Source organism: Macaca fascicularis, chromosome 15, assembly GCF_037993035.2.
Source record: "Macaca fascicularis isolate 582-1 chromosome 15, T2T-MFA8v1.1".
Lineage (NCBI taxonomy): Eukaryota > Metazoa > Chordata > Mammalia > Primates > Cercopithecidae > Macaca > Macaca fascicularis.
The window spans coordinates 47,516,295-48,601,315 of NC_088389.1; the positions used below are offsets into that span (position 1 = coordinate 47,516,295).

The 1,085,021-nt window shown below is 41.1% G+C and overlaps 5 protein-coding genes, 3 long non-coding RNA genes, 3 other non-coding genes and 1 pseudogene across 60 annotated transcripts; 8 read left to right on the plus strand and 4 right to left on the minus strand.

The window, feature by feature from the left end:
* The first annotated feature begins 21,179 nt into the window (after positions 1-21,179).
* SVEP1 (sushi, von Willebrand factor type A, EGF and pentraxin domain containing 1) lies at positions 21,180-245,345 on the plus strand. The gene is made up of 48 exons (XM_045373613.3): positions 21,180-22,173; positions 50,681-50,936; positions 54,477-54,653; positions 85,081-85,239; positions 86,044-86,223; positions 95,052-95,231; positions 99,147-99,344; positions 101,471-101,589; positions 108,937-109,066; positions 115,009-115,116; positions 116,173-116,304; positions 117,224-117,418; positions 119,024-119,145; positions 122,506-122,617; positions 126,496-126,660; positions 127,230-127,463; positions 129,529-129,690; positions 132,290-132,451; positions 144,312-144,473; positions 144,862-144,953; positions 146,068-146,164; positions 148,042-148,155; positions 152,063-152,176; positions 153,210-153,411; positions 156,306-156,463; positions 157,325-157,526; positions 159,653-159,828; positions 166,879-167,003; positions 168,011-168,134; positions 168,867-169,037; positions 170,736-170,909; positions 171,337-171,456; positions 172,919-173,095; positions 173,351-173,435; positions 174,019-174,210; positions 175,568-175,735; positions 200,212-200,884; positions 202,951-205,742; positions 206,913-207,138; positions 210,474-210,629; positions 215,763-215,826; positions 217,748-217,921; positions 219,021-219,197; positions 232,537-232,707; positions 234,217-234,312; positions 236,142-236,237; positions 241,512-241,605; positions 244,963-245,345. The coding sequence occupies exons 1-48, from the start codon at positions 21,643-21,645 to the stop codon at positions 244,982-244,984; spliced, it is 10,716 nt and encodes a 3,571-aa protein (XP_045229548.2). The 5' UTR covers positions 21,180-21,642; the 3' UTR covers positions 244,985-245,345.
* LOC123569340 (U6 spliceosomal RNA) lies at positions 60,483-60,586 on the plus strand. Its single transcript, XR_006692968.1, has one exon. It is a non-coding gene; the product is annotated as a U6 spliceosomal RNA (small nuclear RNA).
* On the plus strand, positions 241,834-241,940 carry LOC123569334 (U6 spliceosomal RNA). Its single transcript, XR_006692962.1, has one exon. It is a non-coding gene; the product is annotated as a U6 spliceosomal RNA (small nuclear RNA).
* Positions 245,346-278,164: 32,819 nt separating the features above from the next.
* TXNDC8 (thioredoxin domain containing 8) lies at positions 278,165-312,882 on the plus strand. 3 transcript variants are annotated; one of them, XM_045372546.2, is made up of 6 exons: positions 278,165-278,330; positions 281,776-281,880; positions 287,422-287,481; positions 290,480-290,545; positions 311,807-311,872; positions 312,651-312,882. In XM_045372546.2, exons 1-6 carry the CDS (start codon positions 278,307-278,309, stop codon positions 312,675-312,677), a joined length of 348 nt encoding a protein of 115 aa, XP_045228481.1. In that variant the 5' UTR covers positions 278,165-278,306; the 3' UTR covers positions 312,678-312,882. The 3 variants fall into 3 exon arrangements, with proteins under 3 accessions (XP_045228481.1, XP_005581155.1, NP_001271839.2); NM_001284910.2 differs by lacking the exon at positions 287,422-287,481 and having other exon boundaries at positions 278,307-278,330; positions 312,775-312,882; XM_005581098.4 differs by lacking the exons at positions 287,422-287,481; positions 311,807-311,872; positions 312,651-312,882 and adding an exon at positions 292,375-292,553.
* Positions 307,387-360,418, minus strand: LOC135967393 (uncharacterized). 3 transcript variants are annotated; one of them, XR_010581475.2, is made up of 4 exons: positions 360,132-360,418; positions 357,617-357,725; positions 325,314-325,543; positions 307,387-307,450 (listed from the first exon to the last, which is right to left on the minus strand). It is a non-coding gene; the product is annotated as an uncharacterized lncRNA (long non-coding RNA). The 3 variants fall into 3 exon arrangements; XR_010581474.2 differs by having other exon boundaries at positions 357,617-360,418; XR_012424476.1 differs by lacking the exon at positions 307,387-307,450 and having other exon boundaries at positions 325,280-325,543; positions 357,617-360,418.
* On the plus strand, positions 333,536-356,507 carry LOC141408617 (uncharacterized). Its single transcript, XR_012424475.1, has 3 exons — positions 333,536-333,708; positions 353,268-353,782; positions 355,217-356,507. It is a non-coding gene; the product is annotated as an uncharacterized lncRNA (long non-coding RNA).
* Positions 360,419-360,612: 194 nt separating the features above from the next.
* TXN (thioredoxin) lies at positions 360,613-373,417 on the plus strand. 2 transcript variants are annotated; one of them, XM_005581100.4, is made up of 5 exons: positions 360,613-360,701; positions 365,602-365,706; positions 366,178-366,237; positions 372,526-372,591; positions 373,214-373,417. In XM_005581100.4, the coding sequence occupies exons 1-5, from the start codon at positions 360,678-360,680 to the stop codon at positions 373,274-373,276; spliced, it is 318 nt and encodes a 105-aa protein (XP_005581157.1). In that variant the 5' UTR covers positions 360,613-360,677; the 3' UTR covers positions 373,277-373,417. The 2 variants fall into 2 exon arrangements, with proteins under 2 accessions (XP_005581157.1, XP_065386308.1); XM_065530236.2 differs by lacking the exon at positions 366,178-366,237.
* Positions 373,418-403,097: 29,680 nt separating this feature from the next.
* C15H9orf152 (chromosome 15 C9orf152 homolog) lies at positions 403,098-424,033 on the plus strand. 2 transcript variants are annotated; one of them, XM_005581104.5, is made up of 4 exons: positions 403,098-403,909; positions 409,808-410,157; positions 419,633-419,715; positions 419,860-424,033. In XM_005581104.5, exons 1-4 carry the CDS (start codon positions 403,717-403,719, stop codon positions 419,873-419,875), a joined length of 642 nt encoding a protein of 213 aa, XP_005581161.3. In that variant the 5' UTR covers positions 403,098-403,716; the 3' UTR covers positions 419,876-424,033. The 2 variants fall into 2 exon arrangements, with proteins under 2 accessions (XP_005581161.3, XP_005581159.3); XM_005581102.5 differs by lacking the exons at positions 419,633-419,715; positions 419,860-424,033 and having other exon boundaries at positions 409,808-411,668.
* Positions 412,272-412,345, minus strand: TRNAQ-UUG (transfer RNA glutamine (anticodon UUG)). Its single transcript has one exon. It is a non-coding gene; the product is annotated as a tRNA-Gln (tRNA).
* Positions 424,034-436,823: 12,790 nt separating the features above from the next.
* On the minus strand, positions 436,824-960,154 carry PALM2AKAP2 (PALM2 and AKAP2 fusion). Of its 44 annotated transcripts, none has more exons than XM_074016828.1 (14): positions 960,042-960,154; positions 821,384-821,429; positions 762,156-762,202; positions 734,464-734,544; positions 721,476-721,606; positions 678,477-678,591; positions 677,559-677,580; positions 669,941-670,042; positions 658,352-659,047; positions 590,365-590,450; positions 470,802-473,223; positions 453,091-453,269; positions 447,175-447,213; positions 436,824-440,941 (listed from the first exon to the last, which is right to left on the minus strand). In XM_074016828.1, the coding sequence occupies exons 3-14, from the start codon at positions 762,180-762,182 to the stop codon at positions 440,843-440,845; spliced, it is 3,999 nt and encodes a 1,332-aa protein (XP_073872929.1). In that variant the 5' UTR covers positions 762,183-762,202; positions 821,384-821,429; positions 960,042-960,154; the 3' UTR covers positions 436,824-440,842. The 44 variants fall into 44 exon arrangements, with proteins under 44 accessions (XP_073872929.1, XP_065386312.1, XP_045229542.2 ...); XM_065530240.2 differs by lacking the exon at positions 762,156-762,202 and adding an exon at positions 793,293-793,356; XM_045373607.3 differs by lacking the exon at positions 960,042-960,154 and adding an exon at positions 821,666-821,727.
* On the minus strand, positions 544,904-549,097 carry LOC141408618 (uncharacterized). The gene is made up of 2 exons (XR_012424477.1): positions 547,114-549,097; positions 544,904-546,792 (listed from the first exon to the last, which is right to left on the minus strand). It is a non-coding gene; the product is annotated as an uncharacterized lncRNA (long non-coding RNA).
* A 71,935-nt stretch (positions 960,155-1,032,089) lies between the features above and the next one.
* On the plus strand, positions 1,032,090-1,066,180 carry LOC102121185 (Y-box-binding protein 1-like; annotated as a pseudogene).
* The last annotated feature ends 18,841 nt before the right edge of the window (positions 1,066,181-1,085,021 follow it).

Here is a 1,085,021-nt window from a genome sequence, read left to right on the forward strand (position 1 = left end):
CCTTAAGTCTCTTTGGTCATATTGGATCACATGACCATGTCCGGCAAGTGGAGGTTCTGAGAAAATAAGGTTCTGTTTTCTTCAGCCACTGTAGTAGTGAGAACCTGTCAAGGGTAAAGGGGATGGGAGTGATTATTGGGGACCCAACTAACAGTGTTTACCACAACATCCAAGTTCATGGTTATACAATTTGTCTGTTATCTGTATTCACATAGAGATGAATACACACATACATCTACACATCCACAAATGGAATAACAAAACCCCATAAATGTTAGTATGTGCGATCATAAGCTCACCTGCACGTAGAGTGGCGGGGTTTGGCGGAGTCGCTCTACTCATCTCAGCTGGGGGCCCTCCTGCACCTGGCTATTATGGGCTGGGCTACGGAGACTTGGCTTTGCATTCCTTATCTCCATTCTGTCTCCTGGGACCAATGGGCTAATGCAGGCATGTTTTTTCTTGTGGCAAAAACAGAGGTTCAAGAGAGAGCTTACTGTGCTAATACATTTCAAGCCCAAGCTTGTGTGATTCTGTGAGCATCTTGTTTGTTAAAGGAAGTCACAAGGCTGAGCCCCAAATTAAGCAGTGTTGAAGCAATTCTTCCCATGGAACTGAGGAGTAGAGACCAATCTACCCTGCAAATAAAATGGAAGGGCACAAAGGAAGGAGGCAAACATTCATTAAAAATAAAGAACCTGGCCGGGCGCGGTGGCTCAAGCCTGTAATCCCAGCACTTTGGGAGGCCGAGACGGGCAGATCACGAGGTCAGGAGATCGAGACCATCCTGGCTAACACAATGAAACCCTGTCTCTACTAAAAATACAAAAAAATTAGCCGGGCGAGGTGGCGGGCGCCTGTAGTCCCAGCTACTCGGGAGGCTGAGGCAGGAGAATGGCGTAAACCCGGGAGGCGGAGCTTGCAGTGAGCCGAGATAGCGCCACTGCACTCCAGCCTGGGCGACAGAGCGAGACTCCGTCTCAAAAAAAAAAATAAAATAAAATAAAGAACCTAGAATAAAGTGACAGGAAACTAAATGCATTAGTTACAGCAATTCGTGAAAATGGGTTAATATCCTAATGCATCTCAAAGAGAGACAGACTAAAAAGGTAAAAAGAATGAGTAAAGAAATATCAAGCAAATCCTAAGTAGTAACGATGGTGATGATGACAATAATAATAATAGTAGTAATATTATAATAAAGGCGGAAGTGCCGTCCAGCTGTTTCAGACACAGATCTGTGGTGGCGGATTCCCTGATCTCTGCTGGTGATGTCCCTGACTCTCACTCCTACGGTTCTCCCAACTACTGTATAAAGTCTGCATCCTATATTAACCCCTTTATTCCTGGAAAAAAAGAAAGCTGCAGTGTCATCCAGACATAGATAGAATTCAAGGTAAATATATTAGATGAATAAAAAGACTGGTTTTATGCTATTAAAGTTATGAAGTTACATTGTTAATAAATGAATGTTTATTCACAGTAATATGTAAATATGAGCATTTATGCATAAAATTTAAAACATCATAAAAATATAAAGCAAACCGTGGAAAAATACAAATATAAATGGTCAAAAACTGTACCAGATTTTAACAAACTTTCAGCCTCAAACAGATGGAATAGTTTAAAGTGACTAAGGATATAGAGCAATTGGATAATATATATAATAATGTTGATTTATAAGATAAATTATACATATCTTACAACCAAAAGTGTTTATTTTTCTCAAAATCTAATGGTATGTTTCACTTCATGTCATATAATAGGCCACAAGAAATTTCAATAAGAACAGAGGATGTACAGGCTTGTTTTTAACTCCAGTGAAATAAAGTCAGGAATTAATTAAAAATAGGTTAAAAAAAAAAAAACAACATACAAATAAACACTTGGAGTTAACAACATAAAAATAAAACACACCATTATTTTAATAATTTCTGGGCAAAAGAGGAAAATAAAACCTCCAATTGTAGATTGTTTAGAAAATAATAAGGACACTTCACATAAGATTTAGTTAATGGAAAATTTTATCTGTAAAAGCTCTATTTAAAAAGCAGAATAAGGGAAAAGTAAATACAGCACCTTCAACTGAACTATCTGGGTTCTTGTGTTGGGACTGACTAGGAAAACAATTTGACCCATAGAGAAATAAGAAAAGCAGGGTGGAGCGATGGCCCACCCGGGAGTGGCACAGAGGCAAGGGAACCCTCCACCCCCAGCCAAGGGAAGCCCTGAGTCATTGTGCAACCATGTCTGGGAAACCACGCCTCTTTCACGTATCTTTGCAACCCTTGCATCAGGAGATCCCCTTGTGAGCACACACCACCAGAGGCCTGGGTGCCACACACACAGCTGTGCGGAATCTCGGCAGAGCAGCCGCTCAGGCATGCACAGAGACCCAGGATCTTTACATATTCGACCTTGGCAAGGCAAGAGGTCGGTGCATACCCCTAGGAAGGAGGCTGAATCCAGGGAGCCAAGCAGCGTTGGTCTGTGGGCTTCACTCCCAGAGCACCTCACAAGGTAAGACCTACTGACTTGGAATTCCAGCCTGCCAATGGCAACAGAGTGGAGCCTGCCTGAGATGGAGCTCCCAGTGGGGAGGGGCAGCTGCCATCTCTGTGGTTTGGCCAACTCAGTCTTCCAGACCACCAGCTTTGGAGAGTTCAAATGGTCCAGACGAAGAAGGGTCCCCCAGTGCAGCACAGCTGCTTTGCCAGATCATGGCCAGACTGCTTCATTAAGCAGGACCCCAGTCCACTTCTCAATGGGCAGGACCTCCCTTCCCAGGCTACAGCACCCCCAGCAAGTTTTGTATGGACAGAGCTCTGATCTCTCCCTGGGATGGAGCTCCTGTGGGAAGGGGCGGCCACCATCTCTGTGATTTGGTCAACTCAGCTGTTCCAGCTCACTGGCTTGGGAGGCTCCAAACGGTCCAGATGAGAAACAGTCTCTGGAGTGCAGCACAGCTACTTTGCCAGATTGTGTCCAGACTGCTTCTTTAAATGGGACTCCTGAGCCACTTGTGCTCATGGGACAGGTCCTCCCAGCTGGGACATCAAGCCACTCCTCACCTATGTTCTAAGGTCAACAAAGCTCTAACTTCCTCCTGGGATGGAGTGCGTAGGGGGTAGGGCAGGCTGCCACCTTGGCTGTTCGAGTTTCTCAGTCAGTCCAGCCTGCCAGCCCTGAAGAGCCCACACCGATCTGGGACTGAAAGGATCCCCAACACAGCACAGCTGCTCTACCAAAAAGTGCCAGAGTGATTCTTTAAATGATTCCCTGATCCCATTCCTCCTGACTGGGTGAAACCTCCCCCAACAGGGGTCTCCAGCCACCTGCTACAGACACGTTCAGGCCCACAACAGTCCAATACCCATCTGGGATGGAGTTTCCAGAGGAAGGAGAAGGCTGCCACTTGACACTATTAGACAGATCACTGAGACAGAAAATTGACAAAGATATTCAGGACCTGAACTCAGCCCTGGATCAAGTGGACCTGATAGATATCTACAGAACTCTCTGCCCAAAAACAATAGAATATACATTCTTCTCATCGCCACATGGCACTTACTCTAAAATTGAACACATAATCGGAAGTAAAACATTCCTCAGCAAATACAAAAGAATTGAAATCATAACAAACAGTCTCTCGGACCATCGTGCCACCAAATTAGAACTCAAGACCAAGAAATTCACTCAAAACCACACAACTACATGGAAACTGAACAACTTGCTCCTGAATGGCCATTGGGTAAATAATGAAATTAAGGCAGAAATCATTTGTGTCCACACCCAAATCTCATCTCAAAATGTAATCCCTAGGTGTTGAGGGAGGGACCTGGTGGGAGGTGATTAGAACATGGGGGTGGTTCCCCCGTGATGTTCTCGTGATAGTGAGCAAGTTCTCTTGAGATCTGATGGTTTTATAAGTGGCTCTTCACTTCCCACGCATGCTCCCTCTCACCTACCACCATGTAAGACATGCCTGCTTTCCCTTCCACCATGATTGTAAGTTTCCTGAGGCCTCCCCAAGTCATGTGTAACTGTGAGTCAATTAAACCTCTTTTCCTTTGAAATTACCCAGTCTCAGATATGTCTTTGTAGCAGTGTGAAACGGACTAATACAGTAAATTTGTACTGGTATAGAGAGTACTGCTATAAAGATACCCAAAAATGGTGGAAGCAGCTTTACTTTGGAATTGGATAACAGGCAGAAGTTGGGACAGTTTGGAGGGCTCAGAAGAAGACAGGAAGATGTGGGAAAGTTTAGAACTTCCTAGAGATTTGTTGAATGGTTTTGATCAAAGTGCTAATAATGATGTGGACAATGAAGTCCAGACTTAGGTGGTCTCAGATGGAGATGAGAAACTTCTTGGGAACTGGAGCAAAGGTCACTCTTGCTATGCTTTAGCAAAGTGACTGGCAGGCATTTGCCCCTGCCCTAGAGATCTGTGGAACTTTAAACTTGAGAGAGATAATCTGAAATTGGAACTTATGCTTAAAAAGGAAACAGAGCATAAAATTTTGGAAGATTTGCAACCTGATGATGTGATAGAAAAGAAAAACCAATCTTCTGGGGAGAAATTCAAGCTGACTGCAGAAATTTGCATAAGTAATTAGGAGGCAAATGTTAATCCCCAAGACACTGGTGAGAATGTCTCCCAGGGCATATCAGAGATCTTGATGGCAGCCCCTCCCATCACAGACCCACAGGACTAGGAGGGAAATATGGTTTCATGGTCTGGGCCCAAGGTTCCCCCTTCTCTGTGCAGTCTAGGGACTTGGTACCCTGTGTCCCAGCTACTCCAGCTCCAGCTATGGCTAAAAGGGGCCAAGGTACAGCTCAGGCCATTGCTTCAGAGGGTGCAGGCCCTAAGCCTTGGTGGCTTCCACATGGTGTTGGGCTTATGGGTACACAGAAGTCAAGAACTGAGGTTTGGGGACCTCTACCTAGATTTCAGAGGACATATGGAAATGTCTAGATGTCCAGGCAGAAGTCTGCTGCAGAGGAAAAGCCCTCATGGAGAACCTCCGCTAGGGCAGTGCAAAGGGGAAATGTGGGGTTGAAACACTCACACAGAGTCCCCACTGGAGCACTTCCTGGTGGAGCTATAAAAAGAGGGCCACCATCCTCCAGAACCCAGATGCTAGATCCACTGACAGCTTACACCATGTGGCTGGAAAAGCCACAGACTCTCAACACCAGCAGTGAAAGCAGCTGGGGAAGGGGACTCTACCCTGAAAAGCCATAGGGGCAGAGCTGCCCAAGGCCATGGGAGCTCACCCTTTGCATCAATGTGCCATTGGAATTAAAGGAGATTCTTTTGGAGCTTTAAGATTTAATAATTGCTCTGCTGGATTTTGGACTTGCATGGGGCCTGTAGCCCCTTTGTTTTGGTCAATTTCTCCCACTTGGAATGGCAGCATTTATCAAATGTCTGTACCCCTATTGTATCTTGGAAGTAACTAACTTGCTACTTACAGGCTCCTAGGTGGAAGGGACTTACCTGGTCTCAGATGGGACTTTGGACTTGGTCTTTTGGGTTAACGCTGGAATGAGTTGACTTTGGGGGAACTTTTGGGAAGACATGATTGGTTTTGAAATGTGCAAAGATGTGGGCTTCTGAGGGGCAAGGAGCAGAATAATATGGTTTGGTTTTGTGTGCTCACCCAAATCTCATCTCAAAGTGTAATCCTTAGGTGTTAAAGAGGAGATCTGGTGGGAGGTGGTTGTATCATGGGGTTTGTTTCCCTCATACTTTCCTCATGTTAGTGAGTGAGTTAGTTCTCATGAGATCTGATGGTTTTATAAGGGGCTCTTTCCCCTTCACTTCTTTCACATGCTCTCCCTCACCTGCCACCACATAAGACATGCCTGCTTCCCCTTCCACCATGATTGCAAATTTCCTGAGGACTCTCCAGTCATGTGGAACTATGAGTCAATTAAATCTGTTTTCTTTATAAATTACCTAGTCTCTGGTATGTCTTTGTAGCAGTGTGAAAATGAACTAATATGATCATTGATGCAAAAATTTGCAATAAAATACTGGCAAACCAAATCCGGCAGCACATCAAAAAGCTTATTCACCACAATCAATTTGGCTTCATCCCTAGGATGCAAAGTTAATTCAACATATACAAATCAATAAATGTGATTTATCACATAAACAGAACTAAAGACAAAAGCCATATGATTATCTCAATAGACACAGAAAAGACTTTTGATGAAATTCAACATTCCTTCATGTTAAAAACTCTCAATAAACTAGGTGTTGAAGAAATATACCTCAAAATAATAAGAACCACCTATGACAAACCTAAAACCAACATCATACTGAATAGGGAAAAGCTGGAAGCATTCTCCTTAAAAACTGGTACAGGACAAGGATACCCTCTCTCACCATTCACATAGGATTGGAAGTCCCAGCCAGAGTAATCAGGCAAGAGAAAGAAATAAAGGACATCCAAATAGGAAGAGAGGAAATAAAATTATCACTGTTTTCAGATAACATGATTCTATATCTAGAAAACCCTATAGTCTTGGCCCCAAACTCCTTCAGTTGATAAACAACTTCAGCAAAGTTTCAGGATACAATGTCACCATACAAAAATTACTAGCATTTCTGCTATACATCTACAATAGTCAAGCTGAGAGACAAAACAGGAACGCAATCCCATTCACAATTGCCACAGTAAAATAAAATAAAATAAATAAAATAAAATAAAATACTTAGGAATACAGCTAACCAGGGAGGTGAAAGAGCTCTACAACGAGGATTATAAAACACTTCTCAAAGAAATCAGAGATGACACAAACAAATGGAAAAACACACCATCCTCTTGAATAGAAGAATCAATATCATGAAAATTGCCATACTGCCTAAAACAATTTATAGATTCAATGCTATTACCATTAAACTACCATTGACATTCTTCACAAAATTAGAAAAAAAAAAAACTATTTTAAAATTTACACGGAACCAAAACAGAGCCCTAGTAGCCAAGACAATCCTAAGCAAAAAGAACAAAGTCGAAGGCATTATGCTACCCAACTTAAAACTATACTACAAGGCTACAGTAACCAAAAACAGTATGGTACTGGTACAAGAACAGACACATAGACCAATGGAACAGAATAGGGAACCCAGAAATAAGACTGTGCAACTACAATCATCTGATCTTCGACAAATCTGACAAAAACAAGCAATGGGGAAAGGATTCCCTATTTATCGAATGGTGCTAGGAGAACTGGCTAGCCATATGCAGAAAACTGAAACCAGGCACCTTCATTACAGCATATACAAAAATCAACTCAAGATGGATTAAAGGCTTAAATGTAAACCCAAAACTATAAAAATCCTAGAAGAAAATCTAGGCAATACCATTCAGGACATAATAGGCATGGCAAAAATTTTGTGAAGAAAACACCAAAAGCGATTGCAACAAATGCAAAAAGTTACAAATCGGATCTAATAAAACTAAAGTGATTCTGCACAGCAAAAGAAACTATCATCAGCGTGAACAAACAACGTACAGAATGGGAAAAAAGTTTTGCAATCTATCCTTCTACAAAGGTCTAATATCCAGAGTCTATAAGGAACTTAAACAAATTTACAAGAAAAAAACAAAAACAGATAACACCATTAAAAAGTAGGCAAAGGACATGAACAGACACTTCTCTAAAGAAGACATACATGTGGCCAATAAATATATGAAAAGAAGATGGCATCACTGATCATTGGAGAAATACAAATCAAAACCACAATGAGACACCATCTCAGCCAGTCAGAATGTCTGCTATTGAATAGTCAAAAAACAACAGATGTTGGCGAGGTTGTGGAGAAAAAGGAATGCTTATACACTGTTGGGGGAAGTGTAAATTAGCTTAACCATTGTGGAAGACAGGGTAGCAATTCCTTAAAGACCTAAAAACAGAAATACCATTGGACCCAGTAATCCCATTACTGGGTATATACCCAAAGGAATATAAATCATTCTATTATAAAGATACATGCACTCCTATGTTCATTGCAGCACTGCAATGGCAAAGGCATGGAATCAACCTAAATACCCATCAATGATAGACTGGATAAAGAAAATGTGGTACATATATGCCATATGCCATGGAATACATGCTGCCATGAAAAGGAATGAGATCATGTCCTTTGCAGGAACACGGATGGAGCTGGAAGCCATTATCCTCAGCAAACTAATGCAGCAACAGAAAACCAAACACCCCATGTTCTCACTTATAAGTGGGAGCTGAATGATAAGAACACAAGGACACATGTCAGGAAACAACACACTCTGGGGCCTGTCAGAGGGTGGAGGGTGGGAGGAGGAAGTGCCTTAGGAAGAATAGCTAATAGGTGCTGGGCTTAATTCCTAGTTGATGGGATAATCTGTGCACCAAACCATCCCGCAAATGTACCCTGGAACTTAAAATAAAAGTTAATTCAGAATAAATGGATTTAAGTCAAGGAACTACAAAAGACATTGTTCAGAATAAAAGCATAATTGAATGTATCAGAAAACAAAGAGTCTAAGCATTTGTTCCCTAAAAAGCATAACAACATAGATAAAACATTCACAGGTGCAATTAAGAAAAAAACAGTAAAATTACCTATACACAATATTGGGAACAAACTAACATCACAGATATGAAGGAGGATACAATAAATCAAAGCACATGCTACTCACATTTTCTGGTTAATAAATTTTAAGATGTGTTAATTTAAGGACAATTTCCTAAGAAAATATGAATTACTAAAACTTTCTTAAGAAGTACCGAACTTTTGGCCGGCTGCAGTGGCTCAAGCCTGTAATCCCAGCACTTTGGGAGGCCGAGGCGGGCGGATCACGAGGTCAGGATCGAGACCATCCTGGCTAACACGGTGAAACCCCGTCTCTACTAAAAATACAAGAAAATTAGCCGGGCGTGGTGGCGGGCACCTGTAGTCCCAGCTACTCGGGAGGCTGAGGCAGGAGAATAGTGTGAACCTGGGAGGCAGAGCTTGCAGTGAGCCGAGATCGCACCACTGCACTCCAGCCTGGGGCACAGAGCCAGACTCCGTCTCAAAAAAAAAAAAAGAAGTACCCAACTTTAAATGAACAGATAACTTTTAAAGAGTAATTGAGGGGCAGACGCAGTGGCTCACACCCATAATCCCAACACTTTGGGAGATGGAGGCAGGCGGATCAGTTGAGTCCAGGAGTTCAAGACCAACCTGGGCAACATAGTAAGACCCTTTCTCTATTTAAAGATAATAGTAATAATAATTGAGGGAAAAAATACAATTGTTATTCAAAACATAATGAATCTAGTTCTGAGTAAAATGGAGTAAGCACACTCCATCCACCCTGACTTAAATCCATTTATTCTGAATTAAATTATTTTTAAGTTCTAGGGTACATGTGCAGGATGTGGATGTTTGTTACATAGGTAAAAGTGTGCCATGATGGTTTGGTGCACAGATGATCCCATCAACTAGGTATTCAGCCCAGCTCATCCCACTGAATGTAGCTAAAACTACCATTGCACAGTTGTAACTGAGACAGTGAAAGAGATCTGACTTAACCCACTCCATCTTTCTTCTAACCGGCAAGCTGTCCTTGTTCATTCCTGGGCATAGGCTGAACTAACTTCAGAAGAACTTAGTTTATAGTTTAAAACAAATATGATAACAGCCCTTTCCCAAACAAACCTCCTTCTTGCTTGGAGACTAGACTGCTTTTGCAGGACTAATAAATTAGCCACAAGTTTAGAAATTATGGTTTAGGAGTAATGCAGCTGGAGGCTACAAGATTCTGACCCTCTCTAAACTGTTCCCAATATCAGTGATTGAGATATTTTGCAGATCCTGTACTTGATCGATCAGCTGGTATCACCCAGATCAATAAACTGGCTCATCTGATCTTGTGGCTTCCACCCAGGAACTGACTCAGCACAAGAGGGCAGCTTCAATTCCCTATGATTTCATCTCCGACCCAACCAATCAGTACTTCCAACTCACTGGCCTTCCCCCACCCACCAAATTGTCCCTAAAAACTCTGATCTCTGAATGCCTATGGGAGACTAATTTGAGTAATAATACAGCTCTGGTCTCCTGCACAGCTGGCTATGCATGAATTAGTCTTTCTGAATTGCAATTCCCCTGTCTTGATGAATCGGCTCTGTCTAGGCAGTGGGCAAGGCAAACCCACTGAGCAGTTACACAGCTATAAAATCTGTAGAGTGCATGGAGCCATTATTTGAGGGCACTGAAAAGTTAATAGTAGCAGGTGGTTTTGGGGAGAAGGTTAGAATTTAAAGTGCCATGGAAGCAGTAGGGAGTTTACCAGTTTTATTTCCCTCTAGGATCCTCTGGTATTAATTCAACACAGCCTGAAACCCCAAGTAATCATGGATCCAGACAGAGAGCTCCAGAAGTGGCATTCAAATTCTACCTTAGAGAATGGGAAATAAATTCCATTTGTTTTTCTTCTCTCTGTTTTCTTACTTCCCCACCCTTAGGCAATCTCTTGACAGTGGCAGCCATGGTAGAGGTTGTAATGCAACAGGAATCTGCAGGAGCCAAACCTTGGAGGAAAAAGAACCTTCTTCTCTTAATGGAGGACTTGTAAATCTAGGAGGATGGGGGCAAAACCTCTTGGTCCTCATGTCATTTTGATGCCAGAAAAAGAGGTCCCAATCCAGATCCCAAGAGAGGGTTCTTGGATCTCACACAGGAAGGAATTCAAAATTCAAGACACGTCACAGAGTGCAGTAAGAAGAGATAGTTTATTGAAAGTTACTCAGATGCACAACAGGGTGTCTTCAGAAAGCAAGAGGAGGAATGTGCCATCTGTTTTAAACCCTTCTCATATAGGGGTCTTATCTATGTAAAAGCTAAGCTACTTGTGTCTGCATGCAGGTGTGTGGTCATGACAAAATTTAGCACTTTGTTGAATTGATTGAAAGAAAGTTATTCATAGCATTTTAGTGCATAAGTATATCAAAGCATGACAATAACTATCTTAAAAACATATATTGTGCAGTATCAGGACATCTGGACATTCTGCTGTTGTAAGAGTTTGTCCTTGCAGGGATTCCTGAACTGGTTCCTTAATGTAAACATGACAAAATTTAATGCTTTGTTGAGTTGACTGAAAGAACGTTGTTCTTAGCATTTTAGTGCGTAAGTACATCAAAGCATGGCTATAACTATCTTAAAAGCATATATTGTTATGCAATATCAGGACATCTGGACATTCTGCTCTTGTAAGAATTTGCCCTTGCAGGCATTACTGAACTGCTTCCCTACTGTAAACATCTTATGACTACTGGTGGTGACTGACAAGGAATGTTCTTGCTAGTTTTAAGATGGAATTGATTTTAAAATAGTTTCACCTTGACTTTCCTATGCTTCTGTTTTCCTATTTGACCCAGATGCAAGGACACTCACAGAAGTGTGCAGGAGAGCAGGATAATTCAAGTCCCAGCTTCAGGGGCAGAGGTCTGGAAAAGGAAGCCCAGAAAACCAGAATGTAATGGGGGACATGTGGGGAGCAAAGGGCTTGGGAACTTCTGGGCTTACTCCTGAGCTGCTCGTCCATGAATCTGGTCTTGATTAGTAAGGGTATCTCAGATAGAATACTACCAATATCCCAGATTGACCAGTGAGGAGCTCACACACAGGAATAACCTTAATAGTATTGCAGAAACTTTGAAACTTGAATTAACACTGGAATCAATACCCACAGAAGGTTGGTTACATCTTGTTATCTGAGCCTCCCCAGGTTAAATGTCAACTAAAACAAAATATCAGCACTTTCTATAGGATTTGAAGAAGACCCAGAATCTCATAACATAATATTAAAATATTCAGGATATGATTAAATATTACTTGTCCTACCCAAAAAGGACAGCTTGTATGGGAAAAGATGGCCCCAGATGAAAAATCTTAGAATTACATCATAAAAACTTTAAAACAGCTATCATATCATGACCCAACAAGCAATCATAAACACTCTTGAAACAAATGGAAAAATACAAAGTTTCATGCAAGAAACAGAAGCAATGAAGAAGGAAGTGAAAAATTTTAAACTGAAAAATATAATAACTGAAAATAAAAACTTATTGAATTGGCTGAATAGTATATTTGAGATAATAAAGAAAACGGGAATACTATCAATCCAGAATTATAGATCAGCAAAAATGTCTTTCAGGAATTTAAATGGAATAAATACATTTTCAGATGAAAGAAAACTAAGAGGATTTGTTGCTAGTAGATTTGCTCTACAAATATTTACTAAGCAAGTAGAGGGAAACTTGGAAATTCAGGAGTTAAAGGTTAATATCAATGTCAATATCATTAGCCATTTGGGAAATGCAAATTAAAACCATGATGAGAGACCACTGCACACCTATTTGGATGGTTATATGTGTGTGTGTATACATATACATCTGTGTGTGTGTGTGTGTGTGTGTGTATATATATATACCTATGTATATCTGTATATATACACGTATACACACACGCACACAGAATACCAAATACTGAATGGAATGCAAAGCATCTAGAACTCTCATACATTCCTACTATGAAGGCGACATGGTGCCTGCACCACTCAGGAAAACACTGTGGCAATTTCTTAGAATGAAACCACACTTTTAGCAAATAACCTAGTAATTTCACCTCCGGGTATTTACCCTAAGTAACTGAAAAATAAATTAACACAAAGGCCTATACACAAACACTTAGATAAGGTTACTATGCTGAGTGGAAAGCATCAGTCTCCAAAAATTACATACTGTTTAATTTCATTTACATGTCATTCTTGACAAGACAAAACTATAATGTTGAAGGAAAGATCAATGATTGCTAGGGATTGGGGTGAGGTGAGGTGTAACTATAAAGGCAGTTTTTTAATCAGTGAAACTGTTCTGTATTCTGATTACAAAACAATTGGATCTGTGGTTACATAACCACAACCACAATTAGGATACAGAACAGTTCCTGATTTCATGGACCTCTACACACAAAAAACTCAATATTACTGTATGATAATTTACAAATGAAATTTGGCATGGTGGTTCACACCTGTAACCCCAGCACTTTGGGAGGCCAAGGTGAGCAGATCAACCAAGGTCAGGAGTTCGAGACCAGCCTGGCCAACATGGCAAAACCCTGTCTCTACTAAAAATACAAAAAAAAAAAAAAAATTAGCCGAGCATTGTGGTAGGTGCCTGTTATCCTTGCTACTCAGGAGGCTGAGGCAGGAGAATCACATGAGCCTGGAAGGTGGAGGTTGCAGTGTGCCGAGATGATGCCACTGCACTCCAGCCTGTGACAGAGGATCCTCTGTCTCAAAAAATAATAAATAAATAAATTTTAAAAAATAAAGTATAAATCTCACAGGACTTATAAAACAAAAATACAATTTAAAAACACCCAAAATACCAAGTTATATGGGCAACAAATAGAATAATGAATGAAACAGTATCTCACGTCTCAATACTAACATTGAATGTAAATGGCCTAAATGCTCCACTTAAAAGATGCAGAACTGCAGAATGGGTAAGAAGTAACCAACCATCTGCTGCCTTCAAGAGACTCACCTAACACATAAGGACTCACATAAACTTAAGGTAAAGGAGTAGAAAAAGACATTCCATGCAAATGAACATCAAAAGCAAGCAGGAGTAGCTATTCTCATTTCAGACAAAACAAACTTTAAAGCAACAACAGTTAAAAAGACAAAGAGGGACATTATATAATGACAAAAACCTTGTCCAACAGGAAAACCTCACAATCTTAAATATATATACACCTAATATGGGAGCTCCCAAATTTTTAAAACAATTACTACTACACATAAGAAATGAGATAGACCTCAATACGTTTTAGTGGGGGACTTTGATGACAGCACTAGACAGGTCATCAAGACAGAAAGTCAACAAAGAAACAATGAACTTAAACTATACCCTGAAACAAATGGGTTTAACAGATATTTACTGAACATTCTACCCAATAACCACAGAATATACATTATATTCATCAGCACATAGAATTTTCTCCAAGATGATAGCCCACAGGACAAGAATCAATAAATTTAAGAAAACTGAAATTACACCAAGTACTCTCTTAGATCACAGTGGAATAAAACTGGAAGTCAACTCCAAAAGGAACCTTCAAAACTATGCAAATACATGGAAATCAAATAACCTGCTCCTGAATGATTATTGGCTCAACAATGTAATCAAGAAGGAAATTTAAAAATTCTTCAAACTGAATGATAATGGTGACACAACCTATCAAAACCTCTGAGATACAGCAAAGGCAGTGTAAGAGGAAAGTTCATAGCCCTGAATGTGTACGTCAAAAAGTCTGAAAGAGTAAAGACAATCTAAGGTCACACCTCAAGGAACCAGAGAAACAAGAACAAACCAAACCCAAACCCAGCAGAAGAAAGAAAATAGCCAAGATCAAAGCAGAACTAAATGAAACTGAAACAAACAAACAAAAAATACTAAAGATAAATGAAAGAAAAAGTGAAAAGATAAATAAAACTGATAGACCATTAGCAAGGTTAACCAGAAAAAGAAGAGAGGAAATCCAAATAAGCTCAATTAGAAATAGAATGGGAGATGTTACCACTGACACCACAGAAATACAAACGATCATTCAAGGCTACTGTGAACACCTTTACATGCATAAACTAGAAAACCTAGAGGAGATAGATAAATTCCTGGAAAGATACAACCCTCCCAGATTAAATCAGGAAGAATTAGATACCCTGAAGAGACCAATAACAAGCAGCGAGATTGAAATGATAATTAAAAAAATTACCAACAGAAAATCTTCAGGACCAGATGGATTCACAGTTGAATTCTACCAGACATTCAAAGAAGAATTGGTACCAATAGTATTGATAGAGACAGAGGGAATCCTCCATAAATCATTCTATGAAGCCAGTATCACCCTAATACCAAAACCAGGAAAGTACATAACAAAAAAGAAAACTACAGATCAATATCCCTGATGAACATAGATGCAAAAATCCTTAACAAAATACTGGTTAACTGAATCCAACAATGTATCAAAAATATAATCCACCATGATCAAGTGGGTTTCATATCAGGGATATAGGGATGGTTTAACATACACAAGTCAATAAATGTGATATGCCACATAAACAGAATTAAAAACAAAAATCACATGATCATCTCAACAGATGCAGAAAAATCATTTGACAAAATCCAGCATCGCCTTCATGATTAAAACCCTCAGCAAAATCAGCATACAAAGGGATATACCTCAATGTAATAAAAACCATCTGTGACAAGCCCACAGCCAACATAATACTGAATGGGGAAAAGTTGCAAGCATTCCCTCTGAGAACTAGAATAAAACAAGGATGCCCACTCTCATCACTTCTATTCAACATACACTGGATGTCCTAGCCAGAGCAATTAGACAAGAGAAAAAAATAAAGGGCATCCAAATCAGTAAAGAGGAAGTTAAAGTGTTGCTGTTTGCTGATGATATGATCCTATACCTAGAAAACCCTAAAGATTTCTCCAAAAAAACTCCTAGAACTGATAAATGAATTCAGCAAAACTTCAGGATACAAAATTAATGTACACAAATGAGTAATTCTCCTATATATCAACAGCAACCAAGATGAGAATCAAATCAAGAACTCAACCCCTTTTACAATAGCTGCAAAAACAAACAAACAAACAAATTTAGGAATATACCTAACCAAGGAGGTGAAAGACCTCTGCAAGGAAAACTACAAAATACTGCTGAGAGAAATCATAGACAACACAAACAAATGGAAATGGAAACACATCCCTTGCTCATGGATGGGTAGAATCAATATTGTGAAAATGACCACACTGCCAAAAGCAATCTACAAATTCAGTGCAATTCCCATCAAAATACCACCATCATCCTTCAAAGAATTAGAAAAAAAAAACAATTCTAAAATTCATATGGAACCAAAAAGGAGCCTGCATAACCAAAGCAAGACTAAGCAAAAAGAACAAATCTGTAGGCATCACATTACCTGATTTCAAACTATACTATAAGGCCATAGTCACCAAAACAGCATGGTACTGGTATAAAAAATACACATAGACCAATGGAACAGAATAATGAACCCCAAAACAGATCCAAGTACTTACAGCCAACTGATCTTTGACAAAGCAAATAAAAAGCTAAAGTGGGGAAAGGACACCCTATTCAACAAATGGTGCTGGAATAATTGGCTAGCCACATGTAGGAGAATGAAACTGGATCCTCATCTCTCACCTTATACAAAAATCAACTCAAGATGGATTAAGGACTTAAATCTAAGACCTGAAACCATAAAAATTCTAGAAGATAACATTGGAAAAACCCTTCTACACATTGGTTTAGGCAAGAGTTTCATGACCAAGCGCCCAAAAACAAATGCAACAAATATAAATAAATATTAATACAAACAAATTGCTGGGACTTAATTGAACTAAAGTGCTGTTGCATGGCAAAATAAACAGGAGAGTAAACAGACAACCCACAGAGCGGGAGAAAATCTTCACAATCTATACATCTGACAAAGGACTAATATCTAAAATGACCCCAAACAAATCAGCAAGAAAGAAAAAACAATCCCATAAAAAATGGGCAAAGGACATGAATAAACAATTCTCAAAAGAAGATATGCAAATGGCCAATGAACATATAAAAACATGCTCAACATCACTAATGATCAGGGAAATGCAAATCAAAACCACAATGAGATACTACCTTACTCCCGCAAGAATAGTCACAATAAAAAAAAATAGATGTTAAGGTGGATGTGGTAAACAGGGAACACTTCTACACTGCTAGTGGGATTGTAAACTAGTACAACTACTATGGAAAACAGTGTGGCAATTCCATAAAGAACTAAAAGTAGAACTACCATTTGATCCAGCAATCCCACTACTGGGTGGGAAAAGAAAGAGGATACCTGCACAGACATGTTTATAGCAGAAGAAAAGAGGAAAAGAAAGAGATACCTGCACAGGCATGTTTATAGCAGCACAATTTGCAATTGCAAAAATGTGGAACCAGCCCAAATGCCCATTAATCAATGAGTGGATAAGAAACTGTGAATGATGAAATACTACTCAGACATAAAAAGGAATAAACTAATAGCATTCGCAGCAACCTGGCTGGGATTGGAGACTATTATTCTAAGTGAAGTAACTCAGGAATGAAAAAACCAAACATCGTATGTTCTCACTCATAAGCGGGAGCTAAGCTATGAGGATGCAGAGGCATAAGAATGACACAGTGGACTTTGGGACTCGGGGGAAAGGGTGGGAAGGGGCTGAGGGATTAAAGACTACAAATTGGGTTCAGTGTATACTGCTTAGATGATGGGTGCATCAAAATCTCACACATCATCACTAAAGAACTTACCTGTTCCCCAAAAAAAACAATTTTAAAGAAGAAAAAATATAGAGTGGCAGATGTTCCCAACCTCTGTATGTGAGAGAATGTCTTTGTTAAATTCACGGCAGAAAGATATTCTTATAAATACAGTCATAATGCAGTCACAAGGTGGCATCTTCCTCCTATCTTCACTGCCTGCCACTGTGATTCACTGATACTGTGTTATAGTTTTGTTTTTAAAACAAAACAAAACAAAACATGACAACTAGCATGCGTGGAAACAGACATTTTTCCTGCCTCTGCTCCCATGACTGGACTTGATGCTTGGTATATCTCAGGTGGATCTTTGCCAGCACCACTCTCTGCTGTCTTCCTCGGTCCCTCTTCCATCCTTCCCCAAATGCACATTGCAACTTATCTGTTCACAGTATCTGCTTCAATGTAGAAAGATGGGTGCTGTGAAGTGAGGGTAGAGCTGGTGTCCTCTACTAAAGCAGAGGTCCCAATGGGTAGACAGGATTGAGGTTCCATTCCTGATTGAACAAAATGTGGGACTCTGAATCACAGTTAGGTGGTGAGAAGAATATAATGCATGCCTCTTGCCCTAGCCCACCAACACATTTTTTTTTCCCCCAGAAGTCTTTATTTCATGAGATGAAGTCAGGATAGGTTTTTTTGCACTTCAGGTCCATGTTGTCATTTCTATACCTTTAAGTTGCTTTTTCTTTCTTTCTTTCTTTCTTTCTTTCTTTCTTTCTTTCTTTCTTTCTTTCTTTCTTTCTTTCTTTCTTTCTTTCTTTCTTTCTTTTCTTTCTTTCTTTCTTTCTTTCTTTCTTTCTTTCTTTCTTTCTTTCTTTCTTTCTTTCTTTCTTTCTTTCTTTCTTTCTTTCTTTCTTTTTTTTTTTTTTTTTTGAGTCAGAGTTTCACTCTGTCGCCCAGGCTGGAGTGCAGTAGTGTGATCTCGGCTCACTGCAACTGCCACCTCCTGGGTTCAAGTGATCATCCTGTCTCAGCCTCCCGAGTAGCTGGAACTTCAGGTATGTGTCACCATGCCCAGCTATTTTTTTTTTTTTTTTTTTTTTTTGTATTTTTAGTAGAGACAGGGTTTCACCATATTGGTCAGGCTGGTGTCCAACTGCTGACCTCAAATGATCCACCCACCTCAGCCTCCCAAAGTGCTGGGATTATAGGTGTGAGCCACTGTGCCCAGCCTTTCTAATCTTAATTTTTAGTCTAACAAGTTTTTATCATCTTCTGCATCTATTACTGTGGTATAGGCCCAAGTTTCTCAACTTCACCACTATTGTCATTTGGGGCTAGATGATTCTTTGTTGTGGGGGCTGCTAGTGCATTGTAGGAGGTTTAGTTGCACCCCTTACCCCTATACACTAGATGCCAGTAGTACTGCCTCATCCGCCAAATGTCTCCAGACATTGCCTAAGATTCCTGGGAGTGAGACATGCAAATTCCTCCTGCTGGGAACCACTGCTTTAGACTAGAGAGTAGAAGGGACTACAGAGCACTGGGAAGCAGTGGCAAGAGTTGGAGCAGCAGTCTTAATAACACTCAGGCAGGACTTCTCTAATTGATGTGTCCCCATTCTCTTACCATGAGGATAAGTAACATAGGCCTGACTGTTCATCTTGTTGGAGGTACACAATGCCAGAGTGCTGTTCTTAGGCATTCACCCTCAGGGCATGTGTCAGAATTATCCAGAGAGCTTTGAATGTGCCTAGGCCTATGGCAGACCTCTCAAAATACTATTAACTTGAGTTTGTGGGGTAAAAGTCTTTCTCAGGTTATAAATCTGAAGAAGAGACTAAATGTGGCATCCAAAGAGAAGCCAAAGTGAGAGAAAAATTAAAGACCTATTTTTAATTTACTTTTCCAAGCCTTTTTGAGACCAGCTCTACCCTCTGCTCTTTCCCTAGTTTAGTTATAGGAACAAAGAAACCCCTTTTTGTTTAAATGAGGAGACACTGGGTGCCACTTACTTGCAGCAAGAGTTCTAAAGCAATTGCATACCTCCTTGGTTTGTGCGGGGAACACAGGAGATGGCACACATTGCAGATGCCACGGTGCTTTGCACATAAAGGGCTTGATGATGTGTTTTAAATAACACAGAGTAGACGAAATTTGGAAAACCATTCTCTTTTTTTTTTTTAAAAAGTCCCAACTCAAATGAGGTCTTACTCATTTCCCAGGAAGAATGAGATCTTTCTCCTCCTTGCTCCTTCTTCTCTGCTTTTGCAATCATCCTACTGCTTTGTAATTGTTTGCAAATCTATGTTCTTTTCTAATGTTCTTTTAACTTCTGGAGGACTGGAACTCAGTCTTTTTCACCTTTAAATCCTCAGTATCTTACATGCTGGGACATAGTAGGTGGTCAATAAAGTATTGTTAGGAAAATAATTTGAAGAACATTCATGATTAAAGGTGGCAATAAGAGCAACCAGCCAGCATTTATTGAGTACCTCCTATGTTCCAAGCACTGTCCTAAGAATTTTACTTTTTTATGACTTAATCCTTACGACAGCCCTTAATATGTTACCGTTATTACTCCATTTTACAAATGAACAAACTGAGTCAAGGCTATACAACTAGTAAATGGCAGAGTCATGATTTCGCCCAGGAAAACTGATGCCAGAGCCCTAACGTATTAACCAATACATTGTGATGCTTGTCACTGAAAGTATTTTGGTAAGTACAGATGGAGTTAAATCTTTCACTATTAGAAACAGAGGAAACTGAGATCACTGAATTCCATCATGAAATAGATACTGATGCTGAGCCAAGGATTGGAAGTAACTCAGTTCAGGTGGTTTACATAACTGTAGGCTGATCTACACAGGATTCCTGACTCCTAGCTGGAATCTTTTAACCAAAGGTCCCACCCTTATGCAAAGTGCACCTTTCCTTTACCCGTGCGCTATCCCCTTTGGGGGTCCTGCTTTGGGAAAAGCCACCCCAGGTAGCAACTTGTTTCAAAGCAGATATATGCCAGGTATCATTCAAAGCCAGGTCGATCTTATCTGTTGAAATAGATCAACAGCACAGGGACCCCCTACTCATGCTTCAGATTTCAGCACAAACTTTCCGTCCTCAGAGAAAGCTTCTCTGGCCTCTCCAAGGTCAAGTCTGTCTACCTAAACTCTCCTTTATTTAGCATGGTCAGTTGTCATTACATATATTTTGTATGTTACTATCTGGCTAATGGTCACCTGACTTGTTACCGTTTAAGTTCCTTAAGGATAGAATCCGTGTCAATTTTTGTTCCTTATATTTACAGTGCCTCACATAGCTCCTGGCACACAATGGGCATTCAAAAAGTATTTGTTAAAATCAGGAAAGAATGAATAAATTCACGACTGAAGCACCATGACAAATCATTCCTATGGAATGCATAAGGTTAGATGCCACCCCTTTATGGTGTGATCTGAGGGGGCCCTCAAGGGTCTGCACGCTCACACACACCACTGATTAGAAATCCCCATCAGGAAAATTGTACAATCATCTATTCGGTGAGGGCTTTGGGACACTGAATGGGGGAAGAGAAACACAAAAGGTGAGCAAGCAGTTTTCAAAGGATGCTTTCAACTCCCTGGCCAGCCCGCGTCTATGTTTTCGTCTACAAAGTGTTTCCAATTACTGTGGCACTCTCGGTATCTGGATCCATCTCCAGTGAATTCCTCTGCAGCTCCTGCCAGACATATGGGATCAATCAGGGCTTCGGCGCTGGTGCGCTTGCTGCGGGAATGTTGACAGCCTGACAGACGCGGGGTTCTGGTGTCATGGAATCTCCGAGCCTTTGGCTTGATCCCGGGAGGAGAATGAGAGGGGGAGGAGGGAGATAGAGTCAGAGATACAGAAAGGAGACAGGAGCGGGGAGAGGGAGAGAGGGAGAGAAGGAGGGAAGCGGGAGATTTTTCTTGACTGCCCCCTTTCCTTCAAACATTTTATAGGCTTCAGGGAGAGAGAGGAGGAGGAGAGAGGGAAGAAAAAAAGAGGAGAGCGAGAGGGGTAGAGAGCGCGCGCCGTTCCCTCCGGAGTTTCCGAGCTGCTGAGGAGTCTGGATTGTGTCTGTCCCCAGTGTCAGATGAAAGGGCGCTGAGGCTCTTGGCCGCTGCCCCGCGCCCCGCTCCGCGCACGCCCCTCTGCGAGTCGGGCCGCAGGGCGCCTCTTCCCGCCGGAGCCGACGCCTGCGCTCCGGGGCAGCCGCTCTGTCTCCAGCGCGATGTGGCCTCGCCTGGCCTTTTGTTGCTGGGGTCTGGCGCTCGTTTCGGGCTGGGCGACCTTTCAGCAGATGTCCCCGTCGCGCAATTTCAGCTTCCGCCTCTTCCCCGAGACCGCGCCGGGGGCCCCCGGGAGTCTCCCAGCGCCTCCGGCTCCTGGCGACGAAGCGGCGGGGAGCAGAGTGGAGCGGCTGGGCCAGGCGTTCCGGCGACGCGTGCGGCGGCTGCGGGAGCTCAGCGAGCGCCTGGAGCTCGTCTTCCTGGTGGATGATTCGTCCAGCGTGGGCGAAGTCAACTTCCGCAGCGAGCTCATGTTCGTCCGCAAGCTGCTGTCCGACTTCCCCGTGGTGCCCACGGCCACGCGCGTGGCCATCGTGACCTTCTCGTCCAAGAACTACGTGGTGCCGCGCGTCGATTACATCTCCACCCGCCGCGCGCGCCAGCACAAGTGCGCGCTGCTCCTCCAAGAGATCCCTGCCATCTCCTACCGGGGTGGCGGCACCTACACCAAGGGCGCCTTCCAGCAAGCCGCGGTAAGGTGCCCGCCCCTCCCGGCCCTGGCCCTAGTCCCCAGGCCCTTCCCACTCACCGCTGCCTGCCCGTCTCTAACCCGGGGTTCAGTCCTGGGCAAGGCATAACCTCCCCAAGTCCGGCGTCCCCATCCACAAAACTAGAGTCATAGCTAACCCCCCTGTTATTATTGTGGGGGCTCCAATGGGATAATGGATTTTTAAACGCTTAGAGAGATGTCAGGTTCCTTAAATAGTTGGCTTTGAGGACCTGTTAGGAAGGGATCCTTGAGACGCTAATCACATTCATATTTGTAGGAGCAGAGGCATCCAAGCTGAAACAGGTGAGTATGGTTTACAAAGTGTTTCTAAAGGTAGGACATGGAGTGATCTGAACGTAACCCCAATTCTTTTTAAAGTTATGTTATGCTTTCAATGTAAGATTCTTGCCCTTCCTATTTTTGCTCCAATCCTCTATTAGATTTTTAACATCTGGAAGAGGAAGTCAGTTTGGGACGTCGGACTTTTATAAAATGTGTCTGTTTTTCTGGTTACAAATTAATTCATATTCAGTGGGGAAAAAAGGAACATATAGAAATTCTAACACATAATAGCAAACCAGTGTTTGTAGAATGAATTAAACAAAAAGGAGGGAAAGGGAAAAAAGAAAAACCTAAAATTTCATCATTTTAAAAAAGCCATTGTTTGCAGGTTGTTGAACAGTTGCCCAGTATGTGCATCCATTCATACTTTTAACCAAATTGGTATCTTGCTGTTTTGTAGCCTACATTTTTCATTTGTTATATCCTAATTAAAATGTTCTACATTAGCTGCATACTATTCCATTGCATGCAACAATCATCTATTGTTGGACACTTAGGATTTTTCCTTACTAAGTTATCGTGAACATAAATATTTGTGGACTCTTGTTTACATCTTTAGGAAGAATTTCTATAAGAGTTCTCGAACTAAAGGTTAGGAACATTTGTAGCTTCTTGATACATATTGTCCATTTCTCCCTTGGAGGGTTGTATAAATTTATATTCTCATCAGCAGAGTATATCAGCAGTAAATTTGTCACATATTCACCAATATCATATACTATCTTTTAATATCTTTGTCAATTTAAGATGTGATAGAGGCATCGTTTTAGCAAATACACATTTTTGATTTTTGAGGATGAACATTTTCCAGTACATCTACTGGACATTTGTATTTTGTCCTTTGATAATTATCATAGTTTTTGCCCATTTTGCCATTATAGTGCACATTGGCTTATTTTTTTTCTTAATGATTTGCCAAAGCTCTTTATATATGAGGCCAGTAATTCTTTTGTGTATATGCTGCAAATGTTTTTCCAGTTCACTGCCTTTTATTTTTGTTTATGGAAATGTTGTTAGATGAATGGTTTACATTTTTATACACTCAAATCTATCAAACATTTTCCTTAAGATCCTATATTCATAGTTTTAGAATAGCTCTCTCATTTCCCAAATCAGAGAAATAGTTTTCCATGTAGCAGCTTAATCCATCTGGAATTTATTTTTGTGTATGGTATGACAAAGAGGTCTAATTTAATTTTTAACAATAAATAGTTAACCAGTTGTTCCAGCACTACTTGCTTAATAGCCATCTGTCCTTTTCCAATTTAACTGAATGTCATGTTTTACATGTGGTAAATGCTTATGGGTATTTGATCTCTTCCTGGCTTTCTATTTCCTCCCATTTTCTATGTCATTTGTATCATTGCCAAAATGATTTAACTATTGTAACTTTACAACATATTTAAATATCTGGTAGTGCAAATTCTCCTTTTTAAACATCTCTTCTTTTTCTAGTTAATACCCACTTATTATTTAATATGAATTTTAAATTCATTTTTACATATTACCAATGAAGTCAATAAGGATTTTGATTTCAATATAGAAAATATTGAATTAACTTGGGGATTATTTATATTTTATAGTAATAATTCTTCCATTTCAAAAGTGTAAGACCTTATATTTTCTCAAAGTCTTAGAATAGCCTTCTCATTTCCCAAATCAGAGAAATAGTGTTCTATTTAACAGTTTAATCCATCTGGAACTTACTTTTGTGCATAGTATGACAAAGATGTCTAATTTTATTTTTCAAATAAATTAGCAGTTGACCCAGCACTATTTGGTTCATATAATTTGCTTAATAGCATTTATGTGTATTCTTTATACATATACATTTATGCATAATCCTTAACAAAGTTGTAGATTTTTAGAAATTAAGTCCTGTATGTATTTTTCATATTTATATACAAATATATTCTGTTCAATATTACTGTCATGAATAGCATCTTTTAAAATTAAATTTCACACAACTTTTCTTGATGTATAGAAACATTGATTTTTAAAAATATGCCTTCTATGTTTGGATTCTTGTTGAAGCCTCTTTGATTCTTTTTTTCTCTTTTTATATACATTTTATTTTGCTGATAATAAATGCTTATTGTAGAAAATAAAATAATCAGGAAAACTATTTCCTGGAAATACACTGTCATAGTTTGGTACATAGCTTCCTTGACTTTATTCAGTTGTCTAGGTAACAGACATGTTTTCATACATATATTATGCATAAATTATGTTTACCCAGAAAAAAGGATTCAATTGTACATCCTCTTGTAATTTGACTTTGTATTCCCACCATATATTTCAGTCTTCTTTCCAAAATAAGGAACGTATTTCTACTATCATTATTTTTCATGGTCATACAGTTTTCCACTGTAGAATGTGCTTTCGTGTGTGTGTGTGTGTGTGTGTGTGTGTGTGTGTGCGTGTGAGAGAGAGAGAGACTACCTATTATTATATATTTACGCTGTTACAAACATTGTATAACTAAATCTTTGCCCATATCTCTAATCATTTCCTTAATGCAGATTCTTGAAGTGCCATTATTGTACCAAAGAATATTCATGTTTTTTAAGGCATTTAATACATGTGTCAAGTTGCTCTGCAGAAAATGGTGCCAACCTGCCCTCCACATGCAGTGACAGTGTCAGGACCTGGGGTGCAGACCAGCCAGTGCAGGCTAATATCATTTGAATATTCCACCCCCAACCCCCCGACTTTCTAAGTGAGAAATGGAGTCCCATTTTAAATTGCATTTCCCTATTAGTGAGGCTGAATATTGAAAAAATATGTTATTGTCCACATATAGCTCCTTTTTTTTGAATGCCCATTAAGATATTTGAGGATTATTATCCAGTTTTTAACTGGGGATGGCTCTCTTTCTTATTGATTTGCAAATGCTCTTTAAATCTTAATGGTATTAACCCTGAGCTGTCACTGACCCAAGTATGTGGCAAATATTTTTTCTCAGTGCTTTAATTTTGTTTAAGGTGATAGCAACAAATGTTTTGTTAGTCTGTTGGATCTATTTTTCTTTTCATTTGTGCTGTTTTCATCGTTATGAAGGTTTAAAGACTTTTGCCTTTAAGAGATGAAATAGCTACCCTAAAAATGCTCTCTGTGTGTTGAAGCAGTCACGCCACGCAGGGTATAGTTTTGCAGCTCTTGTTCCCTGTTGGACCTGGTCTCCGCTCTAAATACTCATGAGGTCCTGAAGGCTGGCCTTATTCCTCATGCCATGGTCTACTCCATCAAGGAAGAACCCTGCTGCATCAGGGAAAAACCTGCCAGGTACCAGCTCCTCTGTTTGGCTTGGCCAGACTTGCCCAGGGCCTCTGAGAATGTTGATCCAAAACAGTAAAATGGGTAATGAGTCGAGTACATAGTGCTCCCCTCAAGACCTACTCTGTCTTCAGCTTTCCCCTTCCAAGTACTACATCCTGTCTTGGAAAGTGAAATTGCCAACAAGGTTCCCAGTGCTGCTCTTCAACCTGGATCCATTTGTAATCTAACAAGCAGGGATTTCTCAAAAGTTTGTATTAGCTGGTCTTCCCTTTGACTTCATTTTTATTTTTATTTTTTCTCATTTTGGTTGGGCTATAAGAAGGTACAAAAGAAGGTCAGCTGGCTCAGTCCCTGTCTAAACTGGAAGCTTACGTGTCTTCATTGTAACTTTTCCAAGCCTCTGATGAGCATTCTTAGATATAACTAAAATATAAGATTTAGAGAAAATTGGTAGAAGACGACCAACGTTTAGAAATGGTGTTGGTTGAGGCTTGAATTTTTGCATAGGGATCAGGCAGAAGCATTTAGCGACCAAGTTAGTTTGAAAATGATAAGCTGTCTTGTGTGAGTTTTGACCTGAAACTTTGTACATTTCACCATGGAAATGAGATCATTCATCAGATTCCCGCATGTGAGCAGAATGGTAATATTATAACTGATTGTGACCTAGCCTTTGTGTGAAATTGAAAATCACAGGGATATTTTTGAGTTTATTAATTACTCCCTGGAAAAATTAGTTTTTCAAAGCTTTTCTGTTTGAAACTGAATGCTCACACAACTGTGCCCTGACACAATCACAGGCAAACACATAAACATGTATGGTGCATAGGCACACCTCGCAAGCACACAGTTACCCCTCAGGGAGACATCTGATTCCTCTTATGTAAAAACTGGGAGATGTAGAATTTTCTTGAACAACATGAAACTTGCTATTATTTCTCAGCAGATGGGACTGACCAGACAAAAAGGATAACAGTGTTGCTTCACTTTTTAAATGATTATTATTTGGTGTCAGAATTGGACAACTCGAGGGGTAGTATATGAATGGGTACTCACGATTATCACACCTGATTTGAATGGGTAAAATGCAGTGTAGACGTTTTCTCTTCAGACACCACCCCATAGCACTCTTCAAAGAGCACAAGGACTAAAGCAGTGAATTCTGTAATTAGTACACAATCAATAGCCTGGGGGAAAGTTTAGCACCTTGAACTTAATTACATGAAATCCTTTTACAGAATTAACAAAAAGCTCTTCAACTGTTTGTTGCAGGGGAGTAATTACCTCATAACGACCTTCTTCTTGGTTTTACTTCCTGCGATGTGTTTATAACTTACCTTTCCTAAAGTAAGTATGTTTGGATTGGCCCCACTGTGAATGCCAGGCTCTTCTTAATCCTACATATTTCACATCAAAATAAAACCAGAGCCCCTCATTTTCCACTTTGCTTTTGCGAAATATCCGTTAAACAAACATAGCATGAAGCTTCCTTTGAGAAAAAAAAAAAAAAAACTGCTTTCCTCATTGTTCCAGAATTCCAGAAATGTGATCCTCTGGTGGAGAATGTGCTGTCTCGCCAAACATCCAAGCTTTAGATGGTCAGAGGACTGGGAATACATGGGCGGAAGTGCTTCCTAGCTCAGGGAAAGAGCCTCATCCATGATGTGTCCACACTGGTAGATATTCATACCTTTACCTAGAGATTAATCTTCTCTCCCAGGCTTATGGGAAGAAAGTGTCTCCTTTTATGTTTTCTAACAAACCCTGAAGATCTGTGAGATGCCACTAGAGTTTGTTCATACAATAGGCTGATAATAGCCTTTGTATGTTTTGCAGTGGTCTCTGATGGCCCCAGTGCTGAAGCAATAAGGAAAGTTTGGGTTCTTCTTTTCTATAGGAAGGGGTGGGGGCACTTATGTAATCTGCAGTGGACTCAGTTGTTCCACACTCAGAGGATAGTTTTAACATCAAGAATCGCTCACTGTTGCAGCAGCTAAGTTCTTTATGCTGAAAAGATATATTTCCAAATGTACGTCTGGAAATGTTCTCTCTTTTGTGCTTCTAAGCTTTTGAACAATTCTCAAATCATCTCTAGTATTACATAGGAATCTCTTTTTCAACCTTATCAGAATTTTAGAAGTATAAATGGAATGGAATAGAATGGAATGGAATGAATGAATAATGAATAAATAAATCCTCAGTACCTACAACAATTCCAGACCTCACATGTATTTCCCAGGCAAAAAAGTAGTACTCATTTGTTGTTTTTTGGGGTTTTTTATGAGAGAGAGAGAGAGGGTCTCCCTCTGTCACCCAGGCTGGAGTGCAGTGGCGCCATCTCAGCATCACACCTGGCTAAATTTTGTATTTTTAGTAAAGATGAGGTTTTGCCATGTTTTCCAAGCTGGTCTCGAACTCCTGGGCTCAAGTGATATGCCCACCTCGACCTCCCAAAGTGCTGGGATTACGAGTGTGTGTTCCTGTGCCTGGCCTAAAATTTTTAATTTCAAGAGAGAGTGAATAATTCTTAAATGTCGAATTCAAATTTTTTCTTAATCTCGCATTACGTGTATTTTGTTTATTAGTTTTGTTATTTCCTGCATATACGACACTTGTATGTAATAAGAATGTGTACCTACTGCTACTGTTAAAGGCACTTCTTATTATTGGCTGCCAGTGTTATATTCTGTTTGGTTGAAATACATCATGAAAATGCTTGGTCAAAGACTGTGAATGCTTAGACAAGTGGAGAGAGCCAACTGCTTTGTCCTCCCTCACAGCTGTGGCCAAAGGGTAGGAAAATTCTCCACCAATGACCTAATGATACAAATGTGCATAGAGAGAATTTCTCTTAACAATGACCATAATTACACACAAATCACATAGCTAAGTAAATGCCAAAGACTGTCTATCCAGTCTTCTGATTTATCACCTGGTCTTTTTGTAACCCCTCTTTCTCTGTATCTTACTATATTACATCTGGAGGTAGGTATCAAAAGCTAGGGAGAGGTAGGGGATTCCATGTCCAGGGTTGCTAAACTGTTACACAAGACGTAAAGCCAAACAGTGTAACCCAGAGAATGTAAACCATGGCTGTAAAGTCATATTCATTCCAAGGGTGCATTTCACTTGGCGTGTGTGTGTGTGTGTGTGTGTGTGTGTGTGTGTCTAATTTAATCACACATTTTAAAATCAGGAGATAGCATGTTTTCAAAACTCTGGCTTTTTGGCTTACTCTTAGCAAATTGTAGCAATTCTGGGTGTGTATTCTTTCAGCTCATTGGAGTCCCCACCTTGGCACTTGGAGTTTCATTTTGTGGTCCTTGATTGCTATTTCATGGCCTGACATGGAACAATCAATGGCAGAGGTTGAGATGATGTTAACCCCCTAGATGATATAAACTAGAATGAATGAAGTGGCTAGGAGTAGCTTAGCTGGATCTAATAGAAAATCTGAGGTACCACTAGCTTAAACATAATGGACATTTCTTTCTTTCTTAAATTAAGCCTTGAGTAGAAAATTCAGAGGGAAAATGACAGGTCTGAAAAGTCTTCTGGGATCCAGTTCCCTCTTTTCAGCTCTGCTCCATCATCTTCAGGTCACCTCATGGTCTCAGATGGCAACTGGAGCTCCTACCATCAGGGACTCATTCCAAATGCCAAGAAGGAGAAAAGGACAGAGACAGTCACAATCTTAAGGAGACTCTGTGGCAGTCCGTGCAGTACTTCCACATAGATCTCATTGGGGAACACTTGGTTTCATGCTTACCTTTAGTTTTATGGAGCTTTATTGCTGAAAAAGAAGGAAAATGTGGATGCTAAGCTTAGCTAGGTGTGGTGGCTCGTGCCTATAATCCGAGCACTTTGGGAGGCTGAGGCAGTGGATCACCTGAGGTCAAGACCAGCCTGGCCAACATGGTGAAACCCCATCTCTACTAAAACTACAAAAATTAGCCAGGAGTGGTGGTGCACACCTGTAATCCCAGCTACTTGGGAGGCAGAGGCAGGAGAATCGCTTGAATCCAGGAGGCAGAAGTTGCAGTTAGCTGAGATTGCGCCACTGCACTCCAGCCTGCACGACAGATCAAGACTGTCTACACACACACACACACACACACACACGTGCAACAGAAACTTTTTATCTTAGTTTCCCAGAAGTCAGAAGCTTCTAAATAATATGAAATTCACTCACAAATAAAAGATGATACTGATAGAGACAGGGAAAATTGTATACTACAAAATAAAATTAATACTTTAATGTTAATTTGATAAATACAAATGAACATTTCTCAGGAAGATATAGTTCTTCTTCAGCTTTTCTCTAGTAAGCTGCCAGGTGAAGACATGTCTACATTGAAAGGAATTTCCTGTTATGGATTGTCTCTGCATTTCCCATAGATTTTAAAGACTGTTCTCTAAATCTCTCCAGGCCATATGAAGACTGGATTTCCGGCATAGAGTCAGTGTTCGCTTCCATCCAGTAACCTGCTTCGGTTTAGAGGTCAGCTGTGGATAGGAAAAACTCTGTGAAAGTTGTTGTTTAGCATGAATGTTGTTACAGTGCTTCGCTTGAAATAAATGATAGCACTCAGAAAATGCAATATGTGAACCATCAGTAGATGCATTTTCCCTTATCCATCTATATGAAAAGATTTTTAAAGTATTCATCTTCTCCGCTCTGTGTCTTTCTCATGGGGTCATTCAGGAAGTTAATAGTTTATTTCTGTAAAGGGTGAAGCAATAAAGATTTTTCAAGTTCAGAGCACATAGTTATTTCATAGATGCACTAAATGTGTAAGCTGTAAATTTGAAGATAGATTCTAATTACTACATCTATTGAAATAGTGATAACTACCTTGTTTTATGTGAATAAATATAATTTGAAATTAATAAGAAAAATTTTAATTCCTACAAGATAAATAGAGAAAAAAATTTAAGGGAGTTCTTAGTAGGACTTATTGCATAATTGAGTTATTTACTAAGAAAAAGTAGTAACACCAAGTTAAGTATTTTTCCAGTTGTAAGCTACTGCCAGAGTACATAAAGTATATTTTGAGGACATGAGTTTGATGAACTATTTTCTTAATTCCTCTGAAACAGTCCCAATAGCCTCAATCTTTTTTTTTGTTTGTTTTTGTTTTTTTGTTTTTTTGTTTTTTTTTGTTTTGAGACTGAGTTTCACTCTTGTTGCCCAGGCTGGAATGCAATGGCGCAATCTTGGCTCACCACAACTCCACCTCCTGGGTTCAAGTGATCCTTCTGGCTCAGCCTCCCAATTAACTGGGATTATAGGCATGCACCACCACACTTAGCTAATTTTGTATTTTTAGTAGAGATGGGGTTTCTCCTTGTTGGTCAGGCTGGTCTCAAACTCCCGACCTCAGGTGATCTGCCCACCTCAGCCTCCCGAAGCCTCAATTTTTAAATTGCCCATCCTACAACACCAGTGGGTAGGATGTACCAGTTGCTAATGCAAAGTGTGTTTGTTTGTTTTCTAATTTAATATAATTTTTATTTTATTTTTTGAAACAGGGTCTCACTCTGTCTCCCAGGCCGGAGGGCAATGGCATGATCATGGCTCACTGCAGCCTCAACCTCCTGGGGTATCCTCCCACCTCAGCCTCCCAAATAGCTGGGACTACAGGGTCGCAAATTATGCCTGGCTAATTTTTGTATTTTTTATAGTGACAGGGTTTTGTCATGTTGCCCAGGCTGGTCTTGAACTCCTGGGCTCAAGCAATCCTCCCACCTCGGCCTCCCAAAGTGCTGGGATTATAGGCAGGAGCCATCACTCCTGGCCTACCTTTCTAATTTCAAAGATAGTGTTTAAAATGTATATTTGTGTATGTACATGGTTAAAATACCAACACTTCTAATTTTATTAGATATAAACTCTTAAATTTTCACTAGTTCAACCCATAAACTTGAGCATTTGTAATCATCCTTATTTTCTTATATTTATCAGAGTAAGGTCTCTTCCCTTAGCAAGGTAGAACTTTCACCAAGCATTTTCCCTTCTTTCTTGTGCATTCAAGATCTTACTCTTCACAGGCCTTTTTCTCTGAAGATAGAGCATTCACGATTTGTCTACATATTTAAGAAACTGGCATCATGTTTCCAGAGCAATATGGTAAATTGTCAATATGTTTGCAATAAAAGTATAAATCCTAAAACGAAATATTTACCAATCAAGGAATTTCCCATGAGAAAATAATCTGAGATAAAGTTCCCTATAAAAGAATGTTCATTGCACACTGTGTGTGTTTACCATGAGTATATGAAACTCTCTATATAATGTAAGTTCAATTTCACAAACTATGTGCACTCTTAGAACTTGAGCGGGAGCCTTGACTTGCCCCTGTGCCTACTTATGGAAGAAGAAGTGAGCTGGAGACACATCCAATGTCTCCATCTAGGCTCTGCCAGAAGCACAACCTAAGATGCGGATTCTAGTGTAAGTAGCTTATTGGGGAGTTGGTCCTAGTAAATATTGATGTGAGAGTGGGGAAATGAGACAAGGAAGGGAAGCCAGCCAACAGCACCATAGGGCAGTAGTTGTTCTTAATTCCACTAGGGAACACTGGGAGCCAGTGTAGAATTCAGGCCTTAGAAGTATCACAACTTAAGGGTGATAGGTCTCAGGTATTTAGAGACTACCTCGTGTCAGTCACTGCGGAGGGTTGCTCCCTGCAGGGCAATAATTCTCTGTCACTTTTCTGTCCACTGCAAGTAGGCAAAGTCATCTCCAGGCACCCAAGAAAGCCCTCAGGCAGAGATGCAGACGCTGGCAGGGGAAGGCTGGGAGGTCTGGGTGGACCACAGCAGGGTCCTCTGTGGCAGCTCGAGAGGGAGGCTGAGGACCAGCCTGCACTATCAACTTTTGGCAAAGCAAGGGTATCTGACATTTCCGCAGGTGAAGAACTGTGGAAAATAGCTCAACTGAAATCACTTTATTGCCCACTAAGCAGAGTACTCCAGCAGTAAGAAATTACTAGGTGCAGTACTGGAAGTGGGATCTGAGAAAATGTAGAGCATTCTTCAAAGAACTCACACATGGGCCAGCATTTGAGAGTCCACAAACACAGAAAGCACCAATGCCTTTTTCGTTATTTCCTTTCACATTTTCTCTTTCGATATTTCCTCTTTCTCCTGTTGTTTCATGAGATGAGACCGAGTATCAAAATTTAGTAGGCAAAGGTGACTGAAGTCACAGCAATATGGTTCTTGTGGGAATTTTTCAGAGGAATCTGTATTCACCAATTTGATATTTTCCCAAAATGTGGGGAAATACTGTAGGGAGACATTAGATAAGCAAATTACAGAGATGTATATACATGGCTTATAACTCCCTTGTTGCGTTTGTTGTCTTCCCTCTGCTTGCTTAGGACAAAGATCCCATCTTAGTTGACTTTGTACCTCCTACAAGACCTAGAAAATGATATTCATTAAAACTTTAGAATTCTTGAAAAGATATATCTTTAGTGCATTTCATTTTAGTATATCAAGCATTATATTATGTTTTCCTGAATTTGTTTCTGTTGCAAATAACTGAAACAAAACAGTTACAACATCTCAAAGGACTATTCAGTGGATGCTTGACTTTTGAAATGATAGGATAATTTTAGCAAATTCAGATCACTTTCCTGAGAGAGCAATATAAAGTGTTTAGAAGGATCTCAGACAGATGTGGACTCCTACCTGTTTTTCCACAAAATGTGATCGAGGAGGTAAACTTTACAGCACCTCTGGAGAGACAAGCTCATCCAGTGAGTTCAGAAGGAATCTGCAGGCTCTGGGCTTTTAAATTCATGTCCCCTCTCCATATCACTGTCACAACTGCCCTTTAACCACTCCTGTAATGTTCTCCTCAGTATTGCACAGATTCAAATAGTTATTTTTCAGCTCTTCTGCCATAAGCGTTACCACCTACTTTTTGGCTCAGGTGGAGTTGTGTGGTTATTGGTTATACAGTCACGATTTTCCCTAATCCCATGTCCTATCAGTAATAAGCATGATTACTGGTTTTCATTCACTGTTCTGCATAAAATGATGGTTGCATTGTAATTGGTTTATCTACTTGACAGATGTATTCTAGCAACATGTTCAAAGTTCCTTGGATGAATCACGGTATGTGATAATGAATGATTAGTACTTGTCAGGCACCACTTTAAGCACTTTGCCCATATGAATTTATTAAATATTCACAATAGCAAGCTTTCTTACTGAGGTTGTTATCATTTATTATTATTATTATTTTGGAGACTGGGTCTTGCTCTGTTGCCCAGGCTGGCATGCAGTGGCACTATCATGGCTCACTATAGCCTTAACTTCCCAGGTTCAGGTGATTCTTCCATATCAGCCTCCGGAATAGCTGGGACTACAGGTGTAAGCCACCGCACCTGGCTAATTCTTTTTGTATTTTTTGTAGAGACGTGGTTTTGCCATGTTGCCCAGGCTGGTCTCAAACTCCTGGCTCAAGCAATCTACCTGCCTCAGCCTCCCAAAGTGCTAGGATTACAAGTGTCAGCCATCGGACCTGGCTAGTTAAGTTGTTATTATTATTACCAAAATGCAGATGAAGAAACTGAACCTTAGAGAATGTAATTCTCTATGTAATTACATTCTCTATGTAATTATGAACTGGTTAAGTTGAGGAACTAGGATTCAAATCCAGGTAGTCTGGGCCAAAGTCTAAATTCTTAACCACCATGCAAAACTACCTCTATGTCATGTTGTCAGAAGATCTAGTAGATACAGGACACACTGATACATACTCACCAATGAAGTTCATTGCAAAGTCAGGAGGCAGAGAGGGCAGCCGTGAAAGGGACTTGGGTATGCCTATGACCAAGCGGAAGGTAGGCTGGAGCAGATACAGGTCTAAGAGAAGGGGATGTTTGGAGATTGTCATTTGAATGGGCACTCTCTAAATTGCCTGATAATCCCAGCTTACCACCCTTATCTCACACCCACTTCATCCTCTCTCAGATGCCATTCTTACATGATATAATCATATCAGCTAACATCTCCCACCTCACATACTTTAACAGATATTTCTACCAGTCCTTGCAGAGACCAAGCCACTGAGGCAGTAGGAGATCATATCTTTTAGCTGCAAGGTATCTGCCTCTGCCCTTTTTATTTATATAGCTTTCTGAAGTCTTAGGTTCCTTTAATCCAAGGTCAGCACTCCACATCATGCCCTTTATTGAAATAAAATGTAACCCAAGCAAAAATCAAATTTTCTTTTAGTCCTAAATGACCTTAAGTATTACTCTCAAACAATCATTCAGCCTACTCTTAAGTTTGTAAACGTATATACCAAACCTTAGTACAAGACTTGGTCTTCCAGCTAAATTCAATTTATCCTAATCTGAGATACTCAGCATTCCCCTGCATCATAACATTTCTATTCTTTTCATACACTACCCATTTCACAAAAGAAAAAACCCAACTCCTTTTGACTATTTTAGTACTTTCCTCAGGTAAAAAACAAAACAAAACAAAACCCCAAAACCTTGCTGTAGCAATTAGCTCCATGATCATCAATGCTTACTAAAATCTTTCTTCAAGTATGGTAGGTAATAAATTAGATTCATTTATATATCCAGTGCATATTTAAAGAACACTGCCCCCGTTGTAAGAGGAAGCATATAACTGAATTGTAAGGATAGTTTAATCCACCAGAGACTACATTTTATTCAGAATAATTTTAAAAATCAACACATTTGAAAGATAATGTATATAAATATGACTACTGTCATTGATTGATCATTTAAATACAGATAATTAATCTTCTAATCTATGAATAAAAGTCAACCCCAAATCATTTGGGGTTTAATTTCAGTTTTTTAAAGATACGAAACAGAATATTTTGCTCCATCCTGGTTTATTTATGTGGTCATGTGGTCAATCATACAAACAAATAAAAAAATGAAACAAACTTCCAAATGTCATTTATTTGGAATGCTAATAAATGTCACAAATTAAATATTTTTTATGAATTTAAGATAATTATAACAAAGAAAGTACACAGTAAGTTCATGAACTTAAAAAGTCTCTCTTCAACCTCCACTCATTTGCATCCCCCTTGTGTCAGATTTGATTTGAAATATATTTGGCTTTTTGAAGCATTCCAGAGTTGGCTTGTTGCTGAAGTCTAAGTATTTGCAAGATAATGGTTAGATTTTCCATGTCTTTCATGTGTTCTAAACTCCTGCTAAACTTTTTGTTTATGGTAAGTGTTAAAATACCTGGTAAGAAGACATTATTTGTTTTCTAACAGCTTTGAATCATACATCATATTTTTCTTCTTTCTCAGTAATATTTTTACACTTAAATTCTCCTAATGTCTACACATGCTTCCTGACATTTGGTGCTCTTTTGGAAGAACAGTTTGACCTGATACATTTCCAAAATAATTGTTCTACTGGCTAAGCCTAAGCATAGCATTAAATTATTTCTTCTCTTCGTAGCTCATATTTTTTGCAGTCCAGTCAATCAACAGCCACTTTCACTGAGGACCGTGCCCACCCCCTTCAGTCCACTGCCTACCTATGAGGGTTGTCCCTTTCTGTTTGGATAGCAGGTGGCAATCCAGAGATTGAGATAGTTCATTTATATTCTTTTTTCTGGGAATCTGAATTAGGGCACAAAGAGCCCTGAAAGAGTAGGTGTTTTTTGGTTTTGTTACCAGTAGACAGGTAATACAGAGTTAAGACTGCACAGAGAACCATAGAAATCTCATCAACATAAGGAAGAGTAAGTGAAGAAGATATACAAAGAAAAGTGGTGACAACATACTGTGTAACTCCAGAGGAAATAAATGTAAGGTTAGAGGAAATAGCCACCATAGCCTCTAGTGGCTTGCTTGTTCCTGGTTTCAATCCCTCTTGAGACCCAGCTCTTCTCCCTACTTTCGGATTGGAAAAAATATTCCTATATGCATCCAGTAAATCTTTGTTTAAGCTAATTAAGTGATTATCCTCCCACACAACAGAGTGTGGTTGCCCTCATTCTTTGTGAATTTGCCAAATAAATTTGCAAAGCCTCTATAAATTGCAAAATTTCTTTACACACTTGTGAATACATTTAATTCGAGGGTAACCATTAAAAGTCTTTACTAACTTTCTTCTTCTGTTTGCATGTTTCTCTAAAATAATTTTTGCTTATTTTCCTTATGGAAATAATATACAAATTAATAGCTTAGATAAAGCAGGAAAACATAATAATAATTACAGTTTTTGTCTCTCACTCTTTTTATATATGTATGGGCATACCTAATTATATGACATATGTAGTAAAGGCACATGCTATAATTTTCGTTTTTAAGATTGCATAATGAAAATTTTTCCATATAATAGATTCCTCTAAAATTACCTTTCAAGTATATTTTTTCATGTGGATATACCACAATTGGATTTTAGAAATCTCCTATTGCTGATCAGTTGTTACTGCAAAATTTTGCAGTTGAAATAGTTATTCTTGTATATCAATCTTTCTCAGTACTTCTCAATATTGTCTTTCAATGTATTCTCTTTCATCTGAAATATGATTAAGTTTTTTTTACACATTTATATTTCTTGCCTTGTTACAACAGCTAAACTTCTCACATAAAAGTGATGAGGCACTGTTGGAGGCCGAGGCGGGTGGATCACCTTAGGTCAGGAGTTCGAGAACAACCTGGCTAACATGATGAAACCCCATCTATACTAAAAATACAGAAAATTGGCCAGGTGTGGTGGCAGGCACCTGTAATCCCAACTACTTGAGAGACTGAGGTGGGGAGAATAATTTGAACCTGGGAGGTGGAGGTTGCAGTGAGCTGAGATCATGCCATTGCACTCCAGCCTGGGCAACAAGAGCAAAACTCTGTCTCAAAAAAAAAAAAAAAAGTGATGAGGCATTCTTGCCTTGTTCTTGAATTTAATGACAATGCTTCAGGCATGATTTTGGCCATCGGTTTACAATAGCTCTGTTGGTCATATTAAGTAAGCACCTCTCTGTTCTTTCCCTAATTTGTTTGTAGAATCATACACTGATGCCCAAATACCATATGTAATACTTGGGCCATTTGAGATTATCTTACTTTCTCCTTTGACCTCTTGACATTAGCATGTGATATAATTTCTCTAATATCTTTGATGTTTGGGCTAAGTGCTACTTGATCATATTGTATAGGAATTTAACATCTCAACTGAAATGATAGAGTTACTCATAACAATATTGATAATAAAATTAAGTTTGAATTTTTTTTTTTTTTTTTTTTTTGTGAGATGGAGACTCGCTCTGTCACCCAGGCTAGAGTGCAGTGGCGCGATATTGGCTTGCTGCAAGCTCCACCTCCCAGGTTCACGCCATTCTCCTGCCTCAACCTCCCAAGTAGCTGGGACTACAGGCACCCGCCACCATGCCCGGCTAATTTTTTGTATTTTTTAGTACAGACAGGGTTTCACCGTGTTAGCCAGGATGGTCTAGATCTCCTGACCTCATGATCCACCCGTCTCGGCCTCCCAAAGTGCTGGGATTACAGGCATGAGCCACCGCACCCAGCCAATTTGATTTTTTTATCCTGTAATCAATTAGCAATTTGTTTAAGAATAATAGGTCATTTAGCCTCCAATTTTCATTTGGATTCTGATGACTTTTTTTTTTTTTTCTATTCAGATTTTCTTTATTCCCTATGTGCCTTTATTCCAAATGGTAGAATTTGTCATTATTAGAAATTTGTTTGGTCTTCTGCATGTTTTTTTTTTTTTAAAACCATTTAATTAAGTCTGCTACTCATCAACTCCTGTGCATATCATTTCACAATTTGATATACTGTCCCTATGGGTCCATTTCAAAATGATTTGTATCCATGTTCAATAACTAAAACATGTATGTGGGTGGAAAACCTCATGACCATAAATTTGAGATTTAGTTCTTCTTTGACCCTCTGGTTCGTCTGTGATTTGGCTAGGCTGTAATAAATAGCCTAAATGTTATAGGGCCAACCAACTTTTTTCTTTCTTTCTAGACTCTCAGTCTGTGAAGCCCAAGTAAATACTTAAAATAAATGAAGCATTTGCGATTGGCTAAAAATGATTGACTTAAAATTACAGTATAAATAGGAAAGCTCAATTACTGCGGAATACTGCTTCCAGTTTATACTTTTGTCATTGTTTTATCTATTTATTTACTTATTTTGTTTGTTTTTGGTTAATGGTTGTATCATCAAATATTACAATTGGTAAATCCCTAGCACAGTGCCTGGTATATGATAGATGCTCACTATGGATCTGGTAAAATAAGTTTACATATGATACTTACATGAATTTTCATTTCATGATTGCAGGATGGAATTTACTAAAAACATTTTGGCCTAGAATGTGTTAATTTATTCTGCATGGTGGACATACAGCTAGCACAAATTAAGGCAATTGCTTTCATTCTCTTACTTCATAGTTAATCTTTGTTATCAATAGAGTAAGAATATAAGATTCAATTCCTGCCATAGAGTATCTTGCCTTCTGGCTTGGGATGTAGTCAGACCTATAAGAATTTATTACGATGGGATTAATATAATGGAATGTGAGTGGGGGCACTGATTTTAGGCATAACAGAAGAATTTGGGAAAGTTTAAAGGAGGAAACTTTGATCTAAAATTTGAAGAACTAGTAAGAATCAGAGGTGGACATATTGGGAGATGAAAGGGTTGTTAAGAATTTCCAAGCAGAGCAAACATCAAGAATGCGTGGTATATTTCAGAACCTCCAGATAGATTGATGTAGCTAAAATAGAGTGCAAAAATGGGGTTGGGGAGAGGGTAGACCGGAGACAAGGGTGTGGTAAGGGTTGCGGTTGGAAGCATTATCTAGGACTAGATAGTAAAAGGACACGTAAAGAAGTTTAGACTTTATTTTGTAGACAGAGGGAAAACATTAGAAGTTTAAAGACACAATCAGATCAGTATTTCAGAAAGATAGCTTTGATGGCAGGTCAGAAAATGGATTTGAAAGAAGAACAGCTTCAGCTACAGATGTTTAAAGCAACTCTTGATTTTCAAGAAGCCAGATTTCAGATTCCTGAACCATGACTGGGGCGATTAGATTGTGAATTAGATAGATAATTTGGAAATGTACACATCTGGATGGTTACTAAATGTGATAGGTCAGAAAGAAGGTACCATAGATTACTCCCAGATTTCAGACTTGAAAGATATTTGATATATCTTGAAAACAGGAGGAGGGAACCCGTATTTGTGTGTGGAGAGGGTATGTTGAGTTTGAGGAACCTCATGGTGCATTCAGACAGAGGTGTATACTGGGCCACTGGAACTTCACGTTGGAAGTTGAAGAGTTTGACATTGATTTAGGAGCCATTAGACTGTAAGTGAGACTCAAAGTTCTGAGTTTACATGATACTGTCCAAAGGAAGCATAGAAGAGAAAATTTGGAAATGGCAAACAAAAACAACAAACTATAACATAGAAGTAAATGAAAAACCCTAAAGACACTACTAGGAGACAGTCAACATTTTGATGTACAGTCATACATCACTTAACAATGGGGATACCCCTCTGAGAAAAGCATCATTAGGCAATTTTGTTATTGTGTGAACATCAGAGACTGTATTTATGCAAACCTGGGTGGGATAGCCTACTATACACCTAGGCTAGATGGTATAGCCTATTACTTCTAGGCTACAAACCCTTACGGTATGTTACAGTACTGAATACTGTGGACAATTGTAACAGTATGTTAAATATTTGTGTATTTAAACATAGCTATAGAAAAGGCAGAGTAAAGATATGGCAATATAATCTTATGAGATCACGGTTGTATATGTGGTCTGTCATTGACCAAAACATCGTTATGTGTGTATACATAAGTATATACTGTATGAGTCAGTCACGCTTATACATACACACACAGACACACTGTACATTTCCACATACATGCACACTAATGTAAGGTACATATAGGTAATGAAATCATGGTGTTTGGTTAGCTACTTCTTAAAATTAATAGTGTTCAATAATGACATTGTAATAATATTATGTGATTACCTATAATTTACTTAACTAGTGTACGTGTCCTATTGTTGGAACTTTATATTGTTTCTAATTTTTTATCATTGCAAATTATTCTGGGATACACATACATCCTTTTGATCATTTTGTGTGTGTATCCATGGTTATTTCCTTAAGATACTCTTAACTGTAGAATTTAAGTTCAAATCATGTGAAAATGTTAAGGCTTTGATCACTTTGTCAAACCGTCTCCCAAATATTACCAGGACAGGTGGCATTCCCAACAAAAATATCTGTTTTCCTACATATTTTGCAATTTTGAAATTTAAAGAAAACCTTGGCCATTTGAGAAGTTAAAAAAAACAGTGTTACTATTTTTAAACTTATGTTATTTTGGTATTAGTGAAGTTAAACATTTTTTATATTTTCTGGCAAATACAATTTCTTTTTTTGGTCTTTGTTTTGTTTGGTCAAAAACGCTCAACTGTATTTCTGTTATTTTTTCTCTTTTCTCCTCCTTAGAGATCTATAAAAATTATTTATATTTTAAAGACATTAATACTATATTTGACAAGCATAATATATGTATTTTCCAGCTTGTTGTTTTCTTTCTGATTTTTTGAGAAGGAGCAGAAGCTTTAAAAAGTATAACACTTTCTATGGTTTTGTGTCTTCTTATGTTAGCTAGAAATTTCAAAAGGATTTTAAATACTTAATACTACTGATTTATTTCTTATCTACTTGGGAAATCTGCTGTTCTTTTATAGTTGAACATGGTTTCCATTATTGTTTTGAGATAGATAATCTATCATACTAATGAGGCATATTTTTATTCCTAATTTTTATTGATAAGCAAAGCAAAAAATAATTTTATTAAATGTCTTTTCAGCATATTGGATTATTATTTCCTTTTAATTGGGATAATAATTGTGTTGCATTGGAGCAAAAGAGTTTCTAATTTTAATATATATTTATATTTGAGGAATAAGCCTTATCACATGAACAAGAAAGTTTCTTTGAATGTTATTTGAATTCAGTTTGGTAGTATTTATATAAAATTTTGTGGTTATTTGAGACTAGTCAGCAGCTTTCTACACTAAAATTTGTACTAAACTTTATCAATTTGAATTTCTGACATTTTTATCTCACTATGAACAATGTGACAATGTGGATCTCTGTCTTTCATTATTTTGAGTTTTCATGCATTAGTTTCTTATCAAATTCCTCTCTTACACATCTCTCTTTTCATTTTAGTGTATTCTCTTTCCATGGTTTTCAGTTCTTCTTGTTTTTATAGAGGCTTTGACTTTCTAAATCCTAGTAATACAAGCACCAGTTTATTATGCTGCTTCTCCTTTCTTTTTTTTTTTTTTTTTTTTTTTTTTTTTTTTTTTTGAGACAGGGTCTCATTCTGTCACCCAGGCTGGAGTGCAGTGGCACCATCTTGACTTACTGCAACATTCACCTCCTGGGCCCAAGTAATTGTCCCACTCAGCCAGCCGAGTAGCTGGGACTATAGGTGTGCACCACCATGCCCAGCCTATTTTTTGCTTTTTTTTTTTTTTTTTTTGAGACACGGTTTCTCCACGTTGCCCAGCCTGGTGTTGAACTCCTGGGCTCAATCAATCTGCCTGCCTCAGACTCCCAAAGTGCTGGGATTACAGGTGTGAGCCACAGCTGTAATTATGCTTATTTTCTTATTTTAGTATTAAATTACATACTCTTCCAAATCCTCCAGTTGATTTTGTATATCTTGGATTTACAGAATATTTTCATAGGCCTTCTCTGGATGTTTTGTTTTTTCATCCTGGGATGAGGATGTATCTATCTTGCTTTACACTGTCCTGTATTGTAGCCACTAGACACATGTGTCTATTTAAATTTAAGTTGATTAAAGTTATGCAAAGTCACTAATTCAATTTCTCAGTTACAGTAGCCTCATTTCAAGTGCTCAATAGCCATATGTCGCTACTGTATGAAACGGAACAAATGATACATCAAGCATCACAGAAAGTTCTATTGGGGATTGGTGATCTAGGCCATCCATTTTCAGACACAGGCTGTGGCTTATTTGTTAAAAATAAGAGGGTTAACCTCTTCGCTGATCATTTGGGTAGGTTATCAGCTTGTTTTAATAATATTAATAATAATAGATAGCAAAATTTACAGCCATAAATTCCAACACTCATTTTACTTTTACCCAGTTAATGGTTTATTGTTTGTTGCAAACACTATGACTGAATATACGTCTTCATTCATGGATGGTGAAAAAGCAGAATAAAAACCCACAACTGTATCTGGCTTCTTTGAAAATTTTCTGCTAAATAAAATAAAGGTAGAATGTAAGATATGTAAGATATAAAGTATAAGAATTCCCTACGAAAGAAGGAAAGAAGTAAAGGAAGAAAGGAAAGGAAGGAAAGGAACGAAAGAAAAGAAAGGAAGGAGGAAGAGAGGGAAGGAAGGAAGGAAGGAACGAATGAATGAACGAATGAAGGGGTTACATGTGCTTAACATAAATTAATAAAACTTTGAAATGGAGATGAGAAAAGAGAAAATAAACAACAGACTAAAGTTCAAACTAAACTGGCCAAGAAACTGAAAAGAGTAAAGCAAAAACTGTATAAAAGACAGAAATATTGTAATAAGGAAAATAAATGCAATGCCGAGATTCAATCTCAATTAGAAATAGAGAAGAGAACAACACTGCGAAACAGTGATATAGAAGAAAAGCTTGGAAGTAGGATGAGATAAAAACAAAAACATACTAGAATATATTAAATCCAGAAAACAATGAACAGAATAGCTTCTCTTCACATAAATAATGTTAAATATAAAACCGTTAACATCCTTTGAACTGAAGAACACCTGAGATTCAAATTAGAAATATTAACTAAATAACAGACAAAGCGTGGTGAAATTTTAGACTTTGAAGGGCGAAGTATTACAAGTAGCTTATGGTGCATTGTTTGGACTAAATGTTTCTTAACACAGAAACAATATATGGAGAAAACAGATTGAAACACTGACATAATTTACTAATTTTCTGCCCCTTGGAGAATAGGTGTCATATAGTCATAGTAGGTATTAGTTCATTGTATCCAGTTATTTATTTATTTATTTATATTTTTTTCTATTGGCTCATCAAGATTGATCGAGTTCTTTAAAACATGACTTTATGGCTGGGAGTGGTTGCTCACACTTGTAATCTCAGCACTTTGGGAGGCTGAGGTGGGTGGGTCACCTGAGGTCAGGAGTTCAAGACCAGCCTGATCAACATGGCAAAACCCCAACTCTACTAAATACAAAAAATGAGCTGGGCATGCTGGCACATGCCTGTAATCCCAGCTACTCGGGAGGCTGAGGCAGGAGAATTGCTTGAACCCAGGAGGCAGAGGTTGCAGTGAGCCAAGATCACACCACTGCACTCCAGCCTGGGCGACAGAGTGAGACTTTGTCCCCGCAAACAAACCAAAACAATAACAATAACAAAAAGAGACTTTATTAGCTTCTCTAGTTAGTATTCTTAGTCAAGGCTGGTCACAATGGATAATTGCAACTAAGGTTGTGTTGCAGTTGGTATAATATTGGCACATAGTTTAATTAATGAAGCCCAAGAGCAAACACTGTCCCCATGCCAGATCTGCTGTGACCTCTCTTTTGCTTTCAAGACAATTTTTCAAAACAGTTCTCTTGCAGCCTGACATGGAGTGGGGGTGCAGTCTTGTGTAATGGTGATGGATCTCGGGTGTTAGAACAATGTTACACAACCCTGCATTTTTGTCATTCTAATGACTACTGCTGGACAAGGGAAGCTTACTTTCCTGCCAGATATTTAAACAAGCTAATCAGAGGCTTGATATAATACAGATGGTGATAACCTTTTGCCATACAAAGTCCATGTTGAGTTTTTCTTTGGCAGCAGAGGGTTTGTCTCATTCAGTATTCTGGACCCAAAAATTCTGTTTCTTAAATGCCTCACAAAGGCTAACAGATGATGTAAACTATTTCAGGAACATTGAAAAGAGAATCAAGTGCTGGGCTTCTAGTACGTTCCACAAACATTACCACAAATCTATTTACTTCTTAAATCTGGGGTATAAAAATGTTTTGATGGAAATAATGTTTTTATTCAAGTACGATGAAGCACAAAGATTGGGGCGAGGGGTAAATTATTTTCAGTAAATCCCCACCCCTCCTCTATCCTTAAAGTACATTCCAAACCCAGATCTTGTGTAATTCTTTGCTTGGACTACTAGTCCTGCTATTCTTGCTATTTTAAGCTTAATATATTGTCTTGTCAACAGATGTAATGGTTCCTGTAAATATTCACCAGTTCTCTGTAAAAAGAGAAGAAAAATAGAATCATGGCTTGAAGTGTTTTGTGTGTAATGAGTAGTACAGCAAGAAATCACTGCTAAATCCTAATGTGGATGTTAAAGAACGTTATTGACAGGAGCTAGATTGATATTATGAAATAGCATTCGTTTGTTTCAGAAGGACAATCAAGGCGCACATAAGTTTATCTTTGTTGTACAAAACTATACAGAACATACACAGTGCATGTGCCCAGACACACTAACTACTCACTCAAGACCAACTCACTCAAGTAGCTCTGCTCCAGAGTATCCTGTAGTTTATCCACTGCACTCATTCATCCATTCATTCATTGAAGAAATAGTTATGAACAAATACTTTGTGCCAGACACTACTGAGAATACCACACTGAAAAGACAATCTCCTTTTTTTTTTTTTTTTTCACTTCTCCTCCTTTCTAGGAACATTCTCACGTTTTTAATGTCTTGCTTACAGTTAACTGCTGTGGCCTTGTAGAAGAAACAGTAATCAAAATGCGCAAAGGTTAGGGCGGGTGTCTGTGGAAGTGAGACAGTGACTTCAGAGGGGAACAATCAGACAGAAAGCGAGTTATTACTTGGCAAAGAGCAAGGATAGTGTGAACGCAACTTGCCACATCTTGGCATACTAGAACTAGGAGTTACCCTTCAAATATGGAAAAGTATAATTTTAAAGACAAATTAAAATGTCTCATTTCATCTCATACATAACAGATAATTGGACTTTTCCTCAAAGGTGGTTCTGAACAATAACAAAAAGTGTGTATTTGTGTGTACATATTTCACTTTGTTCCAATTATTTATGTCAATAACACTTTTCCCCTGGAATGTGTACTAACTGAAAATGTAAATACACGCACACACACACACACCCCTGTACATACACATAAATGTCTATATTATACTTGATACATTTAAATCCACTTCAATTTTTTTTTATTGATACTCAAATGGACCTTTATTTAGCCAGAAGGAGCCTCTTTAGGCTGGCTCCTGTTTCTTCTGGGCATGTTTTTAGGGATCTTGAATAGCATCTTTGTTTTCCTACTTGAGAGGATGTTGCAAGCTCATTTTGAACATTCCCTGCCATAGACCTGAAAGCAACCATTTCTTCACCAATTCCTGGTTCCTTTTAGTGGGTAATAATATTTGGAGACCACAGTGGGGGCTTTAGAGATGCCCATTTCTACTGGGGCTGGTCCTTGGTTCTGTCTGTTTTTGTGTATCTGCTAGTGTATCTTTGAGATAGATTCCTAGATGTGGGATTACTGGATCAAATGATTAGATAGACACATTTTAATGAAGAATGTCATAAGCTGACTCTCAAGCTCTATTGGAAAAGAAAAGTTCAAGGTTAAACGCAAACATTTTAATAGAGAGAAAAAAACGTGGTAGACTTTCCTTACCAGATACAAAAAAAAAAAAATAGTATAAAGCTATAGCAGCCGAGACAGGATGGTGTAGGCCAAGAATAAACAAGTAAAGCGATAAACCTGGATGGAGAGACTAGACTCAGGGAAAGAACAGTTTAATCAGTAAATGATTTGCAGGAAAATTGCTTATTCTGTTTAATAAAAATAAAAGTAGTCTCCATGTCACAGTAAAGACAAAAGATATCTATTTGGACTTAAATATTTTAAAAATATAAGCATTAATGAAAAGTATGTGAGAATATTTAATAGGCTTGCGGTGGGGAAACTTTTTAAAGCAAGACACGGGAAGACACAGGAGATAAGGATGATTCCAAGGTTTTTGTTTGAGCATCTGGAAGAATTGCTGCACGATGGGCCACTCCTTATTGACAAATATTTATTGAGTGCGTATCATTTGCCAAGCACTGTTCTAGTCTCTGGGTTTTGATGACTTTAAAAAATACACAAAAATACCTGCCTTCAAGAAAGTTACATTTAGGAAGAAGACTAGGCTTCTGTTTGAAGCCACCCTTGGCCTTGAAATACTGGGCCTGTCTGCCCTACATATCTTTGAACTGTGTTGTAGAGGGGTCAAAGTGACCTCCTTCTCTTCCATCCTTGGCCTTCATTTCTAGCCCTTGCCTCTCCTTCTAAATAGGTGGTGATGGCAGGATTCCAAAAAGTTTTCTCTATTTTCCAAGATATCACAAGGTTTCATCAGGAAGAGAAACTGTGTATGTAAAAGATAAATAAATTCACTATCTGCTGATTTAAATGTTTTAACCTCTATTTCCCCAATACTAAATTTAATTTACATTTTGTGACCCCAATTCTCCTGATGACAGAAACTTCATGTAGGCACATCTAAGCAAACTCAAAATCAGAAGTCTCTCAAGCACTGCATTTTTGAAAACAAAGTCACGTTGAGAAATATTACCTCTTCCCTTCCTCCCTGTAGTTGACTTGAAGCTCTGGGACTTGGGACTTGGGCAAAGTTACAGCAAAGGAAGAGAGATTCACCTCTCAGCTCTGACACGTCCTGTGCTCCCATCCTCTGAGATGCCCAGTTGTTTCATCAATAGTCATGATGATCTTTGTTGGTCATCCGCATGTCTATTGGTTAGTTTTATCACCTTTGATGCAGCTATCTCCTGGGGCTTCCAGGATCTCTTCCCATGGATATTGCCCGAGAGAGACACATCTCTTGTTGGCTCACGAGGTCTATGGTGTCATCTGCTGCCGTACCTTTATTATTGCAAGACTCCTTCAAGAGTCTTAAAATTGCATTGACTCTCTCTCTGCTACACCTCTCTGGAATACATAAGCTTCATCAGGTGCCCTCTCCTTCACCACCCATTAGAGTAGTTTTACTCTATTGCAGGGGGCCCCAACACCCAGGCTGTGGACTGATGCTGATCCATGACCTGTTAGGAACTGGGCCACACAACAGGAGTGAGCAGTGGGCAAGCGAGCATTACCACCTGAGCTCTGCCTCCTGTCAGATCAGCGGCAGCATTAGATTCTCATAGGAGCATGAACACTATTGTGAACTGTATGCGAGGGATCTAAATTGTGCGCTCCTTATGAGAATCTAATGCCTAATGATCTGTCACTGTCTCCCATCACCCCCAGATGGGACCATCTAGTTGTGGGAAAACAAATTCAGTGCTCCAACTGATTCTACGTTATAGTGACTTGTATAATTATTTTATTTTATATTATAATGTAAAAATAATAGAAATAAAATGCATAATAAATATAATGTGCTTGAATCATCCTGAAACTGTCCTCCAGCCCCATCCCAGTTCGTGGAAAAATTGTCTTCCAGGAAACTGGTCGCAGATGCCAAAAAGGTTGGGGACTGGCTGGACGTGGTGGCTCCTGCGGCAGGGCATGGTGGCTCACGCCTGTAATGCCAGCACTTTGGGAGACTGAGGCAGGTGGATCACAAGGTCAGGAGATCAAGACCATCCTGGCCAAAATAGTGAAACTTTGTTTCTACTGAAAATAAAAAAATTAGCCGGGCGTGGTGGTATGAGCCTGTAGTCCCAGCTACTCAGGAGGCTAAGGCAGGAGAATAGCTTGAACTTGGGAGGCAGAGGTTTCAGTGAGCCAAGATCACACCACTGCACTACAGCCTGGGCAACAGATTGAGACTCTGACTCAAAAAAAAAAAAAAAAAAAGGTTGGGTACCACTGCTCTATTGTCCCGTCATTGGGACCAAGGGCACTTCTTTAGGATATACCACCATCTCAGATATCCAGATGGAAAGAGGACCTGGGGACCTCTGGGTCTAAAGGGAGGCTTGTCAATCATCTCTTCTTCTGTGACAGAGTTAGGGGTATGGAGAGAGTGTGGAGAGTTCAGGGTCTCACAGCAACATCTCACATTTCTTACTCTCCCCTAACTCTTTCCCTCTTCCTCTCCTCAGAGGTTTTTTCTTCTCTAGAGTGGAAAAATTTCACACTTACCAAGCATTCATTCCAAATCTTCCTGTCATTCATCAAGAGGGCAGCTTTTTAAACTTTAAGAGCCAAGAATTTCAAGAGTGTTGATTGGGCCCCTTGGTGTGAGTATTTGGGGAATGTCTCCGGTAACGTCCCGAATGCTACTCTGTCGCAGAAGCCACCCTCTGTGCCTGTCTTTGGTGTGATCCCATCTGTGCGATTTTCCTTGATCTCATTTGGTTTTTGAGAAGGAGTGTGGTGAAGTGTTTGAATACCCCTTCTCTAACTGCTGGCTTTCCAGATATTTCTGGAGGCATTGTTAGTTTCGCTTAATTTTCCTTAAATTCAGGTTTAACAGCTTTAGCTTTGATTCACAAACACTAACTAAATTTAGGTAATAATTATTGAATTGCAATCAATACCCACTGATTATATACTAATGAAGATTGCTTTCTACAGACATGAATCTCATAGTCTGAGAATCTGGATCTTATAGTGAGTCTGCACCCTAAAGTGAATTGTATCAAACATTTAAAAAATCACAGTATCTCCTTTTCACTTTAACACAACGTAGGATGCAACTGTCACTCTTCCTGCCTACCTTCTGAAAAACATGCAGTGTTTATTGAATTCTTGCCTAATAAACATTAAGTTCTTTTTAAAAAATTAATTTATTTTTTAACGGGAATTTTTTCTAAGAACTTACCAGAAAATATACCCTGGTGCTTCTTTATCTTTTCTACCCATCTGTAGTGAAAAGCAACAACAGCAAATTGAATTAAATGCGAGATTCACCACTGGAGTTCTTGTGCCTTTATGGTCTGGTGTTACAAAGCATCAATGGCAATATATAAATGTCTTTTTAAAAGTTTTCATTTTCTAAAAATTCTATCTGTAGAGAAGGAAGAGCATATATCATTGTAAAACAGAATTCACTTGTCCTAAAATAATAAAGTCCCAGTGTCAGATTTAGTGAATCAGTATTTCTGGATACCACCAAAACTAGCTGTTTTTATGCTAGTACTGGGTGGTCCAAAAAGACGAAGTATTGAATCAATTCTACGTTTTTTGGAGGAGCAGTGGAAAAACAAATATAGGAAACAGGTCAGCCATTATTGACTCTGGAAAAGACATATTCTGTTAAATTTCCTTCCCTTTAGGATTTTAGCGTATGATTGTGCAGTGGTTTGGATACAGATAGATAGATAAAGATAGATAGATAGATAGATAGATAGATAGATAGATAGATAGATAGATAATTTGTGGAATTTGGACTCAGATTTGGTTCATATTTTGAGAGCCTGAGAATCAATAAAAATCATGTAATACTAAGTGATAATATTGATTAAAAATTCATTCCATAAGTGTTTGTTGTACTTCATTAGCAAGCTCCATCAGCAGTGATGATGATGATGATGATGATAGTTTTTAAATGCTTTTGAGGTTTGTTGTGGCTCTGTGAGAAGACCATTGTAGGCTCTCATCAGGGCCTATTTCTGTTTTACTCTCTGACTAGGGCTTCCATCCCTCATGCCTGTGAAATACTGACGATCTTTGCAAGTACTGCCTTACATAAGAAGAGAAGCACACAGTAGGGCAAGACAGTACAAATTCATACTAACTTTCCCCATTTCATTACAGCAAATTCTTCTTCATGCTAGAGAAAACTCAACAAAAGTTGTATTTCTCATTACTGATGGATATTCCAATGGGGGAGACCCTAGACCAATTGCGGCATCACTGCGAGATTCAGGAGTGGAGATCTTCACTTTTGGCATATGGCAAGGGAACATTCGAGAGCTGAATGACATGGCTTCCACCCCAAAGGAGGAGCACTGTTACCTGCTACACAGTTTTGAAGAATTTGAGGCTTTAGCTCGCCGAGCATTGCATGAAGGTAATGGAAACCTAATGGCATCACAAAGGTACTTTTAAATGAGGTTTTCTTCCCTCACTGCTTGAAACCCACAGGAGGGTAATATCAAACCCTCACAAGGTCTTTGCTGAATATGATGCCCATGTGTCCTTTGGGCATCATGAAATGTGCTAAACTTCACAGAGATAACATTCTGACCCTGCAACAAGAGAGGTCCTTTTGTTTTTTTCTTAGCAGCTGTTATGTGTTTTCACTAAAATATCCATATGCTCCCACCTTAGAATCAATGGAATAATTTAGGTGTGTTTTGAGGCCACACACAGAGTGGGAAGCCTTGACTTAGATCTCTTTACAGTTATCTGGACAGAGGAAGTAAACATTCAGAGACATGCTCAGTGAAACTCACCAGAATGTTTCCAGAAATACACATGAAGATATAGGAACAATAAATACTTAACACGTACTTCTTGCCCTGACAATTTGAAGATAAATATGCTTATGTAAAAACTTAAGAGCATTAACCCTAAAAGGGAAGAAAATCAGCAAATGCATCATTATTAGAGCTTTTTGTGCATCACTCATAATTTAATTATAAATTTTAATTTATCAATTATATCATAATTATACATTATATTAAGTTAGCTATGTAATTTAAGCTAAACTTCCTATTAGAATATAGGTTTATGTCTTAGTGAGCTAGGAGAAGAAAACACAGACTAGGAAGAGATCACAGAAAATCTAGCCTCAGATTAAAGTGATGTGGCAAATTAGGCTTGATCCTTGCAGGTATCCGTGTTAAAGAATCGGTTTGAGGGGAAAACCATGGCAACATGAGTTCTAGGAAATTAGTGATGTTCATAATAGGTAGGTTAGCTCTACTGGAGTTTCTTTTTAAAAAAAAAGTAATAAAGATGGTGTCTTGCTATGTTGCTCAGGCTGGTCTCAAACTCCTGGGCTCAAGCAGTTCTCCCACCTGGGCCTCCCAAAGTGCTAGAATTATAGACATGAGCCACCATGCTTAAAGCAAAAAAGATTGATCTCTCTGAGGGATGATGCTAGCCAAAGTTTTTGGAGGCTAGGATTTTAGTGAAGTGAGCAAGGACTTAGGACAGGGCTTAGAAGCAGCAAGAAACTGAGTATGGGAAATAAAGTATGGATTTGGGTTTAAACAGGTTTAGATTTAAGTTCTGGGCCTGCAACTTAATGAAATCTAATTTTTAACAACTAAGCCTTAAAAATCCAGAATGTCTGGATTTAAATCCCAATTTTGTTACCTACTAGCTGAGTTTTTTTGTTTTTTTGTTTGTTTTGTTTTTACGTATCATTTATCTTTTATATTCCTTAGGTTTCTTGTAAATAGAATAGGAAATGAGAATAGTACCTACTTCATAGAATTATTACAAGGATTAAATGGGTTAATACATATAAAGTGATGAGAAAGTTCCTGATGGCTTATTATACTCAGCACTCAATAAACTGTCTACTATTACTGATATTTATTATTTCTTAACATAAATTATTATTTGTTATTAATTACCCTAGGCAATTTATTTAACAACTATGAACTTCAATTTTTCTCTCCATTAAGAATGGAAAATATTATTATATGTATCACAGAGGTTTTCAGGAGGATTAAATAAAATATTTACAACATCACCAATATAGTATCTAGCACACGGAAGAAGTTCAGTAACTGACTACCTTTGTTTCTCTTTTTCTCCAAGGAAAGTGATATGTTAAGTGGGAAAACAGGGGGGTTGCAGTTGGAGATAGTGGGTGTTGCCAGATGGGATTATGAAATTATGAGTGCTATCAATAAATTTCAACTCCTGTCATCCCTCTGTCTTCTAGGACTGGGGACTTCTGTCCTGATGGAAGTTGACCCAGAAAACTAGGGTCAACAACGAAAGGGTTTTGGTTGCCATAATGCAATAAGGTTTTAGAAGACACCACATTTATTACACTAAACTAATATCTAAAATGTGTAATACTTTAGTTGAGTTTCTAGGTTTAGTAAGTAAAACCCTGTTTTTACTGGAAAGACATGATCAGATGAAAGGAAATGAGCCTCGTTTCCCCTGCCTCTGTGTTCTCTGTAGCTACTTTCAATTTTGATGGATCCACTTTGGGTTTCACTACTGTTCATGTTTCTGGCCATTCTCAATAGACATAGGTTATAGAATAATAACTTTCCCCGTTTGTACCTCCTCCACTTATCTCCCTTTCAGACCTGAATACTAGTACACTAGTCTTGACAGCTATGTTTTTCTCTTCTTCTCACCCTTTTTGAGACAGGGTCTCATTCTGTCACACAGGCTGTAGTGCAGTGGTGTGATCACAGCTCACTGCAGCCTCCACCTCCCAGGCTCAAGGGATCCTCCACCTCAGTCTTCCAAGTATCTGGGACAACAGGCGTGTACCACCATGCCCAGCTAATTTTTTTTTAATTGTTATTGTTTTTGTAGAGACAGGGTCTCACTATGTTACCTAGGTTGGACAACTAGGTTTTCCTTGCTCCCTGACTTGCTTTACTGCCAAAGAAACCTGTAGTCCAGTGTCTCAGAGCTAAGTCCTGGGGGCCTGTGTTACAGATCTTTTACCTACACCACAGTCTATTGGAAGGAGCTCACCAGGGTACCTGGTTGCGCTGGGTTCTTTCCGTTGGGGCTGTAGTCTTCCCTTTGCTTTGCCCCTATCTAGATGAGACAGATGTTCTATATTTGAGTTTACCACCAATCTCCTTCCCAGGTGTCCAATTGCAGCCCATGTGTCTTGCTGGAACTTCACTTAAATTCCTACTATGAGCCCATCATATCTGGGCTTAGAGCCCCATGGACCTAGTATTGGAATTTAGTCTACAACTTTCAAACTTCTTGAAAAGGATAAAGGACATACTGTTTGTCTGATTTTAGGCCATCCATTCTGGGTCAATCATATTCAACCTTACCCCACCCTGTCGAGTCACTTTCTAAACAGGTCTGCCTGAGTTATTGCATTTCCAGGATGCTTCACTTCAGAGCACAGCTCAAGTAATAAGAATGGTCTTTATTTACCTACTCAAATACCATAGAAGTGATGGTGTTTATTCCGAAGTTGGTGGCTCACAATTAACATCTTTGTGCAGTGATCAGGATGGTGGCTTTGTTTCTCATTGGAACAAGGATTTGGGGAATCTGGTTGCTGGGGCCTGACCTCACCCAGAGGCAGTGGAATGCCGCTGCTTTGGAAGCCGGGGGAATGACCTGCAGAACTGACTGCACTGCTTCCTGCAGCATCTGGAGATTCCTCACTAAAGTACTTAATTTCTGCCTGACCCTGCATGGCCTTGAGAACTTATGATGAGGTCCCAGACTGGAATAACTTAACTGGCTGCAATGAATTCCCAGAGTGCGCTAGTAGAAATAACACACATTCATATTTGGGTGGGAGCAGGAAGCAGTTGGGAATTAGACGGATATGGAAAGATATTTTCTCCAGCTTGCACTTAAATTTTAATGACTAGAGAATGTAACATTCAACTGTGACGCATTTTTTTATCGCTCTCTGTCATGTTATTTGTAGATTTACCTTCTGGGAGTTTTATTCAAGATGACATGGTCCACTGCTCATATCTTTGTGACGAAGGCAAGGACTGCTGTGACCGAATGGCAAGCTGCAAGTGTGGGACACACACAGGCCATTTTGAGTGCATCTGTGAAAAGGGGTATTATGGGAAAGGTCTGCAGTATGAATGCACAGGTGAGTCTCCAGTCTATGTATAACAGTGTCTGTTGCTGTGTGACAAATGATTCTAAAATGCAATGGCTGTAAGGAATACATGCTTGTTATTGCTCATAAGTGTGTGGGGTCAGTGGGGCAGCTCTTGGGGCTTCAGCTGTGCTGACTCATTTATTTGCTGTCAGTGGTGAGGTGAGTAGGCTGCTGGCTGATCTCAGCTGGATTCTCTTATGTGTTTGGGTGTCTGACAATAGTCTGATCTAAAATGGCTTTGTCTAGGACAACAAGGCTGTCCTTTATGCTCCATCAGACTAGCCCAGGCTTGTTCAGGTGGGGACGGCAGGGTTCCAAGAAGAAGAATGGAGACTTGTAAGGCCCCTTGAAGCCTAGGTTCAGAACTGGGAGGAGAAAGATTTGAAGTCTTTGTAATTAGTCTAATAAAACAGCCAAATCTGTCCTCTAGGCACATAAACCAAAATATGCCTCAGTGTCTCTATGAGATCAAAACCAGTGGAATTCTTGCCACCATGCCACATGTAACTGGCAAGATTGTCACACACAAAAAAATGCATCGTTCACTTGATGGCTTTTTAAACTCTTCAGGAGCCTCCACCAAAGTGCATCAGAAAGTTCTAAAACTGCCATCACTTCAAAATGGAATTGGAATGGCTATTATCAAAAAGACAGAAAATTACAAATGATGGCAAGGATGGAGAGAAAGAGGAACTCTTAAACACTGTTGGTGGGAATGTGAATTAGCATAGCCATTATGGAAAACAATATGGAGGTTCCTCAAAAAATTAAAAAGAGAACTACCATATGATCCAGCAATCCCACTACTGGGCAGATATTCAAAGGAAAGGAAATCAGTATGTCAAAGAGACATCTGCACATCCATGTTTCTTGTGCCACTATTCACAATAGCCAAGATACGGAATCAACCTCAGGGTCTATTCAATGGAAGAACAGATAAAGACAATGTGGTCTGTATACACAATGGAAGACTACTCAGCCATAAAAAAAGAATGAAATCCTGTCATTCTTGGCAACATGGATGAGTCTGGAGTGGTTAAGTGAAATAAGTCAGGCACAGAAAGACAAATACCACATGTTCTCACTCATATGTGGAAATTTTTAAGAGTTGATCTCACAGAAGTAGAAAAGAAAAGAGTGCTTACTAGAGGCTGGGAATGGTAGGAGGTATGGGGGATGGAGAGATGTTGGGTAAAAGATACAAAATTACTACTAGATAGGAGAAATAAGTTATAATGTTCTGTAACACTGTAGGGTGACTATAGTTAACAATAATTTATTGTACATCTTCAAATAGCTAGAAGAGAGGATTTCGAATGTTCCCAACACAAAGAAATGATAATTGAGGTGACAGATATGGTCATTGTCATAATATGACCATTACACATTATATACATATTTTTAAAATATACTGTACCCTATGCATATGGATAGTTATTATACATCAATTAAAAAATAATAATGAATGGGATTTACTTCATTGACATTCCCTCTCTAGGTTTTCTTATAAGAAGATCTTTATATTTTTATATCTTATTAGAGAGGCAAGAAGGGAAACTTAGGAATCTTGTGCTCTACATTATATTTTAAGAAAATCTAATATTTTGAAGTAGTACATAGTTTTTCTGTGTTGAATAGCATTTGTTGGATCTTTTTTTTACCTAAAGAGCAACTTTTGTTTATAGTTTGCAGTTCTTTCATGATTTGCTGTTTAGGAAAACTGTATTCCCATGGAAATTAACACCCACAAGGAAAATTTAGGAAAGCTAGGTTTCCTGTACTTTGTACCATGTGGTCATTCATTGCTTGTTTCATGTGAACATTATTTTATTCTGGCATTTTGTAGATGGGTCTGCTCTCCACACAGAAATGAGTTTCTCTGTCTGAAAGGTTCTCTCTTCTTTTCTCCTTTCTTTTTTCCTTCTTCTTTCCCTCTTCCCTTGGGACATTTCCTCTTGTGTCTTTCTTTTACTCTTTTTTATTCTTGTTGCCTCTCATCTCCTTTCCCTTAATTTTTCCTGCTTCCTCTGGCCTTGATCCCAGCTGGCAGAAACCTCCTTCCTGGGTCCAACCATCCATGCTCACCCAGCAGAATCACTCCTTTCTTGGCCCTGCTCCCACCCCACTCAGCAGGACTTCTCACTTAAGCAGAAAAAGGGTGGGGGGTTGGGAGGGGATCAGCTCAACTGCCTCTGAGTTGGCAAAGTGCCTCCCCTTGTTTTTCCTTCCCTTTGAATCTTCCCACACTCTCATCAACAGCCCAGCTTGGCACTCTCTCCAACCCCCCTTCCTTACTCCCCCATCCTAGCCCACCAAACCCAGGCCGAAGAGCTCATTTTCCTTGCTGGATGCTGTAGTCAGCATGTCTGCTTTCCGTGTGGTCCTAGACTGAACTACTCCTTGCCAGCCAGCCACTGGCCTGTGGCTGCCTACAGCCTCAGCCACTCTGTGCTGTGTCTCTTGCTGTTCCACAGCACTAGAACTTTGCATCCCAGGGGACAAGCAGCAGGAAGAAAGAAGGGGCAGTTCACAAAACCACTGCCCCCAGTTACCCAAGTAGCCTTGTCTACTACCAGTAACACATTACAGGATGAAAGGCGCAGCAGTCCGTGAAATGTATGTAGTTGGGTGGGCCTGTCATTAGTGCATCAGTAGAGGGGATTGGAGCACTTCTGCTGTTGGTTCTAGCCAAGAACACCAGGCACATAAGGATTAGTTTATCCATCCCTGCCCTTAAATTAGTAAGCCTTAGCTTACTGATACTCAGTGATGCTTTCTTACATACAAGGTTTAAATTATATAGAGTTGCATCAACACAAATTTTCATACGGTCATCTTCAATATTTCTAAGAGATTAGGAAAAGTGGAACTGGAACTCCAAGAGGTGCCTGTGTCTTTGTGTAGCTGTAGGAGGCAGTACTGATCACTGGCTTCTCTGGAATAGTAGGAGCTAAGAGAAAAGAAATTATATCATTCCTATGGCATGAAGGACTCATGACCAGACTCTCCTTTCAGAAAGGCAGAAAGAAATCTTAGCTATACGTCATCCAGGACCAAAAACCTGGAAGCAGCGAGCCCCTTTAAAATCCATTTGGTAAATAAATGATGAGGATGTTCTCTACACCAAGTCTGCTGCTAGGCATGAGGTAGGTATTTAATAGTGAGGAGACAGATATGGTCACTCCCTTCTTGGGACTTACAGTCTACTGCAAAAATCAGTTTGTAATTGCTAATAATGTTATGTGTTATTAAATTTTATTTTAAAATGCCCATAGTATGAAGAACAGATGACACAGAAGTTTCAAATTAGACAGCTGAGATCTGAAGGATGACTAGACCATAGCTGTTTTATTACTTAAGGAGAGGACGTTAAATTTCATTCTGAATAGTTGGAATTCTGAGTATTTATCCTCATTGCAGAAACAATGCCTTTCAGAAGGAAATCATTCCTTTTTAGATCCAGAAGTAACCCTAGAGATTATCTGCTCTAAACCCCTCATTCTACAAGAGGAAATTGAGGCCTCAGGAAAGATGAGTATGTTGCTCAAGATAACACATCCAACCATCAGCAGAACCCCGGGAAGAACCCCAGACACTTTTCTCTAAGTCCTATATTATTTTCAAGATATCACACTGCTGTTTTCCCCCATGTTTGAAAATAACATCTTATATACATTGCTTCTCAGAGACAACAGACACTGAACTGTGTTCAAAATGTTTCACAACACAGACAGAGCTGGCTTAAATTCAGCCTCTGCCAATTACAAACCACATGGCTATGAGCAACTTAATTTCTTCTGTTCCGAGTTTTTCTGTAAAATGGGCTTAAATTATAGTATAATTTTGTACATGTATACATGCATATATATGCATGTCTATGGACATAGATATATGTCAATGTAATATGTAGGTATCTATGTATATAGATATATGTAGATATGTATATAGATTGCATGTGTGTATGTGTATGCAAAACTGGTTGGGTTAATAGAGAATATACTTAGAATACATAGGATGGTATGTAGCATATCAATTCTCAACCAGGGGTGGATTTTATTATTAACCATTATTTTGAGATAATATAAATGTCATGAGAAAGCTAAAGAATGAGCATTAAGATAATTACTTCAAGTATTAAGTAAGTGACAACCATGTATCTTATGAATTCTGTTATAGGCTAGACTAGGAGTATTATGCTATGCATTCATCAGTGCATACTGGTGCACAGGCCTTGCACCTAGCAAAGAGCTCTTGCACCTGCTAAAGGTGGAATACACTTTTAATCTGATGAGTATCCAGTGAAAAGCAAGAATATTAGATGGGAGAAAGCAGAGGAATAATGTGCCATAGAATGTTGAAGAAAGCAGACGTTATTAAGCTTCAAGTCAATGACAAGTTTAAAAAATAATAATAAATTAAGACAAAAAGTAGAGGTTATTTGCCTTGATTAGGATAAGGACAGATGCTGAGACGAGTTATATTTGTTAGTTTCATGGACAAGTAGAATATTAGAAATGGCCATAAGGGTTTTTCCCCATCATTCATTCGAAAGATGAGGAAATCCCATCCCATCATCATATAGTAAATTTGTGACAGAGCTGAAGTAGAATTAAGGTCTCTCAATTTCCAGGCCAAGGCTATCTCACAGGGTACCCTTGAGACCAAAGAAAGCTGACCATCATGATATTACTGTGGTCTTCTCTTTCTTTCTCATTGTTCTGGGAGATTGGTGGTCTGGGTTAACTTTGTCTTCTAATAATGACCTCTCAAATCTGTGGCCGAGGCAGTGGCTTCCCTTGAAATGAATGCCACTGTCACAGTTAGCAGCTACTTCATGGAGAAGATCCTGATGCACAAAAAAGATTATAATAATTGTAGATCTGTTCCATGTCATGAAAATCTTAACTTGAATACAAGTCCTTGTTACAGGTACTTGTTAGAAATCACTGACAAGTAATAGTCTGTCAAAGAGTTCGGTTTTATAATACATGATATATTTGAACTGGTTTATAATTTCTCTTGACTCAAAACTTCAATGAATTAGTTTCAGATTAATCATGTGCTTTTATCTGGTGGTCTTGTCGTTCTTGTTCTTTTATCTTGATGTTACATTACTCCTTAAGAAACCAGAAATGGAGAAAAACAGGAATACTGGATATCAATACTTTTCTTGTGGTAAATCAATCAATGTTTTACAAAAGTGTTGGCATTTTGCTGTGTTTTCTTTAAAAAGAAAACCGTACATAACTCAGTTTCATTTACTGCAAATATTTTGGATGATTCAGGAATGCAGGTCTGGTATTTTAACACCACATAATTAGATTTAGAGGATGGAGAAAATATTATTCTGGGTTTAGTTATTAAACTTCAGCTAAGGGAATAGTATTGCAAAACTGTGGATCTAATGAAAAGAAGGTGTTACTTACATTTCTACTTCTGTTACTAGTATGACTTTCTTCATCCTTTATCTTTCACCTAGGCATTTGGATACTGAGGATGAGGATGATGATGATGATAGCAATAACTGATATTAATAATAGTAGTAGCTAATATTAAATAGTGCTTACTATATGCCAGACAGTTTTCTAAGCATTGATTATATTAACTCACATAATCTTTACAATAACTCTCTGGAGTATTTTTTCATTTATAGATAAGGTAACTAAAAGTCTGAGAACTTAAGCAATTTGTCCAGGGGTCATACAGCTAATAAAGCTGGGATATGAGCTCGAGTTTTCTGGCTGCACAATCTGTAGTCTAACCATAGGGATAGAAATTTAACAAACAGACTCACAATTAAGAATATAATTTTTATGCTTGCATTGGCAGCAGATATGCTAAAATTGGAATGATACAGGGAAAATTAGCATGGCCCCTCTTGCAAGGGTGACTAGCAAATTCATGAAGCATTTTTTATTTAAATATGTATTTAAATTTAAATACGTTTATATGTATATTTAAATATATATATACTTTCAAAATCTGTTAAGTATTAGTTTGTCCCTTATAATATCATCAATATTTATTATCAATATTTGATCATTTTAAACTTTCAAAGTAGCATCTTCATATTGTTCAACATAATACTCAGAAAGAAAAGAACAGAATGAGTTATATAAAATTTAAATCTGGTCATACTGTACTCTATTTAATGTTTTTGAATTATGACCCACTCATACAATAAAGTTCAGGCTCCTTTGCATGGTATAAAGGCTTTGCATGACTTGACCTCTCCTTTATTCTTTGAGCTGAGAGCTTGAACTTGTTCTAGTTTTCTGCAGCTCTTACGCTATTTCATTCCTTGGATCTTTCTTCATGCTTTTTCTGGCTCCCTTTCCCATCACACCTAGCTATTGTCTTTGTTCCTACTTCATAAATGTTGCTAACAGGCAGTGACTTTCTAATTCATTTGGTGTCCCCACTGCTTGTCTTCAGAGCCCGTAATAAGTAAGTGCTCAAGAAAAAGGATGTCAGTAAGAAGCAAACTTTAATAACCGAATTTTAAATGGAACAGAACTCATTACTGAAATCTTAGGCAATTGCAAGATTTTCACATTTGCCTTGAGCACCACAAGATTCCTAGCACAAAGGTGCTAGGTAAGAAATCTTAAAAATGCTTTTAATTTATTTAAAACCAAAATATTTACATTTGATTAACCTTTGCTAACAACAAATCAAATAAACCATGTGGTTGCTTTCCTAGATTAGTCATTTTAAGATGCACAGATCATCAAATCACACTGAGAGTAGTCGGTGAACTCTTGTAAATCCAAGCAGTTGCTTGGATTTCTGAATTTCCCCTGGAGGAATTTGAGAGACACAAAGTATAGAGACAACAGGCATCTTGAGGACAGTGCTCTTTTGCAGAGATTGACTATATTTCAATGAGTTAGGTATGATTGGCAGATTGAACATTATAGCTGGATAGAGGCCGAGGCTGAGGGCCAGATAACTTGAGCCAAAGCTCCAGCTATGTTATTTTCATACAAGGAGGAAACACTTTCGAAATAGAAACACTGGAATATTTATTTGGGAGTATCTTATTATACATGTAAATATATGCACACAAATCCCCACCCCTACCCTGCACACATACACACATTTTCCTGTGTAAATATTATATCATTTATTTGGAAAGAGAGAGGACAATGAGCTCTAGAAATTCTTGAATGAAAACCAAAACATTTGGAAATCTTGTTCTGTAAGCAGAGTTTGGCTGATTTTTCCCCCAAAATATCCTCAGTGGTACGTAATAATGGATTTGTAAGGTATAAGGAATTTGTACAATGTATTCCCATTTGCTTTTTATGAAGGAATATTGCTAGCATGTTGACACTGGTTCCATCAACTTAAGCTGGAGAATTTGTAACTGTTGCCTAAATTAGGCTAGTTTGTTCCATTTTCTTTTGAATGAGATAGGTATTCAGCCCTGATAGTGCATTTTCCAGTCTATCATGATTGTAACACACATAAAATTAGACTATTGGTGTGAAGCATCACAAACCCCCAAAGTCAGTGTGTTGTGTTCCTTAGAAACACTCAAAAAATGTAGACAGTAGCCAATAATTCTCAAGATAAGGATTGTGATCAATATCTGCTTATTGTTATAAGATCTTTTCTTTTCTTCCTTTCCCTAGCCCTATTATAAGATACTCTCTCCAATACAAATGATATGTGAACAAAGGGAAAACATTTAACATCTACTAACTAAATCATGATCTTCAAACACTGTTGCTCATTTAACCCCTAAAAAAAAAAAAAAGGAAAATTTACGAATCCCTCGTTGATTTTTAAATGGCTATCTAAATTGTTTTGTCAAGACTTTAAAAGATGGTAATTCATAATACTGTATTGACATTTTAAAATAAAATCATTGTATCAGTTTCAAATATACCCACTAAAATCTAAACATTATCACAAATGTTTTTAGTATCCATTTGTTAACAAGCACTTTTTCATTACAGAAATTTTGGTGGCTTCTTATTTTAGTCCTCTTCTATTCTGCTTCCACTACATGATTCTATTCTAATGCAATATATTTTTTTCCAAAGCCTTCTGTTGATCACAGAATTGTACTTTTCCACTAAAAAAATTGTGGATAAAAATTGAAATTAATTTTTAAATGTTCTGTGACCAAAGTTGCTACTAGACTGAGTTATTATCACAATTGCTATTTGTCTATAATTTGTCATGCATGTTATACATTTTGATGCTTTCTTACACATAAAAATACTGTTGAAAATTCATCTCTTAATAAGATGCATTGTTAATTAGTTCATATATCCATGGATTTGTATTATTCATTGTTAGGTTAAGAGAGCATACAACATCAATTTTGTTTCCTTTTTTCACTTTTATGGATTTTAGTGCTGAAAACCTTCTTCATATGAGTATGTACATGGGACTTGAATAAGTTGTATTAAATTGATGTCACTCAATTCTTGGAGTTCCTCCTGCATTGCATGCCAAAAATAACATCAGTTATCTATCGTCAAAAAAGTATCGTAAATGATTTATTAGCTTACAAGTCCCTTAGGTCCTTTACATCTTTATTGAAATTGAAGTATTTGAAACATTTGGACATGCACAAGGAGTTGTTACACAATCATTACAATCATTCACTTTCTCAATTTCTGGGATGCCCTCCAAAAATACTTTACTAGGACTTGTTAAATGACTATCTGTTAGTTTTAGTCATGCAAGATGAATAAGTTCTGGAGATATGCTGTAAAACAGTGCCTGTAGTTAAGAAAAGCTTCTTAAAGAAAGACCCTGCTTATTATTTCTTGATTAAAGAAGGGTTTCCAAATGTCAAGATTTTGAATCATGATGAAGATTTTTCACCTCGGGGCAATGTAATCTAGTAAGATTTGAAGGGGTGAGAAGTACACATTTATTTTGAAAAGTGAAAGACAGGCAATTGTGAAAAGGTGTCATAGATACTTTCTCCAGCATACTAATTTAGTTATATATTTATGTTGAGGTTCTGGAAATTGGTTCTTTTAAAATGATGCATGTAACATTCACATGCCACTTGCGAAGTCTTTGCCTTACATGCATTTCTCATTTGCAGAAGAGGAAACAGTTTTGAATAATTTAAGTAGTTTTTCTAATGTCATTCAACTACAAAGAGGTAGAATTCACTGTGACCAAGTAGGCTTCATCCCTGGGATGCAAGTTTGGTTCAACAAAAGCAAATCAATAAATGTTACTCATCACATAAACAGAATTAAAGACAAAAACCACATGATTATCTCAATAGATGCAGAAAAGGCTTTTGATGAAATTCAACATTCCTTCATGTTAAAAACTCTTAATGAACTTGGTATTGAAGAAGCATACCTCAAAGTAATAAGAGCCATCTATGATATATCCACAGCCAGCATCATACTGAATGGGGAAAATACTTGAAAACTGGCTTAAGACAAGGATGCTTTCTCTCACCACTCCTATTAAACATAGTATTGGAAGTCCTGACCAGAGCATTCAGGCAACAGAAAGAAATAAAGAGCATCCAAATAGGAAGAGAGGAAGTCAAACTATCTCTATTTGCAGATGTCATGATTCTATATCTAGAAAATCCTATAGTCTCTGCCCAAAAACTCATTCAGCTGATAAACAACTCCAGCAAAGTTTCAGAATACAAAATCAATGTACAAAAATCAGGAATGTAATTTCACAATTGCCACAAAAAGAATAAAATACCTAGGAATACGGCTAACCAGGGAGGTGAAAGATCTCTACAATGAGAATGACAACACACTGCTCAAAGAAATCAGAGATGACACAAACAAATGGGAAAACATTACATGCTCATAGATAGGAAGAATCAGTATTATTACTATGGCCATACCTCCCGAAGCAATTTACAGATTCAATCCTTTTCCTATCAAACTACCAATAACATTCTTCACAGAACTAGAAAATACAATTTTAAATTCATACGGAACCAAAAAGGATCCAGAATAGCAAAGACAATCCTAAGAAAAAAGAAAAAAGGTGGAGGCATCATGTTACCCAACTTGAAACTATACTATGAGGCTACAGTAACCAAAATAGCATAGTACTGGTACAAAAGCAAACACATAGACCAATGGAACAGAATAAAGAGCCCAGAAATAAGGTCACACACCCACAACAATCTGATCTTTGACAAAATGAACAAAAACAAGATATGGGGAAAGGACTTCCTTCTCAATAAATTATGCTGGGATAATTTTCTAGCCATATGCAGAAGACTGAAACTGAACCCCTTTCTTACACTATATACAAAATTCAACTCAAGAAAGATTAAAGACTTAAATGTAAAACCCAAAACTGTAAAAACCCTGGAAGACAACCTAAGCAATACCATTCCAGACATAGGAATGGGCAAGGGTTTCATGACAAAGACACCAAAAGCAATTTCAACAAAAGCAAAAACTGTCAAATGGAATCTAATAAAACTTAAGAGCTTCTGCACAGCAAAGGAAACTATCAACAGAGTAAATAGACAGCCTACAGGATGGGAGAAAATATTTGCAAATGCTGCATGTGACAAAGGCCTAATATCCAGCACCTATAAGGAACTTTTACAAATACATTTACAAGAAAAAAAGCAACCCCATTAAAACATGGGCAAAAGACATGAACAGACACTTTTCAAAGGCATACATGCAGCCAATGAGCATATGAAAAAATGCTGAATACCACAGATCATTAGTGAAATGCAAATCAGAACCACAATGAGATATTACCTCATAACAGTCAGAATAGCTATTATTAAAAAGTCAAAAACAACAGATACTGATGAGATTACTGAGAAAAGGGAACACTTACACACTGGGGGTGGGAATGTAAATTAGTTCAACCATTGTGGAAAGCAGTGTGATGATTCCTCAAAGAGCTAAAAATAGAACTACCACTGGACCCAGCAATCCTGTTACTGGGTACATACCCAATGGAATATAAATCAGTCTACCATAAAGACACATGCATGCAAATGTTTATTGCAGCACTATTCAAAATAACAACAACGTGGAGTTAACCTAAATGCCCATCAATGACAGATTGGATAAAGAAAATGTGGTGCATGTACACCATGGAATACTATGCAGCCATAAAAGGAATGAGATCATGTCCTTTGCAGGAACATAGGTGGAGTTGGAAGCCATTATCCTGAGCAAACTAATGCAGGAACAGAAAAGCAAACGCCACATGTTCTTACTTATAAGTGGGAGCTAAATGATGAGAAGTCATGAAGACAAAGAAGGAAACAATAGATACTGGGGCCTACTTGAGGGTGGAGGGTAGGGGGAAGGAGAGGATCAGAAAAAAATAACTATTGGGTACTAGGCTCAGTACCTGGGTGATGAAATAATTTGTATAATAAACCCCCATGACATGAATTTACCTATATAACAAACTTGCACATGTACCCCTGAATCTAAAGTAAAAGTTTAAAAAAGTGGAAGAGTTAGCCTGCAGACCCAGATCTCTGACCCCAGAGTTCATGCTGTTACTTGCAATTCATCCATAGCACTCATTGCTCAGTCATTATCCATCAAAGAAATGATCCGGAAGTATTTTGCTGCTATTTCCAGGTTATATTTTAAATAAACAGTTGCTTCTAAATTGTAGTTTAGTATTCCCAGTGTTTGGTTCCACAGGGCCTGTATGGGGTTGTTGTTCACTAAATGTTACATGATTAGCCAAGTTTGGATGATAGGCAGTGTTAGCGATTTGAAAATGATAGCCCAAGCTAGAGGAAATCAGGCTATGCTTGTTCAAATTGCCCATCATTCCGAACTCATTGAAAACATGGTGTGCCTTATAGTGTGCTAAGTGCTGGTGGTGCCAAAATACACACACAGACACACACACACACACACACACACAGACACACACACACACACAGAGAGAGAGAGTAACCCCAGGTATCCACAATAGATTGGTTTGAGGATACTAAAATTCAAGGATGTTCAGTTCCCTTTCATGTGGTTTGTGAATGATTCAGTCATTATGCAACTGTGTGCTCATATCATATATAGTTATTGATACCAGTTAATGGCATGAATCCTGATTCTGTCACCTACTGTATTTTTCTGGGAAGTTTTTGATCTCTATGACATGAGTTTCCTAGTCTATATAGTGTTCCTCATGAGCCTACTATTATTAATAGTTTTATTACTATTAGTATTATTATTAATAGTAGGCTCATGAGGAACATTAAATAAGATGTGAATAAAAGCTTGCTAAATTGCCAGGCATAGAGTAAGTGCTGATTGGCATAAATTACTGTGCTCCATCAGTGGTAGTTCTCTACAGCAGGAGTTCCCAACCTCTGGGCCATGGACTGGTACTGATCTGTGACCTGTTAGGAACAGGGCTGCATAGCAGGAGGTGAGCGGCAGGTGAGTAAACCTTACCGCCTGAGCTCTGCCTCCTGTCGGATCAGTGGCAGCATTAGATTCTCATAGGAGAGTGAACCCTATTGTGAACTGCACGTGTGAGACATCTAGTTTGCATGCTTCTTATAAGAATCTAATGCCAAATGATCTGAAGTGGAACAGTTTCATTCTGAAACCATCCTGTACCCTAGTCAGTGGAAAAATTATCTTCCGTGAAACCAGCCCCTGGTACCAAAGAGGGTGGGGACTGTTGCTCTACAGGAAACAATTTTTCCCCCTCCCCAGGGGACATTTGGCAATGTCTGGAGAAAATTTTTGATGTCATAGCTGAAAAGAGCTACTATTATCCAATGGATAGCAGCCAGGGATGCTGCTAGACATCCTACAATGCCCCACACTGTCCGGATAAGCTACAAACATCAATAATACTGGGTTAAGAAACCCTGTTCTGGCCAGGCGCAGTGGCTTACACCTGTAATCCCAGCACTTTGGGAGGCCGAGGCAGGTGGATCACGAGATCAGGAGATCGAGACCATCCTGGCTAACACAGTGAAACCCCATATCTACTAAAAATGCAAAAACAAAATTAGCCAGGCATGGTGGCAGTCGCCTGTAGTCCCAGCTACTCGGGAGGCTGAGACGAGAGAATGGTTTGAACCTGGGAGGCGGAGCTTGCAGTGAGCCGAGATGGCGCCACTGCACTCCAGCCTGGGTGACAGAGTGAGACTCCATCTCAAAAAACAAAACAAAACAAAACAATAAACAAACAAACCAAAAAAAGCCAGCCCTGTTCTATAGTAACAGATTGGATTAGTTCATTAAAATATGATTCGAAAAACACTACTGGAATTACAGTTCTTTTAAAAAACTTTTAGAAGAAATATCAAATTCTGTGATTTTACAAGGGTTGAATGATCTCCTGGGTATGATCATTGCAGCATCTTATGTTCCAGATACCCCAAGCTGCTAGTGGCTCCTCAGTCACTTCAAGCCCTTTCATGGATCCATGCTTGTGCAGTTTTGTTCCCTTTGCCTAGAATACCCCATGCCTTGTGTGTCCATTTCTTACTAGTCCTTCACGATTTTCAACAAACTCACTTCTGTGACACCTTTCCTCTCATCCCTTCTCCCTTAGATTTATGGCCCTGACACAGCTAGACCTGAAATTTGGGGGTCATAAATATTTTCTCTCTGTTCCCACTTACCATACAGTATTATAATGTTTGGTAGGTTTTCTTTAATATTCTATGAATTCCTTTGGGGCAAGATTATGCCTCCTTTATTTTTTATAGCCTCTGCTAAACAACATATGAACTTGGAGTAAGCATTAATAAATTTTCGGTGAATGAATGAAGGAGTAAATAAATAAAGTGAGCTGCATGTTTAGATACTAGAACACAGCATATGGGAACTCTGCTTGGCTCCCAACTTCCTGGGAATTTTCCATTCCTTTTTTGGAGAAGTGAAGGTGAACAAGTCTACTGACCCTGGGAAGCACTGGCTGCTTATCAAAGTAAGCCATCTGGAAGGCTGAGTTCAACAATAGGAAGTGGCTAATCACACGTTTATCTCTTTTATGTTATCTGGTTACTAAGATTGTTTCCAAATTTATTTCTAAAACCACAGTAGTGCACGTGTGTGTCTAAAGCTATTTGCATATATTGATGGTTTGGGGTAGTGTTTTAATTCATGAACAATGCAAGACACAGCATTCAGGGTACTGTGGATTTTTACTATTTAAACAAGTTATTTAACAAATGCATAAATCAAACCATCACTGCCATAGGTGGCTTTATTAGTCTGTTCTGACACTGCTAATAATGATATACCTGAGACTGGGTAATTTACAAAGGAAAAAGGTTTAATTGACTCACCGTTCTGCAGGGGTTGGGAGGCCTCAGGAAACTTACAATCATGGCAGAAGGGGAAACAAACACATCCTTCTTCATGTAGTGGCAGCAAGGACAAGTGCTGAGCAAAAGCAGGGAATTCCTCTTATAAAACCATCAGATCTCATGCGAACTCCCTCACTGTCATGAGAACAGCATGAGGGTAACTGCCCCCAGGATTAAATTACCTTCCACCGGGCCCCTCCCATGACATGTAGGGATTATGGGAACTACAATTCAAGATGAGATTTGGGTGGGAACACAGCCAAACCATATCAGTGGCATAATGTTTTCCAATAAAACCTGAGGTTTACAAATATTGTCAAAATATGGAAGCAGTTAAATGAAAGTAAATCATGAACTATAGAACAAGTTATAAAAAAATCAAATCACATTATATATGAAATATTTAAGACAAAATCATAAATACTAATAAAGCAAGGTTACTCTATTCTATAATTTAATATTCAAAACAAAGAAAGTTGCTTTATGATTTGCATGCCATATCATTGTTCACTTGGAAAATCCAAAGGAATCAACTGAAAAATGCTAACATTAATAGAATAGATTTGCAAGGTGGCAAGATAATTTAAAATCAATAAAATTTGTTATGGAGAAACGTTACACTATTTAAAATGTGATAAAATTTCATTTATACTAACAAGAAAAAAATATATTTTCTAAGAATAATTTGAAAGAAAATTGTGTGACCTTCATGAGAAGCTGTAAAAAGCTGTAAAATTTTATTGATACTGATATATTAATAAGGGCTGGGCATGGTGGCTCACGCCTGTAATCTCAGCTGTTTGGGAGGCTGAGGTCTGAGAATTGCTTGAGCCTAGGAGTTTGAGACCAGCCTGGGAAACATGGTGAGACCCCATCTCTACAAAAAATACAAAAATTAGCTGGTCATGGTGGTGTGCCTCTGTGGGCCCAGCTACATGGGTGGCTGAGGCAGGAGAATCACTTGAACCCAGGAGGTGGAGGTTATATCAAGCCAAGATCATATCACTGCACTCCAACCTGAGCAACAGAGCAAGACCCTGTCTCAAAACAAAACAAAAAAGAAACAAAAACAAAAAACTGATGTATGAATACGAATACCAATTTATGAATTTATGCAGGAGGAATTGCTCTTTCCAGTTATTATAATAATTATGTATACTTTTCATCATATTCTATTCCATCTATCAAAGTGGCCATAAAGCAATGGGTAATCATGAAGACATATCCCTAAAGTCCAACCAAGCATGTCTCTGTAGTGACCAGGATATACCAATTTCCAAAATGTAGTTTCTTACAGACCAATATCTCTGATGAACATAGATGCAAAAATCCTTACCAAAATACCAGTAAATCAAAGCCAACTGCACATCAAAAAGATAATTCACTTTAATCAAGTGGGTTTCATCCCAGGGATGTGGGGATGGTTCAACATACATAATTCAATAAATGTGATTCAGTACATATACAAAATTAAAAACAAAAACCACGTGATCATCTCAATAGATGGAGAAAAAGCATTTGATAAAAATCTAGCATCTCTTTATAATAATAACCCTCAGCAAACTAGGCATAGAAGGAACATACCTCAAAATATAAAAGCCAAGTATGACAAACTTGCAGCCAATGTCATACTAGGTGGGAAAAAGTTTAAAACCTTCTTCCCCTTAAGAACTGGAGCAGGACAAAGATGCCCACTTTCAACACTTTATTCAGCATAGTACTGGAAGTCCTTGCCAGAGCCATCAGAAAGAAGAACTAAAGAGCATCTAAACTGAAAAAGTGGAAGTCAAACTAACTCTGCTGATGATATGATTTTATACCTAAAAACACTAAAGACTCCTCCAAAAGCATCCTAGATTTGATCAATGAATTTAGTAAAGTCTCAGATTACAAAAATCAATATACACAAATCAATAGCACTGCTATATGCCACCAACAACAATCAAGCTGAAAATCAAATCAATAACTCAATCTCTTTTACAATAGTAACAAAAAAACAAACCTAGGAATATACTTAACCAAGTAGGTGAACCATCTCTACAAGGATAACTACAAAACATTAATAAAAGAAACCATAGATGACACAAACAAATGGAAAAACATCCCATGCCTATTAATTGGAAGAATCAACATAAGAAAAATGACCATACTGCTCAATGTAATGTACAGATTCAATGCAATTCCTATCAAAATAACAATGTCATTTTTCACAGAATAAAAAAAATCTTAAAATTCATACAGAACCAAACAAGAGCCCAAAGAGCCAAAGCAAAAAGAACAAATATAGAGGCATCACATTACTCAACTTCAAATTATACTACAAAGCTATAGTAACCAAAACAGCATGGTACTGATATAAAAGTATATATATAGACAAATGTAACAGAATAGAGAACCCAGGAATAAAGCTAAATACAACCAACTGATGTTCAACAAAGCAGACAAAAATATACACCCTGGGGAAAGGACACCCTATTCAATAACTGGTGCTGGGAAAATTGGATAGCCACATGTAGAAGAATGAAATTGGATCCCTGTCTCTCACCATGTAAAAATATTAACTCAAAATGGATTAAAGACTTAAATATAAGATCTAAAACCCTGAAAATTCTACAGTTAAACCTAGGAAAAACTCTCCTGAACATTGACCTATGCAAAGAATTTATGACTAAGACTCCAAAAGCAGATGCAACAAAAATGAAAATTAATAAATTAAAAATTAAAAGTAATTTTTAAAATTAATAAATGTAATTTAAATTTTAATTTAAAAATTAATACATTTAATTTAATAAGTTGATTTTTAAGCTTCTGTATAGCCATAAAAATTATAATAATAATCACAGTAAACAACCTACAGAATGGGAGAAAATATTTGCAAACTATGGACCTGACAAAGGACTAATATCCAGAATGCACAAGGAATTCAAACAAATCAGCAAGGAAAACAAACAAACAAACAAATAATCTCATTAAAAAGTAGACAATCAACTTAGATATTTCTCAAGGAAGATATACAAATGGCCAACAAACATATGAAAAATGCTCAAAATCACTAATTATGAGGGAAATACAGATGAAAACCACAATGAGATACCAGTTTACTCCAGCCAGAATGGCCATTATTAAAAAGTCAAAACACAAAAGATGTTGTCATGGATATGGTGAAAAGGAATACTTATATGCTGCCAGTGGAAATGTGAAGTAGTAAAACCCTATGGAAAACAGTATGGAGATTTCTCAAAAAGCTAAAAGTGGATCTACCATTCAGTGCCACTACTGGGTATCTACACAAAGGAAAGGAAGCCATTACATAAAGAAGATAAACGTGTATGTTTATTACAGCATAATTCACAATTGCAAAGATACAGAATCAACCTAAGTGCCCATCAATTGATGAGTGGCTAAAGAAAATATATATATGTATGTGTATATATATACACACACACATATACACACACACACCATGGAAAATGTATACACACACACACACACACACACACCCCACACACACCACGGAATACTATTCAGCCATAAAATGAATGAAATAATGTCTTTTGCAGCAACTTTGATGAAACTGGAGACCATTATCCTAAGTGAAGTAACTCAGAAATGGAAAACCAAATACCACATGTTCTCACTTATAAGCGGGAGCTAAACTGTGGGTATGCAAAAGCATACAGTGTGGTATAATGGACATTGAAGAGTCAGAAGTGGGGAGAGTGGGAGGGAAGTGAGGGATAAAAAAATGCCTAGTAGTTTTTTATAATCGTGTATGATATACACTATTTTAGTGATGTGTACACTAAAACCCTAGACTTAATACAATTCATCCATGGAACAAAAACTCACTTGTACCCCTAAAGCTATTGAAAAAAAATTTTTTTGTGAAATTCACATAAGAAAATTACCAATGGGCAATAAACATAAGTAAATATGCACAATCTCACTAATAATGGACAAATACAAATTAAAATGAAAATATTTCTGAGCCATAATATTGGCAAACATTAATTGATACTTTCCTCTAATTAAGGCTGTAGGTAAATAGGAAGTTTCATACAATGATGATGGAAGTATAAATTAGTGAATCCTTTATGGAGCACAATTTTTACATTTTTATCAAAATATTAAATATTCATACTATTCACCTCATTAATTTTTAGGAATCAATCATTAAAGAAAAAATAAAATCCTTTAAAAATACAGTTTCTCTACTTTGAATATTTCTGGATGTAACTTGAAATTTTCCTTCCCTGTCTTCTGCTTTTAAAAAATGTTTTTTTCATTACATTTTTTCTTTTGAAATAATTATAGAGTCACATGCAATCTTAAGATGTAATATACAGAGATCCTGTATATCCTTTCCTGCTTTAAAGGATATCCTCTATATCCTTTTCCCCAATGGTAACATCTTGAGATAATATAGTACAGTATCTCAAACAGAATATTGATATTGATATGGTTACAATACAGAACATTTCTACCACCACAAGAATCCTTTTGTTGCTCTTTTAGAGCCACAGTCACTTCCTGCCAACCCATAGCCACTTATAACCTATTGCAACCACTAATGTGTTCTCTATTTCTATAATTGTGTCATTTCACGAATGTTATATAAATGGAGCCATGCAGAATGTGACATTTTGAGCCTGGCTTTTTTCTCATGGCATAATTCTCTAGAGATTTTCCCAGATGGTTGTGTGTACCAATAATTCATTTCTTTTTATTGCTGAGTAGTATTTCAAAGTATAAATGTACCACAGTTTAACCGTTTGCCTGTTGAAGGACATCTGGATTGTTTCCAGGTTTTGGCTTTTATGAATAAAGCTGCTATAAACATTCGTGTATAGGTTTTAAAGTGAACATAAGTCTTTAATTCACTGGGCTAAATGCCCAGGAATGTAATTGTGGGATTGCACAGTAGTTGCATATTTTTGTTTAAGAACCTGCCGAAATGTGTTCCAGAGTGGCTGAACTACTATACATTTCCATCAGAAGTGTCCATCAGAAGTGTATGAGTGATCCAGTTTCTCTGCCTCCTTGACAGCACCTGGTGTTGTCACTATTTTTTATTTTAGCTATTCTGATAGGTGGTTGTGATGACACATTTTGGTTTTAAATTGCATGTCTCCAGTGACTAATGATGTTAAAATCTTTTTATATGTTTATTTGCCATCTATATCTTTTCTTCAGTGAACTGTCTCCTCATGTCTTTTGTTCATTGTCTAATTGTTGTTTTTGTTTTTCTACTTTTAAGTTATGAGAGTTCTTTATATAGTCTGTATACTAGTCCTGTGTCAGATATGTAGGTTGAAAATATTTTCTTCCATTCTGTGGGTTGACTTTTAGTTCTTCTATGAGAGGCTTTTACGGAGCAAACATTTTTAAGTTTGAAGTACATTTATCAATTTTATTTCTATGAATTGTGCTTTTGGTGTGAAGTCTAAGAACTCTTTGGCTATTATTGGTTCCTGAAGATTTTCTCCTATGTTTGTTTCTAAAAGTTTTATAGTTTTATATTTTATACTTAAATCCATGATATTTTGACTTAATTTTTGTATAAGGTTGGAGACTTAGGTTAAGGTTAATTATTGTACTTATAGATGTCTGATTGTTTCAAAACCATTTCTTGAAAAGACTATCTTTCCTCTATTAAATTGTTTTTGCACTTTGGTTAAAAATCAGCCAGGTGTAGATGACAGGTTGATGGGTGCAGCAAACCATCATGGCACATGTATACTTATGTAACAAACCTGCACATTCTGCACATGTATCCCAGAACTTAAAGTATAATTTTTTAAAAAAGTAAAAAAAAAAATCAGCCAGGTACATTAGTTTAGCTCTATTTCTGGATTGCTCTTGTCTTCTGTTGATCTGTCAATACCACATAGTCTTGATTATTATAGCTATATAATAAGTCTTGAAAGCAAGTAGACTAATTCCTTCTACTGTATTCTTCTTTATGATAATTGTCTTAGCTAATTTTAACTTCTTTACCTTTCTATACAAATTTTAGAGTAATATTGTCTACATTTTAAAAAATCTTCTTGGGATTTTCCTAGGAGTTTTATTATATCTGTATATTAATTATGGAAGAATTAACATTTTTACTATGTTGAACTTTCTAATCCACAAACATGATATACTAATTTAGATATTTGATTTCCTTTTCAGCATTGTATAGTATATAAGATTTGTACATTGTTACATTTCTCCCTAAATGCTTTATTATTTTTGAGCAATTTTAAATAATTGTAAACATATTTTTAATTTCAGTGCCCACATGTTCACTGCTAGTACATAGAAACAATTGATTTGTGTTTGTTTCCCTTGTATGCTGTAACCTTGCTTAACTTACCTGTTCTAGGAGGGTTTTGGTTTTTTGCTTTTGGTAGAGTCCTTGTAATTTCTTATAGGGAGAATCACATCACTTATAAATAGGTTTAGTTTTATTTCTTCCTTTCCAATCTGAATATCTTTTATTTCATTTTCTTCCCTTACTCTTCTGGTTGAACTTTCACTACTGTTTTAACAGAGAATTGCTTTATTTCCAACCATAAGGGAAAAACATTCAGACTTTCATTATTAAGAATAATATTATTTGTGGCTCACACCTGAAGTCCCAGCACTTTGGGAAGCCGAGGCAGGCAGATTGCCTAGGTCCAGGAGTTTGAGACCAGGCTGAGCAACATGGTAAAACCCCATCTCTACAAAAAGTACAAAAGTTAGTCAAGCATGGTGGTGCACACTGGTAGTCCTAGCTATGGCAGCGAAGGTGAGAGGATCACTTGGGCCTGGGACGTCAAGGTTGCAGTGAGCCATGATTGTGCCACTGCACTCCAGCCTGAGTGACAGAGTGAGACCCTGCTTAAATAATAATAATAATAATAACAATTGTATGATTTTGAGGTTTCTCTTCATTGAGTTGAGTAAATTCTCTTCTATTACTACTTTTCTGAGAGTTTTTATCATAAATTGGTGACAATTTTGTTTGCAGAAATTTTTCTTCATCAATTGTCATGACCTTGTGCATTTTCTTCTTTAGCCTGTTAATATTGTTAATATGATTACATTGATTGATTTCCAAATATTGAACCAGCCTTGCCTCCCTGCAGTAAACCTGACTTAATCATGATGTATAATTCTTTTTACATATGGCTGAATTCCGTTTGCTAATATTTTGTTAAGATTTTTTGTGTCTATATTTATAAGATATTGTTCTGCAGTTTTTTTTTCATTTATACTCTGCATCTCACTTAGGTATCAGGGTAACACTAGCTAGATAAAATGAATTTGGACATGTTCCCTCTTCTGTTTTTTGGAAGAAATTGTGTAGAATTGGTGCTGATTTTTTTTGGTAGATATTTGGCAAATGTTTGGTAGAGTTTTCCACTGAAATCATCTAGACCTGGATATTTTTTGGACATTTTTAAATTATGAGTTCAACTTTCTTAACTATAGGGCTATTCAAATCATTTTTAATACTATATGAATTATCATAGTTTATAATTTTTGATGAATTGGTCTGTTTCATTTGGGTTGTCAGATATGTAAGTAGAGCTGTGCATAGTATATAGTATCTTTTCCATGTCCATGGAGTCTGCTTACCTGATATTGGTAATTTGTGTCTTCTCTCTTTTTCTCTGTATCAGTTTTCCTAGATCAATTTTTTTATCTTTTCGAATCATTATTCTATTAATTTTCTCTTTTTTCTGTTTTCAATTTTATTGATTTCTGCTCTTATGTTTATTATTTCCTTCCCTCTGTTTAATTTGGGTTTATTTTGCTCTTCTTTTTCAAGGTTCTTTAGGTGGGAACTTAGATTATCAATTTAAGACTTCTTCTTTTCTAATTTATGCATTTAGCACTATAAATTTCCCCTTCAACTTGCTTCATCTGATATAACATACATTCCTTCTTTCTTTTCATTAATGTTTGCACAATGTATCTTTTTCTATAATTTTACTTTGAACTTCCCTATATTATGTTTAAGTGAGTTTCTTGTAGATAGCATGGAGCTGGATCATGTTTTTCAACCTATTACCAATCCCTATCACTTAATTGGTATAGTTAGACTACTTATATTTGATGTAATTATTGATATGTTAGGGCTTAGGTCTGCCAGTTTATTTTTTGTTTTCTGTTTATTATCTCTGATTTTTGTTTCTCCATTTTTTTTTCTTTCTTCCTGTGGGTAAACTGAATGTTTTTTAGAATTTTATGATTGAATGAAAATAAAAATAATGTGACATAAATCATATACAAAATGCTATAGGCATTCAAAAATGTTTCCCATTAGTTGTGGGGGTGACAGGACTTGAACTTGGTTTGAATGATAGGATTTGGACAGTTAGAAATGAAGACTTGCAGAGAATGAAAAGTATAAGCCTGTGATGGGGACTGGAGGTACCTTGGGTGGGAAGGTAGGAAAACTCTATGGATAAAGTGGGATTCAAGGCAAGACAAGTAATAGTAAGGACTATATTCTAAATTGTACTGGGACTTGAATTTCAGGCTGAAGACACGGCCTTTGGTTAACTGGCAATAGCAAGCTATTGAAGATCTTAGGGCAGGAAAGTGGCAAGATAAAAGCAGTGTTATAGGAATATTAATTTGGCACCTGTGGCTGAAAATCACTGAGTGTGAAGCAAAGTAGAAAAGGCAACGTATGTATGGAGGTTAGAGACAATCAAGGCCTAAAATAAAAAGGCTTTTAAATTAGTGTACCAATAATGGAAATGGATAACAACTGATATAATCCATATTTCCAAACCCCCACAGACCTTAATTTCTTATTGAATGTGAAGTAGAGAGTAAAGAAAGAAAAAAATGAAAGCCAACTATGGCCTGAATATTACTCATAAGTTACCACTCTTTATAGGACCCAAAGGGAAACCCGTTTGACAATAAACACCAAACTACACTCAGAATCTTTTCTCCTTCCTAGCTGCTAAGATCAAGGGTCATTAGGGCTGACATATGCCAATTCTCTTTTTCCTTAGGACAGGCTAACATTCAGCAAGTATGCAACAATAAAGTTGTAAAAGTTGTTAAAATCCCGAAATACTTACGTACTGGTTGGTAAATTGCTATTGTTCAAGTCCCTTGAGTGCCTCTTTGCTGATCTGATCCCCTTTGCAGGCCCACTGGCCTATCCCACAATCCAGCATCTATAAAGGTAACATCTGGCAGATAAGTTGGTATGCAGAACCTTGCTGTCCTGCTGCAGAGGATGTCTGATCTCAGTGATCAACAATCATGCCATTCTGAACTGTAGCTTTTTAAATGTTATCCCTGCCACGGATGGAGTTTTCTCCCAGAAGGCTCTCAAATTATTCACGCAAATCAACTTCTGTTGGACCTACACAAGTCTGAATCCCAGGGATAGATCTACTCTAGGTTCAAGTTGAAACCCTGTTGCACTGAAGTTCACAGACCTTCATATTTAAATAATTATCTATTGGTAATTTTTAAAACTGTTAATACCCAGTGAAAATGAAGAGTACAATAAGTCACGTACTTTCAATCCTGATAATGGGAATATAAAATAGTTTAACAAGAGACTCGTGGGTTTAAAAAGTTAATATTCTTTTGACTAAGAAAATTTTTTAAAAATGGATCAAATATTTAAGGGAACAAAATGTTTAGAGAAAAGCTGTTTAAGTTTGTAAAAAATTAGAATCAACCTAAGTGTCAAACTTTAAAAGAGTAGTTAAACCAAACTTGTTTAGTAATTTTTTTCTCTTTCTTACATGATTCTGAGTTATTAGCTATTTTAGAAAAGAAAAATAAGGTTAAAGATAATTCTAAAAAATCTCCAGAGGGCTTCTCCTAAAAGTACTTGCCAATGAAATTTTAATTATAAAAATCAGGATGATGTCACCTTTCTCATCCAGATGGTAAACACTTTAAGACAATAAAGAATACAGAGTTTTCAACAACAAAGGATTCATTTAAATGTTCTCTACACAGCCGGTTTTGGTGTGTGAATATAAGTGTGTATTTTTGAGTGTGTATTTCTGAATATACATATATTGATCCCCAACATATGAAAATTACTTTGCTGATGTAACCTCTTTTGTACACAGTCCTTTGAGGGTTTTGTTTTTTGATAGACTTGTCCTGATTCATCACTAATCTCCTGGCAAGTCTGAGCATGTGCTTACATTTGCAATATGGCATCCTGTAGTTAGGGTGCCATTTCCTGCCATGGCACCACACCAGGGTTCAAATGCACAACTTTGTCCAAATAGTCTGTACTCCAGCCAAATAAGCTGACCAGTCACAGGGAGAATGACAGGCTGCTAATGCATTCTACACAGGTATGGATGTATAGAATTCAGGGCAGTTGAAAGTCTCCTCATCTAATTCATTGAGGAAAATAGAAAGGATCTTGGCTGCCTCATAAAAAGAAAGTCCCTATAGGCACACCTGGGTCCTTGTCTTATTTTTGAAAACATTGGTTCGACATGGAGAAAACACGTTCTCTTCTAGAGCAGTGTATTCCTACGTTGAAAATCTTAGCACAACTCTTTGTAGGAATAGATTCCTTATTCAGATCAAATCCATTAAGTCAAAACGAGAATGCGGGCCCAGATTTTTGCTTGGTTTCTTACCTATTTGTAGCAGAAAGTAGAGCCTTGGTGTTGTACAACTCCAAGGAATGCCATTATTATTCACATAAACAGGCACCCTTGAAGTTGTGGAGTGCACAGCCTAAATGCAGCTCATGCAACTGCCCTAAAACTCTTTAAAGTGATTTGTTAACTTTTAAAGATGAATTGTGCGAGGAAGTAAAGGCTCCTAATATTTATCAGGAGTTTTAAAAGTTAACCTAAGACATGTATGAGGAGAAATTTTGTAAAGTGTAAGTCACTGTCTAGTATATGTTATTAATACTAAAATAGTCATCTAAGGAATTGATATTTAATGGGTAAGATATATTAGAAAGAGTGGAGATTTTTTTGTGTTTTACAAATTCCAAACTGATTGGCATTTTTATTTACTTCAGTCAAAGAATTGCATGGTCAGCTGAAGAAAAATCTAATGTTAGTACAATGTGATAACTTCAAGAATTCACACTTCCAGTAATAGTAGCTGATAACCGCCAAGATATTTCTGAAAAGAGAAAGTGCTTATTTTAACAACAACAAAAAGAACAATTAAGAAATAATATTTGGTACATTTCCAGGAAGGAAACATCTCATATTAAAAAGGGAAAACAATTCATAGCCTTTTACGAAGACATGTGAAACTTATTCAAACCAAAGATGTATTTCATTTTTTTCAACTTTTGCTTAGTTTGGGATGAGGAATTTTCCCCCTTGGGAATCAAGGAAGTTGATTACACCTCTCCCACTAGAATTGTGCAATGCCTTTAAATAGTTCTCCTAAAGTCTGTTTTTCATTATCATTATGAATTTCACAATACATTTCCAAATGTACTTTTGGATATTTTTATTCAAAACTCTGTTCTCCAGTGTTTTAAACTCTTGATTATTCAAAAGATTTTGGAGAGTAGTACTATAAGATTAGGTCCTTTTCATGCAGTATTATTTTAAAAAATAATTAATAAAATCTGTAGCCAGAATCTGACCATTCATATGGAGGATTTTTTAAGTTGCTTTTTAGTATTATTCTATTTACGGAATCATCTTATGTTAGCCTTGGAAAGATCATAGACATCCTTACTTGTAACTTCTGTATATTATCGTGAAAGAAAAAAAAGTCACTTGCCAGTGGCCCCATAGCTTGTTAGTGGAAGAGCCAAGATTGCAACTCAGTTGTCTTGACTCCAAGTCTACTGTCCTTTCACTTCATTCTGTTGTTAGTCTTCCTGACTTTACTACTCTCTTTGCACACCAAACCCACCCTCCGCTCTCTAGCAGGGCTTGTTTTCTTTGCTCTTCTTTGATTGAGTGACTGCCAGCTCAGGCAATTGGTTGGACAATGGCCGGGTCAGGTACTTGGAAGACTCTTTGAACATACAGGAGCATACTTCTCACCGAGGGAATGAGAAACCTGTGTGTTACAAAGAGTGTGATGTGTGTCAGTGCAGAGGAATGGGCAGTGTATTCTGTGGGTTCCGCGAGAAGGCAACAAAATCTGTCTAAAGAAGTTAGAGAACCTTTAAAGAATGAGTTAGAGTCTTGAAGGATGCTGGAGATTCACTCAGAGGCACGAGGGCAGAAATGCAGAAGTGGAAAATAGGAAAGGGAAAGAAAGGAAGGTAATATTTACCAAGCGCCAGAGCATCTATCTGGCACAACGAATCTGTAAAAGTAGTATAATTACCTCTTTTATGGTTGAGAAAATGAAGGGTTGGGGACATTATTCTAACATTTCCCAAATGCCAACAACATGCCAGGCATTGTTGCTTTACTCACATGATTTCAATTAATCCTAACAACAACAACAAAAATGTACAAGGGAAGTACTACTCCTATTACACATGAAGAAACCAAGTCACAGAGAAATGAAGTAAATTGCTCAAACTCCCCGAAAATGTGGTGGGAGTCAGGGGAGGGGGGACAGTACAAAACTAGGCACTGGTTGATCTGGAAGCAGGTTCTAACCAGCTTATGATATGCACTGGTTCATTGCAGCTGCAGAGGTAGGAAGGTTACAGACAGATCAAAGATATCTTTATATTCCAGGCTAAAGAGAAATGGTCTTATCTGGTTGGTACAACTTTTAGGTGGAAAATGATTTGACTAAATTTATAGTTTTGAAAAATGTTCAGGTCGCCACATCTCAAATGGATTGAAGGGTAGAGGTAAGGCCGAGGTACTAGTAAGGAGGATGTAAAAACCAGAAGAGAGATAATGAGGTCACATCTAAGATAAAAGTAATGTAGAAGATTTTTAGGGAATAAGAACCAAAGAACATATATTGAAGGAGATAGAGGAGGAATGAAGAATCAAAGTGGTCTCCAAGGTCAGAGAGCCAATAATCATGAAATGAAATCTATGATTTGAAGCTGGGCATGGTGGTATGTGCCTGTTGTCCTAGCTATTTGGGAGGCTGAGGTGGGAGGTTCGAGAGTTTGAGCGCAGCCTGGATAAAGAGCAAGATGGGGTCTACAAACAAACAAACAAAATATATGATTTGAGACAATACTCTCTTTTATAAATAACTGCGTTTACTTTTTTTTTTTTTTCTTTTTGAGATGGAGTCTTGCTCTGTCACCCAGGCTGGAGTGCAATGGTGTGATCTTGGCTCACTGCAACCTCTGCCTCGTGAGTTCAAACGATTCTCCTGCCTCAGCCTCCCAAGTAGCTGGGATTACAGGCACCTGCCACCACGTCCAGCTAACTTTTGTATTTTTAATAGAGATGGGGTTTCGCCATGTTGGTTGGCCAGGTCAGTCTTAAACTCCTGACCTCAGATAATCCGCCCACCTTGACCTCCAAAAGTGCTGGGATTACACGCATGAGCCACCCACGCCCGGCCTAATTTTAAAAATATTTTTAAGAGACGGGTATAGCTGTGTTGCCCAGGCTGGTATTGAAACTCCTGGGCCCAGGTAATCCTCCTGCCTCAGCCTTCCAAAGTGCTGGAATTATAGCCATGAGCCACCATGCCTGGACATAAAATAAAATGGCTTTGTTTTCTAAAGCCATGCACATCCTCGAATGTCTTTCTGTTCCCACTTACTTACCAATGGCTTGCCCACATAATAAAATTTGGGGTTCATAATTTTTTTCACTAAGCTATATATCATATTCAGTTTTTTCCTGGCATTTGTTTTTGCAAAGAAAAAATGAAATATCAGTTTGATTTTCCCCTTTATGAGTATCTTAATTTTCTTTCCTATAAGTTTGCAACATTTTTCTTTCATCCTGGATATGACTTCTGTTAATTTTGCCTGGAATTTAATGAGTACTTTTGCATTAAAGCTCCAGGTTAGGAATATATCCTTGCATTAATATCACAACCATTACTTCTCCTACGTCTGTCTACACAATTCTCTTGTTCTGGAGTTATGTGGCTTCTTTTTACTGGCCCAATGACAATTCTAATTTTACATTTACATTTTAAACTTTCTTTTCTATCTCTCTACTTATCTAGATCATTTTCTTCTACAGCTGCTGACTTCTGTTTAAAGGAAACCATGTTGTCTTTCATCTTTTTGAGGATCCTGATCAGATATTTACTGATATTTTTATAGAAAGAAATATTATCCTATTAATATTCAGTAATATAAATAATTCAATAATTCGGTATTGCTAATACAATGCTTCAAAGTAATGTTTCCTTTATGCTAAATTATTTTTCATGTCTTATATCATTGTTACTATTTTTAAGTGTTTCCTTTATTCATAGTCACAAATCTAGCCAGATCTAGAATTCGCTACTATATATCATGAGAAAATGGTATCTTTTGTTTTTAAAGAAAGTCAAGAATTTTAGAAGCATGGCTTTTCAAATAATGACATATTATGAATCCCACCTTTCAATATGATTTTTATAGTTTTAGTATATTACAATGATTTAGCTTTAGTATCCAAGGGGCCTGGGTTTGAGTCACAGCACGTGTGGTGGTAAAGAACATGGACTCTGGATCAGAATTGTCTGGATTCAAATCCTAGCTCTGCCACTTAACTCACTGTGTAACTATGACAAGTTATTTAAACTCTTAGTGGCTTTGTTTTCCCATCTACGAGTGGGATTAATAACATTAGTTACTTCATAAGGTATTAGGAAGTTAACAAGATAATATACATAGACCAGTCCCTAGGACTTAGTGAATGGTATATATATATTTGCTTTGAAATTCTATCTCTGTCACCCACTAACTGAGTAACTTTAGTCGTCATTGAATGTCTCTAAGCCTCCATTTCCTGATCTTTAAAATTGATATAATAATACTAATAAGATTAATGTAAATGTTAATATTAATCTTGTAATGCTGCTTATTCATACCGTGAGGATTAAATGAGATAATTTATGTAAAATATCCCCACATAAATGCACACTGCTTGGTTGCAACTGTTATTTAATAGTAAAATGCAACCTGGGACTATGCCACATTTAACTGGCTTAACTGAGCATTGCAAGTCTCTTGATTCCATAATTTCTCTATTATTAAATTTCTGAAATTTAAATTATTTTACAGATGCATAATTCCAGAGGGATTAAGTTACAAATTCAAAGCTACATTGTCTGTGCGGAGAAAGATTTGAAGCAAGGTCAATTAGATTCTGCTTTTAATCCTTTTTTTCCATGAGCCTGGGAAAAGCAGGGTCTTTAATTCTTTTTTGTACAAAGGGCCTAGTTCCTGTCAGTTGGATTATGTTCCTCAAGTCCTTCACTTTTTCCTCATCCTTTCTCAAGGTCTTTGAACAGAAACAATGGGGCTTTTTGCATATCTGCAGTTATTCTCCTTTGCTAAGAGAGGGGCTGGGCCTCAGTGGTAGAGGTGAGCTGCATAGGATGGAGGAGATGGGCTGTAGGGGACATCATACTTATCAAGGTTTCTTTAATCTGTTGAGGATCATTGATTCCTCCTAAAGACTTAATGTAAGTTGCTATTTTGAATTTTCCCACAAATCAGCCCAGACATTTCATGCTGTGTTGTGTTGTATTTGAAACTAATTGTGGTATATAAGAGGTCACTTCATACCTTGCAAATAACAAATAACATCATTCTTTAAAAAACAAAAATGTTGGTTTCTCTCTTTGCTTGAATTATATTAGTTTCTTCTTTTTTTTTTTTTTTTCTTTTTGACATGGAGTTTTGCTATTGTTGCCCAGGCTGGAGTGCAGTGGTACAATCTCAGCTCACTGCAACCTCTGCCTCCTGGGTTCAAGTGATTCTCCTGCCTCGGCCTCCTGAGTAGCTAGGATTATAGGTGCGCACCACCATGCCCAGCTAACTTTTGTATTTTTAGTAGAGATGGGGTTTCGTCATGTTGGCCAGGCTGGTCTTGAACTCCTGACCTCAGGCGATCCACCCACCTCAGCTTCCCAAAGTGTAGGAATTACAGGCGTGAGCCACCGTGCCCAGCCTACATCACTATTTCTATGGAAAGCTATTCTGTGGCTTTCTCTCCCGTGTTAATTTCAAACGTTTTGTTAACTACCAGCTAAGGTGCCACATAACATGGACTTTGGCTTGTCTGCCCACAGCTTGCCCCTCAGGGACATACAAACCTGAAGGTTCACCAGGAGGAATCAGCAGTTGCATTCCATGTCCTGATGAAAATCACACCTCTCCACCTGGAAGCACGTCCCCTGAAGACTGTGTCTGCAAAGAGGGATATAGGGCATCTGGCCAGACCTGTGAACGTGAGTCTCCCACTGTTGGAAAATAGGAAATATAAAAGCTGATTTCTTTGAGAGAAATAGTGCTTGTGTTTGCATCCAATTCATTTAGAATGATCTTTAATGTTCTCTTCTGTAATCATATTTTTTGGGGGAGTGGGATGATTTGCTTTTATAACATTCTTATCACAGAACACATCCCTGTCCTGCTCCAGTGAAAGGGGAACTCAGATGCTGGGAGTGACATCACCTTGAGATCAGAAAGGCTTAGTACCTGGAAAACATTTAAAATGAATCAAAAAAAGAAAAGCCACAATTTTAACAACGAATTTGAATAAAAATGAGCTCATCTTAGTCACATTTATCTTTGAAATAATATATTTGTATAAGTAAAGGGTCTCAGTATTATTCATACCAAAAATTAAAAATATTGAAATAGCATATACCACATACAAGAAGCTGTGGCTCTTGGGGTTTGTAGCAAATATACTTTGCTGCCTTATTTGTTTTTTATTTTGTTCTACCTTAGTCAAGAAGAAAAGTATCTAATGACATATAAAGGTAAAGAACTATAAAATAATTTTTTTAAAGCTTAAAAAATAATATTTAGTTTGTATTTAAAATTTAATTGGGAGTTAGTACCTAATAGGAATCAGATATAAGGGTTCTTCTTCCAAATATGTACTTGAAAATCCATATGCAGTAAATGGAAATGCTGTAGGTTGACACATATGCATAAATGTCCCCTTGAAAGAAAAAGAAAAATACAGGATATGTCATAGACGAAAGTCTAACTTTGCTTTTCAATTTTATTTTTGTAAATGTTAGTTGTCCACTGCCCTGCCCTGAAGCCTCCTGAAAATGGTTACTTTATCCAAAACACTTGCAACAACCACTTCAATGCAGCCTGTGGGGTCCGATGTCACCCTGGATTTGACCTTGTGGGAAGCAGCATCATCTTGTGTCTACCCAATGGTTTGTGGTCCGGTTCAGAGAGCTACTGCAGAGGTATGCAAACTGCCAATTTACATTGTTTATTTATTGTCTTGTTTGATTTTCTTGATTTAAGCTCTAGTAAACCAGTCAGTTCTTCATTTCTTTTTGGATTTCATAGACCCCACACTACAGAAAGAGAAAAATTATAGGAAATTTGAAATCAGACCTACCAAGTTCAATTGACCACATAATTGTAAACTACGCCTTTTATATCCCTTTTATGAACAAGCAAAGAAGAAGTTTGCCTGAGAAGTAAATGGACAGGTTACCCCAAACCTCAAATTTCAAGCCTCCAAGACATGGTATAAAGGAGAGTTTAGAATAATCGGAGTGGAAACTTTAATGCCTCCTGGAATTGTAGGACTTAAGGAATCACATAAGCATCCTGCAACAAGAGCAGTTAGCCAACTTGTAATCTCCAGCCTTTACTTCGGCTGGTCGACCTGTTATAGAAAGTAGAGAATTTGTCAACGTAAGAGCCCAAGGAGCCTATTCAGGCCAATAGAAAGTGGGCACCACCAATAGAATCTGAGGCTCCCATGTCAAATACAGAGAAGCAATAATAATAATAATAAAAATATGTAGTGCCTCAATCTGCCTCCACTTGCCATCTCCAGGACCTACTTTCCTACTTCTTACAACTGTCACACAACCAACTTCCTAGGGTTTTACAAGTAGGGTTGGAAGAGGAGGATATTTAAGAAAAGGTAAGAGGGGGGCAAGCCAAGGGACTTGAGGACCTCCATCAGAATCCCTGACCACGAAGCTTCTCGGTATAGTATCTGCTCCCTACCTACAGTTGCCAGGTGAAACACGGGATGCCAGTTAAATTTGAATTTTTGATAAACAAATAATATTTTAGTACATGTAGGTCCCCTTCAAGATTTGGAACCAACTTATACTAAAAAATTATTTGTTGATTTTCTGAAATTTAAATTTAACCGGGCGTCCTGGTTCATCGGTTTGTTTGTTGCTAAATCTGGCAACCTTACTCCCACCACATCCCCTAGTCATTTTTTGGCAGAACACTTTGCTGAGGATTTGACTGCTCCAAAACCCTACGAATCAGCTGGATCACTGGTTTAAGATAAGTAGTTCTGTCTTCTGGTCTTTTCTTGGCATCCATACCCATAAAGTAGAACCACCTACTCATGACTCCAAGATCATTTGTGAATCCCAGGAGACATCTGTGTTGGTACCAATTTATTAGGTACCAATACTGAACTCATCTATAAATGTAAATTGGCCTACATGGTATCCCCAAAAGACAAGGAAAACTGAAAAGAATCGGCAGATTGAACAAAGGAGACCTGACAGAAAAGAAAGAAAAACGCAATCACTGAGATTCAAAGGCAACTACATTGCTAAAATAAGGCCAGGATTCCAAGCAATGAAAGAAATTTGAGAGTAAAAATATGTATTCGAAGTAAAAAAAAAAAAGTTACTGACACGATGAATGGACCTAGTCAGAAGTCAAATTAATAAATTAGAAAACCAACTCAAGAAATTCATTTGAAAGTCCATCAAAAAAATTCAGAGATAAAAATATGAAAGAATAAAGTAACATGAGAATAGTCACAGGAAGTAGACTCTTTTCACATGAGGAATCCAGAGAGAGAATAGAATGGAGGAGATGCACCAGTAGAAGATCTAAAGATATATCCCCGAACTGAAATTTTGAAAATATTCACAACCCAAATCTTGGATATTCAATTTAACATTACTTAGTAAGTGCCACAAAAAAATATTAAAAACAGATTTATGTGTGGAAATAATCTTAGTGAACTTTCTGAATGCCCTAGAAAAACAGAAAACTGTGTCCCTTTCATAGTTAGAAACAACACTACCTACCAAGGAGAAAGAATCAGATTAGCCTTAGGCCCCTTTGTTGGCCATTCTCAATGTTAGAAAATAAGACTATGTTGCCAGGATTCTGAGGGAAAAGAATAGACCCTAGATTTCTAAACTCAAGCAAGCTACTGTTCATGTGTGAAGGCAAAGGAAAGACATTTTCAGTCATGCAGCCTCAAATGGTAAAAAACCACATACCATTACTGAAAAAATGAATCCTTGAAAACTTGTAAAATACATTTTTGTGAAGTCAGTAGTTCTAAGTTCTGTGTAAAATCTTTACCCCTTCTTCCAAATACCTTATGGTGGAGCATGGGAAATACTACATTTTAACTTGCCACTCAGTAGCCTTCCAAAGAGAAGTAAGAAAATCAGAGAAGACTGCCCTTTCAGGATAAGGTCTGGCCCCTGCCTGTCGAGCCTCCACCCTCCATCACCAACCCTTGTGTGTGTGACCCTAAAGCTGTAAGAAATAGCCATGCTCTCTCAGGAAGCCGGCCCTTTGAAGCTGTTCCCACAGCCTGGTTCTGCCTTTGCTCTGGGTCCTCTCAACTTCCACTGCTGCCAACCTCCTCCTCCTGAATGGGATGACCTCTACACGTGCATCTGCATATGCAGACCTACCCCCACCCCTCATTGTGTTTCTTATGCTATGTGTCAGGGTCAGTCAAGGAAGCACAGTCACCATGCATGTTATGGGATGAGAAATTTATTTCAGGAAATGGAGCTTACACAATTTTAGAAGGAGCTTGGAAACAGAAGAGGAGTGGGAGGATCAGAGGAGTTCTTGACAAGTCAACTTGAGAGCCTGCCCAGCTTTTGAAGTGGAATTGCTAAGGAGAAACTCATGGAAGGCCTAAGAGAAGCTTTACTTCTGTGTAGTTATGTTTCTGTGGCTCTGCAGCCAAGAACCTTGCAATGAACATGGGGCCACCACTGGTCATGGGATCAGCAGTGGGGACGTGGAATGAAGGCAAACAAGGGCAAGCTGGAACCCCCTGGGTGTTACTCCATTTTTCTATCACTGACTGATGACAATGACCACTTCCTCACTTCTGCCTTCCAAAATCAAGTCCAAGTTCCTCTTTTGATCAACCCTAACTTGGAACCACAGTAAAGGGATTCTGGCAGACATATTTCCCAATGTAACTAATTTGTCACAATACAAAGTGCCACACTTTTATTGGTAATTAACTTGTCTACCCCCTCTGCTAAACTGAATTCATTATGAGCACAGAATGTACTTTTGGCCCTCAATCATTGATGATACCTCTGGTGAATGAATGGAAACTTGAATTTAAAAAATACAGATATCGATAAAGGTATACATTGATGTACATTGATAAATACAGTATATACATTGATGACCTGCTTCTGTCATTCATATTAAAAACCATGCATGGGTGTGATGGCACAAGCTTGTAATCCCAGCTACTTAGGAGGCCGAGGCAGGAGGGTCACTTGAACACAGGAGTTGGAGGCTGCAGTGAGCTATCATTGCACAACTGTCCTCCAGCCTGGGTGACAGATTGAGACCCTGTCTACAAAAAAGCATGCTTGTTCTCTTTCATGTAATTTCAATTGCAATTCCAATATAAATAAAATAATTTAAAGCAGAGTAAGGAGAGATGCTACAATTCAACTTCACCACCAAAGTTACTGCTAACCTACCAGTATGCAAAGTTGTACTGAATGAAGGTACTTACCCAGGTCCTTACACTTTCACTAATGCTCAATGTATTTAGTTACATCAGATATTGTTCTATGAAACACATACCATATTTCACTAAATCTGAAACACATTTTTAAAAACATTTTAACATCTCTAAAATGGAGATGCATCTTAAAATCAGTGACAGCAAACCCTTTAATTGGCATTACTGTTTCTTTGTTAGTGGCACATAAAATAATATTGTGTCTTACAATGGGGGATTCAGTGAAATATGGCGGTTAGGTAGGAATTCATTTCTGTTTCATGGTGGTTAGTATGGAGAAAGTAGTATATTTTTACAGATTTAATTATAAGAACAGTGAATAATTTTATTTATATTACACCTTCTTAAAAATATCTGTAAGATTGAGGCAGAAATGGAAGACCTGCATAGAATCTAAAGACTTTTACAAATGTCATGTTACATTGTTAATGTTTTTGTGGATGTTGACTAATAATTGGTAAGCTTGATTCTCATTTCTCCTATGCACTTTTCATAAAGCACTTATACTCATTTTCAGTTGTATCTGAATTCTGCATTTCTTTCTAAACAGGAAAGGATTCTTTTGTGGTTTCTCAGTCTTAACTAAATAAACCTGAGAAAAAACGTTCAACCAATGAAGGTTCAGTAATAGATACTATCACAATTTGGAGACTAACAGGAAGCACGTGCCTGGAAAAAAAATCTGATTACTCTTTAAGATGGGAATCAGAGTAGCTTCTTACATTATCTACTACAAGTAGACTGTTCTCTTAAAAGTCTAAGTTGCTGTTTTCTAAAAAGACCAGATAAATATTTAGGGATTGTGATAACATAAATATAAGTCAAGAAATATTAATTGTAGGATTTTTCAGCTTGTTGAAATGAAAAAAAAAAAGTTGAAAATTCTTTAAGAAGTGTGTTCCTATTAAAATGATATTAAGTGTTCATTCTTGAGTGAAATGTTTAAGGACTAAATAGGAATCATTGTATATGCTTTGTTTACACTGGGGAGCAATGGAAGTTTATTAATACCAACATCTGAGAAGCAGTATAATTTGCATCTGTATGAGGCACCGACTCTAATTTATTATTTGGTCTCAGATTAGGAAAGCTGGAGTCATCTTGGCAGTTTGTTGAAGCCAAAATATTGTTTAATATGGTTTTCCAAATTTTATACATCAGAATTTATCTGATTCACCTTTTAATCCTATCTTACACTTGGCATTGTGATACACATGAAGGACACACTCAATAAAAGTCAAAATGCGGAAGACAAGATGTTTCCATGCACTTGGTAGACACAATAAAGATTCTATTTGTATAATGGACACATTCAGGAAAAATTAAAACATGGAAGGCAAAATGTTTCTGATCATTTTTTATTAATACTTGACTTTGGTCCAAACTATTCCAGGGATAAAAGAGGCTAGGACTTATTATTTAATCTCTAATCTAACTCTTGCATTTTCTCTAAGGAGTAATCAATCCTAAACTTTTATTTAATGCACATAATATTGATGCTCTGCTGATTAATATAATTTGAATGGGTTCATTGTAGGATAAATTCAAACAATGACTTCAGTTGAATATGCACTTGAACATTTTGCCCCCAGCTTCCTTTCCTGATATTTTAAGGTTGTCTTCAATGTAACTAAATATATGCATGGTATGAACAATTGGCAAATGCAGAAAAGTAGAAGAAGAAAAAATATATCCCACCCGGAGTCTCAACAAAATTCTTGAGTCCCAAATGTTTTGTTCAAAAATCTTTAGAGATTGTTGTAAGAGCTCTCTGAGAGGAAACCAAACTTTATTCTTTTGCAGGGGTTATTTCTGTCTTTTGTACAATGCCCGATGTTTGTAGGATTCTATCTATAATCTATCAAGATTAATATATGTCCCCATCATTTGGCATATTCAACAGGCACCGACTCTTTTTTCCTCTCCAATCTCTGTTCATGACTGGAATGTGCATGTCTTCTGACTGAGAGGGTGCATTTTCCATGGGTCTTGACAGCTCCCCCATCTTCCTCTTTCTTTTTCCCTGTTTATTCTTTCCCCTCCCCCTCCCCTACCCTCCTTTCCTACTCTGACTTCCCCTTCCCCTCACCCTGCTCTTCCTCTTCTCCTCTCCTCTTCATCTCCTCCACCTATGTTTCCCCTCCCTTTCTCTTTCCTTTCTTCTCCCCTCCCTTCTTCATGGCTTTTCCTTTCTCCTTTACACTCCTCCCTCCTTCTCCTGCTTGGAAACCCTGATTGGAGAGAATCTAAGTTAGAACTAGAGGAGAAGTATAGGACAAGATTATAAACTCTTTCTAGAGGGTTTTCTCTAAAGAGGAGAACACGGAACGTGATATATCAGAGGCTCCTGGAGAGTATGGGAACTGATGGAGTTAAAGCACTTGAAGGAGTTATCCCAGAAGATAGGTGATTGTCAGAGACTAGGAAACTTGGATTGGTGACAGCGAGGTCTAGGGGGCATGGCAATGGTAGAAGCTGAGATAAGGTGAAGGATATGATCGTTAGAAAAGAGATCATTCTGTAGGCTGCCTGTTCACTCTGATGATAGTTTCTTGTGCTGTGCAGAAGCTCTTTAGTTTAATTAGATCCCATTTGTCAATTTTGACTTTTGTTGCCATTGCTTTTGGTGTTTTAGTCATGAGGTCTTTGCCCATGCCTGTGTCCTGAATGGTACTGCCTAGGTTTTCTTCTAGGGTTCACATAGCAAAGACTTGGAACCAACCCAAATGCCTACTAATGATAGACTGGATAAAGAAAATGTGGCACATATGCATCATGAAATACTATGCAGCCATAGGAAAAGATGAGTTCAAGGGACATAGATGAAGCTGGAAACCATCATTCTCAGCAAACTAACACAAGAACAGAAAACCAAACTCCGCATGTTCTCACTCATAAGTGGGAGTTAAACAATGAGAACACGTGGACACAGGGAGGGGAATATCACACACCAGAGCCTGTCGGGGGGTAGGAGAGCTAGGGGAGAGATAACATTAGAAGAAATACTTAATGTAGATGATGGGTTGATGGGTGCAGCAAACCACCATGGCACGTGTATACTTATGTAACAAACCTGCATGTTCTGCACATGTACCCCAGAACTTAAAGTGTAATAAAAAAAAAAAGAGAGAGAAAAGAAAAGAAGAGATCGGGAATATAACTCCAGGATACTGGAATGATCATTTACATAGATAAGGAAGTCACTAAGGTGTGTATGTATGTGTGTGAGAGAGAAGGAGAGAGAGAGAAAGGAGAGAGGAGAGAGAGAGACAGAGAATTTAAAAAAGGATATTGGATATATAATATGATACTTCAAAGGACCTGGAAGTTTTTAGGAAGGAAGGAGAGAGAATGATGTGGGAAGACAATTAGGAGCAACAGAGACACCTCCTCACCTCCAGTCCCTGTTATAGAAGACAACACGATTTTTATTAAGGCAATCAAGTGAAGGAAAAGTAGCTCAAAGGGAAGTTTAGGATATGAATTGATTTACTGAAACCCACCGTTATTCCAGAAGGCAGGTCCAAGGGTCTGTGGGGATAGATTTGAAACACAGCTGTATGTGGATAACCCTGGTGGATGAGGGATAACTAGGGAGCCTTGAACTTTCTAAGAGATTGCCATCAACAGGAATATAGGAAATGATGGAATCAATGGAATTGGACTCTAACATACATTGTTGGGTTTGAGTGGGCAGTTGGAGACTCTTACCAGGAAAACTCAGAGCACAGACATCGTTTGGGAACCTGCAGAGGCTGGAGCAGCGTGAGCGCTCTCCGGTAGCTTCTCTGATGTAGTGTTGAGGACAGAGACTCAAAGGTGGGAGAACCGCGGAAATGCAGATTTCTCTGGATAACTCGTGGCACTTTTTCTGATGGTGATGTTGAGGCTGGCTGAGGTATGGGGGCGTTTTCAGCATCCACAGTTTAGCGAATATCCTTCCTACTGTTTTCTCATGGTGAATTCAAAGAAGATGAAGAAAACCATGTCACCAGTTATGCCTGCTCACTTCTCTGGCCAGGGGAATGTGCTCCTAGATACATGCTCTACCCCGAGCACATTTGGAGCATACACACATCCCATGATCCAAGAGAGGGGAAAGATCTTTCCCTAAAAAATTAACAAAGGAAAAGTTAATGGATGCTGGGCAGATGGAATTAGAAATTGTGTATAGCTGGTATCAAGGACCTAAATAACAATGTCTTAAGCCAATTAAGGGTTCATTTTTCTTTTAACTAAAAGGACAGAAGTAGGTAATCCAAAGTTGGTGTAATAGCTCCACTGTCATCAGAGACCCAGACTTCCTATGCTTTTTGCTATGCCATCATGGTGCATGATATGTTCCCATAGTATCATATACTTATACTCCAGTATGCTGGGCTACCATTCCTCATGTCTGTATTGTGGAAGAAAAGGAGAAGGGAGCAAGAAAGGGAAAGAAGTACTCTCTCAATTGAGACAGCCCCCTTTAAAAAGCTTTCCAAGAAGCCCTGCTCAATCTCAGCTTTTTCTTATTGGCTTTCATTAGTTGAGGCGGAGGTGGACAGTTGTAGTCTTCTAGCTGGGCATATTACTAAGCTTAATAAAACTGGTGAGAATGGCTATTGGGTGGGCAACTATAAGCCTCTACCACAGCAGTAAAAATAAACAAACGGATGTTAATGCATAATTCGAGATTTGCATCATGAGCTATGATTGGCAGGAATATTTGTGGGAATGAGAAGTAAAAAAGCTAGAAGAACAAGAGTTGGGGTTGGACAGTAGAATACTGCAACTGAAGATTGCAAAAGTTGGGCAGCTTTGCAGAAACTAACACTATTGGGAGGCCTAGGATATGCCCATGAGGTCTAAGAACCAAGTTGATCATGAACCTGAAAACTCTGTCCTGGAAAAGACCACTTCCTTTGTTGGAATGTTGCCTGAAAAATCACAGGAAAGGCCCACCTAAGAGTATCAGGTACCTCCCTTTTGTGATCACCTCCAATCTACAGTTACCATCTTCCATGTAGGGCCAGGCCCTTCAGACAGGTTAAGTTTCCCACCTATGGGCAGAGGGGCTGCATGCTGTGATACTATTTGGGCAATGCATTTGGTAAAACATGAACTTTCAATTGTCCCGTAAGAACTCAAAAAATGGTGGTGTATTATGTATCGTTTGCTATTTTAAGAAAAGAAAATTGTCTTGTTTATACTGTGCAGGCATTGCTAAACTTGTAATTATTATCTTTATTCTTATTTAGTAAAATTTGATCTAATTGCTTTCATTTTATGTAGTAAGAACATGTCCTCATCTCCGCCAGCCCAAACATGGCCACATCAGCTGTTCTACAAGGGAAATGTTATATAAGACAACATGTTTCATTGCCTGTGATGAAGGGTACAGACTAGAAGGCAATGATAAGCTTACTTGTCAAGGAAACAGCCATTGGGATGGGCCAGAACCCCGGTGTGTGGGTAAGTTTCTAGAAGGTATAATGCCTTGGGTGATTCATTTCCTCTGCTCTGATTTCTCCAGTATTCTGTGAAGACCTAGAACTAAACACTAGCTGGTAATGAGTATAAATACACATCCACATGTACAGGTGTAGGTGTTATAGATACAAAAACAAATGTGTTGTCTTACTCCTCTCCCCTAGTCAAGGAACTTCTACAATGAATTCTGTTGTCCAACTCACAGAAGTTTATACCTTCAAATGACCATGTCTTTTTTCTTAGTTTTAATTGAGGCCAATTTGGATGGATTTTTTAAAAATGCAAATGCCTCATCATTCCCTTGCTTTGTTAAACATGTTTTACATTTATGTTATTAATGGAAGGACAAAATTAGGAACTGGTGAATCTTTAAAATTGCTTTATTATTACACAAGAACAAATAAAAATAACTGAACATTCAACTGAAAAGTTGGGAAAATAAAACAACTGCAAGGAAAATTGAAAGAAGGATATAACCAGAATTGTTTAAGTAAATGAAAAAGAACTCTCAGAATTGTTTAGGTAAATGAAAAAGAACTATCAGAATTGTTTAGGTAAATGAAAAAGAACTATCAGAATTGTTTAAGTAAATGAAAAAGAACTCTAAAGGGAGAATGGATGCAGTAGAATAGTTAAGAAGCAAAGCTTTAAATAAAGTAATAAAATAGAATTTAAATTATAAGTAAGAAAAATTCAAAAATAGAATTTTTCTGGCCGGGCAAGGTGGCTCACGCCTGTAATCCCAGCACTTTGGGAGGCTGAGGTGAACGAATCATGAGGTCAGAGTCGGAGACCAGCCTGGCCAACATGGTGAAACCCTGTCTCTACTAAAAATACAAAAAATGAGCTAGGTGTGGTGGCAGGTGCCTATAATCCCAGCTACTCGGGAGGCTGAGGCAGGAGAATCTCTTGAACCCGGGAGGCGGAGGTTGCAGTGAGCCGAGATCGCGGCACTGCACTCCAGCCTCAGCGACAGTGCAAGACTGTCTCAAAAAAATAAAAAATTTAAAAAATAGAATTTTTCTAAGAAGTTTCCATACCATATAGTTTGGCCCAAATAATGGAAAGCCAGCCAATTCATATTCTTGAACTATTATTATTTCATTGTCAACCTGACAATTATTACCAAAAAAAGATAGAAAATTATAGACCAACCTTACATATAACTGTAAAAGCAAATATACTAGCAACCCACATTGAAAAAAGAATAGTCAGCCAAAACAAGTAAAGTTTATTCTAAGTTGCAAAAAGGAGTTAACATTAAGTAATCTATCAGTATAATACATTACTTCATTATAGCAAATTGGAAAAAAATTGTACAGTTGCTTAGCAGAAGATGAAAATTCATTATTTAAGACACATTTTCAGTAAAATTTTTAAAAGCTCATATTGATATAACTCACTTAGTAAAAAATGTCAATCTGAAATCTGCAGCCACTTATGGAGAAACAATATAGACAGTCTTATCAAATCTGGCAAAAGAAAAATGTACTCACATTGTTTAGTACTATTCTTAAATCTTTAGCTATTGTAAGAAATTATGAGATTAGAGATACTGGGATTCAAAATCGTCATCATTTGTAGACTACAAGCCTGCCCCCCTCCCCCCTCTAAGAAATAGAATGAATCTACTAATCAATGAGAGGTCATTAAAGTCACAAGAATAGCAAATATATCTGCCAGCAGAGATTTGAAAAAATAAATAAATAAAAATAAAACAAACAGCTTTTCTATATACAATGATAAGCAGAACATATGGTAAAATATGAGATTCAAAAGATCTATGGAAAATATAAAATATGTCAGAATAACCTTAAATAGAAATGTGTGGAACCTGTATTAAGCAAACCAGAAAAATGTTACTGAGAGATGAAAAAAATATTTTAATATTTATATAAAATGTTTTCAAAATGTTAAGTTCTTTCCAAATTATGTATTTATATATAAATTATTTATATTAATTTGTATATATTTATATTACTACATAATTTATATATTATATATTATAATTCTATAATTTATATAGTTATATTAATTATATTAATATCTAGTAACATTTATGTTAAGTTCTTTCCAAATTAACATAAGGAAAGAACACATTACATATATATGTATTGCATATACATGTAATACATTGAATGCAAACTCATTCAATAGCCTAAAAGGGATTTTCTTTTTTGCCCTTCTTTTGGAATTAGGGATTGATTCTAGGATTCATCTAGAAAACTGTTATAGTGAAAAAAATCACTAAAATCAGTTTGAAAAGGAAGATTAATAGGAATAGTAAATAGAAAGTAGCTCTAGCAGGTTTTCAAATCTTTTTTAATCTGCAAAGATTAAGAATATGCAAGGATTACCATACAGATCACAATGAAGGAAGCATCACAGGTCAGTTGAGGGAAAAAATGATTTCTTTAACTGATCATAAGGGAAAATTGACTAGCTCCTTGTGAAAAACAGAACAAAATAAAGTTTTCTGTATGTTTGCAATTCACACTGAACACTGAAAAAATATCTTCATAGATTTTAAAAGATAAAGTAAAAGTAAAACCATTAAAACCTAGAAGAGAATCTATTTAACATATGTAAGTGAATGCTGACCAATCTCAGAACTTACTAAGCATAAAAGCAATGGAAATACTTCAAAAAGAAAAAAACTCAGTAGATTAGACTATATAAAAGTTTAAGACGTGTTCACTGAAAAGTACCATAAACAAGCAATAAAAAAAGAATAAAATCTTCAACAACTTTGACAGCCAAAAGGATAATTTTCTTGCTTTATATAGGGCCGGCCCTAAATAAAGGATACTGAGTGTCACATTGTCATTATATTCGAACCACAAACTTGGCTTTGATTTTCCTGTTGATCCAAGTAGACTAGGAGCTCTGGGCAGGCATGCAGTTCACACTGTGCAGAAATAAAGAGACAAACCATTTCTCAGGAAAAAATGGCTTTTGCTGGCACAGTTCGGAAGGAAATTATTTCACGGGGGAAGTATGATAGTGGAGTGTTTAGTAGCAAGTAAGTTTTGCCACTTACTTGCGTGGTGACCTTAGGAAAGTTACTAGTGTGCTCAGTTTTTGTGTGTAAGTTGGAATACTTCTTACAACATATAATTAAATAAGTCAATACATGCAAAGTGCTTAGAATAATGCCTGGCACATAGTAGGTAGTGAATAAATGTTAGCCATTTATTCAACTATTCTAATAACATGGAAAATACAGACTAAAGATGTGAGTAACGCTGCCAGTAGATTCTCTACTACAAAAAACAAATGTGCATATGGGTGTGTGCACGTGCTGCCCCCCTCACATACACTCCCTGTATTAAGTCCTAGCCTTGATTTTTCATTCTATCTGCATTCTGCCTAATTCATCTGCTATTCTTTTTCTGTGCTAAATATAGCATTCAAGGTCAAGGCCCTAAATACAACACAGTGATTTTAGGAAGGCTATTAGAAACTTTTCTCATTATATGCTTGCTTAAAAATAGCACCAAAAAGCTCATAAAATAGAGATTGCTGAATATATCACTTAAACCATGAAATATAGAACTCAATTTATGACTTTCTACTTCTAAGCCATAAAATAATATTCTGCAAACCAAATGAATGTGCTCCAAGCAAATGATAAAAGTCACAATCAGTGTTAATTAAAATATCAGAAGTTTTTGAAAGTTTTGATGCACTGGCAAAAATAGTAAAAGATAACTAAAGAGGTATAGGTTAGCATTATTTACAATACATTATACATTCAGTGTCATATATAGTTATCATTTAGCAATTTACATAAATCCCAGGGCAGCATAATTGTATTTTTCTTGGGTAAAAAAGAATCTGTGGCATTTCCAATTTGTGGGAACGTGAGTAACATTCTCTCTCATTTCCCTACTGTAGAGCGCCACTGCTCCACCTTTCAGACGCCCAAAGATGTCATCATATCCCCCCACAACTGTGGCAAGCAGCCAGCCAAATTTGGGACAATCTGCTATGTAAGTTGCCGCCAAGGGTTCATTTTATCTGGAATCAAAGAAATGCTGAGATGTACCACTTCTGGAAAATGGAATGTCGGAGTTCAGACAGCTGTGTGTAAAGGTAGGTCTCTACACTGGTCAGGTTAAAAATCAAATGTGTTAATAATGCCATATAGGTGCAGTATAGGACAATCCTTCTTTGCAACTTTTGCTGCAAACCCATGATAATATGGTAGGTGCTACCCCAATATCCACTATGAGGATTTCTGATTCAAAGTGGTGAATTTACAAAATCCAATTACAAAATGCCAGACAATGACATAAGAAATACACAAATAAGGAAAATAGTAGAACTGAAAATCAGGTAAGTTTTCCATAAGACTAAAATCTTTAGGGAAGTCTTGGTCTATATAAAACAGGTGAGACGGAATTGATTTTAAAAAAGAAAAGCTATCAGCACTTTGAAACCTGGCATCACATTCCATTCACAAGAGGACATTGCCATTTTCTCTGCAACAGGAGCAGACCACTATGAAAAAAAGAGTTATTGAAAACATAAAAGAGTTCTTAGAAGTAAAAAAAAGTCCTGACTATCTCTAAGAGAAGGAGAAGGGCAAATGAATGGAATGATTGCTGTTGGTAATTTAAAAGACCAAACTGAGAGTTTCCTCACAATGGAGAACTGAATGAGTAAACAAAGAAAGCACTTGAATTTCCCAACTGATCAAACCAAAAAGATGGAAGTTGAGGGATGCCAGTGACAGAAGGGAAAAAAAAAAAAAAAAAAAAACCAATGTCCATTTAATAAGGAGTTCCAGAAGGAGAGAGGCAGAGAGGAGAAGAGATGGAGGAGAATTTTTCTACCAAGAGAAGAAAATTTCTCTGAGCTAGAGAATGGCTTAATCCTTTAGACCACAAATAACTCCTGAGTATTGAGTTGGCATACTTTGACTACTCGTAGCGAAATTTCCGAGTTCCGGAGTTAATGGAAAAATCTTAAATAATTTTCCCTGGCGAAAGAAAGAAATTGCACAAAAGAAACGAGAATTAGATTTACGTTACGTATCTCATTTACAACTTTAAATGCCACAAGGAAATGTAGCAATGTGTACAGGATATAGAGAGCAAATAAATATGAACTTTAGATTCCAGGTCCAGTCAAGCTATTGTTTAAGCATGAATGAAAAATCAAATACTTAAAAAAAAAATTTTCAGAGCTAATATGCTACTATGTGTTCCTGTGGGAGAACGTTGTTGAAGTATAAGCCCCTTTGAGAAAAAGAAGATATAAATTGAATAAAATTTTGAAGAAACAAGAAGACATGAGACTTAATGAAATCAATTCAGATATATTCAGCCAGAAGTTACAGAAGACATAATTTAACATAAATTAAAATAAAAGATGTATTTTATCATATAACAAAAACTTAGCACTACCATGACTGGTGTGCATCTGTGTAATGTTAGCACGTCTAATTCAGCACCAGAGTATGAAGTAAAAAATATAATTGGCTTAAATTTGTTGTTTGCTTTGACAGTACGTTTCAGTTTCTGCTAGTTAATTCTACTTGACAGCCTCATTTTCAAGTGTAGTTTCTACCTGTCACAGTCAACATTCATTTTTAAATTATTTCGTTCAAAAAAAATTTCTCAAGCTCCTATTATATGCCAGGGACCCTATAAGACAGTGGGGCAAGACATCCTGACCTTCAAATAACTGAAATTCTACTAGGGGAGAAAATTCCATTTCAAAATAGCTTGTTGAGTTTTATTGTTGGGAAGTCCAGAGGTTTATAGGATCTTGTGGAGTGGGCACCTCAAAAGGGCCTGGAGAATCAGCAAGAGCTTCCTGAGGAGCTGGGTCTAAGCTGAGAGTTCGAGGATAAGTACTAGACATCCAGGTAAAGAGAGAAGAGGGCACTAATTCACACAAATAAAAGAACATGGGCAAAGGCCCAAGTAAAAGAAAGGCCATGGCCTGACAGTAACTCAACGTGGAAAATGAGTTCCAGTAGGAGAAAAGGAAGAAATGAGGCTACGAGGTCAATAGGTGCCAGTTCAGGATTGGGTTCGTAAGCCATGCTGAGATAAATGATCAGGAAAGCAGGTGCAGATTCTGAACAATCAGTAACTGGGATGTACAAATGTGTCACAATGTATTAAAATAAACTAGATTTTTACCTCTTCCTTAAATGATCTAGGACTACATGTCAGTGTATTAATCGACTTGTGTATTTTCTGAGTTAGATGTGGAGGCTCCCCAAATCACCTGTCCTAAGGACATAGAGGCTAAGACTCTGGAACAGCAAGATTCTGCCAATGTTACCTGGCAGATTCCAACAGCTAAAGACAACTCTGGTGAAAAGGTAAGGTTTGCACAATGATGTACATCCTTTTTCAAATGAATTCTAAATATACTACAGATATGTGTGTTGAAGACTTACTAATATGCTCATGATAATACTTGTATTAGGGTTATCTATAGGGACAGAACTAATAGGATAGAGGTATATATGAAAGGGAGTTTATTAAGGACTGTTGACTCACACCATCACAAGGTGAAGTTCCACAATAGGCCATCTGCAAGCTGAGGAGCAAGGAAGCCAGTCCAAGTCCCAAAACCTCAAAAGTGGGGAAACCAATAGTGCAGGCTTCAGTTAGTGGCCAAAGGCTCAAGAACCCCTGGCAAACCACTGGTATAAGTACAAGAGTCCAAAAGCTGAAGAACTTGAAGTCAAATGTTCAAGGGCAGGAAGCATCCAGCACAGGAGAAAGATGAAGGCTGGAAGACTCAGCGGGTCTGCTCTTCTTGCTTTCCTCTGCCTGCTTTATTCTAGCTGAACTGGCAGCTGATCAGATGGTGCCTACCCAGACTGAGGCTGGGTCTGCCTCTCCCAATCCTCCAACTCAAATGTTAATCTTTGGCAACACCCTCACAGACACACCCAGGAACAATACTTTGTATCCTTCAATCCAATCAAGTTGATGTTCAATATTAACCATCACAATACTCTTTGTGTATAAATTCTACTCATAAATGTGAATGCTGCATCTGATAGAATAATGATCAACCTTGAATTTTTAATTAGAAATCTCAGATAAAATCCTCAAAACCAGAAACTTTTCATTCTATGGATTTGTTGTATTATTGTAGCCACTAAGATTACTTGACTAAGAATTCTTTGCCCTTTACTAGGTTCTGAGGATCTTTAAGAGAAGAAAAGAAAAAATGTAGAATCAACTATAATTCCTATTTATGAAACTATCTTTTAAAATATGGGTCCAAAATGATTGTGTATTTTTCAGTCAGAAAGAGATAGCATTGGTGTTTCTTATTCAAGCTTGTCTAAATCCAGCATTATTCAGAACACAGTATTTTAATTTTCTTTGTATAGTAGCTTGAAATAATCATCCATCAGATGTTAGAAAAATAGTTCATTTAGGAATTTTACTTCCTCTTATATGTACATGGTTAGTATTCACATACATTAAGATGCACTTAAATACTATGTTATTTCTACAGTTATCTGTAAATATATATAAGTTGTACCAATCAGGATACATTGGTGCCGGGGGAATGTAGAGCTCAACATGGAAAAAATAACTGTTCTGATCATTGTGTTTAATATACTTACAATCAAGGTAGCTTTTAAATCTGATTTGAAAAGAGCAAATGTGATTTCTAGGGCTGAATGTACTTTAGGGGATTTGTGTGTTGAGCAGTGTCTCATGTGTGATATTTCCACCACATCTTTTTCTTTTCACCCTGACCCTCCTGCCTTCCCCTTATAAGGACTCTTGAGACTACATTGAGCCCATCTGGATAATTCAGGAGAATCTCTTAATTTTAAGATTCTTAATTTAGTCATGTCTGCTAAGTCCTTTTTGCCATGGAAGGTAATGTATTCACAGGTTCCAGGGATTAGAATATGGATGATCTTTGTGGGGGCTGTTATTCAGCCTACCACATGGGAGAAGAACTTAAATGTGCTTAAAAGAATAAAAATAGAAATGAAGAGAACCAATTGAGATGAAGAAGTTGAATATACAAGGAAAAGAGGGGGCAATTCATTGTGAATGACTTCTCTTCAGAAAGTGGTCAGACCTGAAGCTTAACTAAAGGGAATGAGAGAGTTTTGAAGTTTTAGGAGAACTGAGAAGTTTTTAAAAACTCGTTCTGAGGAGGAGAGTGAGCAAACCAGAGAAATATACTAGGATTATTTGGCTACTATTGAGGGTCCATTTGAGTTTTGTGATCATGAACTTATGGAGATTAATCTGCACTATTGTGTGAATTTCTCTGAAATTGATGTGACTCTCCAACACAGGCATGAAGAAAGTAAATAATTGGGTTTCTTTATAATGTAGAGTTTTGAAAGAAAAAAAGACAGAGAAACAAGGCAGTTTAGACAATTGGGGAAAAAACCCCACTACATTTATTGTAATAATAGAACATGAACTCAAAGCAGGGTAAGAAAGAATAAAAAGAAGGAACTTATGATGCTGTCATGAACATCCTTGTACTAAGTCTTTGTCTTTTGTCTCTGATTATTCCCCCAGAAAATTTCCAAAAAGAGAAATTTCTTGGTAGAAAAGTAGGATGCTAAATTATATGTACAGTGCAATCAAAACTATAATTGTGTAACTGATATTGAATAGTCTGAACTAGAATAGGCACCAGTGGAAAAATAACTATTTTTCTACAGTCACAAGCTTTGGTTACTCTAGGGTATACCAATAGTTCTTTCCATAATTAAAAACCACTTTCAAGGATTAGAAAGAAGAGTCTTGCTGTCTAAATAAAAACTTGAATCATGTACCCACTTCAAAGCTTTTTCCTCTTGCAGCTCAGAGGTGGCCTGACTGACTTGAGAACGGAGGAGCAATGGATATTCTTTTCCTCCTTCTATGCCTCCCCATCTCTGTTTGTGGCCTCTCTAGGGTCACGGCTGGTGGGATAAACAGAAAAATGGCTACCTCAAAGATATCCTTGTCATAATCCCTAGAACCCATGAATATGTTTCCTTACATAGCAAAGGATCTTTGTAGATGTGATGAAAGTAAGGACTGTGAGATGGGAGGATGATTGTGGATTATCCAGGTGAATCCAACTTAATCACATGAGTCCTTAAAAGAGAAGTACTTTTCCCAGCTGTGGTTACAGAGTGATGCTATAACAGAAGAAGGATTTGAGAGATGTGCAGTGAGAAGGACTCAATCTGCCATCAGTGGCTTTGAAGTTAGAGGAGGAGGACCATGCAGACAGCCTCTGTAAGCTAGAAGAGGCAAGGAAACAGATACTCCCTCAGAGCCTCCAGAAAGGAACTCAGCCCTACTAACACTTTCATTTCAACCCTGTAAGATCCATTAGTGTCTCTAACCTATAAGACCCCAAGATAATACATTTTTGTTGTGTTTGTTTGTTTTTTGCTTTTTGTTTGTTTGTTTGAGACAGAGTCTTACTCTGTCTCCAGGCTGGAATGCAGTGGCGTGATCTCGGCTCACTGCAGCTCCACCTCCCAGGTTCAAGTGATTCTCCTACTTCAGCCTACCAAGTAGCCAGGATTACAGGCAAGGGCCACCACACCTGGCTATTTTTTGTATTTTTAGTAGAGACAGGTTTCCGCCATGTTGGCCAAACTGGTCTTGAACTCCTGATCTAGTGATCCTCCTGCCTCGGCCTCCTAAAGTGCTGGGATTACAGGTGTGAGCCACTGTGCCTAGCCCATTTCTTTTGTTTTAAGCTGCCAAGTTTTAAGGAATTTGCTATGGAAACAATAGGAAATGAACACAGCTGGGAAAGGAGTGTTTTTGAGGAAAGCTTCAAAAGTCTTTCATTTGTTTAAGGCTGTGTGGCACTCTCTGTATTGCTGATGCACTGTGAGAAGAAAAAAAAAAAAGAAAAAAAGAAAACCATTGTTTCTCTTATGTAGTCCATATGCAGATTTGGCAGGAGGCCCTGTAGGAGCACCACCCCCTCCCCAACCCCTTATAGTTACCTGCCATGAAGGTGCATTCTGGCAGGACCCCTTCTGCCCTTCCCCTTAGCTCCAGGCCCTGTCATACATCCCACAACCTCTCAAAACCCCTAGAGCAGGGTATAGGGCAGAACAACTCAAGCACTGCCATCTCCCCTTTCAGCCTATGTGTCTTCACCATGCCAACAACTGTTAGTGCAGGCTGACCCATGTTCAGAACAGCCTTCCTCCCAGTCTGTCCATATTGCTCAAATAAGCCTCCTGACTTCAGCATTCACCAGGAGAGATGCAGCCACCTGTCAACATTCATATATGCCCCTAAACTCCAAGGTGTGGGTGTCGGTCTCATCCAGCACCCCTCACATTGGGGTGAATCTATGGGTTTCTACTGCCCAGCAAGCATCCAGCCTGGGAATGGGATGCGGGTCTCCCTTTTCTGTAGGCACTCCCTGCCCCCTGCCAATGTTCTATGAGTGGTTGTCTGAAGCCCAGCCACTTGGTTTAAGGCAGTATTCCTCCCCATTCCTTCTCCCATGGAGAAGACAGGGGAAATGTCCCAACACTCTACCCAAGTGAATTCTCCTATTTCATATATATGTGTGTGTGTGTGTGTGTGTATTCTATATTCTATATATAGATATATAGATAGATATAGATATAGCTATAGCTATAGATAGATATAGATATAGCTATAGCTATAGATATAGATATAGATATATCTTGTAATGTGGGCTGGTGGTAAGTGCAAGGGGCACAGGACCAGTTAAGCCACTGCTGTGTCAGCCTCCTGGCAATTTTTCCATTCTTAGGAGCTCTCTTTAGAATATGTGATTACTTACCCTTTATACTCTTCAGCTTTAGGGCTGTAGCTGCAATTATATGTGGAAGCAATATAGTCTTTTTAAATAAAGTTTTAAAAACATGCATAAGCCTTTCATTACCCAATTATCTGTGGCAAAAATATAAGAGTGTCTATTGCATTTCACTCAAGTAAAATGAGCAAATTATCAGTTTAACTTTTCAGCAGCTTATAGTTTGTTGATATAATCTGGGATTCTTATTTTAATTTATTATAGATTAATTAATATAGTTTTTTACATTATGCATATTCCCTTCAAAAAGTCATAACCTTTGATAACACATGAACCCTAACAACCACAATTTTTCATACTGAGTATGTGTTTACATAGTTTTGGTGTTTGCTGTCAGTTCTTCACACCATGACTTTTCTCTCTTATGAGGGATTTGTTGTGATTCACCTCATTTGTTGTGATTTGTTGTGATTCACCTCATTTGGTAGGTTCAGGTAGGTTCAAAATCCATTCTTTCAGAAAAAGTATAAACAGGTCGTATATTTACTAAGCCTTTGCATGTACAAGAACATCTTTTATTTCCAGATGAGCATTTAATGACTAAGAGAAAGGTAATATAGGCTGATTACTATCTTTTTTTCTGAAAATCTCCTTTTTTTTCTTCCTGAATGCTGTGGGAATTTTTAATTGTACATCAAGTTATCTGAGATTTGTTTAAGTGATGCTTGTTGTTTATCAATTTTGGTACATCGAGAGTCCTTTTTATGTACAGAGTCATAGCTTTCTTCAAATCAAAGTTTTCTTCTATATCTTAGAACATTTTTCCTATTCCATTCATTCTGTTTTCTTAAGGAACACTGATGATTCATAAGTTATATCTCTAATTTCTGTTCTGTGTGTCTATACAAAAATTCCATGATTCGTACTCTAAGTTTTCCTCTGTGTCCTGAATGAGACTTTTAAACTTACCCTTTGCATCCCTGATTTAATTTCCTGGAGCAAAATAACTATTTGACTACCAAGATACAGATAAATTCACACACACACACACACACACACACACACACACACACACACACACACACACCATTCTATAAAATATGTAATGCTATATATAGTAATAGGTTACTTAAGTAGGTTAAAAAGGGATTCTACTTACAATGCAAGATAAAATATAAAATATTTAGGTTTCTATTTAAAAAGAAGGGTGAATGGCACCCTAAAGGAAAATATAAAACATTGGCAGGTGAAATAATGAAATCAAATGGAAATACATGCCATATTTGTAGATTAAAAAACAAAATGTTTCGTTCTAGCTTTTCTGAAAGAAAAAAGTTAAAAAGCAAAATATTTATCGAATAAATATATTTCAAAGGCATTCAGCATATTTTTGAGCATGAAAAGTGATTCTGCAATGGAAAGTAGAAGAATACCTAGATTAAAGTATCAAAAAGAATAATAAGAAACAACTGGATCCATCAGAAATCAAAACATTTAATAAAATAAAAATAAACAGAATGATGCAGTACTATTCCATAAAGATGGATTTTAAAATATCATAAAGGGTGATAATTTAAAAATACAGTGAGTGATTTTTAAGATGTAAAGTTATACTCTCAAATCATACCACACAGAAAATATATTTCCAAATTATACTTTAAATCATTTAAAAAGCTACCATCAAATATATTTGGATGCTTATCAAATCATTTCATAAATAGCTTTCTAATCTTATTTGAAATATTTTTAAAACTGCAGTGAAGAAGAAATTTATTAATTTTTCAATGGATGAAAAAATAAACATACAATTCAGGAAGTAAAAAATATAATACAGGCAAACTTGAGAATATAATCTTAGCATATAGCATTAAGAAACAGCTCATTAAAGCAATTACCTGGTGCCAAATTTTTGACTTAACCAAAAATTGATAATATTTAATATAGATCAGAAAATGTGGGGAACTTTGACACTGGTTGACAGTGGGAATATGAATTGTTACCATTCATTTGGAAATAAATTTTATATTATCTACTAATAAAATGTTAACATTTGGGTTTAATAATTCTGTTCATGGAACTCTATTATAAGGAAATAATAAATAAGCAAAATAAGCCAAGCACAGAAAGACAAATATCTCAGGTGAGAGCTAAAAAAAAGTGTATCTCATGAAGATAGAGAGTAGACTGGTGGTTATCAGAGGCCAAGAAAGGTGGGGGAGGGAGCGATAAGAGAAGTTAATTAATGAGTACGAATATATGTTTTGATAGAAGTCATAAGACCTCGTCTTACTTAGATCAGTAGGTTGACTATAGTTTGCAATAATCGATTGTATATTCCAAAATAACTAGAAGGGAAGAATTTTAATCATTCCAGCATAAAGAAAAGATAAATATTTAAGGTGATGGATATCTGAAGTATAGTGATTGATCTTCATAAATTATATGAATGTGTGAAATTATCACATGTACCCTGAAACTATGTATATCTATTATGCATCAATAAAGAAAATAAGAAGAAAAATAATTTTAAATTATCTGTTCAAAACTGTTTACAATGGAAATGTTTGGGTCAAACTAATGTCCTTCAACAGATTTTTCTTAAATTATCATATATTTATTCTACAGAACATTATGGAAATATTTAAGAGTCATTTTAAGTTGTAAAGACCGCATAAGAATGTAAAAGACGTTTTAAAACATAAAAGACATTTAAAAAACAAGGAGCAACATTTTGTTGTGTGCCAATTCTATAAATCATTTAAATAGGATAATCTGGAAAGAAATATGCCAGAAAACTCTGCCTTTTTCCTTTCCTCTATGTGAAATATTGTATCATTGTTAACATTACTAATAATATATAAATCAAAAAACAATAAACGCACTTTTGACGTTAACTTTCAAAATATTTATGTATCTCCAAAAGGTGTCAATCCATGTTCATCCAGCTTTCACCCCACCTTACCTTTTCCCAATTGGAGATGTTGCTATCGTATACACAGCAACTGACCTATCCGGCAACCAAGCCAGCTGCGTTTTCCATATCAAAGTTATTGGTAAGTGATATAGTTTGGTTGTTTCCCCATCCAAGTGTCATCTTGAATTGTGTCTCCCATAATTCCCATGTGCCATAGGAAGGACCCAGTGGGAGGTAATTGAATCATAGAAGTGGGTCTTTCCCATGCTGTCCTCATGATAGTGAATAACTGTCACAAGATCTGACGGCTTTATAAAGGGGAGTTCCCCTGCACATGCTCTCTTGCCTGCCACCGTGCAAGACGTGGCTTTGCTCCTTCTTTGCTTTCTGCCATGATTGTGAGGCCTCCCCAGCCATGTGGAACTGTGAGTCTATTAAACCTCTTTCCTTGATAAATTACCCAGTCTCAGGTATGTCTTTGTTAGCAGCATGAGAACAGACTAATACAGTAAGTTTTCATCGAATCATTGGGCAGTTTTGTGAAAGCAATCCAGAACCCCAGAGACCACTTCTCCTATATGATCAACAACTCCCTTGTCACCGATTCTTCCAACTGGCATTGAAACTTGCTGAAACCACTCCCTGTTTGAAACGTACATACCCTTTAACTATCACCGCTTCTTTCTGATTTCTTCCCATATGAACCCACATGAAAGTTCCCAATGCTTGCCATGTCTTTCTGCTTAATTGCCATTTATTCTGAGTCACCCAAGTCTGGCTTCTGTCCCCTTCACTCGTGTAAACTACTGTCATCAAAGTCACCAGTGATCTCTAGTGTTACTCTGTACTTTTTGGTCCTCATTTTACATAATCTTTCCTCATATTTTACATTTATTTAATTTTTTCAGAGACAGGGTCTCACTCTGTCCTCCAGGCTGGAGTGAGTGCTGTGCCACAATCATAGCTCACTGCAGCCTCAAACTCCTAGGCTCAAGCAATCCTCCTGCCTTAGCCTCCCAAATAGCTGGGACTACAGGCATGTGCCAGCACACCCAGCTAATTTTTTTATTTTTTATTTTTTTGTAGAGACGAGGTCTCACTGTGTTCCCAGGCTGGTCTCAAACACCTGGCCTCAAGTGATCCTCTCACCTTGGCCTCCCAAAATGCTGGGATTATAGGTGTGAGCCACTACACTCAGCTACATTGTACATTATTAACCACACACTTCTTATCAAAACTTTTTCCTTCCCTTAGCTTCTTTGATGTTAGTCTTTCCCATCTTCTTTTTTTTCCTCCGTTATTTTTATCTAACCTTCTTTATTTCTTTTGTGGGTTTCTCTTCCTCAGGCTAATTCTCAAATGTTGATCATCTCTAGGGTTTCAGCCCTGGCCTTCTCTTTCTCTCTTTGCAGTTTTCCTGAGTGATTCTGTTCACTGACAACTCCCATATTCCTATTTCCAGTTCAAATCTCTTTTCTGGAATCCAAACTGGACTCTGAAAGCCTCGTGGACTTTCCCCATATTAATGCCTCACAGGCATTTCAAACTCACCCAAATTATTTCCTAGCTCAGAAAAGGATGCAACCAACCACCTAGCTACCAAGCAAAAACATTGGAAGTCATGCTTGACTCCTTGCCCTCTCACCAATATCCAAGACGGTATCAGGTGCTATTGGTTTCACTTACTTGATATCTCTGAAATTTGTCCCATTCTCTCCATCCTCAGAGCCACCATGGCGGATCAGTCCTTTTAAATCTTTTGAGCCTGGTTTACCGTATCATCTCTCAATTGGTCTTCTGCGCATTACCAAAACAAAATACATGGAGAGGTAGGCTACGTAGCAATCTGTAGTGGGCAAGAGCATGGACTCTGAACCCAAGCTGCTTAGGTTCGTGTTCATCTGCACCACTTGAAGTCAAGGGTTGCTGCTCCATACCTCAATTTCTTTATCCAAAAATAAAATTAACGAATGTATTACCTCATTGTAAGATTTTAAATTTGTGATAATATATAAACCACTTGATCTAGTGCCTGCCATACTTTAAGCTCTGCGTGAAAGCTAGATGACAACATACCGACATTTTGCAATATTTATCTCAGGCCTATTTTTCTTATGTTTATTTTAAAATTCATTATGTTAAATTCATTTTGTTTTAAAAATGTTACATAACTTATTGAAATAACTAACATATATTAAACTGGTTCCTTACCCTGTACATTACAGGTTTTGGTAAAAGTAGATGAAAGAAATCCAGTAAAAATCCGACTATTTCATAAGGCTTAGTTTTTAAAAATTCCTTTTTCCATGTTGTTTTAAACATGAGCATTTCCATTTGCATGAAAAATATGTTGGATTCTCAAAAATCTGACACAGTGATTTTAGACTTGGAAATGTGGTCAAAAGTTTGCCAAGTTTTAATTTTTCATAATGAAGAGTCAACATAGTGAAATGTGAAATGTGTACTCGAGTGGCTACTAGACTTTAACTGAATTCCCAAATTATAAAAGAGAGAGGGCCGGGCGTGGTGGCTCACCCTGTAATACCAGCACTTTGGGAGGCCGAGGCAGGCGGATCACCTGAGGTGGGGAGTTCCAGACCAGCCTGACCAATGTGGAGAGACCCCATCTCTACTAAAAATACAAAATTAGCCAGGTGTGGTGGCACATGACTGTAATCCCAGCTACTTGGGAGACTGAGGCAGGAGAATTGCTTAAACCTAGGAGGTGGAGGTTGCAGTGAGCCAAGATCGCACCCTTGCACTCCAGCCTGGGCAACAAGAGCAAAACTCCATCTCAAAAAGAGAGAGAGAGAGAGAAAAAGAGAGAGAAGGTCCAGGCGTGGTGCTCACACCTGTAATCACAGGACATTGGGAGGCCGAGGCAGATGAATCACCTGAGGTCAGGAATTCGAGACCAGCCTGGCCAACATGTTGAAACCCTGTCTCTACTAAAAGTACGAAAATCAGCTGGGTGTGGTGACACATGACTGTATTCTCAGCTATTTGGGAGAATGAAGCAGGAGAATTGCTTGAATCTGGGAGACGGAGGTTGCAGTAAGCCAAGATCACGCCACTGCTCTCCAGCCTGGGGGACAGAGAGAGACTCCATCTAAAAAAAAAAAAAGAGAGAGAGAAAGAAAGAGAAAGAAGGAGAAGGAAGATGAAGCAGGGGAAGATGGAAGCAGAAGCAGAGAGGGATATAGGGAGAGAGAGGGAGAGAGAGAGAAAGAGAGAGACAGACAGACAGAAACAGACAGAAAGGGACAGAGAGACAGAGAGAGAAAGAAAATACACCAAAGCTTACATTTTTCTTATTTTCTTCAGGGTGTTGGTGTCACCCTGATAAATGAGACGCAAGCCAGGAATGCTTCTCCTTGGCTGCCACAGAGTGCTGTCTCACTTGCTTTGAAGTGGGCTGTCCCTCTCCTTTGGAGACAGTACATCTGCTGGCACCTCCAATTCTTTTGAAAGTGATTGACCGAGCCTTACTGCCCTCTTGCACCTGTGATTTAACTTTAAAACATCTGAATAAAATCAGATATGCTCAGAAAATCTTTGAATATTCAATTGTCATTTCTTTTGGCAAAATAGTAAATACTACCGGATTTGTAAATTTAGCTATGAATTGACTTGATTCAGCATTCTCAAAGTACACTGACCTGCTATGAGCATTGCTTTATCCTTTATTCAGCAACTTGTTTTGAGCACCTGTTATAGAACAGATGCTGTGCTATCTAGTGGAGATCTGAACAAAAGGGACTGCATCACTGGTCTACAGAGTGTACAGTGTAGTAAAGTAATAAACCTAAGGTCTGCACTAATGAAATAACAAACATGAGGAAAAGACAAAAATTGAACATATGTTCACGAGACTTAGCTGAAAATGGGAATCCATATATTCTCACAGGTGCAGTTCAGTTAATTTCAGAGTATTTATTTGCATGTTTCTTGGATAGGAATACTTGGTCTTAATGCTTGTGGCTACAATTTAATAGCTTACTGACCTCAAGCAAGTTTCTTAAGTTTGCCTCGTCTAACATTCCTCACCTACATAATTAGAAAAATGATGTTTTTGCTATCTCCCTCAAACCTCAAAGGCATGTAATAAGAATATTTCAGATGTATAAAATGCATAATTAAATTAAAATAAAATTATTTCCTATACACCCTCCTTTTTAATTTAATTTAATTTTAAGTCAGGATACAAGTGCAGGATGTGCAAGTTTGTTACATAGGTAAATGTGTGCCATGTTGGTTTGCTGTACCTATCAACCCATCACCTAGGTATTGAGCCCCGCATGCATTAGCTGTTTATCCTGATGCTCCCCTTCTCCTCCAACCCCTAAAAGGCCCCAGGGTGTGTTGTTCCCCTCCCTGTGTCCAAGTGTTCTCATTGTTGAACTCCCACTTATAAGTGAGAACATACGGTGTTTGGTTTTCTTCCTGCGTTAGTTTGCTGAAGATAATGGCTTCCAACTCCATCCATGTCTCTGCAAAGGACCTGATCTTGTTCCTTTTTATGACTGCATAGTATTCCATGGTGTGTATGTACCACAATTTCTTTATCCAGTTTATCATTGGAGGGCATTTGGGTTGATTCCATGTCTTTGCTATTGTGAGTAGTGCTGTAATGAACATACACGTGCATGTATCTTTGTAATAGAAGGATTTATATTCTTTTGGGTATATACCCAGTAATGGGATTGCTGGTTCAAATGGTATTTCTTGTTCTAGGTCTTTGAGGAGTCACCACACTGTCATCCACAATGGTTGAACTAATTTACATTCCTACCAACAGTGTACAAGCGTTCTTATTTCTCCACAGCCTTGTTAGCATCTGTTGTTTCTTGACTGTTTAATAATTGCCATTCCAACTGACGTGAGATGGTATCTCAGTGTGGTTTTGATTTGCATTTCTCTATTGATCAGTGATGTTGAGCTTTTTTTCATATGTTTGTTGGCTGCATAAATGTCTTTTTTTAAAAAGTGTCTGTTCATGCCCTTTGCCCACTTTTTAATGGGGGTTGTTTTTTTCTTGTAAATGTAAGTTCCTTATAGATTCTGGATGTTAGATATTCATCAGATGGATAGATTGCAAAAATGTTCTCCCATTCTGTAGGTTGTCTGTTCAGTCTGATAATAGTTTATTTTGCTGTGCAGAAGCTCTTTGGTTTAATTAGATCCCATTTGTCAATTTTTGCTTTTGTTGCAATTGGTTTTGATGTTTTTGTCATAAAATCTTTGCCCATGCCTATGTCCTCAATGGTCTTGCCTAGATTATACACCCACTTTATTGTTCTTTATTGACATCCTAAAAACTCCACCACATTGAATCATGGCTTTGAAACCTGGCTCACTCACCCCACCTCACATCCACCCTTCAGCCTGGGTTCCAGTGCTCAACAACACAGACTCCCAGTGCTTTAACTTCTACCATGGTTTTCATCCTCTGTCTCCTTTCCCCACTTCCAGGTTCCCACTTTGTTCTTTGTCTTCACCTAGAATTTGCCAACCTTAGAAATCTTTAGCTCCAATGTTCCACCTCTGGAAATAATCTCCTGGCCTCCCAGCAGTAGCCCACCCACACTGACATCATGCTTATTTTGCAGCATGACTCGGATCTCTGGCCCATGGTCCTTCCATTTAGCCATCTATTAGCCCTTGTCTTGACCCTTCAGATAAGAGGAACATCATGGGAATGACAGGTGTGGTCATTTCATTCCTTCAGCTTGTCTGGAATGGTTCTCTTCACTTCCAGTTGGGTCAGCTCAATGACTGTGGACAGAACTCACAATTTAAATGCCCACCACGTCAGGAATTGCCTTTCACACACTTGTGCCCAAGATAATTTTAGGAAGGTGGCATTTTTTTCTTCAACAGATAGGGGGCAGTATAGCAAAAGCAGCTCTTTCCTTTGATGTTGGAGATCAGGGAAAAGACATCAAAGGAGCCACAGGGTCAGCCTTGTTTCTTACAAGCTCAAGGCTGTCTGCCAGCACAAACTGACTTCAGTTCTCTTTTGAAAACCTCCTCATCATTTATGAATATCAGTTGTAACTTCTTTGATTTCACGTTCTTCAGATGTAGAACCACCTGTCATAGACTGGTGCAGATCTCCACCTCCCATCCAGGTCTCAGAGAAGGTGTATGCTGCAAGCTGGGATGAGCCTCAATTCTCAGACAACTCAGGTGAGCTGACAAGGACTTTGTCGTCAGCATAGTAGCACTGAATTCTTTTTTATTTTAAAAAGCTTTTTAATAGGATAAAAGAGAAAAGGCAAATAAAAACTGTCTAAGGAGAATCAATAATTATATAAGTTAACATGTTTTAATGCTAGGATAATTATAAGTTAACGTTATTAAACTTACCTATCCATGAGGGTTTTCCTAATTCAGTATTCCATGGGCATTTGTTGAACCTGCACTAGGTGTTGTACCTAGCAGGGTTCTAATGAATTTCTTGAGTCTCCAAGCTTATGTGGTTCTAGAGGCAGAAACCATGCATTTTATCAGCATCTCTACTGCAGGTCTATATATTCAGACTCAGTTCTTAAATACTTGACAAATAAAATTATAAAAGATCATAAGATAGTAGAAAAAAACTAAGCAAATACAACTGAAGTTTATTTTAAGGGTTTCAGTAAAACCCAGAGAACAACAAAAAATGCAAATTAAGTAATTTCTTAATTAAAATCCCAATGTTGTAGCAGACTTACCTATTGCCTAGTTGCTTTGTAGGACATCTCAAAGGACTTTGAGAAAATCAGTTGTTTATCAAAGAAAGCCTTAATTTAATGGGGTTGTTGAATCTACTATTTCTATGTTACTGTATAAATATTAAATCTTTTATTTTCTACTAGTGGGCAAAGCAACACGGAATGCCCAACTGATTTGCATAAGTAGGACATGAAACTTCAAATCAAATAAGAGACTAATAAAGTGACTACAGGCTGGGCGCAGTGACTCACATCTGTAATCCCAGGACTTTGGGAGGCCAAAGTGGGCAGATAACCTGAGGTCAGGAGTTCAAGACCAGCCTGGCCAACATGGTGAAACCCTGTCTCCACTAAAAATACAAAAATTAGCTGGGCGTGGTGGCAAGCGCCTATAATCCCGGGTTGCAGTAAGCTGAGATCATGCCATTGCACTCCAACCTGGACAACAGAGTAAGACTGTTTCAAAAAAAAAATAAAGTAAAATAATGTGAATACAACCCAAAAATTGGCTGCCTTCTTTCCTTTCCAGGGGCTGAATTGGTCATTACGAGAAGTCATACACAAGGAGACCTTTTCCCTCAAGGGGAGACTATAGTACAGTATACAGCCACTGACCCCTCGGGCAATAACAGGACATGTGATATCCATATTGTCATAAAAGGTATTGTCTTCATAAGCCCCCAGAATTCTAGTTGACATTTGATACATGTCATTGCTATAGTGCTCTGTTTTATGAAAGAAAATAGGCTATGAGCATTAGATTTTTACAGTTAGAAGACCGACAGGTTTTATTTAGGTTTTCCATTGTCATTCCTTGACCTTGTGATAGATAAAAATATTTTCTCCCAGAATAGTCTTTAGTTAACATTTCGTTAACATTTTCTCTAAGGTTACAATGTATTATTGACATAATCCTATTTTAAATGTTTGAGAAAACAGATTCTGAAAATATATTTGCTGTATAATGTTATCTGGTTTTTGCTTTTATTAAAGGAATGTCAAAAATAAGGGCAGGGCATGGTGACTCATGCCTGTAATCCCAGTGCTTTGGGAGGCTGAGGCGGGTGGATCACTTGAGATCAGGAATTTGAGACCAGCCTGGCCAACATTAGTAAAACCCTGTCTCTACTAAAAATAAAAAAAATTAGCCAGGCATGGTGGTGTGTGACTGTGGTCCCAGCTACTCAGGAGGCCGAGGCATAAGAATTGCTTGAACCCAGGAGGTGGAGGCTGTAGTGAGTCGAGATAGCACCACTGCACTCCAGCCTGGGCGACAGAGCAAGACTGTCTCAAAATAATAATAATAATAATGATAATAACTCCAAGTCAGAAGTACTTTACCTTTTTATAAAACTATGCACAACCTCTAATTACACATAGGTACAGCTTTTCAATGTATGTCAATCTAGGACCAAAAAGCAGGCGTTGTCCTTCTCTTGCACTAAAGACATATGGTAAAAGCTTTTCTAGAAATAGTGGTAGACAGAAGGAGTCCTTTTCAAAATTCCACTTAAGTTCCTGGAATTTAATTTATGCTTCTTGTACCACTATATATGAATAATACAATTTTTTTAACACAGGTTCTCCCTGTGAAATTCCATTCACACCTATAAATGGGGATTTTATATGTGCTCAAGATAGTACTGGAGTCAACTGTACGTTAACTTGCTTGGAGGGCTATGATTTTACAGAAGGGTCTACTGACAAGTATTATTGTGCTTATGAAGATGGTGTCTGGAAACCAACATATACCACTGAATGGCCAGACTGTGCCAGTAAGTTTTAATTTTATTCTAGACTTCTTTAATGTGTGTGAATGTGTGTACATTTCTAAATGTTAAAGAAGAAAATTGCCTTATAATAGGAATTAGTGGAAAATGGTGCCATGAATTTGAAATGTTTGTGAATAAGAGAATTACTCTTTCCTGGATTTAAAATATTAGCCACTAGAGTCTTGTTATAAATTGTATTGCTGTAGGACAAGATTCAGTTTAAGGCAGAACCATCTGAGCCTTCTCGTTATTTATTAGAAATATCTAGAGACTTGACTAATGTGTCATTCTGAACCTGTAAACATGAATTTCAAGCTTCATAGTGGCCAGGCATGGTGACTTATACCTGTAATCCCAGCACTTTGGAAGGCTGAGGTGGGTGGATCACTTGAGCCCAAGAGTTCAAGACCAGACTACCATCTCTAAAAAAAAAAAAAAAAAAAAAAAAAAAAAAAAAAATTGGTTGGGCATGGTGGTGTGCTCCTGTGGTCCCAGCTATTCAGGAGGCTGAGGTGGGAAAATCGCTTGAGCCCTGGAGTTCAAGGAGGCTGCAGTGAACTTTGATTCACGTCACTGTACTTCAGCTATGAATGGAAGATAAAGAATAATATATCAAAAGCAAACTCTTCACTGGATAACTGAGTCCAGTGCTGCTTGGTACGTGTTTTATTATGATCAGTTAATGCCTAAAACAGAATGAGACCCTGTTGCACAAAAAAATAGAGAAAAAATTCTTATAGTCTGCAGAAGAGCTGACTTTAAAATAAAATCTAACATATGTGATGGAATAAAATACGTCAATCACAGTCTTTCATATTTGACTTAGATTTTAAACCATTCTATAATATTAAATAAACATCATTATAAAAATAATCTAATGCATTCATTTAGTGGAAATAAATATTCTCTGAAGTGAATCTTTGATTCACTACCATAGATGGAATTTAAATACCAGTGTCTTGGAAAAAAATATGAAACCCACTTAACAGAGCTATTTTCCCTCCAGACTGCAGTAGTAAATAGAAACAATACCATTCACTTCTTTCATAGATTGAGACAGTGGGATGCTAGTAGGACACTGTCCCTGAATTCTTCAGGGGCATTTTGCAAAGTCTACCGTGCAAGCTTTTGATCCAGGGAGAAATTTATCTTTATGACAATTACACTTTCAAGGAATATGGTTGCAGAAAAGTAATATTTAGAAATATTTCAATGCCTAATTTTTGAAAATATAATATGTATGCTATCTAAGATATAATAACTTTGAGCCAGCCAGGATTTTTCAAAAATTCCCAGGAATATAATGAAAACAATTTTTATGTATCTTCTTCCCTTAAATACTCACTTTTTTGTATGAGTGGAAGATAAAGAATAATATATCAAAAGCAAACTCTTCACTGGATAACCGAGTCCAGTGCTGCTTGGTGCATGGTTTATTATGATCAGTTAATGCCTAGAAACTCTCCTTAACTGCCATCTCTTGTTTTTATAACAATCCTACAAATTATGTTAGAATCAAAACATTAAGTTTCAATTATTTCATAGAAAGTCAAATCTTTGTTTTAAAAACACTAACCAACTGAAGCTGTTTTGTCCAACATTTTCTAGAAAAACGTTTTGCAAACCACGGGTTCAAGTCCTTTGAGATGTTCTACAAAGCAGCACGTTGTGATGACACAGATCTGATGAAGAAGTTTTCTGAAGCATTTGAGACTACCTTGGGAAAAATGGTACATCAATAATAGTCATTGATTGTCCTTTTATAAAGGACGTTATTAAGGCTTTCATAGCCTTTCTGAGTCATTTACAACTGCAATTTCTCATCCTATTTCCCTCTTCTTTGTGATCCAGACATGTACCTAATATTTAAAATTATTCATAGATTTTGAACTTCTAGAATGACTTAGAAGTAAATATGCATTAAAACGTTTTTGAATCTTTTAAAACATCCTTAGGAAGTCAGAGAAGCTTAAGATCTGGATGGTTTGAGAATGTCTTTATTATTTAAAGTCTGACAAAAATGCCTAACATAGTAGGTGGTATTTTGTTTATGATAAGAAGATAATTGGACACTTAAAAGATAATTATACATTTAAAAGATTTAAAAGATGCATTTTTGTTTAGAAAGGACTCTTACAACAATTATTAAAAAACAGACCAGGTGCAGTGGCTCACGCCTGTAATCCCAGCACTTTGGGAGGCCGAGGTGAGTGGATCACGAGGTCAGGAGTTTGAGACCAGCCTGGCTAATATGGTGAAACCCCGTCTCTACTAAAAATACAAAAAAAAAAACTAGCCAGGTGTGGTGATGTGTGCCTGTAATCCCGGCTACTCAGGAGGCTGAGGCAGGAGAATCACTTGAACCTGGGAGGTGGAGGTTGCAGTGAGCCAGATCGCGCCATGTACTCCAGCCTGGGCAACAGAGCAAGACTGCCTCCCCCACCCCCCCCCCCCAAAAAAAAGAAGAAAGAAAGAAAAGCAAAAAGAAAAGAAAGCAGAGCAATATATATAACTGTATTGAACATCTTCAAGGCAGGAACCATGCTAGATACATATTTGTATGCCTTGTAGACTGGGTAGCACTTTATTTATTTGCTAACATTTTATTGTGCTGCTTACTGTATGCCAAGCATACAATACACCTAACATATTAACGAATGTCCATTCAAAAACACTTATTAAAAATGTTATATTTAAATCTATTCAATAAAACCAAATTCCAAAAAGAGAAATAATGTTGTCACTGTTGCTAGCAAACCAAGAAAATATTACACCCATTAGGCCTCTGTTACTATAGACCTATACTTGAAAGGCAACAATACACTCACGCTAATTATACTCCACCCCAAAGTGGTAAAGAAATCTTTAAAATATTAAATATTTTTGTATGTGTTAGACTCAGTGTCTACCAGACACTAAATTATAGCAGGTTAAAGATGCTATAAGGGATTAGAATGTACTATTAAATGCTTATTTGTTCATTTAATAAATATTTAGTAAGTATATCCTATTGTAGACACTAGGGATTTAGATCTGAATAAACAGGCAAAACTCCCTGTGCTCACAGAATTTACGTGTTGATAAATACACCAACAATAAACAAATTACAAGGAAAATATGTAGCATGTCAGATGGCGTATGCTATGGAATAAAATAAAACAGAAGATGGTAAAGCCTCGCTAGGTTCCTATTTGAGAAGAGGCCTGAAGGAGTGAGGCAGTGAGCCATGAGCATATCTAGGGGAAAAGCGTTCCAGGCAGAGGGAGCAGCAAGTGCACAGGCCCAGAGGCAGGAGTGTGTTTCGGAGTTTGAACCACCATAAAGACGTCAGAGTGGCAAAGGTAGAGAGGATGAAGGGCTGAGTGATACATGGTCACAGAAATCACATGTGGAAGAGGAGATGGGAGTAAGAAGAGAAATCAGACTGTGGAGAGCCTTGAAAGTCACTGTAAATCTTTGCCTTTTACTCTGATTGAGATGGAAAGCCATCTGAGGGAACAACTTACTGATGACTTTGGGCTCTAGGAGAAGCAAAAGGTAAGAGAAGAAAGTAAAAAAACCACATAGGAAAGGAAAGCAAGAGATGATGGTGGCTTGGGCGGCACTGGAGGTGGTGAGAAGTTATTGGATTTTTTTATATCTTCTGAAAGTAGATTCAGTAGGACTTGCTGATACATTGGAGCTAGATTGTGGGATAAAAAGAAGAGTCAAGGAGGCAGAGTGTAAAAGGGCATAGGTCTAGGTACTGGGTACTCATGAGGATGGAAGTGTGTGAACGAAGTCTCTTTTCTGAGTTCAATTTTGATCAGCGTAAAAAGATGATCATCTGAGAGTAAGAATGGGGAGGAGTTGTTGGAGGCTTAAGAAGAGAGAAGGTGGTGTAAAATAATTTTCTAAGAAAGGATGAATAAGCATGCTAAAGAATTGTGGTAAGATTGGCAGCCAGCAAGGTTACATTTTTTCTCAAGCCTTAGTTGACCATGTAGTACAGGTGTGGGAAAGCAGAATGATTAATTTAACCAAGGGTAAGTGTTGTCCAGACAAACAAATTGAGGAAGAGGCTTGCAAGGGAGGAGACATTCCATGGTGATGGACTATGGAATTTTAGATGAGTAAACAAAGACATGAAGACATGAGGGGCTAAAGGAGAGGCACTAGGGTCAATGGATTATACATTCTGATGAAGTCAAGGAACTGTTGGATTCCTGAGAAGAGGAGAAGGTGCAGTTTCTGACAATGACAAGGTCTGAGGGTATGACTACGGGAGAGAGTGACAGAGTAAAGCTATAATACAAGAAAGAAGAGGGAAAGGAACTGAGAATCCAAGGAGATGGAAGGATTTGCTTGGTGTCTATAGAAATCACCAAGAACTATAACAGGACAGTTACCAAATGTTCTTGGAATGAGGGAGTGACACAGAGGGTAAATGCTGCAGGTGACTGTCACCAGAAGGGTCAATGAATGGTAGAGTTGATGGCATGAGCTTCAGAACTGTGAGCCTTTAAGGAGATGTGAGGGAGTGTGATCTGGAAACAGCAATAAATAGTGAGAAAGACCTTCCTCCACTTCCAGTCCTGCCACCAATTCCAGGATTCTGGAATTTCTAGTATTTCTAGAATATTTTCTGGGAAAAGTTCCAGAAAATTGGAAAGGTTTTAGGGCAAAGGTGAAGAGAACATAAAGAGAAGAGGTAGAAACTAACAGATTTGCTAATTACTGACTGAGCTTCAGAGGGCATAGAGGAAGGCTTGGGGGATTGGGGAAGAGGAGTGGAAGATGGGGTCAGAGAAAGGGTTCCAAGGAGCCATATAGGATGAAGATTTAGAGCCAGGAGATATCCCAGGAGCCCTGGGTTTCTCATGGTGAGTGACATAAACAGAGATAAAAGGTGTGAAACTAATCCTGGTGACCAACAGACAGTTAGAGGCCGCAGGGGAGGAGGGTCAGAATCCCTTTGAGGAATGTGCAGAGCTCTGGGGCCCTCCCTTCCCTCCTGCTGATGGAGATGTGAAGGCCGGGGGAGCAAAGTTTTTATCCAAGGCATGCAGGAAAGTGATTTACACTTTATCCTCTTCATTTTTTACTTGCAGGTCCCATCATTTTGTAGTGATGCAGAGGACATTGACTGCAGACTGGAGGAGAACCTGACCAAAAAATATTGCCTAGAATATAATTATGACTATGAAAATGGCTTTGCAATTGGTAATTAAATTCTGTGGCATCGGTAGTTGGCAAGACTAATCTGCAAAATAAGAATAATTCCAGAAAAGTGAGGCAAACTAGAAACGTTAACTTTTGTTAATGTATTCATCAAGTATTTTAAGTTGGCTAAATAATTTGATAATGTGCTGAATGATCACTAAGGATATATCAAATTTTAGTAACAAATAAATTATTTAAAATTATTTACCAGGATTCTTAAAAATGACAAAAACTAAGAAAACCAAGTCACGTATGCTGGCAAAATTCAAATGTTGGTGTATCCTAAAAGAGAATAGTAATAAAGTCCTAACAGCAACTTTGATATGGCATTCAATGTAAGTTACAATGAAGTCATTAACATAAAATAGTTACACATGTAAAATATTCAGATTCCTCACCAAAAATATGTTAAGATTTCATTTATTCAAGTCTAATATATCTTTAAGTGGAATTGTGATGTTTTCTCTATGTTTACTGTGAGAAACATATGTTACTATGTTTACTCTGAACATTTTTATTAAGATTATTTTTTGCCAGGCATGGTGGCACACACCTGTAGTCCCAGCTATTTATGGGGATGAGGTGGGAGGATCCCTTGAGCCCAGGAGTTCGAGGCTGCAGTGAGCTGTGATTATGCCACTGCACTCCAGCCTGGGCAACAAAGTGAGACTAGGTATCAAAAAAAAAAAAAAAAAGATAATAATAATAATAGTGTTATCAAAGTAGTGTAGTGGTTAAATATGCGGACTCTACACCCAACTACTTAAGTCAAAATCCTGGCCTCACTACCTACTAGCTGTGTGATCTTGAGCAAGCTATCAACACACTCTGTGCCTCAGTTTCCTCACCTATATAAGAGTACTCACCTCATGTGACCATTTTAAGCATTGAATGAACAAGTACAAGTCATGTGCTTAGAAGGTTATGAGATGGTAAGTATTAATTTGCATTACAGCAGACATCTTTTCCATTTCAAATACTAATCATGTTTGTAATATTTTTGGTGATTTAGCATTAAGAGTGATGTTGACTGTTGCTTTCGATTTTTAAATACTTTTAAATATCATTTGTGCATATATGTTTATTAGACAATTTTTAAAATGCTTAAAAACAAAAAATGAAATGAAGATAATCCACAACCCCAGAAAAAGCCTGTTAATACATGTATATATTTATAACTATATATATGTAGATATACATATATATACACCATACTATATATACTGTATACATACCATACTATGATATATACATATTACTACATATATATAACTGTTTATTGTATATACACTGACACTATTTTGAACACAAATTCTTAATTAACATTGTATTGAGGACATTTTTATTCACTAAATATCCTACTTCAATACAGTTTGAATAGCCACATATTATCCCATTGATCAGTTTACCATAATTTATAGAAATAGTTCCCATTGGTAGATTTTGGGTTATTTTCAGTTGTTTACTATTATGTACAACACTTTAGTAAACATTTTGGAAATTAAGGTTTTAGATAGGAAAAAGTAAGGTGGCATTGTCAGTAACATATCTAGAATAATCAACCCTCTTCTGTTAAACACCATCCAGGTTTCCCCTCCCAGATTGTTGGGGTAGGTTGTGGGGGCACAAGATTACACCTAGAGTCAGTTGTCATCACAAGTCTATGAGATGAGCAATATTTGTCATCTAATAAGGGTCCAAATGGCAGTTCTTGAGAGAAAGGCATGGGCAGGTGGCACACATGATCCTGTGATACTAAAAAACAAGCATTCCTCCCTAAATGTATTCCCAGTAGTCACAAGATTGGTATAACATTTATAACCATGCCTTGGCAGGTCATAATGTATGAAAAATAAACAACCAATAAATATAATAAAATTGATTTGACTTCATAATAATCATGTAATCAAAATTAAAACTAGGCCAGGCAAGGTGGCTCACGCCTGTAATCCCAGCACGTTGGGAGGCTGAGGTGGGCAAATCACCTGAGGTCAGGAGTTAGAGACCAACTTGGTCAACCTGGTGAAACCCATCTCTACTAAATACACAAAATTAGCTGAGCGTGGTGGCACGTGCTTGTAATCCCAGCTACTCGAGAGGCTGAGGCAGGAGAATCACTTGAACCTGGGAGGTGGAAGTTGCAGTGAGCCGAGATCATGCCATTGTACTCTAGCCTGGGCAAAAAGAGCAAAACTCCATCTTAAAATAAAATAAATAAAATAAATAAAGTGAAATGCAATTTTTGATCTGTCAGATTAACAAACAAGAATTATGGGGAAAAAATCATATTCATACGTTGTGTAGAAAGGAGAAATTAAGAGGGCATTTGACAATATGTATCTAAAGGATTTTAAATGCCCATGCACTTAGACCCAGAAATTTCATTTCTAAGAATATTTCTCAAGGTAAAAATCATGCCATTGTGCAAATATGTACCACATTTCATAAATTTTGAGATTCGTATTTTTCCTTTAGACCTGAAATTGGGATGTATCTTCTAACCAATGGTATCTTAGATTTGATTAAATACTGTATGTGTAAGGATGTCCTAAAAATTTGAAATAACCTAAAAGTCTAAAAATAGAAACTGCAGGCTTGTGTTGTACCATACAAGAGAGTATTATGCCGCCATTTCACATAGAAATGCCATAAAATTTGAAAAAGATTACTAAATAATACATACATAGTATAATCTTGTTTTGTTAAAAGTGTGTTGTTTTTATTCCAGGTTTGTGTGTGTGTATATGTATGTATGTACGTATGCATAAATGTATATCCGTGTGTATATTTATACATTCATAGTGGGAAAAAAGCTTGCCTAAAATGTTCGTGGTGATTATTTCTATGTGGTTTCTAGAATTATAGTCATTTTTAATACTTTTCTCTTTGCTCATTTTTTTCTTAACACCTACCTAATGCTTGTGGAGAAAAGGCTTAAGTAAAAAGATAATATTAATCCCAGTTAATTTTAATAGCCAAAAGCATAAATAAAGTCAAAAAGTTCAGAAAACAGTTTACTTAAGTGGAGAGGCCTATATAAATATAAATTATTGTCTAAAGTACATAACAATAGTATGGCCAGAATAATATTAATATAGTTTTATAATAAGTCAAATGCTGAGTTTGACAGCTTATATATTTTGTCTCATTTAATCCACAGACAAATCTATCAGGTAAGAATCATCTCAATTTATAAATGAAGAAACTGAGGCTCAGAAAGATAAAAGTAACTTGACTAAGATTATACAGCAGCATACGTCGAGAAGCCACAATCTGAACCCATGCAGTTAATCACAGTGATATCCAGGGTATCTAGAGAATTCCACGTACCGTTGTTGCCTCCAGTGTGGTTGTATCATGGAGTCATTTAACTTATGTGCTGCCTTTGTAAACTACCCTTACCTTTAAAATATGATGAAAGCATCTTGAGTTATCTTCACAAGAGGAGATCTGTTTATGTATATTAATAGTTTATATGGTCAATTTTAGAAACAGAAAAAAAGGATTTGGGAAAAGCCTTGCAAAGAAGTAGAAATGGATTAGAATTTTGCACCCAGCTCTTATTTACCTCTAAAATTTACCTCTAAAGCTAAAATAATTAACTATTAACTCAAAGATAGAGTGGTATAAATGCCCTGGTAGCTCCATAGAGATTTTTCTTTCTTCTTTTAGTGTATTTCATTGGTAATCTATATTAAATATGAAGTGACCAGAAATTACAATGTATGTAACATTGTAGACCAAACCCTGTATGGAGTATATTATGAGCATTTGAGGAAATAGTCAAGTGTAATTTCACTTGTGGCTTAACATTAGAACCTAAATGCTGATGAAAAAGCAACTGTGTGATCATTTGTGTCTCTGCCCCAACTCTCCAGGACCAGGTGGCTGGGGTGCAGCTAATAGGCTGGATTACTCTTACGATGACTTCTTGGACACTATGCAAGAAACACCAACAAGCATTGGCAATGCCAGGTCTTCACGGATTAAAAGAAGTGCCCCATTATCTGACTATAAAATTAAGTTAATTTTTAACATCACAGGTAAGGATAAACTGTCTGAAAAAGTAATATTATGGAACATTCTTGGTTGGAAACTTGCTTCTCAAATCTTCCATTTGTTATCATTATTAGGAAATGACTCTGGAATTGAGAATTAGGGAAAGCACAGTTAACTAAGTCTTGCAATCTTTTGCTGTCAATATCATAGGTGTCTTTTGTAGGTCTCACGGCGACAAGCACCCTACTTCATTCTCATCTTGGCATGATTAAGGCATACTTTTAAAATGCAAGAATTTACAAGAATTTATTATGTTATAATAAAGAACTCCCAAAAAAGGTGATATAGATTTAGCAATGAGAGAAGGATTGAAACAAATTGTATGGTTCTTAGTCTTATCCATGTATTTACTTAGTTGTTCAGTGAATAGTGGTTAAATTTACTTTGAATTAATTTTTCCTGAAAGATTTTTATTTTTTTTCTATAGACCAGTTATTAGTACTAAAAGATTTTAAATATGCCATTTCTATTTGGTAAAAAAATTAACTACAAATGACTTTCTGAAACACCATGTGTTTGTGTTATGTTTTATTTTGTTTTGTTTTTATCTCAGCTAGTGTGCCATTACCCGATGAAAGAAATGATACCCTTGAATGGGAAAATCAGCAACGACTCCTTCAGACATTGGAAACTATCACAAATAAACTGAAAAGGACTCTCAGTAAAGACCCCATGTATTCCTTTCAGCTTGCATCAGAAATACTTATAGCTGACAGCAATTCATTAGAAACAAAAAAGGCTTCCCCCTTCTGCAGACCAGGCTCAGTGCTGAGAGGGCGTATGTGTGGTAAGACTGTTCCCTGTGATCAAAAATATTTGGTGCATACTGGGTCAAATAAGATGGGTGTAGCCATTTTACAACTATGAAGGGATATTGAAATGAAACATATTTTGCTCTTGTTGTGTGGTTGTTATTATTACTATTTTGTCTCAAGAGTCTAAGGAACTACTGTTGGTAAGGAAAAGAAATCTAGTTCAGGTAGGGACTCAAATCTGATTTTTATTTAAAGATTTTTAGACTTCACAGCTTTCAGTAACAGCTCCAATAATAATAACGAATACTTTGTGACCACTTCTGTATTCCAGCTGAGCACATGTCATGTTTAATCCTGTTTAGCACCTCTGTGAGGTACCATTTTTATTAAGCACATTTTACAGATGAGAAAACTGAAGCCAGAGAGGCTAAGAATTTGCCCATAAGACTTACCCATTAAGACAGTAAGTGGAGGCCAGGTGCAGTAGCTCATGCCTGTAATCCCAGCACTTTGGCCAAGGCGGGAGGATCACTTGAGCCCAGGAGTTCGAGACCAGCCTGGGCAACATGGCAAAACCCTATCTCTACAAAAAAAAAAAAATACCCTAAAAATTAGCCAAGCATGATGGCGTGTGCCTGTAGTCCCAGCTACTCAGGAGGCTGAGGTGGGAGCATTACTTGAGCTCCGGAAGTCAAGGCTGCAGTGAGCTAGGATTGCACCACTGCACGCCAGCCTGGGCAACAGAGTGTGATACTGTCTCCAAAATAAAAATAAAATAAAATAAAAGACAGTAAGTAGTGTGGTAAAAAATTCCATCGAGGCAGCCAACACCAGTCTTTTTTTTAATTGAGGTGAAGTTCACATAACATAAAATTAACCATTTTAAAGTATATAATTCAATGGCATGAAGTACATTCACAATCGTGTGCAACCATCACCTCTATTCCCAAAACATTTTCATCACCCTCAGAGGAGACTCTATGCCCATTAAACAGTCACTCCCTATTCTCCCTCTCCACTCCCAACCCCTTAACTTTTAACCCCTATTCTAGACTGCCACGATCTGGATCAATTCCAGCCTGTTCCCCCAAAGAAATCATCATTTATAGGTAAGGAAATCTCCTGTAATGGAACTGTGTACACTCAGCTGAACCGAATGGCATGAGTCTTATGTTCATCTCTCCGTAAACATGGGTTCTTGTGTCCTTCTTCCACAGTTCTTATTGCTAGTCCAAGAGCTCAGCTGGGTTTTTTATAGTGTGACAAATTCAGCCCATCAAAAGCACATTAAAATTGTTGTTCTAAGCCTGCACGTGTTTCCTCCCCACTTGTGAGTAAAAATCAGTAATCCCATTGACCGGTGTTTCTCATTTCTCAGTGTGATCTCGCATCCCCTAAAATGCATCTTGACTCAGGCCCTATCCTAGGACTAATGCATTTGGAGGTGGGGTCTTGAAATCTGCATGTTTAACGAGTACATGGGTAATTATTACACACTCGATCTCAGAATCACCTAGGTGCTAATTTCAAGTGTCTTCCCCATTAAGGATATTAATTTTGGTAGCAGCCTTTTCAGTTTAATGTTTAATGTTCTATTTTTGTCTCAGAATTTCTGAGCCACTCCAAACCTATCAAATCTCAAAAAAATGAGGGTGCTAACTGACAAGCAGTCAGTGTCAATGGGGAAGCATTCAGAAAAACAACTAAGAAAATGTTTGTAGTGTCTGAAATCCTCAAGGGAACCAAACTGTTTTTTCCTTTTTGTCCCTCGGCTTTTTCTTTGTTAACTGTCTTCTCATGATAATCTGGCTTATCATAGCTTTAACCCACACTTTTAAACCCCTGTTATATAAGCCTTAAGCTTGGTCAGTAAGAATTTGCTTTTTCTTTAAAAAATAAAAGAATGTCTTCCTGTTGGTTTCTGGGAACATATTTCTGAAAGGTTTACCTTGTGAATAAACCTCTGGCCATAAAATTTAACCTATAAACAATAGCACCTGCAAGCATGCTTTATTACTTACATGTCTTAGGAAAAAAGAGCCCAGTGTGTTCCACCATTGTAGTTTATTCGCTGTTTCCTGTTTGCTTTTTCTGCAGTCAATTGCCCTTTGGGAACCTATTATTCTCTGGAACATTTCACCTGTGAAAGCTGCCGGATCGGATCCTATCAAGATGAAGAAGGGCAACTTGAGTGCAAGCCTTGCCCCTCTGGGATGTACACAGAATATATCCATTCAAGAAACATCTCAGATTGTAAAGGTAGAGGCTTACTGGACATTTCAACTAAAGAAGCTCAATTTTTGTTTCCCTTTTGGAGGAAAGAAAGATTTATTTTCTTCACCCAATACTAGGCTCTTGTCTGAGGCCCCTATGGCAAAAGATAGATTTGCAAGAGAAAAGCATACACATTTATTCAATGTAAGTTTTAGGTGAAATGGGAGCCTTCAGAAATGAACCAGAAAAACCTGTGTATTTTTACGCTAAATTTGATGAAGAAGAGGATACTTGTGGAGAAGAATGATCTATTGAGAATAAGTTAAGTGGAGCTTAGCAAGTCTTGATTGTTCAGATTCTTCAGTGTGTCCCTGTGTCTTCGGGGATAGGAATATTTTTTTCCTCTTGCCCACCTGTTATAGGGTGGGCATTCCTCACATGAGGGTTTTACAGTCTGCTTCAAAGGGGAAGGTGAGAGAATTATTTCTAGGTTTTACAATCTCCTAAAGGAAAGAAAGGCAGAAGTTCAGAGACGCTTTCCTGCTTCTATGGTTTTCTCAAATTTCCTTTAGCTTGAAATATTCAGTATGCCAAGGCAAGGTACAATATTTGCAGGTAGGATGTCCTAAGCCCCATCACAGTCCTGAAATCTAAATGGCAAATAAAATGAAATAATAGTGTACAGAAAGCAATGTTATTTATTTTTTCTTTCTTTTAAACATAAAATATTACCTGAGTGTTTCCCCCACTTTAACGAAGTCCATTTAGCTTTTCTTTTGGAAATATTCCATTGCTCTAAGTTAAACTCCAATCTGCATTCATCAGTTAGCCTGGTGTATTAGGCCATTCTGACATTGCTATAAAGGAATACTTGAGACTGAGTAATTTATAAAGAAAAGAGTTTTAATTGGCTCATAGTTTTGCAGGCTATATAGGAAGCATAGCAGCATCTGCTTCTGGGGTGGCCTCAGGAAGCTTCCAATCATGGCAAATAAGGAGCAGGCATGTCACACGGAGAAAGTAGGAGCAAGGCAGGGAGTCAGGGCGAGGGGAATGTGTGGTGGCTCACACCTGTAATCCCAGAACTTTGGGAGGCTGAGGCAGGCAGGCAGTTTGAGCCAAGGAGTTCAAGACCAGCCTGGGCAACATGGCAAAATCCTGTCTCTACAAAAAATACCAAAATTAGCAGGCATGGTGGTGTGCACCTGTAGTCCCGGTTACTCAGAAGGCTGAGGTGGGAGGATTGCTTGAGCCCGGGAGGTGGAGGCTGCAGTGAGCTATGATCACACCACTGTACTCCCGCCTGAGGGACAGAGCAAGACCCTGTCTCAAAAAAAAAAAAAAAAAAAGTAAAAAAGAGAGACAGGGGAGGTGCCACATACTTTTATACAATAAGGTATCACAAGAACTCACTCACTAGCACTGGAACAGCACCAAGGGTATGATGCTAAGCCAGCCCTGAGAAATCCACCCGCATGATCCAGTCACCTCCACCAGGCCCTACCTCCAACACTGGGGATTATATTTCAGCATGAGATTTGGGCAGACACCCACATCCAAACTGTATCTATCACCTGGATTCTTTTCTTGAATCTCACATTAATTAATGGAAAGAAGTTTCATGACACTTTGCAATTATTGGATTGCTTTTTGTTAGAATAGTGTCTGATGTGATGAGATCAGTTCTCCGTTTACTTGGAAATGAATAACTACAAGCACATACGCACATATTCTTGCTACTAAAATATTCAATATTTTCAAAATATTTTAACTATTATTCTTAATAAGAGTTCCTGATGGAAACATTTTCTCTCATAATTAAGGTTGCAGCAAGACATGCCTAAAATAAGGAATTTCAGAAGCGTGCTTCTTTGCCATAGTTCTGAATGCAGGTGTGGGTGCTTAATGACTGATATAAACTCTAGAGCAGTGCTGCATAATTGGAAATGCACTAAACATGTTAGCAATGGTGAAAAGGAGAGTTGTTTGGCGGTCAAAAGCAGAAAGAAAGGTCAGTACTCTGGGAGTCAGGGCATCTGGCCAAAGTCCTCTTCTTCTACAAATCATCCTTATGAATTTAGAAAGTTGCTTCACCTCTCTGGGCCTGAAGGTATGTCTACTTTTATGTTCTACTCCTCACCAGCCCTTGCATGAAAGGGCGTCTCTAGGTAAGAGGAGGTAGCAGAGCTAGTTCTTATTTAGAGCAGCCAGTTCTTTTTTAAAGCAGAGATGTCAGAGTAGTTTATAAGGCGCTAGCTGGGTTTGGGGTTTTGTTGCCGCCACTCAGGATAACAGTGTACATATTGAGAACTTCTACATGAACAAATTCCCAGTGTACAACTTGTTCCTATCATAGTGTCCTTCTGTGCTATGTATTTCTAACTTCATTTGACAGCTATTTATTGAACATGTTCTATGCATCAAACGCTGTCAAAAGGTCATAATGCAAGTAAATGGAAATAGTCTAAAACTTAGTATAGAGAAGCATGGTGGTGCCACAATATGCATATGCTTAGCTAGCAGGAGAAAGAGCCCTCTGGGTTCCTCATTCTGTCCTAAGTTGCAGAAAACTCTATCCCACACAGTGCTAATTTTGTGCGGCTTAATATCATTGTTGATAGTAATATTACCTTTTTCTTTTCAGCTCAGTGTAAACAAGGCACCTACTCATACAGTGGACTTGAGACTTGTGAATCGTGTCCACTGGGCACTTACCAGCCAAAATTTGGTTCCCGGAGCTGCCTCTCATGTCCAGAAAACACCTCAACCGTGAAAAGAGGAGCCGTGAACATTTCTTCATGTGGAGGTTATCAAAGCCTTAGGCACTGATATTTCTTTAAACCTACTAGGTTCTATGCATGAAGGAGTGGCATATTTTCAGCAAAACCATACATCTACTCTATGCACAGAATGGAAATAACTGTCTCTTCATAAAAGGTTTTTTTGTTTAGTTTCTTAGCCAGTTAACACTTAGGTATAAATACCTGCTGTGTAAACACTGGGCTGGGTTAGGAACACTAAAGAAGTACAAGACTTTGTCTCAGGCCTCAAACAGTAATAAGCATGTGGCTTTGTGATATGGTAGAAATATATCTAAGCTAGGAACTTCATTCCCTCCTTTATAAAGTGAAGTTCTGTCTAGTATTTCTTGAAACTCTAAACGTATTTTATTCTGTGGGTTATTACATTTCACTCCCTATGAGTTGAAGGTTTTCATGACTGGTTATTCACTCGAGCAGCACATTAGAATCATCTTCACATTTACGTGAGTATTTTTAAAGTACTGAAACCTGATCTTCTCTTCCAGAGATTCTGACTTAACTTATCTGAGTAGAGGCTGGGAATTGGTTTTCTTAAGTTTCCCCAGGTGATTATTTGAGGTGATTAGGAAAATCTGAGAGCCACTAATTTTGGTTCTCAAATGTCAGCCTGGAGAGCTTTTTAAGACAGATTGCGAGGCCCTGCCTCCAGGGTCTTTGATTAGGTAGGTCTGGGGAGGGGTCTGAGAATTTGCATTTCTATTAACAACTAGTTTTCAAGTAATGCTGATTCTACTGGTTCAGGGACCACAGATTGAGAACCACTGGTTTAAATAGAAATAAAAAGATGAGAGTTCCAATTTTTAAGTATTTCTGACTAACATCCGTACTGAGGGATGCTTTCCAGCAAAATACTCATGAACATGTAAACAAAAACAAAAGATGAAAACTTAGAATGACAATGAAACTAGGACTGACAGTCAAGATCAGCCTACTTCCAGAAATTCCAAAAAATTGCAACTACTGTAATTTGCAAAGTCAATAGAACCGGACTAAAAATAAAAGGTGGTTGGCCTACCTCTGCTACTCACTGGGAACCGAACAAACATGCCTTGATGAAAGATTTTTTTTAAAAAATTGTGTATCCTACCTCTACAGTTTTATTTAAAAACCTAAAGTCTATGGCAACTAAGAAATGAAGAAGCTGTACCCATATTGAATGAATGGTGTTTTTAAGAAGCCAACCTACTGGTTCCCTACTTCTCTCAGACAACACAGAGACACATAGGCACCCTTCCTACTCGCACTGCACACTAGCCATGCTTGACTTCACCCAGTTAGAGATTACCAGTAAGCAAGAGCTAGGAAAAGTTAATGTGCAAGGGCAGGAAGGGGCGTTTCCAGCATTGCATCTTGGAAGTTGTAGTCCTTATAAGTTAAGTGCATTGGGACCAAAGGAAACAGGCAAAACACATTCTGAATGATATGTTCATATATACTTCATATGTTTAAATTATCTCAGTCTAGTGGAATCAAGGTAGATACAAGTCTGTGAGACTTGAGGCATTGGGCAAGTAATATCAACCTAATAGTTTCACTGAAGAGAAGAAAATTTAGGTCCTAACTGAAACTCATAAACCATGTCTGTTGGATAATACCATATTTGGATCTTTTTTGGTTTTTTTAATTTAAGTTCTAGGGAACATATGCACAACATGCAGGTTTGTTACATATGTATACATGTGCCATGTTGGTGTGCTGCACCCATTAACTCGTAATTTACATTAGGTTATCTCCTAATGCTATCCCTTCCCCCTGCCCCCTCCCCACAATAGGCCCAGGTGTGTGATGTTCTGCTTCCTGTGTCCAAGTGATCTCATTGTTCAGTTCCCACCTATGAGTGAAAACATGTGGTGTTTGGTTTTCTGTTCTTGTGATAGTTTGCTGAGAATGATGGTTTCCAGCTGCATCCATGTCCCTGCAAAGGCCATGAACTCATCCTTTTTTATGGCTGCATAGTATTCCATGGTATATATGTGCCACATTTTCTTGATCCAGTCTGTCACTGATGGACATTTAGGTCGATTCCAAGTCTTTGCTATTGTAAATAGTGCCGCAATAAACATATGTGTGCATGTGTCTTTATAGCAGCATGATTTACAATCTTTTGGGTATATACCCAGTAATGGCATGGCTGGGTCAATTGGGATTTCTAGTTCTAGATCCTTGCGGAATCGCCATACTGTTTTCCACAATGGTTGAACTAGTTTACACTCCCACCAACAGTGTAAAAGTGTTCCTATTTCTCCACATCCTCTCCAGCACCTGTTGTTTCCTGACTTTTTAATGATTGCCATTCTAACTGATGTACGATGGTATCTCATTGTGGTTTTGATTTGCATTTCTCTGATGGCGAGTGATGATGAGCATTTTTTCATGTGTCTGTTGGCTGTATGAATGTCTTCTTTTGAGAAGTGTCTGTTCATATCCTTTGCCCACTTTTTGATGGGGTTGTTTGCTTTTTTTTTTTTTTTTTTTTTTTTTTTTTTTTTTGTAAATTTGTTTGAGTTCCTTGTAGGTTCTGGATATTACCCCTTCTCAGATGAGTATATTGCAAACATTTTCTCCCATTCTGTGGGTTGCCTGTTCACTCTGATGGTAGTTTCTTTTATTGTGCAGAAGCTCTTTGGTTTAATTAGATCCCATTTGTCAATTTTGGCTTTTGTTGCCATTGCTTTTGGTGTTTTAGACATGAAGTCCTTACCCATGCCTATGACCTGAATGGTATTACCTAGGTTTTCTTCTAGGGTTTTTATGGTATTAGGTCTAACATTTAAGTCTCTAATCCATCTTGAATTAATTTTCACATAAGGAGTAAGGAAAGGATCCAGTTTCAGCTTTCTATTTATGGCTAGCCAGTTTTCCCAGCACCATTTATTAAATAGGGAATCCTTTCCCCATTTCTTGTTTTTCTCAGGTTTGTCAAAGATCAGATGGCTATAGATGTGTGGTATTATTTCTGAGGGCTCTGTTCTGTTCCATTGGTCTATATCTCTGTTTTGGTACCAGTACCATACTGTTTTGGTTACTGTAGCCTTGTAGTATAGTTGAAAGTCAGGTAGCATGATGCCTCTAGCTTTGTTCTTTTGGCTTAGGATTGTCTTGGCAATGTGGGCTCTTTTTTGATTCCATATGAACTTTAAAGCAGTTTTTTTTTCCAATTCTGTGAAGAAAGTCATTGGTAGCTTAATAGGGATGGCATTGAATCTATAAATTACCTTGGGCAGTATGGCCATTTTCATAATATTGATTCTTCCTATCCATGAGCATGGTATGTTCTTCCATTTGTTTGTGTCCTCTTTTATTTCACTGAGCGGTGGTTTGTAATTCTCCTTGAAGAGGTCCTTTACATCCCTTGTAAGTTGGATTCCAAGGTATTGTATTCTCTTTGAAGCTATTGTGAATGGAAGTTCATTCATGATTTGGCTCTCTGTTTGTCTGTTACTGGTGTATATGAATGCTTGTGATTTTTGCACATTGATTTTGTATCCTGAGACTTTGCTGAAGTTGCTAATCAGCTTAAGGAGATTTTGGGCTGAGATGATGGGGTTTTCTACATATACAATCATGTCATCTGCAAACAGGGACAATTTGACTTCTTCTTTTCCTACCTGAATACCCTTTATTTCTTTCTCTTGCCTGGTTGCCCTAGCCAGAACTTCCAACATTATATTGAATAGGAGTGGTAAGAGAGGGCATCCTTGTCTTGTGCCAGTTTTCAAAGAGAAAGCTTCCAGTTTTTGCCCATTCAGTATGATATTGGCTGTGGGTTTGTCATACATAGCTCTTATGATTTTGAGATACATTCCATCAATACCTAGTTTATGGAGAGTTTTTAGCAGGAAGGTCTGTTGAATTTTGTCAAAGGCCTTTTCTGCATCTATTGAGATAATCATGTGGTTTTTGTCTTTGGTTATGTTTATATGCTGGATTACATTTATTGATTTGCGAATGTTGAACCAGCCTTGCATCCCAGGGATGAAGCCCACTTGATCATGGTGGATAAGCTTTTTGATGTGCTGCTGGATTTGGTTTGCCAGTATTTTACTGAGGACTTTTGCATTGATGTTCATCAGGTATATTGGTCTAAAATTCTCTTTTTTTGTTGTATCTCTGCCAGGTTTTGGTATCAGGATGATGCTGGCCTCATAAAATGAGTTAGGGAGGATTCCCTCTTTTTCTATTGATTGGAATAGTTTCAGAAGGAATGGTACCAGCTCCTCCTTGTACCTCTGGTAGAATTCAGCTGCGAATCCATCTGGTCCTGGACTTTTTTTGGTTGGTAGGCTATTAATCATTGCCTATTTCACAGCCTGCTATTGGTCTATTCAGGGATTCAGCTTCTTCCTGGTTTAGTCTTGGGAGAGTGTAAGTGTCCAGGAAATTATTCATTTCTTCTAGGTTTTCTAGTTCATTTGCGTAGAGGTGTTTATAGTATTCTCTGATGGTAGTTTGTATTTCTGTGGGGTCAGTGGTGATATCCCCTTTCTCATTTTTTGTTGTGACTATTTGATTCTTCTCTCTTTTCTTCTTTATTAGTCTTGCTAGCGGTCTATCAATTATGTCGATCTTTTCAAAAAAACCAGCTCCTGGATTCATTGATTTTTTTTTTTTTTAAGGGTTTTTGTGTCTGTATCTCCTTCAGTTCTGCTCTGATCTTAGTATTTCTTGCCTTCTGCTAGCTTTTGAATGTGTTTGCTCTTGCTTCTCTAGTTCTTTTAATTGTGATGTTAGGGTGTCAATTTTAGATCTTTCCTGCTTTCTCTTGTGGGCATTTAGTGCTATAAATTTCCCTCTACACACTGCTTTAAATGTGTCCCAGAGATTCTGGTATGTTGTATTTTTGTTCTCATTGGTTTCAAAGAACGTCTTTATTTCTCCCTTCATTTCATTATGCACCCAGCAGTCATTCAGGAGCAGGTTGTTCAATTTCCATGTAGTTGATCAGTTTTGATTGAGTTTCTTAGTCCTGAGTTCTAGTTTGATTGCACTGTGGTCTGAGAGACAGTTTGTTATAATTTCTGTTCTTGTACATTTGCTGAGGAGTGTTTTACTTCCAACTATGTGGTCAATTTTGGAAAAACTGCGATGTGGTGCTGAGAATGTATATTCTGTTGATTTGGGGTGGAGATTTCTGTAGATGTCTATTAGGTCTGCTTGGTGCAGAGATGAGTTCAATTCCTGGATATCCTTGTTAACTTTCTGTCTTATTCATCTGTCTCATGTTGACAGTGGGGTGTTAAAGTCTCTGATTATTATTGTGTGGGAGTCTAAGTCTCTTTGTAAGTCTCTAAGGACTTGCTTTATGAATCTGGGTGCTCCTGTATTGGGTACATATATATTTAGGATAGTTAGCTCTTCTTGTTGAATTGATCCCTGTACCATTCTGTAATGGCCTTCTTTGTCTCTTTTGATCCTTGATGGTTTAAAGTCTGTTTTATCAGAGACTAGGATTGTAACCCCTGCCTTTTTTTTGTTTTCCATTTGCTTGGTAGATCTTCCTCCATCCCTTTCTTTTGAGCCTATGTGTGTCTCTGCATGTGAGAATGGGTCTCCTGAATACAGCAAACTGAGGGGTCTTGACTCTTTATCCAATTTGCCAGTCTGTGTCTTTTAATTGGACCCTTTAGTCCATTTACATTTAAGGTTAATATTGTTATGTGTGAACTTGATCCTGTCATCATGATATTAGCTGGTTATTTTGCTAGTTAGTTGATGCAGTTTGCTCCTAGCATCGATGGTCTTTACATTTTGGCATGTGTTTGCAATGGCTGGTAATGGTTGTTCCTTTCCATGTTTAGTGCTTCCTTCAGGATCTCTTATAGGGCAGGCCTGGTGGTAACAAAATCTCTAAGCATTTGCTTTTCTGTAAAGGATTTTATTTCTCCTTCACTTATGAAACTTAGTTTGGCTGGATATGAAATTCTGGGTTGAAAATTCTTTTCTTTAAGAATGTTGAATATTGGCCCCCACTGTCTTCTGGCTTGTAGAGTTTCTGCTGAGATCTGCTGTTAGTCTGATGGGCTTCCCTTTGTGGGTAACCCTACCTTTCTCTCTGGCTGCCCTGAACATTTTTTCCTTCATTTCAACTTTGGCGAATCTGACAATTATGTGTCTTGGAGTTGCTCTTCTCGAGGAGTATCTTTGTGGCATTCTCTGTATTTCCTGAATTTGAATGTTGGCCTGCCTTGCTAGGTTGGGGAAGTTCTCCTGGATGATACCCTGCAGAGTGTTTTCCAACTTGGTTCCATTCTCCCTGTCACTTTCAGGCACACCAATCAGACATAGATTTGGTCTTTTCACATAATCCCATATTTCTTGGAGGCTTTGTTCATTTCTTTTTACTGTAAACTTCTCTTTTCGCTTCATTTCATTCATTTGATCTTCAATTGCTGATACTATTTCTTCCAGTTGATCGTGTCAGTTTCTGAAGTTTGTGCATTTGTCACGTAGTTTTCTTGTCATGGTTTTCATCTCGATCAGTTCGTTTGTGGACGTCTCTGCATTGGTTATTCTAGTTATCCATTCTTGCATTCTTTTTTCAAGGTTTTTAGTTTCTTTGTGCTGGGTACATAGTTCCTCCTTTAGCTCTGAGAAGTTTGATCGACTGAAGCCTTCTTCTCTCAGCTCGTCAAAGTCGTTCTCCGTACAGCTTTGTTCCATTGCTGGCGATGAGCTGCATTCCTCAGTTGAAAATGCAGAAGTCCCCCATCTTTTGTGTCGCTGGAGCTGTTCCTATTCGGCCAGCTTGCGTGCCCCCCAATCTTTTAATCTTTTAATTAAAAGTCTCTCAAACCTTCACATTCTGATTGAAATAGATCTGCTAGAGACTCTTTTATTTTGTCAATATAAGAACTAATTTTGGCAGAAAGTCCACAGTAAAAAATTCTCTCTTCCTGCCCACTTCCTCCAACCACAAAAGCAACTAGGATTTTTATAGTGAATCAAGTTCATATTTGACATTTTTTTTCTCTTAGCTTTCTAAATAAACCTTGAGGTTTGTGTAATACTAAATTATTATAATTAAGGCGTTATAATTCCCAGAAAGTCTCTAAATTTCTGGCCCTACTCTCCTAATATTCCTAGCATAAGTTTAACCACATTCTGCTTCTCATGAGTGGGAATTACAAATGACAAAAGTTAACATTCTTCTGCGGTGCTGGATAAACATTTTATTTTAAGCTTAAATATGTATAAGTTCTAAAACGGTCCCTTATATATATTTTTTCTTAGTTTTTAACTCCTTTCTCTCTCTTTCTTGTTTGTTTGCTTTTGCCTTTCTCTTTCCTTCTTCTTTCCCTTTCTCTTTCTTTTTGCCTTTTTCTTTTCCTTTCACCTGCTTTTCCTTCTGTCTTTCTCTTATCTGCCTTTCTTTCTGCCTTTTTCTTTCTTTCTTTCCTTCCTTTTTCTTTATTTTCTCTTTTGGTATTGATTTATTATTTTTGTTATTGATTTATTTTCTATCTTTCAGTATTGATTTATTTTTATAGTGTACCATTTACCTTATTTTTTGCCAAGACATTGGTTTTGTATTTCTCTATCATGTGGAACTTAAAATATTATTATTCAAGACAGCAATCATGTTTAAGTATCACAAAGTATATTAGTTTGTTAAAGTAATGTATTTGTACATTTTGCTTTTTATAACTTCTTAGGTTATTACATATTCTTGTGTTTGTAGGTACACACTCAAGAGTCTGAAATTTTTCATTCATTAAAAATAATTTTTATCTGAAGAATTCCACAGGTGACTTGTTGTTGTTGTTGTTGTTAATATATGATCCTGTAGGAGAAGAAAAGATGATGTTTAGACTGGGTGACACCACCTTTTACCTTGACTCTCCAGAATGAAGTTAAAAGGAGGCTCAGGAAGTCATTGATCTCTGACCTCATCTTAGGAAACTGATTTATTTATTTAAAATGATCTACAATTAAGGTGTACAAAATGATATTATGATATTCTTATGAACATATACATCATCTCACATAGTTGCCCTTCTTTGTGTGTGTGTGTGGTAAGAGAAGCTGAAATTCTCTTAGCAAATTTCTAGTATACAGTATAGTATTATTAATTGTAGTCAGAAAACCCATTGAAAAGGCAAAATCCACTTGGCTCCAGGTCTGTATGTGTTGCCCTTAACACTGTCAGAGAGCAGCACAAGTGATATGACATTTTTTTCCTGGTCATTTCCATGCACTGTTTGTGATTTGATTTTAATATCATTTTGGTATACTTAGATTATTTTTTTCTCTCTCTCTCCAATAGAGGAGGTGAAAAGAGGGTTTTGTTCCATTTTTCTTGACTGGGAGACTAGTTTCTTTGGCCAAGAATCAAAATGAAACATTCACCCCTCTTTTCTCATGACACCAGTTCATTAGGAATTGTGTATTTATGGGTGTGTGTATGCGTATGTGTTTAGTACTGTATTACGTACTAGATAGTGCCACTATTATGTACATGTGTATGTTTATACGTATATATGTGTGTGTGAATATATGTTTACCGCATATATACATACTCTATTAAATGCTCATTGACCACTGCAGGAAAATATATTTCTGATGACAATGTCTGCCCTTGGACAATAACTTAAACTAATTGCACATGCAAATTTATTTTGTATTTTCTATGCTAAAAGGTATAGACATTACAATGATGAGTTAGGTGTTTTTAGAAGCTAATAGATTTATTTATTTGAAATGTTAGTATTTTATTACTATTGCATCTTAGTATAATTTTTTACCTTCTGTCAGTTTCTAGGGGCATAAACATCTTTTTGAGCATCTTTGTGCTGAAAATTATATGTAAAAAAAGGTTTAATTCATTACAGCATCCTGAGTTTTGCTGATGGAATTTATCTTTTCAGCATTTCATACATACTCAGAGATACTCTCCCAAACAAAATTTTGTACTTTTACCAGCGGAAGATTGATGCTTTCAGTTAACTAATTAGCTGTGTGTGACTTACCTTTTCCAAATAGGCAATCACTTTTAGAAACTGAAGATTGAGGAAACCCATTTTAAACTAAGCAAGTTTACAGTTTGTGTGAATAACAGAGCGCTACCTAGCACTCTGAGATCAATCAAACAGTAAATTAGCTTGTTCTTAGTGAAATAAAAATAGTTTAAAAATGTAAATTTTATGCATGTAAAGACCAAACCTGTAAGAAATATTTTTTTCTAAATTTGCATTAAAATCTATGATATTTTCTGCCATCTCTTGATTGAATTACCATCTCTTCATTGAGCTCTTTTGTTAATTGCGTAAAAGAGTCTTTAGCAAAAAATTTGTCTGGCTATTTTTGTTTTAAATTTCCCATCTAAATGTCTTGAGATTATCACAACTGCTTTGTTTTTTTTCTCAAGTCAGTAAAAAAGAGATGCTACGACATGACATACCCTGTTCCCTTGAACCTCAGTCCATCTCTAAATTTTTCAACCATACTGCTAATTATCTCTGCTGTACTATTTTTATTGTAAGGACACCAAACCCTAAATGATAAGAATGCTGACATCCTGAGCAGCTACTTTTTGTGTTCTGTCTTCCATACTTACATTTATGCAGACAAGTCTTAGTATTTTTGATAGTTTTCTTAATTTATAATGGCTTTAATATCTACCCATATGATGCCAGTTCATCCAAGGAAAGGGCACACCCAATCTGAATTCATACTTGGGTTGCTGTCTAAAACCCCAACCAAAGAATTAAATCATGAGTACTCTGTGTCCCCCTACCCTCTGCCAAATGCAACAAAACATCATGGAAGAAAATCCAAGTTTGTTTTATGTTTGAGGCCATTTTTAATTTGGTTAATATTCCACTCATTATTTGGCAAGAGAATTTCAGATTTGGTTAAATGACAATTCTCAAATGAATGTTCTTTACAAAAAGCTTAACACAAATGACAGTGAAAGGTTAAAAATAAGATTTCCAGACCAATGAATACAAAAAAACAAGCAAGTAGGGGGGTGGTAAAGTGAGTTTATGAAAAAGTTCAATTCAAAGCCCAATAGCATCACATGAGGAAAAGAGTTATTTTTATGAAATTCACAAGCAGTATAAGTTAGTCATAATAAAGCTTTGTCATCAAATAACAGCAGCAAAATACAACAAAATCTGTATGTCTCACAATGATAAATTGTAAAAATAAAATTTTCATGGAAGATTTTAATACCTTTCTTGAATTTTTTTTTATTTTTTATTTTTATTTTTTTAAGACGGAGTCTTGCTCCGTTGCTCAGGCTGGAGTGCAGTGGTGCCATCTCATCTCACTGCAACCTCTGCCTCCCAGGTTCAAGCAATTCTCCTGCCTTAGCCTCCTGAGTAGCTGGGATTACAGGTGCCTGCCACCACACTGGCTAATTTTTGTACTTTTAGTAGAGATGGTGTTTCGCCATGTTGGCCAGGCTGGTTTGGAACTCCTGACCTCAAGTGATTTGCCCACCACAGCTTCCCAAGGTGCTGGGGATTACAGGCCTGAGCCACCATGCCCCGCCACTCCCTTGAATTTATAAAGATCAAGTAGGCAATCAGTAAAGACACAGAGAACTTATAGTACATGATTGATAAGGCTGAACTAATAATACGCATTATACTTTTTACTCTATGGTGATAACACTTTCAATGAAGTATTTATTATTTTTAATTAGATATAGTGAACAAAAAAATCTCAAAATTCAAAAGGTAGCAGTTATGCAACATAAATTCTCTGACCATAAGATGATTAAAAACAAATTAATAAAAACTCATATACAAATTTCAAATATTTATACATTTTAAGCCATCTTTCTGAAAATAATTGTGTCAAAAAATCAAATTACAATTCTTATTACTTAGAAAATAGCAAACAAAAATACTAATGATAAAACTACCGATTTCACTAAAGCTACTTGCATAGTTAAATATATTACCTTACATTATTTTAGTATTAAATAAGGAGGAGTAATAATTACTTGCTCATGAAAGCAGTTAAACAAAATTAACAGGCAAAACACAAACTGGCAAAAATAATTAGTCTAAGTATGTCAAAGGATTCATATTCTTAATATATAGAAACATTAAAAATCCTCCATAAATAATAGACTATTCAGGAGAAATAAAATTTCTAATAAGTAGAAGAAAGCAACTTCATTTATCAAAATGCAAATTAAAATAACTATAATTCCATTTTCATCCCAATTTGGAAAAAAATTAATAATGCCAGTGCTGAAGAGCATGCAGTGAAAAGAGTGATTTCATACACTACTAATGGGAGTATAAATTGGAACTACTTATTTAATGATTTGGCACTATATATCAATGGCTTTATTCTTTTCAAATCTTTAGACCTAACTATTCAACTACTCAAATCCAATTATTCTAATTCAACCACTCAAAGTCAACTGTTATCCCAAGGAAATAATCAGAGCTAAATACAAAGATTATGTAAAAAATTTACTTCATCATTATTTATAATGGCAAACAAATGAAAACAATCTAAATATCCAATAGTAGAAAAAACGTTAAATCAATCATGGTCTGTCAATGAGATGCAACATTTTTCTTTTATTAAAATCTATATAATGATCTGGGGGAATGATTTGGGAAACACGATATTGTTTTAGGTGGAAAAATCAGAATAATATGGCCAATTCTAAACCTCATTAAATTAATGTGTGTGATTAAAGACAGGAAGGAAACCCAACAAAACATTTACCTGGGTGATAAGATGACAAGGGTATTAAATATATGGAAGAGATTATATAGGTAATTCAGTAGGTTTCTTATATGCAAAGATTAAATCACTTCTTTCAAAGGTAGAGTGTGTTACTTTATATGCACATACGATTTGTTTTTACCTCCGCAGTTCCTTGTCCAGAGGGAAAATTCTCACGTTCTGGGTTAATGCCCTGTCATCCATGTCCTCGCGACTATTACCAACCTGATGCAGGGAAGGCCTTCTGCCTGGCCTGTCCCTTTTATGGAACTACCCCGTTTGCTGGTTCCAGATCCATCACAGAATGTTCAAGTAAGTAAACTTCATTTCTTATGGAATCCTATGTTGGACTCTTACTTTCCCCTGTCTCTGTTGTAGCTTTAGTTCTGAATACTACTATTTTCGGTGAATTTGGGCGTCTGGACTTGTTAAATTGTCCTTCTGAGGTATTTTTGATGACCATGGCACAAAGAGTCTTGTTTTGGAAACACTGAACTTGATAATTTCTAAATTTCTTTCTAAGAGTCTAGGATGTAATGATGTATGCCATCCATCTCTGTTTTCTTTTTTAAAATATAAGTCAAACAAAATATATGTGGCTTTACCGACTCTAACAACCAGAATCTTGACTATAGTGTTAGATGTAGTCCACTTACTGCCATATGTACCACACTGACATGTTTTTCTATTAATTGATTAGGTTTCAGTTCAACTTTCTCAGCAGCAGAGGAAAGTGTGGTTCCCCCTGCCTCTCTTGGACATATTAAAAAGAGACATGAAATCAGCAGTCAGGCAAGTTCATTTTCCATAAAATTTTCTCTAGTGGAATGCTTGGAAAGCAATTTGTCATTTTACATGTCACACACAGGAAAAGGACCAGGATTGAAATTTTAGGTAATCAAGATCTATGAATTTTATAAATGAATAATTGTATTTACAATGACTCCTATTTAGAACATTCCCAAAATGCAACATTAGATGTTCTAAGTACCAAAAATGAGAGTTTTTCCCAGAAATGCCTGGCAATAAGAATGAGTAGATACGGGGAGCCTTTTGATTCACTATAAACACTTACCACAAGCACAACCCATCATTTGAGTAAGGGAATTTGGTTTAACGAAAGGGCTTTTCTAATTGGCAGGAAGAGTTACCCAACTTTCATGAAAATTATTTAAATTTCTTCGCCAGCGGGGAAAAAAAAAAGATTTCTTGGGAAAAGGTATGAATTCTTAAAAATTAAACATAAATTAATATAGCTAAACCAAATCTGTATTTTTTTAAAAGACTAGTTTTTAAGTCTTGATTACTTTAATAGATTCAGTCATTACTCCGAATTCACCTTGCCCAATGTCATGAATTCCTTGCCTTTTAGTATTTTCATGGATAATGGGGATATATTTCTGATTTCAACTTCCTACAGCCCAGTCCAAACATAATGACTTGTTAGGACTCTAGAAGTCATATTTCAAACTGAGCCTAGTGGACATAGGAGTTTGTAGGATCTCCTAAAGCAGTGGCTGTCACATGGAGGCATAACAGAATCCTGGCCACGTTTTTAAGACAGTAATGTATAGACTTCACTCCCAGAGATCCTGATTTAGCTGATCGGAGTTGAGGCCCTGACCTTAGTATACTTTTAAAATATCAGTTGTATTCTAGCATGCAGCCAGCATTTAGAAATGCTCCTTAGGTTTACCAGAACATCACCCAAGAATGAGATATATCATTTGTTCCCCTATATGGCAGGCACCAGTGTTATTCAGGCAGCAACCCAGCTAGCTTGAATGAACTTACCTGGAAACAGGAACGAGCTGTCTAATGTTGCAAACCCTCTGACTCTAATCAGGACTGCTTTGAAATACACAGAGTGCTTTGTCTCTGATTGATTTTTTTATGCTACTGGTAGGTTTTCCATGAATGCTTCTTAAACCCTTGCCACAATAGTGGAACCTGCCAACAACTTGGGCGTGGTTATGTTTGTCTCTGTCCACTTGGATATACAGGTAAATAACAGAGAGGAATGTAGATTTTAATATTTTTATATGAAATCATTATGACTTGCAGTATCAAACTTTAGTATATTAAATATATCTGGTAAGATACATTAGACTATGTAAATGTGCCAAAATTTGTTGAACAAGATAATAGGAGAAAAAAATTATACATACTTCACAAATGACGGTTTTCTTTGCCCATTTTGGATAAAGAATAACGACTCATCTTCCCTATGAGTCTTTATCATAACCTACAATTTAAATTGAAATACAATTCCAGGGGTTATGTTCAAAGTTTCATTCTGTCAAAAATTATATGCGTGATACTCCACATAGAACAGATTGTCCAGTATAAACATTTTTAAATGAACTGGCAGTTTCTCTCATATGCTACACACTAATAGAAGTTCTTGTGAATAGCTATGATTTGTTGCTTTGTTTCTAGCTTTCTGGAAGCTGTGCTTAGAAAAACAATTTGGCTTTGGACTTTATTATGTAGGAATTATGTAAGAATTATGGGGGTTTTTAACAGTTTGGTTCACAGTCGACTTGAGTCCAGAAACATAATTTTTGAGGGGAAATGAAATATACCTTAAAATTGCAATTAATTTAAAATAATCGTTTTATTGTAGACAGTTTTTTTTTTCAATGTTATACAACCAACTTGAAAGTTTGTAATGAGAAATAGTATTTAAGTAAAGGAATTCACCACAAGATAAGCAAAATGAAAGTCAAAAAACAAAGTATAGTCGAGATCTATCTAGAATATTGGCATTCCAGTATAGCTGGCTCGTGTTGTGTGCGTGTGTGTCTTGTGAATTTTTATAAAAATATTTACCTTGATGTTCCATAAGAAATAAAGGATCTTGTTTGGGAATTCTGTAAATTAGTGGTGGTTGAGAGAGGGTATAATATAGAACAGTGGTTCTCAAATAGTCATGTGCATCAGAATCATCTGGAAGGCTTGTTAAAAACACAGATTGCTGGACCCCAGCCCCAGAATTTCTGATTCAGTAGGTCTGGAGTACAGCCTGAGAATTTGTATTTTTATTGTGTTCCCAGGTAATGCTGATGCTAGTGAGGAGGCCCCTGAGAAATAAAATGGGTTTCCAGCACAGCTAGCCCCTAGAAAGCCCATGTGCTCCCTGTGGGAAGATGCAGCCACTCTGGGACACCTGGCATGTGAGCTGCGATCTGGCAGGCTTTAGCCCTACCTCCACCCCTCAGCCAGGTGACCTTGGTAGCAAGTACAGATTATATTGTAGCTTTCACTTTGAAATTAGCGTAATTCCTGGCTCCATTTTATGCTTCCAAGTGCCCCCAACCCACTTCCAATTTGGGATCTTTTGCTATCTTCTATGTATCTTTATAAGAGTATCTTGGCCCGGAACGATGGCTCACACCTGTTATCCCAGCATTTTGGGAGGCCGAGGTGGGTGGATCACGAGGTCAGGAGATCGAGACCATCCTGGCTAACACGGTGAAACCCCATCTCTACTAAAAATACAAAAACAAAATTAGCCGGGCACGGTGGCGGGCACCTGTAGTCCCAGCAACTCCAGAGGCTGAGGTGGAGAATGGCGTGAACCCGGGAGGCAGAGCTTGCAGTGAGCCGAGATCACGCCACTGCACTCCAGCCTGGATGATAGAGACTCCTTAAAAAAAAAAAAAAAAAGTAAGAAAATCTTAAATTTGTTTGCTTAGAAAGAGGTAGTACATTCATTAAATACTTAATAGATGGTAGCACTTAATGAATATTGCCCTTTTCTTTACCGCTACCCACTTAAAAATTCTGATTATTGAGATAATTACCTTTAAATGATCATAGTTCTGTTTCGGTTAATCCCATCCTTGGATTGTCCCTCAGTATGTGGTTTACATTGTAGGCTTAAAGTGTGAAACAGACATCGATGAGTGCAGCCCACTGCCTTGCCTCAACAATGGAGTTTGTAAAGACCTAGTTGGGGAATTCATTTGTGAGTGCCCATCAGGTTACACAGGTAAGGGGAAGGTTTCTTGTTTTTAACAATATGAAACTTTGAATCATTACGATATCATCACCGAGATAAATTTGGAATGTGTCAAAGATACATTTATAGGATATTATGAACATATTGAAGAAGCAAATTTTCTAATATTACTTATATGCATTGGGAAAGTGTTCTTGTCCTTATCCTGTTATGTAAGGAGAACAAGATATCAATATGGCAGTATGTAATTGCTTTATAAAACAGGCAGGCGTGTTCCCATCTTCGCCAGCTATGTGTGACTTTGGACAAGACATTTAACTTCACTGAACCTGTTTCTTCATTTTTATAAATAGAGGTGAGGAAATGACAGAAAATATGTAAAGCCTACTACAAATACATGGTCCTCCCCAAGCTTTTTACTAATATTTTCCTGAATTTATGAAGTGTATATGCTATCTTCTGTGGATTTTCATGTGTGTGTGTGAATATGTGTGTGTATAATTATTACTAACTGTGGACTTTAGGCACAGGTATCCTTGAAATTATTATGGACCACTATGCCTCTCCTTTTTACTTAAATAAATACATATTTAAGTGTTATTTTTTAGCATTCAAAATCTTTTTATGACTTAAATAATTTCAACTTTTATTAATTTAGAGAGTACAAGTGCAGTTTTGTTACACGGATATATTGCAAGATGCTGAGGTTTGGAGGACAGATAATTCCGTCACCCAGGTAGTGAGAATAGTACCTAATAGCTAGTTTTTCAGCCCACACCACCTTTCTTCTCCCCTCTAATAGTACCTAGCATCTATTGTTCCTATTTTTATTCCATGCATACTCAATGTTTAGCTCCCACTTTAAGAGAGAACATGCAGTATTTGGCTTTCTGTTCCTGCTTTAATTCACTTAGAATAATGGCCTGCAGGTGCATCCGTGTTGCTGCAAAGGACATGATTTTGTGGGGTTTTTATGACTGCATAATATTCCATGATCTATAAGTACCACATTTTCTTTAATCCACCATTGATGGGCATGTAGGTGTATTCCATGTCTTTGCTATTGTAAATAGCACTGGGATGAACACACAAGTGCATGTGTCTTTTTGGTAGAATGATTTATTTTTCTCTGGATGTATACCCAGTAATGGGATTGCTGGGATTACTGGCCAACCATATGCAGAAGAATGAAGCTGGACCCCAACCTTTTACCGTATACAAAAATTAATTTGAGATGCATTAAAGATTTAAATGTAAAACTTTAAACTATAAAAATCCTATAAGAAAACCCAGGAAATACCCTTCTTGACATCGGCCTTGGCAAAGGATTTATGGCTGAGTTCCCAAAAGCAATTGCAACAAAAACAAAAATTAACAAGTCGGACCTAATTAAATTGAAGAGCTTCTGCACTGCAAAAGAAAGCATCAATGGAGTAAACAGGCAACCTACAAAATGGGAGAAAATACTTGAAAACTATGCATCTGACAAAGGCCTAGTACTCAGAATCTATAAGGAGCTTAAACAAATCAACAAGCAAAACACAAATAACCTCATTAAATAGTGGGCAAAGGACACGAACAGACACTTCTCTAAGAAGACAATAGCAACCAACAAACACGAAAAAAACCTCATCATCACTAATCATCAGAAAAGGCCAATCAAAACGACAATGAGATACCATCTCACACCAGTCAGAATGGCTTTTTTTTTTTTTTTTAATTTTTGTATTTTTTGAGATGGAGTCTCACTCTGTCGCCCAGGCTGGAGTGCAGTGGCATGAGCTCAGCTCACTACCACCTCTGTCTCCCAGGTTCAAACAATTCTCCTGTCTCAGCCTCCCAAGTAGCTGAGACTACAGGCGCATGCCACCGTGCCCGGCTAATTTTTTGTATTTTTAGTAGAGACGGGGTTTCACCATATTGGTCAGGCTGGTCTCAAACTCCTGACCTCCGGTAATCCACCTGCCCCAGCCTCCCAAAGTGCTGGGATTACAGGCCTGAGTCACTGCCTTCGGCCACAATGGCTGTTATTAAAGAGTCAAAAAATAACACATGCTGGCAAGGTTATAGAAAAACACAGCACGCTTATAATCTTTTTTAGGAATGTCAATTAGTTCAGCCACTGTGGAAAGCAGTTTGGAGATTTCTGTAAGTGTATATCTTAAGTCAAGAGTCGCAGTTTTCAGCACCTTCTCACAAAAATAGTTTAGAAACAGTGATCTTATTCTCAATTCCCTTGTTAACCCACATTATAATTATTATAATACTGATGATATATTCTAATAAAATAGACTAGGATTTACTACTTTATAAATAGCAGTGACCCCATAATATTATTATGGAGAGTACTGAGGTCAAATAAATCATCCAGCATTGTACCTAACTCATAAAATCATTATTATACTAAAAAGATATCTGAATATATATTTTAATACATGTGGGTATATAATTTTCTATATCTTAAAAAAGTTTAGTGAAATCCTGATAACATTTCAAAGGAACCATAACTTTATGTGTATCTAAAAACAATTTCCATAGAGACATGAAAATGTTTAACATAATTTACAGTAGTAATCATTTGGAACAACTCACATATTTTCTGTATCTCAAATCCATGCAACACTGGTTGTCCCAGGCCTATGTTTAGGGGCCACATCCCATGTATCTTGAAACAAATTGCTCTCAGCTTATACTCTAAGAAGCCCACATGATGTGAGACCAACTGCAGACCAGCAAACTCATCACCCCTAACCAAGGGTGTGTATTCAACAGCTGGAACCACATCCAGATTGCTGGCCTGGTTCCCATTTTCTTTCTCATGCTCTTTCCTCTCCACTGTCTGCCTATGGTTGCATTTCCATAGACCGTATTAAAATTATGCACCTGTATCCTACATTTCTTTATTTAAAATTCCAAATCTCATGTTAGTGACACCTGGAGTTGAATCATAGTAAAAACTTGTGACCAGAATGGTAGACACATACTATGAGAAAAGTAGAACCAAGTTTCTAAATAAAATAAATATATATTTACTAGATGTGAAATGCATTATGTATATTATTTATTAGACATTACATTTATTGTGTGGATTTACTGTGAAAAAAAGTGTTCATTATGGTCCATATGAAAGTGTAGATTTTATGTTAGATTTACTATTCTCATAAAAACAACTTTCATTGTGAAATTTCCTGTTAGCATATTTTAATGTCAAGGTACATAAATTATTAGATATGTGTTACATAATTCCATGAGGTATAAATTTAAGCATCCTGAACTCTTCAACCCAAGGAGTCTTTGTACGTATGTTCTTGAATGTGAAGATTTATGGTTCTAGGCTCATTTCTGTGCCTGTCCTTGGCGATGTCACAGACCTCTTTGGATCTAATTCTAGATGTATAAAATAAAGGATATGAATTACATCAGTTGTTCTCAAATTACGTTCACACAAAACATGGGACAGCTGCACAGAAATTTGGCTGTGTTTCCCTAATTTGCAGAAGAAAATGAGTTATTTTCTTCATTCAATAGATTTCTCCCACAATTTTTGCCAACTTTGTAACTGTAATGCTGTAACTGTTACCACTTAACTCTAAAAGGAATAAACTCAAAAAGAGAACAACTTGCAAACAAATAAGGAGGATAATTTTAAAACAAAATCACACATCTTTTTAACTAAAAAAATATGGCCAGATATTCATAGTTATCATTTTCCATTGCATGCTGAATATGTTAGGATTCTTGCTAGAAAAAAATTGCAGTTCACAGAATAGAAGAAACATTTTATTTCAACGTTTGGCAAAGAGTTAAATTTGTCACAAACATGTTAGCCATGACTTCCAATTTCCCTATTCCAATGCCTGAACAACTTGCTTGGAAACTATTGGTCTTAAAGTCCTTTCAAGTTTTCTGTAGTTCAAAGATTAATAATTCTTTGCAGGTCTGCGGTGTGAAGAAAATATAAATGAGTGTAGCTCCAGTCCTTGTTTAAATAAAGGAATCTGTGTTGATGGTGTGGCTGGCTATCGTTGCACATGTGTGAAAGGATATGTAGGTAAGATGTTTCCAGTGTTCCCAAGTTGTCTTAAAATCTTGTAAACCACCACAAATTGGTATATTTCTTAACATGATATATATTAATGTGAATTTTTGGATTTTATGACTGCATGGTGATTATGTAAGAGAAAGTCTTCATTTTTTGAGGAAATATATGCTGAGATGTTTGGGGTGAAAGGGCATGCAGGTCTGCAATTTACTCTCAAATGGTTCAGCAGAAAATAATTTGTGTATGTGGGGTGTGTGTGTGTTAAGGCAAACTTTCAAGAAGGAACTGGAGACATATCATGTAATATCATATTGCAGACAGATGCACAATAATATGGTTTAAAAGTGTATGCTTAATTGCTAAAGGGTAAATCCAAGGAAGAAAGTGGCCAGTAAAGGAAAATGGCAAGATCAAAGAAACAGGCAAGTTTTGAATGGAATTTACTAGCTTTATTTCTTAACATTATCTCAATTAGATGTCTATTACCAAACTTAATTTCAAAAAAAAATAAGATTTAAAAAAAGCAGATTATCAGCTGGGCATGGTGGTTCATGCCTGTAATCCCAGCATTTTGGGAGGCCGAGGCAGGTGGATTACTTGAGCTCAGGATTTCAAGACCATCTTGGCCAAAATGGTGAAACCCTGTCTCTACTAAAAAAATACAAAAATTAGCCAGGTGTGGTGATGGGTGCCTGTAGTCCCAGTTACTCAGGAGACTGAGGCAGGAAAATTGCTTGAACCCAGGAGGTGAAGTTTGCAGTGAGCCGAGATCGCGCCACTGTACTCCAGCCTGGGAGACAGAGCGAGACTCTGTCTCAAGAAAAAAAAAGAAAAAAAAAAACCTCAGAGTCCATAAAAAAATGACTTGCAAAAGCCAGAGCCCATTACAGAATGGATCTCAAACCAGTTTGATGGGCCAGTGGCTCCACAGCCTCCATTCCAAGCCTCTAGAAGCAGCATCCTCCAGGGAGTCAACACTTTAATTACAGTGTTCCCAGGGAATTAATCATTTGGGCTGTTTCTCTTCCTTCTCCATCCTCAGGCCTGCATTGTGAAACAGAAGTCAATGAATGCCAGTCAAACCCATGCTTAAATAATGCAGTCTGTGAAGACCAGGTTGGGGGATTCTTGTGCAAATGCCCACCTGGATTTTTGGGTACCCGATGTGGAAAGAACGTGGATGAGTGTCTCAGTCGGCCATGCAAAAATGGAGCTACCTGTAAAGACGGTGCCAATAGCTTCAGGTAAAGGCTGATTCTTTTCACTTTTTTTTTATTTTTCTAAACTAGTCAGTGTTTCTGCAGCCTTTATGGAGTATTGCTTTGAGTCTCAAGTCAGCCATTTTCAAATGCTGGCCCAAGGATAGGCTACAGTTGAATATTCCCACTGCCATTTCTGCTTCACTAAGCCTGGAGTAGAGCCTACCACTTTAAAATAGGCAACCTGTTATGGCTTAAGTTTCCCGATGATTCTGATGCACAGCCATGTTTGGGAACTCATGTTCTATACTGGGGAAGTCATAAAAGATGAAATATAATTACTCAGAAGCAAACACAGTAGCACTAGACAAAGCCCATATTTTATTTATTTATTTATTTATTTTTATATTTTTGAGACGAAGTTTTGCTCTTGTTGCCCAGGCTGGAGTGCAATGGCGGGATCTCGGCTCACTGTAACCTCCTTCTCCCGGGTTTAAGCGATTCTCCTGCCTCAACTTCCCGAGTAGTTGGGATTACAGGTGCCCGCCACCAGGCCTGGCTAACTTTTGTATTTTTAGCAGAAATGGGGTTTCACCGTGTTGGCCAGGCTGGTCTCGAACTCCTGACCTCAGGTGATCCACCCGTGCTTTAGCTGAAGTTTTTATACCAGATAAAATCAAAATGGAATCTACAGTCATATTGTGATAGTGCTCATCTATATTCTATGTCCACAATTTTGAAACTTTTTTAGTAATCTTTTGTTAAAAGAAATCTAACATGAATGTAAAAAAGTAAAATAATAAAAGCTAAGCTTTTGTGGCTGCAAATAGTAGTGTTTGAGGGGGAGAAAGACTATATCTCCCTGAGGCAGCTCTAAGTGTCAGTAGAATACAATTTGAAAATCTTCTCCTGTTGTCATTATCAATACTATCCTGTTCCATCCCCCACTCTTTGCAGGGGAGTACAGAGACAGCACATCTGTAGTACACAAGACAGATTTCTCTTGCTTGCAGAATTTTAGAAAACTGTATTGTCCTTAAGGTGCTGCTGGTTTTATAAGTTTACAAAAGTAAAAACAAAAAAAGAACAAAAGAGGTCTAGCCCAATTGCAACATTTCCCAATCCCCTTCCTTCTAGTTCAGCCCCCTTCCATTACCATCCTCCCACAATATCCTCACCTTCAATATGGAAATGAGGTCTTATCGTGTAGCACTGCTTTCTTATGGGTGTTTGACATTTTCTGGCATATACCTAACTGTAGGCAATGAGAAGTTTCCAGATGAACAACAAGAGTTCCAAACTCTTTCCTGGGTTTAAAACGATTGATGAATACCAAAGTTGTCTAAATCCTAACTAGAAGAAAGGTGAAGGTACACGCTCCCAATTCAGAAGGCATGTAGGTTGTTGACAAAGTGAATCTATTTCATAGATGAGGATATGATAGTGTTGTAATGACACCAAACACAGGAGGACAAAGGTGAGTGAAATTATAGTCAAAATAGATTTACCATCAAATGCAGAGACCCAGTAAAGATCTCCCAATTCCAACTGAGAGTTTTGCTTAAATCCGCCAACCACCAGTTGTTCCTGCTAGTCACTGTTAGGTCAGTATCAAAGAGGTCTTCATACGAACATGCTAGTAATGATAACATTAACTCGCATTTATTGGACCAGTCCTTTTAAATTACAAACTATTTCAGTCACACGGAAAATTACAAATAATAATAAAAGTCATGTACTGATCACTGTGATTATCAAACCTTAGTATTTTGCCATATTTGATTCACATCTTTTGTTTTAAAGACATAAGTTCTAAAGGTAGGGCTGGATTCCCTTCAACACACACACGCATACACATGCGTGCACGTACACACACACATATTCACCTTCTTCCCCCAGCAGTAATCACTGTCCTGAAGTCTGAATATATCTTTCTTATTCGGGTTTTATATTTTGCTACATATATGACTTCTATAAACAGTATATAACTTACATATTACATAAGTGTCATCATAACATACATATTCTTTTTGCAATTTTTTTTTCCACTCAGCATATTTTCAAGTATTATCAAGGTGGTTACATTTGGCTCTGGTTTGTTCATTTCAATTGCTCCTTAGTATTCCATTACATGATGGACTTAATTACGCTATGATTCATTTTCTCAGTCTCCTCTCCATAGACATTTAGAATGATGCTGCTATGAACATTTGTTATATGGGTCCCTGTGCACCTTGTGGAATTATCTCCTAGAGCAGAAAACAAGAAATGGATTTATAGGGCTCTGGGAACACAAACTCTCAACTTCTCAGGACATTGCCAAATTGTAGTCCTACTCACTATATGGGACTTCCGATTTTATGACACTGCTGTCAACATTTGACATTACCAGATATACTTTCCATTCTGATGAGTTTAAAATGGTTTGTTGCATAGCACATAAACTGTATAGCATCCTGATTAAGAAAAAGGATATAGGTTGATTCAAAATCCCACTCCACCACTTGGTAGCAATAGAACTTGGGCAAATTCTTTAGCCTCTCTGAGCCACAGTTTAGCTAATCTGTAAAATGGGAATAATACTAGTATTGCCTCATTGTTATGAAAATAGGCTTAACATATAAAAGCCTTTAGAACAGCATCTGAACTTTTCATATTTTTCTGAGAACTCCTATGAGGAGAGAAACCACAATGTGTGAATTATATTTCACCTGGACCAGAACTACTTTCTACTTTATTTTTGCTACTATAACATTTCTAATACATCTTATCTTATATAGGTTTAATCAGGTGAACTGGAAAAAGTAATCTACAGTTAAAGCATTTTGATGTTGAAAATATGTTCCAGCATTTTGATTTTCAAAGTCTTTTCAGATAACATTGTCATAAATGGGAGACTTCCTACAACTGTTCTAATTGTTACAACATTTTGTTTTCAGATGCCTATGTGCAGCCGGCTTCACAGGTTCACACTGTGAATTGAACATCAATGAATGTCAGTCTAACCCATGTAGAAATCAGGCCACCTGTGTGGATGAATTAAATTCATACAGTTGTAAATGTCAACCAGGATTTTCAGGCAACAGGTGTGAAACAGGTATATATCAACTCAGTGTTATTAATAACAATACTAAAAATAGTACTGTAATAACAATACCAATTTTGCCTGCACCAAGCACTGCCCATAGGCCAAAAACTATGCCAAACACTTTGTACTCATTTAATCTTCACAGCCATCCAACAAACTAGGTACTACTACTATTATCCTCAGTGGCACAGATGATAAAATTAAAGCTTAAAAACTAGGGAGGAAATAGAGAAAATTGAATTTAGTAGAGCTCTTCACGTTCTACTTATTTATAATAAAAAGGATACTTTGATAAGCCACTTGACTTCAGAGGTGAGAATCCATGAACATGTTTGAGAATCAGCAGATCAACTCTAAATACTTTCTCAGGAGACTGGAGTCTTTTAGCTGTAAGACTTGTTTTATTGAGTGGGCTATGCCGGTTTGGGGCAGACCTGAATTGCTCATGAAATAGGGAAAAGCCAGAGTTCTAAATAGGGTAGCATGTTACCCTTGCAGATCCTCCTCCTTCTCTCCTGTGACATCAATTACTTCCTCTCTACTGAGTCATTCTCATTAGCATACAGACATGCTTTAGTATCTCCTGGCTTTAGTAGCATTTCAGGTCCACCTCTCCTTCCAACTACTTCCTGTTTCTCTGCTTCCTTTCACTATTGAATGCTTTTCCTATCTTGTATACTCACTGGTTATTTTATTTAAAAGAATGCACTATGTATTTTGTAAATAATATTTATTTAATTTTGAAACTGCTTCTTAGGTAAATAATCATATTCACTGAAATGAGCTTCTTTGACAATAGCACTGCTTCCTTTGACAATTGGAAATGTCTTCCAAGTGCCACCGTCTGCACACTTTTCTTATTCATTACAGAACAGTCTATAGGCTTTAACCTGGATTTTGAAGTTTCTGGCATTTATGGATACGTCATGCTAGATGGTGTCCTCCCATCTCTCCATGCTCTAACCTGTACCTTCTGGATGAAATCCTCTGATGACATGAACTATGGAACACCAATCTCTTATGCAGTTGATAATGGCAGCGACAATACTTTGCTCCTGACTGATTATAATGGGTAAGCGGAAGTGTCGGGAAGGCTGTGCTTAAGACCTTATCTTGGAGCCAAATTAGAACTGACATTGAGGATGGGAAATGGGAAAGTAGAGGGTCAGTTGTTCCCAGAAAACAGCAGGGTATCAATAATCAAATGGAGCATCTGAACAAGTTCTGTAAGAAGGTAAAATTTTAGTGATAATACCTCAAACATGTATTGTGTTTTGCTGTTTACTAAGTATTTTCATATGTATTACTTCTTCTAATATTCACAATGACCTGAGGAACTGTGCCCATTTTACAGACAGTAGAATAAAGTTTCAGAAAGTCTAAATGACTTGCCCCAAATCTCACACCTTGGAAGTAGCAGGGCTAAGTCTCAAACTCTGACTCAAATACTGATGCTCTTTCTTTTATATAATAGGACCTCTAAAAGTTAAGGGATTTCAGTGACATCATTGACCCTTGGGAGACAAGTGTATTGCATACAAATCAGTATACAAACTCAGGGTGCATATTTTTTTAGAATCCATTAATTCCAACTTCAGGGCCCCATCCCCCTGGGTTGTCAGGAGAGCCAACCTTAGTTGTACACAGAGTCTTGCCAAAGAGCCACAGACTTAAGCAGAACTTCCATCACTGGTCAACTGTCCACATTATTTATCACTGAGCTGTCCACTGACCCAGGCTTTATGGTCCCTTTAAAACCACTGCTTTTTAAACATATGAAATCCTTGGCAAAACTTCAGGTTCATAACTTCAATGTGGTTAGATTCTGCGGTGCACCACATGGTCTTTTCCTCTCAGATCTGCCGAAATTCTACTTATGAGCAGGTTGTTGGTGTTCAAAACCCACTGAGCTTTTTTTTCTATCCCCAATCCAGGGGAATCTCACTATTCTAGTAGAAATCTCCCATCCTCAAATACTATTCTTCTTAATTTACTAGATCTGTTAAAAAACAAAAATCCAAGAAGTTTGCAAAAACCCTCCTTTGAAACAAAATATATATAAAGAGAGAACCTGTTGCCTCCTTGAATAAGGAGAGAAACTGGAAAAATGCAGAAAGGAAACCATTAATATCGCAAAAAATATTTTTTCATAAACATCTGTAAACAAAATCTGATAAGATGCTGGGAGAAGTAGTCAATGAATTTTTATCTTCATCATCAACTTTCTCTAATCGTTTCTTTTTCTCCATTTGATTTTGAAGATTTTTCACTTTTAAACTGCTTATTAGCTTTGTTATTTCCCTGAATGACACAGTTGTTGGAAACATCTTCTGGCTGGCCATCCTTGTTGTTTCAAATATTCTTTTCTTTGGATCGGCATACTACTTTGTCTGACATATGACTGCATGAGCAACTGTCTTAGTCCATTCAGGCTGCTACAATAAATAGCATAGACTTGGTAGCTTGTAAAGAACAGAAATGTATTTCTCACAGTTCTGGAGGCTTCAAGATCAAGGTGCCAGCATAGTTAGTGTCTGGGGAGGCCCTACTTTCCTGTCCACAGATGGCACCTTCTTACTATGTTTTCACACGGTGAAGGTGCAAGTGGTCTCGTCAGAGCCTTCATGACCTAATCACTTCCCAAAGACTCCACCTCCTAATCACATTGGTGATTACATTTCAATACATAAATTTTGAGAGCACACGAGACAGCATACAAATATTCATACCATAGCAGCAACCATCAAACAGACTTATTGTTTGTTTGATGAAGCATCTACGAAACATCTGAAATTTGTTCTTGGTCTTAAGAAACTTACATTCTGGAAGAAGGATGTCAGTCTGGCATTTTACACAATTCTCACCCTTTCCATTCTTGATTCATTCTCTCCAAAACAGCCAGTTGGTAAACTGTCTCAAATTGGAGCAACTTCTCCTGGCTCATCCTAAGACTTTTTCCTACCCCTCAGTGTTTAAGAACACAAACCAATTTTCAGTGAGCTGCAATCAAGTATAATTAGTAAATCAAATCTGCTTTTACAAAATGTGACCAAGTGGAGAAAAAAAAAGAGTAATGGGTTTACACAAAGTACTTTACGCACAAAGAAAAGGAAAAGAGGAAAAATAGTAACATGCCCCACAGTAAGGATTGCAACATATGGCTAATGACTACATTCCCTGGAATCTTTCTCTCCACAGCTGGGTTCTTTATGTGAATGGCAAGGAAAAGATAACAAATTGTCCCTCAGTGAATGATGGCAGATGGCATCATATTGCAATCACTTGGACAAGTGCCAATGGTGTCTGGAAAGTCTACATCGATGGGAAATTATCTGACGGTGGTGCTGGCCTCTCTGTTGGTTTGCCCATACCTGGTATGTTTTAACAAAATGAGTATAATTCTGTTGAACTGTAGAGGTGATGCTCCTTAAATGGACATCAGGTTTGCTAGCATTTTTGTCCTTGGTTTCAAACAAAGATTAACGGCTCTCTCTCTCTCTCTCTCATTTCCTACTCCCTGATTATCCTAACTGGGTTATTAGAAGCTTTTTTCCTAGGTAAGCTGTTTGCCTCTCTGTGTGAGAAATGCCTTTGAAGATCTACATTAAGACTACCAAGAAGCATGCTGAACTAACAGCTGGTTGCTAAACTGTCTTCCAAGGAGATTAATTACTGGTATTTTTGTTTAAGGATTGTTTTGTTTTGTTTTGTTTTGTTTTGTAATCAGTATATAAGCAAGACCACGGCTATCCATCTTTTATGGACCTTTTCAAATAGATCTTGAGCTGTCTTCTAAAAAATACTTTTTAATAAATATCCCAGGAGTTTTAGTTTGAAGAATTGCAAACTAAATTTCATTAGGTGACCCAGGTTCTCAGCATTGTACATGGCAATAAGCTTGTTCCATCTGGATACATCTATAGAAATATATGCATATGACATTACTTTTTACTTTGCTCATTTGTTTCAGGTATACAAAATGGTGCCTAGATAAAAGAAAATTAAATAGACAAAAATGAATTAAAGTATTAGAAACTAATATATTCTAGGAGTAAGTTATATGAAACTAGGATAAGTATACTAATAAATATAGCACAAAAATACTAAACTTCATAAAAATGTGATGAGATGCCTTTGCAAAGCCTCAAATACAATACTTATTTTATTTATTAGAAATTATTGGCCAGGTGCAGTAGCTCAGGCCTGTAATCCCAGCATTTTGGGAGGCTGAGGCAAGTGGATCACGAGGTCAGGAGTTTGAGACCACCCTGGCCAATATGGTGAAACCCTATCTCTGCTAAAAACACGCAAAAAAAAAAAAATTATCCAGGTGTGGTGACAGGTGCCTGTAATCCCAGCTACTTGGGAGGCTGAGGCAGGAGAATTGCTTGAAAACCCAGGAGGTAAAGGTTGCAGTGAGCCAAGATCACACCACTGCACTCCAGCCTGGGCAACAGAGAGAGACTCTGTCTCAAAAAAAAAAAAAAAAAAATTGTCCACACATTGTTTCACTTTTAATACTATGAAGATCCATGTGGATCAAACCAAAATTGATCTACTTGTGAATTTAAAGAATCCGTCCTAAGCACTCACTAGGAAGGCCAGGCACCTATGCAAGGCACCAGAAACCCAATGGTGAGCAAAAGTCATGTGCTCCCTGCTCTCCAGAAGCTTTTATTGTGGCCAGGGAGTGAGGTGTTCATCACATAATCACACTAAATGATGTGTAATTTCACACTGAGGCAAGCACTATGGAGGAAAGGAACATCATTCTATGAAAGCCTGTAACCAGTGAGCTGATGTAGAATGGGGAGTCCATGGAGGCTTGTGGAGATGTCCCTAACTCTCAAGGATGATCAGGCACGAATTAGCGAAGGGGACTGGGCCTTGTTGAAAGAGCTAGAAAAAGATTGATATATCTGAAATGCAGGCTGAAATAGGGAAGGCAAGGCAATCAGGTAGAGAGGGCAGACATAGCCAAATCACATAAAGCCATGTAGTGTGGGTTAAGGATTGAGGTTTTCACCCTAAAATCAATAGGGAGTCACTGATGGATTTTAAGATGGCAGGGGGAGATGGCAGGAAGGGCAGCTTAAGTGGTTCTGGGCATGAGCAGAAAGAAGTAATAGGGTGTATATGAAAATTCCTAAACAATAAAGAGGTCTCTAATCAGAGGACAAAAGGACTCCCAAGTGCAGGGACAGCACTGAAAGTTAATATCTGAGTTAATATCTAAGAAGCATTTATTATGCTTCTCCTGGGAGAAAAACTTGGGACAAATGAAAAATAAGAGTGAAAGCCCACTCTTCCTTAAACCCCAGAATAACTGAAGAGATGAATGAAACATACAGACAGATCCTTGGATGTGTATCCACACACTGAGCATTTGCCAAGTGCCAATCCAGCCAGTAAGGCACCATCTGAGTGTTGAGGTTCCAGAAATGGAAGACCCAAAGGACAGAGCTGTAGAGTCAAGGACACATGCATTTTGCTATGAGGAGAAGGCAGAGAAGGAGGCTTAGGACATTTAATGAATTTAGGGAGCAAGGGTGATTTATAAAGAAATGGATTGGGGAGATTAATTTGGAGGGGAAGGAAAGAGAAACAGAGACAAATTAGAAACTTTAGACAGGTTGTTGTAAGATGAGAGTATTGGGAGATTAATATAGAGGTTGCTTTTGAAAATCATGTAATTATTTTATAATACTAGGGCAATATCTAATAAGATGATTTTGATGAAATCACTCTGGATAAATTTAAAACATGGTCTATCATCCTTTGCCTCTTTGTAAAATATACTTGAACAGGAAGCCAGTGCCAAAACCAAAACTTCCTTGTAATACCATTTATGCCTAATTACCCAAATATTTTTACAAAATTTACTCAATGTTTTTGTCACAATGATCATGTGAATTTAATAGAGTAGTTATGCTACTATTTTAGAAATGAAGAAACAGAGAATTCCAGAAGAGTTAAAACGAGTCTCTCAAATTGCATTCCTAGAGCCTAACTCTTTTAATTTATGGCTGTGCCCTCTTCATGTCCCCTTCTGCCTTTTCCACTTAGATTAGCCTATTGATACATGTCCACACATGGAGTAGGTGTGGGACCATTAGGAACTGTAGCACTCACAATGGTAGAGGGAACCTCTGGGGATGTGGATGGACACCCTTAGTATCTACCATACACATCGCACTATAGAATTCTTTCTTGCAGTCTACCCACTCCTTTGCCTAGAAACTCTCCATATCTTCCTTCTGAATGAGATTAACTCTAAATCCTCAAGATCCATATCTGAAAGATTTCCCTGAGCCCAGCCCATTCTTATTGAGCTTTTTCTTTCAGTTCTTCTCTCACTCTGCATGCCTCCACTGCTGCATTAACCACACTATATTGGAAAGTATTTATGTATGAATTTTCCCTTAGAATTATCTCTTAGAAGAAGAAATCCTTTTTCATCAGTGTAAGTCCAGTGCCTGGTATTGTAGACAGCACATTATTGGTAGCTTCATAAACATCTGCTGAATTTACCAGCCTGTGTCTTGAAGGATGTGTCAGAAGAACAGGGAAAGGCAGCTCAGACAGAAGGAGCTCTGCGTACAGAGGGCACGGAGCCATGAATGGGTTTTGTGTGAGGAGGAATGGTTGACTGATCCCCAAAGCAGTAGCACAGTGTATATAGAGGAAAAGAAAAGGAAGACGTGATAGAGAAAGAAGCTAAAACATAACATAGTGTTGGGCTGTAATGAGCCTGTTTATGTCCCCCAAGAAATGCACACTTTCTCCTTCAGTTGAATTAAAAGACGTTAAGGTATTTCAAAAGGAAATGGCATTATCAAGTGAGGTGGGGCAGTGGGTTTTTTGTGTTGGTTTAATTTAGTGTGTTCTTGTTTTCAACTATCTCTTCTCTAAGTGGCGCGATTACAGGTGATTTTTATTTTCTTCTTTATTTTATGATATTTTCATAATGAATGTATATTTCTTTTCTGGTTAAAAAAACATTTTTATCTTTAAAATATCAACAATGATGGAAGAGTAAAACGTAGATTGAAGGAACAGCAAAATAAAACCAAGAAACTCTTACAGTAACCACCTAAGGAAATAGTTTACTGACCAGAGGCATAAGGATGGCCAGGATGATTGAGAATCCATAAACATTGCAGAGTTCCAATTGACACCCTTCATGGCTGTCTTAGTCCACTTAGGTTACCATAAAAAAAAAAAAACATACACAAAGTGGCTTAAATAACTGAAATTGGCCAAGTGCAGTGGCTCACACCTGTAATCCCAGCACGTTGGGAGTCCAAGACAAGTGGATCACCTGAGGTCAGGAGTTTGAGACCAGCTTGGCCAACATGGTGAAACCCCATCTCTACTAAAAATAAAAAAATAAAAAATTAGCCGGGCATGGTGGCGGGCCCCCAGCTACTTGGGAGGCTGAGGCAAGAGAATTGCTTGAACCCAGGAGGCAGAGGTTGCAGTGAGGTGAGATCGCGCCACTGCACTCCAGCCTGGGCAACAAGAGTGAAACTCTACCTCAAAAATAAAAAAATAAAAATAACTGAAATTAATGTTCTTGTAGTCCTGCAGGCTAGAAGTCTGAGATCAGGGTACCAGTATGGTTCGTTCCTGGTGAGAGCCCCCTTCCTGGCTTGTAGACAGCCACCTTCTCACTGTATCCTCATATGGCAGGGGGAGAGAGAGCAAACTTTCTGGTGTCTCTTCTTATACAGGCCCTAGTCCCATCATGTGGGCCCTACCCTCATGAACTCATCTAAATCCAATCACCTCCCAAAGGCTCCATCTCTAAATACCACCATGGTGGGAGTTAGGGCTTCAACATATGAATTTGGTGGGGACACAGTTCAGTGCATAACAGTGAATGACTGGCTTCAGTTTGACCAAGTTTATTGAAGAGTCTGTTGGCTAAGGTAAGAATTCTAAGAAAAGGAGTTGGTGATGGGGGAAAAGATTATGTATATGGTTTTAGACATATTGAGTTTGAGGTCTGTTGAATTTCTAGTCACAAAAATACATACAGCTAAAGATATAGGTCTGATACTGCTTTATATCAAATTGGCAAAGTTGTTTTTAGTGCCACCATAAAATTGGCTAGGATTCAGCATAGCAAACCTGTGTATAGAGCACCAGCAAGTATGTAAGTTGATACAATTTTTCTGGGAAGCGATTTAGAAACTTGCATCAAAAGCCTCAGAGAAATTCTTTGCCTGCAACCATCAGTTTACTAGAAATAAATCTATGGAAATCATCAATAATTTGAACATATATATAAGTATGTATAAATAAACATGTTTATCTCAGTGTTATTTTTTAATATTAAACTTAGAAACAAGGCCAACATCCAGTAATAAGGGGCTGTTTAATTAATTAAGCAAATTATGTTTTGTTGTCCATTCATGTGTTGTTAAAACAGCATAGCTAGGCCAGGCGTGGTAGCTCACATCTGTAATCCCAGTACTTTGGGAGACTGAGGTGGCTGGATCACTTGAGACCAGGAGTTGGAGACCAGCCTGATCAACATGGGTGGTGAGGGTGGGTGAAATCCCATCTCTGCTAAAAATACAAAAAATTAGCCAGATGTGGTGGTGCATACCTGTAATCCCAGCTATCCGGGAGGCTGAGCTATGAGAATCACCTGAATCTGGGAGGTAGAGGTTGTGTTGAGCTGAGATCGCACCACTGCACTCTAGCCTGGGTAAGGGAGTAAGATTCTGTCTCAAAAAACAAAAAAAAAAACAAAAAAAAAAAAGGATAGCTACTAAAACTCATGAAATGGGAACATGTTCAAGATGGTCTCACAACACCTTGAACAATATTCAAACATTCTGTATAGTATGATACCGAGTTATGTGTTTTAAAATACCTCACACATACATATACATATACTAGAACAAAATTAAAAACCTGGAAAGAAATACAAAAAACTATTAAATAATTATTTCTAGGTAAGAAGAGTTCTTTATAATTTAAAAATTTTCTTCTGTACATGTATTAACTTTAAAATTATTAATACAATTTAAAAACATGTAGATTGGGAAATCATGAAGGAGGGATCAATGGACAGATTAACCAACAAGTGAGATCAAATTGAAACAGTAGTTGACTTTGGGGACTTGAGGGAAGGGTAAGAAGTGGGTGAGGGATAAAAGACTACACGTTGGGTACAGTTTATACAGCTCGGGTGATGGATGCATCAAAATCTCAGAAATCACCAGTAAAGAAGTGATCTGTGTAACCCAAAACCACCTGTTCCCCAAAAACTACTGAAATAAAAAAGAGTAGTTGAAGGAAGAAAGTCACGGGGTAGAATCTTGGGATCACTTCTAAGAGGCAGGCAGAGAAGGGAGACTGAGAATGAGCAGAAAAGTTCAAAGAAAACCAGGAGAGGATGCTCTGATAGAAATCAAGCATAGTGTAATCAAGTCTGGCTCCCGGCAGGAAACAGGTAGTCACTAAAGTGAATTTAATGAAGGACTGTTTTCAAAGGTGTGAACGTGGTGAAGAAGAACAAAATATGACAGTAAAACACATGACTAGCAACAACAGGTGGTTGTAAGGGGATGGGCCTGAAGTAACAAGGGTTAGGCATTGTTGCCAGAACTTAGGAACCTGCAGCGCTGGAGAGAATCCCCTAATCTCTTCAGAAATAGAAGGAAAAGCCACTCCTAGTTGGTTGCCTGGCAGGAGAGGATACCGGAGATTCAACTTCTCTCTCATCTGATTTTCTTATCTCATGCTGGCTCTTCATTGGCCAGAAACAAAGAGAAGCCAGGAGACAAGGAAGCCGGGTGATGCAGCTCACGGGACAACCTTTGGGACACAAAGCTGAGTGGAGAAGGGTGGAGGGTAGGTCTGGCAGTGCAGACACAGGCTGTCCGGCGCACCCAGAAAGGCAAGTTGAATAGGATGAAATGCTTAGCCAAAACAGATGATACAGAGAAGTCACAGAGATGAATACTGAAATTTCTATTGAATTTGGCAATTAGGAGACCCTTGGCAACTTTAGAAAGTTCCCTGGATTTGGTGATAGAAATTACATCTTTGTAGCTTAAGGAATAAGAAAAATAGCAGTCACTTCCATGGAGGGTGATTTTCTACAAGAAAGTAAGCAAAATAATACTTAATTTGTCAACATAAAATATTATATGCATATATATGTATTGAATATAGTTTTTGTAGTTACAGGTTTATAAATCAACATTCTAAATCCTGTCTATTTTTAAGTTGCTATATAAAACATTGAATTTGTTCTTATTGATAAAACCTGCAGTAAATTTATAGAATTTTGCTTTTCAGTAATTTTCTTTCATTTATTTGTATCAGTCATGCTTTCATTAAATTTGGATTTAGGAATAACAGACCATCAGGCCAGTTTTCCTCCTTTTCTTTCTCTTTCTCTCTAGGTGGTGGTGCATTAGTTCTGGGGCAAGAGCAAGACAAAAAAGGAGAGGGATTCAGCCCAGCTGAGTCTTTTGTGGGCTCCATAAGCCAGCTCAACCTCTGGGACTATGTCCTGTCTCCACAGCAGGTCAATTCCATTTTCAGTGTATGACAGTAATGAGATGCAAAGGTACAAACCTAGTAAAAATGTGAACAGCCTAATGATGACATAACTTATTGTAAGCTCTTGGTTATCAGAATTTATCACCAGTATCATTTGATGCTGTGGTTATAGAAGAAGTTAGGCAGAAGTTACAGTAATTTGCAGTGAATACCCTTTTTAGTTTCTTGGTGATATTCTTAAATTTTATTGGAATTATTTTAGATTTTGCAAAATAATGTTTTCCAATAAAATTTAAGAATATCACCAAAGAGAGCAGGAGAAATCATAAAGAATAATGCTTCAAATCTCTCCGACTAAAGATGCAGAACTTTAAGGCTGGCACAAGATCATCCATAGAGAGCAACATACGACCTAGTAGCTAAAACCAGCCTAGAGTCAAACAGCTGGGGTTCAAATCCCAGTCTTACACCAAACTCACTGTGATGATTTTGAACGTGTTATTCCATCTCACTAAGTTTCATTTCTCTTATCTATAAAAGATAGATAAATAGAACTACATAGCAGAGTTTTGACAAGATTGAACAAAATACTACGTATGCATTTGTGGTATTATTTGATCCATAGTAAAGGCTTGATAAATGTTCGCTCTTATTACTACAGAGGCTGAACTTCTTTAAGCCTCAGCTTCCTCACTTCTATGTCAGAGGTCAAAGACATAGAATGAAGAAGGGGAGAGCCTCTACAACCCCTTAACAAACCACATGGCTTTACACAGGGAATTCTAGGTGTAGGATTTCAAAATTTCAGGCAACTATGAGTCTAGTGGGAGAAGTAGCTGGGAGAGGGAATGATAGAGCTGGGGGGGAGGGAAATGGAAGAGAATTTCCTGCTGCCCCTGAAATCATACCTTCTTCCCTCCACCCCCACCTCTAAAAAATCTGTGAATGTTTTCAATAGGACTAAAATAACATATAATAACGTTATCTTAATGGAACAAGTAAGGCTTATCTAAAGTGTTATTAAACTTTCAGGTGAAGTCACTGGCTACCTCCTGCCCAGAGGAACTCAGTAGAGGAAACGTGTTAGCATGGCCCGATTTCTTGTCGGGAATTATGGGGAAAGTGAAGATCGATTCAAAGAGCATATTTTGTTCTGGTGAGAATTTCCTTCTTCCCTAGACTCCACTATCTCTTGACCACCCTGGGACTGTCTAGCAAAAGGAGACAATTCAGAATTCTCTATCAGTCAAATTGTATGTGCCTGTCAATCTACTTTTTGTAACCAGTAATTCATACTTACCCTATTTTCATCCAAAGGATTTGTTTTCTTTAATGCTAAAATATATTCTGTATAAGAAGATATAATTAGGGAGGAAATTTGGATGAAAGTAAAATAAAATCAGGAAAATGAGATTAGAGAAGAGATTAGGTTATTTTTTTCAGTGCGCACCAACATACTATGCACCTGTTTGAGATGGGGTACTCTCTTGGTTCCATAATTTGTAGAAGGTATCTAGGAACAGGTAGCACAGGGCAAAAAGCAATGGATGCTGCAATCCACACACTAAAACTGAATTATCAAAACTGTATCATGAAATTAAATGTATTTAAATGAGTTTCTTAGACTGTCCTAGAATTTATGGCTTTTGATAACTTATAAGAACATTTCATTAACATTCCTAAAATATTTTAAAAGAGGGAGAGTTGTTGATTCAAATGTTTTTTTAAAGTAATTTTGCTTGCCAGTGATCTGGTTATATGTTAACTTGTTTTCACATCAGTAAGGTGGCTCTCAAACGCTGATACGGAATACAGTTTGAAATCATTGACTTGGTGATGCTGCCACTATGTTGCTGACAAGCTCTGCACCTGTGTTCTTTGCCCTCAGATTGCCCACGCTTAGGAGGGTCAGTGCCTCATCTGAGAACTGCATCAGAAGATTTAAAGCCAGGTTCCAAAATCAGTCTGTTCTGTGATCCAGGCTTCCAGCTGGTCGGGAACCCTGTGCAGTACTGTCTGAATCAAGGACAGTGGACACAACCACTTCCTCACTGTGAACGTGAGCTGCCTTTCTTCAGGCCATTTCGGTGACTTTTGAAAAATACTGAAAACATAAGAACTCTTTTCAGGAATGCTAGACAAAGGGTGAATACTTCACAGTAGCAAATATACCAAATATTCATTGAACCTTTTCTTTGTTTAATGAACTGTGCTGGGCGTCGTGAAGGAGATGGGTGATTAGGATCCAAAGGGACCATTTGTGGATGCATCCAAGGTGATACGAGGAACTGAAAGTGATGGAAAGACACACCCTATAGGTGGAGGCCCAGAGATAGACGGGTCATTGCTGGAGGGGAAAACAGGGAGAGACGTCTTCAGTCGAGTGCATTCATTCATTCATTCATTTATTCAGCAACTTTTAAAGTACCTATTATGTGCTAGGCACTGATCTAGGTCCTCGAGATGCAGCAGTTGAGGGGGAAAAGCCCCTATTCTTATGTAGTTTAGATTCTAATAGTTTAGGATTCTAACAGGAAAATAAATAAGTAAATATAATATGTATTTATAGTAAATAATAAAGGTAAGGGCTAGAAGTAAGAGCTGTGAAGAAAGACAAAAGAGGCCAGGAAAATACAGTGTGGCCAGGCACGGTGGCTCACACCTGTAATCCCAGCACTTTGGGAGGCCGAGGCGGGTGGATCGCTTGAGCCCAGGAGTTCAAGACCAGCCTGGGCACATGACGAAACCCTATCTCCACAAAAGATACAAAAATTAGCCAGGCATTGTGATGTGTGCTGATAATTCCAGCTACTCAGTAGGCTGAAATGGGAGGATCACCAAGCCCAGGAGGCAGAGGTTGCAGTGAATCGAGATTGCACCACCGCTCTCCAGTGTAGGTGACAGAGCTTGACCCTGTCTTAAAAAAAAGTAATACAAAAATGAGGGTTGGGTGGAAGCTAGACTGCTATTTTAGATAAGCACCTGTTATCACCTGATATATTCACCTGTTTTGTTTCTTTGCTTGTTTGTTTTGCCTATCTACCCCACTAGATAAAAAGCTCCATAAGGCAGGGATTTTGTTTGTTTGGCTCACTGTTGTAACTACAGCACCTAGAACAGTGTCTATGTGTTAGGTCATTTTGCATTGCTATAAAGAAACACCTAAGACTAGGTAATATATAAAGAAAGGAGATTTAATTGGCTCACAGTCCTGTTGGCTATACAGGAAGCATGGTACTGGCATCTGCTCAGCTTCTGGGGAGGCCTCACGGAGCTTTTCCTCATGGCAGAAGGCATCAAGAGTAGGCACATCACATGACAGGAGCAGGAGCAAGAGAGACAGTGGAGGAAGAGTTGCCACACACTTAACCAGATCTCGTGAGAACTCACTCACTATTGCAAGGACAGCACCAAGCCATGAGGGATCTGCCCCTATGACCCAAACACCTCCCACAAGACCCTGATTCCAACATTGGGGATCACATTTCAACATGAGATTTGGGCAGGGACAAATATCCAAACTTTATCAGCGTCTAGTGGGTAAATGTTTTTTGAATAAATGAATTGCATGCCTACTATGAGCCAGGCAGTGTGCTAGATGCTGAGGGTTCAGGCTGCTGCTATCCCTAGGACACACTCAGTCTGATGTTTGCATACAGTAAAAATGTCATGCTTAACAGAACTGCTAGTTTAATATAAAGTGTTCTTTGAGTATTTTGCTCTTAATGTCGTTGTCTTCTTCCTGGTCACCTTACAGGCATTAGCTGTGGGGTGCCACCTCCTTTGGAGAATGGCTTCCATTCAGCCGATGACTTTTATGCTGGCAGCACAGTAACCTACCAGTGCAACAATGGCTACTATCTATTGGGTGATTCAAGGATGTTCTGTACAGATAATGGGAGCTGGAACGGCGTTTCACCATCCTGCCTTGGTGAGATAAATGTTGGCAACTACTATACGAGATTATTCTAGCTCTGTAGATGACAATCATCCCAAATTCCTGAGGTTCTTGAGGCATTGCTTTGTTAATTTTATCTCATCCCAGTAAGCTGTGGCCAAGCCATGGTGACAAAGCAGCTGTATGTAGAGGTGCCAGAAATGTTTTAAATTTTTATCAGGCTCCATATTAAAACTATATTTATATATCCCTGTCTTATACTTGCCCACCTATAAACTAGGGAAATAATAGCTTTTATTGTATATCTGCAATGTGATTATGACTGTTATATTTAAATTCTATACAAATATATGAAGTGTTGTGCATTACGTGATATGTAATGATTTAAAAGTAAAAACAGATGTTCGATACATAAGGAAAAGGAATCAGCTTTAAAATTTATAAGCTGTCTTCATTTTAGATGTCGATGAGTGTGCAGTTGGATCAGATTGTAGTGAGCATGCTTCTTGCCTGAATATAGATGGATCCTACATATGTTCATGTATTCCACCATACACAGGAGATGGGAAAAACTGTGCAGGTAACTAATATATGTAGAACTAGAAGTTCCTCATTCCAGTCTTTCATTCAAGCACATGTTTTAAGTGTATGTTATTTCTAAGTAAGATAATAGTTTCAACTTCGAAGGGCCTACAGGTAGGCAGACAAGATAAAGATCTTATAAAAGACACATCAGTAACAACTAAAAGTGCTTTAAAGTAGCATTGTGCCTCCCCCAAATTCCCAATTTCTGAGAAACAAAACTGATAGCCGACTATGCTGCTAGAATGTTGAAATGTCTACATAGTACAAGAATAATAGAGTTGATATAGAAATATAATCAGTGACCTCTCTGCCTCAATCAGAGCAAGGAAGATGCTTTATCCCGTCTTCACTATCAATATCTTTCCTCTGCCTCGGTCACACAAAATTGTATCATTGAAAAAAAATAGATATCTTGCCTCCCCAAGACATCTTGCATTACGATATTTTGAAATAGCGTTGATAATACTAGATCATCTCTCAACCCATTGTTGTATTTCTTCATTTGCTGTGAGGAGTAACTCCCAGAAAACAATAAGATGTCTATATAAACACACCATATAAACAGTTCTTTATTTTAGTTATTTCATGTAATATTATATCTGGCAAATTTTTTGATGTCACAAAATAGTTTGAGAGCAGGATTTTAATTCCTGTTTTATAATTTGCTTTATGGATTTTCCATAAGTAACTTTTCTCTGTATGTTAATATCAGGTGATATTCACTATGGAAAACAGTTTAATAAGCATCTTTGGACATACATCTTTGTGCTTACCTCTGGCCGTTTTCCTCAAAATCAGCTCATAATTGCATTTACTTTAAGAATTTATTTAAACTCCTTGACTTTTGTAGCCCAAATGGCCTTTGAAAAGATTGATGCAATATATCTTCCCTTTTTGAGAAATCAACTATTATATTCACTTTTCTTGCTCAACGCTGGCCCAAACCTTGCTTTAGCCTTTTCTCCTTCCTATTATAGCAGTGGTGACTGACCCTGAATCTGTAGATAGGGAGAGCCCAGAGCCCACACTATTTGGGAAGGGAGGCTGGAAACATTCCTAATTCTGCTTTATTCAGCCTTTCCATCAACCTGACACCAAGTCAATTGCTCTGAAAAACGGTATGAAGAGGGAACAGATGAAAGAGGCTAATGCCCTTCTAAGCCACGCCCTAGCACCACCGCTACTTTCCCAATGAGAGCCTACCTTTTCGGGCCAGAAAAATTATGTATATTGTTGTTAGGCATTGCTGTTTCAAATTATTGTTGCTTCAATGCTTATTAAATGTATGTTCTGGTCTAATGTCCAATGTGTCTCTGGGTCCTCATGCATTTCCCTTCACGAGGTTTTCTCTTGTGATTTTAACAGGTCTCTTAACTATAGTGGAATTCTTTTACTGTGAGACTTTGCATGGTTGTGTGAAAGCCACTTATTGTTCCACCAAAACTGTTTGTTTCTAGAACCTATAAAATGTAAGGCTCCAGGAAATCCAGAAAATGGCTACTCCTCAGGTGACATTTATACAGTAGGTGCCGAAGTCACATTTTCATGTCAGGAAGGATACCAGTTGATGGGAGTAACTAAAATCACATGTTTGGAGTCTGGAGAATGGAATCATCTAATACCATATTGTAAAGGTATGTTTAGTAATGTTACCATGTTTATTATGTTTGGCAATCATAGAAAGGTAAGATGTAGACATATAAAGTGTTATATCAATGTTCTTTGTATTTGAACTGAAGTATTAGGCTCATGTTTAAACATGACCCCACACACACTCCAAAAAAAAAAAAAAAAAGAAACAAAAAAAGATCTTGAACTGCCCCTTGAGATTTCAGAGATTTTTGCACAAACAGTCTCAAAAAAGTCACGTTTGTTTTTCCTTCATTAAGCTGTTTCCTGTGGTAAACCGGCTATTCCGGAAAATGGTTGCATTGAGGAGTTAGCATTTACCTTTGGCAGCAAAGTGACATATAGGTAAGTGTCTAATATTAAAACTGTATTATAGAAGATGTTGATGGCATGCTGGTAGTGATATAACACTGAAAGAAAGGGAATGGGAAAATAATTCCAGAGGACATTTTTGAATTAATATGTAATTAATTGAATGATATGTAATGTGAACAAATCTTAATCCAATAATTTAATGGTAGTTATAGCTAGAATCCTTAAATAACCTGACCAATAACCTATCATTACCTCCAGCGCCCCCCTGAGGCACGCTGAGAGTGAATGCTCCTAGCTAATGAATACTCTTGATGTCTCAGAAACAGACCAGACCACACCACTCTCAAGGCAAGGATTCCCTGTTTGTAGTTACTAACCCATGATACAAACTGAAGGCAAGCCAAATTCTTAAATCTATCCTACTTCCCTGTGGGGAAGATATACAGTATTCAATCTTGAAAAAAAATTAATTTAAAAGCATTATTTCAGTAGGAAAAAAATCAACTTTTCCAATATGTATAAATTCTTAATATTTTTTAGAGGTTTCTGGCACAGATAAAAGTATGCAAAATAAAGCAAATTATATCCTGTAATTTTCCTCTATCTTCTTTAGGTGTAATAAAGGATATACTCTGGCTGGTGATAAGGAATCGTCCTGTCTTGCTAACGGTTCTTGGAGTCATTCCTCTCCTGTGTGTGAACCAGTGAAGTGTTCTAGTCCAGAAAACATAAATAATGGAAAATATGTTTTGAGTGGGCTCACCTACCTTTCTACTGCATCATATTCATGCGATACAGGATACAGGTAATGTTTGTAGACACCAACCAAGCTTTCTACAATACTGTATTACTCGCTCCCCATTTTAATTTTTTTGATACATGGTCTCACTGTGTCACTCAGGCTAGAGTGCAGGGGCACAATCTCAGCTCACTGCAATCTCCACCTCCCAGGCTCAAGCGATCCTCCCACTTCAGCCTCCCGAATGCACAGACTACAGGTGTGCATCACTATGCTCAGCTAATTTTTGTATTTTGTAGAGATGGGGGTTTCACCATGTTGCCCAGGCTAGTCTTGAGCTCTTGAGCTCAAGCAGTCCACCTGCCTCAGCCTCCCAAAGTGCTTACAGGTGTGAGCCACCGTGCCTGTATTCTTTACTCAATAGGTTTCATTTATATGTGACTGGCTGACTCTAAAAACAAATCTATAAATATGAGGATGTTCTCAAATCTGTATGCTTCCTGAGGCCTACCTAGCTAATGGTAAATGCCCAAGGAAATATTCAATCTAACTATGACTCTGGGAGTCCTATTTCAATTGCTATAAGCATTCAGACTTCAAAACATGAAAGCAAAAATTTTTTGTGAAACATAAACAAAATACCAAATAAATGCTTTTGTGATGGATTTCTTTATAAACAGCTTACCAAGCTTATACTCAACATTGCATGGAATGTTACGAAAAAGCATGTCAAGATAAGGGGCTAGGTTCTTAATACTGTAGGAGGTGTGTGTGTGTGTGTGTGTGTGTGTTTAAACAGAAGGGACAATGGGGAAAGGCTGTGATCAGAAACATGATCAACAGGATCTGAAGTGGAACAGATCGACTGAACAGAAAGTGGAGTGAATTAAAGCGTGCTATCAGAATCAGGTTGAAAAGAAAGGCAGATAAGCCATGGCATAGGGATGTGAGGTTTCAGTCAAAGGAAGACCAGAGGTCAGAGTCAGGGGCAGCATGGTTCAAATGCCCAGGCTCATGGCCTGGACAGTTCCCTTTGACCTTAGTTGCCCTGATTTCCTGGCTACTTAGGTGAGTGGCTTTCTTCCTGCTGGATTCTAACCAGTCTAATGAACCCCTTCTCATCCAAGTAGTCTGCTCTTCACAGGTCTGGAGTGCCTTACACAACTGCCCATAAGCAGATTCAATATTTTACTATGCACCAAGTGATTATTGTTGTTACATTGTTTTCACCCATTCATTGTTTCAAATGGTATATAACTTGTTTAGATTTCTCTTGCTTTCATATAAAGCAATCTAATATGAAGAAATGCTATTTTTGTGTACTCAAATTCCTCAAATGTCCCTTACTCTGAGTTCTTCCTGTTTTATCTCTATAGCAGCAAATCCATAGCCAATGAAAGAGTAACATCATTCTTTCCTGTAGCTTACAGGGCCCTTCCATTATTGAATGCATGGCTTCTGGCATCTGGGACAGAGCGCCACCTGCCTGTCACCTCGTCTTCTGTGGAGAGCCGCCTGCCATCAAAGATGCTGTCATTACGGGGAGTAACTTCACTTTCAAGAACACCGTCACTTACACTTGCAAAGAAGGGTGAGTAGAGCCTATGAAGGAAAGGATCACTGAGAGCCAGGGAAGTGGATGCTCCCGACTGCAGAGATGGGCTCCATTGGACACGAAATTTAATTTCCTGGCAGCCAAAGACAAAGAGAGCCTTATGTTTTTATTTCCTACTTGCAGAGACAGAGTATATTCTCCTGTGGAAATAATGTTTTCCTGGAATTTGAGTAGTATATCAAATTAGACTCTCAATAATGGACATTGGGCAATGCAGTGAAAAAAAATCTTTATAATTTTTTTTAATTTAACTTTTTTTTTTTTTTTCTTTTTTGAGACAGAGTCTTGCTCTATCACCTTGCCCAGGCTGGAGTGCATTGGTACAAGCTTGGCTAATTGCAGTCTCCACTTCCCAGGCGTAAGCAATTCTCATGCCTCAGCCTCCCAAATAGCTGGGACTACAGGTGCCCACCACCACACCTGGCTACTTTTTGTATTTTAATAGAGACGGGATTTCACCATGTTGCCCAGGCTGGTCTTGAACTCCTGACCTCAGGTGATCCACTCGCCTCAGCCACCCAAAGTGCTGGAATTACAGACATGAGCCACCGTGCCTGGCCTTATATTGTACTATTAAAGATGCAAAAAGTACATTTAAGTGGGCTTTTGTGTATTTATATTCTGCCAAACCAAAGGCAAGACTTAAGTCATAACATAAAGATGACATATCTACAGGGAGGAAAAAAGATAATAAAGTTCAGGTTTTTACATTTCTAATGATCGTATTTAATTCAGAGATAATCTTTGGAAACCAGGAAACAAATTACAAAGGGCTTTCAGACTCATTGTCTCATTTGATCTTCACAAAAGCCCTGTGAGGGACTGAGAAGGGAAAGGCTCCCTTTGGGATGATCAATTTAGGGTCTCAATGGAGCCAATACAGTATGGAGGGGTGACTAAATCTCAGGTCGTCTGAGTTGCATTTCATTGCAATCATTGTTTTTTTCCCTATGCATCCTCAATAAATACTTTGATCAATAGGGCTTTCACACTCCAGGTTTACTACAGTTGTTTTTCACAAGCTGCCACAGCAGAGAAGTTGCCATTATCTGGATTTGTATCTCAACTCTGTTGTTCACTAACTGTGGGGCCTTGGGGAAATAGTGTGACTTCTCTGCCTTGATTGTGCTCCTGCATAAAATGAGTTCATACTTACGGATATTGTGAGAAATAAAATGATATAATACATGGCCTAACTAGAAAAAAAATCAACGAACCCAACAAACTTAGCCATTATTATGATGATTGGTGCAGTTTCTGTATTTTCATGGAAGTTGGATTTTACTTCACGGGAATAGAAAACCATTCCACTAATACGTGACTGCCAGCAGGTGGCAACAATATTTCCTTGCGAAAAGATAGTAAGAGTTAAAGACTTGCATGAATAACTGAAGCCCAAATACTAACATCTTTAAGTGAACAAGGAATCTTTAATATCACAATGTCAGTGAATGGCTTTGGATGGTCCCATCTACCCCGGTGGACTCACTCACATAAGAACTGCCCCTAATGAACTGCATAGGACTATTTAAAATTAGTCATTTAAAATTTGGTGAAATCTTAGCAAATATACATGTTCCAAACAATATCTTGATATTGACTACCGCTGGAGCATTTTCTGATTTAAAAAGTAATGCGTGATCATCATATAAAACTAGAAAATACAAAATCTATACTTAAAAGTCACCCATGATTTTATTACCCAAAGACAAATATTGGTAATATTTTACTTCATTTTTCCTAGATTTCTGTCTTTGCATGTATTTTTGAATATTAAAGATGATGCTACATATACAGATTAATACTTTTTCCTCTTGCCTTCACAAATCATATACATCTGCACAAATTGTTCACTTAGAAGATATAGTAAGAAGAATCTTATGTCTGGCTAATGTTGTTTATCTAAAAGTGATTTATTTGAAGAATCAATTAAGACAATTATGAAAATGATTTAAAAAATCTTTTTATTTGAATAGGATTTTTTGTTTAAAGGAATTCTATGTGAATCATCTCATGTACTTCCTTTTACAAAGATGGAGTGTGGCAGAAGAAATATTATTCCCACTTTATAGCTAAGACACGAAGGTGATGGGTCACATTCTCTCTCTCTCTCTCTCTCTCTCTCTCTCTCTCTCTCTTTAATATACTTTAAGTTCCAGGGTACATGTGCACAAAATACAGATTTGTTACATATATATACATGTGCCATGTTGGTGTGCTGCACCCATTAACTCGTCATTTACATTAGGAATATCTCCTAATGCTATTGCTCCCCTCCTACCCCCACCCCACAACAGGCCCCAGTGTGTGATGTTCCCCATCCTGTGTCCAAGTGTTCTCATTGTTCAATTCCCACCTATGAGTGAAAACATGCAGTGTTTGGTTTTCTGTCCTTGCGATAGTTTGCTCAGAATGGTGGTTTCCAGCTTCATCCATGTCCCTACAAAGGACATGCCCTCATCCTTTTTTATGGCTGCATAATATTCCACCCTAATTGTGATGTTAGGGTGTCAGTTTTAGATCTTACCTGATTTCTCTTGTGGGCATTTAGTGCCCCATTTTCTTAATCCAGTCTGTCATTGATGGACATTTGGGTTGGTTCCAAGTCATTGCTATTGTGAATAGTGCCGCAATAAACATATGTGTGCATGTGTCTTTATAGCAGCATGATTTATAATCCTTTTGGCATATACCCAGTAATGAGATGTCTGGGTCAAATGCTATTTCTAGTTCTAGATCCTTGAGGAATCACCACACTGTTTTCCACAATGATTGAACTAGTTTACAGTCCCACCAACAATGTAAAAGTGTTCCTATTTCTCCACATCCTCTCCAACACCTGTTGTTTCCTGACTTTTTCATGATAGCCATTCCAACTGCTGTGAGATGGTATCTCATTGTGGTTTTGATTTGCATTTCTCTGATGGCGAGTGATGATGAGCATTTTTTCATGTGTCTGTTGGCTGCATAAATGTCTTCTTTTGAGAAGTGTCTCTTCCTATTCTTTGCTGACTTTTTGGGGTTGTTTGATTTTTTCTTGTAAATTTAAGTTCTTTGTAGATTCTGGATATTAGCCCTTTGTCAGATGGGTAGATTGCAAAAATTTTCTCTCATTCTGTAGGTTGCCTGTTCACTCTGATGGTAGTTTCTTTTGCTGTGCAGAAGCTCTTTAGTTTAATTAGAACCCATTTGTTAATTTTGGCTTTTGTTGCCATTGCTTTTGTTGTTTTAGACATGAAGTCCTTGCCCATGCCTATGTCCCAAATGATATTGCCTAAGTTTTCTTCTAGGGTTTTTATGGTTTTAGGTCTAACATTTAAGTCTTTAATCCATCTTGAATTAATTTTTGTATAAGGTGTAAGGAAGGGATCCAGTTTCAGCTTTCTACATATGGCTCCCAGTTTTCCCAGCACCATTTATTAAATAGGGAATCCTTTAGCCATTCCTTGTTTTTGTCAGGTTTGTCAACAATCAGATGGTTGTAGATGTGTGGTATTATTTCTGAGGTCTCTGTTCTGTTCCATTGGTCTATATCTCTGTTTTGGTACCAGTACCATGCTGTTTTGGTTACTGTAGCCTTGTAGTATAGTTTGAAGTCAGGCAGAGTGATGCCTCCAGCTTTGTTCTTTTGACTTAGGATTGTCTTACCAATGTGGGCTCTTTTTTGGCTCCATATGAACTTTAAAGCACTTTTTTCCAATTCTGTGAAGAAAGTCATTGGTAGCTTGATGGGGGATGGCATTGAATCTATAAAGTACCTTGGGCAGTATGGCCATTTTCAGGATATTGATTCTTCCTATCCATGAGCATGGAATATTCTTCCATTTGTTTGTGTCCTCTATTATTTCGTTGAGCAGTGGTTTGTAGTTCTCCTTGAAGAGGTCCTTCACATCCCTTGTAAGTTGGATTCCTAGGTATTTTATTCTCTTTGAAGCTATTGTGAATGGGAGTTCATTCAGGATTTTGCTCTCTGTCTGTTACTGGTGTATAGGAATGCTTGTGATTTTTGCACATTGATTTTGTATCCTGAGACTTTGCTGAAGTTGCTTATCAGCTTAAGGAGATTTTGGACTGAGACAATGGGGTTTTCTAAATATACAATCATGTCATCTGCAGACAGGGACAATTTGTCTTCTTCTTTTCCTCATTGAATACCTTTTATTTCTTTCTCCTGCCTGATTGCCCTGGCCAGAACTTCCAACACTATATTGAATAGGAGTGGTAAGAGAGGGCATTCCTGTCTTGTGCCAGTTTTCAGAGGGAATGCTTCCAGTTTTTGCCCATTCAGTATGATATTGGCTGTGGGTTTGTCATAAATAGCTCTTATTATTTTGAGATACGTTCCATCAATACCTAGCTTATTGAGAGTTTTTAGCATAAAGGGGTGTTGAATTTTATTGAAGGCCTTTTCTGCATCTATTGAGATAATCATGTGGTTTTTGTCTTTGGTTCTGTTTAGGTGATGGATTACATTTATTGATTTGCATATGTTGAACCAGCCTTGCATCCCAGGGATGAAGCCCACTTGATCATGGTGGATAAGCTTTTTGATATGCTGCTGGATTCGGTTTCCCAGTATTTTATTGAGGATTTTTGCATCGATGTTCATCAGGGATGTTGCTCTAAAATTCTCTTTTTTTGTTGTGTCTCTGCCAGGCTTTGGTATCAGGATGATGCTGGCCTCATAAAATGAGTTAGGGAGGATTCCCTCTTTTTCTATTGTTGGGAATAGTTTCAGAAGGAATGGTATCAGCTCCTCTTTATACCTCTGGTAGAATTTGGCTGTGAATCTGTCTGCTCCTGGGTTTTTTTGTTTTTTGTTTTTTGTTTTTTTTTTTTTGCTCAGTAGGCCATTAATTACTGCCTCAATTTCAGAGCCTGTTATTGGTCTATTCAGGGATTCAACTTCTTCCTGGTTTAGACTTGGGAGGGTGTATGTGTCCAGGAATTTATCCATTTCTTCTAGATTTTCTAGTTTATTTTTGTAGAAGTGTTTATAGTATTCTCTGATGGTAGTTTGTATTTCTGTGGGATTGATTGTAATATCCCCTTTGTCATTTTTTATTGCATCTATTTGATTCTTCTCTCTTTTCTTCTTTATTAGTCTTCCTGGCCATCTGTCAATTTTGTTGATCTTTTCAAAAAACCAGCTCCTGGATTCACTGATTTTTTTAAGGGTTTTTTATGTCTCTATCTCCATCAGTTCTACTCTGATCTTCGTTATTTCTTGCCTTCTGCTAGATTTTGAATGTGTTTGCTCTTCCCTAGTTTTTTAACTGTGATGTTAGGGTGTCAGTTTTAGATCTTACCTGATTTCTCTTGTGGGCATTTAGTGAGATAAATTTCCCTCTACACACTGCTTTAAATGTGTCCCAGAGATTCTGGTATGTTGTGTCTTTGTTCTCATTGGTTTCAAAGAACATCTTTATTTCTGCCTTCATTTCGTTGTGTACCCAGTAGTCATTCAGGAGCAGGTTGTTGAGCTTCCATGTAGTTGAGCGGTTTTGAGTGAGTTTCTTAATCCTGAATTCCAGTTTGATTGTACTGTGGTCTGAGAGACAGTTTGTTATAATTTCTGTTCTTTTACATTTGCTGAGGAGTGCTTTACTTCCAACTATGTGGTCAATTTTGGACTAAGTGCAATGTAGTACTGAGAAGAATGTATATTCTGTTGATTTGGGTTGGAGAGTTCTATAGATGTCTATTAGGTCCACTTGGTGTAGAGCTGAGTTCAATTCTTGGATATCCTTGTTAACTTTCTGTCTCGTTGATCTGTCTAATGCTGACAGTGGGGTGTTAAAGTCTCTATTATTATTGTGTGGGAGTCTAAGTCTCTTTGTAAGTCTCTAAGCACTTGCTTTATGAATCCGGGTGCTCCTGTATTGGGTGCATATATATTTATGAATTGTTGAATTGATCCCTTTACCATTATGTAATGGCCTTCTTTGTCTCTTTTGATCTTTGATGGTTTAAAGTCTGTTTTAATCAGAGACTAGGATTGCAACCCCTGCTTTTTTTTTTGTTTTCCATTTGCTTGGTAGATCTTCCTCCATCCTTTCTTTTTTTTTTTTTTTTTTTTTTTTTTTTTTTTTTTTTTTTTGAGCCTATGTATGTCTCTGCGTGTGAGATGGGTCTCCTGAATACAGCACACTGATGGGTCTTGACTCTTTATCCAATTTGCCAGTTTGTGTCTTTTAATTGGCACATTTAGCCCATTTATATTTAAGGTTAATATTGTTATGTGTGAATTTGAGCCTATCATTTTGATGTTAGCTGATTATTTTGCTTGTTAGTTGATGCAGTTTCTTCCTAGCATCAATGGTCTTTACAATTTGGCATGTTTTAGCAGTGGCTACTACCGGTTTTTCCTTTCCATGTTTAGTGCTTCCTTCAGGAGCTCTTGTAAGGCAGGCCTGGTAGTGACAAAATCTCTCAGCCTTTGTTTGTCTGTAAAGGATTTTATTTCTGCTTCACTTATGAAGCTTAATTTGGCTGGATATGAAATTCTGGGTGAAAATTCTTTTCTTTAAGAATGTTGAATATTGGCCCCCACTCTCTTCTGGCTTGGAGAGCTTCTGCCGAGAGATCTGCTGTTAGTCTGACGGGCTTCCCTTTGTGGGTAACCTGACCTTTCTCTCTGGCTGCCCTTAAGATTTTTTCCTTCATTTGAACCTTGGTGAATCTGACAATTATGTGTCTTGGAGTTGCTCTTCTCGAGGAGTATCTTTGTGGCATTCTCTGTATTTCCTGAATTTGAATGTTGGCCTGCCTTGCCAGGTTGGGGAAGTTCTCCTGGATAATATCCTGCAGAGTGTTTTCCAACTTGGTTCCATTCTCCCCATGACTTTGAAGTACACCAATTAGACATAGATTTGGTCCTTTCACATAGTCCCATATTTCTTGGAGACTTTGTTCATTTCTTTTTACTCTTTTTTCTCTAAACTTCTCTTATTGCTTCATTTCATTCATTTGATCTTCAATCACTGATACCCTTTCTTCCACTTGATTGAATCAGCTACTGAAGCTTGTGCATTTGTCATGTAGTTCTCATGCCAGGGTTTTAAGCTCCATCATGTCATTTTAGGTCTTCTCTATGCTGTTTATTCTAGTTAGCCATTCGTCTAATCTTTTTTCAAGGTTTTTAGCTTCTTTGCAATGGGTTCGAGCATCCTCCTTTAGCTCAGAGAAGTTCGTTATTACCGATTGTCTGAAGTCTTCTTCTCTCAACTTATCAAAGTCATTCTCCATCCAGCTTTGTACTGTTGCTAGCGAGGAGCTGTGTTCCTTGGGAGGGGAAGAGATGCTCAGATTTTTAGAATTTTCATCTTTTCTGCTGTGGTTTCTCCCCATCTTTGTGGTTTTATCTACCTTTGGTCTTTGATCATAGTGACATACAGATGGGGTTTTGGTGTGGATGTGCTTTCTGTTTGTTTGTTTTCCTTCTAACAGTGAGGACCCTCAGCTGCAGGTCTGTTGGAGTTTGCTGGAGGTCCACTCCAGACACTGTTTGCCTGGGTATCACTAGCGGAGGCTGCAGAATAGCAAATATTGCAGAACGGTAAATGTTGCTGCCTGATCCTTCCCTCTGGAAGCTTCGTCTCAGAGGGGCACCTGGTTGTATGAGGTGTCAGTTGGCCCCTACTGGGAGGTGTCTCCCAGTTAGGCTACTCAGGGGTCAGGGACCCACTTGAGGAGGCAGTCTGTCCATTCTCAGATCTCAAACTCCATGCTGGGAGAGCCACTCCTCTCTTCAAAGCTGTCAGACAGGGATGTTTAAGTCTGCAGAGGTTTCTGCTGCCTTTTGTTCAGCTATGCCCTGTCCCCAGAGGTGGAGTCTACAGAGGCAGGCAGTCTTCCTTGAGCTGTGATGGGCTCCACCCAGTTTGAGCTTCCTGATCGCTTTGTGTACCTCCTCAAGCTTCAGCAATGGCAGGTGCCTGTCCCCCAACCTCGCTGCCACCTTGCAGTTCAATCTCAGACTGCTGTGCTAGCAGTGAGCGAGGCTCCGTGGGTGTGGGACCCTCCCAGCCAGGCGTGGGATATAATCTCCTGGTGTGCCGTTTGCTAAGACCATTGGAAAAGCACAGTATTAGGGTGGGAGTGTCCCAATTTTCGAGGTACAGTCTGTCACAGCTTCCCTTGGCTAGAAAAGGGAATTCCCCAACCCCTTGCACTTCCCAGGTGAGGTGATGCCCTGCCCTGCTTTGGCTCACAATCCGTGGACAAACCCCAGTGAGATGAACCTGGTACCTCAGTTGGAAATGCAGAAATCACCCATCTTCTGCATCGCTCACACTGAGAGCTGTAGACTGGAGCTGTTCCTATTTGGCCGTCTTGGAACCACTCCGGGTCACATTCTCTTACAGGCCTGTTTGTTCTATGCGAGTTCATAGTCTGCAGAACCTTTTTCTGTCATTGAAAAGATGGAATCAAATCTGCCCATCTAAATTATGTAATTGTTAAAGGGTATGAGACCATTTTTATAAAACTGTGTTTTATATATATATGAAGTATGATGTAAATATGGCTTTATTATTGTTTTCTGTGTCATTATTAGCATATAAAGTGATGAGATTTCAATAATATATGGGGAAGCTATCTGAGCTAGCTAATCAAATTAATATGAAGTACACATAGTCAGAAATTACTACCACATGTCATCTTTTTCTGAAAGGAAAAAAAGTCAATAACTATTAGGAGACAGTTTCATTTTTCTGAAATTAAAACTTTTGATGAGAAGAAAAATGATGCCTCTTTAATATGCATTTTGCCCTTTTTGGGGTGCTCTGAAAGTGGCCAGACTGGAAGGAAAGCCTCTGTCTTGTTCACATCTTCTGGTCAAATTTTTAACAAAACATTTGAAATATATAGAAATGCAAAAATAAGGCTGGACACAGTGGCTCATGCCTGTAATCCCAACACTTTGGGAGGCCAAGGCAGGTGGATCACTTGAGGTCAGGAATTCAAGACCAGCCTGACCAACATGGTGAAATCCTGTCTCCACTAGAAAGACAAAATTAGCTGGGTGTGGTGGTGCATGCATGTAATCCCAGCTACTTGGGAGGCTGAGGCAGGAGAATTGCTTGAACCTGGGAGGTGGAGGTTGCAGTTAGCTGAGATCACACCATTGCATTCCAGCCTAGGCAACAAGAATAAAACTGTCTAAAAACAAAACAAAAATGCAAAAAATAAAATTCTCTCTATTTAAAATTGCCCATGTATCCACTGCTGAGATAAAAGTGCATATTAAATTCTTGTCATCATTACCTTAGATCTCTATTTATAAAAGAAACAAAATATTACAAATATAATTAGAAGCCATTCCCATCACTCTTCTGCGCTTCTCAAAGTAACAAATGTGGATATTTGTCTTTATTAAATACATATTCCCCCATAAACAAATATCCTATTGATTCATGTATTTTAATTTTTGCATATATTACTTCATATTCTAAACATCCTTTTGAAGCTTTGATTTTCACTTAATCTTATCTTTTTTTACATTTATCCCTCTCAATACATGTAAATCAACTGAATTTATTTTCACTGATACATAGTATTTTCTTGTGAGAACGAGCTGTCTCTAAACTACCATCTACCTTACTGGTAGAGGGTTAATTTATTTACTTTGTTTGAATACAAGTACCGAAGTAAATATTCTTGTATATGTTTCCTGGCGCACATATAAAAGAATATCTCTGACCTAGACACGAAGAGTTGGAATTCTCCAGTCATGGAAGATGCACATTTTTAACTTTACAGGATAGTACCAAATGCTCCCAGAAGTGACCATACCAGTTAACACTCTAAAAAGTAATGTGTGCGAGAGCTTCCCTAGCTCCACATCTTTGCCTACAATGGTGTTTATCACAGTTGATTCTTCTTTCCAATTTCATCATTCTTTAAGGTTGTTCCATTGTTTCTTCCCAAAAATTACTTTAACACTATAAACACTTCTCAAATTATAAATTAACTGGGTATACAACCTTCCAAAAGGTTATTGAAAGTGCATGTTTCTTATTCTAGGAATGAAGTTTTTGTGTCTCTTTCCCATTTTGTTTTTCATATTGACTTATATTTTCAGGAAACCAATCCCTTTTTTATTACATGAGTTGCAGAGATATTCTCCTTATCTGTGGCTTCCTTTTCGCTCTATGGTGTCTTTTGTCATGGAATTTTTTTATTTTAATAAGCCAATTTATCAGTTGTTTCCTTTAGAATCCTTTAGGGTTTTTTGTCAGGTTTAAGACATTTTTCCATACCCTAAGATCATAATATTTCTGCGTTCTTCCTGAACAAATTGAAGATTTTAGAAAGCATTAACTTCTATGAGCACTCCCATCTTAAATGTCTTATCACTATCTACATTTTATTTCCCTTTTATCTTACAGCTTTCCAAATCACTTTTTATTATTTATTTATTTATTTATTTACTTTTAATATTATTATACCTTAAGTTCTGGGGTACATGTGCACAATGTGCAGGTTTGTTACCTGTGTATACATGTGCCATGTTGGTGTGCTGTACCCATTAAATCGTCATTTATATTAGGTATATCTCCTAATGCAATCCCTCGCCCTGTCCCCTCCCCACAATAGGGCCTGGTGTGTGATGTTCCCCTTCCTGTGTCCAAGTGATCTCATTGTTCAATTCCGACCTATGAGAGAGAATATGTGGTGTTTGGTTTTCTGTTCTTGCAATAGTTTGCTGAGAATGATGGTCTCCAGATGCATCCAAGTCCCTACAAAGGACACAGACTCATCCTTTTTTATGGCTGCATAGTATTCCATGGTGTATATGTGCCACACTGTCTTAATCCAGTCTGTCACTGATGGACATTTGGGTTGATGCTAACTCTTTGCTTGTGTGCTGCAATAAACATATGTGTGCATGTGTCTTTATATCCACATGATTTATAATCCTTTGGGTATATACGCAGTAATGGGATGGCTGGGTCAAATGGTATTTCTAGTTCTAGATCCTTGAGGAATCACCACACTGTTTTCCACAATGGTTGAACTAGTTTACACTCCCACCAACAGTGTAAAAATGTTCCTATTTCTCCATATCCTCTCCAGCACATGTTGTTTCCTGATTTTTTAATGATTGCCATTCTAAGTGGTGTGAGATGGTATCTCATTGTGGTTTTGATTTGCATTTCTCTGATGGCCAGTGATGATGAGCATTTTTTCATGTGTCTGTTGGCTGTATGAATGTCTTCTTTTGAGAAGTGTCTGTTCATATCCTATGCCCACTTTTTGATGGGGTTGTTTGCTTTTTTTTTTGGTAAATTTGTTTGAGTTCTTTGTAGGTTCTGGATATTAGCCCTTTGTCAGATGAGTAGATTGCAAACATTTTCTCCCATTCTGTAGGTTGCCTGTTCACTCTGATGGTAGTTTCTTTTGCTGTGCAGAAGCTCTTTGGTTTAATTAGATCCCATTTGTCAATTTTGGCTTTTGCTGCTGTTGCTTTTGGTGTTTTAGACATGAAGTCCTTGCCCATGCCTATGTCCTGAATGGTACTACCTAGGTTTTCTTCTAGGGTTTTTATGGTATTAGGTCTAACATTTAAGTCTCTAATCCATCTTGAATTAATTTTCGTATAAGGAGTAAGGAAAGGATCCAGTTTCAGCTTTCTCCTTATGGCTAGCCAATTTTCCCAGCACCATTTATTAAATAGGGAATCCTTTGCCCATTTCTTGTTTGTCTCAGGTTTGTCAAAGATCAGATGGCTGTAGATGTGTGGTATTATTTCTGAGGGCTCTGTTCTGTTCCATTGGTCTATATCTCTGTTTTGGTACCAGTACCATGCTGTTTTGGTTACTGTAGCCTTGTAGTATAGTTTGAAATCAGGTAGAGTGATGCCTCCAGCTTTGTTCTTTTGACTTAGGATTGTCTTGGCAATGAGGGCTCTTTTTTGGTTCCATATGAACTTTAAAGCAGTTTTTTGCAATTCTGTGAAGAAAGTCATTGGTAGCTTAATGGGGATGGCATTGAATCTATAAATTACCTTGGGCAGTATGGCCATTTTCATCATATTGATTCTTCCTATCCATGAGCATGGAATATTCTTCCATTTGGTTGTGTCCTCGTTTATTTCACTGAGCAGTGGTTTGTAATTCTCCTGGAAGAGGTCCTTTACATCCCTTGTAAGTTGGATTCCAAGGTGTTTTATTCTCTTTGAAGCTATTGTGAATGGGAGTTCATTCCTGATTTGGCTCTCTGTTTGTCTGTTACTGGTGTGTAAGAATGCTTGTGATTTTTGCACATTGATTTTGTATCCTGAGACTTTGCTGAAGTTGCTAATCAGCTTAAGGAGATTTGGGGCTGAGACAATGGGGTTTTCTAAATATACAATCATGTCATCTGCAAAGAGGGACAATTTGACTTCTTCTTTTCCTAACTGAATACCCTTGATTTCTTTCTCTTGCCTGATTGCCCTAGCCAGAACTTCCAACACTATGTTGAATAGGAGTGGTGAAAGAAGGCATCCCTGTCATGTGCCAGTTTTCAAAGGGAATGCTTCCAGTTTTTTCCCCATTCAGAATATTGCCTCTGGGTTTGTCATAAATAGCTCCTATTATTTTGAGATATGTTCCATCAATACCGAATTTATTGAGAGTTTTTAGCTAAAGGGCTGTAGAATTCTGTCAAAGGCCTTTTCTGCATCTATTGAGATAATCATGTGGTTTTTGCCTTTGGTTCTGTTTATATGCTGGATTATGTTTATTGATTTGGGTATGTTGAACCAGCCTTGCATCCCAGGGATGAAGCCCACTTGATCATGGTGGATAAGCTTTTTGATGTGCTGCTGGATTTGGTTTGCCAGTATTTTATTGAGGACTTTTGCATCGGTGTTCATCAGGGATGTTGGTCTATTTTGTTGTATCTCTGTCAGGCTTTGGTATCAGGATGATGCTGGCCTCATAAAATGAGTTAGGGAGGATTCCCTCTTTTTCTATTGATTGGAATAGTTTCAGAAAGAATGGTACCAAATCCTCCTTGTACCTCTGGTAGAATTCGGCTGTGAATCTGTCTGGTCCTGGACTTTTTGGGTTGGTAGGCTATCAATTAGTGCCTCAATTTCAGAGCCTGCTATTGGTCTATTCAGGGATTCAGCTTCTTCCTGGTTTAGTCTTGGGAGAGGTGTAAGTGTCCAGGAAATTATCCATTTCTTCTAGGTTTTCTGGTTTATTTGCATAGAGGTGTTTACAGTATTCTCTGATGGTAGTTTGTATTTCTGTAGGGTCAGTGGTGATATCCCCTTTATCATTTTTAATTGTGTCTATTTGATTCTTCTCTCTTTTCTTCTTTATTAGTCTTGCTAGCAGTCTATCAATTTTGTTGATCTTTTCAAAAAACTAGCTCCTGGATTCATTGATTTTTTGGAGGATTTTTTTGCATCTCTATCTCCTTCAGTTCTGCTCTGATCTTAGTTATTTCTTGCCTTCTGCTAGCTTTTGAATGTGTTTGCTCTTGCTTCTCTAGTTCTTTTAATTGTGATGTTAGGGTGTCAATTTTAGATCTCTCCTGCTTTCTCTTGTGGGCATTTAGTGCTGTAAATTTCCTTCTACACACTGCTTTAAATATGTCCCAGAGATTCTAGTATGTTGTATCTTTGTTCTCATTGGTTTCAAAGAACATCTTTATTTCTGCCTTCATTTCATTATGTACCCAGTAGTCATTCAGGAGCAGGTTGTTCAGTTTCCATGTAGTTGAGCGGTTTTGAGTGAGTTTCTTAGTCCTGAGTTCCAGTTTGATTGCACTGTGGTCTGAGAGACAGTTTGTTATAATTTCTGTTCTTTTACATTTGCTGAGGAGTGCTTTACTTCCAACTATGTGGTCAATTTTGGAATAACTGCGATGTGGTACTGAGTAGAATGTATATTCTGTTGATTTCGGTTGGAGAGTTCTGTAGATATCTATTAGGTCTGCTTGGTGCAGAGTTGAGTTCATTTCCTGGATATCCTTGTTAACTTTCTGTCTCGTTGATCTGTCTAATGTTGACAGTGGAGTGTTAAAGTCTCCCATTATTATTGTATGGGAGTCTAAGTCTCCTTGTAAGTCTCTAAGCACTTGCTTTATGAATCTGGGTGCTCCGGTATCGGGTACATATATATTTAGGATAGTTAGCTCTTCCTGATGAATTGATCCCTTTACCATTATGTAATGGCCTTCTTTGTCTCTTTTGATCTTTGATGGTTTAAAGTCTGTTTTATCAGAGACTTGGATTGCATCCCCTGCCTTTTTTTGTTTTCCATTTGCTTGGTAGATCTTCCTCCATCCCATTATTTTGAGCCTATGTATGTCTCTGCATGTGAGATGGGTCTCCTGAATACAGCAAACTGAGGGATCTTGACTCTTTATCCAGTTTGCCAGTCTGTGTCTTTTAATTGGACCATTTAGTCTATTTATATTTAAGGTTAATATTGTTATGTGTGAACTTGATCCTGTCATTATGATATTAGCTGGTTATTTTGCTCGTTAGTTGATGCAGTTTCTTCCTAGCATCGATGGTCTTTACATTTTGGCATGTTTTAGCAGTGGTTGGTACCAGTTGTTCCTTTCCATGTTTAGTGCTTCCTTCAGGATCTCTTGTAGGGCAGGCCTGGTGGTGACAAAATCTCTAAGCATTTGCTTGTATGTAAAGGATTTTATTTCTCTTTCACTTATGAAGCTTAGTTTGGCTGGATATGAAATTCTGGGTTGAAAATTCTTTTCTTTAGGAATGTTGAATATTGGCCCCACTCTCTTTTGGCTTGGAGAGTTTCTGCCGAGAGATCTGCTGTTAGTCTGATGGGCTTCCCTTTGTGGGTAACCTGACCTTTCTCTCTGGCTACCCTTAACATTTTTTCCTTCATTTCAACTTTGGTGAATCTGACAATTATGTGTCTTGGAGTTGCTCTTCTCGAGGAGTATCTTTGTGTCGTTCTCTGTATTTCCCGAATTTGAATGTTTGCCTGCCTTACTGGGTTGGGGAAGTTCTCCTGGATGATATCCTGCAGAGTGTTTTCCAACTTGGTTCCATTTTCCCCATCACTTTCAGGCACACCAATCAGACATAGATTTGGTCTTTTCACATAATTCCATATATTTTGGAGGCTTTGTTCATTTCTTTTTGCTCTTTTTTCTCTACATTTCTCTTCTCACTTCATTTCATTCATTTGATCTTCAATCACTGATAATCTTTCTTCCATTGATCGAGTCAGTTACTGAAGTTGTGCATTTGTCACGTAGTTCTCGTGTCATGATTTTCATCTCTATCTGTTCTTTTAAGATCTTCTCTCACAGAATTGGAAAAAACTGCTTTAAAGTTCATATGGAACCAAAAAAGACCCCACATCTCCAAGACAATCCTAAGTCAAAAGAACAAAGCTGGAGGCATCATGCTACCTGATTTCAAACTATACTACAAGGCTACAGTAACCAAAACAGCATGGTACTGGTACCAAAACAGAGATATAGACCAATGGAACAGAACAGAGTCCTCAGAAATAATACCACACATCTACAGCCATCTGATCTTTGACAAACCTGAGACAAACAAGAAATGGGGAAAGGATTCCCTATTTAATAAATGGTGCTGGGAAAATTGGCTAGCCATAAGGAGAAAGCTGAAACTGGATCCTTTCCTTACTCCTTATACGAAAATTAATTCAAGATGGATTAGAGACTTAAATGTTAGACCTAATACCATAAAAATCCTAGAGGAAAACCTAGGTAGTACCATTCAGGACATAGGCATGGGCAAAGACTTCATGTCTAAAACACCAAAAGCAACAGCAGCAAAAGCCAAAATTGACAAATGGGATCTAATTAAACTAAAGAGCTTCTGCACAGCTAAAGAAACTACCATCAGAGTGAACAGGCAACCTACAGAATGGGAGAAAATGTTTGCAATCTACTCATCTGACAAAGGGCTAATATCCAGAACCTACAAAGAACTCAAACAAATTTACAAGAAAAAAACAAACAACCCCATCAAAAAGTGGGCAAAGGATATGAACAGACATTTCTCAAAAGAAGACATTCATACAGCCAACAGACACATGAAAAAATGCTCATCATCACTGGTCATCAGAGAAATGCAAATCAAAACCACAATGAGATACCATCTCACACCAGTTAGAGTGGCAATCATTAAAAAGTCAGGAAACAACAGGTGCTGGAGAGGATGTGGAGAAATAGGAACACTTTTACACTGTTGGTGGGATTGTAAACTAGTTCAACCATTATGGAAAACAGTATGGCGATTCCTCAAGGATCTAGAACTAGATGTACCATATGACCCAGCCATCCCATTACTGGGTATATACCCAAAGGATTATAAATTATGCTGCTATAAAGACACATGCACACGTATGTTTATTGCAGCACTATTCACAATTGCAAAGACTTGGAATCAACCCAAATGTCCATCAGTGACAGATTGGATTAAGACAATGTGGCACATATACACCATGGAATACTATGCAGCCATAAAAAAGGATGAGTTTGAGTCCTTAGTAGGGACATGGATGCAGCTGGAAACCATCATTCTCAGCAAACTATCACAAGAACAGAAAACCAAACACCGCATGTTCTCACTCATAGGTGGGAACTGAACAATGAGATCACTTGGACTCAGGAAGGGGAACATCACACACTGGGGCCTATCATGGGGAGGGGGGAGGGGGGAGGGATTGCATTGGGAGTTATACCTGATGTAAATGACGAGTTGAAGGGTGCAGCACACCAACATGGCACAAGTATACATATGTAACAAACCTGCACGTTATGCACATGTACCCTACAACTTAAAGTATAATAATAATAAATAAATTTAAGAAAAAAGATCTTCTCTGCATTGATTATTCTAGTTATCCATTCATCCATTCTTTTTTCAAGGTTTTTAGTGTCTTTGCGCTGCTTACATAGTTCCTCCTTTAGCTCTGAGAAGTTTGATTGACTGAAGACCTCTCTCAACTCATCAAAGTCATTCTCCATCCAGCTTTGTTCTGTTGCTGATGATGAGCTGCGTTCCTTTGGAGGGGGAGATACACTCTGAGTTTTTGAATTTCCAGCTTTTCTGCACTGCTTTTTCCCCATCTTTGTGGTTTTATCTGCCTTTGATCTTTGATGATGGTGATGTACTGATGGGTTTTGGTGTGGGCGTCCTTTCTGTTTGTTAGTTTTCCTTCTAACAGTCAGGACCCTCCGCTGCAGGTCTGTTGGAGTTTGATTGAGGTCTACTCCAGACCCTGTTTGCCTGGGTATCAGCAATGGAGGCTGCAGAAGATAGAATATTGCTGAACAGTGAGTTTTGCTGATTCTTGCTCTGGAAGCTTTGTCTCAGGGTGTACCCATCTATATGAGGTGTGATGTGTTGGTCTGCACCTAGTAGTGGGGGATGTCTCCAAGTTAGGCTACTCAGGGGTCAGGGACCCACTTGAGCAGGCAGTCTGTCCGTTCTCAGATCTCAACCTCCATGTTGGGAGAACCACTGCTTTCTTCAAAGCTATCAGACAGGGGCTTTTACATCTGCAGAGGTTTCTGCTGCTTTTTGTTTAGCTATGCCCTGTCCCCAGAGGTGGAGTCTACAGAGTCAGGCAGGCCTCCTTGAGCTGTGGTGGGCTCCACCCAATTTGAGCTTCCCAGCGGCTTTATCTACTTAAGCCTCAGCAATGGCAGGCGCTCCTCCCCCAGCCTCGCTACCACCTTGAAGTTAGATCTCCGGCTGCTGTGCTAGTAATGAGGGAGGCTCCATGGGCGTGGGACCCTCTGGGCCAGGTGTGGGATATAATCTCCTAGTGTGTCGTTTGCTAAGACCCTTGGTAAAGCACAGTATTAGGGTGGGAGTTACCTGATTTTCTAGGTGTTGTTTGTCTCAATTTCCCTTGGCTAGGAAAAGGAATTCCCTTCCCCCTTGCACTTCCCAAGTGAGGCAATGCCTTGCCTTGCTTCAGCTCTCGCTGGTCCGGCTGCACCTGTGGACCAGCATCAACTGTCCGACACGCCCCAGTGAGATGAACCCGGTACCTCAGTTGAAAATGCAGAAATATCACCCATCTTCTGTGTCGCTCACGCTGGGAGCTGGAGGCTGGAGCTGTTCCTATTCGGTCATCTTGGCAGAGGGGGCCCAAATCACTTTTTAAATTCAGTCACTGCTTATTTATATTCATTTACATGTCTATTAATTTTTTCACCACTGTTTCTTTTTGCATCACACTCCTTCCATTTGGGTTTAATGTTTCTACTTACTGAAGATGCTCTTTGCATCTTTTCTAGCAAGAGTCATGAATTATACAGTCTTTGTCAGAAACTAATAGTATTTTGCCCTTGCTCTTGAATTGTAGTTTAGCTGAGTGTACAAATCTACACTGACAATTTTTTCCATAAGTATTTTGAAGCTATTATTCCATTGCCTTATGATTCTAATGTTGCTATTGAGAATTCAATTATGAGTCTAATTTAGAGAGCCTCAGTCAAGGACAATATTGCTGTCCAAGGATATTTGACAATGTCTGGAGATATTTTGGGTTGTCACAACTGGGGGGAAGATGCTACTAGCATCTGTTGGTTAGAATCCAGGAAAAATGCTAAATATCCTACAATGCACAGAACAGTCCTCCACAACTAAGAATTATCTGGTTCACAATGTCAGTAGTGCTGAGATTGAGAAACTCTGGTCAAATTCTTGTTTCTGTATAAGTAATATGTTTTCTCTTTGTTTACTTTTTTAAAACTTGTTTTTGTTGTTTTAGTGTTTCGCTATGAGATGACTACAGTGTATTTATTGTCATTCATCCTGTTTGGGACTCATTGTACTTCTTACATCTGAGAATTTATATCTTTCACCAATTTTAGAATATTCTCAGTCATTTTCACTGCAAATATTTTGTTTCTCGCTTTCTGTTTTCTATCTTTATGGATGTTTTATTAGATATATGTTCAGCCTTTTCATTATATTTTTTGTGTTAATCTGTCACATTTTTCATCTTTTTCAAAACCTATTACATTTGGATAATTTCCTCACATATCTCTTCCAGTTCACTGATTTTTCTTCTAATATCTGTAGTCTGTTTTTGAATATGTCCATTGTTTTTAATTTTTATGTTCCACATTTTTATTTCCAGAATTTCTATTTACTTTTTCAAACATTTCTTTTTTTATAGTCACTTTTAATAGAATTTTGAGTCTTTCTTTTGTCCTTATTTCAACATACTTATTTCATACTATTTTTTATATTTTAGAACTTATTTCTATTATCTCATTTATCGGTGCTCTAACTTTGCAGTTTTTTTCTGTCTGCTGACCCATTTGTGATAGAAAACATGTTTGTGTGTGTTATGATTTCAGATTGTGCCCTTATAGTAAACAGCGCTTGTTTTATCTATGGCAACCCCTTATTTTCTAAGTATGTAGATTTTTTTCTACCAGGTGTCTCAGGAGTATCACCAGCCAAGAACCTAGTTTTACATTAATTTATCAATTTGAAGGTTTTCCATACAAAGTGAATGGTGTAAATTCTAAACTCCAATCCACATGAGGTACAGACTTTGCTATTGCTATTTTAACTCTGAAGCTATATTTTCTATCCTCTCGACTTCCCTTCTTTGTCTAATCCAAGGTCAACCATAGCATCCATTCACAAGTTTACTTTTCTGTTTGTAATTTCCTCTTCATTTCTGGCACATGGAAATTTCCTTTCTTGTCAGCTCAGCTATGCATTTAAAATAATTTGTGTTATAATTCATCAAGTATTATAGAGGGAGGGTTTTCAGACTATTGTATAGCAGAACAAGAAGTCAGCACTCATCTTATCTCTCTTTACTTATTTTCTATTTCTTTCCCCCAAGGAGTATGATTGGCATAGGTCTACATGCCATGTGTCTTGTTCCAGTCAAGGATGGCATTGCTCTGTTCAAGTCATGGCCTTTGTAAAATGTGACCTGTCTTACTACTTCTTCTACTTCTCAAGATGCTGTTGGCCTTATTAGAATATTAATTTCCTTCTCCAGTCCCTCTTAACTCTGTCTCCTCCCTTGGGGCTGCCTAGCACAGACCATTGCCCTGCACACAATGTAAGCCTCCTGGGTCTTATATCAGCCACATGCTTACTGTGTGTACATACACACATTTTTGCATCTGTCTCACCGTGTTTTCCTCCTATACCCGTGTTGTGCTTTTCATTGACCTTTTCTTGAATTATAAGGGCAAGGTCCACTCTCAAGCTTAGGACAAAAACACAGAGACTTTCAGAGACTTAAGTGATATAATGATTGCCAGGGAAAGAAAGGAGCAAGAAGTCTCATTTCTGTGTCCTACCCTAAACTTGGCCTTTCAAATTCATCTTTTATCAATACATATCCCTCAAACATAGGGGGTTTTCAGTTGTTTGCTCAAATACGTAAGTGGTCGTTTGTTTCTCATTTTCCTTTTCATGCTCATGTTTATACTCCTTGGTGAGAAACTCAGAGGGAAGAAAGGGTTATTGCCACCCTAAAATCCTAATTAAATTTTTCCTTTTGATTCTTCTCAAATACAAACTTCTAAATGCAATTATTAGATATGTGCAGACAAAAAATATTTGATGATTATTATTAACTGAAAACATAATTACTGATGCTGATTTATGCTTCATATTGTTCTTATTAAATTGCAGCTGTTTAAATATCTAGTAGGCTGCTCTTTTAAGGCTCTTTTGCTAAGACGGAAGAGCTAATAATGCATTTGGGAGCTCTCTCATAAAGCTCTCCAGGCACATGCTCATTAGTAAGCTTCTACCCAGTGTGTCAATCAATTCACTGCAAATTGCATCTGAAAATTATTCTGCCCATTTTCAAACGATTTTTTTGGTTATGATTCCAGAAAAATGCAAATTTGTTCCAGCCAGTTTATCCTAAGATGTGTTCTTCTAAAGCATCACTGTGATATTGATGGACTATTATTCCTTGGAAGTATAGAGTAAAACAATTTATTTTATAATGTGTATGGCATGGTTTTTAGTAAACATCTGCAAGAGTGTCCCCAGTGCCTCTTGAATGAGAATACCAAATGCTACACAGAATTTAATTAAATATTCCATCGTTTTAGATTTATACCAGTTCCAATTTTTCCTCCTTTTGTAGGCAACATTTAAAGAGCATATCTCGTTCTTTGCAGAAAACTTTATTCTCTAAGTGATTCTTTAATAAGTGGGTAAAATATGTCCCCTGTAAATTTTAATACACATTCAGACTTTTAACATCATGAAATAGTATAGCAGTTTTATCAGAGACCACTTATAGTGCTATCTATAAAATAGCTAACAATTAATTTCTCATTTTTTGTTGTGTGGAAACTATACCCTTCTTTAGCATCTTTTTTTTTGAGACAGAGTCTCACTTTGTTGCCCAGGCTGGAGTACAATGGCATGATCTTGACTCACTGCAACCTCTACCTCCCAGGTTCAAGTGATTCTTCTGCCTCAGCCTCCCAAGTAGCTGGGATTACAGGCACCTGCCACCATGCCCGGCTAATTTTTGTATTTTTTAGTAGAGACAGGGTTTTGCCATATTGGCCAGGCTGGTTTCGAACTCCTGACCTCAGGTGGCCCGCCCACCTTGGCCTCCCAAAGTGCTGGGATTACAAGCGTGAGCCAACACGCCCTGTCTTTAGCATCTTAAAAGACTTGCTGATCTATTTTAGAAGATATTTATTTTTAATAAACTCCTATCCTCATTTTCATGAGATCAGTTATCTAGTTATCTAAAGCACTGGTGTCCCTATCACTCAGGAGATTACGAGGGCTTTAGGAGCTCTGTGTCAGGTACTGGGGACAGAGATAAAACATGTATTTCTTATGATGTGACACAGTTAATCTATTCCTGCCACCTCTTCATCCATCAAACATGACAGTAACCCAGTCAAAAAATACACAAGATCCTAGTTTTTGCCACTTGCTTTTCCAGGTGCCTGTATGCCATTCCTAATTATATGTAAATTCCCAATATGTTGCCTGGCTGTATCACACTCCCATTGGCTAATGCTACTTTTCTGTCTTGAATGATTCCTCTTCCACTTCTGTTTTCTCATAACTCCCCTCAAGAGTCATTTTATCTGTGAGGCCTTTCCTCCCCTTCCCATTCTTCAGAATCAGTCACTTCTCCTTTAAGCAACCCCTATAGATGCGAAGAGACCTACAACGCACCAGATAGTTGATGGGGTGAAGAGAACAACAGAAGTGTAAACAAGTAAATTCATTTTTGGCTTTGCGTCTGTGCACTAAGCAAGTAACTCTGGCACATAGCAGGGCTCTTCAGAATTATTTAAGAAGAACTAAACGTTAATTGAGAGTCATCAAGAAAAGTCAAGGTCTTAGGTTAGATTACAAGCTATTGTAGGTCCTAAGAAATTATGGGTAGTGTCAAAAATGCATACATTAAATTCATTTATTCAAAAATTACGTATTTAGTGGTAATCTTCCCTTAAATCGTAGAACAGCTTTGCTGTGATTTTCCATTAGGGATAAGTCGTTGGTGGCGATTTTCCAGAAGCTCAGGGGTCAGAGGCCTAAAAAAGTGTTGCCAAATTACAAAACACAAATTCTTGTGTTTTCAAGAGACTTTGAGGAGTCTAAAAGGTTCTGGAGGCAGATACTTCTCCCTCAAAGCAGCTGATCCCATGAAATAAAGGAAGAATTTTATAGATGGCACAATGAACCCTTATAAATCAGGGATGGTTAAGGCCATGTCTGGGAACTTCAGCCAATGAAATATGCTAGCAACATCAAGGAATTCATAAAAATAATGATGCATGGTTCAAAGTGTGCACATGATGTCAACTGTGCTACAAAACATCAGAAGCCTCAACAAAAGGAACTTCTACCCAAAGCACATCCTACACAAGAATTGTAGAATCTAGGTACTCAGACCAGGATAGATTTTTTTAATAATAAACTTATGCTCTTAGTATATTTTCTGTATATACCTTCCTGAATTCTCTTAGATAGAAGCCATCTACAAGTTAAGTTCAGATCTTCATACAAAGAACTGAGACTATCTAAAGCAATGAAATGCAGCAGGCCCTAACTAGGGGCTGTACTATCGGGGATGTCTGAGTATTCATTTTGGGACCACTTCCATCCATAGCATGATGTGTGAACTTAGGTAAGGTGGATTCATATAGCTCTGCTGATTCACTGTTATTTTTTCCTGATTTCTCTGTCCCTTGTAGATTTCATAAATATTGCCAGTTAGGATGAAGGAATTTCAACCTCTCTGTAATAGCTGATGCTTTATAAAACTAAAAGAGATCTCAGGAGAAATATTTGATAACTAATGACTTAATCTTTGCTAATGGGTGGGTCAAATAATTTGTATTAATGACACTGCAATACAGTTTGCCAAGGACACCCAGAAAGTATGATCCAACCTGCTTCATTTTCAAAACAGAGAGAGACAGAGACAGAGTAGTGTTGTGGAAAAAGTGTAGGTGTTGGCATCTGATCAACCAAATTCCGATCCCAACTCTGCTGCTTACAGCTGTGTGACTTCAGGCAAGTTTCTAAGCCTGTCTGAACCACCATTCACTTTATTTTCTTACAATGAAGAAATTAATATGTCCAAGCAGGATTAAACTAGGTACTCAATTATTTTATTTCCCTTACCATTAATTAGTATCAAAATGACAGGCTAATCAGGTGTTAGAGATTTTTTCAAAACTCCATCAATTTTCTGTTCAGTAAGAGAGCAATGATGAAAATAAGCATGACTCAAATATAATTATTCTAATACTGCATATCCTAGTCTTTTGTTCTATCTCATTGACAGAGTACTTGAGAGTAATTTTAGATTTTTGTAAGTCACCAATCCATCATTATATATGGGCAAACACCTCTGCATAAAGACTGGGGTTTACTAAGAAAAATTTATTCATACTGATCGAATAGCAGAGCCATATGCAGAAGACACCTTTTAACTCTAACCACACAGCGTAAAGGTTTAGGAGACATTGGAGACTGAAATTATAATCACTGTTTTAAAATTCTCTAAATATTGGTACTTAACAATGAGCTATAGGTAGGCTAAATGTGGCATTGTACGTTATGGCTTAAGAACAAACAGACAATTGCTAAAATCAACAAGTAAAAACCATCTAAAGGCAGATAGAATTCCATATTTGAGTTGAGTCAAATAACACCATAAAGCTTACTCCTCAATTTTTTTTTAATGTATAGCAATTATTAGTTTCTTAAATAGCAAAAAATCTTATTAAATCCATTTCCCTTGTGAATGAATAGTATTAATATCACAATGTATTGACATATCTCAAATGAAAGTCATTGGATCAATAAGCTCAGTATTCAAAGAGGAAATATTACTTTAAAGATAAATTTAAAGTCATTGTGGGAAAAATTTAAAAAAAAAAGTAAGAAGACACAAACACTTTTTCTTAAATATTATGCTTATTCTTTCTTCCCAATCTCACAGCTATACTCTTGCTGGTCCTGACACCATTGAATGCCTGGCCAACGGCAAGTGGAGTAGAAGTGACCAGCAGTGCCTAGCTGTCTCCTGTGATGAGCCACCCAACGTGGACCATGCCTCTCCAGAGACTGCCCATCGGCTCTTTGGAGACATTGCATTCTACTACTGCTCTGATGGTTACAGCCTAGCAGACAATTCCCAGCTTCTCTGCAATGCCCAGGGCAAGTGGGTGCCGCCAGAGGGTCAAGACATGCCCCGTTGTATAGCTCATTTCTGTGAAAAACCTCCATCGGTTTCCTATAGCATCTTGGAATCTGTGAGCAAAGCAAAATTTGCAGCTGGCTCAGTTGTGAGCTTTAAATGCTTGGAAGGCTTTGTACTGAACACCTCAGCAAAGATTGAATGTATGAGAGGTGGGCAGTGGAACCCTTCCCCCATGTCCATCCAGTGCATCCCTGTGCGGTGTGGAGAGCCACCAGGCATCATGAATGGCTATGCAAGTGGATCAAACTACAGTTTTGGAGCCATGGTGGCTTATAGCTGCAACAAGGGGTTCTACATCAAAGGGGAAAAGAAGAGCACCTGTGAAGCCACAGGGCAGTGGAGTAGTCCTATACCGACATGCCACCCAGTATCTTGCGGTGAACCACCTAAGATTGAAAATGGCTTTCTGGAGGTAAGAGACCAATAAGCAAATGGTTCATGGCTTTTGTCACTGGGCCCATCAATATATAAACAAAACAAATAATTGAGTCCAAACACTGCCAAGTTCACTAAGGCATGGAAACTGGAATTTACTATTATCACTAACAAAGAATCATGATAATGTTTTTAACATTTAACATCTCTCAATGAATTAATTCATCTGCCTAAGGTTGTGAATCACTTTCTGGAGGTAAGAGACTGATTAGCAAATAGTCTGTGGCTTTCATCACTTACAGGGCCAGCCCACTGTGATGAACCCACTATTCAGAAGCGGGGGCAATGAACACATTAATTATTGAAAAACAGAAATAGCTAAAATCTACAGGTAGTGAAGACTAGAAAAAATTAATAAAGATGATTATGAATCTTTAAAACTTTCTGCATTTTACTAGTGTATAGGCATTTCAAGTGCTTTGTGGCAACAGCTTAGCCCTAAATAGGAAGTTAGAATAAACCAATTTTAATATAATATTATTTTGTTTTATAGAGGTTTTTCAGGATGGATATATGCTTTATTTTATGGAAAGCAAGGTCTAAATGGAACCTAGATAAATATAATTTTAAATGTTTAGACAAAAGAGTAAACCAAATAATGTAGTTTTTACAATTCTGTTTTGGTAAACCTAAAGGTAATTTCACTGTGATGGACAAAAGAATTCAGTCCAACCCAAATATGTCCTGCTTTCACACTAATGTCTGTCTTCTCAATAAGCCTACCAAGAAAATAGGAATGAGAATCTATTCCCCCAAATCAAGGGCCATTTGAAACTGACCATATTCTAATTAAACAGTTTTTTAAAACCCACATATATATACATGGTACAACCTTTTCTCCATTATATTCAAAATAGCAAAACAACAGTAAAAGCCTTTTATTTAAGGCTTTTGCTTACATTTAGTAGCTTTTCATTGGAAGAGGGTATACAGTATAAGTAAAGAGGTGTTCATTTATAAATTTAACGAATATTTCTAGAGCTCCTACTTGGTACAGTTCTGAGAATCGGCGACCTAGCATTTAACAACACAGGCTACATGTGTAATGGCATGGTGCTTACATGCATGGGAGACACACAAGCAATGCATAAACAAAATGAGTAACTTGGTTTATTTATGACCTGTTATATTACACGTGTTTGAATTTTGAGATCATGAATGTTAACTTTTTTTTAAAAGAATGTTTATTTTCTATTGCGTTACAGCAGCAATTTTTAAGAAAAGTGTTAAGAATATAAACAAAACTTTGATAGTATTCTTAAGACATACCCATAAAAACATTTTATTTGCCTATTTATGATCTAACAACATTAACAAATACATGTTCCTTGTTTATGTGCTTCTTTACTAGCATTTCTTTGGGCAGAAAGTTTTTTTTTTTTTAACTTACTGAGTAATTTGTCATTTTTAGTATTGCCTCATCACTTCACCAATCAACATATAGATTACACTTCACCAATCAACATATAGATTACTGATCTTTCACTTGTTATGGGCTCAACACTGTAGTAAACATTTCTGCAGTGGGGATTACTTAATTTGATTTTTTTTTTTCTTTCTTCCCTTTAGACAGAGTCTCTCTCTGTCTCCCAGGCTGGAGTGCAGTGGCACGATCTTGGCTCACTGCAACCTCTGCCTCCTGGGTTCAAGCAATTCTCCTGCCTCAGCTTCCCAAATAGCTGGGATTACAGGCACACACCACCATTGCCTAGCTAATTTTTGTACAGGTTTCACCATGTTGGCCAGGCTGGTCTCGAACTCCTAATCTCAAGTTATCCTCCCACCTTGACCTCCCAAAGTGCTGGGATTGTAGGCATGAATCATCATGCCCAGCCTCATTTGACTTTCTACTATCACTTTCGCTTATTTAAAAAAAAAATAGAATGGACCTATTGGAAAAACTGTAAATCATTTGCTTACATCCTAATTGATTCATTGTAACATAGACCTTTTAGTTTAGTTCTTTTTCACTATCCAAGGATTTAGTTAATGCCATCATCTGTTATACAAATCGCACTCACTTGCTTTCTTCCTATTACACAGAATACAACTGGCAGGATCTTTGAGAGTGAAGTGAGGTATCAGTGTAACCCGGGCTATAAGTCAATTGGAAGTCCTGTATTTGTCTGCCAAGCCAATCGCCACTGGCACAGCGAATCCCCTCTGATGTGCATTCCTCTCGACTGTGGAAAACCTCCCCCCATCCAGAATGGCTTCATGAAAGGAGAAATTTTTGAAGTAGGGTCCAAGGTTCAGTTTTTCTGTAATGAGGGTTACGAGCTTGTTGGGGACAGTTCTTGGACATGTCAGAAATCTGGCAAATGGGATAAGAAGCTAAACCCAAAGTGTGTGCCTGCCAAGTGCCCAGAGCCACCCCTCTTGGAAAACCAGCTAGTATTGAAGGAGTTGACCACTGAGGTAGGAGTCGTGACATTTTCCTGTAAAGAAGGGCATGTCCTACAAGGTCCCTCTGTCCTGAAATGCTTGCCATCCCAGCAATGGAATGACTCTTTCCCTGTTTGTAAGATGGTTCTTTGCACCCCACCTCCCCTAATTTCCTTCGGTGTCCCTGTTCCTTCGTCTGCTCTTCATTTTGGAAGTACTGTCAAGTATTCTTGTGTAGGTGGGTTTTTCCTAAGAGGAAATTCTACCACCCTCTGCCAACCTGATGGCACCTGGAGCTCTCCACTGCCAGAATGTATTCCAGTAGAATGTCCCCAACCTGAGGAAATCGCCAATGGAATCATTGATGTGCAAGGCCTTGCCTATCTCAGCACAGCTCTCTATACCTGCAAGCCAGGCTTTGAATTGGTGGGAAATACCACCACCCTTTGTGGAGAAAATGGTCACTGGCTTGGAGGAAAACCAACATGTAAACCCATTGAATGCCTGAAACCCAAGGAGATTTTGAATGGCAAATTCTCTTACACAAACCTACACTATGGACAGACCGTTACTTACTCTTGCAACCGAGGCTTTCAGCTCGAAGGTCCCAGTGCCTTGACCTGTTTAGAGACAGGTGATTGGGATGTAGATGCCCCGTCTTGCAATGCCATCCACTGTGATTCCCCACAACCCATTGAAAATGGTTTTGTAGAAGGTGCAGATTACAGCTATGGTGCCATGATCATCTACAGTTGCTTCCCTGGGTTTCAGGTGGCGGGTCATGCCATGCAGACCTGTGAAGAGTCAGGATGGTCAAGTTCCATCCCAACATGTGTGCCCATAGACTGTGGCCTCCCTCCTCATATAGATTTTGGAGACTGTACTAAAGTCAAAGATGACCAGGGATATTTTGAGCAAGAAGATGACATGATGGAAGTTCCATACCTGACTCCTCAACCTCCTTATCAATTGGGAGCAGTGGCTAAAACCTGGGAAAATACAAAGGAGTCTCCTGCTACACATTCATCAAACTTTCTGTATGGCACCATGGTTTCATACACCTGTAATCCAGGATATGAACTTCTGGGGAACCCCGTGCTGATCTGCCAGGAAGATGGAACTTGGAATGGCAGTGCACCTTCCTGCATTTCAATTGACTGTGACTTGCCTATTGCTCCTGAAAATGGCTTTTTGCGTTTTACAGAGAGTAGCATGGGAAGTGCTGTGCAGTATAGCTGTAAACCTGGACACATTCTAGTGGGCTCCGACTTAAGGCTTTGTCTACAGAACAGAGAGTGGAGTGGTGCTTCCCCACGCTGTGAAGCCATTTCATGCAAAAAGCCAAATCCAATCATGAATGGATCCATCAAAGGAAGCAACTATACATACCTGAGCATGTTGTACTATGAGTGTGACCCCGGATATGTGCTGAATGGCACCGAGAGGAGAATATGCCAGGATGACAAAAACTGGGATGAAGATGAGCCCATTTGCATTCCCGTCGACTGTGGTTCACCCCCAGTCTTAGCCAATGGCCAGGTAAGAGGAGACGAGTACACATTCCAAAAAGAGATTGAATACACTTGCAATGAAGGGTTCTTGCTTGAGGGAGCCAGGAGTCACGTTTGTCTTGCCAATGGAAGTTGGAGTGGAGCCACTCCTGACTGTGTACCTGTCAGATGTGCCACCCCACCACAACTGGCCAATGGGGTGATGGAAGGCCTGGACTATGGCTTCATGAAGGAAGTGGCATTCCACTGTCATGAGGGCTACATGTTGCACGGTGCTTCAAAACTCACCTGTCAGTCAGATGGCAACTGGGATGCAGAGGTTCCTCTCTGTAAACCAGTCAACTGTGGACCTCCTGAAGATCTTGCCCATGGCTTCCCAAATGGTTTTTCCTTTATTCATGGGGGCCATATACAGTATCAGTGCTTTCCTGGTTATAAGCTTCATGGAAATTCGTCAAGAAGGTGCCTTTCCAATGGCTCCTGGAGTGGCAGCTCACCTTCCTGCCTGCCTTGCAGGTGTTCCACACCAGTAATTGAATATGGAACTGTCAATGGGACAGATTTTGACTGTGGAAAGGCAGCCCGGATTCAGTGCTTCAAAGGCTTCAAGCTCCTAGGACTTTCTGAAATCACCTGTGAAGCCAATGGCCAGTGGAGCTCTGGGTTCCCCCACTGTGAACACACTTCTTGTGGTTCTCTTCCACTGATACCAAATGCGTTCATCAGTGAGAGCAGCTCTTGGAAGGAAAATGTGATAACTTACAGCTGCAGGTCTGGATATGTCATACAAGGCAGTTCAGATCTGATTTGCACAGAGAAAGGGGTATGGAGCCAGCCTTATCCAGTCTGTGAGCCCTTGTCCTGTGGGCCCCCACCATCTGTCGCCAACGCAGTAGCAACTGGAGAGGCACACACCTATGAAAGTAAAGTGCAACTCAGGTAAGACCATGGCTCTAGAGTCTCTAAGGGGTGCAGGCAGGAGGATTATAAAATGAAATGTGATAGATAAAAAATTTTGCTGATTGGGAAGAAAACATCATCTCTGAACTGCTCTCCAAACACTGGTGCTTTTAACACTTGGCTTTATTCTACCTACAATTATGTAGAAATCCACTGAGTATAGAAATAAATTGATACTTTTTTCAGACATGTTTCTAATGTAATTATCATAACTATCATTCTGTTGAGCTTCATGAAACAGCAAGATCCTCTAGCTAGCTTGAAAAGCTCTGGCATCATGAAGCTGTTTTTTAAACATCATGATAGTAAATTTTCTGATCATAACTTTGTGGTTATATTTACACATGCAAATATTGGGGACCTAAGGCAAAAAACTGAATAATTCAGGCCATGATCATGCCAAATAATCAGGATTAAAAGAAATATGTAAAGGACCTAGAACAGTACTTGGCACAAAGTAGGTATTAATAATACATATTAATTATACTGTATTCCTACTCATATCTGAGTCCATTTTGGACTTTGTCTAGAATTTCCTGAACTATTAGCTGTTTATGGAATAAAAATGAATTCAATAATTATATTGTCCACAATAAGGTAAATACAGTACCTTTAGTCTTGGCTAACCTTTCATATGGATCACTGAGAACTGATCTGGTTATTACTGTTTTTTCGGTTTTTGAGACAAAGTCTCGCTCTGTCACCCAGGCTAGAGTGTAGTGGCATGTTCTTGGCTCACTGCAGCCTCAACCTCCTTGGTTCAAGCAATCCTCCCACCTCTGCCTCCCAAGTAGCTGAGACTACAGGCATGTGCCACCATGCCCAGCTAATTTTGTTTATTTTTTATAGAGATGAAGTCTCACTATGTTGCCCAGCCTAGTCTCAAGCTCCTGGACTCAAGTGATCCTCCTGCCTCAGCCTCCCAAAGTGCAGGGATTACAGGCATGAGCCACCACACCCAGCTTAACTGGTTGTTATTGTTATATTGGTGTTTTTGCATGGCAATGCCATCCACCTGACTGTACAATCAATTTTGGTATGTTGCACAAAATGTCTACTGAGCCTTGTAACAGCTTCCTAAGTCCAAGAATAGGTCAGAAACTATATTGTACTTCCTTTAAGGCACTCATTTTTGTATTTCCATTGCAGATGTCTGGAAGGTTATACGATGGATACAGACATAGATACATTCACCTGTCAGAAAGATGGTCGCTGGTTCCCTGACAGAATCTCCTGCAGTCCTAAAAAATGTCCTCTGCCGGAAAACATCACACATATACTTGTTCATGGGGACGATTTCAGTGTGAATAGGCAAGTTTCTGTGTCATGTGCAGAAGGGTATACCTTTGAGGGAGTTAACATATCAGTATGTCAGGTAAGATTCTGTCTTAATTAGAATGTGTGACGCCTGTATATACATATATTGCCAAGTGAACAGCATCTATAATAGTAATCCCAAAAAGAAAAGAAGTCTCAAGTTTTCACTCATGTCAAAGGATTTGAGAAATTTCTTGCTAGAAATATAATCAAATGTATGTTTTTTCTGCAATATTCCCACTTTAAGAAAGTGCCATGGTTAGGTAAAATATTAAGATTTCTTTAACAATATATTTATAACAAATTAACCATAAATCTTATTATTAAAAGAGGGTCTTTGTGTAGAAATCAGCCATGGACTATGCCCCATATGTTTCCAGTTTTAGTGGAAAGACGAAAGTTTGCAGAAGCAGACAGATAATTGGTGTCAAATCTTCTCTCTGCTATTTGCTACTTGTAAGTCGTAATTTTAAGAAAGTTGCTTAAAATTTCTGAGCTTTGTTTCCTTATTTGTAGTAAAAAAAAAAAAAAAAGTGTATTATTACATGTATCTTGTATTGTTCGTGAGAAACGAGGTAAATAATGGAGGAAAGTTCCTGCTTCTACAACCTTGGTCTTTCCACTAAAACTGGAAACATATTGGACATAACCCATGCTGATTTCTATGATTTCTATGCATAGACATTCTTTTGCACATAATATTTATGATCAATTTGTCATGAATATCTTATTGTAGATATTTTAACATTTTACCTAATTTTGGCACTTTTAGTTTAGAAATGGGAATTGGGCCAGGCGCCGTGGCTCACGCCTGTAATCCCAGCACTTTGGGCGGCCAAGGCGGGTGGATCATGAGGTCGAGAGATGGAGACCATCCTGGCCAACACGGTGAAACCCTGTCTCTACTAAAAATACAAAAATTAGCCAGGCATGGTGGTGCGTGCCTGTAGTCCCAGCTACTTGGGAGGCTGAAGCAGGAGAATTGCTTGAACCCAGGATGCAGAGGTTGCAGTGAACTGAGATTGCACCACTGCATTTCAGCCTGGTGACAGAGCGAGACTCCGTCTAAAAAAAAAAAAAAAAAAAAAAAAAAATTGGGAGTTGGGGGTATCAGCACCATAGATAGCAGATTTCCCTAGCACATCCCCTTCTCCTAACTTCCATAAGATATACCAGGGGAAGAAAATTAAAATGTGTCATTGATGCACTCTTGCTGGAGTTGGGAGTCAGTGTTGGGGGATTAAAAGCAGAGAAATGTGGCATAGTATAGCAAACTTTCACTTCAAGCATACTTTTTTGTTTAAATTCCATCTCAAATATTTATAGGTTCTATGACCTTATATTCCTTCAGCTTATTTTTTTATTTGTGAATCTGTGATAACTGAAAGGATTAAATTACTTAATGTATATAAAATGGCTAGTACTTGCCTGACATATAGTAGGGACTCAAGAACGATTCCCTTCTCCCAGTTTTCCATTTATAAATCATGCACACTCAATGATTGGTCAATGTCAAACCTAAAAGCAAAAAGCAGAAGCATTCGGGGGAACAAGTTAAAATAACTGCCAAAGTTACCATGCCCTCAATATTTGTGTGGTTCCAGATGGTCCTTTTAGATATAGAGCTGAAGAAGTTTTAGAGGAAACTTTGTCTAAGACTCTGAGCTGTCTGATGCAGAGTTCTGCCATAATTAAGGGAATCAAATTGTTGTTCTCCAGGCTGGGTGTGTAGACAACTGGGTCCCCTTGTAAGCCCTGGAGGACTCTGATACTGGCTTAAAAAGATACTAAGCTCTTTTTTTTTTTAGTCAATAATTTATTTTTGACAACCTTCATTAGTTTCTTCACACATAGTATGACCCCTCTCTTTTGCTCAAGTGGGTTTTAGTTTAAATTTTTGGTCTGAAAAGTAGAATAGACACTATTTAAATGTTAAAAAGCATAAATTGTGTAAAACTATGTTCAGCACCTAGGAGTATTTTATTGTAATGTGACAAAATGATTCTGTAGTTCATAATATAAATAAATGGATAAGGAGATCAATATAAATTTTGAAAAATGAATACTGAAGGAGGGCCGGTCTCTCCAGAAACTAAAACATATCACAGAATTATGAAACTCTTAGTGTAGTATTCATATAAAATTACATAGGAGTAAAAATAAACGGAACAAAAGTAATGAGTCAGAAGCTGATTCTGATAAAGGAGTCATCACAAGTCTCTGGAGAAAAAGAAATCATTAATAAGTGATTAAAAATAACCAAAACAAATTTCAGATATAGTAAAACAATAATATGTCGCTTTTAACAGTTACTGGTGTTATAATACTTAGAAAGATGTCTGCAAAATAAAAAATTATTAAGGCATTACTTACAGTATTGAAAAATTAAATGCAACATATATACTAGGAAAATGGTTAATCATGATGCATGCATATATACAAAATTACTTTTGGTTTATATGTAGAATGAGGGCTTAGTCGCAAATCCTATTTAAAACTGTTATCCAGTTCATATATATTTCCTCAAAGAAAACAGAAAAATATTAGCAATAGAATAACAATCTTCAAGAGATATATCTGTGTGTGCCTCACCTTACCCAATTAACAGGCTGAAAAATGTTAACTCTCATATATATGTTAACATTTTAAGATTAACCATTTTCCTGGTATATATGTTGCGTTTAATTTTTCCATACTGTAAGGAGTGCCTTAATTTTTTTTTTTGCAGAAATGTTTCTTGGTATTATAACACTAGTATCTGTTAAAAGCTACATATTATTGTTTTCTTTTGCTGTATCTGGAATTTATTTTGGTTATTTTTAATCATTAAGGATTTCTTTACATAGATATAAAATTTTATAGATATATATAAATTTTTTTCTACATGACCCCTTCAAAAATATGTGATAAAATGTTTTCAGGTATTCTCATTGGAATGGAGAAAAGGAAGCTGATTTTCTTAAACTTTGAGTAGTATGCCTAAAATTTGCTGTTTCTCATAAACTTTATTATAAAATATAGAATTACGTGAAATGTAAGGGTGCATTCGTATAAGTCATAGAATATTTGTATTAACCTCCAGTTCTCATGCATTTTAATGAATACATATTTCTTGTTGTTCGTGATTTTTGAATAGATTCTATTAGGAAGAAAATGCTTGTTTTATGGGCTTAAGAAGTGTCTAAAATTGTCTATGGGTGATTATTAAGGCCATCTAATAATTAAAGTGTGTTTTTTAAGTCCACAGATAATAAGTAGCAAAAGTAGGACCAAACTCTAGGTGCTTTTGACTCATTTTGGAGATTATCCTACAAATAATCAATATTTGCAAATTTATTCATTCATATGTATTAACTTCTAAATATAACTTACATTTTGTTATTTGTTACTTAGCTTGATGGAACCTGGGAGCCACCATTTTCTGATGAATCTTGCAGTCCAGTTTCTTGTGGGAAACCTGAAAGTCCAGAACATGGATTTGTGATTGGCAGTAAATACACCTTTGAAAGCACAATTATTTATCAGTGTGAGCCTGGCTATGAACTAGAGGTAAGTAAACAAATTGTTTAACTAGAATTAATTTGTTTTTTGTTTTTTGTTTTTTTTTTTTTTTGAGACGGAGTCTCGCTCTGTTGCCCAGGCTGGAGTGCAGTAGCGCGATCTCGGCTCACTGCAAGCTCCACCTCCCGGGTTCACGCCATTCTCCTGCCTCAGCCTCCCGAGTAGCTGGGACTACAGGCGCCCGCCACCGCGCCCGGCTGATTTTTTGTATTTTTTAGTAGAGATGGGGTTTCACCATGTTAGCCAGGATGGTCTCGATCTCCTGACCTCGTGATCCGCCTGCCTCGGCCTCCCAAAGTGCTGGGATTACAGGTGTGAGCCACCACGCCCGGCTAATTTGTTTTTTTCAATATGCTTGGGGATACTTTCAGTATTAGCACAAATTTGTTTTACTGACTTTGGTCTCAAAAGATTCTATTATACTTTGTTCCCTTATACTTTAACATTTTCCAATAAATATTTAAGGCAACTTAGAGTTTTAAAAAGCAAAATAAGCCCGGCCACAGTGGCTCACGCCTGTATTCCCAGCACTTCAGGAGGCCGAGGTGGGTGGATCACTTGAGGTCAGAAGTTCAAGACCAGTCTGGCCAACATGTTGAAACCCTGTCTCTACTAAAAATACAAAACTTAGCTGGGCATGGTGGCAGGTGCCTGTAATTCCAGCTACTTGGGAGACTGAGGCAGGAGAATCACTTGAACCCAGAGGTGTAGGTTGCAGTAAGCTGAGATCGCGCCGCTACATTCCAGCCTGGGCGGCAAGAGTGAGACCATCTCAAAGAAAAGAAAAGCAAAATAAGTCTCAAAGAAAAAACATGAAAGCCATGATAAGAAAGAAAAAAAGTAAGTTTGCAAACCACAAGACAGATACTGTGACTTCAATTGACCATTTAAACCTGTGTTTCAGCTTGCTGGTAATCATATTACCAGCAGTCACCATGGAGAGGTAACCACAAGGATTTAGGTATGCAAAGCCAGGATTTCCTCAAACAGTGGGCTCATATACCTTGGCATTGAGATGCCAAGTTCCCATATGCAAATCTGGCTTGAAAAAACCTCAGAGCAGTTTTGACTGATACCAGCTTCATTCTTGAGACAACTCTTGCTTTGTAATATTAAAATCCCTCTGCAAAACCTAGGTCTCTGTTTACTTTAGTGGGAGAGCTAGGTAATCAATCAGTTCTGCTGAAAGCATTACCCTATCACTAAACTTGAAACTTAAGAGGCCTATTTTACATTACAGAATGTTGTCATTTAGTTTTTCAGGAAATTCTTCTTTTTTATTTTTATTGTTATAACGGTATTTAAAGGTAGGTTTTGGCTGGGTGTCGTGGCTCACGCCTATAATCCCAGCACTTTGGGAAGCCAAGGAGGGTGGATCACTTGAGCTCAGGAGTTCAAGACCAGCCGGGGCAACACAGTAAGACCCAGTCTCTACAAAAAATACAGAAAATAGCCAGGCGCGATGGCGTGTGACTATAGTCCCAGCTACTCAGGAGCCTGAGGGAGGAGGATCACTTAAGCCCAGGAGGCAGAGGTTGCAGTGAGCCAAGATTGCAACATTGCACTCCAGCATGGGTAACAGGAGTGAAACCCTGTCTCAAAAAAAAAAAAAGGTATTCATCGCCAGTTTTCTGTTACATGTTTTGCATGTCCTATCATTTTCTGACCATGCAGTACAAGAATTATCATAAAATAGGTATATGCAATCTGGGACCAGGCTTGTATGTATCTTCTTTCCTCTAAAGATGATAATGTAATGGTGATTACATTTGGAGTGTTTTCCTGTTTTTGAAACCTCGTTTTTCATGCAAGAATATTAATCTTGCAATTTATTAAGAAGAAAAGTAATATAAAATTATGAACAAATATACAGCAAACTCATTAAATTTGAAGCGGATAACTTAAAAATTTGTGGAAACATATGTTAACTAAAAAATTGAGAAAGGTGCTATAGTGATTGTTCTCACTCCAAGCTATTATACATGTTAGAATTTTCACTCCAAGCTATTAGACATGTTAGAATCACTTGAGAAACTTTTTAAAAATCTTGATGTTCAGTTACTTGGAGAAACTACCAATTCCAGGTCTGGGGCAAGAAATGTAAAAGATTACCTGGAAACTCTTGTCACATGAAATAGCAGGGACCCTATCAAAGACTACATGTCCAAAGGATTCAGAAGACACTGGACAAGGCTCCCACAGGTCAAGATGAGACCATTTTAGCATTAATAAGGGTAATAACTTCAATTGACTGAAACACATCAAATAGGTCATAAATGACACTAGGCTTATACTGATACTTTAAATAATTAGTTAGAAACTCTTAAAGGATGCTTATGAACAAACTCATTATTTTAAAAACAGACAACTCAAGAGGAAAAATTTTCTTTCCAATGCTACTTGTTTGACTAGATAACCAAATAGTAGATGAGGGGAAGTTCTATTTCATAATGATAAAATAGAATTTAAATAGCAGAATTTGCAACTTCTAAGAATTAATGGATTTAGGTTATGATCAACCATGGCTGCTGAAGTCACAAAAAAATGGATACAGACATTATGAGTCTCTGGATGAGTGAACAATCCCATCTATGAAAACATTTTGTGCTCTCCCACCTCCACCACACACACACACACACAAAAATTAAACTTGGAACTTATCAAGCCTCTAAATCCAACAAACAGTGTCAGAGACACCGCAGTGAAGCAACTGGCAAAATTCTATCTGTGGGAACAGATACAGGACCAATGACCCGGTTTTTCAGTGTCCAAGACAAATAAATTGACAGGGCAGAGGGAGTAAATAGAGAAGGAACCTAAGTTTAGAGAGACATAAGAGATATTGCATAGTCACGATTCTCCAAAGAAAGAAAACCAATAGGAGAGAGAGAGAGAGAGGAGAGAGAGATATTATGAGGAACTGGCTCACACATTAATGGAGGCTGAATCCCAGGATCTTCTGTCTGCAAACTGGAGACCCTGAGAAGCTGGTGGTGTAATTCAGTTTAAGTCCAAAGGTCTGAGAACTAGGTGAGGTGATGATGTAAACCCCAGTCTGAAGATAGAGGAGGAGATTGAGTCCCAACTCAAGTAGTGAGGAAGAAAAAAAGGGCCATTTCCTCCTTCTTCCATGATTTGTTCTATTTGGTCCCTCAGTGTTTTGGAAGATGTGCCTCCCTGCCCCCCACACTGGGGAGGGCAATCTACTTTACATGGTCTACTAGTTTAAATGCTAATTTCATCTAGCAACATCCTCACAGACACCTCCAGAAGCAGTGTTTAAGCTGGGCACCTCCTGGCCCACTCAAGTTGCTGCACGTCAGTATTTGTAAAGAGTTTCTCAGGTGATTCTAACATGGAGCTCAGAGTGAGAGCAATCACTATTACCACTCTCTCCATTTTGTAGTTAATACCAGGATGTTTCCAAAAGTTTAAAGGTGAATTATCTATTAATACTTCTTCAAATGTAATGACCCATCAAGGCCGGGCATGGTGGCTCATGCCTATAAACTCAGCACTTTGGGAGGGTGAGGCAGGTAGGTCACCTGAGGTCACGAGTTTGAGACCAGCCTGTCCAACATGGTGAAACCCCATCTCTACTAAAAAATACAAAAATTAGCTGGGTGTGGTGGCGGGCACCTGTAGTCTCAGCTACTTGGGAAACTGAGGCAAGAGAATCGCTTGAACATGGGAGGTGGAGGTTGCAGCGAGCTGAGATCACACCACTGCACTCCAGCCTGGGCAACAGAGTGAACTCTGTCTCAAAAAAAAAAAAAGTAATGATCCATCAGTTTGCTGTACATTTGTTCATAAAATTAATCATCACAGAAACAAACTAGTCTCAGTGTGTAGATCTTATGTGGTACTAATTCAACAGAACTATTTAAAGAATAAATTATGAAATATATGCAACAATTGGAAATTTGAAAACTGGACATTTTATTAATATTAAGGAATTGTTACCCTTTTAAGGTGTGATAATGTTACTGTGATTATAATTTTTAAGAGTTCTTTTAGAGATTCATACTGAAATAATTATTGTTAAATGATTTGAAGTCTGGAATTTGCTTCAAAATAATGTGAGTTCATGGAAGGGGTGGGGCTTACATGAAACAAGGTTGGCCTTGAGTCAATTGGGTAAACTGGGTGGTCTGCATGAGAGTTTCTTATACTGTTCTTTCTACTATTGGTATTTCTCATATGTTTGAATTTTTCCATCAGACATCATTTTTTAAAATGCAAATACTTGTTCTCACGTCAGACTAATTAATTCAGTATCTCTGTGGGTTGAGTCTGGGGTGGTGGTAACTTTTTCAGAGTTCCCTCGGTGATTCCTGTGTGCAACCAGGACTGAGAATCACTGATAAATTGCTGCTCTTATAATTAGTGTAGTTCATTACCATCTGCTTGAGAATCACCTGAGAAGTTATAAAAAGAAAAAGAGTAGATGTTGCTAGGCCAAGATCATCTGAACCAAATAGTTTCTGGGGAATTGCATTTTTAGAATATATGTTTAATATTATTTCTGATTGTCAAATCATAATTGTATACATTTTTGGAATACACAATTACCAAGATATATATGGAGTCAACCTAAGTGTTGGGTGTCATCGATGGACGAATGGATAAAGCAAATTTGAGATATATATGTATCTACTTATGTGTATATATCGCATCTGTTTTTATGGCCAAATAGTACTCTATTGTATATGTATGTGTACATACATATATTATGATGCACTATGATTCATATATTTCTAAGAATGCATACACATATATGTACACATACATACACAATAGAATACTATTTGACCATTTCTAATGCATTCTTTGTCAGTCTTAGCTACAGATTATAATTAGTTGCCATTTAAAATAAAAGGTGAAGCAAAGTCTGTACCTTAATTATACCGGTCTGCCAGGGTATGAATTTTGAAGCAATTTGATAAAAACATTTTTGAAAGTCTAAACCTACTCCCTTAAACTGTATTTATTTAATGTGTTTATTTAGCATTCCAGTGCTGAGCTATTCGAGGCCATAGCTAAGATTACTTTGCATTTCCTTATTATTTTTCTATTATAGAGTTATGATCTTGTTGATGACCTTTCTCCATTGTTTCACAGGGGAACAGGGAACGTGTCTGCCAGGAGAACAGACAGTGGAGTGGAGGGGTGGCAATATGCAAAGGTGTGTTGAATGACACTTAGCAGCCCCCAAAATGACACCGAGGACACAAAATAAGTGTGGCTACATTTTCTTTATAGGTTAGGTTTGTAATTTTAAAAAAATGTAAGCCAACTAACTGTATGAGAACCTTTTAATGGGCTTTTTCTCAAGGGCAGTAAACCAGTAAAAGGGTCAAAAACTGTAGTATGGATTAACAATTAACTGCAATAGGACACAAGATTACTGACACTGCAATGGCAAACATTTTGTTTAAAAACTAGTTAACTATTGAGTTTATTAGCATTTTGTGGGGGGTTTTCTCAAATAATTATGAATTAGAAGGCTTAGAGCTGTTGTTTTGTTGGTGACAATACTAGCCAATGCTTTTAACGTGCTGTTGGTCCATCTGTCAAATAAATTAATATTAATATTTTGCATAGAATTTTACATTAACTCATGAGAACAACCAAGTTTATTTGGCAAAATGTGGGTTAATACACATAACTTTATCCCCAGTATTCCCTTCTCTGCCAAAGGACAATGTATGTATGTACTTATTTTATTTTTATTTTTAAATAGAGTCTCACTCTGTAACCCGGGGTGGAGTGCAGTAGTGCAACCTCGGCTCACTGCAACCTCCACTTCCCGGGCTCAAGCGACTCTCATGCCTCAGCCTCCTGAGTAGGTGGGGCTACAGGCATGAGCCACCATGCCCGGCACAGCATCAATAGCATTTTAAAGCTCCCTAGGTGGTTTCAAAGTGCAGCCAATGTTAAGATCCGTGATCCCAGTGTACTCAACTTTGGACTGAAAGAAGTCCATTAGCATCTAGTCCAGGGACTTACAACTCTGAGTTCACATTTGCAATGTTTGGGGAATTTTTAATATAATACTGAAAGGTAGCCCTCAATATAAAGATTTGGACTCATTTGGTCTGTGATAGGCCATAAATGCTTCCCAGGTTCTCTAAAGTACAGTCAAACTTGATAACCACTAGTCTAGAACCAACTTCTCTGCCTTCACAAAAATTATAAAATTAAGACTCAAGCCCATTTTTTGAGATTCTTGAAAGGGTGATCCTATTTTCCTCATAGCATCCCTGCTAATAACATTTCTCACAGTAATGCAAAATCATTCCTTATAACTTTACTGTAATACCCACCAGTTTATGAAGTTGGCATATTCCTTAAAAGTCATATAAAATGTCATTTATTCTAATTCCCCCCAAGCTCATGGGTCCCTGTTCTTTATGCTTTCCTATTATCTTTTACCTTCTGATAATTTTATATTTTATCTCTTCTTACAAGCAGTGTCTGACCTTGACCAAATTATTTAACTTCTCTAAGCCTCACTTTTTGGCAAATGTTACGAGATAATCTCAGAGTTGCTATAAGTAAGGTTGCCAGATTTAGAAGAAACAAAAATACAGGACATGCAGTTATATTTAAATTCCAGATGAAAAATAAATGTAAATTTATAAATATGCAATATTTGAGACATGCTTATACTAAAAATGTATTTGTTATTTATCTGATATTGAAATTTAACAGGGCATCCTGTATTTTATTTGGGCTTACAACTTAAGGGTTGTAAGAAATAAATTTTGTATTGTTTGAAAAGTTCTTGACCATTGTTAGCAACTTACAATGAGATTGTTTTATTTTACCCACCTGCCCATCCACACCCCTGTCCCCAGCATTATTAATAATACATAGACAGCTGGAGTCAATAGGACTAAATCCCAATCTTTAACTGCATACGTGTATTAATCCAATACTTAGGTATGCTATATTTTTCTCCTTCAGTGAATATCACTGTGCTTCACACATGAATAGGCCATAGTATTTTATATATTCCATGAAGTATATTTGGCAATCGTAGGAAAAGAAGGAAAGAGGAATTGGGGAAGCAATTAATATGAGGCTTTTATTCTTGTTTTTAGAGACCAGGTGTGAAGCTCCACTTGAATTTCTCAATGGGAAAGCTGACATTGAAAACACGACGACTGGACCGAACGTGGTATATTCCTGCAACAGAGGCTACAGTCTTGAAGGGCTATCTGAGGCACACTGCACAGAAAATGGAACCTGGAGCCACCCAGTCCCTCTCTGCAAACGTGTGTGTTGACTTTAGGAGAGATTTTAGTCAGATTCAGCTTCACGATTAGCTTCCCACATATCCAAAACACAGAGGAAACTCCACTTATAAGGGATATGGGCCCAGAGAAAGCAATTCTGAATTCTCTGGGATATTTAAAAAATCTATTTGTGTTATCTAAGTCCTGTCTGAGAATCAGCTTTTGTCAGATTCCTTGATTACTAAGAGAAAATGCAATTTAATGAAAAAATTTTGACATACATGCATCATGAATTCTACTGGGGATAGGAAAGAAAGAAAATACATTTAATATGTGATGTTAATATAATGAAGCATATATCAATATGATAAATTAAGATAATGAGTTATAACCATTCAAATGAAAACAATATTCACAAGCAAGGTATAAGTTGAGATTGCTCTTGTTACTGTTTGAAGTACCTTCATAATGCAGTAACAGCAGAAGTATACCTCACTCAAATACTTCGTGCCCATTTAAAAATCAGAAAACCTGAAATTGCTTGAAATATGTGTTGATATGTGTGTCACACACTTGCACTAAGCACGCATAATGCCATCATCATTTCCTGTGTTTCCCTCGGGCCTATAAAAAAGAATCCATCTTTATCAATAAGGCATGCAGACTCCACTAGTTCTAATGTCCTGCCCATAGCAGTATGAGTCTAAAGTCATATTCAGCTCACATGGAAATGTCTGATGGTTTCTAAAGAAAGTAAAGTGACAATGAGAAGTATTTGATATTCTTCAAATAATAAGGGAATACATGATATACCCCTTGATTTCTAGTATGCCTTTTATTTTCACAATGCTGATCAAAAAATCAGTCATTTAAATAATTTGTCATCTTCAACTTTTAGGACCTTGCATTAGTGGTTGAATAACTTCATGTTTTCTGATCTTACCTGGCGTTATCTTTACACATAATTTCATGAGGACACAAAACCAGGCTGTGTCTAATGTTTGAAGTTCCACATTTTTAAACCTCATATGATCATTACTGAGAACTTATCTCCTATAGGACTACTACTCTGCCTTCAAAGAAATACGTTAGGAAAAGAGGGAAAATATCAGTAAGCATTTTCTTTTCTTTTTGACAGCAAATCCATGCCCTGTTCCTTTTGTGATTCCTGAGAATGCTCTGCTGTCTGAAAAGGAGTTTTATGTTGATCAGAATGTGTCCATCAAATGTAGGGAAGGCTTTCTGCTGCAGGGTCAAGGCATCATTACCTGCAACCCTGACGAGACGTGGACACAGACAAGCGCCAAATGTGAAAGTAAGTCAGCAGGTGGAAGCCAGTTCATGCCGCTAGTGTGAAATGTTTTCCCATCCTTGTAACGTTGTTTTCAATCAAGTCACTTAGTTGTAGATATTTGGATCTCTGTGCTATCCCAATCATGTTCCTCATTAATGTTTGCAAATTTTTTTTAATCTTTGAATTTCAAACATTAAAAAAAAAGCTTTCCAGAACTAAACTAAAACCCACCTGACTAGGATTCACTGAACAGATTTTCAAAATGTGTTCCCCTAAGAATGAGCAAGATATTAAATTCAAAATACATCTTTTTCTCCATACTGTCAGAGTCCCCAAGCTACCATTTAACATACTACGAATGTTTTGCAATAGAAAAATTATTCCACAGTGGTTCTCAAACTTGAGCCTGCATCAGAACCACCTAGAGAACCTGTTAAAACACAGTTCTAGATGTTGCTGGTGAGGCTGCTGCTGACCCAGGAAACATAATCTGAGAACCACTAGCACTATGGGTTAGCACTTTGTGTTAGCACTTTGTTGCTGCATTTATGCAATCCAGAGGCATCTTTTGCTGCCTTGTAATAACGCAAGGTTTTTTAACACACACTTTCTAACTCCATTTAAAACATCTCCCTGCCGGCTGGGCATGGTGGTTCACACCTGTAATACCAGCACTGTGGGAGGCTGAGGTGGGCAGATCATCTGAGTTCAGGAGTTCCAGACCAGCCTGGCCAAGATGGCAAAAACCCGTCTCTACTAAAAATACAAAAATTAGCTGGGTGTGATGGCACACACCTGTAATCCCAGCTACTTGGGAGGCCGAGGTAGAATCGCTTGAACCTGGAAGGCAGAGGTTGCAGTGAGCCAAGATTGCACTACTGCACTCCAGCCTGGGAGACAGAGTGAGACTCTGTCTAAAAAAAAAAAAAAAATCCCCTGCCAACGTCCTGCCCTCCAGACTCATTTGTTGTCTGAGCTACTTCCTCTACAGTAATCAATTAAAATATTCATTGAGTCCGACCAGATGCAAGGCACAAGGCTACGTAGTATAGGAATGTATCATGCCTGCAATGGTCTTCATCTTCAGAACACTTGCACTCCCACTTTGAGATAAGAAATATGCCTGTGAAAGTAATGGGGATTCTGGAATCAGAAACAGTCTCAGTTATACCTATCTTGTAATTATTATAGATATCCTATAGATTTGTTTTGAAGAATAAATGAATTGGTGCATATTGGCACTATCTCTTAATAGGAAGATATATACAATAGCCCAAGTCCCTGAATTTTCAGCTAGCAGCCTATTGCAGCTTTAGAATGTTTATTTTGTGGGGAGGGGTCAAGATGGCCAAGCAGAAATGCTGTGGCCGGAGCCTCCCACCGAGAAGAAAGAAAACAGTGAGTGAATCCTGCACCTGCAACTGAGGTATCCAGGTTCTCTCATTGGGACTGACCAGGCAGTTGGCACAATCCACAGAAAGTGAGAAAAAGCAAGGTGGTACAACGGCTCACCTGGGAGACACATGGGGCAAGGGGAGCTCCCACCCCCAGCCAAAGGAGGTGATGAGTGATTGTGCTACCCCACTCAGGAAACCACACTTTTTCCATGGATCTGTGCAACCTGCAGATCAGGAGATCCCCCTCATGAGCCCACATCACCAGGGCCTTGGGTCGCAAGCATAGAGCTGTGCAGATTCTTGGTGGCCACTGAAAACTTCTTAAGACTACCAAGTTATCGGAGGGAGGAGCAACCACCATTACTGTGGCTGCCTGCTGCCTAAGATGACGAGCTCCTGGGGGAAGAGGCAGCCACCGTCACTGCAGCTGCAGTCTGCCATTTTTTTTCCCTGCTAATGCCAGGGAGACTGGGCAATTTGGACAGAGGAGGAATTCCCCCACAGCGTAGCACAGCAGCTGTGACAGATTGTGGCCAGACTGCCTCCTTAGGCTGGACCCTACCCCCTCCCCTCCTCACTGAGCAGGGCCTCCCTGCGGGAATTTCAGCAACTCCAGCCAGGGGTTTATGAACAGAACTCTGATCTCCCTAAGATGGAGCCCCTGGGGCTCCATGTGGCCATGGTCTCCACAGATCAGCAGGCTTAGTCCTTCCCCTGCTGGCTCTGAGGAATCCAGGCAGGCTGGACTAGTGGGATTCCCCACAGCACAATGCACCTGCTCTGCCAAGGGGCAGCTAGAGTGCTTTGTTAAGCGAGTCCCTGATCCCATGCCTCCTGATAGGATGAGATCCCCCCTACAACAGGGGTCACCAGACACCTTATACAAGGATATTCCCACTGGCATCAGGTCAGTGCCCCTCTGGGACAGAACTCCCAGAGGAAGGAGCAGGCAGCCATCTTTGCTGTTCTGCAGCCTCTGCTGGTAACACCTTCAGGTGCAAGTGGGACCTAGGCAAATAGGGTCTGGACTGGACCCCCAGCAAACCACAGCAGCCCTACAAAAGACGGGCCTGACTGTTAAAAGAAAAACAGAGAAAGCAACAACAGCCATCAACAAAAAAGCCCTCACAAAAGCCTCATCCAAAGGTCAGCAACCTCAGAGATCAAAACTGGAGAACTCAGGAATATGAGAAAAAAAATCAATGAAGAAAACACTGAAAACTCAAAAAGCCAGAGTTCCTCTTCTCATCCAAATGATTGCAACACTTCTCCAGGAAAAGCACAGAACTGGGCAGAGGCTGAGATTGATGAATTGAAAGAAGTAGGCTTCAGAAAGTGGGTAATAATGAAGTTCACTGAGCTAAAGGAACATGTTCTAACCCAATGCAAAGACGCTAAGAACCAGGATAAAACAATGCAGGAGCTGTTAACCAGAATGACCAGTTTAGAAAGGAATGTAAATGACCTGATGGAGCTGAAAAACACAACACGAGAACTTCACAATGCAACAAGTATCAATACCTGAATGGACTAAGTGGAGGAAAGAATTTTAGAGTTTGAAGACTATCTTGCTGAAATAAGACAAGCAGACAAGATTAGAGAACAAAGAATTCCTCTGAGAACTATGAAATTAGGTAAAAAAACCAAACCTATGATTGATTGAGGTATCTGAAAGAGATGAGTATAGAACCAACTTGGAAAACATACTTCAGGATATCATCCAGGAGAACTTCTGCAACCTAGCAAGACAAGGCCAACGTTCCAGTTCAGGAAATCCAGAGAACCCCAGTAAGATACTCCATGAGAAGATCAACCCCAAGACACATAATCCTCAGGTTCTCCAAGGTAAAACTGAAGGAAAAAATGTCAAGGGCAGCCACAGAGAAAGGCCAGGTGACCTACAAAGGGAAGCCTATCAGACTAACAGCAGACCTCTCTGCAGAAGCCCTAAAAGCCAGAAGAGATTGGGGCCCAATATTCAACATTCTTAAAAGAATTTCCAACCCAGAATTTCATAGCCAGCCAAACTAAGTTTCATAAGTGAAAGAGAAATAAAATTTCTTTTCAGACAAGAAAATGCTGAGGGAATTCATCACCACCAGGCCTGCCTTGCAAGAGCTCATGAAGGAAGCATTAAATATGGAGAGGAAAAATTGTTACTAGCCACTAAAAAAACACCCTGAATCCAAGATGGCCAAATAGGAACAGCTCCAGCCTCCAGCTCCCAGTGTGAGCAACACAGGAGACGGGTGATTTCTGCATTTCCAACTGAGATACCAGGTTCATCTCACTGGGGCATGTTGGACAGTGGGTGCAGGACAGTGGGTGCAGCCCAACGAGCAAGAGCCAAAGCAGGGTGAGCACAAGGGGGAAGGGAATTGCCTTTCCTAGTCAAGGGAAACCATGACATATAACACCTGGAAAATCAGGTCACTCCCACCCTAATACTGTGCTTTACCAACGGTCTTAGCGAACGGCACACTAGGAGAATATATCCCTCGCCTAGCTCGGAGGGTCCCACGCCCACAAAGCCTCCCTCATTGCTAGCACAGCAGCCACAGATCTAACTGCAAGGCGGCAGGTAGGCTGGGGGAGGGGCACCCACCATTGCTGAGGCTTAAGTAGGTAAACAAAGCAGCCAGGAAGCTCGAACTGGGTGGAGCCCACCACAGCTCAAGGAGGCCTGTCTGCCTGCCTCTGTGTACCACACCTCTGGGGAAAGGGCATAGCCAAACAAAAGGCAGCAGAAACCTCTGCAGACTTAAATGTCCCTGTCTGACAGCTTTGAAGAGGGTAGTGGTTCTCCCAGCACAGAGTTTGAGATCTGAGAACGCACAGACTGCTTGCTCAAGTGGGTCCCTGACCCCCAAGTAGCCTAACTGGGAGACATACCCCACTAGGGGCAGACTGACACCTCACACAGCCAGGTACACCTCTGAGATGAAGTTTCCAGAGGAATGATCAGGCAGCAACATATGCTGTTCAGCAATATTCCTCTTCTGCAGCCTCCACTGCTGATACCCAGGCAAACAGGGTCTGGAGTGGACCTCGAGCAAACTCCAACAGACCTGCAGCTGAGGGTCCTCACTGCTAGAAGGAAAACTAACAAACAGAAAGCACATCCACACCAAAACCCCATCTGTGTGTCACTATGATCAAAGACCAAAGGTAGATAAAACCACAAAGATGGGGAAAAAGCAGTGCAGAAAACCTCAAAATTCTAAAAATCAGAGCGCCTCTCCCGTTCCACAGGAATGCACCTCCTCACCAGCAATGGAACAAAGCTAGACAGAGAATGACTTTGACAAGTTGAGAGAAGGCTTCAGACAATCAAACTTCTCTGAGCTAAAGGAGGAAGTACGAACCCAGCGCAAAGAAGCTAAAAAATTGAAAAAAGATTTGACAAATGACTAACTAGAATAACCAATGTAGAGAAGTCCTTAAATGACCTGATAGAGATGAAAACCATGACATGCGACCTACGTGACAAATGTACAAGCTTCGGTAACTGACTGGATCACTGGAAGAAAGGGTATCAGTGATTGAAGATCAAATTAATGAAATGAAGCAAGAAGAGAAGTTTAGAGAAAAAAGAGTAAAAAGAAATGAACAAAGCCTCCAAGAAATATGGGACTATGTGAAGAGACCAAATCTATGTCTGGTGTACCTGAAAGTGACGGGAAGAATGGAACCAAGTTGGAAAACACTCTGCAGGATATTATCCAGGAGAACTTTCCCAACCTAGCAAGGCAGGCCAACATTCAAATTCAAGAAATACAGAGAATGCCACAAAGATACTCCTCCAGAAGAGCAACTCTAAGACACATAATTGTCAGATTCACCGAAGTTGAAATGAAGGAAAAAATATTAAGGGCAGTCAGAGAGAAAGGTCGGGTTGCCCTCAAAGGGAAGCCCATCGGACTAACGGCAGATCTCTACAAGCCAGAAGAGAGTGGGGGCCAATATTCAACATTTTAAAGAAAAGAATTTTCAACCCAGAATTTCATATCCAGCCAAATTAAGCTTCATAAGTGAAGCAGAAATAAAATCCTTTACAAAGGCTGAGAGATTTTGTCATTACCAGGCCTGCCTTACAAGAGATCCTGAAGGAAGAACTAAACATGGAAAGGAACAACTGGTACCAACCACTGCTAAAACATGCCAAAATGTAAAGACCATCGATGCTAGGAAGAAACTGCATCAACTAATGAGCAAAATAACCAACTACATCATAATGACAGGATCAGCTTCACACAGAACAGTATTAACCTTAAATGTAAATGGGCTAAATGCTCCAATTAAAAGACACAGACTGGCAAACTGGATAGAGTCAAGACCCATCAGTCTGCTGTATTCAGGAGACCCATCTCACATGCAGAAACACACATAGGCTCAAAATGAAGGGATGAAGGAAGATCTACCAAGCAAATGGAACACAAAAAAGGCAGGGGTTGCAATCCTAGTCTCTGATAAAACAGACTCTAAACCAACAAACATCAAAAGAGACAGAGAGGGTATTTACATAATGGTAAAGGGATCAATTCAACAAGAAGAGCTAACCTAAATCGATATGCACCCAATCCAGGAGCACCCAGATTCATAAAGCAAGTCCTTAGAGACTTGCAAAGAGACTTAGACTCCCACACAATAATAATCAGAGACTTTAAAACCCCACTGTCAATATCAGACAGATCAATGAGACAGAAAGTTAACAAGGATATCCAGAAAATGAACTCAACTCTCCACGAAGCAGACCTAATAGACGTCTACAGAATTCTCCAACCCAAATCAACAGAATATATATTCTACTCAGCACCACATTGCACTTATTCCAAAATTGACCACATAGTTGGAAGTAAAGCACTCCTCAGCAAATGTAAAAGAACAGAAATTATAACAAACTGTCTCTCAGACCACAGTGCAATCAAACTAGAACTCAGGACTAAGAAACTCAATCAAAACCGCTCAACTACATGGAAACTGAACAACCTGCTCCTGAATGACTACTGGGTACATAATGAAATGAAGGCAGAAATAAAGATTTTTTTGAAACCAATGAGAAAAAAGATATAACATACCAGAATCTCTGGGACACGTTTAAAGCAGTGTGTAGAGGGAAATTTATAGCACTAAATGCCCACAAGAGAAAGCAGGAAAGATCTAAAATTGATACCCTAACATCACAATTAAAAAAACTAGAGAAGCAAGAGAAAACACATTCAAAAGCTAGCAGAAGGCAAGAAATAACTAAGATCAGAGCAGAACTGAAGGAGATAGAGACACAAAATCCCTTCAAAAAATCAATGAATCCAGGAGCTGGTTTTTTGAAAAGATCAACAAAATTGATAGACTGCTAGCAAGACTAATAAAGAAAAGAGAGAAGAATCAAATAAACACAATAAATGATAGAGGTCGAATGTATTTCGACCCCACAGAAATACAAACTACCATCAGAGAATACTATAAACACCTCTATGCAAATAAACTAGAAAACCTAGAAGAAATGGATAAATTCCTGAACACATACACCCTCCCAACACTGAACAGGAAGAAGTTGAATCCCTGAATAGACAAATAACATGCTCTGAAATTGAGGCAATAATTAATATTCTACCAACCAAAAAAAGTCCAGGACCAGATGGATTCAGAGCCTAATTCTACAAGAGCTACAAGAAGAAGCTAGTACCATTCCTTTTGAAACTATTCCAATAAATAGAAAAAGAGGGAATCCTCACTAGCTCTTTTCATGAGTCCAGCATCATCCTGATACCAAAGCCTGGCAGAGAGACAACAAAAAAAGAGAATTTTAGACCAATATCCCTGATGAACATCAATGCAAAAATCCTCAATAAAATACTGGCAAACTGAATCCAGCAGCACATCAAAAAGCTTACCACCATGATCAAGTGGGCTTCATCCCTGGGATGCAAGGCTGGTTCAACATACACAAATCAATAAACATAATCTAGCATATAAACAGAACCAAAGACAAAAACCACATGATTATCTCAATAGATGCAGAAAAGGTCTTTGACAAAATTCAACAGCCCTTCATGCTAAAAACTCTCAATAAACTAGGTATTGATGGAACATATCTCAAAATAATAAGAGCTATGTATGACAAACCCACAGCCAATATCATACTGAATGGGCAAAAACTGGAAGCATTCCCTTTGAAAACTGGCAGAAGACAGGGATGCCCTCTCTCACCACTCCTATTCAACATAGTGTTGGAAGTTCTGGCCAAGGCAATCAGGCAGGAGAGAGATATAAAGCGTATTTCATTAGGAAAAGAGGAAGTCAAATTGTCCCTGTTTGCAGATGACATGATTGTATATGTAGAAAACCCCATCATCTCAGCCCAAAATCTCCTTAAGCTGATAAGCAACTTCAGCAAAGTCTCAGGATACAAAATCAATGTGCAAAAATCACAAGCATTCTTATACACTGATAACAGACAAACAGAGCCAAATCATGAGTGAATTCCCATTCACAATTGCTTCAAAGAGAATAAAATACCTAGGAATCCAACTTACAAGGGATGTGAAGGACCTCTTCAAGGACAACTGCAAACCACTGCTCAAGGAAATAAAAGAGGACACAAACAAATGGAAGAACATTCCAAACTCATGGATAGGAAGAATCAATATCGTGAAAATGGCCATACTGCCCAAGGTCATTTATAGATTCAATGCCATCCCCATCAAGCTATCAATGACTTTCTTCACACAATTGGAAAAAACTACTTTAAAGTTCATATAGAACCAAAAAAGAGCCCACATTGCCAAGACAATCCTAAGCCAAAAGAACAAGCTGGAGGCATCATGCTACCTGACTTCAAACTATACTACAAGGCTACAGTAACCAAAACAGCATGGTACTGGTACCAAAACAGAGATATAGACCAATGGAACAGAACAGAGACCTCAGAAATAATACCACACATCTACAGCCATCTAATCTTTGACAAACCTAACAAAAACAAGAAATGGGCAAAGGATTCCCTATTTAATAAATGGTGCTGGGAAAATTGGCTAGCCATAAGGAGAAAGCTGAAACTGGATCCTTTCCTCACTCCTTATACGAAAATTAATTCAAGATGGATTAGAGACTTAAGTGTTAGACCTAAAACCATAAAAACCCTAGAAGAAAACCTAGGTAATACCATTGAGGACATAATCATGGGCAAGGACTTCATGTCTAAAACACTAAAAGCAACGGCAACAAAAGCCAAAATTGACAAATGGGATCTAATTAAACTAAAGAACTTCTGCACAGCAAAAGAAACTACCATCAGAGTGAACAGGCAACCTACAGAATGGGAAAAAATGTTTGCAATCTACTCATCTGACAAAAGGCTAATATCCAGAGCCTACAAAGAACTGAAACAAATTTACAAGAAAAAATAACCCCATCAAAAAGTGGGCAAAGGATATGAACAGACACTTCTCAAAAGAAGACATTTATGCAGCCAACAGACACATGAAAAAATGCTCATCATCACTCGCCATCAGAGAAATGCAAATCAACACCACAATGAGATACCATCTCACACCACTTAGAATGGCAATCATTAAAAAATCAGGAAACAACAGGTGCTGGAGAGGATGTGGAGAAATAGGAACACTTTTAGACTATTAGTGGGACTGTAAACTACTTCAACCATTGTGGAAAACAGTGTGGTGATTCCTCAAGGATCTAGAACTAGAAATACCATTTGACCCAGCCATCCCATTACTGGGTATATACCCAAAGGATTATAAATCATGTTGCTATAAAGACACACGCACACATATGTTTATTGTGGCACTATTCACAATAACAAAAATTTAGAATCAACCCAAATGTCCATCGGTGACAGACTGAATTAAGAAAATGTGGCACATATACACCATGGAATACTATGCAACCATAAAAAAGGATGAGTTCATGTCCTTTGTAGGGACATGGATGAAGCTGGAAACCATCATTCTCAGCAAACTATCACAAGAACAGAAAACCAAACACCGCATATTCTCAGTCATAGGTGGGAACTGAACAATGAGATCACTTGGACACAGGAAGGGGAACATCACACACCGGGGCCTATTGTGGGAAGGGGGAGGGGGGAGGGATAGCATTAGGAGATATACCTAATGCAAATGACGAGTTAATGGGTGCAGCACACCAACATAGCACATGTATACGTATGTAACAAACTTGCACATTGTGCACATGTACCCTAGAACTTAAAGTATAATAATAAAAAAATAAAAAGTAATCAAAAAAATGAAACAAAACAAAACCACCATGAGATACCATCTCACACTAGTTAGAATGGCCATCATTAAAAAGTCAGGAAACAACAGGTGCTGGAGAGGATGTAGAGAAATAGGAACACTTTTACACTGTTGGGGGGGACTGTAAACTAGTTCAACCATTGTGGAAAACAGTGTGGCGATTCCTCAAGGGTCTAGAACTAGAAGTGCCATTTGATCCAGCCATCCCATTACTGGGTATATACCCCAAGGATTATAAATCATGCTGCTATAAAGACACATGCACACATATGTTTATTGCGGCACTATTCACAATAGTGAAGACTTGGAATCAACCCAAATGTCCATCAGTGACAGAATGGATTAAGAAAGTGTGGCACATATACACCATGGAATACTATGCAGCCCTACAAAAGGATGAGTTTGTGTCCTTTGCAGCGACATGGATGTAGCTGGAAACCATCATTCTCAGCAAACTATCAGAAGAACAGAAAACCAAACACTGCATGTTCTCACTCATACGTGGGAATTGAACAATGAGATCACTTGGACTCTGGAAGGGGAACATCACACATCGGGGCCTATTGTGGGGAGTGGGGAGGGGGAGGGATAGCGTTAGGAGATATACCTAATGAAAATGACAAGTTAATGGGTGCAGCACACCAACATGGCACATGTATACATATGTGACAAACCTGCCCGTTGTGCACATGTACCCTAGAACATAAAGTATTAAAGAAAACACGCTGAAGTACAAAGATCATAACAAGATGAAGCAACTACATTAACAAGTCTGCAAAATAACCACCTAGCATCATGATGACAGGATCAAATTCACACATAACAATGCTAACCTTAAATGTAAATGAGTTAAATGCCCCCAGTTGAAAGACACAAAATGCCAAGCATATGAAAAGCAGAAAAAAACAGGGGTTGTAATTCTAGTTTCTGACAAAACAGACTTTAAACCAGCAAAGATCAAAAAAGACAAAGAAGGGCATTTCATAATGGTAAAGTGTTCAACAAGAAGAACTAACTATCCTAAATATATATGCACCCAGTACAGGAGCACCCAAATTCATAAATCAAGTTCTTAGAGACCTACAAATAGACTTTGACATTTACAAAATAATAGTGGGAGACTTTAACACCCCACTGTCAATATTAGATCATCAAGACAGAAAATTAACAAGGATATTCAGGACTTGAACTCAGCTCTGGATCAAGTGGTCTTGATAGACATCTACAGAACTCTCCACCCCCAAACAACAGAATATACATTCTTCTCATTGCTACACAGCACTTAGTCTAAAATTTATCACATAATTGGAAGTAAAACACTCCTCAGCAAAGGCAAAACAACTGAAATCGTAACATTCTCTCAGACCACAGCTCAATCAAATTTGAACTCAGGATTAAGAAACTCAAAACCACACAACTACGTGGAAATTGAACAATCTGCTTCTGAATGACTCCTGGGTACATAATGAAATTAAGGAAGAAATCAAGTTCTTTGAAAGCAATGAGAACAATGAGACAATGTAACAGAATCTCTGGGACACAGTTAAAGCAGTGTTAAAAGAGAAATTTATAGCACTAAATGCCTACATCAAAAAGGTAGATCTCAAATTGACACCCTAACATCACAACTAAAAGAACTAGAGAATCAAGAGCAAACCCTAAAGCTAGCAGAAGACAAGAAATAACCAAGATCAGAGCAGAACTGAAGGAGATACAGACACGAAAAACCCTTCAAAACAATGAATTAATCAAGGAGCTGTTTTTTTGAAAAAAGTAATAAAATAGACCGCTAGCTAGACTAATAAGAAAAGAGAGAAGAATCAAACACAATAAAAAATGATAAAGGGGATATCACCACTGACACCACAGAAATACAAACAGCCATGAGAGAATAGTATAAATACCTCTATGCACATAAACTAGAAAATCTAGAAGAAATGGATAAATTCCTGGACATATGCACCCTTGCAAGACTGAAGCAGGAAAAAGTTGAATTCCTGAATAGGCCAATAACCAGTTCTGAAATTGACACAGTACTAAATAGCCTACCAACCAAAAGAAGCCAAGGACCAGACAGATTTACAGCTGAATTCTCCCAGTGGTACAAAGAGTAGCTGCTACCATTCCTTCAGAAACTATTCCAAACAATTGAAAAGGAGGGACTCCTGCCTAACTCATTTTATGAGGCCAGCATCATCCTGATACCAAAACCTGGCAGAAATACAAGAAAAAAAACTTTAGGCCAATTTCCCCGATGAACATCAATACAAAAATCCTCAATAAAATACTGGAGAACCAAATCCAGCAGCACATCCAAAAAAAAAAAAAAAAAATCAAGTTGCCTTCTTCCCCTGGATGCAAGGCTGGTTCAACATATGCAAATCAGTAAACATAATTCATTTATTTCCTTCTGATTTCTGTTGCATAGTAGGTATTTTGTCCACCTTAGAGGGGAAAAAATTTTAGAAAAATCATACAAATTCATTATCTCCCCTAACAAGTTTTTGGTAGTATTATGACAACAAAGTGACCTTTTAGAAGCCAGCTTATAAGGACTCTTCATTCAAAAGTTGAACAAACTAGATTCTGATTAGAATCCTGACACCAATCTAGCCCTTGCCTTGTGCCCCACCATAGAATAATTCTAATTATCTTAAGGCTTCTTGTAAAATTCTCAAAACAGTATCAGTTATAAAAATTTCTATTTAAATATATATCACATGTCCCTTTCAAAAAGAGAGGATTATCATCCAATCTAACACAGATCCCAAAAGCAGAAAGTCACTCTTTTTTTTTTTTTTTTTTTTTTGAGACGGAGTCTCGCTCTGTCACCCAGGCTGGAGTGTAGTGGCCGGATCTCAGCTCACTGTAAGCCCTGCCTCCCGGGTTTATGCCATTCTCCTGCCTCAGCCTCCAGAGTAGCTGGGACTACAGGCGCCTGCCACCTCGCCCGGCTAGTTTTTTGTATTTTTTAGTAGAGACAGGGTTTCACCGTGTTAGCCAGGATGGTCTCGATCTCCTGACCTCGTGATCCGCCCGTCTCGGCCTCCCAAAGTGCTGGGATTACAAGCTTGAGCCACTGCGCCCAGCCGAAAGTCACTCTTTTACACTATTGAAAAGAGGAAAGTAACATGAAACCTTGAATTTCATAAACCTGATCAAGTTGTATTCATTGAGCATCTATAGACTAGAGACAATATTCATTCAATGACTCATTTTCAAGAGCATGTTGCATGCTAGGCACTGTTCTAGGCATTAACAAAATAGCCCTGATACAATATGTAGTACTACAATTAATGATCTTTACTCTGGAACAGTAGACTACAATCATCATGCTTTCTCTCCTCATTTAATAAGCATCCTGTTTTGAAAGTCTCTTGCAGCCAGTTATCTGACAAGGTACAAGAGCTAATTCTTGGTGTCCTACAGACTGCTTTCCTTAGGTTTAAAATAGGCTGTCCTTCAACATTTGAATCAGAAGACAAAAAACCTTTTATCTTTGTATGTCTAATTTTTCTCACCAGCAGCAGTTAATTCTTTAGTTCTTACTATTCTAGAGAAGTAGGTGAAAATGTTTCCCTTATGTATTTTATTTTTGCTCTTTAAATTCATTCTGCGAGATGAGACTGTGTTCTCAGTCTGTGTTAATAGCACAAGCTTAATTGTTGTTTTGTTTTCCTGTAGAAATCTCGTGTGGTCCACCAGCTCATGTAGAAAATGCAATTGCTCGAGGTGTACATTATCAATACGGAGACATGATCACCTACTCATGTTACAGTGGATACATGTTGGAGGGTTCCCTAAGGAGTGTTTGTTTAGAAAATGGAACATGGACATCACCTCCTATTTGCAGAGGTAAGGAAATATTTGCATGGTTATTTCTTAGTGAAACTGCGGGGAAATGTGTATAGAAATCTGATTTGTTCAACAATTAATATGCATGCTGCTTTATTTTTCCTTGGCTTTAAAATTTCTTTTAGCAGCTGTGTCATTTTCTTTTAATGTTATGGTTTGAGTTTTAAAAGCACACAGAACTCTGAGGTTCTGTGCTTGAAATTCTGCAAAACAGAAAGAGGTAATGAGGCACCCTAGTATTATGTCCTTCTAAAACTTACACTTTTCTAATAAAATATAGTTTTTATACATCATAATAATTTCATTCATTCTGCAAATATTTGCTAAAAGTCAAGAAGTACGCTAGTATACACAGATATAACCAAGGAACTACAAGAATAATTGAGTTGTTGGATGAGTTGACCACAAAAACAGTGTTCAGATTTGGACTTTAATAACTGGTGAGGCAAGAAATATTGAGGAAGTCAATGGATGAATGGCATGAGCCTCAAAAGAAACAGGGGCTATCGCACGAGAAAGAGGATTCATTGTCTGACAGCAACAATAAGAAGTGAGATCATCGATACATGGGATGTAAGAGAATGTAGAGCCTTTTGAGAGAGTTGTTGAGGGGGGACATCTTAAAGGAATATCCCAGACTTCAATTAAATTCTAAAGTCAGAATGAGTGTTGTGTGTGTGATATTGAAACAACATAAATGTCTGTTGACAGATAAATGGATAAAAAAAAAAAGTATGTGTTGATAGAAGGATGATGATAAGAAGATAGATTACATAGACATGTAGATAAAAATAGGTAGACATGGTGAAATATTATTCAGCTTTACAAAAGAAGAAAATCCTGCCATTTACAACACATAGATTAACCTGGAGGACATCATGCTACATAAAATAAGCCAGACACAGAATGACATACACCGCCCGATTTTGCTGATAGGTGCAATCTAAAATAGTCAACCTCATAGAAGCAGAGAGTAGATGGTGGTTCCCAGGAGCTGGGAGGGCGGTAAGGATAGGGAGATGTTAGTCAAAGTATCAAAGTTTCAGTTATGCAAGATGAATAAGTTCTAGAGTTCTAACATCCAGCAATGTGACTGTAGTTAACAATACTGTATTGTATACTGAAAATTTGCTGAAATGATAGATCTTGTGTTCTCACCACAAAAGAAGATAGAAAATAATAACTATGTGAGGGGATGAATGTGCTAATTAGCTCACTTGTGATTATTTCACAATCTATACATAAGTCAAAACATCAGGTCGTAAACCTTAAACATATATAATTTTTATTTGTTGTACCTTAATAAAGCTACAGGGAAAACTGCAATAATAGCAGCCAATATAATGCTGTATTTCTCCACATACTGAAATTTCCTCTTGAGATTCGATTTTTGTTTCTCTTCCTGAAAACTTGACTCAAGGAAATAGTATGAAATATAAAGGAGCAATCCTATTTTCTGACTCCTTCCATAATTCCCTACATTTGTGACCCATCCTGCTTCTTTTCCAGCTGTCTGTCGATTCCCATGTCAGAATGGGGGCATCTGCCAACGCCCAAATGCTTGTTCCTGTCCAGAGGGCTGGATGGGGCGCCTCTGTGAAGAACGTGAGTTACTCTTCAGATCTTAATTTTGTGTCCTGACAAATTGCATGGATGCTCCCACCTGAGGGGAGTTACCAGGAAATGGTTGTAGTGTTGGGAAGAATTCATTTGTAGGGTTGGGAAGAAGTCCTTGTCCACACCAAACAGTGCACATATGTGTCAATAGGTTGCAGAAGATCTAAAATATTCATGACTTTGAAAATACTGTTATTAAGATCCATCTAAAGTCATCTTCACATGCTCCCTGGCACAAATTTGCAAAAGTCTTCTTGAGAAGGTGCTTGTTGTAAAGTCTCCAAGCCATCCTCTTCCCTTAACTCAGGGTCTACTATGTGCTATGTCAGTCATTGCTACAGTTGGTGTAAACGGGCACCACTGCAAAACATGTACTTTGCAGGTAATATTTGTGGCTCACCATTTCCTCTTTGTTGTTAAGAACGGTTTATACTAATTTAGAAAATAAGGAAAGCTGGCACTCCTATATCCATACTTGGTAAATTAATATAGAATTTTGATCCTTATAGAAACACATTTGAATTTGAAATTCCAGGGAGGTATAGATAGTGATGTTAAATTTTTTAGATATCTCAACTACACTTTATTTCAATATCTTAAAATATATATAAAGATAAAATGGTTTCATATTTCAATGGGAGCAGTATATGTAAACCATTAAGAGTGATTCATGTGATGGCCATTGGTCTATACCAGTTTTTCCTAAAGGGCAGAAATTTTGTAAGAGACTAAAATGTTTTAAGTGTGACTTTTTCAACTAATCTATAAAGGAAAATGTATGATGGAAATAAATTTAGGCTGCTAACAACTCACCAAAACAAGTATTCTCAAGTGATTAAAAAAGGAGAAATCACACTTTTCTCTTCCAGCTCACCCCAATCATTCCATTTCACCTAGAGCTCACGGACTTAACCTGTTCCTGTGTCAAGAGTCCAAAGACTTAGTAAGCTTTGACTTTGGGGTACCTCATGACAGGCCTGGCTTGGCTGGCTTAGCTGGCCTGGCTCACTGAGCGTATGCCTGCCCTCCTTCATTACACCAGGGCTTCCCAAGCTTTGCTGTGCATACAGATCATCTGGGAGATCAGCAGATCTGGGTTGGTACCTGACATCTGCGTTGCTAACCAACTCCTAGGTGATGCCAAGACTATTGGTTAGGGAACTTGATTTTGAGGAGCAAGGCAATAATCTCACATCTTTTAAACAGACTATGCCTCTTTAAAGATTTCAATTGTTTCTAGGAGGAAGAATGATAGTCACGGACAGTGTAGGGGACACATCATTCAGCCACCATCAGGCTTCAGCTTCTCAGAAATCAAGGGTGTGTTGTCCCATTGCTACCAAAATGTTGCAAACTCCAACCCTATGTTATAGCCCATCTGATTCCCATTCTCACATTTAGTTCAAGACAGGAAGAGAGCCTCAAGGCAGCCAAATCCTCTTAGAACATTTTGTGTAATTTGTAATGGAAATTTGAAACTATAATAAATGGAGACCGTTCTGCTTATTTTGTGAAGAGTTAAAGCAAAGCACTTTGCAGACACTGATTACCAAGTGTCTTCACTGAAAGAGGATTTGGCCTTAGAGTCATTTATCTGGCTAAGAATCCAGGCTTACTTTCCTGATTGTGTTTTCCCAGTGATACTCATTAATAAGCAGAGCACATGCAGGAAAGTTATTTAGTGAGTCATATAAGGTTTCACTCCTGCAAAATGTTTTCTGAACTCTTGAACCTATCTGAGATGTGTATTTTGATCAATGCCATTTCAACCCCCACTCCCTTTTTTTTTTTTTTTTTTTTTTTTTTTTTTTTTTTAGCAATCTGCATTCTTCCCTGTCTGAACGGAGGTCGCTGTGTGGCCCCTTACCAGTGTGACTGCCCACCTGGCTGGACGGGGTCTCGCTGTCATATAGGTAGGCCTCTTTCATGGTTTGTTTTCTTGGTGGCTCAATCCCATGAAACTCCAGAGGACATTAAAGAGTATGACTCAGACTCAGAAGTGGTGGTAAAGTGAAAAAGTACTGATGTTTCTCAAAAATTCCTCAAGATGATCCCGCAGTTGGTGTCTCAATACTGAATTTTATGGTTGCCTAAACACGTTTGCCAGTCATGTGCCAAAGAATAACATCTAAGTCGACTCAATTATCTGTCTTCTTTATGTCATCTGCTTCATTTTGCAGAGCATAGAGAAGACATTACACAGAGGTTCAGAATATTTATTTTAATCTCTGAGAAGCTAAATTACTAAATTCATGCTTACTCTTTAGAAAGAACAAGGTTATACATAAATACAATTTAAGTTAAAAATTTTTTAAAAATCACTTTATCCAGTCTACCATTGATGAGTATTTAGATTGATTCCATGTCTTTGCTATTGTGCATGGTGCTGCAATACACATGCATGTGTCTTTATGGTAGAATGATTTCTATTCCCTTGGGTATATACCCAGTAATGGGATTGCTGGGTTGAATGGTAGTTCTGTTTTTAGGTCTTTGAGGAATCGCCATACTGCTTTCCTCAATGGTTGAACTAATTTATACTCTTACCAACAGTGTATAAGTGTTCCCTTTTCTCCACAACCTCGCCAGCATCTGTTTTGTTTTGTTTTGTTTTGTTGTTTTTCGAGACAGAGTTTCACTCTGGTCACCCAGGCTGGAGTGCGGTGGCGTGATCTTGACTCACTGAAACCTCCACCTCCCAGGTTCAAGTGATTCTCCTGCCTCAGCCTCCCAAGTAGATGGGATTACAGGCACCTTCTGTCACACCCTGCTAATTTTTCTATTTTTAGTAGAGACAGAGTTTAATCACGTTGGCCAGGCTGATCTTGAACTCCTGACCTCAAGTGATCCACCCACCTTGACCTCCCAAAGTGTTGAGATTACAGGCATGAGCCACTGCATCCAGCCTTTTTACTTTTTAGTAACAGCCCTGCAGCCATAAAAAAGAACGAGATCATGGGATATGGATGGAGCTGGAGGCCATCATCCTTAGAAAACTAACGCAGGAACAGAAAACCAAATACCACACGTTCTCACTTATAAGTGGGAGCTAAATGGTGGGAGCTAAATGATCAGAACATATGAACACAGAGAGAGGAACAATAGACACTGAAGCCTACTTTTGAGGGTAGAGGGTGGGAGGAAGGAGAGGATCAGAAAAAATAACTATTGGGAACTAGGCTTAGTACCTGAGTGATGAAATAATCTGTACAGCAAACTCCCGTGACACAAGTGTACTTATACAACAGACCTTGAACCTATAAGTTAAAAAAAAGTTTAAAGAAAAAAGGAAAAAAATTACAAAACTCATCAAAGAGATGGTTTCTTATCATGGACAACAGTAACAAATGATAGTTGATTGATTCGTAACAAACATTCTCTTAGCACCTCTTGTGGACCTCAAATACAGCATTTGGCCCACTTACTTTGACATCTGTTCATTTGCTTGATTATCTATCCCTTCCCCCACTAGATTATACACCACCTAAGGGCAAGGATTTTATCATCTTTATATCCCCAGTGCTTAGCATAGTGCCCAAATATAGTAGGTATTTTTAGTAAATATCAAATAACTCAATTTAAAATGACAAACTATCTTTCTAATGTCCTAAAATTTTAAGCCACCATTTAAAAAATAAGACTTGTTATATTTATTATTAATTCTGACATACCACTATTCTGCCTATAAACAATGTTTATACCACTTCCTCAGTGGAGTAAAATGTAAATGGCATGTAAAGTATAGACAGGGCTTCCTGACACCAGAGCTTGTCATGAACCCTAAGACTGGGAAGACCATATAACTTAGCGTCTAAACCAGGACATTTTTGAGAGTAAAAGAGGCACTATTAATAAGTAAACCAGAAAAATGAGACTGAAAAGTACCGTTACAGACAAAAGCAGACAGGCAGTCATCAACCCACTTAAAGCCAAAATTGAGCCATTCATGAAGGTAGAGAAGGAAAAATGTTCTGAGGCTGAATTTGAAGGCCTTATTTGAGACTCTGAAAGCAGTCTATACAGTGTTTGTTTATAACAAATCAACTTTGATATTTACCCACGTTTCTCCTGCTCATCTATAAACAAGCTTTGCTTTTATTCGGGTACCTTACTGGTGCAAGTAATGAATGAATTACTCTTGACTCACCCTCCCTTTCATCTGAGGTTACAGCACCATCACTATTTTTGTTCATTCCTGCTCAGCATCCCTCATTCTACTCCACACCACTGTCTCCAGCCAGTAAAAGATTCTGGATCATGGCCCAGTTGACCTTCTCGTCACCATGTCCCTCCAGACTGAACATCATCAGTGTACTACTTTGGCATGTCTTTGCCCTGGTTTAAGAGCCTAAAATGGTTCTCTATTTTAGTCTCCACATCCACCCTGAATTCTTTTGACTTCCAAGGTACTGCATAAGCCAGCTTCAGCACACCTGAAGCACAACTCACTTCTTATCCTACCATTACACACTGTGCCCTGCAGTGACAGTTTTCTCACTACCCCTGCAAGCAGCCTGTTCTCCCCAGTCTCCTGACATGTGCACATGATCTGCCTCTTTCCTCCACCTATTCTAGCCTCACTCAACCCCCAAGTCCTGCCTAAGTTTCCTCTGATCTCAAAACTTGTTCAATATCACAATAATCTACTTTCTAACATTCCATTTCTATAAATGTTACACAACTAGTTATAATCATGCAGTTTAAAGCTAATAAATGGATCTGATTTATGTGGCTTTCTTTTGCACCTTAGCTCTCTAATAAGAATATGCTCCTTAATGACACTGACTATGGTCTTTGTTTTTCCAAATCTTACAGCAGCTACCTCAGCATAGATCCTATTTATACCCCTAAGTACTAAGCATATCATAAGCATATAAAACAGGGGCTCCTGCTCTCCAGAATTTCAATCTAGGAAAGGGGAAGGGATACGGAATGGCCTGTAAATAGATAACTAGGATATGTTAAGATAGAGGCTAATTAAAATCTATAAAATGGGCTATGACGACAGTGAAAATGGGTAAACTAACCAAATGTCAAGGTTCAGAAAAAGTTTCGCAAGCATAGAATCTGAGGAGAAACAAAAGGAGTCACCAGAAGAAAATCGTGGCAGCTAAAAGCATGAATCACAAAATACACAGGTGTGTTCAGCAAAGGATAACCAAAGCCATAGAGGAAATGCAGGGGAGTGGCTGGAATGAAGCTCTAAAGATGGGCAGCACCAGATCAGGAAACGCATCGCATGCCAAGTGCAAGATGCTGAATTATGCGTTGAGAGCAACAGAAGCCACTGAAGGATCTTAAGCAGGAGAATCATGTGATCAGATTTTCTTTTAGAAAACTGATTTTGGCAGCAGTATGAAAAGTGGAAGAAAGCAAGACTTACTATAGAGAGATTCGTTGAGGGGGTTGTAAAAACAGAATTGGCAAGAATTAATGAAGTCAGGAGAAACAACCACAAAAGAGCAGATTTGAGAGACAGTAAAGAGTAAGAATCAATGCTACTTGGTTACAGATCTATTGTGAGGGGTAGAATCCATGTAGAATCAAAACTACTTGGAAGAGTAAAAGCTGTTTCCAGCTTGGGCATTGGAGTGGAAGATGATGCCATTTACTGAGATAGAGAAGCCAGGAGAAGCCATAAGGAGTTAAGTATGGACACACTGAGTTTGAGGGGACCGTGAAACATACAAGGGGAGTGATAGGCAGTTGGATGATAGTTTAGGTTCTCAGAAAATTCATTTAGATGAAGATAGAGATTTATAAGTCATCACTGAAAGATACTCATGGGGGGAAAAATAAGACTGCAGAAGACACACGACATGAAAAGGTGGCCCTGAATGAACACTGGGACCACCGATGTGATAGGGAAGGAGGATTAAGTTTTTAGACAAAGAAGTAAAAGTAACGACTAGTTTGGTAGTGCAGTCAGGCACTGCTAAATCAGCATAGTCCTGAAAAGGAGTAATGTGTTCTTATATCAGCAAGCAGAAACTATGAAGAGTTTGTTTTCAGTTACCGAGTTTTATTTTTGCTTGTTTTAATCCTGTTTTGTTTCCTAATTTTCTTTCCCATGAGATTGCTAATAAGTGCATTCTGCTGGCCAGCTCTTAATCTTACCAAGAGAGCTCCCCAAGGGGAAGGGCGTATTTTACTTCTTGTCCTCTCTCCTGTTCTGTCTGGACAAGGACCAGTGCTTATCGAGTGCCTGCTACTTGCTTAGCAGACATTTTCTCCATATTTTATGAATGAATGACTGAAGAAATGACATTTACTTATATTTCACCAAAAAGGAGTTTTTCATCCAGGAAAGAGCCTGCCTTTCTGTGCTACAGAGATTGGAATGGTTCTTATTTCCAGCTTTCTCCCAACAGACATTTTATTTCCTTCCTACAAGGAGTTCTCCTTTCTCTTTGATATGTTACACTTGCTGGTATTAGGTCATGATGAATTTTCAGCATCTTCAGGTTTTTTAACAAAGGTATGCAGATGAAGAGTTTGGTTATGAGATTATGGATTTGTGAGAAAGGCACCTAGATAGTAAATCTTTCGGTGTCCTCTCAGGGTTTTATCTGTGGCTAACCAGTTTCTGTAATTCCAGTTAAAGCTGACACTGTGAAATGTGTCTCCTTGCCAAACACAAAGGGATGTTGAATCATCTGTTATTTTAGACAATCGTTGTGCCTAATTTATTGTCATAAAAGTTGACATCTGACTTAATCACCCACTCAATCATAGAGTTCAATGCTAACTCCCTTGAGGAATTTACAGTCTTGAGCTTCAAGTCAGTGGCAAGAAATTTTAAAAAAAGGAAGAAATGTACAAGCTAATTGAACAAACAAAATTTATACTTCAAAATGCTCAAAGTGTCAGATTGGTGGCATAAATAAAAAAAGATTAGAGAAGAGGAAAATCAGTGGACTTGGAGTGATCAGCAAAGCCTTCAATAAGTATATAGAACTTAATCTGGGACTTAAATGTGAAAACTGACCAGCTTGGAAGGAAAAAGGGAGGTAGTATCACATAAGGATGTGAGGTCAAGCAGAGCAGCAGAAATGGATAATGCTAACGGTATATGAAGACCAGCAGTGGCTGCTGCAGGAAGTAGAGGCAAATCTTATCCTATGTGCCTTTATGGATATTGTCAGGATTGCTAAGTATTAAATAAATGTGTGGGCTTTTTATTCCAGCTGTTTGCCAGTCTCCCTGCTTAAACGGTGGAAAATGTGTAAGACCAAACCGATGTCATTGTCTTTCTTCTTGGACAGGACATAACTGTTCCAGGTAAGATAACCAAAAACTAATGTTCACCTGTAACATGAAGACTCTAAAATTCAAGTAAATTGTCATAAGAGCCAGAAGTTATCTCTATCTAGTTTGACTGTAAGTATTTTGTATGTGAAAATATCCATTTTGAGACATGCTCTCTAAATTTGAACTAAAACCAAAGCTAAGAAATATTAGTTCAGGATCGACAAATAAAACAAGAATGTCTCAAACTTAAGCAGTCTTGTGCTGACTTCAGCAGCACATATACTAAAACTGGAACTTCATAGAGAGGATTAGTATGACCCATGCTAGAGGATGACACACAAATTTTTGAAGCATTCCACATTTTTTGCAATTAAAAAAAAGAAAAAATGGGCTATATAAATAAATAAATCATCTTCTTGAACAGAAGATTGCATCCTACAGATGCAAGGATGTAAAATAAATAGACAATATATTTTATTGAAAATGACCCAATGGATGTTTAAGTTCTTCATTACAATAAAAATCATATTAAATTGATAGGAAATGTTTGTTTTAAAGTAAAATATTTTTGTTTTATATTTTAGTGTTTATATACGTAGCATTTCATTGACTACAAAATGATTATGTAAAAATATGTTTTTTCATTGGTTTCTCATTTCTGACCAGATACATATTATAGTTTAAAAATACTATCACAAAAATAAGTCAAAGGGAAAAATAGTTAAAAGATCATTTATATATTTTTAAACATCAGTAAAATCATCAGCCATATTGTGCCATACCATAGATAAAATATTTTCAACATTCAAACATTGTCCTCACCAATGTTGCAATGTTGAAATATTATCAGCTATTTTAAGACTTTCAATATACATCCCTGCACTTAGATTTGTATTATGTACACTTACCCCCATCATATAGGACTCATTAAAAACAAATGGGTATTTTCATATTCATTTCTTAAAGTGAGAAAAATTCAGTTAACTGAAAACAACTTTTATTTTTCATTTCCTGGTTTGTTATTTTGATTGGAATGTCAAAGTCAACTTGCAAATATAAAAAAAGCAATTACAGTAATGCCAGTGAATTTCCTCACATCATCTCAAGTGTATGCCATCTCTGCAAAAAGAGAAAAAATAAACTGAACCCTAAACAGCAAATTTGAAATGGACAAATATATTAAGACGCTGCCAAGATTATACCTTTACCTGACAGCAGAGTTGAATTTAAGAAAATGAGAGCCAAATAAAGAGGAAAAAAAGAGAAAAAAAACAAAACAGTGACTCAAAAAAAGTATTTAGTACTTTCTTATAAATATTAGATTTTATATTTCAACCTCTTCATTTTTGAGATAAAGAAGAGGAAGTCCAGAGAGAGTTTGCGTGATTTAAAACCTGTCCATAGGAGTTCTTTCTTGATCGAGGAAAGGATAATTATTAGCTTGTATGAAAATATTGTACATTAATAAGAAAAACAAGATCTAGATTTTTATGCAAAAGTTTGATGTAGGCATCCAAGAAAAATAATGGCAAATTAAGCTGAGAGGTGTAGCCCACATTCAAGGGAAGGCTAACTAGCAACCCAGAGGACCAGGCAGGTTCCTCCTCCGTATACTGTAATCCTTGTTAAAACTCTAACCAGTTTAAGCAAAGAAGAGGATTTATCATCCCAATAGAGGGACCTTGTATGGAACCCAAAGACAAAGGAGTGGTTGAGCATCAGGAGGACCAGACTAGGGACGTGAAAGCCAAGTGTGCCTCTCCACCTCCCATGTTACCACCTCTTCCAGGGTCTGCTCCATCCTCTGTCTTGCTGCAGAGTGGTTTTCTTCTGTTTGGTTCACATGGAAGGGAAGGACAGAATTTCTCTTTTTTTTTTTTTTTTCTTAAAGACAGAGTCTTACTCGGATGCCCAGGCTGGAGTGCAGTGTGCAATCTCGGCTTACTGCAACCTCCTCCTCCTGGGTTCAAGCAATTCTGTCTCAGCCTCCTGAGTAGCTGGGACTACAGGCATGCGCCACCACACCCAGCTAATTTTTGTATTTTTAGTAGAGATGGGATTTCACTATGTTGGCCAGGCTGGTCTCGAACTCCTGACCTCGGGTGATTTACCCACCTTGGCCTCCCAAAATGCTGGGATCACAGGCATGAGCCACCATGCCCGGCCAGGACAAAATTTCTTACAGAATTTTTTACATGTCACCATACGGTATCCAGAGACATAGTACACTGTCCCAGTGTACTATGGTTGGTCCAGACTGATTCAATGGCCAAGCATGAATCAATGAACTGTCCTAGGTTGGATTATGTTGTACCAACATAAAGGGTAATTTTGTCAAAAAACTGGGTAAAAGGGAAGAGAGTCTGGCAATTCCCAGAAGAAAGGAGAGTGGGAGGGGGAGAATGCTTTTCTGAGAAAGAAACAATAAATGTTACCATATAATTTTTTCCTTCTCTCCTATGAGACTGAGTGCCTTAAAGTTTGTATGCTGGGCCGACTGTGATGGCTCACACCTGTAATCCCAGCAATTTGGGAAGCCAAGGCAAGCAGATCACTTGGATCCAGGAGTTCAAGACCAGCCTGAGCAACATAGGAAGATCCCGTCTCTACAAAAAATACCCAGAAAAATTAGCCAGGCATGGTGGCATACGCCTGTAGTCTCAGCTAACTCAGGAGGCTGAGGTGGGAGGATTGCTTGAACCCAGGAGGCGGAGGTTGCAGTGAGCCAAGACTGTGCCACTGCACTCCAGCCTGGGCAACAGAGTAAGATCTTGTTTTAAAAAACAAAAACACATGCCTAGTGCCTTCTACAGGCACAATAATCACTGCTCAGTAAAGGCTTGTTAACAGATGGAGCAATTTCCTGGCATGATTGTCAGCTGGTAGAGAAATGCCTTATGGCATCCATTAAATCCCTCAATGTTTAACCTTCTGTACTAATAAATAAGACTGACCTGACCTTTTTCCCAGATAATTCAGTGGTTCAGAAGGAAATTGTGTTTCCTCTGACCTCTGTGCACATCTTCAGAAAACTGATCCGAAGCAAATACCATAACTAAAAACCATAGATTCTTAGTGGACTAAGAGACCTTTAAGTTCATTATGTCCAAACCTCTCATTTTACAGAAGAGAGAATTGTAAGATAGAAAACTAGTGGCAGAATCAAGACTAAAACTCAGGTCTGATGCTTCTCAGATCTTTCCATAAGTTAGCACTGCATGCCTCTTAGTTATCTCAAAGAATGACCCCCATCCCTATAAACATCACAGATAATGCCCAGGTATCTGGGACTTTCAATCCTGTTTTCATCAACCCCTAAAGAGATGTTAGCTCTTCAGTTCAATTTCTTCTTTAGAATCTATTTGGTTGCTTTTTTTTTTTTTCCAGGAAAAGGAGGACTGGGTTTTAACCACTGCACGACCAGCTGGCTCTCCCAAAAGCAGGATCATCTCTCCTTGGTAGTTCCTGGGCATCCTGGAACTTATGCAAAGAAAGTCCAACATGGTGCTGGGTCTTGTTTAGTAAACTTGTTACTTGGGGTTACTTTTTAAATTTTGTGATATATTTTGTTATTCCTTGTGACATACTTTCTTACATGTTTTCCATTTTTAAATATGCCTGTATTTTCTATATAAAAATTATATTAAATAGATGCTGCTCTACCCTCACAAAATGTACATATTCTGCTGTCTATTGGGAAAGTTCCTGGTACACGTTTTTATTCAGTTACTTAAAATGATTTTTCAATTAAAATATATTTTGCTACTAAATAATATTTTGCTGGATAGTACCATTTTATGAGGTGGCCAAGGGATTCATAGAGAGGACTCATGATCTTTCATCTGTGCCACTGGCACCACATGGGAGAACCCTTACAATAAAGGAGACCCCTTCATTCTGGTTCCATCTTCTTTACAATATGTGTAATAAAGTTTTTTCTTTCACTGAATCAGACAGTAACTGTTGGACCTAGTACTCTCCACCACATAATTATGTTCTGGTACTTAGGGTAGCCTGGCTAATTCTTTTCTCAACATTTGAAAAGCTGTAGGCATTAACTTCGTGGATGTGGAGAAACAGCATAATGACATTGGTTCACAATGAAAGTGCTAGCCTTCTTTCTCATGGCTGGAATAAGAAATGCAAGAACTGGAAGATTAACAGAGAGCTGATACCTGGACTGGTAATGCCACAACTCACTATTTTGGGAGAAAGGAGGTAGGAAGGGGAAGACAGGGAAAGAGAAGGAAAAAGGCAAATGGGAAACGTCCCCCAGAGCTGTACTCCTGGTCCCACCTGCAAAAGAGAATTGCAGCCACCTAAGAGAAAGCTGAGCTGCCCCTCAGTCCTCACTGTCACCTACCTCTATCACAATACTTGTACCAAGATGAAGACTTCCCCAGACTTCAGAAAATAAACTCAAACCCTAGATTTTGTTTTAAAATAGGAAACTCAATCAACTTGCCTCCATCCTCTGGGAAAACTGCTCCCATACAGGCCTTGGAGTGTGTTGTAGCACCATGGAGGAATGCAGAAAGATGAAAAAGATTTTGATTCTCCTAGTGGTTCTCTTCACTACCATAGGCATCCCTCAGCCATTGACTCCTCCTTCTTTCTCTTGACATTCACTTTCTTGACCAGTCTTACACACTTATGAGTCTGCCTTCCAATAAATTTACTCATAGTCCATTAACTTCCAAACCATGTTGACCTTTGTCATTTATAATCATAAAAACATAAAAATACAGTCAAAAAGGCTGGGTGCAATGGCTTGCACCTACAATCCTAGCACTTTGGAAGACTGAGGTGGGCAGATAGCTTGAGCTCAGTAGTTCGAGACTAGCCTGAGCACCATGGAGAAACCCCATCTCTAAAAAAAAATAAATACAAAAAAAAAAATACAAAAATGAGCTGGGCATGGTGATGCATACCTCTAGTTCCAGCTACTTGGGGAGGCTGATGCAGGAGGATTGCTTGAACCTGGTAGGTCGAGGCTGCACTGAGCCGAGATCGCACCACGTCACTCCAGCCTGGGTGACAAAGTGAGACCCTATTTCAAAAAGAAAAGAAGAGAAAATACAGCCCCAAATCTGAGTAATAAGAAAAATAGTACCAGAAAAAATTAAGCGAAGAAAACAATTGGAAACAACACTTAGTTCTGAAAGTACCTACTAAATAAGTATACCTTCAAAGTGGAGGTTGTATTGGGTTACTTTGAATAGGCTGAAAGGTTCATATCTTCACAGTAAGTCAAAGTAGTCCTGGCATATAGAGAATATAAGGAAGTAAAGCACCATACAAGTGAGGTGTGGAAATAATACTATTTAGAAATGTGAGTCACAGAGTAATGATACTAAGAATAGTTGAAGAATATTATTTTTTAATCTTCCATACTATGTAGAGAAGACCAGTGTAGGAAAACAAAAATTTTAAAAAGAAATTTAAAAATCTTTCATACAGATATATCTTGTAGTGAATTTTTGAAGGGGGAGCCATTCACCATGCTATATAAACTATCCCACAAGCTGGAAAAGATGACAAACATTGAGTAATATTTGCCAGATACTTACCAAATACCACTCTGATGCAAAAACCTAACAAAGATGAAAATGAACTGTAAATCATATAATTTAACTTTCAAACTAGTTTTTGAACAACTAATAATACATGCTACACACTGCAATAGGTGTTTTAAAGAGATTAGTTCTTTGAATCTTCACAACAATTCTACTGAGATATGTATTATTATCTTTATTTTATAGATGAGGAAAGTGAAACTCTGAGAAGTCAAATAACTGATCTAAAATAAATGGCAAAGCCAAATGAACCCCAAGCCTGATTTACTCTAGAACTCATGAACTTCCTACTCTGTTTCTGCATTTTTGACCTACATCTAACACTAGGTAATATTTAGCAAATTTAATGTTTTAAAATACTTGACAGGCAGATGGTATTTTACAATAATACCATATGAAATGCATAAGAGCAATAAAAATGGAAAAGGCATTTGATAAAATTCAGCACATTCTTAAATTTCTAAAAAAGCAGTAAGTGTCCAGCATACTGAAGTTTATGTTTCAATTATAATCAATCTTATTATGAACCACTACATGCCTCACTTTAAAATCAGAAACAAAGCAAAATAGCTATTCCCATTCACCTTGAGTATTATTCTTCAGTTCTAGCCAGAGCTATAATATATGAAATAAAGAGTATAGAAATGAGAAAATTGTCACAGTTTCATTTTGGCAGGAGATATAATAATATATCTTGTAGAATGAAAACTCAAAGGCATGAAAATCCATTAGAAGCACTGAGTCCAGTAAACGATGAGAACCAGATAAACATACCAAAAAAAAGGACTTCCCTGCATATTAATTATAAACAGAATATAGTAAAAATCTTCTACTCACAATATCAGCAAATATATACATATGGATTATACAAATAAGAAATGTATGTAGTCTCAAGGAAGAAAATTAGAAAAATATACCTATAAACATTTATCAATGCTCAGCTCATGGAGAAGCATGCCATTTCTTGGATGAGATAACTGTATGTCCTAAAGGTGTGATTTTTTTCCAAATAAAGTTACAAGCTTCATATAGTTCCAATTATATTTGCCATATTGGGTTTTTGGGGAGATCATGACCAGTTTATTCTAATGTTTATTACAAACAAAAGCAAAGTGGAAAATTAAAATATTTTAGAGAAAAACAATGAAAAATATCTTTTTAAAAATTAACACATAATAAAAAGCTATAGTAATTAAAATAGTATATGCTGAAACAAGAGTCACAAAAGCATCAATGTGATAATCTCTACATATGAATTCAAATATTTTATTTAAAAACTCACAAGTGGCCAGGCACAGTTGCTCACGCCTGTAATTATGGCACTTTGGGAAGCTGAGGCAGGTGAATCACTTGAGGTCAGGAGTTCAAGACCAGCCTGGCCAACATGGTGAAACCCCTTCTCTACTAAAAATACAAAAAAATTTGCTGGGCTTGGTGGCACACGCCTGTAATCCCAGCTACTCGGGAGGCTGAGACAGGAAAATGACTTGAACCCAGGAGGCAGAGGTTGCAGTGAGCCGAGATCTTGCCATTGCACTCCAGCCTGGGTGACAGGACAAGACTTTGTCTCAAAAACAAACAAACAAAAAACCTCGTAACTGACCAAGAAAACCTTCCAAAAAAAATGAAGCCTCAATAGTCAGTCAAATGTTTATCATAAAATATTAGAAAGCAAGAGAGAAAAATATTGAGTGACTGGTATTAGACAATTAGTAAAAATTTGAAAATCTTTTGTTTGAATTCTTAGCACATAAAAATAAATTCAAGGTGGATTGTGAAGTAAACACTGATATGAAAACCATTAAAATTGTCTTTAGAGTTAATTTTCTCAAACATTTGAAGGATTAAAGACCTAGACGTTCCAGTAAAATCACTGTGGGAATGGTGAGCCGAGTTGACAGCGTAAGTAAATTGAGAGTTCTGGATGTCATTCAAAAAATTATAATCAAAATGTTGTCAAATTTCTTATGACAGACCAAGGAATCATGTTTATACTACCTTTATCATATAAAGGGGAAAAAAAAACTTAATAAAGCTCAAGAACACAGACAACCCACCAGAGAAATGCAATCAACTTCTTTTCATATGTATGTGAGAAACTATTCCACCTCACAAACACAGCACACAAATTCAAACAACAGTGGAAACCCGTTTGCTTTTCATATTAGCAGAGATTTATTTTTAATATTAATAACTAATGCTAGCAAATGTGGGATGAAATAGAAAATTGTATGCATTGTCAGTGAGAGTGGCTATTTTATTTTTTCCAGCTTTATTGAGGTATCATTGACAAAAAATTATATATATTCAAGAATGTACAATGTGATGGATTTGATACGTGTATACATTGTGAAATGATTAGCATAATCAAATTCATAAACATATTCAGCACCATACGTAGTTACCATTGTTGGAGGAGTGAGGTGGTAGTGAGGACATTTAAGATCTATTCTCTTAGCAAATTTTAAGTATACAATACAGTATTGTTAACTATAGTCACCATGCTGTAGATTAGATTCTCCAAACTTGTTCATCTTATAACTTACAACCCTTTGACCAACATCTACCCATTTCCCCCACTCCTCCCCTTTCTAGCCCCTGGCAACCACCATTACATTCTCCACTTCTGTGAGTATGACTATTTTAGATTCCATATATAAGTGAAATCATTCATTATGTGTCTCTCTGTGTCTGGCTTATTTCGTGTAGCATAATGTCCTTCAGATTCATTCATGTTATTGCAAATGTCAGGATTTCCTTCCTTTTATGGCTTAATAGTATTCCACTGTGTGTATGTGTGTGTGTGTACCACATTTTCCTTTTCCATTTTTATATTTGTAAATATGTTTTAATATCCACAAAAGTAATCATCTTCATAAAAATTAATTGAAGTAAAAGTCCCACATTAATGTGTATATGTGTACATAATTTTTCTATTTACTCTAATTAACCTGACAAGTACATTGGCATCTATTCTATAAATGTAAAGATCTTGTCTCTGTTTAGTTTTGTTTAAACACAACTTTAGGAGTCTCTAGTGAAGAGTTCAGATCAATATGATGATTAGTTTAATATAGAAATAGAAGCTATTACCAAGAGAAAATACTGATAAATTTTGAGCCACTTGTATATGTAGGAGGAAAATATTTGCTTGTAATCAAGTTAAGGGATTTTTTAAAAAATCAATTATTAAAATTATCAGTACATTTTTACAACATATCCTCGTACTTTATGGGTTCTCCAGGTAAGAGATGTCCAAAGAGGTGGACACACTTATAATATCTCAAGTTTGCCAGCAAAGTTACATCAGAATCACTTTCTTATACTTCCTCAACAATGAGCATAGCAGCAGCAACACTCATTTCTTTGAAAAGATCATATTTAATTACTCATGATTTTCTCCTAACTCTGACCTTAAGCCAGGTACATTCATTTTTTTCCCTAATTATCTTATAAGCCACCATTCAAGGTGACCTGGGCCGAAAGTGTAGGTTTGGATGGAACTCGAAAGAAATTGAGTAATTTGAAAATAATGAGAAGCAGCCAGTCAGAATGGTTATTATTAAAAAGACAAGAAATAACAGATGGCAAGGATTCCGAGAAAAGGGGATGCTTGTATACCATTGGTGAGAATGTAAATAAATACAACCTCCATAGAAAACAGTATGGAGAGTTCTCAAAGAATTAAAAATAGAACTACAATTCAATCCAGCAATCCCTCTACTGGGTATCTACCCAAAGAGAAATAAATCATTATTTTTAAAAAAGATAGCTGCACTCATATTTATTGTAGCACTATTCACAACAGCAGAGATATGGAATCAACCTAAGTGTTCATCAGCAAATGATTGGATAAAGAAAATGTACAAGGAATACTATTCAGTCATATAAAAGAATGAAATTATGTCTTTTGCAGCAACATGGATGAAATTAGGGGCCATTATCTTAATTGAAAGAACTGAGACACAGAAAGTCAAATACCACATTTTCTCACAAGTGGGATCTTAATAATGTACACCCATGGACATAGAATGTAGACTGACAGACAAGGGAGATTCGGGAGGGGAATGGAAGGGGGCTGGATGATGATAAATTGCTTAATGGGTATAGTGTATGCTATTCAGGTAATGGATACCCTAAAAGCCCTGAGCTCCACCACTACATATAATCTATGCATATTACAAAATTATACTTGTACTGCATAAATTTATACAAATCAAAACAAAAAAGAGCAAACACATTGCACTGCAGCTACATGTCCCCAGTTGCAAGAATCAGCAGGTAAAGCCACTTAAAATACATGCTGCTGGGTGCAACATTTCCGGGCTCTTAAGTTTTATGAAGCAAGCCAACCAACTTTAAAAAGACACACAAGAGGACGGTTCCAAGATGGTGGAATAGAAACAGCTCCAGTCTACAGCTCCCAGTGTGAGCGACGCAGAAGACAGGTGATTTCTGCATTTCCAACTGAGGTACCAGGTTCATCTCACTGGGGCTTGTTGGACAGTGGGTACAGGACAGTGGGTGGAGCCTACCAAGTGTGAGCCAAAGTAGGGCGAGGCATCGCCTCACCCAGGAAGTGCAAAGGGTCAGGAAATTCCCGTCCCTAGCCAAAGAAAGCTGTGACAGACGGCACCTGGAAAATGGGGTCACTCCCACCCTACTACTGTGCTTTTCCAACAGTCTTAGCAAATGGCACACCAGGAGATTATATCCCGTGCTTGGCTCGGAGGGTCCCACACCCACAGAGCCTCACTCATTGCTAGTACACCAGTCTGAGATCAAACTGCAAGGTGGCAGCGAGGCTGGGGTGGGGTGGGGGTGTCCGCCATTGCTGAGACTTGAGTAGGTAAACAAAGTGGCCAGGAAGCTCGAACTGGGTGGAGCCCACCACAGCTCAAGGAGGCCTGTCTGCCTGCCTCTGTAGACTCCACCTCTGGGGGCAGGGCATAGCTGAACAAAAGGCAGCAGAAAACTCTGCAGACTTAAATGTCCCTGTCTGAGATTGAAGAGAGTAGTGGTTCTCCCAGTACGGAGTTTGAGATCTGAGAATGGACAGACTGTATCCTCAAGTGGGTCCCTGACCCTCAAGTAGCCTAACTGGGAGGCACCCCCCAGTAGGGACAAACTGACACCTCACACAGCCGGGTACACCTCTGAGACGAAGCTTCCAGAGGAACGATCAGGCAGCATCATTTGCTGTTCAGCAATATTCGCTGTTCTGCTGCCTCTGCTGTGGATACCCAGGCAAACAGGGTCTGGAGTGGACCTCCAGCAAACTCCAGACCTGCAGCTGAAGATCCTGACTGTTAGAAGGAAAACTAACAAACAGAACAGACATCCACATGAAAACCCCATCTGTACGTCACCAACATCAGAGACTAAAGGTAGATAAAACAACAAAGATGGGGAAAAAACAGAGCAGAAAAGCTGAAAACTCTAAAAATCAGAGCCACTTTCCCCCTTCAAAGGAAGGCAGCTCCTCTCCAGCAGCGGAACAAAGCTGAAAGGAAAATGACTTTGACAAGTTGAGAGAAGAAGGCTTCAGACGATCAAACTTCTCCAAGCTAAAGGAGGAAGTTTGAACCCATCTCAAAGAAGTTCAAAACCTTGAAAAAAGATTAGACGAATGTCTAACTAGAATAACCAATGTAGAGAAGTCCTTAAATGACTTGATGGAGCTGAAAACCATGGCATGAGAACTATGTGACACATGTACAAGCTTCAGTAGCCGATTCGATCAACTGGAAGAAAGAGTATCAATGATTGGAGATCAAATGAATGAAATGAAGCAAGAAGAGAAGTTTAGAGAAAAAAAAGGGTAAAAAGAAAGAAACAAAGCCTCCAAGAAATATGGGACTATGTAAAAAGACCAAATCTACGTCTGATTAGTGTACCTGAAAGTGATGTGGAGAATGAAACCAAGTTGGAAAACACTCTGCAGGATATTATCCAGGAGAACTTCCCCAACATAGTGAGGCAGGCCAAATTCAAATTCAGGAAATACGGAGAACGCCACAAAGATAATCCTCGAAAAGAGCAACTCCAAAACACATAATTGTCAGATTCACCAAAGTTGAAATGAAGGAAAAAATCTTAAGGGCAGCCAGAGAGAAAGATCGGGTTGCCCACAAAGGGAAGCCCATCGGACTAGCAGAGGATCTCTCAGCAGAAACTCTACAAGCCAGAAGAGAGTAGGGGCCAATATTCAGCATTCTTAAAGAAAAGAATTTTCAACCCAGAATTTCATATCCAGGCAAACTAAGCTTCATAAGTGAAGGAGAAATAAAATCCTTTACAGACCAGCAAATGCTGAGAGATTATGCCACCATGAGGCCTGCCCTACAAGAGCTCCTGAAAGAAGCACTAAACATGGAAAGGAACAACTGTTACCAGTCACTGCAAAAACATGCCAAATTGTAAAGACTATCGATGCTAGGAAGAAACTGCATCAACTAATGAGCAAAATAACCAGCTAACATCAAAATGATAGGATCAAATTCACACATAAGAGTATTAACCTTAAATGTAAATGGGCTAAATGCTCCAATTAAAAGACACAGACTGACAAATCAGATAAAGAGTCAAGACTCATCAGCGTGCTGTATTCAGGAGACCCATCTCACGTGCAGAGACACACATAGGCTCAAAATAAAGGGATGGAGGAAGATTTACCAAGTAAATGGAAAACAGAAAAAGGCAGGGGTTGCAATCCTAGTCTCTGATAAAACAGACTTTAAACCAAAAACGATCAAAAGAGACAAAGAAGACCATTACATAATGGTAAAGGTATCAATTCAACAAGACGAGCTAACTATCCTAAATATGTATGTACCCTATACAGGAGCACCCAGATTCATAATGCAAGTCCTTAGAGACCTAATAGCCTACCAACCAAAAAAAGTCCAGAACCAGACGGATTCACAGCCGAATTCGACCAGAGGTACAAGGAGGAGCTGGTACCATTTCTTCTGAAACCATTCCAATCAATAGAAAAAGAGGGAATCCTCCCTAACTCATTTTATGAGGCCAGCATCATCCTGATACCAAAGTCTGGCAGAGACACACACACAAAAAAAGAGAATTTTAAACCAATATACCTGATGAACATTGATGTAAAAATTCTCAATAAAATACTGGCAAACTGAATCCACAGCACATCAAAAAGCTTATCCACCATGATCAAGTAGGCTTCATCCCTGGGATGCAAGGCTGGTTCAACATACACAAATCAATAAACATAATCCAGCATGTAAACAAAAACAAAGACAAAAACCACATGATAATACATGCAGAAAAGGCCTTCAATAAAATTCAACACCCTTTATGTTAAAAACTCTCAATAAACTAGGTATTGATGGAACGTATCTCAAAATAATAAGAGCTATTTATGACAAACCCATTGTCAATATCATACTGAGTGGGCAGAAACTGGAAGCATTCCCTTTGAAAACTGGCACAAGACAGGGATGCCCTCTCTCACCACTCCTATTCAACATAGTGTTGCAAGTTCTGGCCAAGGCAATCAGGCAGGAGAAAGGAATAAAGGGTATTCAATTAGGAAAAGATGAAGTCAAATTGTCCCTGTTTGCAGATGACATGATTGTATATTTAGAAAACCCCATCATCTCAGCCCAAAATCTCCTTAAGCTGATAAGCAACTTGAGTAAAGTCTCAGGATACAAAATCAACGTGCAAAAATCATGAGCATTCCTACACACCAATAACAGACAAACAGAGAGCCAAATTATGAGTGAACTCCCATTCACAATAGCTTCAAAGAGAATAAAATACCTAGGAATCCAACTTACAAGGGATGTGAAGGACCTCTTCAAGGAGAGCTACAAACCACTGCTCAGTGAAATAAAGGAGGACACTACCAAATGGAAGAATATTCCATGCTCATGGATAGGAAGAATCAATATCGTGAAAATGGTCATACTGCCCAAGGTAATTTATAGATTCAATGCCATCCCCATCAAACTACCAATGACTTTCTTCACAGAATTGGAAAAAACTACTTTAAAGAAACCAAAAAAGAGCCCGCATTGCCAAGACAATACTAAGCCAAAAGAACAAAGGTGGAGGCATCATGCTACCTGACTTGAAACTATACTACAAGGCTACAGTAACCAAAACAGCATGGTACTGGTACCAAAACAGAGATATAGACCAATGGAACAGAACAGAGCCCTCAGAAGTAATACCACACATCTACAACCATTTGATCTTTGACAAACCTGACAAAAACAAGAAATGGCAAAAGGATTCCTGATTTAATAAACAGTGCTGGGAAAACTGGCTAGCCATATGTAGAAAGCTGAAACTGGGATCCCTTCCTTACATCTTACACAAAAATTAATTCAAGATGGATTAAAGACTTAAATGTTAGACCTAAAACCATAAAAAACCCTAGAAGAAAACCTAGGCAATACTATTCAGGACACAGGCATGGGTAAGGACTTCATGTCTAAAACAACAAAAGCAATGGCAACAAAAGCCAAAATTAACAGATGGGATCTAATTAAAGAGCTTCTGCACAGAAAAAGAAACTACCATCAGAGTGAACAGACAACCTACAGAATTGGAGAAAATGTTTGCAATCTACTCATCTGAAAAAGGGCTAATATCCAGAGCCTACAAAGAACTCAAACAAATTTACAGAAAAAAAAAAGCAAACCCAACCCCATCAAAAAGTGGGTAAAGGTTATGAACAGACACGTCTCAAAAGAAGACATTTATGCAGCCAACAGACACATGAAAAAATGCTCATCATCATTGGCCATTAGAGAAATGCAAATCAAAACCACAATGAGATACCATCTCACAGCAGTTACAATGGCAATCATTAAAAAGTCAGGAAACAACAGGTGTTGGAGAGGATGTGGAGACATAGGAACACTTTTTCACTGTTGGTGGGACTGTAAACTAGTTCAACCATTGTGGAAGACAGTGTGGCTATTCCTCAAGGATCTAGAACTAGAAATACCATTTGACCCAGCCATCCCATTACTGGGTATATACCCAAAGAATCATAAATCATGCTGCTATGAAGACACATGCACATGTATGTTTATTGCAGCACTATTCACAACAGCAAAGACTTGGAACCAACCCAAACGTCCATCAATGACAGACTAGATTAAGAAAATGTGGCACATATACACCATGGAATACTATGCAGCCATAAAAAAGGATGAGTTCATGTCCTTTGTAGGGATATGGATGAAGCTGGAAACCATCATTCTCAGCAAACTATCACAAGGACAAAAAAAGCAGACACCGCATGTTCTCACTCATAGGTGGGAATTGAACAATGAGAACACTTGGATACAGAAAGGGGAACATCACACACCGGGGCCTGTCTTGGGGTTGGGGGGAGCGGAGAGGGATAGCATTAGGAGATATACCTAATGTAAATGACGAGTTAATGGGTGCAGCACACCAACATGGCACATGTATACATATGTAACAAACCTGTACGTTGTGCACACGTACCCTAGAACTTAAAGTATAATGAAAAATAAAAAATTAAAATTAAAAAAAATCTGGGAAACAAGCTGGATACAGTGGCTCACACCTATAAGTCCAGCACTTTGGGCGGCCAAGGTGAGTGGATCGGTTGAGCCCAAGAGTTTGAGACCAGCCTGGACAACACAGTGAGCCCTCATCTCTCTATATATATATATTAAAAATAATCTGTAAAACAAAAACAAAAAAGACACAAAGATATAGGCTGTCTAGGTGTTTGTAAGAGTTACAGTACAAACTGCTCTCTCTCTCTGGAGGAAATGCTGTTCACACCCATTCGTTGCAGACATCACTTTCAAGTGAATTCACTCCACCCTCCTAAGTCCTGACCTGTCTAATTACAATGCCCAATCCTCACCCTTCTGAATCATGCACATTCCGCCTTTCATTATGTCCCCCTGGATCTTTTTACTTTCCCAGCAGTGGTCAAGCTAGTTAATGTTTCTGTAAGTTAAAGTGTATCCTATCGGCAAGGGCAATAAAGAGAGAACTGACAAACTAAAAAAACCCGCAAGAATGGATTAAGGTAAAGACCACAAAAAAGTAGCAAAAGCTTCCCACATGCATTTCTCAATCATACCACATTCTTCACAAGAGCAATTACTGAGAATCTATGGAACATAGGTTCAAATGAGGAAATACTTCCAAATCTTTATTACCCACTTTATAGTTTGCATTCTGCTTTGTAATTTAAAATGTATTTTCTCTTACACTATCTCATAAATTGTGGGAACTAAAAACTATGTGGATGCCTAATATATAATAATGGTGTCACCTTTCTCTGCTCAACCCTTCTTCAACCTGTCTCAGTGAATTCTGCAAAGCTTCCTCTTCTTTCCATTTAAGAAACCTGAGGTACAGAGAAGCAATGATCTGGAAATTACAGCCTAACACCTGAGACCCCAGGCTGGTGCTCAGAGCAGTCAGTCATAACACCCTTTCCAGAGAATGAACCTTAGCTAGGCCATATCCCTGGCATTTTCAACACCATGTAAGCTTTATAACTATGGTGGTTTATGATTACAGTCTATGTTTCTGATGTTTGGAAAAAAAAAAAAAAAGTGTTCCTAATCACAAAGTAGCATTGGTTTATGTGAGAATTCCACCAAATAACTTTAGGCTATGTTTTAAAAACAGCACAAAATGTTCCTTAAGTCGTAATTACAACATTGAGAAGACCTCATGATGAACAGCTTTTAGTTCTCTGAATACACCGTGTTCTCTTCTTGAGGCCTTTGCACAAATTATCTCCTTTACCACTGCCACTTCCCTTTACTCCCAGTTCTCACCTAACCCTACCATCATACTCACCATCTCCCACCCTATTTTTTCTACCATTTGTTCTTGAGTTCTCAGATGCTGTTGACTTTGCCCTAAACCTCCCATCCCTACTCCAAGTCCAACTTTTATAGGGTACTGGGAGAATGCACTCTGCTCTTTCCCATTCCAGGGTTCCTTTGAGTCAACATTGCCAATGAGTAGAACCAAGAAGCTGTATTAGTCTGTTCTCACATTGCTATAAAGAACTACCCGAGACCGGGAAAGGTGACTCACACCTGTAATCCTAGCACTTTGGCAGCCCGAGGCAGGAGGATCACAAGGTCAGGAGTTCGAGACCAGCCTAGCCAAGATGATGAAACCCCATCTCTACTAAAAATACAAAAATTAGCCAGGCATGGTGGCATGTGCCTGTAATCTCAGCTACTCAGAATGCTGAGGCAGGAGAATCACTTGAACCTGGGAGGTGGAGGTTGCAGTGAACTGAGATTGTGTCACTGCACTCCAGTCTGGGCAACAGAGGCTCTGTCTCCAAAAAAATAAAAATAAAAGAACTACCTGAGACTGGGTAATTTATTAAAAAAAAAAGAGGTTTAATTGACTTACGGTTCTGTAGGCTGTACAGGAAGCATGGTTGGGGAGGCCTCAGGAAATTTACAATCATGGCAGAAGGCAAAGGGGAAGCAGGCACATCTTATATAACTGGAGAAGGAGGAAGAGCGAGAAGGGGGAGGGGCTACAAAACTTAAACAACTAACTCTCATGAGAACTCACTAGCCCAAGAACAGCGAGTGGGAAGCTTGCCTCCATGATCCAGTTACCTTCCACCAGGCCGCTTCTCCAACACTGGGATTACAATTTGACGTGAGATTTGGGTGGAGACACAAATCCAAACCATATCAGAAGCCAATGTGGACATTGAACTATAGAATGAATATACTCTGTGTGTGTGTGTGTGTGTGTGTGTGTGTGTGTGTGTGAGAGAGAGAGAGTGTGAGAGACAGAGAGAGAGAGACAGAGAGACGTTGAGATCCAAAAGTGACAGATCAGATATATCCAGAAGCACTCTTAAACCCAAACACACACACACGCCACAAACATTTTGTCCCTGTCAAAATAGTTTGACTTTGGTGTAAAGCCTCTACCCAGCTTGCTATACTTGAACCTTGAGTAGGTCCAGAAATACTGAAATAAAACCCAGAAACCTCTCATTATGGTGCAAGATGATGCTTATATGTTAATAGAATAGATGATTGGGTGCTAAGGTGTCTCCAGAAAGAATGAAAGGCACAACAGCTGTGGTTGATTCTTCACTCTACACAGGCTGCCCAAATCATCAAACTTTGATAACCCCACCAGGCAGAACTAGAGAGGCAACAGGAAGACACACCCACTCATTTGTATTCTTGATCTCATGTAAATCACTACTCTAATATTTTGCTAGTGTGATAGTAAACTAAAGGAAAAGCAAATCTATACAAGTCAGTCTTCCTTCTCCCTAATTTAAGAAGCAGCACCAATCTTTGTGGTCTGGTCCAGCTGAACTAGTCTAGCATTACAAACCATACCCACCTGCAAGGTGAAGCTAACTAGACCACAGATAGTTGTTCTTCAGACTGTATATTTACTTTATGCTTTACATTTTAAGACAGTTGAATACAGTTCTTATCACTTACAGTTTCTATAAGACAACCAGGAGTATAAAAGTGCCCCAAGGAGGAATAGAATGGGACACTGAACTCTACAGAAACCTATTGTTATTTCTTGTCCCCATCCCTCTTGTACTAAAAAAAAATTGCAAACCATTCTGAATAGTTCCATCTGGTTTCTCACCTCATTGCGCCTTCTGATATATGGCACACCTGAACTCACCAACTTGCTTCCTTTCCTTCCTGCTGCCTTTCCCTCCTCCTGTATAGTAAGCCTTTCTTCTGATCTCCCCCTGACTAATAGTTGCCCTTCCACAATGGTTCCAGGGTTAGCCCGTGGCAGACATTTATCATTTACCTATCTCTCTTCCTCCTTGAAGACAAGCATTTTATTTTTTCAACAATGTATACTTGGTAATACTTGACATATAGTAAGTGCCCAATAAATGCTGAGGAAACAATGAAATAATAGAGACTAATGGGAGAAGAAAAGCTTTTATACAATTTCAAAAAGCATTTAGGAGGCCAGGTGCAATGGCTCACGCCTATAATCCCAGCACTTTGGGAGGGCGAGGTAGGCAGATCACCTGAGGTCAGGAGTTTGCGAACAGCCTGTCCAACATGGTGAAACCCCATCTCTACTAAAAATACAATTTATCCCAGCGTGGTGGCTGGTGCCTGTAATCCCAGCTACTTGGGAGGTTAAGGCAGGAGAATGGTTTGAACCTGACAGGTGGAGGTTGCAGTGAGCCGAGACCACTCCATTAAACTCCAGCCTGGGCAACAAGAGCAAAACTCTGTCTAAAAAAAAAAAAAAAAAAAAAAAAAAAAAAAAAAAAAAAAAAAAGAAAGAAAAAGGTACTTAGGGAAGGTCCCAGGAATACAGTGTCATAAAAAACATACAATATTTTACATAGTTTGTGTACATGTACCTATACACATATACATACATTTTTTCACAGAGGAAAATGACCTAGGTTTTCAATTCTGTTTTCGTCATTTGCCTTTCTAAAGTCAAAGACAGAAAAAAGCCGAAAGATAAAATGAGGATGGTTACCTTGAAGACTGGGTTGGTCCAGAGGACGCCTGAGAAAAGTTTAGCACATACGACATCCAAATGAGGTTTTGGAAGGCATTCAGTAATGACAAATGACGTTGATCAAAGAAAAAGCATGAAACAGAATTCAAGAGTTACTTGCTCAGCCTTCCTGAGCAAAATGACCATCTCACCCCTCAATTTGTGAATTTTTACAGGGCACTTCCTCAACAGGACTCACCTGGGCACATGCTGGTTCCTCTCTATCACTGTCAGGTGTTTGTTTTAAAATCTACTTTGGGTCTTTAACCTTAAAAATAAAGTTATACTCCATGTGCTGTTTATAAAACCTATTCATTTTATTTATATTTCCTAACAGCCTAAATTGCTCATCAGAAAGGTTTTGCATTTTTGCAAATATGGCCTAAATAGGTCTGAGAGGAAGGACTATCTACTTCTAGTCAACACAGAAGAAGTGAAAGGTTTTCTGTTAAATCATTTATTAATCAGGAAAAACTGAACAAAGACTGGGTATTAGATGAATATTTGGAATTATTGCTAATGCCATTGGTTGGAATAATTTTGATTATTTTTTAAGATCTTGTATGTTAGATAACTATACTGAAGTATTTACTAGTGAGATTATGTAAATGCTTGGATTTGCTTTCAAATTCCCCCAAAAGAAAGAAGTGTATAAGGAGATGGGGAAGGTGAATACAGCTAAAGCAAGCAAGCAAAATATTGTTAATAGCTGAGTGAGGAGTAGATGGGGTTCAGCATACGCTCCTCTCTACTTCTGCGTATGTTGGAAATTTTCTACAACCAAAAAATTTGTTTAAACCACATTTACTGACTATGAGGTAATGAGCCTTATGTCAATATTCATGAATCTTGGAGTAAATACGTTGACTATTCAGTCTACAAATATGCAAATACATGGCATCTAGGAAACCCATGGTCTGAAATTACAGAATATTAAGACGAATCCCCTCTTAAAAAGACAAAGTAGCTGACTTGCTCTTTTTTTTTTTTTTTTTTTGAGACAGAGTCTCACTCTGTTGCCCAAGCTGGAGTGCAATGGCGTGATCTCGGCTCACCACAACCTCTGCCTTCCAGGTTCAAATGATTCTCCTGCCTCAGCCTCCTGAGTAGTTGGGATTACAAGCAAGTGCCATCACGCCCGGCCAATTTTTGTATTTTTAGTAGAGATGGGGTTTTGCCATGTTGGCCAGGCTGGTCTCAAACTTCTGACCTCAAATGATCCACCCACCTCGACTCCTCGACTCCCAAAGTGCTGGGATTACAGGCGTGAGCCACCGTGCCCAGCCTCAGGGCTTTTATTAATATGTAAGATCCCTGAACTTAGTTGCTTTGTCCTTCAGGCTCTGCATCACTTTACACACATCTCTATCAAAGCACTTTTTTTCTTTATACCATGGCTAGTTTCCGTGTCTGAATTGCTTTGATAGAAGGTTTATTTCTCATAGATGGGTGCAGTGATTAAAAGCCCAAGCTCTGGAAATCGACCACTCATATTCAAACCCTGGTCCTTCCCTTTACTAGCCACGTGATTTGGATGCCTCTTGCTTTAGCTGTGTAATAGAAGCAATAATAGGGCCCACCCTTATTGATGTTGCTGTAAGGATTAAGGGGTCTCGCAAACAATAAGTACACATACAAGCCTATGAATTTTATGCTTTAGTGTCCTTAAAAGAAAGGCCAGTATTGAGAGATGTACTCTGTCAAGCCCTTGGAACTGAACTTGTAAAATACTCTTGTCGTTGGTCTGCTGTGCTGTGCTATCAATTTGCCAAGACAATCTGTTTTCCTATAACTTACCCACCTGGTGTCCTTGCTGCCAACACAATACCAGTGACTCTCCCAGTGGAATTTTACAGGCTTGGTGTTCAGGATTCTGACTCAGGTATTAAAATGAAGCCTTGGGGATTAATAAACTCTTGGCAGAGTCACCTCACCATATTTTCAGAACAGTGTCTAGGTAGCAGTTAGACTTAAACATAAATCACAAAATTCAACAGAGTTAAGCTATTTAACATGTTTTATTCATCCAATATAAATATAATATGTATTTTACATATCTTAACATCTCTGAAATGGGAATGCATCTTACAATAGCATGGCATAGTATGATTGGCAATTTAACGATTTATCTTACAAACACGTTATTTTAGGTTCAACAAGAACTGATAAGATTAAATCTTCACCAGGCGAGGTGGCTTATGCCTGTAATCCCAGCACTTTGGGAGGCCAAGGCGGGTGGATTACCTGAGGTCAGGAGTTCGAGACGAGTCTGGCCAACATAGTGAAACCCTGTCTCTACTAAAAATACAAAAAGTTAGCTGGGCGTGGTGGCAGGTGCCTGTAATCCCAGCTACTCAGGAGGCTGAGGCAGGAGAATCGCTTGAACCCGGGAGGCGGAGGCTGCAGTGAGCTGAGATCGCACCATTGCACTCTAGCCTCAGCAACAAGAGTGAAACTCTGCCTCAAAGGAAAAAGAAACAAAAAAAAAAAAAAGAAAAAAAGATTAAATCTTCAGAATCTGGCATTGCATCAATATAATATTTGGTATATGGAAACCTACAGGCTTAGGCAAATTACTGGTCAAAGACTCAGAGGTTTTGTCTCTACCCAGAAATAGAGGGATTTTCCAGGTCTCTGAAAAGCCTTATGGTGTTTTTCTCTAGGGCTATGTCTGTTTCCAACAAAAAATGAACATCAAGATAAAATTAAAAAACAACATAGAAGCTCTTTGAAAACCTGCGCCTTGATTTGAGAAAGGCTCTTTCCTAAGTGTCATTGTTTTTGTTTGTATGAGTCATTGTAGAATACCACTCTAGATCTTAACAAGTCCTCTCCAACCCCCACCCCACTGGTTTCCCTAATAGCTGAGCGGAGAATATGAAAAGGAGGAGTTGGCTAGATCTAGCTTCTTCCCCACTAAGATGCTTCTTATAATAGAGTCTTTCGCTTTCATACATTTAAACTTCCTTCTCCGCCCAGTATTGGCCTTGTCATCAAGCTCCCTGATGATTCACATCAACAGGCACTGGAGGCCTGTCTTTTTTGGCAGTAATATCTAGGCTACACCCTACACCCTTACTTTGCTTTCCTATTGCTGATTTGATCATTTCTCCCTTTTTTCCTGGTATGGTGACCTTCAGCTTCACAAGCTCTCCCAGGAAATATGTCCTTCCCCAAAGCAGCTTCAGCAGCAGGAATCTTAACTAGTCAGTATCCTCAACAGCACAAGTCTCTGCTATGTTGTAACCAGAGGGAGAAAGGCATTGGCAAAGTCCTTAAGATCCTTAAGGACCAGGGTCTCTCTTGATTTTCACGTTTTACAAATGAGGCTCAGAGAGTGAGGGACTTACCCAGAGTGACACCATCACTTATAAGAGAGTGAAGAACAGAACCTTGGCCATCGCCTCCAGCCCTTCCTTCAGGAAGATGTGCGTCTTCCCTCAGTTTAGATTCTCCCCAATCGCAGTCTCAAAAATAGCAGATAAATTGCAATCCTGCAGCTATCATGCTATTTGTAATATTTCTGGATTATAATAAAAGGGTATGAGAATGCACTGGACGTCACTGTTCTAATACAAAAGGTGGAGGCTCTATAAGTGTAGCAGTGTGCTTGGAAGTGGAACTTGAAGGTACATGTGCATATGACTTTATTTAAGATTAAGAAAGAATCGGTTGTCCATATTGAAGCACAGAGGGTATGTGGAAAGGGTAACAGCAAGACCCAACCTATGTCCTTGGCATCCTCACTCAACCAGGCAATAGGTTCCTCATCTTTGACCCTTTGGATACCTTCCCCATTTGGGGATCTTCCCTGACTAGGTCCCTTTATCATCCATTCTTTATGGTAAAATTATATGACATTGACTTGGGGATGAACTTGCCTTTCCCATGCTAGCAAACATCTTGGCTGCATTCCTTTTTGAACAAAAACACATGGGAACACACACACACACACACACACACACACACACACAATCCAAAGAAGTTTCAATAATTTTGTCTCAAATAAAGGCAAGAAACCAAAACTTAACAGACTTAGTAATAGTTGGGAGTAAAAAGAATCCAGCATTTCCCCTCTTATTCCAACTTAGTCCTCTTGTTCTCCAGAAAAGTAGGAGGCCTCCCTGCCCAGACGTTCTTGATGTTCCCTCGTAGATGTTCCCTAACATCAAGGAGAGAGGCCCAGTCCAAATCCCCCCTTCTCTCCTCTTCTCACTTTCCTTTCAACATTTCTTTTCCTCCAGAAGTCTCCACTCCTCTTCAGCTCTGGATCCTTAACATGAGACATCTCTGCAATCTATGTTGTGAAGTGACTTTCAACACTTGTTGTCACTGCCCTTCCCTGCCAGGAATCCATGTCCCTGCAGTTGTCCTGTGCTCAACACACTGGCTTATGACATGCTACTAAGGAAACAGAAGCCCTTTACCCATCCACTCATTGTTGCGGCAGTGTAGCACGATGATCACCAAGGAGCACTGCTCACATTCCCAACACCTTTTTTTTTTTTTTGAGACGGAGTCTCGCTCTGTCGCCCAGGCTGGAGTGCAGTGGCCGGATCTCAGCTCACTGCAAGCTCCGCCTCCCGGGTTCCCGCCATTCTCCTGCCTCAGCCTCCCGAGTAGCTGTAGCTGGGACTACAGGCGCCCGCCACCTCGCCCGGCTAGTTTTTTGTATTTTTTAGTAGAGATGGGGTTTCACCATGTTAGCCAGGATGGTCTCGATCTCCTGACCTCGTGATCCGCCCGTCTCGGCCTCCCAAAGTGCTGGGATTACAGGCTTGAGCCACCGCGCCCGGCCACATTCCCAACATCTTATGAAGAGTGTGTGTGGGGAGGGTGCAGTGGCTTATACCTGGAATCCCAGCACTTTGGGAGGCTGAGACCAGAGGATCATTTGAGCCCAGGAGTTCAAGACCAGCCTAGGCAACATAATGAGGCCCCCATCTCTGCAAGTAATAAATTTTTTATAAAAACTAGCCGGGCATGGTGGCATGTACCTGTTGTCACAGCGACTCAGAAGGCTGAGTTGGAGAGATTGCTCAAGTCCAGGCAGTCGAGGCTACAGTGAGCCATGGTCATGCCACTGCACTCCAGAGTGGGCAACAGAGTGAGACTCCATCTCAAAAAAGGAAAAGGTGGTAATATAATCTCCTCCGCATGTCTGCATTGGCTTTGCTCCTTGTTTTGTCTTTTCTCTTGGGGGAGGAGGATGGAGGGGAGAAAGAAAGGAAAGCAACTGGGGAAGGGATAGAGGGAAAGGAGTGCAAAAGATTTTGATCAAGCACCAAACTTTCCAAATGACAGGGCTGGGTGATTAAGCACCAACTACAGGGCCAACAGCAGCTCTCACAAGGTATTTGTATTCCAGAATTCATATTACGCAAGCCAGGAATCAGAGGCCCTGTGCCTTTCCCACATCCTGCAGCACATGCAGTACACTCTGGTAGAATTCTCGATTATAGAAAATGTCCCAAGGAGCATCATTCAGAAAGTAACAGTGGTAAAAGTGTAGAAAGTCACAAGCGATTGAGCTACATACCTGATCATCAAAGAGCTTCTAGAAAAATGGACTTGCATACACTAAAATCTACCTCTTCTATGACCCAAACACTTATTTTACTTGTCACATCACATGTGAAAAAGTGTGGATTGAGACCCTTCCACCAAAAAAGAGAAGGTAGCCTAGCTAAGGAGCTGTGTGCTCTAAATCTTCTATTTGAGTTGTTTTGCTTTTATCATGAAATGGCATTATCAAAATCCAGAAGAGGATTTTTCCTAGACAGGCCAAAGGGAAACTCTGTTTCAGTAAACTTAAGACCTAGGTTCTAAATGTCTTAACTCTGTCATTCACCTTTAGGCCCTAGTATAGGTACACAGTGACAGTTGCCTTAGTATTAAATGAATGAGAATCATAATCTCATGCATTTGTGGAGCACTTCATTGCTTTCGAAGCCAGTTTCCTTTTATAATCTCCCTTTATTTTTACCTCACAACAACTCAGTAAGGTAGGTAGGCCAAGTCATCTAATCCCCACTTTTTTTTTTTTTTTTTTTTTTTTTTTTGAGATGTAGTCTTGCTCTGTTGCCAGGCTGAAGTGCAGTGGCGCGATCTCAGCTCCCTGCAACATTCACTTCCTGGGTTCAAGCAATTTCCTTGCCTCAGCCTCCTGAGTAACTGGGACTACAGGCACCCGCTACCACGCCTGGCTAATTTTTTTGTATTTTAGTAGAGATGGGGTTTCACCATGTTGGCCAGGATGGTCTCGATCTCCTGACCTTGTAATCCACCCTCCTCGGCCTCCCAAAGTGCTAGGAATTACAGGCGTGAGCCACAGTGTGACCCTATCCCTATTTTTATAAATCACAGTGTTTAGGTTTAAAGCGATAAGAGGTCATGGTATCCTTTGAGGAACAGCATGATCTACTGGCACTTTAAATTAGATATTAACTTAAATTGTAGATTCTGGGGCAGGCAGTGTCTGATGACAGGTCAGGCAGAAACCATGCAGACTATTGGTGGGTATATTAGTCAAAGTTCTCTGGACAAACAGAACTGATTTTGTGTGTGTGTGTGTGTATGTGTGTGTGTTTATTATAAGGAATTGGCTCATAAGATGATGGAAGTTCCATGATCTACCGTCTCAAGCTATAGGCTCAGAAAAGCCAGTGATATAATTCAGTCCAAGTCCAAAGGCTAAAAACCAGAGGAGCTGATGGTATAAATCCTGGTCCCAGAAGAGAAGAAGATTAGATGAGATATTCAGTTGTAGCAGTGAGACAGGAAAAAAAGGGTGAACTCCTCCTTCTGCCTTTTTTTCTATTCAGGCACTCAATGGAATAGATGGTGTCCAATCAATTGGGAAAGGCAATCTACTCGACTGAGTCCGCAGAGTGAAATGTCTATCTCATCCAGAAACACCTTCACAGACACGCCTAGAAACGATATTTAATCTGGGCATTTTAGCAGCAGAACAGCTCAATTCAATTAAAGAAACACCTGTGCTCTGGAGAAGCATGGTTTGAGACCAACGCCTATAAGTGAAAATACCTATTCATAAGGGATTAAGTGGCTTTCTCACTGTCACACAAGTAATCAGTAACATAGTCAGAGTTCAATCCTTTTTCCATGAGACCAAGTAGCCTTTTGAAATTTAGTTAGCATGAAAATCCCCCCTTTTTTTTTTGTTTTTTTGAGACAGAGTCTCACTCTCACCCAGGCTGCAGTTCAGTGGTGCGATCTCAGCTTACTGCAACCTCCATCTCCCGGGTTCAAGCAATCCTCATGCCTCAGACTCCTGAGTAGCTGGGACTATAGGCGCCTGCCACCATGTCTGGCTAATTTTTGTATTTTAGTAGAGATGGAGTTTCACCATGTTGGCCAGGCTGATCTCGAACTCCTGACCTCAAGTGATCGGCTCGCCTCAGCCTCCCAAAGTGCTGGGATTACAGGCATGAGCCACTGCACCTGGCTAGCATGAAAATCTTAAAGATCGATTAATAATCTAGGATATATAAAAGAAAAGTGATTGAAGTTCGAATGGCTCTAGAACTTTCACAGCAGAAGCCATCTAACCCATCCCCCTCTTACCTACAGAATCACACACAATTCTTCTCAATCTGGAATGATTGGAAGGTGCTCAGATATGATTGTGTCACCTTATGATGAACCACTGTGTCTAACTTGATATTTAGTGATTCGCATACTTATTTAAGTCTCTCGGTATTTTTGTTCTCTTTGATTAACTACATATATATATATATTAAACAGAGACAGGGTCTAGCTATGTTATCCAGGCTGGTCTCAAACTCCTGGCCTCAAGCAATCCTCCAGCCTCAGCCTCCCAAAGTGCTGGGTTTATAGGCATGAGCCACCATGCCCAGCATGATTAGACTCCATTTTAATCTAGGACTTGGACCATGAAACAAAGGCCTGTGGGCTAAATTCAGCCCAGTGCCTATTTTGTAAATAAAGTTTTATTGGAACACAGCCATGCCTGTTATTTATCTATTATCTATGGCCACTTTTGTGTGACTATCTGGTCCCTCACAGAAAAAGTTTGCTGACCACAGTTGTCATACAATTATTTTACTTTTTCTCTAATCATATTAGAGTCTACAGGTATGCCTTTCTTACAGCAATCCTACATACATATAAAAGCTGCATTTTTAATATGACATAAAAAGGGAGTTTGCAAAAAGTGTAAAGTTTTAATGATTGCTGGCATAGCTGCAGTGATGACTTCAGAAATTTTGTCTTATATGGCCATACTGCCCAAAGTAATTTATAGATTCAATGCCATCCCCATCAAGCTACCAATGACTTTCTTCACAGAATTGGAAAAAACTACTTTAAAGTTCATATGGAACCAAAAAAAAGCCCACATTGCCAAGACAATCCTAAGTCAAAAGAACAAAGCTGGAGGCATCATGCTACCTGACTTGAAACTATACTACAAGACTACAGTAACCAAAACAGCATGGAACTGTTACCAAAACAGAGATATAGACCAATGGAACAGAACAGAGCCCTCAGAAATAATACCACACGTCTACAGCCATCTGATTTTTGACAAACCTGACAAAAACAAGAAATGGGGAAAGGATTCCCGATTTAATAAATGGTGTTGGGAAAACTGGCTAGCCATATGTAGAAAGCTGAAACTGGATCCTTTCCTTACACCTTATACAAAAATTAATTCAAGATGGATTAAAGACTTAAATGTTAGACTTAAAACCATAAAAACCCTAGAAGAAAACTTAGGCAATACCATTCGGGACATAGGCATGGGCAAGGACTTCATGTCTAAAACACCAAAAGCAATGACAACAAAAGCCAAAATTGACAAATGGGATCTAATTAAACTAAAGAGTTTCTGCACAGCAAAAGAAACTACCATCAGAGTGAACAGGCAACCTACAGAATGGGAGAAAATGTTTGCAATCTACTCATCTGAAAAAGGGCTAATATCCAGAATCTACAAAGAACTCAAACAAACTTACAAGAAAAAAACAAACCCCACAAAAAGTGAGCGAAGGATATGAACAGACACTTCTCAAAAGAAGATGCTTATGCAGCCAACAGACACATGAAAAAATGCACATCATCACTGACCATCAGAGAAATGCAAATCAAAACCACGATGAGATACCATCTCACACCAGTTAGAATGGCGATCATTAAAAATTCAGGAAACAACAGGTGTTGGAGAGGATGTGGAGAAATAGGAACACTTTTACATTGTTGGTGGGACTGTAAACTAGTTGAACCATTGTGGAAAACAGTGTGCAATTCCTCAAGGATCTAGAACTAGAAATACCATTTGACCCAGCCATCCCATTACTGGGTATATACCCAAAGGATTATAAATCATGCTGCTATAAAGACACATGCACACATATGTTTATTGTGGCACTATTCACAATAGCAAAGACTTGAAACCAACCCAAATGTCCATAAATGACAGACTGGATTAAGAAAATGTGGCACCTATACACCATGGAATACTATGTAGCTATAAAAAAGGATGAGTTCCTGTCCTTTGTAGGGACATGGACGAAGCTAGAAACCATCATTCTCAGCAAACTATCGCAAGGACAGAAAACCAAACACCACATGTTCTCACTCATAGGTGGGAATTAAACAATGAGAACACTTGGACACAGGAAGGGGAACATCACACACCAGGGCCTGTCTTGGGGTTAGGGGAGCAGGGAGGGATAGCATTAGGAGATATACCTAATGAAAATGACAAGTTAATGGGTGCAGCACACCAACATGGCACAGGTATACATATGTAACAAAACTGTATGTTGTGCACATGTACCCTAGAACTTAAAGTATTAAAAAAAAAAAAAAGAAGAAAAGAAAATTTAAAAAGAGGAAAAAAAAATGATATCCTCTATAGGGATTGGCCAAAATAACTAATAAAAGAGAGCTATAATCCACCCCCCCAAAAAAAAGAAATTTTGTTTTCTTTTTTTATAATAGTCCTTATGCTGGATTTATTTATCCTGAAATGGCAGGCAACTGTAGCTGCAGACCTCAATCTATGGTACATATCAAGCAATTCAGTTTTTTCTTGTAATGTCATAACTTTTCTCTGCTTCTTGGGAGTACTTCCAGCATCTCTAACGACACTTCATATGGGTCCCATAGTGTTATTCGAGCTTTATAGTATTGCATAAACACCATGAAAAATACGCAAGAACTGCCAGAGATCACATCTTATGGTGAGACACACTTTACTGGAGTGACAACGGCTCACTCAGAGATGATGAGCATCTCACAGTGTTTTAAGAGAACACTTGCAATACTTAAGCTCACCACAATGGCAACAGGAGATGGTTACAGAATTATTACAGTTGTACAGTTGTACTAAATTGATTTTATGTAGTTATGATCTAATACTGCATCTTTGCATTTGTTCATATTTCTCTCGACTATGAAACGTACCATGTGCGATCTGTTTGTATATGTAAGTTTTCATAAATTTTAAGTTTTTATAACAGTTTTGTGTCAACCCGGTGCGGTGGCTCATGCCTGTAATCCCAACACTTTGGGAGGCCAAGGTGGGTGGATCACTTGAGGTCAGGAGTTCAAGACCAGCCTAGCCAACATGGCAAAACCCTGTCTCTACTGAAAATACAAAAATTAGCTGGGTGTGTTGATAGGCACATGTAATCCCAGCTACACATGAGGCTGAGGCAGGAGAATCACTTGATTCTCTGAGAGGTGGAGGTTGCAGTTAGCCAAGATCATGCCACTGCCCTCCAGCCTGGGTGACAAGAGCGAGAATCTGTCTTAAAAAAAAAAAAAAAAGACTTGTGTCTATTTTATGGTAGTAAATTATAAAATTGATATTTATGTGTGTTTCTTGCATTCATGACACACCTTTTTCTTAATTCTTTTTATATTCCCAGGCTGCGCAGCTTGGCTTCAAGTTTTTTCAAAATGTCACAAATGTCCAAAATTTTTCTAAAATGTTTATCAAAAAAAAATCCACATATAAGTAGACCCATAAATTTCAAACCCATTTTGTTCGAGGGTCAACTGTATAATAAATACATTCATCAGTAGCATAGTTTTTGTTACCATTATTGAGTATTCTGTGCTATACATAATTGTATGAGCTATATTTTGCAGATCTGGCAGCACAACGTGTTCACAACAGCATTGCCACAAACATGCGAGTAAAGTGTTAATAGATGACAGGAATTCTAATCCTATGAGACCATTATCATATATTTGGTTTATCCCTGATGAACCAAATTTTCTTCAAAAATATATATTCATCTTTTAATCAAATACATGTTATTTTTAAAACTATTTTGTGAAATTCTTGAAGAAAAAATAAACACTTTAAAATTACTTCCCTCCAGAGCCTTTTCTGCTACTGCTAAGTTTTTTTTATAAGATGGTATAATAACACTAAGCCACATTACTGTGGCACAAGACAGATATGAGATATAGAATTTCGCAGGAATAGACTCTTACACTGATAACACATTATAAGTTCTGTCTACAAGCAATATGCATTTGGGAACCCTCTTTAATAATGCCATCTCTTAGCCTGGCGTGGTGGTGCATGCCTGTAGTTCCAGCTACTCAGGAGGGTGAGGTGGGAGGATGGCTTGAGCCTGGGAGATTGAGGCTGCAGTGATGGGGCAACCTGCATATCAGCACCACTGCACAATGATGGCGCCACTGCACACCAGCATGAGTGACAGAGCAAGACCCTGTCAAATAAAATAAATAAAATAAAAAATAAAATAATACCATCTCACCTTTTTCTATCCTTTCCCAATAGTAGGCTACTCCAATGAGGCAGTTTTCCTGAATTTATCACAGTGACTTTTTTTCTTGCTAAAACATTAAAACTTAATATTCTTTCTTAACGTTCTTGTCCCTATTCCTTGGTTTATGCAAGGACACACTGAGCTTCATTTCCGTTTTCATGGAATATGTTCACTGAATCATTTTTTTTTTAGATGGAGTCTCGCTCTGTTGCCCAGGCTGGAGTGCAATGGCACAATCTCAGCTCACTGCAACCTCCACCTCCTGGGTTCAAGCAATTCTCCTGCCTCAGCCTCCTGAGTAGCTGGGATTCTAGGGGCACGCCACCACACCTGGCTAATTTTTGCATTTTTAGTAGAGACAGGGTTTCCCCATGTTAGTCAGGCTGGTCTTGAACTCCTGACCTTGTGATCCACCCACCTCGGCCTCCCAAAGTGCACCACCGTGCCCGGCCTGCTGAATCATTTTTCTAAACTGACCCAGCACGTTAACAGCTCCCTTACTCTAAGTGCTTGTTTACTATAGAGAGGCAAGCATTTCCCTGACCTCAGTCTCTGTGTTCCAGATCTTTTCATGCCTAAAGGAAAATCCAAGGACTTTTAAGATCAGAATCTACAAAGTTTTAGATAATGATATACATACTAGTCCTCACTATGATCAATTTCTGCATATCTCACAGCAGCACACAAAGACACAGCCTACAAAAGCCAGAGGCATGAGTTTGCCCCATGCTGGCGCTAATTGCCGTAATACTACATAACTCACTTTTATGGAACATTCTGTCCTTGGCACAGTTTTTGCACATGTAAATTCATTCACGGCCCTTCATGCACATTGCAGGGGTTGAATGAAGAGTGAGAATGGTCTTTTCTGTGTTGGAATTTTGTTCAGTTCTTGGCCTCGTGGGTTTCTTTTTCTCGACACTTTTCAAGATGTGCGCTATCCATGGTATCTATCCCCTCAACTCCTGCTCAATAACCTGGAGCCAGCACTGAGTGCCCTTCAATTAATAGAGCTTTTTCCGGTCCTGTCTCTGAGATCAGCTATTGGCCCAGGGACCTAGCAGAGTTTTGCTTCCTAACAATAAGGGGGAGTCACTGAAGTTTATAAACGTATCAAAGAGCCCCACGTTCATGTTGAGATTCCAAGCATACTTACTAATTTTGTTTTTTGGGATTTTGTTGTTGTTGTTTTGAGACAGGATCTTGTTCTTTCACCCAAGCTGGAGTGCAGTAGTATGACCATGGCTCTCTGTAGCCTCGACCTCCCAAGCTTGAACGATCCTCCCACCTCAGCTTCCTGAGTAGCTGGGACTACAGGCATGCACCACCACACCCAGCTAATTTTTTTTATTTTTTGTGGAGATGGTATCTCGCCTCATTGCCCAGGCTGGTCTCAAACTCCTGGGCTCAAGCAATCTGCCCACCTCTGCTTCCCAAAATCCTGGGATTACAGTCGTGAGCCACTGCGCCCAGCCACTAATTTTGAATAAACATTTTTTTCCTGATAAGTAAATCACTTTGTTGTAGTTGACTACTTGGCATTTAGGAAAAGCAGTTAGTGAATTTATCATCAATATCACAAGGCTAATGTTTAGCTGGCACACACAGGAATGATCATAGCAGTTGTTAAATTATTGAAATACATAATGGTTGATAAATATGTTCTGCCCCCCCACCCTATTCCCACGTCCTACCTCACTGAGACTGACTTAATCTGTTTCCTAGGACACCCTGGCTCTCCCCCAAATCCAGAAACTAAAAGAGTTTATGCTGGCAAAGCAATTAGCTGAGCAGATGCATAGCTGTTGCTCATTCTGACTGATCAGCATCCAAGCCACTCAAATTGTTAAATATTTTGAATCATAATCCTGAGCCATCATGGTGTCAAAGACATGATACACCTGAGCAACATAAACCCATCCAGTGGTTTAAAAAAAAAAAAAATCTAGCCCAGCGGTTCTCAAACCTGAGCATGCAGCAGCGTTATCTGGGGAGCTTGTTAAAACTTCACTGTCAGCCCTACCCTCAGAGATTCTGAGTCAGCAGGTACAGGGTGGGGCCTGGGAATTGGCATTTCTCACAGTTCTCAAGTGGTGCTGATGCTGCTGGTACACAGGTCCTCAGAACAGTTCTCTGTTAGAAATTCTGTCTCCAGAACTGTGCTTCTCAAACGTCAATGTTAACAAGAATCACACAGATTATAATTCAATGCATCTGGGGTGGAACTGGAAGTTCTATAGTTCTATTAAGCTCCCAGGTGATGCTAATGTCTATGTATGACCACACAATGAAAGTCCTACTTATGTTTTTTGAGACAGAGTGTCACTCTTTCACCTAGGCTAGAGTGCAGTGGTGCGATCTCAACTCATTGAAGCCTCCGCCTCCTGGGTTCAAGTGATTCTCTTGCCTCAGCCTCCTGAGTGGCTGGGATTACAGGTGCGCACCACCATGCCTGGCTAATTTTTGTAGTTTTGGTATAATGAGACGGGGTTTCACCATGCTGGTCAGGCTGGTCTCGAACTCCTGACCTCAAGTGATCCACCCACCTCGGCCTCTCAAAGCGTTGGTATTACAGGTGTGAGCCACCGCGCCCAACCCCTAATTATAAGTTCTTTATCCTCTCTGTCTATAATTACTTGTTCACCCTTCTTTCATTTACTTTTTAAACTTTTTTTTTTGCTTTGTCTTCTTTTGCTCTTCTTTTCTCCCTTTTCCTCTTACCAGTTTTCTTCTCTTCCTTTCCCTTCTCTTTTTACTTCTTTTCTTTCCAGTCTGTTTTTCTTGTAGATTTTTCAAGATTTAAAATTTCCAACCCATTCTCAGGATTCTCTTCCTGGTTAATTTTTTTGAAAAAACAAAATAAAAACAAAAACAAGCCAGGCGCGGTGGATCACGCCTGTAATCCCAGCACTTTGGGAGGCTGAGGCGGGTGGATCACAAGGTCAGGAGATCAAGACCTTCCTGGCTAACACGGTGAAACCCAGTCTGTGCTAAAAAAAAAAAAAAAGTACAAAAAATTAGCCGGGTGTGGTGGCAGGCACCTGTAGTCCCAGCTACTCGGGAGGCTGAGGCAGGAGAATGGCGTGAACCCAGGAGGCGGAGCTTGCAGTGAGCCGAGATCGCACCACTGCACTCCAGCCTGGGCAACAGAGCCAGACTCCACCTCAAAAAAAAAAAAAAAAATGCAACCCTGACTTCTCAAAAAGAGACTCCACCCAGACTGTCTTGGAGCTTCATGAGTCCAACAATGAGGTAAGAAATTAGTCTAGGGAAACAAAGAAGGCAGTCAAGTGCAAAGGGAAAGCCCAGATGGCTCTTTTCTAGAAAATACTATGCCAGGAGCTTCTTTCCAGGACTAGAAACTTGCCATGCTTACTGACTAGCTCTCTCTCCGCAAAACATTAAAAAAGTTGATGAATGAATTTGGCCATTTTCTGGATTGTAGGAGTGCTTATTCTAGTTGAGAAAAATAAACCTCTGTGAGCCATCAGCTTGTACTCTCCCTGTCCTTGGGCTAGGCAAGCTTCTTAGCAGCAAATTCCACAAAAAAGTCTACAAGCCCTAGCACTGAAAGACAGAGGTACTGACCCAGCCTTGCTTGACTTCCGGAAACCCCAAGGACATGGCCGGAGTTTGTTGGTGTAGTAGCTGTGTCTGAGCGTTCATTATGAACCATCTTCTTTTCAAATGCTGTGGAGAGAAGTTCAAGAAGAGTTAATTTCACAAGGAAAAGGAGAATGGAAATGGTAGATGTCTTCCTGGTGCAGAGAAAAAAGGAATTCCCTCTGAATTCAGACCATCCAGTGCTAAACAGCTTTCTGAGAGACCTACATATTTCAGCTGACCCTGTGTTCCTTCCTACATGAGAAGCAACCTGGGCTGGATTCTAAATTAATTCCAGCTATCATAAGTTATCTAAACTTGTTGTACCTGGACTATCTTACCTGTAGATGGACACCATTACCTTAGCTAACGGGGCACTTACAAGATAACATGTATGAAAATAATGCTTACAATGGAGCTCACGCTTTGAAGCAGTGGTTTTCCAGTGGGGACAATTTTGCCCCTCTGGGAGCCACTTGTGGTTATTACCACTTGGAGGTGCTACTGACATCTAGTGGGTAGAAGTCAGGGATGCTGCTAAACAGCCTACAATGCATAGGACAGCCCCCTATAACAAAGCCTTATTGGCCCAAAGCATCAGGAATGCTGTGGTTAAGAAACCTTGCTTGGAAGATGTTCAGTTTGTGTCAACATCCATTTTTCCTTCTTGAATGAAAATGAGACAAAAGATAGAGGAGAAATAGATGAGGATAAGATCTAAAATATATAAGCATGAATAAAATTTCTGGCTGTGATGGAGGATGCATCCCAATGAAAAAGAGAGAGAGAGAGAATAAGCAATGAACAAAGTCATTGAAAATACTTCAAATACCTTTTTTAATTTTTAAAAAATTTTTGTTAATACATGTATTAGTCTGTTTTCACGTTGCAGATAAAGACATACCCAAGACTGCGTAATTTATAAAGAAAAAGAGGTTTAATAGATTCATAGTTCCATGTGACTGGGGAGGCCTCACAATTCTGGCAGAAGGCAAAAGTCATGTCTTACATGGCAGCAAGCAAGAGAGAATGAGAGTCAAGCAAATGGGGAAACTCCTTATAAAACCATCAGCTCTCATGAGATGCATTCACTACCATGAGAACAGTATGGAGGAACTGCCCCCATTATTCAATTATCTCCCACCGGTCCCTCCCACAACCCTTGGGAATTATGGGAGCTACAATTCAAGATGAGATCTGAGTGGGGACACAGCCAAATCATACCAATACATAATACTTCTACGTATTTGTGGGGTACATGTGACATTTTGTTACATGCCTACTTCAAATACCTGTACAGAGGCAGCCATTGTCTCCATCTGACAGTTTTCATGCAACACATGACTCAAGGCCCAGAGCTGGATATATTAAAAAAACAGAAAGAGAGATTTTGCTATTTTTGTTTTATTATAGAATCTACAATTTCTCATTTTCGTTGTTCTTGTTGCTCTGTAGATTTGAGGAACATTGGCCATGGCCATGTTCAGGATTTTTTCTGACATCAGTTTCTGAAAGTGACAAATCATCAGGTGCAGGGGTCAGCAAACTGCTGCTGTTTTTTGCACATCCTACTAGCTGAGAATGGCAAAAGAAATGAGGAACATGCAACAAAGACTGTGGGTGGCCCATAAAGCTAAAATAGTATCTGTTCCTTTAGAGAAAACATTTGCCAACCCTTGATCTAGTGCATAAAAGTGTCATTTCTTTACTCTCTAAATAATTAGAGCAAAATAACAAAGTGAATGGGAATTTATGACTCATTAAATCAAACTTACAGGAAACTCATTATTATAGGGTTAAGACTTTAGTATTTTTCTCAACAGCACAATCGTGTCTTTAAATTCTTAAGTGAAAATCTCATCTATTTAATATTACTCTGCTTACTTCTCATTTGGTGATGGGATGGAAGGATTGGAGATGGGAGAAGAATATGCAGAAATAGGTTACAAAAGATGAAAATAAGACAAACACATTACTGATTCTGCATATAAGGCCCTCAGTTTTCTGATTCTTGGCTGTCCACAAGTGAACTAGTCATGGCATAAAAGTGAAATAAGATCCAAAGTCTGTCAAAGTTCCGGGTTCTGAGATGACATGTTTAATGATGTCATAGAGAAGTTACCCATGTATTCCGGGCAGGATACTGTAATAAATAGGAGACAGCTACAGTGATCCAACTAAACCAACAGGGGATTTTCATCAGCACTTCCCTGGTGTGATCATGGTGCAGATTATTAACGACATGGTAGGTATTTATTTGGCTTCACTGAATATTTCAAATGTGGCCATCTTGGGAACAGATTTGAAAAACTTTAAGAATGTATTCTCTCTATCCAGTATTCCATCATTGCATTGTAGCAAGGGGAGAGTTTTAAATTCTTGCTCTATATCTTGTTCCTTGAGGGATGGCACTATCTAGAAAAGCAGCCAAGGGGCAAATTGATAAAGAAGGGCTTTCTTCCTCCTGGACTCTTATTTCCTGCTTGACTTCAGATGAATTCTAGACCAGCTCTTAGTATATCTCATCCTGTATCTGATCCCATGGATCCTACCTCAGTTGTACCTGGAAAATTCCATGGAAGTAAGGGATCCCACACCTTTTCTCTTATCCTAGGAAAGAGAATAGAAACCCCAGATGTGGACTGGAGTGGGAAAATTGTGACCAATAGTATCAAGAATCCCTTAGGTAGGTACTTTGTAGTGCCACCTTCTACTCATTGCCCAATGTTGCTGTCACAACAAATCTAAATTCATGTACAGGACAGAGATAATTCTTGATTTATAAAGGAGAAAATTGCCTCTAAAAGAGAGGTTCAGGGCTACTTCATTTAAGAGGTAGTGTGGGCATTAGAACCCAGACCTTCTGATGCCTGCCCTCATTACAGGAAGTCAAGAGCTGGAGGAGGGGAGAGGGTTTAGGGCCTGAGCCTCATGTCCACCCGCACCCGCAGATTTAGACTTCTGACATTTTCCCCAAGGGTTGCTATACAGATCACAAAAATGACACTGACCAGATTAAGAGAGCACTGCCCTATAACCTTGATATAAGAACATATTTTGAAACATCACACATTTGCTAATGCTTTTGGCACTTATTTTTTTAATGTTCTGGGGATGTCACAGAATAGCCCAGAGCCTTATTCCCTCAGAAGACCTTTCCTTTCCTCTCCAGGGACCTTTTCGGAGGCCCTGCTCTCCATCCTATCTTTATTCAGATGCCACCTTCTCTTTGAGGTTGACCTTGGCCATCCGGACTACAGTTGTAATCCAACCCCCATTCTTCCTTCCTACTTCATTTTCTTTTTGTTTTCTTCATTAGCAATCATCACTAATATACTACATATATTACCTATTGACCTTACAGTAAGCTTCCCATTCTAAAATGTAAACTCCATGGAGACAGAATGCATAGTTTTTGTTTGTTTTCTTTTGTTTGCCACAGTGGTATCCTAGCAGTTTGTGCAGTACCTGGCATAGTATAGGCCTCAATAGGTATGTGTTAAATAAATACCTATACTGTGAGAGTATTTCCTTCAGATAATTTAGTCAAGTTAAGTTCATGGGTCCAACTAGGCCAGCTCACACCCAAACAACAACTACTGGAAAGTGAAGAGTGCTGGGAGCTTGTAAGGATGGCATCTACCTTATAACTTCAGAAGCAAGTGAGAAATAAAGGCTTGGCATGGCTCTGAAAAGTTAGTTACTCCATCCTAGAGGAACATTGATAAAGAAAGAGAGTGCATCTTCTTTGAGTCGTCTCTTCTACCTGATTGAAACTAAACAAAGTAGCCACGTAATTGTCCAGGCTATCATAGAGCAGGTATGTTGTATTAGTCTATTTGCATACTGCTATGAAGAAATGCCCAAGACTTGGTAATTTATAAAGAAAAAGAGATCTAATGAACTCACAGTTCCACATGGCTGGGAAGGCCTCACAGTCATGGCAAAGGCAAAGGAGGAGCAAAGGCATGTCTTACATGGTGGCAGGCAAGAGAGTATATTTTGAGACTTACTCACTGTCACAAGAACAGCATGGGAAAAACCTGCCCCATGATTCAATTACCTCCCCCCAGGTCCCTCCCATGCAATGTGGGGATTATGGGAGCTACAGTTTAAGGTGAGATTTGGATGGAGACACAGCCAAACCGTATCACATGTCATTTGTATGGATTAAACCCATCCATAGTAGGAATAGGCCTTGCTTGGCTTAATCCAATTAACAATCCCATCCCCCTCCTCTCAATGTTTGGTCTGGGAATAAGCACACAGTGCAATTAGGGCCAATGAAAGGGAGAATAAGTTCTAATTCTATGATGAACTCAGGAGTGGATTTTCTGTAGTGCTTAAGGAAATAGGAACTGGGGTAAGGCTGCCTAGGATACCAATGCCAACTACACCACTCACCAGCTAATTGATCAGATAAAGTTAGTGAACTTCAGTTTTCTCATTTGTAAAATGGAGATAATAATAGTATACACATCATAGTGTTGTTGTAAAGATTATGGTAGAGAATATAGGGCACAGAGTAAATTAGTTACAATTGTTGCAATTCCAGTGAGAAAAGAAAAAATCTTGAACAGAGTACTATATATTGGCAAATCATTCATTCATCAAGAAGACACTCAGGCTGGGCAAGGTGGCTCACACCTATAATCCCAGCACTTTGGGAGACTGAGGTGGGAGGATGGCTTGAGTCCAGGAGGCAGAGGCTGCAGTAAGCTGAGATCGCACCACAACACCCTAGCCTGGACGAAGAGCCAGACCCTGTCTCCAAAAAATAAAATTAAATTAAATTAAAGAAAACACTCCATGAGCATTTACTCGATGAGTACTCTATAAGCACTTATGTGTCAGTTAGGGATCATGGGAGGGTACAGGAATGAATCAAGATTAAGTCCTGTAAGGACTTGGGGAGATCAATCATGCATGAAATAACTAGTGTAGGACCAGTCACTTCTCATAAAGCAAGCAAATATAGATGCAGTCATCTGAGTCCCAGGAAGGGAAACCTTGATTTACTTAGATGATACAAACAGTTGATGGGAAATTCACTTGACATTCAGCCAGAAGCATGTCAAATCCTTAAATGTATAGTTTTAGCCATAGCTGTAATACTGATCACTTCCCCCCAAAAAACAAGAACTGAATCAAGGTGTGAGATTAGTTCGTCTCCTTTGAAAGTTCACTAGTCATGCATGTTTAGGCCCTTGTTTAATAAAAATCTAGTACTATAGATATCCACCCTGAACAGCAATTAACCGCCACCCTCCAGCCCCCATCCCTCCCTGGCCAACCTGTTTCTCCTCAGAGGTAACCACCGTTATCAACTTCCATTACCAACCTTTTTGGTGCATAGACTTCCATGATTTATATGTACTTACAAAGAGAAATATATTTGACATGAGGGACATTTAGAGAAGGTGGGGTCAGCTGGAGAACAATGGCATGGGATACATGGTTAAGGTTTTTAAGAACTAACATGGCCAGATATGGTGGCTCACACCTGTAATCCCAGCACTTTGGGAAGCTGAGGCAGGAGGATCACTTGGGCCCAGGAGTTTGAGACCAGCCTGGGCAACATAGTGATACCCTGGCTCTAAAAAAAACCAAAAACAAAAGCAAAACTAACCTGTCATCTTATTCTCTACAAAATGTCATGAGACATTTCCTCATTTATTTTCTGGTTTCAGAATGAATTTAAAACATTTCTGACAGCTGCCGGACACAAACTCGCAGTGGTTGAATTTTCTTCAAAATGGTGTGGTCCCTGCAAAAGGATGGTACCTGTTTTCCATGTAAGTACAACCAGTGCCTATCTCATAGTTTTAGAAGAAATTTAAAGTTCCAGAATATTTTTCCCAGTAATTCTTAAAAGTTTGGCACTTATGAGCCACTATGGAGACATAGTTTTTTGAAGCACCCTGATTAACTTGAAGATAATCTACTGAGATCTAATTAGATAATGAGTGTACACACCAGAAAATTAATACTACTTGTCCACAGGTAATTCTGCAAGGAACATCCCAAGATGTGCAAAGGAGTCCAGTTGTACAAATTAATGGATTCTTCATATTATAGCAATGACATTTTACCAAAGTTTCAGGAGTTCAGAACTTTCAAACACTGGATTAGAATACAGATAAATACAATATTTGTTTTTAAATATAACATAAAAGAATAAATTTTTCCCAGTTCTTCAACCTTATTATCAGAACAAACCATATGTCTTTATGTTATTTATCCTACAGCTTTATTGATGTATAATTGTTAAATATCTTTATTGAGGTATAATTGTTAAATAAACAAAATCTGTTTATTTAATGTATACAACTGATGTCGGGACATATGTATACACCCATGATATTATTACCACAATCAAAATCCATCACCTTCAAATGAAATCTTGTGTACATTTGCTTTTGTGTGTGTGCGTGTATGTGTGATAAGAACACTTAACATGAAATCTATACTAAATTTTTAAGTGTGCAACTCCCTCATGTTAACTATAAGCACTATGTTGTATATTACAGTGGCCCCCAACTTTTTGACACCAGGGACCAGTTTTGTGGAAGACAATTTGCATGGACTACGGGTTAGGGTAGAGGTGCGGGGATGGTTTCAGGAAGAAACTGTTCCACCTCAGATCATCAGGTATTAGATTCTCGTAAGTAATGCAACCTCGCTCCCTCACATGTGCAGTTCACAATACGGTTCTTGCTCCTATGAGGATCTAATTCCACGCTGATCCGACAGGAGGCAGAGCTCAGGCAGTAATGATCACTCACCCACCACTCACCTCCTGCTGTGCAACCTGGTTCCTAACAGGCCATAGACCAGCCCTGGGACTGAGGATGCCTGGTTATATCAGATCTCTAGAACTTATCGTCCTGTGCAATTGTATCTTTATACCCATTAAACAACTCTTTCACTCCTTCCCTGTTCCCTGGCATCCACCATTATATTTTCTGCTTCTGTAAGTTGACTATATTTTACATACTTCATAAACATTGAATCATGCAGTATTTATTCTATGGTGACTCACTCGTTTCACTTAGCATGATGTCCTCCAAGTCCACACGTGTTGTTGCAATGAGGCAAATAATAGGCCTTGCATGTTCCTTTCTTGTCCTTGATTTACTTTGTAAAATATTCTACTGAGTTGTACTCATATATTTATATTCAAGTCTTTTTTCCACATACATATTGGTTCATGTTTTTATGGTCTCCAAATGAATCTTTTACTATCTATACCATATTTTATCTGGTTAATTTCTGTAACATCCTACTTAACAGTTTTTAACATTTTATTTATTTATTTTTGGTATAACATATTGCAGAAAGAATCTCAGGGCACTTTTTTCATTTTTCCTTATTGTATACAACTTTACATGTTTTTATGGTCAATTTTGTGAAGTTTATTCCTTCAAATATAATGAATATTCTACACAGCTGAAAATACTCTGGTTTATTTTCAGCAAGGTTTCTAACATTTCAACTTTTTTTAATCCACCTGAGCCTCAGTCACGGCCTGAGTTAATTTTAACCACAGTCACAATCTTTGATATTTAATTTAAAATGAACTTATATTCCAATAGAGAAACTGGTTACATAACATCACAACATCCTTTCTCTGCCTAAAATTCTTAGAATATCCAGAAGGGAGGCCAGCCATGGTGGTTGATGCCTGTAATCCTAGCACTTTGGGAGGACAAAGAGGGAGGATTGCTTGGGGCCGGGAGTTTCAGACCACCCTGGCCAACATAGTGAAACTCTGTCTGTATTCAAAAATAAAAAATAAAGAATATCCTGAGGGAACATTTTAGTTTCTGACTGGCCCTACCATGCTGACACTGAAGACTTAGGAAAGAGGATCTCCTTGACTTTGCCACAGGATAGCTAGCGTTCAGTTTCAGAAATATAAATGTACTACATACTCACAGGCCACAGAGTCAAAGCTGATGCAATTCCAATAACCAATAAGAGGCATTGTCATGAAATAAAATGAAATCTATGTCTTGGTAACCTCTGCCTCCCTCATATCTTCAGGCCGTAACAGCTTGGCTTTTGCTACATCCAGGCTCTGCAGCCCCTCCTATGCCCATTCTAACTTAATAGATATAGTTAGTCCCTTTGTTTAAAAAAAAAAAAAACTCAAATTATCCTAATTTGATTGTGCCATCCGTTTTCTGCAGGAATCCAGGCTAATGCAAATACAGTTTTTAAATTTTGGTGCTCCACTCTGTGAAATATTTCAGGTGTTTAAAAGGATTAAGTAGATCCATGTAAATATGTAATCATCTCCAGGACAACATATTATTAAGTAAAAAGAGCACAGTATAAGCAGTGTATAGAGTATGGCCCCATTTACATAAAACAGACACATATATGTACATATAAGTATATTTGTGAGTATATAACCATATGTATATACACATATACATATATAATTTATATATGCAAACAAATGAGAAGCAGAAAGATGCACATCAAACAAGTTTTTTTTTCTGTGAAAAGGAGTGGAAATTGTTGGAAGATTGTGAATGGGAGAGTTTCATATTTTGCTTTATTTTTCTTGTAATGTTTGAACTTTTGCAAGAGAAGACATTCCTGTATTATATGTGTAATTTTCTTTTAACTCATATTATATGAGGGGGTTGGAGGAAGGCTTCACTTACCCTAGATCAGGGATCCCCAGCCCCCAAGCCATGGACCAGTACCGCTCCACAGGTCCGTGGCCTATTCAGAACTGGCCACACAGCAGGAGGTGAGCGGCCAGCGAGTAAGCATTACCTCCTGAGCTCCACCTCCTATTATATTAGCAGCAGCATTACATTTTCATAGGAGTACAAACCCTATTGTGAACTGCACATGCGAGGGATCTAGGTTGCACACTCCTTATGAGAATCGAATACCTGATGATCTGAGGTGGAACAGTTTCATCCTGAAACCATCCCTCCACCCCCAGTCTGTGGGGGAAAAAAAGTCTTCCATGAAACTAGTCCCTGGTATCAAAAAGGTTAGATGACTGTATCAGTTAGAGATCAAAGCAAGAAACATAAACCACATTAGAACCAAATTAGAAAAAGATTTTAATACAAGGAATTAAATGCTCATAAAATCATCAGAGACTGAGTGAATGCGTTTGGGACAGAAACTCCATGAACCAGTCTTCAGAACACCACAGACCCACCTGTGGAGATTCTAACTTTGCCATCATCAGAAGTCACGGGAAATGGGAGGCCATGATTGGGAGTTAAAAAGCCACCAACAGAGCAGCGGTCAGAGAGTCAGAAGCAGGATTAGGCAGCTACTACAGCCACCATGGCCTCTGGACATCTAAGAAGTTGATGTCTGAACCCTGAGTCTGGCTGCTACCACTGCTTGCCTCTAGCACAACCAGTACCCACAACTTTGCTTTCCACCAAAAAATAAGAAGAAAATAGCTTCTGTCTCATTCTGCCTTTCAAATTTCACTGGCATGCATCTAACTGGTAAAATGAAATTTGCATCCAGAACTCTAGCTGCAAGGGAGGCAAAGAAATCTTCACCACTTTTCCCTTCCAGGTTTTCCAGGATGGTAAAATGGAAGTTAGTTAGCAAAACCATTATTCAAGAGAGGGAAAGAGTTCAAGACATTTTCAGACACACAAAAACTAAAAGTTTACTAGCCACAGAATCTCTCTGAAGAAATTGCTAATGGATGTATTACAACAAGAAAAAAACCAGTGACTCATAAGAAAATGTGGGTTTTAAGAAGTGATTTAAATCATGCAAGAGCAGGGGTCAACAAACTTTTCCTGTAAAGGACAAGACGGAAAATCTTTTCAGCTTTGCAGGCCATATGATCTCTGTCACAACTATTCAACTTTGCTGCTGTAGTGCAAAATCCAATGACAACACAAAAACAGATGGGCAACTAGTTCCAATAAAACTTTATTTAAAAGAACAGGTGGAGGGCTAGATTTGGTCCACAGGGCATAGTTTGCGGATCCTGGGCTAAGAGGACCACTAGGCATAAATCCCTGAAAAGAACATTTCTGGAAAAGGAGAGGCTATAATTTTATTGAGAAATTGTATGGTGTGATTGGGGGAAGGCAATATGTAGTCTGAGAGGCTTACATATAGTGTGCAATGGAAGTGGCAAAACACGAGCATGAAAAAGGAAGCTGAGGCCAGATCAAGTAGGATCTTGTGTTATAACTCAACAAACTGCTGTGGAGAGTCAAATAGGACAATTTTAAGGAGGATTTTGCCACAATCAAATGTGGCGTTTAGAAAATATTTTTGGAGGTTGCACAAGAATAGGTTGGAAAGTCTAAAAGCAGGAAACCCAGGGTGAATGTCAGTAATGATAGGTTTTTCCAAAGCTAGAGCCGTGGCTTTTAGAGAAAAAGGAAAGATCAAATTCAGGAAACACATTTTAGAGTTAGATCAACAGAAATAAGTGACTAGAAATTCATGAGCTATGATTTTAAGCAAACAATTCAAGATGCCATCAAGTGTCCTTAAGGTATGAACACAGCTGTCTGAAAAGACACCCAGGAGCTGACATTTATGGGCCACTGTTGTCACTGCTGCTGCTGTGGCTGCTGCCACTTCCTCTTCCCCTAGACCCACTACCAGCATCATGGTCGCCACCACTGCCAAAGACGATTCCAGAACAAAACAGAAGTAGAAGGGAGTTACTTCTTCCCTCCTCCCCTTCCATTTCCTGCAAATACTTCCCATTGGAAAAACTTAATTGGAAGTCAGCCAGCAATAGAACCTGGAAAATCTAGTTTCCATACATAGTAGAGCACAGAGAGATGGCAACAGGGGTGGAAGGAAATTAGGCCAATGGTCAGCATTAAAATGTTAACATCACTTCAAGCAGAACAGCCTTCTACCACCAGTAGCACCAGCACCTCTCAAAATGCCAGGCAAGAGAAAGTAGAGTTTGGCTCAGAGAGCTATATCTCAAAGATCACTGAAGACAGACTCCCTGGACAGCTCTCCCAGGAGAAAGCCACTCTACTATCCCTTCCGGCACCCCACAAGGTAAGTCTGGACCGACCACACACATTCTGTTATTTCTTTGCCAACCTTGAAACTCTAATCTTCAGTTTGGTTCTTTGACTCTGCTTCTGCCACTGGTCCTTACATCATCTGACCTTGGCATCATCTGGTATTTGACTTGATGCTTCAGGCTCTAGGCTGTAGCGAAATGTCAGAATGATGCTTAGTCCTCTTTAACAGCTTTTTTGTTCATTTCTTCATTTCTACTGAAAAGACACTTCCACTGTATATTTTAATATTAACATCAAACTAATGGGAAATATTTATTTTTTATTTTGAAGGCAATGTCTGTGAAATACCAAAATGTATTTTTTGCTAATGTGGATGTGAACAATTCTCCGGTAAGAATCTTAAATCTTCCATGCACATACTCAAAATCCAAACGCATTGTAATGAATAGCACTGTCTCAGTAATTATTAATACATGATCAATTTAAAATCAAGTAGAATTTCACATTTTTTCTGATAAGCTACAGTAAACTTCCTCATTACACTTGCATGTTTTGTATTACTTAAAAGAAAAAAAAATTAGCAAAAAGCGGTGAGCTCTCCTGATACCCCTCTCCCCCTCTTATGCTGTGGCAGGCCTCACTAATCAATCCCAGCTTTCTTCACCACTTGCTCTGGGCTCTGCCACAGAATCCTCCTCAGCAGAGTTGCTCTAGGGAGGCAATAGAAATCTGGTAAAGTTGAGCTCGAGGTGAAAGATGGTTTTCATCCCTGTGATGGATTGTTCATCAATTTCTTTTTTTGGGGGGTGGGGTGTTGGGGGACGGAGTTTCACTCTTGTTGCCCAGGCTGGAGTGCAATGGCTCGATCTTGGCTCACCATAACCTCTGCCTACTGGGTTCAAGCAATTCTCCTGCCTCAGCCTCCCGAGTAGCTGGGATTACAGGCATGTGCCACCACACCCAGCTAATTTTGTATTTTTAGTAGAGATGGGGTTTCCCCATGTTGGTCAGGCTGGTCTTGAACTCCCAACCTCAGGTGATCCGCCCACCTCAGCCTCCCAAAGTGCTGGGATTACAGGTGTGAACCACCACATCTGGCCTTGTTAATCAATTTCTAAAACCTAACTCAGTGCCTTACAGACATCTTAATATATTTTGTTTTTCTCTTGCTATATCTTATGCTTTTTGTGTTTTTGTTTGTTTGTTTTTTTGAAGCATCAAAAGAAATTCCCAGAAATCCCTTCTTCTTGTATCTGGAGACATCCTTCCTCATCCCATCCCCCCAAAAAATAATCAACCCTATGACCTCAAAGTGTATCTTATTAATACACACAATGTCTCTACAAAATTATTATTTTTAACATGTTAATTTATAATGATGAAAGATACCAACAGATGGCCTATCCACATGTTAGAATGCATTTGAGCTTTAGAATGAAAAAAGTGATATCTACCATTCTGCCCTTTAATGATTTTGTGACCCACTGTAGTTCAACCTGCATAAACTTCAGTTTCTTCATTTGTAAAACAGGATAATAATACTTAACCGAAGATAAAATGATATAAAATACATTAAATAAATGACATGGTGCCCAGAGCATACTAGAAGTTCCCTTTCTCCATTTCCTTCAAGCTTCATTAAAGTGTGAGTGTTTAATTGCCCTTTAGGATGAACCATAACCTATAAATTCAGAATACGCAGCTAGGATGACTATCTCTTTACCTTTTCTATATTCACAGAGTTGTGCAATCATCACTACAATCAATTTTAGAACAATTTCATCACTCCAAGAAGAAACACTGTACCCTTTAGTAGTTATACCAAATTCCCTCCATCCCCCACTCCCAAATCCTAGGCAACCATAAATCCACAGTAAGCAAAACAGATTTGCTATTCTGAACATTTCCTATGAAGGGAATCATAGAATATGTGGTCTTTAATCACTGGCTGCTTTCACTGCATACATTTTCAAGGTGCATTCATGTTATTGAATATATCAGTACTTTGGCCAGGCACAGTGGCTCACATCTGTAATTTCAGCACTTTGGGAGGCCCAGATTGGTGGATCGCTTGAGGCCAGGAGTTCAAGACCAGCCTGGCCAATGTAGCGAACCCCCATCTCTATTAAAAATACAAAAATTGGCCGGTCGTGATGATGCATGCCTGTAATCCCAGCTACTTGGGAGGCTGAGGCAGGAGAATCGCTTGAACCCGGGAGGCAGAGGTTGCAGTGAGCCCAGATCGTGCCATTGCACTCCAGCCAGAGCAACAAGAGCAAAACTCCATCCCCCCCAAAAAAAATGGTATAAACATTAGTGTACAAATTTTTGTGTAAACAAAATTTCCATTTCCCTTGGGTTTATATCCAGGATTAGAATTTTGTGGTAATATGGTAACTCTGTGTTTAACTTTCTGAGGAACTGACAAACTGTTTTCTAAAGCAGTTGCACCATTTTACATTCTCATCAGCAATGTATGGGAGCTCTGATTTTTCCACATCCTTGCCAAGTTGTATTATTGTCTGGCTTTTTGATTAGAGCTCCTTGTCTTTTAAGGTAAAACAAAATGCATAATTGTCTAATGGTAATTTATGTATCAGTTGTTATCATTGTGTGGTCATGAAAAATTATAATACAGTGTGTGTTCAGGTGTGTGTGCGTGTGTGTGTGTGTGTGTGCGCGCATGTGCTGTGAGTACCAGGGCAAGAGATTTAATGCCAATAAAATGATTGGTATATTAGAGAGAGATGTCCAGTTCTGTTGATCCTGTGGGTGACTAATTTTCTTTTGACTCCTAAACAAGAAAAACAAAAACTAACATTTGAAAGTAGTTTGGAATAGATTAAAACAATTGGGATTCTGGCATATTTTATCATATTTTGGCTCCAAATCTTTCACAAAGATGGGCAGTGAAGGACTTAAAAGAAAGACATGTATAAGCCTTACTTAAAACGCTAGATCAGGATGCATTCCACATTTCAAGTAGAGTTATAAAGATTTGTTTACTCTTTTCTATTTTTGCAATAAGCTCTTCTGATATTGAGTTCCACTGGGGCCCCTCTGTACTCTTTCACAAGGTCCTTCAAACGCACCTCATTTTGTTATTAAGCATCTATTCTGTTGTGGCCTCCATCTCTTACCCACCTTCTGGTTCTATGGGATGAAAAAGCCCAGGAATGCTGTAACAACCATTTTCTATCAATCATTTCATGTCAATCATTGTGACATTCCTGGAGGAATGTTAGAAAGTTCACAGCAGTAGAGTCTGTAAAGTGTCAGGTGTCCTTGGAATTTTAGACATGCCTCCTGAGAAGTTACCAAATAACATGCTTGGTACAGGGAGAGGACAGAAATACCGTAACTTCATGCCATTTCTTTGCTTTCCCAGGAGCTCGCTGAAACTTGTCACATCAAAACAATACCCACATTTCAGATGTTCAAGAAAAGCCAGAAGGTATGTTTCCATGGTAACCAGCAGGGTTGAGTTAGATTATAGAACCATCAGAACCCCTCAAAAAAAGCCTGGCTATCCTAGGTGGATGAAATAACTACATTTATTTTTAATGCTTAGCAATATAATTATTTGCATATAAGTATGTTGTACTTTACATACAACAACTTTACATACAACTTTACAAAGGGTTAAAACATGTATGACTTATTAATAAATCTCCCCATTCAGACCATCTGAGGTATCCAAGTCCATAAGTATTTTCCCACTGCTATCTCTACACTGGGGCAAAACTATCAAGAAAGACTCTTTCAGAGAAAGACATTCTGAAATTCTCACACAAATGTATACAAGTTGTAAACAACATTTGAGAAAATGCTAACCAAAAGCTATCACAAAGCAATATTGCCCAGTGATTGAGCACACAGGCTCGGGATTCAGGTTCCCATGGTTCACATACTGCTTCTAGCACTTCCTAGCTGTAGGGCCACGAATAGTGTATTTAATCTGTTTATATCTTAGTTTCCCTATTTATACATGGATCATAATAAATTTTCCCCTCATAGGGTTGGTGTGATAATTAAATGAATTAACATGACAGGTGTTTAGACCCACCCTGGCATTAAATGCTTACTGTGTTATGTTAGTTATCTTAAAAATATTAATGGAATAAAATGTCTAAAATACTCAGCAAGTTATGAAACTAGCACTTTGTTCTTTTTTTGGCAGGGTGGTGGGGGACAGAGTCTTGCAAGGTCACCCAGGCTGGAGAACAGTGGCATGATCTCGCGATCTCAGCTCACTGCAACCTCCACCTCCTGGGTTCAGGCTATTTTCCTACTTCAGCCTCCCGAGTAGCTGGGATTACAGGCAAGAATCACCACGTCCAGCTAATTTTTGTACCATGTTGGCCAGGCTGGTCTCAAACTCCTGGCCTCAAGTGATCCACCCACCTTGGCCTCCCAAAGTGCTGGGATTACAGGCATGTGCCACCGCGCCTGGTGGAAACTAGAACTTTCTTATATGGCCAGGGCCATTGGCAATTTTCCATACTTTTCGAAAGGTGATTTTGCAAACATATGTAGGAGACACAAAACGTTTATTCCATTTTACACAATTACCCCATTCCTGGGAACTTTTGCTACAGAAATACCTCAAGGAAAAAAAAAACAGCTAAGTATATAATAATATTTGTAGCACTATATCTAATTTTAAAAAATGAAAGCAATCTCAATGTCTTTAAGTAAAAAGATTAAGTGAATTCTGATACATCTACTCCATGAAATAGGATGCAAGTAAAACAAAGTTATAAAGAATAATTTAAAGGAAAATTCATGCTTAAGCTTTGTAAAGATTATGTCTGCAGTGTAAAGAATGAAAACATTGGATATGCTAGCTGCAGAATTTTATTTTCAATGTCTAAGTATTTTCTGTAATACAGCTAGTGCAATATATTTAAATTATTTTTTAAAATAACACTACACATTCCCTCAATTGGATTTTTACTTGACAACTAAAGTTATTTAACATATGCTCCCTCAACTTACCTGACTTAGATGTCCAATTGTCTACATACCATCTTTTATTATATTCTCCTTCACTCCCATCTCAGAAATGAGAATGCTTCTTCCTTTCAAAATCAGTTTCATCCATGCAGCTTGATTGCGTTCCCTACCCTCTGCTTCAGGCCTCTATCCATCAGCTACTCTCTTTAAAACTTGGAGTTTAGACACCTCTTTTTGGCACCCAGCATCCATTCTCTATTAATAGTACTCTGATTTTCCTCCCAGGAACCACTGCCTTTCGTATTCTTATCCCATGTGCTTCCTTAGGGCTCCATCTCCAGGCCTTCACCAACCAGTGAACTCCATCCCCATCAGAAATGGACCCTTGACTCCAGTCAAGCCAATCCAAGTCAAACCAGAGCTAATTTCAGGACTTTGCTTAAGCAGCTAGGTAAATAACCTTCTCTTTTGATATCACTGGATTTGAATTTGGGAAGATATGAGTCCAAAGCAAACAGCTTGTCACCATATAAAACCTGAAAATGAATCTACCATACAGAAGAAAACAGAGTCAAGCCAAGAGGTACTAATAGCATTGACTGCACCCTGAATCTATCCATGCCTGAAGCCTACACTACCCCATAGATTCTTCAGCTATATAAACTCTGGGTTGGTTTCTCTGTCACTTGCAACCAAAAAAATTCTGATGAATATATCTGGTGTTCTCCTAGGCTACTCTCCTTCATTTCATGGTGTAATTGTCAAAAGAGTAGAATATATTTACAGTTTCTAATTCTCATTTTCCACTCATTCCCTCATCTATCTATCTGTCCTCCTAAAGTCACCAAGGATCTCCCTGCACCTAATTTAAATAGCCATTTCTCAATTCTTGATTCCTTTGTTACACAGAAGTACCATTAACTAACGAGCTTCTATATTCTGGAAACTTTCTTCTCTTTTGACTTTATATCTCATCCCTCCCTATGCTCTCCTCTGGCTTGCCTCCTGTTAACAGTCAAATATATCCATTTTGGGTATCTATCTTTTTGGTTCAATCCATTTCCCATTCTACCTCTATCCTTTAGCAATGTCATTCCTACTTCTAGTTCCAGCTATAAATACTTTTTTACTGAGACAATTGCAATGCCCTCTCCTTACCCTCAACTTAGCACCATAGCTCTGTTTTCGTCTCCAGATTTGTGCACAGTTTCCTGTGTAGCATCCCTTTTTTTAACATGTGATGCCCTCCCCCTCCATTGTCTATATAATCAAAGCTAAACCATTGTATTTAAGGCTGGCATTCAAGTTTCTCCATAATTTTGATCCAATCTACTGCTCCAAGCTGTTCTCTGTTTAACTCAGATCTTGATGTATTTTTCTCATACTAGTCCAAGCACCTGAAGGAGGTCATGTCTGATTTGAAAGCTCAGTGTCTAGAAGAATCCCAAGTGGATAGAAAATACTCATCATGTGTGTGATGAATGAGTGAATGAATGAATGAATTAATGCTTCTGTTTTTTCCCTGTATCCCACTGCCAGCTCAGCCTCACCTCCTGATTCTGTCCTGGTACCAATCTGATTCAGGGCAAGTTTCTCTCCAGTTCAGTATAATTTTCTGGTTTTATTCCTTCTGCTACTGATATTGTTTAGTGGCTGCTGCCACTCAACAGTTTTTACTCCATTCTATGATTACACGAGACTCTGAGTTCTCAACTGATTATGTGTCTAAGCTCTTGAACCAATCCAAGCTATGCTTTTGAGGAAGGGCATGGTCCTGCTTGGTCTCAATTCTGTATGGAGATGGAAGTGCCCTCAATAAGCTGGGGAGAGAGGATACTTATAAAACATTATATCTTAACTGGTCTCTAATGGATACATATCTCTTTTGAATTGATAGATCCTGCATTGCAGGGATCACTAAAGATCTCAAATCTGAATTTTCTGCCAGGCAGCTATTAGAAAACAAATTGAACTGAATGGCTGGCACTGTCATTAAGATGATTTACACTTCCATATTCTAATTCCAGGGTCACCCAACAAGCCTCTGATTACAATGTGGATACTCATATCTAAGGAAGTTTTGTTGAGGATTCAATTTCTCATTGAATATTAGTAACTTATCATCCTGGTTATAAAGTTTAAAAAAAAAAAGAAACTTGGACCATTTATGTCACATTATACAAATGAGTCTACTTCTAAACGTTGTGTACATTGTAATCATATCTTTGACAGACTCATACCTGGATCAATTTAGGTATCATTAGAAAACCTCCAGAAAAATTTGTAATACTGACTCCATTTGACAAAGAATATCAATTTTCTATGCAAAAGACACAAAAACAAGGAGGAGATCCTAAAGAGAGAGTATTACAAATTGTTTACCTCTTGTGACTCACCCTGCAGGATTTGGTATCTGAGCAGCACTTCTGCATTGCCTCCAGAGCTGCAGTTATGCCATGACACCTCTGAAACTCTCCCCTGCTCCTACCTCACAGTGACCTGCAAGGAAAGTCACTAGAACCAGAGGAGGCAGGTTTGGATAGCCAGCCAAAAAGACATGTTCTTATACATTTTTATTTTATTTTATTTTTCGTAGAACTGACTAGGAAGGTGTCCCTGAACATCCACTGTTTTCCTGATGGGTCAAGAAAAATCAAATGCACTTTTTTGAGGAGCACCTCCATAAATGTGCTCCTCTCTTTTATCTGGGACAGCACAACTGAAAACTGACTTATTGAAGCAGTTAAATACTGTGTGTATTTTATTATTTTAAAAAATAAAACCTAGAGTACAGTTCCTACCAAGGCTTCTTACAAGAAATGTCTTACATTTCTGGTAAAACATCTGGCAAAAAGCCACTTGTCCATTACACCCTTTTAAATATACATTGTATAAAAAGCTTTACGATAATTTCTCCTAGAACACAAGCGTTAGGAGAATACTCACCTCTCTTGAAAACATGGCTCTCTTCTCTTCATTGGATCAGAAAAATTAGGCAATCCCTTGGGCTTCTCTTTTTGCCATTGCTGCCAAGAATCTCAGGATTGCCTCCTCTGCTCAAACACAGTAATCTCCCTTACCAGCAGTTTCCTGGCACTCCCTATCAGCCACCCCCACACTGCAACATCCTTGAATGGTTTCATTAGTTTTTCTTGCCCTTGATTCTAGCTCATTTCAATTATTTTCAAAGTATATAAAACATCAATAAAATAGAACTTGAAAAAACTAAAACAAATAAAGCTATATACAATGACCTAGGACCATGGCAGATTATGGGCATTCCCTGGTTGCTGAAGTTTTCATGCAGAGATTGAACATCTGGCTGGGATGCAATATAAGCAGTGGCTGAAGTTATGTCATAGTTCTAGGGCAAAGAAGAGCCTAAGCAGATTCCACGTAATAAATAAGGGGAGCTTATTCCTTCCTGCTGTACTCCTTAGTGTTTTTATCTAGGACATCACACCATGTTTCAGGAAGATTAATTGTGGTGAATAAGATCATTCTTGTGGTTTCTTCCAGATGAGGGACCCAAAACTTTGTCTGGTTTTTGTAACCAGAATATTAAACTGTAGTATCTTGTAAGTTGTTCATAAATTGGATTTATAGACCCTCTTAAAATCTAATAAAGGCTATGAACTGTCTCCACCCAGACAAAAGAGCATAGGCACATAAACTAAAATGTGCAGCTAATACTAGGATATTCAGTGACCCTCTGAAGCCTATCAGTGGGTCCTCAAAGTGAATAACTTTGGTTGTAGACCCATTGTATTAATCTGTTCTCATGCTGCTAATAAAGACATACCTGAGACTAGGTAATTTATAAAGGAAAGAGGTTTAATTGATTCACAGCTCCACATGGCCAGGGAGGCCTCACAATCATGGTGGAAGGCAAAGGAGAAGCAAAGGGATGTCTTATATGATGGCAGGCAAGAGGGTGTGTTCAGGGGAACTCCCCTTTATAAAACCATTGGACTCTCATAAGACTTATTCACTATCACGAGAATAGCGCAGGAAAGACCCGCCCGCATGATTCAATTACCTCCCACCGGGTCCCTCGCATGACACATGGGAATTATGGGAGCTACAATTCAAGATGAGATTTGGATGGGGGCACAGTCAAACCATATCACTCATGGCTGGTGTATGTCTATGGAGTAGGGAAAGAGAAACCAAGAATTAGCAAGTTTGGGGCAACTGCTTAAATATAAGCCAGCCATCAAAAGTTGACTCCATCTTTCATTCTTTGATTATAGAATAAAATAGTTTCCCAAAGCACTTAGGTTCACTCGTAAGAGAGATGGGATATGACACATAGATGCTACTAAACAAAGTAGTCACAAATGAATAATTCAGAAAAACCCATCTGCTACACTGAGCTATCACATAAAGTGGGAGGAAGCTTGTGCCCTTATGTTTATGAACTCCAGGGCTCTTGCTGAGATTATGAAAGTCATTTCAACAGCACGCTCCTTAAAGTAGGTACAGGAATTAAAAGAGTCTCAAGTAGGTGATACCATGGTATGCTAGTAAATTTTTTACCCCAGTCCCTACCCTGTTCTTCTCCTCTGAATTTTAAGTTGTTGAAATATAGGAGTGATTTGTTTGGTGATTCACCAGAAGGACTTACAAGACCCAACCACAAGTTATATTTATGGCTAAGATTTAGTACAGCAAAGAACTGGAAGCAAGGGTCACACACTCCGTGTCTTCAAGGGCCAAGTAGGGACATTAAGGTGAAATGATACTTTTGAGGAAGGCGTTGGTGCCTGGAGAATCACGTTCCCAGATTCTCCCTGTTCAACTTCATAAAACACAGTGTTTGATCCATGTCCCAAAAGAGCATCTTCAGCAAGTTTTTGGCATCTATAGAGTCAGACAACTGCAGATTGAGCCCCAGGTCTGCCTCTAATTAGTGACAATGTATCATAACCACCTGCTTAGTTTCCTTCTCTGTGAAATGGGGACACCACCTATCTTTAAACGACTGTTGGGAAAATTTGTGATATTGTATCTAAAGTGCCTAGCACTGGATTTGGTAAATACTAGAAGATGTAGCTATCATTAGAGTCCCAGGATCTAGCTGTGCACACCCATCTCTTTGAAAATGTATAAATAAATAGAAATTTAGAAATAAAGCTCATGAGAGACCTCTAAGGCTCTTTGAATAACTACAACATCCATTTAAGCTAAGTCATCTTAGCATTCAGGAGTTGCCTACCCAATGATATTTAACCTGTCAAGGACTGTGTTACACACAGAGATGTTCTGCATGAGAAAAAAAAGAAACGTCTCACGTACAGGACTCTGAAGGGTGCAGATCCCTAAAAGGGGTTCCTATCAGCTCCATAAACAGCTGATGCACTGGTAGAGATTGACTGGAGGGAGGCAAGAACTAAGTGAGATGGAACAAAAGTGGGCAAAGTGTAGTGACTACTTAGAAACATCTAGCAACCTTTAGCACCATTGCTAAACATGCTGCTCTCTGCTTTGACAATTTGATAATTTGAAAGTCTTATGTGTGTCTCTTCCCCTGGACAGGGATTAGGGTGCAGCAAGCAAGTCAGGATATGACAAGTGTATGATTAAATCTTACCATTATTTAAATTTTTGATATTTAAGATTTTGATATTTTGTTCATCATGGATGTTTTGCATTGGGTTTTAATACTTTCATATAATACTTATTAAAATAACATTTATCGGCCGGGCGCGGTGGCTCAAGCCTGTAATCCCAGCACTTTGGGAGGCCGAGACGGGCGGATCACGAGGTCAGGAGATTGAGACCATCCTGGCTAACACGGTGAAACCCCGTCTCTACTAAAAATACAAAAAAAAACTAGCCGGGCGAGGTGGCGGGCGCCTGTAGTCCCAGCTACTCAGGAGGCTGAGGCAGGAGAATGGCGTAAACCTGGGAGGTGGAGCTTGCAGTGAGCTGAGATCCGGCCACTGCACTCCAACCTGGGCGACAGAGCGAGACTCCGTCTCAAAAATAAATAAATAAATAAATAAATAAATAAATAAATAAATAAATAAAATAAAATAACATTTATCTTGATTACTGAGTTTTTGGCAGCTACCCCTTAAATTTTTTACCCCAGTCCCTACCCTGTTCTTCTCCTCTGAATTTTAAGTTGCTGAAATATAGGAGTGATTTGTTTGGTCATTCACCAGAAGGACTTACAAGACCCAACCACAAGTTACATTCATAGCTAAGGTTTAGTACAGCAAAGAATACAGAGTAAGAGCAGCAGAAAAAAGGAAAAAATATATATATGCATTGATGGAGTCCAGATAGGTCCAGCAGAGGCTTCTGATGTCTTTCCTTGTCAGACACATAGGAATGCCCTCTCTCTAGCAATGAACTTCAGGTACCTATGTGGTATGGCCCTACTTAGGGACACCACTTTGAGCTCTTTGTGGAAATAGGGGAGTAGTTGTCACATACACATATCTTGTGCAACCACTGCTACACAACAGGACATGGCAATAGAAACTCAGAACCCCAACAATAAAACCAGGGGCATATCATCAATATTGATGTGTATGCAAAGGAAGTTGACATGCCAGCATGGCATGGTCCATCCCTCCAGGAATATATAACAAAGTCATCAATCACTGACACAAAGAACACTTTCAGTGCCAAATTTCTGGGGGGGGTGGTGAAGGGTCAAACATAGTCCTCTTGGAGACACACAAGAAGAAAACAACCAGACCTCCTGCATTAACTCTTTTCTCCCAAGGAGTCATGTGGCTAATCACAATAACACCTTTATTATAAGTAGTCACGATGCCTCTACACTGAGCTCACTGAAGAATGTGACTGGGATCTATGTCAACAGACTTCCTACTATTCTCTTAAAGCCTAGATGTTAAGTTGGCCCACCTGTGGGAGAATCTGGGGCTACAAAGCAGAAACTTACCTGTGCAGGTAAAAGAGGTATTGTTGCTTTGCACAACTGTCAAGCCCCAAAAGTGAGGATGGAGTATGATGGCCTTCCAGATCTATCTGGGCAGGTTTAGGGCCCACTTCCCATGTGTTGTGCAGAAAGACAGTGGGAAGAGAGCATACCTGTCCCTTGAGCAGAACATCCCCAAAAGGAGAGAGGATAGGCACAAGTTCATTCCTTTGTGTCAGCTTAACAGATAAGCTCACCTCTAAACATGGGGAGAAGTAAGTGAAGGGATATAGGAAACAGGCATATTTTCTCAATACTGAGCATTTGAGCAGATTTTCCCGTGGAAACATGAGAACAAGTATATGAGCCACTGAAGGAAATGGCCCCCAAACCATGTTTATCCCTGAGAATAAAGTTTCGCCTCACACTTCCAGTAACGGGAAAAATGACATCTCCTCTGGCCAGAGTCCAAAATCAGTTTCCCTGTTCAAGGTGTGGCTTGAGGTGAATTCCTACGACATTAGATGCACACACTTTTGCCCTTCCACAGAAAGCCACATTGTACTGAGTACCTGGCTCTTAGGCAGTTGCATGAAGCCTCAACAACTTCAGTTGATGGCACAGAATAAGAGTTGGTGAACATTCCAAGGGACAAATCCGACCCTCCACTTGTTTTTGTAAATAAGCTTTCACTGGAACACAGCCATGCCCATTTGTTTATGAATTGTCACTAGCTGCTTTAGCGTTACAACAGCAAGTTTGAGTAGTTGCAACGGAGACCAAATGGCCTGCAAAGCTTAAAACTGGTATTATCTGACCCTTCACAAAAAAAGCTTGTCAACCCCTAACACAGAAGAATAGCACTCTTGCATTATTTATGCCACCAATGCTCAAAGAATCAGATCTGTAAGCATAGCTTCTAAATCAGCTACAAGAAAATGAAAGTAAATTTGTATTTTTCTGATATCGCACTATTAGAACAAGTTGAGGAGGAGGCCAGTATAGATAAGGAAAAAAATTAACATTGTTTTTATAGGCTCCTGTTCTTTAATTCAAGTGCATATAAATTCAAGCTACTTGCTTGATTTTTATTTGGTTCCTCCAAAAACTTTAATCAAGCCTCTTGCAGTTGCAAAGCCTGCCTTGAGTCTTGTGAAAGTCAAAGGGGAAGTGTCCAAATAACCTGCAACGTGATGCAGCTGGCTCTGGGGAACAGATGGGTGGGGAGGAGTCAGAGAAAGGGACCCGGATAGGATCAAACAGTAATTAACGTTGCCCATCTCTCCACAGAAGGTAGAGGAATTTTAAAAATTTTTATTAGACATATCCTTTCCATCTTATTCATACCATTTAATGCTTTAATAAACTCCTCTTTCAAAAAACAGAGAATATCATTATAAATTATAAAATTATATTGTACAGGCCAGGCACAATGGCTCACACCTATAATCTCAGCACTTTGGGAGGCTGAGGCAGGCAGATCACTTGAGGTCAGGTGTTCGAGACCAGCCTAGCCAACATGGTGAAACCCCATCTCGTCTAAAAATGCAAAAAAAAAAATAGCCAAGTGTGGTGGCATATGTCTATAATCCCAGCTACTCAGGAGTCTGAGGCAGGAGAATCACTTGGACCCAGGAGGCGGAGGTTGCAGTGAACCAAGATCGTACCACTGCACTCCAGCCTGAGTGACAGAGCAAGACTCTGTCTCAAAAAAAAAAAAAAAATTATATTGTACATACACTTCTACAGCCTGCCCTCCCAACCCCCTCCCCACTGCCAAAAAAAAGCCTGCATAGTGGCAGGCTTCTGTAGTCCCAGCTACTTGGCAGGCTGAGGCAGGAGGATCAAAACCAAAATTGCATATCAACTGGCCAAGATATTTTGTTACAATTATCCTTTGAGTGTGTCATTAGTCAGACTCTAAAGTCTAATTGGTACTCTCAGAAGTCCATTTGTGAGGAGGGGACCACTGTCTCCAGCCCCTTCGCATTTTGCAGCAGCAATATTAGAATTTTTGTAGGTGATGAATGTTTTTGGCATTAAAAAAATTGCCCCTGGGCCGGGTGCAGTGGCTCACGCCTGTAATCCCAGCACTTTGGGAGGCTGAGGCGGGTGGATCACCTGAGGTCAGGAGTTCGAGACTAGCCTGGCCAACATGGCAAAACCCCGTCTCTACTAAAAATACAAAAATTAGCTGGGCATGGTGGCGGGTGCTTGTAATCCCAGCTACTCGAGAGGCTGAGGCAGGAGAATCACTTGAACCCAGCAGGCGGAGGTTGCAGGGAGCCAAGATCATGCCATTGTACTCCAGCCTGAGCAACAAGAGCAAAATTCCATCTCAAAAACAAAACAAAACAAAACAAAACAAAACAAAACCTGCCTCTGGGCAAATGCAGGGGATAGGAGGGTTTACTTTATTATTTTATTTTTGTGGATGTTTGAAAATGTTCATAATAAAAGACTTAGAAACTGATCACTGAGCTTAGCCGGTTCTATTATATATGGACAACCACACCCCATTCTCTTGGTCTCAGCAAGCCAGAGCTTGTAATCTTCATTAGCAGTTATTACTAGGGTTGTGCATGAGAAGTGAGGAAAGAGAAGTAAACTCGCTGCCTTAATACTTCAGAGTGGAGCACACCTTTGAGAGGCATAACCCGGCATCAGAATAAAATGAGAAAACAATGTGAACCCTGAATAGCTGAGACACGTCTCAGTTAATTTAGAAAGTTTATTTTGCCAAGTTTGAGGATGCCCACCTGTGACACAGTCTCAGGAGTTCCTGATGACATGTGCCCAGGTGGTCAGAGCACAGCTTGGTTTTTTACATTTTAGGGAGACATGAGACATCAATCAACATATGTAAGACGAATATTGGTTCGGTCCAGAAAGGTAGGACAACTCAAAATGGGGACGGGGCTTCCAGGTCATAGGCAGATAAAAGACAAATGGTTGCATTATTTGAATTTCTGATTAGCCTCTCCAAGGGAGACAATCAGATATGCATTTATCTCAGTGAGCAGAGGGGTGACTTTGAATAGAATGGGAGGCAGTTTGCCCCTAAGCAGTTCCCAGCTTGACTTTTCCCTTTAGCTTAGTGATTTTGGGGTCCCAAGATTTATTTTCCTTTCACATTTACCCCCTTTTTATTTAAAAATCTCTTGGAGAAATCATTTTAGAAGAAAATGAGTCTCTGGTCTCAGGTTTCGTCTGGTATCTCATGGCTAGGATGGTTTACTGCTTGACAGGTAGGTACCAAGTTATTAGGAAAGTTTGTTTTTAGCAGCTTGTGAAGTCTCACATCCTATGAAAAGAAAATAGGGGGAAGAAGGGAGAAAAACAACAGCAAAGAGAAGAACAATCCTGGAAAATTTGTATAGGCCATATTACTCCATTTGGGTTGTTTGTTTGTTTGTTTGTTTTGAGATGGAGTTTTGCTCTTGTCACCCAGGCTGGAGTGCAGTGGCACGGTTTCAGCTCACTGCAACCTCCACCTCCCGGGTACAAGTGATTCTCCTGCCTCAGCCTCCCAAGTAGCTGGGATTACAGGCATGTGCCACCACACCCAGCTAATTTTTGTATTTTTAGTAGAGACAGGGTTTTGCCATGTTGGCCAGGCTGGTCTCGAATTCCTAACCTCAGGTGATCTGCCCACCTCAGCCTCGCAAAGTGCTGGGATTACAGGTATGACCACTGTGTCCAGCCTAAGTCATATTACTCTGAAGTCCACACATGGACTTCAGAAAGTGGCTTATGTACGTAAATAGATTGCTGTTATTTTCTTCTGAAGTTTAAATTGTCTAGCTTCAGTTTGCAGGGCTTTGAAAAAGCACAGCTTAGTTTTCAGTGACTCCAAATTAGGAAAAATGGGGGGAAAAGAGAAGAAAAAAATTGAAACATTATTTTGAAGACTTGTAGGGCCAGGCATGGTGGCTCACACCTGTAATCCCAGCACTTTGGGAGGCCAAAGCGAGCAGATCACCTGAGGTCAGGAGTTCGAGATCAGCTTGGCCAATAATGGTGAAACCCTGTCTCTACCCAAAATACAAAAATTAGCTGGATGAGGGGGCAGGCACCTGTAATCCTAGCTACTTGGGAGGTTGAGGCAGTAGAATCGCTTGAATCCTGGAAGCAGAAGTTGCAATGAGCTGAGACTGCAAGATCATGCCACTGAACTCCAGCTTGGACAACAGCGAGACTCTGTCTCAAAAACAAAACAAAACAAAATAAAAAGACTTGTAGCCAACAGAAGTTAGAATTCAGTCCAAACTGCAGAAAACAGTATAAATGGGAAAACATTAGGCAAGACTAGAATCTAACAACAATCGTACTATATTTTTTGAAACATAATTTTCTCTCTCCAGGTTCCCATTTTTACTAAAGACAAATCATGATAGAACTGATTTTCTTTATTATACTTGGACTGAGTATTTGTATACAGTGCAGCAAGAATAATTTTTTTTACATAGGCTTTTAAATTGACTTTGATTGAACTTTGTTCCATAGAATCTCAGATAAGACTTTCTAAAAGCTGAGCCCAGCCATAGATGGATTTGTACCATCAAATGCCTATGGGTTGGGGGAATTCCTCTCCTCTTGAGGTTCCAAGATAAACTTGGGGCTCCTGGGTCTGTCAGAAGGTGACATTCTTTACTTACACAGGTCAGTAATCCTGTACAGGAACTGTGTTGACAAGGTATGAAGCCAGTTTTCCCAAGAGACTTTTATTGTTTCCATAAGTCAAATTTGATTCCTTAAGGGAAAGCACACCATTCCAAAGCCTTTGTAAAATAACCAGTTTCTCCAAATGTGGCCTGTTACAAATGAAAACAGGTTCTTATTGCACTTATGCCATAACTGTATTGCCATAAGTTAAGAATACTCACAAATAGTTTTCAAATTCTGGAGAAATCAGGTAGAGAAAAACAAATATGCTCCAAATGTTGTTCATAGGAGTATACTAAATTGTTAAAAGCTGTCAATAGAGCAAAAGTTTCCTTGACGCCTTAAAACAATACAAAGGATCAGCAACATTTTAAGAAAAAGTCAAAAATATTACTTCAGTTTTTTTTGTTTTTTTTTTTTTAGTTCAGTCCATGCAGATAACTCCTGTTCTGCTTGATATTCATGAATATTTCAGCTCTCCCTGGAGAACTGCTTGAACCTGGGAGGCAGAGGTTGCGGTGAGCCGAGATAGCACCATTGCACTCCAGCCTGAGCAACAAGAGTGAAATTTCATCTCAAAAAAAATGTTACATTAGGTTACTATATCCATATATATATACACACACACACACACACACACACATATATATAACAGGGGTGTGTGTGTGTGTGTGTATATATATATATGTCTTTATTTTTGTAACTTTCTTTATATCGCTCTTATTTCCTGGTTTCTTTTACCTTGTTTTATACATAATCTTTAAATAAGCTTTGAATTAGACAAAATTTGTTCACCTTTTTAAAAAGGACACACTTCTTTTCTTTAAGAAAGAATGTTTTCCTACAACATATTTTTATTGAAAAATACCCAAATAATGAAATATCTGTTATTTAATTTAATATAACTTTAGATTCTAAATTATGATGAGTTTGTCTACAAGTATTTTTCCCATTGTATTTACCTAATTATTTTAATCATTTACCTAGATTATTTATGTAAACTATGATAGTCATCATTTAAAGTTATGGAACAACCATTGCAAAATTATAACTGAGACAGTGAAAAAGATCTGACCTAACTGAATCTATCGTGCTTCTAACCTCCAAGTTGTCTTTGTTCATTCCTGGGCAGAGGCCAAACTAACTTTGGGAGGAACTTAGTTTATAGTTTAGCTTTGAAACAAAGATGGTAACAGTCCTTTCCTAAAACAAACCTTACTGCCTGTGGACTAGACTGCCTGAAGCCAAAATATTAGAAGTTACTAAATTGAAGATGTAACTATTTTCATTAAACCAAGATCAATGTCTTATTTATTAAAAATTACACAAGCAAAGATCATTCTGTTTTGGGCTGGGTTTATAGTTTTGTAACCCCTATGCCAACTTTTGACACTTTACAGTGTTTAGCAGGGATAAGTATGAAATTGCTTGATTAATAAATGCAAACAAAAATGTATGCTGCCAATTCTTAAGACATTTCTAATATTATGTTTTCAATAATTTTAAAGCTGGCTTATTTATTAAAGATTTTACTGAAGTTACATAAACTTGAAAAAGCATTTGACTAATCTTTTATTTTTTCCTGATCAAGTATTTGATTCAACCGCTTTTATTTTCTTAAGCCAATTAATTAGAGCTCTTTTATATTTTTTCATGAATGAAACATTGTGGAACATAACACATAAATACATAGATGTATTAGGCATGCCAATAGAAGTACATCTTGTAGATTCATAAAGACCCTTTTTTTCCCAATCTTAGACTTTCAAATTCTTGATAACCTGTTTCACTACCCTAGACAATTGTCAGCTAAATCGCCTTAAATTTGCATAGTAAAGGAAACAACTCAGGTGAAAATCAGCAAAATTTACATCATAAAGTATGGAGAGAAAATGTCTGGTGTGCTAGAGGGAAATTAAAATGGATTTAATTACCAATTAAGCAACAAATTATAGAAATTATAAAGGCCTTTCCAATACACACACACACACACACACACACACACACACAGACAAATTTCCTATAACTTAGGAACTCTATAGTTTGCAGATAGACCCTACGACTCTTTTTTCCTTAATGTGAATGTGCACAAAGACCATATTACTTCCATTTCCCATAAATTCTGGCAAGTAGAGGTGCCATAAAACCCACGGAGTGCTTGAAAGGGGAGTCATTCTCTTATTTTCTTCTCATTCTTAGATTATTGGTTTCCCACTTTCTTTTTCTTAATAAAAGGAACTGAGATTATTAATAAGGAACTTAGATTATTGGTTTCCCACTTCTTTTTCTTAATAAAAGGAACAGAGCTGTGGCCTAGAGTTTTTGTGTGATGAGTTGATGTGTGTTGCTTGTAAGCAGGACTCTACAGTGTGTCACCACTGAGTTGTTTCTACCCTCATACATGCCTCAGTTTGTCTCTCCAGAGGTCTATTATCTCTGAGAGGGCTCAAACACTGGGTAATCAGCCCTTACATGTGTTTCCTGGACGAGCCTTTTTTAAAATTAATTTTTGGGCCAGGAGCAGTGGCTCATGCCTATACTCCCAGCACCTTGGGAGGTCGAGATGCGCAGATCACCTGAGGTCAGGCGTTCAAGCCCAGCCTGGTCAACATGGTAAAACTCCGTCTCTACTAAAAATACAAAAATTAGCCAGGCATGGTGGTGCATGCCTGTCATTCCAGCTATTAGGGAGGTGGAGGCAGGAGAATTGCTTGAACATGGGAGGCAGAGGTTGCAGTGAGCTGAGATCATGCCACTGTACTCCAACCTGGCTGACAGAGCAAGACTCCATCTCAAATAAATGAATAAAAGTAATTTTTGTTAGGGATTTTCCTGTAAGGTTGCTGCACATTGTGGGGAGGTCAAGCCCCCAGACACCTCGGTCACCCGGGGGCACCTTTCAGCTGGAAGGAGCAAATATTGTTTCTCTTCAGAGCTAAGAAAATTCAGTCTCTTATGCAAATACACACAGACAAGCCAAATCAAGATTAATTTTCAGAGAAAGAGCAATGGAGAAGATCCTTTAGAATGCATATCTGAACTAGAATTAGGATCCTTAAACAACAACTGCCTAGGAGAAAAAATAAAATAACAGCCAAGACCACTTCCTATAAACTGTGCTCAGCCATCCCTAACTTTGTAGTTCTTGTTCGCCATTACACACGCCAAGGTCAAAACCTCTCACAGTACAAGGTCATCTCTGGTACCCACAAAGTCAAAGAGGTGGGGTCATGCAATACAGGAAAATAGAGCTTTAGACCTAAGAAGAATCGGCCCATGACTTTTGAAACTCCATGAAGAAAATAGAACACCTCAAAAGGGGTGAGTGGCACCTTTGTTCTGAACTCTTTAAAGAGGTTCAAATCATTAGAAGCCTTCTCTAGATTTTTTTAGTACTGCAGGTGGCAAAGAGGAAGGAGGTATGTGGTAGAAGAAAAGTAAATGAAAGAACCTTTTTTTTTTTAAAGACAGGAAGCAAACACAGAAACCAAGTGCATGGTTTTCTGTTTTGTTTTCCCGCTTTTGCAGCTGTGAGGAATTTTAGCCAAATTAGAGAGGCCTTGTTACCCATAATTTGGAATTCTCACTCAGATTTGAACAAGTCAGGTAGAGTAGGTCAAATCTGATGGAAGAAAGAAAAGAACAAACAACAGCAACAAAACAACAATGTGATCTCTGAGCATACTAATGGTAAAGAGAAATTAAGATCAGTTGGTTGTTAACTTTAGCCAAGACAAAACCCAAATTCAGCTACTCACCTAGGGTTGAGTCTTGGGCTGAAGAATCAAACTTGTCTTCCCTGTTGGTATAGCAGGACGAGCGGCAGACAAAACTCCTCAGACACTGAGTTAAAGAAGAAAGGGGTTTATTTGGCCGGGGGCATCGGCAAGACTCCTGTCTCAAGAGCCGAGCTCCCTAAGTAAGCAATTCCTGTCCCTTTTAACGGCTCACAACTCTAAGGGGATACGTGTGAGAGGGTCATGATCGATTGAGCAAACACGGGGTATGTGACTGGGGGCTGCATGCACCGGTAATTAGATCGGAACAAAACAAGATAGGGATTTTCACAGTGCATTTCTATGCAATGTCTGTAATCTATAGATAACATAACCGATTAGGTCAGGGGTCGGTCTTTAACCACCAGGCCCAGAGTGTGGCGCCGGGCTGTCTGCCCGTAGATTTCATTTCTGCCTTTTAGTTTTTACTCTTCTTTCTTTGGAGGCAGAAATTGGACATAAGATGATATGGGGGTGGTCTCCTACCTTATTGGGAGCAACCTCAGACTCAGGATCACTGCCTTCCACCATCATGAAAGCAGAAAATCTTGCCCTCCTTGTTGGAAGCAAGTAAAACTCCAAAAGAGGGAGTTGTACAGCAAAATAAACTTTAGATCTTGACCAAATGTTGGGAGATTGGGGATTCTCTGGAGTGGGGTGCTCCCAGGCCTCAGCAAATTGTCCTATTGGTTTGAGTCATAAAGTTAGCTCATGCTGGTATCAAGCACCAATAGGAGATTTGCCAAAGGTCAGGGGTACCTCCACTCAGAATCCCTTTGTGGTTGTCAAATATGAACCCCAAACATCTGAGATAGGTCTCAGTTAATTTAGAAAGTTTATTTTGCCAAGGTTCAGAACATATGCCCATGACACAGCCTCAGGAGGTCCTGATGATATGTGCCCAAGGTGGTTAGAGCACAGCTTGGTTTTATACATTTTAGGGAGATATGAGACATCAATCAACATACATAAGATGAACATTGGTTTGGTCCGGAAAGGCAGGACAACTTGAAGCGGGGAGGGGGGCTTTGAGGTCATAGGTAGATAAAAGACAAATGGTTGCATTATTTTGAGCTTCTGATTAGCCTTTCCAAAGGAAGCAATCAGATATGCATTTATCTCAGTGAGTGGAGAGATGACTTTGAAGAGAATGGGAGGCAGGTTTTCCCTAAGCAGTCACCAGCTTGACTTTTCCCTTTAGCTTAGTGATTTGGGGACCCCAAGATTTATTTATTTTCCTCTCACAACACTTCAGGCAGAAATTAAACTATTTGCCTTGCATACATCTCTCTTCAAAAGAAAGCTATCTGTGAAATAAGGTCTTATCAGTAAGTTGCTCCTTATCCATTAATTCCATCTATTAAGTTCCTATATGCAAAGCCCAGTGCTGGATAGGGAGACATGAATGTAACGTTTCTCTTTGGCAACAAGATAAAGATAGAATAAGTCAGGTAATACCTAGTTGCTGAAACTTAGCTCAACACAGGCGTACAGTCATCAATGGTACACCTACTCTGTGTAAGGTGTACACTCTGTGTAAAGTATCTACTAGACTAGATACTAAAACAATAAAGCCAGGCACAGTGATTTATGCCTGTAAATGCAGCACTTTGAGAGGGGAAAGCAGGAGGATCTTTTGAGGCCAGGAGTTTGAGACCAGCATAGGTAACACAACAAGACCTTTAATTTTTTTTTTTTTTTTTTTCTGAGACTGAGTCTCGCTCTGTTGCCCAGGCTGGAGTGCAGTGGCGCAATCTCGGCTCACTGCAAGCTCTGCCTCCCAGGTTCATGCCATTTTCCTGCCTCAGCCTCCTGTGTAGCTGGGACTACAGGCGCCCGCCACCACGCCTGGCTAATTTTTTGTATTTTTAGTAGAGATGGGTTTCACCGTGTTCGCCAGGATGGTCTCAATCTCCTGACCTCGTGATCTGCCCATCTCAGCCTCGCAAAGTGCTAGGATTACAGGCATGAGCCACCACACCAAGCCAAGACCTTTAAATTTTACAAAAAATTTTTAAAAAATAAAAAAAAAAGGCCAGTGTATTGGTGCCTGCTTGTAGTCCTAACTATTCAGGAAGCTGAGGTGGGAGGATCACTTGAGCCCTGGGGCTCAAGACTGCAGTGAACTATGATCGCATCACTGCACTCCAGCCTGGGTGACAGAGCGAGACCTCTTCTCTAAAATACATAAAGAAATAATATATGGAGGAAAATTTCAGGTACAGTCTTCATCCTTGGTGTAGTGGGAAAGAAAGATGACAAAAAGTCATTAATACTGGGATGCCCAGAGTACTATGGGATCACACAGAAAAGGTTCAAGGAAGGCTCCATGAGTTACTTAAACCATCTTGAGGGATGGTTAAGATTAGCAAGTGAGAAAAGATGACCCATATTATAAAATAACGGGTATATGTCAGGAATTCTTTGAATAATAACAACAGTAAAAAGTTTTCACTAGCAGAGGAGCTCATGAGAGGATTTTGTCAGTTTTGTTCACAGTAAGTGTGGCTCACAGTAGGCACTTATTAAGTATTTGTTAAATGAACAAATGGATCTGAGCACAGGGTTTATGGCAAGGAGCAATGGGGAGGGAGACGGGACAAAATCCAAGATCTTGGAAGAAGCTTGGATTGTATGGTGATGGGGAAAAACTGAAGATGTTTACAAAGAAGGATGGAATGCCTGGATTTGTGGTTTTGAGCTTCAGGGATGAGAAAGGACCTAAGTGGCACAAGACTGGAGACCAAAAGAGACAAGTTATATAGCCATTATTAAAGTCGGGTGAAAGCTGACCAATGTAAAACATATGGAATTTGGTAGCAAACTTGTCACCTAAAGCCACCAGAATTGTTAACATGAAAAAGACTGGCAATATCAAGTGTCATCAAGGATGCAGAGCTAGAGCTCGAACACTCATCCTCTGCTGGTAGAGTATAAATTGAAAATATATGCAGGCCAGGCATGGTGGCTCACGCCTGTAATCCCAGCACCTTGGGAGGCTGAGATGAGCAGATCACTTGAGGTCAGGAGTCTGAGACCAGCCTGGCCAACATGGTGAAACCCCATCTCTACTAAAACATAAAAATTAACCAGGAGTGGTGGCGGGAGGCTGAGGTGGGAGAATCACTTGAACCCAGGAGGCGGAGGTTGCAGTGAGCTGAGATTGTGGCACTCCAAACTGGGTGACAGAGAAAGACTGTCAAAAAAGAAAGAAGAAGAAGAAAGGAAGAAAAAGAAAGAAGAAAGAAAGAAAGAGAGAAAGAAAGAGAAAGAGAGAAAGAGAAAGAGAGAGAGAGGAAGGGAGAGAGGGAGGGAGGGAGGGAGGGAGGGAGGGAGGAAGGAAGGAAGGAAGGAAGGAAGGAAGGAAGGAAGGAAGGAAGGAAGGAAGGAAGGAAGGAAAAGAAAAGGAAATACATGCAGTATAATTTCAAAAACTGTAGGGTAGCTTCTACTGAAGCAGAACCCACAATCCCACTTTTAGCTATACAACAGAAATTAGTGCTTATGTGCCCACAAAGATATCCCTGCAAAGATATGGACAAGAACATCCACAGTAGCACTATTTGTCATAGCTAAAATGGATAAACTGTGTTACATTCATGCAATGGAATACTAAAGAAACACTGAAAAATGACTGTAGTGACACTATCCAGGTAAGTTTCATAAACATCCTGTTGAATGGAAGATGCCAGACACAGAAGAATACATATTGTAGAATTTCATCTTTCCTTTCTCTATTTTTTAAAAACAATTACATTTGAATCAGTGCACCATACTCATTTTTTTTCTTTTTTTTTTTTTTTTTTGAGACAAGAGTCTCTCTCTGTCACCCAGGCTGGGATGCAGTGGCGTGATTGTGGCTTACTGCAACCTCCACCTCCTGGGTTCAAATGATTCTCGTACCTCAGCCTCCCACGTAGCTGGGATTATAGGTGCGCATCACCACGCCTGGCTAATTTTTGTATTTTTAGTAGAGATGGGGTTTTGCCATGTTGGCCAGGTTGGTTTCAAACTCCTGACCTCAAGTGACCCACCAGCCTCAGCCTCCCAAGGTGCTTGGATTATAGGCATGAGCCACTACACCCGGCCGTCCATCTTTAAAAGTCCAAAAACAGGCAAAATGAATTTATCATGCTTCCTGCCAAGTCTGGTCATTCAGGTAGCCAAGCCCTGCCTATGTTCCCACCAGGAGTTCTTATCTCTGCACGAGCTCTGACCTCAGATTTCGCAGAGGATTATGAACTGTCCTTCATGCCCCAGAGCCACCATCCAGCTGCCACCTAACTCTTAGCAAAGAGAAACTTTTGCAGATCCTTTCTGACACCTGCCTCCCATGGCCAAGGCCAAAAAAAACTAGTTATAGGGGAGATAGTTACAAACCAGGCAACTCAGATAAATTATGAAATTCTGCCTCCACACTTAGGTAACCCTGTTCTCAAGAATCAAAAGAATAATTTGCTGTTATAGAAGTGAATTCATGAGCAACCCGGTAAGTGAAATGGGATCAAGGTAGAGTTACAAATCTGGGGTTTACTTTGAAGGAATAAATATAATGACACACTCAGGCAGAATGCTGCTGCCTGGAGAAGCAGAAGCCTTCTATGTGGGGATGGTTTTGCCCTGCAGCACACTAGGCACTAAAGTTAGTTCTAGACTTTTCTAGCCCCTGCCCCCCAAAGTCCTAACACCATTCCTGGTGGCTCAACCGCCCCCTTACTGGGAACTCAAGTTTTCACCTAATCCCAACCTCACACTCTTCCTTCTCTTCAACCACGTAATATATTTAGTACTAAAGTCTTTGAATTCCATCTTTCTTCAAACATAAGACACTTGTGAAAGATGCATTATTATTTTATATACCACTAAAAAGTGTTCCAAGTGAAATATAACATACCATCCGCTATGAAATGCATTCTGATTCAGAGATGTAAACGTTTGAAAAAAACATGTGCTTCTTAGAATCAATGAATTCTAATACTCTTTCATGGGGAGAAGTCAGGGAATGACAAATCCCAAGCCACTTGATTTCAGGAGATTGTGTATATTAATTAACAAATCCTCAATACCAATATATAAGAGCTCTGAGAAGTTCCAATGATGGAGTTTGTTTATTTCCAGCATCATTATATGTTTTAGATCTTAGATTAAAGGAATATTATGGAGAATTATAGAGATCTGGCAAAGTTTTAGCATAAGTAATTTTGAATGGATGCCAAATATGAAAATATTATGAATTTAATGTGTTCAATGTGTATTTATATTTAAAGTGTCCTGCAAATGATGGAAATGAGTAGGCTTAACTTTTGAATCAGGAACAAAATTCCTTAAAGCCTCAACATTTTCACAGTACTTGAATCAATACATGTTTCACCTTTGTGCATTTGTGAACAGATTTTTGAATTCAGTGGAGCTGATGCTAAAAAACTGGAAGCCAAGATTCAAGAATTAATGTAAGCTGATCTCCAAGATGAAATATACTTCTGATACTTTAAAAGGCAAGAGCAAATGTGTTTGTGTTTTTACTTCCAGCAAATATTGTCATGTTCTATTGGTCTCTCTCCTAATGCATTACCGGTTGAATACCACAATGCAATCTCACTGTACAATTGCTAAAAACTGTTGCAATATCAGAGATTGTGTCATTTCCATTCTCCAGCTTGACCTTCCCACTTGCTCTGAGCACACTCTTTGGGTGGTGTTTTTATGACCTTCACAGGAGAGGTCCTGCACAGCTAAGTAATACCAGGTTGTCAAGATTTTCCAGAGATTAGCAAAGATCCAATTCTTCCCAGTGGTCAAGGAATAAATAAATGCCTTAACGCCTTTGTGCAGTTTGAGTATATGAAAGCCTCCCCCAATTCAGCCATTTTTTTATGGTACAAAATCCTTCTCCAATGTATCAATTTTTTTTTTTTTGAGACAGTCTTGTTCTGTTGCCCCGCCTGGAGTACAGTGGCATGATCTCGGCTCACTGCAACCTCTCCCTACCAGGTTCAAGTGATTCTCCCACCTCAGCCTCCCACATAGTTAGGATTACAGGCAGACACCACCGCACCTGGCTGATTTTTGTGTTTTTAGTAGAAACAGGGTTTCACTATGTTGTCCAGGCTAGTCTCGAACCCCTGATGCCAAGTGATCCTCCTGCCTCGGCCTCCCAAAATGCTAGGATTGCAGGCATGAACCACCACGCCCAGCCATCATTTTGTTTGAACTGTGTCATTTTTCTCTCTCTCTCACTCCCTTTCTAAAGTCCTCCTATAAACACAGACACACACACAGACCCACACACATACAAACCAGAAAGTCCTTTTACTGCCAGTAAAAAAAAAAAAAAAACCTGAGATAACTCAGACATTTAGAGCCCAGAAGAGATGGCTTCTTCTATACTATACTAATTGTGCCTATGCTGAGGCTGCCACCAGACGAACACTGGAGTCTTAAGTCATAGACAGAGTAGAGCTGGCTTTCCTAGGCATTAATAACTGAGATTTTGACAAAGCATAGGCTCCATATGCTTTTTTAGAATTCTTTGGTGTAGGCAGAGCACAGTGGCTCATGCCTGTAATCTTAATACTTTGGGAGGTCGAGGCAGGTGGAATCCTTGAGCCCAGGAGTTTGAGACCAGCCTGGGCAACATGGTGAAACCCTGTCTCTACAAAAAACAGAAAAAGTAGCCAGGCATGGTGGCTTGCATCTGTAGTCCCAGCTGCTTGGGAGGCTGAGGTGGGAGGATCGCTTGAGCCCAGGAGTTTGAGACCAGCCTGGGCAACACAGTGAGACTCTGTCTCTATAAAAAAGAAAAAAAAAATACAAAAATTAGCCAGGCATGGTAGCTCATGCCTGTAGTCCCAGCTGCTTGGGAGGCTGAGGTGGGAAGATCACTTGAGTCTGGGAGGTGGAGGCTGCAGTGAGCTGAGATCGTGCCACTGCACTCCAGCCTGGATAATAGAGCGAGACTCAGTCTCGAAAATAAAAAAATTAAATAAATAAATAAATAAAGATAAATTCTTTGGGCTACAGAGGAAACCAGCACATATTAGTTTAAGCGAAAAGGAGAACAAATAAGCATTGAGCACTTACTCTGCCAAACATTGGAATAGGCACTTAAAATAAAACTTGATTCATGGAATCCAAATGCAGAGATACAGTCAGCCTTCACATAAGATTAGAAACAGGGAGAGGAAAGCTATGGGGGACTCAGTATATTTCCAAGTATTTCTGTCCTCTGCTTTTCATCTGAATCATCCTTTATGTTGCTACAGATAGATGTTCCTTATTTTCCAGTCTTAGTGCCGGAAAGTAGTCCCTGCCAATAACTCCCAAGCATTTATTATCTCCTCCATCCAAGAGACCAGCCAGACTATTCCTTCCTGAACAACTCTAGCCAGGGGCCAGGATCACAATCATAAAGGCAATTTTGCTCCTATTATAAGGATGGGGGTAGAGATGGTGGGAATCCCAGAAAAGCAAGAGGCTGAAAAGACTTAAAATGTTGTGTTCCCTGCAAAAAAATAAACTTTTAAAATAACAATTTAAAGCGAAAGTTGTCTGATAAAAAATCTGTATATGCCATGCTCACATATCTATTTAGTGTATTTGCTAGACAATATCCTAAACCCTTTGCATTCATCACCTCATTTAACTTTTGCAGCAATCCTGTAAGTGGAATTGTATTGAAAAATGTTTAACAACTGGTTCTCTGGGAGAAAAAACTGCCTGTTCTAAAGTGGTTGCCAATTTCTGTGGTGTAAATACTTGGCAGATTTCAAGCTACACAATGGCATCACTGAGCATGCAGTTGGGAAGAGATGTACACAATAGGCCCTTATGAGCTGGTAAGATTTAGCTGTAGCACACCAGTACCTACAGTGGAGGTACTACTTTTATCCCTGTTTTCTTACACAGAAGCAAACAGACACAAAGAAGTTAAAAGACTTGCCCAAATTTCCCCAGAAAAATCCGCACTGGACCCCAGCTCTGTGATGCCAAAGTTAAGACTAAAAGTTTAAGAAAAGTTGTATAGTCAAGCTTATAATACAAGCATGGCATATAATGGTGCCATGCTTATCTTAAATTCTACCAGTCACACTCACTGCTTAACAAAATTGTCAAAAAACTTCAGATCATCTTGTCTGGTGACCTCATTTTAATAAGACCTCATTTCGAGGGGTTCAGAGTAACATATATCAATTTGAACTTGCAGGGCTAATGCCCAAGTTTCTAAACCATAACTGTGATCTACCCAATTATTTGCACCATACTATATCTAGATCATCTCTCTCTCCTTTTTCTTTCTTTCTTTTTTCTTTTCTTTTTTTTTTTTTTTCTTTTTTTGAGACAGGTTCTCACTCTGTTGTCCTGGCTTCAGCCAGGGCACTGCTCCAATGCAGTGATGCGATCACAGCTCACCGCAATCTCCACCTCCCAGGCTCAATGATCCTCCCACCTCAGCCTCTCAAGTACCTGAAACCACAGGCATGTGCCACCATGCCCAGGTAATTTTTGTAGAAATGGGGTTTCATCATGTTGCCCAGGCTGGTCTAGATCTCCCAGGCTCAAGTGATCTGCCCTCCTTGACCTCCCAACGTGCCAGCATTACAGGCATGAGCCACTGTGCCTGGCCTGGGGCCTCTTTTTAACCTCCACAAAGAATACTGCAGTTCTGCGGGGCGTGGTGGCTCATGTCTGTAATCCCAGCACTTTGGGAGGCTGAGGCGGGTGGATCACGAGGTCAGGAGTTCAAGACCAGCCTGGCCAGCATCGTGAAATCCAGTCTCTACTAAAAATACACAAATTAGCCAGGTGTGGTGGCAGGTGCCTGTAATCCCAGCTACGCGGGAGGCCGAAGCAGGAGAATTGCTTGAACCTGGGAGGTGAAGGTTGCAGTGAGCCGAGATCAAGCCACTGCACTCCAGCCTGGGCGACAGAGCAAGACTCTGTCTTGAAAAAATAAATAAACATATATATATATATATATATATATATAGAGAGAGAGAGAGAGAGAGAGAGAGAGAGCGAGCAGTTCTTCCATCAGAGCCCATGGGCCCTTTAAGCCAGGAGTCTGCTTTACTCCAGTGTAGTGCACTGCAGTATTCACCGAAGCAAGCCCACCATCTTTCCTGACAGCCTCCTGATTTCTTCCATGTAAACCGAACGACTCAGCAATATCTGCCCCAACCTCCTGGCTCCCAAGCACAGTTCTCTCACCTCTCGAAGTTTGCATTAATGACAAAATGCAAAAAAAAAATATGTATCCAGATTTACTGCATCATTTCCTCCCAGTAAAGTTAAGAACATTGCTTAACCACAACAAAGTCTTTTATCTAGGACCAGGGATCGGGGCTCATGCCTATAATCCCAGCACTTTGGGAGACTGAGGCAGGAAGACTACTTGAGGCCAGGAGTTTTAGACCAGCCTGGGCAATGCAGCAAGACCCCATCTCTACAAAACCTAAAAATTAGCCAGGCATGGTAGCACACGCCTGTAGTCCCAGCTACTCAAGAGGCTGGGGTGGGTGGATGGCTTGAATCAAGGAGATTGAGGCTGCAATGAGCCATGATTATGCCACTGCACTCCAGCCTGGGCAACAGAGTGAGAACCTCCTCTCAAAGAAAAAAAAAAAATTACCTAGCTCTTGTGTCTCCAATGAACACACTTTTAACATGCTAAGAAAGTTCTGACTTATCATTAACATTTATTCACCTAGGATTAACAGATTTCAGTCTAAATTTAAAATCTTCCTCCCCCAACATTTCTATTAGGCATACTCACCACTAGTCCTGGAAAAGTGTGAGGTGGGTCAAAAACCAAGTTGGAGCCTTCCTCACTTTCACTACCTTCTCACCCAGGTTTTTCTCCTCATCCTAATCTGTTATCACCACCCAGCACACATTTTATGTCTTATTTCCCCAAAGCCTTTCTTGCTCTTATTAAGACCCGGTTATCCCATGATTCATTCACTCATTCATCCAATAGTCATTAATGGGGTGGTTTGATGCTAGCAGCAGGCCCATCCTAGGGATGCACAGAGTATGAATATTCTCCTTGAGATGCTCACACTTCAGCAAGAGAGACAGGCATGCGCAAACAAAGCTAAAGGAATTACAGTAAGAGATGCTCTAATCAATATTTGTGCAAAGGCACAGTGACGTAGATAAACAGGTAAGTGTGATTGATTTGCCTGGAGGTAGGGCAGGGAATGGGATTGCATTTCAGTGGCTTCTAGGAAGAGCTGACAGTTAGGTTGGCTTGAAGGCTAGGAGGAGTCTGTTAGATACCCAAGAGAAGAAAAGGCTGATAACACAACACAGACAAAACAGTGATTTGAAAATGGAGGGCGGAGGGACAGTGGCAGAGTCTGCAGTATTGGAATTTGGGGAAAATGGAAAAAAGCAGCTAATCTCATTAGGCCCCCCCAAAAGGCTTAAAGTATCTCCTTCTCAGAGGCATTTGTTTGCATAGGAGCAAAGTTTAGGACAGTAACATTCAGTGTTAGAAAGCATGCTTGATTGGGCATCAGAAGACAAGTTCTCATCATAGTCTATCAGCAGCTGTGTTGTTTGAGGTATGTAAATCTCTCTAAGCTTGATTTTTAAACGCTTAGGAGGAGAAGCTGGAGTAAGGACTCTAAAAGGCCCACTCATAAATATATCTACAGGCCAGGCACAGTGGTTCATGCCTATAATCCCAGCACTTTGGGAGGCCAAGGCTAGTGGATCACTTGAGGTCAGGAGTTTGAGACCAGCCTGGTCAGCATGGTGAAAGCCTGTCTCTGCTAAAAACACCCACAAAAAAAATTAGCCAGGTGTGGTGGCACGTGCCTGTAATCTCAGCTACTCAGGAGGCTGAGGCAGGAGAATTGCTTGAACCTGGGAGATGGAGGTTACAGTGAGCCAAGATTGTGCCACTGCACTCCAGCATGGACAACAAGAATGAAACTCTATCTCTAAATAAAAATAAATAAATAAATAAATAAATAAATAAATAAATAAAACACATCTTCAGTGTGGACGAACTTTTGGTACTATTTCAGAGGAGTGATGCTGGAGCTCAGAAAGAATGTTCTCTGTGCTGCTTTCCACAGCTTGTGATGCTCCTATTCAACCCCACACTTCACAGGAGCTCAGCACCCTCCAGGGTCTATTATGAAACCTCATATGGGCCGGGCGTGGTGGCTCAAGCCTGTAATCCCAGCACTTTGGAGGCCGAGATGGGCAGATCACGAGGTCAGGAGATCGAGACCATCCTGGCTAACACGGTGAAACCCCATCTCTACTAAAAAAAAATACAAACAACTAGACGGGCGAGGTGGCGGGCGCCTGTAGTCCCAGCTACTCGGGAGGCTGAGGCAGGAGAATGGCGTAAACCTGGGAGGCGGAGCTTGCAGTGAGCTGAGATCCGGCCACTGCACTCCAGCCTGGGCGACAGAGCGAGACTCCGTCTCAAAAAAAAAAAAAAAAAAAAGAGACCTCATATGTGGATTGTGAGAAAGCTCAGCATGGGATTCAGACCCCACTCCCGAGTAAGCACTACTGTGTGATCCACTTATCTAGCTGTTGTCCAAAATCATAGTTAGCCCGCCTAAATCTGAAGTAGGTCCTGCCTTACATTGTCAAAGGAAAAAAAAAAAATTGTATAGGGTACTAGCAAACATACAGTGGGTAGGCTAAGTTCTTTTAAAAGTTGTCACCCAGGTGCGGTGACTCATGCCTGTAATCCCAGCACTTCAGGAGGCTGAGGTGGGAAGGCTGCTTGAGGTCAGGAGAATGAGACCAGCCTAGGCAAAATAGTGAGACCCTGTCTCTACAAAAATTAGAATAATTAGCCAGGTGTGGTGATGTGCATCTGTACTCCCAGCTACTCAGGAGGCTGAGGCAGGAGGATCACCTGAGCCTGGGAGGTCAAGGCTGCAGAGAGCCATTACCATGCCACTGCACTCCAGCCTGGGTGACAGAGTAAGACACTCAAAAAGAAAAAAAAGAAAAGAAAAGAAAACATAGAGCTCAATAAAAGAAACTACTTTGGGCACAGTGGCCCATGCCTGTAATCCCAACACTTACGGAGGCTGAGGTAGGTGGATCACCTGAGGTCAGGAGTTCGAGACCAGCCTGGCCAACATGACGAAACTCCGTCTCTACTAAAAATATGAAAATTAGCCAGGCTTGGTGGTGTAATCCCAGCTACTCAGGAGGCTGAGGCAGGAAAATCATTTGAGCCCGAGAGGTGAAGTTTGCAGTGAACCGAGACCGCGTCACTGAATTCCAGCATGGGCAACAGAGCAAGTGAAGCTCTGAGAAAGAAAGACACAAAGAAAGAAAAAAGAAGAGAAAGAAAGAGAGAGAGAGAGAGAGAAAGAAAGAAGAAAGAAAGGGAAGGGAGGGAAGGGGAGGGGAAAATAAAAGGAAGGAAGGGAGGGAGGGAAGAAAGGAGAAAAGAAAAGAAAAAAGAAAAGAAAGAAGGAAGGAAGGAAAGAAAGAATGAAAGAAAGAAAAAAAGAAGAAAGAAAGGGAAGGGAAGAGAGGGGAGGGGAAAATAAAAGGAAGGAAGGAAGGAAGGAAGGGAGGGAAGAAAGAAGAAAAGAAAAGAAAGAAAGAAAGAGAAAGAAAGAAAAAGAGAAGGAAGGAAGGAAGGAAAGAAAGAATGAAAGAAAGAAAAAAAGAAGAAAGAAAGGGAAGGGAAGAGAGGGGAGGGGAAAATAAAAGGAAGGAAGGAAGGGAGGGAAGAAAGAAGAAAAGAAAAGAAAAGAAAGAAAGAAAGAGAAAGAAAGAAAAAGAGAAGGAAGGAAGGAAGGAAGGAAAGAAGGAAGGAAGGAAGGAAGGGAAGGAAGGAAGGAAGGAAGGAAAGGAAAGGAAAGGAAAGGAAAAGAGAAGGAAGGAAGGAAGGAAGGAAGGAAGGAAGGAAGGAAGGAAGGAAGGAAGGAAGGAAGGAAGGAAGGAAGGGAGGGAGGAAGGAAGGAAGGAAGGAAGGAACTACTCCAACAAACAAGTTTGTAAAAGCCCATTTGAGGAACAGAATCACTTCCCACGCTACATTTGTATGACTGAGCCCCAGTCATACATCCTTTCCAATGAGAAAGGGGAAGAACAGTTCCAGACAACATACCTGGATAGAACTACTCCTCTCCAGAAAAAACAGTGGACTAAGGCAGTTGGCCTTCTCCATGCGTTAATATTCTGAATAGCACTTTGGAGGTCTTCCTGAGGCTAGCCCAGCTCAGAACTGTTGCCACCTGGGAAGTCTTGATTCTTGGTGTATACAGCAAGGGCAGAAGGTGCTCCTGAAGACACCGCCACTTGAGCACTCTGCTTAGGCAGTAGTGTTCTCAAGGCTCCCAAGCAACCCTGGGAAACTGAAACAAACAGACATGCATTTCCCATGTCTCTGGACCTTCATTTCCCATCTCTGAGCTGTAGATTCAATGTCCATTAAGGTTCTGTGCAGAATAGTGTTCATTCTTCTTCTAAGCATGCTATATGTCAAGCACTGCACCAAGCCATATACCTCGGACTCAATCTAGATTGCTCATCTAAGTCTCACAATGACTGAAATTGATATTATCATGATTGAGGAAACTAAGATTTAGAATTTGTCTAAGTTCTCTGCAGCTAGTAAATGATGGAGTAGTCGCTTGAGATACTGCTACGATAGCACCGTAATGTTACTCCTATATGTAGCCATCTACACTGGGTGATTCAAGAATGTCTCTTTTCTCCAAAAGACCTCTTCAGTCTCTCTAGCCTCTCCTGATTCCTGTCTCTTGTAGAGGAGGAATGAGTTTTAACAGTGTAGTAGTTTTGCTTAAAGAATATAGAGCAAATTTTTGAAGACACAGTATATGTAACAGGTCAGTTTTGATTAATTCCTTTAGTCAGTAAACATATATTTAACATCTATTATGTAACAGGCATGGATCAAAGTTCTTAGGATATAACAGTGAAAAAAATAAACAAAGATCCTCTACCTTAAGGAGCTTACAGTCTAGTGAAAAAAGACGGAAAATAATAAATAAGAGCAGATTATGATAAAAGATGACAAGTCCTGCAAAACAAATGAAAACATAAGATGGGATAAGGAGGATCAGGAATAGGGGGTGAAAGAGGCAGGTAAATAAGATGTCAGTTGGCCTCAGTGTGAAACCACTGTTGCAAAATTATAACTGTGAAGATTATTACCATGATACAGTGAAAGAGATCTGACCTAACTGACTCCATCTTGCTTCTAACCTCCAAGTTGTCCTTGTTCATTCCTGGAAGTAGGCCAAACTAACTTTGGAAGAAACATAATTTATAGTTTAACTTTGAAACAAAGACATAATATCCCTTTCCCAAAACAAACACTTTTCCTGCCTGGGGACTAGTCTGCCTTTGCGGGACTAACAAGTTAGCCACAAGATTAGAAATTAGGTTTAGGAGTCATGCAACTAGAGGTCACAAGATTCTGATCCTCCTCAAATTGCTCCTGGGGATAACATCACTATTGTAAAGCCTAAGGTCAGTGCTTGAGATGTTTTGCAGTCCCTGCACTTGATGGATCAGTTGGCACCACCCGGATTGATAAACTAGCTCATCTAGTCTCGTGGCCCCCACCCAGGAACTGACTCAACGCAAGAGGACAGCTTCGATTCTCTCTGATTTCATTTCTGACCCAACCAATCAGCACTCTCAACTCACTGACCCCTACCCACCAAAATATCCTTAAAAACCCCATCCCCCCAATTGTTGGTGAGACCGATTTGAGTAATAATAAAACTCCAGTCCCCTGTACAGCTGGCTCTGTGTGAATTACACTCTTTATTGCAATTGTCCTGTCTTGATAAATCAGCTCTGTCTAGGCAGCGGGCAAGGAGAACCTGTTGGGTGGTTACAAGTGGGAAGGTAAGACTTAAGCAAAGGTTTTGAGGAGGTAAGGAAATTAGCCAAACTCTGTGAAGAGAATAGAAATTGAAGCAAAAGGAGCAGCTGGAACAAAGACTCCAAGACAGAGCGTACCTGGTGTGTGTGAGAAAGGATATAACAGTGAAGAAAAATGAAGATCTTCTACCTTAAGGAGCTTACAGTCTAGTGAAAAAAGACAGAAAGTAATAAGTAGGTAAAGAATAGATTATAATAAAATGTGACAAGTCGGCCGGTGACAAACAGCAAGGAGGGCTGGCCGAAGCAGGAGTGAGGAAAACAGGGCTGGGAGAGGTGGTCACAGAAGTATCTCAAAAGACTAGATCATATAGGGTTTTGCAGGACATCGTCAGAACTTTGCTTTTATTCTATGTCAGAATGGGGGCTGGTGAAGTTTTGAGCAGAGGGACATTGGTCCAGGAGGACAAAGGGAAAACCAGGAGGAGCCTGTTTCAGTAACTCAGGTAAAAATCAATGGAGCTGGCCAGGCACAGTGGCTCACACCTGTAATCCCAGCACTTGGGAGGCCGAGGCAGATGAATCACTTGAGGTCAGGAGTTCAAGACCAGCCTGGCCAACATGGTGAAGCCCCCGTCTCTATTAAAAATCCAAAATTAGCCAGGCGTGGTGACACACACCTGTACTCCCAGCTACTTGGAAGGCTGAGACACTAGAATTGCTTGAACTTGGGTGACAGACGTTTCAGTGAGCCAAAACAGTGCCACTGCACTCCAACCTGGGCAACAGAGCAAGACTCTGTCTCAAAAAAAAAAAAAAAAAAAAGAATGGAGCTGAGACCAAGATGGTAATAGCAGAGGTGGTGAGAAATGGATTTTTTATACATATAAATAAATTGGGATTAGATTTCCTGATGGTTTGTATATGGGGCCTGAGAGAAAGAAAGAGGAACAGTACCAAAGATTTTCCTGAGCACTCTGAAAGGTGGAGTTGCCAACCACTCTGACAGAGATGGCTGAGGGTGGAGCAGGTTTCTAGGGGAAGATCAGGGTTCAGGTTTGGACATGTTAAGTTTGAGGCATCTACTAGGCATCCAAGTGCTGTCAGTGAGTAAGCTGTAGAATATATACATCTGCAGTGCAGGAGAGAAGCCTGGGTTAGGGATATAAATTTTTATTTATTTATTAATTTTGAGTTGGAGTCTCGCTCTGTCACCCAGGCTGGAGCACAATGGCACAATCTCAGCTCACTGCAACCTCCACCTCCCAGGTTCTAGCGATTCTCCTGCCTCAGTCTCCCAAGTAGCTGGGATTCCAGACGGACACCACCACACTCGGCTTCTTTTTGTATTTTTAGTAGAGATGGAGTTTCACCACATTAGCCAAGCTGGTCTGGAAGCCCTGACCTCAAGTGATCCACCCACCTCGGCCTCCCAAAGAATTGGGATTACAGGCGTGAGCCACCGCGCCCGGCTGGGGATATAAATTTAGAAGTAGTCAGCACATAAATCTTTTAAAATCACTAAGACTGAATATGACCTTCAAGGGAGTGCATATAGACTGAGATGAGGATGAAGGATCCTGGACACTTCCACATTATGAGGGTGGGAAGAAGAGAATAACCTACAAAGAAGACTGAGAATTCATGACAAGTGAGGTAGGAAGAAAATAAGAGTGTAGTGTCCTAGAAGCCGAGTATAGAAAGGGTACAGAGGAAGAGGGATTGACCAGCTATACCAAACAATGGATCAAGTGCAATGCAGAGTAAGAATTGGCCATTAGCTTGAGCAACATGGAGGTCACTGGCAACCTTAACAAGAACCTTTTTTTTATTTTTTTTTTTTGAGACGGAGTCTTGCTCTGTCGCGATCTCGGCTCACTGCAAGCTCCGCCTCCCGGTTCACGCCATTCTCCTGCCTCAGCCCCCCAGTAGCTGGGACTACAGGCACCCGCCACCATGCCCGGCTAATTTTTCATATTTTTAGTAGAGATGAGGTTTCACCGTGTTAGCCAGGATGGTCTCGATCTTCTGACTTCATGATCCGCCCGCCTCGACCTCCCAAAGTGCTGGGATTACAGGCCTGAGCCACCACACGGGGCCAAGAGCCTTTTTAAGGAATGGGGTGGGAAATTGATTAGTTGCCTCTGGAATTTGACTTTTACTATTCAAGAGGACAAATGAAAAGGTGCTGGTGGCCAGTTAGGAGAGATGTATTTCCTAAAAGAATTACATTCCGAGGTTTCCTAGATTTCCTGTAGGTACCTGCTGGTTAGAAATTTGTCCCCTACCACCGACCGGGCACCTGGTGGGAGACCGGGTGACCTCACTGGGGAACTACAGGATGCAGGCCCTCGGGTAGGAGCATCTGGCAAAGCCGGGAGCGCCACAGGCTCCCTCCTTTGCAGGACGAAGTGGGGCCTCTGCGGCCGTCCTGGACAGGCCAGGGTGGCGGCAGCTTTGCCCACGTGGAAGTGGGACTGGGTCTCACTTGCCTGGTGGTGGTCCCTGGCTCCTCCTTGCTTGCTGCAGCCCTGGGCAGCAGGCACTGGATGGTTCTTCCACCTATTTGCTGCTGGTTCTCGGGGCAGTGCGTGGACAGCGGGGGGGACTATGGGCAGGGCCACGTGGGCTGTGACCCTGGGTTGTAGAGATGACCCAAGCACTGAGGCTCTGCTGAATGGAGCCGGGTCCCACAGGCCGTGGATGCCCTTGGGAAGGGTGACTGTGGCTTGTGTCTGGGCCTGAGGGACAGGAATGTGTCATTTCCCCCATCTTCTAGAGGGCCTGCCTGCTGGGAACACAGTTATCAGGGCGAGCTGCGCTCTGAGTCTCGGGTTCTGCTTCTACAAAGAAGGTGCAGTGCTGTGGATGAGGGCCCCGGCGCGGGTGAGGGCCCGGCGCCGACAAGGGCCGCTGCAGAGAATGCTTCTGCGCGCGTCAGCGGCACTGGGCAGCGGATGGGCTGTGCGACGCGGTTGGACGCACATCGCCTCTTTCTGCCATGAATGTCCAGTAAAAATCTGAATGGGTTGCAAAAAAAAAAAGGAAAAAAAAAAAAAAGAAAGAAATTTGTCCCCGACCTTTGAAGCTGTTCGCCGGGTTCTTGCTTCTTCTCCATCCTCTTGGAAGTAGACCAGGTTGAGAAGATGAATGATCTTAAGGGGACAAATAAAGGTTTCCTTTCTTTTCTAGAATCAATCCCATTTAAGGCTGAAGAACTTTTGATTTAGGACACATTTCCCTTCCAACTTGTCCCAGTATTCATGGAAAACTGAGTACAGTCGGCCGTCTGCATCTGCAGGTTCCGCATCTGTGGATTGAACCAACCATGAATCAAAAACATTCAGAAAAAGAATTTTAAAATGACAATAAAAAATACACAAATAAAAAAAATACAGTATGACAACTATTTACACACCATTTACATTGTATTAGGTACCATAAATAATCTAGAGATTATGTAAACTATATAGCAGGATATGCATAGGTTTTCTGCAAATACTATGCCACTTTAGGTTAGAGACTTGAACACTCACAGATTTTGGTGTCCTGGGAGTCGTGAAACTAATCACAATATGGACAACTATATTCAGGCTCCTTGGTCTTCCCATTCAATGTTAGCCAAATAGCAGAAGATTAAATTTAGGGAACTCAAATCCTTAAGCAAGCTGTCACTAAAAGGCAGTTTGGCTTATTCTAAATGATAAACAAATAGATCTTAGTTCCTTGAAATCCAAGAATCACTTAATCAGTGTTTACTTCCACTACAGAAAGGAAAAACAAAATGAAAACTCCAGCAGGGAGCACAGGTAACATGTCTGTTAATCTGTGTTTAATCTTGAGTTGGCTATCCTTTCCTTTAGAGCATTTAGACTGAGACACTCCCACAGGGCAGGAGCATGTCTTCTTACTGCTCTCTAATTCCCCAGTATCCAGACCAGCGCACAGACCAGAGGAGAAGACCAAGAAGACTTGGTACCTGGATTGGAGCCTAAAACAAGAAAGGACACTTAAAATGCAAATAAAGTCTGGAGTTTAGTCTAATGTAATGTAACAATGTTGGTTTCTTAGTTTTGACAAATACAACATGGTAACTTAAGATGCTAACATCAGGGCCAGGCACGGTGACTCACGTCTATAATTCCAGCACTTTGGGAAGCCAAGGCAGGTGGATCGCCTGAGGTAAGGAGTTCAAGACAAGCCTGGGCAAAATGCAGGTGGATCACCTGAGCTAAGGAGTTCAAGACCAGCCTGAGCAACATGGCAAAACCCCATCTCTACAAAAATATACAAAAACTAGGGAAGTGTGGTGGCATGCACATGTAGTCCCAGCTACTCAGGAGGCTGAGGTGGGAGGATTGCTTGAGACTAGGAGGTCGAGGCTGCAGTGAGCCGAGATCATGCCACCGCACTCCAGCCTGGACAACAGAGCAAGACCCTGCCTCAAGAAAAAAAAAATGTTAATATCAAGAGACTGAGTGAGGAATATACAGATACTCTCTACCATCTCTGCAACTTTTTAAAAATAAATCCAGGCTGGGCGCAGTGGCTCACACCTGTAATCCCAACACTTTGGGACGCTGAGGTGAGTGTATCATCTGAGGTCAGGAGTTTGAGAGCAGCCTGGCCAACATGGCAAAACCCCATCTCTACTAAAAAAAAAAAAAAAAAAAATGCAAAACAAAATTTGGGCGTGGTGGCACGTGCTTTTAGTCCCAGCTACTCAGGAGGCTGAAGTAGGAGAATCGCTTGAACCTGGGAGGCAGAGGCCTCAGTGAGCTGAGGTCACACCACTGCACTACAGCATACAGCATGGGCAATAGAGCAAGACTCTGTCTCAAAAATAAATAAATAAATAATTTTTTAAAAAATCCAAATAAAGTTCACTTTTTAAAAAAATGCATTTGTAAGGAGATGTGCTATGAAGGAGAAGCACTCGTGCTTTGTGAGCATGTCCTAAGGAAAGGACTTTGAACTTGCCAGAAGTCAGAGATGGCTTCCTGATGAAATAACTGTAGACCTGAGATCTTAAGAATGAGGGGGCATTTTTGAAAATCGCAGTTCTCAAAGTCAAACAAACTCATACTTAGACATTGCAAGAGTATTTTGGCCATACACAGTGGTGTGCATCTGTAGTCCCAGCTACTCAGGATGCTGAGGAGGGAGGATTGCTTGAGGTCAGGAGTTCAAGGCACTACAATCGTGTCTGTGAATAACCACTACACTCCAGTCTGGGTGACATAGAAAGACCCACCTCTTTAAACACACACATACACACACACACACACACACACACACACACACACACAAAACAAGCATTTTGCTTCCGAGAAAGTTTTTCAAGTAAAGATCATAAGTATTGTTGCTTATGCATTGTGCATTTTCAGCCCAGACCTCTGCCCAGTGAGGCAGATGGAAACCTTCATGGATGAGGAGACTGTGCACTGCTTTTGAGGCCATTTCTCTTTCCCACAAACCTGATGTTGCCAGAGACAGGAGTGGAAAACTCTACAGCCTATAATCTTTAAATATTTGGGCCCCGACGTGATGGGTCCATTCAGTAGGACAAATGAAGTGTGTTCTTCACTCCACCAAAGCAGCCTATCACTCCTTACCCATTCCCCATGCATGCCATACTTCCAAGCCCAGGTGATACGGGAGTGAGAACCAGATGGAAGTGGGGCCAGACAAGATTTCCATGCCAAGGATGGAAGCCTGGAGCTAGCTCACTCTAGAGAGTCAGGCTGCTGAAGGGCAAAGAATGTGACCAAGGAGATGTGGACTAAAACAAGGCCCCTGGACCTAGAGCAGCACTAGTATTAGTAAAAGTGACTGAATATGCCTGGCACCTTGGCTCAGGCCCCACCATTTCAGAGCACAGGCCACTGTAGTGAGGATGGCTGGAAAATCATTACATAGCCAGTGACAACAGAAAGGCCAAATTATGTGCATGAAGGTTTAATGTCAACGTGTAATATGTGCAAGTTAGACAAATGAAAATCAAAAACCACCTGTAAACCCAAGCCAACACTCACAAGTCACAGGCCCTCTGGAAAGAGCAGCTGTGAAAATGTCTTTAGAGGAGAAGAAGAGGATGGAGAATGAATTTCACGTGTACATGTGGCAGATGTCACACGGAATCCCTTTGGCAGCGCAGGCATTTTACGTTCTGTAGCGTCTCTCTACATGTTGGAGCAGGCGGATGTTCAGTTTTCTTCACTATTATTTCAGTTCTGCCTTACATTGGAACAATAAAACAAGCCAAATGTCAGAATCCAAGAGAATTCTCTGGAAACCAAAGGCTTCTCCATCTCACTTTCAGCAGCCAAAGTCTCGATGTGACTTCACTTGCTTACAAGTAGAAGGATCCGTGTTTTTATAATGGTCCTTCTATTGTAATAGGAAAAGAGAGAAGTAACTTAATTTTTGCCTGTTGTCTAATGAAGAGTCATGCATTTTTACCAGTGCAATTTTTATTTATCAAACACTAACCGTATTTTCATGCTGGAACATGACCCAATAATGGCTCATCAAATGCAACCAGTGGGTCAGCATTTTCTTAAAATCCAACAAACAAAAAAAACATCTGAGGCTATGTGTAGCGGCTCAGGCCTATAATCCCAGCACTTTGGGAGGCTGAGGCAGACGCATCACTTGAGCCTAGGAGTTCAAGATCAGCCTGGGCAACATGTCAAAACCCTGTCTCTACTAAAAATACAAAAAAAATATTTAGCCAGGCATGGTGGCGTAAGCCTGTAGTTCCAGATACTCAGGAAGCTGAGGTAAAAGAATTGCTTCAGCCTAGGAGGCAGAGGTTGAAGCGAGCAGAGATTGTGTCACTGCACTCCAGCCTGGGTGACAGAGTGAAACCTTGTCTCAAAAAAAAAAAAAAAAAAAAAATCAGAGTGCACCTACTATAATAATGTGGGTTCTGGTAGTCAAGTTTGAAAGTCACTGTGGTAGGGGCCTCACTTCATTGGGCCATCTTTATCCATGACCTAGTTCAGGGATTCTCAAAGTGAAGGTTTGGGACCAGGAGTGTTAGCATCACCTGGGAATATGTTAGAAATGCACATGTCAGACCCCACTCCAGATGCCCCTAATCAGAAGCTGTTGGAAGTGGAGGCAGAGGACACATGCAAGGAAAATGGAGATGATTCTGATGCACACTCGCTTTTGAGCAACCCTGGTGAAGTACACCAAAGGACTGATTAAAAATATCAATGAGGCATTAAAACAAAAGAATAAAGACAAAAACAATTTGTAACCCTTTGATAAACAATGAGGCTCAAGAATCCCAAATAAACAGCCAGAAAAACAACTAAAAAACTCTTACCAGGGTTAGTAAGATTTCTTTAATAGAGTTGCATCTTACACAAGGCTAGGATCTAAAGATAGAGGGTGAGAAAAAAGTAACATCAGTCAAGATCCTCCATAAAGTACAGTCAGTCCTGTGTCCCAGTGAGGTCCACGTGGTCATTTTTGCTCTTCTGCACTGAAATCCATCATCATTTCCTTGATGGAGGGCCAGATGGAGTAGTTGGCTTGTGTCTAGGGCCGTATTGTTCCACAAATATTAATTGAAAATACTAGAATCGGTTCTGTGCAGTGAGATGGTACCCAGCTGGGCAAACAAACTGATTTCCCAGTATGTGTGTGTGGCTGGGAGTAGGAGGTGTTTATATTATTTTCTCTCTCTTCATATAGTTGAAGTCACCACAAGTTACCTTTGTAACAGATGCAATTCCAGTTATCCACCATTTACTCAGTAACTTTTCCTTCCCCAAAAGGGACGCACACACACGAACACAACTTCATTTATTCCTTACACAACCCTATGAGATCAGTAATACTTTTTTTGGTTTTTGGGGTTTTCTTGAGACAGAGTCTCACTCCGTTGCCCAGGCTGGAGTACAGTGGTGCAACCTTTGCCTCCCGTGCTGAAGCAATCTTCCCACCTCAGCCTCCTGGGTGGCTGGGACTACAGGCATGTATCTGTATTAGCCACCACATCTGGTTGATTTTTTTGTATTTTTAGTAGAGATGGGGTTTCAGCATGTTGACCAGGCCCAGGCTGAAGCAATCTTCCCACCTCAGCCTCCCGAGTAGCTGGGACTACAGGCATGCAACACCACTTCTGGGTAATATTTTTATCTTTTTAGTAGAGATGGGGTTTTGCCATGTTGCCCAGGCTGGTCTTGAACTCCAGAGATCAGTAATACTTTTCTCATTATACAGGCACAGAAGTTTACAGGTTGAGGTAGCTTGTCCAAGGTCACACAGTCAGTAAATGGTTGAGTGTAGATGTGAACCTAGGTATGCTAGAGAAAATTAAAAGCATGATACACTAATATGACAAAGATTCTTTCAAAGCAAAGAAAATGTACTGCCTCAGTCGATCCTTTTATTGGTGTCACCCTTGGCTCCGTGTGCCCTAGGATACAGGAAATGGATTTCAGAGAAATTGCCTTGGCTAGCATATTCCCCACTCCCAGGAGCGTTCCTGAAAATCTGTGTGTGCCACTGATAGATGTTTAATGTATTATGTGTGCTCACTCTTAAAAAAATCCTGAGCCTGTCTTCCTGCCATTGTTGTCGTTCACATTAGGTGTCCTCTTAAAAGGAAGCATTCATTTTAATATTCCTCATCAGGGCTTTACAGAAAAGACTGGCCAGGCATGGTGGCTCATACCTGTCATCCCAGTACTGTGGGAGGCCAAGGTGGGTGGATCACTTGAGCCCAGGAGTTCAAGACCAGCCTGGGCAACATAGTGAGACCTCGTCTCTACCAAAACTACAAAAATTAGCTGGGTGTCGTGGCATGTGCCTGTAATCCCAACTACTTGGGAGGCTGAGGCAGAAGGATCGCTTGAGCCAGGAGGTAGAGGTTGCGGTGAGCCGTGATTGTGCCACTGCACTCCAGCCTGGGCAACAGTGAAATCCTTTCTCAAAATAATAATAATAATAATAATAATAATATAAAATTTTTAAAAAGGGAAAAGACTGGATGGGGATGAGAGGGCAGAGAAGAGCAGCCAAGGAAAGAAGGTTTAAGCAATATACGGTACAGTATTTTTATAAAGCCACTGCTCCCCTGGGGCAATCTTTATTCCTTCTTACTAAAGAAGGTGGGGCTTTTCTCCAGAAAATTTTGTCAACCCTGGAAAGATCAGATGGCAATTTACCATGAGGTAAGAATGCAGCCTCTGCCAGAATTCCTTAGCCCTTAACTTTTCAAGCTTTAGTCATCAGCAAGTCACCTCTATCATCATTTACTTCACCTATTCACTTTTTGTATATGAATAGATTTATTTTACAATGAAAGTTTTTATCACCACGCCTTCAGGAGAAAATGAGTGTTGCTCTCAGAAGTCGAAGAAAACTTCAAACATGAGTGCACTGAAAACAAAATGACTTTTTTTTCAATTCTAACTTGATATGTGGCTTGTCAAAGACTCAAAACATAAGTGTTCATTCTCTCTCTTTTCTTCCCTCTCTACTTCCCTCTCTCTTTCTTTCCCTCCCTGGCCCCCTTCAGTAGGATAAGCAATTATCAGAGAGATGTTAAAGATAAAACAGCGCCAACTAAGACTTTCTTCTTGAGTAATCAATCAGTATTGAAAGATGATTTTTTTTTTTTTTTTTTTTTTTCTGAGACGGAGTCTCACTCTGTCACCCAGGCTGGAGTGCGGTGGCATGATCTCCGCTCACTGCAAACTCTGCCTCCCTGGCTCAAGCGATTCCCCTGCCTCAGCCTCCTGAGTAGCTGGGATTACATGTATGCACCACCACACCCAGCTAATTTTTTGTATTTTTAGTAGAGACAGGTTCACCAATGTTGGCCAAGGTGGTCTCAAACTCTTGACCTTGGGTGATCCTCCCGCCTCAGCCTCCCGAAGTGCTAGAATTACAGGCGCGAACCACCATGCCCAGCATTTTTTTTTTTTTTTTTTGTCACGCAGGCTGGAGTGTGGTGGTGGCACGATCTCAGCTCACTAAACGTTCTGCTTCCAAGGTTCCAACGATTCTAGTGCCTCAGCTACCTGTGTAGCTGGGATTACAGGCACGCGCCACCAAGCCTGACCTTGGAAGAGAATTAAAAGGATTCAAGAGGGGTCTATATGAGAACTCTCTTTACTTTCTCAATTTTTCTGCAAACTTACTAAGACTTTTCTAAAAATTAAAGTCTTAATTTTTAAAAAGTGTACATGTAGAAATAAAATAAAGACTTTCAAATTTTTTTTAAATAAATTAATCTTCTCCCTAGGTAAATCAAGGTGATTTAACTCTACATTCCCCAGACTACCCTAAATCACCAAAATTTACCTGAAATTACCTCCAACAGTAACAATAGTCCATGGCCCACATTTTGTGAAATCTGCTTAGTTGAAGTTTGAAGAAATACAATAAAAATAAAGAGACCGAGCGCAGTGGCTCACGCCTGTAATCTCAGCACTTTGGGAGGCTGAGAAAGGCAGATCACCTGAGGTCAGGAGTTCAAGACCAGCCTGGTCAACATAGTGAAACCCCGTCTCTGCTAAAAGTACAAAAATTAGCTGGGCTTGGTGGCACACGCCTGTAATCCCAGCTACTTGGGAGGCTGAGGCAGGAGAATTGCTTGAACTTGGGAGGTGGAGGTTGTAGTGAGCTGAGATTGTGCCATTGCACCTGGGCAACAAGAAAAAAACTGAAAGAAAGAAAAGAGAAGAGAAGAGAGGAGAGAGGAGAAAAAAGGAGAGAGGAGAGAGAATAGGAGAAAGGAGAAGAGAAAAGAAAAGGCATTGTTTGGATGGTTTCCTATTGATGGCAGAAAGAAATGTTGAATGATTCACCTTCCTGCCAAATCCCTTCACGACCTGGCCCTCACATTCATTTTTTCCCTCCTCCCATTGCCCACACACTCCGGGCATTATTTCCAAACTCTGTGGTCTTCCCTGTGTCTGGAACTTTCTTCCCCTATCTCTGCCTGTCAAATCTTAATCATCCTTCAAGATGACCCAGCAAGCTTGTAATTCCTACTAGTCAGCCCACGCAGTGCTATGAAGCCTAAGCTGGCACTTCCAGGCAGGGAAAACTGCTCCTTCCCTTGGGTAGCTACAGAGACATGTACACACCCATGAGAGCAGCCATCTTTTTGTCGAGTGTGGTGGATTTTTATGACTGCCAAGAGTTGCCAGATAAAATACACGGTGCTTGTTACATTTAAATTTCAGTTAAACTAGAGATAATTTTTTACTATGTCTCATGTAATAATTACCTGAGTGTCCTGTATTTTTTTACTTGTTAAATCTGGCAATGCTATGCCTTTCTCCAATGAGATTCAGCTTCCTAAAGACAAAGACTGTGGCATTCCAGCTTTGTGTGTGAGGTACCTAGGACATTACCAGGGACTTAGTGAAGGTTTGGTTATGAATCATTGCATGAATGACTGCACCCAACTGACCTATGAGATAACATAGGATTTCAACTAAGATCGTGAGTACAGTTCTATTTCTATCTAGAAATCAGGTTTGGAAGGGGGAAAGATCATGTGTTCAAATATAACACACTCATAATCTATAGACTGGTCCTGTAGGAAGGAGCAAAGGTATCTGCATTATTCTCTATCTTATCTTTAACACATAGAATAACAACTCACACACTGCATGGTTTCCCTATACTTTACAAGTCTACAATCTGCTCCCACACAGATTGCATTATGAAGGTGAGAACTTACACTCAGTCCAAAGCCAGACAGAATAAACAGCAACAGCAGCCAGGAGCGAATCTACTCCATATTGAGACTGGTTCTGTCTCTATTAATCAGGCTGATAATTAATCACTGGGTTTGAGTTTAAAGCTTTCCTGTGAGGGCAGAGTGCAGTAACGGAAGAGTCAATCATAGGCTGTGAAATTGGACAGACCTAGGTTTGCAGTTATGACTCAGCTACTGCCAAGCTAAAGACCTCTCTGGGGCTCAGCCTTCTTACCTATAAGCCAGGTTATAATGGCTACCTCCAAGAGGTCACTTTGAGTATTAAATGAGGTAATGTACATGAAGTGTCTTGTATGGTCCCTGCCCATAGCAGGTGTTCAAGAGTGGTAATGATGATAGTGATAAGGATGATTGTATTTTCATTTCTACTTTTCCAGTTAGATTTGCAATCTCCCTTAACATATTAACTGCTTTATTTGTTTTTTACTTCCTTTTGTTTTTTGAGAAACGGTCTCCCTCTCTCTCCCAGGTTGGAGTGCCACGGTGTGATCATAGCTCACTGCAGCCTCCACTTCCTGGGTTCAAGCAATCCTCTCACCTCAGCCTCCTGGGTGGCTAGGACATGCCACCATGCCTGGCTAACTTTTTTTATCTCTTCTAAAGATGAGGTCTGACCATATTGACCAGGCTGGTCTTGAATTCCTGGGCCTAGCAGCTCCTCCTGCCTTGGCCTCCCAAAGTGCTGGGATTACAAGTATGAGCCACTGCACCCAGCCCTTTACTTTTTTATATTTCCCAGAAACCTCTAGTGTAAAATACACTGAAGAGTAGTTATCCTATATACATCCAAAGAGACCAAAGTTTAGAAAATTCTCAGTGTTCCACCTGCCTCAGCCTCCCAAAGTGCTGGGATTTCAGGTGTGAGCCAATGGACCACTTGAGAGGTCAGGAGTTCGAGATCAGCCTGACCAACATGGTGAAACCTTGTCTATACTAAAAATACAAAAATTAGCCAGGCATGGTGGCACATGCCTGTAATCCCAGCTGCCTGGAATGCTGAGGAAGGAGAATCACTCAAACTCAGGAGGCGGAGGTTGCAATGAGCTGAGATGGTGCCACTGCACTCCAGCCTAGACAACAAAGCGAAACTCCGTCTCAAAAAAGGAAAAAAAAAATTCTCAGTGTTTTAGTGCTGACAATATTTAACCACCGTAGAGTAAGGTATGAACAAGAATTAACCTTTGTAGGTGACAAGTGGACTGCAAATTGTCTTTCCTAAATCATTGATAGACTGAGTTTGGGCAGATAAGAGAAATGAAAGAAATAAAGAAGTAGGCACTTCTTAAAATAGAGAAGGATGATTTTGGCATAAAAACTCCTCTTCCCACATTACCCACCAAGACATTCTATTGGATACATGCCCTAACCACAGGCACCAACTATTGTGAACACATCTCAAAATAGATGGTGGTTGCCCAGTCATTCAAGAAAAGAGTTCAAAGTGATTGATAGTCTACTCCGGGCAAACGAACACTCACCATGGAGAAGCTAGTCTCCAGTTTTAGTCCTTATTCATTCCTCGCTTAATTTAACTGCAGCTATCATCACATTTGGTTTTCCATAATAAAATAACTTAAACCTAGCAAAGTCCTCATTGGTACCTGGCAATGCCACCCCTGCCCCATAGCCTCTTCTTGGAACTCTGTGGCTTTGGACAGTTTACTTTGCCTGCAAGGTAAATTTTTAACTAAGCCAGCTTCTCCCCAGTGCTAAGTGTAAGTCTAGGAAAGAATACAGTGGTCTATTTTTTTTCTAGCCATTTTAGCACTCATTCTAGGTCAGCCTCTATGTGTACTCAAGCTGATAAAACTAAGAAGGAACGAAAGATTGAGGTCTGGCTCTCATTAGCCAGAAAATCCACTGACATCTTCCTTTTTACAAGCCTTGGAAACTGAAAGGAACTTGACAGCTAGAAGACATTCAGTCATTGTTGGTTGTGCCATTGCTGTTGCACTGGTTATCACTGCCTTGGGGAAAATGAATATATCAGAATTATTCCATCCTTGTCTCTGTCTTTGATTGGGCCCAGCAATGCCATCTACCCTGCCACTCTCTCTATTTGGTGAAGAGAAAACCAAGACACAGGAAGGGAGGGGAAAAAGGATTAGCCAAGAGTAATGGCCTGGATTGTTCTATATGCAAAGTGAGAGTGCAGAATTAGAGCTTCCCAACTTTTCTCTGCTGTTTACTTATTCGATCACCCTGTGTATGTAGCTTGTATGAGGAGCTTAGTCATCTTACATAATTTAAAGGGGTCCAGATGCCTTAAATTATATGAATAGTTATTCATTTCCCTATGATAAACACTCTCGGTTCCCAGTGGTCTTTAAAATGCAAACATCCTACGTGTACCATAAATCTCTAACACTTTTTTAAAGCTAAGTTCCTTTAGAAAGAAAGAAAGAAAGAAAGAAAGAAAGAAAGAAAGAAAGAAAGAAAGAAAGAAAGAAAGAAAGAAAGAAAAGAAAGAAAGATCTGGAAAACAATTTAAAGTTGGAGATCAAATGGAAGAAAGGTAGTAGTGAAGTAGGGACAGAAAAGGATGCTGAGAGGGTGATTAAGATTCCAGAAAGGTGAGGCAGGGACAGAGAAGATACCCTCCACTGACTTTATAGTTTCACTTCTCGGCTACCCCCTGGAAGTGAGGAGTCAGTGGATTCCACTGGGAGCCAAATCTGCCACATACGGATCAAAAAAGCTCTGTACCTGCAGCAGTTGTGACTTCTCACAGCATCTGATTGCCCTGTTCTCAGAAGAACTGGAAGAAAGAGCCCTGAGTCTACTCTAGGGATATTACTAAGAACATTGCAAGTCCCACCACAACAGAAGAGATTTATCCTGGTTTCAGCAAGAGGAATTCTTCTTCTTCTTCAGAGTAGCTGGTTTTTACTTCGTGGACACCATGAACCATGAAGCTGAGCATGATTCCCACAGTGGATAGTGTAATGTTCCCTAAATTCCCAGTACCAAGTAGAAGTTCTCAACCACAGCTTACTGTGGCTATTGGCTGCTACTGGCTCTCCCAAGAATGACCTTTGTCTGATGGGAGTGCTTTGTCTAAAAGGTTATGATGCTTCCAAAAGCATCTATAGTCAATGACTCATTTTGGGGTACAAAAGGCCCCCATTCCTTTCAGGATGGAGACTATAATCTTTAACATGGCTACAGGGCCATATGTGATCTTATCTCCATCTACTTATCTACCTTCATCTCATAACCCTCTGACTCCCACCTACACACATGCACGCACGCACACACCCACATGCACACACAGAGACATGCCACACTGGCTTCTTTCCAATATGGAAAGGTGGTAAGTTTGGTTGGGCATGGTGGCTCATGCCTGTAATCCTAGCACTTTGGGAGGCAGAGGTGGGAGGATTGCTTGAGGCCAGGAATTCAAGACTAACCTGGCCAACATAGTGAGACCCTGTCTCTATCTTTTAGTTGAATAAATAAAACAAAGGCAATAAGTTCTTTCCTACCCAGGGCCTTTTTTACATGCTGTTTCCCCCTTCTTGTGTGCTTCTCCCTGTACCCTGTTTGACTATTTACCTTTAGCCCAAAGGACTCTTCCTCCAGGAAGACTTCCATGATTCCTCAGGTTATAAAAGGGCCCCTTGCTTTTACATTTTAATGGAACAATGTAGCTTTCCTGCCACTTACGGCACATTTGCAACTTCACATTTATTCCTGTTTTTTTGTTTGTTTATTTGTTTTAGACAGAGTCTCATTCTGTTGCCCAGGCTTGAGTGCAATGGTGCAATCTTGGCTCACTGCAACCTCCACCTCCCGGGTTCAAGCTATTCTTGTGCCTCAGTCTCCCGAGTAGCTGGGATTACAGGTGTGCACCACCATGCCCTGCTAATTTTTTTGTATTTTAGTACAGATGGGGTTTCACCATGTTTCCCAGGGTGGTCTAGAATGCCTGAGCTCAGGCAATCTGCCCACCTCAGCATTCCAAAGTGCTAGGATTACAGGTATGAGCCACCATGCCTGGCTCTCCTGTTGTTATTTGAGTAAGACCTAATCCCTTTTATTAAGCTATGTACTCCACAAGGCTTTAATTTCTTGCTCATCACTGTACCTGTCCCCAATAATATGCCAATATTGGGCACGTGGTGGGCGCGCAATGAATACTGATTCACTAAATAAGTAAATCAGGCTGTAGTAACCTCCCTCAACCAGCTGCATTTATACTGACAGGCAGCATAGTACAATGGTTTACTGAGTATGTGAACTCTGAAACCATGCAATTCAGGATTATGTCCTGGCTCTGCCATCCCAAGCTGTGAGGTTTGGGGCAAGTTAATTCACATTATAGTGGCTCAGCTTCCTCCTCTGTAAAGTGAGGTAATAGTTCTGTATTTCATTGAATCTAGGATGCCTTTGATTACCACACACACCATGTACTATAAAGAAAAACAATCCTGTTACATTAGAATCCAGTGCTTACTCAGACTTTTTCCATACAAAACCATCATCTGTTCCAGCAACAGGACTGGTGAAGCTGCATTTCCTAGAGAAATGCTCCACTGTGCATGCCTCATCTAACTCCCAGCTCCATCTTGGAGACTTTCTTCCACACCGTTGGCACCCATTCTGCAAGGTGATCTGAACAGCAGGTGTCAACAGAAGGTTTCAGACAAGAACCAGGAACATATAAACAACAAGTAACCCAACACATGCCGAATCAGCAATGTTCATAATTCACCTGAACTGTTGAAAATATGAACAGCTCCAGCCAACAGCAACACCCCCAGTATCTCCATTAGCACCTCCACTCTACTGACAGTAATAATATGAGATCATGGCTTGTAAGATGCATCTCAGTTTCAGAAAAGTTAAGATAGGAAAATAGATTAGTTGGTAAATTTATGAACTGTGGTAGATCTTAGGTTGTTGTGAGAATTAAGTACATTAACGTATATAAATTTTATATCAAAATTTGGGATCCATGGAGAGTTCTTTTGGGCAGTCTGTTCCTGTGAAATCTTAAACATGCAATAATAAATCATCATTATCAGGCAGGGCGCAGTGGCTCACGCCTGTAATCCCAGAACTTTGGGAGGCCGAGGTGGGCGGATCACCTGAGGTCGGGAGTGCAAGACCAGCCTGACCAACATGGAGAAACCCCATCTCTACTAAAAATACAAAAATTAGCCGGGCGTTGTGGCATATGCCTGTAATCCCAGCTACTCGGGAGGCTGAGGCAGGAGAATCGCTTGAACCTGGGAGGCGGAGGTTGTGGTGAGCCGATCTCGTGCCATTGCACTCCAGCCTGGGCAACAAGGGTGAAACTCAGTCTCAAAATAAATAAATAAATAAATAAATAAATCATTATTGCCTCTGCCAGGCAGTCTTCTACCAAGTGTCCTCTCCCTTGGCACCTCTGGAAGGACCAGACCAACTGATGTCTCCCCAAACACTCAGCACAGCTGTCAGAGGAATCTGTTCTCTTTTTTCTTTTTTTTAGACAAAGTCTCTCTCTGTCGCCCAGGCTGGAATGCAGTGGTGTTATCTCAACTCACTGCAACCTCTGCCTCCAGGGTTCAAGTGATTCTCCTGCCTCAGCCTCCCAAGTAGCTGGGATTACAGGTATGTGCCACCGCAACCAACTAATTCTCATGTTTTTAGTGGAGAAGAGGTTTCACCATGTTTGCCAGGCTGGTCTCGAACTCCTGACCTCAAGTGATCCACCCACCTCAGCCTCCCAAAGTGCTGAGATTACAGGCATGACATGAGCCATCATGTCTGGCCAGATGAATCTATTCTTTCATTCTGTATAGTAATGGAAACAATTTGGAGCCCGGAGACATTCAGGCTTGTTGAGTTGTGCAGTGGTGGGATTACAACTGCCCACTAGAATATCGGTACCATCAAGGAAGGAACTTTCACCTGCTTATTCACTGCCATATCCTCAGTGCCCAGAAGTGTGGCTGGCACTTGGTACTAACTGCATGAAGTTGAAGGAATGATGGAATAATTTCATAACATTTGCTAGAGTTAATAATTGTGGGCTGAGATAATTTACACTGTAGAAGATATGACTCACAGCTGAGTCAAATGTAAAAAAGGCTTTGATCTTTAGTCTCTCCTTTTCCATGGAAGCCTTTAAAATATCCTAGTTTTATGGGACGGTTTTACTGGAAATAAACTGAGTAAGTTGAAATTATATAATTAATTATATAGCATGTCAATTATAATTACTTATTGATCCAAGGCTCATCATGGATCACCTGGCAACAGTGAAAGACCAAAAAAAAAAAAAAAGTAGCAGGTGTTTGGATTTAGTTCATGCTTGCTCATTCATTAGATGAGGATTCTTTTTCACCCCTGGAAATCCTAAGCAGTTTTATTTGGCTCAGAAATTGAAAGCTGCAATCCAAGGGCTTCAGACACCTCTCTCTTTCTGACTTCTGGCCTGGAAGATATTCTATTGTCAAGCTGGCTTTCCATATATCTAATCCTATTTATTAGAAGTTGATTTTATATTTTAAGTTTCAGTCTTCTAATGATGCAGTTTTACACAATGGATAAAAAACACAGACCGAAGTCAGGCTCTCACAGCTTGAATCACAGCTCCATAATTTACTAGCTGTGTGACATTGAGCACATTACTTAACCTTTCTGTGCTTCACTTTCAGAATCTGTAAAATAGGAATAAGTATAGTACTTACATTAATAGATTGTAATGAGGATTAAACAAATAAACAATGCCTTCAACACACTAAGTGTCACTTAACTGGTAAATAAATAAATAAACAAAATACACTTTGGTTCCCAAAAAGTTTTTGTTGACAATTGATTATATGATGGTTTAGGCATGTGATAGAAGTTACTATAAACAGGTTTATATTGGACTTGTATTTGCACATCTAGTAAAAACATAAATGTACCTCCTACATGAAGGCTTGATTTTTTTCATGGATTGTTCTGATGGAGTACGGGCTAAGGTCTTTGGTGGCATACGACAGAAACTCACACTGGCTACCTTAAGCAAAGCCATTAGAGGGGCTGGCTGGAATGAAGCCACACAGCAAGAAGAGAAATCCAGTATTTCCATTTCTGGGGATTTCAAGAATAGGCATCCATGGAGAGTTCCTTTGGGAATAATCTCAAGAAGATTTTCCCTCTTGCATCACTCCCCTGGAGATGTAAAATCTGTGAGAAATCACACGCCCACCTCCGGGGCTAATGGATGAGAGCAGATGTGGGACCTGGGTGACTGGTCCCAACAAGATTGCAGGGCATAAAGGACAGAGTTATACAAAGGAAAAGCAGAATGCTATTCTCAAGGAAGTGGGGAAAGTTGCTAGGCAGGCCAAAGTAGCAGCTGTCCAACATATGAAGCAAAACAGAGGGAGGGCAGTGTTCCCTAAAATCCTGTTTATGTTTGCACTGTAGGCCTTTCCAAAAATTTAAATATGTCTCTGTCCTCGGAGGGTACTCCCTGAGAGGCTCTCTCATCCTCCTCATCCTCCAGGCATTCATGCAAAAAGAGCAAGAATCTGGCAGTCATCATAAATTGCTTTCTCTGGCCTAATGAAGCAGATCTCCGGTTGTTTATGTTGCATTAATTTAAATACTAATCTTTGCCTTACAGTTTCATAATATCAATAATTTCTAGTTCAACCAAAACAACATTATGCTAAACTTTCAGAATTCAGCAAATGATAAGGTTACAAAAGCACTTCACATATTCATGAATCTTCTTTCTAGTTGGGTTGGTTTTGGTTGGAAGTACCAGAACACCCAACTTGAAGTTGCTTAAGCCAAATGAAAATGAACCCATGCACATAACTGGATATCCAGATGGAGAACAGCGTTCAGGGAACTTAATCCAGTGGTCCCAGCTCCACACCTGAGCAACTACCAGGATGCTTTCTGTCCTTGTTTTCTCTCTGTATTCTTCATCTCTGGCTGGAAGCAGGATGGCTATGGAATTTCTAGACCTCACCACTACACATAATATCTGGAGGAAGAGAAGATCATTTCTTTTCTTATTAATATTATAAATAGAGATAGGGGTCTCACCATGTTGCCCAGGCTGGTCTCTTACATCCTGGGCTCAAGCCATCTGCCCGCCTCGGCCTCCCAAAGTTTTGAAATTACAGGCGTAAGTTTAAGACTATGAATACATTGAAAACCTGTAGTGTGAAAAGCATTGTTTATATTTTTGGCTCCTAAATCATCCTGCCTTCCTATTAACTGTCTTACTTCCCCAGAATAATATATCTTTGTGGTTTTAATTCCCTTTGGATCTAGGGATGATGCTAATTTACCAGTTGTCATGGAATGGTGTGATTAAGCAGTTTAATTAACTAATGGCTGGCAGACTGGAAATACCGTCCTTCTGTCTTCTCTAGATCATGAAGGAAACATGTTGGTTCTTGATCATGAAATTAGCCACCTAGCATGCATGCCGGGGAGTGGTAGGTCTCTTGAGCTAGTGGCTTATTAAGTGAAAATAAAGGTGGTTTGCTGAGATTGAGTGGTACTTCTAGAGTGGACACAGCCTCTCTAGACTCTTCCAGCTTCATCTCCTCACAGCTGGAGCTGCTGACATGGCTCTAGAAGCCAAATCTGAGGCAAAGATTCTCCCAACTGAGAACTTCGAATATGAACAGTATATATGGGTGGAGAGCTGTTTTTCCACCCAGCATCCATCCTTCTTTTCTCACACAGCTTGATTTCCTTACACAAAAGTATTGCTCCCAAACTATGGGAAAGTTTAAAGGAACAGTAAAACCAAAGCCTGCCTTTGCAGGTTTCTCTGAAGCCTCTTTATGCAGGTTGCTACAGAATCTTTGATTCTGCAGAATTGCCTCCAGCCTAGTCAAAGTGGAGGAGCAAGTGACCAAGGTCTGGTACAACATGTGGCCATAGTGACATATGTCACCAGTAACATAGTGACTGGTCCACTCAATTAGAGTCAATGGGACACAAATAAAACTTGGGCTGGGACTTCTGGGAAAAAAAAAACATTTTTGCTCTTTTTTCTCACTGGATTTGAAGTGATAGAAAGTTAGGTTTGGAACTACAGCAACCAACTGCTACCACAATGAAGAAGCGTGGCTGAAAACAGGACAAATCAGAGAATGTAGAACAAAAAGACAAAAGAAATACTAGGTCTTGGTAACATGACCTACTTCGTCAAGCCATCACTGAAGCCAGACAGTAATCCCCTTTTTGAAATCCCCTTGTTTAGGTGAGTTTGGTTTCTGGTCTTGGAAAAGAGAGTTCTAACTGATACCATTGACTTTCCCCCACGTGTAAAGATGAGGCTGTCAGGCGCAGGGTCAAGGCCTTAGACTTCTGGATGACGATTAAGCCGTCTTATTTAGGATCCCCTGCTAAGGTAGCATATAATTTCAGGCAATCACTTCACATGAGTGTCTCTGTCTCCTTCCCTGTGAAAGGAAATACTCCTACTTGCCCTAGAGACTCGCATGGTCATAGTAGGGATAGCAATGTGCGAGGAGCAGGTAGGGAAAAGCACTCGGTACAACAGGATTCTGTTCTAAGGTAGTATTCTTGTATTTGCTTCCCAAGCAGCCTGGGAAGTTTTACCAAAAGGAGTAGCTCTGGAACCACACTTCATTGTTTTTATTTCTCCTGAAGGGCATGATTTGTTCCAAAATCAGAGCGTTTACAAGACAAATGACCTTTGAATTCATTCACCTTGAAGTTCATTTTTTGCTTCATATTTAAGTTTTTGGTGGTCAAACCATGTTTTCCACTAACAGCTCATGCTTTGTTTTGAAAGGAGGAATGGTTAAAAGCTAAATATATCTGTTTGGGTTCTATGAATAATTTAGATACTAATGTTCAACAAGTGTTATTTCACAAAACCCCACCCTCAATTTAGGATTAAATTGACCTGCTGGTTGTTCATTTTTCTTGGGAGGGAGGGGCAGTGCTAGATCATGTTTTGGTTAATCATATTTCTCCAGAGAAGCTGACAATTTCAAAATGTGTTTCTTGAAAAAATGACTAAACGTGAATAACACTACAATACATTGTAAATTACAAAAGTGATAAATATCCTATAAATTGCAAAGGTGATATTGAAGGAGAGAAAAATCTCAGTGTCTTCACAATTGTTTAACAATTGTGTTAACAAGACCAGATGCAGTGGCTCATGCCTGTAATCCCAGTACTTTGGGAGGCTGAGGCAAGTGAATCACTTGAGGTCAGGAGTTCAAGACCAGCCTGGCCAACATGGTGAAACTCTATCTCTACCAAAAATACAAAAATTAGTCAGGCATGGTAGCCCACGCCTGTAATCCCAGCTACTTGGGAGGCTGAGGTGGCAGAATCACTTGAACCTGGAAGGTGGAGGTTGCAGTGAGCTTGCCCTAGAGACTCACATGGTCATAGTGGGGATAGCAATGTGCAAGGGGCAGGTAGGGAAAAGCACTCGGTATGACAGGATTCTGATCATTCCAGCTTGGGCGACAGAGCGAGACTCTGTCTCAAAAAGAATTAAAAAAAGAATTGTGTTAACAACGTGCCTGGTATCATAAAACAACCCTTTTTATTATTACACGAAGTATTTAGTAGTTTGTGAAATCAAAAAGCCAACAAACAAACAAACAGAAAAAGGCCTGAAGTAAATAGAGATGAAACTCTATTCCTCAGTCCTTGTATTTCTACAAGAAAATGTTGGCTCCCAAGAAGGTCTGATTATAGCTGTACATCTACAACCCAGTGATTTTAAGAATAAAGCTGATATTTTTATCTCTGACTCTTGTGTTTTCTTCCTAGTTGATTCCAAACTCATGAAAGGAGACTGGGGTGTGATCACTTACCTCTTCTAACACCCTGAAAGGGGGAAAGTGCTTGGAGAGATGACCTGAGGGAAGCCTGGTATGCCTGGAGATACAGTGAGTGCAGGTGGAAAGCAGAATGAGATGAGTTCATGGGATAGATGCAGACCAGATCATACATGGTCTTGTGGCCATGGTACGTATTTGTTTTAATCAGAGCCAATGAAAAAAACATTGAAAGGTTTCAAGTAGAGGAGTGACATAGGAAGATTTTCATATACTTGTGTAAAGAAAGGCTTATAGGGGACCAAACATAGTACAAGGGAGATGAGTTACCAGAGTATGGCTGTGGTCCAGGTAAGAGATGAGATAATCTTGTTAAAGCCCAGTGGGTTCTTCTTGCCCACCGCATAGATAAAGCCAGTATACTGAGATAGCAGAGAAGGAGTTTAATTATTACAAGGCAGCTGAGCAGGAGGACAGGAGATGTTTCCCAAATCCACCTCCCTGAGAGCTCAGAGGCTAGGGTTTTTAAGGATAGATTGGTGGGTAGAGGGTTAGGAAATGGGAAATGCTGGTTGGCTGGGTCAGGAATGAAATCATAGGCACTGAGTTCATTCCTGGGTGAGGGTAACCAGTCAGGTGGCATCATTTGTTCCATCAGAATGCAAATTCTGAAAAATATCTCCAACACCAGTTTTGGGTTTTACAAGAGTGATGTTATCTATAGGGGCAAGTAGGAAAGTCAGAAATCTTTTGAACACCAGCCACATAACTCCTGAGCAGCAAGCACATTAGGAACCATGACTGGTTATCATTTAACTATGCATAGGTGTTACAGAATTCAGGCCCCTCCCAAAATTCTAATTTTGTGTACTCCATTAGTTTTACAAAGGTGGTTCTGGTCCCCAAACAAGGAGGGGAATAGTTTTGGGAGGCAGCTATTATCATCCTTGCTTTAAAGTTAAACTATAAACTAAATTCCTCCCATAGTTAGCTTGGCCTATGCTCAGGAATGAGCAAGGGCAGTTATCTTGTCAGGTTAGAAGCAAGATTAAGTCAGGCATGTTAGATTTCTCTCACTGGCATAATTTTTGCAAAGGCAGTTCCAGTCTGACTCAGGGCGGTAGTAGTGGAATTTGAAATTAAGAAATGTGGATTAGGTGAAAATATTTTTTGGAGTTGAATTAGTATAATATATTCATGTATTACGTCTGGCAGATACTATTGGTTTTTGCCCCACCAAATTCTAGTCTTCTTTTTCTATAGTACACAGAACTCATCCTTTTTACCTGGGCACTTGGCTACCCAGAACGAAGATTGTATTTCCCAGCCTCTTGTATCTTGATGTGGCCATGTAATTAAGTGTGTGTGTGTGTGTGTGTGTGTGTGTGTGTGTGTGTGTGTGTGTGTGTGTTTGAGATGGAGTCTCACTCTGTTGCCCAGGCTGGAGTGCAATGGAGTGGTCTCAGCTCACTGCAACCTCTGTCTCCCGGGTTCAAGAGACTCTTCAAACTCAGCCTCCTGGGTAGCTGGGACTACAGGTGCTTGCCACCACACCTGGGTAACTTTTGCATTTTTAGTAGAGATGTGGTTTCACTATGTTGGCCAGGCTGGTCTTGAACTCCTGACCTCATGATCCACCTGCCTAGGCCTCCCAAAGTGTTACAGGAGTGAGCCACTGTGCCTGGCCTTTAAGTTTTAATCAATGATAGGGATATAATATGTGCAACTTCTGGGACATATCCCTAAAGAGAGAGGGAATACCCTTCTTTTCTCTTCCCCCATCCTGATGCTTAGAACATGGGCTTTATGGCTAGAGCTGTCTCCTGAGCCATGAAAATAAGGACTAGAATAGATTGCTTACAAAGATGGTCCCAGTGATTCATCTAATATTTATAGGCATGTGCCTTTGCAATATAACTGTGATACTTCTTGAATAAAGAAATGTAGTCTATTTCCCCATCCCTTGAAACTGGACAGGCCTTGTGACTTTTTTGACCAGTAGGTACAGCAGAAGTAATATTGTAGGACTTACAAATTTAGACCCTAAGAAGGCTTGTAGCTTCCATTCTCACCCTCTTCAAACACTTCCCTGAAAATAAGCCCAGTCTAACCTACTGGAGGGTGAAAGGTCATGTGGAGGAGACCTAAGTGCCCAGCCAGGAGCCACCATGAACTACACCAAATACAAAACTAGATCCTTTAAAAATGTAAATTTAATTTTCTGGTTTTATTTATTTATTTATTTTTGAGAAGGAGTTTTGCTCTTGTTGCCCAGGCTGGAGTGCAATGGCATGATCTTGGCTCACTACAACCTCCACCTCCCAGGTTCAAGCAATTCTCCTGTCTCAACCTCCTGAGTAGCTGGGATTACAGGTGCCTGCCACCACACCTGGCTAATTTTTGTATTTTCAGTAGAGACAGGGTTTCACCATGTCGGTCAGGCTGGTCTCGAACTCTTGACCTCAAGCGATCCACCCACCTCAGCCTCCCAAAGTGCTGGCATTACAGGCATGAGACAAAGTGCCCGGCCAATTTTCTGGTTTTATTATTTAAAAGTTACCAGACTTGGAAGTTTACAATGAATCAATCAATATAAAAGCTCTTACATTTGAACTTTTTTTTTCCAAAAATCAAAAGAAGAGCAACCCAGAGCTAAATCAAGATTGAAAATTGCCAAACTGATTTTTTCCCCTTTCTCTTTACTTTATTTATTTATTTGCTTGTTAGTTTCAGCATCTTGCTCTGTTGCCCAGGTTGGAGTGCAGTGGCCCAATTGCAGCTCACTGCAACCTCCCCCTCCCAGGCTCAAATGATTCTTCCATCTCAGCCTCCCAAAGAGCTGGGATTACTTATAGATGTGAACCACTGAACTGGGCCTCTCCTTACTTTAAATACCTTATCTTTAGGGCATTTATGCTTCTTATCTATTTGACTACAGTCAAGTTTGATCACTATAGAAGTTAAGCTGTGATGGAGAACAAAATTGGTGGTTTAAACACAATTCAAATAATATCAGATTTTGTAGAGTCATTTTAGCTAGAATCCTTTCAACTGATCAAAAGTTCTTCCTTCGTGCCATTAAAACTTTATATTTCCTATTAAATATTCATTAATTTTTTCGTCTGGAGAGTGTTTTTGCAAACCACCAATTGTGAACTCTCAGAAACACTTTTGTTAGCTCAATAAATTTTTTTTTTTTTTTTTTTTTTTTGAGACGGAGTCTCGCTCTGTCGCCCAGGCTGGAGTGCAGTGGCCGGATCTCAGCTCACTGCAAGCTCCGCCTCCCGAGTTTACGCCATTCTCCTGCCTCAGCCTCCCGAGTAGCTGGGACTACAGGCGCCCGCCACCGTGCCCGGCTAGTTTTTTGTATTTTTTAGTAGAGACGGGGTTTCATCGTGTTAGCCAGGATGGTCTCGATCTCCTGACCTCGTGATCCGCCCGTCTCGGCCTCCCAAAGTGCTGGGATTACAGGCTTGAGCCACCGCGCCCGGCCTAGCTCAATAAATTTATAGCATCTTTTTATGAATCAGGCTTTCCAAGCGCTTTATTGGAGTAAAGGCATCATTTATTAGCAAAGCAAAGAGGACCTCATATCTGGCAAAAGTTACTTATATTTTTTAATCATGCTGTCTCTTCTATTTCCCTTTGCTGATAAAGATTCTTATTTAAGCACTGGCCCTGTTTCCTTAGGAGGAGGGTTATGATAGAACATATGCTTTATCAGCATGCCAATTTACAATGATAAAAGCTCAAGGCCAATACAACATAAAAATCCAGTGATAACATGTTACATCTTGGCATATGCCACCTTGACTGTACCCTCAAAGTTGCCAACATCAAGAACAATTTTGAGATAGCCAGGCACAGTTTTGGTGGCACACACCTGTATTCCCAGCATTTCAAGAGGCCAAGGCAGGAGGATTTCCTAAGCCCAGGAGTTTGAGATCAGCCTGGACAAATAGTGAAATCCAATCTCTACAAAAAATACAAAACTTATCCGGACACGGTGATGTGCCCCTGTGGTCCCAGCTACTCTAGAGGTTAAGGTAGGAGGATTGCTTGAGCCTGGGAGGCAGAGGTTGCAGTGAGCCGAGATTGCACCACTGCACTCCAGCCTGAGCAGCACAGCAAAACCCTGTCTCAAAAAATAATAATAATAAATTTTTAACAAGAAAAATTTTGAATGTACTTGGAGCATTTAATGACTTTTTTGCAGTCAAGTGATTTTTGAATGGTTCTAAGGTTAGATATCCTTGACAACCATGCATTTCAATGGAACTTTTACATTTTTATGTCTAAAAGATTCAATCATGTAAAAAGTCTTTTATGGGATCAGTCTCTTTTCCTTAAAGTTTGTCTGTTCATAAGAATAATTGTGCATGGTTGCATTGTTCATAGAGTGCCACACAATGATTCAGAACACCAACACCCATATGGGTAAGGAGCAGATTAGAAATATACATTTACTGGTTAATAGACATAGATAAGGAAGTTGTCCCCCGACCAGAGCCAGGCTGTCTCTTGGCTTTAGACTAGTTGTTAATGGTATTGGGCAAAGATATTCTTCCGGTATTCATTCCTTTAGGAGTGATAAGGTTTCCAAAGTATGATTACAAGGAACCGGTCTCACCTGGCTTCCATGGGAAAGGTTTCTCTTTCTTTTTCCTTTTCCTTTTCTCTTCTCTCTTTCACTCCCTTTTTCATCACTATTTGCAAAGCATATTTATTTACATTAGATTATTTGGTAAAGGCAGAATAGATATCCTTATCCTTATTTTTAACAGTTCAGTAGGTTTTAGCATATTCCCAAAGTTATGCAACTATCACCACTATCCAATTCTAGGATTTTTTTTTTTTTTTTTTTTTTTTTTTTTTTTTTTTTTTTTTGAGATGGAGTCTCGCCTTGTTGCCCAGGCTGGAGTGTAGTGGCGCGATCTCAGCTCCATGCAACCTCTGCCTCCCTGGTTCAAGCAATTCTCCTGCCCCAGCCTCCCGAGTAGCTGGGATTACAGGCGTGTGCCACCATGCCCGGCTAATTTTTTGTAGTTTTAGTATTTTTGTATTTTAGTAATTTTTGTATTTTTAGCCGGGCTGATTTTTGTATTTTTAGTAGAGACGGGGTTTCACCATGTTGGTCAGGCTGGTCTCGAACTCCTGACCTTGTGATCTGCCCGCCTTGGCCTCCCAGAGTGCTTAGATTACAGGCGTGAGCACTCCCAAAGTGCTGGGATTACGGGAGCACCCGGCCCAATTCTAGAATATTTTCAAGGCTTCAAAAAGAATCTGCTACCATACCATTACTAGTCACTACCCATTCTCACGTCCCCAGGTTTCTGGACCACTAATGTATTTACTGACTCTCTGGATTTGCCTGTTCTGGACATTTCATACAAATGTGGCCTTTTCTGTGTGGTTCATCATGTCGTGGCACATGTCGGAACTTTATTCCACTTTATGGCTGAATAATATTCCATCATATAAATATATGACCTTTTGTTATCTATTCATTAGTTAATAAACATTTGGGTTGTTTCTATCAAGGCTGTTAAGAATGATGCTCCTATGAACACTCACATGCAAGTGTTTGTGTGTACGTGTGTTCAACTTTGTTGGATATATACCTATGAACAGAATTGTTAGATCACATGGTAACTGTGTTTAACTTATTGAGGAACCATAAACTCTTTTCCACAGAGCTGCACCATTCTTCATTCCCACTAGCAATGCACGAGAGCTCTAATTTCTCCAGATCCTTACCGATACTTGCTATAGTCTGTATTTTTTATTATAGCCATCTTAGTGAGTGCAAAATATCTCATTGTATTTTTTTTTCTTTCCTTCAACTTTTAAGTTCCAGGGTACATGTACAGGATCTCACTGTAGTTTTTATTTGCATTTTCCTAATGATTAATGTTGACCTTATTTTCATGTGCTTATTGTCCATTTGTATATCTTCTTTGGATAAATGTCTATTCAAATCCTTTGCCCATTTTTAAGATGGGTTATCTTTTTATTGTTAAATCGTAAGAGTTCTCTATGTATTCTAGATGCAAGTCCCTTATCAGATATGACTTACAAATATGTTCTCCCACACCGTGGGTATTTTTTCATTTTCTTTTTTTTGTTTTTGTTTTTGTTTTTGTTTTTGAGGTGGAGTCTCACTCTGTTGCCCAGACTGGAGTACAGTGGTGCAATCTCAGCTCACCACAACCTCCGCCTACCAGGTTCAAGCAATTCTCCTGCCTCAGTCTCCCGAGTAGCTAGGACTACAGGCGCACATCACCATACCCAGATAATTTTTGTATTTTTAGTAGAGACAGGGTTTCACTATGTTAGCCAGGCTGGTCTTGAACTCATGACCTCGTGATCTGCCTGCCTCAGCCTCCCAGAGTGCTGGGATTACAGGCATAAGCCACGGCGCCCACTCCTTTTTTTACTTTTCTGCAGCAGAAACAATCTTTTTATTTTCTTGATGGTGTCTTTTGAAACACAATTTTTTTTTATTTTGAAGAATTCTATTTTTTTATATGGTTGTTCTTTTGGTGTCATATCTAAGAAATCACTGCCTAATCCAAGGTCATAAAAATTTACACCTGTATTTCCTTTTAAAAAGTTTTAGTTTTAGGTCTTTAATCCATTTTGAGTTAATTTCTGTTACTGCTGTGAGGCAGGACTCAATTTCATTCTCTTGCATGTGTATGTACAGTTGTCCCAGCACCACCTGCTGAAAAAGACTCTGCTTTCCCCACTGAATGATGTTGTACCTTTGTTAAGGTCAATTGACTACAGATTTATGGGTTTATTTCTGGACTCTCAATTCTATTATGTCTGTCTTATGCTAGTACCATACTGTGGTTTATTTTTTGTTGTTTGGTTTCTTTTTATTTTTATGGATACATAATAGTTGTGCATTAATACTATACTGTTTTCATTACTGTAGCTTTGTAATAAGTGTTGAAATCAAGAAGTATAAATTCTTCAACTTCGTTCTTCTTCAAGATTGTTTTTGGCTATTCTGTGTCCCTTACATTTCCATATAAATTTTAGAATCAACTTGTTAACTTCAGCAAAAAAAAAAAAAAAGCACCTGGGATTTTGATAAGAATTATGTTGAATCTGTAAGTCAATTTGGAGAGTAATGCCATCTTAACAATATTGTCTTCCAGTCCATAAACATGAGATATATTGTCATTTATTTAACTCTTTAATTTCTTTTTTTTTATTAAACAAGGTCTCACTCTCACAGGGTCCCAGGCTGGAGTGCGGTGGTGCAATCTTGGCTCACTGCAACCTCTGCCTCCCTAGCAACTGGGACTTCAGGCACCCACTACCATGCTTGGCTAATGTTTTTCTTTTCTTTTTTTTTTTTTTTTTTGAGACAGAGTCTGAGAGTCTTGCTCTGTCGCCCAGGCTGGAGTGCAGTGGCGCAATCTTGGCTCACTGCAACCTCCACCTCCCTGGTTCAAGCAATTCTCCTACCTCAGCTTCCTGAGTAGCTGGGACTACAGATGCACAACACCACGCCCAGCTAATTTTTTTTATTTTAATAGAGATAGGGTTTTGCCATTTTGCCCAGGCTGGTCTCGAACTCCTGAGCTCAGACAATCCACCCGCCTTGGCCTCCCAAAGTGCTAGAATTACAGGAATGAGCCACGCGCCTGCCCTTGGCTAATTTTTTTTTTTTTTTTTTTTTTTTTTTTTTTTTGAGACGGAGTCTGGCTCTGTCACCCAGGCTGGAGTGCAGTGGCGTGATCTCGGCTCACTGCAAGCTCCGCCTCCCGGGTTTACGCCATTCTCCTGCCTCAGCCTCCCGAGTAGCTGGGACTACAGGCGCCCGCCACCTCGCCCGGCTAGTTTTTTGTATTTTTTAGTAGAGACGGGGTTTCACCGTGTTAGCCAGGATGGTCTCGATCTCCTGACCTCGTGATCCGCCCGTCTCGGCCTCCCAAAGTGCTGGGATTACAGGCTTGAGCCACCGCGCCCGGCAGCCTCGGCTAATTTTTGTAGGCTTTTGTAGAGACAGGGTTTCACCATGTTGCTCAGGCTGGTCTCAAACTCCTGAGCTCAAGCAATCTACTCTCCTCAGCCTCCCAAAAAGCTAGGATTGCAGGCGTGAGCCACTGTGCCCAGGAACTCTATTTCTTTCAACAACATTTTATAGCTTTTGCTGTACAAGTCTTGTACTTCTTTTATTAAATTTCTACCAAAACGATTCATTCTTTCATACTGAGTTTATATCCTGCATCCTTGCTGAACGTATTAGTTCTAATAGTTTTCAAGTTTCTTAAGATCTTCTATATACACCAGGAAACCATTGATTTACTTTCTGTCACTATAGGATTACCTGTTCTAGAACTTCATATAAATGAATTCATTTAATCCTTAGTGTCTGGCTTCTTTCACTCATGTCATCTGCAACTAGAGACAGTTTTGCTTCTACTTTTCCAATCTGGATTCTTTTTATTTCTTTTTTTAATCGGATTTTATTTTTTTCTTTTTAGACACGCCCAGTCTGGAGTGCAGTGAAGCCAAATCTTGGCTGACTACAACCTCCACCTCCCACCTCCCCAGTTCAAGCAATTCTCGTGCCTCAGCCTCTTGAGTAGCTGGGACTACAGGCGCGAGCCACCAAGCGTGGCTAGGCAGAGACGGGGTTTCACCATGTTGGCCAGGCTAGTCTCAAACTCCTGGCTTCAAGTGATACAACCACCTCGGCCTCCCAAAGTGCTAGGATTACAGGCGTGAGCCAATGCGCCCCGCCAGGATTCCCTTATTTTTCTTGCCCAGTTGCTCTTTTGAGAAGTTGTAGTACAACATTGAGTATAAGTAATGAGAGCAGACGTCCCTGTATTTTACCTGATCCTAGCATATAAGGAGGATTCTGACCCTACCTTTCTTAGTTATGTGTAGCTCTTGAAGCATTATGTGAATGGCTACGTCTCATTTGTAAAGAGGACACCAAGTTCTTTTTATTTTTATGCTTCCCTCAATGGCTCTCCACATCTCAGCATTTAAGGTAAGTTTGGCAGATCACCCAATTAGCTTGTCTGTGTTTAACATCTGTATCTTATTTGAAGGTTACCATTGCTAGAAAAGGCTTATCAACTTTTGCATGCACTTTCAGTTAGCCATGCTTAGAATTTTTGTGGCCCATGTCAGAGCTCTGCTGAAATGTTTCAACTTATCCTTGTTGCCTTATATATGTCTTTGTCTTTATGGATGGTTTTTGTGCCTAGACAGGGTTATTCAAAGACCACATTTTTTCAGTTTAAATAAACTTTATTGAGGGTATTATCTGTATCCATAAAAAAATATACCTCTTTTTAGTGCATTTTTCCTTAGGTGTAGAAAATGTACAGACCTATGTAATCACTAAAAAGTTTCCCGTGTCTTTCTGCAATCCGCCCACCCCAACACCAAGAAACCATTGATTTACTTTCTGTCACTATAGACTTACCTGTTCTAGAACTTCATACGAATGAGTTCATACAATCTTTAGTGTCTGGCTTCTTCCACTCAGCAGTGATTTTTATATTTACTCATGTTATTGTGTATATAAGCATTTTGTTCCTTTTTGTTGCTGAGAAGTATTCTATTGTATGGACATATCACATCTATTATTATTTCATCTGTTGGTGACATTTGGGTTGTTTTTAGTTTAGAAGTATTATGAATAAAGCTGCTACCAACATTCATATGCAAGTCCTTGTGTACATGTGTTTTAATTTTTGGAGGGGAAATGCCTAGAAGTGGAATTACTAGGTCATATGGTAAATGTGTGTTTAATTTCACTAAAAACAAAAACAAAAAACAAAATTTGCCAAACTGTTTTTCAAAGTGGGTGTACAATTTTATAATCCTACCAGTAAAGTATGAATTATTTCCAAGTAGTCCACAATCTTGCCAGCATTTTGTAGTGTCTGTGTGTGTTTTCTTTTCTTTTTTTTTTTTTTTTTTTTAATTTTACCAGCCTGGAGGTTGCATAATGGTATCTTATTATGGTTTTAATTTGAATTTTGCTGATGACCACCGATGTTGAGCAATCCATCCGTTTATGTGCTTACTGGTCATTTAGAAATCTTCTCTTTCTTTTGAGACAGAGACCCAGGCTGGAGTGCAGTGGCACCATCTCAGCTCACTGTAACCTCCGCCTTCCGCATTCAAGCAATTCTCCTGCCTCGGCCTCGCGATATATATTTTTTTATGAAGTATGTGTTCAAATCCATTGCCATGTTTTTACTGGTTGTCTTCCCATTATCAAGTTCTAACAGATCCCTATACATTCTCAATGTAGGTCCTTTGTTAGATGTACGTATTGAGCATACTTTCTCCCAGTCACAGACTGGGAGACATTTATTTATTCATTTTCATTTATTTTTAAGCAATGGTTTTCAAAGAGCAGAGATTTTTAGTTTTTGTAATTTATTCCATTTATTTTTATTTTCTTTAGATGATTCTGTTACCAGTGGAAGAGATCCAAGTTACCCTGAGTCATCAGCAGCGAATCTGTACACATCTGCAGCAACTTCGTCCTTGCCACCTCAGAAGAATCCGACTTGATCTCAGGACTTTATAGGCTTGCCTCTTTCCCATGATTCTTCCCTCAGGGTAGGCTGCCTGCCTGCGGAGTGCCTGCCCCCTTACCCTTGGGAATTGAGCATGCACTGTGCTTTTAGGAAGTCATATGCATGCCCATCTGAAACTTTCTTCCCTTTTTCCAGAGGAGTCTGCCTGGAATGTCATATTTTGCCATTTTGTCTCTTAGTGTACATGCCCAGGCAGTTTCTTCTCCCTGGCATCTGGATTCATTTAACACTTTAATGTTAACAGCTGTGGATCACCTCCCTGGTGCTCTGGGTAGGCTACCACATTATCATTTTTAGAGAGGTGGTGAGATAATTGTCCAACCATCACCTGACATTCCTAGTGGGTGGGTGGAGAGCCCTCTCCTGCCTCACTCATGCCTATCTAACTACTTGTAACAATACTTAATATAAAGTAAAATCCACCTACTAGAGCATATATCCCTTCACAGGGGATGCAAGACTGCTAGCTTCCCCCATTTTTTAAAATTATTTTTTAATTGACAAGTGAAACGTGTACATAGTGATGGTGTACAACATATTTTGATATATGTATACAATGTGGAATCACTAAATCAAGCTAATTAACATATGCATCACCTCGCATATTTGTGTGTGTGTGTGTGTGTGTTGTGAGAAGCCAAATTTATTAACTTTTTCATTTATAGCTAGTGATTTCTGTGTTCTGCCTAAGAAATATTTGCCTACTGCAAGGTTGCAAAGATTCTCTCTAATGTCTTCTTCCAGTAGTTCCTTGGTAAATTTTAAGTAATTTTATGGTATGGTGTAAAGGTCAAGTTCCTTTTTCTTTTGAAAACAATTTTTTTTTTTTCTTTCTAAAAATCCATGGGATTTTGGAAGGAGAAAGAATCTGGACGCAGCAATGGGAAGCACTTGCCTCACTGCCTGGCCGTGACATACATGGAACATTGTATGTCATACAATGATATACAGTGAGGGGGAAAACTTGCGGTTAAAAGAAATATCTGGGAATACAGTGGTGCTTGCTGAATCCAGATGGTTCCATGCTACATGGAGAAAGGGCTCAAGGGGGCAGTGAGGGTGACCACTGGAGCAGATTAAGGGCTAAAAGGAGCAGGGTAGGTTATCCACAGGGGTTATTATATTATCTGAAATTTACATTAAAATACTTGGCAATGAAAAGTGTGATATATATTTGTGTGTAAATTAATTTTTACAATCTAAATAGTTAACATTTGATGTAATATACAGCACATTAGCATAAGGGATGTTAGATATTTTTCACCGGTGAAATGAGGGGCACTTAATACATGCAGATGGGCTTGAAAACTGTGCTGATACTTCCCCTTCATGGACAGAGTATAAGAATTAGTGAACACTGGATATGACTAGGTGACTTCTTTGAATCTCAATTTCCTTCTCTGTAAAATAGGAAAAATAAAGTCTATCTCCTAAGGGATATTGAGAGGAATGATATGACATACCCAGCTCTAGGCTTGGCATTTAATGATTGTCCCACCCAGGTTAATTTGTTCCTTTTCCTTCTACCACTTTTTTTTTTTTTTTACTGTAGTACTTACAGCTCCTGATTTTATGTCACTTAACACATTCTCAAAATTTTGAGTCCCCATCTCAACTCTCTTGCTAGACACAGTCTTGAAGCTTAACTAATGCTGGCCTCCCTCTGAAGATCCCATGGCAAAGCTCATCAAATCTTAGTATACCCAATCACCTGAGATGCTTTTAAAAATGCAGATTACCATGCTGCTATAAAGACACATGCACACGTATGTTTATTGCGGCACTATTCACAATAGCAAAGACTTGGAACCAACCCATATGTCCATCAATGACAGACTGGATTAAGAAAATGTGGCACATATACACCATGGAATACTATGCAGCCATAAAAAAGGATGAGTTCGTGTCCTTTGTAGGGACATGGATGCAGTTGGAAACCATCATTTTCAGCAAACTATCCCAAGAACAGAAAACCAAACACCGCATGTTCTCACTCATAGGTGGGAATTGAACAATGAGATCACTTGGACACAGGAAGGGGAACATCACACACCAGGGCCTGTTGTGGGGTGGGGGGAGGTGGGAGGGATAGCATTAGGAGATATACCTAATGTAAATGACGAGTATTAATGGGTGCAGCACACCAGCATGGCACATGTATACACATGTAACAAACCTGCACGTTGTGCACATGTACCCTAGAACATAAAAAAAAGAAAAAGAAAATAAATAAATAAATAAATATGCAGATTACAAGGCCCTACCTTAAAAACCTGATTCTGTATGTCTGTCTGGGTGTGGTCCAGGAATGTGCAGTATCATTGAGCACCTCTGGCTATGATGAATTAGGTGGTTAAGACCACTCAGAGACACCTGGGATGTGAGAAAAACTTGTTTCAGAAATCCTACAACTGCATTTTCTTCAAATTTGAGTTGAGACCCAAACAAAGACAGCTGACCTAGTTCTCCAGTCCCATGTGGAGGCTGGACTCAGCTGACCCAGGCCTGAAGTCAGTCCATCACCCTTGTTACATGTTTCTGCCCTTTTGGGTGACATGAAAACATCATTTTTGCTGGTCCGGCAGCAGTCTCTTATTTTTCTGGTAACCACCTGGATTTTCCCTACTCTTAGTCCAAAGTTTCAATCAAGGCTAATCCCTTTCCCCACCATGAAAGTGAAGGTCAGCCTCTCAGACATTTACAAGAACAAGAAAGAGGAACACTCTTCCTGCAGAGATACTAAACTACTAGGAACCTAAGTCTGGAGCTGCCTACTTCACTCTTACATAGAGTGCCTACTTGAGAATGAAACTAGAGAGATGGTGCCCTGTGACACTGTTAGGCCCCTGGGGTTCTTGGTAATGAGTTACTAATTCTCTTTTTGCTTTACGTCAGTTTAAGCTAGAATTTCTCCTTGCAACTGAAAATTCTAACTAATACACAGAGCCTCTACATTTCTCTGCACAAATGAACCCTTCCTCTCTGGGCAGTCCCAAATAATTCCCCTGTACCTCACTCTTCTCAAAGAACATCACCTCCTTGCCACAACTGCAGGGAACCTGCTCCTTGGGACCAGATCCAGCCCACTTCTCTCTCTTCCTTGCAGGGAAAAAAAAGCCCTTTTCCTTTGAGGCTCATGTTACAGAGCCCACTGTTCATTACTACTGTCTTCATTACTTAATTCGTTTAAGACTGACACCTGTTATTGTCTCTCTTTCCACCCTAGCTCTGCCATCATTCCAGATGGATCTCATCATTCATTTAATAGCCTATAATCATAGTTCATGTAGCATTCACTACACACCAGGCACAGTTCTAAGCATTTTACATACATTTTAGTTCACTCAACCCTTATAATAGCACAAGCTATTATTATGCCCACTTCTCAGATAAGGAAACTGACACACAAAAAGGCTATTTAGACTTGCCTAGAGTTACCCAGTCATGAAGGGATGAGGACAAGGGAGTCAAATTGCAGAGTCCAGACTCTTAACACATACTCTGGCCTCCCAGTTCCTTATAACTGTACCATCCTCCACATCTACTCTGCGTTGGTTCTGTGGAGGTTAGGGAGAGGGAGTACTTCCTTCACTGAGTCACTGAACATTGAGGATGGCCTGCATTGCCCCTTCCTGTAACTCAATGATTTGTTGTCATCACCTATGCAAATTCACCAACAAACAGATAAAGGCCAGGAAGCTAGGATGCAGCTGAACTGAAAACCAGCAGCAGAAAAGCAGGTTATAGATTCTGCTATGGGTGCTCCATACAGCTCCTTCCTCTCTGCCCCAATAACCTCCCTCTCTTTGGGAACGTTGCTGCATTCAGGGCAGTCTGTCTTCCCTCCCTCTAGGGCTGTCTTTAGAATGTGTCCCTTGCCTATATCCATATTCATGCTCCGTGCTCCTCAGCCCCCTAGAAACTTTGCACAATAGGTTCAAAACCTCTGGTTTCCTCCCTTCTTCTGTCTGAAAGAGCAAAAGAAGGAAGCCAGGGGTTCTAGGGGGCAGGCAGGCAGCAATTTCACCACCCCTAGGCAATCACACCTAGTTGCAGCTTCATTGGGAACAGCTCAGCTCTGAAAATACAGACCTGGGACTCTCCCTCCCAGCCTTCCGGCTCTCGTTCCTGTGAGCAGCTTTTCAACCTCCACTTTGAGCCGCTGACAGGCCTTCCTGGCGCCACAAGGTCAGCTAACATACCCACCTTCCACAATCCCCATCCCTGCCAGACATAACCTGCAACAGGCATTCCTGGATCAATGCAAACTCCGACTTCTGTTCCAGGAGTCCGCCTCCTTTGAAAAAACTCACACAAATTTGCGTGCTGTCCCACTGTAAATGCTGTATAAGATGGCCAGGCCCAATCAGTCCCCGCAAGACACCGAATAAGAACTATCTATGGAGTGTTTACTATGTGCCAAGCACGATCCTGATCACTTTGCAAGCACTATTAACCCTCAAAATAACACCACCGTGAGATTGAGACCATCATGATTCGCGTTCTACAGAAGGGAACACTGAGACTCTAGGAGGTCAGGACCTTTCTAGGGTCACAACTGCGTAACTAAGCTGCAGAGCTCAATCCGGCGGCACTTCCATCTCACAGGCAGCTGTCTGATGGTCAAGAGCCCAACCAGTCCCCCGGTCGTTTCTACCTCACTAAACCGCTGTGTCAAGCTGGAGCAGCGGGTTCAGCAGTGAAAATGAAAGAACAGAAGGAGGTTAGAGAAAAGAACGGTCACGGTAAATTCTGGAGAGGAGGCAAGGACGTACACACCGAGAAACTTCCTGGTCACCGTTACTCAGCACTTTGTGAGGTTCACGGGGCTGGGGGTGGCCAGGGCGTGGCGGGACTTTTCGAGGAATCCAGCCCTGCCTGGGCGGTCCCAGGACTGTCCCCATCTCGAGCGTGGGCGCGTTCGATTCAGGCGCGGCGGACGCATCCCCAGGTGACCTGGGAAAGACCTTGTGTCTCTGGGGGTGACTGTCCGTCTCCCTGCCTCCCACCGTCACGCGCAGTGCTGATCCCCACTTCCAGCTGGGGCGCGAGCTAGGCTTGGAGGCGCAGGAGCCGAAGCCCTGGAGCTCCGCCCCACGCTTGCGCCAGCCCCGCCCCGATCCCGGCTCGCAGGCTCCAGGGGCGGGGCGTGGCCGGGGCGCAGCGGCGGGCGCGGAGGTCCGGGCGGGCGCGCGCGCCCCCGCCACACGCACGCCGGGCGTGCCCGTTTATAAAGGGGAGCAAGCGGCGACTCAAGCTCGGTTTGGTGCTTTGGATCCGTTTCCATCGGTCCTTACAGCCGCTCCTCAGACCCCAGCAGCAAAGATGGTGAAGCAGATCGAGAGCAAGGTACGCGCTCCCGGGGAAGGCCGGGGCGCCGGCGCCGCGGGCGGCCTCTGTAGCTGGGGAAGGCGGTGGCGGGAGATGCGGAGGCCGCCCCTCTGCATCGCCGGGGGAAAGGGACGCGGCGTCTCGGCCTGGGACTGAGGGAAGCGGCGGCCTGGGCGCGCCCAAGGCGGTGGAGCCTGCCCTGGTGGAAGGGAAGAGAGGGACGAGGGTCCCCTGGAGGGCGGAGTGGCGGTATCCAGCGTTGCCCGCACCCTGTGCCCCGGGGGGTTGCACGCACGCGGGGAGCGCCCGGGAGATGTGAGAGCGCGGGCAGCGTGAGGAGCCCCCACGCTGCCCTTCCTGCACCATCCCGTCCGGGCAGCCCCGACTGGAGGAAGGCGAGGGAATAGAAGGGGTCCGCCCTTGGCCCCCTTCTGTATCCAGATTCAGGCCCTAGGCAAGGATAGAGAGGGCCCCTTGCAGAAGGCACGGGTCGCTGGCCGCCGCTGCCTTTCCGTATGCGAAGTGATCCACCCGCAGCGGGGGTAGTGATCTCCCTTGGGAGCTGGTCTAGGCCGGAGACCCCCAGCTGCTTCCACCCATTCCCGGCCCCAAAGGTGACGCGTGCTGTATCCGCACTAAGGAGGCGGATTGCGGCTGGAGACCCCTTGGCACGTGCAGGTCTGGCCAGGAGGCCAGAGGGCCCCAGGTGACCGCGAGGAAGTGAGGTCCGGGCCGCGCCCACGGGACTCCTGTGGCTCAGGGCGTGTTTCCGGCAGCAGTGGCTTTGGAATGACTCAGTCCCCAAGGTTGGGCCCGGGGGCCCCGGCTGCCCTGCCCGTCCGTGATTCACCCTCAGTCGGTGGGTTTTGCTGGAGCCAGGGTTCCTCCTGGGTGCAGCCGCGCCTTGCTGCCTGCTCGCCGACCTATCGGTATCCCGATCGATGTTTGTCCTTTTAAAAATGCCCAAGGCAAAACAGACTTCCCATGTTTGAAAGTTATTGCAAGCCTAAAACCTTCTAGACTGGGAAACCCAGAGCCTAACACGCAGTGTCTAATGTAGCCATTCCAGAAATTGTTAAATGCAGCGTCAGAAAAGTGAGTGGAGGAAATTGATACTGGCCGAACGGTAGAAGACCCCTCGCCAGCGCCTACCCTGCGATTACCCCTCCCCACCCGCGGGAAGCAGGGGAGGGCGGATCCTCGCCCGCCTTGAGTGCCCTGACCTGTTTGGTGCCGGGCGGGCTTCGGAAACAGAAGTGTGTCTGCAATGTGTCCCCGATCCTTTTGTGCCTTTGATTGTTATTGACTCAGTATTTTTTTCCTCGTATGTTGATTGCCACTGTAGTCTTTTATCTTCCTCTTAATCAGTATTTTCTTAGTGGGATTCTCATTTTAGCAGCCCTCATGTGTTGAAAAGATCCTTAGTAGTGAATTGTCTTTCATATACTTTTTTCCAAGCACCTATTGTGTGACAAATTTTAGTCCATTCCTGGGGAAGGGAGTGGGGCTGGGATTCTGTTCTCCAGGGTCTGGCAACCTCAGTATAACCGAACTGCTGAGAACCCCCCGCCACGGAGCCAGAAGACCTTTGAGTGGTCTATGTTAGTTGTCACAGTATCCAGCTACTACAAACAGAAAGTTGATTAGGATTTCTGGAGCACAGTTGAGTCCTCCCAGTTGTCAGAGCATGGTGGCACCTTCCTCTTCTACCAGTGACAAAGGTGTACAAGGGTGACAGGAACTTTAAAAAAAGCACTACAGCCTGGGGCCCACAGGCCCTGATAATCAATCCTCAAAGTAACAATCCAAAGTCATTGATCGAAAGTTACACTAATTTGATTGTTATTTGTTAGTTTGTTTTTTGAGACGGAGTTTTGCTTTTGTTGCCCTGGCTGGAGTGCAGTGGCTTGATCTTGGCCCACTGCAACCTCCACCTCCCGAGTTCAAGCGATTCTCTTGCCTCAGCCTCTTGAGTAGCTGGGATTACAGGCATGCGCCGCCACGCCCGGTAATTTTGTATTTTTAGGAGAGACGGGGTTTCACGATATTGGTCAGGTTTGTCTCGAACTCCTGACTTAAGGTGATCCACCAACCTCGGCTTCCCGAAGTGCTAGGATTACAGGTGTTAGCCACCGCGCCCAGCCTGTTATTTGTAAATGTTGAATATATCTTACGTTTTCATCCTAATGGGCTAAATTGGCATCATTGGTCATTGAGAACAATTCTGTTTCTGAGGTAGTCTGTTAGTACGTTAGGGCCGACTGGGATCTATTTCAGAGAGGAATGGAATAATTGATTGTAAATGTGATGAGGAAGAAATAAACTTTAAAAAAAAAGAGAAGAAGAATGACACCTACCATTTATTCAACTCCCATCCACAAGGCACTTGGCTAAATACTTCAGAAACCACTCACACTTACTACCTTCAGAGTAGGTATGTTTAAGCAAAGAGATCTTAGACTCTGCTCCTATTTACCCCAACTACATTGTTTTGCTTCCCCCAGATTATTGGTGTCAGTGATGGAGACATTTATTAATAGTAACTGTTAGTTTCTGTGAGCTAGAAACTGTTAGTTTCTGTGATTTCTTCTTAGTAATATACTCTTGAATAATTTTCAAGCTGATACCCGTTTGGAAGTATCAGAAGAGAGCTTGTACGTGAAGCCTGCACATACCTGGGGTGTAACTCATGTTCATTTAGGCTAAAAGTTATTGTTGCATGCCTCTTTTCAGAATTTTAGGTACTTGTGTTTAAATTTGATTCAGAACTGTTTTGGAAAAGCCTTGAGTATGTTTGAAATACCTTCCCTCTTGAAAGTAATCTGAAGTTTTCAATGAGGGTCAATCATGTTAAAAAAACAAAAATGTCTATTCCAGACGTTGGCATTTCTTGACCTTTTTTCCTATCTCACCTGGATCTTGCAGTAAAGGATGCTTGGTTTAACTTTCTTGAAAATCACATTAGGGAAGGCTTTGAATGAAATTGATCTGGAACAATCAGTGATGATTTGGAAAAACAATTGCTACACTTCTAATGTACCCTGCTGCAGCCCTCCCCATGTCTCCATCTCTAGGGGTGGGGGTGAGGGATTTGCATAACTGAAAAATTTATGGAAGTGTTGTCCTACCTTTCTCAGGAACACCAATTGTGAATTTCCCAAAAACATGAGGTAGAAATTAGAAATCTAGAGAAGTAACTATTACTACCTGAGGTCACATTAGTGTTTTCTTGTTTATTTGGTTTTTTATCTTATGGTGTTTTATTTGATTTCTTTCTTTACAGGACCTCTTGTGGTGGCGAGAGGCGGGAAATGTTCATTTTTTATTAAACCTATTTGACCAGTGTTGTTTCCTTGAAGAAAACCTAGACTTCAGATAATAGATGTTTATGTTTTGATTTATCTTAATTGCTCTGGTTTGGTTTTCGGGTTTGGTCAGCACTAACAGACTAATTGTGGTTAAAATGAGTCCTTTGTTTTGGGGAGGCCAAGGCGGGTGGATCACTTCAGGTCAGGAGTTCAAGACCAGCCTGGTCAACATGGCAAAACCCCATCTCTACTAAAAATACAAAAATAAGCTGGGCCTGGTGGCAAAGGCTTGTAATCCCAAGCTACTCGGGAGGCTGAGGCACGAGAATCACTTGAACCCCCGGGGCAGAGGTTGCAGTGAGCTGAGATCAGGCCTTTGCACTCTAGCCTGGGCAACAAGTGAAATTCTGTCTCAAAAACAAAACAAAACAAAAATGAGTCCTTGGTAACTAGAATATTCGGTTCCCAGGGTTACAGTATCTAGATAGTAACTAATTCAGGGAAGTTACTGGTAAGAGATTTCTTCATCATTTCTACTAAGAATTTTATTTAACAAGCATTCCTTATGAAAAACAATATCCAAGAAAAATTTCCTTCATAAGGAACTAAAATTTTCATTTAATGAATGATGAGGGTGTAGTTTTAAAATAAAGGGCAAAAATCAAAAGTTGGTAAACGTGTAATCTCAACTCTGGAAACCCCATTATGCTTATGTCAACAGTGATGTCTGAGTGTTGAGGTTTGGGGAAGGTTAGTTTCCTTGACTTTTCAAAAAATTTTAGATTTTCGTATGGTCTACCATAGACAAATGAGTGTAATCAAAAGTCATAGCTTTTTTTTTTTTTTTTTGAGATGGAGTCTCCCTCTATTGCCCAGGATGGAGTGCAGTGGCACAATCTTGACTCACTGCAACCTCCACCTTCTGGGTTCAAGCTATTCTCCTGCCTCAGCCTCCTGAGTGGCTGGGACTACAGGCATGAGCCACCACACCCAGCTAGTTTTTTTTGTATTTTTAGTAGAGACAGGGTTTCACCATATTGGCCAGGCTGGTCTCGAACTTCTGACCTAGTGATCCGCCCACCTCAGCCTCCCAAAGTGCTAAGATTACAGGCATAAGCCACCATGCCCAGCCAACTTTTTTTTTTAAGTAACTTGTGATGTTTCAATTGCAAAATCCTATGTCTTTGTGACTTCAGGTGACCCCTTCATAATCCATAAGTGTTTAGTGAATGTCTACCGTATACCTAGCCTTGACATGGAAACATTTTTAGTACAAATATCTATTTTTATTTTCCTTTTGTTTGGTGGAAAGAGAAATTAGCCAGTTCACAATATTTTATAAAATAGTCATGAAGACATGAATATCAGTATGCTCTACACATTATATCTTGTTTCATCTTATCAAGTAACACTATCAACAATATATAGCATTTCTTCAAATGGAGTTTTATTTGGCTTGTTTGGGTTTTTTTTTTTTTTTTTTTTTTTTTTTGGCTAAAAAGTAGGTCCTGAAAGGAGGTCCTCCAAAATGTACTTTGTGTGATTGTGTCGAGTCTTTCTTTTGAAGGTTTAATATTTATTTATTTAATATAAGCTTTTTTTGCTGTTAGGCTGCTTTTCAGGAAGCCTTGAACACCGCAGGTGATAAACTTGTAGTAGTTGACTTCTCAGCCACGTGGTGTGGGCCTTGCAAAATGATCAAGCCTTTCTTTCATGTGAGTATTAAACAATGTCTGCTTTGTAAGAGATTTGTGTTTATGGGTTGGTGGTCACAAAGGTAGAAAAGAAAGACAGTTAAAGGATTTTGGTTTTGGTGGGGGGTTTCTTTGGCTGGATCATTGGTCTAGAAGCAGTAGTATAACAAAGAATTTAGGTTTGATACATGTAGCCCATTGAAAATAAATTTTAGAAGTTAATTTTGTCTTAAATAGTTCTTTTTTTCCCACATTGAAACATGGGCCTTATTTGAAATCCCAGCCTCAGAGTTTGATATGACAAACTGTTTTATACTAGGAAAAATTTGATTTAGAGAAAATTTATGTCTCTTAGATCTATGTCTCCAAAGATCTAAATATTTGGATCTTTAGTCTCTACTTTTATTAAGTTTCCATTTAAGAAGCTTGAGTACATTGATTGCCATTACCTAGTTCTAAATCTTTTTGGATTTTTCATTTAAAATTTTCCAGTCCCTCTCTGAAAAGTATTCCAACGTGGTATTCCTTGAAGTAGATGTGGATGACTGTCAGGTACGTAGCTGGAAATACGAGATACTACTGAGCTTTTCACGTTGGCCTTTTCCTCTGAATTGCACAGTGCTTTTTTCCATAAATATGTCAAATAATTCTAGAACTGTAATCCTATCTAAAAAGTTCTATCTCAGAAGAGCAGGTAAGTTAGGAGCTTAATCCTAGCTATCAGGAGCTGTATATCACATCCTAAAGTAAACAAAAATAAATCAGTGAGACTTCTGAATCTTATCGGCCACCCACCTTTCTAAAACCCTACGTTCTACTTTACACTCTGAGATGCTCAATAAATAGAGATTGAATTTAGCTATGATCATTACATCCATAGGCTTGATGGAGTCACCAAATTATGAGACCGCTTGTAGGGCTCTTCGTGAACTTGCAGTAGCGTGAGACCCTGCATTTGCAAGCCTATTCTAGTCTTGGTTGATTTTAGTCAATTAGAAACCACAAATGTTTTAACAGATAAACACCAAGGTACCTGAGAGAATAATTTGGAAGAAATTCCAGGTTTGGTTTTATTTAATGAATACTTGTTTTGCGCTAGGTATATGCCAGGCACTATTCTGGGTAGTTTTTAAGTATCAGTTCATTTAATCCTGAGTGCTGTTATCATCCCCATTTTATAGATGAGAAAACTGAAACACAGGTTGTTCATGAAGTTTCAGTGAGTATGTGGCTGAGCTAGGATTTAAAATGAAGTGGTCTGGCTTCTCAGCTCTTGACCTTAAGCACTACCCATTAGAGGATGCTCTGTCTTATGGTGGGTATAGATCCGGTGCTTAGCACATGACCACTGACCTAGGAGAGCCTGTTGAAGAGGTATCACTTCGGGGCCCTTTGCAGATAAGTGAGCATTTTCACTTAGCCCCAGTGGAGAAGGAAAGGCGATGGGGGAGGGGTGCAGTGTGGCAACAGAGGCGCTGGACCTGACTTCCAGTCCTGGCTCACTGGCTTCTGCTTTTAGGCCAGTCACTCCTCTTCCTTGAGCCTTAAGACCTGTCACATCAATCACCCAAGGTTGCTTATTCATTGAGCAAACATGGAATGTCCAATAAAGGCTGAAGGGTCACTTAAAACAGGCATATGGCAGTGCTCTCTAAACATGGGAGGGCGCAGCAACCCCAGATTGCATATTCTCAGCCAAATTTTGACTCTGTGCCTTGGGCAACCCCTGCCTTGGCTTGTGCTGTCTCCTCCCTCTGGTCTGTCCTTTTCTTTCCTACCTGACTAACTCCTTGTCATGAGCTTCACCCCTTCTCCACTTACCCCTTGTGTGCCCTAAGTACTCAGTGAATCTTGGCAATTATTATAATGATCTTTATGTCTGTCCTTTACCATTAGTCTCAGTAGATTCCTAGGATCAGGGTGGGACCCTGTCTTAATTCACCTTGGTTTCCCCTTCACCTAGCACACCTGCCTTGCATTTAGTATAGGTGTAGAATGAATGATGAATGTGGTATGGTTGTTAAGTTACTGTTCTAGATGTGTCCCAGAGTTTTTTTTTTTTTTTTAAAGAGCGTAATTGCACTTTTGTGGGGGGAAAAAAAAATCCTTGTTCCTTGTTTTAATCAAACTTAGTCTTATTTCTTCTATTAAGGTCAATTTAGCTAGGGGAAAATTGCACCTGGAGTAGAGAAATTCTAACTGCCACTGATCCTATCAGATAACAACTTGACTTTCTTTTTTTTTTTTTTTTTTGAGACTAACATTTGAGAATAACAGTTATAATAACTCTCGCTCTGTCACCTGGACTGGAGTGCAGTGGCGTGATCTCGGCTCACTGCAACTTCCGCCTCTCGGGTCCAAGCAATTCTCTGCCTCAGCCTCCTGGGTAGCTGGGATTACAGGCATGCACCACCATGCCTGGCTAATTTTGTATTTTTAGTAGAGACGGTTTCACCATGTTGGTCAGGCTGGTCTCAAACTCCTGACTTCAGGTGATCCACCCACCTTGGCCTCCCAAAGTTCTGGGATTACAGGCATGAGCCACCACGCCCAGCCTTGATTTTTATGTGAAAGTAAATAGGTGCTAGATGCCATGATAAGCCCTTTGCATGCACTATGTCATTTAATCCTCACAATAACTATAAGAATATTTTTTATTAGCACCCTCATTGAACAGGTAATGGGACTGCAGCACAGAAGGTGAAGTCAGCCTCTTGAGGCAGAGCAATGCACCATACTGTACTGAGGACAGGTGTTCTTACTGCCTTTGGGAAGTACAGTCATGCGTCACTTGATGATGAGGATACCTTCTGAGAAATGTTAGGCAATTTGGTTGTGCACACATAGAGTGTACTTACACAACCTAGGTGGCATAGCCTCCTGTACACCTAGGCTATGTGGTAAAGCCTGTTGCTCCTAGGCCACAAACATGTAAGGCATGTTACTGTACTGAATACTGTAGGCAGTTATAACACAACAGTAAGTATTTGTGTATCTAAACCTAGAAAAGATATGGTGAAAATATATAAAACATTAAAAAATGGTATGCCTGTATAAGGTACTTGCCATAAACGGGACTTGCAGGACTGAGAGGTGCTCTGGGTGAGTCAGTGAGTGGGTGGTGAGTGAATGTGAAGGCCTAGAACCCGTAGACATTATAAACACTGTATGCTTACAGATTTTATTTTTAAAATTTCTTTTTGCAGCAGTACATTTATTATAACTTTTTTACTTTATAAGTTTTTTATTTTTTAACTCTAACTCTTCTAGTAACACTTAGCTTAAAACACGAATGCATTGTACAGCTCTACAAAAATATTTTCTTTATATCCTTAGTCTATAAGCTTTTTAAAAAAAGACTTTAAACTTTTTGTTAAAAACTAAGATTCAAACACATACATTAGCCTAGACCGACACGGTCAGGATCATCAGTATCACTGTCTCCCATCCCCACAGCTTGTCTCACGGAAAGGTCTTCAGGGACAGTAATATGCATGGACCTTTCATCTCCTATAACAGTGCCTTCTCCTGGAATGCTTCCTGAAGGACTTGGCTGAGGCTGTTTCATAGTAACTTTCTTCTTAAAAAAATAAGTAGGAATACACTCTAAATTAATGATGAAAGTATAGTAAATACAAAAACCAGTAACCTAGCTGTTTAGTATCAAGTAGTATATACTGTACATAATTGTAGTGATATGCTTTTTTAAGTGAAGGCAAGGTTGTTAAGAAAGTAAAGGAACAATGGCCAGGCGCGGTGGCTCACGCCTGTAATCCTAGCACTTGGGGAGGCCGAGGTGGGCGGATCACCTGAGGTCGGGAGTTCCGGACTAGCCTGACAGACATTGGAGGAACCCTGTCTCTACTAAAAAAAAATACAAAATTAGCCGGGCGTGGTGGTGCATGACTGTAATCCCAGCTACTTGAGTGGCTGAGGCAGGAGAATCACTTGAACCCAGGGGACGGAGATTGTGGAGAGCCGAGATCACGCCATTGCACTCCAGCCTGGGCAACAAGAGCGAAACTCCATCTCAAAAAAGAAAAAAAAAAAAGAAAGTAAAGGAACAAAAGAATGTCTCCTCCATAGATAAAGCAGTCTGTAGTGGTATACTTTTTATGTAATTGCAGCACAGATTTGCTTGCACCAGCTAATGCAATGGGCTATGACATTAACCCATCACTAGGTGAGAGGAATTTTTCAACTTAATTATAATCTTATGGGACCACCACATATATGCAGTCTGTCATCAACCTAATGTTAATTGGTACATTACATTTGGTCATTGACCAAATGTTAAATGGTGCATTACTATAGGTGTGCAAAGCTCTCAGGGACTTCCGTATGACACAGCTCCTCCTTCATGTCTGCTTGGGGCACTCTCATCACCCTGAAAGTATCTTTTTTCTTTTTTGAGACAGAGTCTCACTCTGTCGCCCAAGCTGGAGTGCAGTGGTGCCATCTCTGCTCACTGCAACCTCCACCTCCCAGGTTCAAGCAATTCTCCTGCCTCAGCCTCCCGAGTAGCTGGGACTACAGGCGTCTGCCACCACACCGGGCTAAATTTCATGTTTTTAGTAGAGACGGGGTTTCACTTTGCTGGCCAGGCTGTTCTCGAACTCCTTACCTCAAGTGATCCACCCATTTTGGCCTCCCAAAGAGCTGGGATTACAGGCATGAGCCACCGTGCCTGGCCTGAAAGTGTCTTTTAAAACCTTGAAGTGACCCTCTGACAAACTGGGGAACTTTAACTTTGCCTCCATAGACTCAGAAAAGTATCAGCAGTAACCCTTTTGAAAATGAGAGACCAACCTTATTTCTCTGACAGCCAACAGGGTTGTGATACTTATTTTATAAATGGTGACCTCCCTCTGACCCTTACTTTGAGTGAGTTTTCAATAGTATGCATTCAATAAACACTCACCATTTTTATTCCAGCCTTTACTGTCCTTGTGCCTCTTACTGGAACCTGTACTTGCATTCTCAGCAGGTGTCCAGGGTTAAAAGAAAAAGTAAAGATTACCTAGAAAGAACTCCTTAACAGTAGTGCCAACCACCATCCTAGAGGTCGTCATAGTGTTTGTAGCTGGCCTTTCTTCCCCTTGAGAGTTCTCTGTTGGTTTCCATGATTTGGTTCTCAACAGTCCTGCCTGCTCGCTTGCTGTCCTGTATAGCTTTTGCTGCTTAGTTGCTGAGTAGTTCTGTATTTCTTTCCCAGTCCCCTTTTAAGTGTCTGGCTGACATTTTCAATCCCCATTGGGTTCCAAACCAAACCAGTTTCATGGTATTGTCCTCCAAACCTTGCCCTCTTACAGCATGAACAATGTGTTGAGCGTGGGGTATTACAAGAATTCTCATTTAGCATTCCATAGTTGAGGAATGTCTGTTACTTCAGTTACCTTTGAGCTGCAGAAAAATCTTTAGCTGTAGCAAGAGCCACTTCTAGGAGAGGAGAAAATATGAATCAACTAGCCCAATTTGCAATGTTAGGAATTTGTGGATTTTCTAAGTAAGATGGCTTTCAAAGGTTAGAGTGTCAGAGTCACCTGAAGCTCAATCTTAACTGTAATGGTTTAAGATGGAGGTTGATGGGGAAACTTGTAGTACCCCTCAGGTGATTCTGATACTGCAGCAAGGTTTGAGAATCCACAAAGTCTTTTTATTTTTCCTCCCGAGATAGAGTCTCGTTCTTTCGCCCAGGCTGGAGTACAGTGGCGTGATCTCAGCTCACTGCAACCTCCACCTCCCAGGTTCAAGCAGTTGTCCTGTCTCAGCCTCCTAAGTAGCTGGGATGACAGACGTGCACCACCACGCTTGGCTAATTTTTGTATTTTTAGTAGAGATGGGGTTTCTCCATGTTAGCCAGGCTAGTCTCGAACTCCTGACCTCAGGTAGTCCACTGGCCTTGGCCTCACATATCAATTTTTAATTGAAAATAGGCAGGAGGCTGGGCGTGGTGGCTCACACCTGTAATCCCAGCACTTTGGGAGCCTAAGGAAGGCAGATCACTTGAGTTCATGAGTTTGAGACCAGCCTGGGCAACATGGAGAGATCTTGTCTCTACAAAAAAAAAAAAAATATACACACACACACACACACACACACACACACACACAGATTAACCAGGTTGGTGGCATGTGCCTGTAGTCCCGACTACTGGGGAAGCTGAGGAGGGAGGATGGCTTGAGTCTGGGAAGTGAAGTTTGTAGTGAGTTGAGATTGTGCCCCTGCATTCCATCCAGCCTGGGTGACAGAGCCAGACCCTGTCTCAAAAATAATAATAATCAGTAAACCCAGTGTGGGTTTTCCTTGAGGTTACTATGATTTTGTTCTTGAACAATTGCTTTTCATTTTTTTAGACTTTAGACCTTATATAATCATTCTGTGTACTCGGCCTTCATAATAAAACTGGAAAAATTATGAGCAAGAAACAAGAGGTACTAGTTGTAAGGAATAGTTAAGATTATAATACTGAGTCCAATTGTAGCAGAATTTTTTGTTGCTTCTTTGTATGATACTGAAAATAGTTGAGAATTTGATTGGATTAAACAACATATTGGATTGCTGGAGTATCTGAGGCTAGTAACCTTCTGAACATTCTGCCTGTTGATGTGCCCATCAAAGGAAGTAAATATTAATAAAACTTTCATTGAGAATATAACCGGTTTGGCTTTTGTACTGCAATTATATTCATTATATTAATTTTCATATGCTGAAAAATGTCCTCATGCTGAAATGTGGGGTACATGACAGGGAAAAGATTCTGGTTTTGGATTACTTCTGTCAAAGCTCAGTACTGAGTGTCTTGTATTTAATCCTCTCCCCTGCTACTTTCCCTACCAGGATGTTGCTTCAGAGTGTGAAGTCAAATGCATGCCAACATTCCAGTTTTTTAAGAAGGGACAAAAGGTACGTATATCTGACCTTTAAAACTCTAACTGGGCAATAGGAAACCCAGTATAAGTGAATAAACCACTGGAGTGATGTTCCCTTCAAAGATTGAGGCATATCGCCAAGTTCTGCTTTTAAGAATTTTTATTTATTTTATTATTATTATACTTTAAGTTCTAGGGTACATGTGCATAACATGCAGGTTTGTTACATATGTATACTTGTGCCATGTTGGTGTGCTGCACAAGAATTTTTAAATGTGTCATTCTTCATTGGCTTAAGTACATAATGTGACATCTAATTGAAAATTGATCTTTCCTAGAACTAGTCACTAAATCCCTCTAATTGGTGTTTCCTATTTATATCTTAAAGCACATTTCTTAGACTTGGGCAGTTCATTTGTTGTTGTTAGGTATTGTGTAAGAGAAAATTTGTACTTAAGCCTTTTGACTTTTCTTTGATATTTTTTCTTTGTTTATAACTTAAATGAACTGTATGTTATTCAAGGAAGTTTATTTTAAATAAGATTATACCTCTTCTTCCCTCCACCCCTATTTTTCCTTCATTCTATGCTGATATTTTATGTATAAAACAGTGCTACAATACTACATCTAATGTCAGTTCAATATTCTTTTAACAGGTGGGTGAATTTTCTGGAGCCAATAAGGAAAAGCTTGAAGCCACCATTAATGAATTAGTCTAATCATGTTTTCTGAAAACATAACCAGTCATTGGCTATTTAAAACTTGTAATTTTTTTAATTTACAAAAATATAAAATATGAAGACATAAACCCAGTTGCCATCTGCGTGACAATAAAACATTAATTCTAACACTTTTTAAAACTGGTGTCTGAATAGCTTTCAAAATAAATGCGAAATGATCATTTAATGTATTTTCCTATATTCTCAATCACTTCTTAGTAACCTTGTAGGCCACTGATTATTTTAAGATTTAAAAAACTATTATTGCTACCTTAATGTATTGCTACAAAAATCTCTTGTTAGGGGTAATGCAGGTAATAAAGTAGTATGTTGTTATTTGTTAACTTTTGACAGAGAAAATAGTGTTCTCTGTTCTAGCAGGTAAATCCTCTACGCTCGTCAAAAGATCAGCATGACCAAAATAGATGTCCACCCATGAAGCAATTGTTTTGTTTGTTTGTTTGTTTTGTCACAAGGATCTTGATTCTCCTCGAAGTATCTGAGAAAGTCTAGTTGTATAGGCCAGACATAGGTTCTGTCCTGAGTAGTAAAAGTTGTGGGAAATTATTAGTTATATCATTCAAAGAACATTGTTTCTTGTGTTCTAAGCACAGTAAGGGGTTGGGGGGTTGAAGAAACTATTTTTGAATTTACGTAATAATGAAGAGCAGAATTATCATAAGTCAGGCATCATCTTTCTATTCATGTAATCTTTGCAACAATCCTATTAGATATAGATACTGTAATCCCCGTTTACCAGTGAGGAAACAGAGTGGTAATTTCCCCTGCATCACAACTAGTCAGTGGAGGAGTTGGGATTTGAACCAAAGAAGTCTGGTACCAGAATATGTGCTTTTAACTACTACATTGCCTGCAGTGCAACAATCTGAATAAGTAGGAAAATGATGGGCCCTTAGTTGAGTTTCTTTCCTCATGTGAAATTAGGATGCCAAACTCAGATGATCTCTCAAAATATGAATGGAATGCCTATTACGTGCCAGGCATCATGCTAGGCTTGGAATAAAGATGTGACTAAGACACCCTCGTCCTCATACAGCGAACATTCTAGAAGCTGAGACAAACTAGTGAATAATAGACTAGTATATTCTACAAGGCAAAACCAAGAACTGGGTGCAGTAATTGAGAATAATAGGAGAACCTGCTTTGCATCAGGTGGTTGGACCTGGGTTCTGTGAGGTGACTGTAAGCTGAGAGCTGATGGATGAAAAGGACTTCAACCTGCTGAGAGCCAGGGAATCAGCTTTCCAGCAGAGAGAATGACAGACACAAAGGAGTCAAGGACAGTCAAGAAAGAGCTTGGTACCTTGTAGAATAATCAGAGGAGCATGAAATAAAGCTCGATAGAGTGGCAGGGCCAGGTCAGCCCAGGTGTTATTTGTTCTAGAAGGGATGAGAAACCATTGTAGGGTAAGTCAGGGTAACAAGCTTTGATAACAGGAGTTATTTTGGCACCTGTATAGAAAATGGAAACTAAAAACTGGAAAACCAGTTAGGCTTTTAGGTTGTTTTTTGAGATGGAGTTTCGCTCTTGTCACCCAGGTTGGAATGCAATGGCGCAATCTCAGCTCACTGCAACCTCCGCCTCCCAGGGTCAAGCCATTCTCCTGCCTCAGCCTCCCGAGTAGCTAGGATTACAGGCACCCACCACCATGCCCAGTTAATTTTTGTATTTTTAGTAGAGATGAGGTTTCACCATGTTGACCAAGCTGGTCTCGAACTCCTGACCTCAGGTGATCTACCCACCTCATCCTCCCAAAGTGCTGAGATTACAGGCATGAGCCACCATGCCCAGCCCTAGTTAGGCTTTTGCAATTATCTAGATCAGAGATAATGATGGCTGTGACTAGGAGGACAGTGGGGAGGTGATAGAGATGGAACAGTCTTAAGGGCTTGTGAGAGGAGGACCCAGGAGTGAACCTCAGGTTTCTGGTGGAAGCCCTGGGTGGTTGGGGTATGATGTGATGTCATGAGTGAGGTGAGGATGGGAGGGAGAAAGGGGTGGTGGTGAGGGAGTCAGTCTCTGGCCCTTCTGAGTTGGGTGCTTCTGTGGTGCACATCCCACTGAAGGTGCTGTGCAGTCTGTTGGCCACCTAGTTGAGAGCTCCAAGGACAGGTCTGGACTGGGATAGAAATTTGAAAGACATTGTCATGTAGAATGGCACTTATAAACAAACATGACATCACCCAGGAGGAGTCCAGAGTGAAGAGGGCTCAAGTTAGACTGAAGGACTCAATATTTGGAGGTCAAGTAGAATAGGAACCAACAAAGGAGACTGAAGGATGGCCAGAGGGGAAAGAGAAATACCAGAAGAGGGTTTCATCCTGGAAGAACAGAGGAGAGCATTTCAAAAAGGAAGGAATGTCATTTATCAAATTCCCTTGGGGCTAAGAAAGGTAAGATTGAGAAAACAAAATGGAAGTTGGTGATTGCAACACAAAATTCCTATGGAGGGATGGGGAAGGAAGCCAGTTTGGTGGGAACAGAAATCACATTTCTCATATCTGTCAAACAATCCGGCCACCTCGGCCTCCCAAAGTGCTGGGATTTCAGGCATGAACCACTGTACCTGGCCCAAATTTGTAGTTATAAAATGAATAAGTTCTGGGAAGCTACTGTGCAGCATAGTTACTATAGTTAGTAATACTGTATTGTTTACTTGAAATTTGCTAAGAGTAGGTCTTAAGTATGTTCACCCCACCCCACCCCCACACACAGACACAAATGGTAACTGGTGATATGTTAATTAATGTGATTACTACACAGTGCATTCATATATCAAATAATTACATTGTACACCTTAAATATAAGCAATTGTCAATTATACCTCAATAAAGCTGGTAATTAAAAAAAAAGAAAAAGAATGGATTCAGAGCACAATGGGAGAGATTGGTGTTGGTTATGTCTTTCCTCCACCATAACCAGTGAGATGAAAGTGAGCGCAAGGTTGAAGAGAACTTGATTTGGGGATGGGAAGATGGTGTTTCCATCTGACAGTTTGTGTTTTCCAAGCAGGCAGTTTTGAGGAGAAGGTATGAAATTGTTATCTTCACAGTGGCAAAGCAGAGCATGGTTTCTGGGCACAGTTGAGTGCCCACATGAGGTTTGTTAGGACCTGAGACCTGCTGTGTGTGCAGGCAACCAAAGGTGGAGAGTTGAAGCTGGAGCAGGATTGGGTCTTGGTAGTTGAGTCCAGTAGCGAGTAGGGATGCAGAGAAGCTGACAGTACTTTTGAGGGATTGATTATACTGATGCAGTATAGAATCAAGGCTGGAGAAGTAGAGAGGAAAAGGCTGGTAAGCCAGAGAGAAAGGGGTGAGGATTAGAGGTCTTGACAAGGTCAAAGAAAGGTGGCAGTGGGAGTGACTGAGTAGGCAAACTTTAAGAGGATAGGAGGTGATGAGCAGAGCAAGATTTAAAAACAGATTTGAGAAATAAATTTCCAGGGAAGACAAAGACTAGGGTGACCATGAGAAGATGGTGAAGTGGGATAGAGGAAGATTGGAACTCAGCAGGTCAAGGATTTGAGGCCAGGAGCATACGTGGGTTTCAGGGAAAGAAAATGGGCATAGGGATGGAAAGAGAAGTCTGTGAGGTGAACCATCTTTAGTGAGTGAGGCTGATAGCAGATGGCAGCAATAAGGAAGGTAGGAAGTGGGTACAACTTAATGAATGAGTTTCAAAGGAGTAGGAGATTTTGCAAGAAGTGGTTTGGAAGGGGCCTTAGGTGGGGAGGCAAGCAAAAAATCCAGTCACCTGACTTGGGTATGTGGAGTGTAAAGTGTTGGGGAGGAGGAGCCCTTAGGAGATTTCTGTTAAGGAAGGAGTTGATGTTCCAAGAACACATAAAAGATACAGAGACAGTTCGTGATCCAAAGCAAGATTCCAGCAGGTACTGTCAAAGGGACTGGGAGGGAGGGTTTGTTCAGGTTCAGGACGTGGCTCTAAATTTTGGCAGCACTGAGAATCAACTAGGGAGCTTTCCAAAGACAAAAGGGATGTTGGGATTCCACTCCCAGAGATTTTGCTGTAAATGGTCTTGAGTGTTGCCTGGACACTTTTGATGATCTGATGTGCATTCAAGGTTGAGAACCAGCAGTTTAAGGGATATACAATATGGCCAGGAGATGATGGGTGACCAGTTGATCACCCATTTCTGACAGTGATTGTGGTCAACACAATGAAATTCATTGATAGTCTCTTAGCATGAGATGGGCAAACATCCTAATTGTTGCAGAAGGTAGTTAACAGATGCTTTTTATTTCATGATTCAAAAGCAGTTTAAGAGATGAACATAAATATCATAGTGTTTCTTCTCATTCATATCATTTCATAGCTCTTTACTGCCAACCTCCAAAAAATTCAGATGCTAAACTTGGTTGCTTTGTTACGGAACAAGTGTTTAGAGTAGATGCTTCAAACTTGAATATATTATCACCTATTTAAAATATTAAAGATATTAGAGTTAACTAAAGACCATACTTCATAAAAATCTCAGTATTTGCACAGCACAATTCAATGTCACATAAATTCTATTGTCCCCAAAATGGATTACTAATATTAATAAATCTAGAAATATTATTAGTGAGCACATTTTTACTTCTTGTCAATATAGTAATGAAGGTAAATATAGGATTTATAGTTCCATAGACTATAGAATAACTAGTCATTAAAATAAGGCAAATATTGGCTGGGTGTGGTGGCTCACACGTGTAATCCCAGCATTTTAGAAGGCCAAGGCGGGCAGATCACCTGAGGTCAGGGGTTTGAGACCAGCCTGACCAACATGGCGAAACCCTGTCTCCACTAAAAATATAAAAATTAGCTGGGCTTGGTGGTGGGCACCTGTAATCCCAGCTACTCAGGAGACTGAGGCAAAAGAATTGCTTAGACCCGGGAGGCGGAGGTTGCAGTGAGCTGAGATTGCACCACTGCACTTCAGCGTAGGTGACAGAGTGAGACTCCATCTCAAAAAGAAGAGGAGGGGAGGGGAGGGGAGAGGCAAATACAGTATTCTGTTACATGAATACTCCAAAATGTATAGTATAGCACACTACCCTGGAGTTGTTCATGGTCATCTAGAAGAAGCATGAGCTTAATGGCATGGCAGTTACTTTGGAGGAAGGCAAGGAATCCAACAGCTAGAATTTGAAGCAGAGCAACAGATGAAGCTGCAAGGGAAGGTTGGAGCCTTGAACACCTTGGAAATAATTTGGTCTCTAGTTCCCTGCATCACAATGTGTTTTATGTCATGGCATACGAAGAAAACAATATTTGAACCCCCCACTGGGTTGGAGTGGAAAGGATTTGGGAACATCTATATGTGGCTTAGTGAAAAAATGACATTTCTACTTAAAATCATTTTAACACAAAAACCAAATTGAAACTATTGCAGAGAGTGTTAACTACTGAATTTGTATAAAACTTCCACAAAAATATCTTACCTAATTTTTTAGTGTGAAACTTCAAGCTCATTTTCATGAATGTAACTTCTTTAAAAATGTTTAATTGTGAAATACAGAATAATATATAAAACATATGCACTATTTCAGAAATATCAGCAAAATGGCTAGCTGTGCAGTGATCACCCAGGTTATGAAATAGAACACTGCCAATGTCTTGAAAGTCCCCAGTGTAGTATACTGATCATACCTTCTTCCTCTACCCGCCAGGGATAACCCCATGTGGCTCTTGTGATAATTATACCCTTGCTTTTTTCTTTTTTTTCTTTTTTTTTTTTTTTTTTTTTCTGAGACAAAGTTGCACTCTTGCTGCCCAGGCTGAAGTGCAATGGCACGATCTCGGCTCACTGCAACTTCTGCCTCCCGAATTCAAGCAATGCTCCTGCCTCAGCCTCCTGAGTAGCTGGGATTACAGCCATGCGCCACCACACCCAGCTAATTTTGTATTTTTAGTAAAGACGGGGTTTCACCATGTTGGTCAGGCTGGTCTCGAACTCTTGACTTCAGATGATCCACCTGCCTCAGCCTCCCAAAGTGCTGAGATTACGGGCGTAAGCCACCGCGCCCGGCACCCTTGCTTTTTTCATATTTGTATATCCTAAACAAGATAATTCACCTGGTTTTGAATGCTATGTAAGTGGTATCATCCTGTGATCTGCTTCTTGCACTCAACATTATGCTTGTAAGTGTCACTAATATGCATAATTGTAGTTCATTTGTTTTCCTGATCCATAGTATTCCATTATATAGCTACACCATAATTTATTTGTCCATTCTGCTGCTAATGGACTGGAGCTAGCCTCAGTTTTTATTTACAAAAAAATGCTGCCACAAATATACTCAAACACATCATCAGAACACATGTGAAAGAGGTTCTTGGCCGGGCGCGGTGGCTCAAGCCTGTAATCCCAGCACTTTGGGAGGCCAAGACGGGCGGATCACGAGGTCAGGAGATCGAGACCATCCTGGCTAACACGGTGAAACCCCGTCTCTACTAAAAAATACAAAAAAATAGCCGGGCGAGGTGGCGGGCGCCTGTAGTCCCAGCTACTCGGGAGGCTGAGGCAGGAGAATGGCGCAAACCCGGGAGGCGGAGCTTGCAGTGAGCTGAGATCCAGCCACTGCACTCCAGCCTGGGCGACAGAGCCAGACTCCGTCTCAAAAAAAAAAAAAAAAGAGGTTCTTTAAGGTGTGTATTTGGAGTAAAATCTCTGGGTCATGGAGCAGTGCTTCTCAAACATTAACATGTGCATGACATTCTGATTCAGCAGGTCTGAGGCAGGGTCTGCAATTCCGCTTTTTTTTTTTTTTTTTTTTTTTTTTTTGAGACAGAATCTCTGTCGCCCAGGCTGGAGTGCAGTGACACGATCTCAGCTCACTGCAACCTCCACCTCCCGGGTTCAAGCGATTCTCCTGCCTCAGCCTCCTGAGTAGCTGGGATTACAGGCGCACAATTACACATTTTTAACAAGCACTCAAGAGATGCCAATGCTGCTGGTCCGGAAACCACATACGGTGAGCAGAGTACAAATTTGATCAATCTTATTAGATAATGCCACTTTCCCCAAGTACTTATAGGGATGAGTCCTTGCCATTCTACATACTCCATAGTGTCATTAGACTTAAAAATAAATGAAATAAAATCAAATTTGGCAGATGTGTAATTATATTTCCTGGTTTTGTCTTGCATTTCTTTCTTTTTTTATTTTTATTTTTTTGAGACAGTCTCACTGTGTCATCTATGCTGGAGTGCAGTGGTGCAATCTCGGTTCACTGCAATCTCCGCCTCCCAGGTTCAAGTCATCCTCTTGCCTTGGCCTCCCAAAGTGCTGGGATTACAGGCATGAGCCACTGTGTCCAGCCTTATTTTGCATTTCTGTAACTACTAATGATGCTGAACATTTTCAGTACGCTATTGATTTTGTAGATTTTCTCTTTTGTGACCTGTTTAAGTCTTTGTCCCACTTTCCTATTGAATTGTCCATTCTTTACTAGGTGAATTGGAGGTATTCTTTATCCATTGTAGATACCAGTTCTTCATGGGCTTTTTGGTTGCAAATATATTCTCAGTGTGGAGTTAAGTAAATAGAAGTTCTGAATTTTGATATTGTTGACATTTTGAGGTCAGGTAGATAATTGCTTTTAACATTGAAAACACTTTTTATGATACACATTTTTTATGATAACTTATGCCAGATACAATTCCTAATCAAACTTTAAAATTTTATCTTCATATTTTCGCTAATAACCAATAAAAGAAAACTTCAATCCAGCTACTCACGAGGCTGAGGCAGGAGAATCACTTGAACCTGGGAGGGAGAGGTTATAGTGAGCTACTACCACTGCACTCCAGCCTAGGCAACAAAGTGAGACCCTATCTCAAAAAAAGTTAAATTAAAATAAGTAATAATTTAATTTTTGTTTGTTTGTTTTTGAGACAAAGTCTCACTCTGTTGCCCAAGCTGAAATGCAACGGCACGATCTCAGCTCACTGCAACCTCCGCCTCCCAGGTTCAAGCAATTCTCCTGCCTCAGCCTCCCAAGTAGCTGGGACTACAGGCAGGTGCCACCATGCCTTGCTAGTTTTTTTTGTTTGTTTGTTTGTTTGGGGGGTTTTTTGGTATTTTTAGTAGAGACGGGGTTTCACTATGTTGGCCAGGCTGGTCTCAAACTCCTGAACTCGATCAGCCTCCCAAAGTGCTGGGATTACAGGCATGAGCCACTGCACCTGGCCCAATAATAATTTTTTTAAAAAGAAAAGTTTAATCACACAAATAGGTGACAAAAATTTAAAACACTTTGACAGCCAGCATCTGATTGTTAAACCAACATCTAAAATTTTATTTAAAAGAAACGTGAGTTCTTTCTTTGTCCAATGTAGTATTAAAATTTACTGTTATAATGCTGGTAGATTTAAAATCCAATTTTATGTCTTCCAATCAAATTTTTATTTATTTCTTTTTTTAAATTGTATTTTGAGACACAGTTTTGCTCTGTCATCCTGGCTGGAATTCAGGGGCGTGATCATGGTTCACTGCAGGCTGAAACTTCCAGGCTCAAGCCATCCTCCTGCCTCAAACTCCCCTGCCAGGCCCTCCAACCTGCAGTAGCTGGAGCTACAGGTACGCACCTCAGCCCTCCCAAAGTGCTGGGATTACAGGCATAAGCTGCCACTCCCGGCATCAAATTGTTCAAAATGATAATGCAACTAATTCTAAAAATGCACATGCACTGTTGGAGCAATCACCCTGTAGCCACACGGAGGGCACATCAGTGATTATTGAGCAAAAGAATCAAATACATGTGAAGACAGAGATTTGGACCAGTACGCCAGTTTGCAGCATTCTCCCTTCCCCAACCAGCCATACCTTGGGTTGAGCTTCCTGGACACCTGGCAACATTCTCCTTCTGCATCTCTATGGGTCACGTCTGCAGTGGGCAGTGGAGAACATGGGCAAACCTGGCCCAACTCAGGCTACCATCCAAGAAGCCTCAGGAGAAGCTGCTTTTACCTGAAGCTCATAGGCCCAGGAGCAGCCTGGATCACTGGTCAATTGATGTTTTATACCACACCTGTAGCCTGTTTCCCTTCCCTGGGATACAGGCTGGGAAGCTATGCTCTAGTAAAGAAGAAACCTTAGAATACTTTAGGACATAGTAAGAAAGACCACTGGAGGCAGTGGATGAATGAGAACAGCTGTTCTCAATTGTGGCTGCATAGTCAAATCTACCAAGTTGCTTCAAAATTATCCTGGTAGCTGGGGCCTCACTTCCAGGGAGTCTGATTTAATTGCTATGGGTAAGGCAAAGACATCAGTAAATTTTTTTGAGATGGGGTCTAGCTATGTTGTCCAGGCTAGTCTCAAATTCGTGGGCTTAAGTGGTGCTCCAACCTCAGCATCCTGTGTAGCTAGGATTACAAGTGTGTGCCACCCTGCCTGGTCAGGCATCAGTAATTTTTTAAGAGTTCTCCAGATGATTTAAATCAGCAATTGGTCATGAAAATTGCTAGATTAGTGTGCTCCAGGGCAGGGATATCAGTGGGGAGCATACGCAGTAAGTAAGAAACTGGAGGACCTGGACTGTGTCTGCGAAGTTGAAGCAGGAGTGCTGATGTAGACCAGTATTTTTTTAGAGTGTAGTCGTCCGAACTTCTAACACATATAGGTTCCTGGGCTTCATCAATATAATTAGAATGTCTTGGGTAGGACCCAGTGATCTGCATTTTAAATAAGCTCCCCAGGTGATTCTTAGAACACTGATGTTTGAAACGTGGTAGATATTTTGCGGATAGAACCTACACCATTCTATCATTACCTACAGGTAATAATAAAAAGATTTTTAAAACTGACTTCAAGAATTCACTGGAGTGTTATATACCCACATGAAATACATGAATAATTCACCAAAAGGCATGTCTTAGAATAAGCTTCAGTGAAACTAGCAAAAGAACATATCCGGCCAACCTTCAGAAAATTAATACATCATTGCTCTCATAAGCCACGGTTTTGAACTTGTTTGTTACATAGCAATATATATAACTAACATAGCTTTGAATGGTATTCAATTTGCTGCCCATATGGAAGATGAGCATTACTTCAGAGTACAGAAGGAAATTGAGTGGAAGAAGCAATATTGTATTCATCTGGTTTCACCCTGCTAATAAAGACATACCCAAGACTGGGTAATTTAAACAGAAAAGAGGTTTAATGGACTCACAGTTTCACATGGCTGGGGAGGCCTCACAATCATGGTGGAAGACAAGGATGAGCAAGTCACATCTTACATGGATGGCAGCAGGCAGAGAGAGAGAGAACTTGTGCAGGAGAACTCCTCCTTATAAAACCATCAGATCTTGTGAGACTTAATCACTTTCATGAGAACAGCACAGGAAAGACTGCCCCCGTGATTCAATTACCTCCCACTGGGTCCCTCCCATGACATGTGGGAGTTGTGGAAGCTATAATTCAAGATGAGACTTGGGTGGGTACATAGCCAAACCATATCAAATAGGTAAGAGCAAAGAATAATTAACTTGTTGACTCTTCTTAGCCTACCAGCAGTTTATACTCATATTACAAAGTATCATTTCCCTATAATACCAGAGAATCCGCTTACTTGCTTTTCTTTGTGTTTCAGTCCTCAGTTCTGAGATACTCACAAATTAGTGTAGCGTTGCAACAGTTGCACATGGCAGCTGAGGAACACTTTGCAAAAATCACAAAATTCATATTACCCTTGAATTTGTATATAAATATATAGACCTAGAGGTAATGTGAATAGTGATACTAATCATAATTCTCTCCATTGGAAAGTAGCTATACATTGAATACTAGAATGTAGTAGTTTTATTTTCTATTAAAATATTTCATAAGATTAGTTTTTTAAAAATTACAATCTTTGGCTTTATTGAATAATTTCTTCACATTTTCACTTTTTAATTTAAAACAATTTTGGATATTTAAAGATAAAAGTAACTTTTGAAAATATGAGACCACTATAATTTTTTTATTTTCTAACATTTAATTTACATTTTTAGATAAAAATATATTCAAAGTTTGAATATTTGAAAACAACTACACATCATTATTTAAGCCTTTAGATCCTTGAAATGAGTACAGGTCAAGACCATAACAGAAATAGGTAATATAAAAGTAAAGTTCATGGCCAGGCATAGTGGCTCATGCTTGTAATCCCAGCACTTTGGGAGGCTGACAAGGGAGGATCCCTTGAGCCCAGTAGTTCAAGACCAGCCTGGGCAACACAAGGAGACTTTATCTCTTTAAAAAAAATGTTAAAAATTAGTGAAGTGTGGTGGCACGTAGTCTCAGCTACTCAGGAGGCTGAGGCGGGAGGATTGCTTGGAGATTGAGGCTGCGGTGAGCTGTAATTGTGCCATTGCACTATAGCCTGGGTGACAGAGTGAGACCCTATCTTGAAAATAAATAGATAAGTAAATAAAATAGAATCAGAAGAGAAACAAACTGAAAGGGAAAAACAGAAAATTTTCAAATAAGAAAATTTTAAATTGCTATTTAAAATTTTAACACTGACAACAATAAAAACTAGCAGACTTTATTGAGCGTAACTCATGTAAAGTTCAGAAATAGGGCATTATAAATTATGAATGAAGATTACTCATGAAAATGAAACGTATTTATTCTTATCAAATTCACAACTTGAACTTCAAGTCAGATTCAATCTTAGCAACTTCAAATTATTTGGTAAATGATTCTTTAGCTACTGTATTAGTCCATTCTCATATTGCTATAAAGAACTACCTGAGACTGGGTAATTTATGAAGAAAAGAAGTTTAATTGACTCACAGTTCCGCAGGTTTAACAGGAAGCAAGACTGGGAGGCCTCAGGAAGCTTACAATCCTGGTGGAAGTTGAAGGGGAAGCAAGCACCTTGTTCACATGGTGGCAGGAAAGAGAGAGAAGGAGAGTGAGGAGGGGAGGTGCCACATACTTCTAAGCCATCAGATCTTGTGAAAACTCACTCACTATCATGAGAACAGCATGGGGGAAATCCACCCCCAAGATCCAATCACCTCTTACCAGGTCCCTCCCTCAACATTGGGAATTATAATTCAACAGGAGATTTGGGTGGGTACACAGAGCCAAACTATATCAGCTACTGATTATAAAAGTGAGATAGAAAAGAGAATTATTCATATCAAATACATAATTCAGGAGGAACAAATGTAACTCTCGGCTGCACCTTGCAAGATAGAGAAAATTATATCCATGAAATCAGCAAATTGGTTGAAAAGTTAGAACCTCCAGAGTGTCACTAGGTTTGTTGGATAATGATTCTGGAAATTGATCCTACTCCTTTAAATAGCATGAGATTCTTTGTAGCAAAACATAATGTGCTTCAAATTAATGATTATGATTTTTCCTCAGATAAGCAAAACAGAAAATTTGGTATTTCATCTGTATTTGTCTGTTTTCACACTGCTATAAAGAAATACCTGAGACTGGGTAATTTGTAAAGGAAAGAGGTTGAATTGACTCACAGTTTTGCATGGCTGGGAAGGCCTCAGGAAACTCACAATCATGGTGGAAGGTGCAGAAGAAGCAGGCACCTTCCTCACAAGGCGACAGGAGGGAGTGAGAGCAAGCAGGGGAGATGGCAGATGCTTATAAAACCATCAGCTCTCATAAAGATTCACTCACTATCACGAAAACAGCATGGGGAAGTCCAACTTCATGATCCAATCACTTCCCTCCCTCCCTGTACAAGTGGGGATTATAAGTCCCTCCCTTGACACATGGGGATGACAATTTGAGATGAGATTTGGGTGGTGACACAGAGCCAAACTACATCATCATCTAACACTAGTTCTTCTAAAAAGAGGGTATTAAGCATTACTATTTATTCTGTTGTTTTGACATCTAGGGTCTCACTGACTGTTGGGAGACTGGCCCTCCACAGGCTAGCCAGCCGATTCCTAGGGAGAGTAAAGGACTCATCTGTGAGCTGTCTTTCATATGCAGACCTACTGATCCCTAGCCCATATCCACATAGTGCTCTTACACTCAAGGCCACTATCCACCAACCCTGGTCACCCCAGAGCCAGGTATCAGGCAACTAGGGACAGCCCCTATACCCCTAGAGATCACTGAAATTATTCAAACTAGCCAATCCTAAACCTGCTTACCCTGCCTCATCTGTTCCTTCCTGTAGAAACCACAATACAGGCTCTTGCATATGTTTTCTCCTCACTCCTTTTGCTTCTTGACCAACCCTGGTGCTTACCTGTGAGGCATGTCCTCATGTATTAGTCTGTTGTCATACTGCTAATAAAGACATACTCGAGACTGGGTCATTTACAAAGGAAAGAAGTTTAATGGACTCACAGTTCCACATGTCTGGGGAAGCCTCACAATCATGGCAGAAGATGAAGGAAGAGCAAAAGGAAGTCTTATATGGTGTCAGGCAAAGAGGGCTTGTGCAGGGGAACTCCCGTTTATAAAACCATCAGATCTCGTGAGACTTATTCACCACTATGAGAACAGCATGGGAAAGACTCACCCCCATGATTCAATTACTTCCCACTGGGCCCATCCCACAACACATGGGAATTATGGGAGCCACAATTCAAGATGAGATTTGGGCAGGGACACAGCCAAACCATATCACCTCTCTTCTTGGAACTGTGAATAACAAACTATCTTTTCAATGACAGTCATCTTTTGATCTGTTGGCCTTAGCATACCCAAATAATAAAACCCACATTTTAAAGCACAGAGAAAGACCCTGTAGAAACTGGCTTTTATATTTTAAGTCCAAGGAAAAGCATTTTTGTGTTCCCATGATGTGTTTGACAAACCTAGTTTTCAGGATTATCTTTGACCAAGGTGTGTATTGATGACTACCTAAACTAGATTCTGCACTAGAATTTAGTAATCTAGATTCTTCATTAAAGGAATATGAAACATCACATGTACATAAAAAGGAAGCACATATGCAATTACTAAAACTGGGGGGGTAAGGTGAGTAGGTTAGTAAACAGTAAACAATTGATGATATTGAAAAATAACAAGTCAATACTGGCTAGGAATATTGGCTTAAGTTTCTTGAAAAACAACAGTATTAAGCCAAGCATTTTGGTGTCCTCTTTAAGCAATCTGCTTAACTGACTGCACAATGTCTAAAGAAAACAATGGAAAGTACTATAAATACTTTTGAAATTTGGTGCTAGAATGGCCAAATAGATAAAAATAAGGAGGCAAATGATTATTATCTAGGATGGATAATATTGATAATAATGATTGTAATATTAAAAATATTGCTATCTTTTTTTTACCTATAAATTCAAAGTAGGTAAAAAGAAATGATTATAATATTTTCAAAAAAGAAATTTATATTTGGTTCAATTTGATCATCAGAGACAAATGTCATTTCAACTAACAGTTATTATATGTATTGCTGAACTACCAGAAAAAGAAAACAAGAAAGTTGACGAGAATATTTTATTCATTTTATACCTTTTGCAAAAAGCATAGTTATTGTCTCTAGTGATGTGGGGGTTTGAGCACCTTTCCATATGCTTATCGATTTTTTTTTTTTAAGTACTTGCTTCTTTTCTGACAATTTCTGTATTCAATGTCTATTTCTTTCTTTTTCTTCTTCTTTTTCTTTTTTTTTTTTTAGAGATGGGGTCTCACTGTGTTGCCTAGGCTGGTCCCAGACACCTGGGCTCAAGCAATCCTCCTGCTCTGTCTCCCAACGTGCTAAGATAACAGGTGTAAGCCACCATGCCCAGCCTAGAATGTCTATTTTTTATTGATTAGTTCTTTATATATTCTAGGTACAAGTCCGTTAACTGACTTTTTATATCTACTGAGTGCCTTGTATTTTTAGTCTTAGTATCTTTGATAAGAAATTCAGAATTTTAAAATTTTAATGTAGTTCATTTTAATCAATCATATCCTTTTTCATTGGCAGTTTTTCTGTCCCATTTAAACCATCTTTTCCTTCCCTGAATAAATGAAAATATTCTATGATTTCTTCTAGAGGATGTATTGTCTTTTTAGATGTGGAACTACAATTTATTTAGAATTGAGTTTTGTGTATAATGTGAGGTAGGGGTCAAGATGTGGGTATCCATTAGGCTAAATACTGTTTGTTGAAAAGATCACCTTGGCTAGGCATGGGGACTCACGCCTGTAATCCCAGCACTTTTGGAGGCCAAGGCAGTTGAATCGCTTGAGTCCAGGAGTTCAAGATAAGCCTGGGCAACATCATGAGATCCGATCTCAAAGGAAAAAGAAAAAAGAAAAGGTCATTTTTTCCTTCCTCATTGCTCTGAAGTGCCACCTTTGTCATAAACATATTACGCTGTTCTATTTCAAGGGATTTTTCTGTTTTGACATAAATTTGTACATGGCTTGAAATTGATTTAGATTCCCCCTCTCCTTAGGCCCCCATGTGAATTCAATACAGGAGCTATTTGGGGGTTTAATTATTGTCACTAGACCATCAGAGAGCGTCTTCACGTAGTATATCAATTAGCTTTCAAGGTAAAGTATAAATTCTAATTTCTGGATGGATCAGAACTTTCTTTCAACTCTTACCTCATTCCTTTTTACTTCTGCAGACTGCAGTTATGAGGATGTCAGCACTGTTCTAGTTGGTTATTTGTCTTCCATGTTCACAAACTTCCTAAAGGCCCAAATTGCTTATCTTTTCGTCACGGTTGTATTGATACCTTCTTTTTCCTTTGACCATTCAAAAGAATACCCACTCTCTCAGGAGGGTTGAGCTAAAGCTGGGGACACAGGAGCTAAATGGAGACACATAAAAGACTTATTCCTTAGGCTAGGCATGGTGGCTCATGCTATAATAATCTCAGCACTTTGGGAGTCCCAGATGGAAGGATTGCTTGAGGCCAGGAGTTCAAGACCAGCCTGGATTAAATGGTGACACCCCTATCTCCACACACACACACACAAAAAAAAAAGTTTAAAAAAAATAGCCAGACATGGTGGTGCATCCCTATGGTCCCAGCAACTCTGTAGGCTGAGGTGGGAGGATCGCTTGAGCCCAGGAGTACAAAGTTATAATAAACTGTGATAGTGCCAATGCACACTAGCCTGGGCAATGGAGCCAGACACCCCCCCTTTTTTTTTTTTAAATAAAGACTTATTCCTTAGTGATTTTCCAGTGAGGAACTGGGGAGGCCATCTAGATCTGTCTCCACCCAGAGTTTCTGGGAGGAACCCAGCAGTTGAGGACAAATGAAAACTTCCATGAGGCTCAAAGTCCAGCAAACATCTAACTTAATTCTAATTCTCCAAGTTCCTTTTGTTCTTGGACTTACCACATCCCCAAATCCACCAAAAGACAAATATAGCCAATTAGAATATCAAAAAGGGACAAATTAAATGCCAAAACTCAAGAGGGAAAGTATACCAAAAGGAACAACTTTTACCTGACTAGTTCAGATTGGGTAATTTCTTTTTTTTTTTTTTTTTGAGACTGAATCTCGCTCTGTCGCCCAGGCTGGAGTGCAGTGGCGCGATCTCGGCTCACTGCAAGCTCCGCCCCCCAGGTTCACGCCATTCTCCTGCCTCACCCTCCCATGTAGCTGGGACTACAGGTGCCTGCCACCACGCCCAGCTAATTTTTTTTTTTTTTTTTTTTTTTTGTAGTTTTAGTAGAGATGGGGTTTCACCGTGTTAGCCAGGATGGTCTAGATCTCCTGACCTCATGATCCGCCTGTCTTGGCCTCCCAAAGTGCTGGGATTACAGGCGTGAGCCACCGCGCCCACCAGGTTGGGTAATTTCTGTAAGTCCAGGAGTCATTAACAAAACCTCTTGGGACCCAAAAGTTATTCTCCAAAAGACAGAGACACAGCTGAAATCTTTGGTAAAAACCAAAACAGAAACTAGTAGGACTTTTTAATTTCTCTGGAGTGCAGGGCGCACATGTAGATTTGTTCACAAATTAACATGCTCTTCAGATGCCTCCAGTGTAGGTGAGTAACAGCAGAGGCCCACAACTGGGATAATAGCCTAGGCAGAAGCTCACAGCCTGAGTAACAAGGCAGGGCAAAATTTACAGTTCAGATAGCTATGGGTAAAGTCCAGGCTGAAAATCTGTGAAACTGGATTCACTATTCTTTTCTGAATCTGTGTGACAGGTTCAAAGTTCAAGGAGCAGTGCAGAGGGTCCACATCTACCTATGGGACAACAGGGCAGAGAACTCAGAGCTGGGAATCTAGAAAGATGGAGACTGGAAGCAGAGCCCTTCCCCTCCCACCGCTACTCCAGTATAAATGCATTTCTCCAAACAGACCAGCCAGGACCATGAACAGAAAATAAAGTTTTTCTGGGCCAGGAGCAGTGGCTCACGATCCCAGAACTTTGGGAGGCCGAGGTGGGTGGATCACGAGGTCAGGAGTTCAAGACCAGCCTGGTCAGCATGCTGAAACCCTGCCTCTACTAAAAATACAAAAATTAGCTGGGCATCATGGTACGTGCCTGTAATCCCAGCTACTCAGGAGGCTGAGGCAGGAGAATCACTTGAATTGGGAGGTGGAGGTTGCAGTGGCCAAGATCATGCCACTGCACTCCAGCCTGGGTGACAGAGTGAGACTCTGTCCCAAAAGAAGAAAAAAGAAAAGAAAAAGGAAAGGAAAAAAAAGTTTTTCTGAAAGTAGGAGGTTGACAAGCAACCGTTTAAATAGCTCAGTGGTTCTTGACCTTGGCTGCACCCTGGCAAGTTTCAAAACAGGGTCTCCCTCTGTTGCCCAGGCTGAAGTGCAGTGATGCAATCTTGGCTCACTGCAACCTCTGCTTCCCAGGCTCAAGCGATCCCCCCACCTCAGCCTCTCAAGTGTCTGGGATCTCAGATGTGTGCCACCACACCCAGCTAAATTTTGTAGTTTTTATAGAAGCAGGGTTTCACCATGTTGCCCAGGCTGGTCTCAAACTCCTGAGTTCAGGTGATCCTCCTGCCTCAGCCTCTCAAAGTCCCAGGATTACAGGCATGAGCCACTGTACCCAGCACCCCTAGCAAGTTTCAAAAGTACTGATTGATGTCTGGGCTCTACCTGCTCCTGTGATTTGGATTCAATTACTGTGGGATGAAGCCCCAGTGTAAGTAATTTTTTTAAGTTACCCAAGTAATTCTTAATGTGCAGTCTGGGTTGAGAGCTCCCAAATTAATTTAAGCACCTTAGGACAGCAGTCATCTGACCACAGCTTAAAGAGCGAACAGTCCCCAAGAGTGTGGGCCCAAACTGCTGGAAAGACTTTTCAATGATTAGATTCAGGGTGAGTTAATTAAAGGAATACTTGAAGATTATGCAGCAAAAGATCAAGTTGTTTCTAGGTGTTCACTTACTTTAAAGCTTGTACAAAACATTATCTGACAACTTGACTAAAGTTGTTTAACCTAGTAATTTTTTAAAGGTGTTGTTATAATAAAACGTGGGGAGAACATCTCATGACTCCAATAAACTCAGACTTCAGTACCATGGGATATGAGGTATGGGGGAGTGAAAGAAACACAAGCTTTGAGAAGAGAACAAAGTAGGTGTAAAACCTGTGCTGCCAGTTTTTAGCTGCAGGACCTGAGGTGGCTCACTGAACCTTTTTGAGCCTGGAGTACCTCATCGGTAAGATGGGGATGTTAATACCTGTTTTTTAGGAAGCTTGTAAGGATGAAATGGGATGGCATATTTAAAACACGTTTGTTGGTTAGACTCTTTGATGTCGGAGCCACCTGGGTTAATTTGGGGTTATGATGAGATGCTCAGGGAAAGTAACAGTCATGAGCCCTAGCTGGAATTCCCTGGGGCCACTGTGCTATCTTTGGGATGGGAGGCAGTCCTGGCCACCTCCGCATCAGGCATCATTCATTCTGGCATTCTGTCATAATCATGGTTCATATGCTTTCCATGTCTTTTCTTTGACTGTGGATGAAGGGCCTCTTTCCTGTTTTATTCTGAAGTCCAACTAGCTGGACCTGCTTACCCTACTGTAGAGGAGCCCTGCTTACTAGAGCTTCCACCCCAGGCCACTTTACAGCCGCTGGCTGACCCTAGATGGCTGCTCAAGGAGAGTGGTGAGGTCACACGGCACCGAGCTTGCATGGGGAGCCTTTGTGCTTCCCAGAAGGGGAGTCGATAGCAGGCAAGTGTCTGGTCTGGCCTGTCTGGTTCTGTTCTGCATATTCCAGCCTTTAGGAGCTCACTAAATAGCAGCTGGGCCAGGCGCAGTGGCTCACATCTGTAGTCCCAGCACTTTTAGAGGCCGAGTCCAGAGGATTGCTTAGGGCCAGGAATTTGAGACCAGCATGGGAAAAAGCTCAAGTGATCCACCTACCTCGGTCTCTCAAAGTGCTGGGATTATAGGCATGAGCCACCACGCCCAGGCGGCTGTTATAGTACATTGTGTTTTATCATTGATAAAACTGTTTTTAAATTTTGTAATATCTGTTCTTAGGTATTTTAGATGAATTACTAAGTTTGGTTGTTCCATAGTGTTCCTTCAATATCTTTTATATGATATCTGTTGGGAAACAGAGAAACCTCAGCTCTATTAAAAAATAAAATTAGGCCAGGCATGGTGACTCACACCTGTAATCCCAGCACTTTGGGAGGCTGAGGTGGGTGGATCACGAGGTCAGGAGTTCAAGACCAGCCTGGCCAACATGGTGAAACCCCATCTCTACTAAAAATACAAAAATTAGCAGGGCGCGGTGGCGGGCACCTGTAGTCCCAGCTATTCGGGAGGCTGAGGCAGAAGAATCACTTTAACCCAGGAAGTGGAGGTTGTAGCGAGCCAAGATCTCACCACAACACTCTAGCCTGGGCGACAGAGCAAGACTCCGTCTCAAAAAAAAAGGAAATTAAAATTAAAAAGAAAAAAAAGAAGCCAGGTGTAGTGGCTCATGCCTGTAATCCCAACACTTTGGAAAGCCAAGGCGGGCGGATCATTTGAGGCTAGGAGTCGAGACCAGCCTGGCCAACATGGTGAAACCCAGTCTCTACTAGAAATACAAAAATTAGCCCGGCGTGGTGACACACACCTGTAATCCCAGCTACTCGGGAGGCTGAGACACAATAATCGCTTGAACCGGGGAGGCTGCAGTGAGCTGAGGTCGCACCACTGAGCTCCAGCCTGGGTAACAGAACGAGACTCGTCCGTCTCAAACAAGGACAACAAAAAGGCAGCTGAAACGTCAAAAACCCGTTTTTTTGTCTGGCTATGACTCAAAGTCCCCACTAGAGGGCAGGAAACTTACATTTAAGATGGATTTTATGTTCTAAAGGTTAATAAACTGGATAAATTATAATGATTATTGGAATCATAGTTATAGGTAACAATTGTCGCACACTTTCTAAGATCCAGGCACTCCTCTAAGCACTTTATATGCATTATAGTATTTAAGTTATTTACTGTATTCTGTTTATCTAGTTCTTACCATAAATTGTAGCCATACAATTATTAGTTAACTTGCTCTTCACTTCTGTCCCCACCACTGGACTGGAAGTTCCATGAGGATAGTGTCTGTTGTATTCGCTATTCTATACTTAGTACTGTGTCTGGAATATTATAGTGACTGAATAAGTACTTGTTGAATGAATAAAAGAATCCTGACTTCAAAACCAAAAGATAGGAGCTGTTATTTTTATTTATTTGGTTTTTTTTTAGTTTTTGGGACAGGGTCTCACTCTGTCCCCCAGGCTGAAGGGCAGTGGCATGATCCTGACTCACTGCAGCCTCAACCTCCTGAGCTCAAGTGATCCTCCCAAGCAGCTGAGACTATAGGTGCACACCACCATGTCTGACTAATTTTTGTATTTTTTGTAGAGAGGGGTTTTACCATGTTGCATAGGTTGCTCTTAAACTCCTGGGCTCAAGTGATCCACCTACCTCGGTCTCTCAAAGTGCTGGGATTATAGGCATGAGCCACCACGCCCAGGCGGCTGTTATAGTACATGGTGTTTTATCATTGGTAAAACTGTTGTTAAATTTTGTAATATCTGTTCTTAGGTATTTTAGATGAATTATTAAGTTTGGTTGTCCCATAGTGTTCCTTCAATATCTTTTATATGATATCTATTGGGGAAAGCTCTGTTCTTTTGTAGAAAATTGATAGGCATTGTCAAACTAAAATAAATAAGGACCTCCTTATAGATTAAGAGCTAATTTATTATCTTGGTAATAGGTATTGTAATTACCTGGAGGACTTTGTGGATTTATATTCAACAAATGCTTACCTCATGCCAGACACTGTTCTAAAGACTGCATCCTTAAAAAGTTTCTATTATTAGTTCCATTTTATGGATGAGGAAACTGAGGCACAGAAATAGTAAGAAGCTTGCCCAATATATCACAAGTAGTAAATTGAACAGCTGGAATTCAAACTCAGGTATTCTGGCTGCGAACTCCAAATACATAATTGCTACGCTGCCTCTAAATTTCACTTAATGATTTTATACAATTATTACATAAAGCAGTAGCTTCACTGGTAATGATTCTGATAGGACACAGAAAAATAAATCTGGGAGAACTTCTGTGCATTTTTTCTAATTGACTTTCAATCCATTTGAAATAATAGGGATGGGAAAAGAATTACAAATAGGTCAGAAGTTGTCGTTTCCTGTCCAAATCTTCTACCTAGCCAGGGAGTTATTTTGCCAGTATGTGATGAAAAATTATAAACTAGAATCCCCTTTCTAAAAGACCAAACACACTAACCAACTAACACACAAAAGCCAGCCTGCTGTAGCACAGAGCTCTTGGAATATCAACAGAAAAGCCAAAACATACAATGCAAAAATCTTTCAATATCATCAAAATGCAACCCGATTTCAGCCAAGTAAGTTTTGCAATAAAAATAACACACAACAATCGTATGACCCAGTAATCCCATTCCTGAGTATATACCCCAAAGAATAGAAAATAGGTATTTAAACAAAAACTTAGCATGAGTATTTGTATCAGCACAATTCACAATAGCTAAAAGGTGGAAACAACTCAAATGTCTATCGCTGAATGAATAGATAAACAAAAAAAGATACATCCACACAATGGAGTATTGTTCAACCATAAGAAAGAGTCAAGTGCTGATATATGCTACAACATAGAATGAACCTTGAAAACATGATGATGAGTGAAAGAAAACAGACATGGCCGGGCGCGGTGGCTCAAGCCTGTAATCCCAGCACTTTGGGAGGCCGAGACGGGCGGATCACGAGGTCAGGAGATCGAGACCATCCTGGCTAACACGGTGAAACCCCGTCTCTACTAAAAAATACAAAAAATTAGCCGGGCGAGGTGGCGGGCGCCTGTAGTCCCAGCTACTTGGGAGGCTGAGGCAGGAGAATGGCGTGAACCCGGGAGGCGGAGCTTGCAGTGAGCCGGGATCGCACCACTGCACTCCAGCCTGGGGCACAGAGCAAGACTCCGTCTCAAAAAAAAAAAAAAAAAAAAAAAGAAAGAAAACAGACACAAAAAGTCACATACTGTATGGTTCCATTTATTTGAAATATCCAGAGTAGTCAAATGTTTAAAGGAGGAAAGCAGAAAGCAGAGTGATTACCAGCGACTGGGAACAGAGGGAAGGGAGAATGACTTTTTTTTTCTGAGTCTCACTCTTTCACCCAGTGTGGAGTGCAGTGTCTCCATCTCAGCTCACTGCAACCTCTGCCTCCCAGGTTCAAGAGATTCTTGTGCCTCAGTAATCCCAGTAGCTGGGATTACAGGCGTGCATCACCACACCCCACTAACTTTTGTATTTTCAGTAGAGCCGGGGTTTCTCCATGTTACCCAGGCTGGTCTCGAACTACTGACCTCAGGTGATCCACCCGCCTCAGCCTCCCAAAATGCTGGGATTACAGGCGTGAGCCACTGTGCCCGGCTGAGAATGACTTCCTAATGGATATGAGGTTTCTCTTTGGGGTGATGAAAATGTTTTAAAAGTAGATAGAGGTGGTGATTGTACAATATTGTGAGTGTACTAAATGCTGCTGAACTGTTTAAGTGGTTAAAATGGTGAATGTTACCCCACATAAATAAAAAACTCAACCTACAACCAATTTTAAAATAAAATTTATCTATATTTTAAGACTATAAAATATTCCATTTTTATGTACAATGACAACCTACAAAGATTTCTGCATCCTTTTGGTTAAAATGTAACCAATCACCAAGTGCTGTTATCTGTTTCTTTTGCCTTGTGTATTTGCTAAGTGGATAGCAAAGATCAAAGAACTTTCAGAAGAGATATAGAAATTCAGTTAGATACAGCTAAGATAATAACTGAGTGTGCTGAGCTGTGTCCCAAAGGTCTATAGAGTAATAAATGCAAAACATATTTTGGGTGAAAAAACTCTGAATTATGCAGCATAACTTTTTAAAACATTCCCTCTATTTTTTTTAGTCTTGCTATTGCTTGGTTATTTAGGAATTAGGATGTTGGCTGTACTGTGGATTGCTTATTTCAATATCCATTTAAATATTTTATCTTACACAGGCTAGGGAGCTTTTAAAAGCTACATTCCCCAGATTTCCTTGCAGCTAGGATTCTGGACATGCTTTGGGTTGAGCAATCAGCTGTGCTTTCCTAAGATTTTACGGGCAAAGAGGCAGGATGGATGCAGGCGCCCATTTTGTAGGTGTGGTTCATGGCCCAGGTGGGGTGATTTGGGGGCAAAGAGCTGTCTTGGAAGTTTCCCAGTTTGGCAGGTGGTTTTCCTGTTCAGCAGATTCAGCAGCAGTGGTACTATATTCATTCACAATCAGAAATATTCCAGTTATCTGTTGCTGTGTAATGAACAATCCCCAAACTTAGTGACTTAAAACAAAATTTGTTATTACTTCTCCTGGTCTAAGCATAAACTGGGCTCAAATAGGTAAGTTTCCCTCGGGCTCTCTTATGAAGTTACATTCAGATGTGCACTGGGCTACAGTTATTTTATGGCAACACTGGGCTGGATGTCCTGGGGGCTCACTCTCTGGCAGTTGAAGCCAGCTATTGGCTGGGAATTCAGCAGAATTTGGTGGCTGATACACCTACCGTGACACACCTCACCGTGTTGTTCAGGCTGCCCACACCTTGGTATCCAGGCTCAGAGGAGGCACATCCCAACATTCCAAAAAGCAGGAATCAGAAGCTGCCAGAAGCTGCAGTTAGGGCTACACCAGGTACAGGCACAGAGTCATTTCTACCACATTCTGTTGGCCAAATGATACCACTCAACCAATTCACACTTAAGAAAGTGATATAGGCTCTGCCTCTTGATGAAGGAATGGCAAGCTCAGTTGCCAAAGGGTGCATGAGATGAAAGATAGTGTTTATACCATCTTTGGAAAAACTACAAGGGTAGAGGAAGAGTGGTCTGGAGGCCTACTGTTGCTCTTTCTGCTTTCCTAATAATCTTACTAGCACCAATTCCCCATGTGAAATCTCTTTCTGCTTAAATTAACCAGACTGGGATCTGCTGACTACACCTGGATCCTGATCAAGGCTAGAGACCAGGTCTTTACTGTTCCCAGGCAAATAGCATTCCAATATATTACTCTATATGTAACTGGCATAGAGCAGTGATGCTCGGGAGAGAAAAAGCATTTGGAGTTGGAAAGTCCCTTGCTGAGTTTCAAGTTTCCCATCTGGAAAATGGGGATGATACTAATAATAATTTGGCATCTACCTTATAGAATTAAACAGATTAAATGAGTCAACACATGCGCAATATTTCCACGTGCCTGGCACCTGGAAGGCAATGCTTGATGAAGTCTGTTTTGCTTGTTTGCTCAGCTCAAGCCGCCTCCTTCTCTTTGGTAATTGCTGTATCTGCAGGCACAGTGAAGTTAAGTAACTGGCCCAAAGGCATACTGCTAAGAAAGGACATCTTAGGCTGGCTGTGGTGGCTCACGCCTGTAATCCCAGCACTTTGGGAGGCCAAGGCAGGCGGATCACCTGAGGTCAGGAGTTCAAGACCAGCCTGGCCAACATAGTGAAACCCCATCTCTACTAAAAATACAAAAATTAGCCGGGTGTGGCAGCGCACACCTGTAGTCCCAGCTATTCAGGAGGCTGAGGCAGGAAAATCGTTTGAACCCAGGAGGCTGAGCTTGCATTGAGCCGAGATCACACCACTTCACTCCAGGTTGGGTGACAGAGCAAGACTCCAGTTACTTAACTAGCCCAAAGGCACACTTGACTCTAGAGAGCAAGGGTAGAGTAGCTAAGAATAGAGAAGAGAAGACGCAAACCCACGTAGTCTAGCTTCGTAGTTCATGCTCTCAATCCTTACATTGTACCACTTTTTAAAGCTGAGAACTGAAGGTGTTTACAAGTTAGCTAGGGGACATGTGGGTGCTTCCAAGGATGGAAATATAATGAAGATACGGTTGAGGTGAAAGTAAGTAAAGGTGTATTCTAGAAGACAAAGAACAGCACATACCAAAGCGCAAGGAGGGAAAGACATTGGGGAAATTCAAGAAATTCCTTCAGAGAAGGCTAAAGCGGTGAGAACACTTTTCTCCCCTCTTTCACATCATGGCACACCTAGAAAATGACACTATTTGTATGGATCACTGGAATAAATGCAGAAGCTATTTGTGGCTGGAGACACCTGACCCAGGAGTTGTGGGTCTCAGTCATAGGCATATCTGGAACCCACTTATAGGAAATCTTTTCTAGAAAGTAGAGAGCAAGGGGAACGTTGGCACAGAGACTGGATAGGTGAGACAGACCCAAGACAGGCACAAGCCCCTGGGTCCTAAGAAGGATTCGAATGCAAGTTTGAGTATATTGGGAAGCCACTGAAGGATTTAACTGGGAGAGAAGCCACGGGATCTGATTTGCTTTGTGTCTTTTGGAGAACACTAACTGCTGTGAGGTCAATGGATCAATGGATGAGAGGACAGGTGTGGAAGTGGGAGGGAGGGTACAGGTAAGAGGCTGTTGCAGTGGTCTTAGAAAAAGAAATGAGGACAGCATAGGCTAGGTGGATGACAGTGGAGATGGAGAGAAATACATGGATTTCAGGTATCTTTTTTTTTTTTTTTTTTTTTGCAACTTCTGCCTCCCAGTTCAAGTGATTCTCCAGCCTCAGCCTCCCAGTAGCTGGGATTACAGGTGCCTGCCACCATGTCTGGCTAATTTTGTGTATTTTTAGTAGAGACTGGGTTTCACCATGTTGGTCAGGCTGGTCTTGAACTCCTGACCTCAGGCAATCCGCCCACCTTGGCCTCCCAAAGTGCTGGGATAACAGGTGTCAGCCACCGCACCCGGCCAGATTTCAGGTATCTTTTAGAGCTTGTATCTCCCAGGCCTAGAGATGGTTTGGGTGTACAAGGTGAAGGAGAAAGGATAGTAATGTTGCTTCTCTCATAGTGTTCTCATGAGAAATTAAATTAAATTTTGTCCAGGTTCCTCAAAAAAGCTAAACATAGAATTATTATATAAACCAGCTATTCCAAAAGAATTCACAGCAGGAACGCAAACACACACTTATATACCAATGTTCATAGCAGCACTATTCTCAATAGCCAAAAGGTGGAAAAAAACAAAATGTCCATCAACAGATGAATGGGTAAACAAACTGTGGCCTATTCATACAATGGAATATTATTCAGCCATAAAAAGGAATGAAGTTCTGATGAATGTTTACAACATGAATGGGCCTTGACAACATGCTAAGTGAAATAAGTCAGTCACATATATTGCAAATATTGTATGATTCCAATTACATTGGGTACCAAAGTCACAGGGACAGGTAGTAGAGGTTGCCAGGGATGCAGGGAAGTAGGGAGTAGGCAGTTATTATTTAATGGGTACAGACTTTCTGTTTGTGATGAGGGAAACAATGGAAATAATGGTGATTGTTGCAGGGCACTGTGAATGAATGCAATGCCACTGAACTGTACACTGAAAAATTGTTAAAATGGTCAATTTCATTTACACAAATATTACCATAATGAAAAAATTGATCATTTACATAGAGTAATTAGCACATATCTGACCCATTGCAGTTTTAGCTCAATGGTTATAACTATTGTTTTCATATGTCTAGCCTAGCCTCTCTTTTTTCAGAGAAGAATCTCCCTTATTCTTAAGGCTGAGAGTTTTGAGTTTTTGGGTCTGTCTGCCCTGAAGCACTTCTTGACAACCTGAGTCCTTCCTGGTCATACTTGGCTCTCCTGTGGACACTGTCATTCATACACCTGCAAATCACAGTCCACTCCATAGGACGAGGTCCCCTCCTCATTGGAACCAGAGAGAAGAGAGCACAGGGAGGCCTCCCATCCCTTGCAGTCTTGCCCTCTTGGACTCTCTAAGGCTAGATCACTAGGCTTCAGCGGTGGGATAATCTCAGAGTGAACTTATTATCGGGGAGAGGAAAAGTGAAAGAACAGGGTAACTCAAGTTTTCTGGGAGTCTCCAGTGGAAAGAACCCCAAACTGAAGTTCTTCACAAGAACAGGATCCACCACTCCTGTCTCGCCCCCAGTGTATACTGAGCTGTCCCAGCCTACTGTTCTCAAGCCAGCTCCCTAAGGGATGCCTTCTTCAAGTCTCTGAATCTTTACCCACCAATGACTGGCCTTTTCATGGACAGGGTTACAGTCTGAGTCATTCTCTCTGGAGTAGTGCCCCAGTTGTAAGTGATACCTGCTGCCACTCAAGTCTCACAGAATAGCTGGATCCCTTGGACAGGAGTGGACCTCTGGTTTAAGTTATTTTACTTGAAGCTCCAGGGAGGGCTGTAGGGATGCTGGTTCCTGTTTCTGTAATGAACCAACATGCTACATTATGCACAGTCTTACCTCTCCACCAGAATGGGACATTTCATGTTCCATACAGTTTGCATACATACAGAAAAACAAAATATTCCCTAGAATAACAAGACATCTTATTCCTACTCCAGCGTCTCAAGCCCTGAACAACTTTGAAGCTTATTTCCAGTTCCTCTGGAGGATCTACCTGGATAATAAAAGTCACCCGTTTAGTGGCAGCCACTCAGAACAAACTCCAGGCTTGATCATCTCTTCTTGTTTATTTCTGAAGACTCCCTGGGATGAGATGAAGTTGCCAATTTTTTCTTGTAATATTGTTATTGTTATCACAGTCCAAGGGAAAGGAAAGTTTATTCAGTAAGTGCTATTGAAACAACTGGGCAATTATTTGGAGGAAAAAAATTCCTAGATCCTTGCCTTATACCTAACACAACACTAAAATAAATTTCAAAGGGATTAAAGATTTGAGTTTTAAAAGAAAGAGGAATTATATTAACTAAAAGAAAGAATTTAAACTCCTAAAAAGCATTCAATCAGAAGCAGATAGCCTCAGTTTACTTCTCATCAAAATATCCACAAATATGCACATATAGAAAAAGACAAAAACTGTTAATACTAAAAGAAAAAGGCTGACAATGCCAAAATATAGTAGAAATCAATTTCTACTGCCATTATTTCTCTTTCTTTTCTTTTCTTTTCTTTTCTTTTCTAAGACAGGAGCTCACTCTGTTACCCAGACTGAAGTGCAGTGGTGCAATCATGGCTCATTGCAGCCTTGAGCTTCTGGGCTCAAGCAATCATCCCACCTCAGCCACCCAAGTAGCTTGGACTACAGGCATGTGCCACTATGCCTGGCTAATTTTTGTAGATACGGTTTCACCATGTTGCCCAGGCTGGTCCTGCACTCCAGGGCATAATCAACACACCCACCTCAGCCTGCCAAAGTACTGGGATTACAGTTGTGAGCCATTGTGGCCAGCCTACTGCCGTGATGTCTACTACCATGATTTCGTGGCAAGTGCAGCTGGTCCAGCACAGATAGGTTGCTCTTGCCTTCATGATAGAGCGACCTACCGATAAAAAGGTATGAGGAGGCTTTGGTTATCTCTCTCTGTATTTTTTGAGACAGATTGAGCTCTAATCCAATGCGATTACTGTACTTATAAAAGAGGGAAATTTGGATACAGAGACACCCACATAGGAAGAACATCATGTGAAGATAAAGGCAGAGATTAGGCAATGTTTTTGCAAGCCAAGGAATACCAGAGATTGCCAGCAAACCATCAGAAACAAGATGAGAGGCATGGAACAGATACTCTCACATAGCTCCAAGAAGAAACCAACCCTGCTCATACCTTGACCCTTCTCTTCTAACCTCCAGAACTAAGAGACAATAATGTTTGTGGATTAAGACATCCAGTTTATGGGTTTTCGTTATGGCAGACCTAGCAAAACTAACATATGCTACCCAGTGAAGATTTGCTCTCCATCTTCCACTGCTCCCCCACATCAAATAACTAGATCGTATCTGGTTAATGTCCAAAATGTCTCGTAGGTTCAGGCTCTACTCTGTTTCCATTGCCTCTGTAGACATATTGGGTAATTGGGTAATCAGTAAGCACCATGATAGGAGAAGATAGAAAGGCACTTAGTTGACCAAATGCAGCAAGGCTAGGTCAAAGCTGGTGTAAGAGGGAGAGGGTCTGGGATTCAAAAGTGATGTGGAAATGTTGGGGCTGGCAAGCACAGGTTGAGGGGATGCCTAACTTACGACGGTTGGAAAATGCTGAGACGGCAGAGGCTACACCAAATGTCCAAGGGGCGGGGCTGGCCAGAGGCCAAGATTTCCCTGGGTTTTGTCCCATGGCTGGCTTTGGGGCTGGATTTTCACCTGGGGTGTGTGTTGGGGTCTGAGTGGAGATCTTGGGGAGATCTTTGCTACTGGGTTTCTTTAGGGTGTGGCCGCGGGGCACACATCCAGAAGCACTGGCCTTGTGAAGCTCCCGAGAGTGTTGTTTGAACTACTGCAAACCCAACCAGCAGGTTTGCTGAAAAGTCGCCACGTTCCAGTCCAAAATGTGTGAGCCAAGAGGGTGCTTAGCATTCCCCAGGCCCAGTCCCAGCTCTGTCAAGAAATGGGAGACTTCACCGTAGCACTGGGAATTGGATTCTAAACTTTAGGATCAAGCAATGAAAGGACCTGGAGTAAGATACCTTCTTGACCTCCCTGAAGGGCTCTGAGCAGCTGAGCTTGCCTTTCTCTTTGCTCCCCCAGTTCTCCCCTTACTTCTCAGTCTCCTACTCCCCATCACTCCTTTCCTTGCCTCCTCCTGCCTGTCTCCTTCTTCCTCCCTTTCTTCTCTCACCCCATTAATCCCCCCTTGTCACTATCACCTCCTCCCTCCAGTCTTTCCCCCTTCGCTGCCCCTTCTTTCCTCCGACCTTTCCTTCTCTTACTGCCCCTGTCTCCCACCTTTCTCCTCCCCCCCATATCTCCCTCTCCCTACCTCCTCCTCCTGTTCATCTTTCTCCTTCCCCCTTATTTTTCTATCTCCTTCCTCAGTCCCACTCCCCTTTCCACCCTTCTTTTGCCCGTCACTTCTCCTTCTCCCTCATTGCCCCCTCCCTCTCTCCTCCTCCCCGGGTCCTGCCCCACTCAGCTCTGTTTGCTTTTCTCCCGGATCCGGATGGAGGGGTTGCCCTGCCCATGCCCAGCCCTGCCCCACTTCTGGCAGCTTGGATCTCGCTTCATGGCTGAGGGCTCCAGGACTCAGGCCCCTGGGAAAGGGCCCCCACTCAGCATCCACTTCCTGCGAGCCCAGTATGAAGGCTTGAAGAGGCAGCAGAGGACCCAGGCCCACCTCCTGGTGCTTCCGAAAGGTAGGAATGGACAGGGGCTGGGGAAGGAGAGACTGACCGTGGGAGGACTGAGTGGCAGAGCCGCAGGGAGGCAGAGCCAGGGCTTTGCCAGCCCTCCCTCCCAGTGGGGAAGAGCAAGGGAGGCGGGCTCAGGGCAGCTCTGCTCAGCTGTCCCACCTGCTAAGGGAGCCAGGGGCCTCAGCCAAGCACCTGGCTGCCAGCACTGTTCCTGGCCTCTGCTCTGATGTTCTGATCTTGCTAGACTGGTCAGCCTGGAGGCTTGGCCCCCCTGCTAGCTCAGGTATGGTGATAGGAGCTCTGCTTCCTGGCTGGGTCTAACTAAGGCACCTCCTACAGACCAGAGAAATTCACTCTGGCGGTAGAAGACATGGCGTTCCCAACAGCCTGGGAACTGTCTGGGCCAGAGGACGCCTAGGGCTCAGAGACCCATGAGGCATCCCAGGTTCATCCAGCCTCAAACATTAGGCAAGGAGGTGTGATTGGACACAGAAATCCCCTACCCCACTCATGGGGAGAAACCTCCTCCCTTTGGGAACTCAGATTTCATTCCAGGAGGAAGTTAGAGGCACAGGGCTCAGAAACCAAGGGCTTGTCAAATCCCAGCCCTTCCTCCTCTAACAGAGGAACAGGTTGAGGGAGAAGGGAAGATGCCCTGAAAGGTCAAAGCTGGGCTCTGTGGGATTCTGTGGTTATTTGTAGAGTTCAGCAGACTCTTTGGGCTGCCCTTTGCCAGTACAGACTGGGCAAAAATCAGGGGCCAGAGGGACCTCTCTGTCTAAGGCAGGAAGTGTGCTGCCTTCTGGGAACAAAAGTGGCACCTCTGAGCTGAAGGAGCCCATCTCCCATTACCTGGGCTGTTGCCAACCAATGGGATCCTGCCCATTCCTGGCAGGAGTGAACTGGCACAGCCAGTCACCATCTCTGCAGGGCATAAACTGAAATGTTCCTAAAGCTCTATCCCACCCTGGAGGGTGTTTATTCATTCAGTTATTCAACAAACATTTATTAATTTAAATCCCTTCAAAAGGAAACACCATGCTTAATACACCTGCAATTCAGACTTACAAATCTAATTGCTTAGTGGGGGTGATCCAAAGACATCTCAAATTCAACACGCCCCCAGAGAATTCACTATCCCCTGTGCTCATCCTTTCTCCTGCTCTTGGTAACTCAGTGCCCCCTTTCCCATCGTTACCAGGTGCTAAATTATGGTTCATGCAAGGAGTGCCCAGGTGTGGTTTTCTCCAAGAAGACTTCTGACTTCCCGGCTACATCAGGGTCATTCAGGGCACTTTCAGCAGTTTGCAGTTCCACCTTTTTTTTTTTTTTTTTTTTTTGACACAGATTCTCACTCTGTCGCCCAGGCTGGAGTGCAGTGTGGTGCAATCTCGGCTCACTGAAACCTCTGCCTCCCAGGTTCAAGCAATTATCTCTGCCTCAGCCTCCTGAGTAGCTGGATTACAGGCACCTGCCACCACGCCCAGTTAATTTTTATATTTTTTTTAGTAGAGATGGGGTTGATGGCCATGTTGGCCAGGCTGGTCTTGAACTCCTGACCTCAGGTGATCCGCCCACCTCAGCCTTCAAAGGTGCTGGGCGTGAGCCACCATGCTCGGCTGAGTTTCACATTCTTTATCTAACTGTGAGAGGCAGCATACTGTATAATGGAGTGGTCACGTACTGGGTCTTGGAGCACAGCCTGAGTTTGAGTTCCAGTTCTGCCATTTACTTAATATGCAGCTTTAAACAAGTTACGTAAATTTTCTGGGGCTCAGTTTCCTCACCTGTCAATTGGGAATAACTGTAGTACCCAAATCATAGGGTTATTGCAGGAATCAAATGAATTAATATGTATAAAACTCATCAAGGCTTTATGCACTGATTGACTGAGGACAAGATCAAATATGTCACATGCATCTGAGTAGGAAGGCCATTGGAAACACTGGCACTGAATGTGAAGGAGCAGGTAATTCTCCAGGGAAAAATCAGGGTAAGGTGACAAAAATAAGGTGAAAATGACACTAAGGAGGCAAAAGAGCAATTAATTGTCCCCTATACTTTAGCAACAGGATAGATGGTGATATGTTTCCTTGAGAATACAGGAGAAAAGGTTTTTAATAGAGAGAAATTAACTTGTTTTTGAATATACTGCATTGGAGATAGTTGCCTGTAGACCTTCCATCCAGCCTGGATCTCAGTCGGGCTGGAGATCTAGATTTGGGGTCATTCATCTATAGATGGTAGCTGAAGCCATGGGCATGGATAAAATTGTGGCAAATCCATGTGTAAATTAATAAGAAACTGGGATGAAAGTTAGAGTTCTGGAATACTCAAATATTTAAGGAACAAGAGGAAGAAATGAAGCCAGGGAAGATGGAGAGAGCAGTCAAAATTTGAGGAGAGGGATATCATTCAGCCATAAAAAGGAAAGAAATTCTGCCATACACTACAACATGGATAAAACTTGAGGACATTATGCTGAGTAAAGTCAGTCAGTCCCAAAAAGACAAATACTGTATAATCCTATTTACATGAGTAAATGGGAGTAGTCATATATAGAGAGACAGAAAGAAAGCAGAATGGTGGTTGCCAGAGGCTGGGGCACGGGGAAGTGGGGTGTTATTGTTTAATGCTTATAGAGTGTCAGTTAGGGAAGCTGAAGAGTTCTGGAGATTGGGTCCACAATAACGTGAATGTACTGAACACTACTAAACTGTACACTTAAAAATGGTTAAGATGGTACATTTTATGCTCTATATATTTTACCACAATTAAACATATTTTAAGTGGTAGAAGAAAATCAAGAGCAATTAATGTCATGAAGCCAAGTTGGTAGAGGGATTTTAGAGGACCATGATCCTCAGTGCCTATTGCAGCAGAGAGACCCAGGAAGACAGAGTGAGCATTGAGATTGGGCTCCTGCGAAAGCTAGAAGTCAATGTCTCAAGACATTGGTTTGCATTTAGAAGCTCAGAAATTCTAGGAGCTGATCGATGAAAGGAAGGGCTCCAAAATTAGCTTTCTTCGCCCCGTCTTAGCATTATGCGATGGATCCAGGTTCTGGAAATTCAGTTACAAGTAGCAGTGTGCCTTCCCTGATGCAACGTAAGTTCTCAGGGGAACTTGAGCTACTCTCAGAAGTCTGTGGAGCCCCAATTACCCCCAGTGATTGATGTCCAAAAGGAATATGCTTTTGTCGCAGTCAGACACTGTGTGACTCGCTTTATGTAGAAAAAGGGATTAGGGTCGGGACTTATATCTGGGCTGGATGTTTTATATTACATTTCATTGAACATTCCTAGCAGCCCTGTAAGGTAGCTCCCTTTTTAAGATCTCCATTTTATAGATGAGGAAATGGAGGCCTAGGGTCTCCTAGTGAGTCAGTGGTGAACTCAGGACCAGACCTCATGTCTGCCTGACTCTGGCTTGATGAGAGCAGCTCCACCAAAGGTCTCAGGCAGTTAGGATGAATTTTGATTCTTCTTTCCTCCCTGAGTCTCCCTACCACTCTCTTCGTTATTCTCTCCACCCACTTCCTCCATCCCCACTGAAGAGAGAAATCAAGGAGGGGCTCAAAATATCCCTTCTCCAATTTGTATCTCCTAGCGAAGTGAATCAAGGATGAAGAATGAAGAAAGTATTATAGATAACGAGTACATTTCCTTCATCGCCAGTCCCTAACTGACCAAAACCAAAACAAAACAGATAAAAAACATGATACAAAATTTCCCTGTACTCTTCAGGCAATTACCCTAATTCTCTTTCTCTTGTACAGTGAAGAGCAGGCACCATCCCAAGATGTGGAGGGTACTGCCACAGAAGGCTCATGGTGATTCTCAGCAGAGGCTGCTTTGGGGTGGGATCCCTGTGTACCTCCCAGCCGAACTCTTTCCTTTCCTCTGAACCGCAGGCTGGGACTGACAGTTGAACAAGACTGTCCACCTTCAGTCCTTTCCTTCTAAACTCGTGATGGGAGAGGATACCAGTTTCTAGGTTCTCTCATTGTGCCTCCCTCCTTCCTTGTTCTCAAATAAGTACATAACAGGTTGGATATTTATAAAAGTTTCCTTCGGCCGGGTGCAGCGACTCATGCCTGCAATCCAAGCACTTTGGGAGGCTGAGGCAGATGGATCACAAGGTCAGGAGATCGAGACCATCCTGGCTAACACAGTGAAACCTCGTCTCTACTAAAAATACAAAAAAAAAAAAAAAAAAATTAGCCAGGTGTGGTGGCGGGCACCTGTAGACCCAGCTACTCAGGAGGCTGAGGCAGGAGAATCGCTTGAACCCAGGAGGCGGAGGGCGGAGGGTGCAGTGAGCCGAGATTGCACCACTGCACTTCAGCCTGGGCAACAGAGCAAGACTCTGTCTCAAAAATAAAATAAAATAAAATAAAACAAAACAAAACAAAAGTGTTTCCTTCATTTCATGCTGGAAAATAATACTAAGGAACTAATGCAGTTACAAAGCCGAAACAAATCTTGAGAGCCTCACACTAGAGTTAATGTTGACAGGACAGTAGTTGTTGGCTGAGATGGCTGCAGCTGGTCTTCTGTTTCTTTTGGATCCCTGGAATTGGAGCTCAGGGGCTTCCTTCTGACTTTATTCTTCCGACATCGTCTCCCCACTCTTGCTCTGTCACCTCCAGGGTCTTCTGTGATAACAGGTGATGGGACAGACAAGTGAACCTAAATGACACTTTTGAGGAGCTCCAAACTGGTCACACACTTGCTTTCTATAAGGCAAATGCTTTTCAGTCATTCCAACCCCTGTCACTGCCACCAAGAGTTAACAATGAACTATCATATTCCACTAGGTGGTTTAAAGAAAAGTCCCCAAGAAAAAAAAGAGACATTGGTCTGCCTCTTCCACCTAAAGCCAGTTCTGAGGAGCAGTAAATGCTGCAGATGTCTTCCCAGAGCAGTGCCTGTGGACTAGAAGGATAATGTTTCGTTCTCTAAAAGGAGCTGCTTCAAAACACAACTCCTCCCTCTTTTGCCTTGGGTTGTAAACCCACTATCAGAATCCCAGGACACAGCCCGGTGCAGTGGCTCACGCCTGTAATCCCAACACTTTGGGAGGCTGAAGCGGGCAGATCACTTGAGGCCAGGGGTTCAAAACCAGCCTGGCCAACATGGTGAAAATCACATCTCTACTAAAAATACAAAAATTAGTCAGACAGGGTGGCGGGTGCCTGTAATCCCAGCTACTTGGGAGGCTGAGGCAGGAGAATCGCTTGAACCCAGGAGGTGGAGGTTGCACCACTGCACTCCAGCCTGGGCAATGGAGTGAGACTCCGTCCCAAACAAAGAAAAACAAAACAAAAAAAAGAATCCCAGAATACAAAACCCCATAAGTTAAGAATAATGTTTTCCACTGGTGAGCATATGTGAACCCAAATGTGTGTGAGTCTATGTGTGCTCTTTGCCTTTCTTTTAGCCCCAAATGCTAGTTTCCTATCTCCTCCCAGAGTTCCCTCCTTCACTTCAGTGTTTGGCCCTCTGTTATGCCTGAGATTTTCCAGGCATTATAAATATGCATTTTTGTCTCTCTACTCAACTAGGACACACCCAGGAAGGTATGGGTTTTGTCTCAATGTTCATTGCTGTATTCCTAGGACCTGGAATAAATAATGCCTGGCCCATATTAAGTGCTCAATAAATATGTGCCGAACGAATGAATAATTGTGTGTGTGTGAATATATATGGGTGAGGTGTGAAAGGGCATGTGTGTGAGCATACAAGTGAGACCCTGTGTATGTACACATGTACACACATGCAATGTACCAGGAACCTTCTGGGGATGGCCTTCCTTCAGCTTGAAAGTAATGAGACCCCCTAAGTGAGAGATGCCCCTGTCCCTTCCAGTGATGACCCTGCTGGTGCTTTCTCTTTTCAGGAGGAAACGCGCCTGCTCCTGCGGAATCGATAGTCAATGCTGTTTGGATTAACAAGGAGAGAAGGAGCTCACTGTCCCTGGAAGAGGCAGATTCCAAGGTGGACGGGAGGCTGGAGGAGGCTGCCCAGGGCTGTCTTCAGGCCCCCGAGTCTCCGTGGCACACGCACCTGGAGATGCATCATTTGGTTCAAACCTTCCCCCAGGACACCAGTCATCAAGTACATCATAGGGGCAAGCTTGTGGAATCTGACCAAAGGCTCCCTCCTGAAGGAGACACACACTTGTTTGAAGCCAATCAGATGATTCAGCAAGCAACCGGAATCCCAGAGGCTGCCCAGCTTCCATGCCAGGTGGGCAATACCCAAACAAAGGCAGTGGAATCTGGCTTAAAATTCAGCACTCAATGTCCTCTTTCCATAAAGAACCCACACAGGTCTGGCAAACCAGCTTACTATCCATTTCCCCGGAGGAAATCTCCCAGGATCTCCCAAGCTGCCCGGAACCTGGGCTTATATGGCTCACCCTGAAGCTTTCTATTCTGCCAGATGTCTTGACCTTGAGGCCACCTATGGCCTCATGGAAGAACCAATGAGGCAGAGCCACAACTAGGTCTCTAGCTATGAGCAAGAACTGTACTAACCCAATTATAGGAATTGTGGGAGATGAACTTCACAGTGGTAACATGGGTTTACCCTTCAATAAGAAACTTCCCAGGCCAAGTGGCCCACAGTTTAGGATAAAGAGGACTGTCTGGTCAGTGCAGCCCCATTCTGACATTGATATGAGGTCCTGGCTATCCATTCCTTGGGGAAGACCAGTAAGACATCTGTTCCATCGCTGGAACTGGAGAATTTTGAAACATAAACCAGGGACTTTAGCCAATAGAATGCCTTAGCAATGCCCCGGGGTCAATGGGTATGGGCATTCTTGTTTTCAATGTCTTCTGATGATTTCTCACATATTCTGGAGAAGACCAGCTCTGAGAATTCAGACGCTTCTTCTGGTGGCTGTGTCTGGGGGGCCATCTCACTTAGAAGTCACAACACTCATTGGCAGTGATCACATCATTTCAATTTGGGCTTCCCAAAGTATGGTTACCCTGTATGAAGGTCAGATCAATGCTACCTACCATTTTGTGTCTTTAAGGAGTCTTTAGAAAGGGCTGATCATCTGTCACTGCTCACTGAGACATGTACATTCCAACATCATCACAGATTTATCTCCTTCCTTCCTTCTCTCCCTCCCTCCTTCTGTCTCTCCCTCCGTTCCTTCCTTCCTTCTTTCCTTCCTCTCTTCCTTCCTATTTCTCTCTCTCTCTGCAAGTTAATTTCTTATTAAAAACTGCCACTCATTGAAGATATATAATGATGGGATCCTGAACAAAAAGAGGCAAAGAAATTCTCCTGCTTGAAAAATATGCATTTCCTAGAGACTGCCTCCTGTTTAGTCCAACTTGGATCACTCAGATCCTTCCTGGGATCAAATACATATTTTTAAACGTAAGACAAAGCAAACCAGGTGTTACTTGGGTGATAGGAAAAAAAGCTTGTCTTTCCTGATTAATGTTTAGCTTTAGTAATGCTATTTAAACACACCTAAGGTGCCTTTCCCTCATCTCAGGTGCTTTCTCTGTAAAGTTTCACCCCCACCTTTCTTTTCTCCCCATGGCCATCCAGTCTTGCCCATCTACAACCAGAGTTGTTAACTAGCAGTGTCATTACCTGTCAAAAACATGTAGGTGCCTCCTTGAACCACCCAGAAATCCACTCCAATTTGGGGATTGTCATTCCTTTTGTGAATAATTAATACAATTCAGTTGTTTTTAAAATATTCTAATAAAAAAGGACATTTTCTCAAAAAACTTTGTCCTTTGTTTTTGTTTTTAAAGAAGTATCCCACAAGAAATGTATCTTTCTGTAGGTTTGCTTTTGTTTCCTGTTTTTGGAGATGGAGTCTCGCTCTGTTGCCCAGGATAGAGTGCAGTGGTGCAATCTCGGCTCACTGCAAACTCTGCCTCCCGGGTTCAAGCCATTCTCTTGCCTCAGCCTCCCAAGTAGCTGGGATTACGGGCATGCACCACTACCCCAGCTAATTTTTTGTATTTTTAGTAGAAACGGGATTTCACCATGTTGGCCAGGCTGGTCTCGGACTCCTGACCTCCCTCGGGTGATCTGCCTGCCTTGGCCTCCAAAAGCGCTGGGATTACAGGTGAGAGCCACCGCACCCGGCCAGTAATTACATCTTTTTTTTTTTTTCTCCTGCCTCAGCCTCCCGTGTAGCTGGGATTACAGGCATGCACCACCATGCTCGGCTAATTTGTATTTTTAGTAGAGATGGAATTTCTCCATGTTGGCCAGGCTGGCCTCGAACTCCCGACCTCAATCCGCCCTCCTCGGCCTCCCAAAGCACTGGGATTACAGGCATGAGACACCGCGCCCAGCAAAAAGTAGAAATAACCCCTCCATGACCATGGCAGTGACTCAAACCTGCAATCTTCTGATCCAAAGTCAGATGCCTTACCCATTAGGCCACACAGCCACTGGCTGGTCAAGTCTTTGTTCAAAATGCCAAGAGCCTGGGATGGTCTCCACCGATAACATTAGCAAAAGAAGGTTTTCCTCTTCTCTTCCTAAGGTAGAAAAAAACCAGCTCACATTGTAAGTCCTGCATCAGGCAGGCCACCTTTAACTAGGGTTCCCCCAGGCTTCCATTTCCCAGTGAGGACTCCCCATGTGGCTGCCTGGTACGCACCATGCTTCAGTCTCCCCTAGTAGGAGGAGGACTGATCAGGCTCCAGTCTGGGCACTGCTGTTGGCAGAGGTGTGACCTTTATTAGATGAATTAAAGTCAGAGATTTCAGAGCCAAATCTCAGAGCCACAGATTTACCAGTTTAAGTGAAGGAGATAATCTTCCCTGGGGTGGTGAGGAACGTGGAGGACAGACGTTTTCCCTAAGCTAGAAACAGAAAAGGTTTTTTCCAAGAACAGCTACCAATTCAGCTGGGTCTAACAGCTTCTTCCTCACTAGGGGATAGGCTGCCCTCACACTATCTCAGTCGGATTCCCTAACTTTTCAGTCACTCCCTGACATTGAAGCCGTTCATTTCAGTTGGTAAAACTTGGAACCGTTCAAATGTCAAAGTTCATCTCATAGTCAAGTCAGAGTCTACCAAGCTCCACCTCCTCCCAGCACAGCCTTGACTGATGCCTTTAAGGCTGGAGGGAGCGACTCATTCCCACATTCTTCTTTCTCTGTTTACACAGATTTTTGACAAGGGGATAGGAAGGATGGAGAAGAAGCACAGATAGCCCTTTACGTGGCTGGCCATGGCGTAGTTTTGGTCTCTTCCCTTGGCCATTTACGCTGGCCTGGCTTGTCATCTATAGGTTTGGTATGGATACGTGGTGGCCCCAATGGGCTCCTGCTGAGGAGGGACTTATCCCAAGCAGCCCGCTAGCTTGGGGGGGGGGGGGGGTGGTCCCTTGGGAAGATGGTTATGCCTGGTCAAGCTGCCTCCACCCCATTGCATCAGGAGACCATTCTTTTTACCCTTTGCCCCAAGTTCATCTACCTCTGCTAGCCCAGCTCAGCCTGTAGACTCATAGGCAGCAGGCATGTTCTGCACCTGTGCGAGGTGATCATCCCTGCACCTTCTCTTTCTGGCCATTCTATACTCTTCTGTTTCCACTGAAGTCTCTCCTTTCTCCTGACCAGTCATCTAGTGGGAGGGTAATGTGTCAGTCTTCATTCTTGCAGACACTACTTTATTTATTTATTTATTTTTGAGGTGGAGTTTTGCTCTTGTTCCCGAGGCCGGAGTGCAATGGCACTATCGTGGCTCACTGCAACCTCCGACTCCTGGGTTCAAGCGATTCTCCTGCCTCAGCCACCCGAGTGACTGGGATTACAGGTGCACGCCACCATGCCCGGCTACTTTTCATATTTTCAGTAGAGACAGAGTTTTGCCATGTTGGTCAGGCTGGTCTTGAACTCCTGACCTCAGGTGATCACCTGCCTTGGCCTCCCAAAATCCTGGGATTACAGGTGTGACCCACCTCTCCAGGCCGACAGTACCATCTTTAAAAGAAAGGTTCTGCTGGGTGCAGTGGCTCATGCCTGCAATCCCAGCACTTCGGGGGGCCAAGGCAGGTGGATCACCTGAGGTTAGGAGTTCGAGACCAGCCTGACCAATATGGTGAAACCCTGTCTCTACCAAAAATACAAAAATTAGCCGGGCTTAGTTGCTTGTGCCTGTAATCCCAGCTACTCAGGAGGCTGAGGCGAGGAGAATCACTTGAACCTGGGAGGCGGAGGTTGTGGTGAGTCAAGATCCTGCCACTGCACTCCAGCCTGGGTGACAGAGCGAGACTCTGTCTCAACAAAAAAAAGAAATGTTCTTTGCCCTCCCTCTTTCCCTTTTGGCTTTGAGAAGAATAGTCAGGTGGGGTGTGTGTGTATGTGTGTTTTTCTTTTTTTCTTTTTCTTTTTTTTGAGACAGAGTTTCACTCTGTTACCCAGGCTGGAGTGCAGTGGTGCGATCACAGCTCACTGCAGCCTCAACCTCCCAGGCTCAGGCAATCCTCCCACCTCAGCTTCCTGAGTAGCTGGAACTATCCGTGCATGCCACCACGCCCAGCTAATGTTTGTATTTTTTGTAGAGACAGGGTCTCATTATGTTGCCCAGACTGGTCTCGAACTCCTTAGCTCAAGTGATCCACCTGTCTCAGCCTCTTAAAGAGCTGAGATTACGGGCGTGAGCCGTAGCATCCGGCCTTAGTCAGGTGTTTAATTCCATGGAGAGGAGAAGAGGGAATTAGCTCCATACAAACACTGAATGTCCCTATTGTGGCTCAGAAAACAGTGCCCCCAAGAGAAGGCCTCAGAAGCAAAAGGTTTTCTCTGACCTTCTCCTGCCCTCCTGTCTCTCAGTGCCATTCTCCCCCCGGGCTAGCCATAGATACTAGAATGCCTCTTCCCTAAGGTGGGTCATAGAAAGCAGAACCCTGCCCTGGTATGGTGGCTCACACCTGTAATCCCAGCACTTTGGGAGGCTGAGGTAGGTGGATCACCTGAGGTCAGGAGTTTGAGCAGCCTGGCCAGCATGGTGATAACCCCATCCCAACTAAAAATACAAAAAATACAAAACTCCAGCCACTTTCTAAGTCCAGAAGTTCTTTCCTGGGCCTTTGAAATTTTTTTTTTTTTTTTTTTCCCTCAGTGGCGCAATCTTGGCTCACCGCAACCTCTGCCTCCTCCCAGGTTCAAGCGATTCTCCTGCCTCAGCCTCTTGAGTAGCTGGGACTACAGGCACGCGCCACCACGCCTGGCTAATTTTTGTATTAGTAGAGACGGGGTTTCACCATGTTGGCCAGGCTGGTCTTGAATTCCTGGCCTCGTGATCAGCCCACCCTGGCCTCCCAAAGTGCGGGTATTACAGGTATGAGCCACCATGCCCGGCTATTTCCTGGGCATCTTGATTCCAGGCAGGATATGTAGAGAAAATATTGCAACTTGCCTGTAGCTGTCTCCTCGCCCTCCCTCTAGGCACTCAGTCTCCTGGGGAGATACCAACTTAAGACCCTACCTTAGGAAAGGACTTATTCCAAGGTCCCTGCTCACTCACAAACTAGGACTTCCTTAGTACCTCTGTGTGCACATGTGTGTAGGGAGGAAGATTCTCCACAGTGGCCAAGGGGGAGGTTGGTGGGGATGAGTAGAGAGAAGGGAACTAAGAAGTCCAGCTCAGGCCGGGCACGGTGGCTCAAGCCTGTAATCCCAGCACTTTGGGAGGCCGAGGCGGGTGGATCACGAGGTCAGGAGATCGAGACCATCCTGGCTAACACGGTGAAACTCCGTCTCTACTAAAAAAATACAAAAAAATTAGTTGGACGTGGTGGCGGGCGCCTGTAGTCCCAGCTACTCTGGAGGCTGAGGCAGGAGAATGGCGTGAACCTGGGAAGCGGAGCTTGCAGTGAGCTGAGATCTGGCCACCGCACTCCAGCCTGGGCGACAGAGCGAGACTCCGTCCCCCCCGCAAAAAAAAAAAAAAAAAAAAAATCCAGCTCCTTCCGTCCTTGGGGGAGCTAGAGTCAAACTCCCTCAGAATGTCACACCCATCTAGGACATGTCCCCATAGTGGTGGGAGAAACTGCCTCAGAGAGGAGTTGGGTCATGGCCCTAGTTAATACTGTGAAAGGAAAATTAAAACTCAGGACCTCAAATCACTCTGCCAGAAGGAAAAAAAAAAAAAAAAATGCTAAAAGCTGAGTCATACATGAAACTGCCTTTCCTTTTGTTCCTAAACAGATAGCTACAGATAAAATGTTAAATATCTCCACAGGCAACTACTCTGCTTTCACCTTATCTTATGTAAACACTGATTTACTCTTTGTGAGACAAATCCATAATTGACTATTCCCCTACCTAGTCCTTTTCCCTTGCAATTTGTGGATTTCCAGACCCTCCCTCTTTCCCCTCCAGCTGCTCTTCCCCTTTAAATAGTGAAGTCCTGGGAGTCATCTTTGGAGAAAGGCACAGACCACACAGACTGTGTCTGTGATTCCGTATTTTTCCTTCTGGGCATATCCTTAACCTTGGAAAAATTAACTCATAAATTGTTTCAGACCTGTCTCAGAGCAATACTTTATGTCTGGTCCCTGTTTTGAACTTTCATATTTGAAAAACATTAATTTTTACTTGGTTTTCTTGGGTTTTGAGAGAAGCATCTGAAATTCTTTTAGTCCGGAAAAATTATAAATCTTCTCCAGCGGCACCTCCCGCCTCAGGTTCTTCCTGAGAGGATGCTTCTTCTGTTCATCTTATTTGTTTAAAAATCCCTGCACCCCAGCTTGTGAGTAGGGTGCCCCATATTGAAGGTAAAAATTCTAGCAAGGTGATATCACTTGCTTAAGGTAGCACAGCTAGCAAATTGCACAAGGAAACAGCAAACTCAGGCAGCCACAAGCCACATACCAGAGCCTAAACTCTTTTTTACTATTATTATTATTGTTGAGACGGAGTCTTGCTCTGGTTTGTGGCCCAGGCTGGAGTGCAGTGGTAAGATCTTGGCTCACTGCAACTTCCTCCTCCCAGGTTCAAGCGATTCTCCTGCCTCAGCCTCCTGAGTAACTGAGATTACATGTATGAGCTACCACGCTCGGCTAATTTTTGTATTTTTAGTAGAGACGGGGTTTCACCATGTTGGCTAGCTGGTCTCAGACTCCTGACCTCAGGTGATCCGCCTGCCTCAGCTTCCCAAAGTGCTGGGATTATAGGTGTGAACCACTGCACCCAGCCTTTCTTTCTTTCTTTCTTTTTTTTTTTTCAGAGTCTAAACTCTTAACAATGTTAAACTATCTCCTCCTGACTCCTTCCCTTCACTTATTTTTATAACATCATAGCTGGGAAATCTACCCTCCAAATATTTTTGAATTGAAACTGCCAATGGTAAAATTGCTGCTTCTAACTGGAGGCTAGAAAGAATCCTAAGACTTTTCCTAAATTCTTCTTCATAAAACCTCACCTTTCCCCAGCCTTTCAGGTGCTGGTTGACCCTCCACATTCTTCACAAACATTCTTTCAGGTCACTTCCTTATTGAGAAAGACTCAGTCATGACTTCCAGCATTTTCTGTCTGCATGTAAATTCTGAAAGCTTTCGCCAGCTGTGATTGTGTTTCTCCCACAGCTAATGAACAACACACTTCCTAGAAACAGAAAGTTCAAGGAACTGAACTTGTAATATTTTTTCTTGGCCTTGTGTTTGTAACAATTACATTAAATTTCCCCCTCCGATTCCATCCAATAAGATGATACAACCACTGAAGTTGCCTTCCGTCTCTTCCCAGTAATTAACTATGATTTATTCTGTGTTATTAATCCTTGTATTTCCCCTCTTCCTGCTTGCTGATAACTCTCCCACCCTGTGTGAATCCACCCCCTGAATTCCTCAAATCCAGGATCATAATTAAGACTTGGTAGCGTACCAGCCCCTGAGCCCTGGCTGAGAAATAGGAGAAGGAGGAAAAAGCTAGTCGTGGCAAACGCTGTGTCTTCTGCCAACCCAAACCCCAGGTGTTTTTAAGGGGGGCTGAACTGGCTCTCAAAATCAGTATCAGCCCCAGATCCAGATTAGCACATTTTCTCCCAATGCAGGAACTGCTTCTCTTTACAAGAAATACAAGTGTGCCAGGCATGGTGGTTCACACCTGTAATCCCAGTATTTTGGGAGGCAGAGGCAGGCGGATCACCTGAAGTCAGGAGTTCGAGACCAGCCTAGCAAACATGGTGAAACACCGTCACTACTAAAAATACAAAATTAGCCGGGTATGGTGGTGTGTACCTGTAATCCCAGCTACTAGGGAGGCTAATGCAAGAAAATAGCTTGAACCTGAGAGGTGGAGGTTACAGTGGGCCAAGATCTTGCCACTGCACTCCAGCCTGGGCAACAGAGTGGGACTCCACCTCAAAAAAAAAAAAAAAAAAAAAAAAGGAAATGCAGGTGCTCTTGTGGTGGGAGGGTTCTGAGAGCAAGACCTGTCTCTCTCTTGCCATGGGTCCCTTTCTCTGCCAGTTTCAGAATCCACTTGCTGGATTCTCCTCCAAGACTGGAGGAGCCTTACTCTCCTTTGAAAGCATTGCTCACGATACCAGTGGCTGCACTCACAACCTGAGGACTGCGGGGATGCCCCTGCCCAAATCCCAGGATCCTCTCTACTGAGCATTGCCACAAATTAACAAGATCAATGAGAAGACCCCGACCAGTCAGGCACACTGCCAGTCCCCAAAGGGTACGTGTGCAGAGGAAATACGTGGCAAAACCCTGATGAGTCGAGCCAGATTTAGATGGCCTACAAGGCCTCTTTTTGTTTTACTAACCTTGGGCCCAGACCAAGGTGGCCTTATGCTCTGAGACGGTGTTTCTCAACAGTGATTGCACAAGAGAATCATCAGGAAGCTTGGAAAATATTCAATTAAATGACAATCTCTGAAGTAGGGCTTGAGCATTGGCATTCTTTGTTTCTGTTGATCAAGGCATAAACTATGTAAAGTGTGGGAAGTATGCTAATCTTGAATATAGCTTATGTATTAGCTATTATGTATTATGTATGTATTAGTCCATTTTCATACTGCTATGAAGAAATACCCAAGATGGGTAATTTATAAAGAAAAAGAGGTTTAATAGACTCACAGTACCATATGGCTGGGGAGGCCTCACAATCATGGCAAAAGGTAAAGGAAGAGCAAAGGCACATCTTACATGGCAGTAGGCAAGACAGCAAGTGGAGGGGAACTGCCCTTTATAAAACCATCAGATATCATGAGACTTACTTACTATCACGAGAACAGCACAAGAAAAACCCGCCCCCATGATTTAATTACCTCCCACTGGCTCCCTTCCATGACACATGCGGATTATGGGAGCTACAATTCAAGATGAGATTTGGGGCTGGGCATGGTGGTTCACAGCTGTAATCCCAGCACTTTGGGAGGCCAAGGCAGGCAGATCACTTGAGATCAGGAATTCAAGACCAGCCTGGCCAACATGGTGAAACCCTGTCTCTACTAAAAATACAAAAATTAGCCAGGTGTGGTGGCCTATACCTGTAGTCCCAGCTACTCAGGAGGCTGGGGCAGGAGAATTGCTTGAACCCTGGAGGCAGAGGTTGCAGTGCACCGAGATCATGCCACTGCACTCCAGCCTGGGCAACAGAGTGATACAGTAAGACTCCACCTAAAAAAAAAAAAAAAAGTTGACATTTGGGTGAGGACACAGTCAAACCATGTCTATGCCTATATCTACATCTATATCTGCTTATTTTCACAGATACAGATACCTACACACCTGTGTGACACAGATCAAGATATACATTTTGAGAATTCTAGAAAATCACCTTCAATCTCTTCCCGGTAATTAACCACAATTTATTTTTCCATTCTCCTGTTTCTACTTTTTGCCGTATGCATACAGCAAGCATTTTTCATTTTACACATCCTTTCGTGGACATTTGCTTCTATTTCTCTTTAAATCTCCCTACCCCTCTTTTTTTACAGATACCTGTCTGGGTGAGCTGGTTTCAAGCATGGGTATTTTTTGAAAGCTCCCCCTGGTGATTCTAGAATTCTAAGATTCAGCATTGAGACCCACTGCCTTAGGACCACACTGATTATAAACAGAGGTACAAATTTGCTCGATGGATAGAGGCTTCTCTGTGAGGCTGAGCACAGAATTGTGGGAATCTTCATGTCCCTCCTTCTTTGGGTGCCACTCTTATATTCCACTTGAGTTCCCATGATCGGGAGAAGGGGTTGGCGAGGGTCCTATAGGGGAGGCAGCCCCATGCGTATTTTATCACACCAGCTCTGTGAGTAGAAGGCAAGGAAGTCACCCAGATGAGGCTCTGAAAAAGACTGTAGGCCAGAAGATCCTTTTTGTCCCTCCTACCAACAGGTAGGTCCTGATAAGAGGCCCTGCTGTATCCTTGAGAACCATCTCAGAGGACCCTCTTTTGAGATGCAGCTTCCTCATCCCAAAGCTTTGGAAAACCCTGAGCTTCCTCACTAGGGCAGACCTGTCTGCCTTTCATCATTACATGGAACCAGAAGTGTGCTGATGACTTCCTGTCTTGGAGTTTCTCTAATTTCAGCATTATTCTTGAGATGAACTGGAAGTCATATGAAGATCAGAGAGGACTCAGTGATTATAACGAGGCAGGCTTCAGGGCGAGGGCCTGGAATGATTTGGGCAAGAAACTCCTGAAAAACCTCTCTCAGGTATTTAGCCAGAGGTGAGGAGGGTGGGCAAAGAGTTATTTTCAGGGTATTTTTCAGACACTTTGAAAATGTTAGGGTGGTTAATTTCAGAGTGATTTTGAATCCCAACAAATCTCCTATGTCTCACTCAGTGGTTCTAAAGTGTATTCTGCAAGCCAGCAGCATCGGGGTCACCTGGAAATATGTCCAAAATGAAAATTATTTGGCCACACCCAGCCCTGTTGACTCAGAAACTCAAGAGGGAAGGGCCAGCAGTCTGTTGTAGCAAGCCCTCCATAGGATTCTGATGCACACTCAACTTTGAGAACCACTATTTGTGATAAGAGTCTACCCCCTGCCTTAATGGGTGATCAGTATGGAGAAGTCACATTTGGTAGATTTCCCCTTGTAAACTTTTTTTTTTTTTTTTTTTTTTTTGAGTAAAAAAATTAGCATCCCAAGCGTTTGGACAGAGACACAGAGAATTGCTTACTAGTTTCGGGGAGATTAGGACATTTTTGCAAGATAAGTAACTTTCAGCTCCATGTTCCTATCCAGCCTACAGAATGTCCATTCTGTTAGTCTCTGCTGACAGGGGAAAGGAGGTGGCAGAGTAAAAGATTCACTCCCTACCTGTCCCCATAGGAAGGGCATAGAATGTCTCACCCTTTGCTGCAGTAGCCTCCAGGCCTAGGGCTGTGAAGCAACCTTGTGTTTGCTTGCTGAGTTCCGGCTGGAGCGCATGATGCGGAAGTAAACAGAGTTTACACACAAAGAGAGAACATGTACTCAGTGTCTCTGCATGCCAGACTCTGGTACAAAAGCAACAGATATGGAGAAAGTCACGAGCTTTGTTCTTAAGGAGGGTAAGTAACAAAAGTTTAACCACTTGGAACAGGTACAACTTCTGGGATACGTCTGAGTCAGTTCAGGCTGCCATAATTGAATACCATAGACTGGGAAGCTTATAAACAGAATAAATGTTTCTGAAAGTTCTAGAGGCTGGGGAGTGTTAAGATCAATGCACTGGTAAATTCGGTGTCTAATGGGGGCCTGCTTCCTGTTCATAGACGGCCATCTTCTGGCTGTGTCCTCATATGATGGAAGGAGGAAGAGATCTCTCTGCGGTCCCTTTTTAATTTTATTTATTATTTTCTGAGGTCTCTTCTATAAGAACACTAATGCCATTCATGAGGGCTCCATCCTTGTGACCCAGTCACCTCCCAAATACCCCATCTCCTAATATCACCAGATTGGGGTTCAGGATTTCAACATATGAATTTTGGGGTATGCAAACATTTACTCCATAACAGGAGATAATTAATTATCAACAACTTCATTTTTACCTTCCAAGGCCTTGGATGAAATTCAAGGCTGGGTGTGTCACTCACAGAAATGAAAACAACTCGTTCCAGTTCAGAACTTAATAAGTCCTGTCCAGCACAAGTTTAAAAACAAAAAAGCCTTCCAGCGTCTTTCTGAGGAGCTCTGGGCTGCACGTCTGCAGTGAGGAAGAATGGGAAGCTTGGGTAACTGCTCTCCCAACTTGAGCTTCTAGCTCTCATTCCAAGTTACTTAGAGAAGTTTCTGTCCTCTCCAGGGTTGGGAGTGTACAATAACTGGGAGGGAGGTGGGGTAGGACCTTACCTGAGTAATACTGTCATGAGATACATGGTTTTGGAAATTCACCCTCTGGCGGATGGGATCCTCCCCGGGCATGGGAGGAGGCACTTCTGCTTTTCCTGGTTGCTTAGAATCCATCTGCAACTCCTCTGCATGCAGGAGCCAACCTCCAGCTTGGTTGTGCTCTTGTTCCGTACCTCACCTCTCCAAGGCAGTGGTTGTAACCAGGATTAATAAAACCTTACACCATCCCTCTTAAATGTGAAGTCCCTCTCTGCTCCATGGGTCCCACGCATGCTTTGTGCTCACAATCTCAGGAGAGGAGGCCAACCTCGAGCAGCCATTAGGGACACCATCCGCTACGACCTGGAGCCCTTTGGAGCTCTCAGGTGTATCATGTTCTCCAATTTACAAGGAACAAATAAAAGCCGCTTGAGGGGCCCCTTTGAAGCCGCTTTCCCACAGCTTGAAATGAGGCAGGCATCCCCTACTACTCCCTCTTTATGGGTATAGGACTCTCAGCTGACTGACAGTTCTCGCCAACAACCTTCTAATTGCCAACCGCTGATGCGGGTGAGCTTGAAAATTATGTATGAAGTTAAACAGAAAATTACCGTATGACCTCACAATTCCATTCCTAGGTATACACCCAAAAGAATGGAAAAAAGGAACTCAAACAAGCACATGTAGACCCATGTTTTCAGCACTGTTCACGATAGCCAAACGGTGGAAACAACCCAAGTGCCCACCAACAGATGCACAGAGAAACAAAATGTGGTCTATCAGTCTGATAGAATATGATTCAGCCATCAACAGGAATGAAGGACTGATTCATGTAACAACATGGATGAACCTTGAAAGCATTATGCTAGGAGAAAGAAGCTCATTCACAAAAGGGCACATATTGTAGGATTCTATTTATATGCAATGTCCACAATAGGCAAATTCATAGACAGAAAGCAGCTTAGGGGTTGCCAGAAGCTGGAAATGAGGGGAATGCAGAGTGATCAATTAAAGGACACAGGATTTCTGTCTGGGGTAATGGGAAGGTTTTGGAACTAGAGCTGGTGGTTGTATAACATTGTGAATGTACTGAATTGCCTGCTTTACAATGGTCAATGTTATGTGAATTTCCTCTTAATAATTTATTACTTTTTTTTTGTTTGTCTGTTTTTTGAGACAGTCTTGCTCTGTTGCCCAGGCTAGAGTGCAATGGCGTGATCTCCGCGGACTGCAATCTCCGCCTCCTCAGTTCAAGCAATTCTCCTGCCTCAGCCTCCCGAGTAGCTGGGATTACAGGTGCCCGCCAACGCACCCAGCTAATTTTTGTATTTTTACAGAAATACAGAGATGGGTATCACCACGTTGGGCAGGCTGGTCTCGATCTCCTGACCTCGGGTGATCCACCTACCTCGGCCTCCCAAAGTGCTGGGATTACAGGCGTGAGCCACCTCCCCCGGCCAAGTTATTACTTTTTTTAAAGTTATGTATGCTTGCCCAGCAAGCCCTCTGGCCCCTCTGACCTCTCCTCCTGAATCTTTCTGTCCCATCCACATGGCTCTGTCCCAGGTGCTCATCCCATTTTTCATCTGCATTCCTCCTTGGAGAGGTGGTCCATGGTGCTACCTCTCATGCCTACGCAGGTGATTCCCTGGGGAATATCCTACCCTGCTCACTCTCTTGAAGCCCAGGACCCATTTTAAATGGGTTCCTGGAATGCTATGCTTTAACGTGCACCCCTTGCACCAAATTCACTCCTACTTTTTTGCTCCCCAAACTGATTCTTCTCCACTTTTGATGTAGGCTCAGATGGAACTGGATTAAGCCTGCCAATAATAAAGCTTCCAAGAAAGGGTCTGATGTCAGAAGATTATTCATACTTGCCTCAACCTGCCCAGCACTCACTTTCCTCTGGCTGCCTGGAGTGAGCTTTGTGCTGTGACACCTCACACACAGGTAGAAAAGATAACCTGAATTATATTTGGTGACGTTTATGGAGTCCAGAGAGTTATAGTAGAAAACCCTCATCATACCCTTATAATGAGCCTGTACCTTTCCAGTGTACCAGACTGATGGCCAAGGACCAAGTATATCACTTAGTGGTCTGGGTGACATATGAGTATTCAGGTGTATCAAGAAGAATATGTGCATTAATTACACATTAATTACCTTAAGTGTTATACTTAAGGTGCTGGGTTTATACTCAGACAGCTTTATTACAGGTAAAGGGTACAATACTGCAACTGCAAGAGAGAGAAGAGTATCAAAAGGGATCTGGAGATCTCAGGCACAGCTTCTTTGTCTTCCCATTGTGAGTCACACACAACATGCTTGGTTTATAGGTCTCAGACACCATCAGTGTTCACACAAAGAATCCGAGAACTGGAAACCCAGGTCTACTTGTAGTGAGGGTCTCTTCTAGTGAGCTGGTCCCCTAGCCCATTTCAGCTACATGGCCAGCCTTAAAGGTCAAAACCCCCCAGGCTTCACCAACATCAGATACATATAATAATTATTATGATTACTAAACATTGCAGGTAGACTGGTACATCCTTTCGGGAAACTACTCATGAACCCATGGTTAAAACACGTTGTTTATCTTTAGTGAATGCATTTCATAGTTTTAGCTAAGGTCACTATCATGCACTAGACAGCTCTGGAGATAAGCACGCAGTCAATCCAGACCAGCTGAAATGAACCCAGACTAAACCACATGGCAAACGTGTTGGACAGTCACAGCCATTTTCTTCAGGTCAGTCTGCAAGGCTTGCAAACTCAGAATTAGAGAAACTGCTACAAGTACATATACCCGCATGACCCTGAGAGGCTCTGAAAATCCCTCCTTATCTGCCCTGGAGTGAGACATAGGTAATGTGGCCAAGGGACATCTGAACATAGTCACTTTATTTTTACATGTATTTTTATGTGTCTGTGATGGAGCCTTCTTAAGCACAAGAACACTGCTCCCATGAGATGCAGGATTTGTGGGTTGTGAGCATTCAGATGATAATGGTGTCTGGTGTGCATTACCCTTTGTGTTACCATACAGAGGATCTCCTGATCAACCCAGAGGCCTTTCCAGGATTAATGGGCAGTTCATCTGTGTTTCTCCCATCTGTCCTTGGAGCTATTCTCCTCATAGCTTTTGCTGTTATAACTATGGGAAGGAATAAACTAGGTGCGGACTGAATAATGAGGGAAGATGTGCACCCTTAATCAACTTCTTTTTTTTTTTTTTTTTTTTTGAGACGGAGTCTCGCTGTGTCGCCCAGGCTGGAGTGCAGTGGCCGGATCTCAGCTCACTGCAAGCTCCGCCTCCCGGGCTTACGCCATTCTCCTGCCTCAGCCTCCCGAGTAGCTGGGACTACAGGCGCCCGCCACCTCACCTGGCTAGTTTTTTGCATTTTTTAGTAGAGACGGGGTTTCACCGTATTAGCCAGGATGGTCTCGATCTTCTGACCTCGTGATCCGCCCGTCTCGGCCTCCCAAAGTGCTGGGATTACAGGCTTGAGCCACCGCGCCTGGCCCCTTAATCAACTTCTAACAGCTTATACCTTGCACTTAGTTTGAGTCGTTCTTTTGCCAGCATCTATGGTAGCAGCAGGAACCCTGGCATGGCTGTTCCCTAATCTTCAGAAGTTGGTCAGCTGTCTGTCTCAATCAAGGCAAGGAAGTTAGAGCTACTGGGGATTCAGGGAATGGAACCACCTGTATTTTCAGTAAATGCTTTACTGTACCTTACAGTTTTCGTAAGGCTGGACCATGCCTATGACAACAAGGTCCTGTGGGTAACAGAGCAACAGGGTGGAAAGAACTTGAGCCTCTAAATGACTGCTTAGAACAAATCCGCCTTCAGACCTCAAATGCTCCTCTTGGGCTATAATGTGAGAGAGATACTTCTATCTTCTTTCAGCCACTGAATTATTTACTGGGTCTCTTTGTTGGCTGTTTAGCTTTACCCTACCCAATATAGAAATGGGCACCTCAGTACTGGGGTGATTCCGTAAAATGTGTGTGTGTGTGTTTGTGTGTGTGTACTTGTGAACAGCAGGAGGTCAGCAAACAGACACTGCAACTGCAAGGCGGGGAGCTGGAGATTGTTCTCATGACAGGCCAGAATATTTGCAAAACTCAGTAGACATTTGTGATAACTTAGAAGGCAGGCCACATGCCTATGTGCTCTCCAGGCAGCAGCTGGGAAGAGCCAGAATTTTAGCATGTGTTCGCTCTTAGGGACAGTGGGTGCCTTTATTTATTTTTTTTTTTTTTGGAGATGGAGTCTTGCTCTGTCGTCCAGGTTGGAGTGCAGTGGTGTGATCTCGGCTCGCTGCAAGCTCTGCCTCCTAGGTTCACGCCATTCTCCTGCCTTAGCCTCCCAAGTAGCTGGGACTACAGGCGCCCACAGCCATGCCCAGCTATTTGTTTTTTTGTTTGTTTGTTTGTTTTTTGTAATTTAGTAGAGAGGGGGTATCACTGTGTTGCCCAGGCTGGTCTCAAACTCCTGAGCTCAGGCAATCCGCCCGCCTCAGCCTCCCAAAGTGCTAGGATTACAGGCATGAGCCACCGCCCCCGGCCCAGTGGGTGCTTTTATCAGACACTGTCAGCACCCCACCCTTATCCCCATGCCTGAGCCACTTCATTGTACACAGCCTAATTTCCAACTCAGTTGTACCATCTCCCTTCTTGACGCTGGTCTGTGCTGAAGGTAGGCGCCACTGGTCTGAGACAAAGCAGACCTGGCCCAGGACCAAGAATAGGAGTTTGTTTGCTATTGAATGAAGTTGATGAGAGGGAAAGTTTAAGAGCACAGGCTTTGGCTCTGACTGCCCAGGTTTGGATCTCTCCTTTCATGCAAGTTAATCAAACTCTCTGAGTGAGTTTCTTCCTTTGTAAAATGGAGGTGAAACTAGCTTTATGTATCTCAAAGGAGTGTTGTAAGAATTTAATGGGATAATCCATAGCAGATGCACAGCACAGTGCCTAGTTCAGAGCTAGCCCTTAAGAAAGATGAGCCATGATTGATGGAAGCATGCAGGTATCCTCTGTCATCTGGCGACAAGGTCAGTTTTCTATTTAAATGTGTGTAAGTGCCACATTTGATCTACAGATGGGACTGCACACACTGGGGTGTTCATTGCAGTGTTTTGGGAATGCCTATTCGTACATCTCATGGATTCCTGGTTAGTGTGAAGGGTAAGAAAAGTCCTCCTGGCCTCCTAGGCAAGTTCCTGCTATAGAAGCTGCTTTTACTTTAGGGACCACTGCCACCTCCTGGTCACATTCTATACTTGCAGGTAAAGGTGAGCATCTTGAGTCAATTGAAAACATTGAAAGTAGTGTGAGGAACCCTTTCCATTATCTTTAAGTACCTGTAGATTTTAATTCATTAAAGAGGGATTGTAGCCACCTGGGTTTGAAGCCAGCATTTTCCCTGAGACTTTCAATAATTTTGATTTGATCTTTAACCCTTTCCATGATCAATGAAGGAGCTTCTGCCACCTTCATGCTTATCTTGGTAAGTGCCTAAATTTCTCCTTTAGAGCTCCTGGAACCTTGTGATCCTCTACTAATGAGTTCTGAAACCCTTCTCGTTTTTACTAAACATCTTATCACCTAGCAGTCTCTCTCATGTCCAGAAGAATACATAATTATATGAATCCCATAGTGAGTGGAAAAATTAAAAGTATGCTAAGACAGTGCAGGTTCTCACTGGATGGCCTATTTAATAGTTAAGGAAATGCAGGTGTGAAAACATTGCCTGACCTCACACCTGCTATGTTCCCAAATTCCCAGTGCTAAGAGAGAACTTAACATACTTCCCTAATTCCAGTTGAAACCATCCTAAGAATCCCCCTTTTAAATTTGTTCTTTATATTCATAGAACGTGACACATAGTAGGCACTCAAATAAGTATCCCTAAATGTAGGAATTTAGAAAGAATGAACTCTAAGTACATCTGTATCAACCTCTCACCAAACACTTTGCATATGACATATGGTTCAATTCTCATGGCAACTTTGTAAGTCAGAAATCTGATCTAAAATAAGCAAACTGTCAACAATTCCACGGAAAACGTGTCAGGGCCCTAATTTGAGTTCCTTGCCTGAACACAAATGTTGAACCCTTGTAAGAAAAGATATCGACCCTCTAGCAGGGGCAGAAAAATTAAAGTTGGGATCCAAATCTGGCCTGCCACTTGCTTTTGTACATCCTGAAGGGATTTTACTTTTTGTTGCTGTTGTTGTTTTGGGTTTTTTTTTTTTGAGACAGAGTCTCATTCTGTCACCCAGGCTGGAGTGCAGTGGTGTGATCTTGGCTCACTGCAATCTCTGCCTCCCAGGTTCAAGCAATTCTCCTGCCTCAGCCTCCCGAGTAGCTGGGACTACTACTACAGGTGCCCTCCAACACGCCTGGCTATTTTCAGTAGAAGTGGGGTTTCACCTGTGGTCAGGCTGGTCTCGAACTCCTGACCTCAGGTGATCCGGTGCCTCAGCCTCCCAAAGTGCTGTACCCAGTCCGATTTTACATTTTTTAATGTTTGACAGAGATCAAAGAAATAAATTTTGTGACTTGTGAAAATTATATAAAATAAAAATTTTTATTTATTTATTTATTTATTTATTTTTGAGACGGAGTCTCGCTCTGCCGCCCAGGCAGGAGTGCAGTGGCCGGATCTCAGCTCACTGCAAGCTCCGCCTCCCGGGTTCACGCCATTCTCCTGCCTCAGCCTCCCGAGTAGTTAGGACTACAGGCGCCCGCCACCGCGCCCGGCTAGTTTTTTGTATTTTTTAGTAGAGACGGGGTTTCACCGTGTTAGCCAGGATGGTCTCGATCTCCTGACCTCGTGATCCGCCCGTCTCGGCCTCCCAAAGTGCTGGGATTACAGGCTTGAGCCACCGCGCCCGGCCTATAAAATAAAAATTTTAATGTTCATAAATACAGTTTTACTGGAACTCATCCACACTAGTTCATTTCTATATTGTCTGTGGCCACTTTCAGGTGACAGTGGCAGAATTGGGTGGCTGTATGACCCACAAAGGCTAAAATATTCACTATCTGACCCTTTACTAAAAAGCTTTACAAAAAAAAAAAAATAGAATGAACCCAGCTGATCACATAAACACTTGCTCTGTGTTGTTCCTAACCAGTTTTGGGTCAAAAGATATAGAGATTTGAAAACACTTTTGCAAAGATTATGACAGTGAGAGAAATCTAGCATGGCTGGCTCCAGCTTGCCTCTAGCCTCACAGGCTAGCTGTCATCACTCATTCCTGGGTGTAGGCCAACCTAACCATGGGAAGAATTTAGTTTATAGTTTAAAGCAAGGATGATAATAGCCCTTCCCTAAACTAAACCATCTTTGTAAAACTAATGAAAGTCCACAAGATTAGGATTATGAGAGGGGCCTGAATTCTGCTACGATAAAGGTGTGGTTAAATGATAACCAGCTGTTAGGTCCAGGGTCAGTTTCCAGCCCATGCTGAGGTCCAAAGGGAGTTCATGGATCAATGGCAGATAGCTGAAAGAATATTTGGGGGGCCGTAGGTAGGTGAAATACAGCTTTATTCAGCATCTCTCTCATCAGCAGCTCTCTTACAATGTCTGCTCTGTCTTGGCTGCTTGCTCTGGCAGGTCCCATGCACAGCTGCATGGCCAGCTCTCCCTTCAGGGTCAGCAGCTTAACTCTTTCTCTCTCTGGGAACAAGCAAGTTGAGTGGTGTCCTGGCTCTCCTCTGTCCATCTGCAAAGACAACTTTGACTCTCTCTCTTTCTTGGGGTGAGAGCATCTGTACAGTGTCAGCAGGGCAGTTATACTTTTTACAGTCAATAGTGGCATACAGCCAAGTGATGGCCTTCCCATATTATGGCTACATAGCTGCATTTACATTATAACAAGCGGAGTTATGCACCTGCACTACAAACTCGCTGAGTCACGCAGAATGTAAACATCCTACCTTGGCCTATCCTTGACCAAAGCACATCCATTAACTTATACCAGCCATTGTTCTGGAAGCCACAAGATCTGTAACTTCTCCAATCACTCCCATAAGTAACATCACTTTTGTGGAACCTAAGATTGGCCTTTGAGATGTTTTTCAGACTTTTGCATTTCTGGCAACCGACTAACTCTACCCGGATCCATGTGTCTTGTGACTCAATAGGTCCTATGGCCCCCACCCAGAGGTGAACTCAGTGCACAAGGACCATTTTCCACATCCCTATGATTTCATCCTCAACCAATCAACATTCCCCATTTCCTAGCCCCCTGTCCACCGAACTATCCTTGAAAAACCCAAGCCTTTGGGGAGACTGATTTGAGTAATAACTCTGTCTGCTGCATGGCCAGCCTTGCATTAATTAAACTCTTCCTTTACTGCAATACCATGGTCTCAGCGAAATATTTTTTTCTCTGCGTTGGGCAGGAAGAATGTGTTAGGCAATTACAGATTCTACAAAGACATAGGGGTTTTCCTATGCATCCTAGCTCCCTTACTACCCTTTTTTTTTTTTGTTTTTTTTGTTTTTTGTTTTGAGACAGTCTCATTCTGTCACCCAGGCTGGGGTGCAATGGCATGATCTCAGCTCACTGCAACCTCCACCTCCTGGGTTCAAGTGATTCTCCTGCCTCAGCCTCCTGAGTAGCTGGGATTACAGGCCTTCACCACCACACCCAGCTAGGCTGGTCTTAAACTCATGACCTCAAGTTATCCACCCACCTCGTTCTCCCAAAGTGTTTGGATTACAGGTATGACCCATGGCACCTGGCCCCTTACTACCTTTGGAGAGATAATAGGCTCCAGGTGCAATAAGCTCAAGCTCTTCCCCAAACCACATTCTGAGTATAAAGAGAAATTGTGTTGTTCTCAACACAATACAGAAGAGAGGTGAATATAGTCTCTTGTTCGAATTTATAGCTTTATCACAAAGTTAAAATGTCTTTACCTCACTGATAATTCTCTTTAGTTCTGTGGTTAAGAACTCTGACTTTGGTAAGACTGCCTAGATAGGGATGACTTTACATGAGTCATCACTTCAACTATTTGTGCTTCAGTTTCTCAACAGTGAAAAAGGAGGAATAACACGACTTAGCATATAGTTGTAATGAATTGTAGCTGCCTTATTACCACATTTCATCACATCTCAGACGCCATCAATTGGAATTTGAATTTCTAAATGTAACCATTAAGAAAAAGTACTGCCATTTAGACGACAACCCAATACCCTCTAATCACTGAGAATGTTTATTTTGTACCCATTGAATAGCTCCTTTGGGCTTATTAAATATAGATTTTTATGTTACATCACTCTGTGCATGCATAAAAAAGGAAAGTACAAACAAAGTAAATTGGCTAAGGTATTCCTAAGACATCTTTATGTTTAAAGCCTAGCTCTCCTGAGTTCTTTTTCCACACTTTTATACACATGATCATCCCCTGTGGCCATGTGTGTTGGCGCAGTATTTCTTTTCTTTGAGACAGGATCTTGCTCTGTTGTCCGGGGTGGAGTGCGGTGGCATGATCATAGCTCACTGTACCCTTAACCTCCTGGGTTCAAGTGATCCTCCTGCCTCAGCCTTCAAGTGGGACTACAGGTATGTGCCACCATGCCTGGCTAATTTTTTGCTTTTGTAGAGATGGGGTCTCACTCTATTGCCCAGGCTAGTTTCAAACTCCTAGCCCCAAGCAATCCTTCCGCCTCAGCTTGCCAAAGTTGTTAGGATTACAGGCATGAGCCACTGTGCTTTGCCGGCACAGTATTTCTTAAGGGGGTACTCCACTATTGAATCTGGAATTTCCTTCCAAGTCAGCCATACCCATTCTGTAAATTTGGTGACTGGCACTTTCCTATTGGACTAAGCTCATAGTTAAATAAGCAGGCAGCTTCCATCAAACTCATGCTTGCCATCCTAAAAATGATCCAAATGATGAACAAATTATTTACAATAGCTTCTATTTCTTTGAAATGTTTAAAATCTATTCTAAGGCTTGTCCATTCCTCTTGCCTTCCATTGCATGGGTCAGTACATAAACAACACATGCATGGCCAGCAAGGCTGAAAACTCAATTATGGTGACCCCAATAGCAACAGCTACAGCCAAGTTTCCCCTTGCTTAGGCCAGGCCAGGTACATCACGTCTGTGCCCATGCAGCAGGGATTGTAAGACACATTCTGATTGCAGAGATAATAAAATGTTCAGAAGTGAGACCCTTAGAAACAGTGGCATGTGATGCTCTTCTTTTATTGCTTCTCCTAGCATTGTCCCTTTTATGATTCTACTTTAACTCAAACTGTCAGAAAGGGTGTAGCAACGAGCAATATGACTGTGGTGCCCAGGATTCCAAAAAGAAATCTTCAGTGTTTCCATGACAACCAGCATCCATCCCAAGAGTTGCCTCTGAATAAGCTGGGTCCACCTGTGGTGTGTCGGCCACTGGCAAACACCAGAGGCTGCCGGGTACAGAAAAAACCCAACCTTGGCTGTACACATCCTCCCAATGCCCAGCATTCTTAGGTGTGGAGGTGACAGATGAGTCAAACAATCATAGGGCAACAAAGGATGCATCCTGGGCCTGTGGAACCTCAGGGAAAGCTAATATCCTTCCTCTGAATTTGGAGGGTTGGGTGAGGATGGACAGACATTTGCAAAAGTAAAGTCTATTTGAGGGTCCTGTCCAGAGACCTTTGTGCAGGAACTAGTTGTCTGCTTCCAGGTGAGACAGAAAGAAAAAGATGAGAGAAAGAGAGAAAGAAAGAAAGAAAGAAAGAAAGAAAGAAAGAAAGAAAGAAAGAAAGAAAGAAAGAAAGAAAGAAAGAAAGAAAGAAAGAAAGAAAGAAAGAAAGAAAGAAAGAAAGAGAAAGAAAGAAAGAAAGAAAAAGAGAGAAAGAGAGAAAGGAAGGAAGGAAGGAAAGAGAGAGAGAGAAAGGAAGGAAGGAAAGGAAAGGAAAAGAAAGGAAGAAGGAAAGGAAGACGGAAAGAAAGAAAGAAAGAGAGAGAGAGAAGAAAGAAGAAGAAGAAAGAAAGAAAAGAAAATAAAAGACAGAAAGACAGAAATGGCCAGGTGCGGTAGCTCATGCCTGTAATCCCAGCACTTTGGGAGGATGAGGTGGGTGGATCACGAGGTCAGGAGTTCAAGACCAGCCTGGCCAACATGGTGAAACCCCATCTCTACTAAAAATATTAAAAAATTAGCTGGGTGTGGTGGCACACGCCTGTAGTCCCAGCTACTTGGGAGGCTGGGGCAGGAGAATCACTTGAACATGGGAGGCAGAGATTGCAGTGAGCCGAGACCGTGCCATTGCACTCCAGCCTGGCGACAGAGGAAGACTCTGTCTCAAACAACCCACCCACCATACATTTGTTTGGTTGTATTATTATCTCTGTAAATATTTTGTTTTATGGCACCACCTATTAACATTCATTTAATGTATTTTATATGTATTTGATATGTGCTGATCAATTATTTCACTCTGTGTGTGTGTGTGTGTGTGTGTATATATATATATATATATATATATATATATATATTTTTTTTTTTTTTTTTTTTTGAGAAGGGAGTCTCACTCTCTCACCCAGGCTAGAGTGCAGTGGCATGGGAAACCAAGGCAGGTGGATCACTGAATGTTCCATACATGAGCAGGCAGAGAAAAACCAAACTGATTTGTGATTTTACTTATCTCGGGTAGCAGTAGTCTCATTCCAGTTGTTCAGAGTCCACCCACTTTGAATTTAGAACAAAGATAACTCTCCATTCAGAGTTTGGATAACTCTCCCATCAAGGTTAACTGACATTGAGATCACCATGTCTTCGCAACATGAAACAATGTGCACCACACAAATACTCTTCTTTCTCCTGCAGAAAGCATGTGAATGCTTGGGCGACACTTAGAAATTACTGGTGTGGCATCTCCAGTTATTTCCTGAGTCCCCATTTTTTCATCTGGTGTCATCTTGTACATTTAAAACCTTCTGCATTCTCCTTTTTAATTTCCCATTTGTTCTCTATGTCCCTAGCAGCTCAATTCTGAATTTGATGCGGGTTCTGTGTAGAGAGGAATATAGTCACCACCCTCTCATGGCCCAGGAACCCCATAATTAAAATGAGTGTGCTCCAAAGTAACCTCATGGCCTTGTGTAGTCTCACAATTACAGTCTCTGCCACAAATACAGAACAGGGGAGATGAGCCTGGATAATGGACACAGGCCCCCATCCCTTCCCACAGACACACATCACAGAGCAAAAAGCCTGCATAACTGCCCTTCACTGGGTAGAGGGTTAATGTCTTTTTTTTTTTTTTTTTTTTTTTTTCTGAGACGGAGTTTCACTCTTCTTACCTGGGTGGGAGTGCAATGGCACAATCTGGGTTCACGGAAACCTCTGCCTCCCGGGTTCAAGCAATTCTCCTGCCTCAGTCTCCCGAGTAGCTGGGATTACAGGCATGCAACAGCACGCCCGGCTAATTTTGTATTTTTAGTAGAGACAGGGTTTTTCCATGTTGGTCAGGCTAGACTTGAACACCGACCTCAGGTGATCCGCCTGCCTCAGCTTCTCAAAGTGCTGGGATTACAGGCATGAGACACCGCGCCTGGCCAATGCCTTTTAACACTGGTAGTTTTGTGGTTGGAGCCTCCCCAAAAATAACTTCTATTGTGAGTGTTGCACCTTCCTCTACCATTGCAGCAGACTTGCTTCTTCACACATGGCCTGAGTTCCTTCCTTCCCAGCACGCCTGCCTGCCAAATCTCATCCCTACCTCTGCCTGAAGCCTCCAGATGTTAGTAGTGATGGATGGAAACAGGACCAGGACTGAATCCATAGGTGGTCACAGCACCACTGCCCCTGGTTCTTGGAGGCAGCCTGGAGAGCAAGTTTTCTTCTTCATCAGCAAGTGAGCTGATGTCCACATGTTGCCATGAAGGACTCCTTTTGTTGTGTTTAACATAAAGCCCCTTTCCCCAAACTCTTACTCTGGTTTCTTTATTTTTCTGCTCCCTCTACTACCCCTAACTCTTTTTCTTTCTTTCTTTCTTTCTTTTTCTTTTCTTTTCTTTTTTGCTACAGCTTTATTGTGGTATAATTTACTTGACAAAATTTACTCAAGTGTATGATTCTCAGTACATTGAAAATTGTGCAACCATCACCACAATTTAATTTTATCACATTTTTATCACCCTATTTGCAGTCAATTTTGGGTCCTTTTTTTGGCAACTGGGATGCCTGGGCCGTCTGCTGTCACCATCCCCTGGGAGAGATGATCTCAAAGAGAAGAACCCAGAGAAAGTTCATCCAAAGGAAGAAAGTTCTTTGCTGCTCTCACCAAAACCCCACTCTTCCCCTAGACTTGGGCTCCTATCACAGCCTTGGCTTTGATCCCTGAGAGCCCCTTTCCTGTACAGTACAGTGCGGGGAGATGGTACAAGCCCATTTCGACTTCACACACATCAACAGGCTTATTCAACCTCGTATGTGAAGTTGTCAATGTGTGCTTCTGTGGGAAGAGCGGTTAAGAGCCCGGGTTCAAATGCAAGCACTACCATTTACAAGCCATGCATTGAAAAACTAACCTCCTGGGGCTGCAGTTTCCTACTGTGTAAAATGGAAATCAATATAAATATATCACAGTCATGGAGAGCCTGGAGTGCCTGTCACATTCTCAGTGACATTCACAAGTGTTATCCACTGTTTCTAGACTTTAATCACATTTTTAAAGGGGTGCCCCCACTTCCAAATTCAGAACTCTTACCACTTAGAGGTCGAAAGATGTCAGCCCCGACAGGTGCCACAGAACACCCCCAGATGCTCAGAACAGGAATATATGGTTGGAAATCCTGGGGAGAAAAAGGCTGGAAGAGTTACAAATGGGGAGAAAGAGAAAAAGGCAGCTGGAAAGGAAGTACCAGGAAGAGGAGGGGCCGAGGGAAAGACCAGGAAACTGATGGTCAGGGGCCAGGGGCCCAGGGCTGAGTGATGGGATGGAGGAGCTAGAGACTGAAGCGGGAGGGAGGAAGTAGAAGGGAGGACAGGCGGAAATGTGGCGAGGATGCTTCCTGATAAACCTGTGGTCTTCGCATGCTCTTGAAATGAGTAAATTTTGTTAAGTAAATTATACCATAATAAAGCTCTAGAAAAAAAAGAAAAAGAAAAAGAAAGAAAAGAAAAAGAGTTGGGGGTAGAAGAGTAGGAAAATAAAGAAACCAGAGTAAGAGTTTGGGGAAAGGGGCTTTATGTTGAATACAACAAAAGGAGTCCTTCATGTCAACATGTAGCCATCAGCTATTCCTTGCAGAGGAGAGCCAAATACAGGTGCTCAGAATGTATTCTAAAGGTTAGAGCCCAAAGCTACAGGCAAGGCTGGAATTTACAGTTCATCCTGCTGTTTGTCCAGCTCTTGCTGTGACTTCGAGTCTATGTCCTCAAGAGGCACCTGCAGCTTCTGGCATCTAGCCAGGGTGGCTGGGGACAGCATTGAAAAGGGGACTGTGGGAACAGCCTGGTGCAGCAGTGTCCCCTCAGCTCGGATTGGTTCCTTTGTTCCAAACATGAGGAAGCAGAAGCTGTCACACAGTAGCGGCCAAGGACGCTGGCGTGCCACTGTTTGGCCCAGTCTTCCACCCTCCCTCACGGTCAAACAAGCAGCCATTATTTATAAAAACTCAACACACATTGGATTTTAATGAGAAAATAACTGTATACTTGCATTGAATGCCTCACAATCACTATAAAACCAAAGCAGGATAATAACATTTAAGTGGTTAACATACACAGGAAAGCCAGATACAGAGTATAATTTCCAAACACAGTATTGCTGCTTTTTCCCCCTCCTCCCCCCAAAAAAGAAAAACAAAGAAAACGTAATTTGGGTAAAGAGCAACACAAAATCAAAATTGGCAGCTTACTGAATGCTTAAAATTCAGGAAATTGGTTCTTTAAACTAAAATGGAATATATTCACCATCTCTAACACTTAGGCTACTTTTTTTCAATACCTAGTTTAATTAAATCCATTCTTTAGTTGGGAAAAAAAAAGGTTTAATTACTCATCTTCAGAGACAAGAATCAACACTGTTTTAGTGTTCCTTGTAACGCTTTATATATATATGTGTGTGTGTATATATATGTGGACATTGATCTATATACGGCTTATATGTCATTGTCTAGGGTGAGCAGCATGCATGGGTATGAATAGGCAAGTAAATTGCATTGTGTCATCCAAGTAAAACACAGCCCGGCCTCCTGCCACTGACAGACCCTGTTTCCATAATTTCTGGATGAGAAAGCCAAGGCATGTCAGTAGTTAATCAGCTCCGGAGGAAAGTGAACACCTATAAACACGGCAGAATGCAATACTTCCAGAAAGGCTTTTAACATCTACAGAATCTAAACATTTTGTAAGAGGTGAGGTTAACAAGCTTGCGTGCTATTTGGGGGTGGGGCCGAGCATCAGAGGCAAAGTTTTTCGTAAGCCTCTTTCTCTCGATGGATTAGGCAGGAATGACTTTCCTCCAGGGGACGGTCCCATCTTCAGAAAGTTAAAAGGGTCCAGTTGGGATCCCAGAGCCTAGCACGGTGCTATGTACAAAGCGGTGGCCCAAGGTTTCTTGAATGAATAAAAAACTCAAGAGCACAGAGAAAATCTGGCTCTCCCAAGTAAACTGTAATTTACATTTTAATGGGATTATATTAGGATCTTCAGTGAGTGGAGCAAGAAAATAGACAGCAGTAATCCGGAAGGCAGCACAGGAGTACTAGCAAAAGTTAAGAGTTGTAGGGGCCACAGTGAAAACAGCTTTGTGACTGTGGGAAAGTCCCAGAAAAAGCATTTCTTTCCTTATCCACACACAGAGCATGGCCCAAGAACCCCCAGCTCTGTATCTTTAAGCAATAAGTGCTCTGGTTCAGTCAACTGTGGTCAAAGACCACTTCATCTGCCTCTAAAGCGATTCCATGAATAGTGTGGCCTCTTAAGCTTTTCTCTTAGCTGTACATTCTCTTGTCAAATGTAGGTTTCATGTAGCACATGGTTTCCTTCAAAACAGAACAAAAAACTTTAAGGTAAGTCATAAGGATGGTTTCCTCTTGTGAAAAACGGGGAAGTTAGTCTATATCATGTCTATGGTCTCTACCAGATCCATGAATCAGAGAAAACATGAAGCACATCACATTTTTTGTGCAATCCATAGAACTATCCTACTCTCCAGCCATCCTAACTGCCACTGTGCCTGGGGCTGTGCAATGCTACTGCCTCCTCTGTTCTTATCCCTGTGTCTGCTTTGGGAATGCCCCCTATTGCTGGGTTCTCAGCCCAGGCATCTGGGACCTCTGGCTGGAAATCCTCAGGTAAAGACGATCCTCCTTCCTGGGTCCTCCCATTTCATGTCAGGACTTCTAATCTAACACGGATCTCATTTTCCTGAGAATGTTAGTCTCCGTGCCAGCCTCCCTCACTATAAAATGAATTTCTTGCAACAGGGATCTTACTTGTTTTGTGACCCCAGCGGCTAGCACATTTTGTTGAGAATTCATTCAAAATATTCAGGAGAACGAACCATATAAAGATGGTGCCAATTGCCCATGTGCTCTTTTGGCTGCCATCTGTAGAATGTGGCTTCAAGTTACTGGTTCCCTTGGCAGTTTTAAAGGATCCTTGTTAGTAGATGGTTCCATTTTTTACTTTGTGCCTACTTCTCATCTGTGAATACATGTCCCCCCCAGAGTCAACACTAGTCTAATAAAAGAAGGAAATGTGCATTAACATCTACATACAAATTTTGTGAAATTGCTACTTGTTAGAATAACACACTAGAGCTTATGACATAATATAAAAACAAAAATGATTTTTAGTGAGGTCTGACTTAATTATTGCTTTTTTAAAAAACCACAGTTTTAAAACAAAGGAGAAAAAAAGAAAAAAAAAAAAAAAAGACGGCTGGTTGTTTTTTTTTTCTCAAGGCCAGAACTGAAAATTTTCTCATCCAGAAATTTAGGGCACCCAATTATTGAATACCCTTATCATATTGCTTTAAATGACAGAAAGATTAAAGCTGGCATCCTCTATAGTATACTAAGCATGAATATAAAGCATGAGAATAAATAGGAGACTTTCCTAAATGTCAAATTACAAAACTGCTCAAAACTTTGCAATTGTGACTCATGCAAATACCTTGTTAGGTCAATTTAATATTACAAATACTGCATCAGCTCGGTGCCTTTATATCCCTTTTCATAAAAAAGAAATTCTCACTCCACTCCTGAAGCCAGCAAACAGCTTTGGAGGAATTACCTGTACACCCAAGTGCCATGGTCACTCTGGAATTTTAATCCACATACATACACACATACACCCTTACTCCTGAACATACGCATTTTACACAAACACACAATGGTGTACACACACACACACACACACACACACACACACTCACCCCATCTTTAGGATCTGTAGCTGATTCCAAGCCTGTACTTAAATTTCTATTCTATATTTTTCTTTGTAGCATCCTGAAAAACACTGGTTGCTCAGCAAAAATAGTATCTCTTACCTCCTATTTTGTTCCCATTCTTCCTCCCTCCCTCCCTTTTTCTCTCTCTACCTTCATGACTTTTCTTTCCTGCTTCCTTTCTGACTGATCCAAAAAGAATCCATCATTCTTCTTCCTATCTCTAAGGCCCACTTTATAAAACAAAATAGTTATAAACACCTTTTTATTTCTTGTCATCTACCTCTCCAAGGCAGAGTTCACCTTTTTTTCAATTATTGCCACTCTAAAAATGCCCCCACCATCTTGAACCAAGTTGTTCAATGTGTACAGATTCTATACATGTATATATTCACCCATCCCATCATAAAAATAGTTGTTGCCCACTAAATATAGTTTTCCTACGAAGAAACGTAACTGTGAAAATGTGTTCTCATAAACTGCAGATCAGTGAATATTATAAGCAGACACGATCCTAAAGCTAACATCATCCATTTGGTTTGGTTTTCTCTTCCCCTTTCTCAGCCTCCTCATGTAGAATAGATTGTGTTTGCAACATGAAGAAATATTGTCTTAAAATATGGATTTTATGAATTGTGATCATGAGTTGTTCTCAATTAAAAATAATTAAATGTAAGAGAAGTGGAATCATAACTGCCTCTTCTGGGCAAATATGGAGAGAAACGCCATTCATTTTATGGCTGCTGGAGAAAATGGAGTTAATGCAACACCCTCCGATGCTGTGAGCGACAGGTGGGAAACTGGTGCAGGGAAATATCCTGTGCCATGTAGGCTGCACCAGCCTGGGCCCTACTGCTCTCTAAGTGGCCCTATCACCATTGTCCTTCATCACCCGGAGAGGCTGGTCTCAGTTCTGCCTGTAGCAACTATGTTGATTTGCTTGTAACATCGTTTGTCCTTTTGGATCCATTGTGGATTGGCCCAAAACCAGACACGGGGATTGAGTCACCAAAAAAAGTCCTTTCTCTTTTGACTCCTGGGTGTCCAGAGTCTGATGGGTGGACTTCCTTTTTGTTTCATCATTGTGTATTGCAGCTTCTGGTCTACATAAGGATTGCTGAGTTTGTTTGCACTTTAATAAATAGTCCATTAAAATGCTTTCAGTTGTTAAATTTCTTGGTTTCTTGGTCTCCCAAGCACCACAGACGCTTCCTGGGTTGCAGGAAGTTTATTCATTGTCTTCTTCCTCCTGGTTGGCATAGATCCCTGCTTCCCAGCGCAAAGCTAGTGCGCTCTTTCTTCGATTAACCCGTGTGGCCTCAAGGACCTGTAAAGAGAGGGAAAAAAATTATGCAGAGTTCATGGATGTTAATTATGAACACAAACCAACTTCTTTGTTTCCTTCTTCCTTTCTGTTTATCACCTTGAGAGGAGAAAGTGATGAGGTACTGCGGGAGACAGGAGAGACACTGGAAAAGGGGAATGGGTGGTTCTGGTTACGCATTCGTCTCACAGCCAAAATTCATCTGCTACTTGACTCCTAGTTTTCACTATAGAGAGATTTAATTTTCATGCAATGTTCTGCACGTTTTTGAACTAGCTATGATTCTGCATCAAGTTTTCAGATACAGCAGATCTCTACACGCGACAGATCAGTGCTGTCCAATTGACCTTTGTGCAATGATGAAAATGTATCTCTGCTATCCGATATGGTAGCCATTAGCCATACGTGGCTATTGAGCACTTGAAATAGGGCTAGTGTGGTTGAAAACCTAAATATTTACGTTTATTTCATTTTAGTTAATTTTAATTTGAATAGCTCCATGTGACTAGTGATTACCATATTGGACAGCACACTATAGATGATCTCAGTCTCTTCATAAACAAGCAATCCAGAAAATAATTCCAAACAATGAGACCAGTGTGGATTCAGTCCATCAAGCTTTGCAAATCTATATAAGCCATGATGATATTTATAGTACAAAAACCTCCTTGGGCAAAATTAAACTAAAAAAGCCATTACATGGAAAAAAAAAAAAAAGTTATTGGATCAATAAAAGCAATCTCAGCATTCTGATGCAACTTCAGACCCCATATGCTAATCAATGAAATGAAAGGTGACATTAAGGACAAGTAGGCTCACTACCACTGAGGGAGAGCCTCCCTTCCTTCCATTCACTAGAGCAGTCCATGGACTCCTGAGAAGAGACTTCGGCCTATCTGCTCCAGTTTCAGTTTGATCAAGAAAAGATTCCAGATTAATGGCATTTAGGTTGCCAACATATGAAAAATGGTTCTATATCATGACACTGCAGCAAAAACAAGCCCAGGCATTCTTACCAGTTGCTCTGGCATTTGCTTAGGACGTATAGTTTCTGATTTTAAAGAAAAGTCCAATAGAGCCAACATTGGTTGGTTATCCAAACTGCAACGAAGGCATTGCTTATTCTAAATATAATCAGTTAGGCAAGGGACAGTGATGGTGGTGACATGGATTGGCTGTGTCCCCACCCAAATCTCATCTTGAATTATAGCTCCCATAATCCTCTCATGTAGCAGGAGGGACTCGTGGGAGGTAACTGAATATGGGGGTGAGTTTTCCCATGCTGTTCTCATGATAGTGAGTAAGTCTCACCAGACCTGATGGTTTTATAAAGGGCAGTTCCCCTGCACACACTGTCTTGCCTGCTGCCATTTAAGACATGCCTTTGATCTTCCTTTGCCTTCTGCTGTGAGGCCTCCCCAGCCATGTGGAACTGTGAGTCCATTAAACCTCCTTTTCTTTATAAATTGCCCAGTCTTGGTTATTTCTTCATAGCAGTATGAAAATTGACGAATACAGTTGGCAACTCCAGAGAAGCAAGGAGATGCAGTTACAGGCTGAGGTGGGAGCCCAGACATAAGCAGATTCTGGGTAGATGGGAGATCAGGGGGTCCATCTCAACCTGCTTCTCTGCACCTTTGCCAAATAAATGCACCACCAAGAGCTTCAACGTGTTTTCCTCTGGGAAGCCTCCCCCATTCCTCCTCAGTCATGTTTGCTGAATGAATGATGCACTGTTAAGCACATAAGCCATGTGTGTTTTGCATAATGTGTTTTGCATATAAGCATATCATGGTCACTCACTCAATATCCACAGATATCTAAGAATAAGAAATTAGCAGGAGGAAAGCATGCTTCCAAATCTGCTACAGTTAAATACAGAAATTTTCTAATAGTCTAATGTGTGGTAGCACAGAACTGAAAAACAGCACTGGACTGCACGTGGAAGTCCTGGGCTCTATTTCCAGTTTTGTCCTCTGTTGTTCATCTTTTATCTCACATTTCTTATCTATAACATGGAGAACACAGCTACTCTACTTCACAGGCTTACTCAGAAGGCACTGTGGTCTCTGAAGTCCAGCAGGTCTACTTCAAATCCTTGTGACCCTGGAAAAGTCACTTACCCTTGTGCCTCAGTATCCCCATATAAAATGGGGATCATAAAAACTACAGCATAAATTTGGACAGAGAAATCAATGAGGCAATGTATGTAAAGTATAGTTCCCAGTGCATAGTAAGCTCTCAAATAGAGCCTAATATGATGGAATAATTATTTCTATCATCACGTCAAAGGGATTTATACATTATGAAGCGGCATACAAATATCGGGCATTTTATAAAGAACTCTACATTGTATAAAGGGATCATCTCTTTGCCTTTCAGATTGCAGATACAAACAGAAAGGTTTACATCAAAGCTAAAAATAAATCTAAAGTTCTAAAAATTATGATCCCCATCCTCTTGGAATGTTTTTCGTCTTGTTATTTAAACCCTATTTTGATTCTCAAACAACTTGGGCAAATTGAGTTTGCTCTACTCTTTAGGAACTCTTGTTACAAGCCATCTATCGATCCAATTTACCCATATTTATTAGTTTCCTACCAAGTATAAGGCACAGTGCTTCTTGTTGAGGATAGAATAGTCCCTTCCCTTATGGAGCTTAGCGATGAAAAGTGTAATGGGCAGAAAAATAATATTCATAACTATGGAAACGTTTAACATAGCTTGGGTTTGGACGTCTACTTGTCACGAGCTCAAATAATTCACTTACACCAACAATGAGCTCTCTTTTCTTAATTAATTCCCCTAGTTTGTATGCCCACTTACCATGGTCACACGATCACTTACCATGGCCATACAATAAATTTCTAGTGAAATCTAAAGCCGCTAGTAATGGCACAGACAAGAAAATAAACATCATTACTGAAATACCTGGCAACCTTGATATAAAGCTGTCTTTGGGTTCATAAGGCTTATGACCCAGGGCTGTCTGGGAGTACAGCTGCCCCACAATTGGTCTTCAGAAGTTTCAAAAACCAAGGTATTTGAATGAACATCTGTTCTGTAATTAATTCAGACGCGTGTGTGCGTGTGTGTGTGTGTGTGTGCGCGCATGTGTGAATCTCTAGCAAATTTAGAGCTTTTATTACTAGTTTATTACTGCATATTAACTTTACTTTCTAAAGTTCATTCCTTTATTTTCTGGGCAAAAAGGCACATGTCTCTGGGGCTCTAATAATAGATATACTCACGTCCTAAGTTCTATGTTACTGTTTGAATCCTCACCACTAGTCTACAAAATTTATGCTGTTATTACTCCCATTTTTTATATGAAGAACCTGAAGCACAGGGAGGTTAAGTAACTTGCCCAGAATTACCCAGTTAGCAGAAGGCAAAACCAAGATTTGAACTCCACACTCTGGGTGCAGAGTTGATGCTTGAGGCCACCAGACTACATTGCTGCCCAATGACTGTAAGGAGTCCAGAAGGAGACACATCAGAGAGGAGCAATCAACACTCCCCATGGAAATGGAAAGGGGAAAACAAAAAAGGATCTGATTTAAAGTTTTATTGTGGCCGGGTTCAGTGGCTCAGGCACTTTGGGAGGCCAAGGTGGGCAGATTGCTTGAGATCAGGAGTTCGAGACCAGCCCGGCCAACATGGTGAAAACCTGTCTCTACTAAAAATACAAAAATTAGCTGGGCATGGTGGCTGGCACCTGCAGTCCTAGCTACTTAGGAGGTTGAGGCACGAGACTCGCTTGAGCATGGGAGGTGGGAGGCTGCAGTAAGCTGAGATCACACCACTGTAATTCAGCCTGGGCAACAGAGTGAGACTGTGTCTCAAAAAAAAAAAAAAAACTAAACTACATAAATCAATAAATAAAGTTTTATTGCTTTCACAAATTCACATTCAGGTCTGGTGGGGAATAAAAAACAATTCTCTCTCCACAACTCTTCAATATTAATTTTTCTCTCTAATGCTTAGGGAATTCAAGTGAACTGCTTAACTTTGAATAGCAATCAATATAGACAATTTTAATTTGGACATATGAAACAAAAGACAGATATGTTAAATAGTATCACCCTATTCATATTAATATTTATATTTCATCTTCCAATCTGCTTTTAAATTGAAGACAGAGTGGGCCCAACTCTACCCTCCTTGGATCTATTTGACCAGATTTTCATTGTTTTAAATGGACTCAAAGGGGAGACGGGCTAAGTCCTAATTTTCAAACTGCCGTCTTCCAGATGAGAATCACAATTAGACATTAAAGAAAGTACAGAATGACATTCTCAGTATTCATTTGATATCTTATGAAAGAAAATTACTGATAATCAGCAGGTCAGCTCTATATTTAAATATAATTCTTTGGCTAAATGAGAGACCAAAAACTTATTATGCCACAGGTTAATGCAACCAACTTGAAAAATAATTTACAATATCTAGTAAATGTTAGGATGTATCGGGCTAGTAGCCAGTGCTTCTACTCCGAGATATAGAAAGAGGTTCTTCCATAGGTACATAAAGAGACATGTATAATAACATTCATAAAAGCATTATTTCTAATGGTAAGAAAAACTGGAAATCGTCTACATTTCCATAATAGAAGATTGAATAAATAGTGATATATTCATTCAATGGAATACCATACAGCAGTTATAAAGAATGAACCAGAGCCACAGTGATCAACAAGGACACATCTAAAAACAATGCAGACAGAACAAAGTCAGGAGCGGAAGATACTGCAACATGATTTACCATTTATAGAATGTCTTTAAACATGCAAAAATAAGGTGTTGTTTATGTATATACACATGTATAGTATAAGTGTAAAACCATGCACGGAAATGATGAACAACAAGCTCAAAAATAGTTACCTCTGCGAGATTGTAGGGGAGGAGGGAACTGGGAGAAGTAACGAGAGGCCTTAAATTGTATTCTTTTAAAAATATTAAATATCATGAAATGTTAAGAATGGACAAAGCTGGGTGGGTAGGTTTTATTATTTTATTATCTTACATTATTTTGAATGCCAGTTCCATGATATCAGGAACTCGTTTTGTTGACCACTGTATTCATGGAACCCAGAACAATGCCTGACACATAGTACAGCCTCGAAAATTGTTCAATGAATGAACGAATGATTCTCTCTACAATTCTGTATATTTGAAATAATTATTTTAAAATCAAAATAAAATACAGAAATAAAAATATGAAAAATATTGTGCTTTCTCAGCAAAAAGAAAAACTGGACAAAATAGAAAAAAAATTAAAAGAGAAAAATATGCCTTCTCATAGCACATATATTTGTGAAATCTGTGTAAAAGGAAAGAAGAAGACTTTTGGGGACTGGGAACAGTGGCTCACACCTGTAACCTCAATGCTTTGGGAGGCTGAGGCAGGAGGATCACTTGAGGCCAGGAGTTTGAGACCAGCCTGGGCAACATAGAGAGACCCTGTCCCTACAAATAAAATAAAATAAAATAAAATAATATAAAATTAGCTGGGCATGGTGGCACACATCTGTAGTTCCAGCCCTTTGGGAGGCTGAGATTGGGGGATCGCTTCAGCCCAGGAGGTCAAGGCTACAGTGAGCTCTGACTGCACCACTGTACTCCACCCTGGGCGACAGAGTAAGACCTTGTCTCTTAAACAAGGAGGCTTTTGGAGAAATCAAGGCTTAGAGTTTCTAAAAAATACACGTTTAAAGATTGGAGGGAGGGAGGCCTGGGATGGTTCACATTTGATAAATTTGTAGATTAGGATGGTTCATATTAAATCTATAAATGGAGCTTTCTAGCTTTATGTTAAGGTAAACAAAGAATGGGTGAAAATCAATAGCTCAATCTGCATGAGCTGCACTGTTTTCCAACCAGACCAAGTATACTTGCTATTAATGCCTAAAGAAACTTTAAAAACCAAAATAGCCCATCACTTATGTCCTCTGGTCCAAACGTCTTCAAGATCCGTGAGCAGGCAAGGTCTTCCCCAGTACCCTCCCACTCGCCCCCACAGCACAGCACGGCAAAGCACACCATTGTGTATCACTGTTGCATGGACTCCAACATTTTGAGGCAGTCCCATAGTTCAGAAAAGGCACAAAAAAATACATATGGAGACAAGTCATTTTCTTGCCATTTTCATTTAACTCATCAGGAAATGGCAAACCACAACAGCATGCAGCTGGATCATGCATTCAGTAAGACCAAGACAAACAAATTGAAAAGTACCTCGGAAGTCACCTTGCAAGACAGTAACTTAGAAGTGTACTGGCAGAGAGGGAAAAGACCAGGGTTAGTACATGGCAGTGACACACTTACAGAACACCCCCTAGCCGGGAACAGGCACCACACCAGAAGAGGATGGGAGGGGAAGTAATACCAGGAGGCCATTCTACACCCATGCCAAAACTTTCTCCAACTGATATTAGTTTATAAGTCTTTCCTTTGCAGCAACTAGATACCCTATTGTTCACTAATACAAATATCAGATAAGCCGTACTTTGCTAATTCAAAATGTTGCTTTCATTTTCTGCCCTTTGAATTAACAAGATTCCTTCCCCTCTGTACACAACCAGCTGCCCACCAGCAAGGTCGTTGGGGGCCATTTTGGATTTGCTAGAATCTGTAGCCAAATAGCCTTTCTCTTCCCATATGTTTCTCTAAACCCCAAAGCCGTCGTGTAACCTGTTGTTCCATTAAAAGAAGATCCTAATCACAGGAGTTGGTTTGTGGAGGCAGATTCTCTGAAACTGGCCTAAGGGTAGTCCTGCCTAGGGAGACCACACAGCCTCCCTCGTCAGAACCCTGGGGACCTGGGTAAGTTCCTGAAAGTGGGATCATCCTTTGATAGCAATTTCGGGTGATTATTTAGGATTATTAGTATGAGCACTTAGGAACTGAAATGATCCTTTTGTTCCTATAGGGGACTAAAAGTCTTCCGCAAAGTACAGAAAAAAATGGCCTGACAATGGAAAATGAGATAGCAGGACCGATTTGGGACATCCCTCTCCAGAATTATGGTAATGAGCACACATTTACACTGCTTGGGGCATTTAAAGCATTTATTGGTTTGGGGCATTGATAGCCATAGACTAGTTAGGTGGGATCCCACATCTGTGATCGCTGACTGCTTCTTATATGTAACACTTAGGAATTATAGTTCTGTCATGATTGGGCTAATGGCTGGCAGCTGACAAGTCAGAAGCTCTTCTCTCTCCTTTGCACCTTCACTAGGGTATGAGTGAAAACCCAAGAGAGAGTTAGGGAAGCACAAGGCATCACTGAGCTTCCTGTAGAGTCTGGGGGAACAGGAGGCAGATGGGCTTCCTTCACCCACTGAGCGAGACGATGGCCAGAACTCTCAATGCATGTCCTGGTCTGGAAGGGTAATGTGTGCAGGAACTCTCAGTTTTGACGCAGCCCAGGAGAACTGACGAGGTCTTCTCTTGTTCTAAGACAAGACAGAGTGGTTGGATGACCTCTCAGTAATTAAGTCATGGGATGAGAAAGAGAGAGAGAGCGCACACAGGAAAACCCCACTGAGAGCAGATCCTGTGCTAGAAGTAAAGATGGGGCTGAACATCCAGAAGGCTGTGATTTGGACTCTGGTCAGCATCCCTCCAACTGAGAAAGGCAAAGCAAACCCTCGAGATGTTTATGAGCATCACTGACTTTCTGAGGCTCAGGTCAGGTTAGGGAAATAATTGGCTGGAAAAATACTGTTTGCCTAAATACAGTCATGTCACTTAGGACAGACTGATGAGTCATAGTTTCCTAAAGGGATTCTTCATGCCTGAAGGAAAAACATCCAAATAGTCCATCATTTGTGCCCACTGATCCAAATGTCTTCCAGATCCATGAGTGGGCAACCCCACCTTGGAGGCAGTCCCTTTGCAAGGCATCAAGAAGCCCTTTAGGAAACTAGGATTCACTCGTCCATTAGGAATTGCATGACTGAGCAGAAATGGTATGAGACCCAGATAAGGGGACATTTCCACATAAGAGAACATTTTCAGATAAGAGAAACCCACAATATGAATAGGACTGCTGCATCTGCGTGTGTGGTGCGTGCACTGCACAAAAGCATCAGACTAAAGGGATGAATGGTACTAAAGCCCAGTCTCCTACTCTACCCCCAAAATGTGTGGCTGGTGCAGGGCTGCATCTTCATAGAGGAACAAGGGTGACTTTTTTCCTAATTCACACAAAGGCCTTGCATAAGTTGGTAAACAGCCCTGGGTAAGTGGGTGGGGGTGGGGATAGTAATCCTCCTGTCCCCAGAATTAGCCAAGAGGTCCATTAATAAGTGAGGCTGGAGACACTCACTGGTGACTTCAATATGCAGGACAAAGAAATCAGCCCAGGTGGGTGAAGACTGTGGCCACTAAAGGGAGTACTTTGCTCAAGTTCTGAGTTAGTAACAAATATGGCTGGTTGGGGATAACCTTTGGATAACACCACTCCCTGACTCCCATAAGCCAGGGGCCTCTCTGCATATGACTTTTTATAAAGTGGAAAACTGGAGAGAGCAGGGCCCTGAGCTGAGTCCCGGTGGACAGGACCCCAGAGGCCACCAAAACTCTGATGGTGCTCGGGGCTCGGGGCCTCAGGGGACACTGAAGTTGTTTTGATGGCAAAGATCAGTGTTTCTCACTCAGCAAAACTTCCGCCATAGCTACGTTCTATTCTTCTCCTTCTGTCTTTCACTCTCCTCAATATCATTGTGTCTAACATATCGCACTTTATACATATTCCAATGATCAGTGCCTGTCTTGTTTTTAACTCTGCCTTCTCCTTAGAAAGAATAAAAAATAATTATTATTTTTGCTTAATTCACAAAGAACTGCTAATTTCAATGGCCAAACACATGGTTGTATTCTAATCATATGACAGGTACTGATTCTCAGGTATGATTTATCATCTCCAAAAGGGCATGCCAAAATGCTGCCAAGTGGCTTACTGGAAAGAATGTTGGCAAATGGAGGTACCAGGGGTGATGCTGCATAACATGGGGAGATGCTGGGTATGTAGGTGTGAGCCACTGAGGTGCTTAGAGGGTGGAGAGTCTCAGAAGCCATGTTTCTCCGTGAGAATAGTGTATATAAATGGAGGCTAGAGACCAGAATTACTTTACCTTTAAGAGAATTAACTTTATGTTTCTACGGATAGGTAAGCCAGTTACATAACTCAACCCCCCAGCAATCCATCTGCTCTCTATTACTATCCTTCTGGTATTAAAGAAAAAAATGGAAAAGGGGCCACAGATCAGTTAGCAAAAAAATGAATCTTTGTTCATCCCTAAAGGTAAACTTCAACACATTCACCAGTGATCGACATAGATAAAGGAGAAAAGGTCCCCTGAATTGGAAGGGCTAGGAGAGGGCTCTCATTTGAAGCCTGACTGATGATCATATGTTTGCTTTAGAAGCAATCTGAATTTGTTGTTTTAGATTTGAACTCTTAAATGAGCATATAGTGGATTGGTAGATTTTGTCCTGATCCTAAGAATTTTCAACAACAGCAAACTTGGTTCTGTTGTAACAGCAATAACAGTGCAAAACATTTGGCTTTGAATCCAAGATCCAGGGATATTAACAGCTTAATTAGTTAGGTCTCTTCCTTTTTCAAAATGTTTATTTACTGGGAAATATAGAGACAGGAGGCTGCCTCTTCACTTGGTAAGTGAAGGGCAATCAGCATGTTAAAACACTGATTCCAAGCAGCTTCATTCATGCAAAGGAAAAATCCAACCTGGTTGGCATTTGTTAGGTGGCTGCCAGAGTGTCAGCGTGTGCACGAAAGAGTTTCCAGCCCTCTGCTTTTATGAAATGAGTGAGAACTGCCTCTACCCGTCTGTATGGAGTATTTTTCCCTATCATCTGCACTCCAACACAAAAGACACACACAAGTGACAAGTAGAGTGTGCTCAGCAAACACTCACATGGGTCACATGCTAAGTGGTTCTACTTGTTCTTCCCCATCCACATCAGAGTGTGGGGCATCCACTTGGCTAAATTCTGCCAAAGCTGCTGATGTATTGAGCAGAGTCGCTGGGAGAAAAGAAACCAGACACCTAGAGCACTAAGCTTCAAAATGATCTAGCCTCCCGAAAATTCTTAAGGTAAACTTTATCCTTTGAAGTGGGGCTTCAAAGAAGGGCTGGCGAAAGTGACTGAGGAGCCAGGGGAAAATCCTACAGGCTCACGAACGGAGCTGCTGGCTCCCCTACAGTGAAGTTCAGCAGTGGAAATGTCTGCAGCAGCTACCCAGGGCCAGGTGTCATCCCACTGTCTAATACAGTGAACAGCCCAGTAGAATAGCTGCAACCTAATACAGCAACTGAGACAGCACTCCATGCAGTTCAGGTGTAAACACAAGGGAAAGCCTGGGAGATGCCAAGTGAGTAGCCAGCTGCCAGATATCCATTGCTTTCTTCCTTTCTTTACCACCATATATTTTGAAAGCAACTTTCAGTATCTGGGCTTCAACTCCAGAAATCCTTTAACTTAGCCAGCTAGGATATAAAGGCAATAAAGCAGCAGGGAATTCTTTTTTTTTTTTTTTTTTTTTTGAGACAGAGTCTCACTCAGTTGCCCAGGCTGGAGTGCAGTGGCGCGATCTTAGCTCACTGCAAGCTCCGCGTCCCGGGCTCACGCCATTCTCCTGCCTCAGCCTCCCGAGTAGCTGGGACTACAGGCGCCCACCGCCACGCCCGGCTAATTTTTTGTATTTTTAGTAGAGACAGGGTTTCGCCGGGTTAGCCAGGATGGTCTCGATCTCCTGACCTCGTGATCCGCCTGCCTTGGCCTTCCAAAGTACTGGGATTACAGGCGTGAGCCACCGTGCCCGGCCAGCAGCAGGAAATTCTTACTTTGAACCCCATAGTATTCAAGTTTAAGGTGACCAGATGGTTTATCACCCAAACTGGGACACTTTCAAGGGGGAAAGGCAGGCTGGGTGCAGGGGCTCATGCCTGTAATCCCAGCACTTTAGGAGGCTGCGGTGGGAATATACCCTTGAGCTCAGGAGTTGAAGAACGGCCTGAGCAACATAATGAGACCTCCTTTCTACAAAAAAGTTAAAAAATAAGCCAGGTGTGGTGACATATGCCTGTGGTCCCGGCTATTCAGGAGGCTGAGGCAGGAGGATTGCCCGAACCCAGGAGGTCGAGGCTGCAATGAGCCATGATTACATCACTGCATTCCAGCCTGGGTAACAGAGACAAACCCTGTCTCAACAACAACAAAAGAGTGAAAGGGGATATTAATAATCCCAGCATCACAAGGGGCATAAGCCAGGACTGTCTCAGGTAAACTGGGTAGGATCCTCAACCAACCCAAGCTATTTGTGACTTGAGTGCAGTCAGGGGAGGAGGTGGTGACTTAAATATGTGCTAAGAGGCTGGTGCCAGAAGACCCATAGGAGGCTGGCATGAACCCTGAGGCTGATCTCCAGGCTCCTGGGACTGTGTAGAGCAACAGTTCCTACGTCTCTAACTGGAGAAAGAAACCACAGAGCAGATGACTTCCTTCACAGTAAATGTGAACGTTATGTGCAAAGTTCCTAGGGTTTGGGGGTAGCAAAGTAGCCATGTGGTTTTCAACTGTCATTTTAACTGGCTCTTTGCTGTTAACAAGCTATGCACATGGGCTTGTTAACAGTCCCAAATACACTCGGTCTTTTAAGCACTGTGTAACATTGTTAGGGATTGCCTAGAGGGTCAGCTTTGAAGGAACAGCATCTTCATCCTTCTCTAGAGAAATACAATCTCTACTGGGCAATGGTAGAAATCAGCTCCCAGGTGTTTAGGGATGATTTCAGGGCCCTTGCATCCCTCTCCCTGTGTGACCCTTGCATGCTGTCTTTCTATGCACCAAACATCTTACACACTAGCCTTGCTGGTCAACTCCAGCTATACTTGGCTGCAAACAACCAGCTCCCTGCATGATCAACATTTTTTTTTTTGAAACAGGCAAAAACCCAAACCCAGTTCCAGGCATGTGAAACCACATATTTGAAAACCTATATTGGAACCCTAATGCTGACCAGACAACCACATACACATTTGTGCCTGGACTGGAATGCCACACGCCACACCGACGGCCGCGCTCAGAGAAGTGAAAAAGGAAAGGAGGAAAAACTTACACTACTATCATCCATTCTCTCGCGCCTTTTAGATTTGTGTGTCTCATAGTCTTCCATGAGGGTCTGCATCAGATTCTTGGGCCGCTGGGTTCCGGCAGCCTCTTCAGGGGCTAAGTCAGGCTGCAAGCTGGGGCCTTCAGTGGTGGGGGATGGAGGAGGTTTGACTTTCTCTATTTTCCCTGAAACAACACGAAGAGAACACCCTTTCTAAGCTTGTCTGCTCATGACTGCTTTTAGAAAGAAGAGAAAACTGGCAAATAAAAGAGCAACAACCTCTGACACAGAGAATGGTACCAGAATGATGGTTAAGTGTAGGCCATTTTATTATATTACAGGATCAAAGCACTTAAGGTTAATGCACAAACCCATCCAAAGATCTCAAGGACACCAAGTTCCAAAAAGTCAGTTAGATCAAACAGGCCCGGCACACAGTATGCAAATATATGTTGGACAGACAGACACAGTTGTTTTGAGACATGTATCCTATCACAGATCATAGAATTAGACTGTCAGAGGTGGTGGCGCCTTGGAGACTCAGAGACCCACTTCTTAACAGATGAAAGAGCTTGAGGCTCTGCCAAGGGAAGGCTGTACTGAAGTCACAGGGAGCCAGTGATGGTACTCAGGCCTCCTGCTTTCCTCACCAGGGTCTATCCTCTATAGCAGAGGAAGCCAGTTGTCTGCTGACCTGTCCAGGCATTTTGTGCAGACAGCTCAGTGTTATAAAACCTTTGAATAAGGATAAGGCTTGTTCTTCTCAGTTCACCCCAGTCTTATACTGGCCAGCTTCATTCATTTACCTCACCTGCTGGGGTCCTGAAACATGAGGGCTTAAGGCATCCCAGACCTTAAGAAGTGTATACCAACAAAGGCAGTGGAAAAGGTGCACACCAGCCTTAGGAATGGGGAGATTTTAGCTCTTGCAATGTCCTCCAAGAATCCTCAGGATGGAGAGATGAGGTCAGTGATTAATTCAACAGTGGTGTGATGACTCTACGCACCCTTACCAAGACCATTTCCATCCCTCCCTCCCAAGAAATGCCTGGCCCTGGCTTCTGGCTTTTCAAGGGGTGGGTTTATTGCCACAGAGCCCCAAATGCACTACTGAGAAGTATCTTCAAGTACAATTAGGATTTTTCCAATTATGCCCTTTGTAGTTGACACAGCTAGAATCTGTGAACAAGGAATGTGGAGAAAACACACAAGATAAATGGGGCTTGCATGGCCCCGTTTGGGAGGGAAAAGGACCATTTGACCTCTTCCAGTTCCAAGCCGAAGATGACTCACCTTTCTTCATCTTACATCCCAGGCTTCTAACTTGGCAACTGCCTGGTGTAGCAGGAATCACAAGTGAAGCCTGGTGTCCATGTTTCTATGTGGGCTGCTAGCCCTTTACTGGTGCAACCTCCTTCTGATGAGAGCTACAAAGGCCTGGAGTCCAGGAAACCCAGGTTTTTAACTCCTGCTCTTCCAGTACTTGGCTATGTGACTGACTATAGATATCATTTCATATTCCCACTTCAATCATGGGCTGATCACTTAAATTCTCCTAGCTTTCAGCTGTCATATTTGGGGATTAGGTGGAAAATAGGTTTTAATATACAGAAAAGGGCACTCCATTTCATAGCCACATTACATTAATAAAAGTGAGATTCATTGCTTTGATCTAAATTACCAGGATGACTGAAAAGTCTTTTGATATTAACAGTACAATAATAAGTATTTCGAGATCTCCAAATTCACTGGAAAAGGTTTCTATTTTTTATTATGGAAATTAGGGAACACTATAATGACCCCTATAAACATAAACATCACCCAGAGTAAACATTTATCAAGATTTTAGTATAATTGGCTCTTCCTTCCTTCCTTAGACTTGCTGAATTATTTTAAACCAATCATAGATTCAGGTCACCTCACTCCTGCACACTTAGTATGCATCTCTGAAAATTCTGATTGACTTTTTAATTGAAGGCTTAAGAAACAATATAGCTCAGTGGTGAGCATGCAAGCTCTGGAGCCAGCCGGTTTGGGCTTGAACCCATGACTTGGCAGCCAAATCACTTTGCGCAAGTTATTTACTCTTTTGATATCTTAGTTTCCTCATCGGTAAAATGAGTATGATGATAGGGGTACCTACCTCAGATAGTTCTTATGAGGACAAAGTTAATATTTATAAGGTTAATATTCAGAACAGAAAGCATTAATGAATCTAGCTACTATTTAATTGGAATCTCAAAGAATAATATGACTGTAGGGTGAGATGAACAATTTCATGCATATTCTGCATACAATTTTTGCATCTCTTCTGGGACCAGAAATAGACACCAGTTACCAGGTTAATTTTCATCATTTTCCAGTTGACCTCTCAAGTGTCCGGATCACTTCCCAGCAGCCATTCTTCCAGCATTAAACACCTAGAAAGCACAGCCTATATTCATTGCTTCTAGCTTCTCCCTTTCACACACAGCACAGTGGAACTCCTGTTTATATTTCTGTGAAGGCCATTTTCACATACTGACTTGAATCTTATCTGGTTATTGAAGCTTTTGTCTTCTCAATTAAGCTATAATGTCATCCTGAGGACAGGGGGGTATGTTTCACCTGTCTATGAATCCCTTTAATTCATCTGAATGTAAACTCCATTAGAGTAGAGCTTTGCCTGTCTGGTCATTGCCAGACCCCAGCAGTAGCGGTGGTATACGGCATGAGGTAGGAAATTCATGTTTGTTGAGTAATCAGTAAGTCCATTATGAAATATACATAACAACCACAAGTAAATGCTTATGGATTGGGACAGAATCTCCCACAGAGAATTAGAGGAAAGGGCTTAAATGCCTTCACCAAAATATATGAATTAAAACATTTTAGGTCTACAGAATCACAGGCTCAATGGCTTTGGAGTAATAAGCGGATTTATATATCATTACTTTTGTAGGCTTCATGTCATCTGAGCCTTGCAACAACCCTGGGATGTAGTTAGGGTGGATGTCATGACCACAGAGGCCCAGATGCCAACTCCATCCCAAGTTACATGAAATAGTAACAGTCACAGTCTGGAGCCCAAACCCAGTGTTGATGATGGCTGAATTAAATTATGGGATGTATGCAGAAAGAATGCTGTAAAGAGGGTGAAGGATGACTATAGAGAAGTGCTCAGCCATTAAACATTAAAGACATTTCCTGCTTATTGATGATTTCATCCCTAGAGCAAGTTTTTCCAGTTCTAGCCACTAGAGGTCAGAGGAGTAACAGGAAAGAAATGCTGGCTTAGCAGTTCTGGAGCAGGGGCTGCCAGGGACAAGGGGGCTGAGAACGGTCCCTTTGGATAACTGAGCCCATGTTCTGGTTCTATCTACCCACTCAGGAGGGGCTATCACAGGTCCCCAGAGAGAGAAGACACTATGCCTCATCCCCAGACTTCCGGCCATCATTCTGGTCAGTATGAAGGGAAGCTAGCTCAGCCAGGCTTCTCTGCTGGGCCCTGTGATCTCTGATGCTCCTCTCCAAGTATGGTTCAAACCAGGCACCAGAACTCTGGGTGCCATCTTAGGAATCACACAGGCTACTAAAAGGCTGGAGAGAAACCTGTTCCACACCTGACAACTTCCTCAGAGGTCCAGAGTTGCAGCCAGAGGTCCTCTCCATTAGGATGCTGACAGCACTCCAATAGTAGACACTGCAGACAGCACCACTGTCTGGGTCTCGATCATTACATGAGTGTGATACAAATAGTCTGTGCCACAGGCCTGGGAGCTCAATCACATCCTTTTTCATGACCTCATAAGGCCCCCTGAAGTCCCTTGGCCCAGAGGACATGCCCCAGTAGACTCCCCAAACCATGATGGTTACCTTTGGTACTTCTTTTTCACTGCTCCAGGGTGCATCCCACCCAGCACTTCCCCAGTAACCCCAGGTCCAGCTTTGCTTACTCCCGCAAACTTTGCTCTGCTATCGGTTTATTCACCTCATGAATGATTCAATAGCCTGTGACACCTGACATTTGCCCCATTTTCAATGAGCACATCCTGCCATCCAGTTCCTCACCTGCACTGAACACTCTATAGAACACTTTTTTTTCTTTCATTTTTTTTGAAATGGAGTCTTGCTCTGTCGCCCAGGCTGGAGTGCGGTAATGTTGGTTCACTGCAACCTCTGCCTCCTGGGTTCAAGTGATTCTCCCACCTCAGCCTCCTGAGTAGCTGGGATTATAGGCACCCTCCACTACGCCTGGCTAATTTTTGTATTTTTACTAGAGACAGGGTTTCACCATTGTTGGCGAGGCTGGTCTCGAGCTCCTGACCTCAGGTGATCAGTCTGCCTCGCCCACCCAAAGTGCTGGGATTACAGGCATGAGCCATCATGCCTGGCCAGAACAGCTCTCCTCAAGGACCTCAGTCACTATCCCTGAACAACAACATGAACACACAGTGCCATGTAGACCTCAGGGCAGACCTGTATTGGTCTTGGCTGACGGCCAGTCCTAACATTTACAGAGCCAGGAACAGGTATAATGTGACCTCTAAAATGAACATAAGGAACCACTAGAACAATGTTAGACTGAAATTCTGAGTGGAGGATAGGAAACATTTGAGTTTATTTCGTAAATGTGATTATATTCAAACTATTCCATCTGGAGTAGCTTTAGACTTAAGCTTTTGAAGGTGTTTGAGGGTAAGTGGCTTCACTTGGTTGACTCCAAAGATGTGTTTCTAACATTATGTCCTGTGACCTTAGCTTTGTAAGATAGTACTTGACGCCACAAATAAAAAAGTCTTTGGTCAAATTAAGCTTGGGACACACTGGGTTCAAGAAAACAAGGAAGGAGAGAGGGATTTGTTTACCAGAGGACTTCTGGTTTTAGTGTTAATATGATTGGGAAGCTCTAATTCAGGAATGGGAGTATAGCATTTCTCAAGTTTATTTAACCAGAAAACCTCACTTCATAGAATCTATTAAATACCTCAAGAAAAAAAGCCAGGTGCAGAGGCTCATGCCTGTAATCCCAGCACTTCGGGAGGCTTAGGTCAGAGAATCACTTGAGCTCAGGAGTTTGAGACCAGCCTGGTTAACACAGTGAGACCTCATCTCTAAAAAATTTTAAAGTAAGTAAATGAATACAGAAGGGGGAGGGGGGGAAAGAAAAACCGTTTAGGAAATACTGTTGTCTAGTGTGCAGTAGTTAACCAGCTTCCAAGGAACTTTTTTGGCCCAAGTTCATTTAATAATTAAGTATGGGCACAAAGCTCATGTACAAGAACGTTCAGCACTGTCTTTTTTTAACCACAGCAAGATATCTTCCTACTGAAGAATGGTTAAGTTAGCTATGGCTCATTTAGGCAATGAAGTATTATTTAGCCATTATAAATCATGTTTCAGACTCTCAGAGGAATGGTTAAGGTCACAAGAAAATATTCAAAATATGGCCGGGCGCGGTGGCTCAAGCCTGTAATCCCAGCACTTTGGGAGGCCGAGGCGGGCGGATCACAGGGTCAGGAGATCGAGACCACAGTGAAACCCCGTCTCTACTAAAAATACAAAAAATTAGCCCGGCGCGGTGGCGGGCGCCTGTAGTCCCAGCTACTCAGGAGGCTGAGGCAGGAGAATGGCGGGAACCCGGGAGGCGGAGCTTGCAGTGAGCCGAGATTGCGCCACTGCACTCCAGCCTGGGCAACAGCGTGAGACTCCGTCTCAAAAAAAAAAAAAAAAAAAAAGAAAAGAAAATATTCAAAATATATTAAGAGAAAAAGCAGATTGCAAAAGTAGAGATATTGCAGGAGTTCAAGAGTGCAGGTGGGAGAGCCAGACTGCCTGGGTTCAAATCCTAGTTCACCACTTATTAACTGTGTGAAAGAAGGCAAAAGTACAAGGCACATGGCAGACACTCAATCAGCATAAGATGAACACTATATGTTGCCTCCTATGGTGGGCAGAACAATGGTCTCACCAACAATGTCCAAGTCCTAATCCCCCAAACCTGTAATACGTTGCTTTACAGGTAAAAAGAACTTTGCAGTTGTGATTAAGTTTAGGTACTTGAAATGGGAAAGCTATCCTGAAATATCCAGTTGGGTCTGATGTAATTGCAGAAGGGCAGTAGGAGGGTCAGAGAGAGAGAGAGAGAGAGAGATCTGAAGATGCTGCACTGCTGGCCTTGAAGATGGAGGAACAACAACAGAATGAAAGAGGGAAGAAAGTGAACTCTTCCCCAGAGCCTCTGGAAGGAACACTGCCTGCTGACACATTGATTTTAGCCCAGTCTTAGTTTGTTTGAGCTGCCATAAAATACCATAGACTGGATGGTTTGAACAACACACACTTATTTTCTCACTGTTCTAGAGTCTGGAAGTCCAAGATCAAGGTGCCAGAATGGTCGGTTTCTGCTGAAGGCTCTCTCCCTGGATTGCAGACAGCTGCCCTCTTGCTGTGTCCTCACACAGTGGGGAGAGAAGCCGTCTGATGTCTCTTCTTTCAAAGGCATTAATCCTATCATGAGGGCTCCACCCTGTGATTTCATGTAAACCTAATTATATCCCAAAGGGCCCACCTCCAAATACCACCACACTGAGGATTAAGACTTCAGTATATGAATTTGGGGGAGGGGGTCTCAATCCTCCTTCTGGATTTAAGGTCTAACTTTTAAAAAGCCAAGAATGGGGATTCCAAAAGTTCTGAAAATTATTTTGGTCAGATATTCATCCATAGCAGATGAATTTCAGACTTCTGCCTTCTAAAGCTGTAAGATAATGCATGTGTAAGATAATGCATTTTTAAAAATATTATTACTAGAGATAAGGTCTCACTATGTTGCCCAGGCTAGTCTTGAACTCCTGGGCTCAAGAGATCCTCCAGCCTCAGCTCCCCAAAGTGCTGGGATTACGGGCATGAGCCACTGTGCCTGGCTAAATGTGCATTTTTTATGCTACTATATTTGTGGTAATTTGTCACAGCAACAATAGAAACAAATGCAAGTATCAACCCAATATTGCCTTCCAAGCACCTATGGGCATGGAGAAAATCTAGAAAGGTGGCTATTCCTGGGGGAGTAGGATTATGAATCACTTGATTCTTTTTACATTTGTTCTACAATAAGCACACATTAATTTTAAAATATAAAACAAACCAGAAAACTTTTCTTGTAAATATTATTAGCCCATGCTGAGAAAAGCAGATAAACCTGCTTGTTTTAACCTTTATGGACTAGGCAGATCCACAAGCCCTTCCATCATCCCAGGCAGTGCATACCCAGAGGAGCTCAGAAGGAAAAAAACTGTTCATCTCTGCAATGGTGGTGCTCACGAGACTGTAGCATTGCAAGGTAGACTAAGGAGCAAGGAAAGCCAATGAGTTTCACTCCAAATTAGCTAGTGGTGTCTCCCATCATGAGTGGGAAAGCATAAATTGGTGTTTCCTGCTTATTCATCATGAATAGTTATACCACTGTGGTCCAGAGAAAGCAAGCCATGCCTTGGCTGTGCTTCTGGATTTTCCAGGCAAGACGGATTTCCCTTGGGCATCTGTAGCGAGCTGTGCTGACAGGGGGCAGAGAAAAGAATCTGCAATTCCTCCCACCCAAAGAACCCAAGAGACGGCTGCATGCACTCAGAATACAGCTGTTGTCATCCCTGACAGCCCAAATCCTCCTTCTGGATTTCAGGTCTAACTTTTAAAAAGCCAAGAATGAGGATTCCAAAAGTTCTGAAAATTTTGGTCAGATATGATGATTTGGGTGATTATTACTCTCTCTATGCATGAAGTCTGAGGTCTTAAATCAAACAGCCTTTGTTTCCACATTTCTCAAAAGAAAAGAAAAAGCCATCACCCACTCATATTTAAAAACCAAACTGAACCGAACAAAAACACCCACCAGAGGACACGCCTCAGCCGAGGCCTCCTTCAATGACCTCCTTTCTTCACACAGCATTGGGATAAGGTTGCAAACATCTAAAGCGACCCACAAGTCACCAGAAAGAAATGAGCTCAGACTTGCAATTTCAATTTCGTTTCCTCTCAGTACAAGGGAGCATCCTGCTTGTCAGCCCCAGAGTGCACGGACTTGTGCGGTTCCAGCTGTGACCCGCACACCAAAAGCTGGTCCCTTCTTTCATCTCCTCCTTTGAAGGCCCCAGGGGTGGGAGAATGTGATGATATGAATCTTCAGATTATAAACCTAGCTCAGAAATGAGAAATACCCCTGCTTGGCAAACAAGTCTGAGAAACTGTCAAATACTATTGCTTAAAGGTAAGTCGGGTTGTTGGACGAGTTGCTGATATAGGGTTTATCCCTATGAACACAACTGGAAGAGGATGAAAACTCTAGAAGGAAAGAAAGTGCTCTGCTCTTACAGGGCAAGCAGAGTTTAAGACCAAAAAGGAAAAAAGTTAATTAAAACAGTAAGAATGAAAATTATGGTGAATAGTAATTCTCCACCAAGATCCTTTTGTTAAATACTTTTCTACCAGCATGGTAGGCTTGGCTGTGTGAAGATTACCTCCTCCCAAAAGGAAAACATTTTTATGGTAATACATGTAATTTTATTGTCACTCAATACATTTAATGATGATTTTTTACTCTTTAGTTTTTGAAATCATAGTGGACTACTGAAAACTCATTATTCCTAACCTCAAGTTTCCAAGAGAAATGTTAATTCTAAGGAAGTAACTGAAAAAAAAATCCCAGCTAAGAATAGAAAGCAATTTTATCATATGTGTTCTGTTATTTATCTCAGGCTCACAACTGTGCAAAACAGCAACTCCTAAATAATTCTACTAAGGCTTTCTGGACTTTTCTTTCTTGAGACAGGGTCTTGCTTTGTTACTCAGACTGGAGTCCAGTGGCATGACCATAGCTCATGGCAGTGTTGAACTCAAGCTTAGGCAATCCTCCAGCCTCGCCTCCTGCATAGCTAGAACTACAGGTACACAACACTAAATTCGGCTATTTTTTTTTCCCCATAGAAACAGGGTCTCACTATGTTGCCCAGGTTGGTCTTGAACTTCTGGTCTCAAGCGATCAGCCTCTAGGCTTTTTCTTAAAACAAAAGAGCAACTGTAATGTTGTAATAACAACAATAATAACTCTTACTAGGAGCTTTTTATGTACCAGGCCCTGTCTCAACTTTTATGAGGCTGGTATAACTTTATTCCTATTTTACTGAGGTTTACAGAGGTGAATTAACTTGGTCACAAAGCTAGCAAGCAGTGGAGTCAGGAATTAAGCTTGAGATACGAATTCAGAGAAGTGACTATCACATTTTAGCATGTATTCTCCTTGACCAGCTTTTTTACATCACACTTTTTTTTTTTTTTTTTTTTTGAGACAGAGTCTTGCTTTGTTGCCCAGGTTGGAGTGCAGTAGGGGTTGTAGCTCGCTACAACCTCCTGGGTTCAGGCGATTCTCCTGCCTCAGCCTCCCGAGTAGATGGGATTACAGGCATGCGCCACCACACCTGGCTCATTTTTGTATTTTTGGCAGACATGGGGTTTTACTGTGTTGACCAGGCTGGTCTCAAACTCCTGACCTCAAGTGATCCACCCACCTCAGGCTCCCAAAGTGCTGGGATTACAGGCATAAGCCACCTCGCTTGGCCTTCGCATATAAATGTATACTTGAGTAATGGGAAATAAAAGAGAGACTGGTAATACTTGCGAGTTAGATACACACAGGTTTCGAGAAGCCTTTTACTTTACCTTCAAGGCCATGAGAAAGAAAATCTCGTTACAAGAACTACACATGTATTCTTCGGTGCTCTAATGGTCTGTCCACAAACTCTCTGCCTGACCCACCTCACCCCCTAGTTTTCCACCCCATACGTATGTAGCACACAAAGATCAAATAGACCTGAAATGCCAATCTCCTTGGCAAAGTACACAGCAAGTAACTATGGCTAGTAAAAGACACAGTCATATTCTGCCCTGAACTCCAGCAGTCACAGAGGATATCCTGCTCCCAAGCCTGGTTTTGATTACTTCCTATTTCTTACCAAGGAACTTGCAAGAATTAGGTTCTTTGATTCACCTCCTCTTTGTCACCTGAAAACTATGCATCTGTTTTTGTACATGGCTGAGTTTGATTCCTCAGAAGATGCTCCCCTAACTAACTTGCGGCATGGAGAGGCCATGCAGAAGTAGGCAATGAGGACATCACGTGGTGGCCCAGCACCAGCAGGAGTCAACCCAGACATGTGGATATATCCGAAGACCCAGCACAATCAGCAGGAACAGCGGAACCTGCTTACACCAGGGAATTCAGCTGGTGGGGAACGTTCTGCTTTTTCCAAAGTTCTGCTGCCCAGAAGCTGTGATCGCAGGCTTGTTACAGAAGAAAGACTTCTGAGCCTACAGCATCTCAAGAGTGAGGCTGACAGGCAGGTTTAATCATGGCAGTTGCCCTTTCCAAAACTTTAACGGTAATGTCTAAAGAGAATGTGGAATTCTATACTTTGAAAAGTCCTGATTTCATTGCACACCTTCACCCCTTGCCAAACACAGCTTCAACATAGTCTTTTCTTACCAATTCCTTTCCAAATGGCATGCATTTTTCAAGAAAACATACTTGCTGGGTTTAGGTAAAGAGAACACAGGGAAGTTATGGTCCAAGGAAGAAAGCTCAATTTTTAAAAGGCAAGGAGAACAGTACGTAGTAATGGTGCTCAATGATCACCAGTCAACTAACTTAGTTGACTTTGACCCCACTGAACCAAAAGTGTTCATGTTTAGTTAACAGAATAATGAACACTTGTCCCTGCTCATCCTCAAATTTAAAAATTGCTTCCTTGCTTGAGTACTCAGTTCTTTCAAAGTTTTCAAGGAATGAGCCTGTTTCTGGAGTAAATGGCAGAGTTTCTTCCTGGGAAATAAACTTTCAAAAAGAACTCACAAGAGCAGCTAGGCTAGATGGCTGAAGTGGACTAAGTTAGTCCCTTGGCTATCTGCTCAGATCTTTGGACAGCCTGAGTAATTTTGCCTACTGTAATTTGGGGCATTAGAATTGAGTTCTGAAAGCAGAAAGGAATCATCCTGGGTCACTAGGGAAGCGCTGTTTCATGGCCTCTGAGAGTCAAATTTATATACCCAGGCCACTGCAAGAGAAGGATTGCAGAGCTATAGTGGCTCCTAAAAGGAGGATCAGGAAGGACCCAGGAAAATGCAGGGGTTGGGCATGAGACTGGGAAAGGGTAGAGGGAACCTGAGCTACAGGTTGGAGAGAGAGAAGCTATTACTGCATACCTTGCAGAGCAGGCTCAACAGACAGGAAGGAGAAGGTAGGGGAAAGAAGATGGATTTTGGAGACAAATGAGAGCCTGAGTTTGAAACCAGACTCTCCCATTTTCACGCTGAGTGACCTTGGGCAACTTAATCTCTCTGGGCTCTAGTAGTAATACTTTGAAAAAGAATAATATTACAGGTCTACAACTCTTCATGCATAATTCCCAAATCCAAAAAAGTCTGAAAAGAAAGATTTTTCATAACTTATTTGGCAGCAAAACCTGACATGAGCTGACATGAGGGTCTCCTAGTCTTTCCCCACTTAATGTAACTAATTCTTCTTCTCAAGTTTTAGAGTAGAAATTTAATTTGATCACAGGGTGTTGCCCCAGAACCTGCCAGTTGTGTTAAATAATAGTATATTCATTGCATTACTTTTCTAAATAATAGTATGTACTTTATAAATTCTCTAAAATCAGAAAAAGACTGAATCCAGAAATATATCTGGCCTCAAGGGTTAATTTGTATCTGAGAGGGCTGTTGGGAGGATTCAGTGAGAAAATAAGAAATGTCAAGTGTGAAATAACTAGTATTATATGCAGCTTTAAGGCCTTGATAAATTGTAACTACCATTATTAGACTTGTGTCACCAGAGAATGTTCTAGAAACATGGTGGTGGACAATAACCATCTGTGGACATGCCACAGTAAGCTTTAGCTAGCTTCACACAGCCGGCAGGGCTCCTACAAGCTGCACAGTTGGTGCCTGCCTTGCAGGAAAGAGAGGCACTGAGTACTACCGATGGGGAGCTCTCTCATCATCAATCCTTCCGTCAGATGCCGACACAAGGGGCTTCCCCCATGGAGCAATGAGGGCACCTCAAATAAAACCGTGCCTCATCTGGCTCTAATTTAGCATGGCACACTCCACCAAGCTCTGCTTCATGAAGACTGTGTGGACACTCACAAACATATTTTTCCTAAGACTTTCCCTTGTGATATTTGCAGATAATGAAGGGGAAAGAACAAAGACCCAGTTAAGAATCTTTATAATAATATAATGATCACCTCATGTGGAATCTTAAACAGACAGCAGCAGAAGTCAATACTTCCTGTACATCTTACGAAAGTAAGATTTATAACGGTCACATCTTTCCACATATTAGAATACATGAACAGACACCCCAAGCTGTGGAACTTAATAGCAACCTACACCACCTTCTCTTTTGCCACTCTCCATAATGTAGGTCTCATGGGGTGAATGATCTGACTTGGTAGATAAATTCAACATCTGGCATGAAAACAGAAACTTTCAAAAAACCAAACAAATCATCACCTAACCGTGTTTCTCTGGCATGCTTAGAACTTGGAAGTGAAACCAGGATATCTAATAATAGACATAGATACTAAAGTGAGAACTGTTGGCAACACCAATATGAAAAGACATTTGAAAAGGTCTTAAACTGTAACTTCAATACAATGTTTGGATATCCCACCCCCTAATTCTTTCCTCAAGGGTGTTTTACAGCAGTGTGTGAGTTACCCCTTCAAATCAGGCTCATGTACCTGCAAAGGTGCTTCCTTTATTCTCTCTCTCTTTTTTTTTTGAGACATGATTTCACTTTGCTGCCCAGGTTGGAGTACAATGGTTCAATCATAGCTCACTGCAGCCTTGAACACCTGGGCTCAAGCAACCTTCTTGCCTCAGCTTCCCAAGTAGCTGGGACTACAGGCATGTGTCACTACACTCAGCTAATTTTTTTTTTTTTTTTTAAGAGATGGGGCCTTGTTATGTTGCCTAGGCTGGTCTCAAACTCCTGAGCTCAAGCAATCCCCTTGCCTCCACCTCCCAAAGTGCTGGGATCACAGGCATGCACCACCACCCCGGCCTTCCTCCTTTTAGTCTCTAAGTGCCATCAGCAGAGGGCACACATGTACACACTATTGGGAGCATGGCTCCTCACATAACATACAGGGTGTTCACCAAGACGGCGCCAGCCTTCCAAAGTGCTCATAAGCAGGAAGAGCTCAATCCAAGCCTGTGAAATGGATTCATTACAACAGGAAGACAATGAGTCCATCAACTCACAGTGAGGCAGGACAGCTCGGGGTTGTGTTCAGATAATTACTCCTTTAAAAACTCTCACAGGCTTCTCACTGACCACAGTGTAAACTCTAAAGTCTACAACCTTTAATATGATTGACAGAGCTCTTGGTTGTCTGACTCCAAATCAGTTTCTGTTTTGTTTTAAATCTCTTCCTTTAACTTACTCTTAAACATCTCAAATGTGCCAAGTTCTCTATTCCTTTTGAGCCTCTCTTAGGTGCCTTTCCTTCTCCCCTACACCCTGAGCCCAACTTTACCCCTTCATTTCTCAGCTTAGACAGTAATTTCCTAAGGAAGGAAGACTTTCTTTACCCTCCGAATGACATGGTCTTCCTTGTTTTGTGCTCCTACAGGTCTCTGTGCTTCTCTGTCATAAAACTGCCTCATTTGTTTAATGTTGTTTCTTTTACTGAACCATTAAGTTCCCTGAGAGCAGGGACTACACATTTTTGTTCACCTCTGTATAAACAAATGTCATTCAAATTCTATTAAAGTGGAGCTTCTTCCTTTAAAAGTCAAATAAGGGCCAGGCATGGTGGCTCACGCCTGTCATCCTAGCACTTTGGAAGGCCAAGGCGGGTGGATCACCTGAGGTCGGGAGTTAGAGACCAGCCTGGCCAACATGATGAAACCCTGTCTCTACTAAAAATACAAAAAACAAACAAACAAAAAAATTAGTTGGGCATGGTGTTGGGTACCTGTAATCCCAGCTACTCAGGAGGCTTAGGCAGGAGAATCACTTGAACCTGGGAGGTGGAAGTTGCAGTGAGTCGAGTTTGCCCCACTGCACTCCAACCTGTGCAACAGAGCAAGACTCTGTCTCAAAAAAAAAAAAAAAAAAGGTCAAATAAGAACCAACAAGGTAATTTCCAGATACCTGGTCATTAACAATGACTATATGCTTTTCAAAACAGAACTTCTATCATTCATTGTCCATCTTTTAAAAGCAAAGACACTAAAAGCAAAACCAAACATCATTTCCACACCTGGGGGATGGGGTTTCCGTCTAGACTTTTGTATGGAAAGAATTAGAAGATTTCTCCTTCCTTACCACATCTTGGCTTGGATCTTATTTGCTTTAAGGTTTTAGGATTCCAGCATGCCACCAGCATGATTTCTACCAGAGAAGTTAAAAATTGTATTTTTCATCACCAAGTATCCAATCATCAATCTGAGTCACACAACAAACTAGTGGAGTCACTTCTTCTGGCATAAAATATGAAATGTGCCATAGGAACTTGGTAATATCTCCATTCACAAAACCATTGGAGCCAGGAGTTCTGACCCTAGTCATGAATTGTCTAGTTTGGCTGCTCAGAGTCATGTGTCAGCCTTCTCCCTGATCATGAACTTGGAGGTTGGCCAGCCAAGCAATACTCCAAAGATTTCCAGGCATGAACAGGAAGAAAATTGTATTTTACATTCCATTTCGTTCAACTCATGTTGTAATTCTGGGAAGCCCGGGTGCCTGCTTTAAATGTTCTACAGATAAACATGAAGAAATGACATGCATGCATATCATTATCATGATTTTACTCAATATGACATCAAGACTAGAGCAGACTTGCACGGATGAATTACTATCCCCCTGTAGGGAGCAGAAATCAGTCCTATGAGGGTAGGATATGGGAGAACAGATCAGTATCAGCATGGAGGGAAGTACTGGGGAGATTGATACTGGGTTGCTGAGATGCCACTGGCAAGCCTTAGGATGCTGACTTGTTTAAGGCAGCCTTGGTCCTGGTGGGGAAGCCTGATGGACAACAGCCGGTGGGGGAATCAGGAGAAAGCATTAAAATGTCTTTATATTAGACAATTGTTTATGTGCTGGAAATAAAGTTGGAGGTAATATGGTGAGGGGTTCGATTAACAGACAGAGCCAGAGAAACCTGAACATACTCATGCTATGGTCTGAATGTTTGTGCCCGCCCCCCACCTTATTCATTTGTTGAAACTTTATCACTAACTTGATGGCATATATTAAGAAAGTCACTGCACTCTTCCTCTTCTTCCTCCCTTTCCTTTCCTTCCCAAACAATTCAGTCCAAAAGTCACTAGGCCAGGCTGAATAAGATGGTACCTGCTGTAGTGTTGGAGCCCAGGGAGGGTAAGGAGGGTGTTGGTGAAGGGGGGTGGCAGTGGCCACCCAGAAATGATATTGGAGCCCAAGTTTGGTGAGGAAAACAGGAGACTGGTTATACTGGAGTGAGGGGGAAGGAGGGCTAGTTAAATAATAAACATATTACAGATAATAAAAACTAAGTTTTTATTAAAAACAAAACCTTGTTGTCAAGAAGGTGGTTACAAATATGGAAAGGGAGAAAGTATGAATGAGCCTTTTATTATATAAGAATTAAAAAGCAATGGGGCAAACTCATGGTTTTCAAGAGAGATGTGTATAATTTCTAATTCTGTCCACTGAGAGTGCCCAGGGCCAGCGACAATGCAATAACAATGAGCACAGCTCGCACTCAGATCTTTGTTTGTAAATACCATTCTCCATCATCAGAAACTAGTGCTCTTTGGAGAGACGACTGATTTCAGGGTTGGGAAAGTATAAGATGAAACTGGAATATCTTGCGATGCCAGAAATTGAGGAAGCATTCAAAGGGTAACGGGGACATCTCCAAAGGACATATAAGTTAGCCAAAAGGGGCTCCTGTGAGCAGTAACTGAACAAGTTAAGGATAAAAATAATAAAAGAAATGAATTATAATCCATTGAATATCACAGGAATCCATGAGATCATACCAACATAAATAAATGAAGTTTGATAAGAAGTGGGGTGAAAATTGCATAATACCAAAGTATTGCCCTACAAAATATATACGAATTACAAAAGAAAAAAGTAACTACTGTGCAGAAGCCTGGCAGAAACTCCATCAATGGAGTGATCATAATCAATATTAAGTGATCAGAGTTGACACCTGTCCCCATAATGGGACAAACTAATACCACATGCTACCTGTTTGGATACAGTGAGAACACAGCATCAACTTAGTGGGATTCCTACCAAAGAGGCACAACCTGAAAATAATCATATGAAAGCATCAGAGACCCACATTAGGGAGCAGTCTACAAAATTGGGGGTGATGGGGTATCATATTGGCAATTTACTCTCAAATGATTCAAAATAGAAAGACATTTGTACTGTACTTGGGAACTTTTCTTTAGGTTGGAGATTCTTTCAAAATTTAAAAAAGTTAATGAGAAGAGTGACCTTGTGTTATTGTAGATTTGATGGAAGCCAAGTGTCAAGATAAGATTAAGATCTGTATGGACCAAGATAAGTGTCAACAATTATACTTTAGGGTAATGATTCTGAAATTTTCTCCAGTGAAGCATCAGTTTCTCCCTACCAGTCCATTATGAAGCAATAGTTTTATAAAATGCAAAAATCCCATGCTTGGATTTCAGGACAATATCGTATTGCAATAAGAGTTTTCAAATGCTTACTCTCAATGTCTGAACTTAGAATGAACCAGTAGCAAATGATTTCTGGACTAGCTTGGACCACGCTTTGAGCAGTGTTTTCTACAGTTGAAGATGCGTGGATCCCTGATTGCCATCCAATCCACAGTTGAAGATGCGTGGATCCCTGATTGCCATCAAATCCACATGGAAAATCAAAACAACTGGTCACACTGTTATCCAAATGGTAGCAATAATAATTAGCACCCTAATTAACATCAACCATCTACACAAAGTATTCAAAAAAGGGACTGCCCAGGCAATATGAAGGGATTAAACACTTGCCTTTGTGAAGAGTCATTCAACTTCTCGAAAGGGGTCACATGACAAGAAAAGATGTGCCCACCCCTGATTCCAAAGTAGTTGCTTTGTGGTGACTTCAGAAGAAAAACCCAGTTACACAGAAGATAAACAAAAACATTTTGCATGGACCAGTCTGCAATGCCAAGCCATGACTATCATTGCTGGGAAGGGAACCAGCATTCAGAAGGGGTTAGTAGAGGACAGCTCCCAAATCAGATGGGTTTGACTTAACTACAGATACTGAGGGTCAAGCTACTGATTCCAACATAGTCCACACACGGGCCCACTCTGGTTCTATGCCACAAACAGCCTCTCCTTCATACAAGGGCAGGCTTTCAAGTAAAAGAGAACAATTCTTTATAACAAACCAAGTCCAAAGCAGAACAACAAAAAAGGAGCGATTGCATCCTCTGGAAAGTGGCAAACTCCATCCAAGCTCAGGGTTCTTCTAGAGGACACTCTGACACTTTTGTGGCATGTTCCTGTATGCTGGAATTCTCATGCTAGTGTCCCCCCAACACTTATTCCAGACACACACAGAGGAGGCTCCACATAGAAACCCATGAGCTGGAATCAACAACAACAGACTGCTGTGGCATGTCTCTCATGTGAGGCACCTCACTTACCTGGGGCAGTTTTATAGCATGTTCTGGAGGGCAGCGATGGGGCGTTCTTTGTCCTGGGGCTCTGTGTACTCTGCAAGACTTGTCTCTGCCTCTTCAGCTCCTCTTCCCTTTCCTGAGCTGCTCGGATCTCTTCCTCAATCATGGACAAAGTCCGCTGTTTCCTGGACCTCAGCTTGAAGGGTCCAACCATCACGTCGGATTCTTGAGTGGCCAGGAGGGAGGCTGTGCTTCTCAGCTCAGCTGCCTCCGAGTACTTGCTGAAATAGCTTCCTTCGGGCCTGGTCTCCTCCATGTTAATCGGGCCACTGGGTTGCACAGCTGGCACTGGCTGGGGGGGCCCCCTTTCCCTGAGTGCCCTGTCTTCAGCAGGCAGAATCTTTGGTAATACATCCCTTTTCTCTTGAACAGGAGAAGACACCTGAGGTGGCTCAAACATGCTCTGAGGCTTTTCTGAGCCGAAAGCCCCAGCTTCAGCTTCCTCTACAGTTGCTTCAGGTCCCTGTTGCTCTGCTCCATCCCTGCTGGTTTTAGACACAGCTTTATCCACCTGCTCGGCTATGGCTTGTTGAATGGCATTCTGCACCAGGAGGCCAGCCTGATACTCCAAGGGATCATCAACCGACGGAGAGTCCCCCAGCGTGGAGGAAGGGGAATAGAAACCATGATCGCTAAATGACTTGGAGACGCCTTCTCCTCGGCCCTCTGAGGGGTTGTCAGTTTGTGGCGTCTGCGGCAGAGAAAAATCAGCCAGTGAATTTTCCTGGAGGGCATTGGTTGTCTCATTGGAGGCCCCACTGTCACTGATGTTGTCCATGCTGAAATCATTGGATAGGGTCTCCAGGACTGTGGTATCCTGAGACCTCACCGACAATTCATCAAGACCAGAGTCAAGCTCCTCTTGGGTCAAGGAGACATTGACAGATTTTGAGAAATGATCCAAAATCCCATGGTCATCATCCTTGACCACGGTGAGGACGGCCCGGGCGCTCGTAAATTCTCCATCCTCTGCCCACAGTTTAGATAAGGGCCCACGTTTAGCAGGCTCACTGTAGGGCCCTTCCTTCCCCTGAGGGGCTGTGTTGCCCTGGCTCCCTGCTGCCGATGGGGTCTCCAGGGCACCGGGGGATTTCTGTCCCTTGGTGGCTGAGGCACCACTGTCTTCTGGAGGTCCCCCGACAGAAGGTGGTCTCGGATTAGTCAGTGGCTTGTCTGAGTTGACTGATCCCAGAGGCCTGTAGAAAGGCTTGATGGAGAACAGCCTGGGTGTACTCTGGCCCTTGGCCACTGCTTGCCTGGAATTCTCCATCAGCTGAAATTGTTTGCGAGCAGCAGAGAAATCTATCTGCTCTGTGACAATGTCCTCCTTTGCTTTGTCAATCATGCTTGCGCATTCATGAGAAGAGGCAGGGGCCGTGCAGAGCTGTGATGGGGGCTGCTGCTGCTGCTGCTGCTGCTGCTGTAACTGTTGCTGCAGCAGCAACTGTTCCTGCTGTGCCCTTTTCTCCTTGCGCTCCTTGTACTTTTTGTGCGACTCCAGATGTTCCTCGTCCAGCTGCTCCTCGATGGTTTTTTCCTGCGGGGGATTCCACCATTTTGCTGCAATGCCAGGATTCTTCTTGACGGCCTGGCTGCGGATGAGCTCCCTCCTCTCCTTTTCCAGCTCCAGCATCTCTTCCGAAGGCCTCACTTTTCTAACGCAGTATTGTTCTTTCTCACGCTCGTCATCCTCAAAGAGCTTGGAGGGCTTCTTGTCCTCATGGAAGGCACGCAGCTCAAACTTGGCCTCCTTCTTCAGTGTGGTGAGAGTGAACTCTCCGTCTCGGGAAGAACACCATGAGCTGGTTGAGGAGCTGGGGCTGACAGGGGCCTGCAGGCTGTCCCCCAGTGCATCTCTAGGCTGGCTAGGGGAATGGCCATTTGTTCTTTCTGCCTCTGCCATGGGGTCAGGGCTGCTATTACTGAGCTCGATGTGAGGCAGTGCCTGCTGGCTAGCTGTTCTCTCAGTGGGTTCTGGTTGGGCCGTCTCGTGGACAGCGGGGCTTAGGCCACCCACCAGGACCACTGCACCAGGCTCTGGGGAGGATGTTCCATTGAATGTTCCGTCCACAGCAGAATCACAGCAGTTGGCCTCCAGCACCTCATCTAGATAGCGGATCTCTCTGGCAACATCGTTATCCAGGGATTCGTGGTGATCAGTGAGGAGGCCATTATGTGGGGGTGAATAGAAAGGGGAAGGGTGGTCCATGGGATGTGGGGTAGAGGTGATTCCAGGAACACTTTTACATTCTGCAACAGACACCTCAATTTCCATGTTCTTGTGATCTGGGGAAAGAGAGCTGGTAACAGGCTCCAGGAGGGTGGCACTATAGTCGTCTCCCTCGCTTTTTAGCCGGATATCATCCTCAGAAAGCTGGGGAGGCTTCTGGAATAAAGAGAAAACAAAAGTCGGGGTTAAATACTGCATCTCTTATGGATGTGAATGCTGACAAACTGACTCATAACTAAGAGGAAGGAAAATGGAAACCACAGTGACAAATTCTTTTGAATAGAAATTTCCTAACAATCCCTTAAATGTTCATTTTCTTGTAGTAACGGGTGCCCAACCCTCTCTATTTTACAGATTCCATTTTGTTTACATGCTAGTGCCATTTTTAAATTTTATCTACTAAGGTGGAAGGGATTACATCATTATTGTACCAGAGTCTTCCCAAGTATTTTGTAGGAAATGATTGCAGGCTATGCAATAGGACTATTAATAGGATTGAAAAAAGAAGGTCCTTTTGTATGAACAGATCTTTAAAACATATGACTCTCTGCCAGATGTAATGCAGTTATTCTGGAGACAAGAAACTTTTTGGAAAATCTTTCCAGAATAAAATACTGGAAAACAGTAGATCTCTTTAATGGCAGCACATAGGCTACAGTGCCTCACTGCCACGGCTGTTACTGACCATGTGCCTTATAAACACCATCACCAAAGCCACTGACTGCACAGCTGTTTTCTGGGATTGCATCAAAATAATACTCTTTAGTTAAGAAGTCAGCATTGCTTTGAAAAACTAATGGCCAATGGTACCTTTCCTCCAGTTTCTTAACTGCTTTATATGTGATATCTTCAGTTTGTGATTCAATAAGAAAACTCTATCTTCTTAATGTTTTAAAATTCATCATATATATATACACATACATATATACACACACATACACACACACACATACACACACACATATATATACACATATTATTTTTTTAAATGGGGTCTTGCTCTGTGGCCCAGGCTGGAGTGCAGTAGTGCCATCTTGGCTCACTGCAACCTCCACCTCCCAGGACCACAGGTGTGTGCCATCACCCCTGGCTGATTTTTTTTTTTTTTTTTTTTGGAGAGACAGAGTTTCTCCCTGTCACCCAGGGCTGGTCTTGAACTCCTGTATTCAAGCAATCTGCCCGCCTCAGCCTCCCGAAGTGCTGGGATTACAGACATGAGCCACCATGCCCAACTTATCTATCCTATTTTTCTACCAGTTATCTAGCCTATGTAATTTTGTTATTTGGCATTAGAAACATTAATTTTCAAATTATAAGATGATTTTCTTTTTCATATCAAAGGACTCTGGCTTATCTCAAAGAATCCCAGTAAAGTATAAATTTAATTAGAGTTACCCTCAAGGACTTTACTAACACCTAGGTCGGCTTTGTCTCCCTATCTCAAGTTTATAATGTGCCTTGTATTATTGACATAGGACAATGCAAAATTGCAAGAGGGTGTAATCTTCATTTATCTAAGGTTTCAACAATTTTAAATGCTTAGAATATTAAAGCACCACCTTGGGATGATTCTCAGGAAATTAATTTCAAAATCCTTCCCCAAAAAGTAGATAATTATGGATTTGTTTTTAAGACCTAAGAAAACACAGGAGTTCACCGTAAGTGCTCTACATTGCTGTCAAAATGTTGAAAAACTCTCCGGGTTATCCATGAACTGGGGGGTTTCCTTCAATCTTCATTTCCCACGTTTCCTTTCAGACTTAAATTATTCAAGTAATGTATATGTCTTCTCCATTAACAGGCACGAATAATGAGTATTCCTCTTTTGTCAACATCTTCTGTTCTCTGATTTTCTTCCAGTCTAGGTCTGGTCTTTGTTAAACAGTGATACTTAACACAATATTTATAATTGCTAACATCTTTATTTTTTATTTTTGACCATCATTAAATAGTAGTTTTTGCTGCTACCTTCTTTTTTTTTTTTTTTTAAAGAGACAGGCTCTTGTTCTGTTGCCCAGGCTGAAGCACAGTGATGTGATCATAGCTCACTGCAACCTTCAACTCCTGAGCTCATGGGATCCTCCTGCCTCAGTTTCCCTTAGGACTACAGGTGGGTGTCACCATGCCTGGCTAATTTTTAAAATTTTTTGTAGAGATAGAGTCTCGCTATGTTGCCTAGGCTAGTCTCAAACTCCTGGACTCAAGTAGTCCAGCCTTGGCCTCCCCAAAGTGCTGGGATTACAAGCGTGAGCCATCATGCAGGGCCAGCCTTTTAAAACTGTTAACTAAACTTTTTGTTGGATAAGGCATTGTCGGTAACTTCTACTCATATATCATTAAGAATTACACAAAATCTGAATGCTGAAACTTACTGGCGGCCATTCAATTCCAAGTAAACCTAGGCCAAAATTAGCCTACTCCATGGAAAATTATTACTGGAATAAGAAGACAAAGAGAGATTCATGGTACTGCTAAGATGAGTCCGATTACCTATGGCACCTTTACCCCTGGCTTCTTTTGGCTAATGACTCACTGCTGATATTCTGCATGGGAACAACAGAGCTCTCCTTCTATCCTTTTTGGCTTTGGGGTCGAGGTGGGCGGAGGGGAGTGGGAAAACAGTAGGAAGCCGGTAGGACTGAAATATGGTTAGAAAACACTGCTCTCCTGAAACACAAGATGCTTTAGAATACTCGAGGAGAGGAAGAAGGGCAACGTAATAGTAAAGGAAACTAAAAGGCAAATAATTAGTTCTATAGTTTAATGAATTAATCTTCATTAAACATGATGGGAACTTATTCTGCAGGGTCACAATGAAATTAGCAGCAACGATAAGCTCCAGAAGACAACACCCTTTCTAAAAAAAAAAAAAAAAAAACCAGTTCCCTGTACTTCCAAGAAAGCCCTAAGTCTATTTTAGAGTTTTCTTAGTCTGAATCAGGCAAATGAAGAACTTGCCTCTCTTTGTCTCTTGTTGCTAATCAGAGGAAGGAGTGATGTGGCTTATCTCCAAAGCCATTTCCCAAGAAGCCTTTCTGCTCCTCACATCAGCATTGTCCCTTTCTCTTGAATGTTTCACACATCAAGTGCTCGATGATGAATGAGCAGATGCCTTTCCATGTTTTCTTTTTAGGACTCAACAATTGAACAGCTCTTTCTAAGGCACTCTTTTTGAACTACAAATAGTTGTTTTGGTACCAAATTTTTAAAATCTAAGACGAGAATTTGACAATATACTTTTGCAGTTGTCTGAAAAAAATATATAAAACTGCCATTATCTTTGAATCAGAAATTAATTTACAAGTAGTTATGTCTTCTGTGATCGGTCAAACAGATTTTAAAATATGCTAGTTAGTTGGCAGAGTGCAGTAGCTCATGTCTGAAATCCCAGCACTTTGGGAGGCTAAGGTGGGTGGATCACTTGAGGTCAGGAGTTTGAGACCAGCTTGATCAACATGGTGAAACCCCCTCTCCACTAAAAATACAAAAGTTAGCCGGGCATGGTGGTGTACACCTGTAATCCCAGCTACTTGGCTTGAGAATCGCTTGAACCTGGAAAGCGGAGGTTGCAGTGAGCCAAGATAGTGCCACTGCATTCCAGTCTGGGCGAGGAAGTGAGACTCTGTCTCAAAAAAGGTTGGGTGTGGTGGCTCACGCCTGTAATCCCAACATTTTGGGAGGCCAATGTGAGCGGATCACTTGAGGTCAGGAGTTTGAGAACAGCCTGACCAACGGTGGTGAAACCTCGTCTCCACTAAAAATACAAAAGTTGACCAGGCATGGTGGTGTACACCTGTAATCCCAGCTATTTGGCAAGAGAATCACTTGAACCCGGAGAGCGGAGGTTGGAGCATTCCAGCCTGGGTGAGGAAGTGAGGCTCGGTCTCAAAAAGGAAAGAAAAAAAGAAGCAGCAGCCCACGCGGTGGCTCACCCCTGTAATCCCAAAACTTGGGGAGGCTAAGGCAGGCCGATTACCTGAGGTGAGGTCAGGAGTTTGAGACCAGCCTGGCCAACACAGTGAAACCCCGTCTCTACTAAAAATACAAAAAATTAGCCAGGTGTGGTGGCAAGTGCCCCTGTAATCCCAGCTACTTGAGAGGCTGAGGCAGGAGAATCGCTTGAACCTAGGACAAGGAGGTTACAATGAGCCGAGATCACGCCACTGCACTCCAGCCTGGTCAATAAGAGTGAAACTCCATCACACACACACACACACACACACACACACACACACACACACACAAGGCTAGTTACTTGTTAAAAGTCAAAGTTAGTGGGGGTTCCAGGGTAATTTGAGATGAATCCTTTCCAATACATTTTTTTAAACCTCTAGACACTGGCGGGTGTAAACAGGAAAAAGGCCCTCCTTCTTGTGAGCTATATGGCATCCAGTCCCCCTTTCCCATAAATTCAGAAAATTCTTCCTGACACTAAATTCCATCTACTCAGGGAGCAGCAGGTTTAACCTCTAATTGGTATGGAAGTATTTAAAGAGATAAACAACTCTGAATTACAATCATGCACCAGAGGTCTTGAGGTTTTGTAAAGTTAGACAACAATGATAACAAAAGAGTGAATTCCTGAGTTCCACTGTAAGCAGTAAGAATTTGCCTTCATGCATGATGGCCTGATGGAATCAAAGCCACTGGCAACTACACCAGGTAAATAAAAATGGGCTGGAAATCTAACCTATCCGGATTGGGCAGGAATCTGGGCTTGGTATCGTCAGATGATGTCTTGTTTAAACCAACAAATGCTTATTGCTCTCTTTGAAGATAAGAAGGTCCAGAATTTTCTCCATGCTTCAGATTAGGTGAATGTGATTCCAGATTTAGATAAGATGCACATTCATTCAATCAACAGGAAAGTCCTTTTTGAAATGAACTATTTCCCAATGCAAAAAAACAGAAGGATATGAAAGAATCATCCAACTGGGTTTTCTAAGGTCAGAGAAAAACTAGGGTGCAAAGGGGCTGTGAGAGCTTTTTAGATGGGCCCAGCTCACCCTACAGGTAGAGCTCTAACAGCATGACACAGAAACCTGCCTTTCCCACTAAATTCCTAGACTAGTTAACAGCTGGTTAGGATGTCTACCATTTACTTTCAAATACTTGGTCGGGGCAATTTAATACAGCTGTGTGCTTCTGAAATCAGTTTAAATTACATTCCAGGGTCTGACAACCACCCTAACTGGGAACATAAACTCAAGAAATGGTCACCTAGGATCTAATGAGAGATACCACACCCCACAGGTGGCTTCCTCCAGTACTTAGCTCTCTTGAACTCCGGAGAACCCCTGAAGCTTTGTTAATTGGCATAATTAAGGTGAGAAATAGGTTTTCATTAGTGAAATTAGTGGCCTGTCAATTAGCATAATGAATGTTAGAAACCCGTGAAATTGGTGGTGTTCACATTTGTGGATTAGAGATCTTCCTCACCCTTTCATGAAGGGGATATGCCAATAGAGTGAGCCCTTTGGTTTATACACCCTTAGGGATGGTGTTTGAGGTTTGAGAACTAACTATTCTTGTTTCTAGCCTTTGGTTCAGGGGACTTTGGTTGCCTAACACCCACTAAAATGGTAACAGAATCCTGTCTTCATAAAGTTCCCACATCTGTCTTCAGGCAAGGTGGGGGGGTAGCATCTAGAAACTTAGGGACCTGAGAGTTCTTCATACCATTTTTTACAAATGTTTATTTAACACAAGTCTGTATGAGTGCCAGAATTTGGTCCAAGAGACCTGTGTTTAATATAACCTGGTAGCCAGGCTGCTACTAAAGTCACCTTTATCTACCAAAAAGTGTTTAATAGTTTTGCAAAGCAAATTAACATGGCTTAATTTACAACACAGGTGCCTATGTCTCCACCTAAATAATGCAGAAAATGTGGTAATTCAGAGTTTGGTGTCCAAAGACCAGAGTCTGGGGTCATTTCTTGGCTCTACCTATAAAAGTCCTACCAGACTTTTTGTACTATAATTACGGAATTCTGCTGAGAATAGAACTCCTTCGTAAGCAGGACTAATAATATCTCCCAAATCTGTTTTGAGAATTAAGTTAGAAAATGTACTTAAAAGTACTATGTAAACTGTAAAACGGTTAATGCAAATGTTCACTATTATTAAGCCATTTTACACTGAAGTTTAAATGACTGATATTATATTCTTTCTGGCAGGAGACTGAATTTCTTTTGGGAAAAGAGCAGGAGATTTTTAGAAGAAAAGAAATCAACAAGAAAAGATTAAAGAAAAAAGGCCCAGGAAAGACTCAAAGTCAGAACCTATGGCAGCTCTAATCTCCCTAATCTTTCCCTAACCCCAGATCCTTACATGTGAATTTTAGTTGAAGCTGAACACAACTAGGAAGATACAGTTGTGCTGCAACAGAGAGAATAATTTCACAAAATGTCCTTAAAAGTTAAGCCCTGAAATGCAGTAAGTAGAATAAGTAGTCAAGAACCACCAGACCTGGGGCTCCAGTCACATGAGAAGCAGAGGAGGGGTCACACACTGGATAAAACAGAACCTGGTCCATCTCCATTACTCAGCTAGCCAAGTAAACGTATGAGTGAATGAGACAGCCCTGACAAGCCTGTCCCGTGGGCATCTGTAAGCGTGGCATCCCCATTTTCTAGTTGACACATGTCTAATAGCTTATCATTTCATAGTACATGCACATACATATGTCAGCTGATGCTTGAAACATGGCCCTCTGTTAAGTGGGAAAGGCACGAATTTTATTTCAGTCTTAAAACTTCAGAATAACAGGTATAGAGAAATAAAGGGATGTTTCTCAAGATCATCTGGCTAGTAAGTCCCCTAGCCAGGATTTGAAGGTCGGTTCTTCTCATTCTATCCTGATATATCAAAATGCATTCTCAATAATAGGAGGCTTTTGAAATGACATGGGAAATGGTAAGAAGAGTGGATGGATCAAAAGAGAGTTAGCTTGGCTTTTTGGTTGATCTTTTACTTGCTTGAATCTCTACAGATGATGTGAGACTCACAATTTAGCTTTAAAAGTCAATGATCTCTTTGCCTTCTTTATTCAGTCTTGGTCAGAGACAGATGAACTCCGTCGAGACTTAACTCTCTGGAGACATATCTGCTGCTCTATGTGTCAGCTAGAAATGTGACTTCTTGGGCCAGGTGCGGTAGCTCAGGCCTGTAATCCCAGCACTTTGGGAGGGTGAGGCGGGTGGATCATGAGGTCAGGAGATCAAGACCATCCTGGCTAACACAGTGAAACCCTGTCTCTACTAAAAATATGAAAAACTTAGCTGGGCATGGTGGTGGGTGCCTGTAGTCCCAGCTACTCAGGAGGCTGAGCCAGGAGAATGGCGTGAACCTGGGAGGCGGAGCTTGCAGTGAGCCAAGATCGCGCCACTGCACTCCAGCCTGGGCGACAGAGCGAGACTCCATTTCAAAAAAAAAAAAAAAGAAAGAAAGAAATGTGACTTCTTGCACAGTCTGGGAGTTTCACCCTCTGGGCTGGGCTCTGAAGGGGTTCTGTTTCCTCTGGCCACTTGCCAGAGGTAAAATATTAAGATCCCATGTCCATGTCATTGTGATGGACACTGTGAGAAAAGGCTGAAACTCCTCACCAACACCACAAGTGAGATTCTAGAAGCCTGTTTACATTTGCACAGAAAACACAACAGCAGGGCCCTGATCCCTGACCCACTGGGCATAGACACCCATGTGTTCTTTCTGCCCAGGGTACCTAGGCCTGCAGCTAGGCATGTCATGAACAGAGATAACTTTAAGGAAGTGCATTTTCCTTAGCAGGCCTGCCTGAGCCCAGGCAGAGAGCGGAAAGGTGTCCTTCACCACAAGGACAATGTTCACTGTGTTCACAGCCTCCGCTCTGCCCCACCATCCTCAGGCTGTTAAAGCTCGACAGTGTCCCTAACCCATCTCGACCTCCCAGGCTCCTAGCCTAAATGCACAGTGTGACCCAAATTACTCAAACACCAGGCTGTACAACCAGGTTTCTCTGCTCTGAATAACCCAGATTACTTCCTACTAAAGCCACGACATTTAAATTAGAAATGCTTTTCTCCAGATAATAGGTGACCCGATCCTTTAATCCAGTTATTTATAAGTTCCACCAAAAATACAAACTCACTCTTGGCCTAGGAACAGAGGCATGGCTATAAAACAAAAATTCTTCATAGCTGTGAAATCAGAGAGTATCTCCGTTTTCGCTTCTCATCCTGCCTCTCTTTTGTAAGTCACGTTTTCAGTACACAGGACGCAACGACAATCATGATGAAGAACTGGTTCCACGAGCTATGCGTGGCTGTCTTTAGAGAGGTTCTTCCTAAACTTTTAACTTTCTGGCTAAGTCAGGATGTCTCCAGCACTAAGGCAAATGCAGAAGGGGTAGGGTGGGGTGGGGACTGCGGGCAGGGGTGGGGGTGGGGGCGGGGGGAGAAGGAAGTGCACCTGGCTGGTGGATGATGCCCAGAGACCTAAAAGATGACCACATCAGCTGAACCTCATCAGCTTTGGACAAACCAGGCAAAGCTACAGTCAGGAGGTCTGGGGGAGGCTAACTCCCCAAACCGAGGGAACCCGAGGCATAAGGAAGGGGAACAGAAGTTGAAGAGGTCAACACTACCTTGGATCCATAAGCATACCCTGGGACCCTGCACAGCTATATGCTCTCAGCCTGGGCCATGCGAGGTCCTCAGAGCTCCAAGGTGATCCCCCATCCCCAGCAAGAAGCTAACAGACTTGGAGGGAGTGAGTACCAGTTCCCATAAGAAGAACAAATAGCACCAGGGGAAGGAAGGGCTGCAGCAATAGCTGGAAATAAGCTTCCAACCCTCTTCAACGGCACAAATCGTGCCGGGCAAAAATAATTGAAGAAAGCGCGGTGTACCAAAGTTCCTAAGCAGGCTGGCTGCACCTCCTCTGGCCCTCTCTGCTGAAGATGGCAGGAAGGAGAAGAAGCTGGAACTCTGAGGGGGCCCACCCGTTCCACCCTTCCCTGAAGGCACAGACAGCAGGAAAGTCTGGGAACTGCTTGCTGCATGAGTTAGGCTTTGGGCTTCTAAGCTGAGCTTACAAGCGGGAAGTGGCGGAGAGGAGAGGCCCCGGGTGATAACTTGGGCCACATTCCAGTCCTGAGCAGGCTGTCCTCTTCCATGCCCCCGGCAGAGCTTCTTCCGGCCTGTAGAACTAGGGGCCTCTGTTGATTGTGGGAAACTGGGAACCAAGCCACTCCCTAAGGAGGCTAGAGCCTCCCCTCCTAGCTGATGGAAGACAGCCGGCCAGACTCCAGACCTCAAGCACTCCTGGGGCAAACACAGGCTAAATTTGGACCCGACAGGCTCGGGTCAATGCTGTGACCCTTAAAAGGGGCAGATACTAAAACCACTTCTTGGGTTTGCCTCCATGGATCTCCTGCCATGAAGCCATTACAGCTCAATGTGACTAGGGAAGTTCTAAAAAGAAAACTCAACGCTTTGGAGGCCAGGAGTCCTATTCCTGCTCCTGCAGGCCCAGCCTTTTTTTCTGAAAGCTTCTACGGTATTGGTCAAAAGAGTAATTCGCCGTTCTGCTATTCTCTCTGTCTTATGCCTCAGGTACAGGTATGAAGACGGGATGAAAATACTTCTGGAACTCCCCACCTCTTCACTGGAAACAAGGCTTGCCTGTGTCTTGACCCACATTCCTGGTGAAGGAGACCTGGTCAATTTCTCATAGAACGGAGTCTCCCCCAGCACCACAGCTTAGCCTATTAATAACATCCTCTTAGCCCTGCTGAAAAGTCAGTGGCTCCAATCACATCTGGAAAATGTTAAGGTGTTATTTGATGAATACATTTACAGCTTGGGCTTTCTGTGAAAGAAACTGAAGATGGTGTGTGTGGTGGGGGTCAGCAGTGGGGAGGGGAGGAAAGGAAGGAAGCTGCTGTTGCCTTTTCTGCAGCAGCGGATGAAAGGGTTGTTTCTTTCCGTTACTTGGAGACCCACTTCTTACAGGAGTGACTGGGAGGCTTCCGGGTTTCCCGTGAATGAGGAGAGATGTGAGTTTCATGTTTTCCTCAATGGGGAATACGGAGGGCCCTATCAAGGAGCCCTCGGATGCTCTTCTCACCAAAGGCCCTTTTCACTGTGAGATTATTTTGCAAGGTAGTCCCCACCCCAGAACAAACCAAGCTCAAGGCCACAGAGGGAACTCTGGCTCCTGCAAGCTGAGATTTCTAGGGTAACTGATTCTGGTAAAGACAAAAGCAAGCCTCGTTTTTCAATTCTTTATAAATTTGCTGTGTCCCTCTTGGTTTAAAAATAGTTCCGGATCTTGGGTTCATGCCTGGTGAGCAGGTCACGGCAGGGATCAAAAGCCAAGCACCACTGTGGACCCAGCAGAATCCACTATATTGAGGCCGAGCCCCAAGGAAAGACGGTGCCAGACGCATTTGTGGTTAACCCTCTGTCTACAGACGATTCTGTGCCTATAAACGAAGCTGGTGAGGGTCTCCTTCCATCCCCATGAGACCTCCAAGAGACAGGTACCACACATTCCCCCAAAAACCGTATTCCCCCAAGCCACCCTGTGAATGTGGTGAGTTCCACAGCATGGAAACAGAAGGCTGGCTGTAGACCATAGGACTGGGTCTCTTGAACAAATACTAGAGGATGGCTAGGAAACGAGGCACCAGAATCACCCAGTCACTTGGTTCTGTTCTGGAAAAGGGCACACAGATTCTCAGACACACTCACACCATCTTCAAAGCATGATCTGCCACAGACGACTCATATAGCTTTGCACTGTATGTGCAGGACTGAGTGTCCTCTTTTCCTCTTAGCACAAAAGCTGAGAGTTTTATAAGATTTGCAAAAAAAAAAAAAAAAAAAAAGAGAGAGAGGAGAAGCAAGACACCAGTCTGAGCTCGGCTGCCCACTTTACAGCAAGAAAGGACTCTCCACAACACATGAGAGACTCAGAAAACCTCCTCCATAAAGACACTGGCCTCAAAAAAGACCCTGTCCTTTCAAATTAGAAAGAAAAGGACAAGAAGATAAGTCAGCAGACTTGGCTTACCCTGCCCAGAGCGTGCGCCTCAAACCTCCTCAGTGAGAACTGCCTTTTTCCAGACAGATTCCTGCGTGCGCCCTGGCTCAAGCTGGACAAATTCCTCCTGAGCCTCCTGACGGAAGACTGTGATGTCACCGTGGGCCCTCCCTCTGCTCCCTAAAAGGCCATTCACACAAAGAAGGACTTTAACCTCCTTCGGAGAAGCCTGGCCCCTCCCTGGCTGGCCGGAGCTGGAGGGCAGCGGCATTCCCAGCGAGAGCAGGCCCAGCCTGCTCCTGTCACACTCAGGGCTGAACAGAGAGGCAGGAGCTGGTGGCATTGATGTGAATCAGATACCTCTGTCTTCTCGGCAATTCAGAGGTGGGCCCTGGGACAAGCAGGGAATTGATATCCCAGGGGTATTGAGGCAGCAAAAAATCTGAAAGACCCTGGAGAAATCTCCAGTTAGACTTTTCAGGACAGCTTGTGGTGTGTGCTTGTGCGTGTGTACATGCATGTGGTATGTGCATGTGTGTGTGTGTGTGTGATAACAAATGCTCACCACAGAACATTTGGAAAAAAAAATATTCATTCCCCTCCACTCAGAAAAAAAAGTTAATATTTCATTTCATTCCATTGTCTTCTCAGAAATACATATTTAATATCATTGAGACCAGACAGTAAATGCAATTCTGTGCCAAGTTTTTTTTTACTCATATCATTTCACAAGCACTTTTTACGTTATTTAACGGCCCTTGTAAGATGTATTTTAAGTGGCTACATTACAGTCCATGCCAAAGTGGACAGATGCATCTGAAGTCTGAAATGAGTGCTCTCATTTGAAGGAATGTCTGGAGTAAGTAGCTGCACCATCCCATGGCTAACAACAGTCCTCTGCCATCAAGAAAACAGATGCGCATTTGCCTTGGATAGAGACATCAGCGTCACCTCAAAATAGGGTCCCCAGCACTACACTGAGTCTAACGGGGAGTTGGCGTGTTTATCAGTGCTCCCTGCCTGATAACACCGCTGGCTCAACTCTGCCTCCAGATTCTGTCCACCTCGTTCCCTGGAACTCTACGTTGACCTGGAAAATTTGGGGCATAACTTACAGGCGGAACTAGAAAGTCAGTCAGAATTCCAGGTCAGTTCAGTACCATGAAGTACTCACTTTTTCAGTAAGATTTTAGAGGACAAAGAGAACTGAGATTTACAGTAAACTGGGGGAAAGATGACAAAGGCCACGCATGGTTCTGTGGGGCTAGCTCATTTGCGGTCAGTTTTGGAGCAGTTTGTCCTGGCGAGAAGCCGAAAGATGGAACAGGGTTCACCTGTGGTCTGCCCACCAGCCAGTACAGCAGACCTCCTGGGACCCTCCCAAGCACACAAGTCAAGGAAGGGATAATCAGAGTAGATGGCGCCCAGGCAGGCTCTTTTGAAAAGGAAGCTAAAAGTAGACTTCACAAATATTTACAGCATCTAAACAACATTTTCCATATGCTAAAAACATTCTCCAAGTTTATTTAGAAATATTGGGGAATTCCTCAGTGACTGACTTGGTGGTATCAAGTCACCAGGGAGCTCCAAGGGAACTCTGAATTGATGCTGCCCTGTGGAATAATTGGAATGTTCTGTTGTGTAGCCAAAGGCACCTGAATATGCTACTTAGTCATCTAAAGTAAAATGAGGCGGGGAAATCACATGCCAATGGCATTGCTCCACTTGAGAAGGAAGAACCAGGGCAGGACTTTCCATTATGAGGTGCCCTCAACCAGCGATGCAAAAGGGGTACCCGGGACCCACTCCATTACCGCACCTGCCCCTCCACATCCGTGGGAAGATTTGTTTAAAAAAAAAGGTTTTAAATCTGCCCTATCCACAAAAGACAACTGTATGTGCTCTTAAAGTACTATTTTCCAAGGAGTAGGTTTGCATATGACCTGGCATCTCAGAGACACCAGAGTCCACTACACACACCAACACACATATGCTCCACCCACACACAGGCACACCGTTGTGTGTTGACTTGAGTCATCTCCACAGATTCTTATGTTGAAGTCCTAACACCAAGGACCTCAGAATGTGACCTTATTTGGAGATCAGACTTTACAGAGGTAATCACGTTTAAGTGAAGTCACCAGGGTGGGCCCTAATCCAGTATGACTAGGATCTTTAGAACAAGAGGAAATGTAGACACAGAGATGTGCATAGAGGGAACACAACTATTTATAAGGCAAGGAGAGGGGCCTGGAACAGATCCCTCCCTCACAGCCCTCCGAAGGAACCAACTCTGCTGAGGATTTTGCATTTCTAGCCTGCCAACTGTGAGACTGTCGTTTAAGCCTCCCCCCACCAATTTGTGGCACCTTGTCATGGTAACCCTAGCAAACTAATCTATATACTCACACATGCACACCCATGCATTTGTATGTGTGCATGCACACAAAAACACACACATTCACACACTTCCCTGAGTCTTCCCTCAACCCCAAGCTGCAAAAATAGGGTTGAGGTTAGAAAAATACTCTGTGGCAAAGTCACAGTTAGGTACTCCAGAAAAGTGGATTATACTCAGAGGCAGAGGGAGACATGAACCACCAGCAAGCTAGCCTCAGCCTGCAAAAGCATAAACGGAGCCGTCCTACACCTGATGACAGTGGAGTCTCTAGAGAGAAATGACCAGTGTGGAATCCAGCAGGTAACAGGAGGCTGCAGCTCACACCTCTACACCCTCTAAGCGCAGACCGTGAGCTTGGGGTGGGTTTTCTGAAAATAAATTTGCACTGCCGGTTTAATTCTCCTGGTGCCATAACCTGATCTCATTAGTCTCTGAGGGTGCCTTGCCCTAGGGGAAAAGAAGCCATTTTGAAACTTGGTCCTGGTTGATTGGGAAGTAAACTTCAACTTACGAGGGTCTGGCCACTGGGGTTTAAAGACAATTGATACCATTATGATCATCATTCAGTGAACATCTGTGGTGCGCCTACTGTGTGCCTTGTCTGTGCCACATATCCTTCCATAGCTTCTATTTAATCCTCCCATTAATGGCAAAGTGGGGATTACCATGCACTCTGCAGAGGGGCAGACCCCAGCCAATGGCAGCCACCTATTCCCTAGGGTCACTCTGCTGGTTAGGAACAGAGCTCTGGCTAGAAGCCATGAATCCCCAAAATGCAGCAGGGCTCATGGAAGCCACACCAGGCAGCTCAGGAAGGAGCAGACCCAAGAAGCATTTGGGCCAATGCAAATAAAAGAAAAAAATCTTATGGCCAGGACCAGTGGCTCACACCTATAATCCCAGCACCTTGGGAGGCTGAAGCGGGAGAATCAATCACTTGAGTCCAGGAGTTTGAGACCAACCCGGACAACGTAGTGAGACCTTGTCTCTACAAAATTTGAAAATTAGCCAGGCTCAGTGGCATGCACCTGTAGTCCAGCTACTCTGGAGGCTGAAGCAGGAGGAACTTGAGCCTGGGAGGTCAAGGCTGCAGTTAGCCATGATCAAAAAACAAAAAATCTTAAGACGTGTCTGTAATGTAAGGCAGCAAGAGACTACTTTGAAACTGTAGGCCAGCTGCTAGGAGTTTTGGGAAGGCCTCATTTCCCCTCTGAGTCTTAGTTTTCTGGTCTGTAAAATGAGATCCCAGCTACGTAAACCCTCACAATTCACTTCTCCTAATCTCTGTAAGTTCTGTGGTTTTAGCATAAACTTTGGGCAAAGGTGAACTCGTTCTGAGTGGGCAGAGTCTCAAGAAAGCCTGCGAGACGATAGAAGCAGCAGCTGCCTTGGAAACCAGGTGATACTTTTGCCGAGAGGGATTTTAAGAGTTCCCGGAAGGAGGCGCGGCTTATAGACAATCCCCTTGTCAGAACTTTGTCTCTTTAATGGAAGAATTTTATTCTGCTAAATGCAACTATCCCACTTGTGACAGTCACCAGTCACTAGTACCTTAGTGTGACATAAAGTTCCAAAAATAGGTTTGAAGAGGTCAGGAAGGAGTGAGCCCCGCAGGATAGAGAGGCTGGCTTCAAACACAGTTAAGAGCCAGCCCATTGCCTGGAATTGCAAAGTAGCAGGTGCAGCGGAAAGGGTGGCACTGGGAAGGTTCCCCTCCCCGTTTCCTGGCGCTTAGGGAAGCTGGGGCAGCTTCTCAAGCTGCTCCAAGGCCCAATTCAAGGCACACAGAGAAGGAAGCCTGGGCCTCACAACTGCCCTTCCTCCTCACACGCCCAGTCTTGTCCTCTCCCTCCTTACCCTTCAGATAGGTTCCTCCTCCAAGCCCTACATCTCAGCATGCAGTCAGGTCTTTAAAACAATTTGCACTTACATGTGAATCGGATGGGAATACTTACAATTCAAGACAGGATTTTGTTTACCCAAAGGAATCCCTGATTGGAGCAATATACAATTAGTTATCAATTATCCACCTATACAATTAGTTATCAGCATGTAATGAAAGAGGTACCCTCATCCAACTCCATAAACTTGGATGGGAATTTGGCAAAAAACACACAATGCTTTTGACCCAGTAGTTATACTTCCAAGAATTTATACTACAGACATAGAGGCATATGTAGAAAATGATCTATACACAAGGATCTCCAATGCCACAATGTTTGCAATAATAAAAGACTAGAAATAACCTAAATTAATAAGGGACTAACATTTTCCCTTTTTTTTTTTTTTTTTTTTTTGAGATGGAGTCTCACTCTGTCTCCAGGCTAGAGTGCAGTGGCATGATCTTGACTCACTGCAACCTCCGCCTCCCGGGTTCAAGCAAATCTCCTGCTTCAGACTCCCAAGTAGCTAGGACTACAGGCATACACCACCATGCCCAGCTAATTTTTGTATTTTTAGTAGAGATGGATTTTTCACCATGTTGGTCAGGATGGTCTCAATTTCTTGACCTCATGATTTGCCCACTTCGGACTTCCAAAGTGCTGGGATTACAGGTGTGAGCCACTGCGCCTGGCCTGATGTTTTCATTAAGTGGAATATTATACAACTTTGAAAGAACAGAAGAACTCCCAGCTCTACAATAATTTATATATAGCAATCTTCAAAATCTACTGAGTAACAAGTGCTATGGAACATTTTATAAAGAACATGTTACCTTTGATGTTAACAAACATGAATATGAATAATCTTATATGTATATATGTAGGTATGTGTGTATATATATTTGCATATTCATAAGTCATCCCTGGAAGGACACATAAGAAACTGATCACAAAGATTTTCTCTGGAATGGGGAAGGGTGTCACTGGACATCAGGTGTAGGTAAGCTTCTATTCACTGTGTTCTTTTCTACACCTTTTCAATGTTAGAATATGTGCATATATTAACTTCTGGAAAAAGGAATTAAGCACTTAAAAATAGAGACAGACAGGTGGGAAAGCACTAAAAGGAAATATGGTGCCCCGATGGGTGATTAGGCACCTGGAGGAGATAAATTCACTCTCTAAAAGTCAAGAAGGCCAGGCGCAGTGGCTCATGCCTGTAATCCCAGCACATTGGGAAGCCAAGGCGGGCAGATCACTTAAGGCCAGGAGTTTGAGACCAGCCTGGCCAATGTCGCAAAATCCTGTCTCTACTAAAAATACAAAAAATTAACCAGGCATGGTGGCGTGAGCCTGTAGTCCCAGCTACTTGGGAGGCTGAGGTACAAGAATCGCTTGAACCTGGAAGGTAGAGGTTGCAGTGAGCCAAGATTGGTGTGGTGGTGGGCTCCTGTAGTCCCAGCTACTCGGGAGGCTGAGGCAGGAGAATCACTTGAACCTGGAAGGTAGAGGTTGCAGTGAGCCGAGATTGTGCTACTGCACTCCAGCCTGGCTGATAGAGTGGGACTCCATCTCAAAAACAAAAATTAAATTGAATTAAATAATAAAGGATATCATTTGTGTATATGTATGTTTGTGTATATATATGTGGAATATATATATATAAGATATATTCCATTTTATGAAAAGATCAGTCCCCTATTAATTTAGGTTATTTCTGGTCTTCTATTGTTGCAAACATTGTGGCATTGGAGATCCTTGGATATAGATCATTTTCTACATGTGCCTCTATGGCTGTAGTATAAATTCTTGGAAGTAGAACTACACACACACACACGCACACACACACACAACCACATATATATGTATACACACACATATATATGCACTTTATTCTATATATATAGTTTGCCCTCTCTCTGTAGTTCATATATGTGTGTGTGTGTGTGTGCGTGTGTGTGTGTGTACATATATATGTATATATATGTGTATATATGTGTGTGTATATATATATGGAAGGAGAGAGAGAGAAAGTTTATCTGTGGCTGCTGTGGTTTCAATGTGTCTCCCAAAATTCCTGTGTTGGAAACTTAATCCCTAATACAACAGTGTTGAGAGGTGGGACCTTAAAGAGAAGATAAGGTCATGAGGGCTCTGACCTCACGAATGGTCAACCCAGGAATGGATTCATTATCAAAGTGAGGCTGGCCCTCTCTTTTCTCTCACAGGTTGTATGCTCTTTTGCCCTCTCACCTTCTTCTATGGGATGAGACAGCCTCCAGAAATGTAAGAACTAAATCTCTGTTCTTGATAAATTACTCAGACTCAGGTATCCTCTTTTAGCAGCAGAAATTAGACAAAGACAGTGGTTAACCCTGGAGAATAGGAATGGGGGAAACTCAGTGCTAAAGGGGTGATGAAAAGCTGAAGTGGAGTCCATAGTTTTTATTTCATAGAGATGTGAATTATTGGCAGGGTACAGTAGCTCATGTCTGTAATCCCAGCACTTCGGGAAGCTGAGGTGGGAGGATAGCTTGAGCCCAGAAGTTCAAGGCCAGCCTGGGCAACATAGTGGGACCCCATTTCTACAAAAAATAATTTTAAAAAATGAACCGGGCATGGTGGCATGAACCTATAGTCCCAGCTACGTGGGAGGTTGAGACGGGAGGATCACATGAGCCTGGGAGGTGGAGGCTGCAGTGAGCTGTGATCACATCACTGCACTCCAGTCTGGGCAACAGAGTGAGACCCTGTCTCAAAAAACTAACAAGAAACAACAACAACAACAACAAAAAAACAAACAAAGATGCATATTATGGTGCATGTACTAGTATTGTAATTGGAAAAGCAAGGACTGAGAGTATCACACATAAATTAAAAAGTTACAAATTCGAGCTTTAAATACATTTAGACTTTTAAACTGCCAGGGCTCATCTACTTGTTAGGTTTTACAACACCTCTGATCTCCATTTTCCATCTACATATTAAAAAGGCTTTAATCAGCCACAATGAACAAATGTGTACCAAAACTTGGCCGTCTCTTGAGGAGGTTTTGCTTTCTGGCTGTGATTTATTATCTGTTTAGGAGTACTGTCATTCTACACAGCTGCATGACAATATCGCCTTCCGTTTTCACTGAAGATAAGTTATTGGCTTACTGCTATACATAGACATTTTCCTTCCTAGAGCTGCCTATTCCCAGAAAAGTTTTGAAACACACTGTGAGTAACCAGATTCCCCTTTGGGAATCAAATGTCTTCGAATTTCGTGAACTATGTCACAGACAGAATATGTCATAGGAAAATCCTATTGAAGAATTTCCCAAGGACTAATCAGTCAAGTGGAAAACAAAAAATAGGAGGCCGGCTTATCCATTATTCTAAACAATAGTCATTTTTAAAATTCCATTTAACTTAAATGTACAGGTGAGTCAATCTAGTAATCTCCTCACCTACCTACAAGGTGCACATGCGCGCGCGTGCGCACGCACGCACACACACAGACACACACACACACACACACACACACACGGGTTCATTAAATTTGAGTCCCATTTTTTCTTTTAGTATTTTAAAATTTTAAGTAAAGTTTTAAAAATAATATTTTGGGTTTGTTCAATCTAGTCTTCCATAGGCAAAAAGCACCATATCTCTTATTAATGTTTAAAGTGAATGCTGGGGTTTGGAACAGAATGTAACTCTGCACTTAGGCAATCCCAAATTCCATACCGATTATGTATGGGATTCTTACCCTTCTGTTACTTAATTCCTATCCATCCGGTGGAGCCTGAGGGTCTAAGGTCAGTGGTGGACTCTGGATGGACTCTGGGAGCTGAGTCCAGGGAACAGAACAGGTCTCTCGTACATTTACCCACCATGCTCTTCCCTGCTCAAAGCAGGTGTTACATGGCAAGCCATCACTTCTCCAAGACAATGTTCACAATTCCAGAGGAGAAAGAAAAACCATCAGAGATGCTTTTTCGACGAAATCATTGGTGAGTTCTAAGAACACTTAACAAAAGGAGCTACCACTTTCCAACAGGAAAATGGTTTGAGCTGATGGAATCAGCTACCTATTGATTCCAGGGAAAGTGGTGGAAAGTTCTAAAAGGTTCAGAGATCCCTGCACAGAACCATCCCACCGTCATGGATATCAGCATCACTGTGAATTGCCACCCACTCTAGGAACTCATGAACAGTTTTGTCTCAAGTTTCTTCAAAAGCACAAAGGCACATGTGAAGCCAGGCTGTGCAGCAAACAGACCGCTAATCCAATTCACTCTGACACAGTCTGGCAGGAAACAAGAACTCCAGGAAAGTCCAGATGGTCAGTCTGAGAGTCCTGCTCCACTAGGGTTAAGTGGTAATTCTGGATCAGGACAGGCACTGGGGACAGTCACCTGATGAGAAACAGGACACAGCGGGCAGCCAAGGGGCAATGAAGACTCAAGCCAGGGCTGCTAATTTTTCTCCCATCTCATGCGGCAAACGGATGCCACTGTCTACAAGGGATTCTGAGCACGATACCAGAGGTGCACTTGCGGTTTAAAGCAAGATATTTGCCCTTGACAAGTTTGCCTTGTCAGGTCCTCAGTGACCTGACCCTGGTTCTGACCGCGATTCTGCCCCAGCCCCGGCCTTTAGCCAGAACCAGGGGGACCACATGGACTCACACCTGTCTTGCTCACAGCTCTGCTCTCTCAAGCCCACCCTGGGCCAGCACTGCTAGAGCACGCTCTGGGAAAAGTTTAGGCAGCCAGACTCTGGGGGCAGCCGAGGGCTGGCCACCTGTTTCCGTCCACTGCTTCTATGGCTCTGAATGCCAGGAAGGAACCTCTGCAGGAGAAGGAAAGCGTGGAATTTCTCCACGTACCACTGGGATGCATGATAAGCATAAGCCAGCAGGGATACGGGGAGCAGTGGGGAGTCGCGGGAGGATATTTTGCTTTGTGCAAAGAAATGTGCTCCTTCCCTTAATGCAAACGAAACCAACTACTACCTTCTCTCATTTATGAAGAATCTCTCTGCCCGACTGTGGAATCCCAGGAGCAGAGCAGGGTGGTTGAGAGCCAATAAGTAATACTGATTATGGAAACAGGATGAAATCTGAGAACCAGCAACAAGGAAGGGGTCGCCATTTGCTTGCAAAGCCTCTGCTTCATCCTGTTTACCCTCCAGAGACCCTCTTTGATCGCAGGGCTGCCTGCTGTTGACCATTTTGCTGCCATAGTTTTTAGACTCTTTGTTCTCCATTTGTTTATATGTGGTATGTGGTAAAGTGATACGGTGGGAAGTACACAAATCTAGAGAAAAGAAGGTCAGGGTTTGTGAATACTTGGGTATCACAAACTGATTGTATGATGCTTATACAAGGGATTTTCTCCTCCCTGAGACTCAGGGTCCTCATCTGTTAAATGGATATAGTAAGTACTGAAGGGAGTCAAATAGTGTCCCGCCCCAAAATTCATGTCCACCCAGAACCTCAGAATGGAACATTTGGAAATAATAGAGTCTTTACGGATATAATTTGTTAGGATGAGATCATACTGGGTGAGAGCGGGCCTCAAATCCAATGACTGGTGTCTTTATAAGGGGAAGAGAGGACATACAGATATATACACAGAGGAAACTCCATGTGAATCTGGAGGCAGAAATTGGAATGATTCATTTACAAGTCAAGGAATGTTAAACATTGCTAGCAACCACGAGAAGCTAGGAGAAAGGCATGAAATGGATTCTCCCTCAAAGCCTCCAAAAGGAACCAACCCTGCCATCTGTAATTTCAGACTTCAGGCCTCCAGAAGGGTGAGAGAAGAAATTACTCCTGCTTTCAGCCACATAATTTGTGAGAATTTGTTACAGCTGCCCTAGGAAATGGATACACCTACCTTCTGGGGCTGTTATGAAGATTTCCGAAAAAACAGCATGTGAGGGCAGCCAGCCCCACAATGGGAACATGGTGGGACTTCAATGCCAGGTAGTTCACTGTTGCTCTCTACTCTGGCCACAGGCTAATAATAGCATTTTTCCAGCCTTCTCAGAGGCAGGTTGCCCCAAGATATTCATGCTTTTTAAAACTTGTAGACAGGGCCGGGTATGGTGGTTCACGTCTGTAATCCCAGCACTTTGGGAGGCCGAGGCAGGTGGATCACCTGAGGTCAGGAGTTCGAGACCAGCCTGGCCAACATGATGAAATCCCGTCTCTACTAAAAATACAAAAAATTAGCCTGTTGTGGTGGTGGGCGCTTATAATCCCATGATCCCAGCTACTTGGGAGGCTAAGGCAGGATCATTGCTTGAACCCAGGAGGTGGAGGTTGCAGTGAGCCAACATCATGCCACTATACTCCAGCCTGAGCAACAAGAGCAAAACTCTGTCTCAAAAGAAAAAAGGCCAGATGCAGTGGCTCACACTTGTAATCCCAGCACTTTGGGAGGCCAAGGCAGGTGGATCACAAGGTCAAGAGATCAAAACCATCCTGGCCAACATGGTGAAACCCCATCTCTACTAAAATTACAAAAATTAGCTGGGTGTGGTGGTGCATGCCTGTAGTTCCAGCTACTTGGGAGGCTAAGTAAGGAGAATCTCTTGAAACTGGGAGGCGGAGGTTGCAGTGAGCCAAGATTGCGCCACTACACTCCAGCCTGGCGACAGAGTGAGATTCCGTCTCAAAAATAAATAAATAAAAACCTGTAGATAAAACAGAAACAGCAAAGGAATACCTGTGGAATAAAGGCATATCAGCGTAGCAAAGGCTGTAGGCTTATCGACTGCCCAACTGGAGCAGAAGCATACGTGTAGGTTGTGGTACGCAGAAGCCAGGTTACAAAGACAGCCTGTCATAGAGCTGGCAATGGGAATGTACCTTGTCAAACTGGAGAAGGAACCCAGGGCCCGAGAGTCCTCAAAGGTATTAGCAACTTTAGTTGATGATGAGGTGCTCATAACCTTTGTTGAGCATTTATGATATGCCAGGCATTAGGCCATGCGATTTTCATGCATAATTACATTTATTCCTCAAAACAAGCGTAGGAGGTCAGTACTCTTGACAGCTCTAGTTTACATGTCGGGAAACCAAGGTTCAGAGAGTTTTAAGTGACTTGCCCAAGGGCTCCAGCCATAAGTGCTAAAGTAGGGATTGAACTGGAGGCAGTCTGTCCCAGGTCCTTTAACCACTATCTTGCCTCTTGTAGATACAAAGGTAGAAACTGGGACAATCTCAGCTGGAAGCTTATCGAGGAAGACTGGCTTCAAGATTCTTTTTCTACTTTATCATATACTCTAAACGGGTCCTAGAACTATTTGCACGTGCTTGCTGGCTTAGCTGATATGCCAGTTTCCTTGACAGGAAATATAGATGATATGGATGATGATAACAATTAGTCACTGCATACCTACAATATGTAGGCATTTACATACATTATCTCAATAAATCCTCATGGCAACTCTGTGAAATAGGGTTAATCCCTATTTTGTGGATGAACACATTGAAGCTCAGAGCTTAAGTAATTTGCCCAAAGACACAAAACAAGGAGGGGCAGAGCTGAGAGCCAAGCCCTGGCCTGTCCAGCTCTCCAAAGCCCACTATAAAGAAGCACATCTTGACACGCTTTTTTGCTCTTCCAAAACACATGATGCGCCATGGCTTACTGAATCTAAGAATTCACTTTGAGCTCTTAGCTGCATCTCGGATGGTAATCTTCAAGGGCTGTGTCTCCCACCTGCATCTGCTTAAAGATGCCTGGAGTTCTCCTCTAAATACTCCAGGTGAGTGACTTTCTCTTCAGTTGAGTGGTTGGAATTCTCTAGATAATGTCTGGTCACTTCCAAGAATGACTGTCTTATAATCAGGTTCAAGCACAATAGGAGGGATCCTACAATAGCAGAGAGCTGCCAGTCGGTTCTGGCCATGGACCCCTCCCCAACATGCAGGACAGAAGGTGGGGATCTAAAAACAGGAAATGACAGGGGCTGGGTGTGGGAGTGGGGGCTTCAATGCTGCAGGAACACAAGCAACAAACATCCCAAGCTGTGCAATGCTAGAAGGAAGCTGGAACCAAAACGTTGACTGGAGGATGGTGCAGCTTTGTTGTATTCTAAAATGTTCATCCTTCCATTTTTTTTCTCTTTAGTTTTTCTGAGCATGCTGGATGCAAAATAAAAATGAAGAAAATAAAAATAAACATGTAGCCCTGAACCATGCTCTCTACATTGGCGACCACTTGCAAAACCTCAGAATTGGTGCAGATGGTGCAAAATTCCTTTTTCTCACCTTAGCAATTCATTTTGCCATTAGGGGATGGGGAAGCAAGGCAAGACTTTATCTGCAAAGGCTGTGGTGGTGGCAAGGGGTTTGCCAGCTCCCAACTTAGTCAAGTCCCCTCAGTTTCACTATGCAATGCTGAAATGCACCATTCAGCATGTCATCATTTCAGTAAAGTGGCTCAACTTCTTATGAAAAACATTATTTAAAATTACTTCTTGAAGCCAGGTGTAGGGGGTTATGCCTATATTTTCAGCACTTTGGGAGGCCAAAGCAGGAGGATTGCTTGAGGCCAGGAGCTCAAGACCAGCCTAGGCAACATAATGAGACCTCATCTCTACAAATAATTAAAAAGAAACACCTGGGCTTGGTGGGGCATGCCTGTGACCCCAGCTATTCAGGAGGCTGAGGTCAGAGATCACTGGACTCCAGCCTGGGTGACAGAACAAGACTCTGTCTCAAAAAAAAAAAAAAAAAAGCTTCTTGATTTTACTCTGTAATTCAGGTTTAACAAATTTCTATAAGGCTAATGAATTTCAGAATTGGGATATGAACAAAAACAATAACCTGAGAGAAGAGCTGTTTAAAATATTTAGCCTAATTAGATTCATAGATCTAATTCTCCTTCCTCTCTTGTAAGCCTAGATCGCATCATTTGCAGTATTTAAGAATTCAGGAGCGTAGGCCAGGCATGGTGGCTCATGCCTGTAATCCCAGCACTTTGGGAGGCTGGGGTAGGTGGATCATTTGAGGGCGGGAGTTCGAGACCAGCCTCGCCAACATTGTGAAACCCCAACTCTACTAAAAATACAAAAATTAGCCAGGGATGGTGGCAGGTGACTGCAATACCAGCTACTCAGGAGGCCGAGGCAGGAGAATCACTTGAACCCGGGAGGCAGAGGTTGCAGTGAGCCAAGATCATACCACTGCATTCCAGGCTAGATGACAGTGAGTCTCCATCTCAAAAAAAAAAAAAGAATTCAGGAGCATGAATGCACCATAAACACCACGTCCACGTCCAGGACTCCAGAGGTCTCAGGGGTAAAGAAAGTTAGGAGTGTGATCCAGTCTGCAATCTGAACCCCAGCCACCCTAAAGGGTGCTCTAGATCAGTGGTGCCACTGTGATTTGCTCTGGGTCTTCCTTCCCCCATCAAAGCTAAGAACAGACTTTTTCTGGGGGTCTGAAACTCACCAAGCCCTGACCAGGGCACCATTCAGAGACCAAAAGAAGACTAGGATGCTGCCCAACAACTAGGCCCTCGATAAATGTCCCTTGGACTATTTATTTATTCTGATTGAGAAAAAAATAAGTGTATACATTTATGGTATGCAACATGATATTTTGAAATACGTATGCTTTGTGAAATGACTAAATCAGGCTAATTACTACATGTTACCTCACATATTTGTGAGAACACTTAAAATCTACCCTCTTAGCAACTTTCAAGTACAATATATAATACATCATTATTAACTATAGTCACCATGTTGTACAATAGAGCTCTTGAATTTAGTCCTGCTGTGTAATTGAAATTTTGTATCCACTGACCGATATCTCCCCAATCCCCCTCCCCTCCAGCCAGTCCCTCTCTCCAACATACTGATCTCATTTCCTTTGGATCCATACCCAGAAGTGGGATTGCTAGGTCATATGGTAGTTCTGTTTTTAGTTTTTTGAGCCTGAACTTTTTTTTTGGTTTTTTGTTCTAAAGAAACTCTTAAACCTGGAATTAAGGGGCATGCCACCCTTTTTTGGTATCTGTCCCCTTGCTGGTACCTCCACATAGGCATGCCCTTCCCTCTCTCACTCCCAGGCAAATTCATCTATTTTCAGCAAGGGTTCAGGTTAAACCTGCTCCCCCTTGAAGTTTCCTGGTGACTGCCCACACCGCGGCAGAATTAGCTGCTCTGTGACACGTTGCACGTAGTTCTAGAAGACATGCACGTAGTTCTAGAAGACATGCCCGGGCTATGGTCAGAGCTCCCTGAGGGCAGGGTTTGCCTTCAACAACTATTCATCAGTACCTGTCAGTCGTGGGCTATCATTACTGCCCTTCCTAGGGGCTACGAATGTCACCAGGGAGGCTTTTATGTCTCCAGGAGGGCTCCAAATACCGCACCCTGAAACATGACCTCTGAACCTCAGAAGGCTTCTGAAGCCTTCCGGGTTCAACCTCCGCTTCCTGGGTTCAAGCGATTCTCCTGCCTCAGTCTTCCGACTAGTTGGGATTACAGGTATGTGCCACCATGCCCAGCTAATTTTCTATTTTTAGTAGAGACGGGTTTCTCCATGTTGGTAAGTAAGGTTGGTCTCGAACTCCTGACCTCAGGTGATCCACCTGCCTTGGTCTCCCAAAGTGCTGGGATTACAGGCATGAGTCACCGCGCCAGACTAGTTACTGAAGTTTTAACAACGTGCCACCCTGCTACTTCGAATTACAGGCTTATTATTGCTAAGATTCAATAGTATTGAAAAGTTTTGGGTTTTGAGCCCCATGGAGAATAACTCTGCCCTAAAATTTTCTCCTAGCATGACAAACTCTGAAATCTGTCAATGCTTTACTTCCCCCATCAAAAAAAAAAATTTTTTTTAAATGCAGGAGCACAATTTTTATACACTTTCTTTTATTGTCATGCAATATATAACTTAAATTTTACCATTTTAACCATTTTAAGTGTACAATGCAGTGTTAATTATATTCACAATGTTGTATAACCACTACCACTATTTTCAAAATTTTTCATCACCCCCTAGACAGAAACTCTGTACTCATTAAGCAATATGGGTCATGATTTTTGAAACATTCTATGAGGCTAATTAGGAAACAGAATCTAGGTAAATGGATTGCACCTTTGTAGCAAACAGGAAAAAAAAGAGTGGAAGGGAGTACAATAGTTATTGATTATATTAGGGTAGTAGAATAACTACCCTATTCCACTTATAAAATTTTAGCAATTAATTTTATTATATCTTCTTTTTGGTCTCATCGGCATACTAGAAAAACGAAAGGCGGCCAGGCAGGGTGGCTCACACCTGTAATCCCAGCACTTCGGGAGGCCGAGGCGGGTGGATCACCTGAGGTCAGGAGTTCAGGACCAGCTTGACCAACATGTTGAAACCCCATCTCTACTAAAACTACAAAATTTAGCTGGGCATGGTGGCAGGCACCTGTAATCCCAGCTACTCAGGAGGATGAGACAGAATTGCTTGAACCCGGGAGGCGGAGGTTGCAGTGAGCCAGGATTGTGCCATTACACTCTAGCCTGGGAGACAAGAGAGAAACTCAATCTCAAAAAAAAAAAAAAAAAAAAGAAAAAAAAAGGCATACAGGAAAAAAAAAAATAACAGCAAAATAGCTTAATGTATGCAACTGATATTTTCCTGAAAAGTTGTGTGTAAATTAACACTCATCTGCCACTACTTAGAGTTTAAAAAAAAAAAAAATCAACTTATTTCACTTGTAAATCTCAAGCACAGAATTACAAATTTGCCTCATGTGCACTGTGCTTACATTCACAATATTGTTCATATCAACTTACTCTTATAAAAACAGAGGCTCTGGTAGGGCATGGTGGCTCATGCCTGTAATCCTTAGCACTTTGGAAGGCCAAGGCAGGCAGATTGCCTGAGGCCAGGAGTTCGAGACCAGCCTGGCTAACATAGTGAAACCTCGTCTCTACTAAAAACACAAAAATTAGCTGGTCGTGGTGGCAGGCACCTGCAGTCCCAGCTACTCGGGAGGCTGAGGCATGAGAATCGCTTGAACCTGGGAGGTGGAAGTTGCAGTGAGCTGAGATGGCACAACTGCACTCCAGCCTGGGCAACAGAGTGAGACACTGTCTCCCCACCCTAAAATAAAAAAATAAAAATAAAAAATTAGAGGTTCTCCTTACTTTTATTTCATAAATTAGCAATGTAATCATATTATGACCAACAGTTCTTAAAGAAATTAAAAGATACTTGTTTAGAAAGAAAACTATTGGCTGGGCACAGTGGCTCAGGCCTGTAATCCCAGCATTTTGGGAGGCTGAGACGGGCGGATCATGAGGTCAGGAGATCGAGACCATCCTGGCTAACATAGTGAAACTCTGTCTCTACTAAAAATACAAAAAATTAGCCGGGCATGGTGGTGGGTGCCTGTAGTCCCAGCTACTCGGGAGGCTGAGGCAGGAGAATGGCGTGAACCTGGGGGGCGGAGCTTGCAATGCGCCAAGATTGCGCCACTGCACTCCAGCCTAGGCGACAGAGCGAGACTCCATCTCAAAAAAAAAAAAAAGAAGAAGAAAACTATTATCATCTCCACCCCTGACTCAACTGATCTAAGATCCTATTTCTAAACTCACATTTTTTCTTATTTCTAAAATTTATTTATTAGGTATTAATTGTACATATTTATGGGGTACATAGTGATGTTTCCATACATACAATGTACAGTGATCAGATGAGGGCAATTAACATATTCATCATCTTGAACATTTGCCATTTCTTTGTGTGGAGAACATTCAATGCCCATCTTCCAGCTATTTGAAACTGTATATTATTGTTAACTATAGTTATTCTACAGTGCTATAGAACACTAACACTCATTTTTAAAAAAAACAAACAACTAGAATATTTCTGCATCTTTGTTACCTTCTGCCTGGGTAGAGATTAAGTCTCCCATAAGAATATATCCCCAATAGATAACGTCAATCAGTGATTAACAGCTCAGTGATAATCCCTTCCCTGAAAAGTCTGTTTTCAGCTTAACCTTCCATTGGGCTAATTGATGACTTATCTTCCATTAGGAGTGCCTTGCACATCAAAGCATTGTTTGGGAACACAGCAAAAACAGACTGGAGAGAGGGAGACCTCTTTCACCCTGGGGCTAATTGCTGGAATTGAATATTTCCTAATGGAGATAAGGGCTTTTAGTTTAATAAACAAGCCATTTGTTTGGGAACTGAAATGGCAATTCAATTTCTGGACTGTTGATGGATTAAATGCACACATCCACTTGTGCACCCATACACAGCAACATTGCCTTTGTCCTTCAGACCCTCAAATCCACTCATGGCTGGCATTCTTTGCTTTTCCTAACCTCCTACCTTGCTGCACATCAGTCCTCTCAAGATACCTACAATCATGGAGCTGCGCTGGGACAAGGTAAGCACCAAGCACCCATCACCACCCTCTTCTCATCATACTCCTTTGTGCACACCCACAAGGGAGTCCTCTCTTCCTTCTCCCTAAAAGGGAAGGTTGCAGCCTTACACATCCCCCCAGCAATAATGATAAGACCAGCTTGAGGTGGTTAGGAGTATGGCCCCTCCCCTCTAGGCCAGCACTCATTTCACACATTTAGAAGCTGCTCTTCTGAGGTTACAATAGTAATAGAATATTCTTTCTGCCAGCTACCTCTGGACCCAACTCTCTGGATTTCTTGCCTCCTGCATAGTTAGCTCTCCCAGGCTATAGTCACAAGTTCTCATTGTGTGGGAGTTGCTGTGACCATCTGGGGTGGTCCCACTTGAGTCTCCATCTCAGAAAAGGCTAACCTGATGGGCCCAAGGTTTTCCTCTCCAAAAATACAAAGTCCTGTTTGCCAAAGAAGCCAACTCTCACCAATGCAAAAATATGCAGATGTAGCCACTTACTAATTTCTAAAACAACACAGGCTCTTAATGAGCAAGTATTTCTGTATTTATATCATGCAAAGTCAGAGTAGTGACTTTGGCTCTAACAGAAAGAATATGAAAAAGAAAACAGGAGCACTAGACTAGACAGGATATAGTGCATTTATATAAAAAACAGCCTAGACTGCCTTGCTTTATTGAGCAGACACTTCTTTTCTTACAGCATTGCATTTAATTCCAAAAGACATTAGAATGAAAATCACATAGACTTATGCAAAATTAACTAGCTGAGGGAGCTTGCAAGTCTAAAAGGATACTTGTAATAAAGTTAGTTCTCTGTGGATATGCCTGCTGATAAATTTTATGTCCACTCACATTAAAAAGAAAAAGAGAGACCTACTTCCCAACAGTAAAGAGCAATGAAAAATAGTGGTACTTAGGCATCTCATTAGCTCTGCGGGTTAAGCACCAATGAACAGCAGGATATAATTAATCGGGTCAAATATCAGGGGTTTTAAACGGATTAATTTGTAGACACCAAATGGACCTTATTGAAAATTAACTCCTAATTATTTCTGATGCCACATATATAGTATGCGTGCACATGTTGGATAAGTAATGGGAGTCCTTTAAAATCATCACCTCCTAATGTCAATGACAAAACCTGCCGAAAACTTTAGAGAAAGATGCAGCTTCTGTCAAGTTCACTGAAGTTAATTCAATTCCCAAGTAGGATCTACAAAGCACCAAGTTTTAAGTAGCAATAATATAAACAACTCTATGTTATCAGGAAACTATAATGTAGGAACTTCAAGTAATGCATTATGTCACAAGTTCACTCTGCACGCTCCTTTCTGGCACAAATTAACCCAAGGGCTTTCTTGCAAGCCAATCTAAAAAGAAGGCAGAGAATATATGTGTTTGAGCTTCTGATTTGTTAGGCCTCTAGGTAAAACTCTTTAGAAAACTAACCATTAAAAGGTATACAGAGCTCTGCCTGAATTGACAGTCTAGAAGGGGGTTCTAGCCTCGTCCTCCACCCAACTTTGTTTCTCCTGTAAAATGGGGTTACTCTGCAGGGTGACACTATATAATCTAAGAAATAATACCACTTAACCTGAGTCCATTTATCAATCTATTAACTAATATCTCAAGTCTGGAGCTTGAGTTCTAGAGAGAAAAGTTCCAGGTAGTCGCTGGATGCATATGACACACCTGTTACCATTTTGTGTTTCTGTAACTCTAGAAGACAGAATGAATGCATTGAAGACTTCAGCAGCTTTATGAGATAGCTTGGAGCTATCATCATTATGTTTCACAGACAATTACACAAAGTAGAATTCAAGATTTGCAACATTCTTACCAGGTGCAAACATCTCAAGTGAGTCCGGGTTTTAAAGTACATTCCAACTGAGCAGAAGAATCAGGTTTTGAAACTGGTTTCATTCCACATCTGTGAGCTTTGGCAGCCCTCTATCTTGAGTCTGCCTTCTTGGAATTCCTAAGCTGGGCCCATTCTGCTGACCCCAAATATTCAGGTCTGAGGGGTTTCTAGGCCAGTGAAGCTGATAAACTAAGGGCTTATGCTAGCTATAAAAACCATCCTTCAGAACTTGATAAGATGAGGTCTCCAGGGTGCTAATGCTTATTTTTCAAGTCACTGGAACACAAGCTAATTAATTGTTAACTGTTTTCACCATGAGTATGTACTGGGAATGCAGAGATTCAAGAACTGCACTTACAGTAGCTTCCGGTAAGGTACGATTTGTGCTGTGGGAGAAATCTTAAGCATGACCTCATCTGGACCAGTTTCAACTTAACTCTCACTTTGTTTGGTGCTAAACATCTGAAATCCCAACAAAAATCTGCACAGAATCCAGTTTGAAACCAGATTGAACTCAAAATATGACACCTTATCCCCCCCCCAAAAAAAAAGCAGGACTCTTGTAAGTTTCCTAGACTGTTCAGTTGCAGACAAAGAGGAAAAAGCAGAACTATGTGGCCAAGTGACAAACAAACCAGCATATGGGGAGCTCCCTGGGGGACACTCAATAGACTCCACTGTTCCTGGAGGCAGACCCTTGAATGGTCCTAAAAAAGATGTGGCTGACACTCAAACCTGAAATGTTCCAGGGATCACAGCATAAGCCAGAAAGGAGAGGGGGCAGGTGGATCCACATTCACGTGGCCAAAAGAGAAGTCTGAACAAGAAAGAGAGATATGAAGGATCTTTTGCCAACATAGCAAAGAATTTCTCTTTGTTCAAAGGGGCTCTGGGAACAAAGGCCCATCTAATTCTGGAGGTCTTGGCTTCAGATAGCATCTCAGATCTCAAACACAAATAAACCTGGTAGGGCAATGTATGTGTGCCACATGGATTCAAAAAAGGACAAAAATTCAGGATAAAAATTCCAGGTAAAGTAGAAAAATCAGCCAGAGGAAAAACTGCAAAGAAGATTTGTAGCAGCAGCCATACTCTACGTTTTAATTCCTAAGCAGAATATATATGAGGTCAAAGATGAAGGATTTATCAAGCTGAATCTTTGGAATTCCCCTTTTCTCTCCTCAAAGAGTCCTCCATAGGCTATTAACACTAAGAATGGCTTAAAAGTGTGGAAACTTCAAGTCAGAGGTGACATGCTCTCCTTGTAAATTTAACACCACCACTAAGAAATGTAAGCTGCTCACTTGCTTAGTGTCTCACTTGCTGCAAGGTTAGCACAAGTTACGCAGTGACTATGAGCTTGAGATCTGAGTACTGTACTTGGCTTGACTTTATTCATTCGCTCAGGCAACTGAACACCTACTGTGCTTCAGGCATTGTGCTGGGCACCGGGGACACAAGGGTGGGGACTAGGCATAGAGCTGTCCTCTCAAAATTTATTGTTGTGAAAAAACAAAACAGAATTACAAACAAATGTAAAATCGCATCTATGATAAGCGCTTTGAAAGACAGTGCCTTCAATAGGAGAGTTTGGGCTACCCAGGGAAGTCAGGGGAGGTTTCCATGAGGCAGTAAAAGCTGAGCTGCCCTCTGAAATCTGGGAAGTGAACTAAGTCACAAAGGGTGGGTAGAAGGCTGTTCCAGGCAGGAGAACCAGCATGCAGAGACCCTGAGATGGGAGTGAAAGAAGTGAGGACAAGAGAGGGCAATTAGCAATTGAGGCTGAAAATACAGAGGAGACACAAAACTGTCCTGCAGAGGTAGAAAGAGACTGGGATGTGGCATCACTGGCTTTGGCGGCTAGGATGGGGTAAGGGGCTCAAGGGGGAAGAAGTGTCTGAAAAGGCAGACGAGGCCTGACCACGTAGGTTCGGGTCTTAAATTTTAAGTGTCACTGAAAGAAAGCATAAGGGATGGGGCTGGGGAATGACATGGTCTTATTTTCTGTCCTAATAGTGACTTACTGGTCTGCCTAAGCCTCCACAAGTCTAGGAGTCGAGCATCTGTTTCACTTGCATTGGGCCCTGGCAGTACCCAATGGGGAAGGGAGGGGAGGGGAGGAGAGGAGAGGGGAGGAGGAGAGGTCCAAGCAAGGACTTTGGATAACAACTCCATGGCTCCAGAAAAGGCAGGCCTAAACTAATTTATTTACTTTTGAATGTCTGATCTTTTTTCCTTGGCTTAATCTTTCAAAATCCAGCCCTGGGGGTAACACCAACAAAAAACATACAATGTCAATAACACCAGAGGACAAATATATTCTCTGCTTGATAAAGTTTATAATGCTGAATACATATTAATAAATCCCTGTATTATTTCTGAACACATTACATCTAACAGCTCAGTAAATATTGTCTAGAATACAGAAGTAAGCCTGATCCCATTAAGCACTATTCCATTAATAAGGATATTCCTGCTTTCAGATGGTGTCAGATTTGCAATGGAGGCTGAAAATGCGGAGGAGACACAAAACTGTCCTCCAGAGGTAGAAAGAGACTGGGATGTGGCGTCAAGATCAAGATCAAAAACTGGTTTCAAATCTTGGTTTTGCACCTGTTCACTGTAAGACAAGCTGCTGGACCTCTTGGAGCCTCAGCTTCCTTATCCGAAAATGAGACAAGAGTGTGGTCCTTGGAGTGTCACAGTGCTAAATGAGATCATATATACAACATGCACAAAGAAGTGGCCATCAGCAGCAGCTCCCGTGGTGGTAGACACATTGGTGGTAGCAGGAGTAACCTGGGAAGACATCCACAGCTCCTTGGGGACCAGTGAGTCGTAAGTGGGTCATATGTTATATCCAAAAGGAAAGGGAACAGTGAAAAGGAAAATATTTCATACACAGGATTTCCCAGATTAACCTCTGCTGAAATTCCTTTAATTACATTTGAAAGCACGCAAGCAGCTGCAGATGGTTTCAGGCCGGCCCACAGAAGCCAGCTGTGTTCCCCCTCCAGCGAGGCCATGGGAAATGACAGCAGCAGCTGCCCACTGAGTTCCAGTGAAAAAAGGCGGCGGCTGTTTGCACCTGAAAGCACGTGGTTGTCTTTGTATGCCTTGGCCTGGGTCATCCATGGAGAGATGCTGATATATTTCCCTAACTTCTACTTGTCTTTCAGCCCCTGAAAGCGTGTGACTACCTTTGTCTGCTTTGACCTGGGCCATCCATGGAGACATACTGATATTAATATATTTCCCTAACCTCTATTTGTCTTTCAAGCAGATCAGAAAGTGATGAGGAGAGAGAGAGATTAACTCCCAGCAAAGGTTCTGGCTACACTGATGGTAACAGGTGGCTAAATTTCCAGACATCCACCCTTGGACACTCAGGAGTGGAGTAGAGGGTGCAGGACCCCAAACACACACAGCAAACCTCCCAGGAGCAGCCCCACATCCTGCGTGTCTTACTTTTTAAAATTTCTGTTTTAGCAAGTTTTGATCCCTAGCAGGAGAGAAAAGGCTGAAGCAGGGATAAGACCTGGTAAAAAGACACACGGTTTCACAACAGACCCCAGACACATTGCAGAGGTTTGGTAGCTCTCAACAGCTTCAAATCCTAGATGTTCACTCTAATCTCTATTCACATTTATCCTATTCTAGATTTCTGGAAAAAATCTGAACATCACTTTGACACCAGGAGGCATCCCATCTTGGCTCTGGGAACGTTCTCCTCCAGGCACTCCCCGGAAACCACCCTTGGCTCACTCAGCAGAGGCGTCAGTCTCTTGCTGAATCCACAGACCAGAATCTTCAAGTCAGCTGGGGGAATCCACTCCTTTTCCAAGCTGAGGGGGGTTTGAGCCAGCCTCACATGTCATTGTCTTGTACCCACTATAAGAACATCCCAAGAATTGTAGTAGTCATCCAGAAGGATCTCTACAAAGACACCTGACACAAATTCTAAACACAATCCCCCTAATGCAAAAGAGCCCACCTGGCCTTCAAGGGGTCGGGGAATAATTTGGCGTTGTTACATATCAGAGGCCAGGTGACATGGTTTCCTGTCTTTCTTAGCTACAAGGAGCTTTCCGTTCGGGACACAGCAGAGGAGTGGCAGTTAAGCCTTCCATTTCCCATTTCCAATGGCCTTTCTCAGACCCCTACCCCACCCCATGTACACAAAAGGCCTTTGTGGGGGAAGGGATGGATCACCATCTTATGGGAACCAAAACCTGAGCCCATTTTTCATTAAAGGCTTTTGTATTGTTATGACTAAGCCACCTCTGTTTCTTCCCCTATGTGACCAAGAAAAGACTAGGTTCAGAGACAAACGCTGAAACATGGAGACAGGTATCAGCTTCCTTCTAGAAGTGCAGGGGGTTGCTGCACATGTCCTTACCACGGTCTCAACCTTCCAGGACAGCAGCAAGGCAGCCTTCACCTTTTTCTAAGCCCAATAATACCCATGCTGCCTTTTTAAACCTTTGCGTGGGTTAAGGTTGAATTTCTCACCCTTGTAACTCAGATGTATAAAAGGCTTGAGGTTGTTTGCTGAAAGAAATCTATTCTCCCATTCTCAACTTGATAAAATATTTATGTTTTTTATATATATATATACACACACATACACATACATATGCATATATGTTTCAGACACACACACATATACATGGGCATGTTATATGTGTGAATTGAATAATTTTCCTCTGACCATCCCCTCCACCTCCAGCTCTCGGCTTTCAGAGCTCAATTATATGCCCCAGATGCTACAGTCCTAGAAAATGAGAAAGGAGGGAACAAAGCTAAAAGGTATTTACAACTGGCTTTGTTCCTACTCACAAGAAATACAAATCAAGTGAAAGCCCTCTCCATCATAAAAGCGTAAACTGACTATGATTATTACCTGCCATGTCCAAGCAGTTAGAGAGCAAGCTATGTGGCCACTTTTCAATTTTCCGATTTTGTTTTCTCGGGACTCCTAAACTGATTGATGCAAAGCAAATGAGATTTCATAATAGACTTTGCTACAATTCCACCCCCTGGGGGCAACCTATTCATTAAATGTCAGTGAGGTAATGCCACCCATCTGCTAGGAAAAGCCTGTGCTGTCTGGGCTGCTGAAAGAAAACGTGCTTCAAGTTCATCTTAGGGGAATGGATGGGCTGACAGCTTGCACCTTCTTACATATCCTTCCGAAAGATAGTTGCTCAGACCGCCCAGAAAAACACCCCATTCATAGCTGCCTGGAAACTTGAGTCATTTTTTCCTGAGAGTAATTTCACTGGTTCAGGGAAAGCCTTTTCCCTTATCCTAAGTACCAGATGTCAGTAGAAGGAAGAAATCCCAGAAGTAAGCATGTGGCAGAGAACACACAGCAGGCTGCTAGGAACAGAAGGCTGCAGGGCAACTCTGGATGCACCATGGTTTCTATTACTATAGAAATGGATTCTGTAGGAAAAACATTACATTTCTAAGGCATTCCTCTCTTCTTATGTAGCCTAGATCTTCAGACATGGCTGTGAAATCTCGAGAACGAGTAAGATTTTCTTCCCCGTGAGGACAAAATTTGTCATTCGTTTTTGGTAGTGGTGGTGAGCAGAAAAATCTTTAAAGACTGTCCCTGTCTTGCAATAGGAAGTGAACATTCTTAAATGAAAAAACAGGGGAATTGAAAGTAATCACTTAACTGAAAAATATGTGTTTTATATCCAGAGCTGGGGGAAAGAGGAGGGATGGGTGGAAATGTTGGCCTATTTTTCATATAGTGAATTTATATAGGTTATTTGTGATATATTTATCTGAAGTCTTGGAAAATGTGGAGGTGTGTGGAAATGAGCATACCTGCGGGAAAGAGGTGGTGGAGTAGAATGCCAAGGTCCTTAGGTCACATCACTATTCTTTCTTAAGCTAAACTTTGGTTCTATACCAGGACAGAAAGTGACTTTAGTTTCCAATCTGGATTGCAATCTTCATTTGGATCCCTGACAATTTGCAAAGAACTTGGCTGATGTGTCAGAGGACTTGAGTTCTACAACTATCTCTGCCATTCACTCACCTTGAGCAAGTCACCTGCTCTAGGCCTCAGTTTAAATGAGCTGTGTCCAGCACATAATAGGTAATCAATTAATGTTTTTATAACAGCTTCATTGAGATATACTTAATTTATATACCATTGAATTCACCCTTTTAAAGTATACAATACATTGGTTTTCAGTATTTTCACAGGCTTGTGCAACCCATCACAGTACGCAATTTTTGTTGAATAAATGAATGAATAGATTAGAAGTTTAAAGGTAACATGGCTTTAAGTATCAGGCACTTTTTATAACTGAATTAATGTAATCTCACATCTCCTACAAATCTATGAAATTGGTGCTATTATTATCCCATTTTACAGAAAAGTCAACTGAGATTTGAGCTTAGGCAGTCTGGCCGCAGAGCCAGCATTCTAAACCAGTTTGAAAATTCTGTGATTCTGTTAAAAGAGGCTGACGTCATGAAGTTCCTCATTTATTACATCATTCATGCTATGAATAAAAATATCAATAGCCTTCCCATTTGCATTTATGATGAACTTGCTGTCCTGGACTCCCCCCCAAAAAAAGTCTCTTCCCAGAAAAAAGCAGGAAAAGCAGAAAGACCACTAGACTGTATACCCCTAGGTGCGGGGATGCATCTCCTCATTTTGGACACATCTTACACATAGTGGAATCACAACAGATGACTGGCTAGTATGAAAAGAACATTACCTGCCATGCACCATATATGGGCCACCCCAACATCCCCACCAAGGGGACAGAAGAAAGAGCCAAGATCAGGCGTGATGGCTCATGCCTGTAATCACAACATTTTGGGAGGCTGAGGTGGGAAGATCACTTGAGCCCAGGAGTTTAAGACCAGCCTGGGCAACATGGTAAGACCCCATCTTAAAAAATAAATAAACAAATAAATAAATTCAGGCATAATGGTGCATGCCTGTAGTCACAGCTACTTGGGAAGCTGAGATGGGAGGATCGCTTGAGTCCAGGAGGTTGAAGCTACAGAGACACATGAACCCGCCACAGTACTCCAACCTGGGTAACAGAGCAAGACCCTGTCTCATAAAGACAAAAATCAAAACAAACAAAAAACAATAACAAACAAGAAAGAGCCCAGTGCCTTTGGCAGGTTATTAAACAGAATCTAGATCCAAATCACATCAGCCATCATCAGAGCCAGAGGCCTTTGGACCTGAATCTGACATTAATCATGCAGTTTCCTTTTTGGAGCAGTAATAATAAATTGGTCACGATAAACCAAGGAGAAGCACTTCACCCTCCATACACAGAAAAGGGTATCATGGAACTGCCCAGCTCATTTCACTCTAATTAGAAATCAGACACATGCAAGCACTTGTAGATATCACAAGGCTGATGATTCAGTGACTTGATTGAATAATGTTGTACAATTAAGCTGGCAGGGAGGAGGGGAAGACTTAGAGATGGGCTACTTCAACATCATGGCAGTCCCAGCCCCAAAAGAGGACAAGAAGTGGCCTGGCCAAGATGGTCCCACTCTAGGAACACAATACTCCTTCCTTCTAAGACCCTAACAGCTATCACTTTTCCTCTGCTATGGCCAAATGTGATTCAGCCTAGAAGAAAGCAAAAGTCCTGGTGCCCAGAAAATAGCACAAGATGGGTAGAAGGAAATGGAAGGGAAGAATTAATGTAATATATTTTCCTGCTTAAAAAGGTCTTCTTCCCCCTCTCCTACTTGCTTTGTGCAATTCCCCAAGAACAAAAAGGCAATTCTTATGCTTGACAGCAGGCCACATATGTGATCTGCTTTCATAGCTGAGGGTCCACATGAAATTCCAGGGTTAAAAGGAAACCCAGGCAGAAGCCTGGTGGCTGAAGGGGAGCTGGCTCCTTTCTGTTTCTAAGGCATCACCACCAACCAAAACACAAGAAGCTCAAGTTAGAGGCGGGCCTCCCCTCCAATCCCCAATGAAACTCACAAAGCTAGCAAGATTGTGCAAAGCAAGGCTGCAGTGTCCTCTTAATCAGAAATATTCAATAACTAAATAGGTTTCCATCTTGCATCATATATTCAGGATGACCCACTTAGACAATGTCCCTATTTACATGGTTTTCAGAGTGATCTCCATGGGGATTTTCTGAGATTTTCTGGCAGTCCCTTGCTCCTAGGCAAAAGTCCCAGGGCACAAGGGAACTGCTGCTTTACACTGATACTTGGCATAAGAAAAAAAGCCCAGCAGCCAAAAAGGGGACTTAACATTCCTTATTCCTGCTCTCAGAATCATTGCTTTCTGATTTCGTTTTCTTTCTCATCAAATGTTACCAATCCAGAGTACTACACATATGGTAGGGGGAAAATGTAATGGTCAGAAGTGAGGGCAGAAATTTTTGCCAGAGGCAGTCAAATAATGTGGCCAGGCCACCCAGTTCACCATTCAGAATGTAAAATTGGACAATAATTCAGGTAAAAATTGAAAGCAAAAGAACTATACTAACAATACTTCTTTAATGTTTTCCATTATTTGCTACAGTAAACCCCAAAGCTCTTTTTGCAGAAGAGTGAGAAGACAAAGGCATGGCAAGATAAAGAGTGATATGGTTTGGATCTGTGTCTCCACCCAAATCTCACGTTGGATTGTACTCCCCAGTGTTGGAGGTGGGGCCTGGTGAGAAGTGGTTCTTCATGAGGGCAGATTTCCCCCTGTAGTGCTATTCTGGTGATAGAGTTCTCACAAGATCTTGTTGTTTAAAAGTATGTAGCACCTCCCGCCCCTCTTCTTCCTGCCCTGGCTATGTGAGGTGCTCACTCCCCCTTTGCCTTCCATCATGTTTGTAAGTTTCCTGAGACCTCCCCAGAAGCTGAGCAGATATCAGAATCATGCTTCCTATACAGCCTGTGGAATCGTGGCCAGTTAAACCTCTGGTATTTATAAATTACCCAGTTTCAGGTATTTCTTCATAGCAATGTGAGAACTAACTAATACAGAGAGCCTCAAGTTTAAGGCTACCTAGTGCAAAGGTAAGTAGGGCCTCCGGTTGCCTTTTTCATTGGTCACTATCCTAAGAAAATGTATACAATCATCTTCAAACTATTCTCTCCTGAGGAACTACCCTACAGTGGGCATTGTGGTATTAGACATACAAAGACACGGATCACATACATAGTCCTCAGTCTAGTGGTGAAGGTAAGACTAAAAACAGATGCATCCAACAATGTTGCCAGTGCGATGGTAACCAGGGTACTACTGACATTTGGGGCCAGGTGACTCTTTGTTGGGGCTGTCCTGTGTGCCGTATGAAGGATATTTAGCAGCATCCCTGGCTTCCACCAACCAGTAGCACTCACCTGTCATGAGAATCAAAAATGTATCCCAACATTGCCAAATGTGCCCTTGGAGACAAAATAACCCTCGGTTGAGACCACTGGGAAAGACATACAAGGTATCATGAGAGTACAGAAGAGGAATTCTTAAGCCAGAGAGGCATAATCAAAGAATGCTTCTCAGAGAACCTGTCATCTGAACTGAGTCTTAAAAGATGAGTCTGGTCAACAGGAGAGGGATTCCAGGCAGAGGAGAGAGCATGAATAGTGAAGAAAACAGGGTAATATGATGCCCTCCAGACTACAAACAGCTTGGTGTAAAGTGCAAGGCAGGAGCGTGGGAGATGAGCCTGGAGAGGAAGATGGGCCCCAGATCACAAATGTCAGGAATCTGGACTTTATTCTAGATGCAATCACTCTTCACATGATTAGAGCAGCTATGCCAGTCTTGAATCTTCATGAATTCTCATTAAATGTCCCTGATAGCATTTCTATTCAAGACAATATTTCAGCTCTTTCAGCAGTGATAATGTTGCTAAATTTTTGGTCAATTGCCAATCACTGGTATCTTCTTTTTCTTTTGTCCTGGCTTTTTGTCCTTGAAGGACATGTTCCCTTGCTCATTTATCCCCTGACAGGCACAGGACCAGTTCTCCTCGTGCCTCATCAACCCATCTTAGCCAAGTCCCGCAGTCACTCAATTTCCACTATTTTCCTCCCAAAATATTACATCTCACATCCAGTAAACAGTTGTCATCTCATAAGCCATAAAGCAGTCAATCAACCATCAATCCTGAAATTTTTGCTTATTTGGAAAGTTAGCCTAGAGTAGGTGTTTATAAAAATTATTTAAAAACAAAGACAACAACTGGCTACATGGCCTGAACGTCCCTGCAGAGGACATGTGTTTTCTTGATCTGACATACATGTCCCTCGATTTCCCTTAAAGAACCACCTCTTTTGCCACTCTCTACCTTCATTCTGCGCTGTGGTCTACGGGGAGCTCTCACCCCTTCAGCTCTAGGGGTAAGCAGGTGACCTAAATCTGGCCAATTAGAGCACTGCCACTCACCCCCACCCCATCCCTGGGGGCCATGAGGAGCAGGAGAAGCAATCAGGGCCCATGAGACCCCATTCTGAGACTTGCTGGAACTGTACAGAATTGAGAAATTGGAATAAAAGCCAGAAGCTGCTGTCAGGCACCTTGATACAGCAAGCAAAAGAGTCTACCAGAGAATAGAACCAACACAGAGGGAAACACAGCTGAATGGGGAAAGAGAGAGGCTGATAACATCCTTTGAATTTCTGGATCCCACAACATCTCAAGGCTATCCCTGTACCTTTCAGTGATATTAGCCAATAAATTTCCCTTATTAAGCCAGTTTGAGTTATGCAGTTTGCAGTCCTTCTACAGCATTTCACTGCCCTTAAAACCACACAGAACTAAGCTCACTTAAAAAAAAAAAAATCTAAAGTGCAAAAAATTGACTTTTTCACTTTCAGTATCTTTGAGTTTAAAAAAGCATATAATACATCACACAATTCTACATTCCTTAATTAAAATACAAAGAAACAACTATTCAGATTGTGCAATTTTCCCATTTATAACTTTGTGAAAAGGGTAAGTCAATCAGATCTTACTTTTTTTTTTTTTTTTTTTTTTTTTTGAGACGCAGTCTTGCTGTGTCGCTCAGGCTGGAATGCAGTGGCACAATCTCAGCTCACTACAGCCTCCGCCTCCCGGGTTCAAGTAATTCTCCTGCCTCAGCCTCCCAAGTAGCTGGGACGACAGGCATGCGCCGCCACACCTGGCTAATTTTTTTATTTTTAGTAGATACAGAGTTTCACTATGTTGACCAGGCTGGTCTTGAACTCCTGACCTCAGGTGATCCACCTGCCTCGGCCTCCCAAAGTGCTGGGATTACAGGTGTGAGCCACCGCAACTGGCCAGATCTTACTTCTGACATTCCAGGCAAACTTTCACATGAAAAGTGTCAGACACAGCTGTGCTATTTGTTACAAATGGGCTTGGCTCCATCTTCAGAAGTGGTAGTAAACTTGCTACTCAAACATGCCAATGGAAATTTGAAGCAAAATATATTTGGGGGATCATGGAACTGTTCTCTATCTTGATTGTGGTGATGTTTCCTCAACTGTAAGCATTTATCTAAACTCACAGAGATGTACAGTATAAAGAATGAACTTCACTATGTGTAAGTAAAAAATAAATAAATCTTGGCCGGGCGCGGTGGCTCACGCCTGTAATCCCAGCACTTTGGGAGGCCGAGGCGGGCAGATCACGAGGTCAGGAGATCGAGACCATCCTGGCTAACACGGTGAAACCCCGTCTCTACTAAAAATACAAAAAATTAGCTGGGCGTGGAGGCGGGCGCTTGTAGTCCCAGCTATTCGGGAGGCTGAGGCAGGAGAATGATATGAACCCGGGAGGCAGAGCTTGCAGTGAGTCAAGATCATGCCACTGCACCCCAGCCTGGGCGACAGAGTGAGACTCTGTCTCAAAGAAAAAAAAAAAAAAGATTAAATCGTAAAGATTAAAAAGTCTATCACACACAGACACACACACACCCCAACCACCAAGGATCAGAAAAGCAACAGGGATCACGTACATTATAAGTCAGCACATGTAAATTTCAGAGTTTTGAAAAGGAAGTTACCTCTCTTTAGATAAGAGGGTTTTTTAAAACAATCTTTATTGACCATGGACAATACCTGATCTTTGTGGACTTGAAAAAGCTCACACGTGCAGCTCCATTCTTCATTCCACTACTGCATTATCACTACACTGATATAGGCAGGATTGCAGTTATCTCCCCAACTCTTTGACTTCTAAGAGAAGCACACAAATACAAAACCTGCCCCAAATCCCTGCAAAGTGCCAACTGCCCGACTAGAAGCAGGTCTGAAACTGAGCTCATGTAGTTGTTTTCAAACCCTAAGTCTATTCTTTAGCTTTACCCATGCCGACCTACCTTGTCAGCATGTTCAGGGTCAATGCAAAAAAACTGAGCTAGATTTTAAAGCATAGCATGTATACCGTTCATGCATTTCCAGCTTAACAGCTATGTCTCTAGTTTCTCCACAATGTATCTGCATTATTACTAAGGGGCTTAGAAATCATTATAGCATTAAAACATCAGGTAAAAAAAAAATCCCAGAGAACATTTCTACTGATGCTTTCTTTGCCTCCTTGAAAAATGCTATATAAGTTGAAGGTACTGAGGTATTACAGTAATTACTAGGGAAAAAGAAATAATTCACAATAAATTTAGAACTTGAAGCAGAATAGCATTTTTATAGACCTTGAGTAATTCTGGTTTAGCTCTCTTAAAGAAATGTTGGCCATGGGAACACAGTATTAGCTGTTTAGAACTCCCAGAACCTAAAATGTTTGGGATCTCTCTGGGTGACTCAATGCCTTGAGTTCATAAATGCAATGTCCCTGAAGAATAAAAGAGAAATGTGCCTTAATGAGCTTGAGGCATGAGAGGTGTAAGTTCCCTCTGCAGCAAGCAAAAGTCCACAATAAAAGTAACCAAGACCTACCGTGAAGAGCGAGAACAGCATCCAGGTGGCAATCATGATCTAACTTTCCCGCAGTTATACCTGATCTTCAGAACCCACTGTGCCTACAGCTTCGCCCCGGTTTCCCTTTCTTCAGTAGGACATCTGATGTAAGGACACAGGAACACAGCCCTCTGCCAGGTCACAGAGTTTCAGGTGAAGCAGGACTGAGTTCGCATCCCGTACCTGCCTGCACGCACCTGGTGGACACTGCCCCAGGAAGCACACCGACTGCAACGTGAACCGGCCTGACTTCTCCGATTCAAAGGTACACTTTGGAACCATGTTACAGCCTTCAAGGGCAAATGAAACAGGAGTCAAGTGTATTTATTTTTACACAGCTACTAATGATCAGATTACATTTTATCAGATCAATTATGATTTGACAAACACTAGCTGTTACTTGAATTCAAATGTAATAGGATAACATGCCCTGGGTAAGCAGTAAGCAGTTGTGGTTTTTTGTTTTTGTTTTTGTTTTCATTTTGTAAAGTCATTATGACTTATAATAAAACATCAGAAAGTGACCTTCAAGACTTTTCTCCTCCTGTAAAAGGCTGCTGGCTCTCCACGATAAGGAAGAGTCACTGGACACTGTTTACAGTAAAGAGAAGTAACACTATTGGTTCAAACAAAGGCACCTTTACAGAGAGGAAGAAAACCTGTTTAGCAAAGAGGCAGGTGCAAAAAGGGATGAGCATCTTGTGAAACATGATACAAAGCGAAGTCAAGGCACAGGCACTCCTGGTAATGGCATGAGAATACAATTCTAGCCTCCTAAGACACAAAAGTCAAAATCCTATTTTTGTTAAGAATTGTGTTAAGAAGGGTTTTTTTGTTTTGTTTTGTTTTTTTAACATTGTCCTGTTTTTAAGATTTTAGGTAAATTATGCTCCTGGTGTCAGTTAGGATGTCTGGCTCCTTCCTTCTAAGGCCAAGGGGTAACTGTGACCTCATCCACTGGCCCCTGGAATCAACTAGTACTTATCTCCATCTCGGGACTTGCTGTAGCCATGCTGTATTCCTTAATAAAGATCTTTTCATGGCTGGTTTTTACCTGCTTTATATTATCTCTAGAGATCATTTTCATTCCATTTTAAAACATTCTATCAGACATAGCTAGTCTTGGCTTCAGCCCCAATTTCAACAAGTGGAATTAAAGGAGGCAGTTCTTTGAAATGCATACATGTGCTCTCCAACAAGTGATCTAGTTTCCATTTCTTACTGCTTCTCTCATCCATCTCCCCAGTGTCCTTTCTCCCCACTGCTCTGCACTGCCCATTATGGTGCTCCTAGTCATAGGCTGGCTACTGACTACTTGAAATGTGACCAGTGTGACTGAAGATCTGATTTTTAAAATTGTATATAGTTAATTTAAATGCAAACTGTAGGCCGGCGCAGTGGCTAATGTCCGAAATGCAAGCACTTTTGGGAGGCCAAGGCAGGTGGATTACCTGAGGTCAGGAGTTCCAGACCAGCCTGATCAATATGGTGAAACCCCATCTCTACTAAAAATACAAAACTTAGCTGGGCATGGTGGCATGCAGCTGTACTCCCAGCTACTCCGGAGACTGAGACAGGAGAATTGCTTGAACCCGGGAGGCAGAGGTTTTAGTAAGCTGAAATCGCATCACTGCACTACAGCCTGGGTGACAGAGCGAGACTCCATTTCAAAAAAAAAAAAAAAAAAGGTAAATGCAAACTTTAATAGCTACTTGTGGCCAGTGGCTGCAGAGTGCAGCTATATAGCTCTTTATTTTGAGGCAGGAGAATAGGGTCTACAGGCAGGGAACCTAAAGCCGATTCACGCTGACTACCTAGAACTGAATCAAAAGGAAAACCTCGACTTTCCACATCGAAGTAACAAAAGGACCAGAGCTACTCCCTTTGCAAACCCCCCACCCTTTTTTTGCGTGGCAGATGAAAAATTGAAAGTACCTCTGATTGCTCCCTTCCCATAACCAATCAGGCTGGCCGTGGGCCAAATCTTCATTTGCATATAAGGAGTATAAGTTTGTAACTTCACTGCAGCCTCTGATTGGTCACTTTACACAACCAATCAGATGTTTGCATAGGGTGTAGCTTTGTAACTTCAGCCTCTGATTGGTCCCCTCCTGCAACCAATCAGACTAATCATGAGCCACTACTTCATTTACATAGGGCATACACCAAGTAACCAATGGTAAATCTCTAAAGGGTATTTAAACCTCAGAAAATTCTGTAACCGCTTCCTTGAGCTGCTTGTGAGAGCACGCCCTGTGGCGTGTGCTTTCATTTTCAATAAATCTCTACTTTTGTTGCTTCATTCTTTCCTTGCTTTGTTCATTTTATCCAATTCTTTGTTCAATATGCCAAGAACCTGGACACCCTCCACCGGTAACAATTTGAACAGCTCATTTTTGCAATTCAGAAACGTGCATACAAATGCTGTTGTCTCAGATACATCCTCCCTTGATCAGCATATCTAAGCAGCCTCCTCATCCCACATTCCCTTTCTTCCCCTCTCAGCACTTATTACTACTCCAAATGGCTCTGTGTTTGCTTCCCTCCTCTAGGATGTAAGGTCCCTGAGGACAGAAACCTCATACGTCTGCCTCACTACTATCTCCTACATGCCTAGAACAGTAACTGGCGTATGGCAGACACTTAGTAAATATTTGTTGAGTCAATGAATGAAATGAACCAGCTCACCTAGCCAGGGTGCCTCCTTGATGAAATGGGAAAAGAGAAATCCATGCAGCTTGGTTAGTAAATGGCTTTTTTAAAATCAGAACTCATGGAACCATGTTCTAACTCATTCACAGCATCCAGTTCTGCATTCAAATGACAAGGAAGTGAAGGAGCCTCCAAACCATGATAAGGCTGGAACCTTAGAGGCCATGGTCTTGGGACTCTCCAAGAATAGACATGAGGCTTCTCTAATAGAGCAGGGAAGAGCCACCTCTGAACAAATAACTGCAACTGTGAAGACCCGCAAGATTGGTCCCAGCCCTACTGGGAATGTGCTATGTCAAATACTGCACAGTGATCAAGACAAATACGGTCCTCAAACCTTTGGGGCCTCTCCGACACATCAGACACATTAATAGTATTAAGATGATGCGTTAGTTCTGGGCCGCTGTTGATGGAGAGCACAAAAGGGGACACCTTTCTCCTCTTGAGGTGATCAAGGAAGGCTTCTCAGTCTTGAAGTGGGGTAGAGAAGGACTAGCATGGTGGAGAGAATTGGGGGTTGGGTGTGACAGGGAGATGGGAGATGGTTAGTCCAGGCAGGAAGGATAGCAAAAGCAAAGTCACCTGAGGCATGGAATGGCATAGTGTTTACAGAGAATTGAAATTACGTTGGTTTTACTCCAGTGTAAAGAGTGAGGTCTGGAGTGGCAAGAAATAAAACCAGAGCAATGGGTACGGGGTCAAATCATAGACGACATAGGCTTTGAATCCCAAGGGTTTGGGGACTTCTTCCTAGGGCAAATGGGGAGAGGCTTTAAGAAGAGAGATGAAATGACTATCTGCTTTGTAATGATCTTCATGACCCTAAAGATTTACTGGAGGCAAAGAAAATGAAAAAGTACATAACACTTGAGACAAATACACTCTGTAGGACAGGGATGGAAAATACTGCCTCTGTGTCCAGAAACCTGATGGTGTCAACTGGGCCAAAAGTGATATGGCTGCTAAAGACAGGTTGATAGTCATGTAATTTAGACTGGCTTTGCAACTTAATGCATGTGCATGTACACACACACACCTACGCAGTCATGAGCCCAATGCCCACAGGTACAACAGTAATAATCAGTGGAGCGCCAGCAAGAAATCCCATCTTGGAAAGTCAGCAAATGGTACAAGTCATTCTCTGCAGCTTTTCAAGGAACTGCCTCTATGTAGGTCTGATCAAGCATGCTTTAGATTCAAATCCAGCAAACATTTATTTAGTGCCTACTATGTGCTGGGCGCTCTCATAGACATTAACTTCTTCAATAATCATAGTATTAAGCACATCTCTTAGACCCTTTATACTGCCCAGACATCTGCATGTAGATGGCTTTTTAAAATATTTTAATCAATTTTTACCTTCATTATATTAAAATGCAAATAGCAAGCACATAGTTTTTAAAAATCAAATAGAGTTTAAGGGTTAAATTGTCAAACAAGTGCCCCACCCCCTCCCACTTCTCAGTCTTATACCACTTGCAACTCTTTGTAGTTACTTCTTTTTTCTTTTTTTTTTGAGATGGAGTCTCACTGTTATTGCCCAGGTGGAGTACAGTGGTGAAATCTCGGCTCACTGCAACCACTGCCTCCCGGGTTCAAGCAACTCTCCTGCCTCAACCTCACGAGTAGCCGGGATTACAAGTGCACACCACCATGCCCAGCTAATTTTTGTATTTTTAGTAGAAACGGGGGTTTCACCATTTTGGCCAGTCTGGTCTCGAACTCCTGATCTCAGGTGATCCGCCCGCCTCGGACTCCCAAAGTGCTGGGATTACAGGTGTAAGCCACTTCCCATGGCCTGTAGTTATTTTTTTATGGTACTTGCACACTTGTCTAAATATGAAGTTTAGGCTATCTTGCTTTCTATTTATCAGTTTTAGGCATTATCCATTGGCATCCCCCTCAGCTTATCCTCCCAATATTTTTATTTACTTCACAAATTCTTCAGTGTTTATTATTAGGTTCATATAAATTTTGTGCACTGAAGACGTACAGAGTATATTATGTTTTCTCGTCTAATTTTTGGGGGTTTTTTCCTCTGAAGTTAACTATACTCCCCAATTGCTTAGTTTCCTATTTATATACTGTTAACTCAACCCAAAGTTCCAGATCTGTAAAACATCACAGTAGCATTTTCTACATCAGTACATCAAGAAATCCACCTGTTCCATTTTGTCCCACGGCCATGGGTCTTCCTGCTCCAGTCTTGCTTAGTTGACTGCTAGACTTTATAGTCTCTTGAGTTTCTATATCATTGGTTTCCTGCATCCCATATCCCATCTCTTATACTTTTTCAACTTACCGCTTCACCTTGCTGGAGCACATCCTTCAGTACCTTTCCCTTTCCTTTATCTACATTCTCTTTAATTTTAATTACTATTTTTTTTATTAAAGATATACAGGTACATAGTTTAAAGCGCCTAATAGTTCTATGGACTTTACAGAAAACAACAATTCCTACAGGTCACCACCTCAGTCTGCTTCCCTTCAATTTTTCCTCCCAAGAGTAAGTACAATTGGCCCTCTGCCTCTGGTTACACACTTAGACTCAACCAACCACAGATGGAAAATATATTTTTTAAAGTATGATTGCATCTAGGCTGGGCATGGTGGCTCACACCTGTAATACCAGTACTTTGGGAGGCTGAGGCAGGCAGATTACAAGGTCAGGAGATCGAGACCATCCTGACTAACATGGTGAAATCCCATCTCTACTAAAAATACAAAAAAAATTAGCCAGGCGTGGTGGCACATGCCTGTAGTTCCAGCTACTTGGGAGGCTGAGACAGGAGAATCACTTGAACCTGGGAGGCGGAGGTTGCAGTGAGCCAAGATCACGCCACTGTACTCCAGCCTGGGCGACACAGCGAGACTCCGTCTCAAAAAAAAAAAGAAAAATAAACAAACAAAAGAAGTATGGTTGCACCTGTAGTGAACATCCACAGACTTTTTTTCATCATGATTCCCTAAATAATACAGTATAAAAACCATTTACATAGCATTTACATGGCATTAGCTATCATAAGTAATCTATAGATATTCATAGGCTATATGCAAATACTATACCATTCTATATTAAGGACCATCTGTAGATTTTGGTATCTGAGGAAGCTCCTGGAACCACCCCCCATAGTTACCAAGGGTATCCTTGGTACTTTAACCTCTTTTAGGTGATTTTTGGTAACAATTTACATTGCTGCTTTGTGATCTTTCCATTGTTGGCATTATTTATTAACTTCTCAATATGGAGAATGATAATTTAATGGTTTTTCCTATCTATGCCCTCACCATATGAGGGTACTCTTCCCAACATAATTATATGGAAACTTTTAAAGATCAGTATACTATAATAATGTAACATTACTTTCAGCTAAGCCACATGGTGAATGATGGTCAATTTTCCTTTCCTGAACATCTTACTGTTTTCTTCAGTGTTAGTAACAGTATTTCCCCACCTTTGCTTAGTGTTTTATATAGGTCTTGCTAATTCAAGCCCAAACTTTTCCATCATGTTTCTAAATCTCTTCTCACGACACCAAGATGCCTCACATATTCTATCAACTCCACCTTACAAAGGAAATCATTTCCTGGGCCTCTGGCATGCTTCGAGAGCACAGCGGTCACGCTGGGAGTTCCCGCCCTCAGCATCTAGAAATTTCCTCTGCCTCTCTCAGGTTGGATCTCCCATTTGCTCTATCGCTGGTAGTTTTCTTTCCTGGTTTATGCCCTCATTTCAATGGACCATCTTCTCCAGTTGCTTTCCGAAAACTTGTTGTGTGTGAAATGCATTATTCTACCCTCACAAGAGTTTGAAGGAATATACAGTTCTAGTTTTAAAATCATGCTCTTCCATGCTATCAAAGGTCTTGCCCCAATTGTCTTCTAGCAGCCAGTGTTGGTATTAAGAAGTCAAGCCCATTTCTATTCTTGACTCTTTGTATGTGATCTATTTTCTCCTCCTGGAAGCTTACAGGATCTTCTCTTTGAACCAATGGATTTTTTTCAACAAAGTTTTGCAAGATAGAAAGCAGACAAATAAGTAGGAAAAAAAACAAACCAAACCAAAAAACAAAAAACTTTGCAGACTTAAAACCAAAAACAAGGCCGGGCGCGGTGGCTCACGCCTGTAATCCCAGCACTTTGGGAGGCCGAGGCAGGCCTCCACTATCTTTATAGTTCAATCCACTATCTTTATGCAGAAGTCTTTTGTAAGTGAGATTTTTCCCCTTATTTCTACTCTTCAGGCCAGATCAGCAGTTCTAAACTTTAGGGTACATAAGAATTATTACAAAGGGTTCTGACACAAAACTACTGGTTGTTTTTGTATACTTTATTTTATAGGTGATCTCAAGGGTGATTTTTATACCACATCAGGTTTCACTTCCTACGGTGTTTTAGAGCCTGGCCCTCTTATGTTAAGATGCCACTGCTTGGCTGGGTGCAGTGGTTCAAGCCTGTAAATTCCAGCACTTTGGGAGGCTGAGGTGGGTGGATCACCTGAGGTCAGGAGTTTGAGACCACCCTGGCCAACATGGTGAAACCCCATGTCTACTAAAAATACAAAATTAGCCAGGTGTGGTGGCACACTGCTGTAATCCACTTGAATCCAGGAGGCAGAGGTTGCAGTGAGCTAAGATTGCACCACTGCACTCCAGCCTGGGCAACAAGAGCAAGACTCCTTCTCAAGAAACAATACAAAACAAAAAGCCACTGCTTACACTATCTTGGGATATATTGAGAAAACTATGAACCAAAGAACCAGAGAGGTGATGTTCTAGACCAGAACACAGGTTCCTCTCTTTACTTCACAAACTATCAAATAAAAACACATATGGGGGAACCGGGGCTATTTAGCATGGTGAAGAAGGTTTGGTGAGTTGAGGGCTTTGGAGTGAGCATGAGAACCCCATCCCAGATCTCTAATACCATGAGGGCTCTCACAGGAAAGTGGAGTTGCACAGAATTCTGGGAAGCCCCAGCAGGGACCTGGCACGGGCAGAGAAGCCACTGGGTGTGAGATTCCAGTTTAAAAGAAGGGAGAGTTTCCTGTCACTTGGGCTGGACTGCCAATGGAGCATGAGGGCTGGTGGCTGGCAGGAAGACCCTTTGGGAAGCAGGTGCTGGGGCCTCGACTGGCTAACCTCTAGGAATTATTTTAGCCCTGGGATTCTCTGTGAAAAGATTCGTGTTCATAGAACATTGACCCAAGCAGTAAACAAAACACCACACCCTGCCAAGCCAGAGAGTAATGTGGTATGTTCTATTTTAAGAACATAATCCACTAAGAAACACAGACATCTAAAAAAAGGAATCTATGTTTATAGGCAACATGCAAGCCACAATTCTAGTCCTCTGCCTGCCTTTCCAAAATTTCTCTTTTTAACAATGTCAATTCCAAAGCGTAAACAACAGTAATTCTCAATGAAATGCTCTGGTGAGAGTTGTGAATTTTTTCCTCCTAAGAAAAAATATCTTTGGATACATCACTTTTCAGAGAGGAAAACCTTCAAGTTGAACTACGTTGATTGATTTTTCCAAAATACACACTTTTTAGAAAGTGGTAAAAAAAATTAAGCAAAAAAGTGTCAGAAGCAGCACCTTCTCCTATTTACTCAAATGTGCATATTCTTTCTGCAAGACCCTCAAAGCAGTAACTGCATGTTACCAGGCTGAAGCAGTGCCTCTTCCTACTCACTGCATTCACTTTAAATATGTATCTTTCATTCAGTCTCCGGAAGGATTCAAAACACTATAACACAAACTATGGATTATTGAACTTCAGTTCATTGGTTTCCTCTGAGAAGCTCAAAAAAACTTTTAACATTTGGCCGGGCGCGGTGGCTCACGCCTGTAATCCCAACACTTTGGGAGGCCAAGGCGGGTTGATCACCTGAGGTCAGGGGTTCGAGACCATCCTGGCCAACATGATGAAACCTCGTCTCTACTAAAAATACAAAAAATTAGCTGGTCATGGTGGTGGGTGCCTGTAATCCCAGCTACTTGGGAGGCTGAGACAGGACAATGGCGTGAACCCAAGAGGCAGAGGTTGTGGTGAGCCGAGATCGCATCACTGCACTCCAGCCTGGGCAACAGAGTAAGGCTCCGTCTCAAAAAATAAATAAATAAATAAATAAATAAATAAAATAAAAACTTTAAAAATTCAACTTATCAACTAAATTAACAATGGGCACAGCTTTTATAGACAGAAGAAACAGAAAATCAGTTAGCTGACAGCAACTTCTACTTCTGCCACAGCACTCTAAGCACATGTGAGTCATGCAGACATTTTACATCGTGTTTCCCATCTCTCACTACACCTGACATCACACCTCTATGGTTTTGATGGTCTAGAATTATCAACCTTATTGGCAACTCCTATTAAATCTTTTTCTGATAACATAAGGCATAAAGATGAAAAGAGATAAAATGTATGGCTTCTCCCAAAAGTTCTCTTTCTCTTAGGAAAATAGAAGATACTAAAGACCTTAAAGCAACCTTCCCTGCCAATTTCCATCACTTTCATTGGTCTCCTGGGATGCAGTCTTCAAATCACCAGGAGACCAATGATAGTGATGGAAAGGTTAACAGCGGTCAGGGCTGCCTGGCACTATGCCTACTGTGTAGTAGCTGCTGAATGTACGCTGACAAAACTGATGAGGAGAAAGAACAAAGTTGATTTTTCAGATAGGGATCCTCAATCTTCTTTTTTTTTTTTTTTAAGACAAGAGTCTTACTCTGTCACCCAGGCTAGAATGCAATGGCACAGTTTCAGCTCACTGCAACCTCCACCTCCCGGGTTCAAGTGAGTCTCCTGCCTCAGCCTCCTGAGTAGCTGGGATTACAGGCTCCTGCCATCACGTCCAGCAAATTTTTGTATTTTTAGTAGAGATGAGGTTTTACCAGGTTGGCCAGGCTGGTCTTGAACTCCTGACCTCAGTTTTCTGCCTGCCTTGGCCTCCCAAAGTGCTGAGATTACAGGTGTAAGCCATCGTGCCCAGCAACCTTCTAATAAAACTCTGTATTCTCTCAGTAGGCAACAAGTGCAGAAAGACAGATACATAGAATCATGCTCCATATGTACCTTCTAGACATGGCAGTCCTGCCCTGGTTATTGGCTGAATCATGATGATTTTTTTTCCCCGAGTCTTTTCTACACTATTTCTGTGGGAAAACCTAGGGAGACTGAAGATTAACCTAACATCTCAGCTTGCAGGTATTTTTTTTTTTTTTCTTTTTGGAGACGGAGTCTCACTCTGTCACCCAGGCCAGAGTCCAGTGGCACGATCTCGGCTCACTGCAACCTCTGCCTCCTGGGTTGAAGCGATTCTCCTGCCTCAGCCTCCTGAGTACCTGGGATTACAGGCATGCACCGCCATGCCTGGCTAATTTTTGTATTTTTAGTAGACCTCGCCATGTTGACCAGGCTGGTCTCGAACCCCTGACCTCAGGTGATCTGCCCACCTCGGCCTCTCAAAGTGCTGGAATTTACAGTCAAGCTTGAAGAGTAAAATAAGCTGTGTGTTCTCACTCCTCACTGCATACCAGAAAGATACATTCACTTCCTATCAGATGAAATGTTGACCATAACCAGGAGATTTTTGAGGCACTTCATCAAATTATACAAAAGGGAAATAATATTTCTTGGCAGGTAAATAGGGAATAATCACTGAGGGCAGCAAAGTACTGATTTTAAAAGAAAACATCCTTATTCAGCCAAGGTTGAGCTGCCTGGGGCAATATTTCAAATTAACTACACACGTTTCCTAAAATTAATTGTCATAACCAACTGCTATTGTTTGACACCTTTGCTGACGAAGATCAGCTAAATGTATTTCGACCTGAAAGTCAGGAGGCCACCACTGCCATTTTCCACACCAAGAGAAATGTTCTTGGAGTAAACACTCCATGTGTATCCACCAGCTGATTCTTTTCTAGATTACAAAGGGAGGTTGTTTACTTTTGAAAGAACAAATTGCTCAGCCATGATTGTTAATTATTTGAGTCAACAGTAGTACAAGAGTGCAAGTGAAATATCTTCCTAATCAAAACAAAAGCTGTCTAAATTCTCCAGAGTTTTTATTGGAAACTACCCTTAGTGCAAGAGAATGAAAATAAAATAAACTGATATATGACAAACACTAAGAATATCTGAAAATATGTTTAAACCTACATTTGGGGCTAAATGCTCTTTTCCCGATCTGCTTTTAATGTCCTTTCAGAACAGTATGAAACAAAAACAAAACTTAAAAATTCATAAGAGCTAAAATAAAAGTTATTTACAAATAGATAAGAATACGTAAATTCAGAAAAATTCACCATAGGAAAATATAGACAGAGAAGCTTCCCTGTATTCAGCAAACAGTGACCAAATACCTATTATATGCCAGACTCAAGGTACTGGAGTGTTCTTCACTATCTCTAAGAACTCAAAAGAAGGTTGTCGTGTAGTTATAACAGAGACCATACGGTCTGCAAGGCCCACAATATTTTCTTTTCTTTTCTTTTCTTTTCTTTTTTTTTTTTTAGACTGAGTCTCGCTCTGTCGCCCAGGCTGGAGTGCGGTAGCGCCATCTGGGCTCACTGCAACCTCTGCCTCCTGGGTTCAAGCGATTCTCCTGTCTCAGCCTCCTGAGTAGCTGGGATCACAGGCGCCCACCACCACGCCCAGCTAATTTTTGTATTTTTAGTAGACATGGCATTTCACCATGTTGGTTAGGCTGGTCTCAAACTCCTAACCCCGTGATCCGCCTGCCTCGGCCTCCCAAAGTGCTGGGATTACAGGCATGAGCCACTGCACCCGGCCAAGACCTACAATATTTTCTATCTGGCCCTTTGCAGAAAACATTTGCTAATGCCTATTCTAAATCAAGATGTATCTAAAGGAGAACCATTGGGTTTATTCAAAATTTGTCCAAACAGTGTTGGACTGCCATGTACTCAGTTATGGAATAGTCAGTGGATATCCTGAAGAGAGCCCTGACCCCCTAACCCATGAGTCAGAGACGTCAGATTCATGCCCAGCCTCACCATTTACCTGACACATGGCTTTGTTAGTTCAGATAACTCCCTTTCTGTCTAGGGTTTCTCATCTGTCAAATGGGAGAACTTGCCCACATTACAAGATGTTAAAGTGTTTTGGTTACTGTAAATGCACAACCTCGAAGTGAATGTACTAGAAAGCTATCACTGAATGTGTACTTGCACATGTGCCAAGTACCATGCAAGGGCTTCCTTTGTGTTACTGTATTTCATCCACATTTAATAGAGTATCGCTCTGTTAGAGGAGTACGACTCCAGTCTTCCTTTTACAGATAAAGGAACCACAGCTCAGACAGGTTAAGGGATTTGCTTGTTGTCACACAGCAAGTAGTTAACCTGAGAATCACACCCAGGATTGTCAGGCTCCAGAGCTTATGCTATGAACTATGGAGAACATTGATTCCAAAACTCTGACTCACTGAGTGGTATCCACCAAATCTATCCACTTCATTGAATAAAAGGCCTACTGGAATTGTTTGAGACAAACGCCAGTCTGGGCCTACCACAGGGGTAGTACAAACTGTGTGACAGCCTCCGTCATGTGCTACAGGTTATGAATTGCCCATAAAATAAACATTAAAGTTTTATCCATACAGTCAAGTGAAAGGGAGCCCCAAGCAATGATACTATAATGTTACCTTGACAGATGCCAGGATCAATTTCAAATTAACAAGTAACCCATAAAAAAATGGCTCAACTGCCGGGTGTGGTGGCTCACACCTGTAATCCCAGCACTTTGGGAGGCCGAGGCAGGCGGATCACGAAGTCAGGAGTTCGAGACCATCCTGGCTAACATGGTGAAAACCCGTCTCTACTAAAAAATACAAAAAATTAGCCAGGCGCGGTGGCAGGTGCCTGTAATCCCAGCTACTCGGGAGGCTGAGGCAGGAGAATGGCAGGAACCCGAGAGGCAGAGCTTGCAGTGAGCCAAGATCGCGCCACTGCACTCCAGCCTGGGCGACAGAGCGAGACTCCGTCTCAAAAAAGAAAAAAAGAAAAAGGACTGATGAGCTTTATCAGATTAGAGGGTGATAAAGAGACGATATCAAAATACAAAGTGTGATCCAGGATTGGATCCTGGTGTGGGGGTAAAAAAAAAAAAAAATGCTAGAGGTCACTTTGCAAAAACTGGCAAATTTTGAAAATAAAGTTTATATTAGGTAATAGTATTGTATCAATGTCAAATTTCCTGAATTTTTAAAACACTTTTGAGACTAAAGTAATAAAAAGGGCCATGATACCTGCAACTTATTTTTAGAAGGTCCAGAAAAAATATTAAAAATTATACATCTGTATATAATATAGACATATAAATTATATAACATACGTCAAGCAAATATGAGAAATGTTAACAATTAGTGAAGAGAAAACAAAAATTCTTTGTGTACTACTCTTGCAACTCTTGTAAGTTTAAAATTATTTTAAAATAAAAAAGTAAAATATCTGAAACTTTGCTACATGGGAAAATGCTTATGCTAAAGTGAGTAAAAACATTAGGATACAAAAGTTCATTGTAGAATGATATCACAAGAATAGGGGTAGCTTTTACACGAGTGACTATAGAGGTTAAAAAAATAAAGAAAAAAAGAGAATGAGTGTAGTTTAAAATATACATATTCGGAGGAAATAAGTCTAAATGTTACCAGTGGCACATCATTTCTGAGTGGTGAAATTCGGATTGAGTTTTCTTTTCTTCTTTTTATACTTTTTTATGTCTACATTTCTATAATAAGCATGCATTATTTTCATAATCAGGAAAAATGAGGCATTAGAGGGAAATTATACATTTTTATGAATTAAATATTCATAAAAATCTGATTCAGTTTTCAAACAATTTTATGTACTAGCTTGATAGTGGAATTTGAAGATAAGGCATCTAAGCCCTAGATAAAATCCTGTTTACAGCAGCAATACCAAATTGGTAAATTTTACAACACATTAGAAATTATTTTCCATTCAAGCCTCAGAAGAGTAGGGGTGAACTACAGGTCTAGTGCAAGAAACAGCTGGCACACCAATATTCAGCCAGAATGTTTTCAAGATTGTCAATTGACAACAAAAATAATTGTGCCTGCATTCAAGAACCCATTCTTCTAATTCATCTCTTATAGTGACTTCTTTTTTTTTTTTTTTTTTTTGAGATGGAGTCTCACTCTGTTGCCCAGGCTGTAGTGCAGTGGTGTGATCTTGGCTTACTGCAATATCCGCCTCCTGGGTTCAAGGGATTCTCCTGCCTCAGCCTCCCAAGTAGCTGGGATTACAGGCATGCACCACCACACTCAGCTAGTTTTTGTATTTTCTATTAGACGGGGTTTCGCCGTGTTGGCCAGGGTGATCTCGAACTCTTGACCTTAGGTGATCCACTTGCCTCGGCCTCCCAATGTGCTAGGATTACAGGCATGAACCATGACACCGGGCGTATGGAGATATTTTAAAAACCCATTTCTGGTTCTGAAAATTAGAATACTACATGGTGTATGTATGTGCATGTGTGTGTTTATAATTTTTTTTGTGAACTATTGGAGTCAGTTGCAGACATAATGCATCATTATTCCTAATACTTCAGGGTACATTTCCTAAAAACAAAGACTTTTTCCACCTAACCACAGTCTAGCCTCAAAATCTTGCAATTAACATTGATAGAATTCTACCATCTAAACCATAGACCTCATGCAAATTTCAGTCTTGGTCCCAATGATTTTTCTTACCAATAAAATGATCCAATTTAGGCTTCCATGTCTCATGTCTCTAGTCTCCTTCAATTTGGGGTACTTTCTTGGTCTTTCCTTATCTTTCCTTATCTTTACCATGATTTTTTCTTGGTCTTTACTTATCTTTCATGATTTATTTGAGATGGGGTCTCACCATATTGCCTAGGCTAGCCTCAAACTCCTGGCCTCAAGGGATCCTCCCACTTCAGTTTCCCAAGTAGCTAGGATTATAGGCGCAAGCTATCATGCCCAGCTAATTTGGGGCTTCTAAAGATTATTGATAAGTTATTTTGTTGAACATCCTGCAATTTGGGGTTATCTGATATTTCCTCATGATTAGATCCAACTTAAGCATTTGTGCAGGAATATCACAGAAGCGATGCTGTGTTTTTCTCTGTGCGTATCATCAAATGGTGCACAATGCCAATCTGTCCAATTGCTGATGGTGTTAGATTTGATTATTTGATTAGGGTGGCATCTGCCAAGTTTCTCTACTGCCAGGTTACTATATTCCCTTTGCCATCAATATGTATTTTGTGGGAAGACACATGCAGCTGTATAAGTATCCTGATGGGATGATATAATCATTAAAAAAGGTATACTAAGTAGCAATCAATGTTCAGCCTCCAGAAAAAAACTAACAGAATTTCATAATAAGTTAGTTAGTTACATTTAAGAACTATACTATCCTGGAAACACTTTTTCAGAACTTTCCCAGAGAAAAGACGCTGGGGAGGGAAATCCCATAATGTAGTCACTGCAGTTTGTCAAAGGTAAATCTAATGTTTATCTGCAAAGTCACAGAAGTGGTGACATTTAGATGTGCAACCTTTAATCCCTGGGGAAACTTTGAAAAATAAATATGATTTGCCCTCTAGATATATCCTTGGAGCTGGCTTTCTTGACCTATCTGAACTTTCTTGTTTGTTCTCTTAACAAAAGGCTTTTAACTGAGATAAAACAACAAGCTAGGCTAACCCTGGCTTGAGTCTGGATCACGCACAAAGTGATCCAAAGAGTGTCAAGTGTCCATGTAAAACACCCTATAAACGCTGTATCAGCCAAGGCAATTCTCAGCTCAGGTCATGCGGCTCACTTCAAGTGTCCCAGTTGAGAGGGCGTCCAGGAACTCCCCAGAGAGAACAACCTGTAGTCTTTTTACTTAAGCTTCTTATTTCCTAAAAGCTTTGTGTTTGTCTGAAAACACAAGACCAGCAATGACGCATTCTTGCTCAGAACAAAAACTGTCATTAAGATGGACTTGCAGACAGAGGCTTCAGGGCTTCGCACTAAAGACTCATTCTGTGTTTTGGAATTTATGATGATTATTACAAAAGAAATTGCAGAATCAATTGTAATTTTCCTTTCTTATACCTGGCAAGCACAATGGTAGAAACCTTTCCTAAGGCAATGCTTAACAGTTTGGGCTTGGTGCGTGTGAAATATAAAAATAAAATATAAAATATAAAAATAAACAGTGATGCATGTCTCCTCTCTCTCATTGCCTCAGGTTTCCATTTTCTAATTGAATGATTCTCTTTAGAGAATCAAAATGGTCACATGCAAAGTTAACCAAGTAAGAAGGGGAGAAAGCAGGCTAGGTAGGCCAGAGGAGAAGGGGCATTTGGGGTATCAACCAAGGTAGAGCCGGGGCAGAAGTCAGGGGACAAAGAATGCCAGCCGACAGAGTAGCCTGAGTTTTGGCTACTCCCCAAGGTGGGTTATCTGGGCATGCAGGCTGCATTTGAAGGGCAAGATCATGCGGACAGATTGTGGCTCCAAGTGGTTCAGACACCTCTATAGCATTTATACCCTATGAACACTGCTCCCTCAAACAAGACACTACGCCAGCACCCAAGGATTACTACACCTAACTCCAAATCTCACTCAAACCAATGGCTTCTTCATCTACCCCCATCCTTGCAACAAATCCTTAGCACAATTCTCAGAGATGCTAGAGGGCAGAGATAAGTAATTCCTTTAAAGTCTGCCTTTAGTTTCTCTTCCTTTCCCATGCATGACACTATAAGCAAATTCTATCATTCACATGATTCTGGAAAGACCCAAGCTTAGCAGCAGGCAGTTTTTTGAGACTTTTGATAGATCAGGGACCGCTCCATTCTGATGGGCCCCTTGCCAGCCTCAGCCACAGAGCTGCTCCAGAGAGAGCCCGCCATCCCTAGCAACAGTGGGCAGTTTGACTTTGGGTTATGAGAGGCTTTTTTTGTCCTCGTGGCCAAGTCCTAAGGAAAGTGATGAAGATTTAGAATTTCTTATTTTCTCTGCCACTTCTTTCTCCCTCTCCTCCCCCTCATTTCTGCCCACATCAACAGTTTTCTTTACATTGGAATGTAGTTAAGATTCTATATTTTACCAACAGGCTTAAGCAGGTACTTTCCTAGGTTTAGGGTTATATTGGTTCAGAGAAAAACTTTGAGAAGGAAAAACTAGAAATTCCAATATAATGAGTTAATAGTATGAACTACTAATAACTCATCTTTCACTGTTTCCCTAACACTATCTGCACTATCTATAAACACGAAATGGTGAGAAAATCACAGATAACCAAATGTTTGACTTAGAATGATCTTACTGATCTTGTACATATATAAAAAAGTCCTATGAAGACTATAAAAGGTTAGTTAATAACACAGTGACGGGCAGAGCAGAGGCATCTCCCAAATTACCCCCAGATTCCTATCACTCAATAATACTACTTAAGTCTGAGGGAATTTTATAGACATAATTTTGGCTGAAATTTACCCACAAGAAACAATGGCAGTGCTAAGTAATTAGAAAATACGCCCATTTTCTATGTATCAGGGCATAGAACAATCATTGCACAGAAAGATTCTTAAATGAAAAATAATTGATCTTCATTGAAAGCTAACTGAAAGAAGGAGGAGTTACAGAGGACATGTATCCATCCAAGTGACTAAGCATAGAGAGGGAGAAAGTGAACTGAGCTGTGAACTGTCAAAGATGTCAATAAGATAGACTACATCCTGGGAGCCATGAGTAGAGGTGGCCCCTCAGTAAATGGCAGGCTTTCCAAAGTCACAGATCTTTACCAATTTAAAAAAGTGAAAAGCTATATTCCTGTTAGTCATTTCCTAGAGAGGAGAAAGTAACATTTGGGACCTCGCTAAAGCAGCCATAAGAATTTTATGTTTATCCCCTTTTACATCTCTAATAGTAACTATTACTGAGTACCTATCAGATTCTCTAAACATTGAGTTGAACTATATGAAATTCCTAATATTTGACCATTTGACTTATAAAAATGGCAATTTCAGATGGGTTCTACCAATTCTTTTTTTTTTTTTTTTTTAAACAGAGTCTCGCTCTGTCATCCAGGCTGGAGCGCAGTGGCATAATCTGGGCTCCCTGCAGCCTATGCCTCCTGAGTTCAAGCGATTCTCCTGCTTCAGCCTCCCACATAGCTGACGCTACAGGCACGTACCACCACGCCTGGCTAATTTTTGTATTTTTTTAGTAGAGTCAGGGTTTCACCACGTTGGCCAGGCTGGTCTTGAACTCCTGACTTCAAGTGATCCACCCGCCTCGGCCTCCCAAAGTGCTGGAATTACAGGTATGAGCTACCGCACCTGGCCTCTGATTTCTAATTCGAACCTTGCAAGATGGATATTATTACACCCAATTACAGACGAAAAAAAAAACAGAAATGCAAAGAGGAATAGTAGCATACTCAAGGTCATGAAGACATTAAAAGTGCCATGTTCTGACTGGGGTCTCATAGACCCCAAAGCCAAAGGTCAGGCGCCTCTCTCTATGGTACAGCATGGAGTCATCTGAGTTAGTTCAGGCAGTTAAACATGTATTAAGCAGAACACAGAGCTTCAATCATCCCAGTGAGCCTAAGTTTTAAAACAGATTTTCTGCCGCTACCCAGCTTATCACAATTGACCAACTTATACTTTTCTCAGTCCTCTGGTCTACAAAAATGAGAGGATTTGACTGAAGAACTGATGAGGCTCTTTTATCATCTTCTAAAATGAGTCATCACAAATAAACAGATTTTAAATTTTAAAATTTAGTTCCTAAAACTTTTTAGTTTTTAAATTTACTTTTTAAAATTCTTTTTAAGATAGTCATTGTTCTTTGGAAACTACCCAAACAATATAAAATAGTTTAAAGTAGAAAGAGAAGAGAAGGTCTCCCCCTCCCCTAATTTTAGCGGTCTGTCTGCATTTGGAATTTTGCCATATACAAGCATGTGACCTTCAACCATTCCCGTAGCTTCCCTGAGACTGCGTTTGAGTGCAGAATGGGACTGGACGATGTTGGCTCCGCTTCCTCTCAGGGGAAGATGAATGTATGAGAGTAGGTGAAAGTGTTTCCACTACGGGTTTTGGGCTAGGTTGTCAGTACCGCTCTGCTAGGAGTCATGGTCACAGGCTTCCCTCTCTGGAGTTTTCCAGGATGCCCCTCGGGTGGGGATGGCCGCCAACCCTCTTCCTCTCCTGGGTCTCACAATTACTTAGCAAGCAGCCTTCCTCCGTTAGTCAGGACAATAAGGGTTGGGCATCTTGAGCTAATCAAGTGACATTAGCAAAACGGAAATAGCTGCCTGATTATGATTTAACCAAAGTAAAAATTCTTATAAAACTATCTCTGAATCATGTTTGCATCATTCCTGATAATCAGACCAGGCGGAAGCCAGTGCATGCGAGTGGCCACGAGGACTCACTCTGTTGCAGCTCCACCTCCAGCTCACTTGTGCCCCAAAGACCCAGGTTCTGCAAAGCAGATGGGCCATGTGGAAGCTGTTGTTTCCTCAGTGCCTCCTGGCTCTCCTTCCTAGTCCTCATCGCAGGGTTTTAGAGTTAAGAATCCAATAAGCAAATGCACACGTCATTTAATCTCAGAGCTGACAGAGGCCCACAAGATCGCCTAGAAATTTATACCCCAGAACACGAACATGAAAACAGCTGAAGGTCCTGCCCCATCAAGAATACGGAAGGGTTTAAATTAACCACATTAACAAGCCACAAGAATGACATGGAGTGGCCTCAACACACTAAAAATGAACCTGTCTCATGATCAAAGGATATTTCTCTTCTGTTCCTGGGACAAACAAATGCTTTGAAGTCAACTAACAGGCATACACAAATGAAAATTAATATCTGTAGTTTTCAAAACACATTTTGCAGGTCAGCTCATTTGATGTTGAATGGTTGGGAGCAGAATTTCTATTTATTGAAAACAGCATGTGCCAGCCATGTCGGACTTGTTACTGAACTTAATTCTTAACAGCAGTGGCTAATCCTAGGTATTACTGGCCCTATTTTGCAGTTTACAAAACCAAGGTTTTGACAGGTGGAATAACTCAGTGGTTCATTCTGGCCTCCCTACCTCTGCTGGGCTCTTTCCCTACAACCTCTTCTCTTTAGAGACCTTTGTTCTTGGTGCATATGTGAATTTCACTGCGGCTTCAGAAAATAAAACATTTTGCAAATTAAGTCAAGGTGACACTGAAAAACGTTAGCTCCCTTCCTACATTAGGGTCTCGTTTCTTTACTGTAAGATCCTTCCACAGCGAACAGTCCCACATTCTCCCAACCAAGGGTTAATTATCTCTGGCACCTTGTTAACCCAGAGGTGTGGCAAACCAAGAAAGTTCTGTTTTAAGAAAGCTCCAGGCCGCGTGTGGCGGCTCATGCCTATAATCTCAACACTTTGGGAGGCTGAGGCAGGAGGATCACTTGAGGCCAGGAGTTCGAGACCAGTCTGGGCAACATGGCAAGACTCTCTCTCTACAAAAAAAAATTAAAAATAGCCAGGCGTGGTGGCACACACCTGTGGTCCCAGCTACTCGGGAGGATGAGGTGGGAGGATCACTTGAGCCCAGGGGAGGTGGAAGCTGCAGTGAGCTGTGTTGGCACCACTGCACTCCAGCCTGGGCAACAGAAAGAGATCCTGTCTCAAAAAAAATTACTTAATTTTTTTTTAAAGCTCCAATTTTGCCCTCACTAGAGAAAACCTCAGACCCACCACTACAGCAGAGATTCCTATATATCTCATTATTTGCATGATATTAGCATGCTGTGTTACCAAACCCATTGTCATTCCCCTCAGCAACTACCACCACCCATACCCCTTATTTTCAAGCTATTCAGTTGCCTCCTTAAAGGGAGAAGTACAGAAGCCTCATCAGGAAAATAGAAAAAGAACAGAAAAACAAAATCAGCCAAGTGAAATCTGTTGGAGACTTTGTCCTCCTTAACCAACCTATCATGAAAGTTTACTTAACTAAGATACAAATCCCAAAAGGATTATACATTCCATGTTCTGTAATTCTATCTGCCCCAAGTTCTACTGATACTCAAAATTATCATCTTACCAGGAAAAAAAAAAAAAAAGAGGGTTTGGAATATAAGCAAATACAACTCTAAACCCAATATGGGAAATTCTTACTGGCTAAATGCTCACTTCCCTAAAAGCCACACAAATTGTATTTCAATCACTGCTGCCTCATCATTATTCTTAAAAGATTTTGTCAAAATGAAAGTGTCAAAATTTAAATAGACAAAATAAACCTCCAAGTTTCATGTTTGTTTTTAACGACAAATATAAAAATAAATTTTAAGGCAGCACAACTACCTTACCTACTTCAGCAGATTAAGGAATTGTCCACATAAAGGAAACTGTTGATCAGAAATTCCATTAGAAAGACAACACCAAAAAAAAAAAAAAGAACCTCTAGGAGATGTCTAGGAAGCCTAGGCACCTTGCATTAATCTAAGCAAAGCTCAGAAGTATGCAAATTAAAGTACAAACCATTCAGTTTTAACCAGCATTTTCAGAGAAATTTTCATTAATACTAGTAAACAGAAACACAAAGCAATATCTGAAAGAAAGCTGAGACCTTGATACTTTTTGTCTCTCACAATATTAGCTTACAGCTTAGCAACAGCCAGGGCGGAGGAGGAAATTCCTCTGTTCACACCCACCCCCCATTGATGCCTTTTTTAAGAGGACTGTGCACAATGCATTTAAAAAAATCTATTGTTGGGTGAAGGAAACTCAGATGTTTTCTTCTCCTGGCTAATAATGGATTCAATTGCCTTGAAGTCAATAAACTCCTCGGTGGGAAATACCAAGCAGCAGCCAAACAGGAATAGAGTAAGTAATGCACCAGCCAGCCGATGTGTTTGAAACCTACATTCTAGAAGGCCTTTCAATAGTGAAATACTTCATTCAGCAAACCTTTTCAATTTCACTTTATTTGTAACTTTACAAAGTTTTCTTAATTATCATTGCTGGAAAAATGAGAGTATTTCAATGTTTGAGATTCAAATAATCTAAATATGAAGTCCTTAATTGAGAGATCAGCCACGATAGCACCGTTCTCCCAAAACAGACTGGAACCTGGCATCCCACTCTCGGTAATCTGCCCAGAGTTGGAGAAAGCTAACTCCTTCGTTAGTTCGATAAAACAGACTAACATTAGAATGACTAATAGTCATTCTCCTTCCCCATTCTCTATCTTCCCAGTGCAAAGAAAGGCAGGTCATACTTATTATTATCTATTATCTGATAAAACCAAATGAAGAGCTCTCTCTTTCCTTGATAATGAGTCTCTAGAACTGAATACTATCTTTGCTAAAACTATCATAATCTGAAAAGGAGGTAAAATAGGAAAGGCATAATAGGGACCATGAATACTTGCAAAAACTGCAGCAAACAGATACTAAAGAGTATCTGTCGTCATATTAAAAAGACAAGAACAATATATTAAAAATAGCCAAAATGTTAGTGGGCAATATGTTATCTCCTTTATATTTTAGTACTGAGTTCTAACCGTGTGCCAAGCTGTTTCAATCTTTATCTACATTTTTTTTTTTTTAAGACACAATGTCTTGGTCTCTTCCCCAGGCTAGAGTGCAATAGTGTGATCACACCTCATTGCCGCCTTAGAACTACTGGGCTCAAGGGATCTTCCCACCTCAGCCTCCCAAGCAGCTAGGACTACAGGTGTGCACCACCATGACCAGTTGAGTTTTTAAATTGTTTTTAGAGACAAGGTCTCACTATGCTGCCCAGGCTGCTCTAGAACTTCTGGGTTCAAGTAATCCTCCTGCCTTAGCCTCCCAAAGTGCTGGGATTACAGGCATGAGTCACCATGCCCATCTTTTACCTACATTTACTCACTTAATCCTCTCAACAATTCTATGAGGTAAGTACTATTATCTGCATTTGACAGATGAGGACACTAAATCTTACACAGGTTCAATAATTCACTCAAAGCGACAAGGATAGGAAGTCACAAAGCCAGGATTTGAGCTTGGGCTTCCTAACTCTGCTTTAAGTTCATACTCTCTCTAAGCCATCCTCTTCCAAAAACTCCACGCCAGCCATTTTGCAAATCTACACCTACGCTCATAGGATACATCTTGAACTGGTGTCTCATACACCTTTTGCTCCATGATTTACTTTTTCATGTATCTGTTCTTTGCATCTTTGCTAGGGATAGTGAACTTCTTGAAAGTAGAGAACTGGGGAATTCTTTTGATGCCTGGAGGACCTCATAGATGGATTAACCTCTCAAAAACAAGGGCAAGACAAAAGGTGGAAGCAACCCACGTATCGAATGAATGAATGGATATACAAAATGTGGCATGTAAACACAATGGGACATTACTCAATTTTTTTAAAGGAAGGACATTGTGACACATGCTATAACATGGATAAACACTGAGGACGTTATGCTAAGTGAAATAAGCCAGTCACAGAAAGACAAATATGTGATTTCACTTATATGAGGTTACTAGAGTAGACAACTTCATAGAGACAGAAAGTAGAATGGTGGTTGCCAAGAGCTGGGGAAGGTGGAAGAAGGAAGGGATAGTTATTGTTAAATGCGTATAGTTTCAGTTTTGCAAGTTGAAAGAATTCTGTGAATGGATGGTGGTGATGGTTGCACAATAATGTGAATGTACTTAATACCACAAAACTGGACACTAAAAAATGGTTTAGAAGGTACATTTTACATTTTATGTATTTACCACAATTAAAATAAAAAACAGGGCAGGCACGATGGCTCACACCTATGACCCCATACTCTGGAACATCAAGGTGGGAGAATCGCTCGAGCTCAGGAGTTTGAGACCAGCCTGGACAACATGGTGAGACCCTGTCTACAGAAAATTTAAAAATTAGCCAGGCATTGTGGTGCACACCTGTGGTCCCAGCCTCTCAGAAGGATGAGGTGGGAGTATCGCTTAGGCTCAGGAGATCAAGGTTGTAATAAACCACGATTGCACCACTGCACTGTAGCCTGGTGACAGAGTGAGACCTTGTTCTAAATAAATAATGATAAATAAATAAATAATAAATAACAGACAAAAAAGGACAACAACCAGAATAAATGTCTACAGAAATGTCTTAATGTCTACAGCCATGCCTCTGTGGGGCCGTCAGCCTGCTGTCACGGAAGTGCAGGAAGCTGGCCGTCCACCAGAAAGTCATCCCACTGGTATGACACCAAAGCTCACTGACGGGGACAAGCCATTCAACACTGTCACCGTTGCGTTTCCACAGCCTTGCAATCTGCAGGTCACCCTCAGAACAAGCCCTTTCTGAGAGCTGTGAAAGCAAGAGGAAACATCAAACTCTAAGGAAGTATGTCTTTAAGACCTCAGCCTCTTCCTGCCTCATAGGCTGGTCCTGTAGAGGGCCCTGATATGTGGTGCTCAGTGCCAGAGGACAAGTCCAGGCATCCATCATTTCCCTTATCATGGGGCCACCGAGGTCCCAAAAATAACGAATGAGGGGTCGTTTCCACCTTGGAAATGTGCCAAGTCCACATCAAATTGCAAAGGAAACAATACTGAGAAGTGTGACAGCTTGGGATTCCTGCGATGACAGAGGTGGGATGATGAAGGAACTGCCCCAGTTCCGGGGCCAGAGAGCTGCTGTGGCAGTAGGAAGCAGTTCAACCCATATCCTTCTCTTCAAATCACAGTCCTGTGGCCTCTGCTGAGGACATACCACTAACTATACAGGCTTGAACTCCTGGCTTCAATCAATCCTTGCATCTCAGCCTTCCAATATTCTGGGATTACAGGTGTGAGCCATCATTCCTGGACTCACTTGAGCCCTCAAACACTTTCTGAGCCAATTCACTACTAGCTGCCTAGGACCCAATGTGTTCCAGACCGAGGCTGGGCTAGGAGGTCAGACAGGAGAGGCACTTCCATCTTGGGAAGATGAGCACACACACTACTAGGGGACTCAAGTTGAATTTTCTCTTTAGCTTTCAAAAATCTCCTTCTATTAACATTTTTTATATCATAATCAATGTCGTCTTTTACTTCCACTCCCCCCTTCTCCTCCTTAGGTAGGCAGCCAGGCTTTTAACTCCTTGCTTCCGGGATCTCATATCAAGGAGGTAAGATTCTTCTAGGGTTTTGTAAACATCTAAGCCATCAACAAGATTTGCAAGGTGTTCTAGAAAGGCTCCTTACCCCCTCCACCCCTGGGTGTTTCACTTTGGTCCCTGGAAGCTCCTAAGGGAACTGGCAAGGCTTCAAAGAAGAGAGGCCTCTCGTGTGATGACATTCTCCGGAATTTAGGCGGGCGAGGTGGCGGGCGCCTCTAGTCCCAGCTACTCCGGAGGCTGAGGCAGGAGACTGGCGTAAACCCGGGAGGCGGAGCTTGCAGTGAGCTGAGATCCGGCCACTGCACTCCAGCCTGGGCGACAGAGCGAGACTCCGTCTCAAAAAAAAAAAAAAAAAAAGAGAGAGAGAGAGAGGCCTCAGGCTCCAGGTTCCCAGACTTACCAAGGATTTCCTTGACCTGTCCCATGCCTGCATGAACTGGTAGACAGCCTCAAACTTGACCACGTGGACAGAAACAGTCAAAAGCTGTGGAGACGTGTTATGGGATGAATTGTGTGCACCCCTGCCCCAACCCCTGCTCCACTTCCTATGTTGAAGTCCTAAACCCAAATACTTCTGAATGTGATGGTATTTGGAGACAGGGTCTTTAAATAGGTAATTAAATTAAAATGAAGTCTTTAGAGTGGATGACTCTAATATGACTGGTGTTCTTGTAAGAAGAGGAAATTTGAGCCGGGCGCAGTGGCTCACACCTGTAATCCCAGCACTTTGGGAGGCTGAGGTGGGCGGATCACTTGAGGTCAGGAGTTTAAGACCAGCCTGGCCAACATGCTGAAACCCTGTCTCTACTAAAAATACAAAAAAAAAAAAAAAAAAAAAAAATTAGCTGGGCGTGGTGGTAAGCACCTGTAATCCCAACTACTCGGGAGGCTGAGGCAGGAGAATCACTTGAACCCAGGAGGCAGAGTTTGCAGTGAGCTGAGATCATGCCATTGCACTCCAGCCTGGGCGACAAGAGCAAAACTGTGTCTCCAAAAAAAAAAAAGAGGAAATTTGGACACAGAGGAGAGACAGCGTGAAGAACACTGGGAGAAGACACCCATCTACAAGCCAAGACCTAGAACAGAACCTTTCCTCACAGCCCTCAGAAGCAACCAGCCCTGCAAACACCTTGATCTTGGTCTTCTAGCCTCTGTCAATGGAAGAAAATGACAAGACAAATCTCAATCATTTTAGGAGATTTATTTGCCAAAGTTAAGAACACGCCTGGGAGACAGATCTACGCCTTTCTCCAAAAATAATTTTGAGGACTCCAAATTTAAAGGAGAAAAGGCGGGATATTGAGAAGCACACAGTTTTCACATAAACAAAAGGGGCAGAGGAAAAAACGTGGAGAATCTGCGTTTTACATAAGATAGCACAGACACAGTGGGGTAGGGGAACAATCAGATATGCATTTGAGTCTGGCAGGGCCTGGGTGACCACCTGTATAAGATAAGCTATCAATTTGCGTTGCCATGGTGAAGTTTTAACAGCTCACCAGGAATCTCCCTTTGGGCAAAATATGGGGAAGGCAGGTATCTTTGCATCTTGTAGCCATCTTATTTAGGAACCAAAGAGGGGAGGCAGGTTTGCGTGACCCAGTTCTCAGCTTGACTTTTCCCTTTGGCTAAATGAGTTTGGGGTCCCAACATTTAATTCCCTTTCAAAACTATATGAGAAAATAGATTTCTGTTGTTTAAACTACCCAGGCTGTGGTACTTTGCTATGGCAGCCCTAGCAAACTAAGATAACACATGTGCTAGAAATCACTGTTGAAACCATTGTAGACAGGTGTTGGATGGACCACTTCCCACAACCAAGCACATTCTAAAACCTTAGGCCCTGCATGTAATCCTAGGGTGGGTGTGTCTAAAAATAATAGGTTACATTTTCTTGTAATGGGACAGATTGAAGGCCTGGAGATAAAATTAATTTACATAAGTTTTAAAATGCTATTTTTTATGTGGTACATATATACCATGGAATACTATGCAGCCATAAAAAGGAACAAGATCATGTCCTTTGCAGAGACATGAATAGAGCTCAAAGCCATTATCCTCAGCAAACTAATGCAGGAACAGAAAACCAAACACCTCATGTTCTCACTTATAAGTGGGAGCTGAACAATGAGAACACATGGACACAGCGAAGGGAACAATACACACTGGGGCCTCTTGGTAGGGGTGGGGAGGGACAGCATCAGGATAAATACCTAATGCATGTGGGGCTTAATACCTAGGTGATGGGTTGACAGGTACAGCAAAGCACCATTGCACACGTTTACCTATGTAACAAACCTGTAGGTCCTGCACATGTATCCTGGAACTTAAAATAAAATTTTATTTAAATGCTATTTTTTGTAAGGCTTTATTTATGGACTGAGATTTATACCCCCAACCATAGTAAAAGGAGAGAGCAAGCTTAGTTTGTATTAAGCACTAAGAAGGCAGCATAATAAAAACAGGAATGATTATGAGACTGTCTCTAACCACTAGCCTATAGGGATTCCAAGCCTGACTTTGCCACTAGCTGTGTACCCTTGCCCTAAACCCTTGTGTCTGTTTCTTCATCTGTAACAAAAAATTATAATAATATTTGTCCGGCATGGTGGCTCACGTCTGTAATCCCAGCACTTTGGGAGGCCAAGGCAGGCAGATCACTTGAGGTCAGGAGTTTGAGACCAGCCTGGCCCACATGGTGAAACCCCGTCTGTACTAAAATACAAAAATTAGCCAGGCATGGTGATGTGTACCTGTTGTACCAGATACTTGGGAGGCTGAGGCAGGGGAATCACTTGAACCCAGGAGACAGGTTGCAGTGAGTCGAGATCACGCCACTGCTCTCCACCCTGGGCAACAGAGTGAGACCCCGTCTCAAGAAAGAAAGAAAGAAAGAAAGATATATGTAAAAAATAATGGTATCTCTATCAAACGTTGTTATGGGGATTAAATATGACAATCCACATATGACACTGGAAATAGGGCCTGACGTTCAGTCAACATTCATTATCAATAAGCAGCTTAAACTCACTTTTATAACAGAGTATCTGTGCTTATGGAAGATTAAACTCACTGAAAACACATAAAAATGTGTAGTTTTTTTCAAAGTTAAGTTACACCCTTCTGAACAAAACTTGATCACAATGCATGGATGAAAATGGGCCCATGTTAAAGGTTCAAGGTTTTATTAAATTGTACCCATACATTGTATTATGTCTTCCTCTGTTCACTCTGTCCTTGGTTTGGATGCATTCTTCATAAAGCTGCAGTAATTGTTAATTTGTATTTGTTCAAGTATTTGCAAGTTAGTTGTACAATGATTCTTGTTAGCATATTTCCAGGCAGGCTTTGACAAGCATAACATGTGGCAAAGAGGGTTTAGCGGATCTTGCAAGAGGTGACACACATTATCATGCCCAAGAGACCCTTGTGGAGTTCATGAGATGTGACAACGTACTTTAGAAGGTGTGGGCTGGGAGAGGAGGTTACCTTAATGGGACAAATGTCTCTAAGAAGACATACAAGCAGAGATTGCCTTTAAAATTAAGGAACTGCACATTCAGGGAAACAGACCTTCAGACAGCTTACAAGTAGCTTAACTTGTAAGCTTAACTTAATATTTAGAGTAAAAACTCCTGCTGTAATCCCAGCACTTTGGGAGGCTGAGGCAAGTGAATCACGAGGTCAGTAGATGGAGACTATCCTGGCCAACATGGCGAAATCCCATCTCTACTAAAAATACAAAAATTAACTGGGCATGGTGGCGGGCACCTGTATTACCAGCTACTCAGGAGGCTGAGGCAGGAGAATCGCTCAAACCCGGGAGGCAGAGGTTGCGGTGAGCCGAGATCGCGCCACTGCACTCCAGCCTGGGCAACAGAGCGAGACTCCATCTAAAATAAACAAACAAACAAAAACTCCTGGACCCATCGACCCTCTTTTCTCATGAGAGGTTATGGAGACAGCAGCTGTCTCAGCACCAGTTCTCACCCAGCACAGAAACAATGTAAGGGGAAAAAAATAGGGCCTGTGGGCCTGACCTTGACCAATTCATCTCACTTTTCCGTCTTCAAAATGGAATTAAAAACTATCCAAGGGGCCGGGCGCGGTGGCTCAAGCCTGTAATCCCAGCACTTTGGGAGGCCGAGACGGGCGGATCACGAGGTCAGGAGATCGAGACCATCCTGGCTAACACGGTGAAACCCCGTCTCTACTAAAAAATACAGAAAACTAGCCGGGCGCGGTGGCGGGCGCCTGTAGTCCCAACTACTCGGGAGGCTGAGGCAGGAGAATGGCGTGAACCCGGGAGGCGGAGCTTGCAGTGAGCTGAGATCTGGCCACTGCACTCCAGCCTGGGCGACAGAGCGAGACTCCGTCTCAAAAAAAAAAAAAAACAAAACAAACAAAAAAAAAAAACTATCCAAGGACCCCAAAGAGTAGTTGTGAGGCTAAAACAAAATTACCTGGCCCATCCCAGCACTTTGGGAGGCCAAGATGGGCAGATTACTTGAGATCAGGAGTTCGAGACCAGCCTGGCCAACATGGTAAATATTAAAAATACAAATATTTGCTGGACATCATGGTGCGCACCTATAGTCTCAGCTACTTGGGAGGCCAAGCCAGCAGAATCACTTGAACACAGGAGGCGGAGGTTGCAGTGAGCTGAAATCACACCACTGCATTCCAGCCTGGGCAACAGAGCAAGACTCATCTCAAAAAAAAAAAAAAAATTACCTGGCCCACAGAGGGCATTCAATCACAAATTACAATAATAAAAAGCCTAGTAGACCATCTTGCAGACACCCTGATCTCTGATTTTCTTCCTCTCGTTTATGTACCTTTAAGACTGATGTATTTTTAAAATCGTTTCTAACATTGATTTTCAAACACTTTTCTCAAGACAATTACTGTACTAAAAATCGATGACCAGGTGCCAAATTTTCCCTTTCTGAGCATAAATGATAATCCTTCATAGACACTGCTCTCATGATCCTCACCCCCCAGTCATTCCCCATAGCTCCCTATTTTTCTAATGTATAGCCCTCTGGAGCAGATCAGATGGTGAGTGAAAAAACACAGGCTTCCCAGTCCTGGGAAGACACATTCCACTCTGGCCAGAAGCCGAGCACACTGACTTCTTCTGCCCTAGCCTCTGAGTCCCAAGGCCAGGCTTGAATGTTCTGCAGCTGACCAGTCACTGCCCACACCTCCTTTCACATCCACAGCCCCACATTTCCTTTGCAAGGGAGAATGAAAGTTATAAAAAGATGATGCATAGAAATTGCAAAAAGATTTTATTTTTCTTGGAATGCCTTCGTCTTAAACCCAGTTTGGGTTCCAAAATTTGTCTAGAATAACCTATTTCAGGCCGGGCGCGGTGGCTCAAGCCTGTAATCCCAGCACTTTGGGAGGCCGAGACGGGCGGATCACGAGGTCAGGAGATCGAGACCATCCTGTCTAACACAATGAAACCCCGTCTCTACTAAAAATACAAAAAAATTAGCCGGGCGAGGTGGCGGGCGCCTGTAGTCCCAGCTACTCGGGAGGCTGAGGCAGGAGAATGGCGTAAACCCGGGAGGCGGAGCTTGCAGTGAGCCGAGATAGCGCCACTGCACTCCAGCCTGGGCGACAGAGCGAGACTCCGTCTCAAAAAAAAAAAAAAAAAAAAAAAAGAATAACCTATTTCAAGGATAATGTCCACAAAAAAGTAGTAGAAAATGATTATTCTAGTACAAACAACTAAAGAAAGCAGGAAGACATAATAGAACAACAACAAAAACACCAACTCTGTTTTAGAATTCTGTACTTCAAGAAAGAGCAAGTTAATTTAAGAGTAAAAACAAGATAGTAGACATTTTTGGCAACTCTCAAAGGGACTCTCACAACTGGATGAATGACAGGAGCTCTTTATTGGATATAATTTCACTTCAAAACATTTCCCATCAGCTGGGTGCAGTGGCTCACACCTGTAATCCCAGCACTTTGGGAGGTCGAGGCAGATGGATCACTTGAGGTCAGGAGTTCGAGACCAGCCTGGCCAACATGGTGAAACCCTGTCTCTACCCAAAATACAAAAATTAGCTGGGCGTGGTGGCACATGCCTGTAATCCCAGCTACTAGGGAGGCTGAGGCAGCAGAATCACTTGAACCCAGTGGGTAGAGGTTGCAGTGAGATCGCACTAATGCACTCCAGCTGGGCAACAGAGTGAGACTCCATCTCAAAAAAAGGAAGAAAGAGAAGAAAAAAAGGGAGAGAGACAGGCGATGGAGGACAGATCTTTTCGATGTTCTGGGCCAGGATCTAAAGAGCACGGGAAAGAAGGAGGGAGAGAGGATAGGTGTCCACCAGTGGAAATGGCTACAGTGTCGTGGAATTGAAGGAGTTGAGTAAGAAACAGTGAGGCGTGGATCCACACAGGCAGGGAGGAAAAGATGGTAGGAAAAGATGGTAGGCTTTGGCTCCCTTTACCAATTATTCATTTATTTGCATTCCTCCCCCAGCCTCCAGGTGGCACAACTGACCCAGCATATCTTGCTTGAGAACTGAAAGGTAGGATAAAGGCCAGGGCAAGTCTTAGGAATAAAACAAAGAAACAGAAGGCACTGTTGCCAGGCAGGATTGGGAATGGGAGGGAATGTTGCCTTGTAGCACCCTCAGTGGTGGGTACTCAGTACATGCTTAGAAACTTTTCCACTGCATCCTTGATATTATTGTTTGAGAGTCTGACACTCTCAAAACTCTAATGGAAATCTTTCATGCTTCAATTTAAGCTCTTTTTCTCTTTTCAAGTCCCAATAAAAAGATTCCCATTTGCATAGCACACTGCAATTTGTATCAACTCCTTTAAGATCTACTTCCTAGAGATTTGCATACATCTGAGGCTACCGAAACATATCTACAAGACGTGAATTCTAGATCTAGACCATTAGACCAGGGTTTTTCAACATCAGCACCATTGATATCTTGTGCAGGATAATTCTTTGTTGGTGGAAGGAGGTGTCCTGTGTGTTGTAGGGTGTTTAGCTGCATCCCTGGTCTCTATTAGATTCTAGTAGCACCCTTCCTCCCTCACTGAGATAGGCCAATCTTTCGGATCCAGTCCATGGATTCAAGTCCTGAGTCTTGGCCAGGATGCATAGTGGTAATTGCCAGACCTTCCTCCTCTAAGCAGAGCTTCCTCACACAGTAACATGTTCAGGAATCATTAGGGATTTTGCTAAAATGCAGATTCTGATTAAGTAGGTCTGGGATGGGGTTCAGGATACTCTAGTTTTAACATGCTCCTGGATGACAGGAATGCTGCAGGTACCCAGACCACACTTGGAGTAGCAAGCCCCTATAGCACTGGTTTAGTAAGAGAAGGAGAGGGCCAGGCGTGGTGGCTCACGCCTGTAATCCCAGCACTTTGGGAGGCCGAGGCAGGTGGATCACGAGGTCAGGAGATCGAGACCACCCTGGCTAACATGGTGAAACCCCGTCTCTACTAAAAATACAAAAAATTAGCTGGGCGTGGTGGCAGGGGCCTGTAGTCCCAGCTACTCAGGAGGCTGAGGCAGGAAAATCGCTTGAACCCGGGAGGCAGAGATTGCAGTAAGCTGAGATGGCACCACTGCACTCCAGGCTGGCAGAGCGAGACTCTCTTAAAAAAAAAAAAAAAAAAAAAAAAAAAAAAAAAAAGAGCTGGGTAGGAAAACTGACCTGACATTATGTAGCTGTGGGACACCTGGCTGGTTACGTGACTTCCAAATGCCTCAGTATCTCCATTTGAAAAATGATGATGACTCTAAAGATTAAGTAAAATAGCGGAGATAGGAGTTCAAGGTTGCAGTGAGCTATGATCACGCCACTGTACTCCAGCCTGGGTGACACGGTGAGACCCTGTCTCTAAAAAAGCAACCAACTTACCAGCTGACACTCAAGAAATATACATTCCTTCCCACTTAGCTCCTCCTACCACCCTGCGTGGGAACTTCAAGAACAAGGCATCCCTGGGAATTACAGGGAATTCCCTAGAAGGTAAAACTTAGTTCCTCTATGAATGGTGAGTGGAGAGGGAAAGATTTCTTCTCTTTTCATTCCTCTATCTCAACACCCTCTATGCCACTCACACTATAACACCTTTCATCCTTTGGAAGCTATAGATTGTTTTGATAATGAAACACACCACAGAAAGAATATTTAAAATGATATACACATTGTGATTCCAGTCAAAAGCAATGCGTCCCACTCTTGAGTCCATCTCTGCCCTGCATTTAATACTGATCTGAACTATTCTCTGAAGGAAAAATGATCCCAAACAGGAATCATCAAGCGCTTTGGATAGGATCTAAGTTTCCAAATACAGTCTGTTCACTTTTTCCCCAAAAATGAATACATTCTGCTCATCTGTAATTGTGTCTGAGGAAAATTCTTGCTAACCTTTGCAAGTATAAAATGTTCTGATGCAAAATACTAATTTGCCAAGCTAAAACATGGCTTTAGAATCACACAGCACATGGCACATGAACTCCACCTTGATTTTAATTTAATTGAAAGTGCCTTTCAATTAGGGTTGAGAAGTACTTGAATTTCTGGAATATTAACTAAGATTTATTCCTTTGGGAAAGTCATTCCTCCAACCCACCCAAATAAAAATGGCTAAACAATGGTGTCTTTCTCTATTTGTAGGAGGCATCAAAAAACTTACGGGAGGCATCACTCCAGACAAAGTAAGATGCTGTATTATCCCACCATGGGAATGCCATCTTGATAATATAAGCTGATGCAGTCAGCTGCACTGGGAGGCGGGCTGAAAACAGTCAGTTAACCACTGCCAGGAAAATGTGGTTTGGCCCTCCTCACACCTTCTACACACGCCTCACCAGGTGGGAGCTCAGGAGGACCCTGGATGAGCTATGCATTAAGGCTGAAGTCAGGCAACTGTTGGGCGGGAAGAGGGGCAAATGAGGATCCCTCTCTGTCCCCTACTAGGGGATGGCATGGTACCTTTAATGGGTCTGCAGGACCAGTCGCAGCTACAGAAAAAGTCTAGCTCAGTCCTAGCCCCACAGGTTTCCCACAAATGCCCTGGAAAGAGCCATGGAGTCTGGATAGGATGGCCACCTGAGGAATCCTCTCTCTTGTGGGAACTTGCTGTGGTGTGGTGGCAGTTACATATCCACACTCTTCTAACTCATAAAAGACTAAAAACTTAAGAGTCCTGACAAAATTATCTTCTAAACCCTATACTCAACCAACCCAGGGCACTCCAGGCACAGTGGGGAAACTTCTAGTTCAGCCCTCTCTGACAACCCTGGAAAAACTGCTCTAGCATCACTGTTTATCCATACTCTGCACAATGAGAATCCTTTCCAGGGTCCCTGCTAGGGTCTGAATGTTTGTGTCTCCCCAAAATTCACATATTGATGCCTAACCCCCAATATAATGGAATGAGGAGGTAGGGCCTCTGGGAGGTGATTAGGTCGTAAGGGTAGAGCACTAATGAATAGGAGTAGTGCCCTCACCTTTTCATTAAAAGAGGCCCCTTCCCCAGGTGTGGCAGCTCACGCCTGTAATCCCAACACTTTGGGAGGCCAAGGTGGGCAGATCACCTGAGGTCAGGAATTTGAGACCAGCCTGGACATGTGAAACCCTATCTCTACTAAAAATACAAAAATTAGCTGGGCATGACATTAGGAGAATGACTTGAACCCAGGAGGCGGAGGTTGCTGGGAGCCGAGATTGCGCCATTACACTCCAGCCTGGGCAACAAGAACAAAACTCTGTCTCAAATAAATAAATAAATAAAAATTTTTTAAAAAATTTAAAAACCAGGATTATCGTTCTGAAAATTGCGGTCCATCGTCCCAATGAGGACCAATTCCTGACTTACTCAAAGTTTACAGAAGGATCAAGTAATGAAAAATGGAAGAATTACCAATTGTGCAAGTGCTTCGGGGGTAAGAGAATATCAGCTAGAAACCCCCAAAGCGGGGGAGGGGGCAGTCAGGCTTAGAGAATTTCCATGTTCAAAGCTACTTAATTCGTGTGAAGGATGAACAATTGATCTGCTGCACAACTGCTAGCATTTTAAGTATTAACTTTAGGTCAGCACATGGTGGTTCATGCCTGTTATCCCAGTACTTTGGGAGTGTAATTGTGGAACTGCTTGGCAGGCCGAGGTGGGAGGACTGCTTGAGTCCCGAAGTTCAAGACCAGCTTGGTCAATGTAGTGAGACCCTGTCTCTACAAACAACAGAAAAACAGCCAGGCATGGTGGCATGCACCTGTAGTCCCAGCTACTCAAGAGGCTGAGACCAGAGGATCGCTTGAGCCCAGAAGTTCGAGACTGCAGTGAGCTATGATCGCACAACTGCACTCCAGCCTGGGTGACAGAGTGAGACCCTGTCTCAATAAATTAATTAATTAATTAATTAAAAATTGTTTACTTATCATTTGCATCTGTAATGAAGATGAAAGAAGGCTTTGGTTAATTTAAGAACAACCAACTTTGGGGGGAATACAACATGTACAAGGTGCTTCCATATCCATCTGATTTTACACAAGTTTTGAAACAGGTAGGTTTTGGTATCTCCATTTGTATAGATGAATGAACTAAGATTTTGTTTATGTGACAGACCAAGATCTCACAGAGAACTTGGCTGAGGCACTAGCGTGCTTTGGTCACATCATGGTTCTGGATAAAGGGGGCACTACAATATCTGCATATTTGGCCTTGCCACCCCATCTGCTCCAATCAGGCATCAAAAACAACCACAAAGCCCCTGCCCATATCTAAGAAAAAAAAGGGGGTTCAAAGCATAGTGGCCTTCCCCAGTAAGTTCTACGGGTCTCTCCCCTTCCCTGGCATTCATGTCACACTCCCCTCAACCAGTTCATGCATGCTTCCAAGGCTTAGAAGAAAAAACAAACAAAAAAAACCCAACCCCTCAAACCTACTCAAAAAAAGCTACATCATCTCATCCTCATACCCACCCTCTGCCTGGTTAAGGACCCCAGCAGCAGCATTCTGCCTCCACAGGGCACCTTCTCCAGTTGCATGGCCTATGTGAGGCACTCTGAGACTATCACCAAGATGGGAACAAATTCCAATTACATGACTCTTTTTTCTCTCTCTTTCTTTCTTTTTTTTTTTCTGAGACAGAGTTCTCGCTCTGTCACCAGGCTGGAGTGCAGTGGCTCCACCTTGGCTCACTACAACCTCTGCCTCCCAGGTTCAAGCAATTCTCCTGCTTCAAACTCTCAAGTAGCTGGGATTACAGGCACCTGCCACCACACCTGGCTAATTTTTGTATTCTTTTAGTAGAGGCGGGGTTTCACCACGTTGGCCAGGCTGGTCTCGAAATCCTGACCTTGAGTGATCCACCTGCCTCAGCCTCCTAAAGTGCCAGGATTACAGGTGTGAGCCACCGCGCCTGGTCCAGTTACATGTCTCTTGATCCTACTCAAACTTGTTCCCACAAGGACTGGTAGCCCTGGTGCTCCTAGATGGGAGACAGGAGCACAAAAGGGAAAAAGAGGCGAGGGCACCCTGAGTATGTTCTCAGTCTCTTTCCCTCACGCTCTGTTTTCTCCAGCCCCTCCTCAATCTCAGAATCCACCTCAACAGGAAAAAGGAACCAAGCCCTGGAGAAAGTACATTCTGTTTTATTGTAGAAAGAAAAGAGAGACTCGATCCTTTTCTCTTCTGGCACTCAACTTTCAAGAAAATGAGGCAAATGACAGAAATTAAGCTTATACCAGGGATTTTAGTTTTCTAAAAAACTAGCCTCCAGAGTCTGCCGTGCAGGAGTTCCACAATTATAGTTTCATAATCCTATAAAATCACAACTCATATCTATGCTAATATTATGCTGAGATGACCACAAAATCCTGAGCTGTCATTGGAAGGACAACAGCACATTCACCACCAGTCAACTTATCAAGGCAAGAAGGCAGAATAGCTAACCAGGGGTTACGACTTAGAAACACTTTCATTAGCAACATTAACAATGGGTAAAATACATTTTTAAAACTTAAATTTAAATATCAGGTGTTATGTTACTTGAAGTATCCCATTTCTTTAATACTCTAATCAAATACTACTTAAAATCACATAGACAAACTCAGTAACTTTCTCTCTGAGCAAAATGGTAGATTTTCCTTTTAGAATAGAGATGGCTTTCCCGGGCACGGTGGCTCATGCCTGTAATCCCAGCACTTTGGGAGGCCAAGGCGGGCGGATCACAAGGTCAGGAGATCGAGACCATGCTAGCTAACACGGTGAAACACCGTTTCTACCAAAATTACAAAAACATTAGCTGGGCACGGTGGGGAGCTCCTGTAGTCCCAGCTATTCCGGAGGCTGAGGCAGGAGAATGGGGTGAACCTGGGAGGCAGAGCTTGCAGTGAGCCGAGATGGCACCACTGCACTCCAGCCTGGGAGAGAGAGGGAGACTCCATCTCAAAAAATAAATAAATAAATATATAAATAGAAGAGAGATGGTTTTAACTTTCCTATAATATACTCATGAAAAATGTGTTTGAAGGGAAAATGTCCAAAATGTGAACAGTAATGTTACATGTTCATAGAGGGGATTATTTTACAAAGTAAGATACACATGTATATGGATTACCTTAACTCCCATCATGATCCATGGTAACATTCTTCCCTGAGGCCCAAGCCACCCGAAGTGCTGCTGGGTGAGGCTCATGCCAGTGAGACAATCTGAAGTTGAAGCTGTTCCTTTATTTTTAGCTTTACAGAAATTCTGCCTCTGGGTGTTGAGTTTGCACAGTACAAAGAAAATGGTGGGCCAGACGCGATGGCTCATGCCTATAATCCCAGCACTTTGGGAGGCCAAGGCAGATGGATCACAAGGTCAGGAGATCGAGACCATCCTGGCTAACACGGTGAAACCCCGTCTCTACTAAAAATACAATAAATTAGCCGGGCGTGGTAGTAGGCACCTGTAGTCCCAGCTACTTGGGAGGCTGAGGCAGGAGAATGGCGTGAACCCAGGAAGTGGAGCTTGCAGTGAGCCGAGATCATGCCACTGCATTCCAGCCCGAGCGACAGAGCGAGACTCCGTTTCAAAAAAAATTTTTAAAAAGGTGCAATTTGCTACCCAAACTTACTGAAATTGTTGAAGCTCATTAGGATGCTAATCAATTACTCCACACTTCCAATAGCTGACACAGAATCCCTGATTAACAATCTAAGCAGTGATTTCTATGTTTCGCAAGATCAAAAACAATCATTCCAAAAGCTAATTCAAGATAGAGCACCAATTCTACTGGTGCTGAGTCGTGTATAAAACTAAAGACTAGAACTAAACAGTCTATCCGTAGTCTTCAGAAGTAAGTTTTTAGCATGCTCCTGTTTCAACTGTTAAAATCCCTCAACACAACCTCCATCCAAATTCAATTTCAATTTCATCTTCATTTGAAACATTTCTCATTACCTTAATAAACAGAGGCTGGTAATAACCATGATAGAAATCTGGGACATGGGTATTTTAAGAGCTCACCAAATCTGTAATGGTTATTGTTTAGATTATTGTAATTATCTAGATAATAATTACAATGACTAGAAAGTCCAAAGTGTTTACATTTTTGGAAGTAATATTTGATGTTAGTTCTTTAAGAAAATATTTAAACTTATAGAAATAAATCCAGTGGATTCATTCTTCCCTCATTTGATAACGAAGTTAAGACAACCTACTTCACTTTATTAGCCTGAGGTCCTGAGGCTACTGAGTCAGAATAAGGCACTTATGAAAGTGAAATAACTTCAAACTCTGCAGGCAGGAAGTGGTGCCAACTGTCATGCCAAAACTATGAGATAATGAGTATTTCAAAATGTTTGTCCCATCTCAAAGCCCAGCTATTCCTCTCATCCTAGCATCTCAGCATCCCAAAAAAAGAAAGTGAAATGAACTCTCCAGCAGAGTCTGTTAAGTAAAGGACTGGGAGACAGGCAGCATTACTTTTGTTGTCCCTGGCCCAGGACTATTTTGTTGGTGCTGTCCAAGATAATTGCAGGAAACTTGGTGTGCCTCCACTCAAAGGAGAAGATGTCCTTTAAGGAAAGGGCCAGGCTGGGTGTGGTGGCTCATGCTTGTAATCCCAGCACTTTGGGAGGCCGAGGCAGGTGAATTACCTAAGGTCAAGAGTTGGAGACCAGCCTGGCCAACATGGCGAAACCCCGTCTCTACTAAAAATACAAAAATTAGCTGGGTGTGGTGATGGGAGCCTGTAATCCCAGGAACCTGGGAGGCTGATGCAGGAGAATCGCTGGAACCCAGGAAGGGGAAGTTGCAGTGAGCTGAGATCACGTCATTGCATCCAGCCTGGGCAACAAGAGTGAAATTTCGTCTCAAAAAAAGAAAAAAGAAAGAAAGAAAGAAAAAGAAAGGTCCAAGGATCAAAACTGGGGAGGAGACAGCTGGCAGCGGAGCATTGCTTGAAACACTCTTTAGGCCAAGTCTTTATGTTTAAAGAAACAGAGTAAACTCCTTACTGGATACACCTCATTTCTAGACATGTTATTATGAAATTTTATTCATGAATGTTGGGGAAGCTGCCAGACTGGAAGAAAGAGAAGTTTAGTTAAATTTAAATTAAGAACGTTTCCAGAAAGACAAGTGTGATGCTTAAATGAACTCTAATCAGAACAAAAGACAAGGAAGCAAATTCCCTGGGATCCCAATGGTGAGAGGAGTTTGTACTCATGCAGTCTCCAGGAGCCTGTGAAACGCGAATTGAGATAGAAGAGCGCTTCCTGGGAGACACGGGCTTGTTCACAGATTCCAAGATGCAGTACAGAGAGAGGCGTATAGACTTATGAGTAGGTGAAGTTTCTTTTCAAAGAGAAATATTATACATTTAGGAAGTCTTCCCAAATCACCTGCGCTGCATTTAAAACTGCTACAGGGAAGGGTAATGATATGTCAAAGTCTGATCTGACCACGCAGCCTATCAAAGCCAAACCCCTGCTACCCTACACGGGAAACTGGCTTTCCTGGGTCTAGAGGGGGAATCCACCATCTCTCTAAACAAGTCACCTCCCAGACGCCCTCTTTGTGGGTCGGGAGGGATCCCTCGGGCTGGTGAGCGCCTGGCATCCGGGTTGGAGAGCTCGGCAGCCCGGCTGCACGCCGTCTCGCCCTTTGCCTTCAGTCCTCACCCGGCTACCAGCGCCACAGCTCCCTGCTGCGGGATTCCGGCTCTCCCGGGCTCCGTTTTACTCCCCTCCCGTCCACTCCGTTTCTCTGGGATTTCTCGGGGCCACCAGTGCCTCCTTGCTCTGGCCCTTGCGGGCGCGCCTCTACGGACATTTCAGGCACGGCTTATCCAATACTCTCCCCAACGGTCTGCTCCTCCCATACCCCAGAGTGTCCCCAAGAAGGGCCCACAGAGACGCAAACTCCGGCTTTATCCCGGATAAGATACCACATTCTAACTGCTGAGGTCCTAGCCTCAGGTCGAACTGGCTCAGCTCGGACCCGGACCGCGTTCTTCCTCCCAGGGCAGAAGAGGCTGCTGGCTCCTCCTGCATCATCTCCCGAGTTCAGCTCTCTGGACCCTATTCCGAAAGACTCCGGCTGGGGCCGGGGCCGGGTCCTTCCTGACTTCAGTCTCTCTGAAAAGTTTAGGACTTGCGAAAATGCCCCCGGCTCTGCCACCCAAAAGGCAGGACCCACGCCTTCCTTGCGAGCTAGAAGGAACGGCTGCACCTCCCAGAGCTCCCGGGGCAGGAGACGCGGCCACGACCACATTTGATTTCACTGCTTTTCCTGAAAAGGACACGCACAGCCCAGCTCTGTGTGTATGCAGGGGGAAGCGGAGTCCTGCGTTTATTTTTTAAAGCATATATAAGCGATAAGCATTGAACAAAGTAGCCAAAGGCTTGGCCCTCCTACAAACCTAGGAATTCAAATCCACATGGCCACAGCCCCTCCACCCGGGCCCTCTCCCAGCACACGCTCCGCTCGACAAGGGCCACAAAAAGCCCTTTAAAAGCCCGCGGTGCTTCCGAGGACTCCCAGATCTCCAGCCCTTCCTCGACCACCCCTTCCTCACACCCGAGGACACTCCAGCCCCGCCCCAGCTTGGACACCCACCTCTGGGCTCCGGCTCCCGGAGGCGCAGTCCTGGGGCTCTGCTCCAGCGCCGCGCGGCCGCTGCCTCCCGCTCCAGGGGTCCAGGAGACTCCGAGGAAAGGCGAGCGGCAGCCCCGGGCTGGGGCCAGCGCATCTGCAGGGAGTGGCGGCCTCAGGGCGCGCTGGAGGGCGGGGAGCCCCGCCCGCCTACTCCCGGGGCCCGCCCCTTCCCCGCCCCCTCGCTTCCCCTCCAGTCGCCCAGCCCAGGGGCCGCCCTCCTCTCTCTTCCCCTCCCCTCTCCTCCCCATCCACCCACATCTTCTCCTCTCAGCGACTTCGGCGGAATCTATGCACAAACCAAGAAATGAATGAATGGAGAGACTGGAGGGAGGGAAAGACGGAGGGATGGATGAGGCGCGCAAAGCTGAGTATTTCCTAACTCAGGGGAGCGCTGTGTCTGGGTATGTGGATACTTGTTAGCGCACGGGGCTTTGGGGCGGGGTGGCGTGTCGCTGTGTGTACACGTGGACGTGTGTGTTGGTGTACACATATGTGCGCATGAGCGTATGTGGAAGTGTGTGAGTGCCTGTGTGCGCTTAAATGCCAGGAGCTACTGAGTTCCCACTCAGGCGGGGAGAGAGCCCCTTGTCCCTTACCTAGCACCACGACTGCCCTTAGGGTCAGAGCGACCCCGAAACTGGTTGCGAAGTGCGTCTTTGTGGCAGTAATGGTGTCGCCGCGTGTTTGGGGACTCCCCCGATGGGGTTCAGAGGCTGAGGTGTGGACAGAGATGCTTCCAACTCACTGGCTCGCGAGAGCCTTCCTGCTGCCCTCCGTGTAGTGGCAGCCGGTGGCCCGGTGTCAGAGCGCGTGTGCTAACAAAGCCAGCCGAGGGGGAAGGAGGCAGCGGATCCACAGACTGGGGCTGTATTAGGCGGGTGGCCAGCCATCCCTCACTCTTGAGATGTCTGAAATTTCAGTCTCTCATCCCCTCCCCCACATGAATATTTAAATAATGTTAATGACCCTTTGAAAATGAACCGTCTGGAAATCCTCAGAGAGGACACGCACACACAAACAGCCCACCTAGAGAGCAACACTTTTCAAAAGCAAGCTGTGGACTTACTCTGCTGTAGGTGGCGGCGTTCATTCTCAGCCGAGGAAGATCACAAAAGTTAGATTTCTTGAATTCAGCTTTGCCCTAGGCATGATTTTTCCAGCAATTCTCTCTCCCCAGCTTTGCAAGTCGCCCTTGCACTCTCAGATTTCCACCCTAGGGCAGTCTGCTGTTTTCCCTACCCCTTGACAAGGCCCTGGGTTGCTCTTCTGGGAGTCAATTTTACATGTCAAACACAGCAGGGAAAGACAATAGCTATGGACTGATTCTACTTTCCTAACCCACTGAGGTCCCTGATTTCCAATACAAAGAAATGATACCCTTGGGAACTACCCTGAAAGCCCATCCAGGCTAAGGGCACCATAAATAGCACCTCCAGAGAAAAGGCTTCTTCCCTGCCTTGAGCTCTATTCACACTTTCACCCAAGAGGATGAAGTCTACAATGGGACATCAGCTGTTCTCAGGGTTCCTGAATGTCAAGAGGCTCTTTTTTCTCGATATTTGGAAATGGTTTCACCATCCTTTTCGCCTGTTTGTCTCTTATACTGTTGAATTTCAACAGAATTTACTAGCCAGTGCTCAGAGATGACAGAGCTTCAGCCTTGACTCAACTTTGTCTTCCTTCCTTCCTTTTCCTTATTTTCTTCCTTCCTTTTCATTTTTTTCTCCTCATGTCTCCGATTTAAGGAATTAAATGCTTGGGTGCCCTACATACTGACCTATTTTTAACATTTTAATATCATGTGAAAAACTCACATTAAAATGAGTGTGCTTGGGTATCACAGTTGTTTATTTATATGGACCATAGACTCTCTAAGGAAGAATTTTAGAATTACATCAGATGTGAGATGTTGTAAACAATATCACGGCAGGTACTTCATCATTCTCTTCTCATATTTTCCTAAATTTGAATAAGTGTAAAATTTACAAACAAAATTAGTTTCATTATTAGGAAGAGTAAAGCAAGGCCGGGCATGGTGGCCCATGCCTGTAATCCCAGCAGTTTGGGAGGCCAAGGCGGGCGGATCACCTGAGGTCGGGAGTTCGAGACCAGGCTGACCAACATGGAGAAACCCCGTCTCTACTAAAAATGCAAAATTAGCCGGGCGTGGTGGCACATGCCTTCAATCCCAGCTTCTCGGGAGGCTGAGGCAGGAGAATCATTTGAACCTGGGAGGAGGAGGTTGCAGTGAGCCAAGATCGTGCCATTGCACTCCAGCCTGGACAACAAGAGCAAACTGCATCTCAAAAAAAACAACAACAAAAAAAAGATACCAACTTTATTCTGAATTGCTTCTTTACTAAAGCAATGTCAATGCTTTGTTAATATTAATTTTAAAGTTCTAGAATATTATTCAAAACCTATTAGGAATACTAATTTAGGAAAATATATGCTCAATAGATACTAATTTATAAGAACATTTGTTTTCTTCCATCTTCCAAATTATTAAAGAGGTAGCCATGATTAAATATTTTTAATATAAAAGGCTTGGTACATACCAGATGCTCAGAAATAGTTGTTTAATTTGTTCAATGAAATCCATGCAAGAGTATGAATGGCTGCATGCAAAAGTAAACACTGTTTTTAATTAACATTTTCTCATTTATTTTCTCCTAGGCCAGTGTTTCCCAATTGAGGGTGATTGAACTCCCCAGGGGACATTTTGGCAATGTCTAGAGACATTTCTTATTGTCACGATTAGTGGGGTTGCTACCAGCATCTACAGGACAGCGCCCCACCAACAAAGAATTATTGAGCCCTAAATGTCAGTAATGCTGAGGTTGAGATATCTTGCCCCAGAATTTTTCAAAGCCAGTACTAAAGACCACAGATAGTAGGGCCACCTTGGTGCTTGTTAAAAAGGCAGAATCCGGCCGGGTGCAGTGGCTCACGCCTGTAATCCCAGCACTTTGGGAGGCCAAGGCGGGTGGATCACAAGGTCAGGAGTTCAAGACCAGCCTGGCCAAGATGGTGAAACCCCATCTCTACTAAAAATCTAAAAATTAGCCAGGCGCGGTGGCAGGCGCCTGTAATCCCAGCTACTCGGGAGGCTGAGGCAGGAGAATCGCTTGAACCCGGGCGGCAGAGGTTGCAGTGAGCTGAGATTATGCCACTGCACTCCAGCCTGGGCGACAGAGAGAGGCTGTGTCTCAAACAAAAAAAGAAAAAAAAAAAAAAGGCACATTCCTGGGCTCTACCTTTACTGAACCAGGATGTGTGGGGCGGGGCCAATGAAACTGCATTAACAGCTCCCAGATGATTCTTAAAAAACATGAAAGTTTGGGAAACACTGGCAATGGGCAAGGTTAGCTTTATCACCCACTGCCTGCTCGTGGTTCATCACGTCATATGTGTGTTAACATAATAACGATTATTAGAGCTGAAAATATTTTATAATAAAAGAAGCATATTTACTCTCCTAGATGTACTTTAGGAGCATATTTGAATAAAATAAATGGCTATTAATTATGTGAGAGAAATATAACTCGAACGTGTAAATATTACGTGTTCCCGCAGGCCCTATACCATCAAGGGCGCCAAATCTTCCATGGAAATTTTTTTGCGGGGAGAGGAAATCAAGATTTCTTTCATTGTGGCCTAAGTGTACATTTTTACTCACATTGCCTCTCCCATGCTGCTGGCCCACTTTAAACTACACCCCTGAGAAAGAGTGGCCTCCAGGGGACTCAAGAAGTAGAATGTTCTTTCTAGAAAAACACACAAAATAAAGAATAGTTTTCTGAGGAAGAAGTTAGCCTAGATACAGGTTCAAAGAAGCTCTTCTCCCTCTCTCCCCAAACTGACCAAAATGAACTAAATCCAGCAAATAATAATGATCTAGCAGTAGACACATGCCCCAAACTTAGAGAACAGTAGAAGCTGAAAAATAGACTTATAAGTGTCTCAGAGAACTGATCTGAAAACAAGAAGGTAGGGGCAAGACAGTGCATCATAAAAGGGAATTTACTATTTCCTCCTCCTAGCAAGGCGAAAGACCAAAAAGTTGGGAGTAATTCACAAGTGCTACATGTGTCCCACAGATAATAAAGGTTGGCTAGAAAATTTAAAAAAAAAAAAAAAAAAGTAAGAAAAAGAGGGAAGGCTGGATGCAGTGGCTCACTCTTATAATCCCAACACTTTGGGAGGCCAAGGTGGGTGGATCACCTGAAGTCAGTAGTTCAAGACCAGCCTGGCCAACGTGGTGAAACCCCATCTCTACTGAAAATACAAAAATTACCTGGGTGTGGTGACAGGTGCCTGTAATCCCAGCTACTTGGGAGGCTCAGGCAGTATAATCACTTGAACCCTGGAGGCAGAAGTTGCAGTGAGCTGAGATGAGGCAACTACACTTCAGCCTGGGCGACAGAATGAGACTTCATCTCTCAAAAACAAAAAAAAAGAAAGAAAGAAAGAAAGAAAAAAAAGAAAAAGCAGGAAAAGCAAAGAACAACAGAAACAAAAAGACTCACACCAAATGAATAGCTCTATGTCCCTAGGGCTTTCCCACCAAACAGCGGGTGAGTTCACTGAAAAGTTAGCAGTAATCCCAAGCCCAGTGGGATCCTCATGGGATCAGATGCACCACTGAAAATTTCAGAGAATAAACAAACTGGGGGAAATATTTGTAACATATATGACAGTGAGTTACTATTCCTCATATGTGAAGAGTTTTTGCAAATCAATAAGAAAACTGAAGAAAACTACCAACTCAATAGGAAAAAAACAACCTGGGCTGGGTGTGGTGACTCACACCTGTAATCCCAACACTTTGGGAAGCCAAGGTGGGAGGATGACTTGAGCCCAGAAATTTGAGACCAGCCTGGGCAACATGGTGAGACCCCATCTCTACAAAAAATAAAAAAGTTAGTGGGTGTGGTGACATGCTTGTAGTCCCAGGTGCTTGGGAGGCTGAGATGGGAGGATTGCTTGGACCCAGGAGGTCAAGGCTACAATTAGCCATGATTGTGCCACTGCACTCCAGCAGGGTGACAGAGTGAGACACTGTCTCCAAAAAAAAAAAAAAAAAAAAAAAAAAAACAAACAAAAAAACGTAGTTTACAGATAAATAAGTACAACTGACCCTTGAACTTGTGAAGAGATACTCAAACTCTTCATATTAAAGAAGTGCAAGTGAAATATTGGGCTAATTTTTTTTTTTTTTTTTTTTTTGCCTACAACATGAGTAAATATATAAAATACAAATATATATTTTTGGCAAGGGAATGATGAAAATCAAGTGATTATACTTTATTGATGGGCATACAGATTGATAACAAATTGGTAAATCTGAAAGATAATTTGGTGCTAACTCTAGAGATAGAAAATGTTTATACACTTGAACCTGCAATTCATTTTTGGAATTCAGAAGTTTACAAAATCTCTCAAGTTGGATGAAAGACCAGAGTGGTGGAGAGGAGTCAGTAAAAAGAAATTCCAGATCACGGAGAGGGCCAAAAGAAAATATTTACTATACACTTTTAAAGTTGTTTCAGTGTTATGTTGTGATGTAAACACTTCTTGTAACCCCCTACACTTCTGATAACAGCATTTGTCTGGGGCAGCAAAGGCAAGGAAGGGGTTTGTGTGTGAGTTGGTGTGGGGTGAAGACCAGGCATAGGAGGCAAAACGAATGTAACAGTAGGAATTCAGAGGATGAACTCACGAGGACAGAGGGTAGAAGGATGGTTATCAGAGGCTGGGAAAGGTAGCGGGGAGGCAGGGGAGTAGGGATGATTAATGGATACAAAACCATAGCAAGAATGAATAAGACCTAGTATTTGCTAGCACAACAGGGTGATAATTTAATTTACATTTAAATTAAATTAATTGTCAAAAATACTTTAATTGTACGTTTAAAAATAACTAAAACTATAACTGGATTGTTTGTAATACAAAGGAAAAATACTGGGGAGGTGATGGATGCCCTATTTACTCTGATGTGATTATTTGTACATTACATGCCACCTACTATGTACCCACAAAAGTTAAAAAAAAATTTTTTTAAAGAATTCAGAAGAAATAGGAAATCAGAACAACAAGTGTCTAGGAGAACTAATCCCAACCCATTGTGCCTCAAGATAAAAATCCATAAAAATAGTGGGGTGAGCATCAGACAACCTCCAATACTATGTTCGTAGGAGTGTAAGCAGGAGGATAGGGGATATTTAGTCTACTAATTCCTAGAATCTGCAAAGATCATTTGCTTACTCTAGCTCAACTAGTGGTTTTACACCATCCTTATGGATGATTTGTATGTTTACGGATTTCCAAAGTAAGACATTTCTCAATGATCTCTGGTTCTTACTTAATGGCAAAAAGGTCATCTCTGGATCATCATCCCACTAATTTTTTTATTTTTTGTAGAGACGGGGTCTCACCATGTTGCCCAGGCTGGTCTCAAATTTCTGGGCTCAAGTCATCCTCCCGCCTTGGCTTCCCAAAGTGTTGGGATTACAAGTGTGAGCCACCACACCCAGCCCAGGTTTTTTTTTTCTATTGAGCCAATCATCACTGGCTTTTCTATAGCAGGCATGATCCATCCATAGACTTTTTTTTTTTCTGTTTTTTTGAGACGGAGTTTTGCTCTTATTGCCTAGGCTAGAGTGCAATGACACAATCTTGGCTCACCAAAACCTCTACCTCCTGGATTCAAGCAATTCTCCTCCCTCAGTCTTCTGAGTAGCTGGAATTACAGATATGTTCCACCACGCCCGGCTAATTTTGTATTTTTAGTAGAGACCGGGTTTCTCCATGTTGGTCAGGCTGGTCTCGAACTCCCAACCTCAGGTGATCTGCACGCCTCGGCCTCCCAAAGTGCTGTGATTACAGGCTTGAGCCACCACATCCGGCTCCCATAAACTATTTTAACCATCAACTTTCGGAATGCATATGATCTAAGACTGGCATATGTTAGTCTATGGATTGTTTGCATTGACTTACAGTTGTGTTTTACATAATTAAAAACACCCTTCTAAACCATCTCTTCTCCAAGGGATTGGCCTCTCCCTAAGATAAGGTGGTCAGCTTTTAAGATGTAAATTAGTGGTTTCCAGGTTGACTTACATTGGGAGTAGCTGGAGAGCAAGAAAAGAAAATTTCCAGGTTCCTTTCTCTAGGTGATCTGGAGAGCAGGAATCTGTGTTTGCGTAAGCTTTCCATCTGATTCCATGACAGCCTGGTTTGGGAACCACCGGAGGTGGACACAGTCACCCTTACTTGAAGAAAGGACAGAGAAGCAAACACAGCAACACGGATCGTGTCATAAGAGAACACTTGGCTCTCAGACTGTGTTTACTGTGGTTCTTAGCCTAGTTTGTGGTTCCTGCTTTTCCTTTATTTCCTCTCCGGGGTCTCTGGCTTCCTGTGGCCAAGTAAGTTTCTTTCCTGCCTGTTCCACATTTATTTCCTTTCCCTGCATCCTCACACTTGGCCTCTCCTCTGCCAAACCCTTTAACATAAGGAAATGGTGACCTGATTATATTCACTGCAGCTGCTTGAGGCTCTTTTTAAAAGACATTTAAAAACACCCATAAGAAACATTCCAAAACCCAGGCAACATTTCCCCATGGAATTGTTTACACTGTGTTCCAGACTGTAGCTGGGCTGTGCCTTCTCGACATTGACATAACATTGTACCACCCAAATTGGCCATTGTAATATACATGTAAATGGCACGAGTATACTAATAAAAAAAACACTATTCGAAACTAAAATCTTCAACAACAAAAAGCAGCATGGGCAGACCTGTGTTGGAAAGCGTGAAAAGTGGGTATCTATGTAGGAGAAAGACAGAGTTGGGAAATGAGAAAGAGCACAGAGGACAGAGTCCCTTGGTGAGGAAAGCAAGATGGTACCTTGATTCCAGAGGCCTCAAATCTTGTGGAATAATGACAAGAATGTAGCCATGTATTACTTTGATAATAAACAGGAGCAAAGTCCTATGAGATCCAAGTTCCTTGGTTCTTGGCTGAGACTTTTATCTCATTTAGCAACTGAAGCATTTAAAAAATCTAGTAAACACTCCAGAGTTCATGCCGTAATGGAGAGACAGCATACAACAAGGTACTCTTTAAGCATGGCACTGAAAACATAAAATATGCCTAATATACTTGGAATGTACACAGCTTGTTCATAGATAGAATGCTGGAAAACAGTTCCAATAGTGGTGGGGAGTCCCAGAAGACAGCTTTCATTGAGTCAACCAAGTGAATTTCTTCTCATTAGGGACCTGCATTTTAAACGCAAATCTATTTTTCTTTTCCGGTGGTGCTTAACTTCTCTTCAATTTTAGATAAAACAGGAAATTATTTTTTTTAAATATTTTTAAAAAAATAGGACCGTAACATTTTTCTAGTAATTTGCAAGTGTTTCCCTCAGAACTTTTAAGCACAGGCTGTTAATTTAAGGGAAGAACCATAAGGATTTTTCAGTCATATTAGGGGGAAAAGGACCAAATCTTGAGATTTTAAATTTTAAGAATTCTGATTCTCTCACGGATGGTCTTTGTGCTAGTCTCTGATTTGCTTGTCAAATGTTTTAGTATTGAGAACTATCCAATGAGAAAATGGACTTTTTCCTTCTAGTATACTGAACAGATTAAATGACTTTCCTAGTGTTAAGAATAAGTTAATTACTTCTCTAAGTAACCATTACAATTATAAGGTGTTAAGATCATTTAAATACGGAGAATAATAATAGCTTCTATAGCATATTAAAAGCCTCTGTTAGATTGGGACCATGGCCAACATAAAATCACTTTAGAAACCACAATAGCTTATGATGCAATCAACTAAAGTACCCATACCCATATTGTTTTTGAAGATTTTCCAACTCATTAACACCTTCTTTATAGCTCCCTCTCCCTCTCCTCTCTTCTCCTCTCCTTCCTTCCTTCCTTCCTTTGTACTTCCTTTCTATGTATTCTCCTGTCTTCCTTCTCTCCTTCCTTCATTCCTTCCTTCCCTCCTTCCTTTCCTTTCTTCTCTTTTTAGACTACTGTCTAGTTAATTTTAGGAGCAAGCATTGCAAACTCAAATACCTTGGAAGCCAGACAGATAACATAAATGAGTAAAACTGCCAGGTATCAGAAACAGTTTGTGACTCCTATAAAGGGCTCAGGCATTGAGGAGTCCAAGTGCTGACTGCTAAGTAATTCATAGAGTTGTTGAGATGAGATAGGTGAGCACTTAGATGAGAACTGTGGGTTCAGATAGGTGCTACTGCTGTTGCTGCTGCTACTATGTTTGACTTGGGAATTTTCTTTACATCCTTGGGATGGGTGAAGGCGTATCAAAATGTTAGAGACATGAAAGTTAGAACTAGGAGGAAGGTTACATGTTGGTCAAGCCATTTTTTTCTCATTTTATGGTATAGCAACATGTCAGTAAAAAACAGAGAGCCAGAAGACCTGGATTGGAATCCTGACCTGTCACTTACTGGCTGTGTGACCTTAGGAAAATCGCTCAGCCTTGCCATCCCTCCCTTCTCATCTCCTCTAGGACATTGTTCCAGCAATTTTATGCTTCCCAAAACATGAATTTTCTTTCACCTTATCAAATATCCTATGATTTCTTCTATCAAAAAAAAATTTTCATGTGCACACAGTTAACAACACTGTACTAAATGAACACTTTAAGAGGGTAGATTGTATATTATGCATTTTCTCCTTAAAATTATTTATTTATTTATTGAGACAGGGTCTCACTCTGCCGCCAGGGCTGGAGTGCAGTAGCATGATCATGGCTCACTGCAGCCTCAACTTCCTGGGCTCAAGTGATCCTCCCACCTCAGTCTCCTGAGTAGCTGGGTCTACAGGCATGTGCCAGCATGCCTGGCTAATTTTTATATCTTTTGTAGAGACAAGATTTCCCCATGTTGCACAGGCTGGTCTTGAACTCCTGGGCTCAAGCAATTCCCTGCCTTGGCTTCTCAAATTGCTGGGTTACAGAGGTGAGCCGCCACCACACCCGGCCAATGTTATTAGTGTTTTCTATTACAATAATTTTTCTTTCTTTTTTTTTTTTTGAGATGGAGTTTCACTCTTGTTGCCCAGGCTGGAGTACAGTGGCATGATCTCGGCTCACTGCACCCTCTGCCTCCCAGGTTCAGGCGATTCTTCTGCCTCAGCCTCCCAAGTAGCTGGGATTACAGGCGCCCACCACCATGCCTGGATAATTTTTTTGTATTTTTAGTAGAGACGGGGTTTCACCATGTTGGGCAGGCCAGTCTCGAACTTCTGACCTCAGGTTATCTGCCCACCTTGGCCTCCCAAAGTGCTAGGATTACAGGCATGAGCCACTGCGCCTAGTCTATAATTTTTTTTTTTTTTTTTTTTTTTTTTGAGACGGAGTCATACTCTGTCGCCCAGGCTGGAGTGCAGTGGCGCAATGTTGGCTCACTGCAACCTCCGCCTCCTGGGTTCACGCCATTCTCCTGCCTCAGCCTCCCGAGTAGCTGGGACTATAGGCACTAGCCACTATGCCCGGCTAATTTTTTGTATGCTTTAGTAGAGACGGGGTTTCACTGTGTTAGCCCGGATGGTCTCCATCTCCTGACGTCCTAATCCACCCGCCTCAGCCTCCCAAAGTGTTGGGATTACAGGTGTGAGCCACCGCACCCAGCCTCCAATAATTTTTTTTTTAAGAGAAATTCTCTTGATCCTACCACCTCAATTCTCTGTTTCCCCTTAAAGCAAAAGTTCTTAAAAGAGATGTTTTTCACCAAGACACCACTTGTCAAAGTCATCAGTGACCTTGAGGTTGCCAAACCCAGTGGTCATTTCTCCCAACTCACCTGACCTGATCTTTCAGCAGGATTTAACACAGGCCATCAGTCAGTCAGTCACATTTGAACATTTGAACTACTTTCTTTTTTTTTTTTTTGAGACGGAGTCTCGCTCTGTCGCCCAGGCTGGAGTGCAGTGGCCAGATCTCAGCTCACTGCAAGCTCCGCCTCCCGGGTTCCTGCCATTCTCCTGCCTCAGCCTCCCGAGTAGCTGGGACCACAGGCGCCGCCACCTCGCCCGGCTAATTTTTTGTGTTTTTAGTAGAGATGGGGTTTCGCCGTGTTAGCCAGGATGGTCTCGATCTCCTGACCTTGTGATCCGCCCGTCTTGGCCTCCCAAAGTGCTGGGATTACAGGCTTGAGCCACCGCGCCCGGCCTGAACTACTTTCTTCATTTGGCTTCCACAACACTTTCTTGATTCTCCTCAGAGCTCTCTGACCTTTTTTTCTTTCTTTTTTTTTTTTTTTTAGACAGGGTCACTCTGTCACCCAGGCTGGAGTGCAATGGTACAATCACAACTTACTGCAGCCTTGACCTGCCGGGCTCAAGCAATCCTCCCACCTCAGCCTTGGATGACGGGTGTGTGCTGCCTCACCTGGCTAATTTTTTTATTCTTTGTAGAGAGGGAGGTCTTGCTATGCTGCCCAGGCTAGTCTCAAACTCCTGGGCTCAAGTGATCCTGCCACCTTGAGGACCTCCCAAAGTGCTGGGATTATAGACATGAGCGACTGTGCCCAGTCTCACTGACCATCTTTCTTAGTCCTCTTTTAGGGTTCTTCCTCAGTTTCCAAATCTTTAATTTGGGATGAGCAATAACTTGGGCTTGATCCCTTCTATCCCTCAGGCCATTCTCTCTGTGATCTCATCCAGTCAATGGCTGTGCACAGGTGAATCCCAAATTTATATGTCAGCCTATTTTCTCCATGGAACTCCAGACTCACACTTAACCTCTCCACTGGATGCCTAGAAGGCATTTTTAAATTACAAGTATATTGCAGATTCCTGATTTCCTCTCAAAATCTCCTCCTCCTATAGTCTTGCCCACCTTGTTAAAGACAGGTCATCCTTTTAGCCATAACCACATCACCCCATATTCTACAATATTCTGATTTTTCTCCAGAGCACTAATCACCATCTTTCATATGATAGTATTTACTTGCTTGTTTCTTGTCTGTCTGACCCTACTAACGTGTAATCTACGTGAGTACAAGTCCTGGTCTCTTTTATTAATTTCTAGATACCTAGAGCTTGGCATAGAGTAGGTGCTCATTAAATATTTGTTGTTGAAGCTTGGCACGGTGGCTCACGCCTGTAATCCCAGCACTTTGGTAGGCCAAGGTGGGTGGATCACCTGAGGTCGGGAGTTCGAGACCAGCCTGACCAACGTGGAGTAACCCCGTCCCTACTAAAAATACAAAATTAGCTGGGCGTGGCGGCGCATGCCTGTAATCCCAGCTACTCGGGAGACTGAGGCAGGAGAATTGCTTGAACTTGGGAGGCAGAGGTTGTGGTGAGCTGAGATCATGCCATTGCACTCCAGCCTGGGCAAGAAGAGTGAAACTCCATTTCAAAAAAACAAACAAAAAATATTTGTTGAAAAAAAATTGGAAGATCCCCATGTTCATGTAGCTTACATCCTAATATGGCATGGATAATGAGGTAAGATAAACAATAAGCAAGAGAAGAATGTCATAGGTAGCAGGAAAGAAAATCAAAGGCCAATTGAATTCACTCATGCAGATACATGAAATACATTATGTGTCAGGAGATGGTAATTGTTATAAAGAAAAATAAAACAGAGTAAAGGGATAGATATTGATGGCAGTAGGAGGTGAGTACTATTTTATATAATGTGGTCAAGAACAGACTCTTTACTGCGGCGACATTTGAGCAGAGATCTGGAGAAAGGAAGGAAGTGAGCCAGGGAGATATCAAGGGGAAAAGCATTCTAGCACAGGGAACAGCAGGTGTGGGGACCCTGAGAAATCATCTTTGGAGCAGCCAGGAGGACTTCAGAGCCGAGAAAGGAGGGGTGAGAGAAGACTGGCAGTGAGCCAGACCATAAGGTCCTTGCAAACCTTGATAAGTACTTTGGATTCTTTATTTTCCTAAATAAGATGAGAAACCACTGCATTATTTCAAGCAGATAAATGACTTGATTTGGTTTAGATGTTTAAAAGATCACTGTGGCTGCTGCTGGGTGGAGTCTGTTACAGAAAGGGAAAGGAGTGGCCAGGAGACCACTTAGAAGCTATTGTAATAATCTGGGCAAGAGATGATAATGGCTGAAAGCAGAATGGTAATGGTGGAGTGGTGACATCAACGGTGAAATCAGATTCCAGACATAACCGGAAGCGGAAGCTGTACCAGGCCATGACACATGGCACAAAGCGTTGGCCTTAGAAGGCATTCAACACATAATTATCAGGTGCATGCCCAAATACTTCTTATTTTCATTACAATAAAGTGTTCTTATTAACTAGTTCAAAAAAACTCCCTTGATCAGGGCTTCTAGGAAGTTTCTTTTAAAAAACAAAGTACCAACTCACCAAAGCTATATATATATATATATGGCACCTTTGGGTAAAGTAGTTCTTAAATTTTAGGCAGAAAAAAATACACTTGTAAAACACTAAACAAACTAGATTTTCCCATAAATCGATTTAGTGTTTCATTTGAAAGGATCACATTGACCCTTAAATTTCTAACATTTGCCATCGGCGAATTCAACTGGCCTTTCATTTTTCTCTCCTATTATCTTTGGCATTCTTTTCCCTTTAACTCCGTAATCATAAACACAGCTATTTTCAGACATGTCACTTATACAAAGAATATATGGTGGCTGGGAGTGGTGGCTCACGCCTGTAATCCCAGCACTTTGGGAGGCCGAGGCGGGCGGATCACGAGGTCAGGAGTTTGAGACCAGCCTGGCCAACATGGTGAAACCCCATCTCTACTAAAAATACAAAAATTAGCCGGGCATGGTGATGGGCACCTGTAATCCCAGCTACTCAGGAGGCTGAGGCAGGAGAATCGCTTGAGCCTGGGAAGCAGAGGTTGCAGTGAGCTGAGATCGTGTCACTGCACTCCAGCCTGGGCAACAAAACTCTATCTCAAAAAAAAAAAAAAAAAAAAAGAAAAAGAAAAAGAAAAAAAAACAAAGAATATATGGCTTGATAGTTATTGGATTCTCTCCATAGGGAAAGCATCCACTACGGTCTTTTCTATGCTGTGGATCTGAATTCCAAGTAAATGGCTAGTTGTAAAGTTACCTGACTCTGCATTCCCCAAGAAACATGCAAAAGAGGCTGGGTGCGGTGACTCATGCCTGTAATCCCAGCACTTTGGGAGGCCGAGGTGGGTGGATCACCTGAGGTCGGGAGTTTGAGACCAGCCTGAACAACACAGAGAAACCGCATTTCTACTAAAACTGCAAAATTAGCCGGGCGTGGTGGCGCATGTGTGTAATCCCAGATACTTGGAAGGCTAAGGCAGGAGAATAGCTTGAGCCCAGGAGGCAGAGGTTGTGGTAAGCCAAGATCACACCATTGCACTCCAGCCTGGGCAACAGGAGCGAAACTCCATCTCAAAAAAACAAAAGAAAAGAAAAGAAAAGAAAAGAAAAGAAAAGAAAAGAAAAGAAAAGAAAAGAAAAGAAAAGAAAGAAACATGCAGAAGAGCACTTAGGGACCACACACAAGAGGTATCCTGGCACTGTGGTTAGGGGACTATGCTAACCACATGAAGAATGCTAGGAATGAAGGCAGAACCCTTGTTCTTCCACTGATTCTGAGCAGGACCTTCCACAGGTTACTTTACCTCCCTGTGCCTGAAATCCCTAGTCTTTAAAATAAGAACAAGTGTATAGTATCTATCTCATGGGTTCGTGGAACGCATTGGATAAGTTCATGCTTATAAAGGCCACAGAATATATCTTTTAGATTCTCAACAGCTATGTGCTGCTGTATTAATCTGTGCCAGTCTACTGGTTCACAGCCTGTCCAAAAAACTAGAGTGGTCCTAGATCAGGTCCATTCTTGATTAATTCTTGCTCCCAGGATCATAACTATTTTACTGTCATTACATTTCATTACATTTTATTTAAAATAATTTTTGATTCTAAAAGAAACATTTACTCATTACCCAGAGAAGCAATAAACTGTGGACTCTGAAATATTACAAACCTGGAATTGAATTCTGACTCTGCTCTTCCAGAATTTGTGACCTGATGTAGTCTTTACCTTCTCAAAGTGTCGATTTCTTCATCTGCACAATGGGACAAAAAATGGTACCTATCTCATTGGGTCATTTTGAGTGTTAAAGAGAGTAATGCAGGTAAAGTATTTAACACAGTGCCTAGCCCACAGTAAACACTGGGAAAAAGAAAGGAAGTGAAGGGAGAGAAGGAAAGAGAGGAACAGAAAATAGGAAGAAGTCAATGACTGTTATAGGATAGAAAGTTTAGTAAAAGCCACACGAAGGAGAAAGGTTCATTTTAGTAAACTGTCAAATACTTTGGAAAATGCTTAGAAACAGAATGCATATTTTTACTTAAAAGAGAAAAAGATTTGTTGTGTCTTTTGTAATGCCATTTCTCTTAAAAGGGATTTCCTATGTCACTCATGGAATACACTTAATATAAACTTAGAAATTTTTTCATATTTGGGATTTGTTTATATTTTCTTTGCAAGAACCAACTCAAACACACTAAGAATAATAAAAAGAATAATTCTTAGTGGATGAATGTCTATTTCTCAACTTAAATAAGGTTTTGTCTCCAAAATTTCAAAATGACTTATTCACATTAATTTGAAAAGTCAGACCAAAAATTTGACCCTGTTTAAATATGGTATGCCACATATAATACAACATTCAATCAATCAATCAATCAATCAATTTATTTATTTATTTTTAATAGAAATAGGGTCTCCTTCTGTCACCCAGGCTAGAGTGCAGTGGTAGGATTGTGGCTTACTGCAGCCTCATCCTCCCAGGCTCAAGCGATTCTCCCACTTGTCTCCTGAGGAGCTGAGATTACAGGCGCACACCACCACACCTGGCTAGTTTGTTTTTTTCTTTAAGTAGAGATGATGTCTTGCCAAGTTGCCCAGGCTGGTCTCTAACTCCTGAGTTCAAGCAATCCTCCTGCCTCAGCTCCCAAAGTGCTGCGATCATAGGTGTAAGCTACCACGCCTGGCCAATAAGCTGATTTTTTTTTATCCAAAAGTTAACAAAGGCTGTATTATTAGTGGCATAACACAGACATGCAGACATCTTAGAAAAAACTAAAAGAAGAAACTGTCTTAAGCTCCAGTATGATGGGTGCAGTACTCTCTTAAGTAATACTGTAGAACACTTGTATCCTTAATTTCTCCAGATTCAAAGAAAGCTCTACTTTTTTTTTTTTTTTTTTTTTTTTTTTTTTTTTTTTTTTTTTTACTGTAAGCTAAGCTTTCCTTATTTACTGAAAAGGCTGTTCGGTTTTATCATATTCATGAATCACTGCAGGAGAATGATAATGAGAAACGTAATCAGAATGCTAACAGGATGAAGACTCATGGACAAGCCTGAAGAACAACTCATTCTCAGAGATGAAAATCAAATCTTATCCCACTAGGTAAACTCCAGCTCTGCATTGGAAGAATGAATGCAAACAGAACTACATGAAAGCCCCCATATTGGTCAGGACTGTGAGGCAAGGAAGACCTTCTTAGCATGTCTCCACACCAGCATCATCTCTTTATTCTCCAAGGTGAAGCACTGTGACATAGTCATGAAGACCTAGTGCTGCCTGGGTGAGACCTAGGCTCCAGCACTCCTTGGCTGTGTGACCTTAGACAAGTTACTTAATCTCTCTGCACCTTGTTTTCTCTGTAAATGGAGATATCCTAGTACCCACCTCATAGGGTTGTGGTAAGAATTAAATAACAGAATACCCTAAGCACCCAGAGCAGTACCAGACACATGGGAAGTTCTCAATACATGTGAGCTACTATCTCATTGTTCATTTTATTAAACTGAATTTCACTAGAAAATGCATACTGTTGGAGATCAAAACTCATAATCTGGTGGGGAGCAGTGGCTCACACCTGTAACCCAGCACATTGGGAAGCTGGGGTGTGCAGATCAGTTGAGGTCAGGAGTTAGAGACCAGCCTGGCCAACATGGTGAAACCCCGTCTCTACTAAAAATACAAAAATTAGCCAGGCATGGTGGCGCACACCTGTAATCCCAGCTACCCAGGAGGCTGAGACACAAGAAACACTTGAACCTGGGAGATGGAGGTTGCAGTGAGCCGAGATGGCGCCACTGCTCTCCAGCCTGGGCAACAAGGTGAGACCCTGTCTCAAAAAACAAAAATAAACCTCACAATCCATGAGCAGATGGAAAGTATGATGACAGATCCAATACCCTACCCTCTAGCCCAGATCCCTCTGGGAGACAGAGTGGGACCTGCAGCGGCTGGTACCTTTTCCTTTTCAGAAACAGACGTAAAAATGCTGAGATAAAATAAATGTCACATCTCCACTGACTCATTTCTGAGGAAGAAGTAGTTGTTGCAATGATAGTAAGCATAAGTGACCTCAAAAGAGACCGGCTCGTGGTATGCAGACCTATCAGTGGCCTGCTCTGCTAGCCAATGAATCAAGCATCTTGCAAGGAGCATGTCATCTTTTTACATACAATTTACATGTATGTCATGAGTTTTACAAAGTGTGTTTTTTACTACTAAGTTTTCACTACAACAAAAAGGGCAAGGGGGCAGGCCATTAGTGAATGGGTAGGAGAAAGAGATGGGAAAGGCATCGGATAATTTATCGAGATGGGAGAACTAGATGCTCACTTCAACAATCTTCAGTATTCATATGATACAGAAAGATCATTTTTCCCATTGTTAGGGCTCAGAAACCTATATCCCCAAATGTGATGCTTTGATATGCTGAACCTGAAGAAGCCTCAAGGTCTTTGTGACCTCCCCTCACTCCTATCTCTCAATCCTCTGTCTCTCCCCTAAGCACAGGATGAAGTGGTTCTGTGAAGTTCCCTTATCTGCTTAAAATCTTACCCTCCAGAGAAGAAAACAATTACCTCTGGTCTCTTCCTCGAGTTTTCATTAACTGAAACTCATGTAGCAGGAAGAAAGACTGAAGTCTGTCAAATCTGAACAGATTTTGTCACAAATTGTTGTCTGTTCTGTGGGCCCAACGGACTTTGTCCCAGGTCACTGTTTGTTCTTCAAGCCCATTGAATTTCCCTAAAAATCATTTACTGCCCTCCCTGCTTCCTATCTCCACACTTCCTATCTCCATTTCCTTTAAGAAGAAGGAAGTATATAACCATCTGTACCCCATTGTGTGTAATTTTCTCTCTTTGCATACTAGTAAACTTCTATGCCATTTATCCTATTAATCTGTCTAGTGTCAATTGGTTTTTCAACGAAATTTCAGAGGGCAAAGGGAAAGTTTTCCCTTGGTTCCTACTCTAGGAATCCAACAACTTTTCCTGATAACTACGATCTTGATTTATGAGACCTCTCTGATACCTGACCAGTTGCAGAAGGACAAGGCTTATTGTAAGTGGCCACATGAGTTCTACCCAGGATTTCAGAAATATTTTGCAATCATTCCAAACCCACAGGGACATGAATGGTAATTTATTCAGACATTAACTGGAGAGACAAACTGGTTCCCTGCCTAAATGGGAACCAGGTTGGCTATCTTCCAGTAGCACTGAAGGCCAATAGTTTCCGCCACTGGGTTCTGTGTTTGGTTTGTGTGGCTTGCTTAAGACCAATAGTTTCTGTCACTGCGTTCCGTGTTTGGTTTGTGTGGCTTGATTCTTTCACAAGTCGTAGACTTTGGTACTTGCAAATGAGCCTTGCTGCAAAACTAGTTGGATTGGGACAGATCATTCTTAAGAAAAGAGGCTTATCTGCAATCAGGCTCTGACATACTGAACTGCAACAAGTGACAATTTCTAGAGCTTTAGCATCATTAGTCATTCCCGCTGCTGGAATGTTCAAAATGTGCATAGAAGGAAACAGACAGATGTCCTCAGGAAACATTTGTGAATGTGTCAGAACTTTTGCTCGGAATATCCATGCCCCTGTCATCTATTTTAGGGTGACCACTCCACTCAGAGATAGGGGATTTTACCAAGTAGGAGTTGGTAAAAGCACAAGAGTATTTCATCAACATTTTAAAAATTGGGATGATGAAGCTATCTGCAGAAAATGAAATTAGGCTAACACTGATATCCCAACTAAAAAGAAGATCCTAGAATAAGGCTTCCAAAAAGTCATGATATACCCAGATTGAGGTAAAGGGTTTGTTGTTGTTGTTGTTGTTCAAAAGAAAAAACAATCAAACAAACAGAGGGTAGTGTTTCTCATAGTTTCACTTCTTAGAGAAACCAATGAGGTACAAATCTTGGCATGAATTAGATTTGGATTCCTAGCAAAGAAGCGTATCAATGGATGTCCCTTGATAGGTTATCAGCGTATTATAGGTCCTTAAAGTATACATCTTTCTGGTTTAAGGCTTAATAAAATATATCATCATGTTTAAAATGAAAAAAAGTAAAAACAAACAAACAAACAAACAAAAAAACCCCAAACCACAAATAATCCCAAAGGACAATAATCAAAACACATTAAGCGGTTCCCTTCATCTCCTTTGCAACACTCCTCTTGCCTAGGGCCACTGGACTTGGCAAATAAAAATACAGAACACCAGTAAAATCTGAATTTCAGGTAAACAACAAATAATTTTTTAATATAAGTATGTCTCATGTAATTTAATTCAAATGGAACCAGGCATCTAATATTTTATCTGGCTAAGCTACCCTTGCCCTGTCCTTGGAGCTCCCCTGCTTTAGCTAATTAAAAAAAATTTTTTTGCATTTATTAAAACCCAAACAGAGAGGCTACAAAGTGTCCTTCCATCTGGGTTCAAAGCCTGGCTCCACCACACACTCACTTTGAGATCTTGGGTAAGTTGCTTTACTGTGCCACAGTCATCACATCTGTAGAATAGGGTTAATAACAGTTTCTCCTTAGCAGGGTCAGCTGGAGGATTACATGAGATGGTATATGGGTAGCACAGGACTCAGCTCAAAGCAAATGTCCAACCCATGTTAGCTATTATTGTTTGCAAGAGAACATGGTAAAGAAATAAAACGACAGAGAAGAAGGTACCTGAGATTATTCACTTGCCACAAATATTCCTGATCTATACATAGATTATAGAAAGCTGTCAATGGTTGTGACTTCATTTCTTTCACATTTATTTTATTTGACAAATAGGGAGTAGCACACAGGAACAATAAATAACCATTAATGATATAGTTTATTACAGTTTACAACAGAGCACTTCATATTCATTTTCAAGAAAATTCAAGGCAAGGATTCTCAAACACAAGTATTATAAAAACTGACCCATGTAGTATTGATATGCCTCCTGCCCACCACTGCCAAACCGCCTCTGAGGTCCACTACCCTGAAAATTTTCAAGGATTTAAAAAAAAAAAAAAAAAACACCTCAAAAATATTTCCTTTGGCAAGGAACCAAATTTAGAGCGATCTTTATGTATGTACACAATGTAGAAAGGTTTTCTGTCCCAAATGTCTCTTTTTTGTCCAGAGTCCCTGCACAAAACAATCCTTTCAATGTCGTCATCACCAAATACAAAGGGCAACTGGCTGGACACCACTGGCAACAAAAGGCCTTCAGCAGAATGTTTTTTTTTTAAAGCAAAGGCCAAAGAAAGCTGTAACCTGTGGCCTCTATTCACCACCGGAAGAGTCTAAATGCTTTTCCTCTTTTGTAATAGAGAACATCTGCCCTTCTAGGAGGATAATCTGTCTTCCAACAAGTTTTAAGTGTAGGGAAGCAACATCCTTTCTAAAATGTGGCTTTCCCATGTCCTTGAATAGAAATTGTACCCCTTTCAAATGGTTTTACAGCCAGAATCTCTAGCTTGCCTAAGCGGTACCAACCTTGTTTCTTGTTCAAGCGTAAATGAGAAACATTGCATATGTAAATAAGAATATCGGACTTCATTCTGAAGAAAATTCTGCTGTGCTAAAATTTTTTGTAATCCTTTTTGCAAACACTTAGTTTTTAGTCTTACTATATGTGGACAAGAGGGCAAGGTAATGAGAGCATTTAGGATTTAGTTAATGTATTTGATGAAAATGACAGCCAAATCACAATTTTTTTTTTTTTTTTGAGACGGAGTTTCGCTCTTGTTGCCCAGGCTGGAGTGCAATGGCACCATCTCGGCTCACAGCAACCTCCGCCTCCCAGGTTCAAGCGATTCTCCTGCCTCAGCCTCCCTATTAGCTGGGATTACAGATATGTTCCACCACGCCTGGCTAATTTTATATTTTTAGTAGAGACAAGGTTTCTCCATGTTGGTCAGGCTGGTCTTGAACTCCTGACCTCAGGTGATAAACCCGCCTCAGCCTCCCAAAGTGCTGGGATTACAGGCATGAGCCACAGCGCCTGGCCCAAATCACAAAATTTTTATCCTAGAGATATTTCCTTAACATGGATTATTTGATGTCATTTTATCTAGTCATTGGATAAACAAAATTCAAGAAAATGATGCAGAGCCAGGCAGGTGTGACTTGGGACTTGCAGCAAGGCATCAGCTGGATAAGGCCAAGACATTTCCAGTATGAGGGCCCTGGGGAGTTCACGCCACAGAAGAAAGGAACTTCTGTAACCAGCAATTTCTTTTAAAATCTAGCTTGTAGCAGCTTCCGACTTTATTTCTGAGGAGTAGCCATCTTACTGGCTTTTCTGTTTTTGTTTTTGTTTTTGTTTTTGAGAGTGCGTCTCACTCTATTGCCCAAGCTGGAGTGCAGTGGTGCGATCTCAGCTCACTGCAACCTCTACTTCCTGGGGTCAAGCGATTCTCATGCCTCAGCCTCCAGAGTGGCTGAGATTACAGGTGGGTGCCACCACACCCAGCTAATTTTTGTATTTTTGGTAGAGACAGGGTTTCACCATGTTACCAAGCCTGGTCTTGAATTCCTGACCTCAAGTGATCCACCTGCCTTGGCCTCTCAAAGTGCTGTGATTACAGTAGTGAGCCACCATGACCGGCCTTACTGGCTTTTTACTATTAACATAATGTATTAAAAATCCCTTTGAGAAGGCAATTAAATAGTAATACATTTTAGGTGTAAAATGTAACATTTAGGTGGTTGACAGGAGCTGGAGTAGGTGAGAATGGGGGGCTGGTATTTAATGGGTAGAGAATTTTAGTTGAAGAAGATGTTGAAAAAATTCTGGAGAAGGATGGATGATGATGATGATGGTTGCAGAACACTTTGAATGTACCTAACGCCACAGACGGGTACCCTTTAAAAGTGCTTAAAATGTAAATGTTATGTTATATATGTTTTACCACAATAAAAAAAAATAGCATTGATTAGGTTAAAAGAAAAAAAGGCTAAGATGTGAAGGGAAAATAGAAAAGAGAGAGAGAATGGCTGGGCGTGGTGGCTCACACCTGTAATCTCAGCACGTTGGGAGGCTGAGGAAGGAGGATCGCTTGAGCCCAGGAGTTCAAGATTGGCCTGGGCAACATAGGGAGTCCCCCTTCTGTACAAAAAATAAAAATGGGCCAGGCGCGGTGGCTCAGGCCTGTAATCCCAGCACTTTGGGAGGCCGAGACGGGCGGATCACGAGGTCAGGAGATCGAGACCATCCTGGCTAACACGGTGAAACCCCGTCTCTACTAAAAATACAAAAAACTAGCCGGGCGAGGTGGCGGGCGCCTGTAGTCCCAGCTACTCCGGAGGCTGAGGCAGGAGAATGGCGTAAACCCGGGAGGCGGAGCTTGCAGTGAGCTGAGATCTGGCCACTGCACTCCAGCCCGGGCTACAGAGCAAGACTCCGTCTCAAAAACAAACAAACAAACAAACAAAAAAAACAAAAAATAAAAATGTAGCCAAGTGTGGTGCTGCATGCCTATAGTCCCAGCTACACAGGAGGCTGAGGTAGGAGGATTGCTTGGGCCCAGCAGGTTGAGGCTGCAGTGAGCCATGATCACACTGTGCTCCAGCCTGGGTGACATAGTGAGACCCTGTCAGAAGGAAAGAAAGAGAGAGAGGGAGGGAGGGAGGAAGGGAGGGAGGGAGGGAGGGAGGAAGGAAGGAAGGAAGGAAGGAAGGAAGGAAGGAAGGAAGGAAGGAAGGAAGGAAGGAAGGAAGGAGGGAGGGAAGGGAGGGGAAAGAAAGGAGAGAGACTGATGCGACCCCTGCAGAGGGAGGTAGTGATGGAGAGGGCAGTGATCTTAAAGGGGAAGTTGAGTGTTGAGTACACCCTCCTGCCACAGTCAAGAAGAGGGTCCCTCGCTCAGAAAACACTGACTGGGTGTTTTCTGCAGTGTCATCTGCAGTGAGAGAGTGTTTCAATTTAATAATTGAACAAACTATAGCAAAAAAGGAAATCAAGTCATTAAAAATTAACTGCATACAAATAGCCAATAAGCACATGAAAAGAACTCAGTGTCATTAGCCATCAGGAAAATGCAAACCAAAAACACAATGACATGCTACTCCACACCCACTAGGATGGTTATAATCAAAAGATGGACAGTAGCAAGTGTTGGCTAGGATGTAGAAAACTTGGAAGCCTCATTCATTGCAGGTGAGGTGTAAAGTGGTATAGATGCTTTGGAAAGGAGTCTGACAGCTTTTTAAAAAGTTAAACACAGATTTACCATATGACCCAGCAATTCCACTCCTAGGTACAATCCCAAGACAAAGGAAGACCTACATCCACACAAAGGCTTACATGTGACTTTTCTTTTTTTTTTTTTTTTTTGAGACAGAGTCTCGCTCTGTCGCCCAGGCTGGAGTGCAGCGGCGCAATCTCGGCTCACTGCAAGCTCCGCCTCCCGGGTTCACGCCATTCTCCTGCCTCAGCCTCCTGAGTAGCTGGGACTACAGGCGCCCGCCACCGCGCCCAGCTAATTTTTTGTATTTTTAGTAGAAACGGGGTTTCACCGTGGTCTGGATCTCCTGATACATGTGACTTTACATAGCACTGACTACTCATAGCAACAAAGTAGAAACTTACTGCCACTACTCATAGCAACAAAGTAGAAACTTACTGCCACAAAGTAGAAACAACCTCAAAATCCATCAACTTGTGAATGAACAACAACAACAAAAAACAAACAAACAAAAAACCCCAAAAAACAAAAAAACCAAAACACTGGCATATGTGGTTTTTGTTTTGTTTTGTTTTTTGTTTTTGTTTTTTTTCTAAGACAGGGTCTTACTCTGTTATCACCCAGGATAGAGTGCAGTGACACAATCACAGCTCACTGCAGCCTCCACCTCCTAGACTCAGGTGAGCCTCCTGCCTCAGCCTGCCATGTAGCTGGGACTGCAGATGCATGCCACCACACTCAGCTAAGTTTTGTATTTTTTGTAGATACATAGTTTCACCATGTTGTGCAGGCTGGTCTCCAACTCCTGGGCTCAAGCAATCTACCCATTTTGGCCTCCCAAAGTGCTGGGATCACAGGCGTAAACCACCATGCCCAGCCTGGCATATCGATTAAATGAAATATTATTCAGCATTAAAAAGAATGAAAAGGATAGTGATTGAGGTTACAACATGGATAAACCTCAAAAAAAAAAAAAAAACATCATTCTAAATCAGACACAAAACACTGCATGTTGTATGACTCCATTTATATGAAATGTCCAGAACAGGCAAATTTATAGAAACAGAAAGGAATGAGTGGTTGTTTGGGTGTGGGATAGAATGGAGATTAACTATAAGAGGGCATGAGGGATCTTATTGGAGTGATGGAAATTATTTAAAACTGTGTGTGTTCTAAAACTGGATTGTGTGATGGTGAGTAAATACATGAAACATTATTGAACTGTACACTTACCGGGGGGAACCATATGGCATGCAAATTTTATCCTTAATAAAGTTGTGTTTTTTAAAAAAAAGAACTACAATTTAGAGCCTCTAAGAAGTGAAAAATGAAACAGTAAAATGGCCCTGAGGGAAATGATATTGTAGCAAGGGCAACTGGATATTATACAATGAAAATTATGGTTATTTTTATTTTTATTTTATCACAGCTCACTGCAGCCTCAGTCTCCCTGGGCTCAAGCAATCTTCCCAACTCTTGCCTCCCAAGTAGCCAGGACTACAGGCATATGCCACCACACTCCGCTAATTTTTTTGTATTTGGTAGAGACTGGGTTTTGTCACGTTGCTCAGGCTGGTCTCAAACTCCTGGTCTCAAGCAATCCACCCACCTTGGCCTCCCAAAGTGCTGGGATTACAGGTGTGAGCCACCACACCTGCCCTCTGGTTATCGATGTGACTGGCTATGAAGGAGAGCTATTAGGTCCCATGAGAATGTGAAACAAGCAATGCCTGTTAGAAAGTGCCATTGGAGGCCGGGCGCGGTGGCTCACGCCTATCATCCCAGCACTCTGGGAGGCCGAGGTGGGCGGATCACAAAGTCAGGAGATGGAGACCATCCTGGCTAACACAGTGAAACCCCGTCTCTACTAAAAAATACAAAAAATTAGCCGGGGGTGGTGGCGGGCACCTGTAGTCCCAGCTACTCGAGAGGCTGAGGCAGGAGAATGGCGTGAACCCGGGAGGCGGAGCTTGCAGTGAGCCGAGATCGCACCACTGCACTCCAGCCTGGGCAACAGAGCGAGACTCCGTCTTAAAGAAAAAACAATAAACAATAAACAAAAAAAAATTAGCCAGGCGAGGTGGCGGGCACCTGTAGTCCCAGCTACTCGGGAGGCTGAGGCAGGAGAATGGCATGAACCTGGGAGGCGGAGCTTACAGTGAGCCGAGATAGTGCCGACAGAGTGAAACTCCCTCTCAAAAAAAAAAAAAAAATTAGTCAGTTGTGGTGGCACATGCCTGTTAATGCCATCTACTCAGGAGGCTGAGGCAAGAGAATTGATTGAATCCAGGAGGCGGAGGTTGTGGTGAGCCGAGATGGTGCCATTGCAATCCAGCCTGGGTGACAAGAGCGAAACTCTGTCTCAAAAAAAAAAAAAAAAAAAGAAAAAGAAAAGAAACACAAAAAGAAAAGAAAGTGCCACTGGAGGAAGGAATATTTGAGCCAAAGATGTGAATATAAAGAGAGATGGAGAGCAGGAAGATCAAAGGAGAAGTGAACGAAAGCCAGGGGCTTTTAAAAAACACAGTGCCTGCAAGAGTTGGTCTTTGTTCCAGGAGCCATGGGAAGGCCAGCAGGGCTTTAGCAGAGGGACATTCTCAGCTTGATCTTTTCATTTATTTTTTTAGAGATGGAGTCTCAGTATGTTTCCCAGGCTAGGCTTGAAATCCTGGGCTCAAGCAATCTTCCCACCACCACGCCCAGCTCAGCTTGGCCTTTTAAAAAGAAAGCTACAGTATCCAGGCTACAGGTAGACTGGATAAAGAGGGTAAGAATGCGTACAGAGAGAGACACAGTGAAAGACAACGCTAGAAATGAAATTGAAGTTAAGAGTAAGGAAGTCTGGAATCCAGAGGAAGCCTGAGCCTTATTCAGTGTTGAAATGGGAAGTAATCAAAGGGCATTGAATAGGAAAGTATCCAAATCCTGCCTCAGATTGGTTGGACAACTGGAGAGCCAAGAGCAATGGTAGGGCTCACATGGCCACCCCCATACTGCATGAGTGATGTGCTTAGACAACATTTTCTGAAACTAATCATGAAAGTCGCTTGGAGCACTTATTAAAAATGCTAATTCTCAAGTCCAAGTCTTCTGAATCTAAATTCTGAAAGAAATCTGGCAAGCTGTGTTATTGTTGTTTTCTACATTGCTGCAGGTGATTCTCAGGGTCAGGCATTTTAAGAAATACTGATCCATGTCTGTTTTCTTTCTTTCTTTTTTTAATTCAATCTCTGGACAAGCAACAAAACAGAATAGGGTATCAAATAGAAGCCATTCTGAGATACAGCTACCCTTTTCTTCTAGTGAAAGATGATAAACACAGGCTGAAAAAAGTTAGTGGTTTTCCTAAAACAAGAATAGGTAAAAACAATTTGTAAAGGGTAAGTAGAGTAAAATAAGAAAATTATGATGGATCTGTGTAATATTGGTTTATCAGCCTCTATGGCATTAGCACTCAAGAAGCGTAGGTGTGATTCTTGGCAGAATCTGAGTGCATTCATTTCCCAGGGTTGCCATAACAAACTACCACACACACAGTTGGTGGCTTAAAACAACAGAAATTTATTTTCTCACAATTCTGGAGGCCAAAAGTTCCAATTCAAGGTGTCAGGAGGGTTGCTCTCCTCTCCCTCCAAAGGCTCTAGAGAAGACTCCTTCCTTGCCTCTTCTAGCTACTGGTGGATCCACGTGTTTCTTGACTTGGGCTGCATAACTTCAACCTCTGCCTCTGTCTCCTTACATGGCCTTCTCTGTGTATATGAGTACCCTCTTTTGTCTCTTACAAGGACATATGTCATTGGATTTAGGGCCCATCTGGTAAATCCAGGATGATCTCATCTCAAGATTATTAGTATTATTTTCTGAGACAGAGTCTCACTTTGTCACCCAGGCTGGAGTGCAGTGGCATGATCTCAGCTCACTGCAATATCCGCCTCCTGGATTCAAATGATTCCATGCCTCAGCCTCCGGAGTAGCTGGGATTACAGGCGTGTGCCACCATGCCTGGCTAATATTTTTGTATTTTTAGTAGACAAAGTGTTTCACCATGTTGGCCAGGCTGGTCTTGAACTCCAGGCCTCAATTGATCTGCCCACCTCAGCCTCCCAGTGCTCAGATTATAGGCGTGAGCCACCGTGCCCAGCCAAGATTGTGAATTATATCTGCAAAGACTTTTTTTCCAAATAAGTCACATTCACAGGTGTATTAGTCCATTTTCATACAGCTGTAAAGAGTTACGTGAAACTGGGTAATTTATGAAGAAGAGAGGTTTTTTTGTTTTTGTTTTTGTTTTTTGTTTTGAGATGGAGTCTCGCTCTGGTCATGCAGGCTGGAGTGCAGTGGCGTGATCTCAGCTCACTGCAGCCTCCACCTCGTGGGTTCAAGCAATTCTCCTTCCTCAGCCTCCCGAGTAGCTGGGATTACAGGCATGCATCACCACGCCTAGGTAATATTTGTATTTTTAGTCGAGACGGGGTGTTGCCATGTTGGCCAGGCTGGTCTTGAACTCCTGACCTCAGGTGATCCACTCACCTCAGCCTCCCACAGTGCTAGGATTACAGGCATAAGCCATCATGCTAGGCCAGAAGAGAGGTTTAAGTGACTCACAGTTCCACAGGCTTAACAGGAAGCATGACTGGGAGGCCTCGGGAAACTTACAATCATGGCAAGGGAAATGGAAGGCAAAGGGGAAGCAAGCACTTTCAAAACATTGTATTCCTTTTTCAGAAAGAAAATTTCTAAATACTAAGATAGATACTTATATCACAATAAGAGCAATATGGAAAAAAACCCAACTATCTTTGTAATTTCTGCTGATATTTCCCTTGAAAAGTGTCAATGTATCAGGTTTTATTGTTTTAACAGAATATTTTGTTTTCTCGGGCAAAAGGCAGGAATAGCTGATATTGTGAGGATAAAGTAGCTATTAGAAGTAGGAATAGCTGTAGCTAAATATAAGAGGTGGAGTCTGTGCTTAATGAGCTTCAGGCAGTTACATACAGAGAGAAAAAATTTCTTTTTATTTAATTTAAATTTTTTTATTATAGATTCAGGGGGTTCATGTACACGCTTGATACAGGGTATATTACACAATGCTGGGATTTGGACTTCTACTGAACCCATCACCCAAATAGTGAACATAGTATCCAATAGGTAGTTTTTCAACCCTTTCACCTTTCTCTCTTGCCCCTTCGTTTAGAGTCCCCAGTCTCTACTGTTTCCATCTTTATGCCCATGTGTAGCAGTTCCCACTTATAGGGAGAACATGCAGTATTTGATTTTCTGTTTCTGCATTAATTCATGTAGGATAATGCCCTTCCTCTGCATCCATGTTGCTACAAAGGACATGATTTCATTATTTATATGGCTATGTAGTATTCCATGGTGTATATATGCCACATTTACTTTATTCAATCTACCGCTGATGAACACTTAGGTTAATTTCATGATTTTCCAATTGTGAATAGTGCTACAGAAAACATATGAGTGTGGGTGTCTTTTTGATAAGATGATTTATTTTCCTTTGGGTAGATATCCATTGCTGGGTCAAACAGTAGTTTTGTTCTTTGAGAAATCTCCATACTGTTGTCCATAGGGGTTGAACTAATTTACATTGCCACCAACAGTGTATAACTGTTTCTTTTTCTCTGCATCCTCACCAACATCTGTTACTTTTTGCCCTTTTTTTTTTTTTTTTTTTGAGAAGGAGTCTCGCTCTGTCGCCCAGGCTGGAGTGCAGTGGCCCGATCTCAGCTCACTGCAATCTCCGCCCCCCGGGTTTACGCCATTCTCCTGCCTCAGCCTCCCGAGTAGCTGGGACTACAGGCACCTGCCACCTCGCCTGGCTAGTTTTTTGTATTTTTTTTAGTAGAGATGGGGTTTCACCGGGTTAGCCAGGATGACTTTTTGCCTTTTTAATAATGGCCATTCTGAGTGGTATGAGATGGCATCTTTTTTTTTTTTTTTTTTTTTTTTGAGTCTTGCTCTTTTGCCAGGCTGGAGGGCAGTGGCACAATCTCGGTTCACTGCAATCTCTGCCTCCCGGGTTCAAGTGATTCTCCTGCCAGGCTGGAGGGCAGTGGCACAATCTCGGTTCACTGCAATCTCTGCCTCCCGGGTTCAAGTGATTCTCCTGCCTCAGCCTCCCGAGTAGGTGGGATGACAGGCACACGCCACCACACCCGGCTAATTTTTGTAATTTTAGAAGAGACGGCATTTCACATGTTGGCCAGGATGGTCTTGATCTCCTGACCTTGCGATCCTCCTGCCTTGACCTCCCAAAGTGCTAGGATTACAGGTGTGAGCCACCACGCTGAGCCGCGAGATGGTATCTCATCATGGTTTTAATTTGCATTTCTCTGATTAGTGGAGTGGAGCAGAAAAAATACTTTCATTTGGATACAAAGACATGATGGTGGCTGGGTGCGGTGGCTCAGCCTGTAATCCCAGCACTTTGGGAGGCCGAGGCAGGCAGATCACGAGGTCAGGAGATTGAGACCATCCTGGCTAACATGGTGAAACCCCGTCTCTACTAAAAATACAGAAAAATTAGCCGGGCGTGGTGGCGGGCGCCTGTCGTCCCAGCTACTCAGAAGGCTGAGGCAGGAGAATAGTGTGAACCCAGGAGGCGGAGCTTGCAGTGAGCCGAGATCGCGCCACTGCACTCCAGCTTGGGTGACAGAGTGAGACTCCGTCTCAAAAAAACCAAAAACCAAACAAAAAACGAAGACATGATGGTTATGTAAGGCAATGTAGGGTGGGAAACAACATGATACCCAAAGGAAAAAAGTCAATGAACGACTGCTCCATAATTGGGAATCCTAAAGGAGAAAATAGAAACAGAAGCATTTTCTGTAGTTATATCCACCTAGAAAATTCACAAATTCCTTAGTGAGAAGGAACTGGCATTAAGAGAGGAACAACAGAATATTTGTAGGGGTTTATTGATGTATTTAAATATGTTTCTATTTTGCTGGCTGGGTGCGGAGGCTCACACCTATAATCTCAGCACTTTGGGAGGCCGAGGTGGGCAGATAACCTAAGGCCAGGAGTTTGAGGCCAGACTAGTCAACATGGTGAAACCTCATCTCTACTAAAAATATGAAAATTTGCCAGGCATGGGGGCACATGCCTGTAATTCTAGCTACTTGGGAGGCTGAAGTGGGAGAACCCCTTGAACCTGGGAGGTAGAGGTTGTAGTGAGCCACGATCATGCCACTGCACTCCAGCCTGGGTGACAGAGCAAGACTCTGCCTCAAAATGAATAAATAAATAAATTTCTATTTTGCTCAACTATTTAAAGTGTATGGTATTTATTCCTCAGAATGAGTTCAGTTCTTATGGATGAAAAATCTTCCTGGGGTAGGGCAGGGGTGAAATAAATCTTCTTTTCTTATGAGAAATTTTCAGGTATTCATTAAAAGAAAAAGAAAGGGAGATTGAGAATGATGTCTAAATTAGAGGGACCCAAATACAACTTCAGTCAAGATCCTGGTACCACGGATGAGTAGCCTGGTTAAGTAGCAATCATATCAAATTGGATTTGCACAAGACTTGCTTCTATTAGAATATGCCATTTGTGGTCCGGCATGGTGGCTCACGCCTGTAATCCCAGCACTTTGGGAGGCCAAGGTGAGCGGATCATGAGGTCAAGAGATGGAGACCATCCTGGCCAACACTGTGAAACCCTGTCTACACTAAAAATACAAAAACTAGCCAGGCATGGTGGTAGGTGCCTGTAGTCCCAGCTACTCAGGAGGCTGAGACAGCAGAATTGTTTGAACCCAGGAGGTGGAGGTTGCAGTGAGCTGAGATCGCGCCACTGCACTCCAGCCTGGCGACAGAGTGAGACTCCGTCTGAAAAAAAAAAAAAAAGAATATGCCATTTGCTTTATAAAAACAAACTCCAGTCTTTCTGACTACTTGAATGTCTGTCTATACCACATCTGCAGCTACACTGGCAACTTACTGTCTCCTCTCCCACTAGCAACTCATCTCAAAAACTAATACTCAAGATGATAACAGATTTTGAGGTAACAAATCTAAATCCATCAGGTTTTACTATTGGCACCCATTCTCCTTTGTCTGATGTGGTCATAGACTCAAACTTGTCAATCATTGCAATAATAGCCAATATAACACCAACATGTCATTGCAATTTATATTATTGTCTTACAAATTCTGCTAAACGTAGTTATAGTTCTTTCAGCACTGGATAGTTACCACTTAGATTAGTTGACTTTTTGACTAATCAGGCTACTATTCTATCTTTCATTTAGCTTTACTATGGTAACATTTGCTTGCTCTCTCTGCCATTTGTAACATAGACAACACAGTTTAACCTTCACATTACGAAAGAAAACAGTTAAATCCATGCTGTATATTCTTTTGTACAACTTCTACTAATAGATCCAGGAGAGAAATATCTCCAGTTACAGCTCTATATAAAATAAGACATTACTTCTTATTTTTCAAAGAAAAATTCACAATTTGCATATATTCAAATTATAATCATTCAAGCAAGAATGTTAGAAAGCCCTCCCACCTTCATCCTTTGCTAATACGTAAACAGAGTTCTAAGAGAGGAAGACCATTCCTTTGTGTCTAATCCCATAACAGAGGGGAAGTGGTTGAGCCTCTGATAACTTTTGCTACAGATTCCTTAATCAGGCCAATGATTACAAATTGATGCATTTAATTTGAACAGTGATAGTTAAGGGGATTTCCAGATGACTCATTTTGTAAACCTTTGGCCATTAGCGTTTCAGCTGGAGTGGGCCATGTGCTGCCTTCCCACTGACATCAGTGGAAATCTTGAGCCAAGATCAAAGCTACTTTATGCCTCTCTGACCTTTCCTCACAATGCACAGTGGGGCTGAATTCTCAGCTCAGAATTTTCAGATTTGCTCCACTGTGCCCATGGGGGTTACCATTTACAAATAGCTTACATGTAGATATTCACTGAAGACCCTACGACAGGCCCATTGGAAATCACATCTTAGATTCTGGTTTTCAAGCAGTTTCCTAATCCAGATCTCAAGTTTCAGACGAGATCGATGTGTTCAGGGTGGTATGGCTGTAGACCAGATCCCAAATTTCAGAAAATCTTATGTTGCCTCCCTAAGACCTCAGTGAGTAGAAAGAGAACTCCAGGAAGGTGGATTGGTAGTGTTCATTTTGCCCCCAGAAAAACCTGCCATAGGCTGCCTTTACTCTAGAGATACACTTTGAGAATCAACCTGAAGAGAATCCCTTACCTTGATAGTCATGTCTGGGCCGGATGTTTCTTTGGCGTTCAAGGCTGACTCACCTCCCTTTAGCAGCACGTTCTCCCAAATGACTCCTGAAAAAAAAAAAAAAAAGGTGAATACTTTTCTCTAAGTATTTGGATAGTTATCTAAGGATAACTCAAGGACAATATTCATTTAAACTATCTTGCAGTTACTGGACCAGGAAAACTTCCTTTCAGAAGTGTAGTCCTGTAGCACTTCTTTTGTTTTTACCTAATCTCCAACTTAGAATCCATAGTCTAAGTCCTATATCTTATAGAGAGCTATTCCTAGCCCAGGGTGGAGAAAAGCTGGGATGAACTCTTCGTCTTCTTCGTCTTCTTTTTTTTTTTTTTTTGAGACCAAGTTACACTCTTGTTGCCTAGGCTGGGGTGCAATGGCATGATCTTGGCTCACTGCAACCTCTGCCTCCCGAGTTCAAGCAATTCTCCTGCCTCAGCCTCCCAAGTAGCTGGGATTATGGGATTACAGGCGCCCGCCACCATACCTGGCTAATTTTTTTATTTTTAGTAGAGATGGGGTTTCACCATGCTGCCCAGGCTGGTCTCGAACTCCTGACCTCAGGTGATCTGCCCGCCTTGGCTTCCCAGTGTTGGGATTACAGGCGTGATCCACCACATCCAGCCATGAATGAACTCTTCTTTTTCTCCAGTTCAGGCCTCATATTGAGGTCTCATTTGGGGCTTTAAAGTGAATCCCAGAACACAGAAATACACACATCTAATTCAATACCGAACAGATATGACTCCAGATTTGTCTGTGTTCTCAATTCCACATATCTACTGGAAATAACTCCAAATCTTTAGAAATGCTAATGTTTCTTTCTTCTAAAGCTACCAAATTGTCTCCAAGAGTGGACACCTGGCAAGACACAAGATTTTGTTTTTTCTAATATCAAAGAAAAGATCAGGGGCCAGTGTGGTGTTTTCAAATATTTTTAAACACAATATAGGAAAATTGTACTAATTCAGATGCAATTATGTATGTGGAATAGAGTTAAAATGATCTACATTGGTGAAAAGTTTGAAGAAATGGCTATATATATATATATATTTTTTTTTTTTTTTTGAGACAAAGTATTGCTCTGTTGCCCAGGCTGGAGTATAGTAGCACAATCTTGGCTCACTGCAACCTCCACCTCCTAGGTTCAAGTGATTCTCCGGCCTCAGCCTCCCAAGTAGCTTGGATTACAGGTGTGTGCCACCACACCCAGCTAGTTTTTGTATTTTTAGTAGAGATGGTTTCACCATGTTGTCCAGGCTCGTCTCGAACTCCTGACCTCAGGTGATGTGCCCACCTCAGCCTCCCAAAGTGCTAGGATTACAGGAGTGAGCCACTGCGCCCAACTGGCAAGTATATATTTTTAAAAAACATAGGTTTATTGCAAGGAAAATAATCTTAAAGGTTAATAAAGCAATATTTAATAGAGTTTTTCAGGATCTCCTTTAACAAGCAAATACAAATTTTATGATTAGTATAATAACTGTATGGAAATAAGTGCTCATAACCTAACGTATTAAAAAGATTATTTTCTTAAGGAGGTTAAAATTATCTGTGTAATATTTGTTTACATTATGGATTTTCCTAAAAAATACTTTTCTCTAAGTATTTGGAGAGTTATCTAAGGATAACTCAAGGAAAATATTCATCCCAGAACTGTGTGAATAACCTAAATTCCAAAATTTCAACTGTCTAGCATTGTGTTCAATCAGGATTGGCCATTTTTCTTCTGTTTGCCACATAGTAAATATTTTAGGTTTGAGTTCATAGCATTTCTGTTGCAACTTCTCAGTCTGCCCTTGTAGAGTGAAAGCAGCTACAGACAACATAGAAATAAATGGGCATGGGTGTGTTCCAATAAAACTTTATTTACAAAAACAGATAGTGAGCTAGTTTGTCCCATGTACTCTACCAGCCTCTGTGCTAAATCAAGAACCCAGAGATGTGTAACATTGCTATACTCCAGCATTTCTAGTAAGAATCAACTGAACAACAGGTGATGAATGAATAACAATTGCTTGAAATTACATGATGCTTTAAATAAACTAAAATGAAATTAATTAAATGTTAATGTATTAGCACTGGTTCCTTTTTAAATTTTACATTCCGGGTCCTTAAGAGCCTCATTTCATAGGATATACGCACAATGAATTACTCAAGACCTGTGGGTTATAAGTCATTTCATGGTGCAAATAGTTGTTCTCTCTGACTAGGTTGCAGGAATTGGGTCAGAGGAATGTTGTGCCTTGACCTACACTTTCTTCTCAAGAAACTGCTGCAAGGAGATTGTCAGCTTTATCTTAAATGCATGTTTATAGAAGAAAAGTCTTTTCTCTTACATGAATAGGTTATTTCCTTGACATGCTTTGCTTTTAACCGACTAATAACCCCTCCTGGTTTAAGCCACTTTTGATACCTGTTGGATTTGGCTGGCAGAGAGACACAGATGTTGGGCATGATGGACAATCAGACGATATTTCACTTATGTAATAGTCTGAGTTACTGTTCAGCAAATATTCATTCTCCTCCTCTCCTGCTGTGGGAGAAATTGTCTTCCCTGTCTCACTGATGTTTGCTTTGGCTAAAGGGATGTTAGAGGGCATAATGCAAGCAAAGGTTTGAAATGGGCTTGAGAGGTGAGGCTTGCACTTCTGCTACAGCATGAGAAGGACAAGCCTCAGTCAGCCTGCAGGGGAATGAGAGTCCTGGGGAGCAGATCTGGATCCAATCTGCAGCTGGAAACCAAGCCAGGTCTAGATCAACCAACCCCCAGCCAACTGCATATGCATGACAATGAAAGCCAATGAGTCTTGGGATGGTTTGTCAAGCAGTATTATTGTAACAATAGCTAATAGATACAATCTATAACCAAAATTATAAATGAAAATCATTATGGGTCAAGTATTTTTACCTTTAACTGTGGGGAAAAGAAAGAGAGATCAGACTGTTACTGTGTCTATACAGAAAGAAGTAGACATAAGAGACTCCATTTTGTTCTGTATTTGAGATGCTGTTTATCTGTGACCCTACCCCCAACCTTGTCCTTGCAAGAGACATGTGCTGTGGCGACTCAAGGTTTAAAGGATTTTGGGCTGTGCAGGGTGCGCTTTGTTAAACAAGTGCCCGAAGGCCGTAAGCTCATGAAAATTCATCACCATTCTCTTAATCTCAAGTACCCAGGGACACATACACAGAGGTCACAGGGTCCTCTGCCTTGGAAAGCTAGGTATTGTCCAAGGTTTCTCCCCATGTGATAGTCTGAAATTATAGCCTCGTGGGAAGGGAAAGACCTGATCGTCCCTGAGCCTGACACCCGTGAAGGATCTGTGCTGAGGAGGATTTTTTTTTTTATACTTTAAGTTCTAGGGTACATGTGCATAATGTGCAGGTTTGTTACATATGTCTACTTGTGCCATGTTGGTGTGCTGCACCCATCAACTCGTCAGCACCCATCAACTCGTCAGCACCCATCAACTCATCATTTACATCAGGTATAACTCCCAATGCAATCCCTCCCCGCTCCCCGCTCACCATGATAGGCCCCGGTGTGTGATGTTCCCCTTCCCAAGTCCAAGTGATCTCATTGTTCAGTTCCCGCCTATGAGTGAGAACATGCGGTGTTTGGTTTTCTGTTCTTGTGATAGTTTGCTGAGAATGATGGTTTCCAGCTGCATCCATGTCCCTACAAAGGACACAAACTCATCCTTTTTTATGGCTGCATAGTATTCCATGGTGTATATGTGCCACATTTTCTTAATCCACTCTGTCACTGATGGACATTTGGGTTGATTCCAAGTCTTTGCTATTGTGAATAGTGCTGCAATAAACATACGTGTGCATGTGTCTTTATAGCAGCATGATTTATAATCCTTTGGGTATATACCCAGTAATGGGATGGCTGGGTCATATGGTACATCTAGTTCTAGATCCTTGAGGAATCGCCACACTGTTTTCCATAATGGTTGAACTAGTTTACAATCCCACCAACAGTGTAAAAGTGTTCCTATTTCTCCACATCCTCTCCAGTACCTGTTGTTTCCTGACTTTTTAATGATTGCCATTCTAACTGGTGTGAGATGGTGTCTCATTGTGGTTTTGATTTGCATTTCTCTGATGGCCAGTGATGATGAGCATTTTTTCATGTGTCTGTTGGCTGTATGAATGTCTTCTTTTGAGAAATGTCTGTTCATATCCTTTGCCCACTTTTTGATGGGGTTGTTTGTTTTTTTCTTGTAAATTTGTTTGAGTTCTTTGTAGGTTCTGGATATTAGCCCTTTGTCAGATGAGTAGATTGCAAAAATTTTCTCCCATTCTGTAGGTTGCCTGTTCACTCTGATGGTAGTTTCTTTTGTTGTGCAGAAGCTCTTTAGTTTAATTAGATCCCATTTGTCAATTTTGGCTTTTGTTGCCATTGCTTTTGGTGTTTTAGACATGAAGTCCTTGCCCATACCTATGTCCTGAATGGTATTACCTAGGTTTTCTTCTAGGATTTTTATGGTATTAGGTCTAACATTTAAGTCTCTAATCCATCTTGAATTAATTTTCGTATAAGGAGTAAGGAAAGGATCCAGTTTCAGCTTAATATAAGAGGAAAGAAGGCCTCTTGGCAGTTGAGGTAGAGAAAAGCATCTGTCTCCTGCCCGTCCCTGGGCAATGGAACATCTCAGTGTAAAACTCGATTGTATGTTCTATTTACTAAGATGGGAGAAAACCACCTTAGGGCGAAAGGTGGGACTTGCTAGTGCAATGCTGCTCTTTGTGCACTAAAAAGGTTTATGGAGATGTTTACATATGCGTATCAAGGCACAGCACTTTTCCTTAAACTTATGTCACAGAGATCGTTATTCATATGTCTTACTGCTGACCTTCTCCCTACGATGATCCTATTATCCTGCCACTTTCCTTTTTCTAAGATAGTAAAGATAATGATCAATAAATACTGAGGGAACTCAGAGACCGGTGCTGGCGTGGGTCCTCTCTATGCTGAGCGCTGGTCCCCTGGGCCAACTTTTTCTTTCTCTACACTTTGTCTTTGTGTCTCATTTCTTTTCTCAAGTCTCTCGTTCCACCTAACGAGAAACGCCCACAGGTGTGGAGGGGCAGGCCACCCCTTCACTTAACTATGCAAACATAATTCTGCATATAAAAGTTTCATTTACAAGTGTTGGTTTTCATCTCTATGTATTATTTCAGTTTGGAAAGTATTTTTTCTCTACATTATACAATCGTTCCTTTTGTAAGCAACACTACCTTTATTAAAGGCTATATGGCCATAAGAAGGAGATGTGAGACATAAATATATATGTTGTCTCAATATTTTAGTCTTCCATCAAGAAAACACTTCATATTAGAAAACATTTCATAACAAGAGTGAGAGAAAACAGATGTAGCATTTTAGTTTTAAAATGCTATTTTGTCAATCATTGCAGTAATAGCCAATAAAACACCAACATGTCATTGCAATTTATATTATTGTCTTACAAATTTTGCTAAATGTTTTAGTTTAGCAGTTTTTAGTAATAACATTTTAATTTAAAATATTTTTGCAATAACATCTTAATTTAAAAATGTGATTAATCCTGATGATAAGTTTGTGAGAACAGAAATGTTATTATAAAAGCTAGAGGTAAAATTCCTTCCAAGGAGAAAACTGTATTTTGGAGAACAAAGCAACTCTATGGACCATTTGGGTGTGAAAATGTGGGTCCCACATCACAGGAGGAAGATAAGAAGGAAGAGGTGCAGTTAGAAGAGGGAAAGAAATTGAAAGAAGTTAGGGCAAAAATTGGCAGTATGAAATTCCCAGGGGGTAATAAAAAAGACTTTTTCTTTTCTTTTCTCTTTTCTTTTCTTTTCTTTTCTTTTCTTTTCTTTTCTTTTCTTTCTTCCTTCCTTCCTTCCTTCCTTCCTTCCTTCCTTCCTTCCTTCCTTTTCTTTCTTTCTTTTTTTTGAGACAGAGGCTCACTCTGTCACCCAGGCTGGAGTGCAGTGGCACTATCTCAGCTCAGTGCAACCTCTATCTCTCAGGCATAAGCAATTCTCATGTCTCAGCCTCCCAAGTAGCTGGGATTGCGGGCACCTGCCACCACGCCTGGCTAATTTTTGTATTTTTAGTAGAGATGGGGTTTTGCCATGTTGGTCAGGTCAGTCTTGAACTCCGGAACGCCAGTGATCCAACCACCTCAGCCTCCCAAAGTGTTGGGATTACAGGCGTGAGCCACCATGCCCAGCCTAAAAAGGACTTTTCAGAACAGCAATGGTTACAAATTCATTTTAAAGTATTTATTATGCTGTGTCATGATGTAATTCTTCCCTCACTCTCGTACCTACAGTGGAGATCTGTTCTACACCAGTATCTTGTGCTAGAGTTGTCTGTTGGAAGCTGAATGTCGTCCCACACTTGGACTTGGGGATGGAAAGAAGAGAGCAGCTGTGTGCCCATGGGAGCTCCCTGAGAATGTGGAGTCTAAGAAGGACTCAACACTAAGAATCTTGGAGAAAGCACTTAACCCACATACTGCACACAGTAGACTACAGGCCAATTTTATTTGGATACCAAGGGGCAGGAGACCCTGTCATCTTGAGAACTTGGAGATAGAAAATGGCAGACACTTCTTTATAGGAAGATGTTTATGCATCTGAAAATGCCACTTCCCTTTTCCAAAATGGTGATTTCCATTCCACCAACATGTAATGCATTGGACCAGTGGGTAGGAGGATAGCTTAGAATGCTGATTTGTAATCCTCTCAGCTCTAGAATTTTAGCAATGGCTTTTAACATCTGCTTTCATGTTTGAGTTCCTGAGAAGAGGTTCCCCTTGACTAAGATCCATGGTTTATAACTATAGTACCAACATTTGCACAGCTTAGATGTTCAATTGTAAAAGACAGATATTCTAGGTTGATGCATTTCTATTATTAGTTATACAAACATAGTTTCCTCTGGTTGTAGGGGAAGAAACTATATAAAGAACCTGACCTAAGAACTTGGGGAAAAATGTATATACATATTATAAAAATATATATAAATCCTATATATATTCTCTCCATACATAAATTCACATATACATTCTATACAGATAAAATTATACATATTCTATACATATATACATCTATATATTCTATATAGAGATATATGGAATATATATAGAGAGAAATATAGAATTTATATATTCTATAAATATACTTCAGTATTTTAAAATATATTTAAGTTTTATAAATTTAAGTTTTCCATATATTGTTGTTTTATATATATTGTTGTTAAGTATTCCATATATATTGTTATACTAACTATATATTCTATATATAATATATATTATAATACATATTGTATGTATAATATATATAAATTGTATATTCTATCTAAATATAGAAGGAAATATATATTTTATACTTCTACATACTGTACTTTCAAACAACCATTTTCCTCTTACATTCCTCTTCTCCCTTTGCTGAAATTATTTTATAATGTCTTTGAGAAGAGAAATTAGATTTATATTATTCCTATAATCCCTAGCAACATACTACAGCTTTTATTCCATTTTTAAAATACAAGACCAAACCTTGAGGAAAAAAATAGCATCTTTCACCCAGAAGAGAATAAGTTTGCATTTCCCTGCGATAGGAGAAATTGAGATCTGTCTACTTGTGGCTGATATTATGTTTATAAATAGTCCATCAGGGACAGTTTTATAAAGACCTCTCAGGAATAAATGAAATCAACTGCCATAAAATTTTTTTTATTGCTTTTTACACACCTTCTCGCCTAGCTGTATAGTCAGAGGAATAAGTCCATCAGCCCAGGCTTCCAATTCCCTAGCACCAACATCTGTGTCTCCATTCACAGGGCGTGCTCTGTTGACTTACATGGCTGCCCTCTCTGTACTAACTTCTGTTGGGAAGAGTACATGTGAGGGCAGACAGGGGTGTGCCACCAAAATAAAGGAGCTGAGTTCAGGCCCCGGCTGGAGAAGCCAGGGACACACATGAGGATCTGCAGGGAGAGGGATTTGGGCTGGTAGCAGGAAGACACGAGGGTTTGAGTAATCTGTAGACAAAATAACTTTGCATCTTTGAACACAGGGAGACAATGTGACACTAAGCAATGAAGGTGTCAGGCGGCTAAAGAGACCTGGTGAAGCAGTAATGGACGGCATTCCAGAAAAAATCACTGGGTGACTTCCTTAGCTCTGACCTTAGTTAGTACTAAAAATTAAATAAAAGTAAAAGTAAAGGGTCAGAGCCTCAGAGGGAGAGAGTAGCACTGCATGGAAGGACACTGACTGTACCCACACTCCCTGGAATCACCAGGCACCACCAGGTGAAAACACAGTAAGCAAGAAAGACATGTGAATGGACCCGAATGTGCAAGAGAGTGGAAATTTGTTCTTGCTCATTGTCCACACAGATTTTAGATGGATCATTGGACAAACAGGGTGACTGGTGGCCATTAATACCGCTCACGCAAATATTCCCAGTTCTTTCTCCTTGCAGACATGTAACAGGATTTCACTTCCTGGCCTCCTTAGAGTTGGTGAAGTCATGTGACCAGTTCTGGCCAATGGGTGTGGGCAGCAAGGTGTCCTACATCAGCAGTTAAATGCTCCAGCCCAGAAGTAATAGATGTCTCTGCTGTCCACACCCATTGGCCAGAACTGGTCACATGACCCTGCCCCTCTACCACAGTAACTGGCAATCCCAGATAGTGGCATTTCTGTCAGCCTGAGCCCCAGTGTAAGGGCAATGCAGCCCAGAGACACAAGCAACCCACCTTGGCCATGTAGTATGAACGAGAACTAAACTGCTATTGTTTGAAGCCACAGGATTGGGGTTTGTTTATTACACCAGCATAGCCTAGCCCAGCCTCATGAGAAGAAGGAGTCCTTCCAGACTCACTTTCCCCATCAACCTCCAAGTCCCATGATAGAGACTCCTTTGCATAAATTTGCTGTGTTCTAGCCTCAAAATCAATCCTGCCATTTAAGTTTTGTCTCCTCAACCAGGTTATAATGGCCCACACTTTCTTTTTCTTTTTTTATTAAATAAATGTAATTATTAGTACTATTATTAATTTTGTAGAGATGAGGTTTCACCATGTTGCCCAGGCTGGTCTTAAAAGGCTCATACTTTCTACTTCTTTTGGGCCACTCCCTGTTTCCCCTGTGCCCAGTTGCATGGTTTAGTTGTGTTGCGACTCAGAAAACATATCCTAAAATGAAAACCTCAGAAACAACAGTTTTTCTCTGACATTCTTCTGTCCTCCTGTCTCTCAGTCTCATTCTCCCCCAGGGCTAGCCATAGAAACTAGAATCCCTGTTCCCCAAGGCAGAGTCATAGAAACCAGAACCCTTTCTCCCCAGAGCCAGCCATGAAACCTACAGGTATAACTTGAAATTTCCCACCAGCTCTCTGTGTAACAACTGGCCATGAAGAAATTATCTGACCTACCTAATTTGACTGTAAGTCATAAGACCCCCATTCCAGAGGGGGTCCTGCCTCACACTCGGAAGGAAGGAATGCATGCTCAGAGGATGCATGCTCAAGAAGAATCTAGACAGACAGGCCTTGCTGGGTTTCCTCACTCTATTAACATTAGATCATACCCTTTTTAGATCCACATGGCTGTCCAAACTTTGTTGAACCTATGTATAAAAATGGACAATTTCCCCTATATCTTTGGGGATTCCTTCTGAAGGCTTCCATGCACATGTTAAATAAATTTATATATCTTTCCAATTAATCTGCCTTTCATGAGTTGGTCTTTCAGTGAACCTTCACAGGGTGAAAGGGAAAGTTCCTTTCAGTTCCCTACAGTAGCATCTTAGTAAAGGATTAGCTTCTAAAGAGAAAAGGCAGAAGTTCCCATAGTCAAAACTTCCCTTGAAAACTCCTTAAATCTCCCAATAAGTACAATATAGTGTCATACCTCACTAAAACTCCAAAGTTCCAGCCTAGGAACAGACCTCCGTTTCTTATGTTAAATACCAGATGATGTTGTTGGCTTGTACTAAGAATCATGTTGTACAAAAATATATATCTTGAAATTCTAGAATTTCTTGGGATTTGTTGATGCTCAGATTTTGAGAGATACAAGAGGCTGAGACCAACTGTGGGAACAGTTGGTACTGGAACAACAGATACATGCTGTGTCATTTAGAATGCTTTCACCGGCAGGTAGTAGAAAGATTATTTAATGGAGCGTTAAACAACAGAGGATTCATTGGCTCATGTAACAAGTCCCAAGGTAGTATGGCACCAGAGGTGGCTAATTCAGTGGCTCAATGGCCTGATGGCTTCAGTTTGACCTCTCTGCAATTCTCTTGGCTTTCCTCTGACGTCCCAAGATGGACACAGCAGTTCCATGTGTCATGAAAATGTTCAGAGATAGGAAAAGGGAGGATTCTCCTCTCCTCCCTTTTTAAGAATAAAGAAGCTGCCGGGGCGCGGTGGCTCACGCCTGTAATCCCAACACTTTGGGAGGCCGAGGCGGGCAGATCACAAGATCAGGAGATTGAGACCATCCTGGCTAATATGGTGAAACCCTATCTCTATTAAAAATACAGAAAATTAGCTGGGCGTGGTGGCGGGCGCTTGTAGTCCCATCTACTCGGGAGGCTGAGGCAGGAGAATGGTGTGAACCTGGGAAGCGGAGCTTGCAGTGAGCCGAGATAGTGCCACTGCACTCCAGCCTGAGACTCCGTCTCAAAAAAAAAAAAAAAAAAAAGAATAAAGAAGCCTTCCCCAAAACACCCCCTAGCCCTCACCAAAGCTGACCCCCAAAGACTCACTGATCAAAAATACAGCATAAACCCATTCTTAAACCAATAAAGGAAAGGGAATAGAATCATCAAAACTGGCTTGGAGTTAATGAACCGAGATTAACCCCCTGGATTGAGGAAGGTCTCAGCCTTCCCTGAGCACATAGCCACCTGGAGGATGAACAAAGGAAGGAAACAGGATCTTGACCAGCAAGAAAGACAGGGCTTGGTAGGTGGCCCTCAGTTAAGCATCTAGTAGAGTTGGTCTGTCACAAGAGGATGCACATGTAGATTGAAATGGCAGGCAGAACCACTTATATTTTATAAATTTCTATTTTTTCTCTCTTGTTCTCATTAATTTAGTTAGAAACATACACTCAGGACCAGGCATGGTGGCTCATGCCTGTAAACTCAGCAGTTTGGGAGGCTGACTTGAGCCCAGGAATTCGAGACCAGCCTGGGCAACATGGCGAGACCCTGTCTCTAAAAAAAGAAAAAATTAGCTGAGCATGGTGGCACAGGTCTAAGCCTGTATTCCCAGGCTTGGGAGGCTGAGGCAGGTGGATCATCACTTGAGCCCAAGAGGTAGAAGCTGCAGTGAGCTGTGTTTGCAACACTGCATGACAGAGTAAGATCTTGTAAAGAAAGAGAGAAAGAAGAAAGAAAGAAAGAAAGAAAGAAAGAAAGAAAGAAAGAAAGAAAGAAAGAAAGAAAGAAAGAAAGAAAGAAAGAAAGAAAGAAAGAGAGAAGGAAAGAGAAAGAAAGAAAAAGAAAGAAAATAGGAAGGAAGGAGAGAGAGAGAAAAAGAGGGGAAAGAAAGAGAAAGAGAGAAAAAAGAAAAGAAAAGAAATAATCCACACTGAAAGTTGTGTAAGCTAAGTACACAGGGGATCCTGGGACTCAGCCTTCTGCTGCCAGCTCCTCCATGGTGGTGTCTTAGTTCAGCCCCAGTCTGGCATCTCCATCTCCACCCTCTGCTGGGAACTCACAATTCTCATGATGGCCCCATTTAGCGGAACACAAATTAGGGCCTGGGCAGGGAGAGCCCTGACATGTGTCTTACGGTGTTTCCTGGTCAATACTGCTTCAGCGGGCCCTTCTCCAGGCAAAGCACCTGTGGGCAGGACTGAGCCTATACACAGTTAGTCTCATCCAAGTGTCTGTTAAATGAGAAGTGTTAGTTCTGGGCAGGCAGGTTTGGGCGACAGGAACTTCAGAGAGTGCCAAAGGAGAAAAGAAGAATGCTACGAGAGAGAAGGCGGAGGGCACTGGGAACAGATGGTCCCAGGCCTCAGTCCATCCCCCTAAACTGGAGAGGCAGGAACCACGTGGGGATGTGGTCACTAGACTAGACCATGTCTGGGTGGTGAGACCCCAAGCACGTTTTTCTTGTTTTGTTTTGGTTTTGGTTCTTTGTTTTTGAGACAGAATCTTGCTTTGTCACGCAGGCTCAAGTGGTGTAGTGGTGTGATCTTGGTGCGATCTTGGTTCACTGTAATCTCCACCTCCCAGGTTCAAGTGATCCTCCTGCCCCAGCCTCTCATGTAGTTGGGATTACAGGCACATGCCACCAAGCCCAGCCGATTTTTGTATTTTTAGTAGAGATGGGATTTTGCCATGTTGGCCAGGCTGGCCTCCAACTCCTGATCTCAGGTGATGGACCCACCTCAGCCTCCCAAAGTGCTGAGATTATAGGCGTGAGCCACCGGGCCCAGTCAGACCCTGAGCACTTTGAAGATAGGACTGTCCTCCCTCCCTGCTGTCCCACCCCAGGCCTTAGTCAGCACAGCCTGGGCTGGCACATAGTAGGAGCTCATTAAATATTTCCCAAATTGAAGTGGAAGGGGCCTCGAGGCTGCCTAAGCTACTCTCCCATCAGGGCAGAAGCCTCCTCTACAAAGTCACCTGATGGATGACATGGCCTTTTCCTGGTCATGGTTCTTACTGCCTCACAAGGTCATGCATATTGGGCAGCTAGAATGGACTCTCTTTTTCTTTTTCTTTTTTTTTTTTTTTTTTGAGACAGGGTCTCACTGTCACGCAGGCTGGAGGGCAGTGGTGCAATCATAGCTCACTGCAGTCTTGAATGCCTGGGTTCGAGCAATCCTCCCACCTTAGTCTCCTGAGTAGTTGAGACTACAGGCACATGCCACCCACCCTCCACTCCCCTTCTCCGGTCAGAAAGGACTGTATTAGGAAGAGCTGAGCCACAGACAAACAATTCAGAAAAAAAAAAAAAAAAAGATCACAGATGATGACCTATGTAGCCTGGCTTATGGAGAAGACATGGTGAGGAGCCCTCCATGGCTATTGAGTGTTCATTTTTGTTTGCTGGAACTTTGGTGGACCCTTCTCAGCCTTCCAGCCTTCCTATCCAACCTGGTTATCCTCTTCCTCATCACACCCCTGCCTCTACCCTCATCAGCCTACTGTCAGAGACACAGCCAAGGAACTTTGAGGAAGTCTGGAGTCTGGCCTTTTAGGTTTCAATGAGAGACATGAAGCTCTGAGTTGGAAAATAAGTTGTCAAGATCTCACAGTCAGTAGCCACTAAGCTGGGACTGAAGGAGACAAGAATGCCTCTGCTTTTCCTAAACCAGACTTCTTCTTGGACAAAATCATATCAACCCCATTTTATAGGCAAAAGATTGACCCACTGGGAAATCATCTTGCTTGATCATGACAGAAAGAATGGAGTTAGCTCTCTTCCTCACCGGAGTGTCTGCACAGAGAGCCATCACATTGAGATTTGGCCAGTTATTTCTCTTCCTCTTAATTGCCTTGGCTCCAAGTAACCCTGTGGATTTTTTAAATCTCACTTTGTTCTTGGAGGATTTCTCAGCAGGGTGGGCATTAAAACTTAGCGGAACTTCAGAACAATGATTCGCCTTTAAACACTTGGCTTTAGGAAGCCCCACCCCAGGATCAGCTGATGGGGCCTGCTTCCTCTGGATGGGAAGCTCTACCCCGGATATGAAGGAGGAGGGCAGGATGCAACCCCGTCCCACCCTCCCCACTCCAGGTAGTGGCTCTTCCTTGGTCCTGAGCTTTCTCTTCCTTGGGATAGCTGTGAGGACCAGGCTCTGGGGCCTCCAAAGTGCTAGAGGGTAAATCCCTCTCCCTCTGCTCCACTCTCTGAGGAAAGCTCACTGGGAAACAGGAAGGTCCATCTTTTGGATAAGTTTTTTTTCTCAAACTCACCCATAGGTCATTGGAAACCTCCTGAAACCCCAACTATATCTCCTTGATTAGGGATGTCCTCTCTGAGTGGATGTTAAAGGATCTCATATATTTATATTTATATTTATATATTTATATATATATATATATATATACACACACACAAATATATAACCCTCAATGTCTTGCCAGTGTACCCCCATGTCTTCTCAACCCCCTTGCTCTGTTTGCCTGCGGGGCTGCAATAGTAGCAGTAATGACAGCGAGACTGTCCAGAGGACGTACTATAGCCTTTATGTGTATTAATCCTCATACAACACGATGAGATAGATACAATATTATCCCCACTCTGCAGATGAGAAAACAGGCTTGCAAAAGTTAAAATGACCGAGCTAACAAGAGATGGAATCAATATTTATTTATTTATTTATTTATTTATTACTTTATTATATATTTATTTATTTTTTCAAGAGAGGTTCTCGCTCTGTCACCTAGGCTGGCATGCGGTGGCATGATCATGACTCACTTGCAGACTCAACCTCCTGGGCTCGAGCAATCATTTCACCTCAGCTTCCTGGGTAGCTGAGACTATAGGTACATGCCACCACACCCAGTTACATTTTGTATTTCTAGTAGAGACGGGGTTTCACCATGTTGGCCAGGCTGGTCTTGAACTCCTGGATTCAAGCGGTCCACTCGCCTCAGCCTCCCCAAGTGCTGGGATTACTGGCGTGAGCTACCACACCTGGCCCATATGTTCTTATGTACACACATGCACACACACATGCACTCTCAGTCATTTATGTGCATGCTTGTGTGTACACATGCCAATCCACACAACATACATGTGCACAACCCATGCACACACCCATGTGCATGTGCACACACATATGCATATCTGGGCATGAAGCTGCAATAGCTTTCCAGCTACCACAGTACACTCAGGAGCTTGAACCTCTCTTGAAGGAGGAAAAGAGCCTTTCTCTGTCATAACATCTGAGAGTGGGTCAGAAAACTGGGTGTTTCAACACCCTACTCTCAAAGGTGCATTTTAAACATCCTTCTATATATGAAGAAGGAAGCAGACTCCAATTGCAGAAAATGAGAGCAAAAAAGGATCATGGTACTTTGTTTAAAATGAGTTTTACAAGACCCTTGAGGCCCAAACTAATTTTGGAAATGGTTTGTTTTGGCTGGCCTGTGCCAGTCCTCAGAAGTTAAAGCCTTTTTAGGCAACTATGAGACTTGCAGCAAGTTCAAGGGACTGTTACTTTTCCCTACTCAAAGGTTAGAGAACTAAGAGCTTAAAACTTGGTTTACTCTCCAGTTATTTCACAGATATTACCATTCAGTAGGGTCCCTTTTGAGGTCCAATAAAGGATCCTGTTATATCCTCCACACACACTAATGATTAAGTTTGCCACCCTTATTTTACTAGGCTGGAAACATATTTAACATTTGCTCCCTAAAAATGTGACATAAAATTAAACAAAACCCAAAGTCACTGTCTTGGATCTAGTTTCCATCCAGAGGAGATGTATTGAACATCATTAAAACAGCAGGTGGTGATAGGGACATATTTAGAGTCTTTGGGCTCTTGGAAGGGTCAGCTACCCATCTGGTGTTCTGTGACATTCCTTCTCTTGCTGTATTAATTGTGTCAGTAGGCTGAAGGCAGAGTGAAGAGCAAAGCCCTTGGATTCATGGAGAAGCTGGAACCTGCAGTATCTTTCCTGCCTCATCTTTCCTCCCCATCCTCATGGCAAGTGCACCAGTTCAGGCCTCCAAGGTCCTCAGCTCAGGTCTGTCTTCCATTCCGTGACCATCATTATTTTTCAGAAATGTAGCTGTGCTCACATCACTCCCCACCTGATATGGTTTGACTGTGTCCCCACCCAAATCTCAAATTGTAGCTCCCATAATGCCCATGTCATGGGAGGGACCTGGTGGGAGGTAACTGAGTCATGAAGACAGGTCTTCCTCATGCTGTTCGTATGATAGTGAATAAGTCTCATGAGATCTGATGGTTTTATAAAGGGGAGTTCCCCTGCACATACTCTCTTTGCCTGCCGCCTTGTAAGATGTGACTTTGCTCCTCCTTCGCCTTCTGTCATGATTGTGAGGCCTCCCTCGCCATGTGGAACTGTGAGCCAATTAAATCTCTTTCCTTTAAAAATCTCCCAGTCTTGGGTATGTCTTTTTTTGCAGCGTGAGAATAGACTAATGTACCACCTCAACTGCATTCCTTGCATTTCTGTTGTGTGGCAGACATGGTCCTTGGGCTGGAAAGACTAAGATGGAAAGACCCAGTCCCTGCCATCAGGCAGTCTTGGAGGTGGTTTTCTGTCTGGGTAATCTGATTTCCAGCACTGCTCCTTCCTCTCCCTTTTCTTACTACATGACGCCTCTCCTGGGTAGGTGGCCAGGATGTTCCATTTCCACCCTGAGTTCTGGGTGTTCTGCCAGAGCTTCCTCTCCAGTCCCTGGGTGGGAGAGGGCTGTGGTAGTGTCAGGTCACCTATGGGAGCTCACCCAGCCATTCAGGAAACGCACTTGAATCAAGTAGAAGCCATAAAAGAGAATGTTTTTAAAATAATTCTCTGGAAAGTTCCAGAAGGGTCTTAGGGTAATCATCCACCCAGAGTTATAAATGTAAGCCCTGGTAGCTTGTAGACATGCTGCGGTATTTTGTTATGGCAGCTCTAGCAAATGAATATACTTGGGTACCACCAGGTCAAGGCATAGAACAAGAGAGCCCCTGACTTGCAGCTGATGGGTGTGGAGCAAAGATCAACTCCCAGAACCAGGTCCATGGCAGGGCTCGGGATCAGAGCCTCCCAGCAGAGTCAGACAGCAAGGGGGCTTGAGGAAGGGAGAGTCTAAAGATGAGTGTTGGGGGACAACTCACCAAGCCTGTGGGTGTGGGGTGGCAGAGGGGAGACAGCACAATGGAGAACACAGATGACCAGAGCAAGACCAGTGATGCAGGACGGGGGAGTAGGAGGTGGTCAGGATGGAGTCCAGGGCCAGGACACTCAATGCTCTTGGCAGGCTGTTTGTGAGTGGGGTGAGGGGGTTGGTTTGTTTAGAGGGTTTGAGTCTAAACTGCTGTGGGGCTAAATGTGCTGAAAGCAGAAGGATAAAGATATTAGTTATGTAGTTTTCATATTGCTTTATGACCCCGTGTTGCTTTCAATTCAAGAGTGCTTGTGTGATGGGAAACAAAAAAGCCTGAAGTTTCTCAAGTTTAAAATCCCATTGAGGAGTTTGGCTGGACCCACTCCAGAAGTCTGGAAGTAAAACACAGATCCTGTTTGTCTAGTCTTTTGGGATGTATCCATAACTTAGCATCAGAGTGGATACATCCCCAAGTCTTCCTCCACTGTCATGTGCAAATTCATCTATCTCTGTCCTGGACACAAATGCAAAATTTTAAAGCACTCACAACTCAAAATAACCACAGGATCACTCTGATGATTTGATATATAATGGGAATAAAAGTTACTAATGGGAGTTCCTCCTCTCCTCTCTCCCCTCAGCTGCTAAAGGAACCTGGCTCTGGCAGGCTCCATTTCTTTCCCTTCCTTACCCTTAAGGGAAAGTTCAGTATTTGCCAGCCCAGTAGCTAGGTATTTATAATACTGAATTGGGAAAATAAGTAGGAAGAGATAAGCTGGAGAGGCAGGAGGAAAAGGAAAGGAGAAAAAAGGCAGAGGTTGAGCTGCCTAGACTTGAGGGAGAGGAGGAAGAGGGTGAGAGAGAGGGAGAGAAGAAGAGAGATGTGAGGGGAGAAAGAGAGAGGGAGAGAGTAAAAGAGAGAGGAGGAGAAGAAAGGGAGAAGAGAGAAAGTGAAAAAGAAGAGGGAGAGAGAGGGAAGGAGAGAGAGAAAAACAGAGGGAGAGAAGAAAGGGAGAGAGGAAGGGGAGGGAGAATGAGGAGAGGAAGGAAGAGAGAGAACAGTGGTTTGAGGGGAGGAATCAGAGTAGACAGTGATAGTTTTGGCATTTGGCCCTCCCAACTCTGACTCCCGCTTATTATGTTAATAGAACTCCAATTTCCCTTTGGGCTGCTACCCTCTTCTATTCCTAGTTTATGCAGCTCACACAGAGGTGCCTCCATTCCTAAGTTTCCTTCCTCAGGAGGTGGTCAGAGTACCACTGACAAGTTTAGGGATGGGCATGTGATAAATGCAGGTGACAGAGTTGACCCAATGAGAGCTAGCCCTGGGACTTCCCTTAGAATGCTAGGGAAAGGAAACTTTTCTCAATGAGTTTGCTAAATTGCTCAATTGCTAAATAATGCCTGGGAGTTCTGGTGGCCACCTCTTAGGGGAAACACTTTCCAGAAGAGAAACTCCACAGAGAGGAAGGCAAAGCTGGGAAATGGAGTCCAAGCCAAAACAATGACTCCTGGACTTTTCAAATTTGCAAGAAGATATTCTCTCTCTCTCTCTTTTTTTTAAAGGCACTTTGAATTAGGATTCTGTCATGTGTGACCAAAAGAGTACTGAACAAGAGGAGCAACTGCAGGGGACAGAAGAAGGATCTTCATTGATGTTCTTCAAGAATTAAAAGGAGGGAGTGTATATTTAGGGCAACTTGAATCTATGCTCCTGGGTTGCAGTCCCCAGGCTTGGCCCAAATAAACTCTTTCTCTCTCTCCCTCCCCCCCCCCCTCTCTCTCTCTATATATATATATATGAATTTAAAAGAAAAGATTGAAACTCCTTTGAATGGTTTTTGGAAGCTACACTATGCAAGACTGTGTGGTCTTCCCAAGTGTGGTCCCAGGATTTAGTAGAGTCATTTACTACAGGACTCATAGCATTAGGAAATGCTATGGTCAGAAGAGATGCTAAAGTCATCTAGTTGCATTCTCTCTAGTGCTTACACCTCTTCAAGTATTTTGAAAAACTCTGATTACATTTGCATCCTTCCAGGGATAAGGAACTCACTTTCATAGAGGCAGCCTGTTATGGATTGAATTGTGTTCATCAAAAAGACACTTTGAATACAAAAATTAGCTGGTTGTGGTGGTGATGCATGCCTGCAGTCCCAGCTACTCAGGAGGCTGAGATAGGAGGATCACTTGAGCCCAAGAAGGCTGCAGTGAGTTGTGATCACACCACTGCACTCCAGCCTGGGCAACAGAAGTAGACCCTGTCTCAAAATAAATAAACAAAGTAAATAAAAGTAAAAAGATGTTTTGAAATCTTAACCCCTAGTACCTCAAAATATGACCTTATGTGGAAACAGGATCTTTGCAGATGTAGCCAAGTTAAGATGAGGTCATCAAGGTGGGCCCTAATCCAATATAACTGGGAGTCCTTACTAAGAAGAGAGACAGACAGCCAAGAAGACGGCTACATGAAGACAGAGGCAGAGGTGACAGTTATGCTACCACAAGCCAAGCAATGCTTCAGGGAGTAGAAGCTGAGAGAGGCCAGGAAGCACCCCTAGACCTTCAGAGAGGGTATAGCCCTGCCAACCCCTTGATTTTGGACTTTTAGGCTCCAGAACTGTGAGAGAAGAAATTAATCTCAACCCAGAAAAAAACAGGGTTGTTGCAAGCCACCCAATATGTGGTATTTTGCTATGGCAGTCCTAGGAAACCAATACACAGCCCATTGTATTTTTAGCAACTTTCAGGTCAGAATGTTCTTCTTGATACTGAGCTAGAATTTAACTTTATGTAACTACTGGTCCTAGCGTGGCCTTCTGGAGTCAAACACATGTCTATTCTTCCTCTACAAAACAGCCTTCAAGCATTCCAGGATGTGATTATGTCCCAGCTGAGACATCCGTTTGTTTATGTTCCTAGGTCATTCACCATCCTCGTGTCATTTAAAGCCTGGTGTCTGCAGCCATAGAGCTGTTTGCTCTTTCCTTAGCAGCCACCAGAGCTACGTTGCACAAGCTACCCTCGATACCTTCTTCTTTGAGATGTACACCAGCAAGGCTTAAGATGGACTGCAGCTCAGCATTAGGGGGAGGAGTTACTCCCTCTGAGAATCTTCAAAAGTGACACCTTTTTATTCATAATCTTAAAGACATGTGGTGGCTAAGTGTGCTGGCTCACGCCTGTAATCCTTATACCTTGGGAGGCCAAGATAGGAGGATTGCTTGAGTCCAGGAGTTCTAGACCAGCCTAGGCAACATAGGGAGGCCCTGTCTCTAAAAAAATTAAAAAAAAATTTTTTTTTTAATTAGCTGGGTGTAGCGGTGCTTGCCTGTAGTCCCAGGTACTCAGGAGGCTGAGGTAAGAGGATGCCTTGAGCCCTGGAAGTTGAGGCTGCAGTGAGCCGTGATCACGCCACCACACTCCAGTCTGAGTGGCAGAGGGAGACCCTGTCTCAAAAAAAAAAAAAAAAGTGATGATGGTTAAGGCTTTGATAAAAAGCTCTTAAAGGAAGAAGAAAAACTGTGAGACATAGAGAAAGTGTTGTCACAGGTAGCACTTAAAAAAAACCTGGCTCCCTTCCCCACCAGGGATGCAGAAATGTTGCTCTCTGTACCAGTCCCACCCCAGGCGAGCTGCTTCAAGATCCCCCAACAGTCAGAAACAGAGGTAAGGGGTAATTGCCCTAGGGAGCCCGTATCCCTGGGCCCTCACTTAGAGGAATTCCCTACTAGCCCAAGATAGCCCTCTTACACTAGTTGAAAACAAAAAAAACAGCACCAAAAGGAAATTTGGAAAATGCGGGAAAAGCCTCTCAACGTTGTCTTCTAATTTTTTTTCTCCAAGAGTAAAAATATTACCACAGATTTACAGGATTCTGGGCTCATGCTCATCTCACCAGGAACAAAAGGCAAAGTATTCTGGCAAATGTGCCATTTTCTGGCAATGCCACTGACGCAGCTTTACATTCCCATACCCAAATGATCTGTGGCTTTAGTCTGATGCCTATTGCAGTAAAGCGAAGTTGCCTTTGTTCCACCTAGCCAGATGGCTTCACTTTTACTTTGACAGAGAGTTGAATTTTTGAGCCATTTTAAAGGTAGCTCTTATAGCAAGGACTAAGAATCTGAACACCTGGCTCTGAACTCCACCCTGTGACCCTGCTTTTTAGATTGGGATCAACTTGGGGTACCCTTACATAGGGTCACTAATGGAAAGAGCTTTGACAACACTATACAGAAATATGTGGGCTCACTGTGCCACACCTGTTCTGACTCACTGAAGTGCAGCCTGTTGCATCTTCATGAAGACATCTAGCCAACCCCTAAGAAAACAATGCGTTCATGCAAGGCACGGTGGCTCACGCCTGTAGTCCCAGTGCTTTGGGAGGCCAAGACAGTCAGATCACTGGAGATCAGGAGTTTGAGACCAACCTTGCCAACATGGCTGGAACCTTGTCTCTACCAACAATAGAAAAATCAGCTGGGCTCTGTAATCCCAGTTACTCAGGAGGCTGAGGCACGAGAATCACTTGAACCCAGGAGGCAGAGGTTGCAGTGAGCCAAAATCATACCACTGCACTCCAGCCTGGGTGACACAGTGAGACCCTGCAAAGAAAGAAAGAAAGCGGGGCGGGGGGGGAGGGAGGGAGAGAAGGAGGAAGGAAGGAAGGAAGGAAGGAAGGAAGGAAGGAAGGAAGGAAGGAAGGAAGGAAGGAAGGAAGGAAGGCAGGCAGTGACTTAAACAGTGGAACAATGGTAAACATAAGGAGTTTGTTATTCCTGAAATTATTTCCATTCTGAGTATAAGAATTTAGGGAGTAACTATGTTTTCCCCTTTGGGTGTGTGTTTAGAGAAACAATCCTTAACTGAAGTGAAAGTTCAGCATTTAGATTAGGAGGGGGATCTTTAGAGATATACTGAGCTGTGACTATGTGCCATGTGGCAAATGGTGGAGGGGGCAGCCATCCATGGCAACTTACAACTTAGACAGTACAAGAATGGACAGACTGTGTTGGAGCCACACTAGGAGAAGCTGACAGGGTTTTCCTGGGTGGAATCCACATAGCCAGCTGAGACTGTAGCATGGCAGAGCTCGCTCTATCCTTCACCATGTTACCCCTGACAGCAGTAAACACTCCTGAGAAGAATCTCTTACCACAATAACGTATTGAAGATAACCTATTTGGCGTAACAAATATTAGAGAAAAATGTTTTTTGCTGTTGCTGTTTTTTGGTTGAGGCCCATCACTCTGAAGAATGTTACTGTTCCAGGCAAATGGAATTTGGAGGCACAATTCCACAGGGGCAACAGCATGAAAAAGGACTTACCATCTTGATCACAGGAGAGCAGAACTTTTGAGTAGCAGAAAGCACAACTCGAAAGAAAAAGGGAAGAAATTACTGCACCATCCTGTAGAGTTGGAGCACATTTGTGACAAGCTACGAGTAGACAGTCCCAGCCGCTTGCCTTTCCAATCATTGTTGGGCAAGACAACAGGATGGCACAAATTGATGTTCAGATAAAGGTGGGAAGGGAGGGGCCCTTGGGAGAGGGGCACTTGGCAGTTTGTTAAAGGGGTGTCCTTTTTGCTCCAGATTCAATATGTCTTTCAATCCCAAAGTATCTAGAATTTTTGACCTCTCGACACATCTGTATTAGTCTGTTTTCACACTGCTGATAAAGACATATCTGAGACTGGCTGATTTATAAAGGAAAAGAGGTTTAATGGACTCAAAGTTCCACTTGGCTGGGGAGGCCTCACAATCATGTCAGAAGGCAAAAGGCACATCTTACATGGTGGCTGACAAGAGAGAATGAGAGCCAAGCAAAAGGGGTTTCCCCTTATAAAACCACCAGATCTTGTGAGACTTATCCACTACCACGAGAACAGTGGGGGAAACCACCCCCACGATTCAATTATCTCCCACCAGGTCCCTCCCACAACACGTGGGAATTATGGGAGCTACAATTCAAAGATACAATTTGGGTGGGGATACAACCAAACCATATTACTATCCCTTTACCTCTTTGCTTGCTTTTTCTTTTCCTTTCTTCCTTCCTTCCTCCCTTTCTCCTCCCTCCCTCCCTCCTTCCCTCCCTTCCTTCCTTCCTTCGTTCCTTCCTTCTTCCTTCCTTCCTCCCTCCTCCCTTCCTTTCTTCCTTCTTGCCTTCCTTCTTCCCTCCTTTCCTTTCTTTTATTTTCCCCTACTATTAAATATTAATATCTTATAAGGAAGACTTTTGGCATTTGGGCTTATTTAGTAGATATGGTCTCTGAATCAAAAATGTTACAGAATAATGAGTGGTGGCAAATATCCTGGCACAATGACTATATAAAATTGGTTAGAATGGAGTTTTCAAATTCAGTAGAGGTAAAACACTAGAGGAAATGAAAATGAACTAACTCATTCTAAAAAGACTGCATATGACTTTGTTATCACTGAAGAAACATAAATTACAAAATATTTTCATTATACAAGGACTCTTCAATAACCAAAAACATGTAGAAACTTAGCTTTGTCAGGGAACAAACACACTGATTAGACTGTAGGTTGGTACTGTAAAGTGGTTTTGCCTCTTGAGATAATAACCTAGGCCACATGTCAAAAGGCATGTAGCAGAAAGCACCCTTGCTCTGTAGAATAGAACCCGTACTAAATTAATGGTAGAAATCCTATGCCCCTTGCCAGGGACTGGTTTAGGAAAGGGACTGGCCAAAGAAATGTTGAATAAACAATGAAACAGAGACTGATAAGGAATCTCTAATATTTCCTTGCTCACTAAAAGAGACACAGGTGAAGAAACTTCCTTCTCTTCCACTGAACGTTGTCATATCTGTGAGGTATGGTGATGCTTATGCTGCAGCAGCCATTTTGTGACCATGAAGACATCTGTTCATGACAGAGATGTTCCCCCAAAGATGGTAGAACAAAAACATGGAAGCAAAAAAAATGGACATCCCTTGAGGATGTCACTGTGTTGTAAAATTAAACATCTCCTTAGCAGCCCTACCACAGGAATTCTTGTTATGGGCAATTATATTGTTTTCTTGTTGTTCAAGCTAATTGAGATATAATTTTCTGTTACTTGTAGCAAAAGCATTCCAGGAAATGATAAAATAGTTTATATTTTTGGCTTAATAAGTCACTTTGGAGATGATATATCAAAGAAATGACCAAAAGATAGCAAGTTTTATCTCATGCTGAAAAACGCAGAGACATGTGTACATGAAAATCACATTATGAAAAAGGAAAACAGTCTGGGCGTGGTGGCTCATGCCTGTAATACCAGCACTTTGGGAGGCCAAGGTGGGCGAATCACAAAGTCAGGAGTTCGAGACCAGCCTGGCCAATATGGTGAAACCCCATCCCTACTAAAAACACAAAAATTAGCCGGGCGTGGCGGTGCATGCCTGTAGTCCCAGCTACTTGGGAGGCTGAGGCAGAAGAATCGCTTGAACCTGGGAGGCGGAGGTTGTAGTGAGCTGAGACCGTGCCAATGCACTCCACCCTGGGCAACAGAGCAAGACTCTGTCTCAAAAAAAAAAAGAAAAGACAAGAGAAAGGAAGACAGAACATAAAGGGCAGGTGCATGATCCTGACAACGTAAATATTCACACGGCTTCCACCAAAGATCATAAAACAATTCAATGTCATGGCAATAGTTTATTATTGAATGTTCACTACATTATGTTTCTATAAATGATTACTCAAGTTGAAATATTTATTGAAATGTCTGAGAAAAGAGATAGCATCAGGCCACAAATATGAACTGCTGTGCAAAATAAATGGCAGAGAAATGTCTATTGAGGAGGGGCATGTGCTTTCGGAAATGCTTCTAGAACCAGTCATTCCAAGCCTATGATTTAGAGCTTTCTCCTCAATGCAATTATCCATTATGATAACTAAAATATGTGAAAGAAGTTTTCAAAACATACGAAACACACAGACTTCAAAGAAAAGAAAGAAAGGCAAGAATTGTGATGAAGTGGGTAAAGACTCAGGGAAAATACTACAAGAGAACATCAATATTTCTTACACAATGAGAATTTCCAAAAATATGTCACAGGCACAGACTGAGTCTTGTTTTAATTGGCACAAACACAAGGGAAATAGAAAATCTAAGTCAGAGAATCCGTAGCACTGAAAAAGCTATTTGCATCTGCCTGAAAACCAGAGAAAATGTTGAGAAAGTAAGAACTGGACATAAAGGAAACCTATCAGATCCATATTAGATGAAATAGCTGCAGGAATCATTTTGTAGGAGGTGCTTATAGCCCTTTATTTTTGGAATTTCTCTTTCAAGGATCATCAATGAAACTGAATTCTGTTACTCATAGTATTGACAGCTAAATTAAGACATCAGAAAATCAAGGCCAAGAAAATTACTGTAAAATTGGAAGGTTCACCATGAAATGTAAGAAAATCATGTAGAAAAACACATTAATAACATTCAATCAAATACACTTTTCCCCTTAAGCTTTCACGCAGCTCTATGTCATTCAATTTCTCAAACGTTTACTCAAGGAACACACTATACCAAGGCTTTATTAGATATTAGCTTTCTTTGTACCTTGAACCACAGCCTAAGGTTAAATGTTTTCAGATCTGGATTTTGGTAGGGGGTCGCATTTCTTTTGAATTTGATGAAGTATTACCAGTTGGAGCCAGTTTAATGAGGTGAGAGAGATGTCAGATTAACTGGGAGGTATGCAGCCGGAATAAAAGAAAACTCAAGGCCGGGCTCAGTCGTTCATGTTTGTAATCCCAGCACTTTGGGAGGCCAGGTTGGGTGGATCACTTGAGGGCAGGAGTTCAAGACCAGACTGGCCAACATGGTGAAACCCCATCTCTATTAAAAATACAAAAATTAGCTGGACATGGTGGTACGTGCCTGTAATCCCAGCTATTTGGGTGGCTGAGGCAGGAGAATTGCTTAAACCCAGGAGGCGAAGATTGCAGCGAGCAGAGATCACACCACTGCACTCCATCCTGGACAACAAAGCAAGACTCTGTTTGAAATTTAAAAAAAAAGAAAACTCGAGACAGTTCTACAAGACAATTAAGCATATTTCACATCGGGGAAAAAGCCCAAGCACATCTTACCTCATTATAGATAGCAAATGTTTTGTGCAGGGATTATCATACAGATATGGCAGGCTTTTACAAAAGGTAATATGCAACATTTCTGGTTTGGTTTTTTTTGTTGTTGTTTGTTTGCTTTTTTGAGATGGAGTCTCGCTCTGTCACCCAGGCTAGAGTGCAATGGCGCGATCTTGGCTCACTGCAACCTCTGCCACCTGGGTTCAAGCAATTCTCCTGTCTCAGCTTCCCAAGTAGCTGGGACTACAGGCGTGTGCCACCATGCCTGGCTAATTTTTGTATTTTTCATTAGATATGGGGTTTCACCATGTTGGCCAGGCTTGTCTTGAACTCCTGACCTCAGGTGACCCGGCCGCCTTGGCCTCCCAAAGTTCTGGGATTACAGAGCCACTGCACCCGGTCTTTTTTTTCTTTTTTCCTAAGAGACAGGGTGTGGCTCTGTTGCCCTGGCTGGAGCGGCAGTGGCACAATCATAGTGCTCTGTAAACCTCGAACTCCTGGGGTCAAGTGATCCTCCCACCTCAGTCTCCTGAGTAGCTGGGATTAAAGGCACTCCACCACACCCAGCTAATTTTTCTTTTTTTAAAAAAAAAATATTATAGAGATAGGGACTTCCTATGTTGCCCAGGTTGGTCTCAAACTCCTGGCCTCATGTAATCCTCCTGCCTTGGCCTCCCAAAGTGCTGGGATTACAGACATGAGCTGCTGTACCTGGAAAAGTTTTTAAAATTTTATTTATTTATTTATTTATTTATTTATTTATTTATTTTTTACTTCTTTTTAAAAAATTATTTTGTAGGGCCTCACTTTGTTGCTCAAGCTGGTCTTGCTTTGTTGCTCAAGCTGGTCTCCAACTCCTGGCCTCAAGTGATCCTCTCACCTCAGCTTCCCACAAAACTGGGATTATAGGCAAGAGCCACCACACCCAGTCTCTAAAGTTTTAAAGCATAAATTCTTTAACACTAAAGAGAGACACCTTGTATCATCTTTAGAAGGTCAGTTTTCTATGGAAATAAAATATTTGATCTTCAATAATTACAAATACGAAGAGATCTTCAGGAATATATTTGCTATTTAGAGATATATTTAAGAGACTAGAGATATACTTCACTGCACTAATTTATTTTAGCTACCCCAATAGTATTATTAAAAATATATAGGGTTAGGGGTCTCAAAGTCAATGGAGAAGTTAGCTCCAAAAAATGATCAAGACTGAAGAAAAAAGATGAAGTCATATACACATTAGGTGAGTTTTTAGCATCTCATCAGAACTATTTGTTCCTAAATTATTTTATACCTCTTGATCCTGAAAAAATACATTAATTATGATGATTTATTCAATAAATTCATTCCTGAATACTTGTTTTCTGTATAAATTATCTCTTTGATGCCATTGAGCATCTGACTCACAATTTTTTTTTCTTTCTTTTCTTTTTTTTTTTTTTTTTAAGTCAGGGTCTGGCTCTATTGCCCAGGCTGGAGTGCAGTGGCACGATCTCGGCTCACTGCAACCTCTGCCTCCCAGGTTCAAGAGATTCTCATGCCTCAGCCTCCCAAGTAGCTGGGATTACAGGCATGTGCCATCATGCCCGCTAATTTTGGTATTTTTAGTAGAGATGGGGTTTTACCATGTTGGTCAGTCTGGTCTTGAACTCCTAGCCTCAAGTGATCCACCCGCTTCAACCTCCCAAAGTGCTGGGATTACAGGCATGAGACCGCACCCAGCCAGATCTTATATGTTTTACTTACATTTTACTCTATTAGTTTCCATTTCTGCAAGCCACCCTAAACGCTTTGTGGAATATGGGGTTAAGAAAACAAGAACAGATAGAGAGAAAAAGAAGAGGGAGAGAGAGGGGGGAAAAAAAGGAGGAGTGGGGGTGAGAAGGAAAAAGAAGGAGAAGAAAAAGAAGAGAGAGCATGAATAGAACAAATGGTGAGAGAGGAGAGAGCATAGAAAAAGCAAAGGGATGGTAGAAGAGAAGGAAAGAGGAAAACAGATTCCTTTCTATACTATATAGTCAGCAAAAACCAACTCTTTAACCAGAATCAGGTATTCACATCTATGGCACATTTTGTCAAGGAAAACAATTTAGGTTTCCAGTCTAGCCCCTAACACTTTAATGTGAGTCATGTAGCCTGAAAGCCAGAAATTTTATAGAGGAGTCCCCACTCTCATAGAAAGAAAACTCTTTTCTCACCCATTCCTGAGTGCTTAAGGAGTTTTAGGGGAAACTTTTGAAGTAGGTGAGGCTACGTGCAGTTCTGTGCCCTCTTCTATTTCTTATTGCCCCTTCTCCAAGATTAATGGGATCTAATCTTCATGTAGTTCAAAGACTTTCAATGGGCAGACAGCTGGCTGGCTCTTTCTTGTCAAAAACCAGACTAAAGACCAGGTGTGGTGGCTCACACCTATATTTTTAACACTTTGGGAGGCCAAAGCAAGAGGATCACTTGAGATCAGGAGTTCAAGACCAACCTATGCAACCAGAGACCCCATCTCTACAAAAAATTTAAAATAGCTGGACGTGGTGGCACACACCAATAGCCCTAGCTACTTGGGAGGCTGAGGCTGGTGAATCTCTTGAGCCCTGAAGCTCTAGGCTGCTGTGGACTATGATCATGCACTGCACTCCTGCCTGGGTGACAGAATGAGACCCTGCCTCTCTCTCAATCTCTCTCTCTTTCTAAAAAATTTTAATTTTTAAATTTTTGTGGGTGCACAGTAGGTATAATATATGAAGCACATTAGATGTTTTGATACCGGCATATGATGCAAAATAATCACATCAGGTTAGATGGGGTATCTATCATCTCAAGCATTTATCCATTTATCCTTTCTCTGTGTTACAAACAATCCAATTATATACTCTTAGTTATTTTAAAATGCACAATAAATTATTGTTGACTATAGTTACCCTGTCGTGCTATCAAATACTAGATCTTATTCATTCTAGTTATATATCTAATCATATTTTTGTACTCATTAACCATCCCCACTTCCCCCTCCCCACTACCCTTCCCAGCCTCTGGTAATCATCCTTCTACTCTCTATGTCCATGAGTTCAATTGTTTTAGTTTTCAGTGCTCAACAACAAGTGAAAACAGTTTGTCTTTCTATGACTAGCTTATTTCACTTAACGCAGTGACCTCCAGTTCCATCCATATTGTTGCAAATGACAGAATCTCATTCTTTTCTATGGCTGAGTAGTACTCCATTGTGTACACATACTACATTTTCTTTATCCATTCATCTGCTGATGGACATTTAGGTTGCTCCAAATCTTGGCTGTTGTGAATAATGCTGCAATAAACATGGGAGTGCAGGCATCTCTTCAACATCCCAATTTCCTTTCTTTTGAGTATACACCCATCAGTGGGATTGCTGGATCATATTGTAGCTCTATTTTTAGTTTTTTGAGAAACCTCTAAACTGTTCTCCATAGTGGTTGTACTAATTTACATTCCCACCAACAGTGTTCCCATTTCTCTACATCCTTGTCGGCATTTGTTATTGCCTGTTTTTTAGATAACAGTCATTTTAACTGGGGCGAGATGATTCTCATTGTAGTTTGATTTGCATTTTTTGGATCATCAATGATGTTGAGCACCTTTTCAAATACCTGTTTGCCATTGGAGACCCTATCTCAGAAACAAAAACAAAACAACAACAGCAACAAAACAAAACAAAACCTCCTTCTCAGCACTGTCCCTGTTTCAGTTCCATGCTAGGGAGTTTGTTAAGTGACATTTATGTGTTAATGACTTATTAGCCTGTTCAGAGGCATTGGCCTGATCATTTATCTTGATTAAACCTTTGTGGGTGATGGGGACAAGGTGAGCAGCTCAGCTAGACCTAGGCCTCTGCTCCGTAGACAAGCTCCTGCCATTCAAAGCTGCTTTCATTCCGCTACTTCTCTGCTCTCTCAACCCTTCAAGCCCATCTAAGCAGCTTAGGTGTACTAATAACATCCATTCATATCTTTCTACAGCATCCTGCACATACCAGTAAAACTCGATAAATACTTGTTGGTTGACTGCATTTGAGGTACTTTTACTACTGCTTTAAATTCTAAGTGACTTTGAAAGGCAAACAAAGATTAAGTTCACGGAAGTATAGAAGTAGAACCAGAAAACCTGAGTGTGGGCTGTGGTCAGTCCACGTTTTACTGTGTCCTACACAAATGTATCCTTCATTTCCTCATTAGGAATAATAAATGAAGATTTATTAAGCATGTACTCCACAGCAGGCACTATTCTATGTACTTTAGTGTACTGAAGTCTTCACTGCTAACAACTCTTATGAGGTAGGATGCAAAGCACATTCCCATGGTACAGAGAAGGACACGGAGGCACAAACCATGAAGCCAGCAGATGCCCCAGCTGCAACTGGGTACCAAACAGCTTAGCTCCAGAAACTAGTTTCTTAACCACTCTATGGTTCTGTCAATTAAACAAAACAATGTTTGGCAAAGTGTCTTCACATTTTAGAGATGGGTACAGATGCTAAGTCATTATGGAAATGGCAGAGATGAGAGTAACTGAGTAGAACAATTGGCCTGTATGTGGCAGCTCCAGCCCATCACCATGGGACAGCTTGAGCTTCTGCAGTAAGCAGCACCCGAGGAACCTGTTAACCTGTAGGTTTCCAGGCCCCGATCTCAGATGCTGTGATTCAGTATTCTGGAGTGAGACCTATGAGCCTGCATTAGGTTGTCATAGGATTCATTTTGAAAAGGCTCCTTCTAGCGAGAAGTCAGGGCTTTTGGAGGCCAACATGCACAACTTGAGGTTGAATCCCAGCTGGTGTACCAGGAGGCCTCCAGAAAGTTACTTAGCGCTCTCTTGCCTCAGTTTCCAAAAGGAGCATGCAGAGTTCTTTTCAAAGCCCTTGTATAAATTCTCTTACTTGGTCCTCCCATTTACTTTGAGAAAGAAAACCCTCCTTGCAAAAGAATGTGAGCAGTTTAGGACGCATTTGAAGGTTATCTGAGCCTCAATGGCAGGTAAGGTTGAGATCAGCCCCATTCTTTCGCTGAGGAAAGCAAGGCTCAGGGTAATTAAGTGACTCTGTCCAGGGACACTGAGAAGAGGAGGACCCATGGCCCAAAGACTTGTTCCTTCCTTTATGCCAGGGAAGCACCTGTTGTTTGCAAAGTTCCTGGAACTTGAGAACCAAGAAGAGTGATGGTGGAGTGGCGTATTATGGGCACAGGGCACAGGGAGGAATTAGGGAGCTCAGAGCAGGCCCAGCTATGACAGGGATGGGCATGTGTGGGGTGGCCTTTCTACCTTTTTGGGAATATCCTGAGGGCACACTTCTTTCCTGTGTCCTTTGAAAATCAGCCTATTCCCAGAGGATGCCTGTGTCATCCAGGCCTGTCTGTGACTTGGGGGGAGAGTTTAATTAAGCTGAGGATGTATTCAGCACACAGATATAAATCATATTCGCTAATCAGCTGTACAAAAAAAGGCTCATGTTGTCTCGTTTTTTAATCTATTTCGAATTTTAAGGGAACTTAAGGGGTGCTCTTAATTAACATTCATCAAATCCAACAATAACATCAGAAGCCCCCATAATATTGTTCCTCCTCATCCCTTACTTTTAAGGGAATGGTTGAACTGGTTCCCCAATTAGTTCCATTAATGGGATCAGTAATTTGTTAGACACGTGTTGTGTTCTAAGTACTATGCTAGCCATTGAGGAAACAAAGATAGTAAAGACAGAGGCCAAAAAGAAGCTCCCAGGCAGACAGGCAGAGAGAAAGGTATCCCCAATATGGAAAGTACAAAGATGCTGCAAGACACCTTTAAACTTGGCTTACTACATTTCCGCAGAGGTAGAGACAGGGGCTACTGGCATTCCCAGTGGAGTAAGTGAACTGGTATCCCCATGTTGCCACACATAAATTCCTCAGGCCACACTGCCCCTCACACTCTTAGACAGGTGGGGCTTCAGAGCAAGGCTGTGTTCTTCCTCCACCCTCATGGTTAGACTCTTAGACAGAGGAAACCTGAAGCTGGGTGCAATGGCTCACACCTGTAATCCCACCACTTTGGGAGGTGGAAGTGGGTGGATCACTTGAAGTCAGGAGTTTGAGACCAGCCTGGCCAACATGGTGAAATCAAATCTCTACCAAAAATACAAAAATTAGCTGGGCATTGTGGCATGAGCCTGTATAGTCCTAGCTACTCTGGAGGCTGAGGTGGAAAGATTGCTTGAACCCAGGAGGCGGAGGTTGCAGTAAGCCAAGATTGCACCACTTCACTCCAGCCCAGGTGATAGAGCAACACTCTGCCTCAAAAAAAAAAAAAAAAAAAAAAAAAAAAAAAAAAGAAAGAAAGAAGAAGAAGGCCTGGTGCAGAGAGGCATGTGGAGAAGACAGAAAGGGATACAGGGGCCCAGTGGCATCTGCCTCCTGTCCTTTCTCAGGGTCAACATCTGCCAGCTCAGTCAGAGAAATGGAGTCAAGCGTGTCTCCAGTGACACTATTGAATGGCTGAGGGCGGTTTGCAATGATTGCTTCATTTTTTAATAAAAAGCTCTGGAAGCCACAGCTTAAGGTGGCCAAGGGATCTCAGGGAGAATCCCAAGGAAAATCAAAGGCAATGACATAAAGGGATAGAAAGACTATCTCCACTTACAGACCCAGAGTGAGAAAATAGAAGGTCACAGCGAGGGGACTCTTCCTTCTCAGTGAGATTACCCTGCAAAAGTGAGGTAGAGCCTTGGCCTGTGAAAGCCTGAGTGGATGTAGAAAGAGAGTCCTTATAGGCAACATAAGGAGGGTGGGGACAATACCCAGTGAAGATGCAGATGCTCCTTTTCAGGGAGCTTTAGATGCATCTTTGGGAGTGAGTGATCCACTAGAGACAAGGTTTGATGCCACCTCAGAGTGGATGGTCTCCACTAGAGACAAGGTTTGATGCCACCTCAGAGTGGATGGTCTCCACTAGAGACAAGGTTTGATGCCACTTCAGAGTGGATGGTCTCCACTAGAGACAAGGTTTGATGCCATTCCATTAATGCTCAGCTTCTTGAGTGCAGACATGTTGTTTAACACACACTAGATACTCAAAAACTAGTTGGGGGTGGGGGTGAAAAGATGAGCCCATCCAGAAGAACTCAGGTTTTCTCAAAATATTTGAGATGAAATATTTGCTATGCCTCCTGCTGCGGTCCACAGAAATTTCTGTGAAGCTCCACTGACATCTCTGGCATGACTTGGCCTTTCTAGACTGTGAGCTCCAGGAAGGCTGAGACTTTCCTTCTCCCCTTTCTCCATCTCCCCTCTGGTAACTCAGCACCTGGTCCGGAGAAGGCATGGATCCCTCCTTCCACTCACCCACTCACCTCTGGGGCTTTATTTTCCTACCCAACATCTCTTCCTCTCTTTTCTGGAAATGCTTCTTCATTCATTCTGACATTATGGTTTGAGGGAAAGCTACCATGTTCTATAAACCCTGTCCCACCCCATCTCAGACTGGGTATGGGTAGACATTCGAAATGGCCAAGGTCCTGGTCCAGGGATGGACAAGTATCTAAGCTAGGCCATTGAGAGCCCTTCCCCAGAATCCAGAAACTAGGTCTCTATGTCCCTACTTCAAGGTGGGACTGAAAACAGAGCTTGGGAGTCGAAGGCAGCTGTTTGGAGCCTGCCTGAAAGGATGCTGCTGATACCCAGAGAGAGGCAGGGGGTGAAGGGCAGAGTCCCAGTGGCATTTAAAGCCCTGATGAGTCACGCTTGCAGACCAGTGGCACCCTTGCTCTTCCTGCGATCAGAATATATAAGGCAGTAAATGTCAATTTTTCCAGATCAGTTCAAATTGGGTTTTGTCACTTGCAACCCAAAGACTCCAGACTAATACATGAAACCAATTACTATTTGTTATAATTTGGCCCCTGTGGAGCCTAGAGAACCATCAGGAAACACGTGTTCCTTCTCAACGTTGATAGCTGGAGTTTGTGTCAATTTAAGAGGCACATCAGGCTCAGAGCAGGAGTGGTGGGACATGGGCTGCCTAATTCTGCAAAAGCACTAGCATGCGGAGCAAATCATTAAAGCCCACACGAACAGAAAGCAATATTAAGAGCCTAGGCAATCAAGAAAATTGATGCAAGTATCAGAGAAAAGGACAACTGGAATAAAAAGAAGGGAGGCCGAATGTTTCTCAGTAGGTTGATCATCGTCTATATACCAAGAAGGAAGCAGCATGTTCTTTCAACTACCTCCTGTAGTTGTATTCCCTGGTGCAGCTTAGGACAGTACTATTGTTGTTGCTGAGAGTCAATGTGATACAGTGGTTCTTAATGTCTGGTCCCAGGACCAGTAGCATTAGAAACAAAAATTCTTGGCCTCACCTCAGACCTGCTGAATCAGAATCTCTGATTCTAGGTAACCTAGAATCTTTCTTTCTTTCTTTCTTTCTTTCTTTCTTTCTTTCTTTCTTTCTTTCTTTCTTTCTTTCTTTCTTTCTTTCTTTCTTTCTTTCTTTCTTTCTCTCTCTCTCTCTCTCTCTCTCTCTCTCTCTCTCTCTCTCTCTCTCTCTCTCTTTCTTTCTTTTTCTTTCTTTCTATAACAAGCCCTTGAGGTGAATTGGATGCATTGTGAAGTTTGAGCACCAGTGGCATATTGCTTTTGCTAAGCCTCAAGCTCTGGCACCAAGTTTTTGGGTTTTGCACAGACTACAAGATGAGCAGTGCCCACTGGGGTTCACATTGTGGCATCCCCTGTGTTTGCATCCTGGCTCAACCAATTACTATCTGTATAGCTTTGGCAAGTTACTTAACTCCTTTGAGCCTCAGACTCTTCATATGTCAGACAGAAATAAGAGTAGTACCCATTTCGCAGGTTTATTTGAGGATTTAATGAGATAACACATATAAAGTACTTAGTTCAGTACCTAGCACATAGGGTAAGCACTCAATAAATGTTGGTTATTTGTATTATTTTGCTGCTGTTCTGATTTTAGGGCAACACCTGGGCCTAGGGAAGTCAGAGAAAACCTCTCCAGATATATTTGCTCTTCTGAAACACTACAGCAACCTAGATTTATTATTTCTGCCTAGCAAACTTCTACTCACCCTGCAACACCCTGCTCAAAGTCACCTCCTCTGTGATGACCTCTCAGAGTTGAGTAATCCTTCCTTCCTCCAGGCATCCATCTCCATCAAAGCCCTCAAGCTTCTTCATATGAACCCTGACTCTACCTCTTCCTACTTGTTTGATCTTGGGAAAGCTTCTTCATCTTTCTATGCCTCAGGTTCCTCCTTTGTAAAGTGGCACGAATAACTGTACTTACCTATGAAATTGTTGTGGGGATTAAGTGAGGTAATATGTGTAAACTGCTAATGATAGTACTTGGCATATATCAAGAGCTCAGTAACTGTCAGCTCTGTCTCCTGGTGCCTGGCACTCCGTAGTGCTGGATGAGAGGGGAATGATGAGTGAATGGGATATGGGGCAGGGCCAGGACTAAGATGAGGTGGTAAGGACTTGGCTTGGGTGTAAAATTTAAGTAGGCACACTACACTCCGTTCCAGGAAAACTTGGAATAGTTTCAGTAAAAATGGTTCCAATAAATCTTTATTTATAAACACAGGCAGATGGCCCATGGCCATAGTTTGCTAATTTGATTTTTTAAAATACTGCATTATTAAAGTATGATTTATCTTGATTACTGAGGCATGGGGCATGGGACATAATTGCTTAACCTGCTCTTCCTCCTCCCCACCGGCTGACCCTGAATACACAGGCCCTGTGGTTCCCCAGCAACGTGTAGCTCTTCATCGCTTTACCACCTGTGTCAGAGTTAGCAAGGAATGTATGATGGTGGCTGTGAAGCACAATTTTTGCAGGTTCTCTGTCCATAAACCTCGGGCTGAGTCAGTTTGCTTGTGTCTCCAAGAAGGGCTCCTTTCCAAGCTCCAAGACTATTTTTAAAGTGAGTCGACACTCAAAGCCCGTTAGTGTCCATGTGTAGTTTTCAGATACAGTCAAGGGTAAGAAGAGACATATATATGTATATGTACTGTGATGGTTAATTGTATGTATCAACTTGACCGAGTCAAGGAATGGCTAGATAGATGGTAAAACATTATTTCTTGGTATGTCTGTGAGGGTTTTTCCAACAGAGATTAGCATTGAATTGGTAGACTGAGTAAAAAGATGGCTTTCATCAGTGTGGGTGGGCAATCATCGGATTTGTTGAAGGCCAGAATAGAACACAAAAGTGGAGGAAGGGTGAATTTTCTCTCTGCTTAACCTGGGATGTCCATCTTCTGGTGCCCCTTGTTCTTGGACCATCGGACCTGGACCGGGACTTATGCCACTGACTCCCCTGGTTTCTGGCCTTCTGGGTTGAACTGGAATTACATCATTGGCTTTCCTAGGCCTCCAGCTTATAGATAGTAGATCGTGGGACTTAACCTCCATAATTGAGCAAGCCAATCCCTCGTAATATTTTTCTATGTCTACACATGTCTTATTGGTTCTGCTTTTCTTAAGAATCCTAATATACATAAACATGTATGTGTGTGTGTATGTGTGTGGGTGCTTGCATATACATATATATTTGGCTTTCTGATATTTTCTGAAATCTTCAAGGTTGTACGTGTCCATAACCAAGCTGGAAGTAGAGTCATCTGTTTCAAAGACATTTCCTTGGAGATGTGACATTTGGCCAGAGGCTCCCCTATTGGACATATGGGCTCACCTTTCAGATGCCTTTCGCATCCCAAGAGGAACAGTCTGCATCTGTGCTTGCTTCTTGCTGGGGCTTCACCTCATTAAGAAGTGACCTATTTCCCAGCACGCATGCCATCTCTGTTTGAGGGGCAATCACTTACTATGTAATTGGTCATGCTTGCAAAGACAGGTCTAATGCTGGGCCCCATAATCTGGGACTGCAACAGCAGTGATGACAAAATTGTATATCTTACTATTGTGGTGCACTTTGTAAACCATGGCAGGGGATTTTTTTCCTTCTTCTTTTTATTACCATGCCACTAAAATGGAAACCATTCAGGGAAGTGAGAGCGGCGTGCGTTGGCAGTCTAAGCAATGTGTGTCACTCTGCCGATTCAAAATCAGATCAAATCTGGGTTTCTCTTTCTCTCTCAGGTTGTTGTTGACATCTTTGGGTCTTTGGTTTTTTTCAGCGTGGATGGCTCTGAGTATAGATAAGGCAGACGCAACGCTCCCAGAAGAAGCCAGAAAAGAGCTTTGGATCAGACTTATTAGTAGGAAGCACATGGTAGGTTCCTGACACACAGCCACTGGTTTGTCCAGTCCTGTTAGCAGCAGGCTGGGCATATGCCCATCTGCACTGAACTCTTGTGAGTGCCCTTTAGAATTCTGAATCAGAAACTGCCCTTGGCACTCACCCTGCCACGCAGGGCCTTGATAAGAGCCATGTGACTCAGTCCTCCAGCTCTCAGCTTCTGCGCAGTCATCAGAGACGTGTCCATTTCTTGTGCCCTGAGTCTGGTTGCATGCTCTCTCCCTGAACTCTTGCTGTACTCTGCATCTCCCTCATAGAAGCACATGCCAATCATACTTTACATGTGTCCTGTCTGCCTTTCTCTTTCTTTGGACTCTAAACTCCATGAGAGTAGGAAGAGTGTCTCTCTTGCACATCACTATGTTTCCAATGCCCAGCACAGCACCAGGCACATAGTAGATGCTTTATCAATGTCTACTGAATGACAACATGTATCTGAAAATGAGTCCTCAAGAAGCCCAAGGCTGGTTATATACCATTGGTACTGGCTTCCATTCAGGCAGCCGTGCTTATTACTGGCAACATCTTGGTCAAGTTAGTTAGCCACACCAAACCTCAATTTTCCACTCTGTAAAATGAGGATAATAATACCTACCTCACAGAGTTATCAAGAGACTAAAACTAGATAGCATTCATGACAGCATGTCGCAGACAGTATTATTACTCTCAATTCTTTTCTGCCTTCCCTGTGGGAGGATTATATGTCCTCGCTCATTGTCAAGAGACCTGCAGTGCTGCTCTATGGGAGGAGGATACTTCCCTACCCCATTGGTGCCAGGCTTGGCCATGTGACTTGCCTTGGCCAATGGAATATAAGCTACACATGCCACATCCAAGCATGACTTTAAGAGCCACTTTATGGTTCTCCTAGTACCCTTTTCTCTCTGTCATAAGAATGGCATGTTCCATACAGGGGCTGATCCTGCAGCCTGGGTCCTGGAATGAAGACACATAGAACAGAGCTCCAGTCACCCTGCATGCAGTGCCCAACATGAGCAAGAAAGAAACCGTTATTGGGGTTGCTTGTTGCAGCAGCATAATGTAGAGAGAAGGCCAACTGGTACACAGTGCCTGTCACAAAGCAAGGGTTTAGTAAACCTTTGTAGAATGAACAAACACATCCTGAGGTTTCTACCAGATCAACTGCTCCAGTGCTTTTGATTCTTTTGGGTATGACATTCAATCACTAAGATAAATTTAAGGTGGCACTTTGTGGCATAAAAGAGAAGTGGATATTTTTTTAACTGAATGAAAGCTGATCCATTCTATTAGGGTGTAGCAGTGCCTGTGGGCTAAAAACCCTATCCAGGGTTTCTTTCATGGATTATTGATTCCAACTTATAGCCTACATTAACTGAGTCCTTTTGCTTATGTGTATTAACCCATTATTGGTAAAAGGTATATTAAGCCAATATTGGTAAAAGGTGAAAGATTTATATGATCTGAAGAGAAACCAGAGTATTATTAAGCCATTATTGGAGAGCAGGGTACTAAGTCCCTTATAAATATTAGCTTGTTTAATCCTTGCAATTATGCAGGAGGTATAGGGAGACACAAGTCATGTGGTACCCAGGGGCAAGGTAATGCTTGTGAACTTTCTCTCCTCGCCAACACTGCACCAGAATTTGCAAAGGCTAGCATCTTTGTGGCACTCCCAGCAGACTGGTGGTGGGGTCATATGCACCCCGAGTGGCTTCCTCTTAATTATGCCCCTAGTGGCAGGGGTTAGGGGAGGTCCCAACATTGTGCATAGTATACAGATGGGGAAACAGGCATCAAAGCATGAAGAACGTGCTAAAGGTCATCCAGCCAGTCAGCAGCAGAGACTAGACAGGAAGCCAGACACACCAGACCTCAGAGCACTAACCTCATGCCATGCTGTCTCCCACGTTCATCCACAAAACCATATTCCCTTCTGCTTCTGCTTCCAGACTGAGTAATACTCACTCTATGCTGGCACAGCCCTTCAGATTGAAGCCACTGTTCCTCCTATACCAGCAGGTTCCCCAGAGAATACTCAAGACAAAGGAATGGTAAGAGACAAGTAGTATTGGGGAAGCTAGAATGAAGCTTTCATTTCCTTCTGATCCACACCTACATTAGGTCACTCACTGTGAAGCCTGCTGACTTATGCTTGCAGGTGGGAACCCACCAACAACTCCCACCCAGTGAAGATTTATTTATCGGCGAGGCCCTGCATGAAGCACCAATGCTCTTCAGAGCTACTGAAGATATAGTCCCTTGCCTTAAGGAGTTCCACCTTAGTAAAGGGACAGATGTACAAACAGTCAACTTGATTACAAGGTCTTCTGAACAGAAGTCGAGAACAGAGAATTAGTAGATGTACAGATGAGAGACAAACTCTGGCAGAATATCAGAGACAGCTTCAGAGAGTAGGCAGCATTTAAGCCTGCCTTGGTAGAGTGAGTCATCTTTCAATGGGCAGGAGTTGCAAAGAAGTGTGTCTTGGAGGAACAGCTTGCTCAGGGTGGGAGAAATGGTCCCTGTGGGGACTGTGTAGTGGGCAGTGGGTTACATGCCTAGAAACACAGGTGGAAACCAGATTTTGGAAGGTCTAAATGCCAGGTCAACAAGATCTGGTTTTACACTCTGCAAGAATGTATCTTGGCTGGGCGCGGTGGCTCATGCCTGTAATCCCAGCACTTTGGGAGGCTGAGGCAGTTGGATTGCCTGAGGTCATGAGTTTAAGATCAGCCTGACCAACATGGTGAAACCCTGTCTCTACTGAAAATACAAAAATTAGCCAGGTTTGGTGGCAGGCGCATGTAATTCCAGCTACTTGGGAGGCTGAGATAGGAGAATCACTTGAACCTGGGAGGCGGAGGTTGCAGTGAGCCAAGACCAAGTCGTTGCACTCTAGCCTGGGCAACAAGAGCGAAACTCCATCTCAAAAAAAAAAAAAAAAAAAAAAAAAAATGTATCTTGAATCCAGTTTTAAACACCCTGCACAAAACAGGTGTTTTGTGCACCTGAGAGGCACCTGAGAGGCAATTCAAGTCTTTCTTGAATGTGTAGGGCACTGGAGACAAAAGCTCTGAATGGGCTGGGGCTTGGAAACACTATGAACACAAAGAGCAAACAGACCCCTTTTCTTTGTTTAAAAAAAAAAATGACAAAGAGTGGGATAAACATGGAAGTCTGAAGTTCAGCATGGATAAGGAGATGGATTCATTCACTGATATTTATTGAGCACCTCTATGTGCCAGGCATGGTTCTAGGCATTTGGGAAACATCAGGAAATAAAGATCCCTATCCTCCTGAAGCTTTCATTCTAAGGAAACTTTTTTTTATTTTATTTTATTTTATTTTATTTTATTTTATTTTATTTTATTTTATTTTATTTGAGACAGGGTCTTGTTCTGTTGACCAGGCTACAGTGTAGTGGTGTGATCAACCTCCTGGGCTCAAGCAATCCTTCCACCTTATCCTCCTGAGTAGCTGGGACTATAGGTGTATGCCACCATGCCCAGATAATTTAAAAAAAATTTTTTTGTAGAGACAGGGTCTCCCTATGTTGCCCAGGATGGTCTCAAACTCCTGGACTCAAGCAATTCTGCCGTGGCCTCCCAAAGTGTTGGGATTACGGGCATAAGGCACAGCACCCGGCCAGGAAATTTTTAATATTCGCAGCACTTACTATTTTCCAAGAGCAACTCTATGTGATTATGCACTTATTAACTTCAGTCTTCACAAAAACTCTATGAGATAGTACTACTATCCTAATTGGACAGATGGGTAAACTGAGGCTGTGAGCTGTTAACTCATCCTCAGTCAAGGCAGTAAGTGGCAGGGCTGAAGGTATCACCAGGCAGCCTGCCCCAGAGGCAGGCTCCATAGCCGTACACTGTACTTCTTTTTGCATTGTAAGTAGTTGTAAGAGGAGGCTGGATTTTAGTTTCTTAAAGGCTGTCCCTGTTTCCAGCTTCTACCCCAACCCCTTGAAGATTCTACACTTCACTAAGCTCCACGTTTCTAGAGGTGAAGAGGGACTCCCTGCTCCCTCCTGAGTGCTCTAAGGCAGTGCTCCTCAAAGTGAGTGGCCCACAGTTAGTTACTAATCTGTGACCAGGTGAGTACAGAAATGGAAAGAATATGTTTAGAATCTTTAATAGCAATTTATTGAATCTAATAATAAAAAATTAGTACCTGTATTCTGTATACTTTTCTCATCATTCATTTTCATTGTACTTTATAAAAATACAGTTCTGGGATGAACTGGAAGCTTCAAAAGAAAAAAAAGCAAAACTCAATCCTTTACCACAGATAGAGAGGGACATTGTTCTCAGAGAGTCCAAGTTCCCTGGGCTGGATGGACTGCATCCCTGAGAACAGAGGGACCCGAAAGGCAAGGTCTAGGAAACATCTGTGTGGGCATTTCCTGTGTTGTACTCTCCTGTCCATTTCTAGCAGATGAGTGGGTTTTGTGCTCCCTTGCCTGGGCAGAGGTTGCTTTTGGTCAATGGGCCTTCAGGTCTTTTGCAAAAGCCAAAAGTTCACTAAAGAAATTAAGCTAGGCATCCTGGTGGAGTATGGGGAGGGGTGCACTTTCTCCCAGAAGCAGTAGAGCGGAGGGGCTGTAGGCTGCACTTGGCGTGGGGTGGGGTGGGGATGTGGGAGTGCTACACTGTGGTGTAGGCAGGGAAGCTGGATGCTGATTCCAGGCTCCCAGCCTCTGCCAAGGCTCCTGTCCCCAAGCTTGGCTCAGAAGCCACAGACTTCAGCCCTGAAGGGACTCTGAAGGTCAGGACAATGCACACCCAAGGATAAATCCAGTGAGGACCAGTGATGGTGGCCCTTCCCCAAGATGAGCATGGCACCTTTGCATGACCTTGGGTGGGAGAGAGTCCCAGGAATGACTGAGTTTGAACTGCTTGCCAGACTAGCAGCCTTGGGGTACAGAGTCTGATATCATTTGATTTAAAGAAAACAAAGTGGCATTTCTTGCATAAGTGTGTGCACCAAGATTGATACTGCTACTGTTAGTGGGTGACAGGAGACAGAGTGAATGAGAAAGATGCTGGAAGGTTAGGACAGGGCGGGAGGCTATTTCAGGCGAGAGGAGACTCACAGTGGCTGAGTGAGGAAGCACAGGATGTGGGGAGAGCCACAGGCTGTCCCTCTTTGGCCCAGACCAGCAGCTGTGGAGCTGCTGAGACTTTGCAACCCCTGTTCCTTCCTTCTGGAATACTCTTGGCGTGGCTGCCTTCCTCATCTTTCGGATGTCAGCTGACATGTCCGGTCTTCAGAGGGTCCTTTCTGGGAGTCGTGTGTGTGTGTGTGTGTGTGTGTGTGTGTGTGTGTGTGTGTGCATGCACATTTGTAGAGGTGCAGGAAAAGACTGTCAGATCAGAGGGCCTTGCATTTTACATTCCTGCAGCTGTTCAGTTGCTTTCTAGTCACAGTTTTTTTCTTAGTGTCTAAATTCCCACAGACTCTCTGTCTGTGTCACACTCCACAGTTTTGTAGCCCGGAGAGGAATTGGGTTTGGGGTCACTCCCTGGAATCTGAGGATCATGTTCTGTCGCTGGAAGAAATCCTGAGATTCTTCTAATGAAGACAGAGCGCTGACACAGCCAGCCTTTCCAGGGGTCGTAGTGGCAGACTTACTGGGAGTTTTGAAGTGAAATGTAGCTGCCCAGTCAGTGCTGAAAATCGTGGCTGGACTCCTTGGGGCCTCCCCCTACAATTCCTGTGCACTGATTTCACATGGAGTCCCCAGAAACTTGGGAGACTGGGAGCTGGGTACAAGTGGTAGATGCTGAAGGCTGAACACAAAATCAGGGCCTCTTTCAGAAACCCAGGTTTCCCACATCCCTTTGTAGGGTGCAATGAAACCCACCAGAATGGCCAGAGACAGGGACTTCTGTCTTGGGAGAGTCTTCACTGTTTCCTGTTGATGATAGAGCTAGAAGTCTCCGGAGAAAACCCTTCCCTGAGAGATCTAGTCACTTCTGCTCTCAGTTTGGGCTATAAACAGGAAATAGACAGAGCTGCTTAGAAATGAGATATCATTATAATCAAAATAGCTCTTGTTGATTTTCGCTTTCTCCTGGAATTCCAGTTTCCATTTAGTGGAAGTTAAGAAGGAGGTTTCCCAGCAGATCCAGGCCTCCCACAGGCTATGGGGTATGCGAGGGCCCCAAGTTGTAAACCAGGCAGGCCAGACCCCCAGGGCCGTGGTGGCCTCTGAGCAAATGCAGGAGTCCCTCTCCCTGGGAGAAGTGCCAGAGAGGCCCGTTCTGGGAGAGATTCCCAGAATTCCAGTATCCTTTCTTCTTGAGACCACAGAGCCTCATTCCTAAATCCCTTCCCCTTCATTCATTCCCTCATCAAACAAACATTGTTTGGGTCACTTTTGTGTGCCAAGCACTGTGGTAGACACTAGAACTATTGCAGAGAAAAAGACCAAGTCCTTGCTTTCAAGAAGCTTATAATCTAGTGTGAGACAGAGATACTCACACACCATCCTGCCTGTTGGAGAATAACTTCACATGGTCTTCCATGATACCCCAAACCCACAAATTTAAACACAACAAGGTCAACTTTCCCTGGTTGACTCATCCACCACTTTCTGCTCCGCCCAGAGCTTCCTTAAGTAGGCCTTTGTGGTGGTTTTGAGACATGTCTAAAAATTCTTTGACACTCCTCCCTTTAAGACATGGAGTCTCGGCCAAGTGCGGTGGCTCACACCTGTAATCCCAACACTTCGGGAGGCCAAGGTGGGCAGATCACCTGAATTCAGGAGTTTGAGACCAGCCTGGCCAATATGGTGAAACCCTGCCTCCACTAAAAATACAAAAATTAGCTGGGCGTGGTGGCGCCTGCCTGTAGTCCCAGTTACTCGGGAGTCTGAGGCACAAGAATCACTTGCATCCAGCAGCTGGAGGTTGCAGTGAGCCAAGATCGTGCCACTGCACCCTAGCCTGAGCAACAGAATGAGACTCTGTCTCAAAATATAAAAAAGACATGGAGTCTCACTGCCCTCCCCTTGCATCTGGGCTGGCCTTAGTGCCTTGCTTCTAATACACAGAAGGTGAGAGAAGCAATGCTGTGAGACTTGGAGGCTGGGCTAGAAAAGGTATTAACAGCTTCTGCGTGGCTCTCTCTCCTGAGACACAGCTGCTGAGCTGTGAAGAGTCCCTTGCCACATGGAGATGCCCTGGGGAGATGTTCTCGCTGACAGCCCCAGCTGAGGTCCCAACAGCCAGCCAGCATCAACCACCAGACACGAAGGGGAGGAAGCCTTCGGGATGACTTTTGACTCTTGCCCCACTTACATCTAACCACCAGCTTATGACGGATCCTAACAACTGCATAGCTGAGCTGCAAGAGATGATAGTAATAATAACAACAGCATTGAACATAAATCGTTTTCGTTTTAGCTTCTAGGTTTGGATGATTTGTTATGTGGCAAAAGACAACCAGAACAATCCTAGAAACACCGTGATGGACCTCCGTTCCTTAGCAACTTTGCTACTGAAGGAGTGGCTGGCAGACCAGTGGCACCAGACCACCCGGGAGCTTTTACAAACACAACCATTGAGTACTGCCTGAGACCTACTGAACCAGAACCTGCATTTTCATAAGACTGCCAAACATTTCACATGCATGTTAAAGTTTAAGAAGCACTGCTTAGCAAGACAGTTTTGAAAGTACATTATTTTAAGGTCATGCTTTAAAATATTCAAACACCAAAAAATAACATAACAGACACCAACGTAGCAACCATCCAGATTTAAAAGATAAAAAATAGCAAGCATATATTCTGTGCTGAATACTATTGTAAGACCTTTACAAATATTGACTCCTTTAATCTTCATGACAGCTTTGTGAGAGACGCACTACTTTGTCATTCATTGTTTTGTGATAGAGGAAGAAACAGGACAGAAAGATTAAGTCATTTACTTAAGGTCACACAAGGTCATAATCAGCAGTACTGGTATTAGTACATTAGCTGCACTAAATGCAGGGTACCTGGCTCCAGGGGTGAGCTATTCTGCTAAACATTTAACACTTTGCCACCTTTTCCTTGATATCTTAAGTCTATCAAGGCTCCTTTGAAATTAGTCTCCATCTCTTCCTTTCTTTTGCGTAGCCACCATCCTAGTTTAGTCTAGGACTCGTGCAACACTGCCCTGGCTGCCTTGAACCTCTGGTATGGCACCATTCAATCCATTTTCTACAATGCCCCAGATTAATCTTTCTGCCAACACTGATCTTATCATCCTCCCTGCCCAGATAGTTTTAGTGCCTCTGCTCTGCCTGGTACCTAAACAGGTCAACTTGGACTCCAAGTCCCTTGAAACCCCATCCCCACTCTAGTCTCCAACAGAAAACAGAACAGATCGCAATATCATCACCGGGTCTCCATCACCACACACAGCAGCTTCATGGTTTGTTTACACATTTCCTCCTGGCTGGGTTGCCTTTTCCCTTGCCTGGTCCTACAAGTTCCATCTCAAATCCTACCTCCTTGGCAAATCCTTCCTTGACTACTTTTAGTTTAAAGTATGAACTCCCACTTCTGAACTCAGTAACATTTAGTAACATCTTAATATCTCTTTTTAGCTCTTTTTTTTCCCCCTGCGCATCTTCAATGGCCAGGTACTGCATGAGGCATTTATTGTTTTATTGTGGTAAAACATACATAATAAAATTTACCATTTTAAGTTTACAGTTCGGTAGCATTAAGTACATTTACGTTGTTGTGCAACCATCACCACCAGCCATTTCCAGAACTTTTTCATCATCCCAAACTGAAATTCTGTACCCACTAAACAATGACTCTCCCTTCTTCTCTCCCCCAGGCCCCCTGGTAACCTTTCTGTCACTACGAATTTGACTAGTCTAGATATCTCATGTAAGTGGGATAATACAATGTTTGTCCTTTTCTCTCTGACTTGTTTAACTCAGCACTATGTTTCAAGATCCATCCATGTTGTGACATATATCAAACTTTCATTCCTTTTCATGGCTGAATAATATTCCATTGTATGGATATATCGCATTTTGTTTATCCATCCATCTGTGGATGGACACTTGGGTTTTTTTCCATCTTTTGGCTATTGGGAATAATGCTGCTGTGAGCATTGGTATACAAATATCTGTTCGAGTCCTTGCTCTCAATTCTTTTGTGCACGAGGCATTTTAAACTTTATTCTCCAAACAAATCTGTGGTAGGGATTGTTGGTTCCACTCCATAGGAAAATGAGGTTCAGAGAAGTTAAGTGACTTGTCCAAGGCCGTGTGTCTAGGGCTTAAATATTGTTTTCCTGAGGATTCTGCTTTTACTAATAAACATTTTATTTTCTAGAAGAGATGAGTATCTAACTTAATAAGGATTCCATAGTTCAAGGTTCTGTGTTATCTCTGTCAATGTTGATGGTAATGACAATGGCAAGAAACAGATGAAAAGATGACAGACACGTCCTTGTGTCCGGCAAAGGTGGGCACGGAGACATCTTCTTCCCTTCCAGAGTGAATCTAGATTCTAAGTGTCTGGATGAGCTAATTAGGTCCTGAACATACACTTGGCTTGAAAAACTGTAGCTGTAACACCCAAGGTAACCTCCATGGCCTGAGGGTTATTTGCCATTTTTAAATTTAGGGTCAAGGACTAGAAATAGCCAGACAGTTTGCTTCCAGAAGCAAAGTTATACTCAGGTCCAAAGCCTTGAGCTCAAGTTCCCAGCTGAGGTATAGTAAGAGCTCAATATGATGGTGGCTGATGTTTAGGTGGTAGGTAGGGGGGCCAGCCTTCTCAGCGTGACCAGTGAAACCCCGAGAGGTTTCCTGGGACAGAAGCTTGCAGAGCAAAAACCAAGAAAATTACAGGCAAATTGGGATAAGTTGGCCACCTTAACCTAAAGATCATTGTGGAAGGAAAAGAAATAATTAATCTTGCATCTGTCCCTTCTTCTGTTATTCCCGCTGGTTCAAACCTCTGACCTCCCAGCTGGTCTCCTGCAGTAGCTCCCTTGCTGGCCTTCCTGCCTCTGCCTCTGCCTGCAGTAGCCCATTTGGCATAATTTGCCCTGATCAAAAACCTTCAATTTTCTTCCCCACTAAACCAGCTTAGCGAGGGCCAAGACCTCTCGTTCCTGTAAGCACCAGACAGGTCATGTCCATGAGAGACACAGCTCTGGGGTAAGACAATAGGAACTGGTAGGGCTGCAGCCGGGACTACGCCAAACATCTTTGGGGCTTGGAGCAGGTGTACAAATAGATGCTGACATACAGTATATCTTAATATCTGAAATCAAACTAAAAATTATTAAATACTTTATGTTCTCTCTCTTACTAAGTTGGCAAACATATTTCATACTGACTGTGAAGGCCAAGTTCAAATTGTGAGTTCTTGGATTCCTGTGGGTCCCATATTGAGATTTGGTGGTGCAGAGCGAGATTCTGTGGCCTGTTACCTTCTTCCCTTCTCTTCATACCCTCTCTCTGTCCTGCACCTCTAGAGGCCTTGTACCCCCATGGTGGATACCCTAGCCTGCACCTCAAAGCTCCATCCACACATACGCTACCCTCAAGGCAAACTGCTTCCCTTTGGTACACCCTTCAGTGTGGCCCACCCTTGGGAAGACAGATGGAGAGAAGAGGCCTATGTGAGTTCTGGATGTGAGCTGGGGCTGTTCAGGAGACAATTCAGAGTCTTGGGAGCTGAAGCACAGTCAGGGGATAGGGGTAGGGAGCAGGCAAGTTGCCTTGGCCCAAAGACTCCTCACCCCTTAGAAAAGGGTGTGACTAGAGTAAGGCCCTGTAAAGCCCAGGGCCCAGGAAGGGGGATGTGCTTGCTTGGGTCTAAGATGATACTGATCAGGCCCATAGGAAAGCAGATGCTGCATCTAAAGAGGGCAGTTAAACTCAACTCTAGCTAGTTCCCACCTCCTGGAAATGTGGCTGAGTCTGGCTAGATCTTCCAGTCTTTTAAGAGAAGATGAAATGTAGGATGTGCTATCATAAATTCAAGTGAAAACCAAAGCAAACACCCTTGTGTGAATCAATACAGTAAAGGCCAAACACAATATGTCTATGGGCTTGACCTTGAACTTTCAGTTTATAGCTGCTTCCTCGAGGAAGTACCTGTCTCTCTACATCCTGGCATAGAGCCACTTCTTTCACCTCGTCTCCTTCAGTCCCTTCAGGCTGAACAAATCAGACAACCAGAGATAGCCCAAGCTTCCTACCTCAGGCCCTTCGCTCAGTCAATTCCTTCTGTCTGCAACACCCTCCCCTGGGTCTTCTCCTTGCTTACTGAAAAGCATACTCATTTTTCAAGAACAAGTGCAAACCCAACTCCTCCAGGATGTCTGTCCTCATAACTCCTAAAATTCCAGACTTAGAGTCGGGAGACCAGAGTATGAATCCTAGCTCTGCAATTGTACACAAGCACAAGTGCTCTGAACCTCACATGTAAAATGGGATGATATTTCCATTAACCTTGAAGAGTTACTTCTTGTGAAAGTTAAATAAGATAATATATGTTAAAACATTTGTTGGGAGGCTGAGGTGGGCGCATCACCTGAGGTCAGGAGTTTGAGACCAGCCTGGCCAACATGGCAAAATCCCATCTCTACTAAAAATACAAAAGTTGTCCAGGCTTGGTCACGCGCACCTGTAATCCCAGCTACTCAGGAGGCTGAGGCAGGGGAATCGCTTGAACCCGGGAGGCAGAGGTTACAGTGAGCCAAGATTGTGCCACTGCACTCCAGCCTGGGTGACAGAGTAAGACACTGTCTCAAAAAAAAAAAAAAAAAGAAAAAAAAATTGGTACAGTTCAGGACATTTAATCAGTGCTTAGTAACTGCTAGTGGAATAGGAATGAGATTTTGAGTATCTTACTTATGCTTTAATTGGGGGCCAGTAAACTTTTTTGGTAAAATACCAGACAATAAATATTTTAGCTTTATGGGCCCTATGGTTTTTTTTCCCAACTACTCAATAAGGCAAACATAATAATACTTAAATAAATGGACATAATTCTGTTCCAATAAAACTTTATTTACAAAACAGGCAGAGGACCACATTTGCTCCAAAGGCCATAGTTGCTGACCCCTGCTTCATACCATTCTTAGGGGTTGTTCCCTGGCTCTCAAAGCTGCTGTTACTATTCTTACTAATAGCTATATTTTAGTTCTGCCGGTATTTAACAGGCGGTGTCGAAAACACTTTGTAAGAGATTTAACCCTCATTGCCACTCTACACATGAAGAAACTGGGGTACAAAGAGGTAGCAGTTGAACCAGAACTCTGAGCAACTGTGCAGTAATGTGTTCGGGTCTTGGACAGCACCTGCACAGTCTTGGGTATGCTTCTTGGCTGTTGTTGGATAAACGTACATTTGCAAAGGACTTCAAGTCATGCTCCACTCTCCCATGCAATGTTGGTGGCAATTGTAACTACTGAAGACTTAGTAGGGAATTCTCTTCCACTGATTAGTGTGGGCAGCAGTAAGTAGCACAGGCCAGAAGCCAGTGGGTCTCTATCTGCCTAGTAAGTACTGGACTTGATAGTGGTTCTGCTGTTCCTTTTCATTAGTACCCATAGGAACATGAAACTGACCAAAATGGTGAAGAAAAAAAGGAAATGATTTGATCTGGATGGGGCTGAATGTCACCCTACACTCTGATCCTTCAGAACAGTTTATTTGTGTATAGGAGTCTTGCCGTGCCCTCAGCATTGTGTCTGTATCGTGGAGAATTGCCAAGGCATCAATAAAAGGAAAGGCTGCTTGCAGATGTGGAGTAGTTGACAAAGCAGAGATGCCCATCTCCATGCCAGAGGTCACCTGACCATATGGTTCATCATCCCAACTGATCATTACTAAAAATTAGGTTGGGAAAACATGTGCAAACTGGGACATATGGTCACCCTGGTCAGAGAAATCTTTCTAAGTGGCCACTGAATAACAGTTCATGCCTGGGCAATGCTGCCCCTGAGAAAAGAGCAACTGGTTCTGCCGTTTCGTTCTGCTCCATGATCCCAGCTACAACATCATGAAATATCTACCCCATACCATGCATTTATAACATGCTAAACTTCACGGGAGAAAATCAAGGAAGAATATGCCTGGTCCCTGGAAGTATGTCTTCATTAGCGGTTCCTAGAAGTCAAGTCCATAGTCCTCAGGGTTTAAACTGATTCCTGCAACTTGACATGCTACAGCAAGTTTAATATATGTGCAATGCTACGATTATAAAGTAAGTTTCTGGTTGAATTTTAGCTATATGTTGCAAAGAACTGATAGGTTGCTTTTGCCTGAGCAGGTATAGTATGCATGTTATGTACTGAACAACTCTAAGGGCACCATTCACATTGTCCTTGATGTGAATGGAGCCTTCTAGGATTGTGCAGTATGCAACCTGAACAATCATATTTGGCAGCCCTGCTGGGGAGCTCCAGTCCCATTCCCACCAGCCAGAACTGGTGTACTTCAGTAGCCTAATCCTTGTGCAGCTGGTCACCCTCAGGATATCTGTTTGCCTAAACACTTTTCCCTCAAATAGTAAACAAGCACCCACACTGAAAGGCATAGGAAGACAATCTATCTATGCTTCTGCTGCTAAACTTGCTTGGGAACTGCTGAGGGGAGTTCAGCCTCTCCTCTGGCCTGGTAAAAGAAGACCCACGGCTGCTTGCACACCACACCAATCTCTTCTCTTTTGACACATGGGAGAAAATAAAGCTACAATTTCCTTTTCTGGCAAAGGCTCCTAACCCCTCCTTCCTACTGACTCTTGGGAACCAAAAGATAGCATTACATCTTTTTTTTTTTTCTTTTTAAAGAAATAGGGTCCTGCTATGTTGTGCAAACTAGACTTAAACTCCTGTACTCAAGCTATCCTCCTGCCTCAGCCTCCGGAGTAGCTGGGACTTACAGGCACACACCACTGTGCTCAACTTGTGCATTATATCTCGATTGTCATTTTTCATCTACGGTGTATAAGTCTGTGTCTCAGGGTGAAAGTCAACTACTTCAGAGATATTTGATAAAATATATCACATGAATACAGAGGGGCCCCACTGAAGGGTCAGCCATATGTAAAGACAGCAGGAGTGCAGCATGCAGAGGAGGGCTGATAGCGAAAGAGGGTGGGTGCAGGGGGCAGTATGAGATGAAAGCTTTGCAGCTGGGCTGAGCGGGATGAAGTCTTCTCCAGGTGAAGAGGGGCATGATTCCAAGTGTGCACAGAACAGCATGAGCCAAGTGTAGGGGAGGGGTGAATATGGCCAGTGAGGGTCAGGGTGGGATCCTCAATTAAAGAGAAAAATTTATGTTGGGAATCAGTGGGAACTAAGGCTTGCTGGAGAGGGATGATGGAGAAGAAGTTGTCACATTTTAGCAAATGTTGAATTCCAGAGAACAAAGCAGTGATTCTCTGTTTTTACTGAGTAGGAGAGTGCCTTAGTGATGAGGATGGATGCTTGTACACTCACAATGAGAGATTCCATTACCCAGCCACTGCCTCAAGAAATAATCTAAAAATTCCCATGTCTCCTTCCAACATTCAATGAGGAAAATTTTCTCCTGGTAGGTGAAAAGACATGAAAACAAACTCTCTTCAGCCAAACTGCAGCTAACTAACCCCATTCAACTGGGAGCTTCTATGCCTAACTTTCTATCTACCACTTCTAAAACTCTTTGGATCAATGGAAATATTTGGATCTTTATACTTAGACAACTGTCTATGGTGTACTACAGAGCAAAAAGGCTAAGTGTCAGGCCCAAAGACACAGAGCTATTAAAGAGCAGAACTGGCTTACTGCTTTCAGATCCAGTTACACTGGGCATTCATGGAGCAGGGAGTCACAAGTGAGAACAAGAGAAGGAGCCTGTATTTTGTCCAGAGTTAAACACTGTCTGTGGAGAGAAGCACTGTCAGCCTGTTGCTCACAAACTCAACGTTCCTTTGGAGAAACCGTCTAGAATAGGTGAGCAGTGGCACGTGTCTGCAGTATTCCCCCTCGAGGTGGGGGGAGGGTTGCCAAGTCTCCAAGGAGAAAGTGGGGCACAAAGATGGCAGGCAAAGACCATCCTGTTTATATTTTTAAAAGGAAGATTCATACTCTTATTTTCAACCAAGGAGAACTACAAATTTTGGTCAGGCAGGTATTACCCCCGCTGAATTTCATACACAGGAAAATAGCCACAGGGTTTCAAGACCCTGGAACAAGGCAGTGGTGGGCGGCTTACTAGGGACTCCACAGGGCCAGGCACAGCAGATGCCTGATGTGATGGCTTCTAAAGGCCAAGGACTTCAGCACCTTCAAGGAACAACTCCTTTCCTCTTAATGTCTTTCTCTTTCCCTCCCTCCCTCCCTTCCTTCCTTCCTCTCCTTCCCTTCTTTCATCCTTCCTTTCTTCCTTTTGTTTCTTTCTGTTCCTCCTTCCTTCTTTTCTTTCTCTCTCTCCCCTTCCTTTTCTTCTTTCTTTCTTTCTCTTTTTCTTCTCTCCTTCCTTTTTAAATTATAGAAAGATACTCTTGAGGTTGGTGTCCACCCAGAATGTCACCCACAATCACGACTTCCTCTAAGTCATATGATGAAGGCATAACTGAGACAAAGCTCAGCCCATGGGTCCCTTTACACTCGAAAATGCTGCTTCTATCACATCATGTTTTTGTTGTTTTCAAAATAGACCCAAGATCTTAGAATTAAGTGGTTTGGTTGATAAAGTAGTATTATGTGGTACATTTTACAAACCAAATTGCTCAAACAAGTGAGAGAAGTAAACATTCAGTAATATAAGCTAGACCGAGTTCTCTAGTTTCATCTTATTTTTCTCTTGACCTAATTTTTCCATCTTTCTTTTTCTGCTGTGTTTCAATCAACTGCCTCAACTATATTTCTTTTGTAATGGGAAAGAAAGGAGAAGGGGAAAGCAGAAAGAAAAGTCTTTAAAACATCCCTAACAGAAGCCTTGCACGGTAGGTGTTATTCCCATTCTACAGAAGAGGAAACTGAGGCTTGGTGAATTGAAATTAGTTGCCTAAGATTACTCAGCTGGCCAATGACAGACTTGGGCTTTTACCTCGTTCCTGAATCCAAAGCCCATTTTTCTTGGCTTGCAGAGTTGAGGCAAGAATCATAGCCTGGACTCACTGCGGCCTGCCCTGGGCACCTGTGTGCTGCTGTTTCCAACACTGGCTGAATCTCCATTAGAATCACCTGGAACCATTTAATAAATGCGCCAGGTTTCACCCTACCAATTAAATCATGATCTCTGGAGTGAGGCCCTCATAGCATTATATTTTGGAGAAAATGTCCCAGGTTCTAATACACAGCAAGCAAGAAATGAGAATCAGAGAGCTGCAGCCTGGTGCTTCCTGGGAGAATTAACAGGTTTCTAAAAGTTCAGTTCACCTTGCAAGTGGGAATGCATCTCAGCTGAAGAACATTTAATTTTATTCAATAGAAAAGAGGAGAGAAGAAAGGAGCTAAGAGAGAAGAGAAAAGTGAAGCTGAGCTGTTTTGGGGAGAACCTTTTTCCACTTATGTCTGCTGCTTCTCTAGTGCTGAACCAGTTTACAGCTTGCATTGACTAAATCCCCAACTCTTCAAGAGTCAGCCAAGAAGTCTTCCGTGAAGGAGTCAGCTTGCTAACGCTCAGGAGGCAGAATAAAGGCTAAAGGCTGGAGTGTTTTATAGTGGAGCCAGCCATTGGGCCCATCAGTCTCCCCACGTGCTTGTATATTGCATTCCCTCCCCCTTCTATCTGAAAACTCACATCTGGCCACGTAACTTTGCTCAAATAACTCAGCAGGAGCCCAATCAGATCTGGCCTCCATCAGTGAAAAATTGCTTATGCCAGAGACAGCTCTTTAGCTGGAACAGATGTTACTTTTGTTTGTTTAAACGATCGTGATCTTACTGGAGAGTTTAAGTTTGCTGCTGATGTACTCAATTCAATCCTTATAAAAGGAACAGCATGACAGGCACCTGGTGCAACGGAAAGAATTTGAAGTCACCCTGCCTGGGTCTGAATCCCAGCTCTGAGTCTCTGTTCTTCTTGTGGCTTTGAGCAAGTCACTTTCTATTTCTAACCCTAGTCTCTTTGAAAGGAGGAATTGGGATTTTTTAAGAGAATGCATGGAGGCAAGACAGTATTTCCCAAATTTTGGGGGTAAGTGGGCATGGCATTACATAACACTGACTCACATAGCAAGAAAGTTACTGCCATCTTGATTCTCTTTCACTTCCATCTGATTATATTAAAGAGATGGAGCTATGTTTTTGACACCTCTGTAACGTGGCTATTTCCTTCTTTTAACAGGAGCAAGATGGTACACACAGGACAAAAGTAACTAATGTGATACCCAAAAGTCTGAAGTTTGAGGAAAAAATGAGTTAAGGTGTGTGACAGCACCTCACACTGAGTCTCTGAGCTATAGTTAGAATTTAGGCAGTCTTTCAGGAAAACTAGAAACGCTGACACTATCTTTGTACTCTGATTGGAAATAAGTTCTTGAAGAAATGGAATTTGATTTGGCAGATTCTGAAAGTATGAATAATTCACACTGACTGCAGAATTTATCTCACTTTCAGGTTGTCTGAGGTTGACCTGAGAAACCTGGCCTGAAGAGAATAGACCCACAGCTGGTGTTTTTAATATTCAGTGACTTGCAAATTTCTTTTTAAAGTTGGGAAATACAGTTATCATCTTAAATGTAATTAGCCTTGGCCAGATGCAGTGGCTTACGCTTGTAATCCCAGCGCTTTGGGAGGCTGAGGCAGGCAGATCACCTGAGGTCAGGAGTTTGATACCAGCCTGGCCAACATAGCAAAACCCCATCTCTACTAAAATTATAAAAATTAGCCTGGCATGGTGGCGTGCGCCTGTAATCCCAGCTACTCTAGAGGCCGAGGCAGGAGAATCGCTTGAACCTGGGAGGCGGAGGTTGCAGTGGGTTGAGATCATGCCACTGCACTCTAGCCTGGGTGACAGAGTGAGACTCTGTCTCAGGAAAAAAAAAAAAAAAAAATTAGTCTTTACTAAAAACAAACACTAAATCATATATCAGTTTTTTTGTTTGTTTGTTTTTGTTTTTTTTTTTTTTTGAGATGGAGTCTCGCACTGTCGTCTAGGCTGGAGTGCAGTGGCACGATCTCGGCTCACTGCAACCTCCGCCTCCCAGATTCAAGTGATTCTCCTGCCTCAGCCTTCCGAGTTGCTGGGACTACAGGTACACGCCACCTCACCCAGCTAATTTTGTTGTATTTTTAATAAAGACAGGGTTTCACCATGTTGACCAGGATTTATGACAAGCCCTGGGAGTAAGATCTCTGTTTCACTAGTCCTTTGAATCATTAAACTTCTGTACGGATTATTGCTCTTAGGAAGATAAAAAAGTGAACATTAGAGAATAGTAGTATTCTATAACTACATGACCTCAGGAACACAATCAAAGACTAAGGATTAGGAAGGGAGGGAAGATCACATTTCAATTTAAATACGTGTGGGCTTTGCCTCTTGTTATTTTTGCTAAGAAGGAACATGAAGCCTCCAGAACTACTGAGGTGTTGACCACAAAGTTTCTGTTTATTTTCCTGGGAATGAAACTTTTTACCAGGAAACACAGGATACCCTAAAATTCCTTAAAAATTTACATTGTTCATTTAACCTAAAGTTAATTCATCATTATATAAGTTACATTGGTTCTTCTATAGCAAAAGCACTAGATTCTGGCATTAGCTTTCTGCTTGTAGCCTGTTCAAAACTAAAAATGCCCTCAGAAGATTCAAATCCCAACATAGTACAAAGGCTCATTCTTCTGAAGAGTTCAGGGGACTATAGTTCTGACTCTGCTGTTATCTTGCTAAGGGTAAGTTCCATTTCCATCTAGTATTTATTTGACCCAGCCATAAAATGAGTGAATGATGATAGATTAGGGGTCACACGCTCAAATGCCAATAGGGGCCAGGCAGGTGATACAAAGGAAGTGGGCCAGGAGTAAGAATAATAGAAGGTGTGGCCGGGCGCGGTGGCTCAAGCCTGTAATCCCAGCACTTTGGGAGGCCGAGACGGGCGGATCACGAGGTCAGGAGATTGAGACCATCCTGGCTACCACGGTGAAACCCCGTCTTTACTAAAAAATACAAAAAACTAGCCGGGTGAGGTGGCGGGCGCCTGTAGTCCCAGCTACTCGGGAGGCTGAGGCAGGAGAATGGCGTAAACCTGGGAGGCGGAGCTTGCAGTGAGCTGAGATCCGGCCACTGCACCCCAGCCTGGGCGGCAGAGCAAGACTCCGTCTCAAAAAAAAAAAAAGAATAATAGAAGGTGGTAAGAATAATAGGAGGTGGTGGTGTTGGTGCTGGTGGTGGTGATGAACAACGGAGTATGGCTCCGCTAAGGTTAGCAACCACCATCAGCTCCAGAAAATTGCCAGTGGGGAGAACAGGCTATTATTGCCAGAGACTGAATTCTCAAGAGAAGTCGGAAATATACTTTTAAAATAAGAACTCTCTTAATTTATTATTATTGGCAATGAATTCAAAATGATTTTTAAATACTGTGCAGGTAAACTAACCTAAGTATAGGCCAGATTCAGCCCAGAATCTGCATAACAATTTTCTGACTTCTGCCCTATGTGATCACTTAAGATCTTGCAACCTTAACTTCTAAATAGCAAACCTTTGCTTTTTTGTGCTGTTGATAAAATGGAAGATTTGATACTGTTTGAGAAAAGCAGGACAGGAGCTAGGGCTTGGGGGCTGCTGGGGAGACGGAGTAGTCTATTAATAGCTGCAGAAGGCTGATATAGCCTAGATCAAAAGGTATTTGCATAACGCCATAGGGCAGCTGTTCCTCTTAGCTGTTACGACAGTGGTGAAATAATAATACCATCATCAGCCACAATAACAAAACTACCTTTGCTTGTTCAGAGACTGACGTGCCACTCCTAGACTTTATAGAGTTGTTTCAGTCAATTGTGTTAATCCTTTTTATGAATGGCGAAGGAAAAACTGTCAAATAGAACAACAGGACTCCTGATAAGAAAACAAGGTGATTTTACCCTCTGCTTCACCTTTGGTAAGGAAGTGCTGTAGAGACACCTCCCAGCCTCCAGGGGTGGTATAATTAACAGAGCATTTGCTTGAGTCGGTAAAGGTGCAAAATAAGAACTGGTGCCATTGGGTCTTTCTTGCATAAATAACCTCATTATCTAAATCTTTCTGTCTCCAGTCTCAGGGTCATCTCCACACCACTTTATTTATTTATTTATTCATTTATTTATTTTGAGACAGAGTCTTGCTCTATCACCCAGGCTAGAGTGCAGTGGTGCAGCCTCAGCTCACTGCAGCCTCCACCTCCTGGATTCAAGCAATTCTCCTGCCTCAGCCTCCTGAGTAGCGGCGATTACAGGCATGCACCACCACACCTGATTAATTTTTGTATTTTTAATAAAGATGGGGTTTCACCATATTGACCAGGATGGTCTCGATCTTCTGACCTCGTGATCCACCTGCCTCGGCCTCCCAAAGTGCTGGGATTACAGGCATGAGCCACTGCATCTGGCCTCCACACCACTTTCATAACATAGCCTTCCGTGTGGGAGGAAGTGAAGACAGCTGAGATCGGAACTTGGCCCTCCTCCACCCCACACAGATTTTTAGCTCTGCTACATTAGCCAAAGTCCTTACTATCCCTATAACTCAGTTTCGTCATGTATAAAAGGGCAATAATCTCAATGGCTACCTTACAAGGTTGATGTGAGATTAAAGGAAATCCTACCCTATCAGGTGAAATGCCTAGGTCTACTTGGTAGTACTGAACTATGTTCCCTTCCAAAGTTCTAATTTTCTCATCTAATTCCTCCTGCTACATTTAGAGTTCATCTGGTAATCATTTGCCCACCATGATGAGAAATAATTCCCCAGAATAGAATTATGAGGTTGAACTATATGGAACTGTCAATAGTCAGTATTATGGATCTACAAAATGACAATTTCATAAGGTTGAATGTACTACAACAGCAGTCACAAATCCAAAGGAGGGCAAAGAAGCTTCCCTTTCTATACTAGTTCTGAAACACACCTGAACAGCTTATAATCTCTATATTTGGGCAGGATGAGGCCTCTGGTTGGGGAACAGACACTTTCTCATTATAACTAAACTAACATTTGTCATCTACTTCCAGCTTACAAAGTGCTTTTAAAAATATGATTTCCTTTAACTTCACAACAACACTAGGGATGAATGTAAGCACACGACTTTCCATATGCTCCTACATTTGAACTCGTTGGTATGCTCTAGAACTGTAGGATGTGTAATGTGCTATCATGGTTCCAGCCTACATGCCTACACATTAAAAAGTATTTCAATTAACAAAGAGAATAATGTAAAGCAAGCCCTGCCATTTACTGTGTAAGATGAATCTGACAAAACACAGCTCCACAAACAACTGCACTAAATGCTTAGGTACATAGGGAGCACCCAGTTCTGGTATCCCCAGCACTTTTTACGAGGACAAGATGTTCTTGCATTTCCTCCACTTTTTATTGGTTGAAACTCCTGTCAATCTTAACCTGGCAGTTTGAGCAATCTATAAAACACCATTCATATTTCCATCTTTAAAGTTACCCTCCATGCATAAAGACATTAAAAAAACTACCATAAAACCCAACCAGATGAGAACTCCCAACTGATTCATTTACTTAATATCCTCAAAGAAAACCATTTTCTGTGACAGCTCTGCAGGTGGTAGGCATCACATTTACTCTTCATTCATTCTTTCATGCGATAATTTTTTTGAAACTTTTTTTTGAGCACTTACTATGGACCAGGCCCTGTTTGAGGCCAGGGGTTGGCAAATTATAAGCCCATAGGCCAAATCGGACCCAGCCTTTGTTTTTGTAAATAAAGTTTATTGGAACATGGCCACACTCATTCATTTAAATGTCATGTATGGCTGCTTTGCAGCAGAGCTGAGTGGTTGTAACAGATCATTTGGCCCACAAAGCCAAAACTATCTGGCCATTTATTGAAAAACTTTGCTGACCCTGTTCCAAGTAAAGAGAGGTGACCAACAGAAACAAAGTCCCCATGTGTCTTCAGATGCTCTTAAACAGCAGACTGCACCAGATGAACCCTGTCACTTAGCCTAAGGGGCAGCCCAAGTTTGATCACGGTCTGGGCTGCTGCTGGGGGCTTGCAAGGAACAAGAAAAGGATGACAGGTGTGGAGAGAGACGTGCAAACGGGGTTAGAGGGAGGACATGTTGGGAAATTGGATTAGTGTAGAAACCAACTACAACAGGTGGGCCATGAGGATTCCCACTAAGGGGCACCCAAACCGGTGGTCCAGGTACCAATGCATCAGAATCACCTGGAGACATTATTACAAATGCATGCTACTGGGCCCCACCTGGGAATCGGAATCTGAGTTCCAGAGGTGCGACTAAGCTTCCACTATGTTAACAGGTACCCCCGGGTGATTCTGAAGCACGCTGGAGTTTGAGAGGCACTGGGTTAGTGTTTAGTTTTAGTGAACAGCAGAAGGTGCTCCCAACACAGTTTGGCCTGAAGTCCGCTAGTGGCAGGTGAGAAGGGGAAAGAATCAGGGCACAGACACACAGAGGTAGATGCAGTGAAAAGGCAGTTTATTGTCTATTAATACTGTACAGAGGAACAGAGAGAAGCTACAAGTACAGCATCAGCTGTCGCTGGCAGTGTCTTTTCTGAAGTCAGTTTTTATTTTGTTTTTCATCTGAAGGAAACAGAACAGTCAAAGTACACTTCAGGTTACAAAGTACAGCAGCTAGCCCAGTAAGCTAATTCAGAGTAAGCACGACAGGCTCCCACCCCACCCCCACCAACCAACCACAAATGAAAGTATTTACAGAGACGTCACTCACCCCGAGTGAGATGCTAAAGCTGAAAATTTCACCAACAACCTACATTCACTGAAAAGCTGCATCAGACACAACATTTTCTGGAACCCCTGTATGATTTTGACTCTCCTAAGTCAGGAGCTTGAGAGGAGGAAAGAATGTTCCAGAACCCTGCAAAGAATAGAACTCTTCCCACCTGCCAGAATAGGGTATCACAGAATTGGAGTTGGAGCTACATACAGAATAGTTCGGATCAGGCATTGCCTGGTGGCCTGTGTGTATATCAAGACCTGTCATTGCAAAACTAAGTGACTGGATGTCTCCCTGCCCACTTAATCTCAAAACCGAGAGGTTCCTTAGTAATAAGAGATTAGAGTAAACTGGCTCTCCATTAGCACCTTCAGGCAATTGCATAGTTCTTTCATTTTTGGAGTTGTCTCCATGACAGCAGTGTTCACAGCTGGGCTGGAGTTGGGCCTGTTGGAGAGATTCTGGTGATGAAGGAATTTAAACGATTTGCATGGGAACCAGAGGGGTTATTTCTCTTGAAAAATGGAGTAGATATAACCTTGTCTTGTTAGAAAAAGGGTCTTGATCTCTTGGGTAGTAGAAAAAGGCCTCATCCTGAGGAAGGATGATGCTTGGGAAAAGAGTCTCACAAGAGTGGTGAGTAGTTTCTGAGACATGACAACTCTGTCTGCGAGACAGAGGAGCAGGTGTTGGGGAAGAGCTTCAGAAAACTGAGTGTGATAGGGATGGGACTTCAGGAATTTGACAGAAACTTGGGGGAAAATATTCAGGAACTCTAAAAATTCAGAATCTCCTTTGTGGATAAAGACAATCTTTTCCTGTATCTACTTAACTCTAAAAATACGGTGCAGCCCTGTGTTATGTAGAAGGCCAATAATATCTGATAATTGTTTTTTTGTTTTTTGTTTTTTGTTTTTTGAGACAGAGTCTTGCTCTGTTGCCCAGGCTGGAATGGAGTGGCAAGATCTCGGCCCCCTACAGCCTCCACCTCCTGGGCTCAAGCGATCCTCCTGCCTCAGTCTCACAAGTAGCTGGGACTACAGGTGTGCGCCACCATGCTGGCTGATTTTTGTATTTTTTAGTAGAGACTAAACAACATGGTCTCACCATGTTGCCTAGGCTGGTCTTGAACTTCTGGGCTCACACTATTCTCCTGCCTTGGCCTCCCAGACTGCTGGGATTACAGGCATGAGCCACCACGTCTGGCTCCTGTAAGATTTATGTTGGTGGTTTATCTGCTTATGTATAGACTGAAGATGGTCAGAGGGCTCTGACTCACCGTTTCATATATTTTTCTCAAATGCACCAGAGTGAGTGGTCCCTTAACCTCAAATGTGGCAATTACTCCTTAAATATGTGAAAGATTTAGACTTTGATAGTTTCTGGGCTTTGCTTGCATTTAAAATAGCTATCTCCTTCCCAAAGATTATTATATATTACTAAAGGTATAGCCCACAGAGCTATCAAGTCGTCTATCTAATCTACCTAATGGCAGGTGTAGAAAGCTCGATCTTCCAACCAATGCCTATTTGGAAACACTGGATCTCATGTAATGGCAGTGCAAGGCCAAGTGATAGGCCCTTTGTTCATGCCCCCAAGGCTTGGCCTAGTGCTATAGGACTCCCCAGAATGTTACCTTTAATGGAATGAAGAAATAGCTCAGTCAATCAAGGGTGTTTTCAAACTCAAGCTCCATAATGCATATAGATTTCATTATAAAAATACTATTCCTTAAAAAAATACATAAATGTAAAATATTCCATTTCTACAGCCACTCCTATTCCCACCCATATCATCCTACTCATCTTAGACTATAACGAATGGGCACATTCCTCAGTCATGGCTCAATCATAGAATTTGAGTCCATCTCTCTTGCTTTTTCAAGCAATGCCAGCTGTGCTTAAAAATATGCTCCCAGACCCAGTTGGGTGTCTGCAAGTTTCCTTCTCTCACAGTGGGAAGGACTGTGAGGAGATGACTGCAAGAGGTCATGCGCTCCATGTGGCCTGTCTCCCTGAAAGGCAGGGTGTGATTTTGCAGGCTCGTATGAGAACACAGACACGCGTTCGGTTGGTAGACAGGCAGAAGTAAATCCCAACCTATGCCCACTTTAGCCCCTTTGGACCACACCTGCAAGGTTCTGCCTCAATGCTCCTGTAATGAAACTCACAGCTCTGAAAAAGGCTGGGTAGGAGTGGGGAAGAGAATGTTGTGTTAATACAGCTTTGGAATACAACCTGCGTTTTTTTTTAAAGGACAGAAAAGAAGAACATAAACAGTGATGCTAAGGCAAACTGTCAAATGGCACATCAGTACTATTTTTTTGTCATTCATTTTGTTAACATCACAAGGCAGATACATTCTGTAAACATATATACCATACAGTACATTAACCATAGGAAAATAAAAAGAAAGCCACCCTGTAATTCTTTTCTTTCTGTATTTCTATTCTTTCACTCCAGAAGGACTGTCTGAAGTCTAGGGAGAATTTTATGATTTGTGAGATATACTTTTTATTTAATTTTTTTGTAAAAATGCAGTGACTTGCAAAAAATAGCCCCAGGTGATTATGAAGAGGCAATATGAGGAGAAGACAACCCTTTATACCTCAACCTGTAAAAACTTAGAAAACAGACACAAAATAGAAAAAGTCATTAATTTCAGAAAACATCTTGTTTTCCTGCTTAGTAAAAGAGAACATTGAAAAATTATTTTTATAAAAGTTAAGGCTGTCCAGATCTTTGATGCAGAAAGTCTGCAGTCCCCAAAATTACATATTATATTTTCATATTGAAAGCAAGTTCTTTCGTGCGACAGTTCCGACCTTCTTATGGTAGACTAGAAGGGAGAGGGGAAGCAGAGGCTTACTTAAGTTATATAAAAATTATGCGGGGAGCGCTGGTCTAAGGAGCCCTGGTAAAATTCCCCTTTGCGACTTTCAGGATGTAGTCTTTATTCTATACCTTTCTACATTCAAACAATCAGTATTTTGGTTTTTGTTGAAATGGGAATTTTATTAAGAAGTTTGCTGAAGCTATGAAAACACAGATACATATCTGCATTGTGCTCCTAATAAACGACTTTTCTTTTTCCCTAGAAAATGCAGGAAAGTTTTCCTGGTAATACCAGAAGAAGGCCTTTGTGAAGTGAACTGGTGGTAGCAGGAATCAAACATCCCATCTTCCTCATTACTTGTTTTATTATATAAATAACTCTGTGCTCTTGCTGTGTTGTACTATCCAATAGAACAAAGGATGTTTTCAGGTTCTATCCTAATCACTGGAGTTCTATACACCTTGATTAAGAAATTGAGGAGCACCCGAAAGATTGTGTATTTATGAAGTTTCTGAAACACCTATGTCTTACATATGCCGAGAATCTATGGTTTCAGTAGCAAATGTGCATATGGCAAAAATACAATGTGAAATGGCTCACTTTGGAATGATTTTTGTTGTAAACTAATATTGCAGGAGATGAGATTATTTCTTCCAGGAAAGGACCTGTTAGTGAGTAAAACTCTCCAGTGGGTCCAGGGATGAACAGAGATAACTGAGCTTCTAGATTTCAAGTCAATAATAAAAAGTCCTTGATGCTTATTCTGTCTATGTCCATCTGCGTTTTATATTGACAGGGCTAATATTTCTTACAAAGGAAGACCTGGTATAGTAGTTAGATTTTGTCTCTATGACCATGTTCCCTCCCTCCTCTTTTGCTACCATTGGTTCAACTGGCATTAAATAAATGGTAATTTTCAAGGGTGTGCAGTGGTCCCTTGAAATGAAATTCTGCAGGAAGTAAAGAGAAATAGTCTGTTTTTACACTTGGCCTCAACATTTTGCTCCAGAGATGATATTGTATCTCTAGGAAACTCTCTTTATATACTTCCCCTCCTTTTATAAAAACTTGACCCTAACCAAAACAAAATATTCTACTTGCTTATAGATAAAATACATTTATCAGCAGGAAATTAAATGGAATAGGTAGACATTTTAAGCAAATACATGTCTATTAACATTTCAGAAAGGAACCAAATCAAATTAATAGAATTTGAGTTTCCCGAAAGTTTTGAATAATTCTAAGATTGCTCAGAAGGCTCAAGGAAACTGTGTTTTAGGTTTGGCCATAAGGGCATTCCCTACCTTCTCTTCCTCCCTATCACCAATATTAAATGATGTCACTAGACATTGTCAAATCAGTTTTAGAGGCAATTATTATTTTTTTGCTTATGTAAGGAAAATAATACGGGTAAAAGAGACACAAGCTGAAAAAATTCCCCTTAGTTTGTCTTATTGCACACTAAAAGAAAGAAAATATTTTTAAGAAGTTAAGAATAGAGAAGTCATTAAGATTTTTCAAGATATGTAGAATTAATCTTTATCATTTTAACCATTAAAGAATCTTTCATTAAATGCCATTGAAAATCTATTTATATACAAATGAGATACCCCTCCTTTTTTTTTTTCTCCTCCTTCTATTTAAAGGGAACTGATTATTTATTTATTTGTTTGTTTATTTTTTGAGAAGGAGTTTCGCTCTTGTTGCCCAGGATGGAGTGCAATGGCACATCTCGGCTCATCGCAACCTCTGCCTCCCAGATTCAAGCGATTCTCCTGCCTCAGCCTCCCAAGTAGCTGGGATTACAAGCATGCACCATCACGCCTGGCTAATTTTGTATTTTGTATTTTTATTTTTTTTTTTAAGTAGAGACGGGGTTTTTCCATGTTGGTCAGGCTGGTCTCGAACTCCCAACCTCAGGTGATCCATCCGCCTCGGCCTCCCAAAGTGCTGAAATTACAGGTGTAAGCCACTGCACCCGGCCTGATTATATGATTTTAAAGGAAAGCCCAACTAAACATTAGCTCAAAAAAGATCGTGGTTTTGCAGTTTCATTACTGATTTTTTCATCAGTCTGGTTATGTAACCAAATACCCTGCATTTTTGGAGAGTGTGATACCACACATAATAAAATTTATAGAGAGAATGCCAACGGCAGCAGGAAAGGCAGCATGTTCACAATCACAGCTCCATGTACACTATCATCACGAAGGGTAGTTACTTGCTGCTATAGGTGAGATTTTAGGTCTCATCCCGTAGAAGTACTGGCTAAGCCTGAATCCCCCATTATGACAGGAAAATGATGGGATATATGCAAATATATATGCCATATTCAAACACACCTTCATTTACTGTGGCTACAAATAGCTTGAATAAAGGTAACACATCTTACTTCAAAGTCCATTAAATCATAAGCTTTACTAATAAAAGTATAGAGAGAACTCGAATTCATATAATTTGCTAATCATTATCCCCCCATAATAGTAATTAGTGAAGAGAATACAGATAATCATTAATCTTTTAGTTCTTGTGTGTAGTGTTGTAGTAAGATGGGCAGAACATTTTCTTTATGAATAACTAGTTCACTTAGGCAAGGGTAGGTCCCTTCAGGGAATCATCTGTTCTGGAAGATTGATTCTGTTTATCAACCAGCAAGCTCAAGGGTTCTACATTCTACCATTTCACTCACTAACTGTGCTTACATTTTTAAAACTCACATTGAATAGCTTGAATCCCCAAGTGAGTAAAAAAGATAAGCTATGGTAAACTTTTAGATTGTTTCTTTCTTAAGTAAATCATTAAAATAACAGATTGTCCAAGACATTGAAACTGTGTTCTCCCTCTATGTAAACAGGTTTATCTGCAGGCCATTTTATGTGATGTCTAAATGATGCTTCAACGACCATGTACTCAGGAAAATGAAGCTGAGAGTAGCGCAATTTATAGGCATCCAAACCAGGTTTCTCGATAAAAGAGCAGTTTTATTCCATTGCAGCTGTTTTGATGAACTTGAGATTTAGAGATATTTCCCTCAGTTATTCAAAACCAAGCCTTGGATGAAATAATCTTCAACAGCAGAACTTAGCTCCTTTATTTTTCTCTTCTTTAACTTTTTCTGTTTACATATAGGTGTAAACAAAATGAGTATAATAAAGCGACCCATTTTGTGCTCATTAAAATGCAATTATTTCAGAAAATTAACTTTGAAAAGTAAAAACTGATGTTTTTACCTTTCCTATTGAAGTAAATATAATTTCAAGCCAGGAAATTTAAAAAATATATATATTTAGCACTGAGTAAGCGAAATAGGTCAAATTAGACAGCTTCTATAATAAAATTCTCTCAAGACTATCTTATTTTTTTCTGATCTACTTTCCACAGAAGTTAGACTTGATGTAGTATATCATATGTTTTTTCAAAACTATATACTATGGGACATAACTTTATGAATAATTCATAACAATGCTATAAATGTTTGGGCAAATAAAGTTAAGATAACTCTTATTAAAACCAGTTATGTTATATCTTTATTTCATTACTATATTATTGTTACTTTATTAAATTGTTTCCCTTTGGTTTTACTACATTTGTGGCTTTTTGCTTTGGGGGAGTGCTGAGAAGGTATTTCAAAAACTGTTCATTGTGTTCTAGATAAAAAATATTCTTTGCTCTTCTGGAATTTCCAGAAGCTAAAAACAAAAACAATGCCCTAATAAGCTCAGCTATGTGCCACTCAATATTTGTTATGAAATTAAGTGTTTAACATTGAAAAGACAGGTCTTTCCTAATTTTTATAAGTTTTTTAAAGTTTTTTTTTTTTTTTTTTGAAGGGCAGATAAACCTACAAGTTGAAGTTACCTAAAACATTTTCTTTCTCATGGGGCCAGAAAGAAAAGAGTACAGATGCAAGGCTTTGTAATCAACCGGGCATGAGATGAACAGTTAATGCATTACAGCACCATCCATGATGAAGTGGGAGCATCATGGCAACCACTGTATGTTGGAAAGACTGTTTTAAAAATATGGTCACTGCAAAGATACTTCTCAAGATGATCCCCTCATTGAAAATAGATTAACATGACAAGAAAATGTCCATGAAAAAAGAAACAATATAAAAATTTACATTTTTTTAAGAGAATAGAAACAAGGCTTGTGAATTTGCCTAAGTTTGGAGATCAATTGCTACTGATGCTTCAAACAATGTTTGTTTCATGTCCTTAGAAATTTTTAAATGGTGCTTCTTATATAAAGGGTTCATCGGTTAAACCATAGAAAGAGAGACAACCGCTGATGGGCAGGTTATGGAATCAGTCCCTACATTTCAGCTGTGACAAGCTCTGGGTTCTTCTACATCGACTTCATTTCAGTTTTAACAGAAAGAAAGTCACGAATGCACAATACTGTAATCTGGAAGCTTATGTAAGGCAGCAAAAAGCATCACCCTAGATCAGACAGACTAAGTAAGGTCCACTTTTGGCTACACTAGCAACCGGCTAGAGCCAACAGCATTTTGCCACACAAGATATAAAAACAAAGATCCACAGCAAAGGAGGCAAGTGAGAAACCAGGGACATGGCAGTGTGTGACTACGTTACAGGAACACACTACAAAATGAAACCCCCAGTGCCAATGGGTTCAATTCCAGTCAAGTGAGTTAAGGCTACCATATCACTGGCTGATACGAAGAGTCCATTCCAATCGAGCAGGAAGGAAGTGATTCACTCTTGAAGACACAAGGAAAGGTTTAGAGGAAAAGCAAGTTCTTGGAGAGAATGAAGCACACACATGCACGTTGTCTCTCAGGTGAGGAAAAGGAAAAAAATGAGAGAGATCAAAGCAATCCAACTGCAAGGCAAGGCAGGTGTTTGCTTCCAGTTCACAGTATTGCAGTTAGTGGTACAGTGAGGTCTACGTGAGTGATGGAGAGTACAGGCTGCCCAGAAGAAAGGAGAAGAAAGAAGTGGTCACATGACAACACAGCATTGACAGCGCTTTTTCTTTTGGGTACCTGGGGCTGGCTCTGTGGCTAGGCTCTCTTCCTTCCCTTCTGGGGATGAGGGCTCTGTGGTGTCTGAGACTGGCCTCCCGGACACAAGCTCAGCCGCGTTCCCGTCAATAGTGGACACGTCCGTCACTGTCTTCTCCCTCAATGACTTCTCATCATCTTCATCAATGAGGACCAATTCTGCCTTGATGGTTTCATCATAGCCTAGCACCTTTTTTGTCTCCTCTTCATCCTCGATATTTTGGTAGCCCATAAAAATCATGGTGACTGGCTGATCCAAGTTTGCATCTGGCCCTGCAGCGGTGGGGGCTTGGGCCTGCTGCCCTGGGTTCCCAGAAGAATGGTCTTTCCTAGACTTATGTACCATTTCTAACTTGGCTTCTTTGCAGAGCATGTGTTCCTTGGGATGGCTGAGACTCCCATCTGCAATCACAGTCCTTTCGGACACGTGCCCTGCTCCTAAGCTTGATTGTCCAGCCTTCTGAATAAGCTCTTCTACATCCTTTGCGCTTAATTTGTGCACTCCATTTTCTACTACGGTGCCTCCTGAGTGCACCTCATACACTACTTTGGTACCATCATCATAGACTTTGACTCCTTTCTGATGAACCCCCTCTGGGCCAATGGTAGATGTAGAGAGAATCTTGGTCTCTCCTGTTTGTTTGTCTTTCTCCACATTAATTTCCATGGCGTACACAGCTTGAATGAAAACAAGAGAAAGGAAGTGCATGTTACAACAAAAAAAGCCAGTGAATGGTTAATTGCCAAACAGACAAAAAAAAAAGATTTTGTGCCCTTTCTATTCTAACTGCCAAGCATCTTGAGTGTTAGAGTGAGGTGCGCACTGTAAACAAAGGTGGTTATATCTGTATTTTAACACAGCAGTTTAATGCACTGGGAAGACAGATGCACAGTTGCTATATCTCAATGGCACTCACACATTTAAGGAAGATCTGCTAAAATAAGGGCACAAGAGACTTTAGATCTTGGTGTGAAGAATTTCAGGGAGGCTGGCAACATGCAAATTACCTTGATTGAGGCCTTCCCCAGCTGACAGACAATTTACAAACCCTTGGTTTAAATGTGTTCCACTTCCAAAATTTTAAATAAATAAAAAAACCTCTTTCATCAAGTGTTTTCATTTTCTCTACATTTCCACAAAGGTTTTTCAAGGTGGGAAATGGCTATCCTCCACTGTACTATACAATAGAATATTTTCAACAATTGAAAAGGCATGAGAGCATTCATATTATGTGCCCGGTGAGTACTTCAGTCACTAAGCTAGGTACCTAACATAAGAACTAAGAAAAGCACAAGACAGAAGTAACATCACAATAGGACACTGGAATTTGAAGACAATGATCGCAGAAGGCCTCTTTCATCTTCCATGCACAGAGTGCCAAGTCCTGCTGCCTATAATAGCTTTCCCATATGTTGTCTTCTTTTTGTTCCATTGCTACTACTCAATGTAAGACATTCAATTCCTCTTCCCTAGATTGTTGGAAGAACTTCCTACCTGGTCTCCCCCTCACCTTGCCCCTGCCTCTCAGTCTTGTATCCTTTTTAATTCATCCCAAATCTTGCTGCCAGTCTGGGGTTGCTAAGGACAGCTCTTTCCTGTCCTATAGACTCTTGTGACACCTCATACTTCCAAATTGGTTTCTCATAGGCTTCCCGGATGGGAAGAAACTGTGCACCAGGCCCACAGAGCCACCAGGCTCCAAGTGCCCTTTATCTGGATGTGCCATGAACCCATCAAACTCAGCAGCTTCCAAACTGACTCCAGCTTCTTCTGTCAAAACTATTCCACAGTCTCCGTGCCAAATAACAGCAGCACTGCTACCTAGTCTCTCAAGCCAGAGGCCTGAGAATCACGTCTGACTTGTTCTTTTCTTCCTACTTTCTTACAGCCAAACACTCACTGACAGTAAATAATTCTACTTCAGATATATCTCATCCATCTCCTCACCACCATTTCTATCACCAAGGCCTTAGTTCAGGCTCTCCTCTGCTCTCCGCACAACAGCCTTGTTTTTTATTTCACCTAACACTTCTGTCTTCTTGCTCTAGTCCAGGAGACTGCAAACTGTGGCCAGAGGGCCAAAGACAGCCTGACCCTGTTTCTGTATGGCCAGAGGAGCTAAGAGTGGTTTTACATTTGTAAAGGGTTGTGTTTATTTAAAAAAAAAAAAAAAAAAAAAAAAAAAGAAGGAGGAGGAGAAAAGGAGGAAAAGATGGAGGAAGGAAAGAGAAAAGAGAAAGAAAACAATGAATGTGCGACAAAGACTATATGGTCCACAAAGTCTAAAATAGTTAAAATCTGGCCATTTATACAAAAATTTTGCCGACCCCTGACAGCCTGTGCTCCATCCTGCCCACAGTTACTTGAGTCATAAACCCTTTGTTGGTTTCTTCTGTCTTTAGAAAATAAACACCAAACTCCCCATCATGGCATATAGTTCCCTTCAGGATGTGTCTGCAACCTTCCTTTCTAGTCTTGTCTTGCGGGCTCTCTCATTCTTAACACATTGTGGCCATAACAACTTCTCACTATTCCCAGGACACTCAACTTCCTCCCACGGCTGCTCATTCGTGTGTCTGCTGTCCCTCTGCCTAGATAGCCTCCTGTTGCTCCTCTAGACTCCTAGAGATCTAGCCCGTGTCTGCTTATCATTGTCTTGAGTCCCCACCTCTTTCTGAATAAGTTCCCTGTGTTAAGAAGATCCAAACTCTCTTTTCAACCATATGTTCTAGTGCTCGTTTTCCCTTTAGCACAACCAAATAACACCATCCCAGACTTAAATATCTCCTGCTTTTGTTAAGATTCCCTTCTCCTGAAATGCCTTTGTTTTGAGTTTCTACATATCCAAATATAACCCATTGATTAACGCCAAGGTCAACTGCCTCCTCTTCCATACACTTTCTTTGATCCTGCCATCTCTAAGTCATCCTTCTCTTCTTAAAATTTTCTTTTTTTTTTTTTTTTTTTTGAGACGGAGTCTCGCTCTGTCGCCCAGGCTGGAGTGCAGTGGCGCGATCTCGGCTCACTGCAAGCTCCACCTCCCGGGTTCACGCCATTCTCCCGCCTCAGCCTCCGAGTAGCTGGGACTACAGGCGCCCGCCACCACGCCCGGCTAGTTTTTTTTTGTATTTTTAGTAGAGACGGAGTTTCACCATGTTAGCCAGGATGGTCTCGATCTCCTGACCTCGTGATCCACCCGCCTCAGCCTCCCAAAGTGCTGGGATTACAGGCTTGAGCCACCGCGCCCGGCCCTCTTCTTAAAATTTTCTCAATACTTTTTCTAAACTTCTCTGAAGGCTCTTAACAATTACCACTCAGCTGTATAATTATTTGTGGGAATGTTTCATCAGCTTCATAGATTTTTAGGATCTTTTGAGGGTTAGTTTCTTGCCCAACACCTATCCATGACGCCCCCTCCCTGTCAGCACCTACCTTAGAGCCATTTGTATAGTAGGTACCTAATATACACATCTGTGAAACAAAGGCTAATAATTCAAGAGTCTAATATGATTGTTGTAATCTAGTAACAAATAGTTGGTATAATATGACACCAATGAAACGGTACACACAGTAATTAATGTTTGAACTTGTTTGAAATAATAACAGTGATGATATTGTTCCATCTGCTTGCATAATAAGATACAATCTGTTCCTGGTTAACACTTAACTAAAAAGATTATTAAACAAAATCCCATAGTTGGTTTTCATCAGATCCATTTTGAAAGTTTCACTTGTTCAGCGTAAAGATCTCAAGTTTCTTCAAGTGACTCAATGGGAGGCCAACCAATATTTGTCATAGAGGTGCATGGGCACACACAATGACAGTGTATCCAAATAAACATTTATCTCAGTTAGTTCCTGATTTCTCACAAAATGTGCCATCAGAGGAATAGAATAGGTATTTAAAATTTGCATGGACTCCAAAAGCCTGTTCTCAAAATATTACACTTATTTTAAAAAGCACAGTCTGGGATTCGAATATTATATCTTATCACTATGAACAAACACTCGTGGGACATAGTTATAAATAAGGAAAGTAATAATTGTTAGTTTGTAGGTACAATAATTATTCTGCAAACATTCAGTAATCTGTGATCAAATCCACACATTGGCCTGCAATCAATACAGAATATAGAACAAAATATTTCTATTTTTATATCTATATGTGATAGGATAAAAATACAAATTATTACCAAGGGGATGTTTACAGATGTCCCTATCCCTCTGCCCACCCAATGAGAATGCTGGGATCATTGTTGGTCCAATTTTCTCTCATTTTAATCTTTGCCTGTTCTAGAATCAGAGACTGGAAGAAAGGAGAGAGGATGATGAAAAGTTCTTTGCTGGAAAGGTTAAGTACATCCACATATACACTGATGAGAAAGGAGTTTCGTGGGAGAGAGAGTAAAAACTGTGAAATACGGATAGAGAAGGAGTATTTTGTGGTGGTAAATGATGTTTTAGAGCAGGTGATATGTGGAGGAAAGAAAAGCGAATATGAGAAGTATTGCCTAGTGGAGATATAAATTAGGTCCTATTTATTTATTTATTTATTTATTATTTTTTGAGACAAAGTCTTACTCTGTCACCCAGGCTGAAGTGCAGTGGTGCGACCTTGGCTCACTGCAACCTCTGCCTCCCGGGTTCAAGCGATTCTCCTGCCTCAGCCTCCCACATAGCTGGGATTACAGGTATATGCCACCATGCCTGGCTAATTTTTGTATTTTTAGTAGAGATGGGGTTTCACCATGTTGACCAGGCCAGTCTCAGACTCCTGACCTCAAGTGATCCACCATCCTCAGCCTCCCAAAGTGCTGAGATTACAGGCATGAGCTACTGTACCCAGCCAAGGTCCCTTTTAATATCCTTCAGGAGAAATAGTTAAAGAACAGAACACCTTCTTAATGGTTTTTTGGTGTGTGATTTTAAGCTGTATTTCTTTAAATGTGACATGGCTCTGGGACTGAACCACATGTGACATGGTTTTATTAGGGTTACATATTTATATTTACATGTTGTACACTATTCTTCCAATATTCCTAGAATATGAGCATAGAATATTTTAAGCATTTTTATATAATTTTATAATAAAATAAACTTAGATATGTTATGTCACAAAATGCATATCTATTTTTTTCCTAGATAAAACATAAGGCTTCAGAGGAACCACAAATCACACTTAAGAGTATGATTCTACATTCCTTTCTGCATTCACTCTTTCCTCCAGTAAGGGTAACAAAGGTGAACACTTTGAGAAGCTCTGGCTTAACCCAAAGGCAATATTTAGTCTTCATGGATACATATATGAGAATGTTATCTAGGCCTTTTAGAAAGCCATGCAAGAGGTGTGAATGTTTAAATGTCGTCTTTATGAGTAAGCACTTATATTTTGCTTCAGTTGTCAGCCAATAATATTCAAAAGCATGAACTAGAGTATACATGAACCAGTAGGAAAATAAGACTTACGTTTTCAGTGCAATGTCTTATTTTTGATGCACACAATTTTAAAAACTCTTCTACTTCCTATTGCTGCCAAATGTTTATACCAACAGCCTCTCATGCTTATCATCCCTTCATCTCTAACCACAAAGCACAAAGCATACTCTCTAACCTGCTCTGTCTTCCCTCCAGCTTCTCCATGTCAGAGGTACACTACAATTTGTATAATGATGAGGGTCAAAGGGCTGGGTGCCTTTGTTCATCTTATTAAAAAAATGAGGAGGGAGTGCTGTGGAGGGTTGAGGGAGCCCTGAAAGAAATCTTGAAACATACATGGACATACAGAAAAGTATTTGAAGGAAAGCTCTTGAAATATTCCAGGATGAAGGACCTGGAGAAGGAGGACAAGAAATAGAAGACAATTCAATGGAAGTTTCACTGACAGGCTGGCTGAAACCTGGAAGTATGCTTTTATTAAATTATGTATTTAATTATTGATTTCCAAACCTTATATATTGATGACAATGAGCTTGGAGTATATAAAACACTTTTGCTACTCCTTCCAAGAAGCCAGTGAGACAGCTGAGTAATATGCTCTTTTTAAAAATTATTTTATTTTATTTTAATATGCCCTTTTTATTAAAGAGAATAAGAACCAATGTTGCTAGCTTCTTCAAAGGGATACAGATGAATGACTGCATGGATACTTTGATTTTGGGCCTCCTCATTTGGTTTTCTTGGTTCTTGCTCCCTAATAATTCTTTCATCAGTAGGGAAATGCCCTGAAGGAGTACAGACATTAAGTGGAGGTTGAGAATTCCAGTCTCTAGGTTCTGAAAACACCCAGGTGCGGAGTGGAGTGTGAGGACTCTGGGGAAGGTGCCCACCTAAAAACCAAGGTGGGAGTTTTGAGCAGAGAAGCGATTGCTCTGCAGGGCCCAGACAGATGGGTCTGAGGAGCACAGAATGTTTGGTTCTGATTCAGATTTATCCCCCTGGCCCTACACATGACCGTGTTGCCTGCTGCCTTCACCTTTGGCAGAGAGAAAGCAACGGTAAGGGCTGTAGGGAGCCTAGAGAAGAGGGAACAAGAGTAACAGACACAAGTAAGGCGGGAAGAGCAATGGACATGAATACATTTGAGCATCGGTCCAAGAGTATACAAAACAAGACTATTCCAGGAGGATGGAAAGTTCAATCATTGATTCAGGCTTTTCCCAGCTCAGTTCCTTTCATTCACTGTGATTACGGGAGGAGGAACAGGCTGAGAGCCCATATACAAAATATAAGCACCACATGCTCTGCTGTCATTAGTCAGGGAGATGGGAGGAGGGAGAAAGATAGGATCAGAATTCCTATCCAGATCACACCCCATTTTGGGGCTTCATTTTCTCATTTGTACAATGAAAGGTATCCAACTTTGATATTTTACGGTGCTGTGAACACCCTGCGTGGTTCACCAGTCAGTGATGTGTAAAGTACAGTAGGAAGGAAGCAGATCGTAAGTGTCATCCATGGGGGGTCAGGGTCATCTCAGTTAAAGAAACATCCAGGAGCTGGCATTGCACCTGGCATGTGATAAACAAGCAATACACAAGCTTGACTTGTTAAATGAACATACATATGGGTAGTCTTATCCCTTTGAGCAAATGGTTATACATATACATATGTGTTCACATATTCTCTTTGGGCTGGAAATGTAAAGATGACTATTGTGATGTCAATGACAATAAAAATGAGGAAATTAATTTCGATTGGCTTCTTCCTCTCATCCCAAAGTGCAATCTCTAACTTCAAAAATATAGTTAGATAGAAGAAATAAGTTATAATGTTCAATAGCAGAGTAGGGTGACTAAAGCCAACAATAATTTATTGTCTACTTCAAAATAGCTAGAAGATTTTTGAATGCTCTCAACACAAAGAAATGATAAATGTTTGAGATAATGGATATCCTCACTACCCTTTTTTGATCATTACACATTGTATGAATGTATCAAAATACCACATGTACCCCATAAATATGTACAATTATTATGTATCAATAAAAAACTCCCGCCAAAAAAAACAGTGATCAAAAATGTCTGTGAATCAATTGTTTTTCCAAGACACCTTAGTAGTAACAAAACTAAGTCAGCAAGGTTGTGATGTTGATGGATAATAAAGGAAAGCCAATTTCTTATGTCTGATTTTTCTTCTATTTTTGGTCAAGAAGGAGAGCTTTCAGCCTGTAAAGTGCCGGAAAGAAAGTGGCAGAAAGGGAAGTGAAGCCCAGACGAGCGGAGAATCTTAGAAAATAATAAAGCACTGCAGGGATATAAAGGCTGTCAGTGCTTTGGGATCAGGGTCCCGGTTCTCATGTTGAATTTGTCTCAAGAATCTTGAATACCAGGAAAGCTGCTGGAAGCTGACACTCAAAGGTCTGATTTTCAAAAATGAAAATGAGGGGATTCTAAACTACATAGAAGGAGCTTGACATCAAGGCTAGCTAAATTCTAAAGTTGTGCTTCAAAGAACAGAGATGACCAAGAGCCAGCATGGGCTCATCAAGCAGAAACTATGCAGATTAATCTCATTTTCTTTTTTGTTCAAGGTCTCTGGAAAGAATAGGCAAATTGCATTTGAAAAGATCCAGCGTATTTGGATCATCACAAAATCCCTTATATTCCTGTGGACTACACAGAAATTTGTGCCTTGGGTGTTAAGACAATTAACTTGTTAGTGGTTGCATGATCATACTCCAAAGATGTCGATTTAGGGTTATCAAGGCCCAAGAGATCTCTAATGGTGTGCCACAGGGCTCTGACTTTGGTTCCAACATGCAACATTTTTAGCAGGGAGATGATAAAAAATAATAAAATATTGTTTTTTCAGGTTTGAGGGGGTACTAAACTGAGAAGCAAAGTGAGGCTATGAGGATACCATAATCATGAGCTACAAAGACCCTAACAATAGAGAAGAGGGTTTTCTACTTTCAAAACTTGTTAAGCCCTAGATTCAAGTGAAATCTGATGCGGAAACATGATATGTAAACACAAGGATGGAGGAACTGCGCATGTTTGAAATAGGAGGGAATGTCAGAGCCCTGTCAAATCCCATGACATCACTCCCCTCCCCGACTTCCTGCTGTGGTTCCTCAGTGCCTCCATGAAACCCCGAACATTCCTGAGAGACAACTAACAAGAAGATATTTAATAGTCATAGCAAATCTACAAAGGACAGAAAAGTGCATAGCTCATGCTTAGTTTTGCCTTTTGAGATTAAAAAACGAAAGAATTCTGTAGGTCCTTCTATGTATGAGCAGGTGAAGTAGTATATGTATAACTAGGGGAAACAGACTGAACATTTCAGCTGAAATGATTCAGAAACAACAATGCTATGGATAAAGGGAGCAAGGCTGACGTGGCACACATGAAATGACTTTGAGGCCTTTCAAAACTGAAGCTGAAAGGACGTGTTGCCAGCAAAGTCAGCCACATGGTCTGCAGCGTCATGCTCTATTTTGGGGGTGAGGAGCCTAGCTCAGGAGGCATTGGGTAGCTCTGAGCATGACACATCAAGTAGACTAGCAACCAAGTGAAGAGCGTTCAGATGGGAGGAACAGGAATGCTGGAGAGTGTCTAAAGGCAATCTCATCATCTCAATACCAGCTGGAGAGACTGGGGCTGTGAGCATGAAGGGGATTTAGAGTGAGGATCTGGGAAAAACAGGAAATAACAGTGATTTTCTAACACTTGAAGGGAAATTAGAACTTAGATGTGTTCTGAATAGCTCCAGGGGGCAGGATAAGGAAAAGTGGGTGGAAGATGAAGGCAGACAAATGATAGCTCCATCAGAGGAAGAATTTCCCAATAGTCAGAACCAACTAGAGATGGAATGGGTAACTTGGAGGAAGATTAAGCTTGGATCACAGAGGTGTGTGACTGGGGTTTGAGGACTTCTTCACAGGGCTGCTATGTCAAGGATTCAATGTTTGGATAAAGGATTGGAATAGATGTCTCCTAATTCTGAAAAGTAATGATTCTAAATAAATTCCCATTTATACAGAGTCCCAAACCTTCCAAACTCCAAACAACCAGGATATTTGTTATACTACTTAGTAACGACAAGTGACATTTGTCAAAATGTCCCTGAACTTATATAAATTTCCAAAAGGACATTCCTAAAGCAAGATGGACTGTATCTAGGAGGATTCTAGTGAATTCTCTTGGTTGGTAAGCCACACATGCTCTGTGTAGTCACTGTTAACCACAATTGATCATGAATCTGAACATCCCATTCCCTAAACAGCCTGGACAAAGGAGTTCATCATAACAAATACAATTCCTTCCATAGCTCCACTTATATGTAATCCCACAGTAGATGCATTTACGCAAATTAACTCTTAAGTCATCAACAGAAACATATGTAAACTTACTTTTAAAAAGATTCTGATCACATTATACTTTTACAAATGCATTGGCTTTTAAAATCATTACGTTTTGCAGGATCTTCAAAGATAAAGGGAGCTGGGTTGTGGAAATAATGTGCATTCCTACTTACACAGCACTACAATCACATTCATGTGTTACTCTTGAACTTTAAACTCTTTGACTACCCACACTGCTCAAATTCTTTTTCTCTCTCTTAAAATTATTTCTCATACACTGTCCCTACCCTCCCATGAGCTGATCCATATGTTGGATCATATCCCGTGTCCTTTGAAGTGCAGGAATTTGTGCAGAGGACCTGAGAAGTTGTTTACCCACAGCTATCAGGAATCATCAACACCCAAGTCTCTAATAACTAGAGGGAATGTGTGTGACTCTTAAACACATTTTACCTAAGTTGACCTCAGAAGTGCACCCTGGAGTACTTAAAGAGTTCAATGTTAAAGTGACTGCCAGTGAGTCCTTTGAAGCATAACTGCAGGCTGCAGGTTCCTGTTTATCCATCCTGTCACTGTCCAGGAAGACGTGGAACTGGCTCTGGATTGACCAGATACCACTGACGGTCCCATCCATCTCTAGGACTCTGAGTCTGTACAATTCAGAGGGGAGGGACTTAGTAATCTGCTAAGTTGTTTACTGAGATGCCCAACAGATATTTCAATTAGCCAGTGGACATGACAACTACGTTAATTCTTACTTGACTTTTATTTTATTTTTGTATTAAAATAAGGAGGGATTCTTTGCTTCATAAAATATCCAGGTTGGCCTATATAAAATATTTCCTCTGGCTTAAACATCCATGATTGTTTTAGCTTATAAAATCTGTCATTATGTGATTTATTTTAAACGTACACTTACCTAGAATATGCAAAGCAGAATCTGATACTCATATTTGAATTCACTTATGTTGTAACTAACCATGCAACCTTGGGCAATTCATTTTTCCATTTAACCCCCAGGCCTCAGCACTTCTGTGTAGATCATAAGGGCTGGTATAGAGATTTATTGTTTGCATCCTTCCAGTTCTGATTTCTGAGGCATGTCTGCATTAAGCAGAGCAAAGCATGGTTCTCCCTATACTCAACACTCAGAAGCTGGGAGGAAATGTAATTTACTCATAAATGTATTATTTGTAAAATTTCCAATTGTGAGAAACATTAGCAAGAAACATGTGTTCTTTAAATTGCTTCTTTTCCTCCCAAATATACCACAGTGGCTAAGAAATAACTCCAGAAATGGGAAGACTTAGGAATATATGTATTCATAATATACAAATAGCTCAACTCCCAAAGGATTCTGTAAAGATACCATAGGCTTTGAAAATATTTCCCACCCAGCTTCCATCATGGATGGCTCTCTCAATTTGTATAATTCCAATGAGGAAAATGAAAATCCCTAGAGGCAGAATACAGATGAACTTTGAGAATAAACACAGATAGAAGGACCACAAACACCAAAGAAAGACTCCCCCGAAGTCGGAGGTGAAATGCCATATGATTTCCTCAGAACTCCTTCCCATTTGGTACTCAATTACCCATCTGGGGCCGGTGCCTGCCTTGTGTGGCCACTGTGAAGGCTGCGTCTGAGGCTGGGCTGAGGCTGTCCCCCTATGTAAGGATAGCAGGGCACTAATCTCATTAATAAAGCTCACTGAAATGCAAGCCCCTTGGAACATCCTAGCATCCAAAGGTCCCCAGGACTTACCAGCCGCTCTGCTGGTCCCGTCCTGCCCAGGTGATGGTTCTGCAGTTCGTGAACAGAGGATTGGCAGGTCGGGAAGCTGGGAGGAAATGTAATTTACTGCATCTGGTAGCAGAGAACAGGGAATACAATTAGTCACAGTGTTGGGAGGCCCAATGGGTTCACTGCCGAGACAGCAGCTTGTCTGCCCTACATAATGGACCGCTGAACAGGAGGATCAGGGTAAACAAAGACTAGCATTTGCCCAGTGACTGGTATTCAGCAGAGTAGCTGAGGCAGGAGGGATCCTGGCCAGAGAGCTCAAGCCCCAGGATGGCTCTATGTTTCAGAAGAGTCATCAGAAATCTCTAGATTCTAGGAGGACAATGAGTTCAGGGACGGGGGGAAGATTCAGAGATGGGCTTGTGGGAGCCATTATCAATTTGGTGGGATTGACCAAATAGAAAACATCAAACTAGAAATGTACATTAAACAGTACTGAAAAACAGATCCACTCTCTGAACCGGAAATAAAGCTTTCTGTGTCTGATTATACCAGAAATAAAGCTTTCTGTGTCTGATTATTATGGGGCTCATTCCCTGAACTGGCAATATAGCTTTATGAGCCTGATTCATTCAAAAGACCAACTTTATATGCATTACAACAAATAAACAGACTTCAGAATTGATCTCATGTTTTCAATACTGCAGGTTGGTGTTTCAGATATAAAGTCCTGAGATTCTAAATGACAACACCTCTTGAGCCCACCATTAGCCCAGTTGCAGGGAATGTTGCTGTGCAAAAGAAGGAGCCCATCAGCTTTGCTTGGGCAAATACCTCGACAAGCCTTTTTAGGGAGGTGAGACCCGGGGAGCATGAACATTAGCAAGCATGCCAAGGTATCAGAGGAAAGGAGGAAACACCTGAGGTGAGACAAGACGAATCTGGGTACACCCCAGAGAGAAGTGGGAAAGTGAAAGCAGGAAGATTCCAGAAAGCTGGGCTCCATGAGATGTGATTCCTTCCTTGCATCACGACCATATCACAAAATCCTGGAACGTCCATCAGTCATCGATGGTTACATCTAACTGCTCACCGTATGTCTCTACTGAATATCCCACAATCACCTCAAACTCAACATGTGCAAAATGGACCTTGTATCTCTGCTCAACTGCTGCTTCTCCTGTCCTCTATCTTGGCTCATGAGCACCACAGTTCACCTGGGATCCTCAGCAGCACCCTTCACTCTTCTCCCTCCTGGTATCCAATCTGTTCCATAGCCTCTGCCTCCTCCGCATTTCTCACCACTGTCCCCTCCTCTGCATTCCCACTCATACTGTTTCCGTTCTAGCAGCTTTCTTTTTCTTTTTCTTTTTTTTTTTTTTTTTGAGACAGAGTCTTGCTCTGTCGCCCAGGCTGGAGTGCAGTGGCACGATCTCGGCTCACTGCAAGCTCCGCCTCCCGGGTTCACGCCATTCTCCTGCCTCAGCCTCCCGAGTAGCTGGGACTACAGGCGCCCACAACCGCGCCCGGCTGATTTTTTGTATTTTTAGTAGAGACGGGGTTTCACCGTGGTCTCGATCTCCTGACCTTGTGATCCGCCCGCCTCGGCCTCCCAAAGTGCTGGGATTACAGGCGTGAACCACCGCGCCCGGCGCAGCTTTCTTTTTCATTTCTTGCTGAAGAGGATTGCAAACAGACACTGGACTAGGCTTAGTTCACTTCTAGACCAACCAGACCTTTTGCTGACTTGCAAGTGACTCTGAACAGTCCAGAATGTATTGACATCAGATCATTATGTTCATAGGCAAAGGTAGAGTATCTCTAAGAAAATAGATTTTTTGCTGGGCGCGGTGGCTCATGCCTGTAATCCAATCCCATCACTTTGGAAGGCCAAGGCAGGTGGATCACCTGAAGTCAGGAGTTCAAGACCATACTGGCCAACACAGCAAAACCCCGTCTCTACTAAAAATACAAAAATTAGCTGGGCACGGTGGCACACGCCTGTAGTCCCAGCTACTAGAGGGGCTGAGGCAGGAGGATCACTTGAACCCAGGAGGCAGAGGTTGCAGTGAGCCAAGATTGTGCCGCTGCACTCCAGCCTGGGCAACAGAGTAAGACTCTGTTTCAAAAAAAAAAAGAGATTTTTCCATATTAGCCATCTGGGGAGAAGGAATGAGAAAGGAAGATTAGGATGGCAGGACTTAGGGTGGAATGAGGCTCAAGTTGCTTTCCATCTCAGATGCTTTGTATGTGTTGGAGCTTGGATCTCGGATAAGGCAGACATGGTTGAAGGCCCCCCTCACTGCAAGGAAGGAAACGGAGCCTTTGAGATGATGGTAGGCTGGGAGATGGCTGGAAAGCAGCCTGCAGAGACCCCCTGAAGATGGTTTTGCATTTGAGTCAGGGGCTGTGAGTGTAGCCACATGTCTGAAGTTGCGCATTATTCTCCATGTTGAACTGCACCTCCATGATTCTCTCTTTTTTTTTTTGAGACAGAGTCTCACTGTCACCCAGGCTGGAGTGCACTGGCGCTATCTCGGCTCACTGCAAGTTCCACTTCCCTGGTTCATGCCATTCTCCTGCCTCAGCCTCCCGAGTAGCTGGGACTACAGGCACCTGCCACAATGCCCAGCTAATTTTTTGTATTTTTAGTAGAGACGGGGTTTCACTGTGTTAGCCAGGATGGTCTTGATCTCCTGATCTTGTGATCCGCCTGCCTCGGCCTCCTAAAGTCCTGGGATTACAGGCGTGAGCCACCTCCATGATTCTTAAACTTAGGTCACAGTCTTCTCTTTCCTTTAACTCCCACTGTGGGAGGCTGTGGGAAGGGTCTGTGCCCCAAACCAGCACAAGGCAGAACGAGAAAGAGCAGCAGCTTGAGGCCAGTGGTCCTGAGGGGGTAGGGGCAGGTGGGTAACAACTGTCCGTGGGAAGACCAAAGCAGTAATCTAGGACTACAGGGACAGTTTAGGAAAGGAGGGATGACAAGAGCAGATCTGTAGAACTTCCAAGATTCACTGATAATTTCCAGAAGTCTGTGGAATGGGATCTTGGTGAATTTGACTTTCTGCATTCAAATAAGATAGAGGCTGGAGCCCAAGTGAGATCTCATGGACTGGTCACATGTGTGTCTGCATACTCAATGTTTTAGCAGGAAAAAACAAAACAAAAAACAACTACTTACAGACAAAGAATTTTCCATCTGAAAGAACATGTGATTCCCAGGACTTACGTCTCAGCCTCCTCCAGGAGACAGCTCCCTGCCAGATGGGAGTGGATGATGGAGTTACCTTTGCCAGATGTTTACTGGCTACAATCTTGAAGTCTACGGCACTTGGAGAGTTGGGCTACATGGCTTCTGTTAAGAGATAAGGGAATGGGCTGGGCACAGTAGCTCACACCTGTAATCCCAGCACTTTGGGAGGCCGAGGCAGGCAGACCACTTGAGGTCAGGAGTTTGAGACCAGCACAGCCAACATGGCGAAACCCTGTCTTTGCTGAAATGCAAAAATTTGTCAGGCCTGGTGGTGTGTGCCTGTGGTCCCAGCCACTTGGGAGGCTGAGACAGAATCGCTTGAACCCTGGAGGCGGAGGTTGCAGTGAGCTGAGATCACGCCACTGTACTCCAGCCTGGGTGACAGAGTGAGATCCTGACTCAAAAAAAAAAAAAGAGAGAGAGAGACAAGGGAGTGGAGAATGGGGCATCAGAAAGAGGACAGAGCAGCCCCCTCAATATATCATTAAGTACTAAACCCTAAGGTTTTAGAGACAGGAAGTGTCTGATAGACCAGCACAAAGAGTAACAAACAGGCCTGCCAAACCTTCAATGGGAAAAACTTCTTCAGGTGGCCTCAATCAATAAGCTGCCCTCTTCCTGCCACAGTCAGAATAGTCTTCCACTATTCTCCCTGCTGCCAGAGAAGGTGGAAAGCAGTCACCATAGAGTAGAAATTAAAGATGAGTGCTGCTTCTTAGCTCTAATCCTGCTGAAATATTTACAGTAGCTATGAAGAATCGAAACGGCTAAAGCCAGAGAAACAAGATTGATGAAAACTCTTCTTAAAACGTAACTTAGGCTGGATACTGTGGCTCACGCCTGTAATCCCAGCTACTTGCAGGGCTGAGGCAGGAGAATAGCTTGAACCTGGGAGGTAGAACTTGCAGTGAGCTGAGATTGAGCCACTGCACTCCAGCCTGGGTGACAAGAGTGAAACTCCATCTCAAAACAAACACACACACACATAATTTATAGGCAACTGAAGACTGAGGTTTGCGAATAACCGGTATGAAGGTTTTGATGTGGGAAAGGCTCTAAGCTACCACAGACTGGTATGGGATCGGAAGCTAAGAAGATCAATATCATACACCAAGGACTGAGATAGGCCCAGGACAGACATTTTCCTTTGCCTGTTCTGGCCAAGAGTTTTGCATCACCTCAGTGGGTAAAGAGAAGAATTAGCACCAAAGATATACTATATTCAATTTATAGTTGTACAAGACATTATGCCTAAGACAGTGAAAACAACCCACCCAATAGATGAGGGTTCTGCTATATAACAACAATGTGTATTAGCAGGGGAAGAGAGGGAGTGTCAGAATGTATATGACCAGGAGATTCTACTCACGAGTAGAATAAATTGCTCTTGATTGCCCAGGCTATCAAGTAATCAAAAGCCACTGGTGATCCAGCAGTACGGTATCTCTATTTCCTCTGCCATGCATAGAGGGACACACCTAGAGTACCTGAGATGGGGTCATTACACACACAAACACCAGCAAGTATCTCACAGCACCTCGTAAGTTGGGATGCTTTTGCTGCTTATCTGCAGTGTCTGTATAGTTATGTAATCCTAACCGGACCTGGATTCTGTAATCTGCATGTATCAGAAATTAACAGTGTTTCTTAAGTCTTATCTGCAGTGTCTGTATAGTTATGTAATCCTAACCGGACCTGGATTCTGTAATCTGCATGTATCAGAAATTAACAGTGTTTCTTAAGTCATCATTGTTCTATAATAATATCTTGTTGTTTTTTTGTAGCAAGTTGGTTGATTCTAAGAGGGTCTTGGCAACTCGGGGCCTTGGAATTGAAGAATGAGAAGATAAAGAGACATCCCAAAGTCCCTCAACTGGAATGTGCTTCACCACAGTGTCGCTCTATCTACATCAATCACATTCTGGGATGTATGTGTTCCCACCTTCAAACTTCTTTCTTTGCTAATAGATGTGGTATGATAAAGAGGTCACCCAGGCTTGGTGATAACCACAGATGGCAGGAATTATAATCCAGGGTGACAGGTAAAACCACAGAAACTCTTCCCTGGGCCATTTCCTAAGAAATGAGATCCCTAAGACTTTTGCATCCTCTTAAGCCTGAGCTCACCCATCCTGGAGAATGGAGTCTGCGGGCAACTTTCTCTGCAGGCTCTTTTCAGTTATGACTAGGCTTCTTACCACCTCTACAAACGGCTTAGGTGGATGAGTGAAAATAATGGGAAGCAATGCAGAAGAAAATGAAAGAAGTTTGAGGTAAAAATGAGAGAGGTGGTGAGAGTTTATGATGCGGCTGCATTTTTGCTTCTTAACAAGTCATAGAGTATGACAGGTCTCCATGCCCCACATAGACTTCTCAGGCACATGACATACAGGCTCTTTCCCTTCCCTAGTTATCAGAGAGACATCTAGGGAAATTCCTGATTTGAGAAGGGAAGGGAAAAAAGAAGTGAAAGCGTAAAAGGCCAACATGCACTCTTTGGGTAGGTGTTCATGGGTTAGTGTCCCACACCGCATCCCAGCCCGACATGCACTGTGTTATTGCTAATTGTGTGGCATGTCTCAGGTCTTCCCAGACTCAGGGAAGCCTGCCATCCTCCCCACGTTGTACCCACAATTCCCCACGGCCACTTCCTCAATCTGTGCCCCACCCCCAAAGCACAGAACAAGTGCCCTGACTTGGTCACACCATAGAGACTTCCTAGAACTATGGTAGGTTCGCTTTTCCTGGAGTCCTTGCTGGCTTGGACATGACTTGGCCCTGCCTACTTGCACTCAGCGCATGAAGTTTAATTTAGTACCTTCCTAAAGATCACCTGGGGAGACAAAATCCAGGTCTCCTGCTAGGGAAAAAAAAATTAAAAATCACAGTTTTTTTTTTTTTTTTTTTGCCAAAGTCAGAACTATCCTTCATGCAAATATTTTTGACTAATCCAGAAAAACACTTTTTTTTTTTTTTTTTTTTTTTTTTTTGAGATGGAGGCTCACTCTGTTGCCCAGGCTGGAGTGCAGTGGCATGATCTCCACTCACTGCAAGCTCTGCCTCCCAGGTTCACGCCATTCTTCTGCCTCAGCCTCCCAAGTAGCTGGGACTACAGGCGCCCGCCACCATGCCCGGCTAATTTTTTGTATTTTTAGTAGAGATAGGGTTTCACCGTGTCAGCCAGGATGGTCTCTATCTCCTGACCTTGTGATCCACCCGCTTCGGCCTCCCAAAGTGCTGGGATTACAGGCATGAGTCACTGCGCCTGGCCTGAAAAACACATTTTTTAACTTTTCCCCAAATATTTCCAAATGGCACTGGGAAAACACTGACGCCAATTCTTATCCTGGCTCCTGATCATCTTCCTAGTCTAGAGGCTGAACTTTCTTGTTTGTTTTTAATACAAGACCGTGCTATCACCCAGGCTGGAGTGCACTGGTGTGACCATAGCTCACTGCAGCCTTGAACTTCTGGGCTCAAGGGATCCTCCCACATCAGCCCCCCAAAGTGCTGGGATTATAGACCTGAGCCACCACACCCAGCCCTAGAGTGTGACTTTCTCATAGCCAGGTGAGCAGATAATATCTGGTCTTTCCAACAAGTCCCTGCATTGTAAAGCAGATCTAGCTGAGGGCCAAATGAAAGTAGGAATCGTGGGTTTGCAGCTGAGGATACGGAGCAAGGTGAAGGGTGAGAAATACACAATCTCAGGTTCATCCCCACAGTCCAGGTAAGGAGAGGAGAGGACAGAGGAAAGGTAGGGAAAGGAGAGAAGGCAAAAGACCTGCTCTTGCCACCAGGAAGCCAGGACCCTGCTCCTACCTTCCTATGCTCTGAACCAACTATCTCACACAGGGAGGGAAGTTTTGCCCAGCCCTGTTTCTATGGAAGAAACTACAGTTGTCTGATCAGAGAGAGAGAGAGAGAAAGCAAAGAAAATCCAGAGACTGTAGAAAGGTTTCCCAAACACCAAATGTTTCACCAAAATTTCCTAAACTTCTCACGTGTGTTTCAACCTGAGGACCTAACCACTAGGACAAATGGGCTCATCCCTACGAGGGACCTGGTCCTGATGTTAGTACTCTTCTTTGCTGGGTACCTTTCAAGAGAGGCCTAAGCAGTGAGCATTGGGACCTAATGGGAAGGAGAAGAGCCAGGCCAATTTTGTGAGAGGAGAAACAGTGAGTCAAGAGACAGTTCCTGAAGAAGAGAGGCAGGGAAGGCTTGGAATGTGGACCTCCTCAGTGGCCTGCAACCAGTGCTGCTACTTCTGATGCCTTTACAAATCAACACAGTACATCTTCCCTAAGCCCCTGTTAGTGAAACCCCCTAAGCTGAACAGGACAAAAACATTCATCTACAGTTGGGGCAGAGAGCACTTACCTCCATCCGTACTGGAGAAACCCTGTAGGAACAAAAACAAGGCAGAGCGTTACTCTACATATGGGGGTACAAGCCCATCTTTTCCCATCTTTAAAGACTTAACCCCTCTTTCTCCCATGCCCAGACCCAGAATTTGACTGTGCTGGGAAAACGCAATGATCTCTTTTCTTCTGGACAATTTGTTTAGAGTTCCAAAATTACCATTCCCAACTTATACTAAATTTCTCCCAATAGAGATTTATTTCAATGACCTAGCAAATATCCTTGGTCATGTTGGAGAATGGTATCAGAAAATCCCATCCTAAATTGATTTCATTAGATTGCTTTTCTCTCACTCAGGTACTGCAGAAACAGTTATAAAATGGAGGGAGGTCCTGAGATGTTTGTTCAGAGCCTACTGGTTTTACGAACTCTACTCTTTGATACACGGCACCATCTGTTTTTATATATATTAAAATTTCATGTATTTACACTCTTTGTATTTGGAATTCCTGTCCACTTCATAGGGTATTGCTTCTGGCCTTTTTAGAAAGAAAGACTCAATAAGCAAACTATAATTATAGCCACAAAGAGCATGTTTATTCTGCTGCATCAGAATTGGTTTTAGAATTCTAGAGTCCAATAAGAGAAGGCTTTTCAGGCACAACGTATATCAGGGATCTGGACAGTAGGCAGATGGGGTAATCTAATGACTATTCCCTATGCCTTGCAGCAGGCCAGATGGTCCCACACCCAAAGATATGCCATGCTCAGCTTCAGGAAGGCCCCTGGTCCTCACACATCTGCCTCTCATTTCATAGAGTTTGTGGCTCAGATTTCTCATCAATGCCAACTGGCCTGTTTCCCAGTTGGCACCATTTTGCTAGGCCTTACTTCCCCACGGACATAACTTCGAGAAATCGTGTTTGTTTTTTTCACCTTCTGAAAGTCCTTGAAGGATTTTTCTGTCTCCTTCAGTTTCTCTAGGATGATTTGCTCTTTGGCAGATATCTGGGACTCTTCACTTTCTAGCGTTTGTATTTCTTGCTCCAGCCTGGAAAACACACAAACAAAGGACAAGTTACTTTATTGTCCTGCCATCCACGGGCAAGAGAGCAGCTTCTTCCTGTTGGGCGATTTGTACCTTCCTGGCAGCCTTCGTTTTACATTACGCTGAGGAGCCAGGCCAAGGTTTTCCATTACATAGCATCCTGTGTTTCCAGCTCTGCCACTGGGCAGATATTGGTCAAGGGAAAGCAACATAGCACTGCCTCCCCTGGTTCACAGCCACCACTGTGCAACATGCTTCGATGTCTCTCTGCCAACTCTATGCATGCGCACCTTTCTTATTTGGAGGGAGATTATATTTACATAGCATAGGACATAACATCAAAAGGAAAATAGCTTCATATTCTCCTGGCCAGCTCATAATAACTGTTCTCTCAGGTTGGCCAAAAGGTAAAGGGCCATTCTTGCTCAAAGGAATTGTGTTGCCAAGAAATAGCTGGTGGCCAGTACCCTTAGGAGCCTGCTGTCCTCTCTGTCTGTGGCCTGGATTCTACTGCCAAAAAGAGGAGAAATGAAGAAGACAGATGCAACTGCCCCTACCTTCTGGAACTTTCCTCAATTTTCACAGCCACCCTATGTATTTTATAAAAGGAAAATTTCAGCACTGCCAGGAGACTCTGGAAATATTCCAGAACAGCAGCTGCAGCTATGATTTGGGGAAAGTCTCAACAGCCATATTCTTTCAGTGAAATGATAATAATTACCACCAGTGTTTACTGAGCACTTATTCTGTGCCAGGAACTTAGCTAAGAATTCATGTGGATTATTTTATTCAAACTTCCCAATGACCCTGGGAATGAGTAGGGAATCCCCATTTTACTGATGAGATCAGTAGGGCTTGGCAAGGTGAAGTAACCTAGTAAAGCAGGCTTTATTGCCGCAGAGCCCTGAAGCAAGGATTCAAGCCAGGTGCTCTGACTCTAGACCTGCTCCTAACCATTGAGCAACTCTCACCACATGGGTTCTCATGTGTTCCCCACATCCCCCACCTTGTTAAACATCGCATATATTGGCATAGGATGGCACTGATATGCAGCAATGTCTTCAGAAATAATGAAGGGATAAATGTTCTCTTGCTACAACTCTAGACTGCTGTGCCTCTTGAATTATTTGATCTGAATTTATTCATTGGTTCATTCATTCAATCACTAATTCATTCATATTTTCTTTTGTTCTCTTTCCACCGTGTCATGCTAGAAGCTTTGCTGCTGAGTCTGTGTCTGCCTATGAGCCCCCTCCCTTGCCTTCCTCCTTTTCCATCTTTTTTTTTTTTTTTTTTGAGATAGGGTCTCACTCTGTTACCCAGGCTGGAGTGTAGTGGAACGATCATAGCTCACTGCAGCCTCTACCTCCTGGGCTCAAGCAATCCTCCCATCTCAGCTTCCCAAGGAGCTGGGACTAAAGGCACACACCACCATGCCCAGCTAATTTTAAATTTTTTTTTGTGGAGGTGAGGTCTCACTATGTTGCCCAGGTGGGTCTCAAACTCCTGGGCTCAAGCGATCCTCCTGCCTCAGGCTCCCAAAGTGCTGAGACTACAGGTGTGAGCCACCATGCCTGGCCCTCTTTTTCCATCTTTTAATCTGCTCTTGGGAACTGGCCATTAGACTTAGACGTAAAATAAGGAATTCAGAGTGGGGTTTTCTGAAAGGTAAGGAACACCAAGATCCAGGCATGAATTTATTTAGTGACATACTGTGCCCCTCAGAGGCCCTTTCTGTTTCCTTCCTGGGTGTCAGAAAAATGACCTCTGAGGGATAAGTCTTTGCAGCAATTACTTTGGATTATGAAGGCAAGCCCTATATCCAAATGAACCCCCTCCCAGTGAACACAGCTCTGATATATTTGTCATTTCACTCAGGGTAAAAGTAGAAGTCCTACAGCTTATAAGACCCCATGGTATCTAGCCTCCCAGTACCTATCAACTCCACTCTACCAATGTGCCTATTTCACTTTATGCGTTAGTCAAATAGAACCACTCTTATTTGCCCACATGTACCCTGTGTCATTTCCTCCTCTAGGAAACTCAACTCAAACTCCTAACCATTCTTGAAGTCTCAGCTCAGACGCCACCTGTCATGAGGCGTTCACAGATTTCATTGCCAGGAAATAACATCACTCCCCTCTGAACATTTCTTAGCATATCATTTTGTTTTATTAGAAGTCTTATCAAGTCTACTATATACTAGAGCAGTAACTCTCAACTGAGGTAATCTTGTCCCTCAGGGGATATTTGGCAATGTCTAGAGATATTTTGGTTGTCCAAAGCTCAAGGGGATGGGACTGGTGTTACTGGGTAGAGGTCAGGGATGCTGGTAAACATCCCACAACACACCAGATGGCACCCTACAACAAAGAATTTTCTGGCTCCAAATAGTAATGTAAACTACTAATTTCCCCTACTAGATTATGAATTCCTCAGACGGAGGGCACAAATGCTCAATACACCTACATTGAATGAATTTAAAAAGCTGAGCTAAGTTGCACAAAGGTGTGGCCCAGCCAAGATCAGACTTTCAGAATTTTGGAGACAAGAGTGAATTTTTCAGCAAGCTTTGACTTGAGAGGCTGTGTGTGGGCGAGACGCAAAGAGAATTTACGAAGTGGGGCTGACCAATCTAGAGGTACAAACACAGAGATATAAAACTTCTTTGCCGTTCCAGATGTTCAGAAAATCTTCTACACACATCCGTGTAAATTATTTTGGGGGGAGTAAGTAAAGCGATACGCGTGTGAAATAGGAACAACACACGAGACAGTCAAATTATCCATAAACTGAATTAATTCAATGAGTAGAGGAGCTCTGGACTAGAGGTTCCCTGTGTAGACTGGATGATACTACCAACCAGGTGGGCTCTGAGCAGATTTTATCTTATTTATTTATTTATTTGAGGTGTGATTACAGGTGTGAGCCACCGCGCCTAGCCTCAGTAAATTTGATTTAAATCTCAAAGAACAGAGTACTTTAGCAGATATTTAGGGTGTGCAGTAGATTATATTATTCTTGGGCCGGTTGCAATGGCTCATGCCTGTAATCCAGCACTTTGGGAGGCCGAGGCGGGTGGATACCTGAGGTTAGGAGTTTGGGATCAGCCTCACCAACATGGTGAAAGCCCATCTCTACTAAAAATACAAAAATTAGTTGGGCATGGTGGTGCACACCGGTAATCCCAACTACTCAGGAGGCTGAGGCCGGAGAATCGCTTGAACCCAGGAGACAGAGGCTGCAGTGAGCACAGATTGTGCCATTGCACTTCAGCCTGGGCAACAGAGTGAGACTCCATCTCAAAAAAAAAAAAAAAAAAAAAAGATTACATTATTCTCAAAAATATTCCCTTCCTTCCTCCCTTACTTCCATGGGAAAAGTACATGCTTCCCTAAGCCACTGATGTCAATCTTGACCATGTGATTTGCTCTAGGCTCATGGTGGATGGGACACACTTCCCAGTCCCTTGATACTGGCTGCAGCCATGTGACATGCTTTAGCCAATAGGATGTGAGCAGATAAGACAGAAGCAGAGGCTTGAAAAGTGCTTGCCCAGTTGAGCTTGTCATCTTGCACCCCTTCCATTGCCAAGACAATAACTTATCTGGGCAGCTGCTGCCCCGTCAGCGTGGACTGCAGAAAGAACACACACGGGATAGACCTGAGGACAACACACAGATAGGCACAGTGTGCCCTGGCCCTGTGGGTTTCAGGGCTCTCAGCTATATAGTTCAGATGCACCTGAAATTAGAGCCACTCAGCTAAGCCCAGTCAAATCAGCAAATACCCAGCCTACTCACAGAAGTGTGGGCAAGAATAAATAACTTTAGGTTTAAGCCACTGAATTTGAGGGTGTGTTATCTAGCATTATTGTGGTAATAATGAACTGGTACAGGTCAAATGTAAGTGTGTGTACATTATGTAATATATATATATTTATATCCTACTAATATATATCCCAATAATGTATATACCAATTATATAATACCTATACACATATATCTATATGTGTGTTATATGTATTTTTATATATCCCAATAATACCTGAAGCTAAATGATTAGAAAGAACATAAGGCACCCTCTCCTCCCTTCCCTAATCCTCAATCCTCTGAGAAATCTGGAGGGAAACAGGGCACTCCTTCAAAAGGATTAAGACTGAAAAAACAGAAAAATATCAGTGATAGTTGTCTCTGAGTAATGGAATTAAAGGTGATTTCATTTTTAAAAAATAATTTTCAATATTTTCCCAATTTAAAAAATTCATTTATTACTTATCTAAGCAGAACGAAAACAATAAATTCCCTTTTCAAAATACCTCCTGAGGCTTTCTGCTGAGAAGGCAGCATCTCCCAGGCTGTGGCATGAAAGAGGGGCCAGGGCCTCATCTTCCCACATGTCTAGTGAAGGGGAAATGGGAGCACCCCAACATCTATTTAAATTCAAAACCAACATTTATGGAGCTTGTTTGGTTGGACTCTGAGCTAGGCACTACAGGGGATTCTAAAACAAACCAGATCGTGTTAAAAATGGCTGGCGAAAGCCAAAGATGGCTGTCTCTCAGTAACTCACTTCTTCCAGTGAAGCAACCCCAAGTGGTGAAGAATTCTCTGCGACCTGATGCCCACTGGCTGGCCTGTCTCCACAACGTGCCCTGGCCCTATGGGTTTCAAGGCTCTCAGCTATCTAGTTCAAGTGCTAAAGATTTGGGTCATGATACTGTGTAACTGAGAAGGAACGAAGAGAGAGGGAGAGAGAGAGAAAAAAGAAAGAAACGAAATGAAACCTTTGTGATAACAACCACCGAGTTTCAACCCAAATGGAATGAATGAAGGAAATGGAGAGTTTATGTCAGATCCAATGCAGATTTTTCTATAAGTTCACATGTGGTCTTGGGCCAGGCTCTGAGGGTGTGGTCAGTCCAGGCTGCTCTCTTTCTTAGGAAAACCTGAGTCCTGGGGCAAAGGAGCTTCCCAAGGAACAGAGTGTCATGGGGTTAACAACAGTCATCCCAACCAGGTTGCAGATGCCACCGTTTTGTAGTTTCATGACTGAAATCTAATGCAGTCTTCTCTGGAAGAGCCAAATAGATATTGCTGTGCTAAAAATAAAGACTGGGCAGGAAGTGTAATTTATACGCAAGGTTAATCGAGGATCCGTAGGCTGTGGCAGGTGCACATAACAGTCTCTAACCTGCTTGCTCAGTTCCTTCTGAGCAAAAAGCAAACCGTAATAAGCCGTAAGGAAAGGTGACACACTGCAGCTGTGTAGGTTTAATTTACTGGAGATGAGGTTGCAATCATGGCCAAATGGTCTTATAAAATCTATCTAACGCCAATAGATCATCCTCACAAGAAAATATAAAGGACCTCTCGCTCTGGGAAGTGCATCGATCATGTTCTTATTTCAAAGTTTATTTAGACATTCATCCATCCAACTTCATGCAAACACTTTCTCTGTATCAGGCACTGTGCTGAGCACTGGGGATGGAGAAATAAATCAGACACAGTGTCTGCTCATGAGACTTTTTGGTCAAGTAATGCAAACAGCCATGTGAACACATAAATTACAATACAAACCAAAAATAGCAGTAATAGAGGAAAGAACAACATGCTGTAGAATAGTTGGTTCTGCCTGTGAGTGTGTGGTGGGGATGCCGAGTGGTCTTCTCAGTATCAATTCTCCCACTCTTCCAAACTAACAGAATCCTTATTTGGTTGGGGATGGCAGTGTGCCCGCCTGAAAAAATTATGTATCCTAACTTCCACTGAAGATAAAGCTGGTCACAGGACAGCTCTGGTCAATGAGATGTAAGTAAAAATGATCAGAAGGGACTTCCAGACAACTCCCTAAAAGGGAAAGGAGGGCTGGGTGTGGTGGCTCATGCCTGTAATCTTAGCACTTTGGGAGACTGAGGCTGGAGGATTGCTTGAGCCCAGCGGAACGAGACCAGCCTGAGCAACATGGCAAGACAAGACACCCATCTCTACAAATAATAAAAAATTAGCTGGGCATGGTGACACATACCCTTAGTTCTAGCTACTCTGGAGGCTAAGGTGGGAAGATCACCTGAGCCTGGGAGTTCAAGACTGCAGTGAGCAATGATCACAGCACTGTACTCCAGTCTGGGTGACAGAGCGAGACCTTGTCTCAAAAAAAAAGGAAAGGAACATTGGCTTAAGTAACATTTGCCTTTCCCTCCTTCCTGCCAGGTGCAGGGACCTGGTGCTAAAGAGATGCATTCATTTCCAATTCCTGCTGTAACAACTACAACAAACTTAGTGGCTGACAACAGTCTCAATTTATTATCTTACATTTCTGTATGTCAGTCTGACACGGGGGTTGCCAGGCTAGAATCAAGGTGCTGGCAGCGTTGTGTTCCCTTACACAGGCTCTAGGGGAGAATGCATTTCTTTGCCTTTTTCAGCTCCCTGATGTCACCAACATTCCGTGCCTTGTGGCTCCCTTCCTCCATCTTCAAAGCCAGCACTGTTGCATCTCTCTGACCTTCCCTGCAGCCACCCCTCCTTCTGATTTCTGCCTCCCTCTTCCACTTTTAAAGATCCTGTGGTTATACAAATGCACCCAGATAATCCAGGATACCAATCTCCCTATTTTAACGTCAGCTGTTTGGAAACCTTAATTCCATCTGTAATTTTAATTCCTCTTTGCCATGGAACCTACCATATTCACAGGTTCTGAGGCTTAGCGTGTGGACATCTCTGGGGGTCCATTATTCTACCTACCACAAGGTATATGATGCTATAGGTAGAGCAGTAATCCTGTGTCCACAGGGGCAATAGTATGTCTGAGTGTGCAGAAAGAGACATTGCCTGGGTCCCAGGGGGCACAACGGAAAGACTACACCACTTCTGGAATGTTCAGCTCCCGATTGCTTGTTATGGGCTTAAGCCTCTGTTGTGATCATAGCCGATTGCAATTTTCAACTGATATGGGTGGTGAGAAACGCTTGACAAAGTAGATGATGCATTAACTGGGCCTTGAAAGATGCATTCACCAGGTGGAAAAGAGGAGAAAATGAGACAGGCAGAGGAGACAGCGTGGGCCAAGGCCCAGCATATCACATGTCCTTCCTGTCACTCAGGAACATGTGGCCTTGGGTGGCCTTTTCAGGTCACAACCTGCTCTGCCCTCCAGCTTCACAGCTCAGCATGGTGCCTCGGATAGGTTCTTGCCATTCCTGTCCCCACTCCCAGTGGCTCACTCATGCTCTCCCTCTGCTCTACATGCCTGGCTCTCAAATACCTGGCCTTCAAGGCTCTGCTGACAGCCTACCTTCCTGCAAGGCCCAAACAAACAGAGGGGAAGACAGAGCATGCTGGCTGCTGGGGACACCGTGCCATTCAATCTCCAGTTCCTGCTTCCCAGATCCTCGGCTACTCCTTTGCCCTTCTTACCTACAAAAGCCAATACATTGGGAGGCCAAAGCCGGTGGATCACTTGAGGTTGGGAATTTGAGACCAGCCTGGCCAACGTGGTGAAACCCCGTCTCTACTAAAAATATAAAAATTAGCTGGGCATGGTGGCAGGCGCCCGTAATCCCAGCTACATGGGAGGCTGAGGCAGGAGAACCGCTGGGAGGCAGAGGTTGCAGTGAGCCGAGATCGTGCCATTGCACTCCAGCCTGGGCAACAGTGTGAGATTCCATCTCAAAAAAAAAAAAGCCAATATATTTTTCCTTTGCCTGGGTGTTAGTCAGTTGAATCCAAAGGAGCACAGACAGATACAACTTGGTTTTTAATCGTTTTACTGTCTGGTGAGGGTCTTGCCTGTCAACTCAAGTGGGCTTCATTTTTCCTTCCCCATCAATGATGACAATAATTATTATAATACTAACAATTCTAATATTGTTTTTCCTAGATACATTAATATATGTAACAATAATAATCATAAGAATTAGAATTATTGAGTGCTTACTGTGTGCTTGGAACTGTTATGAGTGTTTTACATACATTGTAATACTTAATCTTCACAATATCCCATGAAGTAAAATATCTGCAACTCCCACAACACAGATGGATGGATACACAGAAAAAGCACTGACTTGTCCAGGGTTGCTGAAATGATGTGCAGCCAGAATTTGGATGCTGGTGGTCTAGCTGGGGAACCAGTACTCTTTGCCGCTACCCTTGACAACCGCCCATGACCACCTGCCCTTTTATCTTCTTTCCCTCAAGAATGCACATTGCAACACAATATATATTTTTCATGCTCACAGAAGCACAGGTCAGACTGGGAGTAGAAGCCATTGAACTTAATTGCTCTCCAGAAACATGAAGTCCCTGAACTCTCCTCCACCCAATGATTATTTCACACCTGCTTAAACTTCTCCACACATGGGGAGCTCACAACCTGCCATGGCGAGCTAATCCCTCTTAGGACACTTAGGCCCATCCTAATGCCCACTCACAGATTTAAGCAATGTTTCCCTCCCTATATCTTTCATTATCTGAGTTCCATCCCTTGAAGGGGCAGAGATCAAGTTCAGTAAACATCATAAATTATAAGGGCTCCACTCTGGGAAATGGGAAGATCTGGGGCAAACAAAACTTATTTTCCATGGTGGAGCACAGATACAAAGAGGCCCAGTAGTAGGAGGTGGTAGAAAGAGCAGAAAAGGAAAGGAGTAGAAAAACCAAGGGGAAAGAGGACTCCTGGGACCCTTCGTGCAGTGAACTCAGCACCAACTAAAAGAGGAGGCAAGAGAAGCAGTAAAGAAGTGCTCACAAAATTCTCAGGACCCTGTGAACACTTCTGAAACAGCTCTAAGCAAGACCAGCATGTTCCTGACGATGGGCTGAGCCTTTACAAAATTCCTCACTATCGAGGGACGCCCTACCCAATAGCCAAACACATTGCTACTCAGTTGGCATGGGTCTGAATCTCAGCAGCTACTCTCAGAAGAAAAGGAGATGCTGACCGACTGGCTGAGGGTGCTTAATTCAGACCTGTTCTCTTCTCTGGAACTGCAATTTCATAGTTGAGCAGTCAAGTGGGGTGCCTGTCCGGCCAACCTGCCAAAACAAGAACCTCAGGAGAAGTGTTTGCTTCCTCTCAGAGGAGAGGAAAGCTGCCTGCATGTTTACGAATTCAGCACAAGTAAAAGTGGAAAGGGAACTGCTAAGGTGCTCAGTGTCCATCCTCCCCTTCTTTCAAAGCAATGTCATTCCTGTGGCTGAGCTGGGCATATGGCCACACAGGATAAAGGCCACATCTCTCAGCATCCTTTGTAGCCACATGCTCTGGCCAAAGGGATGTAAGTGAAAGTGCTATATGTCAGCTCCTAGAATCTTCTTTTAGCCCTTCTTCTCCAGTTCTCTCTTCATCCTTTGCCTGAAATGCACATGTATGCAGGTGAGGCCCTAACTGCCATCTTGGTCACTGTCAACAAGGATCAATCTTTAGGGTTAAAGTGGAACAGGTCTGGGTCCCTAAGGAATTCACAGGGCACAGCCACCAAACAGCTCTTCACTGCATGTTTACATGCTGTTTGTATGTAAACTGGATGTTTACATAACTGCATACCTGTGGACTTTTGTTGGAGGGAGAAATAAACATCTTGTTTAAGTCACTGTTATTGTGGGTCTCTGTTTCTTGCATCCACATGGACTCCTAATTCATCCAAGACACTTACCACATATTGTTGAATTTGAATGAATGCTCTTAGAATTGTGCTGAGAATTGGGGACCACAGCTAATCAGAGCTTAGAGTCTTATCCATGACTCAGCAGAAGAAGAAAAAAAATGAGCAATTGCAAGGTTGTGAATTTATTACTGCTAATCAACGCTTGTAAACGGGGTTGGCTAGAACTGTGCTTTGCCCCCCTTCTACTCCCCAAATCCCTGCCACATCCAAAGTCTCAGCGGAGAAGTTTCTACTCCTTGCACAATTATAATCACCCACGTCTTAGCATCTCTTTGGTGTGCTATTTGTGTCCGTCTGGCTTCTGGCCAGAGCCTTTGCCAGCTGAATTATATCAGAAAGAGCCAAGACATGGCTAGGTATACATTTTAAACACCTTTCTAGCCTTGCAGTGCAGTGAGCAGATCGCTCCTATAAATAAGACTTAACAACATAGAGCTCACCCATGACCTTGAAGTTTCAGTTATGTGGTGGGAACAGAAGACTGATCACATGTGGTTCAGAAGTAAGTGTGGGGACAGAGGTTAAGGTGGCAGGCAGCTGAAAATTTTGCCTGCCTAGGGTCCCTCTGCCCTTTTCTTTTAGAAACAACATCCAGCTCCTCCACTGGGAAAAATGCCTCTCTGGGGTTCCTTGTAGATTTGGTGAAACTATTGGTCAGAGGGCTCACATCCCTGGCCAAGGAGTAGAAATGTGTTTAAGCTAGGCCAATTGAACTCTTGCCCAAAGACCTTTGTCTTGAGAGGAGTGACAAAGAATAAAAACTAATCGGGGGGGAATTCTTCCCATAGTAAAACTCTGAAGAGACCACTTCATTAGTTCCTGCTTCCTGGAATTCCAGATCTGTCTGAGACGTGATTATCTGACCACTTCTTCCATCCTAAGAATATTTAGCCTCATCAGTCAATCTATCTATCTTATCTATCTATCTATCTATCTATCTATCTATCTATCTATCTATCTATCTAATCTGGCTCTCTAGCAATCTGTCTGTCCTATCTATCATCTATCTTAATATCCCCATTTCAATATTCTAGGTACAGCACTGGGAACAATATTATTTTCCCACAAATCAATGCTACAAAATTCATTTTCCACATTCAGGCAGACAGTGCATTTGTTTCTATGGCACTCCCCAAATATTTTCCCTTTGTGACTCAATTTGTAAGGAACCAGCTTCCTTTTATTTAGATGAGTCTATCTGGAGTCACGGTAGATCATTTGGTATTTTCATATGAAAACATGTTAATGGCCCTTAAGTAAACAGAGGATTTCCACTTTTCCTTGTGAAAGAACAGGGCCTTCCTTGACTGTAAGGTGTCAGTGGAAACTCAAGCCCATTTCCTCCTCTTTTTTTTTTTCCTCACGTCATCCCTGAGACAGAAACATGGCAGAGAAGACAAGGATCCCTTTAAGAATTCCAAAGATCCAGCTCACATCCTTTCCTGGTGGCTCCCTCTCACCTCCTTCCCAAACCCCATCAAACTTCTTAGGCTGGAAGTTCACACCCTCCATGTTCTGCTCCCCCACCTTTCCAGCCTTATGCCTTCCTGTCTTCAGCCAAGACCTCAAACTGCTCCTGACAAAGCCAGGAAGGACTCCCCACTCTGAACTCCATTGTCTGAAAACAGATATCATAATAAAAGACCAAATCAAATTACATCTCTTTAGGAATGTTTTCCTTAATTCCTCCAGCCACACCCCCCAACCCCCAGCCTGGTATGTTCATTCATTCTGATTATCCACAGCATTTCTAACTTTTGGTACACTCTGCCTTGTAATAAAGTGTTAAAAATATATTTATCCTTCCCAACCCTACCTGTACCTCCTCTCTCCCAAGTGCAGACTTATTAAGAGATAGGACTATATATTTTGTGTTACTGTACCTCACATTCTTCCCTGTACATACAGATGCTCAATAAATATTTGTTGAGTGCATAAAAAGCAAAGCTACCCAAGAACATGTTTCTAAAAGATTCTATAGTGAATGTAACTTGGAGATGGTGATAATAAATGTAATTTTTAAAATGTTGGCTTGGTTTTTCTACTTTCCCCTCAAATACACAAATTTAGATAGAAAAAAGAACATCGATATTGGACTGATTTATATCTTGATCTAAGTACACAGCTGGGACATGGCAGCACTCTTCATTATTGATGGTGATGTAATCACACTGAAGCCCAAATACAAATAAACGAAAATTTCTCTCTAAGTGTGCTTCAGCTCATGGAGACACCAGCTTTTCTCTCCTTTTTGTGTGTATTTACTCCATCTGGAATCACATGACTCTCACTATCAGAATCTGTGCAAGTGGATTTCCGTGTAGGAAATCATTTCCAGGCTTGAACTGAGCACTGATTTCTTTGTTGTGATTCTTATTTGAGTCTGTTTCATCAGAAATAAAGAGTTTTGATTACAGGAAAGTGAGATTATTTCATTTCAAACCAACACTTTTCTCAATAGCTTAAACCCCCCTTTTTTCCCCCAGAAATGTCCCTTTTTCCTAGGAAGAGAAAAAGTCCCATCCAGCCACACCTTCTGACCTCCAGCCTCTGACTCAGACTGTCTGTTGAAGGCCAGCACCTCCACCCGTGCACCTGAGCTTGTGCAGACTGATCTGGGAGGGTATCCCATTAACTACCCCCCTCTCCTCAGTGTCTTCACCTCTCTCCAAGATGCCTCCTTCCTGCTAGTCAATAAACAAGAATAATTTCTTTCCATACTAAAAATAAGTGAACTTCTCTTGACCCTGCATCCTGTTCCAGTTGCTGCTGAATCTCTTTTCCAGACTTCCCTAAGGCCAGTTGTCTCTTACTGCCTCAACATCCTCACATCCTGGCCCCTCCTCAGCCTCAGTCCCTCTGCCCTCACCGCCTTGCTGCGTCTGCTCCTAGTCAAGTCCATGCCTCAGCCTCAGTCCCTCTGCCCTCACCACCCTGCAGCGTCTGCTGCTAGTCAAGTCTATGACTGCCACGTCCAGCGAACCCTCTCTGATGTGGATCTGTTTGACCTCTTCATTTTTTTTTTTTTTTTTTTTTTTTTTTTTTTTTTTTTTTGAGACGGAGTCTCGCTCTGTCGCCCAGGCTGGAGTGCAGTGGCGCAATCTCGGCTCACTGCAAGCTCCGCCCCCCGGGTTCACGCCATTCTCCCGCCTCAGCCTCCGAGTAGCTGGGATTACAGGCACCCGCCACCACGCCCGGCTAGTTTTCTGTATTTTTAGTAGAAACGGGGTTTCACCATGTTAGCCAGGATGGACTCGATCTCCTGACCTCGTGATCCACCTGCCTCGGCCTCCCAAAGTGCTGGGATTACAGGCTTGAGCCACCGCGCCCGGCCCACTTCTTCATTTTTCAAGGCACTGTTGATCACTGTTCCTCCATGATGAAGAGACCATGACGCCATGTTCTCCATATGGGCACCTCTTCTTCTACTCCACCACTAAAAGTTTATTTGGTTTATTGTTCTTATTGATTAACATTTAATTCTTGGCTACTCATGTCCAGCCTCATGCTTTAATTCCTACCGAACATGCTTAAACCTATCCAACCTGTATCTTCAGCGTCTCTCCTGAACTCCAGCCTCTACACATAATTGTATTTTGAATGTCTCCACCTGGATGGTCCACATACATAACATATACAAGACCAGACTCATCTTTCTCCACAGAGCAGCTCCTCCCTATTCTCTAGCTCAGATGCTGGTACCACCACTAATCCATTCTACTTAGGAGGGAAACCTGGATGTTGTCTTCACCTCTGGCTTGCCCCTCGCTTACCATCACCACACACGTATCTTATTAGTCACGAAGTCAACTAAGTGTCTTATTAGCCACTAAGCCAATTTGCCCCACAAATCTCTTTTTGTAGCTCCTTCTCTTCAGCCCTAGTATAGGCTCTCCCCTAAATGCCTGCAACAACCTTCTAACCATTCTCTCTGCTTCTACCCAGCCCCATCACCCTAAAATCCAGAATGTGTCTGGACACACCACAATAGCACTCCCCTGCTGAAAACCCCTCATGGGCTCTCTGCTAAAGCTCATGGATATGACACACTCCCAGCCTCTCATTTACCTGCAGAAATGAAGATTTCCTTGTTTGGCTCAACGCCTTTGCTCATACCACCCCTCTGCCTGGATTGCCCTTGTGCTCTCTCTTCCCCTTCCCATGGGTAATTACTACTTATTTTTAAAGCATCTGCTCAGGTATCATCTCTTTATGGAAGTCTTCTATGGCACCCTTCCCATGAAGGTGCTCTTCCTCTTTGCTGCCATATCTCATGGACATATTTCTACCACCAACTTTATCCCACTGTACTTTAATCACTCATTCATGGATTTTGGGCTCCCTTCCCTAACTCTAGTTTACAAACCTCTAGAGGATAATTACCATCTCTTTTTCATCTTTCTTTGATGATGGCTTCTAGCATCTAGCTAGGAAGGAACCTAGCTTGCTTCTGTATCTAGCAAGGAACCTGCCTCATTGAAAGTTCTCAGTAAGTGTTGGTTGAGTAAATGACTGTCTCAGTGAATACATAAATTGTTTCTCAACTGGAAGTAGCCTCAAGTAGACCCTCTGGCTCAATTTTTTTCAGTCAAAAATGAATCGTAAAAGAACAAATTCAAATTAACATCAATTCTGGACTCAGTAAAAGCAACAGATTAAAAAGAAACTGGTCTTATCTGCTTTCTCTGAAGCAGGAGGATGCAGAAGGTAACTTCTGTGTGGCTCTGTACTATTTACCCCAAGTTCCCCAAATATACAATTTCATCTGACCCCAGGTGTGGGTATGTGTGTGTAATGTACTATTCTTATCTACTATGGGGTACTCTTATTTACTCTCACCTAAATAAAACCATAAGTAGAAGATGCACAGATATGTAGGAATTGGGCCAGAATGATGGACAGTCTCAGCATTTACTTCATTGTGCCCTGTGACTCTCTCTGAGCTCACCCCTTCATGCAGGAAGCATCTGGGCTTTCATACCAGATTGTGAAAATTGTTTATGTGGTGCATTCCTCTCTTCCAAATCCCTGTTTACTCACTGTGCCTAAATCCAGTGCTTTGTGATAGCTTTCCTGCTGAGTTAGATTTTCCCATCGGCCTCCGTGTGTGTGTGTGTGTGTGTGTGTGTGTGTGTGTGTGCACGCGCACATCCATACAGCCTCAGCCACAGCTTTCACAAATGTCCAAACTGGGAATAATCACATTTTTGCCTGTTGTCCACATTGGAGGTTACTCTGGAGAGACTGGTAGTGCTTTCAAGACGCATGAGTTAGTATCTCAATGAGTCATTCATTGAAAAAAAATTAACGTCAAACAATAGTGGTAAAATAGCTCACATTTATTGAACATTTACTGTGACAAACAATGCCAGATGATATACTAAATGGTTTGTAAGCATTATTCAATTATTTGCACTTGGTAAAATATCTACTACTGTTATTTGCACTTGACAGATGAAGAACTGGAGGTTGAGAGAGTTCAAGTAACTTACGACCTTCCACCAGTAAGTGGCAGGGCTGGGATTCAAACCCAGGTCTGCTTGTAGCTAGAGCCTAGAATATTAACTGCTACCCTGTGCTGTCTCCTACCTAAGAGCAAATAGAACAACTCCCAGTCCAAATGTTTTCAGCATTTCCTCTTTTTGGTATAGATTTTTCGTTTCCAACATCTTGATCAAAGGGAGCTGCTGTGGTTTAAGGAGAGAGCTGACTAGGAGCTCCTGTCACTCCACCCCTTGCCTTGCTTGGTCTTTCCATAGGATACACAGGATGTGGAAATCACTGCTCTATGAAAGCAGAAACAGCATGTATTGCTATGGCCTCCACAGTGCCTAAAGTATTTGCACACAGCCTGTGCTCAATCAATATAGTTCTAAAACGGAAGATTCTCTCTTGTGGTCACCTACAGCATGGATTTCCCTAAACTACCCAACAGGACACCAAAGAATAAACAGCACCTCTGACCTTTGAGCCATGGAGGGGAGAGTGATATCTATCCGGAAGGTAGAGATGACGACTTACTTGTACCTGAAACAGAGACTAGGAAGGAGGTCGGCATGGGGTGCTATGGCAGTGGCTGGGAGGCTTCCAACTGATCCAAACTGCTCTTCCTTAAGAGAACTTTGTCTTGGGTTTTGTTTTGTTTTTTTGCTAACTGTGTTTTCCGTGCTTGACATTACCAGGTGACAGCTTCTCCTCAGTGGAGAAATTCATCATCCCACTGGGATAATTCCAGAGTTATTGTAAGAGTTCCTGCTCCCACCAGATCAAGCCAATCAGGAAGCTCCTCCACATGGGTTGTGCCGGGCTGATTGTTTCCCGCTTGGCCTCTTCCTGCTATTGTTCTCTGTCATGTTCTCAGAGGCACAACTACTGAACCCTACCCCTTCCTCTCAGAAGCTGAGGGCTGCATCATGGCTTTGGGTCAAGGTATACTCGGCTCAGAGATCAAGGCATCTGGCAGAGAGAGACGGGCCTGAAATGAAAATAGAGGCAGGCAGTTCCTGGCCCAGGGGACCGGAGCGGAAATCACAGAGCTTAAAACACCCAGAAATGTGAGTTTTTCTGGTCTTGGAAGAGAAGTTTGAAATGTTCTGGGTCACTCATTCATGTTTATCAAGCATTATCAAGCAGGTGTTGCACTATATGCAGTCACAGCTGCCCAGTCTCTACTTTGAGAAATTCATCATCTCACGGGGGAGGAAGCTATATGAACAGTCACAACGCAGTGCACAGTGGAGCTCAAATTGCAAGACCAAAATGCTGCAGAATTCAAAGAAAAGAGTTTGAGTAACCCTGCTTGTGGGGAGGCAGGGCAAGATTTCAGGGGCTTGGAACATGTCAGTAGGATCTTGAATGATGAGAAAAATGATCAAGGCATAGAGGTGTTCAGACAGCATTTCAAGCTAGGGTGATAACATGGACAAAAGGGCTTTGATGCAGAAATGTGAAAGTCAGGCTCAAGTGAGTGAATGAGGACCTCTGTAGGACTGGCTTATCTGAGTGCACTCATGATGGAAAGAAAGTGACGGGGAGGATCAGGTCCAGGATGTGATGGTTCTTGAATGCCACACTAATGCGTCTGATCCGGAAAGCCACAGAAAGCCATTTGAGTTTCTTGTTTGTCTGTCTGCCTTTTTATGTGTATGTTTTAAGGCAGTGATAGGATTGGCTATGTTCTAAAAAGACCATGTAGACAGCTATGAAAAGAACGGATTTGGATGTGTGGAAGGGGTGCAGAGTGAAATCACAAAGAACAATTAGGAGTTGTCCAAGCAAGGGATGGTGACGCCAAACTGAGCATGAACTATTGTGGGAAGCAAGAAGGCTCAATTTATCGATTTTTACAGCATAATGACGTTGACAACTTCCTAAGCTAACCTTTTTGCGTTCGTGTGGCTGCATAGGCTGGGCTGAAAAAGAGTTGGCAACATTACATTGTAAAACGATTGCTGGGCACAGTGACTCGTGCCTGTAATCTCAGCACTTTGGGAGGCTGAGGCAGGTGGATCACTTGAAGTCAGGAGTTCAAGACCAGCCTGGCCAACATGATGAAACCCCGTCTCTACTGAAAATACAAAAATTAGCCAGGCAGCGTGGCACAGGCCTATAATCCCAGCTACTGGGGAGACTGAGGCAGGAGAATTGCTGGAACCCAGGAGTTGGAGGTTGCAGTGAGCTGAAATTGCACCACTGCACTCCAGCCTGGATGACAGAGCAAGATTCCATCCCCCTACCCCCCAAAAATTGTAAAACTATGACCAGAAGTAGATTGAGGTTGCCCAGTGGCTAGAGATTGCCTGGGGTTGGTGGGACCCCTGGATTTTCCTCTTCTTTCCAGTACACCTCTCAGCCACTTCCATGTGATGACCCAGCTGTCCCAGGCACCACAGGGCACCTCTTCTTGAGGAAAAGGAGGAAATGCAACGTAAACTGACCATTCTTCTCTCTTTTGTAAAAAAGTTTATTTATTTGTTTATTTTTAGTAGAGACAGGGTTTCACTATGTTTCCCAGGCTGGTCTTGAACTCCTGGCCTCAAGTGATCCTCAGCCTCAGCCTCCCAAAATGCTGGGATTACAGGAACTAGCCACCATCCCTGGCCTGTTTCTTCTCCCTGTGATCATTTATGGTAAAGTGTTGGCCAGGGCATGAATCTGAAGCTCGAGGCCCTAATTTAAGATGTTCCAGGGACTGAAATCATCTCAAGCCCAAGGACAACCTAGCCCCTTAACCTATTGAGCTGCATTACTGCCCTCACCCGGCTGCAGCAAAACAGGGCCTGGAGTAGCCAAATGAAGGATGGTTATGGAGTTTGAGAAATGCTGAAACTTTTCTCCTGTACGGCTGAGAAACTGAGTCAACATCTAACGCTGCATCCTGCATGTGCTGCGGGTGGATCGCCACCCTGCACTGTTGGTTTCTCATGGGCACAGTCATTGCATTCTCTCTGGCATCTCCCTGCCATTTTCCTATCTTAGAAAAAATAGAGACATTTTGCCTTACAAATGGCAGTGAGAAGGGCCTCCTTTGGAGCCCTTTTCCGGTGGTACATACGGTGTTCAGGCAGAAGCATCCGTATCCTGGCCCTGGCTCATGCGTACCCCCTGGGAGGCTGGACAGGCACAATGGCCTCGATGGCTGAGTCCACCTGGCCTGAGTGCAGAGAACACTGACCTTCAGGAGTTGAGTGGGCAGGTCACTGTCCCAATACATTTATTATGGGAGGTGGAGACAAAAACTTTAGAAACTAAAAATCAAGTTTAAAATAGTCTTTGGTCAACTTTATCCCTATAGACTTCTCAGCCCTAATTCTATTTTACAACAGCTGTTAAGTTGAGAATGATGCAGATTTCTCGGTTTTCAAATCCAAAATGTTCTGTGAGGGTAGAATTTTCCTTACACTAGGAGATTGCAAATTGGAACCTCCAGATACAAAATGATTCACACGTAGGGATCAAAGCCTGAGGGGTAAAGCATTCCTTAAGCCAAATTTTAAAAGCCCTTTTATAGCATGGAAGTGGCTTGCGTAATGTCCAAAGAAAAACAATGCCACTTAAAATCCATCCAGAGACTCATGCTTTTAATTAAAGCCCTCTGTCAAAGAGATGATCTGATAGGCCACTTGAAATGTGAACTCTTGGATACAGAGATAGTACATCGTGTTCCAGAATAATAATTTTAAAAAACAGCCCTGCCGCTTCCCACTGGTTTGGCTTATGTGAAATCAGCACCAGCCACCTCTGTGTTCAGCAGAGGTCCCACCCCTGAAGTTGTCCTACCACATCCATCATTTCTAAATCCTGAGACTAAGGGAGAATTACCTGCTGAAAGCACAAAGCAACTTCCCTGGAACCCTCAGCTATAAGAGAGTTCAAGACAGACTAGATCTGTTTTAGAAATAGTACAGGCATCTCAGTATGAGACGTCTCACGCAGAGGCAATGACCTGGGACCCACATATATGTTTTCATGTGAATGAATGAATGATCACAAGCCTCCTGAGCACATATGAAAATTATATTCCCATGAAACCCAAGGTATAATAATAATAACATTTGTGTAATGCTTTAGAGTTTACAACATCCTTTCATAGCAATTAGGGATTATTTTATTCCCTAGTTATAGGTAAGAAAATTGACAGGAAGAAGAAAGGGAATCTAAACACCTTTCATGCTGCAATCTGATTTTCTCCTCATCTATAAAATGGTTATAATGATGCATATGGAATACCTATATCAAAGTTATGAAGCTTAAATGAGCTAATGTTTAAAATATCTCAGAACACTGCCTGGCTCCATGGAGCAAGTCCTATTCAAATGTTTGTGCTTCCTTTCTCTTCCAGGGCTTTAAAAAATTTAATTTAGAAACCAGTCTGTTAAATACAGCATTTATAAGACAAACCAAAACATACTATTTAATAGAATAAAGTGAAATTCATCTTAATATGTGCTTTGTGGTGCACAATATTCAGGAATATCTGTAGATTCTGATGTTAAACTGATTTTCCAGAGAATGAGAATACATTCTATCATTTGAATGCTAAAAGGAAAATTAAAGTGTTGATTATTGGCTTAAAGAATGGTAAAAGTTAAGATTGTGTATGTACATGTGTGTCTACATGTAAAAAAAAAAAAAAAAAAAAAAAAAAATCCAGAAAATTTGATGCAAGTTCGCTATGTGGGAATGGCTTATGTGCGCATGGAGGGCCATCTAGTGGCAGCTGAAGTCATAGTTCCCTGAGGTAGCACGTGTGGGAATTTAGGTAAAGCTGGGAGGAGACGTCTGGCTGTGATTCTGCAGATTTGGTATTGTGTACTTACGAGGAGAAACTTCATTAAATGTCCACAACACTGAACTCCTTGTTTCCTTGTTGTTTTCAAAGGAACGGTGCACTTGCCCTTAATGCTGTGTGCAAAAATATCCTGCTGAGCCATGTAACCCAGGAACAGGGAGAATAAGTGGTTGGGAAGGTCCAGAGGTCCGGCCTTCTAGAAGTAGTGGGCCTATGTGAACCATCTTCATTGAGATAATTACTTTAGAGGGGGCACCTAATAAATGGGTTACAGTAGGTGTCCCCAAAGACCAATTTTGAACAACCCAACCAGGTGCCCTGTGGTCCAGTATGGCCAACCCCTCCCAGTATACATATCCTCCCTGCCACCAAAGGTCAGTCTCGGTGCTGATGTGAACCCCAAGGCTCATGGCTCTCCTGCTTCTGAAAAGCAGCAGCAAGACCCCGCACAGCATGCTCCTGCAAAGTGCTCTTCCTCCCTGAGGCTGGCTCATCATGCTTCTCCAGCACGTGTGTCCCAGGCCCTTTGCTCAAGAGCAGCTTTTTCACCCATGCCTCTGGTAACCCAGTGATCTGGGCCAGGAGTGATATCTGGCTCATGAGCTCAAGCAGAAAAAGAGGTCCATGAAATCTCTGAGGCTCCAGAGACCGGGGCCTCTGTCATCTCAGCAATGCCAGAAACCAACACAAGGACCGGCATAAAGCAGACCTGGGTATCTGTGGAAGTGAGTGGGAACTGAGTAGGGACTGGCTTTTATGGGTGTGCACACTTGCTCCCTCATGTTCTCTTCTCACTTGGACCAGAAGGGCATAGCTGTGTTCCATATGGACGGGGAATTTCTCCCAGAGCAGGCATCGGTCATATGTACCTTTGGATTTCCAAAGTCCAAGCAGGGCCAAGGGCACAGTAAATGTCTGGAAACTGACAGTTAGACTCTGGCATGTGGCCATGAGGTCCTCTACTCTAAAAGCTAACTGAGGAGTGGCCAAGGCACTGAATACATTCATCAATGCATTCCACCTTTTAATGCATTGAACTCAACAGAAGTAGCACTTACAAAAGAAGTCAATGCTGACATATCTCACCTAACAAAGTGCCACTACAAGGGCTTCCTGGAGTATCCAGCTACTTTTACTTCATTACAATGATGGCTCACTGTACAGCCTTTCAGGGACCCAGTAAATTGAGGGATGGCTGAATTGACTTCATAACGAAAGAATGCTGCTGTTCTGATTACATCCCTCCCACACTCCCATGGAGGCTCTGCCTCTGGCCAGAGAGAGACAGGAGCCATGGAGGACAAGCTCTCTGATGCTGTAAGGAGGGAAAGATGAAAGGGTGCTATAGAAGCTGGGAACTCACTATGTGCTAGGCACTGATTAGACACTTCACATATATTAACTTGATTAAGCTTTACAACAGCCAAATGAGATACATATCATTGATTCCCACTTTGCAGATGGGTGAAGTAGCCTGCCCAAGGTCCCATGTAGTTCATGAGATATGAGGCTGAGATTCAGATGAGGTCAGTCTGATACTAAGAAACATACTCTTTTCGCTGCATCTGTGATAAGATCCTGCTCAGTCTTTGGGAACCTTGGGGAAAGAGAAACCCTAATTCATGGTAGAACTCTATTCAATGCAAGATATTGCTGATATTTTTTAAAAAAGAAAAAGAAAAAGAAAAGGAGACAGCAGATGCAGTAATGCCTCTCCCTGGAACTCTCCAGAGCCCTGCACTGCTTCTGTCTGATTCTTTCTCTGACCCAGCCATGATGATCTTGGGATTTTCGAATGACTTGTTTTATTTGCTTTCTGGTGTCCTGATCCATCATCTATTGGTAGATTGTCTTCCTCAGTCCTGCCAAATTCAACCAAAACTAGTGGCCTGCCCAGTTGGTTCCCAGTCTACCCTTAACTTCTCTACTTCCTACCTTGCTCTAATTGTGACATTGAACCAGCATCCTAACTTCACAACCGCCTTTATTACACCTCTGAAACTTCTAATAGTGTTCTATGGCCTCTAGGATAAATTCTAAGTCCCTCCACTTAGCATTCAAAGGCCTCCGCAAGCTGCTTCCAACCTGATATTCTGACTTTTCTCCAGAACTGCTTCTGTGGTTAGGCCTGAGATTATCCCGTCTTCAAAGAGACAGAAGATCCTGTGAAGAAGAACCACCCATTGGCTGGCCATGCCTGGACTGTTTCTCCTAATGGACAGAGTGACTCTGTGAAAGCAGGAATCAACTGTGTCCTCCCTGTGTCCACACCCATATCCGTTCCCAGGGAGAGACAACATACCAAAGATAGTGACAACCTCCACGTGGAGCTAAGCCCCCCTCTGCTGTTTACAACAGGTGGCTGAGCTGGGAAGAGCCAAATGAGCTTGATCTGCATGGAGTATCTGTGACAACCTGCTGACATTGCCTGTTCAGCAGTCCAACTCCTAGGTGGTCACAGATTCCTAATGACAGCATTATCCAGTAACTCAGGTCCAGTTCTAGAGCTGGGATACTGCTTGAGGCTGAAAGGGCCAAAGCCTCAATGAAGTCAAGGAAGGACCCTTATTTTCCAGTCTGGTTCCACCTAATGATATCCAGGTACATTTGCTCCACCTCAATGGCAATCTTCAGTTCATATCCCAACATGGCCTTCGTAGTTCATTTCCTATGAGCTTGAAACTCCCTTCCAATTAATTGAGACATACTGAATTTGATTTATCTTTTACTTTTTAGAAGTGGGACCATCACTGATTTAAAAGATTCAGGTATTAAAAGTTCTGGGTGCAGACCAGAATGTTCTGTCTGAAGTCAAAGTTAACTGTCTTTTGGTGGTAAGAAATATTTCTTGGAAGGAGACCTTCTAATGTCAAATGATGGGACTCAAGTACAATAGAAACATCAGTCCAGAAGCTTCAGGAAATCTCTGAAAACTCCAAATTAAAAAACTCTTAAAGGCTTGTCTCCCATTATTATTGGGTAGATTATAGGTCTCGTGAGGGTAATGACTGTTATTTTCATCTCTGTATCTTTAATTATGCTTGGCCTCCAGAAGAAGCATTTGATTGAATGCTGAATACATTTTAGAAAGATTAACTCAGCCAAACACCACTGGGGTAAAAGCCCAAATCCCAAAGTCCTCCATGGTTACTCCTTTCTTGAATTTCTACTATCTTGAGGACAAGTATGAAATCTCTCAGTACTTGTTGTACACATCTGTTGGGTGCCTAGACTGTCAGATCTGTAAGAGCAAGGGAGAAGATTTTACTTATTTTCTGTAACTCCAACACTTTGCCATTGCTATGCATGACACTCAATGGCTACCTACTTAATCATCTTGATTCAAGTGCACATTATATCAACCACATTAGAGCAAGAATTGTTAGCAAGAATGTTTGCTCATAGCAGTACTTGTCTATATTTCTAGGTAAATGTCAAGAAAACAATCTCCTTCCTTTAGTTTCTTGTCATGATTGCATGCCCATCAGAGTAATTGAGGCAAAAGCTGAACTTCCCACTGGAAATGCTTACAGAGAGAAATGTTATAAGCATTTATGTCTAGAGTACCCATGGGCATATCATCTGTACTTTTGTCATTGTTTTCTCCTTTCTTTATGTAAATATGTATGAAAACCCATTAAGCCTGGCACTGTACTAAGATCTGGGAATACAAGGGTGAACACTGTAGTGTCTTTATCCCTAGGGAGCTGAGGCTAGAGGGGGATAGAGAAAGAAATCAGCTTCCTATGTACTATGACACAGTAAGCTCTAAGGTAAAAATGCCCACAGGAAACATTAAACCAGGGTTCAGGGCTCAGGGAAAGTGGAATCTCAGCTGAGACTTGATGGTTCAGTAGGAGTTAACCACATAAAGAGCAGCTGAAGAATGTTCGTTGGAGAAGGGACAGTAGACCCAAAGAATGGGATACAGAAAGAGCTTGGTACATCCAAGGAACTGCAGGGAGTTGCCGGAGTGGCAGGCAATGGGATGACACAATTATGAGAGATAAGGCCAGAGAAGTAAGAGGAGGTCATATCATAAAAGGTTCTCTAAGCTATATTAAGGAAGTTGAACTTTATCTTACAGTCCAAAGAAAACAGGTAAAGGGTTTGAAGCTGGAGAGTAGCATAATCAAATATGAACTTTGAAAGATACTTCTGCTGGGTGGCAGAGGTTAGGTCAGGACACAACACTAGGGGAAGGGAGACTAGGTGAGAAGCTCTTGCATCAATCTCCATGAAAGATAATGGTTACTTAGACTAGTGTCATGGAAGCGGAAAGGAAAAAGTGTAGAAGGAATCAAGAATCCTTTTATTATATAAAATTACTGATTAGATAGAGGAGTTGAAAGGGTGAAAAGCATCAAGGACAATGTCCTGATTTCAGACTTGGGCAACTGGGTGCACAGTGATGCTTTTCAATGAGATTAAGAATCAGTGAAAAGGAAGCAGTCAGAGAAAGTAATGACTAATGAATTTTTAGCATGCTGAGTTTTAGGTGCCTTGGGGGATCCAAATGGATATGGTTACAGGCCAGTTGGCTGTATGGGTAGGTCTGCAGAAAAACTTAGATCAAAGAATACCTATATTTCAGAAGCCATGGGAACAGAAAATGTCACTCAGAGAATGGGAGAAGTGAAGAAAAGAGCCCCTAGTCAAGAACCTCAAAGCACCAACATTTCCCAGATGGATAGAGAAAGGATAGTGTCATCTCAAGTAAATAAGGAGAGAGTGTATTTCAAGAAGAAATAGGGAGCATTCAGCAGCTTCCATTGCTGCTCAACAGTTGATGAAAGTGAGAATTTAGAAGTCTCCTTTGCACTTAGCCCCTAAATAGTCACTGGTGATTTGGTAGGTATAGGAGATTGAATGGGTGGTAGAGATGCTGATCCAAATATAGGGGAGGAGGAAGGGAGAGTTAGTGCAGAAGAAAAATGGAGTCAGTCGAGTTTGGGATGGGAAAGTGGTTTTTAACAAATGGCTGTTCCAAAGTCAGTTAGACTTTGGAAGATTCCTAAGATCTTCATAAAGTATAGAGACTTGCTTTTTATCAAGACTCCTAATGTTTAATCTTCAGATTGATTTCTTAAAAGTGCAACAATTCAACAAACAATGGTGAGTATGTCCTAATAAAGAACATTCAGCCCCTATGAAAGTGAACATGAACCAGTCCAGGCAAGACTGTTTATTATTTATGTTTATTTCTAACATACATAAAATAAGAAGCATGAATTTAGCACTCTGAAAAAAATGTGTTCTCAAATGGCTGAGAGAGGTCTTTTGAGAGCTGTTTCCTTATCTGTAAAACAGTCTGGAGAGAAAATTTGGGAGGATAGAAGTGTGTAAGCACATGTTTGTGCACAGGTGAAGTCTTATTTGTACTTGATATATTGGAAGTTTGACTTTGATGTTGCTATCACCTGGGGCAGGTGTGAAGAGTACAACTGTTGCAAGGCAAATAGGGTACCACTGCTATTATGTGATCTTTCATTCAAATTCTTTTTTTTCGTAAACAACAACAACAACAACAAAAATGTTTTTCTCTGATTAATTCTCCTTTGAGAAAAGAGAAACCCACAAATAGATTTCATAGAGCACTTAAGTAAATTATATTTTTGCCCTCTTCAACTGTAAGTCTTCTTGGTTTGTTAATGTAATTACCTATAATTTATTTAATGCAAATCCTCATACACTGGTGATAAAAACATTTAATCCAAACAGTAAGTGGGCTTCTACACCTCGTCCAACTGAACAAGCTGGTATGAAACACAGTGGAATCTTGGTGCGAGGTGATGAACAATATGAGACACAAAAGTCATTTCTAAAAGTGTGATTAGGAATCCTGCCCTGTCTCAAAACAACTAAACTGTAAATCTATACTTGCTTTTTATATTGAACGAAGTGAATATGATTCGGAGCATAATTCAGAATTACATTAAACCTCCTTCTAATAAATGGCTAGTGAAAATATTTGGTCTGAGAATCATTCCATTTGCTTGAAGCAAATATAGGATTTGGGTCATGATAATAACAGCAGCTATCATCATTGTCAAATACTGTTTTTTTTCTTTTTGAGACAGAGTCTCGCTCTGTCACCCAGGCTGGAATGCAGTGGCACAATCTTGGCTCACTGCAACCTTCACCTCTGGGGTTCAAGCAATTCTCTGCCTCAGCCTCCCAAGTAGCTGGGATTACAGGCGCCCGCCACCACGCCCTGCTAATTTTTGTATTTGTAGTGGAGATGGTGTTTCACCATCTTAGCCAGGCTGGTCTTGAACTCCAGAACTCATGATTCACCTGCCTCAGCCTCCCAAAGTGCTAGGATTACAGGCGTGAGCCACCACGCCCAGCCGCCAAATACTATTTTAAGCAATTTGTGCATGTTAATTCATTTGCCCCTGACAGCAACCCCCAAAGTATACGATTATTTCCATTTTGCAGTTGAGGAAAATGAGGCATAAAATCGTAACTAATTAGTTCAAGGCCACATAAGTGACAAAGGGAAGAATGCTTGCTCTTAACCCTTAACCCTATACTTACACTAGGTTGGTCCCAGAGCTTTCTTCTAAAAGGTTGAGTGGTGAATATTTAAACTTTGTGGAAAAATCCCATTTTCCTGTTACTATAATTTGTTACCTAGCATGGGATTCACATCTAAAGAGAGGCAACCCCCCCAAAAAACAAACAAACAAACAAACAAACAAAAACAAAAAAACTTGGAACTAATTACTGGATGAAGCAAAAGATAGCTGGAACTGAACATTTCAGTTAGGATATCTGAAAACCAGTGAGATTTTGCCATCTGAAGAGAAGCCTGAGGAGCATCTGAGTAATGTTCTTTTGAACATTTTAATTAAATAATTAATTATTTTTTGGAGACAGGGTCTTGCTCTGTTGTCCAGGCTGGAGTGCATTGGCGTGATCATAGCTCAATGCAGACTCAAACTCCTGGGCTTAAGTGATCCTCCCACTTCAGCCTCCCGAGTAGCTGGGACGACAGGCACACATCACCATGCTCGGCTAATTTTTGTATTTTTTGTAGAGATGAAGTCTCACTATGTTGCCTAGGCTGGTCTTGAACTCCTAGGCTCAAGCAATCTTCACACCTCAGGCTGCCAACACATTGGGACTACAGGCATGAGCCACCATGGCTGGCCTGAATAATGTTCTTTATTAGAGTTGCATCTGACTCTACTGCACACAGGACACACTTGGAATCTAAGTGCCACCTTCCTTGAAATATGAAGATGCCCCTTCTGACTCACCACCAGTATGAAGCCATGCTTCCTCCTTGCCAGAATCCATTAATATTTGATATGGTTTTGTTGTGTCCCCACCCAAATCTCATCTTGAATTATAGTTCTCATAATCCCCATGTGTCATGGGAGGGACCTGGTGGGGAGGTAATTGAATCACGGGAGCGGTTACCCTCATGCTATTCTCGTGATAGTGAGTGAGTTCTCATGAGATCTGATGGTTTCTTCTTCTTTTTTTTTTTAATTTTTTTTTTTTTTTTTTTGAGATGGAGTTTCACTCATGTTGCCAAGGCTGGAGTGCAATGGTGCGATTTCAGCTCACTGCAGCCTCCACCTCCCAGGTTCAAGCGATTCTCCTGCTTCAGCCTGCCAAGTAGCTGCGATTACAGGCGCCTGCCACCATGCCCAGCTAATTTTTTGTATTTCCAGTAGAGACAGGGTTTCATCATGTTGGCCAGGCTGGTCTTGAACTCCTGACCTCAAGTGATCCAACCACCTCAACCTCCTAAAGTGCTGGGATTACAGGCATGAGCCATAAGGACATTTTCCCCCTTATGCTCGGCGCTTCTCCTTGCTGCTGCCATGTGAAGAAGGACGTGTTTACTTCCCCCTCTGCCATGATTGTAAGTTTCCTGAAACCTCCCCAGCCATGCTAAACTGTGAGTCAATTAAACCTCTTTCCATTATAAATTACCCAGTCTCAGGTATGTCTTTATTAGACTAACACAATATTATCATGGCATATGACAGCACTGACTAAAAGAAAAGCCACTCATTTATAGGATCTCCCTTCCTTCTTTAAAAGTAAGAGAAAGTAAGTATAGTTCAATCTGAAGTAGGAGGCTGAATGAGCCCTCTGACCATATTTTAACCATAGCAGATCTTACAGAATGAAAAGCCAAGTTTGACTTCTGCTTTCCCAGATCAAATAAATCTCTCCAGGCCGCCTCTTCTAGCCTGACAAAAATTCTTAGGATGTCCCGAGGGAGAGCAAATCTTATTCTCATTCGTATTTACAGATTCAGCTGGGACACTGACTGATTTTCTCTAGATTACAAACCAAGACATCTGTGTGGCTAATATTAAAATGTCAGTACCTTAGTTTCCCATATTTTGCTTAACAGAGCAGCCCCAAGACCAGCAGACTCCACTGGATGGAAAGGCCTGAGATCCCCCCGAAGTCATGTTTATGAAACAGCTACTTTCAAGGAAACCAATCATTCTGAGGGCACTCATTTGGAATCTGTGATTCCCTGTCATGGGCTGAGATTTGCTTTTGCATTAGATACAGGAAACGAATGGTAGCTTTGAAAGAACACTGGGTTTTGTGCCAGGAAAATTACTGACTGGCTGCATCATTCTGAGAGTCCTGGGGCCTGTCCTGACAGGTTCTTCACTTCTAAAATGGGAAGTGGTGTGGGGATAGGCCTGGTAGAAGGACTCTACATTCTTTTCTAGATCCAAAGGTAAACGTTGCAAAATGGTGGCAATGACAAGATTTAAACATTTAGGGAGGCTTGGTGCAGTGGCTCATGCTTATAATCCCAGCACTTTGGGAAGCCAAGATGGGAGGATTGCTTGAGCCTAGGAGTTCAAGACCTGCCTGGGCAACATAGTGAGGCCATGTTTCTCTTAAAAAAAAATGTAGGCAAAAGAAGTGTGGTCTTGGGGCACATAGTCATCTTTGCCATTTGGCTTGCTGCAATATTGCTCAAGATGTTATGGTCATGGACAAGGGTCTGATCCCAATCCATCACAGACCAACACTAGCACTCAGCCTGTGACACATGCAGCTCACCACGTGAGTGCAGTGACACTCAAACTTGTCCCCACCCTACTCAGTATGATGGGTCCACTGATCACCCACTGGGATATCATATTGCTGTTAAAGTTTCTAAACACCTTACTGGCAATTTCTGTCTTTGTCACAGACTGATAATAAACAGTTGTCTGACCAGAAGCAGTCCCTGGACCATACTTTGAGTATTACTGGGTTTGGCCATTTTTCTGTAATAAAGCAAGTCCCCTATGGACTTGAGCAGGGCATCACTCAGACAACTGAGATGCTTTTATTTGTTTGTTTGTTTAGACAGAGTCTCACTCTGTTGCCCAGGCTGGAGTGCAATCTCGGCTGACTGCAACTTCTGCCTCCTGGGTTCAAGCAATTCTTCCTGCCTCAGCCTCCCGTGTAGCTGGGATTACAGATGCTGGCCACCATGCCCAGCTAATTGTTTGTATTTTTAGTAGAGAGGGAGTTTCACCATGTTGGCCAGGTTGGTCTCAAACTCCTGACCTAGGCAATCCACTCGCCTCAGCCTCCCAAAATACTGGGATTATAGGCATGGCATGAGCTGGATGCTTTTTTTTTTTTTTTAAATAATAAGCAACTGGAAAGCAGAAAAGTGAACTTATTAACTTTTATTTTAAATTCCGTGCAGGTTTGTTACACAGGTGAACATGTGCCATGGTGGTTTGCTGCACAGATCAACCCACCACTTAAGTATTAGCTATTCTTCCTAATGATCTCCCTCCCTGCAGCCCCCTCGACAGGCTCCAGTGTTTGTCCCCACCGTGTGTCCATGTGTTCTCATCAAAGGCTAAACATTTTTTTTTTTAATAACCTGCTGAGATGGGTGGGTACAGTCCTCACGCCTGTAATCTCAGCACTTTGGGAGGCTGAGGTGGGTGGATCACTTGAGGTCAGGAGTTCAAGACTACCCTGGCCAACATAGTGAAACCTCATCTCTATGGTGTTAATACAAAAATTAGCTGGGTGTGGTGGCACACAACTATAATCCCAGCCACTCTGGAGGCTAAGGCATGAGAGAATCACTTGAACCCAGGAGGCAGAGGTTGCAGTGAGCTGAGATCGCACCAATGCACTCCAGCCTGGGTGACAGAGTGAGACTGTCTCAAAAACAAAACAAAACTCCTGCTGAGATAAGTCTAGCCTCTCACCCTGTTCAACTTGGTCTGCCCACAATTGGTCTGGATTCTTCTCAAATCCATCAATCATATTATCCTATTTCTTCTGCCTTTGGATTTGTTCTTTTTCATCCTCTACTTTAGCTGATAGGTCCAGCAGTCTTGGAATTCCTGCTGAAGGCCGGCAGGTAGGTGGTAAACAGACAGATTAGAGCTGTTCCCAGGGCAGGAAGGAACCTGACAGCTGCCATGAAGATGGGATGCTTCTTGGCCTTGTAAGGCAGTGGCCACTCCTCTCTCAGTGCTGCACTCCTAGCCTCCCTGCCTTCCTCTGCTCTGGACTGCAAAGGTGAGGTGTACCCCTCCAAGGCACCCTTGGACCTGGATGCCCAGCCAAGGTTGAGGTCTGGAATGCCATGCTAATCTCAGGGCAGTGACAACCCTCTCAGCTGTTTCTGAAAGTGGAGAGGGAGTCTGATAAAATCAAACAATTTGAGATTGTTTATATATTGTACATTGTCATATCATTCTTTTATATTTGTAATAAAAGTCAAAACCTATTGGGCACCAAGTCTAAGATGGTTCTAGGTACTCTTTGCATATATTGACTTAATAGTCACCACCCCCAATAAAGTTGATCTTTATTATTATTATTATTTCTTTTTATAGAAGAAGAAACTGAAGTAGAGAGAGGCTTGCCTCAAATTATGCAGGCAGCAGAGATTCTGAACTTGAACTCAGCAAGTATTATGTGGATGTTCATGCCCTTAACCATTGCCTTACACCATCTCTGGATATAAATGGTGGTTTCTGAACCTCATGGCAATCCTATCGATGAACTAAGGCTGATACAGATACATTAAATTGAAAACTATTTCTTGAGCAACCTCATAGGTACCAAACAGTAATCTAGGCACTCAGATATAGTACACTGAATGATGAGCCCAAAAAGATATGTCCACATCCTAGCCCCCAGAACCTATGAATATGACCTAATGTGGATAAAAGGGTCTGTGTAGATGTAATTAATTTAAGGATCTTGAGATGAGATCATCCTGAATTATTTAGGAGGGCCCTAAATCCAGTGATAGGGGTCTTTGTAAGAGACAAAGGAGAAGACACAGAGAGAAGAGGAGAAGCCCATGTGAAGACGAAGGCAGAGATTTAAGCGACATAGCCACAAGCCAAGGAATGTCTGGACCCACTGAGCTGAGACAGGCAAGGAAGGATTTGCCTGTAGACGTTCTGGGGAAAGCACAGCCCTGCCAGTATCTTGATTTTGGACTTCTGGCCTCTGGAACTCTTTTAAGCCACCCAGTGTGTAGAAATGTGTTACACCAGTCTCAGGAAATGACTACAGTAGGTAACCAAGACAGTCCTTACTCTGGTGGAATTTACTTCTGAGAGATGTAATCTTAGGGAGTTATATCTTAGGGATGAACAGAATGTAAATGTAACATATAATGAAAAATGATAAGGAAACATTTACCTAACAACTCAAACCACATTGTCTTCACCGTCCATCCAGGGAGATTTACCTGGACTGAGTAGTAATGATCACTTCCTTTCATATGCACCCATAGACCCTTTCATAACATCCATCATGGGAGCCATTCCACCATTTAAAAATTGATGGGTGATGGCCAGGCGCAGGGACTCACACCTGTAATCCCAGCATTTTGGGAGGCCAAGGTGGGCAGATCACTTGCGGTCAAGAGTTCAAGTCCAGCCTGGCCGACATGGTGGAACCCCATCTCTACTAAAAATACAAAAATTAGCCTGGCATGGTGGCGGGTGCCTGTAATCCCAATTATTCAGGAGGCTGAAACAGGAGAGAATCGCTTGAACCCAGGAGATGGAGGTTGCAGTGAACTGAGATTGCGCCAGTGCACTCCAGCCTGGCAACAGAGTGAGTGAGACTCTGTCTCACACACACACACACAAAATGATGAGTGGCATGTCAGTGTTCCCCTGCAACCTGTAAAAATCTTCATCTCCATCTCCTCAGGCCTTACCTGACATTACTTAATAATGGGGGGAAAATGGCATAACCTTAATGACCAACAAGAAGGAGGCACATGGAGACCAAGAAGCCAGGGGGGCCATGGTGAATGCTTGTACAGATTGTTGTTGCCCAAGATGCCAGCCAAGGGAACAAAAGGAGCTGAAGTCCAGCCAGTGGCTGTCTAAGTGGTGCCTACCCTGTGGAACTGCATTTTCTAATTGCACAAAGGAGCCATGTGGCCCAGCAATGGCCCTGAATGCTACTGGTCTTTAAAGATGCCTGATCCTTCCAGCTAGAATCTGGTCAAGCTGGCAGCCCCATACTGCACAGCATGGTAACGCTTAAAAGTCTTCCTCTAGGCATCCTGTCCAGGTGGCATTCTTTGCTGGCCGAATGTCCCTGTAATTTCACAGGTACTCTCTGTGCACTAGGCGGTATTCGGATATTATTTAATTTTTTCCTTTGCCTTTCTGCATGAGAGGAACAAACACAAGACTCTAGGATCCCTGGAGTGGTTTATTCCATTAGAGATTCTGTTTCAAAGGAGATAAAAAGCTTGGCAGAGATGTGGGAGATGCTTCAGCAGGAAGCACACTGGCATCTCCTCACTCTATGTGTGGCCTCAGGCGAGTCACATTTAGGCCTCCATTCCCTGATTCTTTACTTTGCAAGTTTAACTGAACATGTACTCCAACTATGCTAGAAAGAGTTTCCCAAAATAAGGACGGGAACTAGGATGCAGGCAGACTTCTGATCCACCTACCTAAATCTAAGTCATCTCTTAGTATATAACCCTTTCCTCTCGCCTGGCCTGCATTTCCCACTGTTAAGGTTTATACCTTTGGGTGAGAGATCCAAAAAATTTCTTGATGTCAGAAGTTGCTTTTAGGATAGCAGAAGAAAGATGAGTATCTTTTCTAGCATCCTTGCATGCGTTTGCTAAGGGGCCAAAATCGCATAATCAGAGACGGCTTGTGTATTTTATCACCTGTTCGCTGTCCTGGAGGGCTCCACGCCTAGACCTGAGGGAAAGAGAAGCTGGGAAGGCTGGAGGAAGCGGGCCTTGATGAGCATCAAGCAGCCTCAGGTCCCACAGTACTCTTCCCTGTGATCTACACAGTGAAAAGGGGAAACACGAAGTGGGGATTGTGCTCAAGAGATCATCTTGGCTCCGGGCCCTTGTGATGGAGGTACCAAATAAGACCTCCATGCTGGAAGATCGCTGGAAAGGACTGAGACACCATCTTGTCTGCTGCCTTCAAAATGCATAATTCATGAAAACTGTGGAAGAGTATGTCAGCAGGAGGCTTGATGTTTTCATTCCATCAAGAATGTAGAAGGGTTGGAAATGACCACGTTACAAGCTAAGGGGCTATGCAAGGTGACCTAAAATTGGAAAAAGACTATTATCAAAGCATTCTGTAGAGAGAAAACTTGGGGTGTGGCAATCATAGGCCAAAAAGCCTAGAACTGGCTACCAAAAAAGTTGACTTTGCAGCATTCCTTCCATTGCAGCAATTATTCTGAGGGCTGGAAAATGCATGCATTTTTGCATTTGTAAAATGCTCTTACATGGCCTTGGTGTATGGAAGAAATTCTCCTACTGTTTTCATAGTTTTGGGCACTTTAAACCCAATTTACCAGACCAATAATGAGGTGATTATAATGGATCCTACAAAACCTGAGTGAGGCACGATGACTCTGGTACATCTGGCAGGCGTTCTGCTACTGTTGCTAAGTAACACACATGAAATGTTGAAATGCTGGACTGCAATTTAAGAGTGTTTCCTCCCTTACCTGTGCCAGCTTCCAAAGCTGACCACAAACCATAAGCATCTAGATTTTTTTCAGTCAGCGAAGAAGGCTTTTTCTGTGTGGTCCTTGGAGGATAGGGCAGGGATCAGAGAGTGGATAGGAGCTGCAGGGAACAAAACTTTCATCCCAAAGAAGGATGCTCTGTAATAATGACAGTTGTTCCAGTATAGACTTGAGTTTTATTTTGCAAGTAAATGAGTTTCCTGTCACTTTCAGGCTTTGGGGAGAGACTGTTTTTTGACTCCCACTCATTATGTTCATTGCAAATTCAAGAATTAGATAGGAGTTGATCCACATAACATGTCAGTTATGCATACTCTAAGATTCTATGGTTTTATGAACTGTCATAAAATTATTGCCTTTGCAAAAGCAGCACAATATTGAATGTAAAAACCAAAAAAGCAACTATTTCTTTTTAACTCTGAACAGACTTTCATGGCTCAGTGCTGAAGAGAAACCCTATAGTTTCATGCAACTGAAACACTTTGTCATTTTGCACTGAGAATCACTAATGTTATCTTCATAAATCTTTTTAGGGTTGTGTATTATGAAACTACTTGGTGGTGAGATTTTCATCTTAGTATCAATACACATAATGCCAGGCTTTTGAGCAGTAGTTCTCAATTCGGAGAGATTTTGTCCCCCAAGGCAACATTCAGCAACGTCTGGAGACATGTTTTATTATAATGACTGTGAAAGGGTGATGGTGCCCCTGGAAACCATTGGGTAGAGGCCAGGGATGCTACTAAATATCTTGCAATACTCAAGACAGCCACTCACAACAAATAACTATCCAGCCCTAAATGTCAATAGCACAGCTGTTAAGAAACCCTGTTCTGGGGGATGGAAGAAACAACAATAACAACAGCACTATTCTTTTTTTTTAGAGGCGAAGTTTTGCTTTTGATGCCCAGGCTGTAGTGCAATGGCACGATCTCAGCTCACTGCAACCTCTGCCTCCTGGGTTCAAGTGATTCTCCTGCCTCAGCCTCCTAAGTAACTGGGATTACAAGCTCTTGCAACCATGCCTGGCTAATTTTTTTGTATTTTTAGTAGAGACGAGGTTTCACCATGCTGGCCAGGCTGGTCTCGAACTCCTGACCTCAGGTGATCCATCTGCCTCGGCCTCCCAAAGTGCTGGGATTACAGGCATGAGCCACCGTGCCCAGCCAACAGCACTGTTCTTACTGACAGCCTGCTGTTCTTGGCACTTCACAAACACATCTGACCTCTACACATTACACCAGCACTGGAAGGTGGGTATAGTTTTCCCCAATGTACAGGTGAGGACACTTAAGTTCAGAGAGTTTACATGGCTTGCCCAAGATCAAACAACTTGTAAATACAGAACTAGGACTCCAACCAAGTTTGGTCAAGCTCTGAGGTCTGGCTTTCTCGTGAGTTTGCTATGCTGGAGCCCTTTTCAGAAGCACACACTGTTTCTAGCAGAGGTTTAGACTGTACACAGGCTAGAAAGTACAATCAGGAACAAAGGGCTTCCAAAAGAGACAGAAGGGAACCAAGCCTAAAATGAAACCTGCACTTCATGAAAGAACCTGAAGGGGGCAGTCTCACCATCACGATGACCAATCACAATAGGCTGAAGACCGGCACCTCCAGGGTCGTGGTGCATCTGACACACCGTCTTCTGAAGAAGTGTGTGTGGAGGTTGAGGAGGGAGAATCACATTACCTGTCCCTCCTACATCACGAGGTGAACGTTAGTGTAATTTCACTCAATATCAGAGGTCTCAAAAATTTTTAGCTTAAGATAACTTCTGTTGAGATTTTTGAGAACATGCTTTAGAATTAGGCAGAGTTGAGTTCAAATACTTGCTCTTTCACTTATTATTTTTTTTTAATTATTTTTCATTCATCTTGTATTTTCTTCCATTGATTGTTTTTAGGGGGGGCAACAAGTTACTTCACCTCCTGTGCTTCTCTTCTCTCATCATCATCATCACCATCATCATCACTACCTCATGGGAGTATTATGAGCCTTAAATTAGAAAACTAATGAATTAAATGGAGGCAGAAAAGCTAGGCCACTATCCAGAAGGGAGTGACAAACCAGGAAATATTACACAATATAGTGACACTACTATATAGTTTACTGTATACATAGCATATATAGTTTTATTTTGGAAGGAAACAAAAGAATGGAAACAATAATTGGGCTGCATTGCCAAATGTGGCTGAACATGGGATGGGGACCCAGGCTGGAAGTGCACAGATGTGGAATGCCACTGTGGAGTGCTCCCCTCCCTGCTCAAAAGAACAGTGAATCACAAGTTAAAAATAGCAAATGTGAAGAACACAATGAATCCCAAGCAAGTGTCCTTTGTGATTTCAATGAACGTTTCAGTGGTTGCCTTCTCTAGAACAGTTGTAAGTAACTGTCATCTTCTTGGTTGCCAAACCCCATCACATAACATACAGATGCTTAATAAGATACACATGCTTATGCCTGATGTCTCTACGTCTTTGGCTTTAAGCCTCCTAACAATGTGGGAAATTAAGTGAATTCTGGTATTTGCCAGAGACCCACACAGATACTCAGAGAATTATAGGTCCAATGTGGAAATGAAGAGTACACTTGTATCCTGATTTTTTTTTTTTAAAGTTGCTTGGCTCTCTCTAGGTTAGCAACTGAGACTTCAATATTTTATTCAATGAATATTTGATATGACATATTTTAGAACAGACAGCTGTTCTGATGAATTAGTCATCTCTGTGATGAATCAGTTACTTAGACCTAGCCTTTTGCTTTTTGAGAACTCAACCTCTTTCCTCCACTCTGACCCGTTTGCAAAATCACTTCCTTCTATAACAGTAACATTTCTTGGCACAGGTACATTGTTGAGAAAAGAGATCTCTAACCAACTCCTCAAATTAGAGAAACTCAGAATACCAGAGCTGGAAGATCCTAAGAGATCTCTCACTGAAGATATTAAGAAACTGAGACCAGAGAGAGTGAAAGACTTGCCCAAGGTCACACAGCAAATGATCAACAGAGCTAGAATTAATACCCTGGCTTTGTGACTGCTCATCCCATTTTCATTTAATACTCATGAAGTTTCTCATCTTCATTGAGGTTGGTCTGCCCCCAACTGATAAGGTTGGGAGACAAATTTTCCCGATATTTCTCACTAATAAAAGGAAGTTAAAAACCCTATATTTTAAACACTTTAGTAAAACCCAATGAAATGAAAGAGAATCTTAAGTGGGAAAGTGACGAGGTAAGCAACAAGACTTGATACTTGGGGTAGACATGAAGTAAACAGGGCTATGTGGATCAAACTACCTAAAATCTCCAAAAGTATCAATCTGAGGTCCACATGTGGCCGCCAGGGACCCACCACACACAGTATCAGCATGGACAATGGCTGGCAATGGGCCCAAGCCAGAAACAATCTCTTGGGCTTTCTCAATATGTCACTCCAACAAGAAGCAATGCATTCAGAAGATGTGGACATTCAAAAAAGTCAAAAAAGGAAACGTCTACAGATTTTGCTTTCAACAATTCCAATGTTATTTAGCCTATTTTAATTCTGGTTTCCAGGGAGCCAAAAATATACTCCTGACATTACCCAGGGGAAAGCTGTGCAAAAGAATGACTACCTATTTCTCCATGGTGGCAGCCAGGTTTTCCTCTTCTTTTGCAGCTGCTTTGGTGTCACCTCTTCAAGACCACATTACTTTGAATTTTAGCAAGAAATCTTGGAAGAATGGTAGAATTTTCTGGCCTTTGGTAAAGTGGACAGTTTTCCCGACCTGGATCATCCTTAGCCTGATAAACCAAGGCTGTTTCTAATCCACTTCAAATGAAAGCTTGGCTCTACTGTGGGGCCTATGGAGGAGAGATTTCAGTTCTAAGCCAGAGCTACTCTCACCTACAGAAATCCCCAAAGCAGGTTTCACATTTCCTTGGGTCAAAGTAGGAAGGCTCAGAAACAGTTTGAATCAAGGGTTGGGATGTCCTTTATCCTTGTGTGTGAAGCCAGCTTTCTCATAAACATGATTTACTTCCCCCTCTCCTGGGGGGTTTCTAGGTATTAAAAATGGGATTTCATTTATGATCTATCCATTTTTCCATTTACAACAATCATTCTTGAACCTGACTATACAACAGAATTATCTGGAATGCCCTTTTAAAAAACAGATTACAGGACTCCTTACTTGGGTCACTAAATCCAAATTTCCTAGAATGAGGCCTGGTAATTCCTATTTTTTAAAACCTTCCCAAGTGATTCTAATGCCCAGGGTTTAATATCCTAGTTACATTTTTCCATCCTTCCTTCCTCCATTCCTTCCTTCTTTGTGGGCTGCCCTCAAAAGCTAAGCACCACATATAATAATTCTGGCAGAAAAACAACATTCACCCTTCCAAACCACCACCAATTTATAAATAACATTTTGGAAAAAAAACATGTCTGTAAACCTGGAACTTCTTGTACAGTTACTGGCACTGTAAAGAATCACAGAATTAGAATTAAAAGGTGATTATGTTCTTTCTTCTAGGAGGTACCTAGGGAAATAGACATCTGTCTAAGTAGAAATTTGCATGCTTTATTTGAAGTCTTTGCCATATTCAAAATGGCCTACACATAAAGAATTAAAGAATGACCTAGATCCTACCTACACCTGAAGTTCTGAGTTATGATACCATTATCTTTTTGTTATCTAAACTAAATGACCCAATTTCCCTTAGTCTTTTTTTGTAGAAATGTTCCTTGTTCTTTGGTTACCATTCTCTATTTCTCCTTCAGTGTCTTAAAGCTATTCTTAGTTCAACAACAAGGATGAAAATACCTTCAGGGCACAACTGTACTAATAAAGTTTATAGATTGCAAACAGTTGATGTATCTCTTTAGGAAAATCTAATTGATTGCTGGGGGTGACTTACACTAGTGGGCCCAAATCTAAAGATCTACAGATTAATGTTTTGCTTTGAGTAAAGGTTTCCCTTAAAATTCCTTTATTTAATGGTTCTGTATCTGATCTTATACTTTTCAAGATTCCTATTATATAAAGATCAGATCGCAACTTTGATCTTGAAGTCACTTATATTCTCTTACTCTCTTCTTCCTTTCTCTCTGCATTCTTGCATTGTTGTAGTTAGTCCTCTTTATTTTTATTTTTATTTTTTGAGATGCAGTATCACTGTGTTGCCCAGGCTGGAGTGCAGGGGCGTGATCTCAGCTCACTGCAACCTCTGCTTCCCAGGTTCAAGCGATTCTTGTGCCTCAACCTCCCGAGTAGCTGGGATTACAGGCGCCCATCACCACACTGATCTAATTTTTGTATTTTTAGTAGAGATGGGGTTTTGCCATGTTGATCAGGCTGGTCTTGAACTCCTGATCTCAGGTGATCCAGCTGCCTCAGCCTCCCAAAGTGCTGGGATTACAGGCATAAGCCACCGTGCCCAACCAGTCCTCTTTCTTTTTAAATGGCTTTTCTGTAGTTTCTCTAATGCCAGTCCATTTTCCCAAATGCATGAAGTTTTCAATTCAACAATCATGCTTCTGGAAGACTGAATTATTCGTCCCTATTCTTCACCCTTCCCTGATCTGTGTTCCTTCCACTAAAAGTTGGCTGGCTGTCTCCTCCCTTGGTTTTGGGCTTGCTCATTGACTTGGTTTGGCAGATGGCTTGTGGGCAGTTCTGAGCCTCGGCCTTGTTTCTGTTCAGTCCTCTTGTACCTCTCCCATTGCCAGAAAGAGACAGCATCATGGTTAGCCTGTTAGTGCAGGGTAAACAAGAGTGGACTCAGGCAACATGCAGCTTGGAGTCACTTAGGTGAGCTCAGCCCTATCAGCAGAGCCATGCCAGGCAATCCACAGGGACTTTGTAACACTGTGGGGTACTCATGTTTGCAATGAGCCTTTAGAACTATTCAAATATCATTCTGTGAGTGAGAACTAAGCTATGTTCAACTACAGGGAAATGTCTTAGGTGACTGAATGTCCTTTATGGGAAGAGAGATAACAGCTGTTTCTTCCCATAGGATTGAAGATTAAAGACACTAATAAACATTGTGGTAGAGAAGATGCCAACAAGACGAAGAGAAGCAGAAGCTGACTTCCAGGGTAGGAAGAAACTCCTCCCTCAGGAGGCCCTGCAGAGGAAATGATGCTCACCACAGTCCTGCTCCTACAGAAAGCAGCTCCAGGGAGCACAGTTCATCCCAGCACACATCCAGTGCCCATTTGGCCCAAAGTCATGACTAGGACAGAAGAAATGGCCCCTGAATCCAGACCTCACCATACACCCCTGTAGGCTATTGTGATTTCCTTTCTCTGGCTTGGGATTCCAGCTCTTAATGGGCAAGACTGCCTGCATACATTGAGTGAGCTCTTTATTCCATTGACTTAAAGAATAAAAAGACCTTTATTAATTTTTTTCTGAGTATGATTATGACCACCTGAACAATAAACCAGCCCCTAACTTGCAACACCTCATTCCAATGGTCGATTTAGCCAAAAACTGAGTCTCAGTTTAAAACTCTAGCCTCCACATGCAATGGCTCATTCTACAAGTGCAAGTTACCACCTATTGGACCATAATAACAACATATTTGCATTCAAGCCAAGGTTAAACTGCCAATTTGATTGGAAGACCATGTTTCCCAATGCTATTTAAGAAAAATAAAAAAGGATGGACACTTTGGTTCACACCTGTAATCCCAACACTTTGGGAGGCTGAGAGGGAAGAATCATGTGAAGCCAGGAGTTCAAGACCAGCCTAAGCAACATAGTGAGACTCTTTCTCTACCAAAAAAAAAAAAAAAAGCCAGGCACAGTGGCATGAGCTTTTATTCCAAGCTATTTGAGAGGCTGAGGTGGGAGGAGAGCTTAATTCCAGGAGTTTGAGGCTGCAGTGAGCTATGATTGCGCCACTGCAGTCCAGCCTGGACAGCAGAGTGAGACCTTATGTCTTTAAAAAAAGAAACAAAAAGAAAAATAGGAAAGGTCATGTAACTAACTTTATCCTATTTTCCAAATCCTTTCTGCCTTCTGTCTATAATAACACCTACTCTCTCTCTATATATATGCATATAATATACATATGTATGATATAAATTGTTGGTAACAGTTTAGCCTTTATCCTTTGTATTCTAAGAAAAAGCACGTGCATGTACATGGGTGTGTGTGAGTATATATATGTATTTGTATATACAAACCCTCCAAACTTTTGCTTGGCTGGTTTCCTTCACAAACAATGTTTAGCCAAGCTGCTCTGAAAGCTCTTTAAAATGCATGAGGACCTAAGCAAAGTAGGGACATAGTCTGAAGTATGCCTTTGGGATTTACTCAGCTTGCTTTTCCCTTTAGTGACACTATTACAGGTGCTCTCAGAGTCTTCATTTGCTGTTGGTTGTAAGTGGCTGGTAGCAGTTTAGCTATTACCCTTTGTATTTTAAAAGAGCTCATACTGGGTACAGTGGTTCATGCCTATAATTCCAGCACTTTGGGAGGCCGAGGCAGGCGGATCACAAGGTCAAGAGATCAAGACCATCCTGGCCAACATGGTGAAACCCTGTCTCTACTAAAAATACAAAAATTAGCTGGGCGTGGTGGCGGGTGCCTGTAGTCCCAGCTACTCGGGAGGCTGAGGCAGGAGGATTGCTTGAACTCAGGAGGCGGAGGTTGCAGTGACCCGAGATCGTGCCACTGCACTCCAGCCTGGCGGCAGAGTGAGATTCCTTCAAAAAAAAAAAAAAAAAAAAAGACAGAGAGAGAGAGCTCATAAGCTTAGAAGACAGAGATGAAGCTCCAGATGGTGATATTTCAGGCAGAATTTGGTGGGATGGGTTGGAGGGATAGATTTGGTTCTAAAGCATCTATGTGTACCACTTTCCATCCCTATCTCATATCTCTCTGGCTAGGTATCCTGGGACCTGGCGTGGCTATAGCTCCCAAGTAAAAACCTACATTATTGCTGTTGTGTGAGCCTGGCCAGTCATTGGCCACAGACAGGTCGCTTATTTCCCAGATTGAAATGATCAGATCCTGGTTGAGAACCATAAAGAAACCACTCTCTGAGCAGTGAAAGCAGACAATGCAAAGTGAATTTGTAGAGCACGGGCACATAACCACGAGCTCTCACTCAGCACATCCACACTCTTCGTTTTAATCCCAAGACTGTTGACTACAGTTTTCCCATTTCGAATTGACCAAATATAGCAATGTTGAAAACAGACTCACTACAGCAGCAATTACAGCTAACAACCTGACCTGAAGGAGGAAAAAGATGAAAGCTAATATAAGAACTCAAAGGGAGCACCTGAAGGGGCAAGCTGCTCACAACACCTCATGGGCCCATGAAGCCATCACTGTGCTGTATTACAGCCCAATGCAATAATTAGTATTCTTTGCAGCCACAAAAAAGGATAAGATCATGTCCTTTGTAGGGACATGGATAGAGGTGGAGGCCATTATCCTTAGCAAACTAACGCAGGAACAGAAAACCAAATATTGCATATTCTCACTTACAAGTGGGAACTAATGATGAGAATGCACAGACACATAGAAGGGAACAATACACACTGGGGCCTTTCAGAGGGTGAAGGGAGGGAGGAGGGAGAGAATCAGGAAAAATAACTAACGGGTACTAGGCTTAATACCTGGGTGGTGAAATAATTTGTTCAACAAATCCCCATGATACAAGTTTACCTATGTAACAAACCTGTATTTGTATCCCTAAACTTAAAATAAAAGTTAAAGATAAAAATAAAAAATAATTAGTACTCTGTGTCATAACTCTGGGTCATGTGGAAAAGTTTAAACAACATCAATGTGTTTTGTTTAGCAAGAAAATTGTGAAGTACAGGAGAAGGTAACAGTATTGAGGAAGGCCACCTAGAGGAGAGCAGTGGTTACTGCACCAAAAAACTGTTGCAGGGGTTCCCTGGCTGGAATCCACCTACCTCTGAATGTTATCTTCGAGTTGCTTGACTCTGAACTCATCCTCTTCAGACTGCCGCCTCCTGGCTTCCTCCTCTTCTGCAGTTCCAGCGGGTATGCCCTGCAGCAGCCATTTCTCCCGAAGCACTTTGGACTGTGGGAGTGAGGGAAGACAACAGACAAGATGATACTTTTCAGTCCACACTCTCCTCTCCCTCTGCAGTGGTGCTGTTTTAGCTTCACCCTTCACCAGCGCTGCCTGAATCGCTGCCTTTGCCTCCTCACTAACTTGGCTCCCTACTTCCCTCTAGACCAACACCCAAAGAGATTTATATCTACATCATTTTCTATTATTAAAAAAATTTAAAAACAGAGTGAACTGTATAATGAATGACCATGTAATCTCATCTAGATTTAACAATTATGAACATTTTGCCATATTTCACCATATATTTTTCATCAAATGATTTTAAAGTAAATAACAACCGTATTTTACCCAACAATATGTCAGTAGGAGTCTCTAAAAATTAAGAACATTTTTCTATGCAACTGCAATTTAATTAAAAAACTTTCTAAGACCACCTAACATCTGGTCCATATTAAAGTGTTTTTAAAAGATGGTCATGCCTCTTCTTCAGTTACTCCCTTCTTTAATGGCTCCCAATCATCTTCAGCAATAATCTCCAAATGCTATAAAAATCATATGCCCCTAGGTGGGCATGGTGGCTGATGTCTGTAATCCCAAAATTTTGGGAGGCAGGAGGATTGAGTCCAGGAGTTGGAGACCAGCTTGGGCAACATAGTGAGACCTTGTCTCTACGAAAAATTAAACAATTAGCTGGGTGTGGTGGTGCATGCCTTAGTCTCAGCTACTTGGGAAGGCTGAGGTGGGAGGATTGCCTAAGCCATGTAGGTCAAGGCTGCAGCGAGTTGTGATCATACCACTGTATTCCAGCCTGGGTGATAGAACGACACCCTGTCTCATAAACAAACAAACAAACAAACAAACAAAAAAAAAACTATACATCCCACATTTGCAAGTATACTACAATACGGTACAGTGGAATAAAAAGCTTTTGTTTCAGGTCAATGGTTTGGAGGCAGCAATTACTGCTTTAAGAGAGGAAATGAAAACAGTTCAGGAAAAAAGCACGTTGAAATTCCCTAAAAGGAAGAGCAAGGAGAGGTAGATGTGAGAGCATAATTTTGATTCAGGTTCCACTTACATGGTCCCTAGATGGCTGACGGCAGCAGCTACTGACCCTGTGCCTCATGGCTGAGGACCAGTGAGCATGACCATGGGCAGGTCAGTGGTCACCAGAGGAGACCATGGTGAGGATGCAGGGCATATGACCAACTCTTCCCAGGAACAGTAAGCAACCAAAGGAAGAGCAGGAGCGACGGCTATGAAGCCAGCTAACACAGAATAAAGACCTGGCTCTTTGGCTCCCTGGCTCACTGGCATCACCTCTGTCCAGAATTTCATTTGATCTCATCAGGCAGGGTGAGCGAGGCGAAAGGAAAGAACTCTTCTAACGACTGAGAGCCAGGGAATGCAGGCTTGGAGCAGACTCCCTGAAGCTCTTATGAGCAAAGGATGCACAAATCCATAGACTCTCATTTGTATGCGGCATTAAGGGCATTTTATTATGAACCTACAAGATGAGTCTTTAAAAATTGCCAACACTGGGCCGGGCGCGGTGGCTCACACCTGTAATCCCAGCACTTTGGGAGGCCAAGGTGGGTGTATCACCTGAGGTCGGGAGTTCGAGACCAGCCTGACCGACATAGAGAAACCCTGTCTCTACTAAAAATACAAAATTAGCCCAGTGTGGTAGCATGTGCCTATAATCCCAGCTACTTGGGAAGCTGAGGCAGGAGAATTGCTTGAGCCCAGGAGGCAGAGGTTGCAGTGGGCTGAGATCATGCCACTGCACTCCAGTCTGAGCAATGAGAGTGAAACTCCGCCTCAAAAAAAAAAAAAAAAATTACCAACACTTAGTATTAGTAAGTTAGACTTCACTAATGGTCCTGATTCACCGTTGTATTGAGAAGTCCAGGGGTCATTTGGTGCTGTAGACACCCTGCTCCATGCCCAGGAACAAGTTCAATCAGCCTGGAATTCCTCCACTTCCAGGATAGACTCTGTGTTGACAATATATCATCAGTGTGGGTTCAGGTGATCACGGTTTTTATTGATGTTATTCTTGCCTTTTCATTACAAATCATTATTTGTGGAGATCTGTTTGATTACTCTTGCAGCACATAGGCAAGTTTATGGTACTTGACCTGTAATTTTTTAATAATTAGGCTTAAAGACTTGAGTTTGTTCACATAGAATTATTCCTAACTATACTCTTACAGTAATTATAGACAGGAGTCACCCCCACATCCCAACATGTGTAAACAGTCATGCATCATTGGTAACATGCTGCCTGTTGAATGTGCTCTGTATAAATAGTGTGCATCTACCACCAGGGTAGGTATTAAAATGTACAGTTTTTACATTATAGGGCATTGTTTGATAATATAAAATCATGTGTAAAAGAGTGCAGTACAATTTGTTTACGTTGGTTGCTTATCAAAGCTTTATCAGAGATTCTTTTCCATTGGAAAGTGGGAAAGGGTGGCAAATCGGTTGCTCTTTCTACAAAAAATTCAGAACCATTGTTCTCCACATAAACCTTTCAGAATTTCCCAGACAGACCCTGTTTGCACATTATGAGAGGCCATTTTTTTAATCAATTAATGTTTTTATATTTTTATTCAGATATTTAATCTGGTGTAGGCACAAAATAAATTGTTAATTGGTAGCAATTCTGAAGTAGAAGAATGATTATTGCTTTGCTTTTCTTGACCTATAACTTGGCTCTAAAATTTACTCTCAGGAATCGGGTAGAGACTGCAAGAGGCCATGCTGAACAGTGGCTAACAGCCTGAGATCTGGAACCAGTCTGCCATTTACCAGCTGAATGAGCTTGAACAGGCTCCTTCGCCTCACTGAGCCTCAGTTTTCTCATCTGTAAAATGGAGACAATAGCAGTGCCCATCTCAGAGGGTTGTTATGAGGATTAAAGGAGTTTATGGGCTAAAAGGGCCACACACACACTTAGTACTATAGAAATGTTTACTATTATTGTTGTTCATCCTGTTCCCGTGGCCTCTGCTTTATTCACCTAAGAAAGAACAAGTAAAATACCACCAGAGAAGCCTTCCACCTCTACTGGCTCTGAGACACACTCCATGGCCCTTTCATAGTATCCTCAAATTGTCTTTTTACATCTGTTCCCCCCTGTAGCCTGCCGGTTCCTTGAAGGCTGGGACTGTCCTTTATCCACCTTTGCATTCACTGTGTCATCCAGAATTTCCCAATTCATCCATTTATTCATTCAGTCAAGGGAACTGTAGCCCAGTTCCCTTGAATGAATGAGTAAATGGATGAACTGGGAAATTCTCAACTTTCCTTCACTCTAATTATTTGGGAGGGATAGGGACCACACTTTCAGGGTGCTTCCTGTGCTAAAGATGTCCGAACCACAGAGAGTAAAAACCTTAGGATTCTGTGGGACAGATATCCTGGAAGCCTTGGCGTTGGTGTGGACCCTTCTGGAAAGGTAGCTGTGGACAATCCTGGCTGTCTCTACCCCAGCAGGAATGCTCTGCAGCCACATCTTCTTGCAACGTAAGTGGCTGCTCTTGGAATGTTCTCTCTCCTTTTCTTCACACAGTGCCTCCTGCCACCACATGAAGGCTCTAGGCCCTTACTGCTCACCAATTTAGCTGCCACCATCAGCAGGTAGCTCTGGCCAGAGCAGCCTGGTGACTCTGGTCACCCAGAGGTGTATGTCCCTCTACTTCCATCTCTTTTCTTGATACAGGCATGATATCATTAAGAACATCCCCACAGGAGGAGCCAGGAAGAGAGGCTCCAACAGAAAAAGGCAGTAGTGGGGCTGGGTGCTGTGGCTCATGCCTGTAATCCCAGCACTTTGGGAGGCCAAGGCAGGTGGATCACCTGAGGTCAGGAGTTCGAGACCAGCCTGGTCAACATGGTGAAACACGATTTCTACTAAAAATACAAAAATTAGGTGGGTATGATGGCAAGCACCTGTAATCCCAGCTACTCAGGAGGCTGAGGCAGGAGAATTGCTTGAACTCAGGAAGCAGATGTTGCAGTGAGCCGAGATCACGCCACTGCACTTCAATCTGGGTGACAGAGCATGACTCTGTCTCAAAACGAAACAAAACAAAACAAAACAAAAAACCTGGAAAAAGCAGTAGGCCTGGTCTCACAGAATCCTGTTTCACAAAGGTGTTTAGACATTTTTAAGAAGCCAAAAATGTATAGTTGATTTTCCACTTGGCTCCAAAGTCATGCTGTCGGGAAATCACCAACTCAACTCAAAAGGCTTCCTTAACTGACTCCAGATCCCCCTCATGTTGTCTCCAAAATGTCTCCAAATGGAATGGGGTATACTGAGTGTGCCATCCGAAGCACAGGTTCCCTAAACTGTGCTGGCTTGTATTGGCTGCCCGAGTGTTTCAGAATTTAGTGGAAGCAGAGCTCAATAGAAATAAAAAATTAAAATTAAAAAAACTTTTCTGTTTATGGCCTTTATTGTCCAATTACATAAAAAAAGTATCATATCTAACATAGTATCATAGCTTTAGTAGAGATGGAGTTTCACCATGTCGGCCAGGCTGGTCTCAGACTCCTGACTTCAGGCCAGAGTTGGCCTCCCAAGGTGCTAAGGACTGTCAAACTTCACATTTGTCAAATGAATGTCACCATGACAAGTCAGTACAAGGAACGAGCAGATGGGGAGCTGGGAGCTGGACAAAGGGGATCTTGACAGGGGCTTCTGAAAGGAGGACAGAGGGAACTCCCAAAGTAAATCTGTTTCTTGCTCTACTGGCCTGGCCAGCTTTGGAAAACAAAAACAAGAACTGAGTTTCCCAAACTTTAGTATGCATAAGAACCAGCAGGAGAACTTCCTAAGACAGATTCCAGGACCCATCCATGGAGACGCAGATCCTCTAAGTCTGGCATAAGGCCTGGGAATTTGAATTTTAATAAGCTCCCAGGTGATGTTGTCATTGGCAATGCCAGACTGAGGACCACAATTTGAGTAGCACAGCATGAGGACCTATGACTATCCAAATGCTTGAAGAATACACAAGCTTTCTCAATGGCTGGCCAAACACCATAATCTAAAAGAACTCCTCATCCTCTCCTTCTGTGTCTCCAACTCAGGAGCAGTGGCTCTCTTATCCCTTTCCTAGGTGCCAAGAACTCTGCCAGTCCCTGAAGTCACAGCCCAGGAAGACAGGCAAGTCCCTACTCTCACCCAAGCCTTCATCCCAATAAACAAGGATGCAAGATAATTTCAGACTATGATGCTGCCTAGGAAGAGGTAGATAGGACAATGTGACAAATGGGGGCCAAGGGAGGACACTTAAAGTGGGAAAGGTCTCTCTGATGACTTGAATATTCGAGTTGAAATCTGAGATCCGGAGGGGGTGTTCCAGGTGGAGGGACTGGCAAATGTACCAGCCTGGCAGTAGGACAGAGTTTGGTGTGTTTGTGGACCGGAACAAATGCCCGAGTGGTTGGACCACAATAAGTGAGGTTGGGGTAGGAGGGCAGAACAAATTGAAGATGGAGAAGAAGGCTGGGGCCAGATTAGGTAGGATTCTGTAGCCTTATTAAGGAGTTTGCTGTGTGTTCTAAGTACAATAGGAAGAACACATTGCAAGGGGCAGGATTACAAAGTACAAGTGATGGGAGTTTATTGTATGGTTCAAGTGACAGAGCATATTAGCTTGAAACAGAAGAGAGACAGAAGAATCAAAAGGCATGGTGGTACATTCTGCAGGTAAAATCAGTGTGACCCGTAATAGATTAGATGTGGGCTGAGAAAAAGGGAAGGATTACGGCGACGTATAGATATTTGGTTTGAGTGAAAGGGTGAATAGTGGTATCATCAATTGGAGACAGGGAAGAGTAGAAGAACAAATAATAGAAAAGCAGAAAATAAAATCTTTCATTTGGGGCATGTTAAGTTTGAGAGGCTTCTAAATGAAAGTGACATCCATCTAAGTGGACATGTCAGAAAAGCAGTTGAACGTGGATGACTGGGATTCAAGGGCCATTGGCTGGAGATGTCAATTTGGGAGTCATAGATACATAAATGGTATTTGCAGCCATAGTACAGGGTGATGATGGTGATAATATGATCATTCTTATAGAACTCTTACTGCTTTATGTGCTTTACATGTAAATCCACTTAATTTTCACAAGCATCCCACGAGGTAGGTGCTAACATTAACTGACTTATCCATGGTATCACACCGAGTGAGCTGTGGATCTGGGATTTGAAGCCAAGAGGTACACTCTGCTATCTTGCCTCTGTGTAAGATCACTGAAGAATACTTTTTTGGCTCAAATAGGATTTACAAAATCATCAAGTGCCGCTGATCCACTTCCTAACATGGAAAACTATTTTTCAGCTCCTCTACTGGTGGGTTCCACATTGATGCTCTCTCTCCCCCACTTGCCTCTGAGTCCTCACAGTCAGGGCTATATCTTTTATTCATCCACGGAGGCTGACATGTGAGGAATTCTTGGAAAATCATGCACATACACTGTACTTTAGCAAATATAAAATCTTGGATCATTAAAGCTAAAAAAAAGATCACAGAGATAATCTAACCCAATCTTTTTCATCTACAGCTAAGGTAACTGTAATGAAGTCACTTTTCTTACTTTCTTTTACTTTTTATTTTATTTTTGTAGAGATGGAATCTATGTTGCCCAGGCTGGTCTCAAATTCCTAGGTTCAAATGATCCTCCCACCTCAGCCTCCCAAGTACTGGGATTACAAGCATGAACTACTGTGCCCAGCCTAGATACCACTTTTTGAGGTGACCCCGGTAGATAGTGAGGCATGTCTGGAGAGGGTGGGTGAGGCAGAGTGGGGAAGTAGGAGGTGAATCAGAACTTGTAATAAGTCTCCAATTGTTTCCTGGTCAGATGTTTGTTATTTTTATAAAGTCATATCTGGCAATCTTTTTTACTTGCACATTCTGGCTTTGATGTCATACTTAGATAAGACTTCCTTACCCTCACTATAAAAATATTCGCCTGTGATTCCTTTGTGTACTTTCATGATTTTACTTTTTACTCTCGATCTTTCATTCATTTGTAATCTGGCTGAAGCTGATATTGGCTATTCTAGTGGATGATGGTTGGAATATGGCTAAATTCAATTTTCTTTTCTTTTATTTTTATTTTTTATTTGAGATGGAGTCTCATTGTGTCACCCAGGCTGGAGTGTAGTGCCGTGATCTCGACTCACTGCAACCTCCACCTCCCAGGTTCAAGCGATTCTCCTGCCTCAGCCTCCCAAGTAGCCCAGCTAATTTTTGTATTTTTAGTAGAGACGGGGTTTCACCATGTTGGCCAGGCTGGTCTCGAACTCCTGACCTCAGATCATCTGCCTCATCTTGGCCTCCTAAAGTGTTGAGTTTACAGACATGAGCCACTGTGCCTGGCCTAAATTCAGTTTTCTAACAGAAGATGGGTTAAACTCAGCGTGAGGCAACAGCTGTGTTTGTGTTTTCAGACATTCATCTGTGTCCTGTCCCTCTTCCCCTTCCCCTATCCTTCCTACTCTTTTCTTCCTCTTTCTGACTCCCAGTAAATAAGATCTTAGTTAGGTTTTGAGATTTTGCTATATGCTTCAGTCCACACAGGGAGAAGCCAACCCAAGACTTCTGATAGAAGAAATCAGGTTTTAACTTCCATTCAAGCTCTGTGTATGGAAATAAGGGAGGAGATCTAAAGTTACTTTACACTGTGTACCATGCCTATCTGTTCAATATTTTAAAATTTGAAATAAGCCTTTCACACATGCCAGTAACAAGGAAAAGTCTAAAATTAGTGCTAAGTCTTCAAACCCGGGAAAGACACTGTAATATCTTTGTAGCAAGTCTTCTGATACCTTCAGGCTCTTCAGCAAATGACCTTAGTGGGTTGACAATAAATATTTCACAGGGTCACAATTCAGCCTTTCATCTTTTTTCATCCAGCTTTCTTGGAAGAAAAGGTTGTGGTCTTCAAAATATAATGACAATTTTTATAGCTTGGATTAGAAGACAACTCTAGAGAGGGTTCCCTGCTCATGAATAAGTAATTTAAAGGCAGTTTATGTGTTGAAGATGTGGTATTAGCAATTTGATTCTGACAGGGCCAACTCTGTCAGGCAAACCTTTGTAAATATGACAGTCTCCAAGGAATTCATGTTGCAATAGGTACTGAGTACCTACTCTGTGCCAGGGCTTTGAACAGACCAATAAAATAGACGAATCTCTGGCAATTCAACCAAGGGACAGAAGGAAATATTAAATTCATTCTGCTCTCATATGATATAGTAACTGATTTATTTTTTAAAAGTCCATATCATCACAAGTCTCATTATAAAAACAATAAAAATAAATAATTGTTTCTATGAAATAAAAACCCAGGACAAAAATTTAAAGACATTTAAATCAGCGAGGGAAAGGATGAATTAATCAATAAATCACATTGAGACAAGCAGCTCAGCATCAGTAAAAAGTAAAGTTATATTCCTACTGCATAACTCATCTGTAAATAAATTCTAGATGAATTAATGCTATTGAAGTATAAGAAACATCATAACTAACAGTTTGAGATGGAGACATTCTTTTCAAGGATGACATCAAAGTCAGTTATCCTAAAGTAAAAGAATGTTCTATGGGATTTTATAAAAATTATAAATTTTTGTATGGAAATTAAAAAGAACCCACATAAAAAAGAGGTAAAGGTTAATGTTATTTCAATACTAATGTTATATAATTTCATTTTACCCACAGGTTGGTGAGCCCTGTGAACGATGGTTACATATCTTAATCTACAGAAATACATTGGGGAAAAAAGTATAGAAGGATATACCTCTGTATGGGTTCTATCTGAATGGTAAGTATACAGTACATACGTTTTTTCTTTATATTTTCCTGTACTTTTTAATTTAGTTTTTGCAATGATTACACATTCTTTCCTTTTATAATCATCAAAAATAATATAGCTATAAAGATTGCTTACTAGTTCTACTTGTAATGTTTAGAAATTATTATGCCACACTACATATAGCTAAGGATGCTTTAAAAAATAAATCTGAGGTTAATTTGGCCTGGAGTTCAAAGTGTCTTGAGGTTTCCTAATCACTGGGATGTAGCAGCTAGTATTTTGCCATTTTATACTTTGGTCTTTTATTGTATTATAGAATTTGCTCAAAGTCCATATACAAAGTGATGATATTCCATTTTGTAGAGTTGCTCACTATATGCTCATAAATATTGCAATGAGTAAGTCTTCTAAAAATATTTATGAATGCCAAAACTACTATCTTGCATATTATTTATTTGCTTTGACCAGGGACAAGTGAATCTGTCTAAATAATTCATCTCATTGCATGAGAATAAGGGTCCACAGGCTATTTGATAATTCCCACAAGTGAGAATTATATCTTAAGACATAGAATATGAGAATTATATAAAGAATATGAAAGTTATATCTTATAAACATGACAACTAACTCTAATGCAGTAAGAATATTTTTTTCTAGAGATTTTGCAAATTAGTGAAATAAATATTGATTACTGACATATTTCCTAATATTCTCTACTTCAAGGAACTTCAATAATCACAGTGCATGTCTCCACATGATCTGAATTTTCTGGAGGCCATAACAATATATTTAGAGTAAGAGAGACAGCAATGATAGTAACTGGCATCTCACTAGATGAATTACTCCAAAGGAAACATTTCTTTCAAAGAAAACAGTGGCCTGGAAAGAGCTCAGTCTTTGAAAGCAGACAGCCCAGGAGTTTCTCTCAGGCTCCCTCACTTATAGTCTCTATGGTCTTGGGCAAATCACTTGACCTCATGAGTTTGTTCCCATACCTATAAGACAAAGAGAGTAATAACTGTCTTGTGGTCATTACTGAGGGCATGTGTTTAAAGTACCAGGCACATGTTAGGCACTCAAAAAAATGGTGACTGTTACTGACGGTGGCTAACAGGCTACTAGCAGAAAGCTGGCTGACTCCTTGGAGAGGCTCACAGAGGAGAAAATACAACCTCCGCGAATGTACTTCCATTCAGGGGTGAGGCCACGAGACTGCAAACTGGATGATTACAGGGAAAAAGTCTCATGCTATTCAAGTTCAGTCACCAGTTTATTGATTTAAAGTGAAATATATGCCTTCCTAGTGCCTAAAGTGATCATATCTTTCAGTCAGGCAACCCCTTCCTCATATCAAAATAACTGAATAATTATAGGGAGGATGAATTCAGAACAAAGAGAGGTAAGGTCCTGAGGGAAGTTTCACCGGGGCCTCACTGTGGCCTGAGGACCCTCCTCACCTTACCACTGACCCCACCTCACCAGCATACAGAAATTCAGGACCTCCCAAAGCTGGGGGTCTTTCTGCATGTAATACCAGACAACTACTGCCACCTTTGGAACCTCTGAGCTTTTCTTTTTCAGTATTCAAGGCAAATAACTCACCCTCATTCTGTCCACACAAGCCTTTCCCAGAGAGAGGCATACAATGCCCTGACCTCCACTTAGTAAGTTACCATCACCTCCAGTCCTCCCCACCTCACCCACCTCCTGCCCTGCAATAGCAAGGTTGCCATGGTGCAAGTGTCAGGTGATTCCTCAGATAACCAATCTCATCAACTGTGCAAGAATTTTACCAAGATAACCATAAAGAACTAGCTGATTCCCTTGTTTCCAAGTCCTTGAGAAAAACCTCACTGCTTCCCCATACAAGACCAAGTTAATTTTTACTGTTGTTTCTGTTGATTGGATGGATGGATGGATGGATGGATGGGCGGACGGAAAGATGGATGAACAGATGCATAGATGAAAAATGAGTATGTAATCCCAGCACTTTGGGAGGCTGAGGCAGGCAGATCACGAGGTCAGGAGATCGAGACCATCCTGGCTAACATGGTGAAACCCCATCTCTACTAAAAATTAAAAAAAAAAAAATTAGGCGGGCATGGTGGCAGGCGCCAGTAGTCCCAGCTACTCAGGAGGCTGAGGTGGGAGAATGGCATGAACCCAGGAGGCGGAGCTCACAGTGAGCCGAGATCACGCCACTGCACTCCAGCCCAAGTGACAGAGCGAGACTCCGTCTCAAACAAGCAAACAAACAAAAATGAGTAGATGTAAAATGAACAGAATATACTAATACTGCACTGGACATCGGCAATAAATGAGCCCTTGGTATCTTATTTGGCATCCAGGATCATGAGAAGGGAGACCAAAAAAAAAAAAAAAATCTCTTGATGTTTTGACATATGTTTATTCCCTGACTGGATTCAGGGAATACAAAAGCAAAGGACTACATTGAGCTTAAAGTGAGGCTGTCTAGCCAAAAGCAGCGTCTTTTTTTTTCATTCAGTCCTCTTATTTAAAAGTTCACCTTTAACCAGGAATTCACTGAGGTTTTAGTACATGTTGGTCTCTTACAAGTACCGTACTGGATGGACTATACCCTGAGCCAGAGACCTAGCTCTGTCCAGATTGACCTTGAACAATTCACTCAGTTCTATTAGGTGTTTTTAAGGCCCCCTCTCTGTGAGAAGAGGATACTAATTTTAGCCCTCCATCCTCCCTCAGGAGCGTTGTGGAGAAACAGCAACAGCACAGGGGATACAGTGTGAGCTCCTACAAAGAAAGATCTGTCAATGAATTTATATGATGAAACAGAGAGAAACAGGCAATATCCTCGGTATCATGCTGCTTTTCTTCCTTTTAAGCACATTTCTCTGGTTAAGGTTAATGGCAAAAACTGATAAACATGCTAAGCAGATATAGGTCATGCTGCTATTTTCAATCAGTAACTTGCTTGCTGATGGCTCTCATTTTGGGAATTCATTTAGCACAATCCTGTTTTCTAGAAAAGGATAGGAAAAGTAGCCATAAAGGTTTATCTTGTTGAAAAAAATCCAAATAATTCATACTGAGCATCACCCCGAAAGTCAGCACCACCTTCCCACCCAGCCCTCTGAGCAATGCAGCTCTGTGCAGGCAACGGCACAGCAACATGAGGTAAGCAGGAGAAGGTTTTCCTACCAAAAAGCCCAGGAGCAGTCAAAGGCAAGCAGCAACTCCCGGCTGGCCATTGGAATGTGGTCACATTATTCTCTGAACATGTGAAAAGCAACATTCTGCAACCAGTGGGGTCCCTGTGACAGTGACAGAGCTTTCTCCTGAGCTGTAATCAATTACGATGCTTAAGTGCATTATGTTTTAAAGAAAAAATAAATAGCTCTTGTGTGCTGTCTCCCTTTCTCTCTCTCTCTTTTTAGATGGTACCATGGAGACCCGTCTGAGTCAAATCATTTCAAAGCCATCTTTGACCAACTGCTTGCTCTCACAGAACACTTTCAAAATTGTTAAAGTAGAAGTAAAATAAATGAATAATCTGAAATACACAGTGTTGTTGTTTTATCAGATTACATTGTTTAATCTCCCTTTTCTCCATATCAAGAAAGGAAACACTAATATTTTTAAGTGAGAAAAAGGACATTCTGTGAAATATATCTTTTGGGGTCTCTGAGCAAACACACCCAGCACCTATGCATGGGAGAAACAATCCTGAAACGCTGCCTCACCCACCCTGTGGAGTATTCTCATCCAATTTCTATATATAGCCAACACACTTCACATGCACAAACCCTCCACCCCATCCACATGCACACTGTAATCTTATGCTTGCAGAAATTGGAATGCTGTAATAATGCCCTGAATTTGAGAAATTCACAAGAAAAGCCAAGAGATGGTTTCCTGATTGAATGAGAAAGGCTGGTTTGGTTGGCGGCAGTGCCTTCACGGCAGGGCAGGCACTGCCCAGCTCTCCGGAGTGTGATCTGCATGTCTAATAATGGAATAGGTTCCTGGGATCAGCCGCTTACCTTGGAATGCTGCAGCAGAAGTATCTGCTCGTCAAGCTGTTGTCGCTTGCCTTCTATTTCAGTCTGCCTCTTTCTTTTTTCCTTGAAAATAAAGAGAGAGAGGCTGTAAGAGTGGGTGGGTGTTGGCTCCAGAAATTTTAAGGCAGAAAGCAGCAGCAGCAGCACACATCTGTATAGATACTTCCAGAGACACTGGGCACACACGCAGTGTCACCTGCCCCACCGTCTCTGGGTGTGTTGCAAGCAGCAGCATTCTCCTAACATGTCTGCTGTAGGCTCGAAGAGTGGGAGAAATTCTCCTCACTCAGCCAGGCTGCAAGAATTTAATCCAAAAGAAAAGGCTGTTTCTACACACACACACACACACACACACACACACACACACACAGAGAACCATGTTCTGTGCAGTGTTAATTTGGACACAAAGAATAAAAATGTCTCAATCCAAAAGACAGAGGTTCTTAAAACTGCAAATACCATAGAATGAAACAGTGGGAAATTCTGGGTGAGATTTATTTGATCAAAATCATAGACACAAATAAGCAGACATTGTTTCAAATTTTGTAGGACAAATCACCCAGTTGGACATACCAAACCATGCAAATGAAATGGGTGACCTTTGCTGCCACTAGCCTTGGGGTAGCATTTCATGTGGGTGTGGCAGCAGAGGTTATGGTAAATATGAAGTCTGGAATCTGTCTGTCTGAGTCCAACTCCCAGCTCTACCACTCACTACCTGTCTGACTTCTGACAAGTTCTTCTACCTCCCTGGGTCTTGGTCTTCTTGTACGTAAAGTGGACATAATAACTGCACACAAACCACTTGGTTGTGGAGTGGATTAAATGAGAGGATGTAATGTAAAAGGCCTAGAACAATACCTGGCACAGAGTAAGTGCTCAATCAATGTTATTTGCTCTTAGTCTTATTGTCGTAAGTTTACTTATAGGTAATGCCTGGAAGCTGGTTGTAAAGGGATATATTTTCCTTGCATTTCCACTATAACCTTTCCATTACAGTGTACCCTCCATATTTTTCTCCTCTATACTTCTCCAATGCAGACAATAAACATCACATGAATGTGATTCATGAGAACAGAAAGGTCTGCTCTCATGATAGTTTCCTTGTTAATGTTCTGTTTCCAAAGTGTACAGGAGTGGTTTGCCGAGACATTTATTATACTGGAGCATTTTCGTTTACTCCCATATGCAGAGAGAAACTTGTTAGACAAGACATAATGGCATTTGACAATACAACAGCCAAATCCTGGGGACAACAACAATGCGGAAGCCTGGCTGCTGTGCTCAGTGTTAATGGAAGCTTTCATTTTATGTAGTTGCTATGTTTCCGGGGCTATGATTGTACCATTGCTATTCAAATCAATGTAATAATAATGTGTGTTACAACCAAGGTTTTCTGTGCAATGCCCAGACCTTACAAAATATTAGCTCATAATCTTAAGCCACTAGAATATAAAATCTAAATCATGGATATAATCCCCCTGACAAAGTAAGACGCATGAATATTTTAGAAACATAGTACCATTTACCAAAGAACTCCAATCAATGGTGCATAATTGATGTTACTTAATCCCAGAGTGTGTGTAAGACCATATAACATATGACAGTAGATGGGAAAAGTGAGGCACAGTGGGAACAGCCCACCTATCCAGCATCTCAGAGAGAGCACATGATAAAGCTAGGGCTTCCAGGACCATCTGCTATCTCTACATTCTAGAATCTCTCAAGAGTAGATTTACAGGACTTTGTCAGTCATTCCCACTGGTTATCAAGATATGTAGTTGTCCTACGTTTAAATACAGAACCAAGATGTATGTCATAGATATGAGAGGCTGATGACTCAAGATTTCCACAAATATTAATTGAGTGTCATGTGCTCTCATTACGTGTCTTGTCATTTCCAAATCATTCCCAGGCTTTCCCACAGCCGTGACTTTGTTCCATCAGAAAGTCCTCACTCCAGAGTTGCCCATCATCATGTTGGTGAACCATTCTCTGAGCAGAAGAAACCTTACCAGGCAGTATGGGAAGTAGACTTTTACATGCTCAAGCAGCAGGCTTATTGGTGATCGCTGTAACTGACATGGTCATGAAGGATGTAGAGTTCAAGTTAGTTCTTTAAGAATGGGTAGGATTTAGGGCCGGGCACACAGTGGCTCACACCTGTAATCCCAGCACTTTGGGAGGCTGAGGTGGGTGGATCACCTGAGGTCACGAGTTTGAGACTAGCCTGGTCAACATGGCGATACCCCGTCCCTACCAAAAATATAAAAACTAGCTGGGCGTGGTGGTGCATGCCTGTAATCCCAGATACTTGGGAGGCTAAGGCAGGAGAATCACTTGAACCTGGGAGGTGGAGGTTACCATGAGCCAAGATCATGCCACTGTACTCCAGCCTGGGTGACAGAGTAAGACTCTGCCTCAAAAAAAAAAAAAAGAGAATGAGTAGGATGTAGGTAGCTACAAATGGGCAATACATTCCAGGCAAAAGGAACTAGGTGAACAAGGGTAGAAATGTACTGCATATTCCAGGGACAATGAGGGGGAAAATCTAACTGGGTGCAGGGCTTGCCTTTAGGAACAGAGATCAATGACTCAAAAAATTGACTAGGACTATACCATGGAGGGCCATGAATACCAGGCCAAGAAGTTTAGATTTTATTGCATGGACAATGCAATGTCATTGCAGGGTTCTAAGCTACAGAATGATACGGTGAAATGGCATTTTAGGAACATTAATCTGGCATTCATGTATAAGGCAGATTAATAGGAGCTGATACACTTTTCCTGTAAAACAAAAGCAAATATTTTAGATTTTGTGGGACATACGGTCTCTGTTGCAACTACTGAATGCTACCATTGTAGTTCAAAAGCAGTCCGGGACAATATTTAAATGAATGAGTGTGGCTGTGTTCTAATAAAACTTTATTTGCAAACATAGGTAGTGGGCCAGATTTGGCCCACGGGTCCTAGTTTGCTGACCTCTGGATTCAAATATCATTTAAGTGCCTTAAGAGGATGTTCCATTCACCTGGTTGTGCAGTGAGGATGGATGAACTAACAAGCCTCCTAGCTTAGAGTTGTACCAATCAAAATGGAAAGAGAAGGACAAATGCAAGAAACAGAATTGATGAGACTCAAGACTAATAGGATCTGGGTGGTGAGGCAAAGCAGTGTTTTGGCTTTGAGTCACATGGACCAGAAGAGTGCTGGTGCAGGAAGGGGTAACAGTGGGAAAGTAGTAAGGCTGAGCCCATTTATGCTATAGTCATATATTTCCCCTGAGGAAACTCCTTATTGGGTTAGAATTTGGAACTGAACAGTTGTTAGCACATACAACCAGGCAGCGGCATTAGCATGTTTACATCCGCGTTCTGACTGATGACCCTGGACCTGGGCCCATGACAAGGACCCACTGTGCATCTATAGCTATTGCAGGATTCTTTGACTAGTTGAGCTCCCTTTCACAGTGATTTGCCCAGGCTGGAGTGCAATGGCACAGCCTCGGCTCACTGCAACCTCTGCTTCCTGAGTTCAAGTAATTGTCCTGTCTCAGCCTCCCGAGTAGCTGGGACTACAGGTGCATGCCACCACGCTCAGCTAATATTTGTATTTTTAGTAGAGATGGGGATTTGCCATGTTGGCCAGGCTGGTCTCAAATTCCTGACCTCAGGTGATCCGCCCACCTCAGTCTCCCACTGAGCCACCGGCTCGGTGTGAGCCACCGAACCCAGCCCACAGTGATGGTCTTAAAGTCACTTCTAGGTGGAAAAGACGCAACCAGCCTATGCTCAGAATTAGATATGAGTCAAATGACAAGTTTGCATAGGACACCATTAAGGAACTCACTTGCAATTTCTGACGCTTGTTTGATGGCTGAGGTCTGAGCTGTGCTCCTCCCCTGGCTAGCCCACTGGTTTCCAGATTTCTCCTTCCCTTAACCAGGACAAAACCAGTAACTCTTGGGTCCTTCATTCTCATCAACTCTACAACTCTACCTCTCCTTTGAGCTGCAGATCCCTATACTGAACTGCCAACTATTCATGGTCACTCCCCCAAACTCAAACACATGCAGTCACCATCTCAAGCAATCCCCCACCCTCTACCTTCATGCCTGTTCCTTCTTCTATATGTTTCATCTCAGCAAATGACACTACTCAAGTCAGAAATCTAAGTCATCCTAGACACTTACTTTCTTGAAAGACCAAGTCATGTTGATTCTGCCGGCCAGTTTCCACATCTTTTGCTTCCCCACTATAACCTTGAGTATTGCCTTAACACTCCTTCCTCTATCTCCTACCTGGACATGGAGACTGTTCCATATTAGCATCTTTAGCACACTACAGAACTTACATCCAGCTGGCTTACTGTAGTGGTTTCCTTATTAGTCTCCCTACACCCATTCTTGGCTTCTCCAACTCAATCTCCACACTGCTGCTAGAGTGATATTCTAAAACAGAAATCTGACCACCTCCGACCCTTGCCTAAAACCAAGAATGTCTCCCTATTGCCTACAGTGCAAAGAGCAGGTTCCCTAGCATGGCCAATGAGGCTCCTGTCTATCTCACAGCTTCATCTCAAGCCATGGCCCCCTACCATGATCCAACCTCAAAGACTACTTTCAGTCTCCTGATCTTCCAGGCCGGTTCATGTCCTCTTAGTTTTGCTTCCTCTAACAATAATAGATGTCCGTTGCTGCTTCATTTGACAAAAAACAATTCATCTATGATGGCACAGTTTAAATATCCATGAAGCTTTAGTGAACATCTGTCAATTTTGATCTGCCTAGTCTTCTTTCCTTTGGGGAAACACATTTACCCTCACTGTAAATGGCTCTGGTGGAAATGCCAGTCATGGTTAGCTCATTCCTGCCACCAGGACTTGCATGTGAGCCAGGTTAGGCCAATCATGCTAACCTTGTTTCTTTGCAATAGCTATCGATCCAAGGGATGACTGAGTGAACGGAGAAACACCAGTTAGAGACATTTCTAGGGACAGACACATGGATACCAGGAGAGAAGAAAAAAAAAATACCACTAGGATTAAGCTGAGATGATGTACTTCTGAGTAGCAATTTTTCCAAGTCACATAAAATAAATGCATCCACATTGAAGAAAATAAAGTCAACATGCAGAGGGAGGCAGAGTTGAAAGAGAAAAAACAGGTCCTACTACATTGTTTGAGTCCCAGATCTAGTCATGCATGAAGCCAGAACCATCCCTGGGCTTCCTAAATTACATACACTAAAAAATCTCCCTTTTTCTTAAGCTAGTTTGAGTGATGTTTCTACCACTTACAACTCAAAGAGTACTGACAAATACAGAATATTTTTCTGTTCCCTCCAAATAGATTGCATCACTCCCTCCTTTCTCTCCCCTCCCCACAGGCTGTGGATTTTTCTACATTAGACCTCAAGCACTGTAGCACTTTATATACTTAACTACTTACACATCTCTGTCTAACATAAACTATGGGCTCCTTGAGGACAAGGATCTTGGCTGACACATTTCTAAAGCCTAGAAGACTGCATGATGAATACATGTAATACATGCTTACTGAGTATCTCTGAATATACTATCCTCTTTTTTCTCTCTTCTACTTGTGTTCCTGTTTGTCCATGTCCCTCATTCAAATGAATTACGAATTTGTACTCATGACTTCAATAGAAGCAAAATACGTTATTAAAAACACATTGGCCATCAGTCCATAAGACCAGAAGTGTCCTAATGCTAAAGACATTAATCCACACAAAATAAATTACTGTTGCTATGCATATGAGGAAAGAGTTGAAAAGGCTAATTCTGGGAAAGAATCATGGAAAGCTTATTCTGGGGAGAAAGGCTGGAGGAAGTGGAAATTCCAGGGAAAAGCATTATGAGCTGACAGTAGCAACCATTTGGGGCAGTGTGCCTCAAGAGACATCTGGAATGACGTGATCTCAATGCATTAGAAAGATTTCCAGATTCCTCCACTATCTGGGAAGCCTAACAAGCCACTTTCATTTGCTTTCTATAAATTATATATTTTCCTGGCAAGTATCTTCTGGAAGAGTTATAACATGATGAACACATAAACTATTGTTAAAGAGCACCCATAGAGAATGAAGCACACTCTCTTCAATAAATACGATGAGAAGACAGATATGATCAGTACCCGCCATTAGGAAAGCCTATTTCCACCTTTTTGCTCCTTGAGACTCCTTCTTTTCTCCTGCTGACTGTGCCGCACCTGGAGCACTAGGGGGTGCCAGGCTGTGACTGCGGACAAGGTGGGTGTCCCAACTGAGTGTGTGAGAAACAGGGAGACAGGGAAAGAGGCTAAGCAGGGAAGGCAGTCAGAAGCAGAAATAGGGTGTTTCCTTTCCTCCACTGAACTCCTGTTCTGATTTGCACTGATAGCTAGCACCCCAGGGCACAGCAGTGGGAAGGGAGCAGAAGACCTACTCAAGGCCCTGTTGCCATCATGATATCACAGAATTTAGACAAGAGGAGGGTAAAGAAAATACATTAAATTGCAAACATTGCAATCTTTATTCTTTCTATTGATAGATGAAGATAATTCAGCTTTGACTTCCTTCCATGTGAGCTAAAGGGAATCTTGTGCCCCTGCCCCAAACCTTTCAAGTGACTTTTTGCCAGCGGGTTCCTAGGCTTTTGCAATGAAGAATCAGAGAAAGAGGTAAAATACTGAAAAACTGTGAGAAACAGACTGTTTTATATAGTTGCACTTGGAAAGGGAATGGGTGGGGGATGCTATTTAGAAGGAAAAATGATCGAGAAAAGGAAAGAAGAGATGAAGAAGTAAAGCACTGAAAGGGGTCAGAGACAGTTTAAAGTTCAACAGTTTAAAATGAAAAGGCTGAGATATTAAGGCCAGGGAATCAGGAAAAGAGAATCTTGAGATATTTTACTGTGGCTTATAAAATGAATCCCCTCTGATGTTCTCCAGAAGAGTCCAGTAAGGATACTGAAATTACTTTGGCCAACTAGCCTGTGTTTCTTTGAATATAACTTCATGCTGAAACTGGATTGCCAGGGTGCCTGGGTTACACCAAGAAATAGGGTGACATTTTGAGAATTAAATTATGAAAAATCAACTTGCAAGTGGGGACCCAACAAGCATTTTCTATTAAGAAATCACAATGTTATCTCAGGCATGGTTGGGTTATAATTGCCTATTTAATGCTACTGCAGAGTCAATGCTATTTGTATGTCTGAGGGGAAAAAAAAGAAAAATGGTCTGCCTAAAAACTGAAAACCTAAATAATCAAGCATTAAAATAAAAATCGAAGAGGTGCTCACTCAGCTTTGTCCAATCGTCTGTTCAGCTAACAAGTAATGCTGAGTTTGCTCAGCAGACACATCCCTATTCGAGATCAGTTATCTCATCTCAACACCATCAGATATTAAAACTCACTCTCCTGGCTCTGTCTTCAAGATCACCAATCATAACCCTGATTTCTATTCAGGTTTCCTACGTAGTTAGCTAAGTGGAGAGATGGTACTTGCTAAGACCCCTGCAGTGTCCATCCACTGAAAAATGAATAAACAGGCACTTGGGTTTGTGGATAAATAGACTGAAAGCTAAGTTGGCATGTGATTTTCTGATCCTACAAAACTAAGGAATAGAACTCAGAGCCAGTTTAAATGATAGCCTTAAAAGGCTTGGTCAGAAGGACAAGTAAGGTAGGTTTTCTACATTGTTCTGCCTAGGCATGTACCCATTTAACCTGCAACATCATCATGTGAAGTGGGTAATTCCACAGCTCTATTTATTCCTCATCCCTTAGTTTGGACCAGCATTTCCATTTATATAACTTCTCCTTTATTCAACTGATTATTTGGCCTTGAGCTTGCTATCTATCTGTAAAAGAGGGAACTGCCAGTTTTGTATTGTTTTCTGTAGTTATTTACTTTTAAATTTTTTATTGACATATGATATTTGTACACATTTGTTGGGTACATGTAATATTTTGTTACATGCATAGGATGTCTAACAACCAGGGTGTTTAGGACATCCACCATCTCGTGTATTTATCATTTCTTTGTGTTGGGAATATTTTTAGTCCTTTCTTCTAGTTATTTTAAAACATAAAATACATTGTTGTTAACTAAAGTCACCTTACCGTGCTATCCAATCTTAGATCTTATTCTTTCTACCTAACCGTATATTTGTACCCATTAACCAACCTCTCTCATCCTTCACCACATATACTCCCTTCTCCACTTCTTATAACTTATCATTCTACTTTCTACCTTCATCTTTCATTTGTAATAGAAACAATACGGTCAAGAGAATTTTTAAAAGAAAAAGAAGACACTGATTAGTTCGAGCCTCAATACTGGCTTTTAGAAGGGGTAATTTAACACCCAAAACCTTAAGAAACATCCCATAGAATTTAGATGCAATATTATCATTAATTTCACCCAACAGTTAATATATCTGGCCTATTAGTGCCAAGTCAAATGCACAACACAGCAGAGTTTCCATTTAGGGTCTTTTGCAGATACTTTATAGCCCATATGGGTTATATCTTAAGTCTATTTTTAAGGTCTGCCCACGGTGTGACCCTTTAAATAATTATTTAACCACATAGCTATACTTTTGCTTTGATGGTCATAACATCAAATTCTTTGCTAGGAGTGCTTCCCTTTGGTTTCCTCTGAAGACCAAGAAGGGAAGCAGTCTGATATGGGCTCTGATGAGAAAGTAAGACCTGCTTTATGACACCACATTGATAAGCCCCTTGTGGTAGAAAAATCCAGCACAAGATACACAGAATGGTAGAGGACCCTGAAAAAGTCCCAAATGCCAGGAATAACAGAATCAAACTCTCCTGAAGAATGTGATCTCTATCTCACGCCTCTCCTCATCCTCTTGCCTTATTCCCACCATGAAATCCCATGAGCACTAGGCGTCAGGAGATCTCATATCAGGTAGGGGCACTGCCACTAACTCCCTGAGTGACTTAGACAAGTCCCTTATTGTTTCTGGGCCTTGGATTCCCCATCTGTGAAATGAGTAGGTTGGGCCAGCTTAGCTCTAAGGTTCCTCCAGCATCACTAACATTCCACAGTGCTAAGGAGAACAATGACGTCACACGTTCCAGACTGTTGCATGTGCCCTTCCTGAGTTATAAAGTAATGCTAGCAAACATTTACATAGTGGTCACTGTGTGCCAGGCACTGTTCTGTGTGATTAACATGTTTAATCTTCACAACAACCTAATAAGCTAGGTACTATCATTATCCCCATTTTACAGAGGAGAAAACTGAGGCACAGGAAGATAAAGAGACAGGGTCACATGGCTAGTAAGCATCAAACAATTGGAACTCAGTCTGAAATACTGAAATAGAACTACCTGCAAGATGCTACTGCAGGATTGAAACCAAGCACATCACCTGGTAGAGTGCTGGGACTTAATAAATGAAGGTGCTTCCTTTCTACCTGGCACCAAGTTTTTGGCTTAGGATTTAGTCTAAACAACTGCAATTTACTCATGCAACAACAATTCAGTTGTGTAGTGGTTGAACCTAATAATCCCAATGATGGTAGTGGTATAAACCATAATGGTAAGAATAATAAAGGTAACTGAGTTTATTGATGCCGTGCTATGTCAGGCATTATAGTAAGAACTGCCCTGCAGTTTTTCACTTAATCCTCATCATACTTTGAGGTAGGTACTTTAATATCTTCCATTTTATGGATAAAACAACCAAAATTTAGCTACTGTAAGGGAAGTGCCCTTGAGCTAAGAAGTGACCAAACAGGAGTTGAAACTTAAACAGTCTCACTCCAGAGTACTTTACCATGAAAAGAGACATGTTCAGTGCTACTAGCTTTTGTTTGGCTCTGAGTGAATTCCACTCAGGACACATGAAACCTATTACCCCGCCACCTCCACATTTATCTGCCAAAAACCATCCAGAGCAAATGAGCTGTTGAAAACGCAAAACATCCTGATGTCTTCCAAATCTCCAAATCCAATCTCCAAAAAAGGAGGTCTCTTACATTTGTGAGCGTTTCTCAATTTCAAACAAAAATAGGTCAAGGCTGTGTTGGAACCTTCAGCAATGTCTGGTGAACCAATATATTCATTTTTTTCAATCCCTGTAGAAGATATTTCCATGGGGATCGAATAGTCTAATGAAAAGAGCAAATGCAAAATATTTCTCTCCCATTTGAACTTTTCATCTGAAAGGAACTATTGCAGATGAGGCAGCAGCTGGGAAGGTTCTCAATTTACCAAGAACGGAGGAGATGCTCTAAATCCAGGATCTCTGGATATCAGAATATGGTTCCCTAAAGTTGGAGGACAGGAGGAGGAAGAGGCAGAGGGATCCACTGGGTTGATAGGCCTGTCATAGGAAGACGTGCCATGCCTGGAGGCAATGTCTCAGGGCAGGAAGTAGGGGTGGACACTGCATGGACCTCACAGTAAGCAGCAGTCCCATTGGCTGCTTGTGGTTCTCAGAGCTGCAAGCCGCAGAACAGGGGAGGGGATGGGGTACAACTGAACATAGCTGTCGTGGTTGGAAATGCAAAACAAAATAGTGTGCACAAAAATAGAAAGAGAACACAATGTGCAGCATTCTGATGACAACAAAGGAACGCAAACTCCAAGAAATTAGCATAATTCCAAACAGAGACATACACTCCTTTTCTGACTTTGACAAATCATGTTTTTGTTTGTTTCTTAGATGCCAGTATCTGGTGAACATTTCTGATCTATATTCATTTTTTAATATAGAAAGGTATAAAGAAGGAAACACCAATTGTCTATAATCTCCCTGCTTAGATAAATGGAGTAAGCATTACAAAATATAAATAAAAGTAATAAATGTGCAGGGTGGAAAAATTCGCACCATCCACACGGGAATAAGATGAACATTTGACTCTCTTTTCACCTCATCCTTACCAGCTGTGTTCCTTCAGGCAACAATTCCTGTTAGTCCTTTATGTATCCTACCGGAAAAAATGGATACACCAACATGGTATAAGTTGGGGTCTTTTATTCTTAACACAAAAGACCTGCCTTTCAGCTTACTTTCTTCACTTTGTGATGTATCTTAGAGATTTTGCTATTTCATTCAGCACATGGAATCCCACCACATTCTTTGCAACTACGGCATGGCGATTCACAGATGTAGCTTAATTTACTTTACCAGTCTGCTGCTAACAGATAATTTAGGTGTTCCCAGTGCTTTGTTTCCAATTATAGACAGGACTGCAATGAATCTTCCTCTATGTTCCTCTTAGATGTACTTCTGTGATTCCATCCATAGGGTGAATTTCTACCAGCAGAACTGCTAAGTCAAGGATTTGAACACATAAAACTCTAATAGGGACAAATTGCTCTCCAAAACACAGTTTCTCAGGATTTTAAATGATTCAATTGTGAGCAGAAAATAAACTCAACCAACTAATAAGAGTTTTGACAGTTTTTCCTCTTGTTAGCTACATCTTTAGGGCCCAAGGGGGTTTTAAATGAAAGAAAGTATCTACCACTTGATTAATAATTGCAATGTTTTAAAAACATATTGGGGTAATTTGTCCTTATCATAGACTATTACTTTATCTTTTCAGGTTAAAAAAAATGATAATTTGCTACCTTAAGAATAGAAGTCTATTATAACTCCATCAGTCTCCCATGAAGAATCAATGCTGTACTTCCCTTCTTTGCACTGCTAATGTTAGAATTATCACATAGCCAAGTTGTGCCCACCTATCTATAAGGAAAGAGGATTTAATCCTTTTGTGGTCATTGCTGTCCTCCAATGGTTTAAAAGTAGAAAATTTTTTATCCACCAAAACAATTTCTAGATGGACTCAGGCAATGTAAAAACTGAAAACGTGAGAAAATATAGTGACTGACTTTAGGATGGAAGAGGACTTTAAAAACATAAAGCATAGAAAGAAACCACAAAGCATAAAACTGACCAACTTCATTATACCCTCCCCAAGGGCAGAGACCATGTCTCTCATTCACAGTTTCTCTCTCTTACCTAGAATCAAGCCTAACACATAGTGGGCCTGAATCAGTATTTATTGATGAATGAATGACTGAAAATGTATAAATAAAACACAGCCATTCAAGATAAATGCTTTTAAGTCTGGGAGCAGTAGCTTATGCCTGTAATCCCAGCAATTTGGGAGGCCAAGGCAGGCAGATAGCTTGAGCTCAGGAGTTCGAGACTAGCCTGGGCAACACGGTGAAACCTCATCTCTACAAAAAATGCAAAAATTAGCCAGTCATGGTAGCATATGCCTGCAATCCCAACTACTCACGAGGCTGAGATGGGAGGATTGCTTAAGCCTGGGAAGTGAAGGTAGAAGTGAGCTGAGATTGGGCCACTGCACTCCAGCCTGGGGACACAGTGAGATCCTGTTTCTCTCCCCCCTACCAAAAAGAGGGGGGCGCCCAGTGTGGTGGCTCATGTCCATAATCTCAACACTTTGGGAGGCCAAGGCAGGCAGGTCACAAAGTCAGGAGATTGAGACCATCCTGGCCAACAGGGTGAAACCCCATCTCTACTAAAATGCAAAAAACTAGCCGGGTGTGGGGCACGTGCCTGTGGTCCCAGCTACTTGGGAGACTGAGGTAGGGGAATCGCTTGAATCCAGGAGGCAGAGGTTGCAGTGAGCCGAGATTGTGCCACTGCACTCCAGCCTGGTGATGGAGCAAGACTCCGTCTCAAAAAAAAAAAAAAAAAAAAAAAGATACACTCTTTAAAAAACTGACTACAGAATAGCATGTTCAGTATTATCTCATTTTTATAAAAAGTAAATGCATGTGTATGTACCTGCGTATAAATGATCATACTACAGCTCTACCTCTGAATAGATGCTAAATATCAACATAGTTTGTATCTAGATGGTAGGATTTGGAATGTTTTCATCTTTGCTCTTTATAACCTTCTGTGTTTTCTAGTATTTCTATGTGAACCCACCCTATTAGGTAGGCTAACATGGAAAATGTAATATATCAAGCTCAGATTAAACTAAAGCCATGTGAACCACTCCTTAGACACCCTGATCCTGAGCATCTTCTGAGAGAATAAGTGGAAGCCAAGAGGAACCATCACCAGTGACAGTTGCCTGTGGCCAGAGGGATGTTCATGAGAGGCTGGGAACAGGAACCCTTGCATATTTTGTAGTTTAAACCTAAATAGATATGTGTCCTAATTCAGAATCCTCAGCTGATGATGGCATATCCGGAGCTCTTTCTCAATGCTACTTCTCCCCGCCTTTCTCCTTATGTCTCCTCTTTGGTGGTGACCAAAGTCTAAGACAATGCCCCCAGGGACAGGGAAGTGGCTCTAATCTGCTGACGGTGACCTTGGTGGTTCAGCAAGAAACAAGGAAAAGGTACTGCTTCTCACTGAGTACAGCAAATTTCTAGCAAAGACGCACTTTAGGATAGGGTGATTAAACAAGCAAGACAAAAGATTGCTGCTGGTATAGGGACAGCTCCAAGGGTCCTGCCACCACCATGTGCTTGGCTGAGCCCTACTCTAGTCCTAGAAGACTAAGAAGAGCTTCATAAGGTTGTTTGAGCTAGTGAGGGCCCACCTAAGATGCTCCAATAGGAAGCTCCAGTTAAACCAAGTTCAGAGAAGCCAAGTCCCAAACAGCAGAGTTCAGCTTTAGGTCAAGAACAAATACAAAAGATTATAGTTTAAAAACTAGAATACCCAGTGTCAAGTATAGCGAGGGGAAACTGGCTTTTTATTCCCTGCTGCTGGTGGTAGAATCTTTCCGGAGGATAATTTGGCAGTCATATAGAATAACAAACACTTTCAAGTTTGTATGCCATTTGAACAAGACATTTCACTTCTAGGAATTTATTCTAAAGGGAGAAATTATGCCAATGAGCAGTGCTTTCGCTTAATGATATTTACTGCGGCATTGTTTTTAAAAAAGAGAAAGAGAGACCTAAGCATTAAACCACAGGTGTTTGGTTAAATAATCTATGATGTATCTGCACCATTATGCAGTCATTACAAATGAAGCTGTAGAAGATTACATGAAATAGAAAGATATTCTCAATATAGTCAGTTTAAAATGCAAAGAGTATGCTCAGTATAATCTCACTTTTATAAGAAAAAATACAGTTAAGGAAAAGATTGGAAAGTTATACACTGAAATGCCAAAGGTTTTGTCACTAGCAATGTAACTTGAGTTGAGAGGTGCTGATAATTACTGCTAAACAGCATCATCCTAATACTAATTGTGAAAAGGTACTAGGGGTGGGAGTGTTTACAGGTGCCCGGCACAGTTCTGAGTGCTTTACATGAACTACCTCATCAACCCTCACTGTAACCCTGGGGGAAAGCTTCTATTATCCCTCCATTACAGATGAGGACATTGAGGCTGACAGAGGTTAGGCAAATTGCCCCTAAATCCCCCAGTTGTGATGTGTTAAGACCAGAATTCAAAGCTGTCAGTCTGGCAACTGGGACCTAATTAAACCAAAGGGCTTTTGCACAGCAAAAGGAAACTACAACAGAGTAAACAGACAACCTACAGAGTGGGAGAAAATATTTGCAAACTACACATCTGACAAAAGACTAATATCCAGAACCTATAGGAACTTAAATTGACAAGTAAAAAACAACCCCACTAAAAAGTGAGCAAAGGATATGAACAGACACTTTTCAAAAGACATACAAGCAGCCAACAAACATATTAAAAAATGCTCTACACCACTATTCATCAGAGAAATGCAAACCAAAACCACAATGAGATACCAACTAACACCAGTCAGAACGGCTACTATTAAAACATCAAAAAACAACAGATGTTGGTGAGGTTGCAGAGAAAAGGGAACATTTATACACTGTTTCTGGGAGTGCAAATTAGTCCAGGCCCTGTGGAAAGCAGCTTGGAGATTTCTCAAAGAACTGAAAACAGAATTGCCATTGGACTCAGCAATCCTATTACTGGTATATATCCAAAGGAAAACAAATCATACTACAAAAGGGCATGTACTCATATGTTCATCACAGCACCATTCACAAGAGCAAAGACATGAAATCAACTGGCTGCCCATCAACAGTGTATTGGATAAAGAAAATGTGGTACATACATACTGTGGAATACTACACAGCCATAAAATGAATGAAATCATGTTCTTTGCAGCAACATGGACTTGTAAGTGGGAGCTAAACACTGGGTACACACAGACACTAAGGTGGGAACAACAGACACTGGGCATTCCAAAAGGAGGGAGGGAGGGATGGGATCAAGGGTTGAAAACCTACCTATGAGGTACTATGTTCACTGCTTGGGTGACAGGATCATTAGAAGCCTAAACCTCAGCATCAAACAATATACCCATGTAACAAATCTGCACATGTACCACCTGAATCTAAAATAAAATATAAATAAATAAATATTCATTATTATTTATTTTTGTTTAAGTTCTAGGGTACATGTGCACAACATGTAGGTTCGTTACATATGTATACATGTGCCATGCTGATGTGCTGCACCCATTGACTCGTCATTTACATTAGGTATATCTCCTAATGCTATCCCTCCCCACTTGCCCTACCCTATGACAGACCCTGGTGTGTGATGTTTCCCACCCTGCATCCAAGTGTTCTCATTGTTCACTCACCTATGAATGAGAACATGCAGTGTTTGGTTTTCTGTCCTTGCAATAGTTGGCTCAGAATGATGGTTTCCAGCATCATCCATGTCCCTACAAAGGACATGAACTCATCCTTTTTTATGGCTGCACAGTATTCCATGGTGTATAAGTGCCACATTTTCTTAATCCAGTCTATCATTCATGGACATTTGGGTTGGTTCCAAGTCTTTGCTATTGTGAATAGTGCCTCAATGAACGTATGTGTGCATGTGTCTTTAGAGCAGCATGATTTATAACCCTTTGGGTATATACCCAGTAATGGGATGGCTGGATCAAGTGGTATTTCTAGTTCTAGATCCTTGAGGAGTTGCCACACTGTCTTCCACAATGGTTGAACTAGTTTACAGTCCCACCAACAGTGTAAAAGTGTTCCTATTTCTCCACATCCTCTCCAGCACCTGTTGTTTCCTGACTTTTTATTTTATTTTTTATTTCTTTATTTCTTTATTTTTTTTGAGATGGAGTCTCACTCTGTCACCCAGGCTGGAGTGCAGTGGCCGGATCTCAGCTCACTGCAAGCTCCGCCTCCCGGGTTCACGCCATTCTCCTGCCTCAGCCTCCGGAGTAGCTGGAACTACAGGTGCCTGCCACCTCGCCCGGCTAGTTTTTTGTATTTTTTAGTAGAGACTGGGTTTCACCGGATTAGCCAGGATGGTCTCGATCTCCTGACCTTGTGATCCACCCGTCTCGGCCTCCCAAAGTGCTGGGATTATAGGCTTGAGCCACCGCACCCGGCCATTTCCTGACTTTTTAATGATTGCTATTCTAACTGGTGTGAGATGGTATCTCATTGTGGTTTTGATTTGCATTTCTCTGATAGCCAGTGATGATGAGCATTTTTTCGTGTGTCTGTTGGCTACATAAATGTCTTCTTTTGAGAAGTGTCTGTTCATATCCTTCACCCACTATTTGATGGGGTTGTTTGATTTTTTCTTGTAAATTTGTTTAAGTTCTTTGTAGATTCCAGATATTAGCCCTTTGTCAGATGGGTAGATTGTAAAAATTTTCTCCCATTCTGTAGGTTGCCTGTTCACTCTGATGGTAGTTTCTTTTGCTGTGCAGAAGCTCTTTAGTTTAATTAGATCTCATTTGTCTATTTTGGCTTTTGTTGCCATTGCTTTTGGTGTTTTAGACATGAAGTCCTTGCCCATGCCTATGTCCTGAATGGTATTGCCTAGGTTTTCTTCTAGGGTTTTTATGGTTTTAGGTCTAACATTTAAGTCTTTAATCCATCTTGAATTAATTTTTGTATAAGATGTAAGGAAGGGATCTAGTTTCAGCTTCCTACATATGGCTCCCAGTTTTCCCAGCACCATTTATTAAATAGGGAATCATTTCCCCATTTCTTGTTTTTGTCAGGTTTATCAAAGATCAGATAGTTGTAGAAGTGTGGTATTATTTCTGAGGGCTCTGTTCTGTTCCATTGCTCTATATCTCTGTTTTGGTACCAGAACCATGCTGTTTTGGTTACTGTAGCCTTATAGTATAGTTTGAAGTCAGGTAGCATGATGCCTCCAGCTTTGTTCTTTTGGCTTAGGATTGTCTTGGCAATGCGGGCCCTTTTTTTTGGTTCCATATGAACTTTAAAGTAGTTTTTTCCAATTCTGTGAAGAAAGTCATTGGTAGCTTGATGGGGATGGCATTGAATCTATAAATTACCTTGGGCAGTATGGCCATTTTCACAATATTGATTCTTCCTATCCATGAGCATGGAATGTTCTTCCATGTGTTTGTGTCCTCTTCTATTTCATTGAGCAGTGGTTTGTAGTTCTCCTTGAAGAGGTCCTTCACATCCCTTGCAAGTTGGATTCCTAGGTATTTTATTCTCTTTGAAGCAACTGTGAGTGGGAATTCATTCATGATTTGGCTCTCTGTTTGTCTGTTATTTGTATATAGGAATGCTTGTGATTTTTGCACATTGATTTTGTATCCTGAGACTTTGCTGAAGTTGCTTATCAGCTTAAGGAGATTTTGGACTGAGATGACAGGGTTTTCTAAAAATACAATCATGTCATCTGCAAACAGGGACAATTTGACTTCCTCTTTTCCTAATTGAATACCCTTTATTTCTTTCTTTTGCCTGATCACCCTAGCCAGAACTTCCAACACTAGGTCGAATAGGAGTGGTGAGAGAGGGCATCCCTGTCTTGTGCCAGTTTTCAAAGGGAATGCTTCCAGTTTTTGCCCATTCAGTATGATATTGGCTGTGGGTTTGTCATAAATAGCTCTTATTATTTTGAGATACGTTCCATCAATACCGAATTTATTGAGAGTTTTTAGCATGAAGGGCTGTTGAATTTTGTCAAAGGCCTTTTCTGCATCTATTGAGATAATCATGTGGTTTTTGTCTTTGGTTCTGTCTATGTGATGGATTACGTTTATTGATTTGTGTATGTTGAATGAGCCTTGCATTTCAGGGATGAAGACATCTTGATCATGGTGGATAGCTTTTTGATGTGCTGCTGGATTTAGTTTGCCAGTATTTTATATTATGAGGATTTTTGCATCAATGTTCATCAGGGATATTGGCCTAAAAATCTCTTTTTTTGTTGTGTCTCTGCCAAGCTTTGGTATCAGGATGATGCTGGCCTCATAAAATGAGTTAGGGAGGATTCCCTCTTTTTCTATTGACTGGAATCGTTTCAGAAGGAATGGTGCCAGCTCCTCTTTGTATCTCTGGTAGAATTTGGCTGTGAATCCATCTGTTCCTGGACTTTTTTGGTTGGTAGGCTATTAATTATTGCCTCAATCTGGGAGCTTGTTATTGGTCTATTCAGGGATTCAACTTCTTCCTGGTTTAGTCTTGGAAGAGTATACATGTCCAGGAATTTATCCATTTCTTCTAGATTTTCTAGTTTATTTGTGTAGAGGTGTTTACAGTATTCTCTGATGGTAGTTTGTATTTCTGTGGGATTGGTGGTAATATCCCCTTTATCATTTTTTATTGCATCTATTTGATTCTTCTCTCTTTTCTTCTTTATTAGTCTTGCTAGCAATCTATCAATTTTTTTGATCTTTTCAAAAAATCAGCTCCTGGATTCATTGATTTTTTTGAAGGTTTTTTTTGTGTCTCTATCTCCCTCAGTTATGCTCTGATCTTAGTTATTTCTTGCCTTCTGCTAGCTTTTGAATGTGTTTGCTCTTGCTTCTGTAGTTCTTTAAATTGTGAAGTTAGGAGGTCAACTTTACATCTTTCCTGCTTTCTCTTGTGCGCATTTAGTGCTATAAATTTTCCCCTACATACTGCTTTAAATGTGTCCCAGAGATTCTGGTATGTTGTGTCTTTGTTCTCATTGGTTTCAAAGAACATCTTTATTTCTGCCTTCATTTTATTATGTACCCAGTAGTCATTCAGGAGCAAGTTGTTCAGTTTCCATGTAGTTGAGCAGTTCTGAGTGAGTTTCTTAATCCTGAATTCTAGTTTGATTGCACTGTGGTCTGAGAGACAGTTTGTTATAATTTCTGTTCTTTTACATTTGCTGAGGAGTGCTTTACTTCCAACTATGTGGTCAATTTTGGAATAAGTGCGATGTGGTGCTGAAAAGAATGTATATTCTGTTGTTTTTGGGTGGAGAGTTCTGTAGATGAACATTAGGTCTGCTTGGTGCAGAGCTGAGTTCAATTCCTGGATATCCTTGTTAACTTTCTGTCTCATTGATCTGTCTGATACTGACAGTGGGGTGTTAAAGTCTCCTATTATTATTATTTTTATTATTATTATTTATGTGGGAGTCGAAGTCTCTTTGTAGGTCTAAGGACTTGCTTTATGAATCTGGGTGCTCCTGTATCGGGTGCATATATATTTAGGATAGTTAGCTCTTCTTGTTGAATTGATCCCTTTACCATTATGTAATGACCTTCTTTGTCTCTTTTGATCTTTGTTGGTTTAAAGTCTGTTTTATCAGAGACTAGGGTTGCAACCCCTGCTTTTTTTTGTTTTCCACTTGCTTGGTAGATCTTCCTCCATCCCTTTATTTTGAGCCTATGTGTGTCTCTGCACGTGAGATGGGTCTCCTGAATACAGCACACTGATGGGTCTTGACTCTGTATCCAATTTGCCAGTCTGTGTCTTTTAATTGGAGCAATTAACCCATTTACATTTAAGGTTAATATTGTTATGTGTGAATCTTATCCTGTCATTATGATGTTAGGTGGTTATTTTGCTCGTTAGTTGATGCAGTTTCTTCCTAGCATCGATGGTCTTTACAATTTGGCATGTTTTTGCAGTGTCTGGTACCAGCTGTTTCTTTCCATGTTTAGTGCTTCCTCCAGGACCTCTTGTAAGGCAGGCCTGGTGGTGACAAAATCTCTCAGCATTTGCTTCTCTGTAAAGGATTTTATTTCTCCTTCACTTATGAAGCTTAGTTTTGGTTGGATATGAAATTCTGGGTTAAAAATTCTTTTCTTTAAGAATGTTGAATATTGGCCCCCACTCTCTTCTGGCTTATAGAGTTTCTGCCAGGAAATCCGCTGTTAGTCTGATGGGCTTCCCTTTGTGGATAACCCTACCTTTCTCTCTGGCTGCCCTTAATATTTTTTCCTTCATTTCAACTTTGGTGAATCTGACAATTATGCGTCTTGGAGTTGCTCTTCTCAACATTTATCTTAGAGGCATTCTCCATATTTCCTGAATTTGAAAGTTGGCCTGCCTTGCTAGTTGGGGAAGTTCTCCTGGATGATATCCTGAAGAGTGTTTTCCAACTTGGTCCATTCTCCCCGTCACTTTCAGGTACACCAATCAGACGTAGATTTGGTTTTTTCACATAGTCCCATATTTCTTGGAGGCTTTATCCATTTCTTTTCACTCTTTTTTTCTCTAAACTTCTCTTCTTGCTTCATTTCATTAATTTGATCTTCAATCACTGATACCCTTTCTTCCAGTTGATTGAATCAGCTACTGAAGCTTGTGCATGCGTCACATAGTTCTCGTGCCATGGTTTTCAGCTCCATTGGGTCATTTAAGGTTTTCTCCATGCTGTTTGTTCTAGTTAGCCATTCATCTAATCTTTTTTTCAAGGTTTTTAGCTTCTTTGTGATGGGTTCAAACATCCTTCTTTAACTCAGAGAAGTTTGTTATTACCAATCGTCTGAAGACTTCTTCTCTCAACTCATCAAAGTCATTCTCCATCCAACTTTGCTCCATTGCTGGCAAGGTGCTGCGTTCCTTTGGAGGAGAAGAGGCACTCTGATTTTTGGAATTTTCAGCTTTTCCCCTGTGGTTTCTCCCCATCTTTGTGGTTTTATCTACCATTGGTCTTGGATGATGGTGTCATACAGATGGGGTTTTGGTGTGGATGTCCTTTCTGTTTGTTAGTTTTCCTTCTAACAGTCAGGACCCTCAGCTGCAGGTCTGTTGGAGTTTGCTGGAGGTCCACTCCAGACCCTGTTTGCCTGGGTATCACCAGCAGAGGCTGCAGAATAGCCACTACTGCAGAACGGCAAATTTTGCTGCCTGATCCTTCCTCTGGAAGCTTCATCTCAGAGGGGCACCCGGCTGTATGAAGTGTCAGTTGGACCCTACGGAGAGGTGTCTCCCAGTTAGGCTACTCGGGGGTCAGGGACCTACTTGAGGAGGCAATCTGTCTGTTCTCAGATCTCAAACTCTGTGGTGGAAGAACCACTACTCTCTTCAAAGCTGTCAGACAGGGACGTTTAAGTCTGCAGACGTTTCTGCTGCCTTTTGTTCAGCTATGCCCTGCCCCCAGAGGTGGAGTCTACAGAGGCAGGCAGGCCTCCTTGAGCTGCAGTGGGCTGTACCCAGTTCGAGCTTCCCAGCTGCTTTGTTTACCTACTCAAGCCTCAGCAATGGTGGACGCCCCTCCCCTAGCCTCGCTGCCACCTTGCAGTTCGATCTCAGACTGCTGTGCTAGCAGTGAGTGAGGCTCCATAGGCGTGGGACCCGCTGAACCAAGCACGGGGTATAATCTCCTGGTGTGCCATTGGCTAAGACCTTTGGAAAAGTGCGGTATTAGAGTGAGAGTGTCCCAATTTTCCAGGTACTGTCTGTCACGGCTTCCCTTGGCTAGGAAAGGGTATTTCCCAACTCCTTGCATTTCCCGGGGGAGGCGATGTACCGCCCTGCTTCGGCTCTCACTCCTTGGACTGCACCCACTGTCCAACAAGCCCCAATGAGATGAACCTGGTACCTCAGTTGGAAATGCAGAAATCACCCATCTTCTGTGTCGCTCGCGCTGGGAGCTGTGGAGTAGAGCTGTTCCTATTTGGCCACCTTGGAACCCACCCTCTCTCTTTAATTATTAAAAAAAAAAAAAAAAGCTGATCATCTGGCTTCAGAGTTTGTACTCATAACCACTTACCTACTGATGGGGAACCAGGTAGGATTACACCTTGACTTCAGTGGTTTCCATGTTGCCTCCTCGTGGCTAGTTCTGTTGCTTGCCACTATGTATAGGAGCATTTTGAGGAAGTGAATGAAGACCACACAGATTTTTACCCACTAATAGAGGTGACCCAGTTAAAGTACTTAGTCCTTTAATTTCAGGATGCTCAAGTTAGCAAACCGACAATGACTGACTGCTTTGGGGGTTTACTTTTCTTAACCACCAGGGTCCAGGCTACTTAGAAGTGAGTCAGAAGAGAGTAGGGGAACTTCATTTACTGGTGTGATTATCACCATTGTCGCTCTGGCTTTGACTGTCGTCATAATGGTGAAGTTCAGGAGAAGTGTGCCTTCATCTCCATGCAGGCAGGTTGGTCTTTAGCATGCATCAAAGGTAGGGATCAGTTCTTCCATGGTACTTTGCTTCAATGTGGTACTTTGCTTCAGTGTGGTACTTTGCTTCCTTTTGGGCCCCATATGTGTATCTCTCTTGGCTGTAGTCTGGAGGAAGATTCAATACTTCTGGCTATTAATACCATGTAAGTGATGCCCTGACCCCATTATTTCTAAAATCTGACTTCCAGTCTCATCCAGTTCTTAACATGCATGAGCCAGTTGGATCCCTCCACATCTTGACCTCAATTCTCCCCACAGTGGTCAACCCTGGAAGACCATTAAGATCACTGGAGGATTATTAAAAAGCACCAAGCCCAGGTCTCACCTTCAGAGATTTTTATATTATTGGTCTGGGCACTCATGTCTCTGCAGCATATGGCCCACTCTAGCCACCTCTAGAGTTCCCAGGAAGTTCCTACTGGACTTTGGGCTCTTCCCCTCCTCCATCTAGTCTCCTTGACAGTTTTCCCTTCCAGGTCTGCCCATCAGTATTGCCCTGCTCAGAGCAAGCAATGAGGAGCTACTATGCCCTATCTCATTCCATGAACCTTCTTAGATGGCAGAAACCAGCCCAGCTCCAAGAGGGAAGCACTCTCCATGCTGTGAGATGCATTCCTATTCTCCTCCCTCTCATTAGGAGCTCCCGCCCATGGACCAGATGCTCTCCAATTTTCTGCCAGTCTTTTACCATGTTCCAGATCCGTCTGGGTGAACAGGAATTTTCTGACAAGGGTGTCCCACACAGACTTCAGGTATGTTGATAGTTGGTAGAAATTCCTTGTAAAATTTAGCTTTATTGTAGGGATCTAAGAGAGGGGAACTCTGTGTTTCTATCTTTCCCCAACCTCCTCCTTGAACTCTCAGGACTCCCGAGAGGAGTTGCTCATACTGGGGTATTCCCTGCACACAAAGGTGGATTGGTCCCTCCTTCAAATGGGCAGACCCATGAGCGTGGTTCTCTGGGTCTTCCTCTTCCACCTGTGCCACAGCACAGCAAGCTACCCAGGTACTTCTCCCATTTGAATTGTCTGTCTTCCCATGTAGCTGCAGTAGTCAGACTCAGGTTTGAGTTGGCAGTGGTTCAGGAAAGAGGACAGTCTCACCCAAGCCCAGATAACTGGAGATCGGCCGTGGAGAGGAAAGGATGGCAGGCAGGCGGTGGGGGTCCATACCAAGACTGGCTCAGAATAATGTGGAACTTTGCTTCCCTTTGGGCCCCACATATATACCTATCTTGGCTGTAGACTGGAGGAAGATTCAAGACCTCTGGCTATTAATATCATGTAAGTAGTGCCCTGACCCCATTATTTCTAATGTCTGGCTTCCCGTCTCATCCAGTTCTTAACATGCATGGGCCAGCTGGATCCCTCCACATCTTGATCTCAATTCTCCCCACAGTGCTCAACCCTGGAAGACCATTAAGATCACCTGAGGATCATTTAAAAAGCACTAAACCCAGGCCCCACCTTCAGAGATTTTGATCTTATTGGTCTGGGCACTCAAGGCTGTAAACACCACCAGGTAGGTTTTTTTGGTTTTGATTTTTGTTTTTTGCTGTTTTTGAGACGGAGTCTTGTTCTGTTGCCCAGGCTGGAGTGCAGTGGCGCGATCTCGGCTCACTGCAAGCTCCACCTCCTGGGTTCACACCATTCTCCTGCCTCAGCCTCCCGAGTAGCTGGGACTACAGGCGTCTGCCACCATGCCTGGCTAATTTTTTGTATTTTCAGTAGAGATGGGGTTTCACCATGTTCGCCAGGATGATCTCGATCTCCTGACCTTGTGATCCGCCCACCTTGGCCTCCCAAAGTGCTGGGATTACAGGCGTGAGCCACCGTGCCCAGCCACCACCAGGCACTTTTAATGTCAGCCAAGGTGGAAAATCACTGCAGGGCACATGCAATCTCATGGTCCAGGCTAATAGTATTTGCTGCTGCTTAAGCTTGTTTGAGCTCTTTCTTCCTCAGTCTGAAATAAACTATTTGGTAAATTTTGTTAAAAGCCTCAGCACTGGGTCAGCCACTTTTCTATTTTTTGCAGTTAAATCCTTGCCTTCTTTGCTCTTCAAAGTCTGGGCTTTAACCACAGGTCAATGAAATTTTTGACCTAGGGCAGGTAGAGCTTCACCCTACCTAGCATGTAGCTCTCAAGGGTCAACGCTGCTCCCTTGTTGCAGTATTTCTCATCCTCACCAGCTGACCTCTGATTTCTCCTTCCTTCCTTTCAGGCCCCTTCTCTTAGGATTAGACTACTATTTTCAACCCAAGGACATGGGTGATAAACCAGGTCAAAAGGGACAAAGTTGGGGGTTGGATCTCAGAACCACAGAAAATGCCAGCAAGACAGGTCAAACCAAATCTGGCTTTGAACTAGGATAAATAAATTTTTGCTTCAAAAATGTGTTTAAATGCCTCAATGCTACACTAAATTTCAAAATTCAGAAAGATAATATTTAAGAAAAAGCTCATCCCTGAGAATGAGTATCTTTTATGCAACCTCCATGAATGACACCTGGTGAGAGCTGAGGAAAACCAATTAGCATGACCTAACTAAGTCCTCCACCAGCTTTGAATCACAGGCAACAGATCCTGCATCCACCTCCAAAGCCTCATGAGATCCCCTATTTGGTCTCGCTCAGTGGCTGATAACAACCTGAGACAAGAAGAGGGAATCAGTTCTAATGAGGGCATGTGAGACCCATAGGTCTCTCTGTACTGGCTCAGCCTCCCTGGGGTATGCCTGTTCTATCCCTCTCCTGGGAACTTTCCATTATCTTACCAGCATTTATTTCAGGGCAAGTTCCTGATCAGGGAGAAAACTAAAGAACCAATGCTAATATCTGATAAAGGTCTAATATAATGAAAAGTTTAAAAAATAGTGCAAGAATGAGAAATCACAAATACGGCCAATGGTATGTGTTTCTCTCTTTCTCTCTTTCCGTTTTTTGGGTTTTTTTGTTTTGTTTTGTTTTTTGTTTTTTTGTTTTGTTTTTTGAGACAGAGTTTCACTCTTGTCACCTAGGCTGGAGTGCAGTGGCACAATCTCGGTTCACTGCAACCTTCGCCTCCCAGGTTCAAGCGATTCTCCTGCCTTGGTCTCCTGAATAGCTGGGATTACAGGTGCACACCACCATGCCCAGCTAATTTTTGTATTTTTTTTTTTTTTTAGTAGAGACGGAGTTTCACCACATTGGCCAGGCTGGTCTCAAACTCCTGACCCCAGATGATCTGCCCACCTTGACCTCCCAAATTGCTGGGATTACAGGTGTGAGCCACTGCGCCCAGCCCTGATTTTGTTTTTTGACATGTGAAAGCCAACCAACTTGTGAAAGAAAAATGCTATCCAAGAAACAAAAGTTTTTAAAGCAAGGCCAACTAGTAATGGGGAAGATACCTATCTTCAAATCACCAGCTGGGTGCCTTATGCTTAGGCTGGTTTTGAGATATCTGCCTTCTTCAAAACCTATTGATGAATGCCAATGCAGAGTCCTGGGGCTCCAGGCCCTGCATTTGATCTTTGAAAGATTCCTGTTCCCAGGCAGAAGACTGACAGTGCCACAGGTAATCACTAGATACTGGGCATTACACTTTTTAAGAAATAACACACTTTGTGAAGTCTCTGAGTGACCCCCTCCCTCTTTCTTTCTCTCTGCCCCTTCTCCCTCCTTTCTTCCATCCCTGCTCCTTCCTCTCCTATTCTCTCCTCTGTATGGAGTCAATCCTCGTAATCTTTAACCTCTAGTGTGGGAGCTGGCAGACTTGTCCTATCAAAGTTTACACTATAAATATTTTAGGCTTTATAGTCTCCGTTACAACTACTCAAGTCTATAATTGAATCAACTTGTTCTGTCAATTTTTTTTTTTTTTGAGACAGTGGCACAATCACAGCTCACTGCAACTTCGACCCCCTAGGCTCAGGCAATCCTCCCACCTCAGCCTCCATCACGACACCCAACTATTTATTTATTTATTTATTTATTTATTTATTTATTTATTTATTTTTTATTTTTGTAGAGATGGGGTGTCATCATGTTGCCCAGGTTCATCTCAGATTCCTGGGCTCAAGTGATCCTTCTGCCTCAGTCTCCCAAAGTGCTGGGATTACAGGCGTGAGCCACCACACCCAGTCTCTGTCAATTCTTGTTACAGAGAAGCAGCTATAGACAATACATAAATGAATGGGCTGGGCCCAGGCTGCAGTTCAGAGCCCTACTAGAGAGCACCAAGAACTGACTACCACCCTCAGCTCTGCCATGACACGAGCTCTAGGAGACTGCAGTCTCTCCACAGGTGTGGGTGTGTGTTGGAAGTGGTGGTGGCTGAGTGGGCACAAAGATAAGTCACAGGGACAGGGGACACAAGAAAACAGCACGTCTCACAAATCCTCAGACAACCACAAACACGCAGCACAGGAAACATCTTCCAGGGCAACTGCTGTCTCCATTTTCCACAGCTGAGAGCAGGAGGACTGGGTTCGAGTCCCAGCTCCACCAGAAAGGGCTGATGACCTTGGGCAAGTCACTGGACACACTGGGACCTCAGTGTGCACATCTGTAAAAGGGGTTGAACAAAAATCTGCACTGCCCTGCTCCCAGGGCTGAAGAGGAGCCACAGAGGATTAAGTATCATCAATATGGGAGCCTTTCAGGGTGCAGGTCAGTGACACTCACAGGCAGGTGTCTGCATGTTTGTGACCCCACCTGACACATTTATTCAAGATACATTTACAAGCTCAACTAATCTGACTTATTTCATGGGAACAAGTTTATAAGCCAATGGGTGGGAGAAAGAACTAGAGGATGAGAGGAGTGGATTCTAAGAGTTCTAAAACCATGATCCTGGCTATTAATTTTTTTGTAAAAGCTGGACTTACTTATAAAAAGAATATAGCCTGCTGTTTATCCACAAGAGACAAAAATGGTGGCACCAAAAGTCACCTACAGCCAGGTAGGGCAAGGTGCTTGTAGGCTGTATTCATTTCTAGGTCTGCTATATACATGACCATGAACTGGTTGGCTTAAAACAACAGATATTTATTCTCTCACAGTTCTGGAGGCCAGAAGTCCAAAACCAAGGCAAAAGCAGGACCACACTCCCTTTGGAGGCTCTAGGGGACAATTCATTCTTTTCCTCTTTAAGCTTCTGGCAGCTGTTGGCATTCCTTGACTTAGGGGTGCATCCCTCTAACCTCTACCTAGTGGTGGTCACATTGCCTTCTCCCCTTCTATCTGTCAGATCTCACCATACATCTCTTATGAAGACAGTAGTCATTGCATTTAAGGCCCACCTGGATAGCACAGGATGTTTTCTGCATCTCAAGATTCCTAATTGCATCTGCAAAACAAAACAAAACAAAACAAAAAAACTCTTCTTCCAAATAAGGTCACACACATAGGTTCTAGGGATTTGATGTGGATATATCTTTTAGGGCGCCATTGTTGGTCTACCACAAACAGGTGTTACTGACATAGTCATCTCTCCACTGGCCACATTGCTGGTAGACTGGAATGCCATGTGCCTGGTTAGATCATCAATCACAGAGAGCTTGTGGAAAATGGAAATTGTTCAAATGATGAAGTGCTGTCCTGGCCAACATTCAACAGAGACTACAAATTTCGAACATCAAAAAAAGCACATCTGTTGCTCATTGTGCTGTTAGGCTGGTATTGGAGCTGCTAAAGAAGGAAGGCAAAAGAATATTCTTCAACTAGTGTACTCTTTATTCCCAGAGGAAGGAAGGGGGTGAGGGAGGATGAAGCGAGCGAATTCTCACTGAGTGCCATATGCACCTGGAACTGTCTGGTTATTCTATTTGAGTCTTACAACACCACCAGGAAGACTGCATGGTCCTTACTTTGCAGATGAAGAGACTAAAGCTCAGATGGGTTGAATGTCCAGAGCATGGAGGGAAGAATGAGTGGCACTGGTATTTGTACCTGGCTCTGTTTCCCCCAAAGCAAAGGCTTCAGTGATATGGGGCAGTAGGCTTGGTGCCTTCTCCGTTCTAACACCTGAATCCTAAATCACAAAGCTTGATGAGGGTTAAGTGTAGGGGCTCGAGCAAGAGCCACAATGGGCAGAGACTCCTTGTATGATGCTGGACACTTACCAGGGTGGCTGTTCTCCCGTTGGGAGCCTTTTAGAATTATGTAGGTGGCAGCCATGAGACCAATCTGCCCCCACCTCTCTTTCTCTTGAAGCAGGTCCCTGTTATCACAAGCCCTAATCTTGGTGCCATGAGCTTCTTTCCCAGCCTGAGCTTGGATTTCTCCTTTGCTACTCTACCCGTCAGGTTTCTGTGCAGGACATCAGAAGAATTGAGGAGACAGAGAAGAACTGCTGTCCTATCCGGCTGCCAATTCTTCCTCCTTCCTCCTTCTCATTCTTCCAATCTCAACTGAAAAGCCATCACCCTGATCCGCCCAATCTAAAGGAATCATGCTGCCCCCCACACGGCCCTCTCTATCACATCAATGTATTCCCTGCTTATTTGTGCTTATCACAATCTGACATTATCTACTTTAGATGTTTGCTGGTTTTTATCCATCTCTTCTTTCTGAATCTGAGACTTTTTTATTGTCCTGCTCTATATCCTTTATGCTTAACCTGGGCATCTGGTGCATGGTGGACACTTAATAAGTAAATGAATGATGGCTGGGTGTGGTAGCATGCACCTGTAATCTCAGCTACTTGGGAGGATGAGGTGGGAGGATCACCTGAGCTCAGGAGTTCAAAAACAGCCTGGATAACATAGCAAGACCCTGTCACAGTAAATAAACAAATAAATGAATGAGTGAGTAAACACACACACACCCAGTAAGTTCTGTTTCCAGCAAAGACTGAGCCCAGCTAGAGTTCTCCCCCTGAGGTTACAGATTAGATACCCACTGAGATCTCCACAAACATTATTTCTGTAGCCTCCTGGATTTGATTGAGTGGGTTTTCTTTCTCTCCCTGGGACTACACAGTAAGTGTCACCCAGGGCAGACTGAACACACAATTCCTCTGCTCACTGGAGGCCTCTAGCAATTATACTGAGAAGCACCACAGTAATATTTGCACAGCCTAGCCCATAAATCCTGAAAATCCCTGAATCTAGTTAATGGATTAATTTTTTGCAAGTCAAGCACTTTGTGGCCACCTCAGAGTCATTTGGGGGAGTGACTGCTCTCTCCTAAACTGTGAAATGTCCTTACTCCAGCCTTAAGCCACTGCCCAGGAGATAGCTCTTAGCTAAAAGGTGATCAAAATATTCTCTCAGTTTTGACACAGCACATGGTGAGAAACAAAGCAAAAGTCTGGGCCCAGAAGCTCCTGAGCTTTCCTTTCAGGTCAGTGCCTCTTTTCAGGAGGATAAAGAATGGATAAAGCAGAGGACTCCTCAAATGCACTTGGTAAGCAGAGGCGGCTGTACTGGTCTTACTGGAGAAGAGCGTTTAAGGTGTAAATTGGTTATTTTATTCTGGATGCTACACTGTGTCTTCACGAATGACTTCCTGAAACCCCCCTACCAGCGCGCACACACACACACACACACACACACACACACACACACACATCATTTTCTAGCATTTGTTATGGGGGGACAAGACTGCCACCTGTGACCCAGGGGTTCTACAGCACAGGTGAGGTATGATGACAGCACGGCGGGCATGTCACATGTGAGTTGTGTGGGCTTCCCTCTCGCTGACATCCATGTAAGTCCCAGGTGCTTGAGTGGAGTAGCACACAGAGAACAGCAGGGGGTGTGCAGCAAGGGGCAGGATGGGTTTCAAAGGCTTACATATGCACAACTGTACACACGCACATGTGCAAGCACATGTGTACTCACACACATACGCTTGGCATTGCTGTTTCTTAAATATACCTTTTATTTTGGAATCATTTTACATTTACAAAAACATTACAGACATAGTGCAGAAAGTCTCCATCTATCCGTTACCCAGCTTCCCATAATGCTAACATCTTACATAACCAGGGTGCATTTGTCAAAATGAATAAATTAACATTGACACAATACTGTTAACTAATCTAAAGACTCTGGGTTGCACTATTTTTTTCCCACAAATGTCTTTCTTTGTTCCAGAATGGAATCCAGAGTCCTGCATTGCACTTGAGGTATTTCTATTTTGAAGATTTGCAATGGTACATCCTTTCAGTTCCTTATATAGCTGTCAGACCAATGAGACTCTCAGATTTCTCACTTTCACCCTTAGTTTACGTTTCTCTAGTAAAATTACTTAACCTTTCTAAGTCTCCATTTGCTTATCTGTAAAGTGGTGCTAGTGGCAGATCTTACTCTACGTGGTTGCTGTGAAAATAAAATAATTCCAGAAAGCACTTAGCTGAACTCTGGGTATGCTACTCTCTCAGTAAATGTTAGCTACAGCAACCAGCTCTGATTTGCAGGAGGGCAATCATATCCCACATTTAGGTTTGCCAATAAATAAATAATCAAAAGCCAGTTTGAGGAAGAGACCCCAAATCTGCAAAACTGTTGTTTTTGTCTAGGACCAACCAAAGAATCGGGTGTGGTTGTGGAGGTCAGGAACTGCAGATGTAAATCTTGGCATCTCCTTCTTGGCTGTCTGGCGGTTAGATGTGAGCCGTGACAACTGTGTAGTGCTGACAGGAGAAGGCCACTGATAGGCAGCCAGCTGGCTTCGTCCGGGCTCCTACAAATGTCTGGAACTCGGTGTGAACAGCTGGGATGGGGCCAGGCCTAGGTAGTGCTGCCAGCTAGTTTGAGATGCACCTTGTTCCAGAAATCAAATCAGCCACTCTCCTTTAATCAGCAAGGTCCACAAACACACACTACCGACTTTATTCCAGGGAGAAACGTGTCTCATGGGCCAGCCTCCGCACATTTATTATGCAGAGTGGTCTTCAAATTTTTTTCACATCCTCTAATCTGTAAAATATTTTGAGCACATACCATGTGTGTGTATATATATTCACACATGATAAATACAAGCAATACACATGTACTACTGAACTAAGTGTACATTATAGAATATGTATCAAAATAGGCATTTAAATCACATAATTTGTAATAACATAATGAAATAATGTGCTAAATCAAATAAAAATCAGTAGTGCTATTAATGAGAGGAGATGTAAATCTTTCATTCAAAAAGTCTTCATTTTTTTTTTTTTTTTTTTTTTTTTTTGAGACAGGGTCTCACTCTGTGGCCCAGGTTGGAGTGCAGTAGTGCCATCATAGCTCACTGCAGCCTCAAAGTCCTGGGCTCAGGTGATTCTCTTTAGCCTCCTGAGTAGCTGAGACTACAAGTGTCCAGCTAATTGTTTGATTTTTAGTAGAGATGGAATCTCACTATATTGCCCAGGCTGGTCGCAAATTCCTGGCCTCAAGTGATCCTCCTGCCCTGGCCTCCCAAAGAGCTGGGATTATAAGCATGAGCCACTGCACCTGACCTTGATAATTCTGAACTTCTGGGGCCAACTTCTTGTCAGATATCATTAGTCTGTTTTTTTTTCCACATCTTACTGGGGCCGATTCAACAATGATGACAACAAGAATTTCTTCCCAGTGAAGTGTTAACTCTGTCATTTTTTGGTTTATGTGGATATTGTTCATTATAGATTTTAATTAGCTTTTAATTCATGAAAACTTTTTAAGCCACTTCTTCAGTTTGTTGAAACAGGGTTTGTTGAGTTTAAGCTGGATACTGTATTCTGTGTACCCACCTCACCGGAAGTGGCAAATTGCAATCAAGCATCACAAAGGCTGAAAGGGAATGAATGAGGATAGAGCTCCCAACCCCTTCCCGTTTCCAAAGTCCCTTCTTTCTTTGAGGACATGCCCAGAACATGCAGCTGACTGTGGATGTCATGGTCCATCCTTACATCAAATATTTGTAAAACCTAATTTCTTGTTGAGTAAAAAATAAAAAATGCTAAGACTTTCTACTCACACTCCAAAGGATGGCCCTGTACACTCCCCAGGGGCATTCACCCCACTTGGGACTCTAACACTGCTCTGAATTGTCACAACAACCCTCTTAGGGAAGTGGATGAAGGCCTCCCCATCTTACATGTGAATGGGAAACTGAGGCCCAGAGAGTCTGTGCATGTCATCCAGCAGGCAGGTTTTCAAGTGGGGTTTAGACCCTGGCCTCCTAACACCAGCTCCAGGCCTCTTTTTATCCCACCTCCCCCCTATCCCTCCAACTTCCCCTCCATCCCCCCCTACCCTCCCCTCTTTCCCTCCATCCTCCCCTCTACCCTTCCACCCTCCCTTCCATCCTTCCACCCACCCCTCTATCTCTCCACGCTCCCCTCCATCCCCTCACCCTTCCCTCTTTCCCCCCAACCTCCTCTCTATCCTTCCACCCTCCCCTCTTTCCCTCCCCTCCATTCCCCACCCTCTCCTTTCTCTCCACCCTCCCCCACCTACCCCTCTTTCCCTCTACCCTCCCCTCTATCCCTCCACTCTCTCCTCTTTCCCTCTACCCTCCTCTGCATCCCCCACCCTCCCCTCTATCTCTCCACCCTCTCTTCTTCCTCTCCACCCTCTCTCTTTCTCTCCACCCTCTCCTTTATTCCTCCACCCTCCCCTCCATCTCCCCACCCTCCCTTCCAACTCTCCCCCCTCCCTTCTTTCCCCTCACCCTCCCCTCTATCTCTCCACCCTCCCCTCTATCTCTCCACCCTCTCCTCTTTCCCTACACCCTCTCCTCTTTCCCTCCATCTCTGCCAGTGTGGCTCCCCTCCGCTTCTCAACCACTGGGGCCGTTAAACACAAATGCCAGGTGTCAAAAGACCACAACCAAGCAGTCAGGCACCCTCAGACTCAATGGCACTGTGACAGCTGAGGAATCTAAGTGCAGACCCCTCCTGGCATTCAGTAGAAAGTGTGTTTGTGTGAGAAGTATTGCCATCCTTGAAAGTTTTGAGATTTGGGGGAATCAAACTGAATCCTAAAATAAACAATAAAAGGGAGGAATTAAGCGAAAGATGGGTGAGAAGCTGGATGGTGTTGTGGACGAGTCCAGGCTCTAGATTTGGGATTTAAGTACCAGGTCTATTCTCATGGCTCTAAGACCATGTTTGCTAAAACTCAGTTTTTGCAGCTGTAAAATGCTGAAACGGTTGTTCTGAGGATTTAAGAGGTCCTTCACAATACTCAACACAGTGCCTAGCACGTGGTAACACTTAGCAAACAGAAGTTGTTGCCTCTGCTTGACTTTCCAGTGTGGTGAGCTCAGGCAGGGCTGTGACAAATTCATCTCAACCCCCAACCCTGAAAGCCGGGGCCTTGGGCTGGACCCTCTATTCTCCAAGGCAACCCCTCAAGGTCCTCACACTACCAGACGTCAGCCTCAGACTCCACACAGCTTCACATCCCAATACATGCTGATTGGGAAGTGCCATCATATTTACCTACAAAGGCAAGCCAGCTAAGACTGTCACCGGCACATCAGTGAAAGAAATAAAAGTATTTTCCTTTATAGAAAAAAAAATAAGGGTAATTAAAGTGCTTCTTAAATCCCAACTGGTTTCTGCCTGTTACAAAATGGCCCTTCTTTCCCTTTGGTTGATATCGTGTCAACTTCATTTGTACATTAAAATATATAAACTTTGTACACTGTCAAATGACATTCTTTTGTTTTGTTTTGTTTGAAATAGAGTCTCGCTCTGTCGCCCAGGCTGGAATGCAGTGGCACGATCTTGGCTCACTGGAACCTCCGCCTCCCTGGTGCAAGCGATTCTCGTGCCTCAGCCTGCCAAGTAGCTGGGATTACAGGTGCATGCCACCACACCCTGCTAATTTTTATACTTTTAGTAGAGACGAGATTTCACTATGTTGGTCAGGCTGGTCTCGAACTTCTGACCTCAAGTGATCTGCCCACCTTGGCCTCCTGAAGTGCTGGGATTATAGGTGTGAGCCACTGTGCCCGGCCAACAAATGACATTTCTAAGAAAGCATCCCCCTTGGAGGGAACTGGTCCCTTAAGGAGGTAGCAGAGGCATGGACGGAGGAGAAAGACCTAAACTGGACAGAGGCTCTCAACTTGGGGCAGTATTATCCCACAGAGGTCGGGGGTATTCAGAAACATGTGGCAATCATTACTTTTCTTGATTGTCACAATGACTCTGGAGCACCTTTGGTACTCAGCGTTGGGAGGGCAGACATGCTAAGTACGTTGTACTGTGTAGGGCAGTCCCACCCAGTGAACAACTGTCCCACCATGTTGGCCAATAATTCCCCAACTGAAGCATGCTTGGAACATCCTTTGAGGCTCAAGGGGATCTTTAAACTAGGTGAGCCCACAGACCAGAAGCTGGGACCACTGACTGGGCCTTAGGAAACAGGATGTTGGAGCCAGCTTGGCCTTGAAAGGTATTCTTAGCTGGACTGGGAGCTTCATGCCAACACGCACGATGGCCAATTCACCTTTGTACACTGCAGGGCCACCATGGTGATCTCTACACAGCACATGGTTGGGAACTTCATGGTTTTTTTTTCTTTTTTCTTTTTTCTTTTTTTTTTTTTTATATGAGACGGAGTCTCACTCTGTCACCCAGGCTGGAGTGCAGTGGCGTGAGCTCGGCTTGCTGCAACTTCTGCCTCCCAGGTTCAAGCAATTCTCCTGCTTCAGCTTCCTGAGTAGCTGAGATTACAGGTGCACACCACCACACCCGGCTAATTTTTGTATTTTTAGTAGAGACAGGGTTTCACCATGTTGGTCAGGCTGGTCTCAAATTCCTGACTTCATGATCCACCCGCCTTGGCCTCTCAAAGTGCTGGGATTACAGGTGTGAGCCACCGTGCCCGGCCAGAGAACCACATCTTAAAAGGTGAGTCAGAGTTTGCCTTCAATGGGATGGACTAGCTGGGCAACGGCTCTCGCATGAGGAAAACAAGAGAGCCCCTGTCTTGAGGACAGCAGGTGCTGCTGGGACAAAAGGAGCCCAAAGGCCTAGAGTAGTATATGTCCAAGTGCAACCACTGGCACCCGAGTTAGCGCCAGAAGTGTTCAATGCACAGTCCTAGGCCCCACTGGCCTAAGGGTGGCGCTCAGAGGTTTGCATTTTAAACAAACTCTTGCCAATTGGAGAACCCCAATGAAATTGTGTCAGATAATTTGTGACTGGGGAGTGGTTTTGTTGGGATAAAGGGAATTGGGGCTGGTAATGTTCTTTGGCACTATGGCTGAGAAGTTTTCTGGATCAGAAATTTGCATTTTGTAAAAGTCTTTTAAGGCATCTGGGTTAAAATGCCTGTTAAGGCACGACAATGAAATTAGAAATTAGATTTCTAGATATATTTTTCTTAACTTTCAAACACTGTTTCTTCTGAAAGCAGCTATCAACCTCAGATTATTGTCTGGCAAGAAAGAGGGGTTAATGTAGCCCTAGGGACCAAAGTCGAAAAGTTCTAAAGAGCTAGTAGCTGACATGAATGGAATGCTTAGTGTGAGCCCAGCACTGTACTATGTTCTGACACAAGTGGCTCGTTGACACCTCACGACACAGTATCCTTGTGAGGTGGGTACAGTTGTTGTCATCCCCATTTTACAGACAGTGAAACTGAGGCTCAGAAACATTATATAGCTCAGCTATGTTCACACACTAGTAAGCGACTGAGCCAGGACTTGAACGTAGGCAGCGAGACTTGCCAAAAACCTCAAGCCTGGAACACTTCTGATGTGTACAGCCAAAGCTGTCCAGCACACAGACACTCTGCATGTGACCTCTTGAGAGGATCAGAGCTTGATTCTTTATACACTGAATCCTTTATGCTTGTTCAGCCTTGCCAATTAGTGAGCCTTCCCCTTGCCTCCCTGTCTGTGAGTGGAGGGCAGGAACTGGAATTGGAATGAAATAGAAGAACCTGTCAGTATCCCCCTCAAAAGGAAATATTTATACTCTGGATAGTTTGGCTTCCAGTGTGTGACTTTAGAATTCGTAAGGCTCTACTGCTTCAAAATAATTGGCTTTTAAAATTTAAATGATGGCTCAAGTCACTTAAAATGAGAATCTTTTAGATTGTTTTTTCTACTAAGAAACAAAATAAACACAAAGAACCTTTTCTAATGCAGCAATCAGAAAGATAGAGTTCCATACTGACTTAAATATTTGGCCCATCAGAGGAATGAATTGATTATTTTACGCACTGTAAAGTTTAGTATTTTCCACTAATGATCAAGAAATGCTGGACATGTCAATTATCAAGAACTAAGAGGCTTGCGTGATTTTAGACTTCCTTATTCTGTTACTCTGACTGCATCTGTCACTAGTTTGGGGGTGGTCCAGAAAGGAGCCCAGTGTCTAAAGACCTGAAAACGACAACCAGAAGATTCAGTAACCTCCCGCAGGCAACTGGCTCTGCTAAGGATGTATTCATTGTGATTTGTAAAACTTATCTGGCTTCACTGAATATGTATCCACACAACAGGACAGGTGGTAGCCTAGGGGTGTCAAGTGTTTGCCTATGTTATTTGTCAAAAAGCACCCCAAACCATCAACATCTTTATCTCCCCTGTGCTAGAACAGTGAGAGGCTGAAAGGTGAATGAAGCACACTCTCTGGACCCTGGTGGGGAGTACTCATCAGTCAGTTGTCCTAATACAAGGCAACCTTCAGCTACAGAGAGGCACACATTGCTGTAAGTGGGAGGGATAAGGGAGAGCAGCCCTTACATGAGAGAAAAACGTGCCCTATTTATATATATGTGTGTGTGTGTGTGTGTGTGTATGTGTGTGTGTAGGGGAAGTATTAACAACCATCAATGGGGAAAAAAAAAGAATACATTAGAAACCCCTACTAAAAATCTCACCTCCAATTGAACAGCTCCTACTTCAACAGAATTGGGTTTTCTCCCCAAAGATCTGCAGACTCAAAAGACTTACAATCCACTCATTCTCCTGTTGCATGACCCCTAAATCTGCTGCTCCAATCAAATCTAGGGTCACATGAAAGTTTACCTTTTGCCAATTTTAAGAGACTGCAGAGGGAAAAAATACAGACTTTGGGTTGGGTCAGGCCTGGATTCTAGTGTAGACTTCGTCAATGCTGACTGCATGAACTTCAGTAACACCTGGGCTTCTGCTGCATCACTGGTAATGTGGGGAGGTCTTCCTTCCACTTAGGATTGTTACGAGGATTAAACACAGCACACACCATAAAGCAGACACTAAAACCAGACATCCTCTTTCTCCTCCCTCTCCTCCAAGGCCATTCATTCTGTTATCCCAAACCAGGCTTAGAAATCTTGGCCAAGACTTTTCAGTTAAAATTAAATAAACATACTCCATTCTCCTTAAGTGAATAGAACCACTGCTTGGGCTAATATTATTCTTTCTTTTTTTCCTCAAAGGGTTTTTTTTTTCCTCCTCTCTCTATCTGAAGTAGGAAAGGCAGGTATGAAAACGCTTTACTCAACCTATGTTGGCAGTTGGACCTAGATCAGAGCCCTAGGCCTAGATGTGTTTTGTTGATCAAACATCAGCACCAGCCCCTGGTTTGGTGAACTGATCAGACCCTCTCCTGCCCCTGCTCTCAACCCCTAGGCACATACAAAACATGTTTACAAAGCCTGCTGACCTTATGGTCTATTTGGACGATGAATTTTGTGTCTCTCTAAGAAAGTCGCATTTGGTTCCTAGTCAATGCATAAAGTAAAAATCATCTATAATCAAAATTACTCATGAGAATCCCTTAAAGTGTTCATAAAGTATCCAACAACACTGTCTCACACAGAGTCCACGCAGGCACATTCTTCTCCTACTATGGATTGGGTCACCACTTCTTTTGACCATCAGATAAAGAAAGCTCGCTTGTGGTTAGGGACCACAAGGCATAAAAAACATACCTGCATCTTGAAAGGCTAATATCATAAACAGAGGCTAAAAGAGATTTCAGGTAATTCATGCATCTCCCACTTCATATTCTCCTGGGGCATAAGGATGGAGAATCACCCACACTATTTAAGTAGGTAATTATTTTCCTTCTCTCAATTTTGTCTGCATTTTTCATTTGTCTGCCTAACTGAACTCAGGTCAAATGTCAGTCTCATTAAATTCTAAATCAAGGTTATTTTGTATTGCATCTTTTCATAAAAATGAAGGATTGACTGATTTTTTAAAAAGTGAACAGGGTTACCAAGCCACGCTGGTAATCTCAATCCTGAACCTTAATTGAAAACAACAAGAATTGCATAAGCATGCCTCAAATGATGCTCTGGCCGGGACAGAGGATGTGTAGCCCTGATAAAGAAGAGAAAGAAAAGACAGCAGACTAGATGGAAAATTGCACAATGGAAGACTTCTGTGTGTGCAGAAAGGAATAATTCATACTTTTTCTTCCCAGAATTTTGTGGCAGATGGAGAACTTAGAAACCTGTTTTTATCCTCTATTCACAATGAGCAGGATAGTCCTAAGATACCCTGAATTACATTCACCACAAGCACCTACTATGTGCTGGGTTCTTTGCTCCAAGGTGCTGGGGAAACAAAGATAAATAAGTCACTCTCTAGTCCTTAAGGCTCTCCCAATCTAGTAGAGGAAAGCAGGAGAGGAAACAATAAATGCACTAAATGCTATGGATATAACAAGACACACTTGGATGGAATGCAAAGGATGAATTCTTAGAAGAGGTTGCCAGGGGGTTTTACAGGGGGGTGATTCCACAGGGTATGTGCTTCCCTGACCCATAGAGAAGTGAGGTGGGCAGCTCAGGAAGAGATAGCCTACGCAAACAACCAAGTTTAATTTAACCAAACATACAGAATTTTCACTATCTTAAAAAATTATTTAAATAAGTAAACAATATTTCCTCTAAATGCCAGTTAGCAGCTATGAACAAGAGCTGGAGAAAGCAAACTCCTACGTAATCAATAACTAAAGCCCTATAACATGAATCATATTTCTTCTGCCTCACCTCACATTCTGTGATAAAAGAGTCCACTAACAAAAAAGCTCTATACCCCAACATCACATCATTGCCTTTTGGCAAGGCCCTTTCAAGATCCATTTTCTAATTACAAAGAATTGAGATTATTTTAAGTCTGTTTCTGAAGACTCACTTTACTCTCCTTTCATTATGAGATCCATGTGCTGATATTGTATTCTTTCCTTTCCATGGGATCAGAAAACACGAACTCATTTATTCATCTCAGTGTCACAACACTCACTTTCTCTTACAAAAAGCCAAAGTGCAATGAACTCATCTTCTTTGTGAAATAAATTTCCATTTTGTAAAATAATAGTAAAAGTCAAACAAATATCTCTGGATAGTGGTACAGATCTACCCCAAAAGAATTATTGTACGACTATCATTTTTACATTACAGAGCACACTTAAAATGAGAGAGCAGATGGGCAGGAAGCATGCTGTTACTCACAAATCATCATGAACTCACATGAACAGACCACTTGTTTGCATTGTCAATAAATCATTGACCGACACTTGACAAACAGAACACAACTAGGTTGTACAATATTGTGCTGATTCGAAGAGTTTCATGCATAGATTAGTCCTGAGAAGACACACATACCCACTCCATTTCTGGCATATAAACTCAAAGAATAGGAATAGAATGCATTTTGGTCAAGTCACATTTGAAAAACTGGAATGAGGATGATATATCTCCTTATTAATTGGGAGATAGCCTGGTAAGCTGCCACATACATGAAAACATACACACACACACACACTTGCCAAAGAAACAAACCTAGATGCCTGAGAGAAGGACACCTCTTCTGTCTCACCCCATTCCAGAGAGGTAATGCAATTCAAATCCCCTAAATTCCCTCAACTACGGTATTTTAATCTGTAGAATGCCAGTGATATTACTGACCTCTGAAGATTAAAATGAGGATTAAAGGAAGTGACATATATAAAGTACTCAGCACACGGCACACAGGTAGGCAGGTACTCAGTAAAGACTGGCTCTACTTCTCTTGCCGTTTATGGATTAATTATCCAGTTATTTCTTACAATGTTTGCTTTTTGAATGAATAGCATATATTTGAAGGCAGAGACCTTTTTTCCCTTTTGTTTTTAAACTGAAGTTTTACACACTGTAAAGCTGAAATATAGTTATGGTGGTTTTTTTCAGTAGCAGCACTCTAGTCCCATGGGGCTAAATCCTCACAATCCTGTTTCCTTTTGTCCGTGACTGTCTTGAGTGGATCTGTGAATGAGTGCTAGTCAATGAGATAAAGGAAAAGTCTACTGGGGACAGAATGGATTATCATTCAGTAGGTCATCATGCAGTCTAGCAACTCATAATTTTTTTTTTTTTTTTTTTGAGACACAGTCTTATTCTATCACCCAGGCTGGAGTGCATTGGTGCAATCTCAGCTCACTGCAACCTCTGCCTCCAGGGTTCAAGCAATTCTTCTGCCTCAGCCTCCTGAGTAGCTGGGACTACAGGCACACCCCACCATGCCTGGCTAATTTTTGTATTTTGAGTAGAGATGGGGTTTCACCATATTGGGCAGGCTGGTCTCGAGCTTCTTGTAATCCACTTGCCTTGGCCTCCCAAAGCACTGGGATTACAGGCGTGAGCCACCGTGCCTGGCCACAACTCATAATTCTTAGAAGCACTACAGACAATTCTGATGCCCAGCCAGCGTTGAGAATAACTTTCCTAGACTGATGACTCTCAAGAGTCTTTGATCATTGCCCACTTTGGGCATCCTATGCTCCACCTACTTCTTTCTTTTTTGAAAACTACAACTGTCTACATGCATGCCACATTTTAGGAGCTTTGTCAGTGAATAGCAGTGAGACTTTTTAGTAGAACTAATTAGAGTCCTTAGACTAATTAGAGTCTATGGTGACACAGTAACTTGAGTTCAGAAAGGCCCTTAATAACTCACGTAGGAGATTACTCTAGCAAAAGTAAAAAACTAGTATTTTATGGGCTTGTTCGTCACTAATTAAACCAAGGACTTATATTTTTATCTCATTTCATAATAAATCAGGAGAACCATGTCTTTGAGAAGGCAGTATTTTGAGAATTGCTACACTAGAATGCAATCATGCTGTGTTGAATCAATTATGTCCATTTACAAAAGAAGTGAAGGACTATGTGTTCTCAACTTCAATCACCTCAGTAAGAAGATAAGCATAAGAAGAGGTGCTGCCAGACACGCCCACTCTCCATTCCCACCCTATTCACACTTACAGGCAATTTTCCCCACAAATATTCACATCTTCATTAGCTTCTCCTCATTCCCCCTTTTCTTCCGATTATTTAAGTAAACTTTGTTTCCCTACCGCCCTTTTGCAAGGCAAAAACTACCTAAATCATAAACAGAAGTAATTATAACGTATCAAAAATGTATTTTCCAGTATAATTATACATAGTAAAGTACTAGCATAATTATCTTCTAAAACTCTTGAGGGGTCCAAGAATCCCTTTGAGAATCACCATCAAGCACTTCAGCTGCCCCTTTAGTGTCTGACTAAACATGTTTTTCCCCAAGTACCAACAATATTCATGATACAAAATAAAACTGTATTTTAAATACAATTTTAGAGTTCTGTTTTATTTGACAGCTAGTTTTGCAAGGTGTCTTGTTTTGTAAATTCTTTGGAAATGTGTACTAATTCAGCTACATTACATGTTGATCAGATGACTGGCCTAAGAAGGTAAACACTTTTACATTTAAATTCTAAGCTATCGATCATCTTGGAGCACAACTCCTCCACAGGCTGGCAACTCTTAGAGGAATATCAAAACCTTCTTTCCTTGCTTAAACATGACATCGTTAACAGCAATCATAAGAAAAGAAAAACAAAACAGTATCCCCAAGAGATCTGACCTTGTATTTTCCATTTTAAAGTAACTACATGGCAGACACAGCTGTTAAATCTCTTAATAGATGAAAATTCTGTAAATATTTCTGGATCCCTATTATGGCTCACAAACATACATACATACATCTGCCTGTTTTTGAATGACCTAATGGCTCCGTTTAGTAGTTCTGAAAACCAACCAGAGATTGATGAAAACTAAAAGCAATGAAGGAGACTTAACCAAAGGGTCCATCTGTAGGGAATATTACAGCCCCAAAGATGGAAAGGACCAAATATGTCATTAGGGCCTCACACAGGGTATTTGCTAGTATGCTCTGTGAGAGCAGAGCTATCCTATTCTCTCAGCTCCTCGAACGATAGCCAAGACTTTGGAAAGAAGAAATGACAGTATCAGAGGTTATGGTCACAGAGGCAGTGGTGACCAGACATCACTCCTGTCCCCACCCCTAGCAGTCTAATAGGGAGCAGAAAGGATAAATAAGTGAAGGAAGGGAGGAAGAAGTTCAGAAACTATTAAGGTGGGGACTGGGAGGAACAACTGACATTGTTTTCATGAAGAGAGGGGCATGTCATTTACATTCCTACCTTATCCTTCTGCCAGCTAGTGGCCTTGGAAACTCTTGTGGCAGACACACTAAAAAGTGTGCTTCAGCTAGGTGCGGTGGCTCACACCTGTAATCCTAAGGCTTTGCAAGGTGGAGGCGGGAGGATCACTTGAGCCTAGGAGCTTGAGATCAGCCTGGGTAACACAGTGAGACCCTATCTCTACAAAAATACAAAAATCAGCCAGGCATGGTTTTGCGTGCCTGTAGTCCCAGATACTCAGGAGTCTGAGGCAGGAGGATCACCTGACCTTGGGGGGGCGGGGCGCTGAGGCTGCAGTGAGCTGTGATCACACCACTGCACCCCAGCCTGGGTGCCAGAGTGAGATCCTGTCTAAAAAAATAAAGCGTGTTCAAAGGCTTTGAAAGAATATACAAACTGGAGCAAAATACTTCTTTCTCTTTGTTAAGATCACAGTGCAAAAAAATACTCATTTGTATGTAGCACTCAAACTTGTTTTTACTCCCCCCACCCCCACACAAACAAACAATCCTGTTAGGAAATGGGCCAGTATCTCCGTTCTGTAGATGTTTTCTGAGACCCCTCGGATTTCCCACAGTGACAGGGAGAGTCAGCTCTCTGCAAGGCAGACAGCTTGAACATAGGGGGGCAGCCTGATTGGGAGAAGGTTCTTCTGTATCTCCAGCCACAAACTGCCACTCTGTGGTCTCCACTGTGGTTTCACCTTCCAACACTAGACAGGTAACACACCTATCCCCCTCCCATAATGTGGTCTTTTAAATAATTGAAAGCTGCCTCTGTGACTCCCAATTTATGCAGAAAATAAAGACTCAGACAGGCTAAGAACTTGTTTAAAACTCTAGAGTTGTTTAATGGTGAAGCCATGACTAGAGCCCAAGTATTCTGGCTCAGTTCCAGGGCTATTCCCACCTCAACACAAGCCCTGGGATCCTGCAGCTCAAGTCAGAACCACATCCTCCCAAGTGGGTTCAGGGCAGGGTCCATTTGACCATCTCTAGTTAGATGTGTAGCCATGAGCGGGATTTGGGCACGTGTCTGTGTGTGTAGACTTGGGCATATTAGATAGCTTTGGCCATGTCTGTCCTGCTCAAAATGTGTCCCTTTTTGCTAGAAGTTAATCTGCATCCAGGAGCCACTGTGGAACAATATGGCCGCTGGTCATAGCTGATGTGAGGGGAGTCTCTCTGATGTGGCTGGGCTGGTGACATGAAAACTTAGACACTGTGGGGCAGCCCCATTTGATTGACCTCCTGGACCAGAAAGCAGAGGAAGCTAGGTAGAGGAAGAAATACAGAGGTGGACTATGGCAAGCAGTTTGGAGATTTCTCAAAGAAGTTAAAACAGAGCACCATTCAACCCAGCAATTCCATTACTGGGTATCTACCCAAAGGAATATACATCATTCTACCATAAAGACCCATGCACACATATGTTCATCACAGCACTGTTCACAACAGCAAAAACATGGAATCAACCTAAATGCCCATCAGTGGTGGACATCAATGTGGTACATACACACCATGAAATATTACACAGCCATAAAAAATAATGAGATCATGTCCTTTGCAGCAACATGGATGGAGCTGGAGGCCATTGTCCTAAGTGATCCAACACAGGAACTGAAAACCAACACCAACATGTTCTCATTTATAAATGGGACCTAAACATTGAGTATACCATGGACAAAAAGAAGGGAACAACAGACACCAGGACCTACTTGAGGGTAGAGGGTGGGAAAAGGGTGAGGTCCAAAGAAGTACCTTCGGGTGCTATGCTTATTACCTGGGTGACAAAATAATCTGTACACCAAACCCCCATCACATGCAATTTATTCATATAAGAAACACACACATATACCCCTTGAAACTAAGATAAAAGTTGGAAGAAAAAAAAGAGGAAGAAATACAGAGGCAGGAGCTGGGAAGGAAAGAAGGAAAGAGAGATGGAGAGATGGATGGATGGATGGATGGATGGATGGATGGATGGATGGATGGATGGATGGATAGATGGATAGGGAAAATGGGAAGAGAGATGAGAGAAAAAAAACCTAGTGATTTTTTGACGCTTTCCTTAGGCCCAGTCACATTTCTGTTTTTGATTCTGTGGGGCACCCCTGTGCCCTTATAACAATCCCTCCCCTTTTCCTTGAGCTAGCTCATGCTGTCTCTATGCCTTAGAACCCCAGACTCCTAACTAATACATTTCTCATGTAACATGCAATGATGAGTCTGGTATTATTTTACCCTTCACATCTGATTAGCAGCATGGGCAGTGGATGAATAAGAGAAGGGCATCTGGGTCTCAAAGGAAAAACATTAACTTATGAAAAACTGTTTTTTTCATTAAACAAATTCCTTTGGCCCCAAAGTGCTTATTATAAGCAATGGAATCTGAGGCATTTTATGTTTTTGAACATGAGAAGATCACTTTACAAAGGTCCCTAAGAGAATGGGCTCCCCATGAGGCAGAGTCACGTCCAGTGAGGAGTGGAGGAGGAAGCAGGGCTGGAGCTTTGGGCAGCACAGGGCAGCTTCCTGTTTCATGGAGCCACCAGTCCCTGACTAGTCAGAGGACACAGGGGAAGCAGCCTTGTCAATTTGCTAGGGTTCTGCAACACCCTCCATCAATCCCAGAATATCTTTTGTATGGTGATGCCTTGAAGGCAGAACCATGCCTTTCTCACCACTATATTCCCACCACTTCAAATATTCTCTAACATAGAACAGGTACATAATAATTGCTCAATGAATGCATGAATGGATATACCATGGACTCTGAGGGATTCTGAAATGAGGTGGACCCCAGTAGCTCAGTTACAAAGGCTCTATGGTGGTGGGGGGGCATTCATTTGACCAGATAATATGAATGCACATTCAGTCAGCCTCTCAAAGACAGTTATGAAGCACCTACTCTACAGACTGAGACATAGAGTGGCCTTGCTGTGGGTTGTACCTGGTCCCACCTGGCAGCTCACAAGGCTGTCACCTCCACTGACAGTGATAGAGGTCGGGAGTGGAGCCCATGCCTGATATGGGAACAGGGGAGCATTTTCAAAATAACTAGAAATTGAGAAGACTAAAATAGACCCACTTATTAGACTGAAATCAGGATGCTGTGTTATATCTAGAAGTTCCTGGGCATAGTTGGGTGCCCAGCTGGGAGAAGCTTCAGGCAGTAGACTATAAAGTAAATGAGTTCCAGCTTGCTGCACTAATTGAAATATCCAGGTGGCTTCCATGGCTGCCCCAGGATAGAACAGTTCAGTAATGAAAAGCAGATCTACAAAGCCACTGGTATATGTTGTGCAAACTGCTGTTCAAAGGAAAAGGTCAGATCCACTGGCCCCTAGTGACTTTTTGATGCTTTCCTTAGGCTCCAGTCGACCCATGGATTCTCCCAACAACTACAACTGAAGGAGACTTGGGGTTTCTGATGTATTGGGCATAAGATCTGCTCACGAGCCAGAATTCAGATGCCAAGGAAGCAGCTAACATCACCAGCTTCTGTGGCAAGTCACTTTCAGTGACCGTGTAGAGCTGGTGGCATCTTGAATAAGAAATGTTGGGGTCATCTCCTTTTAAGGTTCCAAGAAACTCTGAGATCTGTTGGCCATGAACAATTTCATCTCCTTTGCCCAAGGGCCTTAAGCTAACAGTTGGCAGGAATGGGGCTGAGACTGAACCCTAAAACATTGCAATAAACTAACACAATGGACTGAGGGGATGGCATCTCACCTCTAGAGCATCCCAGACAGACATACAGGAGGGGACTCGCTGGGTGGATTTCCTCTCAAATTCTATTTTGAGAATGTCTTCAGAGTAAATGTGCAACAGGACTGAGGATTCAGGTTACCACTGAAACTTCAATCACATTGGCATGTTTCAAAAAGTAGATTTTTTTTTTCATAAAAAATGAAAAAAGTAGATTTCAAAGAGTTCTAAGTCTGACTAACTTAAATTTTTTAATTATATAAGTAATATATGAATCCAATTTTGATATTCAAATTCTAGTAATACAGAAAAGACCAAAGTTCCTTTTCCTCACTTCCTTTACATAAGGTATGTGTAAGTCTATTTTCTTCATGTCGGTACATACTGATCTATTTTACTGTTTCTAACTGCTGCATCGTATTCCATACTCCAGACATATCATATTTAACCATTTTCCTGTTTTCCTACTGAATTGTTCCCAATTTTTCATTATTCTAAACACCTTCTGGTCCTTGTTTCTTTGTGCTCGTGCTCTCGCTTCAATTTTAACATTTCAAAAAGCTTACTTTTTGGTGAGTGGTGATCTCACAATGTCAAACAGATCATGACAGTTTATTTCAACTCAGGGTTGCTGATCTTTATATATGTAGTGTTATGGAGAAAGAAAACAGAGCTTAATACATATAATACACACACATATAATTATTTATCTGTGTGTGTGTTCAAACCCTGGGTGGCTGGCAGAGCTCAGTGATGTATGTAGAAGGAGCGGCCACTGAATTGTGTGTTGTCCTTGCATCCTGTGCTTCTGAGGGGTCACTCTGTCCATGGTAAGGTAAAAGACATGAATGGACATACAAGATCAAATTGGCCATGTCAAAATCTCACTTCCTAACCTGAGAACCTAGAAAAGAGTTCTTGCTCTTCCCAGGTCTCCCTCCCACCTAAGCAGCTAATGAGGCATTATAGAAACTTGGCAAGTCCTTCTAGAATCAATTTGGGTCTTTCAACTTTATTGCTTCCCCCCACCTCTTCATTTCTCATCTGGATTACACGAATGTAAAAGCCATTGTGAAATTTCCTTTAAGATGAATTTTAAATGTATTCTATGTCTTGAATACATTTAGTTATGATTGAATAACTCAGAATTAAACTATGTTGGATAGAACATTACAACCCAACGTTGATTTGCCATCACCTATATTACTCTAAAATAATTTTTCCTATAAGACGCTCTGCAGGAGTTTTCCCCTGTGGGGGAAGGAGTCAAATATTTCAGCATTACCAATGCATCTGTTCACCTCTCACCTTTAAAGCAAAATGTAATTTTTCTCAAATTGGGACTCTGCAAAGGATTCTTTCCAAGGAAGGATGCCTTCCTGTCATTCTTAGTTTTTCCTTTTGAATGGTTACAAAAATGAACTTGTAACCTACATGGTCATTTCTACGGCAACTGGATGTTCCAAGTGAAATACTGAATTTGGAGTTCTCTGAAGAACTAGAAAGAAGAGAGCCTGTGCCACAGACAACATAAAAGCTCAAGTTTTAATGATATTACAAGGCCTGTCAGTGTAGGTGTTCACTGGTACCTAAGTATTATTTTGAAAGGACGGTGAAATAATATGTCAAAACCATGCCAGACATGCCTGTAGTCCCCTCTACTCAGGAGAAACCTTTAATCCCAGGAGTTTGAGTTCAGCCTGGGCAACACAGTGAGACTCCATCTCTAAAAATAAAAAGTAAACTATACATGGCTTAGCATTTTTGAGGTTTTTCCTTAAAGAGCAAATTTAGCAGGTAGTATGGTTAATGAAAAGTTTTTTTTCTACCTTCCTATCAATACAGATACAGAAAACATCATAAAATCAATGTTTAGCTAAGCGAATTTTTATAAGGCAAACACCTTTGTAATCACCACCCAGTTAAAAATAAATAGAACTTGCCAGCCACTTCCAGAAGCCTCTCCATGTGCCCTGTGCCAATTTTAATCCCTCTTCTTCCACTCAAAAATAACCACAGCTTCACTTTCCATGTTATTAATACCCATAGCTCCTGTGGTTATAAGATGCTATGATTCAGTCATTTTTTTCACCATTAAAAGATTATTTGTATTCAAGGGCTGATTTGTCAAAAAAAGAGATTGTGTAGTAAGTAAATTTTTCGAAAGGCTTATTTATGCCTTTTTTTGTTTCCTGCTACCCATATATAATAAATACATTCATTAGCGTACAGTATTTTTAAATACCTTGCCTCATTCCAAAAACATGTGCAGGGTTGAACGCATGCTAAGAAATTCCTTCCACTAGGAGGCGCTACATCCCTTATGTCCTCAGACAGCTGGGAAGACAGCGTTTAATATAACTCAGTTATCAACGCATTTCTATGAATGAAGTCACAGAGGAACATGTGGGAAATCCACTTAACGACTTCTTTACCTTGCTGCATATCACAAAAAGGCTCACTGGTTGCCAGAAGTCCTGGTGAGTGGCAGGTTCCAAGAGTGAACTGATATTTCAACAACTACTTTTCCACTAACAACCTAAGTCCATGAAATTGAGGGAGGGGGCCAGGAACATTTGGAACAGACAAAGGGGCCCTGTTTCCAAGCATAAATAAAATACAGCTGGTTTACAGCTGTACTACCTTCCTCACTGCAAGTCAAGTCACAAAACAGAATGAAACTTTCAGTAGTCACCATTGTGATGTTAGGAAATTCTGAGCATCCCTCTGGGCTCCAAGGTGACCAACTATTTGCTTTCTGAATTTCGTTTTTCAACCCATAGACACTGTACAGCTCATCAGAGAGGCAGATTTCCACTGCAAATTTACACAAGCCTAGACTGTCTCCTTTTACATGATTGTTTGTTGTTTGCTTTCATTTTTCAAATAAAAAAAAATCTGAGGAATAGAGCTATGAAGACATCTGAACTCTTTAATTATAGGGGTTTGAATTGTTTTAGATTAGACGTGCTACCCTTGTGATTCACAGTGATGTGTATTTCTCTGGTCTGATAATTAGCATACCAGGGAGGCTCAGATGCCCAGCATATATCACAGATAGTAGGACATCATGCATATGCGTGGGAAACTCCTAGCTCAAAATTGGCCTCAGATCAGACCAAAAGGCCAGCAACCGTATCCAAGTAGCAACCCAATGTCCACAAAGTGCCAACTGGAATGTTTTCCCATTTTAAGTGGGCATGGCAATCTAGACATTAACCAATAGACTTATAAGAATAGCTTGTATTGATTAAAGAAGCTTTATAATACATATTTGATTGTTATCATTTTATGTGCCTAAGATTTATTCCTTAAAATACTGATTCACTGACTTAGAAAACTCAATAGGGGTGAATAAATCTGGCTGAATAAAGTTGAAAATAGACTACGTCCTATAGTTTTAAAAAAAATATTAGAAAAGTATTGGTACCACCTCCAGGCAAACTGGTGGTTGTCCATTGCATTTCAGACTCAATGAATATGGGCTCTTAAGCCAGATGGCATTAGGATCAGGAAGTGGGTTTGGCACTTTTCTTACTCCTTCGTGTCATTTCCAGACCATGACTCCTCTGCTCTCATGGAAAAAGTCTCATCTGTTCCCTTGTTCCCGTTTTCCTTAACTCTGTCCCCAGCTGATCTTCTGGTCACTTCCGTACATCCACTGATGACTTCATTCCTTGGCTCACAGGAGCTACATGAAATCCCACCATCATCCGGGGTGACTTCAGTGTTTGTGTTCATGACTCATTCAACCCTATTCCCACAGTTTCCTGAAAACCACAACTCTGATGACCTTGATCTTCACTCTCCTCAACCATCTGTACTTAGTGCTGAAATCTGGCCTCATCACTAAATGTGGAACTGTTCAGGTGCAATGGCCCAGACTCCAACGACAGCCTCACCTCTTTCCCTGTCTCTCACTGGCTTGTCCTCAGACTTCTGCTCTTGGGTCTTTTCAAATCTTCTGATCTCCAGCTTCCTCTATCTTATCCCAGTCCATCATAGCCCTCCTGTCTCCATTTTTATGTCTTCTTACCTAAGATGATGTGAACGATCCATTCCAATCACTGCACTGTCTTCCTATATCCTCAATAATATTGCCTCCTCGTCCTTTGGCTACATCCAGGTATCTGGCAAAAATCCCAAATGAGAGCTAAGCACAGTCTCATTTCCCAAGATCAAACACCTACATAGGGTGCCCTGGAGTGTAGGAGAACGACACTACAAATATGTGGTCTCCAACCTTATCCGAGCTCTCAGCACTGTCCAGGGATCTTTGTATATGTTCCTTGCCAACTCTCTAGCTTCAGTAAAAGATACTTCCTCCCGAGGACAAGCCCACACTTAGCATAAATAGAAAATCAATATCTTCTTTGTTTGTACATAAAAAGGCTAATAATCAGTACATTGAATTCTGTCATACCCTGACCTCTCAGGGACCCCACATCATCATTTATCCTCCACTCACCTGCATTTCACCTCTTTCTCTATTTTCTCCTCTTTCACCTAAGAATTTAGACTTCCTCTTCTTAAAACAATCCATGCAAATCCTGTGCCCTCTCTAGCTAAGACTTACTTCTCTTCTTTCCTTCACAGCCACACCACTTAGGGAGCCAAAGCCTTAATTCAATCCCCCGACTTCCTCTCAGCTCAACTCCACACTCCTCCACCTTACTGAACCTACTTTTCCATTCTTGTGAGGGCCACCAGTTACCTTCTAGTTAGTATGTTCAGTGGCCACTTTTTAGAATGTGTGCCATTGCCTGTCAGCAGCATTTGGCACCATGCATCACTCCTTCCTTCCTGGAAAGTTCTTTCATCTTCACGCACCCCCTGTTTCTGCCTACCCTGACTCCCCTTCTGCTTCCCTGGCTGCCCTCAGCACGGTGAGTCACCAGGTTGATCTTTCATTTTGCATTCTCTCCCTGGATAGCCTCATTCACATCCATGTCTAAAGTTATTATTTGATGCAGCTTTTCTGAAGTCCCAAAACCCCAGATCTCCTCCCTGAATTCCATACCTACATGTTATTTCCCATCAGGCATCTCACATGTATAATTCCAAAGGTATTATGATCTCAACATGTCCAAAATAATCTCATCACCTTTCCCCAAAATGTGACCCTCTTTCCATGTTCAACATCAACCATCTCCTCGTCTATGCTGGAAACATGGCTGTCAGTTTTATTTCTCCATACCCCTCACCCTTTACTCAATCAGTACCAAGTTCCAACAATTCAACCACATAACTATCACATCCATGCCTTCTTCACTATATCCACAACCACTCTCTCATGTCCAGCTATCCCTATTTCATTCTTGGATCAGTATTAGGATAGCCACCTCTGAGTGGTCTTACTGCCCACTCCCCATCCCTCCCAATTCAAATGACTTCATATACTACAGTGGAGTACTCTCTCAAAAATGCATATCCAACTAGATCACTTCCTGAGAGATTCCCACGACCCACAGGATAAAATCCAAACTCTACCGAAAATGGCATACAAGACAGTCCATCTCTCCGTCATCCTTTCTCACCATTCTCACCATTATCTCAAACCTTCCAATCCAGTTTCAGGGAACTGCTTATGCAATGATACAGCTTAATGGTTGATAGGTGAGTCTTGGTGTCAGATATACATGTGTTCAAAATTAAATTGTCACTTACTGGTTTGTGATTGTGGACAAGTTACTTCTGAGAGCACCACATGCTTCTCTCTCAGAGTACTTATTGTCCCACACCACCTTCTAAATCCTCCGCACTAGCCCATCTTTTCCACTGCACCATCCTTGAATCCCTAGCACACAGCAGGCCATCAACACTTATTCTACATGAGTGAATCAGGAGAATGAATGGATTCTTCCAGTGACAGGAGGCTCACTTCCTCTGAGGTCTAAATATGGCATCTTTGCATCTGTTTGTTACAGAGTTCTTCAGATTCATCATCCAGATTCTTAGAATCCTGCCACAATCGTTCAGGCTCATATAGTGTGCCTGGCTCTGTATTTGGATGTCTCTAGATGTTCTTCAGGTGAAAACTATATCATTGTCATTAAGTATATATTTAAAAGCACATGAATTTCCATTTCCATGTATCTACCGATAAGAAAGTATAGCCCTGCAATAGAACCATGTAGACGTTAGATAATGGTATAAGTGTGCATTATGTACCTTCTTTTGTGTGGCATTTGCTTACCCACTGTGTCCCAATGTGAAACTGGGAGCTTCACTTTCAGCAAGGGCATTACAAACCTCCACTGCAAAGGGTAGTGGGAGCTGGAGAATGAGTCAAGTCAGTTCAGCAATGGTATTTGCACAAATTCAAAGGGCCGAAAGTAGGGTCAAAGTCAACTGCAGGGCCAGGAGTTTAGAATGCGCGAGTGGTAAGTGCCAAAAGAGTACCCTGGGAACCAGCAAGAAGGATGAACCATCCTGTGGTCACCACGGCTGACCAGGATCAGTTAGGATGCAGGGCACAGTGTGTTACACTGCCTTGTAGACCCTACATAGGAAAGATGAGTAGAGTTGGGTTCCTGGTTCTACCTGGGAGTTATCGGCTTCCTGAAAAGTCCAGGACAAGACGAGTTAGGCTCTTAGTTCTTCCTAAGAGTTACGGGCTTCTTGAGAAGCCTAGGATGGCTGGGAGCAGCTCCCATAGTTATGGGCCAGTCTAAATGCAGGCCCCTAAACCTGCAGCACAGACAGAAAAGAGCCATTGAGGCTGTACTTCAGGACCCATACTCTGGGTCTTCCAAGTCAAGGCCCACAACAAGCCCTATGTTCTTATCATTTCTCATCCCTACCTCCTTAAAGGAAGGGCAGAAAATGGGGAAAATGCTGACCTCATGGTGTTAGACATTAAAAAGCAGCAGCTTCAGCAAAAAGCCAAGCATTTATTAACTAAGAGATGAACAATGCAACCAGAGGCTGTTACAGATTGTTGGCAACTGGAGCTTAAATCTGACCACTTATTCTATAGATGTGATTTACACATCTCATTGGCTTCTGAATTAAACGAGTCCCAATTCATTAGGGCAAGCTGAGAAATGGGCAATCTTTTAATGTTGTGTAGCTCTCTTAGCTCTTGGCAAATCAAGCCTCGACAGCCATACAGAGGTTTTCCTTTCGCTTCCTGTGGGAAAACTGGGGTAATCTAGGTCATTGATAGTCTGCCACTTGATTTACAGCAATGACCAATTTCTAACTTGGCCTTATCTGATCTGCTCTGGAAAAATGTTTTCAGCTGCTATGGGCAGTCTTGTTAAATTGTGCAGACCTGCAATCATTTTTAAAAATCACTCAACCATCAAAGATTTGATTTGGTCTGCTTAATCTGTGCTGACCTCACTTCATTTGGCAAGGCCAGGGCCTCTGTATCCCAACCTACTGCTGAAGGCTTCCAGCGGCGTCTTTTATTGCATTTTCCCAAGCACTTCCCTATCTCTTGTCTTATGCTACTGAGAAAACAGGTACTGCCACTTCCATATCAAGGATGAGGTGACTCAAACACGGGGAGATCACGGAGCAAGGCAGTGATGCTGCTGGATTAGAATCAGGACTACTGGCCTGGTACAGTCTCATGCCACCTTACGACACTAATGCACCATGTGCACCTGCCCTAGGGAAGAATAAAGCTGACAAGGCCAAGAGAAGGACCTGGGGTTTCCATTCACACTGTCCTGATTTATGTTAAGTCTAGACAATGAGGTGAGGGATGAAATAAACATGGATTTTGCTACAGTGAAATAAACGGTGTGCTGGCATTTAGGCCTTCCATCTGCACTGGGAGAAGAGAGCAGATGTTCCTCATCAGCCGTGCCTTGCTTCTTCTGCCCCTTTCCTTCTCAAATTGCACCACTGGATGGGTGAATACCCCCACCCTCAGGCTCACTCCTATCCAATGCCTGAGGCAGCCCAGACTGTGGTGCAAAGAGTTTGCCTAGCAAAGAGACCAACCCAGGTTCTTCTCTTTCACCTGGGCTACTTCTGCTGACTCTCCAATCTCACAAACAACCCTGACCCCGAGATCCAGACCCAGCAACTCAGGAGGAGGGCTTTGGGTTCCATGCTGTCCCTCCTTCGTGGTTCTGTCTGTATGCAGCCTCCTCCCTGCTCCCTTCTCAGAGAAGTGTTCACCCATGGCATGATGCCCCAACTCCTGCCAATTCTCCTTTCCTGGATTGGACAGATCCTGGCTTCAGATGGCCAGCTGCCGTTCCCTGTCTCCCTGTTGGCAGTTTCTGCCCCTATGACCAGAAACCCCATAGGTCAACAGTTCTATTATTGTGACCGAGACTGTGGTTCTGTTGGCCAGTGGCACCAAATGCATGTTCAAGTCCAGCCTTTGGGGCTGGGCCAGTGACCCCTGATTCACATGTGGCCTCCATGTCCCTTCTGCCAACTGCACTGGGATTCATCTACAGTGCCTTATATTTGGTTTCTTTCAGGTATACCATGACTTGCTTTAAGAAAATACAATATACCTGGGTGCAGTGGCTCATGCCTATAAACTCAGCTATTTGGGAGGGTGAGGCAGAAGGATGGCTTAAGGCCAGGAATTTGAGACCAGCTTCAGCAACATAGCTAGCCACTGTCCCTAAAATATACATATTTTTAATTAGCCAGGCATGGTGGCACACACCTATAGTCATAGCTACTTAGTTGGCTGAGGCAAGAGGATTGCTTGAGCCCAGGAATTCAAGGCTGCAGTGAGCTATGATCATGGCACTGCATTCCAGCCTGGACAACAGAGCAAGACTCCATCTCTAAAAACATAAAGAATATAATATAAACAGCAACACAGCAGATAATTATTACTATTATATAGGATATTTAACATATAAAAATGTACTATAGATTTTTTTAACATACTAACTTTCCACCATGCATTAGAAATGTAATTGAATTTATAATAAGGAATCCAGTTTGTTAAATCAAATAAAGCATAGCACTCTTTCTACCACCTCTTCACTGCCCCACACCCACCTCATGTCCCTCTCTGACCAGCTTTCAGATGCTATGATCAATAACCATCATCATGCCATGGTCCACACCCTCAATTCCCTTGCACCCCTCTCTCTGTCATACTTAGCTGGCAAAAGCCCAGCTCAGATTAAATCCAATACTTTGCCTACCTGTACCTGCACCTATTGGGTTGAAAACACTGGAGACACACCCAAGACCTGATTTCTGCTGTCTGCTCTTATTTAAATTCAAGATCCCTAACCATGGGGGAGTCGTTGGAGGTGTCCAGAAATCTGACTACATTGCCTTAGATCAATTACTCCTGAACTGTCCCAGAGGATTATTTCACACCTTCTCTTCTCTCCTCAAATTTACAACACTTCTTCCCCCTCCCTCCCTGCCAACTGATGACCTTGCTTCCTATTTCACTGAGAAAATGGAAGCAATCAGAAGGTTCATCCACAGACCCAGCCACCATGGGCTCCCGCACACCTGCACTCATTCTGTGGGCTCTGCTATAGCTCCTGCACAGGAACAGCCTCTCTATTTGTGCACTCAATGCCTTCCTTATTTCCCAACTCAAGCACTTCCTTCCAGCAGTTGTCTCATCTCTCTCCTCCCTCATCAATGTTTCCCAGGTTCTAGATCATTCTCTGCAGCCAAACATACTGTCGTATCTCTAAAAGTATCTCCTTCCAAGTCCACACTCTCCCTCATCTACAACTCTGTTTTTTTCTTCCTCTTTACAGCAAAACTCCTTGAAGGAGTCAACACTCCTGCTGCCTCCTCTCAACTCACTCTCACTTAAATCCAGACCTCCCAGTGTTCACCTCTACCTCTCCATCTAAACAGCTCCAGTCCAGGGCACCAGTAACCTCCTTGCTACTAAATCCAGTGGACAATTCTCTGACCTCAGATTTCTTGGCATGTCAGCAGCATTTCATAAGGATGGTCACTCCCCCTTTCTAGACATACTTTCTTAAATTCCAAGTCCCTACTTCTCTTAGTCCTCTCCTAATTCACTGGCCAGTGCTTCTTATTTTCATTTCCTAGTGCCTCACCATCTCCTATAACAGTCCAGAACTCTATTCTCAGACCTCTTCTCTACCTACCGTAACTCCCATGATGATTTCATCCAACCTCCTAGCTTGAAATACCATCCAAACATTGACGATTCCCATCTTTATATAGCCAGCCCAGACATCTCTTTTGAATTCTAGACTCCGAAATTTATCTGCATGCTATGGTCTGAATGTTTATGACCTCCCCACCATCACCAGCCAAATTTATATGTTGAAAACCTAATTATCAATGTGATTATATTAGGCAGGGCCTTTGGGGGTGTATTAGTTCGTTCTCCCACTGCTAATAAAGACATATCTGACTGCGTAATTTAAAAAGGAAAGAGGCTTAATTGACTCACAGTTTCACATGGCTGGGGAGGCCTCACAATCATGGCAAAAGGGGAAGCAAACATGTCCTTCTTCATATGGTGGCAGGAAGAAGTGCCCAGCAAAAAGAGGACAAGCCCCTTATAAAACCATCAGATCTTGTGAGAACTCACTATAACGAGAACAGTAGCATGGCGGCAACCACCCCTGTGATTCAATCATCTCCCACATGATCCCACACAAGGATTATGGGAACTACAATTCAAGATGAGATTTAGGGGACACAGCCAAACCATATCATTCCACCCTGGCCTCTCCCAAATCTCATGTCCTCACATTTCAAAGCATAATCATGCCTTCCCAACAGTCCCCCAAAGTCTTAACTCATTTTAGCATTAACTCGAAAGTCCACAGTCCAAAGTCTCATCTGAGACAAGGCAAGTTCCTTCCACCTATGAACATGTAAAATCAATAGCAAGTTAGTTACTTCATAGATACAATGGGGGTACAGGCATTAGGTAAATATACCCATTCCAAATGGGAGAAATTGGCCAAAACCAAGGGGCTACAGGCTCCATGCAAGCCCAAAATCTAGCAGACAGTCATTAAACCTTAAAGTTCCAAAATTATCTCCTTTATCTCCGTGTCTCATATCCAGGTCACGCTGATGCAAGAGGCAGGTTCCCATGGCCTTGGGCAGCTCTGCTCCTGTGGCTTTGCAGGGTAACCCCTTCCAGCTGTTTTTGAAAGTCTGTGGCATTTCCAGTTGCACAATGAAAGCTGTCAGTAGATCTACCATTCTGGAGTCTGGAGGGCAATGGCCCTCTTCTCACAGCTCCACTAGGCAGTGCCCTAGTGAGGACACTGTGTGGGGGCTACAATCCCACATTTCCCTTCCACACTGCCCTAGCAGAGGTTCTCCATGAGAGCCCCACCCCTGCAGCACACCTCTGCCAGCACGTCCAGGCATTTCCATACATCCTCTGAAATCCAGGAGGAGGTTCCCAAACCTCAATTCTTGACTTCGGTGCACCTGCAGGCCCAACACCACATGGAAGCCTCCAAGGCTTAGGGCTTGCACCCTCTGAAGCAATGGCCTGAACTCTACATTGGCCTCTTTTATCCATGGCTGGGACATAGGGCACCAAGTCTCAAGACTGCACAAAGCAGCAAGGCCCTGGGCCCAGCCCAAAAAAAACACTTTTCCCTCATAGGCCCTCTGGGCCTGTGATTGGAGGGGCTGCCATGAAGACCTCTGACATGCCGTGGAGATATTTTCCCCATTGTTTTGGTGATTAATATTTGGCTCCTTCCTACATATGCAAATTTCTGCAGCTGACTTGAATTTCTCTTCAGAAAATGAGATTTTCTTTTCTATCGCATCATCAGGCTGTAAATTTTCCGAAATTTTATTCTGCTTCCCTTTGAAACATAAGTTCTAATTCCAAACCATATATTTGTGAATATATAAAACTGAATGCATTTAACAGCACCCAAGTCACATCTTGAACACTTAGTTGCTTAGAAAGTTCTTCTGCCAGATGCCCAAAAATCATCTCTCTCAAGTTCAAAGTTCCACAAATCTCTAGGGCAGGGGCAAAATGCCACCAGTCTCTTTGCTAAAACGTAACAAGAGTCACCTTTGCTCCAGTTCCCAACAAGTTCCTCATCTCCATCTGAGACCACGTCAGCCTGGACTTTATTGTCCATATCACTATCAGCATTTTGGTCAAAGCCATTCAACAAGTCTCTGAGAAGTTCCAAACTTTTCCATATCTTTCTGTCTTCTTATGAGCCCTCCAAACTTCCAGCCTCTGCCTGTTTCCCTGTTCCAAAGTTGCTTCCACATTTTCAGGTATCTTTACAGCAGCACCCCACTCTACCAGTACCAATTTACTGTATGAGTTTGTTCTCACACTGCTAACAAAGACATACCTGAGACTGGGTAATTTATAAAGGAAAGAGGTTTAATTGACTCACAGTTAGTTCCACATGGCTGGGGAGGCCTCACAATCACAGCAGAAGGGAAAGCAAACATGACCTTCTTCATATGGTGGTAGGAAGGAGAAGTGCCCAGCAAAAGGGGGAAAAGCACGGTATAAAATCATCAGATCTTGTGAGAACTCACTCACTATAATGAGAACAGTAGCACAGGGGTAACCACCCCCATGATTCAATCATCTCCCACATAGTCCCTCCCACGATACGTAGGAATTATGGGAACTACAATTCAAGATGAGATTTGGGTCAGGACATAGCCAAACCATATCAGGGGTGATTAGATTATGAGGGCAGAGCCCTCATAAATGGAATTAGTGCCTTTATAAAAGAGGCCCCATTGGTTCATATTGATTTTCTCCCTCCATGTCATTGCTAGTGATTACATCATTCATCTTTTTCCCAATAGATTAAAGTACTACCTTTGTCTATATTACCTTCTCACAATATTGGAATTCTCTCAAAACAAACAAAAAGGTCCCAGAGAGCTGCCTTGCCCCTTCCACCATGTGAAGATACATTGAGAAGGTTCCATCTATGAACCAGGAAATAGGCCCTCGCCAGGCACCAGATCTACTAATGCCTTGGTCTTGGACTTCCAAGCCTCCAGAACTATGAGAAGTAAGTTTCCATTGTTTATAAGCCACCCAGTCTACGGTATTTTGTTAGAGCAGCACTAACAGACTAAGACACTGCCCACTCAACACTTCCACCTAGGTATCAGATCAGCATCTCCAAAAATTGAATTTAACATCTCCAGAACTGAACTCCTATTTTCCCTTCACAGCAGGTATTGCACGTTGACCCCCATCTCATTCCAGTGAAACTCCATCCTTCTAGTTGCTACCTCAAAACCTTTGGCACATTCTGGACTTTTTTTCTCTCTCTCACATTCCACTTAGATCTACTTGATGGAAAAAATCCCCTGAACTGTACTATCAACATCAATCCAGGATTCACCATCTCCTCTGCTGCTAGCTTGGCCTGCATAGATCTCTTTTCCCCCTGAATTACCACAATATCTTCCCAACTGGTCTCCCTGCTTCCATGCTTGCTCACTTCCTTATAACTCATCTCACCACATCAGCCAGAGTAATCTTTTTAAAAAATAGGTCAGATTGTGCAATTCTTGTGCTCCAAATCTTCCACTGGATTCTGATCTCATGTCAAGTAAAGGCCAACATCCTTACCACGGTATATAGATGCCTTCATAATCCAGCCCCAGCCACCACCTCTTTGTTCACGTCTCCTACCACTCTCCTTCACCCACTCCCCACCTGCCACACTAGGCTTTCCTTTTGCTTCTTGAACACACCGAGTATGAGCTCAGCTCAGGACAGCACTTGCTGTTCCTTCCACCAGAAGTGTGTTTCCCCCAGATATCCACATGGCTCACATCTTTGTTTTTTATCACAGCTCCAACACTAGCTTATTAGTAAGGTTTTTCTTAAACATTCTATGAAGGTATCCCCCTCCCCAGAACAACCTAGTCTCTGTACTACAAACTATACAAACATAGTATATGTTCAATAGTTTATTCGTAAATTATTCCTCCCTAGTTTCCCACCAGAATGCAAGCTCTGTGAGGGCAGAGACTGTCTTGTATTTACCATGACATTCTCAGCACTCACAAATATATCTATAACATAGAAAATGTTCAAAAAATATTTCTTGACTGAATTACATAAACTCAGATGCATGTTTATTGATCACACATGACTTCATAGCTTTAAGCTGGAGTTCAGATAAAATGAGTTAAACTAGTAAAACTGTTTTGGAAAGACCACTTTTGCAAATAAATCAAAAAGAAAATTGTTTTTATGTTTTACTTCATTTTATAATTGGGTAATGTCAAGATAGAACTTATACCACCTTTTACATAAGGAACATGCACATTTGATTGATACAAAAGAAGAAATCCATGGCATCAGGAAAAATAATAAAGTCATGTTAACAGGCAGTGAGGAAATCGGATATGTAACCTTGGATGGGGCTGGTATATGGGCCTGACCTAGGTAATGGCTGGTCCCAAACCCAATATAGAGCTTTTCCCTGGCCCTGCAGTCAGGAGCCTGGGAGGTGAATTCTTCCCATCTCATGCAACTACTCTGCCCAGCCCACTTCAGGCTAAAACTACGTTTGATCTGAAGCAACACTGGAACAAGATTCCACCATACAAAGGATATCCTGGGTGCTTGGAGAAATATTTTAGCAAATGTACCCTAATTTTAAAATCATGGAGATGCCTAGGTGGTACAGGTCACCCAGTCTACTTTGCCAAATGTGTAAATTACCTCTTCTGCCTATATACCGAGTATCTATTCAGTCTCTGCATCTTGGGAAAGGTTGCTCACCATCCCATGGAGTAGTTAATTCCAAATTGGGGCAGCTCTAAATATTGAGGAATTTTTCCTTATCCTGCATTGACAGCTGCCTCCCTGAAATTGATAGCCACAGGTTTTGGGCTTGATCCTATTTTTATGACTAGTTGTACATTTGTGTTTCCAGCGACAAATGAGATGGTAGTAAATGAAGCACAGGTTTTTAAATCCTGCTCTTCACCAAATACCAAATAAGCAATCAGACTGGAATTTCGGGGAAAAAAATAATAAACTGCTCTTTGACACAGTAATTCAAATTCAGGTCATTTTATTTTAAGAAACCCATATTCCTCCACTACAAAAGCTGGAAAGTTATCAACTCACCTTCCCAGATATCTTTTGAGCTAGGGTGATCACATGGCTTCGTCTGCAGACAGGAGTGATTCCCTGTTTTCTCTGGGAGAGCCCTGTGCTTGGCGCTTGCAGCCACCATCACTAAGAAAGACAGAGCTGCAAGAGCAGGTTCTCTGATGGCCTCAATGACCCCTTATCGCCTTGTCTCAATGTCTTCTTCCATGAAAAAAACAAACAAAAACCCTTAAGCTGATGCTTCCCCGGTTTGCAGGTTTTGCAGCCAAATGTACTTCTAAAAAACAATTACATAGCCAATTAAAATTATGTTTGTGAAGAGCTTATAACAGCATGAGAAATTATTTATGAAAATGTGAAATGAAAAAAGCTCGATGCAAAATTTATATAGAGTATAACTACAAATATGTAAAATCTATGCCAAAAAAATCCCCCATAAGTGTTTGGTGATGAGGTTATGGGCATTTTTTTTTAAATGTTAACATACTGATTGAGTGTAAGGCCCCATGCCAGGCACATTTAAGTTATTTTATTCTTTCCATCATTTCATACATTTCACTTTTTTTTTTAGAATGAAGAAAATATTATTAAAAATAAAAAAAAAATCCTTTATCCTGGAAAATCTAAAGGAAAAATCAACCACTTATGATTTTGGTAAAACCCACAGAAGTAAAATTTGCCAGTCTTCTTTGCCCTGCCATCATTAGCATTCTGATTTGTCAGCTAACCAGAAAAATGTGCACGTAATAGAAGACTGGCAGGAAATTGACAAATTAATTTCAACTACCAAAAAGCCAAATGACAACTGCTTGATCTTGTTACTACTGCAAAAAGAATGATTGTCCAAAAATGAGGGGAAAACAACTAACTTCTATGATTTCAGCATTACAAGGAAGGGCTGCTTATTTGCCATAGAAATAATATTTTGGAGGAAGAAGCTATTAAAATGCAGATCCATTCAAACCCAGACTGAGATTACGGCTTAGAGTTAATTAAATGAACCCCAATTGTGTGCAAACTGAATTTTAAAATGTAATCAAAGTAGACAGATGATATTATTTCTGACCCACCGAGATGCCATGCTGACTATCTGATTTTCTCGATGCCATGCTCTGTTTTGTGAAAAAAACTGCAGGAAGTGGTAATGTGTTTTCTCCAGTGATGAGGTGACACAGACAAAACAACATCCAGGCAGGTGATGATCTCTGCTTAACTCAGGATAAAGCAGGAAACTTGGCTGCATCCTGAACCTGAAGCCCCTTGGGGAATGTGCCACTACTGGGCCATTCGATTCAGCTGTCAGAGCCTGGCTGGGAGTTGTCTTTCTCTGGAGCTGCCTGGGAGAAGGTGGGGACTTCCAGGATGGCCAAAAAAGCTGTTAAGTGGCAGTCTTTGATTTTCTTTGGACTCCCTGGCCTGGAACATAGCCATGGGGCTCCCAAACTCCAAGGAATATATTTACAGCTACTGCCTTTGTTTAGATGACAGTTAACCTCATCCACTCCCTTAACTCTGTAGGAGCACCTACCCGTCAAAGGCAGACACTAGGAATTTCAAGCAACTGTCTCTACCTTGTCTTCTCAAGGTGTCTACTCAGGTGGTGGAGAAGCAGGTGAAAGAGGAGAATTGGGACTATGGTGCCGGCCCACTTGTGTTGATGCTAACTTGCTTTCCTGCCTCCTGCAGCTGGTTCCCTCAGGAGCCACATCAGATTGTTGGGCTGATGAGAACTGACCAGGACATATTTCCTACAGAGCTCTTGAAGCTTTCCAGGTCTCTGATCACTACTTGCAAAATCACCAGCATCTCAGGGGGGAATGTAAATGCATCTCCAAGGTAGACCTCTTTCCAGCTTGGGTCTAGATGATCTTGAGGGCTCCTAGCTTGCATAAGACACACCCAGAAATGAAGCTCCATGAGACAAATTCACCAAGAAGGTGTGCTGTTGAACAGGGGGTGCCTATCCTGGCTAACAGCATTTTGATTAAAACAGTCAGCCTGAACCTACCAGATCCTAGTGCCAACACATGGCTATCCCCTATGACCACTATTAAAGGACTTCATGAAGCTAGCAAAAGGATTTGTGAAAAATTACTAAACCAATAATTCACAGTGACAATTACTAGATTTCCTTAATTCTAAGATATGCTATTGTGTTTCCCCTCGCATTATAATGTTACTGAAATAGAAATGCATCTTACGGTTAATGTGTACATTTTAATGTGTTAGCATTTCATTATTTTCCTGAAAACCTGTTCTCGGAAATAAATAAGCAAGCAAGCAAACAAGCACAGGCTATTCTGATTCTAGTTTCTTCCTATTCTGGAACTAGCAAGCATCCTTAATAATAATGAACTGATGAGGCTAAGAGACTGGCCTCTGTGTTAAAAAGACCTGGATTCCTACCTTTCCTGATCCATGCACAGTAGTCTGCACTGAGATGCCTGCTTTTGTATCAGCGTTCCTTCATGAACAATCCATGCGGCAGAGAAGGCTAATGATTCACCTAAATTTATGCTATTCCTCCCATAGGATGGAGGCACCCCTGGAAAGTAACCATCCAGCCAGGTACCATGTTTTCTAGCTTTCTTTGCACCTAGGTGTGGTCATATGATTAGTTGTCCAGACTATAAGAGGAATGATGTGAGTCACTTCCAGACCAAGGTAGTTAAGAAGTGAGTGTACCTCTTCATCCCCTCTCATTTGACAGGCTGGAGGCAAAGGATTCTGAGACCCTGGGAGATAGCAGAGTCATAAATAGTAGAAACCACATGGAGGAAAGCTGTCCGCTGGCAAGGAATACCTGCATTAGACTGTTAAACTGCTGAAAGTATGGGGGTTTATTTATGCTCTAAATTACATTTTTCCCCTATATAATTTCAACACAGCAAAGGTCTGGTGTCTAGGACTCTGGGGTGTGACAACCCACCGCTGGTTACATAATTTGCAGACCCAGGGCAAAATGAAGATGCAGGGTCCCTGGTCCAAAAGTTATTAAGAATTTCAATATGGCTGTGGAACATTTAACAAAGTGGGGAACCTATGTGACTACAGAGGTCACGTGCTGATAAAGCCAGCACTGCTCTGACCTGAACACCCAATATCGTGTTAGTTATATAGCATTATTTTAACTGTAGCAACCCCATTACAGATGTCCAGAAGAGGCTAAAATTAAGACTAGGATTATTACTATGCATTTTTGGAGAAACACGCTCAGAGCCTTCTTGCTCCCTCCCACAGTGAGAAGAATATATGGGGTATATTTGCATATACAGACTCTCCAAAGCAGCATTTTGACTGACAAGTGTTCATTTGGGTTGTTTATTGGCATTTTGTGTTCAGCTGGTGAGTCATAAATGGCCCATTCATCAGGAACTTGATCTGGTTGATTTTGGTGGGATCATCCCTCCCCATGATCCCTCTCATCAGTCCAGGAAAAGGTTTTGTGAGACTGGAGCTGCTTGCTGGCCCAACTTCTTACCATGATGCCCACTTTTATCCCCTTCCTCCAGGTCAAGTACTACTATAGGTCAATTCACTAACCCTAACATCACATAAAGGGTATGTTAGTAGATGCAGTTCTCAGCCCTTCAAACACACACACACACATACATACACATTCCACATCAACACCTGGGCAGCTGGCCCAGCTCTGGCCTGGCCTCTGGCCTCAGCATTCGGATCATCAGCTTTCAGAATGATCCATCCCATTCCCAGGTCCTGGAGTCCTGGCTCTAAAGTCCTGGCCTGTGGCTAGGGTCCATGCTCCATGCTGACAGACTACTACTGGCCTGAGCTTACTTTTTTGCTATTTATTTTTTTTGAAAGTAAAACAAAAGCGTTTTAATTTTATCAAATGAATCTGTGTTGGTGATACACCTGCACTACCTTCCATACATTGCAATTGTCCAACTCCATTTGAGCTCAATCATCTGGAATCATGAAATCATGATCACCTCCACCTTTCTAAGCAACATATTTCTATTACTATTTCTTGACATTCCAGTTTTAGATATTGTCCATGGACTTCCTCCTGGACCAATTTCTACCTCATCCTCCTGCATGGCTGGGTTCTAGGTTCCCCCTTCACCACCATCCTGGGGGTATCTTTCCTATTCGCTTGTCTGACTTTGCCTTTAAGGAACTCCTTTCTCCCTGGAGGCACCCACAGCCCCACATGGTGCTATACTTTTAGGACAATAGGTCTGTCTGCTGAGCTGAAATGCTTCACAGCAACTGAAGGCGTGTATGCATGAAACCCCCGAATCTACCCCATCATCTTATTTCTTTAGCCTTCCCACCACATCCCCCAACCCCACCTCACCATCCAGTTGTAATTAACCAGACTGGGCTAATTGAAAGCTTTACTGCTATACAACTTGAGTTATTCAGGCTGATTCCCCATTTCCCACTCATCACCACCACACTGACACATAAGCCAGTTGCCTGTATCAAGGCTTTGAGTCCCAAGATGTCATTCTTCCCTCCAAGGCAGTTAGGATCCTCTATTAAAGCACGCAGAGTTTCTAGTGACCATAAAAGGAAATTGTATTGAATACTCCATTTCTTACAAGTGTTTAATCTGTAAAAGATTACAAATACATCTGTAGAAACAAAACAACAAACCTCTGCAGATTTAAAGATTCTATTTTGAGTAAGTACAGAGAAAGACAAAGCTAAGATGGCAGGTAGATGCTACTTCAAGTACTACCATTGCTCCGTTGGGAGGAGTGGCTACCTGTAGCATTGTGTTAAAAGGGATCCTGAAGTCAAATCTGAGCTGAGTAAGAAATAATTCCATGATAAATTAGTGTTACACAGGAACAAAGAGTGGCAACATGTGAGTCATTTAATTGCCAAACCTGGAGGGGTCATTTGTGTGGGTTTGGAACCAGACAGATCTGAGTTCGAATCTAAACTCAGCTACCTGGTCTTGGGCTAATGTTAAACCTCCTCAAGTTAACAGTTCCTCTTCTGTTAAAACAGTGATAAGAATGCCTCTAACAGAGTATTATTGTTTCCATTAAATGCGGTAGTATTTGCAAAGCACTTACCATAACATGTAGTGCATATTAAGTACCTAATCACAGAAGCTCTTACAATATTAGTTCTTTGGCCCTAAAATTAGTTCTTAAATATAAATGCCTTGAAATATGCTCCTCTGATTTAAAAGTGTGTTTGTATTGATCTCCATCCTCTTCTCAAATCAGTAAACCTTGTACCGGCATGTGGGAGGTGCTGGGTAATAATCAGGTTATAAACACAGGATTTCTGCCCAGCAATCTCTCCACCAACAGCACACTCGATATGGCAGGCCACTCTGAATGGCTCTGACTGAACTCTTAGCTTTCCCTAAAAATAAGCTTATAGTCTGAGTCACCCCCCTTCTTCCCAGGCTCCTCTGAAAGTTGAACAGGATGTCACAAAGGCCAGAAATAGCCTCCACATTCCAACTCGAAATTGGTTCTCCATCAGCTCTAAAGCTTTCCGCTGAAGCTGGGGAGGATGCTTCTTCTGGGGTTCAGTATAAAGAGAATGCCTTAAACAGTTAAAAAACTAATGGTGGCTGACGTGGTAGTTCATGCCTGTAATCCCAACACTTTGGGAGTCTGAGGCAGGTATATTGCTCGAGCCCAGGAGTTTGAGACCAGCCTGGGAACATGGTGAAACCCCATCTCTACAAAAAATACAAAAACAAACAAACAAACAAACAAAAAAACAGGTATTGTGTTTCATGCCTACCGTCTCAGCTACCTGAGAGGCTGAAGTAAGAGGTTCACTTGACGCAGGAGGTCAAGACTACAGTAAGCCATGGCCGTGCCACTGCACTCCAGCCTGGGTGACAGAGTAAGACCCCATCTCAAAAATAAACTCCCCAAAACTAAAGGTGACTCCTCTATGGAAATAATGGAGAGCCACTGAGAAGCCTTCAGTAATGTACCACACTGGCAGGGATGGGCAGTCAGGAACCCGGAGTGGTTCCCTGCCTCATCCTGCCTCCACTCTACCACCACAGCAGTCTCTGATAAACCACAGGCCTTCAGTGGCTCTCAATCTCTCACAGACCACATCTTTGTCCCCCTTGGAACTGGTCTTCTGTGATCCAGCACCCCCGGCCCATCAACCTTACTTCTCAACATCCACGAACCACACTGAGCTTCACGTCACTTCCTGACACTGCTCTGCTCCATCAGAAACCTTGTCACTTTGCCCATGCCCCTCCTTTGACCTGCATACTAACATAATCCTTTGGCCTTGGCTGCCCTTACTGGACCTAGCCTGCTTTTCGCCCTCTTGGGGAGGTTAGGAGGTGCTGGGACTGGGTCCTGGAGCACAGCAAGGGGAACTGTGAGTCTTTGAGACTCAGGTTGCATGGTCTGCACAACAGTGACCTGGAGAGGAAACGGAGGGCAGCAGGGCAGGTGGCTTGGAGCAGTGGAAAGACAGCTGGCATAGAGACATGGATGATGTGGGCTCCAGCCACAGCCTGGATGAACTTGAACAAATTACTCAGCTGAGCTTCTGTTTTCTCTGAAATAAAATGCAGAAAATAATACCTTTCCTGCTCCTTTAGGCACAAACAAGTTGATAGAAGGAGAGAATTCTGTAAACTTTAAATAGCTGTGAACATATGAGGAATGTTTTGTTTATTACCAATGGGGAGTAGTGACACAACACTTGTTCCTGAGCAAAAACACAGACAGGACTAGGGGTGGCTCAGTTGACATTTTGAACTCCTGTGATGTAGTTTACAGCTTTGCTCAATGTTTTTTAACTGGCTAGGTGAGGGAATGTTTAATACTTATTACGTCTTAGTGTGAAATGTGGTTCCATGCCTTTCCTGATAAAAGGCTTTGACGGGAGACAGAGGGTTATGGGATACATGAGTGTGTGGAGGAGGCAGAGCTTTGAGCAATTAATGGCAAATGGCACCCATTGTTTACAGGCCCCTTAGCCATTCCCCTGGGACACAATTTCTACTGCCATAGCCAGAAGCAGAGTAGGGTGCACTTGACCATCACTGTGAGATGCAGGTATCATCTGACAGCATGCAGGGATCCTGTCCCCAAAAAGATATATTGAAGTCCTAACCCCCAGTACCTCAGGATATTTCTGAGACAGGGTCCTTTCAGAAGTCATCAACTTATGTCATTAGGGTAGGACCTATTCCAGTATGATTGTTGTCCTTATGAAGAGGGGAAATTTGGACACACAGGCAGACATATGTAGAAGGAAGATGATGTGAAGAGACACAGGGAGAAGCTGGCCATCCCCAAGTCCAGGAGAGAGGCCTGGAACAGATCCTTCCCTCACAGCCCTGAGAAGAAACCAATCTAGCTGGATATCTTGATTTCAGACTTCTAGCCTCCAGAACTATGAGATGATAAAATTTTTGTTGTTTAAACCACCCAATTTGTGTCACTTTATTATAACAGTCCTGGAAAACTAATATAGAGCCTTTATAACAATCCAAGGGAAAAAAGAACTAGGGAAGCCACAACAGTCCAAATTAGGAAGAACACTGATCTGTTTATCTGGTGAAAGCCACAGATACTAATCCAACTCTGGACATTTTGGGACCTGATGGTCTATATGCCCAAAGGGAACTAAACTAGAGATGACCTGTTTTTGTTTATTACAAAACTCACTTGTAGCAATAATGAATCTGCAGGCCGCCTGCTTCCCACACATGCCGCTGCCCAGGTGGTTCACAGTCAAGGTGTGCAACGGGGAGGGTGATGGCTTTTGCAGAGCTGCTTGGAGCTGGTGCATGTGGTGGGTGATTGCTGGTAAAGGTCCTAGCAGTCCCACGCTCACTGCTGCTTCTGAGTTCAGAACCAGGAAAGGTTCTTACTCTGTAGGCTTCCAGGATCTGGGCAAACCAAATGGCAAGTTCACGCTCTAGCTGGGAATTGTGGATGCTTTCCATGCGGAGGGGAGACATAAAGAGTGAACTGATCTCAAAGACAGTCCCAGCATCCAAGAAGAGCCCCTGATAAAAAAGGTGAAGTTGGCAAAGCAACAGTTTCAATTCAAAAAGCATTCAGTGAGTATCTGTAATATGCCAACTTCCCTCACTCCTCTGAAGCTCAGGATAACCCCAAGCTGGGCCTGAAAGCTTCCCTTCCCATGCTAAGCTAAGTGAGAACTTAGAAAGGGGCCAAAAGACACAAACAAGTTGGCAGAGATGGAAAGTGAATGCAGAAAAAAGAACCTAGACAAATCTGCTGGGGAAGAACCCCAAGAAGGTGACAGAGGTAGCATCAGGCAAGGGAAAGGAGGAAGCCATCAGAGCAGGGGCCCAGTTACAAAAGAAAGAAGAGAGAATTCAGGGCATTTGGGGAAAAGTCAGAATTTAGGGCACCCAGCCAAAGGTTATTTTCACCACCCCCCTAGCTAACATTTAGCACCGCCTTCAGTTATGAATGTAAGCACAAGCCCCAGGTAGATCATTAGTACCCATATGATATGGTTTGGCTCTGTGTCCCCACCCAGATCTCATCCTGAATTGTAATCCCCATAATCCTCATCTGTCAGGGGCAGGACCTGGTGGGAGATGATTGGATCATGGGAGCAGCTTCCCCCATGCTGTTCTCATGATAGTGAGTGAGTTCCCATGAAATCTGATGGTTTTATAAGTGTTTGACAGTTCCTCCTACACACATGATCTCTCTCACCTGCTGCCATGTAAGATGTGCCTGCTTCCCCTTCCACCATGATTGTAAGTTTCCTGAGGCCTCCCCAGACATACAGAACTGTGAGTCAATTAAACCTCTTTCCTTTATAAATTACCCAGTCTCAGGGGATGTTCTTTATAGCAGTGTGAGATCAGACTAATATGCCATGACTTTATTAGGAGTAGGAATTGCAGACTTTTTATATAACATTACAGCTGTTGGAGACAGCTCAAAATATCACTTACATTCATCAATAATTTGCAATTAAAGTAAGTATTAGAACTTCCACTAGATTTTACTTAATAAAAAAGCATGCTATCTATAACTTTTCTAATATTTTGTTGACTGTATATCAATCAAAACCCATGTTATCTATTATGGTTTTCTAATATTTTGCTGACTGTACATCAATCAATCAAAGCACATTGTCTATCACAGTTTTCTAATATTTTGCTGACTATATATAAATTTCATTGGTTATATTTTTAATCCTAAATATTTTATTTTGTGCATTTCAGCGTTATTCTGAAAAGGGACCCATAGGTTCTACAAGGCTGCTAAGGAGTCCAAGATACAGAACAAGAACTCTGCTAAAAGTCACTAAACTTGTTTTGACACTATGCAAAATGTGTTGTGACAGGTGGAGAGTAGATAATGGTTAATATGACATAGTTATTGGTCTCAAGAAGTTTACAGTCAGGCAGGAGAGAGAGACAGGAAGTTATATTCTTTGCCCCTCTCTTTTTATTCCCTGACTTCTATTCCCATCAACAGAGTACGGCACCTCTGCTTGCCCATATGGCATTCTGTGATCTAGAAAAAGTGCCCCTTCCTCAAACCCTGATGGAAAATTGCCCTAACAAATACACAAGGCTACAGGGGCCTTGCACGAACAGTGCCATGGCACAGGGCTCAGCAATAAGGCTGAACTACAGAACCAGCCTAAGGCCTGACTATAGTGAATCTCCACAGAAATGTTAGGTAAGAAGGTTCCTTACACATGTATGCCAACTCCCTCATGTCTTGCCCATAGAAGATAGCTCTAATCTATCTTGACGTCCTTTCTCCAATACCTAAAATGCAGCTTCAAAGATCTTCCCATGGCGGCACTATAGATGGACGCTTCCTATCAGTTAGAGTTCACATAAGAGCTGAAAACCTTGTGCCATCCCAGGCTTAAGGCTTTACCATTTTTGAGAAATTGATATTATCTTGAGGGATTCTAGAAAATAAAAAAGTCTTTGACATTTAAAGAAATGAGTCCCTAAGGACAACAGTGAAGACTTAAAGGAATAAATCCCTAATGGTAAAAGAATGGGAAGTACATTTGGTCAGGTAACCTTTATGTTATACTACATCAGTGATTTTCAAAGAGGTTATTTTGTTCCCCAAAGGATATGTGGCAATGTCTGGAGACCTTCTTGTCACAATGAAGAGTTGGGGGTGCTACTAGCATTTAATGGATAGAGACCAAAGATGCTACTATCATCCTATAATGCACAAGATTGGCTCCGTAGACAGCAGAAAATTATCTATCCCAAAGTGTTCATAGTACTTCAGTTAAGGAAGACAGTGTGGCACTTCCTCAAGGATCTATAACTAGAAATACCATTTGACCCAGTCATCCCATTACTGGGTATATACCCAAAGGATTATAAATCATGCTGCTATAAAGACACATGCATGTTTATAAAGACACACGTATGTTTATTGCGGCACTATTCACAATAGCAAAGACTTGGAATCAACCCAAATGTCCATCAATGATAGACTGGATTAAGAAAATGTGGCACATATACACCATGGATTACTATGCGGCCATAAAGAAGAATGAGTTCGTGTCCTTTGTAGGGACATGGATGAAGCTGGAAACCATCATCCTCAGCAAACTATTGCAAGGACAAAAACCCAAACACTGCGTGTTCTCAGTCATAGGTGGGAACTGAACAATAAGAACACTTGGACACAGGAAGGGGAACATCACACATCAGGGCCTGTCGTGGGGTCGAGGGAGGGAGGAGGGATAGCATTAGGAGTTATACCTAATGTAAATGACGAGTTAATGGGTGCAGCACACCAACATGGCACATGTATACATAGGTAACAAACCTGCACATTGTGCACATGTACCCTAGAACTTAAATTAAAAAACAAAAGAAAAAGAAAAAAGAAACTTTACACTGTAGGGTTGGCTTCCCATTCTCCAAGCAGCTGCTCAGAAGTAGCCCATCTAGAGAATTTCAGGATCAAGCATAGGTATGACCAGAAAAGCAAAGGTTGTCCATCTGCAGTGAGCAATTGTGAGTGCCCACAATCCTGTCCACTTCAGCATGTCCACAGGGCCAGTGCAAGTACTGCAGCAATCATTTTGTAACCCGATTTCACAATTATGGCTCTGCTATCTTCCAAAACCTTGAGCAATTTGAAAATATTTATTGAGGCGCCAAAGTCCCTTTGGAAATTTCCAGGCAGACCAGACTTAAAATTGTAGCTGGTGTTTTCGAATAAGAAATGGAAGGGGGCAGAAAGGAAGCACTTAATGTTTCAGAGACACCAGGGTCGACCCTGCCACCACTGGACATGGGCAGCTTTTACCTGGTGGCCACTTTATTTGTAAATCAAGGCACTGGTCCCAAGGGTTCCATGAGGTAACTGAACAGGGAAGGCCAGAAACCATTCCTCACTGGCTCGCTGCTTGGACTCAGGGAATGTGGCTGGTGTGCTCTCTGACCTTTAGTCTTTCACTAAGTGTGCTTAAAGTTCCCTGAGAGAGAAAAGTGAGGGTTCAGGCAAAATCCAGGGAGTAAAAAAAAAAATTCACCTGGAAAATCTGCAGTGCTTTCCCTCAGTCCCTGTCAATAGAAAGAAATTTTTTTAATTGTATGGACTTATTTTAGATGGGCCAAACTGTTACCTCTAAGAGATCTGATTTTCTGGTTTTCAAAAAAACAAAACAAAAACATGCACTTGGCTTAGATAGCAAAGGATATAATGAGAAAATTCCACAGTGGCAAAACTCACATGCCAGCTTCAGTAAACAAAATCTCTCATCATGGTAAGCCCAGAAAACAGTGAAAAGGATATCTGAGATACTTTATTGGTCTGGACTGTAAGCAATGAGACAACAGTGATTTCTTTAGATAAAAGACTCCTGGAACCTTCATCGCAAATACAGCCATTGAAACATGCCATGTAGAAAGCAGGGGTTGGCAAAGTTTGGCTCCAAATGGTCAGATAGTAAATATTTTTGGCTTTACAGGCCATAGAGTCTCTGTTTTAATTATTCACCTCTGCTATTATAGCACAAACTCAGCCATAGACAACACATACATGAATGGGCATGGTTACACTCTGGTAAAAGTTTATGGATGCTGACATTTGAATTTCATACAAATCTCATGTGTCATAAAAGACCCTTTTTTGAATTTTTTCAAACATGTAAAAATGTAAAAACCAGGCACTGCTCATAGGTCTTATGAAAAGAGGCTGCAGGCTGAATTTGGCCCACGGGCTATTGTTTGCTGGTCCCCGGTCTAGACCGAAAATTGGAATTACCACTCATTTTTCATTCTGAAACTGCTATCTAAAATCAATTTTCCTTCTTGCCTCCTTGTGATTCTGAAATCACACTAGTAAAATGGGAAAATGAAAAAACAAATAAACAAGACAAATAAATCAGCCATTACACCACTCTCCACCAAAGTATCCAGGCTGGAAAAGATCTGGTTGTGATCACTGTGTGACTCATCTTCTACCCACCACAAGGCACTGTCCTGCTCAGTGCAGTATAAGATATATGGTTTGCTGAAGGCTAGCATTCCAATGTTATTTTTAAATTCATCCAGTTTGAGCAATCTCTTTGTTTAGTCTTTTCAGACTTATATTATTCAAAGGTTGGGCCAGAGAAAAGGGTAGAGGAGGGGCTGGAAAATGAACCGATTTCTGAAATCCAGTTGTCCTCCTTCCTTGAGTACATATTAGATCATTTCTTCTTCTCCGGAAAGGATATAACCAGTTGCTCACAAAACATTTCTTGAAAACCCATTTATGTGTAGAGAAAGCACTCTTATCCTTCCAACACATGCCCTATCTCCCTATAAACATGCTACTATTTAAAATCAAAGCATACAATCGCTTCTCAGCCTTTTGGCTAAGATTAAGTGTAATAAAATCAAAGAGTATTTTCAAAGAGTATTTTCGCCCTTTGGTGAAACATAGATAAAGTAGCTTTTGAACTTACATTAGAATGTGGCATGAATGTGAAGAGGATGGGCTTGCCAGATAAAATATGGAATGTCCTGTTAAATGTGAATTTCAGATCAACAACAAATAATGTTTTAGTACAAATATGTTCCCATGGAATCACTGGGCATCCTTTGTATTTAGTTGCTAAATGGAACAACCCTAGTAGGGGATAGTGAAAAGATGACCCAGGCTGGAGCAGAAGGTATCTACTGGGAAGAAGCAAAAACTTGTTATATAGGTATGGTAGGGTGCTCATTATGAAACAGCTCCCCACCAATGGCTGGGAACCAAAGTTTCATGTTCTGGTCAATCCTCCCACCCTCAACTGATTCTTAGGGTCTTCAAAGTCAGGGGACAAGGTAGCACCAAGCAGAACTACTTAGATTCCAGTTAGAGTTTTAAAATCAGGCTTCCTGGGAGAATTTTGGGGGCGATGGAACTGTTCCGTTGCCTGAGTGCACTGGTGATTGCACAAATCTACGCATGTGTTCAAATGAAGAGAGGTGCACATCAAGAAAGTCGATTTTAGTGCTTGGAGCAATGGCACACAACTATATTCCCAGCTACTTAGGAAGCTGAGGTGGAAGGATCGCTTGAGCCCAAGAGTTCAGGACCAGCCTGAGCAACACAGCGAGACCCAGTCCTCCAAATTAAAGAAATTTAGTAAGTCTATTTTTCTCTTCATTCATTTTCATTTTTTAAAGAGTACTTGTAGTTTTTACTTCTTACAGAGAACTCATGAGTTCACCCAGCATGCTGAATAAGGAACTGATATAAGTAGCAGCACTGACACTGACCCAAGGCTATGGTTTTCTTACAGCGTATGGATCCCAGAGGGCCTTCCCTGCTATTACAAATGGCCTTCTGGCAGGCCCATCCCACCGAGGTGCCCAACATACTTAACTGTATCTACATCTCACATAGCTTTATGCTGTACCATCCCCCCAACTCCTATTCCCACATACTATTGGCTTTGTAATTAAATAAAATAGGTTGTGAAAGGCAGACATGGAAAACTGGTGGCCCAGGCTGTGGGTTGGTGGGGGTCATTGAGACAGGGAACAAATCCAGCCCACACCATGTTAAAATCTGTGTTATGCTTGGCTTGGCCCATACAGTATTTAAATTGTTGTGAGCATTTAAACATCAACAGACTTCCTTCAAAATTGGATTTCCAGGTTCTCTTGGAAAAGCAGCAGACCCTGGGCTCAAATTCCCACACAGTACCCATCAGCTGGAGTTGAGTGCTCTGTGCCCTCAGGAGTCTGCCCTCTCTTGGCTACCACAGTTCCAAAAGCTCAGCCAAGTCAACCTGGTACCTGTGCACATCTGAGATCTCACCTCCCTAATGTAAGGTATTCAGCAGGGTGGCTGGCACATGGACCATCTCCGGAACTGGGAGCCCTTCCCTCCGTCCCCTTAAGAAAAACTACGTGATGAAGTATCATCTTTCCCTTGCTTTCGGAAGCCTGGGGTGCCCTGTCTCCCTATAGGAGAGAGGGCCCACTTCTGCTGGAGGAAGTCTGGAAGACTCCCTCCACTGCCATGCCAGGCTGCTTCCTGCTTTTCTCTGTGGACCCAGGCTGAGAGGGGATGAGATATGGAACCATCCAGAGTCAAAAGTAGGAATATGTCAAGTAGAGAGAGATGACAGTGGAAAGAGAGAAAGGCAGGTAATTAAGGAGTTTACATTACTTTCACCTTCGCCTCCTCTTGTCTGTATTTTCAGAGTCAATATTTTCTCTTCATTCTCCCTCATCGCATCCAATACTGACCTGACATATATCATTCTCACTCCAGTATGAATAAGGATGGAGAGTGAATAGGCTACTAGTGTCTTATCTCTAGTCATCAGTAAGATTGGAAAGTACATTCTACCGCCGCCTCCAGGACCTCCTCTGTCTTCTGACCCATCCCTGCCAAACCTATCCCATCTATTGTTAAATATCCTTTGGGTTTTGTGGTGAGTTTTATTTGATTAACAACACTGAATTTTGAACACATATGCTCAGACATCAATGTTCATGAACAAGACTGCCTGCATACCACCTAGAAAAGAAAAATGGGCCATGCAGGTTACAGGAGCACTGCTATCCTAAAGTACACTTTTGATTACCTGGATAAGTAGGGCTTCCTTTTAGCATCACTCATATTAGCCTTGAGCTTTTTAGATATGTCTCACAGTTCCCCTGGAGCAAGGAAATTTTCAAAGCACTTCCCACCCCAGTAGAAACAGCACGTGATATCAGCCCAAGATCTATGTCAAGTCACGCCACAAAAACTCAGCGTTCCAGACCAATCAGGTGCCTGGGGAGAGCCACCAGACTGAGTTCATGCTACCCAGCCAAGAGGCACCTTTCTTAAATCCTGGCCTCTCTCTCTCTCTCATGTCACATGCAGGACACACACACTATCACAGTTACCCAAATCCTAGAGCCCTGTCTGGTATTTATTGGCCTCAAAGTTGTCGACATTAGCACTCAAACACAGACAAAGAAAATCCCCTGCCCTCCACCAAAGGGGTTAAGTTTTCAAGCATGTTTTTCTCTTAAGAATAACATTTTTTGGTAACCTCAAGGTTTTAAGTTTCAGCCCTGAATTTAAAAATAAAGTTAATACTTAGATGACTGGTTATAATTTAGCAGAGGGGGGAAATATCCCACCCACCTAGAATAGTAAGTAAACCAGTATAATTTATTTTTTCCAGGAAAAAAGTAAGAGTAGGTTTTACAAATGCCTTCAAGATATTTGGTATTGCACAGGCTGTCTAGAGCCTAAAAGCCTGCAGGGTAATGAAATAGGCTTCCATAAGGGAAATGATGGAGGAAGATGTGTTCTGACGTCTGGCCCACAGTCTTTTCATCTACAGCTGGGGCTTTTATCTTGGGGCTCACATGGCTTTTCTTTCCCCTTCGATCTTATGCAAAAGAAAGGTACAGACTCCCTATTATTTTCTTCAAGCTAAACTTATATGATCCTATAGAAACAGTGATACTAGGGTCAAAGATTAACCCAAAGTATTTTTAATAGATGTTCAAGCATTATGTAAATAGGCTACAGTCTTGTCTCTGTGTCTGTCAGTCTGCCTCCCTTTCTGTGTGTATCTAGTAATCTCCTTTTGAGCATTTTAATTCAACAAGAGACTAATGAAAAATACTGAGATAATAATTAACCAAGGGCACTGTAGCTCCAACATGCACTGCCCCACACCACCCTCTGCTCCTGTTGGCATTTCCTGTCAGAAATAGATCTCAGCTGTGTGGTCTTCTCCTAAATCCAGAGCACTTACGAGCAACCTTTCCTCTACAAACTCCGCCGTGCTGTGTGGCCCATCCCCTACAGTCTCCACGTTCTTTTAGGCCTCATCCTGTACAGTGCAGCCTCTGTGCTTTGTGTTTTAAGATCTATAAGAGATCCGGTGAGGCAGAATCCTTCCAAAAATGAAGTGTTGGCTCAAACAACGCATGGTACAAAGACAGGTGAGGGAAGCCTGCATGATATCCTTGGAAGAATAAATTTGTCCTTGATATGCCAATAACAAGTCATACTCGTATATACACAGACTGGCTTCGTAGAATATTAACCATCATTAAATAAATAAACACCAGTTGCTGCTTCTCCTGGCATCCTATTGGAGTTGCCCACGTGAGAAGCAGTCACATCGTGAATTAGCACCTGCAGGCTGGAGAAGGGGCCACTAGGCTTGATGGGCTGATCTGCTATGGGATGTCTTCATCTACAGCACCATCATATGTATGGCACGCCTCTCTCAATGGGGCTGTTATGGTGCTGCTGGATATCTCCTCTACCGCATGACTTCTCATCTCACTGAGGTGTCCTCTAAGGCCTCCCCAAGGGAATTCTGTAGTCCATAGTTTCAGTCAGTCAATCCCAGGCAAACTCTCTCAACCTGCCCTTCCAATCCTGGGCAAACCTTCCAAACTGGTGTTGTCAAGTAACCAACAGATATCTCACTTTACTTAAACAGATTAAAGCAAGTTCCTGAGATAAGCAAAGACCTCTTCTTGATTAGCCAATCTAATGTGAGAATGACACAGCTACACAGGGTGTCACTCTTGCCCAGTCTGGAGTGCAGTGGCAGTGATCACAGCTCACTGCAGCCTTGAACTCCTGGGCTTAAGTGATCTTCCCACCTCAGCCTCCCAAGTAGCTGGGACTATGGGAGTGCGCCACCGCACTCAGCTTGCATGACTTCCAAACTGGGCTATGTTTAAGGCTCTCATTAATCAAGACTAAATTTGGCCTTTTATTCTATTTCACCTCTTCAGAATACACACACCACACAAACTCCTGGGCATATCACAATGGGCATGTGACGCATATCAGGACCCAGGTCATAATCTTCCTTTACTATTCATCTTCTACACTTCACCAGTGGCTTTCAAAGTGTGTTCCCCAGAATAGCAGTTGCAGCTGGGAACTTGTTAGAAATACAAATTCTCAGGCCACATCACCCTAGACCTACAGAATTAGACACTCTGGGAGTGTGCCCTTGCAATCTGTGTTTTAGGGAATCCTCCAGGTGATCCTAATGCACTAACGTTTGAGAATCACTGTTCTATACCATACATGACAAAAACATCGGTCAAATGGCAGTTGCTGCTACTATGAGTCCTACCTGAGCCAGCAGAATCTCCCTCCAATGCCCATTACTTGAGGCTAATAATAAATCAGGATCAACTCAAACATCCTGGCTGACATGAGATAGTCTTGGGCTTCATATCAGGTTTGCATTTCAGATTTGCCTACCTTGAGTATAGGTTCTTAAAGATTCTTTTCTAATAACAGGAGTTTCCCAAATTAAGGTGAAGACTTGATGTCATTTAGAATTTTTGGTTGAGTTAGAGAGCAAGTACCTATCTGGACTATCTGGATGTGAGTATTCTGAGTTTCAATAATGTCAGTGATTGCAAGGGCTCATTTAATGTCAAAAGATATCGCAAATAAGCACTATTTATCCAATGATCCAAACATCTGGACACCAAACTCACAAAGCTCTAGTGAAAATGCAACCAGATATTACAACATTATGAAAGATCTCAGGGGTGCTGATAGGTTTACTTCACAGTATCCTTATGAAATCCAAATAAATCAATGCATAAGGAAAGCATACTGTAAAGTTCAAAGCTCTATCTGTATCTAAAGGTCACAAAATGTCGGCCTCTTGATCCAAAGGAATTGTGTTGTGACCGCCAATCTTTTTAAAGTTTTTAAACTCGTTAATACTGTTCTTTTTTAAGTGGGAGATCTCACATTTTAAAAATCAGATTTCTGGCTTCTCTTGAAAATGAGTTTATGTAACAACATAAGACCCACGTTCTCACAAGGCATAAATTAACTGCATCTTAACTGAGAGGTGGCATCTGCTCTCTAGGGACCAATACTTTTGACTCAATCTGTGTCCCTCATTTACATTGCATGCTGGCCCCCTGGCCTGTTAAGTTGACAATTCCTGCCCGTGACGAATAATCCATTTTATTATTATTAATACTATCTTCATGCATTGAAAACTCAGGAGTTACAACATTTATCTGATTTCCTAGTATTTATCTAATTTCCTAGTTTGGCAAAAACGTTGCGGCTAATAGAATTCTCCTTTCACTCTTTGTGTCCACTTTCTGTTTACAGATGCGTGAGTTATGATTTGTTGATTTGCTTATTATAAATAGGAAAGTTTGTAAGTGCTTAATGAATGCTTTCTCTGAGCATTTCCCAAGAAACCTCTAAGAGAACCATCACAAGACGATGAAGTAGGTATGATCATTACCCCATCTTACAGGTGAGGAAACCAAGGTAATGACATCATACAGATACTAATGGAAAGACCAGGACTCGCACCAGGCCTTCCTGACACCAAAATCCATGCTGGTAACTACTCTACCAGACTGACAGCCCTTGGGACCACCGTCTCTGTGCATCAATGTCCATCTGCTGTCTCAGTCAATTTCATACCACAGAATGACTAACTCTTACTGCCAAGTAAGTTCATCAACGTTCCCAAATGGGATCAGTGATGAAATGTGGAGAGTTCAAAGGACCAACAGCAGTGACCCCAAAGCATTGAGTAGCCCCCAAAGAAATACAGAAACAACTCTACTGGGCCCTGGTTTTCCTTTAAATATTGACAAACTATAACCCACAACCCCCCTTGCTTAGCTTTTTCTATGATGACTTTTATTTTTTTCATGATAACTGCTCTATGTCTCAGAGCATTTTAAAGTTTGTCAGAGCAGCTGCTCTTTGTCCCAATAAGCTGAAGACTGAAATACTCAGAGGTACAAATAAATAGCAGGGAGGTGTGTGACCCTTATGCATGCTGTGTAAGGCCTGCCTTGGCACTCCCAGACACAGCAATGACCCTGGATGGGCCCAAAGTGTCACCTATCCAGTGGGCAGCTCCACAGACTCAGCCAAGTTGAACCCTTCCTCAGCACCGATATCCCATGCAAATGATTTTTTAGGCCTTAACATGGAATTTTAAAAGCAGGGTGTCATCTGCATCTCTGAGACAGAAGATAACAGATGAACGACCAGGATCTTAAATTCTCCAGTTCTCTCACAGCTGCATATCAATGACACAAGTCCACAAGGGACATGGACGGGGATGGTCCCCACATGAATCAGTGTCTGTTTCTACAGGGCTTGGGTTTGGGTCTCTAAATCCTCTGAGGGATCCTTGGGAAGCTGGACTGAATAGTATATAAATCATAGCAAGGACTTTTGCCCACACTGGGCAGGCCAGCCTAAAGGGACTGGATCAAAAACAGGCTGGTGGCCTCCTTAGCCACTGGCACCACATTCCAAGCCTGGTACTCAAGGCTGTAATGCTCCCAGGCAAGAAGAGGCATGGAGAGGCAAATCCAACGAAAAGCCAATGAGCACTTCTCTGTAAGCCCACGGCACAGCCAGCCTAGGCCAACAATGTATACTCAGGTCTATGCAGGACTGAGAACAGAATCAGATGAAAGCCATAAACTCATTAGCTGCCCCCTTGGTGAGAGTTTCAAGAATGAAAGAGGCCGAAAGTGAAATCCTAACAAGGGCATATTCCAAAGAGACACATCCAAGCTCACTTCTCTCCTCCCAGTCAGAAGATTTTAGTCCAGCAGGATCTTAGTGGCAGTTTCAGCCCACATCAAAGCACCCTTCCAAGGCTGGATGTACCACTAACACAAGTGATATGGTTTGGCTGTGTCCACACCCAATCTCATCTTGAATTCCCATGTGTTGTGGGAGGGTCATGGTAGGAGGTAATTGAATCATGGGGATGGGTCTTTCCCGTGCTGTTCTTGTGACAGTGAATCAGTCTCACGAGATCTGATTGTTTTATAAAGGGGAATTTCCCTGCACAAGCTCTCTTCTCTTGTCTGTCGCCATGTGAGATGTGCCTTTTACCTTCCGCCATGATTGTGAGGCCTCCCCAGCCACGTGGAACTATAAGTCCATTAAACCTCTTTTTCCCTATAAATTAGCCAGTCTCGGGTATATCTTTATCAGCAGCGTGAAAACGTACTAATACAAGAATTGGGAGTCAGGAGAGGCTGGGATTTACTACAACTCTTCCACCTCTATCTGTGTAAGCTTAGATAGCTCTGAATACTCATCTGTGAAGCATATAAGATTTGCCCTACACACCTCAGGACGAAGGTAGCAAAAAAAAGTTTTCATAAAGTACTGCACAAATGCAAAGATCATTTTTATTACTTCACAGAGTGGGTTCTAATTAAATGACAAAATTCCCTAAAGAACAGCATAGGTTAGATTAGCATTTCCTATTTCTGCACATATATATATACATTCTTATGCTGGTCCCTGGTGTAACCTGAGCCTTGTCCATGTGGCTCTTAGGAGTTTCACCCAAGACAATTTCTATAACATTTAGTTATTTTCACTCATGCCCAAAGAAAACTATCTTCCTCTCCAATGTGCAGACATAACAGCACCCTCCCCCAAGGTTGGTTTCTATTGAGACACAACAGCTTCTTCCCCATGGGAATGTTACTCTTTCCATTAAATTTTATGTTGGGTGTTTCTATGCACTGAATCCAGGCTTGAAAGACTCTCAAAAGCAGGTGGGCCTCCTGGCTTGTCTCAAGCTTTCTCATTGCAATGGAGTCAGTCTGCTGCTCCCTCCTGCGCTCACACTCAGGCTGCTGAGACCACCTGCACAGTGTGCTCATGGGAAAAGTGTGAGACGCTGCCGCCATCTTGGGTGGTAGCTCAGGGCAGCAGTCAAAGCAAAGGCTCCAATGGCCTGCTGTGGGCAGCGTTCAAATCCTGGCTTTGATACTATCAGCTTAATGTTAGGCCAGTTCTAGAACCTCCTCGCCTATAAAATATGAGTAAAACTGTAGTGCCTACCTCATAAGCTTCTTTTTAGGATTCAGTGAGATAATACATGCTGAAAAGCATTTCAGTGTTCATTCCGAGTTTGTGTCTTTAGCTACTGACTTAACTTCTTCATGCTTTTGCCTTTCCCTTTCTCACACTAAATGTCCTGAATAAGTAACAATCAAATAACAAATAAACAAATGCCTCCTGGTAATTGGGAAGGTTATGATGTTATTTTATATTTTATTTTACCCAATTTTCAGGACTTACTCAAATGTCTTCTCTTTGGGGAATGGTGTCACAACTCTGAGACTGGTTTACATGTTCCTCCTGGGTACTGATTTTCATAGTACTCCTGAATAGTAGCTGCTTATGTGCTTTTGTGTTTCTTCCATTAGACTATAAATAACGTTAGATGAAAAACAAAAAGTATTTCACACCATGCCTTGCTGAATGAACAATATTAAATAAATGGCAATTGCTGTTATTAGTCCCTGGGATTACCATTCTCATTTATGCTGTTTCACAGGCTTTTTTACCGTGTTCTAAATGTAAAGTTTGGGGAGCATCCCTACAGATGAAAGGAGCATGTGAGCATAGAGATCATTGTCAAAGATGGACTTGCTCTTCTTTTGGCAGAAAATAGGATAAGAGTCATCTTTTCTCATTGATTAGTTCCTGGACATAAATGGAAGACTCCATTAAAGCACTGTAGTTTCTAAGTATTTAATTCAGTTTTGTGGGGGGGATATTCCACAGATGTTCGTGTGACAAGCATCTTAGGTCTCAGGACATCTGTCCTTCAAGAAATTATGTGCAAAAGGTGAAACAAAGGTTTCAGCCTCTGGTGGCTGAAACTTGGGGACACGAACTTCTCAGTGTTGCCAATACCTTCCCAGAGGAGGCAATCTGTAAATACCTACTGAGCAAATGGATGAATGAATCCTCAAGTCATATCTCTGCTTCGGTCTAAAGCATTTAGAGAAAGTGATGCTGATCAGGGCCCTGACTTTCAGTTAGTTGAAGGAAGGGATTAAAAAAAAAAACTGTTCAGACCAAGTATAGTGGCTAATACCTTTAATCTCAGTGCTTTAGGAGGCTGAGGTGGGAGGATCACTTGAGGCCAGGAGTTCCAGACCAGCCTGGGCAACAAGGCAAAATCCCATCTCTACAAAAAATTTTAAAATTAGCTGGGCATGGTAGCACACGCCTGTAATCCCAGCTACTGGTAAGGCTGAGATGGAAGGATGGTTTCAGGATGTAGTGAGCCATCATGGCAGCACTCCAGCCTGGGTGACAGAGTGAGACTCTGTCTAAAGAAAAAATAAAAGCCATTGATACACATTCCACTTCAGAGATGTTGCTTCTGACCCCCCACAGGACAAGACAGCAATACAGACAAAAGCTAGCTAAGGGCTCTGCTCAACATCATCCAATGGCAGCTACCTGCCAGGTGCTTCACCTCCATCCTAACTAAACCTTACAACCAGCCCCGGAGGTAGAACTCATGAGCCCATTCTACAGATGAAGGCGCTGAGACCCAGATTAAAGACTGCCCAAGGCCCCACAGACTGGAATCCCAGTCGATGCTCTGCCTCTGAGAGAGAAGCCCAAGTAGGTGAAGATGTGAGGACCTATTCTCTTCTTCCCTCACATTGCCAGAGAGACTTCAGGAGTGCTAGGTTCTGGGGGCAGGCTTGTGAGCTCCTCGGGGCCCCCTGAGAACTCCAGGAAGGTGGTGAGAGAGTCAGGTTTGCAGAATTCAGAGAGTGAGCACTAGGCCAAAGCATAGCATAAAACCATTTATCGATATGGCCATAAGTCCCCCCACCCAACTCCCTCTGTCTCTTAATTGTCTCTGTCTCTCTCTCTCTCTCTCTCTCTCTCAGACACACACACACACACACACACACACACACACACACACTCTTAGCAAATCTGTCCTGACAACATCCCTCAGTATCCTCAGGGAATTGGTTTCAGGACCCCCCCTTGGATATCAAAATCAAAGGATGCTGAAGTCCCTATAAAATAGCATGATATTTGCATATAACCTACTCACATCCTCCCACATACATTAATCATTTTCAGATTATTTATAATACCTAATACACTGTAAATGCGATGTAAACAGTTGATTTTATTTGTTCAGGGAATGATGACAAGAAAAAGTCTGTACATGTTCGGTACAGACTCAGCTATCCATTATTTTTTCCAATAGTTTCAATCCAAGGTTGACTGAAGGCGTGGATATGGAACCCATGGATAGGGACGGCAGACTGTATAGGTGCACATTTATAAGAATAATCAACAGCTTCCCCGATGCACAGGATAAACTCAATTCTTCAATAGCTGAAGAGGCACGAGTGAGTATTTGTGTGTATTCTTATACACTCAAGAGAATTCCCAAAGATTTGCCTAGATCTTTCTTGAAAATCGACTTGGCTTCTGCTGGGATTACTCAACTGCACTTGGAAAAGGGTAGCCCCAGTGTTAGCAGCTACTGGCTCCATGTTTGGAAAGCAAGTCCTTTCATGGAGTTCAGCTGTTCCTCAGGCATCCAGTAAAGCTGGTTGTGCAAAGGCAGAAAATGTAACAACTGTTGGAAGCCTTCAGCAGCGGCCAGTAGGAACAGCCCCTGCATCAACAGTTAAAGCAGCCTATTATCCAGTTCACACAAAACACCCACCAGCTACATGGCACCATTAACTCAATATCACCATTCTTATCAAGTTCATGACACACTGGCCATGCTGCCTTGCCACCAACTTTAGAAACCACAAATAACTTCACAAATCATCAAAATACACATGCACAGGGCGAAAGAGAAAGAAGAAAAAACAACCTTCCTGAGTTCGGAGCACCACGTTCAAAGATTACCTAATAGGCAAACCATGGCATTTCAATATTGCCAGCAAACATCTCTCTCACTTCAGTGGTGAAGTCTCCAAGACACTTCAGATTTGAGGCGTTTGAGAAAGAGAGTCTCAGAGCCATGGAGACCACGTCAAATGCTTCTAAAAAAAAGAAGGGTCTGTGTGCATTTTCCCAATGAAGAATCTGTCCAAAAAGACTTTGGAAAACACTTTAATATACTTTGCTTCTAAAACATTACACACTATTTCTCCAACAAATTTATATGTGTTTCCAGAGAACTTCCGAACTGAAAAAAAAATGTATTTAAGTGGAAGAATGTCTGGAGATTCTTTTATTCCAATATGTTAACGGACCTTCTTTTTTAATTGTTACTATTTCATATGGTAGCAGTAATTATTCCCTCATCCTCAAAGGAAATATATAATCCAGCTGTGGTGGCTCCACTAAAAATACCACATCTGTGGATCATTGGCAACACTGTGTTAAGATTGCTCAAATCTAGGCAGTCTCAGAGAGTTCTTTTCTAAACCCAAGATGCACATGGGTACACTTTTCTGAAAGTGCCTGCGAACTTTGCCAAAACTGACTGCTCCTTTGTATGCTGAAAATAGGTTTTCAGATACTCCACACCATAAGGAGGCTCTCATGGAATATTATACCCAGGACCCAGTGGTAAGAAGTCCCCAGACCTCCAGGGAGGTGGCTTGCGCCAGTGCCCTTGTCAATATCAAACAGAGAAGGGAAAACTAACATTCCCGGTTTCTGGGAGGAGATTCTACCGCGTGGCTGGCTGAGTCGCTGACTCCTGGTTTTCCACTTAACAGAAGGACGGCTTCCTCAGAGAGGATGGCAGCCACCCTTTGGGTCACCCTTCTCTTGGTTCTCCAGGATATGAAGTCAACGTATGTCTGAGCATTCGGTGATAATATTCCTGGAGTTCTCCCCCCACCCCAAGCCTCTGTTTAGTCCTTCCCCAAAGTCCAGCAGCAAGCATCTTATTTTTAAGCCAATCTTCCACATTCAAATCCCCAGTCCAAAGCCCGCCCTTGGGGGTTTCCATCTACAGACATAGAAAAGAAAAGGCAGCCTAGCTGAGCCCTGACAGAGTTTTAGTCCCCGGAACATACGACCTGCGGCTACTGTGCTGGCATGCCGCTCGCCCCGAAACCCTCGGGGGGCCCCCTTCCACCCCAGACAATAGAGCAAGAAAATAAAATGAAAGTGGACTTACTGCTATGGCTTGCAGCCTTTCCTTGTGCAATTCCGCCTCTGCCATCCTGGAGAAGGGCACACAGGCAGGGGAAAGAGGAAAGAAAAAACACGCTGTAGTCACCCAAGGAAACTGATGGGCACCCCGGGGGGCTTTGCTAGAACCCGGGAGAACGCCGAGGGACGGCTGGGGATCCTCTCCAGGGTCGGCGGGCAGAGCTATGCGCACGGCGGGCTCGCCCGGACTCAGCCTCTGGCCCCCGCCCTCCCGGCCGCCTGGCTGCGCCCCAGCGCCGCCGCTCACTGCATCTCCCGGTCGCCGCTGCCGCCGGCCGCGCCAGCCGAGGACGTGGGACGCGGGCAGCCGCCGGGAGGGCGCGCTCGCCCGGCGCTAGTTCTCCGCCCTGACGTCTCGGTGCCTCGCTCCGCCCCTGGAGTGTGGTGGACCCAAGGCCGCGGTCCAGGGCGGCTCCGAGCGATCGCCGCCGCGGGTCTCCAAGGCTCAGACGGACGGCGCGCGAGCTAGTGGGCACCTGGGGCGCGGGCGCACGGCGAGCTGCTGGGGCGCACGGCTGGCGTGGCGCGCCCCGGTGGACACGCGCTCGCTGGGGCGGAGGCAGAGCGCAGTGGCGCCTCCACCTGGCAGATGCCGGTGGAGAGGGGCGTCTGACCGAATGTGGGACCCGAGCACGTGCCGTTACAGGGAGGCTGAGGCCACTGAGTGTTCAGGGCACCTTCTAGCTCCGGCCAGACGCTTGGGCTCCACGTGGGGACATTTACAATTTGGGGAGGGCTGCCTTGCCCACGTGGCCCAAGTTCTCAACATCAAGTCAGCCGAGGGTAGGGTATATCTCCAGAGAGGCCACCCTCCTGGTGAGGCGATATGTGGCCTTAAAAGAAGCTGCGAGTTTTTAGTCCTGGGTGCTAGGCTAGGCTTCACAATGTATTAGCTGTGAGATCTCGGGCAATTCGCTTAACCACTCTGAACCTCAGTTTCCTCATCTGAAAAAAATGGAGGATCACGGAGGTGTCATTAGAGATGAATGAGAGACAGTATATAAAGGTGCTTTGTAAAGGGCATCACAGACATCTGCTCTTATTATCATTATCCTGTGACATTCTGGATGGAAATCCTTCCAGGGTCTTCTGTTCACTGCATCTGACAGGAAAAGTAGGATCTACTCACTAAAATACCTCACCTATTCTTTACTAAAACAGGATACCATGTGGTACTAATGTGAGTCTTTTGTGACAGGTCCTGGACTGGATGTGAGAAGTGGATCAGGCCTGGTCCAAAAGGAGATCAATGCCAAAGACAAACAAAATGCCTCTTCACATTAAGGCAGGACCTGCTAGAATTCCCAACATTCATATGCAAACTTTTCTTCATAAAATGAAATAAATACTGAAATAACTAAAGTGGCCTCTTTAGATCCACAGGATGTAAAGGCATGTTAAAAGATAAACACATCAGGCCTGATGTGATGGCTTACGCCTGTAATCCCAGCACTTCGGGAGGCTGAGGCGGGTGGATCACCTGAGGTGAGGAGACCAGCCTGGCCAACGTGGTGAAACCCCGTCTCTACTAAAAATACAAAAAATTAGCTGGGCGTGGTGGCAGGCACCTGTAATCCCAGCTATTCGGAAGGCTGAGGCAGGAGAATCACTTGAACCTGGGAGGCAGAGATTGCAGTGAGCCGAGATCACACCACTGTACTCCAGCCTGGGCAACAAGAGTGAAACTCTGTTTCAAAAATATATATATATGTACATCAAATTTTCCCAAATCACCTGCTTCCTGAATAAATGCTTCCATTTCAACTAAATTGCCCTTTCAATTTTCACAGAAGTTCACCTGTTACTGATGAACAATTACTCCTCTGACCAAGGATGGAAGCACTCACCAAAATCATTTACTGATGGATTGTTTTCCCATGTTTTTCATAACAAGTGTAGGTGGAGCTGTTCGTTTCATAAATCCAGCCAGTGCCAGATTCAACATCCCACTCCAGTTTATCAGAAACCTACTTTCTGGCTAAGAACCATCCTTTTCTTCAAATGCATCCTTTTTTCTTCATTTCCAGCACAAGCCCCAACAGGACAAGTTATTTAAAGGGAGTTTGCTCACAAATAAACAAAGTTGTTATCGCTTCAGCAGAGTGATTGTAGAGAATACCAAGATGAGGAAGATGGGACCAAAGAGGTAGAACGACTCAGCTACAGTTATAGAGCTGAGATTTAAACTCAGATCACACTCACCAGAGTCCATGCTCTTAACCACTAAGCACCAGGCTTGGCCAATGATATGGAGATAGAAGCAGGCCCCAGGAATAAACAATTGAACCAGAAATGGTCCTTCTACTCCCAGCTATACAGATATTTAAAAAGTATAATTGAGCACAACAGTGTGAATGTACTTATTGTCATCAAACCATATGCTTTAACGTGGTTGAAATTTTAAGTGTTTTATATTTAACTGCAACAAATTTTTAAAAGGAGTAATGGAATGGGGAGGTGGAGAAGGAAAAAGGCCTGGGCATCCTTTGGAAGTGAACAGTTGGAAAGATCTGAACTCTGAATAAAAGAATCAGGGTTGGGGACACACATCCAAGTGTCATCTATTTTGCAGTTACAGTTAAAGAAATGAGAACAGCCAGCATGACAAAACAGAGCAAGAAGAGGAGAGAGGCCAGCAAAGAAGACTGATTAAGCATCATCTGAGAAGTAGAAGGAAAAATCCAAAGGGATTTACACCAAAAGCCACAAAGAAGGAAAGAGGTCTTCAATAGGGCCATATGCTTCTGAAAGGTCATGGGGGATGGAGATGAAGAAGAGGTCATTGGATGGCTGTCAGGAAGCCATGAGTGACTTGTGTCCTGAAAAGGAGCTTGGAAGCACTTACAAGAGTTGAGGAATGACTGCTACCAAGTAAATGTTGAAAATAAAACAAACAAAAAGGAGGATGAGTGAGAGGTCAGAGAGAAGCATCCATGAGTACAAACTGCTTCTTTCAGCCCTTCGGATGTGAAAGATGAAGGTGGAGAACAGGAACATAGCCTATGGGAAGCAGGGTCTAGTGGAAAGGGTTTTAAGGTCAGGCAAGACTTGGACACTTGGGGGTCAAAGCAAATTAGACAACAGGGAAATGAGGCCAAAGACACAGCCAAAAGGCAGGTGAATATTAGGCAAAGTTTCTAATTAGTCAAGAGGACATTCAGATGAGCATCACATTAGCCAGTTAGCCTTGGGAAGAAGGAAGAACGAAGCAGGAAAGGAGGATGAAATGGATAAAGAAAAGAAGAAAGTTTGAGTTGAAGTCTCGGGAGAGAGGTTAAGTGAGTTTGCATCAGATGAACTGGTTTTCCCAATTGAATAAAGAGTCATTGATCAAGACTGATGGTGTGGGGTTGGGGCTTCAGAAAAATAGAAATAGTTTGTAAAGAAGCTGTAGGAAATGAGAAAGACTAAAACATGATTCCTAACCAGAAATATGCATCAGAATCTCCTGAAGACCTGCACAGAATTACATTTCTATAGGGTGAGGCGGGGGTTAGGGATGGGTTTAGAGCCTTTGTATTAATTGAATTTCCTAGGAATAGACTACAGACTCATGACCAATTGTGTGTACTTCCTAAGTGATTTTTAACTGCCCTGAGACCTACAATTTAAAAAAAAGCTTGTGTTTATTCAGTGTTGAGGATTATCAAAGCAGGTATCACAAAAAGCCAAAGAGAGGAAATTCAAAATGCTTCTGGCCAGGTAGGAAATGTAACAGACTTGTTCATATATACATTTTTCTTTTTTTCTTTTTTTTGGGCTTGCCAATTTGTGAACTCCTTCGGGGAATTCCCATATTACAGCCATAGTGAGAGGCAGAGCCACATCCTGTGGTAGAAGCTGGGAGGTCTCAAACACTTATTCTCCAGATCCCCCTGAAGCCATGGCATGGCACGCAATCTGGGCTCAGTCAGGCATGTACACCTGCCAAGAAATTTGGAGACACAGCATTTTAGAGAATTTCTTCAGGCTAGGAGCTCACCTTTGGTTGTACCCATTGCCCAAGCTTCCTTCTTTGGATGTTCCATCATTTCTGTGAGCTATCTAATACAATTTCATTTCATTCTTTTTCTGCTCCTATCAACTAGAATCTATTTCTGTTGCTTGGGACCAAGAACCCTAGGTGAGACAGGAAGGCAAATGAAATGACTGCCTGATGGTTGACCAAGGAGCAGAGGGAAAATGTTTTCTCCTCTTCCAGCACTTCTCCTTTCAACTCTCTAAATTTTAGTATTTTAAAATCTTTGAACCCATTACAAACACAGGCATTTAAAACCCAAACTATGCTATTTATTTAATAAACATATTGTATAATTATTTTATATTAGACATTAGGACACAGCCTGGTATCAAGAAAAAAAAATCATAGTCTAGTGCCACAACGATATTGGTGACTATTTGCCCTCCAAAGATTTAAAATCTGGAAGCATACATTACAATAGTGTGTAATGTATATAACAAATCACTAGTTCTTGCTGGGACATTAAATTATGTTGTATAAGCACCATCTGTACAGTTTAATGTTTTTTATGACAAACACTTCATTGTAAAGCATTATATGAAAAGGATACAGAATGCTAGATATGCAAAATAGATGTTTTGTTAATAAAAATTTCAGAATCTATTTTCGAACCTGAGTCCTTTGAGAATCACAAATGATCACAGCTGATTCCCTTGTGGGGAAAATAAGAGCTCTGTATACCAAAAGGGAAATGACTTGCCAAGGCCTGTTGTGTAAAAGTCAGTCTTGTTGAGCGAGCGTTATGAGTGTGACATTTCCCAGCAACCTGAAGCTTCCCTTGGACAAAAGTAATTTTGAAAGGAATGCCAGGATCCCCTCAAATGTTTATATTTGTGTTAGTTCTCTTTTGCCTGGGATCTTTTGAAAATAAATGGTCATTTAAAACATATGTGATAGCTGCACAGAATCAAAAGGAGAACATTGCCTGTGGTCCTCTTGGCTCCTGTGGTTGCTAGCTCTTTGGGAAAGTTGATGGGATTTCAAGTATATGCTATTTTTCTCCATGGGATCCGAATGATAGATTCATATAGGGAGTCCCCATGGAGCAAGAAGACAGAGAAAGAAGTCAGAAAACAGCATCAATGTGAAAAATAAACTAGGCTGAATGCCGCTTAAGGTACATATTGACTAAGGTTTTTACAGAGCAGATTGAAAACGAGCAATTGGAAATCTGGCTAGAAATGAATATTAGTACTTCACTGCGATGGTTTCCTTTTCTCTTGGTTAGGTTTGGCAATGTCAGTTGATCCACATGATTCCCTAGAGGAAACTGGGTAGATAAGGAGAGTGTGTGGGAATCAATTAGAGCCGAATGGTTAGAGATCATTCTACATTTACTTTGTTGTGGTACTATGGACAAATCACATAATAGATTGGAATGACAGTTTCCTTACATTAAGATGGAAATGAAAATATGTGATGTCCAGTCTCACTGGGTTGTCATATCTGATGAGTTTAAATACTGTGTTATTCAGATGTTGGTCCAGATTAGTAGTCCTGTTAATGACAAAAGTTTTGAAAAGTGGGATTAGGAAGTAGGAGGTAGGTATGACACAAAAAAGACAGGAACTCTGAAGACAAGTTGGAATCTCAGCCCTCTCACAGGGATGTTGTAATAAATAAGGATAACAGATATAAAAGGCTTGTGATTGGCCATGGTAGGTGCTCTGGAAATGGTAGGTCTCGATCACTCAACCCAATCATTGCTTCATTAAAAATGCCATAGACCAAGTTAAGTGAATGACTTGATTTTCTCCACACTTTTATGTAGACTTTTTTTTTAAGGGGTGAGCTATTGGTATTCTTAACATTCCTCCCATTAGTCAATACTTCTCATTTTCCATCTTTTAAACAAGAGGATTCTGCCCTATGTCATTTATTATCTAGAAATGTCTTTACTAGACTCTACTTTTAATGATTCTTAGACATCTACAGTCTTATTTTTTATACTGGGTCAATCTAACAATCATAAATAAGAAGGAATTTTAAAATTTAAGAGGAGATAGATTAAATCCTAGGAAAATATGGGAAGAACAGGTTAATTTTTGAGTATTAGGAAGAGAGTTATACGCCTACATATTGAAGGTGCTCTGTGGTAGAAACAATTCTAAGTTTGGCTATGAATTAGCTACAAACTAGAAAGTCTTTGGGAAGGCCAGGTTCTACCCCAGCCTGGTTATTTGATGCCAGTAGACACAGTCGGGTCATTGGCTTCTCAGAGAGCTTAGGGGCCAGTCTAGTTTACCTTAGCACAATGACCATGATGTGCCCCGTCAGCTTGGAATCCCTTTTTGTAGTGTGGCCATCAACACTTTCATTGTTAACCATGTTTCAATAATGTCATGTACATTCTGCAAGTCAGCACTGCTGACAAGAGAGAAATTTCCTGCGGGGTTGGCAGTGGAGGGATGGTGGCTTGCCCACTAAATCCTGTCCACCCTGCTGGCTGGGGAATGAATAATGAAATTGGGAAAGCCTAGCTTCAGCTCCTACCACCTATGGATGCTGTGCCTGCCTGATACCTTTGGGAATGACAGAGGTCTCAACTGCCTGCCCACCCCTTGCACACCCTCCATATATTGAGTAAACGGATCCTGGACCCCTCTGAGCCTGTCTCGCTGAGAAGTAGCCAGCCAGTCTCAAAAATTGCTCATTACTAATGTGTGACCCTCCCAGCCAGGGCCTCCGGGACAAATTGCCTTTCCCCCAAAGCAGCTCATGGTAGAGTGGAATGAACATAAGACAAAGTATCAAACCTAGGTCCTAATCCTAACTCTGCCACTTACTGTGTGACTTCATACAAGTCACTTGCCTGCTCTGAACTGAGGTTCTCTATTTGTAAAATGGGAATAGGTTTTCCATCTGTAAACTGGGAACAGGGATAGCTAACTAGCCCCATTCGATTCTCATACGATTGAAGTTCATGAATGAGAAAGTGCTTTGAGAACTACAAATGCTCTGAGAGTGAAGAACTACAGTGAAATAAAATAATTCACAATTAGGGCTTAGGGACATGCTGACTGGTTGGTGGGAAGATGTTTAGAAGATTTTGCAGGCTGGGTGCAGTGACTCATGCCCACAATCCCAGCACTTTGGGAGGCTGAAGTGGGAGGATAGCTTGAGGCCAGGAGTTCAAGATCAGCCTGGGCAACATAGTGAGACCCCCACCTCTACAAAAAAAAAAAAAAATTAAATTAGCCAGGTGCGGCAGCATATGGTTGTAGTCCCACCGACTCAGGAGGCTGAGGCAGGAGGATCACTTAAGCCCAGGAGATCGAGGCTGCAGTAAATCACGATCATGCCACTGCACTCCAACTCGGATGATTCCATATCAAAAAAAAAGATTTTGCAACATTCTTTTTTTTTTTTTTTTTTTTTTTTGAGATGGAGTCTCGCTCTGTCGCCCAGGCTGGAGTGCAGTGGCGTGATCTTGGCTCACTGCAAGCTCTGCCTCCCAAGTTCATTTCATTCTCCTGCCTTGGCCTCCCAAGTAGCTGGGACTACAGGTGCCTGCCACCATGCCTGGCTAATTTTTTGTCTTTTCAGTAGAGACGGGGTTTCACCATGTTAGCTAGGATGGTCTCGATCTCCTGATCTCATGACCTGCCCACCTCAGCCTCCCAAAGTGCTGGGATTACAGGCATGAGCCACTGCGCCTGGCCCGACTTTGCAACATTCTATAGCCACTGTAGACTCAGTGCACCAGGAGAAAAAGCTGTGCTAACACATGAGATAAAATATGCTTTCAAGTTTTTGGATGGATTTCTAAGATAATCAAGCCAGTAAATGAAAGTGCCAGCACCACCTGGGGCTCTCATTCACTCCTTGATGTTTCTCAGTCACTTCAGTGATTTCTCCTTCATGGGGTCTGAAGACCAACAGCCCCACATTCTGATCTACATATCTAATTAGCTTAAATACATGCAGAAAAGAGTGTAGCAGTCGGAGGATGAGATGAGAGAAACAGAGATAAGCAGAAGAGAAGGAAACAGAAAAACTTGGATCTTTTGTCAGTTGTGTTTGTGTGCCAAACCTATATTTGAATGCTGTTTGGTCTGTGTTTACTTTAATGTGTTCTTCTTTCTGCATTCATTCAGAGCTAAATTTATCCCACTAGAGAAGAAGGCATAGGGAGGTGGGGGTGGAAAAAGAGCAGACACAAAGGCGGCTGCTTGACTGGGAGCCAGGAGCCTTGTGGAGTTCCCTGGAAGAAGACGGTGGGAGCCAGTACATGGAAGGTAGCCACTCCGGAGGCTCTGTGAGGACCCTGTGCAGACTTGACAAGAGAAGATGTTTCCACAGGAGCCTCTGCGCCCTTCGCTTTTGAGAAGAGAGTGACCAGGAACAAGACTTTAGAACTTGTAAATTAGAAAAAGCAATTGCATAACTCCCATGAGCTCCCAAATCTGACCCAACCCTTCAGGAAATGAAGACTCAGCAGCTCTCTGGGCCTTCCCAAGGAAAACAGTGTCTGTCCTCATGGAAAGAAGAAGGGCAGCTGGCAGGGCCACTTCTGCTGCAAAGGTGATCTTGCTTTCTATTGGAGGGTCATGCCAGTTGTTTATCTGCTGGGGTAATGTCTCTGGGATGGGAGGGGAGGAGAGAGAGGTTGTTGCATTCCACCTTCTGGGTTGGATTAAGTATTGTGCCCCTATAACTGGAGGTAGGATCATTAATGCTCCCTGGGCTGCGACCCAGGCACCTCCTGCTGGTCCTTCATGATTTTCTTTCTTCCCAGATGGAAAGAAAGTTACCATCTTTCCTCCTCTAATTCCTTACTTCTCACTCCCCCTAAATGACCCCTTCTTACACTATCTTCTATCAGTGGACAAGTCATTGAAACTGAGATAGCTTTTCCTGTGATCAGAGATTTCCCTGTTAGAATTGAAGACCTTTCTGTAGAACAAGTAGTCAATTGCCATCTGGGACTCTGTCCATCATTATGAAACTTCCCTTCATTGATTTGGGGGAAGGGAGATTTCTAGGATTCTGGGATGGTTCTCCTTTTTTTAGGCTCAGATAAGTCACCACAGCATCTTGCCAGAGCTTTACCCTGTATTTGGCGTACCCTCCACTCCTCCCCAGAGAACTTGACACCTTCTTCATCTGTTCGTCCCATTCCAAATTTGGTGCTTTCTCATACCATGAGCTATGCTTGGAATGCAGCTCCCCCTCCTTCTTCTAACTTTCCAAGTCCCTTCTTGTTAACTTCACAGAGTTCCAGAAATCCCACCCCCTCTGGGTATGCTTGTCAGTCCCTTTGGGAAGGATAAGTGGTTATCCCTCCTAATTCCAAACATAGCGTGACTTGCAAATTGAATGCTCAACTTGTCACTCTTTCAGTTAATTCTAAAAATTATAAAGTCACAGCCTCGAAGGAGCTCTTGTCAGATTAATTGATGTCCCATAAGCCACCATGATCATTGTTTGCATGTGATGAAGCTACTTAAGTTGGGAAGAAGCATAGATTGGACAAACCTGAACTTATCTTCCAGTTCTTACCACTTAATGACCTTGAGAAATTTACTTGACTTCTCTGAGCTTAAGCTATTCTGTCTGTAAAATGGGAAAGACAGTAGTATTCATTTCACAATATTATTTTGACAATCAAATGAGATAATGTATACAAAGCTCCTGGCATATTGCAGATGCTCAATGAATTCTATTTTCTATTTATGAGCATAATCCTATTTATCTGTTGACACCTATATCCTTCTGGATGTTGACACCTATATCCTTCTGGATGTGTTTCTACGTGCCTGTGTTCCAGTAAAAACTCCTGAGTGTCATGTTCATCCCAGCACCAGTTGTGCCCAAGTGTACCCAAGATGGCCCTTCAGACTAGACCAGCATTGGCTCATGAATGTTCCTGACTGGTTGCTAACCTGGTCATTGCCTCTTACCTGTAAAATGTGCATTCCAAGGTCTTTTGATGCTGTACAAACCTTTTTGTAACATTTTGGCTATGCCAAATTCTGCATTTATTATGAGAGGTGGAAGACAAAATCCAAAGTGTTCTACTGTGTGGTTTTTGCTACCATCCAGAACAGTGATTCTAAGCTTTAGGGGAGAAGAGTTCACAGAATCCTTTCAAGAATCTGGTAAAAACTATAGACTCCTGCTCAGAGCAGTGCACATGCATATAGCATTTTATGTGTAGTTTCTGGGGTTTCAGGAATTCCTTGAATTCTTCCAAGGACATTCGTAGAAGACTCATGGACTCCTCGTTAAAAAAAAAATCTGCTCTGGGTCTTAGAATATCAGAGCAACTGAAAGGAACAAGAGAAAGTGGGTTTATCTTCAAGACCCAGGAAGCTCCCTTTGGGTATGAATGGAAGAGCACAAGAAGTCTGGCCAACTCCTACCCAGCCTGAGAGCCCCTCTGACCTAGCCAACCATTGGTTGTCTGAACTCTGAGAGCTGCCCTTCCCTAGTTCTGCTCGCAGTTGATGGCACAGAAAAGGCACAAATGCCAATGAATCCTCTCTCTGGGCTTGGGTTACCGCCACTGTCTTTCTTCCAACCAAAGCTTCCTCTGACTCCATGTCTACCCAGCCTTTAGTTCTTCTAGGGAGAACAGCCTTCACCCAATCTCCCCAAGAAGGTACCTCCCTTGCATCTACATACAGTAGTTACCCTTTCAATCTATTGTTGCCTCCCAGGATAAGCTTGAAAGTGCTTTCTATTCTAGGTGGAAACAAAAACAAAAATAGATTTCAGGACCCCAAGTTGCAAACTTATTTAAATAAAACATAGCACTGTGTTGAAATAGAATAAGAAAACGGTTTGTCCACATCACCCTCAAACAGTGTTAAGTCCACCTCATCAGGCACCTTCACAAATATCCTCCAATATTCAAAATCCACTTTCCAAAAGCCTGCCTGGCTTTTCCCCCCAACCACAGTTAGGTGAAGTCATTTTACTTCCAGTTTGGAAGTTCCAGCCAGAATCTGAGCTTAGTCCAAAACTATTGGACTCTGTGGCTTCCAAGGAAAACAGTCTGTCGCTGATTTAAAGACACTGTTAGGTTGGTGCAAGCCAAAACAAATGAAGCAGGCTTTTCATTAATAAGGAGGAAGCAGCCCTTCCAAGGTGGTGACCTAATAAAGCAAGCGACACATGGGCATCAGGTTTCAAACCCCAGCACCAGACAGACTCAAGATTTCACACTTGCCCTCTGAGCCAATAAAACCCTTAACTTGATAATCCCACTATTTAAAAAACATTGTAACAGCCCCAGCCCACAGAGAAAATGTTTATTTGCTAAGAATATGACCACTGGTGGAAAAAAAAAAGGGCAAAGGTACACTTTTGCCATTTTACTTTCATAGGAGTAAAAACTAGTATTTTTGAGATTTGATAAGGCAGAAACAAACTAACGCGAGTAAAAACTTGAAAGTTTCCAACAGTCTTTTTAAATTAAATAAAGGTATGAATTGAGGATTGGAGAGGATAGTCTTGAACCTAAGTTGTTTTTAAATTTATTTATTTATTTTTTATAAATAGAGATAGGGTCTCACTATGTTGCCCAGGCTGGTCTCGAACTCTTAGGTGCAAGCAATCCTCCCACCTTGGCCTCTTGAAGCCTCATAGGCATGAGCCACCTTGCCTGGCCTATTTTTAAATTTAATAAACACTTACATGGTGCTGACTGTGTTATTGAATTCATTCAAAGTGCTTTACACATATTAACTAATGTAATCCTCATATCAGCCTATGAGGGTAGCACTATTATTATCCAAATTTTACAGATGAGGTAACTGAGGCACAGAGTGCTTCCAGTCACACAGCTTCTAAGTGGCAGATGTAATAATATCAGGTGATGAGCTTACTGTTTACCGTATGTGACAGTGTGGAAGTATTTAAGTATCAGGAACATTTAGCAGTATTATAAAAAAAAAAAATTGTATATTTCAAATAGCTAAAAGAGAGAACTTGAAATGTTCCCAACACATAAAAATCATAAAAGCTTGAGGTGCTGGATACCTCACATATCCTAACTTAATCATTACATATTTTATGCATGTAACAATATACCACATATACTGCATACATATGTACAAGTATTATGTATCAATAAAAAATTTAAGAATAAAAAATACGCGTTTGAAAGAGACAAAAGGGATACTTTTTTTTAAGTACTTGGACTGTCATCTTCTCTAAGGAATAAGGCCTCAGATAACAAACATTAAAAGGTCAATCAACTAAGCCGACTTCCTTCCTTCCTTCCTTCTTCTCCCTCCTTGCTTCCTGCCTGCCTGCTTTACTCCCTCCTGCCCTCCTACTTTCCTTTCTCCTTCCTTTCTCTCTCCCTCCCTTCCTTCTTCCTTCCTTCTTTCCTTCCATTTCTTTCTCTTTCTTTCCTTCCTTTCTTCTTACCTTTCTTCCTGCCTGCCTTCCCTCTTTTCCTCCCTTCCTTCTTCCTTCACTCTTGTTCTTTTCTTCCTTCTTTCCTGCCTACCTGCCTTTGTTCCCTCCTTCCTTCCTTCCTTCCTTCCTTTCTCCTTCCTTCTTTTCTCCCTCTCTCCCTCTTTTCCTTCCATCCCACCTTTCCTCCTTCCATCCTGCCACATGTATTGGTCCACATCTTGAACCAGGTACTATCCCATGTGCTAGAGATCAGCTGCCTTTTTTCCACCTAGAATCCAGGGAAGGGAGAGAGACATTAAGAGTAGAGAAGTGCACACTGTAACTTAGGAATGCTCTGAAACAAGCCAACACTAAGGGGACAGAGTGGCATGGGGGTGATGGTTTAGGTATGGGAGGAGGAAGTGACAATCAGAGAACCCTGAATGGAGTTGTGCCAGGGTAGAGGGAGCAAGGGGAGGGGTTCGGGGAGAGGAGGCCAGAGAGTGGCCCCACCAGATCTCCTTGGGAGGGGTTAAGCAAACTGCAGAGTGATGTATTTACATTTTAAAAGGTCACTCCAGCTGCCAGGGATGAGGCAGGGAAGAAGATGTGGGAAGGGAAACCAGGAGGATCCTGCAGGATTCCTGAGAGACCTGCAGAATGGTGTCGTAGGGGTAGATGGGGCAACAGCCCCCAAAGATGCCCACACCCTAATCCCTGGAACCTGTGAATACATCATCTTCAATGGCAAAAGGGACTCCGAGGAAGTGGTATTAGGGTGGGCACAGGCCGGTGGGGCAGCCCTGATGGAACTAATGTTTGGACAGAGCCAGGAGACCTTCACTCTGGGGTTGGAGGGGGATGTAGGAGGGGACAAAAATCCAAAGTCAGCTGAGGAGGGGCCAGAACACATGAGCAAGGGGAACATGGACCCCTCGGGTTCCAATCACAGCTTTGAAGCTTACAGGGTGAGTTTAAACTTGAGAAAAGCACTGCATTTCTCTCACATCAGCTTTCTCAATCAGAAAATGAAGTTAATAGTGCCTAACTAATATCAGTGTTTTGAGGGTAAAAGTAGATAATTCATGTAAATCCCCTGGCACAGTGTCTGGCAGGTACTAAGCACTCTCATAAATGCTAGTCAGCAGCATTCTCACAAAAGGGGTCGGGGACAGTGGCTAAGAGCATTGGCACTGCAAGGCTCCGGGTTCCAATGCCAGCTCCATATTTATTAGTAAGGGGGAGCCCTGGGCAAGGTACTTAACCTCTCTGTGCCTCAATTTTATCCTGGGTAAACTGAGGATAATAACATCTACCTTATGGGATTCATGAGAAGGTCTGCATTGGCTTTTATTATTCTGCTGATGAGGATGATAAATAATACACAGGTTATGAAATGAAAACCTCGAGGGTCGATTTACTACATCAGATAGCTTTGTAATCAGCTATTTAAATGACTCGCTATTTCTGCCTTATCAACATGCAGCAAAAGGAGGATGAGGCTAACATGAAATCCATGCACAATAAATAAAGATGCTGTCAGCTTTGCCTTAAGGGCGATTTCACAATGCTGTGAACTCTATGATGCACAACCAGGCAGTGAAGGCCTTTGCTTTGAGGAAATCGCAATGAGTCTGCAAGAAGATGCAGAGCCAGCCTTGGAGAATTAATAGCCTATGCCTGTCAGTCGTTCCCATTTTAATCTTCCACCTCTCCCTTGCCAGTCTAGCTGTGGGCCTCTGAGTCCCTACACCTGAACCACATTGAGGGTCAGGAACCTTGGCATTTAATGGTGTTTGAAAAACACTCAAATCATTTGTGCCAAAAACAGGGGTGATAATACTATTCCCACTGGGCGGGGTCATTGACTCGGCAGTTTGACCTACACAAGTGGCCCTTTTATGGGCAAAACGATGACCCTGAGCTCCACAATCTAAAGAGCTAAGTGTTCGGTGCATAGCATGTCCTTTAAGCGCTTTCTGAAAGGACTCCCCAGACAGTAGGGAGGGTAATGCATGTACACTTGACATATCTTATCAGAGAAGCCCAAGACAGCCTGCCTGCCTCTCCTCCCTGGGACATTAGTGAGGAGCCAGGGGAATTCCAGAAGGAAGGCATGTGACACTCTGCATGTGACAGGCCTGGGCGTAACCAGGAACCATGTGGCCTCCATCACAGTTGGTCACTGTGTTGATACCAACTCCCCGACCATGTTGTGGGTTGCATCTCTTGGGCTCAGGGGGTTTTACTCATCCCCTAAAGCCGGATGACTCATACTGTGGTCTGTGACAGCAGCAGCAGCATTACCTGGAGTTTGTTTGAAATGCAGATTATCAGCACCCTGAGACCTTCTGAATCAGAATCTGCATTTTTACAAACTGCCCTAGTGATCTGTGCACAATTCAAGTTTGAGAAGCACAGATCGAGAGCCTACTGGGTCTCAACTGTGACTGCACATCAGACTTTTAAAGGTGGGATGATTTAAAATTATACCCTTACCCAAGGCCCACTCCAGACTAATTATATCAGGATCCATTTGTAAATTTCCTAGGTGATTTTACTATGCAGCCAGGATTAAAAACCACAGATGTCACTGATGATGATGATGATGATGATAATGATGATGATGATGATGGTGATGGTGATGAAGATGGCAATGATTGCAGGTAACATTGCTTCCCTCCCACCCCACTTACATGTGCTGAACTCTTCTTACTACTATTTAACTCATCACAATTCTGTGAAGAAGTACTAGCATTGTCTCCACTTAAGAGATGAAAAATTAAGAAACTGCCTCAGGTCATAGAGCACAGATGTGGCAGAGTCAGAATTTGCACTTTTAACCTCTCTATAAATCATTGAGCCTGCCTCAGACTGACTTCATCCAGAATTTCTGGGGGTGGGGCTTAGGTGTCCACATTTTAAACTTATGCACCAGGTAAATCTAATTCATACTGAAATGTAAGATGTGAGAACCATGTTTTATCCACTCCCAAAGAGGCTTCTTTAATTTAAGGCTTTAGACATTAAAAAAAATCAGAGCTATAATGAGTTTGCTCAGCAGTTACTCTTGGCATCATCTATGGAGCAGTTCGGATACATGGCTGTTCATTATTTATATGACAAAGATATGAATCCTGAGTGTCCACATTCCTTCCTCACTAATAACTGCTCAGGTCTTCTCATCACAGACGGTCCTAGCTTTAGTCCAGGTTTCACCTTGTAGTTCCAAATGATTCCTGACTCAGAGTTTTCTTCTTCTTTTTTTTTTAAATATTCATCCCTTTATCCATTGATTCATCTACCCATGCATCCCTCCATCCATCCATCCCATCCCATCCATCCATCCATCCATTCATCCATCCATCCACCAGTCATTCATCATTCAACACCTTCCACTACTGCACTGGCATCGGTGAGGTAGAGTTGAATAAGGTGCAACTCTCAAGGGGCAACAGAAACATTAACAGACCTTTGGGAATCAGTTGATACAGTCTGATGACAGGGGTGAGCTCAAGAATCAGTGAGGATAAGGAGGCAGTTCTTGGGATCTAAGGGAACTGCCAGAGAAGGGTCCAGGAAGGCATCTCAGAGGAGATGAAATAAGAACTGAATTTCAAGGATGCATAGGCTTTCGAAGGGAGTTAGGAGGGAGGTAGTATATACGCAGAGGGAACAAGCTGTGCAAAGCCCAGGAGGTGTAAAAGAGTGCAGTGTGTTTAGAGTTCTGGGAGTCACCCTGTTTTGGAGAAGGATGTGCAAAATGGAGGGGGGTGAGAGATGGCCCTGGGAGATGAGGTAAGCTCCAGGTCACAGTCTGGTTCAGCATGTCAGATGTTCCCTTGCAGGTGACAGGGAGCCACTTTAGGCTGTAAACAAGGAAGATGTTTTGGAAAGCTCACTGGGGCTACTTTACTGAGAATGGATTCCTGTGTGAAGACTGCAGGCAGGGAGACTATTGTGAGAGTATAGTCAAGAGACAACAGGAACCTGAATTGAAAGTAATAATTATGATGACTGTACCTGGGTGAACAGTGGTTGTCCAAAAGATCTGTCCAAGTCCTACCCCTTGTACTTGTGAATGTGACCTTACTTAGAAATAGAGTCTTTGCAGAAATAATTTAGTTAAGGATATTGAGATAAATCATCCTGAATTTAAGGTGGGACCTAAACCCAATAACTGATGTCTTCATAAGAGAAAGGAAAAAGAGATTTAAGATACACACACACCCAGAGGGGAAGGCCACATGGAGACAGAGGCAGAGATTGGAGCAATGTGTCCATGAGCCAAGGAACTCCAACTACTTCCCTTCCACACTGCATTGAGGGCCTATGCATCCCTGAAATTCCAGCAGCTGCCAGAAGCTAGGAGAGAAGCAAGGAGCAGATTCTCCCTTAGAGCCTCCAGAAGGAACCAACCCTGCTGACACCTTGATTTCAGACTTCCCACTCCCAGAACTATGAGAGAGGAATTGCTCTTGTTTTAAGCCATCCAGTGAGAGGTCAGGTCTTACAGCATTCCTAGGAAACTAACATAGGTAACAAACTAATGTTAAGTACCCTGTGAATGCTTCACAAGTGTCAGTTCATTTGGCACCCCAAACAATTCCTAAGGTGGATACTGGTAGTATTATTACCATCTTTCAGATGAAGAAACTGAGGCACAGAGAAGTTAGGTATTTGACCTAAGGTTGCAAAACAAGTAGGAGGCAGGGCAGGGTCTTATCTACCGACAGTCTGGGAGTATGGCCCGTGGTCTCAGCTCTATGAGGATGGAGAGAAAAGGGCAGATTTAAAGAGGTGGAGATGATGAATAGGGCCTGGCAATGGAGGGTGGGCAGGAGAAGGCCAGCTTTCTGGGTTTCAGGCTTTTGTGGTCCCTCCGCCCTCTGAGTTTCCATCAGCTTCTGTTTTTCATGTGACAGTGACCCCTAGGATATGTTAACCTGTCCAACTCTGTAGCCCTGCTTTTGGGACCTGCTTCTCAAGGAGTCCTTTGCTCTCTCCACATATGTCCTTGAAAGGACTCTACCCTTGTTGACTCCCTGAAAGTGCTGCCCTCTGGTCTCTCTTTCCTTCTCTGTCCACATAGGCACGTGCCTGGCTCTGATCATGTGGCCAGCTCTAGCCACATCCTCTTAACATCTTTGAGCCCTTTCCTGACCCTAAAATCCTAATGGTTTCTGTTCTCAGCATTCCCATCTCTTTCCTCCCCTCCACCCCCCTGGGGAATGGGATGGAGGGGCATTGAGATAAAAGGAGGGTAGGAAAGCCATGTCTTCCAAGGCAAAAAGTCACTTCCTCTATGTCACTCTCCTATTTTCCTTTTTAAAATGTCCCATTCTCTCAGCTCCAAGGCAAGAGACTTCTTATAAGTACATAAAAGTAGCTTTTGCTCCTTTATAATAACTTAGGGTTTCTTTCCTGCCTCACAGTGAGTGACTTACATTGGCCTGGGTTGCAATGACAGAGCACAGAGGCTGCTGTATTACCTCCACTTCCATGTGGACATTGCTATTTCAAGAGACTGCCAGCCCCGGTAATCCCTTCTCTGGGTCTGGGGTGGCAAATTTGCCAGCAAGCATAATTGATCAATTAATTTAAAGGTGAATATCTATACTGCCCCACATATCTAGATTAATAAAGACTTTTCTTACACTCTAGGATGGAATTTCATTGGAAAGTTCCAGGGTGTTAAATAGACAAATATTTAAATTAAAAGTGGAAACTTAAACCTAGAATCCAGGTGCCACTAATCTTCCATTGATCAAAGTTTATTGCCAAAAGAGGAGCCATTTTGGAGACATAATTATGTAAAAAGAAAAGGAGAAATTCAAAAGATCAAAAACTTTCCAGGGGCCTAAAACACCTTGAAGACCTCTTTGGGAACTACATAGGTTTCTATGATATAAAACCATTAAAAAAAAATTCTATCCTTCTAGATCCTTGAGGAATCGCCACATTGTCTTCCACAATGGTTGAACTAATTTACACTCCCACCAACAGTGTAAAAGCATTCCTGTTTTTCCACAGCCTCTCCAGCATCTGTTGTTTCCTGACTTTTTAATGATCACCATTCTAACTGGCATGAGACGGTATTTCATTGTGGTTTTGATTTGCATTTCTCTAATGACCAGTGATGATGAGATTTTTTTCATATGTTTGTTGACAGCATAAATGTCTTCTATCTCATTACTGGATATATACCCAAAGGATTATAAATCATTCTCCAATAAAGACACATGCACATGTATGTTTATTGCAGCACTATTTACAATAGCAAGTACTTGGAACCAATACAAATGCCCATCAATGATAGACTGGATAAAGAAAATGTGGCAAATATACACCGTGGAATACTATGTAGCCATAAAAAAGAATGAGTTCATGTCCTTTGCAGGGACATGGATTAAGCTGGAAACCATCCTTCTCAGCAAACTAACACAGAAACAGAAAACCAAACACAGCATATTCTCACTCATAAGTGGGAGTTGAACAATGAGATCACATGGACACAGGGAGACGAACATCACACACCAGGGCCTGTTGGGGGGTAGGGGGCAAGGGGAGGGAGAGCATTAGGACAAATACCTAATGTAAGCGGGGCTTAAAACCCAGATGACGGGTTGATGGGTGCAGCAAACCACCATGGCACATGTATACCTATGTAACAAACCTGCACGTTCTGCACATGTATCCTAGAACTTAAAGTAAAATTTTTAAAAAAATTATATCTTTGTTTTCAGACATCATAACCATCCACAAAGTGATAGGTGTTGTCACCACTCCTGACATATTTATCTGCCTCCAAACATTCAGAGTGGTTTTAAGAAAGCAATCATATTATTTTGGAAGGAATTTTCCACATACCCTGTTGATTTGTCAGCATCTTAAAATGCCATAAGATTAGGTTTTCTTTTCATTTTAAAACCATTTTATGTATAGCCTGTTTTGCATTCAAATAGATCACTTTATGTTTGATCATTACTCCACTGGTCTAGATGAAGAACATAAGAAATGATTAGCTGAAGATTTCCTCTGGAGTGGTCCTTAATGAACATAAACCATATTCTTTATTCAAATGACAGACAACCCAAAAGTTGGTACTCACTCACGTGCCTTCAATGGCTGTGTTGGGATAATGTGCCCTGACACACAGTTACAGGAATTGAGCAATCATTTGTGTTTTACTTTGAGTAAAAAAGGAAACTTTAAAAAATGAGGAAAAATGCAACAGTTAAGAAAAACTCCCAGTGAGCTCTTGGGAAGGACAATTGAGTGCATTTGTACTCTAAGGATCTGAGGGATAGATATTTGCTTCGTGACTTCATTTAACAATATAATGAACACCTCTTATACAGTGGGCTAACACAGTGCTAGTTTCTGGGTTTACAATGGTGAGTGAAAGCAAAAAGCTCTTCCTTCCAGAGCTGACAGGTCTTCTGGTTAACTCTCTTTTACTAGAATTTGGGGAAGAGGAAGCCTGAAGGAGTCCGCAAAACAATGTCCTTCAAATCAGAGTTTATTCAATGCTGATTTTTCATTTTTCTATGGTTCTGCCTGGGGACAAGTCAGTCAAATAATTTGAACCTCAGCGTCCTCATCTGCAGAATGGGAATAATAACAGTTTGTAAAGTTATCGTGAAGATGACACAAAATGCTGGAGACATTGGATGTGCTCTATAGAAAATAATTTCTAAACAGTAAAGAATATTATAATAAATATTAAACTTTCCTTCTGTGTTTTTCTCAATTTCTGTTCTCCTTCCCTTTTCCTCTTTGTTCTTTCATTTTGACCACTGCCTAACCACTGACATGATTTTGGTGAGCAAGTCTACTTAGCCTAAATTCCACAAAGCAATGAGTAAATTATTTCCCCTGTGTTTAATTTCAAAGTACTGCGGTTTAGAGTAAAAACAGACACAAAAAGCTACAGAATGCATGATCCTTTTCATATAACATTCTGGAAAAGGCAAAACTATAGGGGCAAAAATCAAATCAGTGATCAATAGGGGCTGAGGGTGAAGAGGGTGGCTTGACAACAAAAGCACCAAGAGAACACTGTGGTGACGGAAATGTTCTGGATCTTCATTTTGGAGGTAATTATAAGCATTATACATTTGTCAAAACACGTTGAACTGTATACTTGAAAAGAGTGAATTTTACCATATATAAATTACACCACAATCAACTTTACTTCAAAAAAGAATACTTCACCTTGGGACCTTTGAGCCTTTCATTAGGAAAAATCTATGATCAATATAGGAAATTGGCAGTACTCCTGGAAATACTCATGTACATAACTAACTATAATAAAAAACAGTCATTGATAAATTCCCTAAGAGAGGTACAAAGTTCTCTGGGAATTCAGAGGCAAGAGAAACAACATCCGTCCAGAGAAACCAAGAAATATTTCGCGGAGGAGGATGCATTTAAAATGGGCCTGAAAGATTGCAGTTAATCACCGGTTGGTGGTAGTGGTGGTGGTGGTTGTTTGTTTGCTTCTCTACTATCACCAATATCTTCGATTCTAGTACCTGTTTACAAATTGCTTGCAAAATTTGTTACAGGTTTGATTATTTTTCTAATTCTAAAAGGTCTTATATTATGATGGATGCATTTGCCAGAGACTCAATGATTCACACTATCTTCACCTTAAAGAATCACAGTTCTGATGCTATGTTTTCTGAGTTTGTGGTGATTCTGGAATTGATTAACTTTTAAATATACACTTACAATACATTCTACCATTCTATGAAATGACGAAATGTGCAATGAAGAAATGAGGATACAGCACATCTAAGTGTAAGAGGCTGGAAATGCGGTTCCAAAAATCTGGGTTCTATAATTCATAAACGACTCCATACATCAAGAAGAAAAAGATTAATACCCCAAAGAAGAGAGGGGAAAAGTATACCAACAGCCAGGTCAGGAGAGAAAATACGCTGACTCTCAAACTATGAAAAGGTGTTCTATTTCAATATCATTAGTGAAAGAGTTACTTCTCTTTCTACTAATTAGTAAGCAAAAAGACCAACAGCTCAGTTTTTTAAAAAACGAGCAAAGGAACGAAATAGACAGCTCACAGAATAGAAAATACAAATAGCTTGAAACACATGAAAAGATGCTTAAACATACTCATAATAAGAGAAAGTCAAATGCAAGCTGCACTATCTCACATTGTACCTCATAAATAGGTACAACTATCATGAGTCAATGAAAAGAAAACGAACAAAAGAGCCAACATGAGACTCAAATTGTAGGAAAGAATAGAGGAAGGGCAGAATCTGATCCCCATCCTTTTACTTTATCTTTCTATATCTTTAAATGAGAATATATGCTAAAGCTGGGAGAAGCTGAGATTTCATTAAATGACAAATGTACACAGTGGATGATTAGGTCACTTATAGAAATAAACTACTACTTCTTTGCACATCTGAATAGGACTATGAGAAAATTTCCAATTCCACTGCAAAAAAATACAAATACATTATTTTAAATAAATATTTGTCTTTACATTGACACACACACACAAACTGCACTCTCTTGTATGCATTGGGCTGGCAAAATGTATGAAGTTTGCTAGCAGTGATAATGACGATACAGGAAAATCAACTAATGATGGAACAACCTTCATAGAGAACCATTTGACAATGTCTATCAAAATTACAAATGTACTTTGACCCAGCAATCCCACTTCCACAAATTTTGTCCTAAAGATCACTGTTTTATCCTACAGATCATTTATGCTCAAAATGTTATGAGAACAACATTATTCACTGTCATACTATTTCTAATAGCAAATGAATGTCCATCCATAGGGTTAAACGAATTGTTATATATCATAAAATAATACACAACTTCTCTGTGAGACAGGATGGAAAAACTCTTTATGCACTGGTGAGGAGCAAGCATGAAGATAGATTATAAATCAAAAAGTCAAAATGCAGAATAGTGTGCAGTATGTTAGTATTTAGGTTAAAAAGGGGAGTGATTGGAGAATGCATGGCTGCGTTTGCTTGTATATACCTGGACTATCCCTGGAAAGATATGTCACCAACTGGTATTAGGGTTTGTTTATGGGAACTCTCAGAGAGGTTGGGGGTGGGGTTAGGATGGGTAAAACACTTTTTGTGGATATATAATCTTTTGTGCCTTTTGAATTTTGGGCCAGGCGAATGAATATATTACCTATTTGAAAATAAATAAAAAATGAAATAGATAAAGCAATGAAATACCTAAAAAGTTACATAGATAAATCAATGAAAAAAAAAAGAGAAATCTGGTATATATCCCTATTCTATCACTAAGTCTTATGACCATAGACAAGTCTATATCTTTTTGGTGAACCTTGGCATGCTTTGCTGTAAATGAAGTTGATCTCTAAGATCTAGTAAGCTCTCGAAGACCTCATGTTGGTTTTCTTGAGGGCTGAGTTGGGATGTGAACACAAATTCTCTCTTCATGATCAATGCACACAACTGTACATATTGTGAACTATCAAACTCAGGGGCACCACTTATATAACTTGCTATGTGATAGACACTCCTTGGAGTTGTGCAGTGCACAGCTTGAACTTCTGGATGGGGCAGACCTGCCTCTCTCTTTGCCTTTGGGTTTTTTCACAAAGGACTTTGTGACCATAGGAGATTTTAGTGGTGGAAACCAATGGTTACTTCATATGTGGTAAGGGTACCAGGCATCAGAGCCTCTTATTTCAAACAAGGTTATTATATATTAAACCATGCATTGGTATCAAGGAAGGATATATAGTATGGGATTCTTATAAAGTATTCTTTGCCACTAAATGTTTTTTTGAAGCAACATGGATGGACCTGGAGATTATTATGTTAAAGAAAATTAGCCAGGCACAGGAAGATACATCTTGCATTTTCTCACTCATATGTTGGGAGCTAAAAAAGTTAATCTCATGGAGGTAGAGATTAGAATGATAGTTACCAGAAGCTGGGAAGGGTGTATGTGAGGGTGGGTGAGAACAAAGAGTGGTTGGTGAATAGGTACAAACATACAGGTAGATAGAAAGAACACATTATGTTCAATAGAAGAATAGGTCACTTATGGTTAACAGCAATGTATTGTACATTTCCAAATAGCTAGAAAGAGGACTTGAAATATTGTCAAAACATAGAAACGATAAATGCTTGAGGTGACACATATCTTAAATACCTAGATTTGATCATTAAGTTTTCTACGCATGTACTCAAAATATCATATGTACCCTATAAATATGTAGTCATCAATAAAAAATTAAAGATGGTCAGAATTACTGAAAGCTAACCAGGCATGAAACAATCTCAAATGATTGAAAGCAATCAGTATATGATAAATCTTGAAATTCCAACTGGTGGTGAAATAATGGGATATCCAGTAAAGTGCATAGAGTATCTGGTTAACTTCTGGGGAAAAATCAACTACAGTTAGAATTCATATCCCACAACTGACACTCAGATAAACTCCATATGGATTACAGAGTTAAGCATAAAAAGCAAACACCTAATTTCGGGGTGAAAAGTGACTTTTGGGTATAAAAGGAACAGGACATATCCTAAAAGAGCAAACTGATAAAATTGGCCAAAAGCCAATGAAAATTTCTGTAAAAGATAGCACCACAATCAAAATCAAAAGGCAAACTATGACATAGGAAAACATATCCACAACATCTGTCTGTAGCAGATCAACAGTTCAGCCCTTACGAGTCAATAAGAAAAACGATGAAGATTAATAGTGGAACGTGGGTCCAATCACAAATTCACATACAAATAAATGCATATGGCAAACAGACATGAGAGAAATGTTCATTTCACAGATATCTAAAGAAACACAAAATGTGATGCTGTTATTTTGACTATCAAAATGGGCAAGATTTCAAAAGCAATCACACTCAGCATTAGTGAAGGTTTGAGGAACAGACTTACATACTGTTGGTATCCGTATGTTTATAAATGGTTCCAGTCTTCTGGCGAACCATTTGGTGATGTGAATCAAAAGCGTTATAACTATATACACCCATTGATTTAGGTGATTCTGTCCCTTGGAATATCAGTAATGAAAATAACTAGAGATGGGAACAAGGGTTTATGTATAAGGGAGCTCATCAAACCATCATGTGCAGTGATGAAAAATCAAAACCAATCTGCATGGTTATCATGGTACATCCCTGTGATGAAAGATTGTGCTGCCATTTTTTCAGTGTTTCACCAAGTATGTACTGATGATGATTACTCTGTGCAAAAGCACCGTTCCAGGGGGTTTGAGGTCTTCATCAGGTTTACATTCTAGTGAGGCTCTTCTCACATATAATAAATAAATAATAAATGAATATTTAATGTTACATAGTTATGAGGGCATTATGGAAAAGTTAAGCAGGGTAAAGGGATACTGAGGGGGTGGAGGTGGGAGCTGAGGGCTAGATTATTTTGCTTTTCTATTTTTTGTTTTGAAAGACAAGTTTTCACTCTGTTGCTCAGGCTGGAGTGCAGTGGCATGATCATAGCTCACTGCAGCCTGGAATTTCTGGGTTCAAGTGATCTTCCCACCTTACAGGTGCAAGTCACCGCACCTGGCTGTGGGCTGTTTTCAATAGAGGTGTCAGGAAATATGTTCCTATCCTCAAATGACAAGGTGTGAGGCATGCAAAGATGAAGGGGAAGAGGTTTCAGGCAGAGGGAACAATGAGACTAATAGTCTGGGATGGGAACCAGCTGGAAACATTACAGAAAGTGTCTGAAGGCCACTGTGGCTGGAACAACATGAATGGAGGGGGAGTGGTGGGAGGTGAGGAAAGAGAAACTGGTAGGACCAATTATAAAGAGCCTTGTTGGCCAGGATAAGGAATTTGGATTTTAGTTGAATGAGAAGCTGTTGGAGGAGTGTGAGCAGGGAAGTGGCAGCATCTGGTTTACATTTTAAAAATACTCATGGCTGCTATGTGTGTGGGAGTGGGGATGGGTGAGTGAGAGAGGAAGCAGGGAAACCAGGTAGAAGGCCAATGAGTACGTGCAGCTAAGAGGTGATGGTGGCTTAGACTCAGGTGGCGGAGGTGGGGGTGCTAAGGAGCCCTTGGTGTTGGCAGGAGAGCCAGCAGACTTGCTTATATACAGGCTATAGGGCAAGAGGAACTAGAGGCAGCAATGATGCCTAGGTTTGGAGTCTCTGCAACTGGTTGGATGGTGGTGCCATTTATTAGGATGGTGCTATGGCCTGATAGTTGTGTTCCCCAAAATTCATATGTGGAAACACTAATCCCTAATGTAATGGCATTTGGAGTTGAGGCCTGCGGGGAGTAATTGGGTCATGAGGGTAGAGCCTTCATGATGAGATTAGTGCCCTTATAAGAAGAGACACAAGAGAGCTTGCTTCTCCTCTCAGTTATGTAAGAACGTGGCCAGAAGGCCATCAGGCAACTAGGAAGAGAACCCTCACCAAGCTGGCACCCTGATCTAGGACTTCCCAGCCTCCACAACTGTGAGAAATAAATTTCTGTTGTTTGTTTAAGCCACTCAGTCTATGGCAATTTGTTGTAGCAGCCCAAACTGACTAAGACAGATGGGAAGGAGGAAGTCAATGACAAAATGCAAGATAAATAAGTTCTAGAGATCTGCCATAGAACACTGTGACTATAATTAACAACACTGTATACTACACTTAATCTGTGAAGAGGGCAGATCTCCCATAAAGTGTTCTTACCATAATAAGACAAAAAAGAGAGAATGAAGAAGTTGAATTTGATCATTTCTAAAATTACTTCTAGTTCTCAGCTTTTGGATTCTGTTATAGGATTCATAGTAACCAAAACAATGGACTTAATATAAGTTCTACTTTGTAGTTCTGCTCAGTTCCTAACTAATGTGGTCTTAGAGAAGTAGCTTAACTGGTTTTGATTTTACAATTAAGAGTCCAAGCTACTTTGGATACCTTAGAAGGTACTTTTTCTGTTTTATCTTTCATGCCGCATGTTTTGTATTTGACACTCCGATAAAATCTAATAAAGGAAAAATCAAGGGAAAACTTTTAATGTACAGTAAATGAGGAAGCAATGTACAGAGTACAGTATCAATCATTGAAAAGTTGTATATATGCAGGTCTATTTAAAAGATGGGGCTGGGCGCGGTGGCTCACGCCTGTAATCCCAGCACTTTGGGAGGCTGAGACGGGCAGATCACGAGGTCAGGAGATCGAGACCATCCTGGCTAACATGGTGAAACCCGGTCTCTACTAAAAATACAAAAAAAAAATTAGCCGGGCGTGTTGGCGGGGGCCTGCAGTGCCAGCTACACGGGAGGCTGAGGTAGGAGAATGGCATGAACCCGGGAGGTGGCGCTTACAGTGAGCCGAGATTGTACCACTGCACTCCAGCCTGGGCGACAGAGTGAGACTCCATCTCAAAAAAAAAAAAAAAAAAAAAAGATGGAAAGGTCACATGCCAAGGTGTTAACAGTAGTTATACCAGGGCAGTGAAAGTATAATTACTCTTTTCTCTTCTTTAGTCTTTTCTGTATTTTTTCAAACTTTCTACAATAAACTTGTATCATTTTCGAAATCAGAAAAATGTAGTATCCTTGATTTTTAAAACGTTAAGAGCTGAATTCAATTACTTTTAATAAGTCAAGAACTCCAATGCCTGGATGGCTTTTAGTCTTAGTTAATCCTTTTTATAATTTAGTAAACGATGGGCACAATCTCTTACTGCCTTGATGAGTTAACTTTAAATGACTCTGAGATATACAGATCAAATTCCCCATGATATACGGAAAAGCATCCAAAATGAATCTGAACAGTGCTTCCACACACATTTGCAAAGGTGCTGGAAACAGGTCAGAAACTGTCAACGTGGCTTGCTGCAGGCAGATCATCAACTGCAAACATCTTCAGAAACTCACAGAAAGCCTAAGAGGGCAGAAATGCCTGTTTTGTCACAAACTGTCTTTCAATAATAGGGAACTGCTTGACAGGTTTCCAACGGCTTTCCTCAAGTATGCTTTTGGAAGCTGGAAAAGGAAGATGACAAACTGAGGAAGGAGGCACCCTCTTTTCCCCTCCTCCCCCATTATTAGAGCAGAACTGGAATGGTTTTGGAAACAACCACTAAATACCCCAGCCACTCTGATTCCCTAAAGCCTTGATTCCTCCCCTGTGCCTCAGCGCTCAGTGGTAAAATTTCTAAGACTCAACTTGGGTGGGAACTTCCTAAATTCTCCTCTCTGGCTTTGAGAAAGCCACTGAGAAACAATGGAGTATGGTCAAATGAACATGGGCTTTGAATCAAGAAGTCATGAGTACAAATCCTGGCTCTGGTATTTTCTCTTGGAAACTTCAAGTGGTATCTTGGTTCACCAGTCATTATCTTGAGGAAGCGGGACACTATGATAAGGATTGAAATGGAGCGAACTTCATCTAAAGCCAGAAAACAGGCAGTTCTTGAACTTGCCTCTCCTCTTCTTGACCAGCTAGTACTCCTCATCATTCAACCTCTGTAATACTCCAAAGCCAATTGCTTTTTCTCTCTACTTACTGCTACCCTTTATGTTCAGGACCTCATCTTTTCTCAAGTGGATTAATAAGATTGCCCAGTAACTGATCTCCTGCCTCTAGGTGGCATTTTCCAAAGTCCATCTGTTGCATTGCATTTGGAGTAATCCTCTTCAAAATGAAGTGTTTCTAATCATTCCTTTATATAAAACTCTTCAGTGCTTTGCTCTTGTTCTTAGGGAAAAGCCCCAAATCCTTAGCACCACCTTCAAGGTCCTTCATAATCTGATGGCTGCTTCCAGCTTCAAGGTCATCATTCCCCCTCATCCTCTTGGGCTTCTCCCATTCTGAATTATTTGCAACTTACCAAACATTCCACCTGCTCCTACACCTCTAGGTTTTTTGACACACCCATTCCCTCTACCTGAAATGTTTTCTTCAATCCCTCTTTCACTCTTCCCATATCAAGTCATCATTTAGTTCCTTCCTACCCAAAGTAGCATTGGCCTCACATGGGAGCTCCTTAGAAATGCAGACTCTCTGGACCCACCCCAGACCTGAGTCAAAATCAGCAGTATAGCAAGATTCCCAGGAGATTTCTGTGCATGTGAAAGTTTGAAAACTATGGCTTGCTAAGTCCTACTCATAGTCACTTTGGGCTCCACCTCCTCCCAGAAGGCTTCTTGCATTCTACCTTCACTCTAACTGGTCTTCATTGAATGCCTTTCTCCAGTGTCCCATTATCCTATGTGTTTCTCTCCATATTAGTTACCACATTAAAATTTTCTGGACTCTTCTGCCACCTCCACCAAGAGATATGCACTACACTACCTAGCACAGACCTAGCAATACAGAGTAGGTGCTCAATAAATGTTTTTTGAATAAACAAATGAATACGTGAAAGGACCAATCAGGCCAAATAGAGTGTGAGTAGAAAAGGTTTGCTTAGTTATCTTTATGACTTTTACTTTTACTTAGACTTAGCTCACCTTTCTGGTTCTTGCTACACTTTAAATGGCCAATCACTAAGAAAGAACAAGGGTATTCTTGGAAATAGCTATTCTCCCCATATTCCCTCAGGCCAATACCTGCAGGCATTTGAACAAATGAGTTTTCCCTCCTGCTCTTTACTTGGTGATGGATTCAGCTCAGCTTAGAAATAAAAGCTTTGGGTTCAGATGACATTTTTGAAGGGCGAGAAATTCCCTAGAAATCCTAGCTTCGTCTTGCTCTGTGAGATGGGTCTCCTGAACTGACTCAACTTCTTTAATTGAGAGCATGATCGAACTGTTACTCAAACTGCTGCAAAACTCCAACCACATGGAAGAAGAACGAGCTAGGAAAAGCCCAAGCACATGAGGTCTCAGAAACGATTTACTATTATGTACACATATGACTTTTAGTAGTAAAATGAAGGGGATGCTAGCCAAATCACAGCATGGACGGAGTTCCCTCTAGAGTCTGGCTAGCGCGGATGGCAAAGAAAAGCAAACAAAAGAAACATTCTTTTTACTAGTGAGTAAAACAAAGACCCTACTGAGAAAACTGAAGTGAGCAGGAGAGCTGTAAAATCAACAGAAACGGGGGCTGTCTGTGGAGCAGGCATCTGGTTTCAATGTAAACATCCTTAAAATGTTTCAAGAATGAATGCACATTTGAATAATTTATTATTAAGGTGGGGTTTTTTCCCTTTGGATATTTAGGGAAGATTCAAACTGAGAATATCCTTGTATATGCCCAACTCAACTGCAGTTTCTCACTCAGTTTAGACATTTTCTGAGTGGAATACTGAAAGAAAATCATTTGAAAGCAAACAAAACAGAACTGACTATGAAAATCTAGGGTTGCCTGGGTGGATTCAGGTATATTGTGAAAGACTCACATGGACATCACACTTAAGTAGATTGTACAGTTTGCTTAGGAAGCCAGAAGCAGGGGTGAGGGTGGGATGCAAGGGTCTTTGCCTGCATCAGGTCCTATCTGACATTTCTTCATTGGGAAAGAAACTTGTCCTGAGTTGTACGTTTTGCCTCAGATCATTAATGTAACCATAAAGATCTGGAAGATGCTGTAGAACAGAACTTGTAAATTAGTGACCAAGGCATGGTTTTGTTTGGACCATACTGTATCTTACAAAAGAACGTCTCAAGTTGATTTCCAACATTTTAAAAATTTCTTCATGGTAACAGTTGGCTAGATCCAAGTAGCCTTAGAAGAAACCAAATTATTTTCCAGAACTTGCCTCAATCCAAACCCCTCCCTTTCATCTAGCACAGAAATTTCATACAGGCTAGCATCCTGGTATACACACAGACACACACAGACAAACACAGACACACACACAGACTCTCTCTCTCTCTCTCTCTCTCTCTCTCACACACACACACACACACACACACACACACAACTTAGGGCAGAGCTCTGAGGATGAGAAGGAAATGAGTTTTGTCTCCATTGGTTGGCCACCCTTGACAATTCTAATTCAGGTATCATTCTTAGTTTTGCATGATTTTTTTTAACATAGTAGCAGAACTATTTTTCCTCTTTTTTCTTTATATTATATTACTTTTGCAGAGTTATATGAATTTTGCAATTTTATATATATTATATTTCTTTAATAAGGAATCAAATATGCTAGTATATAACAGGGCATCTCCAGGCTATTCCAACAGGCTATTGAAATTAGCCCTGTGCCCTAACCATATCGGAACTACTTTCCTGTGCTTGAGCAAGTCCCTGTTGCTAGACAATAATCACTGGATTAAGAATCAAGAGATTCCAGTCAACAGTCTTTGTCTCAAGTTAGGGAAGCTATAGGCCTTTTCTTGGCATTTCCTGTTTCATGGAGTTTTTCACTCCTTGTCTTTCTGTCCTTAACTATAACGATCTAGGGGTTTACCTACAATCTCAATTTCTGTATTTTTCAATAGTGATGACACTGAAATCACTACTCTTGATCTTACGCATAATTTTCCCTCATGGGAGCAATAAAGTCATGTCAGTGATGTCTACCAGCCCAGAGAGGTTTAGGTTCTAAATGCCAAAGGACAGCCAGAAATTGAAGCCCATGGTCTCCAACATAGATACCTTTGATATTATCCAAGGCTTCTAAACATCCAATGATGAAAACAGGTTAACATTGAACTCCTTGGGAGCAGGGGACCAGAACTTATTAGCCTCTGAATTCCCACGTCCTTCTCACACAGCTGAGCACTGTGCCTTGTGTGGAATTGACTCATACCAAATGTCTGTCAAATTAAGAAGATGGAGACCACACATCTAATTTTAGACAACAGCAAAATGGTCCTGAATTTTTCTATAGGATTGCATATTTTAACTTTTATAATACAGTATATTCTAGAATTGTAGGTGCTTAAAACTCTCAATTCCTAGAAAATACTTTTTAGGCTTTTTTTTTTTTTCTAACCTATAAAAACACATTTGCACTTACTATGGAAATTCACATATAGCCAACCTCAGAAATCATAAGGCTCAACATTTCTTAGGTGAGGAAATCAGCCCCAGATGAGAAAAAGACTTGCCCAAAAGCAAGCCAGCAGCAATCTAGACAAGAACGAGATCTCTTGATCATTGGTCCAGTGATTATTCCCCAGCACTAGGGACTTGCCTATGCCCAGGAAAGTGGTTCTAATATGGTGGGGCACATGACTAATTTCCATAGTCTGTTGGAGTAGCCTGGGGATGCCCTGCTACATACTGCAAGAGACCTGGGCACTTCTGGGACAGCACATCTGGTATGGGCTGAATTATGTCCTCCCCAAATTCATCTGTTGATGTCTTTATCCCCAGTATCTCAGAATGTGACTGTATTTGGAGATAATGTCTTTAAAGACACAATCAAGTCACAATGAGGTCATCAGAGTGGGCCTTAATCCAATATGGCTGGTGTCCTTATAAGAATAGGAAATTAAGACATAGCCTTGCACAGAGGGAGGACCAGGTAAAGACATAGGGAGAAGATGGCCATCCACAAGCCAAAGATAGAGGCCTCAGAAGAAACTAATCCTGCCAACACTTTGATCTCAGCCTTCCAACCTCCAGAATTGTGAGCAAAGAAGGTTCTGTTGGTTAAGCCACCCAGTCTCTGGTACTTAGTTATGGCAGCCTAGCAAACCAATACAACACCCTACCCCAACATCAAACTGTAAGTCCTAATTTCCAGAGCAAAAATGTGTAACTGTCAGCATCATGACAGGACACATGACAGTACATGCAATCTGCCATTTAACTTAGGAAGCATCATGATTCTATTTCGAATACAATGATGTCAGTGTCACACATTATTTGATCAGCAAAAGTAAACTGGGATTGCCATCTTTTAGACTCCTGACCATTTTATCTCACTCCTTTTCTGTACAAAAGCTGCTTCTATCGCCTCATGTTTAAGGCTGATGCCCTAGTTGTCTTGGGACCCCCTGTAGTGCCTCATTCCCTGCAAACCCTAGTGTCCTTTCAGGAATGAGAAACTGGGCTGTTCATGTGTCTTCAACTGCAGAAGGGCAGCCCATTCACCAAGTCCAGATGGAAAGAGTATAGGGGGTATCTGTGTTTGCCATGGATCATATTCTCTCTTCCTCCTTTGCATGCTTGGTCACTCTGCTACAGTTAAAAAAAAAAAAAAAAAAACCACAGTTCTACTTCATTCCAAGTGGTTAATCAACTAAGTGTCCTAAAATAAACTAAACATATATATAAGAATGTGGCCACCAGCTTCCAACAGCATAAAAATCAGTTTCAACTGGTAAATATTATGTTGAAACTGTCAACAGAGTAACTTTTGATAGAGTCATTTGTAATCTTTAAAATTATGGAGATATAGCCAGCTGGGCTCTGTGGCTAATGCCTGTAATCCTAGCACTTTGGGAGGCTGAGGCAGGCAGATCGTTTGAGCTCAGAAGTTCGAGACCAGCCTGGGCAACATGGCAAAACCCTGTCTCTACCAAAAATACAAAAGATTAGCCAGGCCTGGTGGTGAGCACCTGTAATCCCAGCTACTTGGGAGGCTGAGGCGGGAGGATCCATTGAGTCTGGAATGTGGAGGTTGCAGTGAGCCAAGATCATGCCACTGCACTCCAACCTGGGTGACAAAGTGAGCCTCTGTCTCAAAAAAAGGAAAAAAAATTGAAGTTACAGTATTTTAGAAATGAGAAGAACCTTACTTCATGATTCAAAATTTCTTGGCCTCTAACTCATATAGGCATCAGTCCATGAAATCATATTTGATTATGCCTTCTACTCATAAATGCTGTTCTGTGATCTCCAAGTGACTGGCAAGAAGAACTATTTGATTCTTTGGTTCTTCTTATGAGTGTTTATAATTTTATACCAAATTCTGCACGAATGCCAAGACAGGAACCCCAAGAACGTCAAGGTAAATTTGCTAACCATTACTAGAAGTTGAATAGAATATATTTTTAAAAACATTTCTAGAGTAAAGCATCTGTTTAAGAAGGTATTTATAATTTAAAAAGAAAAACTCAATACCAGCGACTTTTTAACTGAAAATCAGCATGGTGGCCTGGGGGCTGGCCTAACATCAACCAGTTGTAAGACAAGGGCAAAGAGAAATGAGACTGGTAAATCCATCTGCTGGTGGCCTTTTTGGGCACCTGTAAAAACAGAGCTAGACTATTACAGATATTACATACAATAAAAAACTATAAAAAAATTGGCTTTTATTATTATTAGCAATAATATTTATTAGAGTATATTCATATTAGCATTCATGGCGCTCCACAATATGGCAGTTGCTTGTGTTTCTGGTGTAATTTTCCCCCCACCCTCTTGCCTATACTCCAGTTGAACTGGACATGTCCCCGTTCCCTACTCCATGTGTTTCTCATGTTCTTTCTGACATCTCTGCCACATCCACTGCCCTCTTCCATCTGTGCCTGTTAAAATCCTCATAGAGCAGACTGCCTGTATTTGAACTCTAGGCTGCTGCCAACTAGAAGCCACAACTAGCTGTGTGACTTTGGGCAAGTTTCTTAGTTTCTCTGTGCCTTGGTTTCCTCATCAGCAAAATGAAGATAAAATAGGACTACCTCATAGGGATGTGGTGATGATTCACTGAGACAGTAGATCTAAAGCACTTATAGCAGTGCCTGAACCAGATCCACACCATCCTCCCTTCAACCTCCTGGGGGATATCATTGGTGTCTCTCTCTACTGGGCTGGCACACTAGACTCTGAGTATGAGGATACTTCTTTATGGTTCTAATAATTATTGATCAATAATAAATAGAATTCTTTCTGTTAGCTGTGACCTCAAGATTGAATTAAATTAAATGATGAAATATTAATGTGTATGATCAAACACCTACTTTGTAGCTTGCATTTTGCACCATTTCTTCCATTTATTTGGGGACGTCTTATGCCCTGTGCTTGTTAACTAACTTACCAGGATTAATGGAAAGACATTCCCCTGGGCTATCTAAAGTGGAGTTGTCTGGCTAGCTTTTCTAAGTGACTCCTATTCCTCCAAACCTGTTGGCATTCCCAAATTCATTATCAGAGAGCAAGCCTAAAGAGCAAAAGTTCAAGTCAGATAGGACATCCTGGGACCAAGAGCAGAGTGGATTTTTGGCTGTCATCTGTTCCCTGCTGGCTGACACTCTAAGTGGTTGTCATTCTCTTGTGCAGAAGGAGAAATTCCATATAAGGCAAGGCCCGAGCAAGTCGTTAAGCAGTCTGAAGTGTTCCTCCCGGGCTGTGAACCCTCTTGGGAGAGAGCAGCACACCCCTGGCAAAGATTACAGCACACTTCATGGCAAACTTGTGGAGTAACAAAGCACATATTGTTACCTCTGAACGCCAAGCTCTGCGGGCTAGTAAAAATACGTATTATACCTTTTTAATGGGATGAGGGGAGTTGGCTTCTTTGCAGCGTTTTGGATGGAGCCATAACACAAACAAACTGTATTCTGGGGTCTGAATTTATGAAGCCCAGAGCCAACTGCATGGTTACAACTAGGGCAACCCAGACCATTGTGTAAATCAAGTGCAGAAGCCAAGGAGTTCTGGCAGCCACACCACTGTGTGCTCATGTGAGGAAAGACTCCATTGAAACACTTCCCAGCTGTCGTTATTGTCTGCCACCTTTTTCTAAACGTGTTTACTATTCATAGTGTTGATGACTTCTGCCTATTTTTATTATTACTGCAAATGTGGCCACTGAATAACATTCTGAATAACTAAAACAGGACATGGCAAGACAGGAAAGGGTAAGTGTGTACATTCTGGCTAGTGCAATTCATGTCTATTCCTACACTCACACACGCACACACACACACACACACTCACAGCCACTAGAGTCGACTTAAGAGATCAGAGAAGAAAAGAAGTGAGGCAGCATTCACTCCAACCTAGAAGCCAAGCCTCAGAAGAAGTGAGAGCCTGGAACTATGAGCCTTATTTTTATTTTTATTTTTGAGACAGAGTCTCACTTTGTCACCCAGGCTGGAGTGCAGTGGCACGATCTCAGCTAACTGCAACCTCTGCCTCCTAGGTTCAAGCGATTCTCCTGCCTCAGCCTCCTGAGTAGCTAGGATGACAGACTTGTGCCACCATGCCCGGCTATGAGCCTTATTTTTAAGTGGAGCCCATATCTATCGCTGGTCATGGCAGTGGTCTAAATGATCTGGACCTGCCATCCTGCCACTCTATGAAACTGCTGGTCTCTGAAAATGAGCAAAAAGGAAGCCTACATTCACTGTTGAGGCTGATTTAAACGTTGAATAAATGCTGAAAAGTTGCTTGGTGTCTGGGCTGAGAGGAAGGAGCTCTGGTAGCCAAAAATTATTGGGGCTGAGGGCATGCATGGACTTAGAGGGAGCTCATGGAGAAGATGCCTTAGTCCTAGAGTCTTCTGGAAGAGAGGAGAGAGCAAGAAGTGCACCAAAATCTGCTGGGAGGTTGGAGGGTCCTAGTGATCAAAATCTTAATGCTGGATTTGACGGATATCATCATGATCAGGAGGTTTCTGCTCCACATGAAGTCAAAAACAAGTAGTGTTGTCAGAGGCTGTGAGGTCCTGATGTTACTCTGAGAACATCTGGGGGTGCTTAGAACATTCCTGGTATCCCAGTTAATGCACTGGAGCAAATTATATTAAGGGGCAATAAAACCTTGTTTGGGAGGACTTGCAATCATTCTTTGCTTGGTTTATCTCAAATGAGATATTAAAATAGTCAATCACTGTCTTAGACCCTCTAGTCCTCCAAACATTTATGAAATCATAAAACAGTCATGTCTAGCAGGGATCTAGTGACTCTCTGGAAAATTTCCCCTTTAAAGATGAAGAAAATTTGGCTCCAAAAATTGCCCACACCATGCAGCTAAATGATATCAGCTGAGATCTGCAAGATATTTTTCTTTATCTTTGTCATAAAAAAATTGTTATTCATTTTGCCTGGAGCATGACAACCATATTCTTTGTTTTAGTACAGAGAATTGTTTCTTCAAAGTCTTTATAATGATTTCTGTTTCAGTTATTCTCACTAACTCAAAATACCTATAATTTTGAGGTTGGAACTCCATTCTCTGCCCTCCACATCTAACAATATCTCTCCTATCACATGCATAGCTTTTTCCTTTTTCTCTGCATTCTGAGAGAGATTTCCAGTTTTTCCTCTCCAATCATTATTCAGTTCTCCACTGGTTTAGTTCAGTTATTTGTTGAATTTTAATTCTGCTCTTGAGTTGTTAGCTTTCAGTCAGATTTTATCCATTTCACATTTTCATTTTCATTTCACTCCCACCCCCATCCCTATGACCTTGTGGTTTTCCATTTCTGTTTTCTTAAAGGCCATATAGAACATAGACAAATGAGAATATCCACATACTCAATGAGAAAAATAAGAGCAAATTTCATCACTTGCTGGAATTCATTCATTATTCATTCATTGAGTTCCTGTGACATTCCAAGCAGTGTGCTGGGCTCTGATGTTAGGAATATAAATAAAAGAAACATGTGTCTCCTGTTATCAAAGTGTGCGGGTAGATGTTTATGCCTATGTGTATTAAGACGTTGCACACAAACAACCATAATGCAAGGTAGAAAGTGTTGCCTGCCTAAGGAAGGCTTACATTTCAAAAGATATTTTGAACAATTTTGAAATTTTCTCCTGCTTCCTGAAATAGACATCCTGGGGTCTGCAACAATTTTTTCACCAATTCCAAGTAGTCTCTCATATAACTTACTTCTTCAATATAAATATTTAAATAAGGTGAGCTTTCTTGAGACTTCGAGGCAGCAGTCATACATGGTATGGTGTTGGTCTCATCAATGCCAGCCCTGCATTTGTATGATGATCTCACACCTGCAGCTGGAGAACAGGTGTTTGTGCAGCTTCTAACCTAACTCTAAATTCTAATGCAGCTCTGCACCCCTGAGGGGGCATTGCTCCTACGCGTCATTGTCTGATTCTTTGAGACGGTGACTCAAAACGCTGTGCATGTAACGCTACAATCCCAGTATATAGAATACTTCTGCCATAAATTTTACTTCTTGGATCCACCTAAGTGCTGAACGTATGGAACTACACTTCCCAGGATGCAGTTAAGCTTTACACATGCTTCAAGGGAGGGATAAAGATCCCTCCCTTTTCTCATCCTACTGGATTTGGGGATTTGTGGAGGTTGGGTGAATAGAGAAAGAAGGAAGGGCGAATGGGAAGCAGCTTTTTGCCTGCCTTAAAAGGAAGCAGCTCCTTGGAAAATGGGAGGGAGACTCAGCTTTCTGGCTGGAATAGACCAAGGGGCTCTGTAAATGGAAAACTCCAAGGGAGGCATAAAAGCCTTTCTCCACTCCCTCTACGTCTGCCTCCCTCAGGGAGGCGGCTCCTGGGTCTTGGCAATAGGCTGTCTGACAAGCATGCTTTTTGTGGCTGTGGTGAGATTTTTTTTCTTGTTTCTGTCTTTCTGGAAATTTTCAAGGGAAGTTGAGAGAGCTGCAACAGGGCTGCTTTCCAGATGCCATTTCTGTGTTGTCCACATATGCTTTTTAATCTTCTCTACTCCAAATATGGCATTTGGAAATGAAAACAAAAATAGCAGCTAAGTTAACCATGTAAGGGGCCAGCATATGTTTATATGGTATATATAAGAAATATATAATCCTGCATGTACATTAGCAATGACCCATAAATCTGAGACTAACAACCTCAAGTGGAAATGGTCATAGTCTGTGTGGGAGCCATATAAAACACAGACAAATGAGTACATTTGACAGAGTACATCACATGTACTCATTATTTGATCGAAGTAGAATAAAAGCAAAGGTAAACTGGGATTGCCATCTTTTAGATTCCTGACCCATTTTATATCACTTCTCTTTTATACAAGAGCTGCTCATACATAAGGCTCATAGTTCCAGGCTCTCACTTCTTCTGAGGCTTGGCTTCTAGGTTGGAGTGAATGCTGCCTCACTTCTTTTCTTCTCTGATCTCTTAAGTTGATTCCAGTGGCTGTGTGTGTGTGTGTGTGTGTGTGTGTGTGTGTGTGTAGGAATACATCACATATACTCATTTGTACAAGTGAGTACATCCATGTGAGTACGTCACAGACAAATGAGTATATCCACAGGCTACACAGGAAAATAAAAAGCTATGTCATTTGCTGGAATTCATTCATTCATTCTTTCATTGATTATCTATGGTTTGCCAAGCACTGCTCTAGGTACTGAAGTTGAGGATAAAAATAAAAGCGAGATGTAGTTCCTGTTCTCAAAGTGTGTGCAATGTACATGCATATGTGTATTAAAAGTGCAATAGACAACTAATATGCAAAGTAGACCACTATTATGCAAGACAACTATTATTGCCTTGAGGAAAATTTAAAACACCCCAGCAACTTTCTCCTCACTTGGAATAAAAGCAAACTCCTTCTGCTGAGACAATTCGATGGGAAATATAGTGTTTTTAACAAATAATGTGGACTTGGATATCCGCATCTCTCCTCCACCTTACAGCATTCACAAAAATTAATTTAAGGTGGATCTTAGAGCTAAAACCTAAATGCTAAGACCTGTAATGTTTCTACAATAAAATGCTTTCATGATCTTGGAGTAGACAGATATTTCTTACACAGAACACTGTCCAGAATGATTAGAACAAAAACAAACAAACCCACCAGACATACCCAAATGTCAGTGAGCATGTGGAACAATGGAAGCTCTTACACTTTGCCAGTGGGAGCATAAAATGGTTCCATCGCTTGGGAAAACTGTGCAGCAGTTTCATGTAAAGTTAAACCATCTGTCACCCTATGACCCAGCAGTTTCAATCCTAGGTATGTACCCAAGAGAAATGAAAACATACATGCACAATAAGACCTGTTCAAGGATATTCACGGCAGCTTTATTGAAAATAGCCAAAACCAAGAAACAATCTAATTACTCATCAACAGGAAAATGAATAAACTTGTGGTGATATAATTACACAATGGAGTACTACCCAGCAATGAACAATGGATGTTTGCAACAACATGGGTGAATCTCTAAAACATTCCATTGAGTGAAAGAAAGCCAGACTCAAAAGCATGCATAATTTCATTTTTACAAAGTTCCAGAATAGTGATAGAAATCAGAACACTGGTTATCTCTGGGCTGGGAGTGTGGGGAGAATTGACTAGAAAGCACCACAAATAAACTTTCTGAGGTGATGAAAATCCTCTATGTCTGGGTTTGCATGATAGACAGAGTATATAATTGCCAGATACCTTCAAAACAAATAACTTGAGATCTGTGCATTTCATTGGATGTAAATCATACCTCAATTTTAAAAACCCAGTTTTTTAAAAAAGCAAAAATCTGACTGGGTGCGGTGGCTCACACCTGTAATCCCAGCAAGTTGGGAGGCTGAGGCGGGCAGCTCATGAGGTCAAGAGATTGAGACCATCCTGGCCAACATGGTGAAACCCCATCTCTACCAAAAATACAAAAATTAGCTGGGCATGGTGGCGGGCGCCTGTAGTCCCAGCTACTCAGGAGGCTGAGGCAGGAGAATCGCTTGAACCTGGCAGGCAGAGGCTGCAGTGAGCCGAGATCGAGCCATTGCACTCCAGCCTGATGACAGAGTGAGACTCTGTCTCGAAAAAAAAAAAAAAAAGTCCTTATATTATTCTATAAAGCCCTATGTAACCTGGTCCCTGCTACCTCCCAGACCTCATCTCCTACCATTCCAGACCTCACTCACTCCACTTGGTATTTCTTGGCTGTTTCTTGGACATGCCGAGCAGTCTCCTAGCCTCAGGAGCCAGTCCTTGCTGTTGCCTCTGTCTGCAAGTTCTTACCCCAAATGGCTACATGGCTTGTTTCTCCACTTCCATCAGGTCTCTGCACAAAATGCCACCTTAGCAAAGAAGCCTTTTTACCCGTCCCAATCAGCACCATCCACACCACACTCCCTATCCTCACTCACCCTGCTTATTTGCTATAGTACTCATCAACATCTGACACATAATAAATTTATACCTTTGTTTATTATCTGTTTCTTTTCCCTGGAATGAAACCTTCTTGACCTTGCTTTGCTCACTGCTGTTTTCCAAGCAGCTAGAACAGTACCTGGCATGTAGTAAATACCCATTAGGTAATTGTTGAATGAATGAGTGAACCAAATGAATAGAAAGTGATGATAGACTAGATGAAAGCTGTCAAATTGGACTGGTATACTGATTTTCTGTTGGACTTCTCTTTCAAATTGCTGGCCAAAACACTTGCATTTTAAAATACAAATAAGATGAATCGCAGATGTGTTTCAGGAAAAGTAAACAACCTACTTCAAAGAACTCTATGATATTTTCAAAGGCCTACGTGGCCAGCTTTGACAAGTCCTTAAGATGAGAAGTCACAAAGCAAGATGACACATGATAGTGTTTGTTGCGTTTGGGTGGGAAGCTCCAGGGCCTGAAAAGCCCTGGGAGTTGCCCATGTTCTGCAGCCCTTCCTTTGGGTGTCTACAGAGGGCCAGGCATGGAGTTTCTGAGCTGGCATCACTTGCATTACAAAATTATGGCCACTCAGAACTAGAGACCTCAAAGTTATTATTAAAACTGTCTAATAGAAATTAAAAAGAATGGGAAGAAATTCCTGAGCTTGGGGTGTACCATAGAACCGGCCTGGAGTCTGGCTCTAATTGGATTCTGCTACTAATTAGTGGTGTGACCAGAAATAATCATTGAAAATCCTGGAGCTTCTGTTCCCTCAACTAGGAAAGAGCAGGTTCAACTAGGAGACCTCTAAGATCCCTTTCTAACTCTTGAATGTTTTGAATCAGTGATCAATACACCTATATAACAAGGAGTAGTTCAGCTTTTGATGAGTAAAGCCTTCAGTCATGACATCTATTTTTTAAAAATAGGCATATTACAAATGAGTTTCCTATTTCTTTTTACAATTGATGGCATTCTCTAAAACATGAGGCCTCACTTCCTTTTCCCCATCCTTCTTAGAGTACTGTTTTAAGTAAATGGATATAACAATCTGCACTTTCTTAAATAAACTCCAATGCTCAGATGTTGTCCAAGTCAATGAACTACTTGAATTAACAAAACCCTGTCTATGTCAGCAAAGTCTGGTGCTCTTTCTGAATTGATGTTTACAAAGTAGATTTTCATCTGGGTCTAGCTATGCATCAGCTATAAAACTGAGATAATTATTTTACCCATTCCTTATCCACAAGTTATTGTGAGAATCAAACAAGGTAATATGTGGGAAAGTTTAATAAACTATATTGTTCAAATATCAGACAGTATTATTATACTATTGGACTTCGAATGCCAACCAAGAGCCAAATGGAAATTCTGAGAGTTCAGAAACAATTTTTGAACCTTTGGACACTTGGAATAAAGAGTAGATAATGTATCCCACCATTTGGAGTACACAAGGAGAGAATTTAGTTAATGGCAGGTGCATTGTGGAAAAAAACTAGAGATTTTTTTAGTCAAAGAGGCCAAAATTCAAATCCCAGTTTTTGGGCCTATCAATTGTGTGGACTTGGGCAAATTATTTAGTATCTCTGGGCATGGTGTAAAGAGTCTGAGGATTCTCAACTCTTTGAATGTAAAATGTGGACATTTGATTTTCCTGGCAACTATTCTCTGTTGACTCCCTTTTTCTTCTGGATAGAAGACTCCCTTAATGATAAATGAGTCAGATCCTAATGCTTTCCAGGAATTCTGTAAGTGAAATGTTTTTAAATGTCATTTTTCAATCATCCATTGCTAGTGTATAGAAATAGAATAGATGTTTTTATATTGATTTTTTTATCCTGAGACTTGCTAAATTCACTTATTAGTTCTAGTAATTTTTTTGTAGATTTCTTAATTTTCTACATAAACAATCATTATTCTGTGACTAAAGACAGTTTTATTCTCTCTTCCTAACTGTGTGACTTTTACTTCTGTTCATTCTTCAAAAAGAGCACACCAATCAGTAAGCCCCTGGTGGCAGCTGTCATTTCTCCAAACTCTAAGTTCTCAGTGGCAGGCTCTGGGGGCAACTATGAGAAAATGGGTTGAAGATCTCACTTGAAACTTTACACCACTGTTTCCTTATCTTTAATAGAGGAATAGTAATTCTACCTCCCAGATATACTGTGAGGGAAACATAAGAGTATATAAAGAAATTCATAGCAAGGGCAATAGATTATATATAGTTGGTGTTCAGTAAATGATATCACTTCTTTTTTTTTTTCAATATTGGTATCAGGAACACTTTCAGTTTAGAGGCCAAATATATAATGATTGTCTGTGCCTCTTGCCATCTGGAAGACTCAATGAAGATTTTTCCATGCCAAGGCATCAAAGCCATACAAGTCAGTTTTGGTGTCCATTCTCCTAATGTCTTTTGTTTCCAACACCCAAACGTTATGATGGTTTCAAAAAAACACAGTTGGAATAAAACCTTCAAGCTGGATGGCAACTGCCCATTTTCAGATTAGTAATAATGTTTGAATAGTTCTTTAATTTGATTCTTTGAAAGCATAAGCTTTGGAACCCTATGAGTGAACTACTTACAGATTTGCTAAACAACGTGGGATCAAAAATAATTAATTGACTGTGTGCTAATCAGTTGTTGTTCTCATTGGACTATCAGTTACTCTTACTATGAGGTCAGTAGATGCACCTAGCTAAAATTAGCAAAGCCCTAGTTCTAGTCCTGGTCCTGCTTTCCTTCAACCTTTTGTTCTTGTGTGCCTGGCTTGCTTCTTTTCATCTGTGGCAGGTCTCCTGGCATGCTTCATTTCCATTTACAGTGGCTGCTGCTGTCTCTAACATTTCACTTGCCTCTTTCTCCTTCCAAATACACACTCAGCAGAGTGAGTGATGCTTTGTACAGTCAAGCTGAACCTCACCCTTGGCCACATGGCCATGGAGTGAGTGAGTTTATTAGTCACCTCCCGTGACTGTAAAGGGCACAGTCCTAACTGTGCTGTCACAGAACAAACAGATCCATGGGTCACTTCTTTCCCATCATGATGACCATTCAGGTCACCCAGTTTGCTGGACCTGTAAGTTGGTCATGCTGACCACTGGTGCTCACATTTTTCCTACCACATCTCTGAAAGCCACTGTAATCACAGGGTTTCCGGGATCCCTTTGGTGCCTTCTGATCCAGAACACTCATCCCTAGCTTTCCACCTGTGCCTCCTAGGATTTAGGATGAGAAAGAATGCTTCTTGGCAAAGACCTTCCTTGATGATGCCTCCCTAGAGAGAAAATCATCTTATACTATGCTGTCCTTATAATCAATTTTCAAATGCTTTCTAGTTCCCAATGATGTTAAAGATTAGAATGGCTAAGCCTAATATACAAAAGAGATGGCTACACTGGCAGTGATTCAGTTCCTTAAGGCTATCTATTTTCTGTCAATCGCTCTTGGGTTGCACATTCACACCATATGTTAGCTGTGATCATGGGAAGAGATGCTTTCTCCAGCCTTCAGAAAATGGCAGTCAAATACAGACTGGAATAATAAACATTGGAGACTACAAAAGGTGGGACGGTGTCAGAGTGGAATGTTAGGGTAAGCGTTGAAAATCACCTGTTAATCGGTACAATGTTTACCATTCACGTGATGGGTACACTAAAAGCCCAGATGTCACCACTACGCAATAGATACATTTAAGAAACCTGCACTTGTACCCCCTAAGTACATAAAAACTTAAAAATAAATTAAATTTTAAAATATATAAAAATAAAAGTTAGAAAAGAAAATGGCAGTCAAATGTTTTCAGTCATGAAGCAAAATTGGCTCTATGTCAAAGTCTTCTACTAAAATTAAAGAAAGAATAACTAATCTTGCTTAGACTATTGTTTGGCCAATAGTGACCAAATGGTGATCTGAATTCACTTTCGGTTTGGAAGATTAAGTGCTTTTATAACACCTAGACCATTCTTGGAACATGTCTTCCAATAAATCATCAATTCATTCCATTTAAATTTAAATAATCAATTTTCTCACTTTGTTGCTACAGAAGACTTCTATAGTGTGTGTTTATACATACATGTATATATTTGCAAATTATGAGTATTTATAATAATTCACTTTTTTGTACAAGACTAGCCCCCCGGGACCTATTTTCCACATACAAATATACAAAGGCAAGACAAAAACACAGGGGATTTTAACCCTGTTTGTGCCTGTGAAGAAGTCTGATCCTAGATGCTGGAATGGTTGGTGATTTTCCAGACTTCAAGAATTAGTGTGAATTTGGCCCCAAGCCCATAAGCAGGCAACTTTCTTATGCTGGGACATGATGTCAGCATAGACTAATGATAACTACCATGGGAGAAACACCTACTTGGCTTTCTTCTTCTCATTTGGTCCTGAGAACCAGAGAGATGGCCTGTCTTCCCAAACCTGTTGCACACAAACAGAAGGCAAACCCAAGTTACAGTCTTAAACAGCAGGGAAAGAAGGATCCTTTTTTCTGTTTCTCTTCCTCCTATCAGCATAATGAAAAGATGCATGAAGGCAGACCACAATTAATGCTTGGAACAAAACTAACAAACATCCCAAGGAAACTCTATTAAGTGAAAATTAGTATCTACGCCATCTTCCTTTTCCCTCTGGGCACACAAAGCTCCTTTATAAAGAGCACTGCAAAATGAAAAGAGGAAACTTCTTAATCATGCAACAGACATTTCAGCCAAAAAATCAGTTTTTGATTCCATAATTAACTTGCTGTATGATTACAGGCATTTCATTTAGCCTTTTTCTACCCAATTCCATAGCATTAAAGATTAAAGTTACTGGACTCAGGGCTCATAGCTCCCTACAGGACATGATTTGAGCTGAGAGTCTGTCCCACGAAACTGCCTTTAACCCAGTCTCCCCATATGCAGGAAGCCTTTGGAACATGACCTCCCAGAGCCCCTCAGAGAGCATGTTTCCCAAGTGGGCAAATGTGCATATATACGCAGTGTGTCCTTCCCTACAGTGCCAGGAGATCATAAAAGATGGTGGGCCCAAAGCTCTGCTTGAGTTTGAGCTGCTGGAGAGCAGGCCCAGCTTGAGCTACAAAGGAGCTTCAGGAAAATACCCATGAATTTAGTATTCAAGGCAGTAGCCAGGCCCTGAGGGTCTAGCCAGAGTCAGAGACACAGAGAACTGGAAAAAGATACTCTTTAAACTATGCTTGGATAACAAGGTTAAGGATATCATTTGCCTTGTCTTGCCCAAGGTAATATGTGGAGTTGCTATTATTTCTCAATGCTCCTTGAGAAACAGCTTGGCCCACCACAGAGTCTCATACTGGAAATTTGTTTTCTTCCCATGTCAGTTGAGCAATGTAAATATGTCTGACAAGATGGCAGTGGAGTGGCTTTGATCTATTTCTCCAGGGAGGGGAAGAGGTTTCAATCTATTTATCCAGGGAGGGGAAGGTCATTGTGATTATTTGTCAGAGGGACCCTCTTTCCACGTGCTGCAAATGCTTTTCGCCATTTTGCAAAGTAACCTACAATCTGGGCAACACTAACACATTGGAACTTGTGGGAAAGTTATCTTCACTTTTCTTCCTTTGGGATAGCTAATTGGTTCTGACACATGGATCCATTGCTGAAGATGTCATATTTAATGAAATTAAAATGTCATGGAATCTGTTTGATAAGACTCTCCTGCCTCTTTATACACTCTAAAGAACTGTTCTCTTGACTCCAACTATTAAAATTCCTAAATCAGGCTGTCCAATTGAATTGTCTGCAAAGAGGGAAATATTCCATATCTATTACATCAATGTGGTAGACACTAGACACATGTGGCTATTTTGAGCGAAATGTGACAAATAAAGGACTGAATTTTCATATTATTTAATTGTAATTCATTTAAATTTAAATTGACAAATGTGCCCATTGGCTACCTATTAGCATAGTTCTATGTTAGTTTCAATATTTAATTCATAATTTATTCTCTTTATACTAGCTGCAAGATGCCAGTTATGATGCATTTCTTGTTCCTAAGTGGTAGTCTAGATTGATTCCTCAGGAGATAGCTGAAATTAAAAAAATGACTACAAATTCTTAAAACATTTAAAGCCACTGCAGGGAGAGGAAGGGGATTATTGATCTAAAATGGAGATAATCCAGTAGTGGGAATACTTTAAATGAAATGAAAACAAAATGGACTGTAGACTCTGCCAAGAAAAATGGAAGTTAGTTATGATTATGGTCTCCCCCTTGGGCTTCCTTTAAGTCAAGGTTAAATCATCTAGAATCTGTTTTAGTTGTTCTTTCAACTCAACAATGGCCACAGGTCTCCTGTGCAGTGGTACATACATCATTAGATGTATAGTTGGGTTACCTGGAACCATATTCCAGTCTCCTACAAGTCTTTTGTGGCGCAAAAGAAATATAATTCTGACCAAGTGGCTGACAGAAGCAACTTTCTATTTCCTGCTATTGCAACATCAAAAACAAAAGTCTTTCCCCAGCTCTGTTTCACAATCACTATCCATGGTAGTGCTAAAAAGAAAAAAGAATCCCTGATGATTTTCAGATTGATCCCCCCAAATGATTACATTAAATGCTGTGATTAAAATTGAGGGAAGGGTTACATTTAGAGAGTTCCCTTGTCTGGGAAATAAAAGCCATAGGCCATAGGGTTATAAACTGTCAGCCTCGAAAGGAACTCAGGCTGGTTGAAAGTCATTCCACAAACAAGGAGGTGGCCCTATACACAAATTGAAAACAAAGCAAGGACTATGGAAGGAGAAAGGGACACTTCATGAGTTCTGCTTTGTACCATGCCGGGGTATTTCCATGTGTGTTCCAGCCTCTGTTCTCACTCTGCCGAGCCGTTAAGCTAGACACAACACTTCCTCTCACTCACCATTCAGGAACTACTAACCCTGAAGTATTGTTAACCAGTGTGACATTTCTTGAAGATTCTGTAGAAGAGATAGAGGCAAGAGCTCTCATCATATACCATATTTTGAATAATGTAACAAATGTTCCTTGGTCACTTCTCTTCTCCCCAACGACTCTCTTTGGCCAAGCCAGTGGGAAGATAAAATAATATTTTTCCCTCAACCCCTTTCCAGGATGCATCTAAATTACTCTATTTCCCATTCTAGTTCCCTCATTCTTCCTTCTAGGCCTCGGAATCCCTCCCCTTTTCTTATATACATCAACAGAATCATTCTTTTCAAATCATTTCAATGGCTTCCCAGCCCCTATAGGATATAATCTGAACCCCTAACCTGAGCCTCTCAACATTATCTGGGCCCTGCATACCTCTCAGAACTTACCTCTTACCATGTATCCCTCACTCTATTCCTGATCCCTTGATCTCCCTGAGGAATTTGTCACACATACCCACCCCATGCCCACTGCAGGGTCTTCACACCTCAGCAACCTCTGCCAGGAACACTCTTCAACCCTGAGTTTTGCACAACTTTCTCCACCATCTCAGAAAGAGGCCTTCTCTGAGCATCTTGAAATGGACACTTTCTCCCTGCTACCCTTTCCATTATAGTCATTCTCTAACCCCTCCCCTGACTTTCTTTTTCTCCATAGCACTCATCATTACCCACATATGGTTTTTCTATTTGAGTATTTCTTTATTATCTGTCTTTCCCCAACTAGAAGGTAATCGCTGTATCATCAGGGTCTTTGTCTGCCTTGTTCATCTATATCCAAAATATCCATGTGTTGAATGAATAGTGGAAACAATTTAGCTCTTTCCTAACTAGTCTAAACTTGCATGCTCACCACCCATCAATCTAATAAACAAACAAAAGTCTTCCAACTACTGTCATCCACCCTTTCTTAGGTGACAGCAATCAATTATAAATAAAAGCTATTTTCCCCCAAAGATACCTCATTAATCATCACAGAAACCTTGTCATGGATATGTTATTATAAATAATGAACATGCAGGGACACAGTCAAGACACAATTGAGCTTTCAGACTGTTTGACTCCAAAGCTAGTGCTATTCCCATCACAGCACAGTACCTTCCCAGGCTTCTGAGGCAATATACCTGAGAGCTTTGGGGAAACCACAGAGCTAGGTACACATGGAAGGAATGCTATTCTTACATGCAATGTCTTTCACTTCCATTGATCTGTACATTGGTCTTTGCACATAATGAAGCAGGTAATTTGAATTTGCTTTGAGGAAGATGGGTCTCATTGGGGTCTTCCTGTCTCATTGTCCTTCCTGCCAAAGTGGCTTCTGCTGAAGGCATGAAAGTACCCAGCTTCTCAAATCGCAGACCTGGCTGAAATCTGGCCAGGATGTTATTTGTGGCACTATCCACCATCCCCATCCAGCTCTGTGGCTGGAGCAGAATCAAAGCCAAGGTCATCTCATACATAAGCATCTCAGGCCAAAACAAGACACAGATCTTACCCTCTCTTCTCCCCTGACACACATGCCACACATATGAATATTAACCTGCACCATGGCTAACTTCAACATTTCCTCACCTGAGAACAGGTTTAGGAGTATAACATGCTTATTCTATTCCAGTTTATTTTACAAAATTTTTCACAATGTTCAGCATTTCATAAACAATACTATTTACTTATAAATTATAAATTATTATTTATACTCAGGAAATACTACTATTAATAATAATAGCATTGGCAATAAATTAGATGTAACATAACTCACCCCTAATGTCCACTGAGGTAAAAGATAATCAGGTAATCACAGACTATGCAAAGAAAAGTATATTTTAATTTACAATTTCACTTCAATTTAAACATTGTAGTTCACCATTCTTTTTACTGAATTCAAAAGGTGATTATGTTAGGGTATTGGAGCCATGACTAGTTTTTTTCTTCAGTTTACTTTTCTTCATTTTCAGAAGAGTAGGAAGATCAGATCAATAGGACAATGAATAAATTTGTTGAGAACTAAACTACAATAATAAGATGTTTGACAACTGCATCATTAGACACAGAAAAGAGCAAAATCATGTCCAATGTAAGTTGGTTCATTCATGCAGCCTTGTTGATTCCATTATTTGCTGGCAGTAGAGGTAGAGATGGAACCATTAGGAAAAAATCAGGAATTAAGACACAATCTCCTCTGTAACTACTTCAGAATAGTTCAGCATAGACAGTGTGTGTCTGTATGTATACGTGTATATAAGTTAACTTCAAGATACACTCCAGGTGTAATTAGTTTAGCATCTGCATTTCCTAATAAGAAATTCACACAATTCATGCTTCAGAATGGTTGGTTAGCATTTGACAGTCCCTAGTTGGAAAGCAAAAGCAAGCACTTCAGGAATAGTCATCTAAATATGCACCAGATGGTTTGTTAATTAGTATAAGGAATGTTACGTTATCCTTTTTTTTTTTCCATTGGCAAATGAGTGCTATTCAAGATATGTTGTTGGTTAGAAAGATTGCAGACATCTCCACCCTTGCATGAGTAAGGAATATGCTCTGGTGTGCCCAGCAGCCTAACATCTTTGGAGATTATCCCCATTCTCTTTTGAGACACATCCCATTGGCCTGAGAAAGGGTGATTATCATTCCTTAAGGACTCTTCTTATTCATATCCTAAACTTATAAAAGGAGATAAATGTGTTTAATGGTTGCTAAGACACAGTGATTTCTAAAAATTGTCTTAGATTTCTTAAGCCAAATCCAAACTGTCAGAAGCACAATACTGGTAATAACACAGCAATCAGCCAAAGACCAATTGTAGAAGAATTTCCCACTTTATCAAACACAGACGGTTAACTTATATTCCTGACCAATCCTTGAATCCTAGTGATGCAGCCTCAGGCGACATTCTAGAATAGGTTGACATTATTCAATAGCCTATAAAAACCAGCATAGAGGACCCTGCCAACTTCTAGAAATGGTTCAGCACCTCACAAAGGTAATTGACCTAGTATAATGCTTATGTTTTGGCTAAAGTCCAGCTTATGACCAATGTTCACACAGGACATTTATGAATTGGGATTTTGTTTGCACTTTTATTGTGAAGGTTTGTCATTCATAACTTTGTGTGAGATTTTTCTTATAGATTCCTGCTATGAATTACTAGAAGCTTGAAATCCATGTCTCCATTCCTTTGTGCATTCTGTTTCCTTGTCTACAATTCTTTTTCTCCTATTACTCCTCTTTCCTTTCATCAAGAGAGCCCCTACTCATTCTTTAACACTCAGTTCCAAAAGTCTCCTTTGCAAGGTAACTTCTGTCTCCTCAAGACAGTTGTTCACCACTCTGGCACATTTGTTCACTCAAGAAATAATTAGTACATGCTTGTTGTATGCAAACAATGTGATCGTTTCCAGGAATTCAGCAATGAGCAAATAGGTCCAGTCCATGCTATTCTATTAATCTGGAAGAAAATCCAGTTGACATAATTTAGGACCAACCTATTTCATTCTCACCCACAAATTTCCACAATGCAGGTTCCTTTCTTTAGGAGACAAAGGGTCCTCTGGGGCAGGAACGTATTTCCTGACAGCCTAATTGCACAGAAATGTAAACAGGTCCTTCAAAGATACCAAACCCTAGCCTAGGAACCATCCTGCATTCTGGGAAAATATGCGTCTTGTGTTTCTGGCAGATTGGTCTAAATGCATGCACCTTCAAATAATCCTCTGTTTAAGCTGTAGTCTGTCATACTGCACTGACAGAATTACTTCTGGCCTCCTCTACCAAGGGGCTGATGGGGGAAGTCTGATCATATTTATTTCTTCAATTAATTAATTTAATTAATATTTTCTTCTTCAATCAACTGGTGAGGAAACAGGAATCGAGGAAAGTTGAGTGATTTGCTCAAAGTCAGGTGGCTAGAATCATAGAATCATCTAATGTCCTGTGGAAGAGATCCAATCCTCATGATGCCTTTGGCTATACTGGCTAGTTTATGCCTGTGATCACCTGCACTTATGTTTTCAGAGAATTAATCAGTGGTTTTAAGTGTTAGAAAATTGTGTATTCATTTTAAGTACCCAGCACCCACTTTAAGACACATCAAGTTGGAGGGGCCTACTGGAAGCTCAGGTGGCCATGGGAGGTCAGTAGCAATGTACCTATAGCACATTAATAGAGGAAAGGCCTTATGAGGAGTCACTCTCTGGAGAGCTTATTAACCGCCTGCCTGTCATTTTTGATAAAGGGGCCATTAAATGGCATGAAATATGCTGCAGTAAAAAAATCTTGAAAGTGTCCTCATAGAAACTAAAAATTCCAATGGGATTTGAAGAAACGTAGCAGCCAACAGAGACCAAAATAAATCTCATCAGGACTATCGCAGTTTAACATGTTGTTAAAATATCCCAAGACCTTTCTCAGCACATACATTATTCAAAGGTCAAAAAATTCTCTGTGCAAATACCTAAAATATCCACAGGATGTTTCAGTAAAATGCCACATTAAATGATTTCTCCAGTGCAATTCAGGGCTTAGGTTCCTGAATAAGGAAGTAGGGGGTGAGTCTGATATACAAACCTCCATGTCCAGCCAGCTTATGGGAGCCAGAATGGGGGTGGTGTGGTTTTACATTCAACCACAATAAAAAAAAATTGAACTATTTTTCTGCACATTCCTGAATTAAAACTTATCCCTTAGATAAGGTTATGTATATTTTCACTGGTAACATTAACTAAAACAAGTTTAGATCAAGTAAAATTCTCGAGAGTACATATTAAAGAAGAACTAACACCCAAAGCTTAAGTGAAAAGGGTTGGGACTGATTCTTCAAAGCTTCAGTGTGCAGGGATAGAGCTGGCTTCAGGCACAACCGATTTTAGGGCTCCCTTGTTGCATCAGGATGAGATTTTTCTCAGCTCGCTTCTTTAATTTCTTCCTTCTGTTTGTTGTGCTCACTTTCCACCTGGAAGTAGGAGCAAGATAGTTGCAGCAGCTCCAAGTTTCAAATCCTCTCAACTTCACACCATCGATTAACTATGAGATGTAAGGCAAGGCAAGTTGCCAAACCACTCTGCATCCCTGTTTCTACATCGGTAAAATGGGAATGCCATAATGCATATGAAGTGCTTAACACAGAGAAAATGTTTAATGAATGTTGTTATCATAACACAATTCCCTAATAACAATAAGGACTATCCATTTTCCTGATAGAAAGTTCTAAAAAGATATTCTAAGCTATCCAACCTGCAAGACCTTAACACACTCTCACCTAGAATACCCTTGCTTGTCAAGAAGCTTTGACCTAACATTTCAATCTGGTAATAGAAACTTTAGTGGAGGAGACTCAAGATGGTTTGACACTGTCATGTGTATTTGAATTCCTGAATAGAAAGCCCTTTGCGGAGGCTCAAGAGGTTTTCTCTGGGATGGACCTGGTGCTGATCTAAAGGGGTAACTCTGAAATATGTGTTTACATTTTTTAGAAGAACATATAGTTAGTTAGAACAACAATTTAATCATTTTCAGGTAGACTGTGTTCCCATAGCAAGGAATGTGCTGCCAACCATGAAGCCGGGCACCTCAAAAAGAAAGAGATTAAAAACTTCACTTATTTCAAGCTCTTCTGAGCATTTAAACATTAACTACAGTGCATGAAAAATAAGACCACTGAGTGATTTGAGAGAAAGATGTTGTAGTATAAGCTTTCACTTTGCTATTCTGCTTTTTATATTCTGTTTGTCCTCTAGTAAAATGGGCTAGTGCCCAGCAAATCCTAAATAAAGACTCATTCTTGATTACTGTCATCTCTACATCCCTCATCACTGGCCACCAGCATCAGAACTCCTATTCTCAGCTCCGCTGAAGACATCATAAATAAAGTATTTGGGGCTCTATATAAAATAAGATAATTTTTTAATGTTGTCAATGGAACTTAGAAATTGTCTTACTCAACTCTTCAATCAACTAGTGAGGAAACAGGAGTCAAGGGAAGTTAAGTGATTTGCTCAAAGTCAGATGACTAGAATCATAGAATCATCTAATGTTAGAATCATAGAATCATCTAATGTCAGGGCTCATTTCAGACCAATCATGAATATGAAATTCCCTCCCAAATTATATTGTTAGGCTCACTACAATCCTGTAAAGTTGGTGGGGCAGATGCTATCATAGAAGACTTATAGCATATGGCCAAGTAACCTGAAAAAAATTCACCAACAAAGTCCTGGCAAGGAAAGCAAGAAAATAGGAGGTTGGGAGGCAGACAGCAAGAAAGCAAGAATAATTTAAATAGAGAAGTAAAACACACTCTAATCTATTTAGCAAGGCTACTTGTCTGTTAACACAAAATTTCTATGATATGGTCAGATAGTGCAATGCATGTATCCCAAAGTGGTTTCTCACTCTCTGTGATGGTTCAGTGAGGTGTTGGTGAACTCTCAAGATCCCTCCAGATTGTCCTGTCTAGTGGAACTTTCTACAATAATGAAAATGTTCTAAATCTCACTGTCCAATAGCCACATGTGGCTTTCAACACTTGAAATGTGGCTAGTGTTGCTGAGAAGCTAAATATAAATTTTATTTACTTTTAATTAATTTAAATTTGAATAGCCATGCATGCCTAGTAGCTACTGTATTTGACTACACAGTTCTAGATGAATGAAGCTTCCCCAAACATATCAACTTGATTTAACCTATACACTTGTTTTTCTTTGGGAGAGTATGCTATAACGGGTATTGAAATCAGATTTCTACACACATATACACATATATATGGCAGTACCAAAAATAACTATGTATTAGTGAGTATTCTTAGTTGAAAACAATGGAAAGCAAACATTTAATTTAAGCAGGAAAGAGATTTGTTAAAGAATGTGAAGTCATACACAGAATCTGTGGAATGGTCAGCTACCCAGGCATGGAGGCTACATGGCCACAGAAGTCCCAGTCATACTGCAGAGCTGGTCTGAAGGAAACACAACAGCCCCAACACAGAAACACAGTAAAGGAGCATGCTCTGCTGACCCGGCAGATGCTGGGCACTGGTTGCCTTCACAGGGAACCCTGCAATTGCTGCTTCTGAAAACTGGAGGGATCGGCTGCCACCACCACAACCAGACTGGATTCTACGTGGCACCTGCTGCTTTTAGTCACTAGCTTCTGATTGCAAGTCTTGGGCAGGGGCAGCTGATTGACTGGGCCCAGGTCATATGTCTGTGCTCAAGTGGAAAGTGAGGCTGGAATAACAAGAGTCTGGCTTCTATAGAGGGAGGCAGACTCATAAGCCAAGGAATTCTTCTAACAAAAACAAATGTCTGCTACACTTGCCTTGTAGGAAAGAAGGCTAATGTGTTAAAAGTACTATCCTCCTGGGTGATGGGCAGAGCTACAGAATTGAAAACATGGGGGCAGATTAAATGCTGGCATGTGAGGCACTACATGCTACCATGGGGAAATTAAAATATGTCAAAAAATTATGAGGGTATGTTAGCAAAAGGGAGTTTTGTGAGAGAAAATAAAACAGCTGCCATGATGAAAAAGACTGTTAAGTATGACATTCCCTTTTGCTACTTTTTCATGTCACTCCAATACAAGCTTATTATTTTTTAAGACTTTTTTGGAGTTATGTGTATGTTGCATAATTGGAATTACTGTACATATTGTACATATTCTTGCTTTTTTATGTACTCTTTAATGAAACATAGATATCTTTTCCTTTAAATATGCACACCTCTATGACATCATTTTTAATGCCTGTATAGTATTCTGGTGTACAAATATATCATACTTTAACCAATCCCTTAATGATTGTTTACAACTTTTTCTTACGAGTCGTACCAATAATGAGCATCTCTGTACTTTTATCTCTGCGCACTTGATGAGTTACTCCTTTAGGTTAAATTCCTAGAAAAAGAATTGCTGTACTAGTAGTGGCTAAGCATACCTAAACATTTTGATTTATATTTGCAGACTGTCCATGCAGAGTTGGGACTAAGATGACATGAGTGAGGCACTTTTCCTTGGACACAAAATTTAATGCGGCATAAACAAACCTCAGTAATCAAAGCAAATATTTTGATACAATATTTTTAAATCAAAATTCATGGAAGAAAAGTCCATGATGAACAAAATATCAACATTTTAAATAAAGGTAGAATCAATATTATTGATTTTTCCTTGTACCTCAAGCTCCAGTATTTGTTGACTTGACACTATTCCCACCATGTTCTTGCCAACCCTAGGCTCCTACCTTTCTTTCTTATCATTCTGATGGGAGAAAAATGACATCTCATTTTAATTTTCTTTTTTTGATTGCTATTGAGATTGAGCATCTTATATGTTTATTGGCCATTTGCATTTTTCTTGTATAAATTGTCTTGTTCATAATGATTTACTTTTTCTATTTAGGTGTTCATATTTTATTGATGTGTAAGAATTCATTTTATATTGAGAATAGTAATCCTTTGCTATCATGTACTTTGCAAATATTTTCCTAGCTTTTCTTTTTTCATTTAACACTGTTTTTTCAGGATCGATGCTTTAAATATTTATATAGCCAAATTTGTCTCTTATGTTTTGAATGTCTCTGCTTTTTACCTGAAGAAAGACCATTTTATATGATTGAAAATGAAGGCTTTTGAGTCAGACAGCCTGGATGTCACTAACCAGCTCTGAAACCACAGGCACGTAGCATAACCTATGTGTGCTTTGTCATATATAAAATGGGGATAATAACAAGACCCCCTTCAGAGGGTTTTGTGATAATAAAATGAGTAACACGAAATGCTTAGAAAAATGCCAGGCACATAGTAAGCACTCAATAAATGTGAGCTATTACCACTGCTAACTACACACAAGTTTTGTTTTTAGATACTTGATTCTGTCCAATTTCTCTGTGTTCCTGCTCTAATACCTTACTGTTTTAGTTACCATTAATTTATTTGGTGTCTTTTGATCTGGTTAAGCAAGCCCCTTTCTCACTTTTATTGGTTTTTCAAGTTTTTCTTGGCTGTCTTCATTCATCTGTACATATAAATGAATTTTAAAAGCTCATCAAGTACCACAAAACCTCACTGGGATTTTAATTGAAACTGTATTACGTTTACATATTATTTTAGGGAAGCATGACATTTTTACAATATGTGTCTTCCTGCCCAAGAACATGATGTTTCCCTTTATTTAGTCAAATCTTCTTTTTACTCTTTTATTAAGTTTTATAGTTTTTAAAGATGTACATCTTGCACATTTTAATTTTACTTGGTGTTTTAAATTTTTATTGATATTTATTTCACTATTGGACATTACATATATGTATAAAGAGATGATGTCTGTATGTTTTTTGTAAGCCTTCACATTGAGCCCCTTTATATACTTTCATTTGTTTTTCAGTTGATTACGCGCTTATCCGAAATGAATGTATGACCTCACATTGAGCTGCCTAAACCCTCAATAACCCTCTAGGTGAAAGTCCAAACTTCTGGTCCTGACATACATTTATTAATCCATTTCCAACATTGATTTGTTTTCCCATACAACAAATATATATTTAGTACTGTGCCAGGCACTATGGAGTACCCAGGATCCATCAATAAACAGACAAAAATCTCTGCTATTAAGGAGCCTACACACAGGAGGAATTTGTTTTAGCTCATGCCTATGGATCCACCCTCGCCTCCTTTGCTTCTTTGCAGGTGCTGTGTACTTCAGCCAAACTGAATTAGTTGGAATTCTCCTGAAACACCTTCTTGTTAAATGCCTTTTTCTTTTTCCAGTTGTTTCCACTTGAAAAGTTATAATGACTCATGTCAAGGACAGTATCCTCTTAGCAGCCCTCTTGGGTCTTCCATGCAGAGCGCAGAGGTCTCACTTCCATGTTGCATTATCTTAGAGACAATTTCTTCAAGTACAATTGTTACTTGATTGGCCTATGAGTTCCATTATCGCCAGGAATGGGGTCTTGGTCATCTTTTGCTACCTGGTAACATGGTAGCATGGTGGTGTTCACTAAGTATTTGGTAAAGACATAGATGTATTGAGTTGGTGGGTGGACACCATGATCACACGTGTCAATGTATGGCTACATAAGGTCGGTGCTGGGCAGTGGTATGGGTCATGATAATTAGACTTATAGGAGTCAGCGGGGAGATCTCCATAGTTGAATGGGTAGGCCTGGTTTCCTAGGGGAGATAGTTTGAGGCTTTTGTCAGCTCTTTCTACCCCATTTATTTTCCTCCCCTCCACAAAAGGGTCTAAGATCAAAGATGTTGCCCTAACAGATTTTACATGCCCAGGGAATACAAAGTGAGGAAAGGCTAAGCTGAGAGTATAGCCTGCAGCTGCAGGCACAGTGCTTTTCACGGAGGTACAAGATGTGAGTTGGGTAGAGTTGGAACTAGAACCTGGCAACTTGGCTTTGAAAAGACCTAAATAGAATCATACATGAGACAGGAGGTGCTTGGTGGGCAGAGCAGAGGGCTTGTGCAAGGGAAAATGTGATATTCTAGAAGTATGCCTGATAATATAATCAAGGGCAGATTGTGAGGGGCTTCCAAATGCCAGGTGAAGAATTTTAAAATTTAAAGTGTTTTTGTTTGTTTATTTATTTATGAGACAGGGTCTCACTCTGCCTACCAGGCTGGAATGCAGTGGTGCACCCAAGGCCCACTACAGCTTCAACCTCCTGGATTCAAGCGATCCCCCGCCTCAGCCTCCCGAGAAGCTAGGTCTACAGGTGCATGCCTGGCTAATTTTTGTATTTTTTGTAGAGACTGGGTTTTGCCATGTTGCCCAGGCTGGTCTCGAACTCCTGGACTCAGGCAATCCGCCTGTCTAAGCCTACCAAAGTGTTGGGATTACAGGTGTGAGGCACCTCTTCTAGCTCCTATTTGTATATTTATCTGTAATAATTTACATGGCTCAAAAATCAAAAATTCCCATAGCATATTATAGTGAAAAGTTCCCCTCCCACTCCTATTCCCCAGTTAACCAACTCTCCACTCCTGATGAAACTGATGTTTCTTATGCATGCTTCCAAGGATATTAAGTGCATATTACAAGAAATTGGATATGCATGTGTGTATGTGTGTGTATTCTTTTTTCACAAATTTTAGCTTTTTTCATTTTACAGTATAGTTTAGAGGTCATTATCTTCAGTATATAAAGAATTTCCTTTTAAACAGCTGCATAGTAATCCACTGTAGAGATGAATCATAATTTATTAACAGTCACCAATAAATGGACAGTTAAATCACTTCCTGTATTTTGCTATTACATATAATGCTACAATAAATAATTTTTCAAATAGGTCATTTTGCATGTATGGCTCTATTTATAAGATAAATCCTGAAAGCACTCATCACTAGGTCAAAGAATAGGCTAATAAATTTGGGTTCCAATCTGTAATAGGGATGCATTAAAAGTTACTTGCCAAAGCATGCATGTGCATAGAGCATTTTAAGAAATCTAATTCATATATAATTAATTAGATATGACAGATGATGGAAGAGGAAGGAGTCTAAGGTTATTTTAAGTTCATTAATTAAAAGGACGGGCACAGCCAACTCGTTAGCCATAATGGAGTTTATTTTCACCCAAAGACTGTCTACTTTCCCATGTCCACTGCCATGTAGGCTTTCCACTAGATTTCAACCAGACAGTGGAGAAAGAAGTGGGTGTGGGGGGCTTCATGGGAATTACTTTAAAGAACCAGGGAAATTAGAGACATCCTTGAATAGATATTGATAGAAAATTCTAGAGATGAAGTTGGCTAATTAGCCAATGAAAACCCAAAACAAGCCGGGCACGGTGGCTCAAGCCTGTAATCCCAGCACTTTGGGAGGCTGAGACGGGCGGATCACAAGGTCAAGAGATCGAGACCATCCTGGCTAACACGGTGAAACCCCGTCTCTACTAAAAAATACAAAAAACTAGCCGGGCGAGGTGGCGGGCGCCTGTGGTCCCAGCTACTCCGGAGGCTGAGGCAGGAGAATGGCGTAAACCCGGGAGGCGGAGCTTGCAGTGAGCTGAGATCCGGCCACTGCACTCCAGCCTGGGTGACAGAGCCAGACTCAGTCTCAAAAAAAAAAAAAAAAAAAAAAGAAAACCCAAAACATACCAGCCCCAAAATAAAGAAAATCTCTGATCTACTAATTATCTGAGAAAATTTTAAGAAAAATATTAATCTGGGGAAAATAAAAAGATAGAAGGTAGATTTTTGCCTCAGTTTCCTTGGATTTGGAAGGCCTGGAGTTGGAATATTCTGACAATGGATTAAAATGAGAGAGTTTCCAATAGAAAGTGGTCTCTGTAGGCTTTATCCTCAGAATCTGCCATCTCAGATTTGAACCATGACCTCTGCTGCTCCCTGTCACTCAGCCATGACTTGTGAAGGGAGACCAAGTTCTTGCTGAGCCTTCGCAGTGTGAGCTCAGTCTGCAGATGCCCAGCTCCTTAGGAATGGAAGACAGATGTCAGCTCAGCTCAGCTGACTGATTAGCTGGGAACTCCTCTAGGGAGCATACTTTGGCTAGAATACCGTAATTCAGCCATCCAGTTAACCTTTTAAGTGAATAAAAGTCAAATACAGCACCAGGACCAAAGCTATGAGTTGGTGTGATGACAAGCAATCCTTTAGGAAGACACAGGATCCTTGAGAGGTAAAAATACAGGGCCTGTCTACATTCTGCTCTCCCTCTTGGAGAGCAAGCTCTAAAGTATTTAGTGGTGTGTGTGGTGGTATGTGCCATTGCAAAACTCTGCTAGGGAAGGAACTTATCCTGTTTTGCTTACTGCTCTATCCCTAGTGTTTAGAATAATGCCAGGAACACAGTAAGCACTCAGTAAACATTGGCTGAAAGAATAAATGCATCCACTGTGAATGAATGAATGAGTGAACAAATCCACATCATATGGGTTCCTTTGCCTGCTTTTGTGTATATCCTTACACAACACAAATCATATCTATATGTGGATATCCATTGGTCTTATGTTTTTCACACATGAAATGACTTTAAATCACTCTGTAAGTAGCTCCAAATGAGCCCTATAGATTTTGCCAGCTCCTTCTCTTTGCCAGCTCCTTAAATATTAGTGTTCCCCTGAGCTTTATCCTTAGTTTCTTCTCATTTTCTCTCTTTCAGAGAAACCTCATCCATGGCTTCAACTCTCATCCATATAGGCTAATGGCTTCCAAAACTCTCTGCAGCCCATAATTCCCTCATGACTTCCAGCTCTGAGGATCTACCAATCGTCTCAATATCTACATTCAGATGCTTCAGAGGTATCTCAGAATCAGTGTGTCACCAACTGAATTTACTGTCCACCCCCTTCACATCATCCGTTCCCTCTCATTCATTCTGAATTTTGTTTTTTACAAGAACTAAAGAATGAAAATATAGGCCAGGCACAGCTCATGCCTGTAATCCCAGCACTTTGGGAGGCCAAGGCAGGTGGATCACCTGAGGTCAGGAGTTCGAGACCAGCCTGGCCAACATGATGAAACCCCATTTCTACTAAAAATACAAAAATTAGCTGGGCGCAGTGGCATGTTCCCATAAACTCAACTGCTCAGGAGAGTGAGGCAGAAGACTCACTTGAACCCGGGAGGCAGAAGTTGCAGTGAACAGAGATGCGGAGATAGCACCACTGCACTCTAGCCTGGGTGACAGAGCGAGACTCCGTCTCAAAAAAAAAAAAAAAGAATAAAAATATAAAAGGAATGTTATCTTTAGTAGCTATCGTGTATATTGTATTAAATGTCACTCTCCATTCTAGAGCAAATTCTGGTCCATAGTCAAGAGCTTCCTGACTATTGGGGCTAGGCTATGCCATTACCGGGTATAAGAAATCAATCCTCTCAGTCCTTGGAGGATCTAGGAAGAGCTTAGGGAATCTAAGTATGAGCCCATGGAGGAACTGAGAATAGTTTAGAGAATCTAAGTATGCCCCAGGCCTAGGCATCCTCATCTGTTTATCCCTGTTTTCTATGTGTGCCACATCACAAAGCAGATTTGGAAGCATTGATCTTGTGTTTGATCCTCCAACTATCCATGAATTCTCACCTATACATTTCGTCAACACCATAATAAACATTCATACTGGTGACCCTCTTCCACAGCAAGATCCTAACTGCCAAGTGAATCATCCAATAATACTCAATTAAACTCCTGAGTGTTTAGGGAATTGGATTTTGTTATGGAATCAGAATCTAGAATTTGGGGAAATCTTGAGCCACTTCTTTATCTCTAACTATCTCTTATTTACAAGTGAAGACATCAGGGCTTGAGATAAAGTTACTTACCTTGGAGGATACAAAGCATTTGTGGTAGAATTAGCCTGAGAAAATGGAAGTAGACTCTCTGCCCAGTGCTCCCATGCATTGTACCTTCCTAACCCACTCACTAGAGCCCTCTTTCACAACTGATCTCTTATTTTAGAGTGAACACACAGTGTTTGTCTAAACACTTAGACTAAACACTTAGACTAAACATGCTTTGGCCTTTTCACGCTAACAGTTTTATTGTTTTTCTCCTTGATATCTAATTTCCAGACTCAATCAGTGATTAAGCAATCTTCAAAAATTGTTTATATTTTTATAAGAGATGATTAAATTCCGGAGTTTGGCCTTGAATATGAAGTGACTGTTTTTATTTTACTCTTGTTAGTATATTTTTCCTTGCCAGAACAATGCATTTTTTGCCTCTGTTTCAACTCTAGAAGTATGAAAAAATCATTTTGAAATAGTTTATTTTACATTTGGGAATGTAAATGGAGATATGATATATACAAAAATCAATTAAGAAAGGAAAACACCATTGGAAAAGGGACCACACATTGATACCAAAGCCAAGGGTGGGAAAGTTCAGGCTCCTGGAGCAAGAAAAAACATCAACCCGAGTAGAGCATTTCTCCACTCCTGAAAGCCTGGGCATTTAGAAGCACATTTAGAAGTTAGACAAGCCAGTTTCTCAGTTGTGACAAATGTACTTGGTAATGTTAAGATGTTAACAATGGGGAAACTAGGTAAGGGGCATATGAGACTTCTCTGTACTACCTTTGCAACTCTTCTGCAAATCTAGTATTACTCCAAAATAAAGCTTATTTTTTAAATGTTAAAAAAAAAAAAAGAAGTTAGACAAGCAAGTGTTCAGGGCTGGCACAGTTCACATCCAGACAGTGAGCTTCTCAACAATGTAATATAAATCAACTTAGTGCAAAGTAAACAAGGAAGGAATGCCTTGTAGAAGTTGATAATTACATTGCAAACATTTTTGTGTAATATCGGACTTAAATATTGAGAAAGAAGGTAACTGGGGCCAGGCATGGTGGTGCACACCTCTAATCCCAGCACTTTGGGAGACCAAGGCAGGCGGATCTCTTGAGCTCAGGAGTTGGAGACCAGTCTGGGAAACATGGCAAAACCCCACCTCTACAAATACAAAAAAATTAGGCAGGTATGGTGGTATTGCACCTGCAGTCTCAGTTACTCGGGAAGCAGAGGTGGGAGGATCACTTGAGCCTGGGAAATTGAGGCTGCAGTGAGCCAAGATCGCACCACTGCCCTCCAGCCTGGGTGAGAGAATGAGACCCTATCTCAACAAAATTTAAAAAAAGAAAGAAAGAAAGAAAAGAAAAATAAGGTAACTGAAGGTCTAGCAAACACTGATCTTCAGAATTTTTAGTCAAAAGGCCTACATCAGTGAAACTAAAGGCAAAACCCATCAAAGTTTACGGCCTCCCTCTCTCTCTCTTTCCACATATCTCCTTTTATCTCTCTTATTTTCCTGCTTTCACGTCTACAAGATTCTCCTCTTTATTAGCTCTGGTGCCTACAGTGCACCTGGATTTATTTCTATGACTTTTCACAAGGCAAACTGCATGAAATGCAATTATTTGAGACTTCAGACTTCATGAAAACATGTGCTTTTCTGTCAAGGGCTTAGGCTGCCCAACCTGCAAGCTCTTCTCAGGGAAAGGCTTTGTAGGACAGGCTCCTGCTGGGTTTGTGAGCCTAGCCAGAGATCACACACAACCTTCAAAAGACTATCCCCAACTTTTCATAATTGTTTCTGCTTTTCAAAAGAAGAAGACCTTGTATGGCGTCTAGTGCTATCTTTATATGATGACTCATCTGCCTCTTTGGCCTGTACTTTCCTGTTTCAATCAGTCTTGCCTCTTCAACTGTTTCTGCTGCTCCTTCATGTGGTGTCTGGTACATTGCCTACTCTCTACCCCACACATCTTCCTGGTGCAAATGAAGACAATTTGGGAGCTGTTCCTCTAGCTTCCTGTGAGCTACTCAGATCTTGACTGTTTGGTCTATCTCATGGGCCTCCCACCTCCTGAACTCTCAACCAGCCTGACCAAAGCAGATAGGCCATGAACTGCCTCAATTCCACCCCTAGGCTAGACCTAGAATCAAACAGACTTCCCTAGAAGGATCCTTAGAGTGATGGGGGGAAGCCTAGGAGTCCAAGAGCTTTAAGTTGGTGTCCTCATTAACTCCCTTCTCCAGCCTTCAGCTTCTTTCATCATGACCTTCTATGTTCTCCAGGCCCATACTGGGTCAAGAGTTGTGACACTTACCTTAACTCTTGCCAGCACTCTCCATGGGAGCCAAGTGTTTCTCCCACAACCAGCCTGCCACATTGGACCTCACTGAATTGTATAGCTTGCCCAAATCAAGGCCAAATTTACCCTGTAACTTTCGATACTAGATATTAAAAAAAACAGACATCCCATCAGGAGCTAGTCCTTCCAGCAAGCCAGCGCTGCCCTTCTGATTCCCCACAACCTAATTTTCTTCCCTGACTCATAATATTGCTAGGATACCCACATAACCAAAAGCCAAACCTATCCACATCACCCAACCAGTTTTCTAGATGTACACATGTGGGCCCACTGTCTCATCCTCCAACTTTCACAGATCATTGGTTAGGCCCACCTTCCTGTAATTGTTTCTGTTTTTCAAAGGGAGAAAGTCATTTGATGGGACAATGTGCATTACTTTGACCTACTTGACTACCACTAAAAATTATTCCTTCCCCCTATCCCTGACTAAAGCCTTCACCCATGACCCGGTTTCCTCCTTGGAAGGAGGAGTCTTTCCAAGTACTTGCCAGCTTACAGATGCCAGATTTAGCAAGTGAAATACAGAATGCCCATTTATGTTTGAAATTCAGATAAACAGCAGTATAAGTATAGCCCATGTGATATTTAACACTTATACTGCTGTTTATCTGAAACTCACTTGTAACTGGGAATCCTGTATTTTATCTGGCAACCCTTCTCTAGCCTAATGAGTGGATCCGGATAATAGACAACCAAAATAGACTCCTTGGTTCTGGACATAGAGTTTATCTGTCTATTTATCTGGATTGAGTGGCTACAGGAACCATGCACAGTTATGCCTTCATCATGTAATTTTGACCCTCAATAATGTTATAAACATAGGAAGATATATTAAGATTCTCTTGGGTATAACACGACATAAAGAGGAGAGAGTTACCACATAAAACTCCAGTTATCACAATTAGACTTTTTATTTTTCCAGATTTTTACACAAGGCTCACTCCTAGAATTGCATCATGGAACAGTTTTGGCTTATTTAAAATCTTACTTCTGCTTTGGCTGAGATAAGAATCACTCACATAGGAAAACATTCAGGCATTTCTTCTATGATTTCCCAGCTGCAGCTGCTAAAATGTTCTACCAGTTCCAGTCAATCTGGCAGAAAAGACCAGGTCTAATGGCATATGCAAAACACTTCAAAATCACACGGGCACCATAGAAGTGGTAATAAATAGAGAAGAGTACATTTGCTTAACAAAGTTGGTTAAAATTGGCATTCTAGGGTCTGTTATTCCAAGGAGCATTGCAGAAATGTGACACATAGTGATGTCCTTGAGATACTTCCAATCTTCTGGGCTAGGCAGCAAATGAGAGCTCAGGAGAAGTGGAGGAGGAGATCAGCTGCCCAGCAGAAGCTTACATTCTAGCTGGCTCGTCAGAACACACGTCTGCTCAGCAGGGCGATGGGAGGACATTTTACCCCATTCTTTCTATTCCCGTAGAAGACAGAGACCATCCCCTACAGTCCTCATGAGGACAAAATATTGAAGGAACATTTCAGACTTGCACCCCTCCTCACTGTACTTGCTCCTCTGCCTGCCTGTGAGATTAAACTGATCTGGCTCTTATTGTCTTTGGACCCGCTAGAACTCAAACAGGGTCTGGGTTCTGGCTGTGCTCCTACCCTCTGTGATAACCACGCCAGCATCAGGTCCCAGATTTCAGGGAATGCAAAGGAGATCAGAGCCAACTCCTCTACATTAATATCCAGAAACTCTGGATTTTAACATAAATTTAGTATTCCAGTCAGCTTCTTGTATCTTTTCTCAATTGATTCAGAATACAGATGAGAGCCCTCTCCTCAACTAAATCTTCAACCTCACCAAAAGAAGGTTTCCAAGGCCAGGTGCAGTGGCTCACACCTGTAATCCCAGCACTTTGAGAGGCCAAGGCAGGAGGTTCACTTGATCACTTAAGGCCAGGAGTTCGAGACCAGCCTGGCCAACATGTTGAGAACAAAGTCCCACATCTGCAAAAAATACAAGAAATGAGCCAGGCATGGTGGTGCATGCCTGTAGTCCCAGATACTCAGGAGGCTGAGGCTGGAGAATCGCTTAAGCCAGGGAAGTTGAAGTTACAGTGAGGAGCCTAGCCTGGGTGACAGAGCAAGACCCTGAATCAAAAAAAAAAAAAAGAAGAAGAAGAAAAGAAAGAAGAAGAAGAAGAAGAAGAAGAAGAAGAAGAAGAAGAAGAAGAAGAAGAAGAAGAAGAAGAAGAAGAAGAAGAAGAAGAAGAAGAAGAAGAAGAAGAAGAAGAAGAAGAAGAAGAAGAAGAAGAAGAAGTCGTCGTCTGAATTCTAAGTACAACTTCCAACGGATATGAAAGAGGGTAGAACAACTGGGGCCACAATGAGTGTTTAAGTACTTGGGAGGTGAATTCTTTCTCTGGAAATAGCACCAGAAAGTCCTTTCAGAAGGAGATCCTTTTTTAACCAAACTGAAAGGAACATGGGCTGAGGAATGAGCATTTCAGAACACAAAACAGGGCACACACATAAGGCAGTGGCTGGACTGGGTTACGCTGCAGGGAGTAGATGGCAGGCTGAGTGGCTGGATCGGAATGGAACGCTCACATGTAGTCAGAAGAGCTAATGAGGATGCATCCCTGGGAAGAAGAACGGAGATGAGTAGGGAACGTTGAACGACTGCCCAGCCCTCCTAACCCCTCTCAGGATCTGTCCCTGGGTAGGGAGAAGTAAATGAGTCTTAAGTGAATAATTCAATGTCAAGTCACTTGTATTTCATGCCTCCCTGGTGCCACGGACTGGCCTTTCCTAAGTCCCCAAAATCTTTTTGGCTGGACCACTTTTGCACATTTCCAAATTCTCTAATTCTTAGGCATTCTCATCTGGAAAGCAGGCCTATGTCACAGGGTTGATGTGAAGATTAGAATTTGTATTAAAAAATATCCTAGAAGAGTACCTGGAACCGAGAAAGTATTTGACAGCAGACAGCTATTATTATGCCTATTTTTGAAAAATAGTGTAGATCAGTGGACATAGCACAAACTCAGAGTCCAACTGACTTTGGATGGTGTTGCAGGCTCAATCTCTACAAAGCAGATGCCCAGATGGGATTTGTGCGCAGGGAGATTATTGAGTGGCACACTAGGATGCAAGAGCTATGAGAAAGTTAGGGAAAAGCTAAACTTCGATGTAGTCACATCACAACAGAGGCAGCCCATCCCATGGGAGCTCTTGTGCAGCTGACCCTTCTGAGGTGTCTTGCTTCACGACTAGGAGGTGGGGCCCTTATTCCTCCTCATCCACCAGTCATCGAGTGTGGGCTGGCCCTGGGAGGTGGCTGCCTTCAGGTGAGGGCAATTCCTAGAGAGGGGTTCGCCTGAGAGTGCCAGCTACTGAGTGGGGGAATGAGAACCTCATCCTGGGCATGCACCACAGCATCCTCTACTGGTGTTCAATACATGGTCATAATTATCTGTGTTAATTATCTTTGTCGGATCAGCTAGTAACTGATTATCCAAGTCATTGTCCTGACTTGGTGGGCACAGGTAATATCCAGGTCTTTGACCATTCCACCCACTTGGATGGTTGGAAACAAAGGTTTGCAAATTCTCAAGCAAAGAAGGAATGGGGTGAAACTGGTATTCAAACCTGATTTTAACAGCTGTTCATGGATGATCTTGGAATGGAAGAGAAATTAAAGATAAGAAGACCACCCAAGAGGCAATCAGAGTAGCCCAGGCTTGGAGTGATGAGAGCTCCAAGTCCATGGCAATAGTTGTGGAAATTGTGAAGGTTTAGGATTCCAGAGGCAGTAGAGGGAGGGTGTAGAGGGACAGAGAGATTTAGTAATGAACCTAAGGTGGTAAATTAAGGAGGAATAGGAGCACAATATTCTCTAAGGTTGGGAGGATCTCAGAGGTTAGCAATTGGAAGTAACTAGATAGCAGTACTCTCCTGTAGAGAAAGGTGACTAATTTGGTTTTTGACATGAAATGTTCCCAAGACAGATGGAGAAATGGCAGTGAATAAACAATCAGGCTGGTAAGTTGTCTCGCTAATTAATTTTTTAAATTAATAGACTCTTTCTGCAGTATTAGGCTTACAAAAAAACTGAACAGAAAGTACAGAGAGTGTCCATATACCCTCAAGTTTCGGCTATTATTAATATCTTGCATTAGTATGATACATGTACTACAATTGATGAGCTAATATTAATATCTTATAGTTTACTAGACCTACTCTTTGTGTTGTACGTTCTATGGGCTTTGAAAAATGTGATATGTAAAAATATCCACCATTACAGTATCATACAGAGTAGTTTTGCTGCCCTAAAAATCCCCTGTGCTCTGCCTATTCATCCCTTCCTCCTTCCAGGTTCCTGGCAACCACTGATCTTTTTACTGTCTTTCTAGTTTTGCCTTTTCCAGAATATCACATAGTTGGAGTCACACACCATGTCGTTTCTTCAGATCTGCTTGCTAATGAGATTTTGAAATAGATTTTGATTTGTGTGGAAACTCATTTGATTTTCAACAAGGTAATAATAACAGCTTTTGCTGTACTTGATTTGCCTTTATTCCTAAATAATCTTATTTTAAAGGAGACTTTATATCACCAGCATATATAGAAAAATAGTATTTCCTGACATCATATAGGACAGCTATGAAATACATCATTTAGATAGATAGATAGATTTATATTTAAATTGTAAAATGATCATGCATGTGCTATCTAAAAATAACCTTTCTTACCACCTGTTGATGCCCACACTTTAGGAAACACTGACTTAGATATTTTCCAGCCCCCACTTTCAGCTCCATTCCTTTTATCTGCAACATAAAGGCTGGGAAAAGAGAAAACCAGAGGAAAATAGACTTGCTGCCTCCAAGTGTTTGAAGAGCTGCCAAGTAGAAGGAGGAAGGGAGCATTCAACAAATGCCTGCCATGTGCCAAGTACCATGATAGATGGTTAAAATATATTATTTGGCCCAAACTCCACAATAGCACAGGTGATGGGGATCCTGATCTTCATCTAAGAGATCAGAAAGCCAAGGTTCTGAGAGATTCTAACATGCTCTGTTACTTAAGTGATGGAGCGGGGTCAAACCCAATATCTCTATCCATTCGTCTGGACTGTGTGGCCCATCAAGGTGAAAGAGATTTATTCTTTGTTGCTTTAGAAAGCAGAACTAGGACCAAATGTTACATAAGCATATTTCAGTTCAGCTCAGCTCAGAAGTAATTTTCTTATGCTATCATGGTTTAACAGTGGAAATAGACTGCCTTGGGGAAGTGGTGAGTTTTCTTTGCTTTGAATGTGCAGAAACTATGGCTGGAGACCACCTAAATGGGGAGCCACAGAGGGCTCCCAAATGAGAGGTGGGTGTGGGATCTCTAAGCTCCTCTGGGCCAAACATTCTGTAACTCCAAGCCTCTGTGCCTCCTTCTACTAACACCTACACTTCCAAAGAAAAAGCCATTGGCTTGTTTGAATGCCAGCAGGGCATTAAATACATCTCTGGGATGCCTTAATCTTTCTGCAAACCATATTCCTTCTGCAGCCTTTATTAGGGCACCACATGAAAGACAGAAGGCATCAAAATAACTGATTTCAGATGGATCTAATGAGTTGAATTATTGGAAAATACACGTCACTGGAAAGCTGACACACTTCTGGAGACCAGGAAAACGTATTCCATAAGTCTCTCAGTATCACCTTGGATAGAGATAAAACAGCCTTCTTGCAAAGAAATATGTTGAAACGTGACTTGAGCATCAGCTTGCTGTTTAGCAAAAAGCTCTGCAGTTAATCTCTTTTGTTAGTAGATATTACCACTGACTCTGGGATAATACATGGATAATGTTTTAGCTAATCCTTTAGCATCTTTATTTAACTACCCTGTAAGCAATGAACTTCGGCCTCAGAATTCCTGGTAATACTGACATGAAATATAAAGATATAGAAGACTCTTGTATTACCCCTGTTTTATTGGTTGGAAAAGTTCACAGTTCTATAAAGTACATGTATCTGTCGGTTCAATAGGCACAGCCAAGTCCTTTAGAGCCTACTTTAGAGCCTGCTTTTAGGTGACTTGCTCATACACACACACACACACACACACACACACACACACACATACACACAAGCATGCACACAGGGACAGGCGCATGCCACAAGGATAGCTCGGGAAGTCACCATTCATTTGGAATGTCTTCATTAATAAGTATATATAGATAGATAACAAAAGCCATGATTTTGCTGTCTCCTGCTCTGAAAGAAATGGAAGATCCCAGTCACTGGACAGCCTAACACCATCTCACTAAGGGCCCTGTTGAATCCAACAGAAATGTGTTCAGAGTATCCTGAAGGCTTTCCCTGGAGGGAAAAGCCGACGCATGTTTAGCTCTCTCTGCCATAAGTGGAGCCTAAGCTTTCTTAAGGCAACTTTCACAGGGAGAAGGACGCTGCCTTTTCTCTCTCCTGTTACTTGCTGGACTCCCAGCTCTGTTATGTCAGGTGCCTGAGCACCCCTTTAACCAGCACACTCGAGACCAGCCTTGGGGCCCTCATAATCCTTCAACTCAGACACGCTAATCACCCTCCAATGTTGTCTTGCAGTTTTTTAAATAAATAAATAAATAAATACGTGGATTCACTTTATCCACCAAATATCTATAATACAACACCAAAATATAATCAAATGAAAAATGTATACACTTTGTACATCTTAATTGATCTGTGAGACTCCAGTAACTCTCTAATCTGTGATTCATGAGAGTTTTATGAACCATCAAAATCTTCTCAGTAGTGCATATTAATATTGTATTTCAACAAACTCTCCTGTTTATGTTCAGAAGACATAGAATGTCTCTATCCTTCAGAATAGCCAGACAGACTCCACTTGGTGGAAAAGTGTGAACCCATAATCCTGTAACCAAGACTACTACCAGGCTACTAGCACCACCTTTCCTTTTTTTTAATAATAAAAACAAAGTCATTCTCTCTTGTCTGGCAAAGGCAACAATGTCCAAATATGGGCATCCTGGAATAAAGAGCCCTTTTTCCACTTGAATTCCTATGGAGATCAACACGGCAATTACAATGCTTGTGTTCATCATGGAAACTGTTTTCAAGCAGTTTTGCATGTATTTAGTGCTACAAACAGAATAAATATGCAGTGTAGATTTCAAATTGTGGCCACATTGGAGAAACAGTATTTATAAACTGTAGCTCCTGCTTTTTCCCTGCTCTTTCTTTTCCAGAAGGTATATCAATTTCATTCTCCCTGCAAGGCCCATGGAGCCAATGGCAGACACCATTGGCTGCAATTTCAAGGTCTCCAAATATTTCTGAGCTTAAGCAAAGTTGTAGCAGAGTTCAAGTGTCCTTATTGTTCCTGCAATGCTAATACTAGTTACCCAAGTAAGGAGAGGAGAGGGCAGGAAATAAATATCTGTTGAGGACAGATGGGAAACCAAGCACTATACTCTGTCATCCAATCCTGAGAGCCATCCAGTGAATTCAAGGGAATCATCATTCCCAAAAGGTGATCAATAAGTGCTACTTCCCTTCCTACCCCTATCTTGCAGATGAAAAAAAAAAAAAACTGATGCTCAATGTCATACTAACTTGCGACAGTGTCAGAATCCCAGGCTTCTATCTGCCTACAGAATTCATTCTTTTCCTGTTACCAAATGCTGACTCCTTTTAATTCTTTGTGTGGATTTGGGCTCTGGTTCCTCAGTCTCCATCACAGCCTTGATAAATGGTGGTGTAGTCTGTGCCTTGCACAAAAAAATCAGACTGCAGGACAGGAAGGGCTGAAAGTGAGCCTGTGCTCTACCCAAAAAGCCATTTCTCCTTCTGGGGCTGTGCATTACTTTCCAAAGTTTGCTTTAACAAATTACTACACACTGACTTAAAACAACAGAAATTTATCCTCTCACGGTTCTGGAGGCCAGAAGTCCTAAGGTGTTGGCAAGATTGGGTCCTTCTATAGGCTCTGAGGAAGCATTTGTTCTGTGCCTTTCTCCTAGCTTCTGCCAGCTGCCAGCAATACTTGGCATTCCTTGGATTGTAGTTATGCCACTCCAATCTCTGCTTCCATCATCACATGGCCTTCTTCTCACTGTTTCTTTTCTTCTTATAAAGACACCTGTCATTGGATTTAGGGCCCATCTGGGTAATCCACGATGATCTCAATCTCAAGATCCTTAATTACATCTGCAAAGATCCTTTTTCCAAATAAGACCATATTCACAGGTAGTAAGGGTTAGGACTTACACATATCTTTTTGGGGCCAACATTCAAATTGCTACAGGATGTGTACACTTGGAGGAAGAGCAGCTTTTTTTCACTGTTCTACCCAAAGCGAGTGTGCTTTCCTCTTCAGCACAGGGACCTGTGAGTTGATGAAGCCCTGGTATCCTCGGTGCATTCCCTGATGCCTGTGTCCATCAGTCTGGGCTTCTGATCCATTCTTTCTATTCATGCTACCAAAGCCTTTAACCCACATCTGGGCCCCTGACAGCCTCCTCAGCTCCTGCTACCCCTCTAAGGAGTAGAGCCTGGTGAAGTCAATACATGGTCAGGGTCTGAAATTAGGTCTGTTCACAGGGTTGTATGGAGGAAGACTGGCCCTGAGGGTATAGGCTTGACTTAGCAAGAGATGGTAAAAAATAGTGTTGATGGAAAGTCATGGCCTGAACAACAGGCAGTGGCCCAGGTGAGCAAGCAGCATCCAGGGGAGTTGTCCAATGGGCTCAAAGCTCATAGTAACAAAGATGGAGTGATAGACATCTTGAGAAAGCCACGTGGGAGGCAGGAAGAAGCATACAGAAATAAGACGCAAGTGTCAGGCATCCAAGCACTAGGCTGGGCCTTACAAGGGGATTTGACAAGATAATTACACAGGGTGTCACATTCAGGGCCCAAAGTTAGAGCCAGATCCAGCAATAAAAGGAACATGCTGCAGTGCCCCAGAATGTGGGCTGTGGTCTCTTCAATCTCTCCTGCTAATGGCCAGGATCTGTTTTGATCCCCCAGTATCCCCACTTGAGAGAAGAGTAGTGCAAGGTAGGAGTCAGGTCAGGCCTCTCTGCTCAGCCTTGACAGGCTCAAGTACCACTATGGCTGGCCCCATCCCTGCTGACCAACGCTTTGTGAATTGCCCTTGCATTCCAAGTCTACCCTTAGCAGTTGTGGCCCAGTCCTCTGAATTCTCCTGCGCAGCTTCCTGACGTTCACACCATCCCAGACCTTGCCCTGAGTCTAGGCTTCGACTACCCAATGCTGGCAATAAGAGAGGCAAAGGGGAACTTTCAAAGTACATGAGCTATCCTTGGAGGATTTCCAGTGTCGCTAAAGCAGGAAGCAAGCAGAACCTCATGGTAGTTTTATTTTTGGATTTTGTGCCACCCGTAGAAGTGAGTAAGAATAGACATTTAAATACTTTCTAAGAATGCTCATGTGCAAAAAGGCTTGCCCAGATTGATTTCAGAAAGCAAACCTAAATTCCATTCCAGGAATTGTACAGCCTCACAAGTTCCTCAGCTTCTAAATAAAAATCCCTGAGAATCTAATAATAAAGTCTTGGCAGTACACATGGCTTTGCAGTGTTTATATTTAGCAAACATTTTCCACTCTGAAATGATTTCCTGCCAAAAATATCACATTCCAATAGATTTTGCCATATGATGCTTGATGCTTAATTTATTGTTTCCAAAATCATCATTGTCATAGAATTTGGGGTTTATGATGGAAACATGAAGAGTGAATTCAATATTTTGTCTTTAGTCTGCCTCCAGATTAAGGATATTGATTGAGGTCCTGCTGTCTATAGTAAGTTGAGCCAGACTAAGAGAAAACAGAACTTACTCTTGTGGCATGCGATGGACTTGTTTAGAATTAGTAAAAGATATGACCACAGACAAAGGAGGCATTGGATGTGAGCAGGAAACACCTTCCTGAGGTCTGATCACCTAAACAATAGGGAGTCTTCATCAGCTGTTGTACAAAGGAATCAACAACACTCTTATGATGAAATATGACAATGATGCCCACAGCGATTTAAAGAAGAAAGATAGTAGAGGGAGGCAGAGGAGTGGGATCTTTCGTTCCGTGAATAATAAGCGAGATGTGGTGTCAGTGAAAATGGAGAAGGGGATATATCTAATGGGAAATATCTAATGGGAAAGGCACTGGGCTTGGCCTGGGTTTAAATCTACAAGCTATTCATTTCAATGAGCCTGTTTCCTCGTCTGTGAAATGGGAGCTATTGGTAATGGTGCCACTATGCAATTATGGGATCATTTATTGGATGGCACAAAGTAGTCACTGAATAAGTAAATGCTTACAGAATCTAAAGAGAAAGATCCTGGAGACTGGGGTGAAAATCATCCTGCCTTGCTGACTATATCAAACAGGTTTCTTAGGAGCAAGCAGAGAAACTGAGCATGGAAGGAAAGGAACTGATTGGAAGGCTATTAATCAGCTCACACAATTAGTGGGAAAGTTAAAGAAACAGGTGTGGAAACAGGCAGGACCAGAAGACTAAGTAGCATTTATCACAGACAAAATCAAGCCAAAAGTCAATGCGGTGAGATCACTGCTGCTGAGCACAGTGGGGCCCTGCCTTGCACTACCTGGCACTGGACATGGACACTGTCCCTGGAAACCAAGTTGGCTGTTGTCACTGCTCACCTGCCATCAGAATGGATTTCCCACTGTCCTCGCTTCTTTGTATCTGTCCCTAGTGTCTGACTTCAAATATGGGGCAGGGTGGGGCCTCTAAACTTTAGCAAGCAGGTACCAGCATTTTCCATTTTATAACGGGAGGCGGCTGATGCACTCCACCAAGACTCATAAATTGTGGTGGTAGCGGGGGCAGTTCCCTAAACTTATAAATGGATTCAAATGCTGGCAGCCAGAAAAATTACACATGTCCATTGCCATCACCGACTGGAAAGTGAGGCCATGCAGAGAGAGAAGGCAAAGGTTATTTATTCTAAAGATTAAAGCCCAAGGTCAGGGAAACTGTGACTCTGTTTTCAAAAACTAGAGAATAGTAAGCTGATTCTTAATAACTTACTGAGATATAAATTTATATACTCTATAAAGCTCACTCAGTGTACTAGTCAATGGTTTTCAACATATTAAAATAGTTGTGCAACCATCACCATAATCTAAATTTAGAATATTTTTATCACCCAAAATCGAAACCTTGTACCCTTAGTTGTCACTTCCCACCCCAGCCCACACTCAGCTCTAGGAAACCACTAATCTAACTTCTGCCTCTCTAGATTTACTTATTCTGGACATTTCAAATAAATGGGATCACACAATATACAGGTTTTGTGACTTACTTCTTTCATTTAGCATGTTTGTTAAGGTACATCCATGTTGTAGCATGTATAAATATGTCATTCTTTTCATGGCAAAACAATATTTTATTTATGGACATACCAAATTTTCTTTATCAATTTTTCCATTGACAGACATTTGTGTTGTTTCTACTTTTTTGGCAATTATGGATAATGCTGCTATGAACATTCGTGGACAAGTTTTTGTGTGAACATATGTTTGCATTTCTCCTGGAAATATATCTAGGTAGTAGAATTTCCAGGTCATATTGTAACTCTATGTTTAGCATTTTGTGAAACTGTCAAACTTTTTTCCAAAGTGGCTGCACCACTTTATAACCCCACCAGTAATGTAAGAGTATTTGGGTTTCTCTACATCCTTACCAATACTTATTATTTGCATTTTTCATAATATCCATCCTAGTGGATATGAGTTACAAATGAATTTTTAAGTTTGATAGTTTGCCATGGTAATGAATATCAAGAAAACATATCCTGAATTCAGCTAGCTACCATTAGCATCATTATTATGAGTATTACTGAGGAATCAAGTTGGTGAATTTAAAAATGTGAAATCATTTTTATTTTTCTCAAAAACTGCAATAAAGCCTTTTTAGTTCTTAATTACATCTTGAACATATCTCATAGCTTTCCAGGCATTTTTTTTTTGAAAAGGCATTAAAATTTCAAACCAGTTAAACGTTTCTATCTTAAATGTGATTGAAATCTCACCTCTTCTCCTCCCCTTCCCTTCTACACGATTTTGACCCCTTGCTGGGGAGACCTGAAGTTAGAGGGAAGTATGGTTCACTCCTTCTTTTCTTCTCTCCTCCCTTAGTGGGACTTGGAGCAGGGCAGAAGGATTGGGGAATTATAGTGATATCATTGCTGTTCTTAATAGTGGATTCATTTAATTCAGTTGGCCTATGAAGTAAGAAACTTTTATTATCTCTATTTAACAAATGAGAAACCAGAGACACAGAGAAGTTAAATAATTCACCTAGGTTAAGTGACTCAACTAAGCATACAGTTAATAAGTGGCAGAGGCTGGATTCAAACCCAAGCAGTCTGACTCCAGATATCTGTGTGCTTAACCACTATACTATCTTTGGAAAAATACCACTTTCCTTAAATGGGTAGTTCTGTCTCCCAATGGTAAGTCATAGGGAGGTGTCTGGCTCCAACTGTCATTGGCTATTCTCAGAATGTGGGTCACATAGTAATATTTTGTCCAATTCAACATCCTCTGGAAGCCCTTGGAGTGAATGGGTCAAAAGTAAAGACTGAAACACTAAGAATTGAACCACAGGGGATGACACAGGAAGAAGTCGCGGACACAAGTGACACATAGTAGTGATGGTGTCAGGTCATCCAAGAGAAGACAGCATTTCAGGCCACTTGTTTCAAAGTATAAAGTTTTCCTAACGGCCAAGGAAGGTCCCAGAGAAGGTAGAATAATGATAACAACAAGGAGCCTGAGGCACAAACAATGGCATCCAATAACACAGGGGTGTAGGTACATTTTGGAAAAGGCGATTAAGTGGAAATAGTGAGTGATGTGTGGAAATTAATATCAAGTAGTTGAAGGAGCATGCTAGGGGCACTTCATTTTCCAAGTCAATGAGAAGGGAATTGTTCACTCATTTGAAGGAAGGGTAGGTACCCACAGTCACAGATGACATTCACAAAGCCCTGTCCTAGTGGGCTAAGTTCTTTCCAGACATCTTTTCAGGCTCATAAAACCTTCAAAGGTTAAGTTCTATTTATGATCATCTTTGTTTTCCAGATGTAGTTACGAAATGCAACCAAGGTCCTGCAGCTGGTGAGTGTTGAGTTCGATCTGATGCCTACACCTACATTCTCACACATGTTCTCTTGACTCCCAGCATGTGGGACTGCGGACTAAGGAGAGAGGAATGGTTTATAGCAGCCCTTTTGGAGACCTGCCAGGGAGAAATGGAGAGAAGATGTGTCAAGCACTGGTGAGAGCCAAGTTGAAGTGAATGGCAGCTCATGTGGAGCTGAGTGTTTATTGTTTTATGTTGTTCTCAAATCCTTTGGGGCAGAAGGGAAGCAATGGGGAAGGTAGATGGTGGCAGAGCTGGGTTTGAAGATTAACACGCGTGTGAAATGACACCAATGGGTGAAAGGCCTGAGATGAGGAGAAGAACAGCCTTGAACAGTCAGCAGGGGCCGCCCTCTGGCTCCCTGTAGCCTCACTGACCTCTCTAAAAAAGAGTTATTTAAAATCTGTGAGGACGGAAACATTTTCCATCAGAAACTCCATTCTGCAGTATCCTCCCTCTAAAACGTTCTCTCCCTACAATGAAGGACCAAAGACTACTTCTTGCTACCATTCCCCACTTAATTGGATTCACGTCAATAATTCACACATTTATACAAGTGAATTCACAGTCTATGGCTCATCTGATTTCAATCATTTACACATCGTGCATAGGGAAGTAATTCAGAGCCAGAACTGGCTTAGCTGTGGCTTTACAGGCTAAAAAGTGGGGAAATTTGGAAGACGCATGAATCTGCTGACTTCATGGTCATAGTTGAGAGCTTCTCTGAGCACCAGCCCACCTGCCCAGCTGGTAAATATCTGGCCTGAAGTTTCTTTCCAAGAAGGGCATCTTCTGTTCTTCCTTTCAGCCCTTGAGTACTTACTTTTTCTGCTCTATACTCCATCGCAAGCTCCCAGTGCAGGAACTCATCTATCTGTTCTCTTAGAGATGTCCCCTCGCCACTGTCCTAAAACTGCAAGGCTCACAGAGTGAGGTCCGAGATACAAGAGCCCGGCCAAGGAGCCATTCAGAAGTGACCAGTGCGGACTGAGGCAAGTGGATCCTTCTCCAGGGGTCTGGACTATGAAAGACCGCTTAATTTTTGTATGACCTTCAGTCGGGGAAGTGGAGACTGTTGAAAAAACAAAAGTTGAATTTCCTTCAGACAGATGTAGAGGCTCAGAGAGACTAATATAATTTCAGGAAATAAAATAATACAAATTTTCTTATATCCAAGGATTGCATTAACTAATGTCCTCTGTAGATTAGTTAACATATTCTCAAGTAGGTTAATTTTCTTTACCTCAGTACCTGCCCATCATTTATAAATATTAAACTGATATATCTAACGTTTATTTATGTTCATGAAACACAACCACACTGCAGGATCTTTCACACTAACACCATCCCCCTGCCTTTTAGAGAATGTGTTTATTTCTGATTTTCATAAATAAGCACAGGTATTCTCGGTGATTCTGAATTAGTCATTAAAGTTTACAAGAGGATTTGTCCAATTTCTATTTTTTTGGCATTGAATAAAGAAGTTATTTTGAAAAAAAGTACATACTTGTGAACCTTGCCAAAAATTTTGCCATTATAAAATACCACTGTAAGACATTTTCAGGACATAATAGAATTATCATAAAAACATATTTCCCGAAACATACTGAGTATGCAATAAATATATTTTGAATGAATGAGAACCACTCTAGGATCTTATGTATAGAAAACTTAAATAGTAAGAAAAATCCTTCTCTTTAGTCACAACAGAAATCATGCCAGATAAAGCCTGGAAAATATTTTTATGTTAAGTTATATTATGCTGAATACATTTTACTGAGAATACTGACCTGAATGCCAGCAACATTGCAAAAGACAACTCCAAGTTATATATATGTACATTTGAATTTCTGAATTCAACCAAATGGGAAATGTCTTTTAGAAATGGTAAAAAATAGGCCAGGCACAGTGGCTCATGCCTATAATCCCAGCACTTTGAGAGCCGAGGCAGGTGGATCACTTGAAGCCAGGAGTTCAAGATCAACCTGGCCAACATGGTGAAACCCCATCTCTACTAAAAATACAAAACTTATCTGAGCGTGGTGGCATGTGCCTGTACTCCCAGCTACTTGGGAGGCTGAGGCAGGAAAATCGCTTGAACCCGGGAAGTGGAGGTTGCAGTGAGCCAAGATCACACCACTGCACTCCAGCCTAGGCGACCAAGTGAGACTCTGTCTCAAAAAAAAGGAAAAAAAAGAAAAATAGAAAAGAAAAGAAAGAAAGAAAAGAAAAGGCAAAAAACAAAACAAAACAAAACAAAACCTTACATCATCATGCCCAAGGATTTATTTTCTAACCATAGTATCTTGTAGATCATTTTGTTGTCTCTATCCATAATTTATATACCCCAACCTTACATTATCTCTTAAAATGTAATACTTAAAGCAAAATATTATTTAAAATATTCCCTCTTCTCCAACTATAAAACATTGCATTTCAGCTTTTATTTCCATGCCTATCTTATGCAATATCCCATACTTTGCTCTTGTTACAATTCCAGTCATATTATTGACATGTACATTTTGCCAGCTACACTTATGTTTGACTTTCCAATGAAAGGCTAATTTTATTTGGTGTTAAAATGCACACTTCGAAAACATAAGATAAGAGAGTGGTGAAAAAGGAAACAGAAATAATACATCTGCTTTCCTGGATTAAAAGGATGTGAAGCCTCCAAAGAGCCCCAGGTAAGACAGAGACAGCCCAGCAAAAATTTTCAGATAAATATTTGGGGAGGATGCCAAGAACTTTTTAGAGTAAGTTTTTAGAAAGAGCCCAAGCTTTCCAGTGAGACAACAAAGTGTAATTGTGAACAAGGAACCTATCCTAGAGGAATTTTGAGATGTCATGGAGCAGCTGTATTCAGAAGGACATAAGAAATCATTAAAGAGTTTGAGCAAAAAATCATTTAAAATATTGGATTGAGTGCTGTATTAGTCTGTTCTCATGAAGCTAAAAAAGACATACTCGAGACTGGGTAATTTATAAAGGAAAGATGTTTAACGGACTCACAGTTCCACATGACTGGAGAGGCCTCATGATCATGGTGGAAGGCGAAGGAGGAGCAAAGTCACATCTTACATGATGGCAGGCAAGAGAGTATGCGGAGGGGAACTGCCCTTTATAAAACCATCAGATCTCGTGAAACTTATTCAGTATCATGAGAACAGCATGAGAAAAACCCACTCCCATGATTCAATTACCTTCCACCGGGTCCCTCCCATGACACATGGGGATTATGGGAGCTACAATTCAAGATGAGATTTGGGTGGGGACACAGCCAAACCATACCAAGTGCAGAATGAATTTGGTGGTATTTCTATCTCTTCCTTCCCATTTGGTACAATATTTTAATGTATTATAAAAGTAGGCCAGGCGCAGTGGCTCACACCTGTAATCTCAGCAATTTGGGAGGCTGAGGTGAGCGAATTATGAGGTCAGGAGATCAAGACTATCCTGGCCAACATGGTGAAACTCTGTCTCTACTAAAAATACAAAAATTAGCCAGGTGTGGCAGCACATGCCTGTAGTCCCAGCTACTCAGTAGGCTGAGGCAGGAGAATTGCTTGAACCTAGGAGGCGGCAGTTGTAGTGAGCCAAGATCACACCCACTGCACTCCACCCTGGGTGACAAAAAAAATAAAAAATAAAAAAAATAAAAATAAGGTAATGGCTGCTGACAGTTGATATTGGAAAATATAGGGAAAAAAAACAAAATGGAAATAAAAATCACTTCTTATTCAATCACCTCTGAATAATCATTCTTAATATTTTGGCTTCCTCTTCTCTATGCCCATTTGGGTTCTTACTGTGTTGTCATGCTTTCTTCACTTAATAATATGCTTTAAGTGCTTTCTCATATTTTTACTCTGAAAATATGGATTTTAATGGTGGAATAATGTTCTGGCCTATAATTTTGTCAGTAAATTTAATCATCTAATTTTGGACTAGATTGCTTGCAATTTTTCATAATTATAAATAATGCTACAATAAACATCCTTGTACAAAAATCTTTATTTACATCTCTGATTATTCCCTCAATATAAAATTCTGAAAAGTGGAATTATGATTCCAATGGCAAGAACTAGTTTCAAGCTTTTGATTTATACTGTCTGATTGTCCACCAGACAGGCATCAGAAAGGGGGTACCAATTCTACTAACAGCTGTGTTGAATCTTTTCAACTACATTCTTGCTCCATAAGGTAATACGGTTACAACATTTTGCCAGTTCAGTGGGTGAAAGTGGTATCTTGTGTTTGATTTAATGTGATCATTCTTTGTGAATCATGTTTGTGTCTTTTGCCACTTTTTCTTTTGGCCCATTTTTCTTTCTGTTATTTTTAAGCACGACTTGCCCGTAAAAATGTCCTATGTGCTGCAATCAAGTTATCATCTTTAGCCTTTCAACTTTATTTCTTCTATTTCTTGTGCACAGAATTTTTAAATGTTAAGTAGTCAAATTACATATATAATTATAGATGCATATAGCATTAAATTTCACAATGTTTCCCTCTCTTCTTTTTGTACATTGAAAAGACATTTATTTACTCTCTGACTCTCAAAAGTAAATCTCTACCCCTCAAGGCTAGATACTATATTCACCATGGCTTGTCCTTTCCTTTAGCACAGTGTCTGGCATAACACAGGAATCATTAAATGTTTATTGAATGAAAGAACACATGAACAAACAAATGACCACCACTGCCACAAGAGCATTTGTACCAGCCTTCCCACTCTGCATTTCCTGTGCCGTTTTTGAATGGATATACCAATGTGGCAGGAGAGAGAGGCAGGGAGGGGAGATGGCAGGGTAAAGCATTTTGGATGTGTGTTGCCTGCCTCAAAAATTAGCACCCAGCTGGGTGCGATGGCTCACGCCTGTAATCCCAACACTTTGTGAGACTGAGGCTGGTGGATCACGTGAGTTCAGGGGTTCAAGACCAGCCTGGCCAATATGCCAAAACTCCATCTCTACTAAAAATACAAAATATTAGCCAGGCATGGTGGCTTGTGCCTTTAATCCCAGCTACTAAAGAGGCTGGGGCACAAGAATTGCTTGAACCCAAGAGGCGGAGGTTGCAGCAAGCCGAGATTGCGCCATTGCACTCCAGGTCTGGGCGACAAGAACGAAACTCCATCTCAAAAAAAGAAAAAGAGTGAAAAAGTAGCACACATGCAGGTGAAGGATAAGGCCCCTGGGGGCTGTTATACATCCTGGTCTCATCAAATGGACAGTGAGAGATGTATGAAATGTCTTCAACCATGTCTCAGCTGCAAAATGGTTTTTTATATAGTCATGATCTCTGTTCTATGAGGCAGAGACAACGTGTAGTCTCATGTTTCAGGACTGTGCATTGACACTACTTTCTGTGTTGAAGCCCTAAATCCAGTATGTTTGATTCTTAATGTAATCTACAATTCACAGCAGATGTGTGTGTATAATTTGTAACCAAAGGCCAACAGCGCTAATAATGGTGCAATGTCTATGTGGCCACAGGTATGAAGGAGGCAGGAAATCTATCATAATTAAACCAGTAAAATGAATGGTAATTAAATTCAGATTAAGAAAAAGCACATTCATTTAAATGAAGATACATGGCAATTTGTGACCATTTTAAAAGGGCCAACTGGAAGTTGCAATGCCATTATCTATAAGGGAAGTGTTTACTAAGAAAATTAACAGAATTCCAGAGAGAATTCTTAAGATATAGATAATGAGATAGTTTTTTTGCAACCTCTAGGGACTTCAAAAACATATTTTTTCATTTAGAGTATTGACATGCTAATTTTTTAAATATAATTTATTCCTGAGGGCAGGGGAAAAGATTTCTGATAAATGACATTATCCTAAACTGAAGTTATTTGATACTACTAATGCTTTTTACCACTGTTGAAATAATATAATACATAATTTATTTACATAGTAGAATATTTAAAAGGTAGAAAAAGTATATAGTGCAAAATACACTCTATCTTCTTTCTTCTAATTTCATAGACCCAAATTGGCTTCCCCTCTGCAACAAGCAAACACTGTTATGCAGAGATATTCTATGAATATTCAACTATATTTGTAAATTGCCCTTTATTTTAACATAAATGGTAGTATATTATTCATATTAATCTGTAACTTGCTTTTTTCACTCTATTTTGAGACTTCCATGTCAGTATATAGAGAATAGTTGCTTCTCTCTTTTTAATGTCTAGGTGGTACTCCATTATATGGAATACTGTAATTTATTTAACCAGGACCCTGTTGATGAATGTCTTAGGTGAGATTCTCTAAAAGCACAGCCTAAGGGGGAGACTCTCATGCAAGCGATTTACCAAGAAATGCTTTCAAGAGAATTTTATAAAGAAACCAGAGAGAAAAGATAGGCTGGGGAAGAAGTTAAGCAAAGATGTGGTTTTAGTCAAGTCAAACCTTAGTCTGATCCCATGGGGAGCACTGGAGCGTGCATAGCGCCGGGAAAAGGTGTTGAGTTTTTATACCACAATACACAACAGACATTGGCTTTGTATATTGCCAGTATACAAAGAAATGGACATCTGGGTAACCTCCCAGCTACTTCCATGTCAGGAAGGTCCTGGTCAGTTGAGGGTAATTCTCTGGAGAAGGGTGAGCTCTGAGCCATCAGCAGCCAACACTCACAGGGGCGGGACACAGATGCACTGGCCCAGGGAAGGGGATGCAGGTGGAACACCACATTGGATATTCGGTCCTTTCCAATTTTGTAAGGACAAGCAATGCTGATATCCTTGTAGATACATGCCTTTGTATATGTGTGCCAGCACATTGAGTGTTGACTGGAAGCAAAATAACCAGGTCAAAAGCTATAAACTTTAAAATTCTGATAGATATTGCCAAATTGCTCTCCAATTACTCTGACCCAAAACACATGAGTTTCTGTCTCCTCACACCCTTGCTGAAAACATATGCTACTAAATTTTTTAATCTTTGTCAATCTGATACACAGAAAATGGCATCTTGTTGCAACTTTAATTCACATTTCTCTTACTATGAGAAGTTCTGAATATTTTTCAATATGTTTAAAAGCTATTTTTATTTCCGTTTTGATTAACTGATTGTGTCCTTTGCCCATTTTTAAAATTTGGCTACTGGGTTTTTTTTTCCTTGCTGAAACATGAGTGCTCTTGACATCAATGACATTGGCCCTTCTTTGTCACAAATATTCACAGTTTTTTTTCAAAGTAATTTTCTATGTATATGCGATAGTTGTATGTATTTTGGGGGTACATTTGATATTTTGATACATTTATACAATGTGTAATGATCAAATCAGGATAACTGGGATTCTATTACTTGAAATATTTATCTGTTCTTTGTGTTGGAAACATTGCAATTCTTCTCTTACAGTTATTTGGAAATATACAATAAATTATTGTGAACTATATTCTCCCTACTGTTTTATCAAACACTAGAACTTATTCCTTCTAACTGTATGTTTGTACCCCTTAACCAACCTCTCTTCATCACTCCCACCCTTATCAACCTCTGGTAACCACTGTTCTACTCTCTACCTCCACGAGATCTACATTTTTAGCTCCCACATATGAGTGAGAACTTGCGATATTTGTCTTTCTGTGCCTGGCTCATTTCACTTTAAATAATGACCTCCAGTTCTATGCATGTTGTTGAAAATTACAGTATTTCATTCTTTTTTACATGGAATAATATTCCATTGTGTACATATAACACATTTTCTTTACTCCTTCATTCATTGATGGACGTGTAGGAAGACCTGAATAGACATTACTCAAAAGAAGACATACAAATGGCCAACAGGTATATGAAAAATGTTAAACAACACTAATCATCAGGGAAACTCAAATCAAAACCACAGTAAGATACCCTCTCACCCCAGTAAAATGACTATTATCAAAAAGACAAAAAAATGACAATGCTGGTGAGGATGCAGAGAAAGGAGCATGCTCATATATTTGTTGGTGGGAATGTAAAGTAGTACAGCCACTATAGAAAACAGTATGGAGGTTTCTCAAAAAACTAAAAATAGAACTGCCACATGACCCAGCAATCCCACTGCTGGGAATACATCCAAAAGAAAGGAAATCAGTTATAGAAGAGACACCTTCATCCCCATGATTTTGCAGCTACTATTCACCATAGCCAAAGTGACTTTTGACTTTACTTATGGTATTTTATAAGACAATTTAAAACATTTTAATAGTCAAGTGTTATTCTTTTTAATGGCATTTCAATTTTGTGTCATGCTTCCAAAGCCTCCAAGATTACAAAAAAAATTCGGTTATTTTTGTCTTGAAATTTATGGCTTTATTGTTTACATTTAAATATTTGATCTAGCTGGAATTTATTGCAGTATAAGGAGTAAAGTAGGAATCCAACTTTTTATAATACTTTTTTTTCCAGATGACATCTCACTTGTCCTAATGCCATGCATTAATTAAGTCATCATTTCTTCACTAAAATGAAATGGTGTCTTTGGGATAGAGTAAGTTCCTGTAAGTATTTAGGTGTATTTCTAGACTCCCTTTCTTTTTCATTGATCTATTCATTGTCTAAGTCTGATTCTGTACTACACAGTTTAAATTGCAGCAGTTATAAACTTGAACACATGGAGGGATAGTCACCACTGACTATTGGTCTTCTTTTTCAGAATCTTCCTTTCTACCCTGGCAGATTTACTTTTCCTGATACACCTGAGAAAACTTTAGTATTTCTTTTGGCATTATTTTAACTTTGTAGATTAATTTAATATGAATAGACAGCTGATAATATTGAGTATTCCTTTCCAAGAAATACACATTTGTTTAAACTTTTGTATCTCTTCATAGTGTTTTGGAGATTTCTTCATGTAGATCTTAAAAATTTTTGTTAAGTGTATCACTAGATTTTCTTTAATGTTGCTAATGTAAATGGGATCATTTTCCATCATATTTTATAGTGGTTATTGCTTATATTTCCCATCTTATTCTATGAATAAATATTGATAAATGAAGTGGGTTAGTATTTTCTTGAATTCTGAATTTAAGAAGTAATTGTGTATGACACATAAAAATTATTTTTCTTAATAACTGATTTTTTAAGGTAAATATGTACATGATGTACATTTTCACATTTTCTGTTCTAACCAAAGAGGAAAAGTTTTAAAGTATTCATCTGAGCCCTATGGTCTAGCCTGTACATAACTTCTAGTATATACATTTTCTTGATGTTTTGAGAAAAGTTCATGAATTCATTCACTCATTTATTTAGTCATTCAGGAACTGGGAATACTGGAGTAAACAAAACAGTCAAGCTCCTGCCCTTACGGAGTATACATTCCAGTTGTACGGTGGGGAACGGGGAGATTGGGGGAACAGAAAACAAGCCAAGTAAAGAAATAAGTCTATAATATCATATCCTATGGTGGTAAGTGATGTGGAACGAATAAAGGAAATCTGTTGTGGTAAAGAACACACTACTCAGTACTGGCAGAGTGCATATTCATTTCAAGTATACATGAAATATTTACGAAGATACTACAGTCTAGTCCATAAAACATGTATCAATAAGTTTAAGGACTGAAATTTTACCACAATGGAATTTAACTAGAAATCGATGTTAGAAGAATATCTGAAAAAGACCCAAATATTTAAAAATTAAACAACATATTTCTAAATAATGCATGAACAAAAAAAAATAATCACAAAGAAATTTGGAAAATCTTTAAAACTGAATGAAAATGATAACACAGTGTGTTACAATTATGAGAGGCAGCTAAACTAATGACTAGAGAGAATTTATAGCATAGAATATCAATATTAGAGAAGATAAGTTTAAAATAAATTATGTGGCCGGGCGCGGTGGCTCAAGCCTGTAATCCCAGCACTTTGGGAGGCCGAGGCGGGCGGATCACAAGGTCAGGAGATCGAGACCACAGTGAAACCCCGTCTCTACTAAAAATACAAAAAATTAGCCGGGCGAGGTGGCGGGCGCCTGTAGTCCCAGCTACTCAGGAGGCTGAGGCAGGAGAATGGCGGGAACCCGCGAGGCGGAGCTTGCAGTGAGCCGAGATTGCGCCACTGCACTCCAGCCTGGGCAACAGCGTGAGACTCCATCTCAAAAAATAATAATAATAATAAAAAAATAAATAAATAAATTATGTAATCTTCCACCTTGCGGGACCAGAATTAAAAAGTAAATTAAATCTAATGTAAGTGGAAGAAAAGAAGTAATAAGGATAAGATCAGAAATTGGTAAAATAAAAAACCAAGAAAAAGAATAAAGCAAATCAATTACAGTTCTTTGAAAAAGGCAACAAAATTGATAAAACACTAGGTAGACTGATCAGAAAAGAGCAGACAAATTACCAACATTAGCAGTGAAAGAAGGAAAACTGCTCAGAGATCCTACAGACAGAATAATGAGAGAATTGTAAGAAAACTTTGTGACAACAAATTTGACAAAGATTAAATTGGCTATTTTTTAAAAGATATAAACCACCAAAACGCACTCCAGAAATAAATAAATAACCTGTATAGACCTATATCTATTAAATAAATTGAGTTCAGCATTGAAAACATTCTCACAAAGAAATACCAAGCCCAAAAGATTTCTCTAGGTAATTTCTACTAAGCATTTACAGGAGTGCAATGCCAATTCTACACAAATCTTCCAGAAAACAGAACGAAAGCGAACACTTTCAAGTTCATTTTATAAGGCCATCATTACCTTGTTAGCGAAAGAAAGAAGAAAAAGAAAGGTAGGAAAGGAAGGAGGGAAAAGAGAGACGGAGGGAGGGAGGGAGGAGGGGAGGAAGGGAAAGAAATCACAGATCAATATTCCTTCTGCACATAGATCCAAAACTTTTACATTTTTTAAAAAATCAAATAAACCAAGATACAAAAAGCATAATACATCATGACCAAGTGAGGTTCATCCCCAAAGGCAAGGTTCATTTAACATTTTCAAATTAATTTATTAATGTAATTCACCATATTAACATATTTTAAAAGGAAAACCATATGGTAATACCAACAGGTGCAGAAAAACCATTTGACAAAATTAAATATCCATTCATTAAAATAACCCTCAGCAAACTAAGAGTTGAAGGAAACTACAATTTCATAAAGGGCATGTATAAACAATCTATAGCTACATGATACCTAACGGTGAAAAACTAAATGCTTTCTCCTAAGATCAGAAACAAGCCAAATATGCTTGCTCTCACCACTGCCATTTACCATTTTAATGGAAGTTTAATAATAATACAAAGTAAAGAAGTAAAAGATAGATATAAGAAAAGAATAATTAAAACTATTTTTCAATGATGACATGATTGTATAGAAAATCCTATGGCATGTAAAAGAAAAACCTTATTAGAACTAATAAATGAGTTTAGCAAGGTCTCAAGATACAAAGTCAAAATGCAAAACTCAATTGTATATCTATATAGCGCCAACTATGATACTATATGAAAATAATTGGAAATTGAAATTTACAATAAAATTTTTAAACTATGAAATAGTCATTTTGCACAACTTTATGAATATAGTAAAAACCATTGACATATACTTTATGGGGATAAATTTTATGATATGTGAAATATATCTCAATTTAAAAATTTTATTAAATACTTAGAGATACATTTAACTAAATTATGCCAAACCTGCACATTAAAATGATTGAAAAGCATTACTGAAGCAAATTAATGAACACTGAGAGGGATATATATATATATATATATGTGTGTGTGTGTGTGTGTGTGTGTGTGTATAATCTTTCTGGATTGGAAAATTGATATTAAGATGTTAATTCTCCCCTAGAAATGCCACTTCTCGCTATGGGCAGTATTTGAATACAAGTATGGGTGGGGTGGGGGCAGGCTTACTGTAATATGACAGGTTACTTCCAACATCTAAGAGTCTTGTGAGGAGAGGTTGGGGGAAACTAAATTTAGTCTTTTTGGTTCCTAACTTCCAAAAGACTGAATGAAGACCATAGACTAGAAATTATGGGGAGAGAAAGGTCAAATTTGATATAAGAGTTTTCTAATTTTTAGCAGCATCTACAAAGAACACCATTGTCCTTAGCATTTGGGAGCATCCCATTCCTAGACCTGTTCAAATACACGTAGGAAGACCAACATTTGAAATGCTAGAGACAGCATTCCTAAATTTGGTGGGAAATTAGACTGTCTTTCTAAGTAAGGTCCCTTCTATCTCTCAAAGATCCAAGAGGCTATGTTGTAAACAAACATAGGTAGAATATTCAAAGAGGAAAGAAAAAGACAGGAAGGAAGTTTTCTACTTTACTATTAAATCAGATACTGATTCTCACTCCATACCAGCTATTGTGCTGGCAGATCACAGTTCGCTGCAGGATATATGAAGTTGTGTGTGTACACGTGTGTGTGTATGTGTGTGTGTGTGTAAAATTCAAAGTAATGCAACATTGGTACTTCTCAGAGATCGAAGCACTTTTGAAAGAGAACATTTGCAAATCTTATATTGTGGTTATGTTTTAGCCTCCTCTGATTTAGTGCCAATAGCAAATTCTTCCACTACCCCTTCAACTTCCCCCCTTCCGTTTCTTTCAAGATTTTCCAGGCTTCTTTACAGGGCACTAAAAATCCATTTTTACAGCTTTTGTTCTGAAACATATACATCCATTCCTCATGCTGAGAAGTGACCAGTGTGCATATGCTGAAGTTAGGAGACATATCACAGACAAGCAGAATTGCTGTCACAGAACATAAAACATGCAAAACTGAGATCTTATTTCATCTTTAAAGATATAAGATGTGATCCTAACTTAATAACCAGTTCCCATGGGTATCGGGTGCACATAAAGGGAGAGAGTCTTTATAATTTATATACTTGTAAGCTATACCAATTCAGCTTTACTTAGTACTTCAAAACATTTAATCCCAAGTCTCCATGCACCCTAGGTTAATTTTATCCTTGAATTCAGTTTGAAGAGGGAAAAATCATAAACGTGGATACAAGATCAATTACAATTGTGTATCTATTACAAATTATGAACATTAGGCAATCTTCCTGATTGCAGAGTATTAAGCTACAACAACTACAGCAAAATAGAAGACCATTTCAAAATTGTAAAGAGTTTTAAAGCCAACTATATTTTTTGGGATTGAGAGACATAAATTTGGAGCAGAAAACAGATGGGCCTTTGGAGGAAGGAAAGAAAGAGACAGAGAGAGACAGAGAAACAGAGAATTCTCAACCTCCCTTTTTAGCCAACATCCTGAAAAGAAAAAGATTTATTCCTCTAACTTCATAATTATCAAGATATATTTACCTACAGCTGATTTTTTTCAAGATCTATACCAACTATTAGAACTTTTCAAAGTGTATATTTCTAAATTGTGAACTAAACTACAAGTATTATCTTGTATACAAACCAAGGCAAGATGCTGTGCTGGTGAACAGTGGCTGGTATGGGGAACAGCCTCTTGAGGATGGGAATGGGACAGCCCTGCTGACCCACTGATCCCCTCTGGCAGGGGGAAAACCACTCCATGGATAAGCACAGCCTTAGGCGTTAGTCCTGATTGTTTAAGAGGAAAAACAACAACAACAACAACAACTCTTCCCCATTCTTGATGTCTCTTTCTGTATGGAAGAATCTCTATCTCCATGACATTCCTAGCCTTGTTCCACTCCCAGTTTACTCCTCCCCTGGGAGTCATTCAGTTGGGTGGTGAACTTGGTGGCATAAATTTAACATGCATAATCCTGCCTCTTCCTCTCGGAAGTGGGCCAGACCATAGAGAACATGAAGTTTACCCAGCTCCTCCAGAGACAGGCTCTTCCCCACAGCGGGGTCCAGTGTGGCCTGAGACTAGAAAGACAGGTCCTCCCCAGGCTGGGATTTACAGCCTCATGTGAGTCTCGCACTGGGCTCATCTTAGCCTTTATTAACCATGAAGATTATACTTTCGTTTTCCACCTATTGATTCTTTTGTTCTATTTCTCAATGTGTTCAGAACTCAGGCAAGTAACAAGTAATGGAGTGCTATTTATTGTGTTCTCTTAGAAATATATATCATACCTGTCTCACATTGGGATCTCAGCAAGGCTTTAAAGAAGGTATGTTTTTGGCCGGGAGCAGTGGCTCACACCTGTAATCCCAGCACTTTGGGAGGCCGAGGCGGGTGGATCACCTGAGGTCAGGAGTTTGAGACCAGCTTGACCAACTTGGTGAAATCCAGTCTCTACTAAAAACACAAACATTAGTCGGGCATGGTGGGCACCTGTAATCCCAACCACTCAGGAGGCTGAGGCAGGAGAATCACTTGAACCTGGTAGGCGGAGGTTGCAGTAAGCCGAGACTGCACCATTGCACTCCAGCCTGGGCGACAGAGCAAGACTCCGTCTAAAAAAAAAAAAAAAAAAAAAAAAAAAAAGAAGGTATTGTTCCATTTTACAGATGAAAAATTGAAGATCAGAAGTTATTAAAAGACCCAGAGTCAACCACTAAGAACCACTTAGTTCTTCTTATTACCACTAGCCCTCTTATGGGAATGTGATCCTTCAGAGCCTACCTCCCCCCTGAAAAAAAAAAACAGTAATCCTCCTACTGACTGATGGTGGGGAAGTATGGAAGAACTGCGGGATCTTTCCCAGATGATGATAACAACTGGAGCCTCAAACTTACATAACCGATTATGGCAGAAAAATACATTTGGCATCAAAAAGGTTACAACGGAAGTTGCCTCTCCTTTGAGAGTTTCAACCTTTTATTATCTTCTCTGCAGGGCCTAATTTCTTGGCAGGCTGATGAATTGGACCATTGTGTACTTTTTAGAAGCAAGCATTTATTTGCCTTTCATTCAACCTATAATTATTTATTAGCATCTACTTTCCATAAAGTATATCTCTGCTCATACTACAAGCTTAATCTTGCTGCCCCTTTTCAGGGAGGTCAAAATTAAATATCTTCTTAAAACTGGAGGTCTGATGGCCCCATCATAATTCAAGTGGAGCTTAAATGTCTATTCTTGGGTTTTATTTGCAGCCAAGCAGACATCCAACCTGGTGTTTCCAAATATGGGCCTGAGCAGCTCTTTCAAACCCTTTGCAGGACTATTCTGAAGGATCAGGCTGCTGTCTTGGTCCTTGCACTCAAGTCCTTGACAATAACTTCCTAAGACACTGGACCTCAAGATAGAGCAAGGCTCTGAATGCCACCCTATGGGCACTCCATCATCTAGTTCAATGCTTCTCAAAGTTGGTTCACAGACCAGTACGGGCTTACAAATGATTTATTGTTCATCTGCAATAGGATACATACAGAAATGAAGAACGCAGGCATACCTTATTGTATTGTGCTTCCCAAATATTACATTTTTCACAAATTGAAGGTTTGCAGCAACACTGCGATGAGTAAGTCTATCAGCACCATTCTTCCAAGAGCTTGTGCACACTTCGTGTCTCTATGTCGCATTTTGGTCATTCTTGCAATATTTCAACTTTTTCATCATTATTATTTTCTGTTATGGTGATCTGTGATCCGTGATCTTTGATATTACCATTGTAATTGTTTTGGTGTGCTACAAACCTCTCACATATAAGATGGTGAACTTAATGAATGCTGTGTGTTGTCTGATTGTTCCACTGACCAACCATTCTTTTGTCTCTATCCCTCTCCTTAAGCCTCTCTATTTCCTGAGATACAGCAATTTTGAAATCAGGCCAACTAATAACCCTACAATAGTCTCTAGGTGTTCAAGTGAAAGGAAGAGTCACAACATCCCTCATTTTGAATCAAAAGCTAGAAATGACTAAGTTTAGTGACAAAGGCGTGTTGAAAGCCAAGATAGACTGAAAACTAGGCCTCTTTTGCCAGTTAGCCAAGTTGTGAATGCAAAGGAAAACGCTCTTGAGGGAAATTAAAAGTGCTACTCCAGTGAATGCATGAATAATAAGAAAGTGAAGCAGTCTTATTGCTGATATCAAGAAAGATTTAGTGGTCAAACCAGCCACAACATTTCCTTTAGCCAAAGCCTAATCAAGATCAAGGTAACTCTCTTCAATTCTGTGAAGGTCGAGAAAGGTGAGAAAGTTGCAGGAAAAAAGTTGGAAGCTAGCAGAGGTTCATTCATGAGGTTTGAGGAAAGAAGCAGTCTCCATAACATAAAAGTGCAAGACAAAGCAGCAAGTGCTCTTGTAGAAGCTTCAGCAAGTTATCCAGACAATCTAGCTAAGATAATGAATGAAGGTGGCTACACTAAACAACAGATTTTCACTATAAGGACAAAACAGCCTTCTAATGGAACAAAAGGTCATCTAGCACTTTCACAGCTAGAGAGGAGAAGTCAATGCATGACTTCAACATTTCAAAGGACAGGCTGACTCTCTTTTGGGGGGGCTAATGTAGCTGGTGACTTTAAACTGAGGCTAATGCTCATTGACTATCCTCCAAATCCTAGAGCCTTTAAGAATGGTTTTAGGTCTAACATTTAAAGTCCCTAATCCATCTTGAATTAAATTTTGTATAAGGTGTAAGGAAGGGATCCAGTTTCAGCTTTCTACTTACAGCTAACTAGTGTAACAAACCTGCACGTTGTACACATGTACCCTAGAACATAAAGTATATAAAAAAAGAATTACGCTAAATCTACTCTGCCTGTGTTCTATAAATGGAACAACAAAGCCTGGATGACAGCACATCTGCTGTCTACAGCATGGTTTACTGAATATTTTAAGTCCACTGTTAAGATCTACTGCTGAAAAGATTCCTGTCAAAATATTAATGTTCCTTGGCAATGCACCTGGTCACCCAAGACTTTGATGGAGATGTACAAGGAGATTGATGTTGTTTTCATGCCTCCTAACACAACGTCCATTCTGCAGTCCATGGATCAAAGAGTAATTTCAACTTTCAAGTCTTGTTGTTTAAGAAATACATTTTGTAAGGCTACAACTGTCATAGATAATGATTCCTTTGATGGATCTGGTCAAAGTAAATTAAAAACCTTCTGGAAAGGATTACCCATTCTGGATGCCATTAAAACATTCATGATTCATGGGAAGAGGTCAAAGTATCAACGCTAATGGGAGTTTGGAAGAGGTTGATTCCAAGCCTCATAAATGACTTTGAGAAGTTCAAGACTTTAGTGGAGGAAGTAACTGCAGATGTGGTGGAAATAGCAAGAGAACTCAAATTATAAGTGAAGGCTGAAGATATAACTAAATTGCTGCAATCTCATTATCAAGCTTGAATGGACAAGGAGTTGCTTCTTACAAATAAGCAAAGAAATTGGTTCCTTGGAATCTACTCCTGGTGAAAATGCTGTGAGCATTGTTGAAATCACAGAAAGGATTTAGAATATTACACAAACTTAGTTTACAAGGCGGTAGCAGGGTTTGAGAAGATTGACTCCAATTGTGAAAAAAAAATTTACCATGTGTAAAATGCTATCAAACAGCATTGCATGCTACAGAGAAATCTTTCATGAAAGGAAGAGTCCATCAGTGAAGCAAACATCACTGCTGTCTTATTTTAAGAAACTGCCACAGCCACCCCAACGTTTAGCAACCACCACCCTCATCAGTCAGTAGCCATCAGTATCAAGGCAAGACCCTACCACCAAAAAAAGTAATAATTCACTGAGGGTTCAAGTAATTGTCCACATTTTTTAGCAATAAAGTATTTTTTTAAATTAATGTGTGTGTGTGTATATATATACACATATATATGTAAATATATATGACAGAATTTTATTGCACACCTAAAAGGCTATATAGTCTTTAGAGTATAGTGTAGTTACAGTATAGTATACTATAACTACTTTAGTATAGTATAGTTATAGTATAGTGTAAACATAAATTTTACATGCACTGGGAAACCAAAAAAACTTGTGTGACTTGCTTTATTGCAATAGTCACTTTATTGTGGTGGTCTGGAACTTAACCTACAATATCTCTGACGTATAACTGTACATATTTAAAAAGTTTTAAAGCAAGTATAAAATCAGCTTTTCCAAGGTTAATTTACATAAAATGAAATTCATATATTTTAAGTGTCCAGTTCAATGACATACACAGTATGTGTATAAACATACACAGCCATGGGATTTCCACTACAGTCCAGACACAGAACATTTCTACCACCACAAAATACTCCCTTCTGTCCCTTTGCACTCCGTTCCTATGACCACCCCTTAGACCCAGGTAATCACTAATCTGCTTTTTTATCACTATAATTTTGCATTGTCTAGAATTGCACATAAATGGATCATATAGACTGTAATCTTTGAAATCTGGTTTCTCTACTTAGTATAATCCTTTGAGATTCATTCATGTTTTGTGTGTATCAGTAATTTATTTCTTTTTGTGGCTCAGTCACATTTTATTGTATGGATGTACCATAATTTGCTTATCTACTCACCTGCTGATGGACATTTTGATCATTTCCAGTTTAGGATTCTTAAGAATGAAGCTGAACAATTCTTTGTATGCTTATATGTTTTCATTTCTCTTAGGTAAATACCCATAATGGAATTGCTAGTTCATATAGTAAGTATAGGCTTACCCTCTTTTCAGCAATTTGACAAAATGATTTATGTCTGTTTAATGTAATAATCAAAAAGAGGTTTTGTTTTGTGTGTGTTTTAAATTTTATTTTTTAAGTAATTCATTTATGAGGAGTACTGGTCGGGTATTTGGTAGAATTTGTGTAATTCACTTTTTATTGTATTTTACTAACATTGGCTGTGATGGATTAGAAATTTTCTTAAAGTTGGTAATTCACCTCGGATAGAAAAACTCTACTCTAGGTGACAGCTCCTATTTCCTTGCCTGCCCCCTGCAGTTTCTCAGATTAGAAACTCCAATGAGGTGTGTTACCTGAACCATAACTGAGCCCTTCTCCCTGTGCTCACTGAGTCTGTTCTATTGAAAACACTCTGATTCAGAGGGGTCTAGAGTGGGACCCGGGCATTAGCACATTAGAAACTCCACAGGTGGTTCCAATGCATAGCCAGAGATGAGTATGATGCCCTAGATGCTGCAGGAAGATAGTTTCTCAAGGAAGGTTCATCAGGGCCAAGGGCACGTTGGGGCCATGAGTACCCACTGGTAGAAAAGAGGGCAGATCTCATGTATCAGAAAGGACTACCTTCCTACACAGAGTTTGCCACACCACAAGCAGCAGCATATACTCCATTCATCAGGCTAGGAAATGCTTATCAATCCCCTTTCTACAAGCAAAGAAGCAAGCAAAAGAGGCTGGTGACATTATAATAATATCAGCTCACATTATTAAACATTTGGTATGTTCCAGGACCCAAGCTAAGCACTAATACACATTGTCTCATTATGAGATATATATTATCTCATTATCTCATTTTTTTCAACTGTCAAATGGGGATCATTATCAGTTATAATATAACCAATATATAATATAATGCATATTATACATTATAATGTATAATTAACATACATTATCATAACCAATAATGATCCCCATTTTATAGTTGAAAAACCTGAGTCACAGAGCAGTAATCTAACCTACCAGCATCATAGCTCCAGTCATTGTAGGAGCAAGAACATGAACATGAGTCAGCTCCCCTCAGTGCTCACACATGTGGCCTCTACAGTGCCCAGTCCTCAGTGGGGCCCAAGGAAAATGGCTTATGAAGCATATTTGATTCCTAGGGCTGCTGTAACTAATCACCACACACCAGGTGACTTAAAACAGCAAAGATGTATTCCCTACAGTGCTGAAAGCCGAAGTCTGAAATATGGGTGTCAGCAGGTTTGGCCCTTTTGGAGGTTATGAGGAAGAATCTATTCCTGCCTTCTCTCCTTGCTTCTGGTGGAAGTTAGCAATCCTTTCTCTCCTTTGGCTTGTAGCAGGAGAACTCCAATCTCTGCCTCCATTTCCACATGACCTTCTCTTATATGTCTCAAATCTCCCTCTGTGCTTCTCTTATAAGGATATCTGACATTGGATTAAATCAAGAATGATCTCATCTCAAGATCTGTATTAATCCATTCTTGCAATGCTATAAAGAAATAACTGAAATTGGGTAATTTATAAAGAAAAGAGGTTTAATTGGCTCACCATTCTGCAGGCTGTACAGAAAGTATAGTGGCATCTGCTCAGCTTCTGGGGAGGCCTCAGGAAACTTACAATCATGTTGCAAGGTGAAGAAAGAGCAGACACTTCACATGGTGAAAGCAGGAGCAAGAAGGGAGGGTAGGTGCCACACTTTTAAACAACCAGATCTCAAAAGAACTCACTCACTAACATGAGAACAGCACCAAGGACATGGTGCTAAACCATTCATGAGAAATCCACCCTCATGATCCAATCACCTCCTACCAGGTCCTACCTCCAATATTGGGGATTACAATAATTACCTCTGCAAAGACTCTTTTTCCAAATAATGTCATGTTCACAGGTTTCAGGGATTAGGACATAAGTATGTTTTGTGGAGGGCCACTATTCAACCCACTGCAAGAAGGACATTCAGAAATAAAGGCGAGAAGTAAAGGAGAGGAAAGGATGCTTCATCAATGACGTTATCTCTCCACTTGGTGCAAAATACAAAATGGCACTTGGCCAGAAAGTTCTGGAAACCTGACGGGGAAAAATGTTATCGTGCAACATAAGGTACTCAGAAATAATAATAATAATAATAAAAGATCAAGTGCCCAAAAAACTACTCAGTGTGGAGCAAATGTGTGGGCCTGAGTCCTATCCCAGGTCTAGTAGTAAGGCGTCAAATGGCCTTGGTTAAGTCCTTTCTCTCTGGGCCTTGGAATCTTAATTGCAAAATAAGGCAATTTGATGAGAGAGCTTTTAAGCCCTTTCTACTCAAATATCGCATGACTTTACATATTCAAAAGCCAAATATGTACATAAACAGATGATTCTAGGAGAAACATATTTTCAGTAGAAGATGCAACTGTATGATTACCTAGTGCATTATGTACACGGCAATATTTTTCCTTGAGTGAATGAAGCAAAGTGATCCAGAAACATCAAAACAGCATATATTCTGAGAAGCAGTTCCATTTATACCATTCTTATGGCTAACACTCTGGTCATTAGAGTTTACAAATTATGTTTTGAGCTACATTAAGCTGCCAGCCTTCATTATCAATCCAGGCAGTTCTCATTAGGATAAACAGAGGCACAGCATGGATGGTGGCTCCTTAATTGTCTTGACTGGTCCGAGAGAATACAGTTGGATCAAATTACTACATGTTACTAATCCTCTTAAACTTTTGATTTGGGAAAATTACCAGGAACCACTACTATGATGCTTAACCAGTGAGTCCAACAGCAAAGCAGATTAGCATTATTGAGTTGGTAACAGATGGCATTTAAATACTTCTGTTCCTGTGAGAAATCCAGTCACCTGAATGCTTTGAGCAACACTTACATTAGGGATGGGGAGAGGGGTGCTGATTAAACTTAATCTGAAAACATCAAAATTCATTATGGTCTTCTCAGAGGCTCCTACAAAATCATTATCATCTGGTGTACAGTGATTTGGAATGAGATATAGAATTGGTATGTGGTTTGAAGGAAGCAGTGATATTTTTGAACTATCTATATAATAAGTCTAAAATATTTAGCTCTTCAGTTCAAATTTCAGCCTATCTATTCAGCTTTCTCTGAAAAACCCATTGTAAAAATGAATACTCGATCCTGCCCTAGTGTCTTTTGTCATGCTGATCCCCCAGCCTGCCCTTGTTTACCTTGTCTCATAATTAGGCATATGCAAGTCTTTCCACCCTACTGGATTGTATGTTATCTGCAGGCAGGAACTATATCATTTTCATCTCTACATCCTCATTGTGACATTGTGCTTAGTGCAATGCCTGCCATGGCTTACTACACGGAAACCCTCAACAACATTTGAATTGCACCATTGAATTGGAATAATGTATACCTGTAAGCTTATTGTGAGTATTAAATGATATTATATCTCTGACTTATAATAAATGACCAGTGGTAGCTATTGAACAGAATTTTGTCAGAAATTCATGAGAGCTCTCTCTTTCCTATCTAACAGGATATTAAAAAGCCGAACTAATGATGTGGGGACAGTCAATGTGTCCTCAATGAGCTCATAGACCAGTGGAAGAAAAAGACACGTAGATGGATAATTACAGTGCAAAGCAATGTTTTTGTTAATTTCTTCAATAGATATTTATTGAGAGAAGACTGTGCAAAAAGCTGTGCTAATCACTAAACTGGAACTCATTTAATGTTATTGGTTTGAAATATAATTAACTGTCAGATAACTGTACATTGAAAAATAAACCTTTCCATTTTCCTTATACTTACCTTTTCTTCTATTTTCATTATTGTCTAACTCTAGGATCTTTACCTGGGATGGAGTCCAGGGGAATCTATGAACTTGGATAGGAAAAAATTACATATTTACTTTCATTAATCTCAAACAGAAATTTAGCATTTCTCTCAATTGCAATTGTAGATAACAAACCTCAGAAGGATTAGTAGTACCTGTGACCTTGTCACCAACACAAATCACAGATACTTTCATATTATATTATACTTTTTGTAGATATGTTAAAATAACTATTACACATACCACAACTTTTAAATCAGTTATTCTATTTGCTGTTTGGCTTAATATTTAGTTAGTGAATAAAAAATACATGCCTTACAATAGCACAGATTTGTTTTTAAAATGTTTTAATGACTAATTTTCAATATAATTGCTTCTTTAAAAAAATCGTAATCCTAGATATTTTATAGGATTCAAGGAGTCCATAGGCTTCACCAAACTGCCAAAGAGATCCATGGCACAGAAAAAGTTTATGAACTCTTATGCCCTGAGAGTAGTATTCTCAATTATTAACACACATTTAAGATCTTTCTTTGAGCTAATGTCCAAAGACAGAGCTGAGCTTTGGGTTACCTGCTGTGGAACAGCCATGTGTTGGGAGTAGGTGAGAAATCGCACATCTATGCACCTCATGTGACTGTCCTGCTCTGACCACCCGTGAGATAAAATGGACCCATCTGCACACATCTCTGTGCCTGTCTGCATGTGTGCCTGGGCTTCGTTCTGAGAAAGAAGTTTAAACATAATCTGTACCATTTGAATCAAAACCAAATCATATATATCCCAGGTGGGAAGAAATTAACTGGATGGCCCCAGATGTAGCCAGAAACACCTGGGAATCTTGGTGCACCACAAAGCAAATGTGAGTCATTGATGAAAAGTGGTTAGTTCCCAAAATGAATGTGAACAAAATATAAACTAACATTAGCACATAAGAGTTGAAAAAAATCTCTCCTTTTGCATGAATCTAGAGAGGTAGGATTATTATTCCATTATACAGATGAACAATTCAGAATGATCAAGGTAATTTACCAAGTCACACGGGTAATAAATGAAGCATCTTGTCAAACTAAAGGATACTATCTATATTATCTTACTTCCAGCTCCAGTAACCATATTTCTTATAACAAAGAGAATATACTTGCATAAGACTAATAAAATCGTCTAATAATCAACCATGGAAGTTTCTTTACCCTAGGAGAGAAAAGGAGAGTTTTGTTTTTTTGTGTTTGTTTTTGGTTTAGTGTGGGTCCAATTGTGATGGAGAGCTCCTACCTCTGAGCTCACATACCTGAGGCTAGACTAAGCCAGATGACTTTTGAGCTTTAGAATTCTATGCTTTGAGTAGCTCTGCATCTCCCATTGGGGTAATAAAAACCCAATATTATTAGTCTAGATCATACTTAAGAGGCATCTGAAGCCCAGAAGTTCAATTACTTTCCAAACATCATATTATAAGTCAGAGTTTTCAGTGGCAAAACTCAGTGATTGGGATCTAAGGCTTACATGGGTTCTCGTCTTAAAAGGGAAGTAGCAATTTACTCCCACCTGGTGAAGGGCAAGGTCTATATCCATGGAACAGAAGAGAACAAAGTCATCTGGCTAGGGAAGGAACCAGATCCAAGTTCTTCTGATGGCTTCTTGCTCTACACATTGACAGCTCTTGTTCTCATACCACTTGTCTCTTTGTAAATCTTTGCTCTTCTTACTTCCGCAAACTGCTGGTTTTGAGAATACCTTCCCTCTAATCTGGTACAGCTCCAAAATAAAAACACTTTCATTTAAGTTGGTGCTCTTGACAGGAAACACAGCCACAGCCTGGAAAACTCATGAGAAGCAGCACAAGCAGAAAGCTAACGTAGTTTCAGACACATAAAGACCTTGTCCCCAGTAACCAGAGGCACAGCTCTTGGTGCATGAAGATTTCTAAAATAATTATCCAAAGACAACGGTCTACCAGGGCATATCTAAGCCCTAAACATGAGTTTGCCTTTGCCCTATTGCATTTCTCAGAGCTCTCACCTCAAAGGAATATGAAAGGCTTTGCACATTGTATCTCACATTTAGATAAAATATTCCAAAGCAAACATGTTATTATTTGCTGAAAAAACATATTGATTTTTAGCCACCTATGACTTATCATCCATTACACTTATCAAACCCAAACCATCAGGAGTGTAATTAAATTTTGGCTTACCTCCAGCCAGAAAAAAAAAAGAAAAGAAAAGAAAACAACACTATAACACTGGGGCTAACAATGATTTCCTCTTCCCAGAATTTTAATTTCCTCTGTCTCTACCTGGCCTCTGCTGGGCACTAGCAAAGGCCCATTGATCACCTCTCCTAGATAAGGATGTGCCCCCCAAGACAGCATCTATCTGAAAATCTTAATGATTATAAATGAAATCCAACGCTGTTATCTCCTAGTAACAAGTGCCTTGCTTCGCTCACCTTGAAGGTAAAGCATGGTAAACAATGAGAAAGGCAACTGAAATTGAGACAATTTTTAAATCCATTCTAAAGTGAAATGGGAATCATCTTTATCTCAGGAGTTTTAAAGAAAATGAAAATTAAGAGTGGAACACTGATGTGATGTTCAGTTCCCACCTATGAGTGAGAACATGTGGTGTTTGGTTTTCTGTTCTTGTGATAGTTTGCTAAGAATGATGGTTTCCAGCTGCATCCATGTCCCTACAAAGGACACAAACGTGCAGGTAACAAACCTGCACGTTATGCACATGTACCCTACAACTTAGTATGCACATGTACCCTACAACTTAAAGTATAATAATAATAAATAAATTTTAAAAAAAAAAGAGAAAATAGCTGCAGTGGCACAGATATGTTAATGAATAATCAAAAAAAAAAAAAAAGAGTGGAACACTGGACAGATGTTGTTTGAGGAACAATTCAGTGTAAGTAATAAGACCCATTAAAATGATTAGAATCTTTTAAGTATTTAGTACCTATTACATGGCCCTTGCTAGCACTTCATTCTACAAAAAGTGATGTGGCCAGTCATGCTGTCGTCCACTTTTAGGGAGAAGCATTGTAAGAAAATCCCTAGAAAACCTTATGTGTATTTATTGTAGAAATGTAGAACATCCACGAAAGAACCCTTCTCTCAAGCCTCACTACTAAGAAAAAGCTGTGTGGCCTCCTTAATGACTAGTTTGATTTTGTCATTTAGACATTCTGAATCTTGTAACCAATTGTTTTCCCCACTCCTTGCTCAGGCCACTAATAAGCTTAGAGGCAATTTGCAGACTCCCTGTAACAGCTGAACAGAACAGTGTGCTATGAGTTTACTGGGTTCTAATTTTGCCCAGCTTTAATCAATATTCCTAAACATAATTTCCCTTTTGTCTTGATTTTATCACCTATTTCTTTTTACCCATTTGTATTGCTTCTTTTAACAATCTCGAAGCCTTTTCAGAAGGAAACAATTCCTACTCGGTTCTGCTACCATGATGAATGTTGAAGTTAGGGGCTTGAGACAGAAGAAACCTCTGTTTTAAAATGCAGGACAAAGTCAACCCCACTCTGGCTTAGCAAAAATTCTTTTTTTTTTTTTTTTTTTTTTTAGAGACAGAGTCCCGCTCTGTTGCCCAGGCTGGAGTGCAGTGGCATGATCTCTGCTCACTGCAACCTTTGCCTCCTGGGTTCAATTGATTCTCCTGCCTCAGCCTCCAGAGTAGCTTGGTTTACAGGCGCCCACCAGAGCGCCCGGCTAATTTTTGTATTTTTAGTAGAGACAGGGTTTCACCATCTTGGCCAGGTTGGTCTTGAATTCCTGAGCTCGGGTGACCCACCTGCCTCGGCCTCCCAAAGTGCTGAAATTACAGGCATGAGCCACTGCGCCCAGCCTGGTGTGGCAAAAATTATATAGCCAAGTCAAACTTTACATTAAAACCCTCTATGAGTCCTAGCACCAACCTAATTTCACTTGAGAACACAAGGATCCAAAGATCTCTAAATTGGGTCCCGTGAATTGCAGAGTAAGTTGTCTCTTTGCCAATAAATATACTTGTTCCTCTCTAGATTCAGAGAATGAACATGCTCTTTATTCTCTCTCCCATATCAATCTCATTGCTTCCTTCCCTTAAAAATATAAATGTATTCAAGTCTTTCTCACAAACAATAAAAACCTCCCTTGATCCTGCATAAGCTTCTAGCTACTGCCCATTATTTTACTTTAAAAATGAAATTTCTAGAAAGACTTTTGTGACACTTATTTCGGCCCTTTAATGCACTCAACTCATGGGAATCTCTTCTACCTCCACCATTCCTCTGAAATGTTTTTGCCAAAGATAATCAATGACTAAATAATACTCAATTACAGCAATCACTTCCCATTATCTTACTTACTCTTATTTAATACGTGCTTAATGTGTACACACAGCTTACATACCCTAATCTGAAGCATTTCACACTGTGATCTATTCCTTCTTTCTTGAAACACTTTTCTCCCCTGGATTCTGAGAGATCGAGATCAGTCTCTCTTTGACTTGTTTCCATCTCTCTTTCTGTCCCTCCTTAACTTAGCCTGCTCCTTTTCCTTTGCCTAAATTTAAAGTTGGCGCATCTTGGGGATTTACGCAAGTCCTTTTCTCTTTACTCATCCATATCCATGGTTTCAACTATGACATGTTTCCCAAATCCATATCACTTCCACCTTAAAGTCTATTCACCTGGCCAAGTTCCTACTGATTATTTCACCTGATTCTATGTGAAAGGTCTCAACGATGATAAAATGTGAAGTGCCTCAAGTCTCAATGATCGCAATAAAACACAGTATATACAAAACTGAAGTAATCGTGTTTCATCCAAATTTGTTCTTCCATCCCATGTTCCCTATCGTCATTAAGGTGCCTCCATCTACCCTACTCTCTTTTCCTTATCCGGGACTACTTTTCTCATTACCTACACTCCAAGATTACAGCGGACAAACAATAATTCCTCCCTATTTTCTTCTAGTATAATGTAAGATCATGGAATACATGCCTTGAAATAAATAGAGATAAAGTTGCCCATTTTTTTGAATAATACAGATGAAGGAGCAGAGCGTGAAGAAGTGAGGAACTCTTGTTCCACCTCTTTAAGGAATGTGAACCTATTCTCTTTTCCTGAAGCAGAGCATGGTTAGGACCCTGATTGCTTTTCTCTACCCAACTCCACTGACTACAATTAGTGAAAATTCCTCCTAGAAAGTAATAATAGGCCATTTGTCTCAATTTGGGGTGTTGAAAATTTTTGTTTTTGGTATCTGTCGATATTTTATTAAGACATTTAGCATGCTTTAAGAACTCTTAGGATACCATTTAATGCAGCAGTTTTCCATCATCATTCCAAAAACTTCTATAAACGTGGTAAAGGTAAAGAGTCATCAAAGGAGGACAAGGCATAGGTAAGTGTTGACTAGCATAACTGAAGAAGAGGTATGCAAAATGCCCACTTGCGTCCAGGCATAATTGGAGACAGTATGGGCTAGGCAAAGTCTGATGAGAAAATGTTCCTGTCAAAGAGATATGAACATCTTTGTTCTTCTATGTCATAATTAAAACAATGATCATTGGGATGCTAAAGTAGAAATACACCTGGTTGACTGCAATGTTACAGCTGAATAACTCTGTGCCTAAATAAAAGGCAGGATTCTGCTAACATAATGAAGAGACATTTTGTTAATATGTAGTAAAAAGAAAAAGAGATGATTAAAAAACTAAATACATATGCCAACCATGGCCAAACAAGTATGGAGGCAACTTTTGCCTACTTAGAACTTTTCCAATTATTATATTAGATTGGCATTTAGCCTATAAATATATAGCCTATCAATAGTTATCAAAATTGGTAATTAACAGCTAGAAATATATATGCATATTTTCAGAAGAAAATTTAAGTATCTTACTGTCTTTTAATAGATAATAGGCTTAAGATGCTTGAGAATATTACAAATAAAACATAAAGCAATTGAAAGAGCAGTGGGCTTGCATTCACCCACCAAATTTGAACATGATAAGTTTTCTATTTGGGTTAGAAAATACAGACACTCCTTGACTTACATCAGAGTTTCATCCCAATAAACCCATCATAAGTGAAAATACTGTAAGTCAAAAATGCACTTAATACACCTAACCTCTCAAGCATCATAGCTTAGGCTAGCTTCAAATATGCTCAGAATACTTACATTAGCCTACATTTGGGCAAAATCATCTAATACAAAGAATATTTTATAACAAAATGTTGAGTATCTCGTGTAATTTATTGAATATCGTACTGAAAGTGAAAAACAGAGTGGTTATATGTGTACTTGTAGTATGATATCTACTGAATGAGTATTGCTTTTGAACCATAATAAAGTAAAAAAAAATTATAAGTCAAACCATTAGTCAAGGACTATCTGTATTTGATTTTTAAGATGTGGGGTCTCCTCTATTCAGGTAATATTTATTTTATTCATAGTCTCATAAATGTTTCTTAAAAACATATGTGATTAAAACAAATAAACAAGCCAAGCCTAGAGCCTAAATGGAACAGAAAGTAGCCTAAGTGGCAAGACTCCCGCATAATATAATTACATATGTTCTTGCCAATGACCTCTATAAAGGGACTTGTTGAACACCTTGGACTTCCCATTAAACCCCCAAAAGGGCCACACATTAGAAGAAAGCATACCCTAAGCCTAAGAGCAACATCAGTCTAGGACAGTCTAATGAAGCCCAAAATCAACCCTCCACAAAGTTAAGGGAGGCCACCAGTAACTAAACTGCCTGATAGTTCAACAGCATTCAGAGGAAGATAAATCCTGAGTCTCTTCAATATATTATTTTTAATGTACAGTATATATTTAAAAATCACTAAACATATAAAGAAGGAAAATGTGACCTGTAGCCACAAAGAAAAAAATAGTAAACTGAAACAGACTTACAGATGACCCAGATATTGAAATTAGCAAATAAGGGCTTTAGAATAACTATAATAAGTATGTCAAGGAATCTATAGGCATATATGGATATGTGAATGAAAAGATAAGAAAACTTAGGAGAGATATGAAATCTAACAAAAAAAAAAAAAAAAGAAACCCTAGAACTGAAAAATAAAGTATCTGGAACCAAAAATTCATTGAATGAAATTACACTACTGAACTCAAAGACAGGTCAAAAGAAATTATCAAAATGGAAGACCATTGGTATTCTGTCTTCAAGAGACTCATCTCACATGAAATGACACAGACACAAAATAAAGGTATGGAGAAAAATCTACCAAGCAAATGAAAAACAGAAAAAAGCAGGGGTTGCAATCCTAGTTTCTGACAAAACAGACTTTAAACCAACAAAGGTCAAAAAAGACAAAGAAGGGCATTACATAATGGTAAAGGGTTCAATTCAACAAGATAATGTAACTGTTTTAAATATATATTCACCCAACACAGGAGCACTCAGATTTATAAAGCAAGTTCTTAGAGACCTACAAAAAGACTTAGGTCCCCACACAATAGTAGTGGGAGACTATTAACACCCCACTGACAATATTAGACAGATCATCAAGACAGAAAATTAACAAAGATGTTCAGGATCCAAACTCAGCATTTGATCAAATGGAACTGATAGACATCTACAGAGCTCTTCAATCAAAAACAACAGAATATATATTCTTCTCATTGCCAGTGGCACATACTCTAAAATCAATCACATAATCAGAAGTAAAACACTCGTCAGCAAATGCAATAGAACTGAAATCATAACAGTCTCTCAGACTACAGAGCAATCAAATTTGAAATCAAAACCAAGAAATGTACTCAAAACCATACAATTACATGGAAATTGAATCACCTCCTCCTGAACGACTTTTGGGTAAATAATGAAATTTAGGCAGAAGTCAAGATCTCTGAAACTAATGAGAACAAAGATACAACATGCCAGAATCTCTGGGACACAGTTAAGTCAGTGTTAGGAGGAAATTTATAGCACTAAAGGCCCACATTAAAAAGTTAGAGAGATCCCAAGTTAACGACCTAATATCACAACTAAAAGAATTAGAGAACTAAGAGCAAACAAATCCCAAATCTAGCAGAAGACAAGAAATAACCAAAATCAGAGCTGAACTGAAAGAGATTCACACACACACACACACACACACACACACACACACACACACAGCATTCAAAAGATCAACAAATCCAGGAGTTAATTTTTTTGAAAAACTTAATAGATAGACTGCTAGCTAGACTAATAAAGAAGAGAGAAGATTTAAATAAACACAATCAGAAACACCAAAGGGGATATTATCGCTGACCTCAGAGAAATACAAACCACCATCAGAGAATATTATGAATACCTCTATTCACCTATACTAGAAAATCTAGAAGAAATGGATAAATTCCTGGACACATATACCCTCCCAAGACTGATCCAGGAAGAAATGGAATCCCTGAACAAACTAATAATGAGCTCTGAAACTGAGGCAGTAATAAACAGCCTACCAACCAAAAAAACCCAGGACCAGAAGGATTCATAGCCCGAATTCTACCAGATGTACAAAGAAGAGCTGGTACCACTCCTACTAAAACTATTCCCCAAAAGTGAGCAGGAGAGACTCCTCCCTAACTCTTTCTATGAGGCCAGCATCATCCTGATACCAGAATTTGGCAGAGATACAACAAAAAAAAAAGGAAACTTCAAGCCAATGTTCTTGATGAAAATCAATGCAGAAATCCTCAGCACGATACTGGCAAGCCAAATCCAGCAGCATATCAAAAAGCTTATCCATCATGGTCAAGTAGGATTTATCCCTGGGGTGCAAGGTTGGTTCAACATATGCAAATTAATAAATATGATTCATCCCATAAACAGAATTAAAGACAAAAACTGCATTATTATCTCAATAGATGCAGAAAAGGCTTTTGATAAAATTCGACATCGATTCACGTTAAAAACTCTCAGTAAAATAGGTATTGAAGGAACATAACTCAAATCTTAAGAGCCATCTATGACAAACTCACAGTCAATATCATACTGAATGCGTGAAAGCTGGAAGCATTCCCCTTGAAAACTGGCACAAGACAAGGATGCCCTCTTTCACCATTCCTCTTTAACGTAGTAGTGGAAGTCCTTGTCAGGGTAATCAGGCAAGAGAAAGAAATAAAGAGCATCCACATAGGAAGAGAGGACGCTGAACTATCCCTGTTTGCAAATAACATGATCCCATAGCTAGAAAACCACATAGTCTCAGCCCAAAAGCTTCTGAAGCTGATGCTGATAAACAACTTCAGCAAAATCTCAAGATACAAAATCAATGTGCAAAAATCACTAGCAATTTTATACACCAACAACAGTCAAGCTGAGAGCCGAATCAGAAATGCACTCCCATTCACAATTGCCACAAAAAATAAAATTCCTAAGAATACAGCTGTGTTAAGGTGAAAAATCTCTACAAAGAGAACTACAAAACACTGCTCAAAGAAATCAGAGATGATGCAAACATGTGGGAAAACCTTCCATGCTCATGGATAAGAAGAATCAATATCATTAAAATAGCCATACTGCCCAAAGCAATTTACAGATTCAATATTATTCCTATTAAACTACCATTGAGATTCTCCACAGAACTAGAAAAAAACCATTTTAAAATTCATATGGAACCAAAAATGCCAAGGTAATCATAAGCAAAAAGAACAAAGCTGTAGGCATCACACTACCTGACTTCAAACTATGCTACAGGGCTACAGTAACCAAAACCACATGGTACTGGTACAAAAACAGACACATAGACCAATGGAACAGAATACAGAACCCAATAATAAGACTGTACACCTACAACTATCTGTTCTTCAACAAACCTGACAAAACAAGCAATGAGGAAAGAAATCTCTATTCAATAAATGGTGCTAGGATAACTGGCCAGCCATATGCAGAAGATTAAAACTTGATCCCTTCCTTATACTCTATATAGAAATTAACTCAAGATGGATTAAAGACAAATGTAAAACCCAAAGCTATAAAAACTCTAGAAGACAACCTGGGCAATACATTCAGGACATAGGCACAGGCAAAGATTTTATGATGAAGACAACAAAAACAAAAAATGACATGTGGGATCTAATTAAACCTAAAGAGCTTCTGCATAGCAAAGGAAACTATCAACAGAGTAAACAGACAACCTACAAAATCAAATAAATTTCTGCATAGTATGCATCTGACAAAGGTCTAATATCCAGCATAAATAAGTAAATTAAACAAATTTGCAAGAAAAGAAACCAAACAACCCAATTAAAAAGTGGGCAAAGGACATGGACAGACATGTTTCAAAAGAAGACATACACGTGACCAACAATCATATGGAAAAAGTCTCAACATCACTGAGTATGAGAGAAGTGCAAATCAAAAACATTATGAGATACCATCTCACACCAGTCAGAATGGCTATTACTAAAAAGTCAAAAAATAAAAGATGCTGGTGAGGTTGTGGAGAAAAAGGAATCCTTATACACTGTTGGTGGGAGTGTAAATTAGTTCAACCATTGTGGAAGACAGTGTGGCGATTCCTCAAAGACCTAAAGACAGAAACACCATTTGACCCAGCAGTCCCATTACTGAGTATATGCCCAAAGGAATAGAAATCATTCTATTATAAAAACATAAGCACGCATATGTTCATTTCAGCACTATTCACAATAGCAAAGAAACAGAATCAACCTAAATATCCATCAGTGGTAGACTGGATAAAGAAAATGTGGTACAGATACATGACAGGATATTATGCAGCCATAAAAAAGAACAAGATCATGTCATTTGCAGGGACATGGATGGAGCTGAAGGCCATTATCCATAGCAAACTAACAGAGGAACAGACAACCTAATACTTCATGTTCTAATTTATAAGTGGGAGCCAAATGATAAGAACACATGCACACACAGAGGGGAACAACACACACTGGGGCATATTGGATAGTGGAGGGTGGGAAGAGGGAAAGGATCAGGAAAAACAACTAATGAGTACTAGACATAATACCTGGGCGATGAAATAATCTGTACAATAAACTCTCATGTCGCAAGTTTACCTATGTAACAAACCAGCACATGTACCCCTGAAATTAAAAGTTTTTTTAAAAAATCAAATATTTCAAGCTAAATGATAACTAAAATAAAACAAATCAAAATTTGTGACATGCATCTAATACACTTAAAAGGAAATGTATTCCTTGAAATATTAATATTAGAAAAGGAGAAAGATGTTTGAATGGCCTAAGTTTTTAAGATGCTAGATAAAGAAAAAATTAAACCCAAAATACATAGAAGAAAAAGAAAAAAAGAAAAAAATGAAAATGGAAGATAAACAATAAAAAAGTCAATAAAAACAAAAGTTGGTACCTTGGAATAGTTAAGAAAATTAATAAATATCTTAAAATTAATAGAAAAGAAACAAAACAAATATCAGGAATGAAAGGGGGCATCAGTATAGATTCCTATGCACATAAAAAATTAAGAGGATATTATGAAAAATTTATGTCAATAAATTTAACAAAGTAGATGATATTAACAAAAATTCCCTGAAAAACGCAACTTATTGAAACAATACCAAAAGAAATATAAGTATCTGAGTAGTTCTGTATCTATTAAACAAATTGAATTTGTAATTAGAAACCTTTCAACTAAGAAAAATTCAATCCAGATCATTTCACTAGTGATTTCTATTAAACATTTAAGGAAGAAACAATAGCACTTCAACTCAAACTCTTTCAGAAAATAAAACAGGAAGACGCCCTATTCGAGCTAGTTTTATGATGCCAACATAACTCTGAACCAAAATTTGATAGAGGCATTATAAGAATAAAAAATTACAATATTTTTTCATGAACATAGATACAGAAGCCTGAACAGAATATTAGCAAAGGGAATCCATATGATTGTCTCATTATATCTAGAAAAAAGTACATGACAAATGTAACATGTATTCATTGAAAAAAAAAAGAAAAGCAAAAAAACACTTTCAGGATACTAGGAATAAATGGGAACATTCTGAAGATGATACCAAGTACCTATGAAAAACCTACGACTAAAATCCTACGTAATAGTGAAAAGGGCAGATCTTTTACCCTCCACAAATGTAGACCGATTTTTAAGCTTACTTCTATGTCCCTGAAGTATAGATGACTTTTATTCATCAATTGCAAGTCAAATCTTCCATTCCAGTGCTAAGCAGACTTGAGGCAACGATATTACCCACGATCTCTGGTTTATACTTTTCCACCCCATAGAACTTTAGGAATGAAAATCAGTGATGACCTAAGCTTTGAGAGTATCAAGATAGGTCCCAGCTGTTGACGCTCACATGGAATCTGCACCTTAGTGATACCCAGAAAGTCAAGGTCTAGGGACAGGGCTTAAGATACAGTCAGAAAATGGTGCAGACCTGGTCTAACCAAGGTGGAGGCACCAATGGAAGGAGAGCAGACATTGGACATCGTATACCCTCCACACCTGAAATCACAACACTCTCTGGAAGCCCTCATATGACTAAAACTGGCTTCCCTCATCATACACCTTCTTGATAGTGTTGGTTGGCTAATCAGTTTGCCCACAGACCAAAGAAAAAAGATAGAGACAGACAGATATGTTCCCCAAACAATGCATTTTCCTTTTATGTATCCTGCACTCTACTTTGCCTTTGCCCAGAGACACAATCTATACATAATTAATCTCCCAATACATACGATTAAGCTTCAGCTGTGCTCTAAGTCTGAGTTATGCTTTGACAGGCTTCTTAATAGAGAGCATGATATTTTCCAATGGGATGAAACAAGAATGTGTCTTGTTCCTTTCTCTTTGGGATGAACTAATTGTAAGCTCTCCAGCTAGAAACAAACAGCAAATTAAGTTTTCCTCTATATGAAAATGACAGTTTCATAAACAGATTAGTAGTGAGTTTCCAGCTTTTCTCTCTAGTTGTTGGCAGAAGGATATGTAGCTCAATTACTTTAAAACCAAAGCCATCATTTTTAAAGGTGTTCACAATAATTCCATGCATATTACCCCATTTGTTTATATTTTACAGCTAACCTATCCTGGGCTATAGGCTTCTGGTTATATTTATTTTGTTGTTGTTGTTGTTGTTGTTGTTGTTTGTGTGAGACAGGGTCTCATTCCAATGCCCAGGCCTGGAGTGCAGTGGCACCATCTTGGCTCACTGCAACCTCTGCCTCCTGGGGTTCAAGTGATTCTCCCACCTTAGCCTCCTGAGTAGCTGGGATTGCAGGTGTGTGCCACCACGCCCAGCTTATTTTGGTTTTTTTTTTTTTTTTTTTTTTTTTAGTAGAGTTGGGGTTTCACCATGTTGGCCAGGCTGTTCTCAAACTCCTGACCTCAAGTGATACACCTGCCTTGACCTCCCAAAGTGCTGGGATTACAGGCGTGAGCCACCACGCCCAGCTGGGTTATATTTGTTTAAAAGGTCTTGCTTGTTTGTTTGCTTTGTTTTGCTTTTAGAATAAAATTATTGAACCATGATCTCTGGTGTAGATCTTTGGGCCTAGGTCTGTCCCGTCTTTATGTATTAGGAAAAAAATCCAAAAGTAATTTTTGAAGGACATCTTGGCCTAGCCTACAGCTAGGTACTCCTTCAGGTCATCTCTGGGTGTCAGTAGGGTGGTGTCTGTGTCTTCCTTTAGGGGATAGTTGTTCTTTTTATCTATCTATCATCATTCTCTTTTCTTCTAGCAACATAGCTCACATTTTCCTTGTTCTCCTATTTCTCTCTCTCCTCCACTCTCCCTCTGATTCCAGATGAGGGTCTATGAATCTTGAATTGAGTGGCTCAGAATCTGAACATTGTTGGAGGTTGTTCATTCCAGCTGTTGAAGAACTGTCCACTTAATCCTGGTACTTAGATACCTGGCATTGCCTTGGCTTCTGTCCTTCCCAAAGATTGATGCTTTGCCTCTTCCCTCTGTTAGGAAGGGGGCTGTTAGGTCCCCAACATCCTTTCTAAACATTTCTTTTTTGCACAAGTTATGCAGATCTGGTTTCTGTTGCTTGCTTCTGTTGCCTGTACACACAGAACACATCTCACTCCTCTGTTCCTGTTGTGCTTCTTTGGTGGGCTGGCTCTTATGCCTGATTCTTCTCTGGGTCACCACCTTTGTCCAGCTTTTGCTATGATTTTTTCCTCTGGTAATCCAGCCTGGTTATTGACTGGGAGACTTCTGCTGACTCCCAAGGCTTCTGCTAGCAAGGGTGCCAGACCCAAAAGAAGCAGACACCCATAATGGCAAATCCAAATAGCAAGTGGGAGCCTGGACATTTAGAAACAAGAGCAATGGCATAAAGGATGGAGTCAGCCCACCAAAACTGAGAGTGGGAGAGAAGTGAAATTTACTACAACCAACAAATGTGAAATACACGTAACTGTGATATCATCTCTGGTTTCTGTGTAAAATAATAGTATAAGAGCATTTTCATTCATTCACCTGGGCCTATCCTTCCATTTAATGAAAAATACAGAGAGCATTTAAGAGTTGTTTTTCCAAATTGAGATTCATCAAAAAGAGGCGCAAAGGACCTCCAACTGCACTTAAAAAGATACTTTGTGAGGGTGTTCCAAGATGGCCAAATAGGAACAGCTCCTGTCTGCAGCTCCCAGCATGATCAATGCAGAAGACAGGTGATTTCTGCATTTCCAACTGAGGTACCTGTTTCATCTGATTGGGACTGGTTGGAGAGTGGGTGCAGCCCACAGAGGGCAAGCCAAAGCAGGGCGGGGCATCACCTCACCCAGAAAGTGCAAGAGGTCAGGGGATTTCCCTTTCCTAGCCAAGGGAAGCTGTGACAGACTACCTGGAAAAACGGGACACTCCCACCAAATACTGTGCTGTTCCCAAGGTCTCAGCAACTGGCAGACAAGGTGATTCTTGCCTGGCTCAGCACATCCCATGCCCATGGAGCCTTGCTCACTGCTAGTACAGCAGTCTGAGATCGATCTGCGAGATGGCAGCGTGGCTGGGGGAGGGGTGTCTGCCATTGCTGAGGCTTGAGTAGGTAAACAAAGCAGCCAGGAAGCTTGAACTGGGTGGAGCCCACCACAGCTCAACAAGACCTTCAGCCTCTGTGGGTAGGGCATAGCTAACAAAAGGCAGCAGACAACTTCTGCAGACTTAAACATCCCTGTCTGACAGCTCTGAAGAGAGCAGTGGTTCTCCCAGCACAGCATTTGAACTCCGAGAATGGACAGACTACCTCCTCAAGTGGGTCCCTGACCACCATGTAACTTAACTGGGAGACACCTCCCAGGAGGGGCCAACAGACACCTCACATAGGCGGCAACCCCTCTGGGACGAACCTTCCAGAGGAAGGATCAGGCAGCAATATTTGCTGTTCTGCAATATTTGCTGTTCTGAAGCCTCCACTGGTGATACCCAGGGAAACAGTATCTGCAGTGGAACTCCAGCAAACTCCAACAGACCTGCAGCTAAGGGACCTGACTGTTAGAAGGAAAACTAACAAACAGAAAGGAATAGCATCAACATAAAAAAAAGACCACCTACACCAAAACCCCATCTGTAGGTCACCAACATCAAAGACCAAAGGCAGATAAAACCACAAAGATTGGGAGAAACCAGAGCAGAAAAGCTGAAAATTCTAAAAATCAGAATGCCTCTTATCCTCCAAAGGATTGCAGCTCCTCGCCAGCAATGCAACAAAGCTGGACAGAGAATGACTTTAACAAGTTGACAGAAGGAGGCTTCAGAAGGTTGGTAATGACAAACTTTGCCAAGCTAAAGGAGGATGTTCAAATCCATCACAAGGAAGCTAAAAACTCTGAAAAAAGATTAGATGAATGGCTAACTAAAATAAAAAGTGTAGAGAAGAACTTAAATGACCTGATGGAGCTGAAAACCATGGCACGAGAACTTCGTGATGCATGCACAAGCTTCAATAGCTGATATGATCAAATGGAAGAAAGGGTATCAGTGATTGAAGAACAAACTAATGAAATAAAGCAAGACAACAAGGTTAGAGAAAAAAGTAAAAAGAAACAAACAAAGCCTCCAAGAAATATGAGACTATGTGAAAAGACTAAACTACATTTGATTGGCATACCAGAAAGTGATGGGGAGAATGGAAACAAGTTGGAAAACACTCTTCAGTATATTATCCAGGAGAACTTCCCCAACATAGCAAGGCAGGCCAACATTCAAATTCAGGAAATACAGAGAATACCACAAAGAAACTCCTCGAGAAGAACAACCCCAAGACACATAGTTGTCAGATTCACCAAGGTTGAAATGAAGGAAAAAGTGTTAAGGGCAGCCAGAGAGTAAGGTCAAGTTACCCACAAAGGGAAGCCCATCAGACTAACAGCAGATCTCTTAGCAGAAACTCTACAAGCCAGAAGAGAGTGGGGGTCAATATTCAACATTCTTAAAGAAAAGAATTTTCAATCCAGAATTTCATATCCAGCCAAAACTGAGCTTCATAAGTGAAGGAGAAATAAAATCCTTTACAGACAAGCAAATGCTGAGAGATTTTGTCACCACCAAGCCTGCCTTACAAGAGCCCCTGGAGGAAGCACTAAACATGGAAAGAAACAACCAGTAGCAGCAACAGCAAAAACAGACCAAATTGTAAAGACCGTACATGCTATGAAGAAATTGCATCAATTAATGGGAAAAATAACCAGCAAATATCATAATGACAGGATCAAATTCACATATAACAATATTACTCTTAAATGTAAATGAGCTAAATGCCCCAATTAAAAGACACAGACTGGCAAATTGGATAAAGAGTCAAGACCTATCAGTATGCTGTAATCAGGAGACCCATCTCATGTGCAAAGACGCCCATAGGCTCAAAATAAAGGGATGGAGGAAGATCTACCAAGCAAATGAAAAGTGAAAAAAAAAAAAAAAAAAAGGCAGGGGTTGCAATCCTAGTCTCTGATAAAACAGACTTTAAACCAACAAAGATCAAAAGAGACAAAGAAGGCCATTACATAATGGTAAAGGGATCAATTCAACAAGAAGAGCTAACTATCTTAAATATATACGCACCTAATACAGGAGACCACAGATTCATAAAGCAAGTCCTTAGAGACCTACAGAGAGACTTGGACTCCCACACAATAATAATGGGAGAGTTTAACACCCCATTGTCAATATCAGACAGATCAATGAGACAGAGGTTAACAAGGATATCCAGGACCTGCACTCACCTCTGCACCAAGCAGACCTAATAGACATCTATAGAACTCTCCACCCCAAATCAACAGAATATACATTCTTCTCAGCACCACATCGTACTTATTCTAAAATTGACCACATAATTGGAAGTAAAGCATTCCTCAGCAAATATAAAAGTACAGAAATCACAACAAGCTGTCTATCAGACCACAGTGCAATCAAATTAGAACTCTGGATTAAGCAACTCACTCAAAACTGCACAACTACAAGGAAACTGAACAACTTGCTCCTGAATGAATACTGGGTAAATAACAAAGTGAAGGCAGAAATGAAGATGTTCTTTGAAACCAATGAGAACAAAGACACAACGTACCAGAATCTCTGGGACACATTTAAAGCAGTGTGTAGACGAAAATTTATAGCACTAAATGCCCACAAGAGAAAGCAGGAAAGATCTAAAATTCACACCCTAACATCACAATTAAAAGAACTAGAGAAGCAAGAGCAAACAAATTCAAAAGCTAGCAGAAGGCAAGAAATAACTAAGATAAGAGCAGAACTGAAAGAGATAGAGACACAAAAAATCCTTCAAAATATCAATGAATCTAGAAGCTTGCTTTCTGAAAAGATCAACAAAATTGATAGACCACTAGCAAGACTAATAAAAGAGAGAAGAATCAAATAGATGCAATAAAAAATGATAAAGGGGTTATCAGCACCAATCCCACAGAAATACCAGCTATCATCAGAGAATACTACAAACACCTCTACACAAATAAACTAGAAAATCTAGAAGAAATGGATAAATTCCTGGACACATACACCCTCCCAAGACTAAACCAGGAAGAAGTTGAATTTCTGAATAGACCAGTAATAGGCTCTGAAATTGAGGCAATAATTAATAGCCTACCAACCAAAAAAAGTCCAGGACCAGATGGATTCACAGCTGAATTCTAACAGAGGTACAAAGAGGAGCTGGTACCATTCCTTCTGAAACTATTCCAATCAATAGAAAAAGAGGGAATCCTCCCTAACTCATTTGATGAGGCCAACATCATCCTGATAACAAAGCCTGGTACAGACACAACAAAAAAAGAGAATTTTAGACCAATATCCCTGATGTACATCAATGCAAAAATCCTCAATAAAATACTGGCAAACCGAATCCAGTAGCACATCAAAAAGCTTATCCACCGCAATCAAGTTGGCTTCATCCCTGGGATGCAATGCTAGTTCAATATACGCAAATCAATAAATGTAGGTCCTGGAGCAAGATCGCTGAATAGGAACAGCTCCAGTCTCTAGCTCCCAGCGCGAGCACATGTACCTGAGAACTTAAAGTATAATAATAAAATAAATAAATAAATAAATAAAATAAATACAATCCATCACATAAACAGAACCAACAACAAAAACCACATGATTATCTCAATAGATGCAGAAAAGACCTTTGACAAAATTCAACAGCCTTTCATGCTAAAAACTCTCAATAAATTAGGTATTGATGGAATGTATTTCAAAGTAATAAGAACTATTTATGACAAGCCCACAGCCAATATCATACTGAATGGGCAAAAACTGGGAACATTCCCTTTCAAAACTGGCACAAGACAGGGATGCCCTCTCTCACCACTCCAACATAGTATTGGAAGTTCTGGCCAGGGCAATCAGGCAAGAGAAAGAAATAAAGCATATTCAATTAGGAAATGAGGAAGTCAAATTGTCCCTTTTGGAGGGTTACATGATTGTATATTCAAAAAACCCTGTCATCTCAGCCCCAAATCTCCTCAAGCTGATAAGCAACTTCAGCAAAGTCTCAGGATACAAAATCAAAGTGAAAAAATCACAAGCATTCCTATACACCATTAACAGACAAACAGAGAGCCAAATCATGAGTGAACTTCCATTTGCAATTGCTACAAAGAATGAAATACCTAGGAATCCAACTTACAAGGGATGTGAAGGACCTCTTCAAACACTACAAACCACTGCTCAAGAAAATAAAAGAGGACACAAACAAATGGAAGAATATTCCATGCTCATGGATAGAAAAAGTCAATATCATGAAAATGTCCATACTGTCCAAGGCAATTTATAGATTCAATGCCATCCCCCTCAAGCTACCAATGACTTTCTTCACAGAATTGGAAAAAACTGCTTTAAAGTTCATATGGAACCAAAAAAGAACCCACATTGCTAAGACAATCCTAAGCAAAAAGAACAAAGCTGGAGGCATCACGCTACCTGACTTCAAACTATGCTACAAGGCTACAGTAACCAAAACAGCATGGTACTGGTACCAAAACAGAGATATAGAGCAATGCAACAGAACAGAGGCCTCAGAAATAACACCACACATCTACAACCATCTGATCTTTGACAAACCTGAGAAAAACAAGAAATGGGGAAAGGATTCCCAATTAAATAAATGGTGCTGGGAAAACTGGCTAGTCATATGTAGAAAGCTGAAACTGGATCCCTTCCTTACACCCTATACAAAAATTAATTCAAGATAGATTAAAGACTTAAATGTTAGACCTAAAACCATAAAAACCCCAGAAGAAAACCTAGGAAATACCATTCAGGACATAGGCATGGGCAAGGACTTCATGACTAAAACACCAAAAACAATGGCAACAAGAGCCAAAATAGACAAATGGGATCTAATTAAACTAAAGAGCTTCTGTATGGCAAAAGAAACTACCATCAGAGTGAACAGGCAACCTACAGAATGGGAGAAAATTTTTGCAATCTACCCATCTAACAAATGGCTAATATCCAGAATCTACAAAGAACTCAAACAAATTTACAAGAAAAAAACAAACAACCCCATCAAAAAGTGGGCAAAGGATATCAACAGACACTTCTCAAAAGAAGACATGCATACAGCCAACAGACACAGGAAAAAATGCTCATCATCACTGGTCATCAGAGAAATGCCAATCAAAACCACAATGAGATACCATCTCAGGCCAGCTAGAATGGCAATCATTAAAAAGTCAGGAAACAACAGATGCTGGAGAGGATGTGGAGAAATAGGAAGACTTTTACACTGTTGGGAGTGTAAATTAGTTCAACCATTGTGGAAGACAGTGTGGGGTTTCCTCAAGGATCTAGAACTAGAATTACCATTTGACAAGGATTATAAATCATGCTACTATAAAGACACATGCACACATATGTTTATTGCGGCACTATTCACAATAGCAAAGACTTGGAAGCAACCCAAATGTCCATCAATGATAGACTGAATTAAGAAAATGTGGCACATATACACCATGGAATACTATGCAGTCATAAAAAGGATGAGTTCATGTCCTTTGCAGAGACATGAATGAAGCTGGAAACCATCACTCTCAGCAAACTATCACAAGGACAGAAAACCAAACACTGCATGTTCTCACTCATAGGTGGGAACTGAACAATGAGATCACTTGGACACTGGGTGGGGAACATCACACACCAGGGTCTGTTGGGGCACTAGGGGAGGGATAGCATTAGGAGAAAAACCTAATGTAAATGATGGGTTGATAGGTGCAGCAAACCAACATGGCACATGTATACCTATGTATCAAACCTGCACGTTGAACTTAAAATTCATCCTAGAACTTAAAGTATAATAATAATAATAGTAATAGTAATAAAAGATACTTTGCTGGGGTTTGTATCTCAAGAAGCCACACATTTTTCTAAAAGAGTTGTTTTTGGGTAAGGCACAGTAGCTTATGCCTATAATTCCAGCACTTTGGGAGGCCAACGTGGGAGGACTGCTTGAGCCCAGGAGTTTGAGACCAGCCTGGGCAACATGGCGAGACCCCATCTCTACAAAAAATTAGCTGGGTGCAGTAGTGTGTACCTGTAGTACCAGCTACTTGGGAGACTGAGGCAGGAGGATCACTTGAGCCTGAGAGGTAAAGGATGCAGTAAGCCACGATCCCACCACTGCACTCTAGCCTGGGCAACAGAGCAGGACTCTGTCTCAAAAAAATAAATAAAATTAAAAAGTTTTTTTCTAAGTGCACTTACTGTATTGTATTAATGCACAGTTGTATGCTTTGTGTAAGCATTTTATCTGAATTTTCTATAAAAAGTTTTTTAGTGGAGCAATATGAATTTTAGTTAGAATACAATCTGTCTAATTTATAATTATGGATACATCGTTTTACTTAGAGCTGACTCACATCTTTGCAAAGTGTTAAATGTTTATAAAAATTCTACTATACATTGAGATATCACTCAGCAGTAAAAGGCCTGGTGTACTGATAATATACTATGGTGTAGAAGGACCTTGAAAACATTATGCTAAGTGAAAGAAGCCAGTCACAAAGGACCACGTATTGTATTATTCCATTTATATGAAATGTCCAGAATTTTAAAATCTATATAGATAGAAAGTAGATTAGTCACTGCCTAAGGCTGGAAAGATAGGGTATTGGGAGGTGATGGGTAAGGGAGTAGGGGGGATTCTTGGGCTTTAAAAAGTGTTCTAAAATTGATTTTGATGAAGGATGCCTGGGCAACATGGCTTTGTGGATGGACTTTCTGGGCAACTTTGTGGATACACTACTAAAAGCCATTGAATTATACACTTTATAAATAGATTAATTGTGTGGTATTTAAATCATCTCTCAAAAAAATCTGTTAAAAATTGTGCTTATTTTAGTTTAACCTATTGTCTGAAGCAATCCCACCTTCTCACACAAAAAAATCCCATTACCTAGTATTTTTACCATGTTTAGGATATGAAATATGTATTTGGAGGTTGACATAATGAAGAGAGATTGAGCATTAATATCTTTTTCATTCATATTTCATGTTTGCTTGGAAGATCTTTGCTTTACTTACTCTCAAAGGACAACTTTCTGTAGAGATACATGGACTTAAACAATCTGTAAATGTACTAAACTTTATTTTTTCACATAAAGTTCCTGCATGTTTGTGCTATATTTATTTATAAATACTTTTCAGGTTTTGTTATTGTTGAAATTGTATTTTTTCTTAAAAATTAGATTTTCTACTTATTATGGGACTGTAGAAATGAAATTTTTTTTGTATATTCATCATGTATCTAGCAACCATGTTAAAGTCTCATGCGATCTGATAGTTTTATAAGGGGAAACTCCTTTCACTTGGTTCTCATTGTCCGTCTTGCTTGCTGCCATGTAAGATGTGCCTTTTGCCTTCCACCATGACTGTGAGGCCTCCCCAGCCATGTGGAATTGTGAGGCCATTAAACCTCTTTTACTTTATAAATTACCCAGTCTCAGGTATGTCTTTATCAGCAGTATGAAAGTGAACTAATAAAATAACTTTCTTCTATTTCTAGTTTGCTAAGAGTTTTTTATTATGTATGGACATTCATATACTAAACCCATTATTCCTAAATTCCCTTGAGACATTCACATATTATTTATATATACGCCATATGCATCTTTATAAGATTTTGGGAGAAGTCAGAAGACATACTTATAAAATTGGCTTTATTGATACAGGTAATGAAAACCTGATTACAGAATACTAGAAAGTTCTGCCTATCAACTTGAATCTTGTCTCTGTCTATACTATCTACACTCAATACCAAAGTGATCTCGTTCATCCCATGGCCTTAAACACCATCCATGGACTAATGACTCTCCAGTTGAACTCCTGAACCTCCCTGAACACAAGACTCATACAGCCAACTACCCTCTCAACATTTCCATGTGATTGTCTAAAAAGTATCTCAAACTTAACACACTCCCAAACCAAATCTTACTTTCCCACCCCCAAACAAGGGTTCCCTATTTCAGCAAATTGCACATCATTTACCTACTGCTCAAGCCAAAATACCTTGGCCTCATCTGTGAGTCCTCTCTTTTTGCCACAATATACATACAACCTGCCACACACACACATACACATACACACACACACACACACAAATCTGTGAGCTCAATCTCCAAAACTTATGCCAAGTATGACCCTTTCTCATCTCCCCAGGGATGATATGCCACTCCCTGGCTCCCAGCCATCCTCACTTCTTGCCTGACTTCCTGAGACCCAAAGAAAAACTGCTATGAGCAGGGAGAGCTTAGGTTCTAGCACTCAGTTACCTAGCCTTCTGCTCATCAGCAAACACCCAACTATCACTGCCTCTACCTGAGCTTCTCTGAAGATTCAAACACCCAAACCCTACCATTTAACTATACCAACTCCCTCCCCCAGGGCAACCAACCTGTCTTTTTGTTTCTGTTTCCTAGAAAGGGGTTAACACACTATGGGTATGTTCTCTCTGTCTCTGTCTCTCTGTCTCTCTCTGTCTCTGTCTCTCTCTCTGTCTCTCTCTCTCTCTCTCTCTCTCTCTCTCTCTCTCTCTCTCTCTGTCATCCTCTCTTCCTCTGTATTTCTCTCCCTCTGTCTCCCCTGCTCCCAAGACCCTCCATTGATTTTATACACACACACACACACACACACCATATTGCTTTTGTTCTCAGAAAACATAAAGCCACCACACTAAACAACAGGCTGATTCCTCCCAAGCAAAGCTTCCTTCTTAGCCCCTAGATGTGCTGGTTTGGAAAGTATGAACATTCTCCCTCCTCAAAAAACCAATCAGTCATGATATTTCACGGTCCAGATGAAAGGCCATCAGGCTGGTGCCTGAAGAAACAAACAACAATAAATTGCAAATGACAAATGGTTGTTTTGCTCCTGAATCTGAAACAATCTCCTAGTGGTTGAGAATTTTTTTCTTACAAAATGTGGCTAGGACCACAAAGATTCTGACCCTGGGGCATCTCTAGCATTTAATGTGATACACTGACATCTCTTTTACAGAGAATACATTTTTCAACGTCAAAGCTTTTAGTCACAAGGCAGTGTAACTTCAGTTGAGAAATAGGTGTTGACTGTAGCCAAGGTGAACATCATACAGCTTCAATAGAGTTGGGAGGGACCTCTTAGCTCCTAAACTCAAATGACTGACAATATTGCTTCTATATAATGGTGAGACCAGGGTCTTGAGGAGCCTAAGACGAAAGAAAAGGAAGAATCTTTCTCATCAATATCACAGTGTGTTTGTCTATCAGGCTATCATTAGCAGTACCAATTTTGAATTCTCTCCTCAGAGACTGTTGTCAAATCTGACCACTTCTCACCATCTGGACTGGCATAGCCCTCAATCACATCCATCAGTTCTCACCTGCAACAGGTCTCCAGCCTTCTCTCATTCCTTGATTCCTCTTTGTCCTCTACAGCCTGTCCTTCACACAGCAACCCTAACCATCTTTCTAATCCACATATCAGATCTTGTAACTTCTCTGCTCAAAATCCCCCAAACGTTTCTTTTCATCATCTAAACAAAAGCCAGACTCTTACTACAGGACTCAGAGACAGACCACTGCAGACCCACTGAAGCTTAAGAACCACGGCCCTCACTTGGACAGCCCCTGAAAACTCTGGAAGGGACCTAGTAATGTGTTTTCATGGAATGGGCATGTTTTTGTAAAGTTTGCAAAAGGAAGATACGTTTTTATTCTTTCTCTGCAAGGGCCTTCAAACTTGATCCTTGTGACACCTGGACCTAAGTGGCCTAGAAGGTCTGGCTGACCTAGATGCTGACCTCTTCTCCCCCAGCATCAACCCCAGTCACCACCCTTGATCCCCTTCCACCACCATCGTGCCCTTTCTAGCTTAGGGCCTGTGGATGCCCTTGACCAATCTTAGGAAGCAGGCAAATGTGGGGAGAGAGTGATAAATGCCAAAGCTTTTCCAGAAAATTGGGGATTTTGATCTTAGGAATCCTTTTCTAATTCCCAAGAGATGGTTAAATTACGAAAGAAAAGAAAAACTACCAAAATGAGACACAGGCATATCTGAAAGATGGCATTTTAAAAGGAGGCTTTAAAAAGTATAAAGTTTAATACACACACACCCCCCATACACATACATACATGCACCTCTAATTTGTGTTATTCCATGGTAGAACACTCCTCCTCTACTCACACTGAAGTCATAGACACACCATCCTGATATAATAAAATGCTTTTAATTTCAAGATCTGGAGTAAAACTAACAGGAAAGCAAATTGTACAGCTGATGAGGACTGGGAGTGAACGTATTGAGTCCTTCGGAACCGTGCTTTAACTCACCGAAATGTAATTAGGTTTGAAGAGCCATCATTTTACCAAGCAATCAAGAATCCATAACTGAACCTTGTTCTGTGCAGTCTAATCATCAAATATGCATTGTCTTTATAACGCTTAGCTCCCATTACAATGAAAGAGTTTTGGGGATAATTCTCATCTCACATAAATGAAAACACAACTTACTAACATGTTTGAATTATCTTTTACAAAATAAGTTACTCTTCCCTTGCTTTTAATAATAAGGGTCCCAGAGTTTATTGATCTTGTTCAGAAAATGGAATACCATGAGCTTCTTGGGCCTAGCACATCATATTCATATCATATTCATATAATCATAACTGGAGATTTATACCAAGATATTATGGCCTACAGTCACATGAGGCCATGAACAATTAGATTCACTATTTTTAAAATATTAAAGAACTGACCAAAGAAAAATATTTTTAGAATTTAAATTATTTATGATCACAAAAATTTTCAAATTCATATTTTAAAAGGTAATATTGCATTTATATATCTCATATACACTTTTTGGCTAACTCCTAGCCTATTCTGATTTCCCAAAAAATAGAGACTTTGCCTATCCACATTTAACTGCTAAGTTGTGCCAATGAAAATGAAGAGCCAGGTTTTGTTCTGTGTATTTCCCTGTTCCACACACAGATTGTTGAACTCCAATTCATCATCAGACTCACCTACTATGAGATTGTCTTGGGATGGGAAGTGTAAAAAAATGAGGAATCTCCAAACCCACTTCTTGTGTTATATAAAGCCCTGGGCTCTATCTTTGCACTGAGAATGTTGCTACTCAAAGTGTGGTCTGCAGACCAGCAGCATCAACATCACCTCCTGGGAAGCTTGTTGGGAACACAGGAACCCCCTAACTACACCGCCTATCTACAGAATCAGGATCTGCTTTTCAACGTGATCCCAAATGATTACATGCACATTACAGTGAGAAAGATGCTGTCTTAGGAAATGAGATCTTCTTATTGATGTTCTTGATTTTAAATGCTGCATCTCCTGCTCAGAAGCAAAGAAGATAAGAAAAGTATTGAAAGGATGGAGGACTTCAAAAGAGTTTTTGGATCAACTTATTTAATGCTTCTCTGGATGGCTCATAGGTGCAGTTGGGCAACTTAGAATGCCTTTCAGAGGTTCAGAGGCTTTTGATGTGATCTCAGCAAACGTAACTAAAACCAAGTATCTATAAAGGGTATAGCAGGGCCCACCAAATCTTCATATCATTTTGTTTGTTCTGTTTTGGGTTTTGTGTTGTTTCCTTTTTGTTCTTTGTTTTTTTGTTTTGTTTTGTGATCCCACTTTGCACCATCATCTGAAAGCTGAGTTTCTGATTCCTCAAGGGGGCAGGCATTCTCCACAATGCTGCCTCACCCATGATCACGGAGGCAGCATTAGTCATAGACTTGTAAGTGCAAACAAAAAGATTTGAAGGTTAAGTCAATTATTCAAACTAGCTTTAATATAGGATTTGGGTTGCTGATTTTTTGAGAAAATGACTTAACCAGTTGTAAGATGACTAGTCCAGACATTAAAGATTTTTTATGCTAAATTAATTTCAAGGACTATGAAATAGGCTTGGATTTTGACCTCATCTTAGAATCCCTGGACTCCTAAACTTCATTTAGGCTCCTGCCCCAATACTATGTGCCTCTGACAGATAGTATTCCATCAAACCTTTCCTTTGCATAACACTTACCATGTTTTATTATAATTACCTGGCCAACTATGTTTGTTTCTCATTAGATTGTGACCCCTATGAAGGCAAAGACAATGTCTTACTCCTATTTGTATCACAGATACCCATAAAAGTGTCTGGCACATACTAGGTACTTAATAATTACTAGTTGAATGAATTGATAAATAAACATAATTGATAGAAATTGAGGTATTAAAAGTAGGGCAAGCAGTCTAAACAACAACTTACTTTTCAAGTATGAAATATGTATTAGTCTGTTTTTGCATTGCTATAAAGAAATACTGGAGACTAGGTAATTTATAAGGAACACAGGTTTATTTGGCTCACAGTTCTGCAGACTGTACAAGAAGTATAACACCAGCATCTGCTTCTGGTGAGGCCTCAGGAAGCTTCCACTCATGGCAGAAGGTGAAGGGGAGCAGGAGTGTCACATGGCAAGAGAGAGGGGAGGAGGTGCAGGCTCCATTAAACAGTCAGCTCTGGCATGAACTAATTTATTACTTTAGGGAAGGCAGCAAGCCATTCATGAGGGATCCACCCTCATGACTCAAACACTTCTCACCAGGCCTCACCACCAACACTGGGAATCACATTTCAACATGAGATCTTGGGGGGGGGGGGGTAAATATCCAGAGTGTATCAAAATACTATATAAAAGTCAGTGGAGTATAATATATTTAATTTATAGCCCATTTATTCAGAACTTGTAAAACATGCATTTTCATTAGACTACACTTTATGCTTTTGTACTATCTGTGAAGAAGATTACACATGATGGTATAGACTTAATTGACTTGGCAGCAATTTAGGTACTATCCATTTATATACTATTAATAGGTTAAATTATCACATTTTAAAATAGTACATCAAATACTATAAAGACCTATTTACAAAAACAGAATTTTGACCAGGAAAGTTCCTTCCTATAATGAAGAGAAATAAGATTTCATTTCTTTAAATGAAATAAAATTTTGATTAAGCCTACTCGTAACTGAGATTGGTCTTCCCTCTGAGGCATCAAATTTGGGGAATTTTTATTATAAGTCATGTATAAGAAAATGACATTTTTCAATGGGAAGTAAATGAGCACTTTGATATCTGTGGAATAGGATTGTCTCCTTCTCAAATGTTTGAGTATGCACATAACAAATATATGTTCCCTATAATGGAGCCTTGAGGTCCAATGATCAGAATGTATGAACAAACAGAAATCACCAGATTCCATCCCAGTAATAAGACGTGTTCTCGTAAGACTTTCAGTGCTTCTATCCTTCATATGCTGTGTGAGCTAGGATCCCAGCTGGAAGCAGATGGTATACTCCAACTGGATAACTGAAATAAGCTTAATAAAGAGACTGCTTTACAAAGGCAAAGACAGAGCTGACAGTAACCCACAGCAATGGTGAAGCACCCAGGGGCTAACAAAGTGATGAGGGAGCCATCACCACATCAAGTCCCAGAGGAGCGAAGGAAGGAAGTGGCTACCAGCAGTGGGAGAGAGCTATAGCTGTAGCTGTAGGAGGGGCTGCTGCGGCCTTCAGAAGAGGAAAGATGCCCTGGCCAACCCACTGCCCTGTAGGAAGAGAAACCATAGATTAAACCGTTCACTGACCTCACTCTTCTCTCTCCCATCCATGGTTCTCCTGCTGGTGCCTTCCATTGATCCAACTCAACAGGAAGTCAAAGAGTAAGAGAGGCAAGCTGAGGGAGTCCATAGAGGTCAGCCTCATAGGGCACAAAGCACAGCCTCATGAGGTACACAGGCAGGGGAAGGGTAGAAAATGGATTTGAAGGATGAGATGGAGAACATTGCCAGGTACACCCTTTCCAAAATACTGCAAAGTATTTAAAATCTCATTCATGAACTCTTTTTTTTTTTTTTTTTTTTTTTTTTTTGCCATACACAGTCCTAAGAATTAAGAGAGAATTAAGATATATAATAACAACAGATTTTTAATAACAATGACATTTGGTAGTTACAATATTATTTTCATAGAAACACAAGATTCATTGATTAATTAACTTAAAGATATGGCAAAGTCTTCTCTGTATCTCCTTCAAAGCTGCTGAAATGAATTAAAAGAAGGAAAAATTGGAAAGAAAATTTTATCTACTGTGAGGCTAGGTATGGTGGCTCACATCTATAATCCCAGCAGTTTGGAATGCTGAAGTGGGAGGATTGCTTAAGAACCAGGAATTTGAGACCAACTTGGACAATAAAGTGAGAGCCTGTCTCTACTAAAAATGAAAATAATTTAAAAATTAGCCAGGCATGATGGTGTGTGCCTACAGTCCCAGCTATTTGGGGCCCTGCAGCAAGATCTCTTGAGCCCAGGAATTCAAGGCTGCAGTGAGCTACGATTGTACCACTATGCTCCAGCCTAGGTGACAGAGCAAGACTTTAACTCTAAAAAAAAAATAAAGAAATGAAAAAATTGATCTATGAAACTAGCAAAGAGCTACAATTCTCAGATCACAGGCTATAAGAATTATCTGTCAAACAGAGTATAACTTTTATTAAATCAGTGGACAACCCTAAAAGGTGATACAGTTCTCCACAGATCTTAACTGGCTCTCAAATTTCTCTCTACGTAAGGAGAGAATACAGAAAGGCCCAACACTGGGTGGGGAGAACTGTCAAAAAGTGGGGGACAGCTGTGTGAAGGGGCTGGTTCCCTACCAGAGTGAACTGATGGAGAAAGTGACACCGATGGGAGTCGATGGGAGTACTGTGTGAATCCTTCATGTTTATTATCTACAAAACCGAAAACCTTAACATAGAGAAATAATCTTGAGGCAAGAGATGTAGGAAAATAGAAGGAAAAGAGCAATTCCCTTTGTAGTTGACTTGCCCTGCCACTCTTCATAAATGCTAAACCAAGTCAACAAGTAGTGGTAAAGCACCAAATATCTGTCTACCCTCCCGCAACTCACACACAGTAAGTTGGGATATGTGATCTGTCTGAATGATCTGCTCACTTGCTACACAACTTTTTTGAACAGAAGACATTGCAGAGTTGTAAGAATTTTTTATGAGAAAAAATATCCAATCTAAAGCTAATGTCTCCCCCAAATCACTGTCTCCATCCCTTCTACCTATTCTTGAGCAAATAGTAGGTTTGGATAGAATTACCTCTATTTGGAAATGGATAATAAATGCAAAGCCATTAACATGCATAGATTCTATGTGCACAGTTATTATTTTTATATAAAGGAAAGACTTATCAGCAAATGGCAGATAAATACAGTTCAGAAAAATAGCCCAAGAAATACAGATAATTTTCTGATAAATTATTCTCCATACATTCAAAAAATTGAATATATGAACTCTTTTTAAAAAATAAGTGCAAAATGAGCTAGCCAAGCCAGAAAATAAATTGAAGACAACCATAAACCATTTCAGAAGTGAAGCCTACTTAGAAACTGTTGCTTAACAAGAGAGTAAGAGAGTAATCCGTATGACAGACTTTTAAATGTAAGGAAACTCATAGGAACATCAGGAAAAAATGAAAAATGTTCAGAATTAATAGTTATGGAGGGCAATAGGTAATAGATGTCCCTGTAGTAGATAACAGAACAAATACGTTCTGCATTTGAAAGCCACAATGAAAATATCTTTACAAAAAAAAAAGGAAAATATGACTCTTCAGATCAAAGGAACTACCATTTTCCATTAAAAAAAAAAAAAACAAAAAACAAAAAACACAATGACTTACAGTGAGAAATATCAAAGAGAAGTTACCAAACTTTCAGTGCTTAAAAATAACTTGATCAGCATCAAAGTCAAAAAAAAAAAAAAAATTGCAGGAGTGGGAGGGATGGAAGCAGGCAAGCCATCTACAAAGAAGAAATAGTCAGTCTAGCTCAGACTTTTCCAGAGCAAGGGTCAATGCCAGAACACAATGGAATGATATCTTAGAGAATTATGAGGGGCAAAAAAACATGATTCTATAATTTTATACACATTCATTTGTTCATAGAAACAACCAACAGACATTTGGAATTTAAAACACTTTGGCCCTGTTTGAAAACAAACCCTTTTAACTAAACACTAAATCAACCTGTAAGATGCTCAAAAAAGAGGAGGTCATTGATGAAAGGGCTAGTGGTGTTCTGACTGCATTTAGATCCAAGACTAACACTCAGCCCACAAAGCATGGCCCCGCCTCAGGACCTTTGCAACTGCTGTTCCTTCTTCTGCATGTCTCACCTTGTTCAAGTCTCTGTCCAAACTCGTGACTTCAAAAACCTGTTCCCTGATGACACTATCAAAAATAACCCTCCCATCACTCTCCAGTCTCCTAATGTGCTTTATTTTTTTAACATGTATTGCTGCCTGACAAAGTATATATGTAATATATGTATTGTCTGTCTCCTCTAACACAATATAAGCTCATCTGCTCTTTGACAATTTACTGCTGTATTCTCAGTGCTTGGAGCAGTATCTGGGATGAAAAGGACATTCAAAAAGATTTATCTGTTGATTGAATGAACTAAGGGAATTATGATCAAATTTGCAAATGCTAAAAACTTTGAAAACATAAAACTAACACTATGTATTAGTCCATTTTCATACTACTGTAAAGATACTACCTGAGACTAGGTAATTTGTAAACAAAGAGGTTTTATTGACTCACAGTTCTGCATGGCTGGAAAGGCCTTAGGAAACTTACAATCATGGCAGAAGGGGAAGCAGGCATGTCTTACATGGCAGCAGGAGAGAGAGAAAGAGCAGGGGAAACTGTCACTTTAAACTATCACATCTTGTGAGAACTCACTCACTATCATGAGAACAGCATGGGGGAAACCATCCCCATAATCCAGTCACCTCCCACCAGGTCCCTTCCTGAACACATGGGAACTACAGATCGAGATGAGATTTGGGTGGGGACACAGAGCCAAACTATATCACACTATAACTGCAGCAAATGGTAAAAGGGGGGCTAAGTGATGTGCGCTCATTTCCTCAACTTTAAGAATAAGAAATCTATCAATAAAGTCTACATTTGACAAACTGTAAAACAATCACTTGATCACTTTTGAAAGTCAATGAGATATTTTAAGCTTTGTCATTGTAAGTGATTTTCACCATCTTCTGAACATTTGCACCTTGTGGCTTACTAGGGCTCTCTGAGAAAGTGACAAGTAGAGAGAGCAAGAGCACAGACCATGGCCAATGACAGTGATGATGTACTTCAAGTTAGACTAGTCAAACATAAATATTCAAATATGAATATATAATGTGGTTAGCGTTGTCAAGGATTTGGGGAAACAGGGGCTCTCAAACATGATGGATGGCAATGTAAAGGGATACAACACTTTTGGGGGCACCTGGGCAATATATAGCAAAATTTACAATGTGCATATTCACTCACCAAGTAATTTCATTTCTAAGAAAATTGTATGCAGACTCATTTGCAGTGTGGACAAGGATGTTCATTGTAGTATTGAAAATATTAGCAAAAAGTGGAAACAAGTCTAACTCTTCATCATAAAGAACTGGTTAATGATATTCCAAAAGTAAATACTAAGCAGTTTTATAAATCGAATGAAGTAGATGTGTAAATATTGATATTCAAAGCATGTGCTCTACCACTGAGCTATACATGCTAACATATATTGATATGTAAAAGTACACAGAATATGAAGTGGAAAAAGCAAGCTGTAGAACAACATATGTGGTATGATTTCATTTATGTAAAATAAATATTTAAACCTATATATATAAGTGATTCCAACTCTATGATGTTTGCATGGAAAATATCTGGAAAGAAGCTTCCCATGTGTTCATGGTAATCACCCCTAGGAACTGAGATATGAGGGAGAGAATGGAAAATAGGAATATTTACTGCATAAACTTCTATAATATTTGAATTTTTAAAAAGCATACATTACTTTCATCATAGAAATTATCTTCTAAAAGTCTTACACATTTCTAAACACATTTATTTGATGTCCTCCATAAGCTGAACCCACAAAATGCCACATTTTGTGTCATCAGAAGATGGATTTAGCAAGAAACATAGTTCAACCTCACAAAGTATCCATAATCACACATAGACTAAACCATAAGCTCCTTGAAGACAGGGTAAGGGGTATTTTCATCACCATTTATCCCAAGTACCTATCATAGTGCTTTGTACATAGAAAGTATTCAATAAATATTTGCTAACTAAATGAGTTACTGGATGAATGAATGAAGGCATATGTTAAGAACCTGAAGTTATCTGTAACTCAGTGTCCCTACCACACTTATTCTTCCATGAAGCCAGATTTGTTCATTTGCAAAATCAAACTATAGATGTTTTATGATCAACCCTGGATGTTATAAGCCTAAGTCCATGTGAGAACAGGCATCTGACTGGTGATGGGGAATGCCACTTCTGATCTGAGGCTGTCACCCACATTGTCAGCGCCCCAGGGCTTACAGGGATGGCAACAACTTAGATTCTTGTGTTATGTTATTTGTGCCTTTTTGATCCCATACTGTTTTGAAGACCATTCCAGAGAAGTGTGGGGCAAAATCTGTAGGTGTGGCATCAAATTAATAACTGTAGGTGTTAAAGTGCATTCCTGCAAACACATGGATCTCATACCCAACCCACCCAGGAGGGCAGCATGTACCTGCCCTTGCCTGATGTTTCGTGTACCACACAAGAACACTGACATGGTATGGAACATGACACCAACCCCACCTTCTGGTTTTCCAGTAGGTCTTCTCTGCTCTACCCATCCAGTACAGAGCATGTCACTAAGAAAAATTTTAACTTCAATCAGTTAATACCCTCTTTTCTTGTTTATTATCTAGATTTTTCTTTCTTTCATTTCTTTTTCTGCTTGCTTTGGATTTAGTTGCTCTTCTAGTCTCTTAAGGTGGAAATTAGACCTTTCTTCTTTTCCAAGATAGACCCTTTGTAAATTTTATTTTACTTTAGATTCAGGGGAGTACATGTGCAAGTTTGTTACGTGGGTATATTGCATACTGGTGGGGACTGGACTTCTAATGTACCCATTACCCAAACAGTGAACACTGTCCCCAATAGGTAATTTTTCAACCCTTGTCCCTTCCCACCCTCCCCGTTTTGAGGTCCTCAGTGTCTATTATTTTCATCTTTAGGTCCATGTGTACATACCATTTAGCTCTCACTTATAAATGAGAACATGCAATATTTGGCGTTCTGTTTCTGAATTAGCTCACTTAGGATAATGGCATCCAGCTCCATCCACACTGCTGCAAAGGACATTATTTCATTATCTTTTATGGCTGTTTTTTTTTCTTATTTAAACTAAGAAGCTCTCATTTTACTAAAACCAATAATGCTTGCGAAAAAATGACTATGTTTCCTGATTTTCACTAAGTTTCATTTTAAATTGGGAAACTTGGTGATATGGTTTGAAAGGATAAGTGCATTAGGGACATAAAGTTACAGATAAATTCAGGTTCTTAACATATGCCTTCATTCATTCATCCAGTAACTCATTTAGTTAGCAAATATTTATTGAATACTTTCTATGTACGAAGCACTGTGACAGGTACTTGGGATAAATGGTGATGAAAATATCCCTTACCCTGTCTTCAAGGAGCTTACGGTTTAGTCTGTGTGATTATGGATACTTTGTGAGGTTTAATCATTTTTCTTGCTAAATGTGTCCCCACCCAAATCTTGTCTTGTAGCTCCCACAATTCCCATGCATTGTGGAAGGCACCTAGTGGGAGATGATTGAATCATGGGGGCAGGCCTTTCATGTGCTGGTCTCATGATAGTGTATGGGTCTCATGAGACCTGGTGGTTTTTAAAATGGAAGTTTCTCTGCACAAACTCTCTTTCTGCCTGCTGACATCCACATAAGATGTGACTTGCTCCTCCTTGCCTTCTGCCATGATTGTGAGGCTTCTCCAGTCACTTGGAACTGTAAGTTTGCCATTAAACCACTTTCCTTTGTAAACTGCCCAGTCTCAGGTATGTCTTAATCAGCAGCATGAAAATGGACTAATACAGTACATTGGTGCCACTAGAGTGGGGTGCTGCTTAAAAAAATAGTTGAAAATGTGGAAGCAACTTTGAAATTGGGTAACAGGCAGAGGTTGAAACAGTTCGGAGGGCTCAGAAGAAGAAAGGAAAAATGTGGGAAAGTTTGGAACTCCCTAGAGACTTGCTGAATGTCCTTGACCAAAATGCTGATAATGATATGGACAATGAAATCCAGGCTGAGGAGGTCTCAGATGGAAATGAAAAATTTGTTAGGAACTGGAGCAAAGGTGACTCTTTTTATGTTTTAGCAAAGAAACTGGCAGCATTTTTCCCTTGCCCTAGAGATTTATGGAACTTTGAACTTGAGAGAGATGATTTAGGCCATGTGGTGGAAGAAATTTCTAAGCAGCAACGCATTCAAGAGGTAACTTGGGTGCTGCTAAAGGCATTCAGTTTTATAAGGCAAGCAAAGCATAAAAGTTCAGAAAATTTGCAGCCTGACAATGTGATAGAAAAGAAAAACCCCTTTCTAAGGAGAAATTTAATCAGTATACACACACATGTGTTTACTGATTTAACATCGATCTCTCATCAGGCAATGAGAATCATGACTGTTTTTTTGACCAGTAAGCCAACAAATATCTCAACAAATATTTGTCGGTTAAAATAAAACATAAAATAAGTGAATTTTATTCCCTCTTTTAATAAATGTTTATAAGTTGGTTACAGAAAGTAAGGGGAATGGAGTCCCTATTTCACTCATATTCAAAGTGGGCTTTCCTACCTGGGATGAAATTTGAGTAGTGTTTAGATTGAAGGGAAGGAGCAGTATTTGGTACAAGGGAAATGTTGTGAGACCCAAGGAGGGACAGGAAAAGGTGATATTCTAAAAGGGAAAAAAGAGAGATGAAAAAGCTCATTATATCAAGTGATGTAGATTGGATGTTCCCCTCCAGGTATCACATTGAGATTTAATCCCCAGTGTTGTACATGGGGCCTGGTGGGAGGTGTTTCAGTCCTGGGGGTGAATCCTGGGGATGGGGCCTTGGTGCTCACTCGCAATAGTGAATAAGTTCTCCTGAGATCTGGTTGTTTAAAGTCTGTGACACTGCCCCCGCCCACCCCCACCCCGCTCTTGCTCCTGCTCCCACCATACAACTTGCCAGGCTTCTGCTTCACCTTTCTCCATGACTGAAAGCTTCCTGAGGACTCACTGGAAGCTGAGCTGACTCCTGTACCACACTTTCTATACAGCCTGCAGAATCATCAGCCAATTAAAACTCTTTTCTTTATAAATTACCCAGTCTCAAGTATTTCTTTATAACAATGCAGGAACGGCCTAATACATTAAGGAAGCCAAGGAATTAGGGCAGAAAACAGAGTTGGAAATTGGAAAGGTTAACCAAGAAGTGAGAACTTTGGAATGTCACTTGGGAATGGGAAAGCCGAGGCCAAGTTGATTAGGGAGAAGGAGGCTAATTGAGGCAGCAATTTGGATCCTGTGGAGCCAAAAGAATGTGATGAGGAAGATCTTTGTTCACAAGGAGTTCCAGGTGTGAACTTAGCACACCTGGAAGGAAACCTTAGCCAGAGGACTCAGAGGGAATGTGGGAAAGAGCTGAGGACCTTTGTAAACTTATCAGTCCTGTGTGCTGTTCCAGTTATTGAGTACCCAAGTGCTAAGTCTGGGAGAAATACATCAAACATTAGATTATTCATGTGAGAACATAAAGATGAAAGTTGCTGCCTTGGCAAACAAGCAGGCTCTCATTTAGCCCTACCCCGTGAGATGACTAGATCTATGTTCAGTCTCTTGTAAAGGACAGTCTCCATGCCTAAGAAAATGACAGTGAAGAACAAGAATGAAGTGTGCATCAGGCCGAATCTGCTCTGTATACCCAAGCCTGCTGTGGCTTCTTGCTGGTTCTCACATCTACAGTGGTATCTTCGGAATTATGTTATTTTCAATTGCCCTTCAGGCATTGTCTTTCCCTTCCTTGCTTCCTTCCCTCCTTTCCCTCCTTCCTCCCTCCCTCCCTCATTCCCTCCCTCCCTCCCTCCCTTCCTCCCTCCCTTCCTTCCTTCCTTCCTTCTTTCTTTTTTTGAGACGAGGTTTTGCTCTGTCACCCAGTGCAGTGATGCAATTATAGCTCAGTGCATCCTCAAACTCCTGGGCTCATCAAGAGTTCCTAACACCTCTGTCCTGAAAGCACTGAGCTTGCAGCCATGAACCACCACACCATGTATTTCTTTATAAATTAAAAAAAAAAAAAAAAAAAAAGACTGAGCGTGGTGGCTCACACCTAATCCCCAGCAAGGCCGGGGCAGGGGGATTGCTTGAATCCAGGAGTTCAAGACTAGCCTGAGCAACATAGGGCAATCCTGTCTCTATGAAAAATTAAAAATTAGCTGGGCATGGTTGTACATGCCTGTAGTCCCATCAGGAGGCTGAGGTGGGAGGCTTGTTTGAGCCCAGGAAGTCAACACTGCAATGAGCCATGACAGCACCATTGCACTCCAGGCTGGGTGACAGAGTGAGACCCTATCTAAAATAAAAAATAGCTTGGTGCCAATCCGAAATCCCATGAAATGCTGTAGACTGTAGTATTAGGCTGATGCAACAGTAATTTTTGAGTTTTGCCATTGAAAGTAATGGCAAAAATTGCAATTACTGTTGCATCAACCTAATAATAATAGATAATATTAATAGATAATAGATGACATTGATTGAGCTTACTTTATGCCAGGCTCTAAGAACCTTATATGTATATGTATCAACTTACATGCATTAACTTCTTTAATGTTCACAAAAAGTACATGAAATAGTTACTATTATTATTCCCATTTTGCAGATGGGAAAAATGAGGCCCAGGGAGATTAATGTCATTCAGCAAAGTGTCGGAAGGCCCAGACCAGCCAATCTGACTCCAGAACCTAGCTCTTAATCGTGACACTATACCTTAAATTTGTACATATCTTACAATTTACAAAGCCCTTTGGAAGAGATACAAATATTACATGATCCTCTCAACAATGCTTCAAAGTGAGTAAGGAACATCTTTGTTTCCATTGCAGAGATAGGGAAACTGAGGCTCAGAGACATTCAATTACTGGAGTAGGAAATCAATAACACCAGTATCAGGCTAGGTGGGGCCTGAAATCCATGACTCCTGACTCCTACAATGCCACACCATCTCTCACTTCTGCTTTAGCAGCCTTCCTGAGTATTAAATTGCATCTACACAATCAGATATGCAGAGGGATAAAGGCTGCATCTAGGGTTTCTTGGGTTTGGCATGAAGGTCCTGATGTCTGAAAACATGACTTTATCTCTAACTTGAAATATGATTTCAGACGGCCTCAATGTCAAGGAGTAGTGTGGGAAGAGAACAGAAGAGGAGAACCTGACCAAGTGAGCGGGATCTAATAGCTGGCTCAGAAAATGACCCTTCCTTGGAGCGGCTGGCTGTCGCCTGTCAGAGCGGCCCTGCTGCGGCAGCAGCTCGAGAGAGTGTCCAAAAAGCAGTGCAGGGATGCAAACACAGAGAAAAGAGGCATCCGAGACCAGACCCACAACCGGAGCCCTTTATTATGCCTCTTCTGGTTAACGCCTCTTGTCTTCATGCCCTCTCTTCCCCACCCATCCATGCCATGTCCACGGTGCCAAACGTTGTAATTCCACTCTGGGCTGCCGCCAATATGTTTCTGTCTTATTTCTCCAATACCCCAGGAACAAATCAATTCTTTTGGGTCTTCTGATGGTTTCTAGTAGCCAGGACATTGCAGCCCTGGCTCATACTACCCACTAACTCATCATTCTTCCATTACACGCTTCACACCGAACCGCGTTTGCTTCCGATCCGCAGTGACCCCCTCCCTCTTTTTTTAACTGCAGTCCAATAATGCTGACATGGTTAGGAATCGGAAGTCATGGCTATTGCGGCCAACTCCCCGATAAGCGGAAGCTTGGGGCAGGGATGGGAAAGCCTAGAACGTGCCTCCGTCCTTAGCAACATCATCTACTCCCCTCACTCGCCCCCCAGGCACTGCTGGCCAAGGGGCAGCCGCAAAAACCACGCCACCCGGGGTTCCTACCACTTGCCTCCTGCCGCCGCGGCGGCTGCTATAGAAACACCAGGCGTACACATGGGGCTGAAATTAAACACCCATCCTGGACGTGGACCCGAGCGGGATCTGCCTGCTGCCGCGGTCACCATGGCAACATGCCAAGAGGAGGGCAGCGGCCGGCGCGGTGCGGGGATACTCACTCCATCGCGGGGCTCGGCGGCCGGGCGCGCTGCTGCGGGGCTCACCGGCGCTGCTCGCCTCTCCCGGAGCCGAGTGCTCTGGCCGCGCTGAGCGCGAGGTGGAGCTGGGAGTCGTCTCCTCTCCCCGCCCGCACCCCCTCCTCCCCTGGAGGGTTGAAAGTGAATGCTCAGGCTCTCTCAGCTCCCAGCCTGCGAATAAAACGGGAAGCAATTGGATAATGTTGTTCACTGGGCGCTAGACAAGCCACCCCACTTCAGGGTTTCAGGGAGGGAGCGCGCGGGCAGCTGCGCGTCGGGTGAGGTGGCCACCAGCGAGCAGCGCTGCGCGCCCTAGGCGCCAGGTGCGCTGGCGGCTCCCCTGGGACTGACGGCGCGGCGCGGAGCCTGGGTAGAAGGGTGGGGTGGGGGAGCAGAGAGGCTGCGGCGGGTGGCACAGCCCAAAGGGCATAGGGAAACGAGTGAGTCATTGGCAAGGTGGCAGCTCTCGCCGCTTAGAAGTTGCAAGAAGCGTCTGGCCTCTGCAAGCAGCAAGGACTGCCCCCAGTGGGCTGGGCATGGGTTCGGAAACGCCATTGTGCCGGCCCGGCGAGATCCCTGTGAGTTTCCCAAGCAAAACTCCAGCTGTCTTGCAGCGCCTTAATGCGACGTTTCACCACCTTGGTGACCCCATGCCCCTTTCCGTTTCACTCCAAATTCTGCGTGTTCCCGCCTGCCAGGGAGATATTGTCCAGGGTCTGTTTCCCTAGTCTGTTATTTGAAAACAATAGCTATATTGACTATGTTTTCCCAAATTACCACGGCCCCGGCCCCGCAGTAATAAGCCACCTGGAGTACGTATTCCCTGCCTCCACCCCCTCTGAGAATCCTCTACTCCTAACGGTTTCCAGAGCAAGAACCTAGTTCTCATCCAGGTGTCCTGCACCTGCTACAATGAAGAGTCGACGGGACAGCTTCAGGCTTTTCTTGTATCTTGCAGGTGGGTCCCTTTGTGAGTTGGTGTTTGCCAGGTGCTGAAAACACAGCACCAAGCATAGGCATAGCCATCACAGTCCCTGCCCTGCAGGAGCTCACGGGTTAAAGTAGAAAGGCAAAACACAGATAAAGACAAAAATAAACATATCGTCACAGGCTGAAAATATTGCTATAAAAATTAAGTAATAAGATGCTGTGATGAATGTTCTAGAATTAATTTCTGGTGATGATTGTGCAACTGAACACACTGAAAGCTATTGAATTATACACTCTGGGTGAATTTTGTGGTCTATGAATTATGTCTTACTAAAGATGTGCTTTTAAAACATGCTTTGATGGAGAATAAAAGAGGAGTGGATGTGCGTAGGTAGATGTTCAGGGAAAGCTTTCCTGAGGGACTGGGACTGAAAGGGGAGAGGACTCAGATACGCAAGCCACAGGGCTAGGGCTTTCTGGCCAGCCAACAGCCTGTATGGTGACTCTAGATGGGAGACAGCTCCACATGTCAAGGGGCTGGAAAGAGAACCGTGCAAAATGTTCTCAGTGGATTCACTGCTCCTCCTTTTCCTCTGGAGAGTGAGCTGCAAAGTCAAACCCAGTGAAGATTCAAAAAGCTGTTTTGTGGAAGGAGACTCTGGATCAACTCCAGGTATCCCTTCACAGAGAAATTGGATGTGAATTTGGAGATCATAAAACCCTCCCCCCAATCCATGTCCCTTTCCAGTTGCATATAGGATTAAGTTCATGTGTGAATAATTAAGAGGCTTAAACAGGAAAAAGATGTGCTTTTCTGTCTTTTAAAAGATCAGAGATAAGCTGTCCTGGGCCAGTTTATGAGCTCGACTCCTGAAAGAGCAAAGAGATTCAGGCTCCTACAAAACGTTGCTCTATCATATGTGGTCTCCTTTCCTAAAATTGTTTCACAGTCCAAGTTGGCTGCTCTGGCTGTAGCCCTTATGTCTGCATTCCAGCCAACATAAATGTGGAAAGAGGAAAGAAAAATAAGTAAAGGAAGCACGCCAACTGCCTCTTAAGAAAGGCTCCCAGAAGCTGCCTCAGGACACTTACATCTCTGTGGCCAGAGTTCAGTCATATGGCTACATTCAGTTTCCAGGGAGACTAGACAAAGCAGTCTTTACTCTGCATAGTCATGAGCCTATCCAAAAGTTGAGGCCTCCATTCCCATGTAAGAAGGGGAAAATGGGTATGGGGGACAGACAACCAGTAATCTTTGCCATTCTCCTCAATGCTTAGCATTCTGGCTTCTGCCTCCCCCATGCCATTGCCACTGCTCCCTGTAAAGTCCCCAATGCCAAATGGACATGTCTCAGTCCTCTTCTTATGTCATTTTTAAGCTATGTTGAACATTTTTACAGCTCCCTTTTGTTTTTGGTTTTTTACTTGAAGTCAGGTTTATTCAGGTATAATTTATATGCAGTGGAATTCACCCTTTGTAGGTGTACAGGCCTATGAGTTTAGATACATTATGCTATCATGTAACTGCCACCATAGTCAATATATTACATGACCATCACCCCCAAACAGTTCTTTTAAGTCCCTTCATAGTCGATCCACTCCTCCTATCTCCAGCCTCTGGCAACCACTGGTCTCATCTCTGTTCTCAGAGATTTTGCTTTTTCTAGAATATCATATAAATGGTATCAGACAGTATATAGCCTTTCATGTTCAATTTCTTTCACATTGCAAATGCTTTTGAGATCCATCCATGTTGTGTGTATAGGTGGGTAGGTCCTTTTCATTGATAAGTATAGCTTTCAGTTGTACAGCTGCACCACAATTTGTCTATCCATTCACCACTTGAGGGATATTTGTTGTTTTCAGTTTATGGCAATTATGAAATAAAACTGCTATAAACATTCATGTACAGGTCTTTATGTGAATAAATGTGTTCTCTTTGGGTAAGTATTTAGGGTCATCCCTTCCATCTTGAAAGAGTCTTCTGTGACAATACAGTACCACACCTCTAGCTATGCCATCTACTTATCTCTTAAATCTTGGTGTTCTGTAAGATTCTTACCTAAACTCTCTTCATTTCTCACTACACATACCCTTCCTGAGCAATTTCATCTACTTCTATGGCTTAACCACCAATATGATGCTGACTTCCAAAACTAAGTTTGTAGCCCAGATCATGCTCTTAAATTTCAAAACCAATACCCAAAGGTCATTGTAACATCTTCACAAATACCTCAAACCCAGTCTGTCCCAGAAGCACTTGTCATTTTCACCTGTAAATCTCTCCCTAATAACCTGCCCCTTATCCTAATACCGGAAAGGATATAAGGCCTCACTCAAAAATCTGGGTGTCTGTCTTGGTTTCTAACCATCCTGACCTCCCATATCCAGTCAATGAACAAGATTTATCCAGGCTATCCTCTAAATAGTCATCATGCCCATTCACTTCTTCCAACCCCATTGCTATTGTTGAAACAGCCTCCATCTTGGCCTCCTTGCCCCCAGTCACATCCTGTGCCAACCCATTCAACCCTACAGCCAGAGCAAACTTCCAAAAACACTAATCTGATCATATCATTCCCTTGCCTGAAACCTTTCAAGGGTATTTCTTAACTTTAATATAAAGGTTAAATTGAGTTTTAGGTACATCCTAAGTTTTTTAAAGTTAATAGACTGACTATTACAATTTTCAAATGCAATAGGAAAATAAGAAAAATTCATTTTATAGGGCTGGGTTATTCCTTATTAAGAGTCACAAATATATTTTCTGCCATATTAACTGTAGGAAAAAAATAACAGACTGTAGAGTCAAACAGACTTTGATTAAAATTCCAGCTTTACATTTACTAGTTTTGTGAACTTGGACCTATTACTTAACCTAAGTCTCAGGTTTCTTTACGTATAAAATGAGGGCAATAATACCTATCTTTAAAGGTTGTTTTGAAAATTAAACACAAAGTGTATTAAATGCCTAGAACAGAGTCTGGTACTTAGTAGATACTTAATAAACAATAACTCTAATTAGCTAATCCTCATCATCATTCTCATTACACTGCAATTTTCCCTGAAATTTCAAACATTTTAATAGCTATATCTTTATTTATCTTCATGATATCCCTTTGAAGAAAGGAAACCAGTACAGGTAAAAGACACTGAGAAGACCAATTTGTTTATTTGCATTAATGAAGTAAGAATGTTAGCCCAAGTAATCTATTTATTTACTTAAAATAATATAGATTATGTTGGTAAATATAGCATAGTTATCTATATCCATTAGTCCATTTGTGAACTATATGTTATCACTAACTGTGTTAGTCTATTTGCATTGCTATAAAGGAATACCTGAGATTGGGTAATTTATCAAGAAAAGAGGCTTATTTTGGGTCACAGTTCTACAGACTGTACAGGAAGCATGATGCTGGCATCTGCTCCTAGTGAGGTCTCAGGAAGCTGACACTTGTGGTAGAAAGCAAATGGGGAGCCAGTATATCACATGGTGAGAGTGGGAGCAAGAGAGAGGGAACAAGAGAGAGTAGCGGTCCCAGACTCTTTTAAACAACCAGATATCACATGAACTAACAGAGCAAGAACTCACTCATCACCAAGGAAATGTCTCTAAGCCGTTCATGAGGGATCCACCTCCATGATCCAATATCTCCCACTAGGCCCCACCTCCAACACTAGGGATCACATATTAACATGAGATTTGGAGGGGACACACATCCAGACCATATCAGCTACAAAGTAGCAGAGTACATGACTATGCAGATACATTGGTACACATTCTCTAATAGTTAATTCATTAACTGGTTAATGAAATCATAGTTAAGTCATTAAGCTGAGTTCACTGAGGACCCTTTGCACACCAAGTACATATTAATGCCTCTCCTACCTGGAAGTCAGTAAATTAACAGCTCTTCCTGTCTGAAATGTAGTTTAGAATTGAGAAATAAGCAAAACAATGATATCACAAAGTCCATGCTAGAAGCACTTATTCTTACTCTCTTGAGGTCATAAATGTCTGATGAAAAACACACAGGTGGCACAAACCTACATTTTGCTGGGAATATCAGGGCGTTTGCTGATGCTCTGAAGCCCATCCCTTGTCCATGGACCTTGGGCTAAGTTCTACTTGTCTCAAATTTGCAACTTCCTTGCCTATATGTTGTTTTATATTCATCCTGCAATGATCCTATAGGACAGTTATTTATTATCATCATTTTATAGATTAAAAAAACTTAAGTTCAGAGTAGTTAAAAACTTGTTCAAGTCATAGTAGTAAGAGTCAAATTCATCAACAGAACTGAAGTGTTCAACCTCTTGATCTGTCAAAGAACAAGTTACCTTGTACAGCAAAACCTAATGGGATTTCACATAAGTAAAATGCATGAGCTTTACAATAGAAACACTTTCTTAAAAAGTTTTTAATAGTTTTGGGGGTACAGGTGGTTTTTGGTTACATGGATAAATTCTTTAATGGTGATTTCAGAGATTTTAGTGCACCTATCACCCAGTGTACACTACACCCAATATGTAGTCTTTTATCCCTCACCTCCCTCCCAACCTTCCCCCTCAAGTTCCCAAAGTACATTATATCATTCTTATGCCTTTGCGTCCTGATAGCTGAGCTTCCACTTATAAGCGAGAACATACAATATTTGGTTTTCCATTCGTGAGTTTCTTCACTTAGAATAATGGCCTCTAGCTCCATCCAAGTTGCTGCAAAAGACATTATTTTGTCCCTTTTTGTGGTTGAGTAATATTTCATGGTGTATATATACACCATATTTTCTTTGGTTGATGGGCACCTAGGTTAGTTCTATATCTTTGCAATTGTGAATTGTGCTGCTATAAACGTGTGTGCATGTGTCTTTTTCATATAGTGACTTATTTTCCTTCAAATAGTTACCGAGTAGTGGCATTGCTGTATGGAATGGAAGTTCTATTTTTAGTTCTTTAAAGAATATCCATGCTAGAACAGAAATTCTTAAACTGGGGGCTATGGATGGGCATCAGGGATCTGGCTGGGATTATAGACAGAATTATGGCTTAGGAGGAGGTAGGGGATAGAGAAGAGGGTCCACACCTCTCACCACAATCTCAGTGTTCCCTGATTCAAAACAAACAAAACTCTATATATGACTAGATATAACACTTAGTATGTTTGGTTAAATGATTTTCTGGTTTACTAAAAATAGAAACACACATGAGAAGGAGTTGGAGAAAAACAGGAAAAGTGATACTTCAGGCAGTAACCACTACAAGGAAGAAAACTGTGAAAATGCACACAAGGCAACAACAGCCACCAAAACGTCAGTTCTGGACCATTCTTCAACATGTGTGAAGGTTGTTTAAAAGTGGAGACTCCGTCTCAAAAAAATAAAATAAAATAAAATAAAAGTGGAATACACAGCCTTGCATATCTCAGTAGTTCCCGAGAACATTAAGTAGTAACAACGTTCAGCACCCGTGTTTAACCAAACAGGCTGTCGCAATTTTCCATTCAGATTAGGCTCTTAATATTTCCAATTTGACTAGGCTAAAATTTAGTTGTTTGGAAAATGTATTCATTTCCATGTTCAAGTGGCATTCTTGTTCCTTGTCAGTGTTGGATGAATGGACATATTACTATAATTTAAAATGTCTATCTGAGGATGACGGGAATAAAAACCAGCACAACCACTGTCAAGCTCAAAGCAGCCTTCCGATGTATTAACAAACCAAAAGTAAACCACTAGACTGATAATCAAAATATAAAAACAATCAGTCTTCTCATCTACTAGGTATTAGTGGATTTCAGTTGTATTCCTACAGTAGGAAGTATTATGTCCTATGGAGCTTCCTGTACTTTTTTACATTTTATACCATGTACTGTTTTGCCTTTTTATATTATCATGTACATAATGTTACTGTTAGAGATGTGTAGAAAAGAAACATCTCTAACTGAAATTAGGTATTTGTTCATCTAGCTCTGTAAGGTGGAGGGGAGTCAGAGGGTGTAATTCAATAATGCATGGTTCCAGGCACAGTGGCTCATGCCTACAATCCCAGCACTTCAGGAGGCTGAAGCAGGAGGATTGTTTGAGTCCAGGAGTTTGAGACTGAAGTGAGCTATGATAGAATCATTACGCTGCAGCTTGGATGACAGAGCAAGACCCTGTTACAATAAATAAATAAATTTATAATACTTTATAATATAAATATATTAACAAACCAAAAGCAAACCATCAGATTAATAATTAAAATATAAAAACAAGCAGTCTTCTCATCTACCTGACATTACTAGAGTACTTGACGTGACTGTCATCCAGCCTGGACGACAGAGCACGACCCTGTCTCAACAAGTAAATAAATAGTGGATGGAGTTTTGTTAATCTGTAGACTTCCCACTTGGTTATAGGGCTGGAGTTAATATCACGGAGTCACTGTTAGCCTTAATGTCTCATTCTTCTACCACTAATAAGTTCTCTCTGAAATACGTCACTCAAATGGTCTCTTGTAATTCTGCAGATGTTAGGTAAAAGTGGTCTATAGATTGTGACAGGATGTTGGGAAAATGTAAATTGGTCTTTTCTTTGGTTAAACATGGGCAAAATTGATCTCTCCCCTTCACAGTCTTTCTATTGATTTCTCTATATATTTATGGGCATGCTCAGACCAGACACTGGAAGCATTGGCTTCTGACTCTGGGTAATTCTTGGAATCATAGTCTATTGAGGATGGAGGGATCCTGGGGGTGACTTAGTCCCACAGCCAACACAAATTTCTGCACTTGACCTGGAATCATCCTCTTTGTTGCAGCATACTTATTGTTTTCTTCTAGCTCAGAAAGCTGAAAAGACCTATTTGTTTTTTGTTTTGAGAATCCACTCACACATCCACAAAATGACGTATGTGTTCAGAACAGCTCATGATTATGTGTGTACAGATGTAGCAAGAACATTTCTTTCACCACTGCCAAGTCTGACCTATGATGGAAGAGGAACAATGACCTCTCAGAGATAACCCAGTGACACCATGGACTCACCAAGGGGACTTTGCCGAGGAAAATAGCTGCCCCTTAACCACACATTAGAGAGAGGCAAGTGCGGTGTCACCCGGATATGCTGCACATTGGTTAAGCTGAGAGCCAGAAGACATCGGTGATGTTTAATTGATATAAGGCCATTAATACTTAACTCAGGATAGTCCTATCAACTCCGCTATCCCGCATGAGGATGGAGAAGCTATTTGGTTACTTGGTGGTATCTTTGAAGGGAGGCTTACATATATCATCGTTAGATACTTTCATCTAATACAATATTAAATGTCAATTTTTTTTTGAGATGGAGTCTCACTCTGTTGCCCCAGCTGGATTGCAGTGGCACGATCTCGGCTCACTGCAACCTCCACCTCCTGGGTACAAGCAATTCTCCTGCCTCAGCCTCCTGAGTAGCTGGGATTACAGGCGCTGCCACCACGCCTGGCTAATTTTTGTATTTTTAGTAGAGACAGGGTTTTGCCATGTTGGTCAGGCTGGTCTTGAACTCCCAACCTTGTGATCCGCCCACCTCGGCCTCCCAAAGTGCTGTGATTACAGGCGTGAGCCACCACGCATGGGATAAGTGTCAATATGAAAAGCAGCTGTGGCAGAGATGGACCTCAAATTTTTTTGGAAACTCTTTTGAGGAGGATAATATGAAAGTTAAAACTCATTTCTCCCTTCGGAAAGTGGAAAATTGGGTTTTTTCCCCAAGGCAGAATGTTATTTAGCTGTTGGAAAAATGTGAGTGGAACATCTTCTATAAATACAATCAAGGATCCATTCAAATGTAAGCCCTGAGGGGGCAAGGATTTATTTTTCAATTTTATTTATTAACACGTTCCCTACAATAGTACCTATCACATAGTAGAATCTCAATAAATATTTGTTGAATAAAATAATGAAAAAATTCCCCGAGCCAGACCCCAAGAAGTTGTACTTTCTTAGATGCTTCTTTAATCAAATCGAAGTCATTACAGTTGATGGTTTCCATAGTAATGTTTTTTTCTCTAAGCATGCACTGACTGCCTTATGCCTGTATAGTATTATCTGTTTTGTGTGTATATGTTGCTAGCTAAGGGATCAAGAACATGACCCATGTGAATACACACACACACACACACACACACACACGCACGCACAATATGCAGGAAAACATGCAAATCTGTCTTCTCTTCATTTGATGCTGGAGAAACCTATGAAAAGGAACTTAACTACATTTGAGGCAATACGACGTGGTCTAGACTGTTAATGTTCCACCTATGGTATTAATACTCAATTAACCTAGACTTTGGGAATATGTTTGGGAACAAGTATTATGTATAATGTATAACCCATAGGACCAAATCATATCTCTATAGATAGGACAGGGTTTCCAGTGAAGGGAGTTGATGGTGTCGCTCTCATTCTGGGAAAGGGTCAGTTTCAGGTTGGGAAACCCGCCAAGAGGGATGTTAGCACCGGGTTAAAGGAAAAATGGTGTCAGGTCCTATAGTAGAATACGGGACTGCAATGATGCATAAGACATGCCCCTAAGAAACTCAGGGTTGAGTGGGGGAAGTACATATATTTATATATCTATAAATATAAATATATTTTTATATATCTATAAATATAAATGTATATTTTAAATAAATCTATATAATCAAAATCATCTGATTACATGTATGATTAAAATTGCAATTCAAGGTTGTTAGTGATGACAGAGATGAGGGTGAGTAGAGAAATAGGTAGGAGTGGCTGATACTTAGACTATACTTTAATACTTGATCAGGAAAGACAGAGAGAAAGAGAGAGAGAGAGTGTGTGTGTGTATGTGTCTGCGTGTGTGTCTCTGTGTGTGTGTGTGTGTGTGTGTCTCTGTGTGCCTGTGTGTCCAAGAATTTAGAAAAAAGTCATGAGAATGTTTTCTCATGCAAGAGAGACCAGCAAAATCAAAGACCAAGGAACAAGAATCAGTAGGATGAAGTCTACATATTTCTGGCAATTGCTTGGATGTGAGGCACAGAGAAGCACCACAGATTGCTCAATTCCAGTGGCACCATTAACATAAAATACAGTGTGACAGTGCCCCCTGGGGTTGTGCAATGCAGTGGTCCTGAAGGAAGTGGTTAAAGATGAGGCTGGAGCTAACGCTGGAAATGAGACTAAGTGGCTTTGAATGTAGAAGCTTAACTAAGCTCACCTCTAAATCACAAGCAGACTATCATAACTGGAGACACTCACAGTCTTTCTTAGTTTATAATTTTTACTTCCTTGAAATTTTTGAGACACATACAGAACAAATAGAACCATGTTTCATGATTGACATAGCTGGTTTTATCTATAATCATAATTTATGTTCTACCTCATTTCAAGTAGTTTAGATTTTCTCCCTCCTGGGAAACTGGGACAGTATATTGTGATGTAGAGGAAAGTATCATCTGGAGGTTGGACCTCATATCTCCCACTCAGTCTTATGCTATGGCTTCTGTGTCATGTCCACAAGGTACTGGCGTACAGTGTAGATAGTGAATTTTAGTGTACACAAGACTGGAGGCAGGAAAGCTAGTGAGAAGGCTGCTGCAATAGTTTAGACAAACAACGATGAGATCCTAAATTAGGGCAGTGAAAGTTGGCATGGAAAGGAAAGAGAATCAAGAAATATGCCAGGACTCAGAATGTGTGGATAAGAGAAAGGCATTGAGCCTGATTCTCACGGCTCAAATGACTCAGTTTGAAAGGCGATAGCACCAACTGAGCTCTGCAGAGCATCAAGAGAGGCCCACAGGTGCCACTAGAGGATCCTGACCTCAGCAAATGAACAGCAGCTTACCATCACTTTCCTCTGGACTAGGACCACCTTGTGTTCTACATGTGACCTATGACATATCTCAAGCTTTTTGCATTAGAGCTGTGCAAAGAAGTCTGGAATGTTTGAGGAATTGATTGAACTTGATTTTCTGCAATACACTCTCCTGGAGAGCTGTGAATTTATAGTATCAGAGGACTCAGGGGAAGATAAGTAATGCAACTGGTTATTCACAAATTGCATTTTCTGTTATATGTTAATCTAGAGAACTAAGTAAGTCACTCCCAATGAGAAATAACTTGGCTTTCAGGTAGTAAACTTTCTATCATTAGAAAGATCAGCCAATTGGGCTAGGCGTTTTTTAGCTACTGGTTGCAACTTCTTCCCATTATACCTCCATTCTCAGATAAAGCTTTTAAATGTCTTCCTTTTAACCAAGTGAATTATATCAACTTTTCCCTCTCACCTCCTTTTCCAGTTGCCCACCTTCATCAACACTCCAAGAACTCTTCTTTCTGCCTATATCATCCTCATATCACTGACTTAAACGCCCGTGTGAATGCCTTATGCAAACCTTCCTTCAAAGTTCCTTGACCTCTTCAACCTCAAAAACTGTACTCCAGCCAACTACTCCCATCAGATTTCGTGTTCACATGCCAAATGCGAACATGACCTACAAACTTACTGCAACATGAAAATAGCGAGGGTACTCCTGGGTTGAGGATCAAATCCTGGGAAAGGCACAGTGCAGTACCACTCCCACACTCTACTTGCTGTCTCCCTCACAGCCACCCCTGATGTGTCAGCTGTCCCTGGGGACACAGGTTTGTGGAGCAGAAGCACATGGAAGGTATGGAACAAGGGCAGCTTCTCTCCTTGCTTCCCCATATTCTTGGTCCCTGAACTCTAAGGCTGTTTTGTGAAAATGAACTACACCCTGGCCTCTTTCCAATGAATGAGAGAGGATGCTGCCACCCCCACCTCCAATATTCGCCCAGTGACACTGACACAGATCTGGGCAGTGAACCCGGGTTGGTGAGAAGGTCCAAGTCAGATCAGGCTAAGGTTCTGTGGCCTGCAGGCAGGGGAATATCCTGCGTAAACATTTTGAAATAGGGTAATTTTGTTCTGGAGTCCTCCCCACCCCTTTTTCATCCTCTGAGTTATTTTCTCTTAGCTTACCCCAACCTGGCCAGGATAATTTGGGATGAGTTTTGAGAGTTCAGCATACAGAAGTCAGGCATTTTAAAAGAGTAAAGTGGGCCAGGTAGAGGGACCATAGGAAATGATGGCAGTGGTGACAAGGAGACTATAAACCATCTACAGTGTACCTCTACTCAGGCCAGTCAACTATCACCATGCAGGAGTATAGACAGATCTGGTGTGTCCGGATCCCCTGAATTTTCTCCAGGAAAATAAGAAAAATAAGAAAAATCTTTATCTTTATATAAAATCTCCCCCTAGAAAATGACAAGAAAGTAAAAATTTTAAAGTAATCCAGTGGATCCTGTGGCCATTTTGGTTTAAGGGGTCAGCTCTGGTTTAAGGGATCAGCTGCAATGGGTTTGAATTTCACAGACGACATCAATTTTCATAGCTTTCTGCAGAGTCACACAGTTTACATACACTCCATGGCTACTTAATGATGGATTAGAAGAGGTAGGTGCTGGGCTTCTTTAAAAGGTGTCAGTTGTTAGGAAGTAAAAGCATTCAGGGCACACACAAGTTTGCTTGTTGGAGTCAAGGGTTTCAGGACATGCCACTTTCTGGGCTCTGAGCCGATCAGTGGAGAGGAGGGGAATGAGGTGCTTCTCACAGGACTCAGGATGGCAGCAGTCCTTGAAGCTCCTCTGCCATGAGATGACTGCCCTGAAGGCTGCTCTGTCGATTGTAGGTGTGATGTGCAAGATGGTGCTCAGAAGTCCCTTTGTCCCAATGGTTAGACCCTCTGCTCAGTGTGGCAATTCTGCTTCCTGAGTCATCCTTGAGGCCTCCCCAAACTCCTCCCCTATTCTCTGGGCACCCTGCCTTGACATGTGGTTCTATTTAATATTACAGATTTTTTTTTCCTGGGCATTCCTTAACTTAAGATAAAACGCTTCTCTGCCAATGACTTTAAAAGATGAACTTGAACTAAATGTGTTTGTCCTGCTTCCCTTTTAATTTTTCATATTCGTAAGCATCATTTCCACTGCCCTCCTAAACCAAAATATTAGAAAGTATTTGAGAAGTTAAAACAAAAATAGTGGGCAGGAGGCAGTCTGGCTCTGGAACATGAAATTTATCTCAAGAACTCCAGAACCTTTCTCAGTCTCATAATACTCCCTTGGACATTAATATTTCCATGGAGGGAAATTAAGGACCAAGAATATTTTAAAGCTCTCTTTTCTCATCAGATGAATCTCTGATGTTCAGATGTCAAACACTGTGACTGGGCTCAAGAGAAATAATTTGGTCCAGGAAAGGCTCTCAAATAATATCACTTTTTAAAATGAATATTAAATTACAGTATAAAGGAGCAAGGTTGACCAGATCGAATTTAACACTGTATAAATCACAGGACTCTCCCATCTAAATTAAATGCTTTTTAGAATAGTTCTGGGCTTTGACTCTCTGTGCTACAAGGTAAAAACGTTCTAGAATATGTTTTGCTCCGTGCCACGTGCCTTCCATTCCCTTGTGAAAAAGAGAGAGGCCCCTGCCCCAGTCAGCACTTCCAGAGCCAAGTCAGGGACTGAAACAAAAGCAGTCAGCCACATCTAAGCAGGGCTGAGGGAGGACACAAGAATTAGCAAGAGCCTGCAGTCACAACCAGCAAACTTGAGGAGGTACAAGGTGAGAATCCCAAGAAACCCAAGAAATATGTTGAATCTTATTAGTTGCATAATTGAAGTCCAATGAGGTAGAGTTTGTTACTAGAAGAGTCAAGGAAGTCCAATAGGTCCTCCTGTAAGCATTTATAGGGTGAGAACACCGGAGTTTTCATGGGTCAATTGTATTGTTATTATTACAGCTAAATGTAATGAATAAGCTTTTCTGGAAATCCAGATAGTTTTGATTTTACATACCTGTAGCTCATTCCGCCTTGACAGAATCCTGGAGTCCATAAGAACAATGGTTAGATGTTCATATGTCACTCATTTGGACCATTTTCTTTCATTGAAGCTTTAATCTTAATAACTGAGATTTTCTTCAGATGTTGAAGTATCTTCAATAGGTTATTACCTTTTTATAAAAAAATTTTACACCATGTCAAAGTCACAACCAATCCTGAAGACATATTCACTATTGGTACAAATGTTAACTGTTGAACCTCTAGTAATGTGGTTATCTGAATGGAATAAGCTATAAGTAAAATATGTTTATGTATATATGTATGTATAATAAAGTATTTCAAATTTATAGTATATCAGAACAAAGTACACCTTGCTTATTTTCATATGTGAAGCATTATCCAACAATATCACATTAGGATTATCAACAAGTTTGAACATCAGTCTAATCAAAATGAAGATGGTGGCACAGATGGGAGATTTGTTACTGACAGGAAGATTGGGCAAATAAGTGAATACATTATGGATATGGGAGCTGTGTTTCTCAGTGTCAGAGAAGGGAGTTATATAGACAGAAAGGGAAAAACTAGAATGAAACCTGTGGGGTTGGATTGGAATTAGTGGTATTGGTGTCAACACATGGTGATAGATAGATGATTGATTGATTGATTGATTGATAGATGATAGATAGATAGATAGATAGATAGATAGATAGATAGATAGAAACAAATGTAGGCATATCTGTATGTACATGTAGTGTATACATACAAACATACATTCCCTAGTTCTGTCCACTAAGAGAAGGTCTAGGAGCAGTAATATCCCAATAAAAATGAGGATACTTGGCCCACAAATCTGGGTTTCCAGATATCATTCTCCACAAAAAGGAACCAAAGCTCCTTGGAGAAATGACTCATTCCAGAACTAGGACTGGAAAAGTGCAAGATGAGCCTGAAACAGCTGTGCCAGAAAGCAAAGAAGTACTCAAAGGATGACGGAACATTTCAAAAGAACATAGGGACCCACTTGAACTGATCTGCTCTGAAGGGTCAAATTAGGGGCAATAGAAAAAAAATGACAGAAGCAGATTATGAACCATTGAATAAAATACAAATCCATGAGTCAATAGAAGGAAAGGAGGGAAGGAGGGAGGGAGGGAGGGAGGGAAGGAAGGAAGGAAGGAAGGAAGGAAGGAAGGAAGGAAGGAAGGAAGGAAGGAAGGAAGGAAGGAAGGAAATGAGGGAGAGAATAAAGCTTAGTTGTATGACAAATGGGTTATGGAGAAGGGTACTGATACGGTTTGGCTCTGTGTCCCCACCCAAATCTCACCTTGAATTGTAATAATCCTCTCATATCATGGGAGGGACCCAGTGGGAGGTAATTGAATCATGGGGTCAGGTTTTTTCCCCATACTGTTCTCATGATAGTGAATAAGTCTCATGAGATCTGATGGTTTTATAAAGGGCAGTTCCCCTGCACATACCCTCTTGCCTGTCACCATGTAAGATGTGCCTTTGCTCCTCCTTTGCTTTCCACCATGACTGGTGAGGCCTCCCTAGCCATGTGGAACTGTGAGTCCATTAACCTCTTTTTCTTTATAAATTACCCAGTCTCAGGTATGTCTTTATTAGCAGCCTAAGAACAGACTAATACGGGTATCTTTCCAGTGGAGAAGGCAGGCAGATGCTACCTTAACCTCGTGACCAAAGTGAACATCACCAGCGATAGGACACATTGACATTATGTACCATCTGAGGAGTGCAGTGAGAAGAACACATCATCACTTCTATGATATTCCTGCCAAAGGCTCAGAACCGGTGTTAGTCAAGAGGGAACATTGGACAAAGTCAAACTGAAGGACGTTCTATAAAATAACTAACCTATAATTGTCAAGGTCATGAAAATCAAGCAGAGTGAAGAACTGTTCCACATTGAAGGAGGTAAGAGAGAAATGACAGCTAAATGTGACTTGTAATTCTGAACTGGATCCTTTTGCTATCAAGGATATTATTAGGAAATTTGAATGCCATTCAAAGATTGTATGGTAATAATGTCATGGTAATAATATATCAAGGTTAATTTCCCAATTTTAATGGTTGTATTGTGGTTTTATGCAAGAATAGCTTTGTTTGTAGAAAATAGTGTACACAGTAAGCAGAGTGATAGGGTATTGGGTTGATAAATTATTCTCAAATGGCTCAGAAAATAAAAGGTAAGGGTCTTTGTAGTATTTCCAACTTTTCTGTAAGTTTGTAATTGTTTAATCTGTGTAATATATCAGACTGTATATATTTGCCATAATAAACTGTAACAATTTCCTTGATAAAGACAAAACGTATTATCTTTGTATATATTTATTTTTTAAAGTGTTACACTGTATAATCTCAGCATTTTTATTAATTGCTATTTTTAACCAAAGAAACCAACATTTTCTCCACAGAAGGTCTGAAAGCAGAAAACTAAGGACTATATAGCTATTTTTGTTCACAGTAACATTATTTCTTTTTATAAAGCAATTACCTTTTATAATTGAATTTAGTTGAACACAAAATTTTGTAATTTTACAATCTGAAACAAAGTGATGTTACTTTATCTGGCATCTAAACAGAGTGATGCTAGTTTATCTATGAATAGAAAGAATTCAGGAAAATCAAATTGATTAAGTTTTTCATGAAAAAATATATTCAAAGCTGTCATGGAGGGAAGAGGTAAAGTTGTCCTTAAATAAATTAATTAAATCAGTCTAATTATCACAGTCATCTTGATTATGAATATTTTTAAAGCTGTTTTCTATACTTTTGAATTATCATATATTAAATCATCTAACATGTTTAAAAACAAATATTTGTATTTTAAATTCTAACCTAGTAACCAGGTCATTAATGAAACTTATAGTGTAACTTTTTTCCCCCCAGAGTTACAGTTTTAGCAAGAAAAAGTTTTTATAGTCAACATATGTAAATCTATTTAGAATTTTAAATTTATCTTACCTTACATTTATATAACCACTTAATACTTTGATATTTTTAATAAAAACTAACTGGAAAAGGTACTTGCTCCATTAGATATTAGAAGCTCTTATAATCTGTTACTAATAACTCTCTCTAGAGGCAGACAAAGTATATCTATGTATTTGCTCAGACACTATTTTATATTTATAAACAGGGAATTTTTATCAACTCTTATACAAGTTAAGAGAAACTAATTATGAGAAGCAGCAGAATTTTTAAAACTTTTATATTAAGTTCGGGGTACATGTGCAGGTTTGTTATATACTCATGTCTCAGGGGTTTGTTGTATGGATTATTTCATCACACAGGTATTAAGCCCAGCACCCATTAGTTATTTTTCCTGATCATCTTTCTCCTCCCATCCTCCACCTTCTGATAGGCCCCACTGTGTGTTGTTCCTCTATGTGTCCATGCGTTCTCATCATTTAGCTCCCACTCATAAGTGACAACTTGTGGTATTTGGTTTTCTGTTCCTGCATTAGTTCACTAAGGATAATGGCCTCCAGCTCCATCCATGTTCCTGCTAAGGACATGATCTCATTCTTTTTTTATGGCTGCATAGTATTCCATGGTGTATATATACCACATTTTCTTTACCCAGTCTATCATTGATGGGCATATAGGTTGATTCCATGTCCTTGCTATTATGAATAGTGCTGCAATGAACACATGTGTGCATGTATCTTTAGAACAGTTCATATTTCTTTGGGTATATACCCAGTAATGGGATTGCTGGGTCCAATGGTATTTCTGTTTTTAGGTCTTTGAGGAATCGCTACACTGTCTTCCACAATGGTTGAACTAATTTACACTCCCATCAACAATGTATAAGCATTCTTTTTTCTCCACAAGCTCACCAGCATGTTATTTTTTGACTTTTAATAATAGCCATTCTGACTGATGTGAGATGGTACCTTATTGTGATTTTGATTTGCATTTCTTGAATAATTGGTGATGTTGAGCTTTTTTTCTTATGATTGTTGGCTGCATGTATGTCTTCTTTTGAAAAGTGACTGTTCATGTCCTTTGACCACTTCTTAATGGGGTTGGTATTTTGTTTTTGTTTTTGTTTTTTTCTGGTATATTTGTTTAAGTTCCTTATAGATGCTGCATATTAGATCTTTGGTAGATGCATAGTTTGCAAAAATTTTCTCTGTTCTGTAGGTTGTCTGCTCAATTCTGTTGATAGTTTCCTTTGCCATGCAGAAGCTCTTTAGGTTTAATCAGATCTCATTTGTCAATTTTTGTTTTTGTTGCAATTGCTTTTGGCATCTTCATCATGAAATCTTTCCCCATACCTATGTCCAGAATGGTATTGCCTAGATTGTCTTCCAAGGTTTTTATACTTTTGGGTTTTACATTTAAGTCTTTAATCCATCTTGAGCTGATTTTTATATATGGTGTAAGAAAGGGGTCTAGTTTCTATCTTGTTTCTTTTACTTAGGACTGCCTTGGCTATTCAAGCTCTTTTGTGGTTCCATATGAATTTTAAGATAGTTTTTTTCTAGTTCTCTGAAGTATCCCAATGGTAGTTTAATTTAATTTAGAAACAGCATTGAATCTATAAATTAGAAGCAGCAGAATTTAAGGCAGAAATATAGAGCACCAGTATTAAGGATATTGATCAAGTAAATAATATTCTCAATTTCAAATACTATAAGATATGCAATTAATCAACACTATTCCTTTGGGGAAGCATCATTGTTGATAAATCTATATGCTTTTGCAATTTTCTTCTAAATTTACCAAAATGGTATTTTTTTCTATTTTTCTAGTGTCCATATTTGTACAATAGTGATAATGTCCTTTCATAAGCCTTATTTTATAAGTCCTGAAGAGAGGAATTTTGGAATTATTCAGCCGTGTAGAGAAATAAAAGCGAATCATTGAATACTAGGGGTTCCACTTCCTTTTAATTTTGGTGCAAGAATTTTAGCTTTACAGACATTGGCACTATTGGGTTTAGAATAAATGCACATGAAAACTTAATTTTGGAATAAGGAAAAAAGGCTCTGAGGTTTAGAATCAGATAGAGGAATCCAAATTGATACAAAACAAAACATATAAACACAGAGAATTCTATCAATAGTAAGAAAAACTCCAAAAACTTTACAACTCTATATTATTAAGGACCAGGAATCATCAGAATTCTCAGCCAAATAACAAAAAGTTAACGGACACCAGATTTCATATTTCCTGTCAGCTGCCACTTGACAGAAGTCATTCAATGGTCTGGTCATACAATGAAAACCCAGGTTCCACCATAGTTGCCACCATGATGGATTAAATCAGCTCTGTTCAAGCAGACCAAGAATCAGAAGCAGAAACAGATGTAACCAAGAATCAGATTTAGCGTGTGAGAGCCAAAGAGCTCAGTCACCACCCAAGACTTATCACAGGAGCCAAGAGAAGATGAGGCAATGATCCAAGAGGATCAGGTACAGACCAGATTCAGACCAGGTGCCCTCTAATCTGCCCATTTCTCTAAAGGGCTATATCACAGCAGAACCTCCAGAATAACAAAGAATAACTCAAGAACATACAGTAACATTATTAGCATACTATTTATTTGTATACAATGGAAAATAATAATAGGTTGATTTCCTCTAATCAAGGCAAAAAAAAAAAAAAAAACCCACAGCATTTACATATAGGAAAAGGAAGAAGGAAAATCAAATCACTTCGGAACATAAACTTAGATTTTCATGCTCTGGGTAAAACATTGTTTAGCTGGAAGCTAGCAAAAAGGCCAGTCTGAGGCTTCTGCCCTTGGGCAGTCAAATGGGAAGAAATTTCAGTTGTCTGTGTATTCTCCAGAAGACTTGAGGGGTTAGCTCTGACACAATCAAAACAAGCACCTCTGCATTATGTACTTAAGCCTGGTCTGCACCATTTCCTTATTCGAACTATTCATTCATATTAAAATCTTTTTTTAAACAAAATCCAAGTCCTACACAATCACTGGTAATAAAATCTTAAATTAAAGGAAGCCAAGACAACCCAGATTTCAAGTGAAATTGCAAACAAAACAAAAACACATCTTCTCTAGGAAGTGCATCTACTTTGAACTTGGGCTCTTCTTTTAACTTTGACATTCCTGGGACCTATTCCTCATTATTATTATATAATATTCTATTGTTAAAATTTTTAATATAAAATATAGATTCTACCTTAGGAAAAATGCTACAAAGATATAAAAAGTAGTAATATTTTCCTACAACCAGTTTCATCCCCAATCCCCCAATTAGGGTTAAAAAAAAATATTAACAACATGGAGTTTTTCTTCCACCTTTTTTTCTCATAAAAATATTATATCATAATATTTGATAAAACTCACAAGTTTACGTTGTAAAATATTACAAACATGTATACACATATATGGATGGATATTTGATTATATTGTGTTATATTACATTGTATTATATTTATCATCTTAAACCTGTTCTTTTTCTCTTTAGTAGCCCATAGAATTCCCACTCTCAGTCTTTGCAATTCCAAAACTTTGGTTTGCTTTCTTTCAGAGAGAATAACAGCTAGTGGGTACTCAGGGCATGATTTAGAGACATCAATACAGAGGAGACATTGTCTGGTTGTCCAAAGCCAGCATTATTTTTCTAGCTGTGAAAGGCTGCTGGCTTTCATTCATAAAGTATAGGTGACTACGTTCTTGAATGAAAGAAAAGAAAGGAAGTGAATGACTGCTCCTTGCCCAGAGTAGATGAATAACTGAATTAAGTAGCCAGTTGGTTTAATTTCAGCTTTCAGATTTCCCTAATCTATTAAGCACTGCAGACACTCTACCTCTGGTCAAAAAACAAGTAGATTGTATTGAGTTTGGGATTATATATCTGAAATCAATGAAGGGAAAAACAAGCAGTAAATGTATTCCTTGGATTCTTTCTTCTTATGGTTTACATGTAATCTATCCATTTTGCCAAAGTCCCACTGTTTCTAAACATGGACCTCCAGCATCTGAATTATGAGAAATGCAAAATGCAAATGCAGACTCCTAGGCCATATTTGGGTCCCTGAGTCAAAATATCTGTGAATGGAGACAGATAATTTTCATTTCACAAAAACCTTCCCCCAAAGGATTCTAACATGCACTAACGTGTTTGAGATCTACCTCTAGGCCTCCCTACAGGCTCAGGGATCCACCATCTTGTCTTGTCTTCTAAAGGCTCTAATACCCTCTCTAGCCTACAAGATCCTAACATCCCTCCCATTTCCCTCTCCTCTCCATCCTCTACCCACAACCAGTTATGAAAGGAGGAACCTTGCAAACTCTCGGGTCAGATCCAGACTCAGTGCAGGCAGGCTCCTGATAGCACCTGGGTCCCCAGAAGAACCTGCAGAAGGGGATGCTGATTTGATTGGGCCTAAGAATTGCCCTTGACTCCCTCTGTTCAGACAAAGGAAATATTAATTCCATATCAGACATTAGAGATAAAATACTATCTCTAGGAAAGGGCAGAGCAGTGTGCAGACACGTTTGTGGGCACTAAGAAGAAATACCATGAGGATGGGGAGAGCAAGGACCAGTAAGGGCAGTAACTTTGACTTTGACATTTTGTCACTCTCAGCAGCTGCAGTGGGCAGCCAATGGCTGTTCTTGAATAAATAGAAGGTGACTGCGTGAATGAGAGATTGAATGAATTAGTCTAGTGCTTGATTGTTATGGCAAACAAAACAATAACAACAATTTTCTAATCCCTGATATAATTGACCATTTGAAAAAGACATGTAGGTCTTTCTATTTGAATATCATCTGTAACTTTAAGTCACATCCACCAGGAAAACTGGCAGGAACAGATTCAATATGTTTTAAAACTACAGAAGATAGAGCATGGAATTCCCTGCAAATGCTTCGTCATGAAGACAGCTCTAGGAAACAGCTCTGGAACTGTGTGGGTGTCTGATTCAGAGCCTCATAAGCATAAAAGAGAAATGGCGAAACTGTGAAATCCAAGGTCAGGAAGCTTCCCAGACACAATACCACCCACCAGCTAAGTTCTAGTCTACTCTGTTCAACCTCGAGGAATCAGAGCTCTTTCCAGATTCTAATTTGACCAGCTATTTCCCCAGCTAGGTTAGTGATAAGGAGAAGAATAAAAGGAAATAGATTCTGGATAGAATAGAAAATAGCATTTCATGAGAAAGATGAGAAGATAAATGAAAATATAGAGACATAAGTTTGCCACCAGGACATCACAGTTTCTTCAAAGGTGCAATTTGCCTGCTGCACGAATATTTTTGAAACTCAGGAATATGCAGCATATTTTTTGTAAGAGGATATTGCTGTGACTTCACCAATCAGGGACAGCCTCCTCATAGCAGGCTGATGCTAAAATAGTCCCCAGTGATCTCTATGTCCTGGTATCACTCCCTTGTGCAATCCTGTCCCCTTGAGTGTGGGCTGGCCAATAGAATACAGCAGAGGTGATGGGATGTGATGAGGTTATAATTTCCATACTGGCTAGCAGACTTTCTTTCTTGCTTCCTCACTTGTGTATTTTGATAAAGGAGATGGCCATGTTGGAGAGGCCCACATGGAAAAGATGTGAAGGTGGCTTATAGCAAATAGCCAGCAAGGATCTAAGGCTCTCAATCAAACAGTCCTCCAGGAACTGAATTCTACCAATCTGAATGGGCTGAGAAGTGGATCATGGATTCTTCTGCAGTTGAATTTTCAGATGAGACCACAGCCCTGGTTGACAACTTGATTGCAGCCTTGTGAGAAACCCTCAAGCAGAGGACTCAGCTCACTGGGCCCAGACTATTGACCCAGAGAAGCCTTAAGCCACTAATGTTGTGGTGATTTACTAAGGAGCAGTAGAAAACTAATACAATCCTGATCCAAGCTGAGGTATCCAGGAGGGAATATCTGGTTTTCGAAGTTCTGAACAATTGTTATTGCTGCCTTTGTCTATGGTAGAGCCTGTGAAACAAGACACACTTTCCCAAGCAGCCTCTATCCAACACATCTATGGCAACCTCTACAGTCAAGTTTGTGGGGATGCTGAGAGATGCCAAATGGAGAAACCCTCATTAAGCCCATGAAATTATACTTACAGCTTTATTAAAATAGCAACTGGCCTGGCTTATGTTCTGAAGAACCCTTTAAACCTCAGAGAAGAGGATGATAAATTGAGTGCCATATCCTCATTTTCAAAGGCTTCAATTTTAAACAATTCCACATGCTTCAACCATCAGCTGTATGCGAGGAGGCTGCCATGTGAAATGAGTCTTCATTTGATTGAAGCCAAGATTTATTTTTTCTTTAGGATGAGATCCATGTCAACACACACACACACACACACACACACACACACACACACACACGCAACTGTCTCTGTGGCAGGATAGATTTATTGAACTCATTCTTCAATTGTGTCAGCTTCTTTTTTAATGTAGCAGTGAATGAATTCAATTAGATGAAGACCATGTTGGTGGTTGGCTTATCAAAAATGCTACTTCTGCCCACAGATATCCACATAGGCAATGACTAAAGACATTGTCCTTCATTGCTATCTCTCCAGGTCACACTATAGACAGCTCTCTGGCCAGAAGAGTTCAGATTATTCTCAATGTAACATGGGTGTAGAGGAGAAAAAAATTCCCTGAGACAGTTGCCAAGGGACAGCAGGGTTCTTTACTCTCTTCTCATTCCTCAATCCTCCTAAGACTCAGCTGACCAATGACATACAAGCTGACATTGGTTACTCAAGGCTTCCCTTTCTCAGGTTTTCATACCCCCATTGCAAAGTTTGGGGATCCCCATGACCACCCTCACTTATGATACCAACTGCAAGTTCAGGGGGCTCCAAGACCATCCTCAGGTTTGATAATCTGCTAGAAAGACCCGTAAAACCCACTGAAAGCCACTACACTCAAGAACAATTTATCATAGCAGAGGGATACAGATTAAAAGCAGCCATGGGGAGAGGGGCATAGGGCAGGGTTCAGAAGAGTTCCAAGTATGGAGATTCCAGTTGTCCTCTCCCAGGGGAGTTGTGCAGCTAGTGCTTACTTTCACAGCTGTGATGTATAACAATGCACACAGAGTATTGCCAACCAGGTAATCTCATCTGAATCTTGGTGTCCAAAAGTTTTTACTGGGGCTCAGTAACATGGACATGGTTGGTTGCCCCCTTAACTGACCTTAGTCTCCAGCCCTTCCAGAGGATGAGCTGATACTGCATGGCCTAAGGTCCCCCACTATAAATCATATGGTTAGCATGGACTATCTAGCATGGCCCAAGGCTCCCAGGCAAACAAATCAGGTAGGACATTCCAAGGCATTAGGGGTTACCTCCCAGTGGCCAAGGACACACACCAGACCTGCTCTGGGGGCAAGGTTAATCCTTTATTGCATGCCACACCCATGTAGACTTTCCTCATCTGCTTGGTGGAACTTCTCTGTAGCATCCCTCCTAATCTCCTCTATCTCCCAGAACAGCACAGACACCTGGGTAATCAAGTCGCTACTACCCTAGTCCAAGCCACGAGTGATTCTCACCTGGACTATTTCAGCCTAAAATCTCCTTGTTTCCATTCTTGCCACTTCACAAGCCATAGTATGGAATTCCAATCATTCATCCTGTGCTTAAGCCCAACCTTCCCAGTCCACAAAGGCATTCCCTCACACTTAGAATAAAAATCAAAACTCGTTTTCTGGCTTGTAGAGCCCTAAGTGCCCACTCTGACTGCCTCTCAGCTCATCTCAGTTCTCTTGCTATGTCCACTTTGCTCTGACCACTCTGGCCTTTCTCCTCCTCGATACCCTAAGCTAATCTTCACCTTGAGGACTTTTCAATGCCCAGATTCTCTGCATTAAACCCTTTGCTCTTTACTTTCCCAAAGCTTCTCCTTCTGGATACTCAGAGCTCAGCTTAAATGTCGCCTGGTGGTATCAACCTCCCTGATAATTCAATCCAAAAGAATCTCTCAGACACCCTCAAACACACTATCCATTCATAATGACATCCAACACACTTGGATTATTTTTGAAGTTAATATTTTCTGGTTTGTTTCTTTGATTTTTTGTCTGTTTATTCTATGCCTCCCCCATAAAAAGTAAGCTTCATGCAAACAGGGACCAATCTGCCTTTTTCATTTCTATATTCCCAACACTTAGAGTCTAACACATAGTAGGTGCTCAATAAATACTTAACAAATGAATTATGCCATTTTCTTTTTAAATTTATTTTTATTGTTTAAATTTAAGATGTACAATATGGTGTCTTGATATGTGTCCATACTCAAATGACTACTACAACTAAGCAATTTAACATATCCATCATCTTCCATAATAAACTTTGTGTGTGTGTGTGTGTGTATGGTTGTACGTGTGTGTTTGTGTGGTAACAGCACATAAAATCTACTCTCTTGCAAGCTTTTAATACATAATACAATATTATTAACTGTAGTCCTCGTGTTGTACATTAGATCTCTAGACTTACCCTATATAACTGCAAGTTTGTACCCTTTGACCTTCAGCTTCCCATTTCCTTCCCCTCCCCATCCCTGGAAACCACAGTTCTACTCTGTTTCTATGTGTCCTTTTTTTTTGAGATTCCACATATGGTGAGGTCATGTAGTATTTGTCTTACTGTGTCTGGCTTATTTCACTTAGCATAATGTTCTTTAGGTTCATCAACGTCGTTGCAAATTGCAGCATTTTCCTTTTTTAAGGCTGAACAGTATTCCATTGTATACATATTGTGATATATACATGTATCACATTTTCTCCTCTCATTTTCCATCAATGGATATTTTGGTTGTTTCCATATCTTAGTTATTGTGAATAATGCTGCAATGTTCATGAGGGTGCAGATGTCTCTTTGAGACACTAATTTCATTTCTTTTAGGTATATACTCAGTGAAGGGATTGCTGGTTCATGTGGTAGTTCTATTTTTAATTTTTTGAGGAACCTCCATACTGTTTTCCATAATGGCTGTACTAACTTACATTCCCACCAACAGTGGACTGGGCTCCCTTTTTTCCACACCCTCATCAATACTTGTTATCTTTTGACTTTTTCGGATAATACCCATTCTAACAGATGTGAGGTGATATCTCATTGTGGGTTTGATTTGGTATGCCTTTTCCTTGAAAGTCATCTGGCAACCATTGATTTATTCATTCTTTTATTGAATTGACAAATATTTAGTGAGTACGCACCCACTGACTGGAAGGCCAAACATAGGCGAACCGAGGCAAAACCTGCCCGTGGGAGCTTAAAGGAGTCTAGCAGCAAAGTCACAGAACAGAATAGACAGCACTCGTCTCAGTACCTCCCACGGTGTCTAGCACAATCTTGAGAGCTCACTAGGGAAAGAATGAATACAAAAAGAACTCTGCTAAAATTCTATTAGAAATTCAAATGGAGAAAAGATTTCTGAAAAATGAAAGCATCGGGGAAGACTTCGTAAAGGATTTGTGTTGATGGGAAGTGGGAGGCTCCACATTCTAAGTAATAGAATAGTACAAATAAAGACACAGATACAGGAAAGGATACCTCTGGGGAAGGTTGAGTAGTTCTGTTTGGAAGGCATATAAGGCATATAAAGGGACTTCTAGGAGAGGAAGCAGGAAGGTTGACTGGGATCAGAATTCATAGGACCCTAAAGTTAGAACCCTAGACAATGTGGAGCTATTGAAAGTTTTTGAGCAAGGGCTTATCGTGACCAAAACTGTGCTTTAAAAGAATTGAATTCTGAAAGGACTGGCTTCATGGATATGCAACCAGTGCAGTCATATAGACACAGAGAGCCTACGCACAGAAGGGCCTTGCACTTGGTTAACACACTGCTGTTGTGTTGAAAGCTTCAATACTTTTGAAAAAGGGGCCCTTCATTTTGCACTGGGCCCTGCAAATTATGTGACTGCTCCTTAACTCAGGAAATGGAGGCTGAGTGAGTAAAATGAGGGAGAGTCAGGAGGCAAGGAGGCTTAATAATAGTTCAAGTGAGAGCTAGAGAGGACCTGAGGTGGGGTAGCCTTCCTAGTTTTATTAGATCCTGTAAGTATTTAGGAGTAATAAAGGAAGCCTTGGGTCTATGACCCAAGGGGGTCAAAGGAAATCCTTTTAATCCCTCTGCCCCACCCCACACAAAATGATTCTTAATTATGCCTAGGTCAGCAGGAAGTCTATGGGAAACCATTGAAAATTTTTAAGCAGAGACGTTATATAAAATTCATTCAACAAATGTTTATTGAGCATCTACTATGTACCAGGCATGGTGGTGGAATTAGAAACCTACTGGTAAGCAAAGGAGTCATAGTGGCTGCCCTAAATGCTGGCATAGAGGGGAGAAATTTGAAAACAGATATTATTCAGTTATAATCACTGCATAATTTGATCACAGTGCAAAGTAGCAAGTTGAAAGACAATGTAATGGTATGTGGGGGGTATTAGTCCATTCTTACACTGCTATGAAGAAATACCCAAGACTGGGTAATTTATAAAGGAAAGAGGTTTAATTGACTCACAGTTCCACATGGCTTGGGAGGCCTCAGGAAACTTACAATCATGGAAGAAAGCACCTCTCCACAGGGCAGCAGAAGAGAGAATAAGTGAATGCCAAGTGAAGGGGGAAGCCCCTTATAAAACCATCAGTTCTTATGAGAATTCACTCACTATCACAAGAACAGTATGGGGGGAAACCGTTCCCATAATTCAATTACCTCCTACCAGGTCCCTCCCACAACATGTGCGGATTATGGGATTACAATTTTCAAGATGAGATTTGGGTGGGGACACAAAGCCAAACCATATCATGGGGGAAAGACGTGAGCAGCACTCACTCTGATACCTGCTTCAAGGACATGTCAGTGAGAACCTGGGCAGAAGGTGAAGAGTTCACTCCAAAATGAAGTTAAATCTCATGTCAAGCAATGTGCCATTTCAAAATGCAGTGCTAGCTTCCGGGACTTTAAAATCAGATCAACAAATCTCTAAGAATACAGCAGCCTTTGTAATATGGGTCAGCTGCACTTTTTTTTTTTTTTTTTTTTTTTTTTTTTTTTCATTTTCAGCAGGCACAACTGACAGAAAATGACCAGCTGGGACCTGGCTAAAAATACAGAGAATCATTTAGGATCATTTCAGCCTTTAACACTTGTTAGTTAGGACTGGAGCTAAGCAAAAGAACAGAACCCTTGCCCAGGGGTAACTAGTCCTGCAGCCTTTCTCAACATTCCAAAGAACAATTGCCAATGTTCTAACACCAAATGCCTTGCCAAGTCATTATAACTGACTTTTTCTTTGGTTTATTCTGCCTACCCCAAGTCAGAGTTCCACACCATTGGTTTATACTACATGGAAGAGTCTAACAGAAATCTTGTCCTTGGGAATGAGCTGGCTAAATAAGCTCTTGAACTTGTATCTCCCTGTCCCAAGAGCAGGGCTCATCTGTCTTACCATGATAAGAGGAAGTCGGCAGAGATGGCCATGAGCAGAGCAAATGCAAAGATGTAGCTGCAAAGATGTCTGAGACTGTCATCTCCTCCTCAGAAAGTAAACAGATGTGGCTCTCTGCATTGTTTGCGTGCTTTGTCTCTTCCTGTCTTCTTCCCTTATGGGAATAAATTCCTTTAGCATAATAATGAATTAAAATTAAGTTTTCAAGGTAATGAGCATTATCAAGAGAGAGATGAATTTTTCTGGTTGGTGCCCTGTTCTGAAGGATGCAAGGAGCCACTGTTAATCTTCCCAAGATTCTGCAACCTCAGACCAAAGGAATAGAGAGGTCCTGGGCTTCACTGTAAGGAGTAGCAGCTCAATGGAACCAGAGCCCAGGAAGTGGAATTAGAGGCTGGGCAGGAGGCGGAGGAGCAGTAGAGAAAAAAAGGAGGGAAATTTTGGAAGCGTTCTCTGTGCTGCAACCCTAGCTGTCATGCGTATATATTACACTTTTGTTTGACCCTCCCCCTCAGGATGGTGGTAATTGGTTCTGAGTGAGACTCGGGCCTCCCTGGCACACAGCTAATCCTGCCTGCCCTTCTAGCTCTGCAGGGCATCCTGACCCCAGTTACACAAATTTCATAACATAAAGTCTTCTGAGGCTCTAGATCTTTATATGTTCTATTTCTCTGCCCCTAATTCTTTTTCTCTGTATTGACAGCCATTTGGTCATTCTCAAGATTCAACGTGCATTTTATCTCATACTAGAAACTCTTCCTGACCTCCAAAGACTAGTAGGCTCCCCTTGTCTACAGTGCCAGGACACTCAGACATACTTCTCAGACATCTCTAACATGTACATGGCATTGTTACTTGCATCACGGTCTCCTCCATTTGATGTCAACTGCTCAGGGGCAAGCTGGTCTTATTAATCTTGCATCCATACTAGCTTGGTCACTAGCACAGTGCTGGATGCTTTTAATTAGTGTTTAGTGAATGAAAGATGATAATAACAAAGGACTAGTTTTTGAGAGGCAAATATGCTACCCACTTGGAGATATGGACCCAAGTGATCTTCCCACCTCAGTCTCCCAAGTAGCTGAGACCACAGGTGCATGCCACCATGCCTGGCTAATTTTTGTTTTTTGTTTTTTGTTTTTGTAGAGATGGAATCTCCCTGTGTTGTAAGTCTCCAGATTACAAAATCCTAGTAGAACTTTCCATGGTTTTTGCCAAAATTATATATGCTGAAATTTCCAGATAAGATTCGAGTGTAGCGCAGGTATCTAATTCACTTCAGCAGACAGTACAAGTTTTCCACATGGGCATACAATGGACTTACACTTTCCTGCTCTCTGAAGTTAGATGTGGTCCTGTGATTTGTTTCAGTGAATTGAAGTTTTAAGGTCAGTGCATAGTTTGTGACATTCCTTTTCGCTCTGCCACAGCAACCTGCACCTATTAGATTGTAGTTGCTCTATCCATTTGGGTTTTGGAGTAAAGACAATGAGGACCAAATCAACTAGTTGACCCACAGGCAAGAAGTAAACTTTTGTTTATTGAGGTAGATTACCACAAGTACAACCTAATTTTCTATGACTGATACACCACATGCAGGGGTTTACATTTTGTAATGACAAAAGAACCATTAAAATAGGAGGAAATTGCATCTCTCTGAAAGCTAAGGAAGAATGTCATCCACAAGTCATAGTTTTGAGGAATTTCAGTAAGATAAGATGAGATTAAGGAAAGGAAAAAAGAGATGATTTAAGTTACCTTCAAATAAATTAATGCCTAGACATTTTTATTTTTCCATGCTAAATAGGAACATAGTGAGGAAGCTCCCCAACCCCACCATCAAAAAATAATAATGGCCAGGCGCGGTGGCTCATGCCTGTAATCCCAGCACTTTGGGAGGCCGAGGCAGGTGGACCACCTGAGGTTAGGAGTTTGAGACCAGCCTGACCAACACGGAGAAACCCTGTCTCAACTAAAAATACAAAATCAGCTGGGCGTTGTGGCGCCTGCCTGTAATCCCAGCTATTTGGGAGGCTGAGGCAGAAGAATCGCTTGAACCTGGGAGGTGGAGGTTGTGGTGAGCCAAGATCATACCTTTGCACTCCAGCCTGGGCAACAAGGGTGGAACTTCATATCAATCAATCAATCAATCAATAAAGTTCTCCCAGTTTATATTGGCTTTGGAGAAAGAAGTGCCTGAATAGTTGCTACTGGGGCACACTGTAACAAGCACTAGCTTTGTTCCAGGACACGTGGCTTTACCTTCTCTAAGACAACACACAATATGCTCATACATGAAAAGCAAACTAGAGCTCACCTCCCAGGTAGAGGTCTGGTGGTGTGTGGTGACTGAAAAACTTTGTGTTGCATCTAATGCAGTGTTGAGGGACTGCCACACTGAGCCACCTGTTTTCCAACCAGTATTCATGTGGTCCCTGTATGCAAGATGCTGTCTTCTGAAACAAACCTTTGAGGCATGAAAGCAGGAATATATTTGGCATATTGCTGTTGGCTTTTAAGTCACAGAGAATAAAAATAGAAATGACACTATGTGAAATGTTATTCACATTCTGAATAAAAAGTTTGTCTGAGTGAAATGGAGCATATTCAGATAGACAGGGTATGCCCATCACACAGGGAATGGGGAAGGGATAGGTGGTGGGGCATATTAGGTAATGGAAAGGTCATACAAAAGGTTTAAAACCAGAAAAACATGAGACAACACGTATCCTCATTTAGCAGCTGAGTTATTGCTATGATTTAAATACATCCCCCAAAATTTATGTGTTGAAAACTTAATCCCCAGAACAACAGTATTGGGAGGTACAGTCTAATGGGCAGTGTTTAGGCAGAGCTCTCATTAATGGTTTAATGCTGCTATAAAAACAACTCATGGGAGTAGACATTCTCTCTTTCTCTTTGCTTTTCTGCCATTTAAGGCCATGGCATTCCTCCCCTCTGAAGGACACAGCATTCAAGGTGTCATCTTGGAAACAGAGAAACCAGGCTCTAACTTTCTGGTGCCTTAATCTTGGATTTCTCAGCCTCTAGAATTGTGAGAGAATAAATTTCTGTTGTTTATAAATTACCCAGTCTCAGGTATTCTGTTACAGCAGCACAAAATTGACTAAGTTATCCTGGCTAAAATTCTTGTTCAAGCTCAGGTTCTTGATTAATGAAGATAATAATAATGCCTACCACTGCACATTGCTGTGAAGGCAAAATAAGGTCATATGTGCACACAAGCAAGCACAGATGGTAATTGTTGTCTCTGGGAAGATCTAAGCATTATAAAGTCCTTTCTTAAACAGCTAAAAGCTACCGCCTATATCTCCCTAATTCTCCGAATTCAGTCTCTGCCACATAGTTGGCATATGACAAATATTTGTTGAATAATAGGAAAAAAGGGAGGAGGAAAGGAAGGAAGGAAGGAAGGAAGGAAGGAAGGAAGGAAGGAAGGAAGGAAGGAAGGGAGGGAGGGAGGGAGGGAGGGAGGGAGGGAGGGAGGGAGGGAGGGAGGAAGGAGCATGGCCCTGCTGACATCTTGATTTCAGACTTCTAATCTCTAGATTCATAAGAGAATTTATTTGTGTTACCTTAAGTCATGAAGTTTGTGATACAGGCACACCTTGCAGACACTGTGGGTTCAGTTCTAGACCACCACAATAAAATGATTATCATAATAAGCAAGTCACACTAATTTTTTGGTTTTCCAGTGTATATAAAAGTTATATTTATACTATACTGTAGTCTATTAAGTTTGTAATATAATTATCTTTGCTAAAAGTACAGAGCTTAATTTTAAAATGCCTTATTGCTACAAAAAAAAAAAAAACTAATCATGTGAGCCTTCAACAAGTCATACAATACCTTTGCAGTATCTTTGTTGGTGGAGGGTCTTGTTCATGGCTTCTGGTTGTGGTTGCTGAAGGCTGTGGTTGCTGAAGGTTAAAGTGATTGTGGCAATTTCTTAAAATGAGACAACAATAAAGTTTGCCACACTGATTCTTCCTTCATGAAAGATGTAGCATGCAATGCTCCTTGATAGCATTTTACACACAGTAGAAATGTTTTCAAACTTGGAGTCAATCCTCTCAAATCCTGATGCTGCTTTATCAACTAAGTTTATGTAATGTTCTAAATCCTTTGTTGTCATTGCTACAACATTCACAGCATCTTCACCAGGAGTATATTTTATCTCAAGAAACCACTTTCTTTGCTCATCCATAGGAAGCAACTTCTTATCCATTCGGGTTTTAATCACGAGATTGCAGCAGTTCAGTCACACCTTTAGGCTCCACTTCTAATTCTTAGTTCTCACCATTTCCACCACATCTACAGTGACTTCCTCCACTGAAGTCTTGAACTGCTCAAAGTCATCTATGAGAGTTGAATAATCAACGTCTTCCAAACTCCTGCTGATGTTGATATTTTGACCTCCCATGGGTTACAAATGTTCTTTTGTTTGTTTGTTTGTTTTTGTTTGTTTTTGGGGTTTTTTTGTTATTATTGTTTTTAGATGGAGCCTCACTCTGTGGCCAGGCTGAAGTGCAGTGGTGCGATCTCAGCTCACTGCAACCTCCACCTCCCAGGTTCAAGTGATTCTCCTGCCTCAGTCTTCCAAGTAGCTGGGATTACAGGCACGTGCCACCACGCCCAGCTAATTTTTTATTTTTAGTAGAGATGGGGTTTCACCATGTTGGCCAGGATGGTCTCTATCTCTTGACCTTGTGATCTGCCCACCTTGGCTTCCCAAAGTGCTGGGATTGCAGGCATGAGCCACTGTGCCTGGCTGGATTACAAATGCTCTTAATGGCATCTAGGATGGTGAGTTCTTTCCAGAAGGTTCTCAATTTACTTTGCCCAGATCCATCAGAGGAATCACTGTGGCAGCTCTAGCCTTATAAAGTGTATTTCTTAAATAAGAAGACTTGAAAGTAAAAATTACTCTCGGATCTATGGGCTGCAGAATGTATGTTGTGTTATCAGGCATCAAAACAACATCAATCTCATACATCTCCATCAGAGCTCTTAGGTGACTAGGTACATTGTCAATGGGCTGTAATATTTTGAAATGAATCTTTTTTTGAACAGTAAGTCTCAATGGTGGGCTTAAAATATTCAGTAAACCATGCTCTAAACAGATGTGCTATTATCAGGTTTTATTGTTCCATTTATAGAGCCCAGGCAGAGCAGATTTAGCATAATTCTTAAGGGCCCTGAGACTTTCAGAATGGTAAATGATCATTGGCTTCTACTTAAAGATGCCAGCTGCATTAGCCCCTAACAAGAGTCAGCCTGCCCTTTGAAGATTTGAAGCCAGATATTGACTTCTCTTCTGTAGCTATGAAAGTCTTACATGGTTGACTTCTCTTCTCTAGCTATGAAAGTCTTACATGGTATCTTCTTCCAATAGAAGGCTGTTTTGTCTGCACTGAAAACCTGTAGTTTAGTGTAGCCACTTCCATCAGTGATCTTAGCTAGATCTTCTGGACAATGCTGCAGTTTCTACATCAGCACTTGCTGTTTCACCTTACACTTTCCTGTTATAGAGACAGCTACTTTCCTTAAACCTCATTAATCAACCTCTGTTAGTTTCAAACTTTTCTTCTGCAGCTTCTTCACCTCTCTCAGCCTTCATAGAATTGAGGAGAGTTAATGCCTTGCTATAGATTAGGCTTTGGCTTAAGGGAATGTTGTGGCTGCTTTGATCTTCTATCCAGTCCACTAAAGCTTTCTCCATATCTGCAATAAGGCTGTTTTGCCTTCTTATCATCTGTGTGTTTACTGGATTAGCACTTTTAATTTCCTTTGAGAACTTTTCCTTTGCATTCAACACTTGGCTAACTTTTTGGTGCAAGAGGCCTAGCTCTTGGCCTCTCTCAGCTTTTGACATGACTTGCTTACTGAGCTTAATCATTTCTGGCTTTTGATTGAAAGTGAGAGATGTGAAACCTTTTTTACACTTGAACATTGTAGGATTATTAATTGGCTTGATTTCAATATCGTGTCTCAGGGAATAAGGAGGACTGACAAAAGGGAGAAAGAAGAATGGCCGATTGGTGGAGCAGTCAGAACACACCAACATTTGTCTATAAAGTTCACTGTCTTATATGCATGTGGCTTGTGGCACTCCAAAACAATTATAAGAGTAACATCAAAGATCACTGATCACAGATTATAATAATAATAAAGTTTGAAATATAGCAAGAATTGCCAAAATGTGAGACAGAGACACAAAGTGTGCACACACTGCTGGGAAAATGCACTTATAGTCTTGCTGAATGGAGGGTTGACAGAAACCTTTAATTTGTAAAAAACACAATAGCTACAAAGTGTAATAAAGTGCAATAAAACAAGGTGTGCCTGTACATTCTTATGGCAGCCCTAGGAAATTAACTAGGAAATTTTACTAGGGGGTGAAAAAAATCTTACTCTTTTTATGTATAAAGAACAGATATACCTACAGTATATAAACATCAATCTCATACATCTATATATAGCTATATCTATGTTATTAAGATTTCATAGGCAGGAAGAGATTAGAAAAATGTCTAAACAAGCTCTTTATTCACTTTATTCAGCTATAGTAGATAAAAGGTTGAGAAATACTGCTCTAGGCTGTGAAGAATTTGAGGAAGACTGGGGGACTGGAAGACTAATTTAGTCAAAGGCTACTTTCTACTGCTGTTAAATTGCTATTCTTGTTCTTGGCATTTAAAATAAAGATTTCTGATTGTTTCTTCTTCCATTCTGGCTCAGATACAATTTTCACAAATTCCAGGAAAAAAAAGTCTGGCTATCTACTTGTAATAGGATTTGTCTTAAAATGAGGCAGAACAATCACTGGCAATGCGCCAATTTTCAGTTTTGGGTCTCCTTGTTATATGTTCTCTTCTTGTCACAGTTGTTGTTGTAAGGTAATGAATTTTACTTTTGGTCTCTGGGATTGCCAGTTTTATCTCACAACTTTGATGTCTATAGGAAGACTAAAGGTAGCTGGCTATTTCTCCATTAGCCCTGCTTTTTTTTTTTTTCTGACATTTTACATATAGCTAAAAGGAAATTGTTTATGGTTGTTCATCATACTGGCCCTCCAGCAAAGCCATGGAGTTAGGTCGTATTCTATAAAGACCATGCAGTGAGTTGCCTGTTCTGGCCTGCTTTGAGTCTCAAACAGAGAGACAGTTGGCATAGCTCTAACTTTGTTAGGGATATTGACAGAAACTATTTGGCAGTCAATGCAAAATGGAAGTCACTAGGGAGCTCCCAAAGACAAGTAACCCTGAGTCTTTAATGTGTTTGATTTACGTCTCCAAATTCTTCACAGTGAGTTACAGAGAGTGTGATGACGTTGGCCAAGTAGATTTTGACAGGCATTACCCACCACTTCCATTGTAGTAGACTCTTAATCATCATGACTCCTCTGCAATGTTTCAGTTGGAACAGAACTACCTCCAAATGGGTGTGTGTGGTTAGAGTTACAGGATATTAAATGTGATCTTTCCTTTCATCACAGAGTTTCAGCTGAGAACAATAGGATGAGACCACCTATGTAGGATGGGCTAAGCATTGTGAGACAGGTGCTGCAGTCCTTTACTCATCACAGTGGGACAAGCCTGAGGATTTGTTACAGAGATTGGGAAGTGGGATCTTTTTAGAAAAAGACTTGATGTGCTGTGGCATTTCTCCCTCCCTTCCCACTGGGAAGTGGGAGAGAAGTAGGAAATCATTTTCCAGTGTAATGCTCCCCCAACCAAGCTATTTCAGCTGCCGATGTAGGAAGTCACTCTCATATTAAGCCACATGAGCATGGGTTTCAGGTCTCAGAGACCTTCATAGGTATACTTCAGAGTTTGAAAAACAGAATCTAGAACTGCCCCAAATGTGATATTGTCAAAATGTGAGATGCTGACTGTCTGGCCAGAGGGGCTATTGGTGGCAGATTGAAGAAGGCTGCCTTGAAAGACGTGCACCTGAAGAGTGTGGAGAGGCAAAAATGCATATCTTCTTCCCAGGTGTTAGAATGGCTCCATCAGAAGGGAGGAGGTCTCAGGTTACCAGGAGATAAAGTGATGCCAGCAGAGGGGATGACAGGGAGCCACTGAGGGCCAGAGGCTGTCCTAGGAACATGCTACATTAGGGAACTGCAGTAGGAGGACCCCAAGAAAGAGACCTCTGAGGAACCCAAGAAAGAGCCCTGGAGAGGAGGGACTGGCATTTGTCCAATGCCCTATCCCCAGACACACCAATGTAGATAACAACTGCAGTAGTCAAAGGAGGTATTTGCTGCCCCTCACCCTCTTTGCCTTTCAAGCCCTAATACTGGAGAAGCCAGAGAAACAGAGCAGAAGAGAAAGAGTGGAAGACTGAGAAAATAGAGAGCGATCCAACCCCGACCCCCTTCCCCACTGCTGGTCTCCCACCTGATATGGGTCCAAGCTGCAGGAGGGGATGAAAGACTGAAGTTTGCTATTCAACCAGTCTGGGCTTAATGCCTGGAAAATTAGACAATATACTAACCTGAGCATGACAGAAAAAGCTCAGGGAGCTTTCCAAAGTTTTATCCAGGGTCAGGAAAAGATGAGTCAACAGAGAAGTTCAAAGGGATAATAGTGAGAAAAAATTTGAGCTTGTTTAATAAGCTGATCATATGACACCCTTTGGAATAGAAATGCATCTGAAAGGTGTATCAGGATAGCCCACAAAATGTATCCTCAAATATAGGCAATATTATTCAGCTGTCTCAATGTCTTAGAACAAAGGCAGAGTTTGAGCAAATAAAAATGTTGCTTATATGTGACTTCATATTCCATGCTTATTACAAGGATTGAGAGACTTTAGACAGTGCGGAGAAATTATAAGCAAGTTCAGCCTGCAAACAGACTTGAAAAGCCCACCATTACTGATGTTTTATTTCTTAATTTCAGGAGGCACTGATGTCTTAGAGGATTTAACTTCTATCTATTGTCTCCTGAAGATACTCAAGGATCCTCAGAAGGGACCACATTTTTCCTTCCCACCCTGAAATTATTTTCCTAAGTATTCCGCTCCTCCTCTGACCTGGAAGGGTCTGCCATCTTCTTCTGGTCACATTCAAGCTTCAGATCCTACCCAACTGAAGCTCTGTTCTGTTTTATTCTCTACCTGCAACATACCGGTCTTAGGAGCAGGTAAGTGCCAGGAACTCTACAAAGTCACAGGACACAAAGGACAATAAATTAACTTTTTGACTTATGATGAACATCTCATTTCTGCTCCATACTCTTTAATTATTTCATTTTTGACTGACTTTCCATCCTGTTTTGTTCCTCAAATAGCTCTTTTACAATTCAGAGTCTTCCAAACACCTTCTAGAAAGTGTCTGTGCTTTGGAGTACAAATATTCTATGTTGCAAATGGACTTAAGCTTTTTTGTTCATCTAAGACTTTCAGGATCATTGTCTTGGCCAAAATGTTTAGGTGTCAAGGAGATGGTAAGCAATCCCCATAACCTTGCTATCTGGTTGTTATGCAAGCAAGTCTCAGCCAGGGCTCAGTGGCTCATGCCTGTAATCCCAGCACTTTGAGAGGCCGAGACAGGAGAGTCACTTAAGCCCAGGAGTTCAAGACCAGTCTGGGCAACATGGCAAAACCTCACTGCTATAAAAAAAAAAAAAAAAAAAAAAAAAAAAAGCAAAAATTATCCAGGTGTGGTGGCATGTGCCTGTAGTCCAAGCTACTCAGGAGGCTGAGGTGGGAAGATAAATTGAGCTCAGGAGGTGGAGCCTTCAGTGAGCTGTGATCGCTTCACTGTACTCCAGCCTGGGCAACAGAGTGAGACCCTATCTCAAAAAAATTTTTTTTTAATTAGAAAAAAATAAAATAAGTCTCATACCACATGTATCTATCTGCCACAGATATCAATAAAACAAATTTTTATTAGTGAGTAGGCATGAAACCAATCATACAACATCTTTTGTTTTTTAGGTGCTCTGACCCCACCTTTCATGCCTGAAGCAGACACCGCAATATTCAGAGGCAGAATTTTGTCACCCTTATTGTCCAAAGAAAGCACAAGAATCATCCCACACTGTGGCTCAACTCAAAACCACTTGAGGACTAAGTCTCGAGTGCTATCCCTAAAAGGACAGGCTATACGACTTGCTGGGGTGGTGACTGTCTCTAAAATATTATGGCCAATCCACACCTCTGGAAAATCTTTAATTTCAATAAGATGAGCCTATATCTAACATCTGTTATACAGATTAACAAGACATAAATTTTATCCATGAAAATGCTTTTCTGGCAGCTGATATGTTAATTAATGAAGTCTCTGATGGTGACTGAGATGTAGACAACTGAAATGAGGTAGCAGCTGCCTCTGGAGTATGGATGCACAGATCACCCCTGGAGTGTGAACTGTTGATTAAGGCAAAGTGACAGCCTCTAGAGAGTAGCTCAGACTAACACATACACACTCACACACACACGCACACATCCACATTCACACACACACCTACATACCTTCACATTCACATACATACACATATCTACACTAAAGTAATTTAAAGTAAATTACAGACATCATAATAATATCATAACAATATACAGATAGGAACAAACATCTGCCCAAAGTAACTATTCTGTGTTGCTATAATTGACATTCACAACAGTAACTAGAAAATTGATTTAAATACTGTAAAAATCATGAAATGTATTGGTTTTATTCTTACAAAACTCAACTACCTTTTCATTTTTTAATTTGAGAAACAAAAAAGCATGAATTAAGTTAAATTCAACTACATCTTATATAGAACTAATGTCAACTTCTAACCTTTTTCTATGTGCTAACACACATAGACACACACTACATTTTACAAAATTGGAGAACCTGAATATTATGCTATACACATTTGTCATTAAATATTTTTTCAAAAATTTGAATTTACAAGGCTACGGTAAGCTATGATCTCACCACTGCACTCCAGCCTGGGCAACAAAGCAAGATCTTGTCACCAAAAAAAAAAAAAAAAAACAAATAAAACTTGAATTCAGATATCTATATATTCCTGTATCTGATAATTATATCATAATTTGGTAAACTAGTTCCTTATAATTTGGTAAGCTAGTTCCCTATAATTTTTGATTATTTTAGGTTGTTTTGATCTTCTACTATCACAAACACTTTGTATATAACACTCAGGAGGACACAGTGGCACACTTACATTGGGACTTTTAAGCAGAGTTTAGTGAAAGTACCATTTACAAAGTCAAGGGGAGGAGTTAGGAAAAGCAGCCTCAGATGATGCACCATCCTGTGGCTAGAAATGCTGGGGAGCTGTTACCTCCCGCAGGCCAAAATGTCTGGAAACTACAGAGAGCAAGAGAGAGGGCTGCCAGACAGAAGCTGCAGCCTGCAGTAGGGGAATGCAGCCAAGCCACAATGACCTGGCAGGGAGGGAGCTGCAGGAATCAAACCACAGCCTTACTCCAGGCCCCCTGCCTGTGCCTCCCATCGGCCAAACCCAGCCAGAAGCCTGAGGACACGGAAGCCCATTCATGTGGCCCATATGGTCAGCCTTCCAGCACAGAGCAGGTAAACGATGGAGAGCAAGGCAGAAGGGGAAAATATGCCACAACCATTAGATACATTTTTCATCTTTATGCACAGAGTTCATCAAAACTTATGTTTAAAGAAAGATAAGTAGATGGTAAATAACTTCAATAATATTGGTGAGCACAGTGGGTGGTGGAAAGTGAGTTCTTTTTGGGACATGTTTAGAGGGCTCAGCTGCCTGATCTGGTGAATAAAGCTACAGCTGAATTCAGATCCAAGACTGAGCAAGCCAAGTCCCCGTGTGACTGGTGGTGAGGAAGTATTAACATTTGGCGGGGATTCTTGTGTTTCTGGATGGATCTATTGGGTGAAAGACTGTTTCAAGAGGCTTCTCATGATAATAGTTCCCATTTTTCCAACCTTACTACCTGCCAGGCTCTTTGTTAAGCACCATACACACATTATCTCATTTAACACCAAAACACTCAACATGAATACTATTATCCTGTTTTTCACAGAGGAGAAACTAAAGCTTGGAAAAGTTTGGCAGTGTAGTCAAGACCACACACCTGCTAAGTGCTGGAGCCAGAATTTGGATGTAGATAGACCAGAACTCAAAGCCAGGCCACTTAACCACCCCCAATAGATGCTTCCACCATCAGCTGTCCCACTCCAAACTGCTTTATGAAGGAATAAACAGTGGAAGCCTGGTGAATTAAGATTAAACCACCACAGGGTATGTGGTCAATAATTAAAGAAATAGTAAAACCCCCTGAGAGTGCTACCCAGGTTACACTACGGTATTTTTTAAATTAGTAATAACAATAGTAGCATGCACTTCATTTCTTGGAACTTTCTAGGCCATTGACTCACTATTCAGAAAACTGATGACATGCTAGGATCAAGCATTTAGCCTGTTTTTCCTGTATGAACTGTATGAACCAAACAGTTGATAAAGGTATGCTTTTGGTTTGTTTCTTTGTTTCTTTGTTTTGAGACAAAGTCTTGCTCTGTCACCCAGGCTAGAGTGCAGTGGAGTGATTGACCTCAGCTCACTGCAACCTCCGCCTTGCGAGTTCAAGCAATTCTCATACCTCAGCCTCCCGAGTAGCTGGGATTACAGCGCACCACCAAGCCCAGCTAATTTTTTGTATTTTTGGTAGAGATGGGGTTTCGCCATGTTGCCCAGGCTGGTCTCAAACTCCTGAGCTCAGGCAACCCACCTGCCTCAGCCTACCAAAGTGTTAGGATTACAGGTGTGAGCCCCCGTGCTGGGCCAATAAAGGTATATTGTTGTTGTTGTTGTTGTTGTTGTTGTTGTTTTGGTTTTGGGGATGGAGTCTTGCTCTGTTGCCCAGGCTGGAGTGCAGTGGCGTGATCTCGGCTCACTGCAAGCTCCGCCTCCCGGGTTCAAGTGATTCTCCTGCCTCAGCCTGCTGAGTAGCTGGGACTACAGGCGCCCGCCACCACGCCCGGCTAATTTTTTGTAGTTTTAGTAGAGACGGGGCTTCACCCTGTTAGCCAGGATGGTCTCGATCTCCTGACCTCATGATCTGCCCACCTCAGCCTCCCAAAGTGCTTGGACTACAGGCATGAGCCACCACGCACGGCCAAAGGTACACTTTTTTTTATAGAATTCCAGATAATATGGGCAGAAGAAATGATAGAAATGACACTTAGCAATCCCTAATGGAATAACCATTAAGACTAATTCTCTTCTTCTTTTACACAATTTGGGGTCCCTTCTTCCCCTCTAGAACTTGAAGCAATCATTGGTGGACACTAAAATCATTGAATAAACAGGTGGCGGGTGGGAAAACTTATGTAAATGAATAAGGCTGATAGCTATTGAACCCACTGCTCATCTCAGTATAAGGCAAAAATTGGGACCAGGCACGGTGGCTCACGCCTGTAATCCCAGCACTTTGGGAGGCCAAGGCGGGTGGATCACGAGGTCAGGAGTTTGAGACCAACCTGACCAACATATTCTCTACTAAAAATACCAACCTGTCTCTATTAAAAATACAAAAATTAGCCGGGCATGGCGGCACGTGCCTGTAATCCCAGCTACTCAGGAGATTGAAGCAGGAGAATTGCTTGAACCCCAGAGGCAGAGGTTGCAGTAAGCCAAGACTGCGCCACTGCACTCCAGCCTGGGTGACAGAGCAAGACTCCGTCTCAAAAAAAAAAAAAAAAAAGAATTGGAAAATCAGGACACTGTGTGTGTCAGTGTGAGGCCTAGGAGCTATGCAGCAAAATCTGTGAATTATCCTTGCCAAAGTAACTGCTGACTCTGGATCCAACCAGGTCTCCAAATAACCACCAGTCTATAGAAAATATAGGACAGAGAGGAATAGAAAAACAAGTTAACACCATAGGAAGCAACTAACCAAATTCAGAATGTAGAAAATTCTGCAGTAGAAATGACCAGATTTCTTTCACAAATAAATGGCATGACAAAGGAGATGAAAGGAAAACTTGTAGATTCACAGACTTAGAAGAGGAACTGCTTAGCGGGTGTGGGGTTTCCTTTTGGGGTGATGCAAGTGTTTTGGAACTTGATAGAGGTGGGAGGTGCACAACATTGTGAATATATCAAATGCCACTGAATCGTTCACTTTCAAATGATTGGTTTTATGTTATATGAATTTCATCTCAATATAGAGGAAAAGATAGATCAGTCAAACATAATGGGTGGAGCTTGTTTGACCTGCCTAAATGGAAGAAGGAAAAAAGAATGGCTATGGAGTCTAACAAATTAGAACCACAGGCTATCTCTGCTGCAAATTAGAACCACCAACTCCAGTGATTTTAAGTTGGGAAGAGATATTAAGGGTTTAAATGAGAATTTAATTCCTTTCTCAAGCTTAATACTTCCCCAAAATGATCTCCTAAAAAAAAATCATCTAGCCTGTTTGTACCCCTCAGGGATGGGGAGCTCATTACCTCTCAGAAAGCATCCTTTTCGCCACAGAACAACCCTGCCATTCTAGAACTTTTGCTCACTGGTCTTAATTTGGCTCTACTGGCTTACATTGATTGTTTACTCTTTCAACTTAAAGCCTTTTGAAGTTATTGCCGTATGAAAATTCTCCTTTCCGAAGGGAACATCTTTTTTTTTTTTTTTTTTTTTTTTGCATTGAGAGAGGGTCTTGTTCTGTCACACGGGCTGGAGGGCAGTGGCACTGTCGTGCTCCACTGCAGCTTCAACCTCCTAGACTCAAACAATCCTCCTTCCTCAGCCTCCCATGTGGCTGGGACTACAGGTGCACACTACCACTCCTAGCTAATTTTTTAAAATTCTTGTAGAGATAGTTCTTGCCATGGTGCTTAGGCTGGTCCCAAGCTCCTGTGCTCAAGCAATTCTCCCACCCTCACCTCCCAGAGTGCTGGGATTATAGGCATGAACCACCACACCTGACCAAGCTCATCCATCTTGAAGCAGAACTCAACACTTCATCCCAGCCTGCAGCAACAAATACCTTCCACCAAGCAAAAGAAAGGATGTAAACTTGACCAAAGATTTTACTGATGTGGTGGAAGGAAGATTCACAGTCCACTAATCCCCACCCAGTCCATCCCTTCTCCTCCACATCTTTCCCTTTGGCTGCTCTCTATTTGGTGTCTAGCTTTTTCCCCAAATCCCAGAAAGCCAGAGACCATTATTCCAAGAATGACTTTGCTTTCCACAAACAAAAGAGTGTTAAATCATGATGACTCAATGGGAAAGTTATCAATTATGAGTAACTTTTTCTTTTATAATTTTCTCTGTCACAAAAGCTAGTATCTCCAATTCCTTAGACTACTATATAAACATAATTTCCATTTCTCTCACTTTCTTAGACAAACATTTCAATTTACTCCCGGTAGTTATATTTATCTTCAGGTGTGGGGCCCAGAATCAAATGTAAAATCATGGTCTGAGCTGAAAAAAGTAGAATAGGGCCCTCACCTCTATCATTCTAATAATTTTATTTTCATTGTTGTGGTCTAGGACCCCAAAAACTTTTATAGGGATCACTTTTCACCAGTTATTTATATTGAGGTTCCTGGCAGCAGAATTCTCTTATTCATGTTTCTACTAAACTATATCTTCCCCTGTTCTATACTTATGACATTGTACAATGGCTGAGGTCTACAAGTTTTCTCTATTAAATGTAATTTTAACAGATTAGTCCATCATTTCAGTCTGTCAATGTTCTATGCACCCAGTTCTATTACCCAGCCTCTACCCACTCCCAGCATCGCATTTGAAAATTGAAGGCCCATGCTGTCTAGAAATTGCTAAAGATGGCAGAACTAAGCAAAGAGCACTATAATCTGCCCTAGAAATCTCTCTCCAAGTTAACTCTTCTCCATTAATCAACATTCTTGATGAATTCTCATATCGGCACATTATTTTCTAAATGTTCCCAAGTAGGATTGTGGAGTGTTCAGTGTTTCTAAGGATCAACATCACATTCTTATTCCATAATTTCTTTTTTTTCTTCTTTTTTTTTTTTTTTTTTTTTTTTTTTTTTTGAGACGGAGTCTTGCTCTGCTGCCCAGGCTGGAGTTCAATGATGCAATCTCAGCTCACTGCAACCTCTGCCTCCCAGGTTCAAGTGATTCTCCTGCCTCAGCCTGCTGAGTAGCTGGCATTACAGGAATGCACCACCATGCCTGGCTAACTTTTGTATTTTTAGTAGAGACAGGGTTTCACCATGTTGGCCAGGCTGGTTTCAAACCCTTGATCTCAGGAAATCCACTTGCCTCGGCCTCCAACACACCCAGCCTTATTCTATAATTTCTGTAACCCACCCTTTTCCTGTCCTGAAACTCAGAGGCACAAGCAGGGTGTGCAGGTGCTATATACTTAAGAGTGCCCACATATTACGAGGGACCATATGCATAGCAGATATCATAGATTTGCGCATTGACTATTGTAAGACTCTTCCGGCAGGTGGCCATGAAATATCCTATTCTTTAAAATCTGTATATTATGATAATTTCCCAACAGATGGAAGAAAAGCATCTTGATGAAGGGGCGCCTTTTTCTAATTCACATAAAGACTTCACTCTGCTGAAAATCATGTTGACTCAGCTCCAATCTGCTGGTCAGAACCAGTTTTCTACAATTTCTCATAGATTATTGACAACAGCTTCATATAGTTCTAGCTCCTGTAATCTGTGGAAGATAATTCATCTGGGCCTGGTTCTCACTATTTTCTGAACTTTATTTGGCTGCAGTTTCCTCTTCACATACTCTTTGTTCTGTCCTTTTCAGTTTGAAGACCATATCCTTGAGAGAGAGGACAGAAGAACAGATTGGAATCATTCTGCCTCCTTTGTTAGTAGCCTCTGGGTCCAGCTGTGGACTTGTCATTCTCTTCTTCTTTTATACACTTTGGGGTCCCTTCTTCCCAAGTTTCCTCTTCCCACTATTTTAGTCTGTTCTCACACTGATAATAAAGTCATACTCGAGAATGGGTAATTTATAAACAAAAGAGGTTTAATTGACTCACAGTTCCACATAGCTGGGGAGGCCTCACAATCATGGCAGAAGGTGAAGGGGAAGCAGGACACATCTTACATGGCAGCAGACAAGAGGATGTGTGCAGGGGAACTCCCATTTATGAAACCATCAGATCGCATGAGACTTATTCACTCTCACGAGAACAGCACTGGAAAGACCCACCCCCATGATTCAATTACCTCCCACCGGGTCCCTCCCATGACACGTGGGAATAATGGGAGCTACAATTCAAGATGAGATTTGGCTGGGGACACAGCCAAACCATATCACCCATCCCCTCCTAAGTGTGGTCCACTAATCTCCTCCGTCCATTGTCCAGGGTTTGCTCTCTGATTGCAGTGCACTGAAAACTGTCATTGATTTAGCTTCTAATCTCACACCTGCTTCATTGACATTCATTCTCACCAGCTTCATGTGATTATCAAGCTCTCTCTCCTCTTTGGAATCAAAGGCCTCTTTCTTAATTTCCCCACAACACTTAAGTTTAAATTTCTTCTGAGTTGGTTTCATGTTCTGAAGAACCTGCTATTCAGTCTATTAGAACCGCTGCCCAGCTAGCATGTGACTTCCCTAGTAATGGTGCCTTTTCCTGTCCTCATGAAAACATCCCTGAGGCAAATCTGTCACTACACCTGGTAGGCAATGTGGAATGAGAAACCCATGGTTCCTTTCTTCACACTCTTAAAATTCTACTTGATTTTTCTCCGCAAAGATAATGAAGCATTTATACCATAAGGTGATCGATGCCATTTGTTTCTCTTTTTTTAACTTGCCTTCCATTTGTCACTTCCTTGATGTTATGGCTTATCACTTCCATAGTTTGTTTGACTTGCTCAGTCTCACACTGAAATGTGATCCCCAGTGTTGGAGGTGGGGCCTGGCAGGAAGTGTTTGGGTCATGGGGGCAGATCCCTCATAAATGGCTTATTGCTATCCTTGTGGTAATGAGTGAACTCCTGCTCTATTTGTTCCTGGAGGAACTGACTGTTAAAAAGGGCCTGACACCTCTCTCCTTTCCTTTGGCTTCCTGGTCTCACCACGTGGCAGACTCCCCTTTGCCTTCCTCCATGAGTGGAAGCAGCTTCAGGCCCTCACCAGATATAGATGCCGGTACCATGCTTCTTGTAGAACCTGTAGAAGCACGGGCCAAATAAACATCTTTCCTTTATAAATTATCCAGCCCCAGGTATCCTTTTGTAGGAACACAAAAGGACTAAGACACTTGGAGAAATGTTTTCTCTTCAAGCTCCCTCTTTCTAGTTTTGCCGTTCATATTTCTCCTGTGCTCCCTCTATCAGGAATGCCATTGTTTGTCACTAACTGAATTTGGGGCTGATGGTCAATGTTATAGCACCTCCTCCAATCATTAGAGTTGTCAAATTATTAAGGATGAAAGACTTCAATAGCAGGATTTTTATCCTAACAAATCAACACTCATTCATTCATCCATGAATTCATACATTTGTTCCACAATATGCATTGAGGATCTACTCCATGGCAAACACCGAGATGAATAAACTCACCATCTCCATCACTGGAAATCTAAAGGCATATTTCAAATATAACTGGAGCCCTGTGTGACTCCATTTTGTGCATGGAACTGTATTAAAATATAGCTTGACAAAAATAAAATAAATTTTAAAACAATTTAAATCATTCTCTGTGGAAGGTAGAGGATCACATTTTTAGTGCCCAGCAAAATACCTTTCCATTCCCTTCGCATACCTCTCTCACTATCAGTCTCTCCCAATATCTGTCAAAACACTCCTGGGCACTTTGGGTCACCATGACAAAGTGACCTGTCATTGAAGGACCTCCTCACTCCCACCTCAGCCATCAGCATGTAGAAATCCTAAATAAAAATGCACAGACTCCTCAAAATAAAGTTTTAAAATACACAGATGAATTGGAAAGCAAGAAAAGAAATTCACAGATACCAACAATGAAAGAAGGGTGCCCAGTTCAACTGGAGGGGCAAAAATGAAAGCCAAATGGCTCATAGAAGTATAGTAACTAGACCTGGACCCTAGTGGCTGGGAGGCTCAGGGACACATGGCAAAGCCTCACATTCTTGCAAAAAAGGAAGATAGAATGGAGTACACACGCCATACCATGAACTGTGAAGGGTTGCCTGAGATACCCCATCGGGGCATGAAAATGCCACATGCTGACCTGGAAAAAGGAAAGGAGACATCAGCACCATGGTGTTGAGCTGTTTTGCTCTCTGGTGTATCCCCACATCCTAATACAATGCCTGGAACATAGTAGCTTCTCAGTAAATAGTTTCCAAATGAATGAATGAGGAACGGAGGAGGCCATACAAAAAAATAAATAAAAAGGTAAAAAAGACTAATGTGACATAATCTTTGATGTATTTATACAAAAGTATAAGTGTGTATATTATAAGGAATTATATTAATTTTAACTATTTAGTGGAGACTATATATAACTATGTATATATTATATATGTTTATGTGTGGATATGTGTGTGTGTATAAACTCATACATGCAAAGAAAATTGCTGGAAGACAACAAAATTTTGGAGAAAAGAACTAGGGATCACAGGTAACAGGGAGAGTTTCTTTTTATTGTTTACCCTTTTGTGCTATTTGATATTTTTCATGCATATGTATAGCTTTTCATACACATGCAAAAAGTTTTCGAATAATTAGACATCTACTTAGTTACATAAAGAAAAAAATGTTCTGTCTATGTCACTCCAATTTTGTGATGATTTTAAATGGGGCAAAATATAAGAAAAGTGCTCTCTAAACTGTAAGCTCTATGCAAATATTAATTGTTAGTATAATAATGCCTTCTGTTTAAATACCAGGTGTGGTTTCTGTCTCCGACTGGACCCTGATTGATATATGTTGGCACTTATCATAATAAGGAGCTGTAAACTTCCTTTTTGGGTGAAATTCTATTGGCAGTTCAAAGGGCCAGGTAAGGTGAATGAACGCTAAGTCCCATGTTTCATGCAGGATGGATTTCCTCTTAGACTGAGAAGTCACAGATGTAGACAACCTCCACAGTCTTGGATAACCTTTTTTTGTAACTGAAACATAATGATTAGCTAAGTCAGGGGTCAGAAGTTGTTTGAAACACAAGAGAAAATCTCCCTCAGAGTAGCTCCTCTAGCTCCTCCCAAAAATTCATGAGTTGCTGTTGGATGGATTCTTTTATTGTGATTTCAGCTTTCCCTGTCTAAGTTACTCCTTTTCCTGCTAGATTTACTTAGAGATGGGCCTGTCTGTTCTGGAACCTTCTTCCCAGTCAAAAGCAGAAATGCAATTGAAGTTTCTGCTATGAGAACACAGGCAACTAGACAGACATATTTTTTGGCCTTGCAATTTTTTGGATAAATATTTACTAAGCAGCCATGAAGTGACTAGCACCATTAAGTTTGCATGTCAGAAAGTTTCAAGTAATAGTTTCTGCTTTGCGTCAGGAAAAGCAAATACCTTGTGTATTAACTCTTTTGTGATGAGAAGAGCAGACATCCTGATGGAGACAGCTCTTAGTGGAGCCATCACTCACTGTCATCTCAGCCCATTTTATCCCTGTGGTCATAGGACTCCACCGCCAGGGATCCAGGCCCCTACATGAACATGCCACTGGCCTGGTGACTGTGTGCTGGCATTGGCTCGAGACTTTGGTGTTGGCTTGGGCCTGAGCCAGCCCAGCACATATTTCCTTTGTAGATTAAACCTGAACTAAAAATCAGACCAGAGGCAAAGTATGGCCCATAGTGGGAAGGAAACCTCTTCCCCACTCCTGCCCAAAACACTGCCAGGCAGTGCAGGGACAACACAGGAGCACTTCAAGAGTTGGAAGCTTCAGCAGCCCTAGGAGACAGACCCCTTGCCGTGAACATCAGCATCCCACCATGAGTGCTCACAGCAGTGGCAGAGTTGAGACACTACTTTATGAAGTCTCATAGGCAAAGCGATCAAGAGACTCCTCTGAAGGCAGGAGAGAAACTCACGGCAGAGGATCAGAGGTGGCCAAAAGTGCTGACAGTTCAATGGAGGAACTCACATGAGATGTGCCCTGGAGGTTAGTTGACTTGGGAGAGGTTCAATTAAACACTAGCTGAAGGCCAAAGTGTTGGATCTTACAGGACACAAGATGCGACTGGGTTTTTTTAATTTGGTGAACATGTGCTAAGTCTCAAAGATGGAGTGGGAACTCTAAGCTTAAATAGAAGACTACAGTTCGCCACTCTTAATCAATATAGTACTAGAAGTCCTAACCAGAGCAATTAAACAAGAGAAAGAATAAAGAGCATCCAAACTGGAAAAGAGAAAGTCAAATTGTCCCAGTGTGCAGACAACATTCCTATAGAAAAACCTAAAGACTCCAACTAAATACCTCTTAGAACTGATAGATGAGGTCGGGAGTGGTGGTTCACACCTGTAATCCAACACTTTGGGAGGCTGAGGTGGGCAGATCACTTGAGGTCAGGAGTTGAAGACCAGTCTGGCCAACATGGCAAAACCCTGTCTCTACTAAAAATACAAAAAATTAACCAGGCATGGTGGCGTGAGCCTGTAGTCCCAGCTACTTGGGAGGCTGAGGCACAAGAATCGCTTGAACCTGGAAGGTGGAGGTTGCAGTGAGCCAAGATTGAGTCACTGCACTCCAACTCCAGCCTGGGTGATAGAGCGAGTCTCTGTTTCAAAAAAAAAAAAAAAAAAAAAAAAAAAGAACTCATAAATGAATTCAGCAAAGTTGCAGGCTACAAAATCAGCATGCATAAATCAGTAGCAATTCTGTATACCCGTAACAAACTAGCTAAAAAAGAAATCAAGAAAGCAATCCCATTTACAATAGCTACAAAACAAATACCTAAGAATAAACTTAACCAAGCAGGTGAAAGATCTCTATGATGAAAACTGCAAAACACTGATGAAAAAATTGAAGAAGACACACACAAAAAACAGAAAGACATTCCATATTGCTGGATTAGAAGAATTAATGTTGTCAAAATGACCACACTACCCAAAGCAATCTACAGATTCAATATGATCCCTATCAAAATACCAATGACATTCTTCACAGATATAGAAAAAAACTGTCCTAAAATTTGTATGAAACTACAAAAGACCCCAAATAGCCAAAGCAATCCTGAACAAAAATAAAGCTGGAGGTATCATGCTATCTGACTTCAAAATATACTACAAAGCTATAATAATCAAAACAGAATGGTACTGGCATAAAAAAGATACATAAACCAATGGGACAGAATACAGAAGACAGAAATATATCCCTTTATGCCAAATGTACTGTAGCAAGCAAGGAAGATGCAAAACAGAATCTCAACCCTCTATTCCTGCCTCACCTTCATTGCCCTCTCCATTATTCCAGCTCTAGACATTACTTAATCTCCTGCAGAAAAACAAATAATGGGATCTTCCATCAGAGTCAAATGCATAATCAACCCAGGGAATGCAAGCAATGCACAGGCACCTGACAGGCATCAAATGGATCAGTAAACAGAGAGGATAACTGAACAGCTGACAACACTTCAGTCCAAGATAAGCATGAAGCTGATTCTCCAGGTTCATTGCCCAAAGCACCTTAAAGAACAGCAAGAGAACTCCTTGTAAGGCAAAAAGAAAGTGGCCCTGCCCTACCCACGGGTCACTCCCCCTTCAAGCCCTGGTGTGTTCTCTTTAGCATTTACATGCTTGTTGAAAAGACAGATCAACCTAGATTAAACTAAAATAGTGTTTAAAAACAGTCAGTGCTTGGTGCAGAATATGCTGAGAAAAAAGCCAAGATCTCATCTCAGCCCAAACTACCCCTGCCTGCCATAAGAGTGTGCATAGAGGCACAGGAAAGTCAGTCCTACTGTGAAGCCTTAGTAATTATCACTGGAACCCACCGGATCCCACAAGGCTGGGAGAAGATGGCTTAATTAAGTGTAATCTCTGACAGTTCTGATTGGGAAATTGGGGACACAGTAACTGGGTGCCTTTTAGGCAATGATCTGTTCCTTTTGTTAAAACACAGCAAGGGTCTCTTCTTTTGCCTACAACAAACAGGAGAGCTGTAATTATGTCATGTCAAACTGCAGCTGGGTGTGCTATTTTGGATCTCATATTTTCCTGGAGAGTTTTACAACCAAAAAGATAAAGTGCCTCCCCACTTGAATGGAGGCTATGTTTAAGGTACTTGAAGCACTGTAACACTCTACAGGCCTAACTCCACTTCTTATGGTAAAGAGAGGGTAGAAGCCAAAATCTGGCAGTTTACACTGTATGTGTATGCAGAAACCTTGTGTATTAGCTTACTAGGGCTGCTGTAACAAACTGTCACAAACGTGGTGAATAGAACACAGAAACTTATTGTCTTAAAGTTATGGAGGCTAGAAGTCTGAGATCAAGGTGTCAGCATGGTTGATTCCTTCTGAAGGCTGTGAGGGAGAATCTGTTCTGTGCCGATCTCCTAGCTCCTGGTTGCTTTCTGGCAATGTGGCATTCCTTGGTTTGCAGATGTATTATCACAAACTCTGCCTTTATCTTCACATGGCTCTCCCTGTGGGCATGCCTATCTCTATGTCCAAATATCCCCTTTTTATAAGGACACAGTTGTGTTGGATTAAAGCTTACCCTAATGACTTCATTTTAACTTGACCATCTGCAAAGACCTTATTGCCAAATATGGTCCGCATTCACAGGTACTGAGAAGTAGGGCTTCAACTTTCGTGGGGACATAATTTAACCCATGATAACTTGGTTCTAATGAAATCTTACACAGATGCCCCCTGCTGGAAAAAAGAGAACAGTGTAGACAAGGGTAGAGCTTCTCTGGTTGACATGAGGGTGTAGAGTGGATGTTCTCAAACCTCTCCCTGTCCATCCTCTAGGTACCACCTTCCTCCTGCAGTCTCTGAGGTCTCTGCATCGTGTGGTTCAACTTTCCTTGGTTTTAGAGCAACTAAACAGAGAGAGAGAACCTGGATTTATTTATCCTTCTTTTTTTTAAATAAGCATGGGTCAAAGATTTATTTAACTCGTTAAGAGAGCCAGTAAGATGTTATAACCAGGTCAAAGGATCATTCCAAGAACACACATATCTAAGTAATCTGGAATGCTGAAATGAGTCTACAAATAAGTGTAAAACTAGTCAATTACCCACAGTGCAACAACCAACTGCATCTCCACTGGACAAAATTCATTTGCATTTCTATGGGTAAGAATCATGTGTATTATTCTCAGTGTTCTACAAATTGCAGAGTGACAAAATAAAACTCCAGGGTAATGCAGATAACCAGGAAGGGTGCCCTAGATAAGACACCCAGTAGTCTTTTTTTGCCCATTTCAAAGTCTTTCACAATTTTTCCCTGCAGAATATATGCCTCCCAGGTGCTAAGACTACCGCAGATATTACTTAAGGCCTCTATGTTCCTAGGGGATGTGGTGGTCTGCTGGTTAGGGAGGGGTCAACCTCTTTCAAGTTTCAAGAACTATTAGGATGATACCTCTACCTCACCCAACCTATGTTGCTCCCAAGACCCTAACATCAGGGAAACAGAAATTCCTGTGTGGTTACAGGGATTCCTCAGTTCCTCCTGGGAGACCAGGATTTCTGGAATTCAGCACCAATCTTTTCTCTCCCACCCTTTGCCCCTGCTGCCAAGCTCCTTCTCTTACACACCCCCTCTCCAGCCCCACGACCTCTTCTCTCCTCCAGTATACACTTCAGCGATCAGTCCAGTCCTGAACAGGCATCCCCCTGAGGCCGCTTCCCTAAACTGGAAGTCCATCAGCCTCAAGAGCAACTTTTCTTTTCTTTTTTTTCTTTTTTTTTTTTTTTTTTTTTTTTTTGTCCTTTCTGTTGTGCCTCCTTATGACTTTGAGCCTTCAAGCTGAAGGCTGAGACCCAGAGACCTGAATTTTTCTCTTAGTGGCTGTGTGACCGAAACTTCAGTTTCTATTATCCTAAGCTCTGAGTGTAAATGGGAACACAGCCAGTGCTGCGGTCTTCCATCCAGATCCTCTCCAGGACCTAGGACTGGGGCACTCACTCCACTAGCCCTGGAAACTGTCCTCTCCCAAAGGGGGCTACCTCACCCAAGGTTACCACCCCTTTCTGGGAGCAGCACACATGCAGTGACTGGTCCAGGTGGGGTAGAAACTCCAGCCTTCTTGCCTCAACTTGGGATATCTCTGAAGGGCCACTCCAGCTTCAGAGCTCCCCATGCATCAGCTGAGGTATCTGTTGCTACTACACACAGTTCAACTTCTCCTTCTGTCCAGTCCTGCCTCTTTCACTCCTTCTCAGGTGTGTTCCCAAGGGCGCTATCCAATAAATGCTTTTCTTACACACAAGTCTTACAGTCTCTGAGTCTCTTTTCTTGGAAACACGATCCTGAAACAATGAGATAATGCTAAGCATGTAATAAGGGCTCAAATATGCCACTGACAAGTTCTGTGACCTTCATTGAGTTACTTCTCTCTGGTCTCAGTTTTCTGAACTGATAGTGGACTGATAGTGAGGTTATCAGTCCAAAATAGTCACTAATATTCTTTTGAGCACCAACATTCTAACAGTTTCTAAATCTACAAATAGTAGAGAGCTGGGCATAGGCTTGGAAGACAGACACCAGCCACATCACTGCCCGGGCTTCTGAAATACGTGATTTTATGCTGATACATTTCTCAGAAAAAAGTGGAATGGTGGGGCATGGGGGTGGTTTGTTTTCTGCTCTGCTCCAATAGAGATTCCACATGGCAAGGCGGGAGGGGGACCTTCCCTGAGCACGGTAAGACAACCTGAGATTGTTTTCCTTCCACATGCTGCCAGGCTCCTGAAACTGATATCCCTGGGAAAGGCTGGCATCTTAGAGAGTTACATTCTCCCATAAGCCAGCGTCATCCTTGGCCAGGCCCTCCACATTGCAGATAAGAATTGGGCTCTTGTCGGTCAGCACCATGGCTGCAGACACACTGGGGAGGGAGTTTTAGTCACTTTGGGGTCACTGCTTCTTGCTCAGCAGTGCCCTGAAGCAGAAGCATATGGTGTAGCTCTCCATCACTTAACAAGGGTACAGTATGGTACCTGAAACTGACATTTCTCATTCCCTGTTTAAGATTGAGAGGGACCTTATAGTGCCCATAAACACTAATAGATCAGTGCTACACACCAACACACGCACACACACACACGCACACACTCAAGGAAATACAAACAATTCAAGGTTACATACAGCTGTTGATTAGTTGTAAGAGTCTGGACAACACAAATGTTCCAAGGCTCAGCATATTCTTGTTTGTTTTTTTTTTTCTTTTTGAGACAGGGTCCCGCCCTGTGCCCCAAGCAAGAGTGCAATGGTATGATCATAGCTCACTGCAACCTCGAACTCCTAAGCTCAAACAAAATCCTCCCACCTAAGCCTCCCAAGCAGCTGGGACTACAGGCACACGCCATCACATCAGCTAATTTTTAAGTCTTTTTTTGAGACGGGGGTCTCAAACTCCTGTCCTCAAATAATCCTCCTGCCTCGACCTCCCAAAGTGCTGGAATTATAGGCATGAGTCACGCCCAGCCTGCCTCAGCTTTGTAACCTGTAAAATGGGATGTATTACAGTGTAAGTTTTACTATGTATTTCTAAGTACTACTATGTATTTTACTAAGTATTACTATGAGCTACTCTAATAACCTATTAGAATAAACCCTAAAAATCTCAGTGGCTTAACACAATAGGAGTTTATTTGCTGCTCTCATAGAGTCCAAAATGGGTGGCAGCTGTCTTCCAATATGTGGTTATAAAACCAGCTTGCAGCTTCCAATATTCTGGTGCCTCTCTGCACAAGACGGAGGAGGAGAAAAGAACGTAGAGAGTCAGATATGGGAGCACTGTTTAGCCCAGGCCTGGAAGTAACACAAAATACTTTCACGCACATGCCTATAGCTAAAACTTAATCATGTTGCCATGCTTAGTGGTAAAAGAGTTTGGGAAATAGAGTTTAGCTGTGTGCCCACAATGGGAAACAGGTTTGGGAGAAGCTACCCAGTCCCTTCCAAGGGATGATAACTTTATAGGATTGTTGTTGACTTAACAAAGGCAATAAGTAGTTCAGGTGTACAGTGAGTATTTAATAGACATTAGTTGCTGCTGATATTATTACAACAAGGGCAACTCAACAGGACCCTGGGAACTGGCTGGGGATGCCATGAGCGAATATGGGTCCCAGGACAGACATGGGTCCCAAGCTTGGGAGGGCAGCTCTGTCTTGCTTGGACCCCCACAACACTCATAAAAGATTCTGGGTGGCCAACTCTAAAGCTCACAATTCAGCTGACTTCCCTTGGGCAAGGGAGGGAGTGGGTTTAGTTCCAAGTTAGGAAGAGGCAGAGAAATAGTAAGTGCTTTGATTGCAGTTCCTTTCCACCAGCCAGGCATGGTGGCCCATGTATGTAATCCCACCAATTGGGGAGGCCGAGGTGGATGGATCGTTCGAGGCCTGGAGTTCCAGAGCAGCCTGGCCAACAGAGTGAAACCTCATCTGTACTAAAAATACAAAAATTACTTGGGCATGGTGGCACATGCCTGTAGTCCCTGCTATTCAGGAAGCTGAGGCTGGAGAATTGCTTGAAGCCAGGAGGTGGAGGTTGCAATGAGCCAAGATCATGCCACCGCACTTCAGCTTGGGTGACAGAGTGACAGAGTAAGACTCTGTCTCAAAAAAAAAAAAAAAAAAAAAAAAAAAAAAAAAAAAATTCTCTCCACCTACCATGCTGTGGCAATTATTCTTCTGAAAATACCAGAAGGCTAACAACACTTGCAAACAGAAAAATTAATTATCCTTCCAAAGACACCCAATCAGGCTACAAGAAGGATATATGTTCTTCCCATTAATTTGATGTTGCCCTCACTCCTTGAGAAATAATAGCCCTGGCCTTATTTTTCTAGAGGCATATTTTTCTCTTTACTTTTTTTTCTTGAAGGGTCTCCATGTTAATCTCAAATACCTCTGCCTGAGACATTAGGGGCAAAAGCTTTCGATCAAATTTCTTCTCTCTCATCTCCAAGTTGCTCTCTTAATAGTAGGTCAGAGTAAAAGGTTTGTATTAATGCCAAGACATGAAAAAGAAAACAAAAACAGTAATTATTTGACACCCTCCAATTCTACATTCCCTGCACACATGTGCACGTGCACACAACACACATACACACCAGCAACAGCAGTAACCCTTGGCTAGATTTGTCATTTTGGCTTTGGGGCATTAAAAAATACAGGAAGGAAATAGGAAAAGAGGGAAATGACAGAAACGGCAGATGAAGTATAAAATAATTGGGGGGAAATGTTAGAGAAACTTCTTTGGAGCTTTATATACTGCAAATTGTTGCCCCACTCCTCAATAACTTTAGTTCTATTAATCTAGGTTCCTTATGATAAGCTACTGTGTTAGTTCGCTAGGGCTGCCCTAACAAAATACCACACACTGGATGACTCAAACAACAGAAGTTTAATTTCTCACAGTGCCAGAAGCTGGAAGTCAAAGACCAAAGTGCCAGTAGGGTTGGTTTCCTTTGAGGCCTCTCTCCTTGGCTTACAGATGGCTGCCTTCTCACTGTGTCCCCACATGGCCTTTTCTCTGTGTGGAATGCCCATGGTGTCTCTTCCTCTTATTACAGGTATACCAGCAATATCTGGTTAGGGCCCACTGTAATGGCTTCATTTTAACTGAATCACTTCCTTAAAGGCCCTATCTCCAAATACTGCAGTCATACTTTGAGGTTCTAGGGATTAGGGCTTCAACATATGAATTGTGGAGGGGAGGATATAATTCAGTCCATAACAGCAAGCTTGCAGCAAATAATTTCTTTAAGTTGAAAATGCAGTAAAACAAAGAAAAAAATGGTTTTGTAACAAAACATATAGATCATTTGGAAAATATTGGTTCACCAGCTATTCAAATCTTCCAAATGTTGGCTCATTTGATTAGACAATATTAAAAGAATCCCATTTGTCAATATTACTACTGATCTTACCAGAAAAGTCTTTAAGTATTTGAGTTGTCAAGATCATGATGGCAGAAACAAATTTTCCAAGATTCTAGTTTTTGCCTGAAAACTTGTATTTTATCATCGGTAACAAATACTGTCAGTTGTTTTTCTTGAAGTGACAGGCTACTTTTGCTCATTTTCAGGAAAATATCTGCCAAATACCCTAGTCTGAGTAACCACAGTTTGCCTGACAGTCGTTCTTTCAGATAAAAATAGTGTTTTATGGAAAAACAATCTCAACTCCAACACACAAGTGCTTTTTTCTTAAGGCAATTATTGTACTTCGGAATGCAGCAAAAGTACTTTGTGCATACTTCATCACCCGGAATATCCTTTTAAAATGTGTACAAAAGGGCCAAATTTAACAAAAGTAATAATTTTCTTACCACTTTTTTTTGTTTGTTTGAGACAGAGTCTCACTCTGTTGCCCAGGCTGGAATGCAATGGCACAATCTCGGCTCATTGCAACCTTCGCTTCCCAGGTTCAAGCGTTTCTCCTACCTCAGCCTCCCAAGTAACTGGGACTATAGGCACCCACCACCAAAACCAACTAATTTTTGTATTTTTAATAGAGATGGGGTTTCGTCATGTTAGCCAGGCTGGTCTTGAACTCCTGACATCAGGTGATCTGCCCACCTTAGCCTCCCAAAGTGCTGGGATTACCAGGTGTGAGCCACCATGCCCAGCAACTTTTTTAACACTTTTTAAGTGAAATTGGCAGGCTTGTTTTTTCACTTCAACTGTGTGGCAGTGCTGTGGCAGTGATGACCAGCACAGTTGGACCCCATTGCCTGATTTCTGCTAAGGCCCCCAGCAGTACTACACACCACTGGTTTCACATACTCAGTGCAAATGTCAACCCAGTGAACCAGGCAAATGACATCTTAGTGTTTGCTATAGACTGAATGTTGTGTTCCCCCAAAATTCAAATATCAGAAATCTAATAGGCCATGTAATGGTATTAGGAGGTGGGGCTTTGAGGGGCGATTATATTATGAGCGTGCAGCCCTCCTGAATGAGATGAGTGCCCTTAATAAAGAAGTCCCAAAGAGTTGCCTTCCTACTTCCACCATGGGAAGACACAGTGAAAAGGTGCCATCTATGGACCAGAAAGTCCTCACCACATACTGAATGCGCCAGCATCTTGATCTTGGACTTCCCAACCTCCAGAACTATGAGATGTAAATTTCTGTTGTTTCAAAGCTACTCAATCAATGGTCTTTTATTATAGCAGCCGAACTGGACTAAGATGGTTTTTACTTTGAAGATCCCCTGAAAGAGTCACAGGAACTCCTAAAGGTCCAGGGACCACACTTTTTAAAAATAGCTGTTGGCCGGGCATGGTGGCTCACACCTGTAATCCCAGCACTTTGGGAGACTGAGGTGGGCAGATCACCTGAGGTCAGGGGTTCGAGGCCAGCCTACCCGACATGGAGAAACCCCGTCTCTACTAAAAATACAAAAAATTAGCCAGGCATGGTGGCAGGCACCTGTAATCCCAGCTACTCGAGAGGCTGAGACAGAATTGTTTGAACCCATGAGGTGGAGGTTGCAGTGAGCCAAGATCACACCACTGCACTCCAGCCTGGGCGACAAGGGCAAAACTCCGCCTCAAAAAAAAAAAAAAAAAAAAGCTGTCATAGATTGAGGTGAATTTCTCTTAATTCTCCAGTAACCCTAGTTCCTCCAGCACCACTACTGCCTCCCAGCCATCAAGTAACCACAAATGCAAGATTGGCATAGATTCTTAATACATACTTTTACATATGACTATATCTATAGAAAATACATAGTTTTTTTTTCTCCGTTTAGGTAAATATTATAGTGTACATGTTATTTTGCAATGTGCCATTTTCACATAACAATGTATTTTTTAGGGCCGGGCATGGTGGTTCACGCCTGTAATCCCAACACTTTGGGAGGCGAAGGCGGGCGGATCACGAGGTCAGGAGATCGAGACCATCCTGACTAACACGGTGAAACACCATCTGTACTAAATACACAAAAAATTAGCCGGGTGAGGTGGCAGGTGCCTGTAGTCCCAGCTACTCGGGAGGCTGAGGCAGGAGAATGGTGTGAACCCAGGAGGCGGAGCTTGCAGTGAGCCAAGATTGCACCACTGCACTCCAGCCTGGGCGACAGAGAGAGACTTCGTCTCAAAAAAAAAAAAAAAAAAAAAAATCTACTCAATTAGGTTCAAACAGATCTTGTCCATTCTTTTAACTCTATAGTATTGCATGAAATGTATTAACTCCATTTCTTTATCGATTCTTCTACCACGGAAATTTATCTCTTTTTCTTTTGAAAATATTGGTCCTACCTTCTTGTTTATATTTTTAAGTATGCATTTGGAAAAGTATTATGAATGTTCTGTACATCTAAAAGGCTCTATATAACATGCAAGCAATGTGAAGAATAACACAGGTATGAAGGCCCAAGGACAACGGTGTACTAACACCCCTGAGGGAGCCTCATATTTGGCAGGGACTAGTAGTACAGACTGCTCAGGGTAATTTGGGTCTGGTTTTCCACTCATGAGTTTTGGCAGGGCTTCCAGTACCCCGTGAAGACATGAAAAGGCATCATTCTTGAAGGCTAAGATGAAAGTTGCTCTTTAACTCAGGAACAAGGCTCCCCTTTTCTGGAACTGAAAGATACACAAAGTTTCCTTGTTTCCCTAAAGTGGGGCTCAGGTGGAAATGGCAGGTCTTTTTCCACTGTCCACTCTCAGCACAAGAAAGCACAATGACTTTTTTTTTAAATGCCTTTCATATTTCTGAGGTCCCCAAGTTGTCCTGTGACAAACAAGTGATTGCCTTCTTTGATACTTAAGTGAAGTTTCAGCATTTTTTATTTTTTAAATCATCACCATGTAGCTTGTGCTTTTGAACTTTTTTTTTAGATACTTAAAAAAGGAGGGGCGTTTGCAAGTTGGAGTTGAGGTTCAGAGGAATGAACATGGACTTAGCAGTGAGTTAGCGATAAATGCAACTTGCTGCTCTATCCCTCAGCAGTGGTATGATATTAAGCAGATCACTTAGAGTCTTTGTCAGTTTCTGTGTTTGTCAAAGGAGCACATTCCTCAGGCGGTCACTGTGAGCATCATATAAGACAATATGTGCAAAAGTGCCAGGTACAATATCAGGGCACAATAAATAACAGTTTAGGGATGCTTATATGTCAGCCAGGTGAACCATATCAAAATGTTTTAATGGATTATTTTAATTATCAGACTTATGGATTTGACTTGAACCTACACTATTCTGAGAAACTTTATGCAACTCTTCATTTCTCCTTGGCTTCCCTTCAAACTAACCTCTGCAATCTGCTTCCAGCCCTGCCAAGTCACACAAGCTTTCTTTTCGAAGAGGCCATGGTATGCAGATGGCCGAGTCCAACAGCATGCCCTCTTGGTAGCGTTGACACCATTGACAATGTGCTGCCTCTTAAGACACTTCCCTCCTTGGTTTCTGTGACCCTCATTTCTCCTGGTTTACGCAAGCTCCCAGGTACCAACATCCTTCATGGACTCTTACCTGGCCCCAAGTTTCCTCAGGACTTGGTCTTGAGTCCTTATCTCTTCTCACTTTTCAATTCTCTCCCTGAGTGATCTCATTCACTCACACACACAGTTAGATCCATGTCTCCATCTCCAGACCCAGCCTCTCCCTGAACATCAGATTCTGTTTTCCAATTCTCTAGTGAACTCCTCACATTGCAATCCCTCAGACATCAAAGTCAATGTGTCCAAAATTCACCATCCCACATGACTTCATCCCAAATCTGTGCTGTGGGCTTCACTTTGGCAAATTCCCTGTCACCATCCCCTCAGTCACCTAAATCAGAAGCACTGGCATACATTTAGAAGCATTGTGCTGATACCACTTGTATCAATGCTGCTTCTTTAAAAAAAAAAACACAAAAACAAAAACAAAAACCTCTTATTGCCCAGACTAGAGTGCAAAGGCACAGTCTCGGCTCACTGCAACCTCTGCCTCCCAGGTTCAGGCAATTCTCCTGCTTCAGCCTCCCAAGTAGCTGGGATTACAGGCACACACCACCATTCCTGGCTAATTTTTGTATTTTTAGTAGAGACAGGGTTTTGCCATGTTGGCCAGGCTGGTCTCGAACTCCTGACTTCAGGTTATCCACCCATCTTGGCCTCCCAAAGTGCTGGGATTACAGGCGTGAGCCACTGTGCCCAGCCTTTTTAAAAAAAATTCTGTTCAGAAACTCTCCAGTTAGTTTCCACTAGTCAGGTTCAGGCCCTTCCTACTGACCTCTCTGTCTCCAGTCTAGTGTTCCTTTATTAACTCCATTCTCCAACATGCATTCAGAATGACCTTTCTTAAAAAAAAAAAAAAAATCACATACAGTGCCAACCAGATGTGGCCATATCATTTATCAGCCAAACTGAGACACCTCTGATAGTGAAATGGTGTGTGCTATGAGTAATTACACTGGAACAACAAACAAACTCTCACTTTATACCAGGGACTGTGCTAAGTGCTTTACATACCCAATAAACTTATCCAGTAGCTATTATTATTATCTAATTGCAGATGAGGAAACTGAAGTTTAGAGAGGTTAAATGGCTTGCCCATGGGCATACAGCTAATATGTGGAAGAATGGGATTTGAACCCAGCATGATCTAATTCTAGAGTTCATCACCTTAACTACTTCTTATGCTGATCTTCTTAATTCTTTTTAAAAAATGTGTTGATTCCTCACCATTCATTTCACAACGAAGCTTTCTGGCATGGCCACAGCCTTCTCCCCAACCACTCATCCACAGGGACCCTTCCCTGAAGCTGGGCACAACTAGCTGCTTCTCTCCTCCATGTACTTGGTTTGTGTTTCTCCCAGAAATTTCCCACCGTATCCTCATCTAATTCATCAAACTCATCAAACTCAGCTCATGGGTCACCTCTCCCAGGTTAACTGCCCCTGCAGTGGGCTCCTTCAGCATCCTGTGTGTGTATAATTCAGAGCATTAATTATGCTGTAATATCTATATCCTCTTCTGGTAAGGTTTCTTTTGTTGCCTTCTTCCAGCTATTGTCGTTGAATATGTTGCTTATTTTCCTTCAAAGTTTCCTGTCTTCTGATCAGTGTATTGAAAACTCTAATTTCCCCTGTAAATAGTGCTTTGGTTGGGCCTCATGCATTTTGACATGTGATAATTTCTTTAACCCAAGGAGTTAAGGGACGTTTTATAAGTTTTAGTTTTCATTTGGTTCTTGTCGGTTAGTTGGTTGGTTTCCAGAAAATGGAAAACATTTTAGCTCTTTTGGAACATTCCCTGCCACCATCTTTTATTGTTATTGATTTTTAATTTTATTGCATTACGACCACAGAATATAGTCTGCATGATGATACTGAATCTTTGGAATAAATTGGAGCCTTTTCTGTGGCCTAGAACATGGCCAATTTTAATAAACATATAATGTGTGCCCAAAATGTATATATTCAATTTGTTGAATATAAAGTATTATATATATCTATTATCTCAGGCTTATTAGTAATGTTATTTAATTCTGTGTCTTTCTTTGCTTACTTTATGTCTGCTCTATCCATTGGTATCCAAGAAAACTGTTAAAATTTCCACTTATCTTATTCAATATTGTATTCCCAGCACTTAGTACAGGTACTAGGTGCATTACAGTTTGTTACTGAATAAATGGAAATACTGCCCTGATGTACTTGATATCTAGCACTCATCTTATTAGAAACAAGTCATTTAGAAGCTAACTCAACTTAGCTCTGATTCAACATGCCCTTGGCCACGCTCATGCCACTCTGCAAAGGGAGAAAGGTTACAGAGCAGATCCAGGCCAGGGTCTTGGAAAGGGCCCGTGCAATGACGGCACTCACAGTTCTTTCATTTGTGAAAGTGCTTTCTCATGCCTTAGCTGTTTTGTGTTCGCTTCACGGCAGGACCACCAGGGAGGCAAATCATATTTTATTATCCCAAATACACAGTTGAGAATCTAAAGAGCCACACACAGTCAAAGACAGAGAAGCATGTAGAAGTCCCTTCACTGTTTTTAAAAAATTAGGCCAGGCATGGTGGCTCACGCCCGTAATTGCAGCACTTTGGGAGGCCAAGGAAGGCGGATCACCTGAGGTCAGGAGTTTAAGACCAGCCTGGCCAACATGATGAAACCCCATCTCTACTAAAGATACAAAAAATTAGCTGGGCATGGTGGTGCACGCCTGTAATCCCAGCTACTAGGGTGGCTGAGGCCAGAGACTCACTTGAACCCGGAAGATGGAGGTTGCAGTGAGCCAAGATTGCACCACTGCACTCCAGCCTGGGCCGCAGAGTAAAACTCTATCTCAAAAAAAAAAAAAAAAAAAAAAAAAAAAAAAAAAAAAAAAAAAAAAAAATTAAAGGGCATCTTATTTTGAAATGTTTTTAAGAATTTGGTGATTTTCTCTTTAATTAATTTATTATCAATGGGGTATGACAGGCTGGGCACAGTGGCTCACATCTGTAATCCCAGCCCTTTGGAAGGCTAAGGCAGGAGGATTGCTTGAGCCCAAAAGTTTGAGACCACCCTGGATAACACAGCAAGACCCAATCTCTACACAAATAAAAAAATTAACTGGGCATAGTGGCACATGCCTGTAGTCCCAGGTACTCAGAAAGCTGAGGCAGAAGGATCACTTGAGCCCAGGAGTTTGAGGCTGCAGTGAGCTATGATCATGCCACTGAATGCCAGCCTGGGTGACAGAGCAAGACTCTGTCTCAAACAAACAAAAAGAGTATGATTAATCAATAACAAGTGTTGGCAAGGATACAGAGTAATCGGAACCCTCAGACATTGGTGGGAATGTAGAATGGTGCAGCCTTTGTGGAAAACAGTCTAGCAGTTCCTCAGAAAGCTAAACATAGGACCCAGCAATTCCACTATTAAATATATCCTGAAGAAAACTAAAAACATATGCTTACAATAACTTGCATGTGAACATTCATAGCAGCATTATAATAGCTAAAAAATGGAAACAACCCAAATGTCCATCAATTGATAGAGAAACAAACAAAATATGGTATATCTATACAATGGAATATTATTCAGACACAAAAAGGGGTACAGTGCTGATATATACTACAACATGGATAAACTTTGAAAACACTGAACTCAGTGAAAGAAGTCAAACACAAAAAGGCCATGTATTGTATTATTGCATTTATATGAAATGCCTGGAATGGGAAAATCTTTAGAAATAGAAAGTAGATCAGTAATTGTTAAAGGCTGCAGGAGGAAGAATGGAGAGTTGCTGCTAATGAGTATGGGATTTTTTCTGGGGATTGTATTAGTCAGGATTATCTAGAGAAACAGAGCTAATAGGAGACAGATGATTGATTGATATAGATAGATAGATAGATAGATAGATAGATAGATAGATAGGGCAATTTATTATGTGAACTGGCTCATGTAATTATGGAGTCTGAGAAATCCCACAATATGCTGTCTGCAAGCTGGAGAACTGAGAAAGCCAGTTGTGTAATTGTCCTAATTCTGAAGGCCTGAGAACCAGGAACTCAAACATCTAAGAGCAGAAGATGGATGTCCCAGCTCAAAAAGAGGGATGATGAAATATTCTGCAATTAGATAGTGGTGGTGGTTGCACAGCCTCATAGTTATTCTGAAAACATCAAAATTGCACACTATTGTTTGTGAATCATCTCTCAATTTTTTAAAATAGTATGGCAAATCAATAATTCTGTATCACTTCTCTATATCCCAACAGAAAATTCCCTGGAAGCAACACAAAAGAGTGTAGACTTGGGAAAAGATGGAGCATATTTAAATTCTTCCCTTACACTATTACCTCCAGAACTTGAGCATTTTATTTAACTTCTCTAAGCATCAGTTTTCTTACCTGTAAAATGAAGGCAAGATTACCTATCTTATAAAGTTGTTATGAGGATTAAATGAAACCATCTAAGTAAAACAGCTAGTCCTCTACCACACATTTAGTAGGCATGAATAAATGACTGCTCTTATCATTATGCTTTTATTATTACTATTGTTATTTTCACATATTTCAGATCTTTCATATCTAATAATTTTAGTGATATTCTTGACACTTTTAATCACAGAGATATCAAATGTTTCTTTTCTGTGAGCATAATCTTGGTGAATTCTTAGAAAATATGGCTTAAATGAAAATCTATTTTTAGCACACTGAGCCATCTACTGTGCCTCCTTCATGGAATAAATAATAATTAACAAAGCAGCTGCGGGGAAAAAAGCATGTCCCATGAATTTATTCAACGCATTATGAATAGCAATAGAATTGTTTGCCCATTGCACCCCCTTGTGAGAGCTCAAGGTAACTACCTTTATTCAAGAGAGTAGGTGGTTTTGAGCTTTGTCATTCAAAGTTTGGTCCTTAGTTCAGCAGTATAGGCATCACATAAATGATTGTTAGAAAGTTATTTACTTATTTTTCTCTCTTTAATTTTAGGTTCAGGGGGTACATGTTCAGGTTTGTTACATTGGCAAATTGTGTGTTGCAGGGATTTGGTGTAGAGATTATTGTATCACCCAGCTAATAAGCATAGTATCTAATAGGTAGTTTTTCATTCCTCACCCTCCTCCCACCTTCCATTCTCAAGTAGGCCCCAGTGTCTATCGTTCCCTTCCTTGTGTCTATGTGTACTCAGTGGTTAGCTCCCATTTATAATGGGAACATGTGTGTTAATTCACTTAGGATAATGGCCTCTAGCTCCATCCATGTTGCTGCAAAGGACATGATCTCACTCTTTTTTATGGCTGCATCATATTCCATGGTGTATATGTACAACATTTTCTTTATTCAGTCCACCATTGATGGGCATTTCGGTTGATTCCATGTCTTTGCTATTGTGAATATTGCTGCAATGAAAATACATATGCATGTATTTGTCTTTATGATAGAATGATTTATATTCCTTTGGGTATATACCCAGTAAGGAGATTGCTAGGTCAAATAGTAGTTCTGTTTTAATTACTTCCAGAAATATCCAAACTGCTTTCCACAGTGACTGAACTAATTTACACTTCCACTAGCAGTGTGTACGCATTCCCTTTTCTCCACAACCTCTCCAGCATCTGTTACTTTTTGACTTTTTAATAAACAGCCATTCTGACTGCTGTGAGATGGTATCTCATGGTGGTTTTGACTTGCATTTCTCTGATGGTTAGTGATGTTGAGCATTTTATCATATGCTTGTTGGCCATGTGTATGTCTTCTTCGGAGACGTGTCTGTTCATATCTTTTGCCCATTTTTTAATAGAGTTGTTTGCTTTTGCTTGTTAATTTGTTTAAGTTTCTTATAGATTTTGGATATTAGACCTTTGTCAGATGCATAGTTTGCAAACATTTTCTCCCATTCTGTAGGTTGTCTGTTTACTCTGTTTATAGACTTTTGTTTGTTTTTGTGGTGCATAAGCTCTTTAATTCAGTTAGACCCCATTTGTCAATTTCTGGTTTTGTTGTGATTGCTTTTGGCATCTTCATCATGATATCTTTGCCAGGGCCTATGTCCAAAATGATATTTCTTAGGTTTTCTTCTAGGGTTTTTATGGTGTGGGGTTTTACATTTGTCTTTAATCCATCTTGAATTAATTTTTGTATATGGTGTAAGGAAGAGGTCAAGTTTCAACCTTCTGCATATGGTCGGCCAGTTATCCCAGCATTATTTGTGAATAGGGATTCCTTTCCTCATTGCTTGTTTTGTCAGGTTTGTTGAATATCAGATAGTTGTAGGTGTATAGTCTTATTTCTGGGTTCTGGGTTCTGTATTCTGTTCCATTGGTGTGTGTGTCTGTTTTTGTACCAGTACCATGCTGTTTTGGTTACTGTAGCCCTGTAGTAGAGTTCAAAGTTGGGTAGTGTGATGCCTCCAGCTTTGTTCTTTTTGCTTATGATTGCCTTGGCTACTTGGGCTCTGTTTTGGTCCCATATGAATTTCAAAATAGTTTTTTCTAGTTTGGGGAAGAATCTCAATATTAGTTTAATAGGAATAGCACTGAATCTATAACTTGCTTTGGGCAGTATGGCTATTTTAACAATATTGATTCTTCCTATCCATGAGCTTGGAATGTTTTTCTATTTGTGTCGTCTCTGATTTCTTTCAGCAACATTTTGTAATTCTCATTGTAGAGATCTTTCACCTCCCTCATTAGGTATTCTTAGGTACTTTGTTTTTGTGTATGACTGTTGTGAATGGAATTGCATTCTTGATTTGGCTCTCAGTTTGGACATTGTAGGCATATAGAAATGCTACTGATTTTTATACATTGATTTTGTATCCTGAAACTTTGTTGAGGTTGTTTATCAGCTCTAGGAGCTTTTGGGAAGAGACTATGAGGATTTCTAGGTATAAAATCATATAGTCTGCAAACAAAGACAGTTTTACTTCCTCTCTTCCTATTTGGATGCCTTCTTTTTGTTTTTGTTTGTTTGTTTTGGGGACAGGGTCTGGCTCTGTCACATAGGCTGTAGTACAGTGGCATGATCTTACCTCACTGCAACCTCTGCATCCAGGGCTCAAGCCACCCTTGCACCTCAGCCTTCCAAAGTGCTGGGATTACAGAGATGAGCCACAGCCCCTGGCCTAAGATGCCCTTTATTTCTGTCTCTTATCTGATTACTCTGGCTAGGACTTTCAGTACTATGTTAAATAGGAGTGGTGAGAATGAGCATCCTTGTCTTTCTCTGGCTCTCAAGAGGAATGCTCCCAGCTTTTGCCTGTTCAGTATGATGTTGGCTGTGGGTTTCTCATAAATGGCACATTATTCTGAGATATGTTCCTTCAACAACTAGTTTGTTGAGGGTTTTTAACATGAAGGGATGCTGAATTTTATCAAAAGCCTTTTCTGCGTCTATTGAGATGAGTATGTAGTTTCCGTTTATAGTTCTGTTTATGTAATAAATCACATTTATTGATTTGTATATGATGAACCAACCTTGCATCCCAGGAATAAAGCCTACTTGATCATGGTGGATTAGCTTTTTGATGTGCTGCTGGATTTGGTTTGCTGTTATTTTACTGAGGATATTTTGCATCTATGTTTATCAGAGATACTAGACTGAATTCTTCTTTTTTTGTTGTTGTGTTTCTGCCAGGTTTTCATATTAGAATGATGCTGCCTTCACAGAACGAGGTAGGGAAGAGTCCCTTCTCCTCACGTTTTTGGAATAGTTTCAGTAGGATTGGTACCAGCTCTTCTTTATACATCTGGTAGAATTCGACTGTGAAACCTTCTGGTCCAGGGCCTTCTCTGGTTGGTAAGCTTTCTATTACTGATTCAATTTTGAAAATCATTATCAGTCTGTTGAGGGCTTCCATTCCTACCTAGCTCAATCTTGGGAGCTCTATGTTTCAAGGAATTTATCCATTTCTTCTATGTAGTTTGTGTGCATAGAGATGATCATAATAGTCTCTGAGGCATTTTTTTTTGTATTTCTGTGGGGTCAGTGGTAATGTCCTCCTTGTTATTTCTATTGTGTTTATTAGAATCTTCTTCCTTTTCTTCTTTATTAGGCTAGCTAATGGTCTATCAATCTTATTTATCCTTTCAAAGGACCAACTTTTTAGTTTCATTAATCTTTTGTATGGTTTTTCATGTCTCGATTTTTTTTAGTTCACCTCTAATTGTGATTATTTCTTTTGTTCTGTTAGCTTTTGGGTTGGTTTGCTTTTGTTTTTCTAGTTCCTCTAGGTGTGATGTTAAGTTGTTAATTTGAATCTTTCTAACTTTTTGATGTGGGTATTTAGCACTACAAACTTTTCTCTTTAACACTGCTTTAGCTGTGTCCCAGGGATTCTGATATGTTGTATCTTTGTTTTTATTCATTTGAAATAACTTCTTGATTTCTGCCTTAACTTCATTGTTTACCCAAAAGTCATTCAGGAGTATGTTGTTTAATTGCCATGTAATTCTATGGTTTTGAGAGATCTGCTTAGTATTTTCTATTTTTATTGTGCCAGGGTCTGAGAGTGTAGTTGGTATGATTTTGGTGTTTTGTAATTTGTTGAGATTTGTTTTATGGCCAAACTAACATGTGGTCGATTTTAGAGTATAAGCATATGCAGATGAGAAGAATGTATATTTTGTTGTCGTTGGGTGGAGTGTTCTGTAGATGTCTGTTAGGTCCATTTAGTCAAATGTTGAGTTAGGGTCCTAAATATCTTTGCTAGTTTTCTGCCCTGATAATCTGTCTAATATTGCCATTGGGGAGTTGAAGTTTTCCTCCATTATTGTGTGGTTATCCACATCTCTTCGTTGGTATCTACAACTTGTTTTATGTATCTGGGTGCTCCAGTGTTGAATGCATATATATTTAGGATAGTTAAGCCTTCTTGTTGAATTGGACTCTTTATTATTATGTAATGCCCTTCATTGTCTTTCTTGATCATTACTGGTTTAAAGTCTGTTTTGTCTGAAATTAGAATAGCAACCCCTGCTCTTTTTGTTTTCCATTTGCTTGGTAGATTTTTCTCCATCCCCTTACGTTGAGTATGTGGGTGTCATGGCATGTAAGATGGGTCTCTTGAAGACAGCATACAGTTGGGTCTTCCTTCTTTATCCAACTTGCCATTCTGTGTGTGTTCCTTTTAAGTGGGGTGTTTAGCCCACTTACGTTCAAGGTTAATATTGATATGTGTAGATTTGATCTTGTCATCATGTTGTTAGCCAGTTGTTCTGCAGACTTGATTATGTAGTTGCTTTAGAGTGTCAATGGTTTATGTACTTATATGGGTTTTTGTGGTGGTTGGTAAATCTTTTGTTTGCATGTTTAGTACTCCCTTAAAGACCTCTTGTAAGGTAGGCCTGGTGGTAACAAATGCCCTTAGCATTTGCTTGTCTGAAAAGGATTTTATTTCTCTTTCACTTATGAAGCTGAGTTTGGCAGAATATGAAATTCTCAGTGGGAATTTCTTTTCTTTAAGAATGCTAAACATAGGCCCCCAATCTCTTCTGGCTTGTAGGGTTTCTGTTGCAAGGTCTGGTGGTTGCCTGATGGAGTTCTCTTTGTAGGTGACCTTCCCTCATTTCTAGCTGCTTTTACATTTTTTCTTTCATGTTGACTTTGGAGAATCTGATGACTACATGTCTTGGGGATGGAAGTCTTATATAGTATCTCACAGGGTTCTCTGAATTTTCTGAATTTGAATGTTGACTTGTCTAGTGAAGTTGTGGATATTTTTGTGGACAATATCCTAAAATATGTTTTCCAAGTTGCTTGCTCTCTGTCTCTCTCTCTCTTCCAGGTATGCCATTGAGTCATAGATTTGGTCTCTTTATATAATCTCACATTTCTCAGAGGTTTTACTCATTCTTTTTTATTCTTTTTTCTTTATTTTTATCTGACTGAGTTGATTCAAAGAACTGGTATTCAAGCTCTGAGATTCTTTTCTCGACTTGGTCTATTCTGCTATTAATACTTCTGATTGTATTATGAAATTCTTGTAGTGAGTTTTTCAGCTCTGTCAGATCAGATTGGGTCTTTCTTAAAATGTCTATTTTACCTTTCACCTCTTGTATTGTTTTATTGGATTCATTAGAGTCCTTGGATTGGGTTTTGACTTTCTTCTGAATCTTGATGATCTTCATTGCTATCCAGGCCCTGAATTCTATTGATATATCTGTCATTTCAGCTATGTCAGCCTGGTTAAGAACCATTGCTGGGGAGCTAGTGTGATTGTTTGGAGTGGAGACACTTGGCTTCTTGAGTTGCCAGAGTTTTTGCAGTTGTTCTTTCTCATCTGTGTAGGCTAATGTTTCTTTAACCTTTGTAGTTGCTATCCTTTGGATGGGGTTTTTTGCTTTTATATTCCTTGATATGCTTGAAAGCTTGACTGTGCTATAGTTTGGGTTCAGTTGCTGGCTTTGTTTCTGGATAATATCAGCGGGGCAAGTCTCAGCTCAGCACTCCTGGGTTGCATGTTCTAAACCTGGAGGTCTGGTACCAGGCCTATGACTTTGTCCTCTGGCTCCTCACGCAGAGGTGTTCCCAGTCCACTGGCAACAGCATGCCAATGCAGGAGGTGCTGGCAAAAGCACTTCATTGGGCTGGTGGCATATACACACACGCTGCCTGGCAATGTGTGTATTGCCAGACAGCATGTGTGCACACCGGTGGGGGACAGGGTGGCAGCAGCAGGGTTCATGCACATGCACCAGTGGCAAAAGGGCAGTAAGGTCCATGAGTGCACACATGCACAAGGGCAAATGCACTAGGCGGGGGCTGCAGGCAAGTGTGTGCACTGGCAAAGCAGTAGGGGGAGGCTGCAGGTGGATGCACATCAGTGGGCCTGTCTATCGAGCTCTCCCATGGTTAGGCAGGGTCTGCTGGTGAAGGAGCTATGGTAGCAGCTCGCATGAAGTGCCGTGTTTGGGCATCCAAGGCTGCACTTCCAGCAGATAGTCAACAAAGGCCAACACCACCTAATGGAGCATGGGAAGCCTTGGGGGATAGGCCTCCCTGGCTGTGCTTTGCTGCAGCTATTCCCACACCACTCCACTGGGCACTGCACAGGCTAGAGTCTTGTCCCTGCCACCTCTCCAAGTAGCTCTCCCTATCAGCCCAAATGTCCATGAGGGCTGTGGGGTCTTCTGCAGCTAAAATTCTAGGATTCTGGATTCTAGGATTTTATGGCAAGAGTGAGCCACTCCTCACCTATTTAACTCACCCCTTCCCAGGAGCTGCTAAGGGACATGCATGAGTCCTACTGCTCGGCAGCCCTATGCAGGATTCCAAGTTTCCTGCCCATCCAGCCCAAGATCTGCCTCCTCCCTCTCTCCACCCTTACTGCCTTCCTTCTGAAGATCTGCTTGGAGTGTGCCAGTCTTATTAATGGTTTGGTCTCTCGGTGAGAGATCCTTTTCCTGGCTCTATCTAGTCAGCCACTTTAGTTCCTCTCCATTAGAAATTTAGATCTCAGGTCCCATCTTCTAGTCAGAATCTGCATTTTTATCACACTGCCCAGGTGATTTGTATGCACTATAAGTTTGCAAAGTACTACCTAAGAGTGTATAGTAAAACACTTAGACTTTTATTCAGGAAACATTTATTGAGTGCTTTACTAGTGAATATTAAGTTCTGTCCTAGGAATTGGAAATATGAAGGTAAGTATAATTCTTTCCATAAAACTAATTGGGATTTAAAAGCTATAATAATTAGAATTAACTATGTACTTTTTGAAAGGAGAACTTTATGGTAAGTAAATTATCTCTCAATTTTTAAAAAGAAGAGTATGACAAATCAAGAATCACAAATAACCATTCTAAATCCTAATAGAAAAGCTCCATGGAAGCAGCAGAGTACACACAATAAAAAGTATAGACTTTGGGACAGAAGGATCATATTCAGATTCCATCCTTTCAAGTCAATGAACGCCAGAGGAGAGTTATGTACACAGAGGAGAGTTATGTACACAAGAATAAAACAGCTAACTGTGATTGGAAGAACTGAAGGAGGGTTTAAGGGGGAGGTAGCATTTGAGATGGAATTTAATGAGCAGGAAATTACCACATGAGCAACACTGGGCAGAGTATTCCAGACCGGAGGAATGCCATGAGCATAATGCCAGGTTCAAAGGCATGTGATGTGTTAGAAGAATGTCAAGCTCTTTAGTGTGTCTTTGGTGGGTAAGGTGTGGGTTAAAGGCAGTTATCTTTGGGGAACTGGATTGTGAGAAATTCTCACTTCCTAAGGTATATATTTCTATCAGTTTCAAAGGTTAACAATGATGTTTTATTTGTGAAAAAAAAAAAAGCAAAATGTTAATTAAAAGGCTTTTCTAAAGAAGGCATTGAAAGCTCTGGAAAGTTTGGAAGACTTTCACCCTGAAAACTATAAATAAATTTTGTTATATTAACCATTCATAAAAACCAATAGAAAAAAGGTTAGCATTAAAAAATTAAAGATTATAAGCTAACTGTAAGAATAATTATCTCTGATGATTATAGGAATTTGCAGTTTTGAGTTATATATTCTTGTAAAGTTTAATGTTTTCTCTTACAACAATCTGGAGTTATTTAGATAACTTTTTTTTCAAACTAAAGAAAATAGAAGACAAATTTTTAACGAAGTTGTTACTGGAAGGAAGGATATTCACAAATTATACATAGCTGCAAACAACAGAGTTACTTCTAATTTTTTAAATTATTTTAAAAGTTAATTTATATAAATGAAAATAAGATTTTTCTCTGTATGCTATCACATCCCACAAAATCACTGGATACATTTTCATCAAATTTGGAAGTGGGGATGACATAGAGGTGAAGAGGAGGAAGGGAGCAGAAGGAAAAGTAACTATAGGCAGGTGGTAAGGAGTAATTAATGGGTGACTGAGCTGTGACACCCCTGAGCAACTCTGGATGTCCACGCAGCAAGGATGCATTGGAATTTATTAACTGATAATGATTTTTAAAAGTATAACTGTGCAACCATAGAAATCATACTCAAATATCTCATACCAAAGAAAAAAAATCCCAGCTCACCAGCCAATCAAGAATGACAGCCAGCTCCTCTTTACCAAAAGAACTTGTTGCCCTATCACCCACCACTTCCGCTCCTGAGGATGGAAATGAAGACAACTCTTGGCTGGCTGTTGGAGGAGGGATGATCACAGGTGGTATATCCCACCCCTCTCTCCTCCTAGAACCTGGTCCATGACTGTTTTTCACAATGATCCCCCATGCAGTCTTGCCTATTATTTTAGGCTAGTGACCATTCTTTTTGCTCTTTGCCCATACTGTAATGATTGTTAAATATTTTTAGTATTACCCTTCCTAGGTCCAAAACCTAGGAAGGCTCTTTTGTCAATAAAAGGACCAGCTTTGGGTCCTTTTGTAATTGACCAGCTTCCCTTGTCAATAAAAAGAAAAACAAATTAAGAGTATTAAGCATAGCATCACCCAGTTATAACTACAAAGGTGAAAAACGTCACACATGGGGTGTGGGGAGGGGGCAGGAGGGCAAGAGATAAGCAGAAAAAATATTTAAGAAAATAGTGGTCAAATAGCTTCTAAATTTGATGAAAACTATAAACACACAGATCCAAGAAGCTCAACAAACACCAAACAGAGAAAACTTAAAGAAAATCACATCGAGGCATAATCAAATTGTTGAAAACTAGCAATAAAGAAGAAATGACAACAACAACAAAACCCTCTTTAAACCAGCTAAAGGAGGAAAAAGCACATTTCACAGACGGGAGCAAAGATATGATAGTAACTTTTTATGAGAAATAAAAGCAGCCAGAAAACAATGGAATCCATCTTTAAAATGCTGAAAGAAAAATCAACTATAATCCTAGAATTCGAAGTCCAGTAAAAATACCTTTCAAAAGTGTGGCCAAATTAAAACCTCCTTAGAAAAAAAACAGAGCATAAGGAAATTCATCACCAGCTAAACTGTTCCACAGGACATGTTTTTGTTTGTTTGTTTGTTTGAGGCAGAGTCTCACTCTGTTGTCCAGGCTGGAGTGCAGTGGTGCCATCTCAGTTCACTGCAACCTCTGCCTCCTGGGTTCAAGCGATTCTCCTGCCTCAGCCTCCCAAGTAGCTAGGACTACAGGCCCACACCACCACATCTGACTAATTTTTGTATTTTTAGTAGAGATGGGGTTTCACCACATGAGCCAGGCTGATCTTTAACCCCTGACCTCAGGTGATCTGCCCGCCTCAGCCTCCCAAAGTGCTAGGATTACAGGCATGAGCCACCGTGCCCGGCCAAGACATATTTTTAAAGGAACATCTTCCAGGGGAAGGAAAATAACATCAGATGAAAACTTAGATCTACACAATAAATTTAAGCACACTCGAAATAGTAATGATATGAATAAAATTAGATTTTTCTTCATTTTTAATTAAAACGATTGACTATTTAAAGCAAATATAATATATTGTGGGATTTATTACATATGTAGAAGTAAAATGTATAATGCCAGTAGTAAAAAGGATGGAAGGAAGAAAGAAAAAAATCCTGTTACAAGATTCTTGGTCTAGAAAAACAGAGATTATCAGGTGAGATAAAAATGTTAGAGCTAACTATATATTGTCTAGACAATAGCAACTTTAAATATAAAGATACAGGTAGGTTAAAATTTAAATTATGGAGAAAATGCCATGTTAACATTGAGCATAAGAAAGACAATATCATGTTAATATTGAGCATAAGGAAGGGTTACATTCAGGATAAAGAGATACCGAGGGACATCTTATTATAACGAAGACATAACAATACTAACTGTGCATACACCCAATAACAGCACTTTAAGTTGCATGAAGCAAAAACTGACAAAAAAGAAAAGATAAATTGGCAATTATAACTGGAGATGTCAAAATTCCTCCCTCAGTAATTGTTAAAACAAGTAGCCACAAAATTAGGTAGAACATAGGAGACTAAATAATACTATCAATCAATTTGACTTAGTTGATATTTATAGAATACTCAACCCAACAACAGCAGAACATACATTCTTTTCAAGTGCACATGGTACATTCACCAAAATATATCACATGTTCAACCATAAGGCAAGTCTCAATAGATGTCAGAAGATTTAAATACTACAGAGCCCCTTCTCTGATTGCAATGGAGGTAAATTAGAAATCAATAACAAAAAAATCTGAAAAAAATTCAAATAGTTGGAAATTAAATAACACATTTCTAATGAAAACATGGCTCAAAAGATAAATTACAAGGAAAATTGTAAAATATTTTGAACTGAATAAAAATTAAAACACAACATATAAAAATTTGTACATACAAATAAAGCCATGATTACAGGGAAATTTAAAGCATTATCTCCTTATATTATAAAATAAGAAAGGTCTAAGTTAATTGTCTACAATTTCACCTTAACCTAGGGGGAAAAAAAAACAAATTAAATGCAATGTAAGTAGAAGGAAGAAAATAAAAACAAAAGCAGAAATCAATAAAATAGAATACAGTCAAGCAAAAAATCTATTAAAGCAAAAACTAATTTCCTAGAAAAAAATCAATAAAATTGATACACCACTAGACTGATTAAGTTAAAAAGAGAAAATACAACTACCAATATCAGAAACAAAAAAGGAAGCACAAATTTCCAATATTAGAAATGAAAGAGGGATGCTACTGTCAAGCTTACAGTGATTAAAAAGATAATAAGAGAATATTATTAACAAATTTTTGCCTATAAATGTAATAACTTAGATGAAATAGACAAATGCCTTAAAAGAAACAAATTACCAAAAACGACTCAGGAAGAAGTAGCAAATCTTAGTATCCCAATATCTGTTTAAAAACGTAAGTTTATAATTTAAAACCTTCTGACAAAGAAATCTCCATGCCCAGTTACCTTTACCGACAAATTCTATAAAACATTTAAAGGAGAAATAATACCTATTCTACACAAATTCTCACAGAATATAGAGGAGAAGGAAACACTTTCGAATCATTTTATAAGACCAACATTACCCTGATACCCAACCCAAATACATCACAAGAAATAAAAAACAGAGATCAATATCCTTCATGATATAAATGCAAAAATCTGTAAAATCTTGACAAATCAAATCCAGCAATGTATAAAAAGGATAATATATCACAGACCAAGTGGTTGAATATTTAACATTTGACATTCAACTACTGTATTCACCATATTAACAGACTTAACAAGATAACTCATATGATTTTTTCAATAGATGCAGAAGAATTATTTGACACAACCCAAATGTCTTATAAAGTTAAACATACATGTACAGCAAGACAGCAATTTCCACTCCTAAGTATTTACCAAGAAAATGCTAACATGTCTACACAAAGACTTGTATGCAAATATTCATAGTATTGTGGCTTTATTCATACTAACCCAATACTGGAAATAATCCAAATGACCATTAATAGGGAATGACCAAACAAATTGTAGCTTATCCATAAGATTGGAAACTACCAACAACAATAAAATAATCTATGTTACATGCAACGACATGAATGAATCTCAACGTTCTTATGCTGCTCTGAAAGGAACCAGACACAAAAAAGTACATAATGTACGACGACTTCATTGATATGAAAGTATAAAAAAGAAAAATCTATTATGACAGAGAGCACATCAGTGGATGCTCAGGACCAGAAGTGCATGGAAAATTAAATAAGGGCGCAAGGAACTTTTTAGGATGATAGAAACGTTCCATAAATATCGATTATTTCACAATTATATTGTGTGAAAAATTAAAGGATATAAATATATCAAAAGTCATCAAATGTGCACATAAAATGGGTGCATTTTAATATGCAAATTATACCTCAATAAAATTGTTTTTTTTCCAAAAGTGAACCATGGGGGTTTTTATAAAAAAAAAAAGAAGAAGAAGAAGAAGAATTGTCTTTGGAGGGTCTTATAGTAGCTGGATATGAGTGTGAGCTGGACCACAGAATATTTTGGCATCACCAGTGAAGTCAGAGAAGCCTTCCTGCTGGGACTTTGATGATAGTTTGAAATCCTAACAGTCATGCCAGTATAGTGGTCATAGAGCAGTGCTGCTGATATTGCCAGTTCAGTGAAAATGTGAAGGTCTCAAGGCATGTGAAGAGCTTTGATTTATACTTTTGTACTTGGGTCATTTCCAACAATTCTTAGAGAAGCCAGACCTGCCTGGTTACATGGACAAGGGGACCATGTCTTCAGCCACTTTTCTAGGAACCTCCTGGTGCTGATGCTGATGCTGTGATAAAGAGGGATGGAAAGAGAAATACCTGGGTAAAGAGGATATAACTTTAAAAACTAAGGGTCTGGTATGGTAGCACAAAGCTAGCTAGACAGGACTGAGTCTCTCCTAGGGAGGAAACAGGAGTGAGAACCCAAGATTCATGGCTGGAGAAACAGGTAGAGAGGCATAGAGGAGACTTGTCCTTCCTTTGGGACCCAAATGGTCTTACATGTCCCAATCCCTACATCCTAAGAACTTCCCTCCTCCCTCCTAACACTGCTGGTGCCAAGTACAAGCCTCTGGCACAGACCTCTCGTATGGATTATACTACTCAGTCACAGAGCTGCTGCTTCATGACAATGGTTCTTTCCCATACTTTCCCATTTTCCAATACTTGATGGCCACTTATGGTCATTGGGGGTTAGAAGCATGGCCTTAAAATCAGTTTCACTCTCCCATTTTACTGAGAAGGAAAGTGGAGCCATGGGAGGTGAAATCCAAATTACCAGTTAGAGAACTTCAGATGCAAACAGACCTGAGTTCAACTTCCACTCTCTCACTTACTAGCTAAATCAACACAGACAAATCCCCTACACTCTTTGAACCTCCTTTGCCTTATCTGTAAAATAGGTACAATGACCCCTAGGTCATAGGGTTGTCCCTAGAATTACATAAGACAATTCTACCATGCAGTAGCCCATTGACAATAGTCTTAGGCCAGGAGGCAGGAAACAAGGAAGACAAGGAGTATTGTATCCTGCCGGGCAGTTTCCTGTCTTGACCACATCTCATTGCCTTCTCTGACCTTTGCTTCTGAATAAATGGACTTCAGTGTTCATTCCGGTCTCTCATTGCTCATTAGTGTTTTTTTTTCTTCTCTTTTCTTCTTTGATCTAATTAGACGAATATGAATACTTGAAGGTAGTTTTATGATCTAGCCAATGCCCTTGCCCAGGTTACAACTGAGAGTGGTGGTGGTGCCAGTAACAACAATGGCCGCACTAATAATACTGTTGGCTTCCTTTCCCTCTTTAGAACTGGCAAAGGGCAGGGAACATGACAAGGCAGCAGACTGCCCTGGTCACTGGCAACCTAAGCCCTCTCACAGGAGCCACTAGAGCAGTAACTGCTACCGTCTCGCAACTCAAGAGTGTTCTTTCCGCCAGAGCACAGGCAAGCAGGAGGAACCAGGGAATGAGGCTGATTTTCGCAGGTCTCAGCCATGCCTGGAGGAGAAAGTACAGGCAGGTACCTGTTTAAGAGGCTTTCAAACTCCAGGCCCAGGGCTTCCCTTTATCTGGAACGCACATTCTTCCTCAGGTAATTTCAGTCACTGGCCCCTTCCATCCACTTCCAACTCTACCCAACCCCTTCCTCCAGGTGGGGCCTGTGAGCCGCCTGGTGCTCAGCCTCTGACCGCTGTTTACTTCTCTGTGCATGGCTTCGCTCTGCATGATGTCATTAGCACAAGGAAGAAACTCAAAAACAGGCAACCAGAAGGGGCACTCAGGCCATCTGTCCTTATCAAAGACCCTAAGGTCAGATTCCACTGGTGTCCTTGGTTCATTTCACTTCTGTGGTCACAAGAAAGCCAAAACCACACAGCCTTCTAACCAAGTACATTTCATGTACCTACTGCTGAAACCTAATAAGTGTCTATATTCTAATACCATAGATTTATCTGATGATTGATACTGCTCTCCCAATAATATCAATAGTAGCTAATACTTACTGAGCATTTAACCCTGTCCCAAGAACTGTACTCAGTAGTGTCTGAAATGCATGATTTCACTTAATCCTCGCAACATTCTGTAAGGTAGTTACCATTATTATTCCCATTTTACAGATGAGGACATTGAGGCTCAGAGACATGGAATCACTCACCCAACTAGGAAATAATAGGGGAGAAATTTGAACCCAAGCCTGAATGTTATTCTAATTATTATTCCCACCCTCACCCCGTCATAATCAATTATAAAGCAGAGGGGAACCTTTTCCCTGATCTAGGCTATACTATGTCTTACATGTGAACAACTTTTTAACGAATGAGACGCATGCTCTCCTATTAATGAAAACAGACAGACACCCTTCTCTGTGTTGACAACGTAGCTTTACCCTTCAGGCCCAGGATTGGGATCAAGAAACAACTGAACCTGGTAGTACACTGCTGCCAGAGAAAAGAAGAAACTTGCAGCTGAAATTGCCATTTTTGACCCATGTCTTTGGTATACTAATGCAGGCAATGACTCCAATTTTGCCAGGTGTTGTCACTGTCTGGGCTTTTATCCTGATGGCATTGGCTGGATTCAATGTCCTGGAGGGCCACACTGAGGATCTAGTAAGACATAGGGGGTTCTCAGTCTCCTGCCTCAACCCCCTGAGGGTGCTCTGATTTTCTTGCTCCCCGGTATCAACCCTGGAGGCTTCACTGGGCAGCCTGCATGAGCATGTAGGAGAAACATTTTAAGCCCTTTCCTGAGAAGAAACTGCACCTAATCTGCAGGCTCTCAGCACCCCTCAGTGAGGCTGGATTTGGTGGGGGACGTGGACGGGTAGTGGGGACGGGGAGGATTTTATGACAGCAGGACTAATGAGGTGCTTCCTTATGTAGAACCAAATGTCCTCCTGAGTGATATAGGGTCAAAATACAAGTGTTGAAGAAGTCCAAGGAAGGAGAGAGGAATTCAGGCCAGAGCGTAGAAAAAGTTTTCAGAAAAGCAGAGAGATGTATTTCAGCAAAGGGACAGCATTCGGGAAAGAAGGACATTCTTAGCAGAGAACATAGCAGATGAAAGATTATCCTGAATGAGGACCTAAGGGGAGAGATGAGAGGTATGATATGTGGCTGGGGACTCCATGGGAATGTAAGCATCAGAGCGCCCTGGAATGAGGACGAGAGGAGACAGCAGGCTGCCAGGCAGTGCCGTGAGAGGAGTGGCTTCCCGGGAACACCAAACTCGCAAGGCATGCTGATTAGAGAAGATACGGAAACAGGAGACCAGTGACATCACTGCCTCCCACAGACATGGGGGCCTAACACGGGACCCAGCTCCCAGCCCCTGGGGACACACTGAAGGTCACCTACAGGCAATGAGGCTGGAGTTCAGAAATTTGAGAAAACACTAAGTTGTGAAATCTTGTCCTCTCTCTGTATCTTTCCTGAATAAGCCAGGCTAGGCGTTTGCTTTCCAGTTCACAGTGAGAGGCAGGAAATTGGATTCAACCTTGAAATCTTCCCAGGCTTTTGGCTCCTCTGTACCCACCTCCTCCCTGGCAGCCAGTGGGCACAGGCCTTCTGCCCTGGAAGCTCACTTTGTAAGCCAGGGACTAGTACCATCACTGATGCCTTGGGTGCCTGTGATCAGTCTTTCCTTCCTGTTTCATGGACAATGCCACAGGCCTGGGAAGCAGGAACCTATCTCCAACCTATGGTATCATGGCCCCTTTCCTTCAAGTAAGACTCACTGGACATGGATCCCAACACCTCCCTCTCCAACCTCCCCCGGTCCAATTGCCCCGTGAGGTCTCATTAGAGTTTCTCAAAGTCTCTTGCGCAGCACTCAACTTGGTCTTGGAGACAAATCTCATGAAAGGAGTCTGCCCAGAACTGAGCATCCTAAGATGGTTGCTTCCTGGGAAAGCTCCTTGGGACCCTTTTTTCCACCATCAGAGATACAGGAGTCCATGAACCTGGATCCTTCCAAACAGGAGACTGGTTTCTCAGAAACCATTTCCTCATTCCTGCCTCCAGCCCCAGTGGCTTCCTATAGAACCTGGAAAGTTCCCGGCAGCTATACCTTGACCTACAGTTGGGGATTCTCAGTACTGGAACAGAGTTGTCTAAATGATGGTTGTTGAGTGCGTAGGAATTTGAATAGGTGTCTGTAAATAGGAGCCAATCTACTACTGGGCACCTCTACCTGCAGGCACTAGGGCAAAGAGACTGGTACCATCAGCCCTGTTTTAAATAAGAGAAAACTAAAGCACAAAGAGGTCTAATGGCTTATCTGAGCTCACAGGCGTAGCTAGGGAGGGAGGCAAGACTCTCTGTTTTACTCTAAAGCCCAAATTCCTGTCCCCTGTTCTCTGGTACTTTGCAGTCCAGTATGGCAGCCCCTAGCCACTATAGTAGCTATTTATATTGAAGTCTAAATTAATTAACATTAAGTAAAATGTAAAATACACTTCCTCGTTGTCATAGTCACGTTCCAGGAGCTCAAGAGCCATAAGTAGCTAGTGGCCCCCACGTCAGAGCACGTAGACTTAAAACATTTCCACCCTCAGGGCAAATTTTCTGGAACAGCCTTGTAGTCTGAAGCTTGTTATTCATACACTTGGGCAAGGAACTGGGCCGCTGCCTCGCCTCACTGCCCTCCCCCTACGCAATCCATTCACTAAAGTAGCACACTGTGCTTTTCAGGGCCACTTACCCTGACTTTTTCTTTCCTTGCTTCCAGCTTTCTCCAGTCTCCAAGAGTGTGACTGGACCCCTCGCCACTGACACAAGTAAAAAATGAGATTTGCATGCTAAGAACATGATTGTGTGGGCTTGGGCCTCCCCGTGCACACTGGCTATCTAGCAGGAGAACTGCCATGAGCGAGGTCCCCAGCCAAGGGGCAGGTTGTCTCAGTCTCAGCCTGGACATGGCTGATGTTTCTCAGGAATCAGTGTCCTCCTGGGCCCCACGCTGTGCTGTGGCTAATTGTCCCTGGAAACAAGACCTCTACTAGCTTCTGGGGTTGCAGAGGTTGACAAAGGTCAAGTTTTCCTAAGGCCTCTCTACACTCAAATCTTATGTCTGGAAAAGCACCTTCATTCTCTGATCAGCTATCATGTGGTTCCTTTCTATAAATAAACTGCTGAAAGGATTTGCCCAGCACATGGCCTGCTGGTCTTCCATGTAGAAGGCATTTAATCTGGGTTGCCTCTGCCTTCACAGCCACAATCCCCAACGCTGCCCAGGTATGGAGAAAGGATGCTGTCTCTGCTTTCAGTTGCTTTCTAGCCAGATGGCCCATGATAAAGTGGAAGTCCAGATGCCAAAGTTCTTCCTAACCTAGCATTGAGCAGGTAATTCCAGGCTGCAGGCTGCAGTGACCAGCCAGTTGAGGGATCCTGATGGTTATCTTCTCTTTTCCTTTCCTCTAGGTTTGCCTCTTCCATATCAGACTCAGACAGGAGGTTTCCAGTGGACACATCGTCTGAAGGAAGAAATTCTTTCCATGTGACTCTAGTCCTTTTCTCGCCAACTAGAAAGTTGGTACATGCTTTAAGCCATTGGAACCACAAGGAGTAGGCACTAGAGTCCGTTTTCCTGCCTGAAAATCAGACCAAGAGCCTCTAGGAAGAGCAGCTGGATGAGGAAAATATTTTGGAAGAAAGGCAGACTGAAAGAAAAGGTATTTGTAAACGTTTGCTAAAGAGTCACACATTGATAGCCTATATTCACACCTATTCTATTAACTATAAAAAGAACCCCTACAAGTTGATAAGAAAAATTTCAATTTGCAAACTCGATGCTGGGGAATTTTGGTTCAAAGAGGGGAGGAAAGTACATTCCAGGCACCAGGAACTGCCTGTATATACAGAGAGAAACAACTGGCCTGAGCATGTTTTGAAATGACAAGGAGCTGGGTGTGGCTGTCGTGCAGGAGAGTGGCGATTGCTAAAGCTAGGGAGGTAGAACTGGGACACGCACAGAATGCCTTGCATACCATGCTGGGGAGTCTCGCTTATAGGAAACCAGGATCATATCCTGGATCTGATCAGGTTAACTTTGTAGAAGACGCCTTGGGCAGGAGCATGACTGATGAAATGAAGCCTTCTTTCACAAAACCCCCACCAGGAATGTAACACAGACCACAGAAGGACACGTCTGTTTTCCCACCTTTGCCTTTACATTTTTAAATTGCCTTTTTCTTTCTGGAATCATTGACAGAGATCCTAGTTGCCTAGGTCAATATCCATTTCCTGTCTCTTGCATAGTAATAGAGATTCCAACTTTAGCAGAGCACTAAGCTGCTTGGAATAAAGACCACACTCCTCAGCCTCCCTCTTACCTAAAGCTAAGTTTCAGCTGTGAAATGTAAATGAGAGCATTGTGAAGCTGTCTGGAAGTATTAAAAGACCACTGGAACATGTCTTCACCCCCTTTCTTCTTTCATCCCTTTTATTTATCTGGTGTAAACTGAGTTTTCTACTAAAAAGGATGTTAGCATGATGGTCAGAACTTACGCCATCACCTTGGACAGACCAACAAGATGGGAGAAACAAGAAAGAGCAAGCCTGGCTCCCCAGTGATTGTGGAGCTGCCATTCCAGCCTTGATTTCTTACCTCTGAACTTTGTTCAAATGATAAATAATCTATCATATTTAGTTTACTGTCATTTGAGGTTTTTTGTCACTTGCAGTCAAAGTCCTAGACAAGAAAAGGATATGTATTTTTTTAGTTTTGTTTCACAAATATCTTCGTCTTCCAATGTTGCTGTCTTTAGGGAGGAACAGTTTATTCCGATGAACCAAAAGTTTAAAGGAGGGCAGAGTACTCCCTGGAAGCAGTCATGCCAGGCACACCTGGTGAGGTATGCCAGCTGAAGCCTCCCACAGCACTCCCACATTCTCAGTCCAGCTGGTCGCATCTCCTCTGCTGCATATTATTGATCTCACAAAGGCCTCCTTATCTGCCTTTGAGAGAAGTGTTTAGGCAGGATTGGCCTGAGAATCACGTTTATCCTTCTTTTTATTCACTATTTATTGGGCACCTACTCTGGGCCTAACACTATGATAGCCATGTTGAGAACAAGGACAGCAATGGGTCTGTTATGCTGTGTGCATATCAGACCACTTGAGGAACAGCAGATTACATTCAGAGTAGAGGGTCACATTATGAGAGGGATATTGACAAATTTGAGCACATCCAAGGAGAAACTAGGATAGTAAATGTCTGTGCCCCACTCTAATCCCATGTTTTAATAAATTTAAAGCATGAAGGTAAGAGAAATTCTGGCTACAGAAGATGTCCTATTTGGGTCTAACCAGAGTCCTTTGTGTCCTTATTTTGGTAACTGACTCTCCTGCTTTGTAGAGGACATGCACCTTCCCATTCCTTGGGATTCTCGTGGGGCTCTCAACTGCAGTACTCTGACCTCCAGCTACAGGCACAGACACACGACCTGAACGAGACCAATCAAAGCCCTTCCCTGATATTTTTGTCTATCTCCTTTTGGATTGTGAGTTAAAAGATGTTTGCAAGGCAGGCCATGGTGGCTCATGTCTATAATCTCAGCACTTTGGGAGGCTGAGGTGGGTGGATCACTTGAAGCCAGGAGTTCAAGATCAGCCTGGCCAATGTAGTGAAACCCCATCTCTAGTAAAAAATAAGAAAAAAAAAATTAGCTGGGTGTGCTGGTGCACACTTGTAATTGCAGCTACTTGGGATGCTGAGGCAGGAGAATCACTTGAACCCAGGAGGCAGAGGTTGCAGTGAGCCGAGATCATGCCATTGCACTCCAGCCCAGACAACAATGCAAGACTCCATCTCAAAAATAAATAAACAAATAAATAAATAATAAAAAATTTTAAAAAGCTGTTCTCACAGTGTCACAGTAATAGAGAGAATCAAGTTAAACAGGGCATGTTTGAGGCTTCACAATCAGATACATCTGTTTTTCATCAAATATGTCAAATGCTTTACTGTCATGGTGAACTCCAAAGAGTTCAAAGTCCTAGAGTCAAAGATCTCCACTAAGGTCCATGCTCTGTCATTCCCTGACCAGGAGGCCTCAAGCAAGTCATTTAACTGCAGTAAGCCTCAGTTTCCTCATCTGTAAAATGGGGATAATAATTCACAAAGTTATTATCAAAGTTTTTATGAGAATTGAATGAAATAAATTGTACAACAGCATCTTGTAAATGTCACATAACCACACAAATGCACAGATTTGTTGTTTTGTGTTGAAGGATGTTTTTGTCAAGGTGTTATTATACTCATATAAAATTTACAATAATGTTTAATGTTTGCAGATTATAACCAGGGAATTTGGAGGTGATAGGTTTTTTTTGAGGTGACAAAGTAGACTGGATGGAGAGTCCTGGGCTTTGAAATTCAGGCAGATCCAGATGACAGGGGATAATCGGTTTACAGGGAGGGGTTAGACATATAAGACTAAATTACTAGATTCGCACAAGAACGAAGGAAGAGGCAGGAACTGAGCATTACAAGCCAAGATCCAAACTAAGTACGAGATCCAGGTGCCCATGTAGGCAGGAGATAGAGGCAATCAGCAGAAGTCTAAGTAGAAACCACAGGACAGAGATCTGAACCACCAGGGCCAGTAGCATGGGAAGAGTTTGACAGCTGGCACCAGAGAATCCCTTCCGCAAAGACTCAAGTTTCTTCATTCAACAAACACATACCAATTACATTTGAGGCTCTAGGAAGACAAAATTGAATGAGTCAAGGAGCTTACAAGCCAATAAGGAAGACAGACACACACTAGATAATTCTAATACAACCTGCTAACAACAAAGAGAAACAGAGTATCCTTGGAGGACACAGGAGGTGCAGATCATCCAGGCTACACTGTGTCAGGGATACCTCTGGTAGAGTCTTAGAGGATGAATCAGAGTTAGTCAGGTCAACCAGATACTTTGGGGAATGAAGGAATTGCAGGCAGCGGGAATAGCATGAGGAATAGCAGGGAAGCAAGAAATAGGAAAAAGAAGCAGTTCGACATTGCTGTGCCATAAATCAGGGACAACAGTCAGGGAGAGGTGGTTGCAGGTGATGGGAGAGAAGGCTGGAGGGGTTGACAAGAGAGCTACCAGGGTCAGCCTAGGAAAGCTGAGACTTCATCCTGAACACCTAGGACAGAAAGGAAGCATTAAGCAGATGAGCAATAGGACAGGAAGAGCATTACTCAGAACAAAATTGCTATGACTTTGGAGACAAAGCAAGGGACTTGGGAACTGAAGAGGTGGTGGGCAAGAAGACACAAAGGAACAAAGCAGGAAGCTAACACTTGGAGTGAGGTCAAATGGAAAGCCCACACCTGGAAAAGGAATGAGGAGCAAGTCAAAAGTGAGCAAAAGAGACAGCAGAAATTATGATTAAGGTTTAAATCTACATTTATTGACAGGGAAAGATGTCCACTAAATATTGTCAAGTGAAAAAGGATTGAAAGGCAGTATTTCACAACACATGTGAAATGACTTCATTTAAAAATGTGTTATATGGCCAGGCACAGTGGATCATGCCTGTAATTCCAGCGCTTTCAGAGGCCGATCACTTGAGGCTAAGAGTTCAAGACCAGCCTGGCCAACATAGTGAAACCCCTTCTCTACAAAAAATAAAAAAATTAGCCAGGTGTGGTGGCATGTACCTGTAGTCCCAGCTACTTGGGATGCTGAGGCAGAGAATCACTTGAACCCAGGAGGCAGAGGTTGCAGTGAGCCGAGATTGAGCCACTGCACTCCAGCCTGGGCAACACAGTGATACTGTCTAAAAAAAAAAAAAAAAAATTAATGTGTTATGTGTATGTGTATGTGCATGTGGTTGGATATATACCTAGAGAAATGTCTGGAAGGATAAACAAACTTATTTAGGTTTGCAGGTTTTCTCTGGCTGTTGGAATTCCAAGTGACTTTTAATTTCTTCTTTATATATTTCTATATTATCTTTTTATTTCTACAATTGGCATCCGTTACCCTTATAATCAGAAAAAACAATCAATAAAGCTATTTTTCCATTTTGAAAAAAAATTAAGTCCCAATGAAAAGCTTACCAAGTCACCCTTTGCTTCCGCTCTTTCATGGTTCCTCATTGATCAAATTTCTTGACACAGTCCACAGGGTATTTGTGATGTGGCTCCTAATATGGGAATGTTGGCTACTGACCACTATTCTCACCATATAGCCTCCCCGCTCACACTGAGCCAACATCTCCCTAGACATATCCTGCTGTTTCTCCCTGTGAGTACCTCCCACTCTCCTCTTTTGCTTCTAATATTTTCCCTTCTTCCTAATGAATGATTACTCTCCGTGAGACTCAGCCCAGGCACCTCTCCTCCTAGAAGCCATTTCTTGATCTCCCCCAGTCTGAGTTTGGTGCCACTAGTTCAGTCTTCCATTTGTGCCCAATGCATATCTCTATCACAGCACCACCATATTGAATTCTGGTTGGCTGTGGAGTATGAGTGTGAGTCCTTCTCCAACAGTAGACGATGTGTCTTTTTCCTCTGTCTCTCACCAGTATTCTGATACACAGCCAGACTCAAAAACTTTTGGTTAACTAAATGGATCTTTGAGTGATCTGTGAATCGGGAGAACTGGGATTCAGGTTATATTTTATTATGGTAGTTAACAGTGGGCCCATGAAGATTTAGAAAGGTAGGATGCTCATCTACTCTAATTCAGTAGTAGCCCTCCTCTCCTCTTTTTCTCCTCCTGCTTTGTCTCTTTCTTTCCTTTCTTTTTCCTCTTCCCACCCTACACCCACTTTTTTCCCTTTTCTTTCTAGAAAAGTATTTCTCACATTTTGATGCACGAAAGAATTACCTGGGAAGCCTATTAAATGCAGGTCTCCCGGCTCTACCCACAGTTACGATTTCTTAGGTCAGGAGTAGGGCCCAAGAATCTGCATCTTAACAAGTATACCAGTTGATTCTGATCCCACTTTGCAAAACACTATCTTAGAAAATTTAGGAGTCTTCATTTTCCTTATCTACTAACATCAACTGAGTGAGGTGTGAATGGTGTTATCTACAGCATCCTCCATTTCCCAGTGATATTTCTTGATCCTACAAACTCAAACTTATCTCATTGATTCAGACTTCACATACATTTTGAGATACAGAGCAGCTTCTGGCTTGTTTCAAGTATGTACTGTAGCTAAGAAACATCTTCCCAAGGCTTCAGTGTGGTGGCCTGACTCATAGTGTGGTGACTAGGTCTTATTACACAGCATAACAATAATTATCACCATGTCATGACCATAACAACTGCCACTTGTTAAGCCCCTACTGGGTGCCAGATTCAGTAAAAAATATTTTACTAGCATTGTCTCACTTAATACTCATTTAATACAGCAATTCCATGAGGCAGATATTATCATTATCCCCACTATCTCAATGAAAAAACAGATTAGGAGAGGTTATGGTCAAGGTCATAAACTTACAAGTAGTAGAGCCACTTGAACCCAGACTGCTCTAACTGCCCTTCCACTAAGGCTCCTAATTTACTATTCTGCCAAATATTTCCTATAACAATAAGAAGAACCACATTAATAATAATAACACTACATTACTACTTGCACCAAAATAAATTCCAGAAGGATCAAAGTTTTAAAGGTAAAAAGATGAAACATGAAAAGTATTAGGAGGACTTCAGGTACCAGACAAAATGAAGAAAGCCCACTATATCCTATCTCTCCCTAATCTCTAGTTACAACTAAAAATTATGAACTAAATATAAAAAGCAGTTACCTGAAAACTAAACAAAAGCATACAGATAGGGAATGGGAGTCAAATTTGGAGCAGGAAACCAAACAAAAATATGTTTCCCAAGTTTCCCTCCCTTTTCTCTTTTCTCTTATGCCCAGTCATAGAACTGTTGTGGTGGCAGTGCAGGCAGCCCAAAATGTTTCTCTGGCCAGCGTAATTGGGGAAAGAGGCCCCTGTAGTCGAAATATGTGAGAAGAATCCCTGTTGTTGTTTTTCTCTCTTTCTCCTTTTGCTTCTTTGCCTTGACACTGTGGGTCCAGTCATGGAGCCGTGTTACAGCAGCAATGGTATAACGGATTTAAAACCCTAAGTAAAACCCTATTTTACTGGCCAGAGCATCAGAAAAAAAAAAAAAAAAGGTCCTCTGTGAGCTGGGTCAAAGGGGAAAGGAATTCCCTAATTCTGTGTATGAGACTGCACAAGTCCCAGGCTTAATCTTGAGCTGTGCATACACAGGAAAGACCCAGAGCAACACAGAAAAGGCTATGGGAACTGAATTATTATTTAATATCCCAAGTTTAATATTAACCCTTAAGTGCCACAAACAATTAGGGGTTAATATGAGGCTTGAGTGATTAATTAGACAGACCCAAAACACCGCAGCAAAGTTTGAAAAAAAAATTTACATTGGAACAACCACCCATTGAAGGGGATGAAGAACTTGCAATTTGAACCTAATGGGATCTGCTGGAACATAAAAATCAACATTTTCTATAGATTTTAATGAGACCCAGAGTCTTATAAAATAATATTTTAAAATGGCCCAGAATACAATCCAAAATTACTCAGTATAGAAAAAAGAAGAAAAACATGTCTAATTCTCAACGGAAAGAAAAAAGATACCTATCATGGGGAGGGGGCAGGGGGGAGGGATTGCATTGGGAGTTATACCTGATGTAAATGACGAGTTGATGGGTGCTGACGAATTGATGGGTGCAGCACACCAACATGGCACAAGTATACATATGTAACCTGCACGTTATGCACATGTACCCTAGAACTTAAAGTATAATAATAATAATAAATATATATATATTTAAAAAATAAAAATAAAAGACAATAAACTTTAGAGTATTCTACAATAAAAAAAAAGAAAGAAAAAAGATACCAACCCTTAGATGACCCAGATGTTGTATTATCAAACAAAGATATTAAAGCAACTGTCATAACCGTAGTCCATGAGATAAAGGTGAACACTCTTGAAATTAACAGCAAGGTAAAAATTATCAGCAGAGAAATAAATCCTATAAAAAGAACCAAATGGAAATGCTGAAATTTAAAAATATGTAATCTGAAACAGATGATTCACTAGATAGATTCCACAGCAGAATGGAGATGACAGAAATAAGTCAGTGAACGTGAAAACAGATGCATAGAAATTATCCAATCTGAATAATAGAAGAAATAAAGATTGAAAAATAATGGACAGAGCCATAGAGACTTGTGAAACAATATTGAAAGGTGGACAGACATAGTGCCTCATGCCTCGTAATCCCAGCACTTTAGGAAGCCAAGACAGGTGGATCTCTTGAGCCCATGAGTTCAAGACCAGCTTGGGCAACATGGCAGATCCCAATCTCTGCAAAAAAATTACAAAAAATTAGCTGGGCTTAGTGGCATGCACCTGTAGTCCCAGCTACCCAGGAGACTGAGGTGGGAGGATCACCTAAGCCTAGGAGTTCAAGGCTGCAGTGAACCATGATGACATCACTGCACACCAGCCTGGGCAACAGAGCAAGATCCTGTCTCAAAAAAACAAAAAAACAAAAAAAGCCAATACCAGAAGATTTAATGTTCATGTCATTGAACTCCCAAAAGAAGAAAAGAGATTGGAAAAGAAAAAACATTTAAAGAAATAATGTCCAGAATTTCCCAAATTTCTTGAAAATCATAAATTTACGGATTTAAGAAACTCAGTAAATTCCAAACAAGAGAAATTCAAAGAAAACCATGCCCAGACACATCATAATAAAACTTCTAAATACAGTTCATCCTCAAATAATGTTTCATTTAGTGTCATTTTGTCATAAAGTTGAAAAGAAAAAAAATTAATTTCCAGGTGGGACCACTGTCTGTATGGAATCTATACATTTTCCCCATATCTGCAGGGTTTTTTGATCCAGTACTCCAGTTTCCTCCCACATCCCAAAGCTGTCCATATTAGGTAAACTGGCATATCTAAATAGTCTCAGTATGAGTGAATGTGGGTGTGTATGAATATACCCTCCAGTGGAATGGCACCCCATCTGGGGTCAGCTCCCACTTTGCACTCTGAGCTGCCAGGTTAATTTCCAACCACATGCAACCCTGAGCTGGAATAACTGGGTAAATAAGTATCTTACTTGTGTGTTTGTTCGTTTGTTTGTTTTTTGTTTTGAGACAGGGTCTTGTTCTGTCACCCAGGCTGGAATGCAGTGGCACATCACAGCTCACTGTAGCCTCGACCTCTTGGGTTCAAGCAATCCTCTCACCTCAGCCTCCTGAGTACCTGGGACTACAGGTGTGTGCCACACACCCAGCAAAATTTTTTTTAGTTTTTAATAGAGATGTCTCACTCTATTGCCCAGGCTAGTCTCAAACTTCTCGACTCAAGTAATCCTCTCACTTTGGCCTCCCAAAGTGCTGGGGTTACAGGCATGAGTCATCATGCCCAGCCCCTTTACTTAATCTTTCTTAAATGTATGTATAGCTCACACTTACTTCAGGGTTTAATGTTAGAAATGTTTTGACCTTTATTTGGAAGTTTGATGATGTTTTTGTGATCAGAAATATACCAAAGGAACCTAACTCACTTATTTCAGTTAGCCTACGGTAAAATTAATGTTGTCATATGTCATTTTGCTTAAAGTCACTATAAGTAACTACCTCCAAGAAGACATTGTGAAGACTTACTGTACCAACAAAAATATATATATTGTAAAATCTTAAGAGTCTAGAGAAAAAAAATAAATTACTTCTAGAAGAACAATGATTCAAATGACTATTGATTTCTCATTATAAACCACAGTGGCTATATTAACATCTTTAAAGTGCTAAAAGAAAATAACTTTCAACCAAAAATTGCATATCCAGTGAAAAATCTCTTTTTTTCTTTTTTTGAGACAGAGTCTCACTCTGTCATCCAGGCTGGAGTGCAGCGGCAATCACAGCTCATGGTAGCCTCAAACTCCTGGGCTCAACCTATCCTCCTGCCTCAGCCTCCCAAGTAGCTTGAACTACATGTGTGTACCACCACACCTGGCTAATTTTTTACTTTTTTGTGGAATTGGGGTCTCACTATGTTGCCCGGGCTGGTCTTTAATTCCTGGGCTCAAGAGATCTTCCCACCTTGGCCTCCCAAAGTGCTGGGATAACAGGTATGAGCCAATGTGCCTGGCCTCCAGTAAAAATATCTTAAAGGAATTAAAGTGAAATAAAGACATTCTCAGATGAAAGAAATCTAAAATAAGTTATCATCAGCATATAGACTTTAAAACATTTGCTATAGGAAATTCTTCAGGCTAAAGGGAAATAATACTAGCGGGAAACTTGGAACTTCAGGAATTAATGAAAAGCAACAAACAAGGTAAAAATAAAGATATGTAAAATACTATTTTTTCCTCTTAATCTTTTAAAGTATGCATGACCATTGAAAGCAAAAATTATAGGATTGTCTGGTGGGGTTTTTGACATATGCAGATGTAATAAATATGATACCTATAAAATAAAAGGAGAAGGGTAAAGAGAACTATGTGATTGTAAGGTTTCTACATTTTACCTAAAGTAGTAAAATACTAATTCTAAATATACTGTAAAAGTTCAGGTATGTACACTATACTCCCTAGAGCAAATGCTAAAAAAAAGGTAAGTAAATAAACAAATAAGATACAAAAAATATATATAGCCAGAAAGTCAATTGATAAATTGAAATAAAATACTAAGTATACTTAAATAATCCAAAAAAGGGGGGGGCAGGAAAAGGGGAACCCCAGGGCAAAAAACTAGAAGAGCAAACAGAAAATAAGTAATAAAACAGCAGACCTAAATCCAAATATACCAATAATTATACTAAATGTAAATGGTCTAAACACGGCAATCCCAGCACTTTGCGAGGCCAAGACGGGCGGATCACGAGGTCAGGAGATCGAGACCATCCTGGCCAGCACGGTGAAACCCCGTCTCTACTAAAAAATACAAAAAACTAGCCGGGCGAGGTGCCGGGTGCCTGTAGTCCCAGCTACTCGGGAGGCTGAGGCAGGAGAATGGCATAAACCCGGGAGGCGGAGCTTGCAGTGAGCTGAGATCTGGCCACTGCACTCCAGCTTGGGCGACAGAGCGAGACGCTGTCTCAAAAAAAAAAAAAAAATAGAGGTCATGGGGCATGGTGGCTCACACCTGTAATCCCAGCACTTTGGGAGACTGAGGCAGGCAGGTCGCCTGAGGTCAGAAGTTCAAGACCAGCCTGGCCAACATGGTGAAACCCCGTCTCTACCAAAAATACAAAAATTAGCCAGGCATGGTGGCGTGAGCCTGTAATCCCAGCTACTAGGGAGGCTGAAGCAGGAAAATCACTTGAACTCGGGAGGCAGAGCTTGCAGTGAGCGGAGATTGCACCACTGCACTCCAGCCTGAGAGACAAGAGCAAGACTCCCTCTCAAAAAAAAAAAAAAAAAAGAGGTCGTCCGACTGGATTTTTTAAAAAGAACCAACTATGTACTGTCTACAAGAAACCGACTTAAATTATTTATTTTTTAGAGACCAAATCTTGCTATTTTGCTCAGGCTAGCCTTGAGCTCCAGGGCTCAAAGGATCCTCCTGCCTCTGCCTTTCAAGTAGGTGGGATTACAGGCACACACCACAGCACCCAGAAAAGAAAAGAAAAATTAAACATAGAGACATAGATAGGTCAAAAGTAAAAGAATAGGAAAACATATACCAGAACAGTAATCAAAACAAAGCTGCAGGGCACAGTGGCTCACACCTGTAATCCCAGCACTTTGGGAGGCTGAGGTGGGAGAATCTCTTGAGGCCAGCAGTTTGAGACCAGCCTAAAAAATGTAGTGAGACCCTGTCTCTACAAAATATTTAAAAATGAGCCAGGCATAGTGGTGCACACCTCTTCCTCCCCTCTTCCTCCCCATCACCCTACCCCTCATGCCCAGCATGCAAAGAATGGTTCTGTCTTCACTAGATTTTTCCCCAGGTCTGTTATGCAAATCACTTGAGCCCAGGAGGCCAAGGCTATAGTGAGCTGTGATCACACCACTGCACTCCAGCCTGAGCAAGAGAGCAAGACCCTGTCTCAAAAAACAAAAACAAAAACAAACAAACAAACAAAAAACAGCTAATATGGCTATGCTAACATCAGATAGAGTAGACATCAGAACAAAGAATATTACCAGGTCTAAAGGAGGGACATTACATAATAATAGAAGTGTCAACTGGTCACTTTAACCAGGAAAAGGAAGACATCACAATCCTAAAAGCACATGTATTTAAAACAGATCCTGAAAACACATGAAGCAAAAAAATAATAATAGAATGGAAAGGAGAAATGGATGAATCTACAATCCTACTTGGAAGGTTCCACATTTCCCTCTCAGAAATTGATAGAACAAGCACAGAAGATTGGTAAGGATGTAGTAAGGCTGAACACTCTCAAACCAGTTAATTTTGGGTTTGTTTGTTTATTTGTTTGTTTGTTTTGAGACAAAGTCTCACTCTGTCACTCAGGCTGGAGTGCAGTGGTGAGACCTCGGCCCACTGTAACCTCTGTCTCCCAGGTTCAAGCAATTCTCCTGCCTCAGCCTCCTGAGTAGCTGGGATTACAGGTGCCTACCACCATGCCCAGCTAATTTTTGTATTTTTTGTAGAGATGGGGTTTCACCATGTTGGCCAGGCTGGTCTCAAACTCCTGGCCTCAAGTGATCCACCCACCTTGGCCTCCCAATGTTGGGATTACAAGCGTGAGCCACCAAGCCCGGCCTCAATCAACTTAATCTGATTGACATTTTTAGAACATGCCAAGAACATGCCACCCAACAACAGAAGAATATACATTGTTTTTCAGTTCACATGGAACATTCAACAAGATAGTTGATATTCTAGGCCATGGAATAAAATTAACAAATTTAAAAGAGTTGAATTCAGACAAATTGTGAATAATATTCTACTATTCTACTACCATATTAGTATAGATGGTTACTGACTTCCAATGATTGACTCAGGATTTTCAATTTCACAATAGTGTGAAAGCAATATGCATTTAGGAGAAACCATCCTTTAAATTTGCAATTTTGATCTTTTTTCAGGCTAGCAATATGCAACATAATATTTTCTCACAAGGCAAGGCAGCGGCAGCAAGCCACAGCTCCCAATCAGCCATGCAATCACCAGGGTAAACAACAGATTCTCAACCATGAACTGTGTTACCAGACTGCATTGGGCCATTCTTGCATTGCTATGAAGAAATACCTGAGATTGAGTAATATATAAAGAAAAGAGTTTTAATTGGCTCTTGGTTCCACAGGCTGTACAGGAAGCATGATGCTGGCATCTGCTCAGCTTCAGGGGAAGCATCAGGAAACTTACAATCATGGCGGAAGGCAAAAGTGGAGCCTGCATGTCACGTGGCCAGAGCAGCAGGAAGAGAGAGGGGAGAGAGGGGGAAGTGCCACTCACTTTTAAACAACCAGATCTCACAAGAACTCTCTCAATATACAACACCAAGGGGGGATGGTGCTAAACCATTCATGAGAATTTAGCTCCGTGATCCAATCACTTCCTATCAGGCCCCAACTCCAACATTGGGGATTATAATTTGACATGCAATTTGGGCAGGGAAGCAGATCCAAACCATGTCATAAATGATTTTGCCCAACTATAGGCTATGTAAGTGTCCTGAGCATGTTTAAGTTAGGCTAGGCTAAGCTATGATGCTCAGTAGGTTAGGTGTATTAAACGCATTTTCAACTTACTGCATTTTCAACTTATTATGGGTTTACTGGCACATACCCCCATTGTAAGTCCAGAAGTATCTGTATTTGTACAGGAAAAAAATATGGAAGATTTCTTATGACCTTCATTCGTACGTGGGTTGGGGTGTTAGAGGAGCTATTTACTTTCTGCTATACACTTTTGTATTTCAATAGTTAATAAGGTCTATGTATTATTTTGAAATCAGAAAATAGTCCTGGGGGCTTTCTATTCTCACTGCTTGACAGGTATAGATATGTTTTTCTTCATCAGTAACCCAGATCTCTCAAGTTTCCCCCTGGCTTGGAACACTTAACTCACTAGACTATTGGGACCCATGATTCCAGTACTGTTAAAACTCAATGCCCTTTGGGTACACTCAAGCACAAAGATGGAAACAATAAACATGGGGATTCCAAAAAAGGGAAGGGGAGGGGAGGAAGGGTTGAAAACCTACCTATTGGGTACTATGTTCACTACCTGAATCATTAGAAGTCCAAACCTCAGCATCATACAATATATCCAGGTAACAAACCTACACATGTACCCCCTGAATCTAAAAGAAAAAAACAGGCTGGATGCAGTAGTTCACACCTGTAATCCCAGCACTTTGGGAGGCCAAAGCGGGTGGATCACCTGAGGTCAGGAGTTCAAGGCCAGGCTGGCCAACACAGTGTACTAAAAATACAAAAATTAGCCAGGTGTGGTAGCGCGTGCCTGTAATCCCAGCTACTTCGGAGGCCAAGGCACGAGAATCGCTTGAAACTGGGAGGCAGAAGTTGCAGTGAGCCGAGATCGCACCACTGCACTCCAGCCTGGGCAACAGAGCCAGACCCTGTGTCAAAAAAAAGAAAAAGAAAAAAACACAAACGAATCAAAACAAGAAATCCAGTGCCCTCAGCTCCCTTCATCTCACTGCCTCTCTTGGTTCATGCCTCGTTTCTGGCAGCAGGTGGCCATCACCTTCTCCAAACCAAGAACCAAAATCATGGTTCTCATGTTAGGCTTTATGTATTTTTTTTTTTCATTAACTGACTTCTCCTTTACTGCTTTGGGTTGGGGAGAAAACAGTTATGTGAATTTTCCTCTTGTTTATATTATGTAGAAACCAGGAATGTACTCCACTTGTGAGTAGAAAGAACACAGAACTTTGTGTCAGAGATCCAGATTTAAATCACAGTCCGGTCACTTACCAGCTGTGTGACTTTGGGCAGTTTATTTTATTCTCTGGGCTTCAGTTTTCCCATCTGTAAAATGATTGGAGAGAGACTAAAATGATACACTTGCAAACACTGTAGTCATACCTCTTCTTCTCTATCCACCAAGGAAAGTTCTGTCTTTCCTTGGGGAAAGGAAAGGGAAAGGGGAAGGAGAAGGAGAAGGAGAAGGAGAAGAAAAAGAAGAGCTGGGAGCAGTGGCTTACGCCTGTAATCCCAGCACTTTGGGAGGCTGAGGCAGGCAGATCACCTGAGGTCAGGAGTTCAACCTGGCCAACATGGTGAAATCCCATCTCTACTAAAAATACAAAAATTAGCTGGGTGTGATGGTGGGCACCTGTAATCTCAGCTACTCAGGAGGCTGAGGCAGGAGAATGACTTGAACCTGAGAGGCGGAGGTTGCAGTGACCCGAGATAGTTCCACTGCACTCCAGGCTGGATGACAGAGTGAGATTCTGTCTCAAAAAAAAAAGAAAAAAGAAAAAAAAAGAAGAAAAGAAAGAAAAAGAAAAGAAAAAGAAAAAAAGAATTTTAGAGGAAACTGAAACAGGAATGTTTATTTTTTTAAAACCAAGTTAGCTTGAAAGATTTGGACTGTGAGTTTGGACTGGGGAAAGAGAAGCTGGGTGTGAGACAGGTGATTGGATGAATGGATGGTTGATAGATGAGAGACAGAACAAATAGGAAGGGAAAGGGAGGAGAAAGGAAAGAGAAGATAAAAGAAGAAAGAGGAGAGAGTTTATGTAATGATATACTCTCTTCAGTCCTTTTTAAGAGACAGAACTAAAAGTTCAAATTATTTTGCAATGCCATATTGCCATTTCTCAGCATGCAATGGTGCCTAGAAGAGGCCACTGAGTAATGCTAATTTTGTATAGGCCTCAGAGGAATAACCTTTTTAGTTCTCACAGAGGTAGAGAAGGTCCAATGAGATCATAGATACAAAATTATAATTGTTTTATTATTAAGTTTCTTTTGGCTTTCCAGTTGAATCTGAGCTCTGATAAGTTACCCGATGTTGTGAACACCAAATAGCTTGGGTAACAGGGAAATTGTAGAATCATACAGTCTTTGCTTAGATCTTTGAGGAAGGTACAAGTGTCACCTTACACATCTTTCAATCAGTCAAGCCCTACTGCATTGGTTTTGATCATGGGATCTCTCTTAGCCTGCATCCCACTGTAAGGCCAAACTCTCCTTTCTCTTCTTCTCTCACTAGACTGAACATTTTAAGGAAGGGATGCTGCTGCTCATCTCTGTGTACCCCCACCCAACAGGAATCTGAAACATGCTAGGTAAATAAATTTGGGATATTACGAGTCATTAACAGATGTTCTCTGTGTCTGTTTCTGTCTCTGTCTCTGTCTCACTCTTACTCTCTCTCTCACACAAACACACACATACTCAACGGCTTGAACTTATATACAAACCTAGGGTGAAAGGGAAGAGGGGCAGATCCCTAAGCTGCATGAGAAAACCTGGAGTTGACTAAGTTTCTGCCATCAGGAGGAATGAGTGCCCAAGAAAGAGTTTAATTAAAGTTACAGAAAAATATGACCAGGTGCAGTGGCTCATGCCTGTAATCCCAGCACTTTGGGAGGCCGAGGCAGGTGGATCACATGGTTAGGAGTTCGAGACCAGCCTGACCAATATGGTGAAACCCCGTCCTTACTAAAAAAAACAAAAATTAGCCGGGTGTGGTGGTGTGCACCTGTAGTCCCAGCTACTCAGGAGGCTGAGGCAGGAGAATCACTTGAACCCAGGAGGCAGAGATTGCAGTGAGCTGAGATAGCGCCGCTGTACTCCAGCCTAGGTGACAGAGCGAGACTCCGTCTAGAAAGAAAGAGACAGAGAGAGAGAGACAAAGAGAGAGAGAGAGAGAACTAACTTTGTTTTACAGACCTGAATTCTGAACCCCAAAATTCATACTCACTACAAGTGTTTGTTGAATGAATGAATGAATGAATGAATGAATGAATGAATGTGGGTAGGGAGGTTCTGCTGTAGCAAGCTCTTGGTGGAGCAGTCTCGGCTGCTCTCCAAGGAAAATGGTAATTACGAAAAAGAGCATCTACTTTTTAGTCCTTTCTGGGCCACTTATTATCTGTGGTTCCTTGAGTAGGTTACAAATTTCTTGGAACTTCAGTTTTCTGGTTTGTAAAGTGGGGATAATGATACCTGATCTGCCCTCCTTACAATGTTATCATGAGGATCAAGTAAGATAACATATGTGAAGGTACTTTATATGAGATTATAATAAGGGCATGGGAATCACTCCTATCTTGTGGTCCAAGAAGCAAGAGAAAAGTAAATGAACTCAAGGATCGGAGTTCCATGGTACCCCTCTTGTCAACCAAACTGTTTTTCTAGAACTGGCAAGGAAAAGCAACGTTTTCCCTGGAACCACATCACATCAGTGTTAACTGGCGGATATCAATGATCACACTCTCAACATCAGCAAAGAACACTTCATCAGGAAGAAATTCTCAGGGCATGAAGCAGATTTATTTTCATGGTGAAATTGTCTGCCTGCTATGTGACAACAAGCTAAGCTCGGGGTGACTATTCCTGTAAAACACGTCCTGCGCTTAGCGCTGCTATTATGGGGTGGACAGACACGGCAAAGAATCAATTAAAACTCTGACACATTAAATGGAGCTCCAAGACCTGTTTCACAGGTTTCCCCAAAAGAAAATAATCATGTTACATTACACTTTGGAAGCCGATTGAGGAAAGATTTCTAAGACAAGTTCTGAGGTTTTCAAGGCAGACTTTAGCTTTTCTAAATCATTTTTTAAGTGCTATGTAAAGGATTACAGCATTCGATTCTCCAGTAGTCCAACAGCATCATGGGGGAGCAAGAGGGATTATCCTGTGGGCATCCTCCGGAAAACTGTAAGTTCCTTTCAAAAACTGCATTTAAAGAAATGATGAAAATATTACAGTGCTTACATTTATGCCCATTTTGAAGTGAAAGTTAACATTAAGGAAGGAAAATCGGAGGAATATTATATTAACATTGAAATTCCTTTCTATGTTTATAACACGGCTCTAATACAAAAAGAGGCAGCCATTGCATAGGAACTCCCTTTTAGGAGAAATTCTGGAATTTCAGGAAGTCTCACAAAAAGTGAATGAGAGGGCTAATGGTAGAATATGAATAATGTTTGTGGTTATCATGGCTTAAACTACACTTCTATGACAGCAAGTGGGAACGGTAATGATAAGAACAACGTGGTTTTGGTTCAGTCAGACATCCGTGTAAACCATCTCTCGCTCTCATTGCCTGAATAATTTCTCTCAACCTGAACAAATAGAAGATTTTGAAGTTCGGGCAGAAGGGCTGCCTACAAATGAGCTTCAGTGGAAATAAAGAATTGAACAGGACCAAAGGAAGTCAAGTGTCAGCAATGATCATTGTTGAGGGACCAGTGAGGCTTGCCAACACAATTGGCGTGTCAGGAAGTTATCTGGAGGACTCGGCTAAGCCCTAATCTTTCAGATTAATTCAGAAGCAAAGAACTAGAAAGAAAAGACAACGTGAGAGTAGAGTGTAGATGTCATAATTCCAAGTCATTTCACCAGGAGAGAGAGAGCCAGGCAGACAGAGAGAAAGAAAAGGAAACCTGGAATATATAGACAAGACTCGACCTGCCCACTCACATGTTCAGCTTTGGTTTAGAGCAGCACATTTTCAGAGGAAATGCTCTCATGGTGCAGGAATCCGTTCAGCTAGGAAAATAAAAATGTTTGACAATTCTGTTCAAGTAATCTGCCCTACATCTTTTCTTTTTAAGTGTAAGGAGTTGAGGAGGGGGTTGGAAACTGCCTTTTCAGCCAAGGGTACTACTCACTATAATTTTTTTAGAAAGACCTTTTGGTTCTTTTCTTGTTTAAGTTGCTATGTAAATCCTCAAAGACCCCTCTACTACTTGGAAAAATACTTTTTTGCACAATAATACGTACTTGTGTTTGTTAATGCTTTCTTAATCTTTTTAGAATGGAAGCTTTGTAGGCTATTGATGGGGGCTCAGAAAATGCCAGGACCTTGGAGTCTTGGAGTCCTGCCAAGGTCCTTGGGGCTACAAAGAGGAAGGGTGTTGAGCCAGGTCCATGCCCTGCCCTGCACTCTTCCCTTCCCTCAAACGCACACTCCAACCACACTGATCTTTCATTTGTGACTTCATATTGGGGTTGGGGGGAAGGGAGGGGCGGGGAATATTTCCACAACTTAAAGCAAACAAAAACATTAAATATCATTAAAATATTCAATCTTCTCATTGACAGAGGGGAATTTAACTTCCCAGAGATTTACAATAAGTTCATCAAAGGCAAGCCAGCAAGAGAAGCCAGGTCTAAGGGGAACTAGTTCTACCATACCTTTTTCCTTTCCCTTTGTTCAAAGGAGTTGGCAAGGTCTTTTCTGCCTTACCTACCCCTACCCACACTTAGCTCTTCTCATATTCAAAGCCTTACATACACCATATCTTCCCTAAGGATAAAGCTGTCTGTAACCCATCCAATCCCACAAACATTTATTGAGCACCTTTGTGCAGCCGTGTGCCAGATGCTGGAGATTCACAGATGACACAGTCCTTGCCCTTGTGTACTTATACAGCCTGTTATAATTAAAGACGTCGTATCATTGTGCTTTGACAAAAATTGTCTTGAATGTACTGTATTATTGGAACACAAGAGAAAGGAGGGGAAATGGTTTGATGGTTCTTCAAAATGTGAAACAGAATTACTGTGCACCCCCGTAACTCCATTTGCAGGTTTATACCCAAAAGGATTGAAGATCGGTATACATGGATATGCATACACCATTCACAATGGCCAAAAGGTAGAAACAACCCAATGTCCATGAATGGATGAATGGATAAACAAGTTGTATGATATATCCATACAACAGAATATTACTCAGCCATAAAAAGGAATAAAGTTCTCATAAATGTGACCATGTGGATGAACCTTGAAAACATTATGTTAAGTGAAAGAAGCCAGACAAAAGGTCAAATATTATTATTATTCCATGTATATGAAATATCCAGAATAGGCAAATCCATAGAGACAGAAAGCAGATTGGTGGTTGCCAAGGGCTAAGGGAGTAGAGAATGTGGAGTGACTGCTTCATGGTACAGGGTTTCCTTCTGGGGTGGTGAAAGTGCTCTGCAACTAGATAGTAGTATCAGTTGCACAACATTGTAAATGTACTAAACGTCACAAATTGCTTGTTTAAGTGGTTAATTCTATGTTATTGAATTTCACCTTAATTTTAAAAAGAGAAAGAAAGAAAAAGAGGAAGTAGAGGATGTGTGTCCAGGTGTGGTGGCTCATACCTGTAATCTCAGCACTCTGAGAGGCTGAGGCAAGCAGACCACATGAGGCCAGGAGTTCAAGACCAGCCTGGCCAACATGGTGAAACCCCGTCTCTACTAAAAATCCAAAAATTAGCTGGGTTCGATGGCATGCGCCTATAGTCCCAGCTACTCAGGAGGCTAAGGCACCAGAATCACTTGAACCTGGAGGCGGAGGCTGCAATGAGCTGAGATCACGGGATTACACTCCAGCCTGAGCGACAGAGGGAAATTCTGTCTCAAAAAAAGAAAAAAAAAAAGGATGTGAAAAAAACAGAAAATAAGCTTACCAGATCAACTGACGATCAGCTCTTGCAAGCCTGGAATGTCTTTGGACTTTATTTATTCTAGGAGAAGTGGGAGAGCTAGTAAGGATTTTTAAGCAGGAACATGACTGGATCAGGTCTATATTTTACACTGAAATTTTTTAGTGGAGGCTGACAACGGCAGGGAGGTTCCTGGACCCAGGGAAACGACATGTGAAGTCTGTCAGCCAGTGAATGATCATAAAGGATGTACCAGAATATGAAATACCTGCCTGATCATGTTTCAGTTAAGTCGTTGTAACGATCTTTCACAAAATTCAAACTCAGGAATATTAACTGGGATGAGAAATACGAGTCACAACTCTTTTCAAATTGATTTTTAAAATACCATAAGCCCATCTTTTCGCACATCCTACCAGCTTTGGCATCCCACAGAGCTTTTAAAGTAAAATTAACCCACTTCATCTTCCTCCAAAGATTACTCATAAAGACCTGTCTTTGAACAAATACTTCACCAAGTAAGCCTGTTTTTTATTAGAGCAAAAGGCAGTCCAAAAATAGGTTTAGAAAAAGAGCTATGATCCACGATTAATACACTTATTTTTCTCAGTCTCAATTTTAGTCACTTCAGCATGTCCAAAACGACTGCACACTAACCTTTTTTTTTTTTTGGAGATGGAGTCTCGTTCTTGTCGTCCAGGCTGGCGTGCAGTGGCGCCATCTTGGCTCACTGCAACCTCGGCCTCCCAGGTTCAAGCGATTCTCCTGCCTCAGCCTCCCGAGTGCCTCAGCCTCCCGAGTAGCTGGGATTACAGGCGCAAGCTTCTACGCCCAGCCATTTTTTTTTTTTAGTAGAGACGTGGTTTCACCGCGTTGGTCAGGCTGGTCTCAAACTCCTGACCTCAGGCGATCCACCCGCCTCGGCCTCCCAAAGTGCTGGGATTACAGGGGTGAGCTATCGCGCCCGGCCACACTAACTTTTTAAGAGAGCCAAGAGTTCAATCGGTAGCCTGAGCGGAGAGTGGACCCCAGAGATCCCTGAGCAGCCCCCACCGCCGCCTCCGGCGCTAGTTACCATCACACCCCGGGAGGAGCCGCAGCTGCCGCAGCCGGCCCCAGTCACCATCGCCGCAACCTTCAGCAGCAAGGCCGAGACCTAGCAGCTGCCCGCCGTCCCCGCCCTCAGCGCGGGTGACACAACACCAGGCACTATGGGCAGCGGCGCAGGAAGCGGTGGCCCAGGCGGCTTCACATCAGCGGCACCTGCCGGCGGGGACAAGCAGGTCACCGCAACTAAGGTTTTGGAAACAGTAAAATGGTTCAACATAAGGAACGGATATGGTTTCATACAGGAACGACATTAAGGAAGATATATTTGTACCCCAGACTGCCAAAAAGAAGAATAAACCCCAGGAGGTACCTTCGCAGTGTAGGAGATGGAGAGACTGTGGAGTCTGATGTTGTTGAAGAAGAAAAGGGTGCGGAGGCAGCACGTATTATAGGTCCTGGTGGTGTTCCAGTTCAAGGTAGTAAATATGCAGCAGACCGTAACTCTTATAGATGCTATCCACATCATAGGAGTCCTCCACCCAATTACCAGCAAAATTACAGGAATAGTGAGAGTGGGGGAAAGAACGAGGGATAGGAGAGTGCCCCCGAAGGCCAGGCCCCACCACGCTGGCCCTACCGCAGGCGAAGGTTCCCACCTTCCTACATGCGGAGACCCTATGGGCGTGGGCCACGGTATTCCAACCCTCCTGTGCAGGGAGAAGTGATGGAGAATGCTGACAACCAGGGTGCCGTAGAACAAGGTAGATCGATGCGGCAGAGTATGTATCAGGGACATAAACCACGATTCTGCAGGGGCCCTCCTTGCCAAAGACAGCCTAGAGAGGACAGCAATGAAGAGGATAAAGAAAATCAAAGAGGTGAGACCCAAGGTCAGCAGCCACCTCAACGTCAGTACCGCCGCAACTTCAATTACAGATGCAGACGCCCAGAAAACCCTAAACAGACCGGGCGTGGTGGCTCACGCCTGTAATCCCAGCACTTTGGGAGGCCGAGGTGGGTGGATGACCTGGGGTCAGGAATTCGAGACCAGCCTGGCCAATATGGTGAAACCCTGTCTCTACTAAAAATACAAAAATTAGCCAGGCATGGTGACAGGCCCCTGTATGTAGTCCCAGCTACTCTCAAGGCTGAGGTAGGAGAATCGCCTGAACTCGGGAGGTAGAGGTTGCAGTGAGCAGAGGTCGCGCCATCGCATTCCTGCCTGGGGGACAAGAGCGAGGATCTGTCTCAAAAGAAAAAGAAAAAGAAAAACAGAAAAGAAAAGAAAACCCTAAACCACAAGATGGCAAAGAGACAAAAGCAGCCGATCTGCCAGCTGAGAATTCGTCAGCTCCCGAGGCTGAGCAGGGCGGGGCTGAGTAAATGCCGATTTACCATCTCTACCATCACCCAGTTTAGTCATCCAACAAGAAGAAATATCAAATTCCAGCAATAGGAAATGAACAAAAGATTGCAGCTGAAGACCTTAAGTGCTTGCTTTTTGCCCGTTGACCAGATAAATAGAACTATCTGTATTATCTAAGCAGCATGGGGTTTTTATTATTTTTACCTAAAGATGTGTCTTTTTGGTCATAACAAATGTGGTTTTTTTTTTAAGCCTGTTTTTTTTCTCAATATGCCTTTAAAGGTTTTTAAATTGTTTCCTGTCTGGTCAGGTTGAGATTTTTAATAACTTCATTTTTAATTTGTTTGTTTGTTTGTTTGTTTGTGAGACGGAGTCTCGCTGTGTCACCCAGGCTGGAGTGCAGTGGCGCGATCTCGGCTCACTGCAAGCTCCGCCTCCCGGGTTCACGCCATTCTCCCGCCTCAGCCTCCGACTAGCTGGGACTACAGGTGCCCGCCACCACGCCCGGCTAGTTTTTGTATTTTTAGTACAGATGGGGTTTCACCATGTTAGCCAGGATGGTCTCGATCTCCTGACCTCGTGATCCACCCGCCTCAGCCTCCCAAAGTGCTGGGATTACAGGCTTGAGCCACCGTGCCCGGCCTCATTTTTAATTTGTAATAAAAGTTTACAACTTGATGTTTTCAAAAAAGTCAACAAACTGCAAGCACCTGTTAATAAAGGTCTTAACTAATAATAATAAAGAGCCAATGGGATTACTTTGTACAGAGAATAAAAATCTGAATGAAACCAGAATGAAAATCTAATCTGTTCCATACTTCCTGAAGTAGCAAATTCAATGGAACTGACCAGAACCATACAGAACCTATCAAATCAAACTTCAAAGGGGATTCCAAAAAATCTCCATCTTGTAGTTAATGTATCTGCCAGCTAGCTTCCATTAGTCTTTTGAGAATGGCCAACTGTACTGACAGAAAGCCTAGGACGGAGGGGTTTCCTGGACTTTCAGTGCTAAGATTGGAACATTTGGGTACCCAGTTTCACTCCCACCAAAATTCCTTCTAAAATTCTTAGACATAAGACTCATTTCATTTGGAAAGTAAAAATTAACAGCAGAAATGAAGAGGAGAGAGGGAAACTCAGGCATTCTTTGGTATCCATAATGTGGAACAAAATACATTCCAAGAGGTAGAACACGTTTCAATTGAGTTCTCATACTCACAACTCCAAACCTGTGTCCCATTACAGTAATGTGGCTTTCAGGCAGAATGCAAGGGATATTTTTTTAACCTCCAAATCAATCACTTGGCAAATGTCTAGTGAGGTCCTACCATGTGCCAGACTGAGGATCAAGTGTTGGGATCCAGAGATGAAAATGTACGAGCCTGGCCTGGGGAGATGCTCGCAGGCTAGAGGCCAAGCAGAGCAGATGTACTGGGTAACAACCATATCTCACATGATGTAATTAATATAAGTAGAGCTCCCAGCTTCTAGGAGCCTGACCATGCATTATCTCTCATTCTCAAAACTACACCTGAAGGTAGGTGTTATTATCCTCATTTTAAAGATTAAAAATAAAACCAAAACTGAAGCCCAAAGAGGTTATAGAACTTGCCCAAGACCCCCCAGCTAATAGTGACAGCAAGTGGGTGTAAACCAAGATTTTGAGCAAGAACCAACTGATTCCAACAGCTCTGCCTTTTCTGCTATTCCCATGACCTTTTGGCATGATCAGGGTTAATAAGATCAAGGCCATCCAGATTTCTGACCTCAGCCCAGCTTGTCTTAGCCCTTCATCAGAGAGCACCCTATCTATACCCTGAGCTGACAGCAAAATTGCCAGGTTTTCAACATTTATGCTATGGTAGGGGCAGGATGGGGGTGGGAAAAGCTAGATATTATTGAGATTTAACTAGTGGACACTTGAAAACTGCTGTTAGGGGTTGGATTGAGATGACATCTACAGAAGAAAACGTTGGAGAAAAGCTTCATGACATTGGATTTGGTAATGGTTTCTTGGATAAGACATAAAAGGCACAGGCAACAAAAGCCAAAATAGACAAATTGGGCTTTGTCAAAATGAAAAACTTTTGTGCATTGAAAGACACTCTCAACAGAGTAAAAAGGCAACTCAGACAATGGGATAAAATATCCGCAAATCACATATCTGATAAGGCATTAATATCCAGAATTTATAGAGAACTCATAAAACTCAACAACAACAACAAAACAACCCAATTCAAAAATAGGCAAAGTGCTAGAATAGACGTTTCTCCAAAGAAGATATATCAATAGCCAATAAGGACATGAAATGCTCCTAAACATTACTAATTATTAGGAAAATACAAACCAAAATCACAATGAGATATCACTTCACACCCATTAGAATGGATATTGTTTTAAACCCAGAAAATGACACGTTAGGAAAAGGATGTGGAGAAATGAGAACCCCTGTGCATTGCTGGTGGGAATGCAAAATGATGCAGGTGCAATGGAACATAGTACAGCACTCCCTCAAGGAATTAAAAACAGAATTGCCATATGATCCAACAATTCCACTTTTGGCTATATTCCCAAAAGAATTGAAAGAAGAAAGATATATTAATACAACATGTTCATAGCAGCACCATCCACAATACCCAAAAAATAGAAGCAACCCGAGTGCCTATTAACAGATGAATAAATAAAGAAAACATGCTATATTCATAAATGGAATAGTATTCAGCCTTAAAAGAGAAGGAAATTCTGACACGTGCTTCAACATGGATGAACCTTGAAAACATGCTAAGTGAAATAAGGCAGTCGCAAAAGGACAAATATTATATGATTCCACTTATGTGAGTAGTCAAGTTCATGGAGACAGAAAGTAGAATGGTGGTTGCCTAGGGTTGATGGAAGTTGGGGAATGAGGAAATGTTGTTTAATGGGTACAGAATTTTAGTTTGGGATGATAAGGTTCTGGAGATGGGTAGTGGTTAGTGGTGATGGTGGCACCACAAAGTGAATGAACTCAATGCCATTGGACTATAACTTACAAATGGTTACACTAGTAAATGTTATGTTATGAGTATTTTACCACAATAAAATAAAGAAAGACGGGCCAGACATGGTGGCTCGCACCTATAATCCCAGTGCTTTGGGAGGCTGAGGCAGGATAAATGCTTGAGGCCAGAGTTCAAGACCAGCTTGAGCAACATAGTGAGATGCCCATCTCTACAAAAAATAAATAAATAAGAAAAGATGGTATGCAGAGCATATGCATCCAGTAACTGTAAATCCCCACCCCCAACACATTCCATTTCATATGTTTTTTAAAAATCTATTAGATGACGCATTGTTGTTTAATAGGTATATAGTTTCAGTTTTGCAAGATGAAAGTTCTGTGGATGGTTATTGGTGATGGCTGCACAACAATGTGAATGTACTTGACATTATTAAACCATACACTTAAGTGCTTAAGGTGGTAAACTTTATACTACATGAATTTTACCAATTAAAAAATGTTTTAACTCATTAGAAGTCTAGAAAGCAAGAACGATTGCTACCAACCCACCGGAAATGATGAGGAGTTTCTGAATGATAGAGAACAGATAGGAATGGACTGAAGGAGAAACAGGAATAAAGGAGCCTTTGCTGGAAATACAAGAATTCCTGCTGCGAAAAAGGATCAAGGAGGAGGAGGAGGAGTGATTTTCCGGGAAATTAACTGGGGCACAGTCTCTGACAGTGGTTCTCAGACTTGAATGGGCATCAGTATCACCTGAAGGGATGGTTAAAGCACAGATTGCTGTGCCCCAGCCCGGAGTTTCTGATCCAGCTGGTCTGTGGTGGAGCCTGAGAATTTGCATTTCTAATAAGTTCCCTGGTGGTGCTGATGCAGCTGATTCGGAGACCAAGATTTGAGAACCACTTTGAGAAGCTGCTGGACCTGCAACCCTTCTTTCTCCTTCATGTGCCATGAGAGACAGAGAGCAGCATCTCTCCCAGGTGGAAGTGCTGAGTATAGATACGGAGGTCCCAGGTTCCTAGAAAATTCAAGGGGTAGAAGACAAGGAATCCTCACACCAGAGAACAACTACCAACACGCAGCCTGTCCTCCCCCATGATGATGGGAGGCATTTACTTGGACCATATCTACAATAATCATAAGCTTAACGGAGATTTCTAAAGTCAAAGAAGAGTAGGCAGGCAGGAGTAGCCAAATATTTAAGGAAAGTCAACATCAGAGAAGAGCACCAATATCAAGAAAGAAAATTAACACACAAGGAAGTAGAATTAAGATGATTAAATATGTACAACTAATACTTTCAGACTCTAGAGGCACACATATACACACACACACAGGAAGAAGAAGGAGGAGGAGGAGAAGGAAAAGGAAAAGAGGCTGTTATACACACACACGGATTTGAATTTTTTTAGACATAACATATATATATATGTGCACTAACATTAACAACACAGCTCAGTGAATGTTTGTTTATACTCTATATACCCTTGACATGACCATCCCAATCAAGATAAAGAATATATCCAGCCCTCCCAAAGGCTTTTTTCCCAATTAAAAACTGCTGAAGATAGACACTATTTTGCCTTTCCTTACCATTTATCTGTTTTGCCTGTTTTTGAACCTCGTATAAGTGAAATCAGAGATCATGTACACTTTCATGTCTAGCTTCTTTTGCTCATCTGTGAGATCGGTCCTCTTTATTGTGCATAGCAGGAGTTTGTCCTTTTTCATTGATATGTAGTATTCCATTGATGAGCATATCACAGTTTATCTTTTGTCTCTACTGTTAATGGATATTTGCATTGTTTCCAGTTTGGCTCTTATAAATGATGCAGCTAAGAATGTTCAAATACATGTATTTTGCCAAACATTAGAACTCATTTGTCTTGGGTATTTGTCATGTGACATTGTTTGGACATAAGATTTATTTTTGCTAAACTTTAGTAAATGCTGTCCAATAATTGACCAAAATGGCTGTATCCACCATTAAGGCATTAAGGATCCCCGTTTGTTCTATATATTGCCAACACTAGATATTATAATGCTTTTAATGACAAGTAATGGGGGAGATATTATGTGCTTTTAAATTGCTTAGCCTAATGTATAATGATGTTGAACACTTTTTAATTTGCTTATTAACTATTTGGATGTCCTCCTCTGTGAAGTAATCTTTACAGTTTTTGGCCTATTTTTGAATTAAATGGTATTCCTAATGATTTGTAAGAGTTCTTTATATATTCTGATTATGAGTCCTCTGTCGGATATATGTGTATTGCTAATAGCCCTTATCAGTCTGTGGCTTGCCTTTTCACTCTGTTAATTGTGCCTTTTGATGAATGGAAGTTATTCATTTTACTTATCTATTTTTATTGATATGTAGTAGTTGTACATGTTCTGAAGGTACATATGATATTTTCATACCTGCACACAATGTGATATGATCAAACCAGTGTAATTAGGATACCCATCACATCAAATATTTATCTTTCCTTCCCATTGGGAACATTACAATTCTTCTAGCTATTCTGAAAACTATACAAGAAACTACTGTTAACTATAATTTCCCTACTTACTATCAAATACTAGAACTTATTCCTTCTCTTTAACTATACGAGGTTATTCATTATATTTTATTTTATAATTTTTATTTATTTATTTATTTATTTATTTATTTATTGAGACAGGGTCTCGCTCTGTTACCCAAGCTGCAGTGCAGTAGCACAATCTCTGCTCACTGCAACCTCCACCCCCGGCTCAAGCAATTCTCATTCTTCAGCCTCCCAAGTAGCCAGGATTACAGGCGTACACCACCATGCCTGGCTCATTTTTCTATTTTTAGTAGAGACAGGATTTTGCAATGTTGGCCGGGCTGGTCTTGAACTCCTGGCCTTAAGTTATCCATTCACCTTGGCCTCCCAAAGTGCTGGAATTACAGGCATGTGCCACCACACCCAGCCAGAAGTTATCCATTTTAATGAAGTCCAACTTATCAAGCTTTTCCTTCATGACTTACACTTCTTTGTATTCTATTTTTAAATCTTTGCTTACCTCAAGATCATGAGGATATCCTGTTATGTTGCCCTTTAGAATCTTCACTATTTTATCCCTTTTATGTCTATGTGTCATTACGACTTTTTGTGTATGGTATGAAAGATCTAGCTTTCTTCTTTCTTTTTTTATGGATATCCAGTTGACCCAGCACCATTTAGTGAAAAGTTGACACTTTCTCCACTGACTTGCTGTAGAATATTTGTCATAAATCCAATGACCATTTATGGCTGGTATCGTTGCTGGACTCTCTATTCTATTTCATTTTTCTACTCATTTATCCACGTACCAAACTATCTTAATTGCTATAGCTTTATAAGTTGTTATCAGATGTTAGAAGTCTGCTGTTCATCTTCTTCTATTGCCTTGGCTCTTCTAGGTCCTTTGCTTTCACATAAATTTTATTTATTTATTTATTTATTTATTTATTGAGACAAGGTCTCACTCTGTCACCTATGCTGAAGTGCAATGGCATGAACACAGCCCACTGCAGCCTCAATCTACTGGGCTCAAGGGATCCTCCTGCCTCAGCCTCCCATGTAGCTGGGACCACAGGTGTGTGCCACTATGGTTGGCTAATTTTTTTACTTTTTTGTGTGTGTGGAAATGAGGTACTACTTTGTTGCCCAGGCTGATCTCAAACTCCTGGGCTCAAGAATCCTCCCACCTCAGCCTCCCAAAATGTTGGGATTACAGGAATGAGCCACTGCACACAGCTTCACATATATTTTAAAATAAACTTGTCAATTCCACTTTTTAAAAAAATTTGCTGAAATTTTTATTGAGTTTGCATTAAAACTGCAGATCAATTTAAAGTAAATTAATATCTCATCAATATTGTGTCTTCCAATCCATGAACATGATTTATCTCTCAATTTATTTTAGTCTTCTTTACTTTCTCTCAGCAATGTTTGATGGTTGTCAGTGTACTGGTCTTTGAAATCTTTCATTAGATTTATTCCTAAATATTTTGTGGCTTCTTGTATTGTAAATGGTATTTAAATGTAAATGGTATTTAAAATATTTTATTTTCTAGTTTTTTATTGCTAGTGTGTATAATACATGTACAAATGAATTTTGTATATTGACCTTGCATTCACTTCCTTTGCTAAATTTACTTATCAAATACTTTATAAATTTCACATTTTCTTCATATTAAAACATATAATCTGCAAATAAGTTTTATTTCTTCCTTTTCAAGAGTCATAACTTTTTAAAACCCAATTAAGTATAATGTATAAATAACAAACTTCACCAATTTTAAGTATACAGCTAAAGGAGTTTTGTCAAAGGTGTACAGTCACGTAACCACCACAATCAAGCTATAGAAAATTTCTATCTCCCAAAAAGTTCTGCTAGTACCTTTCTGCAAAAATGACTAGAGAAAAAGTCATCTTGCTAGCCCCTTCCTGAACGCAGAGGGAAAAGCTTGAGTTAATTAGCACGAGGTTGCAGAATATAGGTCAGCTAGGTTCTCCTGAAGAGGGAGGGTGGCAGGCCAAGATTCTCCATGAAGTTTTTTCCCAATCCTGGTTGCATACTAAAACCAATGGGAAGACTCTCTTAAAATACCACTCCCCGGGCCCAGCCCTTAGAGAGTCTGATTTACTTGATCTGTGATGGAGCCCAGGCACTGGGTATCTTTTAAAAGCCCCTCAAGATGATCCTCATGTGCAACCAAGGCTGAGAACTATTCGACTTCAGAGGAAGTTAATTTTTGCAGGTGGAGGGTAGCTTTTTTAAATGGCAAAAAGTCTGTAACAGCGAGGTGCAGTCGCTCACGCCTGTAACCCCAGCACTTTGGGAGACTGAGGTAGGAGGATCGCTTGAGCTCAGGGATTCAAGACCAGCCTGGGCAACATTGTGAAACCCCATTTCTAAAAAAAAAAGAAGCATTTTTGTTTAATTATCTGGGTGTGGTGGTACACATGCCTGTAGTCCCAGCTACACAGGAAGCTGAAGCAGAAGGATCACTTGAGCCAGAGGGGTCAATGTTGCAGTGAGCCATGATCATGCCACTGCACCCCAGCCTGGGTGACAAAGTAAGACCCAGTAAAAAAAATAATAAAAATAAACTGGCTGGTCAAGGTGGCTTACACCTGTAATCCCAGCACGTTGGGAGGCCGAGGTGGGCGGATCACTTGAGGCCAGGACACCAGGATTTCGAGACCAGCCTGGACAACACAGCAAAACCCCATCTCTACTAAAAATACAAAAATTAGCCAGCTGTAGTGGTGCATGCCTGTAGTCCCAGCTACTCGGGAGGCAGAGGTAGGAGGATCACTTGAATCAGGGAGGCAAAGGTTGCAGGGAGCCAAGATCATGCCACTGCGCTCCATCCTGGGAAACAGAGCAAGACTCCATCTCAAAAACAAACTAAAACCAAAACCAAAACACTATGTAACTGTCATAAAAGGAAATTACTCAAAAGGAAAAGAATCAGTAATGATCCTATCAGTCTTGCACAGCAAATATTCTCAAGGCTTTGTCCACATGCGACATATTTTTACACAATTGTATTCATGTGGCAATGCAACTTAGCTTTTACTTTTTTAGTTACCATTTATTATAAACTTCTTGTTTATATCCCTACACAGGGAGGCAGTTTAGGGTCATGATTCTTAGTGTAGGCTGTGGAGTTAGACAAGCTTAGGTTAAAATCTCAGATATTTCACATATGAGTAGTGAGTCTTGAGCCAGCTCCTTAATGTATCTGAACTTCAGAGACTCCAGCTGTGAGATAGGAATAATAGTACCTCCTTCATAAGTTCATTCTGAAGATGGATGTTTGTAAAGGCACAGCAGCAAAACAACTGGCACTCTTCGGGCTTTCAATGAATGGCAGCTGGGTTGGTTGGTTTGTTGGTTTTTTTGAGACAGGATCCCACTCTGTTTCCTAGGCTGGAGTGCAGTGGTGCGATCATAGCTCACTGTAGCCTTGACCTCCTGGGCTCAAGTGATCCTCCCATCTTTGTCTCCTGAGTAGCTGGGACCACAGGTGCACACCATCAGGCGCAGCTAACATTTTCATTTTTTGTAGAAACAAGAGTTTCTTTATGTTACCCAAGCTGGTCTTGAACTCCTGGGCTCAAGCAATCCTCCCACCTCAGCCTCCCAAAGTGCTGAGATTACAGGTGTAAGCCACCGTGCCCAGCAGCAGTTGTTATTGTCATTGGACCAAGTAGTTATCCACTGAAAAAAGCGTTCTTGTACCAGGTGGTACGTGACTATCAAGCCAGAGAGGTCACTGCAAACAGACCAAGGGGTTGAAAGAGGAAGGAAAGAATCTTATTCATGCTCAGCAACTGGGACTCAGGGACACTCAGGAAGAGACTTGCAGAAGGCCGCATACACTATGTGTGTGTTTGTGCGTGTGTGTACACATTTGTGTAAGCTCTAAAGATCTGGGAGTCTAGGCATGTATGGGGTGAAGTTACCACATTTGAGCATAATTCTGGAAAAGGAGAATTCCAGAGGGTCCCCATGTCACCTGTTTCAATGGCCACACAACATAGCAACAAGAGCCATAAAGAATGAAATGCAGAGCCCAGTTAAAGATATTCTCTTATTTTCTCTCCTTGAGTCTTCAAAGGAGTCCTTGGGAAATATGCCTGGAGGGCCAAGACTTATCAGGAGGTCAGACTCTGAAGACGAAAGAAAAGCATTCTTGTACCGGGTGGTATGCAACTATCAAACCATTTAATCTGACTGTTTAAAAAAATGATATAGGCTGCGTGCAGTGGCTTCTGCCTGTAATCCCAGCACTTTGGGAGGCCAAGGCAGGCAGATCACAAGGTCAGGAGATGGAAACCATCCTGGCTAACACAGTGAAACCCTGTCTCTGCTAAAAATACAAAAAATAAGCCGGGTGTGGTGGCACATGCCTGTAGTCCAAGCTACTTGGGAGGCTGAGGCAGGGGAATCGCTTCAACCTGCGAGGTGGAAGTTGCAGTGAGCCAAGATCGCACCACTGCACTCCAGCCTGGGCAACAAAGAGAGACTCCGTCTCAAAAAAGAAAAAAAAAAAAATAATTTTATATATATATATATATATATATATATATATATATATATATATAAATTTATAGAGAAGCACTATTCCAGGCTCTTTAATGAACACAATTAAATAATTTAATCCTCACAACAATCCTATAAAATAAGTACTGCTATTATCCCCATTTTACACGTAAGGAAACTGAGGCTAAGTAAACTTGTCCAAGGTGATACAATAAATGGTAGAATCAGAACTGAAAACCCACAGATCATGTTCTTAATCACTATTGTACCCCAAGCAGGTGAAGTGGGACATATTAATTATATTATAATTAATGTTGAATGGTCTTCATGAAGATACCATGTCATAATTTGCTCAACCATTCCCTTTTGATTTAGTATTTTCCACTTTTAACTTTAATAAACATCTCACGCATGTGACTTTTCACTTGTGTTGAATTATCTCCTTAGGATGGTTTCCTGTGAGTGGCATTTCTCGGTCTGAGGGGATAAATCACTTTATAGTTGTTGTTACATGTGGTTGTAGTGTTTTCCAAACAGGCTGCAGTTTACAATGCCACTAGCAGGTACGTGTATATTACTTTCACCACCACCTTGAGCAGTGTGGGTGGAATTATTTGTATAAATAAATATACATTTATAAAAATATTTGTTTAGTGAAATAGCTACCAGGTTGGAAATGTGCAGCATCAGGAGTGCCAGTCAGCTTTTGCTGTGCTTCCGGGAGGTCCTCTTTATTTGAGGCCTCTTTATTCAGAGCATCAGCTCACCTGAATCTCGGCCATCATCCTCCATCAGGCCAGGCCCTGGACTTCCAAACTGTCTGAAACTTTTGAGAGGTGAGGGGCCTACACTTTTGGCCTTTGGTGTATAGCCTGCACTTAATGCCACAAGACATTGGCTAGGATTTCTTTTCCACTTGACCAGATGGCTTTCCTGCAGCGAACTGTAATGATTTAGAAGCCTAGATAGCTGCCCTCCTGGTCTAGGGTAGGTCCTGAGAGTTTAGCATATTCCCAGGTGTGGTTAATGCTGATGGTCTGTCGTTCACACTTTGAGTAACAAGAACCTAAGACACCTTTATTCCTTAGAAAAATCAGACAGCGAATAAAGTCCAGAAAGTCCCCGTTATAACTCACTAATTCCAGTTCTGCCACTGACAGGCTTTAGGAACTTCGTCCAGTCATACCCTCTTTAAGTCTCGGTTTCCTCACCTGTAAAATGAAGAGATAAGACTAGATGCTCCCTGAGTCCCTTCTGTGATTTTCATTTCCATCTTGGAATTCGTTAGCCCATTCATATTAGTTCTACGTAATATTCATTCCACAAATAAAAGGATGAACACAAGCACCCTTGTAAGCACTGGGAGTACCAGGATGAGCAAGCTAGACCTAGTCCTTGCTTTTGTGGAAATTCAAGTCTAGTGAGAAAGACAGCTAAATCAGACTTGGAATATAGTTTGGTAAGTATTTTGGTAGAAAAACCTCAGGATGCGAGGAAGCAAATGAAAACAGATCTCACTCAGACCAGTGGGAATCAGAGAAGGCTTCCCAAAGGGATCGTTCCTAAGCTGACACCCCAAGGAAGAGAGGTGTGACGAAGGCGAAGTTGGGCAAAGGAATTGGGACATGTTGCAGGCAGAGAGAACCTTACCGAAACTGGGATGCAATAGTTTCAAACTCAAGGCTGGGCGTGGTGGCTCACGCCTGTAATCCCAGCACTTTGGGAGGCTGAGGCAGGCGGATCACCTGAGGTAGGGAGTTCGAAACCAGCCTGGGCAACATGGTGATACCTCATCTCCACAAAAAATACAAAAAAATTAGCTGGGTATGGGGGCGCACACCTGTGGTCCCAGCTACTTGGGAGGCTGAGGTGGGAGGATTGCTCGAGCCTGGGAGGTGGAGGTTGCAGTGAGCCCTGATTCCACCACTGCACTCCAGCTTGGGTGACAGAGTGAGACCCTGCCTTAAAAAAAAAAAAAAAAAGTTTTGAATTCAGAACTTCCCCCTCTGACTGCAACTCTTTACCCCAACCTTTCTCCAGATTGCCATCTCTTCTTTTGTTGATTCATTGTTCTCTCCATTCCATGCACTAAGTAGAGGGTCTACATGTCACACACTCTCCTACGGAGCAGGGAGAGACTATCAAGGTGAGTAACGCCAGGCCTCATGCTTAAAAAGACGTGTCAGCTGGCAATTCCCATACAATGTGATAACTCTAATAACACAGGTGGTACTGGGTGTGGGTGTAGAGGGCGTGTGTGCAAGTGCACTCAGGAAAAAGCACTTAGGAAAATAACTGAAACTGTGTGGGCAGGATCAACAGGACTTTAGACTCTTTGCTAGGATGGAAGAGGACTGGCTTTTGCTTAGTGACATTGTAGCCTTCTGTGGACGCACTTTGTGGCTCACCATCCCCTTACTTTAACATACGTGAATTTAACAAACCAGGCCACGGACAGTGCTATAACTGAACAGTAGAGGGCACAAAGAGACTGTGTGCTTGACATAAACTGTCCCATACTTGCCAATCCAAAAGGAAACACTGTCAAGAAGGCTCTGAAAGAAAGATGAGGAAACAGTTGAAGCCCGGAGAGGGGAAGGATCACACAGCTGATCCCCAGCACAGCAAGCATGTTCCGCCAGGCGCCTGCAGTTTACTCTGTCATGCTGTCAATTTTCCAAAATTCTAAATTCGTGTACTCCAGAATGATTCTAGAAGCACTATTCTTTTTCCTTTTATTTTTTCTTTCCATTTCTTTCTTTATTTTTATTTGGGGAGGTAGGGGAGCCATGATGTAGAGGCATATTTCTGTTTATAAATCTCTTACAAGTACAGTACAGTATAACACTGAGCTGTGTGCTGTCTTTCTTCCTAAATCTGAAATTGGAGTCAAGATCCCTGGGGAAAATGCAATGGTGAAGAGCATGGGCTCTGGATAAATCTATGTAAGTTTTGCCTCTTCTTGGTATGATGTAGGATGCTTTTTTTTTTTTTTTTTTTTTTTTTTTTTTTGAGACGGAGTCTTGCTTTGTCACCCAGACTGGAGTGCAGTGGCGCAATCTTGGCTCACTGCAAACTCTGCCTCCTGGGTTCACGCCATTCTCCTTCCTCAGCCTCCCGAGTAGCTGGGACTACAGGCACCTGCCACCACGCCCGACTAATTTTTTGTATTTTTAGTAGAGACGGGGTTTCACCGTGTTAGCCAGGATGATCTCGATCTCCTGACCTCATGATCCACCCGCCTCGGCCTCCCAAAGCGCTGGGATTATAGGTGTGAGCCACTGCGCCCTTGGATGCATTTCTTAATCGTCTCAAGTCTCTGGATCTTAATCTGTAAAACTAGGAATTGTTCACACATATACCTCACAAGGCCATCAGGGTTAAGTGCATTGATGCAATTAAGTGCATTGATGCAAATTTGCTCTTAACAGTTCCTGGCAAGGAGCACTTGCTCCATCAAAGTGTTCTCTTATTCTCAATCTCCTGGCTGAACAGCACTGGTCAGCCTCCCTGCACTATGAGGAGTCCAGCCCTTGCAGTCAGCAAGTTTGTCTGGTTTCAAGTCCCAATGCTACCATGTCATTTACAGTCTGTGTGATCTTGAGCAAGTTCCTTCTCTGCCCTGGGCCACAGTTTCCTCATTCTTCAAACAAGAGTGGTAAGGTCACTAGTATTACTACTGATGCTCCTCGACCTATGATGCGGTTACATCCCAGCGAACCCATCGTAAGTTGAAAATATACTAAGCCAAAACTACTTTGAATACACCTAACCTACTGAACATCATCGCTTAGCCCCGTCTCCCTTAAACGTGCTTGAAACACTTACATTAGCCTACGGTTGGGCAAAATCATCTAACACAAAGCTTGTTTCATAATGAAGTATTGGTATCTCTTATTGATGTTCAGCTGAATGTGTATTGCTTTCACACCACTGTAAAGTCGAAAGTTGTAACATGAACCCTCTGCACTACTTCTTCCGTTGCAGAAAGAATTCCTTTTGACTCAGTTCAACACACATTTTCTGATGCCCTAATATGCCTTAGGCTCAGTGCTGGGTCCTGGAGAGAAAGAGACAGATGTTTGAGGAATCCAGAGGTCAAGAAGACTAGGCAGGCTGGTGGTCATGTTACCAGAGACTACGATGAATACAAGAGAAGGAGAAGTTAGGGGGCTCCAGGAAGTGTTCCTGGAGGAAGTAAAACGCTCAGTTGGCTTTTGAAGGATGAACAGGAGTTTGCCAGACTCCTTTAAAGTGTGCTTTTTCTTATTCTCAATCTCCTGGCTGAACAGCACTGGTCAGCCTCCCTGCACTGACCTTATCATCCCTGTTTGAGGAATGAGGAAACTGTGGCCCAGGGAAGAGAAGGAACTTACTCAAGATCATGTCCTTCTTTAAAGTCAATGCAGATGGTTTGTGGAATTATGAGCCCTGAATGGGAGGTCTGTGGCACATACCAGCTAGAGCTTTTCTTCAGTTGTAACCTCGGGGCTCTCAAGCCCATTAATCCAACAAGTCTTCCTCTTTTCTCCCAAACACCCCTCTGGATGGAGGCAGGGGAGCCTTGGCAGGCTGGTGAATTAAACCTGCTTTAGAAGGAAGGAAGCCTTAATTATGGTGTTTGGGAGATGGCAGGAGGCACCCAGACCACACAGATCACCTAGAGGCTGGGTCACACTGACTGGCACCTGTCCCAGGGGAGCATCCTATGGCCAAAAGTTCTCTGCATCTCTCTGCCTCCCACTGGACTGGGCATGGCAATCCCAGCCTCTACCTCCTTGAGTGCAGCCACACCAGGGGGCCTCTAGCCTCCCATGAAGCTGTGAACTCTGCAGGAGGTGGGTGCCATGTCTGAGTTCTTTTCTGTAACCTCAGCTCCTGGCACAGAGCCTGGCTGAGAGGACCTCACTCAGTAAATGTTTGCTGAATTGAATTGAACTGAGCCCAGAATTCTTGACTCTTTCCAGTCAATGTTTTTGTTTTCCTGTCTTGGCAGGAGCAGAGGGAACAAAGAGGTAACTGGAGAGTGTGTAATGAAGAGATTATTTAGAGAGAACTGAGCAGGGTTAAAGGAAACCATAGCGAAACACCCAGAGACCAGCCACTGCAGGAAGCCATAACCACCCCTAGGCCTGCAGGGGAGAAGAAGGGGAGCTGGTGAAGGATTTCGCAAGAGCTGCAGCCAGGAGAGAGGACCTGCTTGATAGGCATCATGGATGCAGCCATTGCCAAACCACAGCCTGCAGAGAGGGGCCAGGAGACTCAATATCCACCCTGTCTCTCCTCCTACCCAGCTTCTGCTAGGGTCTCCCACTGGTGGAACCCAATGGAAGCCAGAGGCCAAAGAAGCCCAGATGTCCCAGGCCACAGAAGGCAGCTGTGCAGGCACAGGGCAGAGTGATTAGAAGTAGAGAGCACATCTGGATGGGCAAGGGAGAACAGCCAGCCCCAGAGGCTTTCCCCAAATTATGGCTTCCATCACATGGGCATCAGAACTACTTCAGGAGCTTGTTTCAAAAGCAGACTTCCTGGGCTCCAACCCAGACCTACTAAATCAAAATACCTATGAGGCTTGAGAATCCATATTTGTAGGACATTTCCCCAGCTGATTCTAATTTACATGCATTTTTGATAACCACTATCTTGAATAGGCGCTTTGGATGGTATAGCAGTGGGTACCGATAGAGGATCTCTGCAAGTGCAGAATTACAATAATTCTTAACTTGGTTAATTCATAATATGAACCTATAGCATCACCTCCAAGTTTTGGAACCTGATGATGTTGGTTCCCCAGGCCTGGGGGACCTCAAAGGATCAGGGAACTTCAATTCATTCATCCAATGTTACTGAGCATGTATTGACTTCCAAGCCCTGTGGAGAGTTCTGGCCACACAAAGGTGAATAAAAATGGTCCCTGCTTGGGATTTCCTAGGATAACTCTTAGATGCCATCTAGGGATTCTTCTGGGGCTCCAAAGATCATCCTCAACATGTGAGGATGACTTTTCAGTGCCTCTGCAAGCACTAGCGATGGACAGCCAAATTAACAAATCAAACCCATGGCTTCAACCACTGTCTACACACTATGACACCCAAATACCTACGTCTCCTGAGTTCTGGGTATTCAGCTGCCTACGGAATATATGCTTGGAGGCTCCACAGTTCCCTCCGATCCACGTGTGCCTAAGAGGACCTCTGTTTCATCCCTTCTCACCCCCCCAAGTACCCTAACCTCAATGAATGGTGTCACCATCTGCCCAGTAGTTTAAGTAGAAACCTGGGAGCTCTCCCATTCTTCAGTAGCCAGGTCTACCTCTCCCATCCCTTCACGTCTCTTGTTTCCCACCAGCCTGCCAGGTGGTCTTCATTGTTCCCCTTTATTAGTGCAATGACCTAGTAAGAGTCCTTGCCTTCTCCACAATCATTATTGCCAGAGGGTCTTTTAAATATGCAAAATACAAATGTGTTACTCCCCTTCTTAAAATCTTCAATGCTCCCCAGTGCCCTTGGAACCAAGTCCAGACTCCTGGTTGCAGTATACAAGTTCTGTACACCTGGCTATGCCTGAGTTTCCACCTCATTTTCTACCACTTCCCACCATCCCCCTGCACACACCCTTACACCCTCACCATGGATCTTAAATGCATATGCTTGTTCACCTTCTTTCAAGAATGTTCTCCCCTTTCTATACCTGGTCAACTCCTCCTTGCCTGTCAAACCCATTTCTAGTATCATCTTATCCTTGAAAGCTTCTCTAACCCACCAGATGGGATTAGTCTCCACTCCCTCAGTATCTCACTTGCACTTCTTTAATTTTTATCTCACCACCTTGTAATAGTTGATATGTCTCTTCTTTTAGTCTATGATCTCTATAAGGAATGGATCAGCCATGTCTAATTGGCCTTTGTATCCCAGTGTCTGGCAAAGCATCTTCCCATCATGGGAAGATTTGGTTTATCAATTGAATGAGTAAGAGCCTCTTGCATGGAAAGGTGTCTTCCAAGAGTGAACCTAGGGCAGATGGCTTCATTAAATTTGCTAATTTTGACAGAAGTGATATTTTATTTCACAGCTAGTGGAGTGCACCGGACACTCCACCAGGTTCTGTGCCAGTATAGTAATCAAGAGCAAACCCACCCCTTAAGGAATTCGTGGTAGACAGAGGAGACATTGTCTTCATTAGTGATACAGTTTGGATATGTGTTCCCTGAAATCTCATGTTGAAATGTGATCCTCATTGTTGGAGGTTGGGCCCAGTGGGAGATGTCTGGGTCATGTGGGTGAATACCTCATGAATGGCTTGGTGCCTTCTCCAAGGTAACGAATGGCTTTTCACTCTATTGGTTCACCTAAGAGCTGGTTGTTAAAAAGGGCATGGCACCCCTCTTCTCTTGCTTGCTCCCTCTCTTGCCATGTGACACATCATCTCCTCTTCCCTTCTGCCATAAGTGAAGGCTTCCTGAGGCCCTTACCAGAAGCTGAGCAGATGCTGGCTTCATGTTTCTTGTACAGCCTGCAGAACCATGAGCCAAATAAACCTTTTTTCTTTATAAATTACCCAGTCTCAGGTACTCCTTTATAGCAACACAAAATGGATTAACACAGTTAGGCTCTTTTGGGCTACAAGGAAAAGACATACTCAGGTTTCTCACGTGATTATGTAAATGGCTAGATTAAGATCATGTTTCTTGTATGGAGAAGTATAAGACCCTCCCTGCCCTCAGCAGTAGCCCAATACGTCTGGAGCAGCAACTCCAATGCAGGGACGGCAGGTAGATCTCATGGAGGATGGAATTAAAGCTTCTTGTGCTAGGCATGGTGGCTCATGCCTACTATCCCAGCACTTTGTGAGGCCGAGGTGGGCAGATTGCTTGAGCCCAGGAGTTCAAGACCAGCCTGGGCAACATGGTGAAACCCCATTTCTACAAAAAAATTTCAAAAATTAGGTAGGCGTAGTGGCATGCGCCTGTAGTCCCAGCTACTCGGTAAGCTGAGGTGGGAAGATGGCTTGGCCCTGGAAGGTTGAGGCTGCAATGAGAAGTGATGGCACCACTGCACTTCAGCCTGGACAATAAAGTGAGACTCTGTCTCAAAAAAAAAAAAAAAAAGAAAGAAAGAAAAAAGAAAACTCTCTTCTATCGCCAGCTGTTGCCCCAATAATGCTGCATTACAAGCCACCCGAAAAATTCAGTGTCTTAAAACAACAACATTATTTACAGTTTGGTTCTATTTCACATTTTTTCTCATTCTTCTGGGACCAGTGGTTTACCGTACAGTCTTTTATGGCAGAAGCAGAAATCTAAGCTTAATCCCATAAGTATATTTCAAGCCTCTAATTACTTCACATCTAACATCCCATTGGCCAAAGCAAGTCACATGGCCAAGCCCAAAGTCAAGCAGGGGGAAATCCATCTACCTCCAGTGAAAGAAACTGCAGAGTCACGTGGCAAAGAACATGGTTACAGAGAGGAGCAAAGAACTTGAGCCATTAACACAGTCTATGCATCTATCACACTCCTCATTTTTCAGGAAGGAGCTCTAGTTACCTGGTCATCTTAGAAGCAGATATCAATGACACTATTTTGCTTTTCCTCCATATGATAAGCTCCACAAAGTCAAGGTCTTCACTGTATTCCCAGAACCTAGAATAGTACATGGCATAGAGTTAGTGTTAATCAGTATTTCTTGAATAAATGAAAACCCCCTCACCACTTCACATTCTCACTTCCCAAGAGAAGGCCTCTGATTAGATAGGTTTGTTACCCTCAAATATGGCACAGACTAAGGAGTTCGGACTTTAACCAGTACATAGGCCATGCGGAGAGCCACTGCAAGTTTTCAAGCAGAGGAATAGCTTATTCAAATCCAGGCTTTAATAACATTCAAATGTTACCAGTATTGGGGGGGAAAAATGAGAGGAGTCTGCAGATCAATTGGGAGGCTATTTGCAAGAGCCCTAGTGAGAGATAAGAAGGTGCTGAAATAGAAAGTGGGGCTTGGGAAGGATGTGAGAAATACTTGGGCGGCAGGCGGGTGGTGAATGGAGAGAACGTGTCATTTCTTTGTTTGGCAAGAGAGAGGGAGATCTTGGGACATGTGGCTTGGAGTCCAGACAACTAGGTGGATAGTTATGGATAAGGAGCAGGCTTGTAGGATGGAGTTGATCT

Bases quoted from the DNA above. Each gene is read 5' to 3' on its own strand.
- SVEP1 (XM_045373613.3), top strand. From the start codon at position 21,643: ATGTGGCCTCGCCTGGCCTTTTGTTGCTGGGGTCTGGCGCTCGTTTCG. The intron at 54,654-85,080 runs GTGAGTCTCCAG...GTCTGCCCACAG, and splicing joins TCTGCAGTATGAATGCACAG to CTTGCCCCTCAGGGACATAC. The intron at 115,117-116,172 runs GTGAGCTGACAA...TTTCCTTTCCAG, and splicing joins TCAATTCTCAGACAACTCAG to GGGCTGAATTGGTCATTACG.
- TXNDC8 (XM_045372546.2), top strand. From the start codon at position 278,307: ATGGTGCAGATTATTAACGACATG. The intron at 287,482-290,479 runs GTAAGAATCTTA...TTGCTTTCCCAG, and splicing joins TGGATGTGAACAATTCTCCG to GAGCTCGCTGAAACTTGTCA. The intron at 290,546-311,806 runs GTATGTTTCCAT...CTCCACACTTAG, and splicing joins TGTTCAAGAAAAGCCAGAAG to GTAACCCTGTTCTCAAGAAT.
- TXN (XM_005581100.4), top strand. From the start codon at position 360,678: ATGGTGAAGCAGATCGAGAGCAAG. The intron at 365,707-366,177 runs GTGAGTATTAAA...AAAATTTTCCAG, and splicing joins TGATCAAGCCTTTCTTTCAT to TCCCTCTCTGAAAAGTATTC. The intron at 366,238-372,525 runs GTACGTAGCTGG...TTTCCCTACCAG, and splicing joins TAGATGTGGATGACTGTCAG to GATGTTGCTTCAGAGTGTGA.
- C15H9orf152 (XM_005581102.5), top strand. From the start codon at position 403,717: ATGGAGGGGTTGCCCTGCCCATGCCCAGCCCTGCCCCACTTCTGGCAG. The intron at 403,910-409,807 runs GTAGGAATGGAC...TTCTCTTTTCAG, and splicing joins CCTCCTGGTGCTTCCGAAAG to GAGGAAACGCGCCTGCTCCT.
- PALM2AKAP2 (XM_015436868.4), bottom strand. The intron at 734,545-821,383 runs GTAAGTCCACTT...TTTATTTTCAAG, and splicing joins AAAGGCTGCAAGCCATAGCA to GAAAAAAGAAAGAGGCAGAC. The intron at 440,942-447,174 runs GTACTTTTCAAT...CTCTCTTTACAG, and splicing joins CTTGCAAGGTGACTTCCGAG to GTCCTTGAGGCCACACGGGT.